The sequence below is a fragment of the Schistocerca cancellata genome, chromosome 2 (genome assembly GCF_023864275.1).
Source record: "Schistocerca cancellata isolate TAMUIC-IGC-003103 chromosome 2, iqSchCanc2.1, whole genome shotgun sequence".
In the NCBI taxonomy this organism is placed as follows: Eukaryota; Metazoa; Arthropoda; class Insecta; order Orthoptera; family Acrididae; genus Schistocerca; species Schistocerca cancellata.
In genome coordinates, this window is record NC_064627.1 from 667556777 (window position 1) to 668710209 (window position 1153433).

The following is a 1153433-nucleotide window of genomic DNA, read 5'->3' on the forward strand; positions in this document are numbered from 1 at the left end:
TCATTTCACTGTATGTCCGTAGCTTAAACAGAACTATGTAATAAGACCAGTCTGAAATTGCTAAAAACGACATGAAAGACCCAGTATGTAGCTGTGCAACGATAAAACTATTTTTTTATGGTGAAGTGAAATTCAGTGCTTGAAGTTGTGTGAAAAGTTAACTACGTAAATGCGTAGTTTTGTATGCCTGCAAGACTACACGACGAGAGGGCAAGGAAATGGCGAAGGCGCAATAGCTCTATAAAATTGTAATTATTACCAGCTGCAAATGGACATTTGCATAACAGTGCTTCAAGAGGAAAATAAATGGTAAGGCTGGTACATCAAGAAGAATATGAGCTAACACATGTATCGTAGCTTTCACATCCAGCAGCCCATAGTTCAATCTTTCGGTACGTAAGCACTGCTAAAAAGGGTAGAATTTTTATATAGTGTGAGGCACTTAACACTGTTTGTCGAAAGATTTGGCTAAATACTCATCATATTAAAGAAAAAGTGGTAATAAACGTCGTTCACCTCGAAGAGGGAGATTCATTAACATAACGCTCGACCTCCTGCACCACACCCGCAGGCGGGAGGGGAGGTAAATTTGAAATCTTAAATACAAACCCTTATTTTTTATTGCAGATTTGGATTCTTCGTGAAAAAATGTAACTTTTGTATGAAACATTTCTTTGGTTTCATCATAAATGGCGCTGTAATCGGCAAACTTGGAAATGAGGTGACAATTGTTGCAAAACGGTACTACCTCAGACAAACACACATCCGATTAAGACAATCGAAGTACTTTTTTGATATTTTTGATCATGAGACACCTCCCGTAATCGAATGAAGCACATACCGTGATCACGGGCTCAGTTAGCGGCAGACTGTGCGTATTACTTCAATGATCCGGGCTGTACACATCTCGTCGCAATTGTTCCACGATGTTATCGATTACAGGAAGGGTCATATCATTGCCGGAGGCACATAGAAATGTTGACCAAGCTCTTCAAAGATATGCTACTCTGTTTCCCGATAGGAATGTTCCGTCTGCAACCACGTTTCGCAGTATTGTTCACCTATTAAATGAGACGGGAAGTGTTAAACCCAGAGAAAAAATCCGAGCGCGGTCTATGACAAACGAAAATAACACAGTGAATGTTTTAGCTGCGGTTGCGCCAAATCCTCGCGTGAGGTTCAGGAATTTCGCAAAGAAGTGCTCTACACATACTGCATGCACACAAATTGCATCCATTTCATTTATCGCTGCATCAAGAACTGCATGGTGACGATTTTCACAATCGCCTGAATTTCTGCAGCTGGATACAGGAACAACTGGCAGTCAATGATAATTTCATTTCTCCGAAGAAACAAATTTTACGAATAGTGGTCAAGTGAATCGACATAATATGCGTTATTGGTCAGTGGAAAATCGCCACTGGGTAAGACAAGTTGAACATCAACGCCCATGGAGTGTCAACGTTTGGTGCGGTATTTTAGGTACGCAGATAATTGGCCCATACTTCATAGAAGGTAATTGACTATTCAAATGTATAGCAACATTGTGGATAATTTTGCCCATACTAATGGACGATGTTCCACTTCAAACGCGACTCGATATGTTCTACCGTATCTTCCTTCGCCGTCGGCGTTGTCGTGGTTACCGTGAGACACCGTTATACCAAGAGGAAAGGCGCGTCGATCTTAGAGCATGAGATATGATGACCTTAAGCCATTGACAACACACAACGGTCACGGTAGCACCTGATTCCAGAATAGCTGCAGTAGTTAAGATCTACGAACTATCCCCTGTTGACCAGGTCCCCAAAACTTAACTCGTAACGAGATCCCTTCAAAGCAAATTGTCATAACGATCGTCTATATAAATGTTACGGTTTATGGAATAATAACAGATACGACCAAACTGTCTTGTCTCTTCTGCTTTATTTAACATAACTTCGTTCACAGTTTCATTTCGCATTCACCACTCATTCACCGAAACCCTTTGATGAACAGTTTTGGTTGCTTAACACCAACAGTCAATGATAATGATACAGCTTTTCTCCTTTTTATAAATTGAAGCCCGCTCTCCGTGATATAATAAAAAAAAAAAACCGGTCTCAATACCGCGTCCCTAGTGAGATGCGAATAGACTTATCCCGGTATTGACCGCCCTGTAGGTGTACTCAATTTAATGACCACATTTCACTGTCCGCTATTTCGCGTAACTGAATGTCCATTTGTTAGTCTGATTATACACTGTAGCTATTTAAAATTCGCCCCTATATTTTTCACAACGCACAATTAGCACTTCGTTACTTGTTTTCTTTTTTTTTCTTCTTCTAAGAGTAAACGGAAAAAAAGACGCCGTATCATCGGCTTAGTCGATATAAAGCAAAACACCTTAATATGCCCAATTCTACCTCTTCTTATAGGATCGGCTACCTTACTCATTAATTTATTACATATTATTTCCAATAACGCTAAACAGGTATCGCCGTTATATTTTAATTGTATTCAAAAGCATGTTACTACTATTATGACCGACCAAATCGTAACAAATCGCGCGGCGTGCGTTTTTAACGATAACTTTACGCTATTCAAGTTCCGTTACAGCTGTCTTGACTCGTAATGTTACACGGCCCCCCAGACTGTGATGTCTTGAAGAGGGTTCCAGACAGAACAGGCTTATTTTTTTTTTTTGTGTACTGTGACAGGAGAGGGTATTTGTTTCGGCGAATACACTCACTCTCAGATTCACTCAACAAGTCAGTACATACATTCTACAATATTTAAGTTGAGTTAATGGGCCTAGACAAAATGCCCTTAACTAAATTCCACATTTGTTTATAGGTTGTCTTAGAAACACTTCGCACTATTCACTTCATATTCACACGACATTTTTTTTTCTTGTATGAAGCCCTCAGTTCTTCAACCGACTGTGCAAGGCAGGGATCACAGCCGGGTTCGACGATTGGCATCCTAGGCCAAAACCCTTATCAGGCCACTTGTTTAACCAGAGAGGATTTGGTCCTTTTCTTTTCCTCTTAATTCCACTTTCAAATCATCCATCCTCGCCGTTCGGTGAGAGGATAAATCGTATTTCAGCGTCGTCATTGTTGCTGATACCAAGAAGGCATCTCATGGAAATCATCGGTATATTCTTTAATTTTCTTTGTAAGTTAGTATAAGTACGTATTTATCCACTGGTGCTTTTATTTAGTCCACTGAGTGTAGTCTTGGTATCATTCAGTGTTTCTTGAATCTATATTTTGCTCATTATTGATAATACTTCTTCAGGTCTATGTGAGGGAACAAGCCTTTAATTACATCAGTATCACAATCTGCCAGGAGGTAGCTCCCTTCATGAGGTATTTTCATTATTTTGTATGGACCTGTCTATAAATATTGCCATTTCTTATTCAGTCTTTTCCTGGTTGATGCTTTTGGGTGATTTCTCAATAACATTTCTTCCCCTACATCATATGTGACTACTTTCTTCACATTTTTATCAAAACGGGTTTTTCTCAATTGTGCTTGGTGCTTCAGGTTTTCGTAGACCTTCTTCACCATATCTTCTTTCTTGGTAATCTTTTGTTCTATCGCAGGTAATTTCTTCATCCATTCTGGCACAATACTTTCACCAAATACTATTTGGTTAGGTGAATAACCTGTCGATAAGTGTGGTAAGTCATTATACACTTTCTCAAGTTCATAAATCCAATCGATACATTTATAATGTTGTTTGGGTATGTACGTCCGTAAAAATCGGTTCAACTCTCGGAAGATTCTCTCAACCGGATTTCCACAAGGGTAAAATCTTGAGATGTAAATGTGCTGGATTCCTTGTTCTTTCATAGTGTCTCTCCATACTTTGCTTGTATAATAAGCAGCGTTGTCTGTCAATATCATTATAGGTTTGCCAAGCTCAGTTATATAGTTGTTGATAAATTTGCGTAACATGGGTCGAATGTGGAGATTTTTCAAAGGATATAATTTCACATATTTTGAAAAGAGATCATAGAAAGCCAATACATATTTGAACCGTCCACGTGTCACGGGACATGGCCCACAGACATCACATGACACCAACATTAAAGGTTGTTGTGGGATGATAGGATGTAATTCTATCTTCCGACAATAGTTTATGGGTTTCGCCTTTTGACATATTTTGCACTTCTTAATAATATTTGTAGCTATACGTCCCAAATTTGGATGATAGCAGTATTGTGCTATTTTGGCTGTACATTTAGCGGAACCAAAATGACCCCAATTCAAGTGAGTGTACCATACTAGTGATTCTAAATATTTATTTGGAACACAAACTTTCCAAACATCTTCTTCATCCTTCCTCCGATACAATATTCCGGATTTTAATTGATGCTGTTCTTGAGAGTGACTTAGCGTTTTGCTTTCAACAGCATGCCTAATGGCTTTCCACAACTTATCATCTTCTTGCAGTTGTGGAAGACTTCGAGATAGCTGTGAAATCTGCCTCTCACAATATTGCCTTGATAAATTCATGACTTTAAAGTCAATAGTCCGTTCTTCACACTCGTCGTCATTCTTTCTTTTCGGTAGTCTTGAAAGAGCATCGGCTATGATGTTGTCTTTCCCTTTGATGTATTTGAGCGTAATATCATATTCTTGCAGTAGCAAGGCCCACTGGGTTAAACGTGAATGGAACATCCTTCCTGTTAAAATAAAAGATAAAGCTTTGTGGTCGCAGAATACAATGATCTTCTTTCCATATACAAAATAGCTAAACTTTCTAAGTGACCAGACCACGGCCAGTACTTCCAATTCTGTAGTACAATATGCACGTTCACAGCTAGAGAGTGTTCTGCTGGCAAACCCAATTATCTTGATGGTACTGATATCTTTTGGATTGTCCATCTGGAAAAGAGTGGCACCCAATCCTGTTTCAGAAGCATCCGCAGCAATATAAAAATCTTGATCAAGTCTCGGATGATGTAACAGTGGAGCATTAGTCAAAGCATTGCGGATGTTATCAAAAGCTTGCGTGCATTCGGAATTCCACTCCCACATGACATTTTTTCTTAACAGCCATAACAAACAGTCTTGTCTTCCTAACTGATTGGGTAAAAATCGTCGAAAAAATGAAACTAAGCCGATAAATGACTTTAATTCCGTTCTATTCTTGGGATAAGCACATCTGTTAATCGCATCCATCTTTTTAGGATTTGGTTTTATCCCTTCAGGAGTGATTATATGTCAAAGAAATTTCAATTGGTTATGAGCAAACTTAGATTTGCTCAAATTTACAGTAACTCCGTATTCAAAAAATTTCGCAAAACTCTTCTTAATAAGTCCAAATGTTCCTCCCAAGTTTCAGAAGCAATTAGCAAATCATCCACATATAAAGTAACTTCATGCAAAAGGTCTCTGCCCAGTACGGTATCTAATGCCGATATGAAAACACCACCGCTTATTTTCAACCCAAATGGCATGACAGTAAACTGGTAACTTCGGCCCAGAAAAACGAATGCAGTATAGTTTCTAGATTCTTTCGATATTCTAGTTTGCCAATATGAACTACACATATCCAAAGAAGTTAAGAAGCGGGCACCATAAAACTTTTGTACTAACTCTTCTAGGTTCTCCAGTCGCGTTTGTACAGGTATAATGATCTTATTGATCTCTCTGGCATCCAATCTGATGTCACCATTGGGTTTAATTACCGCCACAAGAGGGTTACAATATTCAGAATCTGAGGGCTCAATAATACCCCATTCTAACATATAAGCCTATAAAGGCTTCATACAACGAGAATAAATGTTACGGTGTATGGAATAATAACAGATACGACCAAACTGTCTTGTCTCTTCTGCTTTATTTAACATAACTTCGTTCACAGTTTCATTTCGCATTCACCACTCATTCACCGAAACCCTTTGATGAACAGTTTTGGTTGCTTAACACCAACAGTCAATGATAATGATACAGCTTTTCTCCTTTTTATAAATTGAAGCCCGCTCTCCGTGATATAATAAAAAAAAAAAACCGGTCTCAATACCGCGTCCCTAGTGAGATGCGAATAGACTTATCCCGGTATTGACCGCCCTGTAGGTGTACTCAATTTAATGACCACATTTCACTGTCCGCTATTTCGCGTAACTGAATGTCCATTTGTTAGTCTGATTATACACTGTAGCTATTTAAAATTCGCCCCTATATTTTTCACAATGCACAATTAGCACTTCGTTACTTGTTTTCTTTTTTTTTTTTCTTCTAAGAGTAAACGGAAAAAAAGACGCCGTATCATCGGCTTAGTCGATATAAAGCAAAACACCTTAATATGCCCAATTCTACCTCTTATTATAGGATCGGCTACCTTACTCATTAATTTATTACGTATTATTTCCAATAACGCTAAACAGGTATCGCCGTTATATTTTAATTGTATTCAAAAGCATGTTACTACTATTATGACCGAGCAAATCGTAACAAATCGCGCGGCGTGCGTTTTTAACGATAACTTTACGCTATTCAAGTTCCATTACAGCTGTCTTGACTCGTAATGTTACAATGTGGTTTCAACATGGTGGATGCCCAGTGCATTATTCAGAATAGCTCGAAGAGTTTTGAACCCATACTATCGCGATCTATGGACTGGACGAGGAGGTCCTCAAACGTGGCGCGCACGTTCACCTGATTTGACTTCTGCCTATTTTTTACTGTGGGGATGGCTAAAAGAGAGAGTTTACATGGATGTACCAACAACCCCGGAAGATATGCGACAGCGAATTCGCAATGAATGTGCAAACATTAGCGCAGGGACACTAATACATGTCGGACTGTCATTCAAATACAGAGTTGCGATGTGCATTACAAACTACAGACATCATTTCGAACATTTGCTGCACTGAAACACTTGTGAGAGGCAAGGAGACTCACAGTAATCGAGCACCACGAGGCAAGGGAACTCACCAAAGTCAAGCACCCCGAAGGCAACACGTTACTACTACGTCCACATTGTTGTTCCTGGGTAACGCTAAATGTAGTCCAAGAAAGCAATGCGGGAGAGTAGACGGTGTCACATGATAGCATTTTCCCAAATATCAAATAATGTACTTTGATTTTGCTAATCGGATATGTATTTAGGTGAGATATTACCGCTGTGCAACAATTGTCCCCTGATATTCATGTGTGCCGATTACAGCGCCATCTATCACGAAACGAAAGAAATGTTTCATATAAAAGTTCCATATTTTTTCACGGAGAATCCAAATCTGCAATAAAAAAATAGGTGTTCCTATTTAAGATTTCAAAGTATCTCCCCTCCCGCCCCCGGGGGTGGTGCAGGTAGGCCGAGCGTTATGTTAAGGGGAGCTGGAGGTTCCTATGCTGCCCATGTTAGAATCACTAAGTTTGAGGAACATTTATGAATAAACTACCAAATAGAAAAACTTTTTTTTACATATACAGTGGTTTAGTATTGCAGTTATGACAGAGGGATTTTGGAGTATCTTTTCTAGTTTCCTTCCAATTATTTTTTTTATTAATGACCCAAATTTTTTTACAAATAATTGCTTTATAATTAAACTGACATGAAAGTACTGAACATATTACCAAATGCCTGTGTTACAATGTAAGTTTGACCACTAGGAGTGCTGTATAAAAATTTCATCTCTCTAGCTTGAGTGGATTTTGAGAAAATGTTCCTTATATTCGAAAAATTCTAATTCACAGGAAATGGCTATCAAAGTTTCTCAATAAATTCCTGCACTGTAGGATGGATTATCAGGGTCTTCTTCTTCATCCTCCAAAAGCTTCCTCTTCTGTCTTCTTTTCTGGCCTGTTGTTCCATCATACTTCATATGCCTTTCTCTTCTTTCTGCTCCTCTTATCCTTTCTCTGTCAATATTTCTCAGTGCTCGTACAGCATTCACCCCAGCTGTAAATCCTAATGCCTTCAGAACTTCACACTGTTCCCTTGGTTGTAGGTTGCTATTGCATCATAAATGCCAAAGTGCAGTGTTTTTATGCTTACAAACACCCTTTTAGGAATCACTTTCCAAATCAAATTGTTTACACTCTCATTAGGATTCTGCGTCTTTCCTTGTAGACATTTGTGTAACAATTCTGGCTGTGCTAAGTCATGAAAAATTGGTTTTATTGCATTTATCACAGCTGCTGCCAAACCATGTTTGTGATCATAGTCCTTTTTTGCATTATATTTGCATCAGGAATCTTTTGGGCACAGGCTGTGTTGAGGGTATTCATTGGAAGAGGCAGTATGAAGGAACAATGCCCACACTGCTTTTCGCATGTCACTAACATTACTAGTATTTTGCCTTATAGCATACCCATAGCATCTCTGTAGACGTTCAATCACCTCGTCAGTAAGCCTGCCTCTCCCTCCTATTGTCTTTCCATCACTGAGCTTAGTTGAACCCAAAGTTTGTTTGAGCCTTCGAAGCCGTGCACCCATACGCTTTTGCACATGCTGAATGCATTCCAACTTTTCAACTACAAATTCATTTCCATATGGTTTCAGTTCCTCTATAGTCTTGAAACCTTTGGAGTCACCATCCCCAAGGTAGTATTTGTACCTAACGGTGTATCTGGGAACTGAACGTTCAAAAATTTCTTTCAATCCATCTACTTCCATTGCTCCACTTGATCCACTAAAATTTGCCACACTTTGCTCTCCTTTGATTTTATTTTTGCACCTACAATGTTTTGATAATATTGCAACATCTATCACTTTTGCACTATCACCACAAGTAGCAGTTACAACCCCATTCAGGGGTTTATGACCCCTCTTTTGCCAGGAACCATCTAATGCCACTACCAAATCCCTAGAACCACCGTTCATTTCTACAGATTCCTCCACTGCTTCCTTCATGGTTTTCAAAGCCACATCTTCAACAGAGGATCCTACCAGTTCACAGTAATACCCAAATTTGCTTGGAGGCGATGGCAAGTTCTTAATACCACAAAACAATTTACCAGCAGCAGACCCTTTTTCAATGGATCGAAGGCCATACACAAGTCAAACATTCATATCAAACACGCTAAATCGTCCATTTTCACCAAAGAGACTCGCATGTGAATTGTAGAAAGTCACTTGATACTTGCAACATGCACAGATTATCTTCATCTCACAAGCTAAACCAAAGTTCTTTGTTATCTCTAGTCCCACTCCTACACTTGAATACATTTTGTACAGAACACTTTCTTTCAGCACAGAAGATAATAATCCAATATTCAGTACTTCGTTAATATCATCACTGTCACTAACATATTCACAAAATCTGTCACTTCCACCAGTCAGCTTCTTGCTAGAAGATGCCACAGGGCTATGGCTGCCCATGTGTTGCTTAGCAGAAGAACGCACTGTTTCAGTAATTGTAGTATCGCAACTTGGTATTAGTGTTAATTTTCTTTTCCCTACATTCTTCCTCTTCTTATGTACACGGTTACTAAAACGTGGCATCGTAACCAGAACAACGCTTTGCACAAGAAGTGTACTACTACCAACAACAGGTGCAACACTGAACTAATTCGAAACGGTAAACAGCAAAGAGACGATGTTCCGCGCTCTTAGCGCTTCATTTGTCACAGAAAACAATGTAGCCAACCCTTGCACACTCGCTGTATGCGTAACATAAGGCGCTGTATGCGTAACAGGCCGAGAAAATCCCAAGCAGTTCGCCAGGAAGTCACGAGAGGGTGTTAGATGCATTCAGCGGCCGCCCATTTCCTCTGCAGGCGTGGGGGAAAATGGTAATAACTCCACTTCTAGGGCGAGTAGAACAATAATTCAAAGTTTACATTAAAGAGGAATTTTCCAATTAATTTTCGATAGCAAAAAAAAAACGTAATTTTTTGGATTTGACCACCTCCGGCTCCCCTTGATGGATGTCCCTCTTTGAGGTGAACAACGTTTTATTACCACCTCTTTTTTAATCCGATGTGTATTTTCTCAAATATTCCGACAAAGTGTTACATGCCACACCCTGTATACCGGTTTCACACTTTCAGGCAGCGTTGCAGCATTGAAGCTGCATGTTTGCAGAATAAGTAAGAGTAAATACGAAATCCACCAAATGCAACCCGATAACTTCGGTAATTGTGTAATCGAGATTGCGCTGTACGATGTGCTTTTGTTGCACACTGGACACACAATCCCCTCAGACCACGGAATAAGAGCACAATACTCGTCACGTAAGCAGCCAATTATGATATTTTCAATGTGCGAGTGTACAAACGACGAAAAACTTTTAAGAATAAAACCCAAATAAAGTACATACTCCACTATAATGTACAAAATTTGCAATACCAAGCAAAGCAATGCTGAAACATACTGAAATTGAAAGCGTCGGTTTCCACGAAAGACATAGAACTTTGGTCGTCAATCATGGTTGCGACATTCTTCTTAATAATTATTGCGTTACAATTCCAGCTATAACAAAAAAAGGTGATGTAAAATTTCTTTCTGGCGGCGTGCTCGAATTCAGCTAGGTAACCGGCTAGATGTTTGGTTTTTCTGCCATATCGTGGGATGGCACCTCTGATGTGCCAACATATTCTGCCCACATTCTGTGTGTGAACGGAACGATCCTTTGTACATACGAAGTTCAGAATATGTTTACTTTAAGGTATGTAAAACCTTAAGTACTTTGAATGTTGTATGAATTGAAGCAATTAACAACGACCGTCGTCCTAGGGAGCATCTTTTCTTGTATTATTCTGAACAACATTTCCTTGGAGCAGGTTTTCGACCCTCACTGAATTTCACCGAACGTACGATTTCACGGCGATCGTCGCATTTCCTTTCGCCAATTTCGCTCCGCCAACTCACAGCCAAACTATTGCATTCCAACCTAGACCTTTGGCTACGATACGCTCTTTCCTTCTCGGTTTGTTGTGCTACAGAATCTGAATGTGCGATACCGGTATGTAAATATTTAATCCTAGGAAGTATAGTCAAACAGCACGTGAGAAACCAAGGCAAGCACTTTAAGTTTTATTTATCTGTAAAGGTGAATTTAGTTTCGATAATAATTGCTCTTTGGAAAATATAACGTAAAGGGTCACATCTTTTGTTATTTAATAGCCACCTTAATTAGAATCACTGTTAAGAGTGCAAAGATTTCTTGGCAAAAGTAACGTTACTATCTCCTCAAATATTTAAGCAATGACCCCCGAACTTTGGATACAGGAGAAATAGCCATTAGTGTTGACTAGAGTGCATTAGTTGATAAAAATGCACTGTGAATTGTACTATGGTGTTACTGAATGGCAGACAAATAGCAGTTTTTAGATTTGTCCCACAAAACCCTCATTACATTTGAAAGGGGTAGTTCTAACAATAAATGATTGATTTTGATACTTAATTAAACGTTTGCATAAATAATTTTAGTTCATAAATTTACTATCTAGCTGCAATGTACTCAAAGAATTTATAATGTGATAACTAAATGTGGTTCAGAACATTACTGAAATAATATTCATTTCTGCCAGCTCAATATTTAATATCAGAGCTTCATAAAGTCAGTGTATACATCTATACAGCTGTAAGATTATTCATATTAGCATCACTACACATTACAGAAACAGCACTACATAAAACAATATTGTATATACTTTTTCTGCAGTATTCACAACAGCAGCAGCAAACTGACAGGAAGGTAGCTAATATCTAGTCACTGTAAAATAAAGTACCCAGACTGTGCAGTAAAACAAAGTTAGTTTCCTGATCTCACAACTGAATTTAGTAACACATGATTTGTTTTAGTAAAGTAAGACCACTTCTGAAAGCCTCTGATTTTCTGTTCGTTTTGTACAACAAAGTAGTGTTTCCATCAAAGAGCTTTACCATTAAATCTCGTTTCAGACACTGCTATACTTTCTTGCAAAAAGCAACAGGCAGAAAGCTGGGCTTTTCAGGTTTCTAAGTGGAAACACTTATGGTGAGTAACTATTCCTGTGTAAGCTGTCGTTGCTGTATTGTCTCAATAGGAAGAGGTAACTGACGAGCAGGCAGGAAGTGATACCGGCGTGAATCGAGTGAAATTACAATGGTCATTACCAAGCGAGGAGCCGCAGTGATTAGCACACTGGACTCGTATTCGAGAGGACGACGGTTAAAACTCGCGTCCAGCCATTCAGATTTAGGTTTTCCGTGACTTCCCTGAATCGCTTTAGGCAAATGCTGGGATTGTTCCTTTGAGAGGGCATGTCCGAGTTCCTTCCCTCTTCTTCCATAATCCGATGGGACCGATGACCATGCTGTTTGCTCCTCTTTCCCCAGCCAACCACCAACGATCATCATACAGTGTGCATGATCTTCTTATTCTAATAGCCTATTTGTTACCTAGGTTACGCTTAAGACACACTGTAGTTGTTCAGCGTTAGGCCGATATTTGATACTAGCAGACTTCCCTTGGCCAGAAATGGCCTCTTTGCCTGCGCTATTTCGCTTTTCACGATTTTCTTGCTTCGTATATCATATGTTATTGTGCTTTCCAGCTACAAGCATTCCTTAAGTTTGTCTTTTTCGTGGTCCCCAGTTTTGATGTAAGGTTTATTGTTAATCTAATTTCTGTTACTCTTGTTGTGTGTAAATGGTATTTATTTGTTCAACACTGTAAGAGGTAAGTAGCATCAGTATTGGGACAAAGCCGATGCCACTCCAAAGTACCGTTATCCAAGATGGCGGCGATGATGTCATCCAAGATGTCGGCTGTGACATCATTCAAGATGGCGGCTTTTGGTGGAAAGTTTGAATTTTGGCGGGAAGATAGGTCAGTAAGACTACCTCCACTAACATAGCCCCCCACCCCACCCCCGGAAAATGACGGGAAGTTCAAGTTCCATCAGGATAATGCAACATACATCTACTAACCTAAGAAAAATGGCGGGAAGATAGGTCAATTGGGCTACCTCCACTAATCTAAGTCATCAGACCGCCACCTTTTCGTAGGGATTGGCGGGAAGTATGAATTTTAGAGGCAAGATAGATAAAAAAAATGGCTCTGAGCACTATGGGACTCAACATCTGAGGTCATAAGTCCCCTTGAACTTAGAACTCCTTAAACCTAACTAACCGAAGGACATCACACACATCCATGCCCGAGGCAGGGTGTGAACCTGCAACCGTAGCGGTCACGTGGTTCCAAACTGAAGTGCCTAGAACCGCAAGGCCACACCGGCTGGCTGGATAGATCAATCGGGCTATCTCTACTAATCTAAGAAAATGGTGGGAAAGAAAGAGAACTTGGGCTACCTCCACTAACCTAAGTCACCCGACCTCCACCTCGTCCTAGGAAATTGCGTGGAGAGGACTCAGCCTGTGCTGGGCTGCTGGAGAGAGGAAGGAGTGTACTTTATTTATTTTGGAACAATTTATTTAGGGATGTATTTTGAAAGATAGTATACTTATTACAGTGATACAGAACACATGCTCTGACATACTTGGCCTCACGCCACACAGTCTACAAACCTGCAAACCACTTGTAAATAATCCAGTACATTTATGTCCAGAGAGCTATGCAAACATGCTTACTAATCATAAACTGTCGAAATCATGCACCAGTCTTTATTTAAAAAATTTGAGGTACTACAACCATCCAGTATGTTCGCCACGAGGTCCAGAGTCCAACTGACCTAGTACACAGCACCACCACCAGATTGCCCTATTGTCCATTCCTTGACGTAATGCAAGATGGCGGCCATGACATCAGTTGATGACACAAGTACCATTATCTGAGATGGCGCCGCCGGCCGCGGTGGTCTAGCGGTTCTGGCGCTGCAGTCCGGAACCGCGGGACTGCTACGGTCGCAGGTTCGAATCCTGCCTCGGGCATGGGTGTGTGTGATGTCCTTAGGTTAGTTAGGTTTAAGTAGTTCTAAGTTCTAGGGGACTTATGACCTAAGATGTTGAGTCCCATAGTGCTCAGAGCCATTTTTTTTTGAGATGGCGCATTTTGGAGGGAAACAGTGTGCTCATCACGAGGTCCGGACCTAGAACACAGTACTGCCACCAGAGAGCGATGTTGTCAGTTCCGTGACATAACCTAAAATTGTGGGGGAAAATGGCAGGAAACAGTGTGGTTGCCATGAGGTCTGGACCTAGTACACCTTACTGTCACCAGAAAGCGCTGTCGTCCATTACATGACATAACCCAAGATTATTGTCTGGATGGGAAAATGACTCAGCCTGCACTGGGCTGCAAGAGCAGCATGAGTGTACTTCATTTACTTTGGAACAATTTATTTAGGGATGGATTTTAAAAGATAGTATATTAATCACACTGATACAAAACACACACTTTGGCATACTTGGGATCACGCAACACAGCCCACAGACCTCTAAACTACTCCTAAATAACGCTCCGCAACATGCAAACAGCTTCTAAATTACCGAAATAATTTCAGTATAGGCATGCAAAGTCCTCCTAAATAATGCAGCACACTGATGTGCAGACACGAAACTAACTCGTAAACTGTCCAAATGATACATAGCACAGCTTACAACCTGCTCGCAAAATAATGCAACAGACACGCAAACAATGAGCACATTTACCGCCCACTGCCCACCTCTCCACTGGACCGTACAGTATACTACCACACACACTCCCAGAAGTCAAGATGCACTGGCAGCTGTCAAACCACAAACAGGTGCCCGCAAGCATGAGGCGGTGACATCCCTTTCATACATGACACCTGAGAAATTCCTCTCGAAATACGTGATCACATAGGCACCGTTGCTGACGCGACCAGACGGGAGCGAAGACCTATTTGCAAAGTGCAGGCATTCCAAGGGCGCGAGCCACCGCCAGACGGAAGCCAGCACCAGCCATCACCCTCATCCCGCTACCGACGGCATGTGAAAGTTCTTTGACTGTTATACTGACATCATATGTCTATCTAAATAAGTGCCAAGTCATCCTCTGGACCGTGCGTGCATGTGTTCACCACTGCAGACCTCATCCCCCTCTGTGGTCCAGCAAAGACCTATTTGCAGAGCAACTCGCCCTCGCAAATGCTATAGAAAGCTGTTCCACTGCTCTCGACATGCGTGGGACGCGCATACTGACGTCACAGAACGTGCAATAGGAAAACGGTTCCACCGTTCGTGACGTGTGTGTGACTCTCATGCCGACGTCACAGATCGATCGTGCTCTAGAAAAACTGTTCCACTGCTCGTGACGTGTGATGCGCGTACTGACGCATTGCTGCGTGTAGCTACAAACCATTGCAAGTGCATCTAACAAGTTTCTCAATCTTATACTGATGTCACATGGGTATGTGAAATAAGAGCAGAGTCGGTCTCTTGGAAATTTTATAGTGAACCAGATGTAGTTAACGCTCGCTTTCTTGATGTATGCACGGAAATTCTTGGCCTAACAGAACCTGTTTACGAAAATAGCTCAGAAGAATCTCGAATGTATTCTTCCTCATGGTCTTAACATGGCACCCCGTCCATAATGTGTTACCCTGCATGCTTTCAACATATGCAAACGTTCTCAATGCTATGTAGAGACTCCTACATCCCAGCACAAAGGATGTCGTGTGAATGAATCAAGCATAGTGATTGGATATTATCGAATTTACCCTCTGAATTACTGATGCAGACGGAGTGGAAGCACCGTCCGCCTTTTCTTTCTTTCTGCAGACGAGACTTTCAGTGGCAAAAAAAAAAAAAAACTATTTTACACAGATCGCCATATCACACAGACAATTAAACCCTTCAAAGTGCCCCTACATATCGTCAAATATGGGAAGACTCTTACTCAATTACACTTCTCTTCCACTGAGGACAGGGGCTTGAATATTAGAGTGTGAAACTCATCTCCAACCCAGCAATATATCACCGCATACCGTGTCGATGTAGTAAACATACACTTCCTATCTTTCGCCATACAAAATCATCCGTTTTACATAATTCGTTCATATACCCTGAAGACAGATAGCACCGTATATACCTTTCGCAGCACTAGATATTTCCATGCGAGGTCAGTGGTCATCCATCCAGATGGGTGACCAGATTACCCTCAGTGGACTGAAGTTACTCCACAACTGTTCTACAAATTCGGTCTCGTTTCCCCTCAGCACAAACTCGTTACTGTATCTGATGCGGACCTACTTGCTTGCTTCCTTTTCTACACCCATCTCAAGACTCGGGGATTACAAGAACACATGTATTTTCTCATGGTTTGCCAAAATATTATACCATTTTTGCGGTACTTCTCGATATCAAACACACAGCAGCATCCTACCAATCGCTCGCGCAATGTAAGTCCCAAGATATAGACTGGAAATTATTCCTCTACAAACCCGAAGCTTTAGTGAGGTGGAGCGTGCTCTAGACCACTGAGTAACTAGAAACTTGTCCTGTCTGCGAAGTTTATGTGAGACCTCGAAACAGAGGAAAATGATATTTCCACTTGTGAATACCGATGTCGGTGATGTAACAGATTCCAAATCATCCCTATAATTTACAAAGTCAACTAAGGTGTTTCTCATGCCTAGAGAACTAGCAAACATGTCTTCCACCTGTTTTATATACACACCACAATCGATGTTCCCTCAACTAAATAAAGGCGCGAAATGTGCAGAAGCAATCAACCAAACTATCTACATGGGAGGGAATAACAGTCCAGCGCAAACACACTTTCATATTCAATCTTCTCAAATTTCCGCGCAACTGTGAAAGCTGCCCAACACATACTAAGTATTACTTTGCTATTCTGTCGTCTAGAGGACGACACAGTTAACTCCGCTGCATTCCAACAGACCTTTGTATTCAGACAGCTCCTACCGTTAATGGGAAACATGAATCAACGCTACATAGGTCACCGACGCTGCGCGCCAAGCACGCACAGGTAGAATCATCATCCTAAGAAATCGGTCACATATATATTTTATCCCTGTACTTACAACTAAATGTTACGATTGCGGTCTCATTTGAATGACATTCGATAATAAGCGAAGTTTCGGAAATGCACCCTATTGACGGCTGTGGCTCTGGAAATAGAAATATCAGTACCATTCTTATGACTTGACATGCTCTTCCCTTTGCTATCACAGTACTCGACATCAAACCCATACCTTCCTTATGAATGGACATAGTCATTTCCTTTGTACATGTCAGAACACAAACATACTTTATAAGCCTGATGCTCAAGGTGAACCTATCATGCACCCCTTACTACTAAGTATAACACTCCATCAATAACTGATTACTGACGATACAAAATAATATTGACTGAAAATCAACGGTGGGTGGACATGTCTCATAAGTTTTTCTTGTGAGTGCTACCACTGTGTCTTAGAGAGAGGTTTAATCGTCTTACAAACTGCCAGATGTTTAAAAAAAAGCCGACCCCAACAACTATTATTCGTTACTGTCACAAGCGGTCTTGCTTACATGTGCACACAAGTATCCATGTTAAAAGCTATATTGACTTTATAAATCCACGTATGGCATTATCTCCTAATGAATTGGTTTTTCCACACAACTACCGAGATGGTGATCGCCAGAGTGTATATTATCACATCAGCAGTGCGGTTACACGTCGCCTATGGCACACCCTCATAATAAAATTAACTAATTTTGAAAGTGATTCGGCTAATGAGCGTGGAATGAAACCAGTATCTGCAACCCCCTCATGCTGTCGTCGCTAGATATTTCTCCAGTATTTGTAACATATTCTGTCTCGATCCATTGTCAGAGGGTTGGTGATATATCCACTAGGCTATAGACAATGGTTCACAAACACTAGATAGTGTGATGATTGAGGTCGTAAGAAATGTACACTAGCTTTTCAGATCTCTAGTGCTACGATAGCTGCTAGAAATGCCGTCTGAGATTTGGAATCAAGTCTCCCCATTCAAGCACATACCTGTGTTGGATCCTATGGAAAAGTCTTTTAATGATTACAGCCACCAGTTAATCATATTTCTGACACTCTCATATCTTGAAACTAGTCACCTTTCTCGAACCTATCTGCTACAGTAAAATTCCCTCCTCGTTTTAGGTAGCCTCTCAGACTCTGCGCTACCATCCCTGCAGCTTTGCGCACATGATCATTCCAATGTAAGTCGGAACTGAGTAGAAGTCGGAGGAAACTATATCTACCACCTTCTGCAACCCGTGCAGAAACAGGCGAAGCTGAGTTATTGTGACAGAAATACGTTTTGACCATTCGACAGAAATGAAGCCTGCTCCTGCAACACGAGGTAGTATAAAAGACAGTACAGGAACTGGGGGAAGGACATGGATTTTGCTACTGCAATGGGGTGCTTCTCCAAACTACAAGCAGGTACTATAGATCCACGTCCCTCAGGGCCCATTCACATCTATCACCTCAACATTCTATCATCGTTATTCTATTCCATCCACCAGAGAAAAATTACGAACTATAAAAGCTTCACTAACTTCATCCGATAGACAACTCGATAAGACTTTTACCGCATCTCTCTCCTCACATATATCAAAAACAAATACCGTATGTGTGTCAGCATTGAGCACATGTGACGATCCTATTAAATATACAGCTATTGATCCACTGCACAAACCAGTTTAAAGTTTCATCATCTGTACTGTAGGAGGCTGACCTTATCCCACAGACCATACTGTAAGCCACAAGAGATGCTCCCTGTGACCCTGTGTCGTTGTTTGAAAAATTGTTTTTTTTTTTTCTGCTGTAACACGCTTTGTACACTGCCACACATTTTGTTTTCCTGTCACGACTTCAAGGTCTGTGTCAGGTTGTAAACTGATATTAACATGTTCTGATCCATTGCCTCTCGCAGAAAATTAGACCTCGCACAGTGTAAATCATCTTATTACTCTGGCTACCATAACACACCATACACACACTGGATGACTTTAAATAAAAGACAGTTACAACATAAGGAAAATGGAAGAGTTAGACGGCGTTGTGACTTTCAGAACTGCTGTCCGAAAGTGACTGACGACCACTCATCTGTCACAGTGACGTAATAGCTGATGGCTCTGCATTCCATTTCGACTGATTCCTCACATTGCAGTCATGTACACAATCGCTGTTTCGGTGCTATGCATCCCCAGAAAGTGTACCTCCACCAAAACTCTTTCTCCAACTCAAACAAGCGATGGCAGTCAAACATTATGTGGTAACCAACAGCATACCAGTTTATGGATGGGGTGGAAAAGACACCATCAATTTACTCTAATAATAAGCATCACAGTTGATAGTGCTAACAATTTTAGCAATTTTACACTAATTTTAACACCGAGCATTGCTGTGAGAGCATTTTTCCCAATTTAAGTATCATAGCTAAACCACCCCCCCCTCTCTACTTCGCTAGTTTCATTGCGAATGTAGATAGATGACTGTGCAGTACGACCATTTATTGTTAATTGTCGAACACATACATCATCAAAGTATACAAGACAGCACTCTACATATTTCTAACACCTCGAGCATAGTGCTTAATTTACGATCTATCTCTATGCTGATGGGGGTCACAGAACATTCTCACAGTTATAGGGTAAAATTAGAGACTGAAATACCCTTCACACTGTCATTGGCCAACCTGCCCTGCAGCACCATTACCGATTTAATCTGCAACCGACCAGAAGTAGACTGTTACATTCCACATCTCGTGAATGAATAGAGTTAGCCAAGTCCTCGCCCATCCAAGTACTCAAGATTTCTCCAGATGCACCCATGTCGAGGAGGTTGGCACCCATTATCGGTGTATAGTAACAGATTTGAAAGTGCAGTGATGTAATGGCAGATGGTTAAGAAGAACAAGAAACAGGTGATTTTTATGCATGTGGAGCTTCAGATGGATGGAGTTTGAAGCATTTTAAGTAACTCAACTATGCTATCGCCTCTGAAGTATTGTTCTAGAGTCTGGGATCAGTACCTTGTAGGTATTATTAAGAGAGAGCATAAATACATGCACTCCTATGGCTACAATGTTCTGCACTTAAAACAGACTATAATGTTAGATGACTTGAATTTCCAACCGATTAGTCATGTGGAATGCAGCGCTGTTAATATTCCAGTGTAAGAAATATATATTTCAAGTCCGTGACATACATCCTTCTTGCAGTTTCTCTACGATAAACTGTGCTATTGAACTTTAAAACGAGGGAACTACTTCCTTAAAACAATGGCTCTGTGTGATACATGCACAATATAGGTTTCCAGAGATGTATAGCGTCCACTGTCCACATCCGATCACGGTTTAGAAATTACACTATGCCCATATCAGTCCTATATCAAATGATTATTAGCATCGGAGAATACCTATTACAAGGAAACAGATAAATGCATAGGAGCGGCGTCCAACTTGTGGAATTACAAGTCTTGTAGCTACTAATTTTGTAAAAAGCACATCTGTCAAGCAGATGTATTCACTGGGGATTGCAGTGTCTCACAAATACCTATCGCTAACTTATTTATGAGACTGAAGTATCGATTTTACACTTAAGATGCCATAGGGGAATGGAGTACATGCATAAATCTTCGTTAGTTTAGAGGAATGTGTCATGTTTCATCATATGTGAGATGGAAATCCTCTGATGACCGAGAGGTTTACTGTTAACGATCGCAAGTAGACATGCTCTAAGACCCACACAGAACATACAGTTGTATATGAGTCAAACACAGGCTATGTCACACATCTGATGCATCCTGATGGAACATCATAGAAAAAATGGTCAAATGCAGCAACTTCCCCCCCCCTCTCTCTAGAATACATCATCAGTCTACCAATAAATCGCACCTCGTTACAACCCCATCTCAACTGACCAATCCATCCACTCTATGTCGCCCTCTAATGCAGATGCAAGTGAGTTCAGAGGCAGATGCTTCTCTGTCATCCTGAAAAGCGTCAAATACAGTAGTCAACTCATGTGTATCACTGTTACCTCAATAGACATACCGTAGAATACTGCCTTGATGGGAAAAAAGTGACCATTTCCCCACTTCCCTTATGTTTTCTTTGATACCTCTTGCTGTCGCATGCTTGTTCCCATGTACAAATTGTCCAAGCTGAAGACGCGCAAGTACTTTCTCAATTTCCCAACATTTTGGTGTATATTCAGTCAATTTATACCTATCTGCCCATAATTTTTCACAATTCTATCCATTTTATGTGAGTTCCATCCATGCGATCATGACATAACGTTTCGTTCTGTATTCTAAAATTGATTGTAAGTGTAGTACATCTGCCCACATAGCCCAAATGTACTGATTGGGAGGCATAGTACAGCACAGTACTCGATTGTATGCAGTCGCCTCCACATTTGTAGGGTTTCTACTCTGTTCTCTGTGTATCTGTGTATGTTCACATGTTGTGGATGACCCCCAGGACCTGTAGTAGACCCTAGTTAGCGTTCGAGGGTGGATCCACCACGTGTTATACCTGGAGGGATGTTGGGAAGTGGATACACAATATGCCATGCATGGTGTAGGGTTTCAAGGTGGATCCGCCATGAACAATATATCGAGTAGTGTTGGGATGCAGATCCACAATACACCACATTCAGGTCAGCTTTCGAGTGTGGATCTGTCATGCACTATATATATCTGGACTGAATTCAGAGGCAGATCCACCATGTGTCACATCTGAGATATGGCTCGCAAGTGGACCAATCATGTATTATGTCTGAACACGTGCTCTATGTTTGAAGTTTGGTCCACCATTGAGAGGAATATGTTTTTAAAATATTTTCAGACAGGATGACACAAATTTAAATATTATTTATCGCAAGTTTGCTGGAGGTGGTTTATAATTTGAGAATTTTGAAGAAGTATGTAGTAAATGTTGGCATAATGATGAATTCTGTTTTATTGTGATAGGTATGACGAGAAAAATTAATAATGGTAAGTACAGAGATAAGATTAAGAATTTTTTGAAAACATAAACGTTGAACAAGGACACTGAACATAAACATTGAACATTAAACAAGAACTTGTTTTTTATCCTCAATAAACGTTTGCAAAATACAATCCAGAGGATGTTAAGAAAGCTAAATGAAATAGAAGAGTAAAGGAGCAGTTACAAGAAGAGACAGAAATAAAAAAAGATCAAACGATTATTGGTGCAATCGACAAGTTAAACAAAGAACTGAAGGATGGGCTGATAATGTATTAAAGGAAATAATGAAAATAGAAAAGTTGAAAAAGAAATGGTTCTTACCATCAAAATTATTTAGAAGAATTTGATGATATTCCACCAATTAAACAATGTGAAAGTCCACAACATGACTGAGTGAATGAGAAATATGAGATTTGTTACAGAGTCATGGAGAACAGATTAAGGACAGAAAACAGTTAAAAGACAAATATGATGAAAAAATAATTTTAAGAGAAAGAATAATTGAAATTTATCAATAATAGTGAAGATCAAACTGTTGGATTAAGACCTGTTCATAGTTTTCAGTATATTAGTAATTTACCAGTGAAATTTGATAGAGATAAATTAATAATTAATGGTAAAGAATATGAAGTAACAGATGGATTAACGAATCTGTTAACTAAAAATCATATTACTACGGAAGATTTCGGTGAAGAATTTAATCATAAAGATTTAATAAATTGTGTTAGAATTTTACACGGCTCTAATGGAATATTTGGTGAAAATAATCCAAATAAAATAAAATCAAGTGAAAGAAATAAATGTAATAACTTGACAAAATTGATTGTTGAAAAGCAGTTGCCATTTTTTAGAAAGAAATCTTGCTGATTCATTAGATAATATGCCTCAAAAATTGTTGAAGGATTAATTTAAAATATACAGAAAAAACAATCGAATATGTTTGGATGAATGATGTTTGTCAAATAATTAATAGATTAGAAATAATTCATGGAGGAGAATTAGCTTAAAATAAATTTATTACAATGAAAAATTTGGAGTTACAAAACTGTTAGTATGTAAATTTAACGATTTTATTATTAGTAATCAGAAAGGAATTCCATATTTGATTACATTTTTGAATAATCTACCTCCCACATTTTGGGAATCAGAATAAAATGGGAGAGGATTATTTAATACATTATTTAGTACATTGCCTTTTGAAATGTGTATTCCTGGTTATAATTGCTGTCGTCGAGGAACTAAATTTGAAGAAAGATTACCTAGAGGTGATAAAGGACTTAATATGATAGATTAAGCTTGGATAAAACATGATTTTGCTTATAGAGATAATAAGGATTTAGAAAAAAGACACTAAGCTGAGATAGAACTTCAAATAATTGCGAAAGAAAGACTGTATTCTAAAGATTCTTCATTTGGTAAGAAATTAATATCAACAGTAGTTAATGGAATAATGTGTGGAACACGAAAATTAGGATTGGGTTTTGAATTCTATGAAAATGTATGGGGTTTATAAATTCTTTGTTAGTTTTTAATCTACATCAAAGAATAGATCTAGTAATGATTAGACTTTACTTCCAAGTGATGAAACAAAGCCAAAAGCAATTAAAATTAAACTAAATAATGGACAATTAAATAGTATCGATAATTTTGAAACTGATGCTCAAAGACGAAAGAGAGAGAAAAAATTGTTGGAAATTTACTCATAACATTACTTATTCCTGTTATGAAAAAATAGTCGAATATCTAATGAAAAAAAGAAGGTTCCAGATTAAAATACATGTAGGATTCTTTCCAGTTTTACTATCAACATTAGGAGCAATTGGTTGATTCACTGGTGGCTTATCTTCTATTGTTTCATCTGATATATTAACCGAAAAATTGATAAAGTATTAGAAGCATAAAAGAGACATACTGGAAAATAAAAGAACTGGAACAAAATAAGTAAAAAATCGGAGAAATAATCCATATGTTGTTAAGGTATTAAAAATTAAAAACTTTTGTGGCGTATTTATGACTGTTGAATTGGGTATTTATTTGAGAGAATAAGAATGTATGGTAATTAATTTAGATATTTATAATGTTGGTACTGACTGGTTTTTTTATTGTAAATCGAAAAATAGGAAATCCGTTTTTGATTCGTTTGGTGGAATTATATCAAAAGAATTAGTAAATTATTTAGGTAAAAGTGACCTAAATTATAATTATGAAAGAATAGAGAATTTTAACAAATTTATTTGCAGTCATTTTTGTTTATTTCTGGAAAATCTATTACTGAATGGTTACAACTTTAATGAAATTTTAAATTTAGTAAATGGACAGTTTTGAGGATAGAATAAAATATGAAGAATTAACATCGACTATTACCAACTTAAGTCAGCAACTTAGAATGTAGACTCAAATGTTGATAAACACTTGAATTCATTAGAATCAGGTCTTAATGAACAAGTGGAATCAAATGTTAATATATGATTAAATTCGTTAGAATAAAGTATTAATAAAAAGTAGGTCCTGAAATAGGAAATATGATTAAACAGTTTCAAAAAGAATAATGTAAGCTATTTCAAGCAACTAAGAACTACCTTTGTTTAAAAACAGAAAATTAATAGGAGTGGGAGACCCAATTAATGTGACATTGTTACAAAATAATATTTTGGAAATATATTAGTGTTAGCTAATTTGTCAACAACAATGCAGCCTTGTTATGCAAAGGAATACTCAAGTATTGTACCGCAATTTGATAATTATGTCACTACAAGACAATGAGAAAGTTAATCAACTTAATAAAACTAAACTAACTAACTACTATACAAAAAAGGAAAGTCTTTTGCATACTACTTTCCAAAAACAGATTTAACACCATATCTTAGTCAGTTAAGCGAGCTTCAGAAAAGTATGAGTGACAAATTGAAACTAAAGTTGCATATGATGAAATATTTAAGTACTCATTTGAATGCAGTGTAAAAATGAAAAGTGTTATTTTATCTGGATCAATATAAATGTTGAACTATCGCTCTCTGGTATTAAATAGAGATAAAAAGATATAATGTCATCAATAAGCAAATTTTATATTCGACACAAATTGTATGTCCATCACAATTCAATAACCCATCTTTTGAAATGAGAAAGAAAGATAATATATTCACATATCTAAATCAATCTTTTAAAACTGTTCCTGTTTCAGGTGAATTATTCATATGTGATAAATTGATTTTGGAAAGAAATGATAATGATTTAATGGAAAAATAATTATATAATTTTTAATCTACGTAAATGGAGAATCGATCAGTCCTTCATGACTATCACATGTATTGTTTAAAGTATAGAAAATTTACTGAAATTAATAACCCTCGTAGAGTAACAACTAAAAATGGAAGACTAAGAACTGAAGGTGAATTGTAAGCAATTGTCTAAATTTTTGGAAATAAGTTATTAATGAGTTATATAAACTGACGAGAAAAAAATTTAACAGATGAAGTGCCATATCTCTAGGTGATGACAAGTAATGGCAATCGGATTTAGTCGATATGTATTTAGGTAATTTAAAAGGAGTTTCAAAAGTAAATAAAGAATATACAAATTTACTAACTGCAATGAAGAATTTCTGATTCTAGTGAAAGATAAAACAGGTATGAATATAGTTGAAGTATTCGAGAAGACATTCGAGGTACACATCCAAGACATTTAGTCAGATAATACTGAAGAATTATAGTACAGATTCTCAAGAACTTGTGAAAAAGTACAACATTAATCACTATTCAACTTTTTCTGAATTAATAGCGTCCATCGTTAGAATATTTAATAGAATGCTGGAAAAGAAAATGTGATTTAAATGTACTCTTAATGCCATTAATAAATGGATAGATTTATTTAGAAATGTAATCGATGAATAAATTAACAGAAATTCAATCACTGATAAAAATGAAGCCTTAAGATGTGAGTAAAGGAAATGAAAAAGATGTAATTGAAAATTGTTTAGGTAACAAATTTGCCAGATATTAAACATAAACACAAAATGGGTGACAAAATATGGATATGAATAAGTTAATTATAAGTAATCTACAAGAAATGATATACAGCTAATTGGTCAATGGAAATATATGAAATAGAAAATGTTATTCATTCTAGTCCAGTCACATATAGTTTAATAGCTTTAGGTGCAGAAGAAGTGAAAGGAAATTTTTATGGGCAAGAACTGTTGAATACAAATTATCCCATTGTATATCTTAGGGTTTATGTTAAATGGTTAGGACTCGATAATTCACACGATAATTGTCTAGATAAAAATAAAGCAGTCCTTTAAAATATTTTTCATGTAAGTGGAGCTCATTACTGAGAATTTTCAACATGTTCGGTATTGAATATAATATTCATTTCGCTAATTGTTTTATTAAAGTTAATAAAGTGTGCTTTGATATTGAAACAAAAGATAATAAAAACGATTTAAGATCAGAATCTTTTGAAGACTTTAAATTTGTGTTATTTGAATCAGATGGGTTTAATGTGTTTCATTTATTAGAGTATACAAAAATCGTTATGAATTTTGTTTAAAATTTAAATATGAAAAAAGTTGTTTGATTTTCTCTTTTGTTGTTGAAGTCTATTTATACCATTGATCAATCGTTCTTCTGTGCAATTACCCAAAATATTAAAATAATTTTGACAACTCTAGATATTCAATCTTTCCTTCATTCTTTGATATAGTTTTATCGAATTAGGATCATAACTCTGTCTAAAAATATCTCTGCAATAAGGATGTCTATCTTCAATAATGTTTAATTGTTTTTGTAAATTTCTTCTTTGTGTTATAATGACATATTCACATTCATCATCATGTAACATTAAAGGAACAAGTGTTGGCCTTAAATTTTCATCATTTGTTTGAGGAATAAAATGAGGAAATAAACTATTTAAATGGTTCAAATAGCTCTGAGCACTACGGGACACAACATCTTAGGTCATAAGTCCCCTAGAACTTAAACTGCTTAAACCTAACTAACCTAAGGACATCACACACACTCATGCCCGAGGCAGGATTCGAACCTGCGACCGTAGCAGTCCCGCGGTTCCGGACTGCAGCGCCAGAACCGCACGGCCACCACGGCCGGCATAAACTATTTATTTCCTATTTTCTTTCTTTTATTATCTCTGAAGTGATGTCAACTATTCCTCTTAAATTTCCTATTCATTTCCTGTCTGATGGGTGTATCACTTCATTTATGTATTTTTTGAAGTTGTTCTGTACAATAGCTTTTGTATTGTATTTGGTTTCCTTTTGAATTTATTATTTCTTTTCTAATCTTACATTCACCATGTTTGCAATTTGATGGTAAACGTCTTCATAAACCCAGTCTTGAAAAGTTTCAGAAAATTACATTAGGAGGAATCTTATACCTAATGATTAAATTCTGGGTTCATTGATAAATTTAGTATGCAGATGAAAGCCTGCCCAGTTAGATGTGCAGTCTAACACACTACTTTCCTGGCAAGAAGGCATGTCGATCCCCGCCACGAATCCGCCTGTTGGATTAGTTCCAGTGTGCCGGCCAGTCTGTAGACGGTTTTTAAGGCGGTTTTCCATTTACCTCTGCGAATGCGGCCTGGTTCCCCTTATTCCGCCTCTGTTACACTAAGTCAACAATTGTTGCACAAACACTTTCTCCACATATGCATACAGCACACTTACTTTACCATGCAAACACTTGGGGCTACACTCATCTGGTGTGAGATGTTCCTGGGGGGGGGCCTCCACTGAGGGCCAAACTGTGCAATAATCCTGGGCTTGGTGTGGGGAGACAGTGGGGCTAGTGGACTACTGTAGTCTGTTGTTGGGTTGTGTACCACTGAGGGCTACGGCGGGAACAAAGCCTCTCCATCGTTTCTAGGTCCCCAGTTCATTTCAATACAATACACTATAATACACTGCAGATGAATAGCAACTTGTTCTGTTGACATTTTCGTATTTTTAAAATATTCTATGTTTTACATGGTCTTTAACCCCTTCTTAGGTCATATATATCCTAAAATAGCAGCAACCTGATTTGCATGGAACCAAGGATTGTTCTTTTCATCTGTAATCATTATCACTTGCTTTTTATATTTGAGTTTGTTGTTTTTAAGATCTAAAAATGATTCTATTTATTAGAATTTTTAATGCAATGTTTTTCATCTATTTAAATGGAATGTTCAAATAAACTGATCTGTCCCTATTGCAAAACAAGAAAAAGAAATTGATAATGACATAAAAATAACAAAAAAGAATTGCCATAAAAAACGGATTGTGTTGATTGTATAAAATAGAAATTAAAAGAATACAGACAAAATAATTTAGACACATGAAAGAAATTTTCCGTGATTGGAGTAATATACTGCTGACTTTCGTAAAAACAGCGTAAAAAGCATTCTAAATATACTCACAATTGTGCTTCAAAAAGAGAGAAAGTGTTTAAATTTTGTTGATAAAGAGTGTAAAGACGCTTATTATCAAAAAACACAAAGATAAATATTATTAAAAAATTGTATGTTCCTCAGGACAATTTGTAAAACATTTTTGAAAAAATTAAAAATTAGTTTATGTTGAATAGATGTTGAAAAACTGATCAGAGATCTAATTAATTGTTTACTTGTTTGGACGTTAATTCTTTAGTTTTATAATGACCATATGGTAGGGAATCGTCTTATATAAATTCTTTACAATCATCAGAACTTAAAACAATTTTATTGCATTCAATAGCATTTAATACATGTTTAAAAATCTAATCAAATTTATTTTTCTGTATTGTTTTACTCTGTTGTTTAAACAATTTTTATAACGATTAAAAGTGTTTACATGTTGTACTACAGATTTTAAACTCCTTTGGGTTTTTTATATTCTTTATGCTCTGCTCTATAAATGTGCATTTTAGATCTTAAACTAACATGTTGTTACATATTTTTTCCACTTCTCTGATCTTCCATTTCTTCTAAAACTTTTTTGTATGCTTGTGGAATTCAAAAACATTATCTTCTGGATAGTCACTTGTATCAAATTTGTTTATCATCGATTTCATATCATCATAAAAATCTTTCGTTATGATCTCATAAATAAAATTAATGAATTGATACTTTCTCCATATTTCAGTTTCACAACATTATAATGAAAATCGTACACTTTAATTTCAGAAATATCTAGCATACTCACTACAATATATATATGTGTACCGAATTTTATTGTTTTTTTTCATATGTATTGCTACCACATTTTCTGAAAATACTGTTGTCTATTCATAATTTGGCTTTGAAATGTATTTTATATACTTTTCTGGATCAGTAATCATTTTAATTTTTTCTAATATTTTTCATTGTTTTATCAGAAATGGAATTATACATCAATGAATACAAGTCTTTTTGAAAATTGTTAACTCCCTTTTATCTCATTTCTGTAATAAAATAGATGTATTTTTTTAACTAATCAGACTGTTTGAATCCTAAAATTTTGTAGGCTATTGTTAATTTTTATCCAAGATTTAGGCCCAGTTTGTAATTTAAAACTTATTTTTCCTTATTATTTAATGTCGTTAATAATTTATTTCCTCCTTCGTGTGGTAAAGGTGAATTCTTTTGGATATTCACTTCTAACATAAACCATTACATACAATATGAATCATTACATATACATAAATCGCACAATAAACAACTTCTAACATAAATCCATGTTTATAATCGGCCAGTGTTTTGAGTATGTTTTCAATGTTACAAGATTCCAGATGTAACCACTCGAAATTTTTAATTGCTAAATATTGGAACATAAGCTACCACATAATTATTCACAATCAAGTGTGCTGTGTAATATGGCTCTCTTTCCGGATCAGTATTTTTGACATATTTATTATTAGCTTTAGCATTTCTTTTAATACTTTGAGAAATACCTCCACAAAATCCTTGTTCAATGAATAAAATCATATCATAATTGTTTAGCAATTTCATTGCAACTTAAGTCATTTTTAACATAGCAGCCGAATATATACCTGGAAAAGTAAAATTCCAAGCTGGATCGTGTTTATAACTTTTGATACAAGTATCCCAGAAATTTTCGAAAATATCCACCAATATTAAAATATCAGTTGTATTATATAATTTGGTATGTTCTTCCAAATTTTCAGTATTAAATTTTTTCTCATCTAATTTTGCACGATTATGATCTTCATCAGAAATGTTGGATTTATTAAGTATCAAATAAAAACATTCTTTTTCAGACAGTTTCGTTTCTTTTAAATTTTTCTTCATAAGCCGTATAATTGTATGGTTAAATGCTTTTTTAAGTATTAAATATACTCTCTTACCTTCGAAATGTATTGCAGTTTCTCAAAATCGTCGTTTTTTAAGATTAGAAGACAAGTTATTGATACTTGATGCGATAAATTTAAATATCTCCAAAAATCTGTAAGTTAATCCCTCTCCATCTACTTTACTAAAAATATATTTTTGAGACTTCCTGGCAGATTAAAACTGTGTACTGGGCCGAGACTCGAACACGGGACCTTTGGCTTTTGCAGGCAAGTGCTCTACTGACTGAGCTACCCAAGCATGTTTCATGCTCCATCCCCACAACTTTACTTCTGCCAGTACCTCGTCTCCTACCTTCCTAACTTCACCAAAGCTCTGCTACGAACCTTGCAGAACTAGCCCTCCTGGAAGAAAGGATATTGCACAAACATGGCTTAGCCACAACCTAGGGGATGCTTCCAGGATGGAAACCCCATTCCGGAAATATATTTTTGTTTGTTATTTGAAATATTGTTAATATTTTTATTATCTATTGCTTATTCCTTAATATAAAACAGAACATCATAAACTGCTAAATTATGAATTTATGCTGGAATAAATGTAGGATTTTTATAATTCTGATTACTCTTCATGTGCAATTCCTTGATATTTCTGTGTTAAATGTCAACGATTTCTTAATTTTTTGTTTACAGTTAAAACAGATTTCCGAATTTTTAAAATTTATTTTATCTTCCTAAGTCATCATTATTGGAACATTTTGTTCATGTAATGATTAAATTTTTCCAGATTCTTATTTTAACATTTCAACAAATTTTTGTGAATCATTGTTACCAGTATTTATTACAGATGGTTTATAATTGCCATTGCAATATTTTATGCAATAACCAGAAGAAAATGGAAAGAGTTTTTGATATTTATTAGTATAAGCTTTTTCAGGATTTGATTGACAAGTACTAATATCTTTTAAACAGCACCCAAAATCGGTACAAATTATAAAATTAACTCATAATGAATTACCATAATTTTTAAATTTAATTTTTTCACCTTATTTAGGCATTTTTATTTTTACTTCTTTATGTTCCTTACAACGTTTTATGATTGCTTGGTATTTCTACTGAATAAAAAATCTTGAACATCACATTTATCACAAAGATATATTTTTTAATGTTTATTTGTTTGTGATTAAATCAATCTAGATATATCTGTTATTCAACAATAATTAGAATTATTTTCATCTCAAAATAAAAGAAGATTAACATGTTTTTCTACTTTATTTTGTTGTTGATAACGAAGATATGCATTATATGTTCTCATAAACATTAACAGTAGTGGAAACACTTTAGCTTTTTTCAAATTTTGGAGTATCTGTTAACTGTATAGGAAAATTAATTTTTTGTTTTACAAAAATTTTGTCTATTTCTAGTCCAAAATTTCTATATGTACTCTTTCTGCATCACAATCTACTGGATATAATGCTGATTGTATTGCATATGGAAAACAGTTTTTATCAGTTTTTTAACATTAATTATACATTTTTGTCCTTAATTGGTTTTGGGAAATTGGTGTATGAACAAAAAATCGGATTGTGCCTATTAGTAGATAATTCTAAAATATTTGTAGAATACAAAACTCAAGCAGATTTTTTCTTTGCATTTCCTCATGTCAGTAGTTTACTTGATGGTTTTGGTAATAGTCTTCTAAACCTGTTGTTCTTAATAAAATTTCATTACTTGTTTTAAAATTAAAGTCTTATGTTTCATCTTGTCTCTTAACACCGCAATAAAACTTCATATTAAGTTTCATGAGTCTTCTTTGTATCAAAATATTCTTTAGTTTAGTAATTACTTCTTCTTTAATTTGGTTAAAAGTTTTTTAGTTCTACAATACTGACTTATTGTTAATTTCAGAAAGTGTTACTCTAGACTGAAAAGCAGATCTTTATATTAATTCGTTTAGTTGATATAAATTCATCATCACTGAGATTTAGAAAGTTATAACCTGAGAAATTTTCTGAAAGGCATTTTGTTTATTAGCTTTGTGGTTTCTGGTAAGTTCTATTAATTCTTGTTTATTAAGTTTAGAATAATTCTTTAAATTTCTCTTTTTGCTAATTGCTTGAAGTTCATTTCAAGGTTTAGTTTTCAATTAATTATCGATATTATTTATATCATCCTCAGATTTTTTGATATATTTGATTAATTCTTGTTTTCTAAGTTTAGAATATCTTTTTTAAATTTCTCAGTTTATAGAATACAAGAAGTTAGTCTTAAGTTTTGTTTTTCAGTCCATTAACATAATTATTCATATGAGCCTCAGTATTTTCAGTGAGTTCAATTAATCCTTGTTTATTAAGATTAGAAATTTATTTAAATTCTTTGTTTTACAAATGTTTCAAAGTTCTTTTATAATTTTATGATTTAATGCATTCTCATTATATTTATCAATAAATTCTCTGAATTTATTTAACTTTAATTTCTAAAACTGTTCAGTTTATTTGTTTTACAAAGTATGTAGGTTTTATTATTTACTAATGTTTGTTGCCGAACACATTTTTATTGTTTTATTTATATGAAAAAATTTAGGCTTTTAGAAATTAAAACGTTTACTGTTGAAGTGTACCTTTGAGTTCATCTTTGCGTCTTTTCATCTGTAAACATTCTGATTTTAAAAGATCTAGATTTATTACTTATAAATAAAGGGGGATAAATGACCATGAGTTGCAGCATTGAAATTGTTTAACATACTTAATAGTATTAGTATAGGTAGTGTAGAAGGCTTTACTAAATTATCAGAATTGAAAAAATAATCTCGCAGTGTTTCTAAAGCTGAACATTTGGTAACTAAATATGGTCAAAAGGTTTTATGAGTTTTAGCCAATAAATTTAAAATTGCTCTTCCAAATAATTATACTAAAATATTTTCACAAGTTGATGATGAAGTGGAGAAAATTAACGATTTAAAATTTATATATCAATGCATAAAACAAATTAAAGATCATTTTTTCATGTTATTGAATTTGCATAAATTTTGGAATTTTTATGTTTTTAAAATTTTTCACCAAATCAATTTTATTTTGCTAAATATTAAATTTTAACCGATTTGATTTCATAACTGTAGTTGGAAAAAAACGTCTTTTTCATATTGAGGATAAATGAAAATTAGCTTTTTGTTGAAATGCTACAGAAACCCAATTTTGCATCTAATTTTGTGAACAAACTGACCTCTCGTTTATGTCACATACATCTTTAATGGGATTCATTTGGGCGATATGATGGTAAAATCATTTATTTGAATTGTCCAGAATGTTCTTCACACCAGTCACGAATAAGTGTAGCTTGTGTTGCATTGTCATGGGAACATGAAGTCCATGAATGGCTGCAGATGGTCTCTAAGTAGCCAAACATAACAATTTTTAAGTCAGTGATCGGTTCAGTGGACCACAGGACTCAGTCCCTTCCATGTAACCACAGCCCATACCATTATGGAGGCACCACCAGCTCGAACAGTGCCTCGTTGACTACTTGGGTCAATGACTTTGTGGGACTTGCGCCACACTTGAAGTCTATCATGAACTCTTACCAAATGATATTGGAACACATTTGACCATGCCATCGATTTCCAGTCATCTAGAGTCCAACCAACATGGCAACGAGTAAGGAGAGGCACTGCAGGTGATGTCGTGATGTGATGTTAGCAAACGCACTCATGTCGGTCGTCTGAAGCCATAGCTCATTAACGCCAAATTTTGCTGCTCTGTCCTAATGGATACATCCATCCTATGTCCCACATTAATTTCTGCAGTTATTTCATGCAGTTTTGCTTTTTTGTTAGCACTGACAACTCTACATAAACGCCGCTGCTCTCAGTGAAGACTGTTGATCACTGTGTTGTCCATGGTAAGTAGTAATGCCTGCAATTTGGTATTCTCTGCACACTCTTCACACTGTAGTAATCAGAATACTGAATTCCCCAACGATTTCCAAAATGGAATGAGCATTGCGCTTAGCTCCAACTACCATTTCACGTTCAGAGCCTGCCACTTCCTGTAGTGCGGTTATGATCACGTCAGATTTGTTTTGAAATGAATCACCAGAGTACCATTGACAGCTCCACCAATGCACTGCCCTTTTGTACGTTTTATTTGCGATAATACTGCCATCTGAATTTATACTTGTTGGTATTCAGTGACTTTTGTCACTTCAGTGTGTGTCAGAGCTATGTGCCTGACAGTGTTTCAAGGCATACCTTCAAACACCTGTCTCATTCCTGGGCGTTGGCAAGTCTTATGAAATCCAAGTTCCTTGCCAGTTGCAGCAATGCCGGATACTGCATCCACTGGTCCATTCTGCTCACTCTCACCATGTTGAATAGCTGTAGTAAATTGCGAGTTAAGGTCAAATGCTGCAGTAGGAATCGTAAAGCCTTGTCTGGCTTCTGACAGAAAGCCAACACAAGTAGCTTATAGTCTATGAGAAGTGTAAAGTATCTACCGTCAAGTATGTACCAAAACTTTTAGATTAAGTGATGTGCCACACACAGTTCGCTGTCATACTTTGACCAATTTCTTGTGAAGGCAACAAATTTTTGATGAAGAAAGCTAGAGTTGCCAGTCATGTTGCACAGACTATTATAACACTGCTCCAGTTACAGTTGATGATGCATCCACGACAAGTTCGAGGGATGTGCGTGGAAGTGGTTGAGCTAACAATGGCATGACTGTAATAGCAGCTTTCACTTTCGGCATTGAGCGAGGTGGCAAAGTGGATAGCACACTGGACTCACATTCGGGAGGACGACGGCTCAATCCTGAATCTGGCTGTCCTGATTTAGGTTTTCTGTGATTTCCCTAAATCACTTCAGATAAATGCCAGGATAGTTCATCTGAAAGGGCACAGCTTACTACGTTTCCCATCCTCCCTAATTTGATGGGGCCGATGACCTCGCTGTTTGGTCCTTTCCCCCAAATCAACCAACCAACCAACCACTCTCGGCAAGATACTTTCTTTTCATCAGTCCATTGCATCATGTCTCCAGGTTTTACGCGACTGTGTTAGAATTTTATTCTGCCAACGATGCATGATTGCACACAAAATGTCGATGAAAGTTTGTCAGACCCAACAAATGGCTAAAGTCTTGTATTGAAGTGGGGCTTGAAGAGGCAGGATTCCTTGTAAGTTGATAATGTACCCTAAAAATTACTTCTGTAGCTCTAGAAACTATTTTGTGGGTTAGCCACTAAACGATGTTCTTGTTGTCTATTGGACAGTTGCTGCAGATGTGCTAGACGGTCTGCCTTGCTGGATGACATCACATTAGGTCATAAATGTAGATGCAGCATAACTCACTCTAGTTATTTCAGTCATAAAGTGACGGGAAGATTGGATGGTATTGTGTAGTCAAATGTCATTTGCATAAAGTCCAAAGGCAGTGCATAGAGTATTTTTGGATATATTTTGAGTGGAAATGGCACGTGATGAAAAGCACATACAAGATCGATCTTGGAGAAAACATCCTTACCATGAATGCGTATAGAAAATTCTTTAATAAGTGGCATGGGATAGTGATCAAGCATCTTTTTGTCGTTAAGCTGATGATAGTCACCGCAAGAGTGCCACCTGTTACTCTTCTGAGGGACAATGTGGAGTGGAAAGTCCCAGCTACCATTTGAAGAGTGACAGATCCCTTGTGCTAACATGAAAGAGAACACTTGCTTTGCAGTCTTTAGTTTTTCTGGACGCAGATGAAGAGGTTGTACGTGAACTAGTGGTCCTGGTGTGGTGACATTGTTATTTACTGTTGAGTGTCTTACTGTTGCTGAGTAGGAGCGATGGAAAGGTGATTTAAGAGAACCGTCGAAACAGGTCGTTGTATGGTGAATACCTACAATCAATATGGTTGGCAGGGTGTAACTGTCCTTGATTAGACAACTACTCTATAGAGTCATGCGTACAGATTCACGTCAAAGACCGAAGTTTTGATGTAAGTTGATGTAAAAAGTTTTAATGGAAGATCAGTTCGCAGCATACAGGTAACTACCATCGTGATCCGCTGTGGAAGACGAGAAGATGAGTCTATATCTGCTTCTATATGTGCTCCTGAGTATGCTTTACAATTCGATATCTGATTTTTAAATCTCTGTCTGACTATAGTGTAATCCACCTGAAATCTCGTATTTACAAGTTTTTCCAAGTATACCTCCTCCTCTTGTGATTTTAGGGTGGTGTATTTGCTATTACTAGCAGGAATTTATTGCAGAGCTCAACTGATCTTTCTCCTCTCTCATTCCTACTACCGGGTCCATAGCCTCTCACAACGTTTCAGTCTCTCATGATCTTTAGATTATCATATCTTTTCCATACTGAATTATCCTGTCAATATCCTCAGTACTTTCTTTATCTCTTCATCTTCTACTTGTGACTTTGGGATGTGTACCTGAACTGTTGTCGTTAGTGTTGGTTTCTCTACATCTACATCAACATCCATACTCTGCAAGCCACCTGACGATGCGTGGCGGAGTTTACCTTGAGTACCTCTATCGGTTCTCCCTTCTATTCCAGTCTCGTATTGTTCGTGGAAAGAAGGATTGTCGGTATGCCTCTGTGTGGGCTCTAATCTCTCTGATTTTACCCTTGTGGTCTCTTCGCGAGATATGCGTAGGAGGGAGCAATATACTGCTTGACTCTTCGGTGAAGGTATGTTCTCGAAACTTCAACAAAAGCCCGTACCGAGCTACTGAGCGTCTCTCCTGCAGAGTCTTCCACTGGAGTTTATCTATCATCTCCGTAACGCTTTCGCGATTACTAAATGATCCTGTAACGAAGCGCGCTGCTCTCCGTTGGATCTTCTGTATCTCTTCCATCAACCCTATCTGGTACGGATCCCACACTGCTGAGCAGTATTCAAGCAGTGGACGAACAAGTGTACTGTAACCTACTTCCTTTGTTTTCGGATTGCATTTCCTTAGGATTCTTCCAATGAATCTCAGTCTGGCATCTGCTTTACCGACGATCAACTTTATATGATCATTCCATTTTAAATCACTCCTAATGCGTACTCCCAGATAATTTGTGGAATTAACTGCTTCTAGTTGCTGACCTGCTATATTGTAGCTAAATGATAAGGGATCTTTCTTTCTATGTATTCGCACCACATTACACTTGTCTACATTGAGATTCAATTGCCATTCCCTGCACCATGCGTGAATTCGCTGCAGATCCTTCTGCATTTCAGTACAATTTTCCATTGTTACAACCTCTCGATATACCACAGCATCATCCGCAAAAAGCCTCAGTGAACTTCCGATGTCATCCACAAGATCATTTATGTATATTGTGAATAGCAACGGTCCTACGACACTCCCCTGCGGCACACCTGAAATCACTCTTACTTCGGAAGACTTCTCTCCATTGAGAATGACATGCTGCGTTCTGTTCTCTAGGAACTCTTCAATCCAATCACACAATTGGTCTGATAGTCCATATGCTCTTACTTTGTTCATTAAACGACTGTGGGGAACTGTATCGAACGCCTTGCGGAAGTCAAGAAACACGGCATATACCTGTGAACCCGTGTCTATGGCCCTCTGAGTCTCGTGGACGAATAGCGCGAGCTGGGTTTCACACGATCGTCTTTTTCGAAACCCATGCTGATTCCTACAGAGTAGATTTCTAGTCTCCAGAAAAGTCATTATACTCGAACATAATACTGTTCCAAAATTCTACAACTGATCGACGTTAGAGATATAGGTCTACAGTTCTGCACATCTGTTCGACGTCCCTTCTTGAAAACGGGGATGACCTGTGCCCTTTTCCAATCCTTTGGAACGCTACGCTCTTCTAGAGACCTACGGTACACCGCTGCAAGAAGGGGGGCAAGTTCCTTTGCGTTCTCTGTGTAAAATTGACCTGGTATCCCATCAGGTCCAGCAGCCTTTCCTCTTTTGAGCGATTTTAATTGTTTCTCTATCCATCTGTCGTCTATTTCGATATCTACCATTTCGTCATCTGTGCGACAATCTAGAGAAGGAACTACAGTGCAGTCTTCCTTGTGAAACAGCTTTGGAAAAAGACATTTAGTATTTCGGCCTTTAGTCTGTCATCCTCTGTTTCAGTACCATTTTGGCCACAGAGTGTCTGGACATTTTGTTTTGATCCACCTACCGCTTTGACATAAGATCAAAATTTCTTAGGATTTTCTGCCAACTCAGTACATAGAACTTTACTTTCGAATTCATTGAACGCCTCTCGCATAGCCCTCCTCACACTACATTTCGTTTCGCGTAATTTTTATTTGTCTGCAAGGCTTTGGCTATGTTTATTTTTGCTGTGAAGTTCCCTCTGCTTCCGTAGCAGTTTTATAACTCGGTTGTTGTACCACGGTGGCTCTTTTCCATCTCTTACGATCTTGCTTGTCACATACGCATCTAACGAATATTGTACGATGGTTTTGAACTTCGTCCACTGATCCTCAACACTATCTGTACTTGAGACAAAACTTTTGTGTTGAGCCGTCAGGTACCCTGAAATCTGCTTTTTGTCATTTTTGATAAACAGAAAAATCTTCCTACCTTTTTTAATATTTCTATTTACGGCTGAAATCATCGATGCAGTAACCGCTTTATGATCGCTGATTCCCTGTTATGCGTTAACTGTTTCAAATAGTTCGGGTCTGTTTGTCACCAGAAGGTCTAATATGTTATCGCCACGAGTCGGTTCTCTGTTTAACTGCTCAAGGTAGTTTTCAGATAAAGCACTTAAAAAAATTTCACTGGATTCTTTGTCCCTGCCACCCGTTATGAACGTTTGAGTCTCCCAGTCTATATCCGACAAATTAAAATCTCCACCCAGAACTATAACATGGTGGGGAAATCTACTCGAATTATTTTCCAAATTATCCTTCAGGTGCTCAGCCACAACAGCTGCTGAGCCAGAGGGCCTATAGAGGCATCCAATTGCCATGTCTGAGCCTGCTTTAACCGTGACCTTCACCCAAATTATTTCACATTTCGGATCTCCGTCAATTTCCTTCGATACTATTGCACTTCTTATCGCTATAAACACGCCTCCCCTTTCACTGTCCAGCCTGTCTCTGTGGTATATATTCCAATCTGAGTTTAGGATTTCGTTACTGTTTACGTCTGGTTTCAGCCAACTTTCTGCCCCTAGTACTATGTGGGCATTGTGACCGTTCATTAATGAGAGCAGTTCTGGGACCTTTCTATAGACGCTCCTGCAGTTTACTATTAGCACATTAGTATCTCAGGAGGCGTCTTGTCGGGCCTAGGGAGGGAATTCTCTAACCCAAAAAACCCACATGTGCACTCCACACGTACTCCGCTACCCTTGTAGCCGCTTCCTGCGTGTAGTGCACGCCTGACCTATTGAGGGAGACCCTACATTTCTCCACCCGATAGCGGCGGCCGAGAAATTTGCACCCCAGATCTCCGCAGAATCGTCTGAGCTTCTGTTTTAAGCCTTCTACTCGGTTCCAAACCAGAGGGCTGCGATCGGTTCTGGGAACGATACTACAAATAGCTAGCTCAGATTCCACTCCGTGAGGGAGGCATTCCGCCTTCACCAACTTCGCCAACCGCCTGTACGAACTGAGGATGATCTCTGAACCCAGATGGCAGGAGTCATTGGTGGCGACATGAGCAACAATTAACAGTCGGGTGCTCCCAGTGCTCTCTATCGCCGCCGGCAGGGCCTCCTCCACATCTCGGATGAGACCTCCCGGCAAGCAGACAGCGTGAATACCGGCCTTCTCCCCGACCTTTCCGCTATTTCCCTAAGGGGCTCCATCACCCGCTAAACGTTGGAGCTCCCAGTAACTAATAAACCCCTCCCCGCGTGTGCCTGCTCAGACCTTGCTGAAGAAGCGGCCACATGTCCACTCACAGGCAGAGCGGGCGATGCCACACGGCCAGCTTCCACATTGACCCTCCGCCTGGTGCGCCGCGAACGCCGCTGAACCCACCACTCCCCTTGGGGAGAGGGTGGCCCAACCGCGCCCGGTACCCGCGAAGATGTCTCGACAGCAGGGACAGTGGGTGAAGCATGTAACACCTGGGGTGTACCATGCGACGCACCAGACTCCCCACTGTCGCTACACTCCGAGGCAGCAGCCTGAAGACGGCTGACCGCGGCCATCAACACGTTCAGCTGTTCGCCAACAGTGGGCAGCTCCTCCTGCGTCCGTACACAGCAGTTGCACATCCTATCCATCCGAAGGAATCAATTTACTGTAGAGATAATCAACTTTTAACTAGACTGCTAATTCACTAAAGGCGGCTGATAGTTGACTAACTGTGGTTACTAGACACTTCTTGTGGAAAACAAGGAACATAGCACTACCTGTCTCTGGACTGTATTGAAAACAAACACTGGCACTACTGGCACTATGGTTGACTAAAGGGACTCTCTCTGACTGTATTCAAAACAAACACGAAATCTATGGAACACTATTACTAGCACTCGACAATTAAAGCATCCTAAAAGCAAAAACACGTGGAAGAAGAAGTGACAAGTAAGAAAAATACAGTTAATACTTAAATTAACGAAGCTCGCTGCACAGCAGACGTGACGCAGACGGCAGTTACGACGACACTGTCAGTTCTGATGGGAGCAATGAATTGTTCACAGTAACTCATTCTCTGACCCACTTTCCTATTTATAACGAATCCTATTCCTGTTATCTATTTCCTACTGCTGTTGATATTGCCCAATATTCATCTGACCAGAAATTCATATCTCCTTTCCTGTTCACTTCACTGGCCCCCACTATATTTAGACGGAGCCTTTGCATTTCCCACTTCCGATTTTCTAGCTTACCTACCGTGTTCAAATTTTTGAAATTCCATGCTATGATAGAAGCATGTTGATATAGTTTCGTTATTTATTCACTCCTTTTCTCATGGTTTCCTCCTGCTTGACATCCTCTCCCACAGATCCTAAATGTGTACTAATCTGGAATCTTTTGGCAATGGATAGATGCCACATGTCGTGTGGATACATATTGTGTGCCTTTAACACAGCGGTTTACGTCGCCTTCTGCATACTCCTGCATTGTTGTCGATCCTTGCACCTTCTTGGGACAGTTTCACACAGGGCGTTCAAGTTATTGGTCGAAGGTGCTACCGTCTTTTTTGACTTTTTTAACCGACTGCTTCATTGAACTGAAATATTATGAATTACATAGCTTAATCATCACCAGTATATTTTATATTGTTATATTAAACAAGGCATTAATGGTATGTCAATAAAAAGGCCGACTATGGCTATGAACATTTTGTATTCATAGGAACATATTTTTAAGCAACAATATTGAATTTAGTTCTTCTTGTAGAACATTCTCCCAGGCTGTTATTATATTGTTTGAATTGCTTTAGACATACGTTGGGGAAAATGCACAGTAGAATTGCAACAATTGCTACAAGACTTAAATTTGTGATATTTATGTAAATGATTTGAATGATTTATTCAAATTTTCTGTAGATAAAAGGAATCTGTTCAATTTTCGTTATTAAAACTGTACACATTGTGAAATCAGACGTAAGATGCAAAATGTATCATCTCCTTGTCTTACACATGGAAAGGATTAATAACAATAAAATTGAAAAAGAAACAAAGTCCACACTAAACAATGTTTTGTTTCTGTTGCATTCTCATATGTGATCTCAAAACAACCTGAATTTTAAGTCTATTCATTTGTAACTTAACACGCTTTTCCAAACAGTCTAATTGCATCAGGTGACTGCATTACTGACCCTATTGCGTAATCTTCATTGTCATTTTCCATTCTTAACCAGTCTCAAGAATCGTATGTAGATAATTGTACCATTGAACGTTCTGATTGCTATTCAAAGACGCTAGCTGTAAACCACAACTCATAAAGACCCCCTAGAACATTGTTTGATAAAAGCTAAACCAAACCACGATCGCAAAGCTTTTAAGACTGTTGCAGAATAGTAACCAAAAGGTACTATCCACTGTAAAACATAATTTAATAATAACAGTGATAATATTTATTTTGTACAATGACGTCCGCCTGCTTAGCTGAGTGGTAACGTGCTTGCCTCCCTTGCAGCGGGCCTGTGTTCGATTCCCGGCCGGATCTGAGATTTTCCCCGCTCGTGGATGTTGTCCTCATCATTTCATCCTCATCACCTTCACGCAAGTCATCCGATGTGGCGTCGAACTTCCCCGGATGAGGCCTCCCGGCCAACAATGCCCTATGATCATATCATTTCATTTGCTTGTTCAATGACATGGACAAGTCACTCCGAAAGAGGTATATAATACACAGAATTAAATAATATAACATACAAACAAATTTTTGTTTTATTTGAATATAAAATAATGAAAATGTTATATTTCAATGCAGAACACTGACAACACTCCACTCTCACCACTTCACACTTTTTATTAGACTCACACAATTAATGTTGCACATTTCTTGGAGTGGGCATTTTCCACAGCATCTATATAACTGAAACCCGTTTTTCATGTTGCAAATGGCGCTTTAATTGATACAAATTATTGTTGCTCTTCACCAAGTTCACTTCAACAGCTTTCTAGGTACCTGACTCCCTACATCAATAAAAACAGAGAACTATCAGCAGAAAGATGCTTTATATCAAAGACACAGTAAAACACATTAAATATATTCTTGAACAAAGTGATAGACCCGCATCAATGAGAATAATTTATGTACATGTCGCTACCTATAATCGCCCAGTAATATGAGTGGTCGTATATGTTTTGTGTCTACAAACCATTCCCAATAAATCCAGTTGTGTTTACAGGGAATCTTGCTGCAGTAAGCTAAATATATTCTTCATTAACACTTGAATTATTTTGGACTCATAGTAACAACAAGACACGCACAGAGAAGACAAATAGAGCTGTTGAAGACAACCATGAAGTGCATACGAAATTTGCTATTGTTGAAGTAAAAGGAGCTCTATAAAGGAGATCTCAAATTGAAAAGCACAACAGATCAGGAGTGAATAAATATTTTGTGATGACAGCAACTCAGAATTAAGGGAAAAGATGCACAAAAATTGAATTTCAAAATTCTTATGATGTTTAAATTACTATCTGAATAAATCACTTTGCGCACTGAAAATAATTTATCATAAGACTCTATAAGACACTTTTCCTTCTTTTTTATTTTTCTTTACATGCCAACGAAGGGCCATGTTTAAGTGGCTAACATATTACTTCTTCATTATTTCTGTTGTATTTCTAATCTAAATGTCTGTGCTGTTGCTCAATGGTCTAAAATCATTTTTCATATTTCTTCCTTTTTTTCAGTTACTCCAGTCTATTTGTTGACTATAAAATTAATGTTTCTCACGTGTATACGATCTCTGGCAAAGTTACTATTTTGTGATTTTGCATTTTGGTATGTATGGAGAGTGGTTTTTTATGATAAGGATCTGACAGGTCGAATGTTAAACCTATATTTCACTGTCTTTCTATGTTAACGCCTTTATATCTCTACAGTTTGCAGAGTTATTTGTCGTGGAAAGCTAAAATTATCAGTTTACTGTTTTTCTATACTATGCACCTAATTTTCGTATTCACTGTGTTTTCTCAAAAGTAATTTGTATCTTTTCTTTCTTATAGTTCTCATAACTGTTGAAGTGTCCGCAGTGACTAAAACAACAGTTTTGAGGTTTTATAACCAGCTTGTATTCCATTTACATATTTTATTTCTACCAATTTCTTATTGCATTCTCCGATAACGTTTTCAAGTACACAATTAAGGTCTAGAGATCAGTTCACCTTCCTAACTTCTGTGTTAATCTCAGATGCATGTACCAGTTGTTCAATGAATTGTACTTAAGATTTTGTACTTGCATTTCTTGTAGATGTTCCATCTTTTCTTGGCTGTTCCAAATTCTTAAGGAGTTTGAATAATATTGATCAACTTAAAAAATAGTAAAGCTTCTTTAGCTCTCACAGCTGTTTCTTAAAGTATTACCTTAAGATCATTGACTTGTTCATTAAAGATCTGCTTCCCCCAAGCAACATTTTATATTCTCAAGATTCCTCATTAATGGTTTCTGTGATTTCTCTGAGTAATATTAGAGATTTTTTTTGCTGCTATAGGAGTAAAGATATTTACGTAGTATTACTGAAACCTGATTTGTTTAATGGGTCAGTTACTGTCATTTAGACGTTATACCATTCCCCATGTTATTTTATTCGCTTCTGGTGCTTTGATGTTCCTCATATACTTTAAAATTGTTTTTATGTCTTCTTTATTTGGAAATCGAGTTTTGGGAGGAAGTAATACGTTGTCCGACTCTACCCGGGAAGTGCTCTCTTGAAATTTCAGTAGTAAGCCTCTTTTTGATGCATAACGCGCTCTTGTAACGTCTGCCAGTGGATTTTGTTGAGCATCTTGGTAGCGCTCTCGCGCCGACTAAACGACCCCGTGACGAAGCGTGTAGCTCTTTATTGGATTTCCTCTCTCTCTCTCTCTCTCTCTCTCTCTCTCTCTCTTCTATCTGCCCTACCCGTCAAGGATCCCACGTTGATAAACAATACTCACGAATCGGTCGAACAAGCGCCTTATAAGCCACTGCCTTCGTGAATGAGTTACATTTGCTTAATATTCTCAGTCTCATTCTGGCATCTGCTTTACGTACTATTTGTTTTATGTGGTTATTCCACTTACGATCGCTCTGGATAGTTACTCCTAGCTATTTTACAGTGGATACTGATTCCGGCCGCTTCTCATCAATAGTGTTGTCGTACAGCAGTAGCTTTCTTTTTCTATGCATGCGCAATATGTTACACTTATTTACATTCAGAGTCATCTGCCAGCCCCTGCACCATTCATCAATCCTCTGCAGATAATCCTGCAAATCGATACTGTCCTCTGGCGTTGCTACTTAGTTATACGAGGGGCATTGGGTAAGAAATGCAACACACTTTTTTCTGGAAGTAAGTTGGTTTTATTCAGGATTACAATGTACCATGTTATTCCCCACCCTTTTCGCTGCAAAATACTATTTTTCAACGTAATCTCCGTTCAATGCGACGGTCTTACACCACTTTACTGGGAGGGCCTGTATGCTCACATGGTATCACGACACTGGTCGACGTCACTAGTGCGTCATCACCACCAACTGAGACGTCCATTTGGGCACCGAAATGTTTGATTGTGTCCAGACGATCACCTCGAATGAGAGTGTCCGCACGTTCCAACACAGAAGGGGTCACCGCTGTGTGCAGCCGCCCGGCACGTGGGAGATCAGAGAGGTCTGCGCGACCTAGTTGTGATGACGTCAGACGCGTCGCCCAACGGCTTTTGTTCACTGCCAGGTCTCCGTAAATATTCTGCAAGCAGCTATGAATATCTGTGATGCTCTGGTTTGCCGCCAAAAGAAACTCAATGACAGCTCTCTGCTAGGAATGCACCTTTGTTACAAACACCATTTTGAAGGCTACCTGTAGCGCTACTACCTATCGGAACTTCATGAAACTCTAGGGGTTCAAGCGGGAATATTGCACGATGTGCAACAACAAATTCCTCGTTTTTCAACCGAAACTGGTCGAGATAAAAATGTGCTGCACTACTTATTGAAAGCTTCTCGTAGACGACCCCATCATCTGAAACTTCCTGGCAGATTAAAACGGTGTGGCGGACCGAGACTCGAACTCGGGACCTTTGCCTTTCGCGGGCAAGTGCTCTACCAACTCAGCTACCCAAGCACGACTCACGCCCCGTCCTCACAGCTTTAATCTGCCAGGAAATTTCGTATCAGCGCACACTCTGCTGTAGAGTGAAAATCTCATTCTAGAAACATCCCCCAGGCTGTGGCTAAGCCATGTCTCCGCAATATCCTTCCTTCCAGGAGTGCTAGTTCTGCAAGGTTCGCAGGAGAGCTTCTGTGAACTTTGGAAGGTAGGAGACGAGGTACTGGCGGAATTAAAGCTGTGAGGACGGGGTGTGAGTCGTGCTTGGGTAGCTCATTGGTAGAGCACTTGCCCGCGAAAGGCAAAAGTCCCGAGTTCGGGTCTCGGTCCGGCACACCGTTTTAAAATGCCAGGAAGTTTCATATGAGCGCACACTCTGCTGTAGAGTGAAAATTTCATTCTAGACCCCATCACCTGCGAAAAGTCTTAAAAAGCATCTGAAGCTTTCTATTAGATCGTTTATACACATTGTTAACAGCAACAGTCCAATCATACTTCCAGGTGTTGTCCTGAATTTAGCTTTACATCCCTCAATTTTGTTCCGTTAAGAGCGACGTGTTGAGTTCTGTCTGCAGGGAAGTCTTGAATTCAGTCGTAAGTATGGTCCGATACTTAATAGGCTCGTATTTTTTCTAGTAAGCAGCAGTGCGAGAGAGTGTCAAATGCCTTCCTGAAATCAACGAATACGGTATCAACCTGAACGCCGTTGTCTACGGCGCTGTACTCGTAGATCTCCATGGAGGAACGAAGAGAGTTGAGTTTCGCAAGATCTTTGTTTGCGGAATCTATGTTGATTGTTTTAGAGGAGATTTTCATTCTCCAAAAACTTCATAATTCTTGAGCATAAAACATGTTCCATGATCCTACAACACATTGACGTCAACGATATAAGTCTCTAATTGTGTAAATCTGTCCTATGGCCCTTTTCGAAAACGGGAATGATGTTCGCTTTTTTCCAGTCGCTAGGTACCGTTCTTCATTCCAGCGATCTACGACAAACTGCTGCTAGAAGGGGGAAAGTTCTTTCGCATAATCTTTGAATACTCTTGTAGGTATCTAATCTTGTTCTGAAGCCTTTCCACTATTAAGCGACTGTACTTGCTTTTCTACTGCCTTTTCGAAGTTCGTACGGTGATCGAAAGGAGGAACTGTGTTGCAGTCTTCTGCGGTGAAATACACTCCTGGAAATGGAAAAAAGAACACATTGACACCGGTGTGTCAGACCCACCATACTTGCTCCGGACACTGCGAGAGGGCTGTACAAGCAATGATCACACGCACGGCACAGCGGACACACCAGGAACCGCGGTGTTGGCCGTCGAATGGCGCTAGCTGCGCAGCATTTGTGCACCGCCGCCGTCAGTGTCAGCCAGTTTGCCGTGGCATACGGAGCTCCATCGCAGTCTTTGACACTGGTAGCATGCCGCGACAGCGTGGACGTGAACCGTATGTGCAGTTGACGGACTTTGAGCGAGGGCGTATAGTGGGCATGCGGGATGCCGGGTGGACGTACCGCCGAATTGCTCAACACGTGGGGCGTGAGGTCTCCACAGTACATCGATGTTGTCGCCAGTGGTCGGCGGAAGGTGCACGTGCCCGTCGACCTGGGACCGGACCGCAGCGACGCACGGATGCACGCCAAGACCGTAGGATCCTACGCAGTGCCGTAGGGGACCGCACCGCCACTTCCCAGCAAATTAGGAACACTGTTGCTCCTGGGGTATCGGCGAGGACCATTCGCAACCGTCTCCATGAAGCTGGGCTACGGTCCCGCACACCGTTAGGCCGTCTTCCGCTCACGCCCCAACATCGTGCAGCCCGCCTCCAGTGGTGTCGCGACAGGCGTGAATGGAGGGACGAATGGAGACGTGTCGTCTTCAGCGATGAGAGTCGCTTCTGCCTTGGTGCCAATGATGGTCGTATGCGTGTTTGGCGCTGTGCAGGTGAGCGCCACAATCAGGACTGCATACGACCGAGGCACACAGGGCCAACACCCGGCATCATGGTGTGGGGAGCGATCTCCTACACTGGCCGTACACCACTGGTGATCGTCGAGGGGACACTGAATAGTGCACGGTACATCCAAACCGTCATCGAAGCCATCGTTCTACCATTCCTAGACCGGCAAGGGAACTTGCTGTTCCAACAGGACAATGCACGTCCGCATGTATCCCGTGCCACCGAACGTGCTCTAGAAGGTGTAAGTCAACTACCCTGGCCAGCAAGATCTCCGGATCTGTCCCCCATTGAGCATGTTTGGGACTGGATGAAGCGTCGTCTCACGCGGTCTGCACGTCCAGCACGAACGCTGGTCCAACTGAGGCGCCAGGTGGAAACGGCATGGCAAGCCGTTCCACAGGACTACATCCAGCATCTCTACGATCGTCTCCATGGGAGAATAGCAGCCTGCATTGCTGCGAAAGGTGGATATACACTGTACTAGTGCCGACATTGTGCATGCTCTGTTGCCTGTGTCTATGTGCCTGTGGTTCTGTCAGTGTGATCATGTGATGTATCTGACCCCAGGAATGTGTCAATAAAGTTTCCCCTTCCTGGGACAATGAATTCACGGTGTTCTTATTTCAATTTCCAGGAGTGTAATTTAGGAAGACCGTATTAAGTATTTCGCCCGTCTCTTTGTTATCCTTCGTTTCAGTGCCAGTATGGTCTCTGAGTGAAGTAATGGATGATTTCGAACCGCTTATTGATTTTACATAAGGCTGAAACATCTTAGGGTTTTTACTCAGATCGGTGGACAAAATTTTACCATCAAGGTCGTTGAAAGCAACTCTCATTGCTGACGTTACGCTCATTTTCGCATCGTTCTGCCCATTCAAAACGTCCGCTTAGCTGAGGCAGCAGCGGAAACGTGTCAGACCGATCCAGGTGACTTCTATAGCCGCCTAATCACCATAGAAGCGTGCTGGATGTATCGCTGGGGCCCCGAGCGCTAGAGGGAAGCGTGCAGCGGAAACATGTTGAGTCACCACTGCCGAAAAAGGTGAAGACCCTGCCATCAGCGACCACGATGATGCTGAGTACATTCGCCAGCTTCCATGGTGTGGTGCCAGCAGATTACGCTCGTAAGGGGGAAAGTCGAGACAGGAGCTTACTACGAAACTGTGCTGAACGAGGTTGCGGCTGGCCGTCAAGACAAAGAGTCGCAGGGAACTGCCCGTGGTGGTGACTCGGGCTGATTTTGCTCCACGACCACGGACGCATATAAGGGGGGGGGGGGGGGGAGGGGCCAGGGGGACCGGACCCCCCCCCCCCCTTCCTTAGTTTACACAAAAAACACGAATATTAGAATACCCATTTTTGAAACCCCATGCCACAAAAGGGTCGTGCAGTGCGCTTGGTTGACGCAGTGACAAGCCATGGAGGAATGAGGCTGCAAAAAATAGCTGTGCTCTGCGGCGGGGTGTCTACCCCCACCCTCACTATGTGTGCAACGGAAGAGAGTGCAATCTTGCCAACCGTAGCGGAATTCCGCTACGCGTATTGGAGTTTTTTGGCCTTCGTGGCGTAGCGGCGAAATTATGAAATTGTTAAAAATGTAGCGGAATTCAACTTTCTTTGGCGAAATGTAAAACCCTCGTAAATTTTCACTGCCAAGTACAAAACATGTAACACATGCACGGGAAAGCAGATACCGAACAGCCTTTCTCCATGATGACGGACATTAAAACTAAAATACTTATTAAGCTACTCGCAAAATGTGAAGTGACTTGTTGAAAGTATAACTAGACATCCAAAACAAGAACCGCTACTGATCATTATTATATTTCGTACACAATTACAGAGGAATGTTTCCGTAAGTTTGAAAAACGTATCAATTATTATCTGAGAACTGAAGGTGATCAAAATTGCTGCATCAGCAAATTCATACATTTCACTGTGATTTTAATAAACATTGAAACGTTTCACACACACAATGCTAAAAAAAACCTTGTACATTAATTCCTTACGCCTTAGCCAGTTCAGATTCCATATAAAGAGGAAAATTACCTGTCGCATCAAACTACAATTACTATATTAACAGCAACTATTTGAATGAAGCACGATATTCAGGTCCATCACTGGACACTGTCGTCCTAGCTGTCGCTGATCGTTAAATGCCCCAGCTGGAAAGATATGGAATATGTTTGTTTATAGCTTAAATTATTTATTTGGCCTGTATATCGTCAGGAATTATGTAGACTATATCATACATTACATTTGAAAGTGTGGAATTTGGGTGTGCTCGTATCGGAATTAACTTATTTTTGGCTGGCAACACTGTACAGAACCAATCCAGTGTGTTCTGTCGCTTCCCCTTGGGCAGTCACAATTAGAGTGACGAAGTTTCGGGCGTCGTGTGTTAAGCCAGCTTGAACTGGGCATGTGTGTGTTTAGTTATTAAAAGAGTCATGTTTGAAAAAAAAAACTATGAAACGGACAAGCCAGAATTTGGTTATAATGTTTAATAACTATTTTCTATTTATATTTATAGTAACAATTGCCTGGATTATGGTCGTTTTCCCTAGGAACTACTCACTTCAAAACCCTTGAAACGTGTTAGTCTGATGTTAATGAAATTTCATGTGGTTACATTCACATGTATTGGCAGTGTAAATATCTACTTACAGAATTATTCAATCACTTATTGAAAGTTTCTTATAATTTTTCTAAAATAAGTTTTCCATGGCCAATATACACATAGAAAGCGTGTGATTGTTTTGGAGCTCCCTTGTTGTGGTACCTAATCTTGAAACTACGATCACTGAGACTGTACAGTGTGATACAAATTTATGAAGTTTAATACTGTATAATGGTTGTAGCTTTGTCCATGTTGAAGTAGCTTTTTTTGCCAGCATAAATGGTGACTGTTAATTGGCTGAAAAGTAAATGTGACAAACAGTGGCGGATAAAAAAAATTTGCACCCCTAAACACACCGTAATATATGCGCCCCACCTAATTTTGCACGTTTGTTTTTGTCACTTTTATACACGTTATAGACACTTATGCAATTGTCAATCAACACCAGCACGAAAAAGTTTGTAAATAAAAAGTTCCAGTTGAAAATCGTACCACAATGTATACGAGCAGAAAGCTTTTTACTTTAAACACAACAGTGATAAACTGTTGCAAAAGCTGTAGGTACGTTCCTGTCCAGGACAACGTCCCAGTTCATTATGCGCAGGACACAGTCACACACGCTGCTCCTTAGGGGCATCAAGGTTTGCTTATTTCCCTGTATTCTCTTGACATGGCACCCGCCGCTTCTTCCTCCTTCCTCGGATGAAGAATTGTTGCGTGACAGGCATTTACAGAATGATGGTGCGGTTTTCAAGGTGGATCGTTTCCTCAACAGCCACAATGCAGAACTGCACAACAGAGATCTCAGACACGTCATTCAGCGGTGGGAAAAATGTGTCACATTAAAAGGTGAATATGCAGAGAGAAGCTAACGTCAACGCCATGTCTCAGAATCGCAGCTTGGGTTTTTTCGAGTTGATAATTAAAATTTTAACTACCTCTCGTAGTTCCATAAATAGAGCGCCACTACAGATGCAATGCGTAAAATTGTATTTGACATCGGGAATGGATTGTACTTTCTTTTCTGTTGCTGCACACTCTCCTATCTGCATGGATACACTGTAAGAGAGGGTAAAAAATGAATCCGACGCAGCACGAAGGAATTATCCGAATGGGACAGAAGTCGGTAGATGTGATGTACATGTACAGAAAAACGAAATGACTACAGCTTCAGAAAAATTGAACGATTTATTCAATAGAAAGAACTTAACAAATTGAGCCAGACAATAATGTGTTAGTCTACATCGGGCCCTTAGGCAAGCAGTTATTCGGTTTGAAATTGATTGATAGAGTTATTAGATGTCCTCCTGAAGGACATCGTGCCAAATTCTGTCCAATTGGCGCGTTAGATCGTCAAACTGAGTTGATTGGAAGGCCCTGTCCGTAATGCCCCATACATTCTCACTTGGGGAGAGATGCGGCGAGCTCGCTGGCCAAGACAGAGTTTGGCAAACACGAAGACAAGCGGTAGAAACACTCGCGGTGTGCAAGGGGGCATTTATGAAAAGAAGTGGCACGCCAGACCATTACTCCCGGGTGTCGAGCCGTGCCGGCCGGAGCAGCCGAGCGGTTCTAGGCGCTGCAGTGTGGAACCGCGCGACCGCTACGGTCGCAGGTTCGAATCCTGCCTCGGGCATGGATGTGTGTGATGTCCTTTGGTTAGTTAGGTTTAATTACTTCTAAGTTCTAGGGGACTGATGACCTCAGAAATTAAGGCCCATAGAGTTCAGGGCCTTTTCAACCTTTTTTTTTGTCGAGCCGTACGGCGGACAGTCGTCAGGTTGGTATCCCAGCGCTGTCCGGGAACTCTCCAGACACGTCTTCGGCCTGGAATTTATATAGGAGTAGAACGGTGATGAGTTCCGCTTCCAGCTGAGCCCCGATGACCAACGATGATTTCCAACCTGCCGGTCTGGTGTAGAGGAAGCCAGGACGAACAATTTTATATGGGGCACTTGTGGTTCATCAACTAGGGAAAGGCCTCAAATTGGCATTCAAAAACAGCATAAGCTACAGAACATGTGGACCGCGTGAGATTGTCATATTCTCTTGCTCTTTACACGCAAAACAATGAAGAGAGTCTTTTTTTGTACGAATTTAATGCAGTTTAATTTTGTACTGGGCTGCTTTTTCGTTGGAGACCACGTTCAAGCGCAACCCCATCCCCATACACAGCCCCCACCGGTCAGGATTTCTAGTTGGTTGTTCATGGCACTCCCTCCTACCACTGTATAAAAATTTGCGACTACACGAATTTTATCCCACATTCGACATTTCTGGTCTTCACTGATAGGGTTATTACGCCACCGACTTCGTCGGCTGTTTCGTTAACATTATTAACGTAAATTTGCCCACGAGGGTAATGAAAGAAAAACGACTTTTGTAAATATTACGCAAGGACACTACTTCTATAGTCAGAAGGCCAGACAAACAAAACGATTTAATTGTTAATTTTATGATGCTAAAATTCAGAAAACGTTTAGATAAATTTTACACAAATGTCAATTTTAGAGTTATCATTTACAACCTTTATGCCTTTCACAAAGGAAAATAATTACATTATTTTCATGAATGGAACGAAAAACGTAAAGCAGCAGTACAAAGAGAAATACACTATCTGTGCACTAAAAGATAATTCGGCGTATATAAATATAGACGAAGCTAAGCAGCTTGCACCTTTCTGATCATTTTTGTAGAGCTATTTTTCTTAATTGGCTACAGTCAGAAGAAATGCTGGTTACGGAAGATGTTCATTATGTCTAAAATAACCGTCAAGGCTGCTTGCAGGAAACATTAGAAACGAAATGTTCATATCTCAGTAATAACAATGCATTCGCTCGGCTAGCGCCAGCACTGCAGTGCCTGTCATTAGCCATACACGCGCAAGATTCCTTAAGTAACAACTTCGCTGACCAAACCACTCTGTGACAGGACGATAGCCCTATCGACATGCTTTTGCCAATTAGCGACTTACGAGGAAAATTTAACCGATGGCGTCAGGCGTACGGCTGGCTCTTCCTCGTTCTGGATATGTGCAGCTTATGACGTCCAGGATAATAAATCAAAACGATTCTCTGACGTTCTGTCTAGAGATCCTCAAATCGAATACTGGTGACAAAATATATTTTAACTGTCAGTATCTGGCTGGAGGAAACGTACTGGCCGACAGTTTGTGAAGACCTAATTGTAAATGAACATCATGTGTTAACATTTGTTAGATTGCATTTATGTTACTTTTTTTTATCGAAGGCGATACCTAGCTTTGATAATTCCTTTCCAGCTAAGTTCGAAGAGTGGGTTTCACTACCATCCAGTCGTCTGCCTTTATCGCACAATCTGCTTAACAGCTCATGTTTCTGACAAGAATAATATACGCATGAATGGAAAAGGAAACCGAGGATCTGTTAAAGGCTTCAGGGAAGGTAAAGGCACCAGAGAGACAGTACAGACGTTGCGGTTGGTAATGGAAGCAAGACTGAAGAAAAATCAAGACAGATTCATAGGATTTTTCGACCTGGAAAAAGCATTCGACAAAGAAAAATGGTGCAAGATGTTCGAAATTCTGCAAAAAATAGCGGTAAGCTCTAGGGAAAGACGAGTAACATACAACTTGTACACGAACAAAGAGGGAAAAGTAAGACTGAAAGACTAAGAACGAAGTGCTCGGATTAAAAAAGGTACAAGACAGGGATTCAGCCTTTCACCCCTACTGTTCAGTTTATACACCGAAGAAGCAATGAAGAGACAAAAGAAAGGTTTAAGAGTGGGAATAATATTCAAGGTTAAATGATATCGGTGATAAGATTCGCTGATGAGATTGCTATCTTTAGTGAAAGAAGAATTACAAAATATCTTGAATGAAATGAACAGTATAATGAATACAGATTGTGGATTGAGAGTAAATCGAAGGAAGACGAAAGTAATGAGAAGTAGCAGAATTGAGAACTGTGAGAAACGTAGCATCAAAACTGGTGATCACAACGTATATGCAGTTCAGCAAATCTGCTACGTACGCAGGAAAAAGAGCCCATGACGGACGGAACAAGGACATAAAAAGCAGACTTGCACTGGCAAAAAGGGCATTCCTGATCAAGAGAAGTCTACTACAATCAAATATACGCCTTAATTTGAGAAAGAAATTTCTGGGATTGTACATTTGGAGCACAGCACTGTATCGTAGTGAAACATGGACTGTCAGAAAACAGGAACAGAAAAGAATCGAGGCATTTGAGACGTGATGCTGCAGACGAATGTTGAAAATTAGGTGGACTGACAAGGTAAGAAGTGTGGAGGTTCCGCGCAAAATCGGTGTGAAAAGGAATATACGAACCGTGACTAGAAGAGGGGACAGGATGATAGGATATCTGTTTAAGACATCAAGGAAAAAATTCCGTGGTATTAGAGGAAGCTGTACAGAGTAAAAACTGTAGCAGGAAACAGATATTGGAATCCAGAAAATAATTGAGAACTTAGGTTGCAAGTGGTAATCAGAAATGAAAAGGTTGGCACAGGGGAGGAAAAAAAAGAGAATATTGGTCTTGGGATAGCTTCTTTGATTTCATGTTCTGGGTCCCGGGCTAGAACCTAGCCACTGCTTAAATTTTGAGTAAAAATCATCAGCAATGACTCATGGCACAAGGAGTCATCCTCGGTCTGTCAACGTCCTTGTCAAAAAGGGTGGAGGAGCGGAGAGACTTTCATGGCAACCTTTGTCCGTGAGATGGGAAACTGCCCATTAAAGTCGAAAGAATGAGCAACGATCAACGACATGAGCATGCAGAAGGCAATGGAAACTGCTGCATTCAATACACACAATGTGCATCCACAGAGCATGTGGCTCGTTATTGAAAAGGTGTTATGATGATCTCCCTAATGGCAAAATACTCCAGATTACACCCCCATTCAGATTTCCGGGAGGGGACTGCCAAGAGAGAGGTAATCACAACTTGCGGAACGGAGTGTACAATGTCACAAGTCTGAACGTGGTAAGGAAGCTAGAAAACCTGATAAGGGAAATGCAAAGGCTCAGTATGGAAATAATAAGGGTCAGTGAAGTGAAATGGAAAGAAAATACAGATTTCTGATCACACGAATAAAGGGTAATGTCAACAGCAGTACAAAATGGTAGAAAGAGAGTAGGATTCGTTATGAATTGAAAAGAAAGGCAGAGAGATGTAAAAGTAAATGATAATCTAATGATCATAGGGGTCTGGAATGCGGCAGTAGAGAAGGAATGTACACTAATGTTAAGGAAAAAAAAAAAAAACAGAATACCTTGAACGACTAGAGGTAGGACGTTCATATTCACAGGACATGTACATTAATATGTTCTGTAGAAATGATTGCCAACGGCCTTGCCGCAGTATTAACACCGATTCCCGTCAGATTACCGAAGTTAAGCGCTGTCGGGCTGGGATAGCACTTGGATGGGTGACCATCCGGTCTGTCGAGCGCTGTTGGCAAGCTGGGTGCACTCATCCCTTGTGAGGCAAACTGAGGAGCTACTTGATTGAGAAGTGGCGGCTCCGGTCTCGGAAACTGACATACGGCCGGGAGAGCGGTGTGCTGATCACACGCCCCTCCATATCCACATCCAGTGACATCTGTGGGCTGCGGATGATACGGCGGTCAGTCGGTACCTTTGGGCCTTCATGGCCTATGTGTGAGGAGTTTAGTTTTAGTTTTAGTAGAAATGACTAGCGTTTCCGTAACCTCGGTTCAATTTGTGTCCTGTTGCCAAGTAGGCACAGGGTCCGACATGGGCCCTAATAGCTTGTTCCATGCGTGATGATACCGACGCATATAAAACGCGAATGGCGTTCTGTGATATAGCTATCCATACTACATTCACCTAGTTGCGAAGATAATCTATGGTGGTTAGCATTGGGTCGTACCACTGCATCCATCCTTTCATCATATCCCACATATTTTCGAATGGCTACAAGTCTGGTGATCTGGTGGGCCAGGGAAAAAGGTTGCCTTCCTGTAGGACCAAGAAGGCACGTGTTCGTGCAGCAACATATGGTTATGCATTGTCTTGCTAAAAAATGGTGTCTGGGGTGTTGTGCAGAAAGGGCATGGCTACGGATCGCAGGATGTCATTCACATAGGATACACCGGTCACAGTGCCCTGGAAGCGCACTAACTGTGATTTGTGGTAGTTCCCAACAGCACCCCACACCATAAAGCCTTGAGTTGGCACTGTATGCCTTGTGAGAGTGCAGTGTGACGCCACTCCCCCTGTCTGCAGCGGACCAAATTGCGGCCATCATTTTCAAACAAACAGTACCTGGATGCGTCCGAAAACACTATCTGATGCCATTCCTGTTCCCAGTGACATCGATCCATACACCAATGCCGTCTAGAATGTTTCTTGACATTCGTCAAAGGTAGGCGGAGAAGTGGACGAAGCGCGCGTACACCCATGCCGTATAAAACGGCGGCGGACTGTCACCCCTGACAGTGTGCAATGCGTTACACTGTTCTACTGTTGCGCCAGAGCCGAGAAGTACCCAGATCTGTCGTGCAGTGCCATTTGGACGATGGTCTGGCTGGTGCGACTTGGCCCATCTCGTCGTGATCCATTCGGCACACACCCGTTGCACTGCTGAAACACTTCGTCCCAAACGAGCAGAAATTTCCCAGATGGAAGCATCACATTCTCTCATGTCAATAATGCACCTTCTTTCAAACTCACTGATTTGACAGTAGGTTCGCGCATACATCCTGCAATCCTGTTCAAGTCACATTGATCCATTAACTCCGGTTTATAGTGACAACGAGAGCCACAAGCACTTTTTATCGGTAGGTTGTGTCGCGGTGCGATATCGATGTTGACCTTTAACCACTGGCCGATATGGTTCACATGCTAACCATTTGTGCAGAACATACTAATGTACAAGTCCTGTGAATATGAATGTCCTGTCTCTAGTCGTTCAATGTGTTCTGGTTTTAGCGAACATGGGTGTAATAAACCGTTGCAGGAGCGTATGGGCTTGGTAGCAGGGTTGAAAGAGGAGAGTGAGTTCTGCAATGATTTTCAGCTAGTAATAGCGAGTACACTATTCAAAAATCAAAAGAGGAAAAGGTATACTTGGATAAATATTGAACGTACATCAAGATTCCAACTGGATTATATCACGGTCAGACAAATTCAAATCGAATACGTGACTGTAAAGAGCGGATATAGACTGAGATCACAAAGTAGTAATGATAAAAGAATGGACTGAAGTTTAAGAGATTCTTCCGGAAGAATAAGTAGGCAAAGAAGTGGGATACTAGAACACTGGGGAATGAGGATATGCGTTTGAAGTTCACTGAACCAATAGATTCTGCGATAGTGAATACCACAGTAGGCATGGATATCTCTAAAAAGTGCAGTCACAGAAGCTGGACGGACAAGCATAGGTACAAGGTAGGTGACTAAGAAGAGTCTTTGGGTAACAGCAGAAATACTTCAACTGACCGACAAAATAAGAAAACACAAACTTAAAATAAGAAAATTAAAGTACAAAAACGTTCAAGGAAATTCAGGAATACAGAAATGTGTCACTTTGAAATGAAATGAATGGAAAGTGCAAGGAAGCTTAGGAGAAGAGCTACTGGATCAATGTGGAGAAATTGAAAACGGAAGGTGTCAGCAGAACTGATTTAGTATATACAAAAGTCGAAACAATCTTTGGTGAAATTAAAAGTAAAGGGTCTCAATATTAAGAGCGCAACGGGAATTCCACAGTTAAGCGCAGAGGAGAGAGCGGGTAGTTGGAAAGAGTACACTGAAGGCCACTACAAAGGGGAGGTCTTACCCGACGACATGACTGAGGAAGAAATGGATGTCGATATGGAAGGGACAGTGGATATAATTTAATAGTCAGCAATTATAGAGCTTTGGAAGACTTGAGATCAAATAAGGCACAAGGGATGTATAATATTTCTTCGGAATTCCTGTAATCAATGGCGGGGGGGGGGGGGGGGGGAGGGAGGGAGGGAGGGAGGGAGCGTCAATCAAGCAACTATTCAAGTTGATGTGTAGAAACTATGAGTCTCCGACATACCACAGACTATCGAAAAAATATCATGCACACATTCCGGAAGATAGTGAGGGTAGACAAGTGCGGGAAACATCGCAGAATCAACTCAAGGAATAATGCAACCGAGATGCAGGTAAGAGTAATATCCAGTAAAACTTGGAAAATTAATTGAGGAACTGTTAAATGACAATCAGACTGAGTTTCGGGAAGGTGAGGGCAGCGGGGAGGCGGTTCCGACGCTGCGATTATGGAAGCAACACTTAAGAAAATTCAAGCCATATTGTTAGGGTTTGTTGTTTGATAATATAAAATGGTGTAAAACGTTTGAAATTCGGCGAAAAATAGGAGTAAGCTACAGGGAAAGACGGGTAATATACAATTTGAAGAAGGACCAAGAGGGGACGGTAAGAAAGAACGAAATGCTCGGATTAAAAAAGTAGGAAGATAGGGATGTAGTACTTCGTTCCTAGCGAAGCAATGACGGAAATAAAATGAAAGTTCAAGGGTGTAATTAAAATTCAGGCTGAAAGAATATCAATGATAAGATTCATTGACGGCAGTGCTATCCTCAGTGATAGTGAAGAATAATTTCAGGACGTGTTGAATGACATGAACAGTCTAATGTGTACAGAATATGGACTGAGAGTATACCGAAGAAAGACGAAAGTAATGCAGAGTAGTAGCAGTGAGATTAGCGAACATCAACACTGGGCCCACGAAATAGACTAAGTTAAGGAATTCCGCTACCTTTGAAGCGAAATATCACATTATGGACGAAGCAAGGAGGACGTACAAAGCAGATTAGCACAGGAAAAGAGGATATTCCTGGCCCAGATTATGCTAGTGTCAAACATCGGTTTTATTCTGCGGAAGAAATTTTCGAGAATGTACGTTTGGAGTATAGCATTGTATGCTAGTGAATCGTGGACTGTGGGAATGGGGGAAAAGAAGAGCCGAATCGTTTGAGGTGTGACGCTATAGAAGAATGTCGAAAATGGGGAGGACTGGTAAGGTAAGGAATGATTAGGTTTTCCGCATAATCGACGAGGAAAGGAATATATGAGAAACACTGATAAGAAGAATGGACTGGATGGCAGTACATGTATTAAGACATCAGGGAATAACTTGCATGGTACTGTATACCCTAAAATCTACAGTGAAAAACGAAGATGGGAATATGTCAAACAGATAACTAAGTACATAAGATGCAAGTACTACTCTAAGATAAAGAGGTTGGCACAAGAGAGGAACTCGTGGTGTTCCATATCGAACCAGTCAGAAGAATAACGACTCAAAAAAATAAAAATAAAACAAAGTTACCAAATGCAGAATTTAAACATGTAACTGTTTCTAAACCAATGACTCGTGTCCTGTCGCCATTTAGGTGAATTCAAAGAGATTCTGAGATTCGACCACTGCAATGGATAATTTACACCGCTAATAGTTCACACAGCACTTTCTACTGGCCCATAGAAACTTTCACCAATGGCCTCCACAAAGATAAAACACAATAAAGTCACTCAAAAGACTAAACAGCAAATGTAGTTTGTTAGCTTCAATTAGACCTCGCAAGATCCGTTACTTTTGTTAAGCACTACGTCCAGCTAGCTAATGACGTAACACCCTGATATGAGAACTGATACTACCGTGCACATGCATTCTCACTAAACTGTTAAACACACCTAGGAAACCACAGTATGTGCATTCAGAATTCCACGCCCACACACGTGAACACACTTTCGAATTATTGTAGATTTCGGTACTGGCAGGATAACATTATTGATCACTGAGGGCTGCTCACTCCAGATCTTGTGCCCTCCACCCTGATGGCCAACAACAGCGCTGCCGTCAGACACTTTGATTGAACCAGCTTCAAAAACCTCCTTTTCATTCAGATCTTTTAACTAATTAGGCTTAGGAGCAGAAATTTAAACATCTTCAGGAGCCTTTCCTGCTCCCGTCAATAGCCCTGTAGTGCACAGTGCTTCTTCTTGTCAGTTTTTTCAGAAGTTTACATCCAACAGGCAGTGGAAAACACGTCTCTTCGTGGGAGAGTCACTACTCCTTTAGCCAGCCTGTCAGGTTCCTATCGCTAACCGCCTAGACAGATTACAGAAAGACTTGGTGGTGGTGGTTAGTGTTAAACGTCCCGTCGACAAAGAGGTCATTAGAGACGGAGCACAAGCTCGGGTTAGGGAAGGATTGGGAAGGAAATCGGCCGTGCCCTTTCAAAGGAACCATCCCGGCATTTGCCTGAAACGATTTAGGGAAATCACGGAAAACCTAAATCAGGATGGCTGGAGACGGGATTGAACCGTCCTCCTCCCGAATGCGAGTCCAGTGTGCTAACCACTGCGCCACTTCTCTCGGTCACAGAAAGACTTATCCGTCATCTTCAGACTGGACTAAGCCCCCTTCCATTGGATTCCATAAACAAACTCTGGTATTCTCAACACCCCAGAGAATGTCCCTACATCTGAGAATAATACGCTATGCTATATATAAGTAATTGTTAGATTCGTGACCAATTCAATATTTGTTCAGATTGAAACAAATATTTCTGGTGGCTACTATTTCACACTTTTTTATGATAAATACTTTATGTAAGTACTTGGCATTTTACATATTAAGATTTAATGATGATATCAAATAGCTGATTTCCTTTATAGTGTGTGCAATTTTCAAGCCATCGCTGAAAATACTCGTTTTTGGGGTTCATCATCTCACCATACAAATTTTTGCGACCGCCTGCTTCATTACCCCCTCGACCTCCGTTAAGGTATGGGATTTGTGAATGTTCACTCTAAGACAAATAAAATAAAATAAAAACGTCGCACCACGAAGGAATTGTCTGAATGTGACGGTAATGGGTAGGTGTGATGTAGATCCATAGACAAACAAATTATTACAGTTTCAGAAAAAATCGGATAATTTAATCAAGGGAAAGAATTTCACAAATTCAACAAGTCAATGACGCATTGGTCCACCTCTGGCCCTTACGCAAGAAATTATTTGGCTTGACATTGATTGATAGGGATTTTGGACGTCCTCTTGAAAGATATCGCGCCAAATTGCACGTTCGCAATTGGGGAGAGATCCGGCGTCGTTGTTGGCCAAGACAGGGTTTGGCAAGCACGAAGAAAAGTAGTAGAAATTCCCGCCGTGTGCATGCCGGCGTTATCTTGCTGAAATGTAAGCTCAGTATGGCTTGTCACGACGGGCAACAAAATGGGCCGTAGAATATCGTCGATGTACCGTTGTACTGTAAGGGTGTTGCTATGAAATGAGATGGCACTCCTGGTTGTCGGGACAGATGGCAGGCGACAATCAGGTTGGTATCCCCCTGCTGTCCAGGGCGTCTCCAGACACTTTTTTAGCCTAGAATATCATTGACTGGAGTGGTATTGTCTTCAGTGAAAAGTCTCGCTTTGAACTGATCCCAAATGATCAGTAGAGATGTGCCTGGAGACGGTCCGAGAAGTGGTAGAATACCAGCCTGATTGTTGCTCTACATACCGCCTGACAACCAGGACTGGGGGTCTGCGGTGCCATTTTATTTCGTAGCAGAATCTTTCGGTTGTCATCCACGGTACTCTTCAGTACAGCGGTACGTCTACGACATTCTACGCTCCGTTTTGTTGGCCATCATGGGAAGCCATATTGGGCTCAAATTTCAGCAAGATAATGCCGCCCGGGCACGGCGAGGGTTTTTTCTGCTTGTCTTCGTGCTTGCCAAACCCCATTTTGGTCAGCAAGGTCGCCCGATGTCTCACCAATTGTGGGCAGCCCCTTCCAACCATGTCGGGATTTTGAAGATCTAACGCACCTGTTGGACAGAATTTCGCCCGATATCGCTCAGGAGGACATAAAACAACTCTACCAGTCAATTCCAAGATTAATAACTGCTTGTATAGGCGTCATATGTGTACCAAAGCGTTATTTCAAATGTGTGTGAAATCTTATGGGACTTAACTGCTAAGTCAGTTCCTCAGCTTACATACTACTCTACCTAAATTATCCTAAGGACAAACACACACACACCCATGCCCGAGGGAGAAGAACCTCCGCCGGGACCAGCCACACACCAAAGCGTAATTAACTTAATTTGTGAAGCTCCTTCTCTTGAGTAAATAATCCAGTTTTTCTGAATATTACAATCATTTATTTGTGTGTACACATAGATCACCTCTACCGGTTTCAGATAATTCCTTTGTGGTACGCCGTTTTTTTTTGTCTTAGAGTGTATATTTGTCGTTAAATGTATTCCTACAAAGAAAAATCAATGAGTTCAGATCAGTGGACCTTGGGGACCAAGGTAGGTTGCCAGAACGTCGAAATTACCTTTGCTGGAAACAGGTGTGGGATCACGGCTATTGACAGTCGGGCTGTGTGTGGGGTTGCATTGTCCTACTGGAAATAAAACTTTTTGAATGTTGACTACAGGTCATCTTCTCAGTAGTGTGTGCAGATATGAATGTGATGTTCGCCGCTGATACCACAGTAGCATGACTTTCAGCTTCAAAACGTATAGGCAAATGATGGTGAAACTACGGCTTGCATACCTCACTATTACACGCTTTGAATGGAGATGTTTTTCGTGAATTCGATTAGGATTCTCGTTGGTTCAGTAGCAGAAATTCAGTGTACCGACTTGACCAGTTTTGTTCCCCACTGTTATCTATTGAAGCTCGTGCTTTGTCTCTAATGAAGTCGTCGTCGAAGAGATGCTAAACCTTAATCATCAGTCATTGCCGCAGTTTGAACTTTGGTTGGTTAGTGGTTGGTTGATTTGTGGGAGGGGACCAAACAGCGAGGTCATCGCTTCCGGCGGATTGGGGAAGGATGGTTAAGGAAGTTGACCGTGCCCTTGCAAAGGAACCAACTCAGCATTTGCCTAAAGAGATTTAGGAAAATCACAGAAAACCTAAATAAGGATGGCCGAACGCGGGTTTGAACCGACTTTCTTCCGAATACGAGTCCAGTGCCACATCTTACAAACAAGATGACGTATCTCTTCTCGGACGACACCATTGTTATGCAGCCGTCGTAGGCTCGCGGTCTCTCGTTTGAATACGAGGAGTCATTTACTAATCGATAAATACGACGTGGATTTGGTCATGGAGACATATGTACTCAACCTCCTCCCTGACAGTGCACTGCCGAATATTCAAGGGGAGCTGCCAATGTTTTGCAGCGACGTACTTGGATTTCATGATAATTTACTTCGACACCATAGTTTCCGAGAACGTAGCCAATTTAATGATTTCCAACTACCGTTTAATCAGAGGAAGAAGATTTGTGCATTGCGTTAGCGTTGTTTTAATATTAACAACTATTTCAAACTTTTTTTTCAGATGTGCTTTTGCATGATAGCCAGTAAATAGAGAACACTGATCGCCTTGTAATTGTCTCCACAGATTTTACGACTGGCATAGTGTATGATAGACGAAGTAAGTGGATGTTAATACTATGTTTTCTGATAACGACCATAGAGGATGTCCCAAACCTTTGTTGTCAAAATTATGCAGTTGGTTCTAGGAAGTACTGGGAGATAAATAACTAATGCTCAGAAATGAATATTTTGTTTTTCTTATTGAAATAAAAAACTTGACCTTTATAATAACTTAACCTCATAACAACTGTTCCAAGTAGCCCACATGTCTCAGCTGGGGTATTTACAACGTCGCACTCTCACAAATACTCCCGTATGGGCACCTAGAACCTAACAACCAATTCTCCTTCAGTTTCTTTCGGGGCTTCATAAACCAACTACTTTACATAATATATAATATGCAAAAAATCAGTAGGAGTGAAATCTGCCATACATGAGACAGGACTTGCCCTATAAATTCAACGATGAGGGTATCTGTTCTTCAGGTGCTCACAGACAGTAATATCTAACTACAGTGGTGTGTGCCACCACATTGAAAACACCTCTCGCGAACAGCCTCGAACAACTGCGGTAGCACACTTCATCTCAGACACGAATTTCTTACTTTCTACGGAACAAGTACTCGAAAAAAGCGGCTACTCGGGTAGAAGAAGGGTTTTTTGTGAGGCGGGGTTTATAGCAAGGAATTTTAAAAACGCCACACATTGCACTATAGAGTGGAAGATTCATTCTAGAAATAATTATCTAGCTGTGTGTAAACATGTTCCGAAATATCTTTTCTTCAAGAAGTGCTTGTCCAGCAATGTATGCTAGAGAGCTTCTGTGAAATTTATAAAGTGGAAGATAAGATACTGGCGGAAGTAAAGCTGTGACAGTGGGTCGTGAATCTTGAGTAGAAGACTCAGTCAGTAAGAGCACTGTCCGCGAAAGGCAAGGATCTGGGTTCGAGTCCCGGTTTGGCATGCGGCTATTAACTACCAGAAAATTTCAAAACAGCACATGCTCCGCTGAAGGTAGACAGATTCACCCTGAAAATAATCTGCTCATCTGTAGTAGAGCCGCGTCTCAACAATATCCTTCTTCCCAGGAATGAATGCCTTCAAACGCGGCTGGTATTTGATCATAAAAAACCGAATGTTGATTCTGGACAAGTGTTTGAGAGAACGGCGGACAAAATATCCAGTCGACTATCCGGGTTCAATTTTACCATGATGTCACTAAAGCTCTTAAGACGACTGCCAGTATGATTCCTCCGAAAGGGCGTGACCGATTTCCTAATACGTTCTTCCACACCACGAGCTTGCGCTCTGTCTCAAACAGCCTAGGCATCGTTTATCCGGTTGCTCCTCTCATGCATCGCAAGAGCGCCGAATTGCAAATAAAAAGATTTGATGAGATACCTCTACGATTCTGTATGCATAATGCTACATTTACTAACAGTTTGCCGTGGGCCGCTCGAACATTAAAGGGAATAAGGCTTAGGTACTCCCATTATCGAGAAGGAATGTCGCCGTATCCGCACATTTGTAGGCGAAGTTGCGCACTACCAAAACTACGGTTTGGTAGTTTTGGTGCAATACATAAATCACATCATAAATGGTAGCATTGTCAATGCTATTGGTAGCAATAATACATAAAGAAAGTTAAATGAGTGTGTGAGAGAGCAACTGGGAACCGGTGACTTCTCTTTGTTTTGTTTGTTTTGCACATAATTAGAACCGCACATCCGTCAGTGTTAGCCCAACGTGAATTTTATACCGTTACAAAATATAAACTGAATTTTTTAAGTAAAAAAAAGTGCTCGCGTAACTTCTGTGCTTTTATGTAAACAAAACGATTACTTTTAATGCAAGTGTGATTTATATGCACGAATACAAAAAATCTGTATAATTATTACTGTTATTTTGTACTCAACAGAACTTTCTTCATCATGGTCAAAGGCAAGAATTTCCTGTTATAACTGGTAAGTGCAAAAGTTGTTTAACAATAACAGAACATATGTTTTATACAGGGTGCGGCAGCGTCGTGATCCACATCTACTTTCTGACCTCTCCACCAATACCTCTTCGCCACTCTCCTATTCGTTGCTCTACATCCTACATCACCAGATAACACGTGATCATTTACTTCCTTTAAAACCTCATCCCTCAACTTCGTTTGCACTAATACCCTTGGCCCTAATTTCGTTTCCCTGCATGGAAGACTGTCGAACATATTAAATTGTGGCTGTGTCCGATACAATTTACAATCGTTGTCCATGTCCTGTATTTCTTGCCATACTGCTAGGTTATAACCTGCGACTTCTACTTTTGCCACCTTCCTACTTAGAGCATCCGCATTACCATGCTTCTTCCCAGGCTTGTGCACGACCTCGTAGTCGAATTCATTAAGCCTCACAGCTCATCTAGAGAGCCTAGTGGACGGATCCTTCAACCCCAACAACCACTTCAATGCAGCATGATCTGTCACTACCCGAAATCTTTTCCCATGTAAATAACATTTAAAATATGTAATTCCATAGATTAAGCTAAGCGTCGCCCTCTCAGTTGTTGAGTAATTCCTCTCTGCTGCCTAGGCTACAGGATGTTCTTTCCCATCAATTTCCTGATTAAGAACACACCCTAATGATTGAATCGATGCATCACATACTAGTATAAGCTCCGTCTCAAAATCTGGCAACACAAGAACCGGACTTGATGTTAACACTTCTTTCAGTCTGTCAAACGCTATCTGACACTCTTCTGTCCACTGAAATTTCACACCCTTCTGTAACAATTGCGTCAATGGCTATGCAAAATCTGCAAAACCCTTCACGAACTTTCGATAGAAATTGCAAATTCCGATGAATAATTGCACTTCCTTAACTGTTTCCGGTTACCGAAAATCCCTTACAGCCTGTACCAACCTCGGATCTGTTCACACTCCGTCCTTGCTGATAATATCCCAGATCACGTTTGGGATAATAAGACCCAAATATTTTACTTCTTCTAATGCAAAATGACACTTCTCCAGGATCAACGTCAAACGAGCTGCTCTTAACCGCATAAAGGCTTCCCTGAACCGCTGTCTATGTTACTCCATAATACTTGAAAACACTATAATGTCATCCAAATAGATTAGGCACTGCCGTGGTTTCAAACTCCTCAAGACACTATCTAGCAACCTCCGAAACGTTGACGGAGGGTTTTTCAAACCGAATGGCTTTCTAATGCACTTGTAATGGCCTCCAGGAGTAGAGAAGTTTTTGGACGATCCTCTGGAGCCACCTCTAACTGATGATAACCACTTGTCAAATCCATCGTAGAAAAGTACTTGCACTGTCCTAAGTGATCCAAAGTCTCCGATATGCTTGGAATGGGGTATGCGTCCGTTACTGTCTTATTACTGAGGTATCGGTAGTCACAACAGAACCTGTATTTCCTACACTACTGGCCATTAAAATTGCTACACCAAGAAGAAATGCAGCTGATAAACGGGTATTCATTGGGCAAATGTATTATACTAGAACTGACATATGATTACAATTTCACGCAATTTGGGTGCATAGAGCCTGAGAAATCAGAGCCCAGAACAACCACCTCTGGCCGTAATAACTGCTTTGATATGCCTGGGCATTGAGTAAAACAGAGCTGGATGGCGTGTACAGGTACAGCTGCCCATGCAGCTTCAACACACTACCACAGTTCATCAAGAGTAATTACTGGTGTACTGTGACGAGCCAGTTGCTCGGCCACCATTGACCAGACTTTTCAGTTGGTGAGAGATCTCGAGAATGTGCTGGCCACGGCAGCAGTCGAACATTTTCTGTATCCAGAATGGCCCGTACAGGAGCTGCAACATGCGGTCGTGCATTATCCTGCTGAAATGTAGGGTTTCGCAGGGATCGAATGAAGGGTAGAGCCACGGGTAGTAACACATTTGAAAAGTAATGTCCACTGTTCAAAGTGTCGTCAATGCGAACAAGAGGTGACCGAGACGTGTAACCAATGGCACCCCATACCATCACGCTGGGTGATACACCAGTATGGCGATGACGAATACACGCTTCCAATGTGCGTTCACCGTGATGTCGCCAAACATGGATGCGACCATCATGATGCTGTAAACAGAACCTGGATTCATCCGAAAAAATGACGTTTTGCCATTCTTGCACCCAGGGTCGTCGTTGAGTACACCATCGCAAGTGCTCCTGTCTGTGATACAGCGTCAAGGGTAACCGCAGCCATGGTCACCGAGCTGATAGTCCATGCTGCTGCAAACATCGTCGAACTGTTCGTACTGATGGTTGTCGTCTTGCAAACTTCCCCATCGGTTGACTCAGGGATCGAGCCGTGGCTGCACGATTCGTTACAGCCATGCGGATAAGATGCCTGTCACCTCGACTGCTAGTAATACGAGGCCGTTGGGATCCAACACGGCGTTCCGTTTTACCCTCCTGAACCCACCGATTCCATATTCTGCTAACAGTCATTGGATCTCGACCAACGCGAGCAGCAATGTCGCGATAGGATAAACGGCAATCCCGATAGGCTACAATCAGACATTCATCAAAGTCGGAAACGTGATGGTACGCATTTCTCCTCCTTACACGAGGCATCACAACAACGTTTCACCAGGTAACGCCGGTCAACTGCTGTTTGTGTATGAGAAATCGGTTGGAATCTTTCCTCTTGTCAGCAGGTTGTAGGTGTCGCCACCGGCGGCAACCTTGTGTGAATGCTCTGAAAAGTTAATCATTTGCATATCACAGCATCTTCTTCCTGTCGGTTAAATTTCGCGTCTGTAGTACGTCATCTTCGTGGTGTAACAATTTTAATGGTCAGTAGTGTAGTTCCATCCATAGGTTTTTAGGCACAACGACAGTGCCCGCTCCCCAGCAACTATTACTTGCTCTATAATACCGTCCGCAAGCAGCTGATCAATGAAATCCTGCACAATCGGCTGCACATACCTCGGTATCGTTCTCCTCCTGTACGCATATAACACTATGTTTCACAGAACAACCCAATGGTTCCAAAACTTCATTATCCTCTAATGATTCAGTAACACATACTGTACCCACAGGCAGATTTGACTCCATACTTAGGATTTGACTCCACACTTACCCAAAGCGACTTCCCGATGCCACTAGACACACACTCATGCGAATTAAGCCTTAATGCTAATGTATGCGGTTCAGTTGGTTTGTTCATTACGTTGAACGCCCCTCGCGACAGCTCTGTATTGACAACAGTTTCCCCTAACTGAAATAACATTCCACCAATTTCCACAGTTCGTTTTCCAAGGTCAATTTTGGCATGATGTTGATACAAAAAATCTACTACTAGGATCATGTCGTAGCCCTCGCTTACCCATGGTACTACCTCCATGCATGCATTAAATCGGATTTTATCTATTCGAAAGTCACCTGTCACCAACCCCAGAGGCGTGACCTCCTTATCCCCCACACCACGCAACCTATAACGTGGTGGGTCTAGCTCCCTTCGTCCCATTATATTCCCAGTAGCCACTGACACTTGCGCCCCTGTGTCCAACAAAATCTTAAACTTTTTAGTTCCTATGGATCCTACCACTGAACATTCCACCTCTGCATACGTATTCGTAGCATTGAAATTAAATGGGAGCTCCCTTAGGCCCTCTGCCATTTAACGTCGACCACCTCTCCTATCTCCACTTTTCCATCCTCCTTGCTGCTGATTTCCAACCCTTCCTTTATTCCTCGATGACTTTCAATGCCTCTGCACATGTCCTGTACGACCTCACTCATAACATTTCACACTCGCTGTAAACACTGTGTGCCTCTTGCATACCCCTGTTGCCACGTCTATTTCCTCATATTGAATTGCCAGCTGAATGGCCGAATACAAAACTTTTGGAGCCCCTTCACGCACTTTCCGTGACATATGCGCCAGTAAACCTCATAAAAATACATCAAGTGCCCTTTGCTCGGCCTCCTGCAACAGAACACTATTCGCTTCATTGCTCTGACCCAACTCGTAAGTATACTCATTAATTTCTCTTATCCTGTCCGCAAATTTCTCGATCGTCCCCCCTGTCGCTTTGACATTGTACTTAACCTCTCTCTAAAGTACCGAGCGCTATTCTGCTCTTTGTATCTTTGTAAAAGCCCTTCCTTTAAATGCTTGGACTGTCCTGCCTTCCTTACGGCCTCGGAACACCTTACATATGTTTTCACTTCACCCGTTAATTTAATCTTGGCTATATGTAACAACTATTCAATAGACCAACCATTCATCATCGCTGGAGTCTCTCCACAAACGAATGCACATCCTCAGATGCCTTGCCAGAAAATGGAATAATCAAACTCGCAGCAGCTGGACCAATCTCCTGCACCCTAGGCAACAACGACTGATCAGATGGGGTTTCCCGCTCACCTCTAGATGTTAATTCATTTCTCAACTGCGTATTGTCTTCTATCAATTGTGCTACTTTTTCCAACAAAATCCGTACCGCTTCTGGTTCCGACACACCTTGCGTCCCTCACTCTGCCATTGTGTTGCTTTCATTCCCAGTTAATCCCGAAACAAAACATGTCAGTACAAGAATAACCTGACTCCCTACACCTCAGTATCATCATATTCGGTAACATCATAAAGCAATACAAAACTAATTAAATGCCACAAAAAATAATAAATCTTACTGCCCCAAACACACTAACACTTATTCTGACAAAAAATAATATGTTTACGAAAACGTCTAAAATGTGACTCCTGGCAGGCCATACTCAAAACACAAAAAAGAAAAAAAAAGAAAAAAGAAAACGTCCAACACTCAAAAAGAACAATTTTGCTGGCACTGACCACATCTTGTGACTGTACTGTGGGCAGTGGGCACGAACATCGTACTGTACAGACGAAGTCCGCTATTCTGACACCAAATGTGGTGGCAACTTCTGCTACCGAAAGCATCAGGACGACCAAATATAGCGGGAAGAGGTAGAAGACACAGTATTAAGACTTTTCCGAGCTTTCCAAGTGATTTATTGTTTCCAACCACAGTGCCCTCGTACACCTTGGGCTGCGTCACCGGGCCTGGCAATGCTGAGGAAGCACCCCAGCAGCCCGTGCAATGCAATGCCGTGTCGAGCCTTGTACACCAGAGGATTTGCGGCGGCGTCAGGATGCCGACAGTTGACTCGGTGGTCTGCATCCCTGTCGACTCAGCGTCGCTCGGTGTGAGCGGCAGGCACCCAGCTGCATCCTTCTTGCTGGCATCGCTGAGACTGTGGCGACAAGTGCCTGCAATCCACCATCCAAATCTGCGGCTCTCGCCTTGGGACACCTCCGGCGTCTGTTGGAAGCCAGGACGACTGCCTGCGATAGCGAGCCATGGAGTGGACCACCGCTGGCTGGCTTTGGACCCCGCGTCGGCCTCAGAGGTTCGAACCAGCGACCTGCCGTGAACTGGAACGCTGGCGCCTCATCTGCTGCTGCATGTAGCTGGTGGTGTGACTCGCCCCACCGTCCAGGAGAGCTGCCACACTTGAATGAATCTCGTTAGAAACCCACACCTATTTATACACATCTGTGCGTCTCTGTTTTTCCATACGCGCTGCTTCGTGTCGTGTACTCATAACACACTACGTTGGCCAATGGGCCCCTTCTACCTGTGATTTGCGACATGCAACCGCTACGTATACTCTTTCAGCAATTTGACTGCCCAGTGGCCTCTATTCTACGTTGCAACTGTTGGTATGCGCAACTCACTGCAATCCGGCGCGCACCTGGCTGTAACTTGTGCTCAGAATATTGCACAGAACTAACTTTCCCTATCCTAAACGGTGGTGCCGCTACACTGCTTAAACTTTGTAGTCTGTCTTCTCTGCCCGCAGAAACCACTAAAATGTTATAAGAACAAGTGGGATAGGAGTCGATCCAGCTCACCTCCATTGCAAGAAATTGCAAAAATGATTTGCTTTTTAAATTAGAAAGACAGTGTCAAGAATATTCAAAACATATTTTCGTCCCAGCTAAAATTCCGGCGACGCAAGAAACAGAAGCTTGACGAGACGATATAAGACGAATATCAGCCGGCAGGTGTGTTTCTACCATTCACTGACAACAGAGAAACAGGCGACAATGAAATTATTCTGCATTGTCGTGCTTTCATAGCACAGTTATGTCGAGTAATCCGAATTGGTCAGTTCATCGCTCCGTGTTTAAAGGAAAAATCTTTGTGCTCGTGTGCCGTGTACTACGATTGGAACTGGATAGTCTTTCTTTCTTTCCTTCTACAAATTTTTTCTTTTGTTTTGACTGTTGGTTAACAATTTTGTAAGTGACTTAACGTGAATAACAGTGAAAAAAAACAAACGTGCAAAATTAAATGGGGGCGGCATTTCGGGAATTATCGAAGGAAAAGCAAGAACGAGATGCCAATCTAAAAATGTTTGGCAGAGTAGATAAATTTTTCACAAAAAATGTTGCTGATTCCATTTCGAGTTCAAGTAGTATGGATGATATTTCTGGCACTGCAGCTGTTGTAAGAGTAGTAAATACAGAGGAAACAAAAGCTAAAAATGAAGAAAAGCAAATTGTTCCTGATTTCGAGTTTCACGAAAAACTAAGTGTCGAGTCAGACATTACAAATAGGAATAACCTCGTTAGTCATGATCATGTAGTATGGTGTGTCAATGAATCAACAATCGACATTCTCTTACAACGTGATTTTTCTAATTCAAGAAGATCAATAGGCGATAAAACCTGATACTTGAAAAAAATGTATTTTATCGTAAACTTTTAAATGGTGAATCACCTTTGCGTGATTTTCTAGTATACTCCTGTAGCGTCGGTGTAGCTTTTTGTGCACTATGTAAAATGTTTGGAGGTAAGGCTGCGATTGCTACTAATGGTACCGAGCGAGGTGGCGCAGTGGTTAGCACACTGGACTCGCATTCGGGAGGACGACGGTTCAATCCCGTCTCCGGCCATCCTGATTTAGGTTTTCCGTGATTTCCCTAAATCGTTTCAGGCAAATGCCGGGATGGTTCCTTTGAAAGGGCACGGCCGATTTCCTTCCCAATCCTTCCCTAACCCGAGCTTTCGCTCCGTCTCTAATGACCTCGTTGTCGACGGGACGTTAAACACTAACCACCACCACCGCTACTAATGGTATTGCAGATTGGAAAAATATTTCTAATATTTTACCTCATCATGAGAATTCACTTGAATACAAAAATTCTGAGTTATCACTCTTAGCAAGAAAAAAGTCACATGGAACAGCAGATAACCATTTCGAGTCATATGTTGAGACAGAAAAAACGTACTGGCGCAGTGTGTTGAAAAGGATGTTTGCAGTAGTGAAGAAGCTAACAAGTCGTGGGCTTCCCCTATGTGGACACGTTGAAAGATTCCATTCATTACATAATGGTCAATTTATGTCTCTTAAACTTATAGCCAAGTTTGATCCTTTTCTCGCAGAGCACATTGAACAATATGGAAATCCAGGGCAGGGACATAAAAGTTATCATTCTTCAACAATTTGTGATGAAATAATAGAGCTTCTTTCTGAACGAAAAAAAGAATAGTCATAAGTGAAATAAAACAGGCCAAATACTTCTCTATAATAGTAGATTCTACTGTGGACGTTTCACATATTGATCAATTATCTTTCCTATTACGATATGTGAACGACAATGGTGAACCTGTTGAACGTTTCCTTCTGTTTTTACCCAACCCGGGAAACAATTCCGAAAACTTAGCTGAGGCCGTACTAAATGTCCTGTCTACAAATGCCACTGACATTACTGGCTGTAGAGGGCAGTCATGTGACAACGCAAGCAATCGGTCAGGAACATACACTGGTTTGCAGGCACGCATTAAAGAACGAAATTCAAAAGCGCATTATGTGCCTTGTGCAGCAGATTCTTTGAATTTAGTCGGCACTAGTGCTGCAAGCTGTTGTCGGGAAGCATGTTCATTTTTCAATGTAGTACAAAACCTTTATAATTTTTTCTTTCCTTCTACACAGCGCTGGGTAAACTTCTTTCTTTCATGAAAACAGCAAGCAAAACGGTAAAAAGTTTATCAAAAACTCGTTGGTCAGCAAGAGAGGAAGCGTGTGCAAGTCTATATGAAAACTGTGTGTGTGTGTGTGTGGGGGGGGGGGGGGGGGGGGGGGGCGTTATCAATGCCCTCACACATATTGCCAATAATACACTTGAAAAACCACTTGTGCGAAATGAGGCTTCTGCTTTATTGAATCAACTCAACAGACTAAAAACGGTATTCATGATGACAATTTGGAAGGACATTCTCCAGAGATTTGATAGTGTAAATCGGAAATTGTAAAGTGTAAATATTGATACTAAAATAGTGCATGAATTATGTAAATCACTTGTAGGATTTAATGCATCTATTCGTGGCATGTTCGACTATTATGAAAATAAATACATGGAGATTGTGGATGCAGGTACAAAAGATCACGAAAACGCCAACTTCATGATGACGAAGAAGCGTACTCTGAAGAAGTTTTTCTGACTGGGAGGGAAAAATTTAGAATCGAAACATTTCTCCCAGTACTTGACAACTTGTACGCCGGATTAGTGAGGGGGAAGGAAACTATAGAACCTTGTTGGACTCCTTCACAGTTTTCAGTAACCTTAAAAACGGTTCACTTGACGATATTGACGAACGTGAGCGAAACACCAAGTGCCATATGACAGATTTAGAGCTTTCATTCCCTAGTGAATGTGTACATTTCGTGTAACTTTTAAAATCTTGTGAGATTAGTGATATATCTGTCGAAATGAGCGGTACAGTCAAGTCGTACTGATACTGTAGTATATTACAACTGATGCGTATTCTTGGCGTCTGCTGAAATGTATAGTTATCGCGGAAATATACGTTATCGGCCGGAGTGGCCGAGCGGTTCTAGGCGCTACAGTCTGGAACCGCGGGACCGCTACGGTCCCAGGTTCGAATTCTGCCTAGGGCATGGATGTGTGTGATGTCCTTAGGTTAGTTAGGTTTAAGTAGTTCTAATTCTAGGGGACTGATGACCGCCGCGCGGGATTAGCCGAGCGGTCTGGGCGCTGCAGCCGTGGACTGTGCGGCTGGTCCCGGCGGAGGTTCGAGTCCTCCCTCGGGCATGGGTGTGTGTGTATGTCCTTAGGATAATGTAGGTTAAGTAGTGTGTAAGCTTAGGGACTGATGACCTTAGCAGTTAAGTTCCACAAAAAAAAAAAAAAAAAATAAAAAAACTGATGACCTCAGAAGTTAAGTCCCACAGTGCTCAGAGCCATTTGAACCATTTTTGAGTACTCTCAGATGAAAAAGTGTTAATAAATAACTTAATTCCGTTCTTCAGATAAACACGTAAAAGCGTTGCTAATACCTTTAGAAAGAGCTATGGTGAGAGCATTAGCTTCAGTACAGAACTGTTTAGTTCTTACATAGATTAAAGGTATTGTGTACACTTATTATGCAGCATCTAGCTACACAAACCCTCATGCTTTACACGTTAACTATTGTTTTATAAAACAAATTTGATGTTCCCACACTAGTCTATAAAATTATGTAATAGCAAATCCAGTTCTGTGTTTGTTCGTCTGCATTTAGTTATTAGTTCGTGCACCGAAATCTCTATTTCATTTTCATTTCTTATGCTTACATATAGATTCACGTATTAATACCGAACGTGTTTATTATCTGCTACATATTCAAGTTATTAGATCGTATAACAACAGTTTAATTTTAATTTTGAACTCATCAATGTAAAAGAACTGTAAGTAGGGTGTTTAGATTTTTATATTGGTAATGCGACGTAGCGCTCTGTATGAAAATCACTGGCTGTGCTGTGTGCAGTCTGTGGCTAGTTTGCATTGTTGTCTGCCATTATAGTGTTGGGCAGTTGGATGTCAACAGCGCGTAGCGTAGCGCAGTTGGAGGTGAGCCGCCAGCAGTGGTGGATGTGAGGAGAGAGATGGCGGAGTTTTGAAATTTGTAATACTGGATATCATGAACTGCTATATATATTATGACTATTAAGGTAAATACAGTGTTCTCTATTAAAATCTTTCATTTGCTAACTATGCCTATCAGTAGTTAGTGCCTTCAGTAGTTTGAATCTTTTATTTAGCTGGCAGTAGTGGCGCTCGCCGTATTGCAGTAGTTGGAGTAACGAAGATTTTTGTGAGGTAAGTGATTTGTGAAAGGTATAGGTTAATGTTAGTCAGGGCCATTCTTTTGTAGGGATTATTAAAAGTCAGATTGCGTTGCGCTAAAAATATTGTGTGTCAGTTTAAGCACAGTCATGTATAATTGTTCTAAGGGGACGTTTCAGAACGTATTAATTTCTAAAGTACTTCTGTAAAGTTTGGAAGGTAGGAGACGAGGTACTGACAGAAGTAAAGCTGTGAGTACCGGGCGTGAGTCGTGCTTCGGTAGCTCAGATGGTAGAGCACTTGCCCGCGGAAGGCAAAGGTCCCGAGTTCGAGTCTCGGTCGGGCACACAGTTTTAATCTGCCAGGAAGTTTCACTGTTAGGTTGTTTGAAGCATTTCGGCCGAACTTATTTCCGTCTTTAGTCAGCTTTCCATACCTATAACTATCTGAGCTTCAGTGCTCTCTATTAGGGCTTGGAGTTCTGGTTCTTTCCCAACGCAGCTACGACAATTTACAACTACAATACCGATTGTTTCTACAACTAACTAACTCTGTTTTTGAAGCCTTCACGGGTTATCAGCCGAGTAGCGTCGTCGTCTCGTAGCAACGTTTCTATGGAATGCGTCTCCATCATCTTCACTTCTCCTGAAGATGATGGAGACGCATTCAATCGAATCGTCGCTACGAGACGACGACGCTACTCGGCTGACAACACGTGAAGACTTCACATATAAAATTCGTCGAAAAAGCCTGCACTCACATATTACTCTGTTCTACCTGCTCCCTTTTAGAAGGACGCCCTTTCTGTGGTTTTCTGAGACCCTCTAACCTAAAAAATCGCCCACTCCCTTCCACACAGCCCCCGCTACCGGTATAGCCGCTTCCTGTGTGTAGTAGACTCCTGACCTATTAAGCAGAACCCAAAAACCCACCACCCGATGGCGCAAGTCAAGGAATCTGCAGCCTACATAGTTCCAGAATCGCCTGAGCCTCTGATTCAGACCCTCCACACATCTCTTCACCAAAGGACCATAGTCGGTTCTATCGACGATGCTGCAGATGGTGAGCTCCACCTTAATCTCGTAAGCAAGACTGGCAGTCTTCACCATTTCCGCTAGACGCCCGAAACCAGAGAGGATCTCCTCCGATCCAAAGAGACACACATCAATGGTACTGACATGAGCCAGCACCTGTAGCTGGCTGCACCCTGTACTCTTCATGGCATCCGAAAGCACCCTTTTCACATTCAGAATGACTCCCCCCGGTATGCATACGGAGTACATACTGGATTCCTTCCCCTCCTTGCCAGGCATGTTCCTAAGTGGCCCCATTACACGCCTAACGTTGGAGCTCCAAATTACCAGCATACTCGCCCTCTGTGAATGCCCAGACCTTGTGGGGCAAGAAGAATCCTCTGGTTGGACGACTACATCTGGCTTAGAGCCGGCCGAAGTGGCCGTGCGGTTAAAGGCACTTCAGTCTGGAACCGCAAGACCGCTACGGTCGCAGGTTCGAATCCTGCCTCGGGCATGGATGTTTGTGATGTCCTTAGGTTAGTTAGGTTTAACTAGTTCTAAGTTCTAGGGGACTAATGACCTCAGCAGTTGAGTCCCATAGTGCTCATAGTGCTCAGAGCCATCTGGCTTAGAGACTTCGTCAGCCACAGATAACACCCGATATTTGTTCGTCAAACGAACTGGGGAGGCCATAAAATCGGTCCCTTGGAAAGTCTTTTGCTGCCTGCCAGACTTTGGAATGTTCTCCCCACTCGACCATGGGTGAGGGGTCAACCTCAGTGCAGGCAGTACCCAGGGTGGCCACAGCAGTGGACTGATCTGGAGACACGTGGGATGTGCTCGACGTCCTTCGCATCCCCACATCTGGCCCCTCACAGTGATGCCCCTTGGCAGCAGCCTCAAGCTGTGTGACAGAAGCCAACGCCACCTGGAGCTGTGAAGGAAGGCCACCAACTTAGCTCGCATCTGGACACAGCAATCACAGTTCCTATCCATTACTGAAGTCACTCCTGTTTGAAGCTCGTAAAAATATGTAACAAAAGGAATGGTGTACTCGCTTCATTAGCATCAGGAACTCGAGGTGCTCTGACACTGATGCTCTAACCGACACTCAGCTGTTCTAACCAAAACAAACAAAAGTCTGTATGATACGTCGATACAAACGTTCGAATGAACATAGGGTACATATTTCTTTAATATATTCAGGATTTTAGACTGTTCTCTAAAAAAAATTTGGATGGACATAGGCTATATATTTTAATATATGTGAAATATAAGTATATATAACACGTAAGGGGAAGCATTGTTAGTAAAAATCTTGTAAAGATTTTGACTGATTTATTTCAAGTTTTTACATGATATGGCAATAAACGTTCAGCCAGACATAAGCTACGGTATATACCTTTTAAAACCAACTGCAAGGAAGATAACGCTCTTCCTGACAGTCACTTTTAACTGCGACAGCAGGGCATTTAAGCCGTTAGACAACTTGTTCCTCTGATATGTATTCTTTCATAATATGTGGTATGTAATTTTAAACAATAGTTGCACACCCAACTGTGTGCTATTTCGTTTTATTCCTCGCAGTTGGTTTTAACAGATAACAGGAAAGGACAAAATCAGAATTATTACAGCATGCACAGTGGCGTTCAAACAATCATTCTTCCCGCGCTCCAGACGTGAATGGAATGGGAAGAAACTGTAATGTGACGTATTCTCTGCCATGCGCTTCACTTTGATTTGCGGGGTATGGATGTACATGTAGATGTAGAAAGTTGTATCTATGGCTTACAGCCTTATGATTAGAGTACTAGTACAGAATATAAATCGTGCAATACTTTGTAATCCTACTTGTTCGTAGATTAAAACTACGCTAAAAACTGTCATTGAAGCTAATATTTTCACAGATTTAACAGCAGAAGAGGTCTCTCTCGCCTTCTTTGAGAATGATCCCAACCGATTTACCCATTCATTTTAAGTGACTTCAATTTCCAATCAAGGTTCCATTGGCAATAACAATACAGGCTCAGGGTCAGAAAGAGGTATAGGGGAGAGGAGATAGAGAGGGGGAGGGAATCGCCATACAGAAGGGGAAGGAGTAGGTGGACAGAGAGAGGGGGGAGGGAGAGGTGGATAGAGGCAGGGGGAGGAGGAGATCGAGAGAGAGGGGGGTGGAGGTAATGGACTGAGAGAGAGAGGGAGGAGGAGGAGGAGGAGGAGGAGATAGATGAAGAGAGGGGAGACGGACAGGGTGAGGGGGGCAGGAGGAGATTAGGACGTGTAGCCAATTCCCATACATATTTAGCAATTGCAAAGCATTTCTATGTTCATGCGTAAATTATGTATACAAACCTTCCTCGTGACTCAGTCTCGACTTAGAAACAGTCTTTCTCAATACATCAGAGCAATTAAGTTCCTTTCAAATTTCAAAGACAGTTGATGGTCCACCTTCTATCACAACTGCCCTCTTCCATATACTGGTATAGCCCGCATCTCGTGGTCGTGCGGTAGCGTTCTCGCTTCCCACGCCCGGGTTCCCGGGTTCGATTCCCGGCGGGGTCAGGGATTTTCTCTGCCTCGTGATGGCTGGGTGTTGTGTGCTGTCCTTAGGTTAATTAGGTTTAAGTAGTTCTAAGTTCTAGGGGACTGATGACCATAGATGTTAAGTCCCATAGCGCTCAGAGCCATTTGAACCATTTTTATACTGGTATATACTGTAGGTTACTCCTGTTGACCCTCCATCCATCAAAACTTTTCTCTCCCCCTTGTCCACAGAGTTCTCTATTGAAATTCTGGTCATTCTTAACATTCATTGTCACTTTCATTTCAATCTTCTACTCTTCCATTATCCGTTCCACTTCTCATAATACTAAACACAGCTTCAAATGTGCTGAACTAATCAACATCATTTTACTGCCCTTTATTATTATTGTTATTACTGCAAATAACTATTGTTGTGAGATTTATGTAATATATTTTGGGGTATATTGTTCCTTGTCATATGTAAAAACAGGAGCTTAAGGCCCTAATCTATTCAGGCCATATAAAGAATGAATAAATAAATACAAATATACCTATCTGTAAAAACCGTATCAAATTCCCTACAGGAGCTCCTGAGTATAGTCTTCACATACAGACATTAAAACGTGGTGGGAGAGTTGAATAATATGTGTATAGAGACACATATATTCTGGTCAATTTTCGCTGCACTTTGGAGTCGTCTGTAGCTGACCAGTTCGTAGTTCCCATCATTGCCCCTAGATGTCACTCGACACAAACAATTAAGTGTGGAACAGATCACAATACGTATAGTACACACTCATCATTATCATTTTATACACAAACAGTCCTCGTAAATTTATCTATTTGTGAAAACCGTTTCAAAATCTCTACAGTATTTCTTGAGGTTAACTTTCACATATGGGCAGAAAAGAGCGACGAACTTTGAAATAATAATATTATTGAATATGTACAGATATGTAGCAAGCGCGGCGGGCAGTTCGGTGCAGTGTAGTGCGTGAGTGTTCTATATGGCGCTGCCAAATTAGTTCCGCGCCGGGCGGCAGCAGCGCTATGTTTTGTCTACGAACTCCGTGCCGTTTTCTCTTAGTTTATAACAGTTTATATTTTCATGTTCATGTTTACTCTGTGTTCAGTTCTATTCCCGTGCATAGTCCTTAGTAAAGTGTTAACAAGAGTCGTATTCGTTCTCCCTCGAGTTCGTCTTTGCGTATACTGCGTCTGAAAGACATTCTGTATTACTTGACCTATGAATGAATAAAGTCGTTGTCATCCCAGCAAAGGAGAACTAACGGGAACCTTAACTTGCACTCCCGAGTAAAAGTTCTGTGTCTGAATACGGCACCACGTCGCACGGTAAACATACCGATACAGTACATGACTGGCTGACTGACAACATGGATTCTTTACAATGGAGCATTCAGATATCTTTCCTATAGAAATTCCAAACGTTTGTTTAGCGACTGCTTATCCCCATATAACTGATCGTTGGGCTTAAGAGTATATCCAGAGCAAAATTTCACTTCTTTGTATATGTACTATGACAGATACGGACTGCCACGTAATTATATGGCGGTTAGAAATAGGAAAAGAATTTGGCCGCTAATGCGAGGCAACAAGGTGAAATATTTCACGTGAAAAAAGCTTAATCTAGGAATGACCTTCAAGTTTATCGCAAGAATATCTCCCTTTCATACTTGTTAGTGCCTAACCACCAGTTGTTGACGTGATTTTTCCGCGTTTGTCATGTTCGTCATTTGTCAGCGAGCCGTTAACCTTGTACTTACGGTTCTATGTCGAGGCGCTCTCGCTTACCGGCCGTAGTGCATCAGCGTTCAGCGAGTGAGGCGGAGGGTTTTGGGATCGCAACAACACGGCAGCATGGCGTCCGCTCTTCTGACGGCCGCAGTCTTACTGGTGGCTCTCAACGTCGGTAAGTGGTGCCAATGAGCGAGACAGTGCGCTGAAACGAACCGTTCTGAGGCATCAAATTTGTGCGCTAAATAGCGACTCGTAGCATCTCATCGCCGATACGACACCACACCTGTGTTTGCTGATCTATCGCTTTCTTTATCGGTCAAACAATTTATCATTTCTCATTCGCATAACTAGTTTAAAACATTCTCTGAAATAAGGGATCGCCGGTTTGTTCCGTTAAAATAAAGTAATTTCAAACTTCGTGGCAGATTAAAACTTTACGTCGGACGAGGACTCGAACGTGTTCAAACCTTTGCATTTCGCGAACAAGTGCTCTACCAACTGAGCTATCCAAGCACGACTCAAGACCGCCTTCACAGCTTTACTCTTCTACTGTCCAAAGCTGTGAGGGCCGGTCGTGAAACGTGCTTGAATTCTCAATTGGTGGACAACTTCGCCGTGAAAGACAAAGATTCCAGTTTGTAGTTCCGGTCCAGCACACAATTTTAATCTTCCAGGAAGTTTCAGATCTGCGCAGACTCCGCTACAGAGTGAAAATTCGCCCTGCAAACTTAATTCCCTGTCCATATCCTTCACTATAAGGCAGTCCCAAGGTTTTCATCCCGTACCTTCAGACGGATAGCTGGCACCCCTCGCCTCTTTGAATGTCGTCAGATTTCCTTTTACACAAGTAATTTTGTTTTCGTTAACACACTGAAGGAACCATTACCTAGTATGATTTTAGTATGTGTCTGTGCAGTTGCGTAATTGTGAGGCCTGTCGATTTCTACACGCAATGTGTAAACAGATATCACAGTTACGCGTCATGTGTTTATCAGATAGATGAATCAAATGTATTGTGCACTTGGTATTAATCTTAGCCACGAGTAGCAAAGATATACTTGTATATTGTGGTTTAAAGCACGTATGAGATTCAACAGGTTTAGCCTGTAGAAGGATACTCTTTACTCCGTATTAGTAGATTGAAGACATTTAGGAATTTGCTGCTAAATTAACGTTTGTAGAGATCACAAAAGCCACAACAGACAACAATGGCGAATGAAGCCTGCCCTGGATTTTGCAGTGGAGCACTCCCATCAGTTGACGGAAGTGGTTTACAGAGGCAGCAGAAAATCTAAATCAATGTGACCATCGGTAATGTGTGTTTATAGCCTCTGTGTCAAATCTCTTGGTGGGAGAGAGATCAGCAGCCACAATAACCGTGGTAACATAAGTGGATCGACAGATCTGTCGAATAATTAAGGATGCTGAGTGGTTGTAGAAGATGGGCTGTATTCGGGTCTCAATATAGATTGCATAATACGTGTAGATATAGGCAGAACGAGATCGCAATGCCCTAAAAGGTCATGTGCAAATGAATTGATAATACGTAGCACGAGGCAACAGACATACCTGTTAACCTGTTGTCTTTTTCTTACTGAGATTTCATGCGTTTCGTATTTCGCAGGATTCATCTCGAGTGATGTAGCCTACAAGGATTTAATCCTAACGAAAAGTCTGTTGCTTATTGTATCAAATTTTCAGTGTGGATCGTTATTCGGCGCAGTACTGCATTTCTTTCTTTTTATCGATAGGCGTATTTCTATTCTCCATTAAATGTCTTTTAATTTTTTGTTTTGCCAAAATCACTTTAGGCAAATGCTCGGATGGTTCCTATTATAAGACCACAGCTGACTACATGTGGCATCCTTGTCAAACTAAAACTGTCGGTTGCTTTTAAACTGTTATAGCAATAGCTTCCTAAAAATTATCCACGGATGAATAAAACTACTGCGGTACTGTTACCACTACTACTATTCCTGTTGTTCCTGTTTGATAATAACGAGTTGCAAACTTTTTCCTTAAAATCATTAGGCCACTACTGGCTGCTGTTATCAGTTATCATGATGATCTACTATGATGTCCTCTGTATGACCTTACACAACTTTTTTTAAATCGTCAGGCACACCACTTATGTAATAGGACAATAACTGCGTGACACCGATACTGAATGTCAATCAAATTTTTGTGGGCAAGTTATATCCTGATGAATCTGAGAGCAATATATCAATGCGTCAATTATGTGCCCACTTGTTTTAAACGGTTTTCCAAACCGCCTTACATATGAGCTAACTTGGCGACCATTCCGCTTCACCCACTTAATTTAAATGCATACCACCTAGAAACTGTACTGACCGAGCGTTAAATGTTTCACAACAGCTGATTTTGGCAGCACCGTTCTCACTTTAGAAATAAGGTACCTTCATTCTGTTGTCGTTGGGAAAGTCTTGAAATACTTTAGGATGGCTGTCTAATGTTCCTCAAGTGATCGCTATCTACGAAGGAGTGCTGTAAAGTAGTAGCTCTGAATGGTCTACTCTGTTTTCAGTATCGGTTGAGGTATTACATGTCATGCTTGTGATTTATTCGACTGTCCCGCTCCGCTGATGCAAGTTGCAGCCATCTGCCGCTAGAGGGCTCCGAATTGAGGCGTGAAACATGGCCGTATGTAAAGCAACTGTGTGGATGTATAATCGAATTTCAAATTCGAAGAGTTCGTCCACACATGGGTCACCCTATCCTTCAGCATGACAATGCCAAATCACACACGAGCGTTGCTACATCTGCAACAGTCCGACGCCGTGGCTTCACCGTCATCGGTCATCCTCCATACAGTCCCACCTTGGCTCTATCCGATTTTCATTTGTTTACAGAACTTATAGAGCACTTTCGAGGACTTCACTTTGATAGAGATGAAGCGGTGCAAGCGGAGGTCAGCATAGTCGAAAATTTTACAGTGACGGCATCAATAAACTGGTATTTCGTTGGGAGAAATGTGTTCGTCGCCGAGGTGACTATATTGGGAAACAAATGCATAGACATGAATAGGACGTAGAATGTTAGCAACATTTGTTTTATTTAAAGATGCTTTATGAGTTTTCACATAAAAGATTAGGAGGCATTATTTTTCTGCATGCTTTCGTCGAAACAATTTAAAACCTCTACACATCTACGCCACGACGAATGCCAGTCGCATGTCAAGTTAAAAGCATTATGGATACGGTGTCTCATGAGTTATTTGTATAACAATCTGTATTTCTATTCGTGATATAGATCGAGACATCTTCTATGAGGCAATCCTGTCCCCTAACGTCTAAAGTACCAATTAAACACGAGAGGCTCTATTTGTTTCGAAAATCCACATAAATACTACCTAGCTATGCACAAGGCAACAGGATTTCGTATAACTCCTGAAAGCAGTGACGTGTAATGATGTTAGAAACCATGACGTTAATAAAGGGCTACTGTAAAGATTTATTCTTCCTCAAAGCTCTACATTTTGCAATGGATAACATGTAAAAATATGATTGATGAATGAATAGAACTATGAAGTCGCCAAGTTTGCAATTTGCACTCTCCAAATGTTCTATGAACGTCGCACGTCCAGGCGGTAGTCAAGTTCGTTCCAGATCGGACAACCAATGCAAACCTTTCAGAAATCTTGGTCAGAATCGGGATTTTTAATTAAATTCCAGGCCAATATGTCGCAAACAAAAAATAATGAAGGGCTAATTTATGTAACAGACTATTTGTTTACGAGTACATGGAGTAAAGTAGATGATCTAGTCGACATGAATAGTATAAGTATTGAAGTGGACATTATCCCTGTTAGTTATTTCATCGCCCTCCCCCTCTATGGGCGAGGGGGAGGGATGGAGGGGTAATGGGGCGTGGGAGGCTGTCAGCGGTTCATTCATCCCACTCTTCAGACCATGGACAAGTAAAACTAACCGAGACGAAAAATACTAATATAAATGTGAGATATTTACAAGCGAATTAAAAAATTTTACAGGTGAAATTATTGAAAGTTTTATATATACGAAACTTGACTTTCTTCGTTTGTAATTTAAAAGAGGAAAAACAAAAGGTAAAACTGAAAACAATAAGTATACGTTGAAAACATGATGTAAAACACTAATCTGAAAAAGATGCAGTTCACTGTTACTTAAACAGGAAGGAACTGCCCTGTCGTTGTTGCTGTAGGGCAAAGGTTGGGGATTGAGGAGGGTAGGAGGGTGCGGGGGGTGTAAAGGTGGAGGACTGATGTGTGGTGTCGATGGACCAGGAGTCAACTGTGGGAGGCAGGAAGGGATAAGCAGTTGTGGGTGTAAGGCCACAATTTTAAGGCGAGAAGGGGACCAGAGAAGGAATGGGATACAGAAAAATGGGTAGGGAAATCTGGGTAGAGTAGGGGAAGGGACCCCTGATGAGGTAGAATGGCTGACATGGATTTATAGTTGGAAGGATGGGTAAATGTGGGTTGGAGTTCTTGGTCTGGGAGAGGGAGACGGTAGAAGGTGTGCAGGTGCAGATTTGGCGGAATGTGTCAGTAGCTTGCTAGGATTGGAAAATAGAGGGGAAATAATAGGTTATCGGAGCCGAGTTTGCAGATGGTGTAGGTTGTTAGGGAATGTTAATTGTAAGTGAGGAGAGGTGGGACTTTGATGGGATGGTAAAGGACTCATGTGTTCGAAGGTAAATGAATGCGGATAGCGAGCCGGAGTGCTTCGCGTGCAAGGATATGGAGAGACGTATAACTTAGGTAGGCAGATGTCCAAGCAACGTTTTCGTAGGACAGAATCTGTGGGATCAAGTTTTTGTAGGTATGTTGGAAGGGTGCAACCCCCAAAATACGAGCAGTTAGTAATTTTTGTCTATTGTGATCTTTCTGTTCTACATCGAGATCTACGAGGTGCATTCAAGTTCTAAGGCCTCCGATTTTTTTTCTCCGGACTGGAAAGAGATAGAAACATGCGCATTGTTTTAAAATGAGGCTGCGTTCATTGTCAATACGTCCCAGAGATGGCAGCACCGTACGGCAGATGGAATTTTACCGCCAGCGGCGAGAATGAGAACTGTTTTAAATACTTAAAATGGCGACGTTTTCCTTACTTGAACAGCGTGCAATCATTCGTTTTCTGAATTTGCGTGGTGTGAAACCAGTTGAAATTCATCGACAGTTGAAGGAGACATGTGGTGATGGAGTTATGGATGTGTCGAAAGTGTGTTTGTGGGTGTGACAGTTTAATGAAGGTAGAACATCGTGTGACAACAAACTGAAACAACCTCGGGCTCACACAAGCCGGTCTGATGACATGATCGAGAAAGTGGAGAGAATTGTTTTGGGAGATCGCCGAATGACTGTTGAACAGATCGCCTCCAGAGTTGGCATTTCTGTGGGTTCTGTGCACACAATCCTGCATGACGACCTGAAAATGCGAAAAGTGTCATCCAGGTGGGTGCCACGAATGCTGACGGACGACCACATGGCTGCCCGTGTGGCATGTTGCCAAGCAATGTTGACGCACAACGACTGCATGAATGGGACTTTCTTTTCGTCGGTTGTGACAATGGATGAGACGTGGATGCCATTTTTCAATCCAGAAACAAAGCGCTAGTCAGCTCAATGGAAGCACACAGATTCACCGCCACCAAAAAAATTTCGAGTAACCGCCAGTGCTGAAAAAATGATGGTGTCCATGTTCTGGGACAGCGAGGGCGTAATCCTTACCCATTGCATTCCAAAGGGCACTACGGTAACTGGTGCATCCTACGAAAATGTTTTGAAGAACAAATTCCTTCCTGCACTGCAACAAAAACGTCTGGGAAGGGCTGCGCGTGTGTTTCACCAAGACAACGCACCCGCACATCGAGCTAACGTTACGCAACAGTTTCTTCGTGATAACAACTTTGAAGTGATTCCTCATGCTCCCTACTCACCTGACCTGGCTCCTAGTGACTTTTGCTTTTTCCAACAATGAAAGACACTCTCCGTGGCCGCACATTCACCAGCCGTGCTGCTATTGCCTCATCGATTTTCCAGTGGTCAAAACAGACTCGTAAAGAAGCCTTCGCCGCTGCCATGGAATCATGGCGTCAGCGTTGTGAAAAATGTGTACGTCTGCAGGGCGATTACGTCGAGAAGTAACGCCAGTTTCATCGATTTCGGGTGAGTAGTTAATTAGAAAAACAATCGGAGGCCTTAGAACTTGAATGCACCTCGTACATACGTACTCCGAAAGCTACAGTATAGCTTGCTTCACTTTCCTGTTCCACTCGGAAATAGAGCGAGGCGAAAACGACTATCTATATGCCACTGTATGAGCCCAAATTTCTTGTATCTTCTCTTCCTCGTCCTTACGCGAAACGTATGTTGGCGGCAGTACGACCGTTCTGCAGTCAACTTCAGATGCAAGTTCTCTAAATTTTCTCATTAGTATTCATCGAAAGGCACGCCCACTTCCCTCCAGGAATTCCTATTTGAATTCCCGAAGCATTTCCGTAACACTTGCTTGCTGCTGGAACCCACCGGTAAGAAATCTAGTAGTCTACCTCTGAATTGGTTCGATTTCGTTTAATCCGACCTGTTATGGATCTTAAACACTCGGGTAGTACTCAAGACCAGGTAGCACTAGCTTCTTATATGCGGACTCCTTTACAGATGAAGCACACTTCCCATAAATTCTCACAATAAACCGAATCTATCATTCGCCTTCCCTACAACAATCCTCATATGCTCTTTACATCTCATACCACTTTGCTACGTTACGTCCAGACATTTAAACGACGTGATTGTGTCAAGCATGACACTACTAATGCTATATTCGAACGTTAAGGGTTTGTTTTTCCTATTAATTCCGGATTAACTTACAGTTTTCTACATTTAGAGCTATGTGTCATTCAATACACCAAGTTAAAATTTTTTTCTGAGTCATACTGTATCCTCCTACAGCCACTCAACATGGACACCTTCCCGTACACCAAAACATCATAGGGGACAACCGCGAAATGCTGCCCACCGTTTCCACCAGGTCTTTTATGTAACCAGAAAACAATAGCGGTCCTGTCACACTTCCCTTGGGGTACCTCTGAGAATATCCTTGTCTCTGAAGAACACTAGTAGATGAGGTTTCCATGTCAGTTGCCGGACGATTGTTAGTCCAAGATACGTTAGAGCTTACGCCTCTCGCCATATGAGGCTATTTGAAGCACCAAGGAATACAGTTGAACATGATCGTTTTGATGGTTCATGTGTTACGCTATGGGGAGGCAGAATATCACATGGGGCCTATTGACCTCAAAATCTTTCAGCACGGTACACTAGCCGGTCAGTTTTGTTTAACATCGTACTCCCTTCTCTTGCGCGTCTTTTCGGGGGTGCATTCGGCCATGGCTTCATTTTAGTGGTTGATACTGCGCGACCGCAAGAAACCATTGCCACCTTTGTCACCAGCACGGGAGCAAATTTTACAATATGCATTGCAGCCCTTGGTAATTGCACATTCTATTAATCTTCGCAATACCAAGTGGGAGGCCGAGGAGGGGTAATTTATGCCCACGTTTTGAAAATATTGTAATCTACAACGTTTCTTATGTTTCAAAATTGGAAATCTTCTACCAGATTTAAGAAATGTTTTAGATGTTTCAGTTAAATTTAACCCAAAAATTAAGTCTTAATAACAAACGTCCCTTTCCCCATTGAATGTCATATTCAGTATTTTTAGGTTCAGGACCGTTACACATCAATATTTCTTTGAAAAGTATGTTGTGAGTAAATGTCGTCAACAACAATTAACGAAATTTGCATTTGAAAAAAAGTGTCGTGGCCATTGGCGGTAAATGTTATTGAAAGAGCGTTGATGTTGCAAATAATGTGATAAACAATATTTTCAGTTTCTGGGCACTACTTACACATCATAACCTTTTTAAAAAGTATGTTGTTAATGTAAGTCTACAAAATTAACGAATTAACGAAAACGGCGTTTTAAGATTTTTATAGAGTGGATGTGAAGGGCCCCCTGCCCTTGGTAATGCGCGTTATGGAAAACGCGTTGGTTTTACGAGGGCTAAGAATCTAGTAACGCCTTCAGTAATGTGCAGGGGACCATCATAGATTGCTGTGACTTAAGTGTAATTATTATCTTTGAACACAAATGTCATTTCTGTTCGTCTCACTGCATACTTCTTTCAATTATCTTCTGAACTACACTCTAGCAGTTCTTTCTATGCGTGGCCCAAGTTTCATCGAGTTACGTTACTTGGCAGCAACCCATTATGCGCTAGTTACTTTCGTCCTTTAGTTTTGCACATCAGTGCATTTTGTGAATATAACCATCGACATCACTTCTTATGTTTATGTGGGGACGTAGTACCGCCGGCTCTGCCCCCAATAATATCGCTGCCTTACCGCAGCAAGAACAACTGTAACTTTGCCACATCAGATCTCTGTAGTAGCGCTGTATGCCATACGCGTTGTGTATACGCTGCGAGAATAAAAGTATTCATATTCATAGTAAATGACGATAGTGTGAATGATTATTTATCGTCGTAATTATAACTCCCGCTCCTCACTACCTACATTTCCTTTCTATAGCGTAGTTCCGGCTACTACAGTCATCTGATCAAAACAGAACTCCTAAGGTACCGTTAATCATGAATGCTAAGTCCGCCTCCGTAGCGTAGAGGTAGCGTTTCCACCTGCCATGCAAGGGGTCAGGGTTCGATTCCCGGCAGGGGACTCGGTGTTGTGTGTCTCTCGTGATCATGAAAACTTTGCATAAGCGGGTCATAGGTTGTGTTGACGCTGACACTGAACGTTGTTTTACAAGTTCCGTACAACAATTTTTTTATATCTAATTATCCTCTTTCCCGGCTTTGAGACAAAAAAAATTTGTACTGTATAACTAATTGTTGGGTTTGTTAGATAGTTGTTACAGTACACAGACACTGTACGCTTCTTTATCGCTTTAAAATCAGTTCACAGCTAATCTATAAAAGACAAAATCTTCTTGTGAACAATTGACACAGTACACGCATTGCTGTACCCGCAATACGCGCATTATTGTGATTGTGGTGTCCGGCATTCGGTGAGGACTGTGTCAATCTGTGTCGTGTCGTGTCGCTATTACGTTTCGTCTTCCGTGTCTTTTGTTCTGCTTGCGCGTTTTAATTGACTGTGCGCTGTGCGGCATACGTCTTCTAAAAGGAAACGCGTTGTCTTATCGTTAGCAGACAAAGTAAGGCCTCGAACAAATTAGACCAAGGCCTGAGTGGTAGGCAGTTAGCTGAAATGTTTGACTGGGAATGTCAATAATTTCGCACATAGAAAGTACTCAGTTTTAAATTTAGTTTCTTGCTTGTGAATAAAGATGGGAGTCCGTAGAGAAAAGCAATGAAAACAGTACAAAACGAAGAGCTTGAAGAGGCCGTATTCAAGTGTCTTTTGATGCAACGAGAGCTATCTTTCAGGACTGATTGTTTGTGAAAAAGCAAAAATTTTAGCCGAGAAAATCGACAGTTTGTCTTCATGTAATGTAAGCAGTGGCTGTCTACAAAATTTCAAGGCAAAGCATGCTATTCATGACTTGGGTTACAGTGGCGAAAAACTATCAGCAGATCCAAAAGCAGCAGAAAATTTTATTGAAAAATTCAAAACTTAAGCAGAAACGTGCGATTCTGAATTTTTACACGACGCAGATGAGACAGACCTTATTTTGAAGGCTTTACGTGAAACATTTTTAGCTTCTAAAGGGGAAGCTAGTGCTTCTGGGCATTTACTAAAGACCACGTCATCGTTCTGACCTGTGATAAGAAAATCGAAAAACCCGCGGTGCTTCAAAAATGTGAAAAACTTTCCATCTTTCACAAGAATAAATCAAAAGCCTGGATTACTACTACTTTGCTTATGCTTAGCGTATGGTACGATTCAGTTTTCATACCTGAAGTAAAAAAAAAAAAAAAAAAAGGCCACGGGGAAAGATGACAGTAAGTTGATGTTAATTTTGGATAGTGCACCCACCTACCCCAAAGAAAGCCTCCGTGACAGAGAAGATATACATTTTAAAACATTCTTCCTGCCGCTAAATGCAACGAGTCAGCTGCAGCCAGTGAACCAACTGGTTGTCCAAGCTATGAAGCGACATTACAGAAGACAACTGTTGAGGAAGCTCTTGACAGAAAGTTGAAACGAAGAAGGGATTGTGACTCATCACGAAAAATTGAATTGAAAAGACTGCTCTTACATCGTGATGGAAGCATGACATTTGGTGAAGACAACCACTTTGAAAAGGGCTTGGCTGAAATGAAAGGCATTTCAACCAAAGACTGGGTGCAGAAATACGATGATGAAAAGAAGAAGCGTGAAAAGGAAGAGGCAGAAAGAGAAACAGAAGACGACGAAATATTACTTGAGGACATAACAAAGATCCTTTTGAAAATTCCTAGACGTGCAGTGCAGAGAATATAGGCGAGTGGCTTGCTTGTGATTCTTCGGAACGTGGATTCCAGATTCTTAGTGACGATGAAATCACTCACAGTGTGAGAGAAGAAACTGACGGCCATGACTAAGACATTGTCACTAAACCAGATGCTGGACCGTCAGTTGCGGAAGCGTTTGCGTGTGTTGACACTGCGCTTAAGTAAATGGAGCAGAAGTCTGAGTTCGGCTATATACAGCTGCTCATGTCAAGCGGATACGAGACTTGGCTCTACGAAAAAAATTTAAGACAGCAAAACAACTGACTGTGGACGATATGTTCAAGAACTGAAACTGTGTGTAAGTATAGTACTGTACAAAATCCAAGCGAGATTGTTATGTAGTCATTAAATTATTGTTACATTAGTGTTTATACATGAATTTATGTTTTTTAAAGAAATGACCTGTTTTCATCATTGTTTATCCAATTATTCAGATCTTTGATTAACCGGATCTGGTCCAGTCCCGAATCATCCGGATAATTGGAGTTCTACTGTTCTAAGTTGTGATCTGATAATGATACCAATCGAAGCGACATTATAAATGGAGAGATATATTGAACGATCTATACGGCTTAGTTCACAGAATATTTTTCGTTAATATCATAGCAATTCCTGTCACCATCTTCATCCGACCAGAACTGATGGTCGCCCTGCAGGAACTTCAATGAAGATAATAGCGCTACATAAAACTGCATTCGAAGCTACGTCCTTCATGCGATGTACCGCTGTTAAGGAAATAGTGCAAGTCCGGATAATGTCAAAGTAGCGAAAGTGATATCAGTTGGATTGTTTGTTCAAAATGTTCAAATGGCTCTGAGCACTATGGGACTTAACATCTATGGTCATCAGTCCCCTAGAACTTAGAACTACTTAAACCTAACTAACCTAAGGACAGCACACAACACCCAGCCATCACGAGGCAGAGAAAATCCCTGACCCCGCTGGGAATCGAACCCAGGAACCCGGGCGTTGGAAGCGAGAACGCTACCGCACGACCACGAGATGTGGGCGATTGTTAGTTCGTCCAACCTAGTGTTCGAAGCTGATAGCGCTTTTTGGGGCCGGAACTACAATCTTTGCCAAATGAGACAAGCTTCACTTTGCTGTCCCTTCTCTCACTCACCCGTAATAAAAATCAACAGTTTTATAACACTAATTTAGGTAACATATTCCCAAATAAACATCACTATCTCATAAAATTAACTTATTTTACTGACTGAAGTAAGGTCAGACTCAAAACAAACAAAAACAATTAAATAAATACAAAAAGTAAAGGATGGGTACTCATTACACAGATAATAAATTTAAAATTTCACTTTCCGAGTTTTTTGGTCAAAAGTGTTTATGATCTCATCACATTTTGTGGTAACAGCTCGTTTGTGCTCTGTGGAGATTGTGTTCTGATTTGTTAATCTTTGTTTAAGCAACGGTGCTCCTCAAGAAATTTTTAATTAGGTTCAGCATGCTGAAACTCTTTTCTCCAAAGGAAACAGAAACTGTGATAATAAGGAATATTTATAAGACTGTAGAATGATTGGGCTACCCCTATACCAATATATTTTTATGATAAATATAATTTTTGGGATACATTTTTATGAACTGAACTTAAAGTGGATGATGCAGTCGCATCACGCAAGTCTCTCTCTATTGCCAGTGCACCGTGTTTGAAACTTAGAGTTTAAAAAAATAAATTTTTTGTTGTTAAGGTCTTCTACATAGCTGTCTGGCAGTTGCATTGATTTGGTCTTTAAGTCCTCTACATCTGTTTCTTGATTTGGATTCCACACAAAAAACTAAGCTTTGCATTAATTTTCACTAGTGCCTTAAACGTGCACCTTGGCTCCAAACAGTTGTTTTAACATCCTGAACATATCCTTCTGTGAATGTTCACATCCCTCAGTCCCACAAACCTCTTCGGTCATTTTTTCTTCCCACTAATCTTTTTTTCTCAGAATTCCTTGATAGATCATTATTTTCTGCTAATATTTTGGCCTCAGAAATAGCTTCGGACTATAGAAGTCTCTAGAAGATTTAAGAGAGCTCAAAAAGTCTTGAATATTTCGAGCAGCTTTATCAACAGTAATTGCATACCAGTAATAACTTAAATCAATGAATCTGAGTTTTCTCATATTTTTTAAAAATAGATATAGCCTCGGTTATTGTTCCTGGTATTGACAAGTTATAAGTTCCAACGTCTTCCAAAGACCCTTTGTAGCTTGATCAAAATGCTTGTAAATAGCTTTGACTGCCTCTATTCTTGCAGACAATCTACTCTTGCTGTGGGATTTCGATGTTATGGGAACATGCTTTTGTAAGATTTTCCATCTTGAATTTCAAGGCGTAAAGAATGGATATAAATGACGGAAAGTTTCAAAAAAATATTTGAGCTTCTGCAGATGCGTCGTATGCATGTGTTACTACTAAATTTAAAGAGTGAGTAACACATGCTGCAATATAGAGCACCTCATTCTTCTCAAATATTCTTGACAGGACCGCTTTGTGCTGTCGTCATGAGACTGCCATCTGCAGTATTTCCGGTTCAATCCATGTAATTATATTTCTCTTGACTAAGACCGTCTCATGTTTTGTCTCTAACTGTAAAAAAGCCAACAAAACTTTCCACAACTACTCAGTTATTCGACTTGTCGTAGTGAACTACTTCTACATCTACATCTACATCTATACTCCGCGAGCCACCTTACGGTGTGTGGCGGAGGGTACTTATTGTACCACTATCTGATCCCCCCTTCCCTGTTCCATTCACGAATTGTGCGTGGGAAGAACGACTGCTTGTAAGTCTCCGTATTTGCTCTAATTTCTCGGATCTTTTCGTTGTGATCATTACGCGAGATATATGTGGGCGGTAGTAATATGTTGCCCATCTCTTCCCGGAATGTGCTCTCTCGTAATTTCGATAATAAACCTCTCCGTATTGCGTAACGCCTTTCTTGAAGTGTCCGCCACTGGAGCTTGTTCAGCATCTCCGCAACGCTCTCGCGCTGACTAAATGTCCCCATGACGAATCGCGCTGCTTTTCGCTGGATCATGTCTATCTCTTCTATTAATCCAACCTGGTAAGGGTCCCATACTGATGAGCAATACTCAAGAATCGGACGAACAAGCGTTTTGTAAGCTACTTCTTTCGTCGATGAGTCACATTTTCTTAGAATTCTTCCTATGAATCTCAACCTGGCGCCTGCTTTTCCCACTATTTGTTTTATGTGATCATTCCACTTCAGATCGCTCCGGATAGTAACTCCTAAGTATTTTACGGTCGTTACCGCTTCCAATGATTTACCACCTATGGCATAATCGTACTGGAATGGATTTCTGCCCCTATGTATGCGCATTATATTACATTTATCTACGTTTAGGGAAAGCTGCCAGCTGTCGCACCATGCATTAATCCTCTGCAGGTCTTCCTGGAGTACGTACGAGTCTTCTGATGTTGCTACTTTCTTGTAGACAACCTTGTCATCTGCAAATAGCCTCACGGAGCTACCGATGTTGTCAACTAAGTCATTTATGTATATTGTAAACAATAAAGGTCCTATCACGCTTCCTTGCGGTACTCCCAAAATTACCTCTACATCTGCAGATTTTGAACCGTTAAGAATGACATGTTGTGTTCTTTCTTCTAGGAAATCCTGAATCCAATCACAAACCTGGTCCGATATTCCGTAAGCTCGTATTTTTTTCACTAAACGTAAGTGCGGAACCGTATAAAAATGCCTTCCTGAAGTCCAGGAATACGGCATCAATCTGCTCGCCAGTGTCTACGGCACTGTGAATTTCTTGGGCAAATAGGGCGAGCTGAGTTTCACATGATCTCTGTTTGCGGAATCCATGTTGGTTAAGATGAAGGAGATTTGTATTATCTAAGAACGTCATAATACGAGAACACAAAACATGTTCCATTATTCTACAACAGATTGACGTAAGCGAAATAGGCCTATAATTATTCGCATCTGATTTATGACCCTTCTTGAAAATGGGAACGACCTGCGCTTTCTTCCAGTCGCTAGGTACTTTACGTTCTTCCAGCGATCTACGATAAATTGCTGATAGAAAGGGGGCAAGTTCTTTAGCATAATCACTGTAGAATATTAAGGGTATCTCGTCTGGTCCGGATGCTTTTCCGCTACTAAGTGATAGCAGTTGTTTTTCAATTCCGATATCGTTTATTTCAATATTTTCCATTTTGGCGTCCGTGCGACGGCTGAAGTCAGGGACCGTGTTACGATTTTCCGCAGTGAAACAGTTTCGGAACACTGAATTCAGTATTTCTGCCTTTCTTCGGTCGTCCTCTGTTTCGGTGCCATCGTGGTCAACGAGTGACTGAATAGGGGATTTAGATCCGCTTACCGATTTTACATATGACCAAAACTTTTTAGGGTTCTTGTTTAGATTGTTTGCCAATGTTTTATGTTCGAATTCGTTGAATGCTTCTCTCATTGCTCTCTTTACGCTCTTTTTCGCTTCGTTCAGCTTTTCCTTATCAGCTATGATTCGACTACTCTTAAACCTATGATGAAGCTTTCTTTGTTTCCGTAGTACCTTTCGTACATGATTGTTATACCACGGTGGATCTTTCCCCTCGCTTTGGACCTTAGTCGGTACGAACTTATCTAAGGCGTACTGGCCGATGTTTCTGAATTTTTTCCATTTTTGTTCCACAGCCTCTTCCTCAGAAATGAACGTTTGATGGTGGTCACTCAGATATTCTGCGATTTGTGCCCTATCACTCTTGTTAAGCAAATATATTTTCCTTCCTTTCTTGGCATTTCTTATTACACTTGTAGTCATTGATGCAACCACTGACTTATGATCACTGATACCCTCTTCTACACTCACGGAGTCGAAAAGTTCCGGTCTATTTGTTGCTATGAGGTCTAAAACGTTAGCTTCACGAGTTGGTTCTCTAACTATCTGCTCGAAGTAATTCTCGGACAAGGCAGTCAGGATAAACTTGAGTCATATGCTCATTGTGGCTTGTATCTGGAGTGCAGTCAAACATCAATGAAAATATATTTATATCTTGTCTTATTTTGTTGATAAGTACGTCAAAGAACTTATTTCGTATATTTTTGGAAAAATAGCTAATCTGGCCTTATATGCAGATGAAGGGAGCACTATAGTGTGATATGGGATCAATGGTATGTCGAAATTTATATGGATCCCCTGACTAACCAAATTCTTTTGTTCCTCACATTCCTACAAAAAGAACAGCATCAATAATACAGCGCAACACTGCTCTCCAATGAGATTCCTTTTTCTCAATCTGGTTTTATAGTTTTCTATCAATACCACTGTTTATTAGAGAAAACTATACAGCGTTCCATGGGTAAAAATAAAGCTTACGTTTTGGTGAATTTTCATGGTGAGGCAATTTCCCTCTAAGCTTTTTCCAATTAATCGTCCTTTCCTCTTTAACTAAGAATAATTTTTACTCAAAATCTGAACCAAAATGAAACAGTTTGTTTTCTGCTCTCATTTTTATGACATAACACCTTTCAATTACAATCTCTTCAGCCTCACAATTCAAACTCACAAGTCCCCTCTTTTGATGAAGATCAGCTGATGTTCCAGGGATTGGTGTTTCATATTTCACTGCGTCGTCTATTTCCTTTTTATTCGAGGCATCTTAGTGGTTAACTTCAATTTCACCTGAAACAAAAAATTATGAAATCGATACAAAACCTGTGAGATTCACTGTCCTTTTTTGTTGTGTCGGTTTTACAATAACGTTAAGTGGTTATCCCTTAAAAATTACGCATAAAAACGGACACAAAACGAAAGCTATCCATATTTAATCGGTTATAGTCTCAATCAGTAATGATAGTCTCTATCAGTAATGTAAAATTTGTACGATAGCATGAGATAATGCAATAAAAATCTACCGTTATTTGCTTCAAGCTTACATAAATATTTTCATCCGTTACTTTCTATTAACATTTATGCTCCATTTCATCTTCTATTTCATGTGTATACGTCATTGATTTAGAACATAGAGCATTCAACTCCAGTATTTTGTACTAGCTTAGCTCTCACTGTTTCGCACGTGTAGACTGTATGGTCTACACAGTTTTTTTAAATAGAATTTTTATGTTTTTCACAAACTGAAACATCTTCTAAACTTTTCACGATATTTAAGGCCGTACAAGAAGGTTTTTCCCGAATGTACTTCTGACCAAAAAGCCATTCTGGTAGGTGAGGTCAGAGGTCTTTGTTAATCCTGTGTCTTGAATTCTTTTGGTGATATTTCTATAACAATTTTCATTCGCTAACACACGTATCCTCAGAAGTTAAATACAAGTTATCATAGGTTTCGTTTCAAAAATTTTTAAATATAGCGACATATTTTCATAAAAATTCTAATCCCTATTTCACCGCCTTAGGGAAACTTCCAAAATAACACTGAAACACGTATTTTTATTATTTCTACCCGAGAAGCCAAATACAAGTTTTAAGAGATTTAGCTTAAAAATTGTTTCCATAGTGAAGTATTTCCATAAAAATTTTCACCTCCTTATTTTACGCCCTTAGGGGTTGAATTTCCAAAAACAGTGAAACACTTGATTTTTTATTTCTGACCGAGAAGCCAAATACGAACTTTCTTAGATTTACCTTTAAAAATACTTCATAATGAAATATTTTCATAAAAAATTTAAGTTTGTATCCTTAGCGGTTTTGGGCATGGCGATGATGAGTCAGTGACCAGTCACGCCCTGTTTCACATTTCACCCCTTTAGGGCTTGGATTTCCGTAAACACTAACACACGTGTTTTTATATTTCTAACCGAGAAGCGGAGCCAAAAATTTCATAGATTTAGATTTAAAAATCTTTTTGTAACGAGGTATTTTTATAAAATATTTCATCCAACTTGTATCTCACCTTTCGATATTGAATTCCAGAAATACTGAAAGAGACATTTTTTATTTGTAAAAGAGAAGTGTGATACCAATTTCGGTAGATGTGGCTTTCAAAATGATTTAGTAGTTTTCTAATAAATGATTTATTTTCAGTGAAAACGTTCACCCACTGTTTCACCCCCATAGGAGTTAAATTCCCAAAAATGCTGAAACAAGTATTTCTTTATTTCTGTCCAAGAAACCAAATACCATTTTTCGTAGTTCTAGCTTCAAAATTGCCTTAACAGCGACATGTTTTGAAAAACCATTCATCGCCTGTTTCACCCCCTTAGGTGTCTAATATCGTAAAATCCCTTCTTAAAAGACGCCTACAGTATAAGATCAACACCCTCTGCAAATTTCAAGTTTCTATCCCTATTGGTTTGGGCTGGCTGATGATGAGTCAGTGTCAGCCAATTGGGACATTGCCTTATATACATACAGGGTATACATAAAGTCCGGGAACACTTTCAATTATTTATTGCACAAGAACTAAACATTGTACAGATGTCATCCATATTGCATCTTGAAGAGAAACCCTGAAAGTTTCTTTTATTTTTTATTTTTTTAATACAAACATTCGATATGCGAACCATGAGTGACCCGGCAGACGTCAATACTGTAATCGAATTCTTGGCATACCCGCTCCAGCATGGCATCATCGACTGTGGCAATTGCTTCCCGTGTTCTCTCCCGGAGCTCTGTTACATCACGTGGTAGAGGCGACGCATACGCTGGATCTTTAATGTGTCCCCACAGAAAAAAGTCACACGGAGTGGGATCTGGTGATGGGGCAGGCCATTTCATGAAACAGCTGTCCCCTTTTGTAGCACGGCTCGCTCCACACCTGAACTCGCCATGTTTGCGACTACCGGCATATTACCAAACTACGCTGTGGCGTAGAATCATGCAACATATTTTGTGTTCAGACATAATGACCTTTCTAGACTCTGAGAAGCTCATCTGCAGAAACCAGCACGGTTTTACGAAACAGTGGTCATGCGAGACACTGCCGGCCATCTTTATGCACATCGATAAGGAAATCGCAAGAAAATACTTTCGGCTCATAGTGCAATGGTGAAAAACTTACAATGCTGCACAACAGGTAACGCCTCTTTCCGCTGCTGACAAACAAATTTTGGGTTTCTAGGAATACATAACTTTATTTATGAAATGCCACATTTGCATGCCTGTTGAGTATGACACAGCCTACAAATTAAACACAGAACCAATCGAAATCTAAGTGATTAGTGTTTTACTAATGCGTGCCGATAGAGGCACGCTTGTGTACAGGAACTCAGTTTTATTGAAACAGACTTTCGTCGTAAGGTTACCGTGGGTAGTTTTATTTCATTTCTTATAATATAGTGCACAATTTTCGTACGGTTTCTTTTAGTGTTATTAAAACATTAGTTAACATGAGAGAGAAATTAATCATCAACGATATATGCGAACTCTCTGATGTTATCTAAAACAGTCTGACAATGCACATGCAGTTTATTGATTACACGCATGTAGAAAACATGTTCTGAGTTAAAGCTGTCAAACAAGGTTTTATGAAGAATAAAATGCCTCTGCCACACGACAGCTAATGTAGAAAATACTTTTCTGACGTATTTTGGCACGATGCGCTCTCCCCATACATAGTACAAAAGTTTCGAGATGCATCTGCAGCCTGGCCATCTATTAAACCTGAAAATAACAAAATGTCTCAGAAGTTAGCCCTTTCTCCACATGCTACTATTTTGGGTTGAGAAGTGAAGGGAATTATGTTCAAAGTTCTTCAGCCGACAGGAATATGGCGTTTTAAAAAATGTAGCAGTGAATGTACCCAAACTCGCGGACTCTTATCTATAGTGCGCGACGCTTACCGTTACGCTACTAGCTGACACATAGCTACAACACCTCCAGAAATCTAAAACAATTCCTCCAGAACTAGCGTGTTGCACAGTGCTGTGAGATAATGCATATGGCCGGATCTAGACTTCTGAGAGACAGACAGTTAGAGCTTTTCTTTTGCACTGCACGACGTTTTTAACGAACAGATAGCACAATAGAGTAGCTCAAGTCGAAAGGGACACTTCCTGTTTAAATTTCTGCATCCTACACTGTTGGCAGTTCTGTGTAGGTGTCAGTTACGTGATTTTATTTCGGTGATTACAAAATAGAGTCGAATGTATGCACTGGGTAGCCGAGGCAGCTAGGTCATGGCGATTCGGTCAACCAAGTAAATGAATGTACTGAACATTCTGCAAACCACTACAGGGAGTCTGTGTGTCAGAATTCTCATCCAGTGTGGCGCAACATTGTTATGATAGAAAAATGAGTGGTAGAGAAGAGAATTTGGTGGTCTCTTGGATTGATGCTAGGTTCATATACTTATGGTCTGGGTTTTATTCCAAATTCTGCTGATGAGTTTTGATAAGGAGAGACAGATTTTGTTCTCTTCTGGCTACGCCAAGTGAAGAAGGTATAATGGCATTGTGGTCTGACATTCATGTTAAACATCATATTCCTTCACTACCAAGTAGACGTTAGGTTGAACCCTCAATAAAGTCAGGAGTCGCAACACGTAAGAACTCTATCAACAATAACCTTTCTTATACGAGTTATTTATTTCTAGTGACGAAAAAAACGCTATGTAGGGTCACAGGACACTTATTCCATCTTTTATTTGAGCTTCTGTATGTCGATAAAATTGGTTCTGATCTGGGAATGCAACTCAGACAGCCCTTAACGCGGAGTTTGATCCCTTTGTGACAATACAGCTCGACTGCAATTTGTTGCTTGTTCAAAACTGCAGATTCCTCAACATCTCCACATATTGCGCGTGAAAGGGTTCGAATCCTGGCCCGGCACTACAGCTTTCATTATGTATTATCAAGCTCTAGCATGAGAACACCTATCTGCTGGTGGGTAATAATTTTGATTTTTAATGTATTTTCATTCGTTGTCAACACTAACGGTATCTGACGTTTTTGAGTCCCAGTGAGACACAGAACTGGTTGCAAAATCATTGTAAATTCAAGGAAGATATTCCGAGCTGCTAGTGGAGAAAAATTCGGTAGCTGACGTCTCTTTGTGAGCAGTCAACAACGATGTGTGTGGGGCTCGATTCCCGGTCAGCACTGAACTCTTCGTCATATTATTTCTAGTTCAAACATGCTCACATGTCGCTGCTGGTGTAACAAACCCACTTTTAACGTTCGTTTTCTCTAGAATATAACAGCGATAGGTGCCAGGTTGGAGTCCTGGGAAAGAAAAAAATAATGTTTCGTCTCGTCATTTCAGTTAAAACATCTAGCTACTGCCGAGAAAATCGGATATGTCACAGTTGATTGTGCTTCGATGACAATCCAATTAGGTTCTGGGTTCGAATCCCTGTCCAACACAAAGCTTTACCTCACGGCATTTCAAGTAAGTTACTTGTGAAGAAGCAATATTTAACATCTCTCGTAGTTCGTTAACAAGGACAATAGATGGTGGGTAGGAATTCGCGTCCGTTAACAGTGTTTACGTTATGTTGATATTTGCTAACTGATACTGTCTAAAATCGAGGTATATCACTCTCTGTATGCCTAGTCAGGAATGACTGTTAGTTTCCGCCAGTCACGAAGTCTTTGATTAGTCTGGATGACCTGGGTTTGCATCCATATGCAGAACGAGACGGTTCGTCGTGTCATTTGAAGTTCATACATATTCTCAACTAGCTGCTCGTGAATAACTCAAATTTTTAATGTCATTTTGTGTTAAATAATAAGTATGGTATGTTATTTTGAAGAGGAAATCATGAATATGACGGACTTTATTACCTATCTGACGTAATAATGAGAGTGGTAACATTTCATGTATGTCATTTATTGTAATAAATGTGAGCTTACAAGCCTGAAGAACCGTCTTATCTGTGATAAGATGTTCCCTGATATTTGTAGTACCTTGGTATTACATTACATCTTGAGTTATTGCGATACAGAGCAGTGTTTTCTAGTGGTGACTTGTTGGAACCATTTTCAATAGTCAAACGACTGTACCGAGGGGAGATTAGAGGACCTGCTAGACAGCTGCGCTATGTGGGTTGCATTCGAATCAGGCGAAATGCAATTCAGGTCGTTCGGGTACTTTTGAGCACGACTGTACATTTAGCCATCGCGTAGAGCGTTACAAATCTCATAGAAAGTTTGAAGTGGGACACACTTGCCGATAGACGACACGCTAAACAGAAGGGGCTGCTCACATTATTTCCAAAATCCGATCTTCGCCGAGGATGTAGCGCATATACTATTACCACCAACTTTCAAATCGTGTAATGATCACCATTCAAAGATAAGGAAAATTAGAGCTCGCAATGAGACGTTCAGACAGTCGTTTTTCCCTGGCGCGATCCGCGAGTCGAACAGTGGGAGGGGGGAGGGGGGATATGGCTTTGGCGCGAATAGCGCCCTCCGCCACACACCGCTTGATGGATAGAGGAGTATATATGTAGATGTAAAAATTTTTTCACGGTTTCTCTTCAAACGCATACGTATTGCAGACTCTCGACTTCAACGAACTTGGACAGGAGTGGTGGCAAGAGGGGGGGGGCTGCCCCCTGGAGTATCATATTACGCTGGATAAAATTACTTCAGAAAACAGCGAATATATATTACTCCAACAGATTCAATCATTTTTTTATAATTATGTAGCAATATAGATTGCAATGTATTCCAAACACATTTTAACAAAAGAATAAGAGCGGAAAATAGCTTACTACCCAAACAAATAAATGTCATTTAACTTAAAATAGGCGTCTTATTATTTATTAATACTCATTTTTTTACCCTGAACTCCAAAACAGTTACCATAAACTAAACAACGCCAAATTTTACCAATTTGTCGGTAGAGGACCCCAACTCTCCTTTAGATAAGCCATTTTCCATTCCCCCAAACCCTCTCCCCCCCTCGCAATTAGCCCCCCCCCCTCTCTTGACCGACTTCTAGAATCGCCCCCGAACTTTAAAAACCAAAAATAAAAATAAAACAAAAGCTCGTGGCCTAATGTTTGGTTTACGTAGTATCTTTGTTCTTTCTTGCGCGGGTCGGACGAGGCATGACCCGTTTACGGTATAGTAGTCTCCAGACATGGAAAGCTGCATCAAACCAGTCTCAGGACTGAAGACCACAACAACAACAACAACAATCTCCAGACAGTGGTCAGCGTAGCAAAAAGAGTACAGAATGATAAACTGAGCTTCGTGGTTTCCATGCTAGGGTTCCCCTCAAATTCTTTCCGCTAGGGTAACCTTACAATGTCTATTTTTATACTCAGGTAAAGTATTTGATCAAAAAGCTTCAAATCTGCCCTTATCGAAAGGACAAAAAAATAACGTTCCGAGAAGACAGCATCAGAATACAACCCAGTGTACATCGTCAGGTATCCTAACCAATAGTTGGTGAAATGATGCGTTATGCATGGTTTGCTACCGAACTGTTCTATGAGAGAGAATCTTTTATGAACGTGAACTTTTGTTTTCCTACAGAAACTTTGAAACAAGCGTGTAATTGTAAAAAATGATGCGGTTACAACATTTGCAAGATGCCGACATGCTTCCACTGATTTTACTATGAATATCACGCCAGCAAGTGTAACCATAAGTTGTAAAAATAATAAAAGTAGCTAATCTTGTAAAAGAAGTTCTCGTGTAAAGTGCGCCTTACAATTTCTCCCTGGAAATTTATTTGAAATCCAAATTCTACCCTTACCATTCCTTTTCTTTATGAAATTCATGATAAATACTATGTATTGAGCTTTATTTCGATTTATTTGTAGTGCAGATAAAATAAAAATTTAAAATAAAAAATAAAAAAGTTTCTGCGTAGGGACTCGAACCTTCGATACTTTGACTGCCGTGACCGTACTGTTTCCGATGCGCTAGCTGCTGATGTGAGTGGCTGACGCAAATGGCACAAGCCTAGCGCCTCAAAATTAGCATTTTTAAAGTATATATACAGGCGCGGTCCACTTGTGAGTTTGACGGAACTGTAGTTTTACTGAATACTATCACTCTTTGATCGCACTTGTTTTGCATGTGTACGGATAGTTATGTGACGATTATTTTTACTAAAATTTAGTAGAAACGAACATTTAATACTTAACCTAAAAATAAAATTTCACCCAAAATTTTCTGACCATTAAATTATTGTGCCGCCCAGACCAAATGCTCCGTTAGCCCCCCCCCCATGCCTTCCCTCCCCCCCTCCCAACCCCCGCCCCTCATTGGATATGGCCCTGGCCCCGCTCCCCACATTCACCAATCACATTCGTTGGTTGAATCGTACATTGAGAGGTTGTATATTTTACACTGAAGCCATTTGATAAACTGTCTCACACTTGTGTGGCATGAGCTCAGGGGAAGTCCTTTTATCTAAACAGGAACTGCTACCACGACGGATCCTTAAATGTGAGGTTAAAAGAACTTGTTTCTTAGAACAATACACGTAACAGTGAGTCTGTCTAATAAGGCTATGCAGCATGGAAAAATCGCCTATACTTGGTGGTTTGTTACGTAATGGAGTAACTGTCTTCGTGCTGATGCTTTGATTACTTCAGTAGCTCACGTTAGGTAAATAAGTACAGTTGCCTTCGAATGAAAAACGGAACAGCTCTCTGTCACAGAGCTGTTAAGCTACACAGAGATAGCGTTAAGTAGTACAGTACTACGTGCACTAGAGATAACCGTACAAAGTGAAACTTGTGTATTACAAAAGTTTATTAATCAATCTGTCAGCCATTTGCAACTTACTCTGAACTCTGTAGTCTTTCATTAGTATCGAAGGCTAGATATGCAGAAAAGAAGCATTTCCCATTGCCGAAAGCCAGCTGTCAATGAACTAGTGTAGAAACCAGTTTGTCGTTGCAACAGCTCAGTATCTACCAGCCGATAAGAGCAATACAACTTAACTGTCTTCCTCTAGATAAAAGAAGGAAACACTAATTAAATATGAAATATTTCTATGGAGATAAGTGTAATGACATTATGTACTTGTTGGCATCGGAGCTACGCTTCCTGCAGAATTTACGTAGTTTACTGTTTTTGTAGGTAGTGTAAAGTTTATATGATGATTTTATTTCTTCACTCATTATTTGCTAACTGGACAATGAATAAAACTTAATTCCCAACTGCAGGGTACAGTCCTCATGCAGTTGGGAGCGATGGGTAGTTCTTACAGAACTTTTTTTCTTCTCTCTTTCTTTCTATCCTTCAGCCAAATCCAAGTGAGCTGGAAGTGATGCAGAAGAGTTCTCAATTACTACAGCGAATATACACTGAGGTGGCTAAAGTCATGGGATGGCGAAGTACACATACACAGGTGTCGGTAGTATCGCATACACAAGACATAAAAGGGCAGTACATTGGAGGAGCTGTCATTTCACCTGTACACGCTGCTGGTATTGGGGGTTCCCGTGTCGCACGCCAGCCTGCTTCAGTCCTATCTGCGTGGACACACATTCGATGTGCGAGTTGATAGTGGTGTGTCAACAGCGCGCCACATTCGAGCTGGTGTACCGCAGGGGTCCGTGCTTGGCCCTCTGCTGTACTGTCTTTACACCGCCAACGTCCCGAAGACGACGCCGAGAGTACGTCTTGCGCTCTACGCAGATGACACCGCGCTTTACACGAGCAGTATGAGAGTGCAGCTGACGCGCAGCCGCCCGCAACTCGCTTGCAACGAGATCGGACTTTGGGCTACCAAATGGCGGCTCAAGTTAAATGCTAGGAAGAGCCAAACTGTGGTGTTTACGCGCAGGCGCATTCCCGATGCGCTGCAGCAAATGCGGGTCATGGGAGGCCCCATTCCGTGGTCTCGCACTGGAAAATACCTCGGTTTCACCTCGGACCAGCGCCTGCCCAGGGGACCACACATTCGGGAGCTAGAGGCCGAGCACTCGGAAGGACTCTCTTCCTGTACCTCTACTCAGCCCCACGACTACTCCGCCCACACACTGCGGAATCTCGCTGTACATAGCACTCATCAGACCGGTGCTTGAGTACGCGGCCGTGGTGTGGGGAAAAGCGCAAAAACCCATTTGCAGACACTGCAAAGAGTTCAGAACAAAGTCCTCAGGCTGGCGTTTCATCTGCCTCGAGACTTTGGCACGAGGCAGTATCACGACGTCGCTGGAAACCCGACTCTGAAGCCACGCTTCCGCGGGCTCGCGACGAGACTTACGCGTCGGCGAGGACATCGAGAAACCCTCTGGCCAGTGGACTGGGAAACCAACTTCACTGGCGCCCGGCTACCAGATGGACGGACCTGCTCCTGTAATGATAACCCGGCAGCAAGAGAAGAAGAATGCAACCAAGTGACAAACAAGAAGACGAGCCGAAAAGAGAAGAAAACGAGTACATTATGATTCACCGAAGCAGGAACGGCAGGCTCTGCTTAACCTGCATCAACCGTGCATGGACTGCATGTGTGTCACTTCTGTTTGACTCGAGCTGTCATTTGTACTCAAGTGTTTCAAGTGGAATGGTTTCCCACGTGATTATGGCCGCACGACAGAAACTAACATACTTTGAACGCGGAATGGTAGTTGGAGCTACACACATGCCACATTCCATTTCGGAAATTGTTAGGAAATTCAATATTCTGAGATCCACAGTGTTAAGAGTCTGCCGCGAATACCAGTTTTGGAGACATTACCTCTCACTATGGACAACGTAGTGGTCGACGGCCTTCACTTAACGACCGAGAGCAACAGCATTTTGGCAGAGATGTCAGTGGTAACAGACGAACAACACTGCGTGAAATAACAAAAGCTTCTGTTTTTACTGGCAGTTAATTCCTCTAGTTCGCCTATTCTGCTGGATCTTGTGCCAGTAGTTGTTACTTGAAGATTATACCATTATTCGTGACGTTTTGGTTTGTTACGATGGCTGTTATTGTTGTTGTGACCATGGCTGTGTTGTTCACCCTGAGCATTTGTTTGATGCTCAGAGCGTACCACAAGATAGATGCCTGATGTTTTATAGCTGTGACTGTTGCAGGTACCAGTAAAAGTCCATTTATTTGTTGCTTGACTTTACCTAGCGTTTGCGTCCTTGTGTATTAAATCTATTGAGTCGAAAACTGCCATACGTTCCTCTATATTTGAAGCTGGTACGTGTATAAATTATTCCGATACATCAGTGGGCGATTTTGCTTTTAGAACTTGCAGAATATCACAATACAATATAGGCCCATTCCCACACCACGTCTTCTTGATGTACTTTTCAAAGTAGCATTTCAGGCTTCCCTGGCAGAAGTTGAAGGATTCAGGATTGAAAATGTCTTTCCTGAGTCTTTCTTCTATTCCATTTGACCAATACTTGTCCAATGATAATCTCTCGAATTCGTTATGTGTACAGCAGTACACTGCTGTCTCTGTTGCCCAGAGTCCAACATCTCTTCGTACATATCCACTTACTAATCCGAGTTTTTAAACGTCATTCTATGAGTATGGCAGCACACCTTGGAATGAACGATTAAATACAACTGGATGAACGATTTTTCCGTCCAGGGTGAACGTTTGGGATTAACAGTGCCTAATAACATTTTCTTCCCTTAGCACAGACGTACAAGTAAAATTGAGCTCAGGCCCCACTATGCATTGCGTATCCTGCGATAAATAAGCCCCTGGCTCACATTGCTATCGCTGTGCCCAATTTAACAATGGGACAAACCTTTGCAGCCTTTCAGATTCATGTGTCACTGACTGCCATAAACAATTTCTTTTACTTCAACCAATACCTTGTTTACAGACTCGATCCTCTCACTAACTGCACTGTGTCATCTTGAGAAATCTTGTCCTATCTGTTACTTTACCTCGCGCTGCTCACCTTTTACGACATATGTCGAACTTTAACGTTTGTTCGAGACATGGACTGGAGTGGCCTGAACTTTACTATTTCTTTCACAATCTGTTCATCCTTTACAGATATTCAGGTTGCAGATTCTGTTGCAGTTTAATTCCGTTGCATCTTTAACTCTTCGTGTGTTTTATGCTCCTGCTCAGCAGATACGTTACTACCATGTTCAGACAACTGACTGACGACTTGAGATGACGTTGCCTGAGTCTGATTTTTACTACTTCTGCAGTTAATATATTGACAGACCTAGTTTGGATAAGAAGAGAACAGAAGCTTTCGAAATGTGGTACTACAGAAGAATGCTGAAGATTAGATGGGTAGATCACATAACTAATGAGGAGGTATTGAATACAATTGGGGAGAAGAGAAATTTGTGGCACAACTTGATTAGGAGGGATCGGTTGGTAGGACATGTTCTGAGGCATCAAGGGATCACCAATTTAGTATTAGAGGGCAGCTTTAAAATTAATAGAGGGAGACCAAGAGATGTATACACTAAGCAGATTCAGAAGGATGTAGGTTGCAGTAGGTACTGGGAGATGAAGAGGCTTGCACAGGATAGAGTAGCATGGGGAGCTGCATCAAACCAGTCTCCGGACTGAAGACCGCAACGGAAACAACAGTCTTAACTCCGCAGTTTCGTTTGATATTTGATCTTGATTCTCAGAGATTTCCTTTGCCGTGACAGCTGGTATGTCGGAAACTTCTTTGGGCATATTTGCTTTGGTACTGGAAACTGAATTCACCATGTTTTTCTGGCTTTTCAAATGTAGCATCTTGCTTTGACAACATTGCTCGTTGCTTTGACAAGATTTTTCCCTACTTGATTCATTACCACGGCCACGGTACCAACTGCTAATCACATTTGGTGGGTGAATTCCACTGACAGACCCTTTTGTTGAATACCTTGAGCATTGGTTCAACAGTTTCAGGACTTCAAATGGTTCAAATGGCTCTGAGCACTATGAGACTCAACTGCTGTGGTCATAAGTCCCCTAGAACTTAGAACTACTTAAACCTAACTAACCTAAGGACATCACACACATCCATGCCCGAGGCAGGATTCGAACCTGCGACCGTAGCGGCCGTGCAGTTCCAGACTGTAGCGCCTTTAACCGCTCGGCCATTCAGGACTTCGTTCAACATTATTTTAACTGTTGTGTTCATATTGGATTGCTTTGCAATTTTTACCATACTAGTCAAAATTAAATTAAATCGTTAGAGATCACAGATTTTACTGCAAAATAATAATTAATTAATCCTAACAATTTTGTACTGCAGAGAACACATAGTGCGTAGTGGGGCGATCACTCTCTTGTAGAAATAACTCAAAAGACAAAGACAGTTGTTAGTCGAGCAGCGGTCATATACCAGTTAGTTTTATCTTGTGACTTTGGTTTTTCATATCTTACGGAAAAGAATGACCATGTGAGCTGTTGTTTTATATTTTTTATGACAATGAATTTATATCAGCTTGTCTGCCTCATTTATCGTTATATCTACATTCAGATCCGATGATGGCGCGTTTAGTGTGTTGAAACCGGTTATCCAGCAAACAGTATTTAAGCGATCTTGGCTTTTGAATTATTTCTACTTTTGTACTGGCTCGGTAATTCGACAATTAAGTTCTCATATTATTTAAAAATAAAAGCAGTTTAAGAACGCATCCCTATTTTGCCTATGTGGTGCATAATTTTTTCCACTTTGAAATCACAAAAGTCTGTCACTATGAAAACGACTAATTTACAATGAACATTTTTGTTATGACTACAAACAAAATTCTGAGGGATAAAAGAACTTGGATGCAAACATGGGAGCCCTAGAACAAGTGAGATATATTTGATTTCCGATTTTAATTGCTGCACCACTGAAAGAAGTTCCTGACTATTGCAATTTATTTAAAATTATTATTTGCGTCCACCACTCATTTTTTCATGTTGCGTGAAATACAGAAAGAAACATTTGTTGTTACAATAATATACAGTTGTACATAAAATTATTATATTTCATTTTAAACTACAATCTGCAACTGGTCCTGTCATCTGAAAGCCAGTATAATATTAATAAAAGAATGAAGAAAGAGGATTTTGCGTATATTATTATTCCATTTATTGTGGTAGCGTAAATTTGCATTTACTATCGCAAGAAAATAATATTCAGAATTCGGATTACGTTGGTCGGTTATGTATCATGTGATGCACAATGAACTCACATGCAGTATATGTTTTGCCTGTACAGTCTGACCCAGCAGAGAAAACAATAACTTTTAAGACTGTAAGCTGTAATTCTATATTCATTGAAAATTGATTCTGAAGATGCAGGTACTGAGTTCAGTCTTTACTCGAACGATTAAGATCTTGAAATCCAACCGTCAATTCGGCAAACAATTTCCATAGCATGTAACTGCAACGAAATTTCCAACAAGTGAGAACAAACATGGGCATTAAATATCGAATCTTCAGCAAAAATAATGAAAATACGTAATTTTTCTCACCTCGTTTCTGTACTTTATTAAATATAGACACATATAAAGTGCAACATCTGATCCAATCGTGCCTACAAAGTGTCAGTTCAGGAATTTCACAAGATGACTGTATAACCTGCATCAGAACAGTTACGTGCAGTCAGTATCAGATCCATGACCAGAGTGAATGCAGACAGCAAGTGAAATTGTGTATGCTCAGCGTATTTGTTAGTTAGCATCTTACCGGAAGATTTATCGAACTTGCAACTCTGCAATTTCATTTACATTATATTAACTAAATTATTCACTTTTAGCCTATTCTCATGTATAATGAATTCTGTATTTGAGCCATAGTTAGTTAATTTTTTTGCCTATTCCATAGAGTTTTTCAATTACAGTACCCTTTCTCAGTGAAAAATCTGATAACATGCTGATGATTTACATCACTTCCTACCCTCGTTGCTCCCAATAATCGAAAATTTGTAACGTAAATTAAATTTTATACGTCATACTTCACTGCATTTGATATTTAATGATAGGAATGTTCACTTTTACGATGATTTATGCGTAAGTACTCCCCCACCCATCTCATTCACACATTCTAATTTTCCAGATATAGGACAACTTCAATTTGCCACGCATTTATTATTATCATACTAAGTGATCAGTGTTGTTTGTGTGTAATTCTCTTCTCATTTACAAGATACAATACTTTTTCCCTCAAGGATCTGATGATTAAAAATTTGTAATACATGGTGAGCCATACACATCACAAAATGGAATGAAATAGCCCAGTGATAAAGCAGGGTATGCAGGAGGGGTATCCATAAAGTTGTAAGTCTCGCTGCTAAAAACCACTATTTCATCATATCTTTTTGGAGATGTGGTCTGTCTATACAGGGTGTTACAAAAAGGTACGGCCAAACTTTCAGGAAACATTCCTCACACACAAAGAAAGGAAATATGTTATGTGGACATGTGTCCGGAAACGCTTACTTTCCATGTTAGAGCTCATTTTATTACTTCTCTTCAAATCACATTAATCATGGAATGGAAACACACAGCAACTGAACGTACCAGCGTGACTTCAAACACTTTGTTACAGGAAATGTTCAAAATGTCCTCCGTTAGCGAGAATACATGCATCCACCCTCCGTCGCATGGAATCCCTGATGCGCTGATGCAGCCCTGGAGAATGGCGTATTGTATCACAGCCGTCCACAATACGAGCACGAAGAGTCTCTACATTTGGTACCGGGGTTGCGTAGACAAGAGCTTCCAAATGCCCCCATAAATGAAAGTCAAGAGGGTTGAGGTCAGGAGAGCGTGGAGGCCATGGAATTGGTCCGCCTCTACCAATCCATCGGTCACCGAATCTGTTGTTGAAAAGCGTACGAACACTTCGACTGAAATGTGCAGGAGCTCCATCGTGAATAAACCACATGTTGTTTCGCACTTGTAGAGGCACATGTTCTAGCAGCACAGGTAGAGTGTCCCGTATGAAATCATGATAACGTGCTTCATTGAGCGTAGGTGGAAGAACATGGGGCCCAATCAAGACATCACCAACAATGCCTGCCCAAACGTTCACAGAAAATCTGTCTTGATGACGTGATTGCACAATTGCGTGCGGATTCTCGTCAGCCCACACATGTTGATTGTGAAAATTTATAATTTGATCACGTTGGAATGAAGCCTCATCCGTAAAGAGAACATTTGCACAGAAATGAGGATTGACACATTGTTGAATGAACCATTCGCAGAAGTGTACCCGTGGAGACCAATCAGCTGCTGATAGTGCCTGCACACGCTGTACATGGTACTGAAACAACTGGTTCTCCCGTAGCACTCTCCATACAGTGACGTGGTCAACGTTACCTTGTACAGCAGCGACTTCTCTGACGCTGACATTAGGGTTATCGTCAACTGCACGAAGAATTGCCTCGTCCATTACAGGTGTCCTCGTCGTTCTAGGTTTTCCCCAGTCGCGACTCATAGGCTGGAATGTTCCGTGCTCCCTAAGACGCCGATCGATTGCTTCGAACGTCTACCTGTCGGGACACCTTCGTTCTGGAAATCTGTCTCGATACAAACTACCGCGCCACGGCTATTGCCCCGTGCTAATCCATACATCAAATGGGCATCTGCCAACTCCACAGCTGGCCGATGTGGCCGAGCGGTTCGAGGCGCTTCAGTCTGGAACCGCGCGACCACTACGGTCGCAGGTTCGAATCCTGCCTCGGGCATGGATGTGTGTGATGTCCTTAGGTTAGTTACGTTTAAGTAGTTCTACGTTCTAGGGGACTGATGACCTCAGATGTTAAGTCCCATAGTGCTCAGAGCCATTTGAACCAACCAACTCCACATTTGTAAACATTGCACTGACTGCCAAACCACGTTAGTGATGAACACTAACCTGTTGATGCTACATACTGATGTGCTTGTTGCTACTACTATAGAGCAATGAGTCGCATGTCAACACAAGCACCGAAGTCAACATTACCTTCTTTCAATTGGGCCAACTGGCGGTGAATCGAGGAAGTACAGTACATACTGACGAAACTAAAATGAGCTCTAACATGGAAATTAAGCGTTTCCGGACACATGCCCACATAACATCTTTTCTTTATTTGTGTGTGAGGAATGTTTCCTGAAAGTTTAGCCGTACCTTTTTGTAACACGCTGTATACAGCGTGGTCGGAAATCTCTGTTACAAAGTTCTACGACATGTAGAGGGTAGTGAGTGCAGAACATTTTGAATAGGAACCCATGTCCGGAATGGTATCGTTTACGTTCTACTACAGTTTCAATTCAGATGTGTACCAAGTCAACGTCTGCTTAGGGCAAGAGAAACGTCTCATAGTTCCCTGTCCTGGTATGCAACAGGGTAGACACGATGACGTGTACTACGTCAGGCGATCCCCAGATGTCAGTTATTGTTCGCTTTACTGTGAGACCGAGTCAATACCGGTGCATCACCGACAGAGGAAACATGGTACAGTACACGTTTGTGGAATACACAGACATGCTCCTTGCGTATACCGAAGCTGGAGGTAACGGAAGAGCTGCTAGTCGGCTTTATCATGAACGTATTCCTCACCGTCACTCTCCATCGCACAAACTGTTTGCCCAAGTTACACAACGGCTACGGGAAACGGGTATCTTCATCGTGAGGAGGAAGGACTGTGGTGCTCCACGGCGACGCCGCACTCCCAAATTTGAGAAAGGTGTACTGCGTCGCATTGAAGATAGCCCGTCAGCGAGTTCGCGAACAATTGAGCGTGCAATGGCTGTTAGTCACAGAACCGTCTTGGACGTCCTGCATGAACAACAATTACATCCGTATCACGTACAAAGGTTACACGCTATGGGTCCAGTAGACTTTCCACAACGCGTCGCCTTCTGCACATGGTTCCTGCACCGTTGCATCGACGCGCCCCTGTTTCCACGTCGAATTCTCTTCACAGATGAATGTAGGTTCACAAGGGATTGTGTTCTGAATGCTCGAAATAGCTATGTGTGGGCGGACGAAAACCCTCATGCCACGCATGTTCAGGGATTTCAAGACAAGTTTGGAATTAACGTGTGGGCAGGTATTCTGAACGGTCATGTGACTGGACCATACTTCCTTCCATCCAAGCTCACGGACCCCGCATACTTAGTCTTCCTGCGACACGTAATGGACCCGTTCTTGGACGCTGTGCCACTGAATGTCCGTCAGGAAATGTGGTTTCAGCATGATGGAGCACCACCTCACTTTTCACTGGATGTCCGGAGACATCTCAACAGACGGTGTGGTGACAGATGGATAGGCCGTGGTGGTCCAACCGCGTGGCCGCCACGATCGCCGGATTTAACCCTAATGGACTACTTCTTGTGGGGCCATATGAAGTGTCTAATTTATCAGACACCTGTAGAGACAAAGGAAGATCTGCTGGCACGAGTTCAGGCCGCTGCACAAGACATTGAAGAGACACCAGGTGGGATGGAGAGAGTGCCAGAACATGCTTCAGAGGTACAATGTGTGTAACAACGTTGGTAGTCGCCACATCGAGCGACTGTTGTAATGCATCGGTACGTTGCGGCTGGTGCCGTAGATGCTGTGTTCTTGTTGTTGTCGACTAATATAAACTATAAGGTGTAAGTTGTAATGCAAATGCGCAAGTAATAACGGAACCAGTTAGTATTCTTTTCAAATGGATTGCAACAATTGTACTGGATCACGCCTAAGTGCATTCCTCACGTGGTGTGGATGAGATAATCATCTCCATTGAAACTGTCGTAGAATGGAAACGATATGTTTCCGGACGTGGGTTCCTATTCAAAATGTTCTGTACTAACTACTCTCTACATGTCCTATAAGTCTGTAACGGGAATTTCCGACCACCCTGTAGATACACTGAGGTGTCAGAAGTCATGGGATAGGAATATGCACATATACAGGTGGTGATATTATTGTGTACTAGGGTACAAAGGGGCAGTGCTTTGGTAGAGCTGTCATTTGTACTCAGGTGATCCATATGAAAAATTTTACGATATGATCACGGCAGTACGATGAGAATTAACATACTTTGAACGCAGAGTGGTAACGCTTGGGACATTCCAATTCGGAAATCGTTAGGGAATTCAACATTCCATGATCTACAGCGTCAAGTGTGCTGAGAAAAACAGATTTGAAGCATTACCTCTGACCATGGACAACGCAGTGGCTTTCGGCCTTCAATTAACGACAGAGAGCAGCAACATTTGCTTAGAGCTGTCAGTGCTAACAGACAAGAAAGATCGCGTGAAATAATTGCAGAAATCATTGTGGGCCGTACGATGAACACATCTGTTAGAACATTGTGGCGAAATCTGACATTAGTGGGCTATGGCAGCAGACAACCGTCGCTACTGTCTTTGCTAACAGCACAACATCACCTGCAGCGCCTCTTCTCGGTCTTTGACCATATCGGTTGGAACCTAGACGACTGGAGAACCGTGTCCTGGTCAGATGAGTCTCGATTTTAGTTGGTGGGAACTGATGGTAGGGTTCGAGTGTGACGCAGACCTCACGAAGTCACGGACCAAAGTTGTCAACAAGGCACTGTGCAAAGTGGTGGTGGCTCCATACTGGTACGGGCTGTGTTTACATGGAATGGACTGGTCTTCTGGTCCATTTGAGCCGGATATGGATTGGAAATGGTTATGTTTGGCTGCTTGGAGAGCATTTGTAGTCATTCATGGACATCGTATTGACAAACAACAACGGGATTTTTATGGATGACAATGGGCCATGTCACTGGGCCAAAATTGTTCGCAACTGGTTTGAAAAACATTCTGGACCATTTGGCCACCCAGTCGCCCGACATGAATCCCGTCAATATTTATGGGACATAATCGACAGGTCAGTTCGAACACAAAATTCTGCACCGGCAACACTTTCGCAATTATGGACGACTATAGAGGCAGCATGGCTCAATATTTGTGCAGAGGACTTCTAGGGACTTGTTGAGTCCATCCCATGTCGAGTTGCTGCATTACACTGGTCAGTAGAAGGTCTGACATGATATTAGGTCAACTCAGTGTAAATATAAAGCTGTTACATAACCATTTTTTCCTTCGTTTGAAGGTACATGTTTGCAGTCCTGGTACATGAAGTATCCCACACCACACACTGCTAGAGGAGGCAAAACAGAATGGAGCAGCCCATCCATAAAGTGGGGATATGCTACGATGTATAATTTTTACTCCTCTAACAGCGTGTTGTCGTGTTGTGGTGCGGTAATTTGAATGGAGATCTGCTAAAGTGAATATTGGCTGTGCCATTTTATTGAGTCTGGTCTGGCGTCATGCTACAGCACTGTGGCGTCAGGATATGAACGTATATCAGGACAGCAGACATGTGCCTGTAAATAAACAAAACATTACTTATGTAACTCTGTTTTTGTGAGATCATAGTTAAAAGTTAAAAATTTATGGTTACTTCTCGCAGTTCAGCACATATCATATTTAATGATTGGAATCCTCTTTTGTCACACGATTTCTGTTCTCCATATTTTGCAGTAGCCATCAAGTATGACAGCAAAGACACCGTGCCAAATACAAACGCATGACAGAGAGACGACAAGGAGATTGTCAGTGATCAAAACGAAAAGGAAGTGTAGAAACAATTTATCCCGTTTGTGGGAGCAGCTCATCCACTGTGTGTGATTGTGTGTTGCAGTGTGGTTTGCGTCCGGCGCCGGCACCAGAGTGGGAGGCGGCCAGCCGTGCGCGGCGCGCTGGTACAACTACTCGAGCTTCGTGTGCGTCTGCAACGCCACCTACTGCGACGCACCACCCTCGACACCAGCGCTCAGCAATGGCGGCATCGCGCACTACACCTCCTCGCGTTGCGGGCAACGGCTGGCATTGCGCTTGCGCAGTTTCACTGATTCGAGCGGTGAGTGCTGAGACTCTTTGCAAACGCCTCTCGTGGGTAGGGACATTACAGTGCATTGCGTGTTGGCTCTTATAATAAACTATGTGATCAAAAGTATCCGGACACCTGAAGGAAAATGACTTACAAGCTCGTGGCGCCCTCCATCGGCAATGCTGGAATTTATTATGGTGTTGGCCCACCCTTAGTCTTGATGACAGTTTCCACTCTCGCAGGCATACGTTCAATTAGGTGCTGGAAGGTTTCTTGGAGAACGGTAGCCCATTCTTCACGGAGTGCTGCACTGAGGAGATGTATCGATGTCGGTCGGTGAGGCCGGGCACGAAGTCGGAGTTCCAAAACACCCCAGAGGTGTTCTACAGGATTCAAGTCAGCACTATGTGCAGGCCAGTCCATTACAGAGATGTTATGTCGTGTAACCAGATCGCGTTGAAAGATGCAATCGACATCCCCGAATTGCTGTTTAACAGCGCGGCCACTCCCGTCGGAGGTTCGAGTGCTCCCTCGGGCAAGGGTGTGTGTGTTGTTCTTAGCGTAAGTTAGTTTACGTAGTGGGTAAGTCTAGGGACCGATGACCTCAGCAGTTTGGTCCCTTAGAAATTCACACACATTTGAACGTTTGAGCTCTTCAAGAGTGGGAAGTAAGAAGGTGCTTAAAACATCAGTGTAGGCCTGTGCTGTGATAGTGCCACGCAAAACAACAAGGGGTGCAAGCCACCTCCATGAAAAACACGACCACACCATAACACCACAACCCCTGAATTTCACTGTTGGCACCACACAGATGGCAGATGACGTTCACCGTGCATTCGCCATACCCACGCCCTGCCATCGGATCGCCACATTGTGTACCGTGTTTCGTCACTCCACACAACGTTTTACCACTGTTCAATCGTCCAATGTTTACGCTCCTTACTACAAGCGAGGCGTCGTTTGGCATTTACCGGCGTTGTGTGTGTCTCATGAGCAGACACTCGACCATGAAATCCAAGTTTTCTCACCTCCCGCCTAACTGTCATAGTTTTTGCCGTGGATCCTGATGCAGTTTGGAATTACTGTGTGACGGTCTGGATAGATGTCTGCCTATTACACATTACGACCCTCTTGAACTACCGGCGGTCTCTGTCAGTCAACAGACGAGGTCGGCCTGTACGCTTTTATGCTGTACGTGTGCTTTCACGTTTCCATTTCACTATCACATTGGAAACAGTGGACCTACGGATGTTTAGGAGTGTGGAAATCTCGCGTACAGACGTATGACACAAGTGACACACAGTCACCTGACCACATTCGAAGTCCGTGAGATCCGCGGAGCGCCCCATTGTGCTCTCTCATAATATCTAATGATTACTGAGGTCGTTGATGTGGAGTACCTGGCAGCAGGTGGCAGCACAATGCGCCTAGTATGAAAAAAGTATGTTTTTGGGGGTGTCCGGATACTTTTGATCACATAGTGTATGTGAAGAAAATAAGTTGACCAGTACTTGCAGATGTGACGGGGCAGGCGAGGGAAAATCTTAGTGGTGGGTTCGTCTACTGGAAGACAGGGGAGGTACACACTGACAGCCCGTGCACAAACAGTCCACTCAACGAAGATAAAACAAGGTTGAATAGGGTAAACATTTTGCAAAGTGGCATTAGGGAGCGCCATGACCAACATACTAAAAATCCCAGCTGTGGCGTGGGTCACTTTCTTATGTTTTTCTTGAATCCCTCGAATACTACGGTTTTTAGCGAAACTTCTCTTATTTCCCAGTTAAAAAATTAAACTACGCCATATTACCTAGGAAAGATGTCATGTTTATTTTCTCTGAGATTTATAGTTTCTCGGTAGCAGGAGAAGGCAGATTATTAAAAGTTGTGATTGAATTGTATAAAATTATTTTTTATTGTTAAATGACGTGGTCAAGAACAAATATTAAATGTGGGTATCACGTATAAATGCAGTAGAGCCATATTAAGGGATAAATTGTGCCCTGGAGTGTAATAGGGTGAAGGAGTGGAGGTTGGAAGTCGGAGGGTAGAAGTGTGAGGGAAGACAGGTCTCCAGATTGTGATCATGCACTTCCCTTCTTCATAGGTTTGCAGACAGATGAGCGAGTAGATGATTCCTCTTTCTATCTACCCCACCATGTCACAAGAAGAAACTAGAGGGTGTTTCAATACGTTATAGTGACCTTCAGCAATACGCCTTATGAATCACTGGCGATGCAGTGTGCAGACATGCCCGTTGGGCGTTTATTTTCCAAAAAGTGCCTTAACAGTACCTGGAATACAGATATGAATCACTAATAATACTAACGAAAGAAACGCATGTGGACAGAATCTACTTAAATCTCTGCACAATGTTCTACACTATTACAGGGAAAATTTATTCTTAGTCGTCCTGTATGGCAGCTGTAGAGTTCTTCCAGGGAAGGTAGCTTCCCCAATTATGAGCGCTGCTCTCTTTACAGTTTACAGACAGGTCATACCTCCCCAGCATTTCCTGTCCAATTCTTTTGCATGAGTAGACAATATAACTTCACTGTGCTCCTGTATATATAGTGGAGGTATTTTCACTTTGTTAAATGAGTACTTATAGGCAGTTGTTAATTTTCCTTGTTTGACTGTACTGGAACGCATACCTTGCGTAACTTCTAAGCTACTGCAAGCGTGTCTGCAAACGATCGTATCAACAGGTTACGTCAGTATGACCCCTAACATTGCGGTATTTGGATACTTTGCTTTCAACTGGCTCTGCTTTTAGTTCTTGTAGTACTGTTTCGTTTTTTTGGTTGTCTGTTCTCGAATAGCCTTTTGTTCTTCTTAGAAATTTCGTTTCTGCATTTTGTATTTTACAAAATGTTCTCTTTTGCGGTATCCGACATTCTCTCCCATGAAGATGTGCTTCAAGAGCTAGTTACGTAAAATTTCACTCTCAGTTCTTGTCTAATTTTATTTTTAAATACATTATGAATGGAGCCACATATATTTCCAAATAAAGCCAATTTTACATCTAGATCTCTTTTTTTCGCTGTGTGGGCAAATTTTACATCCTATTGAGCGAAGGACTACACTTGTTCTAAAATCACATTATTCACAATGATTTTGGATCAGACTGGATTGCCTCAGGAGGACATCACATTAAGTAAAAGTTTTTTTTTTTTTAATTACCGCTACCAGTCACAAACTTTTCAACCGTTGACAAAGTTTGTGACTGGTAGCGGTAATTTAAAAAAAACCTGTACATATTTCTTGAGACAGTCAAGGTCGAAAAATAGTCAAAAGGGCTTCAAAGACATCACATTTGACTTTGTTTTGGAGAACTCTGTGTCATATTCTTCACAACGGTAATTCAGGTGATTCAGTACATGTTGTAAACAGTCTTTTTTTCGTACAATGTTAAGACTACGTCTGCATTACACGATACATTCAACAAGCTGTCGTTTGGTATTTTAATACCTCGTTGTACGTGTTGCCTCCTGTTTAAGATACCGTCATTAATGTAAATGTTAAAAAAGTGAGTGACATTGGACACCTTTGTCATGATCCTTTATTTATTAAAATTTCTTCTGTTCTTGTTTCACCTGTATTAATGATAATTTTTTAAAAATTCTTAATATTGGCTTCTTATGGCTTTTACTAATTTTCTGGGATATCCGCTGCATTCGATTATAATCCAGATTCTGTTTCTGTTCACATTGTCAAATTCCGCAAATTCTTTGTAAATTGTTTGTGTGTTATATTCTCGCCTTTCTCTTTTTCTTGTTGCAGAGAAAAAAAATTGGTGTGGTTGATCTTCCTTTTCAAAATTCAGTCTGTTCTTCACTAATGACACTTTCTGAAATTGTTTTAATTTCACTGTTTATTATTCTTGCATATAACTTCTGTACTGAGTTGAGAAGACTTGTCGCTCTAAAATTTTTACAATTTTCCGGTAACTTTTCTTACTCAGAGATATTACTTCTCATGTCTTCCATGAGTGAAGTACAGGGTGTACATAAAGTGTGGGAACACTTTCTATTATTTATTGCACAAGAACCAAACATTGTACAGATATCATGCATATGTCATTTTGGAGAGAAACCATGAAAGTTTTTTTTCTTCATGTATACCGCCACAACGTAGTTTGGTAATTTGCCGATAGTCAGCGCTAATCGCAAACACGGCCATGCTATAGAAGGGGACAGCTGTTTCATGAAATGGCCTCCCCGATCACCAGATCTCACTCCTTGTGACTTTTTCTGTGGGGACACATTAAAGATCTGGTGTATGTATCGCCTCTACCACGTGCTGTGGCAGAGATCCAGGAAAGAGCGACTGCCACAGTTGACGATGCCATGCTGGGACGGGTATGGCAAGAATTCGATTACCGTATTGACGTCTGCCGGGTCACCACTCATGGTTCGCATATCGAATGTTTGTAAAAAAAACTTTCAGGGTTTCTCTTAAAAATGTAACATTCATGACATCTGTGCAATGTTTAGTTCCTGTGCAATAAATAATTGAAAGTGTTACCGGACAGTATGTACACCCTGTATTTCGTTTGTCTGCTATCATTGGTTGAATAAGTGTAACAGCCTCCTCTGTAACATCGTGCCACCATATTTTAACAGCTCGGCACTTATTTTATGCTTTCCAGTTGTTTCTCTATTCCTATTTTCTTTTAGAAATTTCTGAAGCTCTTCCACTGTAATGGGATCCGCTTCTACAGGTTTGCCGTCTTCTTCGTTTTCTGATTGATCTTCTTGTTCTCTCTGCTGGTACCACAGGACCGTGTAGTGATGAACCCATCGATCCTTCTGTATCACATCTATTCTTACTGTGTCCTTCTCATCCTTGTTTGTATATCTTACCATTTAATATTCAAAGTTCTGTCTTTTGTGATTGTAATTCTCAATTTGGGTTATAAATCTGCTGCAGTTTCTTGTTGCGGTTTCCTGATTATTGTTTTAACTGACATAATTCTTTACTATTTTTCGAGTCGTGTTGCAAACGTTGTATTTAAGCAGTATGTTTATTTTTTACAGCTTCTTCGATTTCCTCATTTCATATTCTCAGACCTGCTGTACTCCTAATGTTTCAAGAGGGCTTGTATCATTGCTGGTTCTATGTAGCACCGAACATTCTGCCACTCCATCTCCAGACCACTTTCAGTGGGTGTTTCTAGCAGATATTGCTTCAGTCTTTTTTCATAGTGCTGATCGACGCTTTCTTCTCGTAATAAGTTCACTTTGTACACTTCTCATGATGGACCACATTGATGATGCTTTCGTATCTAACATTATGTCCACAGTTCACACTTTGCTTCTCGTATACAGGATGAATCACCTAAAACTTGCGTCGTAAATATTGAGGAAAAAGAAAGTGATTTTGATGCGCGATTTTCACAGAATGGATTGTTAGTCAGGGGCTCGTATTGTTTGCTAATCAACAGACTGTAATAATTATAAGAAAGTAGGATAAATTGGAATGTCACTGATGTTTGTTGTAGGATTCTTGTGCTAGTCGTTTATGAGATATCGTATTTTGAAAAGAGCGACACCGGCACTCGTACAATACTTGTACACACTAAAGAACGACGAATGTGAATACACTAGTTATGTGGATTATGACCAGTAACGAGACAATTCACCATCATAGGTTGTGTTCAAAATGACCACCGGCAGCGGCAGTACACACTTCCAATCTGATATGGAATGACTGTTGACACTTGCTAACATTTCAGCGGAGATGTCCGAGCAGGCTGCAGTAACACTTTGTCGCATATCCTCGGGTGTAGGCGGTATGTCCTTGCAGACAGCGTCTTTCAGCTTTCCCCACGGAAAAAAGTCTACAGGTCTCAAATCCAAGAAATGGGCCGGCCGAGGTACAAATTCTCTATGTCCAATCCAACGATTTGGAAGCAATTCGTGAAGACATGCTGTGGTACTTCGTGCACTATGGGTTGGACAGCCACCATGTTGGTACCACAGGTTCCTCCTAGTCTGCAGAGGAACGTCTTCTAGTATCTGTGAAAGATGGTCTGTTAGGAAGCTGCGATACTTATGCGCGTTCATTGTTCCATCTATGAAAAACGGGCATATGAGGTGATGGTTCACTATCCCACACAACACGTTTACACTCCACAGACGCTGACGTACCGCCTGACGAAGCCAATGGGCATTGTCAATAGACTAGTAGTACATTTTTCGGTGGTTTACGTGGCCATCAATGGAAAACGTGGCTTCATCACTTAATAAGATACATGATACATCTGGAGTATCCTGTCGTAACGACCAGGTCCAAACGTTGACAAGATTCTTATACTCGCTTCCATGCAGCTCTTGATGGAGACAAATGTGATAGAGATGGAACTTACGCCGATAAAGAATGCGCAGGGTATAGGACACGTACCTGACTCATGCCACTTCCTCGTGCGGTTACGCAGGCGCTAACACGCAGATCAACTGCGACAGCAGCAAGAGAGTTAGTTTCCCCCTCTTCTATCGTCACATTTTTCCTTCTGTTACGTTGTCTAGGTGTTACGCTACCATTTTTACGTAACTGGTTGAAAATGTTGATAAGTAATTGCCGAGGTGGTTGACATTTATTGGGATATCTTGCCGCATACACCGTACAAGAACGTACTGGATTCTTCCTACACTCTTCATACTCCATGAGCATGTCGGCTTTTTCTACACTCTTTAAATCTCACCTTCCGCTCATATAACCTACTACTTGGACTTCCACACACTAACTGACTATAGTCGATTATAATTACTCGATAGTTGACATTTTATCACAGCAAGCTGGAGCTGGTTTTCTCCAATCAAATCAGAGCGCCCCCCCCCCCCCTCTCGTCACGCCGAACCGTTCGTAATTGCCAAACTGCCACAACAGTAGATCAGTTCACCTCGTCCAGCTTTCTTTTTTGGACCTTGGATCCTGGATTTGGCCCCTTAATTTCGTACTTCATCACACATGATAACCAACAACACAGCACACACACACACACACACACACACACACACACACACACGATGCTAACGACATACGCGTCTGTTACACAGCACCAAGCAAACACTACTCGATTCTTCCGCACGTGATTCTGCGTCACACTTATTATCATCACAAAGATCCGAAGGTCGGCTTACATTAGAAAAGTATCTCACGGCATTGCGTGAAGCCAACTTGCTAATGGACTGTCAGAGTCATAAATGTAACAACTACACGCATCGTAGCGGCGTACCGCAGTGGTTAGCGCACTAAAATGATGTATAGAACGAAATTAGAGTTATATTAATACCTTCAGCTTCTAACGGGCGGTGATATATATCGACGGGGACAGGAGAAAATATGTGCCCCGACCGGGACTCCTACTTACATGGCAGACGCTCTATCCATCTGAGCCACCGAGCGGACAGAGTATAGTGCGACTGCAGGGACTATCTCGCGCATGCCTCCCGCGAAACCCACATTCTCACCTTGTGTGTCAACATACTACAGTCGTAGTGCCCCACACCAACACACTCATTACTTGTGGAAGACATTCTTACGAAGTCCCGTAAGAGTTCGGGGATTATGTGTGCATTCGCACAGAAGAAGAAGGTCATGGCCGGTATTGGGAGAACTATGTACTTATATGGATATGATGTACAGAAGATCGTAGGTCCGAAACTCGTGAAACATAATGAATTTTTTTCCATTTCTGAATCTGACCAAAAGACTGTCATTATTATTTTTATTCAGTTAATTGATGTAGATGATTTTTTTAAATTTCTAATATTTCGCCGCGTCATTTTCATTATTGACATAAGTTTTCTTCCTAACCACCAGTATTGTCTATAATCTACAAGCAAGTGCCACCAGGATTGCTCATCGGATGTCAACGTGGCAATCCGTGTAGTCAGTGTGACGGTAGTTTCAGGTCACCAATGAATGCTTGATTTATTTTCAATTTTTTAATCTTTGAACTCGAAATTTTTCGTCTTGAAATTGTTCGTAGAGGTTAGCTTTAATCGCCATGAACAAAGCGATCGTGAATTTAGTTGTGCCGCTGATTGCTGGCCGCCGGTTTCTAGGATACATTGCACATCACAAGGTTGTGGGTAGGTGAGAACAATAGTTTAAATTCGGTGCTAAAAAAAAGGCGTTGTCTGCTGCATTTCAGTCATTGACCACTTAAAATCAGCTGACAACAGAGTATCTTGCATTCCCGTCGTACCTCGTGGCGGCTGCTTCCCAAATTGCTCTGCGTTACACATTAACAGAATTTGTGAAGTTATCCTCCCATGTTTGTGTGTCACCTATAACCGCACGGTAGCCGGCGGCCGACGCGGCAACGCTGTAGCCGCAAGTGCCAAGCGTCAATTTTTAAGTAATTTTTATCGGACTATAGCAAGTTGCAGTGCACTCAAAGAACACAAAAGCACACTGTAAGCAAACATAAGAACGTCGTACGTAGGAACTACCGGTCCGTGGGTTGAATGGCACATACAAGTGTCGGTGTTAAAAATACGATATCATGCCAACGAGTCGCACTACAATCCTGCAACAAACACCACTGACAATTTAATTTACATTACTTTCAGCCTGTTAATGTCGGTAGGCACTGGCCATTTAAATAGTGTTTGCACAAAAATACGCTTTCTAAATATTATTACAATCTGTTTCTTGCCTAACAATACGAGCCCCTGACAACCAATCCATTCTGGGAAAACCACACATCAATAAAACTTTCCATTTCCGCAATATTTCCCCGTGCCTGTTTTAGGAGACTCAACATGTATAGTCGTCTGAGCAAATATTGCATCATTATTGACCTATGTTCTCATGCATGCCATGTGTACTTATAAATATCCTATTTTGTGAAGAACGTGTTCGAGATTTTTAAATGGTTCATAGAAGAAAAATAGCTTTGAGTTCATTATCATTGTTACTGCAATCACTCTCTCAAATAATTCTGCTGCTCGTGATACAGACGTATTACTCAACAGTGCATTAAAATCTCTACATGTTATTTGATAATAATTTTTATTAATTTTATCAATGTACCATTACAGGCGCACATAGAATTATTCGGTTTCTTCTTTTTTCTCTTCTTTGGAACAAATATGCCCATTATATGTTGCTACTACTTATCCTTACTCTCAATGATATAAGCGCCTCATTACTGAAGCTGTAATTGTCAGTCTTCGAATTACTGTTTCTGTGAATAAATATAGCTATCCCAGCTTTTGTCCATATATTCTGTGCAACATTGCCATAAATCATTATATACTCATCGAGTTCTTTTGTTATTTTAAGTTTCTTCTTTGTATCTTTGATGACAGTAGCTTGCTTATTTGTAATTTTATCCGTTAGAAGCACCACAGGGCTTTGATCATCCGACTTCTTGCATGACTGAATGATTCCAGAATGAGATTTTCACTTTGCAGTGGAGTGTGCGCTGATATGAAACTTCCTGGCAGATTAAAACTGTGTGCCGGACCGAGACTCGAACTGGGGACCTTTCGCGGGCAAGTGCTCTACCAAGTGAGCTACCCAAGCACGACTCACGCCCCGTCCTCACAGCTTTACTTCTGCCAGTACCTCGTCTCCTACCTTCCAGACTTCACAGAAGCTCTCCCGCATACCTTGCAGAGTGAAAATCTCACTCTGGAAACATCCACCAGGCTGTAGCTAAGCCATATCTCCGCAATATCCTTTCTTCCAGGAGTGCTAGTTCTGCAAGGTATGCAGGAGAGCTTCTGTGAAGTTTGGAAGGTAGGAGACGAGGTACTGGCGGAGTTAAAGCTTTGAGGACGGCTCGTGAGTCGTGGTTGGGTAGCTCAGTTGGTAGAACACTTGCCCGTAAAAGTTAAAGGTCCCGAGTTCGAGTCTCGATCTGGCACAGGAAATTATTTCCTCCTGCCTATCAAAGGTCGGCGGGATCGTGGTAACGCTGCCAATCCTTCCTCAGTCGCCGGTAGTGACTGTTAGGTCCCGTCCATCATGGGACAGGTCCCTAGCAGCAGGTCCATTGGTCAGTCTGGTGATTGTCCCTGGAGCACTGAAGTGGAGGTTGGTTATAAAATACTCGAGTGTCGAGACCATCTCTCTTTTATTCCACATTTTCTGTATGTCCTTTAGGTGGTGTCCTAACAGGACAGTAGATTGTTCTCAGTTAGTTAAGAAAGTTGTTTTTACCTTACACCGGATTGTGTCTTCGATATTGTCACATGTGGTCTGAATCCAGCTCATAGTGAGCGGTTGGTACATCTCTCCAAGGCAGGCCTCTGCATGAGAAGATGTCTAAGATATCTGGCATGCAGTCGGTCTTGTAGAGGATGTGAGTAGGTTCGTCGCGAGCAATTACCCTACTGAGGAACTGATCCCGATAAACTGTCTCTATCTCCATTTGCTGCCATTTGTAGTGCTCCACACTCAGTCTGTATTTTTGGAGTTCAAGTCCTCTGCTATTATAACTCGTTCACCAATTCCAAGCAAACTCCGAAGGTCCTGTAAGGGGTAGTTTCTTTTTGGAGGCTTGTATGCTGAAACTACCGAAATAATGTTGTTGACTAGCTTTATCCTGGCAGCCTCGAACGTGGCCACGCTTGGCATATCGATCGTTCGGTGGCGAATCCTCCGTCTCACAAGGACGCAAAGTCCTCCACCTGCGCGGTCTTTCGATCGCCCCTACGAACAGAGTAACTGCGCATCTTGAATCGATCGGTCGGTGACGGACGCTTCTCCGTGATGCAAGGTACATCTACGGCATGCTAGACTCGATAAGACTGTAAAGAGGGGATTTTGGGAGAAACGCTGTCAGCATTCCACGTTAAAATTCTGAACTTCCCTGTCCTATTGAAGTCCATCGCTGAAGAGAGACATAGCGGCTGCAGCTATGATCAGCATCGTTTTCGGCGCGGACCGCCTTTAGCGTCTCCTCACTCACTTTGGCCTACTTAGCCCAGGTGAGCCCAGTGAACAGTTGTTTTGTTTTGGTCCATACTACCACTTCCCAAAATATGGAAAGCAAAGAGCTTGCAGAAGAAGGATTTGTTTCACAGTATCAAAGCTCAAGAATTGCTCGTAGCTCTTAAGGTATGCGTTTTACAGCCCATCTTTACTTGACTTCTCTGTTTCGAAGGATCATTCCTGTCTTATCCCTGAATATTGACCATCACTTCTGAAACGCCCTGTATACTGTGAGTTCCCTTAGCAGACTACTAAGATTGCTGCCAGTGCCTGCCTCCCCCTGAGGTTGATCTGGTCTTGTCTCAGTGCCTGCAATGGCAGCTACATTAATCTCTGTGGACACCTGAGGTAGAGGGTGGACTGATTGTTGGGGCGGACTCTCTTCCTGAGGTGGTACCGCGGCAGTAGAAGTGAAGGGGGATGGTTAAGATGCCTGTTTTGGCGGTAGAACTGGAAAATGATCTAGCTGGAGCTCAAATCTCACCTTTTGGCGAGTTATTTGTCGAGGTGACGATAGATGTGGCAGTTTTCCGCTGCCACTAGCTTCGCTCAAATCAATAGTTGGCTGGATGTGTGCCCTTGCAGTTTCCACAGACTGGGTCGGCGGTCCTCTCCGTTTTGCATAGCTTGATTAGGTGAGGACCTGTGCACTTAAAACACCTGGTCTCCAAGCTGTAGTTCTTGCTGGTGTGGTTGGCACCTATGGTACTGGTCTGGATCTTCAAGTTTGTTATATCACTCTACCGTTACCTGAAAGTTTGGCATAAAACTTAACTTACAGACGCTTTGAACTTCCTCATTATTCTCTATCACCGTTAAGACGTTTGACCATGTCCTCCCTTCCCTGACTGAGCTGGTTTAGAGAACTGGTGTACAGAGGACACCACAATCCTTTTGGGATTAAGTCCAGTCTTACATCTTCCTCCTCCACGTCTATAGGCACATGTTTTAATACGACCCTCAGTGCCTATTTCGGATCCACCAAGTATTTGTGGAACTCATTTTCTTTTTTCTTGAGTTCTATCTTAACCTCCTGGCTGTCCTTTATGGACCCTGTATTTTGGTAGTCTTGGCGCTGTACACCGCTGTTAGTTTCCCTGTTAACGCCCCCCCCCCAACCCACTCCCTGTAATTCCTTGAGAAGATATGAAATGCTCCACGTAAGGTAGGCTATGATTGGAGTTGCCCATTCCTTTTTCTGCCTAAACGTCTGCATCTCGCTTTCTGCGCCATCGTTTTTGAAGGCAGAAAACGAATTTGCATTTGGCACATTTTCCACAACCTGCTGGTTTTCTGACACTCCCCCCCCTGCCCTCCCCCTCCCCGTCACCATCCTCTGACCCCTTCTCGTTTTCGGTTTTCGCGTCAATGACTAGCTTCTCTTCCTCCGAAGTGTCCTCCTCCTACAGTCAGCCTAGCCCTGCCATTGTGATATGTTATCAGTGCAGCCCTATTTCGGTTGCGGGTATTCTTGCGAGTGCCGTAGGGGGCTTATGATGAAATCTCCCTCGAGGTATGCGATGAAGCCACGCTAGTCGGTAGATTTGTTTTATCGTACCACCATGGGACACTGGTTGATGCTTAGTTCTCACATGCATGGCTAAATGGCGCGTATCCTCGTCAGAGCCAGTTACTGTGCCTCAGCAAACACGGGTAGCCATACAGCGCTTCATGCCGTGGCCTGCAAATGCACCGTCACCCTCTGGAGGACCGGAGAGGATGCCTTGCAGCGGCCAAGGAAAGTAGAAGGAGCGTCAAGGGCAGCACCAAAATCAGCTCCTCTGCCATGCAGATCTCGGCCGCAGCCTCCGCACTCGCCATTATACCGGCAGTCGATCGCAATATGCGCATCTGTCAGGTGCAACACGATAACTTTTCTCCAGGCATCACAAAACACGACAGTTTTGCCAAACGCTACGAGTACTCCCAAGGGAGAGCCCTAAGGCGCCAGTAGTTGATCGCCACGCTCTGCAGACGCTTCTGCTGCGTCCACATCTTGCGTGATGTGTGGTGTCACCGCCAGACACCACACTTGCTAGGTGGTAGCCTTTAAATCGGCCGCGGTCCGCTAGTATACGTCGGACCCGCGTGTCACCACTGTCAGTGATTGCAGACCGAGCGCCGCCACACGGCAGGTCTAGAGAGACGTCCTAGCACTCGACCCAGTTGTACAGCCGACTTTGCTAGCGAAGCTACACTGACCAATACGCTCTCATTTGCCGAGACGATAGTTAGCATAGCCTTCAGCTACGTCATTTGCTACGACCTAGCAAGGCGCCATTACCAGTTAATATTGAGATTATAAATCATGTATCAACAAGAGAGATGTTCACCAATTATGGATTAAAGTTAAGTATTCCAGCAGCAACGTACCTTATTGGCTATATTAATTAAATTGTCATTTTCCAGACCTCACGCCAGCCTGCGTGAGTTTAAAGGCGTGCATTTCGGCCTCCTCTAGCTATACGGTGTTGGCTCTTCTGCCAACACACCATGATGCCTGCAGTTGGTACGAGTACATTCCTTATACAGCGTGGCGCACGAAAAACAGGCCGGTAGTACAGACTGCTCGCCAGTTACACACGAATTCTTGTCCGCCACGAGCGGATACAACAACAGACAAATAAACTTGTAATAATTAAGAACAACTAATACGCCAATACAAAGGTCTATATTTACTGAGCTGATCTTGTCTTTTACATTACATTATATTGGATGCTGAAAATGACTCCCCTGTGCTTCAGTGCACCTTTGCGCAAGTCCTAACATGTTAATATAGGCTTTGTGCAACTTTGCCGCAACACTTCTCAAAATTTCATTATAAATATTGTCCTTCAAGTCTTCGAACGATGTTCAAATGTGCGTGAATTCTCAAGGGACCAACTGCTGAGGTCATCGGTCCCTAGACTTACACACTCCTTAAATTAAATTATGCTAAGAACAACATACACACTCATGCGTGAGGGTGGACTCGAACCTCCGGCGGGAGTGGCCGAGCAATCCGTGACATGCCGCCTCAAACCGCACGGTCACTCCACGCGGCACTAATGTTACTGAGTCATTTGAGTACACTCTTCCCTTTAGACTTCCTCACAGATAAAAGTCAACAGTAATTCCATGCCTTGCCTTATCTTCTTCTTTCAGTTCGTGTAAACATGCCATTTTGTAGGGCTTCATCCCTATATGTCCGCTCCCGTAGCTCAGTTGTTGCTGGCACGGTAGCTCAGCGTGTTCGGTCAGAGGGTTAGCTGCCCTCTGTACCAAAAAAAACTGAGTTAATCGATCAACAACGAACTTAAGCGGGTGTCTTACGACATCCGTCCCGAGCAGATGCAACGAACAAAATCGAACAAAATGAGATTTAAAAAAAAAAAAAAAGGCTGTCAGCGTGACAGAATGTCAATCCTAAAGGCCCGGGTTCGATTCCCGGCTGGGTCTGAGATTTTTTCTCCGCTCAGGGACTGGGTTTTGTGTTGTCCTAATCATTATCATTTCATCCCCATCGACGCGGAAGTCGCCGAAGTGGCGTCAAATCGAAAGACTTACACCCGGCGGACGGTCTACCCGACGGGAGGCCCTGGTCACACGACATTTACATCCCTATATGGTGTAAACCGAATTGACATGACGTAGGCGAAACTTTGACTCGTTGCGACAATTTACGTGTCAAGTTCTTTAGGTTCTGAATCATCGTGCTCGAATATTTGCGATCACAGCAGATGTACGCACGTCGGGGCTAGATTCTTTTTTGGGTTTGCAACTGCCCCTGTAGTACGCTATACTGCTCTTTGTTAGTATGGAAACTTCTTTCCAAAAAAATTTCTGGCCTTTCCTTAAGTGAACCAGTAGAAAAGTACGCCTTCACTACTGCGATTCTTACTTGTAGAGGGTACATTTCTGTGAGATATTTACTTCACACTTTCTAAGCAAGTCGCAACGGCTTTCGTACTGTCAGTAAAAAACGTAGTCGCAAGGACTTCGAAGTAATAGATGACAAGTGGCGGCTGACAATGAGCAGTATAGTATTCGCGGCCGGTTTTTCGTGCTCCACCCTGTATAATCACATGTGCCGAAATATGAAGAACTGCAGTGCCATGTTATGTAGCAAAGAGACAACAGCGAGACCGCTCGAACTGTGTCCGCCTCCGTAGCGTAGCGGTAGCGTTACCGCCTACCACGCAGGGGGCCCGGGTTCGATTCCAGGCATGGGACTAGGTGTTGTGTGCTCATCAACATCGTCATGCCGGCACGGTAGCTCAGCCTGTTCGGTCAGAGGGTTTAGCTATCCTTTGTAATAAAAAACTGAGTGAACATATCAACGAACAACCTGTCCGGGTGTCATCAGACGTCCGCCACGAACAAATTTAACGAACTTTATAGGACAAAACGAGAGAAAAAAAATACTGTGCAGATCGGCAGCCGACAGCCAACTGAGGCGGCCGCCCCTTTGGAACAAAAGGAGTGGAATCGCCCAGCGCTCACGACGAGTATGCGTTTCTACTCATGGGACACGCTATTTTGCACAAGTCTGCTTACAATTGCATCGATACTTTGATAATACTGGGATAAAATCGATACCACCAGCATCACTAGGTTTCTGTATCCGTTTTTATGTACTTCTATGCTTTTCTTCAAAATGTCAGGATTTCTTTAGAATACTAGGCTTAACGAGGACATTACACTATTTTTCCATGAACCAACAGACACAGAAAAAGATTGTTTGTCGTTACAAATTAAATACAAGAAACAGTTACTGACATTGTCTACAATTTATCTTCTTCATTAGCTGAAACCGTGGAACCAGTGAGCTCAGTAATAAACTGGAGAGATTACTCCACGAAGCAAAGCCGAACGAGTAACGCCACAGCTACCATGCAAACAGTCATATTGTCCTGTTACACAGGGGGAAGAGAAATTCCTATGAAGTGATACTGCACAAAGTTGTCTCAGTTGAGTTTGTAAGTCACTGGATGAATCATTCGAAAGTCGCAAGCACAAACGCTAATAATGACTGAAAACAACCGCCGGGAATGTGGTGTACTTACTAAACATCGCCATGGTATTCTGCGCGAAGTCACAACTGACTAGTCGCTCCAGTTTAGTACTCAGTGAAACACGCGGTAAGCTGGATGCCCACCAAGAGTTTCTCGGGAAGTCATTCAGAATTTCCACGAACGACTCATAAGCAACAGCATAGCCTATGCTATGAACATTGTGAGATGCACTCAATTCAGTACTGACACAGTGACACGTCTTATAAGGTAATATGAAGAAAGGCAAACGCACGTTCATGGCTTTTGATGATGTTATCTGGAAAACATTGTTTGACATTCCGAAGTAGTGAACATTGTTTACAACTTGTATAAAAACCAATCTTTAGTTATATGAGTTGAAGGATGTGAAAAGGACCGAGTAAAAATGGGAGTAGGACGTTGTAACATCTCCCCCCCCCCCCCAATGTTATTTACCCTCTTCATAGAGTATAGTGTAGAACTGGTACGTGAAATTCGGAAAAGAAATTGAAGGTCAGGGAGAATTAATAAAAAGATTAAGGTTTTCCGATTGCGATGCTATAAGGCTTGAACATTAGTGGTTTGAAATACTATTATCTTTGGAAACCAGCGGATTGAGATATGTTTTGTACTGCCAAGGACAGTTGACCACCGTTCGTACCTTCCCCTTTGTGCCCTGTTGCACAGTGCTTACACCGAGTACTCCGCAGAAAGCCTGTGAAACAACACCAGCAGGAACTAATAAAAACACCAAGGTTCTCAATCTTGAAAAAACAAAGATGAGTCGGGATTATGATAATTGTTACGTCCTACCTACATTTTGCTTAACTTTGCGGAAGTGCTACTGATATTTTGCACCACCATTATTTTCACTAATGCAGCTAGGGCATGAATTGTTCTTGGACACTGTCGCTGAGCGGTTCTAGGCGCGTCAGTCTGGAACCACGCGGCTGCTACGGTCGCAGTTTCGAATCCTGCCTCGGGCATGGATGTGTGTGATGTCCTTAGGTTAGTTAGGTTTAAGTAGTTCTAGGTCCAGGGGACTGATGACCCAGATGTTAAGTCCCGTAATGCTTAGAGCCATTTGAACCGTTTTTTTTTTTGTTCTTGGACAGGAAAAGCTAACGCTAATGAAACAAGGTAACTGATACATAACATCCCACCTAAATTGTGTGAAAACTCACCCGCAAGCACACTAGTAACAAGGAAGACGTATTGCGCGTCCTCAGTTGTCGAGTGCCACGGACAAAGTGCTTTCGCGAGTGGAAGGGTTCGAGAGTGGCTCAGATCCCACGAAGCCATAGGCCCAAATTGTCAACAAGGCACTGTGCAAGCTGGTGGTGGCTCCATGCTGGTATGGACTTTGTTTACATGGAATGGACTAGGTACTCTGGTCCAACTGAACCGAATATTGATTGGAAATGGTTATGTTTGACTACTTGGAGAGCATTTGTTGCTGTTCATGGACATCATGTTGCCAAAAAATTATGGAATTGTTATAAATGACAATGTGCCATGTCACTGGACCACAATTATTCGCGATTGCTTTGAAGAACATCTGGACAATTCGAGTGACTGACTTGGCCACCCATATCGCCCGACACGAATCCCATCAAACATTTATGGGACGTAATCGAGAGGTCAGTTCGTTCACAAAATCCTGCACCAGCAACACTTTCGCAATTATGGACGGCTGTAGAGGCAGCATGGCTTAATATTTATGCAGGTGACTTCCAACGACTTGTTGAGTCCAGACCACGTCGAGTTACTGCACTACGCTTGACAAAAGAAGGTCCGGCACGACATTAAGAAGTATCCCATGACTTTTATCACCTCTGTGTATTGAGGCTCTTGAACTTCTTGGCCATCATGCCTTGCCGAGGGTTTCCACTTTTTCACCCACTTTCACGTCATATTTGAGTGTACCCACAACATCTGACATTAAACTTCTTGTCTCCTTACGTAGATGTTCCATTCCATTACTGAGTCACATTGTAATTATGACAGAGACAGCTAAGAAAACAGAGCGGATAGTACCTTGCAAAGAGATTATAAGCTTAATGTCAATAAAAGTAAAACAAAGTAATATATAAGAAACTATCAGCCTCGATTGCGGTAATGAAACCAACCTTTACCTAGGTTTCAGCCCAAATAATTGAGCCTGAATCTATAATTTGTCTAAGAGGACGTGGTCTAGAAATAAAACTAAAACAGCCTGAATAGGCGTAGTCACATTTTAAAAATGCCCTCTTAGAGAAATTATAGATTCAAGTATATCTTCTGAAGAAGGCTCAATTATTTGGATGAAACCTAGGTAAAGGTTGGTTTCATTACCGCAATCGAGGCTGATAGTTTCTTATATATTAAATTATCACGACTGATGACTGTGCTGTAATGTTGAAAGTATAAAACAAAGTAGATGAATGACATCAGATAATACTAGGGAAATTAAGTTAATAGGCTTGAACAACATCAGTATCGGTGATCACGAAGTAGATGAAGTTAAGGAATTCTGCTACCTAGGCAGCAAAATAACACATAACGGACGGAGCAAGGAGAACATAAAAAGCAGCTTAGCACAGGCGAGGAAGGAATTCACGGCCTAGAGAAGTCTGCTAGTATCAAACACAGATCTTATTTTCAGGTAGAAATTTCTGAGAATGCACGTTTGGAGCACAGCACCGTATGGTAGTGAGACATGGACTGTGGGAAAAACGGACAGAAGAGAATCGAGGCATTTGAGATGTGGTGCTACAGAATAATGTTGAAAATTAGGTGGACTGATTGGGTAAGGAATGAGGAGGTGCTTCTCAGAATCGGCGGGGAAAGAAATATATGGAAAACACTGAGAAGAAGAAGGAATAGGATGACAGGACGTAGGTTAAGTCATCTGGGAATAACTTTCTTGGTACTGAAGGCAACTGTAGAGGGTAAAAACTGTAGAGGAAGACCGAGACTGGAGTATATCAAATAACAGAGGATGCTGTGTGCAAGTGCTAATCGGAGAGCAGAATTCGAGGGGGTGCCACATCAAACTAGTCAGATGATTGCAAAAAAAAAGTTTTAACAGTAAAAAAAATACTGACTTGCTATCGGAAAAAATATGAAAATAAATTTAGTGATCACTAAGTTCCTTCTGAAAGTATTTGACTGGAATGAAACATTATATGGAAGTAAAATATGGATAATCAACAATAAAGATAGGAGGAAAATGGAGACTTTTGAAATACGGAGTTACAGAAGAATGCTGAAGGTTAGACTGGGTACACGTCTGACTCATAAAATGATAGTGAATCGAATCAGGAAAAAAGAAACAGTGGAGGACAACTTTACTAAAACAAAGGGTGGGTTTGATTAGACAAATCCTGAGGAACCAAGGAAATTTCAGTTCGGTAATCAGGTACATATGTATGTGGGCGGGTGCGTGGATGGGTGTTATGGGGGAGGGAGAGCAAGGCTTGGCTTCAGTAAGCAGATTCAAATGGATGTAGGTTGCACATGCTACATACAGACGAAGAGGTTTAAACAGCATAGACATTTATGGAAAGAACAGAGACAACAACAACAGACAATCAGACACAGTAATGTTGCTGATAACAGTCTTGCTGCAGTCCTGCTGTGTGGTTGCAGAGCTGCGGTCCGGAGCGGCTCGCCTGCGGGTGGACACGAGCCAGCAGTTCCAGCAGATGCTGGGCTTTGGCGGCGGCATGACGGACTCCACAGCCATCAACATCAGGGCGCTCAGCTCGGCCACCCAGCAGCACCTGCTCAGGTAGGGCCAACATCACTGCTCGTCTCGCATGTAACGTATTACCCGATAAGGCAGTTCCGGTTAGACTGGCGAAACAACTTATTTTCTCCAGAAATAAAGGAAACAAATATGTGTGTGCGCACATCACTGCATACTGTCATTTTACCAACATTTATTCATGGTGTAATATGTAAAAATATTGAAATCTGTAGCTTCAATTTGTCGTGAAACGTAATACATTGTCAGCCACGCATGATAGTTTAGCCTCGTACCTTTTACATATTAGTGCTGAAGATACAATAATTTTTTGAGAGTTTATTTACGAAGCTTTAAGTCCAAGCAGCAACCCTTTATAATTCTGTTGTGTGGTCATAGAGCTGCAGTCCAGCACAGAGTTGATATTTTCTTTGTCAGAAATTGCTGCTCAGTAGCAGAGTAGAAGAGTAAAAATGACCTGCAACAATTTGGGTGAGCCAATCATAGTTTTCAAAACCAAGTCTCTGATGGGTCTGAAAAGGGAAAGTTGTGTACGTTACATTAGGAAAGACGTGCCAGTTTTAGATATAAAGGGACACAATTTAAAGGGACGTGATATAAAAGTGCGCTATTCAAAGTGTACAATATCGTGATTTATAGGGTCAATACGATAGCACTGCAGGTTCTGGTGCAGAACCGATTATAACCAGTTTGATGACGTCACTTGCTATCTCAGGTTACGCAGTTGGACTAGTTATATTGGTCATCCAGGAAAACCCCCCTATTTCTCACAGACTTGACGTACTGCTGGTTCGAGCTCAGAATCGGTTATAACCGGTTTGATAACGCCACTTCCAGTGTCAGATCACATTTGGCCTTGAGAGGAGGTATTAAGTTGCACATGAGGAAATTGTGCAGACTAGACGGCCTTGACCATGACTGCCAGGTATGAGTGTCAGGTTACACATCCCGCCTACACTCCCCTCCATCCCTCCAAAGCCTGTCCATGCACCTGATAAGGACTTCTGGATTCAGGTTACACTTGACCTACAGAGGGGATATATTCAAGATCACCCTCCTCCTACCTGATGTACTGCCCTGAACCATTTCACTCTGGTAATAAGGACTTCCAGGAACGAAAATATGGTCCAGGTGGGAAGATGCACGTAAACTCTGGGCTAATGGGATTCAAGCGGTTCCTTCTACTTCTCTCCTTCTGCTATAATCAGAGCACTTGAGTGGGCGGCTTCATTCAAATGCTGGGCACCATAGGGAGAGGACCATCAGATTCGTTAAAAGCAATAGTGTTTTCTTTATAGGACAAGAATTAGGAAATAATAATGGAGTTCTACAAATTAATTTGTATTCTGTTAACAAATTTTGCCATACAATTTGTTAACAATAATTTTTCCACACTTTTTCAATCTCGACAATATTCACATTTTAATAGTTTCTTTCTGATATTCTTTCTGTAGGGTATGGGAAATGGGAATTGGAAGCAGCAGGGTGAAGAGAAACCCCACACAAGATCATATAAAATGTTTACAAGTACATATGATATGTAGTCATACAAACACACACACACACACACACACACACACACACACACACACACACACCTATGACAAGTAGTTCAGTCGCATCACCGACTACATCTACATCTACGTGATTACTCTGCTATTTACAATAAAGTGCTTGGCAGAGGGTTCAATGAACCACCTTCAAGCTGTCTCTCTACCGTTCCACTCACGAACGAGCACTTAAATTTTTCTGTGGGAGCCCTGATTTCTCTTATTTTTTGGTGATGATCATTTCTCCCTATGGAGTTAGACGCCAACAGAATGTTTTCCCAATAGGAGGAGAAAACGGGTGATTGAAATTTCATTAGAAGCTCCCGTCGGAACGAAAAACGCTTTTATTTTAGTAATTGCCACTCCAATTCATGTATCATGTCAGTGGCACTATTTCCCCTATTTCGTGATAATACAAAGCGAGCTGCCCTCCTTTAAACTTTTTCGATGTCATCCATCAGTCCCACCTGACGCGGATCCCACACCGCACAGCAGTACTCCAGAATAGGGCGGACAAGAGTGGTGTGAGCAGTCTCTTTAGTAGACCTGTTGCACCTTCTGTGTTCGGCCAGTGAATCGCAGTCTTTGGTTTGCTCTATCCATAACATTATCTATGTGATCGTTCCAATTGAGGTTATTTGTAATTGTAATCCCTAAGTATTTAGTTGAATTTACAGCCTTCAGATTTGTGTGACTTATCGCGTAATCGTAATTTAGAGGATTCCATTTAGTACTCATGTCAATAACTTCACACTTTTCTTTATTCAGGGTCAATTGCCACATTTTTTCAACATAGAGATATCTTATCTAAATAATTTTGCATTTCGTACTGGTGACTTTACAAGACAGCATCATCTGCAAACAGTCTAAGAGGGGTACTCAGATTGTGTCCTATGTCGTTAATATAGACCACGAGCAATAGAGGGCCTATAACACTTACTTGGGGAACGCCGGATATTACTTCTTTTTTACTCTCCGTCTATTGCTATGAACTGTGACCTTTCTGACAGGAAATCACAAATCCAGTCGCACAACTGAGGTGATATTCCATAGGCACGCAGTTCGATTAGAAGACGCTTGTGAGGAACGGTGTCGAAAGCCTTCTGGAAATCTAAAAATAGGGTATCAATTTGACATCTCCTGTCGATAGCACTCATTACTTCATGAGTATAAAGAGCTACTTGTGTTTCACAAGAACGATATTTTCTGAATCCTGCCTTTGTGTCAATAAATCGTTTTCTTCGAGGTACTTCGTAATGTTCGAACACAGTATGTTTTCAAAAACCCTACTGCAAACCGACGTTAGTGATATGGGCCTGTAATTCAGCAGATTACTCCAATTTCCATTTTTGGATATTGGTGTGACTTGAGCAATTTTCCAGTCTTTAGGTACGGATCTTTCTGTGAGCGAGCGGTTCTATATAATTGCTAAATATGGAGCTATTGTGTCAGCATACTCTGAAAGGAACCTGACTGGTATACAAACTGAACCGGAGGCCTTGGTTTTATTAAATGATATAAGCAGCTTTCTTACACCGAGAATATCTACTTCTATGTTTCTCATCTTGGCAGTTGTTCTTGATTTGAATTCAGGAATATTTACTTCGTCTTCTTTGGTGAAGGACTTTCGGAAAACTATGTTTAATAACTCTGATTTAGTGGCACTGTCATCAGTGACTTCACCGTTGTTATCGCGCAGTGAAGGTATTGATTGCGTCTTGCTAATGGTGTGCTTTAAGTATGACCAGAATCTCTTTGGGTTTTCTGCCAGATTTAGAGACAGAATTTCGTTGTGGAAATTATTAAAAGCATCTCGCATTGAAGTACGCACCATATTTTGAACTTCTGTAAATCTTTGCAAATCTTGGGGATGTTGCATTCTTTTAAATTTGGCATGCTTTTTTTATTGCTTCTGCAACAACGATCTGACCCGTTTTGTGTACCATGGGGGATCAGTACCATCAATTATTAATTCATGTGGAATATATCTCTCAATTGCTGTCGATACTATCTCTCTGAAAACATTCCACATTTTTTCTACACTTACGTGGTCAGATCGGAAGGAGTGAAGCATTTTTATCAGCTTTTTTAAATAGATATACTTTGCGTTTCTTTTTGATGGTTGTAGGTGTTACGGTATTTAGCCTAGCAGCAACTGCCTTGTGGTCACTAATCCCTGTATTCGTCACAATACTCACTATTTGGCCAGGATTATTTGTTGCTAAAAGGTCAAGTATGCTTTCGCAACCATTTACGCTTCGAGTGGGATCATGAACTAATTGCGCAAAATAATAATAATAAGCATTCAGTACAATTTCGGATGATGTTTTATGCCTCCCGCCGGCTTTAAACGTATAATTTTTCCAGCATATTGAGGGTAGATTGAAGTCACCACCGACTACAACTGTATGAGCGGGATACTTATTTGAAATGAGACTCAATTTTTCTTTGAACTGTTCACCAACTATATCTTCCGAGTCGGGGGTCGATAAAACGATCCAATTAATAGTTTAGTTCAATTGTCAGGTGTCACCTCTACCCATACTATTTCACACCTACTATCTACTTCAATTTCGCTACAAGGCAAACTACCTCTGACAGCAATAAATACTCCACCACCAACTGTATTTAATCTATCCTTTCTGAACACTGCTAGATCGTTTGAAATATTTCGGCTGAACTTATTTCCGGCTTTAGACAGCTTTCCATACCTATAGCTATTCGAGCTTCAGTGCTTTCTATTGGAGCTTGGAACTCTGGTTCGTTCCCAACACAGCTACGACAATTTACAACTACAATATCGATCGTTTCTACAACTTCCTTACTGTGTTTTACCTGCCCCCTTTTAGACGGACGCCCTTTCTGTGGTTTCCTGAGAAACTCTAACCTAAAAAACGGCCCAGGCCCTTCCACACAGCCCCGCTACCAGTCTAGCCGTCTCCTGTGTGTAGTGGACTCCTGACCGATTAAGCGGAACCCGGAAACTCACCACCCGATGGCGCAAGTCTAGGAATCTGCAGCCTACAAGGCCACAGAACCGCCTGATCCTCTGATTCAGACCCTCCACTTGGCTCTGCAGCAAAGGACCACAGTCGGTTCTATCGACGATGCCGCAGATGGTGAGCTGCGCCTTAATCTCGGAAACAAGACTGGCAGTCTTTACCATTTCCGCTAGCCGTCCGAAACCAGACAGAATCTCCTCCAACTCAAAGAAACACACGTCATTGGTACTGATATGAGCCACCACCTGCAGTCGGCTGCAACCTCTACTCTTCATGGCACCCGCAAGCACCATTTCCGCATCTAGAATGACTCCCCCCAGTATGCTCACAGAGTGCACACTGGCTTCCTTCTCCACCCATGGCAGGCATGTTCCTAAGGGGTCTCATTACAGGCCTGATGTTGGAGCTCCCAACTACCAGCAAAACCACCCACTGTGAATACCCAGACCTTGTGGGCCAAGAAGCTTCTTCTGGTACAGGGTGGATGACTGCATCCAGCCTAGAGACTTCGTCAGATACAGATAATGAACCCGGGAGGCCCTATGATCAGCCCCTTGGAAAGTCTTTCGCTGCCTGCCAGACTTTAGGATGATCTCCAACTTGACCACAGGTGAGGGGTCAGCCTCAGTGCAGGCAGTATCCAGGGCGACCACAGCAGTGGACCGAACGGGGCACACGTGGGACGTGCTCGAAATCCCTCGCATCCCTGCATCTGGCCCCCCACAGTGATTCCCCTTGGCAGCAGCCTCAAGCTGCGTGACGGAAGCCAACACAGCCTGGAGCTGTGAGCAAAGGGTCACCAACTCAGCTCGCATCTGTACACAGCAATCTCAGTTCCTATCCATTACTGAAGCCGCTCCTATTTGAAGGTGGAAAAAATATGTAACAAACAAACGGTGTACTTGGCTTGTTAGCAGCAGGAATTTGAAGTGCTCTCTCACTGACTGTCTATCCGACACTGAGCTGTTCTAACCAAAACAAACAAAAGCCTGTATGATACGAGGGTCGATATAAGGGTTGATAACAACGGCAGCACTGTATGCTACATTGTTATTAAAATAAAAGGTTGTACCTAGTAAGCACTCGAACACGCAAGAAACTATAAAAATAAAGTAGTAACTAAACAGGTGTCTATAAATATATGTCGCTCCTTTTGGAAGCTGGTAAAAATATATAACAAACGAACGGTCTACTCGCCTTATTAGCAGCAGGAACTCGAGTTGCTCTCTCACTGACAGGCTATCCGACACACAAGAGAATCAAGCCTGGTACAAGCAGGCAGTTGCTTGTCATATATGTGGGGTGTCATTGGATAGGAAATCGGAAATTCCTCAAAGTGATCACTGTCATCTAATGGGAAGTTCTGCAGGGCAGTGCGGAATGAATACAACTCGAAGTACCAGGTGCCACAACTGGTACCTCTCTTCCTACATAATCTGAGTGGGTATGATGTCTGCTCCCTTATTGAGCACTTGGATGATTTCTGTTTGAAACGTTATAAGATCAGTGTAATTCCTGATACCACTGAAAAGTACATTTCATGTGCCAAGTGAATCATGCTGAATCATGCCAAAAGTAACTCTCTGTTTCACGGATTCGCTACGCTTCAAGCACGCCTCTATTCAGAAAAGTTGCTGAGATGATGCACCAGGAGGATGTGCGCATATCACCAGAGCTCCGTATCACGATGTTGAAAAGTTTAGGACCGTGATTAAGAAGTGATTAAGAAGGGGGTCTTTCCATACAAATACCTGAATGTCGATAGAGTGTCTACATGAAACCACGTTGCTCGACATGACAACATTATCCAGGAAACTGACAGGCACTACCGTAACGGATGCTGAGTATGAGCCTGTGGAGAATGTTTGACAAGAGTTCATTGTCTGTCAGTGACGGGAATATGCGAGATCGTACATCAATAGCAATGTATGACTACTCGTGGACATCTTCGGGAAATTTCGGAGTGTAGGACTGGGCACATAGTCTCTTCACTCTGCCTTCTGCTTCACTGCACCAGGACTTTCAAGGGACATAGTATTAAGGAAGCTGCATGTCGGTATTCAATTGTTGACTAATACTGACATGTTGTTTTTCTTCAAACTCAGAATTCATGGTCGGATTTGACAGTCGGTGTACAGGTGAACTTAGGTGGATAACCTAGGAATGAGCGAGTAGGAATACAGGACGTCTGACAACTTGAGTTACGTCCTTTACATGGATGCAAACAACCTATTTGGGCAACCCCTGCACTACTCTGTGCCGATTGGAGGATTCTGATGGATGTCCAAAGGAAAAGTCGCCAGACTGAAGGAAATGATCTATGATGTGGCAGAGGACTGCGGTAAGGGATATGTCGTAGAGGCAGACGTGTAACACACGACCAATTTGCATGACACGCACAGTGACCAGAGCGCCTAGCCTCACAATGCAGTTCGGTCTCCGAGCTGATGACAACACTGGGAAACAAGCAGAGATGTATTTTTTGCTATAGAAATGTCCAATATTTTCTCAGGTTAGGGATGAAGCCTGCTAGAATAACATTTGGCATGCCTTCGACCAGTCACTCCGGTTGAAAGAGTACTATGATTTAGAAAGCGAACAGAGGGGATCCACAATGTGTGATTTCGAAAAAATATATTTTAGAAATTAATGAACCATTCAGTTTTCGTAAAAACAATGGAAAATACTTGGGAATTCATTTAGTTTGCAGTTGGGATGGACGTTACAACATAAGAAATTACATCACCAGGTCAAATTTTAAGCAGGCCACCATCTTCAATCAAGGACTAGTCACATACCGCGTAGATGAAGATGGAACCCAGAGGCAGGCTAAGGGTGTGCATCATGTGGTCACAAAGGCTCTTATGAACAGGGATTACAAGAGGTGCCTGCTCGAAGGCGTCACCAATGCTCCGCATATGTTGCACCACGTAATCTTCCTATTGAGAGGCCATGAGGTACATAGTGCAAAGGAGTTGGTAGTCGGGCTGTATTGTCATGACGACATGTGATTCATCTGTGAGGCTGGGATCGGGAGCCTCCTGTATTCATACTAAACATTGAGTGATTTAGTGAATGCCAGGTTAATTTAAAGTGGATGTGTACGTGGAATAGGTGGATGAGTAACCTGTCACAGGTGTATGTGTGTGTGTGTGTGTGTGTGTGTGTGTGTATGTGTATGTCTGTCTGTCTGAGTATGTGTGAATGTCTGCACAATATATGTGCTTCTAAATTTTGTATGTAGTTGTGTGTGTGCTTTTTCTTCACCCCAAGATGGCCCTGAATATAAGTAGCCCCATGCCCCATTGCGTAATCTGCCATTACAAGTGATGTCATCTAACTGGTTATAGCTGGTTGTGGGCCAGCACTTACCCTGCTATCCTACTGATTCTTTAAATCAAGTTATGTGTACTTCTAAATCACATCCCTTTAAATTATGTTCCTTTATTTCCCAGGCACTGCTATACTACTTGTGTGTTACCAGTTACGCCTTGTCTCTGTTATTGACGAATTTTACAGGAAGGCATCATTCAAAACCGAGGGTTGCTCTGTAAAAAATGGCAAAATGCATGATGGAATTACTAAGAGAAACAGTAAAATGAGCATATGCATCAGGAAATAAATTGGAGTGGAAGAGATAGTTTTGAGAGTAGTACAAATGAACTGAGATGGGCAGGACATTAGCCAGGAGAATCAGTGTTAGTTGGGCCAAGGAAATTGTTTGCCTCATTACAAGAGATAAGAAGAGCTGAGATGATAATCTAAAGAAAGTTGCGTAGATAACGTTATAAAATATACAGGAGCCACATGTATTCATATCGCTGACGACAATAAATCATGAAGAAGATTAAAAGCGACTTTTCCCAGCAGTGGACGTCAGCTGTCTGAGGATTATGAAGTCCATTATCATGATGGATACAAGAAATATCAAAGTACAAAGAAAGGAAAATATAGTAACTTGTTTTAAAACTAGTGTAGTGCTGACAAAACCGTAATCAAACTATTTTTGTCTTTACTCCTCAGAAAATTAAACATTCACCCAGACGATAATAAATCCTCTTTGTGAACCACAGCCGCAGCAGAGAGCCGCTGGTCATCAAAATATTTCTCGAAGTCCTTTTGAAACATTGAGTGCCCGAATTACAACTGCGCTGATGTGCTAAAACAGTACGAGCACCTACCCCTGTTGGTTCACCTTTGAAAGGCAGTACACCAGCGAGTCTGCCTGGCATGGTTTCGATGAGTTCTTGGTAGGTTTTTTGAAGGTATGTCGCACAGGTCACGCAATTCCTGTATATTACGGGCCGATGGTTTTTGGGGGCGGAGCTGGCGCCAGACAGTGTCTCAGACGTGCACTATCAGGTTCATATCAAGCTTGCTTCTCAAACAACTTCAGGACCACTCTTGCTTTCTGGAAGATGCCTTTGCCATTGGAGAAGACATCAAACATTTAGGGATGCAGGTGGTCCATAATAATGTGCACTTAGTCCACACCTGCCATGCTACAATCAATTACTACTGTCGAAATCCAAGTGAATGTCTCTCATAGCATAGTCCTGCTCTCAATATCATGCGTCCTTGACCTGACGCATGTTTCGAGCAGGAGTTTGCTTGGATGAAGGCGTATCCTGGTGGGACCATCGAGCTTGTCTAGCAAGAAAAGTGATTCATCCGACCAGGTGACACGTTTCCGTCGGTCCATGGTCCAGTGTCTATGATCGTGTACCCGTGGCAATCGTCGTTGGGTCAATATGTGAACGCATGGGGATCGTCTACAGCGAAGTCCCATATTCATCAGCGGGCACTGAAACATGTGCTACGAAACAACTGTGCATGCAACAGCATTGTACTCTGTCATCAGATCTGCCACGGAGGCGAAGATGAAGGTGGATGTCATGGAAGGTCAAATGTTTAGGTGAACTGTTTATCAAGTCACGACAATTAGCGTTTATTTGTACAAGTGATTAATGCAGTGGGTCGTTTAATTTCTTACCATGTCTTGAGAGTGGGCTGGCGACTGATTTGTTTTACAATTATTTGTCATTCATGAGGGCAAATCAGAGAGTCTTTGCCCCTATTCTGTATTAGGCAAAGTATGGTATATACAGGAAATGACAAATGTACATCCTATTCTATGTACCTTGCATTATTTTACCAATAGTCCTAACACTGGTTCACACGTCTGTTCCATTACAGTACTAAATTTGAGATGCTGCTGCAGTAGAATTCATCCGACTGGCTACAGAACCACGATCGGAGTGCTGTCTTGGCTTCATCGTTACCTGTGAATTGCTGCACTCCCATGAGATGTGCCAAGCTCTCAGAAAATCGCCGTGATCTGCTTTCACCATTATATTCACGCGGGAAATGTTGTCGTCTGTCAGCGACGAACGTGGCCTCCCCGACAACTCATTGCCATGCAAGACTTCACAGCCTTTGTCGGACTCACAACACCACCACCACCTCAGAATTCTCAAAGCGAGACAGTTTTCCCCATACTTGGGCTGCATTTTCCTGTGGATTTCGATGGGCGTCCGTGTCTTGCTCAGTGGAAAAAGAATCACACTTGGTTGCTCTAACGCCGTGGACATGTGAAGCACGAGCGCCATCTTTAACGACTGACAGCAGCGCCTTGCGGCGGAGCTACCGGCAGATAAAGCCGGCACGAATCAAGAAAGGTCCACCCTGGTAATGAATATGGTGACTTTGCATTTATAGCCGTAATTTGGCTACCAAAAAACTGGGAGAAAGACTTTCTGATTTGTCCTCGTATGCTCTGCTTTCCCACCAATCAAGCGATGCAGTACATTGGTGGGTAGGACTGCTCGCTGCCAGGTGTGTTGACAGGCGGCGCTGTGTTGCAGGAGCTACTTCGGAAGCAGCGACGGCAGCTCACAGTACTCCCTGATCCGTCTGCCCATGGGTGGCACCGACTTCTCTGCACGCAACTACACGTACGACGACAGCAGTAAGCCCGATCCGTCCCTAAAGAACTTTGCTCTCCAGCCAGAAGACATCGAATACAAGGTAATTTATATGATTATGTTCCTGCTTTACCTTAGGAATCAAGACGTCCGCTGCATGATCATCAGAACTTGTATAGACACTTCCTACAGCACCTCACACAACTGTATGTATAGTTCCTTAACGTATATTATTTAAAAATAAAAAGTGCTTTAAATTATGCAAGCATGTCAAGTATAGCGTTTTGTTTCCATATGGTTAATAAGAAGGTTGGTCAGCTGCCGACACACAATTCAATTAAGATCATGCTCTTTATTTTCCGAAATGTGAGAGTACTCATTTTCGCAGTTATTTGGGATTGCTATTGATTATTCATCAGTTCTCACTTCCGCCGAAAGTCAAGACTGGTCTTCGCAGTTGTAACACTTAAAAGGTACACTGCGCTCCACAGCAGAATATTTCTCTTACATAAAATGTGTATGTTACCACATTCCTTCCTTGCAACTATAAATTCTGTCGTTTGCAACCCCCACTCAGAAATTCACTTGCTGAGTAATTTAACTGTATGTGTTTGTGCCTTATCTTTTTAGTTTTATTACGCATTAGACAAACGTCTTAAACATGTAAGCTATTTGCGAATGTAGGCTTTCCGGCGAATTTCGGAGATGAATTCTTCTCAGGAAATGGGCCGAGTATTGTCCTCATTTCGATGCAACGTTGTAAGTTTCGTACTATGGGATAGTCTGTTATTAAAAATTTTTTCTGCTGCCACTCATCATTTAACTTTTATGTATTTCTTTCACGGTACGTTTCAGGGAATTATTCCTATGGTGGAGTGCGTTTTCCTGTATTATGGTATTTATTCACGATGCTTTCTATGCGTGAGTTGCTGCATTATTCTGTTGCGTTTCCAGTGATACATAAACTTGCGTAATTTTCTAAATAACGACAGATCTTTGTACACTGCCTGACGAAAAGGAAAACTAATTGAATCTTCACGCATTGAGAGGACGCAATTTCAATGATTATAAAATGGAGTTGAATTTACAAAGAACTTCGCAGTATGATCCCACTTATCAGAAAGACGTTATTCTTCCTGTGGCAAGAATGAATGGACTGATTCGGTTGGGAAGGGTATCATAAAACCTTTGAATCCTCTCCCGAGGAAAGCTAGCTCACAATATTGTTGTAACGTGTCCTTGATATCATGGAACTGCTACTGGGATGGAGTTGACACCCGATATGGTCTGTCGCCGACAGATCTGGGTATTTTGCTGGCCACAGGCATATGTCAGCATTACGCAGAAAGTTCGTAGATGCACGTGTCATGTGTGGACGAGAATTGTCCCGTTGAAAAACGGCACCACGATACCGTCGCATGACAGTTAAGAGATGAAGACACAGGATCTACCAGCGCTGACTCAGTCGTAGCTGATGGCTCCCCACTTCATGACGCCAGGAGCAACAGGGCTGTGTAAGAATCAAACATTCTCAGGTCGCCACCATACTCCCGACGATGGTCATCTGTGGTAGTGCACAACTCCGATTCATCGCCCAACACGATTTGATGCTGTTCATGGGCAATCTATGTTTCTAGGTCACGACAAAATTCCAGATTTACCCATTTATTCTGCGGTGTTAACGACAGCCTACACATGGGATGGTAATACCTTACCCCGATCGCTGTTAGTTACCGACCAATGGTGCGAAATGATACAGAGCATTGAAACGAATCCATTACTTATTCTTGAATGCCAGGCCTATATATAAAGGGGTCACGTTGTGCAAGATGTACAATAGGGCGATCCTCCCTTGTGGTGATCAGACCTGATCGACTGGAATGTTGACGACGGGTATGCATGCCTTCGCCTTCCCATGCAGTCCAGTATCGGACCACTGTCACATTCGAATGTCCCAAAATTTGTATATCAGACAATTCGATCAGTCTGCCAAATGGAGAGCCTCAATGTGGCCCTTTCCAACTTTGTCAGGTGCTGATAATGCTTTCATACTGGAGTATGTGGCATTGTTGTGTCCTTCACAGTGACCAATCAACATCTGGCGCTGATCACGTCGCTCTTATACCCTACCAGAAATTGTAACAAGGCTAAACACTATCAACATTAATGCATTCTGGTGGCCCTTCCACCTGTCACAGACAATTGTAACTCTAATGACTTACGTAATCACCGATGCTGGATGTATGACATCCAGCCATGTGTTTGGGTGTTGCACTTTTTTGCCAGAGTATATATACAGTTAATAGCGAATTTACAAAATCTTTTCTTTCTTATTTCTTTTAGAGTCTTCTTATGCAGCAAGCCTCACATATTGTACATCACTCTCACACTTTGCTGTGCACAACGTTTTGTGTCATCTCGTTGTCACTGTAGGCTTGACTATAGGAAGCAAGGAGTGGATGTAGTTTGGTGGCTGGTATCCTCTTCCATAACACGAACTGTACGCATGTATTAACAGCGTTCTTTATTCATAAGAAAAAGATAGCCCAGGTGTTGTGGTACAAGCTATTCTGTAATAGTTCACGTTAGCCTCACTGCTGGTGAAGTATACATCCCACTATGCACACTACTCTGCTCGCTAGGTACTGACTGACTCTGAGGAGCTAGAGGCTGAGCTAACTGCGACTGCGATTCCCACTCGTCTGCGACTGATGACTCGACTTGTTGAGTCACTGGATGACTGATTGGGACTGACCGGTCCGCGGCGGCGATCTAAAGACGAGTGGTGGAGAGGGCGTTGGCGGCACGTTGCTTGCGAGTCTCTATTTGGTCTATCTCCTGCTCTATTATCGATCTTCTCCATCCTCTTTGCCACCTAGAGTGCTGGCACCAGCTTACGCTAGCACACAACGCACTTTGAAGGCAATTACAAAGATATTTTACATATACACACATGAAAAAAGGTTTTGCATCACCTCGGTTCCGAGAGTTCCAGAACCTGTACAGAAAACTGGTATAGAGGTCAACATAAACATCATTTCCGCCCTTTTTATTGCTCATCAAAATCACACATTGCATATTGCACCACCATACAGCGAGACCTTCAGAGGTGGTGGTCCAGACTGCCATACACATGGGTACCTCTAATACCGAGTACCGCGCACTCTTGCATTGATGCATGTCTGTATTCGTCGTGGCGTACTATCCACAAGTTCATTAAGGCACTGTTAGTTCAGACTGTCACCATCCTCAACGGCGATTCAGCGTAGATCCCTCAGAGTGGTTGATGGGTCACGTCGTTCATAAACAGCCCTTTTCAATCTATCTCAGGCATGTTGGATAGGGTTCATGTCTGGAGAACATGCTGGCCACTCTATTCGAGCGATGTCGTTATCTGAAGGAAGTAATTCACAAGATGCGCACGATGGGGGCGCGAATTTTCGTCCATGAAGATGAATGCCTCACCGATATGCTGCCGATATGGTTGCACTATCGATCGGAGGATGGCATTCACATATCGTACAGCCGTTACGGCGCCTTCCATGACCACCAACGCATACATCGGCCCCACAAAATGCCACCCCAATACAACAGGGAATCTCTGCCTTACTGTACTTCATGGACAGTGTGTATAAGGCGTTCAGCCTGATCGGATTGCCTCCAAATACGTCTCCGAAAAGCGTCTGGTTGAAGGCATATGTGACACTCATCCATGAAGAGAAAGTGATGCCAGTCCTGAGCGGCCCATTTGGAGTGTTGCTGGGCCCATCTGTACCGCGCTGCATAGTGCTGTGTTTGCAAAGATGGACCTCGCTTTGGACGTCGGGAGCGAAGTCGCGCTTCATGCAGCCTATTGCGCACAGTGTGAGGCGTAACACGATGTCCTGTGGCTGCTCGAAAAGCATTATTCAACATGGTGGCGTCGCTGTCAGGGTTCCTGCGAGCCATAGTCCGTAGGTAGAGATCATTCACTTCAGTAGTAGCCCTTGGGCGGGCTGAGGGAGGAATGTCATCGACTGTTCCTGTCTCTCTGTATCTCCTCCATGTCCGAACAACATCGCTTTGGTTCACTCCGAGACACATGGACATTTCCCTTGTCGAGAGCACTTCCTGGCACAAAGTAATAATGCGGACGCGATAGAACCGCTGTATTGACCGTCTAGGCATGGTTGAACTACAGGCACTGCTCATGCATGCTCGGTTACATCTTAGGGCGGGTTTAGTGAAATCTCTGAACAATCAAAGGGACTGTGTCTGTGATACAATATCCACAGTCAACGTCTATCTTCAGAAGTTCTGGGAACCGCGATGATGAAAAACTTTTTTGATGTGTATAATTAACAGAACAGTATGTATACCCCATGAAGCATATATACAATTCTTTAGTCCAGACAGTAATTTTTTGTGTGTAATCGGCGTAGGAAATTAAGGAGGTGGGACCTGGATAAGATGAAAGAACCAGAGGTTGTTGAGAGTTTCAGATGGAGTATTAGCAACGATTGAGAAAAGCAGGTGAAAGGAATTCAGTGGAATCGGAATGGGTAGCTTTGAGAGATGAAATAGTGAAGGCAGCAGAGGATCGAATAGGTAAAAAGACAAGGCCATGTAGAAATCCATGGATAGGACAGGAGATATTGCGTCCAATTGATGATAGGAGAAAATATAAAAATGCAGTAAATGAAGCAGGCCAAAGGGAATACAAATGTCTAGAAAATGAGATTGACAGGATATTCAAAACTACTAAGCACAAATGGCTAGAGGAGAAATGAAAGGATTTAGAAGCATGTTTCACTAGAGGAAAGATAGATACTGCCTACAGGAAAATTAAAGAGGCCTTTGGAGAAAAGAGAAGCGTTGTATCAGTATCAAGATCCCAAATGGAAAACCAGTTTTAAGCAAGGAAGGGAAAGATGAAAATTGGGAGAGGTATATAAAGAGCCTATACAAGGGAGATGAACTTGAAGGCAATATTATAGAAAGGGAAGAGGACGTAGACGAAGATGAGATGGGACGTATTATACTGTGAGAAGGATTTGACAGAGCCCTGTAAAATCTAAGCCGAAACTAGGCCCTGGGATACTTAAACTAAAAGAAGAGACAGTCTGTTAGGAGACATTCCGAGATATCAAAGACTCGTCAATTTGGTACGCAGGGAAGTGTGGTGGGTAAAAAATTGTAGACTAGAATACAGCAAGTAGGTTCAAACGTGTGTTGATGGCAGTAATTATGCTGATACGAAGAGGCTTGGACAGTATAAACTAGTGTGGAGGACTGCACCAAACAAGAATTTGGAGTGAAGATCACAACAGCAACACTGTGTACCTGTGTGCCTACCACTCGCTTTGTACGCCCCAAGTTCCTCCACATATCTCACATATACATGAAAGATAATGTCCCGACTGATGACTGTTCACTGACTCATCATCGCCCAGCCAAAACCACTAAGGATAGAAGCTTGAAAGTTGCAGAGGATGTTGAGCTTATACTGTAGGCATCGTTCAAGATGCGATTTTTCGAAGTTCCATCCCCTAATAGGGTGAAATAGGGAATGAAAGTTTTTTTTGAAAATATGTGGCTGTTAAAAAAACCTACGAAAACTAGTATTTGATTTCGCAGTCAGAAATAAAGAAATAGGTGTTTCAGCATTTTTAAGAATTAACCCTATGAGGATGAAATATTGAGTGAAATTTTTTTTGAAAATAAATCATTATCACAGAAATACTAAAGTACTACATCTATTAAAATTGATACTTCACTTCTAGGTGACAAATAAAAAAAAATGTTTCATTGTTTTTGGGAATTCAACCCCTAGAGGGGAAAAGCAGAGGATGAAATTTTTTGTGACAAAATTTAATTATGAAAGCATTATTAAACTGAAATATACTGTACGACAATTTGAATTTAGCTTCTCAGTTAGAAACAAAAATATGTGTTTGACTGTTTTTGTAAATTCAATCCCTATGGGGATGAAATAAGGGGGAAATTTTTTATGAAAGTATTTCATTATGCAAGTATTTTTGAAGCTAAATCTATGAACATTTGTATTTGACTTTCTATTAGAAATAAAGAAACTAAAATTCCACTTTTGGAAATTAAAACTCCTAAGGGGGAGCGAAATAGGCGGTGAAGTGTTTTATGAAAATATTTCATTGTGAAAGCATCTTTAAAACTAAATCTTTGAAAATTGGTATTTGGCTTCTCCGTTAGGAATGAAAAAATATGTTTCATTGTATTTGGAAATTCAACCGCTAAGGGAGCGAAATAACGCCAGACTTATTCACAGAGGTCATCATTGCACAGCTCAAACCACTGAAGGCTGGAAACTTGAAATTTGTAAAGCGTGTTCATCTTAAACTGTAGGCACCGTTTAAGAAAATATTGTTCGAAAACGTAACCCAAGAGGCTAAAATAAGCGATAAATAAGGGATAATAGGCTTTTTGAAAATACGTCGTTATTAAGACAATTTCTCAGTCAGAAATAAAAAAATACGTGTCTGAGCATTTTTGGAAATTCAACTTAAATGAGGTAAAATAGTGGGTGAAAGATTTTTTGAAAATGAATCATTATTAAATAACTAATAAAGCAGTTTTAAAGCTCCATCTATGAAAACTGGTATTTGACTTCTCAGCAGGAAATTAAAGTAAAAAAAAAATGTTTCAGTGTTTTTGTAAATTCTAACTCATAATGGAGTGAAATATGCGATGAAAAGTTTTTGAAATTATTTCAATATAAAAGAATTTTCAAAACTAAACCTATGGAAATTTTTATTTGCCTTCTGTATCAGAAGTAAAAAGAATATATTTCACAATTTTTGGAAATTCAGCATCTAAGGAGGTGAAATAGGTGATAAAAATTTTAAGAAAATATCTGTTGTATTAACAAAAATTTAAAGGTAAATTGATGAGAATTGACGTTCGACATGTCAGTTGGATGTAAACAAATATGTGTTAGGGGATGAAAGTTTCTATTGAAATATCACCACAAGAACGTAGAACGCATGATTAACAAAACTTTTGGATTCCAGCTACCAGAATCGCTTTTTGGTTAGAAATACATTCAGAAAAGACAATTATTTTATGGCCTTAATTATGGTGAAAATTTTTGAAAGTGTCGCAGTTTATGAACAACAGAAATGTTCGATTAAAAAAAAAATTCTGTGCAGACCATACAGTCTGCATGAGCGAAGCAGCAGGCGCTAAGCTAGTTCGTAAGATAAAGTATCTTAATGTTGTGTATGCGACGCAAGCAAATACAACACAAGCAAATAACTACCTCACGCCAGATTAGCATAAATAATAATGATAATACAATCCATATGTGTTGCAATGTCAACTAGTAATGAAGAGTACTGAAATAACATGTTGGGGAGTGTAGCACACGTTTATGAACAGAACTCAACCAAGATCTCTCTTCATAAAGTTTGTTTCTCTATTTTGTTAGTACTGAGAGAATGCTGCTGTTCCTCGTTACGTCTTGCAAGCCACAAAACTCACAAGTGTGCAGTTGTTCTGCGATTCATGTTGGAATACTCACTGTGTTAAATAGAACTAACATCATGTATGGTACTTATAGTTCGCATTTGAACCAAAATAAACTGTCACACATAGTAATATAGTAGTGATCTCTGGTTACAGATTCCACTGATACTGATGGCTCAGAACCTTACAAACAATGGGGTGAAGATACATGCGTTGCCCTGGTCAGCTCCCAGATGGATGAAAGTCTACAACGGAACGAGTGGCATTAGCTGGCTGCAGTCCAAATACTACCAGACCTGGGCCAACTATTTCGTCAAGTAAGATTTAGTAAGATACAGCAGAATGTGAATTGTTGTCATTTCAAAGCAATCAGAAAGCGTACTTTACTTAAACTGTTGAGTAATACTATTACTTTCATTTCCTGGATTTTACCTGCACCTTATGTAGCTCATGACGTATGAAGCATCATGCGCGTGGCTGAAGTTTGAATATAAGGAGACTTACACGCAGTCTTCACACATGTCACTTATTTCTAATATGGTGAATGTATTGTCTTAGGATTTCGAACCGAATGGGCAGTATTTTTGGGACGTTGAAGTCTCCAAACAGATCACTTGCCTCTGTGGTCAAAGTGTAATGCAGGTGGTCTAATGATGCAGTTGCAAACGATTACCTTGAGAAATTGGGAGTTACAAGAGCCGTTGATGCCTGAAGTGTAGGCCGAGTATGATGGAATGTTTTCACCGGTCGATGAGCAGTTAAATTGGAGACGCAAAGGTAGTAACGTGTAACGCCTGCTGTCGCCTAGATAACGTAATTACTTCCGTAATATGTTTCTCAGTAACTCTTAACACAGTTACAGAGAATTGTTCTGATGTATTATCTTTCTGAATGTATGGGTTATTTGAGGAGCGCTGTAGACAAATTAACCGACGTCCAAGACTGGACCGTAGGTTCTGGTACAGTTGCTGGTGAGAGATGATGGCAGACATATCAAGGGGCCCTCTCTTCATCCCCTGGAAATATCACCAACAAGCAAACACCTCTAAGACCTGCCTGCTTGATGCCCTGTTCGAAAGTGCGATGCACCACATAATGTAGCTTTAGATGTGCTCATACTGTACAACTGCCATGTACCTACTGTACCGACCAGTCAGACCTTCAAAGATTCAGTGGTGTTATTCCTGCATCCATGGTAGTGTTGGTGATCCGTGGTGTACAGTGGGCTGAGTTAGAGTGCACACAAAGTAACTTGAACCGTAGTCTTTAACACTGGTAGCATGCCGCGACAGCGTGGACGTGAACCGTATGTGCAGTTGACGGACTTTGAGCGAGGGCGTATAGTGGGCATGCGGGAGGCCGGGTGGGGCAAAGAAGTGGTGGGGGCTCCAGTGTGAAAGGCCACTGAACAGTCAGGGAACTGCAGCTCGACAGTTGAAACCTGCGCACAGACATTTACCTTGCATAACTTACAAGCTACAGTTAGCTAATCTCATATGAGTATGAACAAGTTACGTCAGTATGACCAATAATTCGACAAATATAGACGTTGAAAGTCAATAGCTTCTCATTAGAATACGGAAAAAGAAATAATCACATAACCAAAGAGAATCAACCAAAGCATATCAAGACCGAAGATGGGCTGCCAGATAGATATCTCGCAAAGTAAGGTGAGGCTAATACGTAGATGAAGCAAAGTGCACAATGTCTCTTCGATACTGGGAATGTAAAATAAAGAACATGTGTCATACCGGTCACGAAAACTGACAATTTTCAGGAGAGTGGTGTGCTGACCACATGCCCCTCCGTATCCGCATTTGGTGATGCCTAAAGGCTGAGGATGACACGGCGGCCAGTCGGTTCCGTTGGACCTTCAAGGCCTGTTCGGATGGTGTTTATTTGTTTGTCATGTGAAAATTGTGTGTCAGTCTTCTGATAAATTTTTCGGTAATATTACCTAACGATAAAATTTTTTTTCTGCTTCTTCTCGATCTTTACAAAGTAGCGAAGCCTTGGAACATGCTTGCAGCTATGTTCCGTCACTCCCTGTACTCTTCTTTACTCACCTTACTTAACAAATGGAATAGCTAGCGGGACTTGCAGCGCTCTCACGCACAATTTATAAAGAAATTTTTACTTTCTCATTTGTTTCTCCCAACAAAAATTTAATGGCATTGCATATAATCACACGTGCCTGATTACGAAGAACTTCCTCTGCGTCTACAGTGAGCAGTAAGCACGTCGGCAGGCGGCAGTCTGGGGCTGGGCAGGCGGAGGTTCGAGTCCTCCCTCTGGAGTGTGTGTGTGTGTTCGTCCTTAGGATAATTTAGGTCAAGCAGTGCGTAAGCTTAGGGACTGATTACCTTAGCAGTTAAGTCCCATAAGATTTCACACACATTTGAACAGGCAGCAGTCAGCTGAGGTGGCCGCCCTAGGGAACAACGTGGTGGAGTCGCCTAGCTCTGACGACGAGAATGCGTTTCTGTGCCAGTGCCGCGTCATTTTGTGCGAGGTGGTGTTATCCCAGGGCCACAGGAGGAGGTGCGGCTGGATCTTATGGCTTGCTCACCGTCTATAGTTGCCCAGTACTGAATTAGTGATTTATTTGCAACCTTATTTGCAACACTGTGATCTACGTAACTTCTGTTACAGTTCATTAGAGTTGATGGTTACGTCTGCGGTCAACATGCTACTTAACGTCCGAGACACTTGACACTGGTGGCGGACATTGTCCCAGAATCGAGTTACGATACATCCACGATGCAGTAGCAGAATACAAGACATGCTGTGTCTCGTGGTTTCGACACCCACCACGTGACTGATCAAACGCGTTTCGCCCTTTCCCTGACTGTCAATACAGAGCCACATGACATCCAAGCCACGTGACCCCCTGAAGGGTTCCATGCACCGTTGTGGTAGGAGCGCTCTGTGCAACACAGTAGCTATTCCTAATTCAGTTTTCATGTAATACTGCCCTTCCGCGATCTGTCATATGTAAGCGGTTTCAAAGATGATGGATGTAGTGTTAACGCATTTCAGTGACAGAAAAGAATTTAATTTACTCGAAAATACCAACGAGTACGTTTTTGCTCAATACGATTAATGGAGGTCCACACAACACTGAGATAGTTTGATCAAAAATACTTTACAAGTTTTTGGGAATACACTCTCTGGAATTCTGAAGGCAGCAGGTGAAGGGGGTGGGAGTAAAATATAGGTAATGAAAGATTAAGTAGAACTTGTACAGGAAACAGATGGCATTTATTCCAGTCGAAAGACATGGAAGGGAAGCAGTGGTTGAGAAGGGAGTGAGAGAGGATTGTACCCTATTACTAATGTTATTCAGTCTGCATACTGATCAAACACTAAAGGAAACCAAAGAAAAATTTGATCAGGGAGAAGAAATGGAACTTCGACGTTCCGTGGTCACGTTGTAATTCTGTAATAGACAGCAAATGACTTCGAAGAACGGTTGAACGGAATGGACAGTATCTTGAAAGAAGGCCATCAGATGAAAATCAATAGCAGCAAAAGAAGGATAATGGAAAGTAGTCGAATTGAATCAGCGGTACTGAGGGAATTATATTTGGAAATGAGGCACTAAAAATAGATGAGTTTTGCTACTCGAACGGTAAAATAAATGATGATGGCTGAAGTAGAGAGGGTATAAAGTATAGGCTGGCAATGACAAGAAAATCGTTCCTGAGGAAGAGAAATTCGTTAACATCGCGTACAAATTTAAGTGTTAGGAAGTTTTTTCGGAAGGAATTTGTCTATAGTGTAGCCTTGTACGGAAATGGAACGTGGACAATAAGAAGTTTACATAAGAAGACTACAGAAGCTTTTGAAACGTGGTGTTTTAGAAGAATGCTGAAGATTAAGTTGGTATATCGAGTAAGTAATGAGGAAGTACTGAATAGAATTGTGGAGAAAAGAAATTTATGGCTTAATGTAACTAAAAGAAGGAATCGGTTGCTAAGACACATTATGAAATATCAAGGAATTGTCAATTTAGTATTGAATGGAAGAGGGGGAAATCAGAAGACGAACACAATAAGCAGATTCAAAAGGAAGTAGGTTGCAGTAGTTATTCTGAGATGAAGAGGAATACACAGGATAGAAAAGCGTCGAGAACTGCATCGACCATCAGTTTTTGACTGAGGGCCACATGACTGGTACTGTGGCTAGTATCAAGTGACCCTCACAATGTGAGGCGTCATAGTGCAGTCATATTGGAGTGTTGAGAACGACAGCAAAAAGGTATATTGTACGGATTTATTGTTATCTCCTAGTATATTATGACATCTGTCACTACAAAAAAAATTCTGTTTTTTAGGCACAGGAAAGCATGACCATAACATAAATAAGTAAATAACATAAATAATGACAACTATCTTTTCCATGTGCAAATCCTTGGGTGGTTGCCATTCAGGTCCACTCCATGAATAGTCTTAGAAGCTTTTTCACCAGGCTCAATGAATTAGAGATGGGCAAAACTGTTCTTTTCAGAGATCGGATCAGAACTGTTCACTTCCCGAAATGAATTAGCTCTTTTTCATGACTCACCACTCATTTACAATAGAAAATAAATGGAAGGCACATTGCCCTTTTAAACTTGGTTTATTCCAGTACTATACCTGTATTTTGATCTTATTTGGTCCTATTTTGAAGTAACACAGATAATGAGTAAGAATTTTGTATTGTTTATTGAAATTTCCACAATATGACAAAGTTTTTGATTATTGATTTATTTTGCACTATCGTGGTTGTTTGGGTGATCGGAAAATGTTGTAACTTGAGATTTACATTAACAATATATTTGGCTAAAATGTATTAAAATTTCATTAACCTCATACAAATACATCGCAAGCCATATATTTTTAAAGTGAACGTTTCCTTCCGAAGACGCCTAAAATCGCAAAATACGTACCAGAATAAGAAAAAAAATATAAATTTGACTGTAAAACGAAAGTGCTGCATATAGCCTTACGCAAAATAAAACAAGGAAAATATTGGTGTATCACATTTTGCGATACGTTTATCGATTCGCTCGTAATTAAAGCGTAAATTCGAGTGTCCATAATAAAAATCCTATAGTAAGAGGAGTCGTCAGGAACCTAATCTGATCAGTTTAAACAAATAAAAATAAAATAAAAACAAATGATGTATACATAACATAATAATGTAATATACGTAGCGGTATTACTACGAAGAACAATATCCAGTAGAGACGAACTCCGATGCAGAGGCGCTGAGTCGAGCAGGTCGAGCCGCGAGCTGTATTACTGCGTGAGCTGAGACCGCAGAGACCAGAGTGACACCTGAGTCGCTTTGTTCAATGCTCTGGCTAGAGTCGAGACGGTGGGGTGAGCATTGAGCGGGCGAGTTCCGAGGGTGGGGGGAGCGGTGAACTCACCCGCTCCGAGACAAATCGTCCGTTCTCTTGCGAGCAGGTTGTTGCAAGTAGTTCCTATGTTATCCGCTAGGTGGCTCTCTGTCCTGTTGCTCGCATCAAGTGCCCAGAGGGCAGGACGTGCGATTGAAACGATCGCCGACAGAGTGCGATGCGAAGTTAAGCTGCGCCAGACACTCACTGCACGCGGCAGAGGACGCGCAGAGACGGCACGGCATATGTGAAACACAAAATCCAATGGGGCACTGCACAATGCAGGCAGCCAAGGTAGAAGCAGGGCAGAGGCCAGCGCTGGCTGTGTTGTGTGGCGTGCACTGACCAGCAGAGGCGCCGCTGATATGCTCCGTCTCTCTCTCTCTCTCTCTCTGTCTCTGTCTCTCTCTCTCTCTCTCTCTCTCTGCCGTGGGAAACGTTTGGAGCTACCGTTCTTTTTTTCTGAATTACTGATTGTTCACTCCTTTGAAAGATTCAACTCTATGAATTAGTTCAAGAGCGCATCCCCCATCTCTACAATGAATTACGCCAGCTGCTTCTGACCATCTGGTTAACTTCGATTTCATTAGAGGCGCATCAGCACTTCAACAGAAGACGCCTCAGCTCAGCAGCGTGCTCAGTGCCACCTGTGCAGATTTGCTGGCCGCTGTAACAATGTTCGTTTACGGAGACAGCCAGTCTGGGCGCCTGACGTGACAGGGAACCATTTCGACAGCCCTAAGCTGAGTGGCACTACGTCACCGAGCTATTCGCAGCACCTGCTGGCGGCGTGCGAAATCTAAGGGGTGTCGAAAGGGAAGATTGTCACGGCGACCTCTAGGGACCCGTCTCTGTACAGGAACATTTCTGAAGTGCTCAACAAAGGTGCACAGGTGGTACCGACGGTGTTGCCGAAATGGGAGGCGTTAGAGATACCGTTTGCCACTTCATTCACATGTGTGTCAATGTTGCAACCCCCCGCTCTCCCCCCTCCCCCCCCCCCCCTCAATTTCTCCCTACTTGATTATGTCACAGAAGTTTGATCCTAGTTGTTCCCTGTGTACCAGAGCAAGAACTGCCGTCACGCTACAAACCAAAGGGGTCAGATCACGTTCAGTGGGGTTGCAGCCCCATGATGTCCTAAGAGAAGGGCTGAACCGCCTGGGTGGTGTCAACAGTTTTCACTTCGACTGTGAGCGGCGGTGTGTCTGAAATGTTTTCCTCGGCTACGCATAAGAAAACCGTGCGACTGAAACGATGGGCGTCGCAGTTCTGACCTGCATCGCAAAGGCGCCAGGAAGAGGATGAGTTGTGGGTGAGGTTGGTCGTGATGACTTTCCATCGTGTGACACGTCCACGGTGGTGTTGCGCAGAATTGTTGTAAAATTTTGTGTCAATGTGACATTATTAACCACATTTATAGCTCACATGAATTCTGATTTCTGGCCTTTCTGTCATATATGTCGACATCTTGCTGTTTGAAGCGTCACCGAGCCCGAGTATGAGATCGCAGGGCACCTGGATTTTGCGCGATTATAGAAGAAGATTGTAGGCACTCTTGAGACATGTCAAAATTCTCGTCGCAACGGGAGACAATTACGGGTTTTAAAAAAGTGACCCCTTAATTTTATCCAGTAGTGTATATCATGTACTATTTTTAAAATGCAGTTTGATTGCGTGACATAAATACTATAGTTTATGGAGAGTTGTATTCAGTACATCATTTGATAAGCAAGTAACATCAAATACCAGATAACGGAAGGGATAAACAGCAGCAGAAGTGGGGTGGCTGTGGTGATCCGGAAAGTAACTACCAAGGTTCAGCCATTGCCATGTAGAGACGAGGCCATTCAGCTCAGGCATGACGTCATGCACTTCAGGCTAAGCATCTAGTGGTAATTTCAACAAAGGTGTTGAACCAGCTCTACTCTGGCGAATGATAATAAGCACTCTGTTTCTCCAGTGATGATGTATCCGACGCAAAGGAACTTCCTGAGAACTATATTTTTCTCATTAAAACTAAGTGTAAGCATTTATCCTTCCAAATATACTGCAACACTTACCCTACCTGGATAGTAGGGCAAATTAACGCGCCGCATCTGGGATTGGGGGAAGCTAGCCTGCCCCGTATCGGAACAAGCTCAAGGATTAATGATGAGGACCGACGTGGTTTTCCACATCCAGCTAGGTGAATACCCGGCCGGTACCCACTTCATGTTCGAGATAGGCGCTACGCAAACATTTAGAAAACATTCTCTCTCTAGAAAATTACATTTACTCTACACGCAGGCAGAAGGTTACACAATTTCTGTCCCAGGGGTGAGTGGTGGTGTCAGGAATGGCACCCGGCCACCAGCTGCCACTAACACTGCCAAAACTCGTATACGAGGTCTGTTCAAAAAATTTTGGGAATTTTTCTACTCTTATCTTTTGCTTATTGTGCATGGTCTCCTTCGAAATACTCTCATCCACAATTGATACACCGCTTCCAACACCATTTCCGCTTCCGGAAGCAGTCTTGGTACGTCTCTTGCAGGATCGCGCGAAGCGCCGTCTGCGGATTTTCTTTTATCTCGTCTATCGTTGCAAATCTGCGTCCTTTCAATAGGGTTTCAATTTTAGAAATAAAAAAACAGTCCTCAGGGGAAGGTCTGGAGAGTGCGGAGGATGCGGCAGCGCAGTGATTTCGTTTTTTGTGCAATAGTCACGCACCAACAGGGATCAGTGTGCGCGTGCGTCGTCGTGATGCAAGAACCATGAATTGTCTCGCCACATTTCAAGCCGTGTCCTTCTCACATTTTCTCGCCATCGTCGCAACACGTCCCAATAGTACCATCAATTAACAGTTCGCTCCTGTGGCACGTATTCATGATGAACTGATCCTTGAAAAAAAAGAAAAAAAAATATCAGCGTGGCTTTGACGTTTGACCTGACCTGACGAGCTTTTTTTAGTTTTGGAGAACCTTTCCCGACCCACTGTGAAAATTTAACCATGGTCTCAACATCATAAGCGTAGACCATGTCTTATCACCAGTTATAATTATCTTAAGAAACATTCGATTTCATTTGCGTGATGCAAAAACTCGTAACAGGTTGCGAGGGGAAGGTCTTTCTGGTCTTGACTCCTGAATCGTGGGACGAATTTGGCGGCAACACGATGCATATCAAGATGCCGTTTCAGGATTTCATGAGATGATCCAACTGAAATTTTACAATCTTGCGCCGTCTCTCGGACATTCGGTCTTCGACTGGCATGGTTAATTTCGTTGACGTTCCTGACATGAGCGTCGTCGGTAGACGTCGAAGGACGTCCTGAGTGAGGGTCATCTTTAACTTCCGTCCAGCCATTTTTAAACCGTGTGAACAATTGGTAACACCGAGTACGGCCTAATCATTCATCACCGTAGGCTTCCTGCCTCATTTGGTGTGTCTCTGTAGAGATTTTCCTGAGTTTCACGAAAAACTTCAAGCAGACGCGTTGCTCCTCTATCTCTGCCATCTCGAAATTCGCAAACTGTGCGACACAACGTTCTACTCAATACAGTACTGAACAATAACTAACAGACATAGCCCGCCCGGTTGGCCGTGCGGTCTAACGCACGGCTTTCCGGGAGGGAAGGAGCGCCGGTCCCCGGTACGAATCCGCCCGGCGGATTTGTGTCGAGGTCCGGTGAGCCGGCCAGTCTGTGAATGGTTTTTAGGCGGTTTTCCATCTGCCTCGGCAAATGCGGGCTCATTCCCCTTATTCCACCTCAGCTACACTATGTCGGCAATTGCTGTGCAAACAAGTTCTCCACGTACGCGTACACCACCATTACTCTGCCCCACAAACATAGGGGTTACTCTCGTCTGGTGTGAGACGTTCGCTGGGGGGGGGGGGGTGGGGGGGTGGGGGGGGGGGTTCACCGGGGGCCGAACCGCACAATAACCCTGGGTTCGGTGTGGGGCGGCGGAGGGGTGCAGTGGACTGCGGTAGTCGTCGTGGGGTTGTGGACCACTGCGGTTGCGGCGGGGACGGAGCCTCTCCATCGTTTCTAGGTCCCCGGTTAACATAACATAACTAAGAGACATACAACAGTGAAACTTCCTGTAGTTACACAGCACTGACCCGAAATTACTAATGTTCCGAAATTTTTTGAACAGACCTCTTAATAATGCCGACCTGACATAGGAATGGGAAGAGATGAGGAAGAAGAAGAAGAAGAAAGATTGTTTGAAAGTTTTGTTTGAAACGAATTTCATTTTACGATACTACCACACCATTTTCTTGTAAAATTGACAAAGTAAAATATAACACAAAATTTACAACTTTTACTTGTAACTAATTCCGAAAATTTAGCTACAAACGTCTAACTGGCGGAAGACTATGACAGTACCTACATGAGAGTTAGTTGCATAATTAAGTAAACTGTATGTAAATGTTAAACCTGAAAATCAGTGATTTAGTAACAATAAACAAATTAGTAGATGTACGAAGGCGTGCTGAAAAGTAATGTCTGCGAATTTTTTATTCTTTTCTCAGCATCGGTCGTGACTTATTCGACTTTCTCACTACACTGGCACAACCTGCATTCTTCCGTTGCGAGAGTGCTCTGCACTGTAGAGTGTAACATGGCTGTCTGTAACGCAACTATGTCGGTGCGTGAGAAACGGCGTGCTGCAGTCGAAATTCTAACCTCAGAAAATGTGCTCCAATTGAAATCCGTAGAACAATGAAAGCTGCGTATGGTGATGATTGTTTCGACATCAATAATGGGCAACGTTGGGCTGTCCGTGCTCATAATGAAGGAAACGGTGGTGCTAATCTCAGCGTTTTTGACAAAGCTTGTAGCGGACGATCTCGTACGGCAAGAGACGAGACTCATTGAAATCGTGTTGATAAAGTGACAGCTCAGTCACAGTTCAGACACAACTATAAGTGTGGCGCATCACAGAAGCTTGTACTGGCTGGAATTGCAGAACTGCGGTACGGAAAACTGTGTTCTCGATGGATGCCTCGAATGCTCACATCTGACATGAAACAGAGGAGACTGGACATCTTTCAACAATTTCTTTTGCGTTTTGAGCTTGAGGGTGACGGGTTGCTTAACAACCTCGTGACAATTAACGAAAGCTGGGTTCTCCATTTTGAGTCTGAAACCAAGAGAGCACCAGTGCAGCACTGCCACAATGGATTACCGACCACAAAAAAGTTAAAGACCATGCCATTAGCAGGCAAATTCATGCTTACAGAGTTCTGGGATGTAGAAGATGTGATGCGTTTGGAATTCATGCCTAAAAGCACCACCATGACTCTGCAATACACTGCGATATACTCAGAAAACGGAAAGCACTAATTTGAAGAGATAGTCTACACATGGAGCACACTTTCGTACCTCATGACAATGCCAGACCACACACGAGCACTGCGACATTTGCAACAATCCGACGTCTTGAGTTCACTGTGATCCTTCTTACAGTCCCTGCTCAGCCCCAGACGAATTTAATCTGTTTCCAGAACTTAAAGAACACCTCAGAGGACTTCATTTTGATAATGATGAAGCGGTATCAGCAATGGTGAGGTTGTGGCTCCATCAAGAAAGTCAGACATTCTACAGTAACGACATCAACAAAAATTTTGTTTCATTAAGAAAGCTTTGATAGTTTTCACGTAAAAAATTCTGAGACTCTGCTTTTCAGCACGCTCTGGTAATACCACTCATTTTCACCAAACAGCTTGTAATTACAATACACGCTTTTACCTGATGAAATTAAACCCAATACCAGTAAATCACAGTAGTTTATATTAAGAGCACAACCAAACAATCCATTAACACCTGTGCCTCTTGAAATCTGCTGTGAATTCCTTGGGCAGCTTACTTTTGATGAAGAAAATAACTAAATCATATTTCAGTATTATGTTTTTATAAATATTAAGAAGTAGGAAACCTCATAAAGAATTTAAACATCCAAAATGAAGCTCCTTTGTTTTCAGAGAGGTACAAAAAAGAAAAGTCCCGAATAATAATATGTCAAGATAAAAATATACACACTTTTCAGCCCTAAAGCTAACTTGAGAATACCTTCCTCAAACCACCTGGTCAGCATATACTAACACTTCTCACCCAACACTGCATAATGACAATATTGCTAAGCCTGCTATTCAAGTACACTGATTAGGCAAAACATTAAAACCACCAGCTTAATGATGTTTTGGTCCATCTTTAGAACGCAATACGGCAGCGATTGTACACTGATTAGGCAAAACATTAGAACCACCAGCTTAATAACGTGTCGGTCCACCTTTAGAACGCAACACGGCAGCGATTGTTTGTGATATGGATTCGACGAGTAGGTGTTATATTTCTGCAGGTGGGTGGCAGCAGGTATCTACACACAAGTAGAGAAGAAAAGAATGATTTAGCAAACGATTTACAGGGCACCAATAAACAGTACTATTCAACTGCCGTCTGCCCGTCCGTTGCAGCTGTTCGCCTGAAGCCTGTGATGTCACTCCCTGCTTGCGAGACACAATAGGAGGTGCCGTTCCTAGTTAGCCAGGGTTATGACGAGGACTGCACGGCCTGATATATTAGAAATAAATCAGTGAATAAATGAATAGCCTGACATATTTAGCCTGGAATACGACAACCATTTTGATGCTCACATGTCCGTGGCAGGTTCCTGAAGGCGTATGCGCGGCGTGGCGTGAACGTGTGGGCTGTATCGCTGCAAAACGAACCCACATCTGGTTCTGTCGTCACCAACGGCCTCAACAGCATGGGCTGGAATCCGCAGTGGTTGCGTCGCTTCCTTGTAGACTACCTGGGCCCCACACTGCGCCGTGAGTCCTCCCTGGCTGACATGGACATCATGATCGGGGAAGACATACGCAACTACTTGGAGTGGTCCGAGGAGGTGAGTCTGCTTCTTCTGTGTCTCCCATGACAGTACTTATAAATGCCTCTCTTAGAATAATGGTAATAATTCTGTGGGATATAAAGACTTCATAGAGACCTAAAAGCAATACATGCTGGTGCAGCAGGATTAGCTTGTGGTTGAAATTAAAAGGAAAACTTCATATGATGTGTTTCATAGCGTCTGCTTTTTGTGGGAAGGAATCTTACCTATCAAACTGACTGACCTCACACTGAAAGCCATCAGGAGCTTTTAATATACAAGATCTCTTTTCTATAATTTATAACTCTATGAGTATTATACCACGCTGCTGTAGGGGTCTGGTCACAGACCCCTACAGTCATCAGGAGAGAGTCGGTGAGGACACGGTGGTGGGGACCTAGCTACGCTCGAGAGCCTCAAGGAAACATTATTATATTGGCAACAACACGTTTATTAAGCAGTAATTTAGGATTGTCGCCCAAGGTGCCGCGCCACAGTTAAGCCGTCGGCACACGGACCGTGCAACCGAACGTTGAGCGTTGAGCGTGCTGAGTTTCTGACGTCATAGTGTGGAACAGCACGTTTGGGAGTCTTTACGAACTCGCAGAGCAATATCTAGCATGTCAGATATTCTGAGCGCGTCTGAGCGTTGTCCAATGAGATGGCACAACGCCACCTACGTCACACGCACGCTGTCTCCCTTCAGTACATAGTTGTGAGGCGCCAATTGGCATTCATTTCATGCCTATACGTGTACATGCCGTTTCTGGGCACCAGCAAATTGAGAATCACTGGATAACCCGTCGTTAACTGTGTGATTCGTTCCAATAAAATAATGAGAAACATCATATTCCTGGCAAAAGAATTGTAATTTACGTATTATGAGAGTATGCTATTTGAAGATCCACCCAAAACGCATTGTTCTTGGTATATTTGTTATAATTAAATTTCAGTTAGTAAGATATCTACGATTACGGTTTTCAGCAAGTGGTAACATGCTTTGATTGAGCGTGAAACAGCGAGTTGTTGCTTTAGCGAAGTCAGTAGTGTCACAGACCTATAAATAATAAAACGTTTGGGCAGTGGTTCGCGACTCGACACTTCCAAATATTTTCCTAACATTTGCGTTTTTATTAGGTTTTGATACTTTATTTAATGTAAGTACGTATTATAATAATTGATATTATGTAAAGATAAGTTCACCTTTTTTTGAAGGGTGACTTTGTCGATTGGCTTAATCTATAGGACAGCTTGCGCTACTTGTATAAAGTAATTTTGCTCCTTTTTCTTTCACGCTTCGTAATTCAGATGTTACACAGATTCTGCTACTGGGTAGGAACAGTGATCAAGTAAGGCTGACCTTGGGGTTTTACTTAAATGTTGGAATGAAGAAATAATGTTTATCTTATGTGGAGAAGAACTGCAAATTTGTATCGCACTGTTTGTAATGGAACTTTTATAAGCCTGTCTCCTTATTGACTGGACATGGTACTTTCCTTTTCGTGGACGATGGAGGAAATGTGTGTTTTAATAGAGCTAACATGGGAATTTTACACGCGCTCGATTCGTAAACAGTATGATTTGCGAACTAGAAACATCCCGCAACTGCCGATGGAGTGCGTTGTGATCGCGTATACCACGTTGGGGCCCACGTACCGCATGCATAAGTCGCATCATTTCTGAGCGTTCAGCAGCACGTTGAACTTAGCACGCTCAACGTGGACGTTCGACAGCACGGCCCGTGTGCCGACGGCTTTAGGCCAGCGAAGCAGCGGCCTCGTTAGCAGAAGCAGGGCGGCATGCGCTCAACTTGCAGTTCCGCCGGCGGAGTGAGATTTCGGGTGGCGGCGGTTACGCCGCTGGACAGCTGCCGACGCTTGCTCGCCGGTGGACTCCAGCTCAACGTATCGCTCTCCAAAATGCTGTCGGTGACAGCGAAGTTTTGCACTCACGAAACATGCCACCAGGTCCACCTTGAGTACTTGCTGTCAAGCATGGGTCAGCTCTCAGCCCCAATTTAGTGGACAGGAGCTGGCAGCATCAATGTCTGCCACAGGAATGGCGTGAGCGGCAACAATTGCTCTCCCTCTCAAAGGCAGGTGACGGACAGCACCCTGGTCTGGCAGGTGAAGCCTACACCAGGCCTGCAGGCTGATGGCAGTCTCCGCACGCCATCAGTGTCGCCTCGGGAGCTGGCACTGCATCTGGCAGTGGCAGAGTCCTCCCAGCAGGATTTGTGGCTCCACAGGCGATAGAAGACCGCTAGGCGTGCCGAGGGATAACTCCCATAGCCTCCCCTCTCACTGAATAGGCGTAACCGAGACAAGGGGTGAGACTGCACCGAGGAGTCAGCAGTCAGCACTCAGCAGATGAGACATTCATTAAGAAATGTAGGGTATTGCTGCTTTTTGTGCGATATGCGGCGGCGGGGATAGCAATGACATCATGTGTTATGGTTTTCCCTGGTTGTCACCTCTCCTGTGACACTGCTTTGCCCATAGTACGACGGTGTCTCTCGGCTACCGCGATGACATTATTCTTCGCTTACGCACTTTAGCGCTGGATCATTCCCTGATGTTCCAATTGCTTCCGTCTGTGCCGCAAATCGCTCAGTATTTCCCCCTAGCTGGCCGCTTGGTGGTCATAGACACAGGTGGTTCCGTTGCTGGCAGTTGCCAAGGTAGAACTTGGAAGAATTTTCGGTGGCCGTCAGGAATGTTATCCTGGGACGTGACACTACTAGAACAGTTTTATAATGGCAGAAACTTTAGAACTTATTTAAGCCGTTCTTCATCCCATCACTTTCAGCAGAGCTGATAGTCCTGTTTTATTATGAAAGAGAGCCACAGTATACGTGTATTTCTTGGAACATTCTCACAATATCTTTCTATGATCAGGAATGATCAAAATACACTCCTGGAAATTGAAATAAGAACACCGTGAATTCATTGTCCCAGGAAGGGGAAACTTTATTGACACATTCCTGGGGTCAGATACATCACATGATCACACTGACAGAACCACAGGCACATAGACACAGGCAACAGAGCATGCACAATGTCGGCACTAGTACAGTGTATATCCACCTTTCGCAGCAATGCAGGCTGCTATTCTCCCATGGAGACGATCGTAGAGATGCTGGATGTAGTCCTGTGGAACGGCTTGCCATGCCATTTCCACCTGGCGCCTCAGTTGGACCAGCGTTCGTGCTGGACGTGCAGACCGCGTGAGACGACGCTTCATCCACTCCCAAACATGCTCAATGGGGGACAGATCCGGAGGTCTTGCTGGCCAGGGTAGTTGACTTACACCTTCTAGAGCACGTTGGGTGGCACGGGATACATGCGGACGTGCATTGTCCTGTTGGAACAGCAAGTTCCCTTGCCGGTCTAGGAATGGTAGAACGATGGGTTCGATGACGGTTTGGATGTACCGTGCACTATTCAGTGTCCCCTCGACGATCACCAGTGGTGTACGGCCAGTGTAGGAGATCGCTCCCCACACCATGATGCCGGGTGTTGGCCCTGTGTGCCTCGGTCGTATGCAGTCCTGATTGTGGCGCTTACCTGCACGGCGTCAAACACGCATACGACCATCATTGGCACCAAGGCACAAGCGACTCTGATCGCTGAAGACGACACGTCTCCATTCGTCCCTCCATTCACGCCTGTCGCGACACCACTGGAGGCGGGCTGCACGATGTTGGGGCGTGAGCGGAAGACGGCCTAACGGTGTGCGGGACCGTAGCCCAGCTTCATGGAGACGGTTGCGAATGGTCCTCGCCGATACTCCAGGAGCAACAGTGTCCCTAATTTGCTGGGAAGTGGCGGTGCGGTCCCCTACGGCACTGCGTAGGATCCTACGGTCTTGGCGTGCATCCGTGCGTCGCTGCGGTCCGGTCCCAGGTCGACGGGCACGTGCACCTTCCGCCGACCACTGGCGACAACATCGATGTACTGTGGAGACCTCACGCCCCACGTGGTGGGCAATTCGGCGGTACGTCCACCCGGCCTCCCGCATGCCCACTATACGCCCTCGCTCAAAGTCCGCAACTGCACATACGGTTCACGTCCACGCTGTCGCTGCATGCTACCAGTGTTAAAGACTGCGATGGAGCTCCGTATGCCACGGCAAACTGGCTGACACTGACGGCGGCGGTGCACAAATGCTGCGCAGCTAGCGCCATTCGACGGCCAACACCGCGATTCCTGGTGTGTCCGCTGTGCCGTGCGTGTGATCATTGCTTGTACAGCCCTCTCGCAGTGTCCGGAGCAAGTATGGTGGGTCTGACACACCGGTGTCAATGTGTTCTTTTTTCCATTTCCAGGAGTGTATTTACTCAAATAATAGAATACGGGTCTTACAGTTACTATAAAAATAAATTTACATGGCTGGGTGTTGTGTGCTGTCCTTAGGTTAGTTAGGTTTAAGTAGTTCTAAGTTCTAGGGGACTGATGACCATAGATGTTAAGTCCCATAGTGCTCAGAGCCATTTGAACCATTTTTTTTATAAATTTACATCAATACCTATGCTGCGTTTGAAATACAAATTTAAACACATTTCTCCTTTCTATGCCATAGCGGCCGTCATCAAGAAAGGACATCATATTTAATTCTTAGTGTCACATTCAGGAAACTACAGCCATTTTAAAATTTTGACCACTTATTAGTAGCAATTGGCACAAGGAAATAAAATCATGTGATCCTCCTTTCCGTATGTTTGGTTGATTACGATATTGTCTACAGGAGGTTGATATGTGGATTTCAATGTAGCCTATACAGGGTGGTCCACTGATCGTGACCGGGCCAAATATCTCACGAATTAGCGTCAAACGAAAAAACTACAAAGAACGAAACTTGTCTAGCTTGAAGAGGGAAACCAGATGGCGATATCGTTGGCCCGCTAGATCGCGCTGCCATAGGTCAAACGGATATCAACTGCGTTTTTTTAATAGGAACTCCCATTTTTATTAAATATTCCTGTAGTACGTAAAGAAATATGAATGTTTTATTTGGACCACATTTTTCGCTTTGTGATAGAAGGCGCTGTAATAATCACAAACATATGGCTCACAATTTTAGACGAACAGTTGGTAACAGGTAGGTTTTTTAAATTAAAATACAGAACGTAGGTACGTTTGAACATTTTATTTCGGTTGTTCCAATGTGATACATGTGAACTTATCATTTCTGAGAACGCATGCTGTTACAGCGTGATTACCTGTAAATACCACATTAATGCAATAAATGCTCAAAATGATGTCCGTCAACCTCAATGCATTTGGCAATACGTGTAACGACATTCCTCCCAACAGGGAGTAGTTCGCCTTTCGTAGTGTTCGCACATGCATTGAAAATGCTCTGACGCATGTTGTCAGGCGTTGTCGGTGGATCACGATAGCAAATAACCTTCAACTTTCCCCACAGAAAGAAATCCGGGGACGTCAGATCCGGTGAACGTGCGGGCCATGGTCTGGTGCTTCGACGACCAATCCACCTGTCATGAAATATACTATTCAATACCGCTTCAACCGCACGCGAGCTATGTGCCGGACATCCATCATGTTGGAAGTACATCGCCATTCTGTCATGCAGTGAAACATCTTGTAGTAACATCGGTAGAACAGTACGTAGGAAATCAGCATACAATGCACCATTTAGATTGCCATCGATAAATGGTGGCCAATTATCCTTCCTCCCATAATGCCGCACCATACATTAACAGGCCAAGGTCACTGATGTTCCAGTTGTCGCAGCCATCGTGGATTTTCCGTTCCCAATAGCGCATATTATGCCGGTTTACGTCACTAAATAGAACGCTTGCAAAAAATCTGTCATCGTCCCGTAATTTCTCTTGTGCCCAATGGTAGAACTGTACACGACGTTCAAAGTCGTCGCCATGCAATTCCTGGTGCATAGCAATATGGTACTGGTGCAATGGATGTTGATGTAGCATTCTCAACACCGACGGTTTTGAAATTCCCGATTCTCGCGCAATCTGTCTGCTACTGATGTGCGGATTTGTTGCAGGTCGTGGTTGACGTTTCACATGTGGCTGAACATTTCCTGTTTCCTTAAATAACGTAACTATCCGCCGAACGGTCCGAACACTTGGATGATGTCATCCAGGATACTGAGCAGCATACATCATGTTTCAACCATTAAGGACTTCTAACTGTACTGACAGGCTTATCTTTAAAATGTTAAATTATGAACTTCTGTGAACTTCCTTTCGCACATTGTCATTTAAATTCACAACTCGTCGTTTGTATTCCACTACAGTATACTTCTTACTGCTGTCGTGACACAGTTACTCTGGTTTATACGTATTTAAAATTATTCTTCTGCCCACTCCATGATGTCATAGCGCGACGTCCATCTCTTCTCAATTCCGCCAGGCATCTCCTCCTCTGTGCGCCGTTGCTGATGGCTTGAGTGGTGGTGTAGGGACAGCCTTATCATCGTCTGCTTGACGTCCACTTGTCTCTTTGAATACGTTTAAATTAATCTACAGTACCTACACTGATGAGTCAAAACATTATGACCACTGCCAACCGCGAGGTTGATGGCCTCTTGCTGGTGTTGCGCGCAGGTGACGCAGCAAGGAAAGAATGTAAGCCGAAAAAAGACGAATGAGCAGTCATTATAGTGAAGATACGGGCCGCAAATGTGGAAATCCACTAATATAAGCGGTTTTGACAAAGGACACTTTGTTGTGGCGCTGCCGCTGGAAACGGGAACCTCATAAACGGCGAGGCTGGTCGGCTATTTGCGTACTACTGTCGTGAGCACCAGTGGAAAGTGGTTGAAGGATGGTGAACTAACGAGTAGGCCGTAAGGTATTGGACGACCACGTCTCATCATAAAAGGTACAGGTCGGAGAATCCCCCACTATGTAATACAGGGTAGGCAGCGATCTGTGTCAGGTCTGACGACAGAGTACCGCGCTGGTGCAGGCACAAGTGTTTCGTAGCGCGCCGTTCAAAGAACGTTGTTGAACATGGAGCTCCACACCATATGACCCCTACTTGTTCCCGTGTTGAGCCAACGACAACGTCAATTATGATTACAGTGTACACAGCTTCACTGAGTTTTCGGCATGGATCAATAGGAACGTGTCGCCTGTTGAATGAATCGCATTTCTTATTACACCAGGTCAATGGCTGGGTCCTTACACGCCGTCATCTAGGCGAATGGCTCCACCGCGTCACAGATGCATGCCGGTGGGGACAGAATTATGCTTTGGGTACGTTGAGTTAGGTTCCATGGGATCTGTGGTGGCCTTCGAAGGCATCGTGACAGCAGTCAACTACGTGAACAATACTGCGGACCGCTTGCTTCGCTTCATGGTTGAAGTCTCTCTATACAGCGATGACGTATTCCAGCAGGATAACTGGCCGTGTTGTAGATGCAGAATCGCGCTACAGTGAGTTGAGAGGCATTATAGTGAATTCACATTGATGTCTTGGCCAGCAAATGTGCTTCATCTGTAGCCATTGGAACACATATCGGACGCCAGCTGCTTGCCCGTAAACCAACATCCCGTAATTTGCGGGAATTGCTTGACCTGTGCGATGTCGGGGACTTGTAAATCCCATGCCGAGCAGAATTTCTATTGTACTGTGTTTGAAAAGTAGAACAACATGCTATTAAGCAGCGGGGGCAAAATGTTTTGGCTCATCGCTATATGTTCGTTATTATCTTTTCTGCATACATACTGTTAGCGGCAATTTTGCACTACATGTTTTACTATGATTTCTTTGTATTATCTCTTTTGATTTCGTAACAGGTACTACCCTACTGGCCATTAAAATTTCTACAACAAGGGGAAATGCAGATGATAAACGGGTATTCATTGAACAAATATATTGTTCTAGAACTGACATGTGATTATATTTTCATGCATTTTGGGTGCATAGATCCTGGGAAATAAGTACCCAGAACAACTGCCTCTGGCCGTAATAACGGCCTTTATACGCCTGGGCATTGAGTCAAACAGAGCTTGGATTGCGTGTACAGGTACAGCTGCCCACGCAGCTTCAACACGATACCACAGTTCATCAAGAGTAGTGACTGGCGTATTGTGAAGAGGCAGTTGCTCGGCCACCATTGACCAGACGTTTTGAATTGGTGAGAGATCTGGAAAATGTGCTGGCGAGGGCAGCAGTCGAACATTTTCTGTATCCAGAAAGGCCCGTACAGGACCTGCAACACATGGTCGTGCATTATCCTGCTGAAATGTAGGGTTTCGCAGGGGTCATAACACATCTGAAATGTAACGTCCACTGTTCAAAGGGCCGCCAATGCGAAGAAGAGGCTGATACTGTAAACAGAACCTAGATTCATTCGAAAAAATGACGCTTTGCCATTCGTGCACTCATGTTCGTCGTTGAGTACACCATCTCAGGCGCTTCTGTCTGTGATACAGCGTCAAGGGTAACCGCAGCCGTGGTCTCCGAGCTGATAGTCCATGCTGCTGCAAACGTCGTCGAACTGTTCGTGCAGATGGTTGTTATCTTGCAAACGTCCCCATCTGTTGACTCAGGGATCGAGACGTGGCTGCACGATGCGTTACAGCCATGCGGATAAGATGCCTGTCATCTCGACTGTTAGTGATACGAGGCCGTTGGGATCCAGCACGGCGTTCCGTATTACCCTCCTGAACCCACCGATTCCATATTCTGCTAACAGTCATTGGATCTCGACCAACGCGAGCAGGAATGTCGCGATACGATAAACCGCAATCGCGATAGGCTACAATCCGACCTTTATCAAAGTCGGAAACGTGATGGTACGCATTTCTCCTCCTTACACGAGGCATCACAACAACGAATTCCCCAGGCAAAGCCGGTCAACTGCTGTTTGTGTATGAGAAATCGGTTGGAAACTTTCCTCATGTCAGCAGGTTGTAGGTGTCGCCACCGGCGCCAACCTTGTGTGAATGCTCTGAAAAGCTAATCATTTGCATATCACAGCATCTTCTTCCTGTCAGTTAAATTTCGCGTGTGTAGTACGTCATCTTTGTGGTATAGCAATTTTAATTGCCATTAGTGTAGCATATGTCACTGCTTTTTAATTTATTTTCATTTTCCGTCGGATACTGTACCCCTCAGATGCCGCCTCGGCTTCTGGACTTTAACATCACCTCCATTGCCCGTTCGCCAGTCTTTACCATACAAGGCCATCTTGCAGCACAGCGGGCTTTTCCACTGCAGTAGTGAGCGAAGCAGAGAATGAGCAACTGTGTCGCTTGGGTCTTCCTGACGTTTCGCTCACTGCAGCTTCAACATCATTATTGTGTCACGATGGAAGGTGTGTTACGGGAGTGTGTCAGACACGTGCGCTTGGCCCGCAGATACTGGAGAGCAAGGCTGCAGAGCGCCTGGCCAGCGGCGTGGCGGTGCACTGGTACGGCGACAGCGAGACCGACCCCGCCGTGCTGGACGACCTGCACCGGAACCACAGCGGCCTCTTCATCCTCTACACGGAGGCCTGCTACGGTAAGTGGGCCTGCACTGCTGTATTGTCAGCGAACGCGCTACATCTCTCGTAGGCCTGCTTTCTCCTGGTAGTCGACATTCTAGATTTCGAAGTCTGGTTATCTCCGGAAATTTTCTGAAATTTGTGGCAAGTTCCTGTGGGATCAAACTCCACAGGTCGTCGGTCTCTAGACTTCATGATGATCAAGTCCCATACTCCTTGACAGAGCGTAGGGGACGATGCGGGAGACCCGCACCGCTGTACTAGGCAAGGTCCTAGCGGAGGTGGTTTGCCATTGCCTTCCTCCGACCGTAATGGGGATGAATGACGATGATGATGAAGACGACACAACACCCAGTAATCTCGAGGCAGGTGAAAATCCCTGACCCCGCCGGGAATCGAACCCGGGACCCCGAACTCGGGAAGCGAGAACACTACCGCGAGACCACTAGCTGTGGACGCTCTAGGCTTACACACTACTTAATCTAACATAGACTAACTTACGCTAAGGAAAACTCACACACCCATGCCCGAGGGAGGACTCGAACGTCCGACGGGGGCAGCCACACGAACCGTGGCAAGGCACCTGAGGCCTCTCGGCTACCCCGCGCGGCTCTAGTTATCTCCCTGTAGTATGCTAATCGTTCTATACTTGAAATAGCTTTCAAATGAACGTTTTCTTATAGGAAGGTCATCAAAAGTGCCGCAAACTGTAAGACTGAATTGAAGAAAAAATTAGTTTACACAATCCCTTTACAGGCCTTCAGTATAATCTCCACTTTTGCTTATGACAGCTTACCAACGTTTGGCAACTTCTTTATTCCGGATAGGGTATATTAACTGTAGAGCTCTCTGATTACTCAGATAATGTCTCTGAATGTGTCATCGGTTGTATCTAAACGTCTTCCACGGAGTTGTTCCTTGAATTCGAGAAACAAAGCAAAGTTTGATGGGCTCGTATCAGGATTGTGTGGTGAGTCGGAAAGTATTTTCCACCGGCATTTATCGAGCGCTTTTCGAACTGGTAGGTCTTGCATTATCGTGCAAAATGTGGACATCAGCTGCAAGCATGTAAGGCCCTCTTTGACGAATTTTCGGGCACAAAAGATGTTGGCCGGCTGAGTGGCCGAGCGGTTCTAGGCGCTACAGTCTGGAACCACGCGACCGCTACGGTCGCAGGTTCGAATCCTGCCTCGGGCATGGATGTGTGTGCTGTCCTTAGGTTAGTTAGGTTTAAGTAGTTCTAAGTTCTGGGGGACTGATGACCTCAGAAGTTAAGTCCCATAGTGCTCAGAGCCATTTGAACCATTTGCCAACAAAAGGTGTTGTAGAAACAGATTGTAGTACGTGCCTGTTACAGACGTCCCCAGGGGCACTCTATTTGTAACTGTTACTCCATTCATGTCATACGCAAATATCTTCATCAGTTTCACCTGTGATTGTTGCCGGTGGAATTCTTCGGACGTGGAGAGTCGGAACATTTACATTCAGTTCTGGTTCAAAATGTAGTATCCAGGTTCCATAAGAGCAACAGTCCTTTTCACAAACTGTTCGACAACGCTGAAGTAATTCTTCTGCAACCCGATTTGTGCTTTACACTCAGATCTTGGGGAACCCATCTGGCAGCAACTTTTCGCATCTTTAACTTTTCAGTTATGGGTCTGCAAACTGAAATGACAGACATTCTGGTCTCATTTGAAATTTGCTCATGTTTTTCGTCGATGCTGTCTCAAAATATCATTAACGATAACCTGAGAGGTATAGTCTGTTGCAACTGATGGCATTGCACTTGTTGGGTCGTCCTCAGTGTTCACCCGATGTCCACGAAAAACGAGCAGACCACCGTAGAAATGTTCTAAGATCCACTAAACTATTCCCACACACGTCTCTAAAACCGCTGTAAATTTCCGTTTGGTCCTTTCCACGTGGGAATTCGATTTTGATTTAGGAACGCTGCTCACTACGTGTAATCCGACCTAACTCGGTTTCGGCTGCCATTTTAAAACCAAATTATGCAGGATACATCAATGCAAAGCAGCAAACTCATATACGACGGTCACGCCTAAATTCTCGCTCACAATTGATATGAATTTTAGCATTGTCACGCCACCGTAACGGTCGCGCATGGGCAGTGTGCAGGACTTTTAAAATGATCCTCGTAGTCACAGGTACTGGCGTTTCTTAAACCGACGCCAAATAAACAGGTTCAAAAATATTTTCAACCACCCACATGTCTTGCATAGTTTCTTTTTGTCTGAAATCCCTCTGTCAATAGTTTTTTTGACAGCAAGAAATCGCTAAGAACATCCAGCTGTATAATGGATGTGAAAGTAAAGCTATATCATCAGTGTTTCTCAATCGAACATGCCTTGTCTTCAGTCATGAAGGAGATATCACGGCCTGTGTGCACTTTCCAGTAGGCCAACATGTCTCGAATGATCATTTGAAGCTCTGATCGCATTTTCACTTTACCATAAGAAGAATAGTCTTTACAGGACATTAACAACAAATCTCGGTACAACATAGCATCGTCAGTTGAACAGTCCACCGCTATTATGAGGCATAGAAAGCTAAAGGTCTGTCTTGTAGTGGTTACTCATAGTCAGCAACACCAGCTGGTAACCGCTACCCACAGATTACAGCCCACAAGTACCCGGAAGAGAATGCGACAGAACTGCACCTTTCCTTTTGAAGGAAACAACGAGAACGTAGATAGTACGTAACCATTTCCACGGTAACAGCATGGTCAATTTCGTCTGTTGTCATTCACTACGAACAACACTATAACTCTCCCTCCCGTCAACACCATGGTGCAAAAGGAAGGTGGGCGAGAAAACATCTGGAATGAAACCTGGATCAATTTCATAGTTGAAGACACGGGGTATCGTGACCAGTTCAGACGTATAGAAAGATAGACACAGTCTACGGCACTTTTTTATTTTGTTATACATCCAGTTTCGAACTTTTTTTAATTCATCCTAAGGACAATTAATTATGGAGTACTAAGAAGCGTAGGTCGACTTCTGACATCCACCTACACGGTGTTTTTCTTTCTATACCTGGATCTCTTGAAGGTTGCTTCTCGTTTCCAACAGAGTTTGCCTGGTGATCACCGTAAAAGAGTGACGATGCGGCCAGGTATAATTCCATGAGTCAGGTATCTGAGTCCCATGGGTCCAGTATGGAGGTAGGTCAGTCATGTTTTGGACCCTTATCATAAATGCAAGTCAAACATCTCTTACACCTGTCGAAACTAATTTGAGGTCTTGGCAATACCGCGACAGTATCCACCAACCTACTCCACCACCTACTGCAACATACTGCGTATCAGCGACCTCGGTAGTCATTAGACATCGTGAGAGAGCAGAATAGGGCGCTCTGCGGAACTCACGGACTTCGAACATGGTCAGATGATTGGGTGTCGCTTGGGTCATACGTCTGTAAGCGAGGTTTCCACACTCCTAAACATCCCTAGGTACACTGTTTCCGAGGTGATAGTGAAGTGGAAACGTGAAGAGACACGTATAGCACTAAAGCGTACAGGCCGACCTCGTCTGTTGACTGACAGAGACCGCCGACAGTGGAAGAGGGTCGAAATGCGTAATAGGCAGACATCTATCCAGACCATCACACAGGAATTCAAAACTGCATCAGGATCCACGGCAAAAACTATGATAGATAGGCGGGAGGCGAGAAAACTTGGATTTCATGGTCGAGCGGATACTTATAAACTACACAACACGCAGGTAAATGTCTAACGACGCCTCGCTTGGTGTAAGGAGCGTAAACATTGGACAATTAAACAGTGGATAAAAGTTGTATGGAGTGACGAATCACGGTACACAATGTGGCGATCCGATGGCAGGGTGTGGGTATGGCGAATGCCCGGTGAACGTCGTATGCCAGAATGTATAGTGCCAACAGTAAAATTCGGAGGCGGTGGTGTTGTCGTGTTTTTCATGGAGAGGGCTTGCACCCCGTGTTTTGCGTGGCACTATCACTGCACAGGCCTACATTGATGTTTTAAGCACCTTCTTGCTTCCCGCTGTGGTAGAGCGGTTCTGGGATGGCGATTGCATCTTTCAACACGACCGAACACCTGTTCATAATGCACGGCCTGTGGTGGAGTGGTTACACGACAATAAAATCCCTGGAATGGACTGGCCTGAACAGAGTCCTGACCCGAATCCTATTGAATACCTTTGAGATGTTTTGAAACGCCGGCTTCGTGCAAGGCTTCACCGACCGACATCGATACTTCTCCTCAGTGAAGAATGGGCTACCATTTTCCGAAAAAACCTTCCAGCACCTGATTGAACGCATGCCTGCGAGAGTGTAAGCTGTCATCAAGGCTAAGGGTGGGCCAACACCATATCGAATTGCAGCATTACCGATGGAGGGTGCCACGAACTTGTAAGTCTTTTTCAGTCAAGTGTCCGGATACTTTTGATCATATAGTGTAAGTACAAAACATCATTGATTTCAAAATGCTTAGGTACAATGTTTCGTTGTGAATCTAGTTATACGCTTTTAGTGCATAACATACGTAAACAACTTAACTAGCACGAGGAAGATGACAAAAATGAACACTATATCAACTAAAAAGAAAAAAACCCGCGTTATTGTGTGAATGCAGTTTCGGTTCATTAGATGATCAGAATTGCAATTCGCCAATTTACTTATTCGTCAATTTCCAGAGTGCTAACCCAGTCATAATCGATATAGTCCGAGGTCTCTGTGTTACAGCCTCTTCATTTCTGTATCGTGTGTGTCTGTATTTCATGATCCAGAGAAGTCATACACTAGAAAAGTTTTCAGTTATATCATCAGGGTAATTTACGTCTAACAACACATTAATGATTACGTGACATTAAGGAAGTGCCAGTTGTGCCAGTTGTTTGCCATACAATTCACATCCGCCGACCACGTGCTTTTGTGTTGCAGGTCCGTTCTTAGGCACTGGGTACCCAGCAGTGAGGCTGGGAATGTGGGAGCGAGCAGAGAACTACACCAGCGACATCATACAGGTAACTCACGCAGTCTGAGCGCGTTACACTCCTACATGTGCAGTGTAAGAAAGTACCATCCACCCAGCAAGCGAGGTATGAAAAATGTTTGCAGCAGTTGTAGGTGTTTTATGTAAACAACAGCCACTATGAATAAAAATACTGACACCATGTTAAAGAGTGATATTAGGTACATAGGGCCTAAATTTTTAAAAGATACAAAAAAGAATAGGCTACACTATTTTACGCAATATATAAATCAGTAGGAAAACGGCACTGATTTGTTTTCTAGGACGTCGTGGCCACAGAGAAATACCTACTGGTCAAGCACTGAGGAAAGACATGGCTGTGGCCTTATTACTAAAGCAACCATCATGGGATTCGCCTGAAGTACGGAAAATATAAGTGTAAATTGTTTGTTATGTAGATGCTGTCGAGTTCTTCTTCTGCTTTTTTAGGTGGTAATGTTAATGAATTTCAGTCTCTGTAGTAAGGCCTGAGATATGACTTCATTCGCCCATTCTTTTAGTCGCCACACACATATTTAAGCACCTCAGTGTTTCACTATGTAATTCTGTGGTATCTGCTGGGTGGTTTGTTTCTGCCTTCTCATCCAGAAGTGCCATCCCTTTGCCTTTAGCGGCCGCTATTCCGGCGGTAGTCTCCATACCTTTACTTCTCCTCAACTAAACGCAGCGCCTGGACACGTCACCAACGCAGTATTTGATATCAGCAGCAATTTCAGTGACTGTGTTTCACTATGTGTCCAGTGCTCTTTGTGTGAGAGACATACAATAATAAACTGACTTTAGTGCATTCTGACTAACCTTATTTAACACAGCAATACTGGGACAAAGCCAGTTCTGGCCCTTTTCGTTTGTGCTGATTGCATCTGTTCAGAGGCAAGCATACATTCAGGGTTAAATTATACCCCTCTCTGTAACCTATTGTTGTGCTGATTGATTTATGACCCCTTGGGGGTTGATTTCTGACCCCCTGAAGATAATCCATTCTTCTGAGAAACCAATTCCCTCCCCCTTCCCCAGCTCTCTGAGAAATCCTCAACCCCACCCTCCCTCTCAGCAATACGAGCACATTTTGATAGCAAATTAACTGACTAATTAATTAAATTGATCTCTTAATTACCCCTCTGGAAAATCCCCTCTCCTCCCCTACTTTCCCTCCCCTCCCTCATCTGGAAACTGATGGGAAAAAGACAGTCTGTACTGGAGGGGAGGAACCTCACAACATGACATTCAATTCGATATCAATAATACATTGTTCAATTCAATTTGCTTATTACTTATTTAATCAGTTTCAGGGGACAGGGCTCCCCACTTGGGTAGAGCACACGCCAGCACCCTCCACCACCACCACCTAAAGAGAAGGCCGCGGCGCGCTCTCGTGACGTCACGCAAAGCGGGCCAGGGTTGGATTGGCGCTGCGCTTAAAGAATCGAGACGCACGGCCTGCAAATCTTTGTCAAACGGTTTTACAGAACCTATTCCGTAAAAAATAATTAATTTCTGAAATACTTTTAGCTTTATATGGCAGCTTCATGATGAAGTGCCAATCATTTCGATAATGGTCATAACTATTGTGGTATTTCACAGATGAGTATCAAATTTGAGAACGTTGCCATCAAAAATAGAGGTCGCTATGAATTTGTGTTTGATGCATATTACACATTCTATTGCTGAGTATGAAATACAGATGAGGTTTTGAAATTTTCGTAAAACTTTGGATCAATATCTGCTTCCAATCTCGAAAAAATTGAGCATCTGCAGCAACTTCACTTCCGATCGTAACGCGCGGGAATGAAATATTCGTAACGCCTGTCATATCTCGTAAACCGCTGGAGATAACGAAACGAGATCTTGGCAAATGATACCACGCAAAGAGGAGAGTACTTTGCCGAATGGTTAAAATAAGTAACTTTATCAATCGCGATATAGCAGAAACTATAGTTAATAATTCTTTTTTACCGGTAATGTAATTGCATAAGACTTATCAATAGCCAGTGAAAACGTACGAGTGCGGGATGTAAATAATATTGCGATATACATGATAAAATAAGGTACATTTGTGAAAAATGCACTGTGATAAAGTACATTCTTTCTGGACCAGACAACTATTATTTACACTCACTTGAAAAATTCTGCACTAATACAGTGTATAATATTAAATTCCTCTGCCTTCAGTATCCTAAATAAATATTGTGTAGCTGTCTATAGAGCTTCCTCAGGAAAGCTGAGTACATTCCCCAAGCAAACAATCACTTTCAACTCACCTCACAAAAACAATTATGCGTTGTTATTGTGATGTAAATTTTCTGTCCTGTAAAAATATGGCAGATTTTGAGCATAAGTCAACAGTGAAAATCTACAAACCTTCAGCAGACATTTGTAGCAGTTGGAATGAGACAATGTGTCAAGCTAAAAACGTCAATAATAAATTTAACCTATTTCTAGATTAATTTGTTCCATTGTTTGACACATCGAAAAATAACACAGATATGCTTCATACAGAGAACTCGCTTTTTAAACATGAAAACAGCAGTTTCAACATTCGTTAGCACTCATGATAACTAATGCGAGAGTGAAATACAACACCCACTCACAAATAGAGAATAAAACGTATCGGTAATGCGTAACAAAATACGAACTGCAGAGAAATTTAAACACGAATAAAAAGTAACACGAGCCACAAATTTATATTTCGTTTTCAAAATCAAAATAAAGCCACTTGATAACGAATACTAGGCCTACTTACTGCGAACTTTTGCTCACAATTTTAGTCTAATGTATCCAAAATGCAAGATATTCCACCAGAAAAAATAACAATTGTACTAGGTATATAGTTTTTACATACCTTCGTGTGCTCAGTGGGTTGGAAATTGTCCCGATGAATCGCTGAAAGACATTTCCAACGCAGATTCACATCTTCCGGAAAGGAAAACAACATTACTTTCGGTCGAGTTCCGTAATTCCCACGACACCTTGGCACACAGCACTTGTAAACCATGTTCACAGTAGCTTCACTAAAGGCAAACACTGTAATCGCTAGTTTTGAGCACGAATATAGCACTCGAACCAACAAACGTGTAGATAAACAAACGCTTTGAAACACAACATGGTGGCCCGCTTGGAGTGACGTCACGACCTGCTATGAATTTCGCGCCGCGGCCTTGTCTCTAGGTGGTGGTGCCTCCACCCCCACTTCCCATGATGTAATAACCGCAAACACCTAGGAATGGAATGAAGTGCTATATTAGCCGCAGTGTTGGGTCACCCACCTGTGTGTCTGTCGTCCAGGAGCTGATTACGGTGGTCACCTCTGTTTGTGTAGGGAGAAATAGAAATTTCATTGAAAGTCTCACTGAGATGAAAAAAATCCTGGTTACTGCTCCAACTTACGAATCAAATCCTGGTACCCTCGCCCTCGCTTCCTCACACCCGGTGGGATGTCATTGATATCAAATTGATTGACTGATTAATTAAATTTATCATGAGAGTCCCTCTGGATGGTGACTAATTTTTTATGCAGTGGGTGGTAACTGTCATCAAATAGCTGAACATTTTCAGCGCTAAACATAGTGTCTGTTAGTTGCCTTATCAAGCTGGTGGCATTAAGTCACTTAGAATCCTGGTATACTGCTCCAGCAGTTCAGTTCTTCCCAATGAAGTGATTACGTTATCAAAGTGAACAATTTGCATGATAGTTCCGGTCTGCCGCATTTACAGAAAGATCCGACTGCAATATCCAATGAACAAGGTTAAAGAAGCTGTAGATGTTTTACACTCTTATCCACACCTCCAGCCCCATCCCTGCCACTGCCACTGTCCTGTATCTCTTAGTCGCCAAAATCAAATGGATTCAAATGCAATATAGCGAAGACTACTCTGATGAAAGGGGGGTCGAGACTAAAGCTATATACTGCTCCTTGTTGGCATTGTGGTCACACATATTACACTCTCTCATATGTGACACGTGAAGCGCCTGAAATGAGAAAATTGGGGGCTAATATGAAGATTTTTATCGAGATACAATCAGTAGAAGTTCCGTCTTTTTGTTTCCTGTTTAAATACGAGACAACATTCTTCCATGAGTTTTGTGTGCCTATAAATGGATGGAGGGACATGTTAATAGGTAGTCTAAATTTCCATCTATCTATATGCTTACTTTGCAAGCCATTGTGTGGTGTGTGGCGGTGGTGTCCTGTACCACTACTAGTCATTCCCTTTCCTGTTCCACTCGCAAATGCAGCGATCGAGAAAGGACTGACCATATCCCTCCATATGAGTGCTAATTTCCCATATCTTATCTTCTTGGTCCTTACGCTCAATCAATGTTGGCGGCAGCGGAATCCTTCTGCAGACAGCTTCAAATGTCGATTCTTTAAGTTTTCTCGATAGTGTTCCTCAAGAAGAACATTACCTTCCCTCTAGCGATTCTCGTTTGAGTTCTCGAAGCATCCAGCCAGTAATTTGGCGGGAGCCAATAGGCATGCTTCTACAGAGCTACATTCTGAGGGAAATCCAAGTCTGCAGGCTCATACACGTTTAGTGGTGGCGGCAGTAGCTGCTTGAACATGAAGGTTGTTGACCGTGGCAGACGGGGCTGGAGGCATTGTGAGAGTGGAGAAGAGAGTAAACGTCCTACTGCCCCCCCTCCCCCCCTCCTCCCATAGACCAACAGGTCTCAACAGGATTAGTTTGGGAGCAATACACTAGAATTCTAAGTGACTTACTTTCAGCAGCTTGGTAAGGCAACTAACAGACACAACATGATTAGCGTTGAATATCTTCAGCTATTTGACGATGGTTACCCCCAATTTTCGTATCAGAAGAAGTGACAGCCTAGCTTATGGGAAGCCCTCAGGGACGTCACAGAAGAGTCTTTAAAGGTTACCTGGCGAGTGTAATCCGACTGCATCAAAAAAATACTCACTGTGCAGAGGGACTCTCGTTAATTAATTAGTGAATCAGTTTGATATAAAGGACGTGCCGCTGGGAGAGTGGAGGCGAGAGCAAGAGTACCAGGATATGATTCACGAGTCAGAGTAGTGATCAGGTGTTTTTTCGTTGCAGTGAAATCTTTTCACGAAACTTCAATTTCCCACTTACACAGGGAGAGATGACCATTGTAATCAGCTATATTACCAAATTTATAAAGTGGTACACAGTGTTAACCTGATATATACAATTAAATTAGAATTATATTAATACCGTCAGCTGCGCACGGGCGTTGATATAGATCAACGGGGACAGGAGAAAATGGGTGCCTCGACCGGGACTCGAACCCGGGATCTCCTGCTTACATGGCAGACGCTCTATCCATCTGAGCCACCGAGGGCACAGGTGATAGTGCAACTGCACGGACTATTTCGCGCACGCCTCCCGCGAGACTCACATTCTCATCCTGTATGTCCACACACTACATTCGTAGTGTCCCACCCCAACACACTCATTACTCGTGGAAGACATTCTTCCAAGTCCTGTACGAGTTCAGGGAATGTGTGTGCATCCGCACAGAAGCAGAAGTTCATGGCCGGTATCGCCAGAACTATATACTTATGTGGATATGATATATACAATTCCCGTGTGCTGCTGCCTTAAAAGTCTTCTTAGGTGATGAGGCATTTGGATACTTTATGATAGTTTGAATGTGAGGGGGCATTCTGTGACAGAGATAGAACACGCTCTTAGCACTGCGTCATGGGTCAAAGATTAGTTCAATATCCTAGTCCTGTGATGCAGGACGTAACAGATATTAAAATGATAAGAAAAGATTCTTTTTTACCTGATGAGAGAATACTTAGATGAAATATAAACTACGCCATTCTGATGTGCAGGATTTTCACAAGTAACGATACTTTAGCTATGTGAAAATGCGTGTATGTTCTGACTGCATCTGTCATCTAAAATAACTCACATACAGGGTGGGTCACCTAACGTTACCGCTGGATGTATTTCGTAAACCACATCAAATACTGACGAACCGATTCCACAGACCTAACGTGAGGAGAGGTGCTACTGTAATTGTTTAATACAAACCATACACAAATGCACGGAAGTATGTTTTTTAACACAAACCTACGTTTTTTTAAATGGAACCCCGTTAGTTTTGTTAGCACATCTGAACATATAAACAAATAGGTAATCAGTGCCGTTTGTTGCATTGTAAAATGTTAATTACATCCGGAGATATTGTAACCTAAAGTTGACGCTTGAAACCTCCAACGTTCAGTTGCGTGTTGTAACAAACAAGGGTCACGGTCGGCGAGCAGCATCTGCAGGGACATGTTTACGGTGACGACCGTGTTTACGAGTGTGGCTGTAGTGCACTGTTGTGGTTTGGTCTAGCTGTCGCAGTGTCCGCATGTAGCGCTTGCTGCTATTGTTATTCTGCGTTCGTCTCCGCACGCAGACCAACTGTAGTACACCGTGTTACCAGACGTCTGTGATAGTGTAGTGTTGTAGGAACTGTGACCATGGTGTATTCGAACTCTGAAAAGGCGGAGATGATACTCATCTATGGCGTGTGTCGACGAAATGCAACTGAAGCCTGCAGGGTGTATGCAGAACGGTACCCGGACAGAGAGCATCTTACGTGCTGCACATTGCAAAACATCTACCGCCAACTGTATGCAACAAGTATGGTCGTAGCACGCAAACTGGTCTGGTCCGTAACAGGAGAAGCGGGTGCAGTTGGTGTGTTAGCTGCTGTTGCCATGAACTCACACATGAGTACACGTGACATTGCGAGAGCCGGTGGACTGAGTCAAAGTAGTGTCATGCGCATACTGCATCGTCACCGCTTTCACTCTTTTCATGTGTCGCTACATCAGCAATTACATGGTGATGACTTTAATCATCGAGTGCAATTCTGTCAATGGGCATTAACAGAGAATGCGTTGCAGTTCTACCTGTTTACCGATGAAGAGGGTTTCACAAACCACGGGGCAGTGAATCTACGAAACATGCATTACTGGTCCGTGGACAATCCTCGCTGTCTCAGACAGGTAGAGCGACAGCGACCGTGGACTGTAAATGTATGGTGCGGAATCATTGGCGACCACCTCATTGGTCCTCACTTCATTGCAGGGGCCCAAACAGCTGCAACATACATCGCGTTTCTACAGAATGATCTGCCAACGTTGCTCGAAAATGTCCCACTGGAAACGCGTCGACGTATGTGGTATCAGCATGATGTGCACCTGCACATTCCGTAATTAACACTAGGCTGACCCTTGACAGGATGCTCGACGGGCGTTCGTAGGACGTGGAGGACGCATAAATTGGCCAGCCCGTTCTCCTGATCTTACACCTCTGGACTTCTTTCTGTGGGGTACGTTAAAGGAGAATGTGTACCATGATGTGCCTACAACCCCAGAGGATATGAAACAACGTGTTGTGGCAGCCTGCGGCGACATTACACCAGATGTACTGCGACGTGTACGACATTCATTACGCCAGAGATTGCAATTTTGTGCAGCAAATGATGGCCACCACATTGAACATCTATTGGCCTGACATGTCGGGACACACTCTATTCCACTCCGTAATTGAAAACGGAAACCACGTGTGTACGTGTACCTCACCCCTTATGGTAATGTACATGTGCGTCAGTGAAAAAGACCAATAAAAAGGTGTTAGCATGTGGACGTAATGTGCTGTACCAGTCTCTTCTGTACCTAAGGTCCATCACAGTTCCCTTTGGATCCCTACGTAATTCGGTGCTCTCCGATACACACGATCGAACAGCGGAGGAGTGGTACTCAAGCGTCAACTTTAGGTTACAATATCTCCGGATGTAATTAACATTTTACAATGCAACAAACGGCACTGATTACGTATTTGTTTATATGTTCAGATTGGCTAACAAAACTAACGGGGTTCCATTTAAAAAAACGTAGGTTTGTGTTAAAAAACATACTTCCGTGCTTTTTTTAATGGTTTGTATTAACCAATTACATTAGCCCCTCTCCTCACGTTCGGTCTGTGGAATCGATTCGTCAGTATTTGATGTGGTTTACGAAATATATCCAGCGGTAATGTTAGGTGACTCACCCTGTATAAGTGCGGAATCTACATTTCCAATGAGGTGAGGTGTATGGACAACAAAATTCCCATTTCTGGTTGGGTAAAGTGGATATTTTAAACTGGGGAGACTCTATGTCGGGTGTGAAATTGCAATTAGAACTATATTTCCAAGCCACACCTGCTTGTCTCAGAGTGTGATGCAGCCAGTGGCATGAGTGGACACAAGGCTTTGGCTGGCCGGGAACTGTGGCTTAGTTCATGTGACCAGTTGGCACAAAGAATGCTCAGACCTGTCAGCTCTTGCCCGCAGGCCTGGTGATGGCAGTCACGATTCCCTCTGAATGCCTGAATAGCAAAGTAACAAGTATGCTGGCTGAGCCGTGACAGAAGCAAACGTGTGTGTGCATGAGAAGATTCAGTATGGTGAGTGTTTGCACTTAACGATTGTTCCTCCATCTAAAGTTATCAGTTGACTGCCATGCAGTCACAGTGACAGTGTCTTCAGCTTCTGAGCGTCTGGTATAGCTGGAGATGTTCACATAACTGACGGCGTGACCAATGCAGGTGGTTGTCTCTAGTCTTCTTCTGGCTTGCATGGCTGTGGCTCCCTCGCAGTCAGCAGATGGCGCACTTTACTATCATGAGTGCATGTGGGGGGAAGTTTTTTTGCCAGATATTTTCAGCAAAAGGTGTAAACATTGTGATGGAAGAGGGTCCTTGTGTTCCCAAACATCAGTACATACAAAACCTTGGATACATTTAGCGCTACGATTTACTTATGGCAGTAATTTAATTACTTTACTTACAAAATGTTTGTGTTTAGTTGTTAAATGTTGAAAATATATTTGATTGCATAGAAGAATGATTGTAAGGCGGTGGTGAGTGTTTTAAATGATCTGTTTGGTTCCTGTCAATTTTTAAAAAGTTAGTTTGATAGGGGGGTGCAAATGGGCTATTCCTCGCCATTTTTGATATCGCAGTAGCGCCAGCTCTCCATTTGTCCCCGTTCTAGCCAATAAGAACACGGTATTTTGCGTGTTTGGACATGTTGGTTCATGCATGTGTACACACAAACAGGAAATAGCCACTTGAGAGAGACAGAGATAGGAATTGAGTCTGCAATTTCCCGATCAAAGGAATGCTGCCACCTGATGATTTGTTTGGGGGCTTCGAGATCAAATGGCGGTCTGTTGGGCAGGTAGGCATATCCCCTTGGTCTACAGGTTTGAGGCGCAAATGTTACAACAGGAAGTAGCCACTTGAGGGAGAGTATTGAATATCAAAGGACACCGACTTCTGGTCCGTGGTCAGTAGTCTTTAGTATCATGATCTGTAATTAGAGCATTGGGCGGTTTTCAACCTCTGTGGTGTGCTGATACGCCCTTTCTGGTGCAGCGGCGCCCTGATGACAGACACACACGTGAGTGACCCAAAATGGTGGCTAAAGTATCACACTTGTTTCCATTCATCGGTGATTGGAGGTATTACATCATGGAAGTGGAGGCAGAGGGTGCAGACATGAGCTCTGCCCATGGGGGAGAGCCTTTTCTTCCGCAAACTGATTAAATAAAGAATATTCAAATTGAACTGAACAATAAATTATTGACATTGGTTTGAATTTTATGTCGTGAGATCCTTCCTCTCCAGCACAGACTGAGCCTCCTTCCTGACAATTTCCAGATGGGGAGGAGAGGGGAGAAGTGGGGAGGGGGCTGTGGGGAGGGTTGGGGAATTTCCCAGAGGGGAGGGGGTAATTAATTGATCAATTTAATTAATTAGCCAATTAATTTGATATCAAAAGTGTGCTCTTATCAGCAAGGACAAGAGTGGGATTGAGGATTTCCCTGATATGTGGGGGAGAGGGAGGGTTGTGGGTTTCTCAGAAAGAGTCCTAAATCAGTTATCATAATAGTCTATTAAGGGGAGGGCTGTAATTTGCCTCTTAATGTATGTTTACTCCTGAATGTATGCAACTCACACAAAAAATGCATCAGAACAGGCTTTGTCCCAACACTTACTGTATCTGCGTGTTCTGTTTAACAGCACTGTAATGTTTGAGATAACTGCCACCATTAAGGTGTGCAATGGAGAGTAGGTTGAGATAGAATCTGTGAACAGTTCCGGTTGACAGTAGTGTATCCCATGTGTTACATTGCTACAATGAGTGCTATTATTAGTGATCTGGGTTATTCACAATGAGCAACACAAATATTGATCAACAGGAATAAAGAAGCAAATAATTATCGACTTCTTATATTGCTTCAGAATCGAATGAGATGAGTTATTAAGCAGCTTTGTAATGAGAGATGGAACATTTATTGATCTGCAAATGAATAGAAGAGTTGGTTGTTGGAATTATGTCACAAAATGTTGTCATTAGAATAAATGAATAAATAAATAAGTATTCCAAACTGACGAGCAATATTCAAGTAAGAATAAGACATAAAAGAGAACTTGAATGAGAGTTGGAAGCTAAGAGAAGAGGAAGTATTTGAACAGCTCTGTCAGTAGAGCACTTTCCCACCAAAGGCAAAGGTCCCAGGATCGAACGCTGGTCTGGCATACAATTTTAATCTGGCAGAAAGCTGCAATAAATAAGTAACTAAATACTGTGCAGAAAAAGCGAAGAAAAGTAATCTTTTGGGATTAAAAGCATGTGGCTTTCATGCATCTTGTAGGAAAGAGACTGATTTGGGCGTAATGAATGAGCACTCTGAAGGAACCTTAGGCACGTTCTCCCTTAGTTCATTTATTCAAATCCTGGAACTTTTGCATGACAGTGCAAGACCCAGATTGCCCAAGAAACTGCTAAGACTGCGAAACTGGAACGGTTTGCCTAACCTGCCATATATTCCCTGTCCAGTACCATCGGAAAATAACCTAGTACTATCCCTACAATTCTGAGATACGAAGTTATTACTGCAAATCGTGTATAATCGATAAATTGCCTTACTTTTGATTGTTTATTCTGTAAAATAAGAACTGTTTACTACTGTTTATGACCCTACAAATATCATTTTTACTTTATATTTGCTCAACGTTTTTATTTTTACATTATCCAATCTGACTGCAAAAGGAAATGTCTATGAATGAATATGCCACAAGCAATATCTATTCTTCAGTACTGAACACCATAGTTTTTATGTTAAAGTGTGTCTTGATCTTTCTTCTATACTTGAAGGTATTGCTTCCAGAGCATACCAATAATTTGCTTTACTTTACACTCATCAAAGCCGCGAACTGTGGCTGACTGCGTGCACCATCGGTAGCGTCGTCGTAAATTTTAATTGCACTAATTTTTGTGGGAAGATGATTAAATTAAGGAAGAAACCATCGGTTAGCCTTTTCAGGAGTTGTAAATTACTGTTCTGCTTCTGTGCACCATTAACATACAAAACATGTACCGATTGCACAACCTTGATCAATCACGTTAAACATTTCGTTGAACACTGAAGTAATGTCCATACTTCTACTTTATTTTAGTTGCAGTACTCTTGTATTTCTTTCTCCCTTGACATACTATGCTAGTTATTAATTTTATCAATTCTCTGCACATATTCCACGACACACAAATAAGACTCTGTCCTCTCACTACTACAATCCTACTCACACTGACATAGGCTTCCTTCAGCAGGGTGCCTCTGCCTGTGGTTCACTCCATCATAGCATGGCAGCACACAGCAACTGACAGCAACAAAACGTGTGCCTTTCATGTGATCGTCAGATGAGCACACCACTCATCTGAGCAATTACTGTTCTTTATGGTATTTTTGTAATGAAACAGCTACATGAAAGGGGCATTGAGTTCATGGGCAAATTCTGGTATTCACGTATAACGATTTTTAATCATCTGTGGATTAACAGAAATGTGAGGTGACATTTAAGGTGTTTGAGGATAAGGTAACTGTACAATCTATGGGAACATCATTATTGTCACCGCTTTGAGGATGTGGAGCCTGTTCCCTAGCAATAGGAACAGAGGCAGTTATTCTTATCACATAGACATTAACACCTTTTTACGTAGGCTGAAAGATGGAGATTATACTGAAAAGATACCATTAGTTTATGAAGCTGTGTGCTGTCTCCATTGATTCCATTTGTCTTTTTTTTTAAAAAATAGAAGAGGAATAAAATTAAGTGTTATCCTCGTAGATAAAGAAAAAGAGCTGTTTTTTGTGCCTCAAAAATAGCTGATAAATTTCAGATCAGTTGAATTCAAGGCACCGGACCACAGGTCACACTTGTCTCCAATAAGGGCACCAGAAGTGATACAGGAAACTACTGTAGAATATCACGAACATCCACTTGTTGAAATTTAGAACATATTTTGAACTCAAATGTGATGACTCCCTCCATGCCAATAAACATGGATTCTTGAGACATCAGTCACGTGAAACCCAATTCTTTTTGATCAAGGCAAAAAGATAGATGCAATATTTCGCGACTTCCAAAACACATTTGACTCAGTACTACATCAACGCTTATTAATAAAATTTGACTCTGTGGGGTATCATATGAAATGTTTGGCTGGATTGAGACCTTATTGGCACAGGGGACGCCACCTATTACCTAGGATAAAGAGTCTTTGACAGATATAGGAATAACTTCAGGCATGTCATCAGGAAATTCTGTTGATGTTCATGTTGCATATTAAAGATCTGGCAGACAACATTAATCTTTGACCTCAGTCTTCTTGTAGATGATGCAGTGGCCTGTAATGAAGCCCTACTTGTATCTGAAAAAAGTTTTCAGACCCTTGTAAAATTTCTGAGTGGTTCAAGGGTTGGCAACTTTCTTTGAATGTTCACAAAAGTAAAACTGTGCACTTCGCAAAACGAAACAAATCTTGGTGTTTATGATTACAAAATCAATAAGTCACAATTATAATCATTCAACTGATCCAAATACCTGGGTGTGCGAATCTGTGGGGATATGAAATGCAATGACCACACAAGATCAGTCGTAGGAAAAGCAAGCGGTACACTTCAGTTTACTTGTAGACCAGACCAGTGGGAAATTGCAGTCAGCTGTTTGTGACTTTCAGATTGTATGATGATGGTTCATGAAACTGTTTTGTTCTTGATGTTTCGTTCAGGGCTAGTCCTGGATCCCCAGAGGTGCTCCTGATTCTACTGTGACTTGAAATCGGGCGAAAAACCTAAGTAGAATCAGGAGTACCTCTGACGATGTCACCGCAGCTCTGGACAAAATGCTGGGAACAAAACAGTTTCGTGGATCATGACTACACAAACGGGAAGTGATCAGCAACTAAGAAAGTCAATCATGAAGGCCTTCTTTTGTGGCCAAGATGCAAAGGAGAATGCTTGCGAAATACACTACTGGCCATTTAAATTGCTACACCACGAAGATTACGTGCTACAGACGTGAAATTTACCCGACAGGAAGAAGATGCTGTGATATGCGAATGATAAGCTTTCCAGAGCATTCACAAAAGGTTGGCGCCGGTGGCGACACCTACAACCTGCTGACGTGAGGAAAGTTTCCAACGGATTTCTCATAAACAATAGTTGACCGGCTTTGCCTGGTGAAACGTTGTTGTGATGCCTCGTGTAAGGAGGAGAAATGCGTACCATCACGTTTCCGACTTTGATAAACGTCGGATTGTAGTCTATCGCGATTGCGGTTTATCGTATCGCGACATTGGACATAGCTGCTCGCATTGGTCGAGATCCAATGACTGTTAGCAGAATATGGAATCGGTGGGTTCAGGAGGGTGATACTGAACGCCGTGCTGGATCCCAACGGCCTCGTATCACTAGCAGTCGAGATGACAGGCATCTTATGCGCATGGCTGTAACTGATCGTGCAGTCACGTCTTGATCCCTGAGTCAACAGATGGCGACGTTTGCAAGACAACAACCATCTGCACGAACAGTTCGACGACGTGAAGCATGGACTATCAGCTCGGAGACCATGTCTGCAGTTACCCTTGACGCTGCATCACAGACAGGAGCGCCTGAGATGGTGTATTCAAAGACGAACCTGGGTGCACGAATGGCAAAACGTCATTTTTTTCGGATGAAACAGGTTTCTATTTACAGCATCATGATGGTCGCATCAGTGTTTGGCGACTTCGCGGTGAACGCACATAGGAAGCGTGTATTCGTCATCGCCATACTGGCGTAACACCCGGCGTGATGGTATGGGGTGCCATTGGTTACATGTCTCGGTCACCTCTTGTTCGCATGAATGGCACTTTGAACAGTGGACGCTACATTTCAGATGTGTTACGACCCGTGGCTCTACCCTTCATTCGATCCCTGCGAAACACTACATTTCAGGAGGATAATGCACGACCACATGTTACAAGTCCTGTAGGGGTCTTTCTGGATACAGAAAATGTTCGGCTGCTTACCTGGCCAGCACATTCAGCAGATCTCTCACCAATTGAAAACGTCTGGTCAATGGGGGCCGAGCAACTGGCTCATCACAATACGCCAGTCACTACTCTTGATGAACTGTGGTATCGTGTTGAAGCTGTATGGGCAGCTGTACTTGTACACGCCATCCAAGCTCTGTTTGACTGAATGCCCAGGCGTATCAAGGCCGTTATTACGGCCAGAGGTGGTTGTTCTGGGTACTGATTTCTCAGGATCTATCCACCCAAATTGCGTGAAAACGTAATCACATGTCAGTTCTAGAATAATTTATTTGTCCAATGAATACCTGTTTATCATCTGCATTTCTTCTTGGTGTAACTATTTTAGTGGCCATTAGTATAATAATGTTACCTGTTCTAGAATATTGCTTTGTGGGACCTATCCTACTTTGCCTTCACTTTCCTGAGAGCTGTACTGTCCTTCCGCGAGTACGAGACTAAGAGATGCAGTCGTGTTTGGCCTCCCTTGTTGAGATGCGTTCTGTGTGCTGCACAGGCGACGAACCACTGGACGTCTGGGTGGGAGGACTGGAACATGGTGGTGAACACTGAGGGCGGCCCCAGCTGGATCGGCAACCCCGCGGACGCGTCCATCGTGTCAAATTCGACGGCGGACGAGTTCTACAAGCAGCCCATGTACTACGCCATCGCCCACTTCTCGCGCTTCGTGCCGCGCGGATCCAGGCGTGTCAGCCTCCAGATGGACGCCGACGCCAACTCCACCGACGTCGAGAGCGTCGCCTTCCTCACGCCTCAGGATGACGTCGTCGTCGTCCTGCAGAACAAGTAAGTCGGAGCTCTCTCCGCAACCTGAGGTCGACTTGTCAAGTGCATACAGTTTCACACTAGTCTGGCTGTGCTTCTTTACTCCCCAACATGTGGCACGTACGGCTGTCGAACTGAGTTGCGGAACTGTTGTCGTTTGATCGCCCCTTATTTTATAACCTCATTTACGCGAGTGTAGAGAATAGTTGTTGGTTGAAAAAATGGTTCAAATGGCTCTGAGCACTATGGGACTTAACATCTGTGGTCATCAGTCCCCTAGAACTTAGAACTACTTAAATTTAACTAACTCAAGGACATCACACACATCCATGACCGATGCAGGATTCGAATCTGCGTTTGCGCGGGATAGCCGTGCGGTCTACGGCGCCTTGCTAGGGCTCGCGCGGCTACCTCCGTCGGAGGTTCGAGTCCTCCCTCGGGCTTGGGTATGTGTGGTGTCGTTAGCGTAAGTTAGTTTAAGTTAGATTAAGTAGTGTGTAAGCCTAGGGGCCGATGACCTTAGCAACCATAGGAACTTACCACAACTTATTAAAATTACTATCGAACCTGCGACCGTAGCGGTCCCGTGGTTCCATATTGAAGCGCCTTGAACCACTCGGCCACACCGGCCGGCAGTTGTTGATTGATTTTTAGATAAACTAACATGGCACATCTGCTTCCTGTGCTATGAGTAGGCCTGTCTTCCAAATTAACATGATTCTCTTCACATCACGATGTAATAGTCACTGATTCGTGGATGGGGAATTGCAAAGTAGTAACAATTTCCGCATGTTGCAGCACTGTTGGAGGGTCTAAAATATAAATGCGAACGTTCGTTTTCCTCTCGGCCAAACCTAAAAATCTGAGCCTTTGCCAGACAAACAGACCCGGATGATCATAGCACTGTTACCAAACTTGGCCTCACAGACTCACAGAGTCACATTACACCACAAAACCACATCCTTCTCAGCACAGATCAATTATGGTGTTGGTTACTCTAGTTGTGGCGATGTTGTGATTCTATCCTGAGTTCTGTATCTTCTGGTCGGCAACAAGGTCATGTCAGTATCTGTTCTTTTTGCGCATCAACTGACACCAGTATCTGACTGTCGGTCAATATCATTATTTCCAGAATTATCCCACCACCCATCGCCCTGTAGCCAATGATGTCACGCGTTTTTTCAAAAACGTTGAGTAACCAATGGCGTGCAAGCTTGGCCTTTCACCCATCGAGTAATTTTAATCCTTTTTAGTTCGATTGCGTGCATACTGTCATTCCTTTGCAGTCTGTACTTCAGGGATAACAGGCACCCACTGATTTCGAGAAACATGCTCTCTCTTTCAGCTCAGTGTTTGCGTATCTGTTATAAGAATTTAACATTTTTTGCCTAAAAAATGTCTCTATGATATGATGCCATAGCATCAGTGTATGCAATGTATGCATACATGTATCAGGTTTGTGTGGAGATGGTGTCAACACCAGCATAAGATTTTACACCAGCCAGTGTAAAATTTTTGTCACCGTGTACACCACAATTATGCAACATATAGACCATAGACACAACTCGCAATGAAGACGCGTTGCTCGCTACTTTGCCTTTGACACACATAGAGGTTACTGCTGGGTGTGTGACAGCTGTGTGCTGTTTCCTGCTAAGTGAAGAACTCCTCCACAGCTGTGCTTGTAGATGAGGACATAGATGTTTGCGTGTCATACTGGACCTGCTGTTGCTCGACTATGCCCAGAAGGAACTGTCTGCAGCCCAAAGAGCTCCAATGTTAGGCCAGAACATTTGCATTATCAAGCAAACAGGAAGAATACTGCTTGACAATAAGTGGTTATTACTGTAACTGTCGGTTGTAAATTAATGATAAGTATACTCTAAGACAAAAAAAAAGATGCATCACGAAGGAATTATATGAATGTGGCAGAAATCGGTTGAAGTTACATACATGTACAGACAAAAATAATTACAATTTCAGAAACATTGGATGATTTATTCAAGAGAAAGAGCTTCTGAAACTGAGCAAGTCAATAATGTGCTGGTACACGCCTGACCCTTACAAAAGCAGTTATTTCGCTTGGCATTGATTGATGGAGTTGTTGGATGTCCTCCTGGGGGATACTGTGCCAAATAATGCCCAACTGGCATGCTAGATCGTCAAAATTCCGTGCTGGTTAGACGGCCCTGCTCATACTGCACCAAAAGTTCTCAACCGGGGGGGAGATTGGCGAACTTGTTGGCCAAGGTAGGCTTTGGGAAGCACGACGATAAGCAGTAGAGACTTTCACTGTGTGAAGGTAGACATTATCTAGCCTAAATGTAAGCCCAAGAAGGACAACAAAACAGGACGTAGAATATTGTCTATGTATTGCTGTGCTGTAAAGGTGCCAAACGTGGCAACCAAAAGAGTCCTGCTATGAAATGAAATGGCACTTTTGACCATCTCTCCTGATTGTGGGGCCGTTTGACTGGTGACAGTCAGGTTGGTATCCCACCACTATATGGGGCGTGTCCAGACATGACTTTGCTGGTCATCAGGGCTCATTTCGTAGTGGGACTCATCACTGAAGACAATTCTACAGCAGTCAGTGAGATTACAGGTCCCTATGACCAGCGCCCCAGACAGCAGTGGAAAATCAACCTGACTGTCTCCACCATATAGCCTGACAGCCAGGAGTGGGTGCCATTTCATTTCATATGAGGATCCCTTTGGTTGCCAACCATGGTACCATTACGGTAAAGTGGTACATCGATGATATTCTTCACCCTGATATGTTGTCCTTTATGGCAAGCCATCCAGGGCTTACATTTCAGCAAGATAATGCCTGCCTGCAGTCTTTGTGCTTGCCAAATTCTACCTTGGCCAGTAAGGTCGCCAGATCTCTCCCCAATTGGTAATGTGCGGATCATTATGAGCAAGGTCCTCCAACCAATTCTGGATTTTAACGACCTAACTTGCCAATTGGACGCAGTTTGGCATGATATGCCTCAGGAAGACATCCAATAACTCTGTCAGTCAATGCCAGGCCGAATAACTGCTTGCATAAGGGCCAGAGGTGGATCAACACGCTATTGACTTGCTCAGTTTGTGAAGCTTTTTCTCTGGAATAAATCATACAATTTTTTTGAAGTTGTACTTGTTCGATGGTACATCCACACATACACTGCACATGTGCAGCTTATACACTATGGGAAGATACTTTGACAGTATAAAATAGTAATGATGTCACAGCAAACTTTAAAATGTCAAATTAATTGCAGCAAATCTGGAAATTGGTAAAGATTGATGGGGTACATGAACGAAAAAACTAAGTACTTTATGCAAATATGTATGTGTCTGCTGTGTAAATACAGAAAAAAGATGTATGCGATGCAAACAATAAGTATTCGCCCAAACAGCACTTGAGCAAGTGCTAATCACAATGTTGCTACAAAGCATGTACTCAAAAGTATTGGAATTATTTATCGATACGCACTGTTGCTCTCAGCCAATAGCTACAGGGCTCATCTGCTCTTTGGGAATTTACTCTCTAGTTTGGTGCTCTGTGGTGACAGGATTAGTGTATGGATCTCGAGAAGACACGTCTTACACCGCCCTCTGTGCGCATCTACATTAAAATATTCGACTGAAATCGCGTTTTCTGCAGGTTTAAGCCTGTTTCGTCATATACACATGGATTTCTATCGAGTCAGTGATTGCTAAACCCAACGACCTTTTCACAGACGTAACATCTACATCTACATCTACATCTACATCTACATCTACATCCATACTCCGCAAGCCACCTGACGGTGTGTGGCGGAGGGTACCTTCAGTACCTCTATCGGTTCTCCCTTCTATTCCAGTCTCGTATTGTTCGTGGAAAGAAGGATTGTCGGTATGCCTCTGTGTGGGCTCTAATCTCTCTGATTTTATCCTCATGGTCTCTTCGCGAGATATACGTAGGAGGGAGCAATATACTGCTTGACTCTTCGGTGAAGGTATGTTCTCGAAACTTCAATAAGAGCCCGTACCAAGCTACTGAGCGTCTCTCCTGCAGAGTCTTCCACTGGAGTTTATCTATCATCTCCGTAACGCTTTCGCGATTACTAAATGATCCTGTAACGAAGCGCGCTGCTCTCCGTTGGATCTTCTCTATGTCTTGTATCAACCCTATCTGGTACGGATCCCACACTGCTGAGCAGTATTCAAGCAGTGGGCGAACAAGCGTACTGTAACCTACTTCCTTTGTTTTCGGATTGCATTTCCTTAGGATTCTTCCAATGAATCTCAGTCTGGCATCTGCTTTACCGACGATCAACATTATATGATCATTCCATTTTAAATCACTCCTAATGCGTACTCCCAGATAATTTATGGTATTAACTGCTTCCAGTTGCTGACCTGCTATTTTGTAGATAAATGATAAAGGATCTATCTTTCTGTATATTCGCAGCACATTACACTTGTCTACATTGAGATTCAATTGCCATTCCCTGCACCATGCGTCAATTCGCTGCAGATCCTCCTGCGTTTCAGTACAATTTTCCATTGTTACAACCTCTCGGTACACCACAGCATCATCTGAAAAAAGCCTCAGTGAACTCCCGATGTCATCCACAAGGTCATTTATGTATATTGTGAATAGCAACGGTCCTATGACACTCCCCTGCGGCACACCTGAAATCACTCTTACTTCGGAAGACTTCACTCCATTGAGAATAACATGCTGCGTCCTGTTATCTAGGAACTCCTCAATCCAATCACACAACTGGTCTGATAGTCCATATGCTCTTACTTTGTTCATTAAACGACTGTGGGGAACTGTATCGAACGCCTTGCGGAAGTCAAGAAACACGGCATCTACCTGGGACCCCGTGTCTATGGCTCTCTGAGTCTCGTGGACGAATAGCGCGAGCTGGGTTTCACATGACCGTCTTTTTCGAAACCCAGCTCCCATCAGATCACCGAAGTGCTGTCAGACTTGGCCAGCACCTGGATGGGTCACCATGCAGGTCTACCGAGTGCTGTTGGCAAGCGAGGTGCACTTAGACCTTGCAGACCTTGTGAGGTCAATTGAGGAGTTACTTGATTGAGAAGTAGCGGCACCGGTCACCACATGGTCCTCTGTATCCGTCCGCAGCTCGTGGTCGTGCGGTAGCGTTCTCGCTACCCGCGCCCGGGTTCCCGGGTTCGATTCCCGGCGGGGTCAGGGATTTTCTCTGCCTCGTGATGACTGGGTGTTGTGTGACGTCCTTAGGTTAGTTAGGTTTAAGTAATTGACCATAGATGTTAAGTCCCATAGTGCTCAGAGCCATTTGAACCTCTGTATCCTCATCCAGTGATGCCTAAGGGCTGAGGATGAGATGGCGGTTGGTCGGTACCAGTGGGCCTTCAAGGCCTCTTCAGTTTTTATGTTTTTGTTTTTCAGCGACTGCTAAAACGTATCGAAGGTGGTGAAAGTGCATACACATGGAAGCCAGCACCACTCAAATGACATTGCTCATGGGTATTGTCATAAAAAAAAGAATATGTTTCTCCTGGAACATTGTGATTAGCTCTTGCTCAAGTGCTGTTTGGGCAGGGACCTGCAAATTAACGTCAGACAGTTAATTATTTACATTGCACGTATCCTTTTTCTACGTTTACACAGTAGGCAGATACACTCACATCCACATAAAGTTATCACTTTCTTTGCAGGTACTTCTGCATTTTTGTGTATCCTACTAATTTTTTACCAATTTCCAGATTTGCTGCCGTTCGACTAACATTTTGCAGATTATCCCATGATGTCATCATTAATTTATACTGTCAAATTATCTTATTGTGGCATATGTTTGACATTTGTGCAGTGTATATGAAGCATAACTGTGGTGTACACACCAGCATTGTTTGTGTGCATGCGTGCTTACAAGTGTGTGTGTGTGTGTGTGTGTGTGTGTGTGTGTGTCTGCGCGCCCATGTCTGCTATTATTGGTTGACAGGGTTGAAAAAATGAAAGGAAATTTATTGTACATATTTATGTAAGTATATATGTCATTAAATTACAACTGAAAATTACAGAAATAGCCATGTATCGTCTAGTCTCGTATATTCCTTGTGATTGCTTGACTGTTCAAATAAACTGTGGCTACTGCGTGTCCTTGTCCACCACTGCATTAGGGGCTGTTTGGGCTGTGGGCGGTTTCTGCTGTGGCTGTGCTACGATATAATAATCTCCATAGGTAAGGAGACATCCAAGTTCTCATCTGTAACAAGCGTAGCTGTGGAGAAGTTTGTCACTTAGCACGAAGCAGCGTATGGCTGTCAATCGCCTGGCAGTAGCCTCTACGTGTCTCAAAGCCTAAATAGCAAGCAATGAGGCTACATTGTGAGGTATGTATTTGGTTAATACATGGCGTAATTGTGGTATAAACGGAGACATAAAATTGTATGCCAGCATAAAACTTTATACTGGCATTGACGCTGTCATGATGGCGACATGACACCTGTATCATGTCATCGCAATGCCATGTGTATACCGCATATGCTGGTGTGACACTTTGAGATCATTCAGATACTACTGGAGACAAAAATTGTTATAACAAGTAGGTGAGCACTGAGCTACAATGGAGAGCATTTAGCTCATAAGGAGTGGGAACCCCTTCATTCTAGACAGCAAAGAAATCACGATGTACATGCAACTGAACTATAAATATTAAAATTGATTGAGGAGTGGGGGGCCAAGCTTGCATGCATTTGGTTCCCTGGGGCCCCTCCGTGTTTTCGCAAAAACGCGTTATGTCGTTCGCTATGGGAAGATATGGGAGGGGTAAATGCCAAGAATAAATGTCATTGCCTGAGAGTCGCATGGTGTCGTCAGAAATTCCAGGAAAAGATCTATTTCTGTTGTCATCACTTTCAGGAGCGGTAACGCCAGAAAACTGCTTACATCAGCGATGATGTCCAGAACATACACTGCCCCTCTACTCCCCTCCTGTCACGACTCTTTGGTTCAGAGTTGCGATGGAAGTCGTCTGCATTACTTTCGAAGGGCCATGAGTGATGATTGTATTTATTGGTTTACTGTATCCCCACACCACAGAACCATTATTTACACAAGACCTGGGTTCATATAAACCTTCTCTTTCTGAGTGGCATCTCCTATTATGTTCCATTAAGAGTTTGTGAGTTCTCTCCGTTGGATCTGTCTGACAGTAAGCAAATTTTTTATGATCGCCCATTCTGATCTGAAGATTGGGTCAAATAATGTGACGTATTGTATATTTTTAACTCATTCTGAACTCCTCAGCGACCTCTACATACTGATGAAGTTACTCTTTCAGAGTCCGTACGTATCACATGCAGGACACCAACTGACACTGTAAATATTTTAAAGTATCGTTTCCTAGCAAGAATTATACTTTGCAAGATTGCTATGGCTGGAGAATTTTTAAAACTGCTCGCACAACTGATCATTATACTAGCTGTGTTTCTGTCATGTAGCTATTAAACAGTTAAAATTAAACACAGCTTTGGCCACTATAGTAGGAATGTTTCGATAACTGTGAACTGTGAGTGAAATTACAAGTATCAGGTGTCATATTGCCTCTAGAAACGACTCATAGCATACAGTCAGATCGTCCATTAATTGATAGTTTTTTTTTATTTTTTACATACAATGGTGCACCTTTTTAAACGATTTTCTTTCAAAATAAAAGTGCATTATAGCTGTCCACTAGGGCTAAAGGTGAGAATAAAGATCATTGAGTTACTTAATTATTTGTATTCTGTTTTTGAGGTTTAATGACGTCGTGGGAAGGAAAACCAAAGAAAAGGACAAAAGCTACAGGAACGGGATTGCAATTGGACGATCGGTAATGAATCTAGAGTGTACTGAACAGCCAGCTGGCATCTATTAGACCAGATACAGCAGTACGAGCACGTGACAGTACTCGGACAGCTATAGTTGCATGTCGAGCAACACTTGGACTGTAAATTCAAATGTATGTGAAATCTTATGGGACTTAACTGCTAAGGTCATCAGTCCCTAAGCTTACACACTACTTAACCTAAATTATCCTGAGGACAAACACACACACCCATGCCCGAGGGAGGACTCGAACTTCCCCCGGGACCAGCCGCACAGTCCATGACTGCAGCGCCTCTAAGGCGCGGCTAATCCCGCGCGGCAACGCTTGGACTATGGGGACGGGCAAGGTCGACTTCAGGAATATCAGCGTTGCGTGCGAATGCTATCGCTTGTAACTAGGCTCTCTAATCCTTAGCTCCTTTACAGCTAGCAGCTAAGAAAGTATGCTACGTGCACTGCAAGCAATATGTAATTAGTGCGGTCTCACATAGGGTTATCCTTTAAATGACACAGATATCCCTGTGGAGATAGAATAATGGTTGAAAACTTTGTTTGTGCTGTGTACGTGTTATAAATATTTCTTATTTTTTCCGTTACAAAATGGTCTTGAAAACTGACGGCTATATAGCCAGTTACTTGGTTTTTAACGAGAAAACATTGGGTTCTCGTAAGCAGGTGACTACAAATGCAACTGTTTAGTTTTTAACAACAGATAAGTTGCTTCTGATATTCGCGACTTTTCTTTACTAAATTTGTCTTGCTCACGGCGCTTTTCGGGAAATAATTCTCATCGTCAATAGTGTTTTCTTTATTAGACCTTTGTGTACAGGATGTTTACAATTCCTATTATAGGCTTTTAGGGGTTGTAGGTAAGGAATCCATGTCCAGAAATGTACAGTTTGGATGTAAAATAAATTTGAGGATCACATAAGTTTCAAATCTCTCGCTTCATTGACTGCACAGAAATTGCGAAGAGAGCTCCGTCGTCAGTCCCCGTTGTAATTATATGTCCTAGCATTCCCGTCCAGCTATAGCAACGGGTGCAGGTAACTGATTCTTTGGAAACTGGGAAGGTTGACCGTGGTGCTCCACGGACGCGCCACGCTATCGACTAGGTAGAGGGCGTCGTTCGCCGCGAAGAAGAGACCCGACGGCGAGTACTCGAAACCTTACACGTCCCACGGTCTCCTGTGCAGCACACGGTCTAGAGCTGTGTGTATACCGTGTAGCGGGATGTTTGAAAGTGATCCGAGTTTGAAGCTTATTTTACATCGAAACCTTACATTTCCAGGAATTAGTTCCTTACCAAAACTTAGTCTACCAAGTCTCCTCTATCACCCTAGAAGCCTGCAACAGGAATTATGAAACGCTGGCATTAAATACGACTTCATATTGCAGCAACCAATGTAGACTGTTTCGTCATCATCTGGCATGCCTGGACCCAGTAATGATAAGAGCAAACAGTTTCTCTGCATGAAATGAGGTGTATAATACTATAATCGTATTATATAATTTTTCACCTAATTTATAGCTCAAACTGGTATGAGCCACTTGTCGATGATTCAATGTAAGGTAAAAATGTAGTGAATTCCGTGGAAGGAAGTGGATCTATAAACACAGGCACAATACACAGGGTGTCTGAGAAGTTCTTGTACCCCTTTTGACCTTATACAATTGGGAAAATAAATCGTTTTATGGTGTCAGTACTTGGAAGCCGACGAAAAGCATTGTTGTCGTTTTATTTTTGTTTTGTTTTTTGTTTCAACTGTGAAACCATGGCTGATGTGAGCAGGCACTTACTGCTGAGGAGCGACTTGTCACGTGTGTGTTGGTGTACGGACGTCTATACACACAGCAAACAATGACGGAGATAATGAGTGCGATTAGAGATCGATTTGGTGAGGCGCCACCTCATATAGCAGTCCCGGTTGATTGGAAGAAGTGTGTCTTTCTTTAGGCAGCGTGAAAGACAGGTGACGTAGTGGATACAAGAAAACCATCTCTCAGTCAAACAGTCTCCAGCGAAATCCCTTCGCTAGAGAGCAGCTGCACATCAAGCACCGATGCCAAAACTGCATGTTCACATTAAAAATACTTGAAAAAAATTCTGACGTTTGTGAATGAATTATCTGACTACAATTTGTAACAGCTAGTTGCATCCTCCTGTGCTCTGTTTCAAAATACCGTGTCTTGTCCAAGAGCGTTATTTTCTGATGAATGTAAGATGTATCGTTACATACACGGGAGGAATATGGTTCTCCGGTTTAACGGAAATTCCCATAGCGTGAAGGATCCGAAGTTTTAGATCAATTTAAAGAAAGTCTTTGGTGAGTAGCACGTAAATATCCCGATCATGCAATACTAGTTGGTGGCGATTGTAACTTACCGCGTATAAACTGGGACGTCTACGGATTCACTGCAGGAGGTACAGAGAGATAGTCTTGCGAAGTACTTTTGAACATTTCTTCAGAAAACTGTCTTGAGCAGCAAGTTCGACAAACCACACGCAATGTAAATATTTTAGACCTTGTAGCTATAAACAGGTCTGATCGTATCGATGACGTCAGTATAGAGACGAGGATTAGTGACGGTGAATGTCATCTTTGCGACTATGGTTACTGAAGTTAACAAATCAGTCAAGGAGGCTAGGAGAGTATTTCTGCTGGAAAGAACAAAAAAAGGAGTTGTTTGCATCTCGCTTAGACAATGAATTGACATCATTTAGTGCCCGTATGGTGTACGTAGAGGAATTATGGGCAAAGTTCAAACGGGTTGTACTCGTGCCCTGGAAAAGTATGTGCGTGGCAGGTGGATTAAGGACGGGAAAAAACCATCATGGTTTAAGAAACAAATTCGGAAAATGCTGTGGAAGCAAAGGCTGTTGCTCTCCTTGTCCACAAATAGAATACTCAAATGACGACAGGCAAAGGTTAGTAGATTTTCGTGCGTACTTAATAGGATCCATGCGCGTTGCGTACAACAACTACTACCGTCATATATTAGTAAAACATCTAGCGGACAACCTGAGAAAATTCTGCTCCAATGTAAAATCAATGCCTAGGAAATGAATGGCAAAGCGCTCAGCCTCGGCTCACATTTCTCTCAGCGCCAGCCCCGCTGTCTCACTGTGTGGAGGGGGAAGATGGGAGCTGCGAACGCGCCACATTTAAAATGCAGTGCATGTGCACTGCATACTGCTTGATTTTGTATTTCACATTTCTCAACAACGCAGGTCGCAAGCAAAAGAAATTTTCAGTATTATTTAATTATTTTTGGCGCGCTGAAGACATAATATAATTCATATGTTGTACAGGCTGCCAGCATTCAGAGAGTCGCAAACAATTTTACTGAGTTTCGCACTCAAGCTGTCACGTAATCGTGACTTACTTAGTTTCATAATTGAAGAAAGATCTTTCACACAAATATGTATGTCGAAATATTGTAGCCCCTTTGCAACCTCATTATGGAGAATTGGAAACTGTACCTGAGGAAAGCAATGTAGTCTTTCAGGAACGTTTTAACGTAAAAAGATTCGTCGTTAAAACTGGAATTACCTTGCAGGTAAATCAGTTACATCCGCACATTACAGGGGCGATTTCAACTGAAACGGCAAACGGTGACCAAAAATGTTCACGAACAGATGTAAAATTTACAGTTTCCTCAAAATCTTTATAAAACTGTCCTTGCAATTTTTCCATGCCTCAATGAATTATTCAAACAGAGCATTTTCTTCAACGCCATTGAGCTTAGGGAATTGGGCTGTCTTTGTGAGAATGCGTCTCTTCTGCATCGCGTTTTTCTTTTTGAATGCATCCCCATTAACTCAAAATAAACTTACTAGCAATGCCTTACAGTGGGCAGTGTGCAGTCAAGTCCACTTAGAACGCGAAACGTGCACTCCATTTCGGATGTTCTAATTCTCGTTCCTGCATTCCTTTTTCCTTCCTAAATGCAGCAATAGCGAATTTTAAATCGAAAAATCGTTCCAGGCATGCTCCTTGACTGAACCAACATACTTTGCAGTGGTATATGAAGTCTCCATACTCTTCATTCAGTTCTACTGAAAACTGTTGGAGCTGTCAATGGAATAATGTGTGTGAGCATTCGTACATTCAATTACTTCAGTGTGCTCCAGGCCTGATCATGTAGTGCAAAGTGCTTTTTTATGTAGAAAACAAAGAATCCCGATCTTTCGTTGTCAATTAAATCTTTAAATTCTTACTACTGCATGGTAATGTGATGTCATTTCTTAGCAAATACACAATACCAATCGTTTGTGCGAATTGAGAATTCTCATCATTCTCTTCTGTCATTCAAATTCATTTTAAAATATTGTGATGGTGGATCGCTTGATTGCCTCTTTTTGTGCTTACGTCCGCTGGAATTGTGAACGTCCTTCATACCACGAACAAATAGTGAAGGTTAAAAGGCGCTGACAGCACAATTCAGCCGTACTCCGATAGTTGTGCCGACCGAAGAATGCTGCACCGCAGTGATGAATGAAATGTCGCTCTGTACCGGGTAGTTCTGAGAAGGACGGAGCAACGCCGACTGACAGGCCAGCTCTTGGTCAACCGGGGGCCCGCACACGCTGCACGCATCAAGTTTGGCATGCCACGGCCGCTCTTGCTCTATGGCACTGGCCCCTTCCCTAGCATGCGTTTGTAGCTAATCTCTCGCACAGCGCAAAGTCTCACGCGATTGGAAAAAGCACAGGTGCCTCCTGTATATAAGAAGACCAAAAGCACAGACCCGAAAAATTACAGACCAATATCCCTAACTTTCGATTGCTACAGAGTCCTTGAACACATTCTCAGTTCGAATTTAATGAATTTTCTTGAGACCGATACCACAAATCAGGACAGTTTTAGAAAGCATCTCTCGTGTGAAACTCAGGTTGCACTTCTCTCCTATGATGTACTGCGAACTATGGATGAAGGGCAACAGGCAGATAACATATTTCTAGATTTCCGAAGAGCATTTGACACGGTACCCCACTGCAGACTGTTTACGAAAGTACGAACATACAGTATAAGTCTCCATATAGGTGAGTGACTCTAAGACTTCTTAAGGAATAGATCTCAGCACGTTGTCATCGATAGTGAGTGTTTTTCGTCACAGACGAAGGTATTTTCAGGAGTGCTCGTCCATGGTGATAAGACAAATAAATGAGTTATCTGGATTAGCAGTTTATTTAATCGTATGGCTAGGGCCCACCGTGAGGCAGACCGTTCGCCGGGTGCCGGCCTTTCAATTTGACGCCACTTCGGCAACCTGCAGTCGATGGGGATGATAGGATGATGAGGAGGACAACACAACACCCAGTCCCTGGGCGGAGAAAATTCCCCGACCCAACCGGGAATGGAACCCGGGCCCAGAGGATTGACAATCCGTCACTCTGACCATTCAGCACCGGGGGCGGACAGCAGTACACAGCTGTGATACTGCTGCTACTGCATCAGTTCAGCGGGCTGTTTAATTGGCTGTGAGCAATCGTGAAACCTAGTACGTGGTGACGTTCATCATGTTCAAAACCTCTTGCAAGATGATAAAATATAAGCTACTGGTGATTTTTCCTTTTTCAAAATGGTTCAAGTGGCTCTGAGCACTATGGGACTTAACATCTGAGATCATCAGTCCCCTAGAACTTAGAACTACTTAAACCTAACTAACCTAAGGACATCACACACATCCATGCCCGAGGCAGTATACGAACCTGCGACCGTAGCGGTTGCGCGGTTCCACACTGAAGCGCCTAGAACCGCTCGGCCAGACCGGCCGGCAAAGTATTGCAATCCTGTCGTTTGTGACATTTCCCTTATCCTGACCGTGTCACAATCAATGAAAAGAGGTTCGTAGTCAGAGGTGAACAATTTTTACTTACAATGGAGTGTAAAAAAACCGGGTTTATTTTTTTGCTTTTTATTGCACCTGCATTTGAGATTGATGTTGGCAGGACGGGAGAGGTCTAACCTGGCGTGAGGTGTTACCCTATGCATCTGTTTCCAGATGATGCACAGTTGGTGGGAAGTGTACAGGCGTGTTTACTCTACGCAACATGGATCTCAAGTTGCAGCAGCATGCGTCAGTTTGATTTTGTGTTCTTCTTGACAAAACTCCATCACGAACATTGGAAATGTTGCAGCAAGCCTATAAAGAGCAAGCCGTAAGGAAAACACAAGTTTTGAGTGGCATATACGATTTCAGGAGGATGAAAATGACCGTGCCGATGCTTCACGCCCCAGAAGGCTATCAACTTCGAAGACTGAAACCAATGTCAACACATTTTGATGTCATGTTGCGGAAAGACCGTCGTTTATCGTTAACAAAGATTGCAGAGATTAGAATGTATCCTATGGAACAGCAAAAGACATTGTATGAAATGTTGTGGGGTACAGAAAATTTGCAGCAAAGTGGGTGCCTTGTGTGATCAGTGACGAACACAAGGCGCACCATGTGATGGCGTGTCAACAAAGGAAGGGAAGCCCTCAGCAAGAACCAGACTTTTTGGACTATGTCATCATATGCAACGAATGCTGATTTCGTAATTATGACCCAGAGACGAAACAGGACAGTTCACAATGGAAACATCATTTCATCATCATCATCATAATTCGTCACATTCGCTGGATTGGACTGCATAAAAAAATTGGACTGTGTAAACATTGGGACTTTGTATGGGCGCTGATGACCTCGGATTTGAGCGTCCCATAAACCAAACATAATCATCACCATCATCATCCCAATAGAAACTTGAAAGTCCATGATCCAAAAAGGCCAAAGTTCAACTAAGTACAGGAAAAACCATGCACCTTGTCTTCTTCGATAAGCAACGCATTGTGTACGATCACGTGGTGAATGAACAACGTACTGTTAATGCCAATTACTATTGTTGAGGGGCCATTAAGGAGGATGGATCCTTTATCAGAATAATGCACCAGCTCGTGACGCGATCAAGACTCAAGAAACAGTCGACAAATTAGGCATTGAGGTGATACCACCTTATTCACCTGACCTAGCACCATGTGACTTCCACCTATTTCCTGCAGTGAAAAAAGAGCTTCAGAATTTTTATTTTCAGAGTGATCGAGATTTAAACAATTAGATTTCGGGTGTATTCAACCGACTATCACAGAGGGGCTTCAGGGAGTATTTTGAACATTGGCTTGAACACTGGAATCGTCGTATAGTGTCCAAGAGAAATTACTTTGTAATGGAATTTGAATGAAGGTGAACAGTGTTTTCCACTAAATAATTCAAAAATGTTTCAAATGGCTCTGAGCACTATGGGACTTAATTTCTATTTATTTATTTTATTTATTTATTGATCAAGGGACCAAATTAAGGAGAAGTCTCCATGGTCATGGAACGAGTCAATACATTAAATTATAACACGATATTAGAAACAGACCTAGACCTTAGAACTACTTAAACCTAACTAACCTAAGGACATCACAAACATCCATGCCCGAGGCAGGATTCGAACGTGCGACCGTAGCGGTCACGCGGTTCCAGACTGTAGCGCCTAGAACCGCTCGGCCACTCTGGCCGGCCACTAAATAATTAATACAGTTGTTTTTTGATACCTCTTCCTATGTGCAGGCCGACCGAAAATTTTTTTGTCAACTGCAATATGGCGGTCTATACAGGCACACTTCAGTTCTGTGCTCAGAGTGCTGTTTCCGGGTACTCTAGAGATCAGTGCCCATTGGTACCTCTGTTTGCGAGGTAGGCTGTGTGCTGACCCCGTTGTTTGTGTGTTGCCAGGCAGGGGACGCGGCGCTCCGTGGTGGTGTCGGACCCCCAGCTGGGAGAGGCGTCGCTGTCGCTGCCCGCCCACTCGATGCACACGCTCGTCTACCAGAGAGCCGGCAACACTGTGTGAAAACCGCTTCTCCACAGCACTCTTGAAACACACTTGTATTACTGATTAAATAAATACACACAGTGAAAAATCCTTTTTTTGTGTTTCTGTGTTGTTCTGCGACATCCAGCAACCCTACTAGTGCATACATGTGACACTTCGAGGTTTATTTATGTATTGTAACACACTGAAGAGCCAAAGAAACTGGTACACTTGCCTAATATCGTGTAGGGCGCCAAAGAGCACGCAGAAGTGGCGCAACACGACGTGACATTGACTCGACTAATGTCTGAAGTAGTGCTGAAGGGAACTGACACCATGCATCCTGCAGGGCTGTCGTTAAATCCGTAAGAGTACGAGGAGTGGAGATCTCTTCTTAACAGCACGTTGTAAGGCATCCCAGATATGCTCAATAATGTTCATGTCTGGGGAGTTTTGTAGCCAGCAGAAGTGTTTAAACTCAGAAGAGTATTCCTGGAGCCACTCTGTAGCTATTCTGGATGTGTCAGGTGTCGCGATGCCCTGCTGGAATTGCCCAAGTCCGTCGGAATGCACAACAGAATGAATAGATGCAGGTGATCAGACAGGATGTTTACGTACGAGTCACATGTCAGAGTCGTATCTAGACGATTCAGAGGTCTAATATCACTCCAACTGCACACTCCCCACACCATTACAGAGTCTCCACCAGCTTGAAGAGTCCCCTGCTGACATGCACGGTCCTTGGATTCATGAGGTTGTCTCCATATCCGTACACGTCCATCCGCTCGAGACAATTTGAAACGAGATTCGTCCGAACAGCAACGTGTTTCCAGTCATCAACGGTCCAGTGTCGGTGTTGAGGGGTCCAGGCGAGGCGTAAAGCTTTATGGCGTGCGGTCATCAGGGGTACACGAGTGGGCCTTCGGTTCCGAAAGCCCATTTCGATGATGTTTCGTTGAATGATTCGCATGCTGATACTTGTTAATGACCCATCATTGTAATCTGCAGCAATTTGCGGAAGGGTTGCCCTTCTGTCACGCTGAACGATTCTCTTCAGTCGCCATTGGTCTCGTTCTTGCACGATATTTTTCTTACCGCAGCAATGTCGGAGATTTGATGTTTTACCGGTTTCCTGCTATTCACGGTACACTCGTGAAATAGCCTTATGGGTAAATCCCCTCTTCATCGCTACCTCGTAGATGCTGTGTCCCATCGCTCTTGATAACCTGCCATTGTAGCAGCAGTAAACGAACTAACAACTGCGCCACACACTTGTTTTATATAGGCGTTGCCGACCGCACCGCCGGATTATCTCCGTTTACGTGTCTGTGTATTTGAATACGCATGCCTATACCAGTTTCTTTGGCGCTTCAGTGTAGACCTGGTTGCAGTTTGGAGAAAGGGAGAGAGAGAGAGAGAGAGAGAGAGAGAGAGAAGCTGGAAGTAAGGGTGATAGGAGAGAAATAGAGGAAGAAGAGCAGTAAAGTGAAATCTGGGGAGACGCTAAGAGCAGAGAATAGGTTGAAATATAGAGCGAACAAGTATTGGGAAGGGATGAGCGAGATAGAGGGAAGGAGGGGAGGGAGGGAGGGAGAGAGAGAAAGAGAGAGAGAGAGAGAGAAAATAAGGAAGAGGGATAGGCTCTATATTGACCAACTGAATCACAATGTAGCGTCGTTGCATTGTAAGACAGAGATTGCGTCTGGGTCATATTTCAGCATTAATGTGGCTTCTACGTGTGCTGTGACTTCGATGATGGGGATTTCTTTCTCAATGCCATTCTCTGTAAATATCAGTGTGAAACAACTACGTACTGAATCAACTAGGAATTACACTAAGTGCCGCTCAGTAACACAATTTTAAAGGATTTAAGTTACAAACAGCCATTCCTAAGGTCTTTAAGAGGAAGTGTTCACACACTTTGGTAGATATTGAATAGTATTTTTGTATGCACTGCAGGCTGCCTTTAGAGTGCGACAGTACTAAGTGTATCGTGCATATACCTGATTGATCTACAGTGAGGAGGATATTGTTTCCTTCTGACTTTTTCGCCATTGTTTCTTATTCTCTAACGACAGACCGGTCATCGTCATGTGCTGTAGTGCTGCATCTAGTTCTTTCAACTGATTGCTTCTTTCTCAGGAAGGACACATAACGTTTAAATTTTTTGAACAGGTATATCTTGATGAAAATTGTTCTCATTCTCAGTAAAAACACAGCCTCTCTTCATAATGTTATGCGTAACGATATAAAATTGGTGAAATCCATTAATAATAAACTTAAAGAAGTTGATGCTTTAATAACTAAGTCTGACAAAGGTTGCTCTTTAGTTATTGCCTACAATTCTGAATATATTTCTAAAACCTTAGATTTTTTTAACGAAAATAATATTTCGGAACTGTATGAGGATCCAGTTCCAGAATTACAAAAAATAGGTCAGGTCAGCCATCAATAGCTCAAAATTTCTAAACAAACCTTTTCAGAAGAAAATGCTTATTAACACGAACCCTCATCCCCTAAAACTACGGTATCAATTTAAAATTCACAAACCTAACCATCCGATACGTCCGATTTCTTTTTTTTTTTGGTCATCAGTCTACTGACTGGTTTGATGCGGCCCGCGACGAATTCCTTTCCTGTGCTAACCTCTTCATCTCAGAGTAGCACTTGCAACCTACGTCCTCAGTTATTTGCTTGACGTATTCTAATCTCTGTCTTCCTCTACAGTTTTTGCCCTCTACAGCTCCCTCTAGTACCATGGAAGTCATTCCCTCATGTCTTAGCAGATGTCCTATCATCCTGTCCCTTCTCCTTATCAGTGTTTTCCACATATTCCTTTCCTCTCCGATTCTGCGTAGAACCTCCTCATTCCTTACCTTATTAGTCCACCTAATTTTCAACATTCGTCTATAGCACCACATCTCAAATGCTTCGATTCTCTTCTATTACGGTTTTCCCACAGTCCATGTTTCACTACCATACAATGCTGTACTCCAGACGTACATCCTCAGAAATTTCTTCCTCAAATTAAGGCCGGTATTTGACATTAGTAGACTTCTCTTGGCCAGAAATGCCTTTTTTTGCCATAGTGAGTCTGCTTTTGATGTCCTCCTTGCTCCGTCCGTCATTGGTTATTTTACTGCCTAGGTAGCAGAATTCCTTAACTTCATTGACTTCGTGACCATGAATCCAGATGTTAAGTTTCTCGCTGTTCTCATTTCTACTACTTCTCATTACCTTCGTCTTTCTCCGATTTACTCTCAAACCATACTGTGTACTCATTAGACTGTTCATTCCGTTCATCAGATCATTTAATTCTTCTTCACTTTCACTCGGGATAGCAATGTCATCAGCGAATCGTATCATTGATATCCTTTCACCTTGTATTTTAATTCCACTCCTGAACCTTTCTTTTATTTCCATCATTGCTTCCTCGATGTACAGATTGAAGAGTAGGGGCGAAAGGCTACAGCCTTGTCTTACACCCTTCTTAATACGAGCACTTCGTTCTTGATCGTTCACTCTTATTATTCCCTCTTGGTTGTTGTACATATTGTATATGACCCGTCTCTCCCTATAGCTTACCCCTACTTTTTTCAGAATCTCGAACAGCTTGCACCATTTTATATTGTCGAACGCTTTTTCCAGGTCGACAAATCCTATGAAAGTGTCTTGATTTTTCTTTAGCCTTGCTTCCATTATTAGCCGCAACGGCAGAATTGCCTCTCTCGTCCCTTTACTTTTCCTAAAGCCAAACTGATCGTCACCTAGCGCATTCTCAATTTTCTTTTCCATTCTTCTGTATATTATTCTTGTAAGCAGCTTCGATGCATGAGCTCTTAAGCTGATTGTGCGATAATTCTCGCACTTGTCAGCTCTTGCCGTCTTCGGAATTGTGTGGATGATGCTTTTCCGAAAGTCAGATGGTATTTCGCCAGACTCATATATTCTACACACCAACGTGAATAGTCGTTTTGTTGCCACTTCCCCCAATCATTTTAGAAATTCTGATGGAATGTTATCTATCCCTTCTGCCTTATTTGACCGTAAGTCCTCCAAAGCTCTTTTAAATTCCGATTCTAGTACTGGATCCCCTATCTCTTCTAAATCGACTCCTGTTTCTTCTTCTATCACATCAGACAAATCTTTACCCTCATAGAGGCTTTCAATGTATTCTTTCCACCTATCTGCTCTCTCTTCTGCATTTAACAGTGGAATTCCCGTTGCACTCTTAATGTTACCACCATTGCTTTTAATGTCACCAAAGGTTGATTGACTTTCCTGTATGCTGAGTCTGTCCTTCCGACAATCATATCTTTTTCGATGTCTTCACATTTTTCCTGCAGCCATTTCGTCTTAGCTTCCCTGCGCTTCCTATTTATTTCATTCCTCAGCGACTTGTATTTCTGTATTCCTTATTTTCCCGGAACTTGTTTGTACTTCCTCCTTTCATCAATCAACTGAAGTATTTCTTCTGTTACCTATGGTTTCTTCGCAGCTACCTTCTTTGTACCTATGTTTTCCTTCCCAACTTCTGTGATGGCCCTTTTTAGAGATGTCCATTCCTCTTCAACTGTACTGCCTACTGCGCTATTCCTTATTGCTGTATCTGTAGCGTTATAGAACTTCAAACGTATCTCGTCATTCCTTAGTACTTCCGTATCCCACTTCTTTGCGTATTGATTCTTCCTGACTAATGTCTTGAACTTCAGCCTACTCTTCATCACTAACATATTGTGATCTGAGTCTACATCTGCTCCTGGGTACGCCTTACAATCCAGTATCTGATTTCGGAATCTCTGTCTGACCATGATGTAATCTAATTGAAATCTTCCCGTATCTCCCGGCCTTTTCCAAGTATAACTCCTCCTCTTGTGATTCTTGAACAGGGTATTCGCTATTACTAGCTGAAACTTGGTACATAACTCAATTAGTCTTTCTCCTCTTTCATTCCTTGTCCCAAGCCCATATTCTCCTGTAACCTTTTCTTCTACTCCTTCCCCTACAACTGCATTCCAGTCGCCCATGGCTATTAGATTTTCGTCCCCCTTTACATACTGCATTACCCTCATACACTTTCTCTATCTGTTCATCTTCAGCTTGCGACGTCGGCATGTATACCTGAACTATCGTTGTCGGTGTTGGTCTGCTGTCGATTCTGATTAGAACAACCCGGTCACTGAACTGTTCGCAGTAACACACCCTCTGCCCTACCTTCCTATTCATAACGAATCCTACACCTGTTATACCATTTTCTGCTGCTGTTGATATTACCCGATACTCATCTGATCAGAAATCCTTGTCTTCCTTCCACTTCACTTCACTGACCCCTACTATATCTAGATTGAGCCTTTGCATTTCCCTTTTCAGATTTTCTAGTTTCCCTACCACGTTCAAGCTTCTGACATTACATGCCCCAACTCGTAGAACGTTATCCTTTCGTTGATTATTCAATCTTTCTCTCATGGTAACCTCCTCCTTGGCAGTCCCCTCCCGGAGATCCGAATGGGGGACTATTCCGGAATCTTTTGCCAATGGAGAGATCATCATGACACTTCTTCAATTACAGGCCACATGTCCTGTGGATACACGTTACGCGTCTTTAATGCAGTGGTTTCTGTGGTGTCACCGCCAGACACCACACTTGCTAGGTGGTAGCCTTTAAATCGGCCGCGGTCCGCTAGTATACGTCGGACCCGCGTGTCGCCACTATCAGTGATTGCAGACCGAGCGCCGCCACACGGCAGGTCTAGAGACACTTCCTAGCACTCGCCCCAGTTGTACAGCCGACTTTGCCAGAGATGGTTCACTGACAAATTACGCTCTCATTTGCCGAGACGATAGTTAGCATAGCCTTCAGCTACGTCATTTGCTACGACCTAGCAAGGCGCCATTATCATTTACTATTTATCTTGTGATGCATGTACCGTCAGACCGATGTTCACCAATTATGAATTAAAGTTAAGTATTCCATCAGCTACGTTCTTTGCTACTATAAATTCCCTTAACTGTTCCAGACCTCACGCCAGCCTACGTGAGCTTAAACGCGTGCATTTCGGCTTCCTCGCATAGTGGCTTGGCTGTCTTGCCAAGTCACAACAGTTTCCATTGCCTTCTGCATCCTCATGTCGTTGATCATTGCTGATTCTTCCGCCTTTAGGGGGAATTTCCCACCCCTAGGACAAGAGAGTGCCCTGAACCTCTATCCGCTCCTCCGCCCTCTTTGACAAGGCCGTTGGCAGAATGAGGCTGACTTCTTATGCCGGAAGTCTTCGGCCACCAGTGCTGATTATTTATCAATATTTAGGCAGTGGCGGGTATCGAACCCGGGACCGAAGACGTTTTGATTATGAATCAAAGACACTACCCCTACACCACGGGTTCTTCCGATTTCTAATAGTATAAATAGCGCGTACCATGATGTAGCCAAATTTCTGCATGAAACTCTGAAAAATTCATTCTTTTTCGAGAGCAAACATTCCATCCCCAATAGTTACGTCTTAGTCCACAAAATAAAAGATTTAGAATGCAGTTCAGATACCAAGTTGTTTTCATTAGACATCAAAAATCTTTATACTAACGTTTCCGTGCAAGAAACGCTTACAATCGTAGAAAAAAATTTATGTCGTTTCAAAAAAGATCTCTCAGATGAAAAAAATCACTGATTTCATGAATCACATCACATTCGTAGTCAAATACAACTATTTTGAATTTAATGAACAATTGTACCAGCTGTTCGACGCTCTCGCTATGGGAAATCCGTTAACTGGTATTCTTGCTGATATCTTCATTAACTCTCTAGAAGAAAAGTTTTTCAACTGTTTTTCAGCTACAGCACTAGGCATTCTCTCCTATTTCAGATACGTTGATGATATTTTAGTCATCTACAAGGACCTGCTGATGGCATTGACCGTATTTTCAACCTCTTTAAGGAAACTCATGAGAAAATATCTTTCACCAACGAACTCGAAAACGAGGCCCGCCAATTAAACTTTCTTGACTTGATACTTACAGTAGAACAAAATTAAATCGCATACACTGATCAGCTCGTGCCTGCTTCTTCCATGCATCCACAATCTCATAAAAACGCCTTTTCTGACTCTGCTATTCACAGAGCTATTTCTATTCCACTCTGGAAAGAAAAATTCAATGAAGACATTAATTTACGCAAAACGATAGCAGTTAATAAAGAGTATGAACCTGGCATAGTGGATGACATCCTTAAAAAGAAAACTGTTAAAAGAGTTACTACGCTCAGCACCTCTATCATAGAAGCTAACCCAGAATAGTATCTTTCTATTCCTTTCTTGAGGCCCATCTCCTATCAGATTCAACGCCTTATTCGTAATAAATACAACTGTAACATTGCCTTTTCTACCAAAAATAATTTGAAAAAAACCTTAATTCATAATTTAAAATCGCCTCGTTCCCGTTTGGAAAACTCTGGCGTCTATAAGATTTTCTGCGACACCTGCTCTTCTTACAACATAGGACAAACAGGACGTGCCTTTACAACCAGATATGAAGAACATCTTAAAAAAATGACATTAGCACCCAAAATTCGTCTTTTACCGACCACCTTCTGATTATAGGTCACGCACCTAAACCTATTCACGATATCAACATTTTGCACGCCGCGAACAAAGGGCGTAGATTAGATATTCTCGAAGACTTACAAATTTTTAAACATCTTTCTCGAAATGATAGTCTCATTCTCAATGAGCATCTGCAGTTGCGTAATAAAAACTTCTTTAACGGTATAAAGCCGTTACTTGATATTTGATTTCGGGTTTACCGAAATGTTTTTTCCATCTAAGTTAACTCATAATTTTTCGTTTATTAAATGGTTTACATTTGGTGCATTTCATGATATATCGTTTTTTTACAGGCTGTGTCATTCAGCCCTCTTTGTATTTTCTACAATAGTGTTTATGTCCTTTAAACTGTACTTCTAAGCTCTGATGTAGACAAAATGTTACCTTATCTGCCGCTGTCAAACAAAATATGTCATGTACTGAATATTGTTGATTATTATAATATTCGTCTGTCTTTATTTGAATGGTAATTAGCCAGATTGTACTTGCGGCTACTAGATGGCACTCTTGGTGTAATGTTCACCTGCCCGCAGTTGCTACCTGTGGTTTCATATGTATGAGCAGTCCATAGTGGCTAACGTTCCATGTATTCTTTTTAAAATACACTCCTGGAAATGGAAAAAAGAACACATTGACACCGGTGTGTCAGACCCACCATACTTGCTCCGGACACTGCGAGAGGGCTGAACAAGCAATGATCACACGCACGGCACAGCGGACACACCAGGAACCACGGTGTTGGCCGTCGAATGGCGCTAGCTGCGCAGCATTTGTGCACCGCCGCCGTCAGTGTCAGCCAGTTTGCCTTGGCATACGGACCTCCATCGCAGTCTTTAACACTGGTAGCATGCCGCGACAGCGTGGACGTGAACCGTATGTGCAGTTGACGGACTTTGAGCGAGGGCGTATAGTGGGCATGCGGGAGGCCGGGTGGACGTACCGCCGAATTGCTCAACACGTGGGGCGTGAGGTCTCCACAGTACATCGATGTTGTCGCCAGTGGTCGGCGGAAGGTGCACGTGCCCGTCGACCTGCGACCGGACCGCAGCGACGCACGGATGCACGCCAAGACCGTAGGATCCTACGCAGTGCCGTAGGGGACCGCACCGCCACTTCCCAGCAAATTAGGGACACTGTTGCTCCTGGGGTATCGCCGAGGACCATTCGCAACCGTCTCCATGAAGCTGGGCTACGGTCCCGCACACCGTTAGGCCGTCTTCCGCTCACGCCCCAACATCGTGCAGCCCGCCTCCAGTGGTGTCGCGACAGGCGTGAATGGAGGGACGAATGGAGACGTGTCGTCTTCAGCAATGAGAGTCGCTTCTGCCTTGGTGCCAATGATGGTCGTATGCGTGTTTGGCGCCGTGCAGGTGAGCGCCACAATCAGGACTGCATACGACCGAGGCACACAGGGCCAACACCCGGCATCATGGTGTGGGGAGCGATCTCCTACACTGGCCGTACACCACTGGTGATCGTCGAGGGGACACTGAATAGTGCACGGTACATCCAAACCGTCATCGAACCCATCGTTCTACCATTCCTAGACCGGCAAGGGAACTTGCTGTTCCAACAGGACAATGCACGTCCGCATGTATCCCGTGCCACCCAACGTGCTCTAGAAGGTGTAAGTCAACTACCCTGGCCAGCAAGATCTCCGGATCTGTCCCCCATTGAGCATGTTTGGGACTGGATGAAGCGTCGTCTCACGCGGTCTGCACGTCCAGCACGAACGCTGATCCAACTGAGGCGCCAGGTGGAAATGGCATGGCAAGCCGTTCCACAGGACTACATCCAGCATCTCTACGATCGTCTCCATGGGAGAATAGCAGCCTGCATTGCTGCGAAAGGTGGATATACACTGTACTAGTGCCGACATTGTGCATGCTCTGTTGCCTGTGTCAATGTGCCTGTGGTTCTGTCAGTGTGATCATGTGATGTATCTGACCCCAGGAATGTGTCAATAAAGTTTCCCCTTCCTGGGACAATGAATTCACGGTGTTCTTATTTCAATTTCCAGGAGTGTATTTTGTGATTTGTTTTCTCGCATGATATTTATCTTATACGTGACATGTAAATACTGTTTCTTTCTTTGTACTGTTAGTCAGCACTTAAACTTTTATATAAACATTTTCCCATAATTTCGTATTTATGTTATAGGCCAATTTGAATATTTAATTTCTGATGAAGGCACTCATAGAAGTGTTGAAACCTGGTCAAAAGATTGAAATTTTGTGACCGAGGGCTGTCATTGCTTTACCTTTAATCTACTGTTCCCTCTTTATCATTAATATGAAGTTTCTTGCTCAAGAATCGTTTGTTTGCTTTTGTCCAGATTTTTATATGAAGTATTGCCTATCACAATAGACCGATAAAGTGGTTACTCTATTGTCAGAATATCCATACACTACCTCTTACAATAATTTTTAAAAGAAGATATCCTCCTTCAAAAATCGTGAACTTTTAATGCCTGTCGAAAGCTTATTGAAGACACTTTCCTCACCAAGTGCAAAACACGCCGGAAATCAATAGATATCCACATCGGAAGCCATCCATTAACCTTCCAAAACTCTTATCCCCCATGCTGTTTCTTCTTACAGCAGGCCTTATCAAATGCCGTATCGTATCCACTCACATTCCTATCAAATAAATTTATCCACCCCACCCTATACTCCCTCCACGATCTCAGCTCCTGTTGTGTGAAACCTGCCGCATATACTACTTTTAGCAGATTCATTAATGAGACAAACCGAAAATTCGAAGACAGATGAGAAACCCACTAAATGTAAGGAAATGGAGGTGAATGGCAGAAACGTGCCCCCATGTTCAACACCTCACTATCCACAAAATCCTCTAAGTACCGGAAGACCATCCACTGTCTCACCAGCAACAACGTTGCTCCCTGTTACTCATTCCTATGCAACGATAGCCCTTCGCCTCACAACCTAAGCAAAACTAGTCCCTTTGCACCTTCCTGCCCTGCACCTATAGATTCTGATATGTTGCAAGTATGATTATTCCTTATTCCCAATAGTTTGTGAACACACTGATACCTCTGTCTCACCTCTTGCTCCTGCTTCACAATATGTAGACAACATACCACAAATACAACTTAGCACACTAACTGCAACACAAGATATAAAAAATTCTTCATAAAGAAAACCTCAACACTGCACCCAATCAGAACTGCATCACCTATAGAAGCCTGAAATTACACCCCCCTCCCCACACACACACACACTGTTTCTTCTTACTAGTAGTAGCCTAGCCATCCATCCTCTACACAAGTATCTTGCACACAAGTACACAAGTTACTGTAGCACGCTGACCATATTTGATCAGAAATGGGCAACGTAGGAAATGGCTCGCGGTTGTATCAGCCACAGGCAAGCGCGGGTTTTATGCCTTACAAAATATAACACAGCCTTTGTAACATTGTGAGGCGAGCCAGCCTGGCGAGGTACTGAAACAGTTGACACAGCAATACCTAAGCGAAAGATTGCGAAATCTTTTTCTCACTGGTGGCTGCCGAAATGTTTAGTGTTGGAGCACTGGCGTCGTCTTTTCAGCGCCATGCCTGAAGCTATGGGCTGCGGTATTATGAGTCAAGAAACTGAATTGTTATGTCATAGTGTCTAGGTTGTGGAAAAGAAACCTGACCGCCACGTTCTTTGTAAGGTGAATTTTGTTAATGGTAAGGATCTAGTGTGTTTGTCGCACTTTAGAGATAATGAGGGACATGATTTGCTAATACCTGTCAGTATTACATAGTATAATTTGGAAAGTCATTCAGTTTCATGCAAACAGTTAATGTCAGTAGTATGTTCCAAATGTAAGTTTTACAGGCTAGACAGTGTCACAAATCAAAATGGGTCGTGATTAGATGTTGAAGTATTTTATTTTACGTGTCTTGTAACTGTTGGTGTTTCAAAATGACTGCCGGGAGGGGCAAGGTTTGGCTAAATCAAAGACACAGAGTCAGTTTCCGTAGTGTCTAAAAGAGTAGCACAGTTGACAGTAAGCAGTTAATAGGAAATTACATGGTCTATTAGCAGTGCAATCACCACAGAGAAATATAAATTTATCAGCTGCAAATTTAGTTGTTCCTTTTTCTAGTAAATCCACTAAGTAAGTGTAAGTGTTTTTGGAGGATCTTAGGAATACGGCAGATACGGAATGGTGATCTGACAGAACATTTGAAGATAGAAAAGTTTAGTGGAAAAACAGAAGCTTATGCAGGTTTTACTGAGGCTGTCAAGGAAGCTAGAACATTTGAAGTATTTAGTAGTTAAATACAAAATTTAGTTTCAATTAACTTTGTTTACTGAAATTTGTCACCCATAAATATGTCAATATGAATTTGGTTCTGACTATGATGTCACTAATTTTGTAAAACAGAAGAGTGGGATATTTTGAATTAAACCTGAAATCAGGAATGCTTACAAAGAAAAAAATTACAAAATGTATAATTTACATTTGTCGCTAGGTAATCAACTTTCCACACTGATGTTCTCAAATTTGTTGTCAGTGACAGATGGATAGATTAAATACTTACAAAAAACTGTCATTGAAAAACATCAGGAGAAAATAGATTCTTTAGTAACAAAAGAGCACAAATTAAATTTAGAATATAGTAATTATGTGAATGGGTTTTACTCTAGTGTCAAATTTGACTAACATTCAGTTTACACAGTCTGAAAATGCTATACTGAATAAAGGCCTAAAATACAATTTGCCTTCCCTCTTAATAACACTAACGTTCAATGATTAATATCCGATGTCAGGATCACCACCAAATTAGCTAAAGGTACGAAATCTGAAACTTGTCAAATGGCACTTAAAACCAAAGACCTTATTTTTAGTCAGTAAAACAAAACAAACATAAAAATAAAGCAAGAACTGAAAACAGCTGTCAGAATTTATGTAACTTAGCTGCTAATAATTCCATAATTATAAAAGCAGATAAAAGACACACCTTAGTAACAATACATGGTCATGGTTACATTTATAAGACCTTAGGGTTCTTCAGTGAAAATAATATCATAGAGGTGACGAAAGACCCAACCCCAAGGTTACAGTAAAAATTAAAAAATTAATTGAAGATAACAATTTCTCATTCTTGCCAGAGGAACAATGTTCTCTCAAAGTTATGAACCCACAGTTACCAAAATTAAGGTCTCAGATAAAGATTCATAAAGCAAACTTGCCTATCCATCCTATAGTTAAAAACAGAAATTGCCCACCATTATAAATTAAATAGCAAACTAAGCAGAGTCTTGAAAATTTTCCATTTAATTGAAAAAAATTTCAGCACCAAGAATATGTTTCAATTAACTCAACAAATATACGAAGTTAATATTCCAGATGCAAGGTATGCATCACTGGATGTCGCTAACCTTCACTCCAATGTTCCAATCACAGAAACTATTGCGGTTATTGAAGAGAATCTCATCGAACATAAAGACATGAACTTCGAGGAAATTTTTGAGTTCATTGAGTTACTCAAGAATACCTTAACCTTCAATTATTTTTCATTTAATGGGAAAATTTTGTTTCAGAAAGATGGCCTCATCATGGGTAACTCCTTGGCAGGCACATTTGCAGATATTTGTTAACTACATAGAAACACAATTTTTTAAAACCAATCCTGATACAAACAATAAATCCCTCTATTACACAAGATACATAGAGAACACACCCATTCCTTATAATCGATCTCTAGAAGAAATTGAAGCTTTGAAAATTATGCTGAACAACATTCATCCAAATTTGCATTTTACCGTTGAACATGAGGTCCATAAAAGCATTAAATCTTTAGATATCATTATTACAAATTAATGGTAAACATCACTTCGTTATCTACAGAAAACCGATTACCACAGATGCCATTATTAACGCAATATCTTGTCATCGATTCATGTACAAAAATATTTTTTTTTATTCTATGAGTTTCAGGATTATAAATCTCACACAGATCAGTGTATGTATTCACTTATCTCGCTATAATCAAACTGGGGGTAAGCATTGTCCTGCAGTTTTATTTTCAATCTAGTGCTACTGGTTATTTTACAACTTATGATCATAAAACGTTTTTATATTCATGACAATATATACTTTTCGTCTATAACGTATTTCGCAGATAATACTACACTCCTGGAAATTGAAATAAGAACACCGTGAATTCATTGTCCCAGGAAGGGGAAACTTTATTGACACATTCCTGGGGTCAGATACATCACATGATCACACTGACAGAACCACAGGCACATTGACACAGGCAACAGAGCATGCACAATGTCGGCACTAGTACAGTGTATATCCACCTTTCGCAGCAATGCAGGCTGCTATTCTCCCATGGAGACGATCGTAGAGATGCTGGATGTAGTCCTGTGGAACGGCTTGCCATGCCATTTCCACCTGGCGCCTCAGTTGGATCAGCGTTCGTGCTGGACGTGCAGACCGCGTGAGACGACGCTTCATCCAGTCCCAAACATGCTCAATGGGGGACAGATCCGGAGATCTTGCTGGCCAGGGTAGTTGACTTACACCTTCTAGAGCACGTTGGGTGGCACGGGATACATGCGGACGTGCATTGTCCTGTTGGAACAGCAAGTTCCCTTGCCGGTCTAGGAATGGTAGAACGATGGGTTCGATGACGGTTTGGATGTACCGTGCACTATTCAGTGTCCCCTCGACGATCACCAGTGGTGTACGGCCAGTGTAGGAGATCGCTCCCCACACCATGATGCCGGGTGTTGGCCCTGTGTGCCTCGGTCGTATGCAGTCCTGATTGTGGCGCTCACCTGCACGGCGCCAAACACGCATACGACCATCATTGGCACCAAGGCAGAAGCGACTCTCATCGCTGAAGACGACACGTCTCCATTCGTCCCTCCATTCACGCCTGTCGCGACACCACTGGAGGCGGGCTGCACGATGTTGGGGCGTGAGCGGAAGACGGCCTAACGGTGTGCGGGACCGTAGCCCAGCTTCATGGAGACGGTTGCGAATGGTCCTCGGCGATACCCCAGGAGCAACAGTGTCCCTAATTTGCTGGGAAGTGGCGGTGCGGTCCCCTACGGCACTGCGTAGGATCCTACGGTCTTGGCGTGCATCCGTGCGTCGCTGCGGTCCGGTCGCAGGTCGACGGGCACGTGCACCTTCCGCCGACCACTGGCGACAACATCGATGTACTGTGGAGACCTCACGCCCCACGTGTTGAGCAATTCGGCGGTACGTCCACCCGGCCTCCCGCATGCCCACTATACGCCCTCGCTCAAAGTCCGTCAACTGCACATACGGTTCACGTCCACGCTGTCGCGGCATGCTACCAGTGTTAAAGACTGCGATGGAGGTCCGTATGCCACGGCAAACTGGCTGACACTGACGGCGGCGGTGCACAAATGCTGCGCAGCTAGCGCCATTCGACGGCCAACACCGCGGTTCCTGGTGTGTCCGCTGTGCCGTGCGTGTGATCATTGCTTGTACAGCCCTCTCGCAGTGTCTGGAGCAAGTATGGTGGGTCTGACACACCGGTGTCAATGTGTTCTTTTTTCCATTTCCAGGAGTGTATATACGAGGGTCGTCCACAAAATAAGTTCCGTTTCTATTTCTGTCCTCGGCAGCGCTACGATCGCAGTTCCGAGCATGCGCGGCAGTTACTCTGACTCAGGGAGAAGACAGGTACTCCATTTTCAGCCCGCTGCTAACGACGTGTGCTTAGTAGTGTCAGCCGTAATTGAAAATGCCGTCGCTTGTGAAATCAGATCTGTGATTTGTTTTCAGAATGCAAAGAAAGTTAAACCAAAGGAAATCCATCGGCAAATCTGCGAGGTTTACGGAAAAAATGCTAAGAGTGATTCAATGGTTAGAAGATGGGTCAGACTATTCAATGAAGGACGTGATCAAGTGCACGATGAAGAACGAAGTGGACGCCTGTCTATGGTTACTGATGAACTGGTTCACACAATTGAAGAGAAGATTAAGCACAACACTTAGTGCCCTAGCTATGGAAGTTCCGTAAACCTCACGATTAGTAATTCATGACCTTGTTACTGAAAAACGGAAATTTCGAAAACTTTGCTCACGTTGTGTACCCAAAATTCTTACTGAACAACACAAAAAACAACGGATGGGCAGAGTACTTCAGTTTTTGATACACTACAATGAAGAAGGCGATGGGTTTCTTTCTAGGGTAGTCACGGGGGATGAAACGTAGGTACCGTACGACACCCCTGAAACAAAACGGCAATCAATGGAATGGAGGCACACTTCATCCCCAGCGAAGGTTAAGCCTAAGCAAATCTTTACACCTCGAAAAGTCATGTGCACCGTTTTTTTGGGACAGTAAAGGCATTTTGTTGATTGATTTCTTACCATGAGGCCAAACAATCAATGCACATGGTGACTGCGAGACCATTAAGAAATTGTGCCGCGCAGTACAGAACAAGCGCCGAGGGTTACTGTCAAAAGGTGCTGTTTTTTTTCCACGATAATGTCCGACCTCATACGGCGAATGCGACCAAACAGCTCTTACGGGAATTTCACTAGGACGCGTTTGATCATCCTCCGTACAGCCTGGACCTCGCTCCTAGAGACTTTCATCTCGTCTTACACCTAAAATCTGTCCTTGGTGGTCAACACTTCAACGATGATGACGAGCCGAAAGAACGTGTTACGCTATGGTTGAATACACAGGCGGCAACCTTCTATGAAGAAGGCATGCAAAAACCTGTGCCACGTTATGACAAGTGCCTACAAAATTTCGGAAGCTGTGTAGAAAGGTAGTTTAACAGTTGTAGATTTTTGTACAATAAATATTTTTTCTGTATCTGTAGACGTTTGTTTTATATAACCAAACGGAACTTACTTTGTAGACATACCTCGTATTACGAGATCACCATTTCTGTATTTTAGCTTTAAATGTTCGCTTTCACTTTACATGTAACGTAAATGTAGTATCTAATGGCTACAATTAGCTTTTTACTGTACCGTGTCATCACTGTTATTAACTTGTCGTGGCGACTATGGGTTATCTGTGGTCGGAAGTCATTTGCAGTTCTGATCGGACAATTACATGAATTTTTTCACTTTTCGTAGAAACGTTCATGGATTGTAGATATTACCCCATGCCATCTATATGTTTATTTTCAGAATTCAGTGTACGTAACAGCAAGCAGTTTTACAACTCTTAGTTGCTACTGATTATCTTAAAATTTTAAATATATTACTCTCATGACAACATGTAAATCGCATACAGCGAACATTTAGCAAATGTTACTGCGTTTTATAATCCCCACATTACAGCATTTTCGCCTGTAATAACTGACATTCATTTTATGTAACGTAAATGTAGTACTGTATTCTAGCATGAATTCTTTTACAAGTAGTAACCTAAATATATACCAAACAGTTACACAGAACCGCTTTCCTTATACCACTTCATCACTAATTAATTTCATCGTTCTTTGCTGCTAAGACGCACGTACGATCTAAAGTCATTCGTATTCTTGATGTATGGATGTATTTTACATTTGTACAAAAGTTACATGAATATTTTGTTATACATACTGTAAGATTGTATTATTATATTTGTAAACACTGACGTTGTCATTTAAATAATAAATATTATGACTGCGCACATGTAACGCTACAACGATCTGCAAATTATATGTATATCTGTAAATTTTTACCAAATGGCAATACACGATAACTCTTACTGTACTACTTAATCACTGTTGTTAGTTTAATAGCTCTTTGCAAAGAACTGTATTTTCCTTGTAAGCGGTGACTCGGTCATTTACACAAAAAACAATTACATCTGGGCAAACGTAACGGCATAACAAGTAGCTATTTACTTAAAATACGCCTTACGCAAGTGCTTTACACTAACTGCAAATGGTTCAGATGACGGTGCTTACCGATTCCACATCGTTCCCGTGGTTACTAGTTGGCGTCCTTCTTGCCAATGGGACTTCATAATAACTTTGACTGATGGATGGAACATACATCGTCTCCTTGGTTACCCAAGACCACGTTTTTTACGTTTACCAGAAGGTCCTGCAGAGGGCAGCCCATGTTTAAATGAGCCTATCATTGGGTAGTGACTGTTTTTCTGTTTCGTCGCTTTTTATAACGTATGTTCTTCTACATAGCATCGAAATATATTTCGTTGCTTTCTTAAAGTCCAAACTACTAATAATCATATCTTTCATGGCAAACGTCTAGAATAGGGCCACTGGCTTACTAACGTGTTTCGTGCAGGAATGTGGTCAGCGCTAGCATTGGGGTGTGATATGAACAAAAGGTGGTGTGTCAGCAACCAAAGGGAGAGCAGCAGGCAGACGACGTGTTTCGAAGTAATACATTCAGAAGTAAGGGTGGCATATTGCTGTGAACGTGCATTATAGATTTAATTGCTCCTTGCTTGAGTCGCAGCTATTTAAGCTGTGCTAGTATCTGAAAATCAAGAACAGAGTTGTAAGCCATGATGTATTCGAAAAATCAGTGAAATTTTCCTCTGCTCTGTGTTGCTACGCAGTCGATCTGCACGTTCACACTGAGCAAGTGGGTCAATGTGTTTTTAATTAAATCATGGGAGAACGCAGGTGGATCTGTGTTTATTAATATGTCGAACGTGCCACTCTTTAATGAATCCACTTACTCGGTGTGCTCTCGCAGATCGATTGTGTAGTCATTTCACCACCACAGATGATACATTTCATGTCCCTGCGATTAAACCATGAGGGGTGCACCAATAGATGACGCTGTGTAAGGCTAAATCACTCAAATCAGCCCACTTTATAGCACTCTCTGCCATAATCACAAAATATTTCTCTCGAAACTAGCTAATACACCGAAAAACAGCAAACATGACAATGATTTCAATTTAGGCGCTAGAAGTACATTGCCTCTCTTCTCGGCTCTCATGTGGAAGAATCATCCCATTGGCTACGCGAAACCAACACGTTGCCAACATATGAGCAGTGGATAAGCATCGCCGTGACAGCCGCTAGCCCCGATCAAGACTTTAGTCACTTTAAATACATGTTCTTCGCACAATGTAATCAAGTCTCACTGCCATTATCTACCAATGACGTTATGCCAGAGACAGTGGGTGGGTCTGCTGCTATTCAACTACTGGGAGCCGAGCTATCTCTAGCAGTGTTCTCCATGTCTGCACAGATCGACTTGTTCCACGCCATCAGCTCCTACGGTCTTCAAGGGTATATCAGCTGCGATTTTTTACTTCATCATATTACTTTAGTGCCAGTTTCGATTGTAACTGAAGCATTGTGTTTAATTCCTCTTCACAGAATGCAATGTCTGATAGTGATCTCTTAGAAGATCTAAATTGGTAATCAAAAAATAAAAATAAACAACTTGGATGCAATCACAATTGTGTGTATTAAAATAAGTTACAATTTAAAAAGGGGTTAGTTCAAAGGTATATGAGGTAGAACATTCTCAGGAATTTTAGGGAACAGTTGAGCACAGTAACAAAGAGGTGTGCAGAATGACTGGAGACATTTTCGGATAGAAAAAGGAAGCTCAGAGGTTGTACATACAAGTTGGAGCAGAATGCTACAGTGAACGAAATAATTTTACGGGAGGTGCATTTTTAAGAGGGTTGCCAAGGAGAGTACAACCACGGATACCAACTGATTTGTGCGCCGGTGTTAGACTGGCAGTAGAATGCGTGGAAATTGATGTGTCAACTGGATTGCAAGTTAGACAGTATTTTCGGCCAATATAATGTGTTATAGATGGAGCATGTGTGGAAGCAATTCCGCCAGCCACGGGACAGTGGAAGGTCAGCATAATGGTAATGGCAGTTTCAGAGGTAGGGAACCAGGGGTGAAGCAAGCGTTAAACACCAAGGGGAACCTGAGGTACACCTACGGGCGTTATCAGTACAATTAGATGCTACGACCTCATATGCGTAGATAGATTGCGCAGTCAAAGGAATAGTGGGGAAGAAAAATGCAGGATATTGTTGGACACAAGGGCGCATATTTCAGGTACAAGTGGATATCTGGTGGAACGTAACCAATGGAACCGACCATGGTACAGATTGCGTGGAATAGGGAATATCGATGTCACACTGTTCGGATTACTAGACATAGATTTTTGCCTGGATACGATTCAGTTTAGACTAAGTGTAGAGATTGTGCCACATATGTGTGGTGGCTATGACATTATCCTGGGTTTGAATTTCTTGCATCAGTAGTATGCCTAAATCGATCTTTAGCAACACATGGTGGGGCTTGACGGGAAAATGTTTCAGTTGGGCAAATCAGCTGCCAGTGTAGCGATGTTGTGAGGGGAGTCTACTGAATACAACAAGCTGTTTAAACCGTGAACAATCTCACTATAATTTACTTCATATAGTTGTGTACTGGGATATAGCTTTGGGTTAATATTAATTTACCACTAGGGGTGTTGCATGTGATGGGACCATTAGACGTAAATTATGTATTGGATTAGGCAGGTTGCTTAGTCAAAGGAAGAATTGTACAAAAGGTAAATAGTGGAAACAGGTACCTGTGTTTGTTGACAATTTCAGCACTGGGGATTTAAGGTTAACAAAAAGATTGTTCTACGCTAACATAGATATCCTGGAGGAGCGACAAAGGGATACGAGATGTGTCAGTCACAGACAAATCGCTGAATGAGGTTTTCCCTCTGCAGCTGAGTGTGCGCTGATGTGAAACTTCCTGGCAGATTAAAACTGTGTGCCGGACCGAGACTCGAACTCGGGACCTTTGCCTCTCGCGGGCAACTGCTCTACCATCTGAGCTACCCAAGCACGACTGCCGAGCGGTTCTAGGCGCTACAGTCTGGAACCGCACGTCCGCTCCGGTCGCAGGTTCGAATCCTGTCTCGGGCATGGATGTGTGTGATGTCCTTAGGTTAGTTAGGTTTAAGTAGTTCTAAGTTCTAGGTGACTGATGACCTCAGAAGTTAAGTCTCGTAGTTCTAAGAGCCATTTTTTTTAACCAAGCACGACTCACGACCCGTCCTCACAGCTTTACTTCTGCCAGTATCTCGTCTCCTACCTTCCAGACTTTACAGAAGCTCTCCTGCGAACCTTGCAGAACTAGCACTCCTGAAAGGAAGGATATTGCGGAGGCATGGTAGAGCACTTTCCCGCAAAAGGCAAAGGTCCAGAGTCCGAGTCTCGGTCCGGCACACATTTTAAATCTGCCAGGAAGTATCATATCAGCGCACACTCCGCTGCAGAATGAAAATCTCATTCTGGAAACATCCCCCAGGCTGCGGCTAAGCCTTGTCTCCGCAATTTCCTTTCTTTCAGGAGTGCTAGTTCTGCTAGGTTCGCAGGAGAGCTTCTGTAAAGTTTGGAAAGTAGGAGACGAGGTACTGGCAGAAGTAAAGCTGTGAGGACGGGGCGTGAATCGCTGAATGTCATTGAAACTACCTTACGAGGGAAAGTGAAGCACCTAAAGGGAAGCGATAAGCAACAGATGGATAAGTTACTGTTTGAATTTAGTGATCTGTTTTTTCCAAAAGGGTCACTGCCAGCAATGCATATTACACAGTACCGAATACCGACGGGAAATGAATCGTCGGCTTACCGCAAATCATACAGTATGCCGAAGTACATGCAGTTGATTCTGAAGGAATTCATGTATCAACCGCTGAAGGATAGGATTATAGAGGAAAGCAGTAACCCATGGGTTACCGAAATTGTCGTCGTGCCCAAAAAATCTGTGGGTGGATCACGAAAATCTGAATGCAAAGACTATAACGGATGCCTACTCTTTCTCTAACGTTACAAAAACCATAGACTATTGAAGCCAGTGCAAGTATTTGCCGATGATGGACTTAAACGGACTTAAAGAGTGGCTACCAGCAATTGGACCGCCAACAAACAGCATTTTATTAGGTATGGGGACATTATCAATATAGAAGTATTCCATTCGTGTTCTAAAACCCATCTGCGATGTTTCAAAGGTTGCTGGATGGAGTCCTCAGATGGTTGAAACTAGGGATGCGGAAAAACCAACCAGTTAAAACCGATACCGGTATTAGCTCTGAATAACAGATATTTTTCGGAATTTGTTTGTCCTCAGTTAATATAGGAGTTTCACCGGATAAAAAAGCAGAAGTATCAATTAGCCATAGCAGCAATGCTAAAATTTTTGGTTTTTAAATGAACCTTTTTTAAAAAACTATTGATTTTAATTCGTAAAATTACCATTGCTGAGAAATATCGCGTTCTAATAGAAATTGGGAAAAGCTATCAGTGCTATTTTAATAACAACGCAGACAGAAACGAGCAACAAACCCGTGGCACAAGAATTGGTACAGCGTCGCTGAAACATTAATGACCTATTACTACATGGCGTAGCCTATTGATGGGTACATCTGTACATGCAGTGCGACAAGACTTGTCCCATCTGGTCTGTACGGTAGTCTCTTACTGTCGTCGTCAGACTTTTTTTTTTTTTTTTTTTTGCACAATCTCGAGTCTGGAAGAATTTTACGAATTGCGGCATCAGTGAAGTAGAGTGCTCCATTGGCTTTAAAAGATTAAACACGGGAGGAGACACAACAAACTTGTGACATCATATAAGGAGGAAGGTTATAACTAAAAAATTAATTCATGGCTTATAATAAAAATGGAAAGTAGCTGATCTGCTGCCTGTGTATGGATAATAAGCCTTTATCTACTTGTAGCCCTCGAAAACGTACAAATTAACACGGAAAATAGACTTTTTCAACCTCCGTTTTCACCCTTTAGCACTGTCTGTGCGTAATGCCCAGATAGTGGTATGATTTCCAGTTATAATACGATTTTTGAGCAGAGTTACAAAAGTTAGAATCAATTGGAGAATACTGATTGTTTCTTGTAGTTTCAACCGCTTACCACTTTCCTAGAAACGCAGTGAACGATGCACAGAATATATTTTCTTTTCATCGCCTATTTATTTTAATATGTTGATTCTATGTATCTTGAAACTGAGTGAATCAAAATATTTCAATCTTTGGTCGGTGTCGACGTTTATTACAGGGAATTATAGGAATGAAAAAAACGAAAATCATTTATTTCAGAAACCAGTTATTTTGAGCGGTTTTAACAGTCAGGTTAAAATTACGTGAAAAATAAACGATATTACCGAATTCGGTTGTTTCAGCGATAACCGTCATCGCTAGTTGAAACCACGTCACTGCTCCAGTATCTTGATGATATAATCGTGTTTGCGAGTGATATGCAGGAGCACAAACGATACCTATGAAAGGTATTCCTGAGATTGAGGGCCACGACTTTATCGTTGAGTACAGAGAAGTGTAGTATTGTGTTAGAAGATGTGGCACACCCTGGTCACATAATCAGTAAGGCTGGTGATAGGATAAACCAAAGGTAAATGAAAACTACATGAATTTTGTGTACCTGAATGAGTGAATGAACTGCAATCATTTCGTGGAGTCAGGAATTCTTACAGAAGATTTGAAAAAGAATTTGTGGATACTGCCAGACCGTTGATGTAGTTACTGAATAAAGATTTAAAATTTACTTGATCAGAGGTGTGTAGCATGCTTTCGAGAAACTGAAAGAAACTTTGGCGTTGAGTCCGATCTCAGAGTTTCCAAATTTCAACAAGGAATTCGTTCTGTCATGCGATGCATTCAACCACGCACTTCACAGCGTTTTGTTTCAGGAAGTCCAGGGCGTAAAACGTCCATTGGCCTATGTATCAAGGCAAATGAACTCAGCAGAGAAGAATTACTCCATGACAGAAATGGAGATGTTGAGCCTTATCTATGAAATCATCACTTCAAATGTTATCTTTGTGGGAAAAATTTTCTAGCGGTAATGGGACAGTAATTGCAGGAACTATTGCTGGGGTTGAAACAGCCATCTAGTAGGTTGAGTCGATAGGCAATATGATTAAGTGAATTTTATTTGGAGATAATACATAAACCTGGAAAGAGAAACGAATACGTGGATGAATTGAATAGGAATGTAGCAGTACTATAAGTAGGAGATAATGACTTTAAATGCGAACATTTTAGTTTAGGCCTTACCGTAAGTGTAATTGACATTAAATGAAACAACAAGTTTACTGTTACCAGTCACTGTTTAAAATGAGCTTAGGGAGTGTCAAGAACACAGCAGATAGCTTGGCAGTTTTGTGTTTAGGATGGCTTGCTGAGCAGAGAAACTAAATTGGGTCTAAGAGTAGTGGCGCCAGCAAAACTGACATATAGAGTATTAAAGGAGACACATGATCACAAGTCAGCGGGTCTTGATGCTGTAGGTCTACCAACAGGAGGGTAGTGGAAAGGTACTGGTGCAGGAATAGGAAGGCAGATGTCGACAAATATGTGCAGAATTGCATACAGTGTGCACAAAAAACGGATTTCTGTCGGACAAGAGTGTCATTACAGAGGTTACCTGAAGCATCAACACTGTTCCATTTGATCAGGGTTGATGTCATAGGTCCTTTCAATAGAAAAAAACCTGCAGGCAACAAATACGTACGATTATAGACCATTTCTCGAGATATCTAGAAATGGCCACGATTCCCCATCAAAAGGCAGCAACTGTCGCACAATCACTAGTAAACAACTGGATACTGAGACCTTGTCGGATTTGTTGAAGGAATTGTGTAAGCTGTTGTGTGTGAAAAACTAAGAAAGAGCCCCTTCGATCCTTAAGCTAATGGAAGAATGGAAAGAGTTCATAGACCAATACTGAAAATGCTAGGATACGATGAGGACCCATACCATTCCAGTTGGGATGTTTACTTAAGGCCAGGATAGAGAGGTCTGCTGTTATGACTTAAACTGCATCCTGCACGCAGGCTTACAATTATTGCCAGATGAAGCATGTAGATGAATCAATTATACAGTGGTTTCTCCCAGATGTATCTCATTCGTATGTTTATACGTAAGTTACATAAATTACAGGTTTAGAGTTAATATCCAATAGCATTCCAGATGTATTCACTTCGCACAAATTGGATAGTAGAGGGACAGGGCTGGTATGAGTACCAAATTGAAGGTCACAATGTAACCTGATACCCTGCCCACCCATCTGGGGAACTGCAAGCAGTAAATTCAAGGTCACAATGTAATGTGATATGTTATCATGTGTCAAGGTAATACTCCTTCCGCCCTCACCTCTAGGCCCTTTATATGACATAAAACTAGTGGGAAAATGAAGATCACTCATCCATTGAGCTGATATGAGCATCAAATTCGAGGTCGCCCTCTCCCTCTTAATCAAGGTCAATTGGAGCACATAAACATAACGGTAAAATCAAGTTCCCCTCCCCTTTACTCACCTCCCCTCTCTCTTCACTCTCTAGGCTAATTGCATGAATCTTGTTATTCAGGCTCTGTACACCATAGTGGAAGAGTTGTCGTTAATCATAACCAGAGACCAAACACTGCACCAGGCAGAATGAGAAGAATAAGAAAACTGTCACATTTGAATGTACGTATCATTATCTGACTGCCCACAATTATTATTTTTGTATAAGCTTTTCTTGCAAATACTTACGATATTTTTTTCCAACAGTATGGTACCCCCACCCCGCACTCTCTCCCTCTCCCCACCCCACTGATGTACTGAAATCGAAATCACCACCAGCTGATATGTTGGACCAAGACTCATGGCAGTTAGTGCTGCAACACATATATGAATTATGAGACCATGAAATGCAGTTGGCGTAAACATCCCAGAGCACTTACAGCAGTACACCGATTGGTTATTGGAGTAGCTTTCAGAGTCTCCTCAACCAACTGAGTTACAGTTAGGTGATTCCAAGAATATTGTCCTTCGCAAATACTTGTCATGTAACTTCCAGTGGTTTGAATGTATGAACGTAAGTTTAGCACTGGATAGAGACTTTGATGTAATAATTGAAGTTGAGAATGTTTTTTGTGGTGCTAAAGTGCAGTGTACATGGTTTGAGTGAGACTATTTACATAGCATAATCGAGTACAACGAGAGTAAGAAGACAACCGAGTGTGACCCATCTCATACAGCTGTCAACATTCGTATATTTGGCAGGAATGTGCTCACTATCGATATGTACAGAAAAGAAACGCTGGAATTAAAATCTTGTGAGCCATGTGTTTACACACAACATGTAAGTGTTGTAACTTCCGAGACTTATATAGTGCATTATCTATCACGACAAACAAGTTTAGTAAGTGGTGGCCATGCGTCATATCCATATTCTAATACTTTGTAAGCTATCTATATGAGCTCAGTGTGTATGTGAGTAAGATACAACAGTACAGATACTCCTGTGGACATACAGTACCAAAGTACACTGTTATTGTCCCTATAAGTATAAAATCCATAGAAGCAAACTTTTCAGACAAAATACCTCAGTATCTTGTTGCTCCTGTTGGTTTAAATGTGATTCAAGGTGAATTTAAGATATAGAGTAAACAATTATCTACAAATTATTGTGAAAAGAATGACTGCAATTTTTAACTATTATAACTGATAATTAACACACACACACACACACACACACACACACACACACACATATATATATATATATATATATATATATATATATATATATATATATATATATATACATAGAAGTGTTTTATTTCCTCCTGCCCATCTCGTTATTCAAATATTTATGAAGATGTGTAGCCAATGCTAACCACCAATCACAGCAATCATGCCTCATAGCTGGTCAGGAGTCAACACATGAGAGATAACAGTCCCACCTACACATCCAACCTGCCTGAACTTATCGACCAGTTAAGCACACAGGAGAGGAGAAAGCACCGACTAGTCTCACTTCCCCCACACCAACCTGTAGTCATTCTGAGTCAATGAATAAGGTGTCTGTTTCTCAATCAGAGGTTTATAGAGAAAGTGTCCCATCACTGTAATCCAATCAACTTGCGAAGCTGAGGTCACAAAATAGATTATTGTTTTAAAGAAATAGAAAATGTAATAGAGTGAGAAATAATTTTATTTGTTCCTTTCAACAATCATCACAATGCAGTTTAATAGGAGGAAGTCTACATCATGCATTAAGATCGTAATGTTTATAGATAGGACCATACTTAGAAATGAGCGTATCACTCTGAAAGAAAAGAGATAGCCAGCGAAATCTGTGTGAAGTATCACATAATAACGCTATCAGTTCTTTAAAAAACATATAAAACTTGGGATTAGCATGGAAGCTCAAGGCCCCTATAATATCACTCCTTAAACACAACAACTAGTAGATTAATAAATTAACAATTTATTCAAGACCACATTTATAAAACAGCTAACATACAATCAACATGTGGCCATCTTAAAAACTATATCCAAAATGACCAATAACTTCCTTCTCAAGCAAGCAGCAAATTAGACAACCAGCACAATACATTACACTTAATATAATTTATTGGCAAGCAAATATAATTTTTTTAAATATGTGAAGTATGTTAAATGTTTATCAAATGGACAGCGACGCCAGGCTGCCCTGGGCAAAAGGTGGCTTAACTTAAAATGCCAGAAGTAACGGACCAGCCATGCAAAACAACACCTAAACTGTGGGGCCCGACTGGGAGTCTCTTCCCATTAGGACGACACGTCACAGCTTCTGTGCACCGAAGCAGAACGTGGCGCTGCTCCCACACACCCCAATGTGCAGAAAACTGGAACACAAGCAGACCGCAGAAAACACGGCAAACACCTAGCAGACATCACTTAATATAAGTTAAGAAATCGATAAACAATATAATTTAAAAAACCGATAGGTGCTTTCAATGGAAACTAGTTAAATTTAGGAGCAATATCAATGCCGCAAGACATTTAAACTAAGACTTGTACACAAATGGAATGCTGTAAAATAATATGAGACTTTTACACTCTTATAGTTTACCCAACAACATTTACACATATGATTAAGGCCGACAATTTGTACCAAGATGAAATGGAAATAATTTCGAGATAATATCACGTTATCCAAATGCGCAACTTCATAACAAAATTAGGTTTGTGCACTTTAATTTCGTTGCACAGGTCTGCCATATAAGTGCCAATTGTGTAAGCTTAATATGCAGAAAATCAGAACTAGACTAAGAGCTATTATGTTCAATACCTTACAGTTACAACATCTTTGGGGGATATAGATTTCCCTAAAGGAGATAGTGACTGCTGGTCTCGGCTGCTCTTACTTCAACAACCCATAAATTAGGGCAACCAACCAACACGTGACAGTCGCTACAACGCAAATAGTTCCACGAAACGAAGGCATCAAAACCACTTACACCTTTGATGGAGAGAGTTGTTCGAGATGGTCACGAGGCAGGGGTCTGTCCGAGAAAATAGGCACCAAAGCAATGCGACAAGCAGCGCCCGGAGTTGACATCAGGCAGGTGCACCACGAACTCGTGACCGTCCTGCTAGGTAGACCGTCCGGGCCGCAACTGGCCGAGCCCAAGTGTTTTTTTTTTTTTTTTGCTCCTTAGTCCCCTCAAGCTCGTCCTGGCGCCTCGTAGCGAGTCCCACAAGCAACTTCCCGACCGCCAATACCCACCGCCACATCACAACAGGGGCAAAGATCACAGTACAGCCAGGTAATCGATAGTCGTGCCAAAGAGCTGGTGTGCCTGAAAAGGCTGACCACGGCTCACACTGCATTCAGACTATGGTGTATTTCTGTAAGTTTCTTATAAATGTCTAAAAGCAGCTCATACATGTTTTTAAATATAAGCAACTCAAACAGATAATAAGAGTTAACACTTTCTTCTTCCTTATTGTTGAGTCCATAGACATCCAACTGCAGCATTGTGATGAATTTGAGAATAATTTGTTCCAAAATATTTAGGATATCTGGGCTTAGTAGATTTCCTGAATACACCAGTATTATGCAGTCATCATTCTCCTTTAATAATGAGTTAATGGATGTCTTCAGAGAACAGACAGATGTTTCGATGTTCAGAACTTGCAGTATACAGTCATTGCCACCACTTAAATTAACAACTACAAGTATTACTTTGCATTTATCATGTATAGCACGAAGTGTCTTAATCTTATTCATTCTTCAAGGGTACCTGAGCAAGTGATAGTTCTCAACTGACCGCAAACCCAGTGTATTTTTCATTTTATATCTGCAAATCCAAAGATGATATCAATTTTTCTTCACTATGTGTAGAATGCAGCCAGTGTTATAAAATTACTGCAGTTGATAAATCATTCACTCAGTCACTTAAGGACTCTTAAAGGGTGAACATGTCCTAGTGTATAGTACTATTCCCCACCTTGATGAGTCAAATATCAATGTAGTCGTAAAAATATATCTATAACCCATATTTTTTCTGGCAGGTGAGGCAGAGTCATGGCAGGGCCCTCACATGCAAATTATGTTGTTAAATTTGACATATAGTTTAAACAGTAGCGACAGTGAATGCGCCAGTGTGGGAATGCTCTCGGATTGTGAGTTATACCCAGTGGTGGCTTTCAAGAATCCTCGATATAGTGCTACAGAAGTCATAGTCTCCCTGTGTGCATGGGTTATCCTATGTGATAATACAATGAACATTGCTGCCATGTTCCATGGAAATGCTCAGTCTCCCTCAGAGATACAAGGTGATAATATGAACTCGAAAGAGACTTCCACAAACACTTAAACTTTGTATGGAGATAGAGTGTGTCCATCTACAAGAGCATACATTTAAAAATTTAGTGTATGTCAGTTACGAATCGAGCATATTCTACACAAGTGGCTAAGCTGGCAATCATATGTATACAGATTCTACAAGAAAATATGGATGAATTTGTTGGAGTTAATGTTCCAGTCTCTTCTGCTGTCACAGGAAATCATTGCTCAACTATGTATTTCACACATGGAAATAGCTAGAAATAAGTGTGTTCACATGTCCTGCTGTAAGTAAGAGCTTATAAAGAAAAAAATTTAAGAGCTACATATGTGGTTTTACTTCTCCACAAAATCCCCTTCATCACCATGATGAGTGGACAATGACCCCTGTCACAAGAACTTCATAGATTCTACAAGAAAATATGGATGAATTTGTTGGAGTTAATGTTCCAGTCTCTTCTTCTGTCACAGGAAACCATTGCTCAACTATATATTTCACACATGAAAATAGGTACGAATAAGTATGTTCACGTATCCTGCTGTAAGTAAGAGCTTATAAAGAAAAAAATTTAAGAGCTACATGTGTGGTTTTACTTCTCCATAAAATCCCCTTCATCACCATGATGAGTGGACAATGACCCCTGTCACAAGAACTTCATAGTTAGAATAGGTCCTGCAGTGATATTGAGAACTGGAAGAAGAAGAATAAGAAGAAGAACAACAACAGGAATGTATCACTCCTTACAGATTATATAGGAATTATAATAGTTGGTCCATCTGACTGTGGCAAAACGAATATTATTGTGTCACTGGGAACACTTCCTAGTAGGATTTGCTTCTAAAATGTGTATATATTTTCGGATACATTATTTCAGTTGAAGTGCCAGGTGTTGCATGAAATATTCAGTGAAAATGGTGATATCTGCCACTGGATCAGCAGTAGAAAAAACGAGGATCACATACGGAAATATGTCTGTTATGGTTGTTAATAGCTGTTGACGTTTTTCATTTGATTCATACATATTCCAGGATCCTGGAACAGTTGGTAAGGGATAATGCAAAGCTTGTTATTGCCTTCAGAAAGGACGATATGAATTTAAAACGCATTTAGCAAGCACATGTAGGAAATGACATGACGTTCATTGAATTTATAACCATATGCGGAGATTGCTGGAATCACACAAAATATGGGTTTCTGGCTATTGATAAAACAAAGAAATTAAATAATCGGCAATATAGATGAAACTTAAAGAAGTTTCTGTTTAAAAGGTAGTATGACAATATGTAACTGTGTCAATGTATAGTATACAATGGACAAATTCACATACATGTCATGCACTTATTCCAGGTGGATGATGCTCAAATCAAAAATCCATTTATTCACTGACACACAAATTGAAGCAATAAGCGTAGGTCTTAAAACTGCACTACAGAAATTCAGAATATCTATGAAACTCTTATACATCACACTACGGAAATGCAAACATTGGGAAACACTATGAAAACAGTAACTGTTAAGGTCCATGAATTGAGAAAAATTAGAGGATAAAGCCTCCTCCTATAAATGTAAAAGAAAACAAATGCTTAGAAAGGAAGCACTAGTACCCTCTTGATCTATATCAATATAGTAAATGCAAAGGTTATGAGACTGAAAGAGTTTTAGGCATATGAAGTGAAAACCCCTTCCATTAATATGTTTAAGCCTGAGAAACAATATAAACTGCATCCTGTCTCAAAGTCAGTCTAGTGCACAATGGCGTATTGACAAAGTGCAAAGTCATTGAGGTGCTCAGAAATGTTAGTTTAAATTTATAGTTACTTGATTTAGGGCAGATGGTGAAAGAAACGTTGAAGCTCAAAACTGAAAGTCTTAAACGACATACTGGAGGTAGGCAGAAGAGGGAGGAAAGAAGAAGAAGAAAAGCAAGGATATATTGTTACTGCTTACATTAATCATTTCAGTGTTAGCGAAATAGATTTAACGTATGTGGTCATCAGAAAGAAACAGTATATAGCAGGTACGCATCCCATATATTTACTGCAGTATGCAATAAAGGTTGAGGATAAGAAACCTGAAAGAGCACCCAGATTAATGCAGCTAACATTCTTAACATAGAATCCTGACAAGTATTTGGCGAAAGAGATAGAAACGTGGTGAAATATAGGTAACACAACACACCAGATGGACGAATAAAAATTTCAAACAACAGGAAATATTATTATACAAGCATTAGCTCGTGTACATGACGCTCGCCAGGATATTGACTTTCAGCATAAAAGAATGAACAGTTAACCTGTGAAGTATATACCATGTATTATGATCAACACCATCAAATAAAAGTACAGTTATGGTTGCTCATAGACCCGGGAATATACCTTAAATGGATGAAATCGTATCAATCATTTCAGAGCTTCAAGAAAAATGTGTTATTGAATAATTTTGGGGATTGTAGTTTTACAACTCCAGAAATTGGTGCGTAGAACATTCCTGCTTATATGTGTTATAGTACAACTTTTAAATGATTTATGGCAGGCATGTATCATAGATATGAGGCAATACTTATGAGCAAATAAAGGTTTCATGTATATTTTAATGGTGATCAATATGTATTCCAAGCTCTGTTAGGCACTATCTGTAAAATCAAAGACTGGAAAGAGATGTACACAGAATCCTTTAACAGTTGATGTAGATGGTGACAAATCGATGTCCCATAAACCTTCAAACCAACCACTGAGATGAATTTTACAGTAAGTATTTCGAGACAGTGTCAGATATGCATGGAATACACCACTACTCAACATTGTTCCATATGACAGGGAGTGCTGTGGAAAACCCATACATGAATGTGTTTTAATTTTCATGGTTCATTCAAAGGCTAGATATTATTACAAAAATAAGCTGGCAGTGAACAATACTAAACATCATATGAAGAAATGAAACTGGTTTATGTTCATGGCAGTGAGCTTGTAAATCGCATTGAAATGTTGTAACCACAGAAGCACAAAAATAATGTAGGTGATATGGTTTTTGTTTCAATATAAAAGACTACATTTGAAAAGTCTTACCTAGCAAACTGGTCAGTAGAGATAATTACAGTTTCCAAAGTGCAACGAACAAACTCAAGAACTTAATGGAGGCATAGGTGGGGAAATTGCTGGGAGCTTTCTCACAGAAGGCTTACAGAGAAGTTCTGAACCAGATGTGTTTCTCATAGAGCGTTTTCATAAACTGTTGATTGAACAAGGCTATAGTAGAATGGATTGACTTCCCATCGCTGCACAACAGTTGGGTGAACGATTGTGATTTGATATATAACAGTGTGTGAAAACCACAAACAGTAAAGTAGCATAAGACGAGTGCTAGGAAGTGCATCGAAGGTGATGCCAGCATTCTTGGTAAAATATCAATTGAATTGCACATTCTTTCATATAAGTGTTGTAGGCCTGGAACAAAACTTACAAAATGACTACCATATGGCGATAAGGGGATTAATCTCTTGGACTGGGCCTGCAAGGAGCACAATATAATGTGCACAGCAAATGAAGGTTTGGTGGAACAGCATGCTCCGGATCGAATTTTAGTTGACAAAGCCCAGCAAATACATGGAAGAGGGGACGTCGGCAAAGGGCAATATATTGCGGCGTTCGCAGATGGTAAAGCAACGCAGGCCAAATTGCAACTGGATACTGTAATAAATTTCTGACAGTTTATAAATTCAGCTCGTGATACACTAAAGAAGCAGAAGAAAAGACTTTTAGGATATTTAAAAAAATTGTATCCAGACAGCTGTGTTAGTGCCTAAAGGTGTCTTGAAACAGAAGCATGTAGAGGAGGAGGAGGAGGAAGAAGAAGAAGAAGAAGAAGAAGAAGAGTGGCCAAAGCACCTCATATTCTACCGAACCCGAAGACATCTGGTGAAATTTTCCCATTTCTAATTTATGTGCTGGCGGGTCTTTCAATAATTTGTTGTTCTGCTGGAGGAGCATCAACCATAGACCAAACGTTAAATAAAGTGAAAAGCCCACAGAAATGGTTTCACGACTCGAAAAAATATAACAGACTTATGGAATCTGTCACTATTGGAAAAGATATGTATATGAAACCACACAGAAAAGGATATACACTATTCATAAAGAAACACCTAGCTATACTACCTGACAGAACGCTTACAAATATAGAGCTTTCTTAAATTCGTCAAAAAATGAACATTACCGGAATGTTCATGCAGAATAAAATGCTAGAGACAAGGTGGAAATCAGAAGAATGTGGGATTATGCATTTAGATGTTGCTGGAGGTTCAGGGACGCACTGGGCTGCATATATTCAAATAACCAGAATAATGTGTACTCGAACTTCGACTCGTTAAGGGAATCATGTCCATCAAAGAGCTACACCAATATTTTACCAACAACTGTATTTCTGTAATTTTCGATGCTACCAAGACTTCAATACATATCTGTGTGGGCATTTCTGCCTCATGTTCCTCCATGTGACTGCATAAGAACAGGTACATCACTGGCTTGGAAGTGATGTCATACACTCTAAATTTAAAAGAATGATCATCAACATTATCTGTGAATTACGTTCCACCAATAAATCTTAGCAAGAGGGAATGCACTGACTTAATGTAGAAATATATCATTCAGGATGTTACAAATGTGAACAACAAAATGTGTCGAGGAAATGGTAAGGTTGTTGCAATACTACCTGGTTTATACAATACTGGCGATTCAGATCCATTTATAAAACAATTCGTAAATGGGTTAGAGCTACGTCCAAATGTTAGTACGTTTAAAGCAAAAGTAAAAGCGGCAAAAAAGGCTTTAGGCCAGAGGGTTCAATATAACCACTACTGGGTTTCTCGAGCAGACAAATTTTGGTCAAGAATTCTCATAACATTTACGATTCCAATCATCCATACTACCACTTAGCTTGATACACATCGACTGTAATAGTCGTACCTCAGTGGCTGACTAATTAAAGCAAACTATGGACTCTTCCGTACAGTGGGTCGAGCATATAAAATCTCTGAGCTACCTGTCAGCACAAAATACCTCTCAATGACTGTTCAGACATTAGATCTTCTCGATTTCAATATCGTAGACCAGGACAGAAATTTAATTGATTATCGAGATGAGAAATTCGTGGTACATCTACAACTGACGCAGTATGGGTGTAAGATATAGAACTGATGCATGCAGCCATCAATGCACCATTTTGCAGTGAAAGCACAATGTGATGATATGGAAGAATTACAAGTTCCTAAAACTGGTAGCATTGAAACCATGCAATGCCGTCTCTTGATACAATACTTCAAATTCCACATCAAGCGTGAGTTATTCGCCAGGAATATTTCTCCCACAAACCTTTCGCTTTGGTGACATTTAATAATAATGAGGTGATTAGGAATCTCTTTCAAAACCAAGATGCTTTAACAATTCCAAGCAACAGTTTCCTGTACTTGGAAGTCCATTTGTGGAGGAGGAAGAAGGCCAACATTGATATCACAACTTACACTTAATGCTTTTGTCTCATAACATGACCGCCAGGTGAGTTATACTATAACAACACTGCTCTACCTCCAATTCAAGAAGTTAATTATATATTTATTTCATTTACTGGTAATTTTAGAAAGTAGATAATGATGTTTGATTAGAAGCAGTGATTCACGTCGCACTTTGCTCCTTGTTAACATCTGGATTTGACAACACTAACACACAATACACAAATTGACATTCAGACACTGGTGTTGTTTATGATCATTGTGGTCTACAGTAGATAATCTCAACATATTTTCGAATCCAAAATTTCAACGCTGGTGTTGAACGCTGATGCCTTATCAAGTGTGGAACAAAATCCACATAACTAAGAATTAGCACCTATACGAAAGAATGCACAAAGACTGGTGATATGTGTAAGTATGTATTAAAACTACTACGATATGATAATTTCTCTTACTTAATCACCAAGAAGCACATGAATGTATAATAACTGAATCTAAAAATTCTAACTAAGCAGGTTCCCCAATTTATGCGAAACCGACTGCTATTGTTTTTGAGTGTATACCAGAAGAATCCAGGTTCTAGTCCTGGCACAGGTTTCACCAATTTATGGGAGCTCCCCACTACAAGATTTTATCTCCACAGCGCAGAAAACTAATTGTGTTAGCCACTTCTCTAAGATCCACCCTATGAATTGACATATACGCAATTTTAAATAAGAACGTGATGTGAAGCCCAAGATATGGATACCAAAGTGGGTGATGTGCAGAATAATTAATGTGACAGGAGGGTATCGGACAAAAACAAGCTTCCATTGAAATATTCCAATTTAATTCATTAAGACAATGATTATCATACTCATGGGAAGACACATTGAAACAGTTGTTAAATTGTATATGTATTAACTTTCTGACTGCAAATTTTAAGAGATATCAATGTTACTCTACTACCCAACAAACTGCACCCAGTTAACTCAATTCCCAATCTTAGACACAATTTAACCCCTACTGAAAAACACTGGGACCCGAAGTCAGGTGACTGAGTAAATCGATCACACATTCAACACATGTACGTTAAACCTGAGTCAGGCAATTGCATGAAATTCCACAACTGTGGAAGAGAATGAATTGGCTCTCCAAAAAAAATGGTTCTGAGCACTATGCGACTTAACATCTGAGGTCATCAGTCCCCTAGAACTTAGAACTACTTAAACCTAACTAATCTAAGGACATCACATACATCCATGCTTGAGGCAGGATTCGAGCCTGCGACCGTAGCGGTCGCGCGGATCCAGACTGAAGCGCCTAGAACCGCTCGGCCACACCGGCCGGCAATTGGCTCTCCAGTGTCACCTGTAATGCACATCCGCGAAACTCTACAAGCCACCACCAACCGATGTCAGCCCATTAATTTCCAAGGTGCGTCAATGAAAATGAAAATTTTGGCTTTCCTTTTTGGTCTGCGCTCTTCTTTCCCACCGAACATCGTCTGTTGCCAGTAGCAAATGTACAAAGCTCTGTAGCACAATAGTGAAGTTTCCCCCCAACATAAAGAACTCCGCCAAGACAGTGTGTCACCATCAGAAGCCAATCATTTCGCAAAACTCTCCACTATTGTCAAAAAATGTTCACATCAAACTTGTGCTCGTGACGTCATACTCTAACAAACCAATTCCGCCTCTTCACGTCCATGGAGTTAGCCACGCATCACAGGACCTCTGGGTTTAGGAAATACTACTCATGAGGCTAGTCCATTATTTTTCGCAATTTGTGTTTTAGGAAATGGCCGATCGCTAGCTACAAAGCTGGTCTGCACAACATGGGAAAACAGCCATTTCCAGCAACTCGTGATACCTCTTCATCGTCTGATGGCCCGCTCGCCTGCTCATAGTTGTAACGTAGACAACACTGTGAGACCCCAGGGACACTTCAGTAGTTCCAGTTTAATGAAGTCAAGGCCTGTCGCTTCGTTCGCCCCGTATAGTGTCGTTCTCTGTAATATTTCCTGTTCAGCCATCTACCCTCCAGCGCACTGTGTCTTTCCCCACACTCAAAATCATTAAAAAAAGTGAGTCCTTCACCATGTTAAAGAAAGGAAAACACCTAGAGCACTTTACTACCGGTCACTGCGGTCCCAGATCTTTAATAAATGTTTTCTTATTGCAGTCCCCATCATACCCATTCTCAAAATTACTAAATTGATATCAAAATTGACGAAAGAGGATTGCAAATTTTCCTGCTGCATTTCACCCTATATTGATCAACAAGTTACAGGTAACTAAGTTATGCTAATGAAGATGCCCTTGCTTGGTACCGATACCAGGTCAATGCAATAAAAGTTGTGCCACTGTGTGGCTGTTTTTGCTCTTCATTGAAACTTAAATATGGTTGCTGAACGTTAGTTATTTTAAATATATAACATATGTATTTTTGTGTGATTTTCATTAAATAATTTTAATTAACCTTTACAAACTCTCTGGCTACAATTGTGTAGATTAACTTTAACTAACTCTTGACCGCAATAGATGTATTTTTTCCCAGTATAAACCTCAGGTACACATTTTTGAATGTTCAACCTTTTCCTTATTCACAAGTATTGCCAACCGTTGGGCATCACTATGAAAATATCAGTAAGTGAGCGTAGCAGTGCACAGCAGCTCGTGACTACCAGAATACACAGATGTGACTGGTTCGCTATATTCCACTGTATATAACTGAACATTTTTATTGTTATTTTGCATGTTAACTATTCACTGACCATTTTATTATTTTTTGCAATAGAGAATATTTCGTAATTAATTATTTTAGTCCATGAAATGAAGCCGAGTGTACACAGTATCTTCTGAAAATGGGTAGATATTTTTATATCAATATTCCATCTAAAATCATTAAAAAATTACCTAGGAACATTACCACATAAAGAAAAATGTTTTTTCTCTAGAAAAATTCAGGTTTGAAAGAGCTAAAAAGGATCTTACAATCAGGTTTGCTTATTTTAGAGCTCCTTGAAATATGTAGTATTTCAAAAGGGTTCCATCAAGAAAGAATTTTGAGAACTGCTGTAGGAGGAAAATCCACCTTTAACTGATGAAACTGAGAAAGACGCCAGAATTACTGAATGACACAAAGAACTGAAATAGGTGCAATGATAACCTAATCTACAGAAATTATAATCCAGTTAAGTATTAGAGGCTTGTCACCACAATTAATAACTGGATGAGAAAGGATGAAAGGCGACATATCAAAATCAGATGCAGAAAAAGTATACTAATAAATAAAATCACTGCACCTCCAATGCTGAAATAGTAATATAATAATAAAACTAAAATTTTCTGAGCATTTTCAGAAACACCATATACAGGGTGTTAAAAAAAGGTACTGCCAAACTTTCAGGAAACATTCCTCACACACAAAGAAAGAAAATATGTTATGTGGACATGCGTCCGGAAACGCTTACTTTCCATGTTAGAGCTCATTTTATTCTCTTCAAATCACATTAATCATGGAATGGAAACACACAGCAACAGAACGTACCAGCGTGACTTCAAACACTTTGTTACAGGAAATGTTCAAAATGACCTCCGTTAGCGAGGATACATGCATCGACCCTCCGTCGCATGGAATCCCTGATGCACTGATGCAGCCCTGCAGAATGGCGTACTGTATCACAGCCGTCCACAATACGAGCAGGAAGAGTCTCTACATTTGGTACCGGGGTCGCGTAGACAAGAGCTTTCAAATGCCCCCATAAATGAAAGCCAAGAGGGTTGAGGTCAGGAGAGCGTGGAGGCCATGGAATTGGTCCGCCTCTACCAATCCATCGGTCACCGAATCTGTTGTTGAGAAGCGTACGAACACTTCGACTGAAATTTGCAGGAGATCCATCGTGTATGAACCACATGTTGTGTCGTACTTATAAAGGCACATGTTCTAGCGGCACAGGTAGAGTATCCCGTATGAAATCATGATAACGTGCTCCATTGAGCGTAGGTGGAAGAACATGGGCCCCAATCAAGACATCACCAACAATGCCTGCCTAAACGTTCACAGAAAATCTGTGTTGATGACGTGATTGTACAATTGCGTGCGGATTCTCGTCAGCCCACACATGTTGATTGTGGAAATTTACAGTTTGATCACGTTCGAATGAAGCCTCATCCGTAAAGAGAACATTTGCACTGAAATGAGGATTGACACATTGTTGGATGAACCAATCGCAGAAGTGTACCCGTGGAGGCCAATCAGCTGCTGATAGTGCCTGCACACGCTGTGCATGGTACGGAAACAACTGGTTCTCCCGTGGCACTCTCCATACAGCGACGTGGTCAACGTTACCTTGCACAGCAGCAATTTCTCTGACGCTGACATTAGGGTTATCGTCAACTGCACGAAGAATTGCCTCGTCCATTGCAGGTGTCCTCGTCGTTCTAGGTCTTCCCCAGTCGCGAGTCATAGGCTGGAATGTTCCGTGCTCCCTAAGACGCCGATCAATTGCTTCGAACGTCTTCCTGTCGGGACACCTTCGTTCTGGAAATCTGTCTCGATACAAACGTACCGCGCCACGGCTATTGCCACGTGCTATCCATACATCAAATGGGCATCTGCCTACTCCGCATTTGTAAACATTGCACTGACTGCAAAACCACATTCGTGATGAACACTAACCTGTTGATGCTACGTACTGATGTGCTTGATGCTAGTTCTGTAGAGCAATGAGTCGCATGTCAACACAAGCACCGAAGTCAACATTACCTTCCTTCAATTGGGCCAAGTGGCGGTGAATCGAGGAAGTACAGTACATACTGACGAAACTAAAATGAGCTCTAACATGGAAATTAAGCGTTTCTGGACACATGTCCACATAACATCTTTTCTTTATTTGTGTGTGAGGAAAGTTTCCTGAAAGTTTGGCCGTACCTTTTTGTAACACCCTGTATATTTTATTTATTAACATTTAATTGCGTTTCAGGATGTAAGCTGAAACTCTTTGTACGATTTAGCTTTTTAATGAAATAAAAAACTTGCACTTTATAATAACTTCATAACAACTGTTCAAAGTAGCCTACATGTCTCGACTGATGCATTACAACATCGCACTCTCACAAATATCCCTGTACAATGAGACAAGCAGCTAGGACCTGCCAACCAGTTCTCCTTCAGTTTCTCCCTGGGCTTCACAAACCAGCCACTTCATGTAACACAAAATGCAAAAAATCAGTAGGTGGGAGACCAGACAGACACGAGGCAGAACTTCTCCTACAAATTCCACGATAAGGATATCTTTTCTTCAGGTGCTCATAGAAATTAATATCTAACTGCAATGGTGTTCCACCATGTTGAAAACACCTCTCTTGGAAAAGAAGACATACAGGCTTGAACAACTATGGCAGCACACAGCACACCTCATCTCAGATACGAATATTTTGACCTCTACGAACTAGTGGATAATTTTTACAGCCGCCCCCCCCCCCCCCTGCACTACTCAAACAAAGTGGGCACTTCAGTAGAAAAAGTATTTTCCTGTGAGGCGGGGCTTAGAGCAAGGACGTTTCAACAGAGGTCACATTCCACTAAAGATTAGAAGATTGATTCTGAAAACAATCCTCTGGCCGTGAATAAGTCATATCTCCGAAATATATTTTCTTCAAGAAGTGCTCGTCCATCAATGTCTGCAAGACAACTTCTGTGTAATTCGAAATGTAGGATCTGTGAGAGTGGGATGTGGATCTCCAAATGGTTCAAATGGCTCTGAGCACTGTGGGACTTAACAACTGAGGTCATCAGTCCCCTATAACTTAGGACTACTTAAACCTAACCAACCTAAGGACATCACACACATCCATGCCCGAGGTGTCGATCTTCAATATAAGGCTCAGCCAGTGAGAGCATTGTCTGCGAAAGAAAGTTTCTAGATTCGATTCTCGGTCAGGCATGTAGCTGTGATCTACCAAGAAGTTTCAAAACAGTGCATCCTCTGCTGCAGAGTCAGAGATTCATACTGGAAATAATTAGCTTTTCAGTGGCGGAGCTGTTTCTCCGCCATATCCTTCTTTCCAGGAGTGAATGTCTACAAACACGGCTCATATATGTCCATCAAAACGCAAATGATGATTCTGGACTCATATTCGAGAGAATGCCGGATAAAATCTCCATACAGCTAGCCAGATTTTATTTTACCCTGATTTCCCTAAATCTCATAAGGTGACAGGTAGGTTATCTTTAGGTATTCTGGTACCAATCCAGTTAAAAGCAGAGTCTTATCTCATGGTCAACGATAAGGACTTCCTGTGTCTGATTACACTTGAGGCAATAGGACTAATTTTATTCAAGGTCACCCAGGGAAACCGCTCTTGGGTGACCTGAAGCAATTGTGCAAGGTACACTCAAGGTCACCACTGTCAGACATTAACAAGATGTACATATTTAAAAGTTTTGCTTCGTACACTATAAATATTGTATTTCGATTTTCTTGTAAAGTTTAAAAGATATTTGTGTTGTGTTGATATGTGTGAATAATAATGCAAATAACTGTAATTTATACTGGATTAGAGCTCGTTATGGAAATTTTGCGGATGTGTATCAAAGAGTAAAAAGGCACAGTTTAGCGACGTCTCTGGATGAGGGCGGATTGACGACAGAAGGTGCGCGTTGCACAGGCACTTGGCTGCTGACTGCGTCGATCGGACGCGCGAGTTACGGGCTAAGTCAACGTCAGGAGAAGTTTTAATTAGCGGCACGACAGCAATTGAGTAGTGCGGGCAGAGGAAAGTCAGGTCCATTCACATCAAGATCCTGCTCCGCCAGTGGTCATCGCTAAGAAAATCTGTACTCGCAAATTTTTTTCTGGAGCTACTGCAGGACTGTCCCAACATGGCTACGGCTTCATCTCTTCAACAACGAACGAGTGTAAGGCTGTTCCACGCCGTTCACGTTTTGTACCACTATAAAGGCATTACCTAGTGACAATGGCTAACTTTTAGTTTTAATAATAATTATTGGAAAAACTTAGAAACTTTAACCAAATAATTATCTCAAGTCATTATTACCAAGAAGGTCCCATCAAAATTAATTTCAGTGGTAGTTAGTTTCTATATTTTTTAACAAGTTTGAAAATAGAAGTAAAAGTATTTTTAATGCTCCACTGTAACTTCACTGTTGAGATAAATATTGTTTAGAGGCAAAGTTATTCTTGTAGATCAAAAGTAAATTCAGTTATCTGAAAGTAAACTATTTCCTGGCACTTCAAACTAAAGATTTTATTTAAAAGAAAACAGTTATTCATACTTGCTACTTTTACATAAACTTGTGATGCTATTTTGTGTGTTGGCCTTGTTCGTATTTTGGCTCTGCCATTGTGTTGATATCTGGTGGCAGTTCTTTTATTTAAGTAATTTAAAGTCAATTGTAATTTTATCTCGTGCTTCATTGCCCATTACCAAGTTAGCAAATGTGGGTAAATGCTGCTGTGAGGTTGTGTACCTATTTACCTTAATAGTAGTCAGCCTCCAGTTCGTCTGTGTGAGATTTATTTATTCCAAATTCATTTAATTTTGTTTAATAACGAGAACAGTAATAACCGAAATTCTTTCTCATTATGACGTGTTTTCTTACTGCAAACGCGCGTACAGCCTTCTGTTGCGGCACATATTCAAATTATTCATTACTCTTTGCTGTTCGCAACAGTAATAACTTAGTGAACAGACAGTGCGCAGTTGGGCTGGCTACCGTTTTTCATTTACTCCAAAAATATTAGTAAATTTTACTGTTTTTATCTCGAGTCCTGTAGTACCCCTTTTCGTTGGACAACATGTGAATGATAGCACAATTTTTGATAACTGAACTAAATTTAACTGAAAGTAGAATAGGCAGAATAAGTTGTACTCAGAGATAACTTGCTGCAAACCTCTCCGTCACAAATTGGTGTTACAATTTTCTTCGGGCACAACACCTCTGGCAAATTTTATTTCCTGTTAGGCACGAGTGAACACCGCCAAACAGATTTTCGCAAAAGTCTATTATGTAAAGGGGGATGTTAAACTCCTTCCCGTCAACAATGGATTAATAATATTCAAGCACCTCCTTTCCTCCTCATTCTTTAGAACTAGAGTGATTGTGTGGGTGACGTCAGACTTGTTCTGTGCACCTTCCGTTTGATTCGTACTAGGAAGTGAGAAATTGTTCTAAATAATAATAATAGCAAATTAATTTTATTATTATCCCAGTTACAGAAGTTTCGTCCCACTCTTTACGACGTCACTTCAACGTCAAGTTCGCATGAGCGTCACATCATGACACTGTCACGTCGCGTCAACGTCGAATCACATCGACATCACATTACGTCAGTATCATGATGTGTCGCCGTGGATGCACTCAGCCAACCGCAGTTCAATTTATGGTCAAAAGTATTTGAATGATCTGAGTTATTTACGAGTCATGTGCTGTCCCTTACCATTTAAAATACGTCCATTTAAGTCAGAGTATAATTTGTTATGACTAGTAAATTAATTTTATTATTGTTCCAATCACGCGAATTTCATCATTTGAGGTGGCAGCTGACATCAACCCCCCCCCCCCCATCCCCCAAGCCGAATAAGAAGACATGTTAGTAATGTCATTATTAATTGCTAGTTTGAGTTGTCAGACTTCAAGAAGAATATAATAATTCTAATCCCAAAGAAAGCAGGTGTTGACAGATGTGAAAATTACCGAACTATCAGTTTAGTAAGCCACAGCTGCAAAATACTAACGCGAATTCTTTACAGACGAATGGAAAAACTGGTAGGAGCCGACCTCGGCGAAGATCAGTTTGGATTCCGCAGAAATGTTGGAACACGTGAGGCAATACTGACCCTACGACTTATATTAGAAAATAGATTAAGGAATGGCAATCCTACATTTCTAGCATTTGTAGACTTAGAGAAAGATATTGACAATGTTGACTGGAATACTCTCTTTCAAATTCTAAAAGTGGCAGGGGTAAAATACAGGGAGCGAAAGAAAATTTACAATTTGTACAGAAACCAGATGGCAGTTATAAGAGTCGAGGGGCATGAAAGGGAAGCAGCGGTTGGGAAGGGAGTGAGACAGGGTTGTAGCCTGTCCCCGATGTTATTCAATCTGTATATTGAGCAAGCAATAAAGGAAACAAAAGAAAAATTCGGAGTAGGTATTAAAGTCCATGGAGAAGAAATAAAAACGTTGAGGTTCTCTGATGACATTGTAATTCTGTCAGAGACAGCAAAGGACTTGGAAGAGCAGTTGAAGGGAATGGACAGTGTCTTGAAAGGAGGATATAAGATGAACATCAACAAAAGCGAAACGAGGATAATGGAATGTAGTCGAATTAAGTCTGGTGATGCTGAGGGAATTAGATTATGAAATGAGACACCTAAAGTAGTAAAGGAGTTTTGCTATTTGGGGAGCAAAATAACTGATGATGGTCGAAATAGAGAGGATATAAAATGTAGAATGGCAATGGCAAGGAAAGCGTTTCTGAAGAAGAGAAATTTGTTAACACCGAGTATAGAATTATGTGTCAGGAAGTCGTTTCTGAAAGTATTTGTATGGAGTGTAGCCATGTATAGAAGTGAAACATGGACGATAAATAGTTTTAACAAGAAGAGAATAGAAGCTTTCGAAATGAGGTGCTACAGAAGAATGCTGGAGATTAGATGGGTAGATCACATAACTAATGAGGAGGTATTGAATAGAATTGGGGAGAAGAGGAATTTGTGGCACAACTTGACAAGAAGAAGGAGCCGGTTGGTAGGACATGTTCTGAGGCATCAAGTGATCACAAATTTAGCATTGGAGGGCAGCGTGGAGGGTAAAAATCGTAGAGGGAGACCAAGAGATGAATACACTAAGCAGATTCAGAAGGATGTAGGTTGCAGTAAGTACTGGGAGATGAAGAAGCTTGCACAGGATAGAGTAGCATGGAGAGCTGCATCAAACCAGTCTCAGGACTGAAGACAACAACAACAGTTTGAGTTGCGATTTCTATCAGTTTTTTTCCAAATGCCGACATCTCAATTCGAAATACGATATTAACAAATTATCACAGCACATTACTTAACAACAAACAGACTCTGGCAGAGATTTTAAACGTTAAAGAAATACTACAACAAAATATTTAAACAAATTACTACAGTGTATTAATCATTAACAAATATGCTCTTGCTAAGTCATTAAGTTCTCTTGGCAACGATAACAAGAACAGCGTCTCGAATCGATTTTAGCTGTTTCGCCAATTTGAGACATTTTAAATTGTTATCTATTCCTCAGGCAATTGTCAAGTGCAGACCTTGTAGTTAACGATTGCGTCACAAGGAAGCTTTAGCCAGCGAAACTTAGTTTGGGTGTGACAGCAGTTCCGAAATGAGCCGACGTAGCTAGTGGCGAGTATGGAGAAGGCAGGCACCGTACTTTCGTGCCCACGACGTTACATCTCGCACTGTCTGCAGCTGGAGAAAACTCTATTATGCATGCGGTTTCATCAACTGCAAACGACATTAGTCAACCACATCAAGAATCTGTGGGCCCGCGAATAGCAGCGGCTACATCTACAGTTGTTTTAGTGGTAAATGAAGAGGACATGCCGCTCCAAATGAATCCACAGAAATGACACACTACGACATCTGAGGTAGACAGAAATAAAAAGCAAAGTCTGAAGGTGGTGGAAGGCCAGACCAAGCAAGCAGTTAGCGTGGAGCGCAAGAAACAGTGTGTAGAATGAAGCAGCTCTTCCGCCAGTAACATTCCGATGAGAACTGCCGGCACGCAGCAGCAGCTTAATGCACAGCTTTTGAATTTGTATGAACCGGATGATATGGGGCTATGTAGCGTCTTCTTAGAAAGCAAGGACAGGAACGCTGGAAGATTGTATCCGATGTCAGTCGTCAACCTTCTGCATGGGTTGGAAGCCGGAATTAGCAGCGGTGCCGCCGGTGTAGCTCCTACGGGGCATAATAAAATCAAAATTGAAGTCTGCTCTGCCTTAGCTGCGAATAACGTAGTACAAAGTCCAAATTTTTCAATGAATAATCTGGAGACTTACATTCCCCGATTTATGAGTACAAGATAAGTAATTGTTCGAAATGTCTTGACGGACCTGTCAGAACAAGAAATATTTAGTGTCATACTATGCGGAGTTAAGACTGTAGCAGTGAGAAGACTGAAGATAAAAGAGCATGAGGCTATCATAGACATTCCACTGCCATTGTGTGTAACTACTTTTAGACCTAAGAGGTTACCTGTTTGTGTGGACACTCACGGAGTAGTGCCGTATGTCAGCCGGGCTATAAAATGCTCTAAATGTTTGCGCTGTGATCATGGCAGCAAACACTCTCGCAGCCAGCAAAGATGTGCATACTGCGCAGGTCCACACGACGTTGTGGACTGTGACAAATTGAGCCCCCGCAGTTTGTGAGCGTTGTTCTGGTGGTCACTCCTCGAACGGTCGTTGCTGCCCCGAGTACGCTAGACAAACGCATTTTAAACAGATTATGGCATTCGAATGCTTAACGTACAGGCAGGCTATAGAGAGCCAGAATGAGATTTTCACCCTGCAGCGGAGTGTGCGCTGATATGAAACTTCCTGGCAGATTAAAACTGTGTGCCGGACCGAGACTCGAGCTCGGGACCTCTGCCTTTCGCGGGCAAGTGCTCTACCAAATGAGCTACGCAAGCACGACTCACGCCCCGTCCTCACAGCTTTACTTCCGCCAGTACTTCGTCTCCTACCTTCCAAACTTTACAGAAGCTCTCCCGCGAACCTTGCAGAGCACTTGCCCGCGAAAGGCAAAGGTCCCGACTTAAGAATCTCGGTCCGGCACACAGTTTTAATCTGCCAGGAAGTTTCAGGCTATAGAGAGGTTTGGGAGCCAAGTTTACGCAAATGTGACAGCAGCGCAACCAGCAAATCTAGAGCCATGAGTCGTTTTCGCCGTTACCACATAATCAACTTGCTGAAATTTATCAGGAACATAGCGCAACTCTGACATTATCACTTGCAATATGCACGTTCGCCCGGAATTCCCTTTGACTCAGCCAGAACACGCCGGCTACTTCGAAAGCAGGTAGTCAGATGCGCCGTGTTACAGGGGGAAACAGCTGCTGCCCCCGTTCAGAGGCAGAGGGACGTAACACAGGAAATGTTTCTTCATCTGTACAATAAGGCATGCATTAGAAATCTTGGGTACCAAACCATCACAATGTGACTTCAATCAGCAGAAATCCATATCAGCCACAAAAGCATCAGATGCCTGAAAGGGGACAAATTAATGATAAATTTGTTAGAAACATCCGGGAAATAATATTACTTGTGTTACGACAAGTCAACCCAATTACGCAGTTAGAATTACCAGCACAGAACAGTATAAGGAAAAACTTCATCATGAATTCACTAGCGGCATCCATCAGTACTGATGATGAGATTCATTAACAGTGTTATACAGTAAAATGCCTTTAATCGCATTCAGACAAAGGCAAAGTGGTTGTACAAAAATAAAAACAGGGAAAACTAGTGGAAAATTATCTAATAGCCTGTCTACTGAATTCTCCATGACTATCATTTGAAATAAGATCAAGAGGCTGAGACAATTAATTCATCAATGGGAAAAGTAAAGAAAGCATATAAAATCATTCAGAAACCATTTAACGCAACATGACCCCCGACCCCACAGAACTGAAAAAAAAAAAAAACGAACGGAACCACTAATAAATTGAAATTTGTCCCCGTCGGAACTGACTCGAGCAATGTCCGATAGTGAGACTACTACCCTGGACATTTATTCATCAATTAATGAACGTTTTAAATGAAATATGGACCAACCTAATCTATGCCCCAGGAATGAAGATTGCTCGGGTCGTAGCGGTATACAAAACAGGGAAGGCGCCTGAGTGTCCTTCCTCATAAGACCTATTACTCTTCTGTCATGTGTTTATAAGATGTTGGAACGGTTAATTAAATACAAATTAGATGGGAGATCGAGAATCGACAAACTCTGATCCTTGAACAAACCGGTTAGCTGAATCGCTGGCATCATTAGTGACTGATGTACAAATTACGTTCGGTGACAATCAATATTTGCTAACAGTGTATACGGATATTACAGATGCTTAGGATATTGTTCTTACGCCCTTGCTGATAAGTACACTACTGGCCATTAAAATTGCTACACCAAGAAGAAATGCAGATGATAAACGGGTATTCATTGGAAAAATATGTTACACTAGAACTGACATGTGATTACATTCTCACGAAATTTGGGTACATAGATCCTGAGAAATCAGTACCCAGAACAACCACCTCTGGCCGTAATAACGGCCTTGATACGCCTGGGCATTGAGTCAGACAGAGCTTGGATAGCGTGTACAGGTACAGCTGCCCATGCAGCGTCAACACGATACCACAGTTCATCAAGAGTAGTGACTGGCCTATTGTGACGAGCCAGTTGCTCGGCCACCATTGACCAGACGGTTGCAGTTGGTGAGACATCCGGAGAATGTGCTGGCCAGGGCAGCAGTCGAACATTTTCTGTATCCACAAAGGCCCGTACAGGACCTGCAACATGCGGTCGTGCATTGTCCTGCTGAAATGTAGGGTTTCGCAGGGATCGAATGAAGGGTAGAGCCACGAGTCGTAATACATCTGAAATGTAACGTCCACTGATCAAAGTGCCGTCAACGCGAACAAGAGGTGACCGAGACGTATAACCAATAGCATTCCATACCATCACGCCAGGTGATACGCCAGTATGGCGATGACGAATACATGCTTCCCATATGCGTTCACCACGACATCGCCAATCACGGATGCGACCATCATGATGCTGTAAACAGAACCTGGATTCATTCGAAAAAATGACGTTTTACCATTCGTGCACCCAGGTTCGTCGTTGAGTACACCATCGCAGGCGCTCCTGTCTGTAATGCAGTGTCAAGGGTAACCGCAGCCATGGTCTCCGAGCTGATAGTCCATGCTGCTGCAAACGTCGTCGAACTGTTCGTGCAGATGGTTGTTGTCTTGCAAAAGTCCCCATCTGTTGACTCATGCATCGAGACGTGGCTGCACGATCTGTTACAATCATGCGGATAAGATGGCTGTCATCTCGATTGCTAGTGAAACGAGGCAGTTGGGATCCAGCACGGCGTTCCGTATTACCCTCCTGAACCCACCGATTCCATATTCTGCTAACAGTCATTGGATCTCGACCAACGCGAGCAGCAATGTCGCGATACGATTAACCGCAATCGCGATAGGCTAGAATCCGATCTTTATCAAAGTGGGAAACGTGATGGTAGGCATTTCCCCTCCTTATACGAGGCATCACAACAACGTTTCACCAGGCAACGCCGGTCAACTGTTGTTTGTGTATGAGAAATCGGTTGGAAACTTTCCTCATGTCAGCACGTTGTAGGTGTCGCCAACGGCGCCAACCTTGTGTGAATGCTCTGAAATGCTAATCATTTGAATATCACAGCAACGTCTTCATGTCGGTTAAATTTCGCGTCTGTAGCACGTCATCTTCGTGGTGTAGCAATTTTAATGGCCCGTAGTGTAAGTTGAAGAAATATGACATCCAGGACTCATTCACTCACAAGCTACATGTTTTGTTGTCCGATGGATCCCTGATTATTAACAAGAAACAATGAAGCATTGGGGATGAGGGGAACAAGGAAAGGGTTCCCACAAGGTTCGGTACTCAATCTATTTACATCAGATATACATTCAGTGTTTCACATGTGCTGCAGTATGCAGAAGATTTATGTATTTATGCTGGTAGGGATAGTTTTATCGAGCCAGTAGAAGATGATGGATAAGGATATGAAAGTGTCCAGTGAATGGCTGAATGAGAACTGCCTCAACATATCGCCTCATAAATTAGCCGCGCGCCTATATGCGAGACATAAGCTTAACGAAACAAGATATATAAGTCCGCGCCACGATTATGTGTGTGCAGAACTGGCGTGTATCGGGCGGTTGATGGGCGCGGGCAGGTATCCGCAGCGCTCGCCTATTGAAGTTACACGCCCAGCACAAGGAGCAAGCGCGCCGTACTCCGTGACGGTGTGACGTCACTCATTATTGAGAACAGTTGAATGTTGTTGAAAGAAAAAGAAAAGACACTTATCTTAATTATTCACATACTTTCGTGAGGTTCGGATGATGGACTAACTAGAACTTTGAAAGATTTATAGTACTGTGTTTATGGTAAAGAATATGTAATAGTATCTAACGGACCGGAAATTGTTGAACTTACGGAAAATGATTCCTGTATGTGAAAACTCTTGCGTGTTGTGAAAATATAGTGAGATTGAGTTCAATGTATCTCGAGTGTAAGGAGTTATTTTAAGAGCAGAGAAAATTCCTCCAAAACACATCTGTCTTCGGGGAAGAAGTGAGACAGACCATCGCAGTCGGCTATCCTGAGAAGAAAATCGGCAAAGCAACTTCGCGTAAGTTCAGTAATCAAAGGGGAGTGTGAGTCTTGCACAACAACACCCCACTGTTCCCTTTAATCACCGGAAATCGCCAGAATATGGTCCCATGGTGGTTTCATAATCTAGTTTCTTACCACAGAACAGTGAGATCGGCCTCAACAACACGTTATGTGTAAAGTGGCGCCATGTAATGCCGTCCCGTAACATCGCTCCACCACTATCACCTTGTTGCGAGTGTGGGATACAGTACTGGAGGCGTTCAGTATCACCGGGATGTGTCCAGACACATTGTCTGCGATTGTCAGGTTACCAAGAGATCCGATTTTCGTCCGTACACAACACTTGACGCCAATCCTGGGTGTCAATTTTAGATGATTTCTTGCCCATCTTGAACGGAGTTCGTGGTACTGTGATGTACGGCGTGGTGCTGCCCTTGATCGTTCGGAATGGAGATTCATTTCATGCAATCGTCTCCTAACGTCAGATATGTTCCGGCGTAAAAGTCAAGCGCCGGCACGGCGGTCACGATCGGTAGAGCAGAGAGGGCTTTGAAGAAGACGTAGAACGCTGACCGACCCCTCTGGGGAAGACACCGAGACAGCAGCGGCCAATAGGCGGACAGAACATAAGCGCCGAGCCACCTGGCCGCGAGGCAATTGAAGACAAGCCGTTCTACGAGCTCCACAGCAGCGACTTAGGAACTGTATTGTTTCACTTGTATTAGGAGTTGTGTATACTGAAGAGATTTTCTTATTTTGTCTGTCGCCCATTGCTTGTGACACATCATTGCAAACTCTCAAAGTTAAGCATTTGTCATTTATCTTACTGTAATAAAAATTCATTAACACGATTTGCTTGAATTGTTGTCTAGCGATCCGAGAAAGCAGGTTTCCTAGGCTCTCCTTATTCGACGGATAGGTAGGACACAATAATATATTGTCGACGTATTGACTTGTACATTTTTAAACTTAAGTCTGTTGGAAACCAGAGAATGTACTCCAAGATAGAAAAGTAGAGAAAATGCAAATAGCAGGCAAAGTGTTAGCATTTAGGTTACAAGAGGTAAACAGCAGTGGGAAGCGCCTACAAATTGCAGTTACTGTGGGAAGCTGTCCCACGGTAGAAGTTCCACTTCAGAGAATTAATCGCTAACCCCATCCACCGCCTTGATGCTGGTGTAAGGTGTCACAGTCGAAGATGGTCACAAACAGGCACGTTTAGCATAGGCGACAAGTTTGATTCGCGCTCCTGAGAACAGCAACGTCAGTGGATTCACAAAGGTTAGAGTGATTTCCCTTCTCACTTTTTTCTACTCATCATTCTTACAACCAACGTCCTTTTTTATTTGTTGGATATAAACCAATCTCTGTCTTCTTCTACGGTTTTTATCCTCTACATCATTTTCCAAGGTACTAGAGGGAGCAGAAGAGTGTAAAAACCGTAGCGAATGACACAGAATGAAATACATCCTACCAATAAAAGAGGAAGTTGGTTGCAAGAGCTACTCTAAGATGAAAAGGTTGACACAGGAGGGGAATCCATGGCGGGTCGCATCAAACCAGCCAGGAGACTGATAACTGAAAAAAAAAGGAGATGTAAATGGGTAATGATGCTGCAACAGCGGTCCCTCCTCGCGAGAGGCCTCGGGTCATGTGACGTAGAACACTTCTTGCTAGTGGAAAGGGCAGTGACGTTTAGGTTTTATCTGAACGATATTGCTACCAAACATGTATTTCGTTAATGTAGAGGCCAGAGACATCGTCAGCTACAGAGTAGGTGGAGGGAAAGCACGTGGACGTGGCTGGCCGGAGGCACCAGTGGACTCCACGTGCGGAACCCCAAGTCGGACAGTCTGATGCCTGTAAAGTGCAGGTGGATTTGCGGGCTGACTATAGATAAGGGGAAATAGTGCGCCGCCCCAAACTTTTAAAAACCCAGGCTTTTCGTATACAAAAAGTTCTCAGTCTACCGTTGGGACTCCAACTCCGTGTCGCTCGTCGTCAGCCTCGGGTAAGCTCCGGCAAGTCTGTTTTACCCACTTGGAGTACTGTTCTCAAAAGTTCGTTCGTGACGATGCTGCTAATGGTTGCTACTTCTGTTAACTCTCACGCCCCAGGGACTCAGCCACTGACTTTTGTCGTGCAACCAATTGCGTCCGTTGCTTTTTCTAATGTTTAGAAATAGCTTTCAGTGTAGTACTTATTTTGAATGAAAATAAATAGTGTTATTCAGACACCTAAGCTCGTAGAGGCTCCTGCTGCGAGTATCCTACAGTGTTTGGCTCTAATCCACGAAATCTGCCTACCATCATTGAAAGAAAGTCTGTCTTTCTGGATTTGTTTCTAATCGCTCGGGAGCTGCAGGCTGATCCGTAAACCCCTTCTTCCCTCTCTCCTACGCCATGACACGACACTGACAGTTTGACGCATTGCACAGCGTTCGGTAGTTTCTTTGAACGCTGGATTCACTTCTGGAGGACTCAACCCACGGCTGTTTGACTCAAGAATCGTGGATATTGTTCATCATGTGAACCTGCCGGACGTAGACGGGCTGTGCGGTATAAGTCTTCAACACTACGTGTAAGGGAACAATTCAATGTACGCGTCACATCACTTTCACTCTGGTCCATATGTCGGGCAGCTTCTGTAGCTCAAAAGCCTTCCGCGCGTAGCGGGATGTTGCGGACCCGATCATTGGTAGCATGATGGATGTTCACTCTACTGCCCCACAGACCTCCCTATTGCGTCCGTATTGATGTATTACTTTTAACTGCAATTCTGCAATGCATTCGAGTGCGGCTTTCATCTGTAGGTAGTGCTCATGGAAACTGTGTGTAGGTTTACAAGGAACATCAGGGGCGACCTTCCGATCAGTACAGGAAAAGTCACAATAGCAGCACACCAGCACGATACGTCGTGGTGATACAACACTTTTGTTGATGTATGTATATACACAAACCTCCCTCATGTCTCAAAATGGTTCAAATGGCTCTGAGCACTATGGGACTCAACTGCTGTGGTCATAAGTCCCCTAGAACTTAGAACTACTTAAACCTAACTAACCTAAGGACATCACACACATCCATGCCCGAGGCAGGATTCGAACCTGCGACCGTAGCGGTCGTGCGATTCCAGATTGTAGCGACTTTAACCGCTCGGCCCTCATGTCTCAGTCTCCACTTTGGAAGACTCTTCCTGAAATATCAGCGAAATTAAGTTCCTTTCAAACTTCAGAGAGTGCTAATGGCCCATCTTATATCACAACAGCTAATTGTTCCATATATCGGTATTTGTCTTCCTTTACTCTTATCAATCCTCCCGCACCCAACACTTTTTCCTCCCACTTGTCCATAGGCTTCGCTCTTGGAATTCTGTTTGTGGTGCTTTTCAACATCCACTTTCACTTTCTTTTCTGTCTTCTCACCGTCCGTTATCTCTTCTAATTCCGATAATACTGAACACTGCTTCAAATCTGTTGAGCTAATCAATATCATTGTAATGACATATATTATTATTATTGTTGTTATAATTATTAATGCATGTTTTTGCCATATTTTTGGGGATATGTTGTTACTGGCCATATGTAAAAGGCGGCATTAAGGCCCTGCCTGGTCAGGCTGAATAAGCAATAAACAAATAAAAAATATACTAGCGAAAACCGTGTCAAAATCACTACAATAGTTTCTGAGATTAACCTTCACACGCAGACAGGAAAGCTCGGGGGAGGGGGGGGGGGTTAGTTTATAGTGTGTGTATAGCTATGCAAAGATTCTGGTCGAGTTCCGCCGCTCTCTGGAGTTGCGGAGGCTATTTACTGCTTCTTCCGCCAGATACCGCCTCGTCTACGGCTGACCAGTTCGCACCTCCCATCATTGCCACGAGATGTCAATCGAAAGAGAAAATTAAATTTGTAACTAACAGCGATGTTTATATTACACACCCATCTTTAGTGTAGTTATAAACTGTATACACAAGTGGTCTACGTGAATCTTTCTATCTGTGAAAACCATAGCAATATCTCTACAGAAATTCCTGACATTAGCCTTCACATACAGCCAGAAAAACGCTGCGAGGGACTTTAATTTAGTAATATGTACACTACTGGCCATTAAAATTGCTACACCAAGAAGAAATGCAGATGATAAACGGGTGTTCATTGGAAGAATATATTATACTAGAACTGACATGTGATTACATTTTCATGGAATTTGGGTGCATAGATCTTGAGAAATCAGTACCCAGAACAACCACCTCTGGCCGTAATAACGGCCTTGATACGCCTGGGCATTGAGTCAAACAGAGCTTGGATGGCGTGTACAAGTACAGCTGCCCATGCAGCTTCAACACGATACCACAGTTCATCAAGAGTAGTGACTGGCGTATTGTGACGAGCCAGTTGCTCGGCCACCATTGACCAGACGTTTTCATTTGGTGAGAGATCTGGAGAATGTGCTGGCCAGGGCAGCAGTCGAACATTTTCTGTATCCACAAAGGCCCGTACAGGACCTGCAACATGCGATCGTGCATTATCCTGCTGAAATGTAGGGTTTCGCAGGGATCGAATGAAGGTTAGAGCCACGGGTCGTAATACATCTGAAATGTAACGTCCACTGTTCAAAGCGCCGTCAATGCGAACAAGACGTGACCGAGACGTATAATCAAAGGCACCCCATACGATCACGCCGGGTGATACGCCAGTATGGCGATGACGAACACACGCTTGCAATGTGCATTCACCGCGATGTCGCCAAACACGGATGTGACCTTCATCATTTTTTGCGACCTTCACCTGGGTTCATCCGAAAAAATGACGTTTTGCCATTCATGCACCCAGGTTCGTCGTTGAGTACACCATCGCAGGCGCTCCTGCCTGTAATGCAGCATCAAGGGTAACCGCAGCCATGGTCTGCGAGCTGATACTCCATGCTGCTGGAAACGTCGTAGAACTGTTCGTGCAGATGGTTGTTGTCTTGCAAACGTCCCCATCTGTTGACTCATTGATCGAGACGTGGCTGCACGATCTGTTACAGCCATGCGGATAAGATGGCTGTCATCTCGACTGCTAGTGATACGAGGCCGTTGGGATCCAGCACGGCGTTCAGTATCACCCTCCTGAACCCACCGATTCCATATTCTGCTAACAGTCATTGGATCTCGACCAACGCGAGCAGCAATGTCGCGATACGATAAACCGCAATCGCGATAGGCTACAATCCGACCTTTATCAAAGTCGGAAATGTGAAGTTACGCATTTCTCCTCCTTACACGAGGCATCAAAATAACGTTTCACCAGGCAACGCCGGTGAACTGCTGTTAGTGTATGAGAAATCTGTTGGAAACTTTCCTCATTTCAGCACGTTGTAGGTGTCGCCACCGGCGCCAACCTTGTGTGAATGCTCTTAAAAGCTAATCATTTGCATATCACAGCATCTCCTTGTAACGCCGGAAATGCATATCCTCCTATTTCCATCTATGGTACTATTTTTTTTCCTTGCTTTGTTACCTCAAGATATGACATTTCTGTCTCTTTGCAATTGTAATTGTTTTACTATTTGTATATTTATGCATTTATGTCGATGTATAATTGGTTTGTTTCGTAAATATTATTTGTATTTTTACGCTGGGTCTTGCCTAGGGAAAACTGCTATCGAACGATTACGTCGATAGGTCGTGTGAAGAATCAAAGTGTGTAGGATCTTTGGTAGTGTTAACTCTGCCGCGTGGAGCGCGGGCGGAGAGAAGGGGTCTGGCGGGAGTAGCGAGTGGAGCAGGTGTGTTGTGTGACGCTCCCGCGAGTTGCCGCGCTTTCGGGGTTTGGCAGCATGTAATTGCGCTCGACTTGCGATGATAGTTTCTGACATGGTGTCGCGGACGGGAAACATTAACTAGCGCACATCAAGAGCCCGTTTCGTCTGGTGACCGTGTCGAGAAGAAGGCGCGCCAACATCCAGCTTCTGCAACAGCGACGGCCGACAATGAGTGACTGTCGCCACCTCCTCGATCGACTGCTTCAAACCTTCAATCAACCATCAAGGAAGACTGGAAGCAAGTAAAGTTTTAGAACTGTATGGCAGACCGCAGCTTTTCAAACTGTACCATTTTCGTAACTATAATAACAGCAACTTAGCATGAACCTTTGTTGTTCATTGTCCCAATTGCATTACCAAGCAGGGTCCCTTCCTTTTCCGAAATGAACCCGAGTGTCGTTGAAATTTAAACGCCAGCACTAAAGTAATATAGCTAATTCTATTTCACTGCTTTAATTTCAAAGTTCAGTTAGCTGGCTACAATATTCAGATTACACAAGCACAAATTAAGAGTGCGAGTTTTGTTATCGTATTTTAGCTTACCTGTGACTGCAGCTCAGCTTGGTACGTACTAAATTTTACTATTGTTAATTGTTCAGAATCATTTAATTCAAGTTCAAAGTTAAATCTCTTATTTCCAAATTGCGTAGATTCAAGTAGTTTTTTGAAATGATTGTTGAGGTAGTCCAAGACTAACCGTATTTTACTGAATTTCGATGTGCTTCAGAAAGAAAGCTCACTATTAACTTCAGTCACTAAATTAACTTTCGATTTTCCGGTTTTATTAATTCTTTGCTAAATTAAGTCAGGGTGTAGCGAAATTTATTACTTCTGACAAACTTTCAGTTTTCACACTACACGTGTCAACCTTCAGTTGCCACGCTTCTAGTGCTAATTATATGTGTAATAACCTTTCTTTTTCAGTTACTATAGTAATTGTCCTTAGGACTGGCGACCGTGATTTCCCCCAAATCTCAAATACCTAATTACCGCTAGTTAATTGTTAACGTAACGGCTGCACATTTACTTTCCTTATTAACTTTACCCCTTTTCAAAATTAATTTCCACCAGTTTCATTAGCACATTTCCTTTCATTTAGATGTAACCCTTTCCTCCCTCTTTACCGACAGCTTAACTTCGGTGACGATTGCTTTTCCAAAACTCCCATTAGGTACACGCGGTTTCATCTTTCACTGTCATTAAGGTCGGTAAGTGAGGGGGAGGTTACACGTGGCGACCTGGTGACAGGACAATCTTCAGATTTGAGGTTGTTCTGGACACGAATTTTGCATTGTGCAAATCTCGTAACAAAGTATTGGTTACATACAGGCCGTTACGTCAGCGAGAATAAGTAGTGGGAGTAATCCTAATTATATTTGAGATTTGGCATTTATATTGAAAATTATTAAAATGAATGAAGGCAACAATTGCCAAAATTTGGTAGACTTGGATACGGAACAATCGGTCGAACAGTGGGAAACGCGCACCGCGGTACCCATTGTTCAGGGGCAGGCGGCTAGCATGAAAGACGCGACCGCCGAAACGCAACAAAGAGCAGAAATGGAATTCCAAACTTTAGAAAATGTTTCGGAATCGGAAGTGAAAATCAAACCTGAATCCCTTTATGACGAATACGGGGGGACAATTAAAGAGGAAGCCGCTACGGAAGTGGAACCGGTAGTTTCCGGGAATTTAACTGATTTATTGAATGTTTTGATTAACGAAATCAAGAGTCAATCGGCCAAGCTAGACAATCAGAACAAAGCTATTAACGTTGTTAACAACAATGTTGGAGTTGTTAATACAAAAGTTGATAAAATCAAAGAAGATATTGTTGTAATTAATACCGAAATCGGTAATCTTAAACAGGAAATGATAGGCGTTCAGGCGGAAATTGCGAACATAAATACTCGTTTTGATTCCGAAATTAGCAGAATCGAGAAAAGTGTAGGAGAAGCAGTTGCTCCGATCATCGAGAATAAGGTGATGGAACAAATTCAATTAGTGAAAAAAGAGGATCAACAGAAGGTGGAAACTTTAAAGGCTTTAGTGTCCGAAGTAGACACTAAAGTGAGGGAGCAGGCTAATACCTGCGAAGAGAAAAAGAGGGAAGTGGAAACGCTTGCGACAACCACTTGCCAAGTAATTACGAGAGTGTCGGAATTAGAAAAGAAACTTGACGAAAAACAGAGCTATGTGCCAATCTGTGCACATAGTTCGGAATTGTTGACGAAAGAGGAGCGGTTCGACCCCTTGAAAAAAGGCGGTATACACGCGACGGATTTCATTAAAAATTGTGAAAGAGTTTTACCCAGATCATGGACTAATGAGAGAAAAATTAATGCGGTTATTGATGTGCTGGCTGGTGATGCCAAGCGTTGGGGCTTAAACCTCAACATTACGAACCTGACTTTTGACGAGTTTAAAAATTTGTTTCTGGCTGAATACTGGTCAGAGCAAAAACAGCAAAGTGTCTGGCGCGAATTTGTCGTATCGAGGCCTTTCGATGCGAATTCGCGCGGCTCGATGAAGGAGTTTTGTGAGGGCTGGATCCGCAAGTTGGAATATTTGCGTGATCGCCGCACGGAATCCGAAATAGTCTGGGAACTCTACAAGAAGCTTCCAGATGATACAAAACGCTACGTAGGAAGCAAATATAGGACAGTGAAGGATTTCCTGGAAAGAGTTGAGGACGAGGACAATTGGCGCAATAATCGCGACAGTGGTAGAGGCCGTGGTAACAACAACGAGTACCACAGCAACCACAACAATGATAACCATGGGAATAATGCATACCGCAGCAATAACAATAATGGTTCGGACCGTAATAACAATCGGTACAATGCAAATAATAACAGGAATGACAGAAACCAGTATCATACTAACGTGATACGGGCTTCACAGAATAGTAATAACGCCAGGGGGTGTGATCAGCCGCCTCAGCAGCATCCGGGGAGCGTATCTGCTGGGACGAGACAGGGAAACCATTAGCCGCGCCGGTGAGGGGCCGAGCGGGCGTGGAGAAATTTTGGCGGCCCAATAACAAGAGAAAACCCAGGTGTCGCCGTTATGAAAATTCCGTATGGAATAATCAACGGCGGGAGAGTGTGCCAGTGTTAAGTGAAAAGAGTGCGCCCACAAGTAGTAGATCAGCTGTATACACGGCAGTAGAAAATACATTCGCTGTCAGTGAGAACAATTCAAGTAGTGTTCCGGAAATCGATCATAAAGTGGCAGCTGTAATACCCACAGCGGAACTGGAGATTGAGTTTAAGAATGAGTTGCAATTGTTGAGAGAAGATCAGATGTCGGATAACACGTCCGTCATCGAGCGAGGGGATGCAGAGAGGGATGAGGTCTGGTTAAGGCAGTTCGGTCGCTTATACGACGAACTAAGAGATTATAGGGGTCTGTATGGGAGAAGTGTTTATGGGGAGCGCGTGCAGGATTTTCCGCGTCTCGTCCCGCAGGAAGATAGTGTTTGTGAAATGATAGAAAGTTTTGGCCCTAATCGGCAGACTTTACTAGAAATAGTTGATGTTAAGGGGGAGCACGAGCAAGATTCGTCGTGTTTCGTCCCGCAGGAGTTAGATGTTGAAATAGTAACGGAAAGTTCTGGCCCTAACCGGCAGACCTTACCGAAAGTTTCAGTGGTAGAAGTAACCGACCCATCCGACGCAAACCTCCAGTTTAAACATTGCGAGAGTATTAAGGAGAAAGATTGCGAAAATTTTAGTGATAGCCGGACACGATTGGTAGAAAAGCACATAGATTACAACGTGTATGAGGTTAGAGCTGACATTATACGGTCAGACGATAGCAGTGTGGGTTGCGCAGATCTAGCGGAAGTAATTGCAGAAACTACTGGACACATTCCTCCAGGTAGATTGGCGGATGAGATTAATCTGACCAAAGTGGAATCAACGAAGGTGACGATTAATGAATTGATAGCAAAGCAACACTCACTAGTTGACGAGTTACAGGAAAAGGTTTCGGTATTGGAGACGAAGCTACAGGCTAAGCCTCAGGACAAACGTGTTGAAATTAAAACTGTATGTGAACAGAGGCTGAAAAAGCCGCCAGATAAGCCGGATTTAGGGTCAAAGCCGGATGGTTTTTTCTGGAATGACCTGGATATAGACGAGGATTTACTGTGGGAAAATAAAGAGACAGCCGAGGACAAGTGTAGACAGATAGTAGTGTCTGTTAATATGCATGACCTACAACTAAACGTGTTGATTGACACCGGTGCAGAATTGAGTGCTGTATCTGGGAAAATATTTGAGTTACTGAAAGACAGACCTGGCATCGTAGTTATGCCAGTAGCAGGAGTGAAAATTATCGGTGCTACTGGGAAGGCCAGTAAACCGGTCACAAAACAGATTTTTGTCCACTTCGAAATATGTGGGGCACGATTTGAACAAGAGTTTGTCGTCGTGCCAGACTTGACTACGGAAGTAATTTTCGGGTTAGATTGGCTATTAAAGTACCGTGCAGTGATTAATTGCGAAAGTAAAACTTTGACATGTACGTCACAAAATAAAACAATAGTAGTTAGTTTTGACGAGGCAGGAGACGGTGTGCATAGGCAATACCAGCCTATACACATTGTTAACTGGCCGGCTGCTATTGACGTAGGTATGAATTTGAACTACTGTAATGTGAGGAATCTCGGAATTGACAATAGTGTAGAAAGTGAATTGGAAAGTATTGTAGACGGTGTGTCAAACGTAACACACGAACAAAGACGAGGCCTGTATGAAGTAATAATGAGGAATAAGAGTGTGTTTTCAGACAAACCGGGACTTGTGGAAGGATATAAATGCAAGTTGCATGTAATTCCGCACGAACCATTCTTCGTGAGACCGTATGCTATACCGCTGTCCAAAAAGGAAGCAGTGCAACGAGAGATAGATAAGATGATCGAATGGGGAGTGATTGAAAGAAGTACGAGTCCATACAATAACGGTTTGGTCATTGTAGCAAAACGGGATGGTAGTGTGCGTATTGTGATTGACGAACGCACGTTGAATAGGGTCGTTCAACGTGAAACAGACAGACCAGAGAGTATGGAGGAGGTTTTGCAACGTTTTCATGACGTTAAGTTCATGACTAGCCTCGATCTGACGGCTAGTTACTGGCAAATAGAACTCGAAGAAGAATCTAGGCCATACGCCGCCTTCTTGTTTGCGGGCAGGTGTTATCAGTATAGAGTACTGCCGTTTGGACTTAATATATCTGTGTCCGTATTCATCAGGGCCCTAGATAAGGTGCTAGGACCGGCTTTGAGTTCAAGATTAACTGTATATGTTGACGACCTATTGTTGGCCAATGCCACTTGGCATGACCATTGTGACCTGTTAGATGAAGTTTTTAGAGCATTGCGCCGTGGCGGAATGACTCTAAAGCTAAAGAAATGCGAATTTGTGAAGCAGGAACTGAAATTTTTAGGGCATGTAATTACCACTGCTGGTATTACGAAGGACCCAGAGAAACTAGAGGCAATAAGGAATTGTCCTCCACCCAAGTCTAGGAAACAGTTAAAAAGTTTTCTAGGGTTAACAGGATTGTACCGCAAATTTGTAAAAGGACAAGTGTTTAATGATGAAAATTTGAATAACCTATTACGCAAAAACGTTCCGTTTGTGTGGACTGACGGGTGCCAGGCCGCTTTCGAGAGATTAAAAGACGAGTTGTTAAGATCTAACATACTATTTCATCCTGATTTATCGCTACCCTTCCATCTGGGAACGGATTCGTCCAATTACGGGGTGGGGGTAGAACTGTTCCAAGAAGTTGGTGAAGGAGAGGATAAGGAACACCGGACGATAGCGTTCGCGAGTCGAACTTTATCAAAAAGTGAGCGAAACTACACGATTTCTGAGAAAGAGTGTCTCGCTATCGTGTGGGGATTCAAGAAGTTCAAGGGTTACCTATGGGACCGTAAGGTGATTGTTCATACGGACCATAAGGCGCTCACTTATCTGAAGGATTGTAAACTACTTCACGAAAGACTGACTAGGTGGTCGCTGTATTTACAGCAATTTAACTATGACATCTGTTACGTAAAAGGGACCGACAATTGCGTAGCGGATGCGCTTTCGCGGTTGCCCGAGTCTAATCAAGATGTATTGAAAGATGAGTCAGATGGAGTGGTCAAATTATACTATTTTAAAGAAGTTGAGGGACGTAAATTAGTAGTGAACATCTGTAAGAATCTACGTCGTCATCAGAACGAGGACGGTTGTTTAAATATGGTGAAAACCCGATATGACGAAAGGAGTCCAGAAGGAGAGAAATTAAGAAAGTATTACAAGATATACGATCATATCTTGTACATATGTAAGGGTGAAGATAGTAATATTTGGCGGGTATGCTGGCCCACCAAATACGTCACGGAAATAATAGACTACTACCATTTGGCGTATGGTCACTGTGGACCAAAGAAATGTACGGAAAAGCTGAGTGAAGTAGTGCATTTTAACAACATGTTAAAACGCGTTACTGACAGAGTGAAAACTTGCGATTTAAGTCAGAAGGTGAAGGTTACCAACTGTACGAGTCGTGGTCCTATGCAAAGTATAAGGCCTAACGACACCTTTGAGTTACTGTGCGTGGACTTGTACGGACCTTTGCCCAAGTCATCAGGAAACTTTGCCTACATTTTAGTAGTGCTAGAAGCTTTTTCCAAGTTCATCAAGCTATACCCGATTAGGAAAGCTACAGCCAAAGCGGTCTATAGCAAGCTTGTGTACGATTATTTTGTTCATATTGGCAAGCCCAAGGCGATTCTATCAGATAATGGGGCACAATTTACTTCTAAGTTGTGGAATGAAGGCATGGAAAGTAATGGGGTCGAGGTGATCCATATTTCAGCTTACTGTCCGGCTGGGAATCCCGCTGAGAGGTATATGCGCGAGCTAGGCCGACTTTGCCGTACCTATTGCCATCACAATCATAGGGCATGGGGCAAATATGTAGCAGTATTTGAGAGAATTATGAACACCTTGAGACATGAATCGACGGGATTTTCTCCAGAGGAAATCCTGTTGGATGACAGAAGTAAAAGTTTAGTGGAAGAGATAATCAAATTCCCTCCACGGATTGACATTAGTATTGGTGTGAAAAAAGATCGTTTGCGAGAAGTAATGAAGCTAAAAGCCGATGCTCGCATACGTCGTCATGACGCTAAAACGCGTTTTGCTAAGTTTGCAATCGGAGACTTAGTACTTGTAAAAGCTCATGAGAAATCGAGCGAGATAGACAATGAAATCTCTAAAATTAAGTTTCTTTATAATGGACCATATAAAGTCATTGGTATACCTCACACAAATGCTTATTGCTTAGAGTATCCAAGCTCTGGAAAACGATTAGGTATACGGAATATTGTAGACTTGAAGTTGTACCAACCTAGGATCGATTAATACCACACAATGGGTAATTTGTACAGTATGTAAATATAGAGTGTAAGATTTAAGGATGTGCCATGTTACGATGCTTTTGCCTGACCTAGAGGTCATTAATGAAGTTGTAATTAATAAGTAATTAATTTTGACTAGATGATTTAAGAGTAACTGATTAGTAATCATCTGAAAAATCCAAGCTGCTAGTTTAAGTTTTCAGCTGAGTCACAGTAGATTAAGCAATGTAAATATGATTTTGTAACTTTCTGTAATATTTCATGAATGTGTGTTTTTATTAGTCATTGCCGATGTACTTAGACGCTGTTTTAAGTTTCAGGCTAGTACATGCGTGTGATGATGGACAGTGTTGAGTTATCCACTGTGATAGTATTAAGGGACTCCTTGAGATTACTCGGGAGTGAGTTTTTCCTAAAGAATCTAGTGAAACGGACGTTCTGGAAACGCCGTTACAAGGGCGAGTGAGATCAAGCGTGCCGCACAAGCGGGCGCAACAATACTTGCGAGGCGAAGCCGCTGTCGGCTCTTGTGCCGCTGACGGCTCTTGTGCCGCTGTCGGCATTCTTTGTACTTGCGGGTACGGAAGGCGGAACTGTTTTTCTTCCTGGACAGCTGAAAGAATTCTACTGTCAATATTTATGTTTTTTTTGATCTGCTGTATATTATTTTCTTGTTTAGCGTTAATTGGACATGACGAGAAAATTAATTATGGAAAGGTTACATAAAAATGTGTATTCTATGTAATTAATTATTAGTTTGCGTATTTTGATATACCTGTTTTTTATGACCATGTACTCTGATCAATTTTGCAAATAGTATTCCATTTCTTATAGTGTTACGAATTTTAATGATTTTGGAATAGCTAAACCATTTTCTATGTTTTCTATGAATTTTGATATGTTGTCAACCTGTTTTATTTTGTGCAAGATGACAGAGTGGAATAAGATTAGGAGTGTCTCCACTCAATTATTATTGTCTAAAAAATTGGGTTATGGTTAATTAGACGAATGCTAAATTTTTTTGATGTTTTGAGCATATGCATTTCCGCTGTTTCTTTTTAGGGACATTTTCTGAGTCTGTTTACGTTACACGAACATCCTCAGACAATGTGGGGCACGTGTAACGCCGGAAATGCATATCCTCCTATTTCCATCTATTGTACTATTTTTTTTCCTTGCTTTGTTACCTCAAGATATGACATTTCTGTCTCTTTGTATATTGTAATTGTTTTACTATTTGTATATTTATGCATTTATGTCGATGTATAATTGGTTTGTTTCGTAAATATTATTTGTATTTTTACGCTGGGTCTTGCCTAGGGAAAACTGCTATCGAACGATTACGTCGATAGGTCGTGTGAAGAATCAAAGTGTGTAGGATCTTTGGTAGTGTTAACTCTGCCGCGTGGAGCGCGGGCTGAGCAGACGGAGTCTGGCTGGAGTAGCGAGTGGAGCAGGTGTGTTGTGTGACGCTCCCGCGAGTTGCCGCGCTTTCGGGGTTTGGCAGCATGTAATTGCGCTCGACTTGCGATGATAGTTTCTGACATGGTGTCGCGGACGGGAAACATTAACTAGCGCACATCAAGAGCCCGTTTCGTCTGGTGACCGTGTCGAGAAGAAGGCGCGCCAACATCCAGCTTCTGCAACAGCGACGGCCGACAATGAGTGACTGTCGCCACCTCCTCGATCGACGGCTTCAAACCTTCAATCAATCATCAAGGAAGACTGGAAGCAAGTAAAGTTTTAGAACTGTATGGCAGACCGCAGCTTTTCAAACTGTACCATTTTCGTAACTATAATAACAGCAACTTAGCATGAACCTTTGTTGTTCATTGTCCCAATTGCATTACCAAGCAGGGTCCCTTCCTTTTCCGAAATGAACCCGAGTGTCGTTGAAATTTAAACGCCAGCACTAAAGTAATATAGCTAATTCTATTTCACTGCTTTAATTTCAAAGTTCAGTTAGCTGGCTACAATATTCAGATTACACAAGCACAAATTAAGAGTGCGAGTTTTGTTATCGTATTTTAGCTTACCTGTGACTGCAGCTCAGCTTGGTACGTACTAAATTTTACTATTGTTAATTGTTCAGAATCATTTAATTCAAGTTCAAAGTTAAATCTCTTATTTCCAAATTGCGTAGATTCAAGTAGTTTTTTGAAATGATTGTTGAGGTAGTCCAAGACTAACTGTATTTTACTGAATTTCGATGTGCTTCAGAAAGAAAGCTCACTATTAACTTCAGTCACTAAATTAACTTTCGATTTTCCGGTTTTATTAATTCTTTGCTAAATTAAGTCAGGGTGTAGCGAAATTTATTACTTCTGACAAACTTTCAGTTTTCACACTACACGTGTCAACCTTCAGTTGCCACGCTTCTAGTGCTAATTATATGTGTAATAACCTTTCTTTTTCAGTTACTATAGTAATTGTCCTTAGGACTGGCGACCGTGATTTCCCCCAAATCTCAAATACCTAATTACCGCTAGTTAATTGTTAACGTAACGGCTGCACATTTACTTTCCTTATTAACTTTACCCCTTTTCAAAATTAATTTCCACCAGTTTCATTAGCACATTTCCTTTCATTTAGATGTAACCCTTTCCTCCCTCTTTACCGACAGCTTAACTTCGGTGACGATTGCTTTTCCAAAACTCCCATTAGGTACACGCGGTTTCATCTTTCACTGTCATTAAGGTCGGTAAGTGAGGGGGAGGTTACATCCTTCCTGTCGGTTCAATTTCGCATCTGTAGCACGTCATCTTCGCGGTGTAGCAATTTTAATAGCCAGTAGGCGTTCGATACAGTTCCGCACTGTCGCCTGATAAACAAAGTAAGAGCCTACGGAATATCAGACCAGCTGTGTGGCTGGATTGAAGAGTTTTTAGCAAACAGAACACAGCATGTTGTTATCAACGGAGAGACGTCTACAGACGTTAAAGTAACCTCTGGCGTGCCACAGGGGAGTGTTATGGGACCATTGCTTTTCACAATATATATAAATGACCTAGTAGATAGTGTCGGAAGTTCCATGCGGCTTTTCGCGGATGATGCTGTAGTGTACAGAGAAGTTGCAGCATTAGAAAATTGTAGCGAAATGCAGGAAGATCTGCAGCGGATAGGCACTTGGTGCAGGGAGTGGCAACTGACCCTTAATATAGACAAATGTAATGTATTGCGAATACATAGAAAGAAGGATCCTTTATTGTATGATTATATGATAGCGGAACAAACACTGGTAGCAGTTACTTCTGTAAAATATCTGGGAGTATGCGTGCGGAACGATTTGAAGTGGAATGATCATATAAAATTAATTGTTGGTAAGGCGGGTACCAGGTTGAGATTCATTGGGAGAGTCCTTAGAAAATGTAGTCCATCAACAAAGGAGGTGGCTTACAAAACACTCGTTCGACCTATACTTGAGTATTGCTCATCAGTGTGGGATCCGTACCAGATCGGATTGACGGAGGAGATAGAGAAGATCCAAAGAAGAGCGGCGCGTTTTGTCACAGGGTTATTTGGTAACCGTGATAGCGTTACGGAGATGTTTAACAAACTCAAGTGGCAGACTCTGCAAGAGAGGCGCTCTGCATCGCGGTGTAGCTTGCTCGTCAGGTTTCGAGAGGGTGCGTTTCTGGATGAGATATCGAATATATTGCTTCCCCCTACTTATACCTCCCGAGGAGATCACGAATGTAAAATTAGAGAGATTCGAGCGCGCACGGAGGCTTTCTGGCAGTCGTTCTTCCCGCGAACCATACGCGACTGGAACAGGAAAGGGAGATAATGACAGTGGCACGTAAAGTGCCCTCCGCCACACACCGTTGGGTGGCTTGCGGAGTATAAATGTAGATGTAGATGTAGTGTATAATTATTTACAGATATACAATGTAACAATCGCTATTAAGCGAATTAATCTACCGTAACGCCAAACCATTACAGTTCTTATCGTGGATATTTAAGAATGATGTACAAACCAGTGAGTGCTCAGTGTTGTTCGTGTGTCAATGCTTATAACATATTTCCGTTGTTTGCTCTTTTGTGTATTGTTATTGTTCAATTTCGTGGTTATACTGATCCGTTCAAACCTGTCTTAGTAATGTGTACGTATTAGCCAAAAATAGGAAAGCACCTCGAAAAATACATGCTTGAACACAAATGCAGATGCTAGCGAAGCCTGCAGGTGACCATATTTGACCTCGAACTGCACCTTAAGTTGCAAGGGTCAGTCGTGGTCAGAATAGTGTTCTGTATAGTTGTGGTGCTCGTATGAATGGTGCTTCCGTTACCAAGGTAGCTTAAGTGTTTGGTGTTTCAAGAGGCGCCGTATCGAAGATTTATACCGCATACAAAGAAAACGGAAACAAATCAATGCTAATTCACAATGTAGCATGATCATGATCAGTGAAGAACATTGTGACGAAAAATAAACAGTTGCGATGTCGCCACAGAACTGAATGTCGCATTCGCGAATCCTGACAGCACCAAAATAACACGAAGGGTACTCCAGAAGTAGGGAACAGCAGGGTGAACTGGGATTCCAAAACCACTTATCATTAATGCAAATGCCTGTAACAGGAAAACGTCGTGCCGAAGACATAAAGCTTCGTCTATGCAACAATGGAAAAAAGTCATTTGGTCGGATTCAGATGAGTGTTGTTTCTCACTGTTCCCAACTCCTGGCCGAGTGTACATCGCAAGAGTGAAGCATGGCAGGGATTCGGTGATGATTTGGGCTGCCATGACGTGCTATCCGATGTACAGCATGTAATGTCGTACGCAATGTCGTATTATTGCCAAGGAGTACGTGACCATTTTGGCCGATCAGGTCCACCCCCTGGCACAATGTTTCTTCCATCAGTTGTGATATTGGGTTCCACAGGCTCCTGTTCACGCAGTTGGCAGGACTGGTTTTCTGAGGACGACGATAGATTGTCGCATTCTCCCTGACATCAGCCACCAGATCTGAGTATCACCGAGCCTTCGTGGTCTACTTTGGATAGAAGGGTGCGTAGTCGGTGTCCACCATCCTCGTTACCTGACTTTGCCCCTATGTTGCAGGTAGAATGGCGTAAGATTCCCTTGAAAACCACACAGGTATTGTATTTATCCACTTCGAGATGACTGGAAACTTTTTCGAATGCCAGTGGTTTTCCTTCGTCGTATTAAGCATGGTAATGTGCTGTGATCATGGTGTTTCCATATCTTTGTCCATTCCCCTGCACCACGATTTACGAAACGCGATCCAAAGAGGAAGGAAGGGAGGTTTGGGTATAACGTCCCAGCGATAACGATGCCATTAGAGGCGGGACGCAAACTCCAGTTGGGGAAGAATGGGGAAGGAAAATGGCCGTGGGTTACAAAGGAACTATCCCGATATTTGTTCTAGGCGATTTAAGAAATTAACGAATCGCCTACATGACAGGCTGGGCAATTGAGCCGTCAGACTCCCAAACACGAATACAGTGTCTGACAGCTGCACCACTTCGCACGTGAAACGTAGTTTGTATCTGATACAACACGTAACTGGGCGCCTCACAGCATGGGTTATTTATAATGGTACACTCAAGTATCGAGCGTTCAAAAGTTTTTGTAGGGATCATTTACCTCCTTACAGCTGACTGATAAGCTAAAAAATATCACCAGACAAATAAGTCATCTTTTCGTATATGCTCTTCGACAAACATCGACTCTCAAATAATTACTGGGCGTTTAGAAATATTCAAAGAATTTGCTCGCTAATGCGAGGCAGGAAGAAATTTAAAAGGCGTGATTTCGCGTGAAACAATCGGCAGAGAATGAACTAGAAACAGCCTTCATGTTTATCGCAACAATAATTTCCTTTCATAATTGTCAGTGCTTAACTACTAGTTGCTGACGTGATTTCTCCGCGTTTGTCATGTACGTAATACGTCAGCGAGCCGTTAACCTTGTAGCTCGGGTTCCCATGTCTAGGCGCATCTGCTCGCGGGCAGCATTACGTCGCCGGTCAGCGTGTGTGGCGGTCTGCTCTGTGGTCGCGAGAACGCAACAGCATGGTGACCGCTCTTTTGACGGCTACAGCCTTATTGGTGGCTCTGAATGTCGGTAAGTCGCGCTACTGTACGAGACAGTGCGCTGAAACGAACCGTCCTCATGGATCGAATCTGTGTACTGGGTAGCGACACAAAGCGTCTTATTGGCGGTATTCAAAGACGACGCCAGACCAATATTTGTAGATTATTGCTATCTTCGTGGGTCAAAACATTTACCATTTTTTAAAAATCCGCATAATTGGTATAAAACTATCTCTGAAGTAAAGAATTGCCAATTTCTTCTCTTCAAATAACGTAATTTCTTTCTTTCTGGAAGATTAAAGCTGTATGCCAGACCGGGACTCGAAACTGCGATCTTCGCCTTTCGCGTACAGGTACTCAGCTGACTGAGATATTCGAGATCGACTCACGATCCGAGCTCACAGCTTCACTTCCGCCAATACTGCTCTCTTACTTTCCAAAGCTGCGAGCGGTGGTCGTGGGACATGCATGGACGCTCAGTCGGTAGAAAACTTTCTTGCGAAAGGCAAAGATCCCAGGTTTGAGTCCCGATTCGGGACACAGTTTTAAAATTCTGGGAAGTTTCAGATCTGCACACACTCCACTAAAGAGTGAAAACTCACTCTGAAAGCTTAATTCTCGGCCCTTCTCTTTGTATTCGGTCCTCTTCAACTATAAGGCAGTTCAAAAGTTTTCATACAATACCTTTAAACTCATAGCTTTCAAATTTGTTCTTTTTCTTGCATTTTTTGCTCCACGCCTTTTTGAATATCCTAGATTTCCTTTTACAAATGTAATTTTGATTTCGTTAACACACGGATAAAACCGTTAGCTAGTATAAATTTAATACATGTGTATGCAGTAGCATAATGGTGAGGCCAGTCGATTTCCGTAGGTAATGTTAAACAGATATCACACTTATGAACAAATTGCGTATCAGAGATATGAGTCAAGTGTATTGTGGTCGCGTGTAGCCCACAAAACATTGTAGTTTAAAACATGTGTCAGATTCAACAGGCTTATCCTGTAGAAGGGAAGTCTTTACCCCATGTTAGTAGGACGAAGAGATGAAGGAAGGTGAAGAAGAGGTTCAAACTTAAGGTTCCGTAGAAGCTGAGGTATCTGAGATGATTAGAGCCACAACTGGACAAGGATGGTGAACGAAACCTGCCGTGGCTTTTATAGTGGAGCACTCCCAGAAATCGACTAAAGCAGTTTACAGAGACCACTGGAAGATCACGCCAATGTAACTGTCGCTAATGTATATTTACACGGAGGTGACAAAAGTCGTGGGATAGCGGTATGCACATGTACAGACGACGGTATATCGCATACATAGGGTATAATAGGGCAGTGCATTGGTGGAGCTGTTATCTGCAGTCGTGACTCATGTTAAAAGGTTTCCCATGTGATTATGACAGCACAGCGGGATTTAACAGACTCTGGACGCGGAATGGCAGCTGGAGACAGACGCATGGGACATTTCATTCCGGAAATCGTTAGGGAATTCTATATTCCGAGATTCACAGTGTCAAGAATGTGCCGAGAATTGCAAATTTCGGGCATTACCCCTCACCACGAACAACGCAGTGGCTGACGGCCTTCACTTAACGACCATGAGCAGCGGCGTTTGTGCAGAGTTGTTAGTGCTAAAAGAAAAGTAACACTGCTTGAAATAACCGAAGAAATCAATATGGGATGTACGACGAACGTATCCGTTAGGACAGTGCGGCGAAAACTGGTGTTAAAGGCCTATGGAAGCAGACAAACGACGCGAGAGTCTTTGCTAACAGCCCGACATCGCCTACAGGGCTTCTCCTAGGCTCGCGACCATATCGGTTGAACTGTAGACGACTGGAAAACCGTGACGTGGTCAAATGAATCCCGATTCCAGTTGGTAAGAGCTCACGGTAGGGGTCGAGTGTGGCGCAGACACCACGAAGCCATGGACCTATGTTGTCAACAAGACACTATGCAAGCTGATGGTGGATTCATAATGGTGTGGGCTGTGATAACATGGAATTGACTGGGTTTTTTGGTGCAGCTGAACTGATTATTGACTAGAAATGGTTATGTTCTGCTACTTGGAGACCATTTGCAGCCATTCATGGACTTCATGTTCCCAGACAACGATTTACATCTACATCTGCATATACAGATACCCCGCAAACCACCTTACGGCGCGTGGCGGAGAGTACTCTGTACGACTATTACTCATTTCCTTTCCTATTACACTCACAAGCAGTCTGGAAGTGCGTGACCGCTACACTCGCAGGTTCGAATCCTGCCTCGGGTATGAATGTGTGTGATGTCCTTAGGTTGGTTAGTTTTAAGTAGTACTAAGTTCTAGGGGATTGATGACCTCAGATGTTAAGTCCAGTCCCATAGTGCTCATTTCCATTTATGTTGACCACAGTAGAATCGTTGGGTAGTCAGCTTCAAATGTCGGTTCTGTAGATTTTCTCAACAGTCTTTCTCGAAAAGAACATCGTCTTCCCTCCAGGTATACCATTTGAGTTTCCGAAGAATTTCCGTAATAGACTACTGGCCATTAAAATTGCTACACCAAGAAGAAATGCAGATGATAAACGGGTGTTCATTGGAAAAATATATTATACTAGAACTGACATGTGATTACATTTTCACGCAATTTGGGTGCATAGATCTTGAGAAATCAGTACCCAGAACAACCACCTCTGGCCGTAATAACGGCCTTGATACGCCTGGGCATTGAGTTCAAACAGAGCTTGGATGGCGTGTACAGGTACAGCTGCCCATGCAGCTTCAACACGATACCACAGTTCATCAAGAGTAGTGACTGGCGTATTGTGACGAGCCAGTTGCTCGGCCACCGTTGACCAGACGTTTTCAATTGCTGAGAGATCTGGAGAATGTGCTGGCCAGGGCAGCAGTCGAACATTTTCTGTAGCCAGAATGGCCCGTACAGGACCTGCAACATGCGGTCGTGCATTATCCTGCTGAAATGTAGGGTTTCCAGGGATCGAATGAAGGGTAGAGCCACGGGTCGTAACACATCTGAAATGTAACGTCCACTGTTCAAAGCGCCGTCAATGCGAACAAGAGGTGACCGAGACGTGTAACCAATGGCACACCATACCATCATGCCGGGTGATACGCAAGTATGGCGATGACGAATACACGCTTCCAATGTGTATCCACCGCGATGTCGCCAAACACGGATGCGACGATCATGATGCTGTAAACAGAACCTGGATTCATCCGAAAAAATGACGTTTTGCCATTCGTGCACTCATGTTCGTCGTTGAGTACACCATCGCAGGCGCTCATCTCTGTGATGCAGCGTCAAGGGTAACCGCAGCCGTGGTCTCCGAGTTGATAGTCCATGCTGCTGCAGATGGTGTTGTCTTGCAAACGTCCCCATCTGTTGACTCTGGGATCGAGACGTGGCTGCACGATCCGTTACAGCCATGCGGATAAGATGGCTGTCTTCTCGACTGCTAGTGATACGAAGCCGTTGGGATCCAGCACGGCGTTCCGTATTGGCCTCCTGAACCCACCGATTGCTTAGTCTGCTAAGAGGCATTGGATCTCGACCAACGGGAGCAGCAATGTCGCGGTACGATAAACCGCAATCGCGATAGGCTACAATCCGACCTTAATCAAATTCGGAAATGTGAAGGTACGCATTTCTCCTCCTTACACGAGGCATCGCAACAACCTTTCACCAGGGAACGGCGGTCAACTGCTATGAGAAATAGGTCGTGTTAAAAAAAAAAAAAAAAAAAAAAAAATTGTGAAATCTTATGGGACTTAACTGCTAAGGTCATCAGTCCCTAAACTTACAGACTACTTAACCTAAATTAGCCTAAGGACAAACACACACATCCATGCCCGAGGGAGGACTCGAACCTCCGCCTGAACCAGCCGCACAGTCCATGACTGCAGCGCCTCTGACAGCTCGGCTAATCCCGCGCGGCGAAATCGGTTGGAAACTTTCCTCATGTCAGCACGTTGTATGTGTCGCCACCGGCTCCAAATGCTCTGAAAAGCTAATCATTTGCATATCACAGCATCTCCTTCCTGTAGGTTAAATTTCTCATCCGTAGCTCGTCAACTTCGTGGTGTAGCAATTTTAATGGCCGGTAGTGTACTTATGTGTTGTTCGAACCTACTGGTAACAAATCTAGCAGGCCGCCACTAAATTGCTTCGATGCCTTCCTTCAGTCCGACCTGGTATGCACCCCAAATACCTTAGCAGAATACGTGGCACCAGCGTCCTATATGCGGTCTCCTTTACAGGTGAACCAATCTTTCCTAAAATTCTCCCAATAAACCGAAGTCGACCATTCGTCTTCCCTACCACCGTTCTCACGTGCTCCTTCCACCTCATATCGCTTTGCAACGTTACGCCCAAATATTTAAACGACTTGATTGTGCCAAGCAGGACACCAGTATTACTGTACCCTAACGTTACAGTTTTGATCCTCTTACTCATCCGCATTAACCTACATTTTTCGACATTTAGGATTAGCTGCCATTCATCACACCAACTGGAAATTTTGTCTAGATCGTCTTGTATCTTCCTACCGTCACTCAACTTCGACACCTTACCGTAATACCACGGCATCATCAGCAAACAACCGCACATCGCTGCACACCCTGTCGACCAAATCATTTCTGTGTACAGAGAAAACAGAGGTCCTATTACACTTCCCTGGGCCACTCCTGAGTATACCCTTGTCTCTGATGAACACTCGTCGTCGAGGAAAACATACCAGGTTCTCTTATTTAAGTCTTCGAGCCACTCACATATGTCTGAAGTTCTTCTTCATGCTTTTTATGGATGACAATGAGCCATGTCAGCAGACCACAATAGGTCGCGATTGGTTTGAAGAACATTTTGGATAATTGGAGTGAATGATTTGGCCACCCAGATCAAATGGCTCTGAGCACTATGGGACTTAACATCTATGGTCATCAGTCCCCTAGAACTTAGAACTACTTAAACCTAACTAACCTAAGGACAGCACACAACCACCCAGACCACCCTACATGAATCCCGTCGAACATTTATGGGTCATAACGAGAGTCAGTTTGCGTGCGAAACTCTGCACCAGCAACACTGGACTGCTATAGAGGCAGCATCGCTCAGTATTTCTATGGAGTCTCCCAGCGACTTTTGAGTCGATGCCACGTCAAGCTGCTGCGTTACGCTGGACAAAAGGAGGTCCGACACGATATTAGGAGGAATCCCATGACTTTTGTCTCCTCAGTACGTAGCTGCTGTACCAAAGCTCATGGCGGCAGAGAGCTCATGAGCCACAATAATCGCGGTAGTTCTGAGTGGGTTGATAAAGGCGATATGCACGTCTTTGTGATGAGGATGAGAGGAAATTATAAGAACAACGCAAACACACAGTCCCGAGCGAAGAAGATATCCGTCCCAGCCGAGAACCGAACCCGGGACACAGCGAACTACGGCAGCTACACTACCAGTAGACCAGGAGCTGCCGACCATTCTGTCGGAGAGGTTACGGGAAGTGTCTGTTTAAGGATGCTGAGTGTTAGAGAAGGTGAGCTGTATTCATGTCCCAAATAGAAGCCATATTAAATGTGAGTGCAGTGAGAAAAATATCGCAGTGTTCTAGATGGTTACATGAAAAGAACATGTATTCATATTCCACAGCACGACGGTGCGCCGTAATTTTTAACCCGGTAACTCTGCTTACTGAGATTTAGTGTGCTTCGTATTTCAAGGATTCTTCTCGAGTAATGTAGTCTGTAAGGATATACGAGTAATCCTAATGAGAAGGCTATTACTTCTTGGATCAAATTTTCCGTGTGGTCGTTTCCTCGGCGCATTCCTTTATTTGCTGTCTCTCGCTGGGAGGAATATGTTCGTCACCAGGGTGACCATGCTGAGAAATTAATACGTAAGAGTGAAGAATTAAGATGTAGAATGTAAATAAAGTGTGATATATTTATGAAACTTCAGTGGTTTACACATAAAAAATTCGGAGACATTACTTTTGAGCACGCCTTCCTATTTGGAAAAACAGAATTACGTCAGTGTCCTTGGCCTTTGTAAGCAGTATGGGCGGAGAAAATCTGGAGCAAATTCCGGACTAGGCATTTCCTATGTGACGTCTGTTTGGATTGAATAAAAAGGTATTTGCAGCATGCAAGACAGTCCACTATGGCAGCGTATCATTAAAGGATTGCTGGACACTGCGACGCACGTTTCGCTGGGTCGCCAGTTACTTCAAGTGCAGATAAGATCAATGTATTTTACTTTCTGCAGTGCTGTGCACAAAAGTACCTTTATGTATCGACAATTTAGGATAACAGTAAAGTAACAAAATATTTTGTCCGTGTGATAGATATGTTAGAGACGTGCAGGAAATATATCGAAGAGATCGGTTGCTTCATAAAGCAAAGCTGTGTCTTAGCGGTAGCTTATTAATCGCCTACAGGAACACAGGTTTTATCTGCTCTGGTTAACTACACTTTTGTAGCCCTACACTTCAAAGAAATGGTAGGTATTAAAACAACTGAAACGTCAGAATTAATGCTGCGTCACGTCATTTTTCGCACACCGTGTTAATTCTGTGTGGCTTCACAACTAAGGAACTAACTAAGCAATAAATGCAGACTCATAAGTACAAGTATGAACTATGTAGTCTATCTTTTCGTACAATATTGAAATCATTCTCTAATGAAAAGACAAGGAAACGAGCAGAAAGAAGAATAAAAAATATTGAAACTTGCTGGCAGATTATTAGTGTGTGCTGCACCGGGAGTGGAACCTAGGACTTTTGCGTTTCGTGGGCAACGCTCTTACAGACTGAGCCATCCAGGCACCATCTCATTAGCCGCTCTACTTCCGCCAGTACCTCATCTCCTACATTCCAAACTTCACAGAAGTTCTCTTGAACACTCTTCTGGACTAGTATTTCTGGAAGAAAGGAGACAGTGACAGAAGTAAAGCCCTTAGGGCAGATCGTACGCGTTTCGAGATAGCTCAATCGGTAAGAGTTCTGACCTGAAAGGCAAATGTTCCCAGTTCTAGTACTGATATGGTAAATGGTTGTAATCTACCAGGAAGTTTCAAGTCAGCACACACACACACACACACACACACACACACACACACACATACACACATGCGCCAGACTGAAAGATTCATTTCGGAAAATATGCTGATTTCACTCTGCAGTAGCCGTTCGTTATTTGTCGGTATCGCATTGAGAATGAGCCTAGTAACTAAAAGGCAATTTTGTCTTCCAAGAGCCTACTCTATCCTAAAATCATCTACCGTCTGCAGTGGTTTGGCTTCAAACTCAGAATGAGTGTGTCATACTCTCAAGGGTAGCTACACTACAGAAAAATGCTATTAGGCCGTGGTATAAACGGAGAAGTTTTGTAGTATGGCCTGCACGAGACACACAAAGCCGTATGAGCTATGACCCCTCAGTTGATGCCCACAGCTCACAGATAGTGATCGGAGCTGGGTCCAAGGCAGCAAATATTACTCGATGTCTTCTTAGGTGTGTTCAGTAGAATACAGATTAGGATACGTTGTATGGGGAAAGGGGAGGGGGGGGGGATGGACATAAATACTTGCGTGTGTGTGGAAGGTTCCATAAGACTTGCACCCGGCGGACGAACGTCCCCGGATTGGGCCTCCCGGCCATCAATGCCACACGATCATTTCATTTCCTTGAGCCTTGATGCATTTTCTTGTGTTGAATGATTGGATTGTGTTCGCAGCTGTTAAATCTGTTTTGAATGGGAAGGAGTTCCACCGAGCAGCTACAATTTTTCCTTGAGCTTCATTTGCAGACTTATTTTCCAAACTTATATTTCCATTGTTAATGTTGCACTTTTTCCCATATCGCAAAATAAGCGTATGCATATAGTTCCACCAGCGGCAAGGAAGAAAGAATTTTAGTGTTCAACGTCACGTTCGACAACGAGGTCATTAGAGAATGGAGTGCAAGGTACGATTGCTGAAGGATGGGGAAGGAAATCGAGCGTGCCCTATTTCAAAGAAACCATTCAGTTATTCGCCTGGAGCGATTTAGCGAAATCATGGAAAACCTGAGTCTGGATTGCCTGATGCGGATTCGAACCGTAGTCCTCCCGAAAGCGAGTTCAGTTTTGCTAACCACTGCGCTACTTCGCTCGGTCCTCCACAGCAACATAGCATGACGTATTTAAAATTCTGAAAATGTCACTCTTCAAAGTATTCATAATGTCCAAAAGCGTATCCATAATACATTAAAATCGACATAGAGAAGTAAGTGTAAAAAATCCATTTTGCATTACAAGTAATATATGAATAAGCAGTACAACTGGTGGAACGTCATTACAGCAAAACTCTGTAGACTTCATACTAGGAGTTGTGCCACTGCTAAGATGCGTAACAGAGATATGTTACGGGAAGCGTTGCGTTTGATTGAAATTATACCGTCCCCCTTTTCTTTCTTTTTTTTATGGATACTTGTCACTCTTGATAGAGCAGGCTGTTTGTGTAATAACCCATACAGAATAAGCGACTCTTCAGCCAATCACCAGAAACGCTGGTACAACTGTCTAAGTATCTTATTTTCGATTAAATACGGGGGCTCCATGTTACAGACAAAAAAACGAAGCACTAATGTATCTGAATCTATATTTCATTATAGCTACACAGAGTAACGTCACTGACCTGGTTGGCACGTGTAGTGTATCGAAGTGGATACTATCCAGAACGCTCGACGTACTTACCTGTAAATATAGAGTAACTTGCTTTCAGGAATACAAACTGACGGAAAAAATCGCAACACCAAACAATAACTAAGAAAGAGTAATGAAATCTCGGGAATACCTTTGTCCAGGTAACATATTTAAGTGATTATCATTGCAAGATCACATGTTAATTAAGCGCGAGATAAGCCATTGCAAATGTGAAGTGCTGGTACATTAATAACCGGTGTAACCGCCATAATGTTGAATACAAGCATGCGGATTTGCATGAATTGTGTTGTACTTGTGCCGGTTGTCAGTTTATGGGATCCAGTTCCATGCTTATCGCTCGTGGTTGGTCAGTACAGGGACGGTTAATGCTGTTTGTGGATGGCATTGGAGTTTTCGTTCGAAGGTGCCCCATATGTGCTCAGTTGGAGACAGATCTGGTGATGGAGCAGGCCAGGCAACATGTGGACACGCCGCAGAGCATGATGGGTATTATCAGCTTTAAGTGGGCGAGCGTTATCCTGTTGGAAAACACACCCTGCAATGCTGTTCATGAACGGTAGAACTAAAGGTTTAATCACTAGATTGTACAAATTTGCAGTCAGTTTGCTTGGGATAACCACGAGAGTGCTTCTTATGTCATACGATATCGTACCCCAAACCATAACGCCAGGTGTAAGCCCAATGCGTCTAGCACGCAGACAGATTGGATGCAGAGCCTCAGATGGCCTCCTCCTAACGAGCACACAGCCATCGCTTGAACCGAGACAGAACCAGCTTTCATCAGAAAACACGACAGACGTCTACTCTGCTCTCCAATGACCTCATGCTTGACGCCACTGAAGCCGCAAACGGAGGTGGTTCGAGATTAGTGGAATGCACGCTACAGGGCATCTGGGTCGGAGCTGTCCTTGAAGTAACCGATTTGTGACAGTTCGTTGTGTCACTGAGGTGCCAACTGCTGCTCAAATTGCTGCTGCAGATGCAGTACGATCAGCGAGAGCCACACGCCGAACACGGTGGTCTTCCGTCTCGATAGTTATGGTACCGTTGTTACGGTCTTCTCGCGACTGTATAGTCTCGTGGCCCACCGCTGCCAGCGATCATGTACAGTGGCTACGTTCCTGCCAAGAATTTCTGCAGTACTGCAGAAGCAACATCCGGCTTCTCGTAACCCTGTTACACGACCCCGCTCAAATTCAGTGAGGTCTTGATGACCGCATCTTATCGCCATAAAGGCATTACTCGCATAAACTCACAACGTCCAATCTCAAATGTAACTAACGCACACTACCGTTACAGTGTGTATTTAAAGCAAACCTGATTTGCACCCTGATAGTGCCACTACTAACGCCACTGTTATGCGACTGGCGCGAAATTTGAATATATATCACTTTTACATGTGTAAACACGCGTACCAGCTTTCGTTTACGTCGCACAAGTCTTTCTTGGTGTGTACTACCATATCGTGTTGTAACGATAAAGAATTAGAATGTGACTGAGGAAACTGAGTTATTGACGAATACTTCGTGTCTTTTCCCAGTGTAGCGGAAGAAAACGCATTTGTATAGAAGGTTAGTGACAACTGATCATTACTAAACTGGAAAAAGACTATGGCACCATCTATTGGAACATTGCGGGCGGCGTTGTTTCTGTACTGTCGTCAAATAACATGCATTTTTTATGAAAAAAAAATCTGTTGTAAGACTGGGATAGATATAAATTGCATAATGTGTTTAAAGCAGTTACAAGTCTAGCAGCGGTATATAGAGATTTATATGCAGTGTAATTCCTGATCGACACGGGGTGAGCATGGCTGTTAACTGATGCAGTGGGCCGACCGCGGTGGCCGAGGGTTTCTAGGCGCTTGAGTCCGGAACCATGTGTCTGCTACGGTCGCAGGTTCGAATCCTACCATGCGTGTGATGTCCTTAGGTTAGTTAGGTTTAAATAGTTCTAAGTTTAGGGGACTGATGACCTCAGCTGTTAAGTCCCATAGTGCTTAGAGCCATTTGAACAATTTTTTTAATACAGTGGTCACGTGTACCTAACAAGATAGATGTTTCTTTAGAGGTGACCACACCGGCACGTCACCCTATGCTGCTTCGACTCTATGATGTCGAGTTCATGAACAGCAATGGCTCGCATGTGGTGGAGTGGCAGCCTCTTGGCTAGCCATTACTGAATGCTTTCAGTGGGCAATGGGTGAGAGATGTCAATGAAGATCGTGCTGATCAGCGCAACAATCGAACAGCATCTGTATCGAGGTAAATCAGGACAGCACAGGCAGCATATAGTCTTGCGTTATCTTGTTGAAAGATAAGATCAAGCAAACCTCGAAGACAGATCACATAAAAAGGGCTTAACAAGGTAGGATTGCAACACCTGGTGTCCAGATTTCCGGCTAGCTTCCAGTCGACTCGGAATGTATTAATAAAGGTCCTACTGGTTTTCGAGGGAATCTTGTATCATTCTTTCTGAAAAGTAGTAGTAAGTTAAAGTAACGGTGATGGAGGTGGAGAGCGATGACGCATCCTTGTCTCCAAAGTAGACCACAAAGGTTCAGAGTTATTGAGATCTGGTAACTGTGGTGGATAGGGGAAATGCGACAGTTCATCCTCGTCCTCACAAAACTAGACCTGGAAGATGTCAGCTGTGTGAAGAGGCACCCTGTCATCTTGGAACACAGCATCACCTTTGTGGAACTAATATGTCACCGTGGGATGGACCTCACAGGCCAAAACAGTTATGTAATCCGTGCCAGTAATGCAGCCTTGCAGAGTAACTACTTGGCCCATGGAACATCACAATACTGCTGCCCAAATCATTACCGAACCCCTACCAATTTTCACTCTTGGGACGTAAACTCGGGCAGAAGTTGGAAACACCGTGAAACGAGATTCGTCCGACCAAATGACATTCTTCCGTTGCTCCATAGTCCAGATTTATGGCTTCAGCACCTCGTTTTGCTATTTCGAGTATTTGCACCACTGATGAATTTCAGGTAGCCCTGCAATTGCCCGCTTCTGTTGTTTTGGTGCCGACAGGGTTCGTGAGTGCGATATTGAGTTGTGCGTTGAGTTGCAACTGTCGCCCTATTATTTTTCGTCACAGTCCTCTTCTGTCACGATCGCTCAATGCCCACTCTCGTCCGTGTTGATACTTTGCTCCAAAATAACGCAATCAGAACTGCAAAGAACACTGCTCTGGTTACGACTGACACTTCCAACGTATTGAAGACGTTGCACAGGTGCCGTTCATGGTCGAATACAACAACGCAACCTGAAAGCTTGGTTAGTATCTTGCATTTATATTCAGACATGTATTTTTCGCGGGTCTCCATATTTTTGTCCAACCCCTGTTTGGGTAATTATGCGTAATTCTGTATTCGTAAGGCCGGCCGGAGTGGCCGAGCGGTTCTAGGCGCTTCAGTCTGGAACCGCGCGACCGCTACGGTCACAGGTTCGAATCCTGCCTCGGGCATGGAGGGATGTGTGTGATGTCATTAGGTTAGTTAGGTTTAAGTAGTTCCAAGTTCTAGGGGACTGATGACCTCAGATGTTAAGTCCCATAGTGCTCAGAGCCATTTGAACCTTTGGTCTCTTCACACAGAAATTGTCGATTCGATTTACGACGGTCACATGGCCAGTTTCTTTGGCTGCCAGGAAAGCGGTATATGGCTTCGCTCGGTTCTGACGTTCGTTTCGGCAATTAAAAACTTATTTTAACAGCCAGAAAACAAAAGTTTTTGTGTTTATGTTTCAATGTGGTTTATCGGCTGATGCCGTTCACTTAATTTTTCTAATGTTAATGGCAGTATGGGAGCTTTTGTAGAACTAATTGTCGTTACTTAGGTCAATTCACAAAAAAAAGCACTCGGCGCTTACGAGAAACTATGCAGATTCCTCGGCGCGGTGCCAGTTTCGGCACTACTATGCAGTCAAGATGTGCGTGAACCTGTACAGGAGAATGCTCCAATAGTCACCAGTCTTTTCTCTGTCTGTTCCTCGCACAACTCTTTTCGAGCTGCAGAAAGGGTCCAACCCAGTGCCCTGAAGCGCAGTTTCCTGTACAGTACAAGCATGGCACTAGTATAAATGCCTAGAATCCGTCTCCAATTACCTCAAGCACGCCCCCTCCCTTTGCTGCACAACAATCTAAATACCAGTTCACCATCTGTTTTTGGGTGAAGAAATCTTCTGATGAACTGCAAATTGTAAATTCGCTTTCACCCGGCAGAGACATTGCAGCAGACTCTGAAGAACTCAGCAATCTGTACTTAATCTCTGAGTTCAAATGGATCTGCAGAAACAGAAAATCCCATTTTATGCGCAAGAAGACAGGAAGAAAAGTGTGAAATACCAGGGTCGAGAGGATGTCTTCTCCAGGAGTTAGAACCTTTTGATCTCTACAGCGTGTAGCAAAGCGCCACTTGCAGTCACTCTGCTGCGAATTCAGTTGTACAATTGGTATAACTGCACAATGGGGTGACAACCTGATGGAGACGAAGATTATATTCGTTCAGTTCTAGGCTGTTGGTCTATTCTACAGGTAAATTTTAGGGTGGTTTTGGAACATTTCTCACGTTTATCCAGCCGGTTATAGGCCCTAGATTACAATAAATGAAAAGCACCAGTTTAGTTTTGTTCTACAGTACAGTAGATTACACTTCACTTCAAAAAGAAAAAAAATGTTTAAAAAACACATTTTGTTCAATTTTAGTCAGCCAGTAAACAAAAAAATTAAAAAGCATCAGAGTGATAAGATAAACCAATCAACATACTCAGTTGTGTTTTATTTTCGTTTCACACCATTTCCAGCCCCATTTAGTTTTTTTTGTAAGCATTATTGAGCTTTATTTCATAACTCGTTGGATGCACCGGAATTAATATTATGTGGATGAAAGTTTAGAGCGCTGAATAAAAAATGTGGCTTCTTTATTAATATTAATTGCATAAAATATGTACTTTGCATATAAAATATAAAATGTTTATCGTTGAAATGTTAAACTGATGTGTCTTAAAAATACTAATTTGAGGAATACCACTGGTTTGTGGGTCAATAAGTTTAATTTACTTCTTGTCAACTTTAGATCCTGGGACGCAACAGGTTTTCTAATTCACCGAATCAATTACGTAAGAAATGTCAATTCCAGCATTTTGCTCCTTCTTCGAAAATTTTCTGCGGACGGCCTTGGTAGTTGTAATTAAAACTATGATCTAACCTCCGTCCTTGATGCTATCTGCCGCTGCTAAAGAAATAGTACACTTGCCGACAATGTACAACTAACGACATCGTATTGGTTGAACTTTTTTTGTCCAACACAATGTTCGAAGCTGATAGCGCCGTTCCTGACAGACGGCAATATAACAATCACTGCTTACGTCATAGCCCGAGAAGCCATATATTTTACACTGGACACATTAGGTAACCTGTCTCACTCTTGTGTGGCACGAGTCCACGATACGAAGTTTTATCTAGACAGATAAACACTACAACAACGGAAATTTAAATGAGAGGTTTGAAGAACTTGTTACTGAGAACAATACAATTATGTAACAGTGATTCTTTCCAATACGATTATGCAACATGGAACAAACTGCCTAGTCTTGGCGGTTTGTTACGTGGTGTTGTTGATAGAGTAGCTGTGTTCGTGTTGATGCTTTGATTACCCCAGTACTCAAACCAGGTAAAACAGCACAGTTGTCTTCTAGTGAAAAGCTGATCAGCGCGCCGTCACAGAGCTGTCAAACTACACAGAGATAGCGTTAGCACTACTGCTAGCACATTCAGTAACAGGACGCGTGCAAAGTGAAACTTGTGTAGTACAGAAGCCTGTTAATCAATCCGTCGGCCTTCTGCAACGTACCCTGAACTTTCACCCGTGTACATGGGTAGCTGTATAAGGGAACAACAGTCTGCTTAGCTTTCAATGAACTATTGCACATGCTGCTTTGTCTTTAAAGCACTGCAGTATCCACCAACCGATAAGAGCAATTACGACTCTTTTTCGGTAGACAAAAGAATGAAACACTAATTAAACGTGAAATATTTGCTTCCTCCAGAATTTAGTGTATCGTTTTTGTGGATATGTGTTGTTTATCTGATGATTTTGCATAAGAGGAGATGAACATTTCTTTACTCATTAGTAGCTAACGGGCTAATGAATGAAACGTTATTCGCTAATGGAGGGTACAGCATGTTTCATTGCCAATGCAAGTGGGGAGAATAGGTCGTTGTCTTAGAAATTGTTTTTTCTTCTTTTTTCTGTCGTTCAGCCAAATCCTAGCGAGGCAAAGAGATTGTTAAATTCTACAGTGACTACATAGCTGTTTAATAACCTTTTCTTGCGCCGTAATAACAGTACCATAACTGTTCACAGGGATTACCTCCAAAACGGGAACTAGTCTTCGGACAAGACAAAAGATTTCTCAGACAATGGTTAGTGATCATTCCCTGAGTTCATCTTTTTCAGTCTCACCAATAACTGTAAGTCAATTGAAGGTTAAAGCAATCAGAAAAAATTAGAACAATTTTGATTAAATTAAAGTATTGAAAACTACTTCACGGTGACAGGTAGTGGTAGTATGGACCTACTCAGTATTACGTTCAGCACCATACTTTCAGTATCAACTGATGCTTTAGGAATGATTTCATTACATACCTCATGCTTAATATCAAATAAGCTGACATGTAAACCGAACAATTTTTGGCACAAATATCGTGGTATTATGGTCTATTGATACTGCCGAAGCTCGAAAATTCCTGCGGGAAAGCCGCGCTTTGAATATCGCCACGAATGAAGAACTTCCAGGTCGCCGACCAATGAAGACCATGAGGACAGTTTTACAAGCGGCGGGCAGCTCGGCACCAGTTTTCTGGTTGAAGATTGCTTCTAGTCGCTAGCTGGTTAATACACTACGTGATCAAAAGTATCCGGACACCTGGCTGAAAATGACATAAGTTCGTGGCGCCCTCCATCGATAATGCTGAAATTCAATATGGTGTTGGCCCGCCCTTAGCTTTGATAACAGCTTCCACTCTCGCAGGCATACGTTTAGTCAGGTGCTGCAAGGTTTCTTGAGGAATGGCAGCCCATTCTTCACGGAGTGCTGCACTGGGGAGAGGTATCGATGTTGGTCGGTGAGGCCTACCACGAAGACGGCGTTCCAAAACATCCCATAGGTGTTCTATAGGATTCTGGTCAGGACTCTGTGCAGGCCAGTCCATTACAGGGATGTTATTGTCGTGTAACCACTCCGCCACAGGCCGTGCATTATGAACAGGTGCTCGATCGTGTTGAAAGATGCAATCGTCATCTCCGAACAGCTCTTCAACAGTGGGAACCAAGAAGATGCTTAAAACATCAACGCAGGCCTGTGCTGTGATAGCGCCACGCAAAAGGATATGTGCAAGCCCCTCCATTAAAAACATGACCACACCATAACACCACCACCTCCGAATTTTACTGTTGGCTCTACACACACTGGCAGATGACGTTCACCGGGCATTCGCCATACCTACACCCTGCCATCGGATCGCTACATTGTGTACCGTTATTCGTCACTCAGGAAAACGTTTTTCCACTGTTCAATCGTCCAATGTTTACGTTTCTTACACCAAGTGAGGCATCGTTTGGCATTTACCGGGGTGATGTGTAGCTTATGAGCAGCCGCTCGACCATGAAATCGAAGTTTTATCACCTTCTGCTTAACTGTCATATACTTGCAGTGGATCCTGATGCAATTTGGAATTCCTGTGTGATGGTCTGGATAGATGTCTTCCTATTACACATTACGACCCTTTTCTACTGTCGGCGGTCTCCGTCAGTCAACAGACGAGGTCGGCCTGTAAGCTTTTGTGCTTTGCGTGTCCCTTCAGGTTTCCACTTCAGTATCACATCGGAAACAGTGGATCTAGTGATGTTTAGGAGTTTGGAAATCTCGCGTACAGAAGTGTGACTCAAGTGACACCCAATCACCTGACCACGTTCGAAGTCCATGAGATCCGCAGAGTCCCCCTTCTGCTCTCTCACGATGTCTAATGACTACTGAGGTCGCTGATGTGGAGTACCTGGCAGTAGATGGCAGCACAGCGCACCTAATATGAAAAACGGATGTTTTGGGGGGTGTCCGGATACTTTTGATCACATAGTGTAGCTCTAACGGCAAACATTCAGTGTACTTGGATGCACGCTCATGTCGGGCCTCTGCTTATAGCTGGCTACTGCTGCCGTAGCAGTTTTTTCACGCAAGCTGAGAACAATATATTTATTTCAAGTGCACTTATGTCAACTATCTTTTTCTTGATTGTCCAGATTCCTATGGCGACAGATCCATTTGGCCACCTGCCATCCATTTATCATCAGCAACTAGGACATAACATTTGGCTCCTGGGAACTTAACGATTGCCGGCTTGCAGCATAAGAAATGTTTATTGGAAGCGCATAGATTGTTGATCCTAACGGTTATTAAGTACTTCTTGAGCTGTATTTCATTTCCTGGACGTCGATGTCGGTAGTGTAGACAGGAGCCTCACTCAAGATTATACGGTGACCACTCAAAATATTAGTCACCCTCAGGAGACATCACGCTAATACCGTGGAATACTGCCTTTAGCCTGGACCAGTTACATACCCGCCGCAGCAGCCGCGCGAGTTAACTCGACCGCTTCCGGCACGGGGAGCTATGCCAGCTGCGGATCAAATCCGCACACCAGGTTAACGACGAGCGATCAGTGTGCCAACCAGCCTGGATGTGGATTTTAAGCGGTTTTCTACATCTCACTAGGTGAATGCTGGGCTGTTTACCACGATTAGCCTCAGTTACATTCTACGCAAACATTTAGGTTTCTTACATTTGCTCACGGAATTTACTTTACACGCAGACAGACTGGATTCACTACTTCTGTTCTGGGGGTGGATAGGAGACTGATGACCTTTGCTGTTTGAGCTCCTAAACACTTAACCAGCGCCAATAACAAAAGCATGGGGACCTGTGAACACGGCTGCTGTCATCTTGAAAGACATAAGTGTCCACAGCATACTCACCGTTATGATATGGAAGGAAGGAAATCAAGTCGTCACTAAGAGTGTTGAAATAAACATCTTGTCCCATGTTCACGGTATCATGAGTGACTGAGTCCAAGTCATGGTACGAAAAATCACCCCTAAAACACTACTGATCCATTTCCAGCCGGAATATTTCTTGCAGCTTAAACATCTCATTGGGCTACTTCAATTGAAAAGAGCCAATATCGCCACTTTTCTGAGAACAGTACACGCGTCCCGTCTCTGTGTTGTCTGATCTGAGAGATGCAGCTTTATTTGCCTCTGTTTGATGATAATGTTTGGTTTGTGGGGCGCTCAACTACGTGGGGTCATCAGCACCCGTACAAAGTCCCTAGTTGCACACAGTCCAATTTTTGTTACACAGTCCAGTCGAGCCACTGTCACGAATGATGATGATGAGTATGAAATGATGAGTACAACACAAACACCCAGTACTCGGGCATCTGCCTCTGTGAGCAGTGACCTTTTGCAAGGCACCGACACCAAACGCCCATTGCATGCAATTGCCTTCGCAGTGTTCGCTCAGAAACTGGTTGAGGCGCAACTGAATTCAGTAACAGCAGTATTTCCTGTCCACGGACTGACAATGCACAGACTCTCTGGTCTTTAGGTTTGGAGCACTGCAGTTACACCGTGTTACATAGCTGCGAGTAGTGCACCGTTCCACGTAGATATATGTTGGACCGTTCGCATTGCCACACACACACACACATCGGGCAGCCTCACCCACGGTGTAGTCACGGGCAAATCCAACAGTCTCCACGTCGATGCGTCTTATTGCACTGATACCATACAACCGCCTGGCTCATGCAGACCACTTCACTACGCTGTTTACAGCAGCAGTGCAAGCTCACCTTATCGCCTGGTACAAATTCTGTACCGTCTACAACACTCCAAGCGATCCGACAACTCTTTCAATGGGATGACTGGTAATTTGTCTAGTGAACTCAGTAATTGCAAATTGCTGTGTCTGCTTGCAAATGACTTTTTCATTGATATCTGATATAGTCATGAGATCAATACGCTATACTGTTAACAGAACAGTAGTAAGAGCAACTTCATCGTAACAGTAGAAGCAACTTCATCATAACATGTAAGTTGTTGTGGTCTTCAGACCGAAGACTGGTTTGACGCACCCCTCGGTGCTACGTTATCCTGTGCAAGCGACTTCGTCTCCGAATAATTACTGCAACGTACATCCTTCTGAATATGCTTACTGTATTCATGTCTTGCTCTTCTTCTACGACTTTTTCGTCCCACACTTCCCTCCAGTACTAAATTGGTGATGGCTTGATGTTTCAGAACGTGTCCTATTAACCGATCCCTTATTTTATTCAAGTTGTACCACTAATTTCTTTTCTGCCCAGTTCTTTTCAGCATCTCATCATAAGTTGTGTGATATACCTAACTAATCTTCAGCATTCTTCTGTAGCACCATATTTCAAAAGCTTCTATTCTCTTCTTGTCTAAACTGTTTATCGTCTATGTTTCACTTCCAAAAATGACTCCACTTCACACAAATAGTTTCACAAAAGACTGCCTAACACTTGAATCATTATTCATGCCAGCAAATTTCTCTTCCTCACAAAATCTTTCCTTACCATTGTCAGAATACATTTTATATCCTCTCTACTTCGACCATCATCATTTACTTTGCTGCCCAAATAGCGAAACTCATCTACTACTTTCAGAGGCCACAGTCGTGACGCCAGCAGCGTCCAGCTTCCCTCAGTATCCTCGCATCAGTGCCTTCTCCGCGCGACAGCAATGGAGATACTATCGAAGATAGTGCTGCCAAAGCAGAGTTACTAAACACAGCCTTCCGTAATGCCTTCACAAAAAAAGACGAAGTAAATATTGCAGAATTCGAACCGAGAACAGCTGACAACATGAGTAACGTAGAAGTAAATATCTTCGGAGTAGTGAAGCAACTTAAATCACTTAATAAATGCAAATCTTCTGGTCCAGACTGTATACCAATTAGGTGTCTTTCGGAGTATGTTGATGCATTAGCTCCATACTTAACAATCATATATAACCGTTCGCTCGACGAATGATCCGTTCCCAAAGACTGAAAAGTTGCACAGGTCACACCAATATTCAAGAAAGGTAGTAGGAGTAATCCATTAAATTACAGGCCCATATCGTTAACGTCGATATGCAGCAGGATCTTGGAACATATATATTTTGTTCAAACATTATGAATTACCTCGAAGAAAACTGTCTATTGACACACAATCAACAGGGGTTTAGAAAACATCGTTCCTGTGAAACACAACTAGCTCTTTATTCACATGAAGTGTTGAGTGCTATTGACAAGGGATTTCAGATCGATTCAGTATTTCTGGATTTACGGAAGGCTTTCGACAATGTACCACACAAGCGGCTTGTAGGGCTTGTAGTGATATTGCCTGCTTACGGAATATCGTCTCAGTTATCTGGGGGATTCGTCATTTCCTGTCAGAGGGGTCACAGTTCGTAGTAATTGACGGAAAGTCATCGAGTAAAACAGAAGTGATTTCTGCCGTTCCCCAATGTAGTGTTATAGGCCCTTCGCTGTTCCTTATCTATAAAAACAATTTGGGAAACAATCTGAGCAGTCGTCTTAGGTTGTTTGCAGATGACTCTGTCGTTTATCGACTAATAAAGTCATTAGAAGATCAAAACAAATTTCAAAACAATTTAGAAAAGATATCTGAATGGTGCGAAAATTGGCAGTTGACCGTAAATAACGAAAAGTGTGAGGTCATCCACATGAATACTAAAAGGAACTCGTTAAACTTCGGTTACACGATAAATCAGTCTAATCTAACAGCCGTAAATTCAACTGAATCCCTAAGTATTAAAATTACGGACAACTTACATTGGAAGGAACACATACAAAATGTTGTGGGGAAGGCTAACCAAAGACTGCGTTTTATTGGCAGGACACTTAGAAAATGTAACAGATCTACTAAGGAGACTGCCTACACGACGCTTGTCCGTCCGCTTTTAGAATACTGCTGCGCGGTGTGGGATCCTTACCAGATAGGACTGACGGATTATATCGAAAAAGTTCAGAAAAGGGCAGCACGTTTTGTATTATCGCGAAATATGGGAGAGAGCGTCACAGAAATGATACAGGATTTGGGCTGGACATCATTAAAAAAAGGCGTGTTTCGTTGCGACGGAATATTCTCACGAAATTCCAATCACCAACTTTCTCCTGAGAATGCGAAAATATTTTGTTGACACTGACCTACATAGGGAGAAACGATCACCACGATAAAATAAGGGAAATCAGAGCTCGTAGGGCAAGATATAGGTGTTCGTTCTTTCCGTGAGCTATACGAGATCGGAATAATAGAGAATTGTGAAAGTGGTTCGATGAACCCTCTGCCAGGCACTTAAATGTGATGATCCATGTAGATGTAGACGGAGCCCTGGCAGTGCCTCGACTCCGCATGTGTCGCCGCAGCGGCACGTGGATTTGAGGCACTGCCCTGTGGCAGGAGACAGACGGCGGCTGGCGCGGAGGCAGTTAAGTCCCACTAGGAACTCAGTGCTAGTGGCAACAGGCACGGATGACAGGTTGGTGGTACTTTGGCATCAAACTCCATGAGGAATTTAACGCTGGCGGCGGCAGGCGCAGCCCAGTCTCGAACACATGGCTGTTGCTGGCGATGCCCATTGTCTCACTGTCTTAGCGCCATGACGGTCCTGCTGGGCTCTGGATACAAGTGAGTACAAGAAGACTTCTGCCTCAAACTCAGACATATTTACAACGCTTCAGAGCGCATTTGTTTCGCTTAAACCTGGCCCCTAGTCACATCACGTATAACAAGAGACTTGCCCTGGTGTGGTGATATAGACGCACCTGCTACGGCCATTACTACTGTGCAGTGCAGTTTTCATTGAGCGCAGCTAGCCTCGTCTCAAAGTCCCTTTATGCGAATATTTTTCTGCCCAGATTTCGCCACACTTGTGGCTATCAGTCTGCGGCTGCTAATGTAGTACTTCATGGCAACTTTCCCACCGCTTTTCATTATTTTAATTAAAAATTGCATGGGAGCGTACACTGCCATCCTCCACAGAGGAGACCCGGCCCCTTAGGTTTTATTTCGACCAGCTTTCTCCCCTTTCTTTCCCCTTATTCCTTAGGGAAATACAATTACCACTGGACCACTTATTCCTGCTTACTACACAGTACAGTTATTAATCCCGAACCCAAAAATGTATTCTGCATTCCTCTCTTGGGAAATCCAGTCCATTGGAAGTAGAATCGTCCTTGAATCATGTCTCTGAGTGAATCGTCGTCTCAGATACGCCAAGGCTAAGTCAAGCAAAATCAGAGTCACTGTGGCGCTAGGAAATGTGATACTCAAGGTCATGGTTATTTGACTTCTGCCTTCCCGATACGGTTTTACATGCCACAACAATTTCTCTGCTATAATTCGCCCTCCTGCGCGGCTATCATCTGACTCAATGAATGGTCCGGGTTGGGTTCCCAGGTGTCGTTAAGGAAGGTTCTGTTTGGACAACATCTTCAGAGGTTCTCTGTCCAATACAACTGTGGCTGTGTTATACTCAACAGAGTGATTCCGTCATAGTGGCTGGTAAATGAGACGTAGGTCCTGTAACACCACACTTAGTTCCGTTGGTCAACAGCCGTCTACCTTACAACTGTAAACATCTTCATCTCATGGTTTTCCCTGGCTTATAGCAACTAGCTAACACTGTACACTGTTGTGCATTGAGTATATCCAATATAAACCTGCTCTCCAAAAATATGGTTTTGTTACAATCATCCCTTTCTGACACGGATGTTACTCTCCTCTACCTCTGAACAACCTCGCGCGTTGGGCATATGGTGGCTACCCCACTCTGGCATTATTGAAACTCAACCTCTGTCATTACCATGTATCCATTACCGACTATCCCTTCTTCTCCCACTTGCACAAACTTTCCAACTGTCGCTAACTTCATTGGATAGGTGTGAGTCATGTAATATGTGAATAATGAAAGCTCGCTCAGTACCGGTATCCGTAGTGGTGAGTACAATTTTGCACTATGGTAGTAGAACGGCAAGTTCTGGCTATCCGGAAGTGCTACCAACTATAGTGCTGGCAGTAATTCCCCTTGTACTTTCCCCGGGCCCTTCAAATACTACTCAGGTGACAGCAAAACCGGACGTAATTACTCGTGAAGCCTAATGAAGGCTTCATGCACGTTCGTCAGTTCTACTTTTGCGTCCCCTAGAGATTGAAATGGCCTTGACAGCGTTACACTCGCATCCAGTACTTGCATCCATTCTTGTATGGCTACCAAATCTCGCTTCAGAGTACTAGCTGAGCCCCTGGAATTAACTCATAACTCCATTGGTAAGCTGCCAAAGCATGCATGTGTTGTTCAACACACGCCTGTCTATATTCACGCTCAGCGTGGAATGCCATTCCATTGTTGCTCTATTTGCCTCCGCTAAAGTATTCACTGCTTCTGTTTTCCAGTCAATTTGCTCACGTCGCTTGCGTCTGCTGTCCTGAGTATGGTCTTCATAATTCTATCTCCTGCATGTATCCATCCCGTTTTTAACCTCCTGGGTTCGTGCAGTGCACCATTTGCCAGAATTACTCTGACCATCCCCTACATTTGCTCTTTTAATTGCGGATGTTCCCAGAGTAGCATCCATGTTCCTTGGAGACCTCTCTAAGCATCCAGTTACTATCTGCCAGCAGTTGTATCCTTGAAAACACGTGTTCACGCCTCCTTACCTCATTACATAATCACCAAACATTAAAAATTAAGCTCAGTGGCCATCTATGGCTGAGATAACATTACATCTTGTTGGATGGAAATTATAACTCCTACAACATTTCTAAAACAATGTAAACAACCTATATTAAACACAAGAGGAAAAATACTTAAAATCACAAGAACACCATACATATCGATTATTCGTCAGGATAAAATGAAACAGACCCAATCAGTTGCAGAAATGAAAGGTTTATTCAAAGCCTTTGACCAAGGTGTCGAAGTCTTTTCCAGAACGATCAATGGTTACACTGGTTCGTTAAAAGTGCACTATTAAAATAGGAAATTCACTCCTTAATAGTGCCTTATGGCTACAGTTTTAAGGAACCTCCGCAGCATTCTGTAACTATTAATCCTTCTGAAGAAGATTTAGAAACCTAGGTAAGGGGTTTGAAAATAACTTTCATTTCTGCAGTTGACTGGCGTTATTTCACATTGTCATCACGAAGATTCTATTCTACAGTTGCTGCATCCAGCCATGTTTAAGATTTTAAAACATTTCCTTGGCCTCTTCTCTGCCTGTTTCCTCTCTTTCATTCCCACCTCTCGCAGAATCACTTCTGCCACCCTCTTGAATTGCCGTAGGCGCCCAGCACGCACGATTGTTGACCTTGTTGGCAACTGCAGGCTTACATTTATTGGTTAAATAGTCTCAGTCACTTGGTATAGGCTCTGGTACCCTTCAGAGTATGTGGACTCCACAACACCACCCATTGTCCTGCTTTGTGCTGTGGTAACGTTCCCACTCGCTGCAGTGCATTTTCTTGCTTCTCCAACGCCATTATATTCGCTAGCCGGCCCTTTCTCCACACTTCCCTCGCTTTTCTTGCAAATTCTCCTGCCTCCTTTCTGTCCAGTCCTGTCGAATGGCGACGCAACTTTTTTCCCATAGAGTGGCTTGAATAGTGACAACACTGAGCTAGCATATACTTTGGAACTATACACACTCAATATGAAGGATAAATGTGTGTTCCAATCTGAGTTATGCGGATTCACGCAATAAACAAGCATCTTTCAAATTGACAAACTGCCTATTGGCTTCTGTCTCGGGTTCTTCGGCCGACGTTCATCTAATGATTTTTCTGACGTTTCGCCAGCACGAGTGGCTGGCGAAACGTCAGAAAAATCATTAGATGAACGTCGGCCGAAGAACCCGAGACAGAAGCCAATAGGCAGTTTGTCAACAAGTGGCCACGAAAGCCTTAACAATTTTGTATCTTTCAAATTGTCTGATGTATCCATTCCATCCTTCTGTTAGCCTGAGGATGAAGTGGACTCATTCTTAATTTTTGACTCTTAATAACCAACACAACTCTTGCATCATGTGTGACATGAAGTTTGTCTCTGTTCCATAGATATAATCCGCTGCACTCTAAACTTCAATATCCACCTATTCACTCGTGTGACTGTGAATGTCTATGGGTTCGCAATTGGCATCATTTCCGCGTAACGAGAAAAATGGTTTATTATCATCAGCACAAAACGGTTACCTGCTTGCGTTCGGTTGAATGGTCCTAACACGTCCATCCCAATGAAACTAAACAGTTCTATTGCTTCTGGCAGCTAGTTCCACTGCCTCCGGAAAAATATGCATCTGTTCCTGGTTTTTACTGAAACCCGCATGCTGCACTCAGTCTATACAGTTGTAACATATTGATCAACATCATTCTGCCCTCCTATATACAAAATTTTTCCGCCACTTTTAGATTCGCTGCCTTGCAACCTCCATGGCCAAACACCACATGACCATACACTTCAGGTAGCACTTCCTCCTTCAGTACCTCTGGCACGACCACCTGGCATCACATCTTAGTCTCTCTACACAGATATGTATGTTACTCTGTACAGCTAGCTAAGCAACTCTCTTTCTGCTTACACTCCATTACACTCTATTTAACTGTCTCAGTACAAAAGCAACAAGATGTTCCTGGAAATCAACCTCCTGAGGTAAAACCCAGGATGATAACATGAACTGCTTCTGGAAGTCTGGAGACACGAACTTTTAGCGCGACGATAACAATGTTCAAATGTGTGTGAAATCTTATGGGACTTAACTGCTAAGGTCATCAGTCCCTAAGCTTACACACTACTTAACCTAAATTATCCTAAGGACAAACACACACACCCATGCCCGAGGGAGGACTCGAACCTCCGCCGGAACCAGCCACACAGTCCATGACTGCAGCGCCTAGACCGCTCGGGTAATCCCGCGCTTCTCTCCACGATAACACCTTCTTCAGTTCGACAAATACTCCCTTGAAATTCCTCCGACCATAAAACCTTAATACCTTTTCTCAATAACTGTGTAGGTGTTCGTGCTATAGCTGCGAATTCTCTCACTTCCTATAATAATTTGCTATACCCAGAAATGATCGTAACTCCTTACATGTTCCTGGTACTGGCAAACCTTGCACTTCTTGTATTAATCTTACTCCTCACACCGTCCTTACTAATGATATGGCTTTAATAATTGAATTCTTCCAGCACGAAGTGAGGTTTTTCCATACTTATTGTCAAATGAGCTGCTTGTAACCTCTTGAACACTCCCCTCAATCATTGCGTATCGTCGTGTGTATTCCTTCAAAAGAAGATCATGTCATTGAGATACACCAGACACTGACACGGTTTTAATCCTTTCAGCACTCCATCCTGTAACCATAGGAATGATGGCAGTGCATTTCTTGACCCTAAAGGCATCCCTCTATATCGCTGGTGTTCCTAAGGTGCTGAAAACAGCTTTTTCGGTCTATCGTCTGCAGCAATGTTCAAGTCTACTGTGGAGAAGTACTGGCATTGCCCTAGATTATCTACTGTTTCTGTGATGTTCAGAATTGGGAAGGCATCTGTCATAGTCTTACTACTCAAATAGCAGTAATGGCAACAAAAGCACCACTTCTTTGAGCTACCAATAGACTTCTTGGGCACAACTACAGTTCGTGCCCACCAGGGGGCTACTACCTTCTTGCATTATCTTATCACTCAGTAATTGTTGGTTTACATGTTTCTCCAACTTCAGTGATCATTATATTCTGTATGGTCTCTGATACACTCGTGCTTCATCCACTGTTGGTATCTCGTGCTATGTTGCTCCTGCAGCAAGCAACGACCCTTGTGAGATCTTCAAATTCCAGTAACATGTCCTCCATCTGCATCCTCTCTGTTCCAAATGCTTCAATTTTTCACTAAATGCCGTCCTAGCAGCATCCTTTGCTCTTCTGTAGCCTACACCTCCTGTGCAGCAATCTTCCTCATCTAGAATCTCCAACGTGGCCAACAATGTTGCTTTCAATAACTTAACCTCCTCAGCACCATAATTACCTACGTTGATGTCTGCCCCAATAACTGAACGGTCAGCACGTTGGAATGCCACACAAGGGAGTCCGGGTTCGATTCTCGGCTGGGTAGGGAAATTTTATCACCGCAGCGACTGGGTGTTGTGCTGTCCTCATCATTATTTCATCCCCGTTGTCGACGCGCAAGTCGCCCAATGTGGCGTCGCACTCGATAAGACCTGCACTTGGCGGCCGAACTTCCCGCCTGGGGACTCCCAGCCACTGACGCCATACGCTCATTTCCATTTTTTTACCTATGTTGATGGGTACTACCTTGCCTCCGTATCTCTCTTGTATATGTAGAATACCATGTTCCACCATACAACACACTATTCACACTATTCACTATCTGTTCCACTCTACATGACATATTAACTGGTAAGTCAGGCTCCACTTAATCCATAGTGACTTTCTGATGCCAGTAGAGACACAGTAATGTGAAGCAAGCCTTAATGTCACTGCTTGCCGTTTAACCTGATTGTCTCATATATTAAATGCTCCTCTCAACAGATCAACAGTGACAACAGCCTCCTCTAACCGGAATGTACTGTCGAAGTTATCAATATACTTTTTTCAAGTTCTGTATGTCCATTTGAAATGTTATTCGAAATTTTGCGAGAAGTATGTAGATATATGTTCCTGTAGCTTCTTTCTTCAGATCTGTGAAGAATGGAAAGAGTAGTACTTGTGTCTAATGTAGTGTGTCAATTTTCTGGAAGATCCAGACTAAATTTAGAAAGGTTTTTACCACTTTTGTTTACGTATGCTTTGTACTTTGTAGTAAATATTCGCCCTGTTTATCGGATATGGAACGTGTCACCATCACTGCATTTAATTTTATATGTTCCTGATTGGTCATATTTTTTAGTGTTGTCTGTTCTGTTTATTATTTGCACCCTAGCATAGTCAACGTGCAGCAGGTAATTTTAACATTTCTGTTGTTATGATCTTCAGTCTGAAGACTCGTTTGATGCAGCTCTTCATGCATTATGCCCTCCGCAAGCCTCATATCTCTGAATAATTACTGTAACCTACATCCTCCTGTATCTGCTTACTGTATTCACCTCTTGGTCTCCTTGTACGATTTTTACCACCCTCGTTTCCCTCGAATGCTAAATTGGTGATCCCTCGGTGTTTCAGAATGTGTCCTATTAACTGATCCCTTCTTCTACTCAGGTTGTCCAACAAATTTCTTTTCTCCCCATATCCATTTAGCACCTCCTCATTTGTCACTTCTGCATATGGCTACGCTCCACTCAAATACTTTCATGAAAGACTTCCTAACACTTAAATCAATATTCGATGTCAGCAAATTTCTCTTCCTCAGAGAGTCCACATCTGCCCCTGGAAATGTCTTACAACTGAAAATCTGGTTCCCAACTCTCTGTCTTACCATTGTATAATCAATTTGAAATCTTCCGGTGTCTCCAGGTCTCTTCCACGTATACAACCTACTTTTATGATTCTCAAACCTTCTCAAACCACATGTTAGTCATGATTAAAACATGCTCTGTGCAAAACTGTACCAGGCGGCTTTCTCGTCCATGCCTTCCTCCAGTCCCTATTCTCTTACAATTTTTCTTTCTCTTCATTTTCCTTCTATTGAATTGCAGTCCCTCTTAACTAACTAAATAATTTATTTTATCTCATCATACACGTTCCAATTTCTTCATCAGCTGCTGCGCTAGTTGACATATAAACTTGTACTACTGTGGCGGGTGTGAGCTTCGTATCTATCTTGACGACGATAATAAATTATGTTGTATACTGTTCACAGTAGTTTACCAGCATTCCTATATTTTTTCTTTATTAAACCTACTCCTGCTTTATACCTATATGATGTTGTATTTATACTTCTTAATATTAGTGTCACGAAATGTGTTACTTATTTTTTAAGAAACATTTACTATATAAGGTAGCGTAACGAATATTTTTTACTTCTTTCTTTCTATTTTCGCTAATCTGTTTTTGTCATTATAATTTGAAAATTTAGCCCTAATTTTCTTCCGTATATTTTATCCTTATCTGCTGTATCAGTGTTGTAGCCGTTATTTTCTGCTACAGTTGTAATTGTATCAAATTCTGTCTTCGCGTTTTCTTTAGTAAGAAACACTCTAATGACACCAGCTATCATAGCGAGAAAATACGGCAGTTTGAATGCTAGTGGGTAACATAATGAGCTATGTGTTATACAGCCACTTGTGGTCGGTTTACAAAATTTATCATATTTGTGGGCGTCTTCATTATTAGCTATGTTTATACCCAAGAAGTTTATGACCTTGTCTGTATCATATCCGATGATAAATGATAATTTCGTTATTATTTCCATTAAAGAGAATGGGGGTATCGTCAATAAAACGTCGGTAACAAATGACTTGTCAGCCTATTGGATCTGTTCTCCGATTTCTAGGTGATCTAAAAACACATTCGTCAGGATTCCTCCAAAGCAGATGCTCATAGCTATCCTATAATTATGCTGGTGTATATTTCCTTGGAAAGTGAAATAGTTGTGTGGTGGCATTATTTCTAATAGATCGGTCGGTTCATATATTTCCGGTGGCTGCTCTTGCCAAATTTTAGTAGTTTATTACTGTTTGTGAAACAGCCAATGTTTGAAACAGGTAGCGGCAAATAAAATACACGAAAAGCATGTCTGGTGGATTACACAGGCCAACGAAAAAAATTTTTTGGAAAAACTTTTTTTACTTTGATAGTTGATCTTTATAGATTTTTATGAACTGAATCTAAATCTAGTCTTAGTTTTTTGTGCAATCTGCTTTTTATTATGTAGCATAAAAATCCTATGTTATACGGTAAACAGGAAAATTAATGCAACACTTTGTGCCAACATAAGCGTGGTTTGTATTTACAGTAAGCTACTTAAAACAATGATATGTGTTGCTAGAGGGTTCACTTGTCAACTGGAATTGGTTTTTATTTTCTTTCTCTTTTTTCTTTGTAACTTCTTGAGTAGCTTTTTCTACGACGAGTCGCTTGTTGAACTTCTCCGTGAAGTGATCAGAAGTAGTCACGTTGGTGTTCCAGCGGCCTTAGTAACGTGTTTCCATCACTTCAGTGTCTTGGTGGAAACGCTCTCCTTGCTCCTAACTAACATATCCCATATTTTCCGGGAAGTAGTCAAGGTGACTGTTCAAAAAGTGAACTTTCAGGCTCATTAAACATCTTAAAGTATTAAACTTCTTCAACATTGTAGCTATAATAGAAACATATTCTGGGTATTTTTCATGTCCTAAGAACTTTGTAACGACTTGCTTGAATGATACCCATGCTTCTTTCTCATTTAAGGTCATTGTGGATTCAAAGTTAAATTCAAACATCAATTTTCTAATGTCAGGTCCTACAAAGACGCCTTCTTTTAGTTTCGTTTCTGAAAGGTGTGGAAACTTTTGGCAGAGATACTTAAAACATGGTCCATCTTTAGGCAAAGCCTTTACAAACTGTTTCATTAGGACTAACGTTATATGTAGAGGTGGTAGGAGTACGCTTTTTTGATCTACAAGATTTTAGCTTAGAATATTCTTTTCACCACGTTTTAAAGACTCCCTCAAAGGCCAGTTCTTTCTGTACCAGTGTTGATCCCTAGCTCTACGGTCCCATTCACACAAGAAACATGGAAATCAGGTAAAGTCCACCTTGCTGACCATGGAGCATGCAAGTTACTTTTACATCGCCACATATCATCCAACCATGAGCAGAATCGTCTATTTTATATAGCGCTGTTTCTAGGTTTTCATAGCTTTCTTTCATATATACAGAATGTACAACAGGTCTAGATGCATACATGTTACCAGTGTGTAACAAAACAGCCTCTAAACTAGTTTTGGATGAATCAAGAAACAGCCTCCAGTCTTCCTTTTTGTATTCAATATCAAACGCATTCATCAGACCGGGAATGTCTGAACAGGACACTAAATCACCTTCTTGTAGAAAAAACTTGGAAAACTGCTGATCTCTCTTGCTAGGCACGTATAAACGGGTTCCAACGGCCAAGAAGTTCTTTTCTTTTAATCTAGAGCCAAGTAATTCAGCTTTTTCTTTCGTTAAGTCCAGATCCCTAACCAGATCTTTACTCTCGGTCTGAGTAAACAATCTGGGCTCTAGACTTTCTGTATTACAATGGAATTCATCATCATCTGGTTCGTCTAAATCACATTGTACATTAGAAAATACTTCTGATGGAATAAATCATCTGGTGGTTCAGCAAGTGGCAAATCTACACCATGCCCTACTGGTCGGATGGCGGACGGAAGGTTAGGGTAGCTTATTAACTTCTTGTTTTTCGAATTATGACCAATAATACCAATGCTGCAAAAGTAGCAATCATCGGAATGATTTCTTGGCTCCCTCCATATCATGGGAACAGAAAATCTAAAGGCTTTTTTCTCCTTTTTGGACCATTTTCTCAGATCTCCAACACACACATAACATACCTTATGCGGTGCCCAAGATTTATCTTGATCACCAAGTTTAGATCCACAGTATGATAGATAAACTTTTTTCACAAAGTCTGTAACGTTTCTTTGGTGTTTGTTAATCACAAATTCATCACAAATATAACAAAAACTGTCAGCAGAAGTTTTACAACGACGATTAGACACTATACTGAGCACATGTATAGGAAATGGGAAAGTGAGGTTAGGTTGACAGTAAACAAAACGCCATCTGTTAACACAAAAGTAGAATCGACCTTTTCTTGCCAGAAATGATTTTTCAGCAGTGCTACCAACGTCATCTACATTCATTACACCTCCTTTTTAAATTATTTTAAATATATAAAATGTGTTAAATTCTTTAAAAATCGCTTAATTTAATAAATTTAACTATAAAATGTGATGAAATGGTGGGTGATAGAGTTTTTTAAGTATAATATTAGGATTTCCCACCCTAAAAACATAATAATAAGATATTTTCAGCAAAACAGTTTTTCCATCTTTGGCCTGTGTTGTTATTGCCATAGAAGATATTTCATACAATCTGTTAAGGCTGCAGAACAGCAGGCACAAGAAACCTTACAATATGTGGTAAGATACTTAATGTGGGCCTGTTTGGTAGCATACATGCAATCGATTTCCCCTCGCTACTTTTGCTAATGGAAAATGACTAGTAGTGGTACAAGGTACCCTCGGCCATATACCGTGTGGTGACATGTGTGCGTATGTCTGTGGGTGTACTGCTGTCACTTTGCTTCATGGTTTTTAGGAAGGATAACTGTTGCTAAGCCTTCAAATGAGCTCGAATCTCCGTAAATTTACCTTCATGTAATTTTTACGAGATATTCCAGAATGAAATTTTCGCTCTGCAGCGGAGTGTGCGCTGATATGAAAGTTCCTGGCAGATTAAAACTGTGTGCCCGACCGAGACTCGAACTCGGGACCTTTGCCTTTCGCGGGCAAGTGCTCTACCATCTGAGCTACCGAAGCACGACTCACGCCCGGTGCTCACAGCTTTACTTCTACCAGTATCTTGTCTCCTACCTTCCAAACTTTAAGGAAGCTCTCCTGCGAACCATGCAGAACTAGCACTCCTGAAAGAAAGGATACTGCGGAGACATGGCTTAGCCACACCTGGGGGATGTTTCCAGAATGAAATTTTCACTCTGCAGCGGAGTGTGCGCTGATATGAAACTTCCTGGCAGATTAAAACTGCGTGCCGGACCGACACTGGAAGGTAGGAGACGAGGTACTGGCGGAATTAAAGCTGTGAGGACGGGGCGTGAGTCGTGCTTGGGTAGCTCATTGGTGGAGCACTTGCCCGCGAAAGGAAAAGGTCCCGAGTTCGAGTCTCGGTCAGGCACACCGTTTTACGAGATATGTTGTGAGAAAACAATATGTTACTAGGCGCATTTAGGAACGTACGCGCACGGAATTTTAACAGTCGAACATACCGAATGCACAGCACCTCTCTTGGAGTGTCTGCCTCTGGAGTCGGATATTTTCATTACTCTTTCGCGCTCTCTCTATTTCTCTATCAGTCCTACCTGGTAATGGCCCAGACTGAAGAGTAATATTCAAATATTTATCGAACACTAAGCTATGTTCTTTGCGGGCTGAGCAAGGGCGAACACAGCGAGGGGCAGCGGTGGGCGGTTACCCCTCTCGGCCCCCCCCCCATCGCTCAACCACTACAAAATTTATCGTCTTCGAAAATTGAAGACCTTTCATTTCGGTATCGGTTTGAAGAAAGTAAGAACAGGTAACATGTTGATTTTGATAACTGAAGAAAGCTTCATAAGCTGCAGAATTGAATGTCGCAGTTGGAAACGCTGTCAGCACCAAAACAAAACGAAGGGAGCTCAGGAGCAGGGAATTGCAGCGCGAGCTGGTATCCCAAAACTACTCATTGGTGATGCAAATACCCGTACGAGGGAAATCCTTAAGACCTGGGCCATGGAGCAATGGAAAACTGTCATATGGTCGGGTGAGTCTTGTGTCACATCGTTTCCAACTTCTGGCCGAATTTATATTCGAAGAATGAAACTTGGCAGGACTTCTGTGATGATTTGGGCAGCCATATTCCATAGGCCCCAGGTTACTCTGCAAAGCCGCATTACTGATAAGTAATTACGTGGTCATGCAGGCTAATCACGTCCATCGCATCGTACGTTGTTTGTTCCCTAGCGGTGATGCTGTGTTCCAAGAGGACAGGGATTATTTTCACACAGCTCGCATCGCCCCGACTTGTTTGGTCAGCATGAGGATGAATTGTCGCATCTCCTCTGGCCACAACAGTCACCATATCCCAAAATTATTGACAATTTGTGGTCTATTTTGAAAAGAAGGGGCACAGCCGCTACGGTCGCAGGCTCGAATCCTGCCTCGGGCATGGATGTGTCTGATGTCCTTAGGTTAGTTAGGTTTAAGTAGTTCTCCGTTCTAGGGGATTGATGACGTCAGAAGTTAAGTCCCATAGTGCTCAGAACCATTTTTGAAAAGAAGGGACCGTGATCGCCACCCACCTTCGTCATTGTTACCAGGGCTTCCCACTATTTTGCAAGAAGAGTGGTATAACATTCCCTAGGAAACCGTACGGGACCTGTTCATTCAGAGACGACTGGAACCTGTTTTGAATGCCAACGGTTTGCCTACACCGCGTAAGGTATGGTAGTGTGTTGTGTTTCTGCTATTCCCACATTTTTGTCTACCTCTGTACTTGAATTTTATTTTGTCTTACATACAGTGTGGGTGAACATAATTTGTCGTATGTAAAAAGGGTTTGTCACACTCTGTAGGGGAGATACGCAGGACAAATCAGATAGCACTGCGATACAGGTAATTCCTGACAAATGAATTTTTGCTTTCTGGGACAGCTTTTGTTTTCATAAGCATGAGTGTTTCGCTTTCTGTAGTTCTTTCATATAAATGTCCTCCAGATTGCGACCCACGCTAAATTGTTTATGAATTTCCTGCGTTTGGAGCGACAATATTCTGGAACTTATAAAAGTCAATAAAAATGAAGAAAGAGGATTTGGTGTTAAATGATTATTGCTATTATTATTATTACTTTTCTTATGGTAGTGTAAATTTGCGTTCACTTTCATGCAAAAATAACATTCACCTTTTGCATTATGGGGATGTATCGCGTGAGGTAGAATGTGCTTATATCTACGTTTTGCCTGTGCAGTTGACGGTTAGCAGAGAAAATACTAACTTTAAAGTTGTAAGCTGTCATTCTGTATTAACTGAAAATTGATTCAACAGTTGCTCGTTCTGAACGATACTTGAGAGAGTACCATCCCGGAACGCAACCGTCAATCAGGCAAGCAATTTCCATACTATGCAGTCGTAATGATATGTCCAACATGTAACAACAGGTATTGATATTAAATATTGATTCTTCATCTAAAATAATGAAAATACATTCTTTTTCTCATGAATGTTTCCGCAGTATATTAAGTAAGGTATTGATATTAAATATTGATTCTTCATCTAAAATAATGAAAATACATTCTTTTTCTCATGAATGTTTCCGCAGTATATTAAGTAAAGAAACATGCATGTGCCATAGTCTGATTCAGCCGTAACTACAAAGTTTCACTTTAGCAGTTGCACAAGTTGGCTGACTAAGTCGTGTTACAACAATTACGTGGGAAAAGTATCAGATTTCCGACCAGAGAGAGTATACTCTTTTACACAGACATTATCCAGAAAAAGAAGTCGCGGAAAGGACTGCTGGTGCATCGGATGCAGGCTGTGTGTGAGAGACAGCCTTGCAGAGGTGCTAGAATACCTCCTCTCTGTGCTAAATATTCTTCACGTCAAATTAGGACATTTTTGACAATGAATAAACCTATTTACAAAAAAAAGGAAGAGAATGAGCATTTGAAGTCCACGGCGTTCCTCCCATGTGTGAGCAACATTTCATCTGAACTAGGCAAGATCCTTAAGAAACTTGATGTTAAAGTAACCTTCCGGCCACCGACAAAAACCTGTGCTGTTTTCGGCTTGGCAAAAGACGATCTGCGTTTGGGAAAGCCTACAGAATATCTTGTCAATGTGACAAAGCCTACATTGGTCAGACAATGTGCACAGACGTAAAAGATGCATGGAACATAATCGCCACACTCGCCATTTGCACTCCAGTAAACCAGCCATAGCGGAAAATTGTATCTCCACAGGACATTCTATGCATTATTCTTGGCCACGACGAGATCCTTCTGGGATTCGATTATCTGTGGAATTACGTTTGGCCGAAAATCTTATTAATCGTGACGGTGATTTTCTGCTTGATATGGCTGGGGACCCGTTGATTTCCCTATATCTTCAGAAAGGTAAAAGTTTACGCCTATTGATATGCAGCGGCAAATAATTTTCTTATTTTGATAACTGAATTTTAACTCTGCAGTCCCACAAATTTCGACACACGGCGTAAGTCCAACATAACTCGCGCGTGCGCCTGCGTGAAAACCTACCTTCAGGTCTTGTGAGTGGAGGACGAGAATTTACTTTTACAAAATTTTGCAAATGACACTGGTTTTGTAGAATGTTGGTTTTTCACAATTCAATCATTCTCCGTCATAACTGTTACCGTCCGCCCCCCGTAGCTGAGTGGTCAGTGCTACAGAATGTCAATCCTCATGGTCCGGGTTCGATTTTCGGCTGGGTCGGAGATTTTCTCCGCTCAGGGACTGGGTGTTGCACTCGAATGACAAGTGTTAGAAAGAACTCAAGGTAAAAGCTTCCTTAAAGCTAAACGTGGTTTTAGTATAATGTTATTGGAGACAGGGTTACTGTCTTTCCAAAATTCCTTACTCTGACTTCAACTGCAATCGGAGGATTCGTGATATAGCAGCCTGTGACGTAATCCGTATGATACAGTTATTGGCACGCTTTGTACACTGTTTATTTGCACTCTGCTCTCCTTTAAATGACGACTCTCAGCCTAAATTGTACATAATAAACTACTCATACTTCTACAAGTGCAGTCTTTCAGCGTCCTTGCAGTGCCTCCGTGTTTCGTTATGCACAGTAGTTTGCGTGCTCACAGTGCTTGGATGTGGAAAATTTGAGTATAGCTTTCATGACACTTTAGTATTTGGTGTTCATGGTTAAACGTCACACATCACACTGAAGATTCGTGACTGAAGATTCATGTCACTGGCGTAACGTAAGTGAACATTCGCGGTTTTAAGCATGAGTAGCCGAAGTTCTCCCATTTGCTGGTTCAGTCAAATCACAGTTTATTCACAAGTGTTTGACTCAGTTAATGCACATATGTGTATACTGCCAGTCAGCATATAAGTCAATACGATTCACATCGCATCTCCACAATAACAACATTTCAGACTGCCCCCCCCCCCCCACCAGGTCGCATGCGAATTTATTCCTTACATATGAAACAGTAGTACGAAAAGCCGGCCGAAGTGGCCGTGCGGTTAAAGGCGCTGCAGTCTGGAGCCGCAAGACCGCTACGGTCGCAGGTTCGAATCCTGCCTCGGGCATGGATGTTTGTGATGTCCTTAGGTTAGTTAGGTTTAAGTAGTTCTAAGTTCTAGGGGACTAATGACCTCAGCAGTTGAGTCCCATGGTGCTCAGAACCATTTTTGAAGTAGTACGAAAAGCAGCAAATAGCAGTAAATCGATGTAATTTAGTTCTTGAATAATGATTAGCATCTCTGCTTCGCAAACTTGCATTTACGGGCATTTTCCTTCCCACGATTTTGATACTCCGCAGTTTGCAATATCTACCACAGTATAACATCAAAGAGGATATGCTGAATACACACAACAGGTAGCTACCACTTTGCTTACGAGTGGTCAAAGGCAATGAAAAGTGCTAATTCAATTTACCCCATCTGTGGAGAGCAGCTTGGCCAGTGTGTGTGATTGTGTCTGGTCTGTTGCAGTGTCGCTCACGGCCGGTTCTGGCGTCAGGGTGGAAGGCGGTCAGCCGTGTGCGGCGCGCTGGTACAACTACTCGAGCTTCGTGTGCGTCTGCAACGCCACCTACTGCGACGCTTCGCCGCCCAGACCGGCGCTCACCGTTGGTGGCATAGCTCACTACACCTCCACACGCTGTGGCCAGCGGCTGGCACTGCGCTTGCACAACTTCACGGATGCAACCGGTGAGTACTGAGGTGCTTTGCAAATGTGTCTCATGTGTAGGGAGGTTGCAGTACATTAGGTATCCATACTAATAGTGCGGGCACAAAATAACTTGACCGGCACCGGCACAGATGCTGCAGTAGTGGAGAGAACAGCATGAGGCCGGTTCTCACTAGGAGCAGCCGTGCAGAAGAGTTAGAGCCAGTGGCCGGATTTCGGTAGACATAACCCTTTTTGGGCCTTGCAGCAAGTTCCGAGTCACGGTTTTAACATGTTTAACCGTTTCCACACGGCGCGTCGTAGGTTCGTGCCACCGATCACAGTCTGAGCACAAATTCAGGTGTGCCCACAGTGGCTATGCGTATTCTCGCCGAAGAGCTGTAGCAGATGTGCTTCACATGTGAATTATTTAGCATTCATTTTGAAGAAAAAATGTGATTCTTTCCCACCATACAGCCTGATATCTTCACTCAATGGAGGTCTGAATTTCTTTTCATTAATCATTACAGATACTGTGGGGCACGAAATGAAGTAAATCCCTGAGCGAAATTTTAAAAGTTAGCAGAACTAAAAACGCATTGCATAGACTTTGCATCTGGTACATGTTAGGCCCTACATTGCTGCATAAGAAATGCTGCCAATGTATCTAAACTGCATTTAAAGGTGAGAGCAAAACAATACCTCCCTCTATTCTCAAGATCTTGGATTGCATTTCTGTAGGATGGGTCACGTGTGGTGGGCCCATTACCCTCTCTTGTTTATAGGAAACCATTTAGTCATTGGCCGGCCGCTGTGGTCCAGCGGTTCTAGGCGCTTCAGTCTGAAACTGTGCGACCGCTACTGTCGCAGTTTCGAATCCTGCCTCGGGCATGGATGTGTGTGATGTCCTTAGGTTAGTTAGGTTTAAGCACTTCTAAGTTCTAGGAGACTGATGATCTCCGATGTTAAGTCCCATTGTGCTCAGAGCAATTTGAACCATTTAGTCATAAAAATCGACTTATTTCTTAAACAGTTAGATATTGCGAAATAAGATTTTTATACAAATGATACCTCTCAAAGAGGTATGTATGGTTAATACTCGAGACAATTTGATTCACCGAGATGTGAACGTGACTATAGGTTTTTTCTGTGGAACAATGTACATTTATTAACAGCATTTAGTATCTCATCAAAGAAGAATGCAGTAGCATGGTACACATTAATATTTACAATATTATATGTTGGCTACTCAGCTTTAAACGAAACCTGTTTGTTGTTATTGTACAAAATATAATCGCTCTGCAACTACAATTTTCAGTTATTTCACTTTGCATTGAGAGCTTTTCTTTATTTACAACCTTCTACAGATTCCTTCCGAATTCCAGCTTACCCTTCTCCATTTAGTTCTGGCTTACCATCTCAGATCTTGATATTCATACAACTGTTTCGCTCTACTCCAAAACTATTTTTAATTTTATTTTCCCGTCTGCGACATCTATCTTTGGCATGCATGCTTTTACATAATTGTATTTTCCCTTTGCAATTCTTACATTGTCATTTGCACTTTCTGATAATCTCAGTTTTTAAACGAATTCATTCCCTTTTGCCTATTTCATTTTCTGGTCATTTATAATTTCTCCATTTGTCAATTAAATTGAATACCTCATGCGTTATCGAAGGATTTATACTCTACCCTTTCCCACTTTCATTTTCTGTTCTCTTAAATATTTCATCTCTCAAAACTACTCATTCATCTTCGTAAGGCATTCCTTTCCCCGATTTTAGTCAATTGTTGCCTAATGATCCATTTGAAGTTCCCGATCGCCTCTAGATTTCCCAGGTCACATCTCCTTTATTTCCAACGAACGGCATATTTCACTTTAAATACAAGTTCTTTGCTGCACTATTCATTTATTTACTTGTAGTGGTACAATTTACACGACGAGCTCGTTTCGGCGATTTGCCGTTATCGAGTGTACGCCTTAGTTGGTGTGACGTGGTCCATATGGCGTCTTGGAGAGTAAATGTCGGTTTATTTATATGCTTACTTATAATTTGCGTGATCTTGTAAAGTTATTTTTTGATAACCTTTCTGACAACATCGTCTCCAAGCCGTCAAAAATAGCTTTACGAGATCACGCAAATTAAAACTAAGCGTAGCAAGCTTGCACGTATGCAATCTTTTTTCACTGTTTTGAAAAGAAATGTCAGCGATGATTAAATTACGTTCTTTGCAAAATCCTATCAGGTGGCTTCCCCATTCATTCATTTCCCTGAGCCCACATTCTCGTAATGTTTTTTCTTCTCTACATTTTCCCACTACCGAATTTCAGGCCCACATCGCATTTTAATTTTTGTCTTCCTTAACTACGTGAATAACGTCTTTTATCTCACTATACAAGCTTTCACTCTCTTCATCATCTGTGGTGTAAGTAGGCACGTAAACTTATACCCCTGTGTTTGGGTTGGCTCTGTGTCTGCCTGGGTTATGATAATATTAATGGCAGTTTAAAGATTGAGTAGAGTTTTGCAGTACTACTTTAGTGACTGTTTCAATAACTAACACTTGCAGAGTGGTTAAAGTAGGTGGTCCTAATAAAGAAAATACTGAGAAGCAACTTTCAGACATTTAGAATTTAAAAAGAAGCCTACCACTTGAAAAGTATGTTATATCATTATAGTAAAAGTCATTTAGAGACTGCAAAGTGCAGCATTGGAAGCTGTTAGGTCAAAGCAAGCTGTTGCTCTGGAGTGATCGGTTTTCTAAATATTGTCCACCACATAATGAATTTTAGTTCCTGTCCCACTGTTTCGTTTTCTATACGGGTTGCCTTTTGTTCATAGAAATTTCATTTCTGCATTTTGTGTTAAACCAAATGTTGTTTTTGTACGTAGGTACCCAGCATTCTGTACTATGAAAAGGCGCTGGAAGAAATAGTTGTGTAAAATTGTACTCTCATTTCTCGTCTCATCTTATTTTTAAATACATCATAAATGATGCCACATATATTTCCAAATCGTCAATTTTGCATCTAGATTTTAATTACTGTAGAGGCAAATTTGACATCCTAAATAAATGAAGGACTACACTCGTTCTAAGAGCACATTACCCAGATTAGCTGATTTCAGAGTACTTGACGGCTCAACACAAACGTTTTGTCTCAAGTACAGATACTGCTGAGAATCAGTGGACAAAGTTGAAAACCATCTTACAATATGCATTATATGAGTATATGCCAATCAAGACCGTAAGAGATGGAAAAAAGCCACCGTGGTACAACAACCGAGTTAGAAAACTGCTGCGGAAGCAAAGGTAACTTCACAGAAAACATACACATAGCCAAAGCCTTTCAGACTAACAAAAATTACACGAAGCGAAATGTAGCGTGAGGAGGGCTATGCGAGAGGCGTTCAATGAATTCGAAAGTAAAGTTCTATGTACTGACTTGGCAGAAAATCCTAAGAAATTTTGGTCTTATGTCAAAGCCGTAGGTGGATCATAACAAAATGTCCAGACACTCTGTGACCAAAATGGTACTGAAACAGAGGATGGCAGACTAAAGGCCGAAATACTAAATGTCTTTTCCAAAGCTGTTTCACAGAGGAAGACTGAACTGTAGTTCCTTCTCTAGATTTTCGCACAGATGACAAAATGGTAGATATCGAAATAGATGACAGAGGGATAGAAAAACAATTAAAATCGCTCAAAAGAGGAAAGGCCGCTGGACCTGATGGGATACCAGTTCTATTTTACACAGAGTACGCGAGGGAACTTGCCCTCCTTCTTGCAGCGGTGTACCGTAGGTCTCTAGAACAACGTAGCGTTCCAAAGGACTGGGAAAGGGCACAGGTCATCCCCGTTTTCAAGAAGGGACGTCGAACAAATGTGCAGAATTATAGACCTATTTCTCTAACGTCTACCAGTTGAAGAATTTTGGAACTCGTATTATGTTCGAGTATAATGACTTTTCTGGAGACTAGAAATCTACTCTGTAGGAATCAGCATGGGTTTCGAAAAAGACGATCGTGTGAAACACAGCTCGCGCTATTCGTCCACGAGACTCAGAGGGCCATAGACACGGGTTCACAGGTACATGCCGTGTTTCTTGACTTCCGCAAGGCGTTCGATACAATTCCCCACAGTCGTTTAATGAACAAAGTAAGAGCATATGGACTATCAGACCAATTGTGTGATTGGATTGAAGAGTTCCTAGAGAACAAAACGGAGCATGTCATTCTCAATGGAGAGAAGTCTTCCGAAGTAAGAGTGATTTGAGGTTTGCCTCAGGGGAGTGTCGTAGGACCGTTGCTATTCACAATATACATAAATGACCTTGTGGATAACATCGGAAGTTCACTGAGGCTTTTGGTGGATGATGCTGTAGTATATCGAGGGTTTGTGACAATGGAAAATTGTATTGAAATGCACGAGGATCTGCAACGTATTGACGCATGGTGTAGGGAATAGCAATTGAATCTAATTGTAGACAAGTGTAATGTGCTGCGAATACATAGAAAGAAAGATCCTTTATCATTTAGCTACAATATAGCAGGTCAGCAACTGGAAGCAATTAATTCCATAAATTATCTGGGAGTAGGCATTAGGAGTGATTTAAAATGGAATGACCATATAAAATTAATCGTCGGTAAAGCAGATGCCAGATTGAGATTCATTGGAAGAATCCTAAGGAAATGCAATCCGAAAACAAAGGAAGTGGGTTACAGTACACTTGTTCGCCCACTGCTTGAATACTGCTCAGCAGTGTGGGATCCGTACCAGATAGGGTTGATAGAAGAGATAGAGAAGATCCAATGGAGAGTAGTGCGCTTCGTTACAGGATCATTTAGTAATCGCGAAAGCGTAACGGAGATGATAGATAAACTCCAGTGGAAGACTCTGCAAGAGAGACGCTCAGTAGCTCGGTACGGGCTTTTGTTGAAGTTTCGAGAACATACCTTCACCGAGGAGTCAAGCGGTATATTGCTCCCTCCTTCGTATATCTCGCGAAGAGACCATGAGGATAAAATCAGTGAGATTAGAGCCCACATAGAGGCATACCGACAATCTTTCTTTCCACGAACAATACGAGACTGGAATAGAAGGGAGAAGCGGTAGAGGTTCTCAAAGTACCCTCCGCCACACACCGTCAGGTGGCTTGCGGAGTATGGATGTAGATGTAGATGTAGATGAAATGATAATGTGGACAACACAACACCCAGTCCCTGAGCGGAGAAAAGCTCCGACCCAGCCTGGAATCGAACACGGGCCCCTTGGCATGACAGTCCGCCGCGCTGACCACTCAGCTATCGGGGCGATAGCCGAGATAAGATTGTTTTTTATTATAACTGTCACACCCTAGCTGCCTACAACACGTTTTGTTTAACTTCGAGGTAGTACTTTTCGTATCTTACACTACCAGTATTTACTCTAAAGCAGCTAGGGCTTAAATTGTTCCTGGGTAGGAAAAACCAGAACTAGTGTGAGTTAATTGATATACAACATCTCACTTATGTTGGGCAATTCTGTAGTCAAACTTACTCGCCAACTTGCACATGCCAAGGAAGAACTGATGTGCATCCCCTGCACGTGAGTAGTATCTTCTTCCGAACGGCCCGTCCTACGAATGTTTGCGTCAGCCAATCAGGGGCTGGTACCTCATTGAACGCTACTTTATCTTTTAATATCATTTTGCATTATCTGTGTCTTTTAAGAGCAATTAACCTTTCCATATGACTCATTAGGAGTTCGGTTTCCTTTGCCTATATGTCTCGAATATAAGAAATAGTTTTTATATTCTGTAGGACATATACAATTTAAATGCAGGCTGCTATTAATTTTGGTGGACTCTGGTATTTCATAGGCATGCACGGCCACCCAGACCGTTGCTACCTACTGCCATGCAATCAACGGCTGGGCCTGGCGCTATCCCATCCATCAACTTTCCTTGGTTCACACTCCACCTGTCCATTCACAAAGAGCTATTGCTGCTCTTGAAATTCTCGGCCAGTTTGCCTGGCCGACAGTTTCCACTTTTGGCCCCACTTTCATACCATTTTTGAGTGTAACCACAGTGGCTGACACTAAACTTGTTGTCATGATAGATACGTGTTCCATTCCATTACATAATAGAGAGAACAAAGAACTTAAAGGACCAGTTAAACAGTATGGATAGTAGCTTGAAAAGAGGTTGTAGGATTAATATCAATAGGAGTAAAACAAAATAGATGAATGACCTCAGACATTCAGGCTGAGTTAAACAAGGCCATGGGAGATGTTGACAGGTTAAGGAGGGAGAAGGGTAAAGAGAGGTGGGAAGTGTCAAGAGACAACAGGAGGAACAGGCCTAGAACTTTGTCTGACACCTTCGTGGTGAACGTGGAAAATAGATTTGACCTGTTGCTTCAGTTAGAAACTGGTGAGCCTCAAGCAGTTGCAGGTGTAGACAGGGCACAACAAACCTTCAGCAGCAAATTGAAAAGTAAGAATTTAGGGAAATCAATAAAGAGAAAGAAAGTGTTGTTGTTAGGTAGTTCCCATGGAAGATGTGTTGGCCAACTTTTGCAGGATGAACTAGGATCAGAATACCAGGTTACCAATTTTTTTAAACCTAGTGCTGATCTGGAGATGGTGAGAGAGGATTTAGGATCACATTGCAGAGATTTCACTAAGGAGGACACCGTGGTTGTAGTGGGTGGAGCAGGTAATAGTATTGACAGAGATCCTGGGTACAGTATAGAGTGTGACCTGGCAAAGATTGCATCAGCATCGAAGCATATTAGTGTTGAGTTCGTATCTGTTCTTGGGCGCCATGACCGACCTCATTTGAACTCTTCTGTCTAGAGAGTTGATTTGGAGTTGGAACAGCTGCTTATGTCGGGTGCAGGGTCAAACATTGGTGTGGTTCCTGTTGATTCTCTCAATAGGTGTGATTATATTAGGCATGGCCTTCACATCAACAGAAGAGGGAAGGGTAAACTGGCTGGGAAAATTGCAGGAAAGTTAAAGGGAGGAGGCACTGTCATGAGTGATAAAATACCAGAGGTTTTTGGGTTCAGAAAAGACCCTTTTTAAGGGTACGGAGGACACAAAGAAACCAAATTTTAAGAGAGGTTAGGACTGAGACAAACCTTCAGTTTGAGAAAGAAACCAAAAAACATAATTCTAGCTTATTACATCAGCATAAACAGCTATTGGTTAAGAATTTTCAACAGTCAGCAGATATTTCAACTCTAACCAATTTTAACTCAGTCAATGTGAAATATCAGCTATCTTTACCGCACCAAAATATTCGAGGACAGCGAAATAAAATTAATGAATTAATTACCTGCATAGATGAATTAGAGCCCTCAAACCCAGCAGGCATAATCGGCCTTCCTGAACATTATGTGACCACTGGTATAGAACATTTAAGTGTCACAGGGTTTAGGTTGGCATCTCACTTTTGTAGAGTGGAAATGGAGAAAGGAAGAGTTGCCACATTCATCAGGAACTGTCATAAATTTAAGAACATAGACTTTCATAAATTCTGCCTAGAACAGCATTTGGAAGCATGTGCAACAGAAGTAGAATTTCACAAAAATCCTTCATAATATTACGTGTATATCAAACACCTCCAGGTAACTTTAATCTGTTCATAAACCACCTTGTAGCTGAACTGGCCAATTTAACAACAAAAACAAAGAAATAGTGGTTGCTGTTGATTTCAGTGTAGATTTCCTTAAAGACTCTCCCAATAAGAACTTATTTGAGTTAGTAACACTATCATTCAGCTTAATTCCAACTGTAAAGTTCCCCACTAGGGTAGCCAATTGCTCACAAACAACCATTGACAATATCTTTATAGAAAAGTCCAATGAACAAAATTATGTTACAAAACAAATAGTCAGTGGCCTCTATGGCCATGAATTGCAGTTTCTTCTGTTAAATGTTAATACTGAACAGGATATAAAATGTTAAATCTGAGCTCAAGAGGGTAATCAATAAGCCAAAAATTGATTATTATAGGACACTCCTCAGAGACATTCACTGGACTGATGTTTACAGTGCTCATGGCATGAATGAAAAATATTACACTTTTGCTAATAAAGCCCTTACCTTATTTGAACACTGTTTTCCCCTAAAACTAACCAAGGTTAGAGCAAATTCTATAAAGAAGCCATGGATTACTCAAAGAATAGGCGTATTTTGTAAAACAAAAAGATAACTGTATCTGTCAATTCGAAACAGTTCTGATGTTGATGCTATAGCACATCACAAGAAATATTGCAAAATATTAAAGACTGTAATACAGACATCAACGCAAATATATTACAAGGAAAAGATAGTCATATCAGACAACAAAATAAAGATAATATGGGATATAGTGAAGGAGGAGACCAGTGGAAGCAGACATGAAGAGGGACAAATAGCATTAAGAATAAATGATACATTGGTGACGGATAGCCGGCCTGAATGGCCGTGTGGTTCTAGGCGCTACAGTCTGGAACTGTGTGACTGTTACAGTCGCAGGTTCGAATCCTGCCTCGGGCATGGATGTGTGTGATGTCCTTAGGTTAGTTAGGTTTAATTAGTTCTAAGTTCTAGGTGGTTGATGACCTCAGAAGTTAAGTCGCATAGTGCTCAGAGCCATTTGAACCATTTTTTAGTGACAGATGTGTACAGTGTTGCAGAACTTTTTAAAAAACATTTGATAACTGCTACTGAAAAGATGGGGTTGTCAGGTTCTGTAGATGCTGCTATGGAATATCTCAGACCAGACATTTCAAGTAACCTCCATAATATGAATTTGACCTTTACTATCCCTGCATGTCCATGATAAAATCTTTAAAATCAAAAACAGCTAGTGGGTATGATGAAATATCAACAGAGTTAATTAAACAATGTGATTCTGAGTGAAGTAACATATTAAGCTATCTGTGTAACCAGTCGTTTATCAGTGGAATATTTCCTGAACGGTTGAAATATGCTGAAGTTAAGCCACTGTTTAAGAAAGGAGATAAAGAAGCAGCTTCAAATTTCCATCCAATTTCACTTTTGTCAGCATTTTCAAAAATTTTAGAATAAGTAATGTACAATCAGCTTTATAACCATCTTATCTCAAATAACATACTGTCAAATTCGCAGTTCGGATTTCTAAAGGGTTCTGATCATGAGAAGGCTATCTACACTTATAGTGAAAATGTGCTTGATTTATTAGACAAAAAATTGCCGGCAACCAATATATTTTGTGATCTGTCAAAGGCATTTGACTGTGTAAATCACAATATCTTTTTAAGTGAATTAGAATATTATGGTGTAACAGGAAATGCCGCAAAATGGTTCAAATCTTATATCTCTGGCAGGAAACAAAGGGTGTTATTAGGAAAGAGACATGTATTAAACTATCAGGCATCATCCAGCTGGGAACTAATTACATGTGGGGTCTCACAAGGTTCCATTTTAGGGCCCTTACTTTTTCTTGTGTATATCAACGACCTATCATCAGTAACACTACAAGATGTCAATTTCGTTTTGTTTGCCAATGATACAGACATTGCAATAAATAGAAAATCAAGTGTAGTCTGAGAAGGATCGCCTAATAAAATATTTGTGGACATTAATCACTGGTTCCTAGCCAATTCTTTGTCACTAAACTTTGAAAAAACACATTACATGAAGTTCAGAACTTGTAAGGGGTGTGTCATGAGTATATGCCTAACATACAATGAGAAGCAGATAAAAGAAGTGGACAGTGTTAAATTATTGGGATTACAGTTTGATAATAAATTCAACTGGGAGGAGCACACCACAGAACTGGTGAAGTGTCTTAACAAATCTCTATTTGCAATGCGAATTGTGTCAGACATAGGGGATATAAAAATGAAAAAGCTGGCATACTATGCTTACTTTCTTCCATAATGTCATATGGAATTATTTTTTGGGGCAATTCATCAAGCCAAGCTAAAGTTTTCTGGGCACAAAAACGTGCAGTAAGAGTTATATGTGGTGTGAACTCAAGAACATTCTGCAGAAGCCTGTTTAGGGAACTGAGGGTACTAACTACTGCTTCCCAATACCTTCATTCCTTAATGATATTTGTCATTAAAAATATGCCACTTTTTCAAACCAATTGCTCAATTCATGGAATCAATACTATAAATAAGAATAATCTTCACAAGGATTTAAAGTCGCTTACTCTTGATCAAAAAGGTGTGCATTATTCAGGAACACACATTTTAAATAACTTGCCAGCAGCCATAAAAAGCTTGACAACCAGTTTAAGAGAAGCCTAAGGGATTTATTGTTGATCAACTCCTTCTACTCCATTGATGAATTTCTCATTAGAATCAACTTCTGCACAGTTTCAGTGCAGTAATGTGTTCATTGTAAATAAGTGTGTGTGTGTGTGTGTGTGTTTGTGTGTGTAAGTACAATCTAACTTCTGCACCATTTCAGCGCAGTAATGTGTTCATTGTAAATAAGTATTATAGTAGTTCTATTACATGTTTATTACCTTATAAATAATAAATTTTTTTTAAAATTCAGTGCATTAGTGTTTATAAAATGATTCTTTCATATAGTTTTCATTAAAAAAATGGCGATCATTCCACTTGGGACCTGTGGAAGGTACATTAGTTTATTTGTTTCAGTTGTAAATATTTGTCATGTATTATTGTTTTTCTGACATGTTCTACATCCTGGAGGACCTCCTCACTAAGGATCAATTGGAATGAAAGTAAATCTAATCTAATCTAATCTAATCTGATAATACTAGAGACATCAGATTAGTAAGTTTGAATAGTAAACAAGCTGACAATGGCAGAAGCAAAAAGCATGTAAAATGCTGGCTTGCTACAGTACGAAAATATTTTATGAACAGAAAAACATGTGAAACTTGTGAAATGTGGAGTTACAGAAGAATACTGAAGATTAGTCTGGGTGCATTGGAGGGCAAATGAAATGACACTGAATCGAATCAGGAAGAAGAAGCTGTGTGGCATGGCTTGACTAATAGAAGGTATATGGTAGTTACAATTAAAGCGCAGTTACTCACAGAGTTCCAGTGTTGGCTATAATTACCATATGGCAACCAAACGTGGTAGTTATTCTAGAGCGTTAATGTAGAACCGATTTACGCTGAGGAAAAAATTGTTCCAATTTTGGCCACCAGGTGCTATTCTGGAGCTGTGACTGCAAGAATAATCTATAGAAATGTTTCCATTAGGAATGGGACGTCGGAAGGTCAAACAAGTGAGGAAAGGAAAATTTTGATTTTATTGTCATCTGCTTCTTATACAATTATCTCAATGTGAGCATGGAAGATGTCGACGAGATGCTGTACAGGGCCAGTATTGCACCTGATGGCCAAAATTGGAACTCTTTTTTCGGTGCAACTCGGTTCCACATTAGCATGTGTACAAGTTTCTCTTCTGTACAATACGTACAGCCCACACTGGACCTCAGTTAATAGCCGTACTTTAATCATAACCACCCGTGTATGTATGTGTGTTGGGGGAGGTAGGGAGTTTGTAAAAATTGTAGAGGGAGAGTAGAGCTTGACTTCAGTGAACATATTCAAAAAGGTGTTTCTTGCACTTGCTACACAGAGACGAAAGGCTTAAACAGAGTGGACTAGCGCGAAAAGGCGTATCGAGCCAGTCTCCGGATAGAGACAACAAATCTATACTGCTGATCACATGCAGCATGCCAGTCTTGCTGCAGTCCTGTTGTGTGGTTGCAGAGCTGCGGTCCGGAGCGGCTCGCCTGCGGGTGGACACGAGCCAGCAGTTCCAGCAGATGCTGGGCTTTGGTGGCGGCATGACGGACTCCACCGCCTTCAACATCAAGGCGCTCAGCTCGGACACCCAGCAGCACCTGCTCAGGTAGGGCCAACCTCACGTAACAGGACTGCTCGTCTCGCATGTAGCACACTCAGTGTGTCCCAGTTCCGTTAGGAGTGCTTGTGTGAAGTTCCAAACTGCAATGCTATCTCGTGGCGAGATGCGGCATTACGATCCTTGGAGTGTCGAAAACAACTGTGCAGAAAGTCTACTGCAGCTGGCATCCTAGTCGCGAATGTAACAGTACATCACTGATACTCGTCGGAATATGGCAGTGGAGCAGTGAGGCAACATCAGGGTTTTTGTGTTCTCCAGAGGTTGAGGCCGTGTATTCGTCGAATGCGACCCGAACACCGAAGGGCAGGTTCCTGGCTGCTCCTCCATGACGACGTAGCAGCTCACAGGGAGAAGACTGTGTACGAGATTTTGGCCAGCAAATGGATCACACTTCCGGGTTACCCACCGTATTCGTCGGATCTGGCCCCAGTCGACTTCTGGTTGCTCCACAAATTGATGTTGGAAATGAAGCGATACCATTACGACGCAGTTAAGGACTTCCAAGAACATTCTATTGCACTACTAATTGCAACTCCAAAAAAGGACTACAGTGACAGTTTCAAAACACTTTTAAAACGATCTCAGCTGTGTTTTGACTCAGGAGGAGACTATCTTCAATAAATACGGCAATTTTGCGAAAATAATCCACAACTTTTATTTTTCAGAGCCACAGTCCTAACGGAACTGTGACACACTGTGTATTACGCAACAGCAAACACTCAGGTTCCAGTTAGACTGAGAGAACAATCATATTTACACTAGTAATTAAAAGAAACATAGGTGTGTCGACGCAAATCATGACACACTGTAGCTTCACCTCCATTTATTCACAGCGTAATACGTAAGAATCCATATTCTTATCTTAGCATTGATATATCTGTGGCGACAGGCGGAGTTGCGGAACATAATTGCCACATCCCTCGCGGAACGTAAGGATAGTCTTACGACTTATTCAACTCAATCAAAATGGCAAACTATTCATTGTACGAATAGGGAACTTGCATTGGCGTGATCTGAAAGAACTACACTATGATTTCAGTTTAGTTTTATTTGCCGTGATAAATTATTAATACGTTACAGGGACAGTTTACGAAAACGCATTTTTGACAACGTTACCGAATTTCCGACATGTTGAAAATTTTTATGTTATTGAAGTTAGGTGTACACATTATGCAAACTAAATCTCATCACATTTTCATCGACTACAGACTGCAACACTCTCAGAATTTCCTAATACGAGATAATTTCAGTAAAACGTGACGCCAAACGGTCCACTCTTGCGTCACGTGCTAAGTGGTCGCCCGTTTGGTTTCATTACTAGAAACAAATAGTTAGGTTTTTAAATTCTGATCCGGTTGATTATTTCTAACAGAATAAAAAATATTTATTTGTGTTTATTGTGGTGAGAAAACATATCTTATTAAGAACGATACGAGTAACCGTATCTCATTATTGCAGCTATTACACTGTTAAGAGGGATATTTATAACGTGTAATATTTTTGTCTCGGCTGACCTCACATGACCATCCCCTGGCCAAAAGAACGACGGGGAACTTTTCCACTCGTAATTTTTAACGAACTTCTTTCTGACATTGTTTAGTACCACACAACAAATACCACTAACAACAAATGAAATAAAAAAGACATGAAGCAAAATCAAAGGCATTCAATGCTTTCCGTGTAGGCTTCCCCCCCTCCCCCCTCAACTTCCCCTTCCGTTGCTTCCTTCGTACCTGTTAATCCTAAAGTAACTTTAAACAGATTATACGTTCGGTGTCTCTTGTAATCTGTAGCTTCACTTTTTCGTGAAGGTCTAAAATAGTCTGCCCTATGCAACTATTATTTTTTTCGGACGCACATAATAGTTTAAGCTGGTATCTTTCATATGTCACTACTGCAGATAAGATGATTTCCTGTGAGTTTCTTCTCTTACCTCTAATAGTCCAGAAAAATTGGAAATAATAGAGGGGGGGGGGGGGAATTTATAAAGTTTAGAAACTTGGGAAAACACTCTTCGGGGATAAGAAGTAGAAAACAGAAAAGTTCCCTTCCCTATCGGAGGAGCTTCCCTTTCCCCTACCCCCTAATGTAATTTATTTTCATTTTTCCAAACTTCATGAAAAACGGTTCATTTTCTATGACAGAAAATATTTCTAGTGAAATCTACCGAGAGATGGTCAAATGCATGTTTAAACAAGGTAATTAGTTTATGAGTGCTAAAATTCGTAGGTAAAAGAAAGTGAAATTTCGTTTAAAACAGACGTTCATTTATACCGAACAATTTTGCTTTATAGACTTTTACTTTAGATTTATGCAAACTTAAATTATTGGAATTAAAATCGTTTTTCATGAACATTACGAATTACTGAAAAACTAATCAACAATTACTTTTGTTGTAGTATATTTACAATCATATGTACAGCATGTAGACAGCGAAAATACCACAATATCTGTCAAGCAAATAAATTCGTAAATATTTTTTTTACATAAAACAATCATCCAAATCTTCTGTCAAACCACTGCGAGGCACATTAGTGCAGCTTTGTCCACGACAGTTTTTGCACATTGTTGTGCAAATTAGGTCAGCTTTCACACACCCGCAGTTTCTTCTGCATCCTTGAGTGCAGCCGCATGAAATCAGTAGCAGATGGTCGTTTCATGTGAATCGGGGAGAGGGACGAGTCTGATTCCCTCCAGCCTCAGTTTCTGTGATCCTAGCTGTTTCTCAGCCGTAGCAGGACTTGTAGGTAAACTCGGTAAGAGTGCAGGCGTCGTGCATCAGTAGTGGGTGGCAAACGAGAGACTGTGACAGCATTGTTTGCCTGATCCACAAGTACATTAAAACATTTAAATTGAATGGCTTTTAAGTTATCATAAGGACTCTCTACTATTTTTGTGTAGTGAGAGAGTATAAATTTCTCTCCTGCTTTTGCAATGGTATCAGCAGAGGGAGCAGGATCGTTGAATACCTGTGGAATATTGTGAAGGTAGGGATACCGGTTGAATAGTTGGAAAGCTTGCAGATTTCCTTTCCCAAACAGGGCTAGTGCTGTCACAATCACTTACTGCATGAAGAAACAGCACTGAATTCTTGAATTCATGAACGAGTGAGGAATTACGCATATCTTTAGAACTGTAACACCCTGTTCTGATGCTACCTTTACCTTTCTTCATCAGGATTATGTCTGTGTCGTCTGGAGCAAGGGCGATAAGTAGCACACGGAGATCTACAACTTGGACCACTATAATCCCTTGCTGGTAAAATTTTGAGGCATTTATTGCTTTTGTAACAATTTCGACATTTGCATCGTCATCCGCAAGAACCTGAATCAAAACTGTCTAGTTTTAGAACAAGCTGTGCAATAAACATTCCCTTATTGCTGAGGTTACTAAGAAAGGCAGACTGCGATTCAATGCATAACGTCTTAATTTCTGCATTAAACGTCTGCATTAAAGAAAATTTCTCGTGAGGTCCACTTCATTGTTCGTCTTTGCCGTTCAATAGTTTTTATGTTCAGAGAGCTTTCTGAATATCCGTCAAATACAACAGCAACATCTTTGTAATGTACCTGAATATAGGCTATTAAGGTTTTATAAATGTCACCAAAAGTTCCATTCTCGGGCCACACGACGTGGTGGATAAGATACCCTCCGTCTGTAACAAAGAACTTCGATTTATTATTGTCAACACTCTTTTCAGGTGCTTGATTGAAAAGATTGTACAGCCACGACTTTTTTTGTTTTCCTCATCAATGCACTGCTGTCAAACAGAGACATTGGTACATCCGATAATTCGTATGTGAAGGAATCCTTTAAATCATCAGGTCAATAAAACGTGCACAGTATACTCTGTAATAACTGCGTTGCATCTACTTCAGTTATATTTTTTTCAAGCCTAACAATTGACATGCATATTGTCCTAACCATGGCGGATCGCTTAAGCTTCAGAGAACCAAATTTTGGCGAGACAGTAACTATTGTTCGAAGAGCTTCTTCACAGCTACTGCTACTGCTTCGTAGCAGTTTACTTCCTGAGAAGCTACTAATCCAGATCCTAATGAATACAATTGCTCCTTATAAGCAAATTGAGTATGTTGCTGCAACCACAGCGGAAATGTTCTGCAAATTTTGTCGACAATTTCTATTCTCCCACTCCTCAGTTCGACATGTTGATCACTCGAAACCCAGTGTAAATTGCAGAAGTGTTCCACAGCTTCACATATGTGATGAGCTATTGGTATACCGCAAATCCATCGGTTCAACACACTACCGATGAAACCTCTTCCGTGTGAAACACCACCAACACTCTTCAGGTTCGTCATAAGCGTTTGTTCTATCGTCATGTCGGTCCATAGTTCACTCCAATACTTACCAGAGCGTCTAACCTTGAAGAAACTGTCCTTGGTGAATTTATCGAACTCTGCGGGTTTCATGGTTTCTTTCAGTTTTTCCATGTCCCGGAGGCACAAATGACACGCCTTAGCATAAGGAAAGTGTCCAGTTGCATGGAATACTGGGAGCTTAGCTCTCACACATTCTATATGGAGCTCCCAATTCCCCATACCTCTGCTTTGGTGAAATGCAATGCCAAGATGACAAGATGAATGTATTGTATCCATAACTGGAAAGTTTTCCTTCTTTACTTAATATCATCCATTGTGTTGACAAATTTATTTTTCAGCTTTTCAATCACTTGAACTTTTTCCATATCGCCGAACGATGCACTGTTTCCACTCTTATCAGAAGTACAGTCTTTAAAATGTAGCTTCTCCTTCTCCATGACTGCCATTTCCTCCAGTATTATGACGGAAAAAGCACGCATGACTGCAGAGTGAGCCTGAATCGCCCTCGTGTATGCATGACCAGAAAGTATATGGGGAACAGAAACTGCAGCATATACAGTCTCCAGATGTTGAGAGAATCCACTGTCTCTCATTAAGAATCCTATTGCTCCTAGAAAAGACATTATCAAGTAAAATCCTCCTAATCGAATGACTACATTAGTGAATAGCTCATTCCCTCCATTAGCCTTCAGTGCAACTACATCTTTAGCTTTCATGTGGAGTGTTTGATCAAACGTTACGATACATGTTTGCTGTATGGTTTTCTTACTCTCTGTGATGTCCTTAGTAAAAGCAGTTAAAATAGTGTTATAATCTGTGGGCGGGTTGTTAATGAATGAAAGCGCTAATACATTTGATTGCGTGTACGTTTCTCCAATTGTGGTTTTCTCCATAAAACGTTGCCTTGCAGGAATAGAAAGCTATAAGAGCTTTCGCATCATTCAAGTAAAATCGTGACTGATAGGCACTGCTGCTTTAGTGAATGATTGTTCTAAGTAGACATTTTGCAGAGCAATTTGTTCAATTCCAACTCTATTCTGCCTCCGAAATGTTAGGAGACTAATGTTTTGGGCACTTGCTGTTTCAGTAGAGCTCGCCATGACAGAGAGTTTCGTTACTTTCTGATGTTCTATCGCTCTCCCTGGAGTCACACACCTGATCTGCGAGTACGAATCATTTCAATATTTGGTTTCCAGAACTCAACGGCAGAAGCCTCACATAAAGCCACAGTGCTATATGAAGGGCAGAAACCCACATTCGCGACAATTTCAACAATGTTTTTTTATACCACTTTACAAAACAAGTACCCTGCAAGATCAAGTTGCAGTGGTTAGATTAAATGAAAGAGGCCTGGTAGCTAACACAATCGCATGGGATATTGCTGCACTTTTTTTTTTAAAGGGGACTGTTCACTGCCTTTCTTTTTTGACAAAACCACATCCTTCACAAATTCGTGTAAGGTATCAGAAACCATAACTGCAACATTCTCTGTCAGGTCATTGATATCTGGATAATCGGCAATACTGTAAGGAGTCAATCTTATATCTTCACGGATGTTAGCTGCTATTCTCTTTCTCTCACCTTTTTCATTAACAGCTCGTTCATTGTTCCACTGACTCAAAAGTTTGTGGCCACTGCCACGAAAACATACAACTGGGGGATTTTTTGTCATTGTGGTAAACAAGACTACATCACCGAAGTGTTCAGTCCATTTATTTTTCAGAGTTTTTATAATCATTGTCTCTCCTTCTTGGAGACATTCCTTCACTTTTTGCAACAAATCGAGCAGTGAAAATTGACATTCCTCTGAACTATCTATAAATTTGCATAATTCTTGAAAAGCGGCAATAAAGTTGGTATCTAGAGGGCGACCTCTTTTTCGAACAGAGGAGGGGTTCGCCACTAATTTAGCATAGCAATCTTGATGATAACGTGCTTCTGCAGCTACTAAACGAAAAACACTATTGATGCGTTCGGCAACCTTTCTGCCGAAATCATCATCGCGTTTCTTTTCTTTCTCAAGCAGCGCATGTTTCACAGTTAAAGAGCGAACTTCAAACACTCCACGACGTTTGTGGAGTGGTTGTTTTGTTTTCGCCTCCATATCACACTTTTCAGCACCTATGAAACAGTCTTTTTAGAAATTGAATAGATAAGAGGCAATGAATCTCAAACTTTTATCATCTGCTTGTGCAACATTATGATTAATTAGTTTTCTTAAATTATGTCCCTTAATATATTCACGTCGACATACCTTATGCACTTCAATCAGTCCAGCGTTCTGTAGAAAATTATGAGTCTCATTCTTCTACTGACGCGTATCAGAGTTTCCAAACCCTTCGTCACTATTGATGTCTCTCCTTCCTAAACTGGTTTACCACAAATAAAACATGTAGCAGGGTCCAGGGATTATTGTTTTCTCAGTCCAGACAAATAAAAGAGACTAAGAAGAAGCACTTCATAACACCACAAACTGATGAATACTGTCACAAAAACAGAACTCTCTGGCACTACTTTGATAGTTCACGACATTAACTCAACTGAACTGGACACTGGGTAGGAAGAAACGCCACCGACAATCGTGGTACGAGAGCGCTGAGTGAGGGGGAAGGGGAAGCTGACGGTTTCTGCATCTACGTCTACATGGATACTCTGCAAATCACATTCATTGTTGGCACTTGCTCCTGATACAACAGTACTGATCGCAAATGAAATATCATCAAGTAGACTACTAGTATATTGGCTAAAAATATTTCCATACACTTGATTACGCTTTTCATTTAAATATTTTGCTAAGCAACAAAAACTGCAAACTATTATGTTAACAGAATTTTTTTCCAATTCTTATACCTTAAATTCTATTCGTATAAATGAAAAGATAAAAATATCTTTTTCGTGTAAAATTTTGCGAGAAATGTATTTACTAATAAGAGCTCTATTCGAAAAATGAGCCATTTTGCGTATAAATTTAAGTATGGCACAAACTGACTTTTGGAGGGGATAAAAGGGGGACGCGCCTCCCCGACGAAGGGGAACTATTATGTTTGTTATTACTATACCCCACATGAGTACTTTCCGGAAGTTCCAAAACATTATAAATTTTTTCCCCCATTTGCTGATTTTCTTTCTAATTTGCCTGGGTTATAAGTCCACCCAGCGCGCCAGCGCTCCTGTATTTCTATTGTGTGATTACAGAGCTGCAATCGAGGACATAGTTGATATTTCCTTTAACTATTCTAAAATTGCTACCAAATAGGAGAGAATGTCATAAATGGAAGAGTAAAGATAGCCTGCAGCAGCTTTCATGAACCAAATAAAGTTAGCAGAACCTAGCTTCTGATGTGTCTGCATAGGAAAATTTGTCTATATTATCAGTTATGCCTTGCGAAAATGAGTCAGGAACTTAACATACAGCTGTCATTCAAACCATGGGCTGGTCAGTGAAAAATAGCAAGATGCACGATTTGATTCACGAAGAGACACAGGAGAAAAAGCAAATAGATGAGGGAACAAATTGGAGAGGAAGAGATAGTTCTGACTGTAATGCAAATGAAGTGAGGATGGACAGGTCATCTAGTCAGGTGAATCGGTGGCAGATGGACTAACGAAATGGTTTACTGCCTTACAGGAGTTAAAAATTGAAACGGCATTCTAATGGAAGCTGCGCATATCACATGACAAAGATACGGGAACCACATGCATTCATATCGCCGACGATGAAAACGCATGGAGAAGATTAGAAGCGACTTTTATCGAGCAGTGTATGTCATCTAGATAATCATGTTGATGATGATGGAGTCTAGATATATCGGAGCGTAAATAATGAGACTACAGTTTATTTTTTAAACTTATCTAGTCATGACCAAACCATAATCAAACCATTTTTTGTTTCACCCTTCAGAAAATTAAGTTTTACCACAGACGATAGGTATTGCCTGGTTGTGAACCTCAGCTGTAGCATGGAACGCAGCAGAAATGTTGATCTACATTTAAAATGTGGGTAGCGGCTGGTCGTCATTAATATTTGAGAACGCCATTTAACACATAAGTTGATGAAATTACAATGACCCTGATGAACTAAAACATTATGGGCACCTACTTAATGGCGTGTTTGTTCACTTTCGGAACGCAATACAGCAGCGATTCTGCCCGACGTGGCTTCGACAAGTCGTTAGTAGATTTTTCGGAGGTATGTGGCACCAACTGTCTACGCCATTACTGTAAATTACGCGCTCGTGGTTTGAAGATATGGATCTAGGGTCCGATAGTGTCTCCGATATGTTCCATCGGGTTCTTATAAGGCGCATTTGCTGGCCAGGACATCAACGTGGATTCAATTTCATGTACCTCGAACATTGTAGGACTGTTGTGCACGTGTAGCACCTAGAGCTATTCTGCTGAATCATGACATCGCCGTTGGGAAACACATCAAGCGCGAAGGCGCGCAGGTGGTCCGCAGTAATTTACACGAAGTCCACATCTGTCATGCTGCCTTCGATTACTATCATGAAAGCACAGGTGAATGTCTTCCACAGCATAACACCGCCCCCACTGTATCCTGTTAGGACCAATGACCTGGTGTAAGGAAATTCATCCGTCCAAGCGACATATTTCCATAGGCCGCAGTTCAAACTCTATGATCTCGCGCTCACGGGAATCGTCATTGGCGATGTCCTTGAATCAACAAGGGAACACACAGGGATCGCCTGTTGCGGAGCCACATGTTTAACAATGTGCACTGAACGGTGTATTCCGAAACACTTAACGCCTGCAATAGTGCTGTTCTCTGTCGTCAGGTGTGCCAAAGAACGGCGCCTATTCAACTTTACCTATCGGCAGACATCCAACTTCGTTCTTCGGTGATGACACATGGGGATACGCAACGTAGTCACCTAGTCGTGGTTTCACCGACCTTCAGTCACTTTCCTTAGATGTCCACGACGGTAACAAGCAAACAATGAATCAGCTTCGCCGTTCCCGAAATGTTCGTTCCCATGTGTGGGGCCATAACAGTATGCCCTTTGCCAGCGACGTTAACTTCAGCGGTTTATGTCAAATTGTGACTCGTACAATAGCTAGAAAAATTCACCGTTCGTCTTTGCTCAGGTTTTACGGCTTATATATTTTTCTTACCTTGTCACTTGATCGCTGCATTGACCATATAACAAATGAAAATAAGACACCCTCCGCTTTTTAGCCTCTTGGGTTGCTGTTGAAATGTCATGTGCCTTTGTGGGCTCAGTCAAATCCGAGGTCGTTCATAATGTTAACATGCTTTTATTGTTGCATACAGGGTGATTTTTCCCACAGTGTACAAACTCTAAGGACTGATCGATGAGAGGATATGGAACAAAAAAGGGCTATGAACTTACGTCCGAAAATGCATGATTTGCACGCTAGACATCGTTTATTCAATCATTCACTGATACAGAGACTGCAGTTTAATACGCACTGTACCATGCAGCCAAGGTTACAATATGTTTTGAAAATGGTTTCGATGCTCTTAGACGCATGAGTGTACGTACCATAGCATTTTCTGTCTCACACGTTCAAATCGGCCAGGCTTTATCCGAATAGTGTCTAAGACAGCATGAATATCCTTAACATCGGTTTGTTGCAGGATTCTCCAACATAGTCTCAGTTCGAATATAATGAATTTCCTTGAGACAGAGAAGTTGCTGCCCATGCATCAGCACGGATTTAGAAAGCATCGCTCCTGCGAAACGCAACTCGCCCTTTTTTCACATGATATCTTGCGAACCGTGCCTGAAGGGTATCAGGCGGATGCCATATTCCTTGACTTCCGGAAAGCGTTTGACTCGGTGCCCCACTGCAGACTCCTAACTAAGGTACGAGTATATGGGATTGGTTCCCAAATATGTGAGTGGCTCGAAGACTTCTTAAGTAACAGAACGCAGTACGTTGTCCTCGATGGTGAGTGTTCATCGGAGGTGAGGATATCATCTGGAGTGCCTCAGGGAAATGTGGTAGGACCGCTGTCGTTTTCTATCTACGCAAATGATCTGTTGGATAGGGTGGATAGCAATGTGCGGCTGTTTGCTGACGATGCTGTGGTGTACGGGAAGGTGTCGTCGTTGAGTGACTGTAGAAGGATACAAGATGACTTGGACAGGATTTGTGATTGGTGTAAAGAATGGCAACTAACTCTAAATATAGATAAATGTAAATTAATGCAGATAAATAGGAAAAAGAATCCCGTAATGTTTGAATACTCCATCAGTAGTGTAGCGCTTGACACAGTCACGTCGATTAAATATGTGGGCGTAACATTGCAGAGCGATTGAAGTGGGACAAGCATGTAATGGAAGTTGTGGGCTAGGCGGATAGTCGTCTTCGGTTCATTGGTAGAATTTTGGGAAGATGTGGTTCTTCTGTAAAGGAGACCGCTTATAAAACACTTATACGACCTATTCTTGAGAACTGCTCGAGCGTTTGGGATCCCTATCAGGTCGGATTGAGGGAGGACATAGAAGCAATTCAGAGGCAGGCTGCTAGATTTGTTACTGGTAGGTTTGGTCATCACGCGAGTGTTACGGAAATGCTTCAGGAACTCGGGTGGGAGTCTCTGGAGGAAAGGAGGCGTTTTTTTTCGTGAATCGCTACTGAGGAAATTTAGAGAACCAGCATTTGAGGCTGACTGCAGTACAATTTTACTGCCGCCAACTTACATTTCGCGGTAAGACCTCAAAGATAAGATAAGAGAGATTAGGGCTCGTACAGAGGCATATAGGCAGTCATTTTTCCCTCGTTCTGTTTGGGAGTGGAATAGGGAGAGAAGATGCTAGTTGTGGTACGAGGTACCCTCCGCCACGCACCGTATGGTGGATTGCGGAGTATGTATGTAGATGTAGATGTAGAATACGCTGCTCCAGTGCCTCGGCATCTGGAGTGGGCTCTGCATACCCGATACTTTTGAGATGGCCCCATAACCAGAAATCGCACGGGTTGAGATCCAGAGAAAGAGCAGGCCATGAAACTGGACTCTCTCCTCCGATCCAATGACCAGGGAAGACACCGTTCATGTGCATCCGGACGTTAATGGTGAAGTGGGCTGGAGCACTATCATGTACTAGCCAGGGGAGGCAAAGTCACCCGCGAGAGACGCCAATAATTTCGGCCTGTTAGGAGATGTGGAGCAAAGACTGGTTCCAAAATATAGTCGTCAATTATCCCGGCCCACACAACACAGATCCACCAATGCCGATGATTCTCTGTCACCATACCATGGGGGTTCTGCATACTATCCCACAGATGACTGTTATGAAAGTTGAAGATACCACTCAGCGTAAAGGTGCATTGCACTGCATTGTGACATGATAGTCAGTGTGTGACAGCAAGCAGTAGGTCATGAATGGACGATGAAACTTACCAAAGCAGAAAAAGCTGACATGCTCATGGTGTATGGAGAACATAGGAAGAATGCAGTTTTTTCTTGTACTGCATATATGGCAAGATATCCCAATAGTCGTCAACCATCTTGGCAATTATTTATCCATCTCTTCAACCTGCTCCGCAAGAAATGGTTGTGTAACACCTAGACAACGTAATAGAAGAAAACAAGTGACGGCAGAGGAGTGGGAAACGAATGTTCTTTCTGCTGTTGCAGTTGATCTACACCTTAGATCCCATGCAATCGCAATGTAAGTAGGCTGTTAGGTTTTTATGTTGGTAACGCCACGCAGCGCTCTGTATGAAAATCACTGACTGTGCTGTGAGCAGTCTGTGGCTGATTTGCATTGTTGGAATATTTGCTATTGTAGTGTTGGGCAGTTGGATGTGAACAGCACGTAGCGTTGCGCAGTTGGAAGTGAGTCGCCAGCAATGGTGGATGTGGGGAGAGAGACAGCGGTTGTGGATGTGGGGAGAGAGACAGCGGTTGTGGATGTGGGGAGAGAGATGGCAGAATCTTGAGAGCGGACGATCTGGACGTGTGTCAGTCAGAAAAGGGAAATTTGTAAGATTGGATGTCAGTAATTCATAAAATTTTCTAAGGGGATGTTTCAGCATGAGAAAGTGACATGAGTCAGGCATAACAGGCATATCAGGCCCTGCATATTCTCCATCGACGTAGGTTCCATCTCTATCACATCTCTCTCTATCAGGCGGTGCATGGAAATGATTATGAGAATTGTGTTAACATCTGTACATGGGCATTACGACAGGATACTCCATATATATCATTTGTCTTGTTTAGAGATGAAGCTACATTTACCAATCATGGCCAGGTAAACCATGGAGACATGCACTATTGGTCTGTTGACAATCCCCGTTGGCTTCGTCAGGTGGAACGTCGGAGTCCATTGAGGGTAAACATTTGGTGTGGGAGAATGTACCATCAGCTCATACTCCCGTTTTCATAGATGAAACACTGAATGTGTGCAAGTATTGCAGGCTCTTAGTAGGCAATCTGCCATGGATGCTAGAAGGCGTTCCTCTGCAGATTAGGAGGAATGTTTTGTACCATCAAGATGTCTGTCCAGCCTATAGCGAATGAAGTGCTACAGCATGCCTTCACGAATTGTTTCCACATCGTTGGATTGGACACAGAGGACTTGCACCTCAACTGGCCCATTCCCCCCCGATTTTACGACTGTAGACTTTTCTCTGTGTGGAAAGATGAAAGGCGCTGTCTAAAAGTAAATAGCAACAATATATTACTGCATCCTGTTCGAACGTCTCCACTGAAATGTTAGGACATGTGTATCAGTTGTTCCATACCAGGCTGGAAGCATGTATTGTCACTGCTAGTGGTCATTTTGAACACAACCTGTGATGGTCAATTGTCTCATTACTGATCAGAATCCACATACCTAGTGTAGCCATTTATGTTATTCTTTAGTGTGTGGCAGCACAGGTATTGTAGATGTGTCGGTGTGGAAGCTTACCAAAATACGATACCTCATAAACGACTTGCACTAGAATCCTGCAACAAACACCACTACCATTCTAATTTACCCTACATTTAGCTTTATTTCAATAGGCATTGTTGAATTTAATAAGTGTATGTTTGCACAATAAACACAGTTTCAAAGTACTATTACAGTCTGTTGATTGCCTAGCAATACAAGCCCCTGACTACCAATCCATTCTGTGAAAACAGCACATCAATAGCACTTTCGATTTCTGCAAGTTTCAGGTGATTCACCCTGTATTTTCCATGCGTTTGTTTGTTTGTTTGTGTGTGTGTCGTGTATTACCTATCAAATTTGGCTGTAGGCTTAAAATGACATTTATTTAATAAGATTGCTAAATCCATGCACAACAATTTTAACTTATTTCTTAGTTGTAAAAACTGTTATCAATGCAGTAGCACCATTGGTCAATAAAGATATATATCTCCATACATTTTGTCTCCCTTCTTCCCTCTGCCATGTGCACTTCTTAAGAACCTTAAGCCATTCTTTCTTCTGCAATGTTTTGCCAGTGTTGTGTGTTGCTGATTCAAGCCTGTGTGGGTTAAGATTGGTTTGCGACTGTCCCTATTCTTCCTCCATCCCCTTCCCATCAGCCGTTAAGTGAATCGCTTGATTCTTTGACGAACTTTTGTTTTTACACTTTTGACTGTTGTTTTTAACATGCCTTAAATATTTATTCCTACTATTTTCTTTAATTTTCGGAATACTATTTTTGGACAGACGTTTGAGTGAAACGTCCTTAGAAATTTTTGTCCGAATTTGCATAGCCATAAGAAGTGGGAAATAGGCAAATGGGGTATCAAATTGACCATCGTTAGGTCTAGTTTTGCAAAGAAAGATTCAATTACTTTTAATTAATGTAATTACGAAAATCTTAATTGGTAAATTAAACAGCAATTTTTGGCCGAATTTTAATAGACAAATGAATAAAGGGAACTGGACAAATGAGTTATCAAACTGAGGGGCGTGAGGTCTAGTTTTGCAAAAGAATACTTTATTGTTTGAAAGTAATCAGGGTAAAAAAGAAAAAATTAATTACTGATGTCAGAGAAAACTGAAATGTTTCACGAACAGCTGCTGCTGTTTATATGAATGAAGTGTCAAAAACATCAAATCAAAGCATAAATTGAGACTAATATGCTTTGTCTTTATCTGTATACTCATACGAGTAACACAATACCGGCCCACATTTAATTACATTATATTTCATGCTTTCTGAACAAAACATAAAAACAAAGGAGAATACTTAAGAGAAGCTGTCAAATCTTTTGTGAAATGATTTACCTAAGGCTGCAGTTTTAGTAAAGCGGCACGGCACAGCAAGAGCAGCGCTGGCGAAACGAAACAGTGCTGCGCAGTGTATGTGATTACACTGAAGCGCCAAAGAAACTGGTTTAGGCAACAAACACAGAGATATGTAAACAGGCAGAATACGGCGCTGCGCTCGGCAACGCCTATATGACACAATAAGTGGTTCAAATGGCTCTGAGCACTATGGGACTTAACAGCTGAGGTCATAGTCCCCTAGAACTTAGAACTGCTTAAACCTAACTAACCTAAAGACATCACACACACCCATGCCCGATGCAGGATTCGAACCTACGACCGTAGCAGTCGCGCATTTCCGGACTGAAGCGCCTAGAACCACTCGGCCACCGCGGCCGGCGAGACAATAAGTGTCTGGCTCAATTGTTAGATCGGTTACTGCTGCTACAATGGCAGGTTATCAAGATTTAAGTGAGGTGAACGTGGTGTTATAGTCGGCGCACGAGCGATGGGACTCAGCATCTCCGAGGTAGCGATGAAGTGGAGATTTTCCTGTACGACCATTTCACGAGTGTACCGTGAATATCAGGAATCCGGTAAAACATCAAATCTCCGACATGGCTACCGCCGGAAAAAGATCCTGCAAGAACGGGACCAACTACGACTGAAGAGTGACAGAAGTGCAAGCCTTCCACAAATTTCTGCGGATTTCAAGCTGGGCCATCATAAAGTGTCAGCGTGAGAACCATTCAACGATACATAATCGATATGGGCTTTCGGAGCCGAAGGTCCACTCTTGTACCCTTGATGACTCCACGACACAAAGCTTTACCCTTTACTCCTCGCCTGGACCCGTCAACACCGACATTGGACTATTGCTGACTGGAAACATGTTGTCTGGTCGGACGAGTCTCATTTCAAATTGTATCGAGCGAGTAGACGTGTACGTGTATGGAGACGTCCTCGTGAATCCATGGATCCTGCATGTCAGCAGGGGACCGTTGAAGCAGGTGGAGGCCCTGTAATGGTGTGGGGCGTGTGCAGTTGGAGTGATGTGGGACCCCTGTTACATCTAGGTGATACATACGTAAGCATCCTGTCTGATCACCTCCATCGTATCCATTGTGCATTCCGAGGGACTTGGGCAATTCCAGCAGGACAATGCGACACCCCACACGTCCAGAACTGCTACAGAGTGGTTCCACGAACACTCTTTTGAATTTAACACTTCCGCTAGCCACCAAACTCCCCAGACATGAGCATTATTGAGCATACCTAGGATGCCTTCGAACGTGCTGTTCAGAGATCTCCATCCCCTCGTACTCTTACGGATGTATGGAGAGACCTTCAGGATTCATGATATCAATCCCCTCCAGCACTGTTTCAGACATTAGTAGAGTCCATGCCGCGTCGCGTTTGGCACTCCTGCGTGCTCGCGTGGGCTCTACACGATATTCGGAGGGTCTACCGGTTTCTTCGGCGCTTCAGTGTAGTAGCGCTGCAAGCGGTGTGGCGCGGCACAGAGCGGCACTGAGCGAATCAGGCACGACTGTTTCTCGGAGCGGTGACCAAAGCGTTCGTTGTGAGTCCGGGTACGTTCGGGCAAAGCCGGCAGCATTCGGCCGTTGTCGTGGGTAGCAGAGTGAGCACTGTTCCTGGCGCTTGTGTTGCTTTTTTTGTACTGCTGAGAAAATAATATCAGCAGAAGCTGTGATAGCAGCTATTTTTACTTGCCGTCCTTTGTGGGACCAGCTATCATCACAACTGATTTGTTTTGGATAAGTTATGAGATGAGGTGATAGCAGAATTACAGACTGGAAGTACAGAATACATTTCATTAAACTCTCATTCCTTCCATTATCTTAAAACGAGAGGCGACAATATAGTTGAAGTAGCTCACATGAGAAACAGACGAAAATCCTGTTTTATTACCTGAGAAGAAGTTTACAGAACTGTCTCATTTGAACAGCTTCATTTGAAGGTCTGTTGAAGTTTCGTCCTGTCTGATAACTGGCTTGAATAGGAAGCTCAATGCATATTGAATGTTGCTCGTCAACACTAAGGGATCCTTGTTGGTCAATGACACCGTTGTAGAGAATATGTACATTTCAAAATATCGTCAGCAAATTGTGGTGAAGTTTCTATTGGCTTCCAAAATACGCTCCATTTAGCATTTAATGTTCCAAAAGCACATTCTATTAATCACTGTGGTCCGGAAAAGAGCTTGTTGAAATACTAATTCCATGGATCTAAAACACCTTGACTGTAATATTTGATAAAATGCCTCTGAAATGGATATGCATAATCTCCAGCGAATACAAAAGGCAAAACAACTGATGTATTTCGTATTGGAGAATCAGGCAGTATATTAAGTTCACCCTCTTGCAACAAGCGAAATACACTAGAAGAATAAAATCCCACAGCATCGATTATAATGATTTTCTCCTGAGGATCTGCGAGTGCTTGTGGTATGATTGAATGAAAATTTTTATAGCTATAAAACATTCACCAGAAATTTATGGGCATTTTAGACCAGTAAGTTTTCTGTTAACATCGCTGAGTACCGTTGGAAAGTTCTGTATATTGGAAAGTTCTGTATGTTGTATAAATCATTTACAGTATGTAGAAAGAGGCATTGGTACGTGGAGTGACTGGAAGGAAACCCACAACACACTGATGGTTGACTCCACAATACTTTTAGCATTTGTAAATCCTACAGTGAATCTGAGAGCCATGCCTCGAAAACTACTTCTGGTTCCTAGGACCCTGTAATAATTCTCGTTTCATCAGCTATGACATTATTTCATTGGAAAGATCTTAGTTGTTTGAATATGGGTTAGATATGGAAGTTACTGCTATTAGTCATATTGCAAAATATTCTGCTCTTTGGATTTGCCAAAATCTTGTTTCGATATATCAAACCGTTTATGAGATACGAGGAATGAATATTTCATTATCGTTTTTTCACTGGCGTGTGAGTTCTCGACGATGTGCTTTACTTACGATCAATTTTCTCGAGATTGGTGATAGATAGCGATTCCTTCTAAGTTTAAAGAAAAATTCAGTATGTTAGCTACATTTCGAATGCAGAAACATATAACCTAACATGCACCAAATACAAACTGATAGTCACCACTAGTGCAAACTTCTCGAAATTCTTACAGTAAATATCACACTAACTGTCTGCCTGGTTAGCTGAGCAGCCAGCACGGTAGCTCAGCGTGTTCGGTCAGAGGGTTAGCTGCCTCTGTGATACAAAAACTGTATGGAGATCTACTCCGCTCGGGGACTGGGTGTTGCGTTGTCCTGATCTTCATTTCATCCCCATCACCGGCGCGCAAGTCGCCCAATGTAACGTCGAATGAAATAAGACTTGCACTTGGCGGCCCAACTTCCCAGAACAGGGGCCTTCCGGCTACCGATGCCATACGCTCATTTCCATTTTTTTTTATCACAATAACTATGACCATTAACGAAATGATAGAAGCTGACAAGTAAATGTATGAGATCCGCGAGAATCAAATTTCCTTACCGAGCAGTAGCATGAAAATCGTTTGAGAAACAGTTCCGATCGGCCGGTTTGCGAGTTTGCCGTCCATACAATGAAGCGAGCCCGCTGGCCGCCACGTCGGACCCCGGCCGCACCGTACCTGGGCGCGAAACAGCGCTGCGGCAGCTGCCCAATGCGCAGCTTCACTCTACTCTGTTGTGCCGCTCCACTTTAATACGGGTCTAAAAGTGAGAAATAAAAGCAATCGGAGAAACATTTGACAGGCCTTTGAATGAGCCGTGAAATCATCTACAGCAAGTGAGATGGCCGGCCGGAGTGGCCGAGCGTTTCTAGGCGCTACAGTCTGGAGCAGCTCGACCGCTACGGTCGCAGGTTCGAATCCTGCCTCGGGCATGGATGTGTGTGATGTCCTTAGGTTAGTTAGGTTTAAGTAGCTATAAGTTTTAGGGGACTGATGACCTCAGAAGTTAAGTCCCATAGTGCTCAGAGCTATTTGAACCAAGTGAGATGCCAATAGAGAGTTAAAAGTTCACTGTTTAACTTAGAATTGTAGATGTCACTCAGTAGCCTCCTTTATCACTGACGTAAGAGCTTCTCAGGTGCTGTACATAATTTCGAGCGTCATTTAAAGGCACTTCAAATGTTTCGCTAATCTGCTATAACTCTTACTTTTAGACCGATCAGTTCATAAAAAATTTGAATGTTCTTTTTTCAATTTCATTTTTAAATTTTTATTATTAATTTGTCTATCGACTATTAACGCAGGTTTTCAACGCTACTACAGCCATAGCACCTGGTAGCACATATTGGTAACAGTAATATCAAGCTATGTGTTGAAGCTTTTTATGTAGTATGTAAACTGAAGTTTGTTTACTCTTAATATCACATATACTTTGTGATTGTACTCTCATCACAAATCCATTTTAACAGACTTTCTGAAGACGGATTACACCAAAAATGAGTCAGTAAATATAATTTTTTACAATTTTGGCCACCAATGAAGCAGTGAAACGAGGCCTGCTCCGAGTCCTGTTTCTTAGCGAGTGTAACACAACTCTCCGGGGAGACTTTGAGTTCAATCACAGAAACTACCAAGAATTTGTCTCAGAGAGAGGACTGAAGTGTCATGGGCTCGGCTGCATTAGGGAAGACGAACAGCCATTTGCAAGAGAGGTGGTGTCCGTTGTTTGAAAAGATGACGACAAGTATCAGAAGGTGAGTGTGCTGACCATATGCCACTCCAGCACTGACATCAAAGATGCCTTAGGCATTGATGAAGGGAGGGTGTGACGGAAGGTCAAAGTTATAGATAGACTGTTGAACCAAAAGATTTAGAGTTAGTATTTACTGGTTGTTACTGCAGTGAGTTCATGGAAGTGGGCTGGTGGCTGAACAGTTTTACCACTGTTTGCGATTTATGCTCCGCTTCCCTGTCAGTCATGCGATGCAGTACATTGCTGGTTTAGGATTGGTTGATTTGGGGGAAGGGACCAGACATCGGGGTCATTGGTCCTAGGTGGGTAGCACTGCTTTCTGCCAGGTGTGTTGACAGACGGCGCTGTGTTGCAGGAGTTACTTCGGAAACAGCGATGGCAGCTCGCGGTACTCGCTGGTGCGCGTGCCCATGGGTGGCACCGACTTCTCGGTGCGCAACTACACGTACGACGACAGCAAGACTCCTGACCCGTCCCTAAAGAACTTTAGTCTCCAGCCGGAAGACATCGAATACAAGGTAATTTATATGATTATGTAACTGCTTTACACTTAAGAATCAAGACTTCAGTTCCACGATCATCATAGCTTGTACACACTCGTGCTCATAAATTAAGGATAATAGCAGAATGTGGTGCCACACAACATGGCACTACACAAAACTGGCGCTAATAGCATAGGCACATAGGGAATACACACGCACAGATCTGTAAGTAAACGGTATTAGTGATAAGTTGAGAAAAACGTCCCGAAACACATGTGCTACAAAACGCCACTGTTTCCTGCGCATGTACCCCGACATCAATATGGGATATGATCACCATGCACACGAACACAGGCCGCACAACGGGCTGGCATACTCTGGATCAGGTGGTCGAGCAGCTACTGGGGTATAGCCTCCCATTCTTACACCAGCGCCTGTCGGAGCTCCTGAAGTGTCCTAGGGGATTGAAGACGTGCAGCGATACGTCGACCGATAGCATCCTAGACGGGCTCGACGGGGTTTAGGACAGGAGAACAGGCAGGCCACTCAATTCGCCTGATATCTTCTGTTTCAAGGTACTCCTCCACGATGGCAGCTCGGTGGGGCCGTGCATTAACATCCATCACGAGGAAAGTGGGACCCACTGCACCCCTGAAAAGGCGGACATACTGGTGAAAAATGATGTCTCGATACACCTGACCTGTTACAGCTCCTCTTTAAAAGACATGTAGGGGTGCACCCACACCATCAAACCACGACATCCATACAGATCCCTTTCAAGGACGTTAAGGGGTTGTTATCTGGTTCCTGGTTCACGCCAGATGAAAACCCGGCGAGAATCACTGTTCAGACTATACCTGGACTCGTCCGTGAACATAACCTGGGACCACTGTTCCAACGACCATGTACTGTGTTCTTGACACCAGGTTTTACGGGCTCTCCTCTGATCAGGGATCAGTAGAATGCACCTTGCAGGTCTCTGGCCGAATAAACCATCTCTGTTCAGTCCTCTGTACACTGTGTGTCTGGAGACAATGTTCCAGTTCGAAGTCCCGAGAAAAGCTACCTGCAGTACTCTCTGGCCGTCTGCGGGCTCTGATGGTGATACATCGGTCTTCTTGTGGTGTTGTACACTGTGGACGTCCCGCATGTAGCGCGTTTCTTGAGTGCTGGAATCGTTGAGCTATTTTCAACACAAAATCACCATCAGCACGTCTGAAAACGTCTGCACACTTACTCGTTGCACCGTACTCTGACATGCACCATCACACCTCTGCATATGTGGACTGCTGCCAGCGCCACCGTGCGACGACAAATGCACCACATGGTCATACCCCGATGTGATTTAAACCCCTAAAACCGCCCACCAGAGCGTTATTTCACCATGTATCAGCAGTATCTTAATTTATGATTTCTGAACGAATCATAAGTTGACTTTTGAATGAGTGCATAGCGCACATGATGCCTCTGCCAGGGGAATCTCTGTAGCATCTAGAAATAAAAAACTTTACCGCAGACAGAAGAGGACGGGGCTATAAGAGCTGAACCGAATAAACTCGAAAGCGTCATTGCCAATTGCTGTTATTTATGTGGTTGATTGGGTGTGCGAATGATAAAGACTTACTGTAATTATTAGCGAAATACATAGATTCACACCACCAGATTGGAAATAAACGACTAACAGGAATAACAGGTAAGAAAGATTACATAATATCTTCTCCGTGTATCGAAGAAAATGAAATTTTGACAGAAACGTTTTGCCAGATGGCTACACTACTAAGGGCCAATTGTACCGACCCAGTTAGGAGACGCTTAGTTCTGTTCTCGGAACAATGCGGATAATGTGTCGTATGAACACGTAATAACACCTAAATGGAGAATAAACGCGGGATAACTGATCCGGTGATCCTAACAGCGTTAGTAAAGTTAGCCAGAGAGTAAGTTTTGACAGTGGCAGGAATAGTTACAGAATTAGTGATAACAAGATTGGTTTTTAGAACCAGGAAGGGGAAGAAACGGGGACATCACATAAATTATATGGAAGAATACAACAATTCTTAATTTACGACGGTCGTTCAATAAGGAACGTCCCACATTTTTTTTTTCTCAGAACATATTTATTGTTAAGAGTCAGAATATGGTGGCATTATACATCAACATGTCTTGTACATGTCCTATTTTTCTGCGTAGTCTGCATCACGTTCTAAGGCCGTACGCCAACGTTGAAGAAAAGCATGTATTCCCTGCTGGTAAAAGCTCCTGCCCTGGAGGCGTAGCCATGTTTTCAATACAGGACTGATACTCTCCTCATCTTCGAAGTGTGTTCCCCGTAGAGAATCTTTAAGCGGTCCAAAGAGACGGAATTCCGAGACCCATGAAAAACAGAAAATAGATGATAGACGAAATGAATTAGCAATTTAATACCTAGCAAAGGAATACCGGAGAAGGAAACGAACCGTAGAAAGTCTGATCTAGGAGTAAAAGGAAAAGTGCTGGTAAAACTTTACTACAAGGATAGAGGAAGATTGTCATGGAAGTAGGAAAATACTATACAAAGCACTACAGAATAAACGAAATGAATATGCAAATGTCCTTGCGCTAGAAACAGAAGACAGTAACGTAATATGAACAGAGGAAACCATCAGGATGAAATGAGAAAAGTACTTCAACATGCTGCTACATGGAAGGCGGACAACACAACCATCAATGACTGTAGAGTAATTAATGAGGTCCAACCAAAGGACATCCATTAACATGGCGTGAGGTTGGAACAGTATTTCGGAGCATGTGGAATGAAAAGTCGACAGGCTTTGATGATCTCAGCTCAGACATGATAAAGGCAGCTGGAATATTAGGCTTAAATTGGCTGTATAGAGTGTTATCAGTGTTTGGAAAGAAAACAAAATCCCAGAAGATTGGAGTGAAGGAGTCATCATCCTTCTGTTAAGAAAGGGCAATCGACGAAAATGTGGAAATTACAGAGGCGTCACGCTGCTGTCACACACTCTGAGTTCACCACCGGCAATGGAGGGTGAAGCTTTGACAATGCCAGCCACTCATGCTGGCGAAACGTCAGTAAAATCATTAGATGAACGTCGGCCCAAGATCCCGAGACAGAAGCCAATAGGCAGTTTGCCTATGAATTATCTTAGAAGACAGGCTAAAGGAAGAGGAAGCTACGATTACAGCATCTGTGGATTTAGATAAAGCTTTCAACACTACAGACTAGATTACCGTCTTCCAAATACTTAAGTTCGCAAGCGTAAAATATAGGGAGCGAAATCTTATCTACAACTCGTACAGAAACCAGTGTACAGTTTTATGAGCCAGAGGACATGAAAATAAAGCAGCAGTAGAGAAAGAAATGAGAAAGGGTTGAGGTCTACTTCTGATGTTATTCAAATTGTACATAGAGCAATCAGTAAAGTAAAGCAAGGTGAAGTTTGGAAAGGAAGTTGATGTTCAAGGAAAATAAATAAGAATGACCCTGTAATTCTGTCAGGGAAGGCAAATGATTTGGAAGAGCAGCTGAACGGAATGGATAGTATCTCGAAAAGAGGGTGTAAACTGGGCATTAAGATAAGCAAGACAAGGATAATGGAGTATAGTCCAATTAAATCAGGCGTTGCTAAGAGAGTGAGATTAGAAAATGAAATAGTAAAACTAATAAGTTTTGCTGTTTTAGCAGCAAAATAACTGATGATGGTTGAAGTAGGGAAGATATAAAATGCAGCTTGACAATAGCAAGGAAAGAATTGCTGAAAAAGAGAAGTTTGTTAACACAGAATGTAAATTTAAGTGTTAGGAAGTCTTCATTGAAGGCTGCGGTGTAACCTTGCGCAGAAGTGAAATTTGGACGATGAACACTTCAAACAGAAAGAGAAGAAAATTTTGAAATACAGCATTACAGAAAAATGCGGGAGATTAGATGGATGGCTCGAATAACTGACGAAGAAGTACTGTATCGAACTGAAGAAGAAAGAAATTTGTAGCACACTTCAATTAAATGAAGGGACCATTTGATAGGGAATATCCAGGATATCAAGGAATAGTCAGTTTGATAATGGAGCGAAGTGTAGGGATAGAAACTGTAGCCTCAGATACACTAAACGAGTTCAAATGGATGTTTGTGTCAGTAGTTATGCAGATATGAAGGGGCTTGGACAGTACAGACTAGCGGGGTGAGGTGCATCAAACAAGTCGTCAGACTGAAGACTACAACAACAACACTAAGTATGTGACACGGCGTATCATATCTGGGTACGAGTGACGGATGTTTATCTGGAGCGGGTTTTGGTTTTCACGCACTGTGTTGTGAAAGTGAGGCGAGCGCGCCTCTGATGGGAAGGTGTGGGGGTATCAGCGGTCCCCAAAGGCGGCGTGGCCGTGTACTTACGTCAACTTCCAAACGCGGCGGACGTGACGTCAGTTCCGACGTCAGCACACAAAGATTAGATTTATATTATTTGCATCTGCAGACCTGCAGAACAGACCACTGTAGGTAGAGAGAAGCACGATATATCGTATTAAAGAGGAAGTAAAAACGATTCTGCTGATATATGGATTTGCTCTGTAATTAATATGTGAGGGAACTTTCAGCTGAGAATATGTATCTAACTGAAATTTAATAAATAATTAATAACTTTTAAAATTTTGTGGTAACAAAGAGATCGTATCATGCTAAAGAGGAAGTAAAAACGCTTCTGCCTATATGTAGGTGTTGTTGTTGTGGTCTTCAGTCCCGAGACTGGTTTGATGCAGCTCTCCATGCTACTCTATCCTGTGCAAGCTTCTTCATCTCCCAGTACCTACTGAAACCTACATCCGTCTGAATCTGTTTAGCATATTCATCTCTTGGTCTCCCTCTACGATTTTTACCCTCCATGCTGCCCTCGAATACTATATTGGTGATTCCTTGATGCCTCAGAACATGTCCTACCAACCGATCCCTTCTTCTAGTTAAATTGTGCCACAAGCTCCTCTTCTCTCCAATCTTATTCAATACCTCCTCATTAGTTATATGATCTACCCATCTAATCTTCAGCATTCGTCTGTAGCACCACATTTCGAAAGCTTCTATTCTCTTCTTGTCCAAACTAGTTATCGTCCATGTTTCACTTCTATACATGGCTACGCTCCATACAAATACTTTCAGAAACGACTTCCTGATACTTAAATCAATACTCGGTGTTAACAAATTTCTCTTCTTCAGAAACGCTTTCCTAGCCATTGCCAGTCTACATTTTATATCCTCTCTACTTCGACCATCATCAGTTATTTTGCTCCCCAAATAGCAAAACTCCTTTACTACTTTAAGTGTCTCATTTCCTAATCTAATTCCTCAGCATCACCCGACTTAATTAGACTACATTCCATTATCCTTGTTTTGCTTTTATTTATGTTCATCTTATACCCTAGTTTCAAGATACTGTCCATTCCGTTCAACTGCTCTTCCAAGTCCTTTGCTGTCTCTGACAGAATTACAATGTCATCGGCGAACCTCAAAGTTTTTATTTCTTCTCCCTGGATTTTAATACCTACTCCAAATTTTTCTTTTGTTTTCTTCACTGCTTGCTCAATATACAGATTGAATAACATCGGGGATAGGCTACAAACCTGTCTCACTCCCTTCTCAACCACTGCTTCCCTTTCATGCCCCTCAACTCTTATAACTGTCATCTGGTTTCTGTACAAATTGTAAATAGCCTTTCGCTCCCTGTATTTTACCCCTGCCACTTTCAGAATTTGAAAGAGAGTATTCCAGTGAACATTGTCAAAAGCTTTATCTAAGTCTACAAATGCTAGAAACGTAGGTTTGCCTTTCCTTAATCTAGCTTGGAAGATAAGTCGTAGGGTCAGTATTGCCTCACGTGTTCCAATATTTCTACGGAATTCAAACTCATCTTCCCCGAAGTGGCTTCTACCAGTTTTTCCATTCGTCTGTAGAGAATACGCGTTAGTATTTTGCATCCGTGACTTATTAAACTGATTGTTCGGTAATTTTCACATATCTCAGCACCTGCTTTCTTTGGGATCGGAATTATTATATTCTTCTTGAAGTCTGAGGATATTTCGCCTGTCTCATACATCTTGCTCACCAGATGGTAGAGTTTTGTCAGGACTGGCTCTCCCAAGGCCGTCAGTAGTTCTAATGGAATGTTGTCTACTCCCGGGGCCTTGTTTCGACTCAGGTCTTTCAGTGCTCTGTCAAACTCTTCACGCAGTATCGTATCTCCCATTTCATCTTCATCTACATCCTCTTCCATTTCCATAATATTGTCCTCAAGTACATTGTCCTTGTATAGGCCCTCTATATACTCCCTCCACCTTTCTGCTTTCCCTTCTTTGTTTAGAACTGGGTTTCCATCTGAACTCTTGATATTCATACAAGTGGTTCTCTGTTCTCCAAAGATCTCTTTAATTTTCCTGTAGGCAGTATCTATCTTACCCCTAGTGAGATAACCCTCTACATCCTTACATTTGTCCTCTAGCCATCCCTGCTTAGCCATTTTGCACTTCCTGTCGATCTCGTTTTTGAGACGTTTGTATTCCTTTTTGCCTGCTTCTTTTGCTGCATTTTTATATTTTCTCCTTTCATCAATTAAATTCAGTATTTCTTCTGTTACTCAAGGATTTCTAGTAGCCCTCGTCTTTTTACCTACTAGGTCCTCTGCTGCCTTCACTACTTCATCTCTCAAAGCTACCCATTCTTCTTCTATTGTATTTCTTTCCCCCATTCCTGTCAATTGTTCCCTTATGCTCTCCCTGAAACTCTGTACAACCTCTGGTTCTTTCAGTCTGTCCAGGTCCCATCTCCTTAAATTCCCACCTTTTTGCAGTCCCATCTCCTTAAATTCCCACCTTTTTGCAGTTTCTTCAGTTTTAATCTACAATTCATAACCAATAGATTGTGATCAGAGTCCACATCTGCCCCTGGAAATGTCTTACAATTTAAAACCTGGTTCCTAAATCTCTGTCTTACCATTATGTAATCTATCTGAAACCTGTCAGTACCTCCAGGCTTTTTCCATGTATACAACCTTCTTTTATGATTCTTGAACCAAGTGTTAGGTATGATTAAGTTGTGCTCTGTGCAAAATTCTATCAGGCGGCTTCCTCTTTCATTTCTTAGCCTGAATCCATATTCACCTACTACGTTTCCTTCTCTCCCTTTTCCTACTACTGAATTCCAGTCACCCATGACTACTAAATTTTCGTCTCCCTTCACTATCTGAATAATTTCTTTTATTTCATCATACATTTCTTCAATTTCTTCGTCATCTGCAGAGCTAATTGGCATATAAACATGTACTACTGTAGCAGGCATGGGCTTCGTGTCTATCTTGGCCACAATAATGCGTTCGCTATGCTGTTTGTAGTAGCTTACCCGCACTCCTATTTTTTTATTCATTACTAAACCGACTCCTGCATTACCCCTATTTGATTTTGTATTTATAACCCTGTATTCACCTGACCAGAAGTCTTGTTCCTCCTGCCACCGAACTTCACTAATTCCTACTATATCTAACTTTAACCTATCCATTTCCCTTTTTAAATTTTCTAACCTACCTGCCCGATTAAGGGATCTGACATCCCACGCTCCGATCCGTAGAACGCCAGTTTTCTTTCTGCTGATAACGACATCCTCATGAGTAGTCCCCGCCCGGAGATCCGAATGGGGGACTATTTTACCTCCGGAATATTTTACCCAAGAGGGCGCTATCATCATTTAATCATACAGTAAAGCTGCATGCCCTCGGGAAAAATTACGGCCGTAGTTTCCCCTTGCTTTCAGCCATTCGCAGTACCCAGCACACCCAGGCCGTTTTGGTTAGTGTTACAAAGCCAGATCAGTCAATCATCCAGACTGTTGCCCCTGCAACTACTGAAAAGGCTGCTGCCCCTCTTCAGGAACCACACGTTTGTCTGGCCTCTCAACAGATACCCCTCCGTTGCAGTTGCACCTACGGTACGGCTATCTGTATCGCTGAGGCACGCAAGCCTCCCCACCAACGGCAAGGTCCATGGTTCTTGGGGGGGTATGTAGGCATGCTTTATAATTAATATATGAGGGAACTTACAGTGCCGAGAATATGTATTTAATAAATAATTAATAAATTCTAAAATTTTTGTGGCAACAAAGAGATCGACTTATCAAGCTGTAGCGGTCTTCGGTACACATCAACTGTGCAGTAGCTTAAATAATTAGCCTTGAAGATACGTTTTATTGAACTTTAGATTTAACTCGCCAGATAATTTAATACAGGACACGTAAACGATTGGCAAGGCACTATGTATTGGCAGACTTGATTACACATCATATATTATATTTAGTTTGTAAGATTTATATTTACAATTGTTCTTTTTAATTGTTTATTAATTTTCATAGTTTTGCCCATAATTAATAAAGTAAGACAGCTATGTCAGTTATTACTGCAGCAGTGGAAATAACAGGAAAATTCTTATTGGGAAGTTATGCTATATTTGTTTGTATTGTAATAACTGATAGTACTGAGATCATATATTGTGTGTGTTTGTGTCTGCGTGTAGTTTGGATTAAAAGTGTGGCAGCCATCTTGCTCGTTCATACTGTCATACTGTTCAGATTTGAGTTGAAGAACCTGTGCTTGTCTAAGTGGTGATCCAGCCACACACTTTTCTCTAGGTGAAATTTTCGCCTTGTCGTTCGTTAAACTCTGAAATATTTCGTGTGGGTTCAGTGGCCCCTTGACCTTTTTTACTGTGGTCAGGATTCTGTTTTATTTCTGCTGGTTGTTCAGTAGAACTTGTATGTTAGCATGAGAAGTTGATTTGCGCTTTGAGGTAGTTGCACAGAGCCTGATTTTTAATTCATTTAGCCAGTGGGGATTTAACTCGTTACTGATATGCACGTAGGGTCATTGCGTTTTGTGTCCATTAGACTTTTATTTATTTGAGTTAATGCGGAGTTTGGCTTCGATAAAATTTAGCTGTGAACGCTGTCTTTCTTTTCTAGGTACTTCATTTATTTTCATGGAGTTTGCTTGCTAATTACTGTAATTGCGGTTTGAGCTGATTTTAGTGCATATAATTATGTAGTAGCTTATCACAAGCTATGAATACTTGTATGAGTTATGAACAGTAAAATTTATTTGATAAACTTAACCAACTGTGACTGGAAAACAGTATTATCGATTGGATGTATCTACACTCAACCTAAAATAAATTTACGATAATGATGTTGGCCGAAGCAGTGAGTATAATTTTTACTGGCGCCATGATTCGATCCTGAGTCACCCGCACACTCTACGCGTCTCAGGAAAATCAACTGTATATGGCAAAAATTAATTTGTTTTCTGATTAAGACATCACAGACAAGTTTACTTTATTCTTATTTAAAAATCGACTAAGGACTGTGAGAGAATCAATTAACCCCATAGCAGACAACAAGAAACCAATTCACTACTGTCGTTCACAGTTCTTACTGCCACAAGTACTTAACAGTGTGCCTACCAGCCAGTTTCTGTGCTCACAGCGCTTCCAGAAATGCATAAGATGAAGTCTACTCTCGAATTTAATCCTCATTTTGTGGATGAGACGCAAATCACGTACAATAGAAGCAGGTAAATATCTCTGGCCAACTTAGCACTAGTAATAATGGTAATAACGGAAAACAAATGCTTAGCACTAGCTTGTAAGAAATGCTAAAGGGTACTGAAGAAACGTGTTGGAGAGTGTAGCAAGGTATTTAACCAATATCTGTCTCCATAAAGTATGTAAGTTTGTTTTCTATGTTGTTCTCATTGAGTGTATGCTGTTGTTGCCGTTGTCGTATTCTGAACCGCGAAGCTTACAAATGAGCAGGTGTTCTGCGTTGTCAGTGTTGGAATACCCAGCGTGTTAAACATGACAGGTACGCCACTTACAGTTTGCATTGTGGCTGAAACAAACTGTCAGACACAGTACTACAGCAGTTATCTCTGATTGCAGATTCCACTGATACTGGCGGCTCAGAGGCTAGCGGGCAACGGGCTGAAGGTACACGCGTTGCCCTGGTCGGCACCCAGATGGATGAAAGTCTACAACGGGACGAACGGCGTCAGCTGGCTACAGTCCAAATACTACCAGACCTGGGCAGACTACTTCGCCAAGTAAGATTTACCAGGATACAGTGGAGTGCACGTTGCGTCGCTGTAACTTCGTAGCAATCAAAATGTGGATGTACTCTGCTTAAACTGTCGAGTCATACGGATGTTTTCACCTCCTGACTTTTACCTGTACGATGTAGGCAGCTTATGACGTATAGAACATCACGTGTGCTGTTAACATTTGAGTTTAAGAAGATTTATTCGCAACCTCTACGCGTGTCACTCATTGTTGTTATGGTAAATGTATGGCCGGTTAATAACAATAACAACACTCAATAACCATTCAAAGTATCATAAAAATTACAACAGTGGAAAAGTCAAGAATTGTGAGGTATTTCCAAAAGCCGCATAGCTGTTTGAAGGTTCTTCATTCGCAACTACCGGTTTCATGTCAGTATAGAGCAAGCTTCAGGTTTACAGTGGCTATATTTCCCTAATGCAGATGGAAAATTATAGAGTCCCACCTCTTGGGAAGTTATCCTCGTTAAAAGTCAAACCACAATTGTGGGTTGTCGTAAGAAAATTGAGTGCAAAAATGGTTCAAATGACTCTGAGCACTATGGGACTTAACATCTGAGGTCATCAGTCCCCTAGAACTTAGAACTACTTAAACCTAATTAACCTAAGGACATCACACAAATCCATGCCCGAGGCAGGATTCGAACCTGCGACCGTAGTAGTAGCGCGGTTCCGGACTGAAGCGCCTAGAACCGCTCAGGCACCGCGGCCGGCAAAATTGAGTGCATCCAAAAGGTATACAAAGCATGACTTCCAAATGAGCCAGGCTGGATGACACGAAGTAGGATATATTACAAGATCCGGTAGACACCAACTGTATAAAACCAGTGAAATAAAACTTAAAATCCCGTGTAATGCGCGTACTTCCGCCGTATTGCTAACAGGCCGATGAGGTGTAAGAAGCCCGTGGAGGCCAGCAGTACGGTGGAAGGCGGAAGGGCACAGTGCCAACGAGGATGTGATGACAGATGACACAGGATTTCGAGAAGAAGGGGTAGTATGTCTGGAACACTGAAGTTTACCAACAGTTCACCTGTCTCTACGGACAGAATTTGCCGTAGGTGGTCTACCGATACAGTTGCAAATAACTACACTCCTGGAAATTGAAATAAGAACACCGTGAATTCATTGTCCCAGGAAGGGGAAACTTTATTGACACATTCCTGGGGTCAGATACATCACATGATCACACTGACAGAACCACAGGCACATAGACACAGGCAACAGAGCATGCACAATGTCGGCACTAGTACAGTGTATATCCACCTTTCGCAGCAATGCAGGCTGCTATTCTCCCATGGAGACGATCGTAGAGATGCTGGATGTAGTCCTGTGGAACGGCTTGCCATGCCATTTCCACCTGGCGCCTCAGTTGGACCAGCGTTCGTGCTGGACGTGCAGACCGCGTGAGACGACGCTTCATCCAGTCCCAAACATGCTCAATGGGGGACAGATCCGGAGATCTTGCTGGCCAGGGTAGTTGACTTACACCTTCTAGAGCACGTTGGGTGGCACGGGATACATGCGGACGTGCATTGTCCTGTTGGAACAGCAAGTTCCCTTGCCGGTCTAGGAATGGTAGACCGATGGGTTCGATGACGGTTTGGATGTACCGTGCACTATTCAGTGTCCCCTCGACGATCACCAGTGGTGTACGGCCAGTGTAGGAGATCACTCCCCACACCATGATGCCGTGTGTTGGCCCTGTGTGCCTCGGTCGTATGCAGTCCTGATTGTGGCGCTCACCTGCACGGCGCCAAACACGCATACGACCATCATTGGCACCAAGGCAGAAGCGACTCTCATCGCTGAAGACGACACGTCTCCATTCGTCCCTCCATTCACGCCTGTCGCGACACCACTGGAGGAGGGCTGCACGATGTTGGGGCGTGAGCGGAAGACGGCCTAACGGTGTGCGGGACCGTAGCCCAGCTTCATGGAGACGGTTGCGAATGGTCCTCGCCGATACCCCAGGAGCAACAGTGTCCCTAATTTGCTGGGAAGTGGCGGTGCGGTCCCCTACGGCACTGCGTAGGATCCTACGGTCTTGGCGTGCATCCGTGCGTCGCTGCGGTCCGGTCCCAGGTCGACGGGCACGTGCACCTTCCGCCGACCACTGGCGACAACATCGATGTACTGTGGAGACCTCACGCCCCACGTGTTGAGCAATTCGGCGGTACGTCCACCCGGCCTCCCGCATGCCCACTATACGCCCTCGCTCAAAGTCCGTCAACTGCACATACGGTTCACGTCCACGCTGTCGCGGCATGCTACCAGTGTTAAAGACTGCGATGGAGCTCCGTATGCCACGGCAAACTGGCTGACACTGACGGCGGCGGTGCACAAATGCTGCGCAGCTAGCGCCATTCGACGGCCAACACCGCGGTTCCTGGTGTGTCCGCTGTGCCGTGCGTGTGATCATTGCTTGTACAGCACTCTCGCAGTGTCCGGAGCAAGTATGGTGGGTCTGACACACCGGTGTCAATGTGTTCTTTTTCCATTTCCAGGAGTGTATTATAAGATCCGGTAGACACCAACTGTATAAAACCAATGAAATAAAACTTAAAATCCCGTGTAATGCGCGTACTTCCGCCGTATTGCTAACAGACCGATGAGGTGTAAGAAGCCCGTGGAGGCCAGCCGTACGCTGGAAGGCGGAAGGGCACAGCGCCAACGAGGATGTGATGACACAGGATTTCGAGAAGAAGCGGTAGTATGTCTGGAACACTGAAGTTAATCAACAGTTCACCTGTCTCTACGGCCAGAATTTGCCGTAGGTGGTCTACCGATACAGTTGCAAATAACTACATTGAGAAATGGGGAGTAGCGACTACCACCGATGTCCGACGTGGAGGCCGAGTATGATGGTATGTGGTGGCGATCCAGTAGACACAGATGGACAATTAAATTACAGATGCCAACCTGGTAATATGTAACGCACACTACCGCCTTCGTGACGGACTCAAATATATGTTCCTCAACAATCGTAACACAGTTGTGGAGAACTGTTTTGATGTATTGGTTTCCCGAAGGTATGAGTGACCTGAGGAGAGCTGCAGACAAGCTAACGGATGCCCAAGACTGGACAGTAGGGTCTGATTTGGTTCGCTGGCGAGAGACGATGCCGAACATCTGAAGGGGCCCTCACTTCATCGCCAGCATGAGCACACCTCTAAAAGCCACCTGCTTGGTGCCATATTTCAAAGTGTGATGCATCACGTCATGTACCCGTACCCTGACAGTGGTGTGTACCCACGTGTACCCATCGGTCAGATGTTCAAAGATCCAATGGTGCTATTCCTGCGTCCATGGTAGTGTTCATGGCTTGCGGTGTGCAGTGAGCTGGGGTGGAGTGCAAGCAGAGTAACACAGAAGGTGCATCCAAGGATAGGTCAGTGTTAGTGATGGGGCTCCGTTACAAACGAAAACCAAGCTGTAGCGGAGGTGCAGTTGCCATTCGACGCCTGTGCCTCGCATACCTTGCAAGTTACAGTTAGCATGAGCATTAATCAGTTGTCAGTACGACCAATAATTCGACAAATATGTGTAAAATACAGGCAGCGAAACGTTACATACAACTTGTACAGAAATCAGACGGCATTTATAAGAGTCTAAGCAGTGGTTGAGATGGGAATTATACAGGATTGTCGTCTATCCTCAATGTTATTCAATCTCTACATTGACCAAGCCATAAAGCAAACAAGAAGAAAAATTTGAAACATAAATTAAAGTTTAAGGAGAAGAAATAAAAACTTTGATGTTTGTTGATGACACTGTACTTCTGAAAGAGTAGCAAAGGACTTGGAAGACCAGTTCAACAGAACACACCGTGTCTTGAAAGGAGTATAGAAGATGAATATCGATTAAAGAGAAACAAAAATAATGGAATGTAGTCGAATTAAATCAGGCGGTGCTGAGGGAATTAGATTAGGAAATGAGACACTAAAAGTTGTTGATGAGTTTTGCAATTCGGGTTGTAAAATAAATGGTGACGGCCAAAATAGAGACGGTATAAAATGTAGACTGGCAATCGCAAGAAGAGTGTATATGAAGAAGAGAAATTTGTTTAATATCGAATATAAATTTAAGTGTTAGGAAAACTTTTCTGAAGGTACTTATCTCGAGTCTAGCATTGTATGGAGGTAAGACGTGAACGATTAGCAGTTCAGACAAAGAGGGACTAGAAACTTATGAAATATGGTGCTCTAGAATAATTCCGAAGATGAGATGGGTAGATCGCGTAGATATGAGAAATTACAGAAGAGTAGAGCAAAGAAATGTATTTCATAAGTTGACTAAAATTAGATTTTATTCCGAAACGATGAATCACATGAAAATAAACTCACTTTTTACATGCATTATGTGAATGTAGGCATTTTACTGAAAATGAGTCAAAAACTTTCTCAGGATCCACAGGTCCTAGACCAAGCAGTAATTTATACTGATTTATCCTTTCTCCGTGCTTTTGGTGAGCGTACAGCTTGTACATCTTAGAGTCGAGGATGATAGCTCTGAGCTTTTTAATGCCTGGTCTGTCTCCATTTCTAGAGAGAGGAATGCTTATACTAATATACAACTTTCTTACAATAAATTTCCTCCTCATAGACCCTGTAAAGGATTTCGCAAGTTCCTTTTTGTGATACTTTACTCACAAGTTTTGGTAATTTTGTTGAAGCAGTACCGCCTCCAGTTTCTTTCCGTTTCTTAATACCTTGGATAGCTCTCGTTGTTCATTGTCTGTGTACAGGACATACTATTATTATTCATGCAAAACCTGTGATTATTAAGCATTCTTCATGCCGAATTGTATGTTATCCGTTTCCGTAAGGAATTGCTGTCCTACAATAACTTCCGTAGGTAATATCGCTAACGTACACTTGCATTGTCACTCGACTCGAAAGGAGGCGGCGAAATTCTAATGGAAAAGAAACAATTGTCCGGTATTTCATCCACTATGGAGCGCGACATGACCATATCGGACTGCGCACTCATGTGAGCTGTAATCTAGATTCTCGGCAGTGTTTCATGGGGTAAGCAATTATGATGATGATGACGACGATGGTGATGAGGATGTGGTGGTGTGGGTGCACGACAACAAGGCCTTTAGCGCCCGTACTAGAATTATATGAAACTAGTGATGATAAAAGTAACAGAATAATAAAACTTTAACTACACAAGCACACAAGGAACAGCAGTCAGTGCCTTTCTTTATCTTTGCTCTGAAGGGGCGGCCACCTCAAATGACTGTCGGCTGCAGACCTGCACACTTTGAGTGTTGTACTACACAGCGTGGGACCACAGACTGCAAACACCATAGGTTCAGGGTAGTTCTTTGCAACCAGGTTTATGTGCTTATATGCAATGCAACGAAAATTTTTTCTGAAGAGGAAAATGAGGAAGTAAAAAGTCTTTGAAACTGTGCTTGAGAAGGCTGTACGAACAACTAGCTATTCCACTCGCTCAATGAAGAGAGTAATTCATAGTTACAAGTACTTCCCAAGGCTTCACTACTTCGTAAAAATACAGAACAAGGAAAAGAATATCTTATCTTTAGGTAGTATAGACAAACTGGTTCACAGGGGCTGACAGTCTCGGTTCCATGTCAGACAAGCTCTTCATTATTCATTTTCAGTAAAGCTGTCAGTGACAGTGTCCGCTATGCTACATTTTGACTAGTTTTTTTGTTTTATGAAATTTCCTTCCATCGGCCTTTGGTTGGATTTGTTTTGCTTTACGCGACTATTTCTTTTCCCGTAAGTTAGCGACGATCTACTGTCTTTGAACGTCTATATTTGTCTAATTATTGGTCATAATGGCATAACCTATTAGTAAGATCGTTTGCTGACTCACTACCTTTAGCTTACAGGTGAAATGAAATGTCATGGGGCGAGAGCCTCCCAGCGGGTGGATCTGATTGCCTGGTGCAAGTCTTTTGAGGTGACGCCACTTCGACGACTGGCTCTTCGATGAGGATGAAATGATGATAATGAAGACGACACAAAGACCCAGTCCCTGAGCGGAGAAAATCTCCAACCCAGTCGGGAATCGAACACAAGCCGTCTGCTGTCTGCTCACTTAGGGTCGCGGACAGCATACAGGTCATGCGAGATATGTGTTTGAGCATAAGCTTTAGAACTGCAGATCCCCTACTGTCCGGTGGTTGTTTACAACTGAGCCCCCATCTCTAGCGTCGGCCACTCCCCTACCGCGCCAACTGCACAGATTGAGGCCAAGTTGCTTTGTGCGCATCACTCTACCAGCAAACTTAGGAAGTCGCCAACCACACGAATTTATAATTGATTTGGACGCTTACAAGTCTACGAACGAGTTCATGCTATCATCCTCGTCCAATTAGAGCTTGCAGTATGTGTCTAACAATACGTTGTTTATGTGAAGTTGAACCGTAACGTTTCTTCTTCCGCATGAAAAAGTGCTCCTCTTTACTCTATACCAATGTTCGGCATCTCTTGGACCTAATTTGTGTCCATTTGAGAGAACAATGACATCGCGACGTTTGATCCACGTTGAAAAAGAATTGCGCCCTGTAGGTAGATAAATGAATGCAATGCTCCTGAAGTTGCCTAGCAGAGATTTCCAGTGGAACGTAGGCTCTACTATCTTTCTTTTGGCTTTCAGTGAACACAGAACAGGAGACAGATAAAACAGACGACCCAGCACTTTCTTCCTCACAGAATACTTTGTGTTTTTGAGTTGTCGAGAGTACGAAGCTAGGTCACATATGGCATAATGTCTATTACAAATTTTCGTTATTGTTAATGTTATATCGATTATGTATTACAGTTAGCAAAAATATCACCTAATAACAACTAATGCCCTACAAACCAACCTGTTGGAGGAACATCCGCAACTGAGCATTATATCAGATATTGAAAATACCGCTGGAGTTGTAAAGTTCTTTTATTATGCATGCTCCGCCCTCGTAGGCAGCTCACACGTCCACCACGGCGCTCGGGGGTCACAGCACAAAGTGTAATCGTCCTGGTATTCTTTGCGTATCTATCCACCCAGGCAGTCGCCCGTGGTACTGTCTGGTGTCATAGGTTTCGCAGCACCGAGCCCGACCGGCCGTTTTGGAATAATTTTAAAATTTTTATGAATTTTTTTTGTTTTTATGTGTATTGCTGCATGTAAAATTTATCTCCCGTCTCTTGCTATTTCAGTACAACACTGAAGGCGTATAAGAGCCCGAAACCGGTCGTGTGATAATAAAAGAACTTTGCAACTGTAGCGGTATTTTCAACAAAAAAAAAGTTCAAATGTGTGTGAAATCTTATGGGACTTAACTGCTCAGGTCATCAGTCCCTAAGCTTACACACAACCTAAATTATCCTAAGGACAAACACACACACCCATGCCCGAGGGAGGACTCGAATCTCCGCCGGGACCAGCCGCACAGTCTGTGACTGCAGCGCCCCAGACCGCTCGGCTAATCCCGCGCGGCGTATTTTCAACATCTGAGATAATGCACTCTTAGTATTTTGCATGTAGAGACATGGCGGCGTATAGAGGAACGCCCTGTGGTGGGACGAGTTCAGTTTGTCGTCAGTTGTTAGTTGCTAGTGAGCACGCAGCTTTACATATATCTCAAATACGTGAGTCGTTCGGAGCCGAACGGCGGACATTTTTCATGTGCAAAGTTCAGTTTTTATTTAAACAGTGATTTTAAATGCAGTAAAAACCGAATTCTAGTAACTTCCACCACCATCAGCGTCATAATCATCGGGAAATAAACCGTTTTTCGTTTGTTACTCTCTAGGGTATTTTGGTCCACCGATCTTTCCTTTGGCCATCTGTCTTCCTGCTTCCTTTTGGATTGTATTTCAGCTGTGACTGTATATAACTTTTGTAAGGTGTCGCTTGCGCTATTTTTAAAATGCAATTTGGTTTTGTTACATAGACCTAGTAGTTTATGTAGCTTTGTACTCACATGATAATCTGACAAGCAGTAATATCATACCCCAGACACACAAAGGGACAATCATTATCAGAGCAGGCAGGAGAAGTGGGACGGCTGTGGTCAGCTGGACACTGACCAGCAGGGGTGAGCCAACACCGAGGGCTTTCGGCTCAGGCATGGCGTCATGCACTTTAGGATACGCAGTCAGTGGTAACTCACACTGAGGCGAAGTTGGTGAACTAACACTGCTTTGGCGAATGATAAATAAGCACGAAAGTTCGCCACGATGCTTCATCTGATATGAAGTAAGTTCCTGAGAATAAAATTATTTCCTATTAAGACTAGCCGCAAGCATTTATTTTTCAAATATACTGCATCAGACGTAAAACAGACAGCGTCATTATACAGAGCTTTCACCCGAGTGGATAGCTGAGCGCATTAACGGACTTCTGGGCCGCTGGAAAGCCCCGGATCGAATCTGCCTCGCGGATTAACGACAACGGCTGATGTGTGGTTTTTAGGCGGTGTTCCACATCCAATTACGTGAACACCACGCTAGTACCCATTTCCCGCCTCAGATACACACAACGCAAACATTCGGACACAGTGGAAGCAGTGGCGTCGGGAAGGATACCAGCTGCCACTGAAACTGTCAAAACCCGTATAACAATGCCGACCCAATACAGGAATGGAAAAAGATGAGGAAGAAGATCAAGACGATTGTACTGAAGTTTGATGTGCACTTATTTCATTTCGCCACCACAACATTTATGTAACGTTGACGGAGTAAACAAATATACAAAATTTACAACCTCTGCTTTTAAATAATATTCCGAAAACTAAACAACCAATGTCAACCAACTGCAACACTATGGCAATACATGAGATTTAGTTGCATAATTAAATGTACCGTAGATAAATGACAAAACAGAGATCAGTAGTTTAGTAAAAATATGCAAAATATTAAATGTAATGCCGTTCATTTTTACATAATAGTTTTGATGTGGACTATTTGCACTGCAATTCAACTCACACTCATGACCCACAACGTTACGATCACTACCTGAATAGTGAGTTGTTCCACCTTTAGAACGCAACACAGCAGCGATTTGAGTGGCATGGATTCGAAAATAGCTGCTAGATTTTTGGAGGCAGCTGGCACCATATTTCTACATAAAGGTCACACAGTTCCCGTAAACTGCCGGTGACGGTTGGTTTGTGGATGTAGGGCTGACGCCCAATACTGTCCCAGTAATCTTCAGTCAGGTTCAGATCAGGCGACTGTGGTGACCAAGACATCAACGTGGGTTCACCATCGTGCTCCTCAAACCACTGAAGCAAGATTATGACCTTGTGACACGAACGAACTTCTTGTAGGGGACAAAAAAATCAAGCAACTAAAATTATGCCCATTTTTTTCAGTTTCTCTGTTTGAAATATATCCTTCCGAAACAGTTTTCAGTTTTTTATCATTACCTGTTCTTTCCTATTTCTGCACCTAGTCATTCTGCATTTTTCAGCAGTTGTTAAACAAAATGTTGCTACTCGTCCACACCATGTATTGCCATAGTCCTACTGGCGAGTGTCATAGGGTTCTATCAAAAATGCATTGACCGCAACACAGTCAAGATGTGATGTTTAAAGCTTTCCCGGCGTACAGTCAAGATGACTGGCATTGACATGGAGAGGTGCGGCAGGGAATTAGAATGTTTACAGGCTACATCTGTTTTTACGAGTTACAGTTTGTTTATGGGAACTGTTATTATAGACAAAATTTTGTAGTACGCTGCATGCATTTCCAAACAATGACGGTCCTTTGATAAGAAAAATATGCATCTCTCTCACTGCTTTGACTTTTACCACAAATCGAACTTCCAGTGCCATACACGAGACCATCGATAACTACTTAAAAATAAATTTACTTACCGTACAATGCTAGGAACGAAATTGTCCCTCTTGATTGCAGATATCCACTTCGTATGCGTATCTTCAACGGTTGGGTGTATGAAAATGTGAACTCGTCTTAATTACTCGAACATACGGGTAAACGACACCTGTTCAATAGTCTAAACAGTAATACTCAATTGCTGAGGATAGTGTAAGCCTGTGCAGTACTGTGAATTACAGAATAAAAAAATGATTTAGCATACGATTTACGTATAATCAATAAACAGTCCTGAATGAGATTTTCACTCTGCAGCGGACTGTGCGCTGATATGAAACTTCCTGGCAGATTAAAACTGTGTGCCGGACCTAGACTCGAACTCGGGAACTTTGCCTTTCGCGGGCAAGTGCTCTACCAACTTTTTTTTTATAAAAACATTTATTTAAAAAAACAATGTTACACATTCCAAATACATACTAAGTTATACATACATGAAGTTATTTAAACAAAACGGTTTGATCATTTCAATTACGCTGACGTTAAGGAAAGACAACAGAAGATTGTGTTACTGACTAAATTATCAGAAAGCATTAAGTTAAACATCAAGAAAATTTTTTTAAAGACATTCAAACTTCATTCTGAAGAAGTAAAATCTGCAGTTTGAATTACATGAGCTCCAATCTTTACAGAAGCATAATTAATTCTTTATAATGGATATCAGCAAGTTGGTGGGATAATTGTAGATATAAAACAATTTAATAATCATATTAGACAATTTCTGAAATACTTGAGAATGGCGGAAAGGAGATATATAATAAAGTTGACTAGCCTTCCAACTACACTTTCTGGACATTAATTGAATCTTAAGTATCTGAAGTGATCAGATCTATATAATCAGTCTTTCACTGCGAAACTGACTTACACATCACAGTGCAAGAATGAACAGGCAATGTGCCAGCCATTGAATATTACATCTATCAGATAGAATCTTATGGTTTTAACCAATCGATAAGGACATTTCAATAAAAACTGTCTATTTCCAAATTTCTAGTATAAGCCAATAATGCACCTTTAGTGTTTTGTGTTTTGACACTATTAGACACACACTCTCAATGTCACATAAGTTCTGTACATTAGCTTATAAATTTCAAAAACTACTCTCTTAAATAGAAAAAGCACACATCATAAATATACTGTAAAATCTTAAATAGTATCCTTGAGGCAACTACAATACATCACTGTCAACACAGTCTTCTTTTTTATATTAACCAATGCCCATTCTTTCAAATACAATTTTTAACGTTTTACCGAACTTTTTCTTGTGATTCCAATACCTTCTAATTTTGTGGAACTCACACAGCATGTGTACCTTGAACTCTATGATGCTATCGGATCCTAATTTGTTAAGGACGTAGTTAACAAAATTTCCCAGCAACCAGTACACAGCGTTATTTTTTGCTTCTGGGAAATAGCGTGCTTCAAGCCTATGTTTCAATGACAGCGATATATACTCAGGGGATGTTCTTGTAATCAGAGCTATTTGCTCCCGGATCCACTTCCATCTATTCATGTGCCCACTGCAAGTATATCTATGAATTACTGTGTCAACTAGATGGCATTGTTGACATAAATTCGTTTCACAGAGTCCGATTGCGTTCAGTCTTTCATTGGTGCTAACTATGTTGTTAACTGTCTTGTACCATGACGTTTTTATATTAGACGTGAGCACATTAGAACTAATGTTTTTTCAAATCTCAGTCCACTCAATGTTTGGAAACTATCGTTCTATTTTGTTCCTTCCTTCGCTTTTCTTTCGTTCCCGCATTATGGCTGTCGATGTTAAGTCTCGGTACTGCCTGAGTTCGACACTGACATAACTAAACTCAACATAGAAAATCCTCACGTGCTATAAGCGACTGTTGATATTCTGCACGTCAATCGGGGGAAGAAGGCTTGGAGGTTTAATGATCTCGAAAAGTTGGCTGGTTATGCTTTCTCGCGAGTCTCTTATTAAATTAACATGCTTTTTGATAAAAAGAGCAGAGGCTTCATCCGTTATATCAGTTAATCCTAGTCCACCATTTTTAGGATCTAAAGTGGCTACTTTAGCAGGTACTCTGAACACTTCACCTCTCCACAAAAAGTTGGTGATTTTGGACATCATTCTCCTCGCTATCATTCTCGGTATTGGAAACAGCTGGACAGTATAATAAGCCTTAGCAAGGATGCATGAGTTGATATACTGTGTTCTTTGAACTTGGTTCATATATCGAGTTAAATTCTCTACAATGGCTCCTTGCACTTTATCTGCTGCAACTTTCCAATTTAAAGCCGTCATTTTCATAGGGCATGCTGTCAGGGTGATCCCAAGTGTTTTATGTTGTCGGACTAATTTTGCCCACTCGACGTTGATATTATCAAAACCTCTGAGATTTAACATCTTATTCTTTTTTTTTTTTCGTTTACATTGGCTCCAGATGCTCTACAGTACGAATCAATCACTGTTGCTAGCGTGGTTACCTCGTCATTATTCCTTATAATGACCCCTATATCGTCAGCATAGGCTCTTATAACTGTTTTATTTCCTGATAATGTTAAGCCTTTTAATCTAGCATGGACATGTCGGAGGAAAGGTTCCAGCGAAATGGCGAAGAGCGATATGGAGAGCGGATTTTCTTGAGGAACACCTCGTTGTATTTGCATCGGCCTGGATTGTTGACAATTCACCGCTATTTTAGCATTTATTCCAGTTGCTATGTTCTTAATCAACTGTATGACCCTATCGTTGAAACCTATTTTCTTCAATGTCTGTAGAAGATATTCATGATTTACTACATCGAACGCTTTATAAAAATCTAAAAACAAAAAAAGCACACTTTATGTTTGTTACAGAAGTTATTGCAATGATATCCCTGAATTCCGCTAGATTTTGAAAAATGGTTTTGCCTTGCGCACAATTCTGATGTTGACTAATAATTTTATCTGTAAGGCATGAAATTCTCTTGTTTATTATTCTAGCTATTAATTTATAATCAGAATTCAACAGTGAAACTGGACGAAAATTATTTAAATCTTTGTTTCCATTATTTTTTGGCACCAGAACAATTTTACTCTCCTTAAACTCAGCCGGAATCATTTTACACTGAATAACTCCATTTACAATGTCCGTGATTTTCGCACCTACTATTGGCCAGTAACGGATGTAAAACTCTGCTGGCAGACCATCCGGTCCTGGTGATTTTTTTGGTGGTGAGGCGCACAGAGTGTCATACACGTCTTCTTCACTGACAACCTCCAGAAAATTTTCGTTGTCACCTTCTGTCAGCTGTGGGGCTAGTATGTCAAGGAATGCTTCCAAGGAAGCGTCACTACTTTGATGTACAGAATATAGCTCGCAATAATAGCGATAAATCTCGTCTATGATATCCTGCTGGGTTATGAGAATCGTACCGTGTTTTGTTCGAATTTCATCAATAAAAGTCCTTCTGTTTTTCGTATGCTTCACTAAATGATATAGGGAAGTAGTTTCATCTTCTGACACCGAATTTGCCTTCGATTTTGTTTCCAACCCTTCCATTTCACTTCTCTTGATATTAAGTAACTTGACTTTAACTTTTTTGATGTCTGCTATCCGAAGTGAGAAACCTGCTGAGACATGATCATATAGATCTCTCAAAATACTCTATAGTGCATTTAATTTCCCTTGCGCTCTGGGCACTGTATTGAATAAGAACTTTCCTCAACTTTGGCTTTGTCATTTTAACCTACCGGTCAATAGCAGTGGCATATCTACCACGGGCTCGCGGGCATATTTCCCATGTTTCTTTAATCAGATCTTCTAAATCATTATTTACTAACAAGGAAGTGTTCAAATTTCACTGATTCTTGAATCGGCGAATCGGCTGTCTTGTTAGATTTATACAAGCTACATCTACTTTAGTCACGGAAGTTTCAAGATTTTTAGAAGTGTATAGTCTATCAATCCTGCTACGTGATGTTGCCGTGACATAAGTGAACTCAACAGTGGAGGGATATTTGATTTCCCATATATCCTTTAATTCTAAACCAGTAACTAGTTGTTTTAGTTCACTTGAGAAATTAAAATTAGGTAACGGATCTTCTCGATTTAAAACACAATTAAAATCACCTCCAAGTAATAACTGTCTTGGCGATTTCCTTAACAAGTATATCAGGTCATCTTTGAAGAAACGTGCCCTGTCAGCTCGATGAGAACTTCCTGAAGGGGATTGCAAGTTGATGATAGTCACATCATAGATATTTAGTCCTATTCCCCTTCCGGATTCCAGTCGTTCCACGTCTATTACTGTAATCCCTTCCCTCAGCAAAATAGCTGTTCCAACACTTGTTTCGGGAGACACATTTATGTAACTGACAAAACCGGGAATTACCAAATCCGAAATTAGAAGTTCTTGTAACAGGGCAATATAATTAGCGGATTCGTACAAAAATTCCTTAAGGGCCGATAATTTCAAACCAGTCGTGATTTTATTTATGTTTATAGTGGTGACAGAATTAGATTGCGTCATTGTGCTGTATGCAGTTGTTTTGATGAACTAATTTAGCTTCCTGTGGTTCAGGGTTCAGTTAAGCTGTAACAGTTTTCTCGGAAGGCTGAACATGGAATAACAGTTAAATCAGTTTATTAGTTACTGTCCCGTTTTTTTCTACTTCTGATGTTTTCTCTTGTACCGCAAGCAGACTGATTTCCTGGTAAACTTTCTGATTTTTCCTCCAGTGATTCGTGTACGACCGTTTCGGACTGAACATTCTTTGGGCTCGGATCGCCCCTACCGGATTTTCCCTTCCCTTGGTTACGAGCTACATTCTCATTTGGTTGCGTCGGTATTTTACTTCGCGGCTTATCTGGAGCAGCAGCAGACGCTTTCGCAATTTCGGTTGCCGGCGCCTGTCCTGAGGTGTTGACCGTGATTTCAGTTTGGCCACCACTTCCTCATTCTTTATTAATTTCACTCACTTCCTGATCGAGGGAAACAAATGGAGACTGCAGTTTTGCAACCTCTCCCTGAATTTGTTTATTAACAAATAGATTCTGATCTTTGCAATCGGCTACTGCAACTGTTGTTTCTTGCAAATTAATGCTGCTTACACCCCCTTCATTTTCTGGTACCGTATGTGTATTATTTTTCTGTTCATTAGTTTCCATTCGCATTTTGTTTTCAGATTCCTCTGCCTCCTCATCGCACTGTTTTTGCTTGCGAAGTGAGGGAGTGGGACAAGACAGCTCGTCCTCTGAACAACTATCAGTTATCTCCAGAGGTCGTTTTTTCGGTTACGTTTCAGTTTCACGAATAGTGGCAACAGGGTTTCCTTTTGTTGTTAACGGGGGAAATTGACTGTTATCGTGAAGGGAGACATCAGCTTGGCCCGCTGCGTTAACATCCTCAACCAGTTGTTCCGGGCTATTCTTTGGTGACAGATCATTTAAGGTAAGCTTCTGACTCTGTATCAAATTACTTTTAAGAACAACAGTTCGCCGTGGACATTCCTGTCTGAAGTGGCCGGTTTCGTTACATATATGACATGTAGCTTCCTGACATGTATAAACGTTTTGTGCCTTATACCCACATACAGTTATGTGAGACGGAATATTCGTCTTAACGTCCATCTCTACACAGCGGACTCCGTTAAAACACTGCAGTTTAAAGCGAGGCGACCATCTTTCATTTGCAATTGATTTAACGTCTCCGTAGTTTGAAAGAGCTTCCTTAATCTTATCATTTTTCAATTTCAATGGGAAGATTCAAGAGACGAACGGTTTTGTAATGAATGTCCGCTCTATAGATGGGAACCGTACTTTTATAGCCATTTCTATGCACAAAATCTACTTCATAGCCCCACTTTCGTAATACTTTATCATCAGTCGAAGCACTGATTAACTTGACAAAAACACAGTATTTTTCCTGATCCAGTTGCCAAGTATGGACGGTTTCAGAATTTAGACCAATTACCTGTGTAATCCAGTCATCTATTTCCAGGAATGTCGGCTGAACAGGACGGGATTCCTTGTCAAAAGCAAATACCAGAGTATTCTTCCTGAGGTTTGTAGCCATGGTTAATCCAGCGAAGCAATTTCGGTTAAACAACCGAAATTCCGAGTAGCAGCAGCAAGACCAGAAAGAGCGATCAGATCACACGGAATAGGAACGAACACGGAGCTTAACGGACGGATGGCACTCGGCGAAGCACAAGTACAGCGATGTAAACACTGAAGTGCAGCGCAACAGTTAACAGCGGCCACTCGCGAGCGCGGCTGAAACGGAACTGTACTGAGCTACCCAAGCACGACTCACGCCCCAGGTAGAGGCACGGGTAGACCACTTGCCCGTGAAAGGCAAAGGTCGTGAGTTCGAGTCTCGGTCCGGCACACAGTTTTAATCTGCCAGGAAGTTTAATAAACAGCCCTATTTAACTGCATCTCCACGTACTGCGCATGCTGTTCGTCCAAAGCACGTGGTGTCACTCTCTGCTTTCGAGACAGCTGCATGGCCTTGTTCTCGAAGTGGGGTTGGCTGAACGCCTGGCCGTCCGCTGTGGCCGAGCGGCTCTAGGCGCTTAAGTCTGGAACGGTGCGACCGCTACGGTCGCAGATTCGAGTCCTGCCTCCGGCATGGATGTGTGTGATGTCCTTAGGTTAGTTAGGTTTAAGTTCTAGGGGAATGTGACCTCAGGTGTTAAGTCCCATAGTGCTCAGAGCCATTTGAACCATTTTGCTGAGCGCCTGACTTGGTGCTCCTCTCGAGAACGCATCAGCGAACTAAGTACGACTGCTCTGGACACGACAGCAGATGTCCTCCCGAGTGAGCCAGGTTTATGACGAGGATTGCACGACCTGATCAGAGAGTCAATGAAAAGGCTGACAGATTACGCCTGGGAGACGATAACCATTGTAATGACCACTTGTCGCCGGCAGGTTTCTGAAGGAGTACGCGCAGCTCGGCGTGGACATGTGGGCCGTGTCGCTGCAGAACGAGCCCTCGTCCGGATCCGTCGCCAACTACGGCGTCAACAACATGGGATGGAGTGCACAGTGGCTGCGCCGCTTCCTCGAAGACTTCCTGGGCCCCACGCTGCGGAGCGACTCCTCTCTGGCCGACACAGACATCATCATCGGGGAGGACTTACGCGACTACTTGTACTGGTCCGAAGAGGTGAGTCTCGTGCTTCTCTCTGTCTCCCGCGTCAGTACTTCTAGTTGCCATTCTTCGAATGGTGGCAGTAATGGTGTCGCATAGAACGCAGGTCACACAGGCCTAAAAGCAACATACACTACTGGCCATTAAAATTGCTATACCAAGACGAAATGCAGATGATAAACGGGCATTCATTCGACAAATATATTATTCTAGAACTGACATGTCATTACATTTTCACGCAATTTGGGTGCATAGGTTCTGAGAAATCAGTACCTAGAACGACCACCTCTGGTCGTAATAACGGCCTTGATACGCCTGGGCATTGAGTCAAACAGAGCTTGGATGGCGTGTACAGGTACAGCTGCCCATGCAGCTTCAACACAATACCACAGTTCATCAAGAGTATGTGCCTGGCGTATTGTGACGAGCCAGTTGCTCGGCCACCATTGACCGGATGTTTTCAATTGGTGAGAGATCTGGAGAATGTGCTCGCAAGGGCAGCAGTCGAACATTTTCTGTATCCAGAAAGGCCCGTACAGGACCTGCAACATGCGGTCCTGCATTATCTGGCTGAAATGTAGGGTTTCGCAGGGATCGAATGAAGGGTAGAGCCACGGGTCGTAACACATCTGAAATGTAACGACCACTGTTCAAAGTGCCGTCAATGCGAGCAAGAGGTGAATGAGACGTGTAACCAATGGCACCCCATACCATCACGCCGGGTGATACGCCAGTATGGCGATGAAGAATACACGCTTCCAATGTGCGTTCACCGCGACGTCGCCAAACACGGATGTGACCATCATGATGCTGTAAACAGAACCTGCGTTCATCCGAAAAAATGACGTTTTGCCATTCGTACACCCAGGTTCGTCGTTGAGTACACCATTGCAGGCGATCCTGTCTGTGATGCAGCGACAAGTGTAACCGCAGCCATGGTCTCCGAGCTGATGCTCCATGCTGCTGCAAACGTCGTCGAACTGCTCGTGCAGATGGTTGTTGTCTTGCAAACGTCCGCATCTGTTGACTCAGGGATCGAGACGTGGCTGCACGATCCGTTACAGCCATGCGGATGAGATGCCTGCCATCTCGACTGCTAGTGATGCGAGGCTGTTGGGATCCAGCACGTCGTTCCGTATTACCCTCCCGAACACACCGACTCCATATTCTGCTAACAGTCATTGGATCTCGACCAACGCGAGCAGCAATGTCGCGATACGATAAACCGCAATCACGATACTCTACAATCCGACCTTTATCAAAGCCGGAAACGTGATGGTACGCATTTCTCCTCCTTACACGTGCACCACAACCACGTTTCACCAGGCAACGCAGGTCAACTGCTGTTTGTGTATGAGAAACCGGTTGGAAACTTTCCTCATGTCAACACGTTGTAAGTGTCGCCACTGGCGCTAACCTTATGTGAATGCTCTGAAAAGCTAATCATTTGCATATCACAGCATCTTCTTCCTGTCGGTTAAATTTCGCGTCTGTAGCACGTCATCATCGTGGTGTAGCAATTTTAATGGGCAATATTGTATATCGGTGCAGGAGGAGTAGTTTTGCGGTTGAAATTTAAAAGTAAAACTTCATATGAAAGATTAGAAATTCACACCAGTGGTGGTCTTGCTTCATAATGTATACTGTTTGTGGGGAAAAAATTACCTATCAAACTAACTTACCTCTTACCGAGGGCTGCCTCGAGTTTTTAATGCACCAAGATATCCTTACTACAGTTCCTAACTCCGTGGGTATTATGCCATGCTGCTAGTACAGTTTTATAATGGGGTAAGTTTCAGAATTTATTTAAGGCATTCTTCAACCCAGCACTTCTCCCAGAGCTGCTAGTCCTGATTCATATGCAGAGAGTCGCACTCAACTGTGTATTTCTTGGAACATTCGGACAATATCTTGGTGTGATGGATATTGGTCAAAATATTTACAAAAGTAGTAGAACTTTTCAGTGACTATAAGTTTAACCGTTTACATCAATACCTAGATTGCGTTGCGTTAAAAATAAATAATATATTGAAGCTCACGCTCTCTCCTCCTCTGTATTACTTACACTCAAAAAAAAAAAAAAAGAAAAGAAAAGCACCACTCACATATCACATATACACAAGAAAATCATTACAGACTTCTTCTTTTTCTCTGTTATTTATTACGTTTTTATTTTATGGCCTTCATTGGACCACTCTTGTCAATTATTTAAAGGTTAACAAAGGTTGTTGTTATTCTATAATACAATACGGCTCAATAACAATTCAATAATAAATTCAATAGTTCAGTAGCTATACAGGGATTGTCTTAATTTATTATTATATGAAGGGTGTTTTGCTCTCCTGTCTGCTTAATACTTCTTCATCCTTCCGGATATTTTCTTTCTTTCTTCGTCTGAGATCACTCTTCCTGTAGCCCTTCTATTGATCTTAGTTTGTAGCCTGCTTTGTGTTTCTTGCAGTATTTTTTTTTTTCATCTGGTTTGGTTTTTAAGTCGTCTACTGTAATTGGGAGTTCTCTTCTATCTTCCTTAATTTCTGTGATCCATTTAATTTTGCTCTTACTATTTCACAATTTTTCTATTATTCCTCTTCTAATTTTGTTTCCTAGTGTTCCCATCAGACATGCAAGGAATGAGATACTCTTCCTCCTTATCGTCCTCATTACTGGTTCTATTTATTTGTACATCGTTTCATTTGAAGCTATTCTCCAGTACCTTTTTTCTTGATATTGTTTATTTATGCATGTCCTAATTATTCTTCTTTCTATATTTAGTACTTTGTCAATTTCTTCTGTGTTAGTTGTTTTGAAGATAGTTTCGGCTGTGTAAGCTATTTCTGGTTGTGTAACTGTTTTATAATGTTTTACTTTTCCATATATGGATAGAAGTTTTTGTTGTATGTGTTTTTGGTAATGTAATTTGCTTTGTTCATCTTCTTTGTTCTGTTTTGCCATGACGTTTTCTCGTTTGAATTGTAAGTTACAGTTTCACCTAAATATTTTGATTTTTTTGTTCTCCTGTAGTAATTTTGTTTACAAATGCTGGGTTAGTTAGCATAATCTCTGTTTTTTTCAAATGATATTCTAAGGCCAGTTTTTTGTTCTATTTCTTGTAGTGGTTTAACCTGTTGCCTGGTTTCTTGAACATTGTTGTCTAGGAGAGTAAGATCATCCGCAAGTCCCAAGCAGTTCAAACTTGTATTGCTTTTAGCACTTCCAATTCTTATTTTCTTTGTGTTATCCTTGTACCATTTTCTCATTATGTATTGCACGACAGAGCTGAACAATAATGGTGATAGACAGTCACGTTGTCGTAAGCCTGTTTTTATAAGGAATGTTCAAAAACTGCTCCTCTAAAGTTGACCTTCAGTTTGGCGTTGGTTAGAGTAAGTCCTATTAATTTAATTAGTTTGGAAGGATTTCCAGATTCCTTAAAATTTTTGGTGCTGAAGGTGTAAGGTGGCAGTCATATGGCTTCTTAACATCCACAAATGATATAGCAAGAAGTTTGTTCCATTCCATGTAGTGTACCATAATCAATTTTAAACTAATGATCTGACATGCACAGTTTCTGCATGGTCTGAGACCTGCTAGGTATTACCCTAACTCCATTTCTAGTTGACCCTTGTGCCTTCCATATAGGATCATGGATAAAATCTTGTATGTACAATCTTGGTGAGAGATTCCTCTGTAGTCGTCTGGACTGTTCTTATGCCCCTTCTTCATCAGTGAGGGTATGATGGCCATGGTCCAATGTTGAGGGAATTGTTCTGTTATCCAAATTTTTGTTAGTGTTGCATAAGGAGATCCTTACACAACACATAATATTAATACTTGTTTCACAGATCGTGAATATGACATTTCTTAATGACGTGGAACTGTGTCACTTGAATATTTCCACATTTCAACGAAAAACTTATCCTCTCCAAATTCCTTATAATTTATTTGTCCTTTGAGGACTCTTTTACTTCTTGGAAAGTTGGGGGGGGGGGGGCTCTAATTTGTTAGTTTCCGTATTAATTGGGGTATGTACGTCAATTTGTAAGAGTTCTTTCGGTTCATCACAATTCAAAAGTTTATTAAATGATTTTACCATGATTTCAGCATTTTCTTTGTTACTGCGAGCCATTCTTCCATCTTCATATGTTAGTATCAGCGTTGGGGTCTCATACTGTTGCAGTTATTTCCCATAGATTTTATAGTGGTTCCTGGAATTGCTTTTGTGGTAATTATTTTCTGTAGAGTTAATTATATATTTATGGAATCCTCTCTTAATTCTCCTAAACTAGTGTGTAAATTTTTTTCGTTCAGTTTTGAGGTTGATGGCATTTTCTTCTGTTTTATGTGTCTTTCTTATGGAATTTGTCACATTCGAGAGGCCATGATGCATGTTTTCTTCGTGGGTTTAAAATAGCTAGATTCTCTGCTTGTTTATTGAGACTTGGTAGCAGTTCTTCCAAGTTATCTGTTACTTTAATGGTTTTTGTTTATTTGTTATTATTTGCAATTTTTAATTAGCTGGTGTAGGTCTTGTTTTATTAGTCTTTTCATTCTTTTTCTTTAATGGAGTCAATCCGATTTTAATTTTAACTAAGTAATGCGGCCTGAGCCTGTGTCTACTTCTCTCAATACTTAAACATTGTACGTTTCCTTATGAAAATTTTTGTCTATATAGACAGGGTCTAGCTGTCACTCCCCCCTTCTTCCAGTCTGTGTGTTTCCATGTTTTTGAAGTTTATCTCGCTTTCTCTTGACATATGATGATTTAGATATAAGGTTGTGTTCTCTGCAGAGAAATATTTTCTCTAGTACTGATAGCAGCGAAACTCTGATAGTACTTAAGTAATTCTTTTTGTTAAGATCTCCAGTGTTATTTTCATTCTTGTTAAATGTTTGACCAACCGCTGTCCCCCTCCACAATGGATCAACAGAGACACAATGGATCTACAGAGAAACTGAAATTTCTTTTGACGAAACTATCCACTATTTTTCTTCACAAATTATGTCAAGAATTGTTCAATAAATGCACAAGACAAACATTTGTAAAATAATGTGAACTCCATTTTCCAATTATATCTTTGTAATTCCTTTCCTTTCCCAGCTGGACGTTGAAGTCTCCTAATAAGATTTTTACATTTGTTGTATTTATTCTGTTCACGCTTTGTTCGAGAAGGTCCCAAAATTTATCTACCTCTTTTTTGTTGTTGTTAGAATTTTTTTTCATTTATAGGGGCATGGGCATTTATAATTGGGTAGTTTTGTTCATTTTTTAAAAGACACAGTAGCAATTCTTCGTGATATTGCTTGAAAATCAGTTATTGAATCAATTATTTTTATGTTCACTATAAATCCTGTTCAGAAGTGGAGACATTGCTTCATAACCCTCTGTCCTGGTTTCCCATTATAAATTCTATATCCCTGTGATTCGAACGGGTCCTCTATCGTGTTTCTCATTTCTTGGAGCCCCGCTATTAAAACGTTTGGTTTATTAATTTATCAGTGAAATTCTTCAGTTTCCTGGTCTTAAGTGGTAAATTTATGTTGGTTATGCTGAATCTTCTTTTTGTGTGTTAGTGTGCATTTGGGGGAATGGAAATGTTTCAAGTCATTACTGTCCTCTAGCTGGCTTCCTACCGAATCCGATGTAGCCTTTACCTGCCTTTTTAGGTTGGACGGTGGCATTTTTTCCCTAAAAGACCTTTCCATATTTGATTTTCAAAGGTAATTAACCTCAGCTTGGGCGATCTCCGTTTACGACACCGGTTGTTTATCGCAGATGTGTTTGGTCTGCGAGAGGTATTCTATTTCACCACCGCGGACGCATCATGTAGAAGTATCACCTCTCCTCCTGCTAAGACATTGTAGTAGGTTGATGGCTTCTTTTTCTTTAATTGCTTTTGTTGTCCGTCTGTAAGCTGGTGGTAAATTTTTGTAATTTCATGATTTGCTCCTCTCTGAGGCGTAGTGACAGTCAACAAGGGATATCATTTTCACTTTTCACTATCAAAATCACATGCCGTTTTAACATTTTTGATCACCTGTTAGCAACAAACGTCCTTTTCGTATCGCCGGCTGATTAAACTGTTGTCTGTAGGAGGTTGACATACAGATTTGTATGTAAAAGGTGGTTATAATTAAAGTTAAACTTTCAAATCGCTGCAGAAGTAACACCACTGGTCAGAATGACGTCAAATTGCAAAGGAATATTATCGGAGCTGGAAGAAAACGTAGGGCAGAAGGAAATTAAATACTTGCAAAATGTAGCAATAGATGGCGCTGTAAGCATCATAATTTAATAGTGGTCCACTACAAACGACAAAGGAAACATACAACAATGCGCTTGACTTTAAACAAACTGTACTACTCAGTATGCATGGGTGTACTGTTAGTTATGTATGCCCATCCACCACGGCAATGTAATATCACAATGAATGGGAAAAATTGGTTTTTAACTGTCCTGAGGCCAAAAACCGCATAAGAAGCATCAATCACATCGATTTTTAATTGTCCTGAGGCCAAAAATCACAAAAAAGCATCAATCAAAATCAAATCGGATTATTAATTTCCGTGTGGCTGGTGCAAAACATGTTCAATATGCTGTCCACCGTTTTCTGCAACAAGCTGAAATCGAGAAACAACATGATCCACACAACTGATCGAAGTGTTTCCGGCATAGTGACAGTCAGTCAAGTTTGCAATCGGAAAACTGAACACAACATCTTTCAGATAGCCCCACAGCCAGAAGTCACACGGATTAAGATCACGTGATCGGGATGGCGAGGTTGTAGGGAAATGGCGGCTTCTAATTCTAGCATTTCCAAAATGGCGCTTCAGCAGCTGCTGGATTTGCAATGTGCGGAGGTGCGCCATCTTGCGTAAAAATGATACCATCCACACATCCACGCTTTTGGAGAGCTGGAACCACTTGGTTGCGCAAAAGACACTCATAGAGCTTATCAGTGCCAGTACAGGTAACAGGACCGGAAGCACGTGTCTCATCGTAAAAATATGGCCCTATGATAAATGATGCCGTAAACCCGCACCACACAGTGATCTTTTCAGGATGAAGTGGTACTGGTTGATTCGAGTGTGGATTTTCCGTTGCCCATATCTGACAATTTTGTGTATTGGTGTATCCTGTAAGAGAGAACTGGGCTTCGTCTGTCCACAAAATCTTCCACGGCCAATCGTTGTCCACTTCCATGGAAGCAAGAAATTCTAAAGCAAAGGTCTCTCTTGCTGCGAGGTCAACAGAAAGCAAGTCGTGCACATAGGTAATTTTGAATGGATAGCAGAGAAGGGTGTTTCGTAGAATTTTACGCGCTGTGCTCACGGGTATGTCCAGTGTTCGGGCAATTCTCCGTGCACTACACGTTTGCACCCACCACTCGTTTCCTCTTGCTTTGCTCTAGCCACTGCTTCCATTGACGTCGAATCAATTAGCTTCCTCTCTCTACCAGGTTACACACCAAAAGAACCCGTCTTCTCGAAGTTCCAAATAATTTTCTCCACACCCACGGCAGACATCGGACCAACGCCTTTTTTCAAACCCTTCAGTGTCCGGAACTTATGCAGAGCGACGTGTGAACAGTCATCATTCTTGTAATACAGCTTTACAAGCAGAGCGCGATCCTGGATTGAGAGCCATGGCGAACGTCGCAGAAGCGAAAGGAGGAAAAGCCATGTACCCGCGTGTTTATACCAACTTCAATGGGTCGTGTGCATTACAGGTGTTTTCATTTACGCAATCTGACACATACAGCGATCAATTTTCACACTATTTTTTTTCTTCTGCCATACGATTTCTCCCTTCTCCGATAATATTCCGTTGCAATTTGACGTAATTCTGACCAGTGGTGTTATTTCTACAGCCTTTTGAAAGTTTGACTTTAATTGTAATCACCCTGCATATACCTCATGACATACCTACTACTCATTTTTCTTTAATGAATGTTTTGTGTCCGAGTACTAAATTGCTTCCAGATAGTTATCATTGTAAGATTAAGCACAAAAGTTCACCAAACAGTTTGACGGTGCTACAGCCTCCAGTGTCATTAACAGATAAGGTTGCCAAATTTAATTGCTTACTGGCAAGTTGACCGAACTGGAGTATTGGAAGGTTAATGGTTTGTAAAAAGTTTTTGAAGTTACTGAGCAACAGTCATCTAAAGGAACATATCACCATTTGCCTTTTTTATTGTTTGGTGTTTATTTGAGTACAACCCAGGTTTCGGCCTTTTATGCCGATGCTGATTGTTTGATTTTATGTCTTTAACATACACTCCTGGAAATTGAAATAAGAACACCGTGAATTCATTGTCCCAGGAAGGGGAAACTTTATTGACACATTCCTGGGGTCAGATACATCACATGATCACACTGACAGAACCACAGGCACATAGACACAGGCAACAGAGCATGCACAATGTCGGCACTAGTACAGTGTATATCCACCTTTCGCAGCAATGCAGGCTGCTATTCTCCCATGGAGACGATCGTAGAGATGCTGGATATAGTCCTGTGGAACGGCTTGCCATGCCATTTCCACCTGGCGCCTCAGTTGGACCAGCGTTCGTGCTGGACGTGCAGACCGCGTGAAACGACGCTTCATCCAGTCCCAAACATGCTCAATGGGGGACAGATCGGGAGATCTTGCTGGCCAGGGTAGTTGACGTACACCTTCTAGAGCACGTTGGGTGGCACGGGATACATGCGGACGTGCATTGTCCTGTTGGAACAGCAAGTTCCCTTGCCGGTCTAGGAATGGTAGAACGATGGGTTCGATGACGGTTTGGATGTACCGTGCACTATTCAGTGTCCCCTCGACGATCACCAGTGGTGTACGGCCAGTGTAGGAGATCGCTCCCCACACCATGATGCCGGGTGTTGGCCCTGTGTGCCTCGGTCGTATGCAGTCCTGATTGTGGCGCTCACCTGCACGGCTCCAAACACGCATACGACCATCATTGGCACCAAGGCAGAAGCGACTCTCATCGCTGAAGACGACACGTCTCCATTCGTCCCTCCATTCACGCCTGTCGCGACACCACTGGAGGCGGGCTGCACGATGTTGGGGCGTGAGCGGAAGACGGCCTAACGGTGTGCGGGACCGTAGCCCAGCTTCATGGAGACGGTTGCGAATGGTCCTCGCCGATACCCCAGGAGCAACAGTGTCCCTAATTTGCTGGGAAGTGGCGGTGCGGTCCCCTACGGCACTGCGTAGGATCCTACGGTCTTGGCGTGCATCCGTGCGTCGCTGCGGTCCGGTCCCAGGTCGACGGGCACGTGCACCTTCCGCCGACCACTGGCGACAACATCGATGTACTGTGGAGACCTCACGCCCCACGTGTTGAGCAATTCGGCGGTACGTCCACCCGGCCTCCCGCATGCCCACTATACGCCCTCGCTCAAAGTTCGTCAGCTGCACATACGGTTCACGTCCACGCTGTCGCGGCATGCTACCAGTGTTAAAGACTGCGATGGAGCTCCGTATGCCACGGCAAACTGGCTGACACTGACGGCGGCGGTGCACAAATGCTGCGCAGCTAGCGCCATTCGACGGCCAACACCGCGGTTCCTGGTGTGTCCGCTGTGCCGTGCGTGTGACCATTGCTTGTACAGCCCTCTCGCAGTGTCCGGAGCAAGTATGGTGGGTCTGACACACCGGTGTCAATGTGTTCTTTTTTCCATTTCCAGGAGTGTATATTGCAGGACACTTGACATATTACCAACTTATATTTGGCTATAGATTAAGAAAAATTTTGGCTCTCCATGAAATGTCAGATGTAAAATCACCATCTTGTAAAAGATTAACAAATAGTCGTGGGAGTACGTAATATTTAGTAAAAATAGACTTAGACTTGTAAATAATAGATGAGGGTTTTTCGTTGCGGCGGAATGTTCTCACGAAATTTCAATAGCCGACTTTCTCCTCCGAATGCAAAAATATTTTGTTTATTCCGACCTACATAGGGAGAAACGATCATCACCATAAAGTAAGCGAAATCAGAGCTCGCACCGAAAGACATAGGTGTTCGTTTTTTCCGCCTGCTGTACGGGATTGGAATAATAGAGAATTATTGTGAAGGTGGTTCGATAAAGCTTCTGCCAGACTCTTAAATGTGATTCGCAGAGTATCTATGTAGATGCAGTCGTAGCACATGTCCTTAAAACGTTTTCAGGACAAGTGCTCGTCTTTTATTTACCACCGTAAGCCTGTTTTTACTAAATATGACGTGCTCCCACGATCTTTACTAATCTGTTACAAGATGGTGATTTTACGTTTGGCATTTCGTGGGGAGTCGATACTCTTCTTGATTTATGGCCAACTTTGAGCTTGACAGCGTGTCAAGTGCCCTGCAGTATGCCGAAACCTGGATTGTACCCAAATGAAAAGTAAAGCATTCAAATGGCCGTGTGCTCCTTAAAAAAAAAAAAAAAAAAAATACTTCGACGGTGGGCCTTTATTCCTGTATATCATTCGTATGTTTTTTACTTGACGTTTTATTTTTGGGCCGGCCGGTGTCGCTGAGCGGCTCTAGGCGCTACAGTCTGGAACCACGCGACCGCTACGGTCGCAGGTTCGAATCCTGCCTCGGGCATGGACGTCTGTGATGTCCTTAGGTTAGTTGGGTTTAAGTAGGTCTAAGTTGTAGGTGACTGATGACCTCCGATGTTAAGTCCCATAGTGCTCAGAGGCATTTGAACCAGTTTTTTCATTTTTGGGAACAACATCGTGTTGAACACATATGGCCTCAATTATGCACACTTCTGCGTAAATTTACCAAAATGTCTGTAAAGTGTTAAATTATGTGGTCTGAGGACGTTCTTCCATGCACTGTCGATATAAATTTACCATTTGTGGTTAGCATTCCAATACATAATGCTTCTGAGTGCTGTCCTCACACACATGCATTGGTTAAAGATATTTAAAAATTTTCTTCTGCTCACTGCATGACATTGCGAGTGATACATTTATCTGTGCTAAAGTCCAATAGCATCTCCTCCTCTGGTTCAAAAATGGTTCAAATGGCTCTGAGCACTATGGGACTTAACATCTGTGGTCATCAGTCCCCTAGAACTTAGAACTACTTAAACCTAACTAGCCTATGGACATCACGCAAATCCATGCCCGAGGCAGGATTCGAACCTGCGACCGTAGCGGTCGCGTGGTTCCAGACTGTAGCGCCTAGAACCGCTAGACCACCGCGGCCGGTCCTCCTCTGGTGCTCCATTGCCAATGTCTTGTGTGCTGGTAAATGGACAGCTTCCGCATTGGCTGCATCAAGTCCAGTTATCTCTTTTAATACCTTTAAATTACTCTAAAATCTCTTTGTCGGTTATTATATTTTTGTAGGCACATACACATATTCAGCACTATATATTTTACATTTCGTTCACGTTATTTCTTTTGCTTCGTTAAAAATACTAGAATATTGTTTTGAGTTTTAAATTATTTTCATTTATCGACGAATATTCCCCCACTGAGAAGCCACCTATGCTTCTGGACCCTAACCTCATCTCCATTGCCCATTCCACAGTCCTTACCCTATAAGACGTTCTCGAGGCACAGCAGGATATTCCAGTGCACAAGTGAATGAGAGAGAGACAGAATGAGCTGCTGCGTTACTGGAATCTTCCTGACGTTCAGCTCACAGCTGCTTAAAAACAATGCTTGTGGCCCGCAGATCCTGGAGGGCGAGGCTGCGCAGCGCCTGACTACCGCCGTGGCGGTACACTGGTACGCCGACAGCTTCACCAGCCCCACCATGCTGGACGACCTGCACCGGAACCATAGCGACCTCTCCATCTTCTACACAGAGTCCTGCTACGGTAAGGGAGCCCTCGGCTGGGAGCCCAAGTAGCTGAAATGTCAACGGGCGAACTGTAGGTCTGCTTTAGTAATGATCATCAGTTTAATAGTCTACGCCTGGTAATCAACATTATAGATTTCGGAGTCTCCTTATTGTCCCTGTCGTAAGTTCCTCGTTTTATAGGTGAAATAACTGCCAAACAAACGTTTTCTTATAGTCACAGACACTGGCGTTTCGTAAACATACGTCAAACCTACGTTTCTAGCATTTGTAGACTTAGAGAAAGCTTTTGACAATGTTGACTGGAATACTCTCTTTCAAATTCTGAAGGTGGCAGGGGTAAAATACAGGGAGCAAAAGGCTATTTACAATTTGTACAGAAACCAGATGGCAGTTATAAGAGTCGAGGGACATGAAAGGGAAGCAGTGGTTGGGAAGGGAGTGAGACAGGGTTGTAGCCTCTCCCCGTTGCTATTCAATCTGTATATTGAGCAAGCAGTAAAGGAAACAAAAGGAAAATTCGGAGTAGGTATTAAAATCCATGGAGAAGAAATAAAAACCTTGAGGTTCGCCGATGACATTTTAATTCTGTCAGAGACAGCAAAGGACTTGGAAGAGCAGTTGAACGGAATGGACAGTGTCTTGAAGGGAGGATATAAGATGAACATCAACAAAAGCAAAACAAGGATCATGGAATGTAGTCGAATTAAGTCGGGTGATGCTGAGGGAATTAGATTAGAAAATGAAACACTTAAAGTAGTAAAGGAGTTTTGCTATTTGGGGAGCAAAATAACTGATGATGGTCGAAGTAGAGAGGATATAAAATGTAGACTGGAAATGGCTAGGAAAGCGTTTCTGAAGAAGAGAAATTTGTTAACATCGAGTATAGATTTAAATGGCAGGAAATCATTTCTGAAAATATTTGTATGGAGTGTAGCCATGTATGGAAGTGAAACATGGACGATAAATAGTTTGGACAAGAAGAGAATAGAGGCCTTCGAAATGTGGTGCTACAGAAGAATGCAGAAGATTAGATGGGTAGATCATATAACTAATGAGGAGGTATTGAATAGAATTGGGGAGAAGAGGAGTTTGTGGCACAACTTGACAAGAAGAAGGGATCGGTTGGTAGGACATGTTCTGAGGCATCAAGGGATCACCAGTTTAGTACTGGAAGGCAGCGTGGAGGGTAAAAATCGTAGAGCGAGACCAAGAGATGAATACACTAAGCAGATTCAGAAGGATGTAGGCTGCAGTAGGTACTGGGAGATGAAGACGCTTGCACAGGATAGATTAACATTGAGGGCTGCATCAAACCAGTCTCAGGACTGAAGACCACAACAACAACACGTCAAATAAACATACACAACAAAATTCTAACCTGTCCTATGTCTTTATGTATTTGTTTATGTCAAATCTCTTTCTTATTACTTTTATGACAACTACTTACAGACAGTTGTGTGACGGAGGTAAAAATAAATCCGGATTCTGAGTGCTATTCAGTAGAGCACTCATGTCTCCAATCGTGAACTGGATATTGGGGCTTGTGCACGCTCTTCAGGATGCCAACACATCTCAAAGGATCATTTAAAGCTTTGACCGCATTATCACTTTACCACAAAAAGAGTAGTCAGTGTGGAAAGTTAAGCGCCGATTTATCGTGAAGCAGTGACGTCATCATAACGTTCCGCCGCTATTATGAGGCACGAGACGTTAAAGATATACATCGCAGTGATCGCCCGCGTCACCAACACCAACTCATTACCTCTACTCACAGATTACAGCCCGTATTTAACCGAAACAGAATGAGACAGAACTTGCTTCTATCCTTTTTAGGAGGGTGCTGCGTGGAAACAGTCAGTACGTGACCATCTCCACACTATCAACATGATATGTTTGGTCTTTGTATCCACTACAAACAATAGTACACTGTAGAAACCCTTCCCCCAGCAGCGCAGTGCGTGAAGAAGATGGGTAGCGAAAGTACCTGAAGTTTCAGAAATTGGTTATCTGTGGTGACTCCAATACAAATTTTGTGTATGGTGGTGCAAGAAAGGACGTTGGTAGAGCTCCTAAATTCATATGATCTGATGCAGACTGTGTTTCTTTTTCCAACTAGGGTTCAGGGGAGCAGTAGCACGTACAGAAAGGCAAATACCATCTAGGTTAGGTCTTACTTATTTTATTTGATAATAATTTATTTAGGTTATACTCAGATCCATTCATTTCGAATTACTGCAAAGTGCCGGTCGGCATCTGGCAAATACGCCTAAACAGTATTTGTCTGTGTACGCCTGGGTCACTGGCAGAGGATTTTCGCCACTGGTAAGTACAGGATTTATCTGACACCTGATGATCATCGGAGAAGAGCGTGGAGGCTGCAAGGTTCCAATGTAAGTGTCAACCATTACCAAGCGTCCACCAGCAACGTGGGTCAGTCATGTTTTGTACCAGTATCGTAAATGGATGTAGGACTGCTCTTGTACCTATCGAAGCAGGTAAAGCAGATGCCAGACTGAGATTCATTGGAAGAATCCTAAGGAAATGCAATCCGAAAACAAAGGAAGTAGGTTACAGTACACTTGTTCGCTCACTGCTTGAATACTGCTCAGCAATGTGGGATCCGTATCAGTTAGGGTTGATGGAAGAGATAGAGAAGATCCAACGGAGAGCAGCGCTCCTCGTTATTGGATCATTTAGTAATCGCGAAAGCGTTACGGAGATGATAGATAAACTCCAGTGGAAGACTCTGCAGGAGAGACGCTCAGTAGCTCGGTACGGGCTTTTGTTGAATTTTCGAGAACATACCTTCACCGAGGAGTCAAGCAGTATATTGCTCCCTCCTACGTATATCTCGCGAAGAGACCATGAGGATAAAATCAGAGAGATTAGAGCCGCCACAGAGGCATGCCGACAATCTTTCTTTCCACGAACAATACGAGACTAGAATAGAAGGGAGAACCGATAGAGGTACTCAAAGTACCCTCCGCCACACACCATCAGGTGCCTTGCGGAGTATGGATGTAGATGTAGATGTAGAAGCTAACTTGAAGTATGTGCAGTATCGCGATAGTGTCCTCCAACTCACCGTCTAGCTCTGTACATGAGTTAGTCTTTCAAGACTAATGTTCAGACGCTTGCAAGCCTTTCATCTTCTTCCTTCACACCTCAGCACTAAGTAAAATGGAATTGCCTGCGGTATCTGCCGACATACACTCAACTAACCACCTGCTGAAAGATGCAGAGCATCGTCGCAGAAATCCTCCCCACTCATTGGATGAGCTCAGGACACCCACCATCGGAAAGTTGGCACAGGCTTAAAGAGCAACGTTCGAACACCTTTTGCCATTCAGTGACGGGGGGGGGGGGGGGGGGGGGAGCAATACAGAATTTAACGTTACCCACCAGGAGATTTTGTTTTACTAGATTAACAAATATGCGTCTAAAAATTGCTTTTCTTTTGGTCATTGTTTCCTATTATTTCACATTGAAATATGTTTTCATATAGTAAGGGCTACTCCTTCATCCTGTGCTCTCTTTGAATCTGAGTCAACACACATTCGCAGCTATTCAGTAGGTGCAAAATTGTTTTTGAGCTGCTTGTTTGGTCTACGAGTACGTCAAATGCAGTGCAAGGAGTCGTAAAAATTACGTTTACAGACAGTTGATTAGGTACGTTGTAACAAGGTACTTACTATAAGAAAGAATGGGTTCGATGACTTGTGTTACTTATCTAGGGTTTAAAGAAGGTGCTAACAGGCCTTGATGATCAGATTAGATATCTGAACTACTTTATGTGGCTGCTTGCACAGTATTATATGTTTTATAAATGTATGGAAACAATGGTAGATCTCATGGTCAGTGGTTCATATACTTTCTCAGTTTTTTGTCAAACCTAAGGAATCCATTATGTAATTGACCATCCCACGTCGACAGTCATACTTCCTGTTTCAATGTTGGAAATTTTGAAATGCTACTGCTGTAATATCGAGTCAGTGGTAAGGATGAATCAAAATGTAATAATTTCTATTACATAAGAAACTAGAATAGACTGTATTAATGTTTCATAATTATATTTATTTTATATTTTGTTGTGAACCGCCTTTCGACTTTATAGACCATCGTCAGACGCCTTACGCCGGCTGTGTATTTAAGTTTCTAGTACGTCTATGATCCTCCAAGTAGCGACGGAGTATTCCATAAATACTACTACTATTATTTCATTTTCTGCAACCAATCTCACATCTCATACGGTAGCTGAAACTTCTAGTTTCTTATCTCAAGTAATTTATTACCGTCACTTTTTTATCCCACAAAATTTGTAAAAGTGGTGTTTTCGAAACATTTAGCAACACAGTAAATATTTTCAATATTTTATGTAAGTGCAAAGTAACATGGATTTATAATTGTTTGGATAGAATGCTTCTTTAATTCACTCACTCATTGGTTTCAAAGGTGGCAACCGAGTCATAACCGATACAGTCTGGCATCTGTATGCTCTAGCGGCATCGTTTTTGTCTCATGGTTGCCTCTTTGTCGTGGTTCAGAGAAATGATACGCCAGAAAATTCTTTCGTTGTTTCATCAGACTCATGTAAGTCTAACAACACATTAAGCATTACGTGAAACACATTAAGCATTACATGGCATAAAAATCAGAAGGACGAGCCAGCTGTTTGCCTCAGACTTGACGGCCTCTGACGACGTGCTCTTGTGTTGCAGGTCCCTTCATGGGAGGCGGCTACCCGGCGGTGAGGCTGGGATCGTGGGAACGGGCAGAGAACTACACCAGCGACATCATACAGGTAAAATACGCTGTCTGAGAGCGCTATACTCCTACATACATAGTGCAGGAAAGTACCAGCCACATAGCAAGCGAAGTGCTACACCTGTTTACATTAGTGGTGGGTATTTTATGTAGACCATAATCGCTCTGAATAAAAATGCTGACACCATGTTCAAGAGTGGTATAGGTGCATCGGGCTTCAACTTTTCAAAGACACAGAAAATAATAGGCTACAGTATTTCACAAAATATATAAATGAACAGCAAGTTTTTTATACCTTTTTCTACGACTTAGCGGTCTCAGAGAAATACCCACTAGAAAGCACTGAGGAAGTGTTTGACTGTGGACTTAATACTAAATCAACCGTCGCAGGGCTCGCCCAGAGAACGGAGACTATAAGTGTTAAGTTGTTTGTACTGCTGTCGGATGTCCAGCATGGTGCAGTCGTTTTCGTAAGACGATGTTTTCACTGAATACCTTGGCGTCATCTTCAGGTGATACCTGTGGAATGAGTATCTTACCTTCTTTATACTCCTACCGTCCCCAACTCTTCCTCCACCACCGGTCACGCACCGCGACAGGTTGGATGGTGTCGCCGATGGTAGGCGCGAAATCTGGTCCTTCCGTACCCCTGTGGCCTAAGTCGGTTGCGAAAGTTGCAGTCGGCTGACTCTAAAGCAGATGGCAGACTTCAAGTAATTGGCAGGATGCTGTGAAAATACAGTCAGTTGCTGGGGCTCCTCTTGAATGTGTGGTCATGGTCCATGAATATGTTTTTTTCCTGACGTTTCGTCCAGAACCACGTTGGACAGGGGTACTCCTGGTTCCACTGAGACTTGCAATTAGTCTGCAGACTCAGCGAAAACACGACTATCTCTGCATGTGTCAATGCAGACCTGGACGGAATGTGAAAAACAAAACAGTTTCATGGATTACTACCATACAGCCAGGAAGTAACCAGCAACTAAGACAACGAGCCACGAGGGCCTTAATCATAAGACCAAAATGCGATATACAAAGGAGATCCGTTCTAACACTAACGTGACCCATCCTAGAATATTGCTTGTGGGTCCCATTCACATTACCGTTTTACTTCACCTCCACTTTCCTGAGAGCTGTCTGTATTGCCCTACTGTGAGGAGAAGACTTAAAGGTCCAGTCGTGTTTGGTCTTCCCTGGTGAGTTGCCTTCTGTATGCTGCGCAGGTGATAAACCACTGGACGTCCGCCTGGGAGGACTGGAACATGGTAGTGAACACTGAAGGCGGCCCTAATTGGATCGGCAACTATGCGGACGCGTCCATCGTGGCAAACGTGACGGCGGACGAGTTCTACAAGCAGCCCATGTACTACGCCATCGCGCACTTCTCGCGCTTCGTGCCGCGCGGATCCAGGCGTGTCAGCCTTCAGATGGACGCCGACGCCAACTCCACCGACGTCGAGAGCGTCGCCTTCCTCACGCCTCAGGATGACGTCGTCGTAGTCCTGCAAAACAAGTAAGTCGCAACTCTCTCTGCAACCTGAGGTCCATTCTGCAAGTGCACACAGTTGCGTACTGGGCTGGTTGTGCTCCTTTACTCTTTCACATTTGCCAAGTGTTGCCCATTATTTTGTGCCTTTGTCACATAAGCATCAAAATAGTTGTTGCTGGATTTTTGGACAAACTGACATGGCATTCGTTCATTCCCTGTGCTTTGAGCTGACCTATCTTCCAAATCTACATGATGGTCTTAACGGCACAAGAGAATAATCGCTGCTTCGTGGGCTGTGGCGTTACAAAGCAGTTACTATTTCAGCATGTTGCGGCACTCTGGCAAGTCCTACCACCTATCCTCCCTTGACGACCCTCTGGTTCAGAATCACAATGGACGTCTTCTGCACTAACCAAATAGGATGTCTAACCACTTGTCATACAGTAACCTATAGAGTTCATCGAACCCTATAAATTAGTTTCAAAGGCCTACGAGCAGTAACTGATTTACTGCTTGCCTGATGTTCCCACATCAAATATACACTGATAAGCCGAAACATTATGACCACTGCCCACCACAATGTTGTGTGCTGCCTGGTGGCTCTGAGGGCACGTGACGTGGTAAGAGAAGTATACGAGGTGCGACAATGAAGTAATGAGACTGATATTAAAAAAAATGTTGCTTACTGTTTTAGTCAAGTTTAGTGTTGTCTCCTTCAAAGTACACCCCTTCTGATTGCACACACTTTTTCCAGCGCTTCTGCCATTGATGGTAACATTTCCGGAACTCATCTTCCGTAATATCCTCCAAGACCCTCGTCACAGCTTTTTGGACATCTTGTGTTTTCTGAAAATGGTGTCCCTCGACCGCCGTTATGGCTCTTGGAAACAGAAAAAAGTCGCACGGAGCAATATCAGGTGAACAAGGTGGCTGTGGTAGTACTGAAATTTGTTTTGAGGATAAAAATTGCTGTACTGACAGAGAAGTGTGGGATAGCTCATTATCGTGATGCAGAATCCAATTATCAGCAATGTTGGCACGGACACGAAGAACTCTTTTTACGAAGTCTTTCTAAAATTTCTTTGTAGTAATATTGGTTAACTGTTTGTCCAGGAGGCACCCACTCTTTTTTAACAATTCCCTTGGAATCTAAGAAGCACACAAGCATGCATTTCACTTTTGACTTTGACATGTGAGCTTTTTTTGGTCTGGGTGATCCCTTTGAGCACCATTTCGAACGTTGGTGTTTTGTCTCTGGATCGTACTGAAAAATCCAACTTTCATCACCAGTGATAACAGGGCTCAACAATTCTGGATTGATTTCCGTTTGTTCTAACAGACCGGTTGCCACATTTTTCCACGTTTCTCGCTGTTCTGGTGTGAGATTTTTGGGGACCATTTTTGTACAAATCTTTCTCATACCAAGATCTTCAGTTATTATTAGATCGATTGATGTTCAGTTCTTCTGCAATCATTTTCACGGATAATCTTCGATCAGATCGTACGAGTTCACGCACCCTGGCCAAGTTGACATCCATCCGTGAGGTTGATGGTCGTCCACTGCGGTCTTCATCTTTAACATTCGTTCTGCGTTGACTAAACGTTTTATGTCAATGAAAAACTTGAGCTATTGGCATAACCTCCTCTCCAAAAGCCTTCTGAAGCTTGCCGTAAGTTGTCGTAGCGTTTTCACCCAATGTAAAGCAAAAAGAAATGGCATACTGTTGCGCAATGTTATGCGGTTCCATTTCCGTGACGAGAGACACAAACATGTGTTAACTTATTACAGCACAACTCACCACTGAGCAATTGCATCGATGTGCCGCTTGGACTAGAATCAGCTTATAAACCAAGGTCAATGATATTGTGCCTACGCAAACATGCAGGGTTGCATCTTGCAAAGAAAACAGTCTCATTACTTTATCGTCACACCTAGTTTGAGCGGAACAGAGATGAACGGGAAATCATTTTAGCGATGGTACTTGGCGCAAATTCGGAAATCCGCCGACTTAATCGATGCTGACAGAAGCCAGATTGTTGTAGCCTGGTGCCTGGGAGTGAGTATCTCGGAAGCGGCGAAGCCGGGCAGTCGTGATAATGTCGTGAGCATCTATGGAAACTGGTCGAAGAATGCTCAAACCACGAGTAGGCGACGGTAAGTTGGAGATATCTAACCTCTCTCTCTGTCGCTCTCTCTTACTGAGTGATATTTCTAGTTATATTCCATCAGAAGTCATTCAATTCTCTCCGTTGGATCTGTGTGACGGGGAAGACATCTATGTTGTTGGCCCATAGTGATCTGAGACATCTGATCGAATTATACTGGAATGCTGCAAGCCCCTTCAGTGCGCCTCTTTTCATTCCTCTGGAGTCTTTAAATCTGCAAATGGAGGGAGTTAATTAGCTTGGTGACATACATATTATCACAGTGATAGGATGTGGTGTGTTCATTTCCTCTTCTTAATTTTCTTACAATCCAACTTGGTGCTGGGTGCTTCCAGTCGTTTTCTGGGCTTACTTTAGGAGCAAATAGTGCTATGAACATGAGACTTGTGGTACATAGCGAGGCCTGGTGAAACTACCCACTAGAGCCGTGCCTCTGGCCTTTTGAAGAAGCAAGAAAAACGACAGCTGGGGAAGCTACCTCCTGCCCAGGGCATGAAAGTCACTTGGATGGATAGTGTGCTGGCGGACAAGCCGTTACCCATTTATGACAATCAGTGAGTGCCCAATATAAAAAAGGCTTCATGACAGAAAACTTAACTCTGCCATAAGGCGATAGGCACTGGGAACTGGGGGGGGGGGGGGGGGTGAGACACCTGTGGAGAGAAACATCTCTTGGCGTTCATAAAAAACTCGAAAATAGCTCTGAGCTGACGCTGTAGCAGAGTCGACTAGTAGACTCGTAGCAAGCTTTTTGCGTTTTCACGGGATCTGTAATGTGAGGCTAGTTGATGGTACAATGAGCACTGATCGGCGTGTTACTTGTGACGTCATCTGAGTTTAACTCATGGCAGCAAGCTCTTTAGAAAGGAAGGAAATATATGAGATTCGTTGGTGTGTTGGCGTTTCGGCAATTTTGGGCAAGAAACCCTTCCTATGAAACAATTACGCTATTTGGGGGCGTTGCCAAATTTTTAGAAAATTGATGGGCACATAGTATTGCCGGGGAGGCCGCAGTAAGCTTCGTTTTTAGAGACACAAAATGGGGTCGATGGGAAGACGTGGATGAGGACAGTCATGTCCAGGATGAGGAAGACATGCGCCAGTTGAGAGATGTGGAGACTAGATTGCGGCTGCACGCTCTGAAGTCGTGCAGTCTCTGTGTCTCAGCCCTGTTCAGAGTTCAGAAAAGACTATGGGAACCCTCGCTTACAGATACAGCATTTAGGGAAACCAGAACGGTTCTGTTCGATTGCAAGATAGCTGCCACTGGCTCATTTGTCAGCACTTCCCTAGTTCTGTAGGATCTTGGGGTATTAGTTCTAGTCAAACTGTCACTCTGGTCATCATAGTCAGGGTACTGTGCCTGTATCACAGAAGCAGACCCAAGATTGGTGTAACTCCACCTCTTTTAGTAACTTAGCCAACTCATTGCATTAGTTAGCAATACGTATAGCAGGATTGTAACGTTTTTGTCTTTATAATTATGTTTCATTGCTTTGATATTCATATATTTTTGACAATAAGTCACAGTGTTATTTAATTACTGAGTTCACTATCAGAACCAATTCCTTTAAATGATGATATTATGTAAATTCCCCCACCTTCAGATTCTTCGCTAGGGCCAATCATTTACAGCATTAGTAAATCCGTTGTGCACAGTAAACTAAGCATTGGGTCTCAAAGGTGTGCCTCATTCTCGACGATCTCAAATTCAGAGAGATGTTACATTTCTCTCTCAATTGCAAGGTTTTACAATAAGACTTACGATGTACTCTTAACTCTCACCGAACTTCTCGGCGAGTTCTACAGAACATGTCACTATTGTGCGTTTTCAGGTATAACATTGGCTCAGTAGACAACTGAAGGGGGTTTATTGTTAGATGACCGTTGTGTACAGAGAGTGGCGCGTTTTAAAAACTATTTTCTTTCTAAATAGCAATCCGTATAGATAACTTTCTGAGTAAATGTTACTGGAGCACGGATATTATGACTCTACGTACAGTGGGGTGACGTCGCCTCTATAAGAAGAATCATCCGCACCCTCATTGCAAACATTTTTGCTGTTGGTCACTACTGTAAAGACCTGAACAAAGACCATTAGAGACACTTAATTATTTACATTATACTTTGGTGAAGAACAAGATCGAGGGTTTATGTATATCAGCATGGCGTATGATTGTTATGCAACTAGTCTCTGTAATTCTTAGCTCGATGGCTGTACTTCACAAGTAATTACTAAGAAAGTAGGCTTGTACGCTGCAAGCAGTACATACTTAATACGCTCTCGCATAGGGTCATCTTTTAAATGACGCAGATATCCTTGTGAACATAGTATAGTGGCTGAAAGCTTTGTTTTTTTCAGCCTAAGTGTTACAGATATTTCTTATATACTGATGAGCCAAATATTATGACTATCTGGTTAATAGCTTGTTCGTTCGTTTTGGGACGAAATACGTCACTGATTCGGGGCATCATGGATTCGACAGTTTGCTAGTAGTTTGTGGAGGTATGAGACATTGGATGTCCTTGGACAGGTCATGTAATATGCGCAAAGAGAGGGCCACTGATTTGCATACGTAGTGATGGCGCCCTATAGCGACCCAGATGGCTCACAGGATTTAAATCAGGCGAATTTGGTCGCCGAGACATTAACGTTAGTTCACTATAATGCCCCTCAAACAACTGTAGCGCGGTTCTGCCTCCGAGACACGGACAATTATACTGCTGAAAGATGACATCGCCATCGGGGAAGGCATAAAGCACGAAGGAATTCAGGTGGTTATGAGTTGTCAGCACATCTTCGATTACTACCACAGGTCACATGCAAGCGCAGGAGAATGTCTCCCATAGCATAATACTCCTCCCACCAGCCTGCGGGAGATGACGGTCGACCCAGTACGGCAAAAATGTGATTCACACGAGGAGCCGACACTTTTATCGATCGACGGTCGAAAGCCAATGGTTCCTTCCCCACTGCCATTGTAACTGACGATGTCGTTGGATCAACATGTGAAGACGTAGGGGTGGTCTGCTGCAGAGCTCCATGTTCAACTATGTGCGATAAGCGGTGTGCTCCGAAACACTTGTGCATGCACCAGCACTTGTGCACTTTCGGCAGAGATGCCACAGATCACCGTCTATCCTGATTTACAGAGCAGACAGGCCTTCAAACCGCACGTTCTGTGAAGATTCGTGGACGTCCAATCATTTAGCGCCTAGTACGAGGGTTGTTTGGAAAGTTCTAGGAACGGAATAGAAACAAAAAGTGCTTACATCACTGAAACTTTTTATTTTTCAGTGTAGTCTCCTTGTAGATCGATGCACTCGGTCCAACGATGTTCCAGTGCCTTGATCCCATTCCCATCTCGGAAATGAGTTTCCTCCATGTCTGCAAAATAGTTGTCAACTCCAGCTATCAATTTTTAGTTTGAAGTGAATCTTCGTCCACCAAGAAAAATTCCCAGTTTTGCGAAGAGATGGAAGACTGACGGAGGCATATCAAGTGAATAAGGCTGGTGTGGGAACAATTCATTCCTTAGTTCGTGTAATTTTGCCATGGTGACGGCACATATGTGCTGGCGCGCGTCAAGAGTCACAGCACCCATCTTGCAGATAATTTTTTCGTTTCTAATTCTTGTGATATACCCTTTCAGATGACATCTGGCAAGAGTGAGCAATTTCACGTACTTTCAATCGACGGTCCTCCATAACCATTTGTGCACTTTACAATGATTTCTAGAGTAGTGACATATCTTAGCCGACCACTGCGAGGATCATCATCTAAGCCAGTGGTTCCCAACAGGTGGTCCGCGGACACCCAGGGGTCCGCGAGCTATGCCAGAGGGGTCCGCAAGGTGCTATTAGAATAAAAAATATATTAAATATATTTCGTATGATAACAGATTTTTTGTTTTGGCCGCTTCCTGTATGAGCAGAGCTTTAGCGAACGCTAACTTCTGCGTGTAGCGTCTTATTAGACTGAGATCGGCAGTGAGCATGAACAACTTATTATTCATACGGAAGTAAGATGGCTTTCTCGAGGTAGGGTCTTGTCAATATTTTTTGAACTTAGAGACGAGGTTTGTGTCTTCCTTCTTGACACTAACTTCTTTTGGCTTTGCTCAGTTGCGTACTTAGCTGATGTGTTTGAACACTTGAGTGAGTTAAACTTGAGTTTACAAGGAAAAAATGTAGACATGTTCAAAGTTGAGGATAGGATTAGTGCTATGGTCAAAAAGTGTCAGATCTGGGCGTCAAGGATAGAAAACGAGTCACTGACTAACTTTTCTACTTTAAAACAATTCTTGGAGTCATCAGAGGAGAGTTTGCCTGCCCAGATCAAGATTAATGTAGCCGAGCATCTACGCAGCCTAGCCACCACTTTTAGAGAGTATTTCCCTGAACCTGACCCTGACGACAGAAGGATGCGAAATCCCTTCAGCTGTGAAGAAATAGACAAAATCCAAGGCATCACTGAAGAAGAGCAAGATCAACTTGTGGATCTGTCCAGCTGTGGTACGATGATAAACATTTTCATCGGTGATAAAATTACAGACTTCTGCGTATCAGCACGCAAGGACTACAAGAAATTTGGAGATAAGGCAATGAAAAAGATCCTTCCATTTGCAACCACATATCTTTGTGAGCAAGCATTTTCTTTCATGTGTTTCATGAAAAACAAATATGGGAATCGGATTTCAGAGTGAAAGTTTCAAGTTTGCAACCTAATATTTCAGAAATAATGGACTCAAAGGTCAGATTGAACTCATGTCATTAAGAACTGAAAATTAAAACTAACTGTATACTGATGGAGTATTCTGCTGTAACTGTATTTTTTCAGATAAGTAATACCTTGTATGAAATTAGTGTTTTCTTATTTTTCACCCATGTATACTCAATGCAATCTCAAGTGTAGTACACTTGAAAGACCAGTATACTCAGTTTTAATTTTTTCCTGTCATTTTCAGTTCATAGTCAATTTTTAGTTTTTTTAAAGAGTTGGTTATACTAAACACCCAGATTTGGAGACAAAGATTTTGAGCAATAACCAAAAATTTAACAATAACAATGATGGCTAAATTGAAAAAGTTTTAAGCTCAATATTTTTTCAATAATGAATATGTCACTGTTTTTGCTAAGTACCAAAAATAGAAAACGTATAAAAAGACTCTTAATTTGGCTTTCTTAGGTACCCGATATTGTGATATGACAAGGTACCAGTCATGCTCGAAGAGGGGGTCCTCGAGAAAATTTTATTGGGAACCCCTGATCTAAGCCCTCCCTACCAAATTTAAATTCATTTGTCCACTTTGCAACAGGTGAATATGAAGGAGCAGAGTACCTCAGTGCATTCTGGAAATCGGCAGGAATGTCCTATCCTTTCATACCTTTCTTTACGAAGAACTTAATCATACGTCGAACATACGTCGAATCTCGACTTTTTCCATCTTCGCAAATCACTGCGCGGGAACAACAACAGAGCCACGTCACCGCCACAACTCTCTTCAAAGAGCACTGACGTGGCACGTGTTTACTGGCAACAGTGCAATGAATATCACGTGAAAAACTCGTTGCGCCATCGCTGACGTCTCGTGGTGATTCCGAGATCTTTTCAAACCATCCTTGTAGTAGTTTCAGCGTCCTTCTACCTCTTCCCGTAGATACTCACGACAGCAGCACGTGATCCCCCGACGGCGTGTGCTCCGCTTACACACTTTTGTTTCTGCGTCACGTTCCGCAACGCCACCAGGCGGCATCCAACGTCGCGAAGGACAGTGGTCAAACGTTTTGGATCATCACTGTATCTAGGGGTTGTAGAAGAGACTTAGTAGGCAAAGTTCTGCAAAGAAACACGAGTCCAGGAATGTATCGTTTGGATGTAAAATAAATTTGAAGATCAGAACACTTTCAAATATCTCGTTCCACTGAACGCACAAAAACTGCGAAAAGGTTGCCGTAGTCAGCCTATTAATTATGACGTCACGTGCCATTTTCGTCTGACTGGAGCAACGGCTGCGAGAGGCTGGTACGTTCGCAAGTTGGAGGGGCGACTGCAGCGCTCCATGGACGCTTCGCACTCTCGGCTTTGAAGAGATTGCGACGACGAGTAATCGAAACACTGCCAACGCCATGGGCTCCCGTAGAGCACACAGGTCAGAGGTCACTGTCCGTTCTGTGCGTGTATTGTGAAGCGGGAGATTTGAAAGTCATCTGGTTTTCAAAATTTTTATCCAGAGGACAAATTTCCGGACATGAGTTACTTATTGAAACATTATCTATTAGTCCAGTCTACAATTCCCAGACAGCTTTTCTTTATGAAATGTTGTCTATAATACCACTAGCGAAAAAATGCTCCTGTCAGAGCACAAAAAATGCGAATATTTTCCTGTTTATTCAAAAGAATCCGACTGAAGAGTAGGGTAGCAGCTACCTCATTCTACCATTCTCAGTACCTTTAATAATGTTTTCCAAAAATGTTCTCATGCAAACGTGTTCGCGCTTTTTTAACATGAAACTCACGTCAGACTCCCACAAGGTCCCCTAATTGTAACTCAGTCACACCCCGTAGACCATCGCTGTGAGTCGCTCATACCCATGCTCACCCAGTTACACTCCTCTCACTCACTCACCAGTCCAATTCACTCTCAGTGTGTCACTCTTTGTGTGTCTCCGTCATTGTCTCGTGCGTCACAGCTTCATTCTGTCCTACTTCTACATTCTCTCACTGTTGTTACGTTTCTATTGATCTCTGTTACTGTTAATATCTCATACCTTCCTTCCTACAACTGCTGTCTCTTGTCACAGTCACTGTTTCTCCCTCTTCCTGGTTGTCATTGTCATACACTCTGTCTCTCATTATCACTCGCTCTCACCCACTTCCATTTTCTCTTTCCCTTAATCCTCCTCCCACCCCTGGTACCGTCTCCATCACTCTTTTCCTAGCACTGTTCTGTGACGTTCCACTGCCACTGTGTCCCTCTCTCTCACATATACTGCCAGTGTCTCCTTGGTTCTTTCTATGACACAGGCACTGTCTGTTATCTTCTAGTATTTATTAATCTCCATCTCTTTACCATTGCCACTGTCTTCTCCTGTCCCAGCATAAAAAGCGGGTCTGCAGCTCACACTGTACATAAATGATTTGTTTCATATTCTTAATTCTAGAACTATAATTTAATCTCGCATTTACCATTACAATTAAACTTTTTACTAAAATTGCTAAACAACACAGCTGCAGTTTAAAGTGATCTCTTCTTTTAGTCAAGTTGTGTCACTTTTTTTTCTCCAGTTCGAATCAGTACCTCCTCGTTTGCAGTTCGATCTACGCATCAGATCTTCAGGATTCTTCTACAGCACCACATTTTAAAAGCTTCTATCTTCTTCTCGCGTGAACTGATCACACGCGCTTCACTACTGTCACACAAGGCTACAGCCCGAATAAATACCTTCAGAAAAGACCTCCAAACACTTTCGTTGATAGTAGGTGATTAAAATTCTTCTTTTTCAAAAATGTTTTTCTTGGTATTGCCAGTCTGCTTTTTATGACCTCTCCACCTGGTGATGGTCTTAGTCCAGCTCTGCGTGTTCTGCCTTCAGTCTGGGACATTTTTCCCGACGATGGATGACTTAGCTGAGACCTTGTTTGTAGAAATTTGTATTTTGGCTGATTAGGAAACTTTCTACCCAGAAAATCACCTCGTCGCCATTCTGCAAGTACATACCATACAATAATTCCTTTAGTGAACGAAAGAGCATGAAGTCATTGGAATCCATGTCAGGAGAACACGGGGAGTGAGAGATAATTTGGTATCTCAGAGAAGCAGCATGTGTGATCCTGTAGTGTGCAGAATGAGCTAGGGAGCTATCATGGAGAATGTCGCCCCTTGGAAAGCTTCCTACGATACTTCGTCCTTACAGCCTCCCATGATCTCATAAGATTTCGGTAGCTTGCTTCTCTCATGGTTGGTCCTTTTCCAGTTACATCTGCCAGCACCACACCGTGGCACTCCCAAAAACCACTCGCCATCGCGTTTCTCGATGACAGCTGGGTCATCGCCCATTCCGGCGGTGGTGAATCCACTGCTTGGTTAGCTCCCACAGAAGCCACCGGGTGGCGATGTTCATCACGTTCAAGATCTCGTGTAAGGCGATGAAGTCTAATCCACTGGTGATTTTTCCACTATCACGTGAATTATGATGCGCCGATCTCCTAGCACCAAGTCTTCCATTTTATCTTGCGATTCCCGCTTCTTCACACAGAGATGAACTGCCGCTTCGTTCAGACTTGTCTGATCTCATTGGAAGCGACTGCTCCACTTACCCACTGTTTCATACAGTTATGCACTTTCACCATACACGTCCACCGGCATAGCATGTGTTGTTGCAGCGGAATTCCCTATTAATGCAGAAAAATACTTAGTGGACGTACACCACATACACTTAGTGGAGATACACCAATTTGTTTTGGCTGTTCTGGTGGTTCAGGTATTTCAGTGTGTACCACAACTGCAGACAGACACCTACAAACAAACGACAATATTAGTGATATAACTTGATTTTTAGAAGTGATAATTAAAACTGTAGGCTTTTGACAATGTTGTCTGGAATACTCTCTTTCAAATTATGAAGGTGGCAGGGGTAAAATACAGGGAGCGAAAGGCTGTTTACAATTTGTACAGAAACCAGATGGCAATTACAAGAGTCGAAGGGCATGATAGGGAAGCAGTGGTTGGGAAAGGAGTGAGACAGGTTGTAGCCTCTCCCTGTTGTTATTCAATCTGTATATTGAGCAAGCAGTAAAGGAAACAAAAGAAAAATTCGGAGTAGGTATGAAAATCCATGAAGAGGAAATAAAAACTTTGAGGTTCGCCGATGACATTGTAATTCTGTCAGAGACAGCAAAGGACTTGGAAGAGCAGTTGAACGGAATGGACACTGTCTTGAAAGGAGGATATAAGATATAGTCGAATTGAGTCAGGTGATGCTGAGGGAATTAGATTAGGAAATAAGGCACTTAAAGTAGTAAAAGAGTTTTGCTATTTGTGGAGCAAAATAAATGATGATAGATGAAGTAGAGAGGATACAAAATGTAGACTGGCAATGGCAAGGAAAGTGTTTCTGAAGAAGAGAAATTTGTTAACATCGAGTATAGATTTAAGTGTCAGGAAGCCGTTCCTGAAAGTATTTGTATGGAGTGAAGCTGTGTATGGAAGTGAAACATGGATGATAAATAGTTTGGACAAGAAGAGAATAGAAGCATCTGAGGCATCAACCGATCACCACTTTAGCATTGGAGCGCAGCGTGGAGGGTGCAGTATGTACTGGGAGATGAAGAAGCTTGCACACGTTAGAGTAGCATGGAGAGCTGCATCGAGTAGCATGGAGAGCTGCATCAAACCAGTCTCAGGACTGAAGACCAGAACAACAACAATTAAAACTGTATGCCTACTCCTCTTAAAGTTATAAGTCGTTGTAAGCTTGCTGCAGGATATACGCAATAGAGATACAAACAACACAAAATATTTTTTGCTTACATTGGCAGAAGCATAACCACAAGGAAGCAATTATTTTAATTATCTGCATATCTTCTGATAAAGTACTGCAATAATGTCGTTTGTAAAAATTCGCTGCTTCAGACTGCCACACTCATTGAAATGGGGTTTATAGTCAGAAACCAATAATCCTTGTTCACGTACAGCTGAACGAAAATTTGTTAGATAAGTGATATGGAATGCAGGTGTCTGCAAGGGCACCACAGTTCTCTGTTCATAGAGCAGAGTCCTGTATCCGGATGTTGTAGAGATCAGTGCCCATTCGTACCTCTGTTTGCAGGGCAGGTTGTGTGCTGACCCTGTTGTTTGTGTGTTGTCAGGCAGGGGACGCGGCGCTCCGTGGTGGTGTCGGACCCCCAGCTGGGAGAGGCGTCGCTGTCGCTGCCCGCCCACTCCATGCACACGCTCGTCTACCAGAGAGCTGGCAACACTGCGTGAAAACCGCTTCTGCACTACAGCACTCTTCAAACACACTTGTATTACAGACCAAATAAATACACACCTACTGAAAAATCTGTGTTTCTATGTTGCACTGAAACTTCCAACAATCCTCCTACTTCGTACAGCTAACACTTTGTGGTTTACCTTGAAACTTGGTAGAGTCTCTCGTTCCTTACTGTTCGTTGTGTTTGGCCACTGTACACAACGAAGACGTCGTCACAGTGAGAACGACAACTTAGGTATTCAACTGGCTCTGAGCACTATGGGACTGAACATCTGAGGTCATCAGACCCCTAGACTTAAAACTACTTAAACCTAACTAACCTAAGGACATCACATACATCCATGCCCGAGGCAGAATTCGACCTGCGACCGTAGCAGCAGCGCCAACTTAGGTATATAACAATTTATATTTGTTATTTTTGGTTCACCTAACTATGGAAAAGTTGTAGGACAATTAAGAGATCTGTGAATACAAGTAAAATCTGAGTGTAATAGATTTTGTTTGCTCTCAATGATGGACAAAACTCATGCAAAATGCTCAGACAGCAAATCTCTGTAAAGTCTCTATAGAAATTACAAAAGATGCTGACGCTGTGGGGCAAAACCAGATTACACTGAAGATTTTATGGAGAATACACAAGATTTCCTCCCCTATTACAAAGACGACACAAATTGCGTAGCAGGACAAGTAAACTGCGAGCTGCTCAGAATATGTATCGTGTTACCACAACTGCGGCACTTACATTTCCCCTGAATCAGCTATGGCGTGCCAATCAGCATCATTAACTGGGCCAGGGGACTAAAAGCCCAGTAATATTGGTCTCCGACCTCAACCTCCAACTTTCCAGAAAACTCCACATGGAGTGGACGCCTCAATGATGTTGCCTATATGACAAAGGAAAATGTCGCTCATGTCACGAAATACAGGGAAACACAGTAGAAGCTTCCCTCTCTTGGCATACAAAATGCATGTTAATGAGTAACAGGTTGGTAATGGCTTGGAGCTGTGTTCCACCAACTGCTCAATCTCTTGGCGCCAACTACAATGGTGAGGTTAACTCATTCGGTTGGATACATAAAAATTTTGGAGTCAAAGTAACAGACTTTCTCATGCTGATTGGATGGCACCATGGGATCTCATCGTTTAACATCTATATAGAAAAGGCAAAGTGTCATGCTCAATTATTCTCTCAGTACAGTAGTGACTGCAGGGTGGTCTCTGCCTTCAGCGAAGGCCAGCTGTAGCCAACAAAAGAACAGACCCACTTCAGTTAAACTGCTCATCTCCGTAGTGACGCTTCCCCACCTAACGAGACTCATTGACCGCTTTCTGTTGAGAAACAGGAACCAGAGATCACGCTGGGGGAGCACCTTCCCAGTGAGAGAAAGGCAATTCTTTCCTACCAAGCAAACATGGCCAGTACTGTCAATAAAACAACCGCAAATTAGTGCACAAAAATGAAGCATTTCTGCATAGCTGTATTCTACAATCATACACTCCTGGAAATGGAAAAAAGAACACATTGACACCGGTGTGTCAGACCCACCATACTTGCTCCGGACACTGCGAGAGGGCTGTACAAGCAATGATCACACGCACGGCACAGCGGACACACCAGGAACCGCGGTGTTGGCCGTCGAATGGCGCTAGCTGCGCAGCATTTGTGCACCGCCGCCGTCAGTGTCAGCCAGTTTGCCGTGGCATACGGAGCTCCATCGCAGTCTTTAACACTGGTAGCATGCCGCGACAGCGTGGACGTGAACCGTATGTGCAGTTGACGGACTTTGAGCGAGGGCGTATAGTGGGCATGCGGAGGCCGGGTGGACGTACCGCCGAATTGCTCAACACGTGGGGCGTGAGGTCTCCACAGTACATCGATGTTGTCGCCAGTGGTCGGCGGAAGGTGCAATGTCAATAAAACAACCGCAAATTAGTGCACAAAAATGAAGCATTTCTGCATAGCTGTATTCTACAATCATACACTCCTGGAAATGGAAAAAAGAACACATTGACACCGGTGTGTCAGACCCACAATACTTGCTCCGGACTCTGCGAGAGGGCTGTACAAGCAATGATCACACGCACGGCACAGCGGACACACCAGGAACCGCGGTGTTGGCCGTCGAATGGCGCTAGCTGCGCAGCATTTGTGCACCGCCGCCGTCAGTGTCAGCCAGTTTGCCGTGGCATACGGAGCTCCATCGCAGTCTTTAACACTGGTAGCATGCCGCGACAGCGTGGACGTGAACCGTATGTGCAGTTGACGGACTTTGAGCGAGGGCGTATAGTGGGCATGCGGGAGGCCGGGTGGACGTACCGCCGAATTGCTCAACACGTGGGGCGTGAGGTCTCCACAGTACATCGATGTTGTCGCCAGTGGTCGGCGGAAGGTGCACGTGCCCGTGGACCTGGGACCGGACCGCAGCGACGCACGGATGCACGCCAAGACCGTAGGATCCTACGCAGTGCCGTAGGGGACCGCACCGCCACTTCCCAGCAAATTAGGGACACTGTTGCTCCTGGGGTATCGGCGAGGACCATTCGCAACCGTCTCCATGAAGCTGGGCTGCGGTCCCGCACACCGTTAGGCCGTCTTCCGCTCACGCCCCAACATCGTGCAGCCCGCCTCCAGTGGTGTCGCGACAGGCGTGAATGGAGGGACGAATGGAGACGTGTCGTCTTCAGCGATGAGAGTCGCTTCTGCCTTGGTGCCAATGATGGTCGTATGCGTGTTTGGCGCCGTGCAGGTGAGCGCCACAATCAGGACTGCATACGACCGAGGCACACAGGGCCAACACCCAGCATCATGGTGTGGGGAGCGATCTCCTACACTGGCCGTACACCACTGGTGATCGTCGAGGGGACACTGAATAGTGCACGGTACATCCAAACCGTCATCGAACCCATCGTTCTACCATTCCTAGACCGGCAAGGGAACTTGCTGTTCCAACAGGACAATGCACGTCCGCATGTATCCCGTGCCACCCAACGTGCTCTAGAAGGTGTAAGTCAACTACCCTGGCCAGCAAGATCTCCGGATCTGTCCCCCATTGAGCATGTTTGGGACTGGATGAAGCGTCGTCTCACGCGGTCTGCACGTCCAGCACGAACGCTGGTCCAACTGAGGCGCCAGGTGGAAATGGCATGGCAAGCCGTTCTACAGGACTACATCCAGCATCTCTACGATCGTCTCCATGGGAGAATAGCAGCCTGCATTGCTGCGAAAGGTGGATATACACTGTACTAGTGCCGACATTGTGCATGCTCTGTTGCCTGTGTCTATGTGCCTGTGGTTCTGTCAGTGTGATCATGTGATGTATCTGACCCGAGGAATGTGTCAATAAAGTTTCCCCTTCCTGGGACAATGAATTCACGGTGTTCTTATTTCAATTTCCAGGAGTGTATCACAACCTGTTTTGGTAATAGGTGTGGTTGCATTATGGAGAGAAAGTGGGGTCGGGCAAGATTGAAGAGTAAAGAGAAATATGAGGAGAGGCTAAGAGTGAAGGAGATAGTGAAACATAGAACAGCAGGGAAGTACTGGGCAGGGATGACTGAGACAGAAGTAGAGGGAAGGAGGCGAGAGACAGAGAGCGAGAGAGAGCAAGAGAGAGAGAGAGAGAGAGAGAGAGAGAGAGAGAGAGAGAGAGAGAAACAGAGAGAGAGAGAGAGAGAGAGAGAGAGACAGAGAGAGAATTAGAAACAGAGAAGCCAAGGAAGGGGAGGAGTGGGAGGCTGTGTGACGATCAACTGTATTGTCACGAAACACCATTGCCACATGAAGCAGAGGTTGTGTGTTGGTCACTTTTCAGCCATGGGTTCGTGGAAATTGCGAAAGTTCTGGAACAAAGGATGTCTTTTATAAATGGTTTTCCATGTCCTCCCCATCTACAGTTCTGGAACAAAGATCTGTTTTTCACTAATCACCCTATTATTACACTGAGTGAAGTCACCCCCTCTCCCCCCCACTGGATTCCTGAGTTCTGGAAAGAAGGCTACCTCTCAGGCATAGGTCAATTGCCATGTGTACCAATTGATAGAAAATTCAAAATTTGGTGGGAAATTCAAATACCAACTGTGATAGTGGATTTCCCCACCCTCACTCCTAGGAGGCCAATGTGGAAGTAGGGCTGTTATCCTCTGTATAAATTGATGGTGAATTTAAATATCTAGGGTGTTGCATCACCGTGTTGGAACTGAAGATGGCTGACCTGGAACACTGGTTCAGAGTCTATGACACAGATGAACAAGATGGCGATTCAACATGGCCGACCTGGAATACTGCCACAGGCTCTATGACATCACAATCCAAGATGATGATTCAAGACATCTCACTTGGAATACTGGCACAGTCTCTATGATGTCAAAATTTACTGGGTTTCTCCTAGAGGTAAATGGTGATTTTTCCCTGCAGGAATATGCCTGCCTGCTACACACAATATGCTTTTGACCCTGTGGTTCTGGAACAAAGGGCATTTTCCCCCCACATCACCTAACCCCCCCCCCCTACCTTGTACCAGCTCTAGTACAAAGGGCGTTTGTCTCCTCTGCAGGTCCAGGACTGTCTGTTAGACAAAGGATGCCAATCTGAGCCTGACTATATGTAAAAATTTTTTCACCCTACAGGTAATAACCAATCTCTGACCTACCTTCATCAATATGAAAAACCACTAAACATGTTTACCATAAGGTATTATTCACTCAGAAATGCAGGGACATGTAGTCCTAGTTGTCACATCATTTGTTCTAATTGTAGAATTCAAGATGGCCACCAGGTATCCCCTGACATTACCCACTGCCTGCCCCAAGCTAAGGTCCAGCTGCCCAGAGTTTAAAACAAATCCCCCAAATCTCTGACATCACAGTTTAAACAATTAAGTCCCCTCATTTCTCCCTAAGTTTGGATTTGATGTGTTCTAGGTTTAAGTCCACCTGCGCTTTGGTTAAACGAGCGCTGGTATTAGTCTAGTAATGCTTCTATCTTTATTGAAATACACGCCTATCAATAGTTGCAAAGTTCAAGATTACTTTACTAGTCGAGTAGTCTGCCACCATATCTTCTGTCGGCCTCCACGTTAGCATACTAACAGTCAAGTCACTGCTCAACACTACTGTTACCAGGGGCCTGGCAGTGGCAAGCCATCAGCCACTGGGTCACATAAGACATATAAGACCCACTCGCCTGGAGTTGTGGCACTACCCACTAGTAATAGCCCTGTGCACAGAGATGTAAGACACATACTAATGATTCGATAATCTAATGCAAAGAGGAGTACGGAACCAAGTTGCTGAGTCACCATGCACTACTAACACCACCTGACAGTTGAGCTGGACTAAGTTATCAGCCGCCAATTCCTGCTGCTAGTATGCAGTTGTCATGGCACATCACCACCTCTAACATCACACCCCACAAGGCAAAAGTTAAAATTACAGGAAACCTAAAAGTATGCCATCAGTAGACATCTGCTTTAGCTCATATTGAAAAACGATAGAAAATGGATCATGGCAAACTCACACGTGTCATACACACTATCTTATTTCAAACAAACGTACTGTAGAGAAATTTAAAAAAAAGCTTGAGGGGCAGGTGCACACTTGCCCTGTCAGAAAACTCTTGCAAATAACCCTGAATCCGAAAAAAAAATGTTTTCAGCTACTAAACTTGTAAAACGCGTGTGGCATGACCCTCTGCTGGTCCAGCCAGCTTCCCCACCAATGTCACAGCATGCAGCTGTGATATTGGGTACGTAAACCTTTATGTCCATTTAGCTGCTGTGACATGCTACTGGCCTTAATAGTTACCTAAGAGTACATAGTAGTTATGATCTCGGTACAGTTTAAAAGGGGTGCATTGGTATAACACATTACTAAGTATTTTTGGAATGAAAGTACTCAGAAAATGACAACTAATGTGATGATCCATACAACAGTGTTCATCTAGAATCATGTAATACGTTTTAAAGAGACAATCTGATAAAAAGAAGACATCAAAGCGATATGGAAGTTTGTGGACGTTTGTTTCTGAAACTTTTATGCTAAACATTACAGGAACTAGAGATGAGACAGCCTGCAGAATGATTCACATCTCACATAAGGACCTTCATTATGTATTGTTACTCAATGGTTTGACATGTTTTATGCAAAGTATACTGACAGCAGACGTTTCTTCTGAATTGCAACTTAGATTCTGTGTTACATAAGATGAGAATGTTGCTGATGGAATTGATCTCTTAAGAATTTGTCATACAATCCATCCTTCAATGCATAATGTTATCAAATAAGGGTTGTACATTTCGAAATCAAAACAGTATACAACTCATCATCATCATCATTTAAGACTGATTATGCCTTTCAGCGTTCAGCCTGAGGCATAGCCCCCCTTATAAAATTCCTCCATGATCCCCTATTCAGTGCTAACATTGGTGCCTCTTCTGATGTTAAACCTATTACTTCAAAATCATTCTTAACCGAATCAGGTACCTTCTCCTTGGTCTGCCCCGACTCCTCCTACCCTCTACTGCTGAACCCATGAGTCTCTTGGGTAACCTTGCTTCTCCCATGCGTGTAACATGACCACACCATCTAAGCCTGTTCGCCCTGACTGCTACATCTATGGAGTTCATTCCCAGTTTCTCTTTGATTTTCTCATTGTGGACACCCTCCTGCCATTGTTCCCATCTACTAGTACCTGCAATCATCCTAGCTACTTTCATATCCGTAACCTCAACCTTATTGATAAGGTAACCTGAATCCACCCAGCTTTCGCTCCCATACAACAAAGTTGGTTGAAAGATTGAATGGTGCACAGATAACTTAGTCTTGGTACTGACTTCCTTCTTGCAGAAGAGAGTAGATCTTAGCTGAGTACTCACTGCATTAGCTTTGCTACACCTCGCTTCCAGTTCTTTCACTATGTTGCCATCCTGTGAGAATATGCATCCTAAGTACTTGAAACCGTCCACCTGTTCTAACTTTGTTCCTCCTATTTGGCACTCAATCTGTTTATATCTCTTTCCCACTGACATTACTTTCGTTTTGGAGATGCTAATCTTCATACCATAGTCCTTACATTTCTGATCAAGCTCTGAAAAATTACTTTGCAAACTTTCAATAGAATCTGCAATCACAACTAAGTCATCCGCATATGCAAGACTGCTTATTTTGTGTTCACATATCTTAATCTCAGCCAGCCAGTCTATTGTTTTCAACATATGATCCATAAATAATATGAACAACAGTGGAGACAGGTTGCAGCCTTGTCTTACCCCTGAAACTACTCTGGACCATGAACTCAATTTACCGTCAACTCTAACTGCTGCCTGACTATCCATGTAAAGACCTTTAATTGCTTGCAAAAGTTTGCCTCCTATTCCATAATCTCGTAGAACAGACAATAACTTCCTCCTAGGAACCCGGTCATATGCCTTTTCTAGATCTATAAAGCATAGATACAATTCCCTGTTCCACTCTCCATTATTTGCCGTAAGCTAAAGATCTGGTCCTGACAACCTCTAAGAGGCCTAAACCCACACTGATTTTCATCCAATTGGTCCTCAACTAATACTCGCACTTTACTTTCAACAATACCTGAGAAGATTTTACCCACAGCGCTGATTAAAGAGATACCTCTGTGGTTGTTACAATCTTTTCTGTTTCTATGTTTAAAGATTGGTGTGATTACTGCTTTTGTCCAGTCTGATGGAACCTGTCCCGACTCCCAGGCCATTTCAATTATCCTGTGTAGCCATTTAAGACCTGACATTCCACTGTATTTGATGAGTTTCGACTTAATTTCATCCACCCCAGCTGCTTTATTGCACTGCAATCTATTGACCATTTTCTCCACTTCCTCAAATGTGATCCTATTTCCATCATCATTCCTATCCCATTCTACCTCGAAATCTGAAACATTACTGATCGTATTTTCACCTACATTGAGCAACTCTTCAAAATATTCCCTCCATCTGCCCAAGGCATCCACAGGATTCACCAGCAGTTTTCCCGACCTGTCCAAAATACTTGTCATTTCCTTCTAACCTCTCTTTCGAAGACTGCTAATTACACTCCAGAAAGGTTTTCCAGCAGCTTGACCCATAGTCTCCAACCCGTTTCCAAAGTCTTCCCAAGATTTCTTCTTGGATGCTGCAATTATCTGTTTGGCTTTGTTTCTTTCTTCAACATAACTTTCTCTGTCTACCTGAGTTCTAGTATGTAGCCATTTTTGATACGCCTTCTTTTTCCTTTTACAGGCTGCCTTGACTGTGTCATTCCACCAAGCTGTTTGCTTCATCCTACTTTTGCACACTACTGTTCCAAGACATTCTTTAGCCACTTCTAGTACTGTGTCCCTGTACCTTGTCCATTCCTTTTCCAATGACTTTAATTGACTACATTCAACTAACTGGTACCTTTCTGAGATCGCTGTTATGTACTTGTGCCTGATTTCCTTATCCTGAAGTTTTTCCACTCTTATCCTCCTACATATGGACTTGACCTCCTGCACTTTCGGCCTCACAATCCCAATTTCACTGCAGATTAAATAATGATCAGTGTCATCAAAGAATCCCCTGAATACACGTGTGTCCATCACAGCCTTCCTGAATTCCTGATCTGTTATTATATAGTCAATTACAGATCTGGTTCCCCTGCCTTCCCACGTATACCGGTGAATGTTCTTACGTTTAAAAAAGGAGTTTGTGATTACTAAGCCCATACTGGCACAGAAATCCAAGAGTTGTTTCCCGTTCCTGTTGGCCTCCATATCCTCTCCAAATTTACCCATAACCTTTTCATACCCTTCTGTTCGATTTACAATCCTGGCGTTAAAATCACCCATGAGCAGAACACTGTTCTTGTCCTTTACTCTAACAACTACATCACTGAGTTCCTCATAAAAACTATCCATCTTATCTTAGTATACCACTGTAACTGCAAAAGGTTTCCATTGAGCCGAGATCAATGAAGTTAGTACCCACCATTAAGGACAACAAGCTATATGCTCGAACTCTTCAATCCAATCACAAATCTGACATTATATTCTGTATTTTGCTCATGAGGTGACATCTCAGAAGCCGGCCGCGGTGGCCGTGCGGTTCTAGGCGCTGCAGTCCGGAACCGCGGGACTGCTACGGTCGCAGGTTCGAATCCTGCCTCGGGCATGGATGTGTGTGATGTCCTTAGGTTAGTTAGGTTTAAGTAGTTCTAAGTTCTAGGGGACTGATGACGTAAGATGTTAAGTCCCATAGTGCTCAGAGTCATTTGAACCATTTTGACACCTCAGAACTGTACTGGACACTGACCATAGTTTGGGGACATGAATTTCTTCTCTGTTATTCACACGCAACATTCCAACACAGTAAACCACTTAGATGAAACGTGCTGTTTCTAATTTAAACATCCTTATACCGTTACCCTACAGGTAAATGGAGACAGCTTCCACACATGCAGCATATAATCTTTCTACCAATGTACCATTTGCAAGTGGAATAGGAAAGAGCGTGACTAGCAGTGATATATTCTACTCAGCGTTTCGTAGGAAGTCTTGCAGTGGAGTGTGCATAGTCGCTTTTATAAGGTTTAATGTTTAGCTGCAACAGCATGAGAGCCCTTAACAGCACACACACCACAGCTCATCACACACACCATATCTCACTGTACACCATACATCACACATTACAGCACATGACAACAAATACACATCACACAGAAACACCACAACACATCACAAGCCTCACTACAGACAGTATCACACCACACACAATACAAACACACAACTCACAAAATAACACAGCCTACCAAAGACAGCACATCCCAGCCCTCACCACACAACACACAACATACAGAGACAACACATCAAACACAACACACCTCAGACACTACATACACAACACCCACCAAACACACTACACATCACACACCACCTGCATCATACACCACACACCAAGCAAAACGGAACACACCACACATCATACTACAAACCACAAACAACACCCACACCACAAATTACACACACCACTCATTTGACATACTACAAAACAACAAAACGCAAACAGCATTCACCACACAACACCACAAACTATTGTACAATAAAATTTTCTATAATAGTTCAAAAGGGTTCAAATTGCTCTAAGTACTATGGGACTTAACATCTGAGGTCATCAGTCCCCTAGACTTAGAACTACTTAAATGTAACTAACCTAAGGACATCACACACAGCCATGCCTGAGGCAGGATTCCAACCTGCGACCGTAGCAGAAGTGCGGTTCTGGGCTGAAGCGCCTAGAACCGCTCGGCCAAAGGGGTCGGCTCTATAATAGTTCATACAGATGTGTCGGTCATGTGGATTAGTTGATAAAGTATTATTGGTTGTAGTACTAGAAGTAGATCCAATAGATTCAAAAAGTTGGTCCCAAGGCGAATTCAGTGAGGTGTTAGTAGCAGATTCATACTATGATAATGACGCTGATGGAACTGGTGCTGTCTGCATGGCTCCAAATATTGGAATTCAAGATGGTGATGCAATATGGTGTTCTATGATGTCATCAATGATGTTAGAATCCGAGGTGGCGATCTAAGATGGTGGGCTTGAGGATATAGGTTCAGCCTGCAATGTTGTCAAAATAGTTCTTCTATCTGTGGCACTACAGTCATCTGGCCCTACCATTCATCCTCAGCATCCAGGCTTACTAGCCGTCAAGTGGATCTCCACTTGCGTTCTGTAGTCAATAGGGTAAAAGTTGACGATCATTAGAAATGTCATCAGGTATGTGCCCTCTCCAGACAGAAGAAAATGGCTTGTACAGTCAGTTGTAGTTATTAAACCATTGCTCTCTCTTATTGTTCATTATTCGTTTTGCGTTTATGCATATGTGTGTGTTTTCATGTCTTCTTTTATTTCACCCTATTTTCATCAGGTACCTAATGTATCTGGTACATTTGAGCAGTGGCAGCAACAGAAACCTTGTAACCACACAGAGAAGCACCCTAATGCACATCGTGACTGACTGGAGTCTAAAGCAGGTAGACATGGAAAGGTGTTTCCAGTCTTCGACCCCCCACTATGTTCACTGCCTGCACTACTCAGCGAATCATAAATTCATTATAGAACACTTTTGTTCGACATTACATGTCAATTGCCCACCAAAAGCCCAAAGCATGCTAATGCTGGTTTAGCGCCTAACACAGACTTCAAAGTTTCAGTAGAAATAGTGTCTGGTGGGGTACAAAGGTATAGTTCAGTGATATGGATCGAAAGCGAGCTGAAATAGACTGAGGATTGATAACAAACGAGTACAATCCATTCCCTTAAGACGTCAGTATCATCAGCAGCGACAACATATCCATTATCAACGTGTTTGGGGGTGAGACAATGAAGTTAAGATATCAAGACCATCACAATGTGCATATTTAAAACATCCAACACTCACGAACCTACATGGCACATACACTGCAGTGTGGATCACCACTGAGAGAAGCAATCTGTCGCATAGATAGGTTAAACTGCTCAAGTATCTATTGAAACATGAAGTTCATGATGATGAGGAGAAGTTAAATATTTATGTACTGTAGGTGTGTGTGTGTGTGTGTGTGTGTATGTGTGTGCTGTACCTACGTCTGCTGGTATTATTCGTATAAACAGAAATTCGTTACAAGCAGAGCTTACAGATGGCATTCCTAAGTCTATTAATCCTTCAACTGGTTGTATGAATTACATTCTGAATTTAAAGCATATAAAAATAGTTATTTGTGAACTATTGTAGAATGATGAATAGCATTGCTTTAGAAAAATAAGAATGACAACATTTTGTTAACATGGTGATTTATTTTTCTCAGTTCACAAAGTACATAATGTACAGTAACAATGTACTAAAGTTGTATCAAAATATATAATAATGAATAATATTTTTTACAAGCTGTGATACGTTTAATTTGATCATACACAGGTAACATGAGACTTAAGAGTACAGATGATGGAGAGAGAGTTGTACTTGTTCATGCACTTCCATTGTCAGAGAAATTTTACAGTTCAGTTGTCACTATGTCGAAAAGGCTTAGACATTCGTGGCCTCCACTGTCATGTTCCGTTTATATGACGGTACATTTGCTGTTTTAGGACTAACAACCGTTAGAGATTCCTGAAGTTTAAGGTTAGCTGTAACACTTGCTGTAATTAATACTTCTTTGTCGCAACATATATTATCTATAAAGTATTTTCATAAAATTGTCTTCATATATGATTTCTATGGCATTCATGCAGCACAGGTAGGAAAAATTTGGACAGGCATTCGATACTTCTATCATAGCGACTATGATCACAGGGCACAAGTTTCCATGGACAAATACATGCAGTATGATGGGCAAAATACCAAGCAATTGATGTTTAAACCAGTTCACATTCTTCTTTTTCTTCTTCAAACTGTGTATTCTTCTTTTTCTTCTTCTTTTCTAATTAGGCATACTCAAAAATCCAAGATGATAACACCTCCTATGGAAGATCGATGATGCTATACAAAACCATCTGGTGTACACCCCATTCCATGAGATATGATTAATCACAGTCACGTGTAACTTGAATAATATGTACCAAAAATACCACAAGCGAACCACACAAAGTGTTTGTGGCAAGGAGAGAGACTGTCCCTTGCTTAATATTTCATTTGGATAGAACAATGCTTTAGCAGAAACGTATAGTATGGTGTTATACTCGAACTCGATTTTTGATGTGGTAGTACAATATAGTAAAGCACTATCCCTGAGTGTGACAGCATGATTATACAGTCTATGACAGAATGACAACCGCAAGGAGGAGTATCTCTCCCTGCCACAAACAGGTTGTGTAGTTCACTTGTTCATACTTTAATTGAGATCTCTTTGATATGCATAATTCCAGTTATACATTATTGTGATTCATCATATCCCATGGTATAGGGCAGATGGGTATATATAGGATCAGTCATCTGCCACTGGAAATGTTGTCATCTTCGATTTTAACCCAGAACACAAGTTTTGCTTTGCCTATCAATAATAATAATAATAATGTGATTCTTGAGTTTCTCCCGGCGTATTTGATAATCAAAATATCCACGGGTATGCTGCCGGTCTATAGTGTCCAACGGGCACAATATTTCGGCGATCAAACATGTCGCCATCATCAGGTGAACTGACGGACTGAGCTCCTGTGAACGTGCCGGCACGGAGATCCGTACGCTATGGCTGCTCAGAGGGAACTGGGTTTGGTCGCGGCGGCGGCCGATTTAAACTCGTGCACTGGTGGGGAGCGCCAAAGATGACCTCGGTTTGAGGAAGGCCGGCGTGTACCAGATTCCGTGTCAATGTGGCAAGTCGTATATTGGTCAGACGATGCGTACCGTCGAGGATCGATGCCGTGAACACCAGAGGCACACTCGACTGATGTATCCGAGCAAGTCGGCGGTCGCTGAACATTGTTTGTCGGAAAATCACGCCATGGAGTATGACCGCACGAGGATTCTGGTACAGACGTCGAGATACTGGGACAGCGTTGTTAGAGAGGCCATCGAAATTCGCACCAATGACGACCTCATAAACCGGGACTGTGGCTATAATCTTAGCAAGGCTTGGGAACCAGCGATCGGGTTAATCAAGAGTAAATCGAGCAGACGTATAGTTGTGACGACCACGGCGGACAGAGCCATCACACCGACGTCATCTCAGACGCCGTCGCAATCTGTTCCACCGCGCGACCGTGGCGCTGGGCGCGGACGGCGGAGGGAGCGCGCCGCGGGCGGAGGGTATTTAAATTGGCCGCCGCCGCGACCAAACCCAGTTCCCTCTGAGCAGCCATAGCGTACGGATCTCCGTGCCGGCACGTTCACAGGAGCTCAGTCCGTCAGTTCACCTGATGATGGCGACATGTTTGATCGCCGAAATATTGTGCCCGTTGGACACTATAGACCGGCAGCATACCCGTGGATATTTTGATTAATAATAATAATAATAATAATAATAATCCCGTGTGAGGTTGATAGATCCTCCATCGGGCGCCTCCCCAGGTGGCGGATAGGGGAAAGCCTCCCAGATATGGGTGGCACCGAGGAAATCAAATACTCGGGGCGGACCAAAACTATCACATCCTCGAGGATAAGTACCCGGAGTAAAAACCGGCGAAACGAAGAAAACTAACACAAAAGCCCAGACACGTCTGTGTGGTAACCACCGGTAATCTGGCCAGCGTCTGTCACCAATGGTGCGGCTGATACGAGCTCCAGGAACTGAAAATCCCTGGTTCTACCAAACTGGCATAAGCCAGACGAATTACAAGCATAATGGCAAGTACACCTAAAAACAACATTACCCCAGGTGGACGATCCACCTGTCGCAAGACGGCAACCAGGCACTCGGATTCTGGGGGACCTTGAGATGTACTAAAGGGCGAGTCGGAGCGCTCTGGCAAACTACCCAAGAAAACACACACATACTTTGGCACCTTCAACATACAGACACTAATACAAACGGGAAAATTACACAATCTAACAACGGAACTCACCAGTCAAAAGATCTCGATCCTAGCGCTACAGGAAACAAGATACACGGATTCAGACACAATAGACTACGGAAACTACAGATTCTTCAAGAGTGGAACCAACAGGAAAATCGGCAAAGGAGGAGCACTCCTCGGCATGGCCTTCGCAGTAAACAAAAACATCCTAGACTCAGTAAAAGAAGTCAACGCGATCTACAACAGGCTCATGACCATGCGAATCAAACACGCCAACAAGAACTACACCCTCATCAACGTACATGCCCCCACGAACGCAGACAACAAGGACAAACCAGAAGAAACAGACAAATTCTGGGACAAACTCGAAACCACCCTGGCAAAAATACCCCAAGACAACGCGAAAATTCTACTAGGCGATTTCAATGCACAAATCGGCAGAGAAAAACGCTACAGAAAAACAGTAGGAAATTTCCCTGCACACAAATTCACCAACAAAAACGGCACCAGACTGATCGAACTCTGCCAGCAAAACAACCTCAAAATCATGTCAACCTCCCTGATGAAAAAGCCCAAGAAACAAAAGATGTGGCGATCACCAGTCCACTCACTAGGCGAATTCCAGATAGATCACGTGGCAATCTCCTATGAATACCAGAAAGAAATCCACGACGTCCAAGTGAGAAAAGGCGCCAACATAGATTCGGACCACTACCTAACAAGAATCAAAATCAAGACAACACAAAAAGAAATTGACCTCACCGAAATTTGATACAAGAAAGATCAGAGAATCGAACATCACAGAACACTGGGAAAAACAAGAGGCGAAAGATTGGACTAGCTTTAAACAAAAAATTGTGAACACAGCCAAAGAACTGATCCGGCTGACTAGAAAACCCAGGCACCCTTGGTGAAACACTACCTGCGAAATCGCCCTACAAAATCGAAGAACAGCTTTCACAAACTACAACAGCAACAAAACACAAGAAACACAGGACAACTTCTATGAAATTCGAAGACAAACATCGAAAACAATAAGACAAGAGAAACGCAAATACATAAACGATCAGCTAAACTCCATCGAAGAAGACTTCAGAAATTTCAACACACGGGATTTCTACAGGACGTTCGCCAACCAAGTCAAAGGATACTCACCACAGAACCTCTGCTTCAGAAAAGAAGACGGAAAACTGGCACTTACCAACAAAGAAAACTGTGAAGAGCTCGCGAAGTACTTTTCAAAATTACTAAATTGCCCGGAACCTAACTCAACCTTCGAACCGGCCAACGCACCGGAAGTCTCACCATCACCAACAAAAGAAGAAATCCTCCACTGCATAAAGAAACTGAAAAACAACAAGGCAGCCGGTGAAGACGGAATAACGGCAGAACTGCTGAAGAACCTAGGACCAAACTCGCTAAACGAAATCACACAAATCATACAGAACACCTGGACAACCGAAATCATACCTGACGACTGGAAGACCGCACTCATTCACCCGCTACACAAGAAAGGTGACAGGACAGACACAAACAATTATAGAGGAATTTCCCTGCTACCGGTCATCTACAAAATTCTATCAACCTGCCTTCTCACCAGAACGCAAGGACAACTGGAACCCGCCATCTCGGAATACCAAGCGGGTTTCAGACCCAACAGAGCCTGCCCCGAACAAATCTTCAACCTGAAATCAATCATAAAATCCCACATGACAAGCCCCAAAAAAATCATCTGCACTTTCGTTGACTTCAAAAAGGCTTACGACTCGATCGACAGAAAGTCCCTCATCCAAATCCTCAGAGAAAAAGGCCTAGACCAGAAGACCCGAAGACTAATCGAACAGACACTAACCAATACAAAATCCAAAGTCAAATTCATGGGCGAAATCTCGGACCCCTTTGAAATCCACACTGGCCTAAGACAAGGAGATGGACTATCCCCGCTATTGTTCAACATCGTCCTGGACAAAGTAATGAGCGAATGGGAAGCTGAAGTCAGGAGACAAAACACCTGGAGACCAGTCACATTAGGAAGGAAAAGAATGGAAATCCCTTACCTAGCATTCGCAGACGACCTAGCGATACTGACCTATGACCCAACATCAGCAAAAACACAGATCGAAATCCTGAAAGAATGCGCCGAGAAAGTCGGCCTACAAATCTCTTTTGAAAAAACGCAAGTCCTAACAAGAGAAGGTGACGACATCACAACCAAGTACGGCAAAATTAAAGGGGTCACACACTTCAGATACCTAGGCGAAATCATCGAACCGACCGGAACAGAGAAACTGGCTTACGAAGACAGACAACAGAAGACACGGAAATCACTAGGCATGGTACGAAACGTCTACAACAAACAATGCATTTCCAGAAACACCAAGATCAGACACTATAACACAGTGATCAAACCCGCCGTACTGTATGCCAGCGAAACACTAGCACTCAACACGAAAATCAAAATTGAAGAAATCAAAAAAGAAGAACGCAAAATCATGAGGAAAATTTTAGGAGGAAGACCCACACCAGATGGCTACAGACTACAGAAGAACTCAACAGTAGAAGCATATTCGAACATCGAGAACGATATGAGAAAAAGGCGCCTTAAATTCTACGGACATTTAGATAGACTCCCTGAAACAAGACTCACCAAGAAAATTCTAGAACACATCAAGACACTTAAAGTCTCGACACCATGGATGGAAGGAGTCCGAAAAGACCTACAAGCAATTGGCACCACAAACACCACAGACAGAAGCACCTTCCGAAAACACATAGACAATTGGGAAATAAAGTCAGAAGCGCTAAAACAGCGGACCAAACAAGAATGGTCTGAGGAGAGAAAAGAGGCCCTCTCCAAGAGAATGAAGGAGTACTGGAAGGACAAGAAGAACAAGCCTTCAAAGTCATAAGCTTAACGATTTCCTTTTAGGGGAAATCCGCCAACAATAATAATAATAATAACAATAATAATAATAACAACAAGAAGAAGAAAATGCAGTTTACAGAAGAAGAAAAATCTGAGTCAGTTTAAACACTAATTGCTTGTGGTTCTGCCTATTGTGCTGCACCTATTGGTCCATGGGAATAGGTAGCCTATGATCATAGTCACTTTGATAGATGTATGAAAGACCTGTGCAAATTTTTGTCGCCTTTACTGGGTGCCACAGATGCCATGTACGGAGTTTATTTTATGAATTTTTTTTATAGATCCTATATGTTGGTACAGAGACATATCAATGTCAGTAAGAGATGCAGCTAGCATTATATTTCAGGAACATACATATAGTGGTTGTTAGTTTTAAGATATCAAGCGTATTGTCATATGAACAGTATGTGACTGTGAAGGCCATAAATGTGCTAAGCCTCTTCGCTAGAGCAACAACTGAACGATAAAATCTCTCTGCCAATGCAAATATATGAATGGTGTAAGTATATGTATTACAAGTTCTAAAAGATGTTATTTATTTTGATATACAGGGTGATTCAAAAAGAATACCACAACTTTAGGAATTTAAAACTCTGCAACGACAAAAGGCAGAGCTAAGCACTATCTGTCGGCGAATTAAGGGAGCTATAAGGTTTCATTTAGTTGTACATTTGTTCGCTTGAGGCGCTGTTGACTAGGCGTCAGCGTCAGTTGATGCTAAGATGGCAACCGCTCAACAGAAAGCTTTTGTGTTATTGAGTACGGCAGAAGTGAATCGACGACAGTTGTTCAGCGTGCATTTCGAACGAAGTATGGTGTTAAACCTCCTGATAGGTGGTGTATTAAACGTTGGTATAAACAGTTTACAGAGAATGGGTGTTTGTGCAAAGGGAAAAGTTCTGGACGGCCGAGAACGAGTGATGAAAATGTAGCACACATCCAGCAAGCATTTGTTCGCAGCCCAGGAAAATCGACTCGCAGAGCTAGCAGAGAGCTGCAAATTCCACAATCAACTGTATGGAGAGTCCTACGAAAAAGGTTATTTATGAAACCTTATCGTCTGAAATTGGTTCAAGCATCTGAACGTCAACTACCCGAGGCGATGGATCGGCCACCAGGCAGCCCGTGACAGAGCACTTCATCACTGGCCTCCAAGAAGCCCTGATCATACCTGCTGTGATTTTTTCTTATGGGGGTATGTTAAGGATATGGTGTTTCGGCCACCTCTCCCAGCCACCATTGATGATTTGAAACGAGAAATAACAGCAGGTATCCAAACTGTTACGCATGCTACAGAGAGTGTGGAACAAGTTGGAGTATCGGGTTGATATTGCTCGAGTGTCTGGAGGGGGCCATATTGAACATCTCTGAACTTGTTTTTGAGTAAAAAAAACCTTTTTAAATACTCTTTGTAATGATGTATAACAGAAGGTTATATTATGTTTCTTTCATTAAATACACATTTTTAAAGTTGTGGTATTCTTTTTGAATCACCCTGTACTTTAATACAACTCTTACACACACACACACACACACACACACACACACACACACACACACACATATATATATATATATATATACACTCCTGGAAATTGAAATAAGAACACCGTGAATTCATTGTCCCAGGAAGGGGAAACTTTATTGACACATTCCTGGGGTCAGATACATCTCATGATCACACTGACAGACCCACAGGCACATAGACACAGGCAACAGAGCATGCACAATGTCGGCACTAGTACAGTGTATATCCACCTTTCGCAGCAATGCAGGCTGCTATTCTCCCATGGAGACGATCGTACAGATGCTGGGTGTAGTCCTGTGGAACGGCTTGCCATGCCATTTCCACCTGGCGCCTCAGTTGGACCAGCGTTCGTGCTGGACGTGCAGACCGCGTGAGACGACGCTTCATCCAGTCCCAAACATGCTCAATGGGGGACAGATCCGGAGATCTTGCTGGCCAGGGTAGTTGACTTACACCTTCTAGAGCACGTTGGGTGGCACGGGATACATGCGGACGTGCATTGTCCTGTTGGAACAGCAAGTTCCCTTGCCGGTCTAGGAATGGTAGAACGATGGGTTCGATGACGATTTGGATGTACCGTGCACTATTCAGTGTCCCCTCGACGATCACCAGTGGTGTACGGCCAGTGTAGGAGATCGCTCCCCACACCATGATGCCGGGTGTTGGCCCTGTGTGCCTCGGTCGTATGCAGTCCTGATTGTGGCGCTCACCTGCACGGCGCCAAACACGCATACGACCATCATTGGCACCAAGACAGAAGCGACTCTCATCGCTGAAGACGACAAGTCTCCATCCGTCCCTCCATTCACGCCTGTCGTGACACCACTGGAGGCGGGCTGCACGACGTTGGGGCGTGAGCGGAAGACGGCCTAACGGTGTGCGGGACCGTAGCCCAGCTTCATGGAGACGGTTGCGAATGGTCCTCGCCTATACCCCAGGAGCAACAGTGTCCCTAATTTGCTGGGAAGTGGCGGTGCGGTCCCCTACGGCACTGCGTAGGATCCTACGGTCTTGGCGTGCATCCGTGCGTCGCTGCGGTCCGGTCCCAGGTCGACGGGCACGTGCACCTTCCGCCGACCACTGGCGACAACATCGATGTACTGTGGAGACCTCACGCCCCACGTGTTGAGCAATTCGGCGGTACGTCCACCCGGCCTCCCGCATGCCCACTATACGCCCTCGCTCAAAGTCCGTCAACTGCACATACGGTTCACGTCCACGCTGTCGCGGCATGCTACCAGTGTTAAAGACTGCGATGGAGCTCCGTATGCCACGGCAAACTGGCTGACACTGACGGCGGCGGTGCACAAATGCTGCGCAGCTAGCGCCATTCGACGGCCAACACCGCGGTTCCTGGTGTGTCCGCTGTGCCGTGCGTGTGATCATTGCTTGTACAGCCCTCTCGCAGTGTCCGGAGCAAGTATGGTGGGTCTGACACACCGGTGTCAATGCGTTCTTTTTTCCATTTCCAGGAGTGTATATATATATATATATATATATATATATATATATATATATATATATATATATATATAGTCAAAATCACAAAATTATGTGAACACTGTTTGAGAGGAAGCAATTTCTCAGAGCAGAGTTTTCGTTATACAGAGTCTCAACCTGACCACCAGCACAATTAATGCACCCAAACCAAGAGTAAACTTTGGTGCCAGGACAAATATCTTTGGAGAAACGTTGGATATCATGTGTTTTATTCTGTCCTTGAATTCTTCAAAGTATCTCACTTTTGCATTGTATACACACTCCTTGATCATACCCCATAACCAGAAGGACAGGGCGTGAAATCTAGAGATTGAGGAGGCCATAAAAACAGTCTGTCATGATCTATCCAATGGTATGGGCACATTTGATCAAGGTAAGCGTGAACAGAATGAGAAATGGGGCGCTGCACCATCATGTTGGAAATACCCTTCTCTTCTAAGCTGTAGAGGCATGCTGTCAATGGCAAACGCTTCCAGTATTTACATGTAGTCACGTGCAGTTGCCATTCAAGTTTTAAAGAAAAATGGCACCAGTACACCAGTAACAGTCACGCCCTGCCAAACATTCGTGCCCACAAACGATCTGTGGATTTTCAGAACCCCAGAAAATTGTGTCACGACGATTTAGATGACCACTGATATGAATGGTAACTTGGTCACTGAAAATAATTTGTCTAACAGTGTCTGACTGCATTTGTGACGTTTCTGCCAGAAGCTTACAGCTATCTACTCATAACTGTTTCTGCTGAGCAGTCAAACATTGAACGATTTGTAAGTAATATGGTTGCATATCAAGGTCCATGGATAGAATTTGGTTTACTGTACTCTATGAAATCTTTGTTTCCATGCTGCAACGTCTCGTCGATTTTGATGGACGCTGTAGTATGGTCTCCTGCACTATAACGATATTTACTTCACTTACTTTGCTCATACCGTTAGATACCCCACCCCTTATGTTACCACTTAGAAATCCTCTGGAAATGCTATATTTCCTACGTATCTTATGTGTAACGCAAGACACAATTTGTGTGAGGAATCACTTAAAAATGCAGTGCTAGCCTGGACAATGGAACGAATTCTGTTTCTAGTAATGATGGTTGGAAACTTCCTGCCAAATCAAAACTGTGTGCTGGACCGAGACTCGAATTCGGGACCTTTGCCTTTCGCGGGCAAGTGCTCTACCAACTCAGCTACCCAAGCAAGACTCACACCCCGTCCTCAAAGCTTTACTTCTGCCAGTACCTCCCCTCCTACCTTCCAAACTTTACAGAAGCTCTCCTGCGAACATTGCAGAACTAGCACTCCTGAAAGAAAGGATACTGCGGAGACATGGCTTAGCCACAACCTTGGGGATGTTTCTAGAATGAAATTTTCATTCTACAGTGGAGTGTGCGCTGATATGAAACTTACTGGCAGATCAAAACTGTGTGCCGGACCGAGACTCGAACTCGGGACCTTTTTTTGTTTTGATCTGCCAGGAAGTTCGCTGTCTGGCGGCGGCGGGACGAAGCCTCTCTGTCGTTTCTAGGTCCCCGGTTTAGTACAGTACAAGTATGTACCCTTCGTCTCTGTTAAAATTGTTGTTGTTTATTCTAATTTCACCCTCTTCTTTCATAAAAGAAAGCCAGTATGATGCTGTTTGACACAAAACTCTAGTTTTTTTCAAACCGAATTTTCTGCCAGTTTTCTAGATAATGTTCAGTAATGGCTACTTTTCAAGTTCCCTTTATCTGATACAGCACGAATGCTCTGCACAACGCTCGTCAGCAGTGCGTATCGTTTGATCTACGTAAATACTGCCACTTTCGCAGGGTTCACCGTACACGCCAGGAACTCGAAGACTCTGTTATGTGTAAGGGGGCGGGCCGGAAGACTGCTCTCGCTCCACGTCTCTTCAGAACATACCCTACGTTGCCAGCAGTCACTCCACAGTACGGAAGGAATGCAGCTCTTTGGCTTCTTCCGCCTATTCACGAGGCTTTAACCATTTCTTCCTTGCTGTAACCATTTTCTCTGAAAACGCAGATCGTAGCTGAGCGCTCACTGCATTAGCTTTGCTACACCTCGCTTCCAGTTCTTTCACTATGTTGCCATCCTGTGAGAATATGCATCCTAAGTACTTGAAACCGTCCACCTGTTCTAACTTTGTTCCTCCTATTTGGCACTGAATCCGTTTATATTTCTTTCCCACTGACATTACTTTTGTTTTGGAGATGCTAATCTTCATACCATAGTCCTTACATTTCTGATCTAGCTCTGAAATATTACTTTGCAAACTTTCAATCGAATCTGCCATCACAACTAAGTCATCCACATATGCAAGACTGCTTATTTTGTGTTCACATATCTTAATCTCACCCAGCCAGTCTATTGTTTTCAACATATGACCCATAAATAATATGAACAACAGTGGAGACAAGTTGCAGCCTTGTCTTACCCCTGAAACTACTCTGAACCATGAACTCAATTTACCGTCAACTCTAGCTGCTGCTTGACTATCCATGTAAAGACCTTTAATTGCTTGCAAAAGTTTGCCTCCTATTGCTGCAATTATCTGCTTGGCTTTGTTTCTTTCTTCAACATAACTTTCTCTGTCTACCTGGGTTCTGGTATGTAGCCATTTTTGATACGCCTTCTTTTTCATTTTACAGGCTGCCTTGACTGTATCATTCCACCAAGCTGTTTACTTCATCCTACTTTTACAGACTACTGTTCCAAGACATTCTTTAGCCACTTCTAGTACTGTGGCCGTGTACCTTGTCCATTCCTTTTCCAATGACTGTAATTGACTACATTCAACTAACTGGTACCTTTCTGAGATCGCTGTTATGTACTTGTGCCTGATTTCCTTATCCTGAAGTTTCTCCACTCTTATCCTCCTACATATGGACCTGACCTCCTGCACTTTCGGCCTCACAATCCCAATTTCACTGCAGATTAAATAATGATCAGTGTCATCAAAGAATCCCCTGAATACAGGTGTGTCCCTCACAGCCTTCCTGAATTCCTGATCTGTTATCATATAGTCAATTACAGATCTGGTTCCCCTGTCTTCCCAAGTATACCGGTGAATGTTCTTATGTTTAAAAAAAGGAGTTCGTGATTACTAAGCCCATACTGGCACAGAAATCCAAGAGTTGTTTCCCGTTCCTGTTGGCCTCCATATCCTCTCCAAATTTACCCATAACCTTTTCATACCCTTCTGTTCGATTTCCAATCCTGGCGTTAAAATCACCCATGAGCAGAACACTGTCCTTTTCCTTTACTCTAACAACTACATCACTGAGTGCCTCATAAAAACTATCCATCTTATCTTGATCTGTCCCTTCACAATGCGAATATACTGACATAATCCTAATTTTCTTGCTAGACACTGTCAAATCTATCCACATCAGTCGTTCGTTTACATACCTTATTGAAACTAGGCTGGGTTCCATTTCTTTCCTGATATAAAGCCCTACACCCCATTGTGCTATTCCTGCTGGCCATTAAAATTGCTACACCACCAAGATGACGTGCTACAGACGCGAAATTTAACCGACAGGAAGAAGATGCTGTGATATGCAAATGATTAGCTTTTCAGAGCATTCACACAAGGTTGGCGCCGGTAACGACACCTGCAACGTGCTGACATGAGGAAAGTTTCCAACCGATTTCTCATACACAAACAGCAGTTGACCGGCGTTGCCTGGTGAAACGTTGTTGTGATGCCTCGTGTATGGAGGAGAAATGCGTACCATCACGTTTCCGGCTTTGATAAAGGTCGGATTGTAGCCTATCGCGATTGCGGTTTATCGTATCGCGACATTGCTGCTCGCGTTGGTCGAGATCCAATGACTGTTAGCAGAATATGCAATCGGTGTGTTCAGGAGGGCAATACAGAACACCGTGCCGGATCGCAAAGGCCTCGTATCACTAGCAGTCGAGGTGACAGGTATCTTATCCGCATGGCTGTAACGGATCGTGCAGCCACGTCTCTATCCCTGAGTCAACAGATGGGTTCGTTTGCAAGACAACAACCATCTGCACGAACAGTCCGACGACGTTTGTAGCAGCATGGACTATCAGCTCGGAGACCATGGCTGCGGTTACCCTTGACGCTGTATCACAGACAGGAGCGCCTGCGATGGTGTACTCAACGACGAACCTGGGTGCACGAATGGCAAAACGTCATTTTTTCGGATGAGTCCAGATTCTGTTTACAGCATCATGATGGTCGCATCCGTGTTTGGCGACATCGCGGTGAACGCAAATTGGAAGCGTGTATTCGTCATCGCCATACTGGCGTATCACCCGGCGTGATGGTATGGGGTGACATTGGTTACATGTCTCGGTCACCTCTTGCTCGCATTGACGGCACTTTGAACAGTGGACGTTACAGTTTAGATGTGTAACGATCAGTGGCTCTACCCTTCATTCGATTCCAGCGAAACCCTACATTTCAGCAGGATAATGCACGACCGCATGTTGCAGGTCCTGTACGGGCCTTTCTGGATACAGAAAATGTTCGACTGATGCCATGGCCAGCACATTATCCGGATCTCTAACCAACTGAAAACGTCTGGTCAATGGTGGCCGAGCAACTGGCTCGACACAATACGCCAGTCACTACTCTTGATGAATTGTGGTACCGAGTTGAAGCTGCATGGGCAGCTATACCTGTACACGCCATCCAAGCTCTGTTTGACTCAATGCCCAGGCGTATCAAGGCCGTTATTACGGCCAGAGGTGGTTGTTCTGGATACTGATTTCTCAGGATCTATGCACCCAAATTGCGTGAAAATATAATCACATGTCAGTTCTAGTATAATATATTTGTCCAATGAATGCTCGTTTATCATCTGAATGTCTTCTTGGTGTAGCAATTTTAATGACCAGTAGTGTATGATTTCCCATAGTGAGGATAAGCTCCTAGCTACCAGTAGGCAGATTCGCAGTGTTGCCACTGAGAGTACAGCAGAACGAAGAGGCTAGGAATTCGATCCAGCACAACCTAGCGGCCATCCACCAGCAGCTATCCAACTTATCGGCTACTTTAAAGATGACAAAGACGTTGCAAATTGTGTTGTATAACACCCATGTAACACAGGAGCACATCAGCACTCTGCAGTCCACCATTTAACTAGGACCACACCAAACATTTTGTTCTAGTCTAGTGCATGGCGTGCAAGAGGCACGTCTTAACAAATATTTTGTTTCAATTGTCGACACCCATACAAGTGATCTATCCCATCCGTGAATCAACTCTGTCTTAATATTACTTAGCCGCTAAGGTACAAGTGTCTCGATTTTCCAGTACTTAAAATGCGCAGATCTTTTCACCTGTCTCTTGTGCTAGCTGTGAGCTTGAGTGCTCCCGACTTCACAGTTTTTCCGTAGCCTGGACCGCTGTGCGGAAGTATCTTCTTTCGCAGACGAAGTAAATCTTAATCTTTAGCAAAGGACGCCAAGTCTTTTCTGTTATGCAGCACACTGAATTTCATTCTTGTTCACGTAAATCGTGATATGTGCTACACTTTTCCACGTTGGTGTCACGGACTGAGAAACCACTCATTTCCTTACGGGAACAAAGACACGCACTTGCTCTCACACAGTTTTATCAGGGCTGCATGCTCCTCTGTTCGTGTCCATGGGCTATAACTTACTGTACACTGCACCACGTGCAACTGTGTTATAGTCATGATTTCATGTCTCAGACCTATAGAGTTATTTTAACTGGCAATGGACTTTTATATAACAGTTCCATCTGCGTCTTCATCGCTCCCTCTGTTAGGTTGTCTCCTTATTTAACATATATGTAAAATGCTAGTATAGAATCTTTTCTACTGTGATTAAACGAATTACTTGTTGTACAATCTGACAGCTGGCATATGCTACCCAACCACTGAAATGACCGTCTAATTCATCCAACTGATGAACTTTTAGCCCATGAACGAGGGAAAATTACTGTTGATCGTTGGACCTTAGCTTGGGGCAGGCAGTGGGTAATGTCAGATCCCACACATGTGTTCGATCGGGTTCAGATATAGCGAGTTGGGGGAGCAAATCAATTGGAATTCACCACTATGTTCCTCGAATCACTCCATCACACTCCCGGCCTTGTGCCATGGTGCATTATCTTGCTGCAAAATACCACTGCCGTCGGGAAAAAAGATCTCCATGCAGGGGTGTACGTGGAATGCAACCAGTGTACGATACTTCTTCGATGTCATTGTGCCTTGCATGAGCTCCACTCGACCCATGGATGCCCATGTGAGTGTTCCCCAGGGCACAACGGAGAAGCCCCCAGCTTGTCTCCGTCCTGCAGTACAGGTGTGAAGGAGCTGTTTCCCTGGAAGACGATGCATTCGCACCCTCCCATCTGCATAACGGGGATTCATCAGCCCATGCCCCCCCTCCCCCCCCCCCCCAATGAACCATGGACCTTGCCTTTGGTGGGGAGGCTTTCGTGCCTCAGCGATACAGATAGCCGTACCGTAGGTACAACCACAACGGAGGGGTATCTGTTGATAGGCCAGACAAACGTGTGGTTCCTGAAGAGGGGCAGCAGCCTTTTCAGTAGTTGCAAGGGCAACAGTCTGGATGATTGACTGATCTGGCCTTGTAACAATAGCCAAAACGGCCTTGCTGGGCTGGTACTGCGAACGGCTGAAAGCAAGGGGAAACTACGGCCGTAATTTTTCCCGAGGGCATGCAGCTTTACTGTATGATTAAATGATGATGGCGTCCTCTTGGGTAAAATATTCCGGAGGTGAAATAGTCCCCGATTCGGATCTCCGGGCGGGGACTACTCAAGAGGATGTCGTTATCAGCAGAAAGAAAACTGGCGTTCTACGGATCGGAGCGTGGCATGTCAGATCCCTTAATCGGGCAGGTAGGTTAGAAAATTTAAAAAGGGAAATGGATAGGTTAAAGTTAGATATAGTGGGAATTAGTGAAGTTCGGTGGCAGGAGGAACAAGATTTCTGGTCAGGTGACTACAGGGTTATAAACACAAAGTCAAATAGGGGTAATGCAGGAGTAGGTTGAATAATGAATAGGAAAATAGGAATGCGGGTAAGCTACTACAAACAGCATAGTGAACGCATTATTGTGGCCAAGATAGATACTAAGCCCACACCTACTACAGTAGTACAAGTTTATATGCCAACTAGCTCTGCAGATGACGAAGAAATTGAAGAAATGTATGATGAAATAAAAGAAATTATTCAGACAGTGAAGGGAGACGAAAATTTAATAGTCATTGGTGACTGGAATTCGAGTGTAGGAAAAGGGAGAGAAGGAAACGTAGTAGGTGAATGTGGATTGGGGCTAAGAAATGAAAGAGGAAGCCGCCTGGTAGAATTTTGCACAGAGCACAACTTAATCATAGCTAACACTTGGTTTAAGAATCATGATAGAAGGTTGTATACATGGAAGAACCCTGGAGACACTAAAAGGTATCAGATAGATTATATAATGGTAAGACAGAGATTTAGGAACCAGGTTTTAAATTGTAAGACATTTTCAGGGGCAGGTGTGGACTCTGACCACAATCTATTGGTTATGACCTGTAGATTAAAACTGAAGAAACTGCAAAAACGTGGGAACTTGAGAAGATGGGACCTGGATAAATTGAAAGAACCAGAGGTTGTACAGAGTTTCAGGGAGAGCATAAGGGAACAATTGACAGGAATGGGGGAAAGAAATACAGTAGAAGAAGAATGGGTAGCTTTGAGGGATGAAGTAGTGAAGGCAGCTGAGGATCAAGTAGGTAAAAAGACGAGGGCTAGTAGAAATCCTTGGGTAACAGAAGAAATATTGAATTTAATTGATGAAAGGAGAAAATATAAAAATGCAGTAAATGAAGCAGGCAAAAAGGAATACAAACGTCTCAAAAATGAGATCGACAGGAAGTGCAAAATGGCTAAGCAGGGATGGCTAGAGGTCAAATGTAAGGATGTAGAGGCTTATCTCACTAAGGGTAAGATAGATACTGCCTACAGGAAAATTAAAGAGATCTTTGGAGATAAGAGAACCACTTGTATGAACATCAAGAGCTCAGATGGAAACCAGTTCTAAGCAAAGAAGGGAAAGCAGAAAGGCGGAAGGAGTATATAGGGGGTCTATACAAGGGCGATGCACTTGAGGACAATATTATGGAAATGGAAGAGGATGTAGATGAAGATGAAATGGGAGATACGATACTGCGTGAAGAGTTTGACAGAGCACTGAAAGACCTGAGTCGAAACAAGGCCCCCGGAGTAGACAACATTCCATTGGAACTACTGACGGTCTTGGGAGAGCCAGTCCTGACAAAACCCTACCATCTGGTGAGCAAGATGTATGAAACAGGCGAAATACCCTCAGACTTCAAGAAGAATATAATAATTCCAATCCCAAAGAAAGCAGGTGTTGACAGATGTGAAAATTACCGAACAATCAGTGTAATAAGCCACAGCTTGAAAATACTAACACGAATTCTTTACAGACGAATGGAAAAACTAGTAGAAGCCGACCTCGGGGAAGATCAGTTTGGAATCCGTAGAAATACTGGAACACATGAGGCAATACTGACCTTACGACTTATCTTAGAAGAAAGAGTAAGGAAAGGCAAACCTACGTTTCTAGCATTTGTAGACTTAGAGAAAGCTTTTGACAATGTTGAGTGGAATACTCTCTTTCAAATTCTAAAGGTGGCAGGGGTAAAATACAGGGAGCGAAAGGCTATTTACAATTTGTACAGAAAGCAGATGGCAGTTATAAGAGTCGAGGGACATGAAAGGGAAGCAATGGTTTGGAAGAGAGTAAGACAGGGTTGTAGCCTCTCCCAGATGTTATTCAATCTGTATATTGAGCAAGCAGTAAAGGAAACAAAAGAAAAATTCGGGGTAGGTATTAAAATCCATGGAGAAGAAATAAAAACTTTGAGGTTCGCCGATGACATTGTAATTCTGTCAGAGACAGCAAAGGACTTGGAAGAGCAGTTGAAAGGAATGGATGGTGTCTTGAAGGGAGGATATAAGATGAACATCAACAAAAACAAAACGAGAATAATGGAATGTAGTCGAATTAAGTCGGGTGATGTTGAGGGTATTAGATTAGGAAATGAGACACTTAAAGTAGTAAAGGAGATTTGCTATTTGGGGAGCAAAATAACTGATGATGGTCGAAGTAGAGAGGATATAAAATGTAGACTGGCAATGGCAAGGAAAGCGTTTCTGAAAAAGAGAATTTTGTTAACATCGAGTATAGATTTAAGTGTCAGGAAGTCATTTCTGAAAGTATTTGTATGGAGTGTAGCCATGTATGGAAGTAAAACATGGACGGTAAATAGCTTGGACAAGAAGAGAATAGAAGCTTTCGAAATGTGGTGCTAGAGAAGAATGCTGAAGATTAGAGAGAAGAGAAGTTTGTGGCACAACTTGACCAGAAGAAGGGATCGGTTGGTAGGACATGTTCTGAGGCATCAAGGGATCACCAATTTAGTATTGGAGGGCAGCGTGGAGGGTAAAAATCGTAGGGGGAGACCAAGAGATGAATACACTAAGCAGATTCAGAAGGATGTAGGTTGCAGTAGGTACTGGGAGATGAAGAAGCGTGCACAGGATAGAGTAGCATGGAGAGCTGCATCAAACCAGTCTCAGGACTGAAGACCACAACAACAATATGCCACGCTCTGCCACTGCGCCAACGTCCAGTGCCGATGGTCACGTGACCATTTCAGTTGTGGTTGCCGAAGCCGTAGTGTTAACACCGGCACATGGATGGGTCGTCGGTTGCGGAGGCCAGTCGTTAGGAGTGTTCAGTGTAGTGTGTTCAGTCACACTGGTACTCTGCCCAACGTTAAAGCGTGATGTTATTTCCGCCACAGTTCGGCGCATGACCTGTTTTACGAGCATGCCCAGCCTACGACGTCCGACATCTGTGATGACGGGTGACCGCCCAACACTGCGACGTCTGGATGTGGTTTCACGTTGGTTTTGGCACGTGTTGAAGACAGACCCCACAGCACTCCCGACAAGTCGTGCAGTTGCCGAAATGCTCGTGCCGAATCTCCGGGCTATCATAATCTGCCCTCTGTCAAACTCAGATAGATCATCCGTCTTCCCCATGGTACATACGGACAGCATGCTCACTAATAGTACATGTGGCGAAGAGTTCTCGGGCTTCCAGCCGGGTGGCGGTGTCTTCAAACTGCGACGTTTCGACGAGTGACATACTTCTGGCGAAGATGATGAGTATGTCACTCGTCGAAACGTCGCAGTTTGAAGATACCGCCACCCGGCTGGAAGCCCGAGAACTCTTCGCCAGCTGTATACGCCGGGAAAGCATACATTCACAACAGTACATGTGTTGTGCGTGTGTCTGCCTAGCAGTCATTCCTCGCCAGGTGACGCTGCTATCATCTGGATGGGCTTATGTCGATAGTCGGCCGGTGGTCATAATGTTCTGGATGATCAGAGTGCTACAAACCAGTCATCACTAGAGTTGTAAAGTATATACACTCACAGTCCAAGGGAATCCGTCAATATGCTAATGAAAACCGTTTCTAAATCCCTACAATAGTCTCTGAGATTAGCCTTCACATACAGACAGAAAAAGTGACGAATAACTTTAATTTAGTAATACGTTCAGATTTACACTACATGGATCGCTGTTAAATACGTCAATGTATTGCAACACCAGGCGATGAAAATCTTGTGTGAATAATCACATAATGGCGTGAACGTTAATGAGAATGATGGGCAAATAAGTAACAGCTCTATGTTGACCACGTATAAATGCTTATAACAGTTACTGCTGTTTTGGTCTTCTGTGCATTGTTATTGTTCTACTTTATTGTTTCCGAATCAGTTCCATTCTCTCTTTGTAAGATACCATGATGCACGAACCACGCTCAAAAGGGAGAAGGAAGGAAGGTGGGGGTATAACGTACCGCCGATAACTACGTCATGGAGACGGAGGAGAAACTCAGATTAGGAAAGAATAGGGAGAGAAAGCGATCGTTGGTCTTCAAAGGAACGATCCCGGAATTCGCTTTAACAGAGTCAAGAAATTAACGGAAAACCTAAAGGTGCATGACAGACTGGGGATTCGAGCCGTCGCACTGCTGAACACGAGTGCAGTGTCTGACCACGGCACCACCTAGCTTGTTAAAGATAACGTCTACCTGACACAATACGTGACTGGTCGCCTGACGACATGGAACACTCAGCTAAATTTTTTTTTTTCCCGTCTATGATGATAAAATCGTTTGGCCCTTAGACTACTGGTTTCGGTCAGCGATGACCATCTTCAGATCTATTTCATAGCATGTCTTACTATAATGCAGCCATAGTGGCAACATCAATAGATCTAAAGATGGTCATTGCTGACCGAAATCGTAGTCTAAGGACCAACCGATTTTGGGATCATAGACGGAAATAAAAGAAATTTATTGGACACTTTCTGGATCATTGTTCTACTCGCGACTATGTTGAAGCTTGTATCACTGAGATAACATTCTTGTAGGCCTTCCAAACGTTTGTGTAGGGATCGCTTGTCCCTATACAGCTGATCGATTGGCTAAAAATTATCTTCAGACCAGTTTTTCATATCTTAGTGTATGTACGTTGACAGATACTAACTGTTAAATGATTATCCGGCTTTTATAAATATTCAAAGATTTTGGTCGCTAATACGAGGCAACAAGAAATTTTAAAGGCGAAAGGTTTTGCGTAAAACAAGATTTCGAGACTTAACTAGGAATAGCCTTCACATTTATCGCTACATTATCCTCCTTTCGCATTTGATAGTACCTAACTGCCAGTTTTTCGGTTTCGCCGCGTTTGTCGTGTACGCATTGTCAGCGAGCCGTTATCCTTGTTTCTGTGCCAGGGCACGTGTGCCCGCTAGCCGCAGTGCATCGCCGTTCAGCGAGTGTGGCGGACGGCTCTGGGATCGCAACAACACGGCAGCATGGCGGCCGCTCTTCCGACGGCCGCAGTCTTACTGGTGGCTCTGAATGTCGGTAAGTGGTGCCAACGTGCGGGACACTGCGCTGGAACAAAAACGTTCAAATGTGTGTGAAATCTTATGGGACTTAACTGCTAAGGTCATCAGTCCCTAAGCTTACACACTACTTAACCTAAATTATCCTAAGGACACACACACACACCCGAGAGAGGACTCGAACCTCCGCCGGGACCAGCCACACAGTCCATGACTGCAGCCCCTAAGACCGCTCGGCTAAACCCGCGCGGCTGCGCTGGAACGAACCTTCCTCAGAGATCAAATCTTTGTACTGGGTACTACACAGATTATTTTATATGAAGTAATTACAAATTAACAATTTCCGTTTCTTCCTTTATGCATACTGTGAAACCTTATATCTTTTCAAATTTTATGATTCTAGGTCAAAGGGCAGTCGGTATTCTCATAACACGCGAGACTAGTGTTTCCCAACCTTTCTTAGATAGTTACCCCTGAGTGCAATCAGAGGTCAGATAGTACCCCTTCTGTCGTCTGTTGCCACCCTCTCCCACATTATCGCCAACTTTAGCATGCAACTAAACTGTAGACTGAAAGATTTTTCTTTCTCTCTTTCTTTCTTTCTTTCTTTTTATTTTTAAAATGATGAAAGATGAAATTTAGTTTGTGTTTGTGTGTGTACGGGGTTTTGTGTGTGTCTGTGTACGTGTGCGTGTGTCAGAACAAATGACGAAGGAATTCGTGGTGCATCGCAATTGCTACCCACAACTCCTTCTCAGTAAAGAAAGTTAACTATCCACAGTCGTGGTAGACACTTACTACGAAACATACTTCCCTTGTACTAACTCCTCTCCATTGCGGCACTTGCTTTACCTTCACACTGCAGCCCCATTTAAAATCAAACAAGTTCAGATGTGTGCACTATACTTACTGTTCGTAAATCACTTGGTTGCTGCACTCCTTACTTCCGAAATGACAGAAATTGGGCGACTTCAGGCTGTTAATGCTTTGTGTCCAGCCACTCTAATAATAATAATGATGATAATGATAATGATAATAATACATCTGTGTACAGCACTGTAGTAGCCCTTATGTAGTTACTACAGTGTCGTGCTCACAATTAATTCATTTATCTGTTTCGAAGCGAGTAGTGAAGAAATTTCTGGATTACTGCAGGTACTATCTATAACTTGGAGCAGACGTTTGCTTGAGATGTTTAGTATTGTTGCGCTTATATCTCACTTTTATCATCAGCGGTGTACGGGACAAAGCACAAAATATATGTGGACTATACGAGGAGCCTGTAACCTCCACCGCATTAATGCTACTAATTGAGAAAAAATAATTATTAATAACTTATATAATCAATATTAATTACGTGTGGCTGGTAGCTGTTTTTTTTATAAATTATAAATATTAATTGTGATGATAGTAATGATCTTTTGAAAATTTAGTATCTTGACTGAAACAGAATCGAATTGTTTAGTTTTTACCCCTAAAGAAATTAATTTTATCTCTCAAGGGATAATTACTCTCATATTGGGAGCCACTGTGCTTGGCCAATATTTGTAGATCTACTTCTGTCCTTGTCGGACAAAAAATTTATCATTTTTCATTTGCGTAACTGGTTTATATCTTGCTCTGAACTAATGGATTGCCAGTTCCCTCCCTTTAAATTACCTAATTTTCAGCTTCATGGCAGATTAAAACTGTGCGTCGGACCAGGACTCGAACACGCAATCTTTACCTTGCGCGAGTAAGTCCTCTACCGACTGAGCTATGCAAGCTCCACTGGCGATCACCCACAATTTACTCACGAAAGACCTCAGGTTCGAGGCCCGGTGTGGCCCCCAGTTTCAGTGTTAAAGGAAGTTTAAAACCTGTGCGGACGCCGACAGAGAGTGAATATTCACTCTGGGAACTCAAGTCTCTGTCCATCTATTTGTATTCCGTCCCCTTCACTATAACGCAGTGCTCAGGTGTACATCCGACAGCTCACAAACTTGTTCTGTTTCTTGCGTCCTTTACAACACGCCTCTTTAAATATAATCAGATTTCCTTTTATATATATGATTTTGTTTTAGTTAAAATACTGAAAAAAATTACCTAGTGTAATTTTAATGTATGTGAGTTCGGTTGCACAGCTCTGGGGTTTGCCGTTTTGTATACACAGTGCGTAGTCAGATATCACACTTACTCACCTAGTGAATATCAGACGGTTCAATCAAGTGAACTGTGGACCTGACATTATGTTTCGTCACGTGTAGCAAAGAAATATACTGTAGTTTTGAGTACGTGTCTGATTCAACAGCCTCAGCCTGTAGAAGGATAGTCTAAATTCAGTGTCAATTGAGTGAGTACATTAAGTAAGGTGTGGATAAGGTTCAAATACAAAAAAACGCCAAAGAAACTGTTATAGGCATGCGTATTCAAATACAGAGATTTGTAAAGAGACAAAATACGGCTCTGCGGTCGGCAACGCCTATATAAGACAACAAATGTTTGGCGCAGTTGTTAGATCGGTTCAGCTGCTACAAAGGCAGGTTATCAAGATTTAAGTGAGTTTGAACGTGGTGTTATAGTCGGTGCACCAGCGATGGGACACAGCATCTCCGATGTAGTGATGATGTGGGAATTTTCCTATACGACCAATTCGTCGGAATGCACAATGAACGTTAATGGATGCAGGTGATCAGACAGGACGCTTAAGTGCTTGTCATCCGTCAGAATCGTTTATAGACGTATCAGGGCTCCCATATCACTGCAGCTGCACACGCCCCACACCATTACAGAGCCTCCACCAGCTTGGACAGTCCACTGCTGACATGCAGGGTTAATGGATTCATAAGGTTGTCTTCATACCTGTACACGTCCATGCGTTCGATACAGTTTGAAACGAGGCTCGTCCGACCTGGCAACGTGTATCCAGTTATCAACAGTCCAATGTCGCTGTTGACGGACTCAGGCGAGACGTAGAGCTTCGAGTCGTGCAGTCATCAAGGGTACACAAGTGGGACTTCGGCTCCGAAAACCGATATCAATGGTGTTTCGTTGAATGGTTCGCAAACTGACATTTGTTGATGGCCCTTGATGGACCAGCAATGAAATCTGCAGCAATTTGCGGAAGGGTTGCACTTCTGTCATGTTGAACGATTCTGTTCAGTTGTCGTTAGTCCCGTTCTTGCATGATCTTTTTCCAGCCGCAGATGTCGGAGATGTGTTTTACCGGATTCCTGATTGTCATGGTACACTCGTGAAATGGTGGTACGGGAAATTCCTCACCTCGTAGAAGCTGGTTCCCAGCGGTCGTGCGCTGACTATAACACCGCGATCAAACTCACTTAAATCTTGATCATCTGCCATTGTAGCAGCAGTCACCGATCTAACAACTGTGTCAGACACTTGTTGTCTTACATGGGCGTTGCCGACCGCAGCGCCGCATTCTGCCTGTTTACGTATCTCCGTATTTGGGTACGCATGGCTATATCAGTTTCCTTAGCGCTTCAGTGTAATAGCGTGGGGTTACAGAAACTCGTCTCTGTGTTTTACGCTTACGTTAACTGGGTCTTAGGAGTCGTTTTATAAACCAATGTCTATGCTCTTTTTCACTTTCAGTGTAAATACGCGAAGTACCGTTAAGAGCAAACCAGTAAGTCAGTCCAGAGTCTCATTTTCGTATCACCACCATGTCTACCTCCACAGCCTGACAGTCGTCAAATTTGTAACAACCACAGAGGCCCGAAAAATCTCAGCTCCCCGTCTCACTGCTGCACGCAGCGGCTTGCGTGCTACGGACGGATGACCTCAAATCCCGCGTCACCTCTGATTTGAGTGTGAGCTTCAAAATACACTACTGGCCATTAAAATTGCTACACGAAGAAGAAATGCAGATGATAAACGGGTATTCATTGGACAAATATATTATACCAGAACTGACATGTGATTACAATTTCACTCAATTTGGGTGCATAGATCCTGAGAAATGATTACCCAGGACACCCACCTCTGGCCTGGGCATTGAGTCAAAAAGAGCTTGGATGACGTGTACAGGCACAGCTGCCCATGCAGCTTCAACACGATACCACAGTTCATCAAGAGTAGTGACTGGCGTATTGTGACGAGCCAGTTGCTCGGCCACCATTGACCAGACGTTTTCAATTGGTGAGAGATCTGGAGAATGTGCTGGCCAGGGCAGCAGTCGAACATTTTCTGTATCCAGAAAGGCCCGTACAGGACCTGGAACATGCTGTCGTGCATTATCCTACTGAATGTAGGGTTTCGCAGGGATCGAATGAAGGGTAGAGACACGGGTCGTAACACTTCTGAAATGTAACGTCCACTGTTCAAAGTGCCGTCAATGCGAGCAAGAGGTGACCGAGACGTGTAACCAATGGCACCCCATAACATCACGCCGGGTGATACGCCAGTATGGCGATGACGAATACACGCTTCCAATTTGCGTTCACCGCGATGTCGCCAAACATGGAAGCGACCATCATGATGCTGTAAAAAGAGCCTGGATTCACCCGAAAAAATGACGTTTTGCCATTCGTGCACCCAGGTTCGTCGTTGAGAACACCATCGCAGGCGCTCCTGTCTGTGATGCAGCATCAAGGATAACCGCAGCCATGGTCTCCGAGCTGATAGTCCATGCTGCTGCAAACGTCGTCGAACTGTTCGTGAATATGGTTGTTGTCTTGCAAAAGCCCCCATCTGTTGACTCAGGGATCGAGACGTGGCTGCACGATCCGTTACAGCCATGCGGATAAGATGCCTATCATCTCGACTGCTAGTGATACGAGGCCGTTGGGATCCAGCACGGCGTTCCATATTACCCTCCTGAACCCACCTATTCCACATTCTGCTAACAGTCATTGGATCTCGACGAACGCGAGCAGCAATGTCGCGATACGATAAACCGCAATCGCGATAGGCTACAATCCGATCTTTATCAAAGCCGGAAACGTAATGGTACGCATTCTCCTCCTTACACGAGGCATCACAACAACGTTTCACCAGGCAACACTGGTCAACTGCTGTTTGTGTTTGAGAAATCGGTTGGAAACTTTCCTCATGTGAGCACGTTGTAGGTGTCGCCACCGGCGCCAACCTTGTGTGAATGCTCTGAAAAACTAATCATTTCCATATCACAGCATCTTCTTCCTGTCGGTTAAATTTCGCGTCTGTAGCACGTCATTTTCTTGGTGTCGCAAATTTAGTGGCCAGTAGTGTAAGTATTTTTTGACCCACGCCGGATTATGGCATATAGACTGGTGGCAGATGGGGGCTCCGGGCTTCGATACCTGGCTGAGTACCTAAACTATGAAGTAAGGTGCCTCAGAGTAGGAAAGATGAGATTTTGTCTTAGGAAAAACTAGTCGCAGAGTTACGAGAGCAGTCCGCTGCGGTAATCTGCGGAGGACGCCTCCTCAGCAGTTGCGACATCGCGGTCAGGGCCGCCGTCTCCGCGAGTCAGCAGCACAGAGTTCCGACGCTGCGCCTGCACGAGACGCCGACGCTGCTCGATCAACAGACGCAAATAGTCCTGTCTGACGCAACCAGCAAATAGTCTTGTCTGTCACATTAAGTTAATTCCTAGAGCTTTCTGTGGAATACAGATGTACTTAGAGAACGTGTAGAGAATTGTGATCTAGCATATGAACTTACGCCGAGCTATTGTAGTAGTACGCTAATGAAATTTGTAGCAACTGTAAGAGTGGGAGCCGTACGAAGGAAACTTCACCAGCAGACGAAAGTTCGCGTTCTTGGCTTGCTAGAAGAAACTGAGATGCTGTATAACTTGAATCATAACCCAGAGTTCACATTAAACGATCAAACTACACTTATGCTCATGTTTCTTATAAATAAATACGAATTCCTTAAACGCTTCTGCCACATCTCCAGGTCTGACTTCTCAAGTTTCCATGGTTACCTTGTGTCGCAACTACGAGGATGAGTCAAATGAAAACATTAAATATGTAATAACAAATCGAAATTTCGCGCCGTTATCCTTTAAGTTGGTAAGCGCGTTACAAACAGCGTGCAGAATGGCCTGTAGGTGGCAGGACGGTGCAGATGCACACATACCGTCACAGTATCGGTATAAAGATGGCCGCCCCACTTGCGACTTGCACCAGGGAAATTCATCGACGAATGAAGGTTCAGTACGGTGATGCATGTTTGTCACAGCAGCAAGTCTACGGATGGAGTAGGAAGTTCGCAAATGGTGTGCCTTCAGTGGAAGACGTTCCTCGTCCAGGTCAGGCACAACGAGTGTGACTCCACAGAACACTGCAGCAGTTGAATCCATAGTGAAGGAAAACCGCCGAGTGACACTGAATGACACTGCAGCATGTTTACGGATTAGTCATGGGTCAGCACACCAAATTGTGCATGATGTGCTCCAGTTTCACAAAGTGTCTGCAAGATGGGTGCCACGGCAGCTGACTCCAGAAATGAGAGAACGACGTGTTCATGCTTGTGAAGGACTTCTTCGGCGCTTTGAACGAGAAGGTGATGGCTTCCTTCCAAGAATCGTTACTGGGGACGAAACCTGGGTTCACTACCACCAACCGGAAACGAAGAGAGCGAGCAAGGAATGGCGCCATTCCTCATCACCAAAACCAAAGAAGTTTCTAACAGAACCATCAGCAGGGAATATTATGCTGACTCTCTCTTGGGACGAAAAAGGCGTCATTTTGGAGCACTGCATGCCTAGAGGGACCACTGTCACCAGTGCATCATTCACAGATCTAAGAACCTTCAACATCGCAGCGCGTCAGCAATCGTTGGTTAATATATTAAAAAACTAGAAACCAGCCTCGATTGCGTAAAAAGCACCTAGTGTTAACCTAGGTTTCGGCGTAGATAACTACACCTTCTTCAGAACAATAAAACCCAAAAGTGCCTAAGTAGACCTTTGTCAATGATTAAAAGAACACCATAGCTAAACATTTACACACGAAAAAAAAAGGAAAACACAAACAGTACATATGTAAAACGTCTAAACCACTACTTAACTTAATGGTGTAACCTCCACCTCACACCGGCCTATGTTCGCTGGGCCGTGATCCGCCATAAACTGCAGCTACGAATGGTCCATTGGTAGCTGGTCCGCATATCACAGCATATCACAGCACCTTCTTCCTGTAGGTTAAATTTCGCGTCTGTAGCACGTCATTTTCGTGGTGTAGCAATTTTAATGTCCAGTAGTGTATTTAGTCTCCTTGCGATATGAGAACGGAGGGGTAACGTAGCGTTCCCCTGCAGAAGGGGGCCATGTTGCCACTGAGCTAGCTTGGTCGCACTATTAGGCCCTAACTGTGGTATTGTTGATTAACAGAGTGATTCGTAAAATTAGATACGAGATTAGTTATTGACTCTGTGTGGAATGGCCCTCCTGCAATCAAATAATGAATTTGACAGCCCGTTGTTACGTCATCAGTCAGAATCTTTCAGATTGTTCATCTGAAATGACAACGAAATATCAAGTGAAATTAGCACGACAATTATGAACCACACCAGCAGGTAAATTGACTGTCGTGTAGGTGCAAAACGCATTCTACAATGTTTCTAGTTCGCCATTACACTAGCGACGGGAGGCATTCGTTTGCTCAGCCGTCGTGCTAAGCTGGCTAGCACCTGTGGAGCTCACCTTTCGAAGACGCGGCTGCACCGCCTGTCATCGCGTTTACTGGCAGCAGAAATTCTGCGCCATTGCCCAATGATTTTGATCTAAAATCTTAGTTACGAATAATATGAATACTCATCGACTGTAGATCAGACATAATAAAGTGCAGGCGAATTATTTAGACGGCCCTTCTCTTCAGTAGTTGTAATTATTTTTACACCGAACTGAGAAACTCATTAGCTAGACACGATTTACTTGTTTTTGTTTTCCATTACCAGCCCTGATTATCCTGTAAAGACTATGAGGGGATGTGACTTTCTCTTCTTCTTATCATTATGAACTTACGACTAACTTTTCTTAAGAACACTTTCATTGTATGACATACGGATTCAAATCAACGAAGCGATGTGGGCTCAAAAACTCTCAAAGAAAAGAGCCTTGCGAATGTGTGCGAAGCAAATTAAATTCGTGCTCCTATTAGCACGAAGGAAGCGGCATCAACATATTTAAAAAGGAGCATAAAAAGCTGAGAGTATTGTCTCTATTGTGCGAAATACGTCTTCATTAAGCGATACTGCTACACTCTACAATCATCAGAATAACGAACAGTTCATGTACTTTTATTAATTACAGTATCATCGTTGATACCGATTTGTCAGTGAAAGCGAAATGTCTGTGATGAATGGCCGTGTCAACAAAAAGTGCATTTCAGACGGAGGGAAACCAAAGTATCAGTAAGAGGTCCATCAGTCTCTGAGGCTAGGTGTCTACGCAGCACTCCGCATCTGGCGATGTTCGCTTTACCATTAGTTCCGGATTTTTCATTCTAGCGAAGCCTCTACGGTATCAGAAACTTCATACAGGAATCAACATACTGTAATTGTTAAAACAGATCATTGCATTACATAGTACTCTACTTTTAGCCGAATATAGCTGAGTCGGTGACCCTAGTTTTAATTTCATTTCATCTTCTCATGACATGCAGAATGAGTCCGAACTGCTCTAAAAGTAATGTTGCCTACGTTCTGAAAGACCATATTGTATCGGCCGACAATTAGAACTGTTTGCAATCACGCGCCATGCTCTTCATCAAATGATGCCGTCTGGCACACAAATGAAATGATGGTGAAGGTCAGTATGATACAATTTGATAAATAATTAGTTCACTGCCACCTATCCTTCAATGTTCAGAACTTTACTGAAAGTTGGCACGTCCTGCATGAACGTTCCAAAGAGCGTAATACATTTTTGCAGACACATTTCCGTCTGCACCTCACTTTTGATGCGATACCTCGACTTCACAAGTTGGCTCCTCTTTGCAAAAGCTCAAAACAACTGCCGAAAGCCGAGATACTGGCTGCTCCTCAGTGTTTTATCATACTAGAAAATGCCTAGTGTATTCTAACTATTGCAAAGTTTCATTATAAAACTTCTACACAGGAATTTTCACCTCTGACAATTTTTGTGACCCAATTATATTTTCATTTAGAAACCAGAAAAGGAGAGAGTCGATTTGTTTGAGATGTAGTTTAACACAAGAATGATGAAAATTGTCTGATAAGATAAAAAATGAGTAGCTTAGCTGCAGAAACGACGACGACGAAAGGAGTACGTGGAAAATGTTAACTAAAACAGGGTGGCGGAAGAAGTGTTGCGGTAGTAGGACAGAACATCCTTGGCATTAGAGTGCAAAAGCTGTAGGGGAGGACAGATATTGAAATACATGCATCATATACCCGAAAACGTTTAGTGCAAATGGAGACGTGTGCACAGTCCAAGAAGTCTGAATCAAATCATTCTGACGACTGGTGGCAACAGAAGACTTCATTAGATAACTGTATACTATTGTAAATTGCAGTTGTCTGAAGACTGGTTGGATACAGTTCGCTACTCTAACCCAACAAGTCCGTTATCTCTACATAACTGCTCCAACTTGCTGCCACTTGCACCATTGCACCATATTTAAATCGCGGTCTTTCTCAACTGTTTTTCCCCTCTTGCCCTCCCCCACCTTCCATCCACTACCGAAGTACGGTTCCTTAATGCCTCATGATGTATCCTGACAAACGGTCCCTGCTTTTAGTCAAGTTGTGAAATAAATATCTTTCCTTCCCAAATCGATTCAGTACTTCCACATTATCTGATACATCCTTCAAATCTTCAGCATTCTTCTGAAGCACTACATTTCAAAAGCTTATGTTTCCTTCTTGTCTGAATCACGTTTCAGTGCTGTTCAAGAATACACTTCAGAAAAACATCTTCTGAAAAGACGTTCCAACATTTAAATTTGTATTGGTTGTAAACTAGTTTCTCATTTCCAGAAAAATTTTTCATGCTCTTGCACACCACTTTTTCTGTTCTCGTTACATCAGCATCTTCATTTATTTTGCTGCCTAAATAACAAAATTACTACTTTTAGTGCCCAACTTCCTAATCTAATTCCCTCAACATCCCCAGATTTATTTCGACTACATTTGAGTATCCTTGCCCTACTTCTTTTGATATTTATCATATCTCCTCTTTTCATGATGCTATACTCCCATCCAACTGTTCCTGTAAGTCTTTTTCTGTTAGTGACAGGATTACAGTATCTTCGGATAAAACTCAAAGCTTTTTTTCTCTGAACTTTAATTTACTTTATACATTTCCCCCTGGTATCCTTGATTGGTTGCTCAATGCATAGAAGTAGTAGGGCATAGGGGGTATCAGCATATTTTGTTAGTGTGGGTTGCATACATTCAGGGATAAGCATACATTCAGGGCCCGACTCGATTTATTGCCCTCTCCCACTCCCCTTAACCTGTTGTTCTGTTAATTGGTTTATAACCCCCTGGAAATTGATTTATAATCCACTGGGGATAATCTCTCCTTCTGAGGAACCCACAGCCATTCATTCCTGCTTCTTCCATCCCACCCCTTTTCCCTCCTCCTCACTGATGCAAGCACCCTTTTGATATCAAATTAATTTCTAATTATTTATATCAGTCAGTTAATTAGCTCCATTCCCTCTGGCATATCCCCAAGCTGTCATTTCCCATTGGCCCACTCCCCCTTCCATCCCCCACCTGGAATTCAGTGGGAAAATGACTCAATCGGTGCTAGGGAGGAAGGATTTCATGACATTATAAAACTCAGTTTGTGGGGGTTGACTTCTTTATTTGGTGGGAAAAGCTCACATCCAGCATATAAATGTCCTAATTACGTCATTACACTGCTGAACCAAGTGAGGTGGCCCAGTGGTTACCACACTGGACTCACATTTTGGAGGGGGATGGTTCAAACCCATGTCTGGCCATCCTGATTTAGATTTTCTGTGATTTCCCTATAACGCTTCAGGTAAATGCCAGGATGGTTTCCATGAAAGGGCACAGCCGACTTCCTTCTGTATCCATCCCTAATACATCCCTAATACTATGGGACTGATGACCTCGGTGTTTGGTCCCTGCCCTCAAATCAACCAACCAACCAACACTGCTGCAGATTGGAAGTGTTATCTTGTTGGAATATTTTAGTGTGTGTGTTCACCTTGACATGTGGGGATCCACTGTGCTAGTGCACAATTCCACCACCAAAGGACATCCCAACCCCATCCCTCATCTGTCCCTCAAAAACTCTCCCAGAAAAAATCGGTGGCAAAAAGGCAGTCTGTGCTGGAGAGGATCTCAAGACATGAAATTATGATCAATGTCAGTAATATATTGATGCACAGTCTTCATTTAATCAGTCTGTGGCCAACAAGGATCCCCCACTTGGATAGTGCTCACATCTGTACCCTCACCCCCATTTCCCATGATGTAATAACTGTAAGCACTGAGGAATGGAAATAAGAGCAGTATAGTAGCTGCCATTTTGGGTCTTCCACACAGGTATCATCCAGGTGCCGCCACAGAGGTCAAAACCCGTCCAGTGTCCTAATTTCAGATCAAGATACTAAATACTACTGACTATGGACTGGATGTCAGCCTCCTTCAATCTAGCAGCCCTGAACAATGCATGAAGTGGCGGCAACTTTTTGATATTGGTACCTGGGAAATTCCTATCGAAACACATGGTCACATGCTTCATCTCTCTCCCTCTCTGAGCAGCAAATGTGTGTTGTGTACAACGAACAACGATAACCCCTCGGTTCTCCTGAACAAAGTAGTGAATACCTGGTAAATCACCAATTGTGGATGTCTTGCAGATGTTCTCCCACTCTAACAGACTGATTGACAAATTAATTAAATTAGATTTCCTGTATGGAATCCTATTGGTGGACACTAGGATTCGACCCTACAACTGCCTGGTTTCATAAGCTTCTGGTTTTTCTGCCCCATTTCTCGTGTTGGAGGATACTGGCAAAGTTACATCGTTTGATAGGACATCCATTACGTTGGAGGTAGCTGAGAATTTCAAATCTTAGCTCATTGGTGTTGGAAGCGGTGCTGCGTAAAATGATAGTTGGAATATAAAATTGTGGTGTGAATTTACACTGTTACAGTTGTGGAATTCCCAACCACTAAAGGTTTGCTAAGCGTATTTTATAAAGCACTATAGCATTCCTAAATTTCTTTTCTCAGATGCACCAGGATAAAGAAAGAGGAGGGCAGGATCTACCCTCAGTAATAGTACAGTAATAACAACAAATACCACTACAAGACAGAGTGCTTGCAATGTATTGAGAAGCACTAAACCACGATCCTAGTAGTCGTCAAGGCTAGATGCATGAGATCATTGATAACACTCATACATGTGCCCCACTCTGTTCCTGGATGTTCACACTCAGTGCGCACATCTCCTTGTACACCACCAGTTCAACACACAGTGGCTGGAGAAAACTGCAGCTATGACCGCATCAACAGTTGTGGACATATGTGTCTGCCATAGTGCACCATCCCTGCCACGGAGGGCATATGGGGATTACTGCAGTGGTAGCAACTCGACTGTTATCAATACGTCCAGTGCCAACACTTGGCAGTTATCGATATTGAATCACTCAGTTTTACACAGATAATACATGCAATATACGCAACTACAAAGACAGCCCCATGCATAATGAGCATTAGTTCACTATTCAGGTATATAGAGAGCGCCATGAGGACCACTGTAAGGACTTGGTACCCTCGCTGTGGGCAAGAACCGACTAGTTGGCCAGCTGGAACGTTTCTTTGTACCCTCCGCTCGTGAGAAATGGCAATTTTTTTCCAGCATCTGGCTACCTCTACCACGGACCTAGCTAGCCAGCAGAGTTGTTCACATATTTATCACTGTAATTACAGTTAAATGTTACGATTGAGACACCAATCTGGTGATATTCGACAGTGAGCGAAGTGTCGGGAATGTCCTGATGGCTGTGACTCTGGGATGAATCTCACGGTGAAATATCAGTATCTATGTCCTCCTAATGTCTGGACATAATTTTCCACCTAAAATTTTTGCGGCTATAGATCCACTGGTCTCGCTGTTTTCCATATCAAATCTGTAGTCTTTTTCTTTGCACATATTGGAACACTGACCACAGTAACTTTACATCCCAACACATAATTTACAAGCCTGCTGATCACAGCGAATCTATCACACATTCCCTACTAAGTATAGTGCTTCGCCAATGACAGAATGCTGGTGGCACCAAACAATATTGAGCGAAAATCCGAGGTGGATAGAGGTGCTCCATTTGTTTTCCTTGCGAATGGTACCAGTGTGTGTTCGGAAGTGAGACATAATCGTCGACTAGGTATTAAAAATCTGATCGCAAAGGTGACTGTCACCCTGCATAAAAAGCAATCTTGGTTTTACAGGCACATAGAAGTATCGCTAACGATATCCATGTTCCGAATGAAATGCTCTTCCACACAAATACTGTGACATTGAATTCAGACAGTGATCGTGAGGGTATGTATTAAAAGACTGAAACTGCAGGTGCACGTCGCCGGCGGTGTAAGCTCGTAATACGGTTACCCTCATCACGAAATTATATTTGCAGCTTCCTCATGCTGCTGCTACATTATGTGAAATGTTTGGACACCTGGCTGAAAGTGACTTTCAAGTTCGTGGTGCCCTCCATCGGCAATGCTGGGATTCAATATGATGTTGCCCAACCTTAGCCTTGATGACAGCTTCCACTGTCGCAAGCTTACGTTCAATCAGGTGCTGGAAGGTTTCTTGGTGAATGGCAGCCCATTCTTCATGGAATGCTGCACTGACGAGAGGTATCGACGTCGGTCATTAAGGCCTACACGAAGTCAGAGTTCCAAAACAAGCCAAAAGCAAAAAAAAAAAAAATGTCGTGTAACTAGGGCCTCCCGTCGGTTAGACTGTTTGCCGGCTGCAAGTCCTTCGATTTGACGCCACTTCGGCGACTTGCGCGTCGATGGGGATGAAATGATGATGATGATTAGGACAACACGACACCCAGTCCCTGAGCGGAGAACGACCCAGCTGGGAATCTAACCCAGGCCCTTGGGATTGACATTCTGTCGCGCTGACCACACAGCTACAGAGGACGGACAAGCCAAAGGTGTTCTATAGGATTCAGGTCGGACTCTGTGCAGGCCAGTCCATTGAAGGGATGTTATTGTCGTGTAACCACTCCGCCACAGACCGTGCATTATGAACAGGTGCTCGATCGTATTGAAAGATTCAGTCGCCATCCCTGAATTGCCCTTCAACAGTGGGAAGCAAGGAGGTAGGCCTGTACTGTGACGGTGCCATGGAAAACAACAAGGGGTGCAAGCCACCTCCATGATAAACACGACCACACCATAACACCACCGCCTCCGAATTTTACTGTTGGCAGTGCACACGCTGGCAGATGACATTCACTGGACATTTACCATACCCACACCCTGCCATGGGATCGTTGTATTGTGTACCGTGATTCGTCACTCCACACAACGTCTTTTCCACTGTTCAATCGTCCAACGTGTACGCTCCTTACACCAAGCGAGGCGTCGTTTGGCATTTACCGGCATGATGTGTGGCTTATGAGCATCCGCTCGACCATAAAATCCAAGTTTTCTCACCGACTGCCTAACTGTCATAGTCCTTGCAGTGGATCCTGATGGAGTTTGGAATTTCCTTATGATGGTCTCGATAGATGTCTGCCTATTACACATTGTGACCCTCTTCAACTGTTGGCGGTCTCTGTCAGTCAACAGACGAGGTCAGCCTGTACGCTCTTGTGCTGTATGTGGCCCATTACGCTTCCACTTCACTATCAGATCGGAAACAGTGGACCTAGGGATGTTAAGGAATGTGGAAATCTTGCTTAAAGACATACGACACAAGTGACACCCAATCAACAGACCATGTTCGAAAACCATGAGTTTCGTGGAGTGCCCCGTTCTGCTCTCTCACTACTACTGACGTCGCTGATATGGAGTACCTGGCAGTACGTTGCAGTACAACGCACGTAATATGAGAAACGTATATTTTTGGGGATGTCTGGATACTTTTGATCACATAGTGTAGATATTTCCCGCTTTAACAAATAGTATTTATAACCCAATCTATCTCGATACCGTGTAGACAGTGTAACAGAGGTTCTGTGATATATTCACGGGTGTTATAGACGAGGGAAGATGTTGGTTGATTGAGAATGATCATATACAGTAGATGGTGTGCTATGTGAAGAATCACTTAATTCATAAGAAATGTACAAAATCCTAAGACGAGTACAATGGCTTTTCAGATCTATAGTGTTATGTTTTCTGGTAGAAATTCTGTTTGTGATTTGGAATTAAGTCTCTCCATTCAACCAAACACTTGCACTGGATCCTATAGAAATGTCATTTTAATATTTACAGCCACTGATGCATCATAATTGTGACACACTCATATTTCGAAACGAGTAACCTTTTTCAGACCTATCCGCTAATGAGCCCATACAGCAAAACTCCGGCATAATTTTAGACAGTCCCTCTGCATCTTGTAACTGTTCCTCAGCCTCTGCCCCACCTCCATGCAACTTTGTCCTTGTGATCATTCCAGTTTATGTTGGAACCAAACAGAAGTCAGAATACCACCTTCTGCATCCCATGGAGAAACAGCGTGAACTGAGTTAATACAACAGGACCATGTTTTGACAACTCAGTGGAAATGGGAACATGTTGTCGTAGCTCCACCAATGGTGTACAATGTGCAAGGCCAGCGCCAAACGAAGATTTCTCCTGTAACACTAGGTGGTAGAAAAGACAGTATGAGCAGTTATGGTGCTGCTTCTTGTTGGGAAAATTAGGGAGACTTCATATCATATGGGATTTGGAAGAAGGGTGAAGATTTTGCAACTGCTTTGAAGTTCATTTCCAAACTGCGCCTCTCAGGGTGCATTAATGTCTGTCACCAAACATTCTCTCCCTCCTCATTATTTTGTACCATCCAACAAACAAAAACTAAGAACTATAAAATATTCACAATTGTCACCTGGTAGAGAACTTGATAAAATATTACTGTGTCCCTTTATTCTAATGTATCGAAAACAAATACCATCTGCACGCCAACATCAATCGTATGTGGCGATCCTATTAAATATACAGGTGTTGGTTCGTTGGAGCAGGTGGCCAGTGATCAAAGTTGCTTGCACAGACCAACGTAAGATTTCATCTCCTCTACTGTAGGAGGGCAAACCTACGTTTCTAGCATTTGTAGACTTATAGAAAGCTTTTGACATTGTTGACTGGAATACTCTCTTTCAAATTCTGAAGGTAGCAAGGGTAAAATAGAGGGAGCGAAAGGCTATTTACAATTTGTACAGAAACCAGATGGCAGTTACAAGAGTTGAGGGGCATGAAAGGGAAGCAGTGGTTGGGAAGGGAGTGAGACAGGGTTGTAGCCTCTCCCCGATGTTATTCAATCTGTATATTGAGCAAGCAGTGAAGGAAACAAAAGAAAAATTTGGAGTGGGTATTAAAATCCAGGGAGAAGAAATAAAAACTTTGAGGTTCACCGATGACATTGTAATTCTGTCAGAGACAGCAAAGGACTTGGAAGAGCAGTTGAACGGAATGGATAGCGTCTTGAAAGGAGGATATAAGATGAACATCAACAAAAGCAAAACGAGGATAATGGAATGTAGTTGAATTAAGTCGGGTGATGCTGAGGGAATTAGATTAGGAAATGAGACACTTAAAGTAGTAAAAGAGTTTTGCTATTTGCGGAGTAAAATAACTGATGATGGTCGAAGTAGAGAGGATATAAAATGTAGATTGGCAATGACAAGGAAAGCGTTTCTGAAGAAGAGAAATTTGTTAACATCGAGTATAGATTTAAGTGTCAGGAAGTCATTTCTGAAAGTACACTCCTGGAAATGGAAAAAAGAACACATTGACACCGGTGTGTCAGACCCACCATACTTGCTCCGGACACTGCGAGAGGGCTGTACAAGCAATGATCACACGCACGGCACAGCGGACACACCAGGAACCGCGGTGTTGGCCGTCGAATGGCGCTAGCTGCGCAGCATTTGTGCACCGCCGCCGTCAGTGTCAGCCAGTTTGCCGTGGCATACGGAGCTCCATCGCAGTCTTTAACACTGGTAGCATGCCGCGACAGCGTGGACGTGAACCGTATGTGCAGCTGACGGACTTTGAGCGAGGGCGTATAGTGGGCATGCGGGAGGCCGGGTGGACGTACCGCCGAATTGCTCAACACGTGGGGCGTGAAGCCTCCACAGTACATCGATGTTGTCGCCAGTGGTCGGCGGATGGTGCACGTGCCCGTCGACCTGGGACCGGACCGCAGCGACGCACGGATGCACGCCAAGACCGTAGGAGCCTACGCAGTGCCGTAGGGGACCGCACCGCCACTTCCCAGCAAATTAGGGACACTGTTGCTCCTGGGGTATCGGCGAGGACCATTCGCAACCGTCTCCATGAAGCTGGGCTACGGTCCCGCACACCGTTAGGCCGTCTTCCGCTCACGCCCCAACATCGTGCAGCCCGCCTCCAGTGGTGTCGCGACAGGCGTGTATGGAGGGACGAATGGAGACGTGTCGTCTTCAGCGATGAGAGTCGCTTCTGCCTTGGTGCCAATGATGGTCGTATGCGTGTTTGGCGCCGTGCAGGTGAGCGCCACAATCAGGACTGCATACGACCGAGGCACACAGGGCCAACACCCAGCATCATGGTGTGGGGAGCGATCTCCTACACTGGCCGTACACCACTGGTGATCGTCGAGGGGACACTGAATAGTGCACGGCACATTCAAACCGTCATCGAACCCATCGTTCTACCATTCCTAGACCGGCAAGGGAACTTGCTGTTCCAACAGGACAGTGCACGTCCGCATGTATCCTGTGCCACCCAACGTGCTCTAGGAGGTGTAAGTCAACTACCCTGGCCAGCAAGATCTCCGGATCTGTCCCCCATTGAGCATGTTTGGGACTGGATGAAGCGTCGTCTCACGCGGTCTGCACGTTCAGCACGAACGCTGGTCCAACTGAGGCGCCAGGTGGAAATGGCATGGCAAGCCGTTCCACAGGACTACATCCAGCATCTCTACGATCGTCTCCATGGGAGAATAGCAGCCTGCATTGCTGCGAAAGGTGGATATACACTGTACTAGTGCCGACATTGTGCATGCTCTGTTGCCTGTGTCTATGTGCCTGTGGTTCTGTCAGTGTGATCATGTGATGTATCTGACCCCAGGAATGTGTCAATAAAGTTTCCCCTTCCTGGGACAATGAATTCACGGTATTCTTATTTCAATTTCCAGGAGTGTATTTGTATGGAGCGTAGCCATGTATGGAAGTGAAACATGGACGATAAATAGTTTGGACAAGAAGAGAATAGGAGCTTTCTAAATGTGGTGCTACAGAAGGGTGCTGAAGATTAGATGGGTAGATCACATAACTAATGAGGAAGTATTGAATAGGATTGGGGAGAAGAGAAGTTTGTGGCACAACTTGACTAGAAGAAGGGACCGGTTGGTAGGACATATTCTGAGGCATCAAGGGATCACCAGTTTAGTATTGGAAGGCAGCGTGGAGGGTAAAAATCATAGAGGGAGACCAACAGATGAATACACTAAGCAGATTCAGAAGGATGTAGGTTGCAGTAGGTACTGGGAGATGAAGAAGCTTGCACAGGATAGAGTAGCATGGAGAGCTGCATCAAACCAGTCTCAGGACTGAAGACCACAACAACAACATACTGTAGGGGGACCATATCCCACAGATTATCAATCACCACAGAGGGTTCCTTTCATAAGTAGATTGATACATTGTTTTTCTGCTGCAACATGCTGTTTTTCCACCATGACTTCGAGGTCTGTTTCAGGTGCTAAACCAACATTAACGCATTTCAATTCATTGGCTCCCATAGAAAGCTCTAAATAGCATGGTGTAAACTATGCAGCTCCTACAACATACAGGATGATTGAAATAAAAGAGGAGGTTTTTCTTATTGACAAAAGTATGGAGGACATCACATCATATGGAGTTTGTAGCATTATCGAGTGCTTGCGAACAACTGTCTGAAGGTGATTATCCCCACATTTAACCTCATCTTCCACAGTGACAGGGTAGCCGATGTCTTGGTCTTCCTTTTTCCCAAGTGATCATGAGGATTGATTCCTCATATTGGTGGTGCATTTTGCACCCAGGTAGGTCATCACTGTTTTGGTGTCTCAGGTGGTAGTCATCCTCACATCCAAATCTTTGGAAACTCCGTTTTTCATTTTTATGACTTACAGGACTTCTGTAGGACTTAAACCCATGGAGCATGGATAGTATGCACTGTCAGTTGTCAATCCCATCAGTGGAGTAATGGAATGATTTTATACTCCAAGCTGAGCAGGTATATACTGACATCTATCCACATTTTTGTCATATTTTCAATTTTACGTATTTTCCATCAGTTTTCGTATTTTTACCATATTTTCCGTAGTTTCATTGCATTTTACTCAACGCATTTTACTCTAAACCACGATTCTCGAGAGTCGCCATGTCAACAAAACGTCTCAGCGCGTTGATCTCGTGATCCTATCAGGATGGTTCTTATTTTCTGTATCATTGCTAAACCACCCCCTCGTTACTCTATAACGATCATATACATGTGGACACATCGCAAATCCTGTTGCACAGCGTACATTACATGATACAAATACTGTTTCTTAGTGCAGGGAATAGTCATCAGCAGAGAGGAGTTGCAAAAACTACGTTCCTTAGCTGAAACACTTTATGAACTCTTTAAGATTTGATTACGATTTGCCAATTTCCCCACGTGGATGGTGTCACAAAGGATTCTCGCATTCGTGGGATAAAGTTGGTAGTCAGACCTCTATTTCGAAACGAACTACCCCTTCATTGAACTAAGGGCTTAGGACCCTGAGCAAAACTCTGTATGGCTATTTCTCAGCATCTCGCAACTGTTCCTCTGTCTTTAACCAACCCTCCCTGAAACACTGTCTCTGATCTAGTTTCAAACTGACTTGATGTAGGAGGGTACTGTACCCAATACATTCAACATCCCGTGAAGGAGCAGAATGAGCCAAGTTCGACGCAATCAATACTCTTCGATATTATGGTTTTTCAAAGAGTGTAACGCCTGTTCCAAACATGTGCTGACTGGCGCTAGAAATGTAGAATGCTTCTTCGTTCAAGTACTGTAAGTGCCGTTCTGCGAAAACTGCTCTGCACCAGTCTTACTCACATCACCTGTCCAATTACATGCTATCTTTCTAGAAGCCTGCATGGTGAAGAGTTTAACACTCCTTATTGGTGTACAGTGCGAGTCACTAACTATGGACATCTAGAATAACTCCGAAAGTATGATAGTAGCTGAAAAGTATGTGGGACAGATGTTGCATGGGACAACGGGTGCCATAATAAGACGTTGGTTTTTTGTTGCTATATGGGTTCGCATCAGAGATATAAAGGTCAACTTTGTTTTCTTAAATGGGATGGTATAGTTTGATACTTATTTTCTGATAGCGGCTATCGAGACGAATCCAATGATGTGTAACAGTAAGTTCTTTGAAGGTCAACGATGGTCACAAAGGTGGCATCAACGTCCATTTACAGAAGGTGTTCGAAGTGATGGCCACTGGTATCAATGCAGTGCTTCAATCTTTTTATCATGGATTGAGTGGAATTCCTTATCACTTCGGCACTTGTCGAAGCACATGCTCTGACAATTGTCTCTTTTATATCGTGCAAATAGTAAATATTCGCCGAATACGGTCTATCCATCAAACGAGGCATTGACATTTAAACACCATTCGACGGTTTCGCAGTATAACACTAACAGGAATGGTAAGACTAGTATCGTCGATTCAAGCGAATGTGAATTATGTATCCCTTCGAAGAACAAGTCGATTGCTTCTAATTTACGGACAACGCCAACGAAATTCAGTGAGAGCTAGAGACTTATACGCTGAAAGATATCCTCAACGTACTCACCCTGCACGTAATACATTTAAATATGTGTATGGTAAATTGAGAACAACTCGATCTTTAATGCATTGGAAACATATCCAGAAAAGGAAAGATACTAACGAGGGAACGGAAATTGGTACTCTTGCCACAGTGGTACGAGATCCTTGTGTTAGTTCACGTCAAATTGCAAGAGAATCTGGCATGAGCCAGAGTAGCGTCGTTCGTGTTCTGCATTGCCATAAATATCATCCTTACCATATCACTCTCCACCAAGAATTAACTGGTACGGATTGTATGCGTCGCATTGAAGTCTATCGAAGGGCTCAACTTCAGAGTCAGAGGGAGGACTCATTTATTTATTTGATTTTATTTACTGATGAGGCTCAACTGAAAATCCTTGTTGGCTGCGACAAGTTGCACGCCAAAGCCGTGATCGGTGAATGTATGTTGTGAGATTCTGGAGGACAGAATTATAGGCCCCTATTTCATCGAAGGGAATCTTAGTGGTAGGAAGTACATCACATTCCTGCAAGAAACATGAAGTCTGCTATCGGAAAAAAATACCTTTAGGAACAAGGAACAGAATGTGGTATCAACACGATGGGTGTCCGTCACATTTTTCGCTGATGGCCAGAAATGAGCTATGGAGACAATTCCCAAATCGTTGAATTGGACGCAGAGAAGATGTGTCGTGGCTGGCTCGTTCGCCAAGCTTGACGCCTCTGGATTTTTTTCTTGTGGAGAATCGTAAAAGACATTGCTTATAAAGACATTCCAACTACACCTGAAGATATGCGAGAGAGTATTGTCAGAGTATGTGCTTCGATAAGTGCTGATATGATAAGGAATACCACTCAATCCATGATAAGATTGCAGCACTGCATTGATACCAATGGTCATCACTTCGAACACCTTCGGTAAATGGACGCCCATGCCACCTTTGTGACCTTCGTTGACCTTCAAAGATCTTACTGTTACACAGAATCCCATTAAAAAAAAAGTTGATCTTCGTATCTCTAAAGCGACCCCACCTGGCAACAAAGACCCAACATCATATTATGGCCCTGTTGTCCCATGCAACTTTTTTCCCACAAACTTTTGAGCTCCTATCATACTTTCGGAGTTATTCTAGGTAGCAATAGAATAGTTAGTGACTCACCCTGTATAGTAGGTATGAGCCTGATACATTTGAGAATGTTGTGGTGATATAATAGATGACTAAGACAAAGAAGAAGAAAAAGAAGAAGCATTTGAGTTGTACATGATGGAGCTCTAAACGGAAAGAGTTTGAAACATTTTATCTAAATCACTTGTGCAATCAATTCTGTAATATTGTTGCAGCATCTGGATTCCATTCCAAGAAGATGCAGGAAAGAGAGAAGCGATCATAGAACATAAACATAAACGGATAGCAGTGGGGTTTGATATGTGAAATTACACGCCATGCCACACTAACTCCATGAACAGAACACACCCTTGCAATACCGTGTCTCTAACTTAGGATGACTGCAGTTATGAAACTGGTGACTCAATTTTTGTCCACGATGTGGCAGAGAGATGGAATACTTCACATATATCTTCATTCATCTAGAGGAGGGTGTTGAAATAGACTTTCCATCGATGGACACTATTCCTCGCAATTGTGTTGAAAGTCCTCCGCTGACTGTGGTATGGATACGTTTGCTTTCAACGATTGCATGTAGATAACACTATAAGTCAAACATAGAACACCCAATTATATACAAGTCAAACGTAAGTTATACTACGAACCTGACAGCCTGGGAGAACAATGGAAAAAAAATGGCTAAATGCGTGATAAATGACCACAACATCTCCCTCTCTGTAGAATGCATCATGGGTCTACCTCATGGGTCTATGCTTAAATCATACCTTGTTACAACACCTCTCAACCGATTACTCCATCTACTCTCTATCATCCTTTAACACAGATCCATGTCAATTTAGAGGCAGATGGTTCTCTTTTGCAGGAGAGCAACAAAGACAACAGTCAATTTGTATGTATTCCTGTTACCTCAACAGACACACTGCAGCATACTAAAAACTGTGCAGCAACTGTTCTATATGGTATTTGTTAGCTTACACCGTACAGTTGTGACTGGTAGAGAGTACAGCACATTGTAAATACTGTTTGTTAGGGTTTGAAACACCTAAACAGTCTTGCACAGACTCAAACACATGATCCATTCTGTAGTTGTATATTACAGTCCCCAACTGGTAATGCAACCCTCTTTAGCTAAGGCCACTTTATATAATTCTATAAGGTGGTTGCCAATAACTTTGGGGTCACACATGGACTTGTGATCCGGCATACATAAATTTATTACTCTACATCTAGTGGTCATCCACGTTAAACAATCTGTTCCAGCTACCTTATAACTGTCTACGAAAAATGACTGTTTCCCTATTTCTTGGTGCTTCTATGTAACCTATTTCTCATATTCTTCTTGCTGTAACATACCCATTTCCATGTACAATATTTTCCTGCACCAAAGAGACTTGTAAGTACTCCGTCATTCTTCTTCAATTTCCCCAGATTTTGACATATTTTCTATCAATTTATGTGTCTTTTCCGACACTTTTCGTAATTTTACCGATTTTATGTCACTTTTGTTAATGTGATCATGACATCACTTCTCGTCACATATTCTAAAATTGCCTTTAAATGTAGTACAGTTGTCAACATCTAGCGCAACAGCGCTGTTTTTCTTTGTGTGTGTGCCTGTGACTGTTTATCATGGTGGCAAGGAAGGCCCAGGTCATACGCAGACCCTACCGCTTGTGAATCCACCTTCAGTTACCACTCTGGACACATAGCGAGCAGTCCGCAGCTCGTGGTCGTGCGGTAGCGTTCTCGCTTCCCACGCCCGGGTTCCCGGGTTCGATTCCCGGCGGGGTCAGGGATTTTCTCTACTTCGTGATGACTGGGTGTAGTGTGATGTCCTTACGTTAGTTAGGTTTCCGTAGTTCTAAGTTCTGGGGGACTGATGACCATAGATGTTAAGTCCCATAGTGCTCAGAGCCATAGCGAGTAGATTCCCCTTGTAAACCTATCCCAGCTGTAATGCATGGTGGATCCACCTCCAAACCATATCCCAGCCATAACACATGGTGGATCCACTTCTGAACTCTATCCCCATCCATAATGCACGTTGCATCTACCTCCATACACTATCATGATCATAATGTGTGGCGGATCAGACCCACCTTTATCCTTGACATAACACGAGGTGGATTCACCTCTGAGCTCTATCCTGATCCTGTCCCAAACCCATCCTGTGCCATGGGGGCTGGTTCTTTCCTGCAGCCAATGGACTAAGTGCCGGTGGTGGTCCTTACAGTGCTCTCTGGGTGGCTGAATAGTGAACTAATACTCAGTATGCATTGAGCTGTCTCTGCGATCATGGGTCTTGTATGTATTGTAGCGTTATGTGTGTGTGTGTGTGTGTGTGTGTGTGTGTGTGTGTGTGTGTGTGTGTGTGTGTGTGTGATGAAGATATAATGATGTTTTGTGTGTAACTTGGTGAGAGAGTCAGAGATTGATAGAATTATCTTATAGTAACAAGTCACTAAATACGTGACATTCTTTGGACATGGAGCAGCATATTAATTTATTTGAGATTGGTAGGACGTAACATTATCATTTCCGCGTGTTTTCATGACAGCGATGCAGTCATACCCGGATCGACACTAAGGGACGAAAAGATTTACTGACTTTTAAAGAAATCAACACTACATAATTGAAAAGGATTATTTCAGAAATGATAGGAAAACGATAATTATCCTCTTGCCTCAATGCTGCGTTCGGTCCACCAGCGTGATCGTAATTTCTGGAGATAAACTGATACAAAATGATTAACATTCAAGTAATGAGGAGATGGACGTACTGAAGGATAATTTGTCTAAATAAGCACACTTCATATACAACACACGTTTTTTAATGCTACGTACCTTTTTATATTACAGTTACACTAGCTGGTGCGTATTAAGAAAAGCTTTGCACATCACAGGCAGTACTTGAGATTAATGTCCTCTTTATGGCGCCTGCTCGTAATTATTTACATAAAACTATATGTTTACTGATTGAGAAGACAATTAGCACATTTACAGACTATTTTGCACAAATTATAAAATACAGATTGCGGAACGCAGCAAGTCCGCGTCCGGCTTTCATGGAATAGAAACAGTAGAAGGTGAAGCGCTCAAGGCCTCATTTGTCTTGAAAAAAACAGAATTCTTTTTATATCATTTATCGACACGTGTACACAGAGATTTACAGCCGCCGCGCAGGAGCGGCAAAGATAAAGAATAGTAGATTCTGTCGCTGCTATGTGACGGTGCATTTCTTTTACATTACAATTGTTTGATAACTTCAGGCCATCAGGCGTTTACTATTGAGCGTATACTAATGTTTTTACCAATATTACATGGGCAGCGGAGAATCCGCATAACTTCCATGAAACACCATCTCACGATCAGAAGATTATAGAGTTTGGCGTGCAATGGCTGCGTGCCGCATTATTGGTCCTATCTTCTGTCATCAGATGCTGACTTCGGCACATTACATTGCAAACCTTTTTAAACCACTTGCGGCAACATTAACGGAGAAGGAAAATACCTGTAGCTACTTCCAACGGGATGGAGCAGCCGTCCATACAGCCGGTCGAACCTTGGAGCACATTTACACAATCTTCACGCCTGGCAGAGTTATTAGCAGAGCCCAGTCCGGTCGTGGTCCTAGCTGGCCGCCCAGGTCACCTTATCTGTCAGTGTGCGATTCCTTTTCCTGGGGAACCCGCAGGTGTAAGGTGTATCGCAACAACCCTCATAATCTTCGAGAACTGCAACAGAACATTTCGGATGAGATTACAGCCATTCCAGCAGTACAGCTTCGATTAACCTTCAGCAACTTTCTGACCAGGGCCCAAAAGAGCCATGAGATCAATGGTAGTCACTTTCAACATTTTCTGTAGTCATGTTGTCCTGGCGGGAAGGAGCGCCTGGTCCCCGGCACGAATCCGACCGGCGGAGTTGTGTCGAGGACCGGTGAACCGGCCAGTCTGTGGTGGTTTTTAGGCGGTTTTCCATCTGCGCCGGCGAATGCGGGCTGGTTGCCCCTATTCCGCCTCAGCTACACTATGTCGGCGATTGCTGCGCGAACAAGTTCTCGACGTACGCGTACACCACCATTACTCTACCACGCAAACATAGGGGTTACACTCGTCTGGTGTGAGACGTTCCCTGGGGGAGTCAACCCGGAGGGGTGAAGTGGACAGCGGTAGTCGTCGTGGGGTTGTGGACCACTGCGGCTGCGTCGGGGACGGAGCCTCTCCGTCGTTTCTACGTCCCCAGTTAACATACAATAGTCAAGTTGTGTATTTCCTTTCCTCTACTGTGTTTCTTTGCACGCTCGAACTCTGTTCTCCAGGTCACTTTTATTTGCCCCACCCTGCACAGTTTTAAAGTGGAAGTTAGATTGCTATAAAAATGTGAACTTTCACCAAGTAGAATGCAAAAATGTTTGCAATGAAAACAGTTGGTGTTCTGCAAAGTTCTCTTCCCTTTACTATATGTGTGTGTGAATTCCTAAGGGACCAAACTGCTAAGGTCATCGGTCCATAGACTCACACACTACTTAAACTAACTTATGCTAAGAACAACACACACACACCTATGCCCGAGGGAGGACTCTCAGTCCGTGACATGGGGCCTCAGACCGCGCGGCCACTCCGCGCGGCCTTTATACTATCTGAAATAGGTGACATCGACCAGGTCATCTGGAAAGAAAGACAGTGTCATTTAACTGAAAATTTTACCATACTCTGATTTTTTAACTGGCATTTACCGCCAGTTTCAGCGTTTTACAAGCGTCGTTGCTAAATGCAAGTAAATGAAGAAAGGCAACTCGATTTCTGTTATCGAGCAAAGTCTTGATGAAAATTTAGTTTCAATGTAATCAACAAGTATTTGGAGATATCTGAGCTTAAAGTGAAAAGTGTTCCCTGTGAACTAAGTAATTACCTGTTCCTGAGCAAATGCTTCCAAAAATGACCACAAAGCATTCAACGCTTCCTTCAAATACAGGTGTAGCAGCAGTGGAATGAAGAAAATAACAGCAATAATTACAGTAATAAACGAATTATCCGGTATCTCCATACTCCGCAGTGGTATTTCTTGAATTAATCAATTTGTTGAAATAATGAAAATCTCAAAATAGCTTCGAATTGCAGCTATGATGGCTAGTCCCATTCGCATGAGATTAGCATAATTCCCGCGTCAGAAGCTTGCTTATATTTAACCAGTTAATAGAGTCTCGAATTTTCTCCACCGTGTCTAATTTGTGTGCTAAACGCATCTCTCATTGCAAGACAAGCCGCAGGGTGATAAGTGTTGGTGAAGTGGTCTGGTACAGTGATCCTAGTACGATAGGTGCTAGGTATGGGTTCGATTCCCACTTCGGGCGTCCGTTTTTAATAGGTACGAACAGATCTACTTAAACTCTGGTAAAGCCAAATGAAGGATGTCAGGTTGCCCAATACTTCACAATCCATGTTAAACATTATATCCCCTAGATACCAACTGGGGCAGAGTCGGTTCATGTTGGGCCATAACATAGGCTGAATTCGTGGCAGACTAAAACTCTGTCAAGAGTAAGCTTTCTTAGATTAGAAATTTTGTTTTATTTAATGAGCCAATGGTCATTTAAGGTCACAGGGCTTTTTTTCTGTTTGAACCTGAGACGTTCTAAATTTTGGAGCTGGACTGTCATTCAGATTCGGATCTCCTCTTTTGCTGTGTTTCACCATCTCGACCATTTCGTTTCCTTCAAGACTGCAAATTCCTCGAGGTCCCCACGAAAGGGATGTATCTGGGTCGAATCCTGGTCCAGCGCAAAAATACTTAAAATTTCGTTTCAAACCCTAACATATGCACACCGAACTGCATGTGCATAATAATTTCATTTTTAATGTAATGTCATGTGTCACCAACAATTACGATGGGTGTCGTTATTTCTAGTCAAATGTACAACTGTTTTACTACTGGTGAGCAAACAATTGATACTCAATGTCTATTAGTGGACAGAAAACAACGGCGGTAGGTGCTGGGTTCGGTTCCTGACCAGATCTTTTCAGATTCAGACATCTCACTGCTGGTAAAAAATTAGATGTCTAATATATGATTTTACTTAGTTAACAATCTGATTACTTGCTAGGTACGAATCCACGTCTCAAAACTTTACTTCTTGGCTTGGTAATCGCCGTAAGGGGCGCCGTGAGCTCAGCCACCCTTGTGTGAGCATTATTAGCTGAAATTTATTGCAGAATTCATTTAACTTTCCTCCTCTCTCACTAATGGTACCAAGCCCATAATCTCCCGTAACCTTTTCAGTTACAGACCGCAAGTATAAATTGTATTCATTAGAATATCCAGCTTACAACGGCAGAAGAAAAAGATGACTTCCTTTCGGTTCTAGATGTTGTAGTCAGTGGACGCATCACCGGAGCAGCCTGTTTACCTTAAGCCCATACATGTAGGCGTATATTTACAGGTGTCTAGCTGCCACTACTTTCACAAATTATGGGCATCCTTCGTAACTGGTGCACCGGGCAGATGTTGCGTCTGATGGAGACAGCCTTGCAAAGGAGCTAGAACACGTACAGTTGGTGTTAAAAGATAATGAATATTATTCACATCAAATAAGGTCAATTTTACTGTGAAGTAAATGTTACCATTTATAAAATAAAGAAGCTAATTACCTGTTCAGTCCCAGGGCATTACAGGCAACATTTCATCAAAATTAGGCAACATGTTAAAGAAACCTTTGGTTCAGCTAAAAATACCTGTGCTCTTCTTGAATCGGCAAAGGGTGATGAAAGTCGCATGGAACACAATTACCACAGTCCCGTAAGTCGGCCATAACCGAATATTGTATCTTCAAACGATATTTTATGGATTATTCAGCCACGAAAATCTTGGCCACGACGAGATTAATCTGGGATTCAACTATTGAGGTATTTATGGAAGAAAGTTTGGCAGAAAACCTTATTAACTGTGACTGTGGCTTTCTAACTGATAACGCTTGGGACCTGTTAATTTCTCTGATATTTTCAGAAAAACATAATTTGACTGCTAGTCACATGTCCAGCGATAGTAAACTTTTTTATTTGGACAGAGAGCGTGTATGGAATAAGGCCATTGCGTACGTTGCTGCGTGCAATAGACGGAGTAATTTTCGACAGAGGGTGAAACATTCGACTGTGTGCCGCCTTGCGTTGAAAACCTAGGTCCATGCTACCGAGCGAGGTGGCGCAGTGGTTAGCACACTGGACTCGCATTCGGGAGGACAACGATTCAAACTCACGCCCGGCCATCCCGATTTAGGTTTTCCGTGGTTTCCGTAAACACTCCAGGTAAATGCCGGGGTGGTTCCTTTGAAAGGGCAGTGCCGATTTCCTTCGCCATCCTTGACGCAATCCGAGCTTGTGCTTCGTCTCTAATGACTCAAAGTTAAATTCAGTCTTCGTTCCTTCCTTCTTATGTGCATGCACCACCACGCTAATTATGGAGTGTGAAGGCAGTGAGTGCAGCAGCAATCTCTACTAACTGTTTCATGTTGTATGAAACCGAAGAAAAAGAAACAGCCTTTGTAGTGAATATAAAACTGTACGCAAAATTATTATATTTCAACTTAAACTGCAACTTAAACAACTGATCCTGTCATCTAAGAACCAGTATAATATTAATAAAAAATTAAGAAATAGCATTTCGTTTCGATTGTTATTATTACCTTTCTTATGGTAGAGTAAATTCGTATCTACTCTTACGGAAAAAAGTTGTGTTGGTGCATGAGTTCGTAGCGTTTTTCCATAAATTTAATAAACACAGCAGATACACAAGCAGCGACTATAGTCGCCATTAATATATTCTACTTCACTATTTACAACAGTCCGCCAACGCTGGGGAAACTTTTCGACTCCGCGACTGTAGAAATCACGTGTAGAACTCGGCGAACCATGTTCGGAGCACATTTTCATCCGGAAAGGAAGTTCCGTGAAGGTTGTTCGATAGTGGTGAAGATGAAAATCCTGGGGGCCAAGATTTGTTGAATAAGGTGGACGTAGAATGACTTCCCAACGCGACTCCTGTGTATTGTTTTCTGTCTGTATATTGAGCAAGCAGTAAAGGAAACAAAAGAAAAATTCGGAGTAGGTATTAAAATCCATGGAGAAGAAATAAAAACTTTGAGGTTCGCCGATGTCATTGTAATTCTGTGAGAGACAGCAAAGGACTTGAAAGAGCAATTGAACGGAATGGACAGTGTCTTGAAAGGAGGATATAAGATGAACATCAACAAAAGCAAAACGAGGATAATGGAATGTAGTGGGATTAAGTCGGGTGGTGCTGAGGGAATTAGATTAGGAAATGAGACACTAAAAGTAGTAAAGGAGTTTTGATATTTGGGGAGAAAAATAACTGATGATGGTCGAAGTAGAGAGGATATAAAATGTAGACTGGCAATGGCAAGGAAAGCGTTTCTGAAGAAGAGAAGTTTGTTAACATCGAGTATAGATTTAAGTGTCAGGAAGTCATTTCTGAAAGTATTTGTATGGAGTGTAGCCATGTATGGAAGTGAAACATGGACGATAAATAGTTTGGACAAGAAGAGAATAGAAGCTTTCGAAATGTGGTGCTACAGAAGAATGCTGAAGATTAGATGGGTATATCACATAACTAATGAGGAAGTACTGAATAGGATTGGGGAGAAGAGAAGTTTGTGGCACAACTTGACCAGAAGAAGGGATCGGTTGGTAGGACATGTTCTGAGGCATCAAGGGATCACCAGTTTAGTATTGGAGGGCAGCGTGGAGGGTAAAAATCGTAGAGGGAGACCAAGAGATGAATACACTAAGCAGATGCTGAAGGATGTAGGTTGCAGTAGGTACTGGGAGATGAAGAAGCTTGCACAGGATAGAGTAGCATGGAGAGCTGCATCAAACCAGTCTCAGGACTGAAGACCACAACAACAACAACAACAGTCCAGCAGAATGCGGGGGCGTTGTCGTGGAGTAGCATCGCTTCACGCAGACTTTCTGGTCGTTTGTTCTAGGACTGCTTCTGCAGGACGTCCCGGTTGTTGACATCAAATGTCGCCAATTATGATTAAACCTCGAAGAAGCAATTCGTAGTATACTACACCATCGATGCCCTCCAAATGCATACCATTATCTTTTGTCGATGCGCGCAGGTCTATGTATGGTGAGTTGCTGCCTTGTTTGGGCTCAGCCATTCCTTTACTTTCCGTATGTTAGCACAATAACACCATTTCTCGTAACCACTAATGACACGGGGTGGAAATGATCGATTTTCTTCACGAGTCAATTGACGACGAGCAAGCACAGGTGCACATATGGCCACCCACTGATTTTCATGGTTTTGGCTTAGGACACGCGGAATTCATACACCCGATTTTCGAAACCATTGCATGTATACGTCGCACGATGGTGCAATGGTCACAGATCATCACATTTTCCACTTCTTGAATACAATGACGTGGATCATTGTGGATTAACGCGTTTCAGTGATCTTCATTAAACCCTGAAGATCTTTCTAAACGTAGAGAATCACTAAAGTCAAAATGATCCTCCTCAAAACGCGAAAACTATTTCCTTACCGTGCTCTCTCCAATGGCATTATCTCCATACACGGTGCAAATGTTTCTGTTTCCATCTGCTATTGTCATCCGGCTACTGAAATCAAACAGAAGAATAAGTCTGGAGTATTCGATTTCTCCACTTGGCGTCAACAGCTTCACTCACTGTTGCCATATGAAAAAATGACAACATATATATAACCAGATGTTAAAAATGAGCTACAAATAAAACTTACAATCGATAAATACACCAATAAGAACCGGAATACCAACATGCAAGCCGCAAGCCAAAAGCCCTACGTACCTATGCACCACCCTAATTCGCGTTACACGAGAGATCATGTGGTACACAAAGTGCCTACGTATATATTTCTCCTGTCCAGTGTCTGTAACGAAAAGCATGAATATTAAATTTGCAGTTGAAATAAAGAAAATACGTTCTTTCTCTCACCATTATTTCCACAGTTTGTTAATTCAGTACAGGCACTTATATGTGGCAATGTCTGGTTCGATCATACCTATAAAATTTCAATTTAAAAGTTGCACAAGATGGCTGATTAAGCCGCATTAGAACCATAAGTACGTGTGATCAGTATCAGATTGATGACCAAAGTGAGTCAGCTCTTTTGCAGATAAATTATTCATTAAAAGCTACCATAAAAAAAGAATGGCTGATAGTGATTAAAATTGCGTGTGCTCAGCATGTTTGTTACCATCTTACTCAAAGAGTACTCATACTCGCAACTGTATGATTTAATCTTAGTGGTATTAGAAACTAAATTATTCGCTTTATATTATGCTAAAGTATACTGTATTCTGCATTCGAGCCGCAGTTGGTTATTTGCACGTTCCAGGGATCTTCATTATGTGGAATGAGACAATTTTTTCGATTACTTCATTTCATCATTGAAAAATATAATCATTTACATAATTATCCTAAGTTACTTTCTTTCCTCATTGCTCCTCATTAAAAGAAATATTACAGATGACTTAAAATTCACAGCATTTCACACGCAGTGATTGGAATTTCAGCTTTTGCAGTGATTTATACTCTACTACGTTTAACTCCCCCCCTCCCCCCTTCCCATCTCTCTCTCTCTCTCTCTCTCTCTCTCTCTCTCTCTCTCTCTCTCTCTCTTTCTCTCCCAGCGGAGTAGTCGCGCGGTTTGAGACGTCATATCACGGACTGCGTGGCCCTTACCGCCAGAGGTTCGAGTGTTGTTCTTAGCATAATTTAGTTCAAGTTAAAGTAGTGTGTAAGTCCCTAAGCAGTTTGGTGCCTTAGGTATTCACACACATTTGAACATTTTTTTTCTCTCTCAACACACACACACACACACACACACACACACACACACAATACTCGTTCACATATAGTTTAATAGGTCTACTTCAGTTTGCTGTATATTTATTGTCATTACATTAACACTCATTGTTCTGCAAGGGTCGCAATAATTTAATAGTTATAACATGTGGCAATGCATAGAAGATATTAAACAACATGAGACAGGCCACTGATAAAGCGGAGGACGCACCATACTCAGTCATAATGTTGTAATTAGCACCTCCAAAAACGCTATTTTATGATAATTATCTTCTTGGGGATGTCGGCCACGTATGTAGCTAAATAAGAGGCTGTTATGTAATTAATTTTTCTTTAGTTGCAGGCACATGTTTGTAGTCCTGGTACATGAAATGCCCCACGTCACAGTACCACAGCACGCTGCTAGAGGAAGCAAAAGATGAAGCAGCCAACTGATAAACTGGGGATGTGCTGTGACGCATTATTTTGACTCCTCTAGCAGGGCGCTATCATAGTGTAGTGCGGTGATTTCAATGGGAATTTGATAAAATGCAGATTGTCTGTGCCATTTTGTTGTGGCTGCACTAGCAGTGTGTTACGACAATGTGGTGTGGGGATTTCAATGTCTGCTACGACTTTATACAAATATCTGCTAACAAACCAAAATTATTTATGTAACTCTGTTTTTTCGTGGTGCTGATTAAAAATTTATGACCAACCCTTTTACTTCATTGCGTATCATGTTTAATTATTGGAAAACTTTCTTTGCACATGGTTTCAATAGCCCGCAGTTTACAATATCTGAAGTAGCAGGAAGTCAAAGAGACTATACCAAATACGCACACACATTACAGGTAACCACCACGTTGATTGTCAGTGGGTAAAGCTAACGGAAAGTGTCGAAACAATTTATTCCGCTCGTGCAGAGTAGCTCAGCCAGTGTGTGTGATTGTGTGTGTGGTGTGTTGCAGTGTGGTTTGCGTCCGGCGCCGGCATCAAAGTGGAAGGCGGTCAGCCGTGCGCGGCGCGCTGGTACAACTACTCGAGCTGCGTGTGCGTCTGCAACGCCACCTACTGCGACGCGCCGCCGCCGAGACCGGCGCTCAGCATTGGGGGAATCGCGCACTACACCTCCTCGCGCTGTGGACAGAGGTTGTCGCTGCGCTTGCGCAGTTTCAAGAATCCAGCAGGTGAGTGCTACGATGCTTTGTAAACGTCTCTCACGCGCTGGGACGTTATAGTACAATAGGTACTGACAGTAATAGTGTGCGGTCAAAATACACTCCTGGAAATTGAAATAAGAACACCGTGAATTCATTGTCCCAGGAAGGGGAAACTTTATTGACACATTCCTGGGGTCAGATACATCACATGATCACACTGACAGAACCACAGGCACATAGACACAGGCAACAGAGCGTGCACAATGTCGGCACTAGTACAGTGTATATCCACCTTTCGCAGCAATGCAGGCTGCTATGCTCCCATGGAGACGATCGTAGAGATGCTGGATGTAGTCCTGTGGAACGGCTTGCCATGCCATTTCCACCTGGCGCCTCAGTTGGACCAGCGTTCGTGCTGGACGTGCAGACCGCGTGAGACGACGCTTCATCCAGTCCCAAACATGCTCAATGGGGGACAGATCCGGAGATCTTGCTGGCCAGGGTAGTTGACTTACACCTTCTAGAGCACGTTGGGTGGCACGCGATACATGCAGACGTGCATTGTCCTGTTGGAACAGCAAGTTCCCTTGCCGGTCTAGGAATGGTAGAACGATGGGTTCGATGACGGTTTGGATGTACCGTGCACTATTCAGTGTCCCCTCGACGATCACCAGTGGTGTACGGCCAGTGTAGGAGATCGCTCCCCACACCATGATGCCGGGTGTTGGCCCTGTGTGCCTCGGTCGTATGCAGTCCTGATTGTGGCGCTCACCTGCACGGCGCCAAACACGCATACGACCATCATTGGCACCAAGGCAGAAGCGACTCTCATCGCTGAAGACGACACGTCTCCATTCGTCCCTCCATTCACGCCTGTCGCGACACCACTGGAGGCGGGCTGCACGATGTTGGGGCGTGAGCGGAAGACGGCCTAACGGTGTGCGGGACCGTAGCCCAGCTTCATGGAGACGGTTGCGAATGGTCCTCGCCGATACCCCAGGAGCAACAGTGTCCCTAATTTGCTGGGAAGTGGCGGTGCGGTCCCCTACGGCACTGCGTAGGATCCTACAGTCTTGGCGTGCATCCGTGCGTCGCTGCGGTCCGGTCCCAGGTCGACGGGCACGTGCACCTTCCGCCGACCACTGGCGACAACATCGATGTACTGTGGAGACCTCACGCCCCACGTGTTGAGCAATTCGGCGGTACGTCCACCCGGCCTCCCGCATGTCCACTATACGCCCTCGCTCAAAGTCCGTCAGCTGCACATACGGTTCACGTCTACGCTGTCGCGGCATGCTACCAGTGTTAAAGACTGCGATGGAGCTCCGTATGCCACGGCAAACTGGCTGACACTGACGGCGGCGGTGCACAAATGCTGCGCAGCTAGCGCCATTCGACGGCCAACACCGCGGTTCCTGCTGTGTCCGCTGTGCCGTGCGTGTGATCATTGCTTGTACAGCCCTCTCGCAGTGTACGGAGCAAGTAAAGTGGGTCTGACACACCGGTGTCAATGTGTTCTTTTTTCCATTTCCAGGAGTGTAACTCGACCTGTGCTTGCACAGACAGGGTGGGTGGAGAGAGCACATCTTAATAGTGGGCACGGCCCCCTCGTAGCAGGAGAAGTAACGTTCTGACCGCTGAAGCCTACGCACAAGCACGTATCTCGCACAATTTTGTAAGCTTCAGTTAGCGAGTCTGCAAACGGCCGTATTAACAGATATGTCAGTATGACCAGTAATTTGACGAATACGGCCATTCAGAGTTAATAGATTTCCATTAGAGTGCCGCAAAATTGGAAATATATGGTAAGGTCTTATGGGACCAAACTGCTGAGGTGTTCCGTCGCTAAGCTCACACACTACTTAATCTAACTTACACTAACTTACGCTAAGGACAACACACACACACACACCCATGCCCGAGGGAGGACTCGAACCGGGAGAAGCCGCGCGGACCGTGACAAGGTGCCCTGGACAGCGCAGCTCCCGTAACGTAAATATGTGTATTAATAATAGATAAGCCAAAGAAAAACAAATCCATCCATGTGCTTCCACGAGGAAATCTCTTCCAATAAAGAAGGGGTAAAAGCTGTAGGGCAGCGGACAACGTCACTTGTTCCTCCTCCGCCCTCCCCCCCCCCCCCCTCTTGAATCTGACAGAGCGACGTGGCACGATGATTAACACAATGGACTCGCATTCTGGAGCAAAATGGTTCCAGTCTGCGTCGAGCCATTCAAATGTGGTTTCTCTGTGATTTCCCTAAATCGCGTCAGGCAAATACCAATAAGATTGGAAGGGCACGGTCGATGACTGGCCCTCTATCCTGGAAACAATCGGAGCTTGTGCTTCGTCTCTAATGACCTCGATGTTGACGGGACGTTAAACCCTAATCTTTCTTCGTTCCTTCCCCTTAAGTCAGGAGTACAGAGTTATCACTCACTGCAGAAATTTCATACATTTCTATAAGTGGTTTCTCGTGATTCTGCTGAACCTCACCTATGAAATATAGTTCCTGAGGCACCACACGTCTCCGAGCTGACCAACACTTTTGCATCAAAAATAAGTATTTTAGAATTTTGCACCCCTCTCTCCTCTGGATAAACTTCCGTGTATACTCATGCTCACTACTAAACTGACAATCTAAAATAAAGAGAATACATCATGAGGAAATTATGTGTCAGTCACCTGACACCCTCTTCGTCAATACCAACTGAATATAAAAAAAAATTCTTGTCCCTCTTCTGTGTCTTTTCTGAAGTACTGATGCCTGGGGACGTACTTGTAGCTACATTTTCATTCTCCTTCAATCTATTTATTGTGCAGCTGGAAAAGCTAGCAGTCCCTGCAACCTTAACAAGCGCATTTTTAATAAGATTTTTACTTCCTCGTTTCCCTCTTCTGCTCCTCCTCCTCCTTCTTTTTCTTGTACTTCTTCTTCTGCACTTCATGGATTAGCCATTGGGCCTGCCCCATCTCTTCAAATAGTCTCTTCATCTGTTCTTATATCTTACAACATCCCTTCTCGTGCCAGTTTTAAGATAAAGCTACTTTGGAAAGGCGCTTACTGTCCATTATTGTATGTACTCATTCTAGGTGGCGGAATTTGGTTATCTTTCAGATGACTATGTTTTTTTAATTCCTGTCAGGCTGTTTTGTTTTGTTGTGTGGGCTATTCTAGAGGAGTCTTGTTTTCTTCCTAGAAATTTCATTTATGCACTTTGTATTTCATCAAATATTCTTTTTGTGGGTACCTAGCATTCTCTCCCATGAAGAAGTGTTTGTAGAGCTGATTATATAAAATTTTACTCTCAAATCTTGTCTGATTTTATTTTTAAATATATTATGAATGGTGCCACATACATTTCCAGATCTAGCGAATCTAGATCTTCATTACTGTGTAGCTAAATTTGACTTTATAGATAACTGAAGGAGTACATTTTTCTAAAATCACATCATCCACAATACTTTTGGTCTGGACCAGATCTTTTCCCCAGGACACCATCACTTCAGTCTTGTTTTTAGAAAAGTTAACATCACATAGTTTACAAAGGTAATCCTGGTGCGGCTTGTACGTCGTATTTTGTTGTTGTTACACTATTAAGATGCCTTCTGCATGGACTAAAACACTTAACAAGATGTCGTTTGATTAGTCTAATACATTTTTGTATGTGTTGCCACCAGTTTAGGATTATATCATTAATGTGTAATATATTAAAAAAGTGTTTGATATTGGACATCTTTTTCATATTCCTTTGTTTATTGAAATTTCTTGTATTCTTGTTTCATATGTATTAATTATAATATTTTAGTCTTTTGTGGGCTTTTTATGACCATTACTAAGTTTCTGGAGTATCCACTGCTTTCCATACAATCCAAATTTTGTTTCTGTTCTCACTGTCAGCTGCTGTGACCAGATCCTTAAATGATATGTTTGCTTTTATGCTATATTCTTGTGTTTTCTCTGTTACTTCTTGGAGAGTAAAAGAAAAAAAAACTGTGATGGATCTTACTTACGTAAATCCTGTCTGTTCTTCACTAATGAGAGTTTCTGAAATTAAATTGACAACTTCTTACTATCGAATATAACTTTGCAAGATTCGTCTGGAATCAAGTTTGGAATTGAAATTGCCACTAGGCTATGGCTACAGAGAAGCTATGTCTCTGATCTGAATTGGGTAAGCCGACCGGTGTGGCCGTGCTGTTCTAGGCGCTTCAGTCTGGAACCGCGTGACTGCTACGGTGCCTCGGGCATGGATGTGTGTGATGTCCTTAGGTTAGTTAGGTTTAAGTAGTTCTAAGTTCTATGGGACTGATGACCACAGATGTTAAGTCCCATAGTGCTCAGAGCCATTTGAATTTGGTAATCCCTCTAGATATGCATACATCTCGCCACCTAATCAGATGTAATACGCAAACTGTGCGCAACGGAAAGTATTGGGAAACTGATGGCCCTGAAAAATTAGTCATGAGTGTGGTCCTTGACAAAATTAATACTAATTAAGGAGTTCATCTAACTAACGAAATTAAAGATGGATTCACTTTTACCAACATTTATTGACATAAAATTGACAAGTAAAACCTAAACATGATTTGTACTAAATGTCAACTTCTATAAGCCAAAAGTAAGAGACAAGAATTCGTCTAATATTCAGTTGCCGTAAATCAATATTGGGTGACAAAGTCAGTTGGAAGGGTAAGGGAAGCATCTGGTATTAACACGCGTTCCTCCGGAAATAATTAAACACACGATTTGGAACTGGACATGATTACTGCATTCATCATGAAGGGGAAAAGGAAAATACACTCCTGGAAATTGAAATAAGAACACCGTGAATTCATTGTCCTAGGAAGGGGAAACTTTATTGACACATTCCTGGGGTCAGATACATCACATGATCACACTGACAGAACCACAGGCACATAGACACAGGCAACAGAGCATGCACAATGTCGGCACTAGTACAGTGTATATCCACCTTTCGCAGCAATGCAGGCTGCTATTCTCCCATGGAGACGATCGTAGAGATGCTGGATGTAGTCCTGTGGAACGGCTTGCCATGCCATTTCCACCTGGCGCCTCAGTTGGACCAGCGTTCGTGCTGGACGTGCAGACCGCGTGAGACGACGCTTCATCCAGTTCCAAACATGCTCAATGGGGGACAGATCCGGAGATCTTGCTGGCCAGGGTAGTTGACTTACACTTTCTAGAGCACGTTGGGTGGCACGGGATACATGCGGACGTGCATTGTCCTGTTGGAACAGCAAGTTCCCTTGCCGGTCTAGGAATGGTAGAACGATGGGTTCGATGACGGTTTGGATGTACCGTGCACTATTCAGTGTCCCCTCGACGATCACCAGTGGTGTACGGCCAGTGTAGGAGATCGCTCCCCACACCATGATGCCGGGTGTTGGCCCTGTGAGCCTCGGTCGCATGCAGTTCTGATTGTGGCGCTCACCTGCACGGCGCCAAACACGCATACGACCATCATTGGCACCAAGGCAGAAGCGACTCTCATCGCTGAAGACGACACGTCTCCATTCGTCCCTCCATTCACGCCTGTCGCGACACCACCGGAGGCGGGCTGCACGATGTTGGGGCGTGAGCGGAAGACGGCCTAACGGTGTGCGTGACCGTAGCCCAGCTTCATGGAGACGGTTGCGAATGGTCCTCACCGATACCCTAGGAGCAACAGTGTCCCTAATTTGCTGGGAAGTGGCGGTGCGGTCCCCTACGGCACTGCGTAGGATCCTACGGTCTTGGCGTGCATCCGTGCGTCGCTGCGGTCCGGTCCCAGGTCGACGGGCACGTGCACCTTCCGCCGACCACTGGCGACAACATCGATGTACTGTGGAGACCTCACGCCCCACGTGTTGAGCAATTCGGCGGTACGTCCACCCGGCCTCCCGCATGCCCACTATACGCCCTCGCTCAAAGTCCGTCAACTGCACATACGGTTCACGTCCACGCTGTCGCGGCATGCTACCAGTGTTAAAGACTGCGATGGAGCTCCGTATGCCACGGCAAACTGGCTGACACTGACGGCGGCGCTGCACAAATGCTGCGCAGCTAGCGCCATTCGACGGCCAACACCGCGGTTCCTGGTGTGTCCGCTGTGCCGTGCGTGTGATCATTGCTTGTACAGCCCTCTCGCAGTGTCCGGAGCAAGTATGGTGGGTCTGACACACAGGTGTCAATGTGTTCTTTTTTCCATTTCCAGGAGTGTATATGCAGGAGCCCGTATACTTAAGTCACAAGCGAATCAACGTGTATAACGTAATTTGCGACAAGATCCCTTCAAATTTAGAGCAGCCACACCTTATACTACTCAGAACTATCAACCCACAATCTGTTTTGCCTCATGAGCTTATCATCATGTGGTTGTACGAGGGCACTCTAGGTGATTATAGGGGATGAAGTCACAGCTGCTGTCGAAATGCCTCAGAAGTCGTACCGTGAAGAAATGCCCTCAGCAGAATGACGGCGAGTGACGCTCAGCACAGACGAGTGGAATCCAAGAGCGACTCTCCTCAGTGCTCTACGTGGAGAAGCCGTCACTATCTATCTATCCGCCAATCTGCAAGGCTGTTGTATGAGCTCCCATTGCGATACTGCATAACTACCTTGCCTTTCCACTCCCGAAGTCGCTGAATTCGGCAAATTTAAACAAAATGACAATTTAGTACACACGTCCACTCTCGAAAAATGTTGCAGCTCTGACCTGCGCGAGTTAACTCAAGTTCCAATTTCCTGAAAAAAATGGCGCTTGACTCCCAATCTGTCTGTTATTACGGTCTCTGACCATTTAAAAATGAGCTGCACGCTGTGCGACAGGGGGGGGGGGGGGGGGTTCAACAACTCCCTCTCCTGGTGCCACAAAGTCGTGGTGGCACATCCTCAAAATCGAGCTGAACGTTCCACAACTTTCACCCTCCCAGGTGCCTGGCGATGGTACCTGTCAACTCGGCTGTCCAGAATCGGCTCTTTTATGACCAGCACCCAGCCTGCGGCTGGCTGTTGCTACGGGGGGCAACTTGGATGAATAGATCGGACTGTAGAGAAACACACAGAACGCTGCAGGTTTTAGCAATTATTTTATTTCATGCTTCTGTGGACATATTTGCGGACCGTCTGCCAGACGTGGCATAGATCGCCAGAAACCGACTCCCTACATCGTCACAGTGATGCCTTGTTCGCGGTGCGTGCTGATGGCCACTGTATTTCGATTTAGTGCAAACATGATGAACCCCTCTTCTCGACAAGCTCCAAGGGTCGACAACAAGAAATCAATTTTTAACTACCGGCTCTGCCGAGCTTGCAGAATGTTTGAAAGGGCCTGTGCTTTATTAACTCAGATAGGGCGCATGTTTTATTTTCAAATTGCCGTAAATCCTGATATAACAGTGAATTTAATCATTGTAACTTCTTGTCTACACAATATACCTAGTGATTTTTTTTTTGTAGAGCAACAAAAAAATGTTAAAATGTGTGTGAATTCTTATGGTACTTAACTACTAAGGTCATCAGTCCCTAAGCTTACACACTACTCAACCTAAATTATCCTAAGGACAAACACGCACACCCATGCCTGAAGGAGGACTCGAACCTCCGCCGGGATCGGTCGCACAGTCGATGACTGAAGGGTCTTAGACCGCTAGGCTAATCCCGCGCGGCTATAGAGCAACAGAAAACCATATTTCGATATAGATAAAACTCAGCCATCGCCATCTAAAAATCTTATACCACTCGTTAAGGGCGTGCGCTTTTGAAAATATAGAAATTTACAACGTGCGAGAGTCATTCATGGACTATTTCAATAGCCTCGCAGTAGCGGTAGTGCGGCAAAATAATCAGGTTATTAGTACCTATGAGAATGGCTATTTCTCGTTGTATAAAGTTAAATGTAACTGCGGTGCACATTGCTATTATATCTCACAAATGGGGTGGACGCATTATTATTCTTATCTGAAATCTGAAAAAATTCTCCGATTTATTTCCAAGCATCATCTTTATCGTTTTGATCTTTATGCACAGAAATGGCTACATCAAAAATACATGACAACTAGGACACTATCTCCACTAGTTTTTCATGTTCTACAACTGTAAAAGACACTTTTCTAGCAGACATTGTCGGAGACTGGATCTGTAACAGCAGTGTACTGTAAGCTGCAGCTGCAGGTTTGGCTATACTCTACCGTAATTTTTGAAAGTATAACGTTACTGATGAAATAAAGAATCTACTTACCAAGCGGCGGCAAGAGAGCTCACGTATAAATGTATTAAGGTTTGCAGGCTTTCGGAGCCAGTGGCTCCGTCTTCTGGCAGAAGGGTTGAAGGAGAAGGAAGAGGGGTGGAGGAAAGGGACTGGTGAGGGTCAAGAAGAGGGTTAGAGTTCATAAAAGTGGTCTAGAGCCCCGTATCATGGGAGAATTACCGGACGGGATGAGAAGGAAAGACTGATTGTTGGGGACTGCACTGGACGAGATTTGAAAACCTGACAGCTGAAAAGAGGAAGGCAGGATAATACGCAAACCAGGGATTACTGCCAAACCATCGTGCAGGACTTAATAAGAAGGGAAAGCTAAGTGCAGGGCAGGAAATAAAATAGGTAGAAAATGAAAACGAAATTAAGAAATGAGTGGTTACTGTGAAAAAATGTTAAGCCCAAAGAAATTAACGCAAATTAAGGCCAGGTGGGTGGCGAGAACGAAGGACGTGATGTACCTCTAGTTCCCACCTGTGGAGTTCTGAGAAATTAGTGTTTGAGGGAAGAATCCAGATGGCCTATGTGGTGAAACAGACACCAAGGTCACGGCTGTCATGTTGTAGAGCATGCTCTGCAACGGGATATTGTTTGTTGCCAGTATACATCCTCTGCCTATGCCCATTCGTGCTAACTGATAATAATGGCGGTAGTCATGCCGATGTAAAAGACTGAACAGTGTGTACATAACAGCTAGCATATGTAATTTCACAGGTGGCTCTCCCTTTGACAGTAAATGTTTTCTCATTACAGGGCTGGTATAGGTGGTGGTAGGAGGGTGCGTAGGGCAAGTCTTACATTAAATACAGTTCAAATGGTTCAAATGGCTCTGAGAACTATGGGACTTAACATCTGAGATCATCAGTCCCCTAGAACTTAGAACTACTTAAACCTAACTAACCTAAGGACGTCACACACATCGATGCCCGAGGCAAGATTCGAACCTGCGACCGTAGCAGTTGCGCGGTTCCGGACTGAAGCGCCTAGAACCGCTCGACCACAGCGGCCGACTATGGATACAGTCACAGCGATAGGAGCCATAGGGTAGGGAGATGGGCGCGGAAGGAGCATATGGCCTGACGAGGTTATTTCGGAGATTGGGAGGGCGGCGGAAAGCTAATGTGGCTTTGGTGGGCAAAATGTCAAACAGAAGGGACCTCATTTACAGGCATGATTTTAGGAAGTCATAGACTTGTCGAAATAGCTGATTACTACACTCAAGGCTAGAATAATACTGAGTGATATGTACTCCTTAGTTGTTTTCTGGAGGGGTCAGCAGTACTAAGATTGGAGCTGTACTGGTGGGGTAATTACGTCTAAAGAAGCCTACTGTGAGAATGGTGGTACTGCTGTAAAGAGTTTGCATCTGAACAAATACATTTGTCTCGAGTGCCAAAGTTGTATGGGAGGGAATATTTCACATGGGAAGGATGGCAACTGTGAAAATGAAAGTAATGTTGTTTGTTAAAATTTTTAATACGAATAAAAGTGACAGTGAGTGAGGATGAGATCAACGTCAAGGAAAGTAACATGGGATTTGGGGTTGGACCATGTGAAATTTAATTAGGGGAATCTATTTAGAAAATCAAGAAATTTTAATAGGTAAGCCTCACCATGAGCCCATATGGCAAAGATGTCATCAACAACTCTAAACCAAACCAGGGGCTGGAGGCTTATGGATCCCAGGAAAGCCCCCTTGAAGCGACCCACGAAAGGGTAGGCATAGAAAGGGGCCATTCTGGTTCCGATGGCTGTGCCCCTGATCTGTTTGTAAGTCTAACCCACAAAGGTAAAGCAGCAGTAAGTATAAAGTTGATTAAGATGAGCAGTTAGGGTGCCATAGGTTAGGAATCAGGTGAGGAAGTGTTCAGCAGCAGAAAGATCATGTAAATGGGGGATGTTGATACAGAGGGCATCAGTGGCAATGAATGATGACAAGCAAGGTGTGTGGTGGGAATGGTACGGCGACAGATTATATATTAGAGCTTGACCTCAGCAAGCAGATTCAGATGGGTGTAGGTGGCACTTTCTACATATAGGTGAAGAGGCTCAAAAAGCATAGGCATGTGTGGAAAGACTAGAGACAAGAACAACAAGAGACAGGCAAACAAAGCCATACAGCTGACACACGCAGATGCCAGTCGTGCTGTAGCCCTGTTGTGTGGTCGCAGAGCTGCAGTCTGGAGTGGCACGCCTACGGGTGGATACAAGCCAGCAGTTCCAGCGGATGCTGGGCTTCGGCGGCGGTATGTCGGACTCCACCGCCATCAACATCAGGGCCCTCAGCTCAGCAACCCAGCAGCAGCTGCTCAGGTAGGGCCAACATCACTTACATGCACGACTTGTCTCGCTCTGCTCTAGGCTGGGCTGCTAGAAAATCGTATTTACACCGGGAATGAAAAGAAACAGAGATGTGCCAACGAAAATCGACACCGTTTAATTACAGCGTCATCTGAATAGCTAAACTGCTTCCCAGTACTTGGTTCCCCAGGCTCGGTTCTCTGTTGCCTATTTAACAGCTTCCAGCGCCATCAAAAATCAGATTTTCAATATTTATTGTAATTATTACACGAATTAAAAATTTTTAAATGCTGCCATAATCTACTCAGTAACCCTTTCTTTGCATTCTGTGCTGAGTGCGGCTTCGTTATGGCTGTAATGCTGGCTAAATGCTGGTGCCTGTGCTTAAAGCCGACCGCGGTGGTCTAGCGGTTCTGGCGCTGCAGTCCGGAACCGCGGGACTGCTACGGTCGCAGGTTCGAATCCTGCCTCGGGCATGGTTGTGTCTGATGTCCTTAGGTTAGTTAGATTTAAGTAGTTCTAAGTTCTAGGGGACTTATGACCTAAGATGTTGAGTCCCATAGTGCTCAGAGCCATTTGAACCTGTGCTTAAAGACGCGTTCTGTCCGATATTAAATACGTATCACCCGATTTTAAGAAAACTATTAGGTGACAAAATTTTATTTTTGCACATCGACAAAGAACTGAATTTCTTTTCGTTACCCATCATATTTACTGTTCTGCATCAATTTAAATAAAATATTGCCTGTACAAAGAGATGGCGTTCGGACCTATTTGAAATACTTGTCATCAGAGTTTTCGAAAACTGCTTGGCGAAAAAAATTGAGTTTATCGTGTCTTGCAGCCTGATATCTTCGCTCCATAAAGAACTGAAATTCTTTTTGGAACCCCTCATACTCACTGCGCTGTATCAAATTAAGTAAAACATTGCAAAAAAATTTAAAGAGTTCCCAGAGGTAAAAAGGCATTGCGTAAACTTTGCATACGGTTGGTTTTAGCTCGTACATTGCAATAAATGTAACTTAGATATGATATCGAAATTTTATTTGAAACTGGGAGAAGAACTATATCTCATTTCGTCCAAGAGTTATTGGGTCTCCATATCAGACGGACACTAGGGCGCCCACTTCCATCCATGCGGACTTATCAGCTGCTGTGACATACTTTTTAAGAGAACGACTAGGTGAAAAATTTTTATCCTTGTACATCTTACAGTCTAACATTTTTAAATCATAAACGACTGAATTTCTTTTCATTATATGCCGTACTAACTGTGGTGCATCAACAAAGTAAAAAATTGCGCGAAATTTAAAAAAAAATTGCAAAGGAGAAAACGCATTGCATAAACTTTTCGGATGATTGATTTTAGCTCATACATTGCAGTGAATGAGATGAGATATTGAAATCTTATTTAAAATTGAGAGCAAAACAATATTTCTTTGCATTCTCGAGTTATTTGGTTTTATATCCGAAGGACGGGCGCGCGATGTCCCAACTCACTCCCTTGGATATTACATATCATGTTGTCATAAAAATCGCCATATCTCGTAAACGATTCAAGATATCGAAACGAGTTTATTTTCAAATGATAGCATGCGATGAGTCACATATTTTCTATCATAAATACCCGAAACTTTTTTATTCACCGAGATGTGTCCGCATCGGTGAGAGGTCGACAGGTCAGGACGAATTCAGACATCCATAGCCGGCCGCTGTGGTCGAGCGGTTCTAGGCGCTTCAGTCCGGAACCGCGCTGCTGCAACGGTCGCAGGTTCGAATCTTGCCTCGTGCGTAGATGTGTGTGATGTCCTTAGGTTAGTTAGGTTTAAGGAGTTCTAAGTCTAGGGGAATGATGACCTCAGATGTTAAGTCCCATATTGCTTAGAGCCATTTGAACGATCAGACGTCCATAGCACTGTAGGAAAATGAAACCGAGATGCGTATACACGTTTACTACATCTGGGGAACGGCGTTGCAGGACGTATATACATGCCCACAGCAGCGAAACGAGGTACAACCTTATTTTAAAAGTTTACCATACTAACGTAAGCACACCGTCCAGTCACATAAACATGAACACCTGTCAAAAGCCTGTATAACCGCGTTTTTCAGTGCAGACTGCTGCGAGACGTACAGGAAGCGAGACAGTGAGGTCCTGGAAGGTACTGACAGAGATCTGGAGCCATGCTGACTCCAGTTCTGTGGCCAGCTGCGCTCGGTTGACGATTCTTGGTCGACAGCCCGATCGAGATGGCCCTATTGATTCTCGACTGGGTTTAAATCCGGGGAATTTCGAGGCTAGGGGAGTACGTTAAACTCACTCTGGTCCTCTTCGAACCACGCACGTACTCTGTAACATGTTGCATTGTCCTCATGATAGATGACATCTTGCCAAGGAAAAACAAACTACATGTAGGGGGTGGACAAACCGCACGGATAGATGCGTACTCGTGTTAATACATTGTGCCTTTCAGAATTACGAAAACATTCCCCACACCATAACGCTGCCTCCTCTGCTCTGGACCCTTCCGCCGATTGTCCCAGGACGTTTGCTATCAGACACTTTGTGTGTCCCACGTAGCATGAAACGTGATTCATCTGGAAAGGCCGCCTGTCGTCACTCAGTGGACATCCAGTTGCGGCTCTGGCGTGCAGATTTCAGCCTTCGTCGCCGATGAACAGCAGTCAGAATGGGCGCATGAAAGAGTCGTCTAATACAGAAACCTCTATACGGAGCAACGTTCGCTTAGTGGTGCTTGAGGAGACACTGTTGATGGCCCCATGGTTGATCTGGAATTTCAACAACTGCACATACATTCGCCCTTACACATTTCCGCAGCAGTCGTTAACCCATGTCATTTATGGCTTGTGACGCCATTTTCCCACGGTAGAGTTCCATCGGGTTCATATCGAGTAACACCAACTCAAACCACTGCAGTACCGTTCTGGGTTTGCTTGAAGATGCCATCACCGTTGGGGTAGGCATCAAGTATGAAGGGATGCAGGTGGTTTTCAATAATGTGCTCGTAGTCCACAGCTGCCATGCTGTCATCGTTTACTACTGTGGAAGCACGGGTGACTGTCTCCTGTAGCAGAGACCCATGATGCGGTGCATGTTTAGAGCAGCAGCTTGCTTTGATGACGGTAGGCCATTGACGTGATGTAACAGGAAATGAGATTATCCGACCAGGCGACTTGTTTCCATTGGTCCACGATCTTATATTATTTACCCCGTATCAGAGGCAATTAATTGACGATGTCCTTGGGTCAACAACTGAGACGCCCTTCACTTTCCAGCCTCTTGGATTAGTGCTGAAATTTCATGTGCCTTTGTGAGCTCAGCCAAAGCTACGAGCGTTTGTAATTTTAACATGTTTTTGTGGCTTCGTATATGCGTGTAACATCTCTGCACTTGTCTGTTTTGTAATATATGGCCTGCTAATATAATCTTTTTCATTAGTGTTTTATTTTTATAAACATGTGAATAAATATTTTAATCTTAAGTATTATATAACAACCTTGTTGGAGGAATGGAATCTAAATCAATAAAGGTGTTTCAACCCAAGCCTAGCAACCCCCTCCCCTCCAAAATCCACGATTTTTCTGGTGTAGTCCTATATTCGTATACTCGTATGTAACCATCATTCCTACCATGACATCCTTTCATTATACAGGGTATTTTATTAAATGTGTTTACCTGTGTAAGTTACGATGTAATAGCCGAGGAAATATTTATTATGGTAGGTAACCATAAGAAGCTTTACAATGTCTGTGGAGCTATGAACATAGTTTATTGCGTTATTATCCAAAGAGTTACAGCAAAAAGATACAATTTTTTAAATGAAACAATATTTGTTTCTATCATGCACTGGAATCAGTAACACCAGTTGTGTATACATCCGTTTAAATTACATTCCTATCACTTTTAGTTTGGGAGCTACAACCCTTCAAAGTTTCAGGGGCAGATACCACACGCTGTACATAACACATGGCTGTGTGGTGGGTGATGGATGTTCTGGCAGTGGGAAGTTGTTTTAAATGAGATGTTCAAACGTGTGTCCATGTTCCTGAATGCACAATGCGATGCGCCTTCTAAAGGATCTGCGGACGAGATGTAACTTCGCCGGTGTCATCCTCTATGCGCCGTTTTAGATCATCTGGGGATGTGGGCTCAATGACATAAACACGATCCTTTACATATCCCCACAAAAATAAATCTAATGGCGTTAAATCGGGCGACCTTGTGGGCCATGAATGAGGACCATGGCACCCCAACCACCTTCCTGCAAACCTGTTGTTTAGTTCTTCCACAACAGCACACGTAGAATGGTCTGGGTGACCATTGTGCTGCATCCACATATGGACTCTCGTGTGTAGGCACACATGTTCAAGGAGACCACCCGAACTGTCGACTATAAACGCGAGATATAACTCACCTGTCCGTGTACCTGGGAAGTAGTGTGGACCGATGATTTCATCCCCAAGGATTCCACACCACACATTACGAGTGGTAGACCACCTACGTTGGCGGTCGACTGGCCGTTCCCACCGAGGATTGTTTGTGGCCCAGTAGAGTACGTTATGGCAATTCACTGCACCATAATTTGTGAACGTGGACTCATCAGAGACCATAACACCTTGTAAAGACTCCAGCGTGAAATTACGCATCATCCATTCACAGAATGCAACTCTCGCATGGAAATCGTTCCCATGCAGCTCCTGGCTCAGTGACAGGCGGCACAGGTGAAACCTGTGGCCGCGTACTATGCGCCACACAGATGTGAGACTGACACCAGCGACTGCAGCAACGGCTCGTAAGCTGACACGAGGATCGTGGTGCACTGCAGCTAAAACAAACACCTCCGTCTCCCCACTTCTTGCAGTTCTTCGTCTGTTACTGCGACGCATTACCAAGCTGCCTGTTTTCCGAAGTCGTTGTTCGGCACGTAAGAACGTAATGGCTGCCGGAGCTCTTCGCTTAAGATATCTCAGGGCGTACGCTGTGGCTGCTTCAATGGCATCGTGTCGGCACTCGCTGAGCATCAGCAACATGTCAACGTACTCGTTGTTCGTGTATGCCATCTTCATCCGATGTCAGTGTCTGTTGTATACTGAGCCCCATTTGGTTGTGTGGCTCTAACTGTCGGGTATACGGCACTGTGCGGCGACAGTCGGCAGTCTAACAGGGCATCGAGGAAGCTTCTCGCTCCGTGTCACACTCGGCCGCAACGCATTTGAAGGCGCATTGCGTTATGCACAGCATGTGGTACCTGGCCCTGAAACTTTGAAGGGTTGCAGCTCTCAAACTAAACGTGATAGGAATGTAAATTGATGTATACACATCTGGTGTTACTGATTCCAGTGAATGATAGAAACAGCTATTGTTGCATTTAAAAAATCGTATCTTTTTGCTGAACTCTTTGGATAATAACCCAATAAACTACGTTCATAGCTCCGCAGACAGTGTAACGTTTATTATGGTGACCTACCGCAATAAATATTTCCGTCGCCTATTACTTCGTAAGTCACAGTGGCAAAAACACATTTAGTGAAACACCCTGTATATACTGATCAGTCAGAACATTGTGACCACCGATCTACTGTTGATATAAACTCACCACCGACCTACTGTCGATATAAGCTCGTCCAGGTAATAGCAGCGTCAACTGGCGAGGAATGACTGCTAGTCAGACACGTGCGCGGTGTACGGTGCGTCAGTGAGCGTCCTGTCCGTGTGTAGAATAGGAAGGCTCGTGATCTGTGATGGCCCGGAGGCTCGGCACGAGCATTTTGGAAACTGCACGACCTGTCGGGTGTTCGAGGAGTGCTGTGGTGAGTGTCTTCAACACGTGGCGAACTGTGACGGAACCAACATCAGACTTTAACAGCGGACAGGGTACAAGTGTGTCTGAACACACAGTGGACAGAACACTCTTAACTGTGAGCCTCCATAGCCGAAGACCCAAGCATGTGCCAATGTTAACATCACTACATAGGCAACTACGACTGAAATCGGCACATGACCATCGGCAGTCGACATTGGTGCTGTGGTAGACCGTTTCATGGTCTGATGAATCCCGATACCTCCTTCATCAAACTGATGGGAGTGTGCGGATCTCTCGTCTTCCTTGTCACCTGTATTATGGGAGGGAGAAAAGCTGGTGGCGACTCCATTATGCTGTTCAGATCATTAACATGGGCATCTTCGGGTCCAATGGAGGTCGCGCAAGGCACCATGATGCCCAGGGAGTATGGTACGCTGGTTGCAGACCAAGTACACCCCTTTATGACGATCATGTTCCTCGAAGGCAGTGACATTTTTCAACGAGATAATGTACAATGTCACAAGGCCAGGAGTGTGATGGAATGGTTCGAGGAAGACACTGGCGAATTCCAGTTGATGTGCTGCCCCCCCCCCCCCCCCCCCAATTCGCCACATCTGAACCCGATCGATCACATCTGAGATGTGACAATACGTGGCTTCAGAGCTCATCGCTCACTTCCCCAGAATTTGCAGGAATTAGGTGACTTGTGTGTGCAGATGTGGTGCCAACTCCGTCCAACAACCTACCAAGGCCTCATTGCTTCCATACTACGACGCGTCGCTGCTGTTATCCGTGTCGAAGGTGGACATACCGATTAATAGGTAGGGGGTCATTATGTTCCGGCTGATCAGTGTGCATGCAAGATGTTTCACAAATCATGTTACACACTTTTAGAGGTTGTAAAGGGGACGTAGGAGATCAAGTTTTACGTAGGAACTGATGTGCGGAAATAGTCTGTATTCATGTTACAAGGAAAACAAGAGCTACTCAGTCACGTGCCATATGTTTCATGTTTGCCTGACATGGTAGGCTATCCACATTCATGAATGGTACGATAACGCGATATCACCTGATGTGCTATGTTGCCATCTGCCTTATTTCCAAGCTTCTTGATGATGCGTAAGATATATTTCAGTGACTAGTACTGCAGTAACATGGTGCCTGAGTAAACGTTCGAAGAGTGCACCGATATGTTGTTAATTGACTGTGAAGGTCAACGACTGTACCACGAGTACTTTCCAAGTCATGTGACTCCATCTTGTCCCACATTTGCCAGAGTAGAACGACTGCAGCAAGGTGGGAAATTCACAAGCGATAGAGCAAACTGTGGTGCTGCAAGAAGGCGGCACACTATGGTACTGGAAGAGCAAGTTACTCATCCCATGGAAGAGGAAGTGCCTCGTCCAGGTGAAGAGAACCCATCGACGAGCACTCGAGCCATTGCACGTGACTTGCATGTGTCTTACTCGTCTGTGTGGCGTGTTCTGCATGAACACCAATTGCACTCATATTACCTCCAGAAGGCACACGCCATGCTCCTTTCAATTTCTGTACGTTGTTCTTACACCGTTGTGTGCATTTTCTTCAGTTTCCAGGACGAATTTTATTCACCGACAAAGGGCATAGGTATTTTGAACGCTCGAAATTGCGACATTTGTAATCAAGTACACTCCAAATCCACGTGTACACGAAGATTTCAGCACACTTTCGGCATCGATCTCTGGGCAGGTATTTGCGATGGTCGTGTGATTGCGCCATACATACTTCCTCCCCACCTAATGGATGCCAGGTACTTGATATTCCTGCAAAAACTAGTGGTAGAGTTTTTGGAAGATGTACCATTGGAAATTCGGCATTAATTATAGTTTCAGCACGATGGCGCTGCAGTACATTTTGCAGTTCGCGTCTGAACGTAATCTGTGGTGAAAGGTGGATTAGTTGAGGTGTACCACACGCTTGACCACCAGGGTCCCCAGATTTAATCCCTTTAGACTTTTTCTTGTGGGGCCACATGAAGAGACTTGTTTACAAGTCTAGTCATAGGAATATCTATTTGCCCGGATCAAGGCTACGCAGAACTGATTAATCATACACCACATATGCTGGGAGGGCGTTTTTCTCGGCCAGTTTCTGTTGAAGAAATGCAAAATTTGTTGTGCTAAATCGTGAAATATTTACGATTCAGTCCCTATAGTTTCATGAAGCTCCAATAGGTGACGGCGCAATTTGTAGCCTTCAGTTTGGCGTCTGTAAATGAGGTGGGTTCCAAACAGAGAGCTGTCATTGAGTTTCTTTTGCTGAAATCCACAGCACTGCATATACTCATAAGGATAATATAATGTTTACGGAGACGTGGCAATGAACAAAAGCATTCTGAGTCATTGCGCGCAAACGTGTCCGATCTCTAGCGTGCCGGCCGGCTGCACCCAGCTGTGACTCCTCCATTGTTGGCACGTGTGACACTCTCATTCGAGGTGATCGGTGGATCACAATCAAACACCTTGCTGCACAACTGGCCTCACACAAGTCTACGCAGCCGAGAGGAGCCCATAAAGCTTCATAGGAGTCATCCGCCCTACAGCCCAGGTCTCGCATCTGCTGACCTCCATCGGTTTGGCCCAAGGAAGGATGCACTCCATGGGAACCAGTACGTGGATCATGGGGAGGCGACTGATGCAGCAAGACGTTGGCTCCGACATCAAAATGGTTCAAATGGCTCTGAGCACTATGGGACTTAACATCTGAGGTCATCAGTCCCCTAGACTTAGAACTACTTAAACCTAACTAACCTAAGGACGTCACACACATCCATGCCCGAGGCAGGATTCAAACCTGCGACCCTAGCAGCAGCGCGGATCCGGACTGAAGCGCCTAGAACCACTCGGCCACAGCGGACGGCTGCTCCGACATCGATCAGTAGAGTGGTACCATGTGGGCGTACAGGACTTCCAAGTAAGGGGGTGCAAGGCCGTCGCATTGGACGGAGATTATGTTGAAAAATAGGTTTTTTGTAATCAAAAGAGGAGTAATGAGATGGGGTTTTGGACTCCAGAATAAAACCATCTTTTGTTATCTCTGAAACTTATGCCTCATCTCCCCATCCTGGCGTATGAGCACTCCACAAAAGGTTAAGTCGTTTTTTCTTCAGCAATGTTAGGTTTACCATTGTTGTATGGTGCTGGCTCTCGACTGTATGAGTTACGGTTGGTTTGTGACTGTCCCAGCATACTCACCACTATCCTTCTTCTCCACTTACCATCACTTCTGACATGAATGACATGATTTTTTGATGAACTTTTGTTTTTACACATTTGACCATTGTTTTTAACTTTTCTTCTAAGTTTGCTCCTGCTATTTTTACAATTTTTGGAATAGTATTTTTGGTCAAACGTTTGAAGCAAGCGGAAACAAGCCCCGTAGGAGTAACACAATGGATTTTGTACGCATCTCAATAGTCACACCAATTAGGACGTGGAAAGAGGGGCTATCAAACAGACCAGCACTAGATTCAGTTTTCCACAGAAAAATTTGATTTTTTGAAACTAATCTGAGTAATTAGAAAAATCTTACTTACAATTTGGGGAAAACTTTCTGCCCGAATCTTCGTAGCCATCAAAGAGTAGGAAATAGACGAACGGGGTACCAAAACTGACCAGCATGAGTGTTAGGAGTCTTAGTTTTGCAGAAAAAGGTTTAATTTTTTGAAACTAATAATGGTAATTAAGGAAAACTTATTTGTGTTTGTCCGAATTTTTATGGCGAGACCAAGTGTGTGCAATCGACAAATGGGGTATCAAAATGATCAGCATGATGTCTAATTTTGGAAAATAATATTTAATTGCTTCAAATAGTAACAATAATTAAGAAAAACTTAATCAGTGATTCGAGGTAAATTTATAGAATGAACGTTTGTCCAAATTTTCATTGCCAATAGAAGAATGGGAAATGGACAGGCGTGGTATCAAAGCGACTTAATTGTGAATGTCTTAAGAATTTTTACACTTTATGTCATATACAAGTTGAGATTATACGCTCATGACCATAATGCTCATTTTTACACATGTCCTGAAGGCAAGAAATTTTCAACAATAAATCTGTTGATTTTAGCCACCAAATAAAGCAATGATGTAAAACCTGGTCTGAGTACAATTTCATAGCGAGGGAAACGTAGCGCTCTGAAGAGATTTTTAACTGAGTCACAGAAACCGTGAAATATTTGTCTAGGTTAGAGGGCTGAAGCTTGATGGACTCAGCTACTGAATAGCTGTTATAAATAGAGGTGGTGTCCGCTGTTGATGACGTCAAGGAATCAGGATATACCTATGCTGACCATATGCCACTCTGGCACTTCTATCCAAGGAGACCTTAGCAAGAGATGAAGGAAGGTCTCGTGGAGGGTCAGAATTTGACATACTGTTTGTTGGGTCAAGCGATTTAGTGTGCATGTTTAGTAGGTTCTTGGAACAGGTCTGGTGACTGTTTTTAACACCATTTGCCATTTATGCTCCTCTCCTCCGCCAGTCACGTGATGCAGTACACTGGTGTGTAGGACTGCTCGCTGCCAGGTGTGTTGACAGGCGGCGCTGTGTTGCAGGAGCTACTTCGGAAGCAGCGACGGCAGCTCACAGTACTCCCTGATCCGTCTGCCCATGGGTGGCACCGACTTCTCTGTACGCAACTACACGTACGACGACAGCAATAAGCCCGACCCGTCCCTGAAGAACTTTACTCTCCAGCCGGAAGACATCGAATACAAGGTAATTTGTATTATTGTGTTCCGGCATTGGACCTAGGAATCACGACTTCAGCTGCACATTGATTAAAGTTTGTGTTGAACCCTGTTTCTGCAGTACGTCACGCACCTGTCTGTAGAGTTCCTTAAGTATATGATGTAAAAATAGAAATCGTTTTTATTTTCAAAATAATATCAGGGAAAGCGCTTTGTTTCTATATGATTTTTAACAGGTTTCTTCAATTATGGACACACAATTGAGATAATGCATGAAATTTATTTTCCGAAATGTAAGAGTTTATTTGGGATTATTGCTGGTAAGTCACGTCTCACTTCCGCCGAAAGTCAAGACTGTTCTTCGCAGTTGTTTCACGTAAAAGGTATATTCCTTAATAAAAAGTATTGAAGACTCTAGCCCACATTTAATTATATGACAATAAAGATGGTCCGCTTAAATAATTTGAATAACTGTGAAATGTGACGTAACTGTTTTCTTTGTGCACTTTTCTTCCCTTATATTGCATGAATTACATTTTTTATCTGATGAGCGATATACAAAATACAGGGGTATGTATCCACCCCTGCCGCAAAAAGATCGCAATTTCAGAAATATCGTCCTTGAGGCGGGAAAACGACTCTACAACTTGTCCTGAAAATATCCCACAAAGATTCGTTTTTAATATGAGTGGGGGATTAGAGGGTGCTGGGGGTGTGGGGTGGAGGTGAGAGCTATTATAAGCGCCGTAGTATTACTTCATCGTGTTCATTAAACCAGTCTCGAACAATTCCAAACGTAAGCATGGAGGCATTATCGTTTTGGTATATAGGCCATGCATTGTGGAGCACACTTTGTGGCATTGTGTGAAAAGAGTTACACAGTTCTTTGACATATCCTACCGTGTAACCTATCTACAACATGTAGACAAGACCACAGAGTGACGCTGCGTCCCACAGCATCAATGAATACCCACAGTGATTCACTATAGTATGAAGAGAGTGATCATGATAGCCTCCCACTGTGGTTGTCCAAACATAAACACAGCTATTGGTCAAGACTGGAGTGACTATTCGTCTGGTGATGACGTTCTCCCAACATTGTTCTGTCCATCTGAATGCTAGCAGCATCAATTTCGTCGCTTCAAGGCATTGTGAAATTAATGATTTTGAAACAGAGGTTCTTCTGTCAGTGTTTGTAGTTCGCCGTTGACGTTGGGTAGTTTTTGATTATACAGCTTCCTGCACATGTGTTTTGACGTCGGTTTGTCTCTTGCTTTCCTGACACAATCTACCTCTGAGTCCTATTGTCCTCATCAGCCAGGTTCGAATTTCAGCCGATACTGGGCTTGGCAGACGATGTTTTCCCTAGTTTACTGAATGTAGGCCGTCATTGCATTGTGCATGATACTTCTCCAGAAATCATTAAGGGTGGCCGTTTACGTGCTGAGGACCTTTCAGGATGGATCCAACAATCATGGAATCGGAGAGCTCGGCCATCTTGAAATTTTAACACTGCAATATATTCTTTCTTGTGACCACTGTGACTGATAGTGATAGGCTGATCTGTTTACGTCCTTGCCTGCTGGTTGGCATGGAACACTGGAGGGTGGGAATATACGACAGGTTTCCCTTGAGCACTGCTGTTGATGTGCCGTTAGTTGAGGTGGTCGGTAACGGATAATCATATATCAATGAAATACTTTACAGGTTTACAAGTTTTGGTATAACATGTACACTTAATAACTGAAATATACATAATTTTGAAGTGCTGTAGGTAATTTTGTGGTGTTGAGTTACATACAATGAGAATAATGTCCTTGATAGAAACAAGTAGCGTTTAATGCTGATACACTCAGATAAGTCACTAACATGTAGTTATGTTTCGTACCAACGGCGTACATCAGCATAATTTCCTCAATGCAGTCTTCCGTACTAAGGTTGACATGAGTTCGAAGACGAGCAGAATCTGGGCGAAGACTCTTCAGTGCTCTACTTGAAAAGATGCGCCGGCTAATCAGAGTCACAGGCAGTGAGTAACGTCATGGAATTTAGCTTCCAATTGTGCTGCGTAGGCTTGGCACCACACACCGGCGAACAGCGAGCGATGGAAGTTGATCTTTCCGGAGGTGCCCTGGTGATGGGGTTTAAGTATGCTGTCTCTCACGTAGCTATGTGCAGCGCATGGCGTGCTGGGTGCGGTTGACACACCGTATATTCTGCAGTTAGATGACAGATGTTCATATCAGTATACTCGATCGAAAAAAAAGATTCTATCAGAACCTATCTGTGTCCTCTGGTTTGGAGCCGAATGGAAGGTTTAAACGAGAGGCTCAGACGAATCTGTAACGATATTGGATGCGGGTTTCCCGACTGGAGAACTAGACTTCCATTGGAGAACTCGACTTCCATTAGGTAGAGAACTAGACTTCCATTAGGAGATCAGGCGTACACTACACGCAGGAAGCAGTTACTAAGGTAGTGGAGTACGTTTGGTGTGCACGTGTGATTGTTTAGGAAAGAGATATACCTCTGCAGGCCTGATACGATACGTTCATTTTTCTTATAGGTAAGAATGCTGTCCCCATTAAGTAAACAGAGCAGCACCTGCAGGAGGGTCTATGATAAGCTCCCAGAACTAATCTCATAAATATATGATAACATTTCTCACATAGTACTACTAACAGATGTAAACAGCAATGGAAATCGAAATTCAAATTGGAAAGTATATCGGGTGAAAGCCGTAGGCGTGTTTGTAACTATAAAAAACACAATACTATTTAGCAGGGTGCCGAATGTGAAATAATTTGGGTGAAGGAGGATTAATCTTGGGGATTGGATGCTCTTATATACACGCGTCTCAGGAGGAGTAATGGCGGTACATTTAAGGGAAAGCTTCGAGAAAATATTAAGTAAATTTCCTGGTCATCTTACTAGTTTTTGTTGGAGATGTAAACTTACTAGCTACAGGCCGAGAGACTCGAGTGATGAAGGCAGGTAGTACGGAAAGAGAATTATGTGAAATTGTGCTAAATGATTTATCCGAAAATTGCCTTCATCAGATAATTAGAGAAAATAGTCGTGAAGACAACGTATTAGATTTTCTGGCCACCAACAGGGCCGAACTTTTCGACTCAGTACAGAAAAGGGTATCAGTCATGTTAAGGCCGTTACAGTATCACTGAACACGCCTGTAAATGTAAGTGTAAAGAAAGGCAGGGAGATATTTGAGGTTAGACAGAGCTACAAGAAATCAATTTCGTATTACCTGAGTGATCAACACGAAAATTATAGCTCCAGAACTGACAACAATGAGCATAAATGGAGAAAGCGGAAGAGCGTTGTATATTGTGTTGTAGACAGGTATGTCCCGAGAAAAGCTGTGAGAGATGGGAAAGACCTGCCATGGCTCAACAGCCAGGTTAGAAATCGCTGCTGTGTCTTGATGCTGATGCTGGCTCTAAATCTGGTTGTCTAGGGGTAAAATCACGAGGTCCCGTGTTTTTGATGTGCTTTTGATGATAAATAACGAGCGAAACCAACAAATATTTAAAGTTAAAATATTTATTACTCTGGTGGCCATCTTAATTCCACTATCCACCAAAGACAATGACACAACACAAAGTAGTACTTCTTTTACATGTTCTTTGCATTGTTTATCCAGCTCGAACAATAACACACATACACACTTTACCAAAGTGACATTCCGACTGCGCTCCCAACCCTTCTTGCTGCTTCTATTTATACCCTTGTCATAGAACTACTAAAAAGAGATATAGTGTATAAGTCACATGTACATCTGTTATTGTAATTTGTGCAGAAAAGTTATGAATTTGTATCAAGTGACATAATTTAACAGGTTATTAAAATGACAGATAGATCTTTTGACTTGACAGAATAATTATTTGTTACAAAAAGTCAGTTTTTTAGAAGTTTGTCAATTAACTTCTCTAATTTGCATAAATAAGTAAATAACATGAATTATTAAGAATTACATTGGTTTTCGTCTAAAATAGGAGTGTTTACGTGAATACTGAGTGAAAAGGCTCCTAGTGAACAAATAGGTTTCACTGGGTGATTTTTATTTAAGGAGATCCAAAATACGTAAGTTGGCCACTATTTTTCGTACTTCATATTAATTATTTAAGATGAGTTTAGTGTTTTTACATGATGACATTTGCTGTATCAGTGATCAAGTGATATTAACTTTTGTGTGGTCAGTTATTCAGCATAATTTAATGGGTTGACTGTTTATGGAGACATGTTATGCAATCATTGTTAACATACTCAATAACTTTTCTATAATCATAAATACTCGTTAAACTGGTTGAATTTGGAGGGTATCGCATACTTCGGTAAAGTAAAACCTTTCATAGGTTCCATTGCAATAGCCCCCTCAGGTAATATCATTTACAGAATGCTAATGATATTAGCCGACTAGGACAAATGTGTCAAATGGCTAAAATTTGGAAAAGTTCAACTTTAATAAATTTTTTGTTTTACTAGGCATAATGTGTATGTATACAATGACTGTTACACCGTTTCAAAATGACTTTTTCCTGCAAATATTTTAGTTGTGTTGTTTCAAATGTACTTTGTGTTATGACTCTCAGTATGACAGCATAATAAAAATATTTAGTAATATATGAAAGCAAAAAAAAGTGGTATAATCTTTGCTTCCAGTGAGCCACATGGAAAATGATCAAAAACAGACACAAATATATTACATACTATGTTAAGATGCATAAAAAATTGTGTGTAAATTATTTCAAAGTCAGCTCTCATTGAGTCACAGAATAATCAAGATAATAGAAGGAACATAAATATATTACATAGATGGACAGGTCATATGTCCATAAGAAAATACTGCAACTGTCTGCTCTTTTTGAGCCACGTAATGGAAATGAAAAAAAAGAACATAATTATAAGTATGGACATGATATATACACACAAACACTAGACAAGTCACATGCATGAATATAATATGCATCTGAAAAAAAGTTTTTTAAATATTGTCTCCCATTGAGACATAGTCAAGATAGTACAAGAACATATTAATACCAAAATTGCACACTTAAATTGGTCACAACATAACCCAAATATCAAACTTGATGAACATCTGATTAGCTGTAGAAAATTTTACACAAATCTTATGCCTAAGAAAAGAATAGTAACAGAATGATGGGTCTTGTACAACAATTTTTACATTGTGTTTTATATTTGGTGCAAGTATCTCCCATATTCAACAATACAAAAAAAGTAATAAATGTTTGTCACCTCTTTGGGTGCATGGTTAAACTTGCCCATTGCAAGTAAAGAAGATGTCTCAAAATTTAATATTCAATAGTGACAATAAGAATATAAAAACATTCTCTCAGAGATCTGGAACTTTTCCAGGGTCTATGGGATGAGTGGTAGTTGCTATTTGACACACCCAGTAAAAATCTTTGCTGGTAAAATACTTTACAGAAGATGGGTAAGTAACTGTATTCAAAAAGGAAAATGTGATTAATCATGTTTATATGGTGTCAATTCAGTGATGTTTCTTAATCCAAATAACCTTCTTGATCTGGGAAAGATAAGTCTATATGCATTAGGATGTGGGCTTTCTTTTATTTCAAATGGACCAATGTAAATATCAAAAAACTTCTTAAGTTCACCTGACAATAATTTTGATTTCTCTTGTGTCTTGACAAGTACAAAGTCCCCTGGTTTGAACTGTGTAGCTTTTCCTTTAGCTGCATGTCTCCTTTTTCTTGATTCCCCTTGTTTTTTCATGGTTTCCCGTACACAGTCTTCTATTTCTTGGGGTGACATAATTTTGCAAGGTGGGTACTCTATGTTTTCAGTGAAGAAACTAGCGGGATATTGGTTGTACATTATTTAATGTGGGGAAAATCCAGTGGAAGAGTGCTGTAAGCTGTTCATTATTTCTTCATAACTATTTATGTACTCTAACCAATTAGTGTGGTTCTGGCTACAATAGGTTCTGCACAGTCTTCCAATCTCTCTCATGTATCTCGCAGTTGGGTTGCTTGACGGGTGGTAAGCAGATTTTTAAATTTGTTTAATTCCCATGTCTTCAGTAAAAGTTTTCCAGTATTTAGAGGTGCACTGAGACCCATTGTCTGAAAGTATTGCCTTTGGTTTTCCCACAGTGTTGAAATAATTACTTGTAATTTTTGAAACTGTTTGCTGGTAGCTTTCCTTATGGGATAAAGCTTTATAAATATGGAGAAGATGTCTACCATGACATAAATATAACTGTAATCCCTCCTTGTCTTGGGTAACGGTCCGTAGATGTCGGTTGCAACGAGATCGAGTTTATTTGTGGGTAATATGTTCTGTATTATTCCCCTGGTTGTTCGGTTAGTCACTTTTACCCTCTGACATCTGTCACATGTTGATAACTTTTTCTTTGCTCTTCTGCTAATGTTGTAAAAATAAATGTTCTCCTGTATTTTCTGAATACACTTAGTGGTGACACAGTGGCTAAAGCTTTCATGTACATAAGTAATGAGCGTATCTATTTGTTGCTCAGGCCAACACAGTTTCCAATAGTCTAAATCCGGTTTAGGTCTTCTGAATAGTATCCCCTTATGTACTTTATAGTATGCTTCTACCTTTTCTCCCCCAGTTTTTCCTATGTAACTTTTGACTAGTTTCCAGTTTCATCGTGGTTCTGTAACCTCCTAATGTTTTTTGAATTCCAAGATGGCCGCCGTGTAAGTGATGCCAGAAACTATTTCCAGAAAGTTAAGTGATTTAGACAGGAATATAATTTAGTTTACACAGACAACAAATTAAATACGTGCATGAGTGTACCGTTTAGTCTGGCCGTTAAAGGTTTCACTTTTCTTTGCGCAATTTTTCAGAAAACACGAAAAGATCGTAACTTCGCGAAGTCGCATTTAGGCTTAAATTTTGTAAACGTGTTTGTTTCTTGTTTCACGGTAATTTATCTAGTTTCTCGGTAACAAATAAGTAAACTACGGTCAATAGCGTATAACTTCATTGTTTTAATTCAGATTTCAGAAAAACAGCGTAACTTTACATCAGAAACTTGCTTATATACATTAGTTTATAGGCCTAATTCTCGAAACGTTTTTGGAGAATCAGACTTAAAGTATCTCGTTTAATTGTCCTCGTAACGTTTTTGGAGAATCAAACTTAAAGTATCTCGTTTAATTGTCCTTTTTTTCATTCCATCGAGTGAAATATATAATAAATAGCGTATATCTTCGTTGTCTTAACACAGATCTAAGAAAAACAGCGGAATTTTAAATCAGAAACTTGCTTATATACATTTGTGAATAGGCTTAATTCTTGTAACGTCGTTTTTGGTTTTCGGTAATTTAATTGATTTATTCTAGCTAAAGTATTATTTTTGCCATGAGTGAGAAGTGCCTGACTTGCTGTAGAATTGTTAGTTCCGGGGTTTGGTGTGATGGATGCAGTAGTTTTTTTCATTGGGGGGACTGCAGTGGCGTGGGTGTTGGGAAAATGGATCAGGCTCATCAGTGATTATGTAGGATTTGCAGCAGAGATAGGAAGATAGTGGAACAGGAGGGGAAAATTGCTGCCCTTCAGGCTAAGCTAGATCAGGCTAGGAAAGATCTGGACAGGTTAAGGAGGGAGAAGGCCAAAGAGAGGTGAGAAGTGGCAACAGATAACAGAAGGAACTGGCCTAGAACTAAGTCTGACAGTTTTGTGGTGAATATAAAAAATAAGTTTGACCTGTTACTTCAGTTAGAAACTGATGAGCCTGAAGCAGAGGTAGGTGTAGACAGGACACAACAAACTTTCAATAGGAAAGTCATCGAAAAGGAAGAAAGTTTTGTTGTTAGGCAGTTCTCATGCCAGAGGTGTAGGCCAACTTCTGCAGGAAGAATTACGACCAGAATACCGGGTCACAAATTGTTTCACATCAAGTGCTAGTCTGGATCAGGTGACATAGGATTTAGGTTCACTCTGTAAAGGATTTACCAGGGAAGACACTGTGGTTATTGTGGAGGGCCAGGGAACAGTATCGACAGAGATCCTGGGTACAGTATAGAGTGTGACCTGGTAAAGATTGCGTCGGCATCGAGACACACCAATGTTAAATTTGTATCTGTCCTGAGACGCCATGACTGGCCTCATTTGAACTCTTCTGTTGGGAGAGTTAATTTGGAGTTGGAACGGCTGCTTGGGTTGGGTGCGGGGGCTCATATTGGTGTGGTTCCTGTTGATTCTCTCAGTAGGTAGGACTATACCAGGCAAAGCCTAGATCTCAACAGGAAAGGGAAGGGTAAACTAGCTGGAGTAATAGCAGGAAATGTAAGGGGGGAGGCACTGCCATGAATGGTAAAATACTAGTGGTTACAGGTGTTGGAGCAGCACCTTTTTTAGGATAGGTAAGGCAGAAAGATGTCAAGTTCTACGAGAGGTCAGGATTGAAACAAATCTTCAGTTCAGGAAAGAAATTAAACAGCACAATTCTAGCACATTGGATCACCAATCACAGCTGTCAATTATAAATTTTCACCAATCACCAGAAATTTTATCTCCACCAATTTGTATCTCAGTCCTAGGTAATTGCATTGATGAATTAAAGTCACCCAACCCAGCTGACATAATCTGTCTCTCCGAACACCATGTGACCACTGGTGTAGGAACTAGGCCAAAGCAGAATGAGAAACTCAGACAGGAGAGTACTGCAAATGTTAGAACAAGAAAAGGTTCTCATAAAAGTATAATTAAAATAATGTAAGTATATTTCATCAAAATATTGGGAGTTTAAAGAATAAAATAGATGAGCTTCTGGTTTGTTTAGAAGATTTAGAAACTGAGGATGATATAGATATACTTTGCCTATCTGAGCATCACATTGTTACTGATATGGATAAGGTAAATATAAGTGGATATAAGCTCTCTGCACATGTAATTATAGAAAATATGGAGAAAGGAGGAGTTGCCATATATGTCAAAAGTTATCATTGTGAAAAAAGTATAGAAACAAAAAAGTTTTGTGTAGAGAAACATATAGAAGCATGTGCCTGGGAGCTTAAATTAAATAAAGGAACATTTATAATTGTAACTGTATATAGGTCCCCATGGGGAAATTTTCATCTATTTCTGAAAAATTTGGACTCCTTGTTGTGCTATCTGTCAGACCGGGGGAAGCAAATTATTATTTGTGGGGACTTCAATGTAGATTCTGTGAAAGAGGGTAATAGGAAAAATGACCTTGAAGTATTACTCGGTTCTTTCAATTTGACACCCATTATTGACACCCATTATTGATTTTCCTACTCGGGTGGTAAAGGATAGCAGCTCACTGATAGATAACTTCTTTATAGACCAAGATAAGTTTAACTAGATAAATGCTCAGCCTGTTGAGAATGGTCTTTCTGATCATCGTGCACAGCTAGTTACAATATATGACATAGCTCCATTCAGCAGTACTAAACAGTCCTCCAAAGTAGTATGTTCACTCAACGATTTAACAATTGCAAATATCAGGGAAAGCCTACAGCAGTTAGACTGGGATGAGGTGTACTGTGCACCTGATATGAATTTAAAATATAATTTATTTCATGACACTTTTGTAAATGCATTTGAAAACTGCTTCCCCAAGAAAATAGTTAAATATACTCATAAGAAAACATGCAACAAACCATGGCTTACTAAGGGTATAAAAATATCTTGTAACTGGAAAAGGGAAATGTATCTGACAGCAAGAAAGAGTAGTGACCCAGAAACTATCAAACATTATAAAAACTACTGTGCTATATTAAGAAAAGTTATTAAAATGCAGAAGTATGTGTATCACATCTGAAATCAGGAACTCTGATAATAAAATTAAAACAATTTGGAATATTATTAAAAGAGAAACAGGTCAACCAAAAGCACAGGAAGACAGTATTACCATCAAATTGAATGAAAACTTTACGGACAAAAAGTCAGAAGTTGAAAATATTTTTAATAATCATTTTCTAAATGTTGTGGATATAGTAAAATCCAGGTGTTCATTAGCAGATGCTAGGCAGTTAGTGGAAGAGGCCATACCTATGCAATTTGATACAACTGAAATCTCACCCACTTCTCCCTCTGAAATTAGGAAAATAATAAACTTGCTTAAAAGCAAAAACTCACATGGAAATGATGGCATTTTCAGCAAAATACTAAAAGCTTGTTCTCAACAGATAAGTAAGATTCTCAGCCACCTGTGTAATAGCTCTCTGGAACAGGGCATTTTCCCTGATAGACTGAAATATGCTATTGTTATACCTTTGCATAAAAAAGGGGATAGAGCTGATGTCAACAATTACAAGAGTAGCTTCACATATCTGTAAAAATGAAGTACTAACAAAATGTCAGTTTGGTTTCCAGAAAGGTTTTTCAACAGAAAATGCCATATATGCTTTCACCAATCTAATTTTGAATGATCTGAATAACCGAACACCACCCATTGGGATTTTTTGTGATCTCTCAAAGGCTTTTGATTGTATAAATCACGAAATTCTGCTAGACAAACTCAAGTATTGTGGCATGAGCGGGACAGTGCACAAATGGTTTAATTCGTACCTAACTGGAAGAGTGCAGAAAGTTGAAATAAGCAGTTCTCGTAATATGCAAAGATCAGCACATTCCTCAAACTGGGGAACTATCAAGAATGGGATTCCACAATGGTCAGTCTTTGGTCCTTTGTTGTTCTTAATATATATTAATGACTTGCCGTTCTATATTCATGAAGAGGCAAAGTTAGTTCTCTTTGCTGATGATACAAGTATAGTAATCACTCCTAACAAACAAGAATTAACTGATGAAATTGTCAATAATGTCTTTCAGAAAATTACTAAGTGGTTCCTTGTAAATGGACTCTCACTGAATTTTGATAAGACACAGTACATACAGTTCCATACAGTAAATGGTATGACACCATTAATAAATATAGATCTTAATCAGAAGCATATAGTTAAAGTAGACCATTCAAAAACTTTTGGTGTGTCCAACAATGAGAGATTAAATTGGAAGAAACACATTGATGGTCTGCTGATACGTTTGAGTTCAGATACTTATGCAATAAGGGTCATTGCAAATTTTGGTGATAAACATCTTAGTAAATTAGCTTACTAAGCCTATTTTCACTCATTGCTTGCATATGGCATCATATTTTGGGGTAATTCATCACTGAGGAATAAAGTATGTATTGCACAAAAGTGTGTAATCAGAATAATAGCTGGAGTCCTCCCAAGATCATCCTGCAGACATTTATTTAAGGATCTAGGGATATTCACAGTGATTCTCAGTATATATACTCTCTTATGAAATTTGTTATTAACAACCAAACCCAATTTAAAAGTAATAGCAGTGTGCATAACTACAATACTAGGAGAAAGGATGATCTTCACTATTCAAGATTAAATCTAACTTCGGCACAGAAAGGGGAGAATTATACTGCCACTAAAGTATTTGGTCACTTACTAAATAGTATCAAAAGTCTGACAGATAACCAACAAGTATTTAAGAAGAAATTAAAAGAATTTCTGAATGACAACTCCTTCTACTCCATAGAGGAATTTTTAGATATAAATTAAGAAAAAAAGAAAAAACAACCGAACCAAACAATTATAAAAAAATAAAAAAATAAAAAAATAAAAAAGGTTGTTATATTAACTTAATTATGTTGTTAAATTAACTTAATTATGTCATGTATTGGAAAATTTGACTCATTCCACATCATTACGAAATATCGTATTCTTGATTCATGGAACTAGTATTAATCTAATGTAATCTAATCTGTTACAGATTATTTGTATTTCCTTTTCCTCTTTAATGCCCTTTAGAAACTTAATTTTGAAAATTCTCTCCTCTTCCCCACTAGTTCCTTCCAAATCACTTCCCAAAGGTAGTCTTGATAAAGCGTCTGCTACCACATTTTGTTTTCCCTGAATGTACCTCACTTCGTAATCAAACTGCTGGAGAAACATGGCCCATCTGGTGAGTCTGTTATGGTATAACCTGCACTCTTGGAGATAGCTTAATGCTTTGTGGTCTGTCTGTACCATTACTTTATGTCCCAAGAGGTAATTTCTGAATTTTGTTAAACCCCAATGTATAGCTAGTAATTCCTTTTCTGTCACTGAGTAGAGTTTCTCATGTTTTTGCAGAATTCTGCTGGCAAATGCGATTGTTCGATGTCCCATTGTTCCATTGTACTCCTAACCCTGCATTGCTGCTGTCAGTAGCTAGCCAGAAAGGACTTGACATATCTGGTCTATGTAGAAGTTGGCTGTTACATAGTAGCGTTTTGATTTTGTTAAAAGCATCTTCACATTCTGGTGTCCAATCCCACACTACATTTTTCTTAAGCAAGTTATACAAACAAACTGCATTTAATGCTTGATTACTGACGAATTTTCTGTAAAACCCTGTGAAAAATGATTTGATTTGTTTCTTGTTTCTAGGTGTTGGAAAATTTTCTATGGCTTTTATTTTGTCTTTGTCTGGCAAAATCCCTTGTTCTGTAATGATGTGTCCCAAAAATTTTAACTCCTCTAGCCCAAATTTACATTTTTCTAATTTTAATGTCATTCTTCCCTTTCTCATTTTCAATACCTCCCTTAATAATTCAAGGTGTTCTTCCCACGTTTCCCCAGTGATTAAAATGTCATCTACATAAATGGTTAATTTTGAACTAGTTTCATGACCAAGTACAAAAGCTAATGCTCTGATGAATTCTGCAACTGATACATTGAGACCAAATGGCACGACTGTATACTGATAACATTTACCATTATATAGAAAGGCTGTATATTTTATCGAATCAGGACTAAGTTTAACTTGATGAAAACCAGCGGTGAGATCTAGGCTTGTCATATATTTGACACCCCCAAATTTACCTAACAGCTCATCTATACTTTCTGGGTGGTCGTTTTCTCTGATGAGATACTTGTTCAGATGTCTGGAGTCTAATATAATCCTAACACTATTGTCTTCCTTTTTTACAATGACCAATGGGTTGTTATAGGCACTGCAACTTCTTTCTATAACTTCCCAATTTTCCATTTTTTGTATTTCTTTTCCACAGCATCTCTTTTTGCAAATGGTATTGCATACAGTTTTATAAAGAAAGGTTCATGAGGTTTTAACTGTAATTTACATTGATAATATTTGCACTCTACCAGGTCTGTCATCAAACACATTTTTGAAATTCCCATAATAACTCTTTTAATTTTTCATTCTGTGTACTATTTAGGCTTTCAGCTTCCTCCAGTTTTTTCTCTAGTCATCTACTACTAAGCATCCATGTTCAAAATTTAGGTTATCTATTTTAAAAGTAAGTAACACTTGTTTCTTAACTACCTTACTGGCTCTGCCTGTAGCTCCTTTCACTTTTACTCCAATAACTGGCATCTCAGAAAATGTTGAGAATTTCTGAGCTTAGCTCTAAGTCTAGAAGTGATGGCAGAAACAGGACTTCCTGTGTCTACTAACACTCTTCCTTCCCACTTGTCAATGTTTACTTTAACATATGGACAACCTAGCTCAACATCTTTGTCTATTTCAGTATTTCCAAACAATAGATCATTTTCAATTTATTTAGTTCCTAAGTCTAATGTCTCTTTCCTACACTTAGACACATCTGTCTCTGTTTGCAAAGCATTGACATTTAAATATAAACCTTCGTTTTCATCTGTTCCTCTTATCACTGTGTTGCCACTTAACAAACTACTGTTTTCACTCCATTTTTTATGAAGTCCACTATGGATTCTTATCCACCATATAGGATGCAAGGTTGCACTTACCTTTGCTAATTATTTCCAAAAGGCATCTTTGTTTATACAGTTTCCATAGTTGTTCCACAAAACGTCTAAAAACTTTTCCCCTTTTTCTTGAAAACACACATTTACATTCTATCCCTTTATATTTTCTTTAATATTATTATTATTATTATTCTCATAGATTAGTGTTTCGTAGTTCCCAATAGGCAATAGCTTGTCATCAGTTACACATTCCCTAGACTGCATTTCACTTAAATTAACCACGTTATTACCATATTTGTCACATCATTTACCTTTATCTCATCATCACTTTTCAATTCTACAAATACTTTTATTTCTTCCTCCACACGCTCATCAATAACATCACTTGACTTAGGATCATTATTTAAATGTCCCTCTATTACTTCTTCCTCCTCCTTCTCCACAACACCCCCATCTTCAGCTTCCCCCCTATGTATGTGAATCTCAGCAATTGAGTCTTTGGCTCCATTAAACACTTCATCATCCCCCTTCTTATCAAATAAACCCCCCAAAATAGATACTATTTGTGGTGTGTCTGACTTGTTATTAACACCAGTATCTTTTTCAGCCCAACTATGGAACTCTGCAATACCTTTAACTTCTGCACTTTCACTAACTACCTGTGCTTGAACACTGTTTTTATTAACTGTATCACTTTTAATCATAGTATCCCAAAACCTTTTATTTACTTCTAATTTATTCATTCTAACAACATCAGTATTTTCATAGTACTTACTCTTTACATTGTATTCTCTCCTTTTCCAGTTTTGGTTATGTGTTGTCCTGTCATAATATTGTCTAGCCCCAAAACTATTGACATCTAGTGGGGCTGTCCACCGTTTCCTGGCTGGTTCCCTCAGTCTGTCTGTTTGTAGTTGTCATTTTGTTCACTAGTTTCAACAAACCCCCTTCTATCTTGTTCTCTTCCCCAATACCTATTTCTATCATTCCTGTTATCTCTCCTCCATCCTCCCTCATGTGTATTGTTTCTGAAATCATTTTCATATCTCCCCTATTTGGAGCATTATTTCCAAAATTTTCAAAGTGTCTCCTCCCATAATAATCTCTATTTACATTCCTGTTCCACCCCCCCCCATACTGGTTGTTGCCAGAAACAAAACTTTGGTTATTTTCTCTTTCCAAGGCCCTATCTAATCTATCTAAAAATTTCCGGAACTCTTCCATTGAATTGTCTGGTCCATGGACCAATTCCTGCTGCAGTCTCTCTGGTAACCTTCTTTTTAAAACATCAATTTGTGTCAAAACACCAAGAGAGTTATTCAAGTGAGCAAGTTTTTTCAATTCATCTCTGAAAAATTTTTGCATTCCCCCCATTTTCCCTCTATACACTGGTCCATTTAGAAATTCTGAATTTAATCTGGCTTGTATGGATTGTGACCAAAATTTACAAATAAATTTAGCTTCAAAATCTTCAAAAGTATTCCAAGAATCATTATTCTCATTTGCCCAGGATAGGGCTTCCCCTTCTAGAAACCTTTTTACTAACTTAATTTTTATGTTATCTGACATTCCTACTACAAACATATCCTTACATTGGTGAATAAAGTCAATAGGGTACAGATTTTCACCAGGAAAGCATTTCACTTGGATGTGCCCATACATTGTATTTTGATTGTAAAAAATTTGTTTGGAGATCAATGTGTCTTCTAATTGTGTATATTTAGTGTGTATTTTTTCTACTTTTGTATCTACATTAGTGGTATACAGGTTGTATTCTTGTTTAAGGTTTTCTGATGTCTTGATTATTCTCTGATCTAATGTTTCTACTTCAGTATTTACTCTGTTGTTGATTGCAGCAATGCTGTCTGTGTTAGATTGTATGTTTTCATTTAAACTTTTAACTTTAACTTGAAATTCTTTTCTGAATTGTATCGACTGTTCTCAAGTGTCCTTACTGAGGGTAGTTTTAATTTACTGACACTCCTCATTGAGATGAGTACTTAATAGAGATGAGTACTTAACTTATCCAGTCTGTCTGTGTTTTCTTTAAATTTCAGACTTACTTGTTCACTCGATTGTTTAAGTTGCGAGCTTATTTGAGTTGCAAACTCTGTTAGCCACTCTGCTAAGTTTAATTGTTCACCATCCCCTGGTTCAATTTTTACATTTCCTACGATATCATCACTCTCAGGTAGAGACATGTTAACTATTCATTTTTTTAAATGACAACAACAACAAATTACCTTACTTTTTTGTATCTCTGCTATGATGTCATGGTCGGTGTTCCTTGTTAGCTTTCTTCACTTTTATTCGGTTTTATCGAAGCTGAAGTCTTGACTGATGAATTCCATTGACATAATCCAGGTGTTAATCTTCTGAGTGGTGTGATAATAATTTTTCGTAGTCGCATACACACACGTTTTTTACCCTGAAATATTTTCCCTGTTGCCACAGTGCACAAAAGAAAGTTTTTTGTAGTGCTAAGCACTTACTAAATTTATCGCTGAACTATTATCATCGATGCACTTAAAGATCCCGGACGAGCTCCCACTTTTTATGATGGTCGCCTAGTTGTAGATATTGCTATAATCGCACTATTTCACTCCCATTTACGGAGCTTGTTAGCACTTGATGTTAGGTTGGTGCCATTAAAACGCATTGTGGTAATCGCTGCTGCTTGTTGGATCGCTCCTGTGTCTCGATGCTGATGCTGGCTCTAAATCTGGTTGTCTAGGGGTAAAATGATGAGGTCCCGTGTTTTTGATGTGCTTTTGATGATAAATAACGAGCGAAACCAACAAATATTTAAAGTTAAAATATTTATTACTCTGGTGGCCATCTTAATTCCACTGTCCACCAAAGACAATGACACAACATAAAGTAGTACTTCTTTTACATGTTCTTTGCATTGTTTATCCACCACATACACACTTTACCAAAATGACATTCCGACTGCGCTCCCAACCCTTCTTGCTGCTTGTATGTATACCCTTGTCAAAGAACTACTAAAAAGAATATAGTTTATAAGTCACATGTACATCTGTTATTGTAATTTGTGCAGAAAAGTTATTAATTTATATCAAGTGACATAATTTAACAGGCTGTTAAAATGACAGACAGATTTTTTGACTTGACAGAATAATTATTTGTTACAAAAAGTCAGTTTTTTAGAAGTTTGTCAATTAACTTCTCTAATTTGCATAAATAAGTAAATAACATGAATTATTAAGAATTACATTGGTTTTCGTCTAAAATAGGAGTGTTTACGTGAATACTGAGTGAAAAGGCTCCTAGTGAACAAATAGGTTTCACTGGGTGATTTTTATTTAAGGAGATCCAAAATACGTAAGTTGGCCACTATTTTTCGTACTTCATATTAATTATTTAAGATGAGTTTAGTGTTTTTACATGATGACATTTGCTGTATCAGTGATCAAGTGATATTAACTTTTGTGTGGTCAGTTATTCAGCATAATTTAATGGGTTGACTGTTTATGGAGACATGTTATGCAATCATTGTTAACATACTCAATAACTTTTCTATAATCATAAATACTCGTTAAACTGGTTGAATTTGGAGGGTATCGCATACTTCGGTAAAGTAAAACGTTTAATAGATTCCGTTACAAGGTCTTCCTTGTTTATCTCTATGCTACCCGTGAGTGTATGGGAATGGGAGGCACGCTGGATCTGGGACAAGCATGACAGTACAGAGATAACGAAAATAGCGGCCGTCGGGCTTTGGCGCAGGTGTACAGTCTCTGATGTTGGCTCCATGAAAGTTACCACGCTAGGTCAGCCATGGGAACATCAGCTATTGTGCATTTATAACCGAGCTCTGCCCTACAGCCGAGATGAGACCAGGTAAGGCCCTTTGTCAACAGAAGGATGACACTTTCTCGTGGTCTGAAGAGTGTTTTCAAGAGATAACAAACTTACTCTTTGGTAAAGAAAGACAGCTTGCAGAATAATAAGAGCCTAGCCTCAGGCACAGTTTTTATTTTCAGAGACTAGTTGCTGGGTGTGAAAACAGGCAAGAGGTAAAACTGTTTGTGACATTATGCAGCAAGTTTCTGGAAGAGAGGCGAGTAGAAAAGTCATTGGCATTTTATTGCGGTACATACTTCTTGGCAGAATTTTTGTATACGAAAAAATGTTGCCATTGGCCAACTAAGTGATCATATTCTGCGATTCCTGTTTGACAAAAATTGATAGCAACCTGTGAGGTTGAGCTAAAAATCTGAGAGTTCACTGGAAGATGGGGAGGTGTGCACATCAGTAGTGTTTATTCAGAGACGGAGAGCCGTGAACATTTGGAATGCACCTTAGGACACAAGCGGATTCAGAGTTTGTGTCGACAGAAGTTCTACAGAGCCACATGCACAATGGTGGCGTTACTTTATTTCAAAGAATTTCACATAGAGGACATTTGTAAAATCATGTGATATTCTTCCATAGTCATATTCGCTCAATGCGTGGTTTAACTGAGTAAATTAATGTGATACTGCAAAGCTTGTTTCTGTTGACACATGTCATTCATGTCAAATTTATTTCTTTGTAATTCTCCACTTTAGGATCCATAGCTAGGGCCATATATTCTTTGCATTATCCATTCCACTGTGCAAAATTCACACATCTTGAATCTTAAAGATGTGTCAGTTCTCAAATTTCTGGGTCACGGTAAAAATTTTTACACACAAAGAGGTTTTCAAAGCAGCTAGGAGCATTCCCCAAGGGAGTGTTAGAGGAGCATTACTTTTCGCGGTATATACACAAATCACCTAGTGGGAATTGTAGCAAGTCTGTGTAGCAAGTCCCTTCTTACATACAGAGATATTACAACTCTAGAATATTGTACGGAAATGCAGAAAGACCTGCACAGTAATAACACTTGGCGCAGGAATTGACAGTTGACCTTTAACTATCTAATGTACAATTTCTGTAGGTTAACTCATTCAGCATTACAGGAAAAACACTGCAAAAGATATAATGTAACATCAATCAAAGACCCAAAGGTCCAAAAAGAATCTGCCCTCAGATGTATGCTCCACAGATTAAACACAGTGTCACGTGACCTACGTAACTATACTAAGGAGCTGGACATAATTATTCAAACAGCAAAAAATAACGGATACTGAGAATTCCTAGTAACAAAACTGAACAAGAAAGTCCAGAAAAAAACATAAAAATAAAAAACAAAATAGCACACAAATTCAGAGAGCCACAAGATTCACCAGAAACACACACACACACACACACACACACACACACACATACACACACACACACACACACACACACACACTAACATCACCACCACTACACAGCAAGGGCATGACACAGAAACTAACAAAACAAGCTAGTACACAGTCACATATGGAAACAAACTGATACACAGAATTGGGAACATCCTCAAACAAAAGTAATGACCCTTTACAGAAGTGTCTAAAACGGGAGAGATACACAGAATTGGGAACATTCTCAAAAAAAGTAATGACTCTTTACAGAAGTGTCTAAAACAGAACGATCACACTCACATGTACCAAAAATCTGGCGTTTGCCAATTCCAGTAAGAACTGTGATGCTCTATACTTAGGGCAGACACGCAGAACTTTTGAAATAAGCTATAAAGAACACAAAAAACAGCATGGAAATATGGTATCAGCCATGAAACATTTGCGGGACATCTCCGGCAAGAAAACCACCGTGCTACCACAATAGAAAAGAACATAAAAATAGCCTAATTCAGTAACAAGAAGCACCTCCTAAACCTACAAGACTTCCAAATTTAAAAAGCAATAATAGAGAAGAAATACATAATAAATGACCAGACAAACGCCAGAGACCAGGTGTTATTTAAACAAATAAAACGTAGTGTAGAGAAAGAACAATCCCCTACACCATAAAGTAGTATCACAAACTAGGCAATATCCCCCACTCTAGATCAACTACCAATGTACTGGTAATAAAGCAATAACACACTCAGTAATTAAGACATGTGAGCTCCCCTTACAAAAACACACACACACGCACACACACACACACACACACACACACACACACACACACACAAAGGTCACTCACCTCCACTTAAATGAAAAAACTGCTCGCGCGCGCACACACACACGCACACACACACAGACACACAAACACACACACATGCTGCCCCCCCTCCCCACACACACAAGCACACACTCAACCTGGAGAAAAATGTAAACACACACGCATTCAAACAAGGACTATCACCCTCACTTAAATGAAAAACATAAAAAGAATCGTACATACAGACACAGATAAACAAACAAGGACAATCACCCTCACTTTAATTTAAAAAAAATAAAAAAGTCATACACACACACACACACACACACACACACACACACAGGCAGGCAGGCGGGCAGAATGAGTGAGAAAGAGAGAGAGAGAGAGAGAGAGAGAGAGAGAGAGAGAGAGAAAGCAATAACAGACGCTCCCATCAGTATCAAAACTAAAAAGAGACACACGCATCACGCAATAGCAAAACAAAACACACCAAATGCCGAGATGATGGTGATTCTTCACAACAAAAAAATGTGGATATGTTTAATGTTAGTGAAAATGTTGGGAGCGAAAACCTAACACGTATAAGTAGACGAACAGAAATAATGACGTAAACAAGAAAAAAACCATGAATAACGATAGTAATTAATACTGTTTATAGTAGTAATTTAAAACATGCGAACAGTTCATGACATAAACAAACAAAATGCTAAGACAAAAAAAAAGTTATCGTTACAGTGACCACTGAAGATGCCTCAGAATAAAGAGAAATGTGTTTCGTCTTAATAAAGCTTTCATTACAGATGGAAAAACGGTAGTTAATCTATACAACTTGTGTATGTGCAACTGCAGGAAAAAAGAGGCCGAAGGAGACTGAAGACAGCATGTAAAAGTAACGTACTGCGCAGAAATATGTAGAAGACCCATTATAGTATGATTACATATACGCAGAACAATCACTGGAGCCGTCCCATATGTCAAATATCTTGCACTTTATGTACTGATCGATTTAAAGTGGAAGGACCACATAAAACTAATCGCAGCTGATGCCTGACTGAGGTTTACTGGAAGAAACCCCAGGAAATGTAACCCACCCACAAAACCTTCTTTCGACCAATACCTGAATATAGAAACGTCTTGGCAGATTCAAACGTGTGCCGGACTGGGACTCGAACCTAAGAGCTCTGATTTTTGCGAGCAAGTACTGAAACGACTGAGTTATCCAATCTTGCTTAAGAAAGTACGTTTGTCTATGTAGCCAGACTTATAACCGAAGATTTCCTCATCGGCAGAGCACATCACGATGTGATCTACAAAAGTTATCAATAGACATAAAATTAATTTTTGAGCGTAACCCAGGAAAAATATACCAGTACTATATTATGTAGTAATGAATTTGAGAAAACACTGATTTTAATGTCAGATTTTTCACAAATTGTGTGTTTACGTTTTACTATGCTTTATCTTTTAAAGTTCCAAGCAATTGTTGTTGTTGTGATCTTCAGTCCAGAGACTGGTTTGATGCAGCTCTCCATGCTACTCTATCCTGTGCAAGCTTCTTCATCTCCCAGTACCTACTGCAACTTACATCCTTCTGAATCTGTTTAGTGTATTCATCTCTTGGTCTCCCTCTACGATTTTTACCCTCCACCCTGCCCTACAATACTAAATTGGTGATCCCTTGATGCCTCAGAATATGTCCTACCAATCGATCCATTCTTCTAGTCAAGTTGTGCCACAAATTTCTCTTCTCCCCAATTCTATTCAGTACCTCCTCATTAGTTATGTGATCTACCCATCTAATCTTCAGCACTCTTCTGTAGCACCACATTTCGAAAGCATCTATTCTCTTTTTGTTTAAACTATTTATCGTCCACGTTTCACTTCCATACATGGCTACACCCCATACAAGTACTTTCAGGAAAGACTTCCTGACACTTAAATCTATACTCGATGTTAACAAATTTCTCTTCTTCAGAAACGCTTTCCTTGCCATTGGCAGTCTACATTTTATATCCTCTCTACTTCGACCATCATTAATTATTTTGTGCCTCAAATAGCAAAACTCATTTACTACTTTAAGCGTCTCATTTCCTAATCTAATACCCTCAGCATCACCCGATTTAAGAGAGAGTATTGATAGGGAGTATTCCAGTCAACATTGTCAAAAGATTTATCTAAGTATACAAATGCTAGAAACGTCGGTTTGCCTTTCCTTAATCTATTTTCTAAGATAAGTCGTAGGGTCAGTATTGCCTCGCGTGTTCCATCATTACTACGGAATCCAAACTGGTCTTCCCCGAGGTCGAATTCTACCAGTTTTCCATTCGTCTGTAAAGAATTCGTGTTAGTATTTTGCAGCCATGGCTTATTAAACTGATAGTTCGGTAATTTTCACATCTGTCAACCCCTGCTTTCTTTGGGATTGGAATTATTATATTCTTCTTGAAGTCTGAGGGTATTTCACCTGTCTCATACATCTTGCTGACTAGATGGTAGAGTTTTGTCAGGTCTGGCTCTCCCAAGGCTATCAGTAGTTCTAATGGAATGTTGTCTACTCCCGGGGCCTTGTTTCGACTCAGGTCTTTCAGTGCTCTGTCAGACTCTTCACGCAGTATCATATCTCCCATTTCATCTTCATCTACATCCTCTTCCATTTCCATAATATTGTCCTCAAGAACATCGGCTTTGTATAGACCCTCTATATACTCCTTCCACCTAGCAATATCTGATCCGAAATTGTTAGATCTTTATTGCGTAAGCAAGCAGATCTACATATATGTATGACATTGTGAAGTCGTTCTCTTCTAGAAACATAGAAATGTAGTAGGCTTCAGAATCATGACTAATGATTCGTACCTAGTGTTTGTTAGTCATGTCATACGAGTGTATCGAGTACTATGTGCAATGATGAAGTGGGCCCAATCGTAATTAAATCAGTTAAGGAACTGCAGTTCCTTCATAAGAGAGTTAGAAATGCGGTTTGTCTGCGAAGGAGTGTTCTTATGAAACTACTAAATGACCTGCAATGGAATCCGTGTCAGCGTGAACTGCTTGGTCGCCTCGGGTGCCTGCAGAGACGGCAATGTGAATGGTCAGCGGCTTCTTTGATTTCCTGGAGAGTGCAGCAGAATGCTGCAATATCTTTCAAACTCCTGAAAGCTAGAAGTGTGTAGAGTTAGCATCGCTCCCACCGTAATGCTGGTGGACACACGCGACACGCGTTTTAAGCTCGCTTCGCGCACGCTTGTGACCTCGAGACCCACACGAAAGAAAGGCTGCGGCGCGTACGTTACACTAGATGATACTGCATGTCTTACGAGTACCAGCAGTCACGTCGGGCGGGGAGAGAGTAAATATTTCAGACGAGTTTGATAATTCTTGTCTGCGCCTTTAAATGCAAGAAAGCTCTCGATATCACACGAAAACCTTCAGGCCTATAGTGGGTACCTTTTCATCCACATACTGATTTCACGTGAGCGCTACATGGAGCTGAGCGTTCTCTAAGTATCACGGACAAGTAGCTTAGCGTGACGTCACAAGTTGGTTGCGGGGCCCGTAGTTCTCGTGGACCCAGGCTTAACATGAGACGGCATGGCATGGCATGGCACGAAGCGACGCGACGCGTCCACTTCGGGCTACTTTCGGCACCAGCACTTCTGACGCCGTGACAGCACTGCGGTAGGCGGGTTCCTTACGGACTACTCACTGTATTTTACTTTCAGGGCCATGCAACGGGTAGACTGTTTTGTGTTTGACTGCGATAAATTTTATCAGTGAACACTGAAATGCCTGGGCCAGCAGGACAGAGCGGATTAGGTTGTGGAAAGGGGCCAAAATGAGTTGCTGGCAGTTGCACTCAACATACAAACTTTATATATCAAAACACAATATTACAACAAGGATGCAAAACACTCAAAACTTTACTCGACCTCCTTTAATGAACTTTAGATCGGGCTGTACGCCACACTCAAAATCCAAGACACAAGGCCTAAGCAAGAAATTGAAATACGAGGTTCTTCTTGAGGTTTCACCCAAAAATATTTTCTAAATCTTCGATCTAAACAGGCTGAAGGCCTTAGCAATTTAATTTTAATGGAACTTGGCTGGAGGCTGCATATTAAGCAATAAGAAGAGTTTCAATCAAAAGCCCGAAGGCCTTATGTTAAAAAATTTCATGCAAAATTCGGCTGAAGGCCCCATACAAAAGTACTACAATCTTATGCCTTAAGGGCAAGACAAGAACATATTAAAACTCGGCTGAAGGCCACACATCTGCAAATAATTTAACGGTTTAAGCCCTAAAAAGAAGACTTTCATTTTTAAAAGGCAGAAGGCCGTATCTTAAAATATTTCATATAAAATTCGGCTGAAGGCACCTATAAAGAATAACAATCTCATGCCTTAAGGGAAAGACACGAAAGTTAATTTAAGAAATGTTAATACCGGACTGAAGGCCACATATCAACAAAATATGTTTAACAGCTTAAGGCCTAGAAAAGGAGTTTCAATTTAAAAGGCGTAAAGCCTTATCTTAAAACATCTCATGTAAAATTTGGCTGAAAGCCCCGTATAAGACAATAACAATCTCATGCCTTAACGGCAAGACAAGAGCATTAATTTAAGAGACATTGATACTCAGCTGAAGGCCACACATCAACCAAATAACTAATACCCAGACAGGGAAATTACTATGTAACACACAAGGTACGGCGCTGAGAAGTTTCCAAGGGTCTGGGTGGGACTGTAACACTAACGCCTCCTTTGGTGAAACAGGCAGCCTGTCCAACGACTTCTTAATCTGAAGGCAGCCCAACCGACAGACAGCCGACCGACCGATCAACAAGATCTGTTCCGCTAAACGCAACCAGCAAAACGGCCACAAGATTCCAATATAACGACACACAGAATATGGGCGCCCACAACGGCCAACAACACCTCAGCTGTCGAACTACATGCCGCGCTGGACAGCAACAACACGGCGAGGAAAATACACTGCCGAAAATTACGTCAACGACCAGGGCAGGTAAACGGAACGTCAACGGCGACAAGGCAGAAAATACCGCTGGTCAACTTCAATAATAGGGAATAAATTAAGTTAAGCCCCACAGGAAGACAGCTGCAATCTTGGCCGACTTGAATACACCGCCAGCGGCCCTGGCCAGAGTACGCACGACAGAGACTTCCTTGCTGCTCCACGCCAACCGACCAACTGGTCACACACCGCCCAGCCGAAACTATATCCGCCACACCAAAGATAGTACAGTAGTGTGTAACACCACAGCTCTTATGCTGTATGGATTTATTTTGCTTTTGCTTTATTTAATGTCACATTGTTGATCTTCTGTAAATGTGTTTAAATCGATAACATAAAATTGTGTACTCTTTTCTTTGTTAAAAACTTTGGTGTCTTGATTTAATTCTATGCAAAGTAGTGTATCTGCAATTTCTATTCTTTGTCCCATTTGGAGGGAACAAAACTTACTGTATATGATTGTAATATTGTGTGAATAATTTTTTGTAGAAGTGTCAATATGTGAAAATGTTCTGTTTTATTTAATGCATTTGTTTGCTGTTATGTAAACTGCTGACCTTCACTTAGGGTTCTTAGTTAATTTGTATGTAAATGGTGTAGTGGTTCCCCTCAGGAACGGAACTGTGTAGCGCGCGCAAATTGTGGTTGGCATAGGTGGAAAAGGTGGAACTGATAGTCAGTCGGAGACGAGCAAGCAGTCGGGGACGAGCCAGTAGTCGGAGACGAGCTACGAGTCCGTGCACTGCCATTGTAAAGGTGCATATTGTGCTGATTCAGAGAGAGGCTTTTCCTGCTTCTTCCCAATGCCTCGGATGGATGGATAAATAGCTGGAACTATTCTGGAATTTGTATTTATCATCGCCACCAAGAAATGACAGAGTCCAGCAATTCTACCTGCAATTCCACCTACCAACATGCAGTTAACACCACATTGCGCAATCATTGTATCGGAATACTGCTTTGATGTACAGTGAAGGATCAGCCTAATGGATGTGTTAGTGTGCTGAAATATAAGGTAATTCATATCTGAATTTATGTACCTACCTTGATTTTACTCCTCATCATAACACCTCTCAGGGTCCTCTCCGTTTGAAGTAAAGTGATTACCGAGTGTCCTTACTGAAAGTACATTGAAACCCAGTTTCTTAAATAATGCCTCTTGAACTTATTAAAAAGATAGTTAAAGCTAATGTGGTAACAGAGTGAGTTAAAGCAAATGCTATTTGTCCAAAATTAATTTTCCTATTAAAACTGTTATTTAAAGTGCTGTTACTAACTTCAATATTAAAAGTTCTTAAGACTGAGGCTTATAAGGCAAATGATCACATTATTGTCTGTAGTAAATTCTAAAAGGTGAGTCAGTTTCTTGCAATTTGGTCAGCATTGTGTTTCGCTGTAGTAAAAGTGAGAAAGCTGCAGTTGTGAAACAGTATATATTCATGTTTGCTAAGTGTTTGTGTATCTTGTGTATTGGAAGTGCATGTTAATAGTAATGTCATAAAGACCATTCACTTTATGTAAGCCTGAAAGTAATAGGGTGTTTCGGTACCTGTTATAATTTTGAAAGTAGTTTCTGCTGCTCTTATTGTTAGCTTCAATCTTAAAACATATGCGTGTCAGAGTTCATTGCACTCGCGTGTGGCTAAGTCTAGGTTGTGTTTGTCCATTATAGTTACTTATACCTACTTTTATAAACGAGAACATTAATCTTTCTCTTGCCTAATTAGGCTGGCGACCGATTCCCTTATTTTATAAACAGTATAGCTAGGCAAAATTTTGTTTGTTACTATACAAATATTTACGTAATTCTGACTTTCATTTCCGATAAGCCACCTCCGTTAGGAACAACACGGTCAAACTAACAAAATTCCTCTCAGAGGGTAACACTGCTCTGTTGCATTGTGCCATAGTTGCTTTTACAAAATTGTTTTATGTCACAATCTGCTTCTAGCATTGAGGTTATGGTACAGTAGTAGCAGAAAGGGAGTGTTATAAGTTCTAGTATCGATACAAGTTGCTACTGCCACTCGCGGAGAGGACAGCAACATTATCACGATAACCGCAGGAGAAATAAAACCACAGGACTGCAACCAGGGTCTAACCCAAGACAAGCATGACTCGAGCCAACCACGGCTCAAACACTGCGTTTTTCAGGTATTTCATTTATTTTATTTTTATACGGTGTGTTTGCTAATTACTACATATTTTTGGGTTTTTCGATTTTTCATTTTATGGTATGTTGTTTCATATATCATTATTAAAAGCATGACTGACAAAAATCTCCTTCATTGTGTAGGTACCCGTAATGTATGATTTATTCAGTCAAAAAAAGAAAAAAAAATATAAATGTAAACAGTATGAAATGCATGATTATGCGACTGTTTTGGCTTCATTCTTCATGGCAACATATTATGATCCAAGACTATAAAACTGCTTTAATTGACTGCTTATCTGTTGCATACAATGTATTTCAAATTCATATTGCCTCATTCTTAGGTATTCCAGTGACAAAGCGGATGTCAGTGTGGTCTTTCAGTGCAACTATTCTGTCTTGCGCTACTCCCACACAAAAATCCACTCGCTGAAAAATGTAAAGCATTTGTGTCATGTTTAAAGTATTTGTGTCATTTCTTTTTAATAGAATTATGAAGTACACAAGTGGCTAAAAGAGACAATCCACTTGCGATTGCGGGCTTTCTGGAGAAATGCGATGATGAATTCTTCTCAGGAAATGAGCCGGATATTATCTTCGTTTCGCTGCGACGTTTCAAGCTTCTAACAGTGGTTTTGTTTTTTATTAAAAAATTTTACTGCTACCATTCACGATTTTCTTTTATTAATTTCTTGCCGGCCGCTGTGGCAGAGCGGTTCTAGGCGCTAGTCCGGAACCGCGCTGCTGCTGCGGTCGCAGGTTCGAATCCTGCCTCGGGCATGGATGTGTGTGATGTCCTTAGGTTAGTTACGTTTAAGTAGTTCTAAGTCTAGGGGACTGATGACCTCAGATGTTAAGTCCCATAGCGCTTAGAGGCATTCGAACCATTTATTAATTTCTTTCACATACTTTATGGAAATAATTCCCATTCTGAAGTCGTGTTCCGTGGGGACTTCAGATATTTTCTGCAGTGGTCAGGTCTGTTTTATTTCTGCCGGTTGTTCGGCAGAACTAATATTTTAAAGTGGGAATTTGATTTGGACTCCTATATCTACATTCACATAGTTACTTCGCAAGCCAGCGTACGACCCGTGGTGGAGGGTATCCTGTACCTCTATTTGTCATTTCCTTTCCTCTTCCACTCCCAAATAGAGATAGGGAAGAGCAACTGTCGATACGCCTCCGTATGAGCCCTAATTTCTCGAATCTTATCATCATTGTCCTTAGGCGCCATATATGTTGGAGGCAGTACAACTGTTCGACAATCAGCTTCAAATCCCGGTTCTCTAAATTTTCTCAATAGTGTTTCTCGGAAAGAACGTTTCTCGAAAAGAACGTTACCTCCCCTCCAAGGATTCCCATTTCAGTTCCCGATGCATCTCCGTAACACTTTCATGTTGTTCGAACTTATCGGTAACAAATCGAACAGCCCGCCTCCGAATTTTTTCGGTAGCTGCCTTTAATACGATTTGGCACGGATTCCAAACACTCAAGCAGTACTCAAGAATAGGTCGCACCAGTGTCCTACACGCGATCTCCTTTACAGATGAACCACTCTTTCCTAGAATTCTCCCAATAAACCATTTCATATCGCTTTGCAACGTTAAGCCAAGATATTTAAACGACTTGACTGTGTCAATCAGGACACTAGTAATATCGGAACATTACAGGTTTGTTATTCCTACTCATCAGCATCAACTTACATTTTTCCACATTAGAACCAGCTATCTTTTCACAGACGTATGAACCTCTTCTAACCTTTGCTTGTTGTCATTTATGCGTCCTCTTTTGAATCGAGAGTGCAATAGCCTCTGCTTCCTCGGCATCTTCCGAATTAAGTTATTAAACCGTAGTGAGTCCTTTCCAGCCGTTTTCCACTTACTAGGCAGATAGCTCTCCAGTCTACGATTTACAATCTACTTAAACTTTTCCATAATTCCTCTATGTCCATCTTACTGGAGCTAAGTGATGTCAGTTCACAGTGTAAGTGAGATGCTAACAATTGCTTATGTGATCTATTTAGCAGAAAAACTCTCCTAAACTTCTTGACTGATTTGTTAACTTTCGTAACCATAGTTGCTATAAATGACATCATGAACGCTAATCTCCGTTTCTATACTGAAATTGTCGATAAGGTCTGGCCTGTAACTGCAAGATGTAAGACGTTCCCATTGCGTGTGGGCTGCCGAGCTAGCTCCTCAAGAGAATTTTCAGAAAACGTGTTCAGAAGTACTTCGTATGACTGGCTGTCTGTACCTCCCGCAATGAATCCATAGACGTCCGAATCTATACTCGTTAGGTTAAAGTCACCTCCAGCTCTTATTGCATGATCTGGGTATTTCCGCTCTACTGACCGTAGACTTCCTTTCAGTGACTCTAGAACTGTTACAGCGGAGTCGGATGGCTGGTAAAAAATCCAACAATTGATTTCGTTTCATCTACACCCGTTACACGCGACCAGATAACTTCACTGTCACATTCAAATTCTGCCTCAATATAGACGTATTTTTCTCAACTGCAGTGAACACTTCCCCTCTTGTGGCCTCTAATCTGTCTTTCCCTTATATGTTTCATGACTCGCTAAATATCTCAGAGTTTACCACTTTGCATTTGAGCCAACTCTCGGTCCCAATAATAATTTGAGAGAGAGAATTATCCTGGAGGGCAGTAAATTCGGGAAGTAATTAGTTGCACTAAGTATAATTTTTAACTCAGTTCACCAGTGGGGACTTACTCATCATTAAATGGCGGCGTGTCCATTGGGGTTCTATATATGTGAGTTAATGCAACACTGACTGTTTTTCCCAGCTATTTTATTTACTTTATTTTTATATCAAAATTTTACCGTGATTATTTTTATATAGTGTATTTGCTAATTACTATATTTGGGTATCAAGGTATTTCAGTGCATTTACTTATTGACATCTTACCACCACCCTGCGAATAATAGTGTGATTTATGAACAATAAACTTTATTTGTTAAATTTAACCAGTTGCAGCTGGAAATATTTATTCGAATTCATTGCTCCTGCGATCACCTTTACATTAATTTGTTTTGTGATTGATACGTCAGGGACCAGTTCATTATTTGTTATTTACTTAAAAAGCGATCGAGAACTGTTAGAGAACCAATCATCCCCGTATTAGACAACGAGAAACCATTTTACTATAGTCGTTCACAGTCCTTTTACTACTGTGCTTACAACCCATTATCTGTGTTCCCAGTGCCTCCAGAAGGCTAAGGTTGCGACTAGTATTTCATCCTCATCTTTTGTAAGAGACGGAAATCAAGTACAAAACAAGCAGATAAATATGTCATGCCAAATAAGCACAAATAATAATGGCAACAGAAGAAAACAGGCGTTTGCCACTCTCTTGTAACTAGTATTGAAGGGTATCGACGGAACATGTTGGAGAGTGTAGCATCGCAAAGTATGTAAATTTGTTTCTCTATGTTGTTCTTAATAAGGGAATGCTGTTGTTACTGTTGACATGTTGTGAACGACGAAGCCGAGAAGTGAGCAGGTGTTTTGCAATATCGCTGTTGGAATAACCAGCGTCTTAAGTAGAACTAACATTCACTTACAGTTCATATTTAGGCTAACAATCTGTCACACGTAGTACCATAGCAGTGATCTCTGGTTGCAGATTCCACTGCTACTGTTGGCTCAGAGACTATCGGGCAACGGGCTGAAGATACACGCAGCACCCTGGTCGGCCCCCAGATGGATGAAAGCCCACAACGGGACGATCGGCATTAGCTGGCTACAATCCAGATACTACCAGACGTGGGCCAACTACTTCGTCAAGTAAGGTTTACCAAGATACAGCAAAGTGTGCGTTGTTATCATTTCACAGCAATCAAAATGGGTACTTTGAACTGTTGAGCCATGTCGTGTAAATAGACTTGGCACGCCATTTTCATGGTTGTCACTCATTGCTCTTTTGGTAAATGTATGATCGTAGGATTTCCACGACGCTGAAGTTCGCAGACTGTTCGACTGCCTGTAGGGTCAGAATATATCGTAGGTGGACTGATGACACAGTAGCAAACAATATCTTGAGAATATCAAATTCTTGTCGGGTTCCCAGCCGGATGTTGCAACATTTTAAGGACGTGTGCAATAATAACGGCTATACGGACCAACAAATTCGACGTGCTTTTGAGTTTGGACCTCTATCTGAACCTTCTGAAGACACTTTAGGTCTGTGGCTTTTCTTCCGTATGCTGGGAGTGTGTCCGCCAAGACAGGAAGACTTTTGAAGAAATATGAGATCAGATGTGTTTTTCGTCCGCCAGCTAAGATATGAGCACTTCTTGGCTCTGTCAAAGATGATTTAGTTTTAAGGAAGTCTGGCGCTTACAAAATACCGTGTGAGTGCGGGAAAATTTACATTGGCCAAACTATTCGTACCGTCAACGACAGGTGTGTTGAACATCATCGCCATACGCGATTATTACGACCAGATAAATCTGCGGCGGCTGAGCATTGCCTTACAGAGGGACACAGGATGCTATACAATGAGACGCAAGTAGCTGCAGATGCTTCACGGCACTGGGATTGTGTGTTACAAGACTCTGTTGAAATCTGATGATGATGATGATGATGTTTGGTTTATGGGGCGCTCAACTGCGTGGTTATCAGCGCCCGTACAATTACCCAGTCTTTGCTCAGTCCAATTTCGCCACTTTCCTGGATGATGATGAAATGATGAGGACAACACAAACACCCAGTCATCTCGAGGCAGGTGAAAATCCCTGACCCCGCCGGGAATCGAACCCGGGACCCCGTGCTCGGGAAATCAGACTAGCATATAATATCATATCCCGCTAAGTGAAAAGTGGAATCCTGTTTTATCAGATATGAAGAAACAACGGCAACTGAAACGGCTGGCTATGAATAATCATTTGTAACGATATATCGTTTTCAACAGTATTCACCACCGGAGGCGCTGCTACTCTTTTTGCGACAGGGGGCAGCAGGAATGATTGAGCGCGTGCGCACTGCATGTAGCGCATGCGCTGTTGTACTTCCGATGCATATAAAGGTGCTGTCATTTGCGAGTGGAATCAGTTATCGGCGGGAGGAGCGCAGCTTTTCTCACCTGATGATGGCGGCCAGGTGGACCTCTGAAATATTGTGCTCAGATGACAGTTGATCCGGCCGGAAACCCGACAACAATTTGATATACTAATACGCCGGGGAAGTCTACATAGTCACAATATCTTGAGAAATGGGTAGTAACAATTGCCAGTGATGTCGGAGGTGAAGGCCGAGTGAGTATCCGTGGTGGCCGCCCAACAGACAAACAGGTGAATTAGAGACACCAACTTAGTGGTGTGTAACGCCCGGTATCGCTTTGATGGCGGTATCATATCCATGATATGTTCCTCAGCAACTATGGCACAGTACTGGAGAACTGTGGTGATGTATTGCTTTCCTGAAGGTATGGGTGATCTGAGGAGTACCGTAGACAAACTAACGGGTGCCCACGACTAGACAGTAGCGTCTGGTATAGTTTGATGACGACAGACAATGGCAGACATATTCAGGGGCCGTCACAGCATCCGACCCAATATGGGCACATCTATAGGAACGGAGAGATTGATGCATCATATCGTGTAGTTTTGCATGTACTCATACGCTGCCGTTGGCGTGTTTGTTCATGTGTCCATCGGTCAGATCTTCAAAGATTCAGTGCTGCTGTTTCTGAGTCCATGACAATGACTGTGGCCTGTGGTGTACAATAAGCTGAGGTAGCGTGCACGCAAAGTAACTTGATACGTAGCACCACAGAAGGTGCGTTCGAGGCTGGGACAATGGTAGTTGTAGGGGCTCCGTTGTGAATGACCGCTGAGCGGTAGAGGAGTTGCAGTTCGGCAGATGAAAGTGGTGCTCAAACGCTTATCTCCCATATCTTCTATGCTACAATTAGCTAAACTACAAAAAACTGTAAGAGTGTCAACAAGTTATGCCAGTATGATCAACAATTCGACAAAATAGACGCTGAGAGTCAACAGCTTCTCATCAGAATACCGTAAGAGAAATTCTGGTAAACAGAATCGAGCGAGAGCTGAGAGCTCCTACCGACGACATTAATGGGAATTCGCCTTTACTACTCAAAGTAGTAAAGAGGGTACGTGGGTTATGCAAGTGTTCTTGGCGCATAGTACCCGTAACAATTAAGACATCAAGGTAACTGGTACAAGCTGGAATGGACATCGTTAACTGTTCCAGGTATCTCTGGAAGATCGTTAGAGCAGAAGAGATCGCAAAAGGCAAACGCTTGTATTTGTGTAAGCCAAAAGGTGTACTGATGACAACAACGCGTTGTAATTCCTCATCGACTGGAATCTATAAATAAGCATTAGCAAGGTCTACTTTAAATAAACATCCACCTCCAACAAGTTTGATAGGAGGTCCTCTTGATGTGACAGGTAGGTTTCCACTAGATAGTAGGAACTGACATCGAATTACAATCTCCATAAAGCCAGGGGGAGTATTTTGGCTTCTGGACCTGAACCAGGGGTGTGACCCAAGCACTAATTTTGACCAGCGTCTTGAAGGCGATCGAGTTTGAGCTTAAAGGAGGTCTGTAAGGAGACTGGAAGGGGAGGTGCTCGATAGAAACGGGGCACCAAATCTGGACGTAAAGAAAAATGTGCCTCAAAATTGGTGGCACACACCAGGCTAGTGTCAAACAAGGACGCGGGAGAGGCACAAAGGTCATCAAGTTCCTGGAAGGGTACTGTGTCCGAGACGAATTTGAACTTCGTCCGTGATCGAGAACCCAAACAGCGAGAAAGCATCCAGGCTGAAAATGTTGCCAGCTAAATGACCGTTGACAGTATACAGCGTTAGTTGCCGTGTAACCATCTTATATGTTGCCGTCGCGGCTCATTGACCTCCGAGGGGAATAGAGCTGTCCCCATATGCAACCAACTTGCGAGAGGGCGGGCCAAAGCTGGCTTACCCAGGCGAGCGTATGTCGGGACACTGACCAGAGAAACCGTCGCTCCCGTGTGGACTTGGAAACGAACGTCCTGACGAGAAATCGTGAGATCAGTAAACAATTTGGAGCCGCAAGGATATCCGTGGGGAACGATGGCCTGAAGTTGATGCACATTCCGTGATGCAAGTTAGGAGTAGGATTTGACTGACGTGATGTCTGCCAGCAGACACTTTGGAGATGTCCATCCTTTCCACAATGAGTGTAGTGAGCCATGCGATCAGGACAGTCTGCACGTTGATGCGTCATAAAACAGTCAGGACAAGAAGGCAGACCCTGCTGTTTGCGCCGATGCAGCTGGATTGGCTGCTCAGAGGTCATTGACACGTATTAATGTGACAAATCAAGATGCCCCGTCGGGAAGAAGATTTGCGAGAATTCCGTCCCCTTGACGGTGGTTGAACCGCTGCAACCTGGGGACGAACCATACAACGTTCATTTGCTGCCTGCGCGATCTCGAAAGAGTGCGCGATTTTTAGTATGTCATCCAAGGAAGGATTGTTTAGCTTTAAGACTGCAGTATGAACTTCTGGATCGGGAGGCAGTTGGGTCACTACGTCACGAATCAGGGAATCGACGTATGAGGTTTCGCAAGACGGGCTGGCACAGGTGAAATCGCGACGACGACTCAGGGCTCGCAAATCCACTGAGCGATAAGACTGACCCACTTGCTTGTGATACTGATGGAACTCAAGGAGCGATGCGGCAACGATGAATCATTGTGAATAATAGTTCGATAAGAACGAAAATATTCCCTCGAAAGTGAGTGCAACCGGGTTTGGGAGTGCAGTCAACTTCTTAAATAAGAAACATGTCTCCGGGGAAGTGCAACAAAGAAAGAGGGACCGTTGGAGTGCGTCATCTGAAACCCAAAAAGCGGCGAAGTGTTATTTCAGTCGCTGGAAATACGTGTTCCACTCCACCGTGGTATCGTTAAACGGTGGAAATGCGGGTGGGTGGGACTCCGCCTGTGATGTGACCACAGTCTGGACGGGTTGTGAACCTTGTAGCTGTAATTGTCCTGAATTTCCTGACGCAAAAGGTTAGTTTGATGCTGGAACTGCTGTTGCAATTGCTGCTACAGGAGCAGCTGTTGCTGTTGCTGTTCCACGAGCTATACATGTTTTGCACCCGTAATTCACTGTTAACCTTTTGCCTCGTCGCCAATCCTAGTAGCCGGAATCGGTGGTGACCATAGGGCATCAGCCGACGGGCCGATGACGTCAATGGGGAATAGCCGGTACCGCTCAGATACACACAACTGGGACGACTGACTGCACAGACCACACGTCGAAATACCACGACCGACCAGGTAGCAAAACCAAATCGGATACCAACTATCAGCGACCAGAGCAACGATGAATAGAGAAACGACCGCGAGTGCTGTCGGAACAAGACTGCGATGGAGCCCCTGCGATGCCGGCTTTATAGGGCCACCTTGAGCGCCGATAGGCTATGGCCGGCGCGTAACGCTGTGGCAGTCACAGTAGCGCTAGCAGATTATAGGGGCGCCTCGTAACGGCTGTCGTCTACGTCCTTGCCTTCTGGCGGGCTCTCAAAATTGTCGGACCAGGATACCTGAGAAATAGTCTCGTAACAAGGAACCAACCAAAGCAAAAGAAGACATACCACGAGCTGCAACAAAGATATGTCACAAAGTAAATTGGGTTTGAAAAATGCAGTGTAGTGGGCAGTGCCACTTACTACAAAACTGGGAATGGAAAATGAGGAACAGGGGGCATGTGTGCAGCAATATGACCTAAAGACAAAAGTTTCTTCTGATTCTTCAGCATCTTAACAAATTAGTGAGGCCTTGGAACATACACTCCTGGAAACTGAAATAAGAACACCGTGAATTCATTGTCCCAGGAAGGGGAAACTTTATTGACACATTCCTGGGGTCAGATACATCACATGATCACACTGACAGAACCACAGGCACATAGACACAGGCAACAGAGCATGCACAATGTCGGCACTAGTACAGTGTATATCCACCTTTCGCAGCAATGCAGGCTGCTATTCTCCCATGGAGACGATTGTAGAGATGCTCGATGTAGTCCTGTGGAACGGCTTGCCATGCCATTTCCACCTGGCCCCTCAGTTGGACCAGCGTTCGTGCTGGACGTGCAGACCGCGGTTGACGACGCTTCATCCAGTCCCAAACATGCTCAATGGGGGACAGATCTTGCTGGCCAGGGTAGTTGACTTACACCTTCTAGAGCACGTTGGGTGGCACGGGATACATGCGGACGTGCAATGTCCTGTTGGAACAGCAAGTTCCCTTGCCGGTCTAGGAATGGTAGAACGATGGGTTCGATGACGGTTTGGATGTACCGTGCACTATTCAGTGTCCCCTCGACGATCACCAGTGGTGTACGGCCAGTGTAGGAGATCGCTCCCCACACCATGATGCCGGGTGTTGGCCCTGTGTGCCTCGGTCGTATGCAGTCCTGATTGTGGCGCTCACCTGCACGGCGCCAAACACGCATACGACCATCATTGGCACCAAGGCAGAAGCGACTCTCATCGCTGAAGACGACACGTCTCCATTCGTCCCTCCATTCACGCCTGTCGCGACACCACTGGAGGCGGGCTGCACGATGTTGGGGCGTGAGCGGAAGACGGCCTAACGGTGTGCGGGACCGTAGCCCAGCTTCATGGAGACGGTTGCGAATGGTCCTCGCCGATACCCCAGGAGCAACAGTGTCCCTAATTTGCTGGGAAGTGGCGGTGTGGTCCCCTGCGGCACTGCGCTGGATCCTACGGTCTTGGCGTGCATCCGTGCGTCGCTGCGGTCCGGTCCCAGGTCGACGGGCACGTGCACCTTCCGCCGACCACTGGCGACAACATCGATGTACTGTGGAGACCTCACGCCCCACGTGTTGGGCAATTCGGCGGTACGTCCACCCGGCCTCCCGCATGCCCACTATACGCTCTCGCTCAAAGTCCGTCAACTGCACATACGGTTCACGTCCACGCTGTCGCGGCATGCTACCAGTGTTAAAGACTGCGATGGAGCTCCGTATGCCACGGCAAACTGGCTGACACTGACGGCGGCGGTGCACAAATGCTGCGCAGCTAGCGCCATTCGACGGCCAACACCGCGGTTCCTGGTGTGTCCGCTGTGCCGTGCGTGTGATCATTGCTTGTACAGCCCTCTCGCAGTGTCCGGAGCAAGTATGGTGGGTCTGACACACCGGTGTCAATGTGTTCTTTTTTCCATTTCCAGGAGTGTAGATGTAGTTGTGTTTTCCCCTCTTATTTTTTATTCTCTTTGTTGAGCGACTGGAACAGCTAGTGGTTCCTGCAGCGCTCTGAACAATACATTCTAAAGAGATTTTTGCTTTCTCGTTTGCTTGTCCCAACAAAAGTTTAATAGTGTTGCATACAAGCGCATGTGCCTGATTATGAAGAATTTTCCTTACACCAACAGTGAGAGAAGGCTGCGGTGCTGCGCCACGTAGTAAAGAGCCGGCAACGAGAGCGCTCGCAGTGTGCAGGTTGGCAGGCGGCAGTCAGCTACGGTGACCACTCTAGAGGAACAACGAGGCAGAGTCGCCCAGCACTGACGACAAGAATGCGTTTCTGCTCCAGTGCCACGTCATTCGGCACGAACTGCACACGTACAGGGTGGTCCATTTGAAGTTTCGGATGAGATTGTATCGAAAACTATACATCTGGTAAAAATAGTGGGCAAGACAAGTTCGTAAGCTCAAAGGGGGACATCAAATGATACTACACGTGACCCCCAGCCCCCACCCCACTGGGTGGGGCGGGGGGCAACTTTTAAATCTTAAATGGAAACTCCCACTTTTTATTGCAGATTAGGATTCTCCATAAAAAAGTGATCAAGTTTTCTCTAAAACATTTTTAAACCATTAACAGATGACGCTGAAATCGAGAAAAAAGTAAAATGAGGGGGAACTGTGATTTATTTAGAATGATCCGAGAAGGACGCATCAGATCGGTACAAAATGTGAACCAATTCTCTCATTATGCCAAATTAAGCTATTGTTTTACAAAATGTATCCTACGCGCCACAGTTTTTGATGGAGGGAGGCGGAATGGTATTAAATTCTCGTTAGGGAACTCTTCACAATTGCATTACTCACCCGACTGTGGCGATACTGTGGCCAAACTGCGAACTATGGCTCAGTATAAAGGTCGGTGGAATGCGATTAGACGTCACTTCACTTTCAGATTGTGAACTGTAAACACCAACTGACGAAAGTAAATTATTCTTTAGCGAAACATAGCTCACTATCCTCCTACAGAGATTCTTGATATGATGTTAATTTTAGCTGCGCAATGGTATCCGGATCGTTTCCCAAACAGACGACATCCAACCGAAAACATTATTCGAAATTGCACTCGAAATGGATACATGCACCGTCCACCTCGTCATCGGGAATACAATGAAAATGACGTTCGTACCCTTACTGTCCTCGCCTGTGTTCAGCTGGATTCCGAAATTAGTAGTCGTGCGATTCAGAGACAAACTGGAATACCGAAATCAACTGTTGTGAGGATTTTGAAGGCCGATAAATATCATATCTATCGTATCTGACTGTCACATGCATTAACGCCTAAAAATATGCAAATACACTTGCATTTCTGCCAATGAGTCTTGGAAATGATAAGAGCTGACAATGATTTTTTTAGATAAGTTATGTTCACCGATGAAGCCACATTAAAAAACAATGGCGAATTAAATAGCCATGATTTTCATTATTGGTCCCCTGTCAATCCACACTGGCACAGACCGTTGACAATCAACACGAATGGTCGTTATTGGTCTGGTGTGCAATTTCAAACGGTTACTTGATAGGACCGTATTTTTTTGACCGAAATGTTACTGGGGAATCTTATTTACAACTTAAGCAACGAATGTGGTTCCAACAGGACAGAGCAGCTCCCCATTATGCTAAAAATGTACAGAACGTTTTAAGTTTACGGTACCCTGCTCGGCGGATAGGACGCGGCGGACCAATTCAGTGGCCTCCACGTTCACCAGACCTAACATCTCCTGATTTTTTTCTTGTGGGGTTATTTAAAAAGTATTGTTTATGAAAGACAGCCCACAACCAGAAAAAAATGGAGCAACGCATTCGAAGAGCGTGTGCAGCCATACCACGGGATGTACTGCTCAAAACTGTGGACAACTTTTGCAGACGAATTATTTTATTCATTGAAGTAAATGGGCATAATTTTGAACAATTTCTTGGAAGCTAATTTCATTAATTAAGCACGCCAAATTGTGAGAGGCAAGGGGACTCACACTAATGAAACACCCAACATGTGAGAGGCTAGGGGCCTAACATTAATAAAGCACCCCATGGGAACATCATTCTTCTATGTCCATGTCGTTGTTACTGGGTAACGCTAAAAGTAGGCTACAGTACATTTTGTACAAAAATAGCTTAATCTGGCGTAACCAAAGAATTGGCGCACATTTTTTTATCGATTTGATGTGTCTTTCTCGGATAATTCTAAATAAATCAGAGTTCTTCCCGAATTTTACTTTTTTCTCGATTTCAGCGCCATCTGTCAATAGTTTAAAAAATGTTTCAGATAAAACTTGATTACTTTTTTACGGAGAATCCGAATCTGCAATAAAAATGGGTATTTCCATTTAAGATTTAAAAGTTGCCCCCCACCTCACCCATTCTCTGCCTCGTGATGACTGGGTGTTGTGTGCTGTCCATAGGTTAGTTAGGTTTAAGTAGTTCTAAGTTTTAGGGGACTGATGACCATAGATGTTAGGTCCCATAGTGCTCAGAGCCATTTGAACCCACCTCACTCAATGGGGCCCATGTGTAGTATCATTTGATGTACCTCTTTGAGCTTACGAAATTGTCCTACCCACTATTTTTACCCGATGTATAGTTTTCGAGATGATCTCACCCGAAACTTTAGACGGTCGACCCTGTATAAGGTAGTGCTACCTCATGGCCACAGGAGGAGGTGCTTCTAGATATCATGGCTGCTCGCCGTCTGTACAGGGGCATTCGATAAGTGATGTTACAGATTTTTTCTCAGGATTACAAAACATCATATTATTCACCATTCTTTTGGCTACAAAACCTTATTTTTCAACATAATTTCCGGTCAGTGTGATTGCACTACGCCACCTTTCTGGAACGGCCTGTACTCTCGCATTGCACCACTCTACTGGTCGACGTCAGAGCCTACGTCATGCTGCGTCAGTAGTCCCTTTTCGTTCGGAGGAGAGGTAGTGTGGCTCCACTCCTTGGATTGCCGTTTTGTTTCGGGTACGAAGCAATGAACCCATGTTCCATCGCCTGTGATGACGTTCAAGAAAAATTGTCAATGTCACTGTCACTTCATAACGCGCAAGCAGTTCCGCACAGATGCTCCTCCGTTGCTCTATAGCCTTCTGACAGGCGGCGGGGGAATCACACCTCTGAGTACACTAACTGGTGCACAAGTGTGCCAGAGCTACCGACAGAGACGTCCAGTTGAGTAGCGAAGAGTTTCATTCTGATACGTCGATCACCTCGAATGAGAGTGTCCTCTCGTTCCAACATTGCGAGAATCACAGCTGTGTGTGGCGAGCCAGAACGCGGGAGATTGGACACGTTTGAGCGACCTTGTTGCGATGGTGACAGACGCCTCGCCCAACAACTCACCGTGCTTTCTTTCACTGCCAAGTCTCCGTAGACATTCAGCAAGCGCCTATGAATATCTGCCGTTCTCTCGTTTTCCGCCAAAAGAAACTCAGTGACCCCTTCTACTTGGAACGCGCCTCCGTTACAGATTCCATTTTGAAGCCTACGTTTAGCGCCGCCATCTGTAGTAACTTCATGAAACTACAGTGGCTGAAGTAGAATATTGCAGGATGGCCCACAAAAAAATTCCACATTTTTTCAAACGAAATTGGCCGAGGAAGGAAATGCGTTGCATTACTTATTGGGCGCCCTTGGTAGTTGATCAGCATTAAATTAGTGAATTATTTCCAGCACTGTGATCTGTTCGACTTCCGTTATAGTTAATGAGAGTTGATGGTTACCTTTGCAGCCAATGCAAAACATAATGTCCAAAACAGTTCTGACTGGTGGCGAAGGATTTCCCCTAATCGAGTTACTCACGATACACCTGTAACACAGTAGCAGTATATAAGAGATGCAGTGTCTCATTGTTCCGACACGTAGCATCTAGTTGTTAAACTGCACCGCCGTAGAGCGTGTCGTCCTTTCAGTACCAATCCGGACGACTTCGATTCATTGTTGTGGTAGGAGCGCTCTCTGCAGCACAATTGCTATGCCTAATTCAATAGTGAGTGCACAACAGCGTAACTATTTACTAGTCAGCGAGGACAGCGGAAGGTTTTATACACCTTACACAGAAACGAAATGGCGGTTATAAGACTCAAAAGATCATGAAATGGAAGCAGTGGGCGAGGACGGAGTGGAACAGGGTTGTATGTAGCCTGTCCCGGATGTTATTCGATCTGCACACTGAGCACGTAGTAATGGAAGCAAAGAAAAATTTGGAAAAGGAATTAATATTCATGGAGAAGAAATAAAAGCTTTGAGGTTTTCTGATGACACTGTAATTTTGTAAGAGACAGCAAAGGACTTGAAAGAGTAGTGGAATGAGTTTGAAGGAGGACAGAAGAGGCAAATCAGTAGAAGGAAAACAAAAATAAGCGAATGTAGTCTAATTAAACCAGATGATGGTGAGAGAATTAGATAAGGAAGTGAAAAAATAAACGCAGTAACCAATTTTGGCCTTTGGACAGTAAAATAACATATGATAGCCGAAGTAGAGAGGATATAAAACGTAGAACTGCAATGGCAAATAGCTTTTCGGAAGAAGAGGAATTTTGTTACCAGCGAATTTAAATTTAAGTTTTAGGAAGTCTTTTCTGACGGTATTTGTTTGGCGTATAGCTTTGCACGAAAGTGAAACGTGACCTGTAGGCAGTTCAGACAAGAAGGGAACAGAAGCTTTTGAAACTTTGTGCTACAGAAGAAAACTGAAGATTAGACGGGCAGATCGCCAAACTAATGAGAAAGTAAAACTTTGAACATAGCTGCTAAGGTTCAGTGACCGTGTCAGAATTATATTAGAACAAATAAGCCCTCGGTCACAAATATTAAGTCAAAATTGACCAGGTTTCGACGCTACTAAGAGCGTCGTCTTCAGAATTAAACTAACTGTTCTAAAACGTATTAGGTATCTAATAAATTAATAAAATTAAAGTTTGTACTGACTGGAAAGAGATGCAGTACTTACAAGTCACATTTAAAAAAATCTAAGCCGGAAAGGCGACGTCATGAATAGTTGTAAATAAGATGGCGAGCCGCTAAGGGCTGTTCCTACTTGAGTGAACAAGGGTTGGAACAAGACTGAGGTGCCCACGTTAGAAAGTGTGTGCAAGTAAACATGGTGTTGCTACGAGCGCCATCTACACTCCTGGAAATGGAAAAAAGAACGCATTGACACCGGTGTGTCAGACCCACCATACTTGCTCCGGACACTGCGAGAGGGCTGTACAAGCAATGATCACACGCACGGCACAGCGGACACACCAGGAACCGCGGTGTTGGCCGTCGAATGGCGCTAGCTGCGCAGCATTTGTGCACCGCCGCCGTCAGTGTCAGCCAGTTTGCCGTGGCATACGGAGCTCCATCGCAGTCTTTAACACTGGTAGCATGCCGTGACAGCGTGGACGTGAACCGTATGTGCAGTTGACGGACTTTGAGCGAGGGCGTATAGTGGGCATGCGGGAGGCCGGGTGGACGTACCGCCGAATTGCCCAACACGTGGGGCGTGAGGTCTCCACAGTACATCGATGTTGTCGCCAGTGGTCGGCGGAAGGTGCACGTGCCCGTCGACCTGGGACCGGACCGCAGCGACGCCAAGACCGTAGGATCCTACGCAGTGCCGTAGGAGACTGCACCGCCACTTCCCAGCAAATTAGGGACACTGTTGCTCCTGGGGTATCGGCTAGGACCATTCGCAACCGTCTCCATGAAGCTGGGCTACGGTCCCGCACACCGTTAGGCCGTCTTCCGCTCACGCCCCAACATCGTGCAGCCCGCCTCCAGTGGTGTCGCGACAGGCGTGAATGGAGGGACGAATGGAGACGTGTCGTCTTCAGCGATGAGAGTCGCTTCTGCCTTGGTGCCAATGATGGTCGTATGCGTGTTTGGCGCCGTGCAGGTGAGCGCCACAATCAGGACTGCATACGACCGAGGCACACAGGGCCAACACCCGGCATCATGGTGTGGGGAGCGATCTCCTACACTGGCCGTACACCACTGGTGATCGTCGAGGGGACACTGAATAGTGCACGGTACATCCAAACCGTCATCGAACCCATCGTTCTACCATTCCTAGACCGGCAAGGGACCTTGCTGTTCCAACAGGACAATGCACGTCCGCATGTATCCCGTGCCACCCAACGTGCTCTAGAAGGTGTAAGTCAACTACCCTGGCCAGCAAGATCTCCGGATCTGTCCCCCATTGAGCATGTTTGGGACTGGATGAAGCGTCGTCTCACGCGGTCTGCACGTCCAGCACGAACGCTGGTCCAACTGAGGCGCCAGGTGGAAATGGCATGGCAAGCCGTTCCACAGGACTACATCGAGCATCTCTACAATCGTCTCCATGGGAGAATAGCAGCCTGCATTGCTGCGAAAGGTGGATATACACTGTACTAGTGCCGACATTGTGCATGCTCTGTTGCTGTGTCTATGTGCCTGTGGTTCTGTCAGTGTGATCATGTGATGTATCTGACCCCAGGAATGTGTCAATAAAGTTTCCCCTTCCTGGGACAATGAATTCACGGTGTTCTTATTTCAATTTCCAGGAGTGTAGTAGCCGCAGAAACAACTAGGCTACTGTACATTCAAAATTAGACACATGAAATTGTGATGCAGCTGAGTCAGGCATAACGTAAGCACTAATAATAATAGGATGAAGTTACATATTTATCTGCTTTAAACAGAGATACATTTTGTAACGTAAAAAAAAAGTCAAGAAAACAACAAAGATGTAACCGGAAAACAACATTTCGGTAAACTGCATGAGGAATGTGAATCAAAGATCAAGCAAAGGCTTTATACAGTCGAAAAAGTTTTTATTTCGCAGCTGCAGCTGTTCGTTGAGAATGAGGCCATCATGACGAGAGAGATGTTTGAAAATGTCCAATTCCTCTAAAACATCTAACATACGGCCCTTCTTTTCGGTATGCAGAATATTGCTATCGCCTATGGCTTTAGGCACGTGTCCAATAATTAAGAGATGATCGGCAAAGGTTGAATTTAGGGGACATGTGCCGTTCTTTCTCAAAAGATGTTCTTTATATCTGATGGTGAAAGCACGACCAGTTTGCCCTATGTAATAGGAGGAGCAGGTATCACAGATGATCTTATAAACGCCAGAACGTTCTGTAGGGGAGCAAATGGATTTCAAATTATGAATGAAGTTTCTCTTTAAATTATTATTAGTAGAAAAGGCAACATTGCACTTTTCTTTATTCAAGGTCAATTTCCACTTTTCGCACCATATAGATATCTTATCTAAATCATTTTGCAAGTCGTTTTGATCATCGGATGACTTTACAAGACGATAAATGACAGCACCATCTGCAAACAATCTAAGACGGCTACTCAGATTGTCTCCTATGTCGTTAATATACAGGGCTATTACAAATGATTGAAGCGATTTCATAAATTCACTGTAGCTCCATTCATTGACATATGGTCACGACACACTACAGATACGTAGAAAAACTCATAAAAGTTTTGTTCGGCTGAAGCCGCACTTCAGGGTTCTGCCGCCAGAGCGCTCGAGAGCGCAGTGAGACAAAATGGCGACAGGAGCCGAGAAAGCGTATGTCGTGCTTGAAATGCACTCACATCAGTCAGTCATAACAGTGCAACGACACTTCAGGACGAAGTTCAACAAAGATCCACCAACTGCTAACTCCATTCGGCGATGGTATGCGCAGTTTAAAGCTTCTGGATGCCTCTGTAAGGAGAAATCAACTGGTCGGCCTGCAGTGAGCGAAGAAACGGTTGAACGCGTGCGGGCAAGTTTCACGCGTAGCCGCGGAAGTCGACGAATAAAGCAAGCAGGGAGCTAAACGTACCACAGCCGACAGTTTGGAAAATCTTACGGAAAAGGCTAAAGCAGAAGCCTTACCGTTTACAATTGCTACAAGTCCTGACACCCGATGACAAAGTCAAACGCTTTGAATTTTCGGCGCGGTTGCAACAGCTCATGGAAGAGGATGCGTTCAGTGCGAAACTTGTTTTCAGTGATGAAGCAACATTTTTTCTTAATGGTGAAGTGAACAGACACAATGTGCAAATCTGGGCAGTAGAGAATCCTCACGCATTCGTGCAGCAAATTCGCAATTCCCCAAAAGTTAACGTGTTTTGTGCAATCTCTCGGTTTAAAGTTTACGGCCCCTTTTTCTTCTGCGAAAAAAACGTTACAGAACACGTGTATCTGGACATGCTGGAAAATTGGCTCATTCCACAACTGGGACCGACAGCGCCGACTTCATCTTTCAACAGGATGGTGCTCCACCGCACTTCCATCATGATGTTCGGCATTTCTTAAACAGGAGATTGGAAAACGATGGATCGGTCGTGGTGGAGATCATGATCAGCAATTCATGTCATGGCCTCCACGCTCTCCAGACTTAACCCCATGCGATTTCTTTCTGTGGGGTTATGTGAAAGATTCAGTGTTTAAACCTCCTCTACCAAGAAACGTGCCAGAACTGCGAGCACGCATCAACGATGCTTTCGAACTCAAGGATGGGGACATGCTGCGCCGAGTGTGGGAGGAACTTGATTATCGGCTCGATGTCTGCCGAATCACTAAAGGGGCACATATCGAACATTTGTGAATGCTTAAAAAAACTTTTTGAGTTTTTGTATGTGTGTGCAAAGCATTGTGAAAATATCTCAAATAATAAAGTTATTGTAGAGCTGTGAAATCGCTTCAATCATTTGTAATAACCCTGTATATCAGGAACAATAGAGGGCCTATAACACTTCCTTGGGGAACGCCGGATATTACTTCTGTTTTACTCGATGACTTTCCGTCTATTACTACGAACTGTGACCTTTCTGACAGGAAATCACGAATCCAGTCGCACAACTGAGGCGATACTCCGTAGGCACGCAGTTTGGTTAGAAGAAGCTTCTGGGAAACGGTGTCAAAAGCCTTCTGGAAATCTAAAAATATGGAATAATTTGTCATCTCCTGTCGATAACACTTAATACTTTACGAGCATAAAGAGCTAGTTGTGTTTCACAAGAACGATATTTTCTGAAACCGTGCTGACTATGTTTCTTCGAGGTACCTCATAATGTTCGATTACAGTATATATTCCAAAACCCCACTACAAATCGACGTTAGTGATATAGGCCTGTAATTCAGCAGATTACTCCTACTTCCCTTTTTGGGTATTGGTGTGACTTGAGCAATTTTCCAGTCTTTAGGTGTTGCTAAATATGGAGCTATTTAATCAGCATACTCTGAGAGGAACCTGACTGGTATATAATCTGGACCGGAGACCTTGCCTTTATTAAGTGATTTAAACTGCTTCGTTACACCGAGGATATCTACTTCTGTGTCTCTCATCTTGGCAGTTGTTCTTGATTGGAATTCAGCAATATTTACTTCATCTTCTTTGGTGAAGGAGTTTCGGAAAACCGGGTTTAATAACTGTGCTTTAGTGGCACTGTCATCAGTGACTTCACCGTTGTTATCGCGCAGTGATGGTATTGACTGCGGCTTGCTACTGGTGTGCTTTATGTATGACCAGAATCTCTGGGTTTTCTGACAGATTTCGAGACAGAGTTTCGTTGTGGAAATTATTAAAAGCATCTCGCATTGAAGTACGCGCCTTGTTTTGAACTTTTGTAAAACTTTGCCAATCTTGGGGATTTAGCGTTCTTTTAAATTTGACATACTTTTTTCGTTGCTTCTGCAATAACCATCTGACCCGTTTTGTGTACCGTGGGGGATCAGTACCATCACTTATTAATTTATGTGGTATATATCTCTCAATTGCCGTCGATACTATTTCTTTGAAAACATTCCACAACTTTTCTACACTTACGTGATCAGATTGGATCGAAAGGAGTGAAGGCTGTCTCTTAAAAAGGCGTTAAGAGCATTTTTATCAGCTTTTTTTTTAAATAGATATACTTTGCATTTCTTTTTGGTGGTTGTAGGTGTTACGGTATTCCGCCTAGCAGCAAGTGCCTGTGGTCGCTAATCCCTGTATTCGTCACAATACTCACTATTTGGCCAGGATTATTTTTGCTAAAAGGTTAAGTATGGTTTCGCAACCATTTACGCTTCGAGTGGCATCATGAACTAATTGTTCAAAATAATAATAATAAGCATTCAGTATAATTTAGGATGACGTTTTATGCCTGCCGCCGGCTTTAAACGTATAATCTTTCCAGCATATCGAGGGTAGATTGAAGTCACCACCGACTATAACTGTATGAGCGGGGTACTTATTTGAAATGAGACTCAAGTTTTCTTTGAACTGTTCAGCAACTATATCTTCCGCGTCGGGGGTCGGTAAAACGATCCAATTAATAGTTTTGTCCGATTGTCAGGTATAACCTCCACCCATACTATTTCACACGAACTATCTACTTCAATTTCGCTACAAGGCAAACTACATCTGACAGCAATAAATACTCCACCACCAACTGTATTTGATCTATCCTTTCTGAACACTGTAAGATCGTTTGAAAAAATTCCGGCTGAACTTATTTCTGGCTTTAGCCAGCTCTCTGTACCTACAACTATTTTAGCTTCAGTGCTTTCTATTAGGGCTTGGAGCTCTGGTTCTTTCCCAAAACAGCTACGACAATTTACGGCTACAATAATCGTTTCTACAACTACCTTACTGTGTTTTACCTGCCCACTTTTAAACGGACGTCCCTTCTGTGGTTCCCTGAGACCCTATAACCTCAAAAAACCGCCCAGTCCCTTCCACACAGCCCCCGCTACCCATGTAGCCGCCTCCTGTGTGTAGTGGACTCATGACCTATTAAGCAGAACCCGGAAACCCACCATTCGATAGCGAAAGTGAAGGAATCTGTAGCCTACACGGTCACAGAACCGCCTGAGCCTCTAATTAAGACCCTCCACTCGTCTCTGCACCGGAGGACCACAGTCGGTTCTATCGATGATGCTGCAGATGGTAAGCTCCCTCTTAATCTCGGAAGCAAGACTGGCAGTCTTTACCATTTGGGCTAGCCGCCCGAAAGCAGACAGAATCTGCTCCAATCCAAAGCGACACACGTCATTGGTACCGACATGAGCCACCACCTGCAGTTGGCTGCACCCTGTACTCTTCGTGGCATCCAGAAGCACCCTTTCCACATCTGTAACGACTCCCCCCAGAATGTACACAGAGTGCACACTGGCCTGCTTCCCCTCCTTGACAGCCATCTTCCTACGGGGCCCCATTACGCGCCTAACATTGGAGCTCCTAACTACCAGCAAACCCACCCTCTGTTGCGGGCCGAGAAGCTTCCTCTGGAACAGGGTGGACGACTGCATCTGGCTCGGAGACATCATCAACCACAGATAACGCACAAAATATGTTCGTCAAACGGACTGGAGAGGCCCTACGATCAGCCCCTCCAAAAGTTTTTCACTGCCTGCCAGACTCCCACTCGACCACAGATAAGGGGTCAACCCCAGTGCAGGCAGTACCCGGGGCAACCACAGCAGTAGACTGGTCGGAGGACACTTGGGACATGGTCGATGTCCCTCGCATCCCCACTTTTGATCCCCCACAGTGACATCCCTTGGCAGCAGCCTCAAGCTGTGTGATGGAAGCCAAAGCAGCCTGGAGCTGTGAGTGAAGAGTCGCCAACTCAGCTCGCATCTGTACCCAACAATCACAGTTCCTGTCCATTACTGTAGTCGCTCCTGCTTAAAGCTCATAAAAATATGTAACAAGTGAACAGTGTACTCACCTTATTAGTAGCAAGAACTAGCGGTGCTGTTCTTGCTGACCGTCTAATTGACACTGAGCTGTCTAACCAAACAAATAAAAGCCTGTATGGTACAAGGGTCTATACAAGTGTCGATAACAACGACGGTACTGTACACTGCTCCGTTACTGAAATAAAAGGTTGTGCCTACTAAGCTCTTGAACACGCAAGAAATTATAAAAATAAACTAGTAACTACCCAGATAACTGAAAATAAGGCGCTCCAGTTTGAAGCTCGTAAAAATATGTAACAAGCGAACAGTGACTCACCTTATCAGTAGCAGCAACTAGCTGTGGTGCTCTCGCTGACGGCCTAACTGACACTGTGACTTCATAGTTGTGGATAACAAAACAGTCTATAAGTCTTAGAGAACCTTACCACTATAGTTTTGGTTGCAATCTGCTGTTGTCTTATGTAACCTTCTGTAGGTCTGTGTCATTTGTAATAACGGCAATAGCTGCCAATCAACAGCATTGTTTAATTTTTCCTATTTATGACATGATGCTTTATCTTCCTTCCTCCTAAAATAGTGCTTGAGAACAATTTAAATAGTGAAACATTTAATTTGAGAGAGTGTTTTGACTTACATCAAGAGCAAGCCCAATTAGATACATTCAGTCTGTGCATTTGGTTGTGTGCTTGCATGCTTAGTGTAGAATTTGGCTAACATGTATTTTTCTGCAGTTATAAGCCTGGTTGGATTAGTATTTTTAGAATATCGAATTTTTAACTCTAACGCTTAAAATGTTATCTGTTATTAGACTTGGTTCAAATGGCTCTGAGCACTATGCGACTTAACTTCTGAGGTCATCAGTCGCCTAGAACTTAGAACTAATTAAACCTAACTAACCTAAGGACATCATACACATCCATGCCCGAGGCAGGATTCGAACCTGCGACCGTAGCGGTCACGCGGTTCCAGACTGAAGCGCCTTTAACCGCACGGCCACACTGGCCGGCTATTAGACATGGAAAACTAGCATTGGAGAACATAATTTGTGATAATGGGTAGTAATTTGGCAAACACGTGTATATGCGAAAATTAACTCACACATTCTTTTACATGTTGCAATATTGTGATATCATATTAACTGATTTGACACTTACAGTGTTTCTTCATCTTTTAACATCAACTAGGTCCTGGATATTCGGTGTAAACATCGCACTTTTAATGCTGTCTACGCGTTTTGCATAACATTTTAGAACTTTTCAAGATCTTAGATGTGGAAAATAATTTATTTATGACCCTCTTTTCTTTTTAACCAGTGTAGCTATGTGCTGACAGTGAGAACTGCTACTCATGGTTCAGAGAACGAATTACCCACATTTCTATAGTGCAGCCATCTATTGGTGGCAGTAGTAACCTAAAAACGAATTGTAACACAATGATTGAACATTGTTCGTTTTCTACATCGCGGCCATTTGCTGGTGACTGGAGCAACTGGGATGAGCTATTTCGCGTTTTCAGGGTTTGTGAGATAGTATCTGAGGCAAAACTCATTTTCAACAAATACGAAGTCCTAATTTGTTATTTGTTGATGATGGCTTTTAATTTTTTATAGAGAAATACACTGTCTACTCGCTCCAGTATCACATGATAAATGATAGACAGCTTCATACGAAATTTGCTAACTTGATTGGCGAGACCGTCTTTGAACGAGTTTTTGGGAGTTAGTAGTGAAAATGTAACTGCCAAGTTCTTCGGAAGTTCTGATACTTGATCGCATTTGGTTGCCAAGTGGGGGTGATCAAGGTGGGGTGTGTGGAGGCCCTTCCTTACCCTTCTCCTCCATGGTCCTTGCATGTGGCTAGATTCGATGATTCCTGCAGTGGCCTTGGACATAAGGATACGTTGATAATGCTGACAGCAAAATAAGGAATATATAGTTGCGTCATTTTACAGTAGCTGAAAGTGCTGACGTATGCTTCATCAGCGTTTCCCGCCTGATCTTCCCCTGCCCTACTACTGATGGTAATGTGTTGCTGTGTACACACGATGGGGCCTTTAGTGTCCATTCTATCATATTATGAGACGAGTGTGGATAAAAGTCATGGATTAATAAATATTTAACAACAATGGAAAGTACAAAAACGTGTTGAAGAATAACTTACTTGCACACAGAAAACATCACTCTGCACTTGTTATGGTGGGGAAGCCACTTCAGTCTGGCGACCTGCACACTTTAAGTGAAACACTATAGGTGTAGCACCGCAGTCTTCAAGCGCCACGGGTGAAGGGGTAGTTCTTAATCAGGCTCACGTGACTTCATGCAGTGCCATCAAAATTTTGTCTGAAGAGGGAAGCGAGGAAGCAAAAATCTCTCAAAAAACTGTGCTTTAGAAGGTTCACAATGGAGCCTCTACGACCAGCTTTGTTCCCTCCAATACCGCGCTGATTCTGGAGGTAGGGGCCAAGTTGCTTTGTGCACACTCTGCCAGCAGGGTTAGGAAACCGCTAAGCAAGTGAATTTATAATTAGTATGGAAGGGTACGAGTGAGTTCTACTGTAGCGACGCTGCCGCGCGTTAATTCAAGCTCGCCGGTGTGTGTGTGTGTGTGCTGTGCGCGTGTGTCAGTGCAGTGGTGTGCGGTCGTAATTACTTTACGCGACGTTTGTGTAGTTCCGCGCTCAGCCTCTAGAGGCGCTGTGTTTTCTAGCTTTTATATACGTTCTGTTTATTATTATTATTATTCCTTGTTTTTTGAGTTAGTTAGTAGTTCCGTGCCTCCTGACTTGGTGGACGAGTACTGTTTTCTCTCTTAACTACGGAAGTTTTCCGAGGATTAAGGATCCTCTGTATAGGCCGGGAGCAAATTTTATAGTTCCGATCTGTCCATGCATGCCGGGCGTCGTCAGATACGCGCTCGCAATAAAGTTATTGTTGCTCAACTGAAGGACTTCATTCTTCTGAAACACGTTAAGCAAAGGTCGGGCAGCCACCAGTTTAGCTGAACCCGACAATACAACAACCCCGTCCAACTAGGGCTTGCGGTATGTGTTTAATTATCTAATTGTTACTTGTATGTTAGAACGAAAGTGCTCCTATTTCATTTGTTATGGTGCTGGCATCTCTCGGGTCCTATATGCACCCCTATCTTTTTGAGAGAATAAAGATGGGCGATGTCTGTTGTTGTTGTTGTGGTCTTCAGTCCTGAGACTGGTTTGATGCAGCTCTCCATGCTACTCTATCCTGTGCAAGATTCTTCATCTCCCAGTACCTACTGCAGCCTACATCCTTCTGAATCTGCTTAGTGTATTCATCTCTTGGTCTCCCTCTATGATTTTTACCCTCCACACTGCCCTCCAGTGCTAAATTTGTGATCCCTTGATGCCTCAGAACATGTCCTACCAACCGATCCCTTCTTCTAGTCAAGTTGTGCCACAAACTCCTCTTCTCCCCAATTCTATTCAATACCTCCTCATTAGTTATGTGATCTACCCATCTAATCTTCAACATTCTTCTGTAGCACCACATTTCAAAAGCTTCTATTCTCTTCTTGTCCAAACAATTTATCGTCCATGTCTCACTTCCATATATGGCTACACTCCATACAAATACATTCAGAAACGACTTCCTGACACTTAAATCTACACTCGATGTTAACAAATTTCTCTTCTTCAGAAACGCTTTCCTTGCCATTGCCAGTCTACATTTTATATCCTCTCTACTTCGACCATCATCAGTTATTTTGCTCCCCAAATAGCAAAACTCATTTACTACTTTAAGTGTCTCATTTTCTGATCTAATTCCCTCAGCATCACCCGACTTAATTCGACTACATTCCATTATCCTCGGTTTGCTTTTGTTGGTGTTCATCTTATACCCTCCTTTCAAGACACTGTCCATTCCGTTCAACTGCTCTTGCAAGTCCTTTGCTGCGATGTCTGTTGCAAGCTGGAAAATTTTGCATACTGCAGGTACACTAATGTAGCCAGTGGTCGAGCACTTGTCTAGAGGAGATGTCGAGTGGAGGTATTAGCTTTCGATGGACGTAGAGCAGTAGGCAGATAAAACAGACATCCGGTGCTTTCTTCCACACAGAATACTGTACGTCTTTGAGTTGAGGAGAATACAGTGCTATGTCATCTTCTGCATAATATCTTTTGGAATTTCTAGTTACTGTTAAAGTTGTACAGATTATGTACAACCGCTAGGCATGACTGGAAAAATTTTGAAGTAATATTTATTTATAGGCAAAGCAAACTGTTGGATGAGAACGTATTAAGGAGTGCCATGATGTGGGGCGAGTTCAGTGAGTTGCCAGTTGCAAACTGTGTAAGGCGTCTAGCGCCAGACAGCTGGCTGTCGTCACTATGAAATAAAGCTTTTATTTAAACAGTGACTTAAAAGGAAATACAGTCTTATTTCAAGAAACGTATACTTACTACTTTAAGAGCGTAAATTTTGTCGTCATTGTCATCATCATCATCGAGAACTGAACTATTTTTTGCTCGTTAGGCTCTCAATTATTTTGATCCATCTATCTTCTTTCTTCCCTAGTTTGAATTATATTTTATCAGTAACTTTAGACAGTTTTTGTAATGTGTATCTTGTGTTATTTTTAAAACGAAATTTGTTTGTGTGATATACATACTGTAGTTTATGTAGCTTTGTATTCACATCATCACTTGATAAGAAAGTAACATTAAACCTCAGATAAAGGTAGGGACAATCATCACTAAAGCAGCAACAGTGACTGACAGCCAACTCCACATAGAGACAAGGCCTTTCACCTCAAGTACGATGTCATGCACTTCACGATAGGCAGTTGGTGGTAACTCAGATTCCAGCTAAGTTGCTGAACTACCACTACTTTTGCGATGATAAATAGTCACTAAATTTCTCCGTGATGATCTGTCTGATGCAAAGGACGTTCTTGAAAATTATATATGTTTACTGTCGAAACTAAGTGTAATCATTCATTTTTCAAATGTAGTGCACTAGTGGTAGAACAGAGCGTCGTTGTACCTACGTTTTACCCGCTCGGCTAGCGTTTTCTTGGTAAATATCCGATGGTAGGTGGCAACAGATGTCTGCACAACGGTCACTCGACAAATTACCAGTGGCCGGTGATTTTTGGACGTTGAGTTGGCGCCTAACAGTGTCCCAGATATGTTCAGTCGGTTTGAAATCAGGCGATTGTGGTGACCAAGACATGTAAGTAATTCCATTACAGTGCTCCTCAAACTATTGAACCTTGTGACAAGAAAAAATGTATTGCACGAGATTTAAAAATACAGCAACAAAAATTATGCACAACTTTTTGTCAGTTTTTCTTTGTTTAAAATACATCCTTTTGAAAGTTTTCAGTTTTGTATTATTAGTATCTCTTCACCTACTCACTTTCCATTCTTCACGAGTTATAAGCAAAATAATGATAATTGTCCACACAATGTATGTCCACAATTGCACTGGCGAATGTCGTAGGATTCTACCAAATCGCATTGACTGCAACACAGTAGAGACGACTGGCAATGACGTGGAGATCGTTCAAATGCCTCTAAGCACTATGGGACTTAACATCTGAGGTCATTAGTCCCCTAGAGCTTAGAACCAGGATTCGAACCTGCGACCGCAGCAGCAGCACGGTTTCGGACTGAAGCGCCTAGAACCGCTCGGCCACAACGGCCAGCTGATGTGGAGAGGTGCGGCAGACCATTAGAATGTTTAGACTGTACAACAGTTTTTACGATATATAATTTGTTTACGGGAACTGTGGTTACAACCAAAATTTTGTAGTATGCTGCATGCATTTCAAAAAACTGCAAATGATAATTTTATGACATAACGAAAAATATGCTGCACTCTCACTGCTGCAACTCGTACTATGAATCGACTTCAACTGCCACACATGAGAGCATCAACAAATGCTTAAAACCAAAATTACTTGCCGTAGACTGCTAAGAACGAAATTATTCCTCTTGATCTCAGCTAGCCACTTCGTATGCATATCTTGATCGGTTGAAAATAGAAAAATGGGAACTTCATTAGTGCACCACACGGGAACTCGATACCTGGTCAACTTTCTAAATCGTAATATTAATTGCTAAAGACAGTGTAAGGCTCTGAAGTACTATGAATTACATAAGAGGGGAATGATACAGCAAACAATTTATGGGGCGCCAACAAACAGTCCTGTATAACTGTTATCTGCCCGTACAGAGTAGCTTTTCGTCCAAGGCACGTCGCGTTACCCCTTCTTCCGAGGCAGCGGCAGTGCCTCGTTCGCGAAGTGGGGTTGGGTGAGCGCCTCACTTTTGCTCCACTCGAGAATGCATCCGCGAACTACGACCGCTCTGGACACAACAGCAGGTACCAATCCCAGTTAGCCACGCTTATGACAAGGACTGCACTGCCCGACAGATTAAAATCAAAGCAATGAGTAAATGGATAGGGTGACAGATTTAGGCAGAATGACGACAACCACTGTGATCGTCGCCGGCAGGTTCCTGAGGGAGTACTCGAGGCGCGGCGTGCACGTGTGGGCCGTGTCGCTGCAGAACGAGCCCACGTCCGGCGCCGTCGTCACTAACGGCCTCAACAGCATGGGCTGGAGTCCGCAGTGGCTGCGCCGCTTCCTCCAAGACTTCCTGGGCCCCACGCTGCAACGCTACTCCGATCTGGCCGACACAGAAATCATCATCGGGGAGGACAATCGCGACTATTTGTACTGGTCCGAGCAGGTAAGTCTCTCTCTGTCTCCAGTGCCAGTACTTTTAGGTACTTCTCTTCGAATGAGGATAAAGATTATGTCGGATGTAACGGACGTCATACAGGCCTAAAAGCAGCACGTACTGATACAACAGGACTGAGGTTCAAATTTAAAAGTAAATTTTAATGTGGAAGTTTGGAACTATGTACCAGAGGTGGATCTGATTCATAATGATTACTTTTTGCGCTTAAGAATATTACCTATCAAACTACCTCGTACTGAAGACTTCACGAGTTTTTAGTCCAACAAGACGTCTTTACTAGAACTCCTAACTCTGTGGATATTACGCCATGCTTCTAGAACAGTTTCGTAATTTGAGATACTTCAGAATATATTTAATCGATTCTTCATCCCATACTTCTCCTAGATCTGCTAGTGCAGTCATGGACTGTGCGGCTGGTCCCGGCGGAAGTTCGAGTCCTCCCTCGAGATGGGTGTGTGTGTTTGTCCTTAAGATAATTTAGGTTAAGTAGTGTGTAAGCTTAGGGACTGATGACTTTAGCAGTTAAGTCCCATAAGATTTCACACATATTTGAGCATTTGATCTTCTAGTCCTGTTCCATCACGACAGAGCACAATAAATTGTGTATGTCTTGCAACATTCTCACAATATTTTTCTGTGATCAGGAACAGTCACAATATTTACAAAAATAATAGAATATTTCAGTGACTATAAAACTAACCGTTTGCATCAATACCTATGCCGCATCTGAAATTATCGACTGAAGGACACGCAGTCAACTTCACTTTCTTTGTATCTTTTACACACACACACACACACACACACACACACACACACACACACTATCTATTTACAAATTCATCAGTAACTGAAGCTGACAAAAAATCATTACAGAGTTCTTTTTTTTTACTTTTGCCTGTAACTCACCGAGGTACTGATGATACAGTTTAGTGAGTGCATAATTTACTCCTTTCTGTGTCAAAGCGACAGCTATCAAGAATGGAAATCGTTTTTAATTCTTAGTATCATACTCACATAACTACTGCCATTTTAAAATTTTCAACACTTCGCTATTGTCTTCGTTTCCCCTTTACCTAGTATCAGGTCGCATTGGGACATTAACGGTACTTTTTCACTTTCCTCTGTCTTTCCACAGTTCTTCCTCTATAACTGTTTCGTTCCAGTCTAGGTGGTTCAAATGGGTCTGAGCACTATGGGACTTAACATCTGAGGTCATCAGTCCCCTAGAACTTAGAACTACCTAAACTTAACTAACCTAAGGTACAAATGGTTCAAATGGCTCTGAGCACTATGGGACTTAACATCGGTGGTCATCAGTCCCCTAGAACTTAGAACTAATTAAACCTAACTAACCTAAGGACATCACACACACCCATGCCCGAGGCAGGATTCGAACCTGCGACCGGAGCGGTCGCGCAGTTCCAAACTGAAGCGCCTAGAACCGCTCGGCCACTCAGGCCGGCTCCAGTCTAGACTCCTTCTTCTTAAACTCGTCTTTATTGAGTCAATCTATCTCGCTCTAGCTCTCCCTCTTAACCTCTTACCCTGAAACTTGTCCTCCATCATTCGTTTTGGTACTCTTCCATCTTCCGTTCTCTTTACATGTCCCAACCATTTTAACCTATTGCTTTCAGTTCTCTCATTCAGCTTTTCTACATCAGTTTCGTTGCTAACAGTTTCAAAAAAATGGTTCAAATGGCTCTGAGCACTATGGGACTCAACATCTTAGGTCATCAGTCCCCTAGAACTTAGAACTACTTAAACCTAACTAACTTAAGGACATCACACTCACCCATGCCCGAGGCAGGATTCGAACCTGCGACCGTAGCAGTCCCGCGGTTCCGGACTGCAGCGCCAGAACCGCTAGACCACCGCGGCCGGCGCTAACAGTTTCATTTCTTACTCTGTCTCACCTCGCTTTCCGTAACATACTTCTTAGGTTTTTTTGTTTCACTCGCTTGGATTCTACTATCCCCTCTTCTTTCATTGTCCAGGTCTTCGCTGAGTATCTCAGTATGGGTGTAAAGTACGTCTTGTAGAACACTACCCTGCACTTCATTGGCTCCTCCCTGCCTCAGACCAAGCCCACTAAGCACACAAGGCTAACATCCCTTATCAGCAACAAATGTCACAAGGAATTACGTAAAAGCATGTGGTTTCCTTTTCGTATAGTTGGTTGACCAAATTGTTGCCTTCAGGAGATTGATATATACCTTTGAATGCATATACCACGTGATAATTCTATTACTCATTTTTATTTAATGAATGCTTCGTAGAGCATAGCATTGCATCGAGATAATAATCCATGTGACATTAATGAACGAAACTACGGAATGCCAACTGTTTGACAGGTTTATAATCACAAACTCGAGTGACGTGCACAGGAAAAGATGCTGCAACTAGTTGTTTGATGGTTCGATGAGGACCAATATTGAAGCTTAATGATTGAGGTTAAATATTTCTCTCGCGTCGCTCATACGTCGTTCATTTGACATATCGTGGCAGCAACATCGTCTAAAACCCTTATAGCCACAATTATACATGCACCAAAGTAAATTTACTGACGTATCTTTAAAGTGTTGAATTATGTACCTCTAAGAAAGCTCTTCCTTTTGCGCACTGTCAATATAAATTTACCACTGGTGGTTTGGATAATGATACATTATACTCCTGACTGCTGTCCTCGTAGACTTGCGCTAGTGAAACAAATTTAGAGCTTTTCTTCTGTCCACTCCACGTCATCGTGATTGCTACGTCTATCTGTGCTGAATTCCACCAGAATACACCGCCTCTGGTGTACCATTGTCAATGGCCTTGCATGCTGGTTGAGGGATAGGGTTGCTATTGGCTGGGTGATGTCCGCTCGTCTCTTTGAATACTATTAAATTAATCTACAATTACTATGTTGGACTTTATATTTTGTAGAAACATACAGTTATAGATGGTTATGCACAAATGTCTGTAAATGTCTGAAGATGGCCTTGTAAGCCGAAAACCGGTTAGCAATAAAAATAATATTGTAGAACAAAAGCAAACTGGTGCTTTTCATTTATTATTGGTTATGCACAACGTATTTTAGGATATTTCCTTGACGTTACCTCTTTTGTTCAATGATTTTTTGCTCTAAATTAGTTTCATTTCCCTGCGAATATTCTACTGTTCATAAGCCACCTCGGTTTCTGGACTTTAACCTCACCACCATTACCCATTCCCGAGTATTCACATTACAGGGTGCTACAAAAAGGTACGGCCAAACTTTCATGAAACATTCCCCACACACAAATAAAGAAAAGATGTTATGTGGACATGTGTCCGGAAACGCTTAATTTCCTTGTTAGAGCTCATTTTAGTTCCGTCAGTATGTACTGTACTTCCTCGATTCACCACCAGTTGGCCCAAATTAAGGAAGGTAATGTTGACTTCGGTGCTTGTGTTGACATGCGGCTCATTGCTCTACAGTACTAGCATCAAGCTCCTGCACATTTCAGTCGAAGTGTTCGTATGCTTCTCAACAACAGATTCGGTGACCGATGGATGGTAGAGGCGGACCAATTCCATGGCCTCCACGATCTCCTGACCTCAACCCTCTTGACTTTCATTTATGGGGGCATTTGAAAGCTCTTGTCTACGCAACCCCGGTACCAAATGTAGAGACTCTTCGTGCTCGTATTGTGGACGGCTGTGATACAATACGCCATTCTCCAGGGCTGCATCAGCGCATCAGGGATTCCATGCGACGGAGGGTGGATGCATGTATTCTCGCTAACGGAGGACATTTTGAACATTTCCTGTAACAAAGTGTTTGAGGTCACGCTGGTACGTTCTGTTGCTGTGTGTTTCCATTCCATGATTAATGTGATTTGAAGAGAAGTAATAAAATGAGCTCTAACATGGAAAGTAAGCGTTTCCGGACACAATCCACATAACATATTTTCTTTCTTTGTGTGTGAGGAATGTTTCCTGAATGTTTGGCCGTACCTTTTTGTAACACCCTGTATAAGGCAATCTTGTGACTTAGTGGGATTTTCCAATGGACAAATGAGTGAGACACAAAATGTGGGGGGTCTCCCTAACGTCCAGCTTACAGCAACTTCAAAACTGTTACCATATGGTAGTAAGAGGTGTGTTGCGGTAGTGTCTCAGAAACTTACGCCGTCCTGCAGATCCTGGAGGGCGAGACCGCGCGCCGACTGACGAGCGGCGTGTCGCTGCACTGGTATGGGAATGACGTCACCGACCCCAGCATGCTGGACGAGCTGCATTGGAAGCACGTCGACCTCTTCATCCTCTACACAGAGGCCTGCTACGGTAAGTGGACCCTCTGCGGGAAACTTGCACTGCTGTATTGTGAACGAACGCGCCGGAACTGTTGTATTGTGAACGAACGCACTGGACCTGCAGCAGGCCTACTTTGGTGAGGGCTGTAAGTCGGTTCTTGTTGTTGCTGTTGTTGTGGTCTTCAGTCCTGAGACTGGTTTGATGCAGCTCTCCCTGCTACTCTATCCTGTGCAAGCTTCTTCATCTCCCAGTACCTACTGCAACCTACATCCTTCTGAATCTGCTTAGTGTATTCATCTCTTGGTCTCCCCCTACGATTTTTACCCTCCACGCTGCCCTCCAATACTAAATTGGTGATCCCTTGATGCCTCAGAACATGTCCTATCAACCGATCCCTTCTTCTGGTCAAGTTGTGCCACAAACTTCTCTTCTCCCCAATCCTATTCAATACTTCCTTATTAGTTACGTGATCTACCCATCTAATCTTCAGCATTCTTCTGTAGCACCACATTTCGAAAGCTTCTATTCTCTTCTTGTCCAAACTATTAACCGTCTAGGTTTCACTTCCATACATGGCTACACTCCATACAAATACTTTCAGAAACGACTTCCTGACACTTAAATCTATACTCGATGTTAACAAATTTCTCTTCTTCAGAAACGCTTTCCTTGCCATTGCCAGTCTACATTTTATATCCTCTCTACTTCGACCATCATCAGTTATTTTGCTCCCCAAAGAGCAAAACTCCTTTACTACTTTAAGTGTCTCATTTCCTAATCTAATACTCTCAACATCACCTGACTTAATTTGACTACATTCCATTATCCTCGTTTTGCTTTTGTTGATGTTCATCTTATATCCTCCCTTCAAGACACCATCCATTCCGTTCAACTGCTCTTCCAAGTCCTTTGCTGTCTCTGACAGAATTACAATGTCATCAGCGAACCTCAAAGTTTTTATTTCTTCTCCATGGATTTTAATACCTACTCCGAATTTTTCTTTTGTTTCCTTTACTGCTTGCTCAATATACAGATTGAATAACATCGGGGAGAGGCTACAACCCTGTCTTACTCCCTTCCCAACCACTGCTTCCCTTTCATGTCCCTCGACTCTTATAACTACCATCTGGTTTCTGTACAAATTGTAAATAGCCTTTCGCTCCCTGTATTTTACCCCTGCCACCTTTAGAATTTGAAAGAGAGTATTCCAGTCAACATTGTCAAAAGCTTTCCCTAAGTCTACAAATGCTAGAAACGTAGGTTTGCCTTTCCTTAATCTTTCTTCTAAGATAAGTCGTAAGGTCAGTATTGCCTCATGTGTTCCAGTACTTCTACGGAATCCAAACTGATCTTCCCCGAGGTCGGCTTCTACTAGTTTTTCCATTCGTCTGCAAAGAATTCGTGTTAGTATTTTGCAGCTGTTGCTTATTAAACTGATTGTTCGGTAATTTTCACATCTGTCAACACCTGCTTTCTTTGGGATTGGAATTATTATATTCCTCTTGAAGTCTGACGGTATTTCGCCTGTCTCATACATCTTGCTCAGCAGATGGTAGAGTTTTGTCAGGACTGGCTCTCCCAAGGCCATCTGTAGTTCCAATGGAATGTTGTCTACTCCGGGGGCCTTGTTTCGACTCAGGTCTTTCAGTGCTCTGTCAAACTCTTCACGCAGTATCGTATCTCCCATTTCATCTTCATCTACATCCTCTTCCACTTCCATAATATTGTCCTTAAGTACATCGCCCTTGTATAGACCCTCTATATACTCCTTCCACCTTTCTGCTTTCCCTTCTTTGCTTAGAACTGGGTTTCCATCTGAGCTCTTGATGTTCATACAAGTGGTTCTCTTATCTCCAAAGGTCTCTTTAATTTTCCTGTAGGCAGTATCTATCTTACCCCTAGTGAGATAAGCCTCTACATCCTTACATTTGTCCTCTAGCCATCCCTGCTTAGCCATTTTGCACTTCCTGTCTATCTCATTTTTGAGACGTTTGTATTCCTTTTTGCCTGCTTCATTTACTGCATTTTTATATTTTCTCCTTTCATCAATTAAATTTAATATTTCTTCTGTTACCCAAGGATTTCTACTAGCCCTCGTCTTTTTACCTACTTGATCCTCTGCTGCCTTCACTACTTCATCCCTCAGAGCTACCCATTCTTCATCTACTGTATTTCTTTCCCCCATTCCTGTCAGTTGTTCCCTTGTGCTCTCCCTGAAACTGTGTACAACCTCTGGTTCTTTCAGTTTATCCAGGTCCCATCTCCTTAAATTCCCACCTTTTTGCAGTTTCTTCAGTTTTAATCTACAGGTCATAACCAATAAATTGTGGTCAGAGTCCACATCTGCCCCTGGAAATGTCTTACAATTTAAAACCTGGTTCCTAAATCTCTGTCTTACCATTATATAATCTATCTGATACCTTTTAGTATCTCCAGGGTTCTTCCATGTATACAACCTTCTATCATGATTCTTAAACCAAGTGTTAGCTATGATTAAGTTGTGCTCTGTGCAAAATTCTACCAGGCGGCTTCCTCTTTCATTTCTTAGCCCCAATCCATAATCACCTACTACGTTTCCTTCTCTCCCTTTTCCTACAGTCGAATTCCAGTCACCCATGACTATTAAATTTTCGTCTCCCTTCACTATCTGAATAATTTCTTTTATTTCATCATACATTTCTTCAATTTCTTCGTCATCTGCAGAGCTAGTTGGCATATAAACTTGTACTACTGTAGTAGGTGTGGGCTTCGTATCTATCTTGGCCACAATAATGCGTTCACTATGCTGTTTGTAGTAGCTTACCCGCATTCCTATTTTCTTATTCATTATTAAAGCTACTCCTGCGTTACCCCTATTTGACTTTGTGTTTATAACCCTGTAGTCACCTGACCAGAAGTCTTGTTCCTCCTGCCACCGAACTTCACTAATTCCCACTATATCTAACTAACTTTAACCTATCCATTTCCCTTTTTAAATTTTCTAACCTACCTGCCCGATTAAGGGATCTGACATTCCACGCTCCGATCCGTAGAACGCCAGTTTTCTTTCTCCTGATAACGACATCCTCTTGAGTAGTCCCCGCCCGGAGATCCGAATGGGGGACTATTTTACCTCCGGAATATTTTACCCAAGAGGAAGCCATCATCATTTAATCATACAGTAAAGCTGCATGCCCTCGGGAAAAATTACGGCCGTAGTTTCCCCTTGCTTTCAGCCGTTCGCAGTACCAGCACAGCAAGGCCGATTTGGTTATTGTTACAAGGCCAGATCAGTCAATCATCCAGACTGTTGCCCTTGCAACTACTGAAGAGGCTGCTGCGCCTCTTCAGGAACCACACGTTTGTCTGGCCTCTCAACAGATACCCCTCCGTTGTGGTTGTACCTACGGTACGGCTATCTGTATCGCTGAGGCACGCAAGCCTCCCCACCAACGGCAAGGTCTATGGTTCTTGGGGGGGGGGGGTTCTTCTTGTAATGTATTATTTTTTATTTTTCTCTTAATCACTTTTTATGATACAGTCATAACCAATTTCGACCTTCAAAGGTCATCTTCATATGCTATGGGTGGAACTTGATGAACAAGTTCTTATGACTGTCGACGCATGAAGACTTGTTCATCAAATGCCAACCTTAGCATCTGAAGATGGCTTTTGAAGGCCAAATCGGTAATGATTGTGCCCTAAAAAACGTATTCAATCAAAAACAAAAAAGTAAATCACTGTCTCCGCAAACGAAATGTCCTTTTTTCAGATTGTTTTGTATGTAGTCTGTTTATATTTTCTTATCGGCAACGTTACGTAGCGCTCTGTATGAAAATCACTGGCTGTGCTGTGTGCAGCCTGTGGCTAGTTTGCATTGTTGTCTGCCATTGTAGTGTTGGGCAGCGGCAGCTGGATGTGAACAGCGCGTAGCGTTGCGCAGTTGGAGGTGAGCCGCCAGCAGTGGTGGGTGTGGGGAGAGAGATGGCGGAGTTTTGTAATTTGTCATGAACTGCTATATATATATTATGACTATTAAGGTAAATACATTGTTTGTTCTCTATTAATATCTTTCATTTGCTAACTATCCCTATCAGTAGTTAGTGCCTTCTGTAGTTTGAATCTTTTATTTAGCTGGCAATAGTGGCGCTCGCTGTATTGCAGTAGTTCGAGTAATGAAGATTTTTGTGAGGTAAGTTATTTGTGAAAGGTATAGTTTAATGTTAGTCAGGGCCATTCTTTTGTAGGGATTTTTGAAAGTCAGATTGCGTTGCGCTAAATAATATTGTGTGTCAGGTTAAGCACAGTCGTGTATAAATTGTTCTAAGGGGACGTTTCATATATGAAACCTGACACACAATATTATTTAGCGCAACGCAATCTGACTTTCAAAAATCCCTACAAAAGAATGGCCCTGACTAACATTAAACTATACCTTTCACAAATAACTTACCTCACAAAAATCTTCATTACTCGAACTACTGCAATACAGCGAGCGCCACTATTGCCAGCTAAATAAAAGATTCAAACTACAGAAGGCACTAACTACTGATAGCACAGCACAGCCAGTGATTTTCATACAGAGCTACGTAACGTTGCCAATAATAAAATATAAACAGCCTACTTACAATTTTTCTCATAGTAATTGAGATCCTGGATTTCGGAGTGTGCCTAGCTCCCCGTCGCAGTTTATACGCGAAATAGCTGTCAAATGAATGTTTTCTTAAATTCAGACGTACTGATGTTTTGTAAACTGATGCCAAATAAACAAGCTCATAAAGATTCTCAACCGCTCTCATGCATAGTGTGTGTTTTTTTTGTCTGAAACCTCTTAGTCAGTTCTTTTTTTTTTTTGCAGCAACAAATCATTACGTATAGCCTGTTGTGCAATGGTGCTAAAAGTAAAGCTACATTCTCAGCAATATTCCACAGAATGTGGCATATCTACAGTCGTAGAATTATTTCAAAGTGTGAACGCATTATCTCGCATGGGAAATTAACTGACGAATTGCCGTACAGTACAGTGGCGTCATCAGAACATTCCAACACTGTTATGAGACACAAAACGCTAGAGATCAGCCTCGCAGTGGTCACTCACAGTCAGCAACACCAGCTGATAACAACGATCCACATACTGCAGCTCGCAGGTGCCCGGAAGAGAATGAGACAGAACTTGCGCCGACCCTTTTTGGAGGAAACTACAACAACACAGACGGTACGCGACTGTCTCCACACGAGCAACACGATCAGTTTGCTCTGTAGGCGCACACTACGAACAACAGTAAACAATAAAAACGCCTCTCTCACCACCATAGTCCGGAGGAAGGTGGGTAGCGAACTACCTGGGTTGAAAGTATGAATTTCGTAACTGAAGACCTGAAGTCCACCGGATATCGTGCCATCTTCCAATGTATGGAAAGGGAAACACCGTCTAGATACCTTTCTTATTTTATTACATAAACGGTTTCGACCCTAGTTTAGGTCAGCCGCGCGGGGGAGCCGCGAGGTTTAGGGCACTTTGTCACGGTCCGCGCGGTTCCCCCCCTGCCCCCCCCCCCCCTCGTCGGAGGTTCGAGTTCGAGTCCTCCCTCGGGCATGGATGTGTGTGTTGTCCTTAGCGTAAGTTAGTTTAAGTTAGATGAAGTAGTGCGTAAGCTTAGGGACCGATAACCTCAGCAGTTTGGTCCCATAAGACCTTACCACAAATTTCCAATTTAGGTCATCATCAGATCCATTCATTACAAATTACTGAGAAGCGCATGTCGGCAGTTGGCAAATACATCTACGCGGTGTTGGTCTTACAATGCCTGTGTTAATGGTAGTGGACCCTCGCCACCGGTAAGTGAAGGGTTTGTGTGACGCATGATGATCTTCATTGGAGACCGCGGAGGCGGCCAGGTATGTGTTTCGGACCAGTATCGTGAATGTATGTAGGCTGACTCTTATACTTACCGTGACTAGTTTGAGGTATGTACAGTACAGCGACAATATCCTCCAAACTAGCGTCTAACCCTGCGCAGTCGATGATGGGTTCGTCTTTCAAGAATAATGTTCGATCACATGCTCCCATCCCCACATCTTCTTCCTCCACACCTTAGCAACCAGTAGAATGGAATGGCCTGCGGTATCTGCTGACTTACACCAAACTGACCACCAGCTGAAACATGCAGCGCGCCGTCTCAGAAATCCTCCTTACTCAACGGATGGCCGGCCGCGGTGGTCTAGCGGTTCTAGGCGCGCAGTCCGGAACCGCGCGACTGCTACGGTCGCAGGTTCGAATCCTGCCGCGGGCATGGATGTGTGTGATGTCCTTAGGTTAGTTAGGTTTAAGTAGTTCTAAGTTCTAGGGGACTGATGACCACAGATGTTAAGTCCCATAGTGCTCAGAGCCATTTGAACCATTTGAACTCAACGGATGACTTCAGGACAGCCACCGTCGTTGTGTGGGACTGGCGTAAATAGCGACGTGTCAGCCACCTTGTGGATAGCATACTAAAGACGATCACAATCTAAGATCGTTACTGTTCACAAAGGGAGCAAAATGCTACTTAATGTACCCAGAAGAAGATTTCTATTTAAAAGGTACGCATGTATCTGCTTTTTTCTTTTTTTTGAAAGGACGACATTTATTTTGATTCTTGGTTTGTTATTAATGCACACTAATTTAATTTTAATATAGTAAGGCTTGTTCTTTCATTCTATACTACATCTGAACTTCAATCAGCACACGTTCGCAGATATTCGGCTGGTGCAAAACTGTTTCTGAGCATTTTAAATAGTTTACGAATGTGTTAAATGCAGTGCAAAAAGACTTGTAAAAACCTACGTTTGCAGGCAGAGGCGTGGTTAAGTACATCGTAAGAAATTACTTTCGAAAAGAAACAATAGGTTTGTTGTACTATGTTACTACTTCAGGGTTTGGAGAACGTGTAGATTGGCCCTGTTGAACAGATTATATATCTGAACTACTTTATGTGGGGCCACGTTTATGGGGCGTCGAGCAGAATCAGGTGCGTGGCAGATCTGTGGAAACAGGAGTAGATCTCTTGGTTATCGGTTCAGCTACTTTTTAAATTGTTTGTCAAACCGCAGGAAGTTTGACCATCCCACATCAACAGACGCACGTCCTGTTTGAATACTGGAAATGTTGCGTTGTTACCGTAGCAACAACGTGTCACCAACTACTCTTAATGTTACTATTGTTGTTTTATTATCTTCAACCACTCTGACATATAGTTCGCTACATCAGACTAATCGTTTAATACCGCTACTTTCTTATCTTAAGCACTTTTTCATCCCTCGGAGCTTGTAAGAGTAGCTATTTTTGAATATTTTATGTACATACAAAGTAAGTTCTATTCAAAATTGCTTAGGTGTAGTGCAGAATATTAGTAAATTACTTAACCTTCATGAAATATTTCATGAAAAATATGTAAACGTTTTATAAACTAGAAGAAAGAAACCGCTTTAGCATTCGAGTCATAGCCAGTACATTGCGAAGCCTGTATGCTCCGGCAGCATTACTTCTATGTCGTGGAAGTCTGCGTTTCATTTTACAGAACTCACTACCAGAACATTATTTCTTTATTTCGTCACATTAATTTAAATCTAATTACACGTTAATAACCTGTAACATAAATAATTTAAAGGAAGTGGCATTCCTTTTGCCTCACACTTGACGGCCACTGACGACGTTCTTTTGTGTTGCAGGTCCCTTCTTGGGTACCGGGTACCCAGCAGTGAGGCTGGGATCGTGGGAACGAGCAGAGAACTACACCAGCGACATCATACAGGTAAAATGCGCTATAGGCTTACGTTTCGGTATATGAAAGTACCAGTGTGGTGGCAAGCGAAATGAAAAACATGTTTGCGGAAGGTGTGGGTACTGTGTGTTAACAACTGACACGTTAACTAACAATTCTCACACCACGTTAAACAGCAAATTTAGCAACATCAGGCTTCAACTGCTCAAATATACCAAACCATTGTCTTCCACTGTTTCACGCAGGATATCGATGCCGTAACGTTGTGCCGCAGGATTTCTCTCTGTCACTACCAGCCGTGAGCTGGTGTCATACCCGATGCCCCCCGGGCCCCGCACTTACACACATACACATATACACACAGATCATGGTGCCAGGAGTAACAGTACTGACCATCTCCATAACATTGGAAGAGTAGACTATCTCCCTAGTAGCCTCTGTGCTCGTAAACAATGGTCACTTGGGCCGGCAGCTGCTAGTCTCCAAACAATTGCACAGCATGAGGCATGGCACAGAATGTTGCAAGGAGGTCATTCACTGGTCTTCTGACGGAAGGCGCAGATGTGGAGGGGTTACGGCGTTCCTCACTTGTGACAGCCAGACGTGGTCGACCTGAAACGTGACGACGACTGTGCCTGCCGTCACGTTCCGATGCAGTCTATCATCGGGCCACTGTCACACCCGAATGCCTTACAAATCTGGATATTTCTCGATTAGACCAGTGGGCCAGATGAAGATCTACACGAAAGAATCGTGTTTTATCTACACACCCTATTTGCCCACGTAATCTTCATCCCGTTCTGTGGTCTTCCTCCAGCGCGAAACAAGGTCGTGTATTCCCTGTCGGTACCAATCCTTGTCCTGGTGGCGGAGCCAGTGCTTCACTGTGTGAATCACCTCCTCATCGTCCTCAAAAGGTCTTCCACGAATCGTATCCTGTAATGGCCCAAACAAATGGAAGTCTGAGGGTGCTAGATCAGGGCTGTAGGGTGGATGGGGTAACACTCTCCAACCCCGTTTCACGACGTGTTCAGCAGTCCTCAGACATGTGCATCCACACTTTCTTTGCTGGTTGACAGATGCAGCGTCAACTGCCGAGTCTCTCTTCGCGAATGACAACATCAGCTCGCTGCAACATGTCAGGTGTGACAGCCGTGGATGGTCTCCCCGACTACTGCAAATCGTGGAGCTCCGCCGGACCGTTTTCTGATGACCTCACCGTCCGTGCCCAGCGACTAACTGTACTTCTGTCGACAGCAGATGCTCCATAGACTTTACAAAAGCATTTGTGAACATTCCCTACAGTTTCTTTGCTGGAGTGGGAAATTCAATGACGGCACGTTGTTTGTAACGGACATCACCTACAGACGCCATTTTGAAGCTGTCCTGTGCTACGCTCTCTGTCGAAAGTGACGAAAGCTTGGCGCACTCACTCAGGAGACTTCAACGAATACGTACGTAACGTTTCGCATTCGTAGCATTCTTTCCGGCTGAGAAAAAAATTCAGGTGATTTCTTTCCGGGAAACCCTTGTAAAATAGGGCCCCTTTCAAACTCTGTCAGGTGCTGATAACGCTGACTCACACCAGTACGTGGCATCTATGTGTCCTTCACAGTTGTCAGTTAACATCTGACCCTGTTCACGTTCCTTATATATTCTATCAGACTTGCTAACTGCACTAAATACGAAAAGAGTAATAAGCAGCGGTGTCCATTCTGCCTGTCACAGTGCATTAAAATTCCTATCACTAAGTAACTGCCGATGTGTACGTGTACGAAGTTACATTGAGCCGGCCGGGATGGCCGAGTGGTTTTAGGCGCTACAGTTGGAACCGCGCGACCGCTACGGTCGCAGGTTCGAATCTTGCCTCGGGCATTGAGGTGTGTGATGTCCTTAGGTTAGTTAGGTTTAAGTAGTTCTAAGTTCTAGGGGACTGATGACCTTAGAAGTTAAGTCCCACAGTGCTCAGAGCCATTTGAACCATTTTAAAGTTACATTGACATTCCATCGTTCTGTGTTTTCTCTGGTTTGGTCAGACTGCGTGCAAATGTAAACCGTTTTTTATGGAGACGCTACTGTGTGCACCTTGTACTTTTACAGGTGATAATTATCATAAATTTAGTTCTGAGTCAAACTGAGATTTTTTTTTTCGCTCGTCCTTCCAGTTGCCATACAAAGATTTAAATACCTCGATGTTTCATTAAATAACTCCGAAGTTATTCCTAGGCGATCTGATTCTCCATTCTTGTCTAGTAGTGGTGTTCCATAATTTTGTCGGCCGCTTTTGCGTCGTATGGGCCATCCTATATAATTCTCCCTGAACTAAACGTCGCAGCAGGGAATGTTGTTGGCTCAGTACAAGATATCAGCAGTAATTTATGTCACTTTGTGTTAGTATATAACAGACTGCTTAAATGCTTTTGCAAATATACTTGGCGGGTTTGCCGCCGGATAACACTGTATAAGTCCCATAACTGTATATCGTCTTCTGGTGATGGCACTGCAGTGTTCACAGTTACAGGGCGCCGAAACTCCGAAAAGCGGCATTTAGTGTTTTTTGTTGTAGCCTTATTCAGCAAACTTTCTAATATTTGCGTGTTCTGTTAACAACACTGCAACGTTTGAGATAACTGTCACCACTGATGTGCCCAGTAGAGAATATATTCTGTTAGAATCACTGAATTCTGACAATGAAACTCCACTGGCAACCAGAACAGGCTGAAGAACGTTTTTTTGAAGGTGATGCAGTGGATGCTAGCTCAGCTATTCTCGACACTGTACGAGAGCTGTGGGAAGGAGGACGTTGCCCAGGTAGGTCAGTAAGTGACCTCCAGGAGGTCTGGTGCTACAGCGACTACGATTACTGATTAAGTGAGCCGTGCACGATCTGTCACGGGAATGTTGATCAGAAATAGTATAGAAATAAGGTAAACAGCTGTCTTCAACGTCTTGAATCGTTTCAAAATCGGGAGGAAGGAGTCAGTGAGAAGCATTGTAACAGGAGATGACACTTTCATTGGTTTGAAGGTGAACAGAACAGACGACTGCTGGGTTCGCGGCACAGAATCTTGCCAAAGGCAAATAAATAAATAATTAAAAATAAATACTGCACATTTTGCAAGGATAGTGATGTCAAGTAATTTTTTGCGATTAAAAGCATGTAAGCACGATAAGCGTTTGGAAAAGGGACAAACGGTGACTTGTCCGCAATATATCAGCTTCCTATAGTTTTGTCTGAAGTTGCTAATCCAAACTCCGGAGATGGCAGTGCTAGACAATACAGGATTCGGCAAACCTCTGCTGAGACTACAAGAGTACAATGATTTGCCTCACCTGTCATACGTACCTGATCTACTGCAAGCGATAATAACGTTCATAGTGGATGCCACAACCATAAAGTTATTAAAAGACCGCTCCATTTTCCACCTAGGCTGTTATACAATCATACTCACTTATGTCACACTATCATCTGATTTCGGAGGTGTGCCAGTTTCAAGCATTATTTCTGTCCTCGTAATTCTACGGCGTCGCCCTGTGTGACATCGCTGGAATCAGCTGATCGTTTGATACTGAAACGTCCCCTTTGAACAATTATACAGGACTGAGCTTAAACTGACACACAATATTTTTAGCGCAACGCAATCTGACTTTCAATAATCCCTACAAAAGAGTGGCCCTGACTAACATTAACATATGCCTTTCACAAATCACTTACCTCACAAAAATCTTCGTTACTCGAACTACTGCAATACAGCGAGCGCCACTACTGCCAGCTAAATAAAAGATTCAAACTACTGAAGGCACTAACTACTGATAGGCATAGTTAGCAAATGAAAGATTTTAATAGAGAACAAACAATGTATTTACCTTAATAGTGTTGAAAAATCATAATATACATAGCAGTTCATGACATCCAGTCTTACAAATTTCAAAACTCCGCCATTTCTCTCCCCACATCCACCAATGCTGGCGGCTCACCTCCAACTGCGCAACGCTACGCGCTGTTAACATCCAGCTGCCCAACACTACAGTGGCAGACAACAATGCAAACTAGCCACAGACTGCACACAGCACAGCCAGTGATTTTCATACAGAGCGCTACGTGGCGTTACCAATATAAAAATCTAAACAGCCTACTTACATAGCCCCCATGCTCCCAACAAAAAATTTTACAAATTGTTTTGGGCACTGGCCAATACAGATTTGAAAAATTTTTCCATAATTACAGTAAGAAAGATATCAAATGCACACACTTATTAATACAATGTTGGTCAAAAGGTAAAATTTTCTCACAGTTCATAAAGACAGTCCTGATCATTCATCACAGTAAAACTGCCATTTCTCTTCTCAAAGTCTAGGCAGTAAAAGACAATGCACAAGGAAGTAGTGGATTTCCATGCAGTCTTGAAGTAGTAGTGTTGTCCTTCCAACAGAAAGACAATGCTGACTCTTGACATGCAGACAGGTAATGGGTCACAACAGAGCAAACCCACAGCAGAGTCATTCGAAGTGTTGAAGAATATTGGTAGGTAGGTCATCACAGAGTAGACCCACTGTAGTCCTGGTAGAGATTACGGTATTGGTGGGCCACCATAAGTGCAGACCCACTGTAGTCCTTGAAGAAATAATGGTACTGGTGAGTCAGCAAAGGTGTAGACCCACTGTAGTCCTTGTAGAAATAATGGTATTGGTGGGTCATCAAAGATGCAGACCCACTGTAGTCCTTGTAGAGATGGCCAGCAGCCATCTGTTGTGACTGTGCAGGTGCACCATCACCATTGAAGAGTCTTGCGGATAATATAGCAAGTCCATAACCACCACTTGTGCACTCACAAAGTTTTTTGGAATTGTCCTTAGAACCAGCAATGCTGTTATCCAGTCCGTTGCTGAATTATTAACACACCTGCAAACACTAACAGTCCCTACTTCTCACATATTGTCCATATACTATGACCAAGAGAAACGTGTACAGTGAAATGGAACTTACAAGTTAATAATATGATGAACGGGTGTCAATTACTATTTTATAACATAAGAATACAATTACAAAGGTACAAAATACATCATTAAAGAACATAACAATACAGATAACTCTGTAGTAGTACAGGCTTTACAAAAGAATAGAAATAAACAGATACATCAGTGTTACAGGAATTATGACATAAGTACATACATAAAGGTCAGAATAACTTTTGAAACATCCCCTTCACATATGAGCAACAAAACAGAATAAATAATGTCTAAACATCTTTTCAAAGTAAATAACATATTATCAGAAAAATTCTACAATGTAACTCTCATCAGATAAACACATAAAGACAGGAAGAACACAAATATACAAGAGTACACAAACACACAGCGGAATAACAGAAAGGGAAAGGACAGGGTTTGTTTTACTGCAGTATCTTGCGAACAAAACTTTCTTTACTTCTTGGAGATCTCCCTTCGTTCTTCATTATTTCAAAAAGTGCTATCTATACCTGCTTTCTATACTTTTTTCGTAAAACTTCTCAATGCATTTCTTTCAATTCATCGCAACTCATTCTCTTACTCAGTCTACCCCCGCTTAAGCTAACTTAAATCTACTGAGCTCAGATGCTAAACTAAGGGACGAGGCAATGCAGCAGCATAATACAATTAATACAAACAGCAATGAAAAAAATGGAAATTGTCAAATCAAGCTGCAATAAATCTAAATTACCAAGCAATGCAACATTACAACTAATATGAGCCAATGTGCAGCAACAAGAAAAATAAATCATTAGTAAAACTAGCTTAACAGAGTAATACAAAGTAAAATTTAGTAGCACTATGCCTGACAAACAGCAGCAGCAAATGCAATAACTTATATCTGAACATGACAAAGCTCAATCAGAAAAAATATTACATTAAAGATGGCCATGTCTAATACCTATGTCACATCTTAATACTAGAGTGATGCATCACGATAAGTTTCTGTAGCAGACAAGTTACCAAATCGTTTAAAAAATTATTTAAACAGTTCCTGTGAAGGGAAATGTCTATTTGTGCTCTCTTTTCTAAGAAAGTACATCATAAATGTATTCTTTCCTGGGTCTGTAGACAGAAAATAGTGATATTAGTACATCTATTAAATGTTATAATAACCAATGCTGCAGTGCAGCTAGAAACTAGATATTAAACGAAATGAGCAAATATATATAACCCATATAGAGCAATGCATGAAACGTCATTCACTAGGCAAATGGCGTCTCCAAAGGCAAAAGAATCTCTCAACTAGAAAGACAATAAATGTAAAATGTTTCTCATCATTTCATTAGGCATTTCAGTAAATATCATAAATTAAGAGCTCCACAGTGTAATCATATGTTTTCAAGTTTGAGTGTGTCGTATTTGCAACGCTTTCTACAAAGAAATGTCAATAGCGAGGATAATGGCCTCCCTTTTTTTTTCTCCACCTAATGGCTTTCTGTTGTCAGACAACTATCTCTCAGCTGGGCGCCCAAAACGCATTATGTCAAGGTCACTTACCTTTCTTACTGAAATATTTACGACACCAGTTTGCATTACAGTGACAGTCTCATATAAAAAATTTCCCAGGTCGAGAATTTGTGTTGCAAATGTGTCGAAACAAAATCCTATGAATATAACAGTGTTCAAAATGGTTTCATCATCATTGTGATACACTTGCGCATTTACACACATTTCATAACTCTTAAAGTACGATTCTTGGTTTCCAACATCATTTTCCACAAGTCAGAATCCCTAACCACTACTCATTATTCCTTACCTTATTACACAAATACATATTCGTCAACACTTCTTCAATATTTCATCATAATAAATACGTAGCATAATCAAATTCCTCATATAGCATCAGCTTATTGATCATAAACATACCGCAACAGCGTAATACACATCGTCATCATAACATCATAAAACCACAGCCAAATCTCAAAAAAGGCGTAGCTTTCTCCAATAATGTCAAAAAATAAAAAAAATTCTCTGCTCAATTCAATAGTGTCATCTACCTCCAACGTACTTGAAAAATCATGACCCCATTCCAAATACATCATTCAAAGCTCTCATAGTATCCCAATGGTTCCAAAAAAATATGAACAGTTCACAAACTACAGACAAAATACAATTTCGTAAGTGTGAAGTTATCCAACGGTGTAGTTACGTAAACATCTGTCACTGATGTAGTAAAATAAATGTTTGTCTCTCTCAGTTAAATGATCAGGTAGCTGTGTATTTTGTGTTGGAGAAACATGGTACCGATGTGTAAAGTTGTATAAGCAAATACCATATTTGCTAGGGCTCCTTGTGCTTGCCACACACATGGTACACAAAGTAAGCGTGTACCCCCCTGAGCATTAATGTAATTATACCCTCAGGTGTTACAGATTACAGCAATGGAATGAAATGTATCACTGAAACCCTTTGTATCATTGTACTTCAAATACCTTTAAAAATAAATGATTTAAGTACAAAATTAATCACTCAAATATGTGTCCTGTAGCGCTAAATGTGCGTCTTGCTGTAAGATAATCTCTGTGGAAGTGTCGTAGTTATTGTCCTCCGAAAGCTAAGTTCTGCAGAAGCCAATGTACTTACCTCATCATAAACGAAAGTGAAATGCTTTGCGTATAGATATCGTAGTTATTACGTACCTTACCATGATCAAGAAAGTACTATAATGTAGCATATTGTTGTGCTACGAAGGAGGCTGTCTTATTGTAGCTATACCACAAAAGTTACTACTAAAACATGTTTTACTTTCTAGAATAATTCAGAAAAACTGTGCAAATATAAAACAGAAACACCGCAAAAGCAACATTGTAAATTGTTACTCATTAATAGCGTCGTGATAAAATCATGTAGCTGTCACATAAACTAACCACTGTGTCATCTAGTATCTCACAGAAAGTACTTTAAAGCCAGAATGTATTTTCAAGTAAACCAAAATGTTGCATTAAAATCTCATTAGCAGTACCAGTATATGTTCTAAGTATGTAACCCTTATAGTCGTTACATAATCGTGCAACTAACAAGCAAGAGTGTACAGGCACAATTACACTGTGTCGTCTGTTCACTATAACAATGCATTGGTTTTACATGTGAAATGTGGTGTAAACCTTTACTCTTCCTAGTATGCAGTGTTTCAACTTCGACGCAATTATCATGTGGTATACGTCGGTAAAGAATACTGGAATTTTTCTCAAGGTTAGCGTCTATGTAATTTTTCCCTGAACCAGCCGGCGCACATGGCTGCCTGCAGTGCGTCATTGTCTGTTTCTTTGTTGGCGCGCGCCGTTATTAGGATTTGGAGGTCTAACTTTTACCAATTCACCTTGTCGAGAGGGCCCTGCTCTGTTTAAATCCCATCAGTTCTGATGAAATTCAGGTCTGCCGTTATGATTATATCATCTGTCATCATGTTGGTAGATTCCATAGTTTCTTTGTTGTCGGTCACGTGGTGGAGAATTTCTCCCTGAATCGTAACTGCGCGCTGGACCGTTGCGTCTAAAGTTATTGTGTCACTCTTGATAATAATTATTTTGGTTCCCAAATTGTTTGTTTCTCTGATTGTCTCTGTGATAGTCACTACCGCGGAGAGGTGATCTTTCCCTGTAATTATTACTACTCTGCCAACGGTTGTCATATGGGTGGTGTCTGTTTTGATCACGATTTCTGTTGTGAGAATAGCCTTGTCGTGTCCAGTTATAATTTCTTTCATCGCGGAATTGCGACGGATGTGACCTGTAATTCTTGTGTTCCTGTTTTCGCGTTCCGCGATTGTCAGTGTCAATTTCTAATTCTTGTAAGAGTCCCTGAAAAGCTTCAATGTCATCTTTGCAACGTCCTGCCAAAATAATATTTCTTAAATGTTCAGGCAATTTCATTAAGCAAATGCGGATGAGTTCTGAAGGGCTGTATGGGTTTGAAAGATATTGATTCTTACGCAACATGTCTTCAAAATATTTGACAAGACTGGAAAATTCAGATTGTTCAAACTGTTTCATCATCATGATGCTATGTTTTACTCGGTCTTGTGTAGCTTGAGACCAATATGCTGAGAGGAAGGCATGGTAAAATTCTCCTTCACTGTGGCAATCGTGAATGACCGATCGCATTCCTACAGCTGGTTCATTCTCTAAATAGCCAAACATAAATTCTAATCTGTGATCTAATGACCAGTTGGGAAGAAAACAATGAGAGAATTGATGGAGCCATGCTTGTGGATGAATGTCGTTGCCAGAATTCTTAAATGTTTTGAATTTACGTGTAGCAATGAACAGCTTATAGTCAAAATAATCATGTCGGCGACTCGCATGTCGGTCATTGTTACGTCGTTTCGGCGGTTCCATCTCAAAATTCGGTGTACCTTGCCAATTTCTTTCATAATTTCCGAAGTGCCCTGAGTTATTAATTTGTGGCTGTTCCGTATTTCTGTGTCCCTCTTCCCGTATTGGAGCGCGAGTGGCCTCTGAAATACGTAATTCTTGTATTACCTGTGTCAGCTGATCTTGCACTTCCCGGATTTCTCTTTGGTGTTGCGTATTAATTCGATTCTGATTTTGTTTGAATTTCCTAATTTGTTCGCACTCTTCTGTGTCATTAAAGACTAACGGTTTTGTATCATTCAGATTATCATCTACCTTCGTAGATAAATTATTCAGCTGATCCGAAAGTTCAACTACTTTCTCTGATAATGAACTAATTTCCTCCATGTGTCTTTCTACTGTGTCCTTTAAGTTTTCCTGAGTTTTTGCAAAATGCGTAACCGAATTGGTAGAGGCAACTGAGTCAATTTTAGCTTGCAAGGTCTCATGATTTTCATGAACAATAGTTTGCAGTTCTTTTATGGCTGCTTCGTGATTATGTAATGCATTTTCATGACGCGAAAATATAGGTTGGAAATGCTCACAAATTTGTGTTTTTACGTCATTACAGACTTTGTGACATTTCGATTCAGTGTTATGTAACTCAGTAGTTAAATCTTCACGTGTTTGTTCAAGCGTGGTGTGAAGATTTTGTTCCATTGCGTCTAAGTGTTGCTGTGTTTGTCTCTAGTTTTGTTCCATTGTGTCTAACTTTTGAAGATTTTGTTCCATGGTGTCTAACGTTTGAAGCTTTTTCTGTGTTTGTCCCATTTGTTGTATTAATTGTAATAACAATGCACTGGTGTCTGAAACAGGTTCCTCAGTGCTATTCGGCAGTGAATTTGCACCGGCAACATTCACATTTTGACAAGCAGAAAATGTGTCTTGACTTATTTGAGAAAACGGTGAGGACCCAAAACCTGAATCTACAGTATTTGCGAGATTGTGTCCTGTCCTTTCGGATTCCTGAGGCAAGCTGTTGCCGACCGATCGATCGATAATGCTTCCCTGTTCACTAATTGTTTCACTGCCTACACCATTATTCGCAGCCCGCTCCATTTCCCTATTCACAATTACCAAATTACTACTTTGAACATTAGTTAATTCATTACACGGTGGCGCTAACACACTGCTTTCGTCTTTACTGTCATTTCTCATTTTACTTTGGAGCCTAGTATTACGTTTTTCACACGCCATTATTGTTACAATATTTCACTCGATAACACAGAAAAACACAATTTGAAGAGCAAAAATAAGAGAACACATTAACATAGTACTGAAAATAATATCTAGTTAATTGCAAGCGCAGCTGCGAAATACTTGGTGCAAATCTACAAGCATGCCACAACAAAAAGCAATTACAAAGGAGATTCTCTCTACAATTACGCGCTAGCAATAAACAATAGCTATACTAATTACACAAACTACAAGAAAAAAATCAGAAGATTCCATTAAGGTATCCTCGGCTAAGGGTCGACATATGAAGCGTCCCCTTTGAACAATTATACATGACTGTCCTTAAACTGACACACAATATTTTTAGCGCAACGCAATCTGACTTTCAATAATCCCTACAAAAGAGTGGCCCTGACTAACATTAACCTATACCTTTCACAAATCACTTACTTCACAAAAATCTTCTTTACTCGAACTACTGCAATACAGCGAGCGCCACTACTGCCAGGTAAATAAAAGATTCAAACTACTGAATGCACTAACTACTGATAGGCATAGTTAGCAAATGAAAGATTTTAATAGAGAACAAACAATGTATTTACCTTAATAGTGTTGAAAAATCATAATATACATAGCAGTTCATGACATCCAGTCTTACAAATTTCAAAACTCCGCCATTTCTCTCCCCACATCCACCACTGCTGGCGGCTCACCTCCAACTGCGCAACGCTACGCGCTGTTAACATCCAGCTGCCCAACACTACAGTGGGAGACAACAACAATGCAAACTAGCCACAGACTGCACACAGCACAGCCAGTGATTTTCATACAGAGCGCTACGTGGCGTTACCAATATAAAAATCTAAACAGCCTACTTACATAGCCCCCATGCTCCCAACAAAAAATTTTACAAATTGTTTTGGGCACTGGCCAATACAAATGACAGTGATCGTATAATAGCCAAGGTGAAAAATAGAATTGTCTTCTAGTACTAAGTATCTATTTGTACTGCTAAAGGGTGATCACCACTTGGAAGATCTAGAGACTGTAAATTTTTTTTTCTTTATTGTTATTTTAATACCAGTATAACAGGTAGGCTGGCAGCAGCACAATACGCTGCGCTTCAGCCGAAGATAGTACAATGATAAAACAGAGAAAACACATGGGTTGGAACAAAATGGCAGGGAAAAAACAGTAGAAACATGAACAAAAAACATGAAGCCGTTCACAGTCGATGACAATCCACACTACAAACTGTTGACACGAAGCACAAACACTGAAGATGTCAATGGCACTAGTGAACGATGGAGTGTGACGGTGAACACTGAACACTAAACACGACGGCACACACGAGACACTGATGGCGATGATCTCCGGCGTGCGAATGTCCACTTAGCGTGTGCGAGTCCGGGGACCTGCGAAGAGGGGAAGAAGGGTGAGGTGGGGGAGAGGGGAGAACAAGGATGCCAATGGCTGAGGAGATGGGGGGAGGAGGAGAGGGACAGGGAAGGGGAAGCCTGGGGGAGGAGTAGGGAGAAATGGTGGAGGTAGGGAAGAGGGAGAGAAGGGTGGGAGTGTGCCCAAAGAACCAAACACAGAAAGTGGGAGGGAGGATCAAAGTTGGTAGGAGGGGTAGATGGAGGGGAGGAGGGCATCATCAGGGAGAGGGAGCTAGGGAGCTGGCGGAAGCCACCTTGGGAGAGGGTAAGGAGGGTGGAGAGGTGGAGACCAGGTGGGACGTGGGAATACAGGTGCAGCAGCGGGCGGGGGCGGGAGAGGATGGGCGAGACAAGCGGGTGAGGAGGATCGAGTTTGCGGGAGGTGTACAGGATCCGTATCCTTTCAAGGAAAAGGAGGAGGTGGGGGAACGGAATGAGATCGTACAGGATCCGCGTGGGGGAGGGGAGACAGATGCGATAGGCAAGGCGGAGAGCATGGCGTTCAAGGATTTGAAGGGATTTATAAAAGGTAGGGGGGGCGGAGATCCAGGCCGGATGGGCACAACAAAGGATAGGGCGGATGAGGGATTTATAGGTGTGGAGTATGGTGGAGGGGTCCAGACCCCACGTACAGCCGGAAACGAGCTTGAGGAGACAGAGTCGGGAGTGTGCCTTGGCTTGGATTGTCCGGAGATGGGGGTTCCAGGAGAGTCGACGATCGAGGGTGACGCCAAGGTACTTAAGGGTGGGGGTGAGGGCGATAGGACGGCCATAGATGGTGAGATAAAAATCAAGGAGGCGGAAGGAAGGGGTGGTTTTGCCTACAATGATCGCCTGGGTTTTGGAAGGATTGACCTTGAGCAACCACTGGTTGGACCAAGCGGTGAACCGGTCAAGATGGGATTGGAGAGGGTGTTGGGAGCGCTGCAGTGTGGGGGCAAGGGCAAGGAAGGCGGTGTCATTGGCAAACTGGAGAAGGTGGATTGGGGGTGACAGCAGCGGCATGTCCGCCGTATATAAAAGGTACAGACGGGGAGAGAGGACGGAGCCTGGGGGCACACTGGCGGAGGGAAAAAGGTGTAGGAATCCGTGTTATGGATGGCGATGTAGGAAGGACCGTTGGAGAGAAAGGAGCCGATCAGACGGACGTAGTTAATGGGAAGGGCGAAGATTTGGAGCATGAAGAGGAGACCGGAATGCCATACATGGTCATAAGCACGTTCGAGGTCCAGGGAGAGGAAGATTGCGGAGTGATGGGAATCAAGCTGTTCGGAAAGGAGATGAGTGAGGTGAAGGAGAAGGTCGTCAGAAGAGAAGGACGGCCGAAAGCCACACTGGGTAACGGGAAGTAGGCGGTGCTGGCGGAGATGCTGGTGGATGCGGCGATTGAGGAATGATTCCAGGACCTTGCTGAAGACCGAGGTAAGGCTGATGGGATGGTAGGAGGAGATGGCAGAGCGCGGTTTACCAGGTTTAAGGAACATCAGGATACGGGAGGTTTTCCACAGGTCAGGGTAGTAACCGGTGGACAGGACTACATTGTAGAGCCTGGCCAGGTTGGAGAGGAAAGAGACAGGAGCTTCACAAAGGTGACAGTAGGTGACACGATCGTGACCAGGAGTGGTATTGTGTTTCATGTGGAGTGTAACAATCAGATCCTGTGTAGTGTTAGGGGCATTGAGTTCCGTGTGTGAAATGTTGTCCAAGTACTGGAAACCAGGTGCGAGGGGACGGACAGATGTGTCAGTTCGATCGCGGACATCCGGGAAGAGGGAGTAATCGAACTGGGGATCATCGGGGATGGAAAAGACATCGGAGAGGTAAGAGGCAAAGTGATTGGCCTTACTAAGGGTGTCAGGGAAGGGGTGATCATCATGGAGAAGAGGATAGTAGGGGGAGGGTTTACTTCCGGTAAAGTGATGGAAGGCTGGCCAGAACTTGGACGAGTTTATAGGTAGGGTAGCATTTAAACGGGTGCATGTCTGTCACCAGTCCCGGCATTTCTTAGCCATGAGCAAATTTCAAATGTGTCGCTGGAGTTGTCGGTGGCGTCGGAGTGTGTCCGGGTCACGCGTGCGGAGGAAGGCACGGTAGAGACGGCGGGATTCACGGAGGAGGAGGATGGCCTGTGGGGGTAAGGTAGGACGGTGGGGGTGGATGGCGACAGTAGGGACGCGGGCCTCCACAGCCTCAGACAAGGTCTGCTGGAGAAAGGAGGCGGCATGGGTTACAACGTCAGGGTGGTGGTAGGGGAAGGGGTGGCTATCGACCTGGGTGGAGAGGGTAGCCTGTAGGCATTCCAGTTTGCACACGAGTAGTCATGGACGTACTTTGGGAGAGGATCATTACGAGGGTCGGGGCGGGGGCGACGACCATCTGAAATGGTGAGGAGGACAGGGAGCTACCAATAGGCTCCAGGACATCCACCGTTATGTGGCCAAGGAGATTAGGGAAGGAAAGGATAACATTGGGAGTGGAGTTGGGATGGGTGTGCTGGGGGATGGGGATGAGGTCGCCTTGAAGGGAGGAGAGGAACTGATGCCGCCACCGTAACTGGGCGGCGAAACGTCTATGGATGTTGAAGTCGGCGGCGATCACGTAGGAGGAGAAGGTATGGTCAATGTGGGAGAGGAAGTCGAAGGGAATAGGGATGCTAGGGCGGACATAGATGGTGGCGCAGGTGACGGTAAGGCAGGTGTTCGGTGGGGTCGGGAAGGAGAGGTTGGAGCCGAACTGGGATCTGGTTGTGGTGACCAATGGCAACTCTGCCACGCGCAATTGGGAGGGGATTATCGGAGTGGTGAAGGAGGTAGGGCGACGTGTGGACGGTGTGGTGGGGTTGGAGGAAAGTTTCATTGAGGAGGAAGGCATCCACGCAGTGGGTGACAAGGGTGTGCAGGAAGAGGTTCTTGTTGGCGGGAAGGGAGCGGATGTTATTGAAAAGGATACGGTGCTGTCGCGCCATGACAGGGATTTAGACAAGGGTGTCAGGATGGGAGAAGGTGAAATGGGCCTGGTTGTCGGAGTAGGTGGCATACATTTTTAAGTGGAAAATCGAATGGGCGGCGAGGGATACCTGTTGGAGGGTGTGAGGGCGCTGGAAAGGGTGGACGTTTTGTAGGACAATGGTGAGGATCCTAATGATGTCCTCAGTGTTGGGGGGGGGGGACGAAGGGTATTGCCAGGAGGGGTGGCGGCGTCCAGAGGATGGACAGGGATGGTGAGTTCAGGAGTGGTCTTAGGGGGTCGGGTTTACACTTTTGGGAGTAGGTGGGATGGAGGAGATTGCAGGTATTACAGGAGAGAGGGGATTGAAGGTTAGGGCACTGCCAGAGGAAGTGCACTTGCCTACAATGCGGGCAGGTGGGGGCTCGTGGCACTCGGCTGTTGGGTGTGTGTTATAGCGCAGACACCTCTGGCAGCGCAGGGATTGAGGAGGGGAATGGGAGGGGTCGACCTTATAGCACTGGCTGAAGAGGAGGGCACCCTCCTTCAGTGGAGGGGGCGTTCTCGGAGAAAACCCGCGTAAGGCGGGTGGGGCCGGCCGAGTTGAAAATGCGGCGGACCGCCCGCACCTCCAGCATGAGATGCACCTTGAGCTCTGCCAACATCTCCTCCTCCATGATCAACGGACTGAGCCGAGTGATCACGGTGGTGAGGGTCGGCAGGTGACACGGGGGTTGGCGTTGGCAGGTAGGAGATGGAGAAGGAGCAGGGGTGAGGGAGGCGTTGGGGCGAAAACGGGTGATGGGGAGGCAGGAGAGGATGTCAGTATGGAGGGTTGGGCTGGGGGAGGAGGTGAGAACGGAATCCCGTCTGGGAGTGAGGAGAGAGATGGGGGGACCAGGGAAGTGTTGGCAGAGGAGGAGGGAGAGATTCCAGGCCTCGAGAAGGCCCGACGGGCCACCACCCTGCCTGGAGCTGCAGTGACAGGCTGGCGGAGTGGGGGGAAAGGATCAGAGGGAGAGGAGCAGGAGGAAGAAGCTGGAGAGGGGGCGACAAAGAGCGAAGGCGAAGGGAGAGTGAGAAGAGGAGGGATGGAAAGAGGGGGGTGTGTGACTGGGCACACCATGTAATGGTGGTGGTGGCGGTGGAGGGGGAAGTATAAACTATGGCTGTGGTGGTAGTGGTGGTGGGGGCTGACATGACGACAGGGATAAACAAAAATGCACAGGACGAAAGGGAAAGGAAAAAACTGGGAACAGACGAAGACGAAGACGAAGACGGATGAAGACCAGAGTCCAACGCTGCTGGCGCTGGCGACGGCTGGCAGGAATGGCGCAGCTGCCGTTGCTGCTGCCGCGGAGGGGCCGGGGCCGCTGCTGCTGCTGTTGCTGGAGGGCTGGTTGCCTGTCTGGACTGCTGCTGCTGGAGGGCTGGCTGGCTGGACCGCTGCTGCTCGGCTGGCTGGCTGGCTGGCTGGCTGGCACCTGAAAACATGGCGCTTCGATTAGTGCTGGAATGGCACAATCGAAGGGCGGTATCCTATCGGAGTACCGCCGGAGATGCCAGAGACTGTAAAAATTTCCGTACGCCATTAATAAGAACGGAGGCAATTAACCTTATCAAGCAGAAATTCATGCAGTTATTCATGGCTCAAAAAGAAAAGGCAAAGTTTATGCTGAAAAGAGATAATGTACAGCTTGATTGTAACTAAACTTTCAAAACGCTGTAGAAATAACACCACTAATCGGAGTGACGTCAGATTGCAAGGGAATATTATCGGAAAAGGGGGAAAACGTATGGGAGAAGAAAAAAATAGTGTGAAAATTGATCAATAGATGGCGCTGTATGTGTCAGAATACATAAATGAAACCACCTGTCATGGGCACGACCCATTGAAGTTGGTATAAACATGCCGGGTACACGGCTTTTCCTCCTTTCGCGTCTGCGATGTTCGCCATGACTGTCTGAATGCAGGATCGCGCTCTGCTTGTAAAGCTATATTACAAAAATGATGACTGTGCACACGTCGCTCTGCAGAAGTTCCGGACACTAAAGGGTTTGAAAAACGGCGATGGTCCGATGACTGCCGTGGGTCTCCAGAAAATGATTCAGAAATTCGAAAAGACTGGCTCTTTTGGTGTGCAACCTGGTAGAGAGAAGAAACGAATTGATTCGACGTCAGTGGAAGCAGTGGCCATAGCAATGTAGGAGGAGACGAGTGGTGGGTGCAAACGTGTAGTGCACGGAGAATTGCCCGAACATTGGACATACCCGTGAGCGCGGTGCGTAAAATTCTACGAAACATCCTTCTTTGCTAACCAGTCAAAACTACCCATGTGCACGAGTTGCTTCCTGTTGACCTGTCAGCAAGAGACCTTCGCTTTAGAATTTATTGCTCGCATGGAAGTGGACAATGAATGTCCGTGAAAGATTTTGTGGACAGACGAAGTCCACTTCCATGTGACAGGATATTTCAATACACAGAATTGTCAAATATGGGCAACGGAAAACCCACACGCAAATCAAGCAGTATCACTTCATCCTGGAAAGGTCACTTTGTGGTGTGGGTTTACTGCATCATTTATCATAGGGCCATATTTTTTTGAAGAGAGAGGAGCTACCGGTCGTGTTACCTGTACCGTCAGTGGTAAGCGCTATGAGTGTCTTTTACGCAACCACGTTATTCCAGCTCTCCAACAGAGTGGATGTGTGGTTGGGATCATTTTTATGCAAGGTGGCGCACCTCCGCACATTGCAAATCCAGTTAAGCAGCTGCTGAAGCGCCATTTCGGAAATGCTGGAATTATCATCCAGTATTTCCCTACAGCCTGGCTGTCCCGCCCACCTGGTCTTAATCCGCGTAATTTCTGGCTGTGGGGCTACCTGAAATATGTTGTGTTCAGTGTTCCGATTGCTAATTTACCTGCACTGAAGGCATGCATTACGCAACACATGCTGAACGTGACACCGGAAACACTTCGATCAGTTGCGTAACACGGTGTTTCTCGATTTCAACTTGTTGCAGAAAACGATGGACAGCATATTGAGCCGGCCGTGGTGGCCGAGCGATTCTAGGCGCTTCAGTCAGGAACCGCGCGACTGCTACGGTCGCAGGTTCGAATCCTGCCGCGGGCATGGATGTGTGTGATATCGTTAGGTTAGTTAGGTTTAAATAGTTCTAAGTTCTAGGGGACTGATGACCTCAGATGTTAAGTCCCATATTGCTCAGAGCCATTTGAACCATTTTGAACCACAGCATATTGAACATGTTTTGTGCCAGTCACACGGAAATTAATATCCAATCTGATTTTGATTGATGCTTTTTATGCGGTTTTTGGCCTCAGGAAAATTAAAAACGAATGCGATTGATGCTTTCTATCCGGTTTTTAGCCTTAGGACAGTTAGAAACCGGTTTTTCCCATCCAATGTGATATGACCTTGTCATGGTGGATGGGCTTACGTAACTAACAGTATCACACCTGTACTCCCATGCACGAGTAGTACCGCTTGTTTTTTTTTTTTGCTTTTTTTTTTCCCATACTCCGCAAGCCACCTGCCGGTGTGTGGCGGAGGGTACCTTCAGTACCTCTATGGGTTCTCCCTTCTATTCCAGTCTCGTATTGTTCGTGGAAAGAAGGATTGTCGGTATGCCTCTGTGTGAGCTCTAATCTCTCTGATTTTATCCTCATGGTCTCTTCGCGAGATATACGTAGGAGGGAGCAATATACTGCTTGACTCTTCGGTGAAGGTGTGTTCTCGAAACTTCAATAAAAGCCCGTACCGAGCTACTGAGCGTCTCTCCTGCAGAGTCTTCCACTGGAGTTTATCTATCATCTCCGTAACGTCAAACGTACACCTTGGGCATTGTTATATGATTCATTTGTCATTTTTAGTCGACCACTATTAAATTATGATGCTTACAGCACCATCTATTGCTACATTTTGTGACTATTTGTTTTTCTTCTGCCATACGTTTTCCCCCTTCTCCGATAATATTCCTTTGCCATTAGACGTCGTTCTGACAAGTGGTGTTATTTCTACAGTAGTTTGAAAGTTTAGTTACACTCACCATCTACTTACGAGGATTGTGAGTGCATATTATGTACATATTCCTATCATATTTTTTTTTCCAAAATGAAAAAGGAATACATCAGAAGGCATTATTTTCTGACCGAACCTTGCAGATGGAGGGAAAGAGCTATCTTTCTGTATTTCACAAACACCCGATAGGATTTTGTAGTGTTTTGAGATTGACTGGATTTATATTGTTTCTTTTTCTTGGGTAGATTGGGTATAAATATTTAGTGACGTCACCACCCTTGCTTCATACATCCACTTGAATTAATCATCTATGGACCTCGTCGCAGCCATGTGCAGTCACTCTCCTCCAATTAAACTGATGATCCCAGTGCTACACTGCAACTTATCAAATAAAAGTTTTCTTAATAGTTGACTATGTGTTATATCTCTAATATTGACGGAATAATCTTGAGTTTGTGAGGCTTTAGGACGCAGCAGACTCCACTTCAGAGTTCGACGTTTCGATCCCTCCGCGTGGATATTCATCATGGCTCGAGAGATTTTACTGGATGGCGTGGCCTAACGACTCAGAAGTGTTTTCGTCAAGCATTCGAGAGAATGCAGACTTGTAACGAAGTCTATCCTTCTCTTTGTTTGTCAAATAGCTCACTGGAGTGGGTATTATAAAACGATTTGAAGTGCAAAATGGGTCAAACCCAACTGTCTTGTCCTTCATAAGTACTTTCTAAGATTGTTAACGTATTATTTCTTCGAGTGTGGCGGCTTCTTTCATGGAAGTTCTGTAACACCGTCCGAGGAGGCATTTACATCTTAGTACACACTAGCTGCGACCGCAGTCCCAAGTCAAAGATGCGCTTCGTACCCCAATACATGAAATACAAAAATACAAAAGCCTTTTATAGCAAAAAAGTAGAGCGCCAAGGAGACATGGTGTGATGCCAATGGAAGTTTTTACTCATCCACACCGTCAGCTGTTATGTAGGTGATCAGGTTTGCAATTCTTTTTGATAGGTAGAACGACCAACAGAGTCCATTAGCGTTGTTCATGTTTAGTGTTGTTACCAGGCGTGGTAGGGTGCTTAAGGGGCGTGAACAACGTCAGCTATTAAGTGACAACTGTGAAATCCACAGGGATGCAGTGTTCTCGTGTGAGACAGCGTTATCAGCATTTGGCAGTTTTTGAAAGGGGCCCCATTGTGGGCTTTCGTTTGGCCTGCTGCTAGAATCATGCAATATTCAGATTTGTGGAGCATTTGGAAGTGACAGTGCCCTATGCTGTACTGCATGGGAATGTGAGAACAGGCATATGCGTTGTCGATGTTCCGGTGGACCCCCTGTGGGCACCACAGAGAGGGATCACCATAATGTGCAGGAAGCACATCGTAACCGTGTAATCTGTAGCTGCCATCGGCGAACAAGTTATAGGCTTTCTGAAATATTTTGTACCATCACACATAATTGGTCGCCATTTAGCAGCAATAAGCACAGGGAATTACTGTCCAATGTGTGGCCTGTCGTTAACACCACATCACAAACGGCTGCATTTGGAGTGGTGCCATGACTACAAATCGTAGACTGCTAATAAAGAATGGCGTGGTACGGTTTTCAGTGCTAGACCTCTGTTCTGCACTAGCATGGATAACCATTGTCGCTGGGTATGGTAGTGATCTGGAAAGCGGTCTCTTTCTTTCAATGTTTTGTAGATGCACAGTGGTGTCATGCCTGGCGTCATGTTTTTCGGAGCTGTCGGGTATGGTCTCAAGTTGTCGCTGCTAGTGAGTTGGGAAATCCGACAGTACAACGGTCTGTCACGGACATCTTGCATCCTGACGTGTTACCTGTCATGGGACAGTCTCATGGCGCGATTTTTCAAGAAGACACAGCTCGTCCACACATGGAACATGTCTGCTTTGTGTTGATGTGCTCCCACGGCGGGCAAGATCACCTGGTCTGGCTCCAATATAACGTGTCTGGGACCAGCTCAGATGTCAGTTCCGTCCTAGTACCAGTGACAGTATCTAGGACATTAAAAATTTGCTTCAGAGATTGCCTCAGAAGCGGATAGAAAAGTTTATGACACCCTTCCCAGCTGAATCAGTACATTCATCCAGGACAGATGAGGTGAAGGTCATACTGATAAGTGGGTCCATACTGCCAAGTTCGTTGTTAATTTGATTCAGTGTTGTAACTACTGAAATAACATCACATACCTCTCAATCTCTCAAGGTTCATTTAGTCTCCTCCTCCAATTCGGCGTGCTTCACTTTTTTTGTCAGGCAGTGTATATATGTTCTGCTATCGAATATCGCCTTTATGATAGAAACTTCATGACAGTAATGACACGCAAATGTTTCGCCTTTCCGATACTGGAGTGGTGCGAAACTCCAGCGTTGGTGTCGGTCTAATTGGGCCACCAGGCAGCTGCCCACACCTGCCTATAAGAAGAATAGCGAACATGATACACAAGAATATAGCCCAATATAACTGACATCCACCTTGTGTAGAAATTAAGGACATATCCTGAACTCAAACATAATGAAGTATGTCAAACAGGATGACTTCCACCATGCCAGTGAACATGGATTCTGGAAACATCTGTCGTGCGAAACCCATCTCTAGTTTTTTGAAAGAAACATTGTGGAAGCCACGGATTAGGTGGACGCAGTATATCTTGCCTCAGCACCATACAATTCAACTCATACAAATACCTGTGTGTCGCAATTTTTGGGTATGTGATGTGGAATGAATACACAGGATCAGTCTTAGGGAAAGCACGTGCTATACTTGAATTCATTGGTAGGATATTGGGGAAACGCAACCAGTTCACAAAGGAGATTTCCGGAACTCGTGATCCATCCTAGAATATTTCTCAAGTGCGTAGCACCCATACCAAATAATCATGTGACTGTGTACCCACCTTATTGGTAGCAGTACTGCTATACTACAAGTACGAGACTAAGTCGTGTTCAATCTCCACTAGTGAGATGCGTTGTGTGTGTTGTGCAGGTGACGAACCACTGGACGTCCGGCTGGGAGGACTGGAACATGGTGGTGAACACCGAGGGCGGCCCCACCTGGATTGGGAACCACGCGGACGCGTCCATCGTGGCTAACGCGACGGCGGACGAGTTCTACAAGCAGCCCATGTACTACGCCATCGCCCACTTCTCGCGCTTCGTGCCGCGCGGATCCCGGCGCGTCAAACTCCAGATGGACGCAAACTCCAACGACGTCGAGAGCGTCGCCTTCCTCACACCTCAAGATGACGTCGTCGTCGTCCTTCAGAACAAGTACGTCGGTACTCTCTCTGCAGCCTGAGGTCCACTCACACTGGGCTGGCTGTACTCCTTTACTCTCCCACTACATCAGTAGCGTGTGGTACAAGTTGAACATTTGCGTCTGACGGGAGGCGTGCTAGTCTAGTGGGTGCGGTTGTGATGGCCACTGCGTCCAGAAGGCATAATGGTCAGCGCACCTGCCTAGAAAGAAGGAGGCGGTTCGAATCCTGGTCCTGCACAAATGTTCTACTTGCCTCATTCATATAAATCAATGACCGCTGGGAGATAAGGTCTTAAATTACTTTGTTTGTTAATACACAATAGCTGTAGCATCAAAATGGTGTCTGTTATTTCAGAAATGCCAAAAATAACAGAAACCACATATCTCTCTCACAAGTTCCATGTATGGACGTCCGTCAGATGTACAAAACTGTGTTCTCATTCGATTGCCCATTAGTTTGAAATTTTATTACGTGAGCGTACAGAATGGTTGTTAACGATCTTTCCTTGGTGAGGGTCCACAGTTATATAGAATTCTTTTAAAGAAATATCCACCCTTAATTGTTCACTTATTTTACATAATCATGATTTCGGCTCTGTAGCCATTTTTCAAGTGTATGTTGACATGTTAAAATTGGTCTGACCTGTTTGTGACGTATCATCGTCGAAAAAACGTATTTTCGACGACAAAATGTCACAGACATGACTGCGAAAATAAGTGAACAATTCACACTCAAACGGCGGATTTTTTTCCAAAAAAAGGGACAGAGAGACAAAGAGAGAGAAAGAGAGAGAGAGAGAGAGAGAGAGAGAGAGAGAGAGAGAGAGAGAGAGAATTGTACATTCTAATTGATTGTTTTCACACCACAATGTAATAGTGACTGCTTTGTGGCCTGGGGGATTAGAAAGTAGTTACAATTTCAGCATGTTCCAGTAAATCCTACGGCCTATCCTCCTTCCACAAACCTCTGGTTCAGAGTTGCAATGGATGTCTTCTGCACTGAATGAAGAGGATGTCTCTCCATTGCTCGTTCAGTAACCTATAGAGTTCATCAATCCCTATCAGTTACTTTCAAAGCACTGTGAATTATTATTTCCCTGAAGTTCTGACGTCTCAGAAAGATCGCTTCCACAAGATCTGGGCGCATATAAGCGCTTTCTTACTGAACGTCTTACTCTGTTATATTCGATTAGGAAGCCAGTCAGTTTTCTCTGTTGGATTTATTTGATGTTGGCCTATTTTGTCCTAAGACTTTTGGCCAGATAATATAAGCTACCATACATTTTTAGCTCACTCTGAACTCCGCAGCGAGTTCCATAGATTGGTGAAGTTACTCTGCCAGTCTCAGCATCATATGCAAGACACCACCCGGGGTTGTAAAAGTTTTACAGTATTTTTCCTGGTCAAGACAATATTTTAGGCAAATTTCTGGCTGGAGAATTTCTGAAACTACCCTCAGCATTGATCATTATAGTAGTATTTTTCTGTCGTATAGTTAGAGAACTGCTACAGTTACGCTCAGTTTGGACCACTATGGTGGGAGTGCTTGTATTGCTGTAAGTGAAATTACGTCAAGCATCAGACGTCATGTCTCCTCCAGAGCATGTTGTACCGACACGTTGATGGCTCATAAAATACTGTTGGATCGTCCAACAATTGGTGACTGTCGACTGAAGCTCTGGAGAATATGGATATAAATGGTTGTCATTACTCGTTTTACTGAAAACTATTGTGCACGTTTTTAAACGATTCTCTTTCAAAATAAAAATAATTTTCTGAAGCAATATTTTGGAAACACTGATACAATGAAGCCGCCTATAATGGTGTGACTTCGCCACTGTAACAAGTAACAACTGCATTCTCATTGTAAACGCATGGCTCTCCGATACTTCTTACTTGCCTTTGGTTCTGTAGTCACTAGCGATAAAGGTCAGCAGAAAGTCGATTGAGACACTGACTTATTTACATTAGTTGCTGAAGTTGTGTGAAGGAGAGGAACCAAAATTATTGCAATTAAACGGTCGGTAGTGAATCAAGAGTGTACTGAACAGCCAGCTGATGTCTAGTAAACCAGATACAGCAGTTCGAGCACGTGATTCAGAGAGCGGTAATTGTGTGTCGAGCAGAGCTCGGACTGTGGTGATGGACAAGGTAGGCTTCAGGTATATCAGCTTTGCTTATGAATGCTATCGGCTAAAACAAGTCTCTCTAATTAATAGCTTCGTGGAAGTCCTTCGCAGGTAAAAGGAAAGGAAGTAGGCTATGTGCACTGCAAGCAGTAGATTCTTAGTATGGTGTCACACTGCATTATCCTGTAAATGACGATGGTATCGTCAGTTGTGCAAATAGGCCAGTGATTGAAAGCTTTGCTTTTGCAGAGACTTGTCACAAATATTTCGTATTTCATCCATTAGAAAATTGTCCTGAAAGCTGGTCGCAATAAAAGCTAATGTTTAATTTTTGACGACGAATCATTGGGTTCTCAAAAGCCCGTGACTATAAAAGCTATTGTTTAATTATTAACTACAGATCACTTTCTGCTGACTAAAGCATATTCCTCTATTTTTTAAGTTAAATTAACTATCCTTTGAGTGACTGATATGAAGCTCGATACAAGTTTCGAAATAGTTAGTGGGAATACCCGTGATAGATTCAATGCATCACTGTGTGCAGACTCTCAATATCATTGCACCATTAGCTGCCAATAAAAACCATGCCACAATATTTTATTCTATAAGCGAATACAGACATCTAGTGTTACCCTCAATTCTAGTCAGCAAATCTCAATATAATGTTTGAATAATTAATATGCTGTTCTGCAGCCCAAACTTCCCACATTTGCCACCTCAGTGAATTGGTACCTGTCATTGTTTTTGTTTCAGGCAGTTCTTTTTCTTCAAACAGTCACGTAAGCCCTCTCTTATGCACTGCGTCTAATTTGTCAAAAATGCTACTCCTACTACTATGGTCACGCCTCCTGTCATCTCCATGCTGTGCTTTGGGCAAATCTCTCCCTTGGTTAACCAAGGTTGCTAGAACAACCCAGCTGTTGCTCAGCCAGGCTAGTGAGTGAGCCTTCTCACCCCACCAAGCGTTCCACAGTGCCGCCAAGGTCACCCTACTCTTCTGCTGTCCCACGTTGTCTACCCTCTCTGTTTGATCATTACCTGCCAGTTCTGGCCATAATTTTCGGACACCAGGCCTCGTTGTCTCTGTCCTCCCCGAGACACTATCTAGTTTAACGGATCGTGTGGAGTAGGCTGATCGGTATATTCTACATTGTCATTACTATGGGTAATACTGTGGTGTCTGTTGCATGGGTCAGGGCAGTGGGTCTCCAGGGCATGAGATGCACCACCCTAACGCTCTTCTGTGGACTCGTTCGTACATTTGTCTGTCTACCATAATTACTATACGACTGATCTTTTATTTCTAAGAAACAAGCGTACTCTCGGCTTTTTCACGAGGTACTGTCACAAATTTTTTCCAAATATAAAATGTCAACATTCATTCTATACCCATTGCGTACAGTTCGATCGCCATGCCTCCGTCCAGATGATTAATATGTTTCGATCAGTATACACAGAACTCCTTTACCATACCATGATCTGACTGATCCTCAAGAAACCTTCGAGCAGTTCTCATTGGATTCCTCTCGTCCAAAATTCTCTTAGAAACATGTCCTCAAGCTCTATTAAATTGTTACTATCATTAGCCAGATCGTTCACCAAACTAATGGCATCTCCCTGGCAATGTCCTCCTACAAAACAAATTTATGCCTGAGCAGAGGAGGGCACTAGTAGCACGTCCATATATTCTATAGATGCACGTTTCTGTACGTATCGAAGTAACTAAATTTACAACAACGAATAAATGGATCTGCTGAAATAACAGGTGAATGTTGTGGCACAGTTCGTAATGACTATGAAATTTCCTTGTTTATAAATTATAGAGTGCAGCAATCAGTCGTCCTATTTAGATTGTATCATGCAAATCCAGATTTCGGCTAGTAGCTAGCCATTCTCAATGCGCTATTTTTTATTCTCAATGCATGTAAGTCCCTGTTGTTCGGGCGTCAGTCACAATTCTTTGGTAGTATTCAAAGAACTGTGAGTGACTCCCGAACAACAGGGACTTACATGCATTGAGAATAAAAAATAGCGCATTGAGAATGGCTAGCTACTAGCCGAAATCTGGATTTGCATGATAAAATCTAATAAGGACGACTGATTTCTGCACTCTATAATTTATAAGTCTCATACAGTCGCTGAGTGCATCCAATTTCCGAATGGAAGGTAACCTGACGAATTTCCCTGTTGTTTTTCACCAAGTTCTCGTCTACGGTATTATTATACACCATCTGCACTGCTTGAAACGATTCGTGTGCCTTGGTCTCCGTGTCCAGCAAGTTTCTCATGTGATTTACTTGTTCATACAACTTAGTTATGTTATCAAGCGTCATCTTGTTACGAATATTACTTAATTTTTGGTCTGCTGCTTTCTCATGTTCAAAATATTTTTGTGCTCCTTGCTCAATGAAAGTGCGATATTCAGTGTCATGTTCTTCCAGACTTTTCTGTATCTTTCCTTTAGCTTCCTTATCTCATGCTTAACTATTTTTCCAAACGTTATGAAGATCAGAATTTACTTTTGAAACCACTTTCTGTCAACTGTTCATGAATCTTCTGCACTAGTTCTACTCAGAATTTGACAAACTGCTATTCCTTGTCCCACATTACTTCCGATTGTAACTTCGTTATTTCTGTTGACAAATGAGAATTTACTACTTTACCTAACGTTTCATTGCCCTTTCTGATTTGGGTTTACAATTACATCTTGTGAGTGCTTAATGTCTCATTACTCTTACTTATTTGGTGTTGCAGTTCCATCTTGAGATTTCCTACCCCTTCCATGAATGTCAACAAGGAAACATTTTGCCCATTCGGGTTTGCTTCTCGAACCAACTGCGTCTCCAACTGATTTTTGCTTAGTTGAGTGTCATGAATGCCTGCCAGAGGTGAATTGCTCAATTTAATTTTCAGTTGTTCCACTTTCACTTGTTCCAAGTTTACAGTATTTGGAGACTCTAAACCTATTTCCTTCTCACTCAAAATTCTTATTGGGGATAGGTCTTCCTCAAGCCTGTCCATGTCACTTACACCTTCCATTTACTCTAGTGAAGTGTGATCTGCTGGTTCTCTATTAGAATTACTCACTGCGTTGTCTGAAGTTACTAACACACCCAACACACCCAACATCTTGTAAAGCATATGAGAGCTTAACTATGCACGTGGCTGGCGCCGCCTCATCTGCCACCTCGCCCGCTCTTGCGTGGACCTGAGTGCCGCGCTGTTGCCCTCGGACGCCACAGGCGCCCCACGTTACTCGGCCAACTCGCACCACCCACTGCCTCACGTATACGATCTCGTTTGGTGATGCTATGTGCTTCAGAGGAAGCCCACGACCTGTTGCTACGCTCGGACTTTTCTGTCCGTCTCCAGCTGCTACTGCTCAGTGTTGTGTTGCTGTACTCCTTCTACACTGTGTTAAAACTGTCTCACTACTTTCTCAGCAATATCTTTTTAACAACACAATGCACTATTTTGAAATTGCATTTTACTGTTCATAACGTTACTTGCGGGCAGGCGTGTCAATTAGCATCATATTAATTAAAATCGTGGAAGAATTAAAAAGGGGAAAGTAATACGAAACCTTAATAACTGCACAGTACTACTAAGAACCAATATAATGAAAAGTAATAAAAGGCAAAGTAGCAAAGACCAAGCGGGACAGAAAGATATAGGTGCGCGTTTGTTTTTTAATACACATAAAAGAACATGTAACACATTATTGAGCTCTCTACCTTCAGTTATCGCGATCGGGCTAGTCGATGAAAAAGTGGTACGCGACTGCGAAAGGAGATTATTTAAAGACTCTTCAAGCACGTTTAAAACACATTACGTGTGACGAAGTGATCAGAGACGTTTATTGTCGGGTGAAGTGAAAATGAATCCGACAACATAATTCGAATTTTGTGTTAGCTGGGAAAAATACTCTTGGGAAACTATTATTGTTGTGGAACCCACGAAAGTTGTGCGCAACGGAAAGCTATAGTTTACGTAATTCTGCATTTTATAAAATGGTGAAACGCGTGTGCGCGGAACATTAATAGAATCTTATCCTTGGACGGTTGCGGGGATAACTGACACAAACAACGCGCCAGCAGAAAAAATAGTTCGCTTATTAACTACCAGATATCAATTAACGGGGACCTAAAATACTAAAAAAGAAGGATAGGATCATCACCTCCAATCCCGATTCATATTTCATATTTAATTAGTGAAAAGAAAAGTGTTAATAAACAAACTACATTTCAATTTTATTCACGATTTTGGCTTCATTACGTAGTCTTGACTACACGATAAACAATATATGTGGAAGTTGTATGCAACGTATCGTCATAATATTAGCCAACCAATATTGTGGGACACCAAAAATGTAAATGCATGAAATTGTTCTTACAGCGGATGTATAACGTGTGAGTGCGACGAACTATACTGAGAAACTGAACATCCATTACGTACTTGCATGTTTATCTGCGAAAATGGTCCTTGTCGGTACATCAGCACAGAGTTCGAATAGAATCGCTGGAACATTGCAAACCATTCAGATTAATCGAACATCTAAATACGCATAATGCTGGTACCACCAGGATGTGTTCTTTCTCCTCACCCTCGTGGCACCAATTGAATTAAGAGTCGGCCGGGAAATACATTTAAATCAATTGACGACCATTGAGCTGGCGTCACGAATTTTCAAACGTCCACTGCCATGTATGAAGGCGAGTGACACCACGAGTGTTAACGTCGATCGAGGGGTGTCGTCGTGATCGTATTGAATGTCATTGAGCGGTTACATGTTTCTTCACCAATATCCAAACCGCTTCTCAGAGGCCTATGCACCACTTCGTAACTTATTCACTCTTCCCTCTAGTATGGCTCGTTACCTTTTTCGTGTCAAACAAAATGAAACACTTCAGTATGATATGAGAGAAAATAACAATGGTCCAAACTGTAACCAACAAGTACCACAAGTAAACTGCCTGTATCAGGAAGCTTGAATATAACATGAGTGTGTTGATCTAGTGCATAGGAGACCCAGATTTTTGGTTCTGCGTCTTCGACGTTTCACCACAGAACCATGGTGTTCCACGTTCATATCAACATCGTTCAATTTTCATACTGAACCACTCTACACACCAAAGCAATTCAATATGTGGTTATAAAAAACTCAGGACGCTTCATAATCAAATATATTCTCTGTTGGCAAGTTCTACATTGCTTTGGATGATGTGATAAACTTCCTCACAGCCGCGACAGGAGTTAGCATCAGCACCAGATGTCGGCCTGCAGCTGTCTGCGCGTGCTGACCTATTGACCAATAATCCTCGAGCAGCGGTGCGTAACAAACTAAAACACGTAGGCATCACGTGCCACTTAGCACACAAAATAAAATATTTTCCAATTTTACACCTTCGTAAATCTCTTAAAGAGGATGTTGCTGTAGATTTCTAGAGAACAAATTTTTTTTCAAAGCTAGTAAAAGACACAGTATTACTGTATCTTTTGAAAACTCTAATGTGATCTGACATTGTCAGGCAGACCAAAGCACTGATAACGCTTTTTTCGACTTGAGCTTGACTTTTAAATTCCGTTGTCATGCAAAATAACACCACGAGGCGCAGGATAAACCAATGAATTGCCCTCTCTACCTGGTGACTCTGCCAGTCCCCTACATGTTCACCCTTGAATGTGACGCACTTTTCCCAAGGATGGATGACTTACATAAGACATTGGTTTTAGAAGCCTCTATGTTGTCTCTTAAGGAAATGTTCCACCTCGAAAATCACCTCGTCGCCATTGTAGCAATACGAGCCCTGCAATAGATTTTCTAACGAAGCAAAGAGAACGAAGTCATTAGATGCCATCTCAGGACAAAATAGCATTAGTGATTGTGTTGTGTACATAATGAACTGGAGTGCTGTCGTGATGGAATGTGACCCTCCTTGGAAACATTCCTAAGACGCTTAGCCTTCAGAGTCTTGTAAAACCTTTCCAGGACATTTTGGTGCCCTACTTCTGTGACGGTTTGCCCTTTACGAGTTACATCTGTCACCTTCACAACGTGGCAATTCCAATAAAACACTCAGAATAACCTTGCCCATTGTGAGACCTTAACTTTTCCCGGCGAATTGAATGTTCGAACAACTTACAGGTTTGCTGGCGGGTGACGTCGTCGACCACCGCCGATATTTCGACAGGAGCCTTGAGAATGGCAGGGTGTGCTCCTGTCGAAATATCGGCGGTGGTCGACGACGTCACCCGCCAGCAAACCTGTAAGTTGTTCGAACATTCAATTCGCCGGGAAAAGTTAAGGTCTCACATTGTTTACCTCTACGGGGAGGAAATGTATCGTAGCTTGCGGAGGTTGGATAAACTTCGCAGCAATAGAGTAAGGTTGGAATGTGCATTATCGTTTTTACTGAAGGTTTGCTAAGGTTGTGCATCATATTAATTCTCCTGCCGCCGATCGCATCAAGCAACGTGCTGATTTAGCTCTTGTTCGTGAAAGGATCCATTATACTCGCCGTCAATTAGATTTTGTTTCTAAGGAATTATTTCAGCTTCATTTAATGATGGCGTCTAATGTCTCTGAATTTTCTTGGGATTGGGTGGACGGTGCCTCTTGGTCGCAGTATGACTGGAAATTTCAATCTGCAACTGCTCGTCATTCGGCGAAGTTTGAACGTTTCCTTGGCTCAGTGTCTAATTCTAATTTTAGTTCTCGACGTTCTGTGATCAATCTCACGGAGAAGACGTTTGACGACGCAGCTTTGTCTGTGCTGGGGAAAGGTTTGAACTTCGCACCGACGTATAGAGTTTACCAGTCGTTGATTTTATTAATTCTATCGAACAGGCTGTGTATAAACTACCTTCAGAGGCTGCGGAAGAGGTTAGGAGGGAAGCTTGCCGTGTGTTGACTGGGGCCCGTCCACCCAAGTGTAATATTACAGCAGCTGAAGCGGCTGCTTTACGTTCACTCAGAATGGATCCTGATGTTATTTTACCTGCAGACAAGGGAAACCCCACCGTTTTGTTGAAGAATGACGATTACATTCAAAAGATGCAGTTTCTCCTTTCTGATTCGGCGTATCGCAAAATCGGTGCTGACCCTACTAAGAGTATTGAGAGAAGGACCAATAGCCTCCTGAAGGAAAGTTCTTTGTCACAGGAGACTATCAAGTCTTAATTCTTACTGTGCTGTACCACCTCGATTATATGGCCTCCCTAAGGTCCATAAAGAGGCTGTCCCATTGAGGACTATTGTTTCTAATATTGGTGCTCCGACATATCGTGTAGCTTAAATATCTTGCTACTAGGTAGGTGTGAACACCACATTAAGAACTCTGCAGATTTCTTACGTCGATTGCAGGGATTGCGTTTGAATGACTCTGATATTTTAGTCAGTTTTGATGTCGTTTCTCTTTTCACTCACGGTCCTCTCTGAATCGTTGCAACTAATTGAGGTTAAGCTTGGTGTTGAATTAACAAATTTGTTTCGACATGTGCTGACTTCCACTTACTTTTTATTCAATGGTCAGTACTACGAACAGACTGATGGAGTTGCAATGGGAAGCCCGTTGTCACCTATTGTGGCCAATTTGTTTATGGAGGACTCTGAGGAACGTGCATTGGAGTCAGCGACTTTGAAACCTGCGTGTTTTTCAGATATGTAGACGATACTTATGTTGTTTGGCCTCATGGTAGTGAGAATTTAAATCGGTTTTTGGAACACCTGAGTTCAATCCACCCTAATATTCAGTTCACTATGGAGGTGGAAAAGAATGGATGCCTTCCCTTCCTTGATGTGTTGGTCAAAAGGAAGACTGATGGTACGTTGGGACACTCTGTTTATAGGAAGCGTACTCACACTGACTTGTATCTGCGAGCTTATAGTTCTCACCATCCAGCTCAGCGTGAAGGAGTACTTCGTACCTTGGTTCACAGGGCCCACGTTATCTCAGACCCTGAAAGTTTGGCAACTGAGCTATCACATCTTGACGTCACCTTTCGTCAGAATGGTTATAGTGAGAGGCAGGTCAAACGTGCGTTGCGCCATCAGCCTTCTGTGCAACGGGTGAGTGACGATAGCAACCAAGTGGCACACAAGTCTACGGCCTTTTTGTCTTACGCAGGAAGAATTTCCAACAGGACTGGCCGTATTTTGCGGAAATATGATGTGAAATGTGTTTTTCGACCACCTTCTAAGATTAAAGCCCTGTTGGCGTCCGTAAAAGGTGATCTTGGTTTGCGTAAGGCTGGGGTCTATCGTAGTCCTTACAGTTGTGGCATGTCATATATTGGTCAGACAATCAGGACTGTGGAAGACCGGTGTATTGAACATAAGCGTCACACACGCTTACAACAGCCGAGCAAATGCGCTATTGCAGAACACTGCCTTGACACCCGTCATCCTATGGAATACAACAACACGGAAATTCTGGTTTGCACGTCCAACTATTGGGATAGTGTTATTAAGGAAGCTGTTGAAATGAAACTATCAAGCAACCTTATTAACAGAGATTGTGGATTTTGTTTAAATGCTGCTTGGAATCCGGCTCTATCTCTCATCAAAAAACAGAGGGACGGAATTATTGCTACCTCACCTGTTGATTAGTCACTATCGATATTTCTGGTGGTGGTCATCTTTGTTTGTGTTGACACTTGTTCTGTGTGTGGTATCTTCCTTGTTTCTCCTCTGTGAACCGAGGTATTAGATTTCCTTGCACATTTCTTCCTCCTTGCATTTGTGCCTTGAGAATGGCAGGGTGTGGCTCCTGTCGAATTATCGGCGGTGGTCGACGACGTCACCCGGCAGCAAACCCGTAAGTTGTTCTAACCTTGCCCATTGATAGTTGCGTCATTGCTTTTCCGGACGGTGGTGGTTCCACTGCTTGGTTTGCTCCTTTGTCTCGGTGTTGTGGGGATAGACCTGTCATTCGTTGATGGGAATAGGATGGCTAAAGGAGTTATCTGGATCGGCAGGACAGGACTCAGCTACGACACAACAACTGCTGCATCTGTTCAGCTGGCTTTTTGATTGGCTGAAGGCAGTCGCAGGCGACCTTTATCATCTTCAAAATGTTGTGTAAGACTGTGAACTCCGACCCATTGGAGATTTTTCCGATATCACACCGATTGCGACATGCTGGTAGTCTAGCACCCCGGCCTGCACTTATCTTGCGATTCCCGGTTCTTCTCAGAGAGATGGTCTGCCCCATCGTTTTACATCGTTCATAATTATCTTACTGGAAGCGTCTGCGACACATAACCGCTGTCTGTTATAATGGTACATTATTACTGTAATCTTCTATCATTACAGCATGGATTGTTGCGGCGTTGTTCCCCTTTTAATGCAGAAAACTAATTACCGGACGGTACTCGACTTCATCAGTGCGTTTTGGCATTTTCTTCTGTCTCCCTTTGCAGCGTGCTCCGGTACTGTGGCGCAGGAATTTCATGTGTACCATAAGTACAGAGAGATACCTAGAAACAAAGAAATATATCAAGTATATAACTTTATTTTACGAAGTGATAATTAGAGCTACACTCCCAGAAAAAGTTAGTATAGAGGTTTCCAATTCACTCAAGATTTATTGTTTGCAACATTGTTTATGGAGTACATGCGATGATAACATTGAGAGACCAATAGCATAAGTGGTTATGAGGTACCAGCTATCGATCCATACTGAATGGCCCCACATTAGTAAGTGGTGCAGCCTCCACCTGCCGATAGCGAATACTGTCCTAGGATACGTTACGCCACCCTGTTGGACAGGTTCACGTAGTTCTGTAAGAGTTGTTGGCTGTTGAGTCGCACAAGTCACTTCTCGTACCATCATATCGAATACGAGCTCTATTTGGGACAAGTCCAGAGTCCGCAGATCGTGCTGGTTGGGGAAGTTACCGCGCATCTTGCAGAGCACGTTGAGTTTCACAGGCGGTGTGTGACCGAGCATTATCCTGTTGGAACTACGCATCACCTTCCTATTCCACGAATGGCAAAAGAAAGGGTCTGCATGATCTGAGGGCGGGTTAACGTCACCTCCAGGTTATCGCACCCCAAATCATAACGCCCGGGTTGTGACCAGTGTGCCTTGCGCTATACGAGACAGTGCCGACCACATCTACATCGTACACGCAAGCAACCATCGCTCCCGTGTAATTTCATCGCTGAAGACCACAGCGTGCCATTCCATTTTCGAAGTGATCCTCTGGCGGTACGACAGGGCATGTCGAGTTTGTGGTGTAAGTGGAAGACAGGCCAATGGATTGCGTCCCTGTAGTCTCCCAGCTAACAAAAAGTTCGCAACAGTTCGTGCTGACACGTCTGGGCACACACGCTCTCTTACCCGTGCTGCAGTAGCCGTACGATCTGCCACTGCTGCCTTTACAATACGACGATCCTGACGAGCGTCTGTGCTGCGTGGACCTCCAGAACCTCGTCTACGTGTGTGAGAATGTTCACGTGAGCACTGACGCCAGCATTGTTGCACAACTGACGCTGCACGTCCAATTTGTGTGACAATTGTCCTAAAGGACCACAAATTGATCCCTTCCAAACTCGCTCAGTTGGCTGTAGGAAGCACGCGTGCATCTTCGTGGAATGATTGCTTTTTTGCTTCACACGTCTGCACCACACTGAGCCTTCTGGGTGCGCATTCACTATTAGAGGACAGACACAGATGGCACTCAGGTACCTATGCCACTACCCTATTTGTTGGCGGACTAAGTTGAAACCATTATCAGTATATCCACTGTCCTCCAGGTTGGCGTATGCCGTCATCGGATCAAAATCGATGTCGTCTTTCCAGGCGTACTCATTCTTTTTTGCGGCAATGTATGTGACCACACCTCATAGTATTATAAATGGTTATCATTTTCTGCAGGATATACACATTAAAGATGCAAACCACACATAATATTTTTGTTTCCATTGGCAAAAACGTAACCACAAGACAGATTGTAAAGTCTGTAGCTTATGAGAAGGAAGAAATTACTCTGGTTGTGTGGGTATCTTCTAATGAAGTACTGCAATAATGTCGTTTGTGACAATTCCCTGCTTCAGACACTGCTACACTCAATTAAATGGCGTATACAGTCAGAAACCAATAATCCTTGTTTATATACAACTGACCGAAAATTTATTAGCTAGTACTATGTTCATAGAGCAGAGTGCTGCAACCGGATATTGTAGAGATCAGTGCCCATTGGTACATCTGTTTGCGTGGTAGGCTGTGTGCTGACCCCGTTGTCTGTGTGTTGTCAGGCAGGGGACGCGGCGCTCCGTGGTGGTGTCGGACCCCCAGCTGGGAGAGGCGTCGCTGTCGCTGCCCGCCCACTCGATGCACACGCTCGTCTACCGGCGTGCCGGCAACACTGTCTGAATGCCGCTTCTGCACCACAGCACTCTACAAACACACTTGTATTACAGACCAAATAAACACACACCTACTGAAAAATCTCTGTTTCTATGTTCCACTGCAGCTTCCAACAACCCTCCTGCTTTGTATACCTAACACTTCAGACTCTACCTTCAAACTTCGTGGCGTCTCTCTTCATGTTTGAACTGATGTTGGCTGTATGCGGCAACTGCACACAACGAGGGCACCATCACAATGAGAACAACAACTTAGAAGGGAAATTCCCCATCGCACTCCTTTCTGATCTACTTGTAAAATGGGCCATTGGATAGCTCGTCAAAAACTGAACACACATCAGGCATTAAAAGAGGAAGAAGTGTACTGAACTGTGAAAAACGAACCAAAATAGAAATAGTGAGCGATCCAAGCTCAAGATTCGCAACATCGATAGAATTGGAAGAACAGTGGAGTCCTGGTTGTATGGTCACGGTGTTGGAATGCGGAGAAGGTCCATGTTCAAATCTCCCTCGTGGTACCATATTTTTCTTTTCACAAAGTTGTGAATTTTCTGTCCGGTCTTTGACGTATCTGTTCCAGTTCTTCAGTCTTGGCAATTTTCATACTATACATTGGTTACAGAATATGAGTCAAGTGGCAAGAATATTTTACCAACACAAGTAAATTTGACGAATAGTGTGAACAGGCGAGATGTCACGTAGACCTCTCAGAGAAGTGAAAACAACGAATAAACGGATGTGAACTATGTCACAACAAAGGAGTTCAAGAGTCAAAACTTCCAAAACGGAACGCATGAGTCACAACATGTCGTATTTGTGTAGAACAAATAGGAGATGAGTACATCTGGAGGTCCCTTACATTTTACCTGCCGCGGTGGCCGAGCGGTTCTAGGCGCGACTGCTACGGTCGCAGGTACGAATCCTGCCTATGGCATGGATGTGTGTGATGTCCTAAATTCTAGGGGACTGTTGACCTCAGATGTTAAGTCCCATAGTGCTCAGAGCCATTTGAAGCATTTTTTTCCCTTACAGTTCGCTGTTGCAAATGGACGTGAAACCATGATAAAGACACAAATTTGAATATGGCGAACAGACACGTCAGTGACCGGTCGTACAGCTCTTAAATTTGTGAAAAAAAGAGTGGCACGAGGGAGACTTGAAGACAGATGTCCCCATTCGCAGTCCAAACACAGAACCACGACGTCGTCGCTGCGGAGGTGCGCTCATTGTCGCACACCTTGAGCTTGGACCGTTCATTGTTTCTACTTGGCTACTTTTCTCCCACTTCAGTGCACCTTCTTCCGGTTTTCATTCTTGACCTGCGTTCAGTTTTTGACGGGATATACAATGGGCCATCTTACTATTAACTCTCAAGGAGGTGCGATGGGGTGTTTCTCTTGTTAGGTATATAACACTTCATATTTATTGTTTGTGGGTTGCCCAACCATGGAAAAGTTGTACATCAATTAAGGCGTCCTGAAATATAAGTCAGGTCTGAGTGTAACAGGTTTTTATTTACTCTGTATGGTGGACACAATTCACATAAAATTCTTAATAGCAAGTTCTTTGTAAAAACTTGTCACAAAATACAAAAAAGAAAGAAAACGCTCACACAATGTGGGACGTACCAACTTACAAGGAAGACCGTATGGGGAATTCGTAATAACAGTTCCTCATCTTGATAGCTCGTAAATTTAATTGAGTGGCAGAACAAATAAATAGCGAGCTTCTCAGAGTATGGATCGTGCTATGTACACTTGCGAACGCTTACATTTCCCCAAAATCAGCTACAGAGCACCAATCCGCAACAGGCAGAAGCCGGAAGATTAATCTGGAAACTTCCTTCTCAACTTTCAAAAAACTCCTCATGGTAAGGACGATTCAGTGTTGTTGCCAATATCAGGAAAGGGTATAACTCCTACTATTCGAAAAAGCATGGCAACACATCAGAAATTTCCCAGTCTTCGAGTACAAAACGCGCATCAACACACAGGAAGTTAGTATTGGTCTGTAGCATTGTCATACCTCTTTGCGACATGCAAGGTGCTGGGCTGACTCATTCGATTAGGAACGGCAAAACCAAAATTTAACGCTGGTAGAGCAGGGGGACGGTGATCGATTGTGTGGCCGATCGGTTGTTGGAAACCCGAATCCGCGCTTTCTTGCCGGCAATGGCCAGCTTTTGAGCGCCGGCACACGAGACGTGCTGCCCCAGCAGAGAGAAAGGGAGCGTTGGGCAGCCGAGAGCTCTTGCTGTCTTCGGAATTGTGTGGAAGATGCTATTCTGAAAGTCAGATGGTATGTCGCCAGGCTCATATATTCTGCACACCAATGTGATTAGTCGTTTTGTTGGCACTTCCCCGAATTAGATATTCTAATGAGATGTTATATATCAATTCTGTCTTATTTGATCTTAAGTCCTCCAAAGCTCTTTCAAATTCTGGTTCTAATACTGGATCCCCTATCTCTTCTAAATCGGCTCCTGTTTCTTCTTTTATCACATCAGGCAAACCTTCCCCCTCATAGAGCCTTTCAGTGTATTCATTCCACCTATCCGCTCTCTCCTCTGCATTTAACAGTGGAATTTCCATTGCGCTCTTAAAGTTATCACCCCTGCTTTTAATGTCACCGAAGGTTGTTTTGACTTTCCTGTATGCTGAGTCTGTCCTTCCGACAATCATTTCTTTGTCGATGTCTTCACATTTTTTCCTGCAGCCATTTCGTCTTAGCTTCCCTGCACTTCTTATTTATTTCATTCCTCAGCGACTTGTATTTCTGTATTCCTGAGTTTCCCGAAACATTTTTGTATTTCCTCCTTTCATCGATCAATTGAAGTATTCCTCCTGTTACCCGCGGTTTCTTCGCAGTCATCTTCTTTGCACCTATGTTTTCCTTCCCAACATCTGTGATGGCCGTTTTTAGAGATGTCCATTCCTCTTCAACTGGACTGCCTACTGAGCTATTCCTTATTGCTTTATATATAGCCTTAGAGAAAGTCATTCCTTAGTACTTCCGTATCCCACATTTTTGCGTATTGATTCTTCCTGATTAATGTCTTAAACTTCAGCCTACTCTTCATCACTACCATATTGTGATCTGAGTGTATATCTGCTCCTGGGTACACCTTACAATCCAGGATCTTATTTCGGAATCTCTGTCCGACCATGATGTAATCTAACTGAAATCTTCCCTTATCACCCGGCCTTTTCCAAGTATACCTCCTCCTCCTCTGTTTCTTGAACAGAGTACTCGCTTTACTTCGATCCAATGGCTACCGAGATCCTGGCTGATTTGAAAATTTTTCATCTACTGTTTAATCAGAGGAAGGCGATTTGTGAACTGTTTTAACTCTGATAACCGTTTCAAACTGTTTTTGAGAGTGTGTTTTGGAATAACAGGCAGTAAACGGAGGAGAGTGACAGTCTTTTGATAGTCTTCATGGCTTTGACGACTGGCACAGTAAAGGGTTGACGTATTCTTCAAATTACATACGGAATGAAGAAGATACGGGAAGATGGCCAAAAACGTGGAAATACTTCGAGAACGGGATGCTTGAAAATAAATGTGAATGGTAGCGAAGCCTGCAGGTTACGCTGTTGTATTTGACCACGAGCGTGATCTGTGCTCTGTCCTCAATACGTTGCGTCTCTAGTGATCAGAACAGTGTTCTGTGTGGTCATGAGTATATTATAATTAAATTCTAATTGTTGATGTTGTTATGGTAGGTGATCCCGTAACAAAGGTGTTTGGTGTTCTAACAAGGGAAACTCCTCATCACACCCCCTTCAGATTTAGTGGTAAGATGGCTCAAGCATGAAAACAGGAAGAAGGTGTACTGAACTGCGAAAAAAAGCAAAATAGGAACAGTGAGCGGACGAAGGATGATAAGTGCAATATAGAGCACGCTGAGTGAGCAAAGTCGTGATGGCCCAGTGGTAGCCGGACGGTAGCTCAGTGTATTCAGTGAGAGGGTTAGCTGCCCTCTGTAACAAACAGCTCAGTGAATGGATCAACGATGAACTGGAGCGGATGTCATGGGACGTCAGCTCCGAACAAATGCAACGAACGCTAGCGAACAAAATGAAATTCTTAAAAAAAAAAAAAAAAGAGCGGTCACGGTGTTGGTCTGTCAACGGAGCGACCCATGTTTCTTCGTACTAGCTTTTTTTCCCGCTGTATCCAGATTTGTGTTTGTGTCGTGGTGTAATGTGCGTTTACAACTGCGACGTGTAAGGAAGGGGCCTAGAGTGACAGTTGATTAGTTTCGCTGTGCTCTGTCAAAACATATGTTTTTAACGTTTTTGAAGTTGCGCTCCGCTTTGGAAGATCTGACTCTTCAATGCTTTTGTTGTAACATAGTTCACACCAGTCTGTTTGTTGTTTTCATTTCTGTGAGACGTCGATGTAGTATCTCGCCTGCTCTCACTATTCATCACGTTTACTTGCGACTATAATGTATTCTTACCTCATGACTTACACTTTATAACCATAGTATAGTATGAGAACAGCCGAGACTACAAGGAAGAGAACAAACATTTCAGTGACCAGACGGACGTTTCATAATGTTGTGAAAAAGAAAGGTTACAACAGAGACCCGAACACGAGTCACCCGCGGGGCAATCTACCACTGTAACCACTTCACCATTGCTGGTACACGCTGCTCTTCATTGCATTTCTTATACTTCTATCGTTCACTGTTTCTACTTTGCTTTTTTCTTCACAGTTCAGTACACCTTTTCCCTGTATTCATGCTTGATCTGTGTTCAGTTTTTGACGGGCTATCCAATGAGCCATTTTACCACAAAATCTGAGGGGGCTGCGATGGGGGATTTCCTTTGTATGAGGCACTCTAATGAAAAATCATTCCTCATATAGGGAAAGCCGAAAAGCATCATCCACTAAGTCATAAAGCGAAAGAAAGTGGGTGTTGAGCGACAGTGACAGACGGGCATTGAAGAAGATTGTGAAGAAGAAAAGAGAGCGACAACTGCAAAAGTCACGGCAAAACTGAGTGGCACAATCGCGAACATTGTCAGCACCAAAACAATTTGAAGGGAGATCAAGAAGCAGGAAACTGCAGTGCGATCTGGAATTCTAAAACCACCCATCACTCTGTGTACACGCCTAACAGGAAAATGTGGTGTCCCGACGCCATAAAGCCTGGACTATGCAGGAATTAGAGAATGTCATTTTCTCGGATGAGACTTGTGTCACACTGCAACTTCTGACCGAAGTTAGGTCCCAAGAGTTAAACATGGCTGAGGTCCAGTGGTGATTTTGGCAGCCATACCGTGGTATGCAAGGTTGCATCACTGCCAAAGATAATGTGACAATTTTGGCTGATCAGGTCAATCACGTGTTATAATGTTTGCTCCCCTGTGGTGGTGCTGAATTCCAAGAAGAAAGAGACCCAGTTCACAAAGTTCGCATCGTCCAGAACTGGTCTTGTGAACACGAAGAGTTGTCACGTGTCCCGTGGCCACTATAGTCAACGGTTCTCAACATTATTGGCCATTTTGGTCTACTTTGGAGAGAAGGGTGCGGGATCATTTTCCACCCCCATCATCGTTACCTGAACTTGCCACTATTTTGGCTAAAGAATGGTATGAAACTCAGTTAAAACCTACAAAAGTCCTTTATTTAGCCAGACAAAGACGAATCGAAATGTTTTGAATGCCAACGGTTTTCTACACCGAGTTGGCCATTGTAATGTTTTATGTTTGTGATGTTTCCATATTTTTGTCCACCCTCTGTATTATTACCAAGTGTTCTGAGACGACCGCAGGAAATGTCCCAAACAATTAGGATCAAGATTGTACAAATGTTGGAGGATCCTGCACTGACTGCTGTGAAATATGAAAATAGTTTTTAATCTGCCAAGAAGTTTCATATCTGCGCACACTCCACTGCAGAGTGAAAATCTCATTCTGGAAACATCCCCCAGCCTGTGACTAAGCCACGTCTCCAAATGGTTCAAATGGCTCTGAGCACTATGGGACTTAACATCTGAGGTCATCAGTCCCCTAGAACTTAGAACTACTTAAACCTAACTAACCTAAGGACATCACACACATCCATGCCCGAGACAGGATTCGAGCCTGCGACCGTAGCAGTCCCGCGGTTCAGGCCACGTCTCCGCAATGTCGTTTCTTCCAGGAGTGCTAGTTCTGCAAGGTCTGCAGGAGAGCTTCTGTGAAGTTTGAAAAGTAGGAGACGAGATACTGGAGGAATTACAGCTGTGAGGACAGGGCGTGAGTCGTGCTTGGGTAGCTCAGTTGGTCCCGAGATCGAGTCTCGGTCCGGCACACAGTTTTAATCTGTCAGGAAGTTTCATATCAGCGCACAATCCGCTGCAGAGTGAAAATCTCATTCTGGACGCTTACAGTTCTTCGCACTCTCACAAATATCCTTGTCGTCCATTGTAGGACGAGACAGCCAGTCAGGACCCTGCTGGAGCTTCGTAAACCAACAGCTTCGTATAACCCTATAGGCAAAAAGAAATTCATAAGAGTGTGATCTGGTGGTCGCACGGTACATGACACATTACATCCCCTTCTAGTTCAGCGCAATGTGTTTTCCAAGTGCTCACGGACATTAATATCAAACTGCTGTCGTGCACTGCCATTATGCAGGCCACTAGCCAGTTTCTTTTGTGTTTAATTTTTTTATTTAATTTTTGAATTTTATGTTTTAATGTTTTCCTCTAGTTTTCAGTGAACAGTGCAACCACCCAGCATAAGGACGAACATCTAAACTGTCTGTAAATGTTCAAATGTTTGTGCAGTGCAGAAACAAACGATATTTACTTGCAGTCAACCAAAGCATTTGTAAGCGACCAGTGATTGAATGGCGCGTTAGGTGACGGTGTTAGGTCGTCGATGTCAGTCAGGCCAGAGAGTCACCCGTCAGACTTGGGTGAGCTGTAGCTCGGTGGGAGATGGCCAGGTCAGCGTCTGAAGGCGCTAATGAAACATCATCAACAAACAAGCACTGATTTTCCAAAATAAAGCGTTTTCTTCATTCATGGCTGCCAGCAGTGGCGGCAGGCAGAAGAATGCTAGCCACGCCTGAATGCACTGACACCCGAATGCGCTGCGCTGTCATGGATGCTGCAGCTGTCATGGTACATACTCAACACTCTGCGACGTCACAGCACATTGGCTGCAGTTCAGGTGGTGGTGCCTGCATTGACTCTGGTGTTAGTAACACGACGTTGTGGATTACCAGGGAGCACTCTCTGACATCCTAGACAGTGCCCCTGTAAGTACGCACTGCCTGAGCTTGGAATGTGGTGAATGGCTATGAGCACTACGGGACTTAACATCTATGGTCATCAGTCCCCTAGAACTTAGAACTACTTAAACCTAACTAACCTAAGGACAGCACACAACACCCAGCCATCACGAGGCAGAGAAAATCCCTGACCCAGCCGGGAATCGAACCCGGGAACCCGGGCGTGGGAAGCGAGAACGCTACCGCACGACCACGAGATGCGGGCAACGCCAGCTTGGAATGTGCCATGTTGGGCAGGGTCACACGGCAGGAGGAAAGCCCACAGCATCAGAGTACATCTGCAGGGATGGAAAGTGGACAGCAGTTAGAGCATGCCCCTCCATGATGACTGCTCCCTGAGCCCACTAGTTAGGTCTCCAGATGGGCTGACGTTGGATGTCACCCGCATCTTCCCATCAGTCTTGACTCGAACGACAGCACTGAAGCTTGCAGCGCAAACTCCTCCTTGCAGGACTCGCTGTTCCATCAGAGTTCCAAGACTGTCTCAACAAGCAGAGAACGGACTAACACAGTTTCTTCCTACAGGGTGGCCATCTGGAAACTGAGTACAAGCCACTGGACGCACAGAAACATGTATTGCTATTGTAAGGCGACGATGACTACAGTTTACCTGCTTTTATTGACTAGTGATCTTCCTGGATGCCCCATGTGCAACTGAAAGACGTCGTACCTTCACCTTTCATAATCGTTAGCGAGTATATTCCGCAGTGACAGCATGCTGAATAAACCTTCTTGTATTTCACTTATGCCTTCTTACTTCAATCTGCATGGTCAACACAGGACGGCATTCTCCTCCCTCTATGGTGTCATTCTGCCATATCTGTTCTTTGGTCACCCAGCTCTTATGGTGTGTAGCAATTTACTCTGTCTTGTGGCTCTATTCTTGTAGCATCAGTAGTCTTTCCTTGCTGACATTCCACCTGGCTGTTGTGTGCTGACCTGTTTGGCTCGATTCTTACGTTACCAAGGCAGCGCTTCTAAAATTCTAATCAATTTCGAAGTCTACTACTTCAGAGCACTTCACGTCAATGTAATGGGAAATGTTACTCATCTGAAGATGACATCGTAGACTACGCTCCGGCACGTATACCCTAAATGTACACGGAGTGTTCAATGTTGGGCTAGGCCACACTGCAGCATTTGGCACGAGGAAGGCCAGCAGCTTGGGAGTGTGAGCATGGTAGCCCAAAACTGGTTATGACAATGAAATGAAGCCTTTTAAAAGTGCTGCTGGCTGGTTGCGTTATTCACAAACAATGTTTGATCACCGTGCAGTCCACAAGAGCCAACATAGGTAAAACGACATATTCTAGTGTAATGTTCAACTACATCTCATTGTGGCCTGTGGGTCAAGTAGGATCGTCGCTTCAGTGGAGGTTGTTTATTCCTGTGGAACGTGTTCTGCAGACAATATCCCTTTACGCACTAGTTGTGAGCAGCCTTTAGGGGCCGTGGGACAGAAATTACGTGACAACAGCTGGATTCTGCCGGCTCAGGCTAGATGCTCTCTCCGACCGCGGCTGTCCTCTAGCAGTGACGTGATCCCTTTCCTACTTCATTCTCTTGGAATTTGTTCCGATACCGAAATTAACATCTTTTTATGACCACTAAGACTGGCTAATGACTTCACAAACAAACCTGCTCGAGCTTAGTTCTGTTTCGAAAAAGGCATAAAATACGCTGTTAACGAATATCTACAATTTGTAATTCAACGGCTCCTGAAGGATGCCGACGCCATATATACACTGACCAGATCCCTTCTGCACTTGTATACCGTGTTGAAACTACCTCTCATGGACAAGAGGTACAGCCTCCATCGACTGTGGCTGCACGTCTCACGCTGAGTGAGCGTACGGCTAACATTTGCTCCATTGTATCCAGAACCGACTCACTCCTCATGTTTAGAGCCCAATACAGGTCTGAAACCGGAGGCTCAATACGTCAGGCTCCTCTACACCAGGGAAACGAAGTTTAGTAGCAGCACACTCTTAGCGATTTGTGATGATGAATTAGGTATCATAACTGGATCCGAAAACAGATTATTCCAGCTACATTAGAGAGAAACTATAACGTAACGATAACTAGTTTGGACAAGAAGAGAATAGAAGCTTTCGAAATGTGGTGCTACAGAAGAATGCTGAAGATAAGGTGGGTAGATCACGTAACTAATGAGGAGGTATTGAATAGGATTGGGGAGAAGAGAAGTTTGTGGCACAACTTGACTATAAGAAGGGATCGGTTGGTAGGACATGTTTTGAGGCATCAAGGGATCACAAATTTAGCATTGGAGGGCAGTGTGGAGGGTAAAAATCGTAGAGGGAGACCAAGAGATGAATACACTAAGCAGATTCAGAAGGATGTATGTTGCAGTAGATACTGGGAGATGAAGAAGCTTGCACAGGATAGAGTAGCATGGAGAGCTGCATCAAACCAGTCTCAGGATTGAAGACCACAACAACAACATAGAGAGAAATTTAGACTTCGCTGGTAAGAACGAAAATTTTAATGTGGGACTAGCTTGTTGCTGGTCTGTCTGTGGTTAGATATCTAAAAGTAATTATCAGGCGTCGGCTCTAAACTGGATAACGGTTTTATCTCAGGGAAAATGATAAGGGGATAGTCAGATCACACATTTGGGCTTGTTATATTAAAACTCACCCCATACTCCAATCCACTAGGCGAATCAGCAACAAGTGTATGTGGTACATTCAGAGTCACCCAGAGGACCACCCACTGTACCCACATGTTGTTGTTGTTGTTGTGGTCTTCAGTCCTGAGACTGGTTTGATGCAGCTCTCGATGCTACTCTATCCTGTGCAAGCTTCTTCATCTCCCAGTATCTACTGCAACCTACATCCTTCTGAATCTGCTTAGTGTATTCATCTCTTGGTCTCCCTCTACGATTTTTACCCTCCACACTGCCCTCCAATGCTAAATTTGTGATCCCTTGATGCCTCAAAACATGTTCTACCAACCGATCCCTTCTTCTAGTCAAGTTGTGCCACAAACTTCTCTTCTCCCCAATCCTATTCAATACCTCCTCATTAGTTACGTGATCTACCCACCTTATCTTCAGCATTCGTCTGTAGCACCACATTTCGAAAGCTTCTATTCTCTTCTTGTCCAGACTAGTTATCGTCCATGTTTCACTTCCATACATGGCTACACTCCATACAAATACTTTCAGAAACGACTTCCTGACACTTAAATCTATACTCGATGTTAACAAATTCCTCTTCTTGAGAAACGCTTTCCTTGCCATTGCCAGTCTACATTTTATATCCTCTCTACTTCGACCATCATCGGTTATTTTACTCCCTAAATAGCAAAACTCCTTTACTACTTTAAGTGTCACATTTCCTAATCTAATTCCCTCAGCATCACCCGACTTAATTTGACTACATTCCATTATCCTCGTTTTGCTTTTGTTGATGTTCATCTTATATCCTCCTTTCAAGACACTGTCCATTCCGTTCAACTGCTCCTCCAAGTCCTTTGCTGTCTCTGACAGAATTACAATATCATCGGCGAACCTCAAAGTTTTTACTTCTTCTCCATGAATTTTAATACCTACTCCGAATTTTTCTTTTGTTTCCTTTACTGCTTGCTCAATATACAGATTGAATAACATCGGGGAGAGGCTACAACCCTGTCTCACTCCTTTCCCAACCACTGCTTCCCTTTCATGCCCCTCGACTCTTATAACTGCCATCTGGTTTCTGTACAAACTGTAAATAGTCTTTCGCTCCCTGTATTTTACCCCTGCCACCTTCAGAATTTGAAAGAGAGTATTCCAGTTAACATTCTCAAAAGCTTTCTCTAAATCTACAAATGCTAGAAACGTAGGTTTGCCTTTCCTTAATCTTTCTTCTAAAATAAGTCGTAAGGTCAGTATTGCCTCACGTGTTCCAACATTTCTACGGAATCCAAACTGATCTTCCCCGAGGTCGGCTTCTACCAGTTTTTCCATTCGTCTGTAAAGAATTCGCGTTAGTATTTTGCAGCTGTGACTGATTAAACTCATAGTTCGGTAATTTTCACATCTGTCAACACCTGCTTTCTTTGGGATTGGAATTATTATATTCTTCTTGAAGTCTGAGGGTATTTCGCCTGTCTCATACATCGTGCTCACCAGATGGTAGAGTTTTGTCATGACTGGCTCTCCCGAGGCCATCAGTAGTTCAAATGGAATGTTGTCTGCTCCGGGGGCCTTGTTTCGACTCAGGTCTTTCAGTGCTCTGTCAAACTCTTCACGCAGTATCTTATCTCCCATTTCGTCTTCATCTACATCCTCTTCCATTTCCATAATATTGTCCTCAAGTACATCGCCCTTGTATAAACCCTCTATATACTCCTTCCACCTTTCTGTTTTCCCTTCTTTGCTTAGAACTGGGTTGCCATCTGAGCTCTTGATATTCATACAAGTGGTTCTCTTCTCTCCAAAGGTCTCTTTAATTTTCCTGTAGGCAGTATCTATCTTACCCCTAGTGAGACAAGCCTCTACATCCTTACATTTGTCCTCTAGCCATCCCTGCTTAGCCATTTTGCACTTCCTGTCGATCTCATTCTTGAGACGTTTGTATTCCTTTTTGCCTGCTTCATTTACTGCATTTTTATATTTTCTCCTTTCATCAATTAAATTCAATATTTCTTCTGTTACCCATGGATTTCTATTAGCCCTCGTCTTTTTACCTACTTGATCCTCTGCTGCCTTCACTACTTCATCCCTCAGAGCTACCCATTCTTCTTCTACTGTATTTCTTTCCCCCATTCCTGTCAATTGTTCCCTTATGCTATCCCTGAAACTCTCTACAACCTCTGGTTCTTTCAGTTTATCCAGGTTCCATCTCCTTAAATTCCCACCTTTTTGCAGTTTCTTCAGTTTCAACCTGCAGTTCATAACCAATAGATTGTGGTCAGAATCCACATCTGCCCCAGGAAATGTCTTACAATTTAAAACCTGGTTCCTAAATCTCTGTCTTACCATTATATAATCTATCTGATACCTTTTAGTATCTCCAGGATTCTTCCAGGTATACAACCTTCTTTTATGATTCTTGAACCAAGTGTTGGCTATGATTAAGTTATGCTCTGTGCAAAATTCTACAAGGCGGCTTCCTCTTTCATTCCTTCCCCCCAATCCATATTCACCTACTATGTCTCCTTCTCTACCTTTTCCTACTGACGAATTCCAGTCACCCATGACTATTAAATTTTCATCTCCTTTCACTACCTGAATAATTTCTTTTATCTCGTCATACATTTCATCTATTTCTTCATCATCTGCAGAGGTAGTTGGCATATAAACTTGTACTACTGTAGTAGGCATGGGCTTTGTGTCTATCTTGGCCACAATAATGCGTTCACTATGCTGTTTGTAGTAGCTAACCCGCACTCCTATTTTTTTATTCATTATTAAACCTACTCCTGCATTACCCCTATTTGATTTTGTATTTATAACCCTGTAATCACCTGACCAAAAGTCTTGTTCCTCCTGCCACCGAACTTCACTAATTCCCACTATATCTAACTTTAACCTATCCATTTCCCTTTTTAAATTTTCTAACCTACCTGCCCGATTAAGGGATCTGACATTCCACGCTCCGATCAGTAGAACGCCAGTTTTCTTTCTCCTGATAACGACGTCCTCCCGAGTAGTCCCCGCCCGGAGATCCGAATGGGGGACTATTTTACCTCCGGAATATTTTACCCAAGGGGACGCCATCATCATTTAATCATACAGTAGAGCTGCATGTCCTCGGGAAAAATTACGCCCGTAGTTTCCCCTTGCTTTCAGCGGTTCGCAGTACCAGCACAGCAAGGCCGTTTTGGTTAATGTTACAAGGCCAGATCAGTCAATCATCCAGACTGTTGCCCCTGCAACTACTGAAAAGGCTGCTGCCCCACTTCAGGAACCACATGTTTGTCTGACCTCTCAACAGATACCCCTCCGTTGTGGTTGCACCTACGGTACGGCCATCTGTATCGCTGAGGCACGCAAGCCTCCCCACCAGCGGCAAGGTCCATGGTTCATGGGGGGTGTACCCACATACCATAGTCAATTACACAAGATTTATTCAAGGTCATTAACAGTCAAACGGTCACTTGTAACATAAAATTGATAGGAAACCGCGACCGATGGGAACTCCCCCCCCCCCCCCCCCTCCTGGACGAGTAAAATTCTGGTTCCTCTCTCCACCTCCTCCTTTATAACTAGTTCACTTGCGTAAGTTTGTTATAAACGAATTAATATAGACAACAGTTCTATAGTGAAAGAGTCAGGAAATATTAACAATGATATAAAAAATTAACTAATGGTTTGTTGACAACAATTTCTTTCTTTGCAATAATAACTTGTGAACGGAATTTTTTCATTTTTTAATTCACAATTTTTCTTTTGTTGATTTACTCACAAACCAATTTGTTTCTGCTGAACCGCATACAATAATTTGCAAAACTACTTTTTACAGTATTTTTAGCCATTTGTTGAGTTATTTACAAAGTTATTTCTTTTTGAGTAACATTAGTTTGCAATGACGATTTTTTCTGATGCTGAATATACGTTGGTTCGTTTCGAACGTTATTTATTTGCACAACTATTTTTTATGAGGTACTTTTACAATTTTTTCCTGTTTTACGCACATTACTTATATATCAGGTAACCTAAAACTAGAAGAACTTACATATCCCATCTTGTTTGTGTCAGTTTCTTCATACACTTCTCAATCTTTTGTACAATTGATTAGTTCGATTCTCATCTGCACATTAATAATTTCTTTCTGATCACTGTCTATATACAGCACGTCGCAAATAGGGACTAGCAGCAGAAGACGAAAGAAAACCCACATATACACTCAAATATCTACAAAATTTACATACAGACATATTGTGTACAGAATTTACACACACGCACACACACACACACACACACACACACACACACACACACACACACACAAACGCACACGCACACAATAGCGTGCTGTCATTAACATATACTGATAGATACAACTGTGACAACCGGTTCATCCAACTACTCTGCATATACTTCCAATATTTATAAATAGATTAATCAGCCACACTGCCAATCACTCAATAAGTAGAATGAGTGCACGAGGTTCCCCAATTTTTCCTCTTTTATTAACGGTTTGTTATCATGATACTACAGATCTACTTTCAGCTGCAGTGTAGTATGTAACTCATTACCACGTCGTAGGAGGATCACTTGGTGTGCCATACGTGGAGCAGCGCCAGACATCTTCTGTAATGTTCTGTCGAGACAGCCTTTTAGGCCACATGACGTGCACCCTCAGCGCGCCTCTAAGTGGCACCTGCGTCTTTGCGACCTGAGCCCCACAAACCCCACAATCTGCAAAACATTCGCCTCAACTTTTATCAGGTTGAAAATCTTCATCCTTTGTGATCTTATGTCAAAAGGATTATCTGTCGGGTAACAAGATGCGTCTAATTCTTTGGGATTATACCTAATTACTTCATATGGATTGTACCCTTTCAAGCAGTAGATGAAACTACCTGCATAAAAATTAATTTGAGCTGAGTGAAGTATAGCTTTGCCAAATCAGAGTGAAACTGGTATATATTGAGTTTAAAGAGGTCCAGAACACACATACCAACATAAACAGACTTCTTGAACTGCGCCAAAACCTTAGCTAAAACGACTGCGATTAGTCTTGATCCACTTAAAATTTGGGCAGGCGATATACTCTCTCGTTCCAAAACGTCCTTCCAAAAGTAAAGTAAAGCAGTTTCGCGGTATTCTCTTATATTCTCTACAGTTTTCCTGTACATCGACTCTTCATTAATTTATAAAAATATTATTCAAAGTTCTTTTTCGCAAGAGCCCTCTATTCGGTGTTTACATCGATCTACTTCCTCAACAAACAAGGCTGCTTGAAAGTGGTGCTGCCGATGACACTAATAAGTTCCATCCCGAAACTGAGACGTCGTTTTCGGTTTCTGTAATGCAGAATATATTCCCCAGTGTTGTCATTGGCTTGGGTTGAAATGGCTCTGAGCACTATGGGACTTAACTTCTGAGGTCATCAGTTCCCTAGAACTTAGAACTACTTCAACCTAACTAACCTAAGGACATCACACACATCTATGCCCGAGGCAGGATTCGAACCTGCGACCGTAGCGGTCGCGTGGTTCCAGGCTGTAGCGCCTAGAACCGCTCAGCCATCCCAGCTGGCCATTGGCTAGTGGATGGAACCATTACATGGGACTAGGTGCTCTGGACTTTTTTTCTGCATAGTGTGCTCATGGTCATCCCCTTACCTCCCCTCACCAAGAAAATGGTGGGAAAATTTTGGTGGTAAAAATGGTGGGGAAAAGAGGTCAATTGGGATACCTTCAACAACCTGTCATCCAACCACCATCTCTTCCTTGGAATTGGCAGGAAAAGAACTCAATTGGGATACCTCCAACAATCTAAATCATCCAACCACCACCTCTTCCTTGTAAATGGCGGGAAAAGAACTCAACTGGGATATCTCCAACAACCTAAGTCATCCAACCACTACCTCTTCCTTGGAATTGGCAGAAAAAGAACTCAATTGGGATACCTCCAACAATCTAAGTCATCCAACCACCACCTCTGCCTTGGAATTGGCGTGAAAAGAACTCAATTGGGCTACCTCCACCAACATTAGTGACCCAACCACCACCTCTTCCTTGGAATTGGCGGGGAAAGAACTCAGTCTGTGCTGGGCTGCTGGATGGGATGGATGCAAGTCTTTATTTTGCATTCATTGTTTATTTAAAGAATTTGAGGTGATATAGGCAATAGTTATATCCAATGTGTTCACCATGAGGTCAGAACTCCAACTGACCTAGTACACAGTACCGCCACCAGAGGGTGCTGTTATCCCTTTCCCTCCTCCCTTCCCATGACATAATCGTCGATGGCAGTCTGGGGAAAAAGGGTGAGGAAAGGACATAATCTGTGTCCAGCTGCTGGAGAGGAAGGAGTGTACCTTATTTATCTTGAGTGGGAAATTGTAACAATTTATTTAGGGATGTATTTCGTGTAGTTTATTTATTGCACTGGTACATAACACTCACCCTGACGTGCTACGGGTCACAATATATTTATTACCAAAATGATGCATGTGTAACATCCTACAAACACACTCACAAAGCTTAAAGAGCCAAAATAATGCATTGCATAAACACTCACTGCATATAAAACGCTTTCGAACTATCGTTAAGAAACTGCACTGCAACATATTACCTAACTGTTCCCTACAGAGGTCCGAGGCAGAATGATGACTGGATGTGTTGGGTGTGCAAGCCGGTCCAGTCTGGCCCACATGCGAGATTCCTCTGGGCGCACACGTGTTTACCCATGGCTAGTGTGCTGATGCATCACCTTTGTACCTGAGGGTCCAGGGACCCTCTTCTGCAGACGAGACTTTCATTGGCTAAACTAATTTGTGCAGGTCGCCATATTCACTGACAGTTAAACCCTGCAAAAGTGGTCTACAGATCGTCAAATACAGAAATACACTTTCTCAATTATACTGCTCTGCCACTTTCGAGGAAAGCTTTAATATTTTATCACCACATCCCATATCGATGTAGTAAACACACAATTAGTATCCTGCCCCATACAAAATGACTACTTCTACATCCTGCATATAGCTATCGACCAGCAGATACTCATACGTATACCACGAAAACAGATAGCAATAGCACATACACCATATCTACTCCTTGCAGTACTAGACATTTTCCACAAGGTTAGGCAGTCATCAACTGCAGCTGACAGTCACAAGTCATCTGACTTGTACAGACACTGGCCCAACGCCGCGTGACCAGAACACCATTAGCGAGACTGAGGCCTCTCTCTGAACCGTTCTACAAAGGAAGGGTTGGTTCCCCTCTGCACAAAGGTGTTACTGTTTCCGATCCTGACCTGCTTGTCTGCTTGCTTTCTACATCCATGTCCAGACGCTGGGAGTAGTACAACATATGTATTTTCACATGGTTCACCAGAATATCGTACCACTTACGAGATAGTTCTTGATATGAAGCACACAACAATATCACTTGCATATCAATATTGCTTACACAGCATAATGCCGAAGATATGGACTGGAAATTGTTTCTCAAGTAATCCAAAAATTTAGCGAGGAGTAGCGAGGTGGAACGTGCTGTAAACGACTGATAATGAGAAACTTGTCTGCGAAGACGTTTGTGTGAACACTTGAAAAAAATAGAGGAAACTGATAGTTCCACTCCAAGTTATCCTTATAATTTACAAAGTCAACTAAGGTGTTTCTCATGTCTACAGAACCAGCGAACATGTCTTCCACCTATTTTTCACCCGCTATGTGCACACATCACACACCACAATCGATGTTCTCTCAACAAAATGTGCTGGAGCTGCGAACCGAACAAGTTACATGAGAGGGAGTAATGCTGCAGCTCAATCAAATGGCTCTGAGCACTATGGGACTCAACATCTGAGGTCATCAGTCCCCTAGAACTTAGAACTACTTAAACCTAACTAACCTAAGGACATCACACACATCAATGCCCGAGGCAGGATTCGAACCTGCGACCGTAGCGGTTGCGTGGTTCCAGACTGAAGCGCCTAGAACCGCTCGGCCACACCGGCCGGTGCAGCTCAATCACATGTCCATATTGAATCTTCTTAAATTTCCATGGAGTACACATGCAATCACGATAGCTGTCCAACACATTCTGAGCATTAGTTCGCTATTCAGCCATCTAGAGGGCGACTTGGTTAGGTCAGCTATATTCCTGTACCCCAGCTGGTCTTTCCATCCGGACGGCACCTGCCATAAGTCAGAAACGTGAATCGTTCGCCACCACGCGGTACGCAGCCCCAGACTCAATGTGTTCCATACTTTACCAGCATCTCAGTTGGCTCGGTCGTCTTGCAAATGCTAGGGAGAGTTCATTGTAATCTATATGTGTATTTGTATGTCTTTGATATCTGTTTGCCATTATCAACCACGGGTGGGAGAATCCTCAGCCAGATATAATGTAGCAGCAGTGTCAGCAACCAGGCTGGAGGGGATTATATCTGTTACAATTCAACTTTCTCCGCCATTACTGAGTAGTGTGTTCGCGATCATACCCCGCCCATTGATATTCACAGCTATACACCCATATGCCAGAGACTCAGGGGCAGCCTACCCAGCAGGTGACATGATTTTCGCTAGTGTGGTTTCAGTCACAGCTCGACTATGTCTCCGGATGTGTATTTTGTGGCGTTGAATTACACACATACAGTACCTTTGGTTGGAGGCATCAGACATTTAGTATAACGCCATACAATCTTGAAATATAGTGGTATTGCTTACACTTTCATATTTGGCTGGAAATCGTTAGTGTCGATAGAAGTTGCTATGTGTCCGTTTCTGATACTATCATGTCACACACACACACACACACACACACACACACACACACACACAAGCAATGGATTGGCGGCTTAGGAATGATAAGTGAATCGGGACACATTCTACACTGTGACTGGCTAGAGCATCATGACGTCGACACGAGGCGCAGCTGCGACGCATCGTCGCGAAGTGATGCCGTGACGTGATGCGATGTGATGTTGACGAGACGTTGATGCGGCGGGTCAGAACTCGCTTTACTGTGTAAAATGCGTAAAATTGTGGAAAATACGGAAGAAATACGTAAAATTTGGGAGGAATAAGGGTACTTACATATGTGTTTGGGTGCAGCCTCATCTGGTGTTTCTAATGATGAAATATTACACCGTTATTAACAAACAGACCTCAATGTTTTATTAACAAATAGACACAGCCCACAAACTCTCTCAATGATTCCCAGCTCTGTTGTGTCCCAGTTATAATAGATGGAGTTGGGGAGGCGTGCTTCAATAGCAGTGCTAACTAACTGGGGCCACACACTGCATGGCGATTGTCTGACGGACGTTGACGCGACGTCGGGAGCACTGGGCTGAATCTTGTGTGATTCGTCAAAATACGTAAAACTGTGGAAAAACCCGGTAAAAATACGAAAACGGGTGAAAATTACGCAAAATATGGAAAAATACGCCGGCTGGAGTGGCCGAGCGGTTGTAGGTGCTACAGTCTGGAGCCGCCCTACCGCTACGGTCGCAGGTTCGAATCCTGCCTCGGGCATGGATGTGTGTGAGGCCCATAGGTTAGTTAGGTTTAAGTAGTTCTAAGTTACAGGGGACTGATGACCTCAGCAGTTAAGTCCCATAGTGCTCAGACCAATTTTTTGGAAAAATACGTAAAATGGTGGAAGAATGAGCCTACTTCTATATTTTCCTGCGTGTGCTCTGTGCTGGTGCCTCGAATGACGTTAACATGTAATTGGTGTTGATAGAACTCATGTGACGTCCCTTAACCTAATTTGTTACTAACAAATAGAGACAGTCTGATCCTCTCCGTTTGCGGCTCAGTTGCAGTGTGAATGCTTTCCACATTAGTGTCACAGCTATAAAATATGAAGATCACTCTCATTGGTCTGGAGAGGTGGGGAGGGGAGGGAGACAGGTGGTTACCGCCATTTTTATATCACGTGACGAGTACAGAGTTACATTGAATGTAAGTCACACAATTGCCTGAGTGACCCACTGGGTGATTTCGATGTATTTCCAATGGGTCTCTAGCGTAGAGGGACTGGGGGCATCAAGGAGTCGAGGTGGGTAACGTGACACTGGAAGTTCTTATCAGTGCAACCTGATACTCAAGGTGACGGCCGTCCCTTATTGCTACTGGTAACCTACAAACGTTACCGTGGCACCGTATTCCGGCTAAACGAGCGACTTTCCAGGGGAGCATTCGTGGCTGACTTCATTTTTGCGGATAACGACGCGCGACCACATTAGACTGCGAACCTGGAATAGCTCTTGTACCGAGAGTATTTTCGGTCGAGCTCCCGTTCGCCCTACTTAAATGGCAGGGATCACGTCTGCGATGCGTCGGGGAAACGTGACGCAACACGTCCACGTGGAACAACAACGTTGTCAAGCGCGCTGGTATTGAAATGCAACGAATTAGCATAAGAACTTTATCAGCCTTGCGCCCAGCGTGAGAGCACGTTGCAGGGCATACAACGCCGTCAGTGGTGATGACACAACCATGTGGCACGTTTTGTAATGTTCAGTGCGCCAGAAACCATTACGATAACTTCTGTGTAATTATTGTCTTTGAATGAACGTGTCAGTTCTATTCGTCTAGTAGCGTATTTTCTTCTGTTGTGTTCTGTACTACGCAATAGCAGTTCCTTCTCAGCGTGGTCCAAATTTCATGGAGCTATGTTACTTGGTTGACTCGTAACGTGAAAGCTACTTTCGTCTTTAAGTCTGACACGCCAGCGTTTGTTAAGAAGACAGATAGGCAGAATTGTGTCGTGAAAGAGGAAAGCGTTCCTGTTTCGTAATTTTATGAACAGGACAGTATAGATAATGATTGTATCCACATGCATAGACTGACGTTTTTCGTAGCAACCGTAATTCTGTGTTTTGAATCTTAAGATGCCACAAATCGGCTGGGACCGGTAACTGAAATTAAGAAATGTAATCTACACCGTGAAACGTTGACAAAAATGCGCAAGAATGTTGCAAAAACGGGTAAGTGTCTTGTGTTGATGCTGTGTATATTTTTAAAAACGTTTCGACTTTTTCTTGTCATCTTCTCATAGTACTGTTTCATTTTGTGGTTAAACGGCTCAATTCAGAAGTGTCATGTGTCAAATATACGCCAAGGATCATGACGCACATCTGACGCACTTATAACGGAACACCCAGACATCGTTATTGTAAAATTTCTAAATGTTTATTTGTGGGCTCTTTCTCTTCTGTAGAGCTGATCGACTAAGAAAATCCACAACAGTACTTCGTCTCTTCGTATTTGTGTATCGGAAAATACTGACTCGCATCATGTGACGGCAAGTAGAAAAGTACAATTATTTGAAATTTCGTGGCAGATTAAAACTGTGTGTCGGACCGAGACTCGAACTCGGGACCTTGCTTGGGTAGCTCAGTCGGCAGAGCACTTGCCCGCGAAAGGCAAAGGTCCCGAGTTCGAGTCTCGGTCCGGCACACAGTTTAAATCTGCCAGGAAGTTTCATATCAGCGTACACTCCGCTGTAGAGTGAAAATTTCATTCTAGTACAATTATTTGTCCACTATGGCCAGAAGGCGCTTAAAAGGCGGAAAATTTCACGTAAAGCAAACGTAAGAGCTGGGAATACCCTTCAAATGTATATGGTAACAGTTATCTCATTTCGTACTTAGTGCTTAATTGCCAGGTGTATTGTTAGGTGCTCGTAATCGCGTTTGACGTCACGTCTCGCAGCGTGACCCAGTGCGTCGCCGACCAGCGAGTGCGGCACGCGACTCAGGGACCGCGACAGCACGACGCAATGCAGGCCGCTCCGCCTACAGCCGCAGCCTTACTGGCTGCTCTGAACGTCGGTAAGTCAGGCTGCCGCGCACGCCGTCTCGGGGGTCACAGCTACGTGTTCGATAGCGACCCCAAGCATCGTATAACGGTTGTTATCATACGACCCCAGGTCAATATTTGTACCACTGTAGGTATCTTTGTCCGTCCAAAAAGTGTATAATAAATATTTTGTCTTCGCATCACGAACTTAAAACTTCCTGCGGAGCAACGACTCCACGAGTTCCTCTTTTCGTATAACGTAATTCAATTAGACAATTAGCTGGCGAGTTTGATCTCACGTTTTCTAGTTCTCTTTGACCACGCCCCTTTGCACAGTCTCTGATTGTCTCTTACGCGTTTAATTTTCTATTCCCGATCACAATCAATGTACAAGTAATTTAGTGCAGTTTCGGTATATGAGTCTGTTGCTGCACAAATTCAGGGTTTATCGATTTCTGTATGCACTGTGTAAACACGTACACACCATGTGCATATCAGACAGGAAAGGCTCATGTTTGTCGTCGAGCTGACTTCGTCCTTCTTTGTGTGTAGCCAAGAAATATATCCAAGCATTAAACGTGTGCCAGATTTAACAGGATTAGGGTGTTCAAGAATAGTCTGCGCTTCGTATTAACTGTCTTAATTTATGAAACTCCAAGTTTTGTCTATTATTCATATTTCTTCTTGAGTTAGTAAATATTTAATCGTAAAGACCGGAAATCTTGAAACTACCAAAACCTGCTGTTATGCGTATTTATTCACACACAACCATAAGCGGTCAAGCGGCCGTCTTCAAGTCAGCCACATACTTGCATTAATAAAAATGTGCAAAATATACAACGTGCGATAGCAAGTCTGGTGAGCTATTGTACATTACACTTTTTGTGAAAATTTGCAACACTCAGAAGGAATCGTCTGAACCATTCCAAATTCGGAGCATGCGTACAACTATTTTGTAAAATGAAGAAACCGCAAAACAGTTGCTTAACCCAAAACCATTTATCGTGGACGCGACTAGTTTCGGAACACTTACAATTTCATCATCTGATGTAAACTGTAATAATGAAAATATTGTGTTATACGACAGTGCGAGCGGATTCTTGAGTCTCAAATGTCATGAAAAGACCCGTGTAGCTAAAATTTCTAAAATAAATTAAAAGAGAGAATTGGACATTACCAACAAATAAAATCACTTAACCATTTTAGCTCATCCTCACCCCAACATTCTCATGGAACCAAACGTTCTGTGTCAAATGGATAAAAGGGACCTTAAAAAATCCGAAAAAGCGGATATCACGATCAGACACCAAGTCACCAGAATCTTGAAACGTGTAAACAAAGAGGGAGGAGGAGCGAGAAATCACATATTGCGTGGAATTACTTACATGTACTTCATAAAAACCCATTCCCATATGTACACGATCGGGAACAAACAGGGACACTACGTAACAGTAAATAACAGTTGTCAGCAATGAGGCCTCATACGACCCATAGCGCAGGCGTGGTATGAAACAGATATGTGAGTGTCAGTTGTTTAGCGGGAAAAGCTGGAAATAACAGCAGAAAGGAGACGGAACTACTACAATATTAAGAGGGAAGACGAATTGTATATTCATAAAAAAACAAGGAAAATTACGTTACATGGACAACTTAACCTTCCTGAATAATGTCATAATTACCTGAAGTATTTTTGTGACGCAGGGAAGGGCGTTTATTAACTACATGGAGAGGATAGGAATGAACATTGGTGGGATTGAACCGGGAACCTAGAAACTACGGAGAGACTTCGTCCCACTGTAGCCCTCAGTGGTTCACAACGCCACAACATGCCACAGCACTCCACCCACCCCACCGCCGCCCCACACCGAACCCAGGGTTATGAAAGGTGGGATACTTAAAGTCTTTTCCAGTGTGAACAGTTCACCAATCGCGTTTGTTGTATACTGAAGCAGCGCTGTGCGTTGTGTGTGGCCTCAGTATTCACGACTAGTATTTACTATTAAGCCGTTTTCCTGTTTGTGTTCCTGGTCCCACAGAACGAGGAAATGATTTTTATGAAATTTATGTGTAATTCCACTCAATATATGAACGCCCCCCCCTCCCCCGTTATTCAAATTTCAATTTTTCACTCTGGTGACTTTTGGTCTCCTGTCACCATGTCCGCTTTTTGGACTTATGAAACGTCCCCTTTGAAAAATTATATAGGACTGTGCTTAAACTGACACACAATATTTTTAGCGCAACGCAGTCTGACTTTCAAAAATCCCTACAAAAGAATGGCCCTGACTAACATTAACCTATACCTTTCACAAATCACTTACCTCACAAAAATCTTCATTACTCGAACTACTGCAATACAGCGAGCGCCACTACTTCCAGCTAAATAAAAGATTCAAACTACGGAAGGCACTAACTACTGATAGGGATAGTTAGCAAATGAAAGATTTTAATAGAGAACGAACAATGTATTTACCTTAATAGTCATAATATACACTCCTGGAAATGGAAAAAAGAACACATTGACACCGGTGTGCAGACCCACCATACTTGCTCCGGACACTGCGAGAGGGCTGTACAAGCAATGATCACACGCACGGCACAGCGGACACACCAGGAACCGCGGTGTTGGCCGTCGAATGGCGCTAGCTGCGCAGCATTTGTGCACCGCCGCCGTCAGTGTCAGCCAGTTTGCCGTGGCATACGGAGCTCCATCGCAGTCTTTAACACTGGTAGCATGCCGCGACAGCGTGGACGTGAACCGTATGTGCAGTTGACGGACTTTGAGCGAGGGCGTATAGTGGGCATGCGGGAGGCCGGGTGGACGTACCGCCGAATTGCTCAACACGTGGGGCGTGAGGTCTCCATAGTACATCGATGTTGTCGCCAGTGGTCGGCGGAAGGTGCACGTGCCCGTCGACCTGGGACCGGACCGCAGCGACGCACGGATGCATGCCAAGACCGTAGGATCCTACGCAGTGCCTTAGGGGACCGCACCGCCACTTCCCAGCAAATTAGGGACACTGTTGCTCCTGGGGTATCGGCGAGGACCATTCGCAACCGTCTCCATGAAGCTGGGCTACGGTCCCGCACACCGTTAGGCCGTCTTCCGCTCACGCCCCAACATCGTGCAGCCCGCCTCCAGTGGTGTCGCGACAGGCGTGAATGGAGGGACGAATGGAGACGTGTCGTCTTCAGCGATGAGAGTCGCTTCTGCCTTGGTGCCAATGATGGTCGTATGCGTGTTTGGCGCCGTGCAGGTGAGCGCCACAATCAGGACCGCATACGACCGAGGCACACAGGGCCAACACCCGGCATCATGGTGTGGGGAGCGATCTCCTACACTGGCCGTACACCACTAGTGATCGTCGAGGGGACACTGAATAGTGCACGGTACATCCAAACCGTCATCGAACCCATCGTTCTACCATTCCTAGACCGGCAAGGGAACTTGCTGTTCCAACAGGACAATGCACGTCCGCATGTATCCCGTGCCACCCAACGTGCTCTAGAAGGTGTAAGTCAACTACCCTGGCCAGCAAGATCTCCGGATCTGTCCCCCATTGAGCATGTTTGGGACTGGATGAAGCGTCGTCTCACGCGGTCTGCACGTCCAGCACGAACGCTGGTCCAACTGAAGCGACAGGTGGAAATGGCATGGCAAGCCGTTCCACAGGACTACATCCAGCATCTCTACGATCGTCTCCATGGGAGAATAGCAGCCTGCATTGCTGCGAAAGGTGGATATACACTGTACTAGTGCCGACATTGAGCATGCTCTGTTGCCTGTGTCTATGTGCCTGTGGTTCTGTCAGTGTGATCATGTGATGTATCTGACCCCAGGAATGTGTCAATAAAGTTTCCCCTTCCTGGGACAATGAATTCACGGTGTTCTTATTTCAATATCCAGGAGTGTATTTAGCAGTTCATGACATCCAGTTTTACAAATTTCCAAACTCCGCCATTTCTCTCCCCACATCCACAACTGCTGGCGGCTCACCTCCAACTGCGCAACGCTATGCGCTGTTCACAGCCAACAGCCCAACACTACAATGGCAGACAACAATGTAAACTAGCCACAGACAGCACACAGAACAGCCAGTGATTTTCATACAGAGTGCTACGTAACGTTGCCAAAAAGAAAACATAAACAGCCTACTTACATAGCCCCCATGCTCCCCACAAAAATTTTACAAATTGTTTTGGGAACTGGCCAATACAGATATGAAAATTTTCTCATAATTACAGTAAGAAAGATATCAAATGCACACACTTATTAATACAATGTTGGTCAAAAGCTAAAATTTTCTCACAGTCCATAAAGACAGTCCTGATCATTCATCACAGTAAAACTGCCGTTTCTTTTCTCAAAGTCTGAGCAGTAAAAGACAATGCACAAGGAAGTAGTGGATTTCTATGCAGTCTTGTCCATGTAGTGTTGTCCTTCCAACGGAAAGACAGTGCTGACTCTTGACATGCTGACAGGTAATGGGCCACAACAGAGCAAACCCACAGCAGAGTCGTTCGACGTTTTGAAGAAGATTGGTAGGTAGATCATCACAGAGCAGACCCACTGTAGTCCCGGTAGAGATTCCGGTATTGGTGGGCCAGACCCACTGCAGTCCTTGTAGAAATAATGATATTGGTGGGCCATCAGAGATGCAGACCCACTGTAGACCTTGTAGAGATGGCCAGCAGCCATCTGTTGTGACTGTGTGGGTGCACAATCACCATTGAAGAGTCTTGCAGATAATATAGCAAGTCCATAACCACCACTTGTGCACACACAAAGTTTTTGGAATTGTCCTTAGAACAAGCAATGCTGTTATCCAGTCCCTTGCTGAATTATTAACACACGTGCAAACACTAATAGTCCCTACTTATCACATATTGTCCATATACTATGACCAACAGAAATGTGTGTAGTGAAATGTAACTTACAAGTTAATAATATGATGAACTGGTGTAAATTACAATTTTATAACATAAGAATACAATTACAAAGGTACAAAATACATCATTAAAGAACATAACAGTACAGATAACATTTGTAGTACAGGCTTTACAACAGAATAGAAATAAACATATACATCAGTGTTACAGGAATTATGAAATAAGTAAATACATAAAAAATCAGAATAATTATTGAAACATCAACTTCACACATGAGCATTAAAACAAAACAGAATAAATAATGTCTAAACATCTTTATAAAGTAAATAACATATTATTAATGCAAATTATATTTGAGGATAACAGTATTTCTCATCATAGTTCATGTAGCTGAGTATTAGAAAAATTCTACAACATAAGTCTTATCAGATAAACATACAAATACAGGAAGAACATAAATACACAAGGGTACACAAACATATAGCGGAATAATACAAGGAAAGGACAGGATTTGTTTTATTGCAGTATTTTGCAATCAAAACTTTCTTTACTTCTCGGAGATCTCCCTTCGTTCTTCATTATTTCCCAAAGTTTTATCTATACCTGCTTTCTGTACTTTTCTCGTATAGCCTCTCAGTGCATTTCTTCAAATTCATCGCAACTCATTCTGTTATAGGCTACCTCCTCTTAAGCTAACTTAAATCTACTGAGCTCAGATGCTAAACTAAGGGACGAGGCAATGCAGCAGCACAAAACAATTAACACAAACAGCAATGACAAAAAAAAAAGGAAAATTGCAAAGCAAGCTACAGTAAATCTAAATTACCAAGCAATGCAACATTACAACTAATATGAGCCAATGTGCAGCAACAAGAAAAATAAATCAGTAGTAAAACTAGCTTAACAGAGTAATACAAAGTGATATTTAGTATCACTATGCCTGACAAACAGCAGCAGCAAATGCAATAACTTACATCTGAACATGACATAGCTCAAGCAGAAAAAATATTACATTAAAGACAACAATGCAGACAAGGGAAATGTATATTCACATCTTAATGTCTATGTAATTAAAGTGGTGCACCACAAGAAGTTACTCTACCAAAAAAATTACCAAGTAGTTGAAAAGAAAATTCCATATGCAATTCCTGTGAAGGGTAACGTCTTTTTATTCTCCTTCGTTTTTTTGAATAGATCATAAAATTATTTACTGGATCTGTAGGCATAAAATATTTATGTTAGTACATCTATTAAATTTTATTTTAACCAATGCTGCTGCAGCTAGAAACTTGATATTAAACAAAATGAGTAAATAAATACATAAAGCAAGCCATATGGCATTTCTCTCAACTAGCAAGACAATAGCCATCAAATGTTTCTCATCGTTTCATTAGGCATTTTAGTAAATATAAATCAAGAGCTCCACAGTATAATCATATGTTTTCAAGTTTGAGCGTGTCGTATTTGCGATGCTTTCTACAAAGGAATGTCAATAGCGAGGATAATGGCCTCCCTTTTTTTCTGTCTGTGCCTCTGAAAAGGCACACACTAATGGCTTTTTCTCCAGGTGTCTGATACAGCTGGGTGTCCACGACGCATTACGTGCAGGTGGTCACTTAACTTTCTTACAGAAATATTTACGACAGCAGTTTCCGCTACAGTGACAGTCTCATATAAAAATATTTCCCAGGTCAAGAATTTGCGTTACAAATCTGTAGAAACAAAATCCTATTGGTATAACAGTGTCCAAAAATTTCATCAGCATTGTGATACTTTCACGCATTTACATACATTTCATAACTCTTAAAGTACGATTCTTGGTTTCCAACAACCTTTTTCACAAATCAGCGTCCCTAACCACTACTCATTATTCCTTACCTTATTACACATATTCGTCGACACTTCTTCAATATTTCATCATAACAGATACGTAGCATAATCAAATAACTCATATAGCATCAGCCTATTAATCATAAACATACCTCAGCAGCATAATACACATCGCCGTTGTAATAATAACATCATAACACCTCAGTCAAATCTCAAAAACGTCGTAGCTTTCTGTAATAATTTCAAAACCTAAAGAAAATTCTCTGCTCATTTCAGTAGTGTCATCTACCTCAAACGTACTTTAAAAATCATGATCTCATACCAAATACATCATTCAAAGCTCTCATAGTATCACAATGGTTCCGTAAAAATATGAACAGTTCACACAGTACAGACAAAATACATTTTCATAAGTGTGAAGTTATCCAACTGTGTAATTGTGTAAACATGTGTCACTGATGTAGTAAAAGAAAATGTTTATTTCTCTGTTAAATAATCAGATAGCTGTGTAATTCTGTTACAGAAATATGGTACCGATGTGTAAAGTTGTATAAGCAAATACCATATTAGCTAGGGCTCCTTGTGCTTGCCAAACACATGGTACACAAAGTAGGCGTGTACCCCCCTGAGGGTTAATGTAATTATACCCTCAGGTGTTACAGATTACAGCAATGGAATGAAATGTATCACGGAAAACTTTCTTTGTAATTCAAAAATCTTGAAAAATAAATGGTTTAAGTACAAAATTAAGCACTCAAATCCGTGTCCTGTAGCGCTAAATGTGCATCTTGCTGTAAGATAATTCTGTGGAAGTGTCGTAGTTATCGTCCACTGTAAGCAAAGTTCTGCTGAAGTTAACGTACTTACCTCATCATAAACGAAAGTGAAATGCTTTGCGTATAGATATCGTAGTTATTACGTACCTTACCGTGACCAAGAAAGTACTATAGTGTAACGTATTGTTGTGCTACAAAAGAGGCTGTCTCATTGTAGCTATACCACAAAAGTTACTACTAAAACATGTTTTACTTTGCAGAATAATTCAGAAAAACTGTGCAGATATAAAACAGAAACACCGCAAAAGCAACATTGTAAATTGTCACTAATTAGTAGCGCCGTGATAAAATCGTGTAGCTGTCACATAAACTAACCACTGTGTCATCTGGTATCTCACAGAAAGTACATTAAATCCAGAATGTATTTTCAAGTAAACCAAAATGTTGCATTAAAATCTCATTAGCAGTACTGGTAAATGTTCTAAGTATGTGAGCCTTATAGTCGTTACGTAATCGTGCAACTAACAAGCAAGAATGTGCACACACAATTATACTGTGTCGTCTGTTCGCAATAACCATGCATTCGTAATTTCTGTTTAAATAAGTTCTCTTGGTTCTTGACTGGATATTTAACTTCAAACATTGTTGCATGTTAACAGATTCTAAGTCTGACAAAGCATACTAGCAATGTAAAGTGAAAAGTTATATGGCAAAGACAAAGTTAAAAATCAGATTATCTCTCAATAAATGGTTTTACATGTGAATGTGGTGTAACCCTTTGCTCTTCCTAGTACGCAGAGTTTCAACTTTAACGCAATTATCATGTGGTATACATCGGTAAAGGATACTGGAATTTTTCTCAAGGTTAGTGTCTATGTTATTTTTCCCTGAGCCAGCGGGCGCACTTGGCTGCCTGCGGTGCGAGTCACTGTCTGTTTCTTTGTTGGCGCGCATCGTTACTGGGATTAGGAGACCTAACTTCTACAAATTCACCTTGCCCAGAGGGCCCTGCCCCGTTTAAATCCCGCCAGTTCTGATGCAATTCAGGTCTGTCGTTACGATCACATCATCTGTCGTCATGTCGGTAGTTCCTGTAGTTTCTTTCATGTCGGTTAAGTGGTGGAGAATTTCTCCCTAAATCGTAACTGTGCGCTGGACCGTTGCGTCTAAAGTTATTCTGTCTCTCGTAATAATAATTGTTTTGGTTCCCATATTGTCTATTTCTCTGATTGTCTCTGTGATAGTCATTACCGCAGAGAGATGATCTTTCCCTGTAATTATTACTACTCTGCCAATGTTTGTCATACGGGTGGTGTCTGTTTTGGTCACGATTTACGTTGTAAGAATAGCCTTGTCGCGTCCAGTTATTATTTCTGTCATCGCAGAATTGTGACGGATGTGACCTGTAATTGTTGTGATCCTGTTTTCGCATTCCGCGATTGTCAGTGTCAATTTCCAATTCTTGTAAGAGCCCCTGAAAAGCTTCAATGTCGTCTTTGCCACGTCCTGCCAAAATAATATTTCTTAAATGTTCAGGCAATTACATTAAGCAAATGCAGATGAGTTCTGAAGGGCTGTATGGGTTTGAAAGATATTGATTCTTATGCAACATGTCTTCAAAATATTTGACAAGACTGGAAAATTCAGACTGTTCAAAGTGTTTCATCATCATGATGCTATGTTTTACTCGGTCTTGTGTAGCTTCAGACCAATATGCTGAGAGGAACGCATGGTAAAATTCTCCTTCACTGTGACAATCGTGAATGACCAATCGCATTCTTTCAGCTGGTTCATTCTCTAAGTAGCCACACATAAATTCTAATCTGTGCTCTAACGACCAGTTGGGAGGAAAACAATGAGAGAATTGATGGAGCCATGCTTGTGGATGAATGTCGTTGCCACAATTCTTAAATGTTTTGAATTTATGTGTAGTAATGAACAGCTTATAGTCAAAATCATCATGTCGGCGAGTCACATGTCGGTCATTGTTACGTAGTTTCGGCGGTTCCATCTCAAAATTCGGTGCGCCTTGCCAATTTCTTTCATAATTTCCGAAGTGTCCTGTGTTATTATTTTGTGGTTGTTCCGTATTTCTAAGTCCCTCTTCCCATTTTGGAGCGCGAGTGTCCTCTGAAACATGTAATTTTTGTATTACTTGTGCCAACTGATCTTGTACTTCCCGGATTTCTCTTTGGTGTTGCGTATTAATTTGATTCTGATTTTGTTTGAATTTCTTAATTTGTTCATACTCTTCTGTGTCAGTGATGGCTACAGGTCTTGTGTCATTCAGATGATAGATAAGTTAGTGAACTGATCTGAAAGTTCGGCTACTTTATCCGTTAGTGAAATTATTTCCTCTGTGTGTTTTTCTGAACCATGTTTCAGTGTCCATTTGTGTTGAAATCGTATCTACTGTGTCCTTTAAGCTTTCCTGAGTTTTTGCAAGTTGCATAACCGAATCGGTAGATGCAAGTGAGTCAATTTTAGCTTGCAAGGTCTCACGATTTTCATGAACAGTAGTTTGCAGTTCTTTTATGGCTGCTTCGTGGTTCTGTAATGCATTTTCATGACGCGAAAAAATAGGTTGGAAAGGCTCACAAATTTTTGTTTTTACGTCATTACAGACTTTTTGACATTTCGATTCGATTTTATGTAACTCAGTAGTTAAATATTCACGTGTTTGTTCAAGTGTGGTGTCTAACATTTGAAGATTTTGTTCCATTGTGTCTAACTTTTGAAGATTTTGTTCCATTGTGTCTAACTTTTGAAGCTTTTGCTGTGTTTGTCTCTGGTGTTGTTCCATTGTGTCTAACTTTTGAAGATTTTGTTCCATTGTGTCTAACTTTTGAAGCTTTTGCTGTATTTGTCTCTGATTTTGTTCCATTTGTTGCATTAGCTGCAATAACAATGCATTAGTGTCTGGAATACCTCACAAAAATCTTCATTACTCGAACTACTGCAATACAGCGAGCGCCACTACTGCCAGCTAAATAAAAGATTCAAACTACGGAAGGCACTAACTACTGATAGGGATAGTTAGCAAATGAAAGATTTTAATAGAGAACGAACAATGCATTTACCTTAATAGTCATAATATATATAGCAGTTCATGACATCCAGTCTTACAAATTTCCAAACTCTGCCATCTCTCTCCCCACATCCACCACTGCTGGCAGCTCACCTCCAACTGCGCAACGCTACGCACTGTTCACAGCCAACAGCCCAACACTACAATGGCAGACAACAATGTAAACTAGCCACAGACTGCACACAGCACAGCCAGTGATTTTCATACAGAGTGCTACGTAACGTTGCCAATAAGAAAACATAAACAGCCTACTTACAGACTTTTCTAGATTCTTTTATCCATTTGACACAGAGCCTATGAGAATGTTGGGGTGAGGATGATCTCAGATGGTTAAGTGAGTTCATTTGTTGGTAATGTCCTGTTCTCTCTTTTAATTTATTTTAATTCATTTTATAAATTTTAGCCACACAGGTCTTTTCATGACATTTCAGATCAAGGTTCCGGTCCCACTGTCGTATAACACAATATTTTCATTATTACAGTTTACATCAAATGATGGAAATATAAGTGTTTCGAAACAAGTCGTCTGGACGATAAATGATTGTGGATTAGGCAACTGCTGTGGGGTTTCATCATTTTACAAAATGGCTTTTAGTTTTGGCTGCCCCTTAAGAAGAACTCAATGTGTGTAACATTGGAACGTTAGAAAGTGGTTAATATTTCAGAGAGAAGGCCTGTATTTAGTCCCCCAGGCAGTCTCTTTTGTATGACCAAATAGGTCAATGTTACAACATGCTCAGCCGGTTCGGAGCCGTTAAACGAAGTGGAAACGACAGCAAAGGGCTCAGTGTCAGCGAGTGAGTAAGAGTGAAAGGGTCAGAATTAATGGTGTCGACAGTACTAAGTGGGTACGATGGATGCACTCAGGTGGTTTTTAATACTACAACCTTTTTTTTTCAATGAATTAACAAGTTTTTGATTTTGAATAGTTTAATCAGCTAGCATATAAGAACTCAAGGTGTGATTAACCCACTTTGTGGTCTTTATACACCAGCTGATCAAAATAATCAAAATAAAAAACCAGTTAACTTGCTGAAAAAAAGGTTGCAGTATTAAAAACCACCTGGTTGCATCTAATGTACTAACTTACTCCTTACTGCATTTCTTATCTGGACACTGTTTGGCTACACTAGGATTAATTTAATAAAATAGAGAATTTTAAAATCAAATAATTTTTGGGCTATAGTTTCAGAGAATCTATAATTCCATAGTGAATCGAGCTAATTTAAACCAAAAATTCCAAATCATGAAATTCATTATCGTTATTATCTTCTTTTCTTTATAACAGTTTTAAATTTCCATCTTCAAAATACTGAAAGTTCCAATTACTAACTATTTTCAAATGTCTGTCTGGTAAAATTACTGTCAATTCACTATCGAGATCGAAACTTATCTCAAAATCTATTATGAAAATATTCACAACCTCTATTCTTATATAAAACACTTACTAAAATAGTTGTTTTATCATATTGATATAAGCATTCTTTTTTAATTTGTTTGTTGACTAAATATTTAGTATTTACATCTCTAGTTATTTGGTTGTACTCTAATTGTACTTTATTCTTTACTTCATCCTCAATTATTCTTATCATAACTTCATCGTTCAAATTTTTAAATTTGTTACAGTTTAAAGCGAATCCTTCATAATTTTCACATAATAGTTAGATTTTGGTCCTGTTGAAACGCAGTTCATAATCCATTTATTATCTTCTGAGTCACCTAACATATAACTCAGTTTCACAAGATTTTCACCATTAAGAACATATACTCCACAGTCTGCAGCAAAATATACAATTTCCAATTCCTTCTCCTAGTTTATCTAACATATCGTGCAACCTAAGCTTTGCATTTGATGTAGTGAATGCTGCTATAAAAATATTTCTAGTTGTGTTATTTCCTACATAATAATCCTTGAAACTCTATTTCATCTGGACTTATCCCTTGCATGATCCCTGTGAGAGTAAGGGATAAATCCTTGCAGGCACGCTATCCTCTGTGCCTTCGGTGGCTCAGATGGATAGAGTATCTGTCATGTAAGCAGGAGATCCTGGGTTCGAGTCCCAGTCGGGGCACACATTTTCATGTCCCCTATGAAGTATATCAACTCTCTTTGCAGCTACGGTGTCCATTTAATTACATTTCATATATATACATATGTGTGTGTACATATATATACACTCCTGGAAATTGAAATAAGAACACCGTGAATTCATTGTCCCAGGAAGGGGAAACTTTATTGACACATTCCTGGGGTCAGATACATCACATGATCACACGGACAGAACCACAGGCACATAGACACAGGCAACAGAGCATGCACAATGTCGGCACTAGTACAGTGTATATCCACCTTTCGCAGCAATGCAGGCTGCTATTCTCCCATGGAGACGATCGTAGAGATGCTGGATGTAGTCCTGTGGAACGGCTTGCCATGCCATTTCCACCTGGCGCCTCAGTTGGACCAGCGTTCGTGCTGGACGTGCAGACCGCGTGAGACGACGCTTCATCCAGTCCCAAACATGCTCAATGGGGGACAGATCCGGAGATCTTGCTGGCCAGGGTAGTTGACGTACACCTTCTAGAGCACGTTGGGTGGCACGGGATACATGGCGTGCATCCGTGCGTCGCTGCGGTCCGGTCCCAGGTCGACGGGCACGTGCACCTTCCGCCGACCACTGGCGACAACATCGATGTACTGTGGAGACCTCACGCCCCACGTGTTGAGCAATTCGGCGGTACGTCCACCCGGCCTCCCGCATGCCCACTATACGCCCTCGCTCAAAGTCCGTCAACTGCACATACGGTTCACGTCCACGCTGTCGCGGCATGCTACCAGTGATAAAGACTGCGATGGAGCTCCGTATGCCACGGCAAACTGGCTGACACTGACGACGGCGGTGCACAAATGCTGTGCAGCTAGCGCCATTTGACGGCCAACACCGCGGTTCCTGGTGTGTCCGCTGTGCCGTGCGTGTGATCATTGCTTGTACAGCCCTCTCGCAGTGTCCGGAGCAAGTATGGTGGGTCTGCACACCGGTGTCAATGTGTTCTTTTTTCCATTTCCAGGAGAGTATGAGGTTCATGAATAAATATACATGATTTCTCATTTCCTCACAATACATCTAGACTGGGTGATTTTATATTAAGTTTACAATATTTTTCATCTATTTCAATGAAGGTCCTTCTACAATTGTTATTTCTGCAAATAGTAGTTGCGGATGACAGAAATAAAGCAGATATTGAATATATATGTATATATACATATATATATATATATATATATATATATATATGTGTGTGTGTGTGTGTGTGTGTGTGTGTGTGTGTGTTGTGTGTGTGTGTGTGTGTGTGTGTGTGTGTGTGTGTGTGTGTGTGTGTGTTGTTGCTAATATAAATTAAAAAATTTAAAAAAAGCTATTTTTATCAAAGGTAGTCATCATCGATATGGTATAACAAAAGGCTGCTTCATCCACAAAAACTTTCATATAATAATTAACATATGTTTATGATTACTGATAAACAATATAATCATTGGTTTAAAGCTAAAGATGTTGCAGTAATTTTAGAATGTAAAAAAAGTAGATAAAACTTTCCAACAAATAGTTGAAGATGACACAACAATTTTAGATAATTTAAGCCCATCGAATCTGGAGGCTGTAAGTTACAATGAAAAAAATTCATTATTGATCAATGAGGGATGCCTCTACTCCTTGATTTTAAAGTCACCAAAAAATAGCTAAACAATTTAAAAATGGGTTACACATGAAGTTTTACCATGGATGCGTAAAAATGGGGAGTATGAAATAAAAGATAAAATAACTCACTTGGAAACTTTAAACAAAATCAAAACTGAAAGCATACAAGGCTGAACAGGAGTAATTAATGATGTGAAAAGAATAATAAGTGAAAGAGATACATACATTATTATGATATGTTACTCCTCAACATACGTACAGAATTTATGACCGACTTTCGGTCTTTTAGGAATATTTGACTATGAATATAATTACTAAGTCACTAGAACACAAAGAAAAAAATTACAATAAAGGTCGTATATTATTCAAGACAGACATCCAGAGTTTGAAGGAATGTTAAGAATTGATTATAAATTTATATCAGTAAATACATATAATTAGCAGTCATAATTATTTTAATGTTTTCAATGGTTTACACTCAAGGAGAAGTGCTTAATGATATATTCGTTTGCATTCCACAATTTTTTTAATTATATTCTGTTAATAACACTTCTACACATTGGATAACAAACGTTTTCAGTTAACCATATCCAACACATTCTTTTTGAAAAATAAGATTGAATTTTGTTTTCAAAGTGGATAATTTTTATCAATTACGCATATGGAATAGGTGAGTGGTTCAGCAGCCTCCTGGCTGCACCATTTGCTGCCTTTAGCCTCATCCATTATTTCATAGTTTCATAATTTTTTATGAAAGGTATTGATAATTGTTAATATTTTACATTTTTTCCCTGTTAACTCTATCATTAAATTCAGTAATAAAATTTTCAGACAATATTTTTATATGATATATTATTCAAATTTAATCTGTCTTGAAATTCTCTCATACAATCTTCAGACAATTCTTGATCCCTAGTTACAGTATTCCAGTGTAATTTATCTTCACACTGTAACACGAAATTCTAGCTCAGCTGATAAGTGTTCACAATTTAAGTTATCTTGAAACTCTCTCTAAAATCATTAAATAAATGTTAACTACATGATATATCATCACAAATTACTTAATCTTGAAATTCTCTAATAAATCTTCAAATAATTTTTGATTACATGATATACTAACCCAATCAATTTTGACTTAAAATTCTTTTATAAAATCCTCAGCCAGTTTTTGATATTTATATTTCTTGCCAATTTAATTTATCTTGAAATTCGCCAATAAAATTGTCAGAAATTTTTTTATACCTTGATATATACAACCAATCAAAGTTATTTAGAAATTTTCTGATGAAGTTATCAGATATTTCACATTGCCTTACTACACATGGTGAGTCACTAACTATTGGCACCAAGATTAACTCTGAAAATATGATTTGAGCTGAAAAATTTGTGGGACAAAAGTTGCATGGGAAAATGGGGGCAATAATGTGACATTGGATTTTTGTTGCTAGGTGGGGTCGCTTCAGAGATTTGAAGGTCAACTTTGTTTGTTTTTTTAATGGGGTGCTATCGTTTGCTACTTATTTCCTGATATGAGCTATCGAGGCGAATGCAATGATGTGTAACAGTAAGGTCTTTGAAGGTCAAAAATGGTCAAAAAGGTAGCATGAACGTCCATTTACAGGAGGTTGGCATCAATGCAGGACTTATCATGGACTGAGTGGCATTCCTAATCACATTGGCACTTACTGAAGCATATGTTCTGACAATTCCTTCCCACATATCTTCAGTAGAGTTGGAACATCTTTATAGACAATGGCTTTTACAAATCCCCAAAATAAAATATCCAGAGGCGTCAAATCAGGCGAACGAGCTGGCCAAGACACGTCTCCTCTGCATCCAATCCAACTATTTGGGAATTATCTCTGCAACTCATTTCTAGCTATCAGAGAAAAATGTGCTGGGCAACCATCATGTTGATACCACATTCTGTTCCTTGTTCCTAAAAGTATTTCTTCCAATGACAGACCTAAGGTGGAGCTCACCATCTGAAGCATCATCGATAGAACCGACTGTGGTCCTTTGGTGCAGAGCTGAGTGGAGGGTCTGAATCAGAGGCTCAGGTGGTTCTGTGACCATGTGGGCTGCAGATTCCTTGACTTGGGCCAACGGGTGGTGGGTTCCCGGGTTCTGCTTAATAGGTCAGGAGTCCACCACACACAAGAGGCGGCTATACGGATAGGGCGGGCTGTGTGGAAAGGACTGGGCGGTTTTTTTAGGTTAGAGGGTCTCAGGGAACCACAGAAGGGACGTCCGTCTAAAAGTGGTCAGTGTTTAGTCAAGAAACAATTTTAAAAACAGAATTCTTATTTCAAAATGATAAAAGATTTGTTCTGGAAAATTATAGTACAATGCCATATGGCTTTAAAACACAGTAACGTAGTTGTAGAAACGATTGGTATTGTAGTTGTAAATTGTCATAGCTGTGTTGGGGAAGAACCAGAGCTCCAAGCCCTAAGAGAAAGCACTGAAGCTCAAATAGTTGTAGGTACAGAGCGGGCTTAAGCCGGAAATAAGTTCAACCGAAATTTTTTCAAACGATCTAACAGTGCTCAGAACGGATAGATTAAATACAGTTGGTGGTGGAGTATTTATTGCTGTCAGAGGTCGTGACTTCCATCTACCCTCGATAAGATGGAAACATTTTACGTTTAAAGCCGGCGACAGGCATTAAACGTCATCCGAAATTGTACTGAATGCTTTTTCAGAAAATTATTTTGAACAATTAGTTCATGAGCCCACTCGGAGCATAAATGGTTGCGAAGTATACTTGACCTTTTAGCAACAAATAATCCTGGCCAAATAGTGAGTATTGTGACGAATACAGGGATTTGCGACCACAAGGCAGTTGCTGCTAGGGTGAATACCGTAACACCTACAACCATAAAAAAGAAACACAAAGTATATCTATTTACAAAAGCTGAAAAAAATGCTCTTAACGCCTTTATAAGAGACGGTCTTCACTCCTTCCGATCTGATCATGAAGTGAAGAAAAGTTGTGGAATGTTTTCAAAGAGACAGTATCGACAGCAATTGAGAGATACATACCACATCAATTAATAAGCGATGGTACTGATCCCCCATGCTCCACAAAACGGGTCAGATCGTTGTTGCAGAAGCAACGAAAAAAGAATGCCAAATTTAAAAGAACGCAAAATCCCTAAGATTGGCAAAGTTTTACAGAAGTTAGAAATATGGCGCGTACTTGAATGCGAGATGCTTTTAATAATTTACGCAACGAAATTCTGTCTCGAAATCTGGCAGAAAACCAAAAACAGATTCCGGTCATACATAAAGCGCACCAGTGGCAAGCCGCAGTCAATACCTTCATTGCGCGATAACAACGGTGAAGTTCAAATGGTTCAAATGGCTCTGAGCACTATGCGACTTAACTTCTGAGGTCATCAGTCGCCTAGAACTTAGAACTAATTAAACCTAACTAACCTAAGGACGTCACACACATCCATGCCCGAGGCAGGATTCGAACCTGCGACCGTAGCAGTCCCGCGGTTCAACGGTGAAGTCACTGGCGACAGTGCCACTAAAGCAGAGTTATTAAACACGGTTTTCCGAAACTCCTTCACCAAAGAAGACGAAGTAAATATTCCTGAATTCCAATCAAGAACAACTGCCAAGATGAGAAACATAGAAGTAGATATCCTCGGTGTAATCAAGCAGCTTAAATCACTTAATAAAGGCAAGGCCTCCGGTTCAGATTGTATACCAGTGAGGTTCCTCTCAGTGTATGCTGATAAAATAGCTCCATATTTAGCAATTGTATACAACCACTCGCTCACAGAAAAATGGTTCAAATGGCTCTGAGCACTATGGGACATAACTTCTGAGGTCATCAGTCCCCTAGAACTTAGAACTACTTAAACTAACCGGCCGGCGCTCACAGAAAGATCCGTACCTAAAAACCGGAAAATTGCTCACATCACACCATTGCCCAAAAAGGGAATTAGGAGTAATCTTCTGAATTACAGGCCTATATCACTAACGTCGATTTGCAGTAGGGTTTTGGAGTATATACAGTATTCGAACATTATGAAGTACCTCGAAGAAAACGATTTGTTGACACATAGTCAGCACGGTTTCAGAAAATATCGTTCTTGCGAAACACAGTTAGCTCTTTATACTCATGAAGTAATAAGTGCTATCGACAGAGGATGTCAAATTGATTCCATTTTTTTAGATTTTCAGAAGGCTTTCGATACCGTTCCTCACAAGCGTCTAAACAAACTGCGTGCCTATGGAGTATCGCCTCAGTTGTGCGACTGGATTCGTGATTTCCTGTCAGACAGGTCACAGTTCGTAGTAATAGACAGAAAGTCATCGAGTAAAACAGAAGTAATATCCGGCGTTCCCCAAGGATGTGCTACAGGCCCTTTGTTGTTCCTAATCTATATAGGAGACAATGCGAGTAGCCGTCTTAGATTGTTTGCAGATGATACTGTCATTTACCGTCTTGTAAAGTCATCAGATGATCAAAACGACTTGAAAATGATTGAGATAAGAAATGTGTATGGTGCGAAAAGTGGCAATTGATCCTGAATAAGGAAAATTGTGAAGTTATTCACATGAATACTAAAAGAAATCAGCTAAATTTCGATTACGCGATAAGTCACACAAATCTGAAGGCTGTGAATTCAAATAAATACTTAGGGATTACAATTACAAATAACGTAAATTGGAACGATCACATAGATAATATTGTGGGCAGAGCAGACCAAAGACTGCGATTCATTGGCAGAACACTTAGAAGGTGAAACTGGTCTACTAAAGAGACTGCTTACACCACGCTTGTCCGCCCTATTCTAGAGTATTGCTGTGCGGTGTGGGATCCGAATCAGGTGGGACTGACGGATGACATCGAAAAACTGCAAAGAAGGGCAGCTCGTTTTGTATTATCGCGAAATAGGGGAGATAGTGTCACAAACATGATACGTGAATTGGAGTGGCATTTTTCGTTGCGACGGGATCTTCTCATGAAATTTCAATCACCAGTTTTCTCCTGAGATTCCGACAACGTTCTGTTGGCACCTACCTACATAGGGAGAAATGATATCATGATAAAATAAGAGAAATCAGGGCTCGCACAGAAAAAATTAAGTGCTCGTTTTTCCCGCGTGCCGTTCGAGAGTGGAACGGTAGAGAGACAGGTTGAAGGCGGTTCATTGAACCCTCTGACAGGCACTTTATTGTGAATACCAGAGTAATCACGTAGATGTAGATGTAGAATGTTTCTTCCAGGAATGTGGTGTACTTCCTACCATTAAGATCTCCTTCGATGAAACAGGGGCCTGAAATTCTGTCCTCCAGAATCCCACACCATTCATTTACCGACCACAAGTTTAATGTGCAACTTGCTGCATGATTTTCAGATGCCCAATAATGCAGTATGCAAATTAACATTTCCATGGTTCGTGAATGTAGCCTCATCAGTACATAAAATCAAATTAATCTATACGTCATCCCTCTGAATCTGAAGTTGCGCCCATCGGCAGAATTCAATCTGATGCATGCGATCCGTACCAGTTAATTCTTGGTGGAGACTGATATGGGAAGGATGATAGTTATGAAGATGCAGAAAATGGACAACACTACTCTGGCTCATGTCAGATTCCCTTGCAAATTGACGTGAACTAAGAGAAGGATCTCGAACCACAGTGGCAAGAGTACCATTTTCCGTTTCCTGGTTATTAACTTTCTTTTACTGGATATGTTTCCGATGTGTTAAAGGTCCACTTGTTCTCAATTTCTCACACACATATTTAAATGTATGACATGTTGGGTGAGTACGTTGAGGATGTCTTTCAGTGTGTAAGTCTCTAGCTCTCACTGAATATTGGTTGGCTTTCTCCATAAATGAGAAGCATTATGACTTGTTCTTCGAAGGAATACATCATTCAAATTAGCTTGATTCGACGATACTAGTCTGACCATTCCTGTTAGTGTTGTATTGTGAAACCGTCCAATGGTGTTCACATGTCAATGGCACGTTAGATGGATACGCCCTACTCGGCGAATATTTACTATTTGCACGCTAAACGAGAGAGAATTGTCAGAGCATGTGCTTCGATAAGTGCTGGAGTGGTAAGGAATACCACCCAATCCATGATAATGTAGCGACGCTGCCGCGCGCTAATTCAAGCTCGCCGGTGTGTGTGTGTGTGTGTGTGTGTGTGTGTGTGTGTGTGTGTGTGTGGTCTGTGCGCGTGTGTCAATGCAGTGCTGTGCGGTCGTAATTACTGTACACGACGTCTGAGTAGTTCCGTGACTCCTGGCTTGTGTGGACGAGTACTGTTTTCTCTCCAATAACTACGGAAGTTTTTCCAGGATTAAGGATCCTTCTGTAGAGGCCGGAAGCAAATTTTGTAACTCCAATCAGTCCATGCATGCCGGGCGTCGTCAGATACGCGCTCGCAATAAAGTTATTGTTGCTGAACTGAAGGTCTTTATTCTTCTGAATCACGTTAAGCAAAGGTCGGACAGCCACCAGTTTAGCTGAACCCGACAAGTGGTGACCCCGACGTGATCCAAGCAGAAACCGACGTGATTAAGAAGAAGCAGGCGTGAGCTACGTAAGTAACGAGCACATAATGACCAAACAGCAGGCAGTCTCCAGGATTGCAGTCCGTTTGCCGCCGTTCTGGCCCGACAACCCGGTACTCTGGTTCGCACAGGCAGAGGCAAGTTTTGGCTGCGTTGGAATAACGGTCGAAGCAACTAAATTTGCGCTGATTGTGAGCCAGCTCGACCAACGTTACGCAGCCGAGGTGCAGGACATAATCACAGCACTGCCCGAGACTGGAGCTTATGGCAGGCTAAAATCAGAGTTGATTCGACGGGTGGCCGCGTCACAAGAGGACCGGATACTTCAGGTTCTGACACAGGAAGAAATTGGCGACAGGAAGCCTTCTCAATACCTGAGACATCTACGCAGCAAAGTTGACACAGTTACTGTGCCAGACAGTCTGCTCAGAACTCTGTGGAGCAGTAGGTCGCCCCCGCAAATAAAAGCCATAATCGCCTCACAAACGGACATGCCGCTGGATGACGTGGCGCAGCTAGCAGACCGGACTCAGGACGCAATAACACCGGCTCAGGTCAGCACAGTCGCGGCGTTGGACAACAGCACAAGCAGTACGCGTCTGTAGCACGGGCCGACCATGATTCACTCGCGGCCAAGGTTGAGCTTCTGTGCGCCCAGGTCAGTGCGCTGCTGGCACGTGACGACGACAACAATAGAAGAAGCCGATACAGACGGCGGCGTTCGAGAAGCAGATCTTCCAGCGGTACTACCACTCCGCAAGGCGAGATACCGTTGTGCTGGTACCACCGACGATTCGGCGATGAGGCAAGAAAGTGCACATCGCCATGCTCGCACCCAAACACCACCGGCGGTCGACAATAGGCGCAACCGACTGTCAGTTATCCTCCAAACGCCTATTCGTTACCGACAGGAGTTCCGGCGTAAAGTTTTTAATTGACACTGGATCGGACCTGAGTATCATACCACGAACAGCCATACATCGTTGCCGGCCGCCAACTGCCTTTCGTCTGATGGCTGCCAACAATTCTTCCATCGCAACATATGGCACACAGAGGATGGAGCTTAATCTCGGCCTACGTCGCTCGTACGAGTGGAATTTTATAGTGGCTGACGTCACGGAGGCGATCGTCGAGGCTGACCTCCTGGCGCACTGCCACCTGCTGCCGGACGTCGCGAACGCACGCTTGGTAGACAGCGTCACTGGCTTAGCAGTCACGGGTTTCCGTCGCAACACCGCAACGCACAGTGCCAAGTTGGTCCATGCTACGGAGGGTGGGTACACTGAATTACTGCTTAACTATCCGAACTTGAGGAGGCCGCCAGGCGCTCCCAGGTTCATACCACATGACACGGTGCATCACATTCAAACGACTGATGGTCCGCCAGTAGCGTGCCGAACTAAGCGTCTCGCTCCGGACCGATTGAAGATAGCGAAGGCAGAATTTGACGCCATGATTCGCGAGGGCATAATGCGGCCATCTAAGAGCCCGTGGTCCTCCGAATTACATCTTGTTCCGAAGAAGGGTGGAGCTTGGCACCCATGTGGTGACTACAGTGCGTAAACTTTTAGATGGCAGACCTCTCCCTAGTCCTGAATCGGTAGAAGTCGGTAAACGTCGGGAGGCTTCGGTAGGCACACAGTTTCGACATACATTACGTAGCTGACTGTGTTGTACAAGGTAGCCATTGTCGTCTGCTTCGTTATTGTTTTGCGCTGTACTGTTCTGCGTGTTTTTATTGTGCAGTTGTGTTAAACATTATCAAAATGAGTGAAGAGGCAGTTGCTGGCCCATCTCGGGAGTCGCCAACAACCCCTACCGGTAGGCCTACAGTTAGAAGGAAACCAGTATTACGTAGCGATGCTCACAAAATTATATTGCATGTGATTGAATGCTGCGAAAGGGAAAGGGAGCAGAAAAAAATGCTTCACCCCATTTACAAATCTTCAGTGAGAGCTGCTACATACACAGGACAAAGCATGCGTAGCGTTGGAAGATTCAAACAGTTTTCCAAGAATCATCCTGGCGTATCACCACAAACGCCTGGCAAGAAAAGGTGAGTTTCCATTTCAGATATTTTGTTCGCGATCACTTTGAAGGAGCCCCCTATTTCGTCCGAATTACCTTATATTTCATTTTTCCTTGCTACCGTATTGCTTTGTATGGAAACACCACTAGTTACTGTATTATTTCGAAACACATTCATTTTACAATACATTTCCAAATTAAAAAAAATACATGCAGTGCAGAAGGCATTTTCTTATAAATCTTTCTCGCTTTTAACTTAGGAAAAGAAGTGGAGAAATCGAAGTAATGATCGATGATTTCAACCAGCCTGTCATTCGCGACACGGGATTTTATTCAGTGTGGAAGATTGTGCCGAGCCTGCGAACACTGCGTCCAGTTCGGAGAACAACTAACCAAAGTTTCATTGCAATCGGATGAATGGTTTGTGAGCGCATAGTAAACAAACATATATATATATATATATATATATATATATATATATATATATATATATATGACGATTTCAGTTTCGTTTACGAACAACATTTAAAGCGAGTTTTACTTCCAAGCCTTTCGTCTGCTTTCGTGTAAGCATGACGCGCAATTTGTAGTGCCAGCACTGCAACTGGTAGGCGTGCCTTTTCTCCCCCCCCCCCCCCCCAACGGCTCCACCCCCCTGGCCAGCCGCTGCGTGCTTCCTCCTCTCCCCGCACTCCCCGCTCAACTCTGCCGTCATACAGTTAACACACTGTAACGTGCGCTTAACGCGAGAACAGTGCCGGACAGATATCCCGTTCCGTTACTGGGGGATTATAATCACGTTTTACATGGTGCCACGGTGTTCACAGTTCTGGACTGCGCTAAAGCGTATACAGATTCCGGTGGCCGATGACGACATTCCAAAGACTGCAATAATAACGCCTTTCGGTTTATCTGAAAGCAAATTTATGACTTTCGGTTTACGCAATGCCGCTCAGACCTGGCAAAGGTTTATAGACTCGGTTCTCCAGGGGCTGCCGTTTTGTTTCGCCTACCTGGACGATGTGATAGTTTTCTCTGCTGACCATGAACAACACCGACGGCATCTGCGAGAGATTTTCGAGCGATTGGAGCTTTACGGTCTCGTCTTGAACGGGGACAAGTGTGTTTTTGGGCAGTCAGAGGTGACATTTCTCGGCCATAAGATTTCTGCTGAAGGCTCTCTTCCTCTGTCCGAGAAGGTGGACGCTATCTTGCAGCTACCCCGACCAACTACGATCAAAGAATTACGTCGTTTTTAGGGGATCTCAATTTTTATCAACGACGCCTTCCCCACGCTGCGGAGCTGCAGGAACCTTTGACGGCGGCATTATCAGGCCCTGAAGTAAATAGCAAGTCTCTGATACAGTGGACAGAGGACATGTGTTCCACGTTCGAGGCAACAAAGAAGAGCATGGCCGACGCGGCGCTTCTCGCACACCCACGGCTCGACACGCCATTAGCAATTGTCGTAGACGCGAACCAAACGGCGATCGGAGCCGCGTTACAACAATGGCCGGACAACGCATGGCAGCCACTGGCGTATTATTCCCACAAGCTTTCGCCTACACAGAGAAAATGGAGCACATACGACCGTGAGCTCCTGGCGGTATACCAAGCAGTGAAATACACTCCTGGAAATGGAAAAAAGAACACATTGACACCGGTGTTTCAGACCCACCATACTTGCTCCGGACACTGCGAGAGGGCTGTACAAGCAATGATCACACGCACGGCACAGCGGACACACCAGGAACCACGGTGTTGGCCGTCGAATGGCGCTAGCTGCGCAGCATTTGTGCACCGCCGCCGTCAGTGTCCGCCAGTTTGCCGTGGCATACGGAGCTCCATCGCAGTCTTTAACACTGGTAGCATGCCGCGACAGCGTGGACGTGAACCGTATGTGCAGTTGACGGACTTTGAGCGAGGGCGTATAGTGGGCATGCGGGAGGCCGGGTGGACGTACCGCCGAATTGCTCAACACGTGGGGCGTGAGGTCTCCACAGTACATCGATGTTGTCGGCAGTGGTCGGCGGAAGGTGCACGTGCCCGTCGACCTGGGACCGGACCGCAGCGACGCACGGATGCACGCCAAGACCGTAGGATCCTACGCAGTGCCGTAGGGGACCGCACCGCCACTTCCCAGCAAATTAGGGACACTGTTGCTCCTGGGGTATCGGCGAGGACCATTCGCAACCGTCTCCATGAAGCTGGGCTACGGTCCCGCACACCGTTAGGCCGTCTTCCGCTCACGCCCCAACATCGTGCAGCCCGCCTCCAGTGGTGTCGCGACAGGCGTGAATGGAGGGACGAATGGAGACGTGTCGTCTTCAGCGATGAGAGTCGCTTCTGCCTTGGTGCCAATGATGGTCGTATGCGTGTTTGGCGCCGTGCAGGTGAGCGCCACAATCAGGACTGCATACGACCGAGGCACACAGGGCCAACACCCGGCATCATGGTGTGGGGAGCGATCTCCTACACTGGCCGTACACCACTGGTGATCGTCGAGGGGACACTGAATAGTGCACGGTACATCCAAACCGTCATCGAACCCATCGTTCTACCATTCCTAGACCGGCAAGGGAACTTGCTGTTCCAACAGGACAATGCACGTCCGCATGTATCCCGTGCCACCCAACGTGCTCTAGAAGGTGTAAGTCAACTACCCTGGCCAGCAAGATCTCCGGATCTGTCCCCCATTGAGCATGTTTGGGACTGGATGAAGCGTCGTCTCACGCGGTCTGCACGTCCAGCACGAACGCTGGTCCAACTGAGGCGCCAGGTGGAAATGGCATGGCAAGCTGTTCCACAGGACTACATCCAGCATCTCTACGATCGTCTCCATGGGAGAATAGCAGCCTGCACTGCTGCGGAAGGTGGATATACACTGTACTAGTGCCGACATTGTGCATGCTCTGTTGCCTGTGTCTATGTGCCTGTGGTTCTGTCAGTGTGATCATGTGATGTATCTGACCCCAGGAATGTGTCAATAAAGTTTCCCCTTCCTGGGACAATGAATTCACGGTGTTCTTATTTCAATTTCCAGGAGTGTATTTCCGCCCCCAAGTGGAAGCGCGAACTTTCACAATATGTACAGACCACAAGCCACTCACGTTCGGCTTCCGTCGGAATAGTGTCAACTGCTCCCCCCGTCAATTTCATCACCATGAGTTCATGGCCCAGTTTACTACCGACATTAGACATATTTCTGGGATCGACAACATTGTTGCGGATTGCCTATCACGGATCAGCAGTGTTTACAGTACCATAGACTTTTCTGCACTGTCAGAGGCACAGAGAGACGACGAATAACTCCTTGCCTATGTAAAAGATACGGCTTCCGCATTGCAACTGAAACTCGTTGATGTTCCGGTGGAAGATACACAGCTATACTGCGACGTTTCTCGCGGCCGACCTCGTCCCTTTCTGACGCCGGCCTTTAGAAGACAAGCCTTTGATACAGTACATGGATTGTGCCATCCAGGGCTACGCCCGACATTCCGCCTAGTATCGCAACGTTTCGTGTGGCCGGGCATGCAAAAAGACTGCCGCGAGTGGGTCAGATCTTGCCTTCAGTGCCAACGCTGCAAGATTAACCGCCATGTACACGCACCGATCGGCGATTTTCCTGATGCCACCGCCCGCTTTGCCCACGTTCATTTGGATGTAGTCGGACCACTTCCACCTTCGAACGGACAAAGATATCTGTTTACAATGATCGACCGTTTTACACGTTGGCCGGAGGCAGTGCCGGTGGATAATGTAACAGCAGACACATTAGCTTCCGCTTTTGCAATGACTCGGTTGGCAAGATTTGGGTGCCCACTAAATATTACCACCGACCGCGGACGGCAATTTGAATCTCACAGCTGGCCAAGTTCTGTGGTTACACCCACCATAAGACCACAAGTTATCACCCAGCAAGCAACGGAATGATCGAACGCTGGCACCGTTGTTTGAAGGCCGCGCTGATGTGCCACGGAGAAACCTGGACAATCGCACTACCAGTGGTCTTATTAGGCTTACGGGCGACTTTCAAACCAGACCTGGGGTCGTCAGCGGCAGAACTGGTTTATGTAGAAACACTGCGCATTCTTGGTGAGTTTGTAGACGCTGATTTCACAGAGACAGTTGCTACTGGCCAGCCGGATTTCTTGAGGGACCACGTATCAAAGATTCGCCCTCCGAAAGCCACACGTCATGGCAAGCCGCCCACTTTTCGGCACCAGAACCTGGAACAATGTCGTTACGTCATGCTTCGCACCGAGGGCGTTAAACCGCCTCCACAAGCTCTTTATCCTGGTCCATAGGAAGTGCTACGGCGCAGTACCCACACCATGGATATTCTAGTGAACGGCAAAACCACGACTGTTGCGTTGAATCGGGTTAAACCTGCGTATGTTTTTCCTGACACTCGACTAGCGGCACCTCGTCGTAGGCAGCCAACTACCGCTGTTCCAGACACTGACGCCACATCTCCGGCGCCGGCTCTTCAACATCCGCCGCCCAACGCAGCACAACATCCGCCTCCTGACGCTGTTCCTCCTCCTCCGACGCGGACGACCCGCTCTGGACGTCGAGTGCACTTTCCGACGCGGTATCTCGACGCCGACGCTCCGCTTCCGCCCGGGGGGCTGATGTAGCGACGCTGCCGCGCGCTAATTCAAGCTCACCGGTGTGTGTGTGTGTGTGTGTGTGTGTGTGTGTGTGTGGTCTGTGCGCGTGTGTCAGTGCAGTGCTGTGCGGTCGTAATTACTGTACACGACGTCTGAGTTGTTCCGTGCTTCCTGGCTTGTGTGGACGAGTACTGTTTTCTCTCCAATAACTACGGAAGTTTTTCCAGGATTAAGGATCCTTCTGTAGAGGCCGGAAGCAAATTTTGTAACTCCGATCAGTCCATGCATGCCGGGCGTCGTCAGATACGCGCTCGCAATAAAGTTATTGTTACTGAACTGAAGGTCTTTATTATTCTGAATCACGTTAAGCAAAGGTCGGACAGCCACCAGTTTAGATGAACCCGACAATAAGAAGATTCCAGCATTGTGCAGATACCAATGGTCATCATTTCGAACACCTTTTGTAAATGGACGTTCATGTCACCTTTTTGACCTTCATTGACCTTCAAAGGCCTTACTGTTACACGTCATTGGATTCGTCTCAATAGCCGCTATCAGAAAATAAGTACCACACTACAGCATCCCATTTAAAAAAGAAACAAAGTTGACCTTCATATCTCTGACGCAACCGAACGTAGCAACAAAAGCCAACGTTATATTATTGCCCCTCTTGCTCTATGCAACTTTTGTCACACAAACATTTCAGCTACTATCATACATTCGCAGTTATTCTAGGTGCCAATTGTTAGTGACTCATCCTGTATAGTCCCAATTTAATTTATCATGAAATTCTCTAATGAAGTTTTCAGATAATTTATAATATCCTGGAATTAGATTTTTCCGTACAGCTTCTCCACATGGATTTCCCTTTTAAATATAATCAGGATAATATCCATACATTTCATTTATTGAATACGATTCATATAATTGCCAAAAACTTATTTTTTACACATAAGATGAATCATCTGAATAAGTTGTCGTGTTTTAGCTTTTACTTCATTCTCCTCATTGTGTCTGTTACATTATGATTATTGTTAGTAAGATCATGCACCAAAGGTGCATTAGTCACAGAGAGGTGATTAATAGTTTGTTGTTGGTCTAGTTTAGAATGTTCTTTCATTCCTAGGTGCTTTGCTCCAGCTTCTGGTTTGTTAACTTTTAGAGTTTGTAGGCTCTCCATACATTACCATTTTTTATTAGGAAAATAAAAATTGACCATTTCTAGATGCATGCAGTTAAGATTTTGTGCTTTATACATTATAGTGTTAACTCAGAAGGGGTGAAACCTCACTCTGGAACTTATAAATAAATTAAGAAACATTTACTAGATTAAACTAAATATTATTTCCATTAAATAAATTCGTATTTTCTGCCATACAATATTTTATCTTGATTAGGTCAGTGACTATTATAATTAGAAAACCTTCCTGGAAGATGGTTTTCAGACAATGCAGCAACAACTTTAAAATAATGTTCCTTGGCATACTGCTTCGATGTGGCAGTGTAAATAACCTTTTCTTTCTTCATTTATATTACATCAGATATCATACATTTTAGTTGTAGTCACTCATTATCGTTATATTTTAACTGTTATTGTAATTGTTGATTTTGTTCCTCATCTATTTTTAGTCTCTTTGCAAACTGCAAAAATAAAATATACTGTGAAAGTTGCGCTGAATATAATTTAGTAGAGATGTAGGAAGGTAAATGGATTAGCTCAACAGTGTACCATAAATTTAAAAAAAAAGTCAATTACTGGAAACTGTGAAAGTGTTAAATCAGAGAGATGCTCTTTATGGTGTCTGTAAACACATGATAATATGACGAGCTAGAGAAGATGGTGTTGTCACAAAAGTAATGTATTTCGACGTTTGTAGTCTTTATCCCAATGTAGAAGTTTACGATTTTTATTCTGAAAAACATACAATAAAATATATAAACCAAGATAATGGTACAGATTTATAAAATATAAACTATTGGCAACCAGATGTTTGTATAATCATGTTCTGCAATACAAAGAAAGATTGAGAAAAATGAAAGACTATTGCCAGAACGGTTTATGAAAGACTGTTTCAAGAAAGACTGTTGTTCTTCTGTGAGTCAAATGTGCACAAGAGAAACATGCACAAGAGGAATGTGCAGAAGGGAAATGGGCAAAAGACAAAAACATAAACTATTGGCACCAAGACGTTTGTATCATCACGTTTTACCAGTACGAATAAAGACTAATGAAAATGAAGCACTGTTTCCAGTATGTTTCATGAAAGACTGTTTCATGAAAGACTGCTGTTTCCTTTGTGTGTCAAATGTGCAGAAGAGAAAACAAATAAACTTAATCACATTGATGAGGAAAGAAGCTTTATTAGAAATTGGACAACTGAAGAAGTGGAGAAAGCTGTAGAAGGAAATAAAATTTTAGATGTCTGTGAAATAGAAGTAAAGCAGCGTGTTGCTTAACAATTATGTGGAAAAGCTTAAGGGGAAAAAAAACTAGAAAGCCACAAACACAGTTCTGAAGATGATGACATGTATGTCAAAGAAGTCAAAGAAGAATTGAATATTGACTTAGATCCTCATAAGATAAAAGAAAATGCTGTAAAATGCGCCATTGGTAAAATATGTCAGAATTCCACATGGAAAAATTTGGACAATGTCAAAATAAGAGATGAACATAGTACGGCACACTTTTAGAAAAATCTTATCAAATATCATTGGATGATCACTTATAGAATATAGATATAAGTTATTTTAATGACAGTATTGCCCAGATGAAATACAGTTTCAAGGATTATTAAGTAGAAAATAACACAGCTACAAATATTTTTAAAGCAACATTCACTACATGAAATGCAAGCTTAGACTATATGATATGTTAGATAAACTAGGAGGAGAAATTGTATATTTTGATTCAGACAGTTCACTGTATATATATTGTTAATGGTGAAAATCCTGTGGGAATGGGTTATATTTAAGGTCAATTGACATACGAATTAAAAGACAATAAATGGTTAAAGGATTCACATTAAACTGTAAAAATTTTCAAAAATTTAATGGTGATGCTATGATAAGATTAAATGAGGAGGAAGTAAAGAATAAAATACAATTAGAGTACAACGAAATAACTAATGTTGTAAATACTAAAAATTTAGTCAAGGAACAATTTTAAAAAAGAATTCTTATTTCAATATGTTAAAAGATTTGTTCTTGAAAATTATAGTACAATGCCATATGGCTTTAAAATTGTTAGTAAATTTTTATTCTATATAAATAGACGATTTTTAACAAGCTCAACAATGTTAGAATACTAATATGTTTAAAAATATTAGTGAGGTAAAGTAAGTGTTTTATGTAGCATTAGAGGCTGTAAAATAATTTTGGAATGCAATAATGAATTGAAAGTTATTTTACCCAAGAGATATTTGAAAATAGTTATTAACTGAAATTTTTGATGTTTTGATGATGGAAATATTAAACTGAGTTGTAAAGAAAATAAGAAACTTAAAAAGAACCATAATGAATGTCATGATTTTGTGTATTTGATTTAAATTAACTGGATTCATTATGGAGTTATAGATGCTCTGAAACCAGAGCCTAAAAATTATAAATCATCTATTTTTTAAAATTAATCCTAGTGCATCCAGAATTTCCAGATAAAGTGTGTAGTAAGTAGTAAGTAGGTAAACTGGGTGCAATCAGGCAGTTATTAGTAGTCAAACCTATTTGCATTGAATTACTGAGTTTTTTATTTCGATTAGTTTAATCAGCTAGCATATAAAGAACACAAGGTGGTTGATTCACGCAATGATGGACTACTAAAAACCATCTTAATGCAGCTAGAGTACCCACTTGCTACTGTCAAGGAAACGTGTTTGTGTACTGTCACTGCATATCATACAGGGAATCCTGCTATGACAGTGACACATGTGTGAGATCAGTGGACAGAAATGGGTCATGCACAGCCACAAGTAGACTTGAACCACTCAAAGTGGCCAGCATGTGGGATGACAGCAATCTTGTCCACATGGCCAGAACCGACAGAGCAACTAAAACCACAGTATTGGCTCGACAATGCAACATTGGAACGGGTGTGAGCACGTCTGCATCGACAGTTCGACGCCGTCTGCTGAGGATTGATGACACGATTGCCACTGTGTTGGCTCCCACTAACTGAAAACTACAATATACTCAGATTACAGTAGACATGTGAATGCCATCACTGGTGTACTGTTCGGCAAAATGTTGTGCTTTTGGAAGAGACCTGCATGATCTTGTCCTACTTGGTGATCACAATCGGGCAGACTGCTTTGTTGATATCCATAGCGGACTAAGGCCAGGTGTCATGGTTTCTGGCCACTGGCTACAACTTGCGATCTAACCTCCTCGTATTGAGGGCAAACTGAACAACAGCCGCTACATCAGTGAGAATGTAGAGGCCGAAGTACTGTCCATCATGCTGGAGGTACATAAATCTTCTTGGTGTGTTGACAGTCTTCTTTGATTTCAGGGAAAGTTATGAAAATCCTCATCAGAAGATAACTGTATGGTTTTAATACACTTTTCTTTTTTCTTTTGCCAGCTCTTTTACTTACAGCTTGAAGATATCCAACTGTAGGTTTTTAACACTGTTTAATGGCTGTGTATTTCTTACTAGTACCATTAGCCATTATCAAGTACTACATGCTCTTTTAGTTTTTAGACAGTTTTTCTCAGTCATTAGGTGTAGCACTTTTGTAGTGAGGTACTAATTGCATGGTACAGGCTGTGGGGGTGAGCCCAAGGAGTCCAACTGGATAACCTGACACTGGGTGTGCTTATTAGTGTAATCTGATACTCAAGGTCAAAGCTGGCTCATACTGGAAGTACACTCCTGGAAATTGAAATAAGAACACCGTGAATTCATTGTCCCAGGAAGGGGAAACTTTATTGACACATTCCTGGGGTCAGATACATCACATGATCACACTGACAGAACCACAGGCACATAGACACAGGCAACAGAGCATGCACAATGTCGGCACTAGTACAGTGTATATCCACCTTCCGCAGCAGTGCAGGCTGCTATTCTCCCATGGAGACGATCGTAGAGATGCTGGATGTAGTCCTGTGGAACAGCTTGCCATGCCATTTCCACCTGGCGCCTCAGTTGGACCAGCGTTCGTGCTGGACGTGCAGACCGCGTGAGACGACGCTTCATCCAGTCCCAAACATGCTCAATGGGGGACAGATCCGGAGATCTTGCTGGCCAGGGTAGTTGACTTACACCTTCTAGAGCACGTTGGGTGGCACGGGATACATGCGGACGTGCATTGTCCTGTTGGAACAGCAAGTTCCCTTGCCGGTCTAGGAATGGTAGAACGATGAGTTCGATGACGGTTTGGATGTACCGTGCACTATTCAGTGTCCCCTCGACGATCACCAGTGGTGTACGGCCAGTGTAGGAGATCGCTCCCCACACCATGATGCCGGGTGTTGGCCCTGTGTGCCTCGGTCGTATGCAGTCCTGATTGTGGCGCTCACGTGCATGGCGCCAAACACGCATACGACCATCATTGGCACCAAGGCAGAAGCGACTCTCATAGCTGAAGACGACACGTCTCCATTCGTCCCTCCATTCACGCCTGTCGCGACACCACTGGAGACGGGCTTCACGATGTTGGGGCGTGAGCGGAAGACGGCCTAACGGTGTGCGGGACCGTAGCCCAGCTTCATGGAGACGGTTGCGAATGGTCCTCGCCGATACCCCAGGAGCAACAGTGTCCCTGATTTGCTGGGAAGTGGCGGTGCGGTCCCCTACGGCACTGCGTAGGATCGTACGGTCTTGGCGTGCATCCGTGCGTCGCTGCGGTCCGGTCCCAGGTCGACGGGCACGTGCACCTTCCGCCGACCACTGGCGACAACATCGATGTACTGTGGAGACCTCACGCCCCACGTGTTGAGCAATTCGGCGGTACGTCCACCCGGCCTCCCGCATGCCCACTATACGCCCTCGCTCAAAGTCCGTCAACTGCACATACGGTTCACGTCCACGCTGTCGCGGCATGCTACCAGTGTTAAAGACTGCGATGGAGCTCCGTATGCCACGGCAAACTGGCTGACACTGACGGCGGCGGTGCACAAATGCTGCGCAGCTAGCGCCATTCGACGGCCAACACCGCGGTTCTTGGTGTGTCCGCTGTGCCGTGCGTGTGATCATTGCTTGTACAGCCCTCTCGCAGTGTCCGGAGCAAGTATGGTGGGTCTGACACACCGGTGTCAATGTGTTCTTTTTTCCATTTCCAGGAGTGTAGATAGCTACAACCACAGTGGCTACAGAGCTGCATCCACAATGACTGTAACCAAGTCATAGGGGTGCCAGCTGCTATCTAGTCTAGTTCACTTGCACAGGCAAAAAGGCCAGCAGTGTAGAAACGGACCCTTGGAACACATTGGCAATTCGAAGTCCACAAGTGATGTGAAGTTGACCTATCAGAAACACAGTCTACAGTTAAGGACTCTACAGTAGATAACACTGAGAGAGTATCATTCTGTATTTATATGATTAGAGTGCATGTATTCATTTCGATCCCTCCTGGGTATTCCAGTATGTTTAAATAGATGTGACAAGATTTCATACTTTGGTGCATGTGATATACAGTAAATTCCTATGCAGTAATCGAGCTTCAGTTTTTCTGTGATTTCTCCAAACAGCTTAAGGAAAATGCTGTGATGGTTCCTTGGAAAAGGACACAAACAGTTTTCTCCTCAATTCATGTCCCGAGTGTGTGCACTGTATCTAACCGACTTTGCATGGACAGGATAGTGAACACTGATGTCCCTTTTGACACAGACAACCTTTAGAACTACGATTCCTGCAGGATTTTCCTTTATTTGTAAGATAATGGCTTGGCTCTGAGAACTATGGGACTTAACATCTTAGGTCATCAGTCCCCTAGAACTTAGAACTACTTAAACCTAACTAACCTAAGGAGATCACACACATCCATGCCCGAGGCAGGATTCGAACCTGCGACCGTAGCGGTCACGCGGCTCCAGACTGTAGTGCCTAGAACCGCACGGTAACTCCGACCGGCTAATTGTGAGATAAATTTCAGTTTGTGATACAAGTGGTCTGCAATTACCACTGATGCAATCAATATGGTCGTTGGCATCACTGATGTCTATTTATCACGTGTATTTAAAACTAAATTGTTTCTGTATTGTGGAATGGTGCATAACAAAGTTTATTTATTGAAGATCTCTAGAACCATATAGCTTTATATGTGTAAGGTTCCTATGCATGAATTTCAGGCACGTTCTCCTGTTTCGTTCGATGCTGAGGTGCTATTCGAGTGCAGTTGGAGAGCTTCTGCAACACTCTTCGAGTTTATGGGGATTACCAAGTGGGCTTAGGTGTGAACAGCAGTCTGGATGTAGAACGAAGGTGTGCTTGGGGTGTCCATGCAGCTGTGCATAGCTACTATGTCAAGGTGGCGTAATGGTTAGCATATCTGCCTAGTGAGCAGGAGACCTGGGTTCGAGTCCCAACCTAGGTAGCAACTTTCATTTGTCGCTTCAGACTGCATATATACGTCATAGATGTTTGAAATGTGAAAAGATATCTATACAGTTTTATCTGAAAAGTGTACGAATCTGAAATGTAATTTGTTTGTGGAGGGCATCTCAGCCAGTATGTGTGGTATGTCGCAGTATGGTTTGCGTCCGGTGCCGGCATCAGATTGGAAGGAGGTCAGCCCTGCGCGGCGCGCTGGTACAACTACTCGAGCTTCGTGTGCGTCTGCAACGCCACCTACTGCGACGCGCCGCCGCCGAGACCGGCGCTCCCCGACGGCCGAATCGCGCACTACACTTCCTCACGCTGCGGGCAGCGGCTGGCGCTGCGCTTGCGCAGCTTCACTGATCCATCTGGTGAGTGCTGCGACGCTTTGTGGGTGTTCGTCATATGTACAGACTTTAAAGTATCAGGCACTATTACTCGACAGTATCGAAATGAATGAATCTGTACAAGAAACTCGAACTACATGGCAACGTGGAACAATTTTGGCAGTTTTTGAAAAAGATTATATTTGGTTTTCCGCCGAGATCCACGAACTAACTGATGGAGGCAACACTTTTCGTTTCGTACACAGACCGCATTTAACAATGTCCATTTTGTGCATCCATACGTATGATGATCAGAGCCAATTTCAGCTCCTCTATACGTTCTGACGTCTCTTATAAATGGAGTGAAACATTGATCTGTCATAACATGGTCAATCTGATTTACTGTTTTGCCATCTGGAGAGCACCATGTACCTTTGTGTATATCTTTGTGAGGGAACATCGTCAAGCAAATTCTCATATTCTTTGACAGTGCAAAGTTGATCATTTTTAATCCATTTTCGTTTGTGGTCGAGTGCTTACTATGTTGTCCTATTGTTGGGATGAACGTATCCTCTTTACCTATTTTTCCAGTGAAGTCCGCTAAGATAATTCTCATATTTCTTGTTGGAATACTTTCGACTGCTCTCTCTAATTCTTCATAGTACTCATCTTTCTCATCCTCAGTTGAATCTTCAGTCGGTGCATGGACATTTATGAGTGTTGTATCGTGCCACTGGTGTTGATTGTTATGTAAGACACTCATTTTTTAATGGGATGAAATTCCTTAACCCAATTAACAATCCTGTTTTTAACAGCAAATTCAGTACCACATTCATGATGTTTTTCATTCCCCCCCCCCCATAAAAAATGACACAATTATCCTCCGTGAGCGTCCCTTCTCCAAGCCACCTAACTTCCTGTAGAGCTACAGTGTCTATCTTGTATTTTTTTAGTTCAGATATCAAAGTCGCTGCTGCAGCTGGTTTATTAAGACTACGAACGTTCGCCGGCCAGAGTGGCCGAGCGGTTAACGGCGCTACAGTCTGGAACCGCACGACCGCTACGGTCGCAGGTTCGAATCCTGCCTCGGGCATGGATGTGTGTGATGTCCTTAGGTTAGTTAGGTTTAAGTAGTTCTAAGTTCTAGGGGACTTATGACCACAGCAGTTGAGTCCCATAGTGCTCAGAGCCATTTGAACTAACTACGAACGTTCCACGTCCCAAATGTGAAGCACTGTTTCTTGTTTCTATCTCGCTAATTCCTGTTCCATAGCCTATGTCCGTTTCCTTTGAATCCATTATCCGAGGCAAATCGTTGATTTGAGCCAGTAGGTATAGAATCCCCTGGCAGCGTTACGAGCGCTGCGCAGGTTAAGCTTGGTCATGGGGCTGCCACCAAACAGTTTCCAAGCTTTCTGAGTAATATTTTGGATTACCATTTCCTGTAATTGGCTCGGATCATTTGCTAGTGGTAGGAAAGATGAAAATCAAGATGATTTGGAATCTACAACCAAAAGCCACACCAAAACCTAATTTAGACATCGAACGACTGAAGGAACTGACTGTTACAGAAGCCAATGTGATTGAAATAAATAACCGATTTACAGCATTGCAAGAAGCTGAGGAGGAAAATAGTGTCGAGAAGGCTTGGGAAAGAATAAAGATTGTAGTAACCGATGCAGCGGAAAAAACACTGGGCAAGAAAAAGAAAACGAAGAAACAGAAATGGTTCAACGAAAAGTGTCAGAGAGCTGTGGAAAGGAGGAAAGAAGCCAGGATGCTATGGCTGCATAATAAGGAGAGTGAGGACAGGAGGGAGACGTTCAATGCGGTTAGAAGAGAAACAGCAAGAGTTCTGCGAACAGAGAAAAGGAAATATCTAACTGGAGTCCTAGAATCTATAGAAGTGGAAAGTAGGAATGGAAACTCAAAGAAGTTGTTTCAGTATACAAAGGAAAGTAAAAGAGGTTATCAACGTGAAAACCTATTCATAAAAGATAAAAATCAAAATATGCTAACGCAGCTGGAAGGTATCCTAGAAAGATGGAAAGAGTGTTTCTCAGAAATGTTAAATTGCACTGATCCGCACATAACCTTCAATTACTCAATGTCTGAGAGTGACAGCATGTAGAATCACAGAATAGGAAGTGATCCACTCCATTCAAAAGCTCAAAAACAACGAGGCAGCAGGCGAGGACCAGATATCAGCAGAGATGTTAAAAGAGGGCGGAAGCAAACTACATAAAGAAATTTATAACCTTATCACAATGATCTGGAAAACTGAAACGCTGCCTGAAGATTGGAAAACTGCAATAATTTGTCCCATACACAAGAAAGGAAACAGAATGAAATGTGGAAAGTACCGAGGAATCAGTTTGCTGAACATAACATACAAAATCCTGTCAGTGACCACTCTGGAAAAATCTAAAACAAGATTACCAGGCTGGATTTCGAACAAACAGCTCCACAACTGATAATTTGTTTACTATACGACAGCCCTTTGAGAAATACTGGGAATTTAACAAAGACATCCACTGTCTCTTCATTGACTTCCAGCGAGCCTACGACAGCATCCACAAAAGTAGCCTCTACAACACCTTACGAGAATTTAGTATACCCAGTAAAATCATTAGGATGATACTGTGCATGGTTGGGTGCCAGGCAGCAGTGAAGTTAAGAGGATCCATATCCCCCACCTTTCCAATTAAAACAGGCTTACGACAGGGAGACGCTCTTTCATGTGTCCTCTTCAACCTTGCATTAGAGAAAGTGGTTCGGGAGAGTAATTTACATATATACAATGGTCTCCAATTCGAACACAGTGAAGTAAAACTCCTGGCTTATGCAGATGATATAGTGTTGCTGAGTGAAACTGTAGAAGAACTGAAAGACATGTACAGATCTCTCAGGCAGAGTGCTAGCAAAATCGGGCTTTTGATTAGCCAAGAGAAAACCGAATATATGGAAATAGGTCGAGTCATAAACCCAAATCCTTACTTTGAAATTGACCAACATTCTACATTCAGAAAAGTTCTCCAGTTTAAATACCTTGGATCACCTTTCAACAGTTAAAATATCATAAGAATGGATATAAATGAAAGAATAGTCTCTGGGTCAAGATGTCTGTACTCACTAATCAGCCCACTCAAAAGTAAAGCATTGTCAATCACCACAAAAATGAAGATATACAACACTATTATCTGCCCCATAGTACTGTACGGTTCAGAAAGCTGGAGCTTACAAAGAATGAAAGAGAAAAACTGAATGTTTTTGAAAGAATAGTAATGAGAAAAATCTGGGGACCTGTGTTGGAGAATGGCGTATGGAGAATTCGAAAGAACAATGAAATTTATCAGTTAATGAAGCAACCCACTGTCATCCAGAAATTAAAAAGTAGGAGACTGCAATGGGCTGGACATGTGGCCAGAATGGAAAACAGCAGAATCGCCAAGAAGGCATTTGAAGGAACTCTCCAGGCAACAAGACCATTGGGCCGACCGCGTACAAGGTGGAAAGATGACATAGAGATGGACATCACAGCATTAGGAATTACCGCAGGGTGGAAAGTGGCTGCGAGAGATAGAAGGCGTTGGAAGCAGATCGTTGACGCAGCGCGTGGTCTACAGGGCCTGTGATCGCTGAGAAGAGAGAGATACGTATGATGGGCAGTCAAATGAAAACGAGACGGGTTAAATAAAGCTAAACAAACTGTTTATTATTTCAAAATAAGTCACCGTAACTGGTAATACATTCATCCCACTGTGAAACAAGAGCGTTGATGCGTTCACAGAAAAATGTTTGCAGTTACCTGCGGAATCATGTTGCCCGGACACATATTGCGAGGTTCTTTCGAGCACACTGCAGTAGTTTCGCTTGGAAGCCCTTACACATCCTCCATACAGTCCCGAACCCTCCAAAGGCCTTTCCATAATTTTGAAGCCGTGAAAAAAGACATCCAGTCACGCCTGTGGGCTGAGGATGACACGGCGGCCGGTCAGTACCGTTGGGCCTTCCAGGGTACATGTCGGCACTGCTGGTACACACTGAAGTCCGTGCACCACAGCACAGCACCGTAGCACGCTGCCTGAGGAGTCAAAATAAAATGGTGCAGCCGACTGTTACAGAGTGGAGAGCCGTGCAGTCATTCATTTACTCCATTTGAAGCGGAACTACGCGGCAACAACTACATCTACATCTACATCTACATCCATACTCCGCAAGCCACCTGACGGTGTGTGGCGGAGGGTACCTTCAGTACCTCTATCGGTTCTCCCTTCTATTCCAGTCTCGTATTGTTCGTGGAAAGAAGGATTGTCGGTATGCCTCTGTGTGGGCTCTAATCTCTCTGATTTTATCCTCATGGTCTCTTCGCGAGATATACGTAGGAGGGAGCAATATACTGCTTGACTCTTCGGTGAAGGTATGTTCTCGAAACTTCAATAAAAGCCCGTACCGAGCTACTGAGCGTCTCTCCTGCAGAGTCTTCCACTGGAGTTTATCTATCATCTCCGTGACGCTTTCGCGATTACTAAATGATCCTGTAACGAAGCGCGCTTCTCTCCGTTGGATCTTCTCTATCTCTTCTATCAACCCTATCTGGTACGGATCCCACACTGCTGAGCAGTATTCAAGCAGTGGGCGAACAAGCGTACTGTAACCTACTTCCTTTGTTTTCGGATTGCATTTCCTTAGGATTCTTCCAATGAATCTCAGTCTGGCATCTGCTTTACCGACGATCAACATTATATGACCATTCCATTTTAAATCACTCCTAATGCGTACTCCCAGTTAATTTATGGTATTAACTGCTTCCAGTTGCTGACCTGCTATTTTGTAGCTAAATGATAAAGGATCTATCTTTCTGTATGTTCGCAGCACATTACACTTGTCTACATTGAGATTCAATTGCCATTCCCTGCACCATGCGTCAATTCGCTGCAGATCCTCCTGCATTTCAGTACAATTTTCCATTGTTACAACCTCTCGGTACACCACAGCATCATCTGCAAAAAGCCTCAGTGAACTTCCGATGTCATCCACCAGGTCATTTATGTATATTGTGAATAGCAACGGTCCTATGACACTCCCCTGCGGCACACCTGAAATCACTCTTACTTCGGAAGACTTCTCTCCATTGAGAATAACATGCTGCGTTCTGTTATCTAGGAACTCCTCAATCCAATCACACAATTGGTCTGATAGTCCATATGCTCTTACTTTGTTCATTAAACGACTGTGGGGAACTGTATCGAACGCCTTGCGGAAGTCAAGAAACACCGCATCTACCTGTGAACCCGTGTCTATGGCCCTCTGAGTCTCGTGGACGAATAGCGCGAGCTGGGTTTCACATGACCGTCTTTTTCGAAACCCATGCTGATTCCTACAGGGTAGATTTCTAGTCTCCAGAAAAGTCATTATACTCGAACACAATACGTGTTCCAAAATCCTGCAACTGATCGACGTTAGAGATATAGGTCTATAGTTCTGCACATCTGTTCGACGTCCCTTCTTGAAAACGGGGATGACCTGTGCCCTTTTCCAATCCTTTGGAACGCTACGGTCTTCTAGAGACCTACGGTACACCGCTGCAAGAAGGGGGGCAAGTTCCTTCGCGTACTCTGTGTAAAATTAAACTGGTATCCCATCAGGTCCAGAGGCCTTTCCTCTTTTGAGCGATTTTAATTGTTTCTCTATCCCTCTGTCGTCTATTTCGATATCTACCATTTTGTCATCTGTGCGACAATCTAGAGAAGGAACTACAGTGCAATCTTCCTCTGTGAAACAACTTTGGAAAAAGACATTTAGTATGCTCAGTTGATGGCGGTGTTGAATCACAGTTTACCAGCATGTGACGCAATGACTAGTAGCGCATACAGTTTCAGTGTGATCATACTGAACGACGAAGAACGATGTGAAGGATCATCTCTCTTTGGAGGACCAGTAATCCCAAGAGAGCTTGAGACCCTACTGCTGGAAGACCGACGTATCACAATCGAGGCGATAGTAGAAATGTTGAAAATCAGTCACAGACCTGTTTTAAATATCATTTTGAACGTGACAAAGTCTAATTTTCCGCGACTGCTCACATCCACACCTCCTGAACCGAGGTAGCATCGCAAGTGTTGCAACTGCTTCAGGCCAGTCCATATGAATACCTTAGTCACTTAATTAGCAAGGACGAATGATGCACGTATCACTATACCCCAGAGACACTCGGGCAGAGCAACCAGGGGCAACATGTGAATTCATCACCACCGAATAACGCGAAGTTTCAACCATCATCAGGCAAAGTGAAGCTGAACATATTTTGATACTGCCATGGTGTGGTGCTAACAGATTACGTTAATAAGCAGCAAACTGTCACATGAACATACTACCAGAGTCTGTCAAGACGGCACATCGCAGGAAGCTTGCCTCATTCCACATATTCTCCTGACTTGACACCCGGTAATTTCCTCCTCTTACCTCAGATGAAGAAATTATTGCTCGGCAGGCATTTCCAGAATGGCGACGAGGTGATTTTTGAGGAACGTTTCCAGAACAGGCAAAATGCAGACTTCTAGAAGGTGTTCCAGAGATGTTCCAACAAACTTCAGGGATTTGGAGAGGGTGTCTTGAGGAACTAATTGATAACAGGAACCCTTGTCTGGAAACGTCATCCCACGACGCTAAAAAGCGTCGAAGTTATATGAGCTGGCACCTGTCGCTAGACCACGCCTTCAGCAGTAAACCTGACTTTATAGGCTCAAGAACCATAGCCAGAACGTCTCTGAATATCGTTTGCTATTCAGTGATCACGTCTGATTGGCACGATCGAAAGTGAAGAAGATGGATCTTGTTGCTGCGTAAACAGGCCTTGTCCTGTATTCCTGTATGAATCTGTTACTCTGTTGTCTTTCTGGATGATGTCTTCGAACTTGGATTTCCATATACAGTTAATCTTCTCCTGTATAACAAAAACGTTGGAGATTTTAAAGGGTCCAGGAAAATAATAAACTGCGAATGGAAACCTGTGTCCAAAACCGTCGTCCACTGAGACAATACATCATCGCATTCGTAGGAGAGAAGTCTTTCTGTGCACAGCTAGCTCCTTCTTCACCGGCCATCGTGGCAGTCAGTCGTGATCATTGAACAACAAACAACATTGCGAGACGTTCGACTTACGTTCGCCGGCCGAAGTGGCCGAGCGTTTCTAGGCGCTACAGTCTGGAACCGCGCGACCGCTAAGGTTTAAGTAGTTCTAAGTTCTATGGGACTGATGACCTCAGAAGTTAAGTCCCATAGTGCTCAGAGCCATTTGAACCATTTTTGTCTTACGTTCCGTCAGCGTACAAAGTCACATTTGCTGCCGGAGAAATGGCCTATGGCAGGCGCTGTCGCCTATAACTTCACCACTCTGTAACGTCGTTGGATGACGTTTCTGGACAGATGTTTCTGCCCTGTATTTGTTCCTCAAGACACACTCTGCAACCCCTCGAATTTTTGTCGAGACATTTCTGGGACGACCTATAGAAATAATCTCTCTGCCAAGGAATCCATAGGTGGTAAAAATGTGTCGTACAAAAGGGGGACCACGTAGAGAAGAACAAACACTAAGTCCCATGGTCGCAGCTTGATTTTTTCGAGGTGATAATTAAAGCTTTATGACCACCCTTCGTAGGAACGATGAACGTCAGTACAACTGTGAGGAATAGTTGATGACGAGTAGGAGAGGCAAGCTGCAAGTGTTATCGATTCATATGTATCGGCAGATGGGCATATGCAAAGAAACAAGAAAATATGACATAGCTTTACATTTTCAAGGAGATAAAATTGTAGTGTTACTCCTCATAAACTTGGACTTTGGCAGAGGTAGCATGTCAGGAAGATTAAGATGACGCCCAAAAGCAGCCAAAATTTTGGCAGTCTATGAGTAAGTGGGCCATCGTCAGGTGGGCTCTGCATCGGAAATGAGGGGAATCCTCATGTTGAAGAATGTGGCCAAAGGGTCAGCTAAATAAGGCCAATATGGAGTCGCCAGAGGATGGTGGATTAGCTGCGAGAAGCCTGCAGGGAAGACAGCTACACGGTTGTCGTCTCCTTAATTGTCCTCAGTTTGTTTTGGGGTATCAGAACAGACCATTCTGAGTCACAGAATCCCACCAATCGATGGCTATAAACGATCACAGGTCTGTTTCTGGGACCCCCGTTTCCAGAATCGGCATTCTGGTTGCCATCTTGGCCAACCATTCAACTCGTTCGTTTCCCAAAACCCCAACATGACAGAGGATCCAAACGAAAACGAGTGGCTATCCAGCTTGACGGAGATCAGTGGCAAGATACTGGATAGCCATAACAATTGGGTGAAGAGAGTAGCACTGGTCTGTAGCCTGAAGGCTGCCAAGGGAGTCATTACAGATTAGGATACTCTTGCCAGTGCAAGAACGAACATGGCTAAAGTTCAATTTAATGTCCATCAGTTCAAATGTGAAAATACTGCAGCCATATGAGAGTGAAGTTCACTGCACTGCGCATGTGTGTATGTGAAGCCTGTTCGTCCGCCGACTGTTAAGCCACTGGTGAATACCACTTCCGAAAGCAAATACACCTCAAGGACAGGCAAGAACAGACGGCGAAAAATCGTGAGGTCAACAGAATCTTTTGGACCCAAGGAAACTTTGTGACAATTCCAAGATCGAGCATAGGCCATGGGGGCAGTTGCAATGTCTTCCTGGCCAGAGGTGACAGTGGAGGGAGTTACAATTCCGAAGAGATGCACTGTTCTGTGTCGCTGTTGTGGATGGAGCTCCCTTCTAGGGAAAAGGAAACGGTAGTTGGGATGTTCAGCGAAGCTACGAATGCATATAGCGTAATTCAGCACCTGCTGTTGCCTTCTGACAGGTAATGAAGGGACTCCTGCCTCGACTAGTAGGCTGTTCACAGGACTGGTTCGGAAGGTTCCTGTCGCATCTCGGATCTCACAATAACAAAGTGGGTCCATTTCCGCAATGCTGCGGGTGATGCTGAACCATATGCAAAACTCTCATAACCAAGACGGGACATAATCAGGGCGGTAGAGAACAAAAGGGTGGTGCGATTTGCACCCCAGCTACAGAGGCAATGAAGTGTACTGACGTGTCGCCAGCACTTTCACTTAAGTTGGCGTAGGTGAGGAAGTCACATCAGCCAAGAATCAAAGACCAGTCCCAAAAACGGTGCGTCTCAACTAAAAGACGAAACTGATCGTCTAGATCAGGGCCGGCCAAACGCTGCACAGTGTGAAGACATGCAGAAGTGCTGCACATGTGCGCACGTGTGCGACAGCGAGCGACAGCGACATCTGTTATTAGACATGTGTCCTAAATGAACGGCGGCGGCTCCACTTCCCTGTGGTGAAAGCAAGAACGCAACATATCCAGTCTCGTTTACCCCTGGTGACCGTAACCTTAACAGACAAGTACTGAGAAATGGCAAGTACTGTGAAAATCAAAGGACGGGAGATCTATGTTCTCAGTCGTTTAAAAATGACTGGGAACTGCAATTCTTTTTTGTAGCCGTTGGTGAAAACGCACAGTGTTTGCTGTCCCGCCGAATAATAGGCGTCCAGCGTAAGCTTCCAATTGAAAGTCCTTACAATACATATCACAAAGACGAGTGTAGTGTACTCAACAGTGAAGAACGGCAACCAAAATTAAATGTCCTTCAGAAAATGGATGAGACACATCAACTCGATTTTACTGTACGTAAAGAAACTGAGAGTTCAAGAAGTATCAGTTACTTACTGATACTTCTTGAACTCTCAGTTTCTTGTGTTATATTTATGTCTGTTTTACTGTACGCTGTACAATGTACTGTTTTCAATTTTCCAGAATGACAACCACACTAAATCTTCACTGCGAGCAAGTTTTAAAATCGCATTAAGAATTACACAATCTGGGAAACCCTTTTCCGAAGGGGAGTTTGTGAAAGGGTGTCTGACTGATGCTGCAGAACTTGTGTGTCCCACGAACGTTAGCAGGTTTCAAGGAATAAGTCTATCCAAACAAACAGTAACAAGACGTATCAGTGCTATGGCCGGTGATCTGCACAGGCAGCTAATAAATAAGGCTAAATACTTTGTTGCTTTCTCTGTTGCGCTCCATGAAGCAACAGATCTTACAGATACAGCCTAGGTTGTGATATACATACGAGGTATCGATAACGCACTTTGTGTAACAGAGGAGCGACATCTGTGCGTAGAAACGTGCATTACATGAAGGCTGACGGCTGCGGCGTGCACGCTGTGACCCGGACGTTGCACATGTGGAAGAGCACCGCACGCGTGCAGAATTTCTGGCCGGCCCTGGTCTAGATAAATCTCTGGGTGTGGGTGAGCAATACCATGTCGACAGATGCGCATAGTAGGAGTCTTTGTGACTGAAAACCGAAAGCCATGGGTGAGAACTTATGACTGCGTCTTTCGTACGGCGCCATATAGGCGACAGTCAGCAACATCCATACTAGAGAAGCAATAATGAAAGCAAAAATCGTCGGATATAAAGAGGGAGATGCGAAAGACAACCCCCTCTAGATCATTGATGGCCACCAAAAAGAAGGCGACGGTGTGTACAGGGGCTTGCAGCATCCCGTTCTCTTGGGCATGGGAGGTAATGAGTGAAGCACGCACTTGATTCCGGAATGCAAAGTGCGACAAGACGTTCTTTCAAACAACTTATGGGAATTCAGCCAGGTAATATTTACAGAGACCGCCGATATTTCAGCGGGAGTACACCTCGGCATTTTCAAGGCACAAACTGCAACGGACAAGCGATGTACAAGCAAATTTAAAACCTCGGTTCTTGGAGTAATTCAGGAAAGATAACACACACATACTGAACACTGACGCCACCAAAGATGACCAAAGTCAGAGGTATCGACAGTGAAAGACTATGAAGTAACAGATGAAGTTACATTGACTCTGTCCCTCTGTTTTTTTGACAAGAGAGAGTGCAGGATTCCAAACAGAGTTAGAATAAAAACTTCCATCCCTGTTTAAAAGGTTGCTCGCTAATTTAATCTCGATAGGTTGAATAGCTGGACGTGCATGCCAATATCTCGGTGTTGTTATATAAGGGAGGGTGACCAGTATCCAAACAACGTTCGGCAATAGCAGATCTACTTGGCTGCTGTAATCACGTGTGCCGGTACTCCACGGTCCTGATAGTCTGACCAATGTATGCCATGCCACAGCTACAAGGAATGTGATATACACCCGCCTTATGCAATCGAATATCATCCTTAACATGACCCAAAAACGTTTAATTTTAGGTGAAGGTCGGAAAATACGTTTCACGTCGTATTTCCATAAAATACGAGCGATCTTGTTGGAGTGCTTCCTGCGTAAGGCAAAAAGGCAGTAAACTTAGGTGTCAGTATTATCATCAGTCACCCGATGCACGGTTGGTCGATAGCGCAAAGCACGTTGAATCTGTCTTTTACTATAGCCATTCTGACGAAATGTAGCTTCAACATGGGCCAGTTCAGCCGGCAAAGTTTTAGTGTCGGAAAAGATATGTGCCCTGTGTACCAAAGTATGAAGTACCCCTTCACTCTGAGCCAGATGGTGACAACTATCAGCCTGTAAATACAAGCCAGTGTGAGTACGTTTCCGGTAGACTGCATGTCCCAATGATCCATTAAACTTCCTACTAACCAAAACATCTAGAAAGGGAAGGCAACCAACCTCTTCCACCTACATAGTAAAATGAATGTTTGGGTGGATCTAGTTCAGATGTTCTAAAAAGACATTCAGATTCTCCCAACCATGAGGCCAAACAACAAAAATATCATCAATATATCTGAACAAACAGACGGGTTTCAAAGGCGCCAACTTCAATTCACGTTCCTCGAAGTCTTCCATAAAAAAATTTGCAATCACACGAGACAACGGGCCACCCATCGAAACTCCATCCGTCTCCTCGTAATACTGGTCATTAAATAAAAAGTAAGTGGATGCCAACACATGCCGAAAGAGATTAGTTAATTCAACACCAAACTAACGTCAGTTAATCGCAACAAATCATACTGAGGAACACGAGTGAAGAAAGAGACCACATCGAAACTTACTAAAATATCAGAGTCATTCAACCGCATTCCCTCCAAAAGACGTAGGAAATCAGTTTCTGATACGATGTTCACACCGACCAACTTGTGGTCTCAACAGAGAATCAAGATGCTTGGCTACACGATATGTTGGAGCGCCGGTATTGTTCGCTATAGGATGGAAAGGAACCCGTTTCTTGTGTACCTTCGGAAGGCCATATACCCTAGGGGGAACAGCACTAGAGGTGTTAAGACTCTTGATAATGTGCTGCGATAAACCACTTTTCTTCAGGAGGCTGTTGGTCTTTCTGTCAACACTTTTCGCGGGTCAGCATCGATCCTGAGATACGCTGAGTTAGATAATAAACATTGCAACTTTTGTACATAATCCAGTTTGTTTAAAGCAACAGTGGCATTGCCCTCGTCCGCAGGTACAGTAAGAGTGTCAGAATCAACTTTGAGAGAACGTAAAGCAGCCCTCTCTGCTGCTGTTACATTACTCTTGGGTGGACGAGCCCTAGTCAACACACGACATGCACCCCTCCTAACCTCCTCTGCAGCGTCAGGAGGTAGTTTGCAAACTGCCTGTTCAACTGAATTAATAAAATCAACTACCGGCAAACTCTTCAGTGTGGGTGCAAAATATAAATCCTTCCCTGGCACAGATAGCTTGCGTCGTGTAAAGATTTCTCTGTAAGATTTATCACAGAACGTCGAGATATAAAATCAGACTCTGAGCGATGGAAACGTTAATATTTTGTCAAATGCCGAGCAGTAACTGAATTGTATTCCCACGCAACTTGAGTCCATGAGACACCGTCCAACCAATTCCAAGTGGAATCAAACAATTTCGAAGCAACTATTTAACGAAAAGGAAACAATTCTTTGGAAACAGAATCCAAACGTCGACGAGTAAAACGAATCCTTTCACACATAAGAGCCAAGCCAGCACATTGCTTGATGCGACTAGCGGCAGGAGAATTAATATGGTGCACAACCTTGGTAAATGTTAGGACAAGATTTTACTCACGACACCCCAATAAAAACAACAAAGCACTTTGCAGTTTAACTCGACCGCTACGAAGCCTATCCAACTTTCGTAATCAACGATAAATTTCCTACCCATAAAAGTAAACAATGTGAGAACTGAGTTTCCCCTGGCGCAAACAAATTTAAAAACAACGTACGGGAATTAAACCAGGTCATATTTACAGCGACCGCCGATATTTCGGCGGGAGGACATCCCGTTATTTTCAAGGCACAAACTGTAACGGACAATTGATGTACAAGCAATTTTAAGACCTCGGTTCTTGGAGTAGTACAGGAAAGATTACAAATGATTCAAATGGCTCTAAGCACTATGGGACTTAACATCTGAGTCATCAGTCCTCTAGAGTTAGAATTACTTAAACCTAACTAACCTAAGGATATCACACAAATCCATGTCCGAGGCAGGAGGTATGTGGACGACACATTTGTGGTATGGCCGCACGGGGTGGATGAATTACATCGATTTCTTGAGCATTTGAATTTTATCCTTGCTAGTAGCAAATTTACTATGGAAATAGAAAAAGACGGCTGCCTCCACTTTTTGGATTTTGTCGTTCGCCATAAAGTTGATGGCACATTAGGACATGCCGTATATAGGAAACCAAAACAAACAAATCTATATCTACATGCCAGTAGCTGCCATCACCCTTCACAGACCACGGGTGTCCTTAAGACCTTAGTGCATAGGGAGCACTGTATATCCGATAAAGATAATTTGCAAGAATAGCTCACATACCTCAAGAGAATTTTCAAAACGAATGGATTTTCTCCGCAACAAATTCATAGAGAATTCACTGAAAAACCTAGAATGCAGGTATGTGATGCGGAAGAAGATAGTAATTCATATCTAGTGCGTTTTTGCTCTATGTGGGTGCTCTTTCCTCGAAGATAGGCCGCATTCTTGAGAAACAGTGTGTCAAGGTGATCTTCCAGCCCCACACGAAGATTACAGCTTTACTCGGCTCTGTGAAGGACGATTTACAGCTTCGTAAAGCGGGTGTGTATCACATTCCTTGCGGGAATTGTGAGAAGTCGTACATAGGTCAAACAACACGCACCGTTCATGAGAGATGTGTGGAGCATCGAAGACACACACGATTATTACAGCCAGACGAGTCAGCTGTGGCCGAACGTTGTATTGATACACGACATTCCATGAATTACAGTGATGTGAAGATTTTGACATCCATCTCTTCCTTTTGGGAATCTCTCTCCAAGAAAGCTATAGAAATTAGATTAGCTAATAATTTAATAAATAGAGATAATTGTTTTAATTTGGACAAAGTATGGAATCCGGCTCTTGGGGTAATTAAACTGCAGAGAAATCATGGTGTCACCGCCGACGATCACACATCGATAAGTGAATCGAATGCCTGTACGCCTTCGCCACAGGCGGCGCATGTGTCAGCGCATTTCTTTGCCGCCGACCATCATCTGTGACCCGCATGCGCAGTATCGCAGCGGTGGAGCATATGAGGCCGCGCTTGGCATCTTGTCGTCAGTCTTGTGACTCACTATGAGGATGGCCGGACGATACGTGGCCGAAATATCAGTGGAGGAAATTTTATTTGCGCGGCTGCTTGCCCGGAATTTAATGAACTGTTCATTGAGCCGCGAGAAGCTGAAAATGCACTGTTGAGATTAAATTAGCGAGCAACCTTTAAACAGGGATGGAGGTTTTTGTTTAAACTCTACTTGGAATCGTGTTCTCACTCTTCTCAAAAAACAGTGGGACAGAATCAATGTTACCACAGCTGCTGCTTCGTAGTCTTTCACTATCGATACCTCTGACTTTGGTCATCTTTGGTGGCACTAGTGTACAGTGTGTGTGTGTGTGTGCTATCTTTCCTGAATTACTTCATGAACCGAGGTTTTAAATTTGCTTGTACATCGCTTGTCCGTTGCAGTTTGTTCCTTGAAAGTGGCGGGGTGTACTCCAGCCGAAATATCGGCGGTCGCTGAAAATACTATCTGGCTGAATTCCCGTACGTTGTTTGAAAATTGTATACGCCAGGAGAAACTCAGGTCTCAAGAAGCTTTTGACAAAATTTGGGAGTGGACCTCAGAGAGACATTTCAAGTAATATATTAATGATGCTGCGACGCCATGTCGTCTCGTAAGTATTCTGTAGGTCGAAAGAGGCAGCGATGAAATCCTACAAAGGCCATCTGGAAGGTGGACTCCTGGTGAACCAAATTATCAGCGCTGGAGAAGTTTTTGTGAAAACCACCCTAAGATGCAGCTAAAAGACCCCGAGTCTCAAGGAGCCAACATAGGCGCTTTCTTACCATGCATTCGATCAACTTACAGGAAATGTCGGTAAGGCTGATTGGGCGACTGTCAATCTCGAGAGGGTTATTACCGGGTTTCACTACAGGAACTATCGCGCTTTCTCGCTACTGAGATGGGAACTTAGTCGAGATTCGATTAAAGAGGGCAAGGATCTGAGACCTAAAATCCCCTATGAGATATTTCAGCACCTGGTTGTGGATGCAGTCTGGCCTTGGGGCGGATGAGGACAATGGGTTAGGGCACTGAAGAGTTCCTGTTCACTGACTGGAGCATTATATGGCTCCAGGTGGTGGGTAGTAAAAGATAAGCGCATTCGCTCCACCTGCTGTTTTATGAGACCGAAGATGGGGTGGTAGTTCTCAGCTGCAGATACGCGAGCATAATGTTCAGCAAAATGTTCGGCGACACCATGTGAATCAGTATAAATGGCACCATTTGAGGAAATACTTGGCGCACCTGTAGGGGACTGGAAGCCATAGAGGCGTCTGACCTTTGACCATGCCTGTGATGGAGATCTACATGACGCAATGATGGAAACATATCATTTCCAGGATTCTCGCAGACCCAGGCACAGAGACATTTAAAGGCAATGAGGTGATCCAGTGAAGGATGACACATAGTGTTCGAGAGCCACAGCGATTTCTGTGGTCGACCAAAGTACCGTCTTCTAGCGGGAAGGGGGGGGGGGTGGGGAACCTGAAGAAGAAGGCATAGCTTGGTTGGCTGCCAAAAGCGCTGCTGCCATTGTATACTGAACAGTCACATCAATACTGCGTTGTGATGGGGAGTTAAGGACGATGGCAGATGTGAAACCATCCCAGTCAGCATTATGGAGAATCCATGTGGGCAGTCGTCCAGGAGAACAATGCTGAGGGAGAGACAGGAAGATTGGGAAGTGGTCAGTACCACATTGGTCATCGTGGATCCTCCAGTGGATAGATAGTAGAAGAACAGGACTGCAAAAGGTGAGATCAATGGCTAAATAAGTTCCACATGCCACACTGAAGTATGTGGAGTTAACAGAGTTCAAGAAGCAAAGATCGAGCTTTGTCATTAAAATTTTTATGTCTTTGCCATAGCCAGTGATCATTGTTTCACCCCACAAAGTTTTATGGTCGTTGAAGTCGCCCAAGACTAGGAAAGGTGGGGGGGGGGGCTGACAGTGTAATGCAGACTGTACATCCTGGGACATGACATCATCAGTGGGAGAGGGGCATGAATATTACAGGTGATAAAATCCTGATGCGCCCTTACCCAAACAGCAACACCTCCAAAGGTGCATCATCAGGCACAAGATCACTTATATAGAATCCAGTACATACGTACAAACTCCACCTGATACCCTCTCATAGTTGGTGTGTGTCTTAAGTAACCTTTATAGCCACAAATGCCAGGTGCCCGAGTTGCTGGAAACCACTTTTCGCGATAGCAATACAGAATGCAATGTAAGTGCTTAAAAGCTGCCATATCTCAGCCAGGTGGTGGAAAAATCCTGTACAATTCCATTGGAGGATGAGACTGTGGGGGCATGAAGCGACCAGAGGTGGGGGGGGGGAGGGGGCAGGTTATAACTCAGGGTCATGTGCTCTCAGTGGTTGAGATGTCAGGGAATGCACTGACATGGGTTTTGTGGCACTTTGCCTGGGTGTATCTGGTGCCTTGGGGGCCACCACGATCTCCACCTTGCACATGCAGAGTCTGGTGGCGTGGGGCCTGCTGGAGTTTGTCTTACACCTTTCTGTCTTTCTTGTTCTTCTTCTCCCTAGAAAATGAAGACTGGGAAGGTTTCAGGGACAGAAGAAGAACAAGAAGTCTGACAGCCAGCAGCCTGTGGTTCCTTCAGCTGGCTGGCATCTGGCTGTGGACCAGCAGGAACTGTGAAAGAGAGATTTCTGAGGGACCTCTTCCTAGCTAGAGAAGTCAGAGGAGGAAGAGGAGCCTCTGGCTGGAGGATGGGGGCAGGTGTACTTGGCAGGTGGAGATGTGTCAGAAGAGTTCTCGACCACCTGGTGAGGGGTGACAGAGGAAGACACCATTGACAGAGAAAGTGAAGACGTTGCAGCTGTGGCATAAAACTGTGTCATTTGTAAGGGATTATGACGCTCATACTTTCTATTGGGCTTTTGATACATGAGCTTGTCCAGGGTCTTATATTCCTGGATTTTCTTCTTATGCTTGGAAATGGAGCAGTCTGGTGAACAGGGAGAGTGGAGCTCACCGCAGTTAACATACACTCCTGGAAATTGAAATAAGAACACCGTGAATTCATTGTCCCAGGAAGGGGAAACTTTATTGACACATTCCTGGGGTCAGATACATCACATGATTACACTGACAGAACCACAGGCACATAGACACAGGCAACAGAGCATGCACAATGTCGGCACTAGTACAGTGTATATCCACCTTTCGCAGCAATGCAGGCTGCTATTCTCCCATGGAGACGATCGTAGAGATGCTGGATGTAGTCCTGTGGAACGGCTTACCATGCCATTTCCACCTGGCGCCTCTGTTGGACCAGCGTTCGTGCTGGACGTGCAGACCGCGTGAGACGACGCTTCATCCAGTCCCAAACATGCTCAATGGGGGACAGATCCGGAGATCTTGCTGGCCAGGGTAGTTGACTTACACCTTCTAGAGCACGTTGGGTGGCACGGGATACAAGCGGACGTGCATTGTCCTGTTGGAACAGCAAGTTCGCTTGCCGGTCTAGGAATGGTAGAACGATGGGTTCGATGAAGGTTTGGATGTACCGTGCACTATTCAGTGTCCCCTCGACGATCACCAGTGATGTACGGCCAGTGTAGGAGATCGCTCCCCACACCATGATGCCGGGTGTTGGCCCTGTGTGCCTCGGTCGTATGCATTCCTGATTGTGGCGCTCACCTGCACGGCGCCAAACACGCATACGACCATCATTGGCACCAAGGCAGAAGCGACTCTCATCGCTGAAGACGACACGTCTCCATTCGTCCCTCCATTCACGCCTGTCGCGACACCACTGGAGGCGGGCTGCACGATGTTGGGGCGTGAGCGGAAGACGGCCTAACGGTGTGCGGGACCGTAGCCCAGCTTCATGGAGACGGTTGCGAATGGTCCTCGCTGATACCCCAGGAGCAACAGTGTCCCTAATTTGCTGGGAAGTGGCGGTGCGGTCCCCTACGGCACTGCGTAGGATCCTACGGTCTTGGCGTGCATCCGTGCGTCGCTGCGGTCCGGTCCCAGGTCGACGGGCACGTGCACCTTCCGCCGACCACTGGCGACAACATCGATGTACTGTGGAGACCTCACGCCCCACGTGTTGAGCAATTCGGCGGTACGTCCACCCGGCCTCCCGCATGCCCACTATACGCCCTCGCTCAAAGTCCGTCAACTGCACATACGGTTCACGTCCACGCTGTCGCGGCATGCTACCGGTGTTAAAGACTGCGATGGAGCTCCGTATGCCACGTCAAACTGGCTGACACTGACGGCGGCGGTGCACAAATGCTGCGCAGCTAGCGCCATTCGACGGCCAACACCGCGGTTCCTGGTGTGTCCGCTGTGCCGTGCGTGTGATCATTGCTTGTACAGCCCTCTCGCAGTGTCCGGAGCAAGTATGGTGGGTCTGACACACCGGTGTCAATGTGTTCTTTTTTCCATTTCCAGGAGTGTAGATGGGAGGAGGGGCACAAGGAATGATAATGTGCAACAGACGTCTACAATCCCTGCAGACAGGGGTAGCAGTGCAATGGGAAGACATATGTCTGAACTTCATACACCTGAAGCATCTCAAAAGGGGAGAAACATTGGGTTTCATGTCACATCGGTATGTTATCACTCTGACCTTCTCAGAAGACATATCACCTTTGAAAGCCAAGATGAACGCCCCAGTAGCCTCTGTTTTCCCTTGGTCTTCTATGGACACAACGGATGAAGGGCACACCCATCACATCAAGCTGACCTGCAGCTCACTGTGACGTTGCAAAAGTAGACTGCGGTGAAAGATGACGCCCTCGACCGTATTGAGAGTCCGGGGGATAGTGACAATCACGGGAATATCACCCAACTTTTCGCAAGAGCCGGCCGGTGTGGCCGAGCGGTTCTAGGTGCTTCTGTATGGAACCGCGTGACCGCTACGGTCGCTGGTTCGAATCCTGCCTCGAGCATGGATGTGTGTGATGTCCTTAGGTTAGTTAGGTTTAAGTAGTTCTAAGTTCTAGGGTACTGATGACCTCAGATGTTAAGTCCCATAGTGCTCAGAGCCATTTGAATCATTTTTTTCGCAAGAGAGCAGCTCCTGTGACAGGGCAGATGACGTTTAAATCAGGTGGGAACTGCTCCTCATCTTAGAGATGGATCAACCTTTCCTATATTTGTCTCCAATGTGTTCAACAAAACAGAAGGGCTTTCAGGCCAAAAAGATGTCCGCATCAATCTTGGTACAGACCAGGTATTGGGGGGACGATCTCTATCCTTGCCGTCTAGTCCTGCATTCTTTCCATGGCATGCAATAGTATGGATGCGTTGGAATTGTACTTTGTTGTCTCATACAAGGCCTTTCCGCCGGCTGCGGTGGTCTAGCGGTTCTGGCGCTGCAGTCCGGAACCGCGGGACTGCTACGGTCGCAGGTTCGGATCCTGCCTCGGGCATGGGTGTATGTGATGTACTTAGGTTAGTTAGGTTTAAGTAGTTCTAAGTTCTAGGGGACTTATGACCTAAGATGTCCCATAGTGCTCAGAGCCATTTGAACCATTTGAACCAAGGCCTTTCCATTCGAAGAGACTGCTGGGGTCATGTGACCACCACTGTAAAATGCCTAAGTCGTTTCATGCGTGAACTATCCGCCATCGTGCTACTCACTCCAAACAACGGCTCTCCCCATGGGTGCCACCCAGCCACAGCAATGGTTAATCTGTCTTGTTATTAACTGAAGAGATATGTAAATGTGATCATATTGTTTCATTCCTTACTTCATCAATTGTGTTATAGCCTCGTCTCATGAATTTCATCTCTGTTGTTTGTATACTTTTTTTCTTTTTTACTGTCCCTGATTCGGAATCATACACAAGAGCTGGTACAGCTGTAGCTTCATAGAATTTTGTTTGTATTCCTTTTCTTGTTTTTCTTCCGAAAGTTCTTCCAGTTGTTCCGTAGAATTTTGATATTTGTTAATCTTCATTTCAGTGTCTTTGTCATAGTTAAAATTAATATCTCATCCTAGATAATTGAAGTGGGATACTTCTTCAAAAAATTTTTTCAAATGTTTTTTCCGAACTGACTGGATTCTCTCCTTTGAAAGCCATTATCGTTGTCTTATTTATAGACTGCTCTTTGTAAGTTATCTGCTGTTTCCTGTTTAATTATCTGGTCATCGGCATACAACAGAGTATTTAGTGGTGCACTAGATCCTATTTGAATTTCTAAGCGTATTTCACAACAAACTGAAAAACAGTAGTGGCAAGATTGACAGAATTAAAGCAGTCAAGAAATACATATTCAGAACTTTACCACACAGTACTATTTAATGTGTATGTATGGACATGACGCCAATAGGAGATCTTAATTAGCTCATCATATTTTCAATTTTAATCTTCTTTGGGATTCGAAAAGATGTGACAACGGTGCTCTTCTTTTGTTTGCCGTTTCATCCCTTTCCCTAACAAGACCCTAGTAGTAATCGCCCATTGATAACGGTGTTTCATCGTATCGGTGTCTTAGTGAAAGTGTTCAGCCTCTTCATCGCTTACGGATTACAAATTTTATGGAAAGAAATAATGGTGGGAGTGTACAAAACTTAATTCTAAGCGGCATTCTGTGCCCCATGTTCCTGTAGCTGTCTGACAGATAATTCACAATGCAAACATAGTTACCATCCCTTCTGTTGCCCGAAAAGTCCTTCACAATTGCTTTGAGAAAAGACCAAGCATGTAATTCGATATTTGTGAGTTTGGTACCAGAGGCTGCAAATGCACTGAAGATACGTTTGAACGATATATGTCTAGTTTTGCTTGAATGACCTGCAATATTTGTAAGGCAGAAGGAAGCGACTGGAAAATGATTTTTAGGCATATACCACAGCAATGGAACAGCGAATGGCATGGTTCAGCGTTCACATGTCATTCATTTGATTAAAGCGGTAGTACAGATTATGCAGGAAATACGAAGTGCAAAAGAGTTTATCTTGATTACCAAAAGGACGATGAAACTGCTGTTTATATTCCACCTTAACTCAGTCAGTCGATGGCTTACTGAGATTTTCGGGTGAACTTTCGACATACGTAAAAAAAGTTGTAGGGGTGCTTTAGACAACAACGCTGTTTGCCAGTCGCCATTGTCACTAAGCGTAAGTTTTAAACCCCACAACGTTGCACTGCCTCTCACAAGAAACTCTCTCTGAGGCCACGAAAACTCGTGAAACACTGTTGGGCCGAGGAATGCTGAGAATTGAACCTCGCATGTTTCAGCATGCACTAAATCCTAAGGACTCTTTCACACTATGGATTATCTTGTCATCAGGGAATAGAGATTAGAATCTTTATCACACCCGCCTTCTAGTGACGGTTTGTATATCTTCCTGTACCAAACCAACAAAAATAAAATGTTAGACATCCAAACTAAAGAACAGTAAATGGCGAAATACGAAAATAGAAAAAAACCTAAAAACTCAAAAATATATTTGTTACAACATTTGAAATGTTAAATTCGGATTCTACACATCAAAATACATACTAACTGATATATCTCGTCTCAGATGCAAAATGGCTGTGTTGATAAGTCTGCAAATGAAGTAAACACTGACGTATTGTCGTTCAGTACACTATCCTCAGTCACCAAGAAAAGTATCTGCGTTTATACCGCTAATACCTTGTATATAAGATCTTCATCGCTCTGTCTTGGACTCCATTGACGGAAATGAAACTGGCATTGTGTTGTTGGAGGTTATGAGTCTGAAAATTCCGTTAAGGGGAGGTACCGGTGAAATTTCAATCCAGTAGCAAAAAGATCGCTGGGAGCTGAAAACTTGTTTCATAAGATATCTTGGCATGCTGAATTTAGTGGGTAGATTCCCTCTGCTAAAAAATTGTTTTCGTCACTTTTGAATGATAAATTCTTGAAAAAATAAATATTTTTTCAAAGCCGTTCTTGGAGTTGTTGGTTTTCTCGGAATGTATTCATAAAAATATTGTGACCCAAAATTTTTTAAAGTTGACAGTGAAGTAGTATTTCTTCGTTTCAGCCATTTTGATTTTTTCAACGAAATTGAAGTATAGTAACCTTTGTAACACTACATACAAACAAAATGTGTAAATAAATTCTAAAAATGCTGTACTTATAATAAGTGACAAGAATTTAGCGTAACATAAAACTACTACGACATTACACAATGTTTGGTCCAGTATGAAGGAAAAATAAATAACAGACGACTTGATACGTTTGAAAATTGTTCCTTTATTTTCAGATTACATCACACATTCCCGTCTCCGCTGCGTCCGCACGCGCGGGTTTTAGGCCGTTAGTATAGCTGGGCACGCGGAATAATAGTGGGTCGTATCTGGCCGCCAAGCGTCGTGACGTCATCAATACCCGGCCTTACACGTGGCGTTAGAGTTGTTAGACTGCACGGGCGTTGTCGTTGGGGCGTATAAATAAATCACAGTATGAATAAAGTTATATAAAGTAACTGAACAACGTTCCAGTGTTGACCACCCGCTCGCCCTAAGAACCTCACACCCCAGCGCCATCCATCCTGACCCCAAACCTTTATAAATTGTTGCTTTCCAGTTCACAACTGAGTCCACCGCGAACATAAATCCGTACTTCTGGAAATTTAAAAAAAATTAAAAATTTATTTACGTTGATTTCGGATGTGCATATAGATTAGGCAAATATACTTGCACGATTAAGGATGTACGTACAGAGAATGAACATATACAGACATATTCATCATATTCATATAAAATTAATGAGTAAATTAAATTTCTGCACTGTCCATACCTGTCTAGTGATGGAAAATTAACTGCACTTAAACTTTTTTGAAAAAAATAAAACTGATTACAGTAAAAATGCCACATCTCCGTCAATTTTAAGCATTTTTGGTTCAAACTTTTTACTGTGAATACATTCGATGATAACCAACAACTCCAAGTATGGGTTTGAAAAAATATTGCTTTTTATCAACACTTAAAAATCGAAAAGTATGAAAAAGACTTTGTTTAGAAAACTGGATTTAGTCACTGAATTCAGCATATCAAAATATGTTATGAAAGAAATTTTCAGCCCCTTGCGATTTTTTTACGACCGAGTTGAAATCTCACCAGTATCTCCCATTAAGTGAAATGGTTCAAGTAGCTTCTCGTGCAGAATTGGTCACACAAGAGCGTGGCTTATGAGTTCAGTAGTTTCAGGTCTTCACAGATGTGTTACATATCACTTTTATTCGTTGCAGTTCTGGTCATTGTCGTGAAGGATCCCACGTTTCCAAGTCGCTGAAACAAGTTACTGAACTTTTATTCAGATGGGATGCTCCGTTGAGGATGTCATTCGGCGTACGTGCCATCTCACTGTGGATTAACGATATTCGCTAAGCCACAACCAAATACCACGTCTGTTATTTCAGACACGTAATAATTTCACTCTTTATATTGTCCATATTCCACAGAATAACTGATCTTTTTTTGAAGTTAGCAGAAATTCAAAACGAGACGTACAGAAAAGCTGATGCAGAAGACCACAGTCAGAAGACTAAGTACAGAAGTAAACGTATACCAATAGCTGATGAACAATGAACAGTACCGGAGAACGGTGTGCACCACTAATTGCTGATCGTTCCCGGCACAAGTGAAATCGAGCGTTCTGAGCAAGTACTGTGTGTTGGATATGTTTGAAGGAATATTTTAAATCTGTACTACTACATAAAGACAAGTCGTTCTTGAACATTGATACCAGATATCTCGAAAAGTTCTTGACCGATTTACTTAAAATTTTTACACGATACTCTAATAAACATTCAGACGGACCTAGGCTACCTATTTTTAATATACATGATCTATAAATAGATATATGGAATCAAGACTGCTATACAAAGAAAGGTCGTTTAAAGTTACTATGAAAAGTGTCGAATGGGTCTTCACCAATTTACTTCAAATTTTTACGTGATTAATACATATCTGAATATCTGTATGTAGGGTGTCCCAAAACTACCGAGAATGCTTAGTATGTTGTATGGGAAGGCAAACTTATCGGTTTTCCAGAAAGAACCCACATCCGGAAACGCAGCATGGCACGGCTTGGGCACTGGCAAGCGTTGTAGTCTGAGAACAAACGATTCTGACTGTTTGTTCCAATTCGTTTTAGTGTGTGAGTACGGAAAGTATGCAACCCTTTAGCCATTACATTCCTTCACACAGCCCTTGTGCGCAAGCTCCTGCGGAGATTGTGTGGTCTGCCAGGCAGTAACATCGGCGGATTGCATTGGGACAGCTGCTGTAACATCGTACGCAGAACGTTTCTCAAACGGACGCACCGCACAACATTCCCTGTTCGCGACCATCGAGAGGCGACCCAAAGAAGCCAGAAAATTGTACGTAGGTATTTTCTTCCTGAGGTGTATAAATCGTACAGGAAAGTAGTTGATACGTGGTGCTTGTATTGTATGTAGCAGACCTGGGGACCTAGAAACGACGGAGAGGCTTCGTCCCCGCCGTAGCCGTCAGTGGTTCACAAACCCACAACAGGCTACAGCAGTGCACTCACCCCACCGCCTCCCCACACCGAACCCACGGTTATTGTGCGGTTAGGCCCCCAGTGGTTCCCCCCCCCCCCCCCCCCCCCCCCCGTCCACCGCTCGGGAACATCACACACCAGACGAGTGTAACCCCAATGTTTGCTTGGTAGGGTAATTATGGTGTACGCGTACGTGGAGAAAGTGTTTGCGCAGCAATCGCCGACATAGTCTAACTGAGTCGGAATAATTAGAATCAGCCCGCACTTGCCGAGGCACGTGGAAAACCGCCTTAAAAACCATCCACAGACTGGCCGGCACACCGGAACTCGACACTAATCCGCCAGGCGGATTGGTGCCGGGGACCGGTACGCCTGCCCACCAAGAAAGCAGTGCGTTAGACCGCACGGCTAACCGGGCGGGCTATGCGTGGTACTTACTGGAAGGGAGAACGCACCAATATAACTTTCTTTTCACACAACCTGTCTATTTAGCAATATATAAACTGTGTTTTACGGATAATCGAAGCATTTAACCATAAAATTTTTCTTTAACAAAATGAACGAATTTGCAAAATTCTTTTGACCTTAAACCTCAAGTTGAATAAGCTTTTTAATCTTTGCAAAAGAACTCTGAAGTGCTGTATTGAAAAACAGCAAACAATATGGCAATGATTACAAGACGGCCGGACCTGCAGCCCGCCCGTTATCGGGTGAAACAGCCGTGTTTACTACCGCGCTGGACACAGTCTGCCTTATTAAATGGCCTTCTGCAACACATGAAAACTATATAAGCGCCATTGATGACAAGAGTGATTCAATTACTCAAAACAAATGACTTAACTTTTAATTTGAAAGCTGTACGTCGAAAGGTACGGGGTTAAGATGCGCACCTGTGATTAGCATACAATATGACAATGATAAGGCTTACTTGAAAGCAACAAACCTCTTAATTTCAATCGGTAACCAAGGTGCGACTGGATCCCAATCCGACCCTTCTGACAATTTTATTTTGACTAAAGCCCTGTTGACAGTGTGTGTTAATATTCTCAAAGTTAAACTGATTATGAGTTATTAAGACCGCTCTGAAGTAACGTCTTAAAACATTACTTGTGAACACTTATTACAAGAGAACTCACACGGCTGAACTACAAGATCCAGCTAAAATATTCCAATGATGACTCGGTCTTTCAAACACAGAAACGAACAGCTTAGTAGAACCGGTTTTTCTGATTGTAAGTAATGAAATACAATTAAAATCAAAGAATTGAACCGGAAACAGCTAAATCTAACCACAAGGTCCCTCTTTTGTTTAGCGGCAGCCTGTGCCTTAATACAATTGTACCGGCTGTATTTGCGACCAAGAGCTGATTAGGTAGAACATTAATCCTCTGGTACAAACGAGAAGGCAAAGGCAATATAATAGCGGGACAAATTTTCAAACGACAACTAGTGTCTGCCGGCCGGAGTGGCCGTGCGTTTCTAGGCGCTTCAGTCTGGAACCGGGGGACTGCTACGGTCCCAGGTTCGAATCCTGCCTCGGGCATGGATGTGTGTGATGTCCTTAGGTTAGTTAGGTTTAATTAGTTCCAAGTTATAGGCGACTGATGACCTCAGAAGTTAAGTCGCATAGTGCTCAGAGCCATTTTTGAACTAGTGTCTTAATGCAATACTACTGCCTATATTTACGACCAAACAGCCAACCGAGTAAAACTCTGAGGGTCGGGTACAAACCAGAAAATAAGAAGGACGGTAGGTAGACAATGAAAGAAATCATCACGAATATTACAGAATATTACTGCCCTCCAGTTCCATGGATGCCCGGTGCGTCGCAGTGGTCACTGAGTGGTGCCGATGAAAGCCGATGAAAGCCAGGCCACGAGCGGTCGTCCGACACGAATGTTGCCAACCAACCGACGGGATGTCGGCCTACCGCTTGTACTCGCAGCTGACCCCGGTGACGTTCTCCGGTACCTTCGCTCTGCGCAGGCCCCCCTTGCGCAGCTCGTGGCTTCGGCCGCTCGGACCTCGTGACCACTTCTTGTCCCGACGCTACCGCCAATCCCCAAACTTCGTCTTCCCTCTCGGGCAGCGAACCCCGTATATATATCGGCAAGCAAAGAGCTTCTAAGGACACAACCCACAGATACCAATTCTTCCTCATAGATATTGGCAATGGGGCCGCAAGAGGGAACGTCGATGCTGCACCTGAGCCAGTGGCGCCAAACAGAACAGTCTACTAATTCAATGGCACCACTGCTGAGTAATAGTAGTTTGTGTTTGCTGCTTCCGAATACTATCCCCAGTCTACTGTTTGCCCTCTGATAGGTGTCGAAACGTGATGTGGGTAGTCCACGCTCGGCTCGAACACTACAGCTGGAGGAGGACGTGCCGACAATGTTCAAAGAGCAGGTAGCATAGGCACTGTACAGGGGTAAAAGTGCTGTGTGTCGTGTTGTCCATGAACACTTGCTCCATCCACACATCTGCAGAAAGTCCAGGTTTTACGAGAGGAGGACTACCCACGACAGGTACAGCTTGTGCAGTGGTACTTGCAAAAATGTATACTGTAGTCAAAATTCGAGGGCGGTGCCAGTCACAGATGAAAGCAAGTTAACTAGAGATGTCATATTAAGCTTGCACCTAATACTTGTTTGGGCGAACGAAAACCAACGTGCGGAGGGGATTAAAAATCACCAACACAGGATCGGTATTAACATTTGGGCCAAAGTAATTGGTGACCATATCATTGCGATATATATACTGCGAAACGGACTAACATGACCGATCTACCTTACACTTATTGGAAATGTTTTACTTACCCTATTTAATGTAGTAGCCGAGAAGACCGGCTGTGCGGTTAGAGACGCTATGTCTCGAACCTCCCGCCGGAGGTTCGAGTCCTCCCTCGGGTTTGGGTGTGTGTGGTTTCCTCAGCGTAAGTTAGTTTAAGTACGTGTAAGTCTAGGAACCGATGACTTCAGCAGTTTGGTCCCATAGGAACTCACACACACACATTTAATGTAATGCCACTAAACGTTTGCACGGACATACAGCTGCCATACGACGGAGCTCTATCACACTTTGATGTGGAAGAGTGGAATCACTCCACGTCGCGTATCCAAATGGATTGGTAGAGGTGGGTCAGTTCCGTGGACAGCAGAGTCACCAGATCTGACACCTTTCGACTATTTTCTGTGGGGTTGTATGAAGAGTAGCGTGCATGGCACACTTGTAACGTCAGTCTATGAGATTATTGCTCAAGTCCAAGAAGGTACTTCAAAGACAGCTACATGTATTGGTTCATGTGTCTGAGGTTCAAATGGTTCAAATGGCTCTGAGCACTATGGGACTTAACTGCTGAGGTCATCAGTCCCCTAGAACTTAGAACTACTTAAACCTAACTAACCTGAGGACATTACACACATCCATGCCCGAGGCAGGATTCGAACCTGCGACCGTAGCAGTCCCGCGGTTCCGGACTGAGCGCCTTAACCGCGAGACCACCACGGCCGGCGTCATGTGTCTGAGGTTCAGCACATTTGTAATGCAGTGCAATGTGCTGCTCATGCTGGGTTTATTGATGTAATGTGGAATGCACAACCATCTAAGACTTCTACACTCTCCAGAGACCAGGCCGTATATTTCTCGATATGGGTTCCTACTAGAAAACCGATCCGTGTGCTGCCTTACTGCCATTTCGCAGAACATACTGAGCGTTCTCGTGGATTTTTTTTGTGGGTGGGGGGCACCCTGTATATACAGGATGTGTCACCTAACTCTGCCACCTCAAATATCCCTGGAACAACAATAGATATTCAAAAACTGTTTTCACCAGCATGAAAGTACGGTAGGGACTTAGGAAACCAAATACTATGCAAAATTTTAAAACGTAAACAGATACTATTATCAACACAAACTCTTGTATTTTTAAGTGGACACCCTCTGTTACTTCGAATGCGATCAATAAGATGAAAAATCACAAAAATAACGGTGTTGGTTGTATCGCAATACGTCGATTATATCCAGAGAAATTGCGAAGCGAAGTTGACGCTTCAAATAAAGGAAGTGCACAGCTAGCGCACGTCCTGAGACTCAAGTGTGCACCTCACGCTGCCTGTGTCAGGGGCTCATACAATGGGATGGTACGCACAATCCACAAAAATAAACAAGTAACACGTCCAACGCAAGGTTACATTTTCAAACTGTATATGTATGTTTATTCTAGCGAAATGGCGACTAGAGATAGCACACCTGAATTCACTTCGCTAAACACATTTACTAGTGCCCCGTTGCCAACTGTGTTGTTGTGCATTACATCCAGCGTAGAAAATGCAGCCACATCTTGACCAATGAAACTGTATCACATCAACATACGTTCGAAGTGCCCTCCGTTTGCATCAATACACTTTTGCAGACGGGTAACGAGGGAGTGTTTCACAGATGGCGTCAAGTCGGGGGACCGTGCTGACCATCGCACAGTACCTCCCTGCCCCATTTGGAAATGTCGCATCTAGAAGGTCTCTGCCACATTTTGCATTGTGCGCGTGATATCTGTCATGTTGGAACCACATTGATAAACGAGTTTCTAATCCTAGATCCTCCATGAGGAGCGATAGTGTGTGCTGAAGAAATCATGCATATCGCTGTCCATTCAATGTTCAACGGTAAAAATAGGGACCTACAATACAGTTAGCAATGATACCGCACCAAACATTACCCTCCACTGTCGTTGATGAGCAACTTGGCGAATCCAGTGAGGATTTTGCACGGACCAGTAGTGCATGTTCCTCAGATTCACATTACCATGGTTTGAAAATGGAGCCTCGACCGTAAACAACGTACTGCTTAGGAATACTGGATTACCTAACAACTGATGAAGTGCAAAACGACAGAATGCAATGCGAGACTCAGTCATTCCCGTACAGTTCTTGGCGCAGTGAGATATGGAACGGATGAAACCAATGCCTATGCAAGATTCTACACACACTACTGTGGCTTATTCCTACACGTCGTGTAATTTTTCGTACACTCACCTGAGGATTGTGTGCTACAGCAGCCAGAACAGCAATTTCGTTTCCATTGCCAGTCGCTGGCGTTGTACGCCACCGTTTTGTGGAAGCATAGCTTCCTGTTTCCATGAGTGTCTTACAGATGTTGCCAATGGTCCAGCGTGACGGACATCGCCGATCTGGGTAGCGTTCAGTCTGCAGTGTCATTAAAATAATTACATCAGAAACTATGACGCCGTTGCTATCCTTTACAGGCCACATACTTAAGTTCTGAAATATGTGGCTAAAGGATAGCAACGGCGTCATAGTTTCTGATGTAATTATTTTAATGACACTGTAGGCTATCCTTTACAGGCCACATATTTCAGAATATATATATACAGGGTGTTATAAAAAGGTACGGCCAAACTTTCAGAAAACATTCCTCACACACAAATAAAGAAAAAATGTTATGTGGACATGTGTCCGGAAACGCTTAATTTCCATGTTAGAGCTCATTTTAGTTTCGTCAGTATGTACTGTACTTCCTCGATTCACCGCCAGTTGACCCAATTGAAGGAAGGTAATGTTGACTTCGGTGCTTGTGTTGACATGCGACGCATTGCTCTACAGTACTAGCATCAAGCACATCAGTACGTAGCATCAACAGGTTAGTGTTCATCACGAACGTGGTTCTGCAGTCAGTGCAATGTTTACAAATACGCAGTTGGCAGATGCCCATTTGATCTGTGGATTAGAACGGGGCAATAGCCGTGGCGCGGTACGTTTGTATCGAGACAGATTTCCAGAACGAAGGTGTCCCGACAGGAAGACGTACGAAGCAATTGATCGGCGTCTTAGGGAGCACGGAACATTCCAGCTTATGACTCGCGACTGCGGAAGACCTGGAACGACGAGGACACCTGCAATGGACGAGGCAATTCTTCGTGCAGTTGACGATAACCCTAATGTCAGCGTCAGAGAAGTTGCTGCTGTACAAGGTAACGGTGACCACGTTACTGTATGGAGAGTGCTACGGGAGAACCAGTTGTTTCCGTACCATGTACAGCGTGTGCAGGCACTATCAGCAGCTGATTGGCCTCCACGGGTACACTTCTGCGATTGGTTCATCCAACAATGTGTCAATCCTCATTTCAGTGCAAATGTTCTCTTTACGGATGAGGCTTCATTCGAACGTGATCAGACTGTAAATTTTCACAATCAAAATGTGTGTGCTGACGAGAATCCGCACGCAATTGTGTAATCACGTCATCAACACAGATTTTCTGTGAACGTTTGGGCAGGCATTGTTGGTGATGTCTTGATTGGGCCCCATGTTCTTCCACCTACGCTCAATGGAGCACGTTATCATGATTTCATACGCGATACTCTACCTGTGCTACTAGAACATGTGCCTTTACAAGTATGACACAACATGTGGTTCATGCACGATGGAGCTCCTGCACATTTCAGTCGAAGTGTTCGTACGCTTCTCAACAACAGATTCGGTGACCGATGTATTGGTAGAGGATGACCAATTCCATGGCCTCCACGCTCTCCTGACCTCAACCCTCTTGACTTTCATTAATGGGGGCATTTGAAAGCTCTTGTCTACGCAACCCCTATGTAGAATGTTTTAAATGCACTAAAAGGCCAGATTGTCCATGTTAATAAGTTCTCTGAGCGGTTGTTGTGTCTGGGTCTGTACTGCAGTCTTTTTCGTATTATAAAATGGTTATTGATATTCTGCAGATAGTTATTTAGTAGGAGGGTTTCCTGTGAAAGGTACATAAGCAGTGGGTTTCTTTTCTAAGTATTGTTTAGTGGCTGAAGCTTTATTGCTTTTTCTTTGAGGCTGTATACAGATGCGTCAGTGTAGCCATTCACTGCAATTAATTGTGTGATTGTGCTAGGTTCCTCATGCTTTTATCTTTACCAATTGGAATGTTACTGACACTGTCAATTAGTGCTCTGTATGCAGCATTGTTGTTACTGGGTGGCGAAGTGAGTCATGGATGTTGTTTCTCTGGACTTTCAAGTTGTGTTTGTCGTTTCCTTCGCTTATGTTCAGATCTGGGTAATTAATACTACCTTAGTTTTCATAGTAATCAGTAGCTTTTATATTAAGTCCTGTTGATTACTTGTACCAAGTAACGTTATTAATATATTTGTGTCACCATCTAACAAGATCAAAGCGTCATCAAACAGCATACATAACATGTTGTAAATTATTAATAGACATATATGTTGGCAGTTATACCTACTCTGATTGAACATGTTGTAAGACATTTATGTTACATGTAAATTTTATTACTGAATGTCAAATTTTTGTAGGTTAGTACTGTTTGAAGGAATTCCATAATTTCAATAATTTATAGCAATGATAGTTTTTCATGTTTTTTTGGTTTGATCTGATGGTTCTGTATAATTCTGGGATGGATTTGTTTGTATATATATATCTGTAATGTTTTATGGTACTAGCTGGGCTATTTATGGGATGCTGATAATTTTAATTTCTTCCATCACTTTCTGTCTGTATTTCACTGAGTATCTTTCTGTGTGTGTTCCTTGCCTAGTTCCTGGCTAAATTTCTTTGTGAATTAGAAACCTTGGTGCTTCCTTGAGTTGACAATGGATTTGATGGGTCGAACTTTTTTTCTTATATTCATCTTAGCTCTGGTGCTTGTGGGTTTTTTGTAGAACTTTACTACTTTACTTCTCCTCATAAGATATCAAGATATATGTGTTTCTTAGCAAGTGTTTAAATTTTATTTGATTCCCTTGTGGGGTCTTATTGCATTCCCGAAAAGGCATTTTTCAGTGAGGAATCGCGATTTTTTATTAATGCATTGTGCTTCTTTTATTATGCGCGAAGTGCTCCCATTGTCTGTCTTGGTAATTATGGCTTCATTGTCCCTTAGCTTTCAGTTTGTTTTATGGAGTGTTCTTTCCTGTCATTTTGGTGGGCATTATAAGTTGCTTTCCGTTCGTTTAATTCATCAGTTAAGGCTTTCATTCTTTTTGAGCCATAACTGCCTTTTCATTATTCTTAAACATCATTATTTATGCTGCATTTTTTTCTGCTGGAATAATGGCTTTTAGACTTTTAGTGCTGAGGGCAGGCTGCATATTGTATTTCAGCACTTGATTTAGCAGATTAGTTTCTCTGTGAATGCGGTGTACGTGTCAATAACTACTCTACATCTACATCTACATCTACATTCATACTCCGCAAGCCACCTGACGGTGTGTGGCGGAGGGTACCTTCAGTACCTCTATCGGTTCTCCCTTCTATTCCAGTCTCGTATTGTTCGTGGAAAGAAGGATTGTCGGTATGCTTCTGTGTGGGCTCTAATCTCTCTGATTTTATCCGCATGGTCTCTTCGCGAGATATTCGTGGGAGGGAGCAATATACTGCTTGACTCTTCGGTGAAAGTATGTTCTCGAAACTTCAACTAAAGCCCGTACCGAGCTACTGAGCGTCTCTCCTGCAGAGTCTTCCGCTGGAGTTTATCTATCATCTCCGTAACGCTTTCGCGATTACTAAATGATCCTGTAACGAAGCGCGCTGCTCTCCGTTGGATCTTCTCTATGTCTTGTATCAACCCTATCTGGTACCGATCCCACACTGCCGAACAGTATTCAAGCAGTGAGCGAACAAGCGTACTGTAACCTACTTACTTTGTTTTCGGATTGCATTTCATTAGGATTCTTCCAATGAATCTCAGTCTGGCATCTGCTTTACCAACGATCAACATTATATGATCATTCCATTTTAAATCACTCCTAATGCGTACTCCCAGATAATTTATGGTATTAACTGCTTCCAGTTGCTGACCTGCTATTTTGTAGCTAAATGATAAGGGATCTATCTTTCTATGTATTCGCAGCACATTCCACTTGTCTACATTGATATTCAATTGCCATTCCCTGCACCATGCGTCAATTCGCTGCAGATCCTCCTGCATTTCAGTACAATTTTCCATTGTTACAACCTCACGATACACCACAGCATCATCTGCAAAAAGCCTCAGTGAACTTCCGATGTCATCCACCAGGTCATTTATGTATATTGTGAATAGCAACGGTCCTATGACACTCCCCTACGGCACACCTGAAATCACTCTTACTTCGGATGACTTCTCTCCATTGAGAATGACACGCTGCGTTCTGATATCTAGGAACTCTTCAATCCAATCACACAATTGGTCTGTTAGTCCATATGCTCTTACTTTGTTCATTAAACGACTGTGGGGAACTGTATCGAACGCCTTGCGGAAGTCAAGAAACACGGCATCTACCTGTGAACCCGTGTCTATGGCTCTCTGAGTCTCGTGGACGAATAGCGCGAACTGGGTTTCACAAGACCGTCTTTTTCGAAACGCATGCTGATTTCTACAGAGTAGATTTCTAGTCTCCAAAAAGTCATTATACTCAAACATAATACGTGTTCCAAAATTCTACAACTGATCGACGTTAGAGATATAGGTCTATAGTTCTGCACATCTGTTCGACGTCCCTTCTTGAAAACGGGGCTGACCTGGGCCCTTTTCCAATCCTTTGGAACGCTACGCTCTTCTAGAGACCTACGGTACACCGCTGCAAGAAGGGGGGCAAGTTCCTTCGCGTACTCTGTGTAAAATCGAACTGGTATCCTATCAAGTCCAGCGACCTTTCCTCTTTTGAGCGATTTTAATTGTTTCTCTATCCCTCAGTCGTTTATTTCGATATCTACCATTTTGTCATCTGTGCGACAATCTAGAGAAGGAACTACAGTGCAGTCTTCCTCTGTGAATCAGCTTTGGAAAAAGACATTTAGTATTTCAGCCTTTAGTCTGTCATCCTCTGTTTCAGTACCACTTTAGTCACAGAGTGTCTGGACATTTTGTTTTGATCCACCTACCGCTTTGACATAAGACCAAAATTTCTTAGGATTTTCTGCCAAGTCAGTACATAGAACTTTACTTTCTAATTCATTGAACGCCTCTCGCATGGCCCTCCTCACACCACATTTCGCTTCGCGTAATTTTTGTTTGTCTGAAAGGCATTGGCTATGTTTATGTTTGCTGTGAAGTTCCCTTTGCTTCCGCAGCAGTTTTCTAACTCGGTTGTTGTACCACGGTGGCTCTTTTCCATCTCTTACGATCTTGCTTGGCACATACTCATCTAACGCATATTGTACGATGGTTTTGAACTTGTCCACTGATCCTCGACACTGTCTGTACTTGAGACAAAACTTTTGTGTTGAGCCGTCAGGTACTCTGTAATCTGCTTTTTGTCACTTTTGCTAAACAGAAAAATCTTCCTACCTTTTTTTAATATTTCTATTTACGGTTGAAATCATCGATGCAGTAACCGCTTTATGATCGCTGATTCCCTGTTATGCTTTAACTGTTTCAAATAGTTCGGGTCTGTTTGTCACCAGAAGGTCTAATATGTTATCGCCACGAGTCGGTTCTCTGTTTAACTGCTCAAGATAGTTTTCAGATATAGCACTTAAAAAAATTTCACTGGATTCTTTGTCCCTGCCACTCGTTATGAACGTTTGAGTCCCCCAGTCTATATCCGGCAAATTAAAATCTCCACCCAGAACTATAACATGGTGGGAAAATCTACTCGAAATATTTTCCAAATTGTCCTTGAGGTGCTCAGCCAGAACAGCTGCTGAGTCAGGAGGACTATAGAGACATCCAATTACCATGTCTGAGCCTGCTTTAACCGTGACCTTCACCCAAATTATTTCACATTTCGGATCTCCGTCAATTTCCTTCGATACTATTTCACTTCTTATCGCTATAAACATGCCCCCCCCCCCCCCTTCACTGTCCAGCCTGTCTCTGCGGTATACATTCCAATCTGAGTTTAGGATTTCATTACTGTTTACGTCTGGTTTCAGCCAACTTTCTGTCCCTAGTACTAAATGGGCATTGTGACCGTTTATTAATGAGAGCAGTTCTGGGACCTTTCACTGAGCGAGGTGGCGCAGTGGTTTGCACACTGGATTCGCACTCGGGAGGACGACGGTTCAATCCCGCGTCCGGCCATCCTGATTTAGGTTTTCCGTGATTTCGCTAAATCGCTTCAGGCAAATGCCGGGATGATTCCTTTGAAAGGGCACGGCCGACTTCCTTCCCCATCCTTCCCTAATCCGATGAGACCGATGACCTCGCAGTTTGGTCTCTTCCCCCGAAATCAATCTGGGACCTTTCTATAGACGCTCCTGCAGTTTACTATTAGCACATTAATATTGTTATTCGCTGTTGCATTTTGCCTACTCCTACCTTGCCGCGTCTCAGGAGGCGTCTTGTCGGGCCTAGGGAGAGAATTCTCTACCCTACAAATCTCACATGTGCACTCCACACGTACTCCGCTACCCATGTAGCCGCTTCCGGCGTGTAGTGCACGCCTGACCTATTCAGGGGGACCCTACATTTCTCCACCCGATAGTGGAGGTCGAGAAATTTGCACCCAGATCTCCGCAGAATCGTCTGAGCCTCTGGTTTAAGCCATCTACTCGGCTCCAAACCAGAGGACCGCGATCGGTTCTGGGAACGATACTACAAATAGTTAACTCAGATTCCACCCCGCGAGCGAGGCTTTCCGCCTTCACCAATTCCGCCAACCGCCTGTACGAACTGAGGATGACCTCTGAACCCAGACGGCAGGAGTCATCGGTGCCGACATGAGCAACAATTTGCAGTCGGGTGCACCCAGTGCAGTGCTCTCTATTGTCGCTGGTAGGGCCTCCTCCACATCTCGGATGAGACCCCCCGGGAAGCAGACAGAGTGAACACTGGCCTTCTTCCCCGACCTTTCCGCTATTTCCCTAAGGGGCTCCATCACCCGCCTAACTTTGGAGCTCCCAATAACTAATAAACCCCTCCCCCCGTGTGCCTGCTCGGACCTTGCTGAAGGAGCAGCCACATGTCCATTCACAGGCAGAGCGGGCGATGCCACACGGCCAGACTCCACATTGACCCTCCGCCTCGTGCACCGCGAACGTCCCTGAACCCGCCACTCCCCTTGGGGAGAGGGTGGCGCAACCGCGCCCGGTACCCGCGACAGCAGGGATAGTGGGTGAAGCATGTAACACCTGGGGTGTACCATGCGACGCACCAGACTGCCCACTGCCGCTACACTCCGAGGCAGCAGCCTGAAGACGGCTGACCGCGGCCATCAACACGTTCAACTGTTCGCGAACAGTGGCCAGCTCCTCCTGCGTCCGTACACAGCAGTCACACATCCTACCCATCCTAAGAAATCAATTTACTGTAGAGAGTTAATCAACTTTTAACTAGACTGCTAATTCACTAAAGTCGGCTGATTGTTGACTAAACTGTGGTTGCTAGACAATTTTTGTAGTAAACAATGAAAATAGCACTACCTGTCTTTGGACTGTATTGAGAACAAGCACTAGCACTACTGGCACTATGGCTGACTAAAGGGACTCTCTCTGACTGTATTCAAAACAAACACGAAATCTATGGAACACTATTACTAGCACTCGACAATTAAAGCTACCTAAAAGCAAAAACACACGGAAGAAGAAGTGACAAGTAAGAAAAATACAGTTAATACTTAAATTAACGTAGCTCGCTGCACAGCAGACGCGAAGCAGATGGCAGTTACGACGACACTCTACTGTAAAATACCAGGTGTTTTAAAATGGAAGTCGAGGTTGTAAGGCTTTTTAGCATTTATTACTATTCAACTGACTATTATAAATAACACATAAAATGAAAGAACAACTCAAAACAGTTTTTTTGTATACCTGTTTGATGTGTGAAATACAGCGGCTAGTGAACTTTTTATGTTTTACAGTGATGGATCGATATCTTACCTCCATGGAAATGTAAAGACATATAAAATGCACATGTGGGCGTCAGCAAATCCCTATAACGAGACCTTTCGAAACAGGTGTTTTCTCTGTGCAACGTTCGAGGGGAAATTTTATGGGTCTTTTTTTCGTTGAAGCAACTGTAACTGGTGTTTCGTATCTTGATGCGCTAGAGCTATGGCTCTTTATTGAATTGAAAGAAGATGAACCTCAGTATTTTGTTTGACAGCAAGACGGAGCGCCACCTCACCAGCATAATTCAGTACATGATTGGTTAAACTATGCTGTACCCAACTGCTGCATTGGACACATGGGATTTAACGACAGAGTTTGTTTCGCAGTGTAATCTTGTTAACACGGTATGATGCCATGCTATTTTTACCTTTTGGGGCTCATACAGTATCCTGTATATATGCATCCGCTACCAGCTGATCTACCCGACTTAAGAGACAGGACTGAAGCAGTCGTTTGCAGTAGTTACTCGAGGCACACTGATCAAGGTTTGGAAAGAACTTGCTCACTGACTCGGTATGTGCCACGTGACAAATGGTGTTTACACTGAACACGTGTAAGGAAAACTGTTTCAGTTGCTCATTCATTTAATGTGCTATTCATAATGGCATGTGGAATGTAAGAAACGCTGTATATGTGTTTATTGGGTGCTATTGCGTTTGTTCTGACTATTTAGCTGGTCAGTTTTCAGTTTTTTAAGCTTGTGACACTGATTCTAAGTGATCTTATATATTTAGGTACTCAATGCAACATGGGCAAATTTAGTTCTCTTTTATTTCGGCAAGTACTACCCGCCATAAAAATTTTAAACAATGAGTTAACTGAATACATAGACCCAGAAAAGTACTGCCTACAATACTGCACTCCACAGCCTCAGAGAGACGAGGTTCAAGTCATTCAGTGGTAAGTTCCATATTTTCTGCCAGGTGAGCGGGGAGCACACCAACATGAAAGAGGGATATATCTTATCACAAGGGTGCTGTTAAAAATTGTTAGGTTCTCTTCCATTCCTATCAGCGTCATTTAAGAATCTGCGTGCTGATAGCGTAGCCTTTTGACGCAAATACCTCAAAAAGTGTTGTTTCCATTGTTACCCGTTATCTCCTTCATTAGCCGATGCGGCGAAACATGCGATAAACTGGAGTCTCTTCTAAATATTAATGAACTACGCGCATGCAACACACAAGTCTGCTTCTGGGAAAACTGTCGTTCGACAATTGCAAATGGAGCTTTAGTAAAAAGGCAGTTGCGTCTGCTTCGGTAAGCCTTAAATTCGTGCGATAGTTCTCAGATGTTGCGTGCCCGGTATCACCTGTTTCCTTTTACCGTCTTCAATGTTGACTAAACGTTTACTCGAGAATACCAGAAGTCTTACTTTCAATACGAGTACCTTCAGGAAAAAAACCTGAAATGGCAAAACTCAGCTTTCATTCTTCATTACGATATGAAATACATATTCATATTTATTAACAATCCTGTGTTTAAACACGGGCGTCTGACAATTATTTATACTTTGAACTATAATGATTTCTAAATGGTAATATGAAGTGCTTAACGGTCGTGTAGTAATGCATCCTTCAGTTAAAACCGCCTCTGATTCAATAAACACTACTTGGATTAGGAGTGAAGAACAGTAACGTTTTTCAAGTCCGAGAACTAGCGGTTAGCAATTAGCAAACGAAGTCGTATTTAACAGATGGTCACGCGTAGTGCGGCTGTTGTGCTGGGATGAACACAGCCAGAAACTAATAAGCTACCACTCCCTGTGGCTGTTGTTGATGATTATTAACGGTCGTAAATTTAAGTAAAGGCAATGGGAAATTATTTTGTTTGGTTGAAGCACTCTGTTACCGTAAAAAAGGAAGGTTAAAATCGACCAACTGCTTAGTGCCAGTGCTATGTCCCTGTTCAAATCTTTTAATACAGGTTAATGAACTGTTCATTTTATACGAAGGCTATCCACAAAGTACATTACGTTTTCGTTTTTGTCCGTTAGGGGCGGGGCTAGCGCGGCCATCTTGGTGTCATGGCATTCCGGCGCTCAGTCGGCATCCTGCCGTGCTAGTGAGAGGTTCGTGCTGTACTCCGTTGAGTTACTGTGACAGTCTGAAATGTCAGCGTTAATTGAAAATGCCGCGAAGTGTGAAGTGCTTGCTGTAATAAGGTTTCTGACTGCAAAAAACTGTACACCGATAGAAATCTATCGGCAGCTTTGTGAAGTGTATGGGGACAACATAATCACTGAAGGTGGAGTGCGTCAATGGGTCATAAAATTTAAAAATGGCCGAACTAACGTTCACGACGAAGAGCGAAGTGGAAGACCCAGCATAGTGACTGCCGAACTTGTCGAAAAAGTTGATGCTGCGGTCCGTGAAAACCGTAATTTCACAATAACGGAACTCTCTATGAGTTTTCCACAAATTACACGAAGTTTGTTGCACGAAATCATTACCGAAAAGCTTGGTTACCACAAGTTTTGTGCAAGATGGATACCAAAAATCTTGACAGAGATTCACAAAAATCAGCGAATGGCTGCAGCGTTAACGTTTTTGGACGCTTACGAGAAAGATGGCGACTCATTACTCGATCGCATCGTTACTGGTGACGAAACATGGGTTAAGCATGTGAACTGCGAGACAAAATTGCAGTCAATGCAGTGGGGGCACACACATTCCCCCCAAAAACCCAAGAAATACATGCAGACAATATCGGCAAGGAAGGTGATGGTTACTGTCTTTTGGGACAGAAAAGGTGTGATTTTTGTGGATTTTCTGGAAAGAGGCACTACAATAAACTCTCAAAGGTATTGCCAAACTCTGCACAACATCAGAAGAGCAATACAAAACAAGCGCAGGGGAAAGTTGGACTCAAAGATCTTGCTGATTCACGACAACGCCCGGGCCCACACGGAAAATGCCACTCGTGAAGTTCTCGAATCTTTAAGTGGGAGTTGTTTCCTCATCCGCCGTACAGTCCCGACCTGGCACCGAGCGACTTCCACTTATTCCCAGCAATGAAGAAGTGGTTGGCTATGCAACGTTTTGATGACGACGCACAGCTTCAAGAAGAGGTAACCACGTGGTTGAAGGCGCAGGCGGCCGAATTTTACGACGAAGGAATTTCCAAGCTCGTCCATCGCTACGATAAGTGCCTTAATTTAAATGGCAACTATGTAGAAAAGTAGTATTTAAGTGTGGCTTTCATCTGTATATAATAAAACAATTTTCCAATACTTTAATTATTTTTAATTCAAAAACGTAATGTACTTTGTGGATAGCCCTCGTATAAATCAAGGTGTTCCCAGTTTATGTCCAGTAATTAAGAAGGGACACTTATAACTATAGTTGCTGTTCGTTAGGCGTAAGATTCATCTCTGTATATAAAAGACCATTTCCTGACTGACTGACAGGGTCACCTTAATTTAAGAATCAATTGTCTGAATTTCCACTCCTAAGGGGTGAAATAGGGGATAAAGGCTTTCTGGAAGTGTGTCACTACTGAGGGAATTTTGAAGCTGGAACTACGAAAACTGGTATTTAATATCTCAGTAAGAAAATAAAAAAATATGTGTTTCAGTATTTTTGGAAATGCAATCTCTAAGGGACCAAAATAGAGGGTGAAAGTTTTTTAAAAAATAGATAATTACTGTAGAACTACTAGCGGATTTTTAAAGCTACATCTATGACAAGTGGCATTCGAATTCTCGGTTAGAAATAAAAAAAACGTGTTTCACTGTTTCTGGAAATAAAACCGCTAAAAAAGTGCAATAGGGGATGAAAATTTAAAAAAAAATATTTTGCTACATTAAAAATATTTAAAGGTAAATTATGGGAATTGGTGTTTCACTTCTCGGGTAGATATGAAGAAATATTTGTTAAGGGATGAAACATTCTATGGGAATGTCTCCACAAGAACGCAAGAGGCATGCATAACAAAATATTTGGACTCCAGGTAGCAGAACCGCTCTTCAGTCAGAAGTACATTCGGAAAGCACCATGCTTATATGTCTTTAATTAGCGTGAAAAGCTTAGAAAGTGTTAAATTTGTGAACAACATAAAAATTCGATAAAACAAAAAATCTCTGAAGGTCATATAGTCTACACGAGCAAAACTGTGGGTGCTAAGCTAGTCCTTAATAAGTTTCATTTCGAACTCACAGTCATCATTACTTCACAAACCAGTGTTTTTCTTATTAGTGCCAGTTTGGAAATTTACTAAAGTTTAGATGAAACCTCGTATACGACAATTACTGTTTCTCGTCATACACAAGTGACTGTTTATTTTCAATACGTGAGCCACTTGAACCCCAACACAACTTTCATAATGACACCTTATTAGTATCTGTCCTATGAACTCTTTAATTAATATCCTTCCCTTCATCGCATTTCTACTTCGTAAGTATTGTAGACTGCTATTCACTTCAAATATTCAGAATCAGCAAATGTATATAAAAGCTGAAGTATTTATGGGTGAAATTGTAGATACCTCCAAAACCACTTAGTGACAAGCACTGATATCTGTGTCTGGTGCTACCTTTGTTTTCCCCCACTGTGCACTATAGTGGTTGTGCAATGGTAGCTGTTGTGGTTGAGGAGAAATGAGACTTTTGGTGTTTTTTAGATTTTGCGAATATTCTCGAATATTTTGAAGGTTCTAGATTGTGTAAGAATGGTCTGCATTCCGTCGTAATCGTGTTAACAGTAAGTTGTGCGACCTAGTAAGGAAAGAGGAACAACAACGCGGCGTAGCATATATGTTTGCGGAATAAAAATACATACACAAAGAATAGTTGTATGAGAGAATAATTTATGGACTAAAATGACGTAGTTCAACAAACAAATCAGTGATTACAGAGTATGGTTCCAGGGGTAGATAAAATATTTAAATCCATTAACACTATGATGAAACATCACAAAATCGTAGAGGTAACAACAGAATTTCTAAATTCGCTCTGTGTCCTCGGTATGATCTTGCAGAACATCTATAGAGGCCGGGGCTTGGCTGGCCTCTATGGTGGGTGGTAGAATTGGGTTGTCAGGGATCTGGAAGCCAGTGGTTCACCACCCTGAGGGAGCAGTGGTGGAGTGGCGAGGGGACGCCTGGTTGTCGTCTGATGTTTCGTCATGAAAACAGCATTGTAGAAACGTTCATTATTGCCCCACAAACTACAACAGTCGTACCAATGTTCGGAGAACCCAACACTCCCAAAGTGTAAGCTGTACATCTCGACGATATGATGCTGCAGTCAACGAGTGGCTTGCTGTCTCTGGCCACCAGTGGCGTCGCTCAGGTGATGAAGTGATGACGACAGCGACTCAGCAAGGATGCTGACTCCAGTAGCAGACGGCAGCCCATGAGGGCAGCCTAACAGGCTACCGGCAGCCCAGCAGACGTCATGTGTCTAGAGTGGAGGAGGAAGCTCTCAGCAGCAGTGCCTGCCTGTGCGAGCAGAGGCAGACCAATGGGATTTTGCCTACACTGGGAATGGTAGCTGAACGGCTGCACAGCCCAGGACCGAGAGGGTTGGAGGCAAGCAGTGGTAGAAGTACTCCAGCAGGTGGCCAGCTGGTTAGATGGCGCTAAGCCAGCAGCAACGGACACAGCATGAACAAATGGGCCAAGGGTAGAGTGGCAGAGTCCAGGATTAATTCATCCGTGCAGACTCGTACGCTGTCAGACTGTATACTCCTGTATAGAAATTACTAATATTTATATGAGCTTGGTGTATCCTTGTTATAAGAAGGTACCAATGCCTATCACATAAGGCACAGCAGAGTGACTGCTTGAATGTGAGGCAGTCAGATCACCCATGCCACAGAGAGTCTGCCTTTCTGCTGCATCAGTGATATCACAACTCTGGTCGCTCTACTGCACCGGTCTACATGGTAACTGATCAATGCGATGGCGACCGTACTTGTATCAGCAGTTATGCAAATGCCTGCCAACCCCAATTTGACCCACTTCAATGAGGTTCTTGCATTACCTGTGGCGGTGTCTTTATTTTATTCAGCTATGCCTGGTAAATCAGATGTAGTGGAACGCTTCTGAATGACGTCATAAAAGCGGAAATATTAACCAGAAAAGGAAAAAGGCAAGTTAGTATTAATATTATGAATTGTATCCATTTCAACAAATTTACAATTCACCTTCAAAGTGCTTTAATTATGTTAACATTAGCATATAGGGTGATTTCCTAGAAACAGGAGGCAAACATTCCATTGTTGCAGACTCCATTTAATAGGATCAATTTCCTTGGCTCTGAGCACTATGGGACTTAACTGCTGTGGTCATTAGTGCCCTAGAACTTAGAACTACTTAAACCTAACTAACCTAAGGACATCACACACATCCATGCCCGAGGCAGGATTCGAACCTGCGACCGTGGTGGTCGCGCGGTTCCAGACTGTAGCGCCTAGAACCGCTTGGCCACTCCGGCCGGCGATCAATTTCCTTAAATGGATATCTATAAGTAGGGTGTTTATGTATTGGACATGCACAAAAATTATTAATATTTGCACTTGAAAGGAAACACCAAACGTAGTTCATAAGAAAGGTGCTACACAAATCAGATAATTAACTGCGTACTGATATATCCGGATGTTGTACTGAAATGGTCACAGATGTATGAACGTTACTGCGATATCTGACAAAAAGTGAAGAAAACAAATGGAAAAAGAAAAGCAATTGACGTGGGTCTTCTTCAGTTAGTATTCTGTGTAACTCAGTACCACTCCAGAATCCGCCAACTACCACTTTCAATGCGATCTACTTTCTCACTCAACTCACATTAGACATCTCCCAAACTACATGTGAATGCTAATCGTTAAATTCGCACTGTCTATAACAAATGGTAGCATTCTGTTCTACACATGACTCAACACGTTCAGAGAGACAGTGCTGTCAGCACCAGATTGTCAAACTTAGCTCATGAGGTTAAAACACTAAAAACCGCGTGAACTATGTTTGTAAACCTGATGATGAGAGCACTGTCCCTCTAAACGTGTTGTTGAGTCGCGTGTAGGACAGAAGACGGTTGAATGCTATCATTAGTTAGTGTTGCTGTTGTGTTGACTACTGTGGGCGTCAGCACCAACACAAACAAAGAAGGAGAGAAGTTATGACGACAGGTGGCGGGAATCCAAAATGATCTGTACATAACACTTGCAGATTAATAGAACACTTTATTTCTAAAAAGGAAAGGAACATAACTTCTCGTTATGAGGTGGCTTGATGTGCTTCCTGTGGCTCCCACATGCACTTAATTTTACACACGATTACTGCCCGCAGAACACAGGCAAAGTACCGTACTCAGTACTGATGCTCTCGATATCTGTGACTGAAGTGGACCCGACCAGCGATGGGCGGCTGGTTAAGTCAGCGTTGACAGAGGGCACTGAACTCTGTCTTTCTGGAGATGTGGCGCTGCCCACTCTTTTCACTCACGTGCAGGTCAGGGCCTTCTTAATGATGTTTCACGACACTGTGCTGGAAGGTGTGAAGTCAATGCATTAGGACTGCAGAGTTACAATATAACAATAGATACCTCATATCTTTGAAGTGGATAATATCAAGTCATACTATCAGCATAGCAAAACTCAACGAATGAACGCCTCCCAACGAAACTGGACCTCACTAGACATGGTGCGGTTTGATCTAGAGGCAGGGAAGGTAGAGACGAGGGTCTGAATATCCTGAGCACAATGGAGTGTGCCACATGTATGGAAACCCCAGAACAACCGAGCTTTTCAAGATCAAGAGGGAAATCCTGTTGTTTACTGCTCAGACTGCGTGGCAGCACACTCTTTACCTGTGAAACTAACAATACATCATCAAACAGATAAACCGACATACCTCGGTGTCGTACTGGACTGGTCACTGATGCACAGACATTACTACATGAAGACTCGACTCAAAGTCGCAGCAAGAAAATACATGCTGAGAAATCTTGCTAGCAACAGATGGTGAATTATGCCGAAGGTGCAGAGAAGCACCGCTCTAGGCAGTGTGCTTCTCCACTGTGGAATACGATCGCCTTGTGTGGTCCATATCTGTACATGCCAAAAGCTTAATCGCAATATGTCGACATATAACTGGCTGCATGAGACCCATGCAGCTCGATAACCTGTACAAAGTGGCTGAACTTTGTAACGAAACCCAGTGCTTCCACGTGTGACCGTTTCGCCTTCGTATTTCAGATGTGCGAATAACGTGTAATCGAACCGTTTCTAACCTTACATAACAGGGAAAGGAATGCTTTAGAACTACAAGCGTGACAAATTTTAGCTGGATGACTAGTTAACATTGCTTACTATGAAAATAATAATGTGCAGAATAATTTTCTGTATCATTCTGTAGCGTTGGCCACGCTACGGAAAGTGAATCCATTTAGCGGTCGGGTTTACAACCGCCCACATCTACGACTGACTACCTGCCGGGACCTTCGTCCCTCCCGCTCTGATTATGTGTCGCTCCTCAGAAAAATGCAGCTTTTAGTTCGCACAGTAGAGCATTCTGCACAACATTACACTGTTTTTTTCCTAACATTCACAATAGTCTCTAACACAAATATTGACACATGTCACCTGACAGAATACTACTATTAGCAAGACACCTATTTATGTTTTAAACTTCTGGCCAAAGCGTGGTGTGGGTAACAGGGTTCGAATTTCAGGGTTGAGATGCCACACAAGTTATGAAGCAATTATTATTAGAAGTTACTTTTATATGACACTGCAAGAATATCGTAACACTAGTCACAACGATCTTTTGACAGTACAAAGTGACACGGAATTTACATTTACCAAAATGGACAGGGGACTTTGGATCGGTATATGAATTTGGGACAATGATTATAACAAATAATTTTAACAAAACTATATTAGAACTTTGGCAAACCATGGCGTTGACAGTAACATTCTGATAATGAAAATTTGGATAGGCTCTTCACGTCTCCAGTGGTGGAATTAATTGATAACTACCACCCATCGCGGTAGCCAAGTTAACTTGCTGCATCATGCCGCCATATTCCATCACATAAGATCAGTGACATGTTCTTGCTTTCTGACACTAAATAAACTGGAGGCGATTTCATGAACCATAAACCACTGGCATACCAAATGTGAAGCTCTTTCACTCTGAATTGATGTTGCTTAGGGATCAGATCGCCAGACATTGCACTCCACAATTTCTGCACTGTCAAGGTTCGACTCCAACTGTTCTGGTTTTCCGTTCTTTCCTCCCTTGTGGCGCTCACGCCAAAATCATCCAAAAGTCTGGCGGTCAAACACATAGTGACTTCCCTAATTTATGATTTTATTTTGTTTAACTGAATTACATGCTCTAATACCTTCAGAACCTTACAGTCAGTACATTTATAACTTACATTCATCTCTATATTTTATTTTTCATAAAATTATCAATTTTTCTCCAAATACTCTTCTTCCAGCGAACATTAATCACATACATTATACATGTGTTTACTGGCATAGTTATAATGGTTTCCTCAAGACTGCTCTTTTGTATAAGTTCGATCATTTTATTCTGTTGATTTTCGCTTCATACTGTTTAAATAAATAAAATTTTTTAGAGATTGCAATTTGGATTTAACAGTATCATGCACCTTACAGACCTCAGCTTCCGATTATCTTCTGGCAAACATACAGAGAAGTTTAAGCATGCATTGAATGAACATCACTCCATATTATGTCGATCTCATGATTTCTCGTTGATCTAATGAAATCAGAAACCAAAGACTATTTCCTTAAAGGAACAAATATAGTCACCAAACTAAACCAGTTACTTCTAGTTGCCTTTGATTAGCTTGATATACGGGAAGAGTCACTGACTATTTCCATCTGGAATAACTCCGAAAGTATGACAGTAGCCGAAAAGTTTGTGAGACCAAAGTGGCATGGAACAACGGGGGCCGTAATATGACATTGGTTTTTGTTGCTAGGTGAGGTCGCGTCAGAGATATGATGGTCAACTTTGTTTTTTAAATAGGATGCTATGGTTTGGTACTTATTTTCTGATAGCGGCTATCGAGACTAATCAAATGATGTGTTAACAGTAAGGGCTTTGAAGGTCAACGAAGGTCAGAAAGGTGGCATGAACGTCCATTTACAGAAGGTGTTCGAAGTGATGACCACTGGTATCAATGCAGTGCTGCAATCTTCTTATCAGGGATTGAGTGGTATTCGTAATCACTTGGCCACTTATCGAAGCACATGCTCTGACACATCACTCACGTATATCGTGCAAATAGTAAATATTCGCTGAATACGGGGTATCCGTATAACGTGCCTTTGACATGTAAACACCATTCGACGGTTTCACAATGCAACGCTAATAGGAACGGTGAGACTAGTATCGTCGAATCAAGCGAATGTGAATGATGTATTTAATCGAAGAATAAATCGATATGCTTCTCATTTACGGAGAATGCCAACGAAATTCAGTGAGGGCTAGAGACTTATACGCTGAATGATATCCTCAACGTACTCACCCTAAACGTCGTACATTTAAATATGTGTATGATAAACTGAGAACAACTAGATCTTTAACGCATCGCTGTTCGGCAAAGGAAAGTTACTAACGAGGAAACGAAAATTGGTACTCTTGCCACTGTGGGTCGAGATCCTTATGTCAGTTAGCGTCAAATCACAAGGGAATCTGCCATGATCCAGATAAATGTCATCCTTACCATATCAGTCTCCACCAAGAATTAACTGGTACGGATTGTATTCGTCGTATTGAATTCTACCGATGGGCTCAACTTCAGATTCCGACGGACGACACATTTCTTAATTTGATTTTATTTACTGATGAGGCTACATTCACGAACCATGGAAATGTTCATTTGCATAACATGCATTATTGGGCAACTGAAAATCCATGTTGACTGCGGCAAGTTGTATATCATAAACCGTGGTCGGTGAATGTATGGTGTGGGATTATGGAGGATAGAAATATATAATCGAAGAAAGCTTAATGGTAGGTGGATAAGCGCCGATGTGATAAGCAATACCACTCAATCCATGATAATAAGATTGCAGCACTGCATTGATACCAACGGTCATCACTTCGAATACCTTCTGTAAATGGACGTTCATGCCAGCTATGTGACCTTCGTTGACCTTCAAAAACCTTACTGTTACGCATCACTGGATTCGTCTCGGCAGCCGCTATCAGAAAATAAGTACCAAAATATAGCATCCCATAAGAAAACAAAGTTGACCTTCATATCTCTGAAGCGACCCCACCTAGCAACAAATACCAACGTCATATTATGGCCCCCATTGTCCCATGCAACTTTTGTCCCACAAAATTTTCTGCTTCTATGAGACCTTCGGAGTTATTCTTAGTCGCAATAGTTAGTGAGCTACCCTGTTTAAACTGCAGGAAAGGGTTATTTCTAGTAATATTGTCACCCTCAACTCAAATAAAATCCTTATCGGGCAAACTGGTTCTCTACCAAAAAGAACCTGCACAGAACAGGCACTCGCACTTACCGCCTACATACTTGTAACAGCAGACTTCCAAGAGCAGTTAAAGGTATCTGTTGCATTCATTGACTAACAACAGTGTACAGCACTATTTGGAATCACGGTTTCATTTACACCATACCATCCCAAGAAATAGTCCATCTACTGAAAGACATGTATAGCAACAGACCTTCTGAGATCATCATAAGTAATGGAAGAAACAAACAAATGAAACCTAAAGAAGGGCTACCTCAAGGAACCGTTTAACATCACTCGTAGCCAGTCTGTATATCGCCAACACGTCTGGTTGTCTGTAAAATTCGGGTATGCCGATAACTGGGAAATTGTTGTCAGACACAGAGACATGGAAACAGCGGAAAAAGTGTAGTCGAAAGATTTAAGCACTCTTGTGGAATAGTTTCGTGAATGATGGCTTCTTTATTGTTGAAGCAAACCATAAGTCGCATGTTTACACCTGATCAAATGGTTAGGCAGTTACGAACTTCTTGCCTACAGTAAACGCTAACAAATATCGATGTGAATCTGCACAGAACTTACGCTGAAGTGAACATAACGATGGTCGCCGCGAAACTTCGGACCACAAGTAACTTTCTGCGAAACTCTATAGTACCAGATGAGATCCTCAGCCTCTACCCTGCGAATTTCATCTCTGAGTATGGACTACGCTGATGCGGAATATAGTGCATCAGTGTCGCTCAGTAGCGCTCTCGTGAAGATGTAGAACTAACATGTACCAAGGGGTTAATGTTTTGAAAAACAATTCGTATGACTACCGATTGGCTCCATAGATTTAGCCAAATTCACTTACTCCAAATTCATCGCGACCATGCTCTGTTCAGAAAATGCAACAAAATACAAAATAATCCTTTGCTCCCAACCAACCATACAATTATATGGAAATATACTGCTCTCCAATGCCACACCACACTTCCAAGCCAGCGAACTATTTGTCGACAATTTTAACATTACCAAAATGTAGTGCACAGTTTGAAGAGTCCTCACTAATGTGCGTGTAAGATCTCCCCTGTATCACAAAAAAAACCTGACTTTCGACTTACACCAGAAAATATGTACCAACTTCAATAGGTTAATAACAAACCATGGAAAGTGTGTGGCTTTTTGTACCACTGAAGACAGGGAGCTTCATCAAAAAGTCAATATGATGCCAATAGGCAAACCACAGCAGAATTCCCTTGACAGTCATATTCTAGCTATCTGACGTCCCTACTGATATCCAAGATGATATCGTATACATAAGAAAATATGTGACATTTCTTATTTATGTACTTTGAGTCTTATGTAGAAGATCATACAAACTCTGCTATGACATATGCTAACTAAACTTTTGCATGTCTACAGAGCTGCAGTCCGGGGTGGTGCGCCTGCGGGTGGACACGAGCCATCAGTTCCAGCAGATGCTGGGCTTTGGCGGTGCCATGACAGACTCCACAGCCATCAACATCAGGGAGTTCAGCTCGGCCACCCAGCAGCACCTGCTCAGGTAGGGCCAACATCACCCACACCCACTGCTTGTTTCACACGTAACGTGTTACCTGACAGGGGACACTCGAATTCCAGTTAGGCTCGTGACATTATCATGTTTACAACAGAGGTAGAAAGAGATGGACACAAAGAGTAGGTGGTCCTACACTACAGTATTTTTACAAGTGAAGTACTGTCACTACTTACATGTGTAGCTACATTCAAACACCACTCTGCACATTTGTTGGCACAATTCATTGCACAAAGTCACTTTGCTCCTATTTCTTGTATGTATTATTTTTGTAAATAAATTATATATATACAACAGGGGAAAAACAAATCAGGAAATTTCTGCAGTCGTCTTTGGATGAATCATATCATATTTAACAATTACAGTCAAAAAATGATACACCGCTTTTATTTTTTTTATACTACATTTCGTAACTTTAACCAATTAATAAAATGTCATTTCAAAGTGGGCTATACTCTCTAACAATGACAATTTTTGTCCTAATGGCTACTATTTTACTCTTAAAAATACACACGAATTTTGTGATTTTGTATCATGTTTAGATTACCTTACCCTATGTCAGAGGAGAAGATAATGTTCATGGTGAGAGTAATAGTTCTCTTATCCTGATCTGATGTCATAGAGGAATGGAAATTATGACTGTGAGCTGTATCGTTTGCATCGTGATAGGTATGGAAATGGTAAATGGAGGCATTAGGAAGGAGAACCCAATCACAATAAAAGTAATAATTTTAAGAAAGACAGAGGTAGGTTGAATGGTAAACAGTTCTGTCACAATCGATGCTATATAGGAAATGGTAGAAATGGTCGCGGAATGATAGAGATTCAAGTCCACAAATTGTTGGGAGTTCGAATAGGCAATCCATGTAACAATGTTCACTTGGGGAGCCTGCAGCCATGTCATTTCCAGTTGCTGATGGCAGGCGATTTGGGTGCTGCAAACATGACGATCAACAGATGCGAACAACTAAACAAGTTGAATTTTGAATTTAATAGAGAAACTCTACTTACTGAGAGACATGTAAACATAAATTCTTTGGTGAGTCAAGTGCTACAAATAAATAATAATGGAGCTATTCTGTCTTGTGTTTTGGACATAGGTAGCCAAGTTTCTGTGTTGAGTGATCTGCATTTTAGAGCTGTGAAGGTGTACGTTGATGGCCTGTTCTTTCTCTGCATTGGTCTAAGGTGAAAAGGGCAGTTATTGTGAGAAGTGCGGAGGTGTAGTGATGTGTGTACATTCAATTTATTTGTGAAGGTTGTAGGTTTTCTGCAAGGTATATGACTGTGCCAAGGTTGGATACTGACACAGTTGTAGGGACTAACTTTTTTCTGATACATCATGCAGTGATGAAATTGGGTTATGGTGAAGTGCTTTTGAAGAGTAATGATGGTGCACTGAAGTTGAGTTTTGATGAATGTGTGCTTCAGAAGAAGAGTTCGAACCAATGTCTTAAATTTCCCATCAAATTGGAGTTCTCTTTTGAGTCTAGACCTGTTGTGAATTTGATTCATTTTTATACAATTCTGTTACCATATTCCCAGCGCGGCAGACGTGGTAATGATGTGCAATGTATTGAATAGGATTGGGAAGAAGAGAAGTTTGTGGCACAACTTGACTAGAAGAAGGGATCGGTTGGTAGGACATGTTCTGAGGCATCAAGGGATCACCAATTTAGTATTGGAGGGCAGTGTGGAGTGTAAAAATCGTAGAGGGAGACCAAGAGATGAATACACTAAGCAGATTTAGAAGGATGTAAGTTGCGGTAGGTGCTGGGAGATGAAGAGGCTTGTACAGGATAGAGTAGCATGGAGAGCTGCATCAAACCAGTCTCAGGACTGAAGACCACAACAACAACAACAACAACAACAATGTTGCATGTACTATGAGCCTTGTTCTACAGGTGCATCTACATCTATACCCCACCAGCAAACTTTCAGCACTTGGCAGAGCATACTTTGTGCACCTGTGTCAATTCCCCCCTTTTCCTGTTGTGGTTGGCTATCGTTCCTGGGAAGAACAATAGCTAATAAGACTGTGTATGAGCTCGAATCTCTTTGACATTATCTTTGTGGACTTGTGTGGGATATATGTACTGTGTATTGGTTGACTTGTCTAGGAACAACACTCTCAAATGCTAGTTCGCTCTGTGATGCAGCATTTGCTACTGGATTTGGCTGAACATCTCTGTGACATTTTCGCGCTTACCAAATGAACCTGTGACGAAACGTGCTGCTCCTCTTTGGATCTTCTCTATATACTCTGCCAGCCTGTCTGGATCACAGACTGTTGAGTAGTATTCTAGTACAGTGAGTGCCTTATAAGCTATTTCCTTTGTTGATAGGCTACGTTTCCTAAAGGTTCTTCTAATGAATCTCAGTCTGTCTTCTGCATTACCCACAACTGATTTTATGTGGGCTTTCGACTTCAAATTGCTTGGTACGAGTACTCATAGACAGTTTAGAGAAATGACTGCTTACATTGATTGTTCTGCAATCCTGTAATCATACAGCAGTGAGGTCTTTCTGTCTATGTATTCGTAATACGATACATTTGTTTATGTTAAGAGTCAATTGCCATTCCCTGCACTCAGCATCAATCCTCTTCAAGTCCTCCCGCATTATGCTGCAATCTTTCAGCGTCAAAACGTCTCTGAATACGACAGGATCATATGTGAAAAAGCCTCAAGGAAATTTCAACGTTATCTACTAGGTCCTTTATATAAACTGCGGAAAGTAACGATCCTATAACACTCACTTAGGAACGGCCGAAATTTAATTTTATTTGAAGACGTCTCTCTATTGCGAATGTTGTGCTGTGTTCTATTTGCTAGGAACTCATCGAACCAATCTCACTATTGTTCTAATATTCCATACGTTCATATTTTCTTCATAAGGCGGAAATGCGAACTGTACTCAACACCGGCATCTAGCTGGGTGCCGGTATCTGCTCTTATCTGGGTCTGATGAAGGAAAAGAGCGAGATAGGTTTCACACGATCGTTGTTTTAGATATCCATATTGATTCCTGCAGAGGAGATTTTCAGTCAACACAAACGCCATGATAGGCGAGCATAAAACATGTTCCAAAATTCTACAAAAGTTAGACATCAGAGATAGAGCTCTGTAGTTTTGTGCGTTTGTTCGGCGACCCTTCTTGAAAACAGTAATGACCTGAGCCTTTTTTCAATCACATGAGAAAGACATTGACTTCTTTCGTTGACGATAACTTGATTGCTGAAGATAGCTGGGAAAACGTAATAAGATATTGGACAAGCTCTTCAGTGTATGCAAAGCGTATAGTGTCACTACGGAAGTCAGAATTCATCGAGAGACAGGTGACATTTCTTGGACACATTGTATTCTACCTGGTCCAGATAAGAGTGAGACCACTTTTGTTTTTCCTCTTCCCACAGCGAGGGAAGAATTTTTCTTTTTCTTTCGTTTCCTTTACTGCTTGCTCAATATACAGATTGAATAACATCGGGGAGAGGCTACAACCATGTCTCACTCCCTTCCCAACCACTGCTTCCCTTTCATGCCCCTCCACTCTTAGAACTGCCATCTGGTCATCATCATCATCATCATCATCATCATCATTTAAGACTGATTATGCCTTTCAGCGTTCAGTATGGAGCATAGCCCCCTTATGAAATTCCTCCGTGATCCCCTATTCAGTGCTAACATTGGTGCCTCTTCTGATGTTAAACCTATTACTTCAAAATCATTCTTAACCGGATCCAGGTACCTTCTCCTTGGTCTGCCCCGACTCCTCCTACCCTCTATTGCTGAACCCATGAGTCTCTTGGGTAACCTTGCTTCTCCCATGCGTGTAACATGAGCCCACCATCTAAGCCTGTTCGCCCTGGCTGCTACATCTATAGAGTTCATTCCCAGTTTTTCTTTGATTTCCTCATTGTGGACACCCTCCTGCCATTGTTCACATCTACTACTACCTGCAATCATCATATCCGTAACCTCAACCTTGTTGATAAGGTAAGCAGAATCCACCCAGCTTTCGCTCCCATACAACAAAGTTGGTCGAAAGATTGAACGGTGCGCAGATAACTTAGTCTTGGTACTGACTTCCTTCTTGCAGAAGAGAGTAGATCGTAGCTGAGCGCTCACTGCATTAGCTTTGCTACACATCGCTTCCAGTTCTTTTACTGTGTTGCCATCCTGTGAGAATATGCATCCTAAGTACTTGAAACCGTCCACCTGTTCTAACTTTGTTCCTCCTATTTGGCACTCAATCCGTTTATATCATCTGGTTTCCGTACAAATTGTAAATAGCCTTTCGCTCCCTGTATTTTACCCCTGCCACCTTCAGAATTTGAAAGAGAGTATTCCAGTCAACATTGTCAAAAGCTTCCTCTAAGTCTACAAATGCTAGAAAAGCAGGTTTGCCTTTTCTTAATCTAGCTTCTAAAATAAGTTGTAGGGTCAGTATTGCCTCACGTGTTCCCATATTAATACGGAATCCAAACTGATCTTCCCCGAGGTCGACTTCTACTAGTTTTTCCATTCGTCTGTAGAGAATTCGTGTTAGTATTTTGAAGCTGTGGTTTATTAAACTGACTGTTCGGTAATTTTCACATCTGTCAACACCTGTTTTCTTTGGGATTGGAATTACTATATATTTACCTGTCTCATACATCTTGCTCATCAGATGGTAGAGTTTTGTTATGACTGGCTCTCCCAAGGCCGTCAGTAGTTCTAATGGAATGTTGTCTACTCCCGGGGCCTTGTTTCGACTCAGGTCTTTCAGTGCTCTGTCAAACTCTTCACGCAGTATAGTATCTCCCATTTCATCTTCACCTACATCCTCTTCCATTTCCAATATTGTCCTCAAGTACATCGCCCTTGTATAGACCCTCTATATACTCCTTCCATCTTTCTGCTTTCCCTTCTTTGCTTAGAACTGTGTTTCCATCTGAGCTCTTGATATTCATACAAGTGGTTCTCTTTTCTCCAAAGGTCTCTTTAATTTTCCTGTAGGCAGTATCTATCTTACCCCTATTAAGCCCTGTACATCCTTACATTTGTCCTCTAGCCATCCCTGCTTAGGCATTTTGCACTTCCTGTCGATCTCATTTTTGAGACGTTTGTATTCCTTTTTGCCTGCTTCATTTACTGCATTTTTATTTTTTCTCCTTTAATCAATTAATCTCAATATTTCTTCTGTTACCCAAGGATTTCTACCAGCCCTTGTCTTTTTACCTACTTGTTCCTCTGCTGCCTTCACTATTTCATCCCTCAAAGCTACCCATTCTTCTTCTACTGTATTTCTTTCCCCCATTCCTGTCAATTGGTCCCTTATGCTCTCCCTGAAACTCTGTACATCCTCTGGTTCTTTCAGTTTATCCAGGTCCCATCTTCTTAAGTTCACACCTTTTTACAGTTTCTTCAGTTTTAATCTACAGTTCATAACAAATAGAGTGTGGTCAGAGTCCACATCTGTCCATGGAAATGTCTTACAATTTAAAACCTGGTTCCTAAATCTCTGTCTTACCATTATATAATCTATCTGATACCTTTTAGTATCTCTAGGGTTCTTCCATGTATACAACCTTCGTCATATTACTCACAATCTAATCCATATGGGTGCTCCAGGAAATAACTTGGGAAATCATGTAGATTTCATAGCCAATGGTGCCACAAGACATGGGAATCGTATATGCATCATTTTGAAGAAATTCTAAATCACCTTTCAAATGGATCGACAACATTACAACTGGTTCTAGATGTAAAAATTCAGCTTGCAGTGGATAAAATCAGGAAAATGTACCTTTACCAGCGTCTGCCAGGTTGAGGCAAGCAGATGTAGTAAGGTTAACTTAAAAAATTATTGGGAAGTCTGTCGAGATACACAATAAAAACGACAAGCGTAGTAGGCCAGCGAAGTCATTCAGAGTACGGAAAAACGTATTAATGAAGTCGCACAAATCATCCAGCAAACGGCATTCGTTGGTAAGTACGTTTATTTGCAATTCAGAGACTAGCAGCGGTAGAGATGTCAGCATCATCATCATGACTGTGCACAACACAACATGCATCTCACATTGTGGGCCAGCTGCTCAATGATGATAGTTGGTCTAGAAATAGTTTACAGGCAGCTGCTTCTTTCTGTCTCCTCGGTAGTAACTGTATTTGTGAGTCACGCCAAACTATCAGCAACAGAGGCAATGTCTGGGGCGGTTGTTGTAATCGGCTGTGGGCGTCAGCAAGTGGAAGTCGGTCAATGCAGATGACTTCTTAAAAGCTGGTCACAGAGCATTGATACCCGGAATGGTGTCACAGAAGCATCTTGCTGTTGCTGCTGAGGGGTGCTGATCGAACAGGGCAATGGTCGGCGGTAGCCAATATCTGCTTTCTGGTGCGCTGTTCTAGCAGCCAAGCTCTCCTACAGTCCATCCCATTGCAAAACCGCCCTCCTCAGAAAAATCTGGTCTCTGGATTTTCGTTGAAACCTGGCTGTAACATGAGCACCAACTTATTTACAAGTATTTACACATCGTGTCCCATACTTCACTCACAGTGACACTGCGTTCTTTTCACTATTTACACTTCTTTCCAATCTCACTAGTACCTGACTCGTGGAACGAGTTTTCGCTCACAATTCTGTCCTTCGTCAGACCGTTCGTTGTTGGTGCTACAATTACATGTTCGAGCCACTACGTTGGAGGTTGACAGGTATGGAATATGGACAACTTTCCGCTTGAACCAACACTGAAACTATACGTATTGTGAATAAAACCAAGAACTACTACCGATAAAATCATACAGATAGATGACCCTGAGGTTACTATTGCTACGAGTTAGTGCTGACGTTCCCTTCGATAAACTTTTATGTGGCCTAAAACGTGCACCATAGATATGCCGCTATTTCTGTGGTTAATATCTGATCTACAGGTGCGAGCAGTGCCATGTGTAAAGTGTTATTCAAGTAAGTCAGATTTTCAGTGTGTAGGATCTGTAAAGTAGGTAGCGTGGGTTAATTAATATGTATACTCACATCGCTTAGGTCGGTGGTTCCAGTGACGGTGCAGATAACTAAACAGTTTATCCAGAAATATCACATCAGGTGCTGTTCACCTTGTAATTTTATGTGATATGTACCGCTGTAACGTCCTTTCTCACGAAAAGTAAACATAATAACCAACGGATTTGCCACCGAGTGTAGCCAATGGAGACATACTCATTGGAAGAATTTGGTTTTGTCTGTGATTATCTCTTTAGAATATTCCGTCGGAAATTTCTAAGAGCGGAACAAGGTGAAGATGATATGTATCCGTTAGGTAGGGCAGATGTTCATTATCCCAGTTCGACAGAGCCCTAACTTCTGTGTGGAGAGCAATGCGTGGAACTGTCTGTTTGGAGTCACTAGTAGTTATTTCGTGTACTTTCAGATACTAAAGTTTTTGCAAAGTGTCCCAGGCTGCTGGGTAAGTATCGAGGGATAACAATCAAATCTGAAGTCTCTGCAAGTTTATGATACTTGTCTATGAATTTTCAGCCAAATACCCTCTAGCGTCCTCGTGACAGTCGCCGTACGACAGTATAATGACAGAAATTCTTCTTCTACTGCTGTTGCTAACCCTAATAGTGCAGGTAACTCTGCTTGAATCTTACGTAAGCCCTTCCCGGAATTTATCCAGAGGTAGTAATATCAGTGTTAAACGACTGTGAAAAGTGAATAGTACGGCTTTCTGTAATTCAGTGGTTTCTATACGTGTGCCAATAATGCTATTAGAGAGAGTGCCAAGTAGTTTTGTAATCATTAATTGTTTATCTGCAATATCCAAACGGTATCTAAGTATGCCCAAGTCGTGATTAGTAGTATCTGCTGATGCCCGAATTGGGGCATTAGCGTTGCCGCCAAGGAGTGTATCTGTCTGGTATTGTCCACCACATGATTCTCCGGGCTGGAGAGCTGCGTAGTGGGTAGGTCTACTGTTCTCTGGATGCCTTCTACATAGGCCTGTACTTGTTTACCTTTTCTAGGTACTCTGCGTCGGAGCTACTGAAAACGATTTTCAAGATTAGTATGTCAGCAAGTAGCCACCCTCTTTTTACGTCGGACTCGTGGGACTTGATCTGTAGTTTGGCTTAGCTGCCTCTCTAATCTTCTACATGCTGACTGTAGCAACTTATATTCTCCGTTCATGTCCCTGATCCCTATCTGGTTTATCATCGTGACTTGTAACTTGTCGGAATTATCTAGTAACCGCTGAACTTTGTTCTTCATTGCCCAGCCATCACAATCCAGCCTTAGGGCCCACTGATGGTCTGACATTATTACATCCGGTTGCTGGGTAAACAATGTGCCACTTGTTAGAGGGCCTACCTTGACGGCCTCTGCTATCCTGCAACAGCATAGCAGACTTATTACGACAGGGCTTCTCGTTTTTCCTCCTTTTCGTCCTATGTTCAATGACTGGCGCTGAAAATGTTCCCTCCTGTCCAGATGTAGAAACGTATAGTGCCGTAAACATGAGAAAATCTCGTTGTTAGTTTATTATTCCTGTTCGTGGCCTAAGTGCATAGCGATGTGTCGGAATAGCTGTAGAAGTGTTCTGTTTTTCTTTCCTGATTTTAGCTTCTTTTCCTTTTTCCCAGGCACTCCCCTCCCTCCTTCTGAAGATACTGTTGGAAATGGAGGCAGTTTCTCTTGGATTACTTTAAAAGGACGGACACAACTCGCGTGAATGCCGTGGCGCGAGTTCGAAGCTGTAACTTAACGTTAACAGGTGACGTCACTTCCATCACTTGATACGATTCTTAACCCAAAAATTTTTTGTCTTTCCTTGTGGTACACAGGGATTCATTAAAATCATCGATTGTCCAACATGATACTTCGGTAACACTGCTTTCTTAACATGGGTTCTTTCTTGCCATTCCAAAACTTTAGTGTTCATATTTTTCATGTGCCTCCAAATAGTCTTCAACTTTTGAGATATCTTCACTGAGGAGAGCAACTTACAACTGAATAAAGGAAAACAGTGGACACTGAAAATGAGGTATCAAATTGACCAACGTCAGGTCTAGTTTTGCAAAATAGGAGTGTTTGCATGAAAGTAATCAGCGTAGAAAAACTTAATTAATGGTTAGAGAAAAATCTGACGTGTTTCAAGATCAGCTGCTGCTAGCTGTGTAGATGAAGTGTCAGGTTCACCTCCCCAAGGCGTATAATTCAGGACGTAGCTATTTTGCGTATGAAAAAGCACATTGGTGCAATATTTGATCTGATTTTTAAAATGGCTTCCATGGAATCATGTACTAAACTTAGGAGAATAGCAGGCATAAAAATTCATCTTTCCAAGGCACAAACATTTTGTGGATTAAAGGCTGTATTGCTCTATTATTTAACTGTAAAAATTGTAGTCTAAGAATCAAGTGCTAAATTCAGAACATTTAAAGAACAGAAAATGTTAGAAAAACAAGTGAGGTTCAATAAGATGATGCTTCCTGGACAAAATTTTAAAATAAAAAAAATTGAAAAAAGAATAATATCAGTCAAATGCTTTGTGAAATGATTTGTCTAAAAGCGAGAAAGAAAATCGATTTACGGAACATTTGACACGTATCGGAATGATAGTCGAAATCGTGTACAGCAAATAAGGACCATTAAGTGTTCCTCTCATCAGTTTCATTTTTTTACTTTTAGACAAATAATTTCATAACAGATTTGAGCGACTTTTTCAATCTTTTTCTTATTTTTAAAGCAAATGCAGGAAATAGTTTCCAGTTTGTACTGTAGCAAAAACTACAAAATTCAAAAGTATAAAATTTCGGTATGGTGGCTCGGAGGGAATTTGAATTCCTTCCGTTCAACATGGGAATCTAGGTTCTTAACTACCGTACAGCAGTGCTCTATGGAAAATTTTAGTTCTGTCAAAAGAATCGGCAAGAATTTGCCTTGCCGTTTGGGCGGAAAAGTAATGCACTCAGCAGGGTTAGGTGGGGACTGCACAGGGATAAGGGGAATGTCAAGGTTGTTGTAGGCTGCTGGAATTCAAAATTTAGAGATGATCAGAATTCTTCTGGGTGTTGTATCGCGTCACTGTATAAAATACCTTACGTAAACAAATAAGAACTGCCACATGCATGAAAGATCGACACCTGAGAGCGGCTTGAGCAATCTGGTTGATTAGTCGATTTTTTTTGTTGCTGTGTTCGTTATTGTCAGGTCAATGTTTGTATGAAAGAAAATTCTTGGATAATGAAACAGAAAAGACGAAAATTAACATCATTTAACGCATGTATGAAATATCATCAATTAAGAATGGCTCGACAGATTTGGTCGATTTTTGTCTTTGTTGTGTTCGTAATTGTACATGGTAACGGTCTTTTTCATACTAAAAAGGAAATAAAAATTTTTGAGTTCCGTTTGATAGTTCTGCTGTCACATGTTTTCATAACGAAAAATGAGTCTGACTGCAACATATATAATATATAAATACATATGTAATATATAAAGGGAAAACGATATTACTGAAAACTTCGAAAAGTTCTTGACAGGTTTACTACAAATTTTTGCACGGCACTCTCACGAACCTTCAAACTAATATAAGCAATATATTTTTGTGATATATCCATCATACATATGTAGTATATAAAGGGGAAGCGTTATTACCAAAAATCTCCGAAAGATCTTTACAGATTTACTTCAAATTTTCACTTGATACTCTACTGAACAATCAGACGGAAATGGACGTAGAAAATGGGGAGGAAGAGATAGACGGAAACGGGGGAAGAGGTTATTCACCGAGATGGAGTGAGGAGGAGATATACGGAGAGAGGGGGAGGACGAGGAATTTAGGATGTATATTCAGTTCCTATATAGATTTAGCAATTGCAAAGAATTGCCGGGTTCGATAGTAAACAATAAAACCGACGTTTCGACCGTATTAAAGCGGCCTTCATCAGGGCAAGACTGATTTTGCAGGAGGAAAGGTGCACCTCTTTAATGCAAACAGTCAGTGTCAATACGGATTATGCCTGGAACTTCATTGACCGTAGAATGTAACAGGCGCGTCTTGACGAGAGGATAGAAAGGAGGCTGTTCATAGACTGTCCGGCTTGTCGATGATTGGCACGTGCAGATCAGTGCTTCGCAGGTTTTCTTCCTGGTGTGCGTGGAAATACACTGAAAGTTCCTCTACAGCTGTTTGTTTGTGCTGTCGCGCCCGTGCTACGTGAGGCTTGTGTCCGCTGATCATTCGCAGCCCGTTCGACTGTGATAGCCGGCAGCAATAATGTTCGAAGTCTGCGGCTACCATCTCTGTCAGTGTTGTCAGGCTGCTTAATAACTTCCGTCGCTTCTAGTAGTTTGTGCTGGCGCGTCCACGACTCTTCTGCCAGTGCACTGGCTTCCTGGAACATGACTGGTTGTTCAAAATTCGGTTTGTCCCACGAAGCGACACAGTTTAGGTGCCAGATGTTTTGCTAAGTAATAGGTAGGTCAGCCGATTGCGTTCAATATAATCCTCAGTGGAAAACCCTCCTTATGCAGTTTAGGTACTCCATAAATTCTGGTAAGTACAGGAAATTTGATGATGAGTCACTTGGCTGTGCCAGTATCACTCTAAACTCCTTAATGAGGGGCTTCATATTCTTGACTAACCTTTTTGTCGGATTACTCCTTAGTTCTCTGTAAATAGGATCGCTCAGCAGCTCGTCTATTTTCTTTTCGCATTCAGAGGTGCCACTCAACCGTAGCGTTTCCTTTGCCTGCATATAGGGCCACGATATCATTGTTACTCCTGAGCTCTTTTAAGCCCTGCCTCCCTTCAAGTGTAATATTATGTATGAGTGGCTTTACTTCTTGAAAGATTCTATCGTTTTTTGTCTTACTTTTTTTACTTCCACTTCTGGTACTTCATGGAGTGACGTCTCCACAGACTGAAATATCTGATGTCTAAGAATCTTTGTGGCCGTAATTAAAAAGTTTAACCGGTTGGACAGAATTGACGCCACTGCCTCACTGACGATTTTCGTCGAGATGTTTGCCGCTGGACGAGCTCTATCCAGACTTGGCTAAGCATATTGTTCGTTTCCTGTCAGGTCGATCTCAACTTTTTCGGCCGACTGCTGATCACATGTTTTTCCACGCAGGCTTGCTTGTAAGTTATTCTGTCGATGTTATCCCGGTCATTCGCTGAAAACTATGATGCTGTACAGTTGCTTGTTGTTGCAATTTATGAAGCTCTGGAGTTGTTGTATCCGTCCCCTTAGAGAAGCGTGACTGACCCGATAGTAAATCGTTCTCCCATTTCTAGTATCAGTTTTTGGTCGTATTCTGATGAGTTTCAGACGGCCTCGTGATCTCGGCATCTCTTGAGGAACAACAAACCATTCAGCAATTTCACCTTCCTCTTCCTCAGCAATGCCAGCTTCCGTATGTGATGATAAATTTCCTGCCGATACAGATCACTGACATAATTACGTAGACTTCCGTGGACGGTGTCAAGATGATTAAAATTTTAACTGAATATGAGAATAATAATCTTACAACCAGGATAGTCGAGTAGTCGAGAACACGAAGGCCCCTGTAAAAGACGCAAGAACTGATCCTGACACAGCCAAGAGAGTCATTACCAGAGATCCTGTACCTAGTAGAATTTATGGAAGATGTTAACTCCATAATGAATATTTTCCAATCAGGCCTGCCTATAGCGAAGGAAATCTATTACACAACGAAACATCTGGCACTAAAATTTCGTCACCTTGTGGAACAGACCCTTAAACGATGGAGTAAAAGCAGACACATTGCACTGAAATTATGGTTCCTTACGTCTTCACCAACATACCTATACGCGAGACCATTCGCATCCTACAAGAGCAGATCTCATATGATATCTGTGATGTTGTGCCTTTATGTCTATCAGCAACGTACTTCAGTTGGTGGAGAAAATATTATGAGCAATTAGATGGAGTGTCAATGGGCTGTCACCGCTCCCCATTCACTGAGGATACCTTCAAGGAAGCTTTTGAGAAAACGGCCCTAGCTTCCTCAGCGTTGTGCTCCCATTGTTAGCTATGGCATGTGGACGACACGTTAGTAATCTGACCACGCTGGAAAGCGGATTTGGGAAACCTACTTTAGCACTTCAACAGCCTACACGAACTGTTCGTGCACAAAACTGAAAACAACGTTGGGTTACTATTTTTGGAAATGAAGTTATAGGGAACAGTCAGTGGCAAACTAGGACACAAAGTGTACCAGAAGCCAACCCACACAAATCGATACTTGAATACGGAGAGCCACCACCACACAGTTCAGAAGTATTGTCTTCTGCGCAAGCTGGATGCCTGTACCTATCAGATAAGTGGTGCTAATATCACAGAAGAGTTGAGGGAGCTACACCACACATTTCTCGCAAACGGCTACGATAACAAGATTATAAGAAAGGAAACCAAGGCCATCCGAAATGATGCAAAAGAAGATGGCAAGGCAAAGAAGTTCAGTGAATGGCTTGGCAGCGCCGTCTGCCGAAGAGGTTTCAAACCGATTTTCTACAGCAGCCACAGGATTGACATCATGATAGGTTCCACCAGGAATGCAGTGGACAACCTGAGTATCCCTAGGAGTATATGTGCCACGTTGTAAGTGGGGAGCTGCCTACACAGGTGATGCAGGGAGGCCAGTTAGCACACGCGATAGATTCGTAATAACAGACCACCACCGTGAGTGTAGACAACCTACCATGTTCCAAGAAGCTCATGTGATGGCAAGAGCCATGGACGTGCCGGCACAAAGTACAAGAGATGACTGAAATTATTAAACAGCCTGATAACATTAACAGAGAGGATTGCTACAAAATTCTGGGTTTTGGCTGCTGGCTATCACAGTCCGATGGTCTGTCAGCGATCCCAGGGCAGAAGTCTCACAGGATGTGGATGCGACAGCCTGGAAACCTACAGAGGAACTGTCAGTGTATTTAGCGCATACCAGGAGTAAAACATGCCCACAAAATCCAAGCGCTGATTTGCAGACACTAATCATCAACAAGATGGAAAGTTCACGAATAGCTTCTCCCTACCCTCTCCCTCTCCTCTTGAGTAGCCTATTACGGTCTATAGCTAATCGTAATAAAGTTCCAGAAATATGTGGTACCGCCAGTGCCTAATTGCATTAAACAGCGACATCTTTCGTCCTGTAAAACCAGTCTTGCCATGAGAAAGGCCATTTAATATGGCCAAAATGTCTGTTTTATAGTTTAGAAATTATTTTATACCATGGCATGGTAAAACCGACAAAATATTTTGATATGAATGCGTGATATCTGTTGTTCCAGACATGTCTGAAAAAACAGACACCACACATTCATATAATCGTTTCGCCTCGATGGGCAATGAACCCACCACCTTTCCGTACAGATTCACGCTTACATTTGACCTTGTGTGGGATTCTCAAAGCAGCGAGTACGATGGGCATGGGCAGGACTGCGGACAGGTAGGGATGGGTGCGAGTATGGGTCGGCCGGGAGGCGTTCCGAGAAAGTCCATGCAAATGTGATAAACACTGTGTCCGTCTGGTGTAACTGTCTAAGAATCACAACATTCCGCTTCCGAATCCTGGTTCGGCACACATTTTCACTCGTCGCCCCTGATGCCGCATAAATGTCCCGATGCAGTGGACATCACTAGCTGCCCTCATTTCTTTTCGTTTCTCCCGCTTCAACCTACAATTTACTTAAAGGAATGTTAACCACTTGAAACTGGCTCCGACAGCCTACGTAGTTACGTGTAGAGTTGATGTTTACTGGTAGTTACTCAAGTGAGTTGTGTAAGAGGGCTGGTGACTGGGTATTTTTAACACTATTTCGGATTCATACCCTTCTTTGTCGCCAGTCACGCGGTGCTACATCGGTGGGCGCGTCGGTCTGCTGGCGGTTGTGTTGACAGGCGGCGCTGTGTTGCAGGAGCTACTTCGGAAGCAGCGACGGCAGCTCACAGTACTCGCTGGTGCGCCTGCCCATGGGTGCCACTGACTTCTCGACTCGCGGATACACGTATGACGACAGCGAGGAGCCTGACCCGTCTCTAAAGAACTTTACTCTCCAGCCGGAAGACATCGAGTACAAGGTAATTCACTGTCTTATGTTCCTCCATCACTGATGGGAGAAAACAACTTCAGTAGCAGACATTATCAGCGGAGCTTGTATCGATATCTGTTCCTACATCCACTCACTATAGCTCTTACCGTACGAAATTTAAAAAAAAATGAACGCGTTGATACTGTAAAAACGATCAAGATAAGCGTCTTTCTTTCTTTTGAAATTATGAACTTGTTCTGTCAACAGCCAATGCTTAATAAGTGAAATCACTTTATTTTTCGAAATGTAAGCAGACATCTTTTTACAGTTATTTGCGATTGCTATTAGCAGATTACTACTTCCAGCGTAATTCTATTGTCTACAGTGTACATGACGAAAAAAATCGAGATATTTCGCACCCAATTCAAATGCCACACTGCAGAAAAGATGGTAAGGGTTAAATTAAATAATGCAAATACGTGAGAGACAATCTTTATTAGCAGACTATTGGCCCTCCTCTTGCATGAATTACAGCTGCCATTCGACATGGGGAGCATAAATATATATCATGTAAAAGAGAGACGTACATACCCATTCCTCCACCAAAAAGGTCGCAATTTAGAAACTTATCCTTTGAAGCGGAAAATATGTGTAACAGCGCAGCTTGTTCTACACAGTATCTCACAAAGGCTAATTTCAGGCGTCTGCTGTACCCATAAGAGGTATACACGTACATTTAGAAATCGTACCCTGGAAGCCACCACATGGTGCATTAGCGCAGAGTACCCCTCTTGTCACAGCTATTCATTCCCTTCCCTGCTCCACTCTACAATGGAGCGGGCGATAAACGACTGTCTACAGGGATTGCACAAAGGAATCATCGCGAGAAATGTATGTTTGAACATAAATGCAGATGCTAGTCAATGCTGTTGTATTTGATCACGGACGGAGCCTGTGAACTGTCCTCAAACGTTTCTTTCCAAGCTGCATTACGCTTACGTGCCTTTTTTTTTTTTGAGTCATCAGTCTTGCGACTGGTTTGATGCGGCCCTTCCAGAATTCCTCTCCTATGCCAACCTCTTCATCTCAGCGTAGCACTTAGCACTTACAGCTTCCATCCTCGATTATTTACTGGGTGTATTGCAATCTCTGTCTTTCTTTGCAGCTTTTCCCTCTACAGCGCCCTCTAGTACCACGGAATGTCTTAACATATGTCCCATCCTCCTGTCCCTTATCCTTGTCAGTGTTTTCCACAAATTCCTTTCCTCTCCGATTCTGTACAGAACCTCCTCATTCCTTATCAGTCCACCTAATTTTCAACATTCGTCTGTAGCACCACATCTCAAATGTTTCAGTTCTCTTCTGCTTCGGTTTTCCCACAGTCCGTGTTTCACAGCCATACAGTGCTGCGCTCCAAACCTGCATTCTCAGAAATGTCTCCCTCAAATTAAGGCCATTGCTTGATATTAGTAGGCTTCTCTTGGCCAGGAATTCCCTTTTTGCCGGCGCTAGTCTGCTCTTTGATGTTCTCTTTGCTCTGTCGGTCCGTATAGGTAGTAGAACTCCTTTACTTTATCTACTTTGTGACCATCAATCGTGATGTTAAATTTCTCGCTGTTCCCATTTCTACTACTTCTCATTACTCTCGTCTTTCTTTGATTTACTTTCAATTCATATTCCGTACTGGTTAGACTGTTCATTCCATACAGTGAGCCATCTAATCCTTTTTTATTTTCACTCAGGATAGCAATGTCATCAGCGAATCGTATCATTGATATCCTTTCACATTGAAATTAATTCGATTCCTGAACCTCTCTTTTATTTCCATCATTGCTTCTTCGATATACAGATTGAACAGTAGGGGTGAAAGACTACTTCCCTGTCTTAGACCCTTTTTAATCCAATCATTTCATTCCTGGTCGTCTTCTCTTATTATTTCTATGGCTTTTGTACATATTGCGTATTACCTGTCTTCCTGTAGCTTACCCCTATTTTCCTCAGAATTTCGAACACCGTGCACCATTTTAGATTGCCGAACGCTTTTTCCAGGTCGACAAGTCCTATGAACGAGTTTTGATTTTTCTTTAGTCTTGTTTCCATTATCAACCGCAACGTCATAATTGTCTCTCTGGTGCCTTTACCTTTCCTAAAGCGAAATTGATCGTCATCTAAAACATCCTCAATTTTCTTCTCCATTCTTCTGTACGTAATTCTTGACAGCAACTTGGATGCATGAGCTATTAAGCTAATTTTAGAAATTCTGATGGAATCTTATCTATCCCTTCAGCTGAGGCCACGGGCACTTTGCCCATGCAGTACCACGTGAAGATGGGACTGCGTCGAGTTCTTTTCTTATTTTGATCTTTGTTGTTATCCATTATTTACTTACATCAATTACATTGGTACTATCATTAATTTACTTACAGCAATTAGATTTTTAAAGAAAAATGTAATAAGTTGAAATTAGGAAATTATGAATTTACGGTACAGTTTACGAAGAGAATAAAAGAAGACAGAAAATAGTAGATAAAGATTTCCCTTCACCAACACCACCTAGAGAAGGGGTCGTGGTCTCGAACTTCAAGTCCAACGTCCGCATTTGATGCTACCCATTTTAGTATTATCCTCATGAACATCCTCTTAGGGAAAACTCGATTTGTTCAGCCCATGCGGATATAGTCTATGTTGGCGTTGTTTGTTAGAGTTCTGTGTGAGTTGATGTTTGTTAGGTTACATAACAAATACTGCCACTAGGTTCATTAGTTAACAAATTCCGCTTAGCCTTTGGACAAAAATCATGCCTTCCTGTGATCTAATTAAGTTGTAAACTGTTCCAACATAGCTGTAGGAGATATAACAAACCACCACTATAAATACATTTTTGTAGAATAAAACTAGACCCTCTTGAGTTGTGAACCTATTAATTTTGTATAATTGCGTAAGATGCATGATCTGTTTCTGTTGTGCATTTACAATCCTTGATTTTGCTTGCTTACTTTATATTAAACTTATATTACATTCACATTATTATACTTACAATAATGTGTTTATTGATGTAACTACTTAGCAATGCTGAGTAGAGGTTTAACGTGGATTCTACAACAGTATCTATCCATGGACTATTCTAATTATTTCTACTTTTAATTAGATTCATTAATAATAAGATATAAATTCCAACCTTTGATTAATGTTCAAATGAGTAGTTGTGCATGTTTCACATGTTTCATGTTATGTATATGATATGTATATTTCGTGTCTCTATGCTGTGTCAGTGTTGTCACTGTCACTTTTATCATCGTCAGTACTGGAGCTACTCGATCTATCTGTGTCGGTCTGTCTTCTTCTTATGTACTGATGAGCCTCTTTGTATATGTCATGTTCTGCTTTTGAAATACTGTTGGCGAGTGTGTTCAACTGTGCCTATGTATCTGGGTTTCTTCATCCATCACTGTTTGCAGGTGTCTTGGGACTCTGTAAGGTTTCCTGTATACTGTATCGCTATGTGCTGTTGGTTTTCTGTGTTACATCACTAGTATCATTGGTAATGGATCATAAACATTAAACAGAAACGTATGTAATAATAACACAGCTTTCATCAGTGCTTTATCTCTTCCTTCCAAATACTTCACCTTTTCACGCATTGCAGGTGCATTGACTGTTTGCTTGTAGGGAAGGTCCTCACTTAACCTATCTATGTCATCCTCTTGTAGGATATATATAAGCTGGTAACTAGTAATCCCAACGGCAGACTTACCTTATCCATGACAAAATTTTCTATGCTCAGTGGAATCATATAGTCACCATCAACACTTCCAGAAAAATAAATGAAACAGCCTCAAGGACAATGTCATTTAATTGATAAGTGAGGTGACAGGTACTTGATCATCGTAAGAGTATACAATAACAAATTCAGGCCAAATGGAACACACATGTCTCAGTAAAGTGTGGCGAAACAGTCATATCAATGTACAGTGTACCCACTCTGGCGGCAATGCAGGCGTGTATTCTGGCAATCAAATGATCGTAAAACTGCTGAATGTCCTATTGAGATAGATTGGTCGAAGAATCTTGCACTCTTTGTTACAATATTCGGCAATGGTTCTTGCAGGCCGTAGAGAATTGAGTAATTTCCTGCTTCTTCATGTCCTGTACTTGTTCAACCGGTGAGAGATCTGGCGATGTTATGGGTCACACTGCGTTGCAGCAGCCTTATGAGGACTGCATTACTGAAAAAGCAAATGGAATGGAAAGGGCAGTAGGACAAGGAAAACAGTCGGTGCAATGTATCAAGTACTGGTTACTTTACCCTGCAGAAACACCAAAAGTAACCGCGAGTTGTAAGAGATGGCCTTCCACGCGATGAAGCTTGAGTGGGACCTGTGAGTTGTGGGTGAAAGCATTCTAGACAAGCAACTCATCATTTCTATGTCCGTCACTCGCATACAGATTGAACCTACTCTCATCACTGAAGACAACGAAGTGCCATTACACTCTCCAGTCGACTTTTTCATGACACCGGGGTAACCATGCTTGCAAGTGTCACACTGCCAGTGGTAGCCTGGCCACAGGCACATGTGATGTTAAGCTTGCTCAAGCAGGCGGTTCACATTGGTCCCTGATGATACAGCAGGTGCTACATCTTCTCAGATTTCGTCCCTGGATGATGTTCGGTCAGCCTGTACTGGTCGAACAATGCCTTGATATTGACATGCATCTTTCCTGTGCGGACGTCCAGAACCCGGTCTACATGTGTGGGAATCCCCATAGACCACCGCTACAAGCACCGACACACCAACTATGTAACGCGTCCAAGTGGAGCACTCCATCACTCCATCTACTCATCAATCCCACTTCCTTCAGGCCCACAGTGCGACACCATTCAAGTGGATGAAGCTGTTCACCAGGAGTTCATACTGGGGGAGGGAGGGGCTAGCATAATTGTATTCTGGAATGAATTATGCAGACACTGTTCACCTCTAAACTCAGCACAATTATTGCCGGCAGAGTCAAAAGAGCTCAGGCAGGCATCTTTGATTGATTAACGTTACAAATGGACCACTAACACTATAACCTGTTAGTACGCGTATACACTCCTGGAAATGGAAAAAAGAACACATTGACACCGGTGTGTCAGACCCACCATACTTGCTCCGGACACTGCGAGAGGGCTGTACAAGCAATGATCACACGCACGGCACAGCGGACACACCAGGAACCGCGGTGTTGGCCGTCGAATGGCGCTAGCTGCGCAGCATTTGTGCACCGCCGCCGTCAGTGTCAGCCAGTTTGCCGTGGCATTCGGAGCTCCATCGCAGTCTTTAACACTGGTAGCATGCCGCGACAGCGTGGACGTGAACCGTATGTGCAGTTGACGGACTTTGAGCGAGGGCGTATAGTGGGCATGCGGGAGGCCGGGTGGACGTACCGCCGAATTGCTCAACACGTGGGGCGTGAGGTCTCCACAGTACATCGATGTTGTCGCCAGTGGTCGGCGGAAGGTGCACGTGCCCGTCGACCTGGGACCGGACCGCAGCGACGCACGGATGCACGCCAAGACCGTAGGATCCTACGCAGTGCCGTAGGGGACCGCACCGCCACTTCCCAGCAAATTAGGGACACTGTTGCTCCTGGAGTATCGGCGAGGACCATTCGCAACCGTCTCCATGAAGCTGGGCTACGGTCCCGCACACCGTTAGGCCGTCTTCCGCTCACGCCCCAACATCGTGCAGCCCGCCTCCAGTGGTGTCGCGACAGGCGTGAATGGAGGGACGAATGGAGACGTGTCGTCTTGAGCGATGAGAGTCGCTTCTGCCTTGGTGCCAATGATGGTCGTATGCGTGTTTGGCGCCGTGCAGGTGAGCGCCACAATCAGGACTGCATACGACCGAGGCACACAGGGCCAACACCCGGCTTCATGGTGTGGGGAGCGATCTCCTACCCTGGCCGTACACCACTGGTGATCGTCGAGGGGACACTGAATAGTGCACGGTACATCCAAACCGTCATCGAACCCATCGTTCTACCATTCCTAGACCGGCAAGGGAACTTGCTGTTCCAACAGGACAATGCACGTCCGCATGTATCCCGTGCCACCCAACGTGCTCTAGAAGGTGTAAGTCAACTACCCTGGCCAGCAAGATCTCCGGATCTGTCCCCCATTGAGCATGTTTGGGACTGGATGAAGCGTCGTCTCACGCGGTCTGCACGTCCAGCACGAACGCTGGTCCAACTGAGGCGCCAGGTGGAAATGGCATGGCAAGCCGTTCCACAGACTACATCCAGCATCTCTACGATCGTCTCCATGGGAGAATAGCAGCCTGCATTGCTGCGAAAGGTGGATATACACTGTACTAGTGCCGAAATTGTGCATGCTCTGTTGCCTGTGTCTATGTGCCTGTGGTTCTGTCAGTGTGATCATGTGAAGTATCTGACCCCAGGAATGTGTGAATAAAGTTTCCCCTTCCTGGGACAATGAAGTCACGGTGTTCTTATTTCAGTTTCCAGGAGTGTATTATACCCTGCCTCTACTAAACACAGTTGTTGAGGGTGTTGTATTTGAGCCGTGCCTGGCTCGCGTTTCCTTTTGGCATTTTCTCACCATTGAGTGGCGCCTTATTGCTCCCTCAGTTACTACCTGAACGAGTTGCTCACTTGTCTCCATCAGTGGCAGCATCAGCATTTATCGATACTTGTACCACTACACCATTTTTGGTGTGACCGCTATATTTTCCGTGTGGTGGTGTCTGTGAGTAGTCCGTCGGTTGTGACAGAGCAGCGAGGAAGTCTCCGCATCGTGTGGTCAGGCCGGGGCCGCTGGCGGCGTGCGCATGCTGTCGGAGTCGTGAGGCACACTAGCTACGACAGCTGCAAAGTTCGTCGCCCTCCAAACCTGGATACTGGAGTTGAGTAATCAGTTAACCTGTTACGAAACCTCAACTGCTGTGATATCTCTTCATTCATTGCCGGTTGTTGCTTCCTGGGCTGTTGCCGCAAGCACCAACGTATGGTGTGCTGCAGTCGGCACATTTTGCAGCCATATTCTTGTGTGGTGTTTAAGTATTGAAATGATTGTTACTTATTGGTGAAGTGCACCAGCGGTATCTTCTGCCTTGTGGTCATTAACATTCTGGTTACCTGCCCTGGTCATAGCATAGTTTTCCGGCAGTGTGTTTTCCTCATCATGTTGATGCTGTCCGGCGCGGCGTGTAGTTCGACAGCTTGATGTTGTTCTCCTTTTTTTTCATGGAGTGGTTATTGTGCCCTGACTGTGTTTAGATGCCAATTATCAAGATGTAGTGTTGCTGCAATCTTCTTCCTCGCTGATATTTTCAGTTGTTGTGCCATTGGTTGAGTGGAAGGGAATTGATTAGTTGATTAGGTTGTTGGTTGGTTCTTCAGCCGTCGCTAGGTCGTGCTGCCACCCGATTATTTAGTGTTACACTTGGCTGCCTGTCTCACCTAAACTGTTGTTAGAGTTTCCTCCCCAGGCCGACCCTTGGAACACTTCTGAGGCCCACTGTTCTGTTGTTTGGGATTTTGATTTTCTTTTGTCTCAAGTACTGTACGAGGCCTTCAGCCACGTATTAATTTAGTTTGTTTTAAAGTTTAGTATGTGGCCTTCAGACAAACCTTATGTGAAATATTTTAAGATACGGCCTTCAGCCTTCTGAAGTAAAAACAAAAGGGAATAATTTCAGAATTTTCTCTCTATCTTAATTTATAATCTACGCATTAAGCCTTGAGTTGTTCTATGTTCAGTATATGGCCTTCAGCCGAACCTTACATGAAATATTTTAAGATTAGGCCTTCACCCTACTCAAATTAAAATTTTAAAGGTCTTTGTCTAAAACCTTTAAAATTTTCTTATTGGAGTTCTTGTTATCCAGGCCTTAAGCCCTCAGTTCTTCTATTTTGTAACTAAGGCCTTCAGCTGTGTGTATTCATTAATGCAATTTTAGTAACTTGTGTTTTTGCCTTCAGCCGTATTGTTTCTGAATTCCTTTAAGGGCATGTGTGATTAAGTACGCCGGCCCGGGTGGCCGAGAGGTTCTAGGCGCTTCAGTCTGGAACCGCGCAACCGCTACGGTCGCAGGTTCGAATCCTGCCTCGGGCATGGATGTGTGTGATGTCCTTAGGTTAGTTAGGTTTAAGTAGTTCTAAGTTCTAGGGTACTGATGACCTCAGATGTTAAGTCCCATAGTGCTCAGAGACATTTGAACCATTTTTTGATTAAGTGTTTTTATCAAATAAAGTTTGTGCAGCTAGCAGCAACTGATTTGGGCCCCTTTCCTCAACCTGACCTGCTCTGTCCTTTGAATCCAGATTTCAGTACTTTTTCCCGGCAGTGTTTCCCATGCACTTACTACTCTTCTACGTACAAAACGATGCGACGATTCGACCTCATTATTGTCTTTGAGTGGCTGTACAATACATGGCCATTCGCTTGGCAGGTCAGTACTCACACTCACCTAGACTATCTTTCCTGGACCTCTCGGTACTTTATCACGCGAATTGGTCTTTTGTGAACACATCTACAGTTTATTTGGTACTACCTACGCAATTGATGTTCATTGTGGTGAGGTAGCACTAGCATTAGTCGTACCCAGTGTCAACAATGCAACCTGAGCTCGACTGTAAACTACAAAAGGTCAGCTTTTGCGTGATGTGTATCCAGAAATCAGGGCTAAGGATAGCACAGTACTCCTCTCCGATATGTGGTAATATCTTCATATACTCCTGAAATCTTCGTGTTTCGGTGCTAAAACTGAGTAGTATTTTCCCCAATTACGTCACATCATTGTCACCTACGACACATACCATATATAGTGGAGATTTCCGGCTCTTCCAACCTAAGAATTCTTGACTAACGACCGACCATTATCCCCTGCGTCTACCAAAAAATGATGTTCCGTTCCATTCACTGTGTCCAACAAGCAGTATTCCGTCTCTGTATAAGTTTTTCAGTATTTTGTTTTCCTGGGGATGCTGTCCGATGACAGAGGCATTGTCCTTGTTGTTTAACAAATGATTGTCCTTACGCTGTCTATCCTGTTTCCTACTTCGAAAATGATGCACTCAATACCCTACGTCCCCGCATTTGTATCATTGGAGTTGGAGGCATTGCTTCTTAACGTGGCCCATACTTTCACACCTATAACATTTTACCTCCGAGGAGAATGCACTTCTGTCATTTTATCCTCAGGTAGCAATTTCAGTTACCTCTAGTCGAGTAGCAACTCTGACAGCAGCGGATAAATCACCCATAAACCCTTCTTCTTATACCAGATGGACGTCTCCACAAAAACACATCTATGCCCTGATTTATATCTCCTGCAGAATAACTCTGCTTGTTTTCACACGGTGCACCAGTTCATAGGTTAGCGCGCAAGTTTTACTAATCCGATCTGAAAGTGCTTCCACTGATTCATTACGCTTCTGTAGCAGGTCATTAAACTGTATTGTAAAAAACGTCTTAGGGTTCTGCTTGCAGTGCCACCGACAAAGCCTGCTAGCTAGCTGTTCAAACGTCTGCATTTTATTTAATTCTTCATGGTACATGACATACGCTTTCACAACAGCACCCAAACTTAACTTAGGCATGTGAAAGCATGTCCCACCGACAGATGACCTAATTTAGCGGCAGCATTCAAATCATTAATAAATATAGGCACATTCTCTGTTGTTTTTCCCGAAAAAAGTCGTTAGACCAGCTGCTACAGGGTCTACAGAAAGAATAGGTACATTCTACATGATTTGTGCCTCTACTGAGTCGTATTGTACTTGAAAACTACTGGCTGTAAAAGTGTCTATCTGCTTCTACAACTCAGCTACTCACCCCTTCAAAACCCAATTGCTTCGTTCATCGTTGCCGCGCGATTTTTCTGGTATTTGTGTAGTGTCCATCTGAAAAATACACCAAGTATGAGAGACTATGGCTGCAAAGATACAATCACAGACACTAGAAAACTGATCCTAACGACTTATCATGACTCATCGAGATCCAGCCTATTGCAATGTTTCATGGCCAACTATTCTACAGGTATCACATTTAACTAGTATTGTCTTGGTGCATGGCAACTCATACCCATATAAATTACAATTTTTGCATCTAACAGACCATATGTACCACACTCTTGAATTGTGACTTGCGGTAGTACGAAAGTCGCTTTCATATTTTGGTGAATGACTCGCTTAACATCCATGGCTGCAACACAAAAAGAAAGACTGACAAAGATGCACTCAGAAACTGATACTGCTGGGCTGGTAGGTGAGGCTGCAGTTGCGACACTGGAGTCAGATACACGTTTCTAATGTCATTAGCCTTCTTACAACAAAACTTCTGATGCCAAATGGTGCGCTCTGGGGGTAGCATGGTACGGTGGATGGTGGCTCGAGGTCAGGTCGATGTCAGAAAGTCGCCAGTTGACCACCCAAGAAACATGGGTACGTTGAATGCCTGTCTGGCACCAAAAGGTGTGATTAAAACAGTACTGCAATATTAAACATTTGTTGTCCACAAAATACGATAGTGAATCGACGTTCAGGCAACCAGCGCTTGTGGGAGTGCAAATCATAAATACCTGTCCAGTATGTGCCGTCCAGGGTGCGGGCTATAAGGCCCCAGTGGTGGTGGCAGATCGGCCAAGTCAGCTTCATTGTCATTACGAGGCCATTGGCTCACACAGCAAGTGTCGCCATCTACACTGCAGAATGTAGCCAACAGCTTTCTAGAGAAGATGGCCAATGTATGACCTTGTTGTAGACTGCATACAGGGAAAGTGTGTACCTGTTCTGTTTGAAGTACGTGAAACAATGCAGAGAAGTGCTGTGGCCTCTTGTCAAGAGAGAGAGAGAGAGAGAGAGACTGTTGCTATCAAAGACTGCTATAAGAATGGAAGTGAATGACAGCAGTGGCACTCCAACACAGTGATGTATGACGATCTGCTCCCAAGCCCTCTTAGTGGGACATACAGAACAACCTCCAGATGGCGATGGTCATAACCCTTTCAATAGATATTGCCGCTCCATAACAGATAGAAGGAAACTACACTCATGCTCATAAATTAAGGGTAATGGTGATACAATGTGAAACAACGCTCTTGTGGGCAGTTTGCTGGTTTAAATCACCTCGGCCGGCCGCGGTGGTCTCGCGGTTAAGGCGCTCAGTCCGGAACCGCGTGACTGCTACGGTCGCAGGTTCGAATCCTGCCTCGGGCATGGATGTGTGTGATGTCCTTAGGTTAGTTAGGTTTAAGTAGTTCTAAGTTCTAGGGGACTTATGACCACAGCAGTTGAGTCCCATAGTGCTCAGAGCCATTTGAACCATTTTTTGGAAATCCATGTTCGAAGACATCATCCAGAAAGACAACAGAGTAACACATTCATACAGGAATACAGGACAAGGCCTGTTTACGCAGCAACAAGATCCATCTTCTTCACTTTCGATCGTGCCAATCAGACGTGATCACTGAATAGCAAACGATATTCAGAGACGTTCTGGCTATGGTTCTTGAGCCTACAAAGTCAGGTTTGCTGCTGAAGGTGTGGTCCAGCGACAGGTGCCAGCTCATATAACTTCGACGCTTTTTAGCGTCGTGGGATGACGTTTCCAGACAAGGGTTCCTGTTATCAATTTGTTCCTCAAGACACCCTCTCCAAATCCCTGAAGTTTGTTGGAACATCTCTGGAACACCTTCTAGAAGTCTGCATTTTGCCTGTTCTGGAAACGTTCCTCAAAAATCATCTCGTCGCCATTCTGAAAAAGGTTTAAGTAGTTCTACGTTCTAGGGGACTGATGACCACAGATGTTAAGTCCCATAGTGCTCAGAGCCATTTGAAACATTTTTAAAATCACCTCGGGTTATGTCCATGGGGTGCATTTGACCTGCAGTGGCCGCACGATGGCGCTGGCAGCAGTCTACATACCCAGAGGTGTGTTGGTGCATGTAAGATTACGGTGCAGCGAGTAAGTGTGCAGACGTTTTCAGTCTGGAACCGCGCGACCCCTCCAGTCGCAGGTTCGAATCCTGCCTCGGGCATGGATGTGTGTGATGTCCTTAGGTTAGTTAGGTTTATGTAGTTCTAAGTTCTAGGGGACTGATGACCTCAGATGTTAAGTCCCATAGTCCCATTGTGCTCAGAGCCATTTGAACCATTTTGTTCATTCTACACAAAATGGTTGGTCACTATAATAAACACGTCTTTAAGATATTGAAAAAATGATTTTTTTTAGGATGGTAACTGAGATGATAGTAACTGAGATGCCAGAAAGTGGCTAGCAGATAGCAGGTAATTTCTGACGATTTTCTAGTTACCCCGGTTGAGTGGGTGATAAGGAAGATTTTTCACGGACGTTAGTGGGACAATCCAAAGAACCCGCAGCCACTAGAACTTGTCATTCCAAACTATGTTGATCTGTAAGTAGTATGCCTGCTTTAGATGATCTTCATTATATGAATAATTTTCTTTCAAATATTCTTAAGAAATATTAGAACTGCAGTGGTAGAATCAGTCGTATCTGCCATATTAATCCATAAATAGCGTTTTCCTAATTTCTTAGTTGTTTCAATCTGCCACAATTAATGTAATATAATTAAGACGATCTAAGTATCATACACGAATAGTGGTAGTTTACTTTTCCTTCTTTTTCAGTTTACTGCAACTAATTTATAACAAGGACCTTAAGTGTTCCTGTGGAGAACACAATGTTTTTAACAAGAGAACCTGATGTAGAATATCCCCAGTTTATAACCACTCAGCTTCATTTTCGTTGAAAGAAAAAAGTCGTGGACAATGGAGCACACGTTCGTGGACAGTATTTAACAAAGACCTGTCTCCATGAAGGTCGTTCGTCTGTCTTGATTTCTTTGAGAAAATGCTGCTGTTCCTGTTGTATTGTCAACCACAAATCTCACAAGTGAGCAGATGTACTTCGACGTCAGTGTTAGGATGCGGTTAATAGAACTAACGTGACGTGTGGTCACGACGATTTGCTTCTGGGCTAAAAATAAACTGCCGGACACAGTAATGTAGTAGTAGTAGCAGCAGTGATTTCTGTTCGCAGATTCCGCTGCTGCTCTGGGCGCAGAGCCTCAGCGACGAGAGGCTGAAGATACACGCGGCGCCCTGGACGGCCCCGCACTGGATGAAGGCCTCCAATGGGACGACCGGCATCACCTGGCTACAGCCCAGATACTACCAGGCCTGGGCCAACTACTTCGTCAAGTAAGATCCAGCAAGATACATCAGTGCATGCACTGCAGCCAAACAGCAGTAACCAAAGTGTGCGCTTTGATTAAACTGTCGAGACATTCTGTAATGTTCATCTCCTGACACAGAAGTCTCACTAGGCTGTGGCTGATTATCAACGGATAATACTTTGTGATTAGTTGAAGGAAGGATGGAAGATTGAGTGTAACGTCCCGTCGACGACGAGGTCATTAGAGACGAAGCACAAGCTCGTATCGCGTCAAGGAGGGGGAGGCATATCGGCCGTGTCATTTCGAAGGAATCATCCCGGCATTTACCTGCTGGATTTAGGAAAATCATAAAAAACTAGAAAAAAAGCGATTCTGAACCATCGCCCTCCCAATTGCGACTCCAATGTTTGATGAGTCAGTTTTTCTGCATAATACGATGGATATAGGTCTACGGGACTGGTGGGAAACATTGACGGGCGATTATTGATGGAATAATACAAGACAATGGGACCAGACAATTACCTGGGGACTGGTTCGAAAATATTCTCTGCCTCTAATCCAGGCATGAACATTTTAGCTAGCAATCCATCTGTGGACATCATATTCTTGTCACTCTGTTTGAGTGAGAATACGGTAACAGTGCCCTAAACTCAATACAGGATAATCATTTATATATCAAAGTACTTTGTTGAAAATTATTCAGTTTCATCTTGGCGAGATGGTACTGCAACTTTCTATAGCTATTATTTAAGAAAACGGTAGTAGGTTGCAGAACGAAACGACGCGTTTCGTCTGAATAGGGCATCGTCAGGTTATGATAAAAAATCTGAAATTTTCTGTCAAAAATCACCCCTCAAGAATTCATACCGCCTAAAACGTACTAGAAGGCTACCTCATGGAGGCGACGACAGCCATAGCAGAGCAGAACAGGACCTCGATTTAATAAGTTCACTATCTTTACCAGCGACTCTCAGATTATGAGATTTGCTAAAAATTGAAGTTACAACGGTAATTATGTCTGTTAGCAAGGAGATGGTATTGATATCGTCTAGCTTGCTGAGCATGTTCAGCTGTTTTTCATTGAAAACTATATCCATAAATTTGACAACACGCTCGACATAGGGAAAGTGGGCCTTGGTTCTCTTATCCCAGTGACATGCAGCATGACGATAAATTTTCCGAAGATTATTTAGTTTACGCTCTTATGAACTAGTAATCAATTGGGCACCACCGGGGTGTGACTAATTCACGCGAGGCTCCGCCATTTCCAAAAGACTTCATTTTTACGGTCGATATGTCGATGACATAGTAATTGTCTTTCCAATTGTCTTTGACGGAAAGGATCGGATATTATGCTTCTGGTCCAAGAGTTTAACAGTCTTCATAGCTAAATGGTCTTTATGCAAGAGGGCATGAATAGCCATGGTATTCTCAACTTCCTCGATTGCCAGCTTTGACTCACTAGTGAGTTTTCAAATTCGACATTTATCGCAAGCCATCCACAAGCGACTCATTTATACACGCTTCGTCGTGTCGTCCCTGTAACTACATGCTACTTTAGATCAGTCATCCAGCATATCACAGAAATTTCGCCTGGAGCTGAATATATTACGAAGGAAGTGGAAAACTTGAAATATGTCGCTTTCTGTAATGGCTACCGCCCCTCCACCGTTGACATGTGATACAAGGAAAAAGCGTCGCCAGACGACCGAGGAACCAATCTCAGTCCCCCACCTCAAAATTGCAAGTTTGCTAAACTTCCATTTTTATATAATGTATCCTACGCCATAGCTAAACTCTTTCTTGGTCAAAATATAAGAATAGTGAATACCACGTCCAATAAAATCTAACATAAATACATTCGCAATGAGCGTCCACTGGAAGATAAATGTGTTGTCTCTGGCGTATATAAGCTCGAGTACTGTGAACGTCAAGCAGCTGTTAATGGCCAGACGGGAGGGCATTTAAAATTACGTTCAGGAACATTTACTCACTAAGAAGGGGCAGCTTAAGCATCATTTCGACTTCGCTGAGCACCTTAAATCCAGTGGCTACCAGCCTCCTACGCTCGGAAACCTAAGGGTTTTGCACTACGCTCCAAAACGTAAGAGGCTGAATCTGGTTGAAAAAACTGAAATTGTCAAACGTCACACGCTAAGAACGATATGTTTCCGCAGTGATCAGTTATCAAGCAAGAATCAGATTTTCTATGATTTCATGTTTCCCATTTTAAACAATTTATTACTTTTTAGTTTTTTATTACCGGGGCCTTGGTCGCTTGTCATTTAAATGTAGCTATATTTTGTCTTTTACGTGTTGTTACCGTTTAGCCATATATTTGTAATCTAAACCTTATTTCATTGATCTACGTATTTTATTTCGTTACTCTTTTACACTGCTTTTGAGAGTAAGGGTTTTCTATGCTTCTGTGCATAACTTTCGATCTGGCATGTCTTGCATTGTGTGTATTCCCATATCATCTAATATGTTTCATTCATTCCTTAATTTATCTATTACTATTTGATTTTACGCTGTTATCACACTGTACACCCGACGGCAGATCCGCTTGGCGCTGTCATTACCATAGCCCAAAATTTGGCATCTGCTCCTGTCATTCCTATGTACGCGCTATGTGAATATGGAGGGGCCTCTAGGGCCGCTGTAGTGTACGGCAGTTTACAGTTCGCGCGAGGTCCTGTTCTGCTCTGCCATGGCTGTCGTCGCCTCCACGAGGCTGCCTTGTAGTACGTTTTGCACGGTACCATGCCTTCTGGACGGGTGCTTTTTGGCAGATAATTTCTGATTTTTTAAAATAATCTAATCATAACTTATCTGGGCGTAGCGTCGTTCTTAAGCTAATAAAGAACATTCTGCAATCTTTGTTGTTTCTTAAATAGTAGATTGTTGACTCAAATTCTCTGGACAGTAGGTCAATTGCTCATACGTGGGACTATCATAATCTTCATATTCGCCGCTTGATTCTCTGCTACATACTTTTCAACAGCTCTGTCTACAGCATGGCTTCAGAAAACCAAGGAAACATGTTGACACATGGCTAGGTCACTTTCTAACCTCATCTATTTATCGACGACATTTCAAAAATTAAAATTTAGATCTGTCCAGTAGTGTTAATGGTGTGTGTTATGCAGAGCTACAGTCCGCCCTTGGTAGCTGAGTGGTCAGCGCGACGAAATGTCATACTTTGAAACGTCCCCTTTGAAAAATTGTACAGGACTGAGCTTAAACTAACACACAATATTTTTAGCGCAACGCAATCTGACTTTCAAAAATCCCTACAAAAGAATGGCCCTGACTAACATTAACCTATACCTTTCACAAATCACTTACCTCACAAAAATCTTCATTACTCGAACTACTGCAATACAGCGAGCGCCACTACTGCCAGCTAAATAAAAGATTCAAACAACGGAAGGCACTAACTACTGATAGGCATAGTTAGCAAATGAAAGATTTTAATAGAGAACAAACAATGTATTTACCTTAATAATCATAATATATATATGCCATCCAGTCTTACAAATTTCAAATCTCCGCCATTTCTCTCCCCACATCCACCACTGCTGGCGGCTCACCTCCAACTGCGCAACGCTATGCGCTGTTCACGTCCAGCTGCCCAACACTACAATGGCAGACAACAATGCAAACTAGCCACAGACTGCACACAGCACAGCCAGTGATTTTCATACAGAGCGCTACGTAACGTTGCCAATAAGAAAACATGAACAGCCTACTTACAACTTAACTGCCCGGGTTCGACTCCCGGTTGGGTCGGAGGTTTTCTCCGCTCAAGGACTGGGTGTTGTGTTGTCCTTATCATCATCATTTCATCCCCAACGACACGGAAGTCGCCGAAGTGGCGTCAACTTGAAAGACTTGCACCAGGCGAACGGTCTACCCGACGGGAGGCCCTCGCCGCACGGCTTTTCTATTTTCCATTCAGAGTTGCATATGACAAAACAGGGCGATGTGACGACTCACCCCAAACTGTTAAAAAGAGTGCTGTTTGAAAGGAAATAAATTACTTACCTTATTCCCCTTGTGTTGTCTTCTCAAAGCTTTTTTAAGTTGGCTCAGATGGAGTGTATTTTGCAGCTTTACCACGAGAAACCCAGTTTTTTGTCATTCTTGCATAAATTTTAGTAACAAGACATGATTCGTGCATAAAGTTTAGTAATAAGACATTGCAGTTCCTTGTTGGTCGACATTGTTTATGAAATTTATTGATTTTACACAACTTACAACATCGAATAATAAAGCACTTCGAATTTGCACGTAACAGAACAGAATACACACTTACACTATTGAGCATAGCATTACAGAATATAGTATCGCTAGAACCGAGTTAACACGCCTTATCGCATTACAGAAGAATATTAGCACGCGTGTTAACTTAACTAGACATACCGTAATAGCTTAACTCGAGAAAAAAGCCCGAAGGAATCAGTCAGGCCCTTTTCGAAGGGATCAAACCACAGTACTCCGGAAGCGACTTAAGAAACTGATGGGAAGTCAAAGTTAAAATGATCAGTCAGGAAATTTATCCCCACAGCTCCTGAATTCTATTTCAAGTGAGCTGTTGGACATATTTGTGTAAAATTAAATGTATTGTTTGTTAAGCTAGAGGGCTTAAAAACACGCATAAGCTAAATTACAGCAGAGTTAACCTATGACACAAGCACAGAAATCTCGAACAAGTTTTAACGACGCCATCTGTCTTGAACAAAATATCATTCTTTATAATACCATATTATTTGGTTGAAAGGAAGGATCAAGAAAACTATCTCACATTTTCACATTTCATGTTATTGTAAGCAATCATATGGTTTCGGAGACTGAATTTCAGAAAGCATTAGATACAAGATTACATTAAAACATACTGAAAAAGATATGTAATGTGAGACATGTGAGCGAGGCTAACTTGAGAATTACTAGCAGCGGATATTGCAGATATTGTGATAAGCTGATAAACTCTGTTGATCTATACGTTATTCAGGAGTCTGTACCCATGGTCTAGGAGTAGCACCTTTCACTACTAACTAAAACGTCCAGAATACCGGGTTCCAACATAGCCACTTCTTGAATTTTGAATATAAAGTCATCAGAAATGCTGGCCGGAGGCTTCCGGCATAAGAAGTCAACCTCGTCCTTCCAACGGCCTTGCTAAAGATGGCGGAGGAGCGGACAAAAGTTCAAGGCACCCTCTTACCCTTGGGGTAGGAAAATGCCCCTGAAAGAAGGAAGGATCAGCAATGATCATCGGGATGAGGATGCAGAAGGCAATGGAAACCACTGCATTAAAGGCACATAAAATGTATCCATGGGACATATATCCCGTAATATTATTTTTTTAAGTTGCATGGCGATCTCTCCATTGGCATAAGATTCCGGACTAGTTCCTCATTCAGGTCTCCGTGAGTGGACAGCCAGTGAGGAGGTAACCTTGAGGAAAATATTAGATAACCAACGAAAGTGTACCTTCTATGCGTCAGGGTAGGGAATGTCACAGGGAACAGCGTGGTAGGGAAACTAGAAAATCTGAAGTGGGAAATGCTAAGGCTCAGTCTACATCTCAGTGAAGCGAAACGGAAATAATGCAAGCTTTCTGGTCAGACAAGCATAGGGTAATATAAACAGCAGCAGAAAATGGTATAAAAGGAGTAGGATTCATTGTGAATAGGAAAGAAGGGAAGAGAGCGAGTTACTGTGAATAGTTCAGTAGTTATTGTGAACAGTTCAGAGGTAGGGTTGTTCGCGTCAGAACAGACAGCAAACCAACACCGGCAACAGTAGTCGGGTATACATCCGTCGTTGCAAGCAGAAGATGAAGAGGAGATAGAAAAAGTATATGAGTATATTGAACGGGTAATTCAGTACGTAAAGGAAGATGAAAATCTATTAGTCGTGAGGGATTAAAATGTGGTTACGGGAGAATATGGGCTTGGTAATAGGAACAAGGGAGGAGAAAGACAGTAATAACAAGTGCTCTTTTCAATAATCACAAGAGCAGGAAGTATATTTGAAAAAGGCAGGAAAATAGGGTAGCTTCTAACTAGATTATGTCATGGTAGGGAAGTGATTCCGAAATCAGATACTAGATTGTAAGGCGTACACAAGAGCACGTATAGACTAAGATCACAAGTTAAAAAAGATAAAAAATAGGCTGAAATTTAAGAGGCTAGCCAGGAAAAGACAATGCGCAAATAAGTGGGATAAGGAAATATTAAGGACTGAAGACATATGCTTGAAGTTCTTTCAGGCTATAATTAATAGCTGAGTAGGCAGTGCAGTTGAAGAGTATTGATATCTCTGAAACGGCAGTCACGGAAGTTGGACAGAAAAAGGTAGGTACAAGGAAAATAACTGCAAAGATACCATGTGTAAAAGAATAAATACATCAGTTGATGGGTGAAAGAAGGAAGTACAAAAACGTTAAGCGAAAGTCAAGAATACGGAAATGCATGTCGGTTAGGAACGAAGCAAATAGGGAATGCAAGGAACCCAAAGCGAAGTGGCTACATGAAAAATGAGAAGAAATTGAAAAATAAATTATTGTCAGAACGCTTGACTCTGCGTACAGAACGGTCAAAAAAACTTTAGGTGAAACTGACATCAAGGCCGGTAACATTAAGAGTGCAATGAGAATTCGACGCTTAATGAAGAGGAGAGAGCGGATAGGCGGAATGAGCACCTTAAAGGTCTGTATGAGGGTAAGGACGTGTTTGACGAAATTTTAGAAGAAAAAACAGGAGTCGGCAAGGAAGAATGGGATCTATTATTAGAACCAGAATTTCAAAGAGCTTTGGAAGACTTAAGATCAAATGAGGCAAAAGGGCTAGACAAAATTACATTGGAATTTATAAAATCAATGCGGGAAGTGATAAAAAAACGACTACTCACGCTGGGTGTGGAATGTTTGAGACTGGCGATATACCACCAGACTTTCGGAAAAACATCATACACACAATTCCGAAGATAACGAGACCCAACAATTTCGAGAATTATCCTACAATCAGCTTATTCACCTAAGTTGCTGATGAGAATGATACACAGAAGAAAGGAAATGAAAATTGAGGATCTGTTAGCTAATGATCAGTTTCACTTTAGGAAAAGTGAAATCACCAGTGAGGCAGTTACAACTTTGCCGTTAGTAATGGAAGCACAAGGAAGGAAAGAAGGAATATGGGGTTCAACGTGGGAGCAGTAATGGAGGTAGTTCATAGAGAAAAATACGTTTTTAAGGAGTTTACATGATCGTAAAATTATTTCAAGCAGTGGTGCTAGAGGATTAGCACTGAAAGAACAAATGTAGAACATAATAACATAATATTAAGAAAAGTAACGTGTTTGACGTCATAACCAGCAGAGAAGTTATAAATAGGGGCCCCAGGCCATTGTCCGAGGTAGATTGCGTCGGGTGTTGGCTGAGGAAGGGGCTGTAGCTGATAGCAGTTCCATCTCAGTGACGTAATAAGATTTTTAATCGCTCATCTTATGTTGACAAAGTTAGTTTATGAACAGTCACGCAGGCAGTCATCTTATTTGGTCTTTTGAAGCTATACTTTTGATTGTGCAATATCTACAGACTTAGACGCTGCTAGCGTAGATAACGAAGCTAATGTCGAGTCTTTACGTCATCTCTCTTCTTGCTGACGATGAGTAGGATGATGCTTATCTCACGTAGAAAATTTCCTCGTTGATGTATTAAAGCATCGGTGATGACGTTCTGGTCACCACTTGCGGCTGGGTTTGTCGTCGTCGTTATTCGATCGTACACTCTCTCTCTCTCTCTCATTCACTGTCCACCTACCTCAGTACGGCTTCCTTACGACGTCCCTCACTCTGTAGTAGTAGATACTAACTAGACTGTGTAAAGAAGTGTTGATGAAACCATGAAACCACGGCTTAATACCTACCACACAGAGGCCGTGTGACTCGAGTTGCTAATCAGTTCCTATAAGTTCAATTTAACAAATTTCGGGTGGAGGGTAAATGCAGTTGACCTGCAGTAAGCCTTCTGAAATTTTAGTAAACTGCTTTTAATTGTTAAGGAAGCACATAAATTTGCTATAAAGTGAGAATTTACTGTTTTTAACTGCTCTACTATTCCCTTCTCACAGTCTTTAGAAAATATTCTCACACGAAAAAAACAGCCATAATATCTACCAGTCCGACCCGATTAATGCTCGATCTGACAGTTACTGACCCACTACAACAGCGAGTTCAACATTCAGTCGAATCAGTGGTCTTCAGTGTCTGAAGTGCTGGCCTAAATGTTCCATAAAATACCTTGAATATGCCACGCGGAGTTTCGCTAAGACCGAAATATCACACGCTCATAACTTTTCAATAAATGAACTCACAAACCTGAAACTTTCCTCAAAATGTTCGTAAATCACCCCTCCTTAGTTACGACTAGTTCTAAACGCAATGAACTCAATAGTTCTTCATTTTACATGCAACTTTCACAGTGACATCTAACATGGTCTTAAACGTACGGCAGCCAGCGAGCGAGTATCCTGATGCCACCCCACTCTATGCCTATCTAACTTTCTGCGCGCGGTAACAGCTTCATTCTGATTGGCTGATGGATCTGATTGACCAATCAGAATGGTCCTTCTAGATCATTCTCGTGGCAAAACTTGCCTGAGCCAATCACTACTCAGAACATCATTGACGTTATTACGATGCCAATTTCTAATATAATATTTAATAAAATAGACCAAAATACAATATAATATTTAAATTAATTTAGAAACTTATTCCACTTCCGATTTCTATTCTGGCTGCTCTCTTACAAAAGCAAGCACACTTCGACTTATGTCATCAGCATCGTGGTTACACCACAATTTTCCCATGATTCAATTTCATAAGTTTTTACATAAAATAGTATTAAGTTCTTTTCGTATGTCCCACAGACACTCTCTCATTCATTCCCATGTATATACACAACAAAATAATAAGCAGATAATAATTTTGAGTGATTTTGACACTACGAAATTGCAGCTTAATTCAGTTAAGTGATTTTATATATTGAGAATTCTGGTATGACTTTAGATGATAATAAAAGACAAACGGCTAATGTCACTTACTGAGTTTTGAAACCTAAGCGACGGGTTTTTTGGCATTTAAGTGATTTTCTCAATCTCCGGAACTATAAGAGATAAAAGTCTGAAAATTTTACAGGATACTTTACTTAATAACAAAAGATTGCATATCAAGTTTGAGAAAAATCCGATGATAATTACTATAGTTTATTTAGATTCGTATGGGGTATGAATTTACGTTCCTACTATATGTTACTTGAAACCGTGAGTCAAGCGAAGACACAATCCTGCAGCCACCGTGATACGCGGCTGCGTGCTATACTGCAATAAATGTTATTCGGTAATAACTTGCTTCGTTCGACACTGTTTCTGTCAATATTTTTATCGTGTTGGAGAATATCATGTGTCTTGTAAACAATCAGATTCGTAACTATCCTGGCGTTTCCTTTTGCAAGTCTCGTGTGGCAGCAGCAGTATTATTGTGATGTCATATGTGAGGCGCTAGTGAGTTAAATTTAAGTGTTTCTGGTCGGTCGCAATTAGCATCTATCGCTTACGCTCCTAGTATTGTGGTGTGTGGTGACTGTATCACTGCAATTTTATTGTTAGTAATGTAGGGCCTACTGAGAACCAATCGCATTACATAGGATCTTTACAATATAGTGTGTTTTACCAGGTAGCGTGTTATTAATTTAACAGTCTACGAAAATCTTCTTAAGTTGTGCTGTGTTCACGCAAAGTGTAATGATGTCACTGGATGGAGGATAGGGTAAGAACGACTGCCGACAGGTTAGGGCAGCTAGGGTTAACAGGGTGTGCGAATGCACTACGACCACACAGAGCCAAAAGGTAGGTCTCTGTTATCAAGTGATCTCAAACCACTCGTGTTCCTTCTCTTATCGTTGCTCGCAGCTCTGTATAACGTACGTTTCAGGCATGCTTCCGAGCATATTCTTCCTATGTGTTCGAAGCGATGTACTAATCGGCATGCATGTAACAGCATGCGTTACCAGTTTGTTCCAAAACACAGCGCATAGAAACAGGATTTTCCGGTGCTCATACCTTGGTTTCTATTGGTGATAAAAAGGCAGGACCATTTTTATACCCAACAGAAGAAGCGTCTTAGTATCACTATCCTACAGTATTTGGTCAAATTATGTATATTACACACTTCCTCCTGCTTATGGAAATAGAAAAAATAGGTTAGTTCTTTTTTCATTTGACGTGGTCTACGGTGGGCCAGATGGGACTTATGGAGGCACCATTAGATCGTGTGCGGTTCCTCTAAAAACCCAAGAGAAAGAGTTTTTTAGCTACATTTTCACCGTCGTCAGCGGTCCAAAATGCAGCTGAGGATTCCAAGACGGCTGTGCATAGGAAATGGCTCAGTCAATAAAATTCTTCTGGTTTTGAGGCCACATTGTCATCTGCTCAGATTTATGGCATATATTTCTAAGATCCAGATCTCGAAGAACCTAGTAAATTTTTTTGCTACCTTATCCGTTCCCAAGATACAGAGTTTCAAGGTTACCCTACTTGTACACGTAATGTAAAGTATGACGCGAAATCATAATAATAAGTAACCGCAGAAAATTGCTCAGATTTTAACGGTATGTTCTCTAGGCATTTATCTAGAAGAGCCATCAGTCCGTTTTTGAAAAGCTTTAACCGTGGAAACATGCCAAACACTTGTTATTTAAGTACCAAAACCTATCCGCGGATTAAGAGACGACTCTGCACAGCGGGATGTCTGTAATTTTTACGAGGTATTCTTATTATCCTGATCTTGAACAACCTTACCGTTTCCGAGATAAGGAACTTCAAAGTTACCGCACTTGTACAGGTAAAATAGGCATGTAAAATTCAATGTGAGGCGTAAACGTAGTTTATAAATTGACATAGTATAGAGAAATATGCTGTAAAATACCTCCTTTATCATCAGTTATTAATATTTCCGCAAGTAGAAGCCAGTCTGAGGTGTGAAATTAGTTTTGCTTTATTTCTATTTCACATGAGAAAACTATTTAAATTTTATAGACCAATACATGTTTATCATATGAGTTACATGGCTTGCTATAGCAGGGAAAAGAAGGAAACCAATGGGAGAATGCACCTATCGAAGCACCAGAGTATGAATATGTTCCTGACTGAAAATTAGGATACCAGCTGCCTCATTTACCTTCCTCACCACCTTTAAAAATAATGAAAAAAAAAAAAAGAATAGACACGTGAACATATTCACGGTTTTTTTGTGCTGAGAGAGAAGACAGTACCAGTGGCAAAGAGACGGAAAAGCAATAAATACTGTAAGATAGTAGACAATGGTTGTGTTATAGAAAGAGCGAAGGAAAAATGAAATGATCGTATGGCATTGTTAGCGGGGAGGCCCCATTGGGGGCGAGTCCGGCCGCCGTATTGCAAGTCCTTCTTAGTTGATGCCACTTCGGCGACTTGCGAGTCAATGATGATGAAGGACACCCAACACCCAGTCATCTCGAGGTAGAGAAAGTCCCTTACAACGCCGGGAATCGAACCCGGGACCCTGAGCGCGGGAAGCGAGAACGCTACCGCAATACCACCAGCTGCGGACAGAGCGAAGGAGCTAATGGCATTGATAGAGAAAGTGATGGACACAGTGGCAGTGGAACACTGTTGACAGTGAAAGGACAGTGCTAGGAAAAGAGTGAAGGTGACAGTGCCAAGAGGGGGGAGGGGGGGATAAAGATAAAGGGAAAGTGGAAGTGGGTGGGAGCCGGTGACAAAGAGAGACAGAGTGTATGACCAAACTGCGAGAAAGAGAGAAGAAGTTGGGAACATGAACTCCACGAATGGCTGTAAATGGTCTCCAAGTAGCCGCATATACTATTTCCAATCACTGATTGGTTCAGCTGGACCTGGGGACCCAGTCCTTTCCATGTCAACACAGACGACACCATTATGGTGACTTTACCAGCTTGCCCAAACCCTTGTGGGCGTCTGGATCCATGGCTTCGTGGGGCCTGCACCACGCTCGAACCCTACCATCTGACCAGCCCACGGTTTTCCAGTCCTCTAGAGTCCAAGTGATGTGGTCACGAGTCCAGGAGAGGCGCTGCAGGCAAAGGCACTCATGTTAGCCGTATGCTACATAGGTCATTAACGCCAAATTTTGCACTGTCCTAATGGATACGTTCGTCGTACGTCTCACTTTGATTTCTGCGGTTATTTCACACAGTGTTGCTTGTCTGTTAGCTCTGCACAAGCGGCGATGTTCCCGTTCATTTAGTTAAGGCCGTCGACCACCGCATTATCCTCCCCCAGGAACATGGACCTTGCCCTTGGTGGGAGGCTTGTGTGCATTAGCGATACTGATAGCCGCACCATAGGAGCAACCACAACGGAGGGGTATCTGTTGAGAGGCCAGACAAACGTGTCGTTGCTGAAGAGGAGCAGCAGTCTTTTCAACAGTTGCAGGGGCAACAGGCTAGAAGATTGACTGAACTAGTCTTGTAACATAAACTAAAACGGCTTGCTGTGATGATACTGCGAACGGCTGAAAGCAAGAGGATGGACATCGTTATAAGGAGAAACAAAACTAGCGTTCTACGGATCGAAGCGTGGAACGTCAGATCCCTTAACCAGACAGGCAAGTTAGAAATTTTAAAAAGGGAAATGGATAGGTTAAAGATTAGTGGGAATTAGTGAAGTTCGGTGGCAGGAGGAACAGGACTTCTGGTCAGGTGAACACAGGGTTATAAATACAAAATCAAATAGGGGTAATGAAGGGATAGGTTTAATAATGAGTAAAAAATAGGAACGAGCTATGCTACTATGAACAGCATGGTGAACGCGTTATTGTTGCCCAGCTAGACATGAAGCCCACATCCACCCACAGTAGTACAAGTTTGTATGCCAACTAGCTCCGCAGAAGGGGACGAGATTAAGTAAATGTATGATAAGATGGAAGAAGTTATTCAGATAGTTAATGGAGCCTAAAATTTGATCGACATGGTGGACTGGAATTGAATAGGAGGGAAAGGAAGAGAAGGAAAAGTAGTAGGTGGATATGGGGTGGAGGAAAGGAATCAAAGTGAAAGCCGCCTGGTAGAATTTTGCACAGAATATCATTTCAGGGAGAGCATAAGGGAACAATTGACAGGAATGGGGGAAAGAAATACAGTAGAAGAAGAATGGGTAGCTCTGAGGGATGAAGTAGTGAAGGCAGCAGAGGATCAAGTAGGTAAAAAGACGAGGGCTAATAGAAATCCTTGGGTAACAGAAGAAATATTGAATTTAATTGATGAAAGGAGAAAATATAAAAATGCAGTAAATGAAGCAGGCAAAAAGGAATACAAACGTCTCAAAAATGATATCGACAGGAAGTGCAAAATGGCTAAGCAGGGATGGCTAGAGGACAAATTTAAGGATGTAGAGGCTTGTCTCACTAGGGGTAAGATAGATACTGCCTACAGGAAAATTAAAGAGACCTTTGGAGAGAAGAGAACCACTTGTATGAATATCAAGAGCTCAGATGGCAACCCAGTTCTAAGCAAAGAAGGGAAGGCAGAAAGGTGGAAGGAGTATATAGAGGGTTTATACAAGGGCGATGTACTTGAGGACAATATTATGGAAATGGAAGAGGATGTAGATGAAGACAAAATGGGAGATATGATACTGCGTGAAGAGTTTGACAGAGCACTGAAAGACCTGAGTCGAAACAAGGCCCCGGGAGTAGACAACATTCCATTTGAACTACTGATGGCCTCGGGAGAGCCAGTCATGACAAAACTCTACCATCTGATGAGCACGATGTATGAGACAGGCGAAATACCCTCAGACTTCAAGAAGAATATAATAATTCCAATCCCAAAGAAAGCAGGTATTGACAGATGTGAAAATTACCGAACTATCAGTTTAATAAGTCACAGCTGCAAAATACTAACGCGAATTCTTTACAGACGAATGGAAAAACTGGTAGAAGCCGACCTCGGGGAAGATCAGTTTGGATTCCGTAGAAGTGTTGGAACACGTGAGGCAATACTGACCTTACGACTTATCTTAAATGAAAGATTAAGAAAAGGCAAACCTACGTTTCTAGCATTTGTAGACTTAGAGAAAGCTTTTGACAATGTTAACTGGAATACTCTCTTTCAAATTCTGAAGGTGGCAGGGGTAAAATACAGGGAGCGAAAGGCTATTTACAGTTTGTCCAGAAACCAGATGGCAGTTATAAGAGTCGATGGGCATGAAAGGGAAGCAGTGGTTGGGAAAGGAGTAAGACAGGGTTGTAGCCTCTCCCCGACGTTATTCAATCTGTATATTGAGCAAGCAGGAAAGGAAACAAAAGAAAAATTCGGAGTAGGTATTAAAATGCATGGAGAAGAAATAAAAACTTTGAGGTTCGCCGATGACATTGTAATTCTGTCAGAGACAGCAAAGGACTTGGAAGAGCAGTTGAACGGAATGGATAGTATCTTGAAGGGAGGATATAAGATGAACATCAACAAAAGCAAAACGAGGATAATGGAATGCAGTCGAATTAAGTCGGGTGATGTTGAGGGTATTAGATTAGGAAATGAGACACTTAAAGTAGTAAAGGAGTTTTGCTATTTAGGGAGTAAAATAACCGATGATGGTCGAAGTAGAGAGGATATAAAATGTAGACTGGCAATGGCAAGGAAAGCGTTTCTCAAGAAGAGGAATTTGTTAACATCGAGTATAGATTTAAGTGTCAGGAAGTCGTTTCTGAAAGTATTTGTATGGAGTGTAGCTATGTATGGAAGTGAAACATGGACGATAACTAGTTTGGACAAGAAGAGAATAGAAGCTTTCGAAATGTGATGCTACAGAAGAATGCTGAAGATAAGGTGGGTAGATCACGTAACTAATGAGGAGGTATTGAATAGGATTGGGGAGAAGTTTGTGGCACAACTTAACTAGAAGAAGGGATCGGTTGGTAGGACATGTTTTGAGGCATCAAGGGATCACAAATTTAGCATTGGAGGGCAGTGTGGAGGGTAAAAATCGTAGAGGGAGACCAAGAGGTGAATACACTAAGCAGATTCAGAAGGATGGAGGTTGCAGTAGATACTGGGAGATGAAGAAGCTTGCACAGGATAGAGTAGGATGCAGAGCTGCATCAAACCAGTCTCAGGACTGAAGACCACAACAACAACATCATTTAATCATAGCTACACTTGTTTTAAGAATTTATGAAAGAAGGCTGTATGCGTGAAAGAGACCTGAAGACCCAAGGAGGTATCAGATTGATTATGTAACGATTACACAGAGATTTAGGAACCAGGATTTAAATTGTAAGACATTTCCGGGGCAGATGTGGACTCTGACCACAATTTATTGGTTATGAACTGTTGGTTAAATCTGAAGGACCTGCAAAAAGGTAGGAATTTAAGGAGATGGGACCAGAGGTTGCAGAGAGTTTCAGAGGAAGCAATAAGGAACAATTGACAAGCACAGGAGAAAGGAATTAAGTAGCAAAAGAATGGGCAACTTTCAGAGATAAAATAGTGAAGGCAGCAGAGAATCGAGTAGATAAAAAGACGAGGGCTAGTAGAAATCCTTGGGTAACAGAAGAAATATTGAATTTAATTGATGAAAGGAGAAAATATAAAAATGCAGTAAATGAAGCAGGCAAAAAGGAATACAAACGTCTCAAAAATGAGATCAACAGGAAGTGCAAAACGGCTAAGCAGGGATGGCTAGAGGATAAATGTAAGGATGTAGAGGCTTATCTCACTAGCGGTAAGATAGATACTGCGTACAGGAAAATTAAAGAGACCTTTGGAGAAAAGAGAACCACTTGTATGAATATCAAGAGCTCAGATGGAAACACAGTTCTAAGCAAAGAAGGGAAAGCAGAAAAGTGGAAGGAGTATATAGAGGGTCTATACAAGGGAGATGTACTTGAGGACAATATTATGGAAATGGAAGAGGATGTAGATGAAGATGAAATGGAAGATATGATACTGCGTGAAGAGTTTGACAGAGCACTGAAAGACCTGAGTCGAAACAAGGCCCCGGGAGTAGACAACATTCCATTAGAACTACTGACGGCCTTGGGAGAGCCAGTCCTGACAAAACTCTACCATCTGGTGAGCAAGATGTATGAGACAGCCGAAATACCCTCAGACTTCAAGAAGAATATAATAATTCGAATCCCAAAGAAAGCAGGTGTTGACAGATGTGAAAATTACCGAACTATCAGTTAAATAAGTCACAGCTGCAAAATACTAACGCGAATTCTTTACGGACGAATGGAAAAACTAGTAGAAGCAGACCTTGGGGAAGATCAGTTTGGATTCCATAGAAATATTGGAACACGCGAGGCAATACTGACCCTACGGCTTATCTTAGAAGCCAGGTTAAGGAAAGGCAAACCTACGTTTCTAGCATTTGTAGACTTAGAGAAAGCTTTTGACAATGTTGACTGGAATACTCTGTTTCAAATTCTGAAGGTGTCAGGGGTAACATACAGGGAGCGGAAGGCTATTTACAATTTGTATAGAAAACAAATGGCAGTTATAAGAGTTGAGGGGCATGAAAGGGAAGCAGTGGTTGGGAAGGGAGTGAGACAGGGTTATAGCTTCTCCCCGGTGTTATTAAATCTGGTTATTGAGCAAGCAGTAAAGGAAACAAAAGTAAAATTCGGAGTAGGTATTAAAATCCATGGAGAAGAAATAAAAACTTTGAGGTTCGCCGATGACATTGTAATTCTGTCAGAGACAGCAAAAGACTTGGAAGAGCAGTTGAACGGAATGGATAGTATCTTGAAGGGAGGATATAAGATGAACATCAACAAAAGCAAAACGAGGATAATGGAATGCAGTCGAATTAAGTCGGGTGATGTTGAGGGTATTAGATTAGGAAATGAGACACTTAAAGTAGTAAAGGAGTTTTGCTATTTAGGGAGTAAAATAACCGATGATGGTCGAAGTAGAGAGGATATAAAATGTAGACTGGCAATGGCAAGGAAAGCGTTTCTCAAGAAGAGGAATTTGTTAACATCGAGTATAGATTTAAGTGTCAGGAAGTCGTTTCTGAAAGTATTTGTATGGAGTGTAGCCATGTATGGAAGTGAAATATGCACGATAAATAGTTTAGACAAGAAGGGAATAGAAGCTTTCGAAATGTGGTGCTACAGAAGAGTGCTGAAGATTAGATGGGTAGATCACGTAACTAATGAGGAGGTGTTGAATAGGATTGGGGAGAAGAGAAGTTTGTGGCACAACTTGGCTAGAAGAAGGGATCGGTTGGTAGGACATGTTCTGAGGCATCAAGGGATCACCAATTTAGTATTGGAGGGCAGCGTGGAGGGTAAAAATCGTAGAGGGAGACCAAGAGATCAATACACCAAGCAGATTCACAAGGATGTGGACTCTGACCACAATTTATTGGTTATGAACTGTAGGTTAAAACTTAAGAAACTGCAAAAAGGTGGGAATTTAAGGAGATGGGACCAGAGGTTGCAGAGAATTTCAGAGGAAGCAATAGGGAACGATTGTCAATAACAGGAGAAAGGAATTCAGTAGCAAAAGAATGGGCAACTTTCAGAGATAAAATAGTGAAGGCGGCAGAGAATCAAGTAGATAAAAAGACGAGGGCTAGTAGAAATCCTTGGGTAACAGAAGATATATTGAATTTAATTGATGAAAGGAGAAAATATAAACATGCAGTAAATGAAGCAGGCAAAAAAAGGAATACAAACGTCTCAAAAATGAAATCGACAGGAAGTGCCAAATGGCTAAGAAGGTTGGACAAATGTAGGGTGTAGAGGCATATATCACTAGGGGTAAGATAGATACTGCCTACAGGAAAATGAAAGAGACCTTTGGGAAACGAGAACTACTTGTATGAATATCAAGAGCTCAGATGGAAAACCAGTCCTAAGCAAAGAAGGGAAAGCAGAAAGATGGAAGGAGTATGTAGAGGGTCTGTACAATGGAGATGTACTTGACGGCAATGTTATGGAAATGGAAGAGGACGTAGATGAAGGTGAAATGCGATATATGGTACTGCATGAAGAACTGGACATACCACTGAAAGACTTAAGTAAAAACATGGGCCTAGGAATAGACAGTATTCCCTTATTCCCTTAGAACTACTGATAGCCTTGGGAGAGCCAGTCATGACAAAACTGTTCCATCTGGTAAGCAAGATGTATGATACAATTGAAATTCCCTCAGACCTCAAGAAGAATATAATACTAATTCCAAAGAAAGCACGTGCCGACAGGTTTGAAAATACCGAACTATCAGTTTAATAAGTCACGGTTGCAAAATACTAACACGAATTGTTTACAGACGAATGGAAAAACTGATAGAAACTGACCTCGGGGAAGATCCGTTTGTATTCTGGAGAAATGTAGGAACACCCGATGTAAAACTTCTCGTAGAAGGTAGGTTAAGGAAAGGCAAACTAACGCTTATAGCATTTGTGTACTTAGAGAAAGCTTTTGACAATGTTTAGTGGAATAGTCTCTTTCAAATTCGAAAGGTGGCATGGGTAAAAGGCTATTTGCAATTTGTAAGGACACCAGACGGCAGTTATGAGAGTCGAGAAGCAGAAAAGAGAAGCAGTGGTTGAGAAGGGAGTTTGAGTTAAAGAGCATTGTTCTCTCATTTAAATCTATGGCCTAGAGTCAGCCTACAGGAATTGTGAAATGAACCCTGTCATCCAGGACCGGGGCCACAAACTCGAAGGCGTCTATTGTCTATTGAGGCCTAATTGCTGTAGTGTGCGAGTGAGACAGACGAGAACCTACGTCATAGATAAAACCAGTAGAAGGCTTTTGTGGGCAAGGAGACATTGCAGTGTTAAATATGGCGGACCTAAGATCGGCCATAAAGGGAAACATTTATGAAAACTATTTAATTCTGTAGTAGTGCAGGGAATCAAGCCACAGTAATTTTAATCTTCCATCCTCCATAACTTTTCATGGTGATCCCAATAAAACTTGAATATCGATCACATCTATAATAGTTTAGGATTTACTGTCAAAATTAAATTAACAAGTTTTGTAAAAAAAGAGCTGAATGCTAAAATCTGAAGGCTTTGGTCGATCTTAACGATCGATATTTCATATAGAGGAGCATCATTAAAATGACAAACGTTATTAACATGAAATCTGTAACTTTATTTGTTTAAAAGATATAGTAAACTTAAATTATCAGTATTTTCAGTGAAGCATTAGATCATCATTTCCTCCACACAAAATACATTGAGCGATGACAGCATGACACCTTATTGAATCATTAGGTAATAGAATATTTGATGTAAAGTTTAGAGCATAACAGTTACTTTTGTTCCTTGTTTATTTATCATAAAGCGCATTGGTGCAAGGTTACTAGCCGTGGCATTCAAAGCTATGAAGGAAATGGTATTGGTTTTATTCAAAGAATTTGTTTATTATTGATGTGTACATAGTTCTGCGTATTCAGTGCGTACACAACTTTCCCACTAGAGCGCGCCCCGGTAAGCACAACAGCGCAGGCGCAGTGCTCGTCTGTCTCCACACAACGAGATGGCGCAGCCATAGAGACGGACCAAATTCTGCTTCCGCCGATCCGCGTATTAATATGTAATGCAGCCAATGAGATTGCTGCTAACGTAGAACCTTTTCTCCTCGCGGATCACACTCATGCAGTGATACATGAACGCGCGAGGTATTACGAGTGTACAGACCTCCGATTAGTCAGTCTGCATTAGTCTGCACCAGTCTGCATTTGTCTGTACCAGTCTGTACGAGTTCTAAATTTGTCTGTACCAGTCTATAGTCAAGTTTCAGTCTGCGCCTAATAAGATTACCATATTCCTGTACATAGCCGTGAAGATAAATGTATAGACAATTTTGTCAAGTATCAGAGATATATGTGAGAATAAGATTAACATATCAATACCAAAGGAACTTCAGATTGTCAATTGTAAATAGCATCCAGAACCAAGTTAAGTAATTTTTATGATTGTTATTATTTTAATAAATGTGTGTGAAAATTAATCAAGTTCTGTTTAAAGTGGATGACCGTTAATCTGCTACTCTAAGCGTTCAAGTGGCATTTCACTCGTCTGACCTAACGGCAGAAGATAAACATGCCACAATAAGACCACGAGACATATTGCTGACTTTCGCCTACTTCGTTAGAGCGACAAGTCAAATAATCTGATGGTGTGTGTACCGAAGGTCTTGCGGTACGCACACCACAATTATGTAATGGATATTATTGTTACTTTATTTAGAACGTGAAAGTAGTCAAAATTTGATTATTTGAATATGCTAAGATGTAAAATAATGTACAATAAGCTGTAGCCAATCAGACGGACGGCTTCAGGGAAGGGAACTGCACTAGTCAGTTGAGCGACGATGCTCGGTACGCCGGAAACGCGGTGGGATGGGCAGAGACAGTGCGGGTGGAAACACGAAAGCGGACGGTCGGTCTATAGGCAGCTAGGATGTGAAACGACTTAGAAAATTGAGATGGAGTAATGTGTTTCGCGATGAGATTGTGAATGATGGAAGTGTCAAATGGATATGCGCTCTAGTGTAATAGTAATTCTAAAAAACTACCACTTTCTCTATTAGTTTTCTTTCTGAATAAATGTTATCTTAACCGAATCGCAACTGTGTACCCAACACCATTTATGAGTCGTTAATTTAGTTCCCGATATTATTAATACTGTTATTATATGTTATATTAACTTTGTATTTCGCAAAACTTTCCATCAGCCAGACAATTTAACCAAAGGGTTACAAGTGTCTAACTTAGGGCCTGTAACGTGACACGTGCGGTTCAACCCTTAGACGAGTTTGAACCAAGACATTTCGACGAAGAGGATCCGCATGTGAGCCCAAACATCTTTGGGATGTTAGCTCGCAGGAGTGAGACAAGACTGTAGCCAATCCCCGATGTTATTCAATCTGTATACTGAGCAGGCAGTAAGGGGAATAAAAGAAATATATGGAATAGGAATTGAAGTCCAGGGAGAAGGAATAAAAACTTTGAGGTTTCCCGATGACACTGTAAATCTGTTAGAGACAGCAAAGGACTTGGAAGATCAGTTGAACGGAATGGACAGTGTCTTTAAAGGTGGCTGTAAGATGGACGTCAACAAAAGCAAAACGAGGATAATCTAACGTAGTCGAATTAAATAAGGTCACACTGAGGGAATTAGATTAGGAAATGAGACACAGTAGTAGATGAGTTCTGCTATTTAGACAGCAAAATAGCTGATGATAGTCGAAGTACAGAGAATATAAAATGTAGACTAACGGTGACAAGAAAAGCGTTTCTGAAGGAGAGAAATTTGTTAACATGGAGATTTAAGTATCAGGCAGTCTTTCATGAAAGTATTTATGTAGAGCTTAGCCATGTGCAGAAATGAAACATGGGCAATAAACCGTTTAAACAAGAAGAGTATAGAAGCTTTTCAATCATAATGTGACTAATGAGAAGGTACTGAATAGAATTGGGGAGAAGAGGGATTTGTGGCACAACTCGACTAGAAGAAGGGATCGGTTGGTACGACACGTTCTGAGGTATCAAGTGATCACAAATTTAGTACTGGAGGGAAGCGTAGAGGGTAAAAATCGTAGAGGGAGACCAATAAATTAATACAGTAAGCAGGTTCAGAAGGAAGTACGTTCCAGTAGGTACACGGAGATGAAGAGGCTTGCACAGCGTAGGGTAGCTTAGAGAACTACATCAAACTAGTCTCTAGACTGAAGACAAAAACAACAACAACAGCAACAAAAATCATTGGGTCTATATCTACTGCGAAACGGACTTACATGATCGATCTACCTTACAGTTATTGGAAATTTTTCATATACCCTATTTAATCTAGTGCCACTAAACCATTGATGGACATACAGCTGCCATACAACGGTGCTCCGGCACACTTTGATGCTAATCTGTGGAATCACCTGAATGGCACGTATCCAAATCGATGGATTGGTAGAGGTGGACAGTTGCATCAAACCAGTCTTAGGACTGCAGGCCACAAGAACAGCAACGATTCCCGAAATGAAATAACCCACGAGTCTAGCTCCAACTGCCACTCCCTGTTCACAGTATGTCCATTACCATCGTGTGGTCATAATCAGATCTTAATCCTTTTTCCGTGAATAACTCGAGTTATGTAATTTCTTAGACTTTTCAGCGATTTTGTGATATATCCTTGAACGGGTGTATTGCCGGTGGACTGCGGTTTTCTAACTCAATATTTCGACGTCTTACCTCGGCGTCTTCATCAGGTGCTTCCTGTGACTGAACGACAGGGACGGCAAGCAGAGCAGAGCGCAGCGCAGCCACAGAGAATAGCCGCCAGCGCTACACTACCCTAATTCACGGAGCTTCATGCTCCGGTGAGTTGTAGGGTGAGCGGATCACGCCTTTCCTACTTCTTTCTTGGGGTCTTGTCTTCTTGGTGGAATCGTCCTCGCGGTTGCGTTGCTGCTATAGGGTCTTCTTGGTAATTTTGCGGCGTTTCTTTACACCAGCAACAGGTCTGGCCATCTTGTGGTCGGGCGCCAGTGCACCTGCTTGCCCAGGTTACGGACGAGTTCGTTCTCCGACGTCCGCACGGCCGCGTAGAAACGATATGCCGCTTGCCGGAATCGGTGAGTAAGCAGTGGGACTCCCGCCATTATGTGTTCTCCGGTGCTGAAATCTCGTGGCAGGTGAAGCGCTAGCCTAAGCGCCTTGTTCTGGACCGTCTGCAGCTTTGCGATTGACGAGTCGGCTGCGTTGCCCCACACCACAGCAGCGTACTCCAACACTGGTCTAATTAGTGTTAGGTACAGTGTAATGCCGCAGTGTGTGCGCAGGGTCGTCGCTGGGTTCAGTAAGGGGTATAACAAGCGCAATCTGCCAAGCGCTTTACCCCTTACTTCCCTGATGTGCGCCTTCCACGTCAGGCCCCGGTCCAGAGTGACGTCTAGATAGCGTCCGGTGTTCGTTCACGGGATGGGGCCTCCCATGATGCTGAGTGGCTACAGGTCGGATGGAATCTTCTTTCTAGTGAAAATCACCGCCTGACTTTTGGCTGCGTTAAGCTTGAGTCGCCATTCAGTGGCCCAAGCTCCGAGGACGTCGCAAGCCGATTGCTGGCGGTGAGGCATCAGCCTGGCGTTGATGCTTCTTCCGTAGAGCGGCGTATCGTCCGCATAGAGCACAACGTGCACTCCCTGCCTCCTCGGAACGCCGGCGGTGTGTAGTGAGTAGAGCAAGGGGCCGATGACGGACCCTTGTGGTACTCCAACTGCTATGGTGTGCGCCGTCGACGTCTCGTAGGCCTTGTGTAAGTAGTTTATACACAAGGCCGTCGTGCCACACGGTGTCGGAGGCTCTGGAAACGTCCAGGAGTACCACCCCAAGATACTCGCCACGTTCCAGCACCCCAATCGCCTGCTCTACCAGTCGAAGTAGTTGCTGCTACGTGGAGTGACCCGTCCTGAAGCCGAACTGTTCGTCAGGGAGCAGGCCCTCCTCCCCGACGTGTTGAACGACAGTCTGGCCGTATCCCGTAATTATGTCTGCATGGTGTCGTTCCCTACGCCGTCCGCTCCCGCTGCGACCGTGTCGGTTGGTCGCCAGATGTTCCATCTTCCGTCCGCGCCAGCTTCCGCTGTTTTCCCCGGTGGCGACCGTTTCATGGCGTGCCTTACTAGGTCCGCGCCCACCAGGCGTGTTCCTAGCACTGATGACAGGCTGTGTTAGCTGGTCGTGCGGTAGCGTTCTCACTTCCCACGCCCGGGTTCCCGGGTTCGATTCCCGGCTGCGTCAGGGATTTTCTCTGCCTCGTGTTGGCTGGGTGTTGTGTGCTGTCCTTAGGTTAGTTAGGTTTAAGTAGTTCTAAGTTCTAGGGGACTGATGACCATAGATGTTAAGTCCCACAGTGCTCAGAGCCATTTGAACATTTTTTTTGTTAGCTGTTGGTGACCGTTCCGACTTTCTCCAGCGCCCCTGTCATTCTCCTGGTCTTCTGTTTTCTTCCGTTGTTTCTGTAATAGGTCCAAAGCACGGTTCCATGCCGTGCTTATTTGGGACCCAGCTTCCCGGCTTATCAAGTTCACTGTCATCTTAATTTCGATCTATTCAGTGATGAGGCTATCCCAAAATTTGGGGGTCTGAGATAAGATCCTGGTTTTATCATAATTCACGATGTGCTCAAGTTCCAAGCAATGTTCTGCTACTGCCGATTTAGTGGCTTGTCGTGGCCTGGTATGGGGTTGGTGCTCTTTACATCTTATGTCCAAGGCCCTGGTGGTCAGGCAAATGTAAGACATACCGCATTCACAGGGTATATGGTAGATACCAGGTTTTCTCAATCCCAGATCATCCTTCACCGTTCCAAGAAGCGCCCTGATCTTGGTTGGTGGGCAGAACACACTCTTGATATTGTGCCAGTATTCTACTGATATTAGCAGATCAGGTCCCGCGTACGGTAGAAAGGCTACCCTCCTGGTCTCTTCTTGTTCTTCTCCCTCAGTATCAGGTCGTCTGGAGGGATGTAGCACCTTGCGGATGTCCCTTGTTGAGTATCCGTTGTCTACGAACACTTGCTGTAGGTGTTCTAACTCTGGTGCCAAGCTGTCTGAGTCGGACAGTATTATGGCTCGGTGTACAAGTGTTCTCAGCACCCCTTCATCTGTGCTGGATGATGGCAGCTGTCAGCCTACAGGTATATGTCGGTGTGTGTAGGTTTTCTATACACGCTATGGCCTAATGTGTCGTCTGTATTCCTTTTCAGCAGGACATCCAAGAAAGGAAGTTGATAATTATTTTTATTTCCATTCTGAACTTAATGGTGGGTTGTCTCGAGTTCAGATGCTCTAGAAACTTGAGCAGTTTTTCGCGACCTTGTGGCCAGATGACAAATGTATCAACAGCGTACCTAAAGAAACAGGTGGGCTTGTAGGCAGCTGTTGTAAGTGCGTCATCGACCTATTTCCTATGTGGAGGTCAATTTTATGAACAGACTGAAGACGTGGCGATGGGTAGTAGGCCATAGTGTATATAGAAAACCTACACACACCGACATATACGTATAGGCTGACAGCTGCCATCATCCAGCACAGAAAAATGGGGTGCTGAGAACACTTGTTCACCGAGCCATAACACTGTCCGACTCAGACAGCTTGGCACCAGAGTTAGAACACCTACAGCAAGTGTTCATAGACAACGGATACTCAACAAGGGACATCCGCAAGGTGCTACATCCCTCCAGACGACCTGATACTGAGGGAGAAGAACAAGAAGAGACCAGGAGGGTAGCCTTTCTACCGTACGCGGGACCTGATCTGCTAATATCAGCAGAATACTGGCACAATATCAAGAGTGTGTTCTGCCCACCAACCAAGATCAGGGCGCTTCTTGGAACTGTGAAGGATGATCTGGGATTGAGAAAACCTGGTATCTACCATATAATATGTGAATGCGGTACGTCTTACATTTGCCTGACCACCAGGGCCTTAGACATAAGATGTAAAGAGCACCAAAGGCATACCAGGCTACGACAAGCCACTAAATCGGCAGTAGCAGAACATTGCTTGGAACTTGAGCACACCATGAATTATGATAAAACCAGGATCTTATCTCAGACCCCTAAATTTTGGGATAGCATCATCACTGAATAGATCGAAATTAAGATGACAGTGAACTTGATAAACCGGGAAGCTGGATCCCAAATAAGCACGGCGTGGAACCCTGCTTTGGACCTATTACAAAAACAACGGAAGAAAACAGAAGACCAGGAGAATGACAGGGGCGCTGGAGAAAGTCGGAACGGTCACCAACAGCAAACACAGCCTGTCATCAGTGCTAGGAACACGCCTGGTGGGTGCGGACCTAGTAAGGCACGCCATGAAACGGCCGCCACCGGGGAAAACAGCGGAAGCTGGCGCGGACGGAAGATGGAACATCTGGCGACCAACCGACAGGGTCGCAGCGGGAGCAGACGGCGTAGGGAACGACAGACACCATCCAGACATAAATACGGGATACGGCCAGACTGTCGTTCAGTCACAGGAAGCATTTGATGAAGACGCCGAGGTACGATGTCGAAATATTGTGTTAGAAAAACGCAGACCACCGGCAATACACCCGATTCGACGACATGTCAACTCGAATTATAATCACAGCTCCGCCAATGCATTAATCTTTTACACGTCGTGTACACTATACTAACGTCATTTTTACATGTGCATATCGCTATACCATGAATTTTGTCACTTCATTGTAAATGAATAAAAAAGTAAAAGGCTAAGTGATGTGGCTATGAATATGACAAACACTGTGACGGCCACGTGTCGCCTGCAGGTTCCTGAAGGAGTACAGGCGGCGCGGCGTCGACGTGTGGGCCGTGTCGCTGCAGAATGAGCCCACGTCCGGCGCCGTCGTCAACTACGGAGTCAACAGCATGGGCTGGAGCGCCCAGGGGCTGCGCCGCTTCCTCGAGGGTTTCTTGGGCCCCACGCTGCGCCGCGACTCCTCCGTGGCCAGCACCGACATCATCATAGGGGAGGACACTCGCTCGTACTTGGATTGGACCCGCCAGGTGAGGTTGGCGCGCCTCCCTGTCTTCCTCCAGGAGCTGACAGCACTGCTTGAAGTTTATTCTCCTTGACCGATTACACCAATCAGGATTAGGCTGGAAATGTGTCAACCATTCTGATCATGACAGATGTGCATCAGAGGGTGAGAGTGAAACTGCGAAGAAGGTGTATACGTGTTCCAAGCTTGAAGTGCAGGATGGGTATAATTAAACTTCCGCTACCTGAGCCAGTGCAGACGGACAAATACACTGCCCAGTCACACTAATCTGACCACCTATCAACAGCCTTAATAGCCACCTCTCTTAATGCGGACCACTAAGAGATGTGCAAGAAGTGAGTCAGTGAGGTTCTGGAAGGTGTCGACAGGGCTGTGGAGCGATGCCGAATCCAGCGTCGTGGCCAGCTGGGCTAGGTTTCTCAGTGGAGGACCCATGGTGCAAACAGCCCGACCGAGATGGTCCTTAGAGATAACTGGCTGGGTTTAAAAAAAATGTGTGTGAAATCTTATGGGACTTAACAGCTAAGGTCATCAGTCCCTAAGCTTACACACTACTTAACCTAAATTATCCTAAGGACAAACACACACACCCATGCCCAAGGGAGGACTCGAACCTCCGCCGGGACCAGCCGCACAGTCCATGACTGCAGCGCCTTGACCGCACTGGCTGGGTTTAAATCGGGGGGGGGGGGGTTTGGTGACCATGGGAGCACAGTAAAGTCATCCTGGTGATCCTCGAACCACACACATACGCTGCCTGCTGTGTGACACGTCGCACTGTCCTACTGTTAGATGGCATCGTGGCGAGAAAAACCAACTGCATGTAAGGGTGGACATCTTCCCCAAGGATAGATGCATGCTTGTATGGTCAATTGTGCCTTCCAGAATGACGAGATCACCCAGGGAATGCCACTAAAACATTCCCCAGGCTATAACGCTCCCTCTTTCGGCCTGAGCGCTAACGACGATTGCTACAGGGTGTCTACTTTCAGACGTTTAGCATTGTACACTGCAACTGCCATCTGTCTGATGGAGAGTAAAATGTGATTCATCTAAAAATACCACCTGTCGCCGCTCACTGGACGTCCAGCTGCTTTCATCGCCGATGAACTGCAGTCAGCATGATTGCGTGAACCAGGTGCCATTTGCAGAAGCCCATATGAAGCAATGTTCGCTGAACGGTCATTGACGAGATCCTGTTCGTAGTCCCTTGGTTCACCTGGGTGGTCAGTTACTCAACAGTTGCTCGTCTATTCGTCCTTACACATCTCCGCAGCTGTCGTTTTAAGGTCCGAGGTTCATTACAGTCGTCTCGGCTCCAGTTTTGCTTAGCGCCATTTTATCATGTACGGTATACTTTAACCATGGGGTCACGCAAACGGTTTACAGACTTAGCGGTTTCGAAAACCAATGATCGTTCCCTTTTGGACATCAAACAAATCGCCCCATTTCCATATTACAACGAAGACTGCAATGGAGTCTGCATCCACTTGCAATGGTGTCTGCGTCCACCTCAACATTCTTTATATATTCTCCACTGCTCGTGCTGCCACCTGGTTATGCACCTTAACGTTGAACTTTGGTGATGGTCACATTAATGTTACTTGACAGTATATTTATTGAATATGCACTCAATTTTAAAGGAATGATGTTCACCCTACGTGCTGCAGGGCTTGTGCTGTTAGCACCGCTAGTGTGATGACTAGCCGTTAGATGCCAGTACTGGTACGACGACGTAGGGTTCAAACACAAGCATCAGTGTGCATTCCACTTGAAAACAGCTCTGGACAAGGTGAGGAGGACGTTCGTAAAGCTATTTTATCAAAACAACAACAATAGTGCTCCTGCTCTTCGTGAGTATCGACGCGATGAAGGAATGCGGAGAGGTCCTCTTTCCGTCGTCCTAGGGTTGAAGAACATGATCCCAAAGTTAGAATTAACTGGCGATTTGGGAATTGCTCCATGGAGAGGCTGATGGAAAATTGCGCTACAAATTGTTGAATAAATTACTGTCGCATGGCTGGGGATGCTGGACGCAATATGCAATCTTCAAGCCTAGTCACGACAACTGGACATTCCGCCGTTAGAAAAGTGCTGCGAACAACTGTGAAATGGAATACCTTCAAGTTTCACATTACTCACCAACTTTTGCTACGTGACGCTGACTTTCGGGTAGACTTCGCTCTTACGTTTCTTGCAAAGGCTGAAGTTGGCGACATGTGACCTTGAAACATTTTGTGGATCCTACGTATAGTGCCACTATCCATCGGAATTTCGAGAAACTGTAGGGGATAAAGCAGGAATATTCCACAATATCCCACAACGAGGTCAGCGGTTTTCTACTGAAGATGACCGAGGAAAAAAATGTGTTTAGCTACACATTGAACGCCCCTCGTACTAAACGAAAAGTAGCGGAGATGAGTTGTACTACTTTGTCAATGACAATCGTTTTAAGCCGACAGGAATTGCAGCCATATTAGAAGAACTCAAAAGGAATCATCATAAAGCCATTCTTGGTATTAAATTAATTATACCCTTGTTAATTAATAATCTTCGTCTACGATATCGCAACCACTTTCCAAGCGAACACTGCAAAGGCAACTACATGCAGCTGACATGTACCCCATAAAAGTCCATTACTCACGGCGCTACATGAAGTTCCGCGTCTTCAATAGATCGAACAACACAACTCCGCAGTAGCTGTCTGTAGGCGTTTAGTGCGATCCGAAAAGCGATTTGCCTTCTTTTTTCAAAAGTCGAAATACTTCGAGTACACCGATGGCGCAGTGAGGCGTTTGTCGCACAGTGCGTGGAGAGTCCATTTCAGTATGGAGTTGGTTCTGTGATGTTTTGGGGGTGATTTTAGTACTGTGGTTTAGATCCACTCACTAAGATGGCCGTGAACATCAAATGGACTAACTATTTCATTCTCGTTGGTCAAATTTCTTATACATCTTCGTTGTGAGCGTTAGGTGGACGAGTATCCCATCTTTCATAATGCCAACAGCTCCATTCACGTAGCTGCATGCATACGTTCCTCATTCCTGGTTTGACGAACAGTCAGGCACAATATCGCACCTCAACTGGCCCAATAAATGATCCGATCTTAATACAATAGAAAATGTCTGGCATTACAGTACTTGGAACAGCAGGTAAAAGATAGGAATCATCAGCCCCCAGTATCGCAGCTCTACCCGTGGTCTAGGGATTGAGATTAAAAAAAAAAGGGATAGCGTCTTTGATTCATAATCAAAACATCTTCGGTCTCGGGTTCGAACCCCGCCACTGCCTAAATTTTGATAAATAATCAGCATTTGCGGCCGAAGACTTTCGGCATAAGAAGTCAGCCTCATTCTGCCAACGGCCTTGTCAAAGAGGGCGGAGGAGCGGATAGAGGTTCAGGGCACTCTCTTATCCTAGGGTTGGGAAATTGCCCCTAAAGGCGGAAGAATCAGCAATGATCAACGACATGAGGATGCAGAAGGCAATGGAAACCACTGCATTAAAGACACGTAACGTGTATCCACAGGACATGTGGCCTGTAATTGAAGAAGTGTCATAATGATCTCCCCATTGGCAAAAGATTCCGGAATAGTCCCCCATTCGGATCTCCGGGAGGGGACTGCCAAGGAGGAGGTTACCATGAGAAAAAGATTAAATGATCTACGAAAGGATAACGTTCTACGAGTCGGGGCGTGGAATGTCAGAAGCTTGAACGTGGTAGGGAAAATAGAAAATCTGAAAAGGGAGATGCAAAGGCTCAATCTAGATATAGTAGGGATCAGTGAAGTGAAGTGGAAGGAAGACAGGGATTTCTGGTCAGATGAGTATCGGGTAATATCAACAGCAGCAGAAAATGGTATAACAGGTGTAGGATTCGTTATGAATAGGAAGGTAGGGCAGAGGGTGTGTTACTGTGAACAGTTCAGTGACCGGGTTGTTCCAATCAGAATCGACAGCAGACCAACACCGACAACGATAGTTCAGGTATACATGGCGACGTCGCAAGCTGAAGATGAACAGATAGAGAAAGTGTATGAGGATATTGAAAGGATAATGCAGTATGTAAAGGGGGACGAAAATCTAATAGTCATGGGCGACTGGAATGCAGTTGTAGGGGAAGGAGTAGAAGAAAAGGTTACAGGAGAATATGGGCTTGGAACAAGGAATGAAAGAGGAGAAAGACTAATTGAGTTCTGTAACAAGTTTCAGCTAGTAATATCGAATACCCTGTTCAAGAATCACAAGAGGAGGAGGTATACTTGGAAAAGGCCGAGAGATACGGGAAGATTTCAATTAGATTACATCATGGTCAGACAGAGATTCCGAAATCAGATACTGGATTGTAAGGCGTACCCAGGAGCAGATATAGACTCAGATCACAATATAGTAGTGATGAAGAGTAGGCTGAAGTTCAAGACATTAGTCAGGAAGAATCAATACGCAAAGAAGTGGGATACGGAAGTACTAAGGAATGGCGAGATACGTTTGAAGTTCTCTAACGTTATAGATACAGCAATAAGGAATAGCGCAATAGGCAGTACAGTTGAAGAGGAATGGACATCTCTAAAAAGGGCCATTACGGAAGTTGGGAAGGAAAACATAGGTACAAAGAAGGTAGCTGCGAAGAAACCATGGGTAACAGAAGAAATACTTCAGTTGATTGATGAAAGGAGGAAGTACAAACATGTTCCGGGAAAATCAGGAATACAGAAATACAAGTCGCTGAGGAATGAAATAAATAGGAAGTGCAGGGAAGCTAAGACGAAATGGCTGCAGGAAAAATGTGAAGACACCAAAAAAGATATGATTGTCGGAAGGACAGTCTCAGCATACAAGAAAGTCAAAACAACCTTTGGTGACATTAAAAGCAACGGTGGTAACATTAAGAGTGCAACGGGATTTCCACTGTTAAATGCAGAGGAGAGAGCAGATAGGTGGAAAGAATACATTGGAGCCTCTATGAGGGTGAAGATTTGTGTGATGTGATAGAAGAAGAAACAGGAGTCGATTTAGAAGAGATGGGGATCCAGTATTAGAATCGGAATTTAAAAGAGCTTTGGAGGACTTACGGTCAAATAAGGCAGAAGGTATAGATAACATTCCATCAGAATTTCTAAAATCATTGGGGGGAGTGGCAACAAAACGACTATTCACGTTGGTGTGTAGAATATATGAGTCTGGCTATATACCATCTGACTTTCGGGAAAGCATCATCCACACAATTCCGAAGACGGCAAGAGCTGACAAGCGCGAGAATTATCGCACGATCAGCTTAACAGCTCATGCATCGAAGCTGCTTACAAGAATAATATACAGAAGAATGGGAAAGAAAGTTGAGAATGCGCTAGGTGACGATCAGTTTGGCTTTAGGAAAAGTAAAGGGACGAGAGAGGCAATTCTAACGTTACGGCTAATAATGGAAGCAAGGCTAAAGAAAAATTAAAACACTTTCACAGGATTTGTCGACCTGGAAAAAGCGTTCGACAATATAAAATGGTGCAAGCTGTTCGAGATTCTGAAAAAAGTAGGGGTAAGCTATAGGGAGAGACGGGTCATATACAATATGTACAACAACCAAGAGGGAATAATAAGAGTGGACGATCAAGAACGAAGCGCTCGTATTAAGAAGGGTGTAAGACAAGGCTGTAGCCTTTAGCCCCTACTCTTCAATCTGTACATCGAGGAAGCAATGATGGAAATAAAAGAAAGGTTCAGGAGTGGAATTAAAATACAAGGTGAAAGGATATCAATGATACGATTCGCTGATGACATTGCTATCCTGAGTGAAAGTGAAGAAGAATTAAATGATCTGCTGAACGGAATGAACAGTCTAATGAGTACACAGTATGGTTTGAGAGTAAATCGGAGAAAGACGAAGGTAATGAGAAGTAGTAGAAATGAGAACAGCGAGAAACTTAACATCAGGATTGATGGTCACGAAGTGAATGAAGTTAAGGATTTCTGCTACCTAGGCAGTAAAATAACCAATGACGGACGGAGCAAGGAGGACATCAAAAGCAGACTCGCTATGGCAAAAAAGCCATTTCTGGCCAAGAGAAGTCTACTAATATCAAATACCGGCCTTAATTTGAGGAAGAAATTTCTGAGGATGTACGTCTGGAGTACAGCATTGTATGGTAGTGAAAAATAGACTGTGGGAAAACCGGAACAGAAGAGAATCGAAGCATTTGAGATGTGGTGCTATAGACGAATGTTGAAAATTAGGTGGACTGATAAGGTAAGGAATGAGGAGGTTCTACGCAGAACCGGAGAGGAAAGGAATATGTGGAAAACATTGATAAGGAGAAGGGACAGGATGATAGGACATCTGCTAAGACATGAGGGAATGACTTCCATGGTACTAGAGGGAGCTGTAGAGGGCAAAAACTGTAGAGGAAGACAGAGATTGGAATACGTCAAGCAAATAATTGAGGACGTAGGTTGCAAGTGCTACTCTGAGATGAAGAGGTTAGCACAGGAAAGGAATTTGTGGCGGGCCGCATCAAACCAGTCAGTAGACTGATGAAAAAAAAAAAAAAAGGGATAAAGTCATCCATGAGTCGCTTCAGCAGCAAATGGCATATCAGGATAATCTTGTGACTCTCTTTCTCATCGAACTGTAGCCATTACTAAGGGTAGACCGGGTGCTTCATGGTATTGGTGTGATGTCTCTGTGGAGTGCCTAATTTTTCATCTGGTGCGTTTATCTACAGTTGATTCCATTTTCATGAACTGATGATGTATATTTCGGAAACTAGTCATAAGGAATAATGGAATATTGAGCACACTGAAATCAGAGCAATTTCCTGTTAGTGGTAAGAAAAGTAGTAGTAAGCTGCACGTGGTCCACAGATCCTGAACGGCGCGGCAGCGCGGCGGCTGACTAGCGGCGTGGCGGTGCACTGGTACCAGGACTCCACCACCGGCCCCGCCGGGCTGGACGACCTGCACCGAAACCACAGCGACCTCTTCATCCTCTACACGGAGGCCTGCTACGGTAAGTGCCCCCCCCCACCCCCCCCCCCCACTGGGGCCTATGTCTCTGACTACCCGTAGAGCAGCACTGTGCTGCCTAAATAAGCTGGGTAGCCAATACACACACCAAACGTCCTGAAGTACTTGTTTGATGTATTCTGGTGTGTGTCCCCCTTCATTTTTTTTGCAATGTGTGCCTCCCTCTAGTACCATGGAAGTTGTAGTACCATGGAAGTCATTTCTCGTGTCTCGATGTATGTAGTAATATTCTGTCCTTCCATCCAGATTGTGTCAGCCCATCACAGCCAATGTTTCTGAACATCAGGAAATAACTTCTATGGTACTACAGATAGCTGAATCACTGGCAGTGGGTTCGCTTCACAAACTGTTGTAAGACTTAAGAGACGCCTGATGAGTGTCGTTGAAGGCTTTGGAGATGGTAGGTAGCAATGCACAGGCCCACGGAAGGATTCTGCACCAGTCACGTTTAACGCCGATTTCTATTTATTTATTTTTGGTCATCTGTACTCAGACTAGTTTCATGGTGCCTACTACGACTTCTGTCTTGTGCCAACCTCTCAAAGTAGCATTTACCCCGAACCTTCTCAATTATTTGTTGTATATATTTCAACCACTGTCTCCTCTACAGTTTTGCCTTCAACAGCAGTACCATGGAAGTTACTCATTGAAGCCATAAAACTTCTGCTATCATAGGTCTGAATCATGTGTTACCACTAACAAGAAGCAATAGGACGATAGGACATTTGCTAAGACAGCAGGGAATATGTTCCATAGTGCTACAGGAACGGGCCTGTATCACTTATTACAACCAAGAACAAAGGACAGAACGACAGAGCATTTGTGATCAGGAAATAACTTCCATGGTACCAGAGAAAACCAAACAGGGCAAAAAAATGTAAGGGGAAGACATACTGTTATACAACCGACGAATAATTCAGGATCTTTGGCGCAGATCGTACAACGAAATTGGCAAAAGAGAGAAAATCGTTGAGGTCCATACTAGACCAGTCAGAAAACTCGTGGCATTACGAATAAATCATGTACGGGCGTTGGAAGTGTTTCATCCCTATCGAGTATTATTGTAGGTGTGTGAAGTGCCAAGACAAGATCTTTCAGCCTCCTGTCGAGTTCCACAGTCAGCAAAAAAAATGGTTCAAATGGCTCTGAGCACTATGGGACTTAACATCTGTGGTCATCAGTCCCCTAGAACTTAGAACTACTTAAACCTAACTAACCTAAGGACATCACACACATCCATGCCCGAGGCAGGATTCGAACCTGCGACCGTAGCAGTCGCGCTACAGTCAGCATTTCAGCTGGTTATGCTTGGGAATTTCGAGACCATACTGTGAACTCCTTCCCTTAGAAGTTAGGAATAAACTTAACAGAATATCCTACGGTATTAGCATACTTAAACCCAACTGGGAATGTTTGGCATCATTTCAAATTTGCTCTGTCTTGTCGCAATGACGCTGCTCACAACACATATCTTCCGGAGGGCTGCAGCCAAGGGACCGAGCGAGGTGGCGCAGTGATTAGCAAACTAGGGTCGCATTCGGCAGGACGACGGTTCAGATTTCTTACGGTTATCCAGATACAAGTTTTCCGTGATTTACGTAAATCACTCCAGGCAGCTGCCACTGCGCTTCCTTAGGAAGGGCGCAGCCGCTTTCCATTCACGCCTTTGAAACAATTCTACCTTGTGCTCCGTCTGTAATGGCCTCGATATCGATGGGACTACAGATTATAATCTTCCTTCCTTTTCCAGCTGAGGAGTGGGACAGCCTAGAATAGCAATGGCTTACACACCTGAGGACAGCATGTCGCTGACGATCTAAGCATGTTACAAATCACAGACTGAAGCAACACTTTTTTGAATATTACTCAAAAGGAGATTTTGATTTCAAAGATGTGCACTTTCGAATAGGCGGCCTTTATTATGATTAATGATTGTTTTTATTCAACAGTAAAGTTTATTTGTTAGTTTCATAACGCTTATTCTTTCATTCGCCTCTTGAATCTAAGTCCACACACATGCTAAAAAGCCGGCCGTGGTGGCCAAGCGGTTAAAGGCGCTACAGTCGCAGGTTCGAATCCTGCCTCGGGCATGGATGTGTGTGATGTCCTTAGGTTAGTTAGGTTTAAGTAGTTCTAAGTTCTAGGGGACTGATGACCTTAGAAGTTAAGTCCCATAGTGCTCAGAGCCATTTGAACCATTTTTGAACATGCTAAAATACACAGATGATGCAAATCTTTTTTTTCAGCAGTTTATTTATTTAAGGGATACCCCATAAAAAGATGGGAAAAAGATGTGACAAAATATTTAAAACTTTGAAGATTGGTAAAGTTCATCGTCAGAAACTACTTTCCCCAGGAAAGATGTACACTGCTTGACAAAAAGAGTAAAGCACCCAGAAGCAAGGGAGCAAACGATACGAAATTTCACGGGTTATTTCGGTGGTGAGAATATAGAGTCAAATTTACAAAGAACTTGTAAGTATGAGACCAACTGTCAGTATGATGCCACAGCTCCTACGGCCTAGATTCATGCACCGATTCGGTTGGTGAGGGTGTAATAAAGCCACGGTATCCTTTCCTGAAGCAAGGTCGCCTACAAATATTGCCCTTGATTTCCTGGATATTGCCAATGGGATAGATTTGGCGTCCGAACTGGCCCCACGCATCTTCTGTCAGCGACAGATATAGGGATCTTACTGGCCATAGGATTGCCTCGAAATCACGCACGCAGTTCAGAGCGATACCTGCCATGTGCAGACGAACTTGAGCCTGTTGAAAAATGGCACCACTATACTGTTGCCTGGGAGGTAACGCAAGAAGGTGTATGATGTCCGTCAGGTAGCAGTGTGCGGTCAGTGTTTCCTCAGTCACTCCTACCCATGACGTGAAGTCATAACCACGTCTGTCCACACCATGGTGCCAGGTGAAACACCACTGCATCTCTGCAAAACACTGGAAGAATGGGACCTCTTCCCAAGTCGCCTGCATACTCCCCAATTCTATTCAATACCTCCTCATTTGTTATGTGATCTACCCATCTAATCTTCAGCAATCTTCTGTAGCACCATATTTCGAAAGCTTCTGTTCTCTTCCTGTCTAAACTATTTATCGTTCACGTTTCACTTCAATAGTTGGCTACACTCCACACAAATGCTTTCAGAAACGACTTCCTGACAGTTAAATTTATATTCGATGTTAACAAATTTCTCTTCTTCAGAAACTCTTTCCTTGCCATTGCCAGCCTACATTTTGTATCCTCTCTACTTCGATCATCATCAGTTATTCTTCTTCCCAGATAGCAAAACTCATTTACTACTTTACGTTTCTCATTTCCTAACCTAATTCCCTCAACATTACCTGATTTAATTCTACTACATTCCACTATCCTCGTTTTGTTTTGTTGATGCTCATCTTAGATACTCCTTTCAAGACATTCTCCATTCCGTTCAACTGCTATTCTAAGTCCTTGGCTGTGTCTGGCAGAATTACAATGTCGTCGACAAACCTAAAAGTTTTTATTTCTTCTCCATGGATTTTAATACCTACTCCAAATTTTTCTTTTGTTTCTTTTACTGCTTGCTCAATATACAGATTGAATAACATCGGGGATAAGTTATACCCCTGACTCGCTCCCTTCCCAAACACTGCTTCCCTTTCATGCCCCTCGACTCTTATAACTGCCATCTGGTTTCTCTAAAAATTGTAAATAGCCTTTCGCTACTTGTATTTGACCCTTGTCACCTTCAGAATTTGAAAGAGAGTATTCCAGTCAACATTGTCAAAAGCTTTCTCTAAGTCTACAAATGCTAGAAACGTAGGTTTGCCCTACCTTAATGTATTTTCTAAGATAAGTCGTAGGGTCAGTATTGTCACACGTGTTCCAACATGTCTACAGAAGCTAAACTGATCTTCCCCGAGGTCGGCTTCCACCAGTTTTTCCATTCGTCTGTAAAGAGTTCTTGTTAGTATTTTGCAACTGTGGCTTATTAAACCGATAATTCGGTAATTTTCACATCTGTCAACGCCTGCTTTCTTTGGGATTGGAATTATTATATTCTTCTTGAAGTTTGTGGGTATTTCGCCTGTCTTATACATCTTTCTCACCAGATGGTAGAGTTTTGACAGGGCTGACTTTTCTAAGGCCTACAGTACTTCTAATGGAATGTTGTCTAGTCCCGGGGCCTTGTTTCGACTTAGGTCTTTCAGTGCTCTGTCAAACTCTTCACGCAGTATCATATCTCCCATTTCATCTTCATCTACATCCTCTTTCATTTCCATAATATCGTCCTCAAGAACATTGCCCTTGTATAGACCCTGTATATACTTCTTCCACCTCTCTGCTTTCCCTTCTTTTCTTGGAACTGGGTTTCCATCTGAGCACTTAATATTCATGCAAGTGGTTCTCTTTTCTCCAAAAGTCTCTTTAATTTTCCTGTAATCAGTATCTATCTTACCCCCTAGTGATATACGCCTCTACATACTTCCTTTTGTTCTCTAGCCATCCCTGCTTAGCCATTTTGCACTTCCTTTCGTCCTCATTTTGGAGATGTTTGTATTCCTTTTTGCCTGCTTCATTTACTGCATTTTTGTATTTTCTCTTTTCGTCAATTAACTTCGATATCGCTTCTGTTACCCAAGCATTTCCACTAGCACTCGTCCTTTTACCTACTTGATCCTCTGCTGCCTTCACTATTTCGTCTCTCAAAGCTAACCATTCTTCTTCTTCAGTATTTCTTTCCCTCATTCTTGTCAATTGTTCCCTAATGCTCTCCCTGAAACTCTGTACAACGTCTGGTTCTCTCAGTTTATCCAAGTCCCATCTCCTTAAATTACCATCTTTTTGCAGTTTCTTCAGTTTTAATCTACAGTTCACAACCAATAGATTGTGGCCAGAGTCCACATCTGCCCCTGGAAATGTCTTACAACTTAAAACCTGGTTCCTAAACCTCTGTCTTACCATTTCAACAGGTACCATTCAGTCAGAATGCAAGGTGTGATTTTTGTCGAGAGAATGGCACTGGAACTTCTGTAACTCGAAACATTCGACAATAGCAACAACAGTTTCTAGATTCTAGTTGTTTACGTAAGCAGAAGTCCACAGGCCGCCTCCATGTGCTCGTATAGTTCATAGAGCACATTCAACAGAGTTGTGCACATAGTCCACAGTTGTTGACTTGTCACACCAACTGAGAGACAGCCATTCCTCTCTCGTGACCATGGAATATTTTAGCCATATATCGTATTTTAACAAGAAAAGATTCAGCCAAAATATGTGTACAAGCAAGCCTGTCTGCACTACTAAATGCCAATGAGGATATTTTGAGAAAATGATGTGTTTGGAAACTTTCCCACAGAGTAATCACTTGATTGTCGACCAAGGTGCACACAAGTGATAATCGCTTGTCTGGAGGTCAATAGGCGAAGGCTTGGGACCGCACACATCGTAGAGAAGATTTGACTAACCTATGCTTTAGATGGAAATAAATATGGACACATGGCAACAGAATGTTCGAGAAGGCCAGAAAGACAATGAAGGAGTCGGGTTTGTACCCGAGTGGAAAAGACCCTTAAGAAGCGTATAAAAGTGAAGCCATAGTCAGTATCAAAACAGGATAAAAGAAGTGTCCAAGCAGTAGCTAGCCAGTGGAGTCGAGGCAGGAGCCAGCGACACCTGTTGCCAGCATGAGCTACTGATGGAGCAGTAGGTAGTCATCCACGAGAAGATAGTATTACTCCAGGCCGTTTGACTGCGTACATACGTAGCAAGCTACAAAAGTTTGTAACACCTTCATGTTTCATTGAACAGTGATGAGCAGAGACAGTCTGTCTCGAACAGCAGTGTAGCGGATTTCATTTTTCAGTAGCACTTGTCTCGTGTAAATTAGGCCAAGTGGCCAGTGCTATAATATATAGGGCAAGTGGCCATTGATTTAGTAGCTAGGAAAAGTGGCAATTAATTCAGTAGACAGCAGAACAGGTGGCAACGATAGCACTCGTTTCTGAGCTGGGCACCTCAGGTACTACATCTAATAGGGATTACAACAAGAATGAAGGTGGCTCTTCTCCCTTCCTGGTGTGAAGCCCTTCTGCAGTAGGACAGAATAACAGTGAATTAATAGTGAGTGGGCTTCCAGTTGAATTGAATGTATTAGAGAACTTTTTGGTCATATGCCTCGCATATAAATATGTGTAATGGTAAATAATCGTGTTTAAAGAATTCATATCATCTTGCTACTTTGAAAAATCACCATCGCTGTCAGTGGTCCTTCTCTGTTCCCTAGAACCAATCCTAAATAACCAAGGACGCTATGCTCCCTCTCGACTTCTTTATAAAGGTTAGTTAGTGGAAACCAACTATCACAACAGAACAATGTTGTCGTCAACGTTCTGCCTGCGGCACGCAGGCCACACCAACTCTACACTGGTAGCTTGGAACTGTGCTGGAACAGGAAGGGGCCCCATGTCTTTCTGGCGTGTGTTGTGGAGAAGTTCGAGTTTCAAAGCGTACAGGATTCTACGACCACAAGCCCGTAATGGAAGTGGCAAAACACAATGCGTAGAGTTTTATGAATTAGCTGTGGACGAGGAAGTGGAAGAAAATTTCCTTTCAGGTTTAATGTTTAGGGGCCTAGTGAGGAGGCTGCTTTCCATTTAAGTGGAAACGTGAACTGACACAGCATACGAGTATAGAGAAAAAAGCAGAGCATTAGAGAGTTTCCAGAGCTTCATGTGTTTGGATGTGTTTCCCGACGGAAGAATTACGGCCAGTTCACTTTTATCGTGAAGATTGTTACAGGAATCACGTATGTTTCGGATGTGGTAGTTTCCACTATTGCAAAAACATTCCGGAAGTTTCATTTTTCACACGACTGAGCAGAAACTCCTTGGCAGGTACACATAAGAGCATTTCTTAACAATGGCCGGTCTCAACCATCGAACGACCGAAAGGAGCGTAGGCATCTCTCGAATTCACCCACTGGTCTCCAATGTCGCATGATCTCATAGTAACGTTCTTTTTTTCCTAGGCACTTGTCAAAGGCAGTTTCTGTGTGGCTCCCCTTCCAACAGCTTTGGAGAAAATGTGACATCGCTTAAAAACTGCAGCGATTGCAGTATCTCCAGACATTCCTTCCTGAAGTATGGGAGGATTTTCACTATTTTCTGCGTTTTTCTCATGTGCCTGGTGGAGTACACGGTAGAGGTTAATGAAAGATCAATGAAAACATTGACTCTAAACGTACTTGTAGAAGGTACCCCAAGATTTTATGTGCATGCATGTATGACATATACCCTCGTAAATTAGTTCTTTTTAAACTAACCCTCGAGCGGGTGCGCCTGTGTATAAAGTGCACCAACTAAAAATAAAATGATTTTATGCGGTTCCATTTTTTTTCACAGCTGATTTTATGCGGTTCCATTTTTTTTCACAACAGCAAACCTATACCTATTCCTTCAGTATTGCTTCAATTAACACAGCGATAAAGTCTGTTGTCGTACGTCCAAGTGAGCAGTAGTAATATAAAATACTAAGCAAGCTAGACGACAAAAATTTACGATCAGTTCAAAAAAGTGACCCCCAGTTACGAACTAGCAACATAATCCCACATTGAGACAATTGTCTATGAGATACACTACTGGCCATTAAAATTGCTACACCAAGAAGAAATGCAGATGATAAACGGGTATTCATTGGACAAGTATATTATACTAGAACTGACATGTGATTACATTTCCACGCAATTTGGGTGCATAGATAGTGAGAAATCAGTACCCAGAACAACCACCTCTGGCTGTAATAACGGCCTTGATACGCCTGAGTCAAACACAGCTTGGATGGCGTGTACAGGTACAGCTGCCCATGCAGCTTCAACGCGATACCACAGCTCATCAAGAGTAGTGACTGGCGTATTGTGACGAGCCAGTTGCTCGGTCGCCATTGACCAGGCGTTTTCAATTGGTAAGAGATCTGGAGAATGTGCTGGCCAGGGCAGCAGTAGAATATTTTCTGTATCCAGAAAGGCTCGTACAGGACCTGCAACATGCGGTCGTGCATTATCCTACTGAAATGTAGGGTTTCGCAGGGATCGAATGAATGGTAGAGCCACGGGTAGTAACACATCTGAAATGTAACGTCCACTGTTCAAAGCGCCGTCAATGCGAAGAAGAGGTGACCGAGACGTGTAACCAATGGCACCCCATATCATCGCGCCGGGTGATACGCCAGTATGGCGATGACGAATACACGCTTCCAATGTGCGTTCACCGCGATGTCATCAAACACAGATGCGACTATCATGATGCTCTAAACAGAACCTGGATTCATCCGAAGAAATGACGTTTTGCCATTCATGCACCCCGGTTCGTCTTTGAGTACACCATCGCAGGCGCTCCTGTCTGTGATGCAGCGTCAAGAGTAACCGCAGCCATGGTCTCCGAGCTGATAGTCCATGCTGCTGCAAACGTCGTCGAACTGTTCGTGCAGATGGTTGTTGTCTTGCAAACGTCCCCATCTGTTGATTCAGGGATCGGGACGTGGCTGCACGATCCGTTACAGCCATGCGGATAAGATGCTTGTCATCTCGACTGCTAGTGATACGAGGCCGTTGGGATCCAGCACGGCGTTCCGTATTATTACCATCCTGAAACCACCGATTCCGTATTCCGTTAACAGTTATTGGATCTCGACTAACGCGAGCAGCAATGTCGCGATACGATAAACCGCAATCGCGATAGTCTACAATTCGAACTTTATCAAAGTCGGAAACGTGATGGTACGCATTTCTCGTCCTTACACGAGGCATCGCAACAACGTTTCAGCAGGCAACGCGTGGCAACTGCTGTTTGTGTATGAGAAATCGGTTGGAAACTTTCCTCGTGTCAGCATGTTGTAGGTGTTGCCACCGGCGCCAAGCTTGTGTGAATGCTCTGAAAAGCTAATCATTTGCATATCACAGCATCTTCTTCCTGTCGGTTAAATTTCGTGTCTGTAGCACGTCATCTTCGTGGTGTAGCAATTTTAATGGCCAGTAGTGTAATTAGTGATCGATTAGGCAGCTGACCGAGATCTGATGCAAGTGCATTGCTTAATGCTTCGAATGCGTCACTGCTGTCTCTTTAACACATGTCCTTGGCAACAGAGAGGTTATTTATTTCATTATTGGTTAACAAAACAGTAGTTTTGCTCATATTATGTATGTTTATTTTCTCCTTGCTTAAATTAACTAAGATTAAACTGTGATTTTGATCATACATGCCTTAACTTGGTATAATAAGGAAACCTATTCTTTTCATGTGCACAACGTGCGCCGCGCGCCCGCTCGCGTTATAAGAAACGGTACGACCGCTCGAGGGTTAAAGACTTTGTACACCAATGTGGAACTTAAAATTTGCCCAAAGTTTCTATTTTCAATAGTGCACAAGATACGATCTTGCGATATCAGATGAACTCTTTTTGAAACAACCTGTACATAAGTAATACATTGATAGTTCTGACATAAATAATAGATAATTTACATCATGCCTGACAGGCGTCGACCACGCGTATCCGTGTTGCAGGTCCGTTCTTCGGCAGCGGCTACCCGACGGTGAGGCTGGGATCGTGGGAACGGGCAGAGAACTACACCAGCGACATCATACAGGTAAAACACGCTGTCTGAGCGCGCTGTGCTCCTACATATGCAGTGTACGGACGTACCACACACCTATCAAGCAAGATACTAGACATGTTTATAGTACTGGTAGGTAATTTGTGCACATCACTTCTGGCGCTGCAGTCCGGAACCGCGGGACTGCTACGGTCGCAGGTTCGAATCCCGCCTCGGGCATGGGTGTGTGTGATGTCCTTAAGTCAGTTAGGTTCAAGTAGTTCTAAGTTCTAGGGGACTTATGACCTAAGGTGTTGAGTCCCATAATGCTCAGAGCCATTTGAACCATTTTTTTTGCACATCACTGCCACCTTAAATAATAACCCTGACGGTACGTTAAAGAATATGATTAAGTGCATTTCGCTTCAACTGGGTAAATACGAAGAAATGTACAGGCTAGATATAGATGAACAGCAAAACTGTTTTGGTATTTTCTTTAGGGGTTGCGAAGCAACTCAAATTGCTTGATACGGGCAAGTCTTCAGGTCCACATTGTATACCGATTAGGTTCCTTTCAGATTACGCTGATACAATAGCTCCCTACTTATCAATCATATACAACCGCTCGCTCACCGATAGATCTGTACCTACAGATTGGAAAATTGCGCAGGTCGCACCAGTGTTTAAGATGGGTAGTAGTAGTAATCCATCGAACTACAGACCTATATCATTGACGTCGGTTTGCAGTAGGGTTTTGGAGCATATACTGTAGTCAAACATTATGAATCACCTCGAAGCGAACGATCTATTGATACGTAATCAGTATGGTTTCAGAAAACATCGTTCTTGTGCATCGCAGCTAGCTCTATATTCGCACGAAGTAATGGCCGCTATCGACAAGGGATCTCAAGTTGATTCCGTATTTCTAGATTTCCGGAAAGCTTTTGACACCGTTCCTCACAAGCGACTTCTAATCAAGCTGCGGGCCTATGGGGTATCGTCTCAGTTGTGCGACTGGATTCGTGATTTCCTGTCAGGAAAGTCGCAGTTCGTAGTAATAGACGACAAATCATCGAGTAAAACTCAAGTGATATCAGGTGTTCCCCAGGGAAGCGTCCTGGGACCTCTGCTGTTCCTGATCTATATAAATGACCTGGGTGACAATCTAAGCAGTTCTCTTAGGTTGTTCGCAGATGATGCTGTAACTTACCGTCTAGTAAGGTCATCCGAAGACCAGTATCAGTTTCATAGCGATTTAGAAAAGATTTCTGTATGGTGTGGAAGATGAAAGTTGACGATAAATAACGAAAGTGTGAGGTGATCCACATGAGTGGCAAAATAAATCCGTTGGAATTCGATTACTCGATAAATAGTACAATTCTCAAGGCTGTCAATTCAACTAAGTACCTGGGTGTTAAAATTACGAACAACTTCAGTTGGAAAGACCACATAGATAATATTGTGGGGAAGGCGAGCCAAAGGTTGCGTTTCATTGGCAGGACACTTAGAAGATGCAACAAGTCCACTAAAGAGACAGCTTACACTACACACGTTCGTCCTCTGTTAGAATATTGCTGCGCGGTGTGGGATCCTTACCAGGTGGGATTGACGGAGGACATCGAAAGGGTGCAAAAAAGGGCAGCTCGTTTTGTATTATCACGTAATAGGGGAGAGAGTGTAGCAGATATGATACGCGAGTTGGGATGGAAGTCATTAAAGCAAAGACGTTTTCCGTCGCGGCGAGATCTATTTACGAAATTTGAGTCACCAACTTTCTCTTCCGAATGCGAAAATATTTTGTTGAGCCCAACCTACATAGGTAGGAATGATCATCAAAATAAAATAAGAGAAACAGCTCGAACAGAAAGGTTTAGGTGTTCGTTTTTCCCGCGCGCTGTTCGGGAGTGGAATGGTAGGGAGATAGTATGATTGTGGTTGAGTGAACCCTCTGCCAAGCACTTAAATGTGAATTACAGAGTAATCATGTAGATGTAGATGAGCCGCAGAGAAATACTGATTAGGTGAACACTGCAAAACATTTCCCTGTGGCTCACTCATAAAGCAAGCATCATAGATCTCACGTGAAAAGATTTTGGATAAAACAGTGGTAACTTATTGTTGTTTAGTTGTGAGGAAGTTGTTACCGTGTTACAGTCTTATTCAATACTCTTTGAAAATATTCCGTGTTTTGCATTGTAGCGCTACACATAATTGGTTCAAATGGCTCTGAGCACTATGGGACTTAACATCTGCCGGCCGCGGTGGCCGAGCGGTTCTAGCCGCTTCAGTCCGGAACCGCGCAACTGCTACGGTCGCAGGTTCGAATCCTGCCTCGAGCATGGATGTGTGTGATGTCCTTAGGTTAGTTAGTTGTAAGTAGTTTTAAGTTCTAGGGGACTGATGGCCTCAGTTGTTAAGTCCCATAGCGCTCAGAGCTATTTTAACTTAACATCTGAGGTCATCAGTCCCCTAGAACTTAGAACTAATTAAACCAAAGTAACCTAAGGACATCACACACATCCATGCCCGAGGCAGGATTCGAACCTGCGACCGTATCAGTCGCGCGGTTCCGGACTGAAGCGCCTAGAACCGCTTGACCACAACGGCCGGCACTACACATAATTGCCCTCAAAGGTATGAGAAGTAGTCACTAGGCTGTGATGGTATTCCTGTACTTTGACGGTGAGGCCAAGATTAGTATTAGTGAAACGGCGAACAACGGATTCCTGGAGACGCTACAGTGGGTAACATTGTAGTTATCCTCTAACATCGTTTTACGGATGCTGCCGGAGGAAAGGCGCTGGCTCATCGAAAACGGAGCGGCGCAACAAGGAGCGATGTCATCCGTGCCCACCACTGAGTATCAGCGGATCAGGGCTGTCGGATGCGTTCCACCTCTCAATCAGGTGCAGTTAGTGAGGAAATGGATTACCTATATGTTAGTCCACTCTGGGTAACGTGAATGTTGACCAACAAGAATAAACGGGCAAGAGAAACAAAAATCATCATCTTGTTACACCACTTCATACTAGAAGCAGAGCAGCAGTTAAGTGGCATCGTGACCGAAGATAGCACGTGAGTTCATTTATTTGAACCTGAATCAAAAATCAATGTCAAAAAGGCTTCACAGAATCTCAACAAAAAAAAAAAAAATTCTGCCATCTGCAGCGATAGTAAAGAAGAAGAGCTATTCTTGGGTCAGCAGGAGAATCTTTTCGAAAATGGGCGAAAGATCATTATTACCCTACACGAAAACATGTTCTACATCTATCTATATCTACAAGTATGTACTCTGCAAACGACTGTGAAGTGTATGGTAGAAGGTACGTCCCATTATACCAGTTAGTAGCGTTTCTTCCCGTTCATTCACATGTGGAATGCGGGAAGAAAGAACATTTATATGCCTCCATCCGTGCTGTAATAAATAAAAACTTGTCCTCACAATCGCTATGCGAGCGATACGTAGGTGGTTTTAGTTTATTACCAGAGTCACAATTTACAGCCGGTTCTTGAAACTTTATAAGCAGGCTTCATTTGGAGAGTTTATGTCTATCTTCAAGAGTCTGCCAGCTCAATTGCTTCAGTATCTCTGTGACACTCTCCCACGTATCAAAACAAACATGTGGCCATTCATGCTGCCCCTCTTCGTAGAAGGCAACGACCTTGCCGCAGTGGATACACCGATTCCCGTCAGATCATCGAAGTTAAGTGCTGTCGGGCGTGCCCGGCACTTGGACGGGTGACCGTCCGGGCCACCATGCGCTGATGCCATTTTTCGGGCTTCACTCAGGCTCATGATGCCAATTGAGGAGCTACTTGACCGAATAGTAGTGGATCCAGTCAAAGAAAACCATCATAATGACCGGGAGAGTGGTGTGCTGACCACACACCCCTCGTATCTGCATCCTCTACTGAGGATGACACGGCGGTCGGTTGGTCACGATGGGTCACTTGTGGCCTGAAGACGGAGAGCTTCTCCGTATACGTTCAGTATCCCCTGTTACCCCTCTCTGGTACGGGCCCCACATGCATGAGCAATATTCTAGAATGCGTCATGTGAGTGATATGTAAGTAATCTCCTTTGTGGGTGATTGCATTTCCCCAATATTCTACCAATAAACCAAGCTACCGCCTGCTTTTCCCATGATTGAAACTAAGCGATCATGCCATTTCAAATCGTACAAAGTGCTACACCCAGGTATCTTTATGGGTTAACCGACCCCAAAAATGGTTCAAATGGTTCTAAGCACTATGGGACTTTACATCTGAGGTCGTCAATCCCCTAGACTAAGAACTACTTAAACCTAACTAACCTTAGGACATCACACACATACATGCCTGAGGCAGGATTCGAACCTGCGACTGTAGCAGCAGCGCATTTCCGGACTGAAGTGCCTAGAACCGTTCAGCCACAGCGGCCGGCGACCGATTCAAATAGTGACTCATTGATATTACTGTCAGAGAAAACTACGTCTTTTTCGTTTTGTGAAGTAGACAATTTTACATTTCTGAACATTTAAGACAAGTTGCCAATCTTTGAATCACTTTGAAATCTTATCAATATCAGACTGAATATTTATGGGGCTTCTTTCTGGCAGTGCTTCATTGCAGATGACTGCATTCTATGCTTACTATTAATATTGTTCACAAGCTCTTTAACATGCAACATGAATAGCAAAAGGACCAACACACTACCCTGGTGCACATCTGAAGTTACTTGTACATCTATCGATGGCTCTCCAACCAAAATAACTTGCTATGTTGTCCTACCAAAAAATACTCAATCTACTCACAAATTTCGCCTGGTACTTTATACAATCGTACTTTTGATAATAAGCGTAGATGTGGTACTGAGTCAACGGCTTTTCGGAAATCAGAAAGTATTGCATCTACCTGACGACCTTAATCCAAAGCTTTCAGTATGTCATGCGAGAAAAGAGCGAGTTGGGTTTCACGTGATCGTTGTTAACGGAACCAATGCTGACTGACATGGAGGAGGTCGTTCTGTTTGAAATCTGTAGTTAAGTTTGCTCTCAGAATATGTTATACAACAATTATATCTCAAGGATAATCGACGGTAGCAGTATGGATCACTTCCACTACCCTTCTTGTAAAGAGTTGTGAGCTGTGCTTTCTTTTAAATACTGGACATGGTTTTCAGGGGATAAGAGAGAGTAACTCAGCCGCAAATTCAATATAGAACCACAGGGATTCATCAGGCCCTGGAGCTTTGTTCAATTTTAACGATTTTAGATGTTTCTCAACACCACTGACACTAATACTTATGTCATTAGTCCTTCCAGTGTTACAAGGATTAAATTTGGGCAATTCTCTTGAGTTTTCCCTTCTAAAGGAACACTTGAAAACGGAGTTAAGCATTTCAGCATTTGCTTTGATACTCTCAATTTGGGGTCTCATCCGCAAGGAATGGAGCACTATCTTTGGTGCCACTAACAGCCTTTACACGCGATCAGAATTCCCTTGGGTTTTCTGAAAGATCACCTGACAATATCCTCCAACGTTAGTCACTGAAGGCTTCACGCATTGCTCTCTTGGTAGCCAAAAGGGTTTCATTTAGCATCTCTCTGTCTACAGCCCTATGCTTTGTTTTACACCTATGATGCAGGTCTCTCTTTCTTTAGAAGTTTCTTTACAATGACTGTATACCATTGAGGGTCCCTCCAATTACGAGCCGTTCAACTACACTCCTGGAAATTGAAATAAGAACACCGTGAATTCATTGTCTCAGGAAGGGGAAACTTTATTGACACATTCCTGGGGTCAGATACATCACATGATCACACTGACAGAACCACAGGCACATAGACACAGGCAACAGAGCATGCACAATGTCGGCACTAGTACAGTGTATATCCACCTTTCGCAGCAATGCAGGCTGCTATTCTCCCATGGAGACAACATCGATGTACTGTGGAGACCTCACGCCCCACGTGTTGAGCATTTCGGCGGTACGTCCACCCGGCCTCCCGCATGCCCACTATACGCCCTCGCTCAAAGTCCGTCAACTGCACATACGGTTCACGTCCACGCTGTCGCGGCATGCTACCAGTGTTAAAGACTGCGATGGAGCTCCGTATGCCACGGCAAACTGGCTGACACTGACGGCGGCGGTGCACAAATGCTGCGCAGCTAGCGCCATTCGACGCCCAACACCGCGGTTCCTGGTGTGTCCGCTGTGCCGTGCATGTGATCATTGCTTGTACAGCCCTCTCGCAGTGTCCGGAGCAAGTATGGTGGGTCTGACACACCGGTGTCAATGTGTTCTTTTTTCCATTTCCAGGAGTGTATGTACGTAACTACCAAGTGCAGTGTCAACTTGAACAATTGTTCATCTGCATGGTCTTGTCGTGTGCTAGAAGCTTCAGGTTCCTCATTGAGATACAACACTGCTGCTTTTTATCTACTTTACTGTACATAGACAGGGTGATTTAGCTGCCCCTGGTGATGTTTTATGCAATCCAAATTACGCTTTTATCAGGTAGATTATCCAGATGGGCAACAGCAACGTAACCGAAATAACTTGCCTCTCATGGCTTTGGACAACTTTTAACAAACGGAATCATATTGTAAAAAAATACAACTGGAGATTGACCATGAGCTACAGGGTATTTTGTGTCCAAGATATACCTTATTTCTACCATACTTATCAAAGGGTGTAATTATGTGCTCATATAGATTTTGGCTGTCTCTTAGTTTATTCCTTTTACAGCACCTAATCTTTCGCAAACCGTTCAGACATTTTGCCTTATAGAGTGGGTTTTACAGCAGAATTAACAGGAGTTATATAAATGAAAAGTGTTGAATTAACAAAATTCGAGTATGTAGTGAAATGAAAATAAGTAATGTATTTCTCGCCACGTTAATATGCTAAAGTAGTCTCATAAACAAAATTTGCACAATAGGTCTAAGATGTCTTCGTATACTTTATGAATTATTCTGCGATATTTTGACAATTTGCACAGCGAACTAACCAACACCAATGTTCTGTCACGTAGGGATACATAAAACGACATCGGTAAGGGCAGCCGAATCACCCTATGTACCTTTATGCTTGGTTGAGTTGCTGTTTGTTGTTCTGTAACTAACGTTGTTACAACCGCATCATTTTGTGTCTTACTATGGACAAACAATTTCCCGTTTTGCATAACACTGCAATAGTCCAATTGTGGCCAACCTGCAAATCTGGACATCACGTTTTGCTTCATTCACTGCTACAGAGCTCCAATCTAGCACAATCGAATAGCTAAAGAAATGACATTGTCGTCGTCGCTACACGACAATTATAGGAACAGTGGTCATGTAAGCGAGAAGTACATTAGAAGCCATTATTTTCTGATCGATCCTTCCATGTGCAGAATGATTCGTGTCTCACAAATGCGCTATGAGGTTCACGTCATGTGGATACTCAGGATCGCATCATGTGAATACTCCACCATATCAGCGACTGACGTTTTCTGCTATCACCATTACGTAAATTTCCGTCGTTTCTTGCTCTATGAGCTAGCGAAATATCTTTTTGCAATGTCCCACCATTTCATATCAAGACTAAGTGCACATATACGTGAGAATTGAGTTAAACAGTGTTTTCGTAGAGGCCATCATCAAGAATACTTCACAAACATATCTACAGACATAAAGACGATCATATGACCAAAAAAGAAAAAGAACTAGTTGATACACAGTCGCGTATTGTTTCTACCACAATGGTTCTCATAATACGTGATATATAAAGTTGCTTAGTGAGATCTGGATTTAAATGATATGTTGTGGCCAAAGTGAAGAAACATTGAAAGAATCTCTTTAACTATCTGTCCTCAAAGTCCTGCCTCATACCAGTTTATAATTAGAAGGGCATGTCTTACAAGTTTATACGTCCACATGTCTTGTTATCCAGTGTTGGTATTATTCTTCGAGCGCTTGTTAGCGGTCCACACTGTGAACCGAGCAAGCTGCAGACGAGGGTAAGGTACAGAGTTCACATGCAAGTCGAGCATGGTTCGAATCCAAATCCACCCGTACAGATTTAGAGGGAAGGAGGGAAGAAATATTAATGTATTACAGGTGGTTCTGGTGCGCCATATTAGGCGATTACGGAGATGATTTCCCTGAGGGATGCTGCCTTGTGTATCTATACTACTGGATGTGGGGATTTGAACGTTCCTGGTGAGCTTGCTGTCCAAGTGATCCTAAACTATATTCATCACAGTTGCGAGGAAAATCATTGCCGTCGTAAATTTCTGTATAATGTTATTTTCTTCTCTTCTTCATCCATGAACACATCTGTCTTTTTTGTTAATTACGTTGACATATCAGGTGTGGGAGCCAGCACTACCTCTTAGCGATGATGTTTTTAATTTCTGTCCATTTTCGAACAGGTGTCTGCATGTCCTACTTTGGAAAATGGTTTGTGCAGGAGATTCTGAATGTCTACCCTAAGGCTCCAAGAGTAGCCCTACTCTTTTCCTTATGATTTTGGTCTCGTTTAGTATCCATTTACTACTGTGAATAGAATAACTGCAATGAGCAATACTTGAGCACTGCCTGGCTCTCCAAAATAATGATAAAGAAATTCTTTATTTGTAAAATTAAGCAAGAATCACGATTAACAACTGATTACATCAAAATACTTGATAAATGGTTCGACAAACGTTGACAATATACGCAAATACCTTGGCAAGTCTGGAGAAGGGATCAGGAAGTTGATTCAATTGAACTTATATAGGGCTAAGCAGCTATACTCGTGGAAGTTGTACCGTGATTGTTGAAGAGCAGATGGACAAAGCACAACAGAAGGATCTGCGTTTGTATCTATGGGCTAAGTCTAAAGCATATTGAACGGAGAGCAACAGGCAATTCTTCAGAATGAAGCTTGGAATTACAGAACACCAATAAAAAAATGACCTAATTTTACCTACAGTTCGTCTCGCAGTTGCTGTTGGACCTCTACAATATTAACCTGAAGGTGTAGGCAGAAGTGGCTGCAAAATCAGTCATTGGTTCCGTACAAACAGCTTGCACCTGCGGCTAAGATCAGCTCAGCTGTAAAAATGCCTGAGTCGCCTACTCAGCGACTCTGCTGAAAGAGGCGGCTGCTCGGGAGACGCTCGTCCCGCGACGGCTCCTGGCTGCGGAGACACTCGGCTGTAGAGTAATTTTTGCCATCTGCTTCCTACCATGAAGACTCGAGTCTCCGGATTTTCCTTTCGCCAGTATGTAGCTTTGATTGGCTGAATGATCAATATTCTGAGCGTCGACGTGTGAAAAGTTGTCTTAAAATATGCAGTTTGCAAACACATTTCATAAACTGAATTTTGGTGACACCGTGCTTGTCAGCTTACTATGACGTTTAGTTACAATTCAGCACTGTCATGGAGACTCTCAGGTATGTTCTTTTGTGAATTATCTGGGTTCTAGCACTGTAAAATGCAGAATGAACTATGAGCAAGAATAAACTCAACTACACCTAAATAGCTAAAGCTGAACTGTTGTAAATACTACACAAATTGAAGGCAATGTAATACAAACTGCAACTATGTATCAAGAATTACACTCGTTTCTAGTGAAGCAGGGGCGAAGTACGTGTAAACAACACAATATGGAGCAATCTGAAATAAACTGAACTCAACAACATATATCCCTCTCCCCACCCTCCACTATCGCCGCATACACATAATTTTTTCAGTATTTAAAGTTTTCATGTTATGTCACATTCTTTACTCCATTTTCTATTTACTTTTCAACTCTGTCACAATTGCACTGCCACAAATGATATTTACTCCAGCATCATACACTTCACGTATGGCATTTTTTTTCAAGGCTGTTCATCACTACTTATCCTTCTTAAGGACGATAGTTATTGTGTGACTACCTCCGAACCGTGGTGGTAAATGCTGCTAAGCAGTTATTTATAAAAGGAAATGCTCAGATACGTATTTATTCCAATGATCTATTACGCCATTTCCTCCTCCCCCTCTCTATTCACCTGCTCAAGCTCCCCTCGCGTTGATCTCCATCTCCCCCCTTCCTTGCTCATCTCCTCCTACCCTCTCTATGCCCAACCGAGCGAGGTGGCGCAGTGGTTAGACACTGGACTCGCATTCGGGAGGACGACGGTTCAATCCCGCGTCTGGCCATCCTGATTTAGGTTTTCCGTGATTTTCCTAAATCGCTCCCGGCAAATGCTGGGATGGTTCCTTTGAAAGGGCACGGCCGACTTCCTTCCCCGTCCTTACCTAAACCGATGAGACCGATGACCTCGCTATCTGGTCTCCTCCCCCAGACAACCCAACCCAACCTCTCTATGCCCACCTCCTCTACCTCCTCTCGCATTGATCCCCCCTCCTCCCTGTCCGTCTCCTCCTTCCCCACTCTCTGTGCATCTCCTCCTCCCTCCCCTCTCTCTTTCTCTCTCTCTCTCCATCTCCTCCTCTTTCCTTTCACTGTCCACTTCCTCCTCTTATCTTCTCTCTCCATGTTATCAATCCAAACCCAATAGGAGGTTGGTGTTCTTACCATCAAAGTCATCCCCTCCAGCGCATAGCAAATATGTGTACCAAATTAGGTAGAAATCGTTCCAAGATTACTTTTTTAACAGCGGATTAGCCCACATACTCAATTGTCAAATATATTACGCATTTATTTAAGAGATTTCACACGTATTTGTACAGATATCTGCATCTTTAGTCCACTTCACAGGGTAGGTACGTTTTCACTCAGCTGAAAGTTTATGACTTCGTACGTATTGAACTATGTGTCGTACAATGATTAATTTTGCTGCTACATTCAGTGGTATACGATAAAACTGACTGTAAAATGTCTCACGAATACTATTAGTAGTGAAGAAGCAATAAACTATAACGTCATGATTCATGCGGCAGTTTTACTGCATGAGCAGCTAAAATCTACTATGCTATAGAATTTTTTCGTTTCATCATTTTGTGGGGGTTGTCAGTTCGAAAAAGTTCCATGAAGGTTTAATATTAGGTGTAAAGATTGTTGCAATACACTAAATTCTCTCATTCTCAAATACTATACGAATAATGTATGGGTCGTGAACTACACTTCTTTTCCACCACTTCCTCTCATTCCCCAAAATCTCTTTGATAAGTAGAAATCTCATCCAAAAAAGTCCAATAGTTTCAGCATGAAGGAGTAAAAAACATACTAGCTCATATACAAACACACACACACACACACACACACACACACATATACGTACACTCACTCACTCACCCACTCACCCACTCTCTCTCTCTCTCTCTCTTTTCTTCCATGTATAATACATTGCTCAACAGAATTAATGGATCTCTTTTTCAAAACCAGGTAATTCCGAACCGTTGCGACGCATAAGTTTGAAATTCGGATCAAAATTGCGCACAATCTTTCTGCGTAACGGTGCAAAAGCGCTGCGTCCTATGATGCTTCAAACGTCAAGTCTGTTTTGACACATGCGAAAAAAAGGCCACAGCTCAGTAGTTTACTTAACTTGTGAAGTGGGTTAATGACGTGATAGTGGCACCGAATTTCACAAAAATTCTTCCCAGCGCCACCGTGGACGCATCAGATGATCGAAAGGTCATTTCACCACCTCTTGCCCACATTTAGCACTCCTCTTGACGCCTCTGTGATTCAGCCAGCGTTGAAATCACGAGGTTTTTTTATGAGTGTCCGAGGAAAACATTCCAGACACATCGCCGCTCAGCGTCTAAGCGAAAAGGTTCAAATGGCTCTGAGCACTATGGGACTTAACATCTGAGGTCATCAGTCCCCTAGAACTTAGAACTACTTAAACGTAACTAACCTAAGGACATCACACACATCCATGCCCGAGGCAGGATTCGAACCTGCAACCGTAGCAGTCGCGCGGTTCCGGACTGAGCGCCTAGAGCCGCTCGGCCACTCAGGCCGGCCTAAGCGAAAAGGTCTCGAGGGGTGGCATAAAGGACCTCAACGAAACAACCCCTTTCCCTGGGGTGTATATTCCCTCACATTTCGCCGTCGAAAACGATGGTTGGGAGTGCGATCAGCAACAAGAAAACTTTCCTGACAACCTTTGACTCTGCTGACACCCTCGGGCATTTCAACCCTTCTGTAAGGGTTTAGATTCTGAGCGGCGGTGTTCCTAAAATATTTTTCTCTGCCTCTCGTAAGAAAACTGCGTGATTTCAACGCTGGACTTTGCGGTTCTCACCTCCATCACAGAGCCGTCAAAACAAAGGGTGAAACGTGGATAAATGGGGTGTGAAAACCTTCTCATCCTGTGATCCGTCCACCGTGGCGTTGGGCAGACTTTGGTAAAGTTTGGTGCCAATGTGACGTAATTAAACCACCTTACACGTCATCTGAACTTGTGTCATATTTTCACGTGTTGCGATATCTTGCTGTTTCAGGCGTTGCCGAGGCAGAGGCTGACGTCGCAGGGCGCCACGCTTGTGCACCATTACGCAGGAAGATTGTACGCACTTGTGAGATAAATTTCAAACTTAAGCGTCGCAATGGGTGTGAATTAAGGGGTTTCCAAAACGTGGTACTTTAATTCTGTTGTGCATTTACATACAAGGTGATGGCCGTGTAAGCCTAAAACCGACTCACGAAATGAACTGAAACTGTAAAACATCGACAGTTTCTGTTTTTTGTCCACACATTATTTTATGTAAGAGACAATATTCCTTTTAACATTTGTTATTACGGTTTTATGAACTGTACGTTTACTGAACTGACTGTCTTTCTCATTAAACGAAACACTTAAGGTTCTCTTTGTTTATAAATATTTTTTGTGAACTGAATGTATCAAAGTTAGGTTGGAGCCCTCTAAAAACCGACGGCAGCTGTAGTTTTACCTGCGCCGGCGTCTCTTCGCCTAGGACTAACTATTTTAGTTCGTCTTCGATGTGTTACGATGAGCGCAGCTCAGGATGATTTTCAAGACCAACCCAACCGATTCCGATAAAACTGCAGGCATGATACAAACACAAGTGTTGTTGCTAGACAATGATCAGCAGGGCACCTCTTCACCCAGTTGGGGCCTCATCCGGCTGGGAGCCCCTATTGCCGTAATGCGGATACGGGCTGCAGCCAGTCACGGTCTCCGTTGTGAGGTGCGTTCTGTGTGTTGCGCAGGTGACGAACCACTGGACGTCAGGCTGGGAGGACTGGAACATGGTGGTGAACACTGAGGGCGGCCCCAACTGGAGCAGCAACCCCGCGGACGCGTCCATCGTGGCAAACGCGACGGCGGACGAGTTCTACAAGCAGCCCATGTACTACGCCATCGCGCACTTCTCGCGCTTCGTGCCGCGCGGATCCAGGCGCGTCAGCCTCCAGATGGACGCCGACGCCAACCCCACCGACGTCGAGGGCGTCGCCTTCCTCACGCCTCAGGATGACGTCGTCGTAGTCCTGCAAAACAAGTACGTTGCAACTCTCTCTCTGTAGCCTGGGGCCCAGTCCACAAATCCGTATGGTTTCACAATGTGCTGGCTGTGCTCCTTTACTTTCCCACACTTATTGACGCCGAACAGATGGAAGGAACTGGACTGTCATTCTAACTATTTCGAAACTTTCTGAAATAATTCAACAGTCTAGATCACTTACACTGATGAGCCAAAACGCTATGACGCTATGACCACATGCTTAATAGCTTGTTTGCCCGTCTTTGGAACGAAATACTTCACTGACTGTGTGCATCAGGGATCCGACAGTTTGTTAGTAGGTTTGTGAACGTAGGCTTATATAGCATTAGATGTCTACGCACAGGTCATGTAATTTCCATAAATAAAGACTAGCTGATTTGCATACACTATGATCGCCTCCGATCTCGATCCAGCTGGGTTCCACACCATATACATCTGGAGAATTTGGTCACCGAAACATCAGTGTCATTTCGCTATAATGAGGCTCAAACCACTGTTGTACTGTTCTGGCTCCGAGACACGGAAAATTATACAGCTGAAAGATGACATCGCCTTTAGCGAAGACATCAAGCATGGGATGCAGGTGGTTCGCAGCTGTCAGCGTTTCTTCGATTACCACCACACGTCCCATGCAAGCGCAGGAAAAAGTGTCCTATAGCACAATACCGATACCACCAGCCTGCTTCCGTGGCTCACTGCACGTTTCAAGCCGCCTCTCACCTCGATCACGGCGTTTGGGGATCGAGGAGACTGTAGCATAAATGTGATTTAACTAACGATCCGATACGTTTCTGTTAATCAACGACCAAATCCCGATGGTCCTATGCCCGCTTCAATCGGAACTGACGATGTCGTAGGGCTGGTCTTCTGCGGAGTTCCATGTTCAACAATGTACGATATACGAGGTGCATTCAAGTTCTAAGGCCTCCGATTTTTTTTCTAATTAACTACTCACCCGAAATCGATGAAACTGGCGTTACTTCGCGACGTAATCGCCCTGCAGACGTACACATTTTTCACAACGCTGACACCATGATTCCATGGCAGCGGTGAAGGCTTCTTTAGGAGTCTGTTTTGGCCACTGGAAAATCGCTGAGGCAATAGCAGCACGGCTGGTGAATGTGCGGCTACGGAGAGTGTCTTTCATTGTTGGAAAAAGCCAAAAGTTACTAGGAGCCAGGTCAGGTGAGTAGGGAGCATGAGGAATCACTTCAAAGTTGTTATCACGAAGAAACTGTTGCATAATGTAAGCTCGATGTGCGGGTGCGTTGTCTTGGTGAAACAGCGCACGCGCAGCCCTTCCTGGACGTTTTTGTTGCAGTGCAGGAAGGAATTTGATCTTTAAAACATTTTCGTAGGATGCACCTGTTACCGTAGTGCCCTTTGGAACGCAATGGGTAAGGATTAGGCCCTCGCTGTGCCAGAACATGGACACCATCATTTTTTCAGCACTGGCGGTTACCCGAAATTTTTTGGTGGCGGTGAATCTGTGTGCTTCAATTGAGCTGACTGGCGCTTTGTTTCTGGATTGAAAAATGGCATCCACGTCTCACCCATTGTCACAACCGACGAAAAGAAAGTCCCATTCATGCTGTCGTTGTGCGTCAACATTGCTTGGCAACATGCCACACGGGCAGCCGTGTGGTCATCCGTCAGCATTCGTGGCACCCACCTGGATGACACTTTTCGCATTTTCAGGTCGTCATGCAGGATTGTGTGCACAGAACCCACAGAAATGCCAACTCTGGAGGCGATCATTCAACAGTCATTCGGCAATCCCCCAAAACAATTCTCTCCACTTTCTCGATCATGTCGTCAGACCGGCTTGTGCGAGCCCGAGGTTGTTTCGGTTTGTTGTCACACGATGTTCTACCTTCATTGAACTGTCACACCCACAAACACACTTTCGACACATCCATAACTCCATCACCACATGTCTCCTTCGATGAATTTCAATTGGATTCACACCACGCAAATTCAGAAAACGAATGATTGCACGCTGTTCAAGTAAGGAAAACGTCGCCATTTTAAGTATTTAAAACAGTTCTCATTCTCGCTGCTGGCGGTAAAATTCCATCTGCCGTACGGTGCTGCCATCTCTGGGACGTATTGATAATGAGCGCAGCCTCATTTTAAAACAATGCGCATGTTTCTATCTCTTTCCAGTCCGGAGAAAAAAAATCGGAGGCCTTAGAACTTGAATGCACATCGTACAGGGTGCCCCGAATCACTTGTGCGTGCACCAGCATTGTGCTCTTTCAGCAGAGATGCCACAGATAACCATCTTTCCTACTTTACGGAGCAGACAAGCTTTCGAACCCCACGTTCTGTGAAGAACTGTGGACGTCTAACTACTTAGTGCCTAGTGATAGTTTCACTGTCCTACCTCTTTCCGTATATGCTCAGGACAGCAGCAAGTGACCATTCGACCAGCTTCACCGTTTTCGAGATACTATTTCATAGGTTCTGCGTAACAATAATCTGCCCATTGTCAAAGTTGTTTATTTCAGCGGATTTCTCCAGTTGCAGCCCATATCTCCCCCATGGTGATCCCCCGTCCCCGTCCGTGTCTGCACCAGTAAACATACTTTTATTACCGCTTCACGTGTCCGCAGGCGTCTTTCAACAACGCAGTGGGGACTGGTCATAACGTTTTGGCTTTTCACTGTAAATAATGCTTTATTTAAGACAACGAATTTCGCCAGACTTTGCTGTCATCTTCAGGTCTTAAAAAATATTTTTCTTATGAAATGTGTTCAGTTTACGTTGGACCTCACGCCAAGTTGTCATGTGGATAAAAATCAGCATATTACAAAAGGGTTTTCTTTATGATAAGCCGTTTGTAATGTGCTGATTTTAATCCACGTGACAACTTGGCGTGGGGTCCAACGTAAAATGGGCACGTTTCATAAAGGTTTTTTTAAGACCTAAAGATGAGAGCAAAGTCTGTCGAAGCCGGCTATCTTAGACAACGAAATACACTCCTGGAAAATGAAATAAGAACACCGTGAATTCATTGTCGCAGGAAGGGGAAACTTTATTGACACATTCCTGGGGTCAGATACATCACATGATCACACTGACAGAACCACAGGCACATAGACACAGGCAACAGAGCATGCACAATGTCGGCACTAGTACAGTGTATATCCACCTTTCGCAGCAATGCAGGCTGCTATTCTCCCATGGAGACGATCGTAGAGATGCTGGATGTAGTCCTGTGGAACGGCTTGCCATGCCATTTCCACCTGGCGCCTCAGTTGGACCAGCGTTCGTGCTGGACGTGCAGACCGCGTGAGACGAAGCTTCATCCAGTCCCAAACATGCTCAATGGGGGACAGATCCGGAGATCTTGGTGGCCAGGGTAGTTGACTTACACCTTCTAGAGCACGTTGGGTGGCACGGGATACATGCGGACGTGCATTGTCCTGTTGGAACAGCAAGTTCCCTTGCCGGTCTAGGAATGGTAGAACGATGGGTTCGATGACGGTTTGGATGTACCGTGCACTATTCAGTGTCCCCTCGACGATCACCAGTGGTGTACGGCCAGTGTAGGAGATCGCTCCCCACACCATGATGCCGGGTGTTGGCCCTGTGTGCCTCGGTCGTATGCAGTCCTGATTGTGGCGCTCACCTGCACGGCGCCAAACACGCATACGACCATCATTGGCACCAAGGCAGAAGCGACTCTCATCGCTGAAGACGACACGTCTCCATTCGTCCCTCCATTCACGCCTGTCGCGACACCACTGGAGGCGGGCTGCACGATGTTGGGGCGTGAGCGGAAGACGGCCTAACGGTGTGCGGGACCGTAGCCCAGCTTCATGGAGACGGTTGCGAATGGTCCTCGCCGATACCCCAGGAGCAACAGTGTCCCTAATTTGCTGGGAAGTGGCGGTGCGGTCCCCTACGGCACTGCGTAGGATCCTACGGTCTTGGCGTGCATCCGTGCGTCGCTGCGGTCCGGTCCCAGGTCGACGGGCACGTGCACCTTCCGCCGACCACTGGCGACAACATCGATGTACTGTGGAGACCTCACGCCCCACGTGTTGAGCAATTCGGCGGTACGTCCACCCGGCCTCCCGCATGCCCACTATACGCCCTCGCTCAAAGTCCGTCAACTGCACGTACGGTTCACGTCCACGCTGTCGCGGCATGCTACCAGTGTTAAAGACTGCGATGGAGCTCCGTATGCCACGGCAAACTGGCTGACACTGACGGCTGCGGTGCACAAATGCTGCGCAGCTAGCGCCATTCGACGGCCAACACCGCGGTTCCTGGTGTGTCCGCTGTGCCGTGCGTGTGATCATTGCTTGTACAGCCCTCTCGCAGTGTCCGGAGCAAGTATGGTGGGTCTGACACACCGGTGTCAATGTGTTCTTTTTTCCATTTCCAGGAATGTATTTATGCGATCTAGGTTGTTGAACTCTTTTAGCAACTAAAACAGGTAACTACTTCGGTCTTCTCAAAGTGAGGAAATTCAATACTTTGAATCCTTATTTACGTGATCATGTGGAGTGACTGTTGCTGGATTTTTTAGGAAATTAAAGTGGCACATTCTAGTTGTTGGGTTCAATAATTTACTGGATTTTGGGAAAGCTGAGTAGTCGCAAACAGGTACTAGTTCTTTTGCGGTGTTCTTATTCCAAATGAGATTTTTCGAGCTCTGCCCATCATCAGATTTCCTGATGTAATTAATATAACAAATAAATAGTTATACATTTTCTTAAAACACCAGATGTTAACAAGAAAGCACAAAATCGAACTTAGTGCCACAACCAATACATACCATTTCATAGCTAAAATAACTTTGACAGTTTTTTACTGACTCATACCTTCACGCATCAAAAGGTCTGACATATTATTTAAATTTGGAAAGTGTGATGTTGGTCGTGAGAAGGACTACGAAAAACTGCTACTTCAGTGCGCTCACACCTGCTAGGTAAAGCAAGCAGTGCAAAAGGCGCCATCTTACGGCATTGCGGCTGTGCAAATGCCGATATGTTTACCAAAAAATTAAAACAATAACCAATAATAACGAAAAGTACATGTAAGCCTGCACAAAGGCATATTAAAATACACATCGCAGTAGCACAAAGTACAAAAAAGTATATTAGAAAATTGTTGAAAAAGTATTTTGTCTTGGAAAGAGATGAGTCGTCGAAGATTACAAACGGATTTGTTCAGATTTGCAATTACACTTGTGGACTGTTTGTCAAATATAAATTACTAAGACATTTGCCCCATCCTTTGGTTTATTATTGCGGCTATCCACAAGTCAAAATGTTTACTGCCCATTAGAACAGTTAAAAACGACAACAAAAATACTATTATTGTGGCTGTACGTAAAAAATAATGAAAGTAAAGGTTATTATCTGCCTGCACTTAAGCACAATCAAAGAAGCATCACTGTAATATATGTGCATGAGATTGTGCCTTTCAACATATTAAAATATTTATTTATCTTAAAAGGGTAAAATACCAAAATTACAGAAAATTTTGTCTTGATTCACTGATCAGAGCAGTACATAAGAGTCTATACATTTCAAAGTTCAAAATTCCTTTTGTACTAGAAAAAAACAACGTATCATACTTACAAAAGGACTTGTTCTGATATGCCGTTGCGCTTCGAGAGAAGTTTTCCTCCTGAACCACTGATGAACCTAACTAACACTGTATTCACTAACCACTGTAGGGAACAAAAAAATACTAAAGGGAGAAGTGCTTGTCTGTACACCCAATTTCAGAAATGTGGTTACCAACGTTATGAAAGTTTTTACGTGACTCTCACAACAAATCGTCAACAATACTAAAAAAACAATTACCAATCACTAATGATATATTCTCCAATTCCACCAAGATATCCAAATTGTGTCCCTTTCTGTCTCAGTGCAGAATTGTCATGCTACTTTTAAATTCTGCTGATGTATGGCTTTCATCTTTTAAACAGAATCCTAATACGCTACTACTGTTTGTATACCCATGTTCTTTAAGGGGACAGTGTATGTGAAGTTCGTTGAAATTTGACATTTTCTGTTTTCTACACCGTAATGTACTTTGGACTTTCCTGAATATTTTGGTGTATAATACATTAAAATCAGACAATTGTGAGACCTTCATATAATATTTTTAAAGTTGATGTGTGACTGTCAAATTTCGTTGCTACGCATATATTGCCACATTTGAGCAGTCATATCTTGGGAACTACACAGCCTAGAAGGCTGTGAATTGCTTTGTTTTGTGCTTACTGCTACGTCTCAGAAGTTGGCATTACGAATAAACAAATCAGTCCTTTGTTTCTGATATTTGTTTTCGTTGAAAGTAGTGTGATTATCTGCTATTTTTGTAGTAAGCTACCTTCTTTTGCTTTTTATACGTAAATAAAGTGACTAAGCGTAGGCTATTATTAGAGATAACTGTGACAATTTAGAGAAGATGAAAAGAGCTGTGTGGAGCACTTTCTTTCATCGAATATCAACCGATGAAAAGCCATGTCATGCTTTGTGTCAACCTCCACAAAACACTTGGTGTAAATATAGGCAAGCTGAATTTTCTGGCACTCTGCATGAATTTACACACACACATTCTCTTCCTTTGGCAGTAATGGAGGCAATCAAACCTATTTACAGAGATTTGGCAAATCCTGAGCTACTAAAGAAGTGTTTACACGGGAAGACCCAGAATGTAAATGAGCCTTCAATAATGTTGTGTGGTGCCGAGTGCCTAACAATGTATTTGTTGGCATTATGACTCTAAAGTTAGCAGTGTCTAGGGCTGTAATAACTTTTAATGGTGGGAACTATGAAAGATTTAAGTCTCTGGAGAAGTTAGGAATAAGATTTGGACGGAACACACATAAAGGACTGCGGGAACTGGATAATCTTCGTGTACGTGAAGCAGAGTTAGCTGCTCAGCAAATGACAAAAGAAGCAAGAAAGATAAGGAGGACGGAAGCACTAGGCTGTTGTGACACTGAAGAAGGCACAGACTATGGGCCAGGGCAATTATAGTGCATAAAGCACGCAGAAATGTAATTCTTTGTAAGAATTTGTAATAAAAAAAGTTTTAAACCTCAATATCTCTGAACTACATTTCTTGCAATAAATGAAAAAAGTACTGATGGTAGAGACATGAAATTTTCATACCATACCAAGAGTGAGATTCAACACATATGGAAGTAGAATAATTAAAATATTCTGAGTTGTTTTGTTTTTGTGTTCATTTATTTACAAAATTCTGTCAGAAATAGAATATTGTAAAAAAAATAGATAACATGTCCCACAATACCATTTTAGTAATAATTCTAGTTAAGTGTATCTAGAAAGGTGCATTCAATAGTTATGGAAAATTTTAAGTTGGTGTCTTAAAAAGTTTCCAAGAGAATGGATCACAAAATTCGATAATTTAACATTAGTGACATAGGACATACAATGTCCCCTTAAACCTCGTTTTGAACTCTCACCCTGTTTGTCCCACGTAAAAACATTCACATGATCCGCGTTTCAGTTAACATACTCCTGTTTTACGAAATTCATTTTGCACGAGTTCTAGACTGTGCCTCAACAAGTTCTCCAAATGTTAACTGTTTGGAATGCTAACTGAACGTTAAACATTTTTTTACAAGTTTGCAGTCTTTTGTGACACTGGTCCAAAAACCTTAAGGCGGAGTGCTTTTCATCTTCTCTACGTCCCATTTTGTCTGCGGAAACTTTAGGAAAAACTTTTTCAACTAGCCTCCTAATATTAGCTTCATCGTACCCATTTGAGAGACCGATCTGTACAATTGTCCCGATTTCCTTTTTTAACGAATCCTTGCCCAAATCACTCTTTGCTAAACTCTGGAACATATATACAAAAAACCACATTGTTTGGTCTTCAGGGTGGCAAGGATCTATCAGGATGATAAGATCTGATAATGCTGGTTTCCTAAAAATACATAGTTTGATCTGTGAATTTCCTCTGGTTATTTGTATATCTAAAAAACTAATGGCACCTTCCTTTCCAGATTCAGTCGAAAACTTAATATTTTCTTGCATGGATTTTAATTTCTGGGGTGCATGTTCTGTTTCTTTAACATTATCCGCAACGATAATGACATCCACATATCTGTAATACATAATGATTTTTTCTTGACACAATTCCCTATGGGCATAAAAAAATATTTTCCAGATTATTAATCAATATTTCCAATAAAGTCCCTGACAGCCTCGAACCCATAGGCAGACCATCTTCCTGAAAGAAAGTTTTTCCGTTGAACGCGAATAAATTAAAAGAAAGCGCAAGCCTTGTAGGTTTGATCAGCTGTGTTCTATATGCATACACAATCGTGAGTGTTTCTCCTATTGGTATGCTTGTGTACAACTTTTTTTATATGAAAAGACATAAGGATGGCATTTTTGGCAGAGTAAAGTTTTTCAAATGCTGTACCATGTCATAACTATTCTTCAATGTATATTTCCTGTTAACAAAATAATAGGAGCTTTGACAGGCAATCGCTACCGGGCGTATAGACATCTGCAGTTCATGTAGCTAAATTTGGGATTTCAGAATAGGTTTTTTTGCATTCATCATTATAAGTCGTTTTTTCTTCCAACTTATGTCAAGGAGGGCGTCGCTATTGGCAACCTTTGAACTAATTTCATTGGCATATTTAATAAGAGGATACTTTTTAACTTCTACAATATTATTTTCATTAAAAAAATCCACAGTTTTTCGTAGACCTCACGACCACCGTTCCCATTTTCCAAGTTTAAATTATGTCACATCTTTTGTTTCGTGAATGTATGAGTAAAGAACAAACTGTCAAAGTTATTTTTGTTATGAAATGGTATGTATTGCTCCTGACACATAGTTCGATTTTGCGCTTTCTTTACAACATTTGGTGTTTTAAAAAATGTATAACTAATTATTTTTTATGTTGCTTACACCAGAAAATCTGATGATTGGCAGAGCCCGAAACATTTCATTTGAAATAAATGCACCAAAAAACAACTAGTATGTGTTCGTTTGCGACGACTTAGCTATTCGATTATATTAATGATAATGGTAACATACCTCTACCGACAGTCAGGCCGACGTAGGTGTTTGGTTCATGGAAACTGCTCTGAACAGGACATTGCAGTAAATTCACTCGATAATCTGCGTTCCACGATATACAGTGATTCATCCCGTTTCGCGGGCAGTGGCATTGTAGTATAGTTACCATTTCCGGACATTGTCGCATTGTGGGAAGGACACTATAACCTAAAAATGTATATAATAAACACGTTCGCTCTTTTTTATCGGCTGAAACTAATAGTCTAAATCGTCACCAGAACGAATAGAGACATATCATCACACCACTCCCACCGAATTTAGCCTCAACGGAATCAGGTACATACTTTTTATAGGGGCTTCCTACAGATCCACGCAGCCACACCATCCAATAAAATCGACCCCTTATTCTCCATCGACCAATGACGGCGTTGGTTACCCCACTCGTAGCGATGTTCTGTGTTGATGATGTTTGGTTTGTGGGGCGCTCAACTGCTCGGTTGTCAGCGCCCATACGAAGTCCCAGTTTTTTTCACACTCCAGTTTTCTACGTAGTCCAGTCTACCACTGTCACGAATGAAGATGACGATGATGAGGAGGAGGAAGACAACACAAAAACCCAGTCCCCTGGCAGAGAAAATCCCCAACACGGCCGGAAATCGAACCCGGGACCCCGTGATCCAGAGGCAGCAACGCTAGCCACTTGACCACGAGCTGTGGACACGCGATGATACTGTACCCGTGCTCGAGCTCTGCTATAAAGATACTACTCGTAATAGCTATAGTTATTAGTCTGCAAATGAAGCAAATACCGATGAAATTATGTTCAGTACACTGACATCAGTATAAGTACTTGCACGTATAACGCTAACATCCTTTATAACCGCTCTGTCTTGTACACCCAATTTCCGACAGAAGTCAGTCTATTCTCTCCCTTGTATCTATCTGACAAAACTAATAAGAAATGCAGTATATATTTAGCTTTTACATACACATGGGTTACTTAGATGCTGACGTAAAGCGGAGTTCCACAAAATGGTGGACATACATTTTCAGTCTGAAAGTCATATGCAGGACACCAACTGGGTTGTACGTTACTGTATTAATAAAGCTACATGATTTAGATTATATGGTGCAAGATTTTGTGACTAGAGAATAGTTAAACCTATACTCTGCATTGACCATTATAATAGGCTTGTTGCTATCACTGTAACTAAAATGAGAAGTGTCAGAAGTTATGCCCCGTCCAGATTAGCTGGTACCGACAGCTTGACCATTCTTACTACATATTGTCACATGGGCCCACAGTCCTTATGTGCGGTTCTGGGGGGTATTAATACGAAGAACTGTCTTTAGTAAGAGTTACAAGAACTATCATTGGCTTAGTAGACACCAGAAACATTTTATCGGTACGAAATTTAATGCAAACAGACAGTGGTGCAAATGGCTCTGAGCACTATGGGGTCATTAAGCAATAAGGAATCTCTACTTCAAAATGAGAATTGTTTACAGCAATGTGTTGTCAGCAAGATAAATTCAAAAACTAAAAGTCCCGACTGTCAGTTCTAAATGTTAGGTCGTTAAGAACTGGATAGGATCTTTTATAGTCAGCGGCTTTCAAGAACTATTTTGTAATGAATAATGAAAACTATGTAATACGTACACAGTAAAAGACAGTGGTGCACCTGTAAATAATACTGTTTCGAAATGGGAAGGCACTTACGTAATTTTGTGGAAGACTGTTTGTGTGCTGTAGATATAATGTGTTGAGACTACCTACGTTTAACGTCCCAGTAAATGGAAAGACTTCATTATGGTATTGTGCAGCACGCGTAATCTCACTACTCTTGCTGTCTTCGACACTTTGGTTTCAGTTTCGTTGCATAATACACTGGAACAAAAGTTCAGAGACAAGACCATTAGGACAACGCCAATTTTTCACATTTCTTCTTTGAGATAGCCGGCCGCTGTGCCCGAGTGGTTCTAGGCGCTTCAGCCAGGAACCGCGCTACTGCTACGGTCGCAGGTTCAAATCCTGCCTCGGGCATGGATGTGTGTGATGTCCTTAGGTTAGTTAGGTTTAAGTGGTTCTAAGTCTAAGGTACTGATGATCTCAGATGTTAAGTCCCATAGTGATCAGAGCCATCTGAACATTTTTTTGAGATAGAAAAATAAACTGGAAGGAGAATAAGGAAAGGAAGAATCCTACTCAGCAGGAAAGGCCTAGAGTACACTAAATAGCCAGGTGGCACACGAGTAGTCCGAGTAGTCCATATGTAGCGTTGTGATAACCCGTTTACATACGAAGTACGTAGCTGCGTGGTGAATACCACTCGGCCTGTGCTTATCGCCTTTGGGAATATCAGAGTCGCGTGTGACTCTTATCGCCCGTTGTTGGCCTCTCTCATCGTTAGCTCCGTTGAGTCCTTCGCACGTAATACCTAAGTAACTCTGCGCACAGCAAGTATAAGATACTGAGCGTTGTCTCACACAGGGTTATCTTGTAAGTTACATAGTAATCGCTAACTTTGGACACAGGATAGTGGGTTGGAACTTTACTTTTACTGTGTACGTATTACATAGTTTTCATTATTCATTACAAAAAAGTTCTTGAAAGCCGCTGACTATAAAAGATCCTATCCAGTTCTTAACGACCTAACATTTAGAACTGACAGTCGGGACCTTTAATTTTTGAATTTATCTTGCTGACAACACATTGCTGTAAACAATTCTCATTTTGAAGTAGAGATTCCTTATTGCTTAATGATCTCTTAAATATGATTCCCACTGAAAATTTCTGGCGGATTAAAACCCTGTGACAGCCCGAGACTCGAACTCGGAGCCTTGACCTTTAGCGGGCTGTGCTCTACCCACTGAGCTGCCTGGGCACGATCGCGTCCCACCCTCTCAGCTGAACTTCCGCCCTTACCTCTCCCCTACCTTCCAAAGGTTCTATCTGCAAGCCTCGATCCTGCACCAAGATTTAATCTGCCACGAAATTTCAAATCACCACGTATTCGGAAGTACAGTGAACGATTCATTCTCGATGGTTCTTGCTGTATGTGTGCTTGTGTCTAGCTCTAGAGGGCTTTTTATAGACTCTCATGAACGCCTTCCCAATACTGCAACCATGCATGTAAACTCTGGAAAAGTGGAAAGTACACCGAGGTGACAAAAGTCACGGGATAGCGACTGCACATAAGCAGATGGCGGTAGTATCGCGTAAACAAGTAATCAAAGGGCAGTGCATTAGCAGAGCTTTTATTTGAACTTAGGTGATTCATTTGGAAAGGTTTCCGACATAGTGATCGCCGCACGACAGGAATTAACAGACTTTAACCGCGGAAATCGTTAGGGAATTCAGTATTCCAAAATCCAGAATGTCAACAGCCTGCCGAGAATACTAAATTTCAGGCATTACCTCTAACCATGGACGAGAGCAGCAGCGTGTGCATAGAGTCGTCAGTGTTAACAGACAAGCATGACTGTGTGAAACAACCGCAGAAATGAAAGTTGGAAGTACGACGAACGTATCCCTCAAGACAGTGCGGCGAAATTTGGCGTTAATGGGCTGTGGCAGCAGGCGACCGACGCGAATGCCTTTGCTAACAGCATGAGATGACCTGCAGCGCCTCTTCTGGACTCGTGACCATATAGGTTGCACCTAAGACTACTGGAAAACCGCGGCCTGGTCGTATGAGTCCCGCTTTCACTTGGTTAGAGCAGATGATATGGTTCGAGTGTGGCACAGACTGCGTAAAGTCATGGACCGACATTGTTAAGTCACTGTGCCAGCTGGTGATGGTTCAGTAATGATGTGGGCTTCGTTTACATGGAGTGCACTGAGTCCGCGGGAGCAATTGAACCAACCATCGACTGGAATTGGTTATGTTCGGCTACCTGGAGGCCATTTGCAGGCGTTTACGGACTACAGGCTTACAAGAAGAACATTTTTGGTGTTTTGTACGTAAATAATAATAATTGGTGGTGCGTTTACTTAATGTTAACCAAAAGTGTATGCGAAAACGAATTTTGAAGCAAAGCTTGGGTCGTTTTTTAAAAGAATCCAACTAGTTTTGAGCACCATTTGTCGCTGTGGATCATACGGTCAACTACTATTTGCTGTCGTAAATGAAACATCAGTCAAGCCAGAAGGACGGAGTCGTTGTCCATGCATCAGAAAAGTCGAGTTCCCCTACCGCAAAGTAACAGGCCAATGTGACTAAAATGTTATGGGCGAGCTAGGCGGAAAACTACGCGAGAAGAGGCTTGAATTGAAAAAGCAAAATGCCCTAAAAGTGCTCTGACAGTGGAAAATTGAAGACTCACGAACGAGAGAAATATGTTCCACCGCGGTCTTTAGCTCATTTTGTCTTTATTTGTGCTCTCTGCGACTTGGTTACTATACCTACTCGCTTGACAAAAAGACTACCGGGAGACTTTGTGGATGTGTGCGTATTTGCATTTGAGAATTGCAGGTTTCTAGTATTTTGTATGTACTAATATGTGAAATGTTTTTAGCTGCGTGAAGATGAGCAATACTCAAAATTTCAATCTCAATACATAAAAAATGAAACAATTTTTATGAAGCGTCAGCGGAAACGACTATGTTTAGCAATTACATGAACGGATTTGGACCCATCTCGCACCAGATTATACCGTTGTCTTTCAGCAGGTGTCATGTGGTTCCTGGGGCTGAAGATAAAAGGCAGGAGTGAGCAGCAGTACATGTCGCAGCTGTGCCCTGTTGCTACGCCTCTCTGTTTTCATGGCAGGCTGTGTGCTGACCCAGTGGCGGATTTAAACATTTTGTGCCCCTAGTCACACCACATTACACGTGCCCCTTCCCCCCCCCCCCCCCCCACACACACACACAAAACATGTTTTAAATACCAACTACTACCCAATCACTTTGCCGTTGCCGTTTTGGGTGGAGCTGTTTCTGTGCTCTGTTATTCGTTGTTCTGAAGGACGCGTCAGCGGTCTAGTTGCGCCCAATCAAAATGTAATATGGTTGCTGAACTGTACTTCGTATATGGCGGTGGATAAAACAAACTTAACCTTGCATTGTGTTAACACATTCTTCTGTCGAAAGACAACAGAAACGAACACAAGGAAAATAACTTTTCTTTTGTGGCCTAAAAATTTAGCGGAGCATGTAGGAGAGAACGGATTTTTGTTATACATTCACTTTTGATATGTTATTTTACACGAAACCGCTGAAAATGAAAATAAAAAAGTTGTGTTGCTATCTAAAAATTGAAGCGAACATGTCATACAATAGAAATTAATACGTTCCTTTACAGAGAAGCGTTCAAAATTAATATTAAACTGTCGTTTTACGATTTAATAACTTGAATGTGCAGCAGATAAGAAAAACACATTCGCTGTTAATACATGAAAGCGTAAGAAATGAAAATGAAATAGAGATTTGGGTGCCAGCCGCTGTGACCGAGCGGTTCTAGGTACTTCAGTCCGGAACCGCGCTGCTGCTACGGTCGCAGATTCGAATCCTGCCTCGGGCATGGATGTGTGTGATGTTTTTAGGTTAGTTAGGTTTCAGTAGTTCTAAGTCTAGGGGACTGATGACCTCAGATGTTAAGTCCATAGTGCTTAGAGCCATTTGAACAATTTTTAGAGATTTTGGTGCACTAACTAATAACTAAATACAGACGAACAAACACAGAACTGGAATTCCTATTACATAATTTTACAAATTAGCGCGGAAAAATCAAATTTGTTTTGTAATCTAATATTTAACGTGTAAAGCTTTAGGGTGTGTGTAGCTAGATGCTGCTTAATAAGAGTTCACAGTACCTTTAATACAGGTAAGAGCTCACTACAACAGCTACCGCTCTCAACATAGCTCTTTCCAACGGTATTATCAAAGCTTTTACGTATTTATCGACACAACTGGACTACGTTATTTATTAACACCTTTTCATCTGAACATACTCTCCGATAACGTATATTTCCGCGGGAACTATACACGTCAGCAGACGCCAAGAATACGCATCAGTTGTAGTATACTACAGTATCAATATGACTTGACTGTACAGTACAGGGCGGCCTGGGTCATTCGGGTATTGTTTAGTATTGTAGAGCGTCTTCGGTCATGTCTGCACGTAAAAAAGGAAGAGTTCCGCGTTCTGCCGTCAGCAGTTGTAAAATAAACACGTAATACGTAGTTTGTAAATCCAATAATTGTACTCAAGTTATAATAAAAATCACATTATAATCTTAAATTTTTTAAACCAATATGATGTAACCTCCCCGGAGAATTTTGAAAGACAATATTTAAATGTTAACGAGAATAGAACCTATTGTAACCTATCAGCAAATAAAATAATTTATTGACAATGACAATTAAATGAGAACTAGCAATCTGACCCATGTGTAACCTCCCACAAAAAAGAAAATCAATTCAATAAAAAGAATGAAATCTCAATGACAATGAAAACGCAAATAGACCGAAATGTCGATCTTAGGCCCTGTTCTTACCTCAGTAAAATTGCATTTGCTCTTATTTTTTCGCCGTAACTTGGAGGAAATGCATCGCAAAAATTCTTTGAACTTAAGTAATTTTTTTCTTTACGGAAATGCAAGGGAAATTTTCTTTCAATAAAATGTTTGTTTTGTTAAAATACTTGGTTTGAAAACAAAATTATTATTGGGGCGATTCTTGAACAAATTAATTACACTTAAGGTCCATTACATAATCAGATGAGCGCAATGCTGCTTCATTACCTTATTTAAAAAATATACCTCGTCCTGAATCCCGACCAGAGCCATGTCGACGCCCGCCGACTCCTCACACACAACTGTAACTCGCAACTGTAACTACCGACTCCCTACATGCAACTGCACTCTCGCGCGCTATTACTCTCTCGCAACTGAACTGACTACATGCTCTCTGGTCAGAGATTCTGCGGCTCGCCATCGCTGCCTATGAAACGTACGCGTTTCAATGAATACATAAACAGACTCGCCAGTCAGCAAAGTTTGCATCTGGCTTTGATGGCAGAAAACTCGTTGATAATATCTTCATAGTTCAGACGGTTATCAGTTAGGAAGACGGCTTCGATGTGAAGAATCGACATGGAATTCAATCTCTCTACGTAGAACGTAGGTACGATTTCAGTCTTTTAAGAGCCGAAAACGAGCGTTCTGCTGACAATTTGTAAGGGCCATACCTAGAAAAATTCTACGAGCAATGTCAACATTCGGAAACATGGACTGTAACCTCTCTTTTCGTAAAAATTTACGCATTTCGACTGGTATATCACTAATATCAAAAGATTTCAAAAGTTCCGCGGAATGTACACATTCACGAGGGAAGGAAGCCTCTAAATCTGTGTCGTATGACGCTTGGAGCTTTTCTGCACGTTCAGCAATATCGTCAGGTGAACTGTTCTTAGGGTTACTGAAAACTGTGAAGGAGTCCAACAGTGATCTATAGCTTTTCTTCCTCCTCACTAATTCGGCGTACGAGTTGTCGAGTACTGGGAGAAATGTTTCGACTAAATTTTTCCCTTCCAGTCAGAAAAACTTCGTCAGAGTCTGCTTCTTCGTCATCATGAAGTTTGTGTTTTCGTGATCTTTTATAGGTGCATTTACAGTCTATATCAGTCACAGTCTCCGTGGATTTATTTTCATAACAGTCGAACATGCCACGAATAGATGCAATAAATCCTACAAGAGATTTATATAATTTATATACGATTTTAGTAATAATTTTTTACACTTTGCAATTTCAGATTAACACTATTAAATCTCTGCAGTATGTCCTTCCAAATTGTCATCATAAATACCGTTTCTAGTCTGCTGAGTTGATTCAATAAAGCTGAAGCCTTATTTCGCACAAGTGATTTTTCAAACGTATTATTGGTAATATGTGTGAGGGCTTTGATAATGCCCTCCCAGTTTTCATATAGACGTACACACGCTTCCTCTCTTGCTGACCAACCCAACGTGTTTTTGATAAAATTTTTACCATTTTGCTTTCTGGTTTCATGAAAGAAAGAAGTTTATCCCAGCTCTGTGTATAAGCAGAAAAAAAAATTATAAAGGTTTTGCACTACATTGGAAAATGAACGTGGTTCCCGACAACAGCTTGCAGCACTGGTGCCGACTAAATTCAAAGAATGTGCTGCAAAAGGCACATAATGCGCTTTCAGATTTCGTTCTTTAATGCATGTCTGCAAACCACCTTAGGTGCCTGGAATATTGCTTGCGTTGTCGTACGACTGGCCTCTACAGTCAGTAATACGAGGTGCATTCAAGTTGTAAGGCCTCAGATTTTTTTTCTCTGGACTGGAAAGAGATAGTAACAAGCGCATTGTTTTAAAATGAGGCTGCGTTCATTGTCAATACGTCCCAGAGATGGCAGCACCGTATGGCAGATGGAATTTTACGGCCAGCGGCGAGAATGAGAACTGTTTTCAATACTTAAAATGGCGACGTTTTCCTTACTTGAACAGCGTGCAATCATTCGTTTTCTGAATTTGCGTGGTGTGAAACCAATTGAAATTCATCGACAGTTGAAGGAGACATGTGGTGATGGAGTTATGGATGTGTCGAAAGTGCGTTCGTGGGTGCGACAATTTAATGAAGGCAGAACATCGTGTGAGAACAAACCGAAACAACCTCGGGCTCGCACAAGCTGGTCTGACGACATGATCGAGAAAGTGGAGAGAATTGTTTTGGGGGATCGCCGAATGACTGTTGAACAGATCGCCTCCAGAGTTGGCATTTCTGTGGGTTCTGTGCACACAATCCTGCATGACGACCTGAAAATGCGAAAAGTGTCTTCCAGGTGGGTGCCACGAATGCTGACGGACGACCACATGGCTGCCCGTGTGGCATGTTGCCAGGCAATGTTGACGCACAACGACAGCATGAATGGGACTTTCTTTTCGTCGGTTGTGACAATGGATGAGACGTGGATGCCATTTTTCAATCCCGAAACAAAGCGCCAGTCAGCTCAATGGAAGCACACAGATTCACCACCACCAACAAAATTTCGGGTAACCGCCAGTGCTGAAAAAATGATGGTGTCCATGTTCTGGGACAGCGAGGGCGTAATCCTTACCCATTGCGTTCCAAAGAGCACTACGGTAACAGGTGCATCCTACGAAAATGTTTTGAGGAACAAATTCCTTCCTGCACTGCAACAAAAACGTCCGGGAAGGGCTGCGCGTGTGCTGTTTCACCAAGACAACGCACCCGCACATCGAGCTTACATTACGCAACAGTTTCTTCATGATAACAACTTTGAAGTGATTCCTCATGCTCCCTACTCACCTGACCTGGCTCCTAGTGACTTTTGGCTTTTTCCAACAATGAAAGACTCTCTCCGTGGCCGCACATTCACCAGCCGTGCTGCTATTGCCTCAGCGATTTTCCAGTGGTCAAAACAGACTCCTAAAGAAGCCTTCGCCGCTGCCATGGAATCATGGCGTCAGTGTTGTGAAAAATGTGTACGTCTGCAGGGCGATTACGTCGAGATGTAACGCCAGTTTCATCGATTTCGGGTGAGTAGTTAATTAGAAAAAAAATCGGAGGCCTTAGAACTTGAATGCACCTCGTATCAATGGAATTTGTAGACATGACTTTTAGTATGGCCTCAGCTAAGTTTTCTGACTTGTGTCCCAGCTTTGGTAAAAACAGAAGGAAACGTTTAAGAGGTTCATCATTCTCGTTCACATATCTTAATATGAAAGATAACAAATCAATATGTAAAGCGTCCACAGTAGAATCTACTGTTATAGAGAATTTTTGGCGTGTTTTATTTCTCTTATAATATTTCTTTTTATTTATTCAGAAAGACGCTCTATTATTTCATCACAAATTGTTGAAGAAAGATAACTTGTATGTCCTAGCCGTGGATTTCCAATCGTTCAATGTGTTCTGTGAGAAAAGGATCAAACTCGGCTATACGTTCAAGAGACATCATAAAATGACCATTATGTAATGAGTGCAATCTTTCAACGTGTCCATTTAGGGGAAGCCCACGACTTGTTAGCTTCTTCACTCCTGCAAGCACCCTTTTTATTTTTTCTGTCTCGACATATGACTCGAAATTGTTATGTATCATTCCAAGTGACTGTTTTCTTGTTAAGAGTGACAACTCAGAATTTTTGTGTTCAAGTGAATTCTCATGATGAGATAAAATATTAGAAATATTTTTCCAACCTGCAATACCATTAGTAGCAATCGCGGCCTTATCTCCAAAGAATTTACATGGTGCACAAGAAACAGCACCGGTGCTACTGGAGTACGTATACTAGAAAATCAAGCAAAGTTGATTCCCCATTTAAAACTTTACAGTAAAATACATTTTTGTTCAAATATGTGGTTTTATCGCCTATTGATCCTCTTGAATTAGAAAAATCTCCCATACAATTATGATCAATGCCACGTTTTAAGAGAATGTCGATTGTTGATTCATTGACACACCATTCTGCAGGATCATCACTAACGAGGTTATTTCTTTTTGTTATGTATGACTCGACACAGTTTTTCGTGAAACTCGAATCAGGAACAATTTGCTTTTCTTCATTTTTAACTGTTGTTTCGTCTGTATTTACTTATTTTACAACACCTGCAGTTCCAGGAACATCCCCCGTACTACTTGAACTCGTAGTTGAACTAGCAACATTTTTGCGAAAAATTTATCTACTCTACCAAGCGGTTTTAGAACATTTACTTCTCGTTCTCGCCCTTCCTTCGATAATTTTCGAAATGCTGCCCCACTTAATTGTGCACGGTTGTTTTTTTCACTGTTGTTCACGTTAAGGCACTTACAAAATTGTCAAGCGACAGTCAAAACAAAAGATAAAAATTTTAAAAGGAGAGAAAGAAAGACTGTATCCAGTTCCAATCGTACTACACCGCACATGAGCACAAAGCTTTTTAGCCGGCTTGGGTGGCCGAGCGGTTCTAGGCGCTACAGTCTGGACTGCTACCGCGCGACTGCTACGGTCGCAGGTTCGAATCCTGCCTCGGGCGTGGATGTGTGTGATGTCCTTGGGTTAGTTAGGTTTAAGTAGTTCTAAGTCTAGGGGACTGATGACCTCAGATGTTAAGTCCCATAGTGCTCAGAGCCATTTTTTGAACAAAGCCTTTTACTTTAAACACGGCACACGAGCTCAAAGATTTTTCCTTTAAACACGAACCTATGAACTGACCAACTCGGATTACTCAACGTAACTGTGATATGAAAGAACAATCATGCAGAACAATTTAATTTCATTGTCAACTGTTTCTCTGTTGTCAGTGAACAGTAGAAGTACACCTGCCGGCTGGAATTCGTCTCGTAAAGAAAACGGGGCAATCCCTTTTTTTGGCTTCTGTTTCCCGCGTCGCTGGAATTTTATATTGGACGCAAGTATGTTCTGAATATTCTTGACACTGTCTTTCCAATTTAAAAATCAAATGATTTTTGCAATTTGTTTCAGTGAGGTGTGCTGGATCGACTCTTATCCCACTTATTCTTATAACATTTTAGCGGTTTCCATGGGCAGAGAAGGCAGACCACAAAATTTAAGTAGTCTTGTTGGCAGTTGAGGTGGTGTATTGTCATTTGTGTGAACACTGCAGTTATTTCTACTTGCAAGTGCACCTTTTTTCCAACTTAAAATAAAAATAACCTTTACTCGACGAAAAATCTTAGTTAAGAAGTTTAATACAAAATTTGTAATGTCTCGTACTATTCGATTGCACAGGGTGGGAACTTTTATATCGTGCAGGCTGCAGCACAATGGATGAGATGAACGAAAGTTGGTTTTATTCGTATTTTTTGCCAAAACGTAACTAAGTGAATAAAATAAAATTTTTAAACTGTTGTGAAGCGTATTTCACACATTATCAGATATTCTGGTTATGTTCTTTTCGTATACACATGTGTTTAAAAATGTAAAACATTCCCAGTATCAACACGTTTTGTTAAAAGGGTGTCATTAAATCAAAGCTCAGATACTGAAGACCACAGAGCTTTCAAATTAATTACAATAATGGAGGGTTGACTCGACACTTGCTCGTAATTTCTACAAGAAATTTAAGTAGTGTCAGGTTTGGCATACTGAGACCCACACATGTTACAGTATTTAAGAAACTGCTGATAAGTTTATCCCAGCTTTTCAGGGGTCCCGGTATTTTCACTTGGAAAATATGGTAGGGTTAAGTAGAAACCGACAACATTCTTGGAATAATAACGTTTCAAACATTGTATTGTAGATTGCCGTCCTGACAGCTTACTTCAAAACATTTTGAACAGTCATTAAAATGATACAAAATAGAAACCCAATGCTAAAGTTCCATTCAGTTACCAAGTAAACATGTTTATTTCCAAGCTTGTACTGTCGAATTTAAACTAGCAAGTTGTTTAACTATATTAAAAATTTTTGCCGTTTGTAAGCGCAGTTATTTTAAAATATAAAAGGTTAAAATGCGTACGGAACCCCCTTAAGGTGCCGCCCCTAGGCCCGTGCCTAGTAGGCCTACATGTAAATCCGCCACTGTGCTGACCCCGTTGTCTGTGTGTTGTCAGGCAGGAGACGCGGCGCTCCGTGGTGGTGTCGGACCCCCAGCTGGGAGAGGCGTCGCTGTCGCTGCCCGCCCACTCCATGCACACGCTCGTCTACCGGCGGGCCAGCAACACTGTCTGAAAGCCGCTTCTGCACCGTAGTGCTATGTAAACGCACACATACTGCTGACTAAATAAACACAAAACTACAGTGTGATGAAATCTACGTTGGGTGTTTCGTTGTTGTACTTCGATTAATTTCCAACAACCCTCCCTCTCCCTTGGTGAAATTTGGTGAGATGCGATGGGTTTCCCCTATCTCTCATGTGAGGTATCCTAAAAGTATATAAAAAGCAATTTTTTGAAATTTCTTGTAAACGATGATTAAAACACTTTAATAAAAACATGTTTCATGTAGAAAGTGTATTAAACAGTATTTTCAACGTGTGATTAAGAACATTTTATTTTAAACATGCGAACCATGTGTAGTGTTCAATCAGAGAGAGAGAGAGAGAGAGAGAGAGAGAGAGAGAAGGACAAAAAGGCTCCAAGAAAATAATATTAACTATTTTGATCCTAAAAAATTAAAACTTGTTTGACGTATTGCATACCTAAATGTCATTGAACCTTTACCTACTTTGCACATGAAAGTCAATATTGTCAGCCGGCCGTTGTGGCCGAGTGGTTCTAGGCGATACAGTCTGGAACCGCGCGACCGCTACGGCCTCACGTTTGAATCCTGCCTCGGGCATGGATGTGAGTGATGTCCTTAGGTTAGTTAGATTTAAGTAGTTCTAATTTGTAGGGGACTGATGACCTCAGAAGTTAAGTCCCATAGTACTCAGAGCCATTTGAACCATTTTAACAATATTGTCTGTAACTTCCTTCGATCCGTATGATTACGTGGCTTTTCAATCTTTTAGTGTATATGATCACTAAGAGGATTCTTGTTGCTGAACTTAGTTTGCTTCCACATACTATTAACTTCTTGCTCGCACATGTGTTTCGACATTTCGGCATCTCACTTAACACTGACATTGTAAAAGTTTTGATAAAAATTCATGTTGAACATAGTAACATCGGCTCTGAGCACTATGGGACGTAACATCTATGGTCATCAGTCCCCTAGAACTTAGAAATACTTAAACCTAACTAAGGACAGCACACAACACCCAGTCATCACGAGGCAGAGAAAATCCCTGACCCCGCCGGGAATCGAACCCGGGAACCTGGGCGCGGAAAGCGAGAACGCTACCGCACGACCACGAGCTGCGGACATATAATAACATCGGCTTTATATGTGTTGCAGAATATCACGACTGACACACTGCCTGACAAGCAGTGATTTCGACCAGCGTGGCACGGAACCCTCTGAATATAATCTGATTAGTGTGTGGCACTTCTTTCAAATCTGGGAAACTCGTCATGCACACGTGTAAGGCATGAATTTCAGTTCAGAGAAGCCATTTAGACTGTTGTGGAGTTTAACATAGACTATACTCGGGATTAATTTTATAAAACAAAATGTTGTAACTTATATTAATCTACAATCCGTGAGTTTTTAAAGTTGACATGAGTTTTTCCTGTCTCTCCCCCTCCCCCCCCCCCCCCCTCCTCTCCTGAAGATGAGATCTGGTGAGATTTTGCAGGATACTTCCCTCCCCATTTTGAGGTCACGTATTTGTGGACGTTTCCTCACCTGTTTAAGGCAATAGGTCTGGTTGCAGAGTGGGGAGAGACAGAGAGAGAGAGAGAGTGAGAGAAAGAGAGAGAGAGAGAGAGAGAGAAGAGGTGGACATAAGCGTTGGAGGAGGGAAACAGAAGGAGAGACGAAAAGAGTGAAGCTCGTGGACAGGCTGCTGCAGCGCCGTTACATCCTAAAGTAGAGCATTCACATCACTGATGTTTTGACCATGGCTCTGAGTTGTAATAGGTGGTTACGATCAGATTTAAACTGAGACAGTGTAGACGGAAACCTGTTTACCGCATGGGTACCATACTTCATAGGAATGGCGTTCAGACTGTGCGCTACAAGTTACTGTCATGACTTGCCGTTAGGCGCCGGTACTGGCACGGCGACGTTGGATTAAAACACAAGCATCAGCGTGGTAACAGTTGTAAACAATCATCGTAAGCAGGATTTTACCCGTAAAGTTGTTTAACCAAAACGACAGCAACAGTACTGCGGATCTTCGCTAGTATCGACGCATTAAAGGAATATGGAGAGGTCCTGTTTCCCAACTGGGGTTGAAGAACATAATTCGAGAGTTCGAATTAACTGCCTACTTGGGCAATGCTCCTGGGAGATGCCGATGGGTAAATGCACCACAGACTGTTGAAGAAGTTACTAGGTTTATAAAAGGGGCACTGATACAAGTTGCGGGTTGAAGATGAGCATGGCACGAGACGTAGCGAACACCCCACCTGATATATTACAGGCAACAGTAGAGCAAAAATTAGTGCGGTTCCAGTATGTCGTGGACGCAGATGGTCATCACACTGAGCAACGTTTGAAACCTAGAGCCGGCCGCTGTGGCCGAGCGGTTCTAGGCGCTTCAGTCTGCCTATAGAGACATCCAATTACCATGTCTGAGCTACTGTAACCGTGACCTTCACCCAAATTATTTCACATTTCGGATCTCCGTCAATTTCCTTCGATACTATTGCACTTCTTATCGCTATAAACACGCCTCCTCCTTCACTGTCCGGCCTGTCTATGCTGTATACATTCCAATCTGAGTTTAGAAATTCCTTACTGTTTACATCTGGTTAAAGCCAAATTTCTGTCCCTAGTTGTACGTGGGCATTGTGACCGTTTATTAATGGGAGCAGTTCTGGGACTAATTAAACCTAACTAACCTAAGGACATCAAACACATTCATGCCCGAGGCAGGATTCGAGCACAGATGACAAAATGGTAGATATCGAAATAGACGACAGAGGGATAGAGAAACAATTAAAATCGCTCAAAAGAGGAAAGGCCGCTGGACCTGATGGGATACCAGTTCGATTTTACACAGAGTACGCAAAGGAACTTGCCCCCCTTCTTGCAGCGGTGTACCGTAGGTCTCTAGAAGAGCGTAGCGTTCCAAAGGATTGGAAAAGGGCACAGGTCATCCCAGTTTTCAAGAAGGGACGTCGAACAGATGTGCAGAACTATAGACCTATATCTCTAACGTCGATTAGTTGTAGAATTTTGGAACACGTATTATGTTCGAGTATAATTACTTTTCTGGAGACTAGAAATCTACTCTGTAGGAATCAGCATGGGTTTCGAAAAAGACGATCGTGTGAAACCCAGCTCGCGCTATTCGTCCACGAGACTCAGTGGGCCTTAGACACGGGTTCCCAGGTAGATGCCGTGTTTCTTGACTTCCGCAAGGCGTTTGATACAGTTCCCCACAGTCGTTTAATGAACAAAGTAAGAGCATATCTACTATCAGACCAATTGTGTGATTGGATTGAAGAGTTCCTAGATAACATAATGCAGCATGTCATTCTAAATGGAGAGAAGTCATCCGAAGTAAGAATGATTTCAGGTGTGCCGCAGGGGAGTGTCGTAGGACCGTTACTATTCACAATATACATAAATGACCTTGTGGATGACATCGGAAGTTCACTGAGGCTTTTTGCGGATGATGCTGTGGTATATCGAGAGGTTTTAACAATGGAAAATTGTACTGAAATGCAGGAAGATCTGCAGCGAATTGACGCATGGTGCAGGGAATGGCAATTGAATCTCAATGTAGGCAAGTGTAATGTGCTGCGAATACACAGAAAGAAAGATCCCTTATCATTTAGCTACAATGTTGCAGGTCAACAACTGGAAGCAGTTAATTCCATAAATTATCTGGGAGTACGCATTAGTAGTGATTTAAAATGGAATGATCATACAAAGTTGATCGTCGGTAAAGCAGATGACAAACTGAGATTCATTGGAAGAATCCTAAGGAAATGAGACTGAGATTCATTGGAAGAATCCTAAGGAAATGCAATCCAAAAACAAAGGAAGTAGGTTACAGTATGTTTGTTCGCCCACTGCTTGAATACTGTTCAGCAGTGTGGGATCCTTACCAGATAGGGTTGATAGAAGAGATAGAGAAGATCCTACGGAGAGCAGCGCGCTTCGTTACCGGATCATTTAGTAATCGCGAAAGCGTTACGGAGATGACAAACTCCAGTGGAAGACTCTGCAGGAGAGACGCTCAGTAGTTCGGTACGGACTTTTGTTGAAGTTTCGAGAACATACCTTCATCGAGGAGTCAAGCCGTATATCTCGCGAAGAGGCCATGAGGATAAAATCAGAGAGATTAGAGCCCACACAGAGGCATACCGACAACCCTTCTTTCCACGAACAATACGAGACTGGAATAGAAGGGAGAACCGATAGAGGTACTCAAGGTACCATCCGCCACACACCGTCAGGTGGCTTGCGGAGTATGGATGTAGATGTAGAAGTAGTTCTAAGTTCTAGGGGACTGACGACCTCAGATGTTAAGTCCCATAGTGTTCAGAGCCATTTGAACCATTTTTTTAAAACCTGGAACATAAACATGGTACACAGTTAACAAATGTTATTCTGTCTTCTGGAAATTAAAATGTGTTTCTTTCAATGGTTTGCTCTTTATTTCTCTTCCACGTTTCCTTGCAAACGTGTCCACAAAGTTTCACTGTCTCACAATCACTCGCTTTTCGTGGGGGCCCTCTGAAGTAGCAAAAGTTTAGTTACACTCCTGGAATGGAAAAAAGAACACATTGACACCGGTGTGTCAGACCCACCATACTTGCTCCGGACACTGCGAGAGGGCTGTACAAGCAATGATCACACGCAAGGCACAGCGGACACACCAGGAACAGCGGTGTTGGCCGTCGAATGGCGCTAGCTACGCAGCATTTGTGCACCGCCGCCGTCAGTGTCAGCCAGTTTGCCGTGGCATACGGAGCTCCATCGCAGTCTTTAACACTGGTAGCATGCCGCGACAGCGTGGACGTGAACCGAATGTGCAGTTGACGGACTTTGAGCGAGGGCGTATAGTGGGCATGCGGGAGGCCGGGTGGACGTACCGCCGAATTGCTCAACACGTGGGGCGTGAGGTCTCCACAGTACATCGATGTTGTCGCCAGTGGTCGGCGGAAGGTGCACGTGCCCGTCGACCTGGGACCGGACCGCAGCGACGCACGGATGCACGCCAAGACCGTAGGATCCTACGCAGTGCCGTAGGGGACCGCACCGCCACTTCCCAGCAAATTAGGGACACTGTTGCTCCTGGGGTATCGGCGAGGACCATTCGCAACCGTCTCCATGAAGCTGGGCTACGGTCCCGCACACCGTTAGGCCGTCTTCCGCTCACGCCCCAACATCGTGCAGCCCGCCTCCAGTGGTGTCGCGACAGGCGTGAATGGAGGGACGAATGGAGACGTGTCGTCTTCAGCGATGAGAGTCGCTTCTGCCTTGGTGCCAATGATGGTCGAATGCGTGTTTGGCGCCGTGCAGATGAGCGCCACAATCAGGACTGCGTACGACCGAGGCACACAGGGCCAACACCCTGCATCATGGTGTGGGGAGCGATCTCCTACACTGGCCGTACACCACTGGTGATCGTCGAGGGGACACTAAATAGTGCACGGTACATCCAAACCGTCATCGAACCCATCGTTCTACCATTCCTAGACCGGCAAGGGAACTTGCTGTTCCAACAGGACAATGCACGTCCGCATGTATCCCGTGCCACCCAACGTGCTCTAGAAGGTGTAAGTCAACTACCCTGGCCAGCAAGATCTCCGGATCTGTCCCCCATTGAGCATGTTTGGGACTGGATGAAGCGTCGTCTCACGCGGTCTGCACGTCCAGCACGAACGCTGGTCCAACTGAGGCGCCAGGTGGAAATGGCATGGCAAGCCGTTCCACAGGATTACATCCAGCATCTCTACGATCGTCTCCATGGGAGAATAGCAGCCTGCATTGCTGCGAAAGGTGGATATACACTGTACTAGTGCCGACATTGTGCATGCTCTGTTGCCTGTGTCTATGTGCCTGTGGTTCTGTCAGTGTGATCATGTGATGTATCTGACCCCAGGAATGTGTCAATAAAGTTTACCCTTCCTGGGACAATGAATTCACGGTGTTCTTATTTCAATTTCCAGGAGTGTATAACACCTGCATATGTGCTGTCACTGCAAGAAAGTTTTGTTGTTTAGCCGACAACACTGCTCTTTGTGGATATCTGCGCGAAACGACTCAACAATGAAGCATCCTGTAGCGAGACTGATTATGCTAAATTACACAATATTAAATGGTTACCTTTAAAAGCAATTCTTTCTACGTTTTCGAAGGGATATATTCACGCAATTTAGACTATACTACACAATATTTTCGTAAATTAGTTTCTGTTGTAAGATGCATTTACATTGTGATTAACACTAAGTTTCTCGTGCATTTACCTGACCGATCTATTTCGACTAGAAATATACTCTATTTTTCAATTTTCGTAATTATTGATCCTGCATTGTGAAACAATCTGTCATGCAAAATCATGAGTATTACCACTAATACTGTCGCCAAATGCCTTCACAAAAGAAGACGAAGTTAATATTCCAGAATTCGAATGGAGAACAGCTGCCAACATGATTAACGTAGAAGTAAATATCCTCGGAGTAGTGAAGCAACTCAAATTACTTAATAAAAGCAAGTCTTCTGGTCCAGACTGTATAACAATTAGGTTCCTTTCCGAGTATCCTGATGCATTATCTCCATATTTAACAATCATATACAACCATTCGCTCGACGAAAGATCCGTACCCAAAAACTGGAAAGTTGCACCGGTCACACCAATATTCAAGAAAGGTAGTAGGGGTAATCCACTAAATTACAGGCCCATATCGTTAACGTCGATATGCAGCAGGATTTTAGAACATATGTTGTGTTCGAACATTATGAATTACCTCGAAGGAAACGGTCTATTGACACACAGTCAACATGGGTTTAGAAAACATCGTTCCTGTGAAACACAACTAGCTCCTTATTCACATGAAGTGCTGAGTGCTATCGACAAGGGATTTCAGATCTATTCCGTATTCCTGGATTTCCGGAAGGCTTTTGACACTGTACCACATACGCGGCTCTTACTGAAATTGCGTGCTCATGGAATATCGTCTCAGTTATGTGACTGGATTTGCGATTTCCTGTCAGAGAGTCGTAGAGTAAAACAGAAGTGATTTATGGCGTTCCCCAAGGTAGTGTTATAGGCCCTTTGCTGTTCCGTATCTATATAAACGATTTGGGAGATAATCTGAGCAGCCGTTTTCGGTTGTTTGCAGATGTCGCTGTCGTTTACCGACTAATAAAGTCATCAGTAGATCAAAACAAACTGCAAAACTATTTAGAAAAATATCTGAATGGCGCCAAAAGTTGGAGTTGACCCTAAATAACCAAACGTGTGAGGTCATCCTCATGAGTGCTAAATGGAACTCGTTAAACTTCGGTTACACGATAAATCAGTCTAATCTAAAAGCCCGAAATTCAACTATATACCTAGGTATTACAATTACGAACAACTTAAATTGGAAGGAACACATAGAAAATGTTGTGGGAAAGGCCAACCGAAGGCTGCGTTTTATTGGCAGGACACTTGGAAAATGTAACAGACCTACTAAGGAGACTGCCTGCACTACGCTTGTCCGTCCTCTTTTAGAATACTGCTGTGCGGTGTGGGATCCTTACCAGATAGGACTGACGGAGTACACGAAAAAGTTCAAAGAAAGGCAGCACGTTTTGTATTATCGCGAAATATGGGAGAGGGTGTCACAGAAATGATACAGGATTTGGGCTGGAAATCATTAAAAGAAAGGCGTTTTTCGTTGCAACGGAATCTTCTCACGAAATTCCAATCACCAGCTTTTGTTGACACAGACCTACATAGGGAGGAACGAACACCACGATAAAATAAGTAAAATCAGAGCTCTTACGAGAAGATTATATGTGTTTATTCTTTCCGCGCGCTATGCGAGATTGGAGTAATAGAGACTTGTAAAGGTGGTTCGATAAACCCTCTGGCAGGCACTTAAATGTGATTTGCAGAGTATCCATGTAGATGTAGATGTAGATGTAGAGCTCTTACTGCCGATTAATTCCTTCTGACTAATGATACGTAAAATTTAAAATTCTCTCAAAATACACCGCTCTGAAAAACTTAAAGACGAGCTAGATAAAGTAACGTAAGACATAAACTACTCAGCAGAAATTAACGAAAGCACAGTGATTTGTTGCCAGAGGTCTGCCAGTCGTGCATAGAAAGTTGGACATCATAACATGAGGTCAGTATGACTGCAGCGCCAAATGGGGCTGGCCCTGCAACACGAAGCAGCTGAAGGAACGGGAAAAGGCAGTATGTGTCAATCAGCGAGAAGTTACCTACACTGTGGTGATGTTCTTCTTTGCAACATGGCCCAGAGACATCTGGATAACTTCACACGCGTAAGGATCATCGGGAAACAGGAAGAAGGAAGAAGTATGACGAGTACAGCCCAGTTTGTTATTGTTTAAAGCATTGTTTCTCGTGCATGAGGAGCATCCCGACCCACAAGCACTGCTGCCGGAACGAGAGGAGGTGCCCGACGACGGCCAACTGCAGCAGCAGAAGACCGCTACATTGCGCAACAGGCAACAAGCGATCTACGTCACACAGTGGGTGCGACTGCAACCATTTAACAGAATTGCAAGGCACGCAGTATCACGCTCAGCAGTTGCACGGCGACTGCAAGGGACTGGTCTCTTTGCCCGACGACCGGTACCTTTCGTTCCTCTGACACCCACACGTCGGCCGCACCGTTTGCGATTGTGCCAAGAGCGCAGGGACTGGACAAAAGAAGTGAGGTAGCGTGCTCTTCTAGGATGGGAGCAGATTAAGTCAGAGTAATCAGCTGGACATATCCTCATACATGGTCGAACACGATCGTTTTGGTGGTCCAGGTGTTATACTCGCTGGCAAGCATTATTGTGATACAGTGCTTCTTCCCCTTAGGCGTCATTTTGGGGATGCATTAGACCCTGATAACATTTTTAGGGATGACAATGCGAGACCGCATCGAACTGCGCAGATGGCGGAACTTTAGGAACGAGATGATATTTCGCGAACGGAGGAGCCTGTCGATTCCATGGACTTACATCCCATGGAGCGCGTGTGGGATGCGTTACGGAGACGTATCGCAGCATGTCCACATGCACGGAAGACCACCCAGCAGTCGTCAGATGCGATGGTGAAGTATGGAACGCACTTGTTAAAGAACTGCTTACCAACCTTGTCCCCAGCACGGTGTCACGTTGCAGAACACGCATGGCTGTTCGTAATGACCACACAGTTTATTAAGAACATTGTCCCGCCTGTTTTACTGAACAAGCGACCATCAAAACTCGCCGTGGCCTCAGTGCAACTGTTGTCTTTCAATAGAAATGTGATTTCTGTTCGCTTCACCGAGCGAGGTGGCGCAGTGGTTAGCACACTGGACTCGCATTCGGGAGGACGACGGTTCAATCCCGTCTCCGGCCATCCTGATTTAGGTTTTCCGTGATTTCCCTAAATCGCTTCAGGCAAATGCCGGAATGGTTCCTGTGAAAGGGCACGGCCGATTTCCTTCCCCATCCTTTCTTCACCCGAGCTTGCGCTCCGTCTCTAACGACCTCGTTGTCGACGAAACGTTAAACACTCATCTCCTCCTCCTCCTCCTCTGTTCGCTTCATTGCGTACGTTTCTCAGTTACACTCTGCAGTATACTGTGAGCAGTTCTTTTTGTGTATAGTCCATGATTCATTGAGGTATGTTACTTGGTAGGCACACATGTGAAAATTTCTTTCATCCTTACGTTTTGCAAAATGGTTCAAATGGCTCTGAGCACTATGCGACTTAACATCTGAGGTCATCGGTCCCCTAGACTTAGAACTACTTAAATCTAACTAAGCTAAGGACACCACACGCATCCATGCCCGAGGCAGGATTCGAACCTGCGACCGTAGCAGCAGCGCGATTCCGTACTGAAGCGCCTAGAACCGTTCGGCCACAACGACCGGCTTACGTTTTGCACACCTTTGTATATATCTTGTTCTAAAAATACATACCTTGACTATTTTTCGCAGTTGTAACGCTGAATGGCCTTGAACATGCACCTACAGCTGTTGATATTTATTATTCAGTAAATCATGTAATTTTAAAATGCGAGTAATGATCAGCATCTGGTCGGGGGTATTCTTTCGCGTTATGTGCTGCTATAGATTACAACTAACAATCTATCGATTCAATTATTATTGTTTCTTTACGTCTTAAACTTACTGTAGTTATGGAAAAACTAATAACAATTAATTATAACTCCTGGGGATGATGGGCATGCAAACAAACGTATCATATTTATTCTCCATGAAATAAGGTCAACTTCACTGTCTTCCTACTGCTGTTTGGATTTGAATGAAAAACCTCGAAACTACAAAATTCGGTGTTTGGGGCGAATTCAGTTTATCGGTAAAAGCTTGCCACTGCAGTTAGTGCAGTGGCGTGGCCTTATGATATGACTGTGACGCAAATTTTGCCTAATCAGTCCTTAGATAAGGTCTTATCATTTCAGCGAAACAACGTAAAAGTGGAGCTCGAAAATGGCCACATGCCGAGACAGGCCAATAATGTAAAGAATTATGTGACACAATGAATTTAGTCTGCGAACAATTTCACAGCCCGTAGTCGACATTTAAAAATGGTTTTATCATTGAGAAATTGAGAAATACAGTGTTAGTTTGGAAAAGTGTATCCGCGGGCTGATATAGTCTCGGATCACAACTTAGTAATAATGAAGAGTGAACTGAAGTTCAAGACAATGATACAGAATAGTCAATGCGGTAGGACTTGCGATACTGAAGTACTAGGGAATTATGACATACGCGATGTTTTCTAAAGTTTTTATTGCGATAGTATATACGACGGAAAGGAATTTAGCGGAAGAGGAATGGCTATCTTTGAAAAGGGCAGTCATGAAGGTTGGATATACAAACGAAGCTTCAACGAAGGTAACAGCTGAGAAACTGGAAGGCAGAAAAATCTTAGATTGCTCGACGAAAGAAGGATTTACAAAATAGTTCAGAAAACTTCAGAGATACAGCATTGCAAGTTACTTAGAAACGAAATAAATAGGAAGCGAAGAAATGGCCGTTACTTACTCGAAATAAATAAAAGCCAAAACAACCTTCGTTAAATGAGAAGCGAGAGTGCCAACACTAAGAGTGTAATGGCAATTCCAGTGTGAAACTCGGAGAAGAGAAGTGGAAATAGTACACTGATGGCCTCTACAAGGGGGAAGCTTGTCTGACGACGTGATGGAAGTCGACATGTAAGGGGACGCTCTATTACAGAGTATAACACAGCTTTGAAACACCTGCGATCAAATAATGCAGAAGGGATACATAATACTCCTAAGGACTATCTGAAACAATAGATGGAGGTCGCAAACAAACGACGGGTCAAGTTGGTGTGATCTATCTCTTACAGACCTGAAGTTTTCCTGGAGGCAGGAAAACGTTTCTTTATGCTCTAATGCTCTTAGGTGATTTTTGATGATGTTTGATGCATGATTTATACATTTGAACATTTGGCTTCTTTCTAAGTATTAAAGTAATTCTGAAATATTCGTGGTTGTAATAAATAAACTGATAACTGGAAGGTAGGAGACGAGGTACTGGCAGAAGTAAAGCTGTGAGGACGGGGCGTGAGTCGTGCTTGGGTAGCTCAGTTGGTAGAGCACTTGCCCGCGAAAGGCAAAGGTCCCGAGTTCTAGTCTCGACCCGGCACACAATTTTAATCTGCCAGGAAGTTTCTGATAATTCAATAATTACCATACAAAATAAAAAAAAAATTCAGTTATACAGTGGAGCGTAAGTAACCAACAACTTTCGTGAATTCTGACGGTCACAAGCTGCTGCGCACTGCTACCTTCACTTGTTGATATTTTTACAATGACGCGCAGCAGATGAGACCGCTTTTGCACGATGAAAAGGTAGAATATTGAAAGATGTGTGCATGAGATTTCCATTGAGGAAAAATATATCTATTGCGGCTAATATACACTAAATATCAATGTACACAATTGTAGCCGCTGTTTGTGTTAAAGTAAACATTATATATTAAAGACACGAAGTCGCGAGTTCGAGTCCACTACTTCCTTCACTTTTTAAATTGCTCAAGTTATCAGTTTGCTATCAGCAGACAACTCGCTTCACTTTCTTAACCCACAGTAATAGCAGAAACTTCCAGGAACATTTCCGGGAACGATGGGCACAGCTGATGCCCGAGACTCCCCTCGCTCCACTGCCCGGCCTGGCGCCACCTAACCAGGCGAAAGAGGCGAAGCGCGCTCTGGGCACGCATCTGCTCTCGTGCTGGTAGGCTTGAAAGTATTTACAACTTGGTTTGATTTGCCGGGAACAATATCTTCCATAAACCGAGTGAACGCCGTGCAGGTTGCTGTGAGTGTATTTATCAGTTCTCCGTTTCTTATTTCAGAATGGTTCAAATGGCTCTGAGAACTATGGGACTTAACATCTGAGGTCATCAATTCCCTACAACTTACAACTACTTAAACCTAACTAACCTAAGGACGCCACACACATCCAAGCCCGAGGCAGGATTTGAACCTGCGACCGTAGCGGTCGAGGGGTTCCAGACTGAAGCGCCTAGAAACGCTAGACCACAGCGGCCAGCTTCTTACTTCAATTTAAAGTATTTGTCTTGCAGTTTAGTTCTGGGTTTTGTAAACTCGCAACTTATGAATGTTGTTTAAACGTTATCAAATGGAGTCGCAATAGGAAAAAGGTCTAACATTCGAGACACATTTTTGGGCTTGGGATAATACGGGGATGAAGGCAGCCGAGGCAGCTCGAAACATTTCTTCCGTGAGTGGGGGAAGTGCTTTTGGATAAATCACAACGGTAGATGATTTTCTTGTTTCAAGAAAGATCGTTCTGGTATGAATGGATTTCCAGAATCTGGAAGTCTCGATAATAGACATATGTGTTGAGGTGCGACCGTCTAATATTCATGCGACATTTGCATTCAGTAGTCAAGGTTTAGAAGTCGATTGTAGGAGTACTGCATGCCTTAATTCAGAGCAATCGAGTGACTATCATTGCATTGCTCATTGAGCATTCCTGTGTAATAAAGTTATTGGCGACGAGCTATGATGAGTTTATGTTAACCCTTTAAGAACAAATCATTCCGTGAGCCCTAACAAAAGACCTACGCTCAGACAAATGGCAGTAGGTTAAAACGTAATATTTTGCATTCGGAGGTTGAAAACAAGTGTTGTGTACTGCGGACTCCTCAACAGAGACGTCGGCATCCAGATGGTATTTGTTATCAAAAACTACGATACATTTCAATCACAGTGTTAAAAAAAGCCGGCCGCGGTGGCCGTGCGGTTCTAGGCGCTTCAGCCCGGAACCGCGTGACTGCTACGGTCGCAGGTTCGAATCCTGCCTCGAGCATGGATGTGTGTGCTGTGCTTAGGTTAGTTAGGTTTAAGTAGTTCTAAGTTCTAGGGGACTGATGACCTAAGATGTTAAGTCCCATAGTGCTCAGAGCCATTTGAACCATTTTGTTAAAAAAAAACAACCAACAAAACTGCATCACTTGTTGCTAATACACGTAAACACACACTGCTGATTTCACACACGCACAGACAAAATCTCCCCATAAGTTCGTTCGGGAAGCCATTCCTCACACATTTAGTCTTCTGATCTTGTCCCTGCAAATTTTTGGGTTTACCTTTCCCTCTCCTTATCGAAAAGCCATCAAGATAATTGCTTTCCGGACTTATGTGCTCTTCAAACCTGGCTTGATGACATCTTTAAGTCAGGACCAGTAGGTTTCTACAGGCATGAAATCGGTAAGCTACCTGAGCACTGTCCGACTGTTCTATACAATGTGAGAGAATATAGTGCTGGTGACTAATTTTTCTCTTATTTTACCTCTCGCGTTCAAGAAACTAAAGCAAAACGATCTTAAAAAATACAGTGTACTAATGCAAATTAATTACCAGTTAGAATGATAACAGACAAAAGGCGGTTTAATAAAATGTTCGTAAATATTCGAAATAAACTTGTGCATTCACAAAAAAGTGATCATTTTAATCGAAGGCATTGAAATATCTGGAAAACTACACATTTGCTAGTAGTCTGAGTTCGACATGTCAGAGGAGTACAACGTTGCGAATGGGATTTCCAATTAGGCCTTTATTACACTCGCAGCATAGAGGTGGGGTCCCACTGGTCATCGAATATTCAAGGGCCATTGAGCGGCGTATCGTAAATTGCGGTCGTGTACCCATTTCTATTTCTCCGATTACAGCGCCATCTGTAGCGAAACGAAGAATATACTTCAGACAAAACGTGTCTAGATTTGTTAGTAAAATTGTAACCTGCAATAAAAAACGGGATTCTCACTGAATAGTTCTAAGTTGTCCTACGTGACCCAAGCATGTGGTGGGATGGAGGGTCGAGTGTGGTATAATTGGATATCCCGCTCCGAGACAAACAAATTATAACTATGACCTTTTTTGATCCTATGTGTAGTTTTCGGGATATTTCAATGTCTTCAATTAAAATGAATATACGGTGTATCAAAAAGGATGGCGCAAACTTACACGACTGAAAGTACGCGATAATAGAAGCACAAATGTCAAGTAAACATGGGCTCTGAAACGCATACATTAAGAGCTATGAGATATTTTTGATTTTAAATATCATGAAACAAATCTCTTCTACTGCAAGCTCTTTGCTTTCCATATTTTGAAAAATGGTAGTATGGACCAAAACAAGAAAAAATGTCCAGTAAACATGTGCTCTAAAATGCATACCTTAAAAGTTGCCACATAGCGTCATTAACTTGGCCCCTCACGTTTTCATAAGAGATGAAGACTGTGAGATATCACAACATTCATATGAGAATTTTCGAGCTGTAACGCGACAGCACAGCTGAATACACAGTTCAAAATTTGCAAAGTGTATCCATACGCTGATGATTGGGGCCACGATACTTCCACTTCATTATTAAATCAATGGTAATTGTTTGCCAAATTATAGTATATATGTGATTCAGAGCGTTGTGTCTATTTTTTGAGTACCTAATTGTCAGTTTATTTCGCAGGAGTAGAAATATGATTGCAGTGAGTTGATTCCTTTATTACTTGCAACATTTGGAATGCGTGTAGTGACTGTCACTTCAGCTGAATAGGAGATGGTAATTTTTGTTGTGCAATTTTCTGTAGAATTTATGTAATTACCACAACTTTGAACTCTACTGTCGTTTTTGTATCATTAGGAGCTTATGAATTGAAGAAAATAATTAACATCTGAAGAAACGGTTCTAAAACAAGTGAGAAAAATGTATAATAAAAGCTATTTTGAGTAGTGCGATTTACAAGTATTACTTATTTTATTAAAAATTGCAGCTGTATCAGTAAGTATGCGTTTGACTAAACTACAGTATAAATACTTATGGCAGGTACACAGGAAAAATTTTATTTTATTTTCTACCAGTAATTATACTGTAAAGATTTCATGGAAATCATACTTGCAATTTCTCATGGCTTGATAAACGACATTTGGCGTAATTACAGATGTAATACAAAGATCTTTAATTATTCGTTTGTCAGCCTTTAGAAGCTCTAGGACGCTTTGTTGGAGTCATCTGCATACTTTCCAGAAAGTCGGATAATAGCAGTAATTAATGATGACAGTTTGCCAGACGTGATACACAGCTTAGGGCTATAGCCAAGGTTTCACAGTGAATTTAACCTGGTAAATTTTGGACGACAAGCAGTGCTGCGTCATGGCCCTGAAAGATCATTCTAAATAAAAAAAGGAAAAATTCTTACCTCAATGAAGTCGCCGGATATATCTGCTCTTACAATAAATTTTTCCGGCACAGCTCTGTGCAATGCTGGCCGACCTATCTGTCATTTATGAAAGAAAGCAACTGATTTTTCTATTGCAATAATCGGGATGATCATGGATGGGAGAAATTAGTAAATTCTTTAAATTGAAATGAATGGTTGTTAAAAGTTACTTTTTATGAGGAAGATTATTATTACGAGAGTTTTAAAACATTTACATGCGACTTGAGATAACATTACTACATATGTGCGAGGCTGCTTTTTACCTTGTACAATAATACTCAGGCTCCGGCATCGCTGCACCGCGACCGGGCCAGCCAACACGATACACCAGACCAGACCAGAGCAGACTCCAGACTAGCAACAGCTTACTGCTACAGCTACACAGTTCCTGCTGCAGTCAACACTGCTCTCTGGTCAGAGATTCTCTTATACCTTGCCTATTGCAGGCAGCGCATGAGCAATACGTCGAAATTACATCTGCTCGGACTTCTTACACAGTATCCTTACACACTTTCTCTCTCTCTTCATCTTCGGCTTGCGACGTCGGCATATATATATGAACTAGCGTTGTCGATGTTGGCATGCTGTCGATTCTGCCGAGAACAACCACATCACTGAACTGTTCACAGCAACATTCTCTCTGCCCAACCTTCCTACTTATAACGAATCCTGCTCCAGTTATACCATATTCTACAGCTGTAGTCCTCGGACCAGAAATCCTTGTCTTCCTCCATTTCACTTCACTTACACCCACTGTACCTATGTTGAGTATTATCATTTCCCTTTTCGGATATTCTACCTTCCCTACCACGTTCAAACTTCGGACATACCACTCCCCTACTCGTAGTACGTTTTCCTTTCGTTGGTTATTCAATTTTTTTCTCACGGACACCTCACCCTTGGCAGTCCTCTCCTGTAAATTGAAATGGGGGACTAGCCCGGAATTTTTTGCCAATGGAGAGATCATCATGACACTTTTGCAATTAGAGGCTACCCGTCCTTTGAATGCACATTATGTGTTATAATGCAATGGTTTCCACTGCTTAATGCATCATCATGCCATTGATCATTGCTCATGACTTTTATCCAAAATTTAAATGGTGGCGAGATTCAGATCTGGTACCAAGGACGTTTTCATTTTTAATCACAGAATTTACCCCTAGACCACGGATGCTAGTTGTCCGGGAGAAGGTCGGAAGAATAAATGTATGGGGGAAACTTACCAAACCAACTTCTGGATGGTTATGTTTGTGAAATCAGCAGAGAGCATTATCGTCTATTAACAACACTTGTTGCAGGTTTGTCGGTTGTTTTTCTTAACACTCTGACTGAAGTTCATCGTAGTTTTTGATAATAAATGCCAGCTAGATTCTGGCACCTTTGGTGAAATGTTCGCAGTCCATAACACTGTTTTTGAGCCACCGAAAGCAAAATATTACCTTACCACTGACCTTTGCTCAAGTATATGTCTTGTTAGGGCTCAACGACTGACATCTTCTTCAGAAGTTAACATAAAATCATAACTCGTCACAAGTAACAATATTACATAGGAATGCTCAGCGAGCGAACTGATGACGTTCTACCAAAAGTGCGATGATAGTCACTCCTTTGAGTTTTGTTTGTTTGAATTGCTGTGTATAGTACTGTTACAGCCGACTTCTAAGCCTTGACTACTGAATACAAAAGTTGCATGAATATTAGATAGTCGCACTTCATCACTTGCTATTACAGAGAACTCCTGAAGGTGGAAATTCATTCACGCTGGAAAGATATTTCTTGAAACAAAAAAGGAATTTTCCAATGTGATTTGCCCAAAACCACACTCCTCACACACAATACAGGTGTTTCTAGCTGCCTCTGCTGTCTCCACTCCTCTATTAAACCCAAGCGAACAATACGTCGCATATGTTAGGCAGTTGTGTGATTGTTAACACATTTTATAATGTTTAAATAACGTTTCTAAGTTTTAACTAAGCAAAATCCAGAACGTAGCTGCAAGACTAGTAGTAAAAATTGAAATAATAAAAAAGAGAATTGATAAATACACTCACGGCAACTTACTCGTGATGTGTTACTGCACGGTGTTCACTCGGCTTATCGAAATTATTTCAAGCGGAAGATCAAACTCAATTTATTGTTATGCAATAAATGAGTGGAGGGTCTGGGTTGTGGTGGGTGTGATACTTTTACTCAAAATACACTATACTTTTATTTCAAAAATACCTGTAAATGAAAACCACAATATTTAACTCCACAACTTCTTCAGCAATTACAAAATGCAACTACCGTAGTTTATTTAATACACGATAGTATAACAAATTGAATAAAACAAATTCATAAATTACCAATTATCCATACATAGAAAATACTGCTGTGACATGATTGACGTTAAGGCTCAATAAGATAAAAAATATTTTGATTTTACATAAACAGTTAGCCACATTTGTACACCTGGCTAATAAAGCTTATTATAACTTGCCCCAAAACTAAGCTCCGACTCAGTATGGCAGCTAACAAGACTGGAACCAGGACAGTCATAAACTAAAGAAAACTGTCCTTTGGCCATTCATACCAGCGATTTCCTGAATAACGACGTGAGCCTTTTTGGATAACAAACAAGCCACGCAGGGCTTCTGCGCATGCAGCGAGGTAGACCTGTGTCCACAAACCCGAGTGGGCGATCACTGGCACACCTGATGGTAGGCGCCGCCGTTGACGATACTGAGCCAGCAAACACAAACATAGCCAGCAAGGTCTCCAGCGGTGTGACCTCCGCCGGCGGTCGCTGCAGGTTACAAACTGGCTGGCGGCAGAAGAGACTCGCGTTGTCACTCCACGGTAGATGGCAGAAGCGCCCACGGGAGTTGGAATCGATCGGAACACTGCCGGCTTTTGTATCAGCACAACAAACAATTTTATGCTTACCAATACAGGAACAGAAACGTGCCCAAGGTGCGCCGCGCATCGTTCGTCAGACAGCGCCTGACATTAGGCGGGCAGTGGCACGTGGCTTATTGCCGGTGGCAGGTGTTCATTGTAGAGAGAGAGAGAGCTCTCGAGCATAAGCTGTTCTGATCTTGACACAGCCAAGAGTTCTTCCGCGGAAATGTTTTCGGAACACCTTGCTATTACTGGTGGCTTAGAAAATAATGGAAATTGTCTTTGAGGTTCCGTCAGACTAATACCTTTCGCCGACTGCTGAACTGCAGTTTAAAAAATAAAGGAATAAGTCGACTCGAATTCAAAACTTCGTGCCTAAATGATTGCAACTTTGCTTCTGGGATTTTTTTCTCAAAGTTTCAGGCTCTATTGTGAGCATCTTACAAAAAATTTATGTTTCAAAGAATTGGCCATCGCTGGCCACTACTTTCTCCCGCGGCGGAAGAACTGGGCATCTTTCGAGAAGATCCATGCATCGATCCAATTTAGCAATTGTTCATATGACAGGAAGCACTGGGCAGCCAGGTCGTGTGCCACTGAACTACATAGTTGGTAGTCAAAGGGGACAATGTCTGGAGAATGCGGCGGGAGGGATAGGATTTCCCATTTCAACGTTTCCAGCTATGTTTTGGCGGGTTTATCGACTTTGGATCGAGCACTGTCATGCTGCAAAATCACTTTTTCACATCTATCGCTGTGTTGTGTCCGTTTGTCTTTCACTGATCGGCTCAAACACATCAATTGCTTTCGATAACGATCTCCTGTGATTGTTCTCGTCGTCCGCAGCTCGTGATCGTGCGGTAGCGTTCTCGCTTCCCCCGCCCGGGTTCCCGGGTTCGATTCCCGGCGGGGTCAGGGATTTTCTCTGCCTCGTAATGACTGGGTGTTGTGTGTTGTCCTTAGGTTAGTTATGATTAAGTAGTTCTAAGTTCTAGGGGACTGATGACCATATATGTTAAGTCCCATAGTGCTCAGAGCCATTTGAACCATTGTTCTCGTCGGTTGCAGTAGCATCGAAAGCTTTCTCTGTTTTACAACCATGCCAGTCTTCAACGTCAAAATCCCCGTTCTTGAAGCATGGAAATCATTTTCTGCAAAGTTCTGTCACTAACAGGCGTCTCATCATAGGCCTTACCCAGCTTTTTATGAGCGTCAGCCGCAGATTTCTTCATATCAAAGCAGAAAATTAAAACCTCCCGCAGATGACGAGAATTGGGCTCGTAAGTTGACATATTTAGCCGAGAATAACTTTAAGATGCAATCAAAAATCGACTAATATTTTGACGGCGTCATACTCTTAAATGCCTAAGCTTACTGTATGACACTTACGACCTACGACTTGCGCCACTACTTTCTACTAACGCCGTCTACTGCAAAACGGCGGAAGCAAACTTGTAGACCTGGTAGGTGCGGGAAGCTGTTATATGATAAACACTTTGGCTTTAGAAAAGGTAAAGGTACCAGAGGGGCAGTTCTGACGTTGAGATTGATAATGGAAGCATGACTTAAGACAAATGGAGAATTGTAAATTGGTTTTGTCGAATTACACGAAGCGCTCGACAGTGAGAAATGGTCTGTAGAGACAGTATCAGTCATGACGGTGCTCAGGTAGCCAATGCCCCCAACCCTCCCCCTCGGTAGACTGTATTTGACCACTGATGATGTGCTGAGATTGGTAAATGGCAGCACACAGTATCACTCGGCAGCATGTGACAGTCAGCGTGTGATGAGCACGGCGTCAAGGATGTTGATTCAAGCAGCAGATTGAAAGAAAAAAAAAGTGAGGTCTTCGGAATCAAATCAAAGTCACAAGGACTTAAGTCCGAGGTGTATAGTGGATAGTAGAGTACTTCCCAGTCCCATCGACCGAAAAGAGCAACCACAGCTTGCGCTGTATGCGCCCGCGCTTGTAGTGAAAAATGATGGGTGGGTTGCGCAGTAAGAGTCGCCGCTTCTTTCACAAAGCTGGTCGCAGGTGATGCTCCAAAAACGAACAATAATATGACTTAAGTCCTTGTGACTTTGATTTGATTCCGCAGATGAAGGAACCACTTCGTGACATTCGCTTCAGAACTGTTCCAGAGATTCGGCAGGTAGCAGATCGCTCTACTAGCACCATCAACTGAACAGGCTCTGCTAACAGTATACTATGCCTTCCACATCGCTGGCAACGGTTTCTACACAAAGCTGGTGACTAGTTGGAAGGACCGTAACAGGTAAAACATGTAGGTCTTTTGTATCGGTTGTGAATAAATAGTTGCCACTATTTAAGTTCTAAACCTCGTATTATTACGAAAGTTAATAATTCAGTCAAGAAGGCTAGGACAATGTTTCTGCTAGATAGAGCAGATAAGCAGTTATTAGTATTTCACTTAGGCAGTAAATTGTCATCACTCATTTCCAGTAAGGTGGGCACAGAGGAATTATAGTAAAAGTTTAAGCAGATTGTAAATCGTGGTCTGTAGAATTATGTGCCTAGTAAGTGGATAAAACTCGAAAAATACTCACAATGTTTTAATATTGAGATTCGGAAAATGCTGACGACGCAGAGGCTGTTGCAATCTCGGGTTAAAAGAGAACGCTCGAATGACGACAAGCAAAGGCTGGTAGAATTCGGGCATCTGTGAAAAGACCTATGCGCGAAGCATACAACAACTACCACCGTCATACCTAACAAAAGGTCTGGCAGAGAATTCGAGATCCCGAGAAAATTCTGGTCCTATATAAAATTGCTAAGTGGGTCTAAGGCTTCAATCCAGTCACTTGCTGATGCTATGGTGTGACTTGAAGATAGCAAAACGAAAGCCGAAGTTTTAGATTTCATGGTCAAGAAATCATTCACGTAAGAGAATCGTACAAACATACCGTCGTTTGACTATCGGACAGACTCCCGAATGGGCGACACAGTAATAAGAATGCCTAGCGTAGAGAAACTATTGAAAGAGTTGAAAACAGATAAGTCATCAGGTCAGGATGAAACCTCAATACGGTTTTTTAAAGAGTAACCTACAGCATTGGCGCCTTACGTAGCTTGCATTTATCGCGAATCTTTCGCCCAGCTCAAAGTCCCGGCCGACTGGAAAAAAGCGCAGGCGACTCCTGTATATAAGAAGAGCAAAAGAAGGGACCCGCAAAATCAAGAGCAATATCCCTCACAACGGTCTGCTGCAGAATTTTTGGACGTATTCTGAGTTCGAATATAATACATTTTCTTAAGACCGACAAACTTATCTCCACGAATCAGCACGGTCTTAGAAAGTATTGATATGTGAAAGTCGGCTTGTCTTTTTTTTTTTCAAATTATACAGGGTGGTCCATTGATAGTGATGGGGCCAAATACCTCACGAAATAAGCATCAAACGAAAAAACTACAAAGAACGAAGCTCGTCTAGCTTGAAGGGGGAAACCAGATTGGCCCGCTAGATGGCGCTGCCATAGGTCAAACGGATATCAACTGCGTTTTTTTAAATAGGGACCCCTCTTTTTATTACATATTCGTGTAGTACGTAAAGAAATATGAATGTTTTAGTTGGACCACTGTTTTCGCTTTATGATACATGGCGCTGTAATAGTCACAAATATATGGCTCATAATTTTAGACGAACAGTTGGTGAGATGTAGGTTTTTCTTTAAATTAAAGTACAGAACGTAGGTACGTTTGAAAATTTTATTTCTGTTGTTCCAGTGTGACATACGTACCTTTGTGAACTTATCATTTTTGAGAACGCATGCTGTTACGACGTGATTACCGGTAAATAACACATTAATGCAATAAATGCTGCAAATGATGTCCGTCAACCTCAATGCATTTGGCAATACGTGTAACGTGCGTTAATTGTGTTACATTCATAGGCCGACCCTTGGAACCTTCTGAGCATGGCTTTTTGTGTTTTACATAGTGATTTCCTTCTCAGTCTTAAGTACTCTGTGTGGTCATCAGCCGTGTTCTATGTGAAGCATTTTAGGATAAGCCTTTACCCTATTTTAGTTGAAATTTAGAAGCTCTTCCCTTTAGGCCTTTAGCCATACAATTGTTTTCTGCATGATGTGTGGCCTTCAGCTGCGTTTTAATCCTCTTAAATTCAAAATTCAAAATCCTTGTCTTCCCCTTAAGTCATAAGTTGTTATTCTTTAGTATGAGGCCTTCAACCGAGTTTCACAAGAAGTATTTTAAGATAAGGCCTTCAGCCTTTTCAAATTGAAAGCTCTTCTTCCTAGGCCTTAAGCCGTTAAATTGTTTTGCTGATATGCGGCCTTCAGCCGAGAGTTCAGCCTATTTAGACCAAACATCGAAAATCTTTGTCTCGGCCTTAAGCTGTAACACTGTTATGTGTTAATGTGAGGCCTTCAGCCGAGTTCTATCGGAAAAATTTAAGCTAAGTCTTTCAGCCTATTTATATTGAAGATAAAATATTTTCTTTCTGAAGAAGTGCAACCTCCAGAAGAACTCCTGTACCTCAATTCCTTGCTTAGGTCTTGTGCCTTGGATTTTGGATGTGGCTTTCAGCAGATCTAAATTAAATCAAAGGAGGTCTTTCCTTAAAACCTTGAGAGTTTTTAATTCTTGCTTGTGTCAGTGTGTGTTTTAAGTTATATGTCAAGTGCAACTGACAGTAACTTATTTTCGCCCCTTTCCACAAATATAACCTCATCCGCTCTGTCCTGCCAGCCCAGGGATTTCAAAGGCAAGCTTCAGTTTTAGGAATTCCACGTATCGCTGTGCGTTAATTGTGGAACCATGTCCCAGAAAATTAATGAACAGCGGGCCTTTTCAGCCAAACGAAATGGTCATCAAGACTTTTCCGGAGCTGATGTGCACGACTTCGCATTTTTTCGTTAGGGGTGAATTCATGCGCTACCACTGTCAGCTCTGACGATTGTTCTCCAGCTCAGACTGACGACACTGTGTTTCATCTCCCACGACAAAGCGGGACTGGGAGGGATACTCCTCATCTGCATTGTCACGTCGTTCCAGGTGCTGCAACGATGTCGACAGTCTGATCTATTTCTGCCCCTCCGTCAGTTTATGGGGAGCCCACTGTGCACAGATATTCCAGAACTTCTGATGCCCTATCGTGATGGGGTGAGCGACCCCATAACTGATGGACAACAGGAGACGAATGCCTTCCCACAACTGCCGTCGGTCATTTCTGATACCGAGCGAGGTGGCGCAGTGGTTAGCACAGTGGACTCGCATTCGGCAGGACTACGGTTCAATCCCACTTCCGGCCATCCTGATTTAGGTTTTCCGTGATTTTCCTAAACCTCTCCACGCAAATGCCGGGATGGTTCCTTTGAAAGGGCACGGCCGACTTCCTTCCCTGTCCTTCCCTAATCCGATGAGTCCGATGACCTCGCTGTTCGGTCTCTTCCCCCGAAACAACCTTTCCCAACCCTCATTTCTGATGTCGGCATGCACAACAGCAGTGACAGAATGAATCACACGGTAAGTCTGTGCTGGCCAGCTGTTGTCCTTCAATGAGACCTGGCCTTCTCTAAATCTTCTTTTCCACGCATACACAAGCATACATGATATCCTGTGTTCGCCGTACACAGCAAAGCTTCGGGCATTAACTTCGTTTCCTTGCACACTTTTCGCAGTCAGTACACCTCGCTGTACTGTCTTCCCAAGCCTCCTTACAGTCCAGTCAAATCAGACACTAACCCAAACATTAAAAAAATATCTGAAGCTTAGCAGAAATGTTAAGCACGACGTTCAGATCAAAATGTCAAAAGTCCCAAAAACCCGTTTTGGGAAACACCCATTATCTTGAAAATACCGCCGCCATCATGGAATTTTCAAGTTTATAACCATGTTAAGTAATCAGGTGTTCGACATGGTTCGTTTTTGCGACAAATTAAACTGATAAACTCATTTACTATTGTCCAGTTTTTCTTTTTTAGAAATAGTAATATCTATTTTAACTCAACTACCGCTGGAGAAAAAAAGACCTAAAATTTGGCAACTTTTGATCATATGTTGTTGATGTTTTTTAACTTACTACTTATGTTGTAATGTACAGTCAAAACAAAATGTAATTTAGGTAATTTACACGAGATGGGAAAACAGCAGCAATAATATATTGACTTTCATGAAACTGCGCAATGTTGTAATAAGCTCGAATGGTTTATAGAAGTGATGCTCACTCACTGACCAAAATATAATGTTAGGAAAATGTAATCTGACCAAACATTAGAATTGTAAATGAAAAAATGGATTCGATATTTTTTACATCTTTTTTAGCTATTTACCGTTATTAAGTAAAGCTGTCAAAGTTTCGACGTCGTCTTCGACTTCAGAGTCAGTGAAGTCGATACAATTTGTGCACCAACGGCCAGCTCAGCAGCCGCACGTACTCGAACAGTTCAAGCCGCTTTTCCCGCATACACACTTGTTTACACAATCATGTTTACAGTTGCAGGATATATTGCCAATTACTTGCTCCAGTGTTGTTACTGGCATATTCATGAGGGTTACGTTATGTGAACCCAAAGACGCCAACTCTGGCGTTGAAGGTGGCCTGACGCCTCTTGGGACCAAATCGCTTCCTTCAACAGTTCCTGCAGGCGTGATGTATCTTGCACCCTCCACAGTGTGAAGGTTACTGTGACCATCCAATGCCCTCACTCTGTGCTCTGCGTTATCAGATATAAGAAAGAATTGTAAGAACGCATTCTCTTTCACCTTAGGTTGACCTCGAGGCCTCAAAATATGTCGTTACAGAGCACGAGGCTGATACACCAAGTGTCTCTGAACAATTACGCCTGTAATGAGAAACGAAGAAACGAGGGTGGACAACAATAACTATCGAAAGAGCGATGGCTGTTTCGTTTCTTTTCATAGAAGTGTCTTCTTCGATTGTTTTCTGTGTTTGAAGAACAAGTTTCGGAACGCCTTGAAGAATGTGTGGGATCAGTTTCTCATTTCCCGATGAAATTTATTCTACTGTCAGGTAGTTGGAAGACTCAAACTTGGGAGCAGATGTCCTCATCAATAATTCTTGCCACTGTTTCAACAATTCTCATCCATTTGCCTTTTTCTCCCTGTACCACGCTTAATTAGGAATCTGATGAGTTTTCACGGTGAAACAGACAACACTTTTCCTTCCAACTAGCTCGATATAGTGATGCTTTGTCCATAGACATCTTACAGTTTAGTTTTATCTTGAATGTTTTAGCTGCAAAGTACCTCGTCAGGACAGGAGCTTTTCATGAAGTCGACTAGTTCCTGGAATGTGTGGTGGTACTCATCATTCTGCTGAAGATAATCACTTAACTTTTGAGATAGTATGAGTTTCGTGTTATTTTCAGAGCGTCCAGGATGAGATAACTGTTTTCCCAGTGCGTCAGTAGATCCAAACGCGTCAGTTTCGTAGGCAGGATTATGTGAATATGGTTGGCAAAATGTTGAGTAGCAGAAACGGTGATAGCGAGCGTCATCAGCCACGAGGCCGTTTTTGTACATAATATTCACTAAACTTCACCTCATTATTCAACACGCTTCATAGTTATTTCACAAATTGTTGTAATCATGGGAATGTTGCCGACCTGGATGTTTGTAGATGTCAACAACGCCAATAATCTTTCCACCAAACATGCAGTCGCTTCTGAAACCAAACTCGTCATTCATGCATCTCGAATTTGTGCTTGATTGTGGTTGCTGTTCATCTTCACCATTAGTGTTTGAGTGAACGCAATGAATGTAAGCCTTATGACAGCACTGTAACACTTTCTTTGTTATACAGTCAGCCGGTAATATGATTCATTTCCAGACTCATCTAATGCAAAGTATCCAGGCCTCTTTTTGCAGCATTAATTTCTCCACTTTCACAGTCTTTGCACAAAACACACGAGTCACTGTCCATGTTTATAAATGTTACAAGAACTTACACTCATAAACCAAAAACTCTTACACCAAATGAAATTCTAAATTCCGCAATCAACCAACTGGAACGATTAGACTATTAGAGCGAAGAAGTTATCGAACCACCACAATGCCAACTGATAACTTCAAATTTTACATCTTCTAAAACAACATGCTTTTGAAATAACAAATCTGAGGTCATCAGTCCCCTAGAACTTAGAACTACTTAAACCTAACTAACCTAAGGACATCACACACATCCATACACGAGGCAGGATTTGAACCTGAGACTGTAGCAGTCGCGCGGTTCCGGACTGAAGCACCTAGAACCCCTCGGCCACCGCGGCCGGCTTTTGAAAAAACAAAATTGGTCTCTTATGAAAGATATTGTAAAATTTTCACCAGCATCTGTGTTCACAGAAATAATACACTTAAAATCCATTTAGTGCAATTCATGCTTTCTTGACAGCACCAGTTTTTACCAAAGCAACACTTAAAGGTTGAATGTTGAGTGTCTTGGGTATCAAACTGTTTTTCTTACCAGACAACAACTTATATTCTGGCTGCTAATAATTCACACAACATAACACGCTACGCATTCGGCTACCTCTCAATCAACAAAAGGAATTGTGCGCAAGTCAGAGCACGCCACAATGATGACGCACCAGCCAGAGAGACCCAGGAACTGTCACCATCTGGCGAGTTACAGGTTTCCATCTACCGGCAAGCGAGAGAACTAAGTGATGGCAAAACACTATGTGCGACTCTCGCTGAGAGTTGATTACTGGTTTTAATCACAAGGACATAAAACAAATATTCTGCCAAAGTGTACGGATATTAACTCTTTGTGATTCGCTTTTTTTTTATTGAAAATGAAATGTATACACAAAACATCCGGTTATTTTACCATTTACCTTTTTATCTCTATTTTTGGTTGTAATAGTCGCAAATAAAGAAAAGAAAAAAGAAAAAGATGCCACAAAAACGAAGCAAATTGGACGCTTTGACAGTTGCTATGGTTAAAACTCATACATTACAAGACATTTTGACGACTTTTGAGATTTTGATCTGGACTTCATCCTGAGCGTTTATGCTAGTTTTCAACTTGTTTATTAAAATGTACAGTTTGGTGTAATTTTTTGTCAAATTAGATCAGATCAACAGTAAAGTTGGATGCTCGTATGACTCGCTGACTTCACGCCTAGCACTCCTAACAGATAAATGGCACTGCAGTGAAAGTTCACGCTGTTCCTTCCTTATTCCCATCAGATGGCACTTCTATACATACACCTACTTGTTGTGTGAATGTGTAGTGTTTCTTCTTTCAGATATGTCCGAAAGAACAGACACCACACGGAATCCGCAGCTGTAAGACATATTACGTAGATTGATGGCGGAGGTGGGGGGGGGAGGGGAGGAGGGGGAACTAAAGGATAGGAAAGGAAAGAAATTGAAGGGTAGGAAATCATGTCAGTTGCATCGGGACTTCATATAGAACCCGAGGGAAGTACCGAGATAATCCGCGCAATTTCGATTAACACTGTGCCCGGGTGGTGCAATGGTTAAGGTGACTGCCCAGTAAGAGGGAGAAACCAGGTTCAAATCTCGGTTCAGCACAGATTTTCAGTCGGCGCCGCTGATTCCGCATAAAGCCCCGATGCAGCTGATATCACAAGTCCCTTCTCTTTCCTTTTCTTTCTTCCACTCCACCTTCAATTACAAAATACACCTGTCTGCGTTACTGACGTCCGCGCCATGTTAGTTGTATAGTCTCCCTCGTTTTTATTTGACTGTCCCTTGTAAATTTTCCAGTCAGCATCCTGTGTGTTGACTCTTTCCACGGCCAAAGGACTCTCGTTATCATAGCTCCACGATATCTGATAAATAAATAAAAATAAAACAAATGTGTTTAATACAACAGTTGAGATGTATTAAATGCATGGAAATTAAATTATGGGAAAGACCAGTGTGATACGTTCACGGTTTCTAGAACAGCCTTGAGAAGATAATTTCTATTCAGGCGGGAGATGAGCGGAAATGTCTCTACCAGAGAATGCTTGTCACACCTGATAACTGCTAGGAGGGCAGTACTGAGATGACATATAATGACATAATTTATCAGTGGAAACCATTCAGGTATGATGAACCTTCAACGTAGTGAATATGTTCCCTCGTTGGCACAAATTTTCAGTCGTCACACTATATTCACAACAGGTGGCGTTCTATAGATCAGCAGCCTAGTATGCTTGCCTGGAGGCTCGAAATCGAGACACTACATTTAAGATTTACTTGTCCTAACAAATGGGTGTAACACACCTACACACGTACATGTAGAGTGGGAGGCGGGAGAGGGGGAGGATGAAGGGAGGAAGGGAGCGAGAGAGAGAGAGAGAGAGAGAGAGAGAGAGAGAGAGAGAGGTAGAGAAAGAGAGAGACTGGAAGTTCTGGAGCCGGTGGGAGGACACCGTGGTGAGAAAACTTAGGCTGGTAAGCAGTCAAAGTTAATCGCTGCTGACATCGAGCAGTGTTAAATTGCTAGCTGGACAGCCAATAAGTTACAAAGTAAGCCAACTCGATGCAGTTAATGTTCTGAGTACTGCCCTCCTAGCAATTATCACGTCTGACAAGCATTCTCTGCGAGATTTATTTCCACTCATCTTCCAGTTGAATAGTAATTTTCTCCTCCAGGCTGCTGCAGAAGCCGTGAACATATGTTATCCGTAAAAGGCGCCAACGGAATAATGGAAGCGATTTATGTGCAGAGACAGTGTGCAGCAATGAACCAGATGTCACACTGCTCGAGAAACGGCACTACAGTTGTGAGGAGTGGTGTTCAAATCACAGCTAGGCTTCCGTGCTTCAGGTTTCCCATGGCTTCCAAAGACACTTCAGGAACACTCAAGGTAGTTCCTCTGACAGTTATAAAATCCGGTGAAAATGTCACCTTTGAATCCTTTCCCGTCCTTGGTCGACGTAACTAATACTCAGTACCCGGTTTAAGCTCTGTGATATTTTGCTATAAATTTTGTGTTATTTCTAACACAACGACGAAACAATATCCTTCTCTTATATCATATTAAGAAACTTCTAACAGGCTGTTCTTACTCCACACAAATAATAAAAATGGATGCACACATGCTTGTATATACGTATGTTCCACACCTCCTCCTAAGCCAGTGGATCGATTTCAACGCAACTTGGTACACCTATCAATTACTGCCTGGAAAGAATCACAGTGTGGTTAAGAACCACCCACCTGTCAAAGGGGTGGGGAAGGGGGTGTAAAAGCCGTGTAGCCCACCACGCGAGATTACCCATACTTTAGTTATCCAGTATATGGATGAGAGCACTTAGAGTCTTGCAACAAACTTAACACATGCTTTCAAACGTTACGAAACTTTTTCTGACGACCCCAACAAAATAACGAAAGGAAAAAAAATTGGTCGATTACTCCATCTCCGCTGTTCATGCAGTAAAATATTGACTTTAAACACGACGTTTTAATTTATCACTTCTGTACTGCCAACTATATTCTTGACACATTTTTCAGACAGTGTCCACATACGCCACTGAATGTACCTAGAAAAATATGTCACTGTACGACACATGGTTCAGGAGATATGACTTCATAAACAGTGAGGTCCGTTAGAAAATACCACATCATGCATGACATCTTGATTTATTTCCTCTTTACTGCTAACTGTATTCACAACAAATTTCGCAGTGGATGTATCTGCAAAATTATATAATTGCACAGCTCATAGTTCTGGAGATAAGACCTCATAAACATTAAGCTGCGTAAAAATGAGACTGCAAAGTGAAATTTGCTAGACATACAGGCCAAATATGTGTACAAAAATGAGTGAAGTACACTCCTGGAAATTGAAATAAGAATACCGTGAATTCATTGTCCCAGGAAGGGGAAACTTTATTGACACATTCCTGGGGTCTGATACATCACATGATCACACTGACAGAACCACAGGCATATAGACACAGGCAACAGAGCATGCACAATGTCGGCACTAGTACAGTGTATATCCACCTTTCGCAGCAATACAGGCTGCTATTCTCCCATGGAGACGATCGTAGAGATGCTGGATGTAGTCCTGTGGAACGGCTTGCCATGCCATTTCCACCTGGCGCCTCAGTTGGACCAGCGTTCGTGCTGGACGTGCAGACCGCGTGAGACGACGCTTCATCCAGTCCCAAACATGCTCAATGGGGGACAGATCCGGAGATCTTGCTGGCCAGGGTAGTTGACTTACACCTTCTAGAGCACGTTGGGTGGCACGGGATACATGCGGACGTGCATTGTCCTGTTGGAACAGCAAGTTCCCTTGCCGGTCTAGGAATGGTAGAACGATGGGTTCGATGACGGTTTGGATGTACCGTGCACTATTCAGTGTCCCCTCGACGATCACCAGTGGTGTACGGCCAGTGTAGGAGATCGCTCCCCACACCATGAAGCCGGGTGTTGGCCCTGTGTGCCTCGGTCGTATGCAGTCCTGATTGTGGCGCTCACCTGCACGGCGCCAAACACGCATACGACCATCATTGGCACCAAGGCAGAAGCGACTCTCATCGCTGAAGACGACACGTCTCCATTCGTCCCTCCATTCACGCCTGTCGCGACACCACTGGAGGCGGGCTGCACGATGTTGGGGCGTGAGCGGAAGACGGCCTAACGGTGTGCGGGACCGTAGCCCAGCTTCATGGAGACGGTTGCGAATGGTCCTCGCCGATACCCCAGGAGCAACAGTGTCCATAATTTGCTGGGAAGTGGCGGTGCGGTCCCCTACGGCACTGCGTAGGATCCTACGGTCTTGGCGTGCATCCGTGCGTCGCTGCGGTCCGGTCCCAGGTCGACGGGCACGTGCACCTTCCGCCGACCACTGGCGACAACATCGATGTACTGTGGAGACCTCACGCCCCACGTGTTGAGCAATTCGGCGGTACGTCCACCCGGCCTCCCGCATGCCCACTATACGCCCTCGCTCAAAGTCCGTCAACTGCACATACGGTTCACGTCCACGCTGTCGCGGCATGCTACCAGTGTTAAAGACTGCGATGGAGCTCCGTATGCCACGGCAAACTGGCTGACACTGACGGCGGCGGTGCACAAATGCTGCGCAGCTAGCGCCATTCGACGGCCAACACCGCGGTTCCTGGTGTGTCCGCTGTGCCGTGCGTGTGATCATTGCTTGTACAGCCCTCTCGCAGTGTCCGGAGCAAGTATGGTGGGTGTGACACACCGGTGTCAATGTGTTCTTTTTTCCATTTCCAGGAGTGTATGTTAAATGTGTGTCAAACATATTTGATATACGTAAGGGCAAAAAGCGCATGTGAAACCCTTGGAATGATTTGAATCAAATTTGGTACACGTATTAGTTACAATCACGAAAGACATACTGTAGGGTAATAACCACCAGCAGCCCACTAGCAGTCATACCACCTGACAATGACCAAGGAGTGCTTAGCCGAAAGCGTGTAGAATATTAATCACTTGGCGCGGCTGAAAACCCTAGAACTTTTATTGAGGGTGATAGGATGTGTTCAGGATCAGGGCATAACTTGCATGATACTAGGGGAAGCTGTAGACGGAAAAATATTTAGGGAAGGCAGAGACTGAAATATATCATACAAAAAAGGGTGCAAGCGCTATTTTGAGATGATGAATTTGACACTGAAGAGGAAGTCACGTTAGGGACTCTTGTGAGGTCACCGCTGCAGCATTTTTATCGATACGAGAACAAATACAGCCCCTGTGAGGTGCAACAGCTTGCGGCTAAGCGTCTGTGAGGTGAACAACGAGTTTTATGGCGACTAGCCTCGGAGCGCGCGCCAGGTGTGGTCGATCGCGAACTCCCGATCGACGAAAGGCAGGTAGTGTACTAAATTTTAAGGTTGAGTGTCGGAAGAATGTTGAACAGTAATTGGTATGTAGGGAACGCCGTCCAATATTGAAGTAATCAAGAAAATTAAAACTTTATTGGAATCCTGTGGCATGATTGCGTAACTGGAATTCAACAATACCTTTCAACAAAAAGGTACTGGAACTCGATGGTGCCTGCCTTTAACTTCATACAGCAGTTGGTTGTGTCTGGCCACAGCAAACAACGAAAAAACTCTCACCGTAAGAACAAAAACTTAAGCATACTATATGGGGAGTCGGTCGTGATGTTACGCATTCCCCTACGATGCTGCAGTCCAATCTCTGGTGACCTACGGAAAAGGGAAGTATCCCATACGATCATGCAAATTAATTAAAGGTGTAAGACTCATGCAGCGGAAAAATATTACTGAATGATAATAAGAGTGGATACCCCATCACATATATAGACATTTTAATGAAAGGAGGGATCATCTAATCTATAAGAAAAACAACTGTTAAGTGTAACAGTCAAATTTATTATATAAAAGCAAAACACGAGTTACCCACCGAGATGAACGATGAAACATTTAATGCTTGGATGAGGAATTCTGATGATGAACTCTAACCTTGGCACAGGTGGTTGAGAACTATAAAAAGCGAAGTTATATGAGTAATACACGAACAGTGACTGTAAGCACGTTTAGTACGATACACGAAGAGCAGGAAAAATAAGTTTGAACACCAGTAATATCACAAGATTTGGTACGAGGAATTCCGCAACATAGGGTGATTTTAAAATCCCTAAACCGGTAGTGGTATGAGTAAATGTTAGTGCAACTGAAGCGAATCTCTCTAAATTAATTGGCAGTAAGATTGCCAAAGTGCATACCGAAAGCTACTAGATGGCTGTAATGTCCTGGTCCCTAAAGGGAATGAACTGGCGTTGCATCCCTACAGAATCAGTGAACACAACGATGGCCCATCTTACCAACTTCGTGGTGCAAACACAAAAGGCAGTGGCGGTAGCGGCTTTAGGCTGAGTTCAGCTCCCCCTCCCGATGGTCAGTATTCAGGTGGAGACGCCATTCCGTGTGACCACAGGGCTCGTATCATGAGTCGTCCAGCAACAGTTCTTTGCTCTTCCATCTCCTAGCAGCATTTACACTCTTTTTGGACGCTCTGAAACTTTGCGGTCTCTGTCAGAGTCGGAAACTCGCCGGCCAGTCGTGTCAGACATTGCGAGTTCATCCAGTAAGTGAAGACGTTATCTCCTACTCTTGCGGATTTACGCTGTGTTTAAACAATAGAAGCATGGGATGGGCAGGCAGGCAGAAACTCTCTCCCACTCCATCGTATAATTTCTAAACAGACCTATGAGACGCCAGCATATTCGCCTGGACGAGAAAGTGTATGCTCTGTGCAAAATAATAGTAAGAACTAACCTGAATGCTGGATTTTGAAATTTAAACTGAAACTTATCTTGTTGCATCACTCCTGAGGTAATGGAAATTCACACTAGGCTTAGGAGAGCAGCACCTGGCTGTCTTTCTGAAAGGATTCCCTGAACAATGCTGTGTTTTTCTCTGCAAGATAACTCCCCTGTTCCACCACCCAGAGTACGTGAGTAGGGGAAGTGAACGCCGCTCTCACCACCTAAGCTGTTCTAAAATATGTTGTGTGTCAGTCTCAGAGAAAGCTGACGACGGAAAATACAACAGGTTAAATTTGTTGTCTGTGCGTCACCTACCCATGAGAAAGTTTTTGGAGAATTAAGGGATCTTGAAATATAAGTCAACTCCAACAGATTTTCTTTGCTCTTTATATTATAGACATGTCACATAAAGCTTACAAAGAACATAGTTCCCTAAAATCTCAAGAGAAATTACACAATATGATGTTAACATTGCGCGCGTGTTTGGGGGGAGGGGGCTCAGGGGGGAGGGAGGGGGGAGCAAGTGGATGGCAGTGGCGGCACGGCAGTCTCTGCCATCAGTGGGGACAAGTGCGGCTCAAACTAACGAAAGCACAGAACAGGCCGCAGAACGATTTCCTCTAAACTGGTCAATTTCTCTGGGGATGCTTGCCCCATCTTAAGAGAACCATGACCGCCTTCTGCCGACAAGCAGGAACTACAGATCACAGTGGGAATGTACCTTCGCTGTGTGGAAGTCTGAAATCTTTCCTCCCAAGTAAACATGTCCAAAGCTCTCAAGAAAATGACCACGAAATATGGCATGAAAATGAAAGAACATAGAATAGTTACATCTGATAGTCATGTTACAATATAATAAAATAATAGTGACATTGTGCTTAGTGAACCTCACCCAACCAGTCAAAAAATAATGATGGTGATGAAACAATCCACTATTGATAAGTACAGGGGTGATTATCAACAAATTGAGCCAAAAGCCATACACACACTGAGATGAAGAGATTGGAACTGGAGAAGAAATCGTGATGGGCTGCTTCAAACCTGTCAGAAGACTGACGCAAAAACATATGGAAGCAGCCACTCTACTAATTTATCTTAATATTTGGTTCTGGGTATATTAATCCCTGACAGCACTTCTTCCAACAATCCTATTTCTAAGTACGTTAGTAGCAGACTACATATTAGATGGTATTACTGACTGATGATAGGTCTGCTCACAAAATGCCCAACTATCTCTCAAAAGAAATACAGCAGCTGAAAAGCACAATAAGAAAGGGAACAATCCTTTCTATTTCAAACGTACCTCTAATTAGCTACAATGCAATTCATAATTACGTACCCGACACAGGGTTCATCAAACCATCTTCAAACTATTTCCCTCCAGAAATCTCAGTGGACGCCTCAGAATACGACAACAACTTAACGTACGGGAGGAAGCTGCTGGCTGAGTTAACGAAGGGCCATTTCTTGGGTTGGGTTGTTTTGGGGGAAGAGACCAAACAGCGAGGTCATCGGATTAGGGAAGAACGGGGAAGGAAGTCGGCCGTGCCCTTTCAAAGGAACAATCCCGGCATTTGCCCGGAGCGATTTAGGGAAATCACGGAAAACCTAAATCAGGATGACCGGACGCGGGATTGAACCGTCGTCCTCCCGAATGCGAGTCCAGTGTGCTAGCCACTGTGCCACCTCGCTCGGTGGGGCAATTTCTTGCTTCACAATATTTATTTATTTATTTCATTAACAGTACAGAGTAATCCACCGCCTTGAAGTGTAAGGTGGGTCCGGTGCTTCTAAATCTAACAGCAAAGACTTCTCGTTATTACAGCCTTATTGGTATACAGTTGTTAATGCTTTTTAAATAATATAAAGAACATAATATATAAACACTTCTCTAAGGTTACAGCGAATTGATGCTTAATACTTGTTAAAATGTTCCTACATAATTTGTTTCTGCCTAGTTGATGAGAATATGATTTATACAACGCAAATGTCAAACAAAAATAAAAAAATAAGAGGAGTGTGGAGAAAATAAGTAGCAATATGTAGAGGGAAGGGATATACTATATTTGGATGTGTAATATAGTGTAAGTAGCTTGCTGGTTGGTAATACCCTATTTCTACCTATTTCGGGCGAGAAGATCTCAGTAGAACCTCGAGCTACTCTCATCTGAAATTGTTTGTGATTATGTGTGTTTATTGTGTTTGTGTGTAGTGATATATTATTGGGAGTGTTGCAAGTCAGGTCACTACATGAGATTTAGATACTGTGTGTTTGTCCTGTTGTTGGTAGTTGTGGTATATTCTATGTGATACCTTAGATACATGCACCTGGTATTATATAGGTTAAATACTGATTGAGAGTTTGATGCATGGAATACATGAAGTTTTGCTTTACATGAGGAATAAACTTATGTTTGTAAATTTGTTACAAACAGAATGAAGTTAATTGCTACTTGACTGCATTGTTGTTGTTGTGGTCTTCAGTCCCGAGACTGGTTTGATGCAGCTCTCCATGCTACTCTATCCTGTGCAAGCTTCTTCATCTCCCAGTAGCTACTGCAACCTACATCCATCTGAATCTGTTTAGTGTATTCATCTCTTGGTCTCCCTGTACAGTTTTTACCCTCCACGCTGTCCTCCAATACTAAATTGGTGATCTCTTGATGCCTCAGAACATGTCCTACCAACCGATCCCTTCTTCTAGTCAAATTGTGCCACAAATTTCTCTTCTCCCCGATTCTATTCAATATCTCCTCATTAGTTATGTGATCTACCCATATAATCTTCAGCATTCTTCTGTAGCACCACATTTCGAAAGCTTCTATTCTCTTCTTGTCTCAACTATTTATTGTCCACGTTTCACTTCCATACATGGATACACTACATACAAATACTTTCAGAAACGACTTCCTGACACTTGCATCTATACTCGGTGTTAACAAATTTCTCTTCTTCAGAAACGCTTTCCTTGTCATTGCCAGTCTACATTTTATATACTCTCTACTTCGACCATCGTTAGTTATTTTGCTCCTCAACTAGCAAAACTCGTTTACTACTTTAAGCGTCTCATTACCTAATCTAATTCCCTCAGCATCACCCGATTTAATTCGACTACGTTCCATTATTCCCGTTTTGCTTTTGTTGATGTTCATCTTACATCCTCCTTTCAAGACACTGTCCATTACGTTCAGCTGCTCATCCAGATTCTTTGCTGTCTCTGACAGAATTGCAATGTCATCGGCGAACCTCAAAGTTTTTATTTCTTCTCGATGGATTTTAATTTCTACTCCGAATTTTTCTTTTGTTTCTTTTACTGCTTGCTCAATATACAGATTGAATAACGTCGGAGATAGGCAACAACCCTGTCTCACCATTATTCCTTAAATAACTTAATAAGATTTTTATTTTTATACATGCTTTATACAGAAAATACATTTGATGTATAAAATTCATTGATTGTTGCTTTAAATAGAGAAGAGAAAATACATCTGTGTACACATAGTAACACGAACAATACATTGCTTGTGTGCATTATACTTGAAACACTATGCAATATGTCGTCGGAGAGGAAGAGGCTCGGAATAAAAGTTCTTCGAGCCTTCCCCTCCCAAGCGACGTTACCTTATTACTAGAGTCTTACTATGTGGTGTCGGCGTTTATTCGTTTTATGATTGTTACTGCCTGTTGTATTGTTTGTGACTCTGTTGTAGCACGCAGCTTCATGCACTGCTGGTCTGGGTCCATTACGTGTTGATCCCCTCTGAGTCACGTTCACTTACTCTGTCGGTTCCTTCTTCGCTTTCGGAATCTGTGGTCGGGCTTATGTCCTCCCATGTGATTTGTTGTGTTGGTTTCAGTTGTCTAAGCCTCCTTCCATATGGGTTTTGGCGCTTGTATTCTTCATGTAGTGTGTTCGATACAATATCGGCTACGCTATTTATTGTGTTCCAATCACCGGAATTGCGTATTATCCTGGCGCTGCCACTGTCGTTCTGTATAGGTCTCACTTGTGCTAGCGTGTTGCATAGCAGTGTGACATGTTCTGGTGTCCTGTTTCTCCACAAATGCATATTTCATCGTTAGTGAGTCGAATGCGATTAACGTGTACCGGATACAGCCCGTGGCCTGTTAGGAAAAGGACCATCCCCCGGCTTGGGTCGACAGGTTTCAGTTCTAATCTTTCGCGCACGTAGGAAAGAAAGAGTGTACTCGGCGACCCTCGTCCGGTGCACCCCAATCTGTCTGCCATGTTTGAATCTGCCATTGTTTCATTTGTGTTTTGTTTATAATGTTGGTTCCTATAATTTCGGTGACTTAATGGAGTGTGTCCCTCCTTAGCCAGTAAAGTGCAGCGCTATAATGTATTGCTATGTCTATAGGGCAGGTCCTCACCACAACGCAAAGTGCCTCTAGTGATGTGGTGTTGAAGGCTCCGCTCATTCTCAGGAGTACACTACGTTGACCTCGTCTTGCAATTGTCTTCTTAGTCTGCACGTTCAGTCTGTGAGCCCAAGCACTTGCGGCGAAGCAGTCGATGTTGTCAAATATAGCAATGTGGTAAGTCCATATCGTCTTAATAAGGTAATTTGTACTGAGTTGTGTTGAGTCTTGCTAGTTTGTGCATAACTTTGAAGGCTTTGTCAATTGTCAATTTCATATGATAGTTGAAAGTCTGGGTTTCGTCAAGATGCAGTCCTAGATAACATGTGGCTTGCTTCCTCTGTATGCTTGTATTGTCTAATTTTAGAATTGGATTCCTCTGTAGTGTCCCTCTGAGCATTAAATATACTGTTTTGTTGGGAGCTATTTTTAATTTATTTTCTTCGTCCCAGTCGTTAATTTTCTGAGGCAGGTACGTGCTCTTTGTCTCGAGTGCTGCTCTCGAGATGGCTGACACCACTACCAGCAGGTCATCTGCGTATGCCACGACACCTCCTACCCTGCCGTCACCGTCCAGGGTGTTCAGCAAGGGCTCGATTGCGGTACCCCAAAATATTGGTCCTCAGATGGAGCCCTGTGGACATCCCTTTGTTATTCTCTTGACAGTCTTGTGAGTACCAGCCTCCCACAACGGAACTGTACCCCTGCAGTAGTCGAGGGAAGCTGATAGCCTCATTTCCCTTAACCTGGCGACGAGGGACCGCCGCCACAGGTTGTAAAAAAAATTAAAAAATCGTTCAAATGGCTCTGAGCACTATGGGACTTAACTTCTGAGGTCATCAGTCCTCTAGAACTTAGAACTACTTAAACCTAACTAACCTAAGGACATCACAAACATCCATGCCCGAGGATTCGAACCTACGACCGTAGCGGTCGCGCGGTTGCATACTGTAGCGCCTAGAACCACTCGGCAACCCTGGCCGACGGTTATCAAAAGCCTCGGCTATGTCGATTAGTATGGCGGCCACGTATTTATCGCTGATGCTATTTGTTACTGTCGGCGCTTGATTGACGGCGTCTTCTACTGATCTACCTCTTTTGAAGCCGAATTGATGGGTCGTTAGTTCCAGGAGGCGTCTGTGCGATTGTAAACGGTCACCCAGGGCATTTCCTGTACCTTGGCGAGAGTGTCGGTACGTTTTGGGGTCTGTTGGCTCTTTGTCTTTTGATTACAACATTAGCAGTTTTCTAGAGGTTCGGAATTTTGCATGCTAGTAGTGCCTCGTTGAACATGTTAGTAAGAAAAGATTTGATTTGTGTTACTGTTTGTTGTAATGTTTCGGAAAGTATTTTGTCTGGGCCGGATGCTTTTTGGTTTTTATGCCTGCTGATTGCCGTCGCGACTTCTTCTTGTGAGAATGGTATGGTTACACTGTCACTGATGTATGGTTGCCTCATCCTCTCTCTTATAGTCAGCGTGCTGTCGTTCGTCTTGTGTGAGGTCGTCATCTGTTCAGGAGATATTCTGCTGTGCCTCTCTGTCCTCCAGTAATTGTGCCGTCAGCTTGCTTTAGTGTTGATAGAACAGTCGGTGTCTTAACTCGTTCTGTTTCCATCTTGAATGGTTGTCCCCGATGTCGTTCTGTTGATGGGTTTTGACGAAACTGGTCAGCAGTCTTGTCTTGTTGCCTTTAGCAGTTTTTGGTATTTCTCTTTAGCGTCACGATATAGGTCGAGTTTTATCTGTCTTTCAGGAGCTGTGTTTGCTTGTTGGTAGTACTTTCTTTTGTCCCATGAATCCTTCCTTAATCTAGCCGGTTCTGTCGACCATGGTTGTTTCTATATCCGCCCAGTTTTTGTTACTTCCTGTGCTCTTTGTAGGACCTCTGTCAGAACATGCGTTTTGTAATCTATACTGTCTTGTACAGTGTGTAGTGACGACGCCTCAACAATATCTCGAACTTTTTGCCAGTCGGTTCTTCCTTTGAGAAAATGCTGCTGTTCATGGTCCGTGTCATGTGTACTGACATTTCTGTCTGTGGTTCTGACGATTGCGTTGTGGTCGCTGTGTGTCGCTCTATGTAATACCCTTCATGTGTTGACTAGTGGAAGAGATTCTGCGTTCTCTAGAAAAAGGTCTATGTTACACACATCTGCCGGCCGCTGGTGGCCAAGCGGTTCTAGGCGCTTCACTCTGGAACCGCGCGACCACTACGGTCGCAGGTTCGAATCCTGCCCCGGGCATGGATGTGTGTGATGTCCTTAGGTTAGTTAGGTTTAAGTAGTTCAAAGTTCTAGGGGACTGATGACCTCAGCAGTTAAGTCCCATAGTGCTCAGAGCCATTTGAACCATTTTTTACTTACACTCCCGGCGTCTCCGCGGGAGGTAGGTGGCTGACCCTTCCTATTCATTATGAAGAGGATGCATTCATTTACCACAATAATTGATAATCCTTTATTTGATGAGATATGCTTAAAATATCAGTAACACATAAGTAAATAATAAATGTCAAATTGATTTCAGGACTGTGAACCCAAAGGACCAAACTTACAATTTTTTTTTTTTTTTTCAGGACAAGTAATAGCTCTTTGAAACAACACGTCAACATTCATTAAAATACAGCTCGCGAGTACTTTAGGCATCTAAAATTTCAACCAGGCAAATCTGACCTCACTACAATTACAGAAAGAGCATTTCCGTAACAATGTAAAAATCACTCATTAGATAACAACTTCAAATAAGAAAAAGTAGCCCTTATTTAGAAAAATTTTAGAAGTTCGAGAGTACCATTTAAATAATTTGAGGGCGCTTTTAGAGCTAGCAATGTAGCAACTTTTCAAACGGGAAGGTAACAATACTCACAATTTTATAAGTTAAGCATCTGACAACAATTTCAAAATTTACAGCAATCTACAATTAAGAATTGAAAGATCTTCTAATCAAGCAGCAGTACAAGACAAGACCTTGCTGGCGGAGGCAAGGCTTGGCTAGGATGGCTTAGGGCAGCGGACACTTATATAGAGACGCCGTGGTAAGCGAGGAGGCCGCGCCGCGTCAGTGGCTGCCGCAAACAGGAGGCCGCACACACATACACGGTCGACGTGGACAAGACACGCCCGGTGAATCGGCAGGTAGTGGGTAACATTCCGGGCCCAACGGCTTCAATGCTTCGACCAACTCGGTAAGCCGAGGGCAAGCCAACAGACAAATGATTCATGCAAGACTGAGCATCAAAGTAAGTAAATTCCCACACAAGAATACCAAATGCCAAACCCCGCCTCAGAATCTAAGTGTTACAATGACTGCGTAGATTATGCGGTTTATCGTTTAACAGTAATGACTAAAGACGGAAATTCATTTAAGAAAACAGCCAAGTCGTAACAAGAAGGCCTAAAAAAAAAAAGTTCACTTGAGTAAACTTAAAAGTAAGAAGAAATGCTTAAGCACTAATAACTTAGCACGAGATCACAGTAGTAATAAAATATGAACAGTAAAACAAATTATTTCTTTTAAGAGAATTGCTGGATCTCACCAAAACATTCCGACCTGAGTACAGAAAACGAGCCAGCATTCGCTTATCACGACCATGCCGAATGTTATAACTCAACATGCCACTTTAAACGTCAGGCTCGATATTCGATGCCAGTGGTCGCTAATATATGCCCCAGAACATATTACAAGCAATTTAATTTCACACCCAAGCAATAATGACAAGATCACCGAAATGTTGAGCAAATTTCAAGATCAAGAAAACACAGTTAAAATACACTAAAATTTCATGGAGGATGAATTTAGTAGTTGTGTAGGGAGTGATGGAGAACAGCGGGGAAACCAGTGTAACGGGAGGAAGTGCAGCAGCGGAGCACAGGTGCCAAAATCCTCAAACAGAAGTACCTCACCCAAAAATAGGGTAGAACGGGCTGTTACCAGGGAATAGCAACGTGATCACACACATCAGCAGACGGTCAGTCGCAACACAGATAGTCAATCTGGCGCAACAGCGTAGAGCCCAACACGGCCACGTACAAGCAGCCGTCCACTTGGACGAGCGACCGCCCCGTAATGGCGCGTTCACCGTTCGTCACCCGTTCCTCCCTCTCACTGCCCCACCGACAGCCAACAACCTGCCTCCAGCTAGCTCTAACCAAACAGCCAACTACAAGACTATCGAAGCGCCACCCGGTGACGTCATAGGGAAACGGATTGCGCCAGTAAACAACGATGCAACAGTTCCGAAACGAGCCGACACGGCTCACCTCCCTTTCCACCGTCGAAAAGTGCACGAGAAAAACAAACACTTAAATCTCTCAGTGCGAGCTCTGATTACTATTATTTTAGTACTACGTATGCACGGGGGCACCAACAAGATATTTTTGCATTCGGAGGTGAAAATTGGTGACTGAAATTTCGTGAGAAGATCCTGCCGCAACTACAAACGCCTTTATATTATTGATCGCCACCCTAACTCGCAAGTCATACCCGTGACACTCTCTCCCTTATGTCGCGATTATAAAACAACGAGCTGCTCTTCTTTGAACTTTTTCGATGTCCTCCGGCAATTCTGTCTAACACGGATACGATACCGCACAGCAATACTTCAAATGTGGACGGACAAGCTTACAAGGGAACCTGCCCATCGCACCCCCCTCAGATTTAGTTATAAGCTGGCACAGTGGATAGGCCTTGAAAAACTGAACACAGATCAATCGAGAAAACAGGAAGAAGTTGTGTGGATCTATGAAAAAAATAAGTAAAATATACAAACTGAGTAGTCCATGCGCAAGATATGCAACATCAAGGGTAATGTAGGGTCAGGTGCGCCGTTGTGCCGTGGTTAGCGTCAGCAGCCGCGGAACGAGAGGTCCATGGTTCAAGTATGCCCTCGAGTGAAAAGTTTTATTTTTTTTTATTTTCAGACAATTATCAAAGTTCAGGCACTCACACATAATCAACTTCGCTCTCCAAAATTCCAGGACATGTTAAGATTTGCTTGGACATATGCAGGATTTGACGGTCTACACACGGAAATACTTGAAAACGTTAAAAACATAAGTTTTGACAGAGCACAGGGAAAACTGTGTGACTGTGAAACTGTTGCATTCATTTGCTGCAGTTTATGTGACCACTTCATCACTTTTTTGGAGTGACTATCACATCCACAAGAAAACCTAAATCGGGCAAGGTAGAAGAATCTTTTTACCCATTCGCCCAAGTGTACAAGTTAGCTGGGTCGACAACATATTCCTGTCATGTGACGCACATGCCGTCACCAGTGTCGTGTAGAATATATCAGACGTGTTTTTCTGTGGAGGAATCGGTTGACCTATGACCTTGCGATCAAATGTTTTCAGTTCCCATTGGAGAGGCACGTCTTCTAATCACACGGTTTTGCGGTGCGGTCGCAAAACACAGACACTAAACTTATTACAGTGAACAGAGACTTCAATGAACGAACGGACTGATCATAACTTTGCGAAAATAAAAAATTAAACTTTTCACTTGAGGGAAGACTTGAACTAAGGACCTCTCATTCCGAAGCTGCTCACTTTAACCACGGGACCACGGCGCTCCTGATCTTACATTCTCCTTGATGTTGCCTATCTTGCGCATGGACTACTCAGTTTGTATATTTTGCTTATTTTTTTCATAGTTCCACACAACTTCTTCCTGTTTTCTCGAATGATCTATGTTCAATTTTTCAAGGCGTATCCACTGTGCCAACTTATAACTAAATCTGAGGGGGATGCGATGGGGAGGTTCCCTTGTTAGTACAGGCAGTGGCTTTAGCAGACCTGACCCATCTCTTAAGTGTTCTGTTAATAAAAATCAGTCTTTGGTTCGCTTTACCCGCAACATTATTCATGTGATGGTTCCAGTTTAAGTTATCCATAATTTTAGTTACTTAAGTATTTAGTTGAACTGACAGCCTTTCGATTTCTGTGATTTATCATGTAATCGAAATTTCTTTAAGTACTCATCTGGATTAATTTACATTTTTCAATATTTGGAATCAACTGAAGCTATTCTGGCGATATGTAATGTTTACCATCTTGTAAGGGGAAATGGAGTACGACGAGTTCCTGTTACAAACCATCTGCTTTTATAGATAATGAATTATTAATGCAGTAGAGAAGCAGTTCGTCGTAGCTGCATCTCTGTGCTATTGCATACAGTATTTCTGAAATGATTAACCTCCTTCATGGTTCTTTCCCACGATGGACTTTAACAAACACAGTGCACCAATGAGTGAATTAATGTATCAATAAGTGACTTCAGAACTTTTCGTTCACTTATTTGTGTAGTTTACCATTAGACTTTAACTAACGCCTAATTACGCGATTCTTTGTAAATCAGATGAGAACAGAAGTTTTAGAATACAGTGGACATACAGAAATTATATTTGCATACCCATTTAAGAACACGTCACCTTGAACACAAAAGAAAAGTGTTTCCATGTTGTAAACTAGACAAATTACGTTAATTACCACACTTACCCGAAGCTAAGAGATAAGTATAGTACATATTTACAACATTCTGACAACACACGATAAGACGTAAAATGGTGATCTCGTGTTATGTAAAGTACCCGTAATTAGTAGATAAAAGCCAGAAAGCCAAAGTTCTGCAGCACTTGTCCAGCAGCGATACCGTCGCTCGTAATAGCATTAGCATGTAATCTCAGTTCAGCATACTTCCACCAGAAGAACGTCATTCTTTGACGCTCGCGGATCAGCACACCAACAGCTACGTAATTTTTTTACTAATTTTAACTTGTATAAGGGTACGTCTCAGAACCTTTGTACGCTGTATCTATTAATTGTCATCCACAGTAGAGACATGTTTACGTCTAAAGGCGGATCCACACTGAGCGCGCCGCGCCGCGCCGTTCTGCGCTGCGCTGCTGCACCCCGCGCACAGCTGCAGCAGAGGGGAGTGCGCCGCCCACGCCCCGCCGCGCCGCTCCGACGCTCCGAAGCGCGCACTGTGTTCCAGTTGGAGCGCGCGCATCGTCTGAAGATGGAGCGAGCCGAAGCGCCGTCCAAACTGAGCCCGCGCAAACGCGCCACTTCCTTTGATGTACCGACAACAGCCGGAAAACTGCGTGTCGCGGCACGGCGCGCTCAGTGTGGACCCGCCTTAAGGGGAGCCGGAGGTGCCTATGCTGCCCATGTTAAAATCACTAAGTTTGAGGAACATTTATGAATAAACTACCAAATAGAAAAATTTGAATTTTTTTTACATATAGAGTGGTTTAGTGTTGCAGTTATGACAGACGGATTTTGGAGTATCTTTTCTAGTTTCCTTCCAATTATTTTTTTTATTAATGACCCCAATTTTTTTACAAATAATTGCTTTATAATTAAACTGAAATGAAACTACTGAACATATTGCCAAATGGCTGTGTTACAATGTAAGTTTGACCACTAGGAGTGCTGTATAAAAATTTCATCTCTCTAGCTTGAGTGGATTTTGAGAAAATGTTCCTTATATTCGAAAAATTCTAATTTACGGGAAATGGCTATAAAAATTTTTCAATACATTCCTGCACTATAGGATGGATTATCAGGGTCTTCTTCTTCATCCTCCAAAAGCTTCCTCTTATGTCTTCTTTTCTGGCCTGTTGTTCCATCATACTTCATATGCCTTTCTCATCTTTCTGCTCTTCTTATCCTTTCTCTGTCAATATTTCTTAGTGCTCGTACAGTGTTCACCCCAGCTGTAGATTCTAATACCTTCAGAACTTCACACTTCACACTGTTTCCTTGGTTGTAGGTTGCTATTGCATCATAAATGCCAAAGTGCAGTGTTTTTATGCTTACATACACCCTTTTAGGAATCACTTTCCAAATCAAATTGTTTACGCTTTCATTAGGATTCTGCGTCTTTCCGTGTAGACATTTGTGTAACAATTCTGGCTGTGCTAAGTCATGAAAAACTGGTTTTATTGCATTTATCACAGCTGCTGGCAAACCATGTTTGTGATCATAGTCCTTTTTTGCATTATATTTGCACCAGGAATCTTTTGGGTACAGGCTGTGTTGAGGGTATTCATTAGAAGAGGCAGTATGAAGGAACAATGCCCACACTGCTTTTCACATGTCACTAACATTACTAGTATTTTGTCTTATAGCATACCCATAGTATCTCTGTAGACGTTCAATCACCTAATCAGTAAGCCTGCCTCTCCCTCCTATTGTCTTTCCATCACTGAGCTTACTTGAACCCAAAGTTTGTTTGAGCCATCGAAGCCGAAACGGTAAACAGCAAAGAGACGATGTTCCGCGCTCTTAGCGCTTCATTTGTCACAGAAAACAATGTAGCCAACCCATGCACACTCGCTGTATGCGTAACATAAGGCGCTGTATGCGTAACAGGCCGAGAAAATTCCAAGCAGTTCGCCAGGAAGTCACGAGAGGGTGTTAGATGCATTCAGCGGCAGCCCATTTCCTCTGCAGGCGTGAGGGAAAATGGTAATAACTCCACTTCTAGGGCGAGTAGAACAATAATTCAAAGTTTACACTAAAGAGGAATGTTCCAATTAATTTTCGGTAGCAAAAAAAAAAAAAATCGTAATTTTTTGGATTTGACCACCTCCGGCTCCCCTTAAGAGCATCGCCCAGCGTGTTTAGCTGTACGTCGATCTGTTAAAATACAATTGGCTGGGTATGCTTAAATAATTTTTATTCGTGAAGCGTTGTTCCTGACGTTTTGTTATCGTCTGATTTACACTGGGAATAGTATAGTGAGGCGTTAGATGACACCAGAAGAACTAAACATTTCTAAACCTATTCAACCATTCAATTATTTATTGATGCATTATGTTTGTTAAAACCGTAAGGCAAGTGAACATTGCAGTCGAAAATGGGGGAAAGCGACACAGGAAAAAAGTGTTATGCGTGACGACTGAAACAATTTTCACTGTCATATTCACCCTAAAGATATAACAAGGAGCATACATATTGGAGCATGTGGATTCTACCGTACCAATGTTAGACTACCGCTCAGACTCACAAATTAAAGATGTTTGAAGCTGCAGTATTGAAAAGCAATTAAAACTACACAAATTCCGTGACAGAATCCTTGTTAGATTTTACGCTGAAAGAGCTATGGAGTTACTCGTTTCCTACTTCGTGTTTATCGACAGTCTTTCTTTGGATTGTGAAGATTCCCCTGCAATAGAGCGCAGGTCAATATTGTTCCTTCCTATAATAATAATAATAACAATAATAATAGTTATTATTATTGTAAAAAACGTTAAAATATCGGACGCTCGAATTTTGTAGCAACATAATTTCAGACAGACCACTCTTGTGGGACACAGCGCTACACAGAAGAAAACATTTATTATGCAAGTTGAGATTTTTGATTAAAATTCCGTTCGGCGAGCTCGGAACGGAATAGGTAGGAGCTGATGTGCCAGTCGTTATGTCTGTTGTGTCTAGACAAGACAGCCTAGACACAATGAGAGGAAGCCGAAAGGCACGCGCTTAAACTCACGCAGGCTGGCGTGAGGTCTGAAACAGGATACGTAATGAATGCTATAAAGAAAAGTACGTAGCTTCTGGAATACTTAACTTTAATTCACATTTGTAGAACATCGCTCTTGATGATACATTAATAGAATCTCAATATCTATACTGGTAATGGCGCCTTGCTAGGTAGTAGCAAATTTAGCTGAAGGCTATGCTAACTATCGTCTCGGCAAATGAGAGCGTAATTGTCAGTGAACCGTTCCTTGCAAAGTCGGCTGTACAACTGGGGCGAGTGCTAGTACGTCTCTCTAGACCTGCCGTGTGGCGGCGCTCGGTCGGCAATTACTGACAGTGGCGACACGCGGGTCAGTCGTATACTAGCGGACCGCGGCCGATTTTAAAGCTACCACCTAGCAAGTGTGGTGTCTGGCGGTGACACCACAATGTCAACATGAAATACGGCCATTGCAACAAACATGACAACAGGACAGTTAGAAATGTAAACAACTCTGGACTAAGAAACTTCCTGGCAACTTGAAACTGTGTAACTGACCGACACTCGAACTCTGGACCTTTGCATTTCGCGGGCAAGTGTTCTACCTCCTGAGCTGCCCAAGCACGACTCACGCCCCGTCCTCACAGCTTTACTTCCGCCTGTATCTCGATCTCGTCTCCTACCTTCTAAAATTCACAGAAGTTCTCCTGCAAACCTTGCAAGCTCCTGGAAGAAAGGATACTGCGGATACATGGCTCAACCACAGCCTGGAGGATGTTTCCAGAATGAAATTTTCAGTCTGCAGCGGGGTGTGAAAGGCAAAGGTCCCGAGTTCGAGTATCGGTGGCCCACACAGTTTTAAGCTGCCAGGATGTTTCATATCAGCGCCCACTCCGATGCCGAATAAAAATTTCATTCTGGAAACTTCTAGACTAATTAGCAATGCACTGTGAGGCAACGCTATGTAACTCCGCCTCCAAGAACCGCTAGGAAGACAGACGCCGACAGTAAAATCTATCTCGACGACCTAGAAACATTACTGAAATTACCACAGCGACTTAAAGAGCGCTGACGGTCCAATAAATGGGGAAAATACTCTCATGTACGCAGACCCACCGCATCATAAGAGGGAGCTCGTGTCCTATAAAAAACGTACTTTCCGGAGCATAAGATACGTTCTGCCGTGCTGCCATTCTGTGTCGAAGAACCAGAGAGAATGACAGTCTAATGAGTTTCAGCGAAAAACCACGACGAGTTGTTCGATGATGGTCAAACTGCCACTTGCTTGCTGACTTCAACGCCGAGGCAGCCAAACCCGATACAAACCATAGCCATGGTCTGCCGTTGCTGCCTACTGGGTAATCGCGGATGTGAAGACTGGTGGGTAGCTAGCCCTCGTCCTCCTCTGGGTCACTGCAGATAATCTACAGGCTGCCATCATCTCACCGACCAGCCGAGGTGCATCCTGGTCTACTGGTGAATGTCCGCTTCAGTCTTGGTCAATCCAGATGAGGTGACCAAGTCAGTTCTGCGCGACAAATAGCATCGCACACCATACTCAGCGGACTCCACCTGAACGATCGTCGAGAATGCCGAGGTGGCCGCTGATCTGGGTCACCGCAGTGCATCCGACAGGCCACATCTGCCTCGCTTGCCACCGTCTCCAGCATTCTATGCATTGATCTTGCGTCAGCAACGTCACGGTGTGCTGAGAAGTCGTCAGCAATCCTTCGCAGGAAGTGCGCCTAAAGGCCGACGCCCAGCCTCCGCCAGCAGCTCTGGAGAAGCTAAACTTGTGTAGACTTTATTCGGCCACTGAACGTATTTACTGATAAAGCTGTATCGGTGACGCCTCTGGGCGTGCACTGAACCAGTCACCCTCACACTTCACTCGATATCCTGATTACAACGTGATCCCGCCCCCTGGTCGTAACGCTAGCGTCCGGAAGAGGTGCTGGCTTTATTCATATTTGGCATCTAGGAAACAACGGATGAAGGTGAACAGGCAGATTCTGCCATCCTAGATTTATGAAAGGAGTCCTGCACTGTACCACTTCATTGACTGCTAACCAGAAATGACCATATGAAGTACCTTCACTAATATGTGAATGTTTCTACGAATATTTGAGTAATACAGTCATTATTCTAGAAGGCGAAAGTTCAACAGTTAGCAAGACTCTTAATAATATCATTATACATAAATCGATTTATTATGTAGGATCAGCAGCACTTTCAAATGTTCGCTGGTTATGCTATTGAAAACAAGAAATTATTGTCATTCTACGATAGTAATCAAATGCGAAAAGAATAAAATTTCGACTTTGCTTAATGAATGACATCTTTTTTTTAAACGTAGATAAATGTAAGGAAATGCAGAGAAAAAACAGGAACAGTAATGATTTGTGGTGAACATCATTACATCGTTACTAAGTGTAATATTAAGAAGTTATCCGGAATAAGACGATCATGTAATAGCAGTATTGCGGAGGACTTAGATTTGTTGCAAGGTTTATAGGGAAGTGTAAAGCAAATCACATACAAGACGCTAGTGCGACCAGCTATAGACTACTGTTCCAGTGTTTGGAGTCCTTCAGGTGTATGTTTACCCCAGTCGTATACCAATGCTTTAGTCGAAATAATGAAAGTAATATGTGCTGGTTTCACTCAGAAAAAAAGACTCCACAGCTCAGTCATCTCAGTTTAAATTAAAAAGTGATGGAAGTTGGAAGAACGAATATATGGTTCAACCGACAGAAATGCTACAGACTAGTTTCTCTTACGAGGAAAAAATGAATAATTCGGGCAATATGCAAAACTACAACGGGTTAGGTCGACTATTTTCGTTCGGCTAATCTCACAGACTGGTTTCACTTAAAATAAATGAATGCATACCACCAACACTCAGAGGCCGACCAAATTTGAGTTTCAAAACACTTTTTTGTGGATTTACCTTATTTTTATGCTTTTGATTGTGGTGAGTGCAAAAGAGTTACTCCATTTTTTCCTCTGTCACGTACCGGATTTTTATTTTTTTATTTTTAATTTTATTTATTTATTTGCAATCTCCGATTTTATTGTCTATCGTACGCAATTAGTTTTAATATCTTAATAAAAATTTAGTGAAACATTCGTTTTTATGTTATTAGAACATTATATATAATGTAAATTACATACAAACTCTCTGGAATTTATTTAGCATCATCACCATTCCCTTACTAACGTCTTCACTTTCTCTTCTCTGCAAAACATTGTATGTCGCTCTTCCACTTACGAGGCGACTATCGGTTTTTTCGATGCAGTTGCAACAGTCATCAATCAGAACCATTCCATTGTCTTCGATATATTCTCTGCAGGACACAAATATCCTGATGAAATCTTTCCCTTGCCCGACGCTGAATGCTCCCAGATTTACCAGAAAAAGTGCAAATTTGATTTAAGAAAGTGGAGTTTCAAACTCATCAGACAATCCAATTTTACAGACATGAACCATGTTTTGAATAATGTTCTTGTAACTTTATTCCCCAATAATTTGTAAACGACTTCTCTGAACGCAGTCCACATCATCTTTTCATCATACGTAATTGTAGCAACAAATTCGCCGTCACACATCACATTAGCCTGCGGATTTCAGGTCCAACAAAACACCTTCCTTGAATTTGGTCTCTAACAAATGAAGAACACATTCACACAAACATTTGAAACGTCTCCAGGTATACGGGGTGCTTCCACAAATTGCTTCATCTTACCTAGGTTCATCTGAAGTGGGGTTTTCACGGTCGACAAGGTTCAATTGCACTACAATCTTAATTCCAGGAACGATATTTTGGCGAACTTGCCATTTATTTCGATCGAACGATGCTCTCTGCCTCTGCTGTCCCATTTACACAAAAATTTGGGTACTTCGTAGTCCTGTCTGCTGACAAAGTGCCAAGCATACAACCTTCAAGTCCTCACAGATCATCCACTTATGATCTGAGTATTTTACTTTTCTAAGGATCAGTAGTACGTTTTCATAAATTCCTGTTAAGCGCACTGAATTAAAAATTGGCACTGATGCATATATGTCACTATAATGTAAAACAACAGCTTTTAAGCTTCTTTAAAGGAATCAATAATTACCCTCCAAGCCCCTGTTCCATACTCTATTCTAAATTCATATATTAATCCATGTATGTCAGAACACAATATCAGGTCACCTTCTTGTTTAAAGTAAGGTGTAAACTGCAACTCTCTCTTCCTGTAGAAATAAACAGACATACATTCAGCCAAAGATTCTCTGTCTTATTTTCCCCAGTCTGCTTGTAAGTAGTTCTGCCTTTTCTTTGGTTAGACACAGGCCTCTCACTAGGATACTGAGTTCGGATTGAGTTAACACTTCACGTCTAGCACATTCGAAAGTAGAATCTGCTTCATGACTTGAATCTGCTGGATCACCATCATCTGAAATGTTTGTAGGAAGCACAGTTTCTTGTAGTGACTTTGGAGGTTGAAGTACAGTAATTTCTGGACCATGAGGTGTCGGGCGGATGGCGAATGGAAGGTTTGGGTATACAGTGTTTTCTCATTTTTTAAATTATAACCACTAACGTCAGCAAACAAAATCAATATTAGTTATGAGAAACGGAAGGTGGCAGGGGTAAAATACAGGGAGCGAAAGGCTATTCACAATTTGTACAGAAACCAGGTAGCAGTTATGAGAGTCGAGGGGCATGCAATGGAAGCAGTGGTTGGGAAGAGAGTGAGACAGGGTTTTAGCCTATCACCGATGTTATTCAATCTGTATACTGAGCAAGCAGTAAAGGAAACAAAACAAAAATTCGGAGTAGGAAATAAAATCCATGGAGAAGAAATAAAAACTTTGAGGTTCGCCGATGACATTGTAATTCTGTCAGAGATAGCAAAGGACCAGGAAGAGCAGCTGAACGGAATGGACAGTGTCTTGAAAGGAGGATGTAAGATGAATATCAACAAAAGCAAAACGGGGATAATGGAATATAGTCGAATTAAGTCGGGTGATGCTGAGGGAATTAGATCAGGAAATGAGACGCTTAAAGTAGTGAGTGAGTTTTTCTATTTGGGGAGCAAGATAACTCATGATGGTCGAAGTAGAGAGGATATAAAATGTAGACTGACAATGGCAAGGAAAGCATTTCTGAAGAAGAGAAATTTCTTAACCTCGAGTATAGATTTCAGTGTCAGGAAGTCGTTTCTGAAAGTATTTGTATGGAGTGTAGCCATGTATGGAAGTGAAACGTGGACGATAAATAGTTGAGACAAGAAGAGAATAGAAGCTTTCGAAATGTGGTGCTACAGAAGAATGCTGAAGATTAGATGGGTAAATCACATAACTAATGAGGAGGTATTGAATAGAATTGGGGAGAAGAGAAATTTGAGGCACAACTTGACTAGGAGAAGGGATCGGTTGGTAGGATATATTCTGAGGCATCAAGGGATCACCAGTTTAGTATTGGAGGGCAGTGTGGGTGGTAAAAATCGTAGAGGGAGACCAAGAGATGAATAAACTAAACAGATTCAGAAGGATGTAGATTGCAGTAGTTACTGGGAGATGAAGAAGCTTACACAGGATAGAGTAGCATGGAGAGCTGCATCAAACCAGTCTCTGGACTCTAGACCACAACAACAACATATGAGAAACGGAGATCTCAGGCGCCTATAGGGACTGAAATACACTGAGGTGGCGAAAGCCATGGAATAGCTTCTACATCGTGCCAGACCTCCATTTGCCTGATGTAGTGCATGGACTCAACAAGTCGTTGGAAATCCCGCGCAGAAATACTGAGCCATTCTGCCGTCCATAATTGCGAAAGTGTTGCCGGTGCTGGATGTTGTGCACGAAATGACCTCTTGGATACGTCGATAAATGTTCTATGGAATTCAGGATGGGTGTTCTGGTTGAACAGATCACTCGCACGAATTGTCCAGAACTTCCTTCAATTACTGTGGCCCGGTGGTATGGCGCACTCATCCATAAAACTTCCATCGTTGTTTTGGACATGAAGCCCGTGAATGGCTAAAACTGGTTTCCAAGTAGCCGAACATAACCATTTTCAGTCAATGAATGATTCACTTGGACCAGAGGACCCTGTCCATTCCATGTAAATACAGCCCACGCCGTTATGGAGCCACCTTGGACAGTGCCTTTTTGGCAACTTGGGGCGTGGCTCTGTGGGGTCTGCACCACACTCTCGCCCTATCATCAGCTCTTATAAATTGAAATCGGGACTTACCTGACCAGGCCACGGCCTTATAGTCGTCCAGGGTCCAACTGATATGGTCACAAGCCCAAAGCCCAGGAGAGGCGCTGCAGGCGATGGCGCGCTGTTAGCAAAGGCAATCACGTCGGTCGGCTGCTGCCATAGCCCATTAATGCCAACGCCCTGTCCTAACAGATATGTTTGACGTACGTTGGACATTGATTTCTGGAGGAGTGTTGCTTGTCCGTTAGTACTGATAACTCCACACAAACGCCGCTGCTCTCGGTCGTTAAATGAAAGCCGACGGCCACTGCGCTTCCATGATAAGAGGTAATGTTTGAAATTTGGTATTCTCGGCACAGTCTTGAATCTGAGAATGTTGAATTCCTTAACGATTTCCGAAATCGTTTGTCCCATGCATCTGGCGCCAACTACCATTCCGCGTTAAGAGTCTGTTAATTCACGTCGTGCGGCCAGAATCACACCGAAAACTTTTCGCATGAATCACCCGAGACCAAATGACAACTCCGCTAATGCAGTATCCTTTCATGCCTCGTGTTCACTATATTACCGCCATCTTTATATGTGTATATCGCTATCCCATGACTCTTGTCACCTCAGTGTAAATCAATAGTGAAGGTTGAAAATTTGTGCCGGACCAGGACTCGAATCTGGATGCTACACTTGTGTAGAACGCTGCCTTAATCACCTTGTCCAACCGGACACGCTTCGCATCGAACCCAAATGCTCAAGCTGTCAGGCCCGAGTAGTGCCGCCATCAGTTACTTACACTGCTCACAGCAGGGTTCGGAAATTATAGTACATCCGCACTGAAAGTACGTAGAGACGTCCTCGCTCGTATTTACACAAATATGTGGTGTCTGTCCGTGAACTGATTTTTATGATTCGGTGCCCTTTCAAAGGAACCATCCCAGCATTCGCCTGAAGCGATTTAGGGAAATCACGAGAAACCTAAATCTTGATGGCCGGAGGCGGGTTTGAACCGTCGTCCTCCCGAATGCGAGTCCAAGATTGTTCTCGACGATTAAACACATGTAAGGAGCGAAATAACACATTACAAATGGTTCAAATGGCTCTGAGCACTGTGGGACTTAACATCCATGGTCATCAGTCCCCTAGAACTTAGAACTACTTAAACCTAACTAACCTAAGGACAGCACACAACACCCAGCCATCACGAGGCAGAGAAAATCCCTGACCCCGCCGGGAATCGAACCCGGGAACCCGGGAGTGGGAAGCGAGAACGCTACCGCACGACCACGAGATGCGGGCATAACACATTACATTTCGGCCACCACATTTATGTTGTGGTTCATTTCACTATGCAGCCAAAACTCTCTGACTAGGAATTGCTGGTTAGTATTAATAAACAAACATATTCGCTTCCACCTAGGCTTGCAGTGTGAATCACTGCGTTTTCTGTTCGCTCTGGTACGACACACCTCCTACTCACACGCCCCCTCTCACTCTTCGCGGCCATTTGTCGTTTTGTGGAACTAGTCTTAACTATTTGCTGGCTTACAGCTGTGTCAACTAAACTATACTGTACAGTCAAATCTCGATATATTGAATCTCGCTATATCGAAAACCTGTCTGTATCGAACTTTTTCTTCATTCCCTTCCCTTGAGAGACCAAAATCTTAATATTTCGGAGGTAACACTCCATTATTTTGAAGTTTTTGGAGAGCTCAAGAAGGGCACATTTTACCTCTATATATCGAAGTTCATTGGACAAAAACTTTTTATGTCGATGTCACTTCCATGTATCAAAGTCTTTTATATGATACCTCTGTATATCGAAGTGTTTGCATGTACGGGAATCCCAGCCCACCCGTCATTGCGTCGATGCGCCACTAAGATCTGCGTCGCTTTGAAGTTTCCGCCCCCTTCGTGCAGGTGCGATTTGCGACAGTGATTTTTTCTTATTGAGTGTGAGCTGTAAGTGTCAGAAATGGACTCAAAGCGACAATGTCTCACAATCGCTGAAAAGCAAAAGTTAACTGACGAAGTGAAAACAGGAATTAAGAAAAGGAAAGACATAGCTGCAAAGTTTGGGATTCAGGCAAGGCAAGTACACTGTCGACAATAATGACAGATGAAGACCACGGGATTACCACACATGGAGGGACAGATCGGAAACGACAACGAAAGCCTGAGTGTCCAGCTTCAGAAGTGTATTTAGTGCAATGATTCCAACAACAGAGGAACAATAATGTGAACAGTGGTGGACTTATTTTGAAAGAAAATGCAGATTAGGAAATTGGAAATTTGTGGTCAGTCCTATGAGACCAAAATGGTGAGAGACCTGAGTTTCTCCTGGCGTATACAACTTTCAAATAACTTCCGGGAATTCAGCCAGGTAACACTTTCAGCGACCGCCGATATTTCGGCGGGAGAACACCCCGCCATTTTCAAGGCAAACTGCAACGGACAGGCGCCGTACATGCAAATTTAATATACCTCGGTTCTCGGACCGAAGCAGGAAAGATAACACACACACACACACACACACACACACACACTGAACACTAGTGCCACCAAAGATGACCAAAGTCAGAGCTATCGATAGTGAGACTATGAATTCGCAGGTGAGGCAGCATTGACTCTGTTCCTCTGTTTTTTGACAAGGGAGAGAGCCGGATTCCAAACAGAGTTTAAACAGAAACCTCCATCCCTGTTAACGAGGTTGCTCGTTAATTTAATCTCAACTGCCTCCCGAATCACACTGTCCCAATAGCTGGACGTGCATGCCAATATCTCGGTGTTATTATATAACATGGGGTGACCAGTATCCAAGCAATGTTCGGCAATAGCAGATCTATTTGGCTGCTGTAATCGTGTGTGCCGTTTATGCTCAGTACATCTGTCCTCCACGGTCCTGATAGTTTGACCAATATATGCCATGCCGCAGCTACAAGGGACACGATATACACCCGCCTTACGCAGTCCAAGATCATCCTTAACGCAACTCAAAAGTGCTCTAATTTTAGATGGAGGTCGGAAAACACATTTCACATCGTATTTCCGTAAAATACGACCGATCTTATTGGACGTGTTACCTACGTAAGGCAAGAAGGCAGTAGACCTAGGTGTTGACTCAGAATTATCATCAATCACCTGATGTACAATAGGTCGATAGCGCAACGCACGTTCAATCTGTCTGTCACTGTAACCATTTTGACGAAATGTAACTTCAAGATGGGACAGCTCAGCTGGCAAAGTCTCAGCGTCAGAAACGACATGTGCGCTGTGTACCAAGGTACGAAGTACCCCTTCACGCTGAGCCGAATGCTGACAAGGGCAATGCCACCGTTGTTTTAAATAGACATGATTATGTACAAAAGATGCAACGTTTACTATCTGATTCAACGTATCGCAGAATCGATGCTGACCCCACGAAAAGTGTTGAGAGAAAGACCAACAGCCTCCTGAAGAAAAGTGGTTTGTCGCAGGACACAATCAAGAGGCTTAACACCTATAGTGCGGTTCCACCTAGGTTATATGGCCTTCCAAAGGTTCATAAGGAAGGGGTTCCTTTCCGTCCTATAGTGAGTAACATCGGCGCCCCGACATATCGTGTATCCAAGCATCTTGCTTCTCTGTTGAGTCCACAAGTAGGACGGTGTGAACATCATATCAGGAACTCAGCTGATTTTTTACGTCGTTTGGAGGGACTGAGGCTGAATGACTCTGATATTTTAGTGAGTTTCGATGTGGTTCCTCTCTTCACTCGTGTTCCTCTGTCTGATTCGTTGCGGTTAATTGAAGCCAGGTTTGGTGCTGATTTAACTAATCTCTTTAGGCATGTGTTGACATCCACTTACTTTTTATTTACTGACCAGTATTACGAGCAGACAGATGGAGTTGCGATGGGTAGTCCGTTGTCTCCTGTGATCGCAAATTTGTTTATGGAAGACTTCGAGGAACGTGCATTGGAGTCGGCGCCTTTAAAACCCGCCTGTTTCTATAGATACGTTGACGATACCTTCGTTGTTTGGCCTCACGGTAGGGAGAATTTGAATGTCTTTCTAGAACATCTGAACTCGATCCACCCGAACATTCGTTTTACGATGGAGGTGGAAGAGGATAGTTGCCTTCCCTTTCTCGACGTGTTGGTTAGGAGGAAGGATGATGGATCATTGGGACATGCAGTCTACAGGAAACATACTCACACCGACTTGTACTTACAAGCTAATAGTTGTCACCATTCGGCTCAGCGTGAAGGGGTACTTCGTACCTTGGTACACAGCGCACATGTCGTTTCTGACGCTGAGACTTTGCCAGCTGAGCTGTCCCATCTTGAAGTTACATTTCGTCAAAATGGTTACAGTGACAGACAGATTGAACGTGCGTTGCGCTATCGGCCTATTGTACATCAGGTGATTGATGATAATTCTGAGTCAACACCTAGGTCTACTGCCTTCTTGCCTTACGTAGGTAACACGTCCAATAAGATCGGTCGTATTTTACGGAAATACGATGTGAAATGTGTTTTCCGACCTCCATCTAAAATTAGAGCACTTTTGAGTTGCGTTAAGGATGATCTTGGACTGCGTAAGGCGGGTGTATATCGTGTCCCTTGTAGCTGCGGCATGGCATATATTGGTCAAACTATCAGGACCGTGGAGGACAGATGTACTGAGCATAAACGGCACACACGATTACAGCAGCCAAATAGATCTGCTATTGCCGAACATTGCTTGGATACTGGTCACCCCATGTTATATAATAACACCGAGATATTGGCATGCACGTCCAGCTATTGGGACAGTGTGATTCGGGAGGCAGTTGAGATTAAATTAACGAGCAACCTCGTTAACAGGGATGGAGGTTTCTGTTTAAACTCTGTTTGGAATCCGGCTCTCTCCCTTGTCAAAAAACAGAGGAACAGAGTCAATGCTGCCTCACCTGCGAATTCATAGTCTCACTATCGATAGCTCTGACTTTGGTCATCTTTGGTGGCACTAGTGTTCAGTGTGTGTGTGTGTGTGTGTGTGTGTGTGTGTTATCTTTCCTGCTTCGGTCCGAGAACCGAGGTATATTAAATTTGCATGTACGGCGCCTGTCCGTTGCAGTTTGCCTTGAAAATGGCGGGGTGTTCTCCCGCCGAAATATCGGCGGTCGCTGAAAGTGTTACCTGGCTGAATTCCCGGAAGTTATTTCAAAATGGTGAGGTCAAAAGTCCCTAAGCTTATACACTACTTAATCTAACTTAAACTAACTTACACAGAAGACAACACACAGACACCCATGTCCGAGGGAGGACTCGATCCTTCGACGGGAGCAGACGTGCGAACTGTGACAAGGCTCCCTAGACCTCACGGCTACCCCGCGTGGTGCAGATTATTTTGCAGCAGCATCGGGATACGATACGTTTCGTTCACGTTAGTGGTTAGAAAATTTCAGAAAAAGACGTGGTATTGTTTTCAAGAAAGTGACTAGGGAAATGTGCCAGAGCAGATAACAAAATTTGTGATGAGTAGAAGTTAGAATTGGAGAGGGTCCGTCAAGATAACAAATTGGATGATGTTTTCAACGCAGACGAACTTTAACTTTTATACAAATGTCTTCCAGACAAATTTTGACTTTCCTAGGAGAAAAATCTCACGGGGACAAGCTAAACAAAGATTGTGTTATCGTTCTGTTGGCAGATAAAAAAGCGTCACTTATAACTGGAAAACTTAAGAAACGGCGAAGTTTCTCTGGGTGTAAATCTTTCCCTGTGAATTGCACTACGAACAAGAAAGCATGGATGACTTCAGAAGTGTTTTCCAACTGGTTAACGATTTTTATAGGTCGATGACACGTGCAAATCGAAAAGTTGTGTTTCAGTGCGAACAGTGCTACCTCTCCATTAAAATTCCTGACACTACAATTTTTACCACGTAACACTACGTCGGAATTGCAGCCCATAGATCAAGGAATAATAAAGAACGCCGAAGGAAACTACGGGTATGAAGAGGTCCAAGTGATAGTCTGCAATATTGATAATGACTTCCCTACAGTTATCAACATTATAGATGTTACGAGAATACTGGATAAAGCGTGGCGAAACATTAAGGAGCAAACGATCGTAAATTGTTTCCGAACATGTGGGTTTTCGACGACAGCTGAAACTGAGCAGCTGGTGGATTTAATACGTAAGCATGTAAAATCTTAGTTTCAGTCTGACAATGGTTTATAGGAGTTGATTAAAATATTTATTTTGCACAGTACTTACAGGAGACAACCCCTGTTAGTATTCGCGAGTCCTAATGAACGAAAGTGGTGCCTCACTTTAATACTGCTCACATTCCTCCTGAAGATTTCGTGGATGTGGACAACTATGTCGCAATAGCAGAATCATTAACAGAAGCCAACAGCAGGATCATAACAGAAGCCAGATTTGTTGACGCTCTGAAGACAGCGAACGAAAAGAAGATGGCAACAATGATGAAGTGAAAGGGGACTAGGGGGAGGGAGAGGTCGAAAAAGCACAGCCAGTGGCGGCCAGTCTGGCCAAAGTGACTGTTAGCACAATCAGGGCGTAGGTGGAGAAGAATGAGGAGCTATAGGATGTGTTCTCAGCCACTGTAACCACAGACAATGAAATTGACTCGCGGGTGATCAAAAGCTTAAAGCAAGCCTAAATTACGGATTACTCTTAAAGCCAATGATTTTTAATATGTACTGCATATTCATTTACTGAAGAATTTTTTTAAACTTACATATTGTTCTCAATTTCAGAATTTTTAAATCAATATGCATAACAATCTATATTGATTTCTTTTGCATATTACCGAAAGTAAACGTAGGACTAAAACACAAACAAACGCGAAAAAAGTCACAGTACAGTAATAAAGAAAACCGTGGGTTGTAAAATGTTTCTTTTTTCTTCGGAAACCTCGCTATGTCGAACCCTTGATACATCGAATGAAATTTGCCTTCCCTAGAGATTCGATACATCGAGGTTTAAGTGTATGATGAAATCCTACAAAATGCGGGCTGACATGGTGTATAAATGCTACAGCTGACAGCCATGCAACCACCAGGTCAACTCAGAATCGTCTGATGACCTTATGACGCTATCGCTTTACAAAACTAGCGAACACTGCTCCACTGACCAATGAACGAATATAAGTGGCGTGACACATTCGATCTTGGGCTCCATGACTTGTGTTCAGTTGGATGACCATGACAACTAGGCCCTTCTGCCTCAAGACGCATCCTTCCGAGTTCGTCTGCTGCATTGCGGCGTGGATCTATTCATAATAGATTACCTTCAGCCCTGTCGAGTGTGGTTAGTGAAGCTTTGAAGACTTTTGGACACATAGTTCCACTGTAACACAGTTACATACGTTCACCGGTCAAAAAAAATCTGTCACCTCCTAAGAGAAATCATTACAAATATAATGATGTCGACGTTCTGCCCACTGTTCCGACATATCCCACAAATTTTATGTGGGTTTCAAGTCAGGTGATTTTGGAGACCAGTCGATATGTAGTAGGGTGGAGAAGCGACCCGCAAATCAGTCATACATTCTTCCAGTCCAATGAATTTTGCTGTCGTCGTCTTAAAAAATGGGGGTATGAATAACATACTCATCATGCAGATACTGACTGAAAGACACCACCTTATAGCACTGCTGCTCCGCTTGTTGTATCGGCATGCAGTTTGCCTAGTGACGAGAAGGCTTATTTGTGTCACAACGCAGCCACATATAACACTACTTCGGTAGAAAATTTGCGAAATATGGCCTAAACTTGCAGTAAATGTTACTCTCTGAGAGAAGTTAAGAAAAGTGACCGCGTTTGCCCAACGGAAAATTGATATCGAACCTTAATTTCGTAAGAATAGCTGTAGGCAGTTAACAGAAAGAAAATGATTTTGCAAAAAGTAACAGCAACTGATGACTGTTGAATGAAATAGATATACGGTCGCCAGCATAATTAAGCATAATAGTGTAATAACGCCATTTATAAACAATCTATTTTTATTAGTTCAAAACGATCTTTCGTTAAGTACTCTTCTGTGAAGTGCAATGAACACACTCCAATAGACAAATTACACAGTGAGTGGCAGCAGTTGTCACTTTACCAGTAAAGCAGTCACAAGATTTGCTAATGAGCCCTTTCTCTTGTTTAATTTCATCATTTCTTTTGCCTTTAACTAATATAGTCTAAACTTGCTCCTCACAATCCACATAAGACCAGATAACACATGATAACAGTGAAGTACAATTAATACTCACATTTACTATACAAAAGTAATAAGGAGACACAGCACACAAACCTTCTACCTTTGCATGTCAGTAATCACTCCAAGATTCATTAACCAGAAACCTATTAATCCGATTTATCCTTTTTATTACGATGGAAAAGGAATGTGGTACCACAAACTATGCCTTTCATTGCAGCAACAAAACTATACATACATTCAAAATCATGTAGCATTAAGGTAGACTTATATTACTCTTTTATTTGAGGCCATTAATTTTGTATTAACACTCTTTACCCTGACAATAACCTCTACAAATCAGTGACAATTTTCAGTAAAACTTTACTTCAAACAACCTCAATACAAATTGTTTTATGATACCACTTGTGAAGCAAGTAGTTTTTGAAAATAGCTTTAAAGCAACATACATTAGAACATCCCTTTCCAAGTAATTCTCTTTCCTAAACTGACATTCAAGTTCATTTCCTACTTAAGTTTCAAAATACTCAAACACAGTCTCTTTTGTATGTATAAGAAACAAGTAATTTTTACGCATATGCCACACGTTATTAAATTGCACTGTAAAACTATTAATGCTTTTTAATTTGTCTATCCTTAGATGCCTTTCTTTCGTTATCCCTGCAACAGTTACTTAAATCTACAATAGTACTTTCTCATTGAAAATTAGGCATTCTTATTTAAATCAAAAGTTTGTCAGTCCTTCATGCAAAAAGGACACTCTCGCATTTCATCACTAAAAGGGGAGTGTAATGCCGGAAATGCATATCCTCCTATTTCCATCTATTGTACTATAATTTTCTTTCTTTGCTTTGTTACCTCAAGATATGACATTTGTGTCTCTTTATATATTGTAATTGTTTTACTGTTTTTGTATATATATATATATATATATATATATATATATATATATATATATATATATATATATATATATATATATGCATTTATGTTTGTTTTTTTTGTGAACATTATTTGTATTTATACGCTGGGTCTGGCCTAGGGAAAACTATGCTATCGAACGGATACATCGATAGGTCGTGTGGAGAACCAAATGTTGAGGATCTTTGGTAGTGTTACAGGAGGATCCCACTTGGATAATGGCACAGGATGGATACATAGTTCAAACACAGTTTGAATATTAGGACTATAATTTCACAGAACCAAATACAACATTACTGTTTCATACAGTAATACAGTTCTAACCTTTCGTATGTGTGACGAAGTGGTTGCGCAATCGTGGTGGCGAGCAAGTGGCGGCTAGGGGGTCTTTTCATTGGCAATAACAAGCTCTACTTACTTCTTCTTGGCGTTGTTAATATCATTTTTACAGCTTTTCCCAATTCGAGACCACCATTCTACAGCCGCATATTAAGTCCGAGGCCGTTCCATTCCACTTGTAACACTGTAAGCCTCACTCGGCACCAGCGCTGTTTACTGGTCAGTTACTTGCTGCCGACTGACTACTGTGTCTCTCACTTGCCGCCCAGACTGAGCACCACATCCACCTTTTCCTAGCGCGCCAACTCACTTCCGTTGCAGAGGGGAACTACTTTCAGTTTCCCTTTATACAATACAAAGTCCCAATGTATGAACTAGTTATTACATAGTTACCAGCAAACATATTTTAAAAAATCTCATTATATAAACATATTAAGAAGTCAGCACAAATATACATATCCTTGTTAAAAGAGATCTAAAGATGAATAAAGCTGCTACTACCACTACTACTAGTAGTAGTACTATTATTATAAGTAAATACCACTTCTTTACAAATAATACAAAGAACTTAAACTGCAAAGAGTAAACATGTCACACTAACTTTCCACTTCTTTACAGCAGATCAAAGACATTACATAATAAAGAATATACACTTGACACTATGCAGAATTAATCAGCACAAGTTATTAACAATATTGACAGTATTGTTACATTCTGACATTTGAGAATGTTTAAATAAACATCCTAGTTCATATTAGTGGTGACCTCAGTGAGTGAGTCCAGTCCACAGCAAGACAAACACCCTCCAGAAACATCACAGTCCCACCTATGGCTTGAATCTGACCTTGCACACATTTAGGATGAAATGCTTCATTTGGTCTTCGGTGCACTCCAAACGTCTGTCATTTGAACATAAGCAAAAATGTGATTCGTCGGACCGCATGTCGTTCCACCACTCATCTACTGTCCACATTCGATTATGTGTAGCCCACTGAAGACGCACAGATTCATGCGCCTTTGTGAGCAATGGGCTCTTGTTAGATGATCGATTCCAAACGTTCATTGCATGCAGTTCCAGTAGCAAAGTCCTCTCGCTAAGAGGTTGGGATGGATCTTCATTCACTGCTTGCAGCAATTCCTGCTGGTTTTGCAAGCGATTTTGATTCACTGGCCGTGAGTCGTGTCGCCGGTCCCTCTCTATGAGGATCTTCAAAAAATGGTTCAAATGGCTCTCAGCACTATGGGACTTAACTTCTGAGATCATCAGTCCCCTATAACTTAGAACTACTTAAACCTAACTAACCTAAGGACATCACACACATCCATGCCCTAGGCAGGATCGAGCCTGCGTCCGTAGCAGCAGCCCGGTTCCGGGTTGAAGCGCCTAGAAACCGCTCGGCCACCCCGGCCGGCTGAGGATCTTCCTCCGAACACAATTGGGCTGGCGTGTTTTGCACCCACGTGTGTTACACCACTGCTTGAGGATACGTTGTACAGACCGCCACCAAACACCAACAGCTAAAGCAACTTCACAAACTTTATGGCTACGGGCACGGCCAAACACGATTGAGCCTTTATCCTGCTCTGTCACGTCCTTACACTTACACAGGTTTACGTACAATGTTCGCCTGAAAGAAAAATGTCTCACTGACGGTACTTCCTTACGCGCACCCAGAGGCAGTGCACGCGGGAATCAGCTTAACACTCGATCGCTGCGCCATCTGTAAAGGCTTAACGATTCATCTGTGTGCGCGCACTTGGGTGGCAAATGTTTCCTCTGGTGTGATTATCTTCTCTGCATTTGTAGAAAAAATAATATGACAAGTGTAGAGCTGCTTACTGGGAATTAACGAAAGGTTTATATTGTAATTGAGAACTGCAGTGACGAAATAGATAAAATTTGTTGCAACCTATGTTCAGAAAAAATAACGTCATATAGTAATCAAAATACAGCTAACTATAGGCACCTGAGCATGGAAACGGTTTTCAGACTACGAATACGAAACTGCAGTGCCTGTGTTGTTAAGAATCGTGATGTGATGTTCCTTCGGGCGTCTAACAGGCACTGCAGCGACTACAGTGTCGAGAAATACTGGAACTGTGTTCGCAGTTGCGAAAATGATCCGCCTTCGGTTGTGTATTGGAATGACAGCAATGAAGACTTTTGCTGAACTGATACTCGAACTTGTATTTCTCTGCTATAACACAAGCATTGCTTGAAAAAAGAGACAGCATTGGTCGTATATTTTTTACTATCGCAAGATCGATAGTCTAGTCTATGTGATTGCCGTAAGCTTAGTGACAACAGTGCATCCTAATTTAAGTTATACAATACAGCACTGAAGATGGTCACTCAGTGACAGAAAATCGATTTTGCGATAGTAAAAAATATACGACCAATGCTGTCTCTTTTTTCAAGTATACCTGTTATCTGGTCGTAGTGCACAAGACAACATGGAGTCGCCAATCAACAAGCATTGCTATTTCGTATCTATGCGCCAGTACCACGCTATCAACAAATGGGTCCTTCGTGGACGGGTGTATACGTAAAGTACCCCCCTACTGTTCAATCTATACATGACTGAAATAAAAGAAATGTTCCAGAGTGGGATTAAAATTCAAGGCGAAAGGATATTAATAAGATTCGCAGATGACATTGCTGTCCTCTGCAAAAGTGAAGAAGAACTACGGGATCTGCTGAATGAAGTCTAATGAGTACATAATACGGACTGAGAGTAGCAGAACTGAGAACAGCGAGAAACTTAACATCTGGATTGGTGATCATAAAGTAGAAGAAGTTAAAGAATTCTGCTACGTAGGCATAAAAGTAACCAATGATGGACGGAGGAAGGAGAACATGAAAAGCAGACTAGTCTTGGCGAAGAGAAGTCTACTTGTGTAAACACAGGCCTTAAATTCAGGAAGAAATTTCTGAAAATGTACATTTGGAGCATAGCATTGTTTGGTAGTGAAACATGGACTGTGGAAAAACCGGAACAGAAGAGAATGGAAGCATTTGAGATGTGGTGCTACAGATGAGTGCTGGAAGTTAGGGAAGACGGATATAGTAACGAATGAGAAGGTTCTGCACAGAATCGGAGAGGGAAGGTATATATGGAAAACACTGATAAGAAGAGGGGACAGGATGATAGGACATATATTAACACATAAGGGAACAACTGCCATGGTATTAGAGGGAGTTGTAGAGAGTAAGAACTGTAGAGGAAGACAGAGATTGGAATACTTCCAGCAAATAAGTGGGGAAGTAGGTTGTGAAATGAAGAGCTTAACATTAGAAAGGAATTCGTGGCTGCAGTCATGGACAGTGCGGCTGGTCCCAGCGGAGGTTCGAGTCCTCCCTCGGACGTGGGTGTGTGTGTTTGTCCTTAGGGTAATTTAGGTTAAATAGTGTGAAAGCTTAGAGACTGATGACCTTAGCAGTTAAGTCCCATTGGATTTCATACACATTTGAACATTTCTTTTTGAATTCGTGGCGAGCAGGATAAAACCAGTCAGAAGCAAGACTATATTTTTAAAAATGTCGGTAATCTAATATACTGATATTTAAAAAATATCATTATCTGCCCTCGATATAGGGAAAAAATCATATATATATATATATATATATATATATATATATATATATATATATATATATATATACACTCCTGGAAATGGAATTAAGAACACCGTGAATTCATTGTCCCAGGAAGGGGAAACTTTATTGACACATTCCTGGGGTCAGATACATCACATGATCACACTGACAGAACCACAGGCACATAGACACAGGCAACAGAGCATGCACAATGTCGGCACTAGTACAGTGTATATCCACCTTTCGCAGCAATGCAGGCTGCTATTCTCCCATGGAGACGATCGTAGAGATGCTGGATGTAGTCCTGTGGAACGGCTTGCCATGCCATTTCCACCTGGCGCCTCAGTTGGACCAGCGTTCGTGCTGGACGTGCAGACCGCGTGAGACGACGCTTCATCCAGTCCCAAACATGCTCAATGGGGGACAGATCCGGAGATCTTGCTGGCCAGGGTAGTTGACTTACACCTTCTAGAGCACGTTGGGTGGCACGGGATACATGCAGACGTGCATTGTCCTGTTGGAACAGCAAGTTCCCTTGCCGGTCTAGGAATGGTAGAACGATGGGTTCGATGACGGTTTGGATGTACCGTGCACTATTCAGTGTCCCCTCGACGATCACCAGTGGTGTACGGCCAGTGTAGGAGATCGCTCCCCACACCATGATGCCGGGTGTTGGCCCTGTGTGCCTCGGTCGTATGCAGTCCTGATTGTGGCGCTCACCTGCACGGCGCCAAACATGCATACGACCATCATTGGCACCAAGGCAGAAGCGACTCTCATCGCTGAAGACGACACGTCTCCATTCGTCCCTCCATTCACGCCTGTCGCGACACCACTGGAGGCGGGCTGCACGATGTTGGGGCGTGAGCGGAAGACGACCTAACGGTGTGCGGGACCGTAGCCCAGCTTCATGGAGACGGTTGCGAATGGTCCTCGCCGATACCCCAGGACCAACAGTGTCCCTAATTTGCTGGGAAGTGGCGGTGCGGTCCCCTACGCCACAGCGTAGGATCCTACGGTCTTGGCGTGCATCCGTGCGTCGCTGCGGTCCGGTCCCAGGTCGACGGGCACGTGCACCTTCCGCCGACCACTGGCGACAACATCGATGTACTGTGGAGACCTCACGCCCCACGTGTTGAGCAATTCGGCGGTACGTCCACCCGGCCTCCCGCATGCCCACTATACGCCCTCGCTCAAAGTCCGTCAACTGCACATACGGTTCACGTCCACGCTGTCGCGGCATGCTACCAGTGTTAAAGACTGCGATGGAGCTGCGTATGCCACGGCAAACTGGCTGACACTGACGGCGGCGGTGCACAAATGCTGCGCAGCTAGCGCCATTCGACGGCCAACACCGCGGTTCCTGGTGTGTCCGCTGTGCCGTGCGTGTGATCATTGCTTGTACAGCCCTCTCGCAGTGTCCGGAGCAAGTATGGTGGGTCTGACACACCGGTGTCAATGTGTTCTTTTTTCCATTTCCAGGAGTGTATATATATAGCCGGAAAATAATATCGACGTGTAAATATGCTGCCGGTTTTCGAGCTGTATATTTAACTATTGATTTATTATTAGATGTTGTGTACAAGAGGAAGTTGTCAGTTTGCTTGAAACATCCTGGTACAATAAAAAACTGGGTGCAGGACCGAGACTTGAGGTCGGGACCTTTGCCATTCGTGGGCAAGCCATTCGGCAGTACATTGTCTCCTACTTTCCAAACTTCACAGAACCGTCCTGTGAAACATGCAGAACTAGCGCTTCTGGAAGCAAATCTCGGTCGGACACACAGCCAGTTTTAATTTGCCAGGAAGTTTCATATCAGCGCAGTTTCCGCTGCAGGGTGAAGACTTCATTCTGGAAACATCCCCCAGGCTGTGGCAGAAGCACGTCTCTGCAATATCCTTACTTCCAAAGTGCTAATTCTGCAAGTTTCGCAGGGGAGCTTCTGTGAAGTTTGGAAAGTACGAGATGAGGAACTGTCGGAATTAAAGCAGTGAGGTCGGACTGTGAGTCGTCCTTGGGTAGCTCAGTCGACAGAGAGCTTGCCCGCGAAAGGTGAAGGTCCCGAATTCGAGTCTCGGTCCAGCAGAGCAAGTATTGAAAGGAAAGCGATGCTCGTTCAAGCTTGGTGATAACTACTTTGCTAACAATGGTTAACTATTGATGTCCGATGGGTCTTTCGTTCGGTTTAGTCATACATCGGATTTGCCTGTCTCACTTCAAGTGAACTTCCCTGTTTTTACATTTGCGCAAACGCCAGCAACCTAGCAGGTGTAGTGTCAAAATTGCCTGGTGAATTTAACCGTTGCAGTTTCTGTTGCTAACACGGAGCGCCGATTACGTTAGCATTTTCCCTCTTGTTATTTAGATTTTTGTTCATCAGTTTCTACATCAGTTTTGGAAGAATGCTGATGTGAAGAAATAGCACACTAGTTGCGCTGAAATGTTTTTTAACCCAGTTGGTGTGCTATTCCTTCACATAGTATACCTTGTTATTCCATTCACACAGCTACTACTCAGTGCCGTCCATACTCGCTTCACACAATCAAAGAGAGAGACTGAATGCGATGAAAAGTCAAAAAGTGGCACGGCTCCTTCACACTGTGAAAGTGAAAGTATGTTGTACTGCAATTTACAAAGAACAACTTGAAATACACTCCTGGAAATTGAAATAAGAACACCGTGAATTCATTGTCCCAGGAAGGGGAAACTTTATTGACACATTCCTGGGGTTAGAACCACAGGCACATAGACACAGGCAACAGAGCATGCACAATGTCGGCACTAGTACAGTGTATACCCACCTTTCGCAGCAATGCAGGCTGCTATTCTCCCGTGGAGACGATCGTAGAGATGCTGGATGTAGTCCTGTGGAACGGCTTGCCATGCCATTTCCACCTGGCGCCTCAGTTGGACCAGCGTTCGTGCTGGACGTGCAGACCGCGTGAGACGACGCTTCATCCAGTCCCAAACATGCTCAATGGGGGACAGATCCGGAGATCTTGCTGGCCAGGATAGTTGACTTACACCTTCTAGAGCACGTTGGGTGGCACGGGATACATGCGGACGTGCATTGTCCTGTTGGAACAGCAAGTTCCCTTGCCGGTCTAGGAATGGTAGAACGATGGGTTCGATGACGGTTTGGATGTACCGTGCACTATTCAGTGTCCCCTCGACGATCACCAGTGGTGTACGGCCAGTGTAGGAGATCGCTCCCCACACCATGATGCCGGGTGTTGGCCCTGTGTGCCTCGGTCGTATGCAGTCCTGATTGTGGCGCTCACCTGCACGGCGCCAAACACGCATACGACCATCATTGGCACCAAGGCAGAAGCGACTCTCATCGCTGAAGACGACACGTCTCCATTCGTCCCTCCATTCACGCCTGTCGCGACGCCACTGGAGGCGGGCTGCACGATGTTGGGGCGTGAGCGGAAGACGGCCTAACGGTGTGCGGGACCGTAGCCCAGCTTTATGGAGACGGTTGCGAATGGTCCTCGTCGATACCCCAGGAGCAACAGTGTCCCTAATTTGCTGGGAAGTGGCGGTGCGGTCCCCTACGGCACTGCGTAGGATCCTACGGTCTTGGCGTGCATCCGTGCGTCGCTGCGGTCCGGTCCCAGGTCGACGGGCACGTGCACCTTCCGCCGACCACTGGCGACAACATCGATGTACTGTGGAGACCTCACGCCCCACGTGTTGAGCAATTCGGCGGTACGTCCACCCGGCCTCCCGCATGCCCACTATACGCCCTCGCTCAAAGTCCGTCAACTGCACATACGGTTCACGTCCACGCTGTTGCGGCATGCTACCAGTGTTAAAGACTGCGATGGAGCTCCGTATGCCACGGCAAACTGGCTGACACTGACGGCGGCGGTGCACAAATGCTGCGCAGCTAGCGCCATTCGACGGCCAACACCGCGGTTCCTGGTGTGTCCGCTGTGCCGTGCGTGTGATCATTGCTTGTACAGCCCTCTCGCAGTGTCCGGAGCAAGTATGGTGGGTCTGACACACCGGTGTCAATGTGTTCTTTTTTCCATTTCCAGGAGTGTATTTATGGAAAATTTGCAAAAGAACCGTATAATAAAAATGTCGGCACTCGATATTCCCATTTCGATATCGATATACTGACATTTTGGTTGGAAAGTATTGCAGATCTATATCAATATTTTCTAGAAAAAAATTACAGTAAATCGATATTTTGTCAACAGCCCTAGTCAGAAGACTGATGACTGAGGCCTACTCGGATGGCTGAATCGCTTATGGCGAACGCCCGCGTACAGCGGGAAAACCTGATTGAAGTCCTGGTCCGGCATTATTCCTCAGTGTCGTCATTTCAATATACAGCTGAAGGTGGTTCATATTCGCAACTGCGAGCACATTTCCTGCTTTCCAAGCTGTTGGTCCGTATTTTGTAGCGGACTCTGTTCTGATAATGGAAAACGTTAAGTTGAGAATTATGACAATTTCTTCTTAGAAATCCACGGAGCCCATAAGAAGTGACAGCGCTTCATAATTCACAGTAGTAGTTCAGTCCAGCAGTCACAAGCCATATCTCCGCAACACGGAGCGACTGTGTCCCATGCGCCCACAATGGAGCTCGTCCATTATGTGCCGTCTCTAATGTGACGAATAACTTCCGATTAATGCCGGACGAGCGAATCCGAGCCATCAAATAACAATTTTGTAAACAGAAACACAGTAGTTAGCCGGTAATGGCGAGTTCCCAGCGCGACAGGAGAGGATTTAAGGTGGACGCCAGTCACGACGAGACAGGGAGACGGCCCGCCGTATCATTAGGTCCTCGTGGTCCGCACAGTGCTGACGCCGCGAGAGTTACGGCGCGGGCCGCCGCGACATTTGCAACATGCTGGAGTAATTGGCCGCTTTTACAAGGCGGCCGGCGTCCCGTCCCCGGCTCGCCGACAGATCACCATCTGTCAAGGCGGGCCGGCCGGCGGGCGTGGCTGCGGCTGCGGCTGCGGCTGCCTCTACCGCTACCACTGCAGTCTGTCAGGCGCGCGTGTCCCGCTGCCGGCGGCCGACCGACGCAGGACGTTGCCTCCTGGCCTCCCACTGTGCAGAGCAGCATCTCCCTGGCGACGCTACGCTTCCTGACAGCGCAGCAACGCAGCTATTGCCTGCCGATTATAAGAAAAACCAATGTGAGCTTCTCAAAGTATCGGGTGATCAAAAAGTCAGTATAAATTTGAAAACTGAATAAATCACGGAATGACATGGGGTTTTATTATAACAAAAAAAAAAAAAAATACAAAAGTTCAAAAAATCTCTGACAGATGGCGCTTCATCTGATCAGAATAGCATTAACTAGCATAACAAAGTAAGACAAAGCAAAGATGATGTTCTTTACAGGAAATGCTCAATACGTCCACCATCATTCCTCAACAATAGCTGTAGTCTAGGAATAATTTTGTGAACAGCACTGTAAAGCGTGTCCGGAGTTATGGTGAGGCATTGGCGTCGGGTGTTGTCTTCCAGCATCCCTAGAGATGTCGGTCGATCACGATACACTTGCGACTTCAGGTAACCCCAAAGCCAATAATCGCACGGACTGACATCTGGGGACCTGGGAGACCAAGCATGACGAAAGTGGCGGCTGAGCACTCGATCATCACCAAACGACGCGCGCAAGAGATCTTTCACGCGTCTAGCAATATGAGGTGTTTTTTTTTTTTTTTTGTCCTAATAAAACGCCATGTCATTCCAAGCATGTGCGTCAATATTTACCTCTCTCTCTACATTATTCCGTGGTTTATTAAATTTTCAAATTTATACTGACTTTTTGATCACCCGGTACAGCTGGCCAATTCTATACACCATGTGATCAAAAGTATCTGGACACCCCTCTGTGATCCGGAATTGACCTCGAGATGTCACGTCCGCAGCTCGTGGTCTCGCGGTCGCGTACTCGCTTCAAGAGGATGGGGTCCCGGGTTCGATTCCCTGTGGAGTCAGGGATTTTCTCCTGCCTCGAGATAACTGGGTGTTTATTTCATCTTCATTCATGAAAGTGGCGAGATTGGACTGAGCAGAGCTTGGACATTTGTACGGGCGCTGATAACCGCACAGTTAAGCGCCCCACAAACCAGTCATCCTCATCATCGAGATATCACGAGAGCGGACCCGCTAGTGTAAAACTAGCCATTGTGTTGTCACAAGCAGTAACAACACAATGTGTCAGGTGGTGGAGCCGGCCGCTGTGGCTGAGCGGTTCTAGGCACTTCAGTCCGGAACCACGCGACTGCTACGGTCGCAGGTTCGAATACTGCCTCCGGCATGGATGTGTGTGCTGACCTTAGATTAGTTAGATTTACGTAGTTCTAAGTTCTAGGGAACTGATGGCCTGAGATGTTAAGTCCCATAGTGCTCTGAGCCATTTTTTGTCAGGAGGTAGAACTCAGTGACTTCGAACTTGGACCAGTCATTGCTTGTCACCTGAGAAACAAATCCATCAACCCCGTTTTAAACATTTTAAGGCTCAAACCTTTTCAGTTTTCAAACATCTATGAAGTATACATGTTTTCCCATTGATCGTGACCGGGCCAAATGTTTCACGAAATAAGCGTCAAACGAAAAAACTACAAAGAATGAAACTTGTCTAGCTTGAAGGGGGAAACCAGATGGCGATATGGTTGGTCCGCTAGATGGCGCTGCCATAGGTCAAACGGATATCAACTGCGTTTTTTTAATAGGAACCCCCATTTGTTATTACATATTCGTGTAGTACGTAAAGAAATATGAATGTTTTAGTTGGGCCACTTTTTTCGCTTTGTGATAGATGCCGCTGCAATAGTCACAAACGTATAAGTACGTGGTATCACGTAAAATTCCACTAGTGCGGGCGGTATTTGCTTCGTGATACATTACCCGTGTTAAAATGGATCGTTTACCAATTGCGGAAAAGGTCTATATCGTCTTGATGTATGACTATTGTGATCAAAAAGCCCAACGGGCGTCTGCTATGTATGCTGCTCGGTATCCTGGACGACATCATCCAGGTGCCCGGCCCGTTCGTCGGATAGTTACGTTATTTAAGGAAACAGGAAGTGTTCAGCCACATGTGAAACGTCAGCCACGACCTGCAACAAATGATGATGCCCAAGCAGGTGTTTTAGCTGTTGTCGCGGCTAATCCGGACATCAGTAGCACACAAATTGCGTGAGAATCGGGAATCTCAAAAACGTCGGTGTTGAGAATGCTACGTCAACATCGATTGCGTCCGTACCATATTTCTATGCACCAGGAACTACATGGCGACGACTTTGAACATCGTGTACAGTTCTGCCCCTGGGCACAAGAGAAATTACGGAACGATGACACATTTTTTGCACGCGTTCTATTTAGCGACGAAGCGTCATTCCCCAACAGCGGTAACGTAAACCGGCATGGCATGCACTATTGGGCAACGGAAAATCCACGATGGCTGCGACGAGTGGATCATCAGCGACCTTGGCGGGTTAATGTATGGTGCGGCATTATCGGAGGAAGGATAACCTGGCCCCCATTTTATCGATGGCAGTCTAAATTTTGTAATGTATGCTGATTTCCTACGTAATGTTCTACCGATGTTACTACAAGATGTTTCACTGCATGACAGAATGGCGATGTACTTCCAACATGATGGATGTCCGTCACATAGCTCGTGTGCGGTTGAAGCGGTATTGAATAGCATATTTCATGGCAGGTGGATTGATCGTCGAAGCGCCCGCACGTTCACCGAATCTGACGTCCCCGGATTTATTTCTGTGGGGAAAGTTGAAGGATATTTGCTATCGTGATCCACCGACAACGCCTGACAACATGCGTCAGCGCATTGTCAATGCATGTGCGAACATTACGGAAGGCGAACTACTCGTTGTTGAGAAGAATGTCGTTACAAGTATTGCCAAATGCATTCAGGTTGACAGACATCATTTTGAGAATTTTTTGCATTAATGTGCTATTTACAGGTAACCACGCTGTAACAGCATGCGTTGAGAGGAATGATAAGTTCACAAAGGTATATGTATCAAAAAGGAACAACCGAAATAAAATGTTCAAACGTACCTACGTTCTGTATTTTAATTTAATAAACCTACCTGTTACCAACTGTTCGTCTAAAATTGTGGGACATACGTTTGTGACTATTACAGCGCCATCTATCAGAAAGCGAAAAAAGTGGTCCAACTAAAACATTCATATTTCTTTACGTACTATACGAATACGTAATAAAAAATTGGGGTTCCTATTTTAAAAAACGCTGTGGATGTCCGTTTGACCTATGGCAGCGCCTTATAGCGGGCCAACCATAGCGCCATTTGGTTTCCCCCTTCAAGCTAGACAAGTTTCGTTTTTTGTAGTTTTTTCGTTTGACGCTTATTTCGTGATATATTTGGCCCGGTCACGCTCAATGGACCACCCTGTATATACAGACTAAAACGATGAATGAAAATTTGTACCAAGGCTGGTATTCGAATCCCAGTCTCCCGCTCAGTATCAGATGTGCCAACCACAACAGCACCCTGGAACAGTGGCTTTCCACAGCTGCAGAGACTGCCCTAGCACGGCTCCCTCCACATTCCAAATTCCCATTCACGCCTCAGCCCACTTGGTATTCACCCTGCAGTTGAGGAAAGTCAGTGTGACGAGGTGGTGCAGTGGTTGTCACATCTGCCTAGTGAACAGGATACCTGAGTTTGAATCACAAACTTGGTATAAATTTTCATTCGTCGCTTCAGTCTACATATATAAATCATAGATGTTTCAGATTTCAAAAGGTATCTGGAACCATATAGTTTCACTTGATTAAGGCACCTACTCCTGGCATTGAGGCATGATCTTCCGTTCAGTTCGACGCCAAGGTGCTGTACCAATACGGTTGGAGAGCCTCTGCAATGCTGTTTCAGTTTAGGCGCAATACCAAGTGGTTGGTTGGTTGGTTGGTTGGTCGGTTGATTTGGGGAGGGGACCAAACAGCGAGGCCATTGGTCTCATCGGATTAGGGAAGACTGGGGAAGCAAGTCAGCCATGCCCTCTCAAAGCAACCATTTTGACATTTGCCTGAATCGACTTAGAGAATCACGGAAAACTTAAATCTGGATGGACTGCACGGGTTTGAACCGTCGTCCTCCCGAATGCGAGTCCAGTGTGCTAACCACTACGTTAGTACCAAGTGGGATGTTGCGTGAATGGGAACTTGGACTGAGGAGGATGGCGTGCTGGGGTAGTTTGTACAGTTGTGCAAAACCACTGTACCAGGGTGGTAGCTGTCAGGAGATGTGAGTTCGAATCCCAGCCAAAGGACAAATTTCCATTCGTTCCTTCACTTTATATACATGCAATTCTAAGGCAGCTGAAGTCGACTGTTGGCAATGTGATCGTCAACTGGAAACTCAAAGGAACAACAGCTAACTCAGAACCGGGCAGACCTAATGTACTGATGGCCAGGAATCGAAGGGCATTGCAGAGGGTGATCGCACAAGACAGCATGAATGCGAAGAACTCTCGTGATTTCGGAAATGGTTTCAGTAATCCAAACAGCACAATGACTCCACACAGGGTGTTAAAGGGAATGTGGTACAATAGCAGAGCTATTTCTCACAAGCTTCGCATCTCTGTAGTTAGTGCTAAGTGAATATGGAGGTAGTGTAATGACCAATGTCACTGGACAGTAGAAGACTGGAAGTGAGTGATTTGGTGTGAAGCATCACACTACATCCTTTGGCAAAAGATAGAAGTGTTTCTGATGGCAAGTGCATGGAAAATATTGCGTGCTGTTATGCCTAGCTCCAACAGCGAAGTACAGACTAGATGGTGCTAAGGTATGGGCGTGCTTTTCGTGGTTAGCGTGTGCTCCCATTATTGTGTTCAAGAAAACGATGAATGTGGAAGAGCATGAACACATTTTCGAGCATTGTAAAATGTAAAACAGAACAACAGTTCCCTGATGTTTTTATCAACGTGACAATGTGTCCTGCCATAAAGCAGCACCCGTGAGGCAATGGTTTGCAGACAAAAACATTTCTTAAATGAACTGGACTGCTCAGAGTCCCGTCTTGAACCTAGTGGAACGTTTTTGGGACGAGTTAGAACGTCGTCTTCGCACCAGACCCCGCATCCAACATTACTACCTCCTCTAGTTTCGGCTCTTGAGGATTAATGGGCTGCCATTCCTCCACAGATTTTCAGACACCTCATTGTATGTGTCCCCAGCAGAGTTCAAGCTGCCACAAAGGCTAAGGGAGGACACACCTCATATTAATGTCCACTAAAAATTGTCCAGGTCGTGTATGTACTAGTTACATTACCTGGCTTCGCCCAAATATACACTCCTGGAAATGGAAAAAAGAACACATTGACACCGGTGTGTCAGACCCACCATACTTGCTCCGGACACGTATAGACCTATATCTCTGACGTCGATCTGTTGTAGAATTTTAGAACATGTGTTTTGCTCGAGTATCATGTCGTTTTTGGAAACTCAGAATCTACTATGTAGGAATCAACATGGATTTCGGAAACAGCGATCGTGTGAAACCCAACTCGCTTTATTTGTTCATGAGACCCAGAAAATATTAGATACAGGCTCCCAGGTAGATGCTATTTTTCTTGACTTCCGGAAGGCGTTCGATACAGTTCCGCACTGTCGCCTGATAAACAAAGTAGGAGCCTACGGAATATCAGACCAGCTGTGTGGCTGGATTGAAGAGTTTTTAGCAAACAGAACACAGCATGTTGTTATCAACGGAGAGACGTCTACAGACATTAAAGTAACCTCTGGCGTGCCACAGGGGAGTGTTATGGGACCATTGCTTTTCACAATATATATAAATGACCTAGTAGATAGTGTCGGAAGTTCCATGCGGCTTTTCGCGGATGATGCTGTAGTATACAGAGAAGTTGCAGCATTAGAAAATTGTAGCGAAATGCAGGAAGATCTGCAGCGGATAGGCACTTGGTGCAGGGAGTGGCAACTGACCCTTAACATAGACAAATGTAATGTATTGCGAATACATAGAAAGAAGGATCCTTTCTTGTATGATTATATGATAGCGGAACAAACACTGGTAGCAGTTACTTCTGTAAAATATCTGGGAGTATGCGTGCGGAACGATTTGAAGTGGAATGATCATATAAAATTAATTGTTGGTAAGGCGGGTACCAGGTTGAGATTCATTGGGAGAGTCCTTAGAAAATGTAGTCCATCAACAAAGGAGGTGGCTTACAAAACACTCGTTCGACCTATACTTGAGTATTGCTCATCAGTGTGGGATCCGTACCAGATCTGGTTGACGGAGGAGATAGAGAGAATCCAAAGGAGAGCGGCGCGTTTCGTCACAGGGTTATTTGGTAACCGTGATAGCGTTACGGAGATGTTTAACAAACTCAAGTGGCAGACTCTGCAAGAGAGGCGCTCGGCATCGCGGTGTAGCTTGCTCGCCAGGTTTCGAGAGGGTGCGTTTCTGGATGAGGTATCGAATATATTGCTTCCCCCTACTTATACCTCCCGAGGAGATCACGAATGTAAAATTAGAGAGATTAGAGCACGCACAGAGGCTTTCAGACAGTCATTCTTCCCGCGAACCATACGCGATTGGAACAGGAATGGGAGATAATGACAATGGCACGTAAAGTGCCCTCCGCCACACACCGTTGGGTGGCTTGCGGAGTATAAATGTAGATGTAGATGTAGATGTAGACACTGCGAGAGGGCTGTACAAGCAATGATCACACGCACGGCACAGCGGACACACCAGGAACCGCGGTGTTGGCCGTCGAATGGCGCTAGCTGCGCAGCATTTGTGCACCGCCGCCGTCAGTGTCAGCCAGTTTGCCGTGGCATACGGAGCTCCATCGCAGTCTTTAACACTGGTAGCATGCCGCGACAGCGTGGACGTGAACCGTATGTGCAGTTGACGGACTTTGAGCGAGGGCGTATAGTGGGCATGCGGGAGGCCGGGTGGACGTACCGCCGAATTGCTCAACACGTGGGGCGTGAGGTCTCCACAGTACATCGATGTTGTCGCCAGTGGTCGGCGGAAGGTGCACGTGCCCGTCGACCTGGGACCGGACCGCAGCGACGCACGGATGCACGCCAAGACCGTAGGATCCTACGCAGTGCCGTAGGGGACCGCACCGCCACTTCCCAGCAAATTAAGGACACTGTTGCTCCTGGGGTATCGGCGAGGACCATTCGCAACCGTCTCCATGAAGCTGGGCTACGGTCGCGCACACCGTTAGGCCGTCTTCCGCTCACGCCCCAACATCATGCAGCCCGCCTCCAGTGGTGTCGCGACAGGCGTGAATGGAGGGACGAATGGAGACGTGTCGTCTTCAGCGATGAGAGTCGCTTCTGCCTTGGTGCCAATGATGGTCGTATGCGTGTTTGGCGCCGTGCAGGTGAGCGCCACAATCAGGACTGCATACGACCGAGGCACACAGGGCCAACACCCGGCATCATGGTGTGGGGAGCGATCTCCTACACTGGCCGTACACCACTGGTGATCGTCGAGGGGACACTGAATAGTGCACGGTACATCCAAACCGTCATTGAACCCATCGTTCTACCATTACTAGACCGGCAAGGGAACTTGCTGTTCCAACAGGACAATGCACGTCCGCATGTATCCCGTGCCACCCAACGTGCTCTAGAAGGTGTAAGTCAACTACCCTGGCCAGCAAGATCTCCGGATCTGTCCCCCATTGAGCATGTTTGGGACTGGATGAAGCGTCGTCTCACGCGGTCTGCACGTCCAGCACGAACGCTGGTCCAACTGAGGCGCCAGGTGGAAATGGCATGGCAAGCCGTTCCACAGGACTACATCCAGCATCTCTACGATCGTCTCCATGGGAGAATAGCAGCCTGCATTTCTGCGAAAGGTGGATATACACTGTACTAGTGCCGACATTGTGCATGCTCTGTTGCCTGTGTCTATGTGCCTGTGGTTCTGTCAGTGTGTTCATGTGATGTATCTGACCCCAGGAATGTGTCAATAAAGTTTCCCCTTCCTGGGACAATGGATTCACGGTGTTCTTATTTCAATTTCCAGGAGTGCATTTAAGTGATACTAACAAATAAGAATTATCACAGCTCTCGTGAAACTTGAACGTTGACTGTATTATTTGATGTGATCATAATCAGACACCACAACTTGCCAGTTTCAGGTTCCAAATTTCAAGTGCATAATTTCAAGTTCCATACTGCAGTTTCTCCGTAAGCTTTCAGCTTATTCCTTCTGATATTTCAGCATACTTTAACAACCGCAAGTGTCATTAAGGCAGTTGGAAACTATTTTATTTAGTTGGAGAGGGGGGGGGGATGAACTCACATACAACAATACACAGGAAGCGCAAGTGGTGTAATTGCGTGCCTAATACCCAATTTACATCCATGTTAATTGAAATACACTTGTATTATTACTCAGTTAGGTAACAATATGCACATAATTTAAATTCAATAATTCAGGACTTATAACCTAAGTAAATATATGGGCACTGTTTGTTTGACAAGCATTTCAGACCTAACAGTTGCAGTTCATATTGGCACTAATCTGTTGTTAGATCACAATCTTTAGTATAGTTAGTGTCACTCTTGACTGCTCTTCATGAAAATACAAAAATTTATATAAAACATCATGCACATCAATACAGTGTTTTATCATTCACATGTGATTGTTGATTTTAACCACATGACCCACTTTAAATCATTACACTACTACTTTAACAGCTCCTGATTACCATATTTTCCTTTGTATTGCTACTTAATATTCTTCTTCTCATCGCCTTTCTTTTGCTTTACTTACCTTCTACATCAATCTCACATTTTATATTCATTAATATTCCATTTAACACCGTTTCTCGATGTTCTGACCACCTCCACTGGGGTCCATCAATCCAAGGGCTTTCTGAAAATGCGCAGTTGCTCAAATCAGTGAACCCTGCATTGTCAGCACAGTGATGCTCATCGATTGTATCTATGGCTACGAAAGAACAGAGTCTCGAGAGATACGGCACAGTTACATTCGACAGGTTAGTTTCTGAGAAGAGTTTTCAGTCTCCCTTATTTTCTTCCCTTCTACAATTGTTGTTGTGTGTCAGATTTTCTGTTTAACTTTGAATATCAAAAATGGTTCAAATCGCTCTGAGCACTATGGGACTTAACTTCTGAGGTTATCAGTCCCCTAGAACTTAGAACTACTTCAACCTAACTAACTTAAGACATCACACACATCCATGCCCGAGGCAGGATTCGAACCTGCAACCGTAGCGGTCGCGCGGTTCCAGACTGTGGCGCCTAGAACCGCTCGGCCACTCCGGCCGGCACTGAATACAAGTTCTTGCCTTACTTCTAGTATGTCAACTATTCCATCCTCTTTAGCCTTCTCTTATTCACTGCAGTCCTCCTCCAACTGCATTAAATCGTCATTCTTCTCTTACCTCTTTATCCTTTCACTGTGCCATCCTATCTTTCTGTGATTTTTCTGGATGTTATGTAATAGTCCCTTACGTTCTGGCATTTTCGTGATCTAGTAAGACCAAGATATCTTGTAACACGCCGGCCGGAGTGGCCGAGCGGTTCTAGGCGCCACAGTCTGGAGCCGCGCGACCGTTACGGTCGCAGGTTCGAATCCTGCCTCGGGCATGGATGTGTGTGCTGTCCTTAGGTTAGTTAGGTTTAAGTAGTTCTAAGTTCTAGGGACTGATGACCTCAGCAGTTATGTCCCATAGTGCTCAGAGCCATATCTTGTAACAAGAAACGCCAGTGTATCAGTGTATGGCGGAGGGCGGGGGAGGGGGGCGGGAGAGGAGCTGTGCAATGGAGACAGTTTAGTCCTTACGACACATATTTGTTTTTTATATGGTTTCTTAATACATAATTAAAATGTATCATCGGGAAAAGAGCCATTTCTTATTGAAGAAAGTGAAGACTGGGCATCTATGTTTTGGAAACGGAAATGAGCGTTTGGCGTCATTGGCCGGGAGGCCCCTTACGGCCGCTGTGGTTTAGGTCTTATTACATTCGACGCCACATTGGACGGCCTGCGCGCCGTGTGGTGATGAAATGATGATGAAGACAACACAACACCCAGTCCTTGAGCGGAGAAAATCCCCGACCCAGCTGAGAGTCGAACCCGGGCCCGTAGGACGGCAATCCGCCACGCTGACCAATCAGCTATCGGGACGGCGGACTTCCGTGTATTGAATGTCCTACTTGCACCATTCATTATGGCAGGAGTTTTAAGTGAATAATGGGCTAAGGTAGTGATTTGAAGGCTGATTTAGCATTCTGGAACTTTCATGACGATGTAGGGTGAAGGGTCACATGTTGGAGAAAAAAATATTGCACTGTTTGTCTACCTGGAAAGCCTTGCAAAATGAATATTGTTTAATGGGAAATTTTCTCCAAAACTGCTCTATGTCCTTATAAGTATTTCATTATTCAGATGAGGATATTGAACCCATTTAAATTTTTAAAAGCCATGAAAGTGTGCACGCAACTGAACATCATTCCAATGAATGCAGATATAAGTAGAAATCGTTTTTTTAATTCTGTACAACGACTTCATTGTAATATATTTCTTCAACCTGAGATAGTCAACGGGCTATGAGAATGTACAAGACCACTTAAGTGGAGTGTGGTAGGCAGATAATAAAAATATTTCTGCTGAAAGGCAGGACTAAGACAGATATGAGCCATGGAGAGGACACTGTTTTTCGCCAGGCGCAAAAGCAGCAGATGGTCGCTGAGTGTGCGACAGGCCAATACAGAGTGCCTAGCACTTTGTGAAAACTCAGGAAGCAAAGACCTTAACGAATTTATTTTAGACAAGATAAAATGCACGACAGCAGGAGAGAAACACGACACACTCACACGGCAGCGGTTGGTTGTTGGGGACCAAATGACGTCACAGATGTAAATGTTTAAATTCATTAAGGAAGTCCACTATTGGTTCATAGTAATTATTTTCGGAGCGGGACGACAACTAGAAAGTGGAAGCTTGCAGCAGTTTTTATTGCAGGAAACGTGAAAAAACACATATAGTAAAAGAAAACTTCTGTCTTCTACTCCTCTCCAAAAGAGAATTAATGAGGACTGTTTGACAACAACAGTTTCGTTAGGAGTAGGGAAATTGTTACAGTTCTTATAAACTTTTCATTGGTCAGAGTTCTGAATGTATACTGTGATTGGCTACCGATATTCAGGTGGTGGTAGAAACAGATAGATTTTGTGGAGGAGAAGAGAAATACATTTCATCTTAGGGGGATGAAAGGGTACACTTCATAATAACAGGGCGTCAAGGAGGTAACAGAGCTGACTTCATTTCAGAGCTGATCACAGACGAGGGTGATGAACTTAGAATTCTGTGGCACCGCAACCACCGTCTGTGCCGGACTGTGAAGTCATTTCTTTAAATTCAAAGTTCCGTTCTTCTGAAGTAATTCATAACCAGCTAGCTCCATTCAGTACCCACTTAGCCGAGAGTACTTTTCTGGGTCTTTTCTTTAGGTTATCAACTTATTGAGCAATCATTGTGGATTTTCGTGGACACAATTTTGGTATCACTCTACCTTCAACACACGCAACTGTGCCAAGTCTTTAGTTCACTGCTGGCTGGGGTGGCCGAGCGATTCTAGGCGCTACAGTCTGGAAACGTGAAACCGCTACGGTCACAGGTTCGAATCCTGCCTCGGGCATGGATGTGTGTGATGTCCTTAGGTTGGTTAGGTTTAAGTAGTTCTAAGTTCTAGGGGACTGATGACCTCAGAAATTAAGTCCCTCAGTGCTCAGAGCCATTTGAACCATTTTTTTAGTTCACTTTCTGCATCCTTGTGACCTTTTGTAATTATCTGAGTTGTTTATTCACTGGCTAAAATCACGTTATTGTTTCCAGCAATAAATCATATCGTTATAGTGACCCTTAATTTCATTCAGTTAGCTGTGGTACGCAAATTTCATGTTTGACTGGGACACTCTTATTTAATTCAAACGGAAATTAAATTATCCGTTTCACGACTTGGCTTATTCACAGGACCTTATGAGGTGATATTGGTTGATTGTATAGGTCTCATAGCATCTCAGGAGTATGCTAAATGCTCAGACGACACCTCACGTTGCAAGGCCTCACATTTACAGCAGCAGGTTTTGGATATGTCATTAAATGTATCTAGGCTGGTAAACACAACGGATCCCTCACCTACACACTCCAGGAGGAAAGAACTCTTGAGTTACTACTCGAAGCCCTCCACACTTAAAGGGGTGAGAACGCAACACAACTGGAACTTGCTGCGGTTGCTGGCTCACTGTGTTGTGTCACAACTCTGCCTCTTCCTGCAGAAGAACCCTGTGATCAACTCAGCAAGTGACGTGATAGCAGAATGGCACAAGGCACCACAATATAAGCGTCAATTAGGTGTTTTGTGTTATGACACTAAGTGAATCATGCCAACAGCACGGATACTGCTCCTGAAAGGAATTATTACACGCCATAGTTAGAGCTGTGAAACCGCTGACACAATGGAAAGGCTGGGAGCAGTGGTGTCATGGTTGCCCAATGGTCATGACTTGAACCTCATTTCCGTTGTGAATAAGAGGAAAGAACTGATACCAATTCAGAAACACTTACTGGTTTTAGAGTGGCAGTATCAGTTACCTCCTTCCCCATGAACCATGGACCTTGCCGTTGGTTGGGAGGCTTGCGTGCCTCAGCGATACAGATGGCCGTACCGTAGGTTCAACCACAACGGAGGGGTATCTGTTGAGAGGCCAGACAAACGTGTGGTTCCTGAAGAGGGGCAGCAGCCTTTTCAGAAGTTCCAGGGGCAACAGTCTCGATGATTGACTGACCTGGTCTTGCCACATTAACCAAAACGGCCTTGCTGTGCTGGTACTGAGAACGGCTGAAAGCAAGGGGAAACTACCGCCGTAATTTTTCCCGAGGGCATGCAGCTTTACTGTATGGATAAATGATGTTGGCGTCCTCTTGGGTAAAATATTACAGAGGTAAAATACTCCCCCATTCGGATCTCCGGGCGGGGACTACTCAGGAGGACGTCGTTATCAGGAAAACGAAAACTGCCATTCTACGGATCGGAGCGTGGAATGTCAGATCCCTTAACCGGGCAGGTAGATTAGACAATTTAAAAAGTGAAACGGATAGGTTAAAGTTAGATATAGTGGGAATTAGTGGCGGTGGCAGGAGGAACAAGACTTTTGGTCAGGTGAATACAGGGTTATAAACACACAATCAAATAGGGGTAATGCAGGAGTAGTAGGTTTAAGATGAACATCAACAAAAGCAAAACGAGGATGATGGAATGTAGTCGAATTAAGTCGGGTGATGCTGAGGGAATTAGATTAGAAAATGAGACACTTAAAGTAGTAAATTAGTTTTGCTATTTGGGGAGCAAAATAACTGATGATGGTCGAAGTAGAGAGGATATAAAATGTAGACTGGCAATGGCAAGGAAAGCGTTTCTAAAGAAGAGAAATTTGTTAACATCGAGTATTGATTTAAGTGTCAGGAAGTCGTTTCTGAAAGTATTTGTATGAAGTGTAGCCATGTATGGAAGTGAAACGTGGACGATAAATAGTTTGGACAAGAAAAGAATAGAAGCTTTCGAAATGTGGTGCTACAGAAGAATGCTGAAAATTAGATGAGTAGATCACGTAACTAATGATGAAGTATTGAATAGAATTGGGAGAAGAGGAGTATGTGGCACAACTTGACAAAAAAGAAGGGACCGGTTAGTAGGACATGTTCTGAGGCATCAAGGGATCACAAATTTAGCATTGGGGGACAGCGTGGAGAGTAAAAATCGTAGAGGGAGACCAAGAGATGACCACACTAAGCAGGTTCAGAAGGATGTGGGTTGCAGTAAGTACTGGGAGATGAAGAAGCTTGCACATGATAGGGTAGCATGGAGAGCTGCATCAAATCAGTCTCAGGACTGAAGACCACAACAACAACAACATCAGTCACCGCGAGCAGCCACGTATGAGGTTCAAATGGTTCAAATGGCTCTGGGCAGTATGGGACTTAACAGCTGTGGTCATCAGTCCCCTAGAACAGAACTATTTAACCTTGTCTGCCATTGTAGTGTTGGGCAGCGGCAGCTGGATGTGAACAGCGCGTAGCATTGTGCAGTTGGAGGTGAGCCGCCAGCAGTGGTGGATGTGTGGAGAGAGATGGAGGAGTTGTGAAATTTGTAATACTGGATGACATGAACTGCTATATATATTATGATTATTAAGGTAAATACATTGTATGTTCTCTATTAAAATCTTTCATTTGCTAACTATGCCTATCAGTAGTTAGTGCCTTCAATAGTTTGAATCTTTTATTTAGCTGGCAGTAGTGGCGCTCGCTGTATTGCAGTAGTTCGAGTAACGAAGATTTTTGTGAGGTAAGTGATTTGTGAAAGGTATAGTTTAATGTTAGTCAGGGCCATTCTTTTGTAGGGATTTTTGATAGTCAGATTGCGTTGCGCTAAAAATATTGTGTGTCAGTTTAAGCACAGTCATGTATAAATTGTTCAAAGGGGACGTTTCATATGTCGACCCTTAGCCGAGGATACCTCACTGGAATCTTCTGATTTTTTCTTGTAGTTTGTGTAATTAGTGTAGCTATTGTTTATTGCCAGCGCGTAATTGTAGAGAGAATTTCCTTTGTAGTTGTAGTTTTTCATTCTTGTACAGTAAAACAATTGTGGCATGCATGTAGATTTGCACCAAGTATTTCGCAGTTGCGCTTGCAATTAACTAGATATTATTTTCAGTGCTATGTTAATGTGTTCCCCTATTTTTGCTCTTCAAATTGTGTTTTTCTGTGTTATCGTGTGAAATATTGTGACAATAATGGCGTGTGAAAAACGTAATACTAGACTCCAAAGTAAACTGAGAAATGACAGTGAAGATGAAAGCAGTGTGTTAGCGCCACCGAGTAATGAATTAACTAATGTTCAAAGTATTAATTTGGTAATTGTACATAGGGAAATGGAGCGGGCTGCAAACAATGGTGTAGACAGTAAAACAATTAGTGAACAGGGAAGCATTATCGATCGATCGGTCGGCAACAGCTTGCCTCAGGAATCCGAAATGACAGGACACAATCTTGCAAAAACTGTAGATTCAGGTTTTGCGTCCTCACCCTTTTCTCAAATAAGTCAAGACACATTTTCTGCTTTTCAAACTGCGAATATTGCCGGTTCAAATGCATTGCCGAATAGCACTGAGGAACATGTTTCAGACACCAGTGCACTGTTATTACAATTAATGCAACAAATGGGACAAAAGCTTCAAAAGTTAGACACAATGGAACAAAATCTTCAAAAGTTAGACAAAATGGAACAACACCAGAGACAAACACAGCAACAGTTACACACAATGGAACAAAATCAGAGACAAACACAGCAAAAGCTTCAAAAGTTAGACTCATTGGAACAAACTCTCGAACAAACACGTGAAGATTTAACTGCTGAGTTACATAACATTGAATCGAAATGTCAAAAAGTCAGTAATGACGTAAAAACACAAATTTGTGAGCATTTCCAACCTATTTTTTCGCGTCATGAAAATGCATTACAGAATCACGAAGCAGCCTTAAAAGAACTGCAAACTATTGTTCATGATAATCATGAGACCTTGCAAGCTAAAATGGACTCAGTTGCATCTACCGATTCGGTTATGCAACTTGCAAAAACTCAGGAAAACTTAAAGGACACAGTAGAAAGATACGTGGAGGAAATTAGTTCATTATCAGAGAAAGTAGTTGAACTTTCGGATCAGGTAAATAATTTATCTACGAAGGTAGATGATAATCTGAATGACACAAAACCGGTAGTCTTTAATGACACAGAAGAGTGCGAACAAATTAGGAAACTGAAACAAAAAATGAATCAAATTAATACGCAACACCAAAGAGAAATCTGGGAAGTACAAGATCAGCTGACACAGGTAATACACGAATTACGTATTTCAGAGGACACTCGCCCTCCAATACGGGAAGAGGGTCATAGAAATACGGAACAGCCACAAAATAATAACACAGGGCACTTCGGAAATTATGGAATAAATTGGCAAGGTACACCGAATTTTGAGATGGAACCGCCGAAACGACGTAACAGTGACCGACATGCGACTCGCCGACATGATGATTTTGACTATAAGCTGTTCATTACTACACGTAAATTCAAAACGTTTAAGAATTCTGCCAACGACATTCATCCACAAGCGTGGCTCCATCAATTCTCTCATTGTTTTCCTCCCAACTGGTCATTAGAGCACAGGTTAGAATTTATGTGTGGCTACTTGGAGAATGAACCAGCTGTAAGAATGCGATCGGTCACTCACGATTGCCACAGTGAAGGAGAATTTTACCATGCCTTCCTCTCAGCATATTGGTCTCAAGCTACACAAGACCGAGTAAAACATAGCATCATCATGATGAAACGTTTCGAACAATCTGAATTTTCCAGTTTTATGAAATATTTTGAAGACATGTTGCATAAGAATCAGTATCTTTCAAACCCATACAGCCCCGCAGAACTCATCCGGATTTGCTTAATCAAATTACCTGAACATTTACGGCACATTATTTTGGCAGGACGTTGTAAAGATGACATTGAAGCTTTTCAGGGGCTCTTACAAGAACTGGAAATTGACACTGACAATCGTGGAACGCGAAAACAGGAGCACAACAATTACAGGTCACATCCGTCACAATTCCGCGATGACAGAAATAATAACTGGACGCGACAAGGCTATTCTCACAACACAAATCGTGACCAAAACAGACACCACCCGTACAACAACCATTGGCAGAGTAGTAATAATTACAGGGTAAGATCACCTCTCCGCGGTAATGACTATCACAGAGACAATCAGAGAAACAGACAATATGGGAACCAAAATAATTATTATTAAGTGAGACAGAATAACTTTTGATGCAACGGTCCAGCGCGCAGTTACGACTCAGGGAGAAATTCTCCACCATGTGACTGACAAGAAAGAAACTATGGAATCTACCGACATGACGACAGACGATATAATCATTACGACAGACCTGAACTGCATCAGAACTGGCGGGATTTAACCAGGGCAGGGCCTTCTCGTCATGGTGAATTTTTAGAAGTTAGGTCTCCAAATCCCAATAACAATGCGCGCCAACAAAGGAACAGACAATGACTCGCATAGACGCTAACCTTGAGAAAAATTCCAGTATTCTTTACCAACGTATACCACATGATAATTGCGTTAAAGTTGAAACTCTGCGTACTAGGAAGAGCAAAGAGCTACACCACATTTCATATGTGAAACCATTTATTGAAAGATAATCTGCTTTTTAACTTTGTCTTTGCCATAAAACGTTTCACTTCACGTTACTAGTATGCTTTAGAAACTGTTATCATGCAACTATGTTTTGAAGTTAACTATCCAGTCAAGAACCTAAGGAACTTAGACAAGTAATTACAAATGCATTGTTATTGTGAACAGACGACACAGTGTTATTGTGTGTGTGCATTCTTGCTTGTTAGTTGCACGATTACGTAACGACTATAAGGCTCACATACTTAGAACATTTACCAGTACTGCTAATGAGATTTTAATGCAACATTTTGGTTTACTTGAAAATACATTCTGGGGTTAAAGTACTTTCTGTGAGATACCAGATGACACAGTGGTTAGTTTATGTGACAGCTACACGATTTTATCACGACACTACTAATGAGTGACAATTTATAATGTTGCTTTTGCAGTGTTTCTGTTTTATATCTGCACAGTTTTCTGTTTTATTCTGGAAAGTAAAACATGTTTTAGTAGTAACTTTTGTGGTATAGCTACAATGAGACAGCCTTTTCCGTAGCACAACAATACATTACAGTACAGTACTTTCTTCATCACGCCAATAAGCATAATAACTACGATATCTATACGCAAAGCATTTCGCTTTTGTTTAACATGAGGTAAGTACATTGGCTTCTGTAGAACTTAGCTTTCGGAGGAAAATAGCTACGACACTTCCACAGAATTATTTTACAGCAAGACGCACATTTAGCGCTACAGGACACATATTTGAGTGCTTAATTTTGTACTTAAACCATTTATTTTTCAAGATTTTTGAATTACAAAGAAAGTTTTCTGTGATACATTTCATTCCATTGCTGTAATCTGTAACACCTGAGGGTATAATTACATTAATCCTCAGGGGGGTGCACGCTTACTTTGTGTACCATGTGTCTGGCAAGCACAAGGAGCCCTAGCTAATATGGTATTTGCTTATACAACTTTACACATCGGTACCATATTTCTCTAACACACAAATTACACAGCTATCTGATCATTTAACTGAGAGATAAACATTTTTTTTTACTATGTCAGTGACAGATGTTTACGCAATTACACAGCTGGATAACTTCACACTTACGAAATTATATTTTTTCTGTACTCTGTTAACTGTTCATATTTTTTCGGACCCATTGTGATATTATGAGAGCTTTAAATGATATATTTGGTAAGGGAACATGATTTTAAAGTACGTTTGAGGTAGATGACACTCTTGAAATGAGCAGAGAATTTTTTTTAGGTTTTGCCATTATTGCAGAAAGCTACGACGTTTTTGTGATTTGACTGAGGTGTTATGATGTTATTTTTACGACGACAATGTGTATTATGCTGTTGCGGTATGTTTATGATCAATAAGCTGATGCTATATGAGGAATTTGATTATGCTACGTATTTATTATGATGAAATATTGTAGAAGTGTCGACGAATATGTATATATGTAATAAGGTAAAGAATAATGAGTAGTGGTTAGGGACTCTGGTTAGTGAAAAAGGTTGTTGGAAACCAAGAATCGTACTTTAAGAGTTATGAAATGTATGTAAATGCGTGAATGTGTTACAATGCTGACGAAAATTTTTTGGACACTGTTATATCAATAGGATTTTGTTTCTACACATTTATAACGCAAATTCTGAACCTGTGGAATTTTTTTATATGAGACTGCCACTGTAGCAGAAACTGCTGTCGTAAATATTTCAGTAAGAAAGGTAAGTGACCTTGACGTAATGCGTTTTGGGCGCCCAGCTGAGAGGTTGTCGTCTGACAAAAGAAAGCCATTAGGTGGAAAAAAAAAGAGACCATTATCCTCGCCATTGACATTCCTTTAGAGAAAGCATCGCAAATACGACACGCTCATTACTTGGAAAGATACTTACATCTGCACACCTGATTATGACAAGCGTCTTTCTACGAGAGTTGAGAGAATTTCTACTAACTTATGAAATGTCACATGACTATTGAATGATATTTTTATGCTTTGCTTTTCATAGTTGCTTATTTCATTTGATATCTAGTTTCCAGCTGTGTTGCAGCATTGGTTTTATAAAATAAAATAAAATGCAGTTGCTAATGTGAACACTTTCTGTCAACAGATCTATTAAATAATTATTTTATGATCCACATTCTTCGAAAAAGGAGCACTTGGAAAGGAAAGAACAATAAGAAGGGACTAGTAACAGTAACTGCATACATAATATTCTTTTCAAGTACATGGTAATATTTTTTTTACAATAAGTTGTTGTGGTGCACCACTTTAATTACATAGACACTAAGATGTGACATAGGTATTAGACATGGCCATCTTTACTGTAATATTTTTTCTGCTTGAGCTATGTCATGTTTAGATATAAGTTATTTCATTTGCTGCTGCTGTTTGCCAGGCGTAGTGTTACTGAATTTGACTTTGTGTTACTCTGCTAAGCCAGTTTACTACTGATTTATTTTTCTTGTTTGCTGCTCATTGCCTTATATTAGTTGTAATATTGTTGCTTACTTTGCCAATTTGAATTTTTTTGTCATTGCTGTTCATGTTAATTGTTTTGTGCTGCTGCATTGCCTCGTCCCTTAGTTTAGCATCTGAGCTCAAGAGATTTAAGTTAGCTTAAGAGGGGGTAGCATATAAGAGAATGAGTTGTGATGAATTTGAAGAAATGCACTGAGAGGTTATATGAGAAAAATACAGAAAGCATGCTTGGATAGGATTTTTTTGGCTGGAGCAAATATCGAAATAAGACGAAAGATCTATGGAATGAAGTTTTGGGTTGGACTGCAGTACCAAATGTTACACTGAAAACGAACCCTGTCCTTTCCTTTTGTGTTATCCCACTATGTGTTTGTGTACCCTTGTGTATTTGTTTTCTTTCTGTCTCTGTGTAGTTTCATAGAATTTTTTTCTTCTTCTAATACTAAGCTACATTCACTAAGATGAGGAATACTATTATCCTCAAATATAATTGGCATTAATAATATGTTATTTACCTTGTAAATATGCTTAGACATTATTTATTCTGTTTTGTTTTAATGCTCATGTGTAAAGTTGATGTTTCAAAAGTTATTCTGATCTTTTATGTATGTGCTCATGTAATAATTCCTGTAACACTGATGTATATGTTATTTCGATTCTTTTGTAAAGCCTGTACTACAAATGTTATCTGTATTGTTATGTTCTTTAATGATGTATTTTGTACCTTTGTAATTGTATTGTTATGTTATAAAATTGTAATTGACACCAGTTCATCATATTATTAACTTGTAAGTTCCATTTCATGGCACACGTTTCTGCTGGTCATAGTATATGGACAATATGTGAGAAGTAGGGACTGTTAGTGTTTGCATGTGTGTTAATAATTCAGCAAGGGACTGGATAACAGCATTGCTGGTTCTAAGGACAATTCCAAAAACTTTGTGAGTGCAGAAGTGGTGGTTATGGACTTGCTATATTCTCCGCAAGACTCTTCGATGGTGATTGTGCACCTGCACAGTCGCAACAGATGGCTGCTGGCCGTCTCTACAAGGACTACAGTGGGTCTGCACCTTTGATGACCCACCAATACCATTATTTCTACAAGGACTGCCGTGGGTCTGCACCTCTGATGGCCCACCAATACCACAATCTCTACCAGGACTATAGTTGGTCTGCACCTCTGGTGGCCCACCAATACCATAATCTCTACTGGGACTACAGTGGGTCTGCTCTGTGATGACCTACCTACCAATCTTCTTCAAAACGTCGAATGACTCTGCTGTGGGTTTGCTCTGTTGTGGCCCATTACCTGTCAGCATGTTACCTGTCTTTCCGTTGGAAGGACAACACTACTTCTTCAAGACTGCATGGAAAACTACTTCCGTGTGCATTGTCTTTTACTGCTCAGACTTTGAGAAAAACACTGCAATTTTACTGTAATGAACAACCTGGACTGTCTTTATGGACTGTGAGAAAATTTTAGCTTTTGACCAACATCGTATCAATAAGTGTGTGCATTTTATATCTTTGTTATTGTAATTATGAAAAATTTTATCAAATCATTATTGGCCACTGCCCAAAACAATTTGTAAAATTTTTTGTGGGGAGCATGGGGGCTATGTAAGTAGGCTGTTTAGGTTTTCTTATTGGCAACCTTACGTAGCGCTCTGTATGAAAATCACTGGCTGTGCTGTGTACAGTCTGTGGCTAGTTTGCATTGTTGTCTGCCATTGTAGTGTTGGGCAGCGGCAGCTGGATGTGAACAGCGCGTAGCATTGCGCAGTTGGAGGTGAGCCGCCAGCAGTGGTGGATGTGGGGAGAGAGATGGAGGAGTTGTGAAATTTGTAATACTGGATGGCATGAACTGCTATATATATTATGATTATTAAGGTAAATACATTGTATGTTCTCTATTAAAATCTTTCATTTGCTAACTATGCCTATCAGTAGTTAGTGCTTTCAGTAGTTTGAATCTTTTATTTAGATGGCAGTAGTGGCGCTCGCTGTATTGCAGTAGTTCGAGTAACGAAGATTTTTGTGAGGTAAGTGATTTGTGAAAGGTATAGTTTACAGGGCCATTCTTTTGTAGGGATTTTTGATAGTCAGATTGCGTTGCGCTAAAAATATTGTGTGTCAGTTTAAGCACAGTCATGTATAAATTGTTCAAAGGGGACGTTTCACTACTTAAACCTAACTAACCTAAGGACATCACACACATCCATGCCTGAGGCAGGATTCGAACCTGCGACCGTAGCTGTCGCGCGGTTCCGGACTGCGCGCCTAGAACCGCGAGACCACTGCGGCCGGCCACGTATGAGGTGAAACCGACACCAGTCTATGACTAGAAATGTGTCAACAAGCTGCTGCCACCAGACACTATCTTCACTAGCTGCTGTTTTGCTGTCTGTGGAAAGTCCAAACGCTGCTGACTTAGTGCCTTCCAGGTTGCAGGCCACCAACTAGCTGACTCGCATCCACTGTTTGTTACCTACCCTTGGCTTTTCCGGTTCATGTCTGGACCACCTAGGTGCCAAGCTGTCATCATACGTGGAGTCAAACTCCATTGCTATCTGTGTGGCCACACGTCCTCACTTTCAAATACTGCTGCCTGCACTGGAGTGCACTGCACACTTTGGCGTGTCTCGCATTGGGCTCTGTATTCACACCAGTCAACATGGATACCATCTCTGGATGTCACATACGGCCCTGCTTTGACGCCCGAGTCAGCGCTACATTGCTGGAGTGCTGACCACGTCACATGGCCCAGGCACTGCCTGCTGCCCAGGAAAACGGTGTTGCGATCATGTAGAGTGGTTAAGGATAGTTAGAAGTACGGAACTGGAGCTAAAACTTCGACTGGGAGCCTGCACCAAGCCACTGTCTCCATTGATTGACAAGTCTCAGTTCAGTGCCAGAGGACTTGCATGGCTCGCTAGTTCAGGGTCAATGAGAAAATTAGACAACCTTCAAATGACCTATTTTGTCATATTGCACCTTTGTATGTGATACTGAAGGTTCTTGTCAGCACGTGATAAGACCAACCCACCCCCCTCTCTTCCCTTCCCTTCACCCTCAGCTCACCTCAGATGAGTCTCTAAGAGTACTATTATTCACCAATACGTACAATGTGATAGCTAGTGCTTCTAAATGCATGAAAGTGGGCCTAGTGACTTCACTTATAGAAATAGTTATAGAAGCAGAAAATGTTTAACATGTTGGTTCTAAAGCACAGTATTCATGGTATGAGTGGGACTATCTGTGTAGCATGAGAGAGTTTCCAGAGAAGAAAATGACGACAGATTATGGTCAAACTTACATCCCTACTTTTGTTTCATGCGTTTGGATGTTACGTCGCAAGAGTTGACATGTACAGGAAGGGGTGCTTGAGTTCCCCTCGTGGGACACACACATTTGCTTAAAGCATTCAAGTGTTCTAAATTTAATTTATATTGTGGACTACCAGTTGCGGTGGATAGACTCACACACGCTGGTGTCCATATATTAGAGCTGCGGACAACGGCTTTATGAATATTAGCATGTGAATAGTATAAATATAATGTAATTCGAACAGCACATAGTCGAATTTATTCAACTGGTGTCGACGAATGTAGGTGCTGAGTCTGAAATTATAAAAACTGTGGAAGTAGAATTCACTGACGGAACACCTATGTATTTAATTGCACCTATAGGCCTGAAAACGATTTCAGGCTGAATTCAAAGCATATAGAAAACAATTATTTGTACAGTATTATAAAAATGAGTGTGTAACTTTTTTTAAATAAATTGTACAAAAAAAAAAGAAAAACTGCAGAGAGAGCTTTTTCTGCATTTGCAGTTTCTTCAGTATGCACATTATTTACAGTGTCTACTGGGGACTGCAAACACACACACACACACACACACACACACACACACACACACACACACAAGAAGGCCATTGTCGTCATAACGCGAGAGACGAACTTCAGACTGCAGTACCGTGTGTACCTCATGACCCTGTGTTCGAAAGACTACTTGCCGCTCCCTATGCAGAGAATCATCAGCACCACATTGCAAGCACGCCTTCAAGGAGGAGGAGTAGGAGGAGGAGGAGATGATTAGTGTATAAGGTCCTGTCGACAGTGAGGTCATTAGAGACGGAGCGCAAGCTCGGATTAAAGAAGTACAGGGGAGCAAATCAGCCAAACTTCTTTAAAGGGACCATTCCGGCGTTTGCCAGAAGAGTTTTAGGGAATTGCGGAAAATCTAAATCAGGGTGGCCGGACAGCGGTTTGAATCGTCGTCCCTCCGAATGCGAGTCCAATGTGCTAAGCACTGTGACACCTCGCTCACACGCCTTGTAGTACTCAGTCGTGAGAGCTTGTGAGGCTACAGGATGGACACCGTTAGCCCGCCTTTGGCTGGCACCTGCATCTATACAGTACACATACATTTTGGATCTGAGTCCCATGAAGTCCTCAGTCTGTGGGCCATGCATCTCGTATCTACCAGGCCGTTAACCTTGTTCTGAGGTATTACGCGGTAAGGATTATCAGCCACATATTCAGGCATGTCGTAATCCTCAGGAATGTATCTAATTACTTCATATGGATCGCAGCCTATCACTCATTAGATGAAACTATCAGTATCCATATAATACACTTTACACTTAGTGAAATTTCTGGGTGCAAACTCATAGTGGAATCGGTACATGTGGAATCTGGAGAGATCCAGAATATGCATACCAATATAAATAGGCTTCGTGAACTCCACTGAAACCTTAACCATCTCCAAAGCAACTAATCTCTCATGGAAGATTGTAGCCCACTTAAAATTTGGCCTGATGACATAGTCTATTGCACCGTATCGCCCATCCCACTGGTAAACTAAATAAACGGTGGATCCTAACGTTTTCCATAGTTTTGCCGATACAAAGTGGTTCAAATGGTTCTGAGCACTATGGGACTTAACTGCTGAGGTCATCAGTCCCCTAGAACTTAGAACTACTTAAACCTAACTAACCTAAGGACATCACACACATCCATGCCCGAGGCAGGATTCGAACCTGCGACGGTAGCGGTCGCGCGGTCCCAGACTGTAGCGCCTAGAACCGCTCGGCCACTCCGGCCGGCCTGCCGATACAGGATTATTCAGTAATTTATAAAAATTATTTTCAGAAACACATGTCACGAGAACCGTCTGCTCAGTATTAACGTCAATAACTTCCTTCAACAGGGATTCTGCTTCGAGATGCTGCAGGTGATTTAGAATGTACTTCTGTGTATTGGGTTAGTTGGGTTGTTTGGAGGAAGAGACCAAACAGCGAGGTCATCGGTCTCATCGGATTAGGGAAGAACGGGGAAGGAAGTCGGCCGTGCCCTTTCAAAGGAACCATCCCGGCATTTGCCTGGAGCGATTTAGGGAAATCACGGAAAACCTACATCAGGGATTGAACCGTCGTCCTCCCCAATGCGTGTCCAGTGTGCTAACTACGGCGCCACCTCCATCGGTTTCTGTGTATTGCCTACCATCGTCATCTGACTGGGGACGGAACCAATTCGTTGGACTAGATACTCCAGACGTAATGGCAAGCCACTGTGCATGTCATGCAAAGTGTCGGGATATTCTGCCACCCAAAGTACCCCGAACCATCATTGGCAGCTGCGTTTCGGATCTCATCTCTCAGTCTGAAGAGTTCATCTTTGGGCAGTCGTCATAACCCCCCAAACGACAGATATTGTTACTTGTCACGCCCGCAGAGATTGTTTACAGAAAAGTAAAGGAAGGTAATGTGAAGAAACCATGGGTAACAGAAGAAATAGTTCAGCTGATTTACGGAAGAAGGAAATACAAAAGCTGTTCAGGGAAATTGAGTAATATAGAAATGAAAGACACTTACAAGGGAACCTCCCCATCGCACCCCCCTCAGATTTAGTTATAAATTGGCACAGTGGATAGGCCTTGAAAAACTGAACGCAGATCAATCGAGAAAACAGGAAGAAGTTGTGCGAAACTATGAAAAAAAAAGCAAAATATACAAACTGAGTAGTCCATGTGTAAGATAAGCAACATAAAGGATAGTCTGATCTAAGGAGCGCCGTGGTCCCGTGGTTAGCGTGAGCAGCTGCGGAACGAGAGGTCCTTGGTTCTAGTCTTCCCTCGAGTGAAAATTTTACTTCCTTTATTTTCGCATAGTTATGATCTGTCAGTTCGTTCATTGACGTCTCTGTTCACTGTAATAAGTTTAGTGTCTGTGTTTTGCGACCGCACCGCAAAACCGTGCGATTAGTAGACGAAAGGACGTGCCTCTCCAATGGGAACCGAAAACATTCGATCGCAAGGTCATAGGTCAACCGATTACTCACAGAAAAACACGTCTGATATATTCTATACGCCACTGGTGACGGCATGTGCGTCACATGACAGGAATATGTTGTCGATCCACCTAACTTGTACACTCGGCGAATGGGTAAAAGGATTCTTCTATCTTGCCCGATTTAGGTTTTCTTGTGGATGCGATAATCACTCCAAAAAAAGTGATGAAAACATAAGAGTTTGCCACGTAAACTGAAAATAAAAAATTAAACTTTTCACTCGAGGGAAGACTCTCATTCCACAGCTGTTCACGCTAACCACGGGACCACGGCGCTCCTGAGTTCATACTCTCCTTGATGTTGCCTATATTGTGCATGGACTACTCAGTTTGTATATTTTGCTTTTTTTTTCATAGTTTTACACAACTTCTTCCTGTTTTCTCGATTGATCTGTGTTCTGTTTTTCAAGGCCTATCCACTGTGCCAACTTATAACTAAATCTGAGGGGGTTCGATGGGGAGGTTCCTTGTTAGAAATGAAATAACAGGAAGGACTGACCCAGCCTATAGAGATGTCGAAACAATCTTCGGTGAAATTAAAAACAAAGGCTGTAACGTTAGGAGTGCAACGGGAATTCCACTGTGGAATGCAAAGGAGAGAGAAGATAGGGAGAATGATTATCATGAGAGACTGTATGAAGGGGAGGACTTAGCTGATGATATGACAGAAGTAGAAACACAGCTCGGTAACGAAGAGAGAGGGAATTCAGTATTAGAATCACAAAATGGTGCAAATGGCTCTGAGCACTATGGGATTTAACATCTGAGGTCGTCAGTTCCCTAGACTTAGAACTATTTAAACCTAACTAACCTAAGGACATCACACACATCCATGCCCGAGGCAGGATTCGAACCTGCGACCGTAGCAGCAGCGCGGTTCCGGAATGAAGCGCCTAGAACCGCTCGGCCACAAACAGCGGCATTAGAATCACAAATCAGGATACCTTTGAAAGACTTAAAATCAAATAAGACAGAAGGTATTGATATAATTCCATCTGTATTTATGAAATCATTGGTAGGAGAGGCAACAAAACCATTATTCATGTTGGTATATGAAATGTATGAGACAGGCAGTATTCCATTAAACTTCCAGAAAAACATCATCCACATAGTCCCTAATATAGAAAGAGCTGACAAGTGCGAAAACTATCGCACAATCAGCTTAAGAGCATTTTAATCCCTGAACTTCATTCTTGGTCGTCCACTATTGTTGTTCCCTCTTGGTCCTTGTACATACTGTATATTACCTGTCTTTCCCTATAGCTTATCCCAATTTTTCTAAGAAACTTCTCAAAATTGGTAAAATTGCATTCCACAAAAGCATCGGAATGGTGTAATAAGAGGCAGAATCTAGAATAAACTCCGAAATTTATCAAAAATATCTGAGAGCACGTGCATTTCTTTTTCCGTGTATAATACAGCATCTTCTTCCCAATTAGAAATGTTAAACTCCTGCTAAAATGTTCTGCATTCAATACGGCAGAGCCAGTGAGTTAGCTGGAGAATGCAGTTATATAGGGCAATGTAGTTTTGCAGAGTCGCTCCATGAAATTTTTAAGGAAAGACCCCTTCTTTGTAATAAACTGAAACTCTTCATTATCAGTATATGTGGCTCTGCCAAGATATGTATCATCCTGACTCATTGTCTCAGCAAGTTTCTGAAGAGATGTGTGCATTAATCTTAATGAATCCAGGAAGCGGAGCGTGATTTGTTTGGAGAATGAAACGTGGTTTTCTGTGTTGTCAGATATGATACTTACCTTATCCTTCTCCAACTCGAAATCACCCAAGTTTTCAACAAGAAAGTGAGCTTCATACTCACTGCAGTTATGGGAACAGTCAGGTATGTGTCAAGGCAGTTTGTATTTCAAGCTGCATGCATTGCGAGCTGCACAGCGGAACTGCCTCTTTATATAAGAGTAGTCTCTACGTGGAGTTTCCACTTTTCTATCCAATAGCAGGCCACAAATATGAAATTCAACTGTCTGCTTCTATAATGCGTCATGCTCCAACAATTGTATCACTGGGATGTTTTTTGCTATGAATACTATCAATATCCTGCACAAATTGTTCAAACTGTAAGTAGCTTGTTTGTATGTTGGCAGCGCTATAGACTGTATTAGTATCTCTGACAGCGCTCTGCGCCCTAGGCAAGAGATTCTGTGGTTTGACGGACTAGCTGTTAGCGAGTGGATAGGAAAGTGTACGACATGATATTCTTAGCAGAGACTCTGTATTGGTAGGACATGCATTGTAAAGTGAGATGAAATGACGTGTTTATAAGAAAACACGCAAGGAAATATATGATGAAGGACGTTTGATTGATGATGTTTGGACAGTGGAATTATTGACAACTATGTAATTTTTTGAACTGGATGTCACATGAATAAGGTAAAATTTTCTAAATACATGGTTTGCTCTTCAATACAATCTTTCTTTCGCGAACCATATGCCTCCTCGTAGTTAGAGTCTACAGTAGTTAGAATATTTTTATTTAGCTGGCTGTAGTTGCTACTTGCTGTAATTGCTGTAGTTCGTGTTATGGAGATTTTCTGTGAGGTAAGTGACTCATGAAAAAGAATGGGGTTTGCACTGTTGGGATTCGTGATTGAAATGAGTTTAGGCAATTAACAGAGTTGAAAGTAGTTACATATTTCTTTAATTTCATATTATTTTGGATTTGTACTATTGTTAGGATTTCTTGTAATTCAGGCCCATTCTTTTGTGTTAATTATTGGAAGTCATGTTATCAATGTATAGCAGTCAGATTGCGTTGGTATTGTATATTGTGGGTAATAAATGAATAGTTTAAGTTTCAGTTGTCTTTGTCAAGGAAAATTCTGTAAGTCAGTGTTTAATAAAAATAATTAAAAAGCTAGTTTTAAAGCTCAGAGACCAACCATCTTGCAGGATTTTCACCGTCTTATGATTCAAATTGGTTGCGACTGAAATCATACAAGCATACAGCTTGATAAGCCACTGCATATGATATGTCCTATTCTGTTAAAGTTGTGTGAGAGGCAATGGGATCACCTCACAACATGCCACAGGAATTATTAAGCACTCAAAATTACCACATACAACGAAGAGACATTGTTCCTGGCAGTTAGCTTTCTTAAATTTTAGGAACTTTTTAACCTGGGTAAACATTCCCTGTCTCGAGCAGTCTGGAGTCTTTCTTGAAAAAATTGAGGGATCTGCTGCAAAAATGATTTACCCCATTACGTTCCAGCATTTGGACAGAATGCAGGTCAGACGTTCTTTTAATCCACACATAGTGATACTTATCTCCCACAGCTATTCAGCAATAAATCTATGTGTAAGGGACACTGACGGGCTACTTCAGAAAAATAGAGGGTCCAACTATTTTATACTTTACATCTCCTGACCTGCTCGTCTTCTTATCTAAATATGAACTGTATAATTAGGATAATGCCTCTAAAATTTGATAAGTCTGGAATGGTAATGGGGAATGAGGTTCCTTAAAAGTTATAATGCCTGCAGACATGAGTTATAGCCATTGAAGTTTTTGGGTAATTTCCGTAGCAAGCCAGAAGCGACCAGCAAACAAGTATCTACCATCCTTTTCAAACATTGTTGGCATTAACACATGCCCTTTTTGTGGAAATATATGGAAAAAGATAAATGACCTGGGTTCCTCTTTTAACGTGATCAAAGCACATGAGTACAAATCATGGTGGAGTACACAGCTGAGCTCCTTACCAGGTCTTCTTTCCTGCATATCAAAAAAACCGCTCAGTATGACTGTCTCAGTAAAAGTTCCAATTAACATCCCCTCTGATATCAACCCATTACTTCCACAACTTTAGCAATCCTTTTCTCTATGGCATTACCACCTTCTCAGCAAGAGTTGAGCTGACAGTACAGAACTGCCTTCCGCCTAATGATGAGATAGCCACTCCTCGATGGAAAGTAGCCACATCTTGACACCCCCTATCATCAATGTAGGATTGCAGCATCCTGCTGCTGAAAGCACCAGCAACTAGAGAGTAGTTCAATGCAACTGCACTATTTACCTGGTGCTCATTTTATCGGGATAGGCTGTTGGACTGCTCCCGCTAGACCAAGAACATTGTTGAGGCCATGGGGTCACCTCATGTGAAGATTTGGGCTGCAGTGTTTGTAGCTGCCAGTTTGATGGTCTGGGCTGAGCTGATGTAGGCTACCATTTTGATGCTCTGGGCTGTGCTGGTGGTGGCAGTGGTGGTGGTGGTGGTGGTGGTGGTGGTGGTGGTGGTGGTGGTCGTGGTGGATTTATCATGCTCAGATCTATATAATCCCTCCTTCAGAAGGCATCAATACTACTGCAGAAAAAATCAGGGTTGATAAGTATAGCATACACACACATGATAATCATATACATCCATCTCTAACAATGAATTCTGATACTTAAATTGTGGTTCACCAATGGTAAGTGGTTTTACAACTCATCGCCTTTCGCTGGTATATTGTGAGCATATTGAAATATCTTATGTTCCAATTCATCACTCACATCTCTCACAATGTTTCCATGAACTAAATCTTGAAAAAATCGTAAGTATTACATGCATCTACTTGAAACAAAAGATTGTCTATAAAAGTAGAAGAAGTAATATATGTCGGATTCTTCATGATAGACACAAAGCCCCATGAACTCGGGATCGAGAATTGTGAATGTAGATCATAACCACATGCGGTATCCAACTAATCATTCATGAGTGGTGAGTTATGTTCAGAATCAAGTCATCAACATTTGACAAATGAACACTCTTACCATGTCACCACCGCTACGAAAGTCAAATTATCACTTAATGCTGATACAATAATCTGTGATCAGAAGGAAGTGGGATAGGTGGTAATCTATATGCTTTATTTGTAGATGACAGTGGCATGGCTGCCCCAACTTGAGCGTGGTTATGACACTTCCACAACTTAGAGACACTGCAGTAGCACTGATGTGCTCATGTCGCAGACGATGTGTCACATGGCGGCTCTTGCAACCTGAAATGTGGGATGCAGCGGACGTGGGTCATACGACAGTTGACCAGAGTGGCCTGACATACATACCTGAAGACTACAAGTGGTATTATGGAGGAATGCGATGTGAATAAATAAATATAAAGCTTTTTAAAAAAAATTACTTACTGATAATCCAACTTAAAAGTATGTGTACATGTTCTGAAGTTCACAGACAACTACTGATGCTGTTGTCACTTGAGTCTCTGAATTACTGGGTATCTGTACTCCTCAAGATTCTGTTCTGATACACTCTTGAAGATGTTACGAGTTCACAAAATTTTTCACGGTATATGATGTAAGTGATGCTATCTTCATGATCTTAGGTCCAGATTGATGTTATCGTACTTTAATATGAGACTCCCTCAGCATACCACCACTTTCTGTGATAACGGCGAGTGAGACAAGCATTGTGTCGACGAGATGAAGCAATGATTGTGGACTACATCGTTAATACTTGTCCAGTCTTAGAGAATGTGGTTAACCTAACATCTTTAAACACAAACGGCGCACACTCATCATAGAACTCTTGTATATTCACAACTACGTTTGCAATCTAATGGTTCAAATGGCTCTGAGCACTATGGGACTTAACTTCTTAGGTCATAAGTCCCCTAGAACTTAGAACTACCTAAACCTAACTAACCTAAGGACATCACACACACCCATGCCCGAGGCAGGATTCGAACCTGCGACCGTAGCAGTCCCGCGGTTCCGGACTGCAGCGCCAGAACCGCTAGACCACCGCGGCCGGCCGTTTGCAATCTGAGACGTCATTCTGAGATATGTGCGGTGCAATACCTCCACATTTAAACTACACGTGGTACGATTCCTGTGAGAGACAAGTTGTTTACGAGACAGACATGCGGTAGTAACGCGTATGCTGTTGTGCCTGAAGCTAATTTTTGTGATGATTCCATTTCAATATGTACGTCTGTAGTTCCAGTTGGAGCAGTCAGTTACCATTATAGGTGCTATTTCGTTCAACTTTCTTACAGTTGAGCACGCAGCCAACAAGTCAAATTCATCTTTTTGACAGTAGGAAGAGCAAAACCTTACATACATATCGTACAGTAGACCAAATCGGGCTGTGAGTTATAAAACAGAAAACACACTGAGTTTAGGTACACTTTAGAATTGATCATATTACTGTTGTCAAATTCACTTGAATAATTTTTCAAGATTTCTCCTCCTGTCTTTTTGTAGTACTAGAAAAATAAATCGAAGCATTTCTAGTTGAATAGTTGATTTAATCGTCCATGGTTGTCTTGATGTTTTCAGAAGAATTGGATCCTCTTAAAGTTTCCAAGAACTGAAAGTTTATGTTAGCTGGGTTCCTGCTCTTCTGAGCAAAGAACACTGCTGATAGCCCTGCAAGTGCTTGAATTACGAACAGAATGATCTTCCTTGGTGCCTTAGGTATTGATACAAACCTTCGCTTTTGAACTACTGCTTCTCTGCTTCGGGAAACACTTAAACGCTACCGGAACTGATTGGATATGGTTAAAGAAAACCTATTCTTACGTTTGGCATACAGTGCTTTATCAACTACGAATGCTGCAATGCGTTGCCCTACGCATATATTCTGTCTCCAACATATTTACGTAGCTGTTACATCTGCTACATGATGATCTTTTTTTGCAGCGTAAGCCATATCACGCTACTTGCAGGCGTTGTCTAGTATATTAAACTTTTACTACCACGAGCTAGACGCTTTTGCAGTTTTATTCCAGGTGCAAAGTAGTTACGTGTCAGCAAATGCAATTCAAGTGTTACCTTATCGAGAATGGCATCACCACCTCTTATGTGCTACCTACAGTCATGTCAGGTTATTGCATGTTTTGAGGTTTGTATGTACGTCTTATAACATGCTCTACGAGAAACACATGTCATTTGGAGCTTTTCTGTAACTCTCTGTGTAAAACTTAGAGCAGTATATACAGGGTGGTCCATTGATAGTGACCGGGCCAAATATCTCACGAAATATGCATCAAATGAAAAAACTACAAAGAACGAAACTCGTCTAGCTTGAAGGGGAAACCAGTTGGCGCTATTGTTGGCCCGATAGATGGCGCTGCCATAGGTCAAACGGATATCAACTGCGTTTTTTTTTTTTAAAATAGGAACCCACATTTTTTATTACATATTCGTGTAGAAGGTAAAGAAATATCAATGTTTTAGTTGGACCCCTTTTTTTCGCTTTGTGATAGATGGCGCTGTAATAGTCACAAACGTATAAGTACGTGGTATTACGTAACATCCCTCCAGTGCGAACGGTATTTGCTTCGTGATACATTACCCGTGTTAAAATGGACTGTTTACCAATTGCGGAAAAGGTCGATATCGTGTTGATGTATGCCTATTGTGATCAAAGTGCCCAATGGGCGTGTGCTATGTACGCTGCTCGGTATCCTGGACGGCATCATCCAAGTGTCCGGACCGTTCGCCGGATAGTTACGTTATTTAAGGAAACAGGAAGAGTTCAGCCACATGTGAAACGTCAGCTACGACCTGCAACAAATGATGATGCCTAAATAGGTGTTTTAGCTGCTGTCGCGGTTAATCCGCACACAGTAGCAGACAAATTGCGCGAGAATCGGGACACTCAAAAACGTCGGTGTTGAGAATGCTACATTAACATCGATTGCACCAGTGACATATTTCTATGCACCACGAATTGCATGGCGACGACTTTGAACGTCGCGTACAGTTCTGCCACTGGGTACAAAAGAAATTTCCGTAGGATGACAGATTTTTGCACGCGCTCTATTTAGCGACGAAGCGTCATTCACCAACTGCGATAACGTAAACCGGCATAATATGCACTACTGTGCGACGGAAAATCCACGATGGCTGCGACAAGTGGAACATCAGCAACCTTGGCGGGTTAATGTATGGTGCAGCATTATGGGAGGAAGGATAACTGGCCCCCATTTTATCGATGGCAATTTAAATGGTGCAATGCTAGCTGATTTCCTACGTAATACTCTACAGGTGTAACTACAAGATGTTTTACTGCATGGCAGAACTGCGATGTACTTGCAACATGATGGATGTCCGACACATAGATCGCGTGCGGTTGAAGCGGTGTTGAATAGCATATTTCATGACAGGTGGATTGGTCGTGGAAGCACCATACCGTGGCCCGCACGTTCACCGGATCTGATGTCCCCGGATTTCTTTCTGTGGGGAAAGTTGAAGGATATTTGCTATCGTGATCCACCGACAACGCCTGACAACGTGCGTCAGCGCATTGTCAATGCATGTGCGAACATTACGGAAGGCGAAGTACTCGCTGTTGAGAGGAATGTCGTTACACGTATTGCCAAATGCATTCAGGTTGACAGACATCATTTTGAGAATTTTTTGCATTAATGTGGTATTTACAGGTAATCACGCTGTAACAGCATGCTTTCTCAGAAATGATAATTTCACAAAGGTACGGGTGTCACATTGGAACAACCGAAATAAAATGTTCAAACGAACCTACGTTCTGCATTTTAATTTAAAAAACCTACCTGTTACCAAGTGTTCGTCTAAAATTGTGAGCCATATGTTTGTGACTATTACAGCGCCATCTATCACAAAGCGAAAAAAGTGGTCCAACTAAAAAACATTCATATTTATTTACGTACTACACGAATTTGTAACAAAAAAAGGGGTTCCTATTTTTTAAAAAATGCAGCTGATATCCGTTTGACCTATGGCAGCGCCATCTAGCGGGCCAACCATAGCGCCATCTAGTTTGCCCCGTTCAAGCTAGACAAGTTTCGTTCTTTGTAGATTTTTCGTTTGACGCTTATTTCGTGAGATATTTGGCCCGGTCACGATCAATGTACCACCCTGTACGTAAGTAAAATTTTGGTCTAACTAATCGTCACGATCAGAAAAAGAAAAGCATCACATGTGCGTGTATCGTACTTAGTTGATGAATCGTACAGCATTTCTTTAGAAATGAAAACAGTCGCATACCCATGTTCCATATAATATATCCTAAAAAGGTCACAGTATGTAAGAAATGAACAAGCTCCTGTAAACAAGTTTCACACCACTTAATCAACATGTAGTAAATGTTCAGCCTGAGCACCATTTCCACGTTGGCATAGAACATAGCGGTGATGCACGGATTACCGGTTCAGTTGGACCAGATGCCTCAGTCCATTAAACCTACGAATACCACTGTGGAGCCACCACTGGCTAGCACAGCGTCTTCTGGATAACTTGGTTCCATGGATTCTTTTGGTCTGTGCTCCGCTACACTCAAACCCTATCATTTTCAGTCAATGAATGATTCATTTGGACCAGAGGACCCTGTTCATTCCATGTAAACACAGCCCACACAACACCACAGCACACCACACCACTTAGCAGATAGTTAAGCAGATCAAAAGCTATCTCACGAGTAGGACTTACTCTGTCCAAGTAGAAACCTCCACCTCCAACAGAAGGCGTATTCGTGATGGGGTGCCACAGGGATCGGTACTGGGGCCCGTTTTGTACAGTCTGTACACTGCAGTGCCCCCCCCCCCCCCCCTCCGGTGCACACAGCGCAGTACGCAGATGACACAGCCTTCTACACACGAAATGCAAACAAGGACCTGGTCATCTGTAGGCTACAAAGGGTGTTAGATGAAACTTGGGTCCGTCGTTGGCGCATTACCATCAATTCTGAAAAGACACAGGCTATCACCCAGAGGCTCGGAAGGCGCGGACCTCCTCAACGCCCCCGCCCCCCTCCACCTTCACCTAAACGGAACCCAACTCCTCTGGCCCAGAACCGCCAAGTACCTTGGCGTAACCTTGGACTCTCGTCTTATGTGGAAACCCCACAAGGTGAGGTCCACGGGAAGGTCTGTGCCAGAATGTCCATCCTATACTGAATCCTCAACTCAACCACTTCCCTTCCCTGCTCTGTGGGTGTAAATGTATATCAGGCCCTCTATGGCCAGTAATGGAGTATGCATGCCCTGTCTGGGGATACGTGGCGAAGCAGCACCTGCACAAACTCCAGAGGCTGCAGAACCGCGCCCTCAGGAGGGCACTGCGTCTAACCCTCGGATTCCCTATACGATCTGCAAGCTGCAGTTGAAATCCCACTCCTAAAAGAGCGTTTCCAAGATCTTGCAAGGGCCTTCTATGAAGGCTGTTCCAGGTCAGGAAACGTGCTCATCCACTCCCTAGGTCGGTATGACATGTCCCGTGTCAAGCACAAACGCCCAATGACGATCTTCGACGGCTAAGTCGAAGAAAAAATCAAATTTCTGATGCTCCTCTCTCTCCCATAATATCAATCATCTCGCCAACCCCAGGCAAGTACCAGACACAGACAGAACAATCATCAAAACACGCAGACAACCAAAAATCACAGAAATAAACACACACACAAGTACAAAGTGGAGTAAAAGCCGCAATGCTACAACCCGCCTCCCCCCCTCACACACACACACACACACACACACACACACACACACACGCACACACACTCTCTTCCCCAAAGAGGGGAAAGTATTAGATGAGAGTGCGTGACCACACGACTACCACCTTGCACTGTGCTTTGTTGACAACTTGAGTCCTTTGTGGGGTCTGCGCCACACTTTCATCCTATCATCAGTTCTTATCAACTGAAATCGGGAATCGTCTGACTAGGCCATGGTTGTCCAGTTGTCTAGGTTCCAACCGATGTGGTCATAAGCCCAGGAGAGGCACTGCATGTGATGTCGTGCTGTTAGCAAAGGTTCTCGCGGTGATCGTCCGCTGCCATAGCCCATTAACGCCAAATTTCACAGCACTGTCCGAAAGGATACGTTCGCAGAACGTCCAGCATTGATTCCTCGGCACCCTCTTTACACTGATCTCGGAATACCGAACTCCGTTCGATTTCCGAAATGGAATTTCTCATACGTCTAACTACAACTACCAGTTCGCGTTCAACGTCTGATAATTCCCGTCGTACGACCATAATAACGTCGGAAACCTTTTCACTCGAATCACCTGAGAACAAATATCAGCTCCGCCATTGCACTACCCTTTTGTACCTTGTGTACGCGTTATTACCACCAAATGTATGTGTGCATATCGCTATGTCAAGACTTCTGTCACCGAACTGTTTCCGTAGTAGCACGAATGTATGTCAAAAGACAAATTCGTCGAATGCTGAATAGCATAGGAATGGTGTGCGCTAAATGGGTGACCCATCGCCTACTGCACGATCACGGAAGAAGCCCGTACGGCTAGTCATACGAAGGTAACGTATGAAAAAGCGTAGAATAATCACTCTGGGTGCACTATAAAAGAAAATGTATAACACGGCAGGTTAACATACATCAAAATTAGCAAATGTAAACAAAACAAATGTAAAAGAAAACAGTAAAAATCACACAGCCAACAAACAAAAATCGGTTATAAAAACCGTAATTGCCACCCACGGGCAGTACGTGGATGTAATAACATAATGGTGGAAATGTGATCAACGTAGAGGAAATATGGAAATTTGTGGCAGGTTCCTATGGGACCAAACTGCTGAGGTCATCACTTCCTAAGCTTGCATACTACATAAGCTAACTTAAACTAACTTACGTTAAGGGCAACACACACACCCATGCCCGAGGGAGGACTCGAACCTTCGACGGACTAAGTCGCGCGAACCGTGGCAAGGTGCCTAAGACGCAGAGATAAGTGAAGAGGACGCCATCAGTTGTCGTAGAGACGGGCGGTGTGGTGTATATTGATAAATCGCGTCTGTGGTAAGGCAAATTAGAAGCCAAAGATGTATCGTTGACGGACACCGTCGCCCGACATGACGAAAAGGACGTCGATTATCCATAGACGTACCCGCAAAGGACGCCCTTGGCCACCATCGATGACCCGATGAGTGTCTGTTGCTTCAAAAGTAGCTTACCTAGAACTCGTCGAAAATAAGTTATCAGCACCGAAAGACTGTTTATTATGACAACACACCACTCGCTGTTAGAATGACGAATATCGGATAAGTAGGTATTTAGCGCAATATTAGATCGTATACCCCATTATGAACATGAAGGTATTAGGAGTAGTTGCTAAAGTGACAAATTCATCAGTTATGTGCTAAACACGGAATAAAACCAGAAAATGTACAAAGTTAATGCCTGAGAAGCAAATCTATAAATACAGTACTGGCCATTAAAATTGCTACGCCACGAAGATAAGGTGCTACAGACGCGAAATTTAACCGACAGGAAGAAGATGCTTTGATATGCAAATGATTAGCTTTTCAGAGCATTCACACAAAGTTGGCGCCGATGGCGACACCTACTACGTGCTGACATGAGAAAAGTTTCCAAACGATTTCAACAGCAGTTGACCGGCGTTGCCTGGTGAAACGTTGTTGTGATGCCTCGTGTAAGGAGTAGAAATGCGTACAATCACCTTTCCGAATTTATTAGAGGTCGGATTGTAGCCTATCGCTATTGCGGTAGCGGTTTATCGTATCGTGACATTGCTGCTCGCGTTGGTCGAGATCCAATGACTGTTAGCAGAATATGGAATCGGTGGGTTCAGGAAGGTAATACGGAATGCCGTGCTGGATCCCAACGGCCTCGTATCACTAGCAGCCGAGATGACAGGCATCTTATCCGCATGGCTGTAACGGATCGTGCAGCCACGTCTCAATACTTGAGTCAACAGATGGGGACGCTTGCAAGACGCTTGCAACCATCTGCACCAACAGTTCGACGACGTTTGCAGCAGCACGGACTATCAGCTCGGAGACCATGGATGCGGTTACCCTTGACGCTGTATCACAGGCAGGAGCGCCTCCGATGGTGTACTCAACGACGAACCTGGGAGCACGAATGGCAAAACGTCATTTTTTTCGGATGAATCCAGGTTCTGTTTACAGCATCATGATGGTCGCATCCGTGTTTGGCGACATCGCGGTGAACGCACATTTGAAGCGTGTATTCGTCATCGCCATACTGGCGTATAACCCGGCGTGATGGTGTGGGGTACCATTGGTTACACGTCTCGATCACCTCTTGTTCCCATTGACGGCACTTTGAACAGTGGACGTTACATTTCAGATCTGTTACGATCCGTGGTTCTACCCTTCATTCGATTCCTGCGAAACCCTACATTTCAGCAGGATAATGCACGACCACATGATGCAGGCCCTGTACGGGCCTTTCTGGATACAGAAAACGTTCGACTGCTGCCCTGGCCAGCACATTCTCCAGATCTCTCACCAATTGAAACCGTCTGGTCAATGGTGGCCGAGCAACTGGCTCGTGACAATACACCAGTCACTACTCTTGATGAACTGTGGTATCGTGTTGAAGCTGCATGGGCATTTGTACCTGTACACGCTATCCAAGCTCTGTTTGACTCAATGCCCAGGCGTATCAAGGCCGTTATTACGGCCAGAGGTGGTTGTTCTGGGTACTGATGTCTCAGGATCTATGCACCCAAAATGCGTGAAAATGTAATCACATGTCAGTTCTAGTATAATATATTTGCCCAATGAATACCCGTTTATCATCTGCATTTACTCTTGGTGTAGCAATTTTAATGGCCAGTAGTGTGTATAAGAAGAATGAAAGGAATATAAAACTATGTAAAATACAAGTATTTAAGAGAATAATAATGGAACAGAACAGCAGTACTACAGCACATCATCAAATAGATCTTACCAATAGTCCAGTTGTTCTTTAAATAAGTTAAATAAACGTTTTTTGTAATGTGCATAAAATTCGATTTCTTAACAGAGTATTTAGCGGGTGCCAGGTAAGGGCATTATGAAAATTTTTGACTTCTCTCGGATCGACCTTAGAGAATGGTTGTTTCGTGTAAGGAGCTGGCCAAACAAACTGTTTGTCCTGTGTATAGTCTATTACAGTGATTATGAAGAAACCTGAAGACACCGGAATTCACATAGTTGATGCCTTGTCTACCACGCGTATGCTTCAGTTTGTTTTGGAGCAGATTATTGGTGACAAATGGCAGTTATGCTTCTATTTTTTTTAAATTTTCTTTTTAGACAGGTAACCCTCACAGGTCACTGTAACAGTTGCTTCAAAATTATCAGCCCTAGCTGTTTGTTTGAGGAAAGCAATTTCTTTTTCACTTCGATCTGCACCTATTGGGTACTTAAACATTCTATGAATCATTGAGAAGAGGAATGCTCCTTTATATTCCTGCGGATGACGTGATGCAGCATTAATGATAGCACCTGTTGCACCAGGCTTTCTACAAATATCAAAATGCTGCTTGCCACCACTGTTGGTAGTGATGAGGTCAACGAAATTAATTTTGTCATTTTCGTGTTCTATAGTAAATAACAGTTTCGTATGAGTGGTACTTAAAATGCAGCTAAAGCGTCTATTTCATCTTTGCATCTTTGTAGAGTAACAGTATATACCTACGTATCTGCTGTAATAATTAATTTTAATAGTAGTTTCAGAATTTTCTTTAAAGAATTTAATTTGAGTGGCAGCAACAAAAAACGCTGACGAAGTTCTTGCCAGAAAGCTTCCCCTTCCCTAGTGCATCCTTTTCAATGGTAAACGTTTTCCATGAAAGAATAGCATACTTTCTAATAATTAAATAACTTTTACTTTTCCCCCTGCACTCTCATTGTTTTATGTCTTAATAGAATATTTTGGATGATATCAGTAGTTTCTTAAGTTGATATGTTCTTTATGTTTCATAACATCTAATGATGTGCATCTAGCTTCTTCTGGAATATCAAAACTGAACTATTCCTAATATTAAAATTTCTTCATTTATATACACACATACGCGCGTACGAACACACACACACACACACACACACACACACACACACACACACACGCTCACAACTTCTATTGTCAAAAACTAGACGTACGGGCGCATTTTTCTTTTGTAGCTTAAATTGTAGATTCATTACTTTTAGAGAGATCTCAATTACTTCTTCATATTTGTTTCAAACTCAACAGTTAGATCTTTGCTAATTTTGCTGATTTCGTTTTAATTATTGAAGTATTTTGGATGTTATTTTCCAATTCATGACAAGGAGATACAGCAAATAGTGATAAATATTTTGAAGAGATAAACAGTCTTGGCTGCAAAAGAGCCTTTATTGTTTTATATTTTGCCAGTAACGATTTTGGTCTCGTTTAAGGCATCTTCAGATTGGTCTACAAAGACAATACAGACCTTTATTTCTCAAAAATGGCAGGACTCCAGTTTAGTAAAACTGCGAACTACAGAGGAAAATGTTAAAACCAACTTACTCGCACATCATATGTTAAACAGGTGGACTGATGAAACTTCCTGGCAGATTAAAACTGTGTGCCGGACCGAGACTCGAACTCGGGACCTTTGCTTTTCGCGGGCAAGTGCCCTACCGTCCGAGCTACCCAAGCACGACTCACGCTCCGTCCTCACAGCTTTAGTTCTGCCAGTACAATTCTATAATATATATTGATGAATATTCAGTATATTAATAATAAACTTAAAGAAGCTGATGCTTTATTAAGTAAGTCTGACAAAGGTTACTCTTTGGTTGTTGTTCTGAATACACTTGTAAAACCTTAGATTTTTAACGAAAATAATATTTCGGTACTGCATGAGGATCCGACTACGGAATTACAAAAAGAAGTCAGTCCAGTTATCAGTGACGCAAAATTTTTAATCAAACCTTTCCATAAGAAAATGCTTAACAACATGAATCCTCAGCCCCCGAAAAGTCGTTTTCCATTCAAAATTCACAAACCATCCGATACGCCCGATTTCTAATAGTATAAATAGCGCGTACCATGATTTACCCAAATTTCTCCATGAATCTCTGGAAAAATCATTAGTTTTCGAGAACAATTATTCCATCCCCAATAGTCATGCCTTAGTCGATAAAATAAAAAAAATTATAATGCAGGCCAGATACCAAGTTGTTTTCTCTAGACATCAAAAATCTTTATACGAATGTTCCCGTAAAAGAAACGCTTATAATCGTAGAAAAAAATTTACGTCATTTCAAAAAAAAAAAATACTTTCAGATGGACAAATCACTGAATTTATAAATCTAATTACAGTCATAGTCAAATACAACTATTTTGAATTTAATGAACAACTGTATCAGTAATGCGACAGTTGCACTGAAACGATGATTGAAATTCTACGGACATTTAGCTAGAATGGATGCCTCTAGAATGACCAAGAAAATTTTACATATCATCAAAGGAACACGCCAAACCAGGGCACGATGGCTAACAGAAACCCATAATGACCTCACCGATCTCAGTATTGACCCACTAGAAATCACACGGACTGTGTACAGGCAGAAAATCAACTCTCGTATGTTCATAACCAAAAACCCGACGGAAAAGAATCTGAAATTGAAAAATGCATGGACACAAGAAAACAGACCCACAGTGAAAGGATGAGGAAGATTTGGGAAGAAAAGAAGAACAAGAAAGCTAAAAAGAGCAGTGCTAATTAATGGTTCCGCGTGCTCCTTAGAGGGCGAAACGAATAAATAATAATAATTACTAGTGGTAATAGCTATATTTATATAATATTATTTGGCACAACCTAAAATGCTTAATACGTTCTTCAAAAGTAATTTTTGTCGACTAATTGCTTAGAGCTACATCACCTTTAAAATAGTTTCATTTTATTTGATGCATGTAAGTTACGCACTTAAAGATGAGCGTCTAACTGTATAATGAGCACTCTCGAATCTATGTTTCTCCCCTGTCAAATTTGTATCATCGAAGCTTTTTGGTACAACGCGCTCAAACTCGTCTGTCTGCAGCTCCGAACTGAGACAGATAAACATTACCCTCTCACCTCACTCCTTACCGAACCGACATTGGTACTATCTCGTTGTCCTCCAACTGCACGACCTTCAGATAAAACACTAACCTCAATTGTTCGTACTGTAAGGGGGAATGTTGACTTGGTTCCACATCGGTGCTGACAAGCCACAGGTTCGTGCGCTCCTTCCGGAATGGAACTAGTGTCCGTCGGCCAACAGTTTGGATGGAAACCTGTGCCAAAGTGAAGTAAATACAAATGTAAAACAATCTGTGTTTTGGTACTGGGTATTTTTATTGGTTTTTGCTTCGTAGTGAAATTTTGGTCTTGTGGCAGTTCATGAGTGCACGCATGCTTATGATAAGGTAGCTCATGGAAATTTGGGCTCAAATAACGAGCCTTCACGAACGTTACCTCCGTGTTGTATTTACACCGTAATGGCTGATCGGTACCGACTCACGCACCACCTTTATGTACGCAGTTCCGAGAGAGAAATTGATTCACACGCATTTCCTCTCCCACGACCCGCTCTCCCCACCAAGTCCTTATTGCTTTCCTCTTTAATGACATGTCAAGAGGCTTGCCCAGGATAGACTGTGCAACGCGCCGACTGGCGGTACCAAAGATCGAACTCACGACGACAACGGATCGTACTGTACCAACGTCGCTATGCCGCTGATATATGACTTCCTGCCGCGCAAAATACTTGGGCGAACCAATCGACCACTACAGCTTTAATTCGGTAAAATTTTAATTTTACAGTCGATGTTAGGACTGTGGAACGCTACCAGATTTCAGAAGATTCCAATAGTAGCGGAGCGCCTGGCAACTATTCGAAGCTAGCTCGTACCGTAATTACACTTTCAAGGGTCAAATTGAAGACAGGGCAACCTTAGTATAATTACTACTGCAGTAACCTCAACCACTGACTATACAGCCGGCTAGAATATCGAATAATGACATACAACACCCTTATTATACACAACGTCGTGATCGACCAAAGACACGATTACACTACGGATAGACACATCCAAACATTCTAATGACAATGACCACCAATATCAAGCAGTACTTACGATACAGGCCAATTTCGCTATCAACTCCCGTTATCGTACTACGGGTCAAATCAAAGCATCACACCTCTTTAAATACAGTACCTGTTTTTATTATGTCGCGATAAATGTCACATCTAGCTTGAAATTGTTCTAGTCACACGACGAAATCCTCACAATGCAGTATATTATCTCTGAAAAAGTCTCGTAACTTTTTATTTACTTACGAAATTTCTATTCCATATATCGTCATGTTATGACCAGTTTGTATTAAGATTCTTCCCCCAATATTGATAAGAATTAAAATAGTTTATGCTGCCACTAAATCTCTTTCCGCTTAGTCCAGCGTTGCTATGTAAATAACATGTCGTCACCTACTCCACAGATGTACCATTCTTTGTTATCGGTGTAATCGTTGACTTTTCCGTATTAAATTTCGACAAATTCCATTCAAACTAAGGTTACTTGGAACACTCTTTCCATCAATGAAATCGTTTTAACTGTTGAACACACCTGACCTTTGTACATTTAACGTAGATCGACTCGATTGATGAACCTTTTTCATCACGCAACACTTTCAAATATCATCGTATACCTGTGTCCTGAAAAGCGTTATTAAGATTGCTTTTCACGCAAAATATATACGCAAACACACCAGCTACTAATTGAATACACGTAAGGTTTCTGTTAACCCGAGAAAAGTTGAATTTATTGTCTAGGTATTTCAATACACTTTTATTCATGTAAGTGCGCGAGGGCCATCAAAGACTGCCACATCCCCACAAAACGGAAATTCAGTAATAATAATAATAATAATAATAATAATAATAATAATAATAAGAGAATAGAAACAAAAATCCCAGGTGCCATCGCCACTTTAAATCTAACCTTAAATAACAATTTTACACAAATCAGAATCTCTGCAGGAGCTGACAATACGCGAGCCGTTAAGTTACCTAACTTGAATTCAGCAAGTCGTCACTTTAGCTAATAAAGTTTTTGTTTAGGTGCGTGTTGCTTGTAAAATGGTTCCTTTATTTTCGCCGCTTATCAGCTCCCCTTCTGGTGCGATCTGTTATACTACGGAGAAACAATTTGAGTCTGTACGAGCCCATGCTAGGTCCGCTGTACGATTATGGTACTTAAACAACAACAAAAATGTGTTCGAGGTTTCACCTTTCCGACATACATACCAATCACCCCCAAACCACTCCAACTAGACAGCTAACAAACCAATTACCTTTGGGTGAGCTGCGACCACTAATCATACACAACGGACCGCATATCGGTTTCACCGATTCCCAAAAACTCAGCCCCTATAAATCTACTTCTCTCTCTAACCAGGCTCACGCTGGATTTGCCACAGCAAACCATTTCTTAAGACCGAAACTGTTCACAAGACGGCAATAAATTGATAGCCCGAGCCCCTAAATTCGCCAAAACTAGTGTATCACCAGTGGCTATTCATAAAATCACACAGAATCTCTGTACATTCCGTTGGTCAGCGCCGGCCGGGGTGGACGAGCGGTTCTGGGAGCTACAGTGGAACCGCGCGACCGCTACGGTCGCAGGTTCGAATCCTGCCTCGGGCATGGATGTGTGTGATGTCCTTAGGTTAGTTAGGTTTAAGTAGTTCTAAGTTCTAGGGGACTGATGACCTCAGAAGTTAAGTAAGTTAGAAGAGCCATTTGAACCATTTTTCGTTGCTCAGCGTTGGGAGGAAACAGCCGTCACAGTCACGTAAATGAACACGATCTAACAGACTAAATAGCCACGCTGCCTCAGTGAGCTGCAACAAATTAAAATACTGGTTCTACCAATCAAAACTGCTTTCCCTCTCCCAAGCCTTAACCGCCATCTGCGGTGCCTCAATACACCACGCAGTAGGTCGCTCTACTATCAGGCCTAGACGCACACCGAGATATCAACTTAGTCGGTGAGAAATTTACTTGGGAACTAACGTCATACGATAGGAATCATTTTTACTGAAAAAAATGCAGCGCCACGCCAACTTATGACAGTTAATTAATTATTCATTAATGCTGTCGGTCATCTATGACAGCGGCCGACTGCTGCGCGTCGCTCAGGCATCATCTACGGACCCAGCGATGGCGAGTTGGTGCATGTCTGACGTCGCACACGCTCACCACCTGTAGTTTTTCTTTTTTTTCCCCTCGTTGACGCTCTAGGATAATCTACAACATATTTTTTTCTCTTAACATATCGTACACGTATATTTACAGTAACCGCCAGATGTTATTAAGTTATCATGTAGGATGCTCAGCACTAGTAAGGGCGAATGCAACCAGTGCGTTTTTTACACAGCACAACTGGTATGAAGAGTTGCATCAAACCAGCCTTCGGACTGAACTCAGCAATAACAATTTCCTAACAAACATGGATTCTGGTCACATGTAAAGTATACCAATGGCAAGACACAGTCAATACTTTCATTGAATGATAGCAATGGTAATGTTACCGATGACAGCATCACTACAGGGGAGTTATCGAACACGATTTTCCGAAATTTCTTCACCAAAGACGATGCAGTAAATATTCCAGAACTTCAGTTGGGCTGAGTGGCCAACATGCATAATTTTGAAGTAGATACCCTCAGTGTAGCAAAGTAACTGAAGTTGGTCCATATTTTATACCAGTTAGTTTTCTTTGAGAGTAAGTTGAAGAAACAGCGCAATTTTAGAAATCATAATCAGTTGATCGGTCGACGAAAGATCGATACCTACAACACTGGAAATTTGTGCAGCTCACACCAACACACAAGAAAGGAAATGGAAGTAATCAGCAGAATTATAAAGCCATATCACTGACATCGATCTGCAGTACGATTTTGGAGCATATCCTGTGTTCTAACATTTTTAGTTACCTCGATTAAAATGGTCTGCTGATACATAACCAGCACTGTTTCAGAAAATATCGTTGTTGTGAAACAGAACTGGCGTTCTATTCATACGAGGAAATAAATCCTATCGAAAGACCATGTCAAGTTGTTCCATATATCTAGGTTTCCAAAATCCTTTTGACACAGTTACTGACAAGATTAAATTGCCTGCCTGTGGAGTATTGTCTCAGTTGTATGACTACATTCGTGATTTCCTGTCAGAATTGCCGAAGTTCGGAGTAACTGAAGGAACGTCATCTTGTGACACAGGTGTGGTATCTGTGGCTTGCCGAGGAAGTGTTTTAGATCCTCTGCTGAGCAGCTCCCTTAGATGATGCTATCGATTACCGTTTGGTGAATTCATCTAAAGGTGAAAAACAATTACAAAATGATTTAAAGAAGATACCTGTATTATGGGAAAGTAACTGACTGTAAACAATAAAAAGTGTGAAGTCCACCATATGAATACTAAAAGCAATCCGTTTAATTACGGTTACACGGCAAATAACACAGATTTAAAGGTTGTCGATTAAATTGAATACGTACGGGTTGTAATTACGAAGAACTTAGAATGAAACCATCACATAGAAAAAGGTGGTGAAGACGAACCATAGACTGCGTTTCGTTGACAGGACACTTAGAATGTCCAACAGATATACTGAACAGTCCGCCTACAATACCCTATTCATGTGGAATTGACGGAGAGCATCGAAAAAGTTCGAAGGGCAGCTCGTTTTGTATTAACTTGAAATAGCGGAGAGTTTCACTGATATGATACGCAACTAGGGTGAAAATCATCATCATCATCATCATCATCTCTAAAATGACCATTTTAATAAAATAAATCAGAGCTCAAACGGGAAGATTTAGGTGTCCATTCTGACCACTTGCTATTTGAGAGTGGAACGATGGAGAAATAGTGAATTCACAGAAACACTTTCGGACTATCAATGACTTGGCTATGAATTGCAGTGTAGTCATGTAGATGTAGATTTCTCTCTTTCTGACGGAACAATACGCAAGTGAACTTATAAAACACCGTTAAGCATCTTCTAAAGATTCTACGCTATTGATTCAGAAGTTACAGGATAACTTTGTAAAACGGTCATCATTATCTATTTGTATAACAGTCTGTTGACGTCTGCCTACTTAAGAAATTAGCTGTTTCAGTATATGCTTGTATCTCGCTGTCTCAGAAGACAAAAATATTTTCCTTCATCTAAAGCTTCCTGCCCCAGTTTTCGGGGAAATCAGTGATTTTATCAGATTTAGGAAATATCATTTGATAGGAGGTTCTGCTAAGAAAAAGGAAAGTACAAATACACTTATTCTGGGAACGATTTTGGATGGTACTAAATAAAAAAATTGCTGGAACAGCTTTCTATGAGAAATGTCTTTGTAATCTGTCAGTCTCTATCAAAGTACAATCTAAATTGGAACTGAAGTAGTTATTCATATTTTAAGAGAAGACGATTGTTGCGCAGTCATATGTATATTTTATTCACAGTGTAATGTAACACCAAAATTGAAATGATTTATCTATAAGGGAAAACAATAAACTGGTATCCAAGATCGCAGGAATCCTTTTTATTCCATGATTACCGGTTTCGGCGAAACTAAAGCCGCCGTCATCGGGTCTTGGGAGGACAGAAAACACTATAAGAGTGGGCTTGGATTCCACTTATATAACATGTATACATATAAAGTTACTTACATACCTTAGGACACATACAGGTTACAACATCAAGGCAAACAATGGTGACCCTGGTGTTTACCATGGGACGTCATGTTATTTTGTGTACTAGACGGGACCGAAATTGGAGGAAGCTTGCACGGTGGACTTCCAATTTGGCGGGCGCCGCTGCATGTGTTGGCTGATGTTTTCGTGTGTCTGATTGCTATATAACATAAAGTCAAAATATTTCATTGTTGAATGGGGTGTATTCTCTAGACTGCTGATGTTGCTTCTAGCTTGATGAAAAAGATCGGGTCATTAAATCACATCTGACTTAATTGGAATTAAGATATTACTGTATGTATTGTATTATGATTGTGTCGGAAGTCATTTGTATCGTTTTATTGTAACTGTGTGTCAGCTCTTCTGTAAGTGGCATTTAGCGCGGGTTTTTGTTGATCCAAATTGCATTATATAGTGTTTGCGGGGGATTTAGAATTTTTTTTAACTAATGTTTCTTCTTGGATGTGGGAACTGCAATAAATGTTATTTGTTTCAAAAGAATATGTCATACCCACTTCAACTTAGACCTTCCGCTCACTAGAACTGTTACAGTATAGTGTATTCGTAATACGCCGAGTGACAAGAACCGCTAAATCGTGTGACTGATTGGAGAAACACACGCACTACGACAACACATTTTGAATTATCAATTACAATTCCATTTACAAGCCTGCAGTAAAATATGCATCATTCTTGCTCGATTAGAATTAAAGCAAAAAATTGGAAAGAATACCTGCCAACAATCTATGTCTTTGTATAGTCTTTTTGCCACACAGGATCAATTAAATTCTAAAACATATAACACTGAAGTAATGTCATGTAAGGTATCTGGAAGCAAGAGCCTGGCTTTTTCCAGTTCATATCTTTTGAGGATACCAGCTGTTTTTTTTGTTTTTTTTTCAGGAAATAACGTCGAGATATTGTTGAGCATGTTTGGGATTTCCAAGGGCATTGCATATGACAGCCATTGAAAGGCAAATGCCGCTTAGAAACCCCATTACTGCTGCAACGGGCCGCCTCCGCCTTAGACGTATAGTCATGTCTGATTTTGCTCGAGTTCTGTTCCCTACATATTGGCAGCTATATTCATGAACGTTCTTATTTCGCTGTCTATAAGGGTTTGTGAAATGTCTGGGCTGTCCAGCGTGACCTACACGGCAGTCACTTACTGCCCCGTTCGAGTCCTCGACGCTCTCGATGCTGTTGGCGATCACGGTGGTGGCGCTGGATGCACTGGCGCCAGCTTGGGACTTAGCAGGCCAGTAGGCGGTGCTCATGGTCGGCCACTGAGCCGCTAAGGCCCAAGCCGCGGCACAGCAGAACGGCAGCAGCAGCAGCAGCCGCCTCTGTACAGCCCTGGGCTGTACTCAGCTGCTTGGCGAATGCGTGATTCTCGTGGTGCTGTGTTAGTCGGGAAGAGAGGGAGGGGCAGAGAGGGAGGGGAAGAGAGGGAGGGGGAAGGGGGAGAGAGAGAGAGAGAGAGAGAGAGAGAGAGAGAGAGAGAGAGAGATAGGGAAAAGGAGGGAGGGAAAGAAAGGCAGGGGAAGGGAAAGAGAGAGAGAGAGAGAGAGAGAGAGAGAGAGAGGGAAAGAGACAGAGAGAGAGGGAAAGAGACAGAGAGAGAGAGAGAGAGAGGGAAAGAGACAGAGAGAGAGAGGGAGGGAAAGAGAGAGAGAGGGGGGGAGGGATAGAGAGGGAAAGAGAGGGAGGGAAAAAGAGAGAGAGAGAGAGAGAGAGGGAAAGAGAGGGAGAGAAAAGGAGGGAGGGGAAGAAAGGCAGGGGAAGGAAAAGAGAGAAAGAGAGAGAGAGAGAGGGAAAGAGACAGAGAGAGAGAGGGAGGGAAAGAGAGAGAGAGGAGGGAGGGAAAGAGAGAGAGGAAAGAGAGGGAGGGAAAAGGAGGGAGGGGAAGAAAGGCAGGGGAACGAAGAGAGAGAGAGAAAGAGAGAGAGAGAGAGGGAAAGAGACAGAGAGAGAGAGTGAGGGAGGGAAAGAGAGAGAGGGGGGGAGGGATAGAGACAGAGAGAGAGAGAGGGAAAGAGAGGGAGGGAAAGAGTGAGAGAGAGAGAGGAGGGGAGGAAAAGGAGGGAGGGGAAGAGAGGCAGGGGAAGGAAGAGAGAGAGAGAGGGAGGGAGGGAAAGAGACAGAGAGAGAGAGGGAGGGAGGGAAAGGGGCAGAGAGAGAGGGAAGGAAAGAGAGAGGGGGGGGAAGAGAGTGAGGGAAAGAGAGAGAGAGAATGTGTGTAACAAACGAATTCGCAAGCTGAAAGGAAACTTAAGTTTGGTGCAAATATCTACTACTTACACCATATCATGTAAAAGTAATCATCACATTTTCTAGTCTGGTTTTCACAATAAGCACACAGCTGATACATATTATCGACAAACACATCACACATTATGTGTGGCGTCCAAAACTTAACACTACAGCAGCATTTCGACATGTAAAACTTATACACACTTCCTTTCTTTTTTGGCCAATGACAGAGCGAAGTTATCACAATACCAATGACAGAGCGAAGCTATCACAATATCAATGACAGAGCGAAGCTATCACAGTAAAGTCTGTTTCTCCCCTCTAAAAGTCACAGAATGGCAACGCAGCCACCTATATGGCTGCCGATACGATTTCATCGATGTTTGTGTTTTCTGCTTGTAGACTGCACAACCACTTTTCAGGTTAGTAACGAATGCATTATATTCGAGTATTTTACCAAGGTCTTCATAACCAACATGAATATACTTTTAGATTGTTATATTGTAGAGCAAAAAACTGGCTCTGAGCACTGTGGGACTTAAAATCTGAGGTCATCAGTCCCCTAGAACTTAGAACTACTTAAACCTAACTAACCTAAGGACATCACACACATCCATGCCCGAGGCAGGATTCGAACCTGCGGCCGTAGCGGTCGCGCGGTTCCAGACTGAGGCGCCTAGACCCGCTCGGCCACACCGGCCGGCTATTGTAGAGCATTTTCCTGTCAGAGAGGGGAGGTGGTTGAAGATCGAGTGAGGGAAACACTTCGTTGGAGTGCACACGTACTACATCGGCAGCACAGCAGTTGCCACATGAGCGCCTGGTACCAGCTCTGCGCCATATACAGCTCTACAAGGCGCTGATGTACAGGTACACGTTCAAGAGGGACAGGGGTGAGTATAACATCTGCGTGGTAAAATAATATTTCCCTCAGCTGTATCCAAGCCACAGCAGTAATTGATTACTGGCACTGTGCAGGCTGGTTGTAATCCCACACAAAGTATCGTAATGAGGAAATCAATTATAAAAATATCGCTTCAGTGTAAAAATCTGTCAATGAGTATCGGTATGAACGGCATAGCGGAAAAGCTTTCGGTGTTCTAGTTAACCCCAGGAACTGGAGTCTGTATAGATAAACTAAAACCCGTCTCGTAATAGTAATTATATATAACGTTATTAACTTTTGCTGAGACGTATTTAGTTACCTTTTCTGAATTTTCTTACCGGTGGAAAATAAAAGTTCTCTGTTCACTGCAGTAGCGAAATGCTTCGATGAGATGTACCTTGGAAACATAGCTGTATAGCCGGCATTGCTGCAGTTCGACACCTTTGCCAATGTTCACTCTGAGCTAGCCAGTTCCAATGAAAGTGGCAGATAAATTCACGTCCTCGGTACCTGGCCAGGCCAGCAACAGCGAAGACATAGCGGCGCAAAGTGTCTGCTCAAAAGATGGAATGTCTTGGATTAAAACTGCAGCCTCACAACACCAGGGTAGCACAGAGTATGGGTGAATGGCAATGCTGATGGTGATCAGTACATACGATGGAGACGTTACGGTCGGTGACCTCTTTCGTGCTTTCCAAAAGGAGGAGGACATGTGCTGGCAACGGGTTTAACAGTCGTTTCTCTTACAAGGCAACCGCACCTACTCGTCATCAATTTCGTTCAAATTTATGGCATGTGTAGGACTTGGCTAGAAATAAAAGTAACAGAAGTGAGAGCTTCGGATGGTCGAGAGGTTGGAAAAAAAAAAAAAAACATTTTTGGTGTGGGTCGGGTGACATATAACTCATTGATGTTAGGATGGTTTCCAGGCAGCCTTTGGCACTGCGGCGTGCAGAACTGTAATAGGAGGATCATGAGGTCGAGTCGCTATGCGAAAAATATTTTACTTTCAATTTCTACGTTACTTACGTTACAAATAAACCGATCTGCTCAGTATATTGTATTTTTTAATGTTTTCGTGAAAGGCATGAAAATGAAAAGCAGAGGATAATTTGAGATAGATCATAAATCTCCGAGAAGGTATTGTCCTTGCACTGATCATGAGGACGTTGAGAGCAACTTTCCAAGAAGGGACTGTAGTTGAAACGTACACAACTTCGTATTCCGTTAGTTTAATTTTGACCTTCCAGCAGCGATACGCGTGATTTGGTGTGAACTGTGCGATGAGAGAGAACCTTTGGTGAATGTGAACCGAGTTTCTTTCGTACAGGAATTTTAAAACAACCAAACAATTGTCAAAATTCAGTATTTATAACATGTGTAGCATGTCCAGAAAATTACTACGCCTTCAGCAACATAACTGCTCTGCAATTATGAATAATGTGCCAGGCACAGGATTCATCGAACCATGTTCAAGCTACTTTAAAACCGTTCCACTTTTGAACAGGGCACCGGGAATACGAGCGCTTAAATCTTCCCCTGCGAGCATTGATTTCCCTCATTTTATTATAATAATCATTTCTCCCTATGTAGGTGGGCGCCAACAAAAAATATTCACATTCTAAGGAGAAAATTGGTGATTGAAATTTCATGGGAAGGCCCTGCCGTAGCAAGAAACGCCTTTGTTTTAGTGACTGCGACCCCAATTCGTGGATCATAACCGTGACACACTCTCGCCTATTTTGCGATAGTACAAAAAGAGCTGACCTTTTTTGGACTTTTTCGATGTCCGCCGTCAACCTTACCTGATGCGGATCCCACACCTCACAGTGATACTGGAGAAGAGGGCGGACAGGCTTAGTGTAAGCAGTCTCTCCAGCAAATCTGTTACATTTTCTAAGTGTCCTGCCAATAAATGACAGTCTTTAGTTTGCTTTCCCCACAACATCTATGTGATCGCTCCAACTGAACGCACTCGTGACTGTAATTGCTAAGTATTTAGTTGAATTCACAACCTTTAGATTTATGTGATTTATTGTGTAACGGAAATTTAAAGGATTCCTTTTACTACACGTGTGGATCACTTCACACTATTCATTATTTAGAGTCATTTACAACTTTTTGCATGTTGTTTGAATCATTTTGTAGTTCTTGTTGGTCATCTGATGATTCTACTAGACGAGAAATGACAGCTCCATTTGCAAACGATCTAAGACGGCTGCTCAGATGGTCTCCTAAGACGTTTATGTAAATAAGGAACTGCAGAGGTCTCTTTAAAATTTCCCTGGGGAATGCCAGATAATACTGATTTTTTACTCGGTGACTTTCCGTCAATTATTACTAACTGCGTGACTTCTCACAGAAAATTACGAAGCCATTCACACAACTGAATCTATACTCCATGGGCACGCAATTTGATTAAAAATCGCTTGTAAGGAACTGTGTGAAAAACCATCTGGAAATCTAAAACTACGGAATCAATTTGACGTCCCCAGTCAATAGCACTTATTACTTCGTGACAGTGAATTGCTAGTTACGTTTCATAAGAACGATATTTTCGAAATACGTGCTATTTTCAATAAATCGTTTCCTTCGAGGTAATTTGTAATTTTCGAACACAGTACATGTTCCAAAATCCTACAACACATCGACGTTGGTGATACCGGTCCGTAATTCAGTGGGTTACTGGGTGCTGATGTGACTTACTCAACTCTCCAGTGCTTAGACACTGGTCTTTCGACGAGTGAACGGTTGTGTACGAATGCGAAGTATGAAGATATCGTATCAGCATACTCGGAAGGGAACCTGGCTGGCATACAGTCTGAACCGGAAGCCTTGCCTTACTGTTTTAAACTGCTTCACTGCATGAAGAATACCTACTTTTAATTCACTCATGTCGGCAGTTGTTCTTCATTCGAAATCTGGAATGTTTACTACGTCGTCTTTTGTTCAAAATGGTTCAAATGGCTCTGAGCACTATGGGACTTAACATCTGAGGTCATCAGTCCCCTAGGACTTAGAACTACTTAAACCTAACTAACCTAAGGACATCACACACGTCCATGCCCGAGGCAGGATTTGAACCTGCGACCGTAGCGGTCGAGCGGTTCCGGACTGCAGCGCCTAGAACCGCGTGGCCACCGAGGTCGACGTCGTCTTTTGTGAAGGACCGTGTTTAGTAAAGCTTTTTTTACGATGAGTATAACCCAGAACTTTTAAATCATGAAGAGTTCAGTATTAAAAACGAGCTAATTTTGTAGACGAACTTCTCGTGTTTGCCTTACAATACTTTCCCGGAAATTAGTTGGTGAGAGCTTGTGGACGCTGTAACTACGGTCAGTACTTGGAAATTTATTTTCTATCCCAAATTTTCCTTGCCTTTTCTTTTCATGAGTTTTATGGAAATGTTCATAAATACAATATTTTTAGCATTATGTTGTTTTATTAGCAGTGTAAGTAACGTAAAAACCGAAAATCAAAAAATTTTCTATATGGGGATTTGACTCCACGATCCTCGGATTACCGTTCTGTATTCTTTCCGATGTGCCAACCGCTGCCAGGAGACCATGCTAACATAAATGGGTCATGCCTCCCACGACCCGCGCCAAAAATGCTGTATTTTTCTAGCTGCTCAGCAATCTGGAAAAGCAATTCTGTCGCTTTCATGTCTGGGCAAGCCCTGCACATGCCATAAATGTGGATGAAATCGATGACGACGAGTAAGCGTGGTCCCTTTGTTATTTCCAAACTCATCCACAAGAACGAAAACATTACAGTATTAAGATTCTGGCGTTGAGTTTATGCACATACTAAACAGATTTTCCATACAGGAACGAAATAGCAACAGCAGAGCACCAACACTAGGACATCGTCCTGAAATGCAATGAGTGATTCTCTCAATGTATGTTATCATGATAGAGGAACTTGGTTAGTTTCACTATTTGGTGTCTTCCACATGAGCTCAAGGAGCTATCTGGCATGATGTTTACCTCGTGTGTCTCGTAAGTTCATTGCGGATGTTTCGAAAAAACGTCACGAATGCCGTACTATTACGTACAACTGCATAACCACTCTCGGAAGGAGATGTTCCATTGCGCAAGAATATTTACCTTCCATTGAAAATGCTTTATGTGACGATGTTATCGATCAACGTTGATACGACTCTTCAAAATATTAAGAGAATACTCGTTAGGATTGATGAGGTTCGAGACTTCATCACAGAGTCTGTGTTGTCGCCTGGTGTAAATTTATTGTGATGTTTACTGCAGTGCTGTGTGATGAAGTCAGTAACGTAAGGACTTCACGCAGGATTAATTCCTAGCTCGTTAGGTGCACGTTCGGTTAGAAATAGATTATTTCCAGAATCTGACACTTCTTTTCTTTTTGACATAAGTCGCGGGATGTTACCATTTGAATGTTAATAACGCGATACGAAATAAAAGTATGGGTTCATAACGCTCGTTAATTATAGTCTTTACTATAGTCAGGCGTAAACGAATATCTTCTGTATCAAATTTAATTTTCATTCCGTGGACGAACTGAAGATGGCTGCGTTAAGTGATTTATAACAAGAACCTAACAATCTGGAACTATAAACAACCAGAAAATACCACCGTTATGATTCTTTTGGCCAGAACTGCTAAGCCAATTTTGGTGATGACTTCGGGGAAACTTGTCTTTAAAATATTCATTGGATCGGAACTATATTTCAGTGCTAAGATATAAAATGTTGTAATGAGTCTCCGGCTTACATATTTCAATACCTCGGTTCGTACTCAAAAGTCTATACACGAACAGATACGAAGATCTGTACTTGTACATGTTGGTATGTGTCATTGAATTATTTGTACTGTGGAATCCATAGCCCTAGACAAGGTGTCGACGATGCGTTATTACCATCTTCATTGCGTACTTCGAGTAGTCCTATTTGAAATTAATTACCTTTATTCATCTAGAATTATGTAACATAGATGCGGTTTTCTTCCACGAAGCTATTGCGTGACTGTCTGCAATTATTAAGTTTCACAGAATAAAGAAATCCGTAAGAGGAGACAATTCCAGTTAGTGATAGAAAAAATGTGGCAAAAATTATGAGCGATCATATTTTCTGAAGTTTCTGATAATTTTGTCGATATACGGATACACGAAGCATTTAAAGAAACTTTTCTAACACCGCGTGTAATCGATACTTGGACGCCTGCATAGGTCAGAACTAGGTTACTTCCACAATTCGTTTTAGTGCAGAGTAGGTAGGGGGTTAGCGCCAAGAATCTGCAGCCCCGCTTACGGGAGATAAACCTGCTGCATAAATAGTTACATCTCATTTTACCTGCACATTAATTTATCATCTTAAAATGAAGTTTCACGAACAACGAAATCTTTGTGACTGAAATTCATTTGACTTTATCAAGGACATGCAGCCAGTGATAGTAGGTAACTTTCGTATATTTACTAAACAGTCCCTAAGGTACAGAAATTTTCACGCACATCATTAAGCATTCAGGTAAAGTTGCCAACAAACAAACTGACTGGCTGGAGCAATGACACGTTTATTAAGAATCTGATATACGTTATACATCGTGACTCCGCGATGTTAAACGGCCAGGAATGATAGAGAAGGATAAAAGTATCAATTTGAGGCAAGGGTCCCTGCGCTGGAAACGAGCGAGTCGAAAGTTGCAAGTGAAAATCGTTATGATACCTCTGGCAGCGGAATACATGTGCCGGTGCTGATGTTGCTATGATTGTAGGGTAGACAGCTTACGGAGGTGGTAGTATGAACCAAAAAAGAAAACAGTGCCAAGTAAAAATGGGCTCTAAAATGCATAGCGTAACAGCTATTAGCACTTTTTAATGTCCGATTCTGTGAAAAATATCTCTTCTCCTAAGCAAGTGCTCATAACTCTTGAGGTATGCATTATAGTGCCCATGTTTATTAGACTTTTTTCTTGTTTTTCTCTGCACTACCACGTCTGAAAGTTGCCTACCCTACAATCTTAACAACAGTTCCAGTACATGTGTTCCACTGTCGGAGGTACAATCGGAGCGATTTTCGCTTATAACTTTCGACTCGGTGGTTTCCGTCGCAGGGACCGTTACCTCTAATTGATACTTTTATCCTTTTCCGTCATTCCTGAAAGTCTGTAATATCGTAATGGTCTCACCCTGTATATACATGATTATGTGACACATGGATATATCTCAGAAACGAAGAAGAATATTTGATAACTCGTTCATAGTGAGGTTGCTGGTGTGTATTGCATGACGTCGTCTTCTATGCAACAGTGAACAGCAGATTTCTGCCCCATAAAGATGATGGCTGGATGTATGACGGTATGGTTTACCCATTTCAACTTTCACAGTGTCTTACTAAATGTCCTTTGCTTAACGATACGCCAATACTCTTTAACTGATAGGCATTTTCGTGGCATATATCAGTATCGAGAATTTGTAGAATCAACTACATTCGCTTTGTAATTGGCACTCGTATATACGAGGGCGTGCTAAAAAGTAGTGCCTCCGAATTCATCTACATCTACATTTATACTCCGCATCTACATCTACATTTATACTCCGTGTGGCGGAGGGCACTTTACGTGCCACTGTCATTACCTCCCTTTTCTGTTCCAGTCGCGTATGGTTCGCGGGAAGAACGACTGCCGGAAAGCGTACGTGCGCGCTTGAATCTCTCTAATTTTACATTCGTGATCTCCTCGGGACTTATAAGTAGGAGGAAGCAATATATCGATACCTCATCCAGAAACGCACTCTCTCGAAACCTGGCGAGCAAGCTACACCGCGATGCAGAGCGCCTCTCTTGCAGAGTCTGCCACTTAAGTTTGCTAAACATCTCCGTAACGCTATCACGGTTACCAAATAACCCTGTGACGAAACGCGCCGCTCTTCTTTGGATCTTCTCTATCTCCTCCGTCAACCCGATCTGGTACGGATCCCACACTGATGAGCAATACTCAAGTATAGGTCGAACGAGTGTTTTGTAAGCCACCTCCTTTGTTGATGGACTACACTTTCTAAGGACTCTCCCAATGAATCTCAACCTGGTACCCGCCTTACCAACAATTAATTTTATATGATCATTCCATTTCAAATCGTTCCGTACGCATACTCCCAGATATTTCACAGAAGTAACTGCTACCAGTGTTTGTTCCGCTATCGTATAATCATACAATAAAGGGTCCTTCTTTCTATGTATTCGCAATACATTACATTTGTCTATGTTAAGGGCCAGTTGCCACTCCCTGCACCAAGTGCCTATCCGCTGCAGATCTTCCTGCATTTCGCTACAATTTTCTAATGCTGCAACTTCTCTGTATACTACAGCATCATCCGCGAAAAGCCGCATGGAACTTCCGACACTATCTACTTGGTCATTTATTGATGTGAAAAACCTTGAAGCTTTTTAAATGAAACAAACGTTTTTAACATTCTACTCTGTCTTTGTTCTTCAGGTCTACATAGCCCTTTCTCAGTATGATCACCCTGGCGACTAACACAGTCCTGCCAATGAGAGACAAGTTCGTTAATACCCTCACTGTAGAATGTTTGACTTTGTTGACGGACCCACAATTCACCACTGCTTGCATCGCTTCAGCACTATTAAAATGAAGTCCTCGAATGGGATCTTTAAGCTTTGGAAACACATGAAAATCTGATGGGACCATATCGGGACTGTATGGAGGATGACAGATGCCTGTGAAACCAAGGCGACAGATTGTTTCAGATGTCGCAACACTCGTGTGTGCTTTGGCATTGTTACGCTGAGAGAGAGGGTGCTATATCTGTGGATGAACCTTTCGAAATCTGAACTCGATTACAGCTCGCTGTTGCTCACCTTCACAGTTATGTTACTCACCGCAATATTATTCATAGACTTCTAGCAGTTGTAAATATGTAGACGAGAAAAGAAGTTGTAGAATATTTTGTTTAAAAAGTCCGAAGAATTTTCAAATAGGAAGTCGGACGCACTACTTTTCACCACGCCGTCGTATTGTGTTCCTGTTCCCGTGACGTTTAAGCAGTGTTCGGTGTTACGATACATGAAACTAACCTGTAATTATTTTTGTTATTGTCTTCTACATTTTTGGACCATATCGTCGTCGCCCCGTATATTAACTTTCTCTTGGTAGTAATGTTGGTGTTCAATCGGTCTACATGCGCTACAAATGTATGTGTGTCATTTCTCAAGTACCAGCGCGTTTCCAGAAACACGCACTTTTCACAATGGAAAGATGTTTGTCAGGTAGCCTACGATTTGACGAGGTTAAATTTTCTAGAAAATGCTATTCCAGCAACACACCGCAAAACTCTTCTTGCCTTTCAATCCTCCTAGCAAGTGGTTAGCACGGAAAGAGATACGTTCCCTTCGGCCTCTGAGCATCGCACTCTATTCCACTTACTGATTTTTATCTTGCTTCAACAATTCAACAACTGACTACTTTATTAGTGGTGGGGCTCTAGATGAGCAGGAAGACAGGAAGAAAGTGAAACCGAGTTCTCAGAATTATGCTCACGACTAACAGTTTGTTATCTTCTCTTTTTTTCTAGGACGGTTTTTCGAAAAATCTTATTATTACCTTATATTATACTTCCGGTCTAGTGACTGCTGCACAGCCTCTTGAATGAAGTTCGCGGCACAAAACTCTAGGGAGATGAGGGATCTCTGTGGAAAGCCTTAGGAGTATCCCCTTCGGGCGAACTACTCCATGGGTATCTGTACGCCCTGGCAATAGCTCTGTTGTGTAACTCTTGCAGGCAGATCAGTAGTATTAGGTATCTACAGCTAATGGTGTGTGGTGATAAGTTCCACTAACTGATCCCTCCCCCTAAACCTGTTCCGTTCGTGAATGGCGCTTGAGAAGAAAGAATGCCGGCAAGCGTCTTTATTAACTCTAATTTCTCGTGTTTTCTGGTCGCGGTCATTTTGCGGAACGTATGTGGAAGGAAGAAATATCAGACTCTTCCCAGAAAGTGCGCTCTGGAAATGTCGTGTGACGAGGGCCACCATAGCCGGCCGCGGTGGTCTAGCGGTTCTAGGCGCTCAGTCCGGAGCCGCGCGACTGCTGCGGTCGCAGGTTCGAATCCTGCCTCGGGTATGGATGTGTGTGATGTCCTTAGGTTAGTTAGGTTTAAGTAGTTCTAAGTTCTAGGGGACTGATGACCATAGATGTTAAGTCCCATAGTGCTCAGAGCCATTTTGAACGAGGGCCACCCGTCGGGTTTACCGTTCGCCGAGTGCAAGTCTTTCGATTTGATGCCACGTCCGCGACTTGCGCGTCGATGAAATGATGATGATTAGGACAACGCAACACCCAGTCCCTGAGCGGAGAAAATCTCTGATCCATCCGGGAATCGAACGGGCCCTTAGGATTGACATTCTGTCGCGCTGACCACTCAGCTACCGGAGGCGGACGCTCTCGAAATTAAAATACTAAACCTTTCCGTGGTGCACAATGCATCTCTTGTAACATTTGCCGCTGGCGTTTTTAGACAGTCTCATTAAAGCTCCCGCGCGGACTAAACTATCTCGTCAAGAAACGCGCTGTTCCCCCATCGATCTTCTGTATCCCTTCTATCAGTCCTACTGGTAAGGGGCGTATATCGATGAAGAACAATCAATAATCGGTCGAACCGAGAGCCCTGGAAGCCATTACCTTCGTGGAAATGTTACATTTCCTGAAGATTCTTCTTATGAGTCTGAGTCTACCTACTGCTTTTCCTGCTATTTCTTTTATGTGGTTATTCCACTTAAGGTCACTCAAGACAGATATTCCTAGATACGGTACTTACTGTTTCCAGCCATTTGTCATCAATCGTATACTTGTGAAGTACTGGATTTTATTTCCTATATATGCGCAATTTGTTACACTTATTTGCGTTCAGGATCAATTGGCAGTCCATGCATTATTCATTAAACTTCTGCTGGGCCTTTTGCAAATCATTACTGTCTTGAAGGGAGGATATAAGATGAACATCAACAAAAGCAAAACGAGGATAATGGAATGTAGTCGAATTAAGTCGGGTGATGTTGAGGGTATTAGATTAGGAAATGAGACACTTGAAGTAGTAAAGGAGTTTTGCTATTTGGGGAGCAAAATAACTGATGATGGTCGAAGTAGAGAGGATATAAAATGTAGACTGGCAATGGCAAGGAAAGCGTTTCTGAAGAAGAGAAATTTGTTAACATCGAGTATAGATTTAAGTGTCAGGAAGTCGTTTCTGAAAGTATTTGTATGGAGTGTAGCCATGTATGGATGTGAAACATGGACGGTAAATAGTTTGGACAAGAAGAGAATAGAAGCTTTCGAAATGTGGTGCTACAGAAGAATGCTGAAGATTAGATGGGTAGATCACATAACGAATGAGGAAGTATTCAATAGGATTGGGGAGAAGAGAAATTTGTGGCACAACTTGACCAGAAGAAGGGATCGGTTGGTAGGACATGGTCTGAGGCATCACGGGATCACCAATATAGTATTCGAGGGCAGCGCGGAGGGTAAAAATCGTAGGGGGAGACCAAGAGATAAATACACTAAGCAGATTCAGAAGGATGTAGGTTGCAGTAGGTACTGGGAGATGAAGAAGCTTGCACAGGATAGAGTAGCATGGAGAGCTGCATCAAACCAGTCTCAGGACTGGAGACCACAACAACAACAACTGTCTTGTGGCGATGCCACTTTCTTATAGACAACTGAACGACCTGCAAAAAGCCTTAGTGAGCGTCCGACACATTCTACTAGACCATCAATATACATTTTAAAGAATAACAATGATATCACACTCCCTTGGGATACTTCCGAAATTACTTTTTCATCCGTAGATTTGTTTCGATTAAGAGCGACATGCTGAGTTACGACTGCTAGGAAGTCTTGAATCTAGTCGCAGATCTGGTCCGATACTCGGTAAGCTCGTGTTTTTTTTTCCTTTAATAGCAGTGCGGCACGCTGTCAAATATCTTCCTGGAGTCAAGGAACACGGCATCAGCCTGAGCGCCGTTGTCTGCAGCGTTATGGATCTCGTGGAGGAACAGACCGAGCTGAGCTGGGCTTCGCAGGATCTCTCTTTGTGGAATCCAGGTATGTTATAGGAGAGATTCTGATTCTCCAAAAACATCATAACTCTTGAGCATACAATATGTTTCGTAAGTCTACAACAACTTGACTTCAACGATAGAGGGATAGATTTGTGTGCATCGGTTCTACGCCTAAACGTCTTCATCGCAGTACTCGGTCGATAAGTCAACGCTACATATGAAGGTGGCTAAATTATTTTTAGACGGAGTCTTTTCTTGGTCATTCATATCGATCCGTTTGTGAGAATTCATTTTATGATACCATCCACGATGCTGCAACGTCCTATACAGCAGTTTTGCACGAAGGAACATCAAGTATTCTGTAGTATGAGGAAGTGAACGTTGTATACAGTATTTGTTATAGATGGCACCACATTCAGTATCCGATAAGAAAAGAGATAACGTTAGAGAATAATAACCTAGGTGCTTACAGGGGCGTTTAAGATAACCTCTGAATGGAAATCATCGAAAACAAAATCATGTAGTAGTATGCATATTTGGATTCCCTCCTGTGCATAGAAATGAAGCCGCCAAAGTATTCCGCAACCTCGTTCTGTGTAACCACAGTGTTCAAGGAATTAAAAATTTTGTCACTATACGAAAATATTTCAAGTGTTCTAGCTCAAAAACTGAAGACCATTGCCTCACGTAACACGCACGTCCCCGATGGTCGCTGCGAGCGATGTCCCCTATTCTTATGCAACATACTCGTGCCGCCGGTGTCTGCAGGTTGCATAACTACAAGGCGTACATATGCTCCAGCACCTTGAGCAATGGCGCGAAATGTGTGGCAGCTCGTCTGAGACAGACTGTTACATTTTAGGAGGTAGTTTACTCATACCAATAGTTTCCTTTTTGCTTAAAAAAAAGGCACGAAACATATTTTCACAAGCAGCACCTTCACAGGTTGAAAGTTTATACCAACACAATGGGCTGGAGCTCGTACGTTCTCTCACTGAATGAATTCGAGTCTTGCGAACTCCATGGTTGGGAGTAGTTGAATGGAATTGCAGGTTATCTTTTACAGACTAAAATATGATCTCCACCTTCAGCAATGAATTATTAGATATTCTTATAACTGCACAATAAAATAATGTTTTACCCAGTTATAATTATGGATGGAGTATGGCCCAATTTCATCATAATGGTACGAACAGGAGTGACATGTAGGGGACTCGAGAATAGTCTTCGACAGATTTTCTAAGTAGATTTTCGCGAGAGACAATTTGCTTTATTCAACTGTCTGCCTATTCATGCTTGTCACTATTGTTACTCTCTTAGGTCAATCAAAGAACATTGTGATCGTTCTCGCTGCCTTCCTTTCTGTTCTCATGATCGAAGTTAAGTATAACGTGAGAAGCATGCCCCATCTTGTAGCAGTACTCCACTGTTACCTTATGTTTGTTTTGCATGTATTTTCTCTCGTAGATACACTGCATCATTCCAGTAGCGCTCTAACAAATCGAAACCTCGTAGCTGCTGCAGTTTTGTTTTCTGTTATCGAATTGCGCGTGGAAAGAACGGTTGTCGATATGTCACTGTAGGAGCCACAATACATCTGTTTCTTTCTTGTTGATCATTAGCGATGTGCACGAGGGAGGAGGTGACAAGGTGCCTGTCTAATTCGACGATTCGTTCTCTCAGTGTCAACAGCAAATCTCTTCGTGACGGACAACACGTCTCTCAGTTGGGTTTGTTGGGCGTAGCCCTAACAGCCTCGCACTTACTGAGCAAACCATTGACGAAAGACGCTGCTGTTCCTTGGATCCTCTTTTTCTCTTCTATTAATGCTATCTGGTGAAGTGGGTCCTTTCGTATAAATTTATTAATTTTCAATATTATAAGGATTCAAAGTATGAAACCAAAGGGTCTACTCCAAAGGCGATAAAAAATAGACGAAATGCAACTATTCTTATTCGCAATAGATTTTTTCAGTATTTTCACTAATACTTCAAATAAAATTTTCCTCGTTAATAGACTGAAGGAAAATTAGCCTCAGGCTACAGTGATGTCGTTGGTTAACGGCACGCTTGGTGGCGAATACCGTGTAGTAGTTACAGTTCACACAATAGAAGCTTTTTCTTAAGTTAATATGATTTAGAATTAAGATGCAGTCTCGACTTTTCATAATAAGATAGCTAACGACCCAAAGCTTATGGCGCTCCATGGTTGCGTCACCAAACCACTCGCTTCCAACTTCATTTAAACATCCATAAAGTACTTGGCAGAACTGATTGAAACAGCAGAACTGAGAGCTTCGGCGTTTTGCAAAATAAAACAATGTTAAAATGTTCTATTCCAACTATTATTGGCAAAAAGATACATCTGGTACAATTTGTGTATCGTGTCGATGCCAGAACAAGAAAACGAAAACTATCTAGTGTCGCATGTTTTTCAGGTATAACGATTATGGGAGAGAAGAAAGATTCCTATAACATAAGTGTGTTAAAGAGTTTGCTTTTACGTAGTTACAACCGAAAAAAATAGTTTGAGTTGACGTAGTAGAAGTGACACAAACCTGTAAACATTTTGAGTGAAATAACAATAATAACTGTTACGTTGCAGGCCACGGCAGAAACATCATTTGACATTGTTACTATTATGTCCCTCCAGGGCTATTAGGCCAACAGTTCAGCCCTGCGTCTTCATCAAAAGTATGTTACACTGTCAAGTTTCTCAGACAGATCAGCACTACTGAAGGATTGATCGAACTAGTGTTTTGTAGTCTTAGAAAACACTTTTTGTATGACAATTATTTAGATTTCTTGAACATAATGTCAGGATGGTATTTGCACTTGCTAGAATTATTTCTGCCAGGTCATTCCACTTCAGGTCGCTCCGCACATAAGAAACTCTGAGGTATTTTACAGTAATTACTGTTTCCAGTGATTTATTGTCACGCTGGAAGGTTTCAGCCGTGCACATCAGAAGTTATAAACTGTGTAAACGAGTCAGTACCATGTGTATTATTTCGTGCATTCACATAAACTGTTTGTAACATGTGTACAAAATGGGTACCCTGTTCTGCAACGCATGCACGAACTCATTGTGTTTGAGGACACTTTCCGAATACGTCGAATTTGATGATGTTAAACTCCGCTGTTTTTTTTTTTTAAATCTTTAGTGTCCCAGTGTGTGACGCCTGTTTTATGGACACTCTTTTATGGTAGCCCCCACAGGAAGAAGTATGGAGCCGTTAAACCAGAAGAACCTTAGAGATGATTCGATCTCATAAAAGCCGCTAGAGAAATGAATTGTTTCATTAGATCGGTGACAAGTAGCAACTACCTGTAGACAACAACAACGTTTCTCTGCCGCAGTGAGCGAGATGAACTATCTAACGTCTTCTTGGTACACAACACTGGTCACTATAATTTCAAAGGAAACAGGACCGACCATTTGACGTGATAAAGCACACCTGACTAATATTTCTTACAGTGCATGATGTTTTCTTGAAAGACATGCTGATTGTCTGTCGACCAAATTCTTGTGCTTTGACTATTCGCGTATTCACTAAGGTGAAACCACGTCTCATCAGCGAGAAAAACACGGTCCATTTCTGCAATTTCGTCGACATCAACAAATGACCGAAACCTTGTTCCGCACGTAGGGCACTTTCTTAACCGGCGCTTTTAACTCCTGCGCGTAACGTACATGATATTTACGAAATTTTACCTTCTGCGTCAGTTTTTGAGTAGTGGCATACGAAATCTGATTGGTCAGGTTGTCTTCTCAATCTTTCTGAAGGCGCATGCAGAATAGCATTTCTCACGTGAGTCAGTTTACCGTCCTTCAAAACGGGCGGTCTCTCAGTTCACTTCTTATTTGCAACTCTTTCGCATTCCTGTAAAATGGTGCTGAACGTTGTTAGTGTTGTCGCTGAGGCATCTGCGTATTTCTCATGAGACATGTCTACAACAGACGCGTACGAACGGCCAGCGATGTACTGTACACGAATGACAACTCGCTGCTTTTGGGAAAACTACATGTTTACCAAGAAATGAACTCCAAAATAATACAAACGTCATGTGGCCTGCTCCCGTTACACTGGAGTCTTTCTTTGTTGTCAGTTAACCTATCGTGCTACTCTGCGGTGGCTGATTAAAATAATGCAGTGCAACTGCTATTTACAGACTCATTTATTTTCATGTGCGGGGCTTTTCAGTAGCACAGCATAATGGTGCAACATTTCGGAACAAGATTTTAAATGGTAAGATGTGTCCAGGGCGAGATGTGACCTGACCAGAATCTTTTAATTATGAACTGCAGATTAAAGCTGAAAAAAATTACAAAGAGGTAAGAAAGTGAGGAGACGAGATGTGGATAAATTTGAAGAACCAGAGAGTGTTGGGAATTTCAGAAGGACGATTAGACAACGTTAGACTGAAACGGGATAAACGAATACAGTGGAACACTGCTGCGGAGGCATAACTTAAGTATAAAGGCATAGCTTATTAGAAATCCGTTCATAACATGGATTTTGAATACAGTTGATGAATGGACAAAACATGAAAATGCAGCAAGTGAAGTAGACGAAAGGAAATCAGACATCTACGAAAATAAAGTTGGCAATGTGCAAAAAAATGTTCAAATGGCTCTGAGCACTATGGGACTTAACTTCTGAGATCATCAGTCCCCTAGAACTTAGAAGTACTTAAACCTAACCAACCTAAGTACATCACACACATCCATGCCCGAGGCAGGATTCGAACCTGCGACCGTAGCGGTCGCGCGGTTCCAGACTGAAGCGCCTAGAACCGCTCGGCCATTCCATCCGGCGCAATGTGCAAAATGGATGAACAGGAATGGCTAGATGACAAATGCAAGCAGAGGTTGAAAATACCGCTTCAGTTGTAAATTACTTTATTTTCACACGACCGGTTTCGGACTGTTATAAGGCCATCCTCAGGTGCCGTAGCTGTGCTGTGGTCCCCGAGCGCCGCGTGTACCAGGCGCGGTGTGATGCCTATAAGCGCAGAACACTGAACAACACGACTGATGGCCACGAAGTAGAAGTTACGGAATGCTGACACCTAGGCAGAAAAATAACTAATTATGGACAGAGCAAGAAGGACATCAAAAGCAGACTTGCAATGGCAGAAAGGGCATTCCTGGCCAAGAGAAGTTTACTAGTATCGAACATAGGTCTTAATTTGAGGAAGGAAAATCTGAGAATGTATGTTAGGAGCACAGCGATGTGTGGTTGGGAAACATGGAGTGTGGGAAAACAGTAGAGAATCGAAGCATTTGAGGTGTGGTGCCACAGACGAATGTTGAAAATTAGGCGGACAGATTAGGTAAGGAATGAGGAGGTACTGAGCAGATCCGAGAGGAAAGGAATATGTGGAAAACACAAACGAGGAGAAGGGACAGGATGATAGGACATCTGTCAAAAAATCGGAGAATAACTTCCATGGTAGTAAAGGGAGCTGTAGAGGGCAAAAACTGTAGAGGAAGGCAGAGATTGGAATACATGCAGCAAATAATGAGGATGTAGGTGTCAAGTAATATTGGGAGATGAAGAGGTTGGCACAGGAAAGGAATTCGTTGCTTGTTGCATCAAACCAGTCAGAAGACTGATGGCTAAAAAAAAGAAAAAGAAAAAAAAGAAAGTACTAATAGGAGCAGGGATACAGACAAAAGGTAACGTTTTTCAGCCTATGCCACACATGCTACCCTGTAGATACGCGTGTTGTGGGGAAATAGTATCTCCAGCCTTATCGACTTGCATTACAGAGCAGCCTACACGTCAGGGGGCTAGGATAGCTTTCCATCCCTTGCCATGTAGGCTGTCCTGTACAACAGGGAGTTTGTGGTAGTAGTATCAACGTGTTTGATCGATTTCTCTTGCAGTAGAGAGGAGGCGAAGGGGGGGGGGGGGCAGGAGAAGCTATACAGAGAGAGAATGGGGCAGGATGAGGCAGGGAGATGTGGGGGAGGAAGAAGTGGACAAGGAGAGGAAGGAGGAGTTGTGTGAAATGTATGTGCGAAACGCTTACACGAGTGAAATCGTGGTGAAAAAGCTGGTACATGTAACAGAACTTCAAAAGTGAAACACTCCTTAATTTCCATCATGATATTAACTTTGTATGAAATTACAGGCTTATAGTAAAAACAGATAAAGAGTGTTATTTGTCTATACAGCACTATTACTCTCTGGTACGTTACGTCAACTCTCGTGGAATACTCGTTACTCAGTATCGAATATATTCGGTTTTTAACTGCCCCAGTGGTGCGTACCGTTGTACTTTTGCCTCTAGCCACGCTAGTGGAGTGCCGGATCTGTCTGTGAGGAAGCGCCTGCCTGCCTGTCGAGCTGGCCGGAGCGGAGTGGAGCAGAGCCGGCCGCGTCCTTGCCGTCGCTGTCGCCCCGCCGTGCTGAGCTGCTCTTCCCTCTCCTCTCCCCTCCTCTCCTCTCCCCTGTCCCCTCTTGGGTGTGGCCGCCGCCTCAGCCGCAGCCTGGCCGCGTCGTCTGGCAGATCCGGGTGGCGCGCGGCCTCCACCGCCACGCCTCAGGCCGGCTAATCCGTGGCCGATGTCGACGCTCCTGCCTGAATGCTCTCTCTCACATTCGTCTGCACAATCCACGAACAGCAAATTTTTTGAGAGAGAAAACCATGACGACCCCTTCATAACCGTTGTAGAGGCATGTATAGCAATTGGTACTATGTGACCAGAGCCGTATGTGCAATTACACACAGCGTCCTACAGCTTACTTAATCAGGATTGGGGATTTATTGAGTCTTCAAGAAAACCTAGACTAATGAGATCAGAGATCATGTGGGTTAGAAGTCTGAAACATTAATGCCGTGACCTGTAGCCGACATCTTTAGTACCCACATAAACTGATGGAATGGACCGAAACATCACAGCACGTTGGGCAACAGTAATTATTCATGGTCACAAGGATTCAGCAAGTCCTTGGTAGGATTATGCAGGTATATAGTACCAAACGTCTACACATAAACCGTGATATTTCGTTAATTATAGGAAGATACTGTGTGGGCACAGAGCTGACCTGCTATAGTGTCACTGATGTGCTCCACTGGGATCAGATTACGTGAATTTCGTGGTGGAGATATCAATGTGAGTTCACTATCAAGCTCCTAAAACTTTGTAGCACTATTCTGACGCTTTTACATGGGTAGTTTCCTTGATGGAAAGTGCCATTGCCGTCGGGGAAGACACCGAGCACGAACGGATGCATATGGTCCTCAATATGTTCACGTAGTCCACAGGCTCAAGTTCCCTTCGAATACTACCACGAGTCTCATGGAAGCCCGTGAGTGTGTCCCTCATAGCGTAATACGAGCCTGCGTTCGTAGCGTGGTGCATGTTTTGGGCAACGGTTCACCTGGATGACTGTGTAACCGAACAGGACCATCAATAAACTGTTCTACCCAATCTGACGAACGTTTCCATCGATCGACGGTTCATCGTCGATGATCCTGTGTCGTGTGAAATCTTCATTGACGATGTTTTCGGGTCAACGTGTGAACACGTAGGAGTCTTATGCTGAGTGTCACGTTCAAGAATTTAACCTGAACGGTGTATTCCAGAACACTTTATAACACTTGCCTGTCGTTAATATGTCACTCTTCCCTATCCACCTAACCTGCTATTCTTGTCCTGCGAAAAGCCACCTATAACGCTAACTTGCCATGGAACAAGCTGTTACCCACTGTGAGGATCTTAAATTTTGACCGCGAGTGTGTCTAATGGATAAAGGTATCGGAATATATATTTGAATATGGTTAACTTAACAGAAAAAATAAACAAACTTTAAACTTGGGAGTTAATGAAAGCGATCAAATTCATACGTGAAAGAAAAAAAATGAACGGTCGTCAGCCCAGTTGGGCACATTAATTTGGAAATATACGTTTGAGAAAATTGGATAATGCTTATTAAAGTTACTTTCATTAATATTTCCCTTTGAATAGCGCACAGGATACAAACGGACGTAGGTTACTCTGAGTTGTGTGTAGCAGCAGTTATCAATAACGCACACTCCAGTAATTATGGAAAGCAAATTTGCACTAAACTCATACTAACAACAGCTACACCCAAGATCTTTACTTAAACCAATACTGAAATGTTACTGCATGAAGTGCCTAACTAAATTTGTACATGAGCGACTTCTATCTTAACTGACATGCAAAGGCACAAATAAAGATAATCAATATTACACAGTTTAATACTCTTCTTTATACATATATATAATTTCCTTAGCGGCAGAAATAGTTCAATTATCTTTCTAATATCTGAAGAACATGATGGGGACCCATAAACTAGTATAATGTCACTAGTCAAGCTCTATGATTATTTCATTAGAATAGACTAATTCAAACAAAGCTACTCCTTAACTTCGCTTGGATTAGTTTATATTTTTCTTTGCAAGGCAGAAAATTCAACACTTAATTAACCTAAAAAAAGGAATCATTCACGACAGTAACCAAGACTACATTATGTTTAAAATGAGCTTAACTTATTTACCTTTTTTATCACCTGTGAAGCAGGTATTTTAGACAATAACATTTACACTATCTGGCACTGTAGTCTTGCAAAACTATACTTTGTAATAAACTCAGAGTACCTTAGCAAAATCTTATCTGACTTCACTGTTGTGATTTTAGCTTTAACTTTTCTATTCCTTTCACATTTGACAAACAAGAAGAAACCACTCTGAAAACACTTGAAAGTAAGAATAGTTAATTTAAAACAGGATACGCTGTTTTAGTAACACTTAGGAGAGGACCCTGCATAGGTTCGTGACCAGAATAGAAGATATGGTTCCGAACACAGATTTACAGCATTTTGGTCATTATTAAAATCACTCACACAAATTTACTGGTCTATGCCCATATACATATCTGGATGTATGAAGTTAGCGACGCAGTGACAAAGTTTTGGTGGCAAGCGACATGGCGGCTAACTGTACTCACGGCTCTTGATATTCGAATGATCTATAAAATCTTTTCTTGGCGTAGGAGTTTGAACATATTTGCCGAGAATACCAAACAATAGCGAGATCCACATCCGAGGCAAAAATCATTTGCAAAGCAGTTTCCAATTGCCTCTCTTGGCACCGTCGAAGTGTACCGTGCTACGGCTGGCCACTTATTAAGTAAACAGCGTACCGTTCACACCAAGGAACCGCCCAGTTCGACCGCCAAAACCACCTTTTACATTGCCCCATGCCACTTCCGTTGTGGAGGGACTTCTACGCCTTTTACATTTTACAATACAAGTGCCCTAAGCATGAACGAGCTTCCAAAAACATTGTATTTCTTGTAAACATACATATATTATAAAAATTTATTATTTTAACATATTACAGAACTCTAAATTTCCTGTCACAAATCAATGACCTTAACTAACACAGAATACACACTCCAAAATTGCAGCTAGACGGTTGCATAATATAAACCTACTTGTAATCGATATAAGTGTTACAACTTGTGCCTTCACCAGCATTGTACTTTGCCATCAGATCTATCACAGATCGGCGTCTATCCAATACGTTCTGTAATAACATAACGTTTAGTTTCACCTACGCTTACTTGCACTGTCCATTAACCACGTTGGTCAGATGCTCACGACAATGCCTTGCTAACAGCCAGCCAGTTTCGCCGTTTCAGAGATCCTAGTTTCCAGGCGCCGGGACTTAACAGCCTGGCCTCGCTCACAGTCGCTTACATCAGTGTATCTCCCATACCGTCGTTAGAATGATTTGGTGTCCACCTCTGCTTACTTTACACACTCTCCTTAGGGTGTCACGTGCCACCATCCGTAAATTAAATTTCTCGTTGCGCACTAATCAATATCCGTGACCGATCACCAATATATCGATTAATATTCACTGTTTCGTGGTAGCTACTTTCTAATAATTAGCTTAATCATGCGCTAAAGACATTTTTAGCGACTTATTCGTGCGTTTTGATTACTTACACCTCCAACCATCTACGAATCGGGAACACATGTTAGATCACACCACTCGAGGATGCTCACTTCAGTTGCCACGCAAGTAGGAGTAGTTTCGTTCACAGATGACAACTGTATCCTTTATGTCTGTTCACGATACCTAAAATGAATATGCATGGAAGGAATTGCAACTGTTATACTTGATAGGAAAATCTCTGTTCCACAGATAGCCAAATATAAAGAAGAGGTGTTTAGGAAGGAGAATAAGTGGCCTTGGTCAGTTGTGAAAGAGCTCTGAAACGTTGCCGAAAATGTGGAAGAGTGATGGTCAAATATACTACCTTACGAACGTTAGAAATTTGTATGTTTATAAGAGAACCACCAACATTTCGTACAAACAGGTTTTCGTTTAACACTCTCTTCATCTGCAGGACAAACACAGCCGAAGTATTCCCTGATTTGAGTAACAGTCACAACAGTCTTGTTTATTCAAATCATTTCATTTAATAGTTTGAGATGGCAGAGTATTCAATCGTTACCAGTTCAGCTTCACTAACTATGAAACTTAGGATCTGTTTGAATATGGAATAAGTGATAATTACAGTTTAGTATTAAGTTGACGTAACGTATAATTTACAAAGTCAAACAAACCTATCCTTGCTTTGAACTAACTCTTAACTGATCAACTAAGAAGCCTCTCAGGTCAAAGGAAGTAATGGTAGCGTATGAGTCGAAGAGTATATATTTCCTGTAAAGTGATTGAGGAACATCAAAATAGTTATTAAAGAAACGGAAGGAAAGGTGGTGAGGGGAAGAGGCGAAAAAGGCTTATGTCCTAGGCAAAGTAGTTTTCCTTTGTATCAACTTATCTTTAAAATAACTTTTAAAATAATTTACATATTACAGTTAGTTATAAAATTACATAACCATCGTTTCAGGTCACAGAAATTAAACTTTAATTCATCCATAATGTTGTACTGTAATCACAGACGTGTATGGGGTAGGCGCTGTGTGCAAACTTCTCTCTCCCGTTGCCACGTCACGACCTGTTGGTGTGGATCACGCTTCCTCAAATACTTTCGTAAACACGCCGACTAACGCCCTTTTCTCCACGCTTGATACTCCCCACATCTGCTGAATGCAACGAGTAACATATGACATCCCTATGTATTTTGAACAACTATTGTGCTGAAACTCACTTTGCGCATTTTATAAATTTTATAATTCTAGGACCCTAAAAATATTCAAGAAGCCATTCGAATGATAATAGTGGTGATTAACAATTTCTTTAATTGATTGCTTCACTGAAATTTCTTATATTAACGTATTCTCTTCAACCAATTAGAAACTGATTGGGAATAGGTCTTCCTAGACTTGACTTTTCTTGGAGGCGTTCATAAGATTCATGCCGCAAGGAGTATAGGTATTCTCAGCAAGTAGATGGGAACATCATTCCCAAAGGTCGTTTTCATACGAGAAGAACAACAGCCTAGTCAACAAAGGAAATCCTATGCAGCCTCATCAGTAGGCTCACTTACGGGTTGGACCTGAAACAATGTCTCCTTACGCAAGGACATTGTTCTACGCATCTTGAGTCCAGCGAACACTCCTAAAGCACAAAAACTGATCATAAATCCGTACTACCTACTTATTTTTCCTGCCCTTTATGCTTGGAAAGGAAAATGCAGGTACGAGAACTTAGGCCAAAGCTTCATCTTATTAAGTAAACAAGTGTTTTCACCTTATAGAGAGAGACATCCGAGATCATGTGCAGACTTATATTCAAAGAGAGCATGGAGTGAAAAAAATAAGGCTTCGGAACAGAATTCCTGTGCGTGCGCGTGCGTGCGTGCTCACTTGTGTTCTCTTCTCCAGAGTCTCAACTACCATCGTTTCCTATCTGTCCAGCCTTCTTCCTGAAGCCCCATGAATTCATAGCATCTTCGACATCCTGAATACTTGTTTTAGATGGTCTTCCACGTTTTCTTCACTCAGCTGATGTTCATTCATACATTATTTTCGGCCACCCGTTATAATCCATTCGATGCAGTTGGCCATAGCAAATTAATAGTTTCTATCTACGATATCAAGAATACCGTCAATTTCTCCAGTTATTTCCCATATTGTTTCACCCCTGATGTGTTCCATTTGAAACTGCGACAACTTATTCCCGAAACTCCACCTCAACAGTTGTCAATTTATTTTTCTCCTTTACAGTTAGCCCCAGTTTTCAGTGTCGTATGTGATGACATTCTCTACAGTTAATTTGTATGGAGGACCTTCGTTTTCTTTGCAGTTTTGTCACTCCACAGCAAGGAGTTAAGTTGGCCAATTACTCATTTTCCTTCCCCAATTTTATTTGCAATGTTTTGTGTGTTGCTTCCATTTGTTCCAAAAATTACGCCCAAGTATTTAAAAGGAAGGACTTTTTAATTTTGCTGAAACGTACAACGAAGTCTTCCCTTTTATCATCACCCACAACCATGGATTCATTCTTTTTCTTGTTTATTGTCAGACTCCATTTTAGGTATTCTCTGTTCAGTTTCTTAAACGTCTAACAGGAGTCGTCGTTGTCTCCCGCTATCAGGAACTGGCCATTGGCGAAGAGTAAAGGACAGAGTATTCCTTGTCCTGCACGGATTCTCATTCCAATACATTTCCTCTTCCGGTTTTGCAAAACTATTTCTGAGTATACTTTATCTCAGGTCGCTGCTAATGAGCAATCTTGTGATGGGTCCTTAATAACGGATAATTCCTGGAAAATTTTGCCCCAGCTTATCTACTGCCACCCAAAACTAACTTAGGGGGACTGTACGCATGCCATTTTTAGATCAAGAAATGTTGTCTGAAACGCCTGTCCCTGTTCTAGCGTCTGTGAAATATTATAGAAGATAAACACAAGAGAGGCACTCTGCGTGACAGTGCACAGCAATGAAATCAAAATCTGCGGCCGAGTAATGTTCAAAATGTCTCTCTCCACCCAGTGCGTTACACAAGCCAGTATCCTCCTTGGCAAGCCGTCCTCAGGGTGGAAGAGACGTCTCTGCTGTAGCCTGTGCCATCCCCTGTCGTATTTCTGCTTGATACTGGACGCAAACGCGACTGACCTAACACACTGTTGAAACCACCGAGCTGCGTGAATTACACCTGTTTTGGCACCTGGCCGCTTCAGCACTCTTCTGCGGCCATGATCAGGTGTCAGAAAAACCGTACACCTGTCGCTGAAGAGACCCCGACGCCACTGATCCTCGTTCCATCCCAGTCGTTCCTTCTAACGCTTTCATGGTGCACCTCTTTGCTGTGAGCTTTGTACTGTGGTTCGTGAGGGACTGTGAGAAGCCAAGAAGCCGAACTGATCGCGTGCAGTCGGTTGCCTACCGCCTGGGTATACGAAGCCCTCGCGCAGTTCTGTTGCGTTGTCCTCGGGGTATCAACGAACCAGTGTGTAGGTGTTAAACTCTGGCGACACCTACGCAGCAGATCTTCAACGTTTTGCGTCTCACGACAGCGGCTGAACGTTCGAATGACTTCACTGTGGTGTACACCAGTGCGGTGGCAACTCACTGCGTCGGCAGCCCATCTTGTTAACAATGAGGACTTGATCTACGCTGGGCTAACCATGGTGACAAATGTGTGTTCGAAATTTTGCAGAAACAACGAGCTCTGCTCAAAGCACTGAAAATGAACATCTACCTTTATTGCGATTACCCAGGCTGCTATTCGTATCTACTTTATGTGGTCAACAGTCAGAAGGGGTTTCTGATCATAACTCTATGACAGTAATAAGAATGGTTCAAAATATTTTTTGAGGTGTTCTTGTAACATCGTTTTCGCTGCATGTACACTGATTGGGAAACGGGCAATACAATAATGATGATGATTAGCGATGTTCTGTGGTATAATAGTTCGAATAAATGGTAGAAACATTTTCTATTTGACTGATACTCTTCAGAAAATTGAAACACAGATTATTCGTCACTGTGCGACTACTACTGATGTCCCAAACGTTCTTTGGAAGTTTATGAGATGAGAATAATTATTTCAGCTATAGTATTATATGAAATTAAATTTTATTCACTGCACATGCGATAACGGACAACTGAACTACATTTGGTGGCTGATGTTCGTCCTACTTCAGAGTAATGTTGATTTACAGCACTCCGAGCATCCTGTTAATCACGCACGTGATTCATCCCACGTCTCGCTCAGCGGCCACTCTCAGTCTACACAGTCAGATGTGTGACACGACCGTGAAACAGCCTGGAAAAGGTTGCACGACTGTTTCGCAAGGCGTGTCCTTACGTGATGAAATGAGGTTGTCTCATTACTGAATGACACGACACGGGCATTTAATCTCTCTCACATCGTACTGCACATTGCTTTGACAATACAGTATCACTCAATATTTTGAGTAATACTTTCACGTTGTAACGAAACTGTATTGTGTTTCCACTTTCCGCACGACTTTCGCGATGCATCTACTCTCCGGTTACGAATTTTGCGACTTCATTGGGAATCTGGGGCGCGTCATGGTCACAATATTCGCAAAACTTATTTGGACGACTATCGTCACACACACACACACACACACACACACACACACACACACACACACACAGGTGCGCGCGCGCCCCTTTTATGTGATGGATATGAAATAACTTCAAAGTAATAGATAATAAGTGCGTTTCATGTGGGATATCTACCACCGAGGAAATTGTAAGAATGAACTCTGCTCCATTCACAACTATGAGAGATTTTCCCTTGCTTGTCTTATTCTCGCGTAAAATCGAAGGCAAGTCCTGATGTGAGTATAAAACATAAGTGAACTGCATTGCACGACAAAGACACGTCATGACGCTAAGCAGTGAGTCTTACTGCCGGAAGCAATGACTGTTTGCATTCGGCAAATATGGCCTGATCGTTAATAATCGCTCAGAGCTGGAAGATTCGAAGACCTTGAGGGCTACAACCCTTTGCTCGCACGTGTTTGCGGAACAACTCGGTGAAAAACAAAATGGAAAATGGTTCAAATGGCTCTGAGCACTATGGGACTTAACATCTATGGTCATCAGTCCCCTAGAACTTAGAACTACGTAAACCTAACTAACCTAAGGGCAACATACAACACCCAGTCATCACGAGGCAGAGAAAATCCCTGACCCCGCCGGGAATCGAACCCGGGAACCCGGGCGCGGGAAGCGAGAACGCTACCGCACGACCACGATCTGCGGACAACAAAATGGAATGCTTTCATAGGAAATGTGGGTGGGAGGAAGGCGAATCAGACTCTGCGTTTAGATGACAGAACAATTAAAAAATATAACAGCTGTACTGAAGAGACTGCTTACACTACGTTTGTATCTTCTCTTCTTTAATATTACTGTGCCTTACCGCCTAGGACTGACGGAGGATATCGAAAACGAGAGACGGACAGTTTCTTTTGTATTATCGCGAAATAGGGGAGGAGACGGTCAAATGGTTCAAATGGCTCTGAGCACTATGGGACTCAACTTCTGAGGTCATTAGTCCCCTAGAACTTAGAACTAGTTAAACCTAACTAACCTAAGGACATCACAAACATCCATGCCCGAGGCAGGATTCGACCCTGCGACCGTAGCGGTCTTGCGGTTCCAGACTGCAGCGCCTTTAACCGCACGGCCACTTCGGCCGGCAGGAGACGGCCACAGTACGATACGCGAGTCGGTTTGCCAATCACTAAAAGAAGTTTTTCGTTGCGAGGAGATCTTTCCACGAGATTTCAATTACCAAATTTCTCCTCTGAATACTTGTATTTTGTTGGCGTCCACATACACACGAAGAAATGATCACTGTACTGAAATAAGAGAAATGAGGGCTCACACAGATAAATGTATGTGTATGTTTTTCCCGCGCGTTGTTCTAGAGTGCAAATAGCATTAAGGTTGTTCGATGAATCTTCTATCAAACACGTGTCAGTTGCAGAGTAATCGTGTAGGTGTTAAAGTAGTGCGGCAGCACATTCTTGGAATACGGTCGGTCACTGCTGGGTTGGTAAGTCGCAATGTGGTACGGCTCGCGAATTCTGCTGTGTAGTCGACAGAGAGCCGTCCGACTCAGTAAACACGAGAGCCGAGCAGTTGTGAGGTGCTGCGAAGTATACGCCTCTAACAATGTATGCGTCCCCCTCGGTAGCTGCGGAGTCAGCGACGCGGATTGTTAAGCGCACGGGCCCGGGGACATATTCCTCTTGGTGACAAGGTGTTTTGTTGTCCTTACGTTCGCATCGTCATAACTGATATTCCACTACTGAGATGGCTAAATGGGCACGGCCTGAAAGCCAATAAATTAAAGGAAAAAACAAACGGCAGGTAGAGAGCTTTTTCTAATGGAGACGCACTCCTATATGCGGCTTGTTTGAAACTACCGCTGCGGCTGCTTGTTAGAGAAGTAAATCGTGCTTGTGTTTCCATTACGAACTACCGCTTTCCCCAAATGTCATGTTCACAATAGCCGATATTGTTCTACTGAGACAATTTCGACTTGCACAGATCAGCCGAAAATGACTTACCTGCGCCAGACCTTTTCACCTATTTGCTCATGCGAGCTATGTCGCGCTCAAGTGTCGGCAGTGAGCAACCGGCTGGCTCACGGCAAGTAATGGAAGAGGAAGACGCGGGGAGGTGTGGGGAGGGGCAAAAAAATGGTTCAAATGGCTCTGAGTACTATGGGACTTAACTTATGACGTCATCAGTCCCCTAGAATTTAGAACTACGTAAACGTAACCAACCTAAGAACATCACACACATCCATGCCCGAGGCAGGATTCGAACCTGCGACCGTAGCGGTCGCGCGATTCCAGACTGTAGCGCCTAGAACCGCTCGGCCACACCGGTCGGTGGGAGGGGCAAAGGAATCTGAGCAAGGCAGCTCGGGAAGAGAAATTTTTGGCAACGTGTCTTTGCTACGGCCGCTAATAGTTCTACGAAGACGTATCACTTCGCGGTGACTAAGCCTTTCGTGGCAGATTCATTTCCTAATGCTGTTGTACTGATGAGAAATGGCAATGAAATGGAACTTACATTTCTTTTAACTGACGTGGCAAACAACGTGGGGCATCAAACTACGAAAAATGTCATTTGTTACGATGCAGCGGCCTTATGATGAATGTCGTTTTCTGACGAAAATTAAATTGTTATCAATATGTATTTCGTGACCATTTTATTCATACACTAAACGTAGGAACACTGCACTTTTAATTTTTGTTTTCACTAAAGCATCAGTGTGTCGTACAACTTTCTGAGCACCGAAAATTCGCAGATACGCTTTTAAATTAACTTCTGGCAGGGAGCTCCTCTGGTTGGGTTCGTTCCCTCCTCTGCGGAAAATTGTTGTTCGGACAAAAATTTTGGACGAAACATCTACACAATGAAAACTGGTTATGTTGTAAACATTTAAGTTGAAGAAAATTTTTATACTAGTCTATGAGACTTGTTTTATTATGAAACTTATTATTCAACTGCCTGTCACACAGCAGGTGTAAGTTCTAATTGCAGCTTCATCCTACACTGAAATACTATAAATTGATTCTGGTGTGTCCGATCTTCGTCTTGAAGTTTCTGTTCTGGTTATAAGAGCTACTCTCCACTTTAAGCATTCCGCCATTAAGCATATACGCTTGCGTTTGAAACCAGGGGGAACTTTAGACATCGTCACTCCTCTGAAGAGAGCGTATAGTTTAAAGTTGCCCTGCTACTTTTTCTTGTGCCTTTGTCCCACATCGGCATAGGGTCGGCATGGTTGTTGACAGATTTGGCATGGTTAGCTTAAGGAGTGGCCAGATGACCTTCTTGTCGCCACCACGTTATCCATCTGGGATGGAATATGTATGCTCCAACTGTCTGCAAGTAGTATTAGACATGCGAAAGTTAGTGGTAGTGTTATAAATGTTTGCGAGTCTTATAACTGAGTATTATAACTGAGGTGGGACTTGGGTGCCAGCCCGGTATTCAGTAGTGGGATGTCGGAAACGGCCTAAAAACCACATCCAGGCCCGTCCGGCACAGCGGTCATCGTCGTCAAACCGCAGGGCGGATTCGATCCGGGACCGACGCAGCCCCCGACCCGGAAGCGGCGCTTTAACACGCCATCCAACCGGGAAGTTTATCATATAAACTAGTGTCTATTAAAATCGCAGTACCATGAAGGCGACATGCGAAGAAACATCAACTTGGCACGGAGAGTACTACATACGTATACGAATGAACATTTCAGCGCGACCACAGTAGGCAAGAGTACACACATGGCGTGTGACGAAAGAACACGCACTGTGTTCCTCAATCAGAAATCGCATTCTAAAGGTGAGAAGATGATGCAGTGTCTCGCGTGACAAGGCACGACATCCACTAGCGCGTGGCAGACTTCCACAGTGGCCTACAGAGGCTGCAGTTCCTCATTCCACGACAGATGTGAATATGGACGCTGTGGGTTCATGAAGGAAATACTCGACAGTACTAGCAACTAGCTCCGGAGGAGAGACTCTGGTTCGACCGTACAACATCATACAGTCACGTCACTAACCTTGAATGGGGAAATGAGCCAGCTTCAAGCGAGGCAAGTACGAGGAAAGTTCTGAAAGTAAGTTTCGTTGTTTTTTCTTTTTTTAAGAGAAAATGGTAAACCAGGTGGCACAGACAAACGCTATATGAAGCCACACACGCTGTTTGGTCAACGACGGAAGGGATGTCAGCGGTCAGCGGATAAGGCATGACACAGGCCCAAGCGCCGAAGGAATGAGAGTACCAATTGACCGACGTGCCCAAGGTTATTCGAATACACGTCACGTCGACAAACGTGCGTGTATTCACAACGTGGTCGCCGATAGAAGTGCATGCAGTTATCCGGTACGAATGAGCACGTGCACCTAGTGTGTCCGTCATCTATGAACGCCTACAGACCGAGTATGCCGAAGAGGCCATGTGTCGTCAAATGGCGGGACGCTGGTATTGCGTGGGAGTGCAAGAATGAGAATCAGCCTCGATCATTTCGTGCGATAGGAGTGAGAGGAAAAGGAATTCCTGTTCAACATCTTCACAGATTCATCAGGGTGCACCACTTTATCCCAGAATCCAAGGCCACCTAAATGTCGTGGAAGCATACCACTTTATCCTCCGCAGGAAAGGTTATGGGCACAGTGTTCTGGGACGCGAAAGCTGCATGTATCTTTGTTTTCCTCCAGCAAGAGACTATCAATGTAGCACCCTACTGCGACAATCTCACCAAAATCAGATCTGCCATTCGACGAAAGAGGCCAAGGCTGTCGAGGGTAGGTGTAGCGCTCTTTTACAACGCAAAAACGCACAGAGCAAGGCTCATAAAGGATCAGATGGGTCTCATCGGATGGACGAGGTTGGATCACCTGGCCGTTAGCGCCGATCTTGCCCCATCGGACTTTCACCTTCTCCCTACATTGGAAGCTGCCCTTTCGGCACCTCACTTCCAAATAAGTGTTGAGGTGGAGCCGGCTCTGCGACAATTGTTTGCATCGCAGTACACCTACTTTTACCATAGTGGTTCTTGAAACTGATTTCACGCTACGACAAATGTCTCAATTTCGGTGGCGACTACGTCGAGAAATAGCGCAAGGTGTACAGTTCATGAGGCCACGGTGTATTCATTCTTGGCAATAAAGTTTCCTTGTGAAATATAGTGGCGAAACTTGCTCTTGGAACGTTCCTCGTACCTACATGGACAGCGCTGCGGCTCTAGTGCACGGCGGACCGTCAGCACGGCGACTATACAGTTGCTGTCTGCACTCACGCATCGCTAAGTGAGACTCGACAGCGCTGGACAGGCACGCGAGCGACACGACGTCGTCCCTTGATACGAGTCACGGTGCTGCGTGCGGCAGCACGGCGGACGCACCAGTGTGTCGTTACTCCGTGGGAAACCAGCCTGCCAGGTTCTCGTCACCTACTCCTGGCGTGATGTCAGGATTTGGATAACAGATCTATATTTCTGATGAGTTATGACCGGTGGCTCCTCATTTTATTCTCTGTGACATTTTAGAGAAAGTAACTCATACCGCGTGTTTCCCGCGGTGTCCTGACTAAACCTAATACGAAGAGTGTTAATTGCCATGACGAGCATGTTATCCAGATCTCCGACACACTGAAAACATCTGGTGCGCAACGATTCGCCAGCTACTAGGATTCATGAACCATGGAATGGAGGATAAGCAGCGTGGAATGAACTACTCGTAACCGTCAGCCACACTCTGTTCGACTATGTTCAGTTCGGCTTGAACCATTGTTGCTGTCTTAAGTGGCCTCTGCGAGAATCAAATTTCGCACCCAGTATATGCTAGACCACCTACACATTTAATAATTTATTCTTTCTACTATAACGTATAGTCTGAATACGTAAAATCCAATTACTTGCTATACTTTCGAATTTTAGGTCAGCTATTTATCTCCATTGCCAAAGGCCTTGCCACAGTGGTAATACCGGTTCCCCTTCAGATCACCGATGCTAAGCGTTGTCGGGCTGGCTAGCACTTGGATGGGTGACCATCTGGTATGCCGAGCGCTGTTGGTAACTGTAGTGCACTCAGACCTTGTGAGGCAAACTGAGGAGCTACTTCATTGAGAGGTAGCGGCTCCGGTCTCGAAAACTGGCATACGGCCGGGAGAGCAGGACACTGACCACATGCCCCTCCATATCCGCATCCAGTGATGCCTGTGGGCTGAGGATGACAAGGCGGCCGGTCGGTACTGTTGGGCCTTCCAAGAGCTGTTCGGACGGAGTTTAGTTTTTTCGATCTTAGTTCATTATTTCAACATCTCTATATACTGCACGAAAGGAAGGCTGAAGTCAGGAAAGTGATTCAGTACCGCCTGTGTTTCAGCACATCATGAAGTACTTTAATATATTCTAAACAACGCATTCGTTCTGACAATCTTTTCCAAAAATTATTCTTACTGTCAGCATGCGCAGTATTTAAATAAAAGATAGTCCAAAGAGGTCAGAGGTGTTTCAAGAACAAATATTCTTATTAGGAAAACACCGCCTATGGTTAGGGCCTACTGTTCTTGCTACCATCTTAAGAAGTTAATGAATTGTGTACACTCTGGTGTGTGTGTGTGTGTGTTTGTGTGTGTGTGTGTGTGTGTGTGTGTGTGTGAGAGAGAGAGAGAGAGAGAGAGAGAGAGAGAGAGAGAGAGAGAGTGAAGGGAGTCCTACATGTAAAATAGAAAATATTCTCTTATTATCTATCAATGTAAGTTCGTCGTGGCGGAAATTAACATCGACCGCCAATGACTGTGAATGCTGAAATATTTCAGTATTTTGTAAACGACCACCTCATCGCTAACTCACGCTTATGCGTGGCGCTCGTCCCACTGTCAGCCGGTTCGAACCCTGGTGGTGGAAAAAATTTTCACTGCCAGTATTTGGCCGGCAAGGGTAGGGGAGATAGTGGCGTTAAGCTCCTCATCGCCACACTTTGAACCTGTATCCTGGTTTAGATACCGAACCTCTTCGCTGTGCCTTACCATGTGAAGTCTCGGTATACACACACACACACACACACACACACACACACACACACACATTATTACTAAAACGACCGCCTCGTGTAAACGGTTAAGGTGAAGCACATATCGACAGAGGGAAAAGGTACAGTGGTTACGGTGCTGCATTCATACTCGCAAAGAGCCGATTGAAATAAAAGTCAATCCATTATCATTTACATTGCCCAAGGTTTCTCTCAATCACTTCCAGCACATGCCATGGGGCTTCATCCTGCAAGACCAAGGCAAATGTCCCTCTACGACGAAGCTTGTTTTCCATCTTTCATGTGCTCGAAGTCGCAGATAAGTTCTAAGCTTTCAGACAAATGTTCAGATCATCTTATTTGATCACCTTCAACGGCCAAAAAATTTCCGTACCCCGTGAATCGGGATACGCATGTAAACGGATTTCTTTCAGGTCTCGTATCTCAAGTCCTATGGCTGATAGAAAGGATGGGTAAAGTGTTTTGGACAGCCCTTGGACAGGGGCCGTTTTTCTACCAAATGCAGTGTTCACCTTACTGTAACCATCCTCAGTACAAGGTCAAAGTTTTAATATTACAAAATTCCTCCGGCTTAACCAAATGGAACAAATAGCTTGGTTCTTTGCGCAGTATGTGAGACCTATGGTGCGCCTAAAAGGCCTTATTGAAGCAGCATTTAGTTCATGGACGGTCCTTGAGAAAAACCGAAAAACATGGTTTTTGGGTAACAAAACCGAGCTGCGGATTCGAAAACGTCCATGCACAACAAAGGGCTAGAATGTTTACGATATGTTATCCGGAGTGAGGCGGAAACAGAGTTCAGAAAAACGTGCTGCCAACTGTGTCAGGTATTATCATAAGGGTTCTGGGAACACCATGTTGTTGTACTGAAGCACATGCAAAATTTTTGTGCTAGTGAAACCCAGTCTGAACTATAAAGTTGTATAGTCTTACATTGCCGCTGTTTCAGTTTCACGTAAGTAAACTCTCAAAATTTTACTTACCGACGAAGTTGTTTTTATGTGAGTGATAAGTCCCGCTGTAGCAGGGAAAAGACGGGAACGAGCGGAGAAGGCTGATATGCTCTTATTTTAGAAGACTAATTATTGGGGTACCAGATGTCTCATTCTACCTTCCTCACCACCTTTAAAGTTTTTCCTAAAAATTTTGACATGCGAAAATGTTCGCACTTTTGTATGTTGTGAGAAAAGGAAAAGTAATAAACACTGCAAGATAGTAGGCAGTAGTCGTGGTACAGGAAGAAGGAAGGGGGCAGCAATGGCTGTGTGTGTGTGTGTGTGTGTGTGTGTGTGTGTGTGTGTGTGTGTGAGTAGTTGGCAGTTACAGAAGAGTGCTGTGCTAGGAAGAGAGTGAAGGAGACACTGCCATGGAGGGAGGGATAAAGATTAAGATTGAGTGGAAGTGGGTGGAAGTCAGTGACAACGGAAGATAGAGTATGACAATGACAACGAGGAAGAGAGATATAGTCAGAGTAAGAAAACGACAGCAATGGGAAGGGAGGAAATTTGGAAATTTATTGTAAGTTCCTGTGGGACCAAACTGCTGAGGTCATCGGTCCCTAGACTTACACACCACTTAGTCTAACTTAAACTAGCGCTAACACCCATGGCCGAGGGAGGACTCAAACCTTCGATGGTGAGGGGGGGGGGGGGGTGCGCGTGAACCGTGGGAAGGCGCCCTAGATCGCGCAGCGGGAAGGGAGGAATGAGATATTAGCAGTGAGAGAGAGAGAGAGAGAGAGAGAGAAACACAGTGACAGTGAGAGGAGACTGTAATAGTAGAACAGGTTTGTTGTGAAGCAGGAGGCAATGACAGTTGTGAGAGACTGATAATGACAATGCGTTGGGCTGAAATGAGTGAGTGAGAGTCGGCAGATGGAGTGGATGGGTACAAGCGGCTTACATAAATGGACTAGTGGATGTGAGCGAGCTAGAGTTAGGGGAGCTTATGGAAGGGAGAGATTAGTTGCATGTTAAAAAGAGTGCGAATGTGTTTGCATGCCAAAATTTTAGGGAAATGTTTTAAAGGGTCTGAGGAAGGTACGATGAGACAACAGGAACCCACTTTTCGGAGTCTTTTAAAACAAGAGCATATTTACCTTTTGTTTTGCTCTGATAGGAGCATTTAGTGGGTAAAGCTATTCATAATTTATGGACACGAGCTACAGATTTTGATACACAAGCTGCTTTGAGTGTGCCGGCAACTTATGAAAGTTGAGTACAGACGTAAGGTAGCGCGCAGAGTTTTCGTGTTGCGCACTACGGCTGCTGCCGCTCCGCGCCAGAGGGGAACAGTTCAGATAACGCCGTCATTCCGCTTTTTTTTTCACTGCCCGCTGACTTTACGCCAACGTTGACAAACGGCCGACAAAAATAATAACAGCGAAATTGTGACAGAGGCACTCTGTCGCACTTTGTTCTCGGTGATGGCTAAATAGAGACGTCTGGATTTGCAGTGCCCGCTAAGTGCCGGGCTGCCACGCAGCTCGCATTAGGCCGGCCGCTGGCTCGGTTAATTGGAGCAGATTAATGGCCGAGCGAGGCGAGCCATTCATCGCTGTCTGCGGAGATCTGCCCCGGCCGGGACGGGCGCGGGCGCGGGGTTCTGCAGCCGACGGCGACGCCGCTCCACTCTCCTACCGCTGGCACGGCAGCGGACAAACCGCCAGCCATATACTGGTAGCGACACACACACTGAGCAGCGGCACCCAGAACTTTGCCGCCTGTACGGTATTTGGCGCAGTATATAATTACTTTAACGTTTGGCGAATTTCGTATTGCGGGCATCCGTAGCTGTAGAACTGAACCATAATGGAAAAAGACAGCTTCAGCTGTATGATAAATCTTTATTTATGATCCAACTAGTATCATGACACTGGAGTCACCTCTTCAGTGATAAGCCGGCCGCGGTGGCCGTGCGCTTCTAGGCGCTGCAGTCCGGAACCGCGGGACTGCTACGGTCGCAGGTTCGAATCCTGCCTCGGGCATGGATGTGTGTGATGTCCTTAGGTTAGTTAGGTTTAAGTGGTTCTAAGTCCTAGGGGACTGATGACCTAAGATGTTAAGTACCATAGTGCTCAGAGCCATTTGAACCATTTTCTTCAGTGATATATCAGTATATGTACAACTGTGAAACGAATAAAGATCTTGTTTCGGTTAAAACGTACTTCAACTATACACGAAACTATCCATGAAACATATGCAATCAAATTTATTTCAAAATTCATTTCTTCTAATGATCACCGGTAGATGACCCAACATTATTTGTCCTGTTATGATAAAAATGTTCAACCGTGGAGAAAGGGGCAGCCGAATTTAAAATAGGACAAAATGCAGGGATCATCATCAGGATACAAAACATCTAGAATAAGGATGAAGTGTTCAACCAGATGGATGTAAAAACGAATCGAATTGCATGTGTAGATGGTGAAAGCTACGTTCATCCTGGCAAGCTAAAGTAAATCGCAAAGTGGAGCGTACTGTATACGAATGTGCGATAGGCAACGAAGGTCTGGGTAAAATGCAGCTTACAAAAAGTTAATATGGATAAAAGAACATTATATAGACAAACCAAAAGCGTATCATCGTCGTATCAACATGAGGTCGCAACCACCACCTACACGAACTGCGCTGAACATGTGTCGGCGACGATGCCGATAAGGGAAACGGGCACTGGAATGTTGCGATAGCGCAGAATTCGAATTCTTAGATACAAGAACCTAGTACATATGTCTGTGCCCTATTTTAAACAATTTTTACACGCAGTTATTTGACATTCGTCCCTGAAATCGCAATCTTCCGTTCTGTGCCTGAGCTCTAGAACTATTAATCGTTATGAGACTCTTGTATCACTACTTATACATTTGCGATTCATAAAGGAGTTATTAATATAAAAGTATTATAATTCCTTTTACTTCATTATTTTATTCCACTAGTCATGGTTGCTCCCCTTGCTTTAAAAAGGCAACTGGTATTTCTATATAACACACATATCAAAAAAGTTTTGCATCACCTCGGTTCCGAGAGTTCCGGAACCTGTACAGAAAATTGGAATAGAGATCAACATAAACAGCATTTCCGCCCTTTTTATTGCTCATGAAAACCACGCATTGCATATTGTACCACCATACAGCGAGACCTTCAGAGGTGGTGGTTCAGGTTGCTGTACACACCGGTACCTTTAATACCCAAGTAGCATGTCCTCTTGCATTGATTCGTGCCTGTATTCGTCGAGGCATACTATCCACTAGTTCATCAAGGCACTGTTCGTCCAGATTGTCCCACTCCTCAACGCCGATTCGGCGTAGATCCCTCAGAGTGGGCCGGACGAAGTGGCCGTGCGGTTAAAGGCGCTGCAGTCTGGAACCGCAAGACCGCTACGGTCGCAGGTTCGAATCCTGCCTCGGGCATTGATGTTTGTGATGTCCTTAAGTTAGTTAGGTTTAACTAGTTCTAAGTTCTATGGGACTAATGACCTCAGCAGTTGAGTCCCATAGTGCTCAGAGCCATTTGAACCTCAGAGTGGTTGTTGGATCACGTCGTCCATTAACAGCCCTTTACAACCTCTCCCAGGGATGTTCGATAGGGATCATGTCTGGAGAACATGCTGACCACTCTAGTCGAGCGATGTAGTTATCCTGAAAGAAGCCATTCACAAGATGTGTCCGAGGGGGGCGCGAACTGTCGCTCATGAAAACAAATGCCTCGCCAGTAAGCTACCGATATGGTTGCACCATCGGTCGAAGGATGGCATTCACGTATCGTACAGCCGTTACGGCGCCTTCCATGACCACCAGCGGCGTACGTCTGCACCAGATAATGCCATCCCAAAACAGCAGGAAACCTCTACCTTGCTGCACTCGCTGGACAGTGTGCCCAAGGCGTTCAGCCTGATCGGGTTGCCTCCAAACACGTCTCCTACGATTTTCCGGTTGAAGTGAAGAGAACGTGATGCCAATCCTTAGCGGTCCATTAGGCATGTTGTTTGGCCCATCTGCACTGCGCAGCATGGTGTCATGGTTGCAAAGATGGACCTCGCCATGGAAGTCGGGAGTGAAATTTCGCATCATGCAGCCTATCGCGCACAGTTTGAGTCGTAACACGACGTCCTGTGGATGCACGAAAAGTATAATTCAACATAGTGGCGTTGCTGTCAGGATTCCTCCAAGGCATAATCCGTAAGCAGGAATCATCCACTGCAGCAGTAGCCGTTGGGCGGCCTGAGCGAGGCTTGTCATCGACAGCTGCTGTCTCTCTGTATCTCTTCCATGTCCGAACATCATCTCTTTAGTTCACTCCGAGACGCCTGGACACTTTCCTTGTTGAGAACCCTTCCTAGTACAAAGTAACAATGCGGACGCGATCGAACAGCGGTATTGACCGCCTAGGCATGGTTGAACTACACACAACACGAGCCGTGTACCTCCCTCCTGATGGAATGACTGGAAGTGATCGGCTGTCGGACCCCCTCCGTCTAATAGGCGCTGCTCAGGCATGGTGGTTTACATCTTTGGGTGGGTTTCGTGACATCTCTGAACAGTCAAAGGAACTGTGTCTGTCATACAATATCCATAATCAACGTCTATCTTCAGGAGCTCTGGGAACATGGGTGATGCAAAACGTTTTTTGATAAGTATATTTAATTTTTTTTCCTTTCAAGTGTCCTTTTATCTAGACGATGCTCCCCTCATATGCCGCATTGCATCTGCATGCCTATCTTACAACCATACACAATATACAGTTTATGAGATTTACTTTACCTTGACAGCGTGAACGTAGCTTTCAATACCTTCTCATATAATTTGTTTATTTTTACATCTATCTGGTTTATCACTTCACCCTTATTCTAGATTTCTTGTATCGTGATGATGTTCCCTGAATTTTGGCCTATTTTGAATTAGATCCCCGACTTTTGACCGGGTGAACATTTTTATCCAACTGGACAAAGAATGTTAGGTCCTCTACTAAAATACATGTGAGCACATAATTTTCATATACAGCTACGTGTATAGATGAACTACATTTTAACCGAAACAATGTCGTTATTCGTTTTACTCTTGTTTTCATACAGATGTATCTCTAAAGACATGGTGCTAAATCCGCGAAATTAGTTGTGTCATAAATAAAGATTTATCATATAGCTGAAGCGGTCTTTTTCATCAAGAATTAACGTTTCATCACTGTTATACTTCATTCGAAAACGAAGTACAAAGTCAGTCTCTCTCTCTCTCTCTCTCTCTCTCTCTCTCTCTCTCTCTCTCTCTTCTCTCTGTCTGGTACAGGTCGCGGGGATCTGGCGAAGGCTAAATCCTATTGCTTGTGCGTCACTGGCTGATCACATTGCTGGATTGAGCTCTGACCTGATCGACTGCCATCCAGCACATTAAGCAGCCCGAAGCTGCAACACATCTGAGGGCGTTATGATTACACAGTGACCTACATCAATCATTATCAGTACAGTTTATTTGCATGCTGTCCACTTTTTCGGTCAAATTCAGTTTTGTTACAGAAGTTAAGATTTTTAAATACGTGGCATAAAGTGTGAAAAAAAATTGCTAATCATGGATTGTCAGTAGACAACATGAATTTTGATGTTTGCGTAATTTTCGCTGTTTCTGAAGTACTTTTTTGTACTAATTTTAGATTTGTTTCGTTTTTTCTATGACGTACAGTTTTTTTCACAAATCAAGGAACCCACCTTTCATTTAAACCTAATTTTCACACAGGGAAATTTTGTTGTAACAACGTGGAACTTTTGGCCAAACTTGTCACATCTGTCTGGCTTATAGGCGGGATACTGTATCTCACACGAAGCCCACGCCTACAACAGTAGTACAAGTTTATATGCCATCTAGCTCTGCAGATGACGAAGAAATTGATGAAATGTATGATGAGATAAAGGAAATTATTCAGGTAGTGAAGGGAGACGAAAATTTAATAGCCATAAGTGATTGGAATTCGAGAGTAGGAAAAGGGAGAGAAGGAAACATAGTAGGTGAATATGGATTGGGGCTAAGGTTAGGTTAGGTTAGGTTAATGTTTAACGTCCCGTCGACAACGAGGCCATTAGAGACGGAGCGCAAGCTCGGGTTAGGGAAGGATTGGGAAGGAAATCGGCCGTGCCCTTTCAAAGGAACCATCCCGGCATTTGCCTGAAACGATTTAGGGAAATCACGGAAAACCTAAATCAGGATGGCTGGAGACGGGATTGAACCGTCGTCCTCCCAAATGCGAGTCCAGTGTGCTACCACTGTGGCACCTCGCTCGGTGATGGGGCTGAGAAATGAAAGAGGAAACCGCCTGGTAGAATTTTGCGCAGAGCATAATTTAATCATAGCTAACACTTGGTTCAAGAATCATGAAAGAAGGTTGTATACATGGAAGAATCCTGGAGATACTAGAAGATATCAGATAGATTATATAATGGTAAGACAGAGATTTAGGAACCAGGTTTTAAATTGTAAGACATTTCCAGGGGCAGATGTGGACTCTGACCACAATCTATTGGTTATGAACTGTAGATTAAAACTGAAGAAACTGCAAAATGGTGGGAATTTGAGGAGATGGGACCTGGATAAACTGAAGGAACCAGAGGTTGTAGAGAGTTTCAGGAAGAGCATAAGGGAACAATTGACAACAATGGGGGAAAGAAATACAGTAGAAGAAGAATGGATAGCTTTGAGGGATGAAGTAGTGAAGGCAGCAGAGGATCAAGTAGGTAAAAAGACGAGGGCTAGTAGAAATCCTTGGGTGACAGAAGAAATACTGAATTTAATTGATGAAAGGAGAAAATATAAAAATGCAGTAAATGAAGCAGGGAAAAAGGAATACAAACGTCTCAAAAATGAGATCGAAGGGAAGTGCAAAATGGCTAAGCAGGCATGGCTAGAGGACAAATGTAAGGATGTAGAGGCTTACCTCACTAGGGGTAAGATAGATATTGCCTACAGGAAAATTAAAGAGACCTTTGGAGAAAAGAGAACCACTTGTATTAATATCAAGGGCTCAGATGGAAACCCAGTTCTAAGGAAAGAAGGGAAAGCAGAAAAGTGGAAGGAGTATATAGAGGGTCTATACAAGGGCGATGTTCTTGAGGACAATATTATGGAAATGGAAGATGATGTAGATGAAGATGAAATGGGAGATATGATACTGCGTGAAGAATTTGATAGAGCACTGAAAGACCTAAGTCGAAACAGGGCCCCGGGAGTAGACAACATTCCATTAGAACTACTGACAGCATTGGGAGAACCAGTTTTGACAAAACTCTACCATTCAGTGCAGAAAATGTATGAGACAGGCGAAATACCCTCAGACTTCAAGAAGAATATAATAATTCCAGTCCCAAAGAAAGCAGGCGTAGACAAATATGAAAGTTACCGAACTGTTATTTTAATAAGTCATGGCTGCAAAATACTAACGCGAATTCTGTACAGACGAATGGGAAAACTGGTAGAAGCCGACCTCGGGGAAGATCAGTTTGGATTCCGTAGAAATATGGGAACACGTGAGGCAATACTGACCCTACGACTTATCTTAGAAGCTAGATTAAGAAAAGGCAAACCTACGTTTCTAGCATTTGTAGACTTGGAGAAAGCTTTTGACAATGTTGACTGGCATACTCTCTTTCAAATTCTGAGGGTGGCAGGAGTAAAATACAGGGAGCGAAAGGCTATTTACAATTTGTACAGAAACCAGATGGCAGTTATAAGAGTCGAGGGAAGCAGTGGTTGGGAAGGGAGTGAGACAGGGTTGTAGCCTCTCCCCGATGTTATTCAATCTGTATATTGAGCAAGCAGTAAAGGAAACAAAAGAAAAATTCGGAGCAGGAATTAAAATCCATGGAGAAGAAATAAAAACTTTAAGGTTCGCCGATGACATTATAATTCCGCCAGAGACAGCAAAGGACTTGGAAGAGTAGTTGAACGGAATGGACAGTGTCTTGAAGGGAGGATATAAGATGAACATCAACAAAAGCAAAGCGAAGATAATGGAATGTAGTCGAATTAAGTCGGGCGATGCTGAGGGAATTAGACTAGGAAATGAGACACTTAAAATAGTAAATGAGTTTTGCTATTTGAGGAGCAAAGTAACTGATGATGGTCGACGCAGGGAGGATATAAAATGTAGACTGACAATGGCAAGGAAAGCGTTTTTGAAGAAGAGAACTTTGTTAACGTCGAGATAGATTTAAATATCAGGAAGTCGTTTCTGAAAGTATTTGTATGGAGTGTAGCCATGTATGGAAGTGAAACATAGACGATAAATAGTTTGGACAAGAAGAGAATAGTAGCTTTTGCAATGTGGTGCTACAGAAGAATGCTGAAGATTAGATGGGTAGATCACGTAACTAATGAGGAAGTATTGAATAGGATTGGGGAGAAGAGAAGTTTGTGGCACAACTTGAGAAGAAGACGGGATCGGTTGGTAGGACATGTTCTGAGGCATCAAGGGATCACCAATTTAGTATTGGAGGGCAGCGTGGAGGGTAAAAATCGTAGAGGGAGACCAAGAGATGAATACACTAAAGAGATTCAGAAGGATGTAGGCCGCAGTACGTATTGGGAGGTGAAGAAGCTTGCACAGGATAGAGTAGCATGGAGAGCTGCATCAAACCAGTCTCAGGACTGAAGACCACAACAACAACAACAACTTGATAATTCTTTGTGAACATGTTCTAACGTTGAGAGGTTATATTTGTGCTGTTAAATATAGTTTCACAGTTTCTCTTGCACCTTGCAAGATATCTCGTACATGTGTTGACGGACTGAAATGGCTCTGAGCACTATGAGACTTAACTTCTGAGGTCATCAGTCCCCTAGAACTTAGAACTACTTAAACCTAACTAACCTAAGGACATCACACACATCCATGCCCGAGGCAGGATTCGAACCTGCGACAGTAGCGGTCACGCGGTTCCAGACTAAAGCGCCTAGAACCGCACGGCCACACCGGCCGGCTGACGGACTGAGACTGTGGAAAACGAGAAGAGGAAATCAATGCCGTTTGCAATTCCCATGGTTTGGAGGGAATCGCTGAACCATGTACTTGTACGTTATTTTTGTACGACTAGCAAAGACCCAGGAGCACGTAAACAGTTACAATATTTCATCGGTCTTACGACCAGTTACGTATAGTTAATTTCTACCTATTCCAAATCCACCTATCATTCCTGAAGACTTGTAACAGGAGAGCAGCACAGAAATAAGAACGGTTTGCTTTTAGTCGCAAACGGTGACGGCGTAACACGATTGTGAGAGCAGTGTTACCAACAGCTGATGGAAAAACAGGATATGCCGACACTACTGGCTGTGTCTGCTTGGGGACTGGGGGATCTCTGAGCAACAGGTCGGCTCAGACGCGACAAATATGTGAACAGCCGTGTGTCGACGCACCGGTGGCACTTTGCGCTCGCGTCGCCGACTCGTTTTCTCGCACCAGGACTGCGGGCGACGCACTTGACGGACAGCTCCGGAGCTGCGAGTTTCGCTGCACCTTGCCTACCCGCCATCGCCTGCCTGTTCTTGTGGGACTCCCGTGATTGCTTGCTTGGACGGTGCAACCTTACTCCGATACATTCCCTACTTCTCGTCCATAAGAGTTGTATGAGCGACTGTGTGACATTTACTGCACTACTTCATCCGCGAATCTCTCTCCTCAGCTATGCCGAACGTGGGGATTGCATCCCTCCGCCACACTTGTCACCAACGATTCCTTAATCTAACCAATACTCTTATGACAACATCAACTGGATTTCCAGTCCTCCAAATCCTCTACTGCGAAGAACTCTGCATCCCCTACCGTATCTGCTACCCATCCGCAGTAGGATCCTATGGGAACTTAACTTACTTCTCTCTCACACCAGTTATCTTAGGATATCCTAGACCACCAATTAACTTGGCGCCTACCTTCCTATTGTTTCAACCCTCATTGTTAACCCTTTTACTCTGACACTCTTGGCCGGCCCGAGTGGCCGAGCGGTTCTAGGTGCTACTGTCTGGAACCGCGCGATCGCTACGGTCGCAGGTTCGAATCCTACCTCGGGCATGGATGTGTGTGATGTTCTTAGGTTAGTTAGGTTTAAGTAGTTCTAAGTTTTAGGGGACTGATGACCTCAGACGTTAAGTCCCATAGTGCTCAGAGCCATTTGAACCATTTTCTGACACCCTTGCATCAACAAATCCCCTACAACATTACACATACCCACTACCCACTGCCTATTCCAACTAAACTCTAACCGTCTCCCCGTGGCCGTGAAATGTGCCCAGAGAGATGCCCCCCCATCTTTCCAGATTCAACAGCCAATTCCCTTCCTGTCCATCAGAGTTCCCGTTAGCCGCTCTTCCCTCACCCCCTCCCCCTCTCTCCCCAGCACCACCACCATCACTTTGCTTCCAGATTTTCCAAATGCTCGATTAGGGGTCTTCTTCCAACTCTTCCATTCCACATCGTTTCCAAAAAAATGGTTCAAATGGCTCTGAGCACTATGGGACTCAACTTCTGTGGTCATAAGTCCCCTAGAACTTAGAACTACTTAAATCTAACTAACCTAAGGACAGCACACAACACCCAGCCATCACGAGGCAGAGAAAATCTCTGACCCCGCCGGGAATCGAACCCGGGAACCCGAGCGTGGGAAGCGAGAACGCTACCGCACGACCACGAGATGCGGGCCATCGTTTCCAGAACGCTCCAACAACCTTCCCGCCGACTGCTTATTTTCCATAATTTTCAGTTAAATGAAATGGTCAATTTTTGTAAATACTATCGTCCGTTGACAGTATTTTGAGATAAAATTAGTTAACCTAAAATGTTTAATGTATTAAAACCTGTCTTGATAATTTTAAAAAACATGTAGAAGTATTATTTTTTTAAAGAAAGTTTGTCTTTGTATTGTATAAATGCTCTCGGCTAAAAACTTTCGCTGTACCTCTGTCAGCCCGTTCTCGTCCTCTTCAGTGAGGGAGTAAAAGAAATTAAACAGAAAAATCCTGCGTTCAGTGCATCAGTGGTTCATCGCATCGTCAGTCATACAAGTGCACTACACATATTGAGCAAGTCTTCGGCCTTCCCTCCTATACAGTAATGTAACAGGCTGAGATTTTCATATAGCAGTAGACGATACACGTTTCAATTTAAGTAAGTGGTAAATATTTATTATGGTGTTTACTTACGATAACGTATCGAATATTTTCGTGATTGTTTAGCAACATTTGAAGCAATTTTGACCTATAGTAGAAAATTTCATCTTGTTTCTCATAAAAAATAGTGATTCTGCACAAACCGATCTTCGCGTCCCCGTATTTGTTATCCGTTTTCGCAGAATACGTTCACATACTTAAAACTCCATAAACTAAAATTTCGTCCATTGTAAATGAGACTGAATGAAAATCGTTACAATATGAAAATATGAACCTCGAAACTTTCCCAGCGTGTAGGCTGTCACATAAAATTTCTGCCTAATTGCAGAGTGTCAGTAACTTGCTGCGACAGTATTTCCGCTCAGTCTCCCAGTCATCTTCAGGTGCCTACTGCCGACGGCACACTGAGCTCCCCTCTTTAAAACGCCGCCACCACATTAATGGTGCATCCAGCAAAGCTCTTATACTGTCAGTCTGCACGCTATCGAGCGCGCCATTCGGGGTGGAAACTCGCCTCGTCCGTCACATCGATCGTCTTCACGCGGTATATCGGGGAACGGCGCCGGGTCCGCAGAGCGCAGAGTTTCCCTGTGATAGGACTCCAACCAGAATCCTGCTGGAAACAGCTGTCTCAGTTGGATAGATTAGGTGGTTGGCTGATTTGGGGGATTTAGGTTTTCCACGATTTCCCTAAATCGCTCCAGGCAAATGCCGGGATGGTTCCTTTCAAAGGGCACGGCCGACTTCCTTCCCCGTCCTTCCCTAATCCGATGAGACCGATGACCTCGCTGTCTGGTCTCCTTCCCCAAAACAACCCAACCCCAACCCTGATTTGGGGGAGGGACCAAACAGCAAGCTCATCGGTACCATCGAATCGGGGAAGGACGGAAAAGGAAGTCGGCCCTGTCCTTTCAAAGGAACCATTCCGGCATTCACCTGAAGAGCGTTGCGGTTTCTATATATTTGTAGCCCCGAACAAAGACATTCGTGGCTATCGATTTGTTTCGTACGAAGATGTGCATGCATGTGTTCAAATATGGTTCTGTAGGCAATCTCAAACAATTTACCATGCAGGCATTGGAGGTTTTGTCTCTCAGAGAGATAAATGCATCAGCAGTTATGGCAATCACTTTTGAAATAATAAACAGCTTACTTACTCTTCCTCCATTTGTCTCGTTTTCATTTGACTGCCTCGTATATAGAGAGGAGACGGCGCCCACTGTTGCGGAGCGCATCGTGCAACACCAGCCTCCATCAGGTCTGACGAATGGCAAAACGTCATTTTTTCGCATGAATCCAGGTTCTGTTTACAGCATCATGATGGTCGCATCCGTGTTTGGCACCATCGCGGTGAACGCACATTGGAAGCGTGTATTCGTCATCGCCATACTGGCGTATCACCCGGCGTGATGGCATGAGGTGCCATTGGTTACGCGTCTCGGTTACATCTTGTTCGCATTGACGGCACTTTGAACAGTGAACGTTACATTTCAGATGTGTTACGACCCGTGGCTCTACCCTTCACTCGATCCCCGCGAAACCCTACATTTCAGCAGGATAATGCACGACCGCATGTTGCAGGTCCTGTACGGGCCTTTCTGGATACAGAAAATGTTCGACTGCTGCCCTGGCCGGCACATTCTCCAGATCTCTCACCAACTGAAAACGTCTGGTCAATGGTGGCCGAGCAACTGGCTCGTCACAATACGCCAATCACTACTCTTGATGAACTGTGGTATCGTGTTGAAGCTGCATGGGCAGCTGTATCTGTACACGCCATCCAAGCTTTGTTTGATTCAATGCCCAGGCGTGTCAAGGCCGTTATTACGGCCAGAGGTGGTTGTTCTGGGTACTGATTTCTCAGGATCTATGTACCCAAATTGCGTGAAAATGTAATCACATGTCAGTTCTAGTATAATATATTTGTCCAATGAATACCCGTTTATCATCTGCATTTCTTCTTGGTGTAGCAATTTTAATGGCCAGTAGTGTATATTGGACTACCCTTTAAGCTGTGTACCTCTAATAAACAGCTGATGAGAAACGGCGATTGTGTTGACTGAATCATAAGATGGAACATCTGTCTTCTAGACGCCAAATTTGAATGGGCTAGTAAATCCGCTTCATGCCGGAACATGTAAACAAGACAGCGAAAAGCGGTTTACGAAATTGGGTTTTCGTCTTCCAAAAAATGCGTCGCACGTAAACGTAGCGAACAGGTTTTCTTTAAAACGGATTTAAGCTCAGTCATAATTCACAAACATTTATCTCTGAACCACGCAATAGAATGTCTTTACGACGTTGCTGGAACAAATGAACGCGCAGTTGTTGGCATGGTTCTAATGTTTTCTTACCTTCCCATGCGCAGAGCGCCATGAGAAGGCTAACAGTTTTTCGTGAACTCAGCAGCAAGGACAAATCCTAGGACTTCCTTCCGTAATTGCCAATAACTACTAATACAACCCGAGCTCATATCGAGAAACGTTGTGTTTTCAACGCATATTAGTTTACTGTCAGTCTTATTTCGCAGTAATCTGCAATGAGGTAAGTCTGCTAATATTAAGTGGTGAAATATCAAAGATAAGTGCGTTTTATAAAGCAGAAAGTAAGTAGTGACAAAGTGGTAATCGACCGATATATCCAAATTATGAGAGGTACAACTTCTGATAGATACAAATTCTAAGTAAGGTATGTAAAAGGCTATAATCAGATATTAGTATATAATGCGCTTTCTTTTCTTTGATTTTTTGTCCTCGAAATAAGTGATTTCGTTGCTTTGCTGCGAATAGGCACCCGATCGATAATTTTTGTGTTACTTACTTCAGGTTTTCTGACCGTTACTTATGTCATTTAGCTCAATGTGTTTTCCTCTTTCGCTATTTTCTCCAACAATTCAAGCTTGTTTGAGTTTCAGCAATCACTTTTTGTATGACGTTTGAGTATCGTTCTATATACTATAACACTTCGTACAAAACTTCAAAAAGATGCGTAGAACTGTTATCAGGATAATTTACAATATCTTGTAGCTCTCTCTGCTCACGTCCAGCTTTTATACTGCTCCATACTACAAATGGTTTCTTCGTACGTTCGATTTGTCGTTGGGTCATTCATTTGTCTTACAGTTTCAGAAACTGAACGAGACAAATTTTTATGTAATCCGCTAGTTTGCACTTGTTTATCGGGTAATTTTATATCATACTATAAGATTTGAATAATTGTTCTCTGGAGAACTTTTTAATCAACATTTTTAAAAGCTCCATTCATTTTCTTCGCGAAAGGCCTTCCGTAAGTATTCTGTGATAAATCTCGGTGGCTGCAGCAGAGTTCACCTGAAATACAATAATGGCCAGAAAGGAAATTAATATTCACCATGTGCCTTGGAAATTTTATGAACAATTCTTAGGCAACAAATAATATTATTATGTGACACCTGATGTAGTTCATTAATACAGGAAATGACAGTGTGCGTTAAAGGCATCGAATACCCCTTCCTTCCCGCAGCGTGATTTGTTCCGGTGCGGCTTTATTACTAGTGGGTGTCGGTATGTAGGGCCGGATATTAAGTAGCTATAAAACATACAAAATTTATTGGAAACGTTAAGTAACTTCTCCCAAGACCGCGCTGCCGAGCAAAACATTCTCGATGACAAATCCAGAAATATCCGGTGAGATGACCCTTACCATTGGTGTTTTGTTTGTGGTTAGTTCACGTACATTTTTGATTTCACAAACCCCACAAAAATGTCACTAGGTGCAAGATCGCATGAAGCGGCAGACCATTCCTGGTAACCACACAAAGAGAGAATTTTTTGAGTGAACGTTTCATTCAGCAGAGCGATGGTCTCACGGAATGTGTGATATGTCACACCATTTTTCTGGAACAAAAAATCGTTATTTTCGTCAACGAGAGAAAAGAACCAGTCTGAAAGTATGTTTCGGTAACAGTCACTGTTCACAGTACAGTGAGCTCCCTCATTTTGAAAAAAGTGCAGCCCGACCACTGCTCCTGCCCAGAAACCACAGCGCACAGTCGTGCGTTCTGCATGCATCTCATTTTCCACAGTCACATGGCGGACCTTCGTTACCCCAAATTCTGCAGTTCTGCAAAGACTCATTGAGAAAATCTATGTCTCTTTCCATGATCTGCACGCTTGATTTCTTGTGTAAGTTGAATGTTGCACGCATGCATTTTCAGATCTTTTGAAAGGATTTCATGCAGTGAACTTTGAGCTCGTCGGCGAACCGACTTTTTTTCTGGCTTACAGTCTCCTTGGCACGTAGGACTGCTATGTTGTCTTGTGTTCCAAGATAACGCACTCGTCCTGATTTCTTAACGTCTGAAACAGAACCCGTGGTCTCAAACTTCCGTATCAACATCCGAACTGATGATTCGATTGGAGCAGCATTACCTCCGAGTTCCACACGCAGTTATGAACGGTTGCCGCGGGACTTTCAGTAGTTTTGGGATAACTTTTTATCGCCGGCCGAAGTGGCCGTGCGGTTAAAGGCGCTGCAGTCTGGAACCGCAAGACCGCTACGGTCGCAGGTTCGAATCCTGCCTCGGGCATGGATGTTTGTGCTGTCCTTAGGTTAGTTAGGTTTAACTAGTTCTAAGTTCTAGGGGACTAATGACCTCAGCAGTTGAGTCCCATAGTGCTCAGAGCCATTTGAACCATAACTTTTTATCAGTTAGATACACTGCTTAGTTGTCATCCGCATCATGAAGAAAACAAACATTAAGCAACAATGCTCATCACACAAAAGCCACCACGCTGCTAATGGGAAGTATTTCAGATAACAAATATAACAAAACGGCTTCCAACCGTCATATAACAAAATGGGGCAAATTCAAATTCGTCCTTACTTCCCAAACTCTCGTTATAATTCCACACTTCCATAATCTTTCTTCACACATTCAAATATTACTGTTAAGATATTAAGGTAAGAATTTTGCCTAGCTGTAGTAGTAGTAGTAGTAGTAGTAGTAGTAGTAGTAGTAGTAGTAGTCCTAGTAATAGTTTTTGTTGTTGTTGTTACGCGTGCTTTAACTTTCTACTGATGCCTCCGGCGTTTCCGCTATAGCCATTAACTGACCTTTAGAAGGTACTTATTAAATTCAATATCCTTAAATTCACTGTGAGCGACAGCCAATGTTGTTGTTGTTGTTGTGGTCTTCAGTCCTGAGACTGGTTTGATGCAGCTCTCCATGCTACCCTATCCTGTGCAAGCTTCTTCATCTCCCAGTACCTACTGCAACCTACATCCTTCTGAATCTGCTTAGTGTATTTATCTCTTGGTCTCCCCCTACGATTTTTACCCTCCACGCTGCCCTCCAATACTAAACTGGTGATCCCTTGATGCCTCAGAACATGTCCTACCAACCGATCCCTTCTTCTGGTCAAGTTGTGCCACAAACTTCTCTTCTCCCCAATCCTATTCAATACTTCCTCATGAGTTATGTGATCTACCCATCTAATCTTCAGCATTCTTCTGTAGCACCACATTTCGAAAGCTTCTATTTTCTTCTTGTCCAAACTATTTACCGTCCATGATTCACTTCCATCCATGGCTACACTCCATACAAATGCTTTCAGAAATGACTTCCTGACACTTAAATCTATACTCGATGTTAACAAATTTCTCTTCTTCGGAAATGCTTTCCTTGCCATTGCCAGTCTACATTTTATATCCTCTCTACTTCGACCAATACAAGAGCTTAATGAATATTTTGGTCTTATATGGATCAAATGGCTCTGAGCACTATGAACTTAACATCTATGTTCATCAGTCCCCTAGAACTTAGAACTACTTAAACCTAACTAACCTAAGGACATCACACAACACCCAGTCATCACGAGGTAGAGAAAATCCCTGACCCCGCCGGGAATCGAACCCGGGAACCCGGGCGTGGGAAGCGAGAACGCTACCGCACGACCACGAGCTGCGGACGTTGGTCTTATATTGCGCAGTTTCTTATGTTTCCTGAGTCCGATACTTTCCAAACGTAAAACTGTTCATTTATCTTGATGCGGCTAATTGTTTTATGTTCTACCTAGTCTTTATTTTTATAAAGCCGATAATAGTGGTCATTCACTTCAAATTACTTTCGCATCAAGGAGAAAGTAGACAGCTCTTTACTTTCAGACATTAAAAAATTCAGCCTTCAGTTGACTTCACGATTGCTGAAGCGCTGAATTATGTTGAAACTTACTCTTTACTTTTCTTCACTTTCATCTTGGTCGAGAAGTAGTTGACTTTAATCCATAACTGCGGAAAGCTCACCCCCCTGAGTTTACTTACGACGCGCACCTATATGAGAATTTAAGGTCATGCTGGTGCGTGGCTCCACGTTACCCAGAACGTGGGCAGTGAGCGGGGGATAAGAATTCAGCGCATATCCCACCGGAGTGAGCCCGGGTGCCAGAAACTGAGCAGTCCAGTCACACGGCCGTCCCGCGACGGCAGAAGCCACATGCAAAAGCGGCCGAGGCCGGGGCTGTCCACGTGGCGGTGACCGGCTAGCGCCGCTGGGCCGTTACGCGGGGCCCGATTCTCACGAGAACCGCGCGCTCATTGCCGCCTGCAAGCGCCTTAGCTTCCCGTCACAGGAAGACGTGCTGTGCGAATGCAGCCCGCGCACAGTCTAAAACCAGTCTACTCCTACATAAACTTCTTTTGCTGCTTGCCAACTTCTACTAATTTAATCCTACTAGAAACTGTGAGGTGTATTAGTCGACCACAGAATTAGTGCACCTGGCATTGAGGACGCTTCGGTCTGCTTATCCTGAGTTTTTCTCCTGACGTTTCACGAAGACACGCTGAACTACTTTATAGTGTATGCACAACTGTCCTGAAGTCGTTCACAGTACGATGCGCTTTCCTTAGGCACCACTGTACATGATCGCTATTTTTTATTTTCAGTGACCGGTTTCAGGCTAGCTGCTCATCTTAACATCTGTCAGACAAAGTTAAAAATATAATTAACGAGAGAGATACAGTTACTGATAGAAATATCTTAGTTTACAAAAAGAAATTTTGGAACGTATTAAATTCCAACATACCACACATTGCAGTTACAGAGTAACTTGTCAGTACTGAACTATCGGTTCGCTGTCATAACTAAAGTATATTTTAATCTGTTAAAACCTTATACCACAGTTTTGGAGAAACCTGATTGGTAACAGTAAAAAGTGCCCTGTACCTATAATAATTGTGCATATGTTTTTTTTTCACCGTACATATTAATGCCGAATATACTTTTTAATAAAACAATTTTTAAAGTAATAACATATGAATAATCTTTTTTTGAGTGGACTATAAACCAAAATAATTTACACCAATTTAATTTTTTTTATAAATAAACTTAAGAATATAATTAAAATGTAGGTATTCTTTCGAAAATGTGCGTTTCCTCTTCTTTGTATTGATTGGTGGTGGAGAGTATTTCTCTACGTCAGAACGTATACAACGCCACGCCAAGTCTTCTTCTGCCGCGCCCAATTCACCTAGCCGCCAGTACGCTGAGGGCCGTTCCGCTGCAGCTTGTTCTTACTGGAGCGTGCTGTTGCATTCAAGAGTAAGCCTAAAACAGGTCTTTAAAAATTTCATAGTTGCTCATTAACTAGTACGTCTGGGTTTTTTCTTTGCTGAGCGTATATTTCAATCTCTTTGAGCACGTTGAGAGAGACTTTTTGGAGCTTTATGTAGCACATCCATTTGTTCATTTATATTACTCACTTCATGTTTACTACCTTTTACATGTGCTCCAAATGCTGTCCGATTGCTATGACTGCAATGTTCCCTGTATCGAATTTCAAAATTCTGCCCTGTCTGCCCTATATAAAAACCGTCACCACGTATTTAAGGTAACTGCCAAGTGCTACCCTTCCCATCTCTTTAGCATTGTTTACTAACTGCTATTATTTCAATTCCAAATGCTTCCTCCGCACACGGCCGCACATCATATGAACGAATTTATTTGGCCCTATTATGAGGCAACAGGTATTGCTGGAGTAGTACAGTCCGCAGCTCGTGGTCGTGCGGTAGCGTTCTCGCTTCCCGCGCCCGGGTTCCCGGGTTCGATTCCCGGCGGGGTCAGGGATTTTCTCTGCCTCGTGATGACTGGGTGTTGTGTGATGTCCTTAGGTTAGTTAGGTTTAAGTAGTTCTAAGTCTAGGGGACTGATGACCATAGATGTTAAGTCCCATAGTGCTCAAAGCCATTTGAACCATTTTTTTGGAGTAGTACAAATATTACTTTTTATAATTTTTGTTTGTTTGTTTACACAATCGACTTCTCACGAAACAATCATAATCGGTTTCTGCTACCCTGTCCATCATCAGACTCACTCGTAATCTAGCATGGTGGTGTGCGGTGCTACTGGGTACACAGCAAAATCACCTCTGGTTTGCACAGCCTGCAGTCTGGGCAGTAACCGTTCCATTTCAAACTTGTTAAGGTCGGTGGCTAAGGAATACCTTCGAGGTCTCCCTGACGTTATCTTGCAGCACGAGACTGTGTTGTCCTCACCTAACTCGGTATGGGGAGTGACGGATTGCTGCTTTGGCTCGCACATTCTCCAGACGTCTCAACCAATGGAAACGTCTGATCATGAGTTTATGAAAGACTGGCACGCCATCACTCGCCGGCCACTGCGACTGATGAACACTGGCAAAGTGTTGCAGCAGTACGGAATGACGAATCTCTGTCTCATTCAAACTCAGGGCTTTGAGCCTTTGTTGCTACCAGAGGTGACAGGACTCTGCACTAAACGTCACACCCCATGTTCCCAAATCATCTACAAATTGAATAATTTAACCTTCCTACTATATTTCGTACACAATTAGTAAAATTTCGTTATTTGCTATCCTTCAAGGTGTTGCAGTTCTATTGTCACAGTCTATAACCCTTAATAACATATTATTAGCCTATTAAATTTTCTTCTTTCATTTTGTCGGAAGCCTGCAGCCTTTTTCTTTCCTTTTATTTGTTTAGAGCTCTTAATTATGAAGAAGTCTATGGATCTCTAATATTAAGCGTTTATATTTTTCTTTATATTTATCGGTGGCCCTGTTTGTTTATTATGTTTTATGATTTGTTATTACTCTGGAAGTAAATGACCGACAGCATCAAAGTATATTAACAGTTCATACTTGTTTCTCATATTTCTGCCCTATAACACCGTAATTTTATTTTAGATACTCAAGTCCTCTACTATTGGGACTTTTGGGAAGATTATTTCCCTCCGTTTCATTTTATTTTATTTATTTTTTCCTCTTACTTTCGCGCACTCTTCCTCTTAAATGTGTTGCTGGTCGAGATTTTTTCCCCTTTTTTCATACATCAGCATTTAGCGCTTCACTCTCCAGTGTCTAATAAAACATACCCCCTGGTCGTTTTCTGCATGAACAGAGCAGAGAACGAAATTCCTTAAGAAGGTGAAGTCAAACGTTTTTGGGTTTTCTAAATGCGTCTTTCCTTCCAGAAACTTACGACCCGATGTTTTCATCCTTCTGCTAACACCTCCTTCTGGAATTTGGTTCCACGCTGGGCACGCACTGTCATATTTCCGCAAAATTTACATCCTCATTTCAATGTATTACTTAGTGTGTAAGTTGATTTATATTTTATCCAACAGAGGCCAGATGTCAGAGAAAAACAGGATGCAAAAGGTTAAAAAATTCCAAACTAATTTTTTGTCGCTTTAGCTAAATGATCACGAAGCTGTAGGTGAAAATTACTCTTACATCAAGTTACATTAGGTTTAGTTTCGTGAGTGACATCGCATACATTACACGAAGAATTGGAAGAACCCAGATATTTTCTCTAATGGATATCCCAATTATTAGGTCTGGATTTACACAAAATGTACTTATGTAAATAAGCCACAAAACTACATCAGGGAAAACTTTCCTTGTTGCAATAGGATCAAAGTTTTATTTTATTTTATTGCACTGGGATAATAGCGAGACATGTAACCCAATCTTGTGGGTGTAGAGTTCCTGGTTAATTTACAAAACATTATGAGAAAGTAGATCTCAATGACACAATTCCAAGTTTTATAGCTTTATATAGCTACTTCAAGAATATTTGAAATGTGTTTATTTACGTTTGCACATCAGTAGTGCTACTTTCGCTCAAAGCCGTGAATTAAAACATTTTTGTTGCCAACCATTTATGTATTTTGTGCATTTAGCGGCAACAAAATGCGACATTCTTACAGGTCCGATTGGTCGTGTGACTAGGGCCTCCCGTCGGGTAGACCGTTCGCCTGGTGCAAGTCTTCCGATTTGACGCCACTTCGGCGACTTTCGCGTCCATGGGGATGAAATGATTATGATTAGGACAACACAACACCCAGTCCCTGAGCGGACAAAATCTCCGACCCAGCCGGGAATCGAACCTGGGCCCTGGATTGACATTCTGTCGCGCTGACCACTCAGCTAGCGGGGCCAGACGGTCCGATTGGTGCTCAGGGTCTGATGCGAATCGTGTTCGTAACTTTCGGCCAATGAACTCTACTTTCGTGCTTAGAATCTCACGTTCGCATTCCGCTTTATAGAGCCTGATGTTATTGGTCTTAGGCTATGAATCCTCACTAGTGACTTATTTGCTCCTTATACAATAGTTAGTATCCCCTAACACTCACTGTTCTAGCCCTGTATTAGCTTCATTTAGGACACACTGCCATTCAGCGTATTAAGGGAAGTAAATACGATGGAGTAGGTTTGGCGTGGCAGCTTGTAATTACAGATAATTTTGACAACCTTAGCTGCATTTTGTTAGACTGTTTATCTTGCCACAGAACTTTAATGCCATCTGAGTTCTTTTAGTTTACTCAGTATCGTATGCTACCAAACAGAATTTGACAGATCTTATTAGTGCAAGAGTTCATCCTATCCTCTTCCATACACAGGATAATTACAAATTATTCGATGAACTACTATGTCTACCTTTTAACCAAGACGAAAAAAATACGTAGTATTAAAGCCATCTCAAAGAGGGATTGGTGTTTTGATGTTCACATAATTATGCTATGTGGTGTGTAAAGTGAACGATGTTTTTACTGTTGTTAAATCTTGCCTACCGATCGTCGCTAATGGGTGACTGAATAAGAGTGAAGAGAGAATGCTGTTGCGTTCGATACGTGTTCGGACTACATACTGAACGTCACGCTCTTACAGCAACGTCGTTCCCAATTTAATACCAACAAGACTGCAACTAGGGACACGTTTGCCGTTAAGGGAAACGACGTGCTTGAAGGCAAAATGTACGTGGAGACACAGTCGACAAAGCGTGTGAAAGTATGCTGCAGAGCCGGCAGAAATCAGATCGGGGAGCCAGCCATTAGTTACCGTTACAGTGTTAACAGCGAGAGTCGTTTTGTGCAAAGATTTCAGTGGGTTCAGTGCTGTCGAATTTATACACCACTGTAGCCCATTCACGCCAATCGTGTGGGTAGGGGTTTCGTGAACTTTATAGCCATGAACCCATAGCAAGAGGATAGATCGGGGATAAACGTTGTGAGTAATCAGGCGATAAGTGATGTATATAGAAAAGTCAGTGCTTGCAATACCCTGATGAAGTATCTGAAAAATCCCCCGTGGTTACTGAGATCGAACATGACTGGCCAGATCTACATTACAGACAAAAACACATGGGTCTCACGCCTTGCATCAAGGATCGGTGTAAGAACTTCAAACTTCCGTCTTTGAGACGGTAATCATGTCGTGAATTTATGATCGCTGTTTGTGGTAATATAGCTTCATCGAATTTTCAAACAAATTATTATCATAATTGATTCTTAGAAGCCATAAAACAATGCTACAAGTCGATTTACAATATAAGATAAATCTAGAATGTTAACAATTTTCTGATATTTCTGTAACAAAAGTTTTCTACGAAGACGTGGTTTTAGTATCAATAAACATCACTGAACTGATTTCACTCGACTCCTTACTATGGAGTAGAAGGTACATAGAAAGTTTGCTTCACTATATTTTTGGAGAACTTACTTGACATCTGACATGTAAAAAAAAAAACTGTATTTCGAAAGTAATTAGTGATGGCCATTAAGACGAAAATTATACTGAGGAAAAATGATTTCATCTGCATACCCTGTACACTGAGGAAACTCATAGTAGGCGGACTATCTGCTGAAAGTAATAAATTTCGATTAATCGACCCAGAAGCAAAGCGCCCGTAGCAGGGAGCAGCTTAGTATTCTATTAAAACAAGCGCGAAATTAAGGGACTTCAATGTTTATTTTGTACTCTCTCCAGCCCTGGAAACCTGGCTGTCAATGTACTTGCAAGTATTTCTAAGCGATGAAAAAGACAGGATGTCAGGTTTACGCACTTAGTATCGTGCTCGTTAACATCTGCCAGACAAAAGAGCTGCCGTTTATAGTTACATGGATAATACGATGTACAAGGCGTAATGTCAATTCGAAAAGTGGTCATCAGTTACTTATTCGAAATAATAATACAGAAACTGTAAATACTTCCTGCTAAATATAGATCAAAGAACGACAATCTTAAGCTGTTTGTGAAAATGTTATTCCTGCGACATTAAGGCAACACACGAACTTCTGCGCATACTGCAATTTAACACGATTGTGTGCCACCTTTTAGGTGTTTCTCATTTGTGAAATGCCGGAAAGGCAGGGAAATGTTTTAAAGTTAAAGGAAGACGTTGTGACCAACGGAAAAGCAAAACACTTCCTCCCAAGCTAATTATGGCTCAAATTCAAAGATACAGTATCGACAGCAGTAGATAAATTCATACCGTATAAGTTAATAAGAGACGGGACTGATCCACCATGGTACACAAAACACGTCAGAACACTGTTGCAGAAGCAACGACAAAAGCATGCCAAATTCAGAAGAACGCAAAGTCCCCAAGACTGGCTAGTTTCACGGAAGCTCGAAATTTAGTGCGGACGTCAATGCGAGATGCTTTTAATAGTTTCCACGATGAAACATTGTCTCAAAATATGGTAGAAAACCCAAGGATATTCTGGTCGTATGTAAAGAACACCAGTGGAAAAAAACTCAATACCATCACTGCGCGATAGCGATGGAAATGTTACCCATGATGGTGTCACTAAAGCAGAATTACTAAATACACTTTTCCGTAATTCCTTCACAGAAGAAGACGAAGTAAATATTCCACAATTCGAAACCAGAAAAGCTGTTAGAATGAGTGAGATAAAAGCAAATATCTTAGGTGTTGCGAAACAACTCAAATCACTTAATAATGGCAAGTCTTCCGGTCCAGATGGTATACCAATCAGATTCTTTTCAGAGTATGCAGACACAACAGCGCCTTTTTTTAGCAATCATATACAGCCGCTCCTTGACGAAAGGTGTGTTCCTAAAGACTGGAAAGTAGCACAGATTACACCAATATTCAAGAAAGGAAATAGGAGTAACCCATTGAATTACAGACCCTTATCACCGACCTCAATTTGCAGTAGGATTTTTTAGCATATACTGTACTCGAACATCATGATTCACCTTGAACAAAATGACTTATTGATACATAACCAACACGGATTCAGGATATATCGTTCTTGTGCAACGCAGCTAGCTCTTTATTCCTATGAAGTAATGAGTGCTGTCGACAAGGGATCTCAGATCTATTCCATATTCCTAGATTTCGAGAAGGCTTTTGATACCGTTCCTCACAAGCGACTCTTAATCAGATTGCGTGCATATGGAGTATCGTCTCAGTTGTGTGACTGGATTCGTGATTTCCTTTAAGAGAGGCCACAGTTCGTAGTGATAGACGGTAAATCATCGAGTAGAACAGCAGTGATATCTGGCGTCCCGCAAGGTAGTGTCATAGGCCCTCTGCTGTTCCTGATTTACATAATTTATCTAGGAGATAATCTGAGCAGCTCCCTTAGATTGTTTGCAGATGACGCTGTAATTTACCGTCTAGTAAAATCATCAGATGAACAGTTCCAATTACAAAATGATCTACAGAGAATTTATGTATGGTGGAAAAGTGGCAATTGGCAGTAAATGTGGAATGTTGCTGCGCGATGTGGGATCCTTACCAGATAGGATTGACGGAGGACATCGAAAAAGTTCAAAGAAGGGCAGCTCGTTTCGTGTTGTCGCGCAATAGAGGTGAGAGTGTCATTGATATGACACACGAGTTGGGGTGGCAGTCACTGAAACAAAGGCGGTTTCCTTTGCGGCGAGATCTATTTACGAAACTTCAATCACCAACTTTCTCTTCCGAATGCTAAAATATTTTGTTGACACCCACCTATGTAGGGAGAAATGATCATCATAATAAAATAAGAGAAATCAGAGCTCGAATGGAAAGATTTAGGTGTTCCTTTTTCCCACGCCCATTCGAGAGTGGAATGGTAGAGAAGTAGTATGAAAATGGTTCGATGAATCCTCTGTCAGGCACTTAAGCGTGAATTGCAGAGTAACCATGTAGATGTAGATGGGCCGATTATGGTTGCACAAGTGTCGTTTGTAACTTCTTGTGAATTCTCTGACTTTCGTGGCAACATGTGGACGAACGTGGTCGTCATGTCGTTTACTTTTAAATGACGATCACTCTCATTACCACTTGTAAATATGTGGCACCATTAGCCGCTGCACAGTTCTCTAAAAAACCGGGATTATATGCGATTGTAGCGACAATCCAGACCTTAACCACACAAGGCACAGCGTCACAGTTATTTTTTCTCTTGCGCTGCCCGATACATACTGACTTCAGCTCCAATCTTACGTACAATAGCTGCAACATATCCTCTTTCTCTCTCGTGCAGTATTCGTGCGGAAACGGGTGCGGATAAAGTGGTGAATTCTGGAATCTGACCTGGTGATCGATAACATTCTCAATATGTTCGACGCATCGGATACCTGTTTAATTGCAGTCCCAGTAGTTCAATTGTCTTTCGTCATCTGTAACCGCGATCAACAGTATCACGTTTCTCTCTTTTTAGCTCATCGGTTTTCTCGAAGCAATAAATAAAGAAATAATTTAAACCGTGGAGGAATCATGAGCCGTAAAAGGATACAAAATGCTACTTTCAGTGTTGTCTCTTTTAACTGTGGTAAGTCACCCTTGGTCTAGGGGTAGCGTATTCAATAAGTAATCAAAATGTCTTCGACACTGAGTTCGAGCACATCCACTGCTTAAATTCTGAATAAAAATCATCGGCGTTGTTAAAGAGGGCGGAGGATCGGTGACAGGTTCAGGGCACTCTCGCCCTAGGGGTGGGAAACTCCGTGAAAGGCGTACGACTCAGCCACGATCAACAGCGTGAGGATGCAGACGGCAGTGAAAACCAATGTATTTAAGACACATAACGTGTATCCACAGGACATGTTGCCTGTAGTTGAAGAAGTGCCATGACCTCTCCGCTCACAAGAGATTCCCAACTCGTCCCCCATTCAGATCTCCGGAAGGGCACTGCCAAGGGGAGGCGACCATGAGAAAAAGGACTGAATAAGCAGCTAAAGGATAACGTTGAGCGAGTGGGAGCGTGGAATTTCAGAAGTCTGAATGTGGTAGGAAGTTAGAAAATCGGAAGAGAGAAATGCTAAAGCTCAATCTATATATAGTGGGCGTCAGCGAAGTGAAATGGCCAGTTATGAATAGTTAGCCAACGCAGATGAAACAGTTGAGGCGTACATGCCAACGTCGCAAGCAGAAGATTAAGAGACAGAAAATTTATGAGGATATTGAGCGGGCAATTCAGTACATTAAGGGAGATGAAAATCTGATAGAATGGAGATTGTAATGCGGTTGTAGGGGAAGGAGTAGTGAAAGGGTTACGGAAGGATATGGGCTTGGCAGTAGTAACGAGAAAGGAGAAAGACTAATTCGGTTCTTCAATAAACTTTTGTTCAAGAATCACACAAGGAAGTGATATAATAGTACTTTCAAAAGACCGGGATATATGGGAATATTCCAGTTAGATTTCATCACGGTCAGGCAGCGATTCCGAAATTAGATATATGATTGTAAGGTACATGCACAGGAACAGATATAGATTCAGAGCGACTCAGATCACAATTTAGTAATTTAGACTGAAATTTAAGAGACTAGTCACAAAGAGTCAGTGCTCCAGTAGGTGGCATACGGAAGCAATAAGGAATAAGGCTATAGCTACTGCGGTAATGAATAGCCCAGTAGACAGCACGGTAGAAGAGGAATGGATATCTCTATGAAGGGTAATCACAGAAGATGGAGAGAAAAACATAGATACAAGGAAGGTAACTGCGAAGAAACCATGGATACTACAAGAAATATTTCATCTGATCGATCGACGAAAGAAGAGAGTACAAAAATTTTCCTGAAAATTCAGGAATACAAAGATACAAGTCGATTAAGAATGAAAGAAATTGCAAGTGCAAGGAATCTAAGGCAAATAGCTACATGTAAAATGTGAGGAAATCGAAAAAGAACTGATTGTCGGAGGAACTGACTCAACATATGGAAAGGTCAAAACAACCTTCGGTGGAATTAAAAGCATGGCCGGTAACGTTAAACGTCCAATGGGAATCTCAATGTTAAATGTAGAGGAGAGAGCGAATGGGTGGAAGAAGCACGTTGAAGGCCTCTGTGATGGGGAAGACTTATCTGGTGACGTGATAGAAAAAGAAAGAGGGGTCGATAGGGAAGTAGTAGGGGGTCCATAATTAGAATCAGAATTTAAAATAGGGTCGGACGACTTAAGATCAAATAGAGGATAGATCAACTAAGGGGTAGATAACATTACATAAGAAGTTCTAAAATTGTTGGGGGAATTGGCAAAAAAAGGCTAATTCATTTTGGTGTGCAGAATGTGCGAGTCTTGCGATATACACTATGCGACCAAAAGTATCCGAACACCCCCAAAACATACGTTTCTCATATTAGGTGCATTTTGCTGCCATCTACTGCCAAGTACTGCGTATCAGCGACCTCAGTAGTCAATAGACATTGCGAGAGAGCAAAATGGGGCGCTCCGTGTAACTCACGCACTTCGAACCTGGTCAGGCGATTGGGTGCTACTTGTGTCATAAATCTGTACACGAAATTTCCACACTCCCACACATTCCTATATCCACTGTTTCCGATGTGATAATGGAGTGAAAACGTGAAGGGACACGCACAGCACAAAAGCGTACAGGCCGACCTCGTCTGTTGACTGACAGAGACCGCCAACAGTTGAAGAGGGTCGTAGTGTGTAATAGGCAGACATCTATCCAGACCATCACACAGGAATTCCAAACTGCATCAGGATTCACTGCAAGTAGTATGGCAGTTAGGCGGGATGTGAGAAAACTTGGATTTCATGGTCGAGCAGCTGCTCATAAGCCACACATCGCGCCGGTAAATGCCAAACTACGCCTCGCTTGGCGTAAGGAGCGTAAACATTGGACGATTGAACAGTGAAAAGACGTTATGTGGAGTGATGAATCACGGTACACGATGTGGTGATCCGATGGCAGCGTGTGGGTATGGCGAATGCCCGATGAACGTCATCTGTCAGCTGCTGTAGTGCCAACAGTAAAATTGGGAGATGGTGATGTTATGGTATGGTCGTGTTTTTAATGGATGGCGCCTGTACAGGCCTACATTGATGTTTTAAGCACCTTCTTGCTTCCCGCTGTTGAAGAACAATTCGGGTATGGCGATTGCATCTTTCAACACCATCGAACACCTGTTGATAATGCACGGCTTTTGGGGGAGTGGTTCCACGACAATAACATCCTTTTAATGGACTGGCCTGCACAGAGTCCTGACCTGAATCCCAAAGAACATCATTGGGATGTTTTGGAACGCCGACTTCATGCCAGGGCTCACCGACCGACATCGATACCTCTCTATCAGTGCAGCTCTCCGTGAAGAATGGGCTGCCATTCCCCAAGAAACCTTCCAGCGCCTGATTGAGCGTATGCTTGCGAGAATGGAAGCTGTAATCAAGGATAAGGGTGGGCCAACACTATACTGATCTCCAGCGTTAGCGATGGAGGGCGCCACAAACTTTTAAGTTACTTTCATCCAGGTGTCCGGATACTTTTGATCACAGAGTGTACCATCAGACTTTCTGGACAATACCATCCACACAGTTTCGAAGATCCAAGAGCCGAAAAGTGCGAGAATTATCTCAAAATCAGCAACGTCCTTGTTGCTAACAAGAATAATATACAGAAGAATGGAAAAGATAATTGAGGTTCTGTTAGATGATGACCAGTTTGGCTTTAGGATAGGTAAAAAGACAAGAGAGATAGTTCTGACGTTGCGCTTGAAATGCAAGCAAGAAGGAAGAAAAATCAAGACACCTTCATAAGATCTGTCGACCTGTAAAAAGAGTTAGACAGAGTAAAATGGTGCAAGATGTTAGGAACCCTGAGAAAAATAGAGGCAATGTGTAAGGAAAGATGCTTAATATACAATATGTACAAAAACTAAGAAGGAACAGTAAGAATGGAAGCGAAAAATGAAGTGCACTTATTACAAAGGGTGTAAGACAGAGATGTAGTCTTTCGTCCCTGTTAAGCAATCTAAACGTCGAAAAAACAATGATGGAATTATAAGACAGAACCAAGAGTGGGATTAAAATTGGAAGTGAAAGATATCGATGTTAAGATTCTCTAATGACATTGCTATCTTGGGTGAAAGTGAAGAAGTGTTACAGAACCTGTTGAATGGAATGAACAAACTAGTAAGTACAGAGTATGGATTGGGGGTAAAACGAAGAAACACTGAAGTAATGAGATGTACGACAAATGAGAACTGCGAGGAACATCGCATCAAACTTGGCGATCACGAAGTAGATGAAGTTAAGGAACTCTGGTATCTAGGTAGCAAGATAATCCGTGACAGACGGAGCAAGGATATAAAAAACAGAGTAGCAATGGTCAAAACGACGTTTATGGGAAAGGGCAGTCGACTAGAATAAATATAGGAGTTAATATGAGGAAGAAATTTCTGAGAATGTACGTTTGGAGCACACCGTTGTATGGGAGCGTGACATGGACTGTGGGAAAACCGGTAGAAGAGTAGAAGCATTTTTGTTTTCGTGCTTCAGAAGGACGTTTAAAATTAGGTGGGATGATAAGGTAAGAAAAGAGGAGATTCTCAGGAGAATCATCGAGCAGAGAAATAATGGGAAACACTGAAAGATGAAGAGGAGGATGATAGGACATCTTTCAAGACATCACGGAGTAATTTTCATGGTATTAGAGGGAGCTGTAGAGGTTAAAAACTGTAGAGTAAGACAGAGACTGGGATACATCCTGCAAATATTCCAGAACGTAAGGTTGCAAGCTGAGATGAAAGGTTTGCACAGGAGAGGAGTGGAATTCCTGGCGGGGCGTATCAAACCAATCAGAAGACTGATGAGTAAAAAAGTCACAAGGAGGCGTAGGTGAATATTCGTCATATGTAATAAAGATGGTTCAGATGGCTCTGAGCACTATGGGACTTAACATCTGAGGTCATTAGTCCCCTAGAACTTAGAACTACTTAAACCTAACTAACCTAAGGACATCACACACATCCATGCCCGAGGCAGGATTCGAACCTGCGACCGCAGCAGTCGCGCGGTTCCGGACTGAAGCGCCTAGAACCGTTCGGCCACAACGGCTATAATAAGGAATTAAGTTTGAGCCCACATTTTTGTAAATACGCGAATAGTGTTTTGATTAAAGAAAATCAGTATTAATGTACCTGCAAAAAGGCGGACCATCCTCAATTATTATTTTTTTTTCTGACTAGTGCGAAAACTGAGCTCGAAAGTGCAATATGAGGATTCCTCGTACTTTTCCCTGCTATTGAGGACACTATTAAAACACGCTATGCAGGTATTCAAAACGTTATCTCCAGGGGATCTTAAATTGATTCCTTATTTCTAGATTTCCAGAAGGCTTGTGATACCGTTCCTCACAAGCTGAACCTAATCGAACTGGATGCCTATGTAGTACTGTCTCAGCTGTGAGACCGAGTTAATGATTTCCCGTCAGAAATGTCACAGTTCGCAGTAATTCGCAGAAAGCCATCGAGTAAAACAAATGATATCTGGGGTTCCCCAAGGAAGTATTCTAGACTCTCTGCTATGTATGATCTATATAAATGATTTAGGACAGAATCCTTGTAACCATCGTAGCGTATTTGCAGATGCTGCTCTCATTTTCCATCCAGGAAAGTCATCAGAAGATCAAAAGCAATTGCAAAATGTTGTAGACACGGTATGTGTGTGGTGCGTAAAGTTGCAGTGACCTTAAATTTTGAGAAGTGTAAGGTCATCCAGGCGAGTACTCCCAATTAATCATGTTAAATTTCGGTTACTCGGTAAATCACACAAATCTAAAGACTGTCAATTCAACTGAATGCCCAGCAACTAAAATTACGAATAACTTAAACTGGAACGATACCACGGATGATGTGAGAAAGGCAAAGACTCGGTGTTATTGGCACAACACTTAGAAGACACAGCAGGTGTACTAAAGAGACTGCCTACACCACGCCTGTCCGTCCTATGCTGGAGTACCGCCGCGCGGTATAGAATACAGAGCCCTCCGTTCTGTTGCCCGCACGGCGGGTAATCGAACTCTTACCGGCAACGGAATGCGCGAGCCGGGATGCGCCTTCGAGACCCGCGGCTCATCGGCTAACTGGCCGAGCCCGGGTGTCAACACAGCTCAGTGTACGCGGGAAACAGGCAGCGCTGGGAAGGCAGGATTGACTGGCCACACACGTGTGTAATGCGGAAATGCTTTCTGAGCCGTCTGCACTCCTTCGAGAATCGTGAAGATTTGATGTGCTAGGAACAAGGCGTTCTTGATCCTTTACAAAGAACAGGTTCAAAATGGTTCAAATGGCTCTGAGCACTATGGGACTTACCATATGAGGTCATCAGTCCCCTCGAACTTCGAACTACTTAAACCTAACTAACCTAAGGACGTCACGCACATCCATGCCCGAGGCAGAATTCGAACCTGCGACCGTAGCGGTCGCGCGATTCCAGACTTAAGCGCCTACAACCGCTCGGCCACTCCGGCCGGCTACAAAGAACAGGAATGCATAGTGTAAAATGATGGATTTAACACGCCGGCCGCTGTGGCCGAGTGGTTGTAGGCGTTTCAGTCCGGAAACACGCGGCTGCTGCGGTCGCAGGTTCGAATTCTGCCTCGGGTATGGATGTGTGTGATGTCCTTAGGTTAGTTAGGTTTATGTAGTTCTAAGTCTAGGGAACTGATGACCTCAGATGTTAAGTCCCACAGTGCTTAGAGCCATTTTTTATGGATGTAACATAAAGTACTTACTGTTACACTGACCTAATTGAATTCAAAACAATTGGTTTAATAGACCTAATTCTTGTATAACGCTTTAGATTTCACTTTTGCCTTATTGAAAGAACTGATGATGCTTTTACACAATGGCTATGTCTAGTATGCAACATCAAAGTATTTTACACTATTCTGCTGATCTAAAAGTTTTCATTATGGAACTGACTGACTCAACCCTTCCTTGGAATTCGTTGAGGAGATGCGCCTGCTTTGCATGTGACATAACTTTGAAATTAGGAACCACATAAGATAAGGACAGTTTCAAATTACGTCTGCTGCGAAGTTTGTTTCTGGATTTATTATTTATTTACGTGTAAGAAGAAAAAGCCTTTTCGCACAGAAATGTGGATGGGACAAGTAATAAACTTGTTGCCGCACGGGGTAGCAGCGCGGTCTAGGCGCCTTGTCACGGTCCATGCGGCTTTCCTCGTCGGAGGTTAGAGACCTCCCTCGGGCATGTGTGTGTGTGTGTGTGTGTGTGTGTGTGTGTGTGTGTGTGCGTGTGTGTGTGTGTGTGTGTGTGTGCGTGTGTGTGTGTGTGTGTGTGTGTGTGTGTGTGTGTGTGTGTGTGTTGTCCACAGAGTAAGTTAGATTAAGTAGTGTGTAGGCTTAGGGACCGACAACCTCAGCAGTTTGGTTCCATAAGACCTTACCAAAAATAAACCAGTTACCGCTTCATTTAATAGCATTGGAAACTCCGTCTCTAAGCTTAAACAGAAACTTGTCAGTGATAAAGATATATTTTCTGTAATTTAGTCACTGGAAGTTTCCAGCAGCTGTTCGTTTCAATCTACACTTCATGTGTATTCCAAAATTACTGTCTTTTGCAAGCGTTGCGAATCCAGTTTATTACTATATAGAACATGGAAGTAGTGTGTGAAATTTTTCCAAATCCCTTCAAATAAAAGTTCCTTTCACGATTTTAAACATGGCTGCAACAGCAACTGTTGAAATTCATCACGATAAAGGATGACAGCCAAAAAAGTTGCAGGATAACAATTTTTTAAAATTCTTGACCAAGGTTTCGGTATATATAAATATACCTTCATCAGAAGTGAAAAATCTAAAATTACATCATGCAATAGAGATTAATAAAACAATTGTGCCAAAGGCGATGTCAATATTTAAGACATCTTCTCCATTTGTACAACATGACTATGGGCACAGGGTCATACAAATGGAGAAGATATCTTAATTATTGACGACCGGTACCGGTGCTAAACTGTTCGCATTGACCCTCTGCCCATAGTCATGTTGTACAAATGGAGAAGATGTCTTAATTATTGACGACGCCTTTGGCACAATTGTTTTATTAATCTCCATTGCATGATGTAGTTTTAGATTTTTTACTTCTGATGAAGGTATATTTATATATACCGAAATCTTGGTCAAGAATTTTAATAAATTTTTATCCTGAGACTGTTTTGGCTGTCATCCTTTATCGTGAAAAAGTTCCTTCATTTCATTCTCGACATTTTAGTCCGAACTAAGACGTCTTTCTACTAGGAAATCGTGAAGGGTACCGAAGCACTATACTTGATTGCAATTTAGGCAGAGTTCCCAAACTGCAAGGCTTTTAATGAACGATTCATACGGTCTTGCAGATTATGCAGGTTTGTGTTCGGTCCGTGAAGTAATAAATTTCAACTGTTGATTTTTTAACAAAATTTCTGTGAAATAAGCTACTATCGGTAGCCAGACTTTGGCTAGGGAAAGATGTGCCTGGTGTGAAAAAATAAATCTCATAGAATATGAGAAAAGTTTGCTGTGATATAACCATCTTACATCAGTATTAGTCAATAAAAACTTTTAAATAGGTTAGTATTACAAAAAATCCCTAATCGGTAGGATGACCATTAATGAAGTTAGCTATTTTCACTGCATCGTAAGGTACAGAGGTTTTTCACATGCACCTAACAGTAAGTTGATGCAATAATTACGAGCAATTGTGGAGATACGAATAACCACCTTCTTGCTGATGTTAGCCGGCCACGGTGGCCAAACGGTTCTAGGCGTTTCAGTCTGGAATCGCGCGACCGCTACGGTCGCAGGTTCGAATCCTGCCTCGAGCATGGATGTGTCTGATGCCCTTGGGTTAGTTAAGTTTAAGTAGTTCTAGGTTCTAGGGGACTGATGACCTGAGATGCTAAGTCCCATAGTGCTCAGAGCCATTTGAACATTTTTTTTCTTTTTTGCTGATGTTACAGCCATCAGTTATTTTAATGTAAGACCGGAGCTGAAGTACTGTGTCGGTTACTTTCTGGAAATGACTTTGTATTATGCAGTTCCTAGCAAGTTTCCTGCAATAAGTTATTCAGTTTACCGGTCAAGGTTTGCTTTGAATTTATTCTACAGGACGGGGCTCGATTACACTCTTTTTTTAGTGAACACCAGAGTGTATTAGTGTTGTTAATGTGTAGTTTTGTTATTGGGCATGGTAAGGTCTATAACGGGCATGAACAGCGTCACTTCAGGACACGGGGATGCCGCGTAGTCATGCGGGACACTTGTCGTCTTGCTGACAGTTTGAAAGGGGCGTCGTTGTTGGTCACCATTTGACCAGTTGATGCTGTATCCAGATTTGTGGGGCCTTCATGTGTGACACTGAGCCAAAGTTGGACTGCATAAGAATGTAATGGCCAACCTTATCATCGTCAATATTCCGGTCGACTACACCTGACCACCAGAATGGAGGATCGCCGCACTATTTATCAAGCACATCGAAACCCCTCCTGACCTGCGCAATCCATCAGGGAACAGTTAATGGACTCCCTGCAGCATTTGTCAGAGATTAACAGCAGCAGAAATAGGGAATTACCATCCAATGGCCGGCCCCTGTGGCCGAGCGGTTCTAGGCGCTTCAGCCCAGAACCGCGCTGCTGCTGCTACGGTCGCGGGTTCGAATCCTGCCTCGGGCATGGATGTTTGCGATGTCCTTAGGTTAGTTAGATTTAAGTAGTTCTAAATCTAGGGGACTGATGACCTCAGATGTTAAGTCCCATAGTGCTCAGAGCCATTTTTTGAACCATCCAATGGATAGGCTGCTATTAGGAGAACAAGACTAATTTGAAATGGTGCCGTGACTGGGGCAGCATTGACTGTTTATGAATGGCTTTTCATTGCGGTCAGTGATGAAACGTTATTTTGCACTGCCTTGCATCTTCAGCGAGTATGATGATGATCTTGGGAGTGTTCTGATTCTTCTAGTGCTTTGGAGAAACACTGTTCTATTACTACTCGCCTCGTGGTGTGAGAAGCCACCAGTTATGAATTCAGGCCACAGCTGGTGGTGGCTGAAGGAGCTCTGATGGCAGAACAGTATGTCGTAGACGTCCTGCGTTCTCATACGTGGTGTGTGGAAAAATTTCGGTGAATGCTATCAGACAACAAACAAAACAAAAGATACAAACAAATGTTCTTTATTGCCATTCAAAATAGTCGCCACCCGCAACAACACACTTTTGACAACGTTCGTGCGGCTTTTGGAATCTATCAGCAAATCGAGCCAGATCGCAGAACGGTTGTCACACAATCTTTGATGGTATGCACATCCGCGCAACGTTCACCTTTCATGGCCGCCTCCATGCGAGGGCACATGAAGTCCGCAGGAGGTAGATCAGGGGAGTACGGAGGGCGTTCAAGAACAGTTAGCACCTTCTCTTCCAGGAATTGACGCACGCGGAGCGCGCAGTGTGCAGAGTCATTGTCATGGAGAAGCAACCATTTTCCAGTCCTGTGCAACTCTGGCCGGACCGGCAGGATACGCTGTAGCAATCGTTTCAAAACGGACTGGTAATATGCAGCATTAATGGTTTGGCCTGCAGGAACAAATTCCTTGTGGATGATGCCGTTGTTGTCGAAGAAAGCGATCAACAGCATTTTCACCTTGGATTTTTGCAGACGGCTGTTTTTGATCGCGGGGAAGACTGAACACTATGACATCGATTGCCGTTTTGGTTCCGGATTTAACTAGTAGCACCACGTCTCATCTAACGTGACGATGGTGTTCAGATCCAATGGATCGTGATCACACGTGGAATTGAAACCACCAGCAGTTTCCATCCATTTTGCTTTCTGCTCGTCTGTGAGCTTGTGCGGCACAAATCGGGAACATATCATCCACTTACCCAAATCATCGCGGACGGTGGGGTGCACCGTGTCCTTATTAGTGCCCAATTCCTCCGCAATCAGTCTGAGAGTCCGTCGTCCATCTTGTGCCAGCAACTGTCTGGGGTTCTGCTTGACGATGGCCGACCTAGACTTGGCTCGTCCTCAGTTGATTCCTTCTCTTCACGGAAACGTTTAATCTATTCGCATACACATTTTTTGCGTATGGGTTCCCTCCTGCACACCTGAACCAACATTCCATGTGTCTCCGTTACAGTCTTCCCCAATTTGTAACAGAACTTTATGTTTACACGTTGCCCCATTGTGTTGTGGCACTTCCTCTCACACTGACTAAGTTCAGCTGGTCGCAGTCTAGTTACACAGCCAGTCACATGCAGTGCATGCCGTGTATCGATTCTCCTCGAGTCTCTGAAGACCCAAGTGCATTCAGGTGCACACGTGCCAAGTTGCTGTACAGATATGACACTATTCACCGAAATTTTTAGACACACCACGTAGGTTGCTTATCATGAGACAGTACCGTGGTGGCATTTTAATACGATTGGTTGACTGATTTCAGAGAGGGTACCAAACAGCGATGTCATCTGTCACATAGGGTTAGGGAAGGATGGGAAAAGAAGTCGACCATGTACTTTCAAAGGAAACATCCCGGCCTCTGCCTGAAGTGATTTAGGAAAATCGAGGAAAAGCTGAATCAGGATGGCCGGACGTGGGTCTGAACCGTCGTCCTCTCGAATGTGGGTCCAGTCTGATAACCACTGCGCTCGCTCGGTTCTTGATAGGAAAACAGACTTCCGCACATAGCACGTGTCTCCGCGAAATGACTGACTGATATTGAGCTACGCCTATGGCCAGGAAGATCCCCGGATTTGAGACTAGTGAAACATGCATGGGACCATGTCTGACGACAACTCCGTCGAAGTGCTATTATCCACGTTATCGAGAACTAGTTGCAAGAGTTCTGCACCAGCCAGTCTCAGAAAATGCTTTATGATAACATTGGCAATCAGATTAGTGCATGCATCAAGGCCAGAGGTGGTTTAACGCCATACGGGTGTCTGGGCTCGTAGTGCCAAATTATTTGTAAATGAGACTCGATTTCGTTATCACTGAACTAACATTACATACCTGCCTATCTATCAAGTTTCGTTTCGTTTTGTTTTCTGCTTCACTTTATTGGTTGGTCGTGGATTCGTCTATATCAGAGCTGTGCAGCTTTGCATACTACTATAGGAAAAAATACGGGAAGTGTACATGCATTATATTTGAGCAGAACACCTATAATGCTGGAAACATGCAACTTACTGGAGTAGAGAATGTGATGTTCGTGGTGAAGTCCGAGAGCAGCTCTCCTACTATGCAGCCCCGCTGTTTTTGTATTCCGTAGCATCGCCATATACGGAGACAGTCTGGTTAGACCTACTGGAGAGAAAAATAACGCGACTGTGCAGAGAACCGTCACCAGCCATCGACTATAGCATTGAAGCGCCACCATGTCCATAATCATCTCGCCAATAGTCGAGTCTCTACTCCCATGTTCCTTCTAACTAGGTGGATGGTTCAAATGGATCTGAGCACTATGGGACTTAACATCTATGGACATCAGTCCCCTAGAACTTAGAACTACTTAAACCTAACTAACCTAAGGACATCACACAACACCCAGTCATCACGAGGCAGAGAAAATCCCGGACCCCGCCGGGAATCGAACCCGGGAACCCGGGCCTGGGAAGCGAGAACGCTACCGCACGACCACGAGCTGCGGACTTCTAACTAGTATAGGACATTCAGGGGATCAATATTTTCCGTTTTTCCACAGGGCAGTATCCTTCTAAATCTACGTAAATATTCTGTAGGCTACTGTAATGGGACGGCGAAGTTCGCAAAATATCATTTTTCAATTTTCTTTCGTATTGACCATCTATATCCATTGATATGCACCCTAGCCTACACGAGATATACCATAGCGGCAGTATACTTCGGATACAAGTTCTGAAAATTGACACGACAGAGGTTTGCGGTAGCTAAGTCGTCTTTCTTCTAAGGGTTTTCATTTAAGTTCCCAGAGTATGTATGCTACACTTTCGTACGAGCTACGCCGATTTGGTATGTTCCTAGCAGCGCATCCCTGAATTTATTCCGTGTCTCCTGCCATGCCTACTTGGTAAGGACTGCAAAATTCTCGAACTTATAAGATACTTCCTTTTTCACGATAACGCCCCAACTCACTCTGCACGAGACACAGTTATGCTCTTGACACGACACACAGACGAATTCAAACGGCGCCGAGTACTATGGGACTTAACATCTGAGGTCATCAGTCCCCTAGACTTAGAACTACTTAAACCTAACTAACCCAAGGACATCACTCACATACATCCCGGAGGCAGGATTCGAAGCTGCGAGCGTAGCAGCAGCGCCGTTCCGGACTGAAGGGCCTAGAACCGCTCGGCCACAGCGGCCGGCGATACACAGACATTTTCTGCTTTACTCGAATGAAAAAGTCATTGTGTTGTACGCATTTCTAGCATTACGGTGAGGTGATCATTGAAGGTTTCTTGAATATGCAAGATACAGACCTCTACGGCAATGGTTTCCCTCAAGTCACCAATCGTCTGGGGAAATGTGGCGAATTCAAGTGTGCATGTGTAGAGAAGTACTAACAGCACCACCGTCGCAGTGGTGATAGCGAAAGCAGCAAGAATACTTGCGACAGTTGAAAACGAAGCCTTGTAGTGAAGTGCAGAAGGCGCCATTTGAGAGTGAACCCCGAGACGGCGCGGTACCTGGGCGCCGCCGCTGCGGCAGCGCGGCCGGGCCGGGCCGGGCCGCGGCAAGCCGGCGTGACGTTTCCGCTAACATCCGGCTGTCTGGTGGGCCGAGCGCGGCCGGCGGCCGGCGCAGCCAGGCGTGCAGCGGCGGCCGGTCAAGGCGGCTGGAGGCTGGCTGCTGGCTGCTGGCTGCCTCTATATTAGGCCACGGCGGCGCCCGGCGTGGCCTGTGGGCGACCTTGGCACCGTCAACATGCGACCACCACCATCACTGCCGCCTCGCGAGCTCTTCCGCCATAGGGGCAACCCTCACATTTCTCCATAAAGTTTCCAGAGAAGAAGTACTGGTGTATTCCAAAAAATTGGCCCAACTTAACTGATTCGTTGTTTCATGAAGCACACATATTATATAAACTACACTTCTGGCCATTAAAATTGCTACACCACGAAGATGAGCTACAGACGCGAAACTTAACCGAAAGGAAGAAGATGCTGTGATATGCAAATGATTAGCTTTTCAGAGCATTCACACGAGGTTGGCGCCGGCGGCGACACCTACAACGTGCTACCATGAAGAAAGTTTCCAACCGATTTCTCATACACAAACAGCAGTTGACCGGCGCTGCCTGATGAAACGTTGTTGTGATGCCCCGTGTAAGGAGCAAAAATGCCTACCATCACGTTTCAGACTTTGATGAAGGTCAGATTGTAGCCTATCGCAACTGCGATTTATCGTATCGCGACATTGCTGCTCTCGTAGGTCGAGGTCCAGTGACTGTTAGCAGAATATGAAATCGGTGGGTTCAGGAAGGTAATACGGAACGCCGTGCTGCATCCCAACGGCCTCGTATCGCTAACAGTCGAGATGACAGGCATCTTATCCGCATGGCTGTAACTGATCGTGCAGCCACGTCCCGATCCCTGAGTCAACAGAGGGGGACGTTTGCAAGACAACAACCATCTTCACGAACAGTTCGACGACGTTTGCAGCAGCATGGACTATCAGCTCGGAGACCATGGCTGCGTTTACCCTTGACGCTGCATCACACACAGGAGCGCCTGCGATGGTGTACTCAACGACGAACCTGAGTGCACGAATGACAAAACGTCACTTTTTCGGATGAATCCAGGTTCTGTTTACAGCATCATGATGGTCACATCCGTGTTTGGCGACATCGCGGTGAACGCGCATTGGAACCGGGTATTCGTCATCGCCGTACTGGCATATTACCTAGCGTGTTGGTATGGGGTGCCATTGGTTACACGTCTCGGTCACCTCTTGTTCGCATTGACGGCACTTCGAACAGTGGACGTTACATTTCAGATGTGTTACGACCCGTGGCTCTACCCTTTATTCGATTGCTGCGAAACCCTACATTTCAGCAGGATAATGCTGACCGCATGTTGCAGGTCATGTACGTGCCTTTCTGGACACAGAAAATGTTCGACTGCTGCCCTGGCCAGCACATTCTCCTGATCTCTCACCAATCGAAAACGTCTGGTCAATGGTGGCCGAGCAACTGGCTCGTCACAATATGCCAATCACTACTCTTGATGAACTGTGGTATCGTGTTGAGGCTGCATGGGCAGCTGTACCTGTACACGCCATCCAAGCTCTGTTTGACTCAATGACCAGGCGTATCAAGGCCGTTATTACGGCCAGAGGTGGTTGCTCTGGGTACTGATTTCTCAGGATCTATGTACCCAAATTGCGTGAAAATGTAATCACATGTCAGTTCTAGTATAATATATTCGTCCAATGAATACCGATTTATCATCTGCAATTCTTCTTGGGGTACCAATTTTAATGGGCAGTAAGGTATTTACATACCAGTGAAGGGCGGAAGTTTCAAATTTTTTTAATTTTATTTAATGTGTTTACTGCACAGCAAACATCCAACGAAGAGAACACGGCAAGTGCCGTAACCTGATTCGTCAGGAACTTCTTTCAGTGGAAGGGGAATGCAAAGAAGCGAACACTTGCCTCGTGAACGTTGCTGCGAAAATAGCGGTGAAACTTTTTGAGGTGCTTTAGGTGCCTTTTCGCACACGATGGTATCAGCGGACACAGTGACACACTGGCTAACGTCGCGGTTTCTCGCTTCTGACCTGCGTCTTCGAAGCACATACATACAAAAAAGGTGCATTATACCGTTTTCGCTGCTGCAAGATGATAAGCAACCTCCACTAGAACATAATGGCGCGGATTCTTCATCGGCACTACCACCATAAGGAAGTTTCGTCAGGTGGGAAACAAAAGGCGAAATCTAATGTAAAACGTGAACTAGCCGTCTGAAGATGAACCTGTCGGTTCGAAATCGTTAACGGCGCTGTTTAAATAAATAAATAGCATTGTAAAAGGTGGCTGGTTGTTGTAATTTTGTACACAGCCACGCGCTCAAAATGTCAGTTTTTGACAAAATAGCATGTTGTAGTATATCTTGATTCATAATCAATTGCAAGCGCCAGTTTTCGGAAAAGTGATCCGTTTGTATAGATTGCCGTGAAGTCTTCACCATTGTTAACAACGTTTCTTTCCCGAGTAAGTTTCATACGAAGAAACGTAACTGTGGCGAACCTGCTTTCACGCGGTGCTTGCAGTATTCAGTATTTCTGCCTTTCAAAAGGCCGCAGCTCGTGGTCGTGCGGTAGCGTTCTCGCTTCCCACGCCCAGGTTCCCGGGTTCGATTCCCGGCGGGGTCAGGGATTTTCTCTGCCTCGTGATGCCTGGGTGTTGTGTGATGTCCTTAGGTTAGTTAGGTTTAAGTAGTTCTAAGTTCTAGGGGACTGATGACCATAGCTGTTAAGTCCCATAGTGCTCAGAGCCATTTGATGGTTCCTTTCAAAGGGCACGGCCGACTTCCTTCCCCGTCCTTCCCTAATCCGATGAGACCGATGACCTCGCTGTCTGGTCTCCTTCCCCAAACCAACCAACCATCTGCCTTTCATTTGGTTCTATGATCGGTAGCATCCAAGCGAATGTATCAAATCTTCCTGGAGAATAGACATAAGAACTAAATTTAACAAATAATATGGTAATTGATATAATAGTTGATATGAGAATGAAATATGAGGGTGAGAATCTAAAAAGACTTTAACCCCTGAAAATACGATACGTTCATACGATATATGCTGAATATATGACATATTACGAAACCAAATTGTAATTTTACAATTTATATAATGCCCATATGTCCCATAACTTGATAAGAAACATTCTTGCAGTTACCCTCTACAGGCATGGGTAGATAAACGGAAAAAACTAATAAACAAAAACAATTATCGGATTTCAGACACAGGGTTCAAAATTGAGGAGCCGCCACATTAATCACTGTGTCACCGTTTCTGCTGAGAGAACTGCACGCTGAAAGGTTCATGAAGTGCCCCTAAGGCTTTGACCGTCGTTTTCTCTAAAACGTTGGAGTATCTGCTGGTAAGCTGAGGCATATGTTAGCTTACTTTGACTCCCCTTCCACTGCGCGATGTTTCTATGAAATAGGGTTACGGCACTTGCCGTGTCTCGTCGGAAGCGCCAGCCATATTCATCCCACATGCGAAGCAGAATGTCTTCTGTTACACAGTTCACTACAGCAGTGGACACAGCGTTGCATGTTGGCCAGAGTTATTAGTAAGATGGGACATCAATGACCTCCTTAACATAGCCCCTCTAGAAAAGAAGACAGGGCGTTAGATCAGGAGATATTGGTCGACGACCATGTCTTTATTTCCCGTGCGATCGCCGATGAAGGGATTGATTTAAAATGTCTCGAATGTGACTATTTCAATGGGGCAGGGCTCCGTCCTACTACGTCTTCTCAATCATCAGTACGTAAGTTGAGGAAAAAGCCATAGTTCCAACAGACCCAGATACGATATTCAACTTACAATTCTTTCTGAAAAAAAAAAGAGTAGTATAAACTTTTGTTCGTGACAAGGCAATGAAAAAGTTTAGCTTCGCCGAGTCTCTCACATGCCGTAATGATGTAGAGGTATTTTGCAGACGTCCTAAGTGAACAGTGGATCTATTCACTTTTCGACTAGGATAGAACACAGTTTCATCGTTAAAAGTTAAGGGTGGTATAAACACATCATCCTGCACCATTTCTACCATATAACAATATTTATAAGGTGGCAGAAGAAATGGTCAGATTTGCACCCTACATGACACCTTTATACATCACAACGAGAAGGTGAAGATGACACCTAACTTAATTCGGCGTTTATGAGGACATTTGTCTATCAGTATGTAATGCAAAAAGGGATGAGAGCCAATTGACTGTAATTAACACATTTCCTATACAATGCATGTCTTTGAATGGAAGGTGGAACAGGCAACACGAGTCGCTTTTAGTTTTGAAAAGCCAGCCCTACAATGGCGTAGCAAAGCCACACTGCGGGGGTTAACAATGGAAACCACTTAAAGGGGTGGTAGGAGGAGAGTCAGCGATCCCGGGCCAGGTGATTCAGGCCGGAGGACCGCATAATAGCGGCACATCTGCACAAGGGACAGTGAAAAAGCTTTAGAAAGCTGTGCTTCAGAATTCCAATGGGATATGAACAAAAGCAAGTGACGCACTTCCGTCCAGCGAGTGTGGCACATGGAAAGGCATGAATAGCCGTCTAGAACGTCCAATTGGCGAAAACGCACTAGGGATGAGAAAAATACTGAAGTTTCGACACAGTTTGATAGAAGGGAGATTGTGATTGTAAAGAGAGTTTCTACAAAATATTAGTCGGAAAATGCCGTGACGTGAAAAAGGAACACAAGTGGAGGGAGGCAGTTCTCCCATGAGTAGGACAAGAGAGAAATTTTCAGGGGACTCTTCTCTGACCTGGTGTCAAGTGCAGAACGGAGCCTTAACGCTCCGTATGACGCAGAGAAGAAATCTGTGTGGACACTGCGTTCACAGCAGCTGCACTTCAGCTAGAAATTAGCTGTAGCAACGTTTAGCTCCAAGTGTGGAGAGATGAACCAGCCAAATCACTTAATTGTTCTTGCGAGAACTGAGAGGGCACTATAATATGCACACTGCTCCAACGATGTGTGTGTATATCGTCACCTACAAAGACTAGCGATGATAACATGTTTTCTCACATAATGAGAAACATAGGGAAAGTTTGATGGAAAGTTCTGCAAAGGCCAGATTAGTTTTATAGGAATTTCAGTGGCAGAGAGTGGCCTTGTGGTCGGCAGCACGTCGCAGATTAAGGTAAATAACCGCATGCCGAAGTGTAAACTTTGCATCCACTGTAAACTCGAGCGGCCTTGGATAATTTTCGCTCAGATTTGTCACATACCTAACCATCCACCATAGACTTGATTGTCATCCTAAATAGTACCGAACTTTGAACCGAAATCGGACGATTTTCGTAGTACTGATCAACATCATAATGTATGTGTACAAGCAATTTTGTAAAGGAACTTCCAACTAAACTTTCATAATATTGTGTTTAGGATTAATGTTCTTTCAGAGAGTTAATATTTAACATTGTTGTGTATAAAACTATCTCACTTTTTGATGCTGGCAAGATGCATTAGCCATTATGCTGTTTTTATGTTGTCAAGTTGAAAACTGTATAAAAGCGTGTAATTTTGTGAGAAAAATTGCAACATTAAACTTGTCATTTCACCTTACACAGCTGTTCTCTATTCTAGAATAACCGAACCACACTTTACATACTTTTTATAATTTTCCAGAACAGCCTGGTCAAACTGTAAGCAGCAAGGATTGTACAGCAAACACCATCTCAAAACCCGCCACACTGTTGATTGAGGTATCCCTAGTTCCATCCTAGCTCTGCTGATTGACTTACATGGACTACAAACGGATTATCTGGTATTTGTCTGGCATCGTCGTCTGACACATGTGGAAGGCCAGGCTTTTACCTTTGCAGACACATTGCTTAAACCAAAGGCTTACGCATTTCCTAGTTGGTGTTTCAACTCTGAAATAAAGACGAAATCCCCCTGCACTGTAACAGACGACTCACTTCTTGTAAATTCAAGAACACAGAAAACCTTTTGCTCCATCGCAGCCATCTTACTCACAACTGCCTAATGACGCCCTAGCGGCCCTTTACGCAACTAGTGTTTAACGAAACAAAACTTTCGACCTCCTTCTTCCCTTCGATATGTCAACTGTTTATGTCACGTATGCCATGAAACGTAAATTAATTAAATTGGGTCCAATTTTAAAATTTCCCTGTATGTATAGCCATGTTCTGTGATGTTTCAAAGGCTTGAACACGAGTTTTCTCAAGCTCAAGAAAATCATAGAAGTACGGATAGTCCATAAACTTTGATTCGGGCTACAATATAATTGAAGCTAGCAAGGGGAAGGGGCCTCCTCGTCATCACTGACTGTCCAAATCCAGATGGCCAAGCGCTTAGAAAAGAAATAGTATTTTTTATGTGAGTCAATTGCTCACTCATGACGATTTTGCGATGAACAACTACATATTCCAATAACATTTATATGATTACTGTGCAAGACACAATTAAGTGCCAGGCCGAAGGTTCATTGAACCAACTTTAAGCTGTTTCTCTACCATTCCACTGTAGAGCAGCGCGAGGGGAAAAACAAAGACTTTAGTCTTTCTGTGAGAGCTTTGATTTCTCTTCTTTTATTATGAGGATCATTTCTCCCTGCGTAGATGAGCGCCAAGAAAATATTTCCACACTCTGAGGAGAAAGCTAGTGATTGAAATATCAGGTCCTGCCGCAGCGAAAAATGCCTTTGTTTTAGTGACTGTCACCCCAATTTATGTAGCAAATCCGTGATACTCTCTCCCTTATTTCACGGTATTACAAAACGAGCTACCCTATTTTGAACTTTTTAGATGTCCTCTGTGAATCCTATCTGATGTGATCCCACACGACACAACGATATTCCAGAAGATGGAGGACAAGCGAAGTGTAATCAGTGTCTTTAATAGTCGTGCTGCATTTTTCCAAGTGTTCTGCCATTAAATCGCAGTCTGTGGTTTACTTTTCCCCACACAATCCTATATATGTGATCGTTCCAATTTAAGTTATTCGTAACTGTCATCCGTAAGTATTTAGTTGAATTCAAAGCCTTTATATTTGTGTGATTTATCTTGTAATTCAAATTTAGAAGATTCTTTTTAGTGTTCAGGGGGATAACCACACTTTTCATGATCTAGAATCAGTTGCTATTTCGCACCCTACAGATACTTTGTCTAAATCATTTTGCAATTGGTTTTCACAATTTCATTAATTCAGGTGACGGTAAATGACAGCATCACCTGCAAAGAGTGTAAAAGGGTGCTCAGATTATCACCTGAATGGTTTATGTAGATCAGTAACAGCAGAGGGCCTGTAAGAATTCCTTGGGGATCTCCAGATATTACTTTTATTTCACTCGATTTTCCGTCAGTTATTGCGTATTATGACCTTTCTTCCAGGAAATTAATAATCCAGTCACACAACAAGACGCTAGTCCATAGGAACGCAATTTAATTAGCACTTGATTGTAAGGAACAGTGTCAAAAACCTTTCTGGAATTCTAAAAATATGGAATCAATTTGGTGGCTCCTTTCGATAGCACTCATTACTTCGTGAGAATGAAGAACTAGATAGTTACGTTTCACAAGAACGATATCTTCTGCATCCGTGTTGGTTATTTGTCAATAAACCGTTTTCGAGATGATTCATAATGTTCGAGCACAGTGTATGTTCCAAAATCCTAATGAAAATCGACATAAGTGATATGGGTCTGTAATTCAGCGGATCATTCCTATTTCCTTTCTTGGGTATTGGTGCGACTTGTGCAATTTTCTAGTCTTTGGGTATCGATCTTTCTGCGCCTAAGCAGTTTTATCTAATTGCTAAGTATGCAGCTATGTTACCAGCATACTCGCAAGGAACTTGACTGGTATACAATCTGGACCGAAGGCTGTGCCTTTGGTAAGTATTTCGAACTGACTCTCTGCATCGAGGATATCTACTTCTAAGTTAATCATGTTGGCAGTTGTTCTTGATTCGAATTATGGAATATTTATTTCGTCGTCATTGGTGAAGGAATTCCGGAAAACCGTGTTTAGTAACTCTGCTGTAGTGGCTCTGTCAGTAACATATCCATTGTTATCACACAGTGAAGGTACTGATTGCATCTTACCGCTGGTGTAGTGTACATAGGATCAGAATCTCTCTAGGTTTCCTGCCTGATTTCGAGATAGAGTTTCGTTGGAGAAACTATTTAAAGCATTTCGCATTGAAGTTCGCACTATATTTCGAACTTCTGCGAAACGTGGCCAATCTGCGGCATTTTGCAGTCTTTTAAATTTGGCATGCTATTTTTTCGTTGCTTCTGTAATAGTTTTATGACCTGTTTTATCTGCCACTAGGAATCAGTACCAACTCTTATTTATGTGTTATGTATGTCCCTATATCCATTGATACTATTCCTTTGAATTTAAACCACATCTGCTCTACGCTTACTCAGTCACACTGGGGGGAATGGAGACACTTTGGAAGCTGGCAAGGGTATTTTTAACTGCTTTTTAAGTAGAATATTTTTGATGGGTTTGAACGTTACAGTATTCGGTCTAGCTACAATAACCTTGTTGCCTCTAATCTCTGTATCTGTCAAGATGCTTCCTATTTGGTCCGGATTATTTGTTACTAAGAGGTCAAGTATGTTTTCACAACCATTTACATTTCGAATGGCCTCCTGAACTAGTATTCCAAAATAATTGTGTCAGAAGGCATTCAGTACAATTTTGGACGATGTCAAATTCCTACCACCGACATTAATCATATATTTTCGCCAACATATCGAAGGTTGATTACAGTTACAGTCAAGTGTTTTATGAGTAGGACACCTATTTCGAATGACAAGTTTTATTTGAACTTTTCAGCAACTGTAGCATCTGAATCTGGGGGTCAGGAAAAGGAACCAATTGTTTTATTCCGCTTATCAAATGTAACCTCTACCCATACTAACTCACAGGAACTATGCCTCAATTTCGCCACAAAATGAACTACTTCTGACAGAAGTAAACAATCTACCATCATATGTATTTAATATATCCCTTCTTAAAATTGATGTTCTTTTTCAACACAACTACGACAGTTTACAACTACAATAGTAACTGTTCGTAGCCTACCCTCCTCCTGTGTTCTTCCTGCCCCCTCTGAAACTTAAGCTCTTTATGCGCTTTCCCAAGATCCTCTAACCTAAAAACCCGTTCGGTCCCATCCACGCAGCCCCCGCTACACGTGTATCCGCTTCCTTTGTGTAGTGAACTTCTTAACTATTTAGCGGAACCTGGAAACCCACCATCCTATGGCTCAAGTAGAGGAATCTTGAACCTACAAGGTTTTGTGGGTGAGCTCCGCCTTCATCTAGCAAGCGAGACTGGCGGTCTTACAACTTCAGGTAGCCACCCAAAACCAGAGCGAATCTCCTCCTATACAAAGCGGCACACATCATTAGTACCAACATGAGCCACCCCCTACAGCTGACTGCACTCTGTGCTCGTCAACGCTTCCGGAAGCACCCGACCTACCTCAGGAATGACTCCTCCCGGTATGCACACACCCTCCTTCGCAGCCACATCCCTTGAGGGACCCCATTACGCGCCTAACGTTGGAGCTCCCATCTATCAGTATCAAACCCTCTGTGAATGCCAGCCCTTGCAGGTCGACAGTATTCCTCTGGAAAAAAGCGACTTCATCTGGCTCACGGACTTCGTCACCCACAGACAGCGCCCGAAACCTGTTCACTAAGGAGGCCCTCCGATCGGCCCTTCAGAAGGTCTTTCGCTTCCTGCCACTCCCTGTAACAACCTCTCACTTGACCACAGGTGAAGTATCAATCTCGGTACGGGAAGTATGCGGGGTGGCCACAGTCGTGGGCCGATCGGGGAAAACGTGGGCCGCACTGGACGACCCTCGGATCACTGCGTCCTGCCCCCACAGTGATGCCCATTGGCGACAGCCTGAAGCAGCGCGTCCGAAGCCAACACCAGCAGGAGCTGTGGGCGAAAGGATTCCAATTCGGCTGGACATAACAGTCAAAATTCCCATCCATACTACAGAAAGCCTGATAAATACAAGGATACAGACGAAGTAACAGAGTTGAAACTAAAGAACACTGACTGTCAACTCATGATACTCTGATGAACTAAATGAAACGTGTACTTGGAAAAAACATGTTGATTTTACTATAAAATCAGTACATATGTTGAACTGCAAACGCACTAGAACTATTTCATTCGCATTTTGAGCTGTAGCTGCGCTTCGAATGTAACAATGGTGAAGCGTAACACAATGAAACAAGTTAATCATCTTGATCATCGTCATTGTTTGTTCCCCCTGGTATTGGCCATTGTTGGAATTACTCATAATTTTTTTTTCACTGATGCGCACCGTTTTTAACGATATGCTAACTTACAGGGAAGTACAGGATCCTTACAGAAGATATAAAGCAGCCTGAAATATCTCTGACGGCACCACCAAAGAACTGTTCTATTTTCACTTGCTCAGTATGATGTGCATCATAGTGATAACTCGTCCATTTAGAAAAGGAAAAATACATTTCATGTTCGTTATGAAATTTTTTCATGCTTAATTTAGAGAGCCAAGACTCTGTAAAATAAACGGGCCACCAATTTTGAAACACTTATATAGCAACATCGTCGACACGTTCCTCTGATAATTTATTGGTTGCCATTTTATCATTACGGCATACTCTTCAAGTACAGATATAGGTCCTGTCATGATTGTACACCAACTTCTTTATCATACCATCTCTGTCGTTTAGCGGAAAACTATGCCTATTTATAAGGAAGTTTCATCTTCTTAAATCTCTCAGTTAATACAAGTGTTAACGGAAGTGAATCATTGTGTCATTCTTACTCTAACCGGCGCACTTAAGGAGAAGAAGTGAAGCCCATTCACATCTTTTGGGATATGTCCCTGGATATAACAGTACAGATCTGACCGAACTTCGTTTCCACCTTCCTTGGCTTTGCCCCTTATGGTACCCATAAAAGTATGACTGCTTACTTTTCATATTATGTATGTCAAAAACATTTACCAATAGCGTTTTCAAATAAAAGATATACTGGACATGAACATCTGATAAGAGCACCTCTTGCACGTAGACAGACTTCAGCCCAGAGTCACAGTCATTTTCCTTTCCACTGCGTTCAGAAACTTCATTAACCTTACCTTAAAATTTTTGGACCTTCTGTGGTGAGCCGTTAACCGGACTTTTATAGTACGTCAGGCTATTAAAAGCACTTCCATATATTCACTGCAAAAAGAGCGCGAGTCAGTCACTATTGACCTTTCTACATGAAGTGAAGATTTCGAGCTCCAATACTGGCACCCTTTGATGATTTACTACTGCCTTTCTTGTGTTTATTAATCTGGCAACACTTCATCACCAAGTTCCAATACGTAACTCATTTCTTTAAAAACAAAGTTGGGTCGTGATGTTTCTGCAGTGACTGATTCAATTATTTTCCCAAGACCTCAACACATTATCAAATATAAATGGAGGAATAGTGTTAACGGTAATTTCCTCGGTCTTAGCTGTAGTAGACGAAAATTTTGGGGCATACAACTGTTTATCCAGTTCAGAGGTGCAGTTTGATGTTCTGAAACTGAGTTCGTGTCTAGCAAAGTGATATGAAAAACGGCGAGATAAAAATCAGAGGCATAAAAATCATCAAAAACGTATACATCTACATCTACATGATTATTCTGCAATTCACATTTAAGTGCTTGGCAGAGGGTTCATCGAACCACAATCATACTATCTCTCTACCATTCCACTCCCGAACAGCGCGCTGGAAAAACGAACACCTAAACCTTTCTGTTCGAGCTCTGATTTCTCTTATTTTATTTTGATGATCATTCCTACCTATGTAGGGTGGGCTCAACAAAATATTTTCGCATTCGGAAGAGAAAGTTGGTGACTGAAATTTCGTAATAGATCTCGCCGCGAAGAAAAACGTCTTTGCTTTAATGACTTCCATCCCAACTCGCGTATCATATCCGCCACACTCTCTTCCCTATTACCTGATAACACAAAATGAGCTGCCCTTTTTTGCACCCTTTCGATGTCCTCCGTCAATCCCACCTGGTAAGGATCCCACACCGCGCAGCAATATTCTAACAGAGGACTAACGTGTGTAGTGTAAGCTGTCTCTTTAGTGGACTTGTTGCATCTTTTAAGTGTCCTGCCAATGAAACGCAACCTTTGGCTCGACTTCCCCACAATATTATCTATGTGGTCTTTCCAACTGAAGTTGTTCGTAATTTTAACACCCAGGTACTTAGTTGAATTGACAGCCTTGAGAATTGCACTATTTATCGAGTAATCGAATTCCAACGGATTTCTTTTGGAACTCATGTGGATCACCTCACACTTTTCGTTATTTAGAGTCAACTGCCACCTGCCACACCATACAGAAATCTTTTCTAAATCGCTATGCAACTGATACTGGTCTTCGGATGACCTTACTAGACGGTAAATTACAGCATCATCTGCGAACAACCTAAGAGAACTGCTTGATTGTCACCCAGGTCATTTATATAGATCAGGAACAGCAGAGGTCCCAGGACGCTTCCCTGGGGAACACCTGATATCACTACAGTTTTACTCGATGATTTGCCGTCTATTACTACGAAATGCGACCTTCCTGACAGGAAACCAGGAATCCAGTCGCACAACTGAGACGATACCCCATAGACCCGAAGCTTGATTAGAAGTCGTTTGTGAGGAACGGTGTCAAAAGCTTTCCGGAAATCTAGAAATACGGAATCAACTTGAGATCCCCTGTTTATAGCGGCCATTACTTCGTGCGAATAAAGAGCTAGCGTTACACAAGAACGATATTTTCTGAACCCATGCTGATTATGTATCAATAGATCGTTTCCTTCGAGGTGATTCATAATGTTTGAATACAGTATATGCTCCAAAACCCTACTGCAAACCGACGTCAATGATATAGGTCTGTAGTTCGATGGATTACTCCTACTACCCTTCTTAAACCCTGGTGCGATCTGCGCAATTTTCCAATCTGTAGTTACAGATCTGTCGGTGAGCGATCGGTTGTATATGATTGCTAAGTAGGGAGCTATTGTATCAGCGTAATCTGAAAGGAACCTAATCGGTATACAATCTGGACCTGAAGACTTGCCCGTATCAAGAGATTTGAGTTGCTTCGCAACGCCTAAGGTATCTGCTTCTAAGAAACTCATGCTAGCAGCTGTTCGTGTTTCAAATTCTGGAATATTCCATTCGTCTTCCCTGGTGAAGGAATTTCGGAAAACTGCGTTCAATAACTCCGCTTTAGCGGCACAGTCGTCGGTAACAGTACTATCGGCACTGCGCAGCGAAGGTATTGACTGCGTCTTGCCGCTTGTGTACTTTACATACGACCAGAATTTCTTCGGATTTTCTACCAAATTTCGAGACAATGTTTCGTTGTGGAATCTATTAAAGGCATCCCACATTGAAAACCGTGCCAAATTTCGCGCGTCTGTAAATTTTAGCCAATCTTCGGGATTTCGCGTTCTTCTGAACTTTGCATGCTTTTTCCGTTGCCTCTGCAACAGCGTTCGGACCTGCTTTGTGTACCATGGGGGATCGTTTCGATCTCTTACCAATTTATGAGGTATGAATCTCTCAATTGCTGTTGCTACTATATCTTTGAATTTGAGCCACATCTCGTCTACATTTGCATAGTCAGTTCGGAAGCAATGGAGATTGTTTCTTAGGAAAGCTTCTAGTGACACTTTATCCACTTTTTTAAATAAAATTATTTTGCGTTTGTTTCTGGTGGATTTGGAAGAAACGGTATTGAGCCTAGCTAGAACGACCTTGTGATCACTAATCCCTGTATCAGTCATGATGCTCTCTATTAGCTCTGGATTGCTTGTGGCTAAGAGGTCAAGTGTGTTTTCGCAACCATTTACAATTCGCGTGGGTTCGTGATCTAACTGCTGGAAATAATTTTCGGAGAAAGCATTTAGGACAATCTCGGAAGATGTTTTATGCCTACCACCGGTTTTGAACAAGTATTTTTGCCAACATATCGAAGGATGGTTGAAGTCCCCACCAACTATAACCGTATGAGTGGGGTATTTATTTGTTACGAGACTCAAATTTTCTCTGAACTGTTCAGCAACTATATCATTGGAGTCTGGGGGTCGGTAGAAGGAGCCAGTTATTAACTTAGTTCGGCTGTTAAGTATAACCTCCACCCGTACCAATTCGCACGGAGTATCTACTTCGACTTCACTACAAGATAAACCACTACTGACAGACACAAACACTCCACCACCAATTCTGCCTAATCTGTCTTTCCTGAACACCGTCTGAGACTTCGTAAAAATTTCTGCAGAACTTATTTCAGGCTTTAGCCAGCTTTCTGTACCTTCACAACGACAACAACATAAACACATTGCCCCTGATCTGTTGTAAATGACTAACACTAAGTGAAGAGTTTTGACGGAATCGATAGTCAGGCCTCTCCATCAACGTCAGCGTTTGCCTCGAGATCGGCTGAGACAGACACGACAGTAACAGAATGTTTAAAATTTAAAAAATCCTCGGTAGTGATAAAATTCTCAAACCCCCGGACATTACCCCAGCCAGCACTAAAAAACCACGTCTCTCCGGCCTAATCCCGGGCGTATGGTAAGCATACCGTTAGACATAGTGTGAGAAAGGAACATAACTATAGCGGTTAACGGCACGTGGAATTGGCGGTTACCAGAAAATGAGTTCTAATTCAGACGGGGCGCGGTTGTGGCGAGCATCGAGAGTCAATTAGGTTGAAGGAATCATCCAGCTTTTCGCCCAAAAATGTCCTACTTTTGGGTGCCTGGGACAAGTTTTCTTTTTCCGTAGGTAATCATGTTTGAGGAAAATAGCTATGTGACTGCAGACATGACATGGAGAGTAACACAACAGAGTAATATAATGTTTTCATGCCGTAATTCCTAGCGACGGCTGAACAACTTCCCCGGAGAATAGACAGGGGCGAGGAGCAGGCGCGGCCGATGCAAAGGGCTCACAGCACTCGGAGTAGCCGAAAAACCGCCTCTCGTCTCTAAAGACTCACTGCTTGTGCAAAATGTGGAGGTCAGACTATGCGACTTATTGAAGGTACGTCGACTGAAAGTTACGGGAAGATAAAAAAAAAGTAACCTAGGATAACAACAAGTCTGAGCCCTCTCAACGTTAGTAGATACTGGTCTGATGGTTGTTGGCGAACAGTAGGCAATGGAGTTTCTATCGAAAGAAAGTAGAGGATACAGAATGTCTTAACATTACCAGAAGGAAGCAAACAGGTAAGAGCAGACGGTGTACTAATAATGCTAAACGATCAGGAGATCTTGGTGATTTTCAACTAGAGAAACAGTGGAAACCCAGTGCACATGTCAATCCTGCTACGATAAAGCATCGATTCTGTAATAGGTTGACTTAATGAGTCTTCGATACAGGAAAGCCGTGGAATGACATCTGTTACTCTCGTAACTCAGTAAAAGCGATTTCACTAGACTAACGGTTACAGCTAAAGCCAATGTGAGACAGAATCTGTGTAATGATAGAATATGTAACTCGGCTTTTATTTTCTTTTAGTAATCTTCACACTCCTTGTCATACAGCGCATAACTCAGTTTGCAGATGTGTATCGTGAAAGTACGAGCTTGTTCTGCAGAAGACAAATTCAGAAAGGTAAAGCTTAGAGAAAGAAGAAAAACTTAGAAATCTTTCTAGTTCTTGGTGAGCCAAACTGTATATTCATTAAAGTAATTGTCCATGTATGTAGTATGGTTTCGTACATGAACAACGCAGAGTAAATACAAAACAAAATTAAAGTTTTGAAAATTTTCTCGACTTACGCCTTTACACAAATATACAGACATATTTTAGAGAAAGTACTGAATAATATTTGATGCCCGTTAGTAATGTTTATTTTCACTTTTTCAGAATAAACAATTGTCATGAGTTATACTTGACGTCATTTAACGAATTCCACTAAGTATGAAACACAGTTAGTTGTGGACACAATTGGTTGTGGGCTACTGGAGGAGAGATCTAGAACTCCTTATGTTGAACCGGTATGTATGTTATGGCTTTAGGTAAGACCTTAAGTTTATTATGATTGATAGGCAGTTTTTCCATCATCATATGCTCTTTAATTGGTACTAAACTTGAAATATTCATGTGAAACTTGTGCTTTAGTACAAAAGTGTGCTTTATTAAAACGTATATGTTTTGTGAATCACTAACTATGCCTTTTAGTGGCTCAATTGTAGTCAAACTGCACGAAACTAGCAATGGTGAAATCATGTTTATGAGATCGTTGAGCTGCACTGGATTTAGATTCTTCTGATAAACACGCCCGCTTGTACAATTCTGGCCCCCATGTTTCGAAATTCAGAACATTCTCTGATGTAATCACAGGAACATTAAATTGAACAGTACTTAAAGCAGAGCAATTTATTTCACAAACTTCTAACGGTTCATGATATCCACCTCTGAATATTCGCTGTCGAGACTCAAATTATAGTTACGCAATAAGAATGAATGGCTGTGGATTGGAAAACTATAAACAATTTTGCCTAATTTCCCACTGCCTGTCAGGCTTAGTAAGAATCTTATTACGCAATGGCTTTTGTGTTGCCCACCACAGGAAGCGTTAGGAAGATGAACTTTTCTGATCTTTGGGGAAGTATCTTCATTCATACCGAAAAATAACGAGGGCGTTTCATTATAAGGTTTTCCCTTGGACACCACGGTACAAAAAGGAATCCTAAGTTCCACTGGTGAGAATATGCTTACGCTGAGATAACGTAATGCAAATGAGAAAACGGAAAGATGCCTGCAATAATACATCTCCTGAACAGGACTGCATGGCAGGTGTAATTTCTGCATGTTATCACAAACGTGAGACCCGTAATACTTTCCTCGTTTTGACATAGGTACTGTAAAACTTTTCAGCGTTTGTTTAACGTACTGCTGATACAGAAGCTGCCACATGTTTTGTAGTGTCTTTTAGAGTGAGACTCTAATTTACAGCTGTAAACGAACCCCGCTAGTGTCAACTTGTTGATTACCAGAACGTAAGTCAAACCATTCTTTGAACATCTTAAAATAATATAAATACTTAAACTAGGAAACGGAAAACTATTCCTTGTAAAAACAATACGTATTTGTAATATCCAGAGCTGAATGAAGATTTTTAATACACTCCTGGAAATGGAAAAAAGAACAGACCCACCATACTTGCTCCGGACACTGCGAGAGCGCTGTACAAGCAATGATCACACGCACGGCACAGCGGACACACCAGGAACCGCGGTGTTGGCCGTCGAATGGCGCTAGCTGCGCAGCATTTGTGCACCGCCGCCGTCAGTGTCAGCCAGTTTGCCGTCGCATACGGAGCTCCATCGCAGTCTTTAACACTGGTAGCATGCCGCGACAGCGTGGACGTGAACCGTATGTGCAGTTGACGGACTTTGAGCGAGGGCGTATAGTGGGCATGCGGGAGGCCGGGTGAACGTACCGCCGAATTGCTCAACACGTGGGGCGTGAGGTCTCCACAGTACATCGATGTTGTCGCCAGTGGTCGGCGGAAGGTGCACGTGCCCGTCGACCTGGGACCGGACCGCAGCGACGCACGGATGCACGCCAAGACCGTAGGATCCTACGCAGTGCCGTAGGGGACCGCACCGCCACTTCCCAGCAAATTAGGGACACTGTTGCTCCTGGGGTATCGGCGAGGACCATTCGCAACCGTCTCCATGAAGCTGGGCTACGGTCCCGCACACCGTTAGGCCGTCTTCCGCTCACGCCCCAACATCGTGCAGCCCGCCTCCAGTGGTGTCGCGACAGGCTTGAATGGAGGGACGAATGGAGACGTGTCGTCTTCAGCGATGAGAGTCGCTTCTGCCTTGGTGCCAATGATGGTCGTATGCGTGTTTGGCGCCGTGCAGGTGAGCGCCACAATCAGGACTGCATACGACCGAGGCACACAGGGCCAACACCCGGCATCATGGTGTGGGGAGCGATCTCCTACACTGGCCGTACACCACTGGTGATCGTCGAGGGGACACTGAATAGTGCACGGTACATCCAAACCGTCATCGAACCCATCGTTCTACCATTCCTAGACCGGCAAGGGAACTTGCTGTTCCAACAGGACAATGCACGTCCGCATGTATCCCGTGCCACCCAACGTGCTCTAGAAGGTGTAAGTCAACTACCCTGGCCAGCAAGATCTCCGGATCTGTCCCCCATTGAGCATGTTTGGGACTGGATGAAGCGTCGTCTCACGCGGTCTGCACGTCCAGCACGAACGCTGGTCCAACTGAGGCGCCAGGTGGAAATGGCATGGCAAGCCGTTCCACAGGACTACATCCAGCATCTCTACGATCGTCTCCATGGGAGAATAGCAGCCTGCATTGCTGCGAAAGGTGGATATACTATACTAGTGCCGACATTGTGCATGCTCTGTTGCCTGTGTCTATGTGCCTGTGGTTCTGTCAGTGTGATCATGTTATGTATCTGACCCCAGGAATGTGTCAATAAAGTTTCCCCTTCCTGGGACAATGAATTCACGGTGTTCTTATTTCAATTTCCAGGAGTGTATATTATATATTATTATTATTTCTTTCCTTTCTCTGACGTTATGTCTGGTTAAAAATGGAAAGTGACGCGGGCCTTGATCAAGGGTGACTTCCTTTTAACTGTACGGTATATGTTACATTGCATTTAGGAACTTTCGGATAATTGAACATGTATCAATAACTACAGATTTCTGTAGTTGTATATATACGTTTTGATGTAGCTGTATTGCGTTGATGTACTGGTGGATATTGTGTGGTATGACTCCTGTAGTTGACAGTATAATTGGTATAATGTCAACTTTAACCTGATTCCAGATGTCCTTGACTTCCTCAGCCAGTTGGATGTATTTTTCAATTTTTTCTCCTGTTTTCTTCTGTATATTTGTTGTATTGGGTATGGATATTTCGATTAGTTGTGTTAATTTCTTCTTTTTATTGGTGAGTATGATGTCAGGTTGTTGTGTGGTGTTGTTTTATCTGTTATAATTGTTCTGTTCCAGTATAATTTGTATTCATCAATCTCCAGTATATTTTGTGGTGCATACTTGTATGTGGGAACGTGTTGTTTTATTAGTTTATGTTGTATGGTAAGTTGTTGATGTATTATTTTTGCTACACTGTCATGTCTTCTGGTGTATTCTGTATTTTGTAGTATTGTACATCCGCTTGTGATGTGATCTATTGTTTCTATTTGTTGTTTGCGAAGTCTGCATTTATCTGTTGTGGTATTGGGATCTTCAATAATATGCTTGCTGTAATATCTGGTGTTCATTGTTTGATCCTGTATTGCAATCATGAATCCTTCTGTCTCACTGTATATATTGCCTCTTCTTAGCCATGTGTTGGATGCGTCTTGATCGATGTGTGGCTGTGTTAGATGATACGGGTGCTTGCCATGTAGTGTTTTCTTTTTTCAATTTACTTTCTTTGTATCTGTTTATGTTATGTGATCTAAAGGGTTGTAGAAGTGGTTATGAAATTGCAGTGGTGTAGCCGATGTATTTATATGAGTGATTGCTTTTGTATTTTGCTAGTTTCTGCTCGTTCTATAAAGAATTTTCTTAAATTGTCTACCTCTCCATAATGCAGGTTTTTTATGTCGATAAATCCCCTTCCCCCTTCCTTTCTGCTTAATGTGAATCTTTCTGTTGCTGAATGTATGTGATGTATTCTATATTTGTGGCATTGTGATCGTGTAAGTGTCTTGAGTGCTTCTAGTTCTGTGTTACTCCATTTCACTACTCCAAATGAATAGGTCAATATTGGTATAGCATAAGTATTTGTAGCTTTTGTCTTGTTTCTTGCTGCCAATTCTGTTTTCAGTATTTTTGTTAGTCTTTGTCTATATTTTTCTTTTAGTTCTTCTTTAATATTTGTATTATCTATTCCTAATTTTTGCCTGTATCCTAGATATTTATAGGCATCTGTTTTTTCCATCGCTTCTATGCAGTCGCTGTGGTTATCCAATAAGTAATCTTCTTGTTTAGTGTGTTTTCCCTTGACTATGCTATTTTTCTTACATTTGTGTGTTCCGAAAGTCATTATTATTATTATTATTATATATTGATATATTTAATATATTTAAAATAGTAAATGTAGACTCACCGATAGCAGCCGCAAACGGATTATGCGTTTTAGCATTACTAATAAGGTCAGGGCATTGTATGTTCCTTATTACAATCCGGCCTCCTTTTAGAAAAAAAGAAAATTTTACCGTTGGCTCCCTATAAAATATTTTTTTTCTTTTAAGACGAGGCAAATTTTAAAGAATGGGGCACGTCTCTTTCACCTTTCACCCGTCATAATATTGACAATATTCCCTGAATAGTTAACTTTGACTACGAGCGATGGATGTGCCTATGATCTTTTAACACTGCGAGCATATTTTAGACATTCGTTTACTAATGATAATACCCACAAAACGTGGCTACATTATGTAGGTTCAACTGATGATGCGGCTTAAAGTCGCGAAACCTGTCGTGTTTTAATAAACAACAATTTCACCAGCTGTAAGCGGACTTCTTCGGAACGTCATGGCTTTCAACAGGAACGGTTGCTCGGAATATAAAATAGTTTGTGAAACGAATAGAATACCGCTTGTTTGTACCATTCTAAGCATCAGTTCTTCCATTACCAAACGAAGCACCTACAACCAAACAAACTGTTTCCACCAAAAACTGATTTTCATAAAAATCTATGATGTCCTTCCACAAATAAGCGTTTCAGTTACAGAAAAATTTGAAGAAAGAGAGAACTCCTTATGGAACAGACTACCACAAGGGACGTTTATGAGACGAATGCAAACTGCCATTACACTGAAGAGCCAAAGAAACTTGTACACCAGCCTAGTATCATGGAGGGTCCCAGCGAGCGCCCAGAAGTGCCGCAACACCACGAGGCATGGACTCGACTAATGTCTGAAGTAGTGCTCGAGGGAACGGACACCATGAGTACTGCAGGACTGTCCATAAATCCGTAACAGTACGAGGGGGCGAAGATCTCTTCTGAGCAGCATTTTGCAAGGCATCCCAGATATGCTTAATAATGTTCATGTTTGGGAAGTTTGGTGGCCAGCGGAACTGTTTAAACTCAGAAGCATGTTCCTGAAGCCACTCTGAAGCAATTCTAGAGGTGTGGGGTGTCTCATTGTTTTGCTGGAATGCACAGTGGACTGAACGGATGCAGGTGAGCAGACAGGATGCTTACTTGTCACAGTCGCATATCAGGCGTCCCATATCAGTCCAACAGCATACGCCACACACCATTACAGAGCCTTCACCAGTTTGAACAGTCCCCTGCTGACATGCAGGGTTCATGGGCTCAGGAGGTTGTCTCCATACTCTTATACATCCATCGGCTCGATACAATTTTAAACGAGACTCGTCCAACCAGGCAACATGTTTCCAGTCATCAACAGTCCAATATCGGTGTTGACGGGCCCAGACGAGGCGTAAAGTCGTCACGGGTGCACGAGTGATATCGATGACGATGATGTTCCGTTGAATGGTTCGCACGCTGACACCTGTTGATGGCCCAGCATTGAAATCGGCGGCAGTTTGGGGAACGGTTGCACTTCTGTCGCGTTGAACGATTTTCTTCAGTCGTCGTTGGTCCTGTTCTTGCAGGATCTTTTTCCGGCCGCAGTGATGACGGAGATTTGATGTTTTGCCGGATTGCTGATATTCACGGTACACTTGTGAAATGGTCGCACGGATAAATCCCCACTTCATCTCTACCTTAGAAATGCTGTGTCCCATCGCTCGTACGCAGATTATAACACCACGTTCAAACTTACTTAAATCTTGATGGTCTGTCATTGTAGCAGCAGTAACCGATAAAACAACTGCTCCAGACGCTTGTTGTCTTATACATGCATTGATTGAGGACCGAAGCGCCGTTTTCTGCCTGTTGACATATCTGTGTATTTGAATACACATGCGTATACCAGTTTCTCTGGCGCTTCAGTGTACAAGCTTCTGGAACATATATAACACACAAATGCTATCACAACCACCCAATATTCAGAATAGTGGTGTTCAGCTAATCTCAGGCTTAGGATGTTGCATATTAAAAACTGTTTGTTCGGGAAACGACGCCGATTAAAATGCTGTGTTGATGGTCTCGGAAGTTTCTTTTTAAACTGAAATCTACCTTAGCTGTTAAATCATTTGTATAAAAACTGAAGGCCGAATCAAAAAAATCTTTAGTTGAGAATGGCTCAGATCCTTACTTGATGCAGTAAACATGTTGAAGAGAAAGCGGGCATAGTACGAAGAAAAGAATATAAATACTTGGAAGCACTTAATGCAACGATAAAGGGAAATAAAAACTGTTTCGCACTTCACTCAAAATCTCCATTGAAATGTTACCACCACTCAGTCTTTCAGTCAATGTGACAGCGGCTCACAAAATGTAGAAAATTGTGTGATAGGAAAATGGCAAAATATGAAGCAAAGATGAGAGAGTTCAGTTCCAAAGGACTGACAGGAGGAAGGGAGGGAGGGAGGATGGAATTTAACGATTGAACGACACGAAAGTGCTTTTTCAATCACTGAAGACAGAAATTCGTCGCAACCAAATTTACAACGTTAATCCTCTTACGGGGCAATGGATAAAATTATAGACTAAAGTCTTAAGCGACAAGCATAAAATGAGCAAGACAAGAAATGGAGGAAAAATCGACCTTTATTACTTGTGGGCATACTGGCTACGTTAGGGAACCGTGAGTCTGTGGAGTAATTCCTTATTTGTACTTTCCGCTATCAATCACCTGATTTACGTTTAATTTAACGTATTTTAAAGCCGTTTCGAGCGTGTTCTGCTGATCTTCAGGCGCTTACAACTTATAAAAATTGTTACTTGAAATGTCCTAAACTAAATTAACATGTAACTTTTTGTTCATTTTTCGCTGTTGGTGAGTCTGTTGGGGTATTTGGACGGAGGGGAAGGCAGTGGTTGGCCAGAAATTGATATCCCGTGAGTTGTTCTGGTGGTGTGGATCTGTGTCTCGACAGGACGGCCTGTGTGGGATAGAGATAGTTTTGCATCAGTTGTTATGGTGCGAAAATCGTGTGATATACTTTATTCATTGACAGTTGTTCACTTACGACTATTGCGTCCCAAAGTTTGATTTGCGTCATTGGTACACTGGCGAAGTAGTTGTGGGACATAACACTGCTGCAATGGGACACCAAAATCTTAAGTAAACAACTCTCAGCTTAAGTACCACACGATTTTCGCACCATGAAAACTAATACAAAACTATCTGCATAGCAAACAGACTATCATGTCAATCACAAACAATGAGACACAGCTTCACACCAGAAAAAGAAATCGGTGGCAATCCATTTCTGGCCAACTGCTGCCCTCTCCTCGTTGCAAATACCCGAACGCACTCACCGGCAGCGAACATTTAATTTTAATTAACACTTTTCTGTATGTATAAACGTCTGACGGTAATACATGCTCGAAACCAGTTGCAATATGTCAAATTAAACATAAAAGAAAGGTGACTGGTAGCAGAGAATACAAATACAAATAAGTAAAAATAGATCTTTGTATTACTGAAAGAACCAACTCCTAATTCGCCCAGAGTAATTCAAAAGGCTAGAGCACTCTCTAACAGGGATAGCTGAAAACGGGGGATGGAAGCCCAACTCTTTCTGCAGAAGAAGTCTGTATGTGAATTGCGGAGTCATATGACTGACTTCTATGTAGAGGATTGATGCTGCTAGCAAAAGCAATAAACGCTGGAAACGGAAAGGTAATACAGTGAAGTAAATGTGAGACAGATGAAAGTGGCTAGCGTCCTAATGTTTTCTGACTGCGCATTCAGAAAGCTTTATTACAATTGTACTACCATTTACGTACAGCTGTCTGGAAGACAGATACTTGGCATTAACTAGTTTATATATGGAACTGTTATGTCTTCGATGTGGCAATGCTTATCACCGCACAGTTCCGAAGCAGAATCAAAATGCCGTAATGAATGTGCTGTTTTTATAAAACTCTGGGAGAGACGAGTTTCTTAGTAACTGTTCCAGGTTCGTTCAACCCCGGATGCACTCCGTCAGGAGATATTGCGGAGGGATGCATTCATCTTGACGTATCGACCAGTTATCTCAGAAACTGATTACGATCTGATCTACTAACTTATGCAGTCCTGTCTTTAAGGTCTCAAACGAACCAGGTTAATTTCTGGAGCAGCCATCGAGAATAGACGGCGAGTAATAAATGATCTCAAAGCCTTAAACGCTGACCACTGAGCATTCTGGAGAAATCGTCCGTCAGCGCAAATGCTTTTCTTAATGGGACCAATTACGTGCACATTTTCCGTGCTTACACCATCACGGAAAGATGCGGAAAAAGAAAAACGCATATTAAGTCTTCGAACTTCGTACTCCACGGCATTTATCTATCTACTCTTGTGAACACAAAAAAATTACCCAGAGTAGTAACATATTTTTAGAAGTGAATCGTAGAAGTCACTAGAAGGTTCGTAATGGAGACAACTAGTGCTACTTTGTGCTTCCCTAGGGAGTAGCGATAATTATTAAATATTAGCACAAAAACCGCGTCGATAGACATGGGAGCCGGCCGGTGTGGCCGTGTGGTTCTAGGCGCTTCAGTTTGGAACCGCGCGACAGCTACGGTCGCAGGTTCGAATCCTGCCTCGGGCATGGATGTGTGTGATGTCCTTAGGTTAGCTAGGTTTAAGTAGTTCTAAGTTCTAGGGGACTGATGATGACCTCACATGTTGAGTCCCATAGTGCTCAGAGCCATAGACGTGGGATTTCAACTCCATGCCATTCTCCATCTACACCTACACCTATACTATGCAATGCAAGAATTGTTGTGAACTTTAACCTTTCCTATTTTACCTGCACGGTCTTCTCGCGAGATATAGATGGAAAGAAGCAACATATTTGTTGGCTTTTCTAGGTAAGTACTCTCTTGGAATGTTAGCAGCAAATCACACCGTGAAGCAAAACACCTCTCTTTTCACGTCTGCTATTGGACTTGGCTGAATATCTTCGTGGCGCTTTTGCGTTTATTAAACGAACCTGTGACAAAACGTGCTGCTTTTCTTTGGATCTCCTCAGTTCCCTTTGTCAATGATATCTGGTACGGAAGCCAGACTGACAGGCAATATCCAAATATCGGTCGCACCAGGGTTTTGGAGGCCTCCTATTCCGTGCATGAGCCACACTACTACACCTACAGCGCTATCGACAGACATACTCTGTGCCAACCACTAAAGTGCGTGGCAGAGGATATATAGCATGGTACCACATGTATGGAGTACAGTAAAAATAACGCTTAACTGCCTCTGTGCTTGCTTTATTTAGTCTAATTTTGTCTTCTCGGTCCCTACGATAGCGATACGTAGGCGGCTGAAGAATATGTCTCTGTTATTCTCAAGTTACCTGCTATTGAACAAAGGCAAAGGTAGCGCCCCAGCCCCACAGAAGCCTACTACTATCAAACATGGGCCTTATCTTGAAGAATAAGTTTCTGGTATTCTACGTCTGAAGCCCAGCATTGTATACAGGCCGATCACGGACTAAAGGGAACCGAAAAAACAAGAGAATCTAAGCGTTTGAGAGATGGAACTGTAGAATGGTGTTAACATTACGCGAACTCTTAAGGAATGGGGACTGAGGTGGTACTCAGCGTAATCGGCGAAGAAAGGAACATATGGAAAACAGTGTCAAGGAGGAGGGACGGGATGCTAGGACATGTATTGAGACATCAGAGACAGAATAACGTCCATGGTTCTTGATGGAGCTGTAGAGGACAAAAACTGAGTATGCAGCGTGCAGGTGCCACTCTGGGGCGAAGAGGTTGGGACATAAGAGGAATTCGTAGTGGGCCGCTTCAAACAAGTGAAGAGGCTGCTAACGCAAAAAGAAAAATTCGTTTAGGTATTTTTAATACATAGATCAACTGCATCCTTTGTTCCCGATGGAAAACAGTTCAGGCGTTCCACCTGTCTCTTCCCACTCTTTCCTTTTTCACTTGTAATTTTGCTTTCCTTCATGTCACGTGTAAATTGACTTAAAATCGACGTAATTTAGTATGTAGTCCGAAGTTATCTTCCGTAGTTTATTTGGCATTGGACGAATGCTTAGCTATTTTGCAGATATAATTCAGAGAGTTAGATATTCGCTGTATTTGCTATTTCGTGTCCAAATAGGGTACCATTGAGAGTGGTGTCTGCTGACAGGACTCAGCGCAGTACAGGGTACGAGTACGTCTAGTGAGATTACATCTGTGTTAGGAGCTATAAATTTTGCCTCTTCTGGATTTTAAATAACAAGTGAAGGAAAAATAAGAATTTAGTTATTTGTTATTAGTTACTCACGTATTTCTTTCAGCACCCCAGCGACATCATTTTCCAGTGGCAGGTTTCCAATTTCATTGCAAGGGGAAACCGCCAGTCTTCTCCACTTACCTTATCATGTTTCATTAACCTGTGAACAACAAGGAAATCGCTCTATTATACTTAAGGTTGCTTTGATACGTGAAATTTTGATCAAGGTAGAAGCAATTTATCCTTTTCCCACACTATATTAAAGTTTGGAGATCTTTTCATTATGTGTTCAAATATTTGTATTTATTGTTGCTGTTTACTTAAATACCTTTTGAAGCATTATAATATTGTCTAACAGCAGTCGCATTTAAACTACGACAGGCCACTATAAGATATATACAGTCTGCAGGTTAAAAAAATACCAGTAAATTAATAGTTATTACTAGACGCAAATACTGCGATAGATAACCTTTTTAATCGCTTCGCTAATGTCCATTAATGAAATTAAATTCCGTTCACATTCAAAATGAAGTACCAAATTTTAGGACTAATACTCAATGTTATCGGTCTTAACGCACTTTTCAGAAGTTGCAGGCGAAAAATACGTATACATGTGGTATACATTAGTAGCGTACGTACAGGAAACTTAAAATTTTAATTACAGTCACTACCAAAGTTTTGATGAAGCTAAAAGTATTGTTCGTGAAAGTGTAACACACTTACGTTACTGGGCTGACAGGAGAAAGATGTAAATATCACCATTTATTTTCTACATCAGATTCAGAGGGATCTAGGCTGCAGCAGGTACTGGGAGATGAAGCAGCTTGCACAGTATAGACTAGCATGGAGAGCTGCATCAAACCAGTCTCAGAACTGAAGACCACAACAACAACAACAACAACAACAACAACAACAATAGCAACATTTTCTACATTAAATTTTCATAACAGCAGAACTATTGCCTGTCTTCCGATGCGGTAAGTGTTAGGGTTGTTCCAGGTTATGAGCTGGAAAAATAAAGCCATGAATTTTTTTGTTTTCTTGTAGCTACCGTCTGCAGCCCTCTTACCCCGTGAAATCACCGTGCAACATTACCAAAACTCGTCAGAGCTGCAACCGAAATAACATAATTCAGACGACTGACAAATCTATTATCGTGCGCCATGTGTTGAAAGGGAACCAACGCTGCAGTAATCCATGATACGTTGTTGGACAAGCACTGCAAGAATGCACCGTGGTACGGCACAGTGGTCGGTTAGTGCACACGCCTTCAATGTGAAACCAGTGTGAATCACGGAAAACGATGAGGCTGATTATGTCTCTGATGAAGCGAAACACCTAAAAGAAATGGAGAGCCTGGTTCTCTAAGACAGCCGTATCACAGTCGAGATGAACAATAGTTGAAATCAGTCATGGATATGTTTTCAACATCTTCCGCGACATTTGTACGTGAGCACGGTTGCTGCCCGCTGAGTATCTTAACTGGTAACACACTCAAAACGTCCCACGCACCGACGCACCTGCAGAAATGATTTGGCTCTCTACGGAAATTCTAGGTGACTTCTTTATCAGACTGATTACCATGAAATGAGTGCTGCGTGTATCGCGACGACCCTAAGACAAAGGAGGAAAGTAAGTAGTGGAAGTAAGTGCTTTTACCACCGCCGGGAAAAGCCAAGGCCAAATCACCATCAAGCAAGGGTGTGATAGTGGTGGTGGTGGTGGTGGAGGGGAGGAGGATTTTGTGGGCTGCTGTGGTGTGGCGTTAACAGATTATGCTCGTAAGGGAGGAAACTTGAAAGGTGCATACAACTCTCCTTATGGGGTTTCGAGAGGCGGCCAAGAAGAAGCGCCTCGGGAAGGTGTCCACGGAGGTGTTACCCATCACGAGAATGCCTCAGCTATTTATGTACAGGACACAGAAGTACTGCTTCTTCGTGCTATAAAGTTTTGCCTCACCGCCATTTTCTCCTGACATGGCACCAAGTGACTTCATCCGAGGAAAGAGAATAAAGAAACAAAAGGTGGGCTGATTTTCCAGAATGGCGACTGATTGATTTCCGAATGAAAAGTTTCCCGAACAGCCAAATCGCAGAATTCTACAATCAGTTTCTCCGCTGCTTCATCGTTGCAGGGAGAAATGTCTTGCATTTGAGGGTAATATGTAGAGAAGGACAAACACCAAATTTCAGAATTGCACCTCGATTTCTTCCGAGGAGATAACCGAAATTTAGAGTATCCTGCGTATCCGCATACTTTACACATGCGACCATTTGTCTACGCAGAGAAATAAAATGGTGATAATTTTGGCTTTAAAATTCCGGTTTATCGCTGTGTAACGGTAACTGTGATTCTCGGTTTTAGTAGTTGTGTGGGTTTCAATCTCTATGACTCTATCCATCGTGCGGATTGTAGATAACACACTCGAAACGTTGCTTAGCATGTGTAGAGCTTGCCTCGAACGGCCGTAGGCCTCAGATGAGTAATTAAATACTGCGACTGTCGTTCGAATAGGCTATTAGAGAAGAAACACGCACGTTTAGGCAAACAAACAATTTAGTAATATACCGTTTGGGGGAAACTTCCCGGCGTTCTGAACTGGTTTACAAAAACTACGGAAAATTTAAAAAGCCTCGCAGCACCGATTTTCGAAGTCCACTTGGAAAACTTGAACAGTCAAAACGCAAGGCATAGTGAGACTTGTGGTAGGCAACACGAGAAAATGTGTCACCTAGACTTAAAAAGACTGTGCCACGGAACGTATCAGTACAACTGCTCTAGCATACATTTAGATAAGCCATATAGAACAACTCAGTATTAAATTACTTCTCTCACAGGACGGTAAACTGCAAACTGCCAAGATGATTGCTACAGAGTGTCTACGATATTGGCGTTATGCGTGCTGCACGAAAGGTATGCTTGCTTAATGTTGCGAGAAATTTCAACAGCTACTGCCTAAATAGGTATAAGTACGTTTGTTTTATACCCTGATGTTTTCAAAATTTACTGATTAGACTGACAATACATCGCGTGATTACTTTGAAAGCGTCTACTCCAACGATAGTGACGCAGTTTTTTACCATTCCCTGCTTGCGGATATAAGCCTTTGCGTTACTTGTAAAATCACAGTGTAGTGCATGTCCTGCTTGTTATACACTAATGATTGGTGTAAAAATCCTAAAACATTGTTACACCAGCCATCGCAAATTCTTTCCTTCCTTGTTTTCGTCGGAGCTGAATTCCACACTAGCCGACAAAAGTTTTTTCCTCGTTCCATTTGCGAGTGGTAAAGGAAGTGAATGTCAAGTGGTGGTACGAGTAGAAGACACCTTCCACCACGCACCATATGGTGGCTTGAGGGGTATGTATGTAGATGAAGAAGTGTGGTTTTGTACTAACTTTATGGATATATTTTTAGTGAGACACACACTCGAAGAAGCGTTCCTGTTTGTATTACATTTTTATTTGTGAGCGTCCACATCCCATTTCTGTGTTCAAATTTTAATCACCTGTAGGTGTTTAGAAGATTGTAGCAATCTTTATACATTTTGCTGCCGTCCTGGTTTAAAACTTCCGTTACTAAATCACTTCGTTGTCCTGTTACTCTCCTCCTACTTCTCCCACTACACCATTCTTTTCGGTTCAGCCTACTGCTTTATCTACAATGAGTCGTAAGACGATGGGACACTAGATTTCACTCCCCAGTCTATAGTTACGTTTCTTCCCAAATTCTATAGATTGTAGTGTATATCATAACATTGTAACGAAAGACATATTTTAGTTGCGCTTTTTTTAATATTGACCAATATTGTACCGGTTTATTTTTCAGTGTACTTTAAAGAGATAGACCAAAGTAAAAGGCTTTTCTGCTCGTCTGTCCACAAGCGCTATAAATTTCTTGAACAGCATAATTTTCCTGCGTGAGGCGTTTCTTTTTTTTTTGTTTGAAGCTTAACACCATGTTAGTTATTATCTAATTTCGTCCTGTTGCACATTATTGCAGTGTCTATATTTGAGAGTATGAAGTTCGATGCAGTATTCCTTCGTATATGCGTGCACGTCCGAAGGAACACAGCATTCTTATTAGAGACAAGGCCACTTACGGACAAGACTCTGAGTCAGAATGAATTTTAATTCGCGTCCTTCTGAAACAAAGCGTGTGTTCTTGTCTTTATCGGCAAAGCCATATGGCTTACAGAACAAATCTTTGTAGGAGACGTTTGCTCCTCATTTTCATCACAAACGGTTCATGGTATTTAAGGTCCCTTAAATAATTTTTCTTTGTCTTCGTTGTCAGTAAAAGCAATAAATTTAAACAATTACCATAAGGCCAAATAGTCAAAGGAAGCCTCCCAGAAGATACCCACTAGCTTACACCACAAAAAATTTTCTCCTATATATACAACTTTTTAATATCACTCAACTGTAGGGAGTGAATATAAATAGCGCTCTAGAGAAGTATGTGCCGAGTAAGTGAGTTAAGAATGGAAAAGACCTACTGTGGTTATTAAAAAAATTTGGAAAGTGCTCAGGAGGCATAGTTAAAAGAAATGGCTCTGAGCACTATGGGACTTAACTGCTGTGGTCATCAGTCCCCTAGAACTTAGAACTACTTAAACTTAACTAACCTAAGGACATCACACACATCCATGTCCGAAGCAGGATTCGAACTTGCGACCGTAGCGGTAACGCGGTTCCAGACTGAAGCGCCTTTAATCGCACGGCCACATCGGCCGGCGGAGGCATAGTTGCAGTCGGCTACAAAAAGACTGCTGAATGTCGGCTGGCAAAGAGTAATAGAAATTTGTGAATGCATAAAGAAAATCGATGCGCGGAAAAATGCATCTTCCACGGTCGTACCTTAGCGAAAGACCTTGCAAAGAACTCGAGTAAAAGTTAAATCGTAGCCGGCCGCGGTGGTCTAGTGGTTCTAGGCGCGCAGTCCGGAACCGCGCGACTGCTACGGTCGCAGGTTCGAATCCTGCCTCGGGCATGGATGTGTGTGATGTCCTTAGGTTAGTTAGGTTTAAGTAGTTCTAAGTTCTAGGGGACTGATGACCACAGATGTTAAGTCCCATAGTGCTCAGAACCATTGGAACCATTTTTTGTTAAATCGTACGCAAAGTCACCAAGTGAGTCGAGGCCTTATATTCAGTTTGTCGTTGAGCTACCTGGCGTAATAATAGAAGGCAGTAGAAGGAAAACTGAAATTTTAAATTTTGATCATTCACGCAGGAGGATCGTGCAGGACCGTCGCAAAAACTCCTATATGGAAGACATAGAGAGATCCCTGGCGTTAAGCAACGACTGAAAAAAGATGAAAACAAATAAGTTGCCAGGTCCGGATGGAACCTTTAATCAACCCCCTCCTTCCTACTTCCACCTTTAGTCCACATTACACATTATCTTTTATGAAGATTTAGGTTGTCATGTCGAGTTGGCTCTAGTTGTTCTTGTCTAGGGGTCTGATTCTTAAAACTGAAAATGTCACATCAGGTCCTCACGGTTGGTTAGAACTAAATAAATCTGAAGGCTGTTGTTGCAGCATTTCTTTTTTACGAAAATACATTTTCTCACATTTTAGTAATCAGACAGTATTTCGATTTTTCACATTAACAGAGCCGAAATTAAATTATTCTCAGAAAATACAAAAATACGTCCGATCACATCACAGGCATGCTTACGACTGCGGAAATAACCATATTCCAAGCGGTTTACAACTTTTCTTACGTACGAATTCCCTACCAGCTTCTGTTACATTATTAATTTCTATTATTATTTCGTAAATGAATCCAGAAATAAACATAGTACACCATATAGGATTGCATAATTAACAATAGAAATTTTAAGTGTGCCAATAATTCGATACTTCAATTGTTCCTAAAAACTAATTTTAACTGCACATTCAGGACTAGTACTTGTCGATCATAACATCAAAACTAAAATATTTTATTGAGTAATTTCTTTTCATAAATTTTAGCTTGAAATATAACATAACTTGTATAAAATTATATGAAAGTTTTCAGAAAAGCAACTGAGATTGTACTGACCTGTCCAAAATTCGAATAATAATACTGGCATCGACAACTACTGTTGAGGAAAGGTAATGCTGGAGGAGGATGTCCCGTTACAAACTCCAATCCGGTTTTACAGAGAACTCTACGACACTGGCCACTTACTTGCCTTTATTAAGAAACTCTCCCACAGTGCCAAGTCCCTAGCGATCGTGAAAAAGTGGAAGTGACTCCTGTATGTAAGAAGTGTAAATAACGGACCATAAATATTACATACCAATTATCCTTAACATAAGTATGCTGCAGAATTCTTGAGCATATAGTAAATTAATATATAAAGAATTTCCCTCAGACAGAAAAGTTATTGTCCACAAATACGAACCGGTTTAGAAAGCATAGCTCGTGGAAAACTCAGCTTGCCCTTTTCTCACATATCCTTCGAACAATGGAAGAAACCCAGTAGGAGAATCCTTATGCCTGTACCTCCCGAAAGCGTTTGTCAGGGTGCCTCACTGCAGACTCAACGAAGTTCGGAGCATACGGAATGGGTTCCAAGATATGTGAGAGGTACAAAGATTCTTAAGTAATAGAAGTCGTTGTCCTGGACAGCGAGTGTTGGTCAGAGTATCGTCAGGGGTCGCCAGGGAGGTGTGACAGGGCCGCCCTTACTCTCCACATACAAACACCACCTGACGGCTAGGGTGGGCCGCAATCTGCGACTTTTTGTCCATTGTGCTGTGGTGTACGACTAGGCCTCGTCCTTAGGAGAGTACAGTTGTGATTTAGAATTTCTATTTGTTGTGATGAATCACAGCTTGTTCTAAATGCAGAAAAATGTTCATGCAGATGAGTAAGTTGATGACGATGTTGGTTTGTGACGCACTCAACATCGTGGTCATCAATGTCCGTACAAGTTCCCAATCTTTCCATTTCCAATCTCGTAATGTCTTGAATGAAGATGAGATGATGAGGGCAACACAAACACCTAGTCCCCGGGCGAAGGAAATCCCCGACCCGGCCGGGAATCGAATCCGAGACCCCGTGATCCAAAGGCAACAATGCTAGCCACTAGACCACGAGCTGCGAACGCAGATGATTAGAGGAAATAAACTATTACTATTCAAATAAGGTGTTAGTTGTGTGCTGCTTGAGACCTACGCCAATTAATTACCTGGGCCACAACACGGGAAAGCGATAAGAGATGAAACGAGTACAGGACGGCGGTAGTATGGAGGATTCTAGGAAAGAGCAGCTCAAAGGAGACAGTGTCCAAAACACTAGTGAGACCCACTCTTGAATACTGCTCCAGTATACCGGATCGTCACCAGATTGTGTTAAAGGAAGACATCGAAGCAATTCACAGGCGTGCTACTACAATTGTTACCGGTAGGTTCGATTACAGAGGTGTTTAGTGAACCGTACGGGAATCTCTGGGGAGAAACCCCATAGAGAAAATTTAGAGAACCAGCATTGGCAGAACGATTCTACTGCCACCAACGTGCATTTCGCGTAAGATGCGTGAAGACAAAATAAGAGGAATTAGGACCTGGACGGATACGCGTAAGCAGTCATTTTTGTGCAGTCCACAGCAACCACCGCAGTGCCGCGAAACGGCATCAAAACGGCGCTGACCCGCGCGCCAGTGGGAAGAGCGGGCAACGCCGCACATCCAGGGAGACGGAGTACAGCGCCCTGTGTCATCGCTGAGTTAACCAGTTACCCCTCGCTGGTCGGCCTTTTTGGGTCGCAGACTTCGAGAGCACGAATACTGAGTACCAGGAAGACGATACTTAGCCTACTTCCTGCGAGTAGTGATAGTAAATGTAATTTCATGTAGGAGGCACAGGAAGCCGCCCCATAACGAGATGCTATGCTTGTTTCGTTTTTTGAACTGAAGTGTTCCATTAATTTGAAAGTGTATGTACAGATAATTTTCCAATTTCTGCCACCAGCCATCGCAAATTCTTTCCTTCCTTGTTTGTGTCGGAGCTGACTTCCACACTAGCCGACAACAGTTTTTTCCTCGTTCCATTTGCGAGTGGTAAAGGAAGTGAATGTCAAGTGGTCGTACGAGTAGAAGACACCTTCCACCACGCACCATATGGTGGCTTGCGGAGTATGTATGTAGATGAAGAAATGTGGTTTTGTACTAACTTTATGGATATATTTTTAGTGAGACACACACTCGAAGAAGCGTTCCTGTTTGTATTACATTTTTATTTGTGAGCGTCCACATCCCATTTCTGTGTTCAAATTTTCATCACCTATAGGTGTTTAGAAGATTGTAGCAATCTTTATACATTTTGCTGCCGTCCTGGTTTAAAACTTCCGTTACTAAATCACTTCGTTGTCCTGTCACTCTCCTCCTGCTTCTCCCACTACACCATTCTTTTCAGTTCAGCCTACTGCTTTATCTACAATGAGTCGTAAGACGATGGGACACTAGATTTAACTCCCCCAGTCTATAGTTACTTTTCTTCCCAAATTCTATAGATTGAAGTGTATATCATAACATTGTAACGAAAGACATATTTTAGTTGCGCATTTTTTAATATTGACCAATATTGTACCGGTTTATTTTTCAGTGTACTTTAAAGAGATAGACCAAAGTGCATGTCCGAAGGAACACAGCATCGAACTTTACACACACTTTCAAATACAGATACTGCACTAACGTATTCCACGCCAAATAGAATCACGTAACTGTGATATGAAGCGGACACTGGAACATAAAGGAGTTTGGGTCTATCCGTGGAGTGTGCTCGGATAGCCGAGCGGTTTAGGTGACCAGGTGACTGCTCGCGTAACGCGGGAAATCCTGGTTCAAGCCCCGATTGGTCACAATTTTCATCTGTTTCCAGCTGTGATCTTACCCTACTCACAGTTTGCGAAAACATTTCATAATTCGTCCCTTTGGGCATTACCAAGCTACATTACACCAAACATTGTATGTTATGTTTATGGCGTATCACGATGCACAAAGAAAAGTGGAAAGGACAACATATAATGACAACCCTAATGAGACTTCAGCACAATAGTAGCAGGTATCGGCACAATCATCACAGATGCCAAGTCCTACACGTACGATGATATTTATGCTGGTACGATGACAAATCGCTTATATGGGTAAAATTTCTTGCATTTTACACTTGTGGTAGTTGTGCCCGTAGCCATAGCATTGTCCTGAATCCTTATGAGGTACGCCACTACATACTTTTCTTTTTAAACACATGTTTGATGACTCAAAAAGCATGCGATAATTCAGTCTTCTGCCTGATTTGATGCGTCCTCTCCTGTGCTATTTTCATCTCAGACAAAGGCACTTGCAATCCACATCCTTAACTATTTGTTGGATGTATTCCAATGTGTCTCCGTCTACAGTGATTACCTTCTACAACTCCCTGTAGTACGATGGAAGTTAGGAAGTTATTCCCTGAAGTCTTAACGAATCTCCAATCACCCAGTGCCTACTTGTCAGTGTTTTCCGCATGTACCTTCCTCCAATGATTCTGTGGAGAACCATCTCATTCCTTATCTTGTCAGTCCACCTGATTTTTAACATTCTTCTGGAGACCACGTCTCAAACGGTTGGATTCTCTTGTGTTTCTATTTTGTCACTGCCCGTGGTTCACCACCATTCAGTGCTGTGCTCGAAACGTACACCCTCAGAAACTTCATCCATAAAGTACGACTATGTCTGATACTAGTAGACTTTTTGGCTAGTAATGACCTCTTGCCCTGTGCTAGTCCTTGCTTCATCTGTCATGGGTTATTTTCCTTCCAAGATAGCACAATTCCTTAACTTTCTCTACTTTGTGGTCCCTAATTTTGATGTTAAGCTTCTTACTGTTCTTCCTTCTGCTACTTCTCATTACTTTCGTATTTTCCGGTTTAGTTTCAAAAAAATGGTTCAAATGGCTCTGAGCACTATGGGACTTAACTACTGAGGTCATCAGTCTCCTAGAACTTAGAACTACTTAAACCTAACTAACATAAGGACATCACACACATCCATGCCCGAGGCAGGATTTGAACCTGCGACCGTAGCGGTCACGCGGTTCCAAACTGACGCGCTTAGAACCGCACGGCCACAGCTGCCGGCGGTTTACTTTCAATCCATATTCTGTACCCATTAGACTGTTCATTCCATTCGTCGGATACTGTAATTCTTCATTTTCACTGAGGATAGCGATGTCATTAGCCAATCTCATCGCTCATATCCTTTCACCCTAAGTTTTCATTCCACTTTTGACACTTCTTTTATTTCCGTCGTCTCTTCTTCCACGTACAGACAGAATAGAAAGGGCGAAAGACTGCATCCTGTGTTAGACCTATTTAGTCAGAGAACATCCTTGTTTATCTACCCACCTTATTTTTCCTTCGTGGTTCTTTTAGATATTATTTAGATATAGCCTAGACCGATTGTTCTCGTAATTTCCAACATCTCGCACCCTTTAACATTGTCGAACGCTTTTTTTAGGTCAGCAGATCCTATGAGCGTGTTTTTATTTTTTTCAGTCTGATTTCCATTATCAAGTGCAAAGCCAGAACTACCTCTTTAGCACCTTTACCTTTCCGAATGCCAAACTGGTGATCATCTAACGGATCCTCCATTTTCTTTTCCATTCTTCTGTGTATTATCATTGCCAGCATCTTGTGAACGTGAGCTGTTAGACTGATTGTGCGGTAGTTTCACACTCACCGACTCTTGTTATCTTCTGAATTGCGTGGGTGATATTTTTCTGAAAGTTCGATCGCACATCGCCAGTCTCGTAGATTCTACACGCTACCTTGTATATTCAGTTGGTTATCACTTCCCACATTGCTTTCAGAAATTACTATGAAAGTTATCCATCCTCGTGCCTTATTTGATCTCAGGCCTTCCAGATCTCTTATGATCTGATTCTAATACCGGATCCCTTATGTCTTCCTTATAGACTCCAGTTGTTCCTTCTACCATGTCCTCATAGAAGCCCTCCCCCTCACAGACCTTATGTACTCTTTCCACCTATCGTTTCTCTCCTCTGCGCCTGACAGGGCATTCCCATTACAACATTAAAATTACCACTCTTGCTTTCTGATTTTTTCTGTATGCTGAGTCTACCCTCTCGACGATCATTTCTTTTTCGGTCACTCCCCCTCACAGACCTTATGTACTCTTTCCACCTATCGTTTCTCTCCTCTGCGCCTGACAGGGCATTCCCATTACAACATTAAAATTACCACTCTTGCTTTCTGATTTTTTCTGTATGCTGAGTCTACCCTCTCGACGATCATTTCTTTTTCGGTTTCATCAACATATTTCTTGCAGACATTCGCCCTTAGCTTCTCTCACTTTCTTTTTACTTCATTCCGAAGAGGCTTTAGTTTCTGTATATCTCAATCTCCGTGAACATTTTTGTACTGCCTTCTTTAGTCGATCAACTCAAGTATTTCTTCTGATACGCACGATTTCCTCGCAGTTACCTTCTTTATATCTATGTTTTCGTTTACAACTTCTATTATTTCCTCTTTTAGGGATGCCCATTCTTCTTCAACTGAACTGTTCATTATCGCATTATCTATAGCCTCAAGCTATGAAATGAAAAGGCACCCCAGAGCATCACTCCTGGTTGCTAGGCCATATTGGTATCCCACCGCTGCCTAGGACGTGTCCAAACTGTCGCGAACATACTTTTCGCGTAAGAACCTTGATGAAGGTAAGAGAAATTAGTGCTCTTTCCCTTTATTTGCGAATAGAACAGCAAAGGTAATGACTGCTAATAGTACAAGGTACCCTCCGTCACTCACCATGCGGTGGCTTTCAAAGTACATATCAAGGGCTTATTGAAATAGTGGTACAAGTCCATTTTTGTTCATTCTGAGATACAGAGTCCTTAAGTTAAATGAGCGCTGAAAAATCTGCGGTATATATACTTGTAGTATATATACTCTGCAGTATAAATACTTGAGTATTTCTGGTATCTCAACTGCAGATTTTTCAGCGCTCATTATCTCAGAATGAACAGAAATGGACTTGTACCACTATTTCAATAAGCCCTTGATATGTAGCTGTAGAAATACTTTGGACTCACTATAGCGAAGAGGTTGACTTTGAGGTCACACATACTCAGTGCGGTCAGCAGCATTGCGTCCTATATTATTTTTACTCGTTGTTAAGAGTGATGGACTACCGGATGACGAAAATTGAATCTGGCCTATACTTGTACCAACCATCAATCTGCATCACTGATTAAAAATCCAGAAAATGTCATATGAAAAGAATTTCTTCTCATACATAACATCAACCTCACTAGGCCACTCATCACATGATCCCTAAAATAACCCTCAAGCGTAACTTAAGCGGACTGACACACAGACTTGCATTACACACTGTGTGATTTTCGTATCATCTATAATAGAGTTAAAGGCGTAAGTGTCCGGTAATTTGAGAACTGTATAAGGTCTTTATTTGCTCAGTAAAAGTATTAAAAATGGTTCAAATGGCTCTAAGCACTATGGGACTTAACATCTGAAGTCATCAGTCCCCTAGACTTAGAACTACTTAAAGCTAACTAACCTAATGACATCACACACATCCACACCCGAGGCAGGATTCGAACCTGCGACCGTAGCAGCAGCGCGGTTACGGACTGAAGCGCCTAGATCCGCTCGGTCACAGCGGCCGGCTACAAGTTTTATGTGTTGTTTGGTGTATTAATTTGAATCTGACTATTTGTACTCCGAAGCACATGTTTCACTGTTATGACTTCCACAACCCAGTGCCTATGTCACGCGTGTCCTCATGTGCTACTGCCACTCTTCAGTGTACGTAATTCAAACTTTTATTGTGAAAAGTCGTGTTGAAACTGAACAGTTAATGGCTAGCAATGGTTTATTACACGTTTAAGTTGATGAGAAGATCCCTTCGCCTGTCGAAAGTCCAGTATTTAGATACGAAAGCTAGTGAACATTTTTTTAATCGACTTAGCCCTTGTCTTGTAAGATTTTGTTCGGTCAACGTGAAGAAAAAATATACTGCTCCATACTGCACAGTAATAAAAACTTAATGAATACTTCGAGGTCCTGTTCGCGTTCATATAAGGGCTGCGCCCTAATCTGCACTTATTCATTACATGAGCCGATTTAGCAGGCTAACGAGTGAGAACTATGCGCTTTTTCTAAAGGCGCCGAAAACTCTCTCCACATCCTAAGTGACTTGCGTCTCCTCTTATCTTGGGCCCAGCAGAGATGGGTAATGGTAAGAATCGATATATCGCAACGGTATCGATCTCTCTAGCCTTACAGAGCTTAGATTGGTTTAACGCCGAGAGCAGCGTCTATTGCTGTCTCTTAACGACCACAGTAGCGTCTCCTTAGAACAGTCCACAGTGTAGCCACTAGCCACCGTTCTGCAGTTCCCGTCTACTTTCAACACTAGTACCGGAACCTATCGGATCTGTCCCCTGTGCTCAGTACTATATTTCATCTTACACCAAGCTAATTACCTGCTTCTGTTGAAGCTGGTGCTTGTGGATCTCCCGCCCTTCTTATTATTCCGCCTCTGCCCGTGTCTCCGGGCTGTCAGCCTCAGACGAAATTAAGCACGCGTGTGTTTTTTGGGAACAGTGGCTGGCCCAGTCCTGTGCTGAAGCACGCGGTTGACCCGCTTGCAGCGGCAGCAGCAGCAGCAAGCGCCGTCCTTGGCCGGCACTCGTAAAAATAACCGACATTCGTCAGGTCCGGCACGCGCCCCGTATCCTATTCCGGTTGCCTTGTGCCGCGCGGCCGTTGCATAATTCACTTGTCGGCTGGCCGTCGCTGCCTGCCGACTGCCGGCTGCGCTGTGAAGGGCGACGCCCGTCCTCCGTCCACGGGCGGAGCCACCGCAGCGGTGGAACCCTCAACCACACCCTCAACAACGACGTTCCGCGCAGTACTTTTTTTTACCGTAACGTGTCTTCAGGTTGACATGTGAAGCTCCGGGAGTGTGATTCCTTGTACACTGTAACAGTTCGATCCACGAACGATTGCTGTTCGCACAGCTCCAGACACGGACGGGGACTGCATTGTTGCCGATTCCGAGCGACTGTTGCGATAATAGCACACACGTGCTCTGCACTTGAAGAAGGCGTGTATACTGAAAATTACGTCTACCGATAATTTGTTCGGAATTTGCTCAGAATTTCTTTGCCCCAATTTGTTCAGAATTTTTTTCCTCAAAATTTGTTGTTTTACCATCACCATCAGCTGCGAAATCAAAATTCACTAAAAAACTCTAAGATCACGTTTAATACTTGTATTGGCTACGACATTCATAGCAGAGCGCTGAAAACACTACTCAACACTCACTGACTGTCGGAAAATGAGTGACGTAGATGTGCAGAAAAAGACTGAACTCGACCGCCATCGTTCGTGACTCCATCTATAACGGAAACGGAGTGATATACCCATAGAGTAAATATCTCTGGAGTGAGCATCCACATGCGCAGAACAGATTTTGTGTTGTCAACATACATTGCGGACCTGGTCACGTATTCTCGGGACGTCGTGTGTTTGTCCGTATAGCTCCCTGTATATTTAGAATGTCACTACATCCCTACTACAGACGGATTCTTTTCGTACGTGTCGTGGATTATTTACACTCCTGGAAATTGAAATAAGAACACCGTGAATTCATTGTCCCAGGAAGGGGAAACTTTATTGACACATTCCTGGGGTCAGATACATCACATGATCACACTGACAGAACCACAGGCACATAGACACAGGCAACAGAGCATGCACAATGTCGGCACTAGTACAGTGTATATCCACCTTTCGCAGCAATGCAGGCTGCTATTCTCCCATGGAGACGATCGTAGAGATGCTGGATGTAGTCCTGTGGAACGGCTTGCCATGCAATTTCCACCTGGCGCCTCAGTTGGACCACCGTTCGTGCTGGACGTGCAGACCGCGTGAGACGACGCTTCATCCAGTCCCAAACATGCTCAATGGGGGATAGATCCGGAGATCTTGCTGGCCAGGGTAGTTGACTTACACCTTCTAGAGCACGTTGGGTGGCACGGGATACATGCAGACGTGCATTGTCCTGTTGGAACAGCAAGTTCCCTTGCCGGTCTAGGAATGGTAGAACGATGGGTTCGATGACGGTTTGGATGTACCGTGCACTATTCAGTGTCCCCTCGACGATCACCAGTGGTGTACGGCCAGTGTAGGAGATCGCTCCCCACACCATGATGCCGGGTGTTGGCCCTGTGTGCCTCGGTCGTTTGCAGTCCTGATTGTGGCGCTCACCTGCACGGCGCCAAACACGCATACGACCATCATTGGCACCAAGGCAGAAGCGACTCTCATCACTGAAGACGACACGTCTCCATTCGTCCCTCCATTCACGCCTGTCGTGACACTACTGGAGGCGGGCTGCACGATGTTGGGGCGTGAGCGGAAGACGGCCTAACGGTGTGCGGGACTGTAGCCCAGCTTCATGGAGACGGTTGCGAATGGTCCTCGCCGATACCCCAGGAGCAACAGTGTCCCTAATTTGCTGGGAAGTGGCGGTGAGTGTCCCCTACGGCACTGCGTAGGATCCTACGGTCTTGGCGTGCATCCGTGCGTCGCTGCGGTCCGGTCCCAGGTCGACGGGCACGTGCACCTTCCGCCGACCACTGGCGACAACATCGATGTACTGTGGAGACCTCACGCCCCACGTGTTGAGCAATTCGGCGGTACGTCCACCCGGCCTCCCGCATGCCCACTATACGCCCTCGCTCAAAGTCCGTCAACTGCACATACGGTTCACGTCCACGCTGTCGCGGCATGCTACCAGTGTTAAAGACTGCGATGGAGCTCCGTATGCCACGGCAAACTGGCTGACACTGACGGCGGCGGTGCACAAATGCTGCGCAGCTAGCGCCATTCGACGGCCAACACCGCGGTTCCTGGTGTGTCCGCTGTGCCGTGCGTGTGATCATTGCTTGTACAGCCCTCTCGCAGTGTCCGGAGCAAGTATGGTGGGTCTGACACACCGGTGTCAATGTGTTCTTTTTTCCATTTCCAGGAGTGTATATATGTTGCGCAGACATTTTAACAGTATCCATTTGATACCGGGAATAAACCAGCTACGTAACTTTTAAGGACAAGTGATATTACATCCTGCTTCTTTGTGATAGGTGTCACAGTTCAGATGGACTTGATTTTTGGTATGATACGGCACTTTATAGTATTACAGAGCCTGACGTACATTTTTGCAGTGATAGTCTTGCAAAACGACTTGACAGTACGCTAGAACTTTTGCAAGTGTCCGAAAAACACCGAATTTGCTACACATTAGCGATTATATCCCTGCTAATTCGTCCTTTTTTTATGCCTGTTGGCTTCTGTCTCAGGTTTTTCATCTGACGCTCGTTTGATGATTTTTCTGTCGTTTCGGCAGCACGAGTTGGCGGCATTGTCAAAGCTTCACTCTTCATTGCTGGTGGCAAAATGGCGACACCTCATGCAGACTTCTGCAACGCCAGAAGCGTCATCGAACAAGCGTTAGCCGGAGAAGGCCAAGACATAACCCAACAGGCTTTGTCAACAAGTAGCCACGATAGCTCCAGTTAAAAATTTTATGACCCGACTGCTACAAGGCATAAATACGGGGCGTTCGGACCGATTACAGCAAGTGAATTATACATTTCTGTGTGTACTTAGAAACAACAGCTTTTTAAATTCCATGAATATAAATTGTATGAGTTACAATGCATTTTTTTCTTCTACTGATTAAGAACTGAAGTACCTTAAATAATACAGAAAAAATAAAAATTGTAACAGTGTAATTCATAAAATAACTTCGTGACAATGGCAAAACAAGTGATGAGAAATGTTTTCTCTACTTATTTTATCGCCAGGACTGAAGAGGTTAAGTTCATTTACAAATTTAAAACAATAACAATTTCGCGCCCGACGGCCAGTCAAGATAAAAAAAATGGCTCTGAGCACTATGGGACTTAAAACTACTTAAACCTGACTAACCTAAGGACATCACACACATCCATGCCCGAGGCAGGATTGGAACCTGCGACCGTAGCGGTCGCGCGGTTCCAGAATCAAGCGCCTAGAACCGCTCGGCCACATCGGCCGGCTGACACAGGCCACTTGGTACCCTAATGGGGTAAACCCTACTATTGTCCGACCCTGGCCGGTCCTTTGTCGACGCACGTGGCACATCCGGGAAGGCCCTGCAACCAGACCGCTGTCTCATGATGCATTTTAATACTTCTCTCTTGCCGATGTCTGGATTATATTTGTTATGGTGCAGGCGGCCAGCAATGGATGGAAGTTAGCTGTAGGTCACCATCCGGCTGGAATGCACCAAGACAACAGCATTTGAACTGAGTTGCGACTGGCATACCTGGAGCTAGTGAAGGCATCATCTAACAGTTACGGTTGTGACAGGCGTAGATTTTCCCTCATAACTGGCTGCAGATGGCGACTGATACTGCTTGTCTAGAACGGGTAATGCTTATATGAGCTTGAATCATGACTGTGTTGCTGAGTCACCATTTCCCGGCTAGTAAACCCCAACACAGCCACTGCTTGATCGTGAAGCAATCAGGGCACCAACGCCCAGATGGGTGCTGCAATGTTGGAACGTGTGGACACACTCATTCGAGATGATGGGCGGATCGCATTCAAACACCACGCTGCTCAACTGAAGGCGTCTCTTGGTAGTGCTGACACACTCGTCCACCAGTTGGGCTGCTCAAAGATGTGTGCGCGCTGGGTTCCTCGCAGCCTAAGGGAAGACCATAAAGAGCAACGAAGGACCGTTTGTGCGGAATTGCTTGCGCGTTACTAGGCTGGTCCTGTCAGTCACCTGCGAGAAGTAACAGTTCCTCATTTCACATATTTCGTTTAGCATCTATAGCAGTGACAGTTATCCAAAATTTCCATTACTGGTAATTAGATGTATAAAATAAGAGAAGAATAGACTAATAGGACACTGTTTGCATATACTCTGTGAGCCATGGCGGGCTACCTCTTTGAATTCCCGTCCTGCGCGCCTGGCGTATGCCACTTCTGGCGGCTAGGAGCTTGTGGCCCCAGTCGGCGTGGTGGAGCCGCAATGAACGGTGAGGCAAGGCAGCGGATCGCTCCGGCAGTCCCTGTTTTGACGCCGGACCGGAGGGCGGGCCGCGCAGGGCCTGTGGGCAGGTTCTGCCGTCAGGCTAACTTGACGTGCCACGGAGTGATTGGTGGCCCTTTATATCTTTGGTCTGTTTAATAGTTGTGGGCACTGGTGTTACGAAAAGACGGAACAATGGTGTGGTCTTGGCTTTTTGAATTCGCTGTTGGTTCTTCTCGCTGGAAGTCACATTATGCAAGGAGCTTTCTGATCCGATACATTGCCTGATTTGAGTCGTGTTGCGCGACCCAATACCTTGGGCGTAGCCTTGGACGGGTTACAGTAAAGTGTAGCAACCAGAGACAGCTGTTATTGCAATTCACTTTCCCTCGTTCAGCAGTGGATTCGATGATTTGGTAATCCTGAGCATTGTTTGAAGTGCGACCATGTTTAGCCTCAGGCCAATTTATGAAGGGTATCATGTGGAGTGTCCGTTGATCTGCACAATTACTCAGGTCACGAGGTTGTGTTTAGTGAGAATGACACTGGTATTTAGACGCTCCCTTTGTCTGTTTTCAGTTTTCTCTCTTGTGGCACGTTTTGACTGACTTGGACCTGGACCCTGTGCGTGCTCATCGTCACAGGGTTATTTGGTAAGCGTGATAGCGTTACGGAGATGTTTAGCAAACTCAAATGGCAGACTCTGCAAGAGAGGCGCTCTGCATCGCGGTGTAGCTTGCTGTCCAGGTTTCGAGAGGGTGCGTTTCTGGATGAGGTATCGAATATATTGCTTCCCCCTACTTATACCTCCCGAGGAGATCACGAATGTAAAATTAGAGAGATTCGAGCGCGCACGGACGCTTTCCGGCAGTCGTTCTTCTCGCGAACCATACGCGACTGGAACAGGAAAGGGAGGTAATGACAGTGGCGCGTAAAGTGCCCACCGCCACACACCGTTGGGTGGCTTGAGGAGTATAAATGAAGATGTAGATTGTGGCTATTAACGTCGCCTTTGTACACCGGCTTCATGGAACGCACCGCCGCTGGTTGCCATTGGGCTGCCTTCATTCAAGTTATTTGAATTACTGTTTGAAATCTGTAATAAAATGGTGTACATTTTGATGTTTCGGGCCTTGCTGAGTCAAGTGCTTTTGATGAACATAGTGTCGAACCCAGTTAGTATGGCCACATGTTTCTCGGTTGTATATGAATCGCACGTGTCACATTGAGATGTCGTCCGGACTTGTGAAAATATAGCCCGTTGATGGTATCTAACTGGCACATTTGAGGTTCATGGGGTGTAAAAAGCGAAAGGTTTCTTATGTGTTCGTTTGCTAGCCATTTGTGAATTGAAGCGTAGATTAAATTTATTCTCTATCCCAAGACTAGTTATAGCTTACTAGGTTTACTTGTTCGATATAAATAAAATGTCGTGCGACTAGGGCCTCCCGTCAGGTAGACCGTTCGCCGGGTGCAAGTCTTTCGATTTGACGCCACTTCGGCGACTTGCGCATCGATGCGGATGAAATGATGATGATTAGGACAACACAACACCCAGTTCCTGAGCGGAGAAAATCTCCAACCCAGGTAGGAATCGAACCCGGGCTCTTAGGATTGATGTTCTGTTGCGGTGACCAGTCAGCTAATGGGGGCGGACAATTGTTCGATTATTCGTTATTTACATGTTTTCCTGGTGGTGACCTTTTTTCACCTTCATTTATTTATTATTTTCCTTTTGTTACAAGTTGGTTCTGAGTACTGATTGTAGGATCTCCTCCCTTTTAAATGGCGTTCTTGAGCCGCTATGCATACACGTTTACTTACTGAATCACGTACGTGTTTTCCAGGGTATACCTTAAGAGAACTTTTACTGACTTAAGGCAGTTATATCAATATGTGCACTCTCGTTCTCCTATTAATTACTTAACTGTTCACTGAAGCGAGATTAAGGAAACTTGTTCTGTCTGCCTGAAGGCAGCTCTATAAATTTGTGCACCTGTTTAATTTTTTAAATTATCCAGCCGCCCTTGGAGGTGTATTTTAAGAATTTCCTTTTCCTAGTTGTCTGGAGGCAGCTGTAATTTACTCTGTCTTCCGGCATAGCTATTACGTTTTTAACCTTTTGATATGAGTTATGCTTCCGTCTTGTCTTAAAGAGGCTTTTGTTTCCAATTATTAATTATTTGTTCATTTGTTGATGCATTTTCTGAGTTGTGCTCCGTGAAATTGGAAATTTCGAGTTTGAAATCTAAGAAACGCTGTCGGACACAGCTTTTATGTAACTATTGCCACTGAGCTAAGGTGTGTAATTTATTAAATCTGAAAAGTTTAGTGTGTTGTTTGAACAGTATTAATCTATCTGATTTTAGTTATCTTCCTTAAATAAATATGTTTTAATAAACGATGGTTAATTATGTGAACCCCCAATTCGTCCAGTCCTTCATCGTAATTTTCTGTTTGCCTGCTGACTTTGTACTGAGGTCATTCAGATTTGATATTGCGGACGTGCACAGTATGCTTTACACACTCCATAGAAATTCGTGCTCTGTGGTTGGAGGATTGGAAATTTAAGGTGTCTGACACAGCTGACGCAAATGCGGAAACTATTAGATTACCTACGACTTTCGGACCGATTGCATAAGAATGTACAGAAGAATTTGTACGCTGACTTCCAACAATGGATGGAACGTGAGTTTGCTCATCGGAAAGATAACAACGATGAATATGGTGAGAAGATGTCTGTACCCTTACATTAAAAAACGCGAAGCTAGCCTTACTTGCTGAAATCGTACCTTCGATATTAATTGTGAATGTAAAAACTTTTTCATTGATTATCTTGCAAGGGATGAATGACTAACAAATATTACCCAAATCCTTTGGACCAAATAGATGAAAGAATGCATAGAGTAGGTAGTAAGATGCCCGGATTCCAAAAGTATAGAAATGAAAGTTTAGCAGGCAAATGTACCTACAAGAAATCTGTGAAAAACCGAAAACTATGGCCTCTGAAGTTTCAACTATCAGTACACGCAACCTATTCACTACATTTGGCCCCGTCTGACCTCAAGACCGGAATCATTTCACACCTGGAGAACATTTTCAGTTCACTAAGGTGCACTGGAAATGAACTCAAAAATGAGTTGACTGCGTCCCGTCACAATCAATGGCATCCTTCGGAGGCGATAACATGACAGAACTGATGCAGCTGACAGGGAAGATTACGATACAATGAGGTACCCTTGGACTTCAAGAAGAATGTAGTAATTCCAGTTCGAAAGAACGCAGAAGCTGACGGCGCTGACGAGTGTGAATATTAACAGTAACATCTTAAGTCATGGTAGCAATATATACACGAATTATTTGCAGAAGACTGGAAGAAATTGGTAAAAACCTACTTTGCAGGCGGTCATTTTCTGTTCCGGAGAAATGTAGGAGCACGAATGGTGTAATACTGAATCTTCACCTTATATAAGAAGACAGCTGGAAGACAGGAAAAACTATTTTGACATCATTTTGTTGGCTCAGACAAAGCTTTGGGCAATCTCGACTGGAACGTACTATTTAAAATTCTTAAGGTATCGGAGATAAAACACAGTAAACATTTATCTACACATTTTACAAAAACCAAAGAGTTGTTATTAGAGTAGGAACACGTAAATGGAAGCAGTGCTTGAGAAGGAAGAGAGACATGGTACTTGTCTACCCATACGCTATTCAGTCCATACACTGAGCAAGATACAAAGGAAAACAAGCAGAAATTTGGAAAGAGAATAAAAATTCAGGTAGACTAAACAAAAACTGAGGTTTGCCGATGATACTGTAATGCGCTGAAAAGACTGCGAAAGACTTTGAAGAGCAGTTGATCGGAATCGACAGCGTCTTAAAACAGCTTATATGATGAACGTGAACGCAAGTAAATCAAGTGTAATGGAATTAAATCGGACGGTACTGATGGAATTTGATTAAAAAAGTAGACACTAAAAGTGTGTATTCTACTTGGTCAGTAAAGTAACTAACAAGAAGAGAGGTGGAGAGGATGTAAAACTCTGTTACACGCAATGAAAGACATCCTAAACATGAAAAATTTGTTAACATCGAATACAAATGTATTAGAAGTATTTTCTGAACTATATGGCATATAATGTTGCAAGGAAGTGAAAAGTGAACGACAAACAATTCAAACAGGAAGACAACAGGCGCTTTTGAATTGTGCTGATTGATAGGACACGTTCTGGTTCATCAAGGGTAGGTCAATTTGACAATGAAAGGCTGTTGGGGGGGGGGGGGATTATAGAGGGAGACGTAAGACTGACTACAATAAGCAGTATCAGACTGAAGTAGTTACACAGAGATGAAGGGGCTTGCACAGGATAGTGTAACATCAAGAGCTGTAGGAGACCAGTATTCGAGCTGAAAACAAGTACACAAAGAGCTTACAACACATTATTTTTGTCTGTCAGTGAAAATACACAGGCGTGTTCGCAGCAAGGCGGACAGGCGCTGGGCCACGCGCCTGTGTCGCGACCTTCATGCAACAGCGCCTCGCCCGTCCACAGCCATCCGTCGGCGTGTGAATCTGTGAAAGGCTGCTCCACGTGTAGCAGCTGCTGTGTGTCACGTACACCGTGGAACGCTGCAGCCTTCTTAACTGCAAGACCCTCTATATTAGACCACGATCCCGCCCATAATAATACCACGGTCATTACCCGTGTTTCGGCCTTAGCCTATATTTGCTATTTTCATATTCTGTACGTCATAAAGGTGGCATTTGCTGAACAAAGGGTTGTCGTGCTCTTCTCCACAGATGAAGTCATTTCTTCGAACAGCTGTCAGTTATTGTTTGTCTGCATACGGTTTGCTTCAAGCGATGTAGAATTAACTGCAGGCGTGGCCCGGGCAAGTGGTTCAAATGGCTCTGAGCACTATGGGCCTTAACATCTATGGTCATCAGTCCCCTAGAACTTAGAACTACTTAAGCCTAACTAACCTAAGGACATCACACACATCCATTCCCGAGGCAGTATTCGAACCTGCGACCGTAGCAGTCTCGCGGTTCCGGACTGAGCGCCTAGAACCCCCGGGCAAGTGTGTTGGAACACTTACTCTTCGTGTAGCATACAGATGAACTTTCACACAAAATTAATAGAAACCTCAGACATTTTTTGGAGGATGCAGATACTTCCAATGAGGTAAATCTGGAAAAATCTGCAAAATATTCAATCATATCTCGATAAAATTGTGAATTGGTGTAAGTTTTGAATTGGTGCACGTTTTGAATTGGTGCACGTTTTGAATTGGTGCACGTTTTGAATTGGTGCAGATTTAGAAGTGGTGCAGATTTAGAAGTGGTGCAGATTTAGAAGTGGTGCAGATTTTGAAGTGGTGCAGATTTAGAAGTGGTGCTGATTTTGAAGTGGTGCTGATTTTGAAGTGGTGCTGATTTTGAAGTGGTGCAATTTTACTAGCTTTCTTTAAACATTAATAAGTGTGAAACTCCACTCTACACAAAACGTGAACATATAAAATCTTACGGCTACCGCTCATCTGAGAAAAATTCCTAGGTTTAACAGTTTGTTGGGATAAGAAATGGAATGACCAGAGATTCAGTCTTAAATGAATCAGATGTCACACTTCGGTTCATTGTAAGGATACTGGAAATATGCAGTCTACGAAGGAGATTCCGTAACAAATCCTAGAATATTTGCATTCATACCAAATACATACACCAATGAACCAAAACATTACGACCACCTGTTTAACTGTGTTTGTTAAACTTTTGAAACTTAGTGCAACAGACATTCCTCTCGGCATGGAGTCCACAAGTCCTTGACGGGATTTCAAAGCTATGTGACACCAGATGTCTTCCGTCCGGAACCGCGCTGCTGCTACGGTCGCAGGTTCGAATCCTGCCTCGGGTATGGATGTGTGTGATGTCCTTAGGTTAGTTACGATTAAGTAGTTTTAAGTCTAGGGGACTGATGACCTCAGATGTTAAGTCCCATAGTGCTCAGAGCCATTATTTGCACCATATGTCTACGCACAGTTCAAGCCATTACGGGATGGTGGTTTATAGGCACGCAGCTGGCGCCAAAACATCAATGATAGATCACTATAATGACAAACTACTGTAGCACGATTATGACCTAGAAACATGCGCAGTTATCCTGCTGGAATACATCATCGCCGTCAAGGGTGACTTCGAGCATGAAGCGATGCAACCGGTCCGCAATAATGTTTGCTGCTGGTTCGAATGGTTCAAATGGCTCTGAGCACTATGGGACTTAACTTCTGAGGTCATCAGTCCCCTACAATTCGGAACTAATTAAACGTAACTAACCTAAGGACATCACACACATCCATGCCCGAGACAGGATTCGAACCTGCGACCGTAGCGGTCGCGCGGTTGCAAACTTTAGCGCCTAGAACCGCTCGGCCACCCGGGCCGGAAGTTTGCTGCTGTCATGGTGTCCCATAGAAGCTCAATTCAAAGCACCCCAGTATCGTAATTCTGCTCTCACCGGCCTCATCTGCGGTGCAATCCACGTATCATGCAGTTATTCGCCTGGATGACGGCAACCATCGACCTGATGGACTTCAATCATAACTGAACACAGGAACACACGACGGTCGTGTGATGTGTAGCTCCATGTTCAACATCGGCCTTTGAACGATGTGCTCCTAACACTTGTGCCGCATCAGCACTCTACTGTCGTCAGTTCTGCCACAGATCGCTGCCTGTCCCTGACTACACCTTGGAGGGTCCTCCGTCCTCTATGTTTTGTGATGACTCGTGATCATCCAATACGACATGGCCTGCCCGTTAGTTCACTACCCTTCAACCACCTTCCACGGGTGCTCAGGACAGTAGTGCCCCAACAGGCGACCGGCTCCGCCGTTACAGAGCTTCTCGTTTCCAGCCGCCTCACCAAAACAATCTTCTCTTTGTCAAAACCGCTTATAACAGTGGATTTCCGCGTTTTCCGCCCGTGTATTCGCTATAACGACTGCCCAGTCATCTCTCTCTCTTACGCTTACACTCTTTCCTTACTGCGTCACGTGCCCACAACATCACCAGGAGGCATCCAACATCGCGGTGGGCAGTGGTCATAATGTTTTGGCTTATTAGAGTACAAACAACAGGGGAAATTGAACTTATTCAGCCCGCATCTCGTGGTCGAGCGGTAGCGTTCTCGCTTCCCACGCCCGGGTTCCCGGGTTCGATTCCAGGCGGGGTCAGGGATTTTCTCTGCCTCGTGATGGCTGGGTGTTGTGTGCTGTCCTTAGTTAGGTTTAAGTAGTTCTAAGTTCTAGGGGACTGATGACCATAGATGTTAAGTCCCATAGTGCTCAGAGCCATTTGAACCATTTTTTTGAACTTATTCAAAGTAGAGTGTCGCTAATTGTTATATGTAGGGGAAAGTCACGGGGATGTAGAAAAAAACTGAGATGGTAGACGCCTGAGGGTGTCAACTATTCCACGAAATATATATGTATGTGGTGTCCGTTCTTTCGGACATTTCCGAGAGAACGGACACGACGTATATACCACTCGAGAGAGGTGGCCCAGTGAATCCTTTCAGTGCACAACACGCTCGAATTCCTATGGGAATATGCTGCTAGTAATGAGGGTACTGGGCAGGGACACTATGTCGGTAGAGTGTGGATGAATCGTAAATTTGAGTCGATCAGGAATCGTGTCCTGATGCCCTAGGCGGAAAAGGCGACCGTTCGCGAGAAATGGAAAAAAATATGGTTTCAAGTCTCAGTCCGGTAAATATTTTGAGCTTTCGCCATTGATGTATTTCAATGCCGAATGACAACTAATTCCTTCATTTCGTTTGTGTAATATTCCATGGAAGGCTACCTACAGACTGTCAAGAACCAGTACTGACTCTGAAACTTAGGAATATACTGTAGCCCACTACGCATCGCTCTAACAGGGACCGCGACCCCAACATTAGACTAATTACACAAAGAAGCCTTTCAGCGGCCGCCCTAATCGCGTTTGTCATTCAGATGGAACGGGAAGAAAACCTATTATGGTACAATAGGAAGTAACTTTGCCACACACTTTGCAGTTCGTCTCCAGAGAACAGATGTGGATTTAGGTTTGCTACAGTTCTGCGTTGTGTAGGGCGAAAACTGCTCCGTTATTGGTAAAACTGGTAGGAAAGAGCACTCAGTATGTAGGTCGCACATTGCCATGTAAAGGTCAGGTTCTCATTTAAATGAGGAAAAAAATAGGAAAAGTTTTGAATTTTTTTGAGACAATGAAAGACATACAAAGTACATGTTTGGGGATTGTAATTGATCATACTTTCAACTTTATTTTAGATTTTCAATAGAAAGGAAGAAGAAACATGGCGCCCGTAAGTATGTACTTATCAAGGGCATGTGAGTCTCAAGTATGCAGACTGTATGCAGTCTAGCCCCTCAGGAGTTATCTGTAATAAAAAATGAATAACATCAGTCTATACTACATTAAGTTTGTGGGAGCTTATACCTAACCACAATAAAATATCCTTAAATTTAACGACATGGTGCTAACTCTAACCTCAAATTCGATTTTTTAGAGTCTCCTCTCTTTGTGGCTTTTTAAAAAATAGCTTAACATTACCAAATTTCGTGTATTATAGGTATAAGCTCCCAAGAAAAGTGTTTACTTTTCGCTGGTCAGAGGTAGAAGTTAATTGGTTGAACCGTTTTTGTTCTACGCTGCACGCAGCTTCGAAAAATCGTTTCTTGAACAAAACCTGTTTAAAGTTTAGGAGAAACTTAAGTGCATGTTACATTTGTGTAATAAATATATGTTATACATATTTGATGTTGATGAACACAGATATGAAGTTAGATTTCCTAAATTCAAAACTACTAATCTAATACGACTGACCAAAAATTATGTCGTGACCAATTTTGGCAAAAGAAAGTGTTTTCGTTATTCACGTTTAGTCTGCAATTCCAGAAGCGTATATCAAGCCTCTAACTCGAATTGTTCCTGGAGAACAATTCCATCATTCTTCTTTGCGAGAAAAGCCGATCTGGCTGAGATGGATATGCTGCGTTCGGCAGCCTGCCACGTTATTCGTCAGCTTTTTCGGCGAATTTGTTTGCATGCACTCTGCAACAAAATCATTTTGTCAACGTGCGTCACTGCACGACAGGTTTTCTACCTGAGACGAGCGTCTCCGGCTGAGAGCGTCCCACGGCGGCCGTGACACTCCTTCCACTAATAGACTGTAGCAAGTTTTGTAACGCGCTGATGGAAAAAACTTCTCGTCCCAATATTCTTGACACACATACCTTTCAAAAATGTGGTAAAAATGGAATATTCGGCCATTTTGAATTAAAACATGGCGTTAATGTAATTAGACACAGATGTGGGTTAAAGTACTTGAATAGCATCCTCAAATGTAAAATGTGGTACGGAAATAAGACTCATTCTGCTCCATTCTCACTCACGTTCATTCACAATTTAAAATAAAAGCACAGAATACTGAAGGATGAGCTTACAGCCATTTCATAAGACCTGTACTCAAAATAAGCATAAAATATACAGTAGCTAAAATAATGTAACAGAGGCTGTTACTGTGGAAAATTCGATGTACCAGCCACATTGAAGATACATGAAATCTATCTAGTGACGTATGCAAGGGGTCAAACGGTACTAAGATGGGCGTATTTACTCCAAGCAGAGAGAGACTACAAACGGCGAAGCTCAGTGTTACACTAATGGTGCTTTGCTATAAGCGTGTACGCGTATCAACTGTAGAAAGAACGGACGACACATCTTTGTGACTTTTGCCTAAGAGGCTCTCTATGAAATCAGGAGATATATTTAGATTTACTGTTGAAGTACACATTGTAACGAGCAACAGTGTGCAGAATGTGATGATCCTAGGGAAGATGTAAGGATATCGATGGCTATCGAAAAAGAAGCCCCTGGAAAAAATTCGTTAGTAAGTTACTGCTATAAGGATTATTGCCAACTATTTATTTCTCGTCGTTGCGAGATGTAAAATTTTAAGAGTATCTTCTACTTAGACAACTAACTTATGTGATGTTTATTCACATGCTGTGCATTTTGTAGCTTTTAATTCTTTTGGACACTTAACCATACTAGCGGTACATTCATCTGTTAGTGTCACTTCGAAGCAGCAGCCTGTTTCAATTTCAGATTTTAATTTTGGGAGTGCTGTGCAGGAGAAAATGAATTTTTGTATTTTATTCCACTGACTACCACGAATAGTGTAACAGATGAAACAAAGCCATCTTTCGAGGAATGAAAGTAATATCTGAATTTCTTATATTGAATGTGTAAGTTACATTACATCTATTATTCAGTATTTTATTGTGAAAATGTTGTATACAATCATCCTGTAATGTTTCAGCATACTTAATCCCAAGTACGAGTGATTTATTTCTTTAGAAGTTTTCGATTCTTTTCTGTTCTTACTATAATATTTTAATGCTGCATAGTGTCTCGAATGTATCTGTGAGGGACCTATAGGGCTTACACAAGGTCATAGGAATTTGCTTGTGACTAGAGGTTACATTTCCCACTGACAAACTGTTATTCGCAGTAACTGATATGGTTTATACCTCATGTCTTTCTTACTTCTATGGAACAATATTTCATATATCCTTTTTTACAGTGTCTTACTCTGCCTCTTTAAGACTTCAAATATGAAGACGATCATTTCATGAATAAATCCCAGTAATCCTTAAACTTTTGCTGATCCGTACAGTGTGATCCTCCACAACTGAATCAATATCACGCCAATCCCTCAATATTAATACTCTAATCATTAAATTTATTAATTCAGTTGAGGTTAAAGATGCTGTCTTGTTTTCAAAGAAGATTCATTGCTCTCTCTCAGACCAGAGTATTATTGGTAAGCCGCTGCGCTCAGTGAGATGTATGTGAAGCGAAACGATCAAGTTCTTTTAGTCGTAGGTGAAGGAAGTGGCAGGATTAGATTCATTGGTAAGAAACTGTGGAATTGCAGTTTGTCTACGAGAGAGCGCAGTCTCATGACACACTGATGTATTTTATAAAATTCATATCTGTTTGGTCATAGAAAGTTAAGCTTGAAGAATCCTAGAATGTTGGAAACTCACCGTTAGGTGACTCTAGAAGGCAGGCGCCTAATATGTAAAGAAAATCGGCTGACTATTAATCTTCTTTGGAGTCATATCTACAATTATATTCTTATGTCTTCTATGTATGCCTATGATGATAAAATTTACCCAATATCAGCTCGCACCGAGGACAATAAGCTATTAATTTTCCCAACACACTATCACATTATTCGTGAGTGGAACGCGAACAAACCCTAACAGTAAAAAAGAGTCTATTACTTTGCCAAGCTTAGACGTTCAAGCAGCCTGTCATCCAGTTCCGCTACAACGATGTTTCTGTGGGTGCCACGCTTTACGATTGAGAGCAATTACCTGTACAGCAGACGAGCTTCCAAAGTGAGAGCCTCGTTACGTGACCGTATTAAATCATCATCCGGGACTGACTCACCGGAAGTGACGAAAGCAACTTTCTGCAACGTGCCGCGCGAGGTCAGTGACGGCGCAGCTGGGCCTGAAATCTTACACAGTTGGCGGCGAGACTGCGGCATCTGCTGCGCTGTCGTGCAAGGTATGACGAGCATAAGAAGCGCTCAGCTACACGTGTGGGGCTGCAGAATTCCACAATGTACTACATAAATTGCGTTTACCTAACATACCTAGAAGTGAAAGCTCATCTATGCAATATGTAACGTGACAGACCAGGCGCGAATCTAGGGACCGAGTCAGGGACAGGATCACTCTTTGGTACACAAACCGTCTCTTATTTGTTGTTGACAGTAAGCTGGTCAGTCTGAGGATGTGCACCAATACCTGGTTGGAGTGGTACCAGTCAGGTCGCAGATGCTCCCGCGTAAACAGGATCCCACAGGAATAGCTTGGAAGTAACAGAATTCATACTCAATTTGAGACAGTTTTTATGCAGGTTTATTCTCAGAAAGTTACCTGAGAAATCTGGAAATGGATAAACGCAAAAATATAAAAGCTTCTCTTTTCATAAGGGGAGGGAGTGGAGCAGGTGTAGTGACCAATATGACGTACCCCTTACGTCAATCCCACGGATCCCCACTTGTAGAAGAAAACGTCATCAGACCTATATAAAGCGTTGTCGCAAAGTCAATGTCAAGGTTACGCAGCTGGTAGAGGTATGTAAACTGAGTACTTTTGAGACATGACGTTAATGCCTGGAAATTAATATTTAGTTTTTTCTCGGCATAACCACCTAATATCATTTAACAAACACTTAAGTTCATAGTAGCTGTCTAAAGCAAAGTCAACTAGTATCTCAATGCATACATTACAGTAACTCTTTCAAATATCCTTGTTGTCCTTTGTATACTGATACAGGAAGCTAAGAACGTGTTTACTACTCACTCTTTATTTCGTGTATGGGACTGCAGAAAAGAACCGCCAGGAAGTATAGACAATATAAATTGTAGGACATCAAATTCGTACAACGAGTGATGCTCCTTCGTAGACAGCCAGTCAAGTAATGTAAACAGTGGTAACCTTCACGTTGGCCAAGTTACACACCATTATGTACTGTTCAAGACAGAGCTGGCAACGTCCATGCGGTATATAGGAGTTTGTAACTAAACAGAAGCTCTTTTTTTCCAACAGCGATGCTTCACACACATTTCTTAAGCAAGACCTTGTACTGACTGCAAAGCTGATATTCCACCACTGGTTCCTTGTCTCAGAAAGGTTAGCATCTCGTACCATACATGGAATTTTGATCCTAAAGATTTGGAACATCGCATGTAATAACGTCAACTGTGCGTTCAGTATCTTAAATCCGAAACACTTCGTAAATATTTCATTGCGCCATGTGCCACGTGCAGCAAAATGAATAAATATTAATTTACTGTACTGGCGTGGACAGAAACTCTTGAATTGTGATTGTTAAGAAAACATGTAAGCTAGATATTAAATAACCGTGTGTTGCCCTGATATGGAATTCGTTGGTCATATCGTCTCCTAAAATAAAGTGTTCAACCAGTATACGTTACTGTGCACCACATTCGTAACAAGCTATGCTTCCGTGAAGTAGGTAGGTCACTATCATGCTAACGTAGTTGTCAAATCATATCTCAATCTTTGTTCGAACATACAGAATTTCTCTTTCTCACGCACGCGTACAACGACATTTGTGAAGCGGAAAGGTGCATCCACCACAAATGCCTTTGAAAAGGTACCGACGTCATAGTGGTAAAATAAAAACAGATACATTCGATCAGAGAGCAAGCTCTGAGAACAGAAAGCAGGAATCAATAACCGAGGCAGTTATGAAGCCAAGGATTTACTTGCTCCTCCATAGTCCAAATCGCTTATGCATGATTGGCAGATATTCGCATCGCATGTAGCGAAAAGTATTTCTAATTTTTTTGTTTGGCTGGCAAGGAGATGACAAGTGGCTCCATAATATTTCCTACTGGTAGACTATCATGCAGTGTTCTTAGTTACGTTCTAAGCTCCTCCACGGTATCTCTTGAAATGAGATACGTACCAACATTGACGCTGGCTCGTCAATAAGACGAAGTTATTAAATTACGCACCCGCCTTAGCGCTGCTACAGTGCATTTACCGGGTTGCAGACGTCTCCTTCTTGTCTGTAATCTCACACCACACACATACGGTACAACGCACGAACTTGAAACGACATCTACAGCACATTAACACACTGAAAACAAAAAACGCTCGAAATGGCATTACCTACGAAAGTTTGCACGAGTCTGAGGTGAGCAAAAACTGATAACATTATGTTAACAGGAACAAGAGGAGATTTTAATGCCGCAGTGCCTAGTAAGAGGATATTTGGATATTTTATGTTCTTGCTAAAATATCGTCAATTGTTTCGAAGGCTGAGTGCACGAAGAAACATAATTATGTACATTGCCAAAGTTAATTGGCTCAAATGGCTCTGAGCACTTTGCGACTTAACATATGAGGTCATCAGTCCCCCATAACTTAGAACTACTTAAGCCTAACTAGCCTAAGGACATCACACACATCTATGCCCGAGGCAGGATTCGAACCAGCGACCGTAGCAGTCGCGCGGTTCCGGACTGAAGCGCCTTGAGCCGCTCGGCCACTCTGGCCGGCGCCAAAGTTAATTAAGTTGGTAATAGAAGAGTATTGAGGCGTAAGTTTCAAGATTAGTACACTGACAAATCTTAATGTTATAACCTCCTGCTTAACGGCGATTCTACCTAGCGTGGATTCACCAAGTCGTTGGTAAGTTTCTGGACATACGTGGCACCATATGCCTATACATATCTCACACAATTCCCCGTAAACTACGTGCCAGTTGTTTGAGTGTGTTCCATCGTGCTCAACACTCGTTCGACCTATACTTGAGTATTACTCATCAGTGTGGGATCCGTACCAGATCGGGTTGACCGAGGAGATAGAGAAGATCCAAAGAAGAGCGGCGCGTTTCGTCACAGGGTTATTTGGTAACCGTGATAGCGTTACGGAGAAGTTTCACAAACTCAAGTGGCAGACTCTGCAAGAGAGGCGCTCTGCATCGCGGTGTAGCTTACTCGCCAGGTTTCGAGAGGGTGCGTTTCTGGATGAGGTATCGAATATATTGCTTCCCCCTACTTATACCACCCGAGGAGATCACGAATGTAAAATTAGAGAGATTAGAGCGCGCACGGAGGCTTTCAGACAGTCGTTCTTCCCGCGAACCATACGCGACTGGAACAGGAAAGGGAGGTAATGACAGTGGCACGTAAAGTGCCCTCCGCCACACACCGTTGGGTGGCTTGCGGAGTATAAATGTAGATGTAGATGTAGATGTAGAAATCAGGCGCATTTGTTGGCCAACAGTTAACTACTTCATTATCATGCTTCTTAGACCTCTGTAGTAGGACTGAGATCTTGTTATATGAACAGTTATCTTCGTGGAAGAAGCCAGCTACGCAGGGGAAGACATTAAGTACGAAAGGATGCAGGCTGCTCTTAGTAATGTTCACATAGTCCACTGATGTCATGGTACCTTCGATGACCACCACATATCCGATGGAAGCCAAAGCGCATGTCTCCCATAGCGTACATTTCCCCCACGGGCCTGCATTCGCGGCGTGGTGCACGTGTCCGGCAGTCGTTCACTTGAATGACGGCGTATGAGGACACAAACATCGACCTGGTGTAACAAGACGATGAGTGATTCATTCGACTAGGCGACACGTTTCCATTGATCATCGGTCCAGTCCCGATGAGCCCTGCAATCACAATTAGCAATGTCATTGGGTCACCAGGGGAACGCGTAGGAGCAGTTTGTTGCGCAGCCTCAACTACAACAATGAGCGCTGAACACCGGAGTCTGTGGCATCATCGTATTGTGTCGTCACATTTGCCACGTATCTGCCGTGATCCTGCTTCGTAGAGCAGACAAACCTCCGACCGTCATGTTTGTGACGAGACGTGGACGTTTAACACCTTGTCGCCTATTTGTGGTCTCACCATCTTTTAATAACTTCCCAGAGGTACGTCAGCTTCGCTTTTTCGGAGATGCTACTGCCCAGGCAGGCCATAACAATCTATCCTCTGTGCAAGCCGCTAATGTCAGTTGATTTCGTCACTTGCGACCCGCTTTGTCGCCAGAACGATTCAATATTCGTCTCTGTTCCGTGTGTACAGGTTGAATGTTAGTAAAATGAACAAACTGCAGCGACGGACTCCTGACTAAAGTGGAGGAAAGAAAGGTCCTATGAATATGTGCCCGGAAACACATCGTTGCCACGGTATAGGGCGCTGACGAATGAAAGTTGCTCTGACCCCGTTGCGTGTGTTCTTTGTGTGTTGCAGGCTGTGAGATTGACGCAGGGAACTGTAAGCAGTTGAATGGTCCGGTATTCGTATCGGGAACGAGCCGGGATGGTGTTTGTGTGCGACCAAGCAGATGGAAACATTCGAGATGCAGCACGACTACCCCGAAAGGAAGAACCCTCACAGACACCAAACACATCACACAAAATTTGAAGTCCTTTTCGCTCGTTTGTGTCGCCATGGGTCCTTTCAGGCAGACAACGTGGAGGGAGGCGGTGGACTGTGCGTACATCTGGTATGGAGGGCTGGGTTCTACTGGATAAGGACAAACTCCAGGCAAATTAGAATTACGTATTAATACCTTCAGCTGCTGACGCGCGTTGACATATATCAACGGGGACAGGTAAAAATGTGTGCCCCGACCGGGACCCGAACTCGGGATCTCCTGCTTACATGGCAGACGCTCTATCCATCTTTTTTTTTTTTTCGTAATTGATCGTTGTGTTTGGTCGTTGCGGACGTCACATGACATCCATTCAAGTTCGTTTGTTGATCCTTCCACTCAGTTTTTTTTTTAATTATTACAGAGGCCAACCAGCTCTCTGACCGAACACACTGAGCTACTGTGCCGGCGTCCTTATGAGCCACCGAGGGCACAGAGGATAGTGCGACTGCAGGGACTATCTCGTGCACGCCTCCCGCGAGACCCACATTCTCACCTCATATGTCCACACTACATTCGTAGTGTCCCACCCCAACACACTCATCACTCGTGGAAGACATTCTTACCAAGTCCCGTAAGAGTTCGGGTAATATGAATGCACCCGTACAGAAGGAGGAGGTCATGGCTGGTATTGCCAGAGCCATAGACTTATATGGATATGGCGTCTGTTCTTTCGGACATGTCATGATATGGTGTCTGTTCTTTCGGAGTGGCTCGTCGCCATGGTGTAAGTCGAAGTACGATTGTGTGTATCTTGCACGACCGTACTATCCCTAACCGCAGCAGTGAGTAACACCTGTTGTGACGTGGAAGCGATGCAGCTGTATACAGCGTCCTAGGAAGATTTTTTTATGGTTACACGCACACCGTCCATTCTCGAAGTCATGTTCACAGAACGTTTTCCCGTCATTTCCTGTCAGGAATCCGTCACTGTGGTTTGTCGGTTTTATTCATGTTTACCCTGCATACTTTTCTTGCCGCGTCACATGTCTGCTATCAGGCGACATTCCACCTCTTGGATAGCAGTGGTCATTATGTTTTGGTTTACTCTCTGTGTGCACGTAGCTAAGTCGCTGAAATACTGATCAGAACTTTGTGAAACTCCTTAAATGTTTTAGATCAGTAAATTTCTCTCTTCCTGTAATCGCTACTACTATTGACTATGAAAATGTAAGAAAATTATTACATTGCATATTTCAGTTGATTTAAGACACGATGAGTAACATTCTGATGTAATAAGTATGATACTTTTTTTCTCAACTTCCAGTCACCTGTAGCCAACCAGTCAAGCAGCAAGTAATAGTCACGAAAACCTGTTGTTTAACTTAGTCACTAACTCGCGTACTTTCACGAGATTGACTCCTGGAAACAAAGGCGGACCAAAACTAAAAACCTAAACATAACGAGTCACGCTCGTAGGAACGAAAGCGGAGCCGAACTTATTTTTGGTATTGGATATGGCTCCATTTAAAAAAATTACACGGGCTGAGAAAGGAAACACTTGTTGATTACCGAAGAAATGTAGCAGAGGTAATGTTCAAAAATCTCCAGGTGCCGGACTACTAAATGCGTGGAAAACTATCACTAGGTGAAACATCTCTTCGACTTGGGGTCCATTTCCGAAAACTTATCGATCCGATACCTAAAAAGAACCGACGGGGATATATAATGTTTGCATGAAACATGAAGTACGGCGCGAAACGACGTGAGAATGCTCACATTATAAAACGGCGTATCTTCTGTCCCAGTGCCACGCAGTACTACTAATGTTCTGAGTTGCAGATATTTTTTCTATTGGAAATTCGTTGAAGGGACGCATTTCTCCATTTTAATTACGTTTTTGTTGACAATATTTATGTTTAAGCGTCGTGTTATTGCATTCCTCCTGAAGCAGTCACGCTTGAAGACACACACGGAGATTATGCGTCGAACTTTATATTTTGAAGCATTGTTAGGAACAAGAATTAAATTAGTGCTAACATTTACAAGAGCAGTATCACGTGAATTGAACATGTAGCTACATAACAGGTTTATACTGCGATTGTCTCGTACATCACACTGGCCCAATTCGCACACGTCGTCTCCAGTCGCTGGGGTACGGATTTCGTTGAAACAAATGGCACGGGAACGGATTAGCAAGTGCAGCAATTTGGAACTCCAATCGTCAAACATGTTTTCTTTGTTTGCAAGTGGTGATATAATCCTAAAAGGGTATTTGTAAAAATTACAGCTTAGCATATTGCCAATCATGGGTCATCAAAAAAGTGGTTCAAATGGCTCTGAGCACTATGGGACGTCATGATATAAGAGCGGCGCACTGAACCAGTGTTCTCGGCCGTCATACAGGTAATACGGAGCATATCATTGGCATGATCCGGTCACTGCCATCTCGGGCATAGAGAACAGAACAATGCGAACTTTCAACATAAGAACAACGGGATTCAGTCCTGGAAAACATACATTGCATGTCGCAGATCATTTTACTATCTTTGTACAGATTGTAACAAAATAAAAACCGATGTGAAAGAAAGTGCTACAAGTAAAACAGAGGGTTTTGTACTATATACTAAATACTCAATAGTACTACAATTAAGTTATGCTTGGCTTTATGCCAGGGAATGAAAGCTTCTTCTTCTTCTTCTTCAAATACTGTTATTTATGGCTTTCAGTACCAACCTCAGATTTGGAACTGCAGGTGGAATAGGCTCTAAGTCTGGAGTGCCGAAAAAACGAAGCAGCCGAAGAAGATTACTGTTATACTTCCAGTCGATGATGAGGTCATTAGGAACGGACAGGCTGAGTTTGGGGGACAATGAGGTAGAAAGTCGGCAATGTCCTGTCATACGAACCATCGAGGCATTCGCCGTAAGTGATTTAGGGAAGTGACAGAAAACCTTACCCTGGATGGACGGACGGGGATCCGAACCACCGTCCTGCCGAATATAAAGCGACTGCGCCAGCTCGTCCGCGGCAGCTCGTCCAGGACGCGGCCGCCTAGTGACTCGCAGATGAGTTCTGGCGCCGCGGCGGGAGCGACGGCCGGCTATCGCACGGCCAGCATCGGACTCGGCGCCGGCGGCGTAATTTGGTTGAATAAATTACCCGCCGTAACGGCGTGGCAGGCCTTTTTGCTTCGCCAGGCGCCATAACAATAGCTGTAAATACTGCACAGGCGGATCCATTCGCCGCGGCCTGCGGCCGTGCCGTTGTTAGCGCTGTTACTGCGAGCTGCCGTTTGTCGGGGTCCGGCGTGCGTGCGTTACACGAACGGCGTCTCACTCCGACTCTGGGTCGCGCTGAGGGAGTGGGTGGGTGTTTTTACTTGTGACGTACTTAGGAATCGAACTAAACAACTGTACAGTTTTACGATAGGCCCGTATTTCTTCTACAAATAACACTCACAACCAGCAATTACACAAGTAAACTTAACGTAACGAACGAACAATTAAACAAGCAGATCTGTGTCAATTAAGTATTTTGCAATCTGGACTTGAAATGAATAAAGCAATGACAGAGCACTCAAAATGCGTTTAATATCTCCTTACATATCCCTTTTCTCTGAACATACTTTTTTCACTTTACTACGTCATTTACCCTTCACTTTCGAAAGCTTCTAAATATTGAAAACACTGGCATAACAGAATGGCCGAAATCATGTGAGAAGCTGTAGACGTAAAATTCCTTCTGGAGATTTTCGCTAGAGATAGTCCCCGAATTTCTTCCACTTTGGTTAATCAACTGTTTCGTAGTGCCAAGTGCAGGTAACGTCCTATCCTGTGACTTTTGTGTGATGTACCTTAATTGGAATCTTTAACTGAACTTTCGTGTATAACATATGATTTACTTATATCAGATATACATGGCCAAACCATCACCCATCAGAACAGTGAAAAAGGAGTTTATCTGACAACGAAATTATAGAAAGAACTCAACGAACTAAGTCTGTTACACATGTAGTTCATTAAATTCACAATAAACAAATGGAATCAACGTTTAATTACTAGACTAAGGCTTTGGGAATTCGAATAGGATATCTGGAATATGATTGAAGTGAACGTGTATCTGAAGAAAACAATGACATTCGCGTGTCTCGGACCGTGATATCCGAAATTTAGTTTATAAAGAGAGAAAGTACTACAATACGAAATGCGCAATATCTCTTTCCACAGCTGGAAACATGTTACACGTCTAACTGCAAATAAGTCTTCAATGTGAAGACTGAAATTACTGAACCTTGTTACAAATTATTCAGATTTCCCTGTAGTTCGCTTTGCTATTGCGGCTGGATTTCAAAACACTGATAAGATGCAAGTGGGAACTTAAGTGGCTCCAAAATAAGTCACTGTCATTGTATCCCCAGCGCCTCTCTGTCTGCCTGTAAGTTCATCTCAGCCTGGTGAAGCCTCCCAGCCTACTTAAGCCTGGAGTAAAGTCTGCCCGTGGAGGAGGCTGTCCATCGAGTAACTAACTGCAAAGCGCTTCTGACAAGAAAACGTCCGACCTCCATTTTTTGGGTACTGGATAATTTTGATTCGCTGGATAGTAATTCTTCTGAGTGCCAGCCAGTAACCTTTTAAGAATCGTCGAATCCCTACCATGTTTCAGGTGGTTAACCAGTTGCACATTTTAGTCTGAAATTTGTCCGACGTTCTCCCTCTCTCTTTCTACTTCCATGCACCAGTCAGTATTAAAACATCCCTGCAATCAAAGTTGCACTTCTTACTGCCACATCTGACTTACAGTCCGCACAGAAGACGGACTGTCTGGACGTTAACAGAAGCGACTTCAACCTAGAATATCAATGAGAATAGTGTGGTGTCACAGCCAGACACCACACTTGCTAGGTGGTAGCCTTTAAATCGGCCGCGGTCCGCCACTATCAGTGATTCTAGACCGAGCGCCGCCACACGGCAGGTCTAGAGAGACTTCCTAGCACTCGCCCCACTTGTACAACCGACTTGCTAGCGATGGTTCACTGACAAAATACGCTCTCATTTGCCGAGACGATAGTTAGCATAGCCTTCAGCTACGTCAATAGCAAGGTGCCATTACCAGTTACTATTGATACTGTAATCATGTACCATCAAGAGCGACGCTCATCATTAATGGATTAAAGTTAAGTATTCCACAAGCTACGCCCGTTTTTCTAAAGCCTAATTTCCTTGTCCTGTTCCAGACCTCATTGCAGCCTGCGTGAGCTAAAACGCATGCCTTTCGGCTTCCTCTAGTCACCCGGTGTTGGCTCTCCAGCCAACCCACAACATTGGCGACGAGGCAACACCGCGTTCGTAACTATATTGCCCTGATTTACTAGTGTAATGGCTTCACCACCATCTCCAGATGTACTGTCCGAATTTTATCGCTTACGGAATCAGCAGACGCAGGCCTTACTGGATGCCCTTGGACAGCTCGTCCAGAGTCAACGTGCAATGCAAAACGATGCGGCAGCCGCCGCTCCACCGCTAACGCAGGCACAACACGCAGTGGCACCAACTTTTCGTCCTTTTGATGCTGCACTGGAAAGCTGGACGGAGTGGTCACGCCAATTTGGATTCCATCTCGCCGCCTACAGAATTCAAGGTAACGAGCGGCAGCCTTTTTTCTTGACCTCCATCGGGGTGCACACGTACCGTGTGATAGTCAAATTATTTCCCCGACGCGACATAGCAACTCTGTCCTACGACGAAATTTTGTCTGCATTAGATGCATATTTCAAAGAATCAGTCAATGAAGTTGCCAAACGGTATACCTTCTTTCGTATAAAACGTACGGCAGGTCAGACTAATCGGGAGTGGGTTGCAACCTTGCAAGGCCTTACTAGGGATTGTGCTTTTGAGTGTCAATGTGGACTCCCTTATTCAGATACTATGGTACGTGATGCAATTGCACAGAATGTTTCTGATGTTCGTATAAGGGAACAGATTTTGAAACTAGACAATCCCTCCCTTCAACAAGTGATGGACATATTGGATCGGCAAGACACACTTGACTTTGCTCAGGAATCATTTGCAACTTCGCCACCTGTATGTCAGGTTAACCAGCCCGCCGGGCGAGCTGCACGGAACAGTAAACAGCCCTCGCGCTCGGCCGCGCCACTGCCGCCAGGCTCTCAGCCACGTGTGCTGCGCCGGCAAGCAAATGCAGTGCTAAAATCATGCCCGTGGTGTGCTACTAGACATTCGCATGAGAATTGCCTGTCACGCCAAGCTATTTGCTTTCACTGTCATAAAAAAGGACATGTTCAAAGTGTTTGCCAGAAAAAGCTCAGAATGGAAGCTCAAAACCATTCCAGGCCCTTTGCTTTGCGCCGGAATCGGAATCGAACCAAGGATACTCAGGCTCGTGACGCTTCACCCATGGAAATTCATATAGTTCATGCCACTCCACCCAGTGCCACTCTCTCTAACAGTGACTGTGTTCGTCCCAAAAATAGTGTGCGTCGACATCGCCGGAACTCCCGTCCAGTCGCAAGTGATTTTGTACCAGTGTCAGTTCACGTTGCACGAGACAGTCGCTCTTGTCGTCAGCAGGACAATAAACTTTTTGTGGACTTGGACATTAACGGCAAAGTGATACCATTCCAGCTAGATACCGGGGCTGCAGTTTCACTGATCAATCAGGACACTTACAAACTGCTGGGCACACCTCTGTTGCGTGCCGCAACTGTTAAGTTAACTAGCTATTCGGCCCACCAGATCCCTGTGTTAGGACAGTGCAGCCTTCTTGCAACATACAAGGGACAAACAAAACTTGTGTCATTTTACGTCCTTCGTTCATCTTCTGCAGTGAACTTGTTTGGTTTCGATTTATTTCAGTTGTTTTACTTGTCTATAGTAAATCAGGTCCTATCAGTGAACCAGACTGTGCCTTCAGACAGTGTTTCTCGTCTGTGTGAAGAATTTGCAGGCATTTTTGCACTGGGCCTCAGTTGCGCTAAGAACTATAAAGCACATTTGGAACTGAAAGTAAACGCGCAACCGAAATTTTTCGGGGCGCGCAATGTTCCCCACGCATTGCGTGATGAGGTCGCAAAAACATTACACGATTTGGAATCACAAGGTGTAATTGAACGTGTGCAGGCTTCTCTCTGGGCATCACCCTTAGTAATTTTACCAAAACCTTCTGGAAAATTGAGACTTTTTGTGTGGACTTCAAGGCAACAGTGAATCCACAACTAGTGACTGCAACTTTTCCTTTACCCCGCTCCGCCGATTTTTTTGACAAACTGTGCCCGGGTAAATATTTTTCGAAGTTGGACCTAGCAGATGCGTACTTGCAAATACTGGTGGACGAAGAATCCCAGCGCGTTTTGGTGGTTAACACGCATCTTGGTTTGTATCGATTCAAACGACTGCCATTCGGGTGTGCATCAGCCCCTGCATTGTTTCAGCAATATCTACAAACTGTTTGTGCGTCGGTCCCTACTGCAGCAAACTATCTGGACGATATTGTGATCTCCGGAAAGACGAAAGAAGAACATTTAGCCAATCTCAGAACATTATTTCAGGTCTTGCGACAAAATGGTCTTCGCTTGCGGAAGGACAAATGTGTGTTTTTTGCTCATGACTTATCCTATCTGGGACATGTACTCAATGCCCAAGGCATACATCCCAGTCCAGAGCACCTCCGTGCCATACAAGACTTGCCTTCGCCGCAGAATTTGAAGCAGCTACAGAGTGTGCTGGGAAAAATAAATTACTATAACAAATATGTTCCACAGGCCTCTTCCATTTCAGCTCCGCTTCATCGCTTACGCCGTAAAGGTATTCCGTTCGTCTGGACGACGGAATGCGAACGCGCCTTTCGCCAGTTGAAATCGGCGTTGCTTTCCAATACTTGCCTTACGCCATTCGATCCCCGGAAGCCCCTATTGTTGATGGTGGATGCATCGGATTTCGGGATCGGTGCTGTGCTTGTGCACAAAGATGGTTCGCACGATCGCCCTATTGCCTTTGCGTCCAAATTGCTCTCGTCTGCGCAACGAAATTATTCACAGATCGAGAAAGAAGCATTGGCTCTCGTATTTGGTGTTACAAAGTTTCATGATTTCTTGTATGGTCGTCACTTTACCATCATCACAGACCACAAACCTTTGACATCGCTTTTTCATCCGACCAAGCCTGTACCTCCACGTACAGCGCAGAAATTCATTCGCTGGTCTATTTTCCTCTCGCAGTACCGCTACGATATCTTGTATCGATCCACTGCTAAGCACGGAAACGCCGATGCGTTGTCCCGTTTGCCTGTTGCTGAGGATAGAGCATTCGATTCCTCCGAACTTGCTTGCCTGTTCATTGATTCGGAAACCGATGACGTGGTCGAATCGTTTCCGATTGATTTTCGTCGTGTAGCTGCAGCCACAGCTGCCGACCCTGCGTTTTGTTGCTACGCAATGGCCCTTGTCAAAGTAACGGATCGGGGATCCGTTGGTTCGCCGATTTTTTGCTCACAAGGAGAGACTTTTTGTACGACGTGGTGTTTTGCTGTTGCGTTCTGATAATGATCAGTCCAGGGTCGTGGTCCCACGTTCGTTACAGTCTACTGTCTTACAGCTTGTCCACCAAGGACATTGGGGTATAGTGAGAACGAAACAACTTGCTCGTCAGCACTGTACTTGGTTCGGAATCGATGCCGCGATTGCGAATATGTGCTCTTCTTGCATGGTGTGAGCCGAACAAAAAATCAGCACCACCGCGGAAATTCTTTGCATGGCCAAAAGCCACTTCCTCTTGGCAACGCTTACACATCGATTTTGCTGGTCCATTCTGGAATGCTCGATGGTTGGTTGTGGTAGATTCATTCAGTAATTTTCCTTTTGTTGTCCGGATGTCTTCCACGACGTCATCTGCCACCATCCAAGCGTTATCCGCTATCTTTTGCATTGAAGATCTTCCACAGACTATTGTTTCCGACAATGGCCCACAATTCGTGTCCACAGAGTTTCAGTCATTCTGCAAGGCCAATGGTATTCAACATCTGACGTGCGCGCCGTTTTCGCCACAGTCAAACGGTGCCGCTGAACGATTGGTCAGGACTTTCAAGTCACAGATGTTGAAGTTGAAAGAGTCGCATTCTCGGGAGGACGCGTTATTGCTCTTTTTGTCCTCGTATCGCTCTCAGCCCCGAGATGGTCGCTCGCCGGGTGAGTTGCTCCACGGTCGCCCTCATCGAACCTTGATGTCTTTGCTACATCCGCCGCATCAGGTTCCTATGCAGCGGCAGACACCTACTTTTGCCCCAGGCGACGTTGTCTACTACCGCAACTACCGAGGTTCACGGCGTTGGCTCGAAGGGCGCATTCTTCGCTGCCTCGGCCGCGCTATGTATCTGGTTTTGGGGGCCTCTGGTGAGGTGCGTCGGCATCTCAATCAGCTGCGTCTCTGTCGTCGCACGGGATCTGCCGCTCCCGTCTGCTTTCAGCGACGGTGCCGTCCGGTCAGCGCCCTGGGGACCCATCTACTGGCTCGCCTCAGCCCCAGGTGTTACCGACGCTGCCTTACATTTTGTCCCATGGCGACGCGCCGCCGCCGCCGCCGCCGCCGCCGCCTGTTCTCCCGCCGGTGACGCCCGCAGTGGACGCGTCGCTGCAACCGCCGGGCGCCTCCCTGGGTCACGCGCCGCCGATCGCTTCCCGTGACCAGTTGTCCTCCGACATGGAACTCTTGCCCGCTCCGGACCATATGTCGTCTTCGCCCGTCGGGTGCCCTGGCCCGATGGAGGTCGACCCTTCGGCCCCTCCTGTCTCTCTGCGGGCGCATCCACCGCATGTTGGCGTCCACCCTGGAGCAGGTTTTCAGGCCTTTCCTAGCTCCCCGCGGTCCGAATGGCAGGGTGCAGATGGCACAGCCTCGCCTGTTGTTATGCTTCCCACCTCGTCGCATACGTCAACATGGGGTCCTCCCCACGGCGGGCGGAAGCCTTATGCCACAACCGTCCGCCGATTTGCGGGGGAGGAAAGTGGTGTCACAGCCAGACACCATACTTGCTAGGTGGTAGCCTTTAAATCGGCCGCGGTCCGTTAGTATACGTCGGACCCGCGTGTCGCCACTATCAGTGATTGCAGACCGAGTGCCGCCACACGGCAGGTCTAGAGAGACTTCCTAGCACTCGCCCCAGTTGTACAACCGACTTGCTAGCGATGGTTCACTGACAAAATACGCTCTCATTTGCCGAGACGATAATTAGCATAGCCTTCAGCTACGTCAATTGCTACGACCTAGGAAGGCGCCATTAACAGTTACTATTGATACTGTAATCATGTACCGTCAAGAGCGACGCTCATCATTAATGGATTATAGTTAAGTATTCCACCAGCTACGTGCGCTTTTCTAAAGTCTAATTTCCTTGTCCTGTTCCAGACCTCACGCCAGCCTGCGTGAGCTAAAACGCGTGCCTTTCGGCTTCCTCTAGTACCCGGTGTTGGCTCTCCTGCCAACCCACAACAAATAGAAGTATCTTTAGTGATGAGTCTTGCTTCGAACTGATCCTCGACGACAAGCCAAGACGTGTTGGTGTTGGGATACGAACGTGACTGTCAGCCACCATGCAGCCCGATACCGTGGAGTGACTGTCTGATGTGCTATTTCTTTTCATAGCAAGACTCCTTTAGTTGTCATCCACAACGTCTTTACAGCGAGGAAAATCAAGTCGCTTGTACATGAAGGTAATTAAATAAGACTGAGAGGAATTGAGCACAGAAAGGAAATGCTGTGTATAATATATTGTCACAATTCAGGTGTTATCTGCATGTCAAGAGATTCAGAAAACGCAACGTTAAAATGATCATTGGGTTCAAAAGCTTCGTATACCAGCTCCTAGAAGGCTATCTGTTCTCGGCCCTGCACCAACTTACTCGCATTACATCTATCTCGTAACCCCCACAGCTGCAAATGTGTCCGCTGTCACATCTTCGGCCTGCTACACTGATCTGAAATAAGTCTGGCCAGCGTCCCATTACTGGCCTGTCAGCTCAGCACAACTTGCCAGTCACATATACCACAGATTTCGACACGGACCCGTGTTGTTGTCGCCACTTCTATTGCTCCTCTGTCCACACCTCCATGTGTAACCCGCCTGTAGAACCCCGGCTGCTGCCCCAGAAGCTTGGAAACGACCAATGCTGACCGTCAATAACGCCACAGACTTCCTTATTACTGCCCCAAAGTCTTGGCACTCAATTCCGGGAGATGTATCCACATTGCTGTAAAAAAAAAAGTAAAATAAAAAAATCCCTTCTCTGCTTCACACCAGTCCATCGACACTCGAAGTAACGTTCGCTCCATCACAAACGCCAGTAACCACACCCCCTAGCCAAGAACTATTCCAGTGCTCACTTAGGTGGCTTGCTGTGACAGTGAAAACGACCAACTGCAAATTATAAAGTCATGTTTCGTGAGGCTTGAGCCATGTGTTGTAGTAACTGCTGCAACGTAACAAAGAGTTAAAAGAAACTCATGAACATTCAAGGTTAACTGACCATTCTTGGTGGAGGACATGAAAATAGAATGCTGATCAGTATGATGCACACAACATCCATACCTCAGTAATCAACAAGCACCACTTCAGAGGTTACCGGAGGCAACCATATCACTAGAGATGATTGCGTATGTTTAGATGTATGCCAGATTCAAACCACTATATTCTATCATATACCATTTTTCATAATGTGAGCAACCAAGTACACTAGCGCAGGCGATGGTAAACAAGTGGCTGTCGCAGTTTGACATACCTGAATTAGCGATAACGGATCAGGGCACTAACTTCATGTCTAAATTGACAAACAACTATGTCACCCATTATTGCGTGTGTAATAAATAAGAAATAGTCCATAGCACCCATACGCTGACGGGAGGACTAACTTTTCTACAAAGCAATCGTGATTGCATGAGTAGTCACCATAATGAGTGGGATGTTCACCCACCCCATGTCATGACCACATATAATACAAAAGCGCATGTTATGTTGGTCTCTCACCTTACAATTTAGTGTATGGAAGGAAGATACAATTACCATCCGAAGTTACTAAAAGACGGTGGGAACAAACAAGCAACTTGTACTAAACTCTGCTAAAACAGTAAACCATGTGTGGAAGCAAGTGCAGAAAGTGAATACTAAGGCACTCCAGCATCAGCGCAAAATTGGGATGTCATAGTGGTAAATTTTAATAGCATAATGTTGGTCAATGCGTGGTATTATCTAGCTGGTACACAACAAGAGGTTGTATGAAGAAATGTATTACGTCGTGGTACGCTGTAACACGTTGTGCACATGACGTCAGTAGTGAATGTTAAGTGTCAATTGACAGGACCATTGTCCACGTGGGCATGTTTGTCCTTTAAAAGGACAGATGCACTATTGCAGGTAGTGAGAGCAGTGAGGTTATGAAAACTTTCACGCAAGCCTTACGCAAGTTACCATTCGTGTTAAGATAATGGAAGTAGATGGAGTGTGTGTAATTTTCTGATTAATTATGTAGGAAACAAGGGAATTGTGGCAACCGTTGTAGAAAGTAGTGTTTTCTTCTTTTTTCTTTCTTCTGAGAATTTCACCGTCGGTATAAGCTCGTAAATGTAACTCCATCTTCTGGCTGGAGTATGGGACTACGGCTGTTCAATATCCAATAAAACAATACCAAACGCCGTTATTTAAGTTTATTTCTAGGCTACCAGTTTCGTCGATATACTACGTTATCTTCAGGCCAGTTTCAATCGAGTAACATTGTGTTACAAAATACAGCAGCACTTTTAATTGGTCTCGTAACGATTATTATAGGCGTTTGTGCTCGTTGTCCAACTTTGGAGAAGTTTTTGAAGAATAGACTTGACGAATGGACTTACATGAAGAACTGGAATTCTTCATTCATGGCACAGCACATGGAGATGTATCATTAAATGATAAGCTTGAAAGTAATAATGTTGACTTCTTCAAAAACTTCTCCAACATTAAATGTTTATTTCATTGACAGAATAGTTTTCATTAAGTATCCATGTAACATTCTCCATATTGCCAATACATCTAGAAAAAAGTCCTTATCTTCACTACAGGTATATATTACTGTGTTTGAAACTGTAAGTAATTTAGCTTAGATTTTATAACTCCCTGGAACGATGTGAACAGTCTTTGAAAATGTAAGTAGTTTATCTTAGATTTTAAAACTCTTTGGAACAATGTAAACAGATGTTTGTGAAAATGCTAAGTTGTGATTTACCTGTAACTGTGCTCTGTGTGCCAGAAAATGAAATAGCCACCAGAAATGTAAGTAAACGTATTAATATACTACCTACTCATGCTATTCACATAATGTACACACTGTAACAGATTTATCCTTCCACACAGGTGTATTTTTCGATTCCTAACACCACTGGCACATACAGCTAATGTACATAACCAGTCAGCTAATGTATAAGTAACTGTATAATGCACCTGATGATGGCAGCATGCTGCCGAAATGCATTGTGCTAGTAAAAAATTAGTAAAAAGTGACTTCAGCAGTATAAATTATTCCACATAATTTCAAATGTGCACACGTACTCATGTATAGGCGTCAGGTTTTGCGTAAACAAGAGGTCTAAAGGCTTCACACAACGACGGAGAGCGAAATTGGCCGTGTTTATAGCGCAGTAGCCGATTACCACCGTCTTACCTTTCAATTTTAGCACATCTGTTTGATATTTTTGCGCAACGTTTCAGCTCCACAAAACCCTTTCACACTGCTGAGTCGTTAACATCGCACGCTTTTCTCTATTTATCCTCACCAATAACAAATTGTATTTTGAATATTCTTTGTAGTTGCAGTTCCTAAAGCAAGATAACCGTACAAACAAACTTGTTTCATGAATTTTGTTATTTGCTATATTTGGGAGCTACGCGCAACACACAGTCCCACATAACATCATTTACATCAGTAAACTGATAACTATTTTTTTGTGTATGGGTACTGCATATGATGCATCTCCTTACAATTCCGTGTTGTTTTACTGACGATTAAACTATGGTTGTAAAGTGCTTTTCTCTGCGCCGCAATGAATTATCCTCGCCTGATCGACGGTTTCCCCATGCTTTTTACTATTGGTGGCATGTCTTTAAAATCTGACGAATGAGGCCGAAATGAAATTCGGTGACTGAATTATTCTTTCCGATATAAACTTTTTGAATAACGCAAGAATTCAACACTCACATGTATAAGGAGTGGACTAAGTGTTTTTTGTACAATCTGGGTTTTGGCGAACACATTTCGTTCATCTAAGTTGCATGCATTTATTTACTACACCTTAACTGAATGCACTTTTTAGTTTAAATTTTCTTTAGTTTGGCGGTCCGTTTTACAGCTAATATCCTTGCAGTTGTATGGTATGTACGACGTACATACATATATCTTGCCAAGTCACTTCGAAGTGTCGACCTAAATTCCATCTGACCTGTTTTCATTAAGGCTTTAAGTTTTCGCGTACATTTCTGTTGATGCGAACTGTTTCCACTGCAGTAGTTGTTCCTTCATGCAATTAAAGCAAGAGATACGGATTTTGGTGCAAATTGTCTACACCCAGTGTGTATTTTGTAGAGTACATTTAGTAAGAAAACCTCGAAAAGTATACAACTGACGTTAGCACTCACGGCACGGTCGGCTCCCGTCTCTTATACACGGTGGTCAGAAACGGTCTGAAACGCTTTGAAGGGTGGTTTGCGCTTAGTACCAAAGAAAAAAAAATCTGATATATTACGCCATTTCCGATTTAATTAGCACTGACGTTACTCGAGCAAATCAGTTTGTTGTTTGCAAAAGTCAAGTACCCTGTCAGAGACATTGTCACCAAAAGTATTCTTAGTTTGGTTTCCTAACGTAAATTTATCGCTTACGAAGAAATCACGTTTCAACTGGTGATGAGCATTTGAAGGAGTGGTAACTCACGGACACACAGATGTCTGTGCATTACCGCATTTAGGCGAGCGCTTGAATTTGCGCTCGCAATGACCTGATTGGCTAACGTCAATGCTAATTAAATCGGAAACGGCACGACGTACCAATTTTCTTCTTAATTATTTCCCAGCACGACCCACCTTTAAGGGCTTTGCAGACTGTTTCTTACCACCCTGCGTACGTCGTTGGAATTGGAGAGATGACAACTGCACGGATACATACGTACCAGCTACTGAACGGTTACAAGCGTGTTCACACGAGCAATCGTATACAGTTAAAAAAGTACACTCAGGCCATTAAAACTGCTACACCAAGAAGAAATGCAGATGTTAAACGGGTATTCATTGGACAAATATATTATACTACAACTGACATGTGATTACATTTTCACGCAATTTGAGTGCATAGATCCTGAGAAATCAGTACCCAGAACAACCACCTCTGGCCATAATAACGGCCTTGATACGCCTGGGCATTGAGTCAAACAGAGCTGGGATGGCGTGTACAGGTACAGCTGCCCATGCAGCTTCAACACGATACCACAGTTCATCAAGAGTAGTGACTGGCGTATTGTGACGAGCCAGTTGCTCGGCCACCATTGACCAGACGTTTTCAATTGGTGAGAGATTTGGAGAATGTGCTGGCCAGGGCAGCAGTCGAACATATTCTGTATCCAGAAAGGGCCGTACAGGACCTGCAACATGCGGTCGTGCGTTATCCTGCTGAAATGTAGGGTATCGCAGGTATCGAATGAAGGGTGGAGCCACGGGTCGTAGCACATCTGAAATGTAACGTCCACTGTTCAAAGTGCCGTCAATGTGAAGAAGAGGTGACCGAGACATGTAACCAATGGCACCCCATACCATCACGCCGGGTGACACGCCAGTATGGCGATGACGAATACACGCTTCCAAAGTGCGTTCACCGTGGTGTCTCCAAACACGGATGGGACCATCATAATACTGTAAAAACAACCTGGATTTATCCGAAAAAATGATGTTTAGCCATTCGTGCACCCAGGTTCATCGTTGAGTACACCATCGCAGGCTCTCCTGTCTGTGATGCAGCGTCAAGGGTAACCGCAGCCATGGTCTCCGAGCTGATAGTCCATGCTGCTGCAAACGTCGTCGAACTGTTCGTGCAGATGGTTGTTGTCTTGCAAACGTCCCCATCTGTTGACTCAGGGATCGAGACGTGGCTGCCTGTCATCTCGACTGCTAGTGAAACGAGGCCGTTGGGATCCGGAACGGCGTTCCGTATTACCGTCCTGAACCCACCGATTCCATATTCTGCAAACAGTCATTGCATCTCCACCGACGCGAGGAGCAATGTCGCGATACGATAAACCGCAATCGCGATAGGGTACAATCCGACCTTTATCAAAGTCGGTAACGTGATGGTACGCATTTATCCTCCTTTCACGAGGCATCAAAACAACGTTTCACCAAGCAACGCCGGTCAACTGCTGTTTGTGTATGAGAAATCGGTTGGAAACTTTCCTCATATCAGCACGTTGTAGGTGTCGCCACCGGCGCCAACCTTGTGTGAATGCTCTGAAAAGCTAATCATTTGCATATCACAGCATCCTCTTCCTGTCGGTTCAATTTCGCGTCTGTAGCACGTCATCTTCGTGGTGTAGCAATTTTAATGGCCAGTAGTGTATATCATTACATCAGGAGACCTAACTTGAATGCCACAGTCGATACCACGTGCCCGGCTGAGTATATTCGCTGAAACCCTTTCCGTGCCTCGCCCTGCAGAGGGGTACCCTCCGTCTTTCGCAGTTCCTCCCATGTGCGAACGCAAGTTATCACGTACTGTATGGGTTGCTCTAGGTGAGGTGCGTGTTGAGTTGAGGAGTGCGCGAGATGAGGATGTGGCCACAGGTGGAGCAGCCGGTGCAGGCGGGCCGTGTTTTGGTGCGTGAGAGCGCGGCGCGGCGCGGCGCGGCGAGTGCATTATATGCGGGCGGCCGCGGCGGCGGCGCGCTGACCGCGTCAGCTGAGTGAGTGTGGAGCGGCCGGGGCCTAGGCTGGGATAATGAGCGCCGAGCAGCGAGCAGCGCGCGCGCCGCCGTTTTTGTGCCCGGCTGCCGTCTGGCCGGCCGCCAGCCATTGTCCGCCCGCTCTTTATACCGCCTGAGAACGTCTCGGAATGCGTACAGCTGGAGGAAGTGGAGGGCGCACCGCACCGGTCGCCGCCCGCCACCTTCCGGGTACCAAAGGGGCCCGCTGCCCGCTGCCCACGCCCCACACCGAGGCCACGAACCAAACTCTCAGTCTCTCTCTCTCTCTCTCTCTCTCTCTCGCTCTTCACTTACTCCTGCCCTACTCAAGCAGTATCGGTTCAAATGGCTCTGAGCACTATGGGATTTAACATCTGAGGTCATCAGTCCCCTAGAACTTAAAACTACTCAAACGTAACTAACCTAAGGACATCACACACATCCATGCCCGAGGCAGGATTCGAACCTGCGACCGTAGCGGTTCCAGACTGAAGCGCCTAGAACCGCTCGGCCACTCCGGCCGGCGCATTACATATCAACTTTGCAAAATTTACTCCTAAGGTTCTAGAGCATGAAAGGAAAGTTTCGTCGATTGCTCGCAAGTGAAGACCTACTTTGATGAATGACTAGAGTGTGATGCCGGTGACCCTACCTTACAAGGTTGTGCAGGTGCCTTGAGATTCACCTCGGAGGCCCCCTCCTAGTTAGATTATAAAATTAAGGCTTTTATCTGACAAACACCACATCTGAAGTCTGTGCGATTTCAGATACATTTGAAATCACGTCGCGAATCAGAGGAGGACATGAACTCTCGCTCTAACTTTTCAGCAGTGATCTCAACCAGGTGATACCTAACTATGTACCGTTTCCGTTCTCAAATGAGACTAATTGTAAGTGCCTGCCGTAACGAGCTGGCCACGTCGGACGCACTAACCACTCGTTTCTCCGTAGGCTTCAGATTATAGCATGCGATTTATGGACGGTGAATTTCATAGTGGCTTTCGGGGATACTACTACAGTGCCACAATAAAGTGTCAATACATCGGATGCACCAAATTTATTATTTAAAACCAAAATGAAGAAATTACGTCTTCACAATGAACCCCTTATTAGAGCCAGTCTCAACTTACTAACCATACTGACGATTGTGGGATCCGATTGTAATCTTTGAGAAACATTCGAGAAACATTGAACAGTATTTATGTTCATGTTTCTCGATCTCAAAGCAACGCCCTATTCAAATTTTAATTTAGTTTATATTCGTAAGTGAAATGTAGCACTCGTGATCTGTATGCATTCCGCATCTGGAAGTAAGCACCGTACTAGGGTGTGTCATGCTAACTCCTTCCGGTCTGTCATCACAGAGCGCACTTTCTTGACAGGTTCATTAAGTCTCCCATTCATTCACAGTATTAAAATAACTCTTTTGTTAACCTGTCCAGGTCAGTTTTTAATAACAGAATTTTAGTTATATAGACGTCAGTGTCGGTAAGGCGTCAGCATTGTCAGATTGGTTTCTTAATCTTCTTTGGCATCAAATCTGATAACGGGCTCTAAACATGCTTCACAAATAAAAGAAGCTAAACGGGTATGGTAATAACAAAACGGACTTTCATTTAGGTGCATAAACGGAACATACCTCCATGAATTTTGAAGCAATTAAGGAACTACGGAAAACAGAATAAAAGACGATTAAATATTAGTACTAGAAGTTAACCATCTTGGCGTCAAAACTGAGAAGTCCCACCCTGCCACATGCCGTCGTTCGACGACAACGCAGACTACTCTAATCGCTTTCCCACACTGCCGGTCCATGATGCATGACAATCTTCTGTGGAGTGGGTAACCGATGTTTCCTACGGGCTCGCCCAGCAACATCAGCGTTCGCAGTTCGGTGCAGTATTGTATCATCATAGTCCACAATGTGCCTTACTCCACTTGTTCCGACAAAGAATAAGTGACAAACATCTTTAAAATTTGACAGTTGACTACTGGCCTTTTCAGATGACCTCGCAATTTGTTCCGATTCGTTAGACACAACTGCAAAACGAATTGTTGAATGGCGACACAACCAGCAAAGACAAGACACTGGATCTACTTCAAGAAATGTCAATATAGTACTGGAGGTATAGGAATCGGAGATCAGCGGACGGAGAAGCTTATATATGGTTCAAATGGCTCTGAGCACTATGCGACTTAACTTCTGAGGTCATCAGTCCCCTAGTACTTAGAACTACTTAAACCTAACTAACCTAAGGACACCACACACATCCATGCCCGAGGCAGGATTCGAACCTGCAACCGTAGCGGTCGCTCGGTTCCAGACTGCAGTGCCTAGAACCGCATGGCCACGCCGGCCGGCGAAGCTTATATAGCAGGAAGAGTAGATAGAGCCGCACACCTATGCATCACCTGTGCAGCACCAATCAGAAAAATAGAAACAGCATATCAGCGAAACCAGAGTGTTTACGAGACAAAACTATTGTCGACTCCAAGGTACTACACTACTGTGCAGTAATAGGGCCGGAGACCATACATGCCTCGGAATGCCTTGCTACGAATAGGCAATGTATGATCGAAAAACATAAAATAGAAACAGACCTTATCGAAATTTTTAGCCCCATTGAAAGAAAATCGTGATACAATTTACATCACCATCAACTCTATGCATGAAGAAAATATCACAAATACCACTCGTAGACAAAGACTGTTTTCCACGCCCATAGTCCTACAGGGCAGGACCATCGGATCTTTCATTTCTCTCTCAACAATAAGACCAAGTAGGCATGTTCCACTGAGGTGGAAGAAAAACTGTGAGAAATTGGCGCAACACTGGAGGATATTCATAAGCACATTTCGCTCAAGTAGAAACTCCAAGAGCACCTTCATTACGAAGGAAAACAAAAATCTGACGCGAGGTGGCAACAGAACACTAAACGAATGCGGAGTACTGGGTTAAAGTTGAGTGGCAGGCTCAACGAGAAGGAAAAGTTCAGTCGAAATTGCGAGTCCACAGACTGGCGAAACGGAAATAAAATTAAGTCTTGGCTAGATCTTACCATCACATAGGAAGTAACCCTCTTGGGAGCAAATATACCGATCTCAACGTTTATGCCGTTTTTGAAATACACCGCGGAAGTATATTTTATATGGTGTTTACTACCATCTGCGATTCAGCTTTAACTTCCCGCATGTTACCAGCCTTCACTACTTGAACATTATTTTCATCTCGCGAAGTAGAAAGTATTCTCACGTAGCTAAGTCTTGTGTGTGGGCCTGCTGGAGAACAACTGTCATCTACTTTTTGGTCAGGTATTCCTGAATAATATAGAACCGGTGCCGTCGTGCACTGTGAACGTGGAGTACCCAATTGTTTGTGTACCACTTCTTGTAGATGTTTTCTATCTTTCGAAAGTCTTAGAACGTCGCGACAGAACTCTTTAGTGACCGTCTGACCAGGAGCGACGAATCCCTTATGAACAATCCCGTCAATACTATTCAAAAATGAACCGGTCTGCTGAGTTACTCTCGACTTTTGATTTTTTGAGAAGTAAAGGACGACTTCTCCATAGCTTAGTTTCAGATGATGGCGACGACGACGTTGGTTTGTGGGCCGCTCAACATCGTGGTCGTCAGCGCACGTACAAGTTCGAAATCTTTCCATTTCCAGTCTCTGCACTTCTCGAATGATGATGAGGGCAAAACAAACAGCCAGTCCTCGGGCGGAGAAAATTCCCGACCCAGCCGGGAATCGAACCCAGGACCCTGTGATCTAGACCTTGAGCCGCGGGCAGCGTAGTTTCAGGTCCGCAACCATAAATCTAACTTAAGTCACAAATGACAAGCTTTAAAAGAAAATCTGGATCGTACTGCTGCTGTGGCACAAACTTCGCCGTAATCCTCATGTTTAGTTCTTTGAACAGAACACGTTCACATGTACCATAGCCTATTCTCATAGTGTTTCAGAGGTCTTTGACGGTCTGTTTACAGTCTCGATCAATCAGACCCTTTACTTTCTGAACTTTTCTGGTGTGGTGCAATTTACCTGTCGACCGTAATGGTCTTCATTATTCGTCGAAGTTCGCTCCACCCCCAATCTGTTTGCACAAGTTCCGTACTTTTTTTTTGTGGTTTACCAGAAGCGTCAATTCATTGAAGGTTGCACAATGTGGGGACAATGTTTCGTCACAGTGAAGTGTTTACCAGTGGGCTGAACAGATCAAAAGCTGTAGAACAAACGTGAAGGATGAGCAAAGAGCATGTCGTCCAGCTACAGCTACAACTGATGCTTGTATTGAACAAGTTCGTGCCTTAGTTCTGCATAACAGACGAAAGACTGTTGTTGACGTGTCGAACCATATGCAGATTTGTCATGGTTCTGCATATGAAGTCATGCAGAACAGGCTCAACTTTCACAAAGTAGGTGCGATATGTGGTTCAAACTAACTTGAAGAAACACACTAGAGAAATGAAAATCTGTTCAGCACTCACTGGACCACCATGCTAACGAAGGTGAAACTTTTCTGAAAGGCATTATCACTGGAGGTGGTTCCCATAAAGATGCTTTAAGAGGCCGTCGATTCAGCTCTAATAAATCGGTTGAGGAAGCGTTGTATACGTGGCTTGCTGTACAACATTTTTTTTATTTCGGAGGATATTGAAAAACTTTTGTAACGGTGGACCAAGTTCATCGAAAAGCATGGTGGCTGTTGCAGATCAGTACCGTTGAAAATTGTGTTCTCTTGTTGAAGCCACACTTCAGTTGCCAGAGACTGCAGTCATTGTGTCTGAGCTGCGCGTGCGCGTGTGCCTTTAATTTTTCTCAATGTCCTTGTTAGCCGAAATCTTTATTTGTGACACTTTTTGTTGTGCCTATCTGCGACTCAGCATCTCCGCTATATGGAGAGCAGCAACTTTCCTTTTCATAATATCGTTACATTCCATCCTGGATTTTCCATTGTTTAAAAAATTAGTTTCTCATGCTTATCGACTTAACGCTTGTACTTCTGATGCCTCGGTGGACACAACTTCATTTACAATTTAGGCAGGAGTAATGGAAGATATATGTTATTTCCAATAAGGACTGTGCAGAGTCACCGCACGTCACGCCTTATACCGGACTGCAACATTGCCACTGGAGGAAAATTACGTCACTGGTAAACTAATAATACCACTAAAAAGGGTGAAAACAGCATATTTTCTTATAACGTATCAACACGAAGGATCTTATGGATTATCGTTCCACTGACTAAGAGGTACTTATAGACGGAACGAAAGCTCTGATTTGGCAACTATCAGGCAGAAAATCGCCATCTTCAAAATAGTTCAAATGGCTCTAAGCACTATGGGACTTAACATCTGAGGTCATCAGCCCCCTAGACATAGAACTACTAAAACCTAATTAATCTAAGGACACCACACACATATCCATGCCCGAGGCAGGATTCGAACCTGCGACCGTAGCAGCAGCGCGGTTCCGGAGTGAAGCGCCTAGAAACGCTCGGTCACAGTGGCCGGCAATCACCACCTTTCTTGAAAGTTTATCATTCCCGGTTTCTTTTTATTTTATGGAGGCAATAGCTGCGCTGTTATCTACGCGTGGCAAAATGTTACCTTCTAATTTTGAATCAATCGACGGCAGCAACTCAACTTCCTTCTAAATGATATTAGCACTTTCATTTGAGATTCTGCGCCACTTGCTGATACTACTGTACCTGAGCCACAGACGGTACGTTTCTGCGTCTGCTCCTAATTTTACCGTCTACGAGTAGGGTTTCTTTTCTTTAAATAATGGCGTAGCCTGTATCTGTATCAGCTCAAGTCCCGTATTGCATGAGGTAGTAAGTTTAAGGTCTGTGTATAAAGGAAAACTGATGCTAGGTTTCACGCAGTTACAAAATGCCCACATGTAGAGTCCAGTTTTACACTTCTGTTGGAGGTAGTTGTTACAATGTAACACCCTCCCCCATGTCAAATGCTGCCACTTCTGCATTTTCTATACAAGATATGAGAAATTTCAACAAGAAGAACAGAGGCATGACGCGAAAACCAACTCTCAGTGAAATGTTTGTGCCTTTCAAGAAGTTCACTTACAGTGCACGTGATGGGTGGAAGAGTAAGTGAACTATGATATTCCTTCAGTTCCTGCCAAATGCAGCAACGCCAGAAAGTATCTCGGCAGGATTCATGGTGACCAGCGTCTGGCCACCCGAAGGCGACTGTAACTGTTCCTGCGTTGAGTGTAATGAACCGTACTCGAAATCGAGGCTACGAAAACAGTGGTTTCAGTGCTCGAGGTGCATGTACGGAATGGGCTCATGCGTTTTAAGCAAAATTCGAGAATAATTACACTTGCAATAACTGCAGTTCTGATAATGACACTGAGAATACATCATCAGAAGCTTAGTTTCTGACAATTTGAGGATAATTCCTGAGAAAAATTTCTCTACGGGGTAATATTAATAAACAAATACAATGAGTGTAGCCTTTTTAATAGGTTGCACTGTGGGTAGCAATCGATTCCCCCCTCCCCCTCCTCCAGTGTAAGCACATACCTCCCCGTTGGTTGCATAACCAAAAATAATATCGAGCTACTGATCTTCTTGGTGATTCAACGTAATAACAAAAATGTGATGCACCTGTACCACTGGGCTACTCTGAAACATTCTTGCAGAAAACCCGTTGAAAAGTCTTAGACACTAGCTGTTCAAATGGCTCTGAGCACTATGGGACTCAACTGCTGTGGTCATAAGTCCCCTAGAACTTAAAACTACTTAAACCTAACTAACCTAAGGACAGCACACAACACCCAGCCATCACGAGACAGAGAAAATCCCTGACCCCGCCGGGAATCGAACCCGGGAACCCGGGCGTGGGAAGCGAGAACGCTACCGCACGACCACGAGATGCGGGCAGACACTAGCTGAGTCTCCTATAATGTATCATAAGAATTATTTCTATTTCGTGCACTGATCGAGCGTGGGAATAATTATTTGTTGTTCAAGCGCAAAATTTTCTAATGTTTTTTGCCAAACATAGCAGAACATTTCGAACAATAATCAAGTAAGTATAAAAATTGTATTCTTAATTTATTTTGTTTAATGATTTTCAGTACGCTAATTTTAAATCATCCTAATTTAATGTGGGTACTGATGTACACGAAAACATATTTGTTTACTCAACGAAAAGTACGGCTAGTTGCAGCGTTTATTATTGTTGCTTTGTGTTAGATTTTGCTAATACCTTTTAGTACTATGTTTTTCACCTTACCTGTCAGTATTCCTTGGGACAAACAGGCCTTTCACAATTTTCGCTATCTTAGTATCCTATGCTCGTCCACAGTAATACGGATTTGAGCAATATGCCAGGATACAATGGAGAATGATTTGTTTCAACGTTAACCATTTCCCTATTTGTCCGAGATATACATCTGTTACAATTAAAGATGGAAATCGCTTAGTATTTCTTAAACACTTCTTACTCAAGAAGCTGCACCATTCATAGAGCTGTTTGCACCTGAGCCGAGATCTTTGTGGTCCTATCAGCGAAATTGTAGGATACAACGGTATAAAATTCCGTAAGTATGCAAATGTAAGTTCGCTATTTGAGTGCGTAGCATAATTTCCATAAACGTTTCGACATGAATGGCCATCTTTTTTGTCCGAGTTCCTTTAGAGCTACAGAAACAGCTCTCAAAATAAAAAGAAACCTTGCCGAATATAACTTTTAGAATTACTGATTAATTCATTTAATAAAGTCTACAGATTTTTAAAACATGCATGCATTTTGAAAGTTTACGGTAATCTTTTCGAGTTTCAGAATAGTGATGTGGTTTGTGAAGTGTAACCGACGAAAGGCACAAGCGAGTTAGTTGGGTGTAGTGTATGTTTGCTGTTTGCTGCCACTGTGATGTCATAGCAGGAACGTTAACTTTCGGCCCTATGGTAACTCGACGCTGTTGACGCAGCACTCAGTTGACTTCCACGGAGTGGGTACATGCTGCGCACACGAAATGTAAGGTGCAGAACCAGAGCATGACATCACAGTAGCCCCGAGGCAACAGCCGACAATGTTGAAAGCAGAAAGTTCACTCTCAACAATAAAGAACAATCACAGTCAGTATTGCAAAATGGCTCTGAGCACAATGGGACTTAACATCTCTGGTCATCAGTCCCCTAGAACTTAGAACTAATTAAATCTAACTAACCTAAGGACATCACACACATCCATGCCCGTGGCAGGATTCGAACCTGTGATCGTAGCAGTCTCGCGGTTCCAGACCGAAGGGCCTAGAACCGCTCGGCCACACCGGCCGGCTCAGTATTGCAACTTTGTCCTGTAATTAATGTAGCTAGTTCTACAGAAGTTATTTCACATTTTAATAATACAACCTGTCCTGTTCTGTAGATGGCAGGACCCGAGTTCCATCAGTGATTTCTACAAGGCTGTTCCTTGGTGTGCGGAGTGGAACCAGGGGCTACTCACATCCGTTTACGCAACTGCAGAGCTACCTGAAAGAGAAGCAGCGGCTCTGGTTTCTTAAGTCGACACTGGCGGCAGCCATAGTGCAGTCGTCCTCAGACACACGTCTCTAGTATTGGCACCCAGTGAGGCAGCGGTCAATCTTTAGGATAATCTCTCGCGTTTACCATAGGACCATGGACAATCAACTCAGCATAGCGTGTTATATTTCCAGTTAGCACTACGTTTAACCATCTGTACTGAGTAATCAATATGTGCAAACGGATGAACACTAACACTGTACTCAAAGCAAATAATTTTCGCTTTAGCATTAGTGCTAAATTGTACGCTTTAGGGAAGTTTTCGCAAAATCTGCAAACGTTTCGGCGTCGGGATCATATAGTACATCCCCACCCATGCAGATATTTTTAATAGATTAATGCTGACAATGCCCCGGTTCGCTTCCCCTCTAGTAAGATACATCGCAAGTTGGATTAGTTCCCTGTGCAGCTGGCGTGTAGTATGGAAACGCGAACAAAAGAATCGCCAACTGGCCAGCTGTTTCCCCAGCCAACCGTGTTGTGCCTCGACGGCGACTGCGTGGAGAATTCCCCCAATCAGCTGGCTAGGCTGGACAGGCAACGCCCCGTGCGGTGCTGCGATTGGATTTTTCCCCCCTCGAAGCGATCGAAATGACACCCCGATAGTCGGTCGATAATGCCGCGATGGGGAAGGGTAGAAGGCACAATGGACGAAGGGTCACTGCAGACTCAAAGGGTCGGCGCGCTGCTCACTAATCTGGTCTCTCAGGTCAGGAACGCGGGAGGGGCGGGGAGAGAGGGAGAGGGTAAAAATGACAAAAAGGAAGCGTGCCGAGGGGCAGTGGGCCTACAGAGCAAGGAGAAGGACCCACGCTGCAGCTAGCTCGTGCAGTGTGCAGACTCGTCTCGTACGGCCCATACGCTGATTCTCCAAGCACAGTAACGAGTAGACACTAGGTTTTGGTTTGTGACCCAGTAGCAAAAAGCATGTACTCTAAATTACTGAAGTTGTAGGAAATGCCCAGGTCATACGGAGACATTTGTTACACTGGTAATGTTGTGTGGACTCTTAATTTTGTTGTTCGGTACGACAGTTAGAAAGCCTGATTTTTGTACTTCTTTTTAATTCAAACAGGTAAAACACGCAGTTTCTTTGGCACCTGTCTTAACTGATCGGTGTAGCTCGCTTCGTATGTGCATTAATTACCACTGCACGAGATTATATATGACTGCCTCTATGAGTACTTTAATTACCGTAATCTTGTCTTCGTGGACGACACGGGAGCGATACGTTGGAGACTGAATTTTATTTCCAGATTATTCACTGAATACTGATTCTAGTAACTTTGGGAGCAGACTTTCGCGGGACAATCGAAGCCTTTCTCATAGACTCTGCCATTTCAGTTTTTTTCCGTGACGCCCTCCGTGAGTCAAGCAAACCTGTGGCCATTCGGAACGCCCTTCCTTGTATGCGTGCAATATCTGCTGCTAGACCTATTTGTCGTGGACACCACAATCATGAGCAATATTCTCCTTCGTAGAAGGGGAGCTTCACGCCTCAGAAGCACAAAATATTTGAAAAGATAAGAAGAACATGTAAAATAAGCTAAAACAACCCATGAAAAACTTAAAACAGCTGATTCGTAGCCCTACGGTCGCTTCATGGAAGCTCGAGTATGTAATTAGCAGGTGACGACGAGAAATCTGCAGCAACGGACTCTTGCTGTTACTAGCCAATTTCCTAACTTAAATGTTCAAGCTTATGACTCGTGGGTCGTGCTTTTCAAAAGAAAACATCGGATTCGCCAGAGAAAATTACCAGTTCTGTATCCGAGGAGGATAGCGCTTCACTGCAACAAGTCCTTGACGCAGCAGAAAATTTCCGCGTGCAGACTAGTCCTCATGCCGGAATCAATGACTTATTACACAAATACAAATAAAAGTACCCGGTTCATTTACAACAGTTACGACACTATTTTTATAGTCCATATGACGCTAATTTGTGAGTATATGTTTTAGGGTGCTAGCATCAATCTACTTATGACCGAACTCTCGCCGAACGGGAACAAATGTGATTCTTGTGCAGCGAAAGGATATGCACAACGTGACGTTCGTACACTGCGCAGTACGCTGTCACCTTATCTGAAAAATTGCTACCAACGACATTAGTTTGCTTGCAAGAGACTACTGGCTGCAAAGAACAGCTTTTGAGTTCGCACACAAACTCAAAAACTTTATGACAACATCTTAGAAGTCCGGCAAACTCACTGCATTTCTATACAAGGAATTTGTAATTGATATCTCGAAGCCACATGTGGGAGAAGAATTTCTTTTGCTCTTCGATTCATGGGGAGGGCAAACGAACCCGATTTTGTATGACGAAATCTTTCAAGATCGGGAGGGTCTGCCAACGTGCAGTATTAATGTAATTCATCCGAAATGTACTCCGTGGGTGCAGCCGTGTGACGTTTATTTTTACAGGCAGGTGAAAAACTTTGTAAAGTGACTACAGAATTGCTCGTACATAATCGAACACAACAGAGAGATAGCTTCAAGAGAAGACTGCATAAAAATTCAATCTTACAGTATCAGTTATTTGCACCAATATTCGGTGATGTCGGATATACGTGGTACACCGCGAAACTGCGGTGACCGAAAACTGTTTATGAAGGAAAAGAAAGTTTTTTTGCAGTAGAAACATTGAGGGAAAAAAATTCTCATGCAAAACTTCTGCGTTCATTACGTGTGCGGTATGCGACAATAATTATAGTTTTACATGTTTATGCCATCAGTATCATCCTGATTCGTGTAGTGCTCCACACGTGTCACAAATTAAGGTACAGTAATGTCAATAAAAAGACTATTCTGGTTTGTATTATAAATGAAGAAATTCCTCATGCTGTATTTAAGGTTTGGATTATATTTTGGCAACTAGTTTCAACGTTGTAATAACGTCATCTTCAGGCCCATACACTTGTTGACGTTATCTGCGTGAAGCTGGTACTAGAATCCAGTGGTGAGATATGGACGTGCTCCGTGTGGAAGGTGGTTAGTAAGCTGAGTTAGTAGTTGAGTTACTAACAACCTTCCACGCGCAGCACGTCCGTATCTCACCACTGACTTCTAGCATCAGCCGCACGCAGATGACGTCAACAAGTGTATGGGCCTGAAGATGACGTTGTTACAACGTTGAAACTAGTTGCCAAAATAAAATCGACACCTTAAATACAGCAGGAGGAATTTCTTCATGTTTAATATAAATTTATACCAGCTGACGTCCCACTGTCCCCAATTTCAACTATAGATGTACGAAGATATACTGATCTGATTCAAAATGGTCGTGTATCCATTGTTTCCATTGTCCTTACAAAAATATTTTGTTTCTTATTTTTCGGCATAAATATATACAAATAATAAATCATATCATATCAAATACTGATAGTTCGGACAGCCATAATAAATCTGTTGTTAGATTTACATGGGAATAAAAAAAGAATCACCAGGAGCGACATTCGATCCAGAGACCTTGCGCTTAAAAAATGAAGCACTTAATCACTTGGTTACTGACTCTTTGCCTCTTAGCGACCACACAATAGTATATACACGCATGTCTAAAGCTTTCAAACACTATTTTCTCGAAAACGGTTGAGAGTTGCTCCTTCCTCTATATGGAAGTTTAAGTTCTAGCACCGCACCGCAAAGGCGCGTGGCTTAGGGCGCCTTGTCACGGTCCACGCGGCTGTCTCCGTCGGAGGTTCGAGTCCTTCCTCGGGAATGTGTGTGTGTGTGTGTGTGTGTGTGTGTGTGTGTGTGTGTGTGTGTGTGTTGTCCTTAGCGTAAGTTAGCTTAAGTTAGATTAGGTAGTGCATAAGCTTAGGGACCGATGACCTCAGCAGTTTTGTCCCATAAGACCTTAACCACAAATTTCCAAAATTTTCTAAGTTCTAGCCATACTCTACACACCATATCAACATGAATCAAATCGGTGAGGGTAAGTACGCAAGGTACTCTTGTTAGCCTCAGTGATAATTCCATTATTTAAAAATAAAATAAAGAAAATCGACTGTGACTCAGTGACTGAGCTGAGAGAAGTGCATGTGGACCCTGGCAGCGCTTGAGTAAATACTTAGAATTGTTCGCCTGGTTGAAATTTCTTCTGAGGAAATGATAAAATTCACACTTTTGCAGCAGAAGAGAATCGCACTGACATCTGAATGAGTTTCGAGATGCAACTCATCTCATATGAGCGAGTAACTAGCGGCATTCAGTTCTTCAGTTGAAAAAGCTGAATATGCCTGATATTAGCACACGTACGTCATCAAAGTTGCCTCTGAAAAATTACTTTTAAACTTCGCTATTTATGTGTTCATAACAGTCTCGAAGCAAATGCAGACCACATACAAAATTATACCTGAAATTAAACCAGTTGCGTCTTTCATTACCAATCTCCACTACATCCCTTTTAGGTTCTAAAGATGAACGGTTACAACATAGAACACCATCTATTATTCTTTGTTAGGTATACTAATCTAATAGTATATGAATAAATTAGTACATTATATGACAAAAAGAGTTATGCAACGTGTAATAGAATTATAGCTGATAAAATAGTTAATATCGCGAAAAATCATATAAATGTAATGTGTGTGTGTGTGTGTGTGTGTGTGTGTGTGTCTAGCGCCATTACAAAGAACGTCCCTGCTCACTCACACAGAGGCATCCTCGCAGTCACAAAATCAAAGTTACTTTCGGAAACTGGAGTTACTTTATACAATGTTAACTTATTATTGGCATGTAATGTAACATTTGTTTGTATTCAGTTTCGAGAACATTTACACGAACAAGGACTGTGTGTTGCCATCAGAAATTTTGAAACTACCTTCAAATGCGTTATGACAGTACACCGATCAGCTTATACATCCGTAACTATTAAAAGAATTTCAATACCAGTGTGTCATCGAGACGCTCGTGGAGTCCAACAGTCCTCATCATTTGCTGAATGACTTTTTTATAGCCTATTTAAGGATGCATTTGGTTTCGTCCTACGCCACACGCTTCCGGTATTAATAACCTCTTTCGCTAATTGAGTGGCGTGACTTTAGAAAACCACGTTATCAGAAAGTAAGGTAGCAGTAGAAACTACAGTTATAATCAGTTACTTGAAATAAACGACACTGTGTTTAACACCTACCAACTTGCCTTCAAGAGCGAACAGTAACAGCACCTACATATGCTCTCAGTTTCAGAAAATTTGGATTACATTTTTAAGACTATTTGCTCTTCTCGTGGCTTTACCTATTTCTGTGTCATCCACCACTTTTATACCGCATTTACACTCTACTCAGTCCCAAATTGCCCATTAAGAACAAGGATCTATAATTCTTTCAAGACAAAGTTAGAGCTGCACCATACTTGTCGTAAAAACTAATTAATTTCTGGGATATTATTCAAATATCCGTTCATAAATATCAAAGCATTCGTCCAGAACATTATGAATATTGTTAAATTAAAAATTTCGTATACATAATCGAAAAGCATTTTTGTGTTATTGAAATTATTGTAAATGATTATGTAAAGCAAATACAGAAGAGTCTCTGAATTGCAGAGAATTTATTATGGCAAGTTACTTTGCTTTGTTCATCGTTGTGGGTATTAGGATGCTAGTAGTGGATCCTTTTAAGCAATAATCTACCCAAGCGTTAAGTATCAATAGAACGAACTCCATTCTTCGCGTTACTGTCATCCTACATCCTACAATGGAAATAAATGGTTGCTTTTCTAGTCTTCAGGAAGACCGAGGCTGCTTTAAATGTGTCATACCGTAAAAAATTTCTCAACCTTTAACCAACTGGTAAATCACCCCCACAAAAATACGTTCAATGACATCAATCGCACCCATTAGTAAAAAGTTGTTCAAATTATGCACTGCGTGGAAATTACATTGGCTTACGGCTAAATAAGGAGAGCCGAAGCGGTTTTCGACAAATAACTTCTGTTTGTTGTAAATGAAGAAGTAATAATAATGGTGTAAATAAGATACGTCGTTAAACTCTGTTAGTGAGAAGAAGTCGTTACTAATCTACTCATGAGGCATTTTATGCGCTCCTAAACAGTTTGTGCTTTATTTAACCATTACTTTAGTCTATATTCGTGTATCGGGCGATCTAAGACATCCGTATTTTTTTTTACAAAGGAATTATTTTACGAAGGAATTGTTAGAATGGGTTCAAAAATGGTTCAAATGGCTCTGAGCACTATGGGACTTAACTTCTGAGGTCATCAGTCCCCTAGAACTTAGAACTACTTAAACCTAACTGACCTAAGGACATCACACACATCCACATCCAAGGCAGGATTCGAACCTGCGACCGTAGCGGTCGCGCGGTTCCAGACTGTAGCGCCTAGAAAAGCTCGGCCCCATCCGGCCGGCTATCAGAATGGGGCGGAAATCAGTAGACGTGATGTACATGTATAGACAAACAAATGATTACAATTTCAAAAAGCTGTATGATTTGTTCAAGCGAAAGAGCTTTACGAATTAAACAAACTAGTAACGCGTTAGTCCACGTCTGACCCTAAGCAAGCAGTTTTTCCGCTTGTCATTGATTGATAGAGTTGATGGATGTCATCAGGGATATCCTGTCATATTATGTCCGAACGATGCGTTTAGAGCGTCAGAATCCCGACCTGGTTGGAGGACTCTACCCATAATGCTCCAAACGTTCTCAGCTGGGGAGAAATTCTGCGACCTTGTTGGCCAGGGCTCGGTTTAGCAAGTAGGAACACAAACGGTAGAAATTCTCGCCATGTGTGGGAGATAATTATCTTGCTAGGATAGCTTGCCATGAAGGGCAACAAGACGGGGAATATAATATCCGCGACACATCGTTGGGCTGCAGCCCGTGGGCCATACCGTCGGTGGTGTGGCCTGCGTGCCTCAGCGATACAGATAATCGTACCGTAGGTTCAGCCACAACGGACGGGTATCTGTTAAGAGGCCAGACAAACGTGTGGTTACTGAAGAGGGACAGCAAGCTTTTCAGTAGTCGCAGGGGCAACAGTTTGTATGATTGATAGATTGATTGGCCTTGTAATATACACCAAAACGGCCTTGCTGTGCTGGTACTGCGAACAGAAGAAACGAACTCCAGCCATAATTTTTCCAAAAGGCATGCAGCTCTACTGTATGCTTAAATGATGACGGCATCCTCTTTCGTAAAATGTTCTGGAGGTAAAATAGTCCCCCATTCGGATCTCCGAGCGAGGACTACTCAGGAGGATTCTTCATTAGGAAAAACAGAACTGATACTAAAATGTAGACTTTCACGGCCGGAAATATCATGTCCATTATAATTATCCGGGCTGTTATGCCGTGGTCGGTTGATGAATTCTGTGTCAATTCCCAACGTTTCGTCTCCGACTGCGGGAGACATCTCCAAGGGGGTCCGTAGCTCGATGGAAAGTCCAAAACACCCACTGGCTCGCTACTGACAGTAATTATAATGGACAAAAACAGAACTGACAATCTACGGATCGGGGCGTGGAATCAAACACCCCTTAATCGCACAGGTGGGTTAGAAAATTTATAAAGGGAAATGCATAGGCTGAAGCTACTTATAGGGGGGGGGGGGGAATTAGTGAAGTTTGGTGGCGGGAGAAACAGGACTTCTGGTAAGGTAAATACAGGTGTATCAGTATATCAAATAAAGATAATGCAGGAGTAGGTTTAGTAATGAATGAAATGAAATGAGCGTTTGGCGTCATTGGCCGGGAGGCCCCTCGCGGGGCAGGTCCGGCCGCCTTGGCGCAGGTCTTATTACATTCGGCGCCACATTGGGCGACCCGCACGCCGGATGGGGATGAAATGATGATGAACACAACACAACACCCAGTCCCTGAGAAGAGAAAATCTCCGACCCAGCCGGGAATCGAACCCGGGCCCGGAGGACGGCAAACCGTCACGCTGACCACTCAGCTACTGGGGCGGACTTAGTAATGAATAAGGAAATACGAATGAGGATAAGCTAATATGAACGGCCTAGTGAGCGCATTATCGTAACCAAAATAGATACCAGGCCCACACCCACTCAAGAAGTACAATTCTACATAACAACTAGCTCCGCAGATGAAGAGATCGAATAAATGCATGATGACATAAAAGAAATTATTCAAACAGCCAATTTAATTGTGATGACGAACTGGAATTCGATACTAGAAGGAAGGGAAGGGAAAATAGTAGGTGGATATGGATTTGGAGAAACAAATGAAAGAGGAAGCCGCCTGTTAGAATTTTTCAAAGAGCGTAAGTTAATCATAGGAAATACTTTGTTTAAGAATCATGAAAAAAAGATGTATACGTGGAAGAGACCTGGAGACACTGGAAGGTTTCAGACTGAATATATAATGGTAAGACAGATTTATAATCCACATTTTAAATTACACAATAAAAACTGTTTTGACTGCTAAATTATTTAATGAAAATCACGCTTTCACTCTTTTGGAGGATCATCATATTGTCTATAAAAACAAGAAACCAATTAGTAACAAACAGAGGAAGAGATATGGTTCTGTCTTGCACCACTACGTAGGTAAAAAGAACTGAAAATAAATAGAAACCTACATAAAAGTAGCTGGATATGATACCCATCCGTCATAAGGCCATATGAAATGGAAACTGGACGCAACAGTAACTGGAAGTGTGATTCTAGCCGTCATTAAAACATAAAATGGTAGGAAGACCTAATTAAAAAGGAAATAAAACCGCCAATGTATCATCAAGAATCTACAGAAAGGCGGCGGAAAAATTTCACCGACCGTCGCATGTTACCTTGCACGTACCATCTAACACCGGCAACGTTCTGTGCAATCTTGATGATATATTGGCGGTTTTCCATTCACTTAACTATGTCTACCTGTGTTTTTATGACGACTGAGCTACAAGTGCAGTTACTGCTGTTAATTTTCCGTTTTATATCGCTATAAAACCGGATGAGTTTCACATCCAGCTACTTTCACGTAAGCTATTATTTTCAGATCATTTTACGTAGTCATGTCCCTTCCTCTGTTTGCTACTAATTGATTGCATTCCTGTTTTTATAGATAATATGATGATGCCTCAGAAAGATGATGTAACTGACATTAAATGATCTCGCAATCAAGACTGTTTTATTCTGAAATAATTGGGAACTGCTACAATGCAATGCAATAATTTTCACAGATTTTAAACTGTAAGACGTTTCCAGTGGCACATGTGTATTCTGACTACAATTTATTGGTTATGAACTGTAGATTAAAGCTGAATAAATTACAAAAATGTAAGAAATAAAGGAGATGGGACCTGGATAAGCTGAAAGAAACGGAGGTTGCTGAGAGTTTCAGAGGGAGCATTAGGCAACTAATGACTATAACAGGAGAAAGGAACACAGTACAACACGAACGGGTAGCATTAAGGCATGAAATAGTGAAGGCAACAGAGGATCAAAGAGGTAAAAAGACCAGGCCTAGTAGAAATCCTTGGTAACATAAGAGATATCTCATTTAATTGAAGAAAGGAGAAAATTTAAAACTGCAGCAAATGAAACAGATGGAATGAAATGCAAACGCCTAAAAATGAGGCTGAAAGGAAGCGCAAAATGGCTAAGCAGGAATGGCCAGAGGACAAACCCATATAACCCTGATGTCCTTCTGGAAGGACGACGTCACTCACTGTTGAAATTATTTATTTTTGCGAATAACGCATTGTTGCAACGGACTGTGCCGCATTGTTATATGAAGTAGGCAGAGTCAGTTGTGCGCTGCGACAGTCAGTTTGACGCTGCCGTTCATAGTAAGAAACTGTGTCTTGAAAATAGGGCCGCTTTTACCATGGACGAACTGACTGACCTTGTCATCGATGGATATGTATATTTTCTTTCATATTGCGTCAATAATTCTGAAACTTGTCATATAATATCTTGAAGAATTAACCTATATTATTTATGGATTCACATTACGTTTGAAAGTTTTCGTCAGTTGTAATTCAATAATGTTTTCAACCGTCCTTCCAGAAGGACGTCAGGGTAATGTGTTGTCATTTTGTGTTCACAGAAAACGATGTACACTGATGGACTTTTTGGACATGTTAGAATCAAAAGATGAGGAAATACCTAATACTGGTGTGAATGTAGCGTTACACCCTCCTCTAAATTCAACTGATGACGTAACAGATGAAGATTCGGGTGCTGAAGAAAATCCAAGAGTAGATACATTTCCAGCAAGTCAGCTCAATGTTACTGCGCTTTGTGATTTGGCCATTTCTACCAATGGTAATGCTGTGAATGCAACAAGGAAACAATCCTTTACCTCTGATGTTGTTCCAGGACCCTCCAGCAGTACAAAAACAGCAACAATAACAACAACAACCACAAACAAACCAGTAAGGCTAACGAAGAATAAAGATCTAATCCTCAAGAAACATAACTGTAAAAGCGGTGAAATAGTTAATCCGGCACCTGTATGGCCTCTGATCTTCACAGTTGCAATGAAGAAAGTGCGAACACCGCTTAAATACACTCCTGGAAATGGAAAAAAGAACACATTGACACCGGTGTGTCAGACCCACCATACTTGCTCCGGACACTGCGAGAGGGCTGTACAAGCAATGATCACACGCACGGCACAGCGGACACACCAGGAACCGCGGTGTTGGCCGTCGAATGGCACTAGCTGCGCAGCATTTGTGCACCGCCGCCGTCAGTGTCAGCCAGTTTGCCATGGCATACGGAGATCCATCGCAGTCTTTAACACTGGTAGCATGCCGCGACAGCGTGGACGTGAACCGTATGTGCAGTTGACGGACTTTGAGCGAGGGCGTATAGTGGGCATGCGGGAGGCCGGGTGGACGTACCGCCGAATTGCTCAACACGTGGGGCGTGAGGTCTCCACAGTACATCGATGTTGTCGCCAGTGGTCGGCGGAAGGTGCACGTGCCCGTCGACCTGGGACCGGACCGCAGCGACGCACGGATGCACGCCAAGACCGTAAGATCCTACGCAGTGCCGTAGGGGACCGCACCGCCACTTCCCAGCAAATTAGGGACACTGTTGCTCCTGGGGTATCGGCGAGGACCATTCGCAACCGTCTCCATGAAGCTGGGCTACGGTCCCGCACACCGTTAGGCCGTCTTCCGCTCACGCCCCAACATCGTGCAGCCCGCCTCCAGTGGTGTCGCGACAGGCGTGAATGGAGGGACGAATGGAGACGTGTCGTCTTCAGCGATGAGAGTCGCTTCTGCCTTGGTGCCAATGATGGTCGTATGCGTGTTTGGCGCCGTGAAGGTGAGCGCCACAATCAGGACTGCATACGACCGAGGCACACAGGGCCAACACCCGGCATCATGGTGTGGGGAGCGATCTCCTACACTGGCCGTACACCACTGGTGATCGTCGAGGGGACACTGAATAGTGCACGGTACATCCAAACCGTCATCGAACCCATCGTTCTACCATTCCTAGACCGGCAAGGGAACTTGCTGTTCCAACAGGACAATGCACATCCGCATGTATCCCGTGCCACCCAACGTGCTCTAGAAGGTGTAAGTCAACTACCCTGGCCAGCAAGATCTCCGGATCTGTCCCTCATTGAGCATGTTTGGGACTGGATGAAGCGTCGTCTCACGCGGTCTGCACGTCCAGCACGAACGCTGGTCCAACTGAGGCGCCAGGTGGAAATGGCATGGCAAGCCGTTCCACAGGACTACATCCAGCATCTCTACGATCGTCTCCATGGGAGAATAGCAGCCTGCATTGCTGCGAAAGGTGGATATACACTGTACTAGTGCCGACATTGTGCATGCTCTGTTGCCTGTGTCTATGTGCCTGTGGTTCTGTCAGTGTGATCATGTGATGTATCTGACCCCAGGAATGTATCAATAAAGTTTCCCCTTCCTGGGACAATGAATTCACGGTGTTCTTATTTCAATTTCCAGGAGTGTATTTCCAACAGTGTTTGATAACGAAGTGCTTCAAATGATGGTCACCTACACATATCAGTACGCAGCTAAGAGAAATAGACTAGGTGATTGTTCAGAAGATGAGATATTGGTGTTTATTGCACTACTTCTGCTAAGTGGTTATGTAATAGTGTCATACAGAAAGATGTACTGGCAATCAGATAAAGACAGTCACAACGACCTCGTAACAAATGCCATGTTCAGAGATCGATTTGACTTTGATCTTTTCCAATTTGCATGTATGCAACAATGACAATTTAGATAAATCAGACCGTTTTGGGAAAATCCGCCCATTACTGCGTACGCTGAATGATAGATTCAAACAATTGCGCCTCATGTGCGGCATCATTCTGTCGATGAATCGATGATCCCATACTTCGGAAGTCACGGGTGCAAACAATTCATAAAAGGGAAACCAATCCGACGCGGATTCAAATTTTGGTGTGGAGGCACAAGTGGTGGATATATTATTTGGCTCGAACCCTACCAAGGAGGTTGCACGTGTAGTAAGGATTATGAAACGAAAGTATGGGGTACGGTGTGGTAATGACTTATGTTGACCAGTTACTTCCACATGTTCCATATCGAATATACTTTGATAACCTATAAACCAGCGTTGAATTACTACATGACCTAAAAGAGAGGGGCGTGGAAGCAACAGGAACAATAAGAGGAAACAGAGTTAAGAATTGTACTCTATCATCTGTAGATAAAATGATAAAAGAAAATAGAGGATCATATGAAGTTTGTTCTGTCTCAGCATCCGGGATTTCCATTGTTCGTTGGAATGACAACAATGTTGTTACTGTAGCCACCGACTTTGACAGAGTGCAACCACTACGCTCTGTAGCAAGATTTTCCAGGAAACAAAAGAAAAGGATTAGCGTGCCTCAACCCACCACCACCTAGAGACAAGGCCGCGGCGCGAAATTCATAGCAGGTCGTGACGTCACTCCAAGCGGGCCACCATGTTGTGTTTCGAAGCGTTTGTTTATCTACACGTTTGTTGGATCGAGTGCTATATTCGTGCTTAAAACTAGCGATTACAGTGTTTACGTGTAGTAAAGCTACTGTGAACATGGTTTACAAGTGTTGTGTGCCAAGGTGTCGTGGGAATTACGGAACTCGACCGAAAGTAATGTTTTCCTTTCCGAAAGATGCGAATCTGCGTTGAAAATGTCTTTCAGCGATTCATCGGGACAATTTCCAATCCACTGAGCACACGAAGGTATGTAAAAACTATATACCTAGTACAATTATTATTTTTTTCTGGTGGAATATCTTGCATTTTGGATACATTTGACTAAAATTGTGAGCAAAAGTTCGCAGTAAATAGGCCTAGTATTCGTTATCAAGGGGCTTTATTTTGATTTTGAAAACGAAATATAAATTTGTGGCTCGTGTTACTTTTTATTCGTGTTTAAATTTCTCTGCAGTTCGTATTTTGTTACGCATTACCGATACGTTTTATTCTCTGTTTGTGAGTGGGTGTTGTTTTTCACTCTCGCATTAGTTAGCATGAGTGCTAACAAATGTTGAAACTGCTGTTTTCATGTTTCAAAAGCGATCTCTCTGTATGAAGCATATCTGTGTTATTTTTCGATGTGTCAAACAATGGAACAAATTAATCTAGATAAAGGTTAAATTTATTATTGACGTTTTTAGCTTGACACATTGTCTCATTCCAACTGCTGCAAATGTCTGCTGAAGATTTGTAGATTTTCACTGTTGACTTACGCTCAAAATCTGCCATATTTTTACAGGAAAGAAAATTTACATTACAATAACAACGCATAATTGTTTTTGTGAGGTGAGTTAAAAGTGATTGTTTGCTTGGGGAATATACTCAGCTTTCCTGAAGGAGCTCTATAAACAGTTACACAATATTTATTTAGGATACTGAAGGCAGAGGAATTTAATATTATACACTGTATTAGTGCATAATTTTTCAAGTGAGTGTAAATAATAGTTGTCTGGTCCAGAAAGAATGTACTTTATCACAGTGCATTTTTCACAAATGTACCTGGTTTTACCATGTATATCGCAATATTATTTACATCCCGCACTCGTACGTTTTCACTGGCTATTGATAAGTCTTATGCAATTACATTACCAGTAAAAAAGAATTATAAACTATAGTTTCTGCTATATCGCGATTGATAAAGTTACTTATTTTAACCATTCGGCAAAGTACTCTCCTCTTATCTTGGTATCATTTGCCAAGATCTCGTTTCGTTATCTCCAGCGGTTTACGAGATATGACAGGCGTTATGAATATTTCATTCCCGCGCGTTGCGATCGGAAGTAAGTTGCTGCAGATGCTCAATTTTTTCGAGATTGGAAGCAGATATTGATCCAAAGTTTTACGAAAATTTCAAAACCTTATCTGTATTTCATACTCAGCAATAGAATGTGTAATATGCATCAAACACAAATTCATAGCGACCCCTATTTTTGATGGCAACGTTCTCAAATTTGATACTCATCTGTGAAATACCACAATAGTTATGACCATTATCGAAATGATTGGCACTTCATCATGAAGCTGCCATATAAAGCTAAAAGTATTTCAGAAATTAATTATTTTTTACGGAATAGGTTCTGTAAAACCGTTTGACAAAGATTTGCAGGCCGTGCGTCTCGATTCTTTAAGCGCAGCGCCAAGCCAACCCTGGCCCGCTTTGCGTGACGTCACAAGAGCGCGCCGCGGCCTTCTCTTTAGGTGGTGGTGCTCAACCTAAGTTATTACACCCCTACAATACTCATATGGGATGCATAGATCGAGCTGACCAAAATGTATCCCTAGATAGATGCTGTATAAGAGGGAAAAAGTGGTATTTCCCGATCATTGCACATTTTATAGACATTGCAGAGCAAAATGCCTTGGATTTTTTTTTTTTTTTTGCAAGCACAACGATGAACCCATAGATCATCTGACATTTCGTCGTCGAATTGTCACTGCAATTCTTGAAAGTAACAAAAGAGTCACTACCAGTAGAGGACGTCCTAGTAAGAGGGCAAAACTAGATTCTAGATTTGATGGAAGAGAACTTTATGTTGGTGAATTACCAACGGACGAGATAACAAAAAAGAAGAAGCAGCTGAAATGTCGAAGTTGCCACAAAAAACTACTACTATGTGCATAAAATGTGTCGAACCACTTCATGTTTGTTGCTTTTTGTCTTATCATACTAGTGCATAAAATATGTGTATTGGTTATTTTCTTTGTTTTTCGTATTTATTAGCTGTTGTAGCCCATAATTCAAATTTATTTATGTTTATTTGAAAGTATAAAAACCAAAATAAGTTAATTGTGCAATGTCATATATTTTTAAAAAATGTTCCTTTATTGTCCTGGCGTCCTTCTGGAAGGACGCCCATTTTTGGAAATACTAAATAAAAATAAATATTCAAAATTCTTTTTACTTTCTTCCTTATGACCTTGTGAATGAATGTAGATAAGATATAAATCAATTCTGAAAAACAAATAGTTCAGGACTATCTGGGTTAGGATTTAGAAGCATGTATCACTTGAGGAAAGTTAGATACCACCAAAATGAAAATAAAGAGTCTTTTGGAGAAAAGAGAAGCAGCTGTATTAATATCAATAGCCCAGATAGAAAACGATTCTAACCAAAGAAGGAATGCTGAAACGTAGGAGTAGTATATAGAGGGGCTCTACAAGGGAGACGTACTTGAAGGCGATGTTATAGAAACAGAAGAGGACATAGATGAAAATGAGGTTGGAGACATGATACTACGAGAAGAATTTGACGTAGCACTGAAAGACATAAATGGAACAAGGATCCGGGAGTAGGCGACATTCCGTCAAAGCTACAGATAACCTTTGGAGAGCCAGCCATAACAAAATTATTTCATCTGGTGTGAAAGACGTATGAGACAGGTGACATACCCTCAGATTTAAGAAAAAATATAATAATTGGAATTATAAATAAACTGTCTGTTTAATAGGTCATGGTTTGAAAATACTAACACGAATGCTTTATAGTAGAACGGGAAAACAGGTAGAAGCCAACCTCGAGGAACATCAGTTCGGTTTTCGGAGAAATGTAGGAACACGCGAAGCTATACTGACTCTTTGAGTTAATTTAGAGAATAGATTAATATCAGGCAAACCTACGTTTATAGCATTTGTAGACTCGGAGAAAGGTTTTGACAACTTTGATATGAATACTCTCTCTAAAATTCTGAAGGTAGCAGGGGAAAAATACAGGAAGCGAATGCTATTTACAACTTTCACAGAAACAAAACGCTATTTACAAGAGTCGAGGGGCACGGAAGGGAAGCAGTGGTTGACAAGGGAGTAGACAGGGTTGTAGCCTATCCCCGATGTTATTCATTCTGTAAATTGAATAAGCAGTAAGGTAAACTAAAGAAAAATTTGGAGTGAGAATTAGAGTCAAAGGAGACAACCAGGTCGGGATTTTAACGATCTTATGCGCCAATCGGAAAGACTTTGGCACGATATCCCTCAGGAGGACGTGTAATAACTACCTAACAGCCCTGTATAAAGGTCAGAGGTGGACCTACGCATTATTTACTTACTCAGTTTGTGAATCTCTCTCTCTCTTTAATAAATCGTCCATTTTTCCTGAAATTGTACTCATTTATTTGTCTTCATATCTACATCACGCATACCAATTTCATTCCATTCGCATTATTCCTTCATGGTGCGTCTTTTTCGTTTTAGAGTGCGTTTTAGAAGTTCGGTATTAGTTTCCCAGTAAGTAATTCTTCTTTGATGAATCATTTGTTGGCTGAACACCATTTAATATACCTGATTAAACCAGTCGCGACAGCAATATTCTCAATTCCAAAAGCTTTTTTTACTCCATAGTTATACAGCGAAATTTTGAACTGGTATTCGTAAGCATTATCCAGCACATGTACATGAAAAAGAATGTGTGTACCTTTGTGCATATTGTTTTCTCTGGTTTGTTGCGTTATATGTAGTTACTGATAAACATTTTCGGTTACGTTACCACTTCCATGTCAAAGGAGATATTTACTTTGTGTCTGCACATCACTTTCAGAATGGAATACGTTTTTCCAATGTTATTCAACAGTACTGTATCCTTTTGACGAAGATAGACAGTTAAAATGTGATGATTTCCTTTTAACCCCCGAACTTGAAATGAACTAATAGTGTAAAACATCGCCGGCCCATGTGATCGAATGGTTCTAGGCGTTTTAGTCTGGAACCGCACGACCGCTACGGTCGCAGGTTGGAATCCTTCTTCAGGAAGTTCCAGTACAGCAATCGTGGCTGCCGCATCGCGGTCGCGAAGTGGGGCCGAGACAGTGCCAGATAAGTTTTACATTCTGACGATAATTTATGGATTTGTAGTTTTAGCTTGACGATGTCCACTATGGACAAACAATAGATACTGTTATTCTGAAGAAGGTTGGGTTATTCCGACTGAAACCTACGTAAATTTCTAGGTAAACGATGCAACTGAGGCTGTTCATTATTAAAATTAATATTTATACAGTTGTTGACAGTGTATTGAAATGTTGAAGATATTTAAGTAAATAGATGACTTTACCTTGCACGAAATGTTACAGTTAATAAAAAGGAATAGCCATAAAAAGTGGGTTAGTGTCAGATCGGGGCTCGACTCCAGTTAGTTCTAGGATTTATCATTTGTTTCGTCACGCGAAACAATTTATTTAAGTGAAATATGCGAAATATGACGTGGTTCGCAGTCCACGTTAAACTGCAAGTGTCCCTCTATCTGGTTGTGGTATTCGAGTTTCCGGTACCTTTCCTTTTTTTAGTCCCACGAAGGAGACTACAGCGTATTTCTTCCTTCTCTAACAGAGCGAATGGTGTGTCTCTGATGACCTGTAAGGCGCTGGGAAGTTGGATCTCTTCATTCTGGTGGAACCTTTTACGGCTACAGCTTTACGAGGAATATACACAGGCCGCACATTCCGCGCAGACGAGGAATCCGTGTAAATCTCGATAGCCGGAAGTTGGCTGCAGCGGCATGCCTCTGCGCGCCGTCTAGGAAGGCAGACGTGGTGGGCAGAGGGGAGAGAGGGGGGAGGGGGAGAGGCCGGCGACCCGGGGGCGTGGCCGGCCAGACGCTCCACATTCCGCCAACGCCGCCCCCGCCAGCCGCGCCGGGTGGATGACCGGCCGGCTACTTGCCGCCGCGCCGCGCCGGACCAGCCGCAGAAGCGCCACTCTACGGCGGCTGATGGTGCTGCAGCGTCTGTGCACGCGTCTCCGCAGCAGCCGCTCCACTACTTCTGATCGCAACATGCCCGACGTGTAAGATTCACCGTTCGTAACGATGTTATCGCCGATAGGAATTTAAGCGCCGGCCGAAGTGGTCGAGCGGTTCTAGGCGCTACAGTCTGGAACCGCGCGACCGGTTCGAATGCTGCCTCGGGCATGGATGTGTGTGATGTCCTTAGGTTATTTAGTTTTAAGTAGTTCCAAGTTCTAGCGGACTGATGACCTCAGCAGTTAACTCCCATAGTGCTGAGAGCCAATTTAAACTTTAAAACTGTCCTATCGCATGGCCAACGAGCGAAACTACTTGAAAAGAGCACGAGGCATTCCCTTCTGTAAGAAAAGGAAGGAAGGAAAGAAGGAATGAAGGTAGGTAGGTAGGGAGGAAAGAAGGAAGATCAAAATTTTAGCTCATTAGCTTGGATTACGAAAGGATGCGGAAGCAAACCGGAAGTGCCCTTTTCAAAGGAACCATCCCAGCATACTCCAGAAGCGATTTAGGGAAATGACGGACAAGTTTGATCCGAATGGCCGGACGAAAATTTAAGACGCCATCCTCCCAAATGCGAGTACATTTTACTGTAAGACGTGAAAAAACATAGTTCCACAGATTTAAAAAAATAACTAATCTTTTAACGCTGCGTTCAAGCTGGGTGCCGTAACGTGTGCGTTGAAGTCGTTCTATAGGTGAAATGAGGGAGGAAGGGAGGGTGGTGGTATTCAGGTGTGTGTGTGTGTGGGTTCGTTGGTTGGTAGCTGGGGTTAAGGGACTGAACAGCGACTTCTTCAGTTCATTGTTTAAAATACAGTCGATCTGGTGTCAGTAACGTCAGCCAGAAATCTGATGGAATTGTGGTAGTACGAAGGACTGAGTCCTTAAAAGCAGTAATGATACCAAAGATGAGGAATGGTTTGGAGAATATATGAATCGGGCCGATATGCATATCAGGAGCTGACGACGCCTCTCTCAGGGCTTGTCTACGACGAGCCACACCTCATCCACATCTGGCTCTCCCTCTTCTCTCACCCCCGTCCCCTCGACCCCCACGCGCCATCTCCATTAACGGCTAAATCAATAGCAGAATAAAAATACTTTCTAGCCGGGATATATGTAACAGTAAAAGTGAAGAAACTGAAAATGTTACCAACGTCATTCGGACCGACAATATTAAAGCAGTAAAGTAAGATGAGGCAAACAGTGAGGTACGTAGGTGGGTGGGGGCAGTCTCATGCCCCACGGTGCTCAGCATACGATGGAGCGCCGGGCCAAGCCGACGTCATCCACAACGTTCAATGCTTTTGACATCCATGAGGAACATGATGTTCCGGGACGTGTGTCTTCTGATGATTTGCAATATTTTTATGTGCTTGATTATCTTGGTTTTGTAACTAATTCTAGAAATTTTTATCTTGTTTCCCACAGATCTCCTGATGGCAGCGTCCAAAGCGCTTCCACTTAATGACTTTATCCTCACCGACATGCTCAGCATTTTACAGACTTCACATATTTTTCAAAATGGTCACTTTCCTTCGTGACGTCATGCTATGTCTTAATACCGGCGCAGGTGCCAGAACCTGCCATTGCGTCGTTTGGAATTTGCGGTACACATACCACATACACAACACCCCCCCCCCTCCCCCAGTTTTTGTCGAAGAAATCAGTGCAGATATTAATTAATCTATAACTACACCCTTCCATCAAGAGTTCTCTAATAACATTGAACGTACTTCGCCCCTGAGTTTTATGGTAATAAATGACATGTTACCTCAGTATCACGATGGAGATCAGTACGAAAGTATGAACTGCACGTGCTATCATTTGTCGACGGTTTCTTTTCGATAGCACGTTTTGGACTTGAGTGACAATGGAATAAGATTCAAACGGTAAACCTGAACATAAATTGTGGTTCAAATGCCTCTGAGCACTATGGGACTTAACATCTATGGTCACTAGTCCCCTAGAACTTAGAACTACTTAAACCTAACTAACCTAAGGACATCACACAACACCCAGTCATCACGAGGCAGAGAAAATCCCTGACTCCGCCGGGAATATAAATTTTCTTTCGTTATAAATCACAGAATCTGTAGTGAAATATGTACAAACTGTATGCTAAAATATGTAGTTTTATATTTTTGAAGCTTTTCCTCGAAGATTATCTAGCGCATTTGTATTGCATATTTAACAAAATATTCAACAAAAGTACATTTGACTGTCTTCGTGTGCGATGTGGAATTCCTGCTCTAGGTCGTAGCAGATTCCTTTTCTGTAAATTAAGCCTCTTTTGTCGGCTGAAAATAAATGAATTTGATCACTTAGTGACGCATCTACTGCTCAGGCTGTTGCGCACCTCTGCCATCGTTATGTTAAAGGACCGTTGCTAGACAAGTCGTGCACAAGTGGTTACAAGGGCATAGCATCCATCAGATAGGTCAACAAAACGACATGCGACATCTGTTATGAATTTGAATAACTACTTACATCTGAACATTAAGGGAGTGATGCTATGTAAATCAGTCTTCGTGTTGCTTTCTTATTCGACTTATAAAATGCATTATCTCTCCCTTATTAAAATATTTATGTCGCCTAATTATACAGAGTAATCACTCCGACTCCTAACAAAACTGGAGTTTGGTAAAACTTTCGACGTCGGCTCGAAACTTTGAGGTAATGTAGGAAATGCTGTTTAGGAATTTGAGTGCACCGAAATTTACCCCTTCAATCCCAACAAAGTACCCTAACACAAATTTCTACCTTTGCCCACATTCGAAAATGACGAGTCCCTCTCAGTTACCCCAGAATCTGAAGTAAACCAGAACCAGTCCTCCAAGAAATTCGTAAAGTCAGAGACTACAACAACTGTTTTGACAACCCCTACGAAAACCGACCGGTACCACTCGAGCGAGAAGTGAAAAACAAAATTCTGCTTGCTATCTGGTTTCACCAGTTCTTCTCAGCTTTGCAAGAGGGAAGAGTAAATTGCATTTTGAAAACATCCACAGAAAGGAGGTCGACGGTTGCAGAAATGCGCAGCATGTTCAAGGGAAATCTTCAAATCAAAACGAGGATTCATTTCATCACTACCTGAAGCTGAGTCGCAGGAATAAAGCATACCTCGTGGATTCTGCAACATCAAATGTTACGACACTAGATCTGTGAAGAATGGGGAATGGATCACGTGTTGTAAGTGCTAGGAGTGATTTCACGGAAGTTCTGTGAAAGCTGCTGGTTGTAATCCATTCCGCTGTGGAAAATGCATGTTACAACTGCTGGAAAAGTTAAAAAATCTAATCTGCCATATTCGGTATAACTGTGTGGCAGTTTACAATGATTCGCGTAGTCCCCTTTACGCTTCAATAGCCCCATAAATTTAATTTTTCCGTTTGGGAATTCTAAATTTCGCTATTTACAATGAAGAATAGCCCATTAAGCAATGCACATTTCTAATACAAAACTTATAACTATGATCTATTAACCATTTCTTATTTAACATACTCACTGAAATATTTATTACCATTTTGGGACCAAAAAGTTGAAATGTTTCACTTAGCCCCATCTCATTCTCTTGATTTTAGTTTCCAAATGGTTCATACATAAATTTTAATGTAAGACGCAAGTGTACCTATAATTGAACTTGTATGCTGGAAGAACGCCAAAGCTAGGTTTAGAGAATTGCTCATTGTAGTTGTCACTGCAACTGCGCTACTGTCTCTTATCTTATATCTCCGAAAGTTCGTGAGAGAAATAAAAGAAGAGAATAGGATTGAATGGAAACATAGAAACATTTTTCCTTCGATACATACATCGTTGAAACTATTTTGCCACTGTCCATACAATACAGAGAACGATAGCTGTTGCAAACCCAGAAGTATCAGTGCAACAGCGAAAGAAACATCTCTCACTGGTAAGAATAAAAATCCTAATGGTTAACTGCCGAAGTATTTGCATCTAAGTGTCAGAGTTCGAAGCGCTCATGGAAGACAGTGAAGCTCGCGAAATACTAGCTACAGAAAGCTGGTTGAAACCTGAAACTGCTCGCACTGAGATTTTTGGGTAAAATTTGAGTGCATATTGAAAGCATAGGCAAATGGGAAATGGAAGTGGTGTATCTGTCGCAGCAGTGAAATTCAAATCCACCGAGATAAAAATGTGAGATGGTTTGATCACGACTCGGTATCACGAGAGGGCATAAAATAACTTGATTCGTCTATCGTCCACCCGACTCATTTCCTGATGTAACCGAAAACTTTAGAAAAAAAAAAAAAACTCGAGTTCACTTATACGTAAGTTTTCAAATCGTTCTGCATTCATCGGTGGAGAATCTAATCATCCAACAATTAACTGGGGAAAATTACAGTTTTGTTAGTGTTGGACATGGCAAGACAACCTGTGAAACATTACTAAAAGCCTTCTCTGAGAACTACCTAGAAAAGATAGCAAACCCACTCATTATGGAAATACATTTAACGCCAACGAATAGACCTAACCTCTTTGAGGATGTCCACTTCGAAACTGGTATCAGTGACCATGATGTGATTGTCGCAACAGTGATTACTGAAGTACAAAGAACAACTAAAACAAGCAGAAAGGTTTATACTTTAGTAAACTAGATAAAAATCATTAATGTCGTATCTCAATGAGGAACTTTAAACTGTCAGCACTGATAAGGAACAAGTAGAGGGACAATATTTGACTACGTGCTCTACAAATACGTTCCCAGTAGCACGATTCATTATACGAGAGTCTCTCCATAGTATACAGTCACTGTAAAGAAACTTCTAAAGAAACAGAGAGTATTGCATAACAGGTGTAAAACAAAGCGTAGAACTATGGATAGAGGAGTGCTCAATGGAACGCTTTGGACTCTCAAGAGAGCAATGCATGATACCTTCAATGACTACTACAGCTCAATATTGTCGAATGATATTTCACAAAACCGAAATAAATTCTGGTTAATTGTGAAGACTGTTAGAGGCACCAAAGTTAGTGTCCAGTCCCTAGCAAGTGAGACAGGAACTGAAATTGGGGGTAGCAAAGGAAAAGTTGAATTGCTTAACTCGTTTCAAATGTTCCATTACAAATAAAAACCAAGGATAACTTCCGCAACTGAATCCTGGTACCACTCAATAGACGAGTGAAATAAATATAAGTGTCAGTGTCGTTGAGAAACAGCTGAAATTGTTAAAACTGAACGAAGCTCCAGGGCCCGATAGAATCCCTATCAGAGTCTATACCGAATTTGCGGCTGAGTTAGCCACTCTCTCACTATAATCTATAATAGATGCTCCGAGCCAAAAACCGTGCCTAGTTCCGGGAAAAAGGCACAGGTTAACCAGCTTACAGGAAGGGTTGTAGAAGTGATCCACGAAACTACCGTTCCGTATCCTTGACATCGATTTGTTGTACAATCTTAGAACATATTCTGAGGTCAAACATGGTGAGGTATCCTGAACAGAATGACCTCCTCAGTGCAAACAGGATGGTTTACGGAAACATCGATCATGTGTAACCCCACTCTTTCTTTCCTCACATGACACATTAAAAGTCATGCGGCTGCATTATTTCTCGATTTCTGAAAAGCATTTGGCTCAGTACCACATCTACGCTCTTTGTAGGAAACACGATCATATGAGGGGATTAAGTGAAATTTGTTACTGGATTGGGGACTTTTTGGTGGGGAGGACGCAGCATTTTATCTTGGATGGAGAGTGATCGTCAGATGATGTAGCTTCGGGTGTGCCCCAAGGAAGTTGTTGGGACCCTTGCTCTTCATGTTGTGCATTAATGACCTTGCAGACAACAGTAACCTCAGACTTTTTTCATATTATGCAGTTCTCTATAAGAAGTACTGTCAAAAAAGCTGCATAAATGTTTAGTCAGATCTTGATGAGATTTTAAAGTGTTACGAAGATTGGCAACTTGCTTTAAATCTTCAGAAATGTAGAACTGTGCACTTCACAAAACATAAAAATGTAGTACTTTATGACTATAACATAAATAAGTCACAGTTGGAGTCTGCCAACTCGTACAAGTATCTAGGTGCACACTTCGTAGGGATATGAAATGGAATGATCACATAGTCTCAGTGGTGGGTAAAGAAAGTGGTAGACTTTTGTTTATTGGTATAATACTGCGGAAGTGCGATCACTCTGCAAGGGAGACTGCTTACAAATCACTACTGTGACCGGTTCTAGAATATTAGTCAAGTCTGTGGGACTCGTATCAAACAGGACTAACAGTGAATACTGAATTTATATAGAGAAGGGCAGCATGAATGGTTACAAGTTTGTTTGATCTCTGGGTGAGTATAACGGAGGTGCTGGCGAAACTGAACTGGCCGGCTCTTGAAAATACAACTAAACTATCCCGAGGAAGTCTACTAACAAAGTTTCAAAAACCAGCTTCAAATGATGACTCTTCGAATGTGCTACAGCCCCCTACGTATCGCTCACGTAGGGATCGTGAGGATAAGATCTGAATAATTGCTGCACGAACAGAGACATTCGAACAATCATTATTACCGCGCCCCATACGTGAATGGATCGGGAAGAAACTCTAATGGCAATAGGACGTACTCTCTGCCATGCATCTCTCGTTGGTTCGTGGAGTATGTACGTAGGTGCAGCTGAGATGGAGTAGATACAACAGCTTTCTTGGTACTGTTGGAAACCCGTCCCAGCTCAATACGGTCAGCACTGAGTGTCCAGGGTCGGACGACTTCTCTGGTGCAGCGCTGATCTGTATCTGTACTGCAGCACAATATCAAGGTTTTGTTTAATGTTTTTAAAAAAGTCTCAGGACGTGCTTGACCGATTTACTTCATAGTTTTGCGCTATACTGTAATAAACGTTCGGACAGACATGTGCCATATCTTCTTTTTAACACAAATACATACAGGCGCAAATGCCTGTGAGCACTATGGGACTTAGCATCTGAGGTCATCAGTCCCCTAGAACTTAGAACTATCTCAGCCTAACTAGCCTAAGGATATCACACACACCCATGCCCGAAGCAGGATTCGAACCTGCGACCGCAGCGGTTGGGCGGTTCCAGATTGCAGCGCCTAGAACCGTTACGTCACACCTCCCGGCAATATGTACAGGGTTTCTATTAAATACAACTGCGAGGAATACAATGCTATGCTGTGCTGTGCTGTGAAAATGTGGAGTTTCGTTTCCTCTCCCTATCAGGTGTAACTAAGACAACAGGGAATGTAAACCACTAGACAAAATGTTTCTATGACATACGTTCTCTCTATACACAGAGTATTAAATAAATTGTATACACAACGCCGTGCGGTTTTGTCTCTTCCCCGACTACATTTTTACAGGAAACAGGAAAGGTGGATTTATAGCTTATTGACTGATGTTAGAATACTACTACAGAATCTGGATAGCCCGAAACTTTATAATTCTTCCCGTTTACGTATTAAAACTGTGTGAAATACTGTCATTGAAGCTACTGTCCTCATAGCTCTAGCAGCTGAGGGGACCTCTCTCGTACCAAGCATACCAAGGATCAGAATCGATTTATTCATTCATTTTAACCAATTTCAGTTTCCAATGAAGGTTTCGTTTACAAAACGATAAACGAGGGTCAAGTTCAGAGAGATGGGAGAAGAAGAGACTGACGGGGAAGGGGGAGGGGGGGGGATGTCAGGAGTTTAGGATGTTTATCCAATTCCCATGCATGTTTAGCAGTTACCGCGTTCGGTAGTAAGGCATCAAAATATCAACAATGTTCCTTAGATTAGCCTCCACATATAGACAGGAAAACGTGGAGAAGAACTTTGACGTGGTAGTGTGTATAGATTTCTATGAGGAAGTTGAAGAGACACGTCGTTGAATATTTCATCTCTAATTTAAACAACTGTCAGCTTATTCCATGTAATTCAGGAGGGAACTGAGATGCCGAGAGGTGACATTAGGAACAATTTTTAACAGGATACTCTGCAATTATATGTGCTGCTGTTCGTGGTTTCTGAGATACAGCTGTTTTTCGTGATTAGCGCACAGCTCGATTCCACCTTAATACCCGGACCCATTACGACGTATTTGTAATCTGAATGAACAGCATAGTTTACATGAGTTACTAAGACAACCGGAGTTACGGTTAGTAAAAGGCCGCTTACATCCTTCAAGATGGCGACGACAATATAGACCCTTACAGCCGCAAACAAGTGTAAATATTTCAGTTATCCAATGGAATAACAGCAACGAGACAACACAGGGAATTAGGAGATTTTGGGCGGCGATAAACTAAAAGTAAGTCTAACATCACTACGAGAAACATATAATCGAAAAATAACGCACGCGAACTCCTGCAGAATAAACCGAACAGGAAAGAGAGAAAGGAAAAAAAAAAAAAAATTAGAATTGAATACTGCAGTTAACCTATATGATTCAAACGAAGTCTGCGACACACACACACACACACACACACACACACACACACACACACAGAGAGAGAGAGAGAGAGAGAGAGCCGGCCGCGGTGGTCTAGCGGTTCTGGCGCTGCAGTCCGGAACCGCGGGACTGCTACGGTCGCAGGTTCGAATCCTGCCTCGGGCATGGGTGTGTGTGATGTCCTTAGGTTCGTTAGGTTTAAGTAGTTCTAAGTTCTAAGGGACTTATGACCTAAGATGTTGAGTCCCATAGTGCTCAGAGCCATTTGAACCATTTGAACCACAGAGAGAGAGAGAGAGAGAGAGAGAGAGAGAGAGAGAGAGAAGAATCCAGCACCTCACACATTCGGCGATGAATCCAGATTATTGTTGCAGTCTAATAGCACTAGGCCTATTCTTCGCCCGTAGCAGTACCAAGTCTCCTTGGAACTTAATTTTACAATTCGATTCATACTTGCAAGCAAATAAGAAACACACAAAATTAATTTTTAAAAAACCAACAAACTACAAACGAGAAGTGCTAATACAAACCGAATAACCAAAACATCCACCACAAGGGTGCGCCACTGTTCACAGAATGCCCCCTAGAAAAACAATCTGTTTTAAATACGCTATGGCTCCACGTCGTCATCTACGGAAAAAAACAGCCAAATATTTGTGAGAACCAATATTATAGTATGACTGCATCTCGTTTCTCTAGTAACAATGTAACCTGTGTCCTCGGGTTATTCATTGACCTTCCTAAATCATGACGTATCTGTAACAAAGAACATAGTATACACCAATTACTAAGACAACCACTGACAGCATTTAATAACAGACCGCTTACATGCTTCACATCGTAAACAGATCAAGTCACACAGGACGTCACTGGTCAAAGGCGACTAATGGGAGGCCGCCCGGGATTAGCCGAGCGGTCTCAGGCGCTGCAGTCATGGACTGTGCGGCTGGTCCCGGCGGAGGTTCGAGTCTTCCCTCGGGCATGGGTGTGTGTCTTTGTCCTTAGGGTAATTTATGTTAAGTAGTGTATGAGCTTAGGGACTGATGACCTTAGCAGTTAAGTCCCATAAGGTTTCACGCACATTTTTTTTACGAATGGGACCCGACCATGCGCTTGACCAGCTGTTTCAAACTCACGAGATTTACAGATTCCACCGGCTGAAAACGCACTTCTCTCTTTCTAAGAGATTCACACACTGGAGTGATGGGCCAAACCATTGTGATAAGTCACAGACAGAAAGGTCGGATCATTTTACTACTGCAGTTCGTACGTTCAAATGTGTTTGAAATCTTATGGGACTTAACTGCTAAGGTCATGAGTCCCTAAGCTTACACACTACTTAACCTAAATTATCCTAAGGACAAACACAAACACCCATGCCCGAGGGAGGACTCGAACCTCCGCCGGGACCAGCCGCACAGTCCATGACTGCAGCGCCTAAGACCGCTCGGCTAATCCTGCGCGGCTGCAGTTCGTAGTATGCGCTGTGTTGCCAAGAGAAAAGTGATACCTAGTTCGTCTACGGCCATGGCAATTGAAGTGTGCGAGATACTGCTAGCGAGTAACAGTGACACACTCTCGAGCGACAAACACGGTTTCCGAGGCTCTTCGGAACACTTCGTGAGTATTGCAGTTAGTTCAGTGTTTGTGCTCTGTCGTACGGACGGTGTCGAAAGGATGGAAATACATACCCGCGTGCGTATTTTAGTAATTTATTATGCCGACTCTTGCGATTTCTGTCTCATCTAAAATGCAGAGTGTGAACTGCGGATCTTGAACAGCCCATATCTCGTAAGGTACCGATTATCCGGGCATATCTTTGTAGTAACTTTTCTTATAGTTTCGACCAATACTACCCCTTGTAGAATTTTGTACTGTTTTACTTACTACATCCTGTGTGTACTCGACAAAATTGTGTCTCATGTTTTGGATAATTTCTAACATAGTTCTGCTCTTACGTACATGAAAATTTACTTGAAAAATGGCTTCGAAAGCTGGAATTGTTCTGAAGTCATACTATAAACTCATGTTATAATATACATACTAGTAAGAAATTGTTTGTTGACGATTATTCATAGAATGCTAACAGCTGGGCATCTGACCTGAAAAACCAAACATTATGACAGAAGAAAATGGTAAACGCTTTGGCACAAGCAAACAGCGGTTATATTTACTATCGTGTTAATTTCCGCGAAATTGGTTGTTAGAGTAGGAAACGAATGAAAACGAAGGTTTCATGTAGATTTGATGTATCTTGGTAATCAGTTGTCAGCTTATAATGAAAATCTCAGTAATTAGTTATAATAGAAATGTTATCATTTGGGCCCGCATCTCGTGGTCGTGCGGTAGCGTTCTCGCTTCCCACGCCCGGGTTCCCGGGTTCGATTCCCGGCGGGGTCAGGGATTTTCTCTGCCTCGTGATGGCTGGGTGTTGTGTGCTGTCCTTAGGTTAGATAGGTTAAAGTAGTTCTAAGTTCTAGGGGACCTATGACCACAGCAGTTGAGTCCCATAGTGCTCAGAGCCATTTTTTTTGTTATCATTTGGGCCGAGAAATAATTTCCTGTAGAAATAAATTCTATAGATTATTTGTAGCTTATCATCGCATTCTGAACTATGAAACCAGTAACATGCTGAAGACCTGCTTCTCTACCACGTCACTTTTCGGCGCTGTGTCTTTCACGAGTTCTTTATGAAATGGCATTCACCGTGGAAGAGGATGTATGAAAATGTCAACTGTTAATGAAAACGTGCGAACAGTGGCCATCTTAAACATTTAGAGCAAAGGAGGTACGATGGAAGCATCTCTAATGTGCAGTCTGCCAAGCGGTGTTAAGTTTACTGCTGGCGTTTAACAGAAGGAAATTACGGTTCGCACAGGGTGAACGTACGCCGCCCCCCTCCCCCCTGAGTTATTTCAATATAAACTGCGCCTTCTCCCTAGTTTGTATTCCTGCCAGGAGGAACCGCCTTGCCCTAGGAGAAATTACATCCTGGACGGCGGTTGTATTTCTCGTCTGATTACTCCGGTGCACTCCTCCGCGAATTGGAGATTGTTTATGATAAACAGCCGAAGGTGGTGGTTATCGCGGTGCAGAATCGGAGCAGCGCCGGTGAACGAGCTCCGCGGGACGTGCAGTTAGTTAATGCAGCCGCGATACGCATCGCCTCCGCCATCGGCCGCTGCTGTGCCGGGCTGCGGGCCCGCCGTAATTGCAGCCGGGCGGGCGCACTCCAGCAGAGCACGGCACGGCACCGCGCCTCATCGCGTCCCCAGTCTGGGGTCGTGCTCGGCATATTCAGACTGCTCACCCGGGACCTGCTGGCGCTAATATTGATAGCCCACCACCCACTGTCCTCGCTGCTAATACACAGGACTACAAAGACCGCGCTTAAGCGCACGTAAGTAATTCACAAATATACTTCGTGAATTCTCGGGCAAGGCGAACATTTATCGTCCTCGCAGTGCAACACACGCGGGCTTACAAATTATTTGTCGATTTTGGATATCGATATTTTACCAAGTATTACATACAAAATAGTGAATGATACATTGTATGGGAAAGTACTTTAACAAGTTTCTTACACACTGTTACACGTAGGGTGTGTAGCTTTCGGTGTGTAGCTTACGGGCCCTCAACATCGAGGTCATCAGCGCCCTGAAACATTTTAAAAGAAAAAGGAATGTTAAGAAACGACTGTAATTGTTGTTTCGCAGTAAATAGGGAGGATATAAAGTGACAAGCATTCACTCCCTCCCACCACACTCGCATTCACTCACACGGACAAACGGTGAGAAGTGCTATACACGGTGAACCATGCTGCGGCTCGCGTTGGTGCTGTTTGTAGGTTTCCGCCCTTTGTTGGAGGTGAGACGGTATCGTTTGGTTGGCATGGTTGCGGTTGTTTGTCATCTTCTCGTGTTGACTGGCGCCACTCGGTCTCGCAAGCGTTGCCTGTTCGCTAGTGGCAGCAGCGGTGATTATCGATATATTTACTAAGATGGTATCTGTTCACTTGTGTTAACGTGCCACAGCAATGCCTCGGCGACGTGCATGGCGACGTCGCTTGCGGCACAGCGTTCCCGTGTATCGTGCTTTGAAGGCAATTGATATTGACTTGGCTGGACAGTTCAATAAACAACAATTAATTGGAGGTCCGAATGTGTTTCGAGGTCTCCGTCTGAACTTTACATGTGATGTACAGGCTCTGTTTGGAGGTAGTACATGGCTCACACTTGCAGTAGTGTGGGGCAATCACTGTGATTATGGTGGCCTTGAAGCCTTCCCAGATGCTAATATTTTAGCCTGGAAAACATGGAGTATAGCCGAGACAACAGGACTCTTAGCTAAGGTTCCATATGGTACGCTTGTTCCATCTATGCCTTTTGTGTTGAATACTAGAAGAAAGAAGAAATTGAATGCTGACGAGTACTTGTTTATATGGGCTAAAGTTTGCAATGGAAACTGTAAAATAAAAATTAATGGTGACTGTATGTTGTATTATAGACATGTCCGAAAGAACAATACGTTGAGAATGTGGGTTTCGCGGGAGGCGTGCCAGAGATAAATCCCTGCAGTCGCGCTATCCTCTGTGTCCTCGGTGGCTCAGATGGATAGAGCGTCCGCCATGTAAGTAGGAGATCCCGGGTTCGAGTCCCACACATTTTCATCTGTCCCCGTTGACGTATGTCAACGCCTGTAAGCAGCTCAGGGTGTTCATTTTATTGTAATTTGATTATCGATATGTAGTAACTGTTGCCCTATCTTTGGGCCGACATGGTTGTTTTGGCTGGGTTGTGTAAGTGGCGAGTTGGGGACTCAGGAGGAGCCAGGTCCGCGCAGTGCGGAAACACGCCGGGACCACTGGTGGCACGCACGGACTGCCGGATGGAAGGGCTGTGGTCAAGAGGGTGCACGACCTCGTCGTAAACCAGATGCAGCAAGCTTCAAGATGAGTGCATTTCAATCCAAGTAGAGCAGAGTCAGTCATGCGTGTGGGCCCCGTAGTACGTATGTGATGTGACAGATTATCATCGCACCGTCGTGTGCAGTTTGGTGGATCTGCGTACCGCTTAGTACTTGAAGACTCTACTGCGTTAAAAGCACGTGGCTCACTGATTAGACGGTGTCGTTACTCACCTATGAATTAATAAAGCGGTGAAGAGATTTGCTCCATTCTGCCAACCATCGTCATAGTTGTCACAGTGAGTTCAGTGTGCGTTTGTGTGTCTAATGAATTTGATGTCACTCACTTGGTACTTGGTTTTTTCTCGCTTTGCGATTGTTTCCGCAATGAAGTGTGGTTGCTGATTCTGGTTGGTTACATTTCGGTTTTGCCTCACACGCAAATCGAGTGGGGTTTTAGTTACGGTTAGTTTGTCTGGTGTTCTGTACTGTGACTTGTTTGTTCAGATTTTCGGGTTTGTGGAATCGGACGGAAACGTGGTAGTGGTTCCTTTCTCGTTCTGGGTGCTCTAAACACAGTATTCTGGGGACACAGTGTAGACCACCGATTCCGGCTTTGGCGTATTGTTCCATCGTTGCATTTGGTTTATCGGACGTCAGGTAGCATCAGAACGATTATCATTAGTCATTTTTTAGACTGCCACTCTCTTGTGAAGTGAATACAACTCTTGGCTGCCTATCTCATCGCTCGCGAAAGTGTTTGTTGCAGGACCTTCTCAGAGGTCGAGTCCTGGAGCACCGTCTATGAGTGGTCCTTGTGTTTTATTATTGTATTATTTATTACCATACCTTGTAATGCCTACATTAAAGGTTATGTATGTCTAGTTATACGCTACTGGCCATTAAAATTGCCACACCACGAAGATGACGTGATACAGACACGAAATTTAACCGACAGGAAAGAGATGCTGTGATATGCAGCTTTTCAGAGCATTCACACAAGGTTGGCGCCGGTGGCGACACCTACAACGTTCTGACATAAGGAACGTTTCCAACCGATTTCTCATACACAAACAGCAGTTGACCGGCGTTGCCTGGTGAAACGTTGTTGTGATGCCTCGTGTAAGGAGGAGAAATGCGTACCATCACGTTTCCGACTTTGATAAAGGTCCGATTGTAGCCTATCGCGATTGTGGTTTATCGTATCGCGAAATTGCTGCTCGCGTTGGTCGAGGTCCAATGACTGTTAGCAGAATATGGAATCGGTGGATTCAGGAGGGTAATATGGAACGCCGTGCTGGATCCCAACGGCCTCGTATCACTAGCAGTCGAGATGACAGGCATCTTATCCGCGTGGCTGTAACGGATCGTGCAGCCACGTCTCGATGCCTGAGTCAACAGATGGGGACGTTTGCAACACAACAACCATCTTCACGAACAGTTCGACGACGTTTACACAGCTGTTTGAAAATCAAATAACGTAGAGGTTTTCCAGCACTGTCATTTATAATTTTTTCTAAGGGGATGTTTCATCACGTATCCCTGAAGAAAATAAAAATCAAAGCTTAAGATTAGGAGACCATGGGGCCACTTTAAGAGTTCTGAACCGTTCTGTGTGCAGCGCCAAATCCACTTGTTTGAAATTTTCTCGTTTAGATGGCGACACACTATACCAGTGAGGTGGATCGCCGTCTTTATGGAATATGAGGTTTGGGGTACCCGCTACCACAGTAGGAAACAGCCTGTTTTGCAATATGTGTAGACACATTGTAACGGCCACAGTCCTCCCAGGAAAACACTTCGCGACGTGAAGCAGCACAGAAGGCATTTATTCACGGCATTTATTCAACTTTGGAGAATCTCTTTCGATCTCGACTGCTCCACTGGGATTTTCCGAGCCTCATATGCGGTCACTGTGGCGATTCACATCATCGTTTGTGTGGACTGTTGCCTCATCACGGAAAGCGAGTCAGGGGTTTAAATTAGCCGTGTTCCATTCCTTCCTGGAGAAGTTCACAGAATACGCGACTTGCGCTGCAGTCGCTTGCACCAGCGGCCTGCGATATGGTGTCTGGTGTAACTGCTTGCGCATGAGAAACTGTTCAGTGCATTACGTGTAGATTTCTTTGTGCTACGTAGAAACGTCTCTCGGAAAGACTGTTGTTTCAACTACGTCAGCTCCTCGTTCGGAGCTTAACCCTTAATAGAAGCAACTTGCGTCCTTTAACTGACCGTAACAACGCAGAATCCTCTGAAGGGTTGGTAGCTGAAGGCTGTAAGGTTTACGGACGCACGCTGCACGGCAGTGACGGATTCGGCCTTTTTCAATACACAAAATTCCTTCTGCTGTTTACCCGCTATTTTGCCCGCATGAAAAATCATGTTTAACCCTGAAATGACAAGGACAAAACCTTAAAATACATTACCTTCATTGGTTATTGGTAGACAAAGATGGGCATTATGTATTTAGAGCTCTAAGACGTCAACACCCAATGAATCCGTCACGACGTACCTTCTGGGTTCCGACAACTGCACTCTTTTTTGACTTAATAAAGAAGAAGTATCACTGCAATACTAAAGTTTAAGTTGGAAGCTGGATGAATCTACCTTTAGAATAGAAAGAGGTCAAATAAGCAGCTATAAATGTCTCACAGTTTACCCCTAGAAATCAGTCCGTGACATCCTCCATATAGTACCTATCTCTCCCCTTGCAATTTTCACAGGTTTGGAGCCCTGAAAGAAGACAGTCTCGGCCATCGGTTTGCTTCGAAGAGGTGCCCGCCTGGAATTACATATTTTGCCTATACTTGGGGTATTACTCAGTGTGTATGTTACTGTGGAAAACTAGTGAGTATTTACTGTGCTTGTACGTTAGTTCATTCTTGATAGTCTGACTGTTCTTGATACATAGTAAATGCTACACACTACAGGTAACTTTACTTTCGCAGTTATTCTAAGTACCATATCCGTAAGTGATTAATGTAGTGTATAACTACATTCTCCTTTGCTATCTGAGTGCTTTAGGCTTTACACCGGGCAAGTTTTATTGTCAAGTTACACTAAAGTAAGACACAACCTTTAATTATTTCAATGAATACTCACCTTACCAAACCTTACAAAAATAGTAAATTATAATATAGGCGAGATACAATACCACGCTACTGTTACGTAAATGCACCGTTAAAAATGGGAATCCCTGGAGGGAAGCTGACGCGAAATACTATTGAGAAAATTGAGAGTACAAGCATTTGCAGCTGAGTGCAGAACAATTCTGCTACCGCGAACGTACCTCTTGCCTAAGGACTCAGAAGACGAAATGAATCACAGATTGTATGAAGGCACGTAGAAAATTTTTATAGCTTCATTCCCATGACTTTTTCTCTAAGGGGTCAATTGAACAGTTTTCCAATGTCGCGCTCACTTGTTACTGTATCTATAATTTTCCTACGCAAGCGACATTCGGAAATAAGAGTTACAATGCGTTCTTCGCAGGACTTCAGAAGTCAAATTCGACTTGTATTTTCTGATTCTGCTCCGGCACGGTCATGATCGACGACGATTTGGTCGGGTGTTGAAGCACTAGTTTCTAACAGCTGGTAAAATATCGTACACTATCATAGACCTGTAATACGAACCGCAATTTATCGATGGTCAGCATTACCTGTGATACGGAATAGTGAGAGGTGAGGATGGAATGTAGTATTCACTCACCGCATTCTGCTAATTGCAACCAACATGACAGCTTCTTCATGCTGTTCTCACAGCTTTGCTGGCGTCTTTGAAGTTGTGCATCCTGGCCGCTGCTTTCTGAAACATAATGTCACCCACTTTTGTAAGGGAGGTGCTTCCAAACTAGATCCGGTATTATCGAGAATACTGATAAAAAAAACACTAAACAGCTAGTCTACACACTATTTAAACTTATCTTAGAAGGTCGACTGAAGAAAGCCCAACGTTCATTTATACAATCTACAGATTTAGAAAATTATTTGACAATGTTGACTGGAAGACATACTTTGGAATTCTGAAGTCACAAGGGATAGAATGAGAAGCCAAATGTTATTCATCACTTTTATAGAAACCATACTGCAGTCATAAGAGTCGAAGTACATGAAAAGGAAGCAGTAGCTGTGAAGGGAGTGAGATAGTCAAAGTCTGTTCCCCCATGATATGCAAAGTGTTCACTGAAAAAGCAGCGATGGAAATGGTAAAATAGGAAAAGGAATTAAAGGTCAGGTAGAAGAAATAGAAACTTCGATGTGTGCCAAAGCATTCTAACTGTGGCAGGGTCGTTAAAGGACTTGCAAATTCAGTTGAGCAGAATTTGTGTTTTCTTTAACGAAAGTGAAGACCTGAAAATCAACAGAACTTAAACAAGGATAATGGAGCGCACTCGTGGGCTTGGGGTAGCGTCTTTGATTACTAATCAAAATATCCTCCACCCGGGCTCGAACCCCTCCACCGCTTAAATTTTGAATAAAAATCAGCAGTGGCGGCCGAAGACTTTCGCCATAAGAAGTCACCCTCATTCAGCCAACGGCCTTGTCAGAGAGGGCGAAGAAGCGGACAGAGGTTCAGGGGGTGGAAACTGACCCTGAAGGTGGAAGTATCAGCAATTATCAACGGCACGAGGATGCAGAAATCAATGGAAACCAGTGCATTACAGGCGCACGACGGATTTCCACACGACATGCGGCCTGTAACTGAAAAAGTGTCATGATCTCTCCATTGGGGAGAGATTCCGGACTGGTCGCCCATTCGGTCTCCGGCAAGGGACAGTCGACTGAGAAGTGACAACGAGAAGATTGAACAAGAAACGAAACGTAACGTTCTACGAGTTGGTGCGTGGAATATCAGGAATTTGAACTTAGTAGGGAAGCTAGTAAATTCGAAAAGGGAAATGCTAAGGCTCAGCCTAAATATAGTGGGGGATAGTGAAGTGGAATGTAACGACAAGGATTTCTGCTCACATGAGTACAGGATAATACCGACAGCGGCAGAAGATGGTGTAAAGGGAGTAGGATTCTTTATGAATAGGTAAGTAGGGCAGCGAGTGCTTTACTGTGAACAGTTAAGTGACAGGGTGGTTCTAATCAAAATCGACAGCAAACCAACACCAACAACGATAGTTCAGGTATACGTGCCGACGCCGCAAGCCGAAGATGAAGAAGTAGAGAAAGTATACGAGGATATTGAACGGCTAATTCAGTACGTAAAGAGAGATGAAAATCTAATACTCATGCGGGATTTGAATGCAGTTGTAGGGAATGGAGTAGAAGAAAGGGTTACAGGAAAATATGGGCTTGGCACTAAAAATGACAGAGGAAAAAGATTGAGTTCTACATTAAATTTTAGCTAGTAGTAGAGAATACCTTGTTCAAGAATCACAAGAGGGGGAGGTATACTGGGAAGAGACCTGGAGATACGGTAAGATTTCAGTTACGTTATATCATGGTCAAACAGATTCCGAAATGAGATACTGGACTGTAAGGTCTACCTAGCAGCATATGGAGACTCAGATCAGAATGTGGTAGTGGTGACGTTTAAAAGATTAGTCAGGAAGAATCAATACGCAAACAAGTGGTATACAGAAGTACTAAGAAACGAAGATATGCGCTTTAAGTTCTCTAAGGCTATAGATACTGCGATAATGAGTAACTCATCAGTTGAAGAGGAATGGACAGCTCTAAAAAGGGCAATCACAGAAGTTTGAAAGAAAACCTAAAGTACAAAAAAGGCAAGTGGAAGAAACCATGGGTAACAGTAGAAATACTTCAGTTAATCGATGAAAGAAGAAAAAATGTTCAAAAAAATTCAGGAATGGAGGAAGACAAGTCACTGAGGAATGTAATAATCAGGAAGTGCAGTGGAACTAATGCGAAATGGCTGCTTGGAAAATGTGAAGAAATCAAAAAAGGAATGTCTGTCGGAAGGACTAATCATCTTACAGGAAACTCAAAACAACCTTCGCTGAAACTAAAGGCAAGGGTGGCAAAAATTGAGAGTACAATGGAAATTGCTCTGTTAAATGCAGAGGAGAGAGCGGATAGGTGGAAAGAACACATTGAAAGCCTCTGTGAGAAACGGGACTCGTCCGATGACGTGACAAAACAAGAAACCGGAGTCGACATAAAAGGGATAGGGGATACAGTATTAAAATCAGAATTTGAAAGAGATCTGGCTCTGAGCACTATGGGACTTAACATCTATGGTCATCAGTCCCCTAGAACTTAGAACTACTTAAACCTAACTAACCTAAGGACATCACACAACACCCAGTCATCACGAGGCAGAGAAAATCCCTGACCCCGCCGGGAATTTAACCCGGGAACCCGGGCGTGGGAAGCGAGAACGCTACCGCACGACCATGAGCTGCGGACTTTGAAAGAGATCTGGAAGACTTAAAATGAAAGGCAGAAGGGATAGTTAACATTTCATAAGAATTTGTAAAACCATTGAGGGAAGTGGCAACAAATCGACTGTTCACGTTGGTATGTAGAATGTATGAGGAGTTTGGCGATATACGATTTGGCTTTTGGGAAAACATCATCCACACAACCGATCAGTGCGAGAATTATCGCACAGTCAGCTTAACAGCTCATGAATCCAAGTTGCTGACAAGCACAGTATACAGAAAAATGGAAAAGAGAGTTGAGGATGTGTTAGATGACCATCAGTTTCGCTTTAGGAAAGGTAAAGGCACCAGGGAGGTAATTCTGGCGTTGCTGTTCATAAAAGAAAAATCAAGACACTTTAATAGCATTTGTCAACACGGAAAAAGTGTTCGACAGTGTAAAATGGTGAAAGATGCTCTAAATTCTTAGAAAAATGGGAGTAAGCTATAGCGAAAGATGATTAAAACACAGTATATACAACAACCAAGAGGGAACAATGAAAGTGGAAGACCACGAACCAAGCGCTCGGATTAAAAAGGGTGTAAGACAGGGATATAGACTTTGGTCCCTACTGTTCGGTCTATACGTCGAAGAAGCTATGACGGAAATAAAAGAAAGATTCACGAGTGGAATTAAAATTGAAGGTGAAAGGATACCAATCATAAGACTCGCTGATGACATTGCTATCCTGAGTGAAAGTGAAAAAGAATTACATGATCTGCTGAACGGAATGGACAATCTAATGAGTACAGAGTATGGATTGAGAGTAAATCAAAGAAAGACCAAGGTAATGAGAACTAGTAGCAATGAGAACAGCGAGAAACTTAACATCGGGATTGATGGTACTAAGTAGATGAAGTTAAGAAATTCTGCTACCTAGGGAGTAAAATAACCAATGACCGACGGAGCAAGGACAGCATAAAAAGTCGACTACCTCTGGCAAAAAGGGTATTCCTGGCCAAGTCTGCTAGTATCAAACACAGACCTTAATCAGAGGAAGAAATTTCTGAGAATGTACGTTTAGAGCAAAGCATTGTGTGGTAGTGAAACATGAACTGTGGGAAAACCGGAACAGAAGAGAATAGAAGCATTTGAGATGTGGTGCTTCCGACGGATGTTGAAAATTAGGTGGACTAATAAGGAATGAGAAGATTCTGCGCAGAATCGATGAGGAAAGAAATATATAGAAAACATTGACAAGAAGAAGGGACAGGATGGTAGGACATCAGTTAAGACATCAGGGAGAAACTTGTATAGTACTAGAGCGTGCTATACTTCTATAAAAATTGTAGTGGAAAACAGAGATTGGAAACATCCAGCAAATAACTGAGAACGTAGGTTGGAACTGCTCCTCTGAGAAGTAGAGGTTAGCACAGGAGAGGAATTCATGGTGGACCACATTAAACCAGGCAAAAGCTGATGACTTGGAAAATAAGGAGAGCAGTCTAAAAAAAGTTAGGCGGGGATGAATAGAAAATGAGGGACTAAATTAGGAGACGGGCTTTTCTATTCGTGCAGGAAAATAACTGACAAGGGCTGAAGTATAGAAGATACAGAAATGCGGCTCGACAATTATAACGGAAATTTTTCTGGAAAGAGAAATTCGTTGACATCGCATGTATATTTGTGTGTTGGGAAGTCTCTTGACAGTACTTGTCTGGAGTGCATCGCCATACTGAGACAGAACATGCACGTCAAACACCATGGTCAGTTGAATAGTGGCGGCAAGTGCGGGAGCGGTAATATAGTAAGGGCAGATCAAGGTTTCACTCCAGTAAGCAGGTTCAGAGCAACTGAGATTGATGGAGCTATAGACAGATGAAGAGGCTTGCGCAGGATGGACTAGCGTGAAGAGCTGCATGAGATCAGTTTTGGCGCTTGCGGTTGTGCTAGCAATAGCAGCAGGAGCAACACCCAGGTGTGGCACAATATTTAAAAAAATTTTTAATCTATGAAAGTGAACTAATCTTCTAAACCTATTATGTTTTCGGAGCAATATATATTGAAATTAATATTTATTTCCACTTTCAGCCGTTTGTCAGTTATTTAACTGGATTTTATCAGTTCAAATGTGGGTCTCTCACAGCTGTCATGGACCTGTAAATTATCGATTCTGTTTGAGCAGCAAATCCATGTACATATGCGGAAAAAGCGTGTTATTTCATTCCTACGAAGTAAAAGAGTGAGTCAAATGAAAACCTTAAATTTTTAATAACAAATCGAAATTTCGCGCCGTTATCCTGTAAGTTGGTAAGCGTGCTACAAGCAGCGTGCAGAATGGCCTGTAGGTGCCAGCATAGTGCAGATGTACACATACCGTCGCAGTATCAGTTTAAAGATGGCCGCCCCACTTGCGACTTGCACCAGGGAAGAACAGCGTTCTGTTATTCGGTTTCTGCGTAGTGAAGAAGTGAAACCTACTTAAATTCGTCGACGAATGAAGGTTCAGAACGGTGATGCATGTTTGTCACAGCAGCAAGTCTACGAATGGAGTAGGAAGTTCGCAAATGGTATGACTTCAGTGGAAGATGCTCCTTGTCCAGGTCAGGCACAACGAGTTTTGACTCCACAGAACATTGAAACAGTTGAAGCCATAGTGAAGGAAAACTGCCGAGTGACACTGAATGACATTGCAGCATGTTTACAGATTAGTCATGGGTCAGCACTCTACATTGTGCATGATGTGCTCCAGTTTCACAAAGTCTGCAAGATGGGTGCCACGGCAGCTGACTCCTGAAATGAGAGAACGACGTGTTGATGCTTATGAAGAACTTCTTCGGCGCTTTGAACAAGAAGGTGATGGCTTCCTTGCAAGAATCGTTACTGTGGACGAAACCTGGGTTCACTTCCATCAACTGGAAACGGAGAGAGCGAGCAAGGAATGGCCCCATTCCTCATCACCAAGTGATTTCCATATGTTTGGACCACTCAAGAAGAGAAGCTCCCGGAGTTTCATTGTCAAAAGAAGAGTGCAATTTACAGGCCATCTATTACGACATAAAGGACTCCTGAACACAGTCATAGAGGGATATGTCGAGGGAAAAAGACCAAGAGGAAGACCACGACTGAGGTACATGGATCAAATCGTGAAAGATGTGGGATGTGACACCTATAAAGAAATGAAGAGAAAAGCTGAAAGACGCACAGAATGGAGACAAGCTGCCATTGTAGCTGTTGCAAACCAATCCTTGGATTGACCACTACAGAAGAAGAAGAAGGACCACTCAAAGACGCAATGGGAGGAAAGAAGTTCCGTTCTGATGAAGAGGTACGCCACGCGGTGCTCGAGTGGTTGCGCGGACTACCAAAAGAATTTTTTTCTAAAGGAATTTATACATTTTGTAAGCGCTGGAGGACTTGCATTGAACGTGGGGGAGATTATGTTAAAATGTGATACAGATCTGTATCACTTCTGCACAATCAATAATATTAAAACAAATATTTAAGGTTTTCATTTGACTCACCCTCGTAATATAAGCAACCATAAATGCCTTTACATCCAAAAACGCTTCTTCCTTGTTCCCGATGCCTAACACACAATACCTTGTGTGAGGTACTCGGAATTCTACATCAGGTTCTTAGCAGTCGATTATCCATGAATAGTTATTATTATACTGTCTTAAAGCCCACAGTATTTTGGATGTGCGTTAACGACGCGTTTGTAGTATGGCCCCATGATGAAGATAAATTACAAGAATTTATCAATCATCTGAATTCCGTTCATGGACAAATCCAATTTACAACGGAAATTGAAAAGGAGGAATGCTTTCCAATTTTGGATATTTGGTTCGGCGCAAGATAATGGCATTTTGAGACACAGTACATCAGAAACTGGCGCATACAGATTTATATTTACGTGCAAATGGCAGCTGCCACCATCCTTCCCAGACGATGGCTATTCCCAGAACGTTGGTCCACCGAGCGCACATCAGTACTAGTGAGAGCGGTCTGCAGGACTAGCTCCTACACTCAGTATCTTTGCAGCCAGTGGTCAATCTCCACAGCAGATACGTTAGATGCTACGAATGAAACGGGCCATAAGGAATGCAGTATAAGACGACGTGGTTTTCCTGCTATATGTGAGAAGCCTATCTTCAAAAATAAGATGGATCCTAAGAAAGCTTTTTCGTTCCCCACCGAAGAGAGCAGGACTCTTGGGTTCCGTTGAAGACGATTAGACGCTCCAGGACGCTGGGGTTTACAGAATTCCCTGAGAATGTGGCCTTTCATACGTCGGACAGACCATGAACGTTGTAGGGAACACCCGAGATTCTAAATCATCTCCTGATTTTTTTTGGGGGGGGGGTTAATTAATGTAAATACGTTTGGCAAAAATTTTAATTAATAGAGATTGAGGCTTCAGCCTGGGTAAGTCAAGAGATGTGGCGCTTTCTGTGGGAAATTTACAAAGACGTCGCCACAGTGCAGCTCAGTGCTACATCGACATCTCAGCGTGGATAGACTATGCAGCCACAGATCTAGTTCATGCATATTGCTCTTCTTCGCCGTCGATCAGCCCCTCTGGCGCCTGTGTGTCAGACCGCATGCACGCAGTGGAGGGGTCTACAAGTTTGAAAGAACAGGATTAAGTGACGGAGCGTCAGTCTTTCTGCTGTCTCTGAAGATGGCCGAACAGTACACGGCCGAAATATTAGAAGAAGCCGGATTTATGCGGCTTCACATCCGAAATGGATGGACTAATGGGATGCCTCAGATTGTCTCCAAATGCCGTTGCTTGTGTATTTATTTACCTGGAAGCAGTTTCTATCAGTTACTGAAAAGTAACAGTGTTCCATGGGCCTAATACCTGAACCTGTGTGGAATAATATGGCTCAATGTTTTGTTTCTTGAAAGGTTACGAGTAGGCAAACAGGAAATAATGGTTTTCGCCACTATGCAATCCAGAATAACACCTTGTACAAGAGCGTGTGCTGTAACTGACCTTAATCTTGGTGCATCATCTTTTTCATCCGAGAAACCACTCCTTCCCCACAGCCGCCGCCCCCCCACCCAAACCTACCCCCAAATTGGCACCAACTTTAAACGCTCAGGAAAATCTCAGCTCTCGGCCCGAAGCACAACTACAATTCCTTTAAATCTGATTTATCAGCTATTGCAATGTTAATTTTGTACTTCTGGACGATATATTCAATTTTTATGTACTGATGAGGCAATGATTTAGGGAGATAAGATGTTCATGTATTCGTCGGTCGCGGTGGCCGAGCGGTTCTAGGCACTTCAGTCCGGAACCGCGGAACTGCTACGGTCGCAGGTTCGAATCCTGCCTCGGGCACTGATGTGTGTGATGTACTTAAGTTAGTTAGGTTTAAGTAGTTCTAAGTTCTAGGGGACTGATGACCTTAGATGTTAAGTCCCATAGTGCTCAGAGCCATTTGAACCATTTTTTGTTCATGTATTCGATTTTGCATTCCAGATGGATTATGTTTTAAATTATTTTAGTTATAAATGCATTGCTTGGTTAATGCATTGCTTGGGTTCGATCTGTCACATCAGTTAAGGTAATTTTATTTTCCAAGCATTAAACGTGTGCCCTGATTTAAAAATTGTATAGATGTTATTCCTTCATGACCGTGGTATAGCTTTTCTTTCGTACTACCTCGTAACCTGCTGAGCCATGCAGTTGTGGATGGATGGATGTCTTCTAGTTTGTGTAAGTACTGAACTACAGTGCAATTTGACGTATTGAAAATGGTACTCCCGCAAGAGTGACGAAGCTACTGTACGATACTGAACTTTCTCGTATACTATTTATTTTTTATGCGACTTTACATAACGGTAGGAAAAATAATAACTTTTTCTGAACTGATAAACGAGTACAGCTAGCAACTGCCATTTCCAAATGTGAGCACAAAATAATTAGTAGACCTGCAACAAACTTCTTTCAGTGGCACAAAACAGTCGTTGATGACGACTTGTTCTTTCCGTGTAAGGTGGAAAGTTGCACCAGGTTATATTTATTCTTTAAGGGTGCCAGAAAGTGTACCTTTAAGTGTACTAAAGCTGATATAAGACTTACGTAGGTCGTGATTAAGTAGCGGTGCTGCTTCTGAAAGTTGTACTTCTCCGTAGTGTCCGTGTTAATAATAATAGAAACCAGTTCCTTCCAATGTCTTGAAGACTTGCAGGCGAGATGTAGCAGCATTCACACTTTCGTATAAAGTGGGATCGTACCAATTCATCGGTCAGCATTCGTAGTTCACGTGTTAGTAGCACGAATTTCGGCATTTAAAGGTATCTTCGTAAAATAGTGTCGAAGCCACTTCAATAAATGGTTGACGGCGACCGTTATGGACTACTAGAGATTGACGACAGCTTGTCCGGCTGGCGATGGTTTTCCCCGAACAGGGCTATTCTCGTTGTGTATCTGAGACTGCAGGCCGTTAAGAGCTTCGTGGCTGCACCGCTTCCCGGATGTCAGTCCTCCTAATGCTCAAGACCGTGGTGATCTGGCATACCGGTATCTCCGGCCTTTTACGTCCTCTGTAACTGTCACACAGACAGGCAAAATTGTGTGTGGCGACGTCAATGATATACTCAACTGTCCCATTTACAGCGGCCACATGGAGGCACTCACTTCAGCAGGCCCGCTACCCGAAATTTATTCGCTCGTTAATCTGAACGACCGAAGTGAAATACTAACTCGAAACTTAGCCAGATACTGTATATCGCCACTGCACAAGTTGGCTAACCACGGTACGAGCAGAAAAAATTGTATTCCTGTTGACACTGATTCCTATTAAGTTTCACAATTTACTGTATTACTTTCCTTCAGGCAGGCATCAAAGTTCTAAAATGTTTTTGGAATGAGAACCATCTTCACCTTTGATTGATTGTTAATTTCCTTTATTGTCAGGTTTGACTGTTATTCAGTTATCAATATGTAGCTATAAGGAAGAGAATCGAATGCGACCATTATAACGGAAAACCAAAATTAAAAATAACAAAATTATAAGAAGCCACCGTTTCACCAATACACTAATAATGAGTGATTCTCTCTCTCTCTCTCCCTCTCTCTCTCTCTCTCTCTCTCTCTCTCTCTCTCTGAAGACAATGTAACGCATTTTTAGTGTGATTACATGTGTAATAAAAGTTGTAAATATTTATACGTAGTTAATGTAATTTCTGTATTTTGTGTTCAATTGTACCTGTAACAAATTTAGCGTACCTTATAAATTCGCTTTAACCTTTGACGTAAATTTAATTGTTTATAATATGTGTAAACTTCATAGACTAGAGACAGGTATGAAAAGTTTTATCTGTTATAAATTTTTGTTAACGAGAAAGTAACAAGTGAAAGGGGTGCTGGGGTTCGGTAGGACGGGTGGCGGTAGACGCTCCGTCAATATTTTTATTAAAAAAAAGTATTTTTCAGGGAAGAAGCCGCTTTCGTTGTAGGAAGGTCAGAAAATTTTGCGTGGATGGGAGTATTACAGCGCTGAACAGAAGGAAGCAGTTTGGATACCACAGGCGAGCGGCTCACAGAAGTTTGCAGAAAAACTATAATAGCAGCATTGTTGCAATTAAAAACTAAGTTCAAAGAAGGAACACGACTTTACATTCACATCGAAGACGGGTAATCGCAAAAGCGGAAGACTGCAAGCAACAGGATCCAAGGCAGAAGACTTATCACGAAACCAATGCAGAAGACCAGTATTTATGAAGCAACCAAATTTGTGAGAAGGAACCAATCAGCATTGTCATGGGACGATAGTGCACGCTGCACTAGTGGAGACTAGACACGAAATAAAAATTACCGTTCCTCTGACGTATGAAGTGAAATTCTGAACCACAACGGTAATTCCGGCAGTACTATAAATTGTGCTGTTTAGCGATATTTCGCTTTCAGACAGTCTGGACTGAGAAAGAAGTAATTGCAAATTTCGCTATTAAGAGTGCCAAAGCATACGTCATTAGGAGACCGAAAATTTAATTCTGATGTTATACAGCAAAAATACATAGTTGTTGAGTAGATAGCTGTACCTCTGCATCAACCCCAGCGCTTACGTCTCATGCCCTTTCTGAGTATGTTTCCAGAAAAATTAAAAATGAGAATTTCTATACAACTCTATGACATCGGACTAGACGAGAGAATTTATATTTTTATTAATTCTTTTATTGACAACATCACACCTTTTCCTGTAAGTGGTTCTGATTTCATATCTGTAGGGACCGATGACCTCAGCAGTTTGATCCCATAAGACCTTACCAATTCATATTGGCACCTATTCTCATGAAAGACTAAATGTGACTGTCTTACATCGTCTGTAATAAAGAGAAGCAAGAGTGAGGCTACTGGCATACAGGTTCGATAGAATCACTGATCTTGTATTGAATTACTTTGGCAAAACTGTGGCGAGCGAAGAAGCAGCAGTTGGGTAGAATGATATCGTCAGTGGCAGTGGGTACTTCCTTATAGCATAGATCGCTTGTGTTCAATCGTATGAAATGCAGTATGGCAGAGAGCTCATAGGCAGTCTGTCAGTCATAAATCAGTTCTAATCACATTTGAAAGTCTAATGAAATTAATTATTCAAATTGTTAGTTTTTAACCGTTTTATACTGAACTAGTAGTGTTCTCGTTTCAGCTACTATTTCGGAAGTATTCGTATACCCATTGTCAGCATCGCTACTCATAAGTTTTATGATCTCAATAATATACTGGTGACTGGTTAGCTCAGCTGCTTGTCTCCTTGCACGTATAGCTAGTTCCACTGAATCAGTGCACTGTTGTAAACATCATTACTTTTAATTCTGCTATATTTTATTTATGAATTTCCTCTGTCGATGTTCTATGTAATTACGGTCGGTTCCTTGCAGCTATTGCTTCATTATGGCATAACAGCAGAAATTTACGAATAGCGAAAATGAACACCGTACAGGAATTTCGTGAACTAATCTAGGTGCATGTAGGAGCTCTTCTGTTACATTATATTACAACTCCATCTTAGAGACTTACACCATGTAAGTACTAAAAACTGTTAAACAAAAAATTCTAAAAACTGTATCGAAAAGTTACAAACTTTTGAGAAAAGCAACATTGATTAAAAATTAATACTAACGTCATTCGTTTCTGGCACTGTTTCAACAGTATGCGAGTCACAGAACGCTTTTCGGGACATACAGTTTTCGGAATTACATCTACATGTACACACTGAAATCCACTGAGATGTGCTTAGAAGAATTTAACTTCCATCCCAGGTATCGAAGTTTCATCGCGTTCCGTTCACTTATGAAGGATGACTACATAAATGCCCCATTTGCGATGTAATTAATCTTGCCCTGTCTTCTTGGTCCACGATGGAGCGGTACATAGGGGGCTGTAGTATATTGCCAGATTCTTCGCTTAGTACCATCTCTTCGAACATTTAAGTAGTCTTTTTCTGGAGAGTTTGCGCCTATCTTCAAGCGTCTCCCAGTTAAAGTTTTTCAGCATTTCTGTGACTCTCAGGTGGCTCAAACAATCATCCGTCCTGTCCTATGTATACGTTTAATATCTCCCTGTTTGACATATGTAGGCTGTCTCCTAAACGTCAGCAGTGCCCTCTAATAGACGGTTGTGATACCATTACAACTGTGGCCGCTACCTTCACAGTGTTACCTGTTTATGAGATTTATACACAGTATTCCATTCCAAATTTAGAGCTCTAGCGTAATGCAAATATATAAAATAAACACAAAAGTTAATCACCATAATTTACAATAACTTTTTACAAGGAAAAGAAATATTAACTAGATATGCACCATACATACCAGCTAGAAATATTTCCGTAGCGCAGGAGAATTCATTATATCAACCGGAGTGTCGTAAGTATGTAGGGTCTCTCAGCCCGCAGGTTGTTTCGAGCAACACGAACAGTGGTTTGGTTTTTTTAGACATGATCCCACTGGTGGTGGTATACCCTCGCATCCTCCGAACTTTGAAATGAGTTACACAAACAGTTACAGGAGGGCCTATATTTTAACGCAAATTTCGTATAACGGTGGATTTAGTCATTTTTCACATTAACATGTCATTACTAGAGTTGAACGATGAAAGATGTGTGAAGTGACAAAAATTCTTGAACCGAGTATTTGTAATCTGAAGCTTGTCTGATGCTAACCCATTCAGGCCCCGAATCACACATAAAATGGGTACAAGTGGGCGACCTGTGATGGTCGGAAGTGAAGGTGGATGTTTCGGTGGGTTGCTTGGTTTGCTTCTCTTTGCGGTCTGAACTTAAAATTTTTTGAGGCATGTATGTTGGATGTATTTTTTTTATAGCTATCTCATCTCTCATAATTCCTTAAGAGTGAAAGTGCGCAACTGTAATGCTACTGTTTGAAAGATACTAAATCAAGAGCATAGTATCTTCTGACGTCAGCATGAAGCTCTGCTGAACATCTAAAATGAGAAAACACACACCAACGTCGGTAAAAGAACGCAACATATCTTCATTTGGTTTTGTGTACTATAATTTTCTCCTCTCTCCTATGACTAGAAACAGTGATTCACCGGTTCACATGACCATAATTAACGATTATTCATAATTTGGCGTCTCAATTTTGAATATTCCCAATATAACATTTGGGCGATACTTCATTTTAGTTGACATACGGAGATGCAAAAAAATGGTTCAAATGGCTCTGGGCACTATGGGACTAAGCATCTGTGGTCATCAGTCCCCTAGAATTTAGAACTACTTAAACCTAACTAACCTAAGTACATAACACACATCCATGCCCGAGGCAGCATTCGAACCTTCGACCGTAGAGGTCAGGCGGTTCCAGACTGTAGCGCTTAGAACCGCTCAGCCACCCCGGCCGGCAAAGTTAAGTGTAAGAAGCAACCACATGGAAACGACACGTACAGAAAACAAAGTAAACTTTATTATTTCGGAAGTAACTGATGTAACTTAACGTATTTAACCTGCGGCGAGACAAGACTGTCAATATCTTTCTGCAAAAGTATGTGCTGTTGCATACGGGACACACACAGGTGTGCACCTCTTCACCCCAAGTAAATCGACGGCACTGGGAGAGATCGGGACTGTCTGGAGGATGTGAAAGTGTTTCCGGTGATGGGCGCGCCCATATGTTGCCAATGTCGTTTCGATTACGTTGCAGAAGTTTCGCTGGGAAGTCCTTACACATCCTCCACAAGGTACCCACCTATCTCCATGCGATTTTCGTATTTTTGGAGGCCTGAAGAACGACATTCGTAGCCGTCGATTTGCTTCAGACGAGGAGGTGGACTCATGGGTACAATCAAGTTTCGTTAGGCAGCTGTAGACATTTTTTCATAAAAAAGGCAAAGGTCCCGAGTTCGAGTCTCGGTCGGGCGCACAGTTTTAATCTGCCAGGAAGTTTCATATCAGCGCACACTCCGCTGCAGAGTGAAAATGTCATTCTGATTTTTTCATAAGCTTACCGACCGTCTCGTCTTACTGTGGAATAAATATGTTAACAGTTATGGCGATTACTTTTCAAATAAAGTTTACTTGCTTTTCTTCCACATGTCTCGTTTTCACTTGACTGTCCCTTATATAAACTGAGGTGACCAAGGTCATGGGATACCTCCTAATACCCTATCTCATCTCCTTTTTCCCGGCGTAGCGCAGCAGCACGATGTGGCATGGACTCAACACATCTCTGGCAGTCCCCTGCAGAAACACTGAGCCACGCTACCTCTACAGCCATCCATAACTGCGAAAGTTTTGCCAGTGCAGGATTTTGTGCACGAACTGACCTGTCGATTATGTTCCACAACTACTCAATGGGATTCATATCGGGCGATCTGGGTGGCCATATCATTCGCTCGAATTGTCAAGAACGTTCTCCACAGCAACCGCAAACAACTATGGCCCGGTGACATAGCGCACTGTCATCCATAAAAAGTCCGTCGTCGTTTGGGAACATGAAGTCCATGAATGATTGCAGATGGTCTCCAAGTAGCCGAACATAACCATTTCCAGTCTTTGACAGGTTTAGTCGGACCATAGGACCCAGTCCATTCCATGTGAACACAGCTCACACTTTTATAGAGTCACCTCCAATTTGCCCACAGTGCCTTGTTGACAACTTGGGTCCATGGCTTCGCGGGGTCTGGGCCATACTGTAACCTGTAGTCAGCTCTTACCGACTGAAACCTGGACTCACCTGACCAGGCCATGGTTTTTTAGACTTCTAGGGACCAGCCGATATGGACACGAGAACATGAGAGGAGTTTCAGACGATCTCGTGCTGTTAGCAAAGGCACTCGCGTCCGTCGTCTGCTGCCATAGCCCATTAGCGCCAGTTCTCAGAACTGCCCTAACGGATACCTTCGTCGTACGTCGCACATTAATTTATGCGGATATTTCACGCAGAGTTGCGTGTCTGTTAGCACTAACAACTCCACACAGATACACCTGCACTCCGTCGTTAAGTGAAGCCCGACGGCCGCTGAGTTGTACGCGGTGAGAGTGATGCCTGACATCTGGTATCCCCAGCACACTCTTGAGACTATGGTTCTCTGAATATTGAATTCCATACCGATTTCAGAAATGGACTGTCCCACGCGTCTAGCTCTAACAACCATTCGGCGTTCAATGTCTTAATTCCCGTAGTGCGGCCATAATGAAGTCGGACATCTTTTACACGAATCATCTTAGTTCACATGACAGTTCGGCCTGTCCATTGCCCACTTATACTTTGTGTAGGCCTTCTAAAAGTGAGCACATCGCTATCTCATGACATCAGTCACCTCAATGTATTACACAAAAGTGATGTCAGATCATTCGTACGACGTTTATTTGGGGGTTAAAAAATGGTTCAAATGGCTCTGAGCACGATGGGACTTAACTTCTGAGGTCATCAGTCCCCTAGAACTTAGAACTACTTAAACCTAACTAACCTAAGGACATCACACACATCCATGCCCGAGGCAGGATTCGAACTTGCGACCGTAGCGGTCGCGCGGTTCCAAATTGTAGCGTCTAGAACCGCTCGGCCACTTCGGCTGGCATTTGGGGTTTAGCGTAAACGGCTTTCATGAGGGGAAACTTCGCAGGATGCTTTGTAATCTTCCTTCAGAATTTACAGAACTGTATACAGAGTATTAGGAAGGCTAGGAGAGAAAGATCATTGTTGAAGTCCTAGATAATGCTATGTACCATATTTCCAAGGTGGTGAAGATTTACTGTTACATCAGTAGCACTCACTCTGTCGTCAGACCACAAGTGGCCATCGGGACCATACGACCGCCGTGTCACCCTCAGATGAGGATGCGGATAGGAGGGACCGATGTATCCACTGTGGTAAGGCTGTTGCCGTTACAGCAATAAATCAGATGGAATTTCATTTCGGCGGTCTGTCCTTTTTAGGTACATATGGGACGCACTTTCAGTGATAATCATGTCGTTTGTTGTCACATTACATATTTATGAAATCCGCTGTGCCGAGTTTTCATGCAAAGGACATATATTGTTCAGAGTTGTTCGGAAATACAAAGATAGTCGATTACTATACGATCTGACTATTACTTATTTTCCCAAAACTAGTTTTCACCTTACGTCAATATTAAACGATAGAATTAATTGTCTTTCTGCATGGTTATTTCAGTGCCACGCCACAAAACAGGCTATGAACCCACCGAGCCATTTACTCAACAATACTTTTCCCCTCGTGCTTAACATTTATTTCTGTGATTTATGCTACTTTTATACTTACCACTTCGGAAAGGCCGATATTAGTGTTGGGAAAATAATGGAAACCACGGTAGGACTTTGATCTTTCCTTTTTCCAATCTGTTTGCTTCTGAGGAACTTTTAATGACAGTCTTGATTTGTTAAGCTTTTTTCTGTGATACCAGAGAATCGTTTCTGAAAGTAAGGTTGATTATTAAGTGAGAGACTGACAGGATGCGGTAATAAAGAGAAAACTTCAAATTGTCGAAGATATGCATCTTTCTGAACGTTTCTCCGCACATGCGCAGCCTCTGCTCGACAGTTGCGAAAGAAGTTGCTTACAAGGCAGTTGTTGGACCAATTCTTGAGTACTGTTTATCAGTCTGGGACCCTTACCAGGTAGGCGCGGCGTTTTGTGTCACGGAGAGGTTTACTACTAAAATTTGGAGACTGTCTTTGCCGAAGAGAATCGGGCAACATATTACTTCCTCTCACATACATCTCGCGAAATGAATACGACAAGAAAATTTTGGAAAGTACAGGTAATACAAAGGCTTGCGGAAAATTATTTTGCCACGCGCCATTCGCAAATGGAAGAGTGAAGAGGGAGGGGGGAGGGGGAGAGCAGGGAGAGATCAGTTAATGGGTCCAGAAGTATGCTCGGGTAGACACCTCCAGGTGGCTTGCCGAGCGTTAATGTAGACGTGAATGCAGAGTTGACACAGCGTACTCCAAGTGGGGTTAGTAGTCTTCCTAGAATGAAGGCCATTTTCTGATTTACGGTAAGCGTCGTGGGTGCGGCTGCATGATCCTTAACTGCTGATTCAGTGACATCTGTCGTGTTGACCGTTAGCCTCCTGGGCCGTTGAGTACTTCTGCGGTGTTGAGTATGGCACTTCTACCCCATCGATTCCATATTCACGTGATGCGTTCACCAGTATCACTATTGAGAAACGTATCAAAAGACCACGACGTGGCCACCGACGAAACCCGGCGCAGTCTGGTCGACTTGTTATGCCAGGCATTACACGATTTCCCCCGAACAACTAACATTCACGTATCACATCTGAATGAGAAACCCACTACGTAGTCAGTTTATGTATGTAGCTAGCAGAGTACGCGGCGTTGGCCGAGTATCTATTTACTTCTATCTGCTGCAAGTCCATTTCATCCTTCCTCTCACCACTACCTGTCCATCTCCTCCGCCATTATCGGTCCTTCTCTCTCTACTTTATCACCCTCACCCCAATAAGGAGTTTGCCATTTCTTACCCCCCGCTCCCCTATAGTATCTCTTTCCAGATACTAACTAAGTTGTACCAAAATTGACTAAAATCGTTCAAGGGGTTTAAGGTGAGTATAACCGTGGTTTTGCCTGCCTACGCTAGTGTCATATACATTTTACATATATTTAACATACTGCACATGTATTTGTACACATATTTCAATTATTTATCCAGCGAATTTCACCCTGCAGTTACGTTTTCACGTTGCTTAATGTTCATGAGGTATCTACCGAATCGTTTGCCGGATAATGCTGTAATTTTGCTAGTACATTCAGCAATATACACGAATACTGACCGCAAAATTTGTAGTGAATACAGTTAGTAGTATAGAAGTAGTACATTAAAACGTCGTACCTCAGGTGGTATTTACACTGTATGAACAGCGAAAATGCTGTAAACGAGAAACTTTTTTCTTTCATCATTTTGTCGGCTTTGTCAACGAGAAAAGAGTTTCGTAAATATTTGAAACTACTCTCAAGCGCCAAAGAAACTGATATAGGTATGCGTATTCGAATACAGAAATTGGAAATTTGTGACATGTTCCTATGGAACCAAACTGCTGAGGGCATCGGTATCTAGGCTTACACACTACTTAATATACCTTAAATTAACTTACACTAAGGACAACAGATGCGCACGCGCACGCGCACACATACACAAACACACACACACACACACACACACACACACACACACACACACACACCCGAGAGCGGACCCGAACCTCCGACGGGGGCACCCATGACGCTCTCAAAAAAGGTTCAAATGGCTCTGAGCACTATGGGACTCAACATCTTAGGTCATCAGTCCCCTAGAACTTAGAATTACTTAAACCTAACTAACCTAAGGACATCACACACATCCATGCCCCAGGCAGGATTCAAACCTGCGACCGTAGCAGTCCCGCGGTTCCGGACTGCAGCGCCAGAACCGCACGGCCACCGCTCTCAAATACAAGGATATGTAAACAGGCATAATACGGTGCGGTAGTATGACGGCATCGGCTATAAAGACAAGTGTCTGGCGCAGTTGTTAGATCGGTTCCTGCTGCTACACTGGCAGGTTACCAAGATTTAAGTGAGTTTGAACGTGGTGCTATAATTGGCGCGAGAGAGATGGGACACAGCATCTCCGAGGTAGCTATGCTGTGGGGATTTTCCCGTACGACCATTTCAGGAATGTCCCATGAATATTAGAAATTCGGTAAAACATCAGATCTCCAACATCGCTGCAGCCGGAAAAAAGTACTGCAAAAACGGGACTAACGAGGACTGCAGAGAATCGTTCAACGTGACAGTAGTACAACCCTTCCGCAAATTGTTGCATATTTCAGTGCTAGTCCATCAAAAAGTGTCAACGTGCGAACTATTGAACGAAACATCATCGATACGAGCTTTCGGAGCCGAAGGTCCACTCGTGTACGCTTGATGACTGCACGGCACAAAGATTTACGCCTCGCCTGGGCGCGTCAACATCAACATTGGACTGTTGATGACCGAAAACGTGCCTAGTAGAGCGAGACTCGTTTGAAATTGTATGGAGCGGATGGACGTGTATGAGTATGGAACAAGCACATGAATCAAAGGACCCGCATGTCATCAGGGGACTGTTCAGGTTGGTGGAGTCTCTGCAATGGTGTAGGGCGTGTGCAGCTGAGTGATATGGGATCCCCGATACGTCTAGATACGAATGATAGGTGACACGTACGTAAGCATCCTGTCTGATCACCTGCATCCATTGATGTGCGTTGTGCATTCCGACTGATTTGAGCAATTCCAGTAGGACAGTACGAGACCCCATACATCCATAATTGTTACAGAGTGGCTCCAGGAACACTCTTCTGAGTTTAAACAGTTCCGCTGGCCACAAAACTCCCCAGACATAAAAGTTATTGAGCAAATCTGGGATGCCTTGCAACGTGCTGTTCGGAAGAGATCTCCACCCCCTCGTATTCTTACGGATTTATGGACAGCCCTGCAAGATTCATGGAGTCAATTCCCTCCAGCACTACCTCAGACACTATTCGAGTCCATGTCACGTCGTGTTCCCGCACTTTTGGGTGCGTTCTGGCGAGGGACCAACACGATATTAGGCAGGTGTATCAGTTTGTTTGGCTCTTCTGTGCTTGTGTACAGTTTGCTGCAAGTCGCTAACTGCTGTCTTTCTCAAATACTTGATGAATTAAGTATAGGTGTTCGCGCGGCACGGGGTCTGTTAGTACTACTACTACTACTACTACTACTGCTGCTGCTGCTACTACTACTAGTTTCCCTCCCGCCCTCTCTCCCTCCCACCCACCCCCCCCTCTATCTCTCTCTCTCTCTCTCTCTCTCTCTCTCTCTCTCTCTCTCTCTCTCTCTCTCTTACTCACTCACTCTGTCTCTCACGGACACACACTTTGATAGATACATAGTATGGTTGAAATTGGTCCAGCAATTTAGTAGTAGATGTGGAACATGCATAGTTTATATACACACACTGGAAATGGATGGAATTACTCGTTACTGCATTGTGTGGAGACGCTGAAATTCTAATCATTCCTTTGTTTAAGCATGCAGTACACATCACGGCAATTTGTCTTTCGTTGCAATCCGCCTTGATTTTGCTATGTTAATGGCTAGGTACACAGCTATGCCGGGTGACAAACGGATCCTTCGCCCATTTGCCGGGTCCCGCAGGCGAGGTATGGCTGCCGTTTCTACGCCGACAGGAAGAGGAGACGGAAGACGAAGCGCCGTGTGGCGGCGGCATGCGAGGCCACGGCGAGAGCGGCCGCGACACGCCGGCCGGGCCGGGCTGCGAGGCGCCGCGGACTGCGCGTGGCAACAGCCGCGGCGGCGCGGGCGCGGGCGCGGGCGGCAACCGGTTCTGGTGTGGCGGGCCAGCGGCCGCCGCCTCTAAATCCGGACAGCCGCCGCTACGCGCTGCCCTGCTCTGCTCTGCCCTGCTCTGCTCCCAGTGCGGGCCACGGCGGAAACGCCCTTCCTCTCCGTCCCGTCACACCACGGCCGCGGGGTACCCGTTACTGCGTTTACAACTGTGCCACAAAAAAGAAACGGAGATTGCGGCGCGACCACCGTACTCTGCGTGTTTCTGTCCCCCCCCCCTCTCTCTCTCTCTCTCTCTCCCTCCCTTCCTACCTCTCCCTCCCACCCTCACCCCACCTCTCCTCCATTTCAACAATCGTAGGACAGAATACACATGGTGTCGTATCAAGTAAGTGAACAGAAAAGGAGATTTGAAGTTTAACACTCGGTGACGATGAGGTCAATACACAGCCTTTTTAAGTATCGCCTGCAATTTAGTGTCATTTTCTGAGGAAATCACGTTAACGAGACGACAGATACTATAAATTAGTTTCGGTGTTTGGCCAACAAAATAGTTGACGATGGTCTAACGAGGAGACCACGGCAAGTGCCATAAACCAATTTTCTAGAAACCTCGCTCAGTGAAAAGGGCTCAGAATAAGTTAACATGTGTGATTACCCGTATATACTCTACCGTTTCTGAAAAAAAGTACTCTATGTTTTTGACGTGTTTTCGAGATAGTTTATGTGCCTTTTACCGCTCGATATCCTCATACGAAGTTCTGGCATGATGAGCATC

General features: G+C 42.8%; 3 protein-coding genes, 1 non-coding gene and 1 pseudogene across 6 annotated transcripts; 3 read left to right on the forward strand and 2 right to left on the reverse strand.

The window, feature by feature from the left end:
- The first annotated feature begins 81239 nt into the window (after positions 1-81239).
- LOC126162380 (lysosomal acid glucosylceramidase-like) lies at positions 81240-599623 on the forward strand. Of its 3 annotated transcripts, none has more exons than XM_049918851.1 (10): positions 81240-81403; positions 117173-117391; positions 136957-137098; positions 495986-496148; positions 526743-526903; positions 551573-551810; positions 555986-556130; positions 563790-563872; positions 585816-586099; positions 599478-599623. In XM_049918851.1, exons 1-10 carry the CDS (start codon positions 81352-81354, stop codon positions 599593-599595), a joined length of 1605 nt encoding a protein of 534 aa, XP_049774808.1. In that variant the 5' UTR covers positions 81240-81351; the 3' UTR covers positions 599596-599623. The 3 variants fall into 3 exon arrangements, with proteins under 3 accessions (XP_049774808.1, XP_049774806.1, XP_049774805.1); XM_049918849.1 differs by lacking the exons at positions 495986-496148; positions 526743-526903; positions 551573-551810; positions 555986-556130; positions 563790-563872 and adding exons at positions 147491-147653; positions 155186-155346; positions 167075-167312; positions 176650-176794; positions 181719-181801 and having other exon boundaries at positions 81246-81403; positions 599478-599614; XM_049918848.1 differs by lacking the exons at positions 495986-496148; positions 526743-526903; positions 551573-551810; ... (2 more) ...; positions 585816-586099; positions 599478-599623 and adding exons at positions 147491-147653; positions 155186-155346; positions 167075-167312; ... (2 more) ...; positions 196722-197011; positions 212595-212784 and having other exon boundaries at positions 81247-81403.
- On the reverse strand, positions 187062-187136 carry Trnat-ugu (transfer RNA threonine (anticodon UGU)). The gene has a single exon. It is a non-coding gene; the product is annotated as a tRNA-Thr (tRNA).
- On the reverse strand, positions 187436-187608 carry LOC126163309 (U2 spliceosomal RNA; annotated as a pseudogene).
- LOC126162382 (lysosomal acid glucosylceramidase-like) lies at positions 281973-408575 on the forward strand. Its single transcript, XM_049918852.1, has 10 exons — positions 281973-282125; positions 319347-319565; positions 331245-331386; positions 351027-351189; positions 361123-361283; positions 378054-378291; positions 389964-390108; positions 394811-394893; positions 396080-396369; positions 408383-408575. Exons 1-10 carry the CDS (start codon positions 282074-282076, stop codon positions 408498-408500), a joined length of 1611 nt encoding a protein of 536 aa, XP_049774809.1. The 5' UTR covers positions 281973-282073; the 3' UTR covers positions 408501-408575.
- Positions 599624-621253: 21630 nt separating the features above from the next.
- LOC126162383 (lysosomal acid glucosylceramidase-like) lies at positions 621254-814474 on the forward strand. The gene is made up of 10 exons (XM_049918853.1): positions 621254-621351; positions 656478-656696; positions 707459-707600; positions 722539-722701; positions 735716-735876; positions 762229-762466; positions 769318-769462; positions 779035-779117; positions 792204-792493; positions 814080-814474. Exons 1-10 carry the CDS (start codon positions 621300-621302, stop codon positions 814195-814197), a joined length of 1611 nt encoding a protein of 536 aa, XP_049774810.1. The 5' UTR covers positions 621254-621299; the 3' UTR covers positions 814198-814474.
- Positions 814475-1153433: the final 338959 nt, after the last annotated feature.

Bases quoted from the DNA above. Each gene is read 5' to 3' on its own strand.
- LOC126162380 (XM_049918848.1), top strand. From the start codon at position 81,352: ATGGCGTCCGCTCTTCTGACGGCCGCAGTCTTACTGGTGGCTCTCAAC. The intron at 81,404-117,172 runs GTAAGTGGTGCC...TGTGTGTTGCAG, and splicing joins ACTGGTGGCTCTCAACGTCG to TGTGGTTTGCGTCCGGCGCC. The intron at 117,392-136,956 runs GTGAGTGCTGAG...GTGTGGTTGCAG, and splicing joins CAGTTTCACTGATTCGAGCG to AGCTGCGGTCCGGAGCGGCT.
- LOC126162383 (XM_049918853.1), top strand. From the start codon at position 621,300: ATGCAGGCCGCTCCGCCTACAGCCGCAGCCTTACTGGCTGCTCTGAAC. The intron at 707,601-722,538 runs GTAGGGCCAACA...GCTGTGTTGCAG, and splicing joins ACCCAGCAGCACCTGCTCAG to GAGCTACTTCGGAAGCAGCG. The intron at 792,494-814,079 runs GTACGTTGCAAC...GTGTGTTGTCAG, and splicing joins GTCGTAGTCCTGCAAAACAA to GCAGGAGACGCGGCGCTCCG.
- LOC126162382 (XM_049918852.1), top strand. From the start codon at position 282,074: ATGGTGACCGCTCTTTTGACGGCTACAGCCTTATTGGTGGCTCTGAAT. The intron at 361,284-378,053 runs GTAAGATTTACC...TGTCGCCGGCAG, and splicing joins TGGGCAGACTACTTCGCCAA to GTTTCTGAAGGAGTACGCGC. The intron at 396,370-408,382 runs GTAAGTCGCAAC...GTGTGTTGTCAG, and splicing joins GTCGTAGTCCTGCAAAACAA to GCAGGGGACGCGGCGCTCCG.